The following is a 934,568-nucleotide window of genomic DNA, read 5'->3' as shown; positions in this document are numbered from 1 at the left end:
GCTTTATATGCTAATAGTAACACTTCAAACTTGGCCTGGTAGAAAATCAACAACAGGTGCAGATCTCCAAGCACAGGTGTTATACGCTGACAAGGCCTGCACTGATTGCGACTTCTGGATCAAGCACAAGGGAAGCTCTGGATCATGTCTCCCTGCTTCATAATCAGACTGGCACCAACGAAACTTCCACGACTGTTTAAGGACCATTGCTATTCACTTCACGCTTATTTTGTAGGTTTGCGATTAATTGTTGAAGGGCATTTTGAGATGTGGGAGGGAAATGAAGAATTAAACACAGAGGCACAAATGCTGATACAACAGTCTTTAGAACTAGTAGCCTAGAATAAGATGCCCCTTAAGATCTGTAGCTTTCAGCTGACGTGCCCCCTATTATATAGTGGTTTAATTAGTTGTTTCCATTCTTAGAACCATTCTTGGTTTGGTTAAAGGAACACACTAATCAGCAGCTGAAAACTAAACTGATTATTTCAGAAATCTTAGCCGCTGCATAAACCAGAGCGAAGCAGACGTATGAATGTGTGCATGGGATGAGCAATCAGAATATTTAAGGAGGGAGGAATAACCCCACCATATGGCTGGTTTTATTTCTTTCCCCCATTTTTTAATCCAGGTCACAGGGAGATAGGAAGCTGCCTTTAGCCAGGAGTCTCTCCCAGCCCTACTGAGAAAGGCCAAGGACTGAACCTGGGACCTTCTGCATGCAAAGCAGACACTTTACCACTGAGCAACAGGTCTGGTCTTTTCCAGATGGGGCTGGACCATCTTCCAGAGCCCCACATAGCATGGCCAGCAATCAGGAGTCATGGGAGTTGCAGCCCAAGGCACCACGTTGAAGCCACTGGGCATCTAGGCTGTTTACTGTTTACATGTACACATGGGGTGCTGTTCCAAGGGGTTTCCTTGTTAATCAGAGACCATATGAGTTCTGTGCATCCATTTCATGTGGAAATTAACATGTTGGGGGAGAAGAGCAGGATTGTTCTTGCTGGCCCTGTGCTCAAACCTACCTGCCTGTGTTCAAGATGCTATTTGCAGAGGGGGCTCCATACATAAAGACCCATACCCCCCATTGCGACAGGTGTGAATCACAGTCCAAATGTGCCAATGGAAACTTGAACACATGGACGTTTGATCAGTGGCATCATTCTGGCCCCTCTTCCTATCTACCCCAAATGAATGCATGCACAGAATTTTAGTTTGAGATTAAGCATCTCTCGGTTCATTTCAGAGTGCCCAGTTAGCTGCCCAATACAAGCATTCCTCTGCACAGTGGCAAGAGATAAAGAAACAGTTACCTATTGTTTCATGGGAAATTTTATAGAAAACTGAATAATGTTCTGATATATACAGCCACAGGACTACAAAAAATGGCTCTGGGAGTTGTGTATGAAAACCTTGACAGGTATAAAAACCTTCACCAGTGGCAGTACAGGAATCCTGGAAAAATTACAGATGACTTAGAAATGGCCTACTTTACCAATATCTGCTCTGTTTTACCCAATTCCTTACTCTGCTCTTATCCATAGGGCAACATGCCATGCTCCCTGCTGAGTCAGCACTGCAATGTGCAAAATGGAATTATAGAAAGCAATCCTAAGAATCACAGAGATCTTTTTCTGTGGGACATATTATTATTATTATTATTATTATTATTATTATTATTATTCATCATCCCACCTTTTTCCCAGACTCAAAGCAGCTTACAGATAATATTTTAAAAGCTCCAAACAGTGCTGTGTGTTACATAAATGTCAAATATTATTATTCCTTCTATTATGGGTCTGAGCTCTAACCTGCTGGTGCAAGCATCTTACAGAGAGTTCACTGTGTAATTGCTAAAATGAAAACAAACTTGACACTGGAAATTAAGAATGCCTGGTGTGCTCTGGGGGCTTTATTCTTGGTTTTTTGTTTTTTTTAATATTGACTGAATGTTATATGTTTTAATAAAAGCTCATCTGAAATATTTTTCAAACTTCTCTAAAAAAATCATTTTGTAATTCATCAGGCAAATCATTTTGCCTCTAGTTCATCGCACTGCATTGATCAATAGATCTCTGATGAATTACAGTAGCACCAGTAATTATTCTTGGCTACTGTGAACCCTGAGAAGAGAAGACTCCCTGGAAAAGACCCTGATGTTGGGAAAGATGAAGGACACAAGAAGAAGGGGACGACAGAGAACGAGATGGTGGGATAGTGTTCTCGAAGCCACCAGCATGAGTTTGACCAAACTGTGGGAGGCAGTGGAAGACAGGAGGGCCTGGCGTGCTCTGGTCCAGGGGGTCATGAAGAGCTGGACACGACTAAACGACTAAACAACAACAACACTGCGAACCCTGGTGGGATTTGCTGTGCTAGAGCAGGACATCAAGGTGGCAAATCAAGGAGTAGGAAGGGGTGGGTGTGATTCGGGAGAAGCCCAAGTGGAGGGAGAACTTGCAATCCCAGTCTCTCAGAGCTGGGGAATCCATGCCCCTCCGAAGTTGGGCGAGTCCAACTCCCCTTAGCCCCAGCCACCATGGTCAGTGGTCTGGGATGGTGAGGGTTGTGGTCCAGCACAACAGGAAGTCTACAAGTTCTTCATCCCTCTTCTAGAACAATCGCTGCAGAAATACAAAGCTGAAAACTAGAAACTAAATAGGTTAAGTTCAGCTGACCATTCTTGTATTCATCACTTCTCTGACAAAGTCCAAGACACTGACTTAGAAGAAAGGGGGGGGGACCCTTGGTGTTCATACACAAGCAGGAAAACAAACTGCATTTCAGGGTAGGGTGATTATTGATTTCTTAATGGATTACTACTGGACAAAATTTACACTCCCGCCAAAAGCATCAATCTTGGGATAATAATTACAAACCTCTCTCAGCGCACTGAGCATCCTGAGGGAAGGGGGGGAAATCTTATTACTATCTGCCGGGAAATGGCTGTGTTTCTATTTCTCCTGTCCCAACCACATTACAGCAACACATTTAAAATATATGCTATTATTATAGGTAAAAAGCTGAAACACATATCTTTGCAAGAAGGTTGCATAAGGAAGGTATCCGGTTGAAAATTTTAGAAAGGTGATTATGTGAACTCATAATTACCCATTAAATAGGGCAAGCATGTCTTTGCCATCTAGTGTCAGCCACCCCATGAGCTGCTTCTAGGGTTTTTTGCTTAAAAAATAAGAACAAAAGTTACAGCCAGACTTTAACTCTGGTTTCCAGGATCTTCACTCACCTCAACTGTTCTCATATAGGACAGCAAGAACAGAAAAATGTAACACATGTATGATAACAGTTAACACATTTTAATTATGGTCTATACAATCAAGGCATTTAAAGGGCATTTAACCATTAAAATTAGGGGTGTCAACCAATTATGTCAGGTGAGAAAAAGGCACTTTTCTTCTTTTCTCATAATACAGAACTGAGTCGTGCTTAGCCAGTGAAATTAACCAGGAGGAGATTCAAGACAGAAAAAGAAATTAGTTTGTCACACTATGCATAATTAACTTTTGGAATTTTCTGTCACACACAATGGTGATGGCCACTTGCTCTGATTGTTCTGTACTGAGAATAGACAAATTCATGGCGGATACATGGTAACTAAATGAAACCTCCAGATTCAGAGGTATTCTATCTCTGAATTCCAATTTCTGGTGGGCAAAACACTTTTGAGTTCTAGCCTTGCTCTCCTTGTGGGCTTTCAAAAAATATATGGCAGGCAAGTGTGGGAAACAACGTTTAGAAGATTAATATTCCATTTTTCAATCAAATGATCCCCAAGGTAGCTTTACAATAGACTGTAACAACACACACACACACACACACACACAGAGAGAGAGAGAGAGAGAGAGAGAGAGAGAGAGAGAGAGATAACGAAAGCCCCTAGCTTTGGATAGGACCAAAGCGTGCTTCCCTTTAGGTCCAGAGAAGATGATGTTGAGATTAGATGCCTTCACCTGAATCAATAGGGCTATACATTTAAATTCCATTCACTACCTAGTTTTTAACTGAATAAATTATTATGCTTTTGTTCTGCAAAACCTCAGGAAAGGCCCCTTTTGTGGATGCTGCAGGATGGGGACTGTTTATCTTCATCATCAGAACATTTACAATTAATGGTCCTTATTACAGTACTAAGGCCCAAGGATTACAGTTTCAAATTAACAACAACAAAAACCCTCAAGGTTCAATTGTACAGTTCAAGATTCAGATGTAAAAAAAGGTATCTTTCCTGACTAGTGCAGAATCAAATTCAAGACAGGAGGCAGTTTTGCAAAATGCTACAATCAACGGGAGCTCCTTTTGTTAATTTTTCAAGGATGGTTAAAAAGCGCTTACATTTTCTGAGAATATCTGATCCCAATACAGGCACCTGTGACCGAATTCTCATGAGCTTCATTCCCTTTAATGACATCAGTACATAATTATATGTGATTGGCCATTGTGACATTGAGACATTGGCGCTTCACCTTTAGCAATGGTAAATTTGCTCTGTCACCCCAACATTCCCTTACTTGAAGGACACTCCCTTCGATTCCCTAAGGGGAGTGGAGAATGAAGTCACTGGGATATAGTTGAACAATCATGAGGGAGCAGACCTTGGAAATATAAGACTGCTCTGATCTCTACTCATCCTTCTTCTGCTGGAAAGGGGCTGAACACCCCTTTTGGATTGGGTTTGTAAAGAAATGAAATCTTTATGATGTACTTTATCTGCATTTTGATGTCATGATTTAAGTTGTAACCTGCCCTGGAATCAGAAAACAATGAAGAGCAGGTTCAACATATCTTCAGTAACTAAACTATGCACTGGAACAATTTGTATGTTTTATTTCTTTGCTCTCTCATGAACTTGACTTATACAAGTGGTCTTTACGCTCCTAAGTACAATTATCTGAAGACTGCAAGTTTGCCTCGGCAATCAGGGGGGTTTGGTTGCAGAACATCTCCTTCACCTTCCACACAGAAGGTCACCTGTGGCTTCTGCTTGCTTTTTGTGTGTGACAAAAGTCATTTTTTCTAATAGCACATTCTTGACAATCCCTAACTCTAAATGTAACTTCACGGTCAAAACATACTTCTGTAAATCCCATGGGAATAATGCAAAAATTCACAAGTCTTGCACCATGGCAGAAGGCTAGGCATGGGGTACTTTTAAAAGGAAAAAAATTTCCACAACAAAAGGGGAAATAGGAAGAGCCAGAAATTCTAGCAAGTTAAATTCTATTCAAGTCAGATGGAGAAGGAACTGGAAGAGAAGAATGAATAATAAAAAAGTCTAAGTGCCTCAGAAACAAGAAGTCCACAGGAAAGAGATAATTAGATGCTGAAGAAGTTTAAAGCACAATGGAGGGAGGATAATAGTTATCCTCACTGTTTTACTTCTTTTACCACTGCAGAATATGTGCAAGTAATCACTCAAAATGTTAAAGATTAGCACATGATGGATCCAAACAAGTAGGTTAGTACTGACTTCCAAGAGAGAATATAGACCAGGCGGTGCCTAATTTCCAGAAAAAAAGCAATGCTGAGGCTCAAGTCAGTCTGGAAACTCTTTCCGCTGATCTCCAGTGTGTGAGTCTTCCCTGTTGTTACTCAACCATGAGAGAAATTGCCTAACTCTGACAGACATACCTCAGCTCACTCTACTCAGTGGGACTTATTTCTGAGTGGACATGTTCTAGATTGTGCTGTTAGTTGACTGCACTGCTCATTTTCTCAAATTCTCAGCATTATTCAGTAACTTTTTACTTGACTTGACTTTCTATATCTTGTGTCTCCTTACAAAATGGCAGGAAATAAAGTACCAAGAGCCCCTGGGACCCTACAAAAAGCAGAAAGACATTATTTGAACCATCAACCAATAGGCACCTTGCTATAACAGCTCATTTACAGCTGGAAATATATCACATTATCCCAGCTCTACCTACTCTGTAACACCGAGCAAGCTGTCAAAGATAGCGTTACAAAATAGTTATTGTAAGAGATCCCCTTAAGCAGTAAAATTAATTTGACCTATTTTATTACTGAATTATTACTCCCACACAAATTCTGTTCAGTAGATATTTATCAGTGTTGACATTAGTATTCCAGTTAGGCAATCTCCACAGCAGGCAGTCTTCCTTATCAAAGGTGTACTGAGGAAATCTGATGTAAACGCCCCGACACCAGACTAATCACAACTGGGATGAACATACATGCCCTGCAACCCAGATACCACATGCATCATAAATTATACAACCAATACACAAAATATAAAAATGTATATTTTAAAATTGCTCAGTGCATGACTGATTACAAATTTATGTCAGCATTAAAACTGTTGCAGAAACTGACAGTCTTGATACAGTAATAGCAGAAGAAATGTGGGAAATGAGACGCATATAAGGAGAAAGCACTATGATTATGGAGGGCCTCATGAAGAAGTTCTGCTTTGTTCTACACCCATCCAAAGTTCTATTTTGTGACCATCAAGCCATTCTGCAGCAACTACTTGCATATTCCTAAATATATCTTCAGTTACAAAACAAAGTTAAATCCAGATGAAAACAGACACATGACACTGAGAGAAAAATCCAATATGTGCAGAAACATAAACATCATATGGTGCTTTAAATATATACATATATATATATATATATATACTAGTAAGTTTGTGTCCTCCACAGGAAAGATCATATTGCTTGGGTTTTTCAGATTAAAAATTTCAACAGAAACGAAGTGACCTCATGGGCCACTTTGACAGGGGGGGCAGCATGCCCTCCTGCCAATCTCCTGATGTCACGAGGATATCAGGTGACCCAACTTCAAGTCAAAGTTTAGGGCTTCAGCTAGTGTCCAGGAGACCAAGGCCCACCATAAGACTGCACTCCTTCCTTCCCAGAAAGACCATCATGGCGGAGGGAGGCCCTCCCCAGGCTCTTTCCATTGGCCAATAATGGAGCAGCTATTCCAACCTTGCTTTTCTCTTTCTTCCCTACTGATGCTTCCTTTACACCCTGTCTCTTGGATTCTGAGCCCGTAGCCAAGGACCAGCTATTTTTTAACAACTATAGAGAAATTTCTGTACACATATTTCTATACATGTTCTGAACACATGTTTTCAATTGTTCTTACTGTTTTAAAAATGTTTGTAAATTTTATTTTAGTTGTATTGTTTTACTGTTTGGGTTTTTTTGAGGCGCTGGGCTCATTTGGACAGAAAGGCAGTGCAGATATTTAATTAGTTTCACACATGTTCATTCATACATCTGTTCCATATTGTTCCACATCAGCCTGTGGTTTTTTAATGCACAAAAAATTATGTTATTCATTTTATTTTTACAAAGTACATATTTTGTATGCATTGTTACCTAAAATACGCATTCTAGTGCTTTTGAGCAGAGAACTGAATCACAAAATTCAGAGAAGTGCAAAAACTAAAGGATAAATGTGTTCTGGTCCATGTTTCAGCCTGAAAAGTATAAACCAGGTCAATTCAACAGAAATAGCCCCAAGGATAAGATAGATCCAACCTCCAGCCTTTCAGTGTCAATCTGATGGCACCAGAGCTCATATTCCATCCCCTGAACCCTAGAGGGACTCCTCGGCTACCAGACTCCAACAACCGGATCACAGATTCATTGGGAGATCTGGAACAGTGTAAGGAGCCTTCCCAACAGGTTGAAACCCTTTTACGAGCCAGATGCAGCACTCAGGAAGTGAAGTTTCTATCTAGATTATCTTAGCCCAGGCTATAAAGCTCTGGCAGATTCCCCAAGGTATTGCTGAGACAACTTGTATTTTTCTACGTCAACTGCAGGACTAACTTGGTCCTGAGCCAGTATCATAGTCCTTATCAAAGATCCCAACCTGACCTGGCCTGCAGAGAAATATACAGTGGTACCTCTGGTTACGAACTTAATTCGTTCAGGAGGTCCGTTCTTAACCTGAAACTGTTCTTAACCTGAAGCACCACTTTAGCAAATGGGGTCTCCCGCTGCCGCCGCACCGCCAGCATGCAATTTCTGTTCTCATCCTGAGGTAAAGTTCTTAACCTTAGGTACTGTTTCTGGGTTAGCAAGTCTGTATCCCGAAGTACCACTGTACATGAAATTATGTCTCTAAGCTTATGCTTTAAAGCCAGGATGTTGCAGGGAAAACTACTAGAAGTTTGCAAAATCAAACTTGCGTCTCTAGCTTAAGGAAAGCACCAGGATCGGGAGAGGGGAGGAGCACCTGGGCGTGGGAAGAATTTTGCAACAGCAAAACACGTGTCTGCTCTAAGCTTAAGGAAGATGCCAAAATGGAGAGAGGTCAGTGAAAGGGCTCCATTATGGCTGACAGCTGTGATTTAAAAAGTTAGAGACTGTTTCATTTTGGAAAAGATGACTTATTATAGGTGCCCAGCACAAAAGCTCCTGTACCTATTTGTCTGTAATTTGGCAAGAGTCATCTACTTTGCAAGGGCTAGCATGTATGCAATTTTATCCACTTCAAGCAAAGGTGTGCAAGGGGGAGTTATAGTCATTTTTTGACTTTCCAATACAGAAAGGGGGGAAACTGAGCAGATTCCAGCAAATATAATAGCTGCCCTTGTTGGAAAACCATTGCAGATGCCCATTTTAAATTTGCCAGGATTCATGCTATCAGAATGTCTGCAAATTTTATCCAGTTCTGCCCCCAAACAATAAATTTAGAGACTTTTCCTTTTTAAAATAAAAAACCAGAATTTAAAAAGGTCAAGTACAAAAGCCCAGACCATATTTGCCAGTAATTTGGCAGGTTATAACCACCATGATTGCAAATTTGCCAATTTCTGTTGAAAGGAAAACGGTTATAGACGTCTTTTGATTTCCCAGTAGTGAAGGCGGGGAGAGGAAATTTGGGCAGATGAGTCAAATAGAGCAACCAACCTACTAAGCACCTTGCACTGAGGTAAGTTGTTTTACAAAGCGCTGAATCTGGATCTAAACAGAATCTTGTGGTTGGTGAACTCCCCTCCTAATGACATCTTTCACAACTGCACTATAATTTTTTATTTTTGCAACTATGTCTTATCATATCTCCACCCTCCCACCCCAATAAATGGAAGATTGTTGCAGAGGTCTGAGTATCTTTCTTAGGTAGCCCTTCGGTTGGAGGGACATTCTCAGTGTAGCACTTCTACTGGAAGAACCAGACCATAAGGTTTTTCCCACTGGGAACATTCCATCCTTTCCATTTCAAACATTGCATCTGTATAGTTGTACATGCACTGTGAAAGTTAGCTGTGAAAGTTAGGCATTGGCACCCAACTGGAGCACATTAACACTTGCCGATCAGAAGATCAACATACGAATCCCCGCAACAGGGTGAGCTCCCGTTGCTCGGTCCCTGCTCCTGCCAACCTAGCAGTTCAAAAGCACGTCAAAGTGCAAGTAGATAAATAGGTACCGCTCCGGTGGGAAGATAAACGGTGTTTCTGTGCGCTGCTCTGGTTCGCCAGAAGCGGCTTAGTCATGCTGGCCACATGACCCGGAAGCTGTCTGCGGACAAACGTCGGCTCCCTCGGCCAGTAAAGAGAGATGAATGCGCAACCCCAGAGTCATCCATGACTGGACTTAACTGTCAGGGGTCCCTTTACCCTCTACCTTTTACTATCACTTTGATACTTGTTCACCCCATTTTGTTGGCACTTTATCTTTTTTTCTTTTCATTTTTTAATAATTTGAAGCTGAGAGCATTTCACGATATCATTCAAGCACAGTAGTACATACCCATGTTGTTGTTGTTTTAAAGTGGCAAACCCCAACTGCCACTGTATAGCCTTTTGCCATTTTAATCGTTTATATGGAGGCTCCACCTTGCCCCTTTTCCAGGGCTTTGATGGACAAATGCTATGTAGAAGTAGATTTATAGCCCAATTCTATTTATGTCTACTCAGAAGTCCAATATTTTTAATATTTTAAATGAGACTTAGGCTGCAATCCCAAGCATAGCATACTTACTAGGATGCAAACCTTTATTAAATGCAGCTACCTACAGTTGTGCAGTGCAATCATATGCATGTCTACTCAGAAGTAACCCTACGGATTTCAATGAGACCTCACTTCCTGGCAGTGCTGACTCCAGAGGAAGGCAAGGTTCAAGACAGGTCGAGGCATCAGTATTTCTGCCTTGCATAGAGCATGCAATAAGAACAGAGGCAGTCCATGGGAATTCTGTTTTCATGTTCTTCCAGGTTAGATCTCACTTAAGAGTACTGTGCCTGAACTCCCCTGCCCCCCAGTGAAATCCTAGGGCCAACACCACTCCCATGAGCTTAGGAGTTTTAGGTTCATGTTTAACGGACAGAAGTACAGTTATCCACATGTTTGCAGCATGGTTTAAGAGGCCTTTCCTCCTTTTTTTACATGAAGACAGGATATAGCAGGGCAGGTGGTGAGACTAACAAAGATATAGCGCTAAGAAGAAAAACTGTGTTAATGTCTCACACCAGATGTAACTGACCTGTAGAAAACTCTATGAACTGAAAACAGAGATACTATACAGTGGTACCTCAGGTTATGTACTTAATTCGTTCCGAAGGTCCATACTTAACCTGAAATTGTTCTTAACCTGAAGTATGTAGTTTTGTCATCCATGAAAATAGTTCAATAAAAACTTTTTTTTAAGAAGAAAAAAACTGTTTTAATATTGTTACTAGATTTCCCACTGTAATCAGGACTGCATGCTCAATGGGAGAACCTGAAAGCATGCCCTAGTGAGAAGGAGGCAAGCATTTATTTGTGTGTGTGTGTGTGTGTGTGTGCGCGCGCGCGCGCATACTATATAATTTCACATCTATTGCTAGTAAGCTGTATTTAACAAGCCTTACACCCAGTAATGAAATTTGACAAACTTATGGTGTGAGGGAAGAAATAGTCTCAAACAAGTTTTACAACAATGCTGTACAATTACAGTATGCAAATTAAGTGGAATCATGTCATATGCCAATTGGATGAGTCATGTCTGGTGTAAGGATCCTCCAAGGAAAGCAGTTGCAGATAACTGTATGTTAACTAAATGAGACGCCTTGCCCTTTAGAGACCAGTGGGGGTGGCAGGAAATGAATTTAGTAAAGCCATTTTGTAAAAATCAGCAGCATGCAGGTTTCTTGCAAGAACCAAAGTCTTACAGGCTGGAAAAAGAGGAGGAAATGTTAGAGGTCTCTCTCCTGCACACACATATCACAGAACATCTGAGTGCCAAAAATAAACAAGGTACTGAAATGGCACCAACCACAAGGGTTATAGTGAATGTGTGCCACATCGCCACTGGTGTGGACAGTATTTGTACATTTTTAAAGGGCAAGCCTCCAAATATTGGAGAAAATTCACTTATCGCTTAGAGTACTGACTGGGTAGAGCTAGGAGCCACCCATTGGGAAGAAGTCCAAGCTTGAGGTGGTTGATGTCTGTTTATTCACACACTGAGACAATGAAGAGGCTACATTTCACAACAACACTGTGCCTGCAGGCGAGGAGGGCCAAATAATGCCCCACCCTTGCTATATTTCTTTGCTTCAGGCACTCCCCCCCCCCCAATAGCATGGCTCACTTCTGGTCTCAGGGCAGGTGTGTGAGAAACAAACATGGCTGCCTAAGGTGCCAAAGGAAGCTGTTTAAAAAGCAAGCTACCTGGTATTCCTCCAGGTGATTGAAGAGGGTGTGGGAGAAACTGACAGGATGATTGTTATGCACACATGCGGGAGGAGAGGGTGTGACAGGTTGTGCTTTATTACAAAGCAATCTTCCCCAAAAAGCTATTAATGTGAATATAATAGTTCTGCCGCAGATTAACCAATGATTCAACTCCACCCTCATTGTAACCTTCAGCAAGAGAGCAGAGTGGTCTAACCACTACGTAACTGGCACGTATAGAAGTCTTCCGAGGGCTCTGTATACTTTGCATACTGGCAGGATCACCACCCAAGAATGGAACCTATTCCCTTCGGCAGGGAAGGCCCAGAGCTCAGAGGTAGAGCCCGGAAGGTGGCTTTGCATGCAAAAAGCCCACACTCCAGTTGCAGGATCTCAGGTGCCACAGCTGGGAAGGACTGAGACCTTGGAGACCTGCTACCAGTTGCTACTGTGCTGTTTTGGACCATGGCCTAGCTCAGTTTAAAGAAATGTTAAATTTCAGCATTTTTCTTTTTTTTAAAAAGTAGAGGGAGCCCCAAACCTTTATTCTTTGTTTCTGCAGGAGAATTGCCCGAAAGCATGTAAGGATTATCTCATGAAAGTTGGTAGCCAATGGCCAGATTACAGCAACCACACAGAAGCTTCTCCAAAACGCTCCATGTGCCGGCTGACTCCAAAAGGCAAGCAGTTCCAGCACAGGGACTCACAATGCAAAATAAGGTCATTTTCGCCACACTCCTGCAAAACACCCACAAACAAGTAGCATAAAGGAAATCAACAGTGGAGAGCCACTGCATGTCTTTTGCCATATGGAGAAAGCCACCAGACACAGCAATGTAACATCTGTAAAACAACCTGCTGGCTCTCAGAAGTTAGAAAGTAGATAGATGGTGGTCCAGAATGGCACTTTAATTCTCAGTTCTTCATCCTCCCCCACCCTACCAAGTATTTCCTCTTCTCTGTTTTCAAAACCCTGCACTGGAAACTTCAAACTACTGTTAAATTGCAATGATTTTTTCCCTGGAACAGCATTATTCTGAGCTTCAACCATTTAGATTGGAGGCACCACTACAGTTCTGCCAGAGGTGTTGCCTGATGGGAGGTAAGACCTGAATGGTTCTCCGTTATTGCAAGTGCCTTTCCCCTGTGGACGTGAAGGCTACCTGCAGAGCTGGAGTCAGGGCCCTGTGTATTCTGCAGGTGTGGGTGAGCGAAACTATGGTTTAGCATGAATGAGCAAGCACCCTGGCACCAGGAGCAAAAATCACAGCCGCTTCCTTCCACCAAAGCTCCAGCTACCAGGAGCAAAGCTATGATTTGGCTCAGGCTTACATGTGAATGAAGTGTGGCAGTTGCACTGTGCTAACATTTCTGTTTCCCCATTAAGGAATGTCACTGGGATGATGCTACAGCCTCATGTTGTGTCACTGACAGAAGAACAAGGAAAATGGCAAGTCAGCTGGGCTGCGGGTTGCAGTTTTGCTGCTTCAAGGGGTGACAGAGCTTATAGATTTGAAGAACAAAATTTTAAAACCACTGCCACCACATAGACTTAAGATACATCTTCCCCCACCCACCCTCCAACGGTTTTGGGGTTTTTCAGTCTTCCGTCCTCCAACCCCCGCTCCTTTGCTTTCCTTGCCATTATTTTTTTTCAGAAATCAGAACTGAACACTTCAGCTCAGTTCTAGAAAAAAACATTTTGATATATAGATATATATATATCAATAGATAGATAGATAGATAGATAGATAGATTTTGTCCAAATTGATCAGAACAACCTTGCAAAATACTTATTCCATTATAGATATTTTATAGTTCATACAAAATCTAACAGTACCCTGGCATTTCAATCAACATTATCCAATATGTTTTGCAATAAAATAGAGGATTCATAGTACATATGCAAACATAGCTTATAACTAATTAAAGTTTGCAAACAGACATTTACAACCAATTAAAGTTGTCAATATTAAACAAAGTGACAAATAAAATAGGAAAGATGGGCAATAGATTGGAAAAAATGGATCATGGCTCTTAAGACCCACAGTACGCACCAAATAAAAACAGCTTTGTTATATTATTGTGCAGTTAGCTAATGGCCAGGAAAAGATTTAGATATTTAATTATTTTTCCAAAGTTGGAATGGATGAAGTCTTTTTAAAGCCAACATGTTCCAAAAAGGCAGGACCCCAGATGAAAACAGATGAAATGGCATTAGTTGAGGCCACTGAAGCAGAGAGCTTGTGTCTGGACTGTACCACTTTAGATGACAGGTGGAAGCTTACATAACTACACTCTCTTCCATTCCAAAACATTCCCTGCACATGGGAAAATAGTATGTTAAGGGGCACAAAGTTTTCTATGCACTGGGGATTTTGATGTGGAGGACCATTCAGTCATGTGACTCTCCACCTGCAGTTTGAAGTGGTACAGCCCAGATCCAAGCCCAGCACCTCAGTGAGAACTAGGCCAAGGCACCAAGAGGGGAACTGGTACATCTGATAACTGCTACAGCAAAGCAAAGAGCATCAACTGACCCAAAATCACCAAGACAAGTCACAAGCTACTCTAGTCACAAACTAATCTGACCTGAGAAAACATTCTTTCCCATAATAAAATACAGTCATCATTTACAACATGAGGGAGGGTGAACAATCTTCTCTAAGCTTAAGAAACATTGCTCCAAACCTCCTACTGTCCACTCTCAACAGCAGTGTTAGAAACTCAGATATACGAGCTAGGCACCAAATGGCTCCTTAAACCAAGGCTGCAGTTGCCAAAACGGAATGAAGCCACTTCAACCCAGTGCCTCTGACATCCATCCCACAGAGTCCGTCCAAAAGGAGACCATGGTACTGAGAGCCACAGAGCAACTGAGCAGAAGTAACAGGGTCACACTCCCCCGTCTCTCTCCCAACGAAGGTCATCCATTAAGGCACCCATGGCTAATTCAGTTCCAAAACCTGATCGGAACACAGATTGCAGTGGATCAGTCTCATTCAGGAATACCTGCCACTGTGTCACAACCCTCCTCTCCACCATCCTGCCAGTTGAGTTGCTTCCAAGGGTGATGTTCTAGACATGTACATCTATCTGTGGATTTGCGTGTAAAGTACCATATTGGATACCACAGAGATAACACCACTGCTACCTGGTGAGAGTGAATTAATATATAGTCTGTCAAAAATAAACTTTATGTGTCTTAAAAATAATTATCAGTAAAAAAATTATTTTAAATATGTTGACAACATTTGTGATTTCTTTCTGAGGAAAATAGGACAAGTGACTATATACTTGTGACTTGTATTTCTCTCTTTGGAAGCTGAAAGAGCCTAAGCTTGCTGCATACACTAAGCACACAGAATATAAACAAAAGCATCCAAAATCACCCCAAATAAAAAATAGCTTATTGGTGCAACTGGGGCGGGGAGTGGGGGGTGGGGGGCACAGGACACAAGCATCACACAAACAGTGGCCTCCTGTTACACCAGCATTGCCCAGCAGCTCAGTCAATACGGTGAATCTTCTACAGTGCACCACTGGCAGTCTTAATGGATGCATGAATGGCAGAAAGCGAGGGACTACTACCATTCAGAGTTTTAATAATGCCTACTCCCTTTACTTGGAGTGTGTTACAGCCTTACACCCACTTCCTGAAGTTACTTTAAAAGGCAGTCTCCTTGTGGCTACTTTCTGGGCACAAATTCTGAAGGGAATTGGAATCAGCATTGACTGGTCCTAGACCCCAAATTGTTTCTTCTCACAATTTTATCAGGAATTAACACCAACCTCCCTCTGCAAAATTACCTTTGGTATTTTTCCTTTTAGTTGCAACTAGACTGACAGTAACACAGGGATAGAAGCATGTTTCTGTTGTTACCATGAACAGCTGGGAAGCTTTGTTCCTAGTCGCTTCTGAAAAATTGACCCATCATCTTAAGGTTCTGAAGGGGACTGCTAAACTAATGGAATTTGCTGCCACTTAAAGGCTATGGACAAGCAACATATGAAGCCACTTATCCCTGTGAAGTATGACTTCATTTGGCAACCAATGACATATGACTTTGTTTGTCTGGTCGGCCCAAACCATGCCCTGCTACACCCGACCCGGATTAACAAGACAACGTCCCTCCATTTCGTTCATTGCCTTACGACTCCCTCGCTGCTTTATTCTCACCATTCCAGTGACTGGTGTTTTTCCCCCCTTAAGTACATTCAGAGTTATTGTATTGCAACTTACTACTGCCGTTGTCCTTTCTACATGTTAATAATAAAAGTTTAAAAAGGCAGCCTAGAATTCTCTTAAATAGATAAATCACATGGGTGAGCAACAGTCTCACCAGCCCTTCACCTTGGGTACAGGGCAAAAGGCATACTTTTGGGATAGCAGTATGGGTCTAGGGCAGGCATAGGCAAACTCGGCCCTCCAGATGTTTTGAGCCTACAATTCTCATCATCCCTGGTCCTGCTAGGGATGATGGGAGTTGTAGTCCCAAAACATCTGGAGGGCCAAGTTTGCCTATGCCTGGTCTAGGGCAAGGAGAGGTCCGTTACAGAGGCGGGCTAGGCAGCTGCCTAGGACACCTGCCATGCAAACAGGAGAGTGCCAAATCTTCATGTATGAGCATGGCTGGTTCCCCTCGGAAGCAGGGAATGTGCCCCAAAACCCTTTTGCAACAGCACAGTGGCTCACACTGCCAAGAGGGCTTGAAGCTGGATAAAAGTGCGTATTCACTAAATTTGTTTCTCAGCACTCACTTATAAAACTTTCAAGATGGTATTCAAATTGATCATCCACCAAAGAATACACAGTATTTTTCTCTTTCTCTCTCGGAGACACATATTGCACAGTATATATAATATTGTTAGTTAGCAGACACAATCTCATGCTGCAAGTATCACTGCTCTCTTCGCTTCATCTATAATCTATGTATGCTATATGTAATTATAGATGTGGTAATGAAAAGATGAAACTGACATCTACGCAACATGTGCCAAAAATATTTGACCTGCAACCTTTTGGAAGCAAACCTGAAATCATTAGTAGTTTAGCCAAGTCTTACTCACCTGGAATTGCCACAGGCTAATAAATATGAAGGGGAAAAAACCCTCTCTCCCAAGCATGTAATTTTACTAGAGTTGGGTGAGAGTGGCTTGTTTCGAAAGCAGTTGTTTCTCTCTCCTGTCTGGTACACACACTGTTTACGGTACACAAAAAGCCAAGAAAATTGCCTGTTATGGGCTTCTTCCTTGTTTCAACTGGATACAGATACAGCCAGACTGAGGCAAGGGGTGTAGTCCTAAATTGATCTGTTCAGGAAAGCCACAGTGGAAAAGCTTCTATTATTCTTTGGAGGAACAAGTCCCAGAAGAGTAACAGAATCAATACTGTTGATTTCGGGGTGGGGGTGGGCATTAGATAAGGAAAAACAGCTCTATATAGCATTTAATCTTCTATTAAAGTTAAAAAGTTAAGCGATCAGTCCCACAGACATTAGTGCGGGACCCCAAGTAGGGCTCCCAGACTCTGAACTTTCATTTTTCCCCCAAAGGAAGACTCCAGCCCTCCTGGAAAGAAAATGTGCAGGAACCTTCCTAAGTGATTTCTGTGAAATGAGCAGGCCAGGCTGCTCCCGGGGTGATGGATGAGTGATTTGTTTGGACACCAGCCAATAGGAATCTCTGGATTCCTCAAGAGTTGCTGTATTCCCCTCTCCTTGATGCACTTATTTTCTAGGCAGAAATTCAAAAGGTTAGAACTTTTCTCATATGGAAATATGATCATGGGCAAAGCTTCATCATGGCTGTTATGCCAACACCCCCACCATGGCAGCCATTTTGTGACTGGTGCCCCCAGAACTTTCTCAAAATTCAAATCCACCCCAACTGTTCAATCCAAAATGTTTGGCAACTCTTGTATTAATGCAACATACCAGCATGAGACAGCCTTTCAGCACAGGACTAAGTTGCCAAGACAGGTCAGAAATGCAACAAGCACAAAGAAGTTTCTGTTGCCTTCAGGTGCATGAAATGCTGCATAGGAAACAGCCCAAATCCATAAGCCCATCCATACCAGGTGAGCCTAATGAGCCAAATAGGAATGTCTGAGAAAGTTTTAACCCCACCACTATTGCCTGTTGCCTAGGTCCAGATTCCAGAAACTAGGGCTGGGCAAATATACATATATAGAATCCAAAACCAGTTTGAAGTCCATATCATGATCTAAGTTTCATAATTTTTGGCCTGATGATGAGGTGTGTGTGTGTGTGTGTTATGCAAAAATCATGATGCAAGAAAAACCGTGAAGGCAGCCAGTGCCTCCACATAGCTCCATCCTTATTTCAGACACTGTGATAAATCGATATATTGTGATGTTTAGCTGGATATATATCACAATGTTGAAAACCACATATCGTCTCCAGTCCTGCCAGCAACACAATGTATCAGAATGTATCGTTGTATCAATGTATCATGCATCAGAATGCACTCAGCAAGCATCCTGACTTCTAGTGTCTTGATAGTTTTACATGTCATTATATTTTGTTTTAAACATGTTTTGGGAGAAAGTAGGATAGAATTTCAAACAATTCATTTCTAAATATGAAGTTGAGAAAACAAAAATAGCAGCAGCAAAGAAGCCAGTTGAAGGACTCCCTGGAGGTTTCTGTGGAGACCTTGCTTCAGATGGAACAGATTTTTAGGGATCTGACAGGCATGCGCAAGCCCTGCCACCTAGCTGGCTTTAACATAGATTCACAGAATTGTAGAGCTGGAAGGGGCTCTGAGGATCATCTAGTCCAACCCCCTGCAATGCAGGAATATGCAGCTGTCCCCCATGGGGATCGAACTGCAACCTTGGTGTTATCAGCACCACACTCTAACCAGCTGAGCTATCCAGGGCATCTTCTCCAAAGAAAATGCAGAAGATCTATTGAAATAACAATGGGAGAAAGAAAGTACCTACAGTAAACCCTGCAGAGAACCCCAGTCACAACTTGGTTGCAATTATATTTCTACTGAACAGGAATAGAGCACGTGTCCTGCAGGTGTGAGGGCCCAGTTCAATTCCCAACACCCTCCAGGTAACAGAGCTGGAAAAACCCCTGGCCAGAGGATGTGGAGAGCTGTTGCCAGAAGGCAAGACAGATCTAGATGGATCAACAATCTCACAACAAGGAAGCTCTTCTGTTCATAGGTCCTACCAAAAATAAGTAACAAAGTCAATAGGTTCAAACAATTATTTTTTTTGCAAAATATACAGGAACTGTTCTGTCACCGCTGCTTAAAAACTTGACTCAAAATGTATTTCAATGTACCAAGCACTTCATCTAAAGATTTTTCATAAAATAAATGACAGGAGATTTAATTAAAACCACATAGGAAGCCCTGCCCCCACATTTTGGGGCTATCCACTCCCACAGAGAACTGGTGTACTGTGCACGTGTGCACATAGACACACACCAATACACACACACACAAATATGCTTCTTTCATCAGAACACCAATCCATGGATACAAATTGCTGTTGATAAACCTGAAGAAGTTACAAATGCTCAGAGCTTTAGAAACTGGTGGCCCTTTCTATCTCCTGATCACAGGAGGCAACAACTCAGGTATGCTCCACTTCAATGGCTCCTCCTGAACTCCATCCCCTTGGCCTTTCCCCTGCCGCATAAACTGAGCCCCTGGTGACAATGGTAGTGAAAATGCAGACGTGGGAATTCAAAAGATCTGTGGTGCCGCTGTGCACACAGCACCCTCTGCATGTTCCACACTGTCAACAGGATCCCTGGTGCAGGTGGCTGGGGCACCTGGGATCAGTGGAAGATTCTAGTGAAGGTCTCAGAATAAATTGCTTTGAGGTTCAAACCCCAAGTCCTCTGTATTCAGGCAAAAGCCCTGCTGCTTGGCAACAGAATTGGGTCTGTATTCACAGGCCAAGTCAGAGGCACAAAGATCTATCCCCCCCCCCCCGCCATCCACCATCCTGGAACAGCCATCTATTTTAAATCTAGACAAAATTATGCATTGTACTTGCTGGTTTGGGTTAACAGGGTAGCACAGGGTAACAGTTGAATTTAGATGATAACATTCTATGAATCATAGAATCATAGAATCATAGAGTTGGAAGAGACCCCAAGGGCCATCGAGTCCAACCCCCTGCCAAGCAGGAAACACCATCAGAGCACTCCTGACATATGGTTGTCAAGCCTCTGCTTAAAGACCTCCAAAGAAGGAGACTCCACCACACTCCTTAGCAGCAAATGAAAGAGCAACTGCCCAATTTCAATATGTTCATTTTCACCCAACAATTAAAAGTGTACTCTTCTCTTCTGCATGCCTACTCAGAAGCTAGTCTCACTGAGTTCAGTGAAGCTTACTCCCAAGTAAGTGTTCACTGAACTGCAGCCTAATTTGGGCAAGCATTCCTGTTGACATAATAAAACAGGAGTTTTCTTTCTCATCATTGATAAAAAAAGAAAGAAAAAAAATGAAGGAAGTGAGCAGTAAAGTTTCATAGCTCAATAAAATGCATATCTGAACTCCAATTCCACAGGTTTGGAAATGTCTAAATGTCTGAATTATGAGAAGCTACCATATAAAGTTCAGTTCAGGGTACTAGCAATCGTATTCTTTTGCAACGTATATATAATAATTGGATATTTCATAGTAACTCTCAATTTAAAAGGCTCATAAAACCTGTGTTTTACTCATAACCTCCCGGAGGACAGGAGAAAAGCCTGAGTGTAACACCTTCCTCTCAGCCAGGGGTGATATGAAGATCATACTTTATTATTGCAACAAGTTCATTCTTAAAGCTTCACCTTCCTAGCAGAGCATTATTTGCAAAAAATAAAAATCCACTTTGCAGGAATCCCCAAGCAAATGCACAGTAAGAGTGGGCAGGTGGAAAACAAAGTTGTAAATTCAAGTTTCTCAGTTTTAGAGGTCCATTAAGACATTCCAATCAACATCAAAAGTAACCCACAATCCTTAAAAAAATAAAATTATCTCATGCAATTACATCCAGTGGATATTTAATACTCTAAAGGTATGGAGTGTTCGCAAACTTAAAGCAGTCTTGAAACACATTATTTCCCTCAAAGAATTATGGGCACTGCTGTTTACCCCTCAGAGAATTACAATTCCCAGCAGCTCTTAATAAACTACAGCGCCCAGAATTCTTTGAGGGCAGAGGGAAATGTGCTTCCAATGTGCTTTAAAGGCATAGTGTGTATGAAGCAAGAGTCTAAGTTAGAAAGTTTAAAGTGGTTCAACAATTAGAAAGCTATTACAAATAATACCAATTCAGAGGCAGTGAGAGGAAGACAGAACAGCCACAGAGAATAGGGTTGGGGGTTTGTCAAGCCTTCAGTCATTCAGCTCACTGAATATAGCTTTAGAATATTCTTGGCTCTTTGTCTTCATTTTGCCTTTGCTTTGGAATCATGCCTAAATACTGTTTCGATCACAAAAGAAACTAGCAAAGCCTCGGTTTTTCCTACCTGGTTCAGAAAAGTACTACCCCCTCCCCCCCGGATAACTGAGACTGGCAATCAAGCTCAGATTTAGACAAGACATTAGCATGAACTACAACAAATCTGTCCTGTCCTCTCTTCTCGCATTTGCAAACTACGTAGATTGAACAAGATTGATAAACCTGCTAGGCAAAAGCTGTATGAAAGGTGACTTACTGCTTGTCATGTGACTTGGTGAGGTATGCTGCCCATTGGGTGTGCTTGAGGTGAGGTCAATTGCCATATTGGAGTGATCCCTTTCGGGCGAAAGTTCATTGTCACCTATTCCATAGAAGAAAACCTTCTATCAGCTTCACAGAGGAAAATTGACATTTGTGTTCAAGTAAGAACATGTGCTTGCGAAGAGGAGGGGAGATTATATTTGAAAGCTCAGTTCCCAGCCTGATTAGATTCTTCCACAGCTTAGGAAGGGTCATTTTCTGCGGCAAAATATATTAGCTGCTGCTCTGGGACAGATATCACTCTGTACACACACCCCTTTTCATGTCATACTCAGTTACTTGACTTTGCATAGTATGTATAATTTTAAAAGCAGAATATGTCATCCCACAGGGAAGCATTAAAAACATATGGAGTACAAACATGAAAAAGTTACAGTCCACCCTGTTTCGCTTCAATGCACAGATCCAAAGCATATATGCAGTTACACTGAAGTGCCCAATACTGTATTTAGTATTAAGAGTCACTCAACCCATGCTGTCTTAAAACAATGAATTCAATAAGAAGACAAAGAACATTGTGGCCCCTAAGCAGCAAAAGGCACGAAAGAAAATAAAAGCAATACTTACATGGCATGTATCCATCAGTAGCCTCTGCTTCCATAGTCAAAGTGCAGTGCTGCAAGGGAAAAAGTACACTGTCAAAGTTGCCCTCGCTCTGTCAGTTATTAAACATCTGGGCTCCTAAGCCATTTGCCCATTTTCTCCTGCTGCTGCTGTTATCAATTTAATCAGTGTTTGAGCAGCACAAGTGTCTCTGCCTAGGATCTTCCTGCAGGCATCCAAGTGTTGAGGCAGGTAGAAAACTTTAAATGCCAGAAACAACCCTGTGCAGAAGAAAGAAAGTGGGAGGGAAACAGACACACACCTGAATCACCGTTTCCCTGTTACTAAAGAAGTCCTGTTTGTGTCGGGTGTATTTCAACGAAGATGCCAATGCTTTATCAGTAAACAGCCTCCTATTCTTCAGTCCACAGTGTACTTGCTAGTAAGTCTGACTGAACTCAGGGGGCTTAACTGCCAAGTGAGAACTTTGGGATACTGAGCTGAACGTCTTGTGGGATGCCGGCACCGCAAGGTTTCCTGCACCGCAGTTGTTCCATGGTGTCCTCAGCTTCAGAACAAGTAGGTGAGTCCATACTTTTTAAAAGCAGAGTTGCAGCAACTATTTTTACCCAGGGTCCAATTCATTCTAACTTATCTATTCTAGCCAACCCTGGAGCCCCTTCCAAAATACTTTCAGACCACATGCTCTATACTGTAGTAATCTCAAAAAGTTTCTTGAAGCACTTTACTAGCAGAGAACAAGCTATTACTTTCCAGAAACCTAAGTCACTGTATTAGATGACTCCCACTAGCTCAAGACTTGATTAAAAATAAAATGAAATGAAAAGGTTGGTCATCATCACCATATCATTTTAAGAGGAAACTTTAAAATGAAGGGGGGTGTGGAAATAATGGCAAAAGAAGAGTTTCAATTTTTCCTCTCAGTCCCCAGCTCCCTTTTGCCTTTAGTTTCAAAACTCTTGCTACACCAAGCAGTTAAATTATTCACAATGAGCCATTTCTGTATTGATCGCCAAGTATATTTAGACCCAGCTCCTGGAATTTCTCCATTACTTACTGGAAAACAGGCAGCTTCATTTCTTGTCTCCTAAACCACTTCCCTTCACCTCATCCCCCTCTTTTTTTAAATAAATAAATAAGATATACACTTTTCTCTGCCTTCTTCCCCCACTCTGCAAACTGCAGATCAAATTCCTAAGACACTCAGTATACAGAACGTTTACATTTCAACAGGCGAAGCTGCCATCCAACTGATGCTTGCCTACATGGCTTTAATAATGATGATAATAAATATAACACACGAGCTCTAAATGCTTGAGCAGAAGAGCCCTGCCCTCCTGCCTCTTCAGAATTACCTTATCTTCCCTTTCCTGCAGGTAACACACTCGGTAACAAGGGGGGGGGGGGAGTTGTCTGAAAACAACAAGCTTTTGGTGGGGTGGTGAGATACTATCCCAGGCAATGAGATGGGAAGAAAGGAAAGGAAATATACAGGGTGGGGGAGGAGAGAGAGAAAAAGTTCTATGATTAAAATAAAAGTTTGTTCACCATTTCTGGCTTCTGGTGGCAGCTTCTAACCCCTCCTCCCTGCCAAGAGCGAAGAGACAGAGGGGATTATGGTGCACTGGAGGTATAGGCAAGATGGGGAAGCGTTTTGAAATAATCCAGCCCCTTCTCCTCCTCCTCTTCTTCTTCTTCCCCCTCCCTCTCGCCTCCCCGCCTCCAGAGTTCAAGGGAAGAGGAAGAAAACTTACAGGTAGGTCACATTCAGAGCAAATGGATCGGTGGGGAAACAAAGCACAAGGAAGGAGAAAGGAGCGTCTCTCTCTCTCTCCCTCTCTGTCCTCCCCACCCACCTTTTTTCCTCTCCCTTCCCCAGGATGGTCTTGTTGGAATGGCACGTACTTTCAGGAAAGATGAAGAACAAAAAGGAGAGAGAGAGAGGTCAGCCAAAGCGACAAGCAATGCGATTAACTAGACGAGAGAAAACTTGATCCACCGGTTCCTTAAGAATCGGGGGGGGGGGGAATCTTGGAGGAAAAGAAAGGGGGTGCTTGGAAGGTGTGGATCAGGGAGTTTTAAAAGGGAAAGGGAACCAAGCAGCAAGAAACCAAGGCCAGCTTCACAAGAACTGTTTTTTGGCCCTGGGCGAAATAAAGAGATCTTAATTTCATCTCTCTCTCTCTCTCTCTCTCTCTCTCTGTGCTCCTTCCCGAGTCCATAGCAGAACCTGTCAAAGTAATTTAAGCCCTGCGTTTTCAAATGCAATGTGTGCCATGCCATAAAAACCCTGCGTTTGCGTTCAGAGAAATCTTTAATCGTGGGTTTCCTTGCATGCATCTTGCATGGGAGACAGTTGCAAACGGTGACAAGCCCCTGTCAGTTTCAAAGAATGAGGGCGGGGGGGGGAGAGGGCTGACTAATCAATTGAGCACCCAAGAAAGCAGATTCCTTGCTTTTTTTAAAAAAAAAAAAACACCTGACTTATGCTTTAATAGATATTGCCTTTTTGGTCTCTTGAATCGCTCGATCTACACTGAAGAAGAATGTTTTGAAAAATCATCATCATACAGTCCTCTTCGCCTTCCTGCACCATTATAAATATTTGCGGGGGGGGGGGAGCGGGTAAAAACAGCAACAAGTCCTTTGACTCCCGGGGCTCCGGAGATGCTCCATTTTTACGCGTTGCTCTGACAGACCTTCCTCCCCTTTCCGGCCCTCTCCCCCTCGCCTTTGCCAAACACAGACCCACACAGACACACACAAGATGCACAGAAGACAGAGCTCGCCTTTTGCACACAGATTTTGCAGAGCTGCTCTTGCCCCCCCCCCCTTCCAACCAAAATAAGCACCCCCAGCAAAGGTTTACCTCAGCAGCAGAGCATGTTGCAAATCAGTTCCATCACCCTTGTTTGTTTGTTTTGTTAATGAGCTTCTTTAAGCCCCCTCCCTCCCTCCCTCCCTCCCTCCTTTTCTTTCCTCCTCTCCTCCTGTGCGTAACGCTCGTATGTTTGCGCGCCGCAGTTGGTTATGGAAACTAAGGCAGTGGATCTGTAGCTAAGGGTAATCCTGCATGGTTCTTTTTTTTTACTTCCTCCATCTTCAGAGAGCAGGGTTAGCCTGGGACAGCTGGTCAAACCCCGAGAAACCGATCCCGGGCACTCAGGCGCGCCCAGGCGCCCGCCTCCTCCCGGCGCCCCGCTCTCGCCAGGCGGCGGCGAGCGAGCGAGAGCGCGAGGGCGGGCGGCGGGCGGGCGCGTCGCCGGGCGCTCGGCGGAGCCGCTCAGCAGACTCGGCAATCGATTGCAGGACAAGGGCTCAGCTGCTGCGCCTCGGCCAGGCTGCTCCTCCGGCGCCCAGAGGTGCCGCGCGCATCCCGGAGCCGCCTCGGCCAGGCGCGCCGGGAAGAGAGCCGCCTCCATCGCTCGCTCGCTCGCTCGCCCTTCTTTTCCCCACCCCTCCCTCCCTCCCTCCCTCCCTCCGGGGGGAAAGCAAGAGCAGCGCCGGGATAAAAGTTGGTGGGTGGTTTGCTTCCTTCCTGCTTAGCAGGGCTACGGAGACAGGTGCCTCCTCTTTTGGAGCAAGGTCCCCCCCCCTCCAGCTGATTCTAGGCAGTAAACAAAGAAAGAAAAAGAAGCAAGTTGCGTGCGTATTTGTTGCTTGTGTGTGTGTTGCATGGAAAACCCAGCAAAGTCCTTGGGCTTTTTAAAAGCTTGAAAGCATCTCATGATGGGGGGGGGGCGGTATTTTAATTTTTTTATTTTATGCATTTATATCCCATCTTTTCCTCCAAGGAGTTCAAGTTGGTATGCATAGTTTTTCACCTCCTCATTTAATCCCCACAACAACCCTGAGAGGTAGGCTGGGCTGAAAGGCAGTGACTGGCAAGGGAGCCCAGTGAGTTTCACAGCAGAGCAGGCATTCAAGCCCTGGTCTCCCAGCTTCCTAGTCCAGCGCTCCAACCACTGCACTACGCTGCTCAGTCTCAGAGGCACCCTCCTTTTAGTACTTCTGCTGTTCAAGTGGTAACTGGCAATAAAAATGGGAAAAATGGGTGCATTTGTAGTTGCTGTGCATCAGAGCGTGTCTCCTCAGAAATCAGCCCCTTTGTGTTAAATTGGGCTTACTCCTGGAGAAATGTGCATAGGATTTCAGCAGCTCCCTTTGCTGGGAAACAGGAATTCTCATTAGGCCTAAAACATTTAATTGAGTATATTGGTTAGATTAATCAATTTTAATTTGTTAGATTAATTTGGCCTCCAGTTCTTTATTGAAAAATACTATTAATCCAAGTATTTTTTAAAATTGCAGAGGGCAAGCACCAGTTTTAAAAAGCTTTCTTCCATTTATCTTACTTAGGAGATTATGCCTCTTCTTATTTATTATTATTCATTACAATTATATCCTGTTTACAAGTCCTTCCAAGGCAGCTGACAAGAAACATTAAAGTGAATTTTTAAAAATACACAATCAACAGTACACTAGAGAGTGTTGAACTATGAGCTGGGAGACCAGGATTCAAATCCCCTCTCAAATGCCAGGACGCTCACTGTGTGCTCCTGGGTCAGTCAGTGCCTCAGCCTAACTTAGCAGAGTAAGGAGAAGATCCATGTGTAGGAGCAACATCTTCTAAGTTTGTACGTCCTATGACATGTAAATCATTTTAAAACAAATTATGTTACTTCAGATTATGTTACTTCAGAACTATTGATCCCCCAACTCAGGATTTGGATCAGCTAAGATAACTGTAATTGGGTGGTAAAGGGACCCCTGACCATTAGGTCCAGTCGTGGACGACTCTGGGGTTGCGGTGCTCATCTCGCTTTATTGGCCAAGGGAGCCGGCGTTTGTCCGGGTCATGTGGCCAGCAGGACTAAGCCGCTTCTGGCGAAACCAGAGCAGCGCACGGAAATGTTGTTTACCTTCCCACTGGAGCGGTACCTATTTATCTACTTGCACTTTGACGTGCTTTCGAACTGCTAGGTTGGCAGGAGCAGGGACCCAGCAACGGGAGCTCACCCCGTCATTGCGGGGATTCGAACTGCCAAACTTCTGATCGTCAAGTCCTAGGCTCTGTGGTTTAACCCACAGAGTTACTTTAAATTATACTTAATTTAAAGTAAGGGGACTTACTTTAAATTAAGTATAATTAGGCTCAGGATGCAAATGAGATGAGTAAATTAATGCAACTACTTAGAATATTTGAAATGAGATAGAATATGAATATAAATACATAAAAGACGCACACATACAGTGCTTTTTAAAACCGAAATGCTCTCAGAAATTGTTCTGGAAATTCTCATTTGTGAACGTCAGTGTCAAATATTATCCAGGTATTTTCTGAGTGCTCTCTTGTTTATTAAACTTTTGATGTGCAAGTATACCTCATTTCAATATTTGATATTTGAGTGTTGATACTTGGCAGTATTTGATAGCTGACATGCAACAACATTAAATATTTGACATTAATGGTGGATCATACATCATCATGGCTTTCAGGCTTTCTATCATCACATAGCACTTTCTCCACAGACGTGTCTGTCAAGGAACACCTATGCATTTTTTGAATGCTGCTCTATGTTCTTTTGTTTTTGTTTTTCTAAAAAAAAACTGTCTGCAAGTAGGAAACCAGTGAGGAAGGTACTAATTGTGCTAATTGTGCTAGAACCTTTCAATTCTCACCTGAAACTGGCACCATCCACTTCAATACTTTATAACATATTCTGCCACATATGTAGATCTGGCCTTAACTGGGTCAAGGTGTTGCATGAAGCTCATAGGAAGCCCATAGAATGGTGCGGGTGGTTTCTCCACACAAGTTGCACAGCTGAAGTTCCATAAAAATGCAACTATACCAAAAAGAATTATTGTGAAAATAAGAAATACTTAAGGGGGCACCAAAGTTTGTCTTCATTTGGGGTGCCACATTACTACCCCTGGTCACATCATCCCTAAACTGTTGGCCATGCTGGCTGAAGTTGATGGAAGCTGAAGTTCAATAGCATTTGGATTACATTACAGGCTCTCCCCCCTGCTCTAAACTTCCTTCAGTCCACCTTCTGCAGCCGTTTGGGTGCTGAAACAGGGCTGGATGCCTTCCCACAGTGGCTGCACTTTATTCTCTGTACTAGACAATGTAAAACTATATAGGCCTTAATAATCTGTACATTAATCTCTGCCACCCCCACATTATATACTCCTTATAAAGTATTCCATTTTTATGTTTATATGCAGCAGTATCAATAAAAATACCTATAAAGACAATAATGAGCCTCCTTAATATTTGCTGAGCCTGTCTTATTAATTTTTAAGTTGATGCTATACAATGCAATAATTGTTTTCTATTACTATAAATCATTATTTTCATTGAAACCGTTGGCAGTTTGGAAATGTATGTATTTCATTTAGATAGACATATACAGAGAGAGACACTAGTATCGAAAGGTTATTTTTATCTTTCCAATCACCACATTTTTGTCTTAAGAGAGAAGAAAGTTTCCTATAATTGTATGGGAATTTCCCACAGCATGCAAGAGAATGAGGAAGCCCTGGTACGTACAGAGTTCTCTGCACATGATCAGTCAATATGAGCAGACTGTTTGAAAAGTTACCGGTAATCATAAAAAATCCACTTATTGCAGGGTATTCCGCTTAACTGCAAAAAAGTGCTGCATTTTAATAAAACGTGTTGTTAATTTTTATACTTCACAATGACCAAGGAGCCAAGTTTTCCTGGAGAAATAATAAAGGTTGTGTTGATGTTATGTTGCGTTTGATTTTTGCAATAATGGATATTCTTATTTTTAATCGGCCATGAGGGACAAGAGTCTCAGGAGCACACACAGTCATCCGCATGAATCCAAGTGCCTTGTCCATGTCCACACCAACCAAAATTCATCCAAAAACCAGTACTAGACTCTATATACCTCTTGAGATTATGCTGTAAGAGCAGAATCAAGGTAATTGTGGGTGCAAGTGATGTTATTCTCAAAATGTCCCAGAAGGACACCATTGGTTCAACCTCCTCCTTAAGGCCAGACTTTAAAAGGCCCCATATACCTGAAAAAGCTCCCCAAGAGGACACAACAAGGAGACCACAGAAACAGCAACTGTCATTGAGAAGGCTCAATAATGACCACTCATTAGTTTTCCTCCACTTGTGTTCAAGCCATTTCTCAGCTCCTTTCATTGCCCTCAACTCTGGTTAATAAATAAATAATTAAATAGCTATTAAAAATACTGAACCACAACCTTTTAAATCTGCATTTTAATTTTCATAGTGAAGCATTGGATTCATTTAGTGTGACACTAGATGGAAGAGTGGTTCATATCTTTTGTTATGAGCTTGCATATTTGTTATGAGCTTGCATATTAAACTTGCTCTTAATACTTCATAGATTATAAGGCTGGAAAAGTTCTGTCATCACCAGGCCTTAAAAAACTTCTGGAGAAAACCACTCACCTCTAGTACAATGGAAGACCACTGTTGGAAGTATTTAAGGCTGTACTGTACTGCCTGTATGATAATCTGAGTTTAGTCTGTTTGGGTCTGTCAAAGTTTGTTCTATATAATAGGAAGAAAGTTTGCAACAGTGTGGCTAGAAAACTTGGACTTCAGTCAATGAATCGTCTTGTCACTTGGCATAACTATTGGAGCTGTAAGCACTGAAGCAGATCCCACCGCTACCACCAAAATGTGGCAAATCCCCCTCCATAAACCCTCCATACACTATAACCACCATGGATTATTTTATGGTTTTTACATGATGTAAAACTTTGAAACTTGGAGACTCTGGAAAGGTGAACAAATAAGGATTTATTTTGCAGAACTAAGTTGGTATAACAAAATGATTTGTCAGGAGATAAAGTTATTTTAGGAAACAGTTAACTAATAATTATACGGAAACTTGTGGATGTTACAGGCTTCTAAGAAGGTAGTAAACATGCAGCTTTTGTTTAAACTTCAGTTGCTTATTTAGTTATTACTCTTCAGAAGTTCCCAAACCTATTTGGCCTACTGCCCCTTAAAAAAAAAATTACTCATAGCCCCCCTGGGCTAGGTGGACTAGGCCCCAGGATTAAAAGCCCATGGGGAGGACTGGAGCGAGGCCTGCCGGCTCAGTCTGATCTGCCAAATAGGCAGGCAAGCTGCAATCCACTTCCTGGGTGAAGCCAAAAAGGGTTTCTCCAAGCCCAGGAAAGCCCTCGCCTCCAGCCGGATCCAGGGGAGGCATTGTCGCTGTCCTGGCAGTAAGCGTTATTAAACAACAGGTGAAACATGCATGGATGTTTTTTTCAAAATTTTATTCTCTCTTTATGCTTCTACTGCCCCCCTATTTTTTCTCCCAGAAAACCACAGGAAAGAAAGTAAATCAGTTTTTGTTTTCCCCAAATCAACATTAAAGGTACCTAAGACAAAAAAACAAAAACCGCTGGACCCATTTGTCTGAAATTTGGCACGTTTCCTACCTAGTTCTACCTCTTTCACATATACTATTTTAATAGGTTAAAAAGAAGATTACCAGTAAGTGAATACTTTAGCCACCCCAAAACTGTGAAAGCCACTACAACTCTCCTTCTGAAATGTGGCAGGAAAAGAGCTACCGTGGCTTAAATTTTCATTCTTTTCTTCCAAAAAAGAAAAAAAGTATTGGTTGCCTGGGGGGGGGGGAAGATGAAAGGTGGCCAGCACAAAGAACTCTGGATCTATTTGTCTGTAATTTGGCAGGCTCTATTCACTCATGGAGGGACGCGGGTGGCGCTGTGGGTTAAACCACAGAGCCTAGGACTTGCCGATCTGAAGGATGGTGGTTCGAATCCCCATGACGGGATGAGCTCCAGTTGCTCGGTCCCTGCTCCTGCCCACCTAGCAGTTCGAAAGCACGTCAAAGTGCAAGTAGATAAATAGGTAGCGCTCCAGCGGGAAGGTAAACGGCGTTTCCATGCTCTGCTCTGGTTCGCCAGAAGCGGCTTAGTCATGCTGGCCACATGACCCGGACAAATGCCGGCTCCCTCGGCCAATAAAGTGAGATGAGCACCGCAACCCTAGAGTCGGCCACGACTGGACTTAATGGTCAGGGGTCCCTTTACCTTTATTCACTCATGGGGGGCTACTATGTCTGCAAACATCAGCCAATCCTGTCTAAAAATTAGTTTTAAAAAAACCCATAAACATTTCTATATTTTTTCCTGTATTGAATGGGTGAAGGAAGCATGGAGTGGAGCAGGAGCAAATCCTTAGGACCTTTGTTCACAAGGCATGCAGTTGTGTTTAAAGAAGCCACGCTGGAGGCTGGTTTCCCTGCACGAGTTGTCCTCACTCAGGGCACCCTGTTACCAAAGTCTGCCCCTGAATGAAGTCTTGGCAACAACTCTTTGTAAAGAAAATCACTTTCTGTAGGGAACAGAATGAAATGTGGTTGATTAACACCTTCCCCTGTTTTGGCCCTGCAGATGGCACCCAGTTTTCAAGTAAGCCGGAAGGCGGCATGAGCTGCTGGTAGTTAACTGGCATAAGAATATTCGCAATGTGGTCCTCTTTATTCTGATTGTTAGTCTTTTTCATTTGAAGGTGAAAGCAATCTACATGATTTGTGTTTTCTCTACTTTCTCATATCCATTGCTGATATTTGTTTTACAACAATGCTTTTGTCCATGGAATTGCACATATTTGCCACTAAGGAAGTAAAGTAATGCTAAGATTAAAAAGTAATCTAGATTTTTTTAGTTCTTAGTGGGACAGTGTTAGCCTATGATAGATTTGCTTAAATAAATTTCAGATATTGCAGCTATATCAGAATTATCATTAGAATTTCATTGTGGAGGTTAAAATTCTCAATTTGCAAAAGGTTTTCAACTAGAGACATATCCTTTACAGCTGTTTGCACTTTCTGAATGTAAGTGGCTATCATATCTGATCCAGACACACCGTCTTCTCCTGTTGCATGGTAACAATATTACTGAAATCACATTAGGCAACATGGTATGCGCTGCCGATGGCTATCCACCATGTATTGATTTTGGTATTTTAAAGCTTAGCTATGATTCTCAACATATAAAAAAACCCTCTTGCCGTAGAGCGTTTCTGCTATAAATTGCTTTTATGTTAAAAAATAAGATTCACTCTGCAACAATGTTCTGGGATTTCCAAGACCTATCTTACACAATCATGAAATTATTATTAGAATACAAATGTTCCAAGCATGATATCTGATCACCCATTGTTTTATTTTATTTTATTTTTTGTTTTATTTCCAAAACAGCTTTCTGATCTTAGTTGTTCCGTTGATATATTTTGTTCATATCCTTGTAACCCAGACTTCTGCATGGTGTTTTTAGAGATATGAGGCAGTCACATTTTCTTTGGCCCCTTCCTCCCTCAATCTGTTTATCCCCTCTGCTGCTTTCTGATGTTGCAAATTATACTGATTGTCACAACTGACAACCTTTCTAGCTGGACGTGACTTGCCCTTGACTTCACCAGCATGATGGTTCAAACAGGAATATTGTTGACAAACTATGACACACCCCCCCCCAAACTTTAGAACCTGAAGAACTTTTATTTAATAAAAAGTTAAGAAATAAAATACATACATAAATAAAATGGTAAATTAAGAAATTGGAAAGCCATCACATATTTTTAAATGTTGCTGTACAATTGTAGAACCCAGTCAATATACATGGCCAACACTGAATTGCTTGAATAACTTATGTATCTCCCCAGCCCACTCCCTCCATCGTATTTGGCCCTATGGGGAATGTGTCTCTAGCCATATCATCCTGTTGTAAGTTTTCTCAATCTTTTCATACACCAGAAATGTCCAAGATATTTCTTAACCTGACCTGAAAAGAAACATTTCCAGTTGGAATCCCAGAATTCACCAACCAAAATCATGTTGGCAGAAAGGGGTCATAGGAAGATAGGAAGCAGCCCTATAGTAAGACTATTTGGCTTAGTGTTATGATTCTCCACATTGACCAGCACACTCTCTCCAGAGATTCAGGCAGGAGCCCCTCCCAGCTTTACCTGAGGATGCCAAGGGTTGTGCGTGGGACCTTTTGCAACCCTGCCAACTAGTTTTATGTATCATCCTGTGTAGAGATGGAGGGGGGGGTAGGGCAGGATGGGCCCATTAAAGTCTGGTCCATGACAGCTTTCAGAGGGGATGGAACAAATCTGTCTGGTCCCATTCCCAGGTGGATTTTTAAGGGAATTAAGGAAAAAAACACCCTGCCTAAAAATATCCATTCAAAAAGATATATGTAAAAACAACTTAAGAAGTAGTTTGAGGGTAGCACACTGCTTCCAGCCACCAACTCAAATTTCCCTTTAAACCAATTGCACATTCAGTGTTTCCAAGGGGGCAGACATCTTTTCGCCCCAAACAATTCCCCTTGGGAATAACAGAATGTCACCAAGAATCATTTACCATAGTTTGCTTTCTATCACCTTGTGAAATCAGTCATTGCAGGCCACCCCAGTCTCTGCCAAGCAGTTCCATGAGATTCCAGGGGTTCCCGGCGCTCACCCAAGGTCATGTTTCCATTGTGAATTCAGGGCACGGAGGAGGCTGTGGCTTTTTATGCTACACCTTGCCATGCTCCCCGGTCTCTCCATTGCAGCCTCTCCCATCCCCTGCCCCAAGCAACCCGCATGTCCCCTCTGAGCACAGTCTGCCCCTTCCCTGCTACCTGTCTGCCCAAGGATTCCTCTCTCATGGGGGCCATCAACACTTTTTGTCATGTTAATGCTTCTATTCCTTTCCTGGCTTGGAAATGAAGCTTAGCCTGCATTTTTCCACTGGCCTGGAATCTTTCCTTCAGTACTCCAAATAATACCTAGATCCCGACATTTATTAATTTGGGGGGGGGCGGTGTCTTCCTGCCCCCAACCTTATAACAGGATTTTCCTATGTTAAATGTTGGGAAGTTATGCTAGTGTGCACATCAACAACACAAGTATGGTTAAGACACAGAGATATTTAGGGGGCGGGATTTTAAAGTACCGTAATCACAAAGACTGCTTAAAAATGATCTGGAACAGGGAAGATTTGGTTCTCTTGGATGTACTGCTGCATAGATCTCTTTCAAAATTCTATAATTTTCTATAGTGAAAGTGATTGGGCAAATTCCAGTTGACATTAAACACTTTTATGTTCCATTGATTTCACTGGGAGTGATTTAAAATGTACTCAAATTTCCCATTGATGGGAAATGTGCTGAACTTTGAGTGAATTGTGTAAGGTTTGTTGCTTTGCCTTGATAACTGAAGTTAGAAGACCCTTCTTTTCCTTTGTGTCCAGACATAGATCAAGTTCAACAAAAACTCTGGGCCATTTACTTATTTATTTTTTTAAAAAAGATTTATATATTTCTTTTCACATAGAATCATAGAATTGCAGAGTTGGAAGGAACTCCAAGGGTCATCTAGTCCAACCCTTGCAATGCAGGAAACTTTTTGTCCGATGGCATAGCAAAGTGGTGTACAACAAAGTTAAACACTATTAAAGCAATATCATAAATTCAATTAAAGCAGTTTGAAATATACAAAAAAAAATCACACAGTGCAGAAGTGATCTGTTTTTTAATGATCAGTAATCCACAAATGCTTGGGTGAACAGAAATATTATAAGATTTTCAGCAGAAATACGATACTGAAAGTGCCCGCTGGATCCTCAAGCGGAGACTGTTCCACAGTCCAGGGCAGCTTCTGAGAAGGGTCTTTTTCCTGGGTGATTCCTGATGGCCCAAGCCGGCTGTGGCATCAGCAGCTTCATATGGAATGGCTATCCTGACCAATGCTCGTTTCATGAGCTTTAGATTCTGTATATAAAAAAGCAAATAAACAGAGGATGTTGGTTCCCCCCCCCCAAAAAAAAGTGGGGTAGGGTGACAGCAACACAGAAATCTTGTAGTCCTACTCTCTGCATCAGAAACAAGCCACTTGAGGATGTATTATTTCAAAGCTCTATTTTGCAAAAAAACCCCAACCCAAAACATTTACAAGCTCAGCCTTCTTATCACCATGTTGTTAAATTTTGAGGGTTGTTTAAAATATTCTTTCTGCTTGCTGAGTACAGAAAAAAAAATCTAACTACTATGGCAGCTTGTTCTGTGACAATTTGTCAGGACGACTCACAGCTATCCACCTCTATTCAGCTAATGGAACAATGATGTTCAGACTGTTTAGTAAAGTTTCCTCACGTTCTTTTTTCAGTTAACTTCAAAGGGCCAAGATGTTTCTTTCTGTGACATTAAATGCAGTTAGAGGAAGGCTTCCCCCCTGAAGCACTATTGCAACAAATATTATGGACAAACTTTGTAGATATTAGATTTTATTCTCCCTCTGACACTATAGATAATGAAGTTTTATCAACTCCCTTTTATTACAGCTATCTAAAAATGTATCATGTAATAGAATCGTAAACATTTAATGAAACCCAGTGCTGCACTGAATTTTAAAAATGAAATTTTTAGGATAGACAAGTAGATTACCAGGGTGTGTTTTTATATATCTAAAAAGTGCTGTTGAAGTAACTCTTTCGATACTAAACCAAGCCCACTCCACACACAAACCTATTAGAAGTGATGCGCTGTGATTTATTTCAAAGTGTCTCTTTTTTGTCAATTGCTGCTTTAAACCTCGTAAAGGGCCAGGTCTAGAGGAGTGAAAATGCAGAAGCTGAGCTCTGCCATCTTTCCAGAACAGAACTCACTTCAACAGGTTTAACAAGTGTTTCCAAATACATTTCCGGTTCATTTTCCTGTACCTAATATTCAGGCGGAGTCAGATCTTACTCTAACAAGGCAGCTGTCGGAGGGATCCTCTGCCTAGCAGCTTTGGCTGAACAGGATCACATATCTTCTTCTGGTCAGTGTTGTCAAATCATTGCAGCCTGTTATTTTCTCTGTTGTTCTATGTTTTTCAGTTATGATTTATTTATATATAGTGTTATGAATTTAGTAGAGGGGTAGGCTGTATGCCTGAGCCCCTTTCTAATTCCTGAATCCAGCACAGATTCAGTTCCTGGAATAGCTAGGCTAGCTTCCTGGTGAGGTATTGGCCCTCCAAGTATGGGCCATTAAGGTAACAAAGGAAGTGTCTCTGTGCCAGACAGAAAAAGGGTGGGCCCCCCTCCCTCAACTCACCGCTAGTTAGAAAGGCAAAAGCCAGTGTAAATAAACCATATTTCCTAAAGACACCCCAGTCTCCGCTGTCCCTCAGTCCAAGGAAACCAAACCCTGGGTAAGTGCCTGGAACCCCTGGAATCTTGCACTGCTTGGAGACTAGGGTGGTGTGCAACAATATAAGCACTTGTCTGTCCAGTGTGGACAAACAAAGATTATGGGGGCTTTTCAGGGCGTTTATGCCTTTAATTTCCGGCCACTGCTGCTTCCTCTTCCTCTTTTTATCATTAACATGATGGGAGGAGGATTAATAAGGAATACCTTCTTCATTGCCTCTTGAATAGGTAAAGGTAAAGGTAAAGGGACCCCTGACCATTAGGTTCAGTCATGACCGACTCTGGGGTTGTGGTGCTCATCTTGCCTTATTGGCCGAGGGAGCCGGCGTACAGCTTCTGGGTCATGTGGTCAGCATGACTGAGCTGCTTCTGGCGAACCAGAGCAGTGCACGGAAACGCCGTTTACCTTCCCACCGGAGTGGTACCTATTTATCTACTTGCACTTTGATGTGCTTTTGAACTGCTAGGTTGGCAGGAGCAGGGACCAAGCAATGGGAGCTCACCCCGTTGCGGGGATTCGAACCGCCAACCTTCTGATTGGCAAGCCCAGCTCTGTGGTTTAACCCACAGTGCCACCTGTGTCCCTTATCCCAGTTCTAGGACAGCTTAATTAATAATTCTCTAATTCATAAATATGTTTTGCAGTGCAATCCTAATCAGAAGTGGGTGGTATTGAGTTTCATGGGACTTTCTCCCAGGTAAGTGAACCCAGAATTAAATGTTTGCAAAGACTTTTACATGCTTCCAATCCATGACTGGTGCAATGGATGGCTTTAAGCCATTAGAATTCTGGTTCAAATTTCACTTTGTGTCTCTCCCATACACTAACCCATTCTCACAAGGACTTGCCATGACTGATAGATAAAAAGTTCTAAGGCCATAGCTTAATTTATTATTACACTACTTAATGTCAAAATAGGATTCCAAGCGGAGATTTCTAACTCTGTTCAACTGTGTCTTCAGACAATAGTGTGTAGGTATTTCTGTTGCCAATCTGTATTTGAGCCATTGTCCTAATTGTCAGTATGAACCAGATTACATAAAGACTCTCTCCCACCTAGTAAGCAAAAATGTGGTTCCAGTGAATTAAACTCTGGCTTTATACAAGCTGCACAGTTATTTAATGATTACACTTCACTGTAATATTATCAGAAATTTTAAAGAGTGCATGATTTTAACAGACGTCTCTGCCATCTGTGCTTCTCCAATTAGAAATGCAAACAAATAAGTATTTTACAGTAACATCAGTTAAATGTAACACATGTGATGTATCCTTTCTCCCTTTAAGAAACAAATCAAGCAAAAAGTCTTTTCCCCCGTCTTCTTTTTTGAAAAGATGAATGTGAAAAAAAGTTGTTTCTATGGCCCAAAAGCATCTGCTGCAAAGATCATTTATACTGTTTCACAAATAAAGGGAACATATATTCACTCCGCAAGGGATACCCACATGACCTGAAGGTGCTGCTGTGCTCAATGATTCATAAGACCACTGCCATCCATGACTTGATCATGGATGGAGGACTTGACCTGGCATGTGTAACAGAGACTTGGTTGGATGAAGCAGATGGGCCTGTCCTTGCCACTGCTTGTCCACCAGGTTTCTCTTACGCACAGCAACCCAGGCCTTGTGGGCGGGGAGGGGGGGTTGCAGTGATTTTTAGGAAGTCATTAGTTTGCACCAGGCGTCCTATTGGGAAGACCCAGTTCTCTGAGTGCATGTTCTGGAAGTTGGGCAATAGGGGCAGTACAGGATTCCTTTTGGTGTACCAACCTCCCCGCTGCACCAAGGATTCCCTGCCCGAGCTGCTCCAGGTCATGGCGGATGTTCTCTGGAGACACCTAGTTTGGTTGTCCTAGGGGATTTTAACATCCATGCCGACACGACCTTACAAGGGGCCGCTCGGGACTTCGTGGAAAGCATGGCCTCCATGGGGCTGTCCCTGAATAAGTCTGGCCCAACCCATAGCCGCGGACATGCCTTGGACCTGGTGTTTACCTCTATGGATGTTGGTGATCTGACACTAAGTAAAAGCGAAACGAAAGAAGTGCCATGGTCAGATCACTTCCTGGTGCAACTGGACTTCTCCGTGAGCCTTCCCCCTGCAGGGAGGTGGGACCGATTCGGATGGTCCGCCCCTGCCACTTAATGGATCCAAATGGTTTCCAGAGAGTGGTAGGGGATGCTTTATCCCATGTTGATGGCCTTTCAGCTGATTCCCTGGTGGCCCACTAGAATGTGGAGTTAACCAGGGCTATTGACTGTTTGGCTCCGAAGCGCCCTCTCCGATTGCATGGAGCCTGGACAGCCCCATGGTATTCCACGGATCTGAGGGCAATGAAACAATCGTTGAGACGGCTAGAGCACCGGTGGCGGATAACTCATTCTGAAGCTGACTGGACACGGGTTAGAGCTCAATGTCGAGCCTACCAAGTGGTGGTAGCGACGGCGAAGAAGACTTTCTTCACTGCCTCTATTGCATCTGCAGAAAACAGCAGCAGGAGACTTTTTCAGGTGGTTCACAATTTAGCAGAACCACCTGCTACATCGGGGCCCAGTATGGGCCACATAATCTTCTGCAATGATTTTGCAAAGTTTTTTTGCAGATAAAATTGCTCAGATTCGGGAATTCACCATGGGAGCTCAGATTCCCATGCAGATAAAATTGCTCAGATTCACCATGGGAGCAGGGCCGGGGTGGGAGAGTGCTAGAGTCCTGCCTAGTCAAGTTGTGTGGGATCAATTCCAATCTGTTACCTCCGAGGATGTGGACAGGCTGCTTGGACGAGTGAAGCCAACCACCTGTCTCCTGGATCCTTGCCCATCCTGGCTTATAAAAGCTAGCCGGGAAGGACTGAGCGATGGGCTTCATGGGGTGGTGAATGCTTCCCTCCGTGAGGGAGCCTTCCCAGACCCGCTGAAAGAGGCAGTTATTAAACCGCTTCTTAATAAACCATCTTTAGATGCGGCCACTATGGCCAACTATCGCCCAGTCTCAAATCTTCCATTCTTGGGCAAGGTGACTGAGCGAGTGGTTGCTGAACAACTCCAGGCACGCCTGGAAGAAGCGGACCATTTGGATCCCTTCCAGTTCAGGCCTCATCATGGGACTGAACTGCTTTGGTCGCACTGGTTGATCATCTCCGGCGGGCTAGGGACAAAGGTGAGAGCTGTTTCCTAGTTCTGCTGGATCTCTCAGCGGCGTTTGATACCATCAACCATAACATCCTTCTGAACCGTCTTGAGGGGCTGGGAGCTGGGGGCATTGTCATATAGTGGTTCCGTTCCTTCCTCCTGGGCCGTGTCCAGAAAGTGGTGGTGGGGGATGAGTGTTCAGACCCCTGGGCTCTCACTTGTGGGGTGCTTCAGGGTTCTGTCCTCTCCCCCATGCTTTTCAACATCTACATGCAGCCGCTGGGAGAGATCATCAGGGGGTTTGGGCTGGATGTTCATCAGTATGCGGATGATACCCAGCTCTACCTCTCTTTCAAATAAGAACCAGTGAAGGCAGTGAAGGTCCTGTGTGAGTGTCTGGAGGCAGTTGGAGGATGGATGGCGGCTAACAGATTGAGGTTGAATCCTGACAAGACAGAAGTACTGTTTTGGGGGGACAGGAGGCGGGCAGGTGTGGAGGATTCCCTGGTCCTGAATGAGATAACTGTGCCCTTGAAGGACCAGGTGCGCAGCCTGGGAGTCATTTTGGACTCACAGCTGTCCATGGAGGCACAGGTCAAATCTGTGTCCAGAGCAGCTGCTTACCAGCTCCATCTGGTATGCAGGCTGAGACCCTATCTGCCTGCAGACTGTCTCGCCAGAGTGGTGCATGCTCTGGTTATCTCCCGCTTGGACTACTGCAATGCACTCTACATGGGGCTACCTTTGAAGGTGACCTGGAAACTACAACTAATCCAGAACGCGGCAGCTAGACTGGTGACTGGGAGTGGCCACCGAGACCATATAACACCAGTCTTGAAAGACCTACATTGGCTCCCAGTACGTTTCCGAGCACAATTCAAAGTGTTGGTGCTGACCTTTAAAGCCCTAAACTGAGGTCCATCTCCGAGGGCCTTCTGGCAGTTCCCTCACTGTGAGAAGCCAGCAAATTCATTTGTTAACCATTCACCCCAGAAATGGTCAACTTTTGAGCATGAGGTTGAGGTCTCCTCTATAGTTGTGGAGCAGGAAGGGCAGGATCCAAAGATCCATGCAAGTCAGTTCTGTACTCCCCCTCCAAGGGGTCTTTGGGCTGCTGTTTTTTCAAGAGTAGCCCCCTATGTCACATGGCAATTGCCACATTTTAAATGGAAGGGCTTTTTTGATATGCCATTGGGGCCTGCTGTTCAGTGGAGGAAAAGTATGAAACCGCACTGGGCACAGCCAAGCCCTTAGTGTCCACATAGTAGTTCCGTAGATCTTGGCCAGGGAATTTCGGTGGGTACAACTTACCAGTGGTTTTTTTCTGGGGGATGCGGGGGACGCATACCCCTAAACATTTTGTGAATCTTTGTAGTTTTGTCCATTTATTGTATTTATTTTTCCCAATTTGAACAATAAAATGGTGATTTTCTTGAGTCAAAATGAGAGTACCCCTAAACATTTTTTTAGAAAGAAAAGCACTGCAACTTACTATGACAGTGCACTGAAATGGTTTGGGAAGGATTCCCTTGTGAAATTGCAGTACAGTGGTACCTCGGGTTAAGTACTGGTAATTTGTTCTGGAGGTCCGTTCTTAACCTGAAACTCTTCTTAACCTGAAGCACCACTTTAGCTAATGGGGCCTCCCGCTGCCGCCACGCCGCCGGAGCACGATTTCTGTTCTCATCCTGAAGCAAAGTTCTTAACCCGAGGTTAGCAGAGTCTGTAACCTGAAGCATCTGTAACCTGAAGCGTATGTAACCCAGTTACAACTGTATGTAATACAGTTATTGGCACAACTGTTGGCGGTACCACATAAGGTCCTGGGGCTGGATCATGACAGGTGCTTGTGGCCAGGGCCGTCTTACCTATAGGTGCTAGGGGTGCGAGGTACCCGGGCGCCGGGCTCTCAGGGGCGCCAGGCCAAGAGTCCAGGGCCTGAGAGTTGCGTCTGGGGAAGAGCCTGCCTCTTGGGGGAAGAGTGCTGCAGGGGGCTCTTCTGCTGCAGGCGGCTCTGCGCCCCATGTTTGGGGGCGGCCCAGCCAGCGAGACACTGAGGTGGCCGGCCGGCTTCGCCCTCCTGTGCGCCTTGGACTGGGCAACTTGGGGGGGGGGCACCGGGCGGATCTTTGCACCCCGGCGCTGCGTATGCTTCAGACAGCCCTTCTTGTGGCTGCACTCTCAGAAGCAGCTGGTGAGCCGCTGCCCACCCAGGCTGTGCATCCTCAACTTGACCAGGCTGGGCAGTTATGCAATGCCAAACATGAGGAGTTGTGGTACCAAAGGAAAGGGGAAAAGAGGGTGTTAGTTTGCAAATAGTAATTTATATCCATAACTATAGACACAAATTTAGAAATAATTACTATAATTTAAATAGATATACAATAGATTTCAGTTGACTTGTGTGCCTGCTGGTGAGGGCAATTTCCAAGGCTCCTCTGCTCCTTTTTATGGTTCCTTTAGTTTTTTATTTTAAAAAAAATATTTTTTATTAATTTTCTTTTATCAATATCATTGCTAAACATACATTTTCCAATTTCCCCTCTCCCTCAACTACCACTTCTATTTTATTATATCAGAGGATACATTCTGCTGTTTATATACAATACTATGTTATCACATTGTTGTACTTCTTGTTCTCTGTAAATAAAATTGTAAATGTTTATTTAAATCCTGCCAGCGAGACCATTTCTTTCTGTTGTTTCTGCAAATATATTGTAAAGGGTTCCCAGTCTTTTTCAAAGTCACTATTGTCCTTTTCACGCAGTTTGTCCATTAACTTTGCTAACTCTGCATAGTTCATCAACTTTTTCTTGCCATTGTGCTTTTGATGATACTTCTCCGGTCTTCCAATTTTGAGCTATTAAGATTCTTGCCGCTGTTGTAGCATATGGTTCCTTAACTTTAAACCAGACTGGGGTTGATTAACCCTCAAATAGAAGACTACCTTCTGTAATGATGGTCCCCCTGGCTCTCAGGTCCTGTCACACGTCCTTCGTGTGCCTCACACATCCTTCCAATTTGATGTATTATGATGGTCCTTCCGACACCCAGACACCAAAATTAGACTCCCTTCAGGGGCATATGAACCATTTTTAGGGAGTCTTAAGAATAAATGTATGTTTATTTATATTTATATTCTCTCCCTTCGATATCCATACCTTATTCCCCAGCAGCTTGCACTGTGAATATTCTAACATTATACAACCATATGTCAGTTTACATAATGGCGAAGCCATTTTTTGTTTTTTTTTAAACCTATTTCCCAAGTGTCATTACATAACATTAAGTGCTCAAAGGAGGTTTGGATAGGTAGCTTTTAGCTCCCTTAGGGTTCCTGGTTCTGGGCCTTGTTGTTACCCGCCTTTGACTAATGGACAAATGGTTAGTTTCTCTGCAAAGACATAAGCAATAAGTTACAGATAGGTAGCCGTGTTGGTCTGCCATGGTCAAAACAAAATAAAAAAATTCCTTCCAGTAGCACCTTAAAGACCAACTGAGTTAGTTCTAGGTATGAGCTTTCGTGTGCATGCACACTTCTTCAGATACCTTGATGGACTTCCATTTCATGCGGCTCAATGTGGTGCCTTCCATAGTTCCAGTTACAGATAGGTAGCCGTGTTGGTCTGCCATGGTCAAAACAAAATAAAAAAATTCCTTCCAGTAGCACCTTAAAGACCAACTGAGTTAGTTCTAGGTATGAGCTTTCGTGTGCATGCACACTTCTTCAGATACCTGGTATGCACACTTGTGCATGCACACTTCTTCAGATACCTGGTATCTGAAGAAGTGTGCATGCACACGAAAGCTCATACCTAGAACTAACTCAGTTGGTCTTTAAGGTGCTACTGGAAGGAATTTTTTTATTTTGTTATAAGCAATAAGCATTGTAACATAATGCAGGGGGCCAGGGAGCCAAGTGAAATAAGATTTAATTTGAAAACACAAATGCTCACATTCTCCTAACAATTGTGTGGCTGCATTAGAAATCTACCGTATATCTCAGTGTCCGGGCTGAATGATGGGGGTGGAGACACTCCTTCAGGTATACAGGACTGAGGCAGTTTTGTTCTCTTGGTTTTGGTAAGACTCAAACATTGCTAGTTTCTCTGGAGTGAGGCAAGTTATTTTTATCCACCAAAGAACTACAGCCACACAATTAGGGATGTGAAGAATTTGAGCCACACACTTTAACAGCAGGGCTTGCCTATCAGAAGGTTGGCAGTTTGAATCCCCACTACGGGGTGAGCTCTCCTTGCTCGGTCCCAGCTCCTGCCAACCTAGCAGTTCGAAAGCACACCCCAAATTGCAAGTACCAAAATAGGTGCCACTCCGGCAGGAAGGTAAATGGTGTTTCCGTGCGCTGCTCTGGTTCGCCAGAAGCGGCTTAGTCATGCTGGTCACATGACCTGGAAAAACTGTCTGCAGACAAATGCCGGCTCCCTCGGCCAGTAAAGAGAGATGAGCACCGCAACCCCAGAGTCGTCCATGACTGGATATATAAACATATGGGGAGAAACATGAGCTTGTTTCAATATGAATATGTGATGAAAGAATAGCTTGTGGGTTTGCAGACCTATTCTCTCCCCCCCCCCGCCATGAACGTGCTTCTCAGTAACACCACTATGGTAATTTAGATGGTAGTACAACAAGATAACACTATGAAGGCCTTGCTAGCCGGAATACTATGAATATATATATTACTTAAATCACTTCTATTTGGTTGTCTATACTTTCCCCCATATTAATAATGCCCTCCCTTGTGGAGTAATTGGACTTACGTTATGGAAGCATTCACACACAATTAAAATTCATTACTCAACAGCAGAGATTGTCCTGAGCTTTGCTAATGAAGAAATAATTCAGTTTGATAGTCATCTTCATTTCAGCCTTACCTTTGGAGGTTAAATTAGTAACGTACGTGCCTCTCTTTAGTTAATTACACTGTGCTCATATATGAGCTCTACTTCAATTAATTGCTTTTATTTGTAGACATGGTGGAAGGATGCGCAGACTGCAAGCCTACAGTGAAATTAAACTGCATACCTGTGCATTGCATCTTAGAATCATAGAATCATAGAATCAGAGAGTTGGAAGAGACCACAAGGGCCATCGAGTCCAACCCCCTGCCAAGCAGGAAACAGAGCCTTCATAAGAACACAAAAAAAGTCTGCTGGATCAGACCAAAGCCCCTTCTGGTCCAGCACTCTGTTCTCACAGGGATCAATCAGATGCATTAGCATGACATGAGAACTATGGCCCTCTCCCAAGGGGTACACAAGGAAAGGCAGACTGTCTCTAATAGGGGAGGAAGAACAGAGGCATCAGGGTTGGTCACCACGAAGAACAGGGATAATTGGCATGGTATCAATGTGGCACAGTATCACCGTGTTCCACAGTTTATTCAGTATATGCTAGGAATAACTTTGCAACAAAGAACTAGTATCTGCATTCAATTCCCCACCTCTTCCCTTCTGATCACTTTTCCTTTCGTATCATGCAAGTCTGAGCTCAGGCCCAGATTATAAGCCTGAGTGCAGGAACTGTCCAGGTACTGGTTGTTCTGGAAGTCTTTTTTGGACTAAAAGGTGGGGTTTGGGGGGAAGGGGGGTACCACAAACAAACAAACAAACAAACAAACAAATAAATAAAATGCATTTTTGAAATACCTTTTCTAATTTGATGTAGCTCTATGCCGGTGCCCATCAAGTGTGCGTGTGATCAGTTTGGGCATACTGGGAATTAAGATTGTGCTGACTTTCCATGGGAGCTATCAGGCAGAGTTCAGTGCTCCACCACATGGGTCATCAGGTGCCCCACATTCAGCTGCTCCTTCGGACTGCATACACCAGATGTAAGTTCACACCCAGCACACAAATTATCCCATCCCATAAACTTTAAGCAACTCTTGCCTTTTTCACTATTGGGACATTTATCAAAACTGATACTATGGCCCCCAAATTCCAGCCTCTTGTTTCACTCAACCTGTTCCACTTGTCAGGATACTTTCGCTCTCACGCATTCCATTCCATGCCCAACCCAGTTTTTTTTAAAAAAAACTACACCGCCTTTAAACTTTGAAGTTGATGGACATTATCTTTATCTTTATCATTAGTGCATGAAATAATGTTTCTGTGCTTCAAATCAAGCTGTACACAAAACAAATCCACACTGGAAATCACGTTGTTATGGGAACTGTTGGCAACTCTCTGTTTACTGTCCTGCTGGCCCTCCTTGTCTCAATACTTGTTAAAACTTTAGCAGGTTCCTGTTTGGAATGCATTTTTGTCTTTAGTGTGTTCTTTCAAGTTGCTAGTCTAGTGCATCATGACTTTTTATTGCCTTTGGAGTCCCTGTCTGGGGAAAAGGTGGGGTAAAAATAAAGAAAATAATAATAATAATAATAATAATAATAATAATAATAATAATAATAATAATAATGGGTCATGCATGGAGAACTGTTTTTCTGCTTGCTGTGTGTTGAGTTTCTGACACCCTTTTCTGCTTCTTGTCCCCTTTAAAGGGCACACGTCACCTTTCAGGCAAAGGATGGAGATGTCACACAGATGTGAGAGGCAGACCTGTGTTTAGAAGCTGTGAATCCTTCCTCCTGCTATTTTACACACTTTTTTTTTTACACACTTTATTGCCAACACAGGTAATGCTGTCTGATGATGTAAGCTCTTGTAACTTAACATACAGAAGAATTTTTTTTACCCCCATAAGAGTCTCCTTGCTGATGGGTAGCATGCTTATTTATGATATGATGAGGTAAAAATACACAAAGAATTTTTAAATCATTGCAGAAGAAGAAGAAGAAGAAGAAGAAGAAGAAGAAGAAGAAGAAGAAGAAGAAGAAGAATATATGGAGTATGGAGCAGATATCAAGATTTATTGGAAAGGACAACACCTTTAAGGTGTATAGAAGGCAGCACCCCATGGTGGAGAAGCGGGGTAAACATAAAGATATAGAGATGGTCTGGAAGATGGTCAACTGGTGCAAAATGCTGGGATGTTGGTGGAAGCCAGGCAGTTGGAGCATCCTTTCCAACGTGAAGTGGTCCAAAACTGGGACACCATCTTCCAGGGTGGCACTCCTGCAGAAGTCATATGACCTGTGTGAGATTGCGGCCCCTCAAAAAGTGATTTTTCTGGGCACAGAAAATGTGCATTTTTGGTGCAGTGCCCAAAAATGTGTGACTGAAGAAAGTACAGCCTGAAATTTTGGCTGCTTAACTCTCACGAGGTGTCCCATTTTTCCCAGGGCAGTTGATGTTGGAGCATGCAATACCTATATTGTACTAGTTTCATTGGTTGCTAGTGCATTTTTATGCCTAAGTTAAAGTGCTTCAGTCAATATCGCAGTACTCCACAGTTTGTTTTATTTTCTTGTTGTATAGTTTGGTTTGTACTTGCTATTGCAAAACAGTAATATACATATTTTTAAAAGTGGGGGAGGAAAGAAAGATAAACACCAGGAGGACAAAGGCACACACCAACCAATGGCCTGGCTATATAGTGCATTTCAATTGCAATCCCATGCACTCTGAGCTGGGAGTAAGTCCCATTGAACTGAATGAGACATATCAGATGGTGCTCTGTCAGGAAGGTTAGTAATTTATTAAAATTTAATCATTTGGGTCATTGGAAATGCATGGTACTTGCTTGCCCAAATCCAGCCCCACCTCGTGAGTTCATGCTGGTGTTGTAAATTAGTGTGTGTTAGTTCACTGCAGTACAAAAGGCCTCCCATAATTTCCTAGTCACAAGAATTACTGGTACCTGAGAATGTATTGTGGACCACTAGTAGTTCATAAAGGCATTTAATAATTTCTACCAAGTAAAACTCCTTATTGCATTGTGTGTGTGTGTGTGTGTGTGTGTGTGTGTGTGTGTGTGTTTTATGCTGTTGTTAAATACTGGGGTTTCCTAAATACAAGAATATGTCAAGTGACATTGAACAAGGAATATTATCGGTATTTTTAATTAATTGTTGGCACCTGCCAACATTTTCAAGGACTGAGATAAAATAATATAGAATCTATACCTTCCTCCCTCCCTCCCTCCTGATGTCTCCTTGTTCTGTAGTAGTTCAGGCAATCTAAAATACTAGTAGAAAAAAAAATATTATAGCAAAATGTCATCAGATATGACAGAAAGTTACAGGTCATGTTAAATATTGAAGATAAAGCTACTATCATCTGTTAGTTATTGGATTTGAGAGCCAAGTATTTTTATTATGCACTAGGTGAGGAATACTTTATAAATCACAATAACTTTTGGCATGCAATAACATCCAGCCTTATTAATATAAACTGCAAGGATTTTTTTAAAAAATGTTGGCAGTAAAACCAGCCTTTTCAGAAATCCTTGGCATTCATTCATACCCTGCAGGTTTGCACATCACCTTTAAGTGCTAAATATGTTCATTACGTCATACACTGAATAATTTTTTTTGCAATGGAGGTTCGCATTGCAATGAAATATCCATTACTACTCTGTGTGTCACTACTAAGAGAGGCTAGCAAGTCCACAGTGACAAAGCCCAACTGAACATGCCAACTGACACTTGGGAAAGACACAGCCACTGAATTCACAAGATAGCCTTGGTACATCATGTGATCGCTCTCTTAAAACAAGACTTATGCGGTGATTAAACCAGGTGTGTACAGTTTTGACATGTGGCTGGAGGAGGCTGCACCAAGAGTCCAGGAGCCATGGCTGACTGCTGGTTTGGACCCAAGCTTGCAGAAGCTGCGAGAGGGGCAATAATAGACACTCTTGGGGTATCATGTTCTGTAGCCTCTCCACTTGAAGACTCCAGGTGTAAATATGTGTGCCTTGATTTTCCAACGCCAACACAACCCTGGCTGAGCACCTGGAACCCCCTGGGGTCTTGCTACTGCACGGCAGTGTTTTGGAGTGGTGTTCAACATTGTTCTGCTTTCCTGTGGATCACATCAGACAAATTCTAACATTACTTTCTTGACATGGAATTCTCTTGCTTGCTTTCTATCTGCCTGTCTTCTTTTCTACTTCAGAGAATGCACAGTCCACTGAAAAGAATCTGGAAAACATCTCAAGGAATGATGAAGGGAGTATTCAGCAGCATATCTCATAAGGGAACAACAAGGGAAACTCTGAAAGGGAGGCTAATCTGGGAGAAATCTGGGAGGCTGAACTTTAGAATATTGGAATGTTATGGCAATTTTTAAAAGCTTGAAAGAGATTTTCTGTCTTTCCCCCTCCTTAGGTATATCATATTTATGCAGCTAATGATTTATTGTTCAAATATATTCAGGTGTTATGCTTCCTTTTAGATTTAAATGAGAAGTGTAATGAATATCCCCCCCCCAAAAAAAATTGCATGTCAAATTGTTTCTATTTCACAAATACTCAAAATCTCAACTGTGAAAGTTCCATTTGCATGTGATAATTTCCACAACACTAAATCCGAGCAATTTATTTCCACTATGGCTTCAGCTGAAATTAAGGCTGATGTTTCTTGCACATAAAAAGCCCTGCTAGATTGATCATACTAAAGGTCCATTTAGTCCAGTGTCTTGTTTCCAACCGTGGCCGGCCTGATGCTTCTGAGAAGCCCATGGAGAGGGCGTGAAATCAACAACCCCTGTCTGCAGTCCCACAGCTGGCATACCAAGCTATGTTGCTTCTGAAGATGGAGGTTCCATTTGGTTATCATTTCTAATAGCCGTTGATATATTAGGCTCCATTTATGCCGCGGTTGCCCAATTCAAGTGGTCCTCTTCTAGACCATGAGATGTAGGTGAAAAGTGTGTTTTGCCAAATGATGCTGAGGACCATAAATTAACCATCAGATTGCACCCCCTCTCCTTCCTTCTCTCTCCCTGGCACAATGGGTCAGTGTGTCTGGCTTGGAGGTTTGAGCCCACCCAGGGACAGCTGTGGGCAGGATACCTGCACTGCAGGGAGTAGAACTAGATGACCCTTGGGGGGATCCCTTCCAAATCCACCATTCTAAGATTCTATGGTTTTCTAATTCCGCTTCCCACTCCATTTTCTATTTAGATGTCATCGGATTCAATAGCAGCAGCCCTTGCCCTCCAAACCAGAATGAGAAAGCCACTTCATTCAGACCATGTGTTCTGGTCGTAGTTTGGAGGACAATCACTCAGCAGAAGGTAGAGAGGAGTGAATCTGTCAGTTTTGGCTTACTACGTTTCTTGTTTCTGACTTAAATTCAGTTTGGCATCAGTTTATTTTCCACTAACATGTGCATTTTTAATGCACACCTTACCCCAGCACACAAATTTTGGTACACCTTACCTGGCTTGAAAGTGGCACTGCAAAATTCAGAAAAACGTAGATTCTGATGTCCTATAGCTATGTTTCAGCTCACATATTTTTTGGAACACTCCAAAATTGCTAGATTTGCCTTTAAATGCAAACAGAATTGAATTTCTCCCTAGGAAACCTCCTAAAGATTAAGAGCAGTAGAGGGGTCCTCTTGGTAGTTAAACCTTCCTCAGAAGTTTGGGTGGCCTGAGAGAGGGCATTTTCTGTGGCAGCCCCCAAGTTATAGGGTTCCTTCCCTTCAAAGGATCACCTGGCTTCTTCACTATACAGCTTTCAGCAAATGCTGAAGCCACACCTCCCTGTGGCGCAATGAGTCAGTGCCCCTGGCTGCTAAAAAGAGGGTTGGTTGTTCCAGCCCCCCCAGCGAAGGCTATGGGCAGGATTCTTGCACTGCAGGGGATTGGACCTCAGGGTCCCTTCCAACTCTACAGTTCTATGATTCTATACCCTGACTTTTGACACCTGAGATGTGTGTTTTCAGGGCCTGTGACTAGAATCTATTTTTAATCTGGTTTTTTTTTGTTTTGTTGTTTTTACTCTCAATTTTAAATCATGGGACCTGCTCATGATGGGTGGATAAAACAACAACAAAGTAAGCTGCAAGAAAATTTGAATAGTGATACTCATTTTAAGAACTTTGGGAGAGGTGTGGGTTTTTGTTTTTGTTTTAAAAAACTGATCTTTTGCTTTGTAGTGGAAAAGGATGTCTTGAGACAAACTGTTATTTAGATGGTATTTCCCATCCTCATCTGTTTAGCCAGAGATAACAGGGATTGAACCTGGAACTTTTTACATGCATACCATTGTATGGCTGGTTGATTTGTTTTTGCCACCTAGTGGCTAAAGAGTTTAACGAACTAAGGGCTTTCCACACTTACCTTTTAGAGTGGTATAGTTGCTGTTTGCTCTGATGTTTGTAAGAGTGAATTTGGAGCCGACGATCTGCATTTGGGGTCACATGCTGCTGTTATTAGAAAATGAATGTGGTTTTCCCCTTCCAGACTAATGGTGGCTTGTGCCTGAATTGAGAAAAGTTCCATTGCTGTCATGTTGACCCTTGCATATCCTCATACTCCTCCAGACAGTAAAAGTAACAGCTATGAGCATGTGCGTGGGGATAGCTCTTTCATGCTGTTGCTTTTGTGCATTTGTTTATGGTATATAATGCCTGGTATTATAACCTTGTGGGATTAGAAGAGGTGGCATGTGCCTCTACACCTCGTCCCAGAACTCTTGTCGTGATCTGCCTTAGTCTCTTCAGAACATCCCAAACTGAAAGCTTACATTGGTCGGATGTCTCCTAAATCATGCCCACCAGCCCCACTGCCTTCAAAGAGACATCAGGAGAATGCTGAAACTCAGGCATCCCCAGCCTTTGGCCCTCCAGATGTTTTGGACTACAATTCCCACCATCCCTGACCACTGGTCCACCAGTGATTATACCGCTATAAAGGCCCGTTTGGAAAGCCCCTGGGACTGAGCATGATCCTAGAGAGTTATTATTGCCTCCCTAAGAAAAACGCCAGAATGTCACTAAATATTGACTACACGGGCATTGTTAGGGGGTGGTCTAGGGGACCAGAGACCCAGTGCTCTGTGCTAGACAACAGATTTCCTGGCTCTTCCCTTAAAAAAACAAAACACACGCAACTTCTTTTTCCTACTTTGCTTACAGGACAGCTGGACCAGGGACCACACAGCCTGTGTTGCCACTTGAGGCAAAACAGAAATTGCCCTGTCACTGCCATCACTTACCCTGCAACATCTGCCACTCAGACAAGTGGCAACAGCCCCGGCTGGTCTCAAATGAGATTGTGCCAATTTCCACCTAGATCCTGTCAAAATCATGCAAGATATCACACTCTTGGTGAGATCTTGCCGGAAATACGCACAATCTCACCCAAAATCAGAGCAAATGCCAGGACCGCTTCTCTGGAGATGGCAGAGGCAGCAGATGGCATTAGGCACCACCCAATGGCTGTGCCGGTCCTGAGCTGCGTGCATGCCCAGTACAGTGCTGGCAAGACCCCTAGCCACCCACCATTTTCATTTGCCCAGAGGCACTCTGCATATGTCTGCCAATGTCTGATGTGGGTCTTGTCTCAAGTACTAAACAATAACCCAACTTGGCCAGAATGAATGGTTAGAAGTTGCCCTATTCCTGGTGTGATCATCCCTATTTAAAAGTATGTTCTCTGCTCCTGAGTTTTGGGACTTTCTCTGCAAAATAATAAGCCTTCAGTTATAAGGGCCTAAACATGGGGTGTGTGGAAAAAAGGGCAGTGAGCGCAGATCTGGGTTTTCATCAGAACATATATTGGGATATGTGCCAATGCGTTGGAAGCAGTGGCGTAGTGTGGGGGGTGCAGGGGGGGCCGGCCGCACCGGGCGCAACATCTGGGGGTTAGGGTTAGGGGTAGGGTTAGGGGGCGCAAATCCACGGGTTAGGGGGCGAAAATTACTTGCCTTGCCCCGGGTGCTGACAACCCACGCTACGCCACTGGTTGGAAGACAGCATACCACTGGGAAAGATTTGAATCTTTGTGGATTTGCAACTAGTTGAACAGTTCCTTCTCTTAAACAGTAGATGTCACCATTGTCATTCCAATGAGAGAAAGAAAAGTTAAAAGCAGCTTGTATATGATACCCTGTGAATCTGTTTTGATGCAGAAAATGTTGAATGATAACATGGACATTTTTTAAACAGTCCAAAGTTCACAGTGTACTGTTAACAACAGTTTAGCCAGTATTCCTCACTCTCAACGAATTTGTAGCCAAGATAAACTGCATTTAAAAAATCATCACATTGACAAGGTATACTGTAGATATTGCTTACTGTTTCAACATTAAAGGCTAGTATTCAACTAACTTTTACTCAGCATAGACGCATTTAAATTAATGGAAATAATTTAATCATGTTCATTAATTTGAGCAGGTCTAACACTGAGTAAAACCTAGCTGAATACCTCCCAAAGTCCCCCACCCAGCCTTTTACAGTCTTCTCAAACTCAGTGCTTTTTTCTTAAAAAAAATGTTTAGGGGTACTCTCATTTTCCTACTCATATTGAAAAGAGGCCAAACTTAGATTCACAAAATGTTTAGCGGTATGCGTACCCCTGTGTTCCCCCAGAAAAAAGCACTGCTCAAACCATTTGTGGATATAATTTATTTTAGTGCAAGGAACATGGGGCAGATGCAAAAAGGGTAATATAGACAAACTGTCATCCACTAAACAAGGCTTTATGTGAATGTGGTCCTGAAAATTGAATTCATGAGGCAAGCACTAAATAAATAGGAAAGCCTGGAATGCTTGACTAATTTATAGCTGAGCCGTGAAAGCCGATTAATAACTGAGCCACAGCCTTTTATCAGAATGCTTAAGATATTCACTTTGTACACAGCACAATCCAGCACATCAGGGCCAGCCCAAGACATTTTGGCACCTGAACCACAAAAGGGCATTCCCCTCCTGCCAGGAAAGAAGGCAGGAGTGAAGAAGTACATCAGGAACAAGGTGGGGGGGGGGGGAATCAACCTTACCTGATGGTTGAAGTGGGAATCAAAGGCTGCCACAGAGTCGGTGAGGGTATACTCATTAAACAAGCTATTAACATAACCTAAGACAACAAGAGTTTCTGATCAGTGCAAATTAGGAAAGGTGATGACTACAGGGCTACAATAACCAGTGCTATTTTTCTAGAAAGAGAGATGGCGGAACTCACCATGAATGCCTCCCTTGTTCTCTTATAATGACAGCGGCACCCACCTGAGAGGTTCCAGAACTGAGTTCCAGCAATTTCTGGATGAAAAAAAGCCCTGTCAAGATCCTGCTTCTTGTGGCACTTTGCAGTAATTTTATGTAGGGATGAATGAACCTGTCAGTTTTGGTTTCTGTGTTTCTCATTTTTCCTATCTCAAATTCAGTTCCCCCCCCTGTCAAGGGCCTCATGGTGCCACCAGGCACAGGCATAGAGTGGCAGGCAGAGACAAGCAAGGAGGGGGAGCAGGAGGATGAAAGGGTGGGGGGCTGAGACCAAGGAACAGTGTCTGGAGGAGGCAGGATATGGCTGCTCCAGATGGGGAGCAGGACTCCCACCTCCCTCCCTCCCCAGGAAGCTTCAATGGGGTGTCAACCAACTGCTGCAGGTAGAAGAAATGGATTAAGAAGGGTCGGATCAGCCCCATCCCTCCCTAATACAGTGCACATCTGGAACTTGACATTTTCACAAGGCACAGGAGTCTTGCCAATGAGCTCACATGGTGGGTGGGCGGGCTAGCCTATTGGGACAACTCTGTTGCTTCTGTGCAGTTCTGACCTCCTTGCCTAAATCTTGGATGCCTTAAACTTGGATTGCTGCTTCTAGCTGAGATAGTTCCAACTTCCCTGTCAGCTAACCTGAGCATTAAGGCTGCTGTGACCCACTACCTGTTGCAGAACCTGCACTTTTAATCAATAAAGATATTTTCCTTCCTCTCAAGGAAGAGCCTGTGTCACCATAGTCTGAGTGGGAGCAGGGACAGAAGAAGAAGGACAAAAGAAGTCCTTGTGAAAATTCATCAACATTTTAGTGTGCATATGTACTAAAACACACAATTTTACAAGCAATCTTCCCTTAACGTTATGCATTTTGTTTATTTTCACTAAATATTTACACTTTTGTGCACACTTTTTGTAGAAGAACTGTATCTCAAAATGTGGAGGAGTGTGAATTTTGAAAGCTAGTTCTTTTTCCGTTCACATAATTTTAATGGTCCATGTATGAGGACGTTGCTATCAGTCCCAGGGATCATGCGTCATAAATATCATGGTGTGTCCTCTGCCCCATTGTGACTGTATCTTACCTTCAGTTCAATGAGAAACAGGACCTGCTTCACTGATGAATTTTTCCATATACATTGCCTGGTCATGAATATGTATGTTAGGATATCACACACTGGCATCACACCTGTGTGTGTACAGCAAAATAAATAAACTATATTCCACAGAAAGGAGTGATTTGTATGCATGCATACAATAACAAACTTAGTTGGTCTCTAAGGTGCTACTGGAAAGATTTTCACAAGATTCAGTTTTCACTGTGAAAGATGCTGTTTCAGGAGTGCCAAATTGTTCACACAAAAAGCCCTCTACTTCCTGCATTTCACATCTTTTTCCAAGATTGCCCACTGCCATTATTCTTTGTCTGCTGCTCTGTTGTATTCTGCTAACTCTAAGTGTTTATGATGTTTGTCCTGGGCAAGCCCTAGTAGTTGAGGAGGGAAAGGAAAGAGACGGGGGGGGGGCTGTACGCTGAGCATGTGACTGTTATGAATCATTTGAATCTATTTCTCATGGATAAAGGCATAAATATAAAATGCTGCTTGGGCACAATTGCTTTTACTGAAAAGACTTCTTCACTTCATTATTTCAACCAACTGGGGCTCACTCAGTGATATGATCATGTAGCCAAATGTGATTCACGACAAGATGCCTTGATAGCATTGTCTTCACCATATAATCCCAGACTACCTTGGGAAGTGTTGTGAAGAAGCCACTTAAAGTTATAGACATGGAGAAAGTACATTCCTTGCATCGCTTCCATCTTCAACACAGGCTAGAAAGAAACACGTCCTGTTGCCTGCAGTTGGGGCACCGTCTTGCTGCGCTGGTTTCCTTGGCAGCAGGATTGCACCCCTTCTTCTGCCAGCACTTGCTGCCTTACAGATTGGCGCGTATTTTTTCACAAAGAGTTGTCTAAATGGCTGGAAAGGGGATTGTTTTACAGGTGGAAAAATTTATTAAACGCACAAACACCCATTTCAGTTCATCATTAATGGACATGTATTCCCTGCAGAGATTATTTCTGATAAGAAAGGCAGACAGCTACATGGATTGCAGAAACCTTCACTCATGACATTTGCAGGGAAATGTAAATGACCCCTTGTCCCTTGAACATCAATGTGTGAATTGATTGTTTATTGCCCTTATTAGTTCTGTTATTCACTAGTTTACCCCACCCCTTTGCTGGTGTAGATGCCAAAAGTTGAAACTGCCTGAAGATTATTGGTGGCTTGCTGATGCTACCCTGTTAAACTAAAGGGTTAAAGAACTGCCTAAGTTCTTTGTTCATTGTTCATTGTTACATCTAATGTTTTAGGTTCACTTCTTATTAAACAGTCCCCAAGCCAGAAATAAACAATTGCTCTTCCTTTAACTAGTTTAAATTGTTGCTTTCTATTCTCTCAGATCTATGTATTGGAAAGAAATGTCTAATAAGGCTTGCATTTTGTTGACAATGTCCAATAAAATGTTGCTGATTCTTTAATGTGATTTTTCATCATGAAGCAAGAGGAAAGAAGCAGTGGGGTGGGGGTGGGGGTGCCTGGATTGCAAGACATCTAGAAATTTACCTGACACCTTTCTAACTAGTAATGCTTTAAAAAGGAATTTGAGACTCAATCCCAGACATATCACATCAGCATCAGAGTGGCACTGCACCAGGTGTTAGAATCAGGCTAGGAATCAGTTTAAATCTAAGTACTCCAGCTGGAATAATTTGTGCATTGGATTGCATATAAGGCATATTAAAAGAAGGTAGCTGAACAAATACAATAGGCACCTGGTACCAATCTATTGCTATTACTTCAGTATAGAAATTGAATATAGATAAAGAATCTGTAGCTGCTAGGAGTCCAGTTGAAATCTAAGAAGCAATTTGCTTGTAACATCTAATTGATTATAATTCATGTGGGTGGGTGGAACCATGCGGGGGCTGGCATTGCTAATGAAAGCTGCAGCATGGCATATTGATACTGTAGGCTTAAATGTCAACTGCAGCTTTGAGATTTTTTAAAAAAACCATACTTCTTGTTTAAACAGTGGGATGAGAAACGGAAGATATTAAATTTGAACTTAGTGTTGCCTTCTAAACTTGGTCATAGTTCTTCTACTAGTACAGCACTTTTGCACATTGCACACATTTTGGCATGTAGGGCGGGTGGTAGCTTTGCATGCACAGGAAATTGTGGGGACCAGACCTGTGCTGTGAAGACTGCTGTCCCTGCACTGTGAATGGGTGGTATAGTCCTGCGCTCCAGGAGGGTGTTTGGACTGCATTATCGACTGCCAACCATTGTTTGCTCCCCCACAGTCTGAAATAATGTGCACTGTACACTGGTTGTTTGTTGTTCAGTATCCAATGTTTTTTTGTTTTCTCTTCCAAATGGTTGGTCTTGTGATTTACTTTTTAAAAGTTTGCATTTACATGATACATTGGCATCATTTTATGTATGACTTGTAACAACAGGTTGTTGACTTATGAGTGGACCCCATTGTACCACAACATGGTGCTGAAGAGAAGCAATGAGAAACCATGGTGATCTACTATTTTGTATGGGACTAAACCTATTCAGAATTAGTTTCCCACAAATTGCTTTATTCACCCATTTAACAATAACAGAGTAAGGCTTTACACACAACTCTAATTTGTCAGTTGAACAACAATACTGTAAATCAAATTAAAAACCCCTAAGGTGAATTTCACACCTGGTCTTTAAGGGTTTGAAATATTGTAACATTTGTAACAATATTGTAACATTTGTTGAAGCAGCATCATTACATCAGAAGCAGCAACATTCATCTGAGTTGCCTGTGGTCCCAGGAAAGCTGTTCTCCAAAAAAGTGCAAATCCAAGTCTGGCAGCCACTCTTAAAAGGTACAGTCTCTAAATTGTTGACTCGTTAGAGTTGTGTGTGTCTGTGTGCATTAAAATAAATAAATAACTACATTTAGGATTTCCAGTGATGTGTCCCTGCCTTGAGGACAGCCTTGTCTGTACTCTTTAATATTAACCACAAAGGTATTCCATATTGCATATCCAATGTTAATGATTTTTCCTTTGCCAATTTCAATTTGAAAGTCAGCTTCTCGGCCACTGCAATATGCCAGATGTGTTTTGTCCAGTTCCCCACTGTTCAGTGGTCAGCCTGCTTCCAATTCTTTGCCATTTCCACTTAGGCAACTGCTAACATGAAACCAATGAATGATCTGTGTAACTCTCCCACCCCTCAGTTTCTTCCTCCCAAATGTTTAACAATGTCAACACTGGTGACGTAACAATAGACTGCTTTCTTATTTTTCCCATTTAAAAAAGTCTCACGGTACATTATCACATATCATCATCATCATCATCATTATTATAGCTGAAACCATTACAAAAGATAAAATACATAAAACAGAGAAAAACAGAATATGAATATATAAAGTGCTTTGTTCACATCATCTGCAGCAGTCGTCACTCCCTGCACTTCTAACATGGGCCACTCTGAGAGGTACCACAGTTATGAACCCATTTTAAGGAATTTTCTCAGTTGACCACTGATAAATAACAAAATGGTAGTTGATTTCAAATTCTGTTCCTGGGACCAGTAGAAATCTGCCCACCCAGATCATCCTCCCTTGCTATTCTCAAAGTGCTGTAGGAAAGTGTTGCTGTCTCATCACAGTCTGTTTTTAATGAAAGCGTCGGTGCTGAGCTGTTTCTACTGCAATTATCTGCATGGTTTTAATAGATCTTTATATCTGTATCTGTATAGTTTTAATTCTATTAATATTTAATTAAAAAAAATGTTATCCAAATCTCTCCTTCATTTTATCTGTAAGCTGCCTCAAGTCCCTGTCAGGGAAAAGGGTGGGGATCAGTCCCTCGGAAACACAGCAGTGTCAGGACTCTTGGGCTGGGCTATTGTTGAAGGTGTGTTGTTGGGTTTTGTTGTTGCTGCTGCCATCGATATTCATTTCTTTTGTACCTTTATTTTTAGATCTTATATAGACCCGATCAGGACCGGATTGAGGTTTGGGGAAGCCTCAGCTCCTCAATGTAATGGGGCCCTTTATAGGTCCAGCTGTCCTTTGTCAACAACATACTGTCGCTGTTTTGTGTGTGGCCTATATGCTGCATGGACCTAATAGGTATCTAAAGCCATTTGCACAGAGCAGAATATATTTGGGAAAGGTACATCCAGGTTTTTTCCCCTTTACATTTGGGGGGGGCCCTAAGCTGCAGCTTGTTTAGCTTATCCGTAAACCCGGCACGGGATCACCCGGTTCAGGGGGAGACGTCCGAGCTGGATCGCGCTCTTCGATGGGCTTCATCAGCTGCTTCGGAAGGACCCCTTGGGCTGCCTTTCTAATCGTCTCTTTGCCCACGGAGCAGGGCTTTAGAAAGCTGAGGTGACTTTCCATCCCTTTTCGTATTCTGACTTTTGCACGTGTTCAAGACAGGGCTGTGGATTGCGCCTCGGTTTTCTAACCTTTCTTTCGTTAAGTGCTTTGAGGGGTGGGTTGCTTCTTCTTCTTCTTCTTCTTCTTCTGTTTCTACAGTCGAGCGGTGAATAAACCTTCTGAGCCAGATAAAGGATACAGTGCAGTACGGCTTTCACCGTCAGGACACGGGTGTGACGCGTGAATTCCCACGTTAGCCGGCCAACGCACGGGCGCGGTTTACCCTGCGCCTGCGAGCCGCGCGTGGCGGGGTGTCGAGGCGCGCTGGGAAGGGGGGCGGGGCTTCGGGTCGCCTGGGCAACGGAGCGACGCGCGCGCGCTTGCGGCCTGGTCGGCGGGACGGGCTGAGGCGGCGGCGGCGGCGGCGGCGGCCATGGCGGCCCTGGCGGCCCTGGAGGAGGCGGCGACGGTGACGACGACGGAGGGCACCTTCTGCCTGCAGCGTATCCTTGGGCCGAGCGAGGGGGAGACGCCTCCGCTGAGAGCGCCGCTCTTTAGAAGCGTCCTGCTGTCCTTATCTATCGCTTTCCACCTGTCTAGCATCTATCTGTCGCCTATCCTTGGTCACCTGTCCACCCTGTAATGCATCCCATAATCTAGGTAAAGGACCCCTGGGCGGTTATGTCCAGTCAAAGGCAACTCTGGGGTTGGGGCGCTCATCTGGCTTGTCCACAGGCAGGTTTCCAGATCATGTGGCCCGCAGGACTAAGCCGCTTCTGGCAAAACCAGAGCAGCGCATGGAAGTGCCGTTCACCTTCCCGCCGGAGTGGTACCTATTGATCTACTTGCACTTTTTGGCATGCTTTCGAACTGCTAGGTGGGCAGGAGCAGGGACCGAGCAACAGGAGCTCACCCCGTTGTGGGGATTCAGACCGCTGACCTTCCGATTGGCAAGTCCTAGGCTCTGTGGTTTAACCCACAGCGCCCCCCACGTCCCTATCTTTCTATCTATAAATAGGGGCACAGGGATCAATATGGGTGTAGGCGTCTATATTCGGGGGGAAAGTTCTTACTGCTTTTATTTAAGCAGGTTTGAGCAAACAAATATAGATTAACTCAAAGCAAGTCCTTGTAGGTGGAAAAGTTTGTGCTTTAAGTCCCTTCGGCACTTTTATTCCGTTTGGGACCCCCTCCCCCCCGCATCTGGGTTCATACTTCTATTTCCCCATAAATGTGATGATCCCTGTCATTAATTTGCATAGTTGTAACAGCAACAAGTGATGTAAGAAAATACATTTCTCTTAAATCCTGCTTTCTGAAGGCCCTGGGAGCAAACCCCTTTTGTTTTGTTTTGTTTGTTCGTAAATTGCTTTGGGTTGCCTTTGGCAAGATAAAGCGACTAACAAATTTAATAAAGAATAATAAGGTGATGTTGTAATTTTTTAAAGCACCTTTTATCTTCCTGAACCCTCCTTCAGTCTTCTTAGGATTGCTTTTCCCAAGAGGAGCTGAGTTGGGGCAAAGGTCTCCTTGAAATTTTGCAGCTGGACCTTTTGCATGATAGAAAGGTTTTTGTGGGTTTAGTGGGAGGGGGCTGATCCCAGAAAAATAGGCACTGGGTTGCAACCTTGCAACTCAGTCCCCAGAACTAACTATTAAGTAGGTGTGCATTGGTTTGTAAGGTAAAGGTAAAGGACCCCTAGACAGTTGAGTCCAATCAAATTTGACTATGGGGTGCAGTGCTCATCTCTTTCAGGCTGAGGGAGCCAGTGTTTGTCCACAGACAGCTTTTCTGGGTCATGTGGCCAGCATGACTAAACCACTTCTGGCACAATGGGACACCGTGACAGAAGCCAAAGTGCCTGGAAATGCTGCTTACCTTCCCGCCATAGCAGGACCTACTATATTTTTACGTGTATTGGATGAGGATTTTTGTCTCAAAAACCATGTCAAAAAACTGGGGTTGTCCAATACACGGATAGTGGCATGGCAGGGAGAAGCGGCGTGCTGCCAGCCATTCAGTTGGTGGGAGCACGGCTTCCCCCGATGCCACAGCAAGCAGGGAGCGATCTGGAAGGTGTTTCCTGCCCGCAGCTGCGTGGTGGGGAGAAGCTGCACACCGCTGGCCAGCTCTCTGATGGGAGCGCAAATCCACCCAGTGCCACTGTGCGTGGGAAGCACTCCCTGGATCGTTTCCCATGCATGGCGGCATCAGGGGAGGTTGTGCTCCTGCAAATCTGATGGCTAGAGGGAGTGCAAATTCACCCGATGCCGCCGCGTGTGGGAAACGATCTAGGCTAGGGAGTGTTTCCTGCCCACAGCTGCATGGGGGGAGAGGCTCAACAACTTTGGGCCATCTCCCCTCCTTTTCTTAAAATATACAAAGGGGCATCTTATAAACGGGAAAGTACGGTATTTATCTACTCTAGCTGGTATGCTTTCAAACTGCTAGGTTGACAGAAGCTGGGACAAAGCAATGGGAGCTCATCCCATTGCTCAGATTCAAATTGCTGACCTTACGAATAGCAAGCCCAAGAAGCTTGGTGGTCTAGACCACAGCACCATCCAGGTCCCTGCATAGGTTTGTACGGTGGGCTTTTATTTTAATAGGACCCAGCTTACCCCAAAGTAATGTTTAAATCATCACCACCTTTTCCATCTTGTTCCTCCAGTACAATATTTCTCTCTCTCTCTCTCTCTCTCTCTCTCTCTCTCTCTCTCTGAAAGAGCTTGTGACTCAAGCAGACACCAAGGCAGGTACATAAATATATGTCAAAACAAATTGAAAAGAGATCAGTAATGTGACACTGGATATCAGTTAGAAGGAGAGGTGTGAAATTTTGAAGTGCAACCTTGCTCTGCCACTGCTTCATTGAGTCCCAGGCTTGTGCCTCCATGCTGTGGCTGTTGGGATCTGAGACTTCGGAGATCTGGCGATTCTAAGGACACATTCCAGCCAGGCAAAAACACTCAATAAGAGTGCAAAGCAGGTCTAGTGAGGGATCTGGCCCAGGAGGCTGTGTGACTTGAGAGTCTGGAGGGCCAGATAGTCCTGGAGGGTCACATTTTGCTCCAGACCCTGAGGTTCCCACTCCCTGCTATCTAGCACCCCTACAAAGTGTCTTTTTCTTGCCTTAAATGTGTAGTCTCCACAGTGAGTCTACAATGAAGTAGCTTAAAGGATCTGCCAAGTCCCATGCCCTTATAAAAATGTACAGAATGCTTTCTGGTTTGAAGTGCCCTAAATCATAAAGCTTTTTCTTCAGCTGCTCTTATTTGAAATATTGGGTGGATTTGGTGTTGTGACATATTTGTCAGCATTGCAGCATCTTCTAATAACATTTAATAGACATTTCAAAAGGGGGAGGGCAGTGAATGGTACTATAACTTACTTTAGATAATGTTATTTGTACCATATTGCATCTCCTCCCTGGCCCCAGTAAAACTTGTGCCTCTCCTATTGTCTTCTTACTACAGACTACTGAAAGAGTCAACAGCACAGACTGCCTCTTGTTGTCCAACTCTGCTCACCAAAAATGAGGAAGGCTTTGACTCATTTGGTAGCTTCTTATTACGAAGAGTTTTGAGGCACCTTAAGGCTTTAGCTTTTGTGGACTGCAGTCCACTTCATCAATTGCATGAAATGTTATCCGGAGCTGTATGCATATCTATCCAAGCATGCGTAATGGGGCAGGTGGTGGTATAAACAGTGAGGTCAGAAGGAAATTAAATGCAGTAAAGTACAGAGAGTATCGGTTAATAATGGCTGTCCACAAAACCAAAAAAACCAAAAAAAACAACCCCAGTTATTGTTGATACAGATGCCCAGGCATTGGTGAGCCAATTGACACATGACAGAAATCTTTTGTCTCAATTAATTTCACAAATGAGAGCATGAAATCACTTGATGAATTGCATCGTGGGGGGTTGGACTAGATGACCCTCGGGTCCATTCCAACTGTATGATTCTATGAATTGTGGTTCCTTTGCAAATCTCCCCTTGAAGTTCCTTTGTTTAAGGAACAAAGGAACATTTTTTCATATTGCCACCTGTGATGTCAGATTAGTGCCTGTTTTTTGTTTTGTGTAGGGACAAGCCTGTTCTGTGTAGTGTTCAGAAGGGAATTGTTGGCAGATGATGGCATGTATCACATTGGAAGATGAGCACGTGAATGAACCACTGATATTTTGGAATACATTATTTGGTTGCCAGCGTGGATGTAGCGAGGGGGGGGGTTCAGCTGCTCCCCCATAAAGTAAATAAATAAAAATACTTAACTAAAAGTAGAAATAATCAGAATATTGGAAATTGAAATGTTCACTGAGGTCACTTGGATGATGTTGTGATGCATTCTGCCAACACAACTGGCAACCTGACTGAGTGATAGGTGTGGCTTCTGCAAACTGACCAATCATGTTGCAGGTAGCTCGGTTCTGGAAGCTTCTCATAGTTTCCATGATTTTCTCCTGAGAGTGTGTACCTGCAAGGCCTGTCACCTGGAAGTTTTCCCCAGGCTATTTATAACTCATTACCTGGACACTTTAGTGTCTTTGTTAGAGCATCATTTCTCACCTGCTTTTTCACTTTTGGCCCTACAACCCTGTATCATGCTGGAGATGACCCCTCAACATAGAAGCCAAGCAGTTCTTATTAGTTGCAAGACTTCGACTGAAGCTGAACTCTGGGACACCATGTGGAAGGAGAAGAAACTCAGCAAAGAGCAGTCCTAGTAAAAGAGGCAGAAATCTTTTACCCTACTACAAAAAGGCTCTGATCTCTCTTGCTCAGTCATGCACCACTTGTACTGTAGAGTGATCATTCAGTATCTTACAGAGAGCAAAGACCTGGCTAAGGTCGACAGTGGCAGGAGCGTCTCAATGGGATATGCCTACTGAGTGTGCACAGAAAAACTGCATCAGAAAAAAGGAGAAATTTGAGAAGGAAGTGCTGAAAAGGTTTTCAGCAAAGCCAAGAAAACTTGTTGTAGTTTAGATTTTTTAAAAATAAAATGAAATATATGTGTTCATTGTAATTTTGTAAAATATAATCATTAACTGCATGAAAGGTACTCCCTGATGTTATTTTTTATTTGACTTCCTAATTTTCAAATGACTGAAGATTTTGACAGATTTTTCTGAGCAAAAGAAAAGTAATTTCAAACAACTGCCGTAAGAAATTAATTTAAAACAACTGTTGTTGAGACATTTCATTCCTAATCTGCTAGACAGAGCCAGACACAGGATGATGACTGGTGGGTGTACCCCCCCCCCCCGCCTGCCCACCCACCCCGCATAAATTCTGGTTATACCCATGGTTGCCAGGGTAGTTATAGGGACCCTACAGCTTTGTCCAGAGATATTAGCCCCCTTTTGCATCTTGTGGGTTGCAGTAAACCTGACAGAGGAGCTTGTAGGTGGGAGTCTGCTGATACAAAGGAATAGCATGATACAAAGAGCTGCTACCCACCTTCTGGCTTCTGCCAGGCATTGTGAACACTTTTTAAAGGCCCTCTTTCACCATCCAGTAAAAAGGGCCACAAGTATGCTTTTAAAACACCCAATCAGGATGACTTGTTTGGTGCTGGGGCAACAGATAGCAGACTTCTGTGGCAATTGTGCACTGTGCAGATCATTAAGAAGTTTTAACACCAGAAACACCAAGGTGGAAAATAGTGCCCTTGTGAAGTCTTTTCACCCTCATCCTCTTGACACAGTGCTTCACATCACAGCATCAGTGAATTAGCATTTCCTGTAGAAGTATTAAAAAAATACAGTCCTAATCCTAGTGAACAATATTTATATCTCATAACAGAAGCATATTTTTGGCAAGCTCAAAAATGACAACCCCCCTCCCAGCAATGAAATTAGAAATGATAATTGAATGGACAGGTACTTTATGAATAAATACAGATATTTATTGGAAGATGTGATAACTCTTGGGAGTTTGTAACACAGTCAAGCTGAGATTAGAATCTGTTCCAGCATCCCTGGAGAAAATAGCAACCTGAATTCCTGAAGCAAAGCAAAGCAAATATTCACTAAATGGTGTTCATAAATGTTTGAGTGCTAAATTTTGTTGCCAGATGTATAGTGGCTTTCACTGTTGTGTGTGTAGGCAGTCATGCCGCAAACTGACAGCTCTGAATAGAATTTGCTTATCCCAAGAATTGCAGAGTATGTGTTGCTCAGTAAATACTGTTTACTGTTTTATACTTAACTTAACATTTAGAGGTTTCAGTAGCAGAAAGCTCTGAAGATGACTACCAATATGAAGAGGTAAGAGACGTTAACACAAAAATTGCAACCTATTTTATTTTTAAGTACAAATTGTGATATTGATAAGTGACAGAGAAATACAATTTATTTTATCGTTAGCCACAAAAAATAGTCTTACATGCTTTTTTATTTATAAATGAAGGGCAAGGTCTATCCCAGAACTAGGGTGATATCTGGTTTTCAACACTGTGCTATATCACCAGCTAAACATCGCGATATACCGATATATCACAATGTCTGAAATAAGGATGGAGCTATGTAGAGGCATTGGCTGGCTTCATGGTTTATCCCACATCTTGATTTTTGCCAGTGCCTGTTCTTGTGATTCACTGCCCCCTGCATGAGGCAGCGGAGAGCTGAGCCGGCTGCAGGAATTGAGAGAAGCATTGGCTGGTTTCACTGTTTTTCTCACATTCTGATTGTTGCATAGTGCGCTCACACACACACACACACACACTTCAGCTTCAACATCATCATTATTCATGATATATTGCCAGGTCAAAAATTATGAAACCAATGTCACAATATGAACTTCAAACCTACTTACAAGAGGGATATTGACATGGGATTCTATGGATCCCTATTTTCACACACATCTTTTGTGCCCACGCAGATTAGAAGGTCTCTGTGCACTGTGTATCTTCATTATCCTCTATCCTGCCCTCCCTCTTGCCCAGATGTAATTTACTTAAACCCTAAACTCAGTAGATCTGACTAGGACAAAATGTGATAAAAGTGTAGACTGAACTGATCTTCTGATCCTGTAAAGGTTTGGTTTGGTTTTTTGTTCACTGAATACTGATGTGGAGAGAGGAGAAAACAATGCCTGGCGTAATTTTTCACAAGTGCTGTGCCTGGTTTTATTTTATTCTTTTGCAATTCTTTTTTCTCCTTAACTTTGTATTGTGGTTTCTAAAAAGACATATAACGAACAATCCCCATTCCATGCGTGTAAATGTAAATAATACAGTCAAACATTAAGTAAGTTTGTAAATAATCTGGAAATAGAATTGGCCTGATTTAGGATAGAAAATATCTGAATGTTTTTAATCTTATTCTTGCACAGTTGGTGCCTGAAAAAAATAGTATGTTGTATCAATGAAAAGCTGGTGACTTTAAGCAGAACTTTGTTAATTAGTACTATCTTAATTTAAAATCAGTTAAATGCATCCGGTGGCTAACACCCCAGAGGACAGGATCACACTTCAAAATGACCTTGACAGATTAGAGAACTGGGCCAAAACAAACAAGATGAATTTTAATAGGGAGAAATGTAAAGTATTGCACTTGGGCAAAAAAAATGAGAGGCACAAATACAAGATGGGTGACACCTGGCTTGAGAGCAGTAAATGTGAAAAGGATCTTGGAGTCTTGGTTGACCACAAACTTGGCATGAGCCAACAGTGTGACGCGGCAGCTAAAAAAGCCAATGCAATTGTGGGCTGCATCAATAGGAGTATTGCATCTAGATCAAGGGAAGTAATAGTGCCACTGTATTCTGCTCTGGTCAGACCTCACCTGGAGTACTGTGTCCAGTTCTGGGCACCACAGTTCAAGAAGGACACTGACAAACTGGAACGTGTCCAGAGGAGGGCAACCAAAATGGTCAAAGGCCTGGAAACGATGCCTTATGAAGAACGGCTAAGGGAGCTGGGCATGTTTAGCCTGGAGAAGAGGAGGTTAAGGGGTGATATGATAGCCATGTTCAAATATATAAAAGGATGTCACACAGAGGAGGGAGTAAGGTTGTTTTCTGCTGCTCCAGAGAAGCGGACACGGAGCAATGGATCCAAACTGCAGGAAAGAAGATTCCACCTAAACATTAGGAAGAACTTCCTGACAGTAAGAGCTGTTCGACAGTGGAATTTGCTGCCAAGGAGTGTGGTGGAGTCTCCTTCTTTGGAGGTCTTTAAGCAGAGGCTTGACAACCATATGTCAGGAGTGCTCTGATGGTGTTTCCTGCTTGTCAGGGGGTTGGACTCGATGGCCCTTGTGGTCTCTTCCAACTCTAGGATTCTGTGATTCTGTGATTCTGTAATCCATTCTGGGATAGTGCTGGCCACTTGGTGCCTGAATGTTCAACTTATATTTTCATAGTTGCAAGCCTACATTTATGTATGCAAGTGCACATAATTTGTAATGTACCATTGATTCTGTTTATCCCAAGTAATTTATAGGCATTCTCACACTGAAAACAGTGCATGCACTTTTATACTTACGTGTCCATGAAAATAATAAGAAACATCCTGTTTATAGTTTTTCCATTTATTCCTGCTGAATAGTAAAAACATCCGTGTAAAATTGCTCAGGGACAGGACTCTGATATGAACCGAATCCTACTGTTGCCACAGATAAATATGCTCAGTGACTTCTGAACTTCGGGTAAAACTATGGTCTATAGTGTGCTCTCACTTTTAATATCCCATGATTTGGTACACATTTCTAGAACGCTAATTTCATGTAGACTTTGATCCAAAGCAACGTATGAGGAGAAGTTGTATTCTCATGCAAAGGAAAACATTACAGGCATTTTTGTGCATTTACCAAGTTTGCCTGTACAAAATTGGCAGTCTTTAATTGACAGAAACAGTAAACATAGTACCCCATTAAACTGGCAACCAAGTGTCCTGATCTAGAATATTGTGTATATATTGCATTTGAATATGGAGTTCTCAGCTCATTTAAATAGATGGACCTTATAGCTTCCCCATCCCATAAATACTTATGCAGATTGGGTCCCCTGATGAAAATGAATAAAGAAGGTATATTAGTTAGGGGGTATTAAGATATAAGGAGATAATCTTATACTGAATCTGATCTCTGGCCTATGCTGTCTAGCAATACCTCCGCTGGGGTTTCAGAAATTCCTAGTTCTATCACCTAAGACCCTTATTTAGGTAGAGACACGACTAAACAAGTAAACAACAACAACAATAAAAATGAAATAAGTCTAAGTCATACTCAGAGTAGACTCACTGAAATTATGATCTTTAGTTAGTCGTGCACATTCATTTCAGTGGGACTATTGTGAGTATGATTTAGTTAAATACAGCCCTGAAGCAGGGATCTGACATATACAAAAAGCCATTCCATTGCTGAATTGTGGCAAATAGATTATATAATCTTGGGGATTGAAACAGTTTCCCTCAACTCATTGGATGTGCTCATTGTATATGTATTTATAATTCTGTCTTAGGTACCAGCCGATGATGAATTTAGCCTGCAAGATGGTGATGAAGATCTGGCAAAGGCTTTATACACAATACAGGAACAGGCTGTTGATGCCCAAATTATGGTAAATATGTGACTACATTGATTCATATGACTTTACAGTTATTAATGTAATATGCATGTGAGTGTGGTGGTTAACAGACTGTTACAGCAAATGCATTATTATTCAAGACTAATGTGAGAGAGAGCAGAGAACTTCCAGACTGAAAAGGGTGACATTATGTTACATCTAAGTGGCAAAACTGAACCAAACTAAGTAGTTTAACTGCACCCCCATTTTCAAATTTTACAATAGTGTCCATAATGAAAGCTGAAATAAACTTGGTATTTTCTATATTTCATATTCAGATATGGTGACTTATCATCTGGTTGCAATGAAAATAATGGGCATCTAGTGGGAATAAATCCAGTGCAGCTGTCATCCAATTTACATGTTATTGGACAGTTTCAAAACACTTTCTTAAGGCAGGCTAAAGCCATTTAACATTCCCAGTGGAAATACATTCCTTTGCATGTCAGACCTCTATGCTTTACTGCAACTGTTTCTGAAAGTGCCCTAAGTTTCAGCAGAGATGCTATTAAAGGAAGGGAGCACATGCAACCTGAAAGTGTTTCTTTTGATCTAGGACATAAATTATATAGAATCTGTGAGTTGTGTGCATGTGTAATTATATATATTTAAAAGGAGCAGATAAAAATGAGCCAACAGGGATAATACTCAAGTCTCATCTCAATGAAGGTGTTAAGTGATCCTTAAGCTCCCTTTTCCTTTCAACTGATTCTATTTTTACTTTTGCAACATAGGCCCCAATTCCTTTCAGAGGGCACACATACTTCTTTTGAAACTTCATGGAATTTAAAAGTAGTGGCTTGAAGAGTAGTGCAGAAGAACAGGAAGAAAAAGGCCAAAAGCCATGCTGTGTGTGCACAACCAAGCTCTCTGTTGTAGTCATAAACCCTGAAAAGCAGAAGTATTTTATCAATTTCCGAGCTATTGGAGTAATTGTTTACTGCACAGTTAATTATTACAATTAATGACGAGGAGTTTATTGCAGTTCATTATGGGATGTAACTGTGTAGATGCATGCTGTATTTGGATTTGGTAATTCTGTAAACCTTCCTTTTCCCCAAGGGCAACTTTGTATTTCCCTTTATTTTGTTTTAGCCACTGTGTTTTCTTGTTTTGAAACTTTCTGGAGTTTATTGTAATCCAGGTTTCCTCATATGTAAAAACAGAACAAATCAACATTTTAAAAGTGAAACTGGCCCTCCTTACAACTCCATGGAAGGAGAAGGGAGGAGTGCATGAGTGCACTGCTTTGCTTGGGCTCACTGCAGCTTCTGCATGCAAAGCTAACCATAGCTTAACATTACATGCAAACATAGTCAGTGGGTAAAGATCAAGACTGCTGGACCAGGGATGACTGAAAATGAAAGCAAAGGCTAGATAAATTAATATATCATAGGATAGTATAAATTTTTGGTGATCCAAATGTTCTTAGTTTGCTTGAAATACGTTTGGGAAGGTTTTACCCAGAAAGGTGGTATATTATTATTTACAATAAACAAACAAATAAGTAAATAATACTTAATGGCAATTGAACCAGTGTCTTGACTATTATTTTCAGGTTCAGTTTGGAATTGTTTTTTCATAACTTTACAACTCAAAGACGTGTCTGTCTTCTTATGGAAACAGGGTCAGTCATGTGTAGCTGGCTAACATGGTGCTCATTTGGGCTTCAACAAAGTGGTTGGATGCGTGTTTTGATGTGGCTATAACAATAAATACCCCACCCAGAGCCCCTAGTTGTTGAATGAAACTAGTTATATGTTGTTGGAACTCGATTCGGGTTAGTTATTACTTTAAGGATATAGTCCTGTGCAGAAACACTTGGAACTCAGTGGTGTTAGACTTGTGAAGTCAGTTGGCCCATAATCTGTTACACTGGGCCAACCATCTGTTGTTGATTCTTCATCACACGTCAGTCAGTGTGATCAGCAGAGTATGCAAAGCTCCAGCAGACTCATCCAGTGTTAGCTCACCATGCTGTACTGTCACCATATAGCATGTAACCTTCAGCTTCACTGCTGATACCAGCACACTTAACTAATGCTGGTGAATGCAGCCTTTGCTTTATACCCACCATTGCACTTACGCACATTCCTTAGAGAACGGGAGGGTGGATGAGTAATACTTTAGGCCTTCTGGCATTAGGCTGCTTCTAAAGCCCAGTACAGCTGTATCCAGGTAAGCAGAATCCAGATGTGGAGGTCGGGCAACTCAAGACATGGACCAAGAAGTTAGTGCAATTTCACTCATTATTCTAAATTACACCAATAAGTGGGATTTCCTTCTGTGTAAAGAAGCTGCATAGCAACTGAGCAGTAGTATATCATCCCACTATGCTGGTTGAGCTCATTATGTAGGAGGCATGAACCAAAACCAAGAGAAATTCCTGACCGTTCCCATAAAGTTTCTCTAATATGCCAGACCATGATAATTAAACTACTATAGTTGTCTTGTGCTGTAATTTATGTGATAAAGAATCCAACTGGCCTGTGATTGAAATGTGCTTTCTTGAAAGCAATAATGAGGCAAACAGGGAGGCTATCTTTCTAACAGTAGCTCTTGAATTTTATTTCTAGGCTCAGCGACCAGGTCAGATTGCTAAACATTCCTTGTCTGAAACTCCAGAAGTTGTAGATGACTTTCTTTGCAATTTCCTGATTAGAATGGGGATGAACAGGACACTAGACTGCTTTCAAACTGAATGGTATGCCTTTTTTTAAAAAAAGTATTCCAGCTACAAACCTGCAGAAATAAATATGTATGACATATTTTGCATCCTGATAGGCAAATAAAGAGGCAGACATGTAAAATGAGGTTGAACTGTGCCACTTTTATTTAAACCTTAAATTATAATCAGCAGAGGGGAATGACTATGGGGCAGGAACTAACTTCACTGTATATAGCCATTGGGCTTCCTAGACTGCCCAGATTCCTGGGCCACATCCTGAAGGTGGGAAGGGAGGCCTTTCCTTGTCACCCACCTCCAGGGCTGCAGAGCCCTAGGTGGATGAGGGGGTTTGGTCTCAAAGAAAGCCCCTATCTCACCCTCTGAACTGCAGAGTCTGAAAGGTGAGCCTTGGGGCCGACTCATCACCTGAAAGATGCCTAAGGGGCATCACCAGGCTTCAGCAAACTATTCCTCCCCACCTCCCACCTAAACTGCCCAAAGTGATGAAATCCATCTAGCATTCTGTCAGTGCGAAGTAGGCAAAAAACAGTGTGAAGTAGGCAAAAAACAAATCTACAATCACCTTGGGAATGCATCAATTTGTACCAAGGATTTTCCTGCTCAGCCTCTCTTGTTCAACAGCCCGCAAATGAGCTCAGCCTTCTGGAAACCATCTAGGCCAGGCATTGGCAAACTCGGCCCTCCAGATGTTTTGGGACTACAACTCCCATTAGCTAGTGATGATGGGAGTTGTTGTCCCAAAACATCTGGAGGGCCGAGTTTGCCTATGCCTCATCTAGGCCTTTTTGTTGAGAGTTTTTATGGCAAATTATAACTTTTGGAAACCTTAAGTATTAATTTTTGTCTTTATTTTTTCATAATAGGACCTTTCCCCAATGTGAGTGCAAGTTTTAGACCTGCACACATACTTCATTTACTGCTAAGTAAAACACAAACATTTTTAAAGTGCAAAGACCATAACATTATTTTTAAAATGTCAAGCCAATTTTCAGTGTTTCCACCCTATTTGTTCTGCATCCTGAACCAAGTGGTTAAGACCCAGAACTGTATACTCTGTTCTCAAATAAGTGTCTGGATGATCTAAATTCTAAAATCAATGTAATTATGTTAATTAAGCAGATATATGCTTCTTTGCTTATTTTTCATAAGTTACTCAGTTTTGGCTTGCCATTGGGTGGAAGGGACAATAGAGCTTGACACCTGACCACTGAAAATGTTACTCAGCTCTCCCTGCGCCTAGCTTTTAAAGTCATACTTCCCCACACTTTGAAACCTATTTTTGTGGCCTATGTCTTTGAGAATGACACATATATGCTAATCTGTGACTTACGATGCATGAGCTATTTGACAATGTCAATAATTGTTCACCTTGGTGTTGAGGTGGCTATAGTTCCACACAAGGTATTTTGACAGCGAACTGACTACCAGGTACTTAGGAACCACAGAGCCTGGTGGCGCAGCCGGCCCTATGCTCATGGGTGTATCCAGAATTTATTTTAGGGGGACAGGCTTTATGTTTGGGGGCAGAAGGGAGTTATCTGTGACACAATTGGTCAGTTAGTTAAGTATTTTTATTTATTTACTTGATGTAGAGGGGCAGTTGCCCTCCTGTATTCTCATGCCTATGCACTTTTGAAAGCCCCTAAGAGTAGGGCTGGCCAAACACATTTTTCTCCCCCCTCCCCAGTGCAGAAAAATGTTTTATTTTAATTCAAACCTTTTCCTCTACAGAGGGGGAAATACTCTGTTTTTCAAAAGTTCTATTGTTTCTCTGTATTTCTATGAGACTATTATCTTTTAATAATGTTTAGAATGTTGAACAAGAAACTGGGAGACTAGGGTTCAGATCCTCATTCAGCCAGGAAACTAATTGGCTCATGTTGGATTAGTAGTCATAGTCATTCAGCCCAATGTACTTCAATGGGTTTTTGCAAGGATAAAATGGTGAGGGGGGAAACTGTGTACATCACCTTGAGCACTTCAGAGGAAAGGTGGGATATAAATGTAGTAAGTAAATTAATAGACTACTTTGAGTCTGAGGGTGCACACATAGACAAGTGATTTCTTGATTAGTGTTTATGGTATTAAAGCATCATGTTTAATGGTTTGTGAACTGATGCCCTAAACATGTATTTTATGAATGTTTTTAAATTGCATTTACATTGTTAATTAACATCATTAATAACTGAAAGTAAATTACATTTATCACATTTTTCTTTGTACAAGTATCTTTCTCTTGCTAATATACAGCGGATCCATGCTGTGATCAAACTCTAATGGGATTCAAAATGAGAAAATAATTAATGCTGAGAAAGTTGATTCATTTGCACCTATAAGAGCTCAGCTCATTTATTAAATGACCTCTTAGATATGAAAGCCTGTTTAAGAATTAATCTTTAATTAAATTAGGCAAGGTAATTAATGTGTTTATCTCACAGCTTGAGAATTCTGAGTATTTCGAGTGTCTAATTTTATACAAAAGTTTCATCTTTTAACTTTCAGTTTGTTTTAATAGAAGAATAAAACCAAAGTATGAACCAATTAGAATATTTTCGTTATAAAATGAGTGGTATATTGCATAAATTCAGTTTTTTGTCATTTGTACAAATCTATATTTTGACGTTTAAGACTATACATGGAAATTTACCTATGTGTTGTAATGTTGAGCTTTACATTTCTGTTGATTGGGGGTGGACCAAAGCAAAGCCTGCTCCACTCCGGTCTTCTCCCAAGCCCTGCCTACCCAGCCTGGCCTGACTGACCCAAATTCAAATACCTGGCTGACAGAAAAGTCCACCAGCCAATTGCTGGCCACCCTGCCCAGCGTTGCTTACCCAGGATTTGGGCCTACTCCAATGGGCCACAACTGCGCCCACCCCCAGGAGTGGGTGGGCAGCCATTTCTATGGATTGTCAAAATTCCTGTCACATCAGATCTGAAGAATGATGCCTTAGGGTTGATAAACTCTGCAAGAACAGCCCTTCTAAATCAGACCAAGCGCCTACCTAGTCTAGCAACCTCTTTCTCACAGTGATGAATAATGTGCCCATCAGACACCACAAGCAGCAAATGAGGTCAATAGCCCCCTTCTGCTGTTCTTACCTGACTCTTACTCAGTATAAGTACCATATTTTTCTGGATATAATAATCCCCCCCGATTTTCCTGTATTTCCCCCCATGTATAAGACAACCCCAATTTTTTGAACCCAAACTTAAGACAACAAAACCCTAAAACAGATTGGCATTGTTGAGCTTTTTTTGGGCAAGCGCCCTCTAAGTTTCCATCATGAGGTGCAGTGGCTGGGGCACCACACACTCCCCCTCGGTGGCAGAGGCTGCTGCTGCTGCTGCTGCAAGGGAGCCAAGGGGCAGGAGGCTCCCGAGCAGGTCGCCAGGGCAGAGCCCAGGGAAGGCGGCGCCCACGCTGCCACCAGATTTGCAAGATGACGCTATGTGTTATGTGTAGAAATGTTGTATTTGTGAGAAGGGCTGGAATAGAAGGGTTAGGAGAGGGAGGAGTGCATTCAAGAGTCTATAGGTACAGGCTGAGGAACGTGCTAAATGAAGGAATCTTCCTTTTTTATTGTTACATTTATATTCCACTTGTCCTCCAAGATACATGGTGTTCCTCTTCCCTGTTTTATTCTCCACACTTCCTTATTTTTTTCCCCAGCTGCCACTTTGTGCTTTTCTCTCCCAACCCATAATAGTCCTGGTTCTTCCGTTCCTTTACCCAGTCTCCTGATCCTCAGTCCTTGCATTCAGTCTTCAGGAAAGGTTGGACTCATCAAATCATCACAAGTGTTCTGCAGCTTCAGCTTGAAACCCAGTGCAAAGGGCAGCCTAAAACTACACCCCACCCCTTGCCGCCTGAGTCCCTTGCACATTACTGTACCTTTGGTGGAATCTTTGTAAGGGCCTTCTGGGAAAGTCAGAGGTTTTATGAGACTCAAGCCCTCTTAGTTATTCTACTAATATGTAAAATCAGCACAAGAATGGTGGCTAAGCATGCTAAGCTCTGTGCCCTGTTGTCATCCCCATCACCCACCATGGGTTGGAGAGAAACTTCTAAACTTTGGCACACAGTTTTGAACCCGTCTAAATTGCACAAGGAGCCTCAAATGTTCATCCTCCAACTCATGATGGGTGATAGAGATGGAGACAGGACCTAGTTCAGCATGCTCTTCTTCATTTTCCCTGCTTGCATATTGATTTTTAAGTGAGTGGAAGCCTGGAAAGGGCTTCTGTTTGCCATGCAGTATTATTGCTTCTCCAGAAATTGTGCACCAAGTGAGAATACTCAAGCCACCAGGTTCTCTGCACATACTCTGCTGGAGATGTGTTGCTTTGAGTGTCAGCTTTTTCATAATCATCATAACTATTTCACATATTGCTTTCCAGATCCCATAGCTCTTCACATGTATTTCTAGTTGTTGTCTTGGTGACAACCTTGTATGGTAAAATCAGTACTATCCCCCATGTTGCAGATGGGGAGGACTGAGGCTGAGCGTGGCTTACAGAAGACCACCTCATGAGAGCTTGGTAGAAGTTAGTTTCATTTTTTAAAAAAAATATTTTTTATTAAGTTTTAAAGATGACAACAAACAAAAAAAGAAAAACAAGTACACAAAAATACAAAGTTATAAAATACATGAGAAAGAAAAATAGTTTCAAAAAAAAGGAAAAAAGAAAAAACACATTTAAAAAGAAAAAACAAAACAAAAATCCCTCTTTTTACTTCTCATCTTTGATTCACTTATTTTCTTGACTTCCTCACATCTCCCTTTTTTGTATCCCTGTTAAAAATTTATTCAGCAAATTCATATCCAATTAATTTGTCTAATTATCCATCCAATCTTATTTTTAGCCTTGTTGCTAGAACCCCTTCAAATCATTTCAATGCCATTAGCATTCAAAAATTTTACAATATTTCTGTAAGTAAATTTTAAATTTCTTCCAGTCTTCTTCCACCAACTCTTCTCCCTGGTCTCGGATTCTGCCAGTCATTTCCGCCATCTCCATATATTCCATTACTTGCATCTGCCATTCTTCCAGAGTGGGTAGATCTTGTGTCTTCCAATGCTTTGCGATGAGTATTCTTGCTGCTGCTGTTGCATACATAAAACAGATTCTATCCTTCTTTAACACCAATTGGCCGACTATGCCCAGGAGGAAGGCCTCTGGTTTCTTAGGGAAGGTGTACTTAAGTACCTTTTTTAGTTCATTATATATCATCTCCCAGAAAGCCTTAATCCTTGGGGAAGTCCACCAAAGGTGAAAGAATGTACCCTCAGTTTCTTTACATTTCCAACATTTATTATCGGGCAAATGATAAATTTTTGCAAGCTTGACTGGGGTCATGTACCACCTATACATCATTTTCATAATATTCTCTCTTAAGGCATTACATGCCGTAAATTTAATCCCGGTGGTCCACAACTTCTCCCAGTCAGCAAACATAATGTTATATCCTATATCTTGTGCCCATTTTATCATAGCAGATTTTACCATTTCTTCCTCAGTATTCCATTTCAACAGCAAATTGTACATTCTTGATAATATCTTAGCATTGGGTTCTAACAATTCAGTCTCTAACTTTGATTTTTCCACCTGGAAACCCACTTTTTTATCCTGGTTATAAGCCTGTCTTATTTGAAAGTAATGTAGCCAGTCTCGCACCTTATCTTTAAGCTTCTCATAACTCTGCAATTTCAATTTGTCACCTTCCTGTTCCAAAATTTCCCAATATTTTGGCCATTTAGCCTCCATATTAAGTTTTTTCAAAGCTTTCGCTTCCATAGGTGAAAGCCACCTTGGGGTTTTACTTTCCAGAAAGTCTTTATATCTCAACCATACATTAAACAGTGCTTTCCTGACAATATGGTTTTTAAAAGCCTTGTGTACTTTAACCTTGTCATACCACAGATATGCATGCCACCCAAAAGCATTATTGAACCCTTCCAAATCCAAAATGTCAGTGTTCTCAAGAAGTAGCCAGTCTTTCAACCAGCAGAATGCTGCTGATTCATAGTACAACTTCATGTCTGGCAGGGCAAACCCCCCTCTTTCTTTAGCGTCGGTCAATATTTTAAATTTTATTCTGGGCTTTTTGCCCTGCCAGACAAATCTAGAAATATCTCTTTGCCACCTCTTGAAGTTAGTTTCAAACTGGAAGCTTCCTGATTCATAGCTCTTAGTCACTTTGTACACCAGCTCAGCTTCCTTTCACTTAGATGAAATCCTGTGGCCAGAGCTACACCACCTTCCCTAAAGAAACTTAACAGGCCTTAAAATCCTGCTTCAACCAGGAAGTGAACACACTTATTTTCAAATGATTTCAACTTTTAGACTTGCTGCTGTGTTTATTTTAACATATTTCTTTAATATTTTTTTCCCATTTAATGCAGCTTTTATGCCTTTCTTATACATTGATTTGGATACAATCAGTAGAGATGTGTCTGTCTTCATGATGAGGTTCTAAGAAGGTCAAAAGCAGTGCAAATTGTCCACTACCTACTTTAAGGCAAAATTAGAGTGGTGCTGGCTTCATTTAAAAGATGAATGAATTCTGGCTCTGTCCCTGTGTTTTTTTAATACAATGGCTGACTCTGTTATTACTTCCAGAATTGTTGTCTGCTTCTAACTGCTTACACAAGCCTAGAACAAGAGCAAATAAAATTTTGCACAAAATAGTTAGCATGCAACCCCCCCCGCCCAATAATATGCTTATAAGTTTTTCAGTGTATTTTAACTATGTATTTGTTCTGTTCTGACTTTTGAAGGGTGCTGGGGGTGCTGGAGTTTCAGAATCTAATTAATTTTTATCTCCTGTCATTGAAGTTTTGATACTTTGATCTGGAGGTCAGGCACAGCATGTATAAGAGCAAGTTACTGTTTCATTCTGAAAGCTGAATAATAGAATAGAATAGAATCATAAAGTTGGAAGCAATCCCAAGGGTCTAGTCCAATCCCCCACAATGCAGGAATCCCAACCAAAGCATCCATGACTGATGGCCACTGCTTAAAAACCTCCAATGGAGAGTCTACGTACAACCTCCTGAGGGAGTCTGTTCCACTGTTGAACAGCTCTTACTGTCAGAATGTTCTTCCTGAGGTTTAGTTGGAATCTCCTTTCTTGTAACGTGAAGCCATTGCTTTGAGTCCTACCCTCAAGAGCAGCAGAAAACAACCTTGTTCACTCTTCCATGTGACAACCCTTACTATATTTGAAGATGTATATCACATCTCTCAGCCTCCTCCTTTCCAGGCTGAATATACCCAGCTTCTTCAACTGTTTCTCATAAGGCTTGGTTTCCAGACCCTTGATCATCTTGGTTACCCTCCTCTGCACATTCAATATCCTTTTTAAATTGACTTCCCTTGATCTGCATATTTCTGTTAATGCAGCTGAGAAGAGTATTAGGGTTTTGTTTGTTTTTTCCTGCTGCACCGCACTATTGACTCATGTTAAGCCTGTGATCCACCAAGACTCCTAGATCCTTTTCACATGTACAACTGGCAAGCCAGGTGTCCCCCATCTTATATTTGTGCATCTGGTTCTTCCTGCCTAAGTGCAACACCTTGCATCTGTCCCTATTGAAATTCATTTTGTTAGTTTGGGCTCATTTCTCAGTTTATAAGTATTAAAAAATGACATTTTAAGAGCTCTTGTAGTAACCTCTCTGTTTCTAGGTTTCAAAGACTTGAATGTGTGAACTGTTTCAGGATCCAGTTTAGGAGTCTTTACATAGCAGTGGTATAAGGGGAAAATGTGTCTCCTGCCCTGTATTTTGTATGGTTGGGTTTAGTTCAGTCTTGCATGGTGTGCCTTTTTAAAAAACATTAAAAAGTGGTCTGACCATGACAACAGGGTTACAGAGCCCCTCCCCTCATTCCAGACCAACAACCTCCCACTTGGTTGAAAATATTGGCTTGAAAATATTGGCTCAAGATGCAAAATGTGTTGGACAGTGATTTTTGTGACAGCCCCATCGTTATCAGAATGGCCACCTGCCCCAACCCCAGACACTCCTAACATAGCTATTTAAAACCCACAGGACAGCATTCTTGAGGGCCTATCAGCCAATTCAGGAAGGGAGACTGTTGGGCAGTGGGATGATTGGAACACCATGGAATTTGTGATCTGTCTCTCTGGTCCAACACAAGGTACAAACTCAAGCCCAGTACCCGAGTGAACTGATCTCCTGGTGAGGCAAAATAGCACCTTTGCTTCCCTTACCCTCCCACCTATTTTTGATTCTGAACTAGATAATATAGACAGAGAAAGCTGGGTCAGATCCTGAGGATCTTCTAGTCCAAGCCCCTGCAATGCAGGAATATGCAGCTGTCCCATATGGGGATTGAACCTGCAACCTTGGTGTTATCAGCACCAGACTCTAACACTCTAACTAAGCTATCCAGACCCACAAAGATCAATTCCACCCAGCTCATTTCCTCAGGTCTTGGTGACACAGGCCAGTTCAGCCTGCCCATCCTAGCTTAAATCATGGATGATAGTTTTCATGGATGACCTGGAATAACTGGTAAACAGCAGCTCTACTTTGTTACAGGGCAGGTTAACAAGGCAGCCCCAACCCTGTTGGTTGGTAGAAGGGATAGTTCTTCATCTTGAGTAGAAGCCCTATTCTGGACCAGCTGCAGTTTCTGTATCATTTTTCAAGGCAACTTCATGTACAACACATTGCAATAAAACTAAAAGGGAGGTTACTAGACTATGGTGAACTGTGACGAAGCTATTTCCATTTAGGTATGGTCAACAGAAGCTGATAAAAAAGCAACAACTTTGAGCCACTGAGGCATTGAGACTCTAATGACAGTATTGGTTCAATGAACACCCCCAAACTGTGGCATGTTTTAATTTTAATGCATTTCTTGCTAAGTGTTCCCTTTCCCCTTGAATCCTCTAAAGCAATGACAACAATATTGTAATAGCTTTCTAGAAAGAGGAAGTATATTGTATTTTAACCTATGGGTCTCCTGCTGTGTTTAACTTTCCCATCAAGTAGTAAACTCTATTTTGATCATTCCACAACTGGGCACTCCACTCATGGATCTTTCTAATCCTTGGGGCCAAGAAGAGAGGGAGAAAAAGAAACACTTTTCATTTTAATTTCAGGTATGAGCTAATGCAGAGAGGTATACTTGAACCTAAAGACATTGGATTTGTTCCAGATGCATACACCTGCAATCAACATTTGGAAAGGGAAAACAAATATCTCAAGAAGGAAATGGAGAGCTATAAAATAGCAGCCAAGTATGTTTTTGTTATTGTTAATGGGTCTTCTGCTGTTCACCTGGGGAAAGATCCTGCCAAATTAACCACAATTTCTGTTAATTTCAAAAGGAAAGTTAAGCATGTGTTCAACAAGATTTGAATGTATTTATTTACAGAACTTACAGCTTTAATTGCAAAGAGCATTGAAGTAAAAGTGATTTAAGAGTGCTTATGTCTGACTAGACTGTGCCCAACATGAACATGTTATAATAAGCTGCCAAGTGAGCAGATTTATGGAATTCTAAGAACCTGGTTGGGGCTAGCTGACAGGAGAGAGCTGGGAAAGCCACCACAGTGTACCAAGCCATTACACAAAACTGCAGACCCATCACAATTCATGGGTTTAAACTTGAAGGGATCAAGTGGGTTCATGGGGAGAAAGGCTAGTATTCAGGTTGGGGCAACCCAGTCAGATGGGCAGGGTGTGTGTGTGTGTGTATTTGTGGCTGCTAATCAGAAACACAATCAATCCATAAAGCAAAGCTTTTGTTCAGCCTTCTGAAGGTGTCCAGGCTTTCCAGTTCAAATGGTTCTCTGCTAATTGTATAATTAAGTAAAATAAAATAAATGGACGGAAAATGGTTTGGTACCATGCCTTTTAAAATTTTTATTTGCTATATTTCCTTGCTCTATACAAAGACATATAGTATATCAACTTAAAAAAAATATCCAGAACAGGAACCATGTAAAGATAAGCAGTAGTTTAATTCCACTGGGATTGTTATATATAGAATCATAGAATCATAGAGTTGGAAGAGACCACAAGGGCCATCGAGTCCAACCCCCTGCCAAGCAGGAAACACCATCAGAGCACTCCTGACATATGGTTGTCAAGCCTCTGCTTAAAGACCTCCAAAGAAGGAGACTCCACCACACTCCTTGGCAGCAAATTCCACTGTCGAACAGCTCTTACTGTCAGGAAGTTCTTCCTAATGTTTAGGTGGAATCTTCTTTCCTGCAGTTTGGATCCATTGCTCCGTGTCCGCTTCTCTGGAGCAGCAGAAAACAACCTTTCTCCCTCCTCTATGTGACATCCTTTTATATATTTGAACATGGCTATCATATCACCCCTTAACCTCCTCTTCTCCAGGCTAAACATGCCCAGTTCCCTTAGCCGTTCCTCATAAGGCATCGTTTCCAGGCCTTTGACCATTTTGGTTGCCCTCCTCTGGACACGTTCCAGATTGTCAGTGTCCTTCTTGAACTGTGGTGCCCAGAACTGGACACAGTACTCCAGGTGAGGTCTGACCAGAGCAGAATACAGTGGCACTATTACTTCCCTTGATCTAGATGCTATACTCCTATTGATGCAGCCCAGAATTGCATTGGCTTTTTTAGCTGCCGCGTCACACTGTTGGCTCATGTCAAGTTTGTGGTCAACCAAGACTCCTAGATCCTTTTCACATGTACTGCTCTCAAGCCAGGTGTCACCCATCTTGTATTTGTGCCTCTCATTTTTTTTGCCCAAGTGCAATACTTTACATTTCTCCCTATTAAAATTCATCTTGTTTGTTTTGGCCCAGTTCTCTAATCTGTCAAGGTCGTTTTGAAGTGTGATCCTGTCCTCTGGGGTGTTAGCCACCCCTCCCAGTTTGGTGTCATCTGCAAATTTGATCAGGATGCCCTTGAGTCCATCATCCAGGTCGTTGATAAAGATGTTGAATAAGACCGGGCCCAAGCCAGAACCCTGTGGCACCCCACTAGTCACTCTTCTCCAGGATGAAGAGGAACCATTGATGAGCACCCTTTGGGTTCGGTCAGTCAGCCAGTTACAAATCCACTGAGTGGTAGCATAGTCAAGACCGCATTTTACCAGCTTCTTTACAAGAATATCATGGGGCACCTTGTCAAATGCCTTGCTCAAATCAAGGTAGGCTACATCCACTGCATTCCCTTCATCTACCAGGCTTGTAATTCTGTCAAAAAACGAGATCAGGTTAGTCTGACATAACTTATTTTTCAGAAATCCATGCTGACCGTTGGTGATCACAGCATTCCTTTCTAGGTGCTCACAGACTGTTTGCTTAATGATCTGCTCCAGAATCTTCCCTGGTATTGATGTCAGACTGACTGGGCGGTAATTATTTGGATCCTCTCTTTTCCCCTTTTTGAAAATAGGGACAACATTTGCCCTCCTGCCAGGACTTCGCCTGTTCTCCAGGAATTCTCAAAGATGACTGCCAGTGGTTCTGAGATCACATCTGCCAGTTCTTTTAATACTCTTGGATGCAGTTCATCTGGCCCTGGAGACTTGAATACATCTAAACTAGCCAAGTAGTCTTGTACTATCTCCTTAGTTATTCTGGGCTGTGTTTCCTCTGCTGAATCATTCGCTCCAAATTCTTCAGGTCGGGCATTGTTTTCTTTATTGGAGAAGACTGAGGCAAAGAAGGCATTGAGGAGTTCAGCCCTTTCTGTGTCCCCTGTTTGCATTACACCATCTTCTCCTCTGAGTGACCCCACTGTTTCTTTGTTCTTCCTTTTGCTACGAACATACCCATAAAAGCCTTTTTTGTTGCTTTTAACCTCTCTAGCAAGCCTGAGTTCATTCTGTGCTTTAGCTTTTCTGACTTTGTGTCTACACGTGCTGGCTATTTGTTTGAATTCCTCTTTGGTGGTTTCCCCCCTTTTCCATTTTTTGTACACATCCTTTTTTAATGTTAACTCAGTTAAAAGTTCTTTAGATAGCCACCCTGGCTTCTTTAGGCACCTTCCAGGTTTCCGTCTCATTGGTATTGCCTGAAGTTGTGCTTTTACTATCTCCCTCTTAACAAACTCCCAGCCATCATGAACTTCCTTTCCTTTTAGTATTACTGTCCATGGGATCTCACCCAGCACTTCCCTAAGTTTTATGAAGTCGGCTTTCTTAAAGTCAAGAAATTGAGTCCTAGTATGCTTGGCTGCTCCTTTCCGCTGTATAGTAAACTTCAGAAGAGCATGATCACTCGCGCCTAATGATCCTTCCACTTCTACCCCACTAACCAGGTCATCAACATTGGTTAGGACCAGATCTAAAATGGCTGTTCCTCTTGTTGCTTCTCCCACTTTCTGGACAACGAAGTTGTCTGCAAAGCCAGTGAGGAATCTGTTTGACCTTATGCTCTTGGCTGAGTTTGACATCCAACAAATATCCGGGTAATTGAAGTCCCCCATTACTACTATCTCCCTTCCTTTTGCATGCTTGGCCATCTGTTCCAGGAAGGCATCATCTATGTCCTCCGTTTGGCTTGGGGATCTATAGTAAACTCCCACAATGAGGTCACTGTTATTCTTCTCTCCCTTAATTTTGACCCAAATGCTCTCACTTTGGCTTGAGGTTCTAAATCTTGGATCCCTTCACAGGTATACACATCCCTGACATATAACGCCACTCCTCCTCCTTTCTTGTCTGGTCTGTTTCTCTGAAATAGATTGTATCCCTCCATTATTACATTCCAGTCGTGGGACTTATCCCACCAGGTTTCAGTGATGCCTATTATGTCATATTTAGTTTGCTGTACCAAGAGCTCAAGCTCATCTTGTTTATTACCCATGCTTTGCGCATTAGTGTACAGACATTGAAGTCCATTAATCATTCCCCCGTGTCTCTTATTTAAGGATTTTTTCCTCCCACCACTAGGTCTGCGTGCTGTTTGCTCCATTTGGTCTATGACATTTGGATGATCATCTTCATCAATTGATAGACTCCTACCTTCAGGAGCACTGTCTCCCTCCCCCACATTAGTCAGTTTAAAGCCCTCCTGATGAGGTTTCTGAGATTTTTGGCAAAAACATTCCTCCCAACTGTTGTGAGGTGCAGCCCATCGCTTGCCAGAAGTCCATCTTCAAGAAACTGCAGTCCGTGATCTAAGAATCCAAACCGTTCCTGTTTACACCATTTCCGGAGCCAGCTGTTCACTTCCACTATTTTCCCCTCTCTCCCTGGGCCACGCCGTTCAACTGGGACGACAGATGAGATGACAATTTGTGGATTTAATTGCTTCAGTTTCCTGCCCAGAGCCTCGTAGTCTCTTTTGATCTTCTGGAGGCTATTGCTTGCAGTGTCATTGGTTCCCACATGAACCAAGAGGAGCTTGGAGCTTATCAGAGCTTGTAGGGCAGCGGCTGAAGAAGCAGCAAAAAGGGTTTTCTCCTGTGTGTGTTTCTTGTGGCTGATTAGCTGCTCTCCCTGTGCAAAGGTCAGAGGGGGCAGGGTTTCTGTTGAGGTAGGTGATTTTTTGATCTATCTTTAGATTTAGGGGAGCTAGTCTCAAACGTTTGTTGGGGGGGACCTAGGGTTTTTTGGGGGGGAGTTACTTGTCCTGTCTGCACGCTTCTTATGATGGAGGACCACTGTAGCCAGCCCCAACGACACGTTCTCAAGATGGAGAGTGAGGGAACAGCTGCAGTCGTCTGCGGTTCCTGCACAATGTTTGCCATCTTTCCAAAGGTTGCAGGCAGCTTTACCTGCAGCAATTGCATGTTGATTGCCCTCTTAAAAGACAAAGTCCAGCAACTGGAGGAACGTGTGGCTACGCTCCAAAGAATTAGAGAGCTGGAGCTCTTCTTGGAAGCAACAGAGCACACCGTCTCCACCAAGGAGGAGACAGGGGACTCCCCTGAGAAGGAGGCTAGTTCACCAACACAGGAGCCAGATATATGGAGAAACGTGACTCAAAGAAGTAGGAGGCCCAGGGTTCGCTCTGATTGTTTAGAAATACACAATCGTTTTGAGGTCCTCTCCCCTAGAATGGAAGACGAAGTGCAGACTCCATTTGAGGATCTCTCACTCGTTACAGTCGATCAGGTATATGAAGACGAGCAGCAAAGTCAGTCCTCAGGGAATGTGCAGGCGACCTTGGAACGGACAGCTCACGGAAGAACCCCGACCAAACCTAAGAGGAGGCGTGTAGTGGTGATAGGGGATTCCCTACTGAGGGGAACAGAAGCAGTGATCTGTGGGCCTGACAAGATGTCTCGGGAAGTGTGCTGTCTCCCCGGGGCTAAGATCCAAGATGTAACTGAACGACTGCAAGGAATCATAAAACCCACTGACAAATACCCCTTCCTCTTGGTTCATGTGGGAACCAATGACACTGCAAGCAATAGCCTCCAGAAGATCAAAAGAGACTATGAGGCTCTGGGCAGGAAACTGAAGCAATTAAATGCACAAATTGTCATCTCATCTGTCCTCCCAGTTGAACGACGTGGCCCAGGGAGAGAGAGAAAAATAGTGGAAGTGAACAGCTGGCTTCGCAAATGGTGTAAACAGGAACGGTTTGGATTCTTAGATCACGGACTGCAGTTTCTTGAAGATGGACTTCTGGCAAGAGATGGGCTGCACCTCACAACGGTTGGGAGGAATGTTTTTGCCAAAAATCTCAGAAACCTAATCAGGAGGGCTTTAAACTGACTAATGTGGGGGAGGAAGACAGTGCTCCTGAAGGTAGGAGTCTATCAATTGATGAAAATGATCATCCAAATGTCATAGACCAAATGGAGCAAACAGCATGCAGACCTAGTGGTGGGAGGAAAAAATCCTTAAATAAGAGACACGGGGGAATGATTAATGGACTTCAATGTCTGTACACTAATGCACAAAGCATGGGTAATAAACAAGATGAGCTTGAGCTCTTGGTACAGCAAACTAAATATGACATAATAGGCATCACTGAAACCTGGTGGGATAAGTCCCACGACTGGAATGTAATAATGGAGAGTTACAATCTATTTCAGAGAAACAGACCAGACAAGAAAGGAGGAGGAGTGGCGTTATATGTCAGGGATGTGTATACCTGTGAAGAGATCCAAGATTTAGAACCTCAAAGCCAAAGTGAGAGCATTTGGGTCAAAATTAAGGGAGAGAAGAATAACAGTGACCTCATTGTGGGAGTTTACTATAGATCCCCAAGCCAAACGGAGGACATAGATGATGCCTTCCTGGAACAGATGGCCAAGCATGCAAAAGGAAGGGAGATAGTAGTAATGGGGGACTTCAATTACCCGGATATTTGCTGGATGTCAAACTCAGCCAAGAGCATAAGGTCAAACAGATTCCTCACTGGCCTTGCAGACAACTTCATTGTCCAGAAAGTGGGAGAAGCAACAAGAGGAACAGCCATTTTAGATCTGGTCCTAACCAATGTTGATGACCTGGTTAGTGGGGTAGAAGTGGAAGGATCATTAGGCGCGAGTGATCATGCTCTTCTGAAGTTTACTATACAGCGGAAAGGAGCAGCCAAGCATACTAGGACTCAATTTCTTGACTTTAAGAAAGCCGACTTTATAAAACTTAGGGAAGTGCTGGGTGAGATCCCATGGACAGTAATATTAAAAGGAAAGGAAGTTCATGATGGCTGGGAGTTTGTTAAGAGGGAGATAGTAAAAGCACAACTTCAGGCAATACCAATGAGACGGAAACATGGAAGGTGCCTAAAGAAGCCAGGGTGGCTATCTAAAGAACTTTTAACTGAGTTAACATTAAAAAAGGATGTGTACAAAAAATGGAAAAGGGGGGAAACCACCAAAGAGGAATTCAAACAAATAGCCAGCACGTGTAGACACAAAGTCAGAAAAGCTAAAGCACAGAATGAACTCAGGCTTGCTAGAGAGGTTAAAAGCAACAAAAAAGGCTTTTATGGGTATGTTCGTAGCAAAAGGAAGAACAAAGAAACAGTGGGGTCACTCAGAGGAGAAGATGGTGTAATGCAAACAGGGGACACAGAAAGGGCTGAACTCCTCAATGCCTTCTTTGCCTCAGTCTTCTCCAATAAAGAAAACAATGCCCGACCTGAAGAATTTGGAGCGAATGATTCAGCAGAGGAAACACAGCCCAGAATAACTAAGGAGATAGTACAAGACTACTTGGCTAGTTTAGATGTATTCAAGTCTCCAGGGCCAGATGAACTGCATCCAAGAGTATTAAAAGAACTGGCAGATGTGATCTCAGAACCACTGGCAGTCATCTTCGAGAATTCCTGGAGAACAGGCGAAGTCCCTGCAGACTGGAGGAGGGCAAATGTTATTCCTATTTTCAAAAAGGGGAAAAGAGAGGATCCAAATAATTACCGCCCAGTCAGTCTGACATCAATACCAGGGAAGATTCTGGAGCAGATCATTAAGCAAACAGTCTGTGAGCACCTAGAAAGGAATACTGTGATCACCAATAGTCAGCATGGATTTCTGAAAAATAAGTCATGTCAGACTAACCTGATCTCGTTTTTTGACAGAATTACAAGCCTGGTAGATGAAGGGAATGCAGTGGATGTAGCCTACCTTGATTTGAGCAAGGCATTTGACAAGGTGCCCCATGATATTCTTGTAAAGAAGCTGGTAAAATGCGGACTTGACTATGCTACCACTCAGTGGATTTGTAACTGGCTGACTGACCGAACCCAAAGGGTGCTTATCAATGGTTCCTCTTCATCCTGGAGAAGAGTGACTAGTGGGGTGCCACAGGGTTCTGGCTTGGGTCCGGTCTTATTCAACATCTTTATCAACGACTTGGATGATGGACTCAAGGGCATCCTGATCAAATTTGCAGATGACACCAAACTGGGAGGGGTGGCTAACACCCCAGAAGACAGGATCACACTTCAAAACGACGTTGACAGATTAGAGAACTGGGCCAAAACAAACAGGATGAATTTTAATAGGGAGAAATGTAAAGTATTGCACTTGGGCAAAAAAACCCGAGAGGCACAAATACAAGATGGGTGACACCTGGCTTGAGAGCAGTACATGTGAAAAGGATCTAGGAGTCTTGGTTGACCACAAACTTGACATGAGCCAACAGTGTGACGCGGCAGCTAAAAAAGCCAATGCAATTCTGGGCTGCATCAATAGGAGTATTGCATGTAGATCAAGGGAAGTAATAGTGCCACTGTATTCTGCTCTGGTCAGACCACACCTGGAGTACTGTGTCCAGTTCTGGGCACCACAGTTCAAGAAGGACACTGACAATCTGGAACGTGTCCAGAGGAGGGCAACCAAAATGGTCAAAGGCCTGGAAACGATGCCTTATGAGGAACGGCTAAGGGAGCTGGGCATGTTTAGCCTGGAGAAGAGGAGGTTAAGGGGTGATATGATAGCCATGTTCAAATATATAAAAGGATGTCACATAGAGGAGGGAGAAAGGTTGTTTTCTGCTGCTCCAGAGAAGCGGACACGGAGCAATGGTTCCAAACTACAAGAAAAAAGATTCCACCTAAACATTAGGAAGAACTTCCTGACAGTAAGAGCTGTTCGACAGTGGAGTTTGCTGCCAAGGAGTGTGGTGGAGTCTCCTTCTTTGGAGGTCTTTAAGCAGAGGCTTGACAACCATATGTCAGGAGTGCTCTGATGGTGTTTCCTGCTTGGCAGGGGGTTGGACTCGATGGCCCTTGTGGTCTCTTCCAACTCTATGATTCTATGATTCTATGATTCTAAGAGGAAGGGGTATTTGTCAGTGGGTTTTATGATTCCTTGCAGTCGTTCAGTTACATCTTGGATCTTAGCCCCGGGGAGACAGCACACTTCCCGAGACATCTTGTCAGGCCCACAGATCACTGCTTCTGTTCCCCTCAGTAGGGAATCCCCTATCACCACTACACGCCTCCTCTTAGGTTTGGTCGGGGTTCTTCCGTGAGCTGTCCGTTCCAAGGTCGCCTGCACATTCCCTGAGGACTGACTTTGCTGCTCGTCTTCATATACCTGATCGACTGTAACGAGTGAGAGATCCTCAAATGGAGTCTGCTCTTCGTCTTCCATGCTAGGGGAGAGGACCTTAAAGCGATTGTGTATTTCTAAACAATCAGAGCGAACCCTGGGCCTCCTACTTCTTTGAGTCACGTTTCTCCATATATCTGGCTCCTGTGTTGGTGAACTAGCCTCCTTCTCATGGGAGTCCCCTGTCTCCTCCTTGGTGGAGACGGTGTGCTCTGTTGCTTCCAAGAAGAGCTCCAGCTCTCTAATTCTTTGGAGCGTAGCCACACGTTCCTCCAGTTGCTGGACTTTGTCTTTTAAGAGGGCAATCAACATGCAATTGCTGCAGGTAAAGCTGCCTGCAACCTTTGGAAAGATGGCAAACATTGTGCAGGAACCGCAGGCGACTGCAGCTGTTCCCTCACCCTCCATCTTGAGAACGTGTCGTTGGTGGTGGCTACAGCGCTCCTCCATCATAAAAAGCGTGAAGACAGGACAAATAACCCCCCCCCCCAAAAAAACCCCAGGTCTCCCCCAACAAACATTTGAGACTAGCTCCCCTAAATCTAAAAGATGGATGAAACTGCCCGCGCCGCTAGGCGCTTGTCGCTGCCCTGCAAGCTCGATAAGCTCCTTCCACAGCTAATCACCTGCCTCAACAGAAACCCTGCCCCCTCTGACCTTGGCACAGGGAGAGCAGCTAATCAGCCACAAAGAAACACACACACAATAAAACCCTTTATAAATAGGTCTAAATAATAACATTGTGGTGCTGAAGTTAATATAGATGTCAACCACTGCGTTTAGAAAAGATGGCAGTGCAGACTAACCAGAGATACATGCCATGTTACTTAAGCAGTTTATGTTTATATGTAACTAAATCCTGTCAATTTTCTCAGCCTAAAAAGTATTGCGGGGTACAAATAAAAAGCATAACTATTTACAAAAGAAATTATTGCATGCTGCAGCCATTTTAATGAATGCATGTATGTTTGCTAAATTTTACATTTCACAATTTTTGAAAGGCCATATTTGATCTATGAGTTGGTTATACAGGAACAGGAAGCTGAGAATGCATGCCATACAGAAAAAAAATCACAAAACACTAAATAATTTACATGTTTTATGTGAGAGAGGGAGATCTACTGTGTTGGTGAGAGGCAGCAGTAAGCATTTGTCCTTAAAATGTTTGCTGCATCTGTCTTGTATGCTCCTTCCTGACAGAAAATGAAATGCATAGACATTTAAAGGGGGAAAGTCCTAGGCAGTAGTAGTTTTGTGAGCTTGATATTCAAGGTGCTAATATTTCTTTGGAAACACGCTTCCTTGTAGACATTACTATGAGATATGTTGACCAGTTGTCCCAGTTTGTGGTACCCAGGACCAGAAACACACACAGCAAGGTTAACAAGTATACTGTCAATCAAAATATGATCTAGCAGCTTCAAGTCTAGAGTACTTGAAGTACGTAGCTTCAGTATGAGGGACAGTAACAGGAAATGGCTGCACTACAGTATATCAGGTAAGAGTGTTCATTGTCAGCATGTATTCCAGAAACTGAATTCAGTGCAAAGGGAAATAGGAAAGAGAAGGGGCACAAATGAGGAAGCTGATTTCACCATGATTTCTTTATATATAATTTTTTTATTAGTTTTTCTTAACGTATCATTTTCAACAGTAATTAAACATACTTTTACATATTATTCAAATTTTTGACTTCCATCAATCCTGTCTGAAAAATTTCCAATCTAATCTCTCAGTATGCATTTCTTATCTTCCCTATTACATTTCAAACTCATAACCAATATCTCTATCTTTTTCTACTTTGTAACACTTTGTATATTTCTCCTTACAAAACTTCTTGTAGTCCTACTAGCGTAATTTGTTGATTGCAGTTGCTCTTCAAATAATTCATATACTTCTTCCAATTTCTTCTGTAAATCTCTGGTCCCGCAGGTTTTGAATCCTTCCTGTCATTTTGTCCAATTCTGCATAGTCCATTAATTTCGTCTGAGATTTCACCATGATTTCAGTGCATGCTTAAGCAAGTTTACTCAGCAGTATTCCCTGCTGATTTGAATGCATGCTGTTAAAGGTAGTAAGTTAGCAGGGTTGTGTATGGGGAGGGTGTAATAAAAGAACCATCTAAATGAGCTGAAGTGCAAAATGTCAGAAAGTGAATGTCCAAAAGAAGTGTACACTTATAGACTCATAGAATTGTAGAGAGGGAAGGGACCCCGAGCGTTGTCTAGTACAACCCCCTGCAGTTGCAGGAATCTCGAATGCTATCCTTCATCCAATTTGATACCATACTATATCCTGTTTAGCATTTCAAATGTGCTAGCAGTTTTATTCTTTTTCATGACAGCCGAGAAAGTTCCAAATTGATCATGCAATTTTTTAAAAATACTCAAACCTAATAAATATTATTCTAAATACTTAGTTATTGCTCAGATTAATTGAGATACAATTTAGTTACTAACTACCAATAAAAAAACTACCACTAAAAGCAGATCTAGGTGTTAGTGGCATAACTAATAAAAGCAGCTCTAGGTGGTAACTGCCATTTTGGACCTACCATTTCTTCTTGCCTGAAGTTGAACAGTTCTTGACTTGAGAGACTCTTGGGGCTGTAAGGCAAAAAATAAAGTGGGATTTAGATTTTCTTGACCATTCTGGTGCTTGTCCCAGCATTATGGCACCCTCCTATCCTCTCTGTCAGAATCTCATCACCAATCAATGTCCCCCTGCTTTTTTTGTCTTATATTCCTTCATCCAGAAAGCAGTCATTTTCTTCTTTTTCTTTCATGCAGCAAAGCTAAAGAAGCACTGCTAAAACTGCAGAAAGAGCGTGACTTCCATCGAATGCATCATAAACGAGTGGTGCAGGAAAAAAACAGGCTCATTAATGACATTAAAAGGTAAACAATTACAAACGGGGTTCTAAACCCACTTGGTTTTCAAGAGAAGAGCCAGCATTACCTAAGAATGATATTTATGACACCCCCCCCTATTTACATGTGTTCAGTTCATGTACAACCACTTATATCCACAGCCCTGGAAACCCGGAAGTGGCGGAAGAAACCTGAAGAGCCTCAGCAAAGCCCTGCTGTGCCACCAGCTCATGCATAAATGGGGATTCGCCTATACAGTGGTACCTCGAGTTAAGTACTTAATTTGTTCTGGAGGTCCGTTCTTAAACCTGAAACACCACTTTAGCTAATGGGGCCTCCTGCTGCTGCCAGAGCATGATTTCTGTTCTCATCCTGAAGCAAAGTTCTTAACCCGAGGTACTATTTCTGGGTTAGCGGAGTATGTAACCTGAAGCGTATGTAACCCGAGGTACCACTGTATAACAAAGAACTAAGAGGCTGAATCGATACAGGAAGCCTCAGTGGCAAGAAGTATCTTTCACCAGCTGCATTTGCCATCCTTGGACTGGGAGAGCCTGCCCACAGTACCTCATACATTGGCTGCTTCAAGATTTGACTACTGCAGTGTGCTCTATGTGGGGCTTCCCTCGTGTTTGATCCGGAAGCTGCAGTTAGTGCAGAATGCTGCAGCATAATTGCGGACAGGAGTGAGACCTGTGCTCAGATGTCTGCACTGGTTGTCGATCTGCTACCGGGCTCAGTTCAAGGTGTTATTATTAGTATCTAAAGCCCTTAACAACTTGGGACGAGTTTACCTATGAGATTGCCTTACCCCATATGTGCCTACTCAACCACTTTGATCAGCAGAATTGACACGTTTAAAAGTGCCACATGAGACTTCCGGTCGGCGCCAGCGTCTTAATGGCGGTCCTTGCTTCGAGCTCCGAAGCAGGACTGCTCCGTGAGTTTGGGTCTGACCCGCTACGGCGAGCGGGGGACCCCTAAAATCACAGGCGCTGAAGCCTGTGAACAAGGAGATTCGGTGGGCACCTTTGCGCCCCCCGGTATCGCAAAGGAGTCTTTTTAAAGGCTCCGGAGCGGCATTGGGTGTGAGCGCGGTGCTGAGGATCGCAACCCAGCTCGCGGAGCGAAGCCGCGTCGCCATTGACGGAGAGCGCCGATTCCTTCCTGAAATTACCGATTGGCAACAATACCCGTGAGTAAGAACTGCAAAACAAATTGAATGGGACTTTTAAATTAAGAAGATTTGGCTGAAAACGGGAAAGGCAAAAATTAAGGAAGTCAGCCTCCCGGAACTGCACGACTGACGCAGCAATGAAAAGAGCAAGCTGTATTTAAAGGGAACGCTTTTTGAACTTTGCTAAACCTGACATTGAAAGGGTCTTCCCCCCACTGAGCGGGAGAAGGGGGGAAGGAAAAATTGACTTAATTTAACCCGCTAGAAGAAGAAAGTTGTGAACGGGAAACTCTCCGCTGCCGATACCTCTGACCAGGCTGCCTGAGCGGTGAGCGCCTAGAAACGAACTGTCAAAAAAGAGAGGACTGTGGATACAAAGTAAGACTTTATTTGAAATATAATAACGGGACTTTACTTGGCAGAATCTGATTTTAAATTGCAACAAAGTAGGACTTTGGGTTGGACTTTATTTCTTTGGGACCTTGCATGGCTATTTGCTTCCCTGTTTCTTTGTTATTCCTGCCTGGATACAATTTTCCCCTCTAGAGGACTAAAAGAGAGACTGCTGTATTGAGGTAAAGAAGTGGGATTTTCCATTTGCAACCTTCCTGTGTGAACGACCTTGAGTTATGAGCACGCCACTGGATGAAATATCAACAAGAAGCAAAACAAAACAGGCTCAAAAGCAGGCTCAGAAAAGAAGCTCTATATCAGGAGCAGCAGCTGCACAGGAAAAAGTAACAACAGCATCAATGGATTCTATGACACAGGCACTGCTCAGAATAAACCAATCTTTAGAAGCACTCACTAAGCAATCTACAGAGAACTCTAAGAAATTGACAGAATTGACAACAAGATTGGATTTGAACACAACGACAATATCATCTAATACAGACTCTATAAATCGTCTAATTCAAGAAAGTACGGAAACAAGGAAAATAGCCGAGATCGCTAAGAGCACTGCCGAGGAAACTAAGGGAAAATTTGCGCCCATTGCAAAGAAGGTACATGAACATGATGCAACTTTGGCTCTTATGGAATTGGAGAGGAAAGGCAAGAATTTGAAATTGAGATTGGTACCAGAAGAGAAAGAGGGCAACCTTGGGGAATTTCTCACAGATAAGTTTCAAGAATTTTGGACTGATGAATTAGAAGGAGAAGAAGATGAATTTGTAATAACTACAGCTTTCCGGATTGGCAGGAAGCAAGGCAAGAAACCAAGGGATTGCTTAATCACTTTGAGATCCAAGGAAGAAAGAGACAAAATACTGAACCTACACTTCCAGAAGGCTCTGATTATTAAGAATTCTCAAATACAGATTTTTAAAGATATTCCTAAATATTTTTTGGAGGTGAGGACTCAATTCAAAGATTTAGTGGATTTATTGAAACAAAACAACACTCCATTCAGGTGGGAGTTCCCACAAGGGTTGTCCTTTAATTTTAAAGGGAAGAAAATCAAAATAAAAACAATTCAAGATAAAGAACATTTTTTGGAGAGAAATTTTGAAGACTTTCAGAAAGGAACTGTGAGTGAGAGAGAAATACCGGATATTGCAAACCTATCATTTGGATTGACCCCAGCACCGACCGATCAGGAACAAGAACTTGGAGCAGTCGGTGGAAAAGATACCCAGTAACAAAAATGTCTCTGCAACTTCTGAGTTGGAACTGCAATGGTCTTAACCATCCCCGAAAAAGGGCTCAAGTGTTTCATATATTAAAGAAAGAATATTTAGACATAATATATTTGCAAGAAACCCATATTGCCAGAATACACAGGAAACTTTTGACAAATAAGAGATTAGGACTGGAATTTATTTCCTCAGATAAAGTTAAGAAAAGAGGAATGGTGATTTATGTCAAGGAAAAATTGGAACCAAAAATGATCTTTAAGGATGAACAAGGAAGATTTCTGGCAGTGGAAATTCAAACTCAAGGAGAAAAAATTCTGATTGTAGGAATTTATGCACCTAATGAGGGGAAGGCTGAGTTTTTCAAGAAGTTGCATGAGACATTAATGGATTTTATGGACTATAAAATTATAATGATGGGTGATATGAATGGAGTTGTCTCCACAAATATGGATAAAGCTCAAAGACAAGTAATTTCTAAGGATGGGAGACTACCAAAGACTTTCTTCGAACTGACTGACACAATGGACTTGATTGACATTTGGAGAACAAGGAACCCTCTGGAAAGAGAGGGGACCTTTTTCTCTGAAGCAAAAATGACATGGACCAGGATTGACCAAATATGGATTTCTAGCAATCTGGCACCAAGGGTTAAAAAAACAGAAATCTGCCCAAAAACTTGCTCCGACCATAATGCAGTAAAGATGGAAATGAAATTGACAACAGCTGGAACCTTCAGATGGAGAATGAATGACACCCTTTTTAGAGATGAAGCAATTTATAAAAAGGCCCAAAAGACTTTAAAAGACTACTTCGAAATAAACCTAGGAACAGATGTGGAAAGAAGAACAATATGGGATGCAAGCAAGGCCGTGATGCGTGGTTTTCTAATCCAGCAGAATTCGATAAAAAGGAAACAACAGAATGAGAAGAAAGAAAAAATTTGGAAACAAATGAAAGAAGGAGAGAAGAAACTGAGATCAAAACCTAAATCCCAGGAGATTTTAAGAGAAAAAAAGTATTACCAGACCCAATACATGGAATGGATGAACCAAGAAATAGAATGGAAAATAAAACAAATGAGGCAAAAAACTTTTGAATCAGCAGATAAATGTGGGAAACTGCTGTCATGGCAACTGAAAAAGAGACAAAAGTTGAATACTGTGACATTTCTCGAGGTAGAGGGAAAATCTATAAATAAACCAAATGAAATCAGTAATTGTTTTCAAAGTTTCTTTAAGAAATTGTATGCACAAGGGCCAAAAGATGAACAAGAGATAGAAGAATTTATTAAAAAACATGGACTATCAAAGATCTCGGAAAAAAATAAAAGGATTTTAAATGAGAAAATTACGAACCAGGAAATAGAGGGTGCCATCCAGAATATGCAATTGGGAAAATCACCAGGACCAGACGGGCTGACGGCGAGATACTATAAAGCAATGAAGGAATGGCTAATACAACCATTGAAAGAAGTTAGCAACCAAATCTTGGAGGGGAAAAAGGCTCCCGAATCGTGGAAAGAAGCATTTATCTCACTTATACCGAAGACAGAAACTGAGAAACCTCAAGTTAAGAACTACCGCCCTATATCACTCTTAAATGTGGATTATAAAATTTTTGCAGACATTTTAGCAAAAAGATTTTAAAAAGTGTTGTTAGAGGAGATTCATAAGGACCAAACAGGCTTTCTCCCAGGGAGACATATGTCAGATAATGTAAGGAACATTATAGATATTTTGGAACTATTGGAGACTGATATAAATAGAAAAGCAGTTTTGATTTTTGTGGATGCGGAGAAACCCTTTGACAATATTTCTTGGAGCTTTATGAAGAGGAATCTCCATGGGATGGGGGTAGGCCAAAATTTTGAAAACGGTATAGGTGCAATATACTCTGAGCAAAAAGCTAAATTAATTGTGAATGGTGTGGTTATGGACGAGATCCCAATAGAAAAAGGGACACGACAGGGTTGCCCAATATCCCCTCTATTGTTTATATCGGTCCTGGAGGTGTTGTTGAATATGATTAGAAGGGACCAGCTGGTTGAAGGAATATACCTCGGAGCTAAACACTATAAGCTAAGAGCATTTGCAGATGACCTAGTTTTGACTTTGCAGCAGCCAGAAGCCAGCACAAAAAGAGTTTTAGAACTAATTGAAATATTTGGTCAAGTGGCTGGTTTTAAATTAAATAAACAGAAGACAAAGGTGCTGGAAAAAAATCTAACGATGGGGGAAAAAGATAGTTTTCAAAGGGAAACTGGTTTGGAAATAACAAAAAAAGTGAAATATCTGGGGGTGAATTTAACATCTAAAAATGTGAATTTGTTTAAAGACAATTATGAGAAATGTTGGCTGGAAGTTAAGAAAGATTTTGACATATGGTCTAGGTTGAGACTATCCTTGTTAGGCCGAATTGCCGTTATTAAGATGAATGTATTGCCGAGATTGTTGTTTTTGTTCCAGACATTGCAAGTTCTAGATAGGATGGACTGTTTCAAGAAGTGGCAGAAAGATATATCCAAATTTGTCTGGCAGGGCAAAAAGCCCAGAATAAAATTTAAGATTTTAACTGATGCAAAAGATAGGGGGGGTTTTGCTCTGCCGGACTTAAGACTTTACTATGAAGCAGCAGCTTTCTGCTGGTTGAAGCAATGGCTACTTCTTGAAGACACAGACATTTTAGACTTGGAAGGGTATTGTCAGGGTTTCTGGGAGAAGTGAGGAGATGGCAGAGGAGACGGAAAGCGAGTGGGAGGAGGGAGAGAGAGACGAGGAAGAAGATGACGGAATTCGAAGGGAATCTATGAGCCTAAGCAGTGAGTCAGAGGATTCCCAAAAGGGAGCTAGCATGATCAGGCGAAAAGCAGGAGAAGAGAGAAGCTGTGAAAAGTCAGGAAAGGAGGGGAGAAAGCCCAGTGAAGCACAGACGCTGTCAGAGGGGTCTCAGCCGGAACGGAGTAAAGGGGGTGGAGTTGTCAGCCTCTCGGAGGGAGGAGGAACAGGAGAAAACAGAGAGAGGGGGTTGGAGCAAGGTGTTCAGCCGGAAAGGGTAGAGAGTGGAACAGGGGGCAGTATAGAGGACGAAGGAAAGGTCAAAAGCAACGTACGCGCGCCAAGTTCAAGCATAGAGGCGCGCGGAAGTGGGGAAAGCTCAGAGGAGGAGCCCGGCCCCAAAGCCAGAAGGAGGGGGCAGGAGGCGGCAGAGGATTCAGCCTCAGGCGAATCCCGGAAGGAGAGAACCCAGGGGGGCAGAAAGACCCTGCGGAAAAGAAAGGAGAGGAAGAGGTGGTCTAGAGCCAGGCTATTAAGTTGGTGTGGAGGAGGGGAGGAGTCAGAGGGGGACTTCAGCGGTCTAACGTGACAGACGTACAGCCACAATGCTGAACTGTGAAAGAAGCAACTATCATCAATAAACTTTTCCTGTAAGTAAACTATAATGGAGTAAGGTCTCTCGTGAGCTGGGACCCACCTGGGTGGCTGTGACAGATATGATAATAATTTTGGCTGGCATGCATATTTATGGTATGACAAGGCAAAGGTTTATAAGGGCTTTAAAAATCATATTGTCAGGAAAGCTTTGTATAATGTTTGGAATCGATATAAGGATTTGTTGGAAAATAAAACACCCAGATGGTTGTCACCAATGGAAGCTAGAGCGGTGAAAAAACTTAACATGGATTCTAATTGGCCAAAATATTGTGAAATTATAGAATATGATGGTGAAAAAGTTAAATTACAGAGCTTTGAGAAACTAAAATCCAAAGTTCGAGACTGGTTACATTATTATCAGATAAATGAGACTTTTAAGCAGAACAGGAAACTAGGATTTCAGAAGGAGAGGTCAAAATTGGAAACAGAATTGTTAGAGACCAATACTAAGAATTTGTCTAAAATGTATAATTTGTTGCTGAAATGGAATACACAGGATGAAACGGTTAAATCAGCTATGATCAAATGGGCACAAGACTTAGGTCATGATATTATGTTCGCTGACTGGGAACAGTTATGGACCACAGGCCTTAAATTTACGGCATGTAGTGCCTTGAAAGAAAACATAATGAAAATGATCTATAGGTGGTACATGACTCCAGTCAAGCTTGCAAAGATATACCATTTGCCCAATAATAAATGCTGGAAATGTAACGAATGTGAAGGAACTTTCTATCATCTTTGGTGGACCTGCCCAAAGGTTAAAGCCTACTGGGAAATGATCTATAATGAAATTAAGAAAATCCTTAAGTGGACATTTGTAAAGAAACCGGAGGCTTTTCTCTTGGGCATGGTCGGCCAATTGGTACCAAAGAAAGATAGGACCTTTTTCATGTATGCAACTACAGCAGCAAGAATTCTCCTGGCAAAGTATTGGAAGATGCAAGAATTACCTACTCTGGAAGAATGGCAGACGAAGGTGACTGAATTTATGGGACTGGCAGAGATGACCGGCAGAATCCGTGATCAGAGGAGAGAGACAGTGGAAGAGGACTGGAAAAAATTTAAAATATATCTTAGGAACTGTTGCAAAATCTCAGACTGATAAAATGTCAAGGGGTAAGAAACAGAGAATTATAGCTGTAAATATTTAAGTTAAGAGAATCTTGAAGGAAATTAAATATAGAAATGGAATGAAGGATTGCTAAAATTTTTTTTGAAACAAGGGTGCAGTGAAGGGGAGGCATGGGGAAGTCATGTGTTGTTTATGAATGTTTTTATTTGTGTGTTTTTTGTTTATGAAAATTAATAAAAATTATTTTAAAAAAAAATAAAAGTGCCACATGATACCAGTGCCACACCTGTAAAAACTTGATCGTTTAGTGTGGCAGCACCGACACTTTGGAACTCCCTGCCTATTGATATCAGGCCGGTGCCTTCACTGTCCTCTTTTCAGCACCTGCTGAAGACATTCATATTTAGACCGGAAAAAATCTCTCAGGAACTGAGTGGAACAACAGGGGCTGTGTTCATCCCATTAAAAAAAAGGTCATCATTGATAAGCTCTAGAAGGTTTCAAACACTTTGCAGGCAAATTTGTTGATTGCACAGATTACAAGCAAAGGATTAGTTAGATCTAAGCAACCTGCCTGTATTAGAAATTGCCTCTCTATGTAGAAGTCAGAAAAAGAATATTGTGACTTTCTGAACTTGTTAAATGATGTGTGCTAAACAGTTTCTTGTGAATTACATAGCAAATAGACTCACCATCCATAATGAAAACTTGACTTTCTACTTAATTTGGTGGAACATTCTAAATTTAGGTTCTGTTGTAATTAATACTAGAGAAATACATTTTAGTTGATCTTTCTTAATTGTAATTGGCTTGGTTGTCAGTTCATATGTTCATTTTGTTTGCACCAGGGATAGACATAACATTCATCTGCAAGAAAGAAATAAAGTTTAATATGGACCAGCATATTTAATTCTTTTAATGTACTTTGATAATTTGGAAAATGAAAACTCCCACCTCCATCAACATTTGGAATAGTTTGTTTGTTTTTCATAAGATTTTATTAAAGCTTTTTCATAATACAGTAAGATAAAAGAAACTAATCTAAATAAAAACAAAAACAGAAAGGAAAGAGAAAAGAAAATGCAGAGTCCTCTCTCAAAGGTAGCTCTTAACCCTTGTCACCCACAGAAAGTGGTGGATCCTCCCAGCTCTCACCTGGGAGATTTCCTTTTTCCTCCCAGTCTCTTCACTTCTTTGCCTCTCACTCAGGGTCCTTCCAGGGTCCTTCCACCAACCGTCCTTGAATCCCAATAATGGCCAGAGCAGAGGATAACAAAGAAGAAAAAACAAAAGAATAGAGAAGGAGAAAAGAAATAAAATAAAATAAAAATGACTTCTGATTTTCTGTCTGTCAGTTACATAAAATAAATTATTCAAAACATTCACTCTAGGATGACATCCAACTATTCTACTTTGTGTTAAGCAATATTTTTCCAATCTTTAGACCTGAACATTTGGGTTAATTTGAAAGAACTTGGATTGTATAATTCTTACAGGTAACCAAGAAAAGTCTTTCTTCTGAGAATTAAATGCTACAGAATATTTCTTGCCTTGTGACCATTGTATAATTTTTTTCTTTATTTTTTTGTAGACTGAAGACACATTATGCATCATATGAGCCACTGTTAAAGCAGTTGAATGAAAAATATGAGATTCTACTGCGAGAGAAGATGCTCACAAGCTTAGAAAGAGACAGAGTGGTTGGGCAGGTAAAAACCTTTAGTGTGTTTAACCTAGAGATTCAGAAAGCACTGATCTCTTTACTGTCTAATGTAGACTAATGTAGAGTCGTGGTTAGAGTGCTGGACTAGGATGTGGGAGACAAGGAGTCAGATCTCCACTCAAGCATGAAACTCACTGGCTGACCTTGGGCCAGTCACGTTCTCTCAGCTTAACCCCCCTGACAGGGTTGTGTTGAGGATGAAATAAGGAAGGGAAATAAAGAAGGATCATAATCATACATACTGGTTTAAGTTTCCATTTCTATCCTCAAAACACAAGGTGGACCACATATAGGTAAAAAAGGTAAAGGACCCCTGGACGGTTAAGTCCAGTCAAGGGCAACTATGGGGTGTGGCGCCCATCTCGCTTCAGGCTGAGGGAGCCGGCATTTGTCTACAGACAGCTTTCTGGGTCATGTGGCTAGCATGACTAAACCACTTCTGGCACAATGGAACACCATGATGGAAGCCAGAGTGCACAGAAATGCTATTTACCTTCCTGTCGCAGCAGTACCTATTGATCTACTTGCATTGGTATGCTTTCAAACTGCTAGCTTGGCAGAAGCTGGGTCAGAACAATGGGAGCTCACCCCATTGCACAGATTCAAGCCACCAGCCTTCCAATTGGCAAGCCCAAGAGGCTCAGTGGTTTAGACCACAGCACCACCTGTGTCCCTACCACGTATAAAACCCAAGAATATGTAATGCACAAAGAACATGGGGCATTAGCGATTTTGAGTTTTTCTTGGATCTCAAGTGCACAGAGCTCTTCTTAGTTTAAAATCAATGGGTCATATCACTGAATATAAAATGGAGAGATTACCTGAGGTGTGGGAGGGATAATTCTGTATTCTGAAGAAAGCTGTGCCTTGCTGCTTGCAAGTGCCATCTGCTGGATCTGGTGATTGGCAAGCAGCCGCTTCTTAAAGTGAAAGGAGCCTCCCTGCCCATCAAAATTCTCTTCAGAGGTGCAATTGGTAGCTTGTCATTTCTTTGCCAGGTTAATAAACCAATCTCTTCACACACACACACACACACACACACACACACACACTATGCCAGACCCCAGCAGCATACAAATTCACAAGGATTTTTTCTCTTATATATCTATACCTATGAATAAAATGAATTAAAATATGTCCTGCTGGCTGCTGCTGTTGAATCAACAGTTGCTGGCCAGAATTGCATGTCTCTGAGTTCTTTCTACCTTCTAGCAGAATTGGATCCATGCGCTGGACTGTGTTAGGCTGTATGCCAATGAAAGAGCTCTAAGAGTGCTGCTGTGCTTGGCCTGTTTCCTTTCCAAAGCCTCTCAGCAAGCTGATATCTGGCTTTTCAGTTAAGACCCTGAAACATGTTTAAATGAGGTTATTTTTTATTTTCAGTTTTGGAAAATGCAAGGTTATGTGTAGGGCAAGTGGTGTCTCTGTCACTTCGACCTACTTATACAGTGGGTAAAAGGATAATATAACCCACTGCATAATGGTTTTACTCTTTCACACTGGTGAATCCAGATATTATTGTCAGCCATGCAGAATCTCCCAAGTGTCACTGCTATGCCGCCTCCATTCATTTCAGTGAGGTTTATGCCTCAAACAAGCCTTGAGAAAATGAATAATGTGCTCTGCTGCTAAATTCATAACACTGTTCTGCATCTAATGTCAAGGTTCTCCCAATTTTGACACAATTAAATAGATGGATAACATTATTTCAAGAAAAGGAGCAGAATTCATCATTCCCTTTATTAGCCTCACTAAAACGATTGAGGCACTTGGTAGATTTTGCAAGAGTTAAAGCCTCAGGTGTCTTCAGTATAAATATGCAAAACAACTGTCGTTATATATTTCATAGAAGTGTACGTGACCTCACTTCTAGGCACAGTGTGAGGAATGTATGTTTGATGCATATTATCCCAGTGTGGGACAGATCTGATACATTCATTTCCCTCCTTGTCAGGCACATCTCCTGTTCAGTTGTGGACAGAGCATGGCAAAAGCAGAGGGCCAAGAAGGCAAAGGCAACCTATATGCAATAAGGGCAGATCTCCTCAATGCTCAGACTGTTCAGCAAGACAGCCCTGGAAGCATTCACAGGATCACTCTGCCTTATTGATACAAGTAAAGCATATTTGATTCCGCCCCCCAAGAATCCTAAGAACTGTAATTAGCCCCACACAGAGCTACAATTTCCAGCATCCAAAACAGACTACAGTTCCTAGGATTCCTGGTCAGAGTATGCGCTTTAAATGTTTGGGTTGTTTTTGGGTAGCCTGGCCACAATTTTGCATCAACCAAAATGCTCCAGACTTCATAGAATCATAAAATCATGGAGTTGGAAGAGACCCTCAAGGGTTGTCTGGTCCAACCCTTTGAAATGCAGGAATCTCAACTAAAGAATCCAAGACAGATGGCCACCCAACCTCTGCTTAAAAACCTCCAAGGAAGGAGAGTCCGCAAGCTCCCAAGGGAGTGCGTTCCACTATCGATCAGCTCTTACTGTCAGAAAGTTCTTCTTGATGTCTAGTTGGAATCTCCTTTCTTGTAACTTGAAGCCATTTATTCAAGTCCTACCCTCCAGAGCAGGAGAAAACAAGTTTGCTGCATCTTCCATGTGATAACCCAAGGGGAAGTAATAGTGCCACTGTATTCTGCTCTGGTCAGACCTCACCTGGAGTACTGTGTCCAGTTCTGGGCACCACAGTTCAAGAAGGACACTGACAAACTGGAACGTGTCCAGAGGAGGGCAACCAAAATGGTCAAAGGCCTGGAAACGATGCCTTATGAGGAACGGCTAAGGGAGCTGGGCATGTTTAGCCTGGAGAAGAGGAGGTTAAGGGGTGATATGATAGCCATGTTCAAATATATAAAAGGATGTCACATAGAGGAGGGAGAAAGGTTGTTTTCTGCTGCTCCAGAGAAGCGGACACGGAGCAGTGGCTCCAAACTACAAGAAAGAAGATTCCACCTAAACATTAGAAAGAACTTCCTGACAGTAAGAGCTGTTCGACAGTGGAATTTGCTGCCAAGGAGTGTGGTGGAGTCTCCTTCTTTGGAGGTCTTTAAGCAGAGGCTTGACAACCATATGTCAGGAGTGCTCTGATGGTGTTTCCTGCTTGGCAGGGGGTTGGACTCGATGGCCCTTGTGGTCTCTTCCAACTCTATGATTCTATGATTCTAACCCTTTAGATATTTGAACTTAATTATGTTCCAGGGCACCATGAAGGGTAGATGGTGGAGAGTATTTTGAAAACACTGCAAAGTGACATTTTTGTGAGAAAAAGAGAAGTCTTAATATTTTTGAAGAATAAATGGGTTTTGATAAATTTTGGCTCAGCTGTAGTTGATACAGCTGGCTTTCTTGCATTTCCCATCTTTGTCCAGAGTGTGGTGGTAATTTGCAGGCTAAATTCCTGCTGGATAATTTAGGCCACCTGTAAGCTTGATTGCTGATTCCCCTTTGCCTGAGAGTTACTGACGAACTATGTGAAGTGATCTTGGGAAGGTGGAAAGATTGTTTACTTCACTTTAATTACCCTGACTGAGTGCATGGAAAGCATTGTTTAAAATTATGTTGAAGGATAACTAATATATTGATTTCTATAGGCACTCAGATTCTTACCACATTGAGATATTTTAGGCTGATTATTTTGCATGCATTCACACATATGTCTGATTTTCTTAATGGGAGAAATGAAAGTTCTCAATGTCTTTTCCCCTTCATTGTTCAGATTACAGGTTTACAAGCCACTTTACGAAGCTTAGAGTCTGGAAGCTACATTCAAATTCCTGTCACTAAAGGTAAATGGTTTCCTATATATTGAAATCCCAAACTTGAACAGAAAAAAATGCTTTTCAAAGATTGTGCAAATGGATAGGCATTCAAAATTCTCCTGCATGTTAAACCCTAAAATGATTTAATGAATGTTAAGCTTTGAGACACAGTGATTCACATGGACGAGGCAAATGGGTGTGAGCTCTGAAGGGCTATGGTGGGAAAGCATTGTTAAATCTGCAAAATGAATGAAATGCTTTCCCAGCTACTGTGGGAGTTGAGATGTCACTGAGTGGATTTTTAATACTGCGTCAGTTCTCTTTCCTGATTGCCTGGGAGCAGAGGTTGCCCTGGGAATGAGATAGTCCATCATTTCATTAAATACTGCAGACTCTGTCTAGTCCACCATAGAAACAGTCCTCCATGCTTAGAGAGATTCCTGCAGGAATCAACAGAGTTTTGTATCCGCTTTCCTTCCTGCAGGGTGTGTGCATGGTCAGGACACTGCCTGTTACAGGCATCTCATTCCCTTAATGGCTTGGTGTGTTGAGTGGATGTGCTGAGGAATGGGAAGGGGGAGTGTTGGCTCCATGAGGATTCCTTTGTATACAGGCTGAATTGACTCTGAGCTTTTCTGTCTTAGAAAACATTTTGTTACCAAGTTTTGAAGTACAAGATGCTAATGTTAAGCAAAATTTGAATATGTACAAACTGAAATATGGAGGCTTTTTGAGGGATGTGCATTTTATACTAGGGAGCGGCATTTATATGTTATTTGTATTAGCAAATTCACTAAAAGGTTAAGGGTGTTCATGTTTGGATGGAGACTTGAAAATCAAAACAGGAAACTCAAATGCTGTTTGCAATATCACTTTACTACTATTGTTTAACTGGAAAATAGGTTGGCAATAAGTCATAGCATATGTCAAGTTTTATAGATTTTGATCATGGACATTTCTTTTCCTTTGAGTAGCTTTATGAAATATATTTGCAGGTTTGGCAATGGAACATTGATATTTTTATTTTATGAGCCCTTCAGCCTATCTGCTGCATTACTATCATTTTACTCACCTTCCAGAAGTCTAATAGAAATGACTTACTATAAAAATAAAGAGCAACTGCAGTGAAATGTGATTAGGCTGCAGCCTTAAGCATATTCACAAGGAAGTCTCATTGAACTTAGTGTGACTTCCTTCCAGGGTAAACTGTTTAGCATCCGCCCATAATATTTTATGATAGTTGCATGGCTAAACCCTTTTGCGTATAATTTTTTGTAGTGGTTTCAGATTGTAGGTTGGAGTTTACATGCTTGAACTCCATACACACCACATCTCCTCGACACAGAAAATCTGTCGCTCCAATAAGGAGAAGTATGGTAGCCAAGTGTTCTCCTTGACGTGTTAGAATGCTGTTTAGTGTGCCCCTCCCCATAAACGCTGCTGGATTTCATATTTTGATAGCAGGTCCATTGTAGGTAGAAGGTGTGGTCCCAGGAATACCTCAGTGAAGATGTTCACTCAGAGTGCAGCAGCTGTAAAAGAGGTGTGTTAAGGATCATTAGGAAAGGGACTGAAAGCAAAACTACCAATACTATTATGTTGTTTTAAAAATCTAAATTGCAGTTGTATTTGGAATATTGTATACAGTTCTGGTTGCTGCACCTTAAAAAGCACGTTGAAGTTAAGCTGGAAAAGATCAGAAAATAGCAACCAAAAGGTTCAAGGGGCTGAAAAACTCCTATGAGGAAAGGTTGCATCATGGAGGTCCTTTAGAAAAAGGGGCTAGAGGGTTTTCCTCCTCCTCCTCCTCCTCCTCACATAATACTGTAACCCAGGGCCACACAGTGAAACCAAATGTTGGAAGATCAGGACAGATAAAAGGGAAGCACTATTCATGCTGTGAATAAACACTGGAATTTGGCCACAAGTCCTGATGGCTGCGCATAACTCTGATGTTGAAAGTAACATGCCTCTGAGTACCAGTTGCTGGGGAACAGAAGTGGGGAGAGTGCTGTTGTGCGCATGCTGGGCAAGATGGAACTTTGGTCTGGTCCATCCAGAATCTCCTTATATGTTGGTACAGTCTGAAGTGATTGAACAAGATGTAGCCATTTTTTTATTTAAGGCTGTGATCCTAGTGAAATTTTTAGCAATGTTGGTCACTGATAATATGTAGCTTTCATTGAAAAAAGACTTTAATTGTGTACAAAAAATAGCTGAGGATAATTAGTGTTAATATTGGGGCTGTATGTTTCACACTTTTGCTCAGTTTGGGACCTAAATGGAACAAAGTTAACAGAACAGATACACAATTTACTGAAGTGATTTTCAGGAACATCACTGAAAAGATGCAGAGCGAACAGTGCAAAACCTGTAAATAATGGGGAAATACTTTTCTTAAATTTCAGTAAAAATGTTCCTAATTGTCTGTAGTGGCTGAGGCAGTGTTTTTTCCTGTATATTATACACCAGATTTTCTTCATTTTGCCTGCTGACTCTAGTGAGTGACTTGTTATATCTCTATTGAGGTAACATTCCTGGGGTAAAACAATAGCATTCCACTTTTATATACCAGCACAGTTCCTAGGGTTATAGGCTATGAACAAAAGGCTACCTTGCTAAAGCACTCCAGATAGTAAGCCAACCCTATTTTTAGAGGGAGGAATTAAGGTTATTTTGTCATATTCCTGTTCTCCACCAGGAAACATTTCAGATGATACCCATTTACAGTAATCAAGACAGCCCAGACTCACAACAGCAGAATGACTCTGTACTGCTATTCAGTGTGGCTCTTCGAAAAGCTCTATTCATTTTTGAAAACAAGTTTTTGGGAGATGAAAACTGTTATTTATAATTAATCTCTTAAGTACCTCTAGTAGGTGGGATGGGGTGGAAGTGGAACGGTGAAATGAGTGAATGAGCAAGGATTATATGGCAAGGAGTACCAGCAGTGGTGGTTATGCAGCAGTCATGGCTGGACGCTTTCCTCGCTCCACCATCCTACTTTATGCCATGGTGCCACACTGTTTTCGTAGCCCACAGAAAATAAGCACAGAAGGAGCCTTCTATCAGCAGGCTGTAGTTACAACAAGATCAAGTAGGGAAAAAATAAGCTTCTTTCTTTTGGGATGCCTTACTCTTGTCCCCCAGCCATCACATAGCAGTGGTCTAGATACCCATCAACTGGACCAACTGCTACTAAGCCTTTTCACGTCCCTGTTTATACCTGTATGCAAACTTACATGCTGCCTACATATTTATGGCGATGCGGATGTGTGTGTGTTTTTTTACAATGAATCTGGAAAATATTACATGTCACTGGATTCTTGCACTTTGCCAGTATACACTTAGTTACGTTGGGGCATCAGCAACTGAATTCCAGTATTAATCTTAGTAAGAAAACATTCATTTATTTATCTGTTTACCCTAAGATAGTGGGCAGTGAGTAAAATGGTTCTGCTGCTTGAAGGGGAAAATGCAATGTTACAGAATGGGAAGTTGGTTAATAATGCAAGTTTATACACAGGCTTCCCCAAACCCAAATTGCCTAGACATTGGTTGTACTCATTTCTAGATGGGGCTGCACTCTTCCCTCAGAAGAGCTGGTGCATACTCTGGGGGTGCTCCCTGACTCACATTTCTTGCTGGAGGCTTCAGTGACTTCAGTATAGTTTTGCCAGCTTCTCTCCCTTTGACAGCTATGATTATTTTGGGACAGGGATAGCCGTGACATGGTGACTCATGCATTGATAACCTGAAAACTGGACAATTGTAATATGCTGTATATGGGAGTGTTCTTAAGGCTGGTCTGGAACCTGCAACTAGGACAGAATGCAGCAGCTAAGTTGCTGAGTGAGGCACCATACCAAGCACAAGTTATGTCACTTTTAAAAGAGGAGCAGCACCGGTTTCTTATATGTGACCAACCCAGTTTAAGATTTTTGTTCTGACTTATAAAGTCCTAAACAACATTGGACTAGGCTGCCTGAGGGAAAGACTTATTCCAGTTCAGGTCATTAAGATTGTCTGATAACCCTGTCCTGTCACCTGGTTGTGCCACAACACAATTTTATGTAAACTAGAGATGAGGAATCTATGTGTGTCTAACCCTCACTATACCCCCACTGTAAACCTTCCCCTGCATTAAAGCTTATTAGGCAAGTTCCTTCCAAAAGGAATTGCAGTTTTAAAACGTTTTAGTCATCATTCAATACAGAATGACCTGGTTGGTATGCAGTGCAAAATGACTGAATGACTGAATAGGAAGAGGCACCTGTTTTCATTCTGCTGCATATACAGTACATACCTTCCATCCCACCTGAAAGGCACTCAAAACAGGAGGTCTGCAAATGCTTCTGAGATATTATACTGTGTAACTGTAATGATTTTGTAGAACTTGGAAATGTGTTTGATCAGAAGATGCTATTTAAACCTCTGGGCATTCCTAGTTCTGTAGCAGTTTGCAAGTATGTATATTTCACAAACGAACACAATCCCACGAGCAATGTAACTGCCAGACAACCACAGCCACTGAGTGAGAGAAGAGCTTCCAAACAAATAAAACATTTCTGCAATGTGTAATGCTTAGGGAAATACTCTGAGACATGATACTTGTAACAGTTGTTGAAAAGTTTTTAAAGGTTTATTTATATTATTTATAAAAGTTTATTTATAAGGCTAGCATCTTGTGTAAGAAACCATAGAATCATAGAATCATAGAGTTGGAAGAGACCACAAGGGCCATCGAGTCCAACCCCCTGCCAAGCAGGAAACACCATCAGAGCACTCCTGACATATGGTTGTCAAGCCTCTGCTTAAAGACCTCCAAAGAAGGAGACTCCACCACACTCCTTGGCAGCAAATTCCACTGTCGAACAGCTCTTACTGTCAGGAAGTTCTTCCTAATGTTTAGGTGGAATCTTTTTTCTTGTAGTTTGGATCCATTGCTCCATGTCCGCTTCTCTGGAGCAGCAGAAAACAACCTTTCTCCCTCCTCTATGTGACATCCTTTTATATATTTGAACATGGCTATCATATCACCCCTTAACCTCCTCTTCTCCAGGCTAAACATGCCCAGTTCCCTTAGCCATTCCTCATAAGGCATCGTTTCCAGGCCTTTGACCATTTTGGTTGCCCTCCTCTGGACCCGTTCCAGTTTGTCAGTGTCCTTCTTGAACTGTGGTGCCCAGAACTGGACACAGTACTCCAGGTGTGGTCTGACCAGAGCAGAATACAGTGGCACTATAATTCCCTTGATCTAGATGCTATACTCCTATTGATGCAGCCCAGAATTGCATTGCCTTTTTTAGCTGCCGCGTCACACTGTTGGCTCATGTCAAGTTTGTGGTCAACCAAGACTCCTAGATCCTTTTCACATGTACTGCTCTCAAGCCAGGTGTCACCCATCTTGTATTTGTGCCTCTCATTTTTTTTGCCCAAGTGCAATACTTTACATTTCTCCCTATTAAAATTCGTCTTGTTTGTTTTGGCCCAGTTCTCTAATCTTTCAAGGTCGTTTTGAAGTGTGATCCTGTCCTCTGGGGTGTTAGCCACCCCTCCCAGTTTGGTGTCATCTGCAAATTTGATCAGGATGCCCTTGAGTCCATCATCCAAGTCGTTGATAAAGATGTTGAATAAGACGGGGCCCAAGACAGAACCCTGTGGCACCCCACTAGTCACTCTTCTCCAGGATGAAGAGGAACCATTGATGAGCACCCTTTGGGTTCGGTCAGTCAGCCAGTTACAAATCCACTGAGTGGTAGCATAGTCAAGTCCGCATTTTACCAGCTTCTTTACAGGAATATCATGGGGCACCTTGTCAAATGCCTTGCTGAAATCAAGGTAGGCTACATCCACTGTGTTCCCTTCATCTACCAGGCTTGTAATTCTGTCAAAAAACGAGATCAGGTTAGTCTGACATGACTTATTTTTCAGAAATCCATGCTGACTATTGGTGATCACAGCATTCCTTTCTAGGTGCTCACAGACTGTTTGCTTAATGATCTGCTCCAGAATCTTCCGTGGTATTGATGTCAGACTGACTGGGCGGTAATTATTTGGGTCCTCTCTTTTCCCCTTTTTGAAAATAGGGACAACATTTGCCCTCCTCCAGTCTGCCGGGACTTCGCCTGTTCTCCAGGAATTCTCAAAGATGACTGCCAGTGGTTCTGAGATCACATCTGCCAGTTCTTTTAATACTCTTGGATGCAGTTCATCTGGCCCTGGAGACTTGAATACATCTAAACTAGCCAAGTATTCTTGTACTATCTCCTTAGTTATTCTGGGCTGTGTTTCCTCTGCTGAATCATTCGCTCCAAATTCTTCAGGTCGGGCATTGTTTTCTTTATCGGAGAAGACTGAGGCAAAGAAGGCATTGAGGAGTTCAGCCCTTTCTGTGTCCCCTGTTTGCATTTCACCATCTTCTCCTCTGAGTGACCCCACTGTTTCTTTGTTCTTCCTTTTGCTACGAACATACCCATAAAAGCCTTTTTTGTTGCTTTTAACCTCTCTAGCAAGCCTGAGTTCATTCTGTGCTTTAGCTTTTCTGACTTTGTGTCTACACGTGCTGGCTATTTGTTTGAATTCCTCTTTGGTGGTTTCCCCCCTTTTCCATTTTTTGTACACATCCTTTTTTAATGTTAACTCAGTTAAAAGTTCTTTAGATAGCCACCCTGGCTTCTTTAGGCACCTTCCAGGTTTCCGTCTCATTGGTATTGCCTGAAGTTGTGCTTTTACTATCTCCCTCTTAACAAACTCCCAGCCATCATGAACTCCCTTTCCTTTTAGTATTACTGTCCATGGGATCTCACCCAGCACTTCCCTAAGTTTTATGAAGTCGGCTTTCTTAAAGTCAAGAAATTGAGTCATAGTATTCTTGGCTGCTCCTTTCCGCTGTATAGTAAACTTCAGAAGAGCATGATCACTCACGCCTAATGATCCTTCCACTTCTACCCAACTAACCAGGTCATCAACATTGGTTAGGACCAGATCTAAAATGGCTGTTCCTCTTGTTGCTTCTCCTACTTTCTGGACAATGAAGTTGTCTGCAACATTTTTTGTGGCTTTTTATATTAGAAAAAAATCAAGCATAAAACCTGCATTTGAATGCTATTTCAAATGGGTTTGTAATATTATGTTACGTTGTATTATCTATGTAGTACCACTTCAAGTAATAAATAAATAAAAGTTCTTTTTTGGGTATTCAATAAAATTTAATAAAAAATAGAAAATAAAAAAAATTAATAAAAGTATGCATGGTATGGAGATTTTGAAGTGTTTTGTATTGTAGCATTTTTCTTAGTAATGTATTTGTACTGTTGTGAACTGCCCATGGAAGCAGTGATGAAGGGTAACACAGAAGGATCCGGTCCATATTAGTTCCCTTTGATATTGTAAATGTGAATGTTACATCGTCTTTCATGTTAAAGGCAATAACCCCCATGCAGATAGTCCATTTTGTGCTCTTTTTAGTCAGAGCTTTTTCTGTCATTCTCAAATTGCTATCCAGCATAGACTTCTCAACCAGCTTTTTAACTGGAGAGAATATAATGAGACACTTGTGACTTGTGGGTGTGCAGTTGTACATGCAGATATACTTTCATACTCATACTCATTTTTAGAGCTCTGCTAAATAAATAAATAAAAATTCTAATTTTGTGACTGCAGTCCTCTTCTCCCAAGCACTGTTGATTTTCAAACAATATGGATTCTTTTGCTCTGTGGTTCTTCAGGCTCTGCATAATGGTGCCCACACTGACACTAGCAGTGCCATCTTCTGGGTGTGTACAGATCAGTTGCCAGGAATGTTCAAAAGAGTTTATTTAGTCTGGATGAGGGCCAATGTCCTATCTGTTCCATTTGAGATTCCAGTTTAGATTGCCAATCCTTGTTGGATTGGATTGAAATCACAAGCAAGTTGGGCAAATTAATCAGGGATTAATTTGTTTTATAGTAGAACAAATTTATGCATGCTTAATTTCTACCAAAAAATGATTTTTAAAGAAATGTAAAAACCAAACTGCTTTTATTTCATAGCCGGCCGTAAGTGTGAAAGAGAAGATGGATTACAGGGACCTTCCCAGAAAGCTCTCAGAGAAGCCAAGGAACACAAAGTATTTACTGGTGTTCATCCGTATGACTCAGCCAAAGATCCAACAAAACAGATGGGCAAGAGATATCCAAAGGTATGCCAATTCTCATTTTGCCTATTTTTGTAGAATTTGGCCTCATGTTCAGTGTTTTAATATTGTTACAAGAAGTATTGGGTTTATGTGATAGCAAACACCACCATGATTAACCATATCGCTGTTTGCTGAAAGATACTGTAGCTTCCTACAGCTTATCCCTCTTTGTATTCCAGAAGCCAACTGGTGACTCCTGTGTAGCACCAGTGCTGTTGGTGTAAACTGGTTCTGGATTCTGAGGCTTAAGGCTGAGAAACACTGGCTCTTCTAATTTTTTTCTATGTGGACAGAGGATGGTTCAGAAGTGTTAAAGGGGGCAGCTATACAGTGGAACCTTGAATGCTTCAGAAATCGAACATTTTGGCTTTCTAACACCAACAACCCAGAAGTGAATGCTTCTGTTTTCGAACGCGCCTCGGAAGTCAAACAGCTTTTGAGGCACGTTTCTCCATTTTTTAAATGGATTTTGCCAACCGGCAATTGTGCCTCGGTTGTTGAACGTTTCAGAAGTCGAACGGTCTTTCGGAACAGATTACGTTCAACAACCAAGGTTCCATTGTATGAGAAAGTTGCTAGGGGGCACCCAGAGGATAATGGAGTAAAGGTACAGGCAAGTCCTCAGATGTGCGGGGGTTGCTTTGTGGGTCATTGTGCACATCGGCAGAGCGGGCAGAGCCCCCTCCACCCCATGTAGCTCCCTCCCCATTCAGCCCCCTTCCAGGGCCGAAAACAGTGTGTGTTGGCAGTTGTGCACAAATTGAACGTGCACAAAATGGCTGCTGCCTGTATTATATTTGGGTAGGGAGAACTTGAAAAATATATTTCTATTTATGAAATAGTCACAATCCAGTCCAACATAAAGTACATTCTACTGATTTCAAGTCCTGTTCACCCAGTACGTAACACTGTCTCATCCACATTCTAACCAGCTGAGCTGTCCAGGCCAAGGCACACCTTTGATGTTTCTCCTGCCAGGAAGATGTTCAAGTTCCCATTCCATGTTTTTCTGAAGCATTATCTGTTTCCTTTCTGTTACAACAAAAGTTGTGTGTATGGAATAAGCGGCGTTCTGTTAGTACAACTCCAACCCAGGAATTTCCTTTTCTGTGCTTAACATTGTCCTTTTTGGCTTTTTCCTCCGGCTTACATTTATGGTTATATTAGTTGTGTTAGGAAGAGGTGTTCCTCCTTTTGCTTGTTGCATCAGGTGGATAATTTCTCAACCCCCTTCATATTTTGAAAGGCCTGCACGAGGGGGTTGCACTGCATAGCCCTGTCATGTGTGCGAGCCACACCCCTTCCTGCCACATATGAAGAGTTGTACAATCTTGACTGGTTTGCGGGGGTGTGTGTGTGTGTGTGTGTGTGTGTGTGTTTTAGTGGAACCTTTAGCCCTACTAGGGTGGTCTTCACTGTCTGATTTTTTTGGGGAACAGAAGTCAGACTTGAGGGAAATAGATCTTCTTCAGATCAGTTTTACCTTAGCGCTTTGTATTCTAAGTGGCCTAGGCCTCAAAATCAGGAGAGCTCTCACATTAAGCATCTGTCTTGGTTGCCAGACGAGCCAAGCCCATTTGAGCTCAGAATTCTTTAATCCTATATGTTTGTCTTTTGATGTCCCTTTATTCAATTTGCACTGTAATGTCATCTCAGGATATTTCTGACGTCAAGATCTATGATGTAATTTTTACTAAAGATGCCAGGCTGAACTTTGAATATATGAAGAATGATGTCCTCGGTTTGGTATTTTAAAATTAAATTGAACCATAAGAGGGTTGTTTATCTGTGGGAATTAACTTTCCTGTGAGACACATGTTTACTTAGCTCAGATTGCAGACTGTGCTTGCAGAATATCTGACCAGTATATTAAATAGGTCAACAAATTACTGTCTTTGTGTGAGTTGATCTAGCCAGATCAAAGACAGTGCACTATGTTATTTCTTGTCCTTGTTACCCAGAGTTTGGGAAAGGTTAAAGAACAAAAGAGGGAAATTATTAATAGCTACTAGGACTACAACAATCATACGTTCAGTTGTTTGAGAATAAGCCCCGCTGAACTCTGTACAAATAGCAATATATGTTTGTTAAGCATTTAAATAGAACTAGCTATCAATTTTAAGGTGTAATTCCATATACCCAGACACACCCCTGCCCATAGGTGCCATCTAGGGTGTCCTGGGGGGGGGGGCAAGGGCCCCATCCCCCAAAATCTGCAGTGGCTGTGCATGCACACTGCACAACATGCTCACATTAATTCCGCAGCACGTCGTGCAACATGCTGACATTACACACGTTGCACACACAGCGCTGGCCCCTCAATCTCCAACTCCAGCACTTTCAACTGTCTGAATATCTCCTGCTCTTAGAAACAAGTCCACCCTTTCTCTCTTGCTTTGGCATCTTCGGAACACCTCCTAGTTCACCCCTTCCCAACCTAGTGCTCTCCAGATGTTTAGGGTATGACCATTGGCCATACTTCCTGGGGTTGGTGGGAGTTGAAGTCGAACATCTGTTGAATATCAGGTTGGGGGAAACTGCCCTAGGCCCAGTACCCTGTGACTAAGCCAAAGTATGTGTGACTGAAATAATTACTTCTGCCTCCATTTCCATTTTCTTCCTCTATTGTTTCCAGCGTCTGTTTTTAGTTTTTCAAGTCCCTTGGGAAAAGAACTTCTCATACCATTTTGGGGGGTGAAGTGCCTTTTGCATTGTGTAGCTGATGCTAAATAAATAAATAATCTGAAGGGCCATTAACTAGAACTAAGGCTGTCAGGGAACTGCAGGCAGCGAGGAAGGAAAGAATTAGAGGATACAGGGAACGATCTCCACTGCTCAGTACTGAGTCCTCCTCAGAAGACAGAGAAGAGGATAGTGAGTCTGGGGAGGAAGGGGTGCTTCAGAGAGAGGGGGATCCACCTCACAGGGGAAAACGGAAGGGGCTGACCCGTTGGCTCTGTTGGGCTCGAGGGAAAAGAGAAAGTAGTTAGAGCAACGGGTCATGAGAGACTTTGTTTATTCTGCATGTAATCTTGTCAGAAGGAAATAAAGAAAGGAATTTATGGCTGGCTGCCGGGAGTGTGTCTCTGCTAAGTGCAGCAACGCATGCAGCTGGCCAGCTGACAAAGGCCCACTAAAATTGTGGCTTGCTGCTAGACAGTTAATAGTTAGCTAGTAAATTAGCCACAATTTTTGGACCTCTATGTGATATTGTAGTTAACAATGATAATTGTTAATACTTATTTCCATTTTAATGCCTCTTTTTATAAGTTATTCATGAATGGTTTTCCACCACTGAAGTGTGATTCAAATACCAAGTAGACCGCCAAAGCCTTAAGCCTAACTAAAAAGGGCTCAGGTGCTCATTTATGGCAGTATTTATTTTAGAAATTAATAATTCTATCCTGAATTATGGATTTTCCTCCTAAATCTTTTTCACAATATTTAAACAAAGCTCTGCATATGTAAATATATCCAAAAGAAATAAAATCAGCATTAGCATTTAGTTTTTCCTGATGCTAAATCACACTAATATGCCACAAGTAAATTGGACTTACGTAATATTACTTTTTCTGATACCCAGTGTTATTTACATTGTATTTTTTAAACACTGTTTGACTCCTGGGAGTATAAAATTAAATCTTAATTGTTTTCATATTGTGCTGAAACTATATGTGCAAGAAGATGCCAAGTCTACATGCCAACTGGTTTATGAATTAATAATTGGCAGGATTAGTTTGCTTCATAGTCAGCCCTTGGAATGCATATTTGGTCTTAAAAATAATTTGTCACTTTCCTCAGTTGGTTTTCCTTCTGACAAGATTGTAGATACTTATTTCTTGTTCATTGATTCACAACAGGTTCTAGTTCTCCAGTGTGCTGTGTTCTGACTGCAGTTTAACAACATACCGTACTTGTTCCTCTACAGGTCTAAGAGGTGACCTCACAGATTTTAGGGGGATTAGCTATGGATGTGGTTCCTTTGTTAACTAGCAGCTTTCATTACTAAATCCTTATCCTTCTACTGCAAAAGCCAGTGTGTAAGGGTATTGCAGTTTGGTCCATAACAATGCAAGTGCTTAATTTTATTTTAGCAGAACATGCTGCTTTTGCTGGCTCATGGTGCAATCCTATACATTTCTACTAAGAAGTAAATGCAGTTGAGTTCCCATGTATATTTGTGTAGGATTGCTGCCTTGAAATGATATCTGCTTCTACCACTTCATTCAGTTTTGAAATGTTACTAATTCTTGTATACATTGCCAAATGCTCCTTCGTTTTTATTTAGAATAGAATTTCAAAAAGAATACTATATTCAACATCAAGTACTAAGAGAATTTAAATGTATTCCTGAAATAATTAGTGAGTGTTTTAAAGGATTGTAGATAAATGACTAGTAAATGTTTCTATATTTTATTCACAATAATTCTTTGTCTGGTACTTCAGCAGCCATCCTTTCATTTTTAGTGTTCTCACAAAAAAGGTTAAGAGTTATCATTGCCAAAAGCCTCGCTTTGGAATGCTGAATTCAAATTACTGAGTCCCAACTGTTGTTCCTGTTAAGTTGTGGGTGAACATATCAGACGACACAGTGATTCTTCAAACAGCTCTTGTTTATTCACAGGCCAGAACAGAACAGGGCTGAAGGGTTCAGCCAACCTGCTTATATACAGCTCAACTACAAAGCAACAGTAACAACTCTCTGTATATATCCAATCACTGAACGTCACTTCCAATTCCTTATTTGCATATGCGGACCTGAGTGAAAGCTATCTGTAGTATCCCCCTGCTGGCCCAGGGTGAGAACTTCAGTACATAACAGTTCCTGCAGTCTTATTCCTAGATGCTCCTTTGTTTCTGACTTACAGCATGGAAATGTGCTGAGCAAGGTGAGGTAGTTCATGCTGCAGCCCTTGTCTTCCCCCTACATTGGGACTAAGTGTTAATCTGATTCCTGAGAAAGGGTCCTGGGTTCAGCAAAAGCCTGTACCCAAGTCCCTAAAAGGCTCAAACGGGTGCTACTGCAGATCAATACCTCCTTAAACTTCAGTTGGAACTTGTAGGAGCTCTTAGATTGATTCCCTGCTTCTACTTTTCTCCTGCATGTGAGTGTCTGAGGGCCCTGCTCCTTCCTGCCACTCACCATCTGGCCTGGGGCGGGGCCTGAAGCCTCATAAAGGACTGCTGGACTCTGCTGCCCGGGAGGACTCTCCTGCATGTGAGTGTCTGAGGGCCCTGCTCCTTCCTGCCACTCACCATCTGGCCTGGGGCGGGGCCTGAAGCCTCATAAAGGACTGCTGGACTCTGCTGCCCGGGAGGACTCTCCTGCATGTGAGTGTCTGAGGGCCCTGCTCCTTCCTGCCACTCACCATCTGGCCTGGGGCGGGGCCTGAAGCCTCATAAAGGACTGCTGGACTCTGCTGCCCGGGAGGACTCTCCTGCATGTGAGTGTCTGAGGGCCCTGCTCCTTCCTGCCACTCACCATCTGGCCTGGGGCGGGGCCTGAAGCCTCATAAAGGACTGCTGGACTCTGCTGCCCGGGAGGACTCTCCTGCATGTGAGTGTATGGGGTCCTGCTCCTTCCTGCCACTCACCATCTGGCCTGGGGCGGGGCCTGACGGGCCTCACTGGAACAGTTGCTGTTACTGCTGGAGGGGTGCAGAGTGCTTTTAAAATGTTTTAAAATTTTAATTTTGAATTTTTTGTATGTGGGGGGGGGGTGCGGTGGATGTTTATTGGGCCTGGGAATTTGTTTGATTTTATGTTTTTGTAATTTTTGTAATTTCTATTGTTTTTTGTTTATATTGTCTTATTTGTGGTTTTTTTTTTTTTTTTTGTTTCTTAAAGGGGTTATTTTGTTCTTAAGGGGAGGGGTCAGGGCTGCCGGGGAATGGGCCCCAGCCCATAAAATGGCTGGGATATGCTTCACAGGGGGGAATGCACTGGGACAACCGATCTCAGTGATCACGGGTAGGAGGAGGAGTTACGCTAAGACCAGACCATGTCATTACAGAGGAGGCAGGTTTAGTCGTTGTCTGAGGACTATCCCTGCCTCTGGGTCTGGTCCTGACCGGATGAATACTAGAATCAGCAAGGGATACCCACATGACCTGAAAGTGCTGCTGTGCAATGCCAGGTCAATGACTCATAAGACCACTGCCATCCATGACTTGATCATGGATGGAGGACTTGACCTGGCATGTGTAACAGAGACTTGGTTGGACGAAGCAGATGGGCCTGTCCTTGCCGCTGCTTGTCCACCAGGTTTCTCTTACGCACAGCAACCCAGGTCATGTGGGCGGGGAGGGGGGGTTGCAGTGATTTTTAGGAAGTCATTAGTTTGCACCAGGCGTCCTATTGGGAAGACCCAGTTTTCTGAGTGCATGTTCTGGAAGTTGGGCAATAGGGGCAGTACAGGATTCCTTTTGGTGTACCGACCTCCCCGCTGCACCAAGGATTCCCTGCCCGAGCTGCTTCAGGTCGTGGCGGATGTTCTCCTGGAGACACCTAGCTTGGTCGTCCTAGGGGATTTTAACATCCATGCCGACACGACCTTACAAGGGGCCGCTCGGGACTTCGTGGAAAGCATGGCCTCCATGGGGCTGTCCCTGAATAAGTGTGGCCCAACCCATAGCCGCGGACATGCCTTGGACCTGGTGTTTACCTCTACGGATGTTGGTGATCTGACACTAAGTAAAAGCGAAACGAAAGAAGTGCCATGGTCAGATCACTTCCTGGTGCAACTGGACTTCTCCGCGACCCATCCCCTCTGCAGGGAGGTGGGACCGATTCGGATGGTCCGCCCCCGCCACTTAATGGATCCAAATGGTTTCCAGAGAGTGGTTGGGGATGCTTTATCCCATGTTGATGGCCTTTCAGCCGATTCCCTGGTGGCCCGCTGGAATGTGGAGTTAACCAGGGCTATTGACTGTTTGGCTCCGAAGCGCCCTCTCCGATTGCATGAAGCCCGGAGAGCCCCGTGGTTTTCCACGGATCTGAGGGCAATGAAACAATCGTTGAGACGGCTAGAGCGCCGGTGGCGGATAACTCATTCTGAATCTGACCGGACACGGGTTAGAGCTCAACGTCGAGCCTACCAAGTGGCGATAGCGACGGCGAAGAAGACTTTCTTCACCGCCTCTATTGCATCTGCAGAAAACAGCAGCAGGAGACTCTTTCAGGTGGTTCGCAATTTAGCGGAACCACCTGTAACATCGGGGCCCAGTACGGGCCACATGTTCTCCTGCAATGATTTTGCAAATTTTTTTGCAGATAAAATCGCTCAGATTCGGGAAGAAGTAGACTCCACCGTGGGAGCAGGGCCGGGGCGGGAGAGTGCTAGAGTCCTGTCTGGTCAAGTTGTGTGGGATCAATTTCAATCTGTTACCTCCGAGGATGTGGACAGGCTGCTTGGACGAGTGAAGCCAACCACCTGTCTCCTGGATCCTTGCCCATCCTGGCTTATAAAAGCTAGCCGGGAAGGACTGGGCGATGGGCTTCGTGGGGTGGTGAATGCTTCCCTCCGTGAGGGAGCCTTCCCAGACCCGCTGAAAGAGGCGGTTATTAAACCGCTTCTTAAAAAACCATCTTTAGATGCGGCCACGATGGCCAATTATCGCCCAGTCTCAAACCTCCCATTCTTGGGCAAGGTGATTGAGCGAGTGGTTGCTGAACAACTCCAGGCACGCCTGGAAGAAGCGGACCATTTGGATCCCTTCCAGTCGGGATTCAGGCCTCATCATGGGACTGAAACTGCCTTGGTCGCACTGGTTGATGATCTCCGGCGGGCTAGGGACAAAGGTGAGAGCTGTTTCCTAGTTCTGCTGGATCTCTCAGCGGCGTTTGATACCATCGACCATGACATCCTTCTGGACCGTCTTGAGGGGCTGGGAGCTGGGGGCACTGTCATACAGTGGTTCCGCTCCTTCCTCCTGGGCCGTGTTCAGAAAGTGGTGGTGGGGGATGAGTGTTCAGACCCCTGGCCGCTCACTTGTGGGGTGCCTCAGGGTTCTGTCCTCTCCCCCATGCTTTTCAACATCTACATGCAGCCGCTGGGAGCGATCATCAGGAGGTTTGGGCTGGGTGTTCATCAGTATGCAGATGATACCCAGCTCTACCTCTCTTTTAATTCAGAACCAGTGAAGGCGGTAAAGGTCCTGTGTGAGTGTCTGGAGGCGGTTGGAGGATGGATGGCGGCTAACAGATTGAGGTTGAATCCTGACAAGACAGAAGTACTGTTTTTGGGGGACAGGAGGCGGGCAGGTGTGGAGGATTCCCTGGTCCTGAATGGGGTAACTGTGCCCCTGAAGGACCAGGTGCGCAGCCTGGGAGTCATTTTGGACTCACAGCTGTCCATGGAGGCACAGGTCAAATCTGTATCCAGGGCAGCTGTTTACCAGCTCCATCTGGTACGTAGGCTGAGACCCTATCTGCCTGCGGACTGTCTCGCCAGAGTGGTACATGCTCTGGTTATCTCCCGCTTGGACTACTGCAATGCGCTCTACGTGGGGCTACCTTTGAAGGTGACCCGGAAACTACAACTAATACAGAATGCGGCAGCTAGACTGGTGACTGGGAGCGGCCGCCGAGACCATATAACACCGGTCTTGAAAGACCTACATTGGCTCCCAGTACGTTTCCGAGCACAATTCAAAGTGTTGGTGCTGACCTTTAAAGCCCTAAATGGCCTCGGTCCAGTATATCTGAAGGAGCGTCTCCTCCCCCATCGTTCTGCCCGGACACTGAGGTCCAGCTCCGAGGGCCTTCTGGCGGTTCCCTCACTGCGAGAGGCTAAGTTGCAGGGAACCAGGCAGAGGGCCTTCTCGGTGGTGGCGCCCGCCCTGTGGAATGCCCTCCCATCGGATGTCAAGGCGATGGACAACTACCTGACATTCAGAAGACATCTGAAGGCAGCCCTGTTCAGGGAAGTTTTTAATATGTGACATTTTAGTGTATTTTTTATCTCTGTTGGAAGCCGCCCAGAGTGGCTGGGGAAACCCAGCCAGATGGGCGGGGTACAAATAATAAATTATTATTATTATTATTATTATTATTACTTTCTCTGAAGTGCTTTTTCAAGCAGCAGGGCCAGTGTAACACAAAACAGGTCTTCACTTTCTGGCAGGACGCCATGGGGCGGGCAAGGCCCCCCAAATTTTGAAGCAGGGGGCTTGGCCCCCTCAATATTGCACAGTCTGTGCAGCCACAGCGGACCCTGCCGCGCGTCCTCCCGGCGCATGACATCACACACATGTGCCAGGCTCCCCAAAGTTGGGCAGAACCTGGTGCATATGTTGTCTGGGCATGCCCTGATGCTGTCCAGAGTGGACTGGCTTGATGTAAATGTTTGCTTTTCTAAGGGCTTATTCATACTCCTCTGCCCACTTCCCTGCTGCCCCAGGGAAAATCACTCCTTAGTGCTCAGAGGAGTACAAAGATGTTAAAAAAAATATATTTTTATAAGTGTGTACGCTTGTTTCTCAACACACACACACACACACACACACACACACACAGGCCAGCATAAGGTAAGAGTACCTACATACAGAAGTAAGGTAAAGGTAAAGGGACCCCTGACCATTAGGTCCAGTCGTCACCGACTCTGGGGTTGTGGCGCTCATCTCGCTTTACTGGCCGAGGGAGCCAGCGTACAGCTCATGTGGCCAGCATGACTAAGTCGCTTCTGGCGAACCAGAGCAGTGCACAGAAACGCCGTTTACCTTCCCACCGGAGAAGTACCTATTTACCTACTTGCACTTTGGGCATGCTTTCGAACTGCTAGGTTGGCAGGAGCAGGGACCGAGCAACGGGAGCTCACCCCATCGTGGGGATTCAAACCGCCAACCTTCTGATCGGCAAGTCCTAGGCTCTGAGGTTTAACCCACAGTGCCACCTGCGTCCCTACATACAGAAGTAGAGCATGCTAAATAGGCAATAGGGCAACTGTAGAAGTAGGGAGTACACATACTCATTCTCTCAACTACAATAGACCAGCATAAGATAAAAATATATAAAGCACCTAAATCATGTGGCATGGTTTTGTGGTATTTGTCATTTTGTAAGTTTTTGTGGTATTTTATGGACTGACTTGCCGTTACTTTTATTGATTATAGTTCAGTAATTCTGTATTGTCATTGTTAAGTGTAAACTGTTTAATTATTATTTGCTGATATTTAATGTTACTGTTTACTACTACTACTATTATTATTTATTGAATATTGTTTTATTTGATATAAATTATTTATTTCAGTTATGTTTTTATTGTGACTTTTTGTATTGGATAAGATTGTTATTAAGTGTCTGATCTTTGCTCTCTATGTAGTTGTTTCTTCAGCTTGTAAACTACCTTGTGTATAGTAATATAGAAAGGCGGTATACAAATTAAAAGAAATGAAATGGAGCAAACGGCAATTCTGATTTTCTCTGGATGGATGTTTGCTCTGATTTAGCACTGTAGAATGAGTTTTCCCTGGGAAAGGAACGGGGCAAGGGGGACTCATGCCTAAAAACAGCAGGTCAAATGAAAAACTGCTCAGACCCATGATTTCTAGTCATGGGACAAGCAGAAGTATGAATATATCCTGTTGATTTCTTTTTTAGTCAGCTTGAGGCTGAACAGGCAGTGTGTTCCGTGTTGCAGATTTGCTATTCTTTCCCCTTCTGTGTTGGACATTACATGATGAGGGATGGTTCAGTTGGTAGAGCATGAGACTCTTAATCTCAGTTTGTGAGTTCAGGCCCCACGAAAGATTTCTGCATTTGGAGGGAGTTAGAATAGATGATCCATTTGGTCCCTTCCAGCTCTACAATTCTATGATTCTATCACATTTTTGTATCTCCCTTTTCTCTTCAGGTTTGAAAATGCCATTGTAGAGGCATTATTGACTCCAGCGTGTACACTCATCCCACGGGTGTCTCTGATTATAGGCTTTCCATGTTTGTAATGCTTTAAAACGGCAAGTCTCTTAGCACATTCACATGCTGACGGTTTCTTCCTTTCTAAATTCTATTTTAAGGCATTGTCTTGAACCTACTATGAGCCACAATTGGTCACACCAGCACTTTGTAAGAAGACCATCCTGTCACATTTATTATTTCTTGTGGATGAAAGCTTCAGCTTTTGTTAGTATGCTTTCCCCCTCAAAGTCTGCAAAAGAAAACATCTTTGTAGACCCATAAAGCATTTCTGCAGCACCTGTAAACAAATTGTAGCCATGAAGTAATAGAGGACAAATTGAGACTGTCTCCTGTGATTTGAATCCGTTGCAAGCAATTTCCCCAGGTTTCCCTAGGTTAACAAGTAAAGAGAACAATAAACAAATAGCGGGGGGGAAATCCCCATATTCTGATACTTTTAAAAACATTCACGTAGTATGAGTGCTTACTTGTTTGCATAAGAATTTTTTATGCATACCTGTCATCCTTCAAACAGGACTAAACCTCCACACTTTCTCTATAGAGGTCTTCAGTTCTTAACATTGAATGAATTCATTTATTATTATATCAGTTTAGCAATTACACAAACAGCAGCAGCAGATCTGGATGCTTCTGGTACTTAAAGGTGTCTCCTTGCATGCATTTAGCCCAAGGGGATGGCTCACCTTGTCTTTTGTTGTTCACTCACTAGCAGAATTAGTAATAGGATGCTTTTAAACAGCAACAAGATTTCCAAACTTTATCATAGAATCATAGAATCATAGAGTATGTGGTACAGTGCTGAGGTCTTTGGAAACAGCAAAAAAGAGGTCCCTCAATTTTTTGAAAACTATCTCCATGTTGAGAATTATTAGAAAGTACTCCAAAGTACTTTTACAGTGAAACTTCATATTGAGAGTGGTCTATGAAAAAGTGGAAGACACAGAATTCTATTTAGTCTTCCTTGTCCACATAGCTTTTAATCATTCTTTCATAAATATAGAGAAATTCCTTACCCCGCACCACCAAAAGCTGAATAAAGCTCAGAATCTATTGTGGCAAATTCAGAGAGGAGGGAGTATATCTCTTAGTCTGCTGTGTGTTTTCTACTGTATTGTACATACCCAAGTGACTAATCACATGAGGCAATTAATAAATATAAAATATTAATAAATATAAATTATTTTATTTTATAAAATATTTTATAAAATATTAATAAATATAAAAGCAATGAAGAGTTTTGTGGTACATTAAAAGCTAAGAGATTTGTTTTGGTATGAATTTTTGTGGGCTGCAGCCCACTTCACTATGTACTATGCACCTGTGTTTTGATTTGTTGGTTATCTTCTTTGTGCTCTCCATAAATGCCAGCTCTTTGGGGCCGAAGTCCCTTCAACCCCTCCCAATAAAAGATTTGAGGGGGTTGCCCCCCCCAGCTGATCAGCATCATCATTCAAATGGTCTGTGTGTGTGTGTGTGTGTGTGTGTGCGCGCGCGCGCTGCGTCATGTGATCCATTATGTGGAGCAGGGCTTACCTGGGCCCCCAAATATTTTATTCAAGTTGGCACTCCTGGTGCTCACTCCAATGTGTGATTTATTTTAGAAACTTACCCTGATTAAATTTAGACCTCTTAAGTGAAACTGAGAATGTATTAATATTGTCTTCCCCATGTCATTGCATGGGGTTCAACTGCCATGGCTATTTCAATACTACCAGTAATCACTTTGTTGCATTTCCCCACATATTAATGGCTCTTTATTTGCATTGAAGCCTTTCCTTCCACATTCATGCTGAGAATAGCGGCATTATTTTGTGCTGGACATTTAGGAGCTACTGAGTCAATGGCCATGGTCAGTTTTCAGCTATGCCATTGACTGAGCAGCTCTTGACATCAGTGGGCAGGTGCCCCAACTAGACAAATTTGGAACCATAGAATCTGTAATTCTCCAGAGAATGCTGAAATCTTGCAGTACAATAAGTCTGAAGATTCTCAGCACCAAATTTCAGCTGTTGGTTTAGTGAGAGCTTATCCATGCTTCCTTTTGTGCCGTGTTTCTAGGCTCAGGTCTGCACTTTAAAGCTCTATATCCAAGCACTTATTCTTTTGCCCCAGAGCTTTCCCTGCAAAAACCTGCTCTTTACTGCTGAATTAGCGCAAACAACAATCTGCGAAAAATCCAAATTGTCGTTTATTCTGATTTAGCGTTAAAGAACGGCTTTTCCTGTGGAAAGTTGCGGGGCAAAAAAAGGGGGGAAAGCGGTCAGAAATGGAGCTTTAGAACACGGGCCTATGCCTAGAAAGCATGGGGCAAAAGGTACATGTGGACGAGCCCTCAGAGAAAATGTTATTTCCAGCAGATTGCTTTAGGGGAAGAGAGGGGAAACAACTTTCTTTCCATGTCGTTATCCCCTCTCTTCCTTTTCCCCTGCCCCACTGCACACACTCTGAATCTTAACTGAGAGCTAATCAAGGAAAAATAGGGTATCTTTCAGACACTTCTTTCAGGTATCAGAAAGAACCTCTATTCTGTCAAGACTGCAAGTTTAGAAGAGATTATTGTGAGTGCACCAGAATAACAAATCTTTTGTGTAAGTTTGTGGCACTTTTTAGAGTACAATTCATTTTTAACTCACCATGCCATCTGCTGTAGCCCCCATAAATAATTTATCCCCCTGTCTAGAGATTTTAGAGTGAGTTACAGCTCTTGAATAACAATTTGCACTTAGGATAGCCACAAAAGCATATGGTATTACATTTTGTTGTATAGAGGCCAGGTGGTAATAAACTGATTTTATTCTTCTTCAGCTTTTTCTGCACCAGGAAATGGATCCACAGTAAAACAAAATGAGTGTACCAACTCTTTGTGAGATTATAGTTGAAAACTTTTTGGGAAGGTATTAAAAAACTCTGAAAGAAGTGCAAGTGCAGGCACATTTCAACAGGGTTTCTGGATTTGTCTTGGGTGTGTTTGTGTTTGTTTGTTTATTTGTGTATGTGTATGTGTGATGGTTGGAGGTCAAGGTAGTTCAGTATTAAACTGAAATTTAAATTCAAAAGGATCTCACCTGAAAAGAAACAATTCATGAATACTGTAGAATTATTGGAAAATTAGAAACAATGTTCTGGGCTTAGCCTGTTCACTCCCAAATTCATCCATCCATCTTCCCCCGGCCCTAGTCACATCTGCACCATACATTTAAAACACATAATTTCTCTGAAAGAATCCTGGGAACTGAAGTTTGTTAGAGGTACTGGGAATTGTAGCTCTATGAGGGTAAACTACAATTCAGAGGGTTATGTAGCTTGAACTTAAGCCATGAGCTTAAATGTATGGTGTGGATATTATCTCTCCACTTAAATTAGCTCTTGGCTCCATTCAGCTTTGGTCCCTTCTCACTGCAGCAAATCTCTGCTACAGCAAGCAAATTGATTACTGGATCCTAGAAAATGGGCAGCACCTCTCACTCTTATTTATGAAATAAACTTAGCTACAGCAGCTGTTTTTTAAAATCTGATTTTCCTACAGGAGTTTTCCAGCACCCTCCCCACTCAGCTCATGTTCACCCCTTACAGGATCCTTGTATTTCTGCAAGAAATGAGTTTTAGAATTGCCCAGCATTTTTTGTTTGGCATCCCAGACAGAGGCTCAAGGAAATAGTGTCCTTATACCTCTAGTGGCACACCTCAGCTAGCGGCTTTGCAGGTTTTTGAAGGATATTGAAATGTAGTTGTCCCAAGAATACCTTTGAGACTCTGGTATGGGGCCAGGCATGCAGCTCAGTCTTCAACTGGGAAGAAAGTTTAAAATGAAATCAGTCATTACTGCAGATGTGTTTGGATATAAACAAGAACTCAGAATGACAAACAGGATGGGGATCATTTTTGACGCAGGGTCCCATGGAGTGTGGTTTCCTTTCGTTCTAAAAATATTTCTGGGAGCCAATCAGCCTCAGCTCTCAATCCTGCAATAGCCAATTGCATTTTCCAAACCAACTGCTGTTAATTGTCTCACTGAATTGTTACTAGGGTAATTCCTTCACCTACCTCCAACACTGGTTGGGATTCAGACTGCTGGCTATGTGAGGACATTATTGCTTGTCTGTTCCTACTTCCGAACAGCTTTATGAGAAATGGCAGGTCCACATTCTTCTATATTAGCTGTATTTTTTTTATATTTGTGTCTTATCAGGCCACTTATACAAAAACTAGTAGCCTGAGAGATATCTCTGATACAACTGCCAGCAAATCATTAATTGTTTATAAATGTGTTTACCAGTTTATTTTGGTACTAATAAACAAACACTTCTTATACAGTGGTACCTCGGGTTACACACGCTTCAGGTTACAGACTCTTCAGGTTACAGACTCCGCTAAACCAGAAATAGTACCTCGGGTTAAGAACTTTGCTTCAGGATGAGAACAGAAATCGGGCTCCGGTGGCGCAGCGGCAACTGGAGGCCCCATTAGCTAAAGTGGTGCTTCAGGTTAAGAACAGATTCAGGTTAAGAACAGACCTCCGGAAAGAATTAAGTACTTAAGCTGAGGTACCACTGTAATATTATTGAGATCATTAGGGTGAACATAGAAACTCACACTTAGTGTTATTTAAGTTTCATCTGTCTCAAGAACCCTTTTATAGACTCATTTATATTTCTGTTGCAAGAATATATAGGAAGGTTTTGAAAAGACTTTAAGAAGTGGTGCAGTTAAAATTTCATTTTAGTACATAGTGTGTGAGCCCACTGGTAAAATAACTGTGTGTGCGTGATGAACACACACTAAACAATCTAGTGCTTGCTTACATTTTCTTATGAAATATATTTAGTTTTTAAAATAAATATAAGTTGGAAGCTAAACTCCACCGATGTCAACAGGAGCATCTCTAGTCATGCATAAGGAATGCTACCAATTCTTTACACACACACTCAGTATAGTTCCTCATATACTCCAAAAAGTCTCTTGGGAGAGTTAAGGTACTCTCAAGTGGTGTATGATGTGGCATGAGGAACTACAGTCTCAGAATAGTATTTCATTTATTTAACATAAGTTTGTTGTTTAGTCGTTTAGTCATGTCCGACTCTTTGTGACCCCATGGACCAGAGCATGCCAGGCACTCCTGTCTTCCACTGCCTCCCACAGTTTGGTCTAACTCATGTTGGTAGCTTTGAGAACACTGTCCAACCATCTCGTCCTCTGTCGTCCCCTTCTCCTTGTGCCCTCCATCTTTCCCAACATCAGGGTCTTTTCTTCTCATGAGGTGGCCAAAGTATTGGAGCCTCGGCTTCAGGATCTGTCCTTCCAGTGAGCACTCAGGGCTGATTTCCTTCAGAATTGATAGGTTTGATCTTCTTGCAGTCCATGGGACTCTCAAGAGTCTCCTCCAGCACCATAATTCAAAAGCATCAATTCTTCAGCGATCAGCCTTCTTTATGGTCCAGCTCTCACTTCCATACATCACTACTGGGAAAGTCATAGCTTGCCTTTGTTGGCAAGGTGATGTCTCTGCTTTTTAAGATGCTGTCTAGGTTTGTCATTGCTTTGTAAGTTACATACTTCTTAATCACAGTGTAAAATAAACATTAAAAATACCAATAAAGTCAGATGTTAAAAACAAGTGGACTATAAAATGGTGGGTGGGTGGGTGGGTGTATACACACACACACACACACACACACACACACACACACACGTTAAAGTACATGCCAGAATTACATGTCTGAGTAAGATTGGTCAAATAGAACATGTTTAGGCAGTCTAAGTAATACAGCAAAGGTGCCTGCCTAATATTGACAGGGAAACAAGTCACGGAGTGATTGAATTTGCATTACAACAAAATTACTGACAAAGGAGGAGGATAGGGACTTATGTGCCACCTGCGTGACCTTCTAGGCACCTAACCAGGTCTAGGTTCCAGCAGCCTTCACTGCTGCCTTCTTACTGAAATTTTACGAAATTTCTGTTCGTAATGCTGAAGAAGGATGGCAAGATCTGCTCAATTTTACACCTTGGAGGTGGCAATTACTATCTAAGAACCAAAGTGTTCAGGATAATTTATTTGACCAACATCCTCCTCTTCGTATATACATTTCAGTTGTGTCATATATGCGTTCTTTGCCATGTTTGTGAAGCTAAATGATGCTTATTCCCATGTTTCTGTTCAGCCTCAGTACAGAACGTTTCTGAGCTTTGCAGCTGGTGCTGCCTGCTTCTGATACTGGATACTGTGATTCTGATTCACCCCAGCACCTCACATATTTACCAGATGTATGCCAGTGGTGGCCATGTAACATCAATTCATTGGAACAATCTTGGCCTTTTTTTCCTTGCCATGTATGCCTTTCCTGCAATTGTGTAGATGCCATTGTTCCTCTTACCTTGCCATTTGGGCAGAACGGCATTTACTTGACTGCATGCCAGCCTTTGTTATCTGCCAGACACCGTTCTGGATACATCTGCTTCAGCTGATGATACCCCGTATATTCAGTCAGTCCAGGTATGTCACACAAGATTTCCAGCAGAATACTTGTCACTCATTTGTGGACTCATCAACCTTGGTTCACTAAACCTTTACAGTTGGCCAATTACGCATGCTGTTTTCTGCTGCGAGAATCAGACATCAGTGCTGCATGGCCCAGAGTGCACACCCAGATTGCCTGCTCTCTTAAGAGGCTTTCTCTTCTTCCTCAGGGATGTGATCGGCATGCTGTGTGGGGGACTGATCAAGGGATGACTGCTGTTCTGTCCCTCTGCTTGTTTTCATGCAGTCTGCACCCATAGCATACTGGCTGTACTAATATAGGAAAAAATGTTAGCTGCTACAGATTGATTTTTTTGACTGCCCTTTTATAAATAGTCTCACCTATGAAATATAGTTGAGGGGAAAATATTCTTCCCCTTCTGGACAACTTTATGTAAAAGAAAACCCAAACCTCTCAATCCTTTGAAAGCCTTCTATAGTTGCATGGAAGGCTTTGGCTGTTTTTTCTTTCTTAAAAAAATGTTCCTCCCAATTTGAGTAGGAGGAGGAAAAGATTTAAAGACAATCAAGGGTGGAATTCAAAGTAGTGATAATAAGCGAATTATTCTGTCACCTATCTCCTTTTCTCCCCCTGTGTGCTGTTCTGGAGGTATACCCTGCCCCCCAAAGCAGATTTGGTGAGGGAGTAGGAACACACAGGCAAAGGGGTGGGGTGGGGAATCCTGTTGAGCTAGTGGGACTCATTTCAATGGTTTCCACTAGCACAGCATCTTTGTTGGATCTGACCTTAAGACTCCACCAAATGCAGCATATGACATTTGTATGGATTGATAGGAAAACAGTGGATGCCAATAGGTCTATTAAAGTGTAGTACCTTCATATAGATGGAACCATATCAGTCATAATAAAATCTGGCATTGTAAAAAATCTACTCCACTACCACTTCAAGCGTTCAACATGTAGCAGGCCTACAATTCTAGATAATTATTATATATCTATATAATAATGAGGCATCTGAAAGCAATTTCACAATACAAGAAAACACACTGGTAGTTTTCAACTTAGTTTTATTCAGAGCAGACCCACTGAAATTAATAAACATGACAAAGCAAGGTCTTTTGGGTCTATTAGGAGTAAAATATAGTTGAATATCACCTACATAAAACAATTACATATATAAAAATAATTTCAAATCTACTACTGATAGCAACCGGGGTAAATAAATGTCCACTTAGAAGTTTTGCTGAAATAGGAAAGTGTTCAACAAGTGTCAAAAAGACAGTAAAAGGGCCTGAAATGCAATGAAATTGAGCTCAAAGGGGTACGGTCCTGGTGGAATGGCTCTCCGGATAAGAGAGCATCTGCAGGACGTCCTCTCCGGTAGAGTGCAGTGATTGATTGGGGTGCAGCAATCTTTCAGGTATTCGGGTCCCAAGCTGCATAGGACTTCTGGACATCTGTACCATCTCCTTGAACATAGCCTGTTAGCTACTTGGCAGTGAGTGCAATTCTTACAACAGCAACATTCTGAGATGGGGATGTTCTGTCCCAACAAGCAGTCCATCTCCTACATTCCGCAGTAGCTGCAGCTTCCAAGCAGAGAAAGAGAGGGGCAGGGGGAGCGCATCACCCCTGGCACCACGATCCCGGTGGGCTGCCATTGCGTCTGCCGCCCCACTGGGCGCCATGCCCCCGCAGACAGCGTGTCACGCCTCCAGGACGCGCACCGTGCTCCGGGCAGTGCACTATGCCCCCAGGACGTGCGCCATGCCCCTGGGACACGCACCACACCCCTGGGATGTGTGCCACGCCCCCGGGATGCACACCAGCCACACTCCCGCCTGCTTTCTGCCCCCAGTGCTGGAGCAAGAATCTCGGCCACTGCTTCCAAGTGAAGCTCAAGAGCAGCCTCACATAGAGCACATTGCAGTAATGGAGGTTACCAGCACATGAGCAACAGAAATTGCCAGCTGCTTTGGCGTTTACTTTTACTTACTGAGCCAAGAGACACCTAGTATTAAGCTACTGATTCAGAGCTCTGCAGGAATGGGCTTCCCAACCAATGGTATTCTTGACACCATAGTGAATACGAAGGCACTTTTTGAAGCTTCATCTGTGCATAGGGGGCTCCTACTTATTTCAGACGTAGGAAAGGGGGTGCAATCCTTTCATCTTTAAGACTAATCTCATTGATTCAAATGTGACTTATGCATAGGTAACTAGGCATGTAATGACATACCAATAAACAATAATGATTTTAATAATCTAAAGAGTATTGTAAATTAGCCTTATGCATATAAGATTTCTTACAAAACATTCTCACATCTGATCTTATTCCTTGATTTCCTGTGTCTGTTGTGTCATAAAAAATATACAAACTGCTATAATAATAGAAAATCACCATTTGGAAAGGTCATCAGAATTTATTTGACATACTTTTTAGAGTATGATGTCTTGTGAGATGTTTCCTGGCATTGTTCATGTGGCTTCAGATTGGGAGATTATGTCAAGCAGAAAAGAAACAGCTGTAGCTGTAGCATTTTGCTTCTCATTTCATCTCTGCAGAATAAGCAGCAGCTGAAGAAAGTTTCACTTGCTTTAACAGACCTTTAAAACTGGGACTGTATCAGGAGCAGTTTCAGTTTTCATTTTACTGTTGGCATTATTACTCAAGCTTTGTATGAACAGTTGGATGAGCACAGTTGTCATTGTCTATGAAGTTACTGCAGTTTTACAATGGCTTTTTTAATTAATCTAACTTTTACTATCTACTGCATATTATCTTTATGTTTATTAAAAAAGAAAGAAAAGAAAATCTGTCAGGGTTATAAAGTTGAATAAGGTGGATTTATGTAGCCACTGCCTTTGTGGATGATTTTTATGAGTTTTATTAGCAAGCTAAGCAAGGTGTAGTATATAATAAAATTTTTACTGTGCTCTTTTTTCTGCAGTGATTTTCAACTTTCCCCTGATATTTCAGATGTTTATAAAATAATTGCACTCATGGTTAAATCACATTGCATTACAAAGTGTCTGCAAGAAGTATTGTAGAACTTTTTTAATGAGATTTTTTTTTTTTTTTGTATTCAAAAGTATTTCCATGGGGCTTCCTTTCACAGCTACCTTTTTTTAACAATGGCAACACATAATATTGAAGTATAATATCCATGCTTTATATTGACCCAAGTTGAAAATGAAAAATAAGGCTTAGAGGATAGCACTTCTAACAATCAAACACACTTTCTGCATGTTGAAGATGTTTTCAGCTCTATGGCTGCATTCATATTGAGCATGAACCACAGTAAGCCCCCGATTTGTATGCTCATCCCCTTCCCATTCTTCCTCTGATGTGGCCACAAGGAGATTGGAATCTTCCACTTCCATTTTAAATTAGCCACTGTTTAGCATGCCATTCAAATCCTAAACCAGAGGTCTTCAGCTATTTTGGCTTATGCTCATACTTTTGGATGAGCACAAAAATTTGCAACCAGAAAAATGCACATCCACAAATCACCACACATTTGTGTGTGAGGTTTAAAAAGGTAAAGGTAAAGGACCCCTGACAGTTAAGTCCAGTCCCGGATGACTCTGGGTTTGTGGCGCTCATCTCGCTTTACAGGCCGAGGGAGCCGGCGTTTGTCCATAGACGGTTTTTCCGGGTCATGTGGCCAGCATGACTAAGCCACATCTGGCTCAACAGAGTACCAAAACCAGAGCAGTGCATGGAAACGCCGTTTACCTTCCCGCCGGAGCGGTATCTATTTATCTACTTGCACTTTTTTTGCCGCGCTTTCGAACTGCTAGGTTGGCAGGAGCTGGGACCGAGCAACAGGAGCTCACCCCGTCACGTGAGGTTTATTAGGAAGCTAATGTAACATTATCATCATCACCATCAGTATTATAAAAGAATATAAATGTATACTTTAGTTGAGATTCCTGCACTGCAAGGGATTGAACTAGATTACCCTAAGGGCTCCTTCCAACTCTATACAATTCTGTGATTCAATGAAAGGGAAGAAACTTGAGAGCAGAGCTGGTTTTCATTGGGTCAGAGCTGTTCTCTGGCTAACCTTCCACTTTCTCTCTCTCTCTCTCCTCCTTCCAAGGGAGAGAATTTAGCATTGAGATGAACACTAAGTGTCCCAATCTGGAAGATTAGATAATGAGCACATTTGGAATCTTGAGAGAGTGCCTTGGAAGCTGTCATAAAATGGCTGCCGTGGGGAGGGTGGGGGGCCCATTCACAAAAATGGCTGAAATACTGTGTGTGTGTGTGTGTGTGTGTGAGAGAGAGAGAGAGAGAGAGAGAGAGAGAGAGAGAGAAAGAGAGAGAAAAACAAACTACCCGGAGAAAGAAACATGCCACTTGAAACCACACAAGTGGTAATGAACATTATTTTAAATTACTTCATATATTCTCTTTCTACACAAGCATGGACGATGCAGTATAAAAAGTGAGAGTGAAGACCTCATTTCTTGTTCAGAAGGTCGGAGCCTTCACCTGGACCTCAGCCTGCTGGGTATAACAGCATGATTGATAATTGAATGATTCATTAACCTTTCAATGTGAAAGAGGTACCTGTAAATTTATCATTGGCCTTAACTTAAATGGGAAAGGTTTCAATCCCAAATCAGCATTTGCGTTTTTCAGAGTTGCATTTTCTTGCCTATTGGTATGAATCCATTGTTATCTTTTCATTTTTAAAGACATATTATATATTGACTCTGCTAACACAGGCAGATTATAATTTTAGTATACAGTGGTACCTCGGGTTACAGATGCTTCAGGTTACAGACTCCGCTAACCCAGAAATACTACCTTGGGTTAAGAACTTTGCTTCAGAAATTGCATGGCGGCAGTGTGGCAGCAGCAGAAGGCCCCTTTAGTTAAAGTGGTGCTTCAGGTTAAGAACAGTTTCCGGTTAAGAACAGACCTCCAGAACGAATTAAGTTCTTAACCCGAGTTACCACTGTAAGTGATATGAAAGAAAGAAATAAAAAAAGAAAGAAAAAGAAAGAATCAAATTCTGGCATTGAATGAATCAATTAATTTTGGAGCCTTTAATAGCGTTAAACAACCCATCAAAGAAAAAAATTATTTGGACTCTAAATGGAGGAACCTTCATTCACTTTCCCAGATGGCATACTCATGCTGGTATCCAATATATGAAACATCTTTTGGCCTGGAGCAGTACTTTATTAATCTCACACTGGCACCACTTAGAAAAGCATTTACAGCTTTGCCTATTCAGTGTATGCCCTCCGCATATCTAATGGGAAGATTCAATAGCACCCCTGTGTACCAAAGTCTCTGTATCTGTGAGTCGGGAGACGTGGAGGACATTCAACACTATTTGTTACAATGCCCTTTATATATATCCCCTAGATGTGCTAAAGTGTTTAGTAAATGTTTAGTACAGTCCCCAAATGTTTTCAAATCATTCTGTTGATGAGTACTTTGAATTCAGCCTGTCTTCCCCTTCCCCTCCTTCTTGGACAATAATATACAGTGGTGCCTCGCAAGACGAAAAGAATCCGTTCCGCGAGTCTCTTCGTCTTGCGGTTTTTTCATCTTGCGAAGCAACCCTATTAGCGGCTTAGCGGATTAGCACTATTAGCGACTTAGCGGCAAAGTGGCTAAGCGGCTATTAGCGGCTTAGCGGCTTAGAAAAAGGGGGGGGAGCGAAAAAAATCGCAAGACTCGTAAGACGTTTTCGTCTTGCGAAGCAAGCCCATAGGGAAATTCGTCTTGCGAAGCACCTCGAAAAACGGAAAACCCTTTCGTCTAGCGCGTTTTTCGTTTTGCGAGGCATTCGTCTTGCGGGGCACCACTGTAATTGTAGATGTAATATAGATTTTTTAGTGAGTAACAGAAAATCCTGTGGCTTTCTCACATATCGTACATTGGAAGGGCAGACACTGTAAAGCTGGAGACTTGAGTCCAGTCATGGTAACAGGAGAACTTTATTGATATTCAAGAACCCCTAAGGCCAGAGGCAGAGAGTGAAAGCTAGCATTACATGTTTATCTTTTTCCTTGGGGATGCAAAATTATCCAAGTCCTCTAAGTGAATTTCCACTTCAGTGATTCAAGAATAACCACAAACAAGGGAAGGTGCACTTTATGAGGTCCAGAGAGGCCTAGGCCACTTCCATCTTTTGAGGACCGTAGCTATAATAAAAAATATTTAAAAATGTCAATACATGAACACAAAATAAGGTGCATGCACAGACACATATGTGAGAGGTTTGTTAATATAATCAGCTGATCTGAGAAGACACATCCATCATCTCATCTTGTACCATCAGAGCCAATATATTTTAATGAATATTTATTGACATTTTATGCTCTTTAATATGATAACCTCTATATCAGTTACCAAAAAAGTAAGCCTTTTACCAGATAACTTTTCTTATTTTCTTAAATTTGAAGCTTAAAGCTGAGAGTGTGTCACATTTTTGTCCAATGTGCATAAAAAGAAAGAAAGAGAGAGAGAGAGTGTGTGTGTGTGTGTGTGTGTGTGTGTTTGGACTTGATATCCCGCCTTTCACTCCCGTTAAGGAGTCTCAAAGCAGCATTCTCCTTTCCCTTCCTCCCCCACAACAACATTCTCCTTTTCCTTCCTCCCCCACAACAAACACTCTGTGAGGTGAGTGGGGCTGAGAGACTTCAGAGAAGTGTGACTAGCCCAAGGTCACCCAGCAGCTGCAGGTGGAGGAGCGGAGATGCTAACCCGGTTCCCCAGATTACGAGACTACCGCTCTTAACCACAACACCACACAAGTTGCAGACCTTATCAAATACCCCAAATCAACAAGTGTCTGAAGGTGAGGTCCCCTTTGAGTTTGAGGCCCAGGTTGAATCACCCTCTTGGCTTCCCCCTGATTGGCCATGGTCCCATGATTAGGTAATCTGGAAGAGGAGGCAAAAGAAAGACCCTGCCTATCCAGTCCAGTGGGAGAAGTCATCCTATTGAGTAAATGTCCTGCAGTCCATCCTTCCAACAGAAATGCATGGTCAAACCAAGGTCCATTTTTTTTTAAGCTACAGCTAACTTGTGAAATAACCATTATAGTTATGCACCTCAAAAATTGTACCATATGTCCAAATAGTTCTGTTATATAAGGAAAAAGCAGGGACAGAATGAGGAAATGGAACAAGAATGCTATAATCCTCTTTCATTTTTTCGCCAGTTTTGTGAAATTTTATTTTGCGCTTTCTGATCCTTTGAAGACGTAGAATATGAATTGAGGCTTTAAGTTATATCTTCCTCATATTTTGCAGTTGTAGAATGTGATCGCTTTAGGTGTATTCCTTGTGTTTAATCATAAAATTGAACAACTACCAGAAGGGTTTCAGAATGAAATGGCTACAAATGAGCATCTTTGTTATGCATGGAGATTCAGATACTGATTTTTTTTTAAAAAAATTGGTATTTTAAATCTCCAGGGGTGATAGTAGTTTGAGAGGAACTTGTATGTTATCTTTTTTAAATGATATCACTATTTAACAATGTAGAGTGATAATTTTGTTTTTGTTTTTTTAAATAATATTTATTAAAATTTTCAAGGGTTACAAAAAGCAAAAGTAAAAACAGTAACACCAAACAAAAACAAAACAACACATCACAACAAGAGAAAGAGAAAAAAAACCCACAACTAATCTTCCCAATCATTCGCTTATTTCCTTGACCTCCTCACACCTCCCTTTTTTGTATTCTAATTCAATTATCTATTTCAGCAAATACTTTCCATCTTTTCCAATTTTTGTTCTGTAATTTATCTCAATATAATGTAACTTTACTTTCCCTCCTTTCACCATTTTTTTTCTTTTTTCCCCTTTAACCTTATTTTAACATTAAAACTATAGATTGATAATTTTGCAAACATTATTGAGTTTCGAAACCCTCTAATCCTCTCTTTTTATTGCTTAAGGTATACTATATAAGGTCAAATTCTCTCCTGACATTGTTAAATTACAATCAATTTTTAATAAAGCCTATTTAGCCTGGTTAATTAGAGTTAATAGTAAATTTTCTAGCCTGCTGACTTATCTTTAGAAAATATTTGACCACACTGTTCAATGAAATTGACTCCACATGTATTTCTTACTTATGTGAATCTCATTATGTAAGAAAAAAGCATTGGTTCCAGCTTGTTGTGTTTACCATCTCTGGTTAAATTGTAAATACAAATATTGTTCAGAACCTATATAAGCACGGAGGGTTACTTATATGCTTGCTTATTTGTGTATTTGTTCTAGGATTCAGAGTTTCCTGAAGATATTCAAGTGAATCCCTACCTTGCTCGTGCAAAAGAATGTTTGCGCCCTCTAAAGTCTGGAATATATAGGTTGAGCAATACCTTGAAAGTACATGATCTGGCAGTGAGCTGGTAGGAACTACCTTCTAAAATTGCTTATTTATGTATTTGATTTTTAAAACTAACATAGTGAAAAATTAACAATAATTTGGCTAGTTGCCAAATACTTACTCGTAACAATGCAACCATTTCTATATGCAGTGAATTAAAAGAAATGGATGGGTAGGGACCCCGTGAATAAATGGTACAGCGGGAGGTGAAAATGACCATGGAGAATGTAGGTTCTTTGAGGCCCTTTTGTGTAGAGGTATTTCCCCTTGCATCTGAAATAACCCCCACTCCCAAATATTATATGCATTTATTTCTTTTGATATACACAGACACACATACATACGCCAGCTAGTCAGCAAGAGATTTAGAGTGATCTCTGACACTGGTCCTATTGAGAGTGGCTGCCAGACTTTGACTCTCTGCACTTTTCTCAAGGAAAAAGATCCTGGGCCTGGAGGCAGCTCAGACAAAAGCTGCTTCTGGAAATGTTACAAGATTTGAAATCAAATTCTGATTCTGATTCTAAAAATTTGGAAACCCCAAAATGCAAAGATAATATGAACGAAGGAGTTGTAGTTCTCAGGAAACGGGTAGCAAAAATAATTTCATTTGGAAACAGAGACTTAGTGCTACTGTTTTGATTGCTTGAAGGCTGAAAGGCAGAAGGGCTTTCTATATAAGGTTGCTAGAGAGAAAGCAAAGAAGAGGAGCTTTTGTTTCTTTAGCTATGGATATCTGCAACTAGTTCAAAAAGCAGAAGACAGCTAGTGAGCTCCAGACGCATAGTGAAGATATGAGTTCTTCAGCAATCATGCAAGTAGCACCAAATGTGTCTGCTTTAAAAGAGGCAGAAAATATCCAGCAATAGACAGGGGCAGGGCACCAGAACATCCCAACTGAAAATACTGAGGAAGCTACCGGTACTTTTCCAACCTGAACAACAGGAAAAGCTGAATATGGCAAACTACATATCCAAAGCAACTCCTCCATCAGGTGTGTTAAAACACAATGCTGGACCCCTACAGAAAGCTATAATAATTATTATTTATCAAATTTATCTTTCATCCTTAGATCTCAAGGTGGTTTACAGCATAAAAATACAAGATAAAAACACAAAATACATAATACAAAACAAAACAATAGCCCCCTCCACCTCCCTCCCTCCCTCCCTCCCTCCCTCAAACACATTTGAAAGGATATAGGATACCTGGTTGAAAAGGAATGTTTTTGCCTGGTGCCTAAAGGTGCATAATAAAGGTGCCAGCTGAAACTAATCAGAAACTAATTGGCATTCAGTGCAGTCAGACCAGGATCAGTGTAATATGCTCGAACCGTGCTTACAGCCCTACATATAGCATGTTGCAGTAATCTAACCTAGAGCTTACCGGAGCATAGAAAACAGTAGTTGGGATATCCCTGTCCAGATAGGGGCGCAACTGGACCACTAGCCAAAGCTCAGAGAAGGCACTCCGCAGGACTGAGGCACCTGAGCCTCAAGCAACAGCAAAGGACCCACAAGTCCTCCCAAGCTATGTACCTGTTCCTTCAGAGGGAGTGTAAGCCCATTAAGAGCAGGCAACCTTCCATCCATCTGGTCTAGGGAACCGCCCACAAACAGTGCCTCAGTCTTATCTGGATTGAGTTTCAGTTTGTTGATTTTCATCCCATTATTGTTGCAAGACAATGGTCAAGGACATCCACTGCCACACCTGCAGATGTAAATGACAAGTAGAGCATATAGATTGCTAGCAATGTACTCAGAAACTCTGGATAACCCCACTCAGTGGTTTCATGCAGATGTTAAACAGCATAGGGGATAAAATGAAACCCTGAGGAATCCCACATTGAAGTCTCCCCAGGACCAAAGAACACTCCTCAAGCACCATCCTATGGAAATGTTCATCCAAGGAGGACTGGAACTACCACAAAGCGGTGCCAACTATCGCTAACTTGGGCAGCTGCTCCAGAAGGATACCATGGCTGATGGTATTGAAAGCCGGTGAGAGGTCAAGGAGAAATAACAGGGACACATTTCCCCTGTTTTCCTCTGACACATGTCATCATAAAGGGTACCCAAAGCAGTTTCTATGCCTAACCCAGGCCTAAACCCCAATTGAAATGACACAAGTACTATATCACAACTCAAGCAACACCAAGATAAGATAGCTTTTGTACCAGTTGTTGTGTACCTCTTGCACATCAGCTTTTATTGTTTGTCTTGTGATCTTAAGCAAAAATTCTTGAATGCTAGAGCCAGTCACCCAAGCTCTGCAGTTTGTGAAATTTGATGTAAGGGAACTTAGTGAGAAGACCTTCAGCTCAATAAAAGAGATGTGCACAGAACTGGCAGATGACATGGATGTAGAGCTTTAAGCAGCTAGAGAAACCACACAGCTAGTAATCACCATCACCATTGCATATACAAATAAAGTTGTTGAACTTTTTTTTTACAAAAATGCCCCCCAAAAGTGCTTGACTTGCCTAAGATCCAGGACAAAGCTCTGCCTTTCATAACTGCCCCCCCCCCACGTCAATTCTGCCTTTGAAATCTAGGTAATGATGGCAGCCCTAACAAATAGTTATCTCAGTTCTCCTGGGTACAGGGTTACTAAATTAACATAACCTTGGCTTTCCTTACTTCCTTGTCTCAGCTCTCAACACTTCTATGCACAAAAACATGCCATTTTGTGGGGAATTCAGATTCAGTATCTTTGAGACCTTGGTGTATTTAAGTTTCTCAGCCTTCAGGTAGAATCAGGGTCTGGGAACTTTGATTTATCCACTCTTTTTGATCTTCTTAAAACCTTAACTATTAGAATTTTGCTTCAAAGGTAAGCAAAAGTTTAATTCAAGAAATGCAGTTTGCTATCAGTTTGCTAACCTGTCAGATGTTTTGTTATACTGAGTTAGAATTTTTACAGTTAGGTTTAACAAAGCACTAAAATGCAGATACTTGTTTTTCCTTTAAAACACTGTTTCTACAGATCAGAAAGTCCTACAGATTTTCAAGATGCTGTGCCTCTAAGCAGCATGATAGCTGATATATAATTGCATTTTGAATTCACAGGATCATTCTTTGCAATTCTATGAATATATCAATGTGTTTTCATGTAAGAAGACAGTTGAAGTGTGTGTATATCTGCCTGGAGTGACTTAATAATGTGGGATTGCATTGTTACCTCTTGCAGTAAAGACCTAACAATAAAATATATGACACCTTTTGTTATTCCAAATGACTCCCTGGACAGCAGGATAACACATGCTTTTTAAAAACCACAAAATAATTTATTTATTCTCTGATCTTTTTTATCTGTCAGAAAATCAGTGTTTGTGAGTTTAGAGTCCTTGCCTTCTATATTTTATTTTACATTTCTGGTTACATTTCATGTTAAACGTTGGCGGTGAATTCCTGGAGTAGCACATGTTTCCATTTTACTTCAGCTCATATAAGCTTTTTCCAGGAACTCTGGAAGCATGTTCATTTATTGATGCTATGTCACATAACATTGGAGCAGTTACTTAAAGTTGTGTGGTGATACAATTTTATTGAAATGTTTCTTTTCTCTGAAATAGTGCTAATAAACAAACAAACAAACAAACTTACAATTTAAATTAAATTAAAACCTTAAGAAGAACCTTGATGGGTCATTAGACTGAAGGTCCATTAATTTATTGTTTTCATTTATGAAATGATTTTATATAGCTGACCATAATGAAGTCCACCTAGTGCAGCAAACTATTTCTCCACAGTGGTTAACAGGATGTCAGGACATGAAGAAAACTTCATAAGCCTTTCACATTTTTTACCCCTAGCAACAGGTATTTAGTAGTATTTTGCTTCTGAACAGGGAGACTCCAGTTGTTTCCCATGGTTAATAACTGCTCATAACCCTCTCCTCTATGATTTGTCCAGTACCCTCTTAAAGCCATCTGAGCTAGCGACCATTACTAGATCTTGTAACAGTGGATTCCATGAAGTAATTCTGCCTTGTTGAGAAAGTGTCTTGTTTTGTCTTTCCTAAATCTACTGCAAACAATTGAACTGGATGATGTTTAGTTCCATTAATATAGGAGAGAGCAAAATCTCCTTCCACATCATGCATTTCCCACTAAAACTCTGTAATATAGTGTGTGTTTTTCTAAATTTAAAAGTCCAATACAGTTGACGTTGCCACAGTTTGAAAATAACTAAATGTTCAAAATATGAATTTTCTTAGTTTGGAATAGTAGTGCGAATCAGCCATCTTTTTGCTGAAACTTTAAAATTGAAATTATTTATTGCATTTGTTAGTCACTTTATATAAAACAAATGTCTCACAGATGTATTACGAGCTTAGATGCCAATTTTCCATTCAGCAGACCAGGCAGCATCAGCATGGGGAGAATTGGTTTGACCTTCTCAAATGAACCTGTCCTTGATTGCTGAAATTTGCTTCACATTTTCAAATCATAATATATTTTTAAAGCAATCACTAGTCTGGTACTGTCTGTATTTGTTGGGGTGAGGAGTGAAGCATTTCATTCATGCTTGAAACCTAGGTTTCCCTGGTATGTACCATAAAGCTTCTTATGTGTTTCATGATTTTTAAATTTTTTTATTTATTATAATTATTTATATCTTGCCTATCCAGATAGAAATCCTGTTAAGGCAACTTGCAAGTAGCATTCAATTACACATGTTAAGAACACAGTAACCAATATTAACGTATTTAAGCACAGGGTTTTAGGTGGTCTTTGCTTGCTGCCCTCTGGAATTCTCTCTTTGATAGTGGGCTGTGGGTGGTGGGGTGGTGGTGAAAAGATATAAAAGCCTCTTGAACTGCTCATAGCTTGAGGCTTTGGTCCAGGATTGTTTAATTCAAGTAAATTCTTATCACATTGCTAATATTATTTTCCTTTTCAGGTTCCACATTAACATTGCTTTTCTTTCCTAGGCTGTTTCAGCTTAACCAATTGTTTTTTCTTACCTCTTGACCTTGCTATGGCTACTAATGGTTGCCGTATTTGGAGCCAGAAAGGAATTTACCTGTAGACAAATTGGCCGGTCAGGAGGTTTTGCCTTCCCCATGGCAAAATGTCACAACTTAGGGTGGTTAAGGCATTGGGTGGACTCCTAGTCTTTGAGCATTGGGTGAAGTGTTGTATTACCCAGTATGGAATCAGCGGTGTTTTCAGGGTTCCCCATTAAAGGGGTCTCAATGGGTGTCCCTATCCAGAAGCTTGTGTGGTGCAGATGGTCCACAGGGCTTCCAGTGGTGGCCCTAGGATGGCCACCTCAGTAGATCGATGTCTTGGGGAGGCCATAATCCATGGCATGACCCCAAAGCACTTCTATCCCTCCAGTAGGATGTTGGAGTGGATATACACACCCAATGCCTGAGCCAATGTTCCTCCTATACCTCTAATCAATAAACTTGTGGCTATTTTTAAATCTCAGACTGTTGTCCACTTGTGTTTGTACTCTCTCACTTCACCATAGAATGAGAGCAGGGGATGGGCTGGGGAGGTAGTGTGACTGGGATCACAAAGTTCTAGCTGTGTTTGCAGTCTCACCTGTATGTCAAAACAAAATAAAAAAAAAAAATAATAATAATAAAAAAATAAAAAAATAAAAAAATTCCTTCCAGTAGCACCTTAAAGACCAACTGAGTTAGTTCTAGGTATGAGCTTTCGTGTGCATGCACACTTCTTCGGCTCATACCTAGAACTAACTCAGTTGGTCTTTAAGGTGCTACTGGAAGGAATTTTTTTTATTTTTTTATTTTTTTTATTTTATTATTATTATTATTATTATTATTTTATTTTGTTTTGACCATGGCAGACCAACACGGCTACCTATCTGTCACCTGTATGTGTGTGTCTCTTCTGATCCCACATTTTATTTTAAGTAAGAGGTTATTTCTATTTATAGTTTTCTTAGTTGTTATGCAGAAATACCAGAATGTGGAAGAAATATAGATTTTAGAAGTCCCACAGGTTGACCAAACAGTTGTGTGATTACAAGACCGTATTCTCCAGTTTAGGAATGTCAACTTTAAAAAATGACAGAACAACAAACGCAACCTAAACAGGAAGAAAGCGAATTCCTTTGGGTTTGCCTGAAACTAATTTTCTTGAGCACATTTCACCTGCTGGATATTTCCCAATAGAATGCTTTGTTTGTCATCTTGAGAATGTCATTCTTAAACCTTTGAATAATCTCCCTAGAGATTATGGCTTGAAGTGTCTAAGCATCCTAGGAAAGTAAGTGAGAGAATTTTTTTTATTCATCTTGTGGATAATTTATCAACCTTTTTTGAATTAGAAATCTGCCATACAAAAGAATAATAATAATAATAATAATAATAATAATAATAATAAAAATAATAAAAATAATAAAAATAATATATTTATACCCCGCCCATCTGGCTGGGCTTCCCCAGCCACTCTGGGTGGCTTCCAACCAAATATTAAAATACAGTAATACATCAAACATTAAAAGCTTCCCTAAACAGGGCTGCCTTCAGATGTCTTCTAAAAGTTTGGTAGTTGTTGTATTTGACATCTGGTGGGAGGGCGTTCCACAGGGACGGCGCCACTACCGAGAAGGCCCTCTGCCTGGTTCCTTGTAACTTGGCTTCTCGCAGTGAGGGAACCGCCAGAAGGCCCTCGGAGCTGGACCTCAGTGTCTGGGCAGAACGATGGGGGTGGAGACGCCACGCTCTGAGCCCGCCCTTGGCTGGGGAGGGCGGGGTATAAATAATAATAATAATAATAATAATAATAATAATTATATGTGGATGCCACATATTTCTTGTATAGGTGTCAGAGCTTGCCACTTTTAAAACACATAGATACTTTTTAAAGCATATTTTAACAATAAATTAAAGCTGGAAAATAACCCTCCTTCTTAAAACTTGTTATCTTAAAATCTAAGCTGTAGAAGAATTTGGGGGTTGTAATGTTTGCCTTGTATGACTAAGCCAGGAAAGTCTTGGTTAAGTTACACCACATTGTTTCTTCTTTTTCTTCTTTTCTTCTAGTAACCCGGTCGAGGCTCAGCTGAGGGTCTTTTGTACATGCTAATCAATAGGATATTTCCTAGTAAATAGAAATAGCATAAAGGCTTAAACTGAATAGTAAACAGGCAGCTTCGTGTTCACAGAGGAATCCAGGATGGACCTGGGTTATTTAGCGATGCTTTTGACAAAGAATGTTTCATAGAAATACATCAGGGACAGAAAACTTTTTGCGTAAGAAGGCAATTTTTTGTATTGACAGAGCTCCTTTAAAGGCTGAGAGCAGAGTGAATTAGAGCTGTTTATGAACTGCAAACTCAAACCAGACCTTCCTTGCAGTAGTTTGCTCTCACATAGTCTGTTCTGCTGCTGGTTTTAACTCTTAAGAGGAATGGATGCTTAATGCTGTATGATTTGTGTTTCCCCTCCCCCATCTTTTTACTTTTCAGTTTTGCAAATTGCCAGAGGCTAAGTGAGCCTCAGTAGACCTTTTAGAATATGTAAATGACTGCAAGCAACAGCTACTTCCCCCAGGGTACTCCATTTGCTTTTAGAGCTGCAATTCTATACATATTTACGTGGGAGGAAGGGCCCTTGAATTTACCAGCCCTTACTCGTGAATAGGATTGCACTACACGTGTACTCTATTCAAAAATAGATTTAGTAAATGTAACATATTACAAACACAGTTCTCAATTAAGCATCCTCATTTATCATATTTTAAATAGTTTATTAATCCTTTATGGCCTACTAGAAGGAATGTGGAACTGTTACCTTTAGATTCTGTTGGACTCCCAATTCCCATCTGCCTCAATCAGCAAGGCCAGTGGTGATAGAAGTTGTAGTCCCATGACTGGGGGGGGGGGGCATAAGTTGCACCTCCCTGAACTGCAGCATGTTGGCTAGGCCTAATGGAAGCTTTAGTGCAAAACATCTAGAGAACACCAACTTGGGGAAGCCTGATCTAAAGGTGCCCTGAAAATTCTTGAAAATGAAACTCCCTATCAGCAGTGCATTGAAATTTCGTTGCTGCTTTTAGAAGAAAAAAACTGCCACAACTTGCTCCTAGGTCAAAAGTATTGTCCCACACCAGCCCAATCTCCAAGTGTTGTGTGATTATAGGGGTCTAGGCGCCTTATCCAGGATTCATGTTTCCTTTGGAAATGAGGCACAGCAGAGACTGTGATGTCTTTATGATATATGGTTTATTTACCATACATACAATCTGAGCCTACAATGGAGGGGTTCACAGCATTTATGCTCCGAGAGGGTATTGCCTCTCTCATAGCCAAAGCCTTGGATACCAGCAGAAATCAGCCATAGCCTCTGTGGCTCTGCTCTAGCTTGCTGCCTTTAGCAGACTGCAACTACTTTTACCTAGCCCACATCACCCCCAACTGCAACCCTAAAACAAACTGCTCTCCTCAAAGGCTTTTGTCTTTCTAGCTCAGTTGGTTAGAGCATGGTGCTGATAATACCAAGGTTGAAGGTTCGATCCCCTTATGGGATAGCTGCATACTGTATTCCTGCATTGCAGCGGGGTTGGACTAGATAATCCTCAGGGTCCCTTCCAACTCAACAATCCTATGATTTTATGAGAGACGGGACCCTCTAATATGCCGTCTTGCACAGATCCTTTCCCTTTGTCCCCCTGTAGTAATCGGGCGCCCAGCTGCTTGCCCCCCCCTCACCTGTCTTCGCTCTCCGGCCAGATCAGGTCTCTTGAGCAAGGCTGGCAAACCCGTTTACTTTTCAGAAACAGGACAAAATAGAACTGGTAGGGCTGCCACCACTCCCTCGACCCAGGGTTACCAGAAGCCACAGCTCAAGAGAGTCAGCTGTGCTCCTTTCTTACCGGCTAACCCCATACTGCAAGTTGCTTCTACAAACTTGCAGGCAGAAATCCTTTGATATAGCGCAACCAAGAAGTCTAGGCGTTGGAATTAGCCATTCCCCCGGATAGGCACACACAATACACGAGAAAATTCTTTCTTAAAATTTATTTTAAAAACATGAAGAACATGCTAATAAGCAGGCACATCTTTTGGTAAATTACAAGTACAAAAAAATAAGAACGTTGTAAATTATAGCTGACTATATACTCACTTCTATACTCTAAGGCAAAGCTAGGATAGTTAGAGTATTTTGGTAAATACATATTTACCAAAACAAAGAAGTAAATTGTTTATAATGTAACTTCAGACCAAAGAAGTCTCTTTTTGCATTTTGGAATTATTAAATGATGCTAACAAAATGTTACCAGAGTGGTTGCAACATGCTGTTTAGTTTCAGATCAAATAATATTTGTAAATTAAACGTTTAACCACAGCTAGATAGATAGTGCTTGCCATATCTAATCTACCATGTGTATGCATGTGTCAGCACTTGATTTTAGAAGTCTTGCTCTGGTCAAAGTCTTTACAAGGTTGTGAGCATCTTCGTGGTTTGCATATTCTTAATCATGCAAGTTAATGGACTGCAGCACAGAAACCACCGTTTTCTATCTCTCTCCAGGCTATTTGCAGCCAGGGCAGCTTCAGCAGTGAAATGAAACCAAAACCTGCACACACGATTCTATGTGCACCATGTCCACAAAATAAACTAATATACACCCTACTTTAAAGTTGCTCATAATATCAATTGAATTCTAATCATATTTGGCTGGCAATTTAAAAACAAACAAATAAATAACTAAAGATAATTCATTCTATATTTGTAGATTATGTTTATGATTTTATATGACTTGATGGCTGAATTTAGTACAAAATAAAGCTATGCTTGGAAGTCCTGGTTGACTGGCTGAAGTAAAATTCAGAGAGACTAGTGGTTATGCTGGTGGGTGAGTGGGACTGCACCAGGCAACCCCACTGCACGCAGTAAAAGGCGTGAAGTCAAGGGTGGTTTTTGGGTCTCTCATTTTCCATGAAGCAGACGTCATGACCCAGATAGTTACCTACTGGTAACTGAGCAGCTGTGTCTTTACCTCAAAGGATATGAGAAGTATTCTCAGGCTCTGCGATGCCTTGGCTTAGTTGCTATAATCCACTCTATTACCAACATGATAATAGCTGTCTATGCAAGTTGTTTTTATGTCCAATTCAAGGTACTGGTTTTAACTTCTAAAGCCCTATGCAGCTAGATTATTTTAGAGACTATATGTTTCAATAATAGCATTTCCTCTAGTTGAAATTTGGAATGAGGTGGGTGGGAGCTTTGCTTAGAGTCTTAAGCAGAGGGGGAGAAAGGTGGGGGCGGTCCGCCTCAGGTGTCATCCCTAAGGGGGGGTGACATCGCCATGGGCGGTGCTACCCCTGGGACGCTGTCTGCCGCTGGCGCACCCCCCTAGGATACTCCTCGCCGCTGGCGCACCCCCACAGGCGGCTAGCCACATCCCTGTGGGTTGCTCCAGGTGCCAGACCAGCTAGCTCCGCCTCTGGTGTTAAGTAGGGACATTTCAGTGGGCAAAGTGAAATTAAGATATATCCCGAGAAGAGGTTTCATAGACTCATATCCTGGAATCTGTTGCCTATAGAGACTTACTCCACCTAACCCTGGAGATATTTAGAACTCAGGCATTTAATTGACCGAGTATAGCCACCTGCACATAATCAAAGGAGTAGTGGGGCTGCAGACTTGGCCCTTTCTGTGAGGTTGCCAGGATTCTCCTGGCCATATCTTTGATGTCCATATGTTGGGTGTAAACATCTCAATTGTATGTAAAGCTCATTCATGTAGTTAACCAGGAGTTGAAACACTATACATGATTTCAGCTCCTGAAGAAGCCTATGGTGCCTAGGTTTTCTTCCTTCATGTGTCCATGCTTATTATGTAGACATCAAGACGAAGAAGCTTTGCACCACCACTGATGCTTGATCTCATGAGCCTCCTTTCATACATAAACCATGTGAAGTGGCCTTATTATCTTTTAGATACCTCTATCATCCCTGTTTTATGTCTCAAACTATTATCCCATGGTGACAATTGGTTTTTTTGTTGTTTTTTTAGTATAGCCTGATGTTTTGTATGTCTCATGGGTGTCTGATTGGAACTTCTATGTGTGTGTGTACCTGCCACATACATCTTGTCCCAAACACATACACCCCTAGAGAGAAGCGAGATATTTTCTGAGAGATGAACTGAGCACTGTTTTGGGACAGAGCCTGAGTATTGTTTCAGTAACCCAAGAATGTAGATCCACACCAGACTTAAGCGAAGCTTTCTTTTATTGCAAGAAAAGAGATGACTGGAGAGACACAAAATTATTGGATGCATGGCAACTTTAATTTTTATCCTAGTACAGTATATTCATACTTCTAAACTAAAGAGATAAAAGCTATCTACTGCTATAAGAAATAACAGGTGGCATAAATCTCCTATAGGAGTGCAAATGTTTAGTGGCTTCGTCTATTTAAGACTTAAAATAGTTATGTCAAGTGTGTGAAAAGTTTGCATTTCTACATCATACTCTACTGCTTTGGGAATTTTGCTCTCCATTACTCATGTTCCTGTCTGGGGACACGTCCCCCACATGCCCTGTTTCTTTTAATTCCTTGCATACTTGGCTGTCATGCCTTCTTTTCCCTCCCTCGGTATCCAGTTCTCTGGCCGTTTCCCCAAACCTTACTGTTCAGCAACCACAACTTTTAACTGTCACCACTTAGTGAAACTCCAGGAGTAGAAGAGTAAGTCAGTGACACATATACTACTAGAAAATGGTATCTGATGAACAAATTGGCATTCCATTCTAAATATTGCTGTCTGTCACTTTGAGCTGCAGCCATAGAACCATTTGTCTGGCATTGTTTCATTGACTTTTAGGTACTTTAGGTCAATGAAATGAAAGTCCTTGGGAGACAATGGAGACTCAAAAATGTTGCAGAAGACTACAGCTGAAATAAATTAGTTCTTCCATTAAGTCTTATCTACTTTACCTACTTCCAATGTATTTATAATCATTTGGCGGAAGTGTATACCACACAAGTGAATTACGTTATCTAAATGGGCAGATGTACCATGCATCAACTTAAAGGGTTGTCCATTTACCTATTAAAATATTCAGGACCCATTAAAGATGTCAGGTAGTGAATAATAAGGGGACCCAATCTAAATTGTTGCATTGTAACTTATAATGAGTTATGTAACTGGATGCTTTTCATTTCATTTAGATTAGTTAATGTGTCTGAACAATTTTGTACTGAATTGATTCTTTAGAAGTGAATTTTACATCTCAGTTCATTCTGTTTTACCTTTCCCCACAGAATTACTTTTAATTAAGAAAACTTAAAATAGCTATCATCTCTCTTATTTATTTTTGAGACATCTGTTATTCATGTTACAAGGAAGAGTTCTTGCATTTAAAGAAAAAGCAAATAACATAATGTAAAGACTTCAACAAGCATGACTGATAAATTGTAAATGCAAACTACTATTGTTTCCCCATGTATTAGAGGCGAAGCATTTTCAGCACTGGGGTCCAACCTAATGCTATTTCCTGTGCTAGAGTGCTATTTTGTGTTTTTTGAATGAAATGTGGAGTTCATAGAAGAGCAGCCTCCACAAGTTAAAAGTATTTGCTAAAGAAATATTAATAATAATTTAGGAGAATTAGTTGCTGTTGCATGGCACGAGTGTTGTATCCCACACTTCATCATCTATCTATCTAGTTTACATTTTCAAAACTTTTCACTGAGCTCCTGAAGTACTTTATATATTACTTAGTATATTACAATGCAGCTCTGCCAATAGCCACATTTTAACATGTGCATGTTTAAAAGCTTGTCCTTTGGGAATGTGCTTTTTAATGAAGATTGCTGGCAAATGCAATATTAGAAGATGGTTGATCTAAACGGCTTCGGTCCTGTATACCTGAAGGAGCGTCTCCACCCCCATCGTTCAGCCGGGACGCTGAGATCCAGCGCCGAGGGCCTTCTGGTGGTTCCCTCACTGCGAGAAGCCAAGTTACAGGGAACCAGACAGAGGGCCTTCTCAGTAGTGGCGCCCAGCCTGTGGAACGCCCTCCCTTCAGATGTGAAGGAAATAAGCAGCTATCCTATCTTTAAAAGACATCTGAAGGCAGCCCTGTTTAGGGAAGCTTTTAATATTTACTGCTGTACTGTTTTTAACATTTGATTGGGAGCCGCCCAGAGTGGCTGGGGAAACTCAGCCAGGTGGGCGGGGTATTATTATTAATAATAATAATAATAATAATAATAATAATAAAAGATGCAACTCAGTGGGAATAAATATGTTGTCCAAGCCTATTTGGAGTATAAATGAGCTTCAAATTCTAAAATCTCTTCTGTTGTTTGGTAGGATTTAGGAGCATAATTAGTATATTATATGAAAGCAAATCATAACATTTATTTACTGGACACTCTTAAAACTTTTATATTAACCACATTCAATTTTCGCTAACTGGGCAGCCTGTAGTTTGCATTATTATGTTCAGCTATATCTGAAGAGCCACTTTTAAAGTATGCCCAATGGTGATTCTAGGCAGGTAGGAGTGGGGCAAGGCATGTGGAAGTGTTTAGTCCTTTGAAATTAGCCTCTCCCTGCCTCATGTTTCTAGGATCCTGATCCTAGTAGGCCCTTCTTGTGGGGTCTTATTTGTCTCCAAGCCTGTGATGTGAAGGGCTATGACTAACAACACTTGGTTGTTGTATGGCCCACACAATATTTAAGTGATCTTATAGGCAGGGCCATCTTTACCTGGGGGTGCAAGGGGTGCGGGGCACCTGGGCGCCGAATTCTGGGGTGTGCCAGGTGCCCGCTGCTGAAGCCACCTAAGGCGAAGGTGGCAGGCAAGAGGACAGAGGAGCAAGCGAGCAAGCGGAGGATGAGGCAGCCTTTGGCAAGCCTGAGGTGGCGGCGCGAGGAAGCGCGCACAGGTGCCGCGGGGTTCCTGCCAAGCAGCCATCACTGGGCGCATCATGTGTCGCCCTCTTGGTGCTGGAATGGTGGTCATAGCCATAGCAACAACTTGACGTAGCTGCAGAGAGAGTACGAGGCCCGGCTGGCTGTGTGTGCGGGAGATGGTGGGCGGTGGGAAGCAGGGGGAAGCAGCAGCAGCAGCAGCTTTGGGTTTCTCATGACATCCTCCCCTTAGCATGCCATATACTTAAGTGGATTGTAAATAAATGAGCAAATAAAAAAGTTTCTTTCTTTTTCCTCCCTTCTTTCGCAAACAAGAGATAAGGCGTAAGCATGGTGTCTGACATAAGCATAATAAAAGTTAATTTGGGAGCTAAACTAAATTTGGGGGCGCTGGGCGGATCTTTGCACCCCGGCAGCGCAATGCTAAGACAGCCCTGCTTCTAGGTCTCAGCTTTCATTTTGTTTTTTTGTGCATACAGAATAGCTAATGTGTTATGAATTCAACTAAACACCAGAGGTCAGCAGAAGGACTGGATTTTGTGGATGACTCAGACAGCACATTCTCTTAGCAAGTCATAATTCAAAACTATAAATCCCAAAGATCCATAAGACATTTTTGTGGTGATAGGCTCTACCCCCCCCCGCCCCCAATGTTGGCATGCAACCAGTTCATTCTGTAGAATTTGTCTAAAATTCCTACAGGAGTTATTTAACGTTGCATAGATAGTTTTATTTTAAAGGTTACTTTATATACAAAATAGTACAGGCTGACTTGGATTTTGTAAATTACTTGAAATTTTATTAATGTGACCCATTGGGACCTCGCTTCCCTGTTCTCAATTCTGAAGAGCCATTCCAAGATAAACAATCAAAACCACTTGAGAACTTGCAATAATGTTGAAACTAACTTTCTTTCAATTTACACAAAGGCTTACAAGATAAAACATGATTAATTAGTGACTGAAAAGCAAAACTCCACCAGGTGTACCAGAAGGATAGCACCTCTCTATATGTATTAATTGGCTTCCTTATCTGTCTTGCTTTTTCAGAAGAAAGAAATAGGTAAAATTGCATTATTGAGCAAAATATGGAAGTTGTCCAAGCAAATGAATAAGGACGCACATAAATGTTATAAGAGATGTGTGACCTGCCAACCTGCATTTTCCTCACTTGTCTCTTGGTAATGTCAAGTAAAAGAAACCCTAGTATAAAAGTACCGAGTGCTTCTGTATCGCTGCTGCTCCCCAGGGGCAGGAAACACTTATCAAGATGATGTCATAACCTGACTCTCTTTTCTGGAGGTTAACAGGAAGAGGCATGATGGAAACTTGGGTATGGAGGACTTCCGGGTTAGCGCCAGCGCTTTAATGGCGGATTTCCCTCTGAGCTCCAGAGGGAGTCTGCTCTGTAGGTTCGGGTCCTGCCGTTACGGCGAAACGGAGACCCTCATAAATCTCAGGTGCAGAAACCTGAGAACAAGGAGACTCGGCGGGCACCATTTGCGCCACCCCAAAACTGTGAAGGAGACTTTTTAAAGGCTCCAGAACAGCAGCAGGAGTGCAGTGCAGTGCTGAGAGTCGTCTACCGAGCCTGTGGAGTGATGCCGCGTCGCCATTAGCGGAGAGCGCTGACTTTTTCCAAAAAAATTGGAGCCAACAAAAGCAACTACCCGTGAGTAGGATCAATGATCAAAGGATTACATTGAATGAAGATAAAGGGCAAAAATTTGAAGTAAATTTGGAGTAATTTGAGGAAATTTGGCACCGAAGCGGGAAAGGTACAAAGAGGAAGTCTGCCTTTCCGATCTGTAGATTGCTTACAACAAAGAGACTTTTAAGCTGCAACAGCAAGAGAATTCATTTTTGGACAATAACAGACCCATTGTCAAAAAATAATCCTTCCCCCATGGACAGGAACGGGGGGGGGGGGGGAGAAATTGTGTACTTTATTTGCCTGTATGAATTAAGGAGCTTGAATCTTTTACCGCTGTTTTAATACCCTGGGAAGGACTGCCTTGACAGAGGAACTGGCTACAGGCTGTCTGCTCATTAAGTTAAAAAGTAACCTTTGAATAGACTGCTAAACTGAATCTTCTGAAAGGGATACAGTGTACCCCTGGATTACTTATGGATTGTGTTGTGTTGCATCTGAATATATTTGAGCAAAATTGATGTTTTGGACTTTTGGGAAACAATATGCTGTTTTAAAACTGGCAAAAGAAATAAGAGATTTTGCCCTCTAGAGGAGACTTGTGTGTTACAGTTAAAATTGAATTAAATAGCTGCTGAGCCACTGGAAAATTCCTATGTTAAACAGTCTAACATCTGTGTGAGTGACCTTGACTCAGCATGAGAGTGTTTTGAGAGTGTTATGAATGGTAAAGAGAAGACAGAGTCACTGCAAAAAAGCTTAAGATCTGGTAGACAATACAAAATAGACTTTCCAACACAAAGAAGGGCCTCTACATTCGGAGCCTCAGGAGCAGCTGCTGCCCCACAGACAAAACAAAGAATTATGTCATCGGAAGACGCATTGGCAAAGGCCCTTGGAAAAATTAATGAATCTTTGGAACATTTAACCAAGCAAGGGGCAGAGACAACCAAACAACTTCTTGAAACCAATAAACAAATTGCAGAAACTAATAAGAAGGTAGCTGAGGTTTCAAATAAAATTGATTTAAATACTACAAGTATAAATGAACTTGGAAGGAAGGTCAACTCCAACACAGAGATTATTCAAAAAATAGTGGAAGAATCGGCTACAATTCGGAAAATTGCAGAGGAGGCCAAGGAAATCGCGATTGTTACACAGGAAAAAAATCCCACCGGTTTTTAATAAACTGGAAGAGCATGAATTGACATTGTCCATGATAGATTTGCAACGGAAAGAGAAAAATTTAAGAATTAGAGCAGTACCAGAAAGTGAAAAGGACAATTTGGTGGACTTTCTCACAAAAGAATTTTCAGAATTTTGGCAACAGGAACTTGAGAAAGAAGAAATCAGGATTGTAAGTGCATTTAGACTTGGCACAAGGCAAAGAAGGAACAAGGCAAGGGATTGCTTGATAACTTTGAGATCTAAAGAAGAGAGAGACAAAATCTTGAATTTTCATTACCAAAAAACACTGCAAATCGAAGATTCTTACGTGGAGATCTTTAAAGATATACCGAAATACATTTTGGACGTGAGAGCACACTACAGAGATCTGGTGGGCCTACTGAGAAGAAACAGCATACCTTTTAGGTGGGAATTCCCACAAGGGCTTTCTTTTAAACATAAAGGAAGGAAAATTAAAATAAAGACAGTAAGTGACAAAGACAAATTCCTGAGAGATCACGAGGAGGACCTTCAGAAAGAGGCGGAATCTGGAGAAGAGCTAACTTCACCAGCAAAAGGAATACTGGATATAGCAAACCTATCATTTGGACTGCAACCACCGACAGAAGAAGAACAACTACTCGGAGCGGTAGGAGGTAAAAGTAAATAATCTCACTATGGCTCTGCAACTTCTAAGTTGGAATTGTAATGGTCTAAATATACCCCGAAAGTGAAAATCTGTTTTTCATATATTAAAGAAAGAACAATTGGACTTGATTTGTTTACAAGAGACACACGTGACAAGATTACACAGGAAAATACTTGTTAATAAAAGATTGGGACAAGAATTTATCTCCTCTGACAGAGTCAAAAAAAGAGGAGTAGTGATATATGCAAAGGAAAGATTGTCACCGAAATTAATGTTTAAAGATGAGCAGGGAAGATTTTTGGCAATTGAAATACAAGTTCAAGGAGAGAAATTTTTGATTGTAGGAATCTATGCACCTAATGAGGGGAAATCTGATTTTTTTAAGAAGTTGCATGAGACTTTGTTGGATTATTTGGATTACAATTTAATTTTGATGGGAGATATGAATGGAGTAGTATCTACAAATATGGACAAGTCACAAAGACAGGTGGTGACAAAAGATGGAAGACTACCAAAAACTTTTTTTGAAATGACCGACAATATGGACTTGGTTGATATTTGGAGAATAAAAAACCCTCTTGAAAGAGAGGGAACCTTTTTCTCTGAAGCTAAAATGACTTGGACTAGAATTGACCAAATTTGGGTTACTAGAGGAATGGCTCCTAAGATAAAAAAAGTGGAAATCTGCCCAAAAATCTGCTCCGACCATAATGCTGTAAGGATGGAGATGAAGCAAATAACAACTGGTTCCTTCAGACAAGAGGGAGACAAACTGAAATTGCAGAGTTTTGAGAAACTAAAAGACAGGGTGCGAGACTGGCTTCATTATTACCAAATAATGGAGGTTTATAAGTTGGATAGGAAAGTTGGCTTCCAGGTGGAAAAATCAAAACTAGAAACAGAACTGTTAGAATCCAATACTAAGAATTTGTCAAAAATGTATACAGTGGTGCCTCGCAAGACGAAATTAATTCGTTCCGCAAGTCTCTTCGTCTTGCGGTTTTTTCGTCTTGCGATGCACGGTTTCCCATAGGAATGCATTGAAAATCAATTAATGCGTTCCTAGGGAAACCGCCTTCAGACCAGGTCCGGGGACAGTCTGTCCCCCGACCTCTTCTGAAGGCTGGGCGGGGGGACAAGGGCTTTTCTTCCCACTGCCAGCCTTCAGAAGGCTGTTCTGAAGGCTGGCGGTGGGAAGAAAAGCCCTTCTTCCCACCTCCCGCCCCACAAGCTCCGGGGACAGGAGGGCTTTGCTGCCGACCGCCAGCATTTTAAAAGCCCCTGCTGTCCCGGGGCGATTTTAAAATGCTGGCGGGCGGGAGCGAAGTCTTCGCTGCCCCGGGGAGATTTTAAAATGCTGGGGGTCGGCAGCGAACGCTTCGCTCCCGCCCGCCAGCATTTTAAGATCGCCCGGGGCAGCGGAGAAGTCTCCGCTGTCCCGGGAAGGCAGGCGGGGGGAGCAAAGACTTTTGCCCCCGCCTGCCTTCAGAAGAGGTCCAGGACCTCGTTCAGATGCCCGGCGGCGGGGTGCGAGGTTCCCGCCCCCCGCCCCGCTTCGGAGCAGCGTTCCGAAGCGGGGCGGCTGGGGCAGGTGTTCCCGCCCCCCCCCCGCCCCGCTTCGGAGCAGCGTTCCGAAGCGGGGCGGCTGGGGCAGGTGTTCCCGCCCCCCCCGCCCCGCTTCGGAGCAGCGTTCCGAAGCGGGGCGGCTGGGGCAGGTGTTCCCGCCCCCCCCCGCCCCGCTTCGGAGCAGCGTTCCGAAGCGGGGCGGCTGGGGCAGGTGTTCCCGCCCCCCCGCCCCGCTTCGGAGCAGCGTTCCGAAGCGGGGCGGCTGGGGCAGGTGTTCCCGCCCCCCCCCGCCCCGCTTCGGAGCAGCGTTCCGAAGCGGGGCGGCTGGGGCAGGTGTTCCCGCCCCCCCCGCCCCGCTTCGGAGCAGCGTTCCGAAGCGGGGCGGCTGGGGCAGGTGTTCCCGCCCCCCCCGCCCCGCTTCGGAGCAGCGTTCCGAAGCGGGGCGGCTGGGGCAGGTGTTCCCGCCCCCCCCGCCCCGCTTCGGAGCACCGGGAGAAGCGATCTCCCCGCAGCCCCTTCCTTCAAAAGAGGTCCGGGGGCAGCGGGAAGCGCTTCCCGCTGTCCCCGGACCTGGGGCTGCGGGGAGAAGATCGCTTCTCCCCGCCGCCCCTTGCTTCAAAAGAGAAGACCCGCTGTCCCCTGGGCAAGCTTCGTTTTGCGAAGCAAGCCCATAGGGAAATTCGTCTTGCGAGGCAACTCGAAAACGAAAAAACCTTTCGTTTTGCGAGTTTTTCGTCTCGCGAGGCGTTCGTCTTGCGGGGTACCACTGTAACTTGCTGTTGAAATGGAATACACAGGATGAAACGGTTAAGTCAGCCATGATTAAGTGGGCACAAGATATTGGTCATAATATTATGTTCGCTGACTGGGAAAGGTTGTGGACCACCGGTATGAAATTTACGGCATGTAATGCCTTGAGAGAGAATGTTATGAAAATGATATATAGGTGGTACATGACCCCAGCCAAGCTGGCAAAAATCTATCACTTGCCCGATAATAAATGCTGGAAATGTAAGGAAAGTGAAGGTACATTCTTTCACCTCTGGTGGACGTGCCCAAAGATTAAGGCGTTCTGGGAGATGATATATAATGAATTGAAAAAGGTATTTAAATATACCTTCTTGAAGAAACCAGAAGCCTTTCTCTTGGGTATTGTCGTCCAATTGGTGTTAAAGAAGGATAGAACTTTTTTTATGTATGCAACAACAGCAGCAAGAATACTCATCGCAAAGTATTGGAAGACACAAGAACTACCCACCTTGGAAGAGTGGCAGTTGAAGATGATAGACTACATGGGACTAGCAGAGATGACTGGCAGAATCCGAGACCAGGGAAAAGAGACGGCGGAAGAAGAATGGAAGAAATTCAAGGACTATCTTAGGAAATACTGTAAAATTAATGAGTGCTAGAATGACATGGCTTCAGAGGTTAAGTGTTTCAGCGGTATTGATTAAGAAAAAGGAAAGGAAAAGTGAAAATTAATTTGAGAACAAGGGAGAGGATTTGTTAAACTGATAATACATAAATTGGAATACAGAAAGGGGAGGTATGAGGACTTCGGGGAAGTTAGGTATATGAAAATAAGGGATTGAAATTATACTTGTTTGTTTGTTGTCTGTTTTTTGTTTTTATTGGTGTGTTTTTTTTGTGTAATATTTGAAAATGTAATAAATATCTTTTTAAAAAAAATGATGGAAACTTGAGTATGTATCAGCTACATATCCCCTGTAGTTTGTATTTAGAACTTCAATAAGGGTTAATGGCTGTTCTCAGTGAGCTTGTCGTCCATTGGTTCCATGTTTGCTTAGAATAGCAATTCAGGGATGTTGTAATGTATTGGAATAAGAGATGCAGTGGTCATTATAAGTAGCAGTTCTTATTTCAGATGGTGTTCATTCAGTTATTAAGCTGAAGTTATTAAGTTATTTTATGCATATGTTATTCTTCATAGCCTAAGCACTTAGGAAAGTTAAAGGGTTTCCCCCCACCTTCATCTTTGGCAGTCTATATAACACAATTTTGTTTATTTTAAAGTATATAATGGGATTTAACAAAACCAAAGCCTCCACAGTGGCTGTAAAACCAGATGAATGAGAAATCCTTGTTTGTCCCTTTAAGCTGTCCAACATCATCATTGTAAATATTTGAATATATATCCTGAGAGGTTACTGTAATATTTTAATTTCTGCTTTGAATTAGTCAGTAGATCAGCTCTTTACCAGCCTACTCAGGAGCAGGAGCAGGGCAGGTTTGTTCCAACTTAAAATAGTCCTTCTCAGTCTGCTCCTTTATCAGCCACCATGTCATTTTCCTTTGTGGCTTGGTGAAGGGTGGTGGTGATGAGCTGAAAGAGGAACTAGAGGGGAACAGGATCATTCATTCCTCTCCACATACCTTCTACCACTTAGCCTTTCAGCCTGCCCAGCCGGCTTTAAATCTCATTTCAGGATTCTGATGCACATATATTGTAAAAGTGAACAGTTGCTTTTAAAAAATAGTAATACTTGGCATAACTTATTTTTATGAATGATAAAACATGAAAGATTCAAAGGCAGACAGTATTTTTATTCCCAAAACAGAGCAGTGGTAATTAGGTGTTTTAGTGTCTCTTAATCCCAGTGAAAAAGGGTGGTGAATTGGATCATAGTTCGATATTGGTAGGTGTTTGATTTCAGTGTCTCAGAAAACTATTTAACACCTCAGTGCAATCTTTCCCATTGAATCAATATTTTATGTGGAAGATCATACAAATGACTTTTAGCCAAAGAAGTATATTATCTCAATAGATTATCCATGAATGCATGGTGCCAAAAGAAGTCCAAACTGTCACTTGCTTAAGAGGTTGAAGTTATGTTTTCTGATTACATTATGACTTGTTCTGAATCAGCAGCACCATTCTGCTTATTTAAGCACAGTCAGCTTTAGTTATTTTAAGGTTCATAGAATCACAGAGTTGGAAGGGACTATGGTGAGGATCATCCCCCTGCAGTGCAGGAATCTTTCTGCCCAAAGATTCAACCCCCTGCAGTGCAGGAATCTTTTTGCCCAACCTGGGGCTCAAACCCGGGACCCGGAGATTTTGAGTCTCCTGCTGGACTGACGGAGCTGTCCCATAGGCTCAGAGAAACATTAATTTATTAGGTGACTTTTTTCTGAAATCAGTTTATATGTTTGGAATCTTCCAAAGCATGCTACCTTGAGTGAGTTTAGGAAGGTTAGAAGAAAAACAAGGTGGATTAATTAAATGCAGAAAGGAAATAATGTCTTCTGTGTGATTCCAAACCCATAACACAATTTCTTTATTTTTTTAGCTTATTTCATACACATTATATACTGCTTCATTGTAAAAAAAGACCCCATAGTTGCACAGGGAACACTCCTATATGATCTAATCAAACAAGATTGATTCCCAAGAACTTTCTCATGAACTTGACTTATACAAAATACTGCCAGACTATAATTCTCACTGCATATATCAGAAATGTTTTTTTCTTCCCCCAGTGCTGACTTGGTGTGTACCTTTCAGTGTTGATTCTGGCAATTAAGCCATTAAGCCCAGGACAAATTGCAATCATTTAAAAATGCAAATAGTATTGCATTTTAATTAGAAAACAGAGCTACAGTATATTATAGTATATTATCACCAAAGACATACAGAAACCTGTCATCCCTAAGGGAAGCATTGATTTTTCCCAGCCAGCAAAGGATTCAGCTTGGCTCCAACTACAGGTTGCTTACAGGCTGCCACTCAAACTCTTTGCATTGGTGGAGGACACTGATTGATTATATTTCATGTAAAACTTCGGTCCAGCTGTATTCAAATACAGTCTCCTAATAAGGCAAAAATGAGAGGTTATAGTCTACAGAATCAATGACAAACTTTCAATGTGGGTAAAGGATGCCTTTGTCGCTAACATCCAGTCTATTGGATGGTTCATGGTATAGAACAGCTCAATCTAAGAGCACATTGTAGACATAAAAAGACAGCATGAAGGAATCTTTCTCATTAGTTCTGTTGTATGTTAATAATATTAAAAAGATGTATGCTGTAGTCTTGGGGGGGGGCATGTGTTGAACTCACTTGTAAATGTGAACAGCTGAAGGACAGTAATTGGCATGTAAAACTTCCTTTGGAGAATGTAATCGAACACAAGAAATCGTCAATCCCAGTAGAGCAACTTTGCTGAAACTGGGACAGCTTCATCTTAGAATCATAGAACCATAGAATCCTAGAGTTGGAAGAGACCACAAGGGCCATCGAGTCCAACCCCCTGCCAAGCAGGAAACACCATCAGAGCACTCCTGACATATGGTTGTCAAGCCTCTGCTTAAAGACCTCCAAAGAAGGAGACTCCACCACACTCCTTGGCAGCAAATTCCACTGTCGAACAGCTCTTACTGTCAGGAAGTTCTTCCTAATGTTTAGGTGGAATCTTCTTTCTTGTAGTTTGGATCCATTGCTCTGTGTCCGCTTCTCTGGAGCAGCAGAAAACAACCTTTCTCCCTCCTCTATGTGACATCCTTTTATATATTTGAAGATGGCTATCATATCACCCCTTAACCTCCTCTTCTCCAGGCTAAACATGCCCAGCTCCCTTAGCCGTTCCTCTTAAGGCATCGTTTCCAGGCCTTTGACCATTTTGGTTGCCCTCCTCTGGACACGTTCCAGTCTGTCAGTGTCCCTTACTAAGGTCTATTTGTTTGATTAAATTTCTATACCACCCTTCATCCAAGGATCACAGGGTGGTTTATGCCTGGGCTGAACCAACTCAAACCTGCTGACCTGGCCGCGCGTGATGGACTGCCCCATAGACGACGAAGTGTCCTGCACACAGAAAGGCAGCGTGTCATTTTTCTCCCCTGTCCCATTTCATTTGTTTTCTCTTTCTTCATAGGAAACAAGGATGTTTGATATATTGCCGTTTTGGTAATAAATTGTAATAATACAGCATTAAAAAAATATTTTGAAAGAAAGAAAGGTATCATGTCAAAGAAAAGGCCGTGCTAGTAATCTTCTCCCTGACATAGGGCTAAATAAATCTCACGGGACTCTTGCCACAGAGTCATCAACGAGGCCCACGCCTTCCAACCCCTCCCCCATGGCCATCCTTTTCCCACAGAAGCAGCAAGCACAACACAATTCACCCCCTTCCAGGCAGCATTTTAATCATAGGCAGGCAGGGGACAATTCACCAGGCTCAGTTTTCAATTGTGGTGGCTGGCTGTCTTCTTATATGTGCCCAAAATGCAGTACTGTGGCCTATAGAATTTTTAGATCCATAGGTCAGGGCATTGTATTTTGGGTAAATTAAGATGGTGAGCAGCTTCTGCAGCTGTGAACTGAGCTTTGCTGCCATACAAAAGTGGCACTGCCCCCTGCCCCCCACCAGAGTACATAGGGCCTGCAGGGGAGGGTGGTGAGTAGCAGGGCAGACGGAAGAGGGCCCTTCTGAGACCCTGGGGCCCTTGGCCAGTGCCTGACCGGCTGACTGCAGACCACTCAAATGTCCCAATTTGAGCGAGACCAGTGCTTTTTTTTAGAAAAATAGGTGCCAATCCTCACCATGAAGTTGTTACAGTAAGTAACAACTGTAACAACAAAAAAGAGGTGCTGTTACTTCGCACCCTTGAGTACCCCCTGAAAAAAGCACTGAGCAGAACACCCCAGATATACAGAAGCCGCCCCAGCTTCTGTTAGAAAACCAGGATGTCCCTCTTTTGCAGCCGCCTCTGGCGGCTGCATTCAGGCATGCAAGACACATTGGCACCACAGAGAGAACTAAGCTGCTGCCTGTCTGTGGATAGGCTGCAATATATAGTAGTGTTTTGCTGGGTATGGCACAGTAATATGTAAGAAAAGGTTTTATATTGAAAGTTTTCCTAGTTAATACATATACAGGAACATACAGAAGAAAAACATACTGGGTTCCTGTTTGGGGGGTGGGGGAGATGATTTCAAAAGCTCTTGTTTGATGAGGCTTTTATGCACATTTGCTGACAAATGACAGTGGTTCTGTGAAAAACTAGGACATATTAATCCCCTCTTACATTGTATCCCTTCCCATTATCAGTCTTTTTATACTAACACCATGACATTTTTGCCTATAACAGTTGTTCTCAGCCCTCAGGAAACACAAAATAAAAATAATTAGAGCTTCCCATTAGCACAGTGTATTTAGTACACGACAGACTGAATGAAAGGAGAGCCATTAATGGAGTTTCAAGCGCAAACCCCAAAGCAATCATGACTCTGTGATATTAAATTTAAAAGGGGCATTGAGATGTTGGGCTTCCTGTTGTAAATGCTCGTCTCCCACAACATTCTCTTTTGTTCTAACAGTGCTGCCTGTGTGACACTTGTTTAGCAGCTCTGAAAGCACTTCTCAGTGTTTCAAATGTGTGATTATTTGTTATTAATGTTGATAATGTGATAGTGATAGATTAGAATATCCTGGCAAAGAACGTCTAGAACTTAAAACTCTGGCATTCTGTGGAATAGGTTGAATACTTTGGGACACAAACCATTAAGGCAATATAGCATAGATGGATTCTAAAAATACATCAGGAATAGAGTGTTTCTGACTTTGCATTACTGTTTGTCACATTGTACGAAAGTAATAGATACCACGCTTTTACTGAAAAAATGAAACTGCATTTGTTGCTTATGCCTGATAGTATTGAATAGATGATAGCTGCTCTAATGAGAGCTGTGTATATAGTGTCTAAAAGAATGCCCAATGAACCAGGCAGCTACTGGTTAAAATCTTGCATCTGCCATGCAATCACTATAGGTGGCCTGATGCAAGACATTCTCAGCTCCAGCTCCTTCTCCCATTCATCTACAATATGAGGATGATAATGCTGAACTACTTCATGTGACTACTGTAAATATTATTGTGCTAATGTAGGAGGTGCAGCAAGCTGAGCTGAACACTTGAAATTGCAAATATTACTGTTCACCTGAAACTTAGATGGGGGTTACATTCCAGAGGTCTGCACACAAGGTCAAAAATTGCACAAAGTCAGGAATATCCCTGGAACCACCCACCCACATGACCCTACTTACTGGGAAGGTTGTATGAGGCCTCTGGAAGACTGTGGGTAGTTTCCACAAGATCTTTCTGGAGCCACCCACAGCCTTCCAGAGGCCTCATGCAAACTTCCCAGAGCCTAGTAAGCAAGGTGGTAGGCTTATAAAACCCTTTCCATCGCAGGAAAACCCAACATGGAAAGAGCTTTTTAAGCCCTTCACCTTGCTTAACAGGCTCTGGGAAGGTCGCACGAGATCTCAGACAGCCCCTTCCATCTGTTTCCCCTTGTGCTCCATTTATTTGTTTCCCCACTACCTGCTCAAAGCTGCAAACTTTCAAGTTGTGGGTCTACTGTACTCATATTCACTTGAGTGTTTTCCATCCCTGACCTCTAACGAACATGCACACTGTGGCAATTCCCCCTCCCGTTTCCACTTCTGGCAGAATTCATCAACATCCCTAGTTGGGACACTTGACTGTATGTATGTCTAAACCTATTTCTGCATTAGGAAAGTAAGTCCTTCAGGAACAATGGATGAAACTTGGTCTGTTGGTAGAAGGGCTCAAACGGGTGCCTAGCTAGGTGACTTTTGGTCTTTGCTTGGATAGCATTTGCATAAATTTTCTCTGAGGGGATTGTTAATTTGAATATCTAACCTAGATTCCAATACCAATACCTTCATTAGAATTACTGGTGATACGGAATGGGTCAAATGAATTGGAGAAATAATTGATTCTATATTGTTGCAGTTTGGATTACTGAATACACGATACATGAGGTTGCTTTTGAAAAGTGCTCCGAAACTTCAACTGGCCCGGAAAGCTGTAGCCAAACTGTTGACCAGGGCTGGTTATATGACTCCCTTGTTACAAGGGCTCCACTGGCTACCAGTTTGTTTCTGGGAACAATTCAAAGGGCTGGTTCTGAGCTATGAAGTCCTATACGGCTTAGGCCCAGGCTATCTGAAGGACTCTGCACTCCCTTACGGCCCTGCATGGGCTCAGAGACCTTCAGAGGATGCCCTTCTCTCACTCTCACCACCTACACAGGCATGTTTCCTGGGGATGTGGGCAAAGGACTCCTCAGTGGCTGCTCCCAGACTTTGGAACTCCCGTCCTAGGGAGGTTAGACCGAGATTCCCTCCTTATTGTCCTTCTGCCAGCAGGTGAAAACGGTTTTATTCTGGCAGGCTTTGGGGAACTGACCGCTTTTAAGGAAATGACTTTTAATAGCACTGTGCTGTATTTATTACCTGTTTTCTTCTATCTGTATTTTAATTAAATTTGTTTTTACATGGTTTTAATTCCATTGTAGTTCAATCACTTTTTAATTATTATCTTTTATATGTTTTTAGTCTTCTGTGTTTTATCTTTATTAGTTTTTATTTTTGTAAACTTCCTTGAATCCTGGTTCGGGGGGAAAGGCAGGGTATAAATAAATAAGACAAAAATAAATAAAGTATATTTTATTGATAATACAGTGATGAAGTTAAATCAAAGGGCTTTTTTGATGTTAACATAACTTGTGAAAATGGCCTAAATTTTTATTTTAAAATATTCTAAATTCTGAATAGATAACAATATATATTAGACTATAAAGACGCAGCTAACAATTCAAAACCCCCAGTGAATAAATTCCCTGAATAAAGTGGTTCTAATTAAAAGAATGAGAAGACAGACTTATGGATGAAGCTTCCTTCAAAAATAGGCCCATTAATCAGTAATAGTTCTATGAAGGTCATTGCTATTAAAAAGGAAGCTACACACATAGGAAAGTGCTTCCAGATCATTGAACTAAGGACAAGGTCAGCTGAGTAATAAAAGTTTGTTCTTAAAGGTGCTATTTGTACTAGGAAGTGTTTAAAATGCAATCTTTCAGGCTTATCCTGATTATATAAATACATTAGAAACTACTGTTTCAAAGTTAATGTTCTGTAAAGTTAGTATATTTGTATCATATTTAATTATGCGGTGTTCAAACATTAGGCTTTTTGAAAATAATATTCCATGTATTCCAATTTTCCTGATTTATACAGTATAGCAATAGCTTTCTGAATTACCCAGAGGCACAGAAACTCACTTTGGAGGGTGACAGTAGAGAAGGCTTTCACCTCTAAGCGGTGACTATACAAGGCTTTGCTAGAGAGTAGGTGTCAGCCTCTCATATTAACCAGCCACTATTCTCCACTCTCTTCATGTACTTATCTGATAGCTGTTCACTAGTTTCACCTCCTATGCTGGTTAAAAGTGCCAGTATGGTGTAGTGATTACCATATTATGTAATACAGGACTTGGGAGAAATAGGGTGGCATTCAGCTATGCTGTGCTCAGTGTATACCCATTGAAATTAATGAACATGACTAAGTTTGGTCTACTAATTTTAATTGGTCTACTCTGAGTAAAGCTTTATTGACTACTACCCCAGGTTCAAATCCTCTCATAGCCTTGAAGAGCATTGGGAAGTGAGGAAGAAAAGGTATACTGCCCAGAGTTCTTAGACAGAATGGAATAAAAATGGAATCAGTCAATCTGGCACCAACTCTTGTTGTATTTCTATATATTAATTGGGTTGCACTCAAAGGTTTTGCACTCAGGTTTTTTTTATATATATGAATTGAGGTCGAGTAAAGTGAAGGAAAAAATGGACTCCTGACTTGGCTACTTCAGCTGAGGCCAGACTGAACTCGCAAACCGCAATCCACTTAAAATAAATAACAATCAAAGATCCCTCAGTAGATTCGTCCCTGGAGGCCTACAATAATCTCATTGATCACCTGCAGGATGTTGTATCTATCAATGTAAGTTCGGGCAGTAAGCCCCATATTAGTAAAGTTTGACCAAGAGTGCCACATGAAGAAGAAAGCCTTACAGGATTCTTACTTGGCCTATAAAAATGCTGGTCTAAACTATTTACCTCCAACCTATCTCAAAAAAAAAAAAAAGGAGTATAAAACCTTATTGGCTGCGAAAAAAGGCAGTTTGAACACAACTCTTGGTCCCTGTTACTGAACGCTTCACTAAATAATGAAGTCAAACTTTTTTGGCAACTGGTTTCTGGTATGCTAAGAAGTAACCCCCCAGCCCCTAGCTGCTCTATCACAGCCCGTGTAAAGGAGAACCATTTTAAAACAATATTTACTGACAATTCAAATTCCCCTCCCCCCATTTGCGACAATTATTTTCCAGAATTGACAAAGCTCCCACTTGGGAACCCGGTTACAGCAGAAGAAGTCTGTGTGCTAATTAGGAATCTGAAAAGCAGTAAGACACCAGGAAATTCCAGCTGAGTTGATCACATCAAACCAGTAATGGTGGGCCCCTCTTTTAGCAGTGCTTTTTACAACAGTTAATAACTCAGGCAAAGTGCCGACCAGTTGGAAACACCCAATTTTTAAGAAAGGACAATCTAATGTGCCTTCAAATTATAGGCCAATTAGTCTGCTTTCTATAATGGGAAAGCTTTACGCTCATTTCCTCTCTATAAAACTGACAACTTTTAAAAATGCTAATAATACAACATATGAAGCCCAGGCTGTCATTTGTGAGAACCTTTCAACATCAGATCACTGCCTCGTGCTGTACAACTTAGCAGAGAAATACACCAGACCTCTGCAGGGAAAACTATCTGTGGCCTTTATGGACATGAAATCCGCTTTTGACTGTATTCCCAGATCGAAACTATAGACCAAATTACCTCTCTTACTGCAGGATAAATGACTCTTCTTCCTTATTAAATCTCTGTAGAGTGATAGCAAATTGTGGGTTGCAGGGCCAACATTTGGATTGTATTGAGATAGCATGTAGAGTGAGACAGGGCTGTATTTTGGCCTCCACATTTTTTAGCCTTTTCCCAAATGATTTAGAGGAAAGTCTAATGGACCCAGATGGTCATATCCCAAAAATAGGAATCAGAAAGATCCCTCCATTGTTATATGCGGACAATGTGGCCATCCTCTCTCGCTCCAGACCTGGCTTGAAATACTAACTAAGGAAGTTGTCAGATTACTATTCTGTAAATGGGTTGTTCATCATCTATGAGAAGTCAAAAAATTTAGTCTTCAGGAAAAGATATTCCCCTGGTAAATAGGTACTAGATGGTCATAATCTAGAGCTGACTAAATGCTTCCGGTGCCTAGGGCTGTTGTTTCACTACACAAAGTCCTGGAATTGCCACTGGCAGACCCTTGAAATGCTGGCAATCTACAGCAATCTTTGCTCTAGATCATATGTAACCTGTGGACCGTTTGCATCTGAAATCCACTATGGCCATGATTTTCAATTACCATCATATTTCATGAATCTGTCTGTACCTAACTATTGTTGATTATTCACCAAAGCCAGACTAAACGTATTTCCATCAGAAGTACTAACTGTCTGGTATCAGAATAGGCTCTGCTTATGCTCTCTATGAAGCATATCCTACTATACTTGTGAGCAGTTCAAACAAGCCAGGGATCAATTAATAAAAAAACCCCTATTGGTAAACTTAACTAGAAAATCTGAAACCATCCACCTTAAGTAAAGGTAAACGTAAAGGTAAAGGGACCACTGACAGTTAGGTCCAGATGTGGACGACTCTGGGGTTTCGGTGCTCATCTTGCTTTATTGGCCGAGAGAGCTGGCATACAGCTTCCGGGTCACGTGGCCAGCATGACTAAGCTGCTTCTGACGAACCAGAGCAGCGCACGGAAACACTGTTTACCTTCCCGCCGGAGCGGTACCCATTTATCCACTTGCACTTGACATGCTTTCAAACTGCTATGTGGGCAGGAGCTGGGACCGAGCAACGGGAGCTCACACCATCGTGGGGATTTGAACCACCGACCTTTTGATCAGCAAGCCCTAGGCTTAGTGGTTTAAACCACAGCGCCACCTGTGCCCCACTCCACCTTAAGTACCTCTTTGGATATACAGTCGTACCTTGTTTTGCGACCGGGATCCATTCTGGAGCCCCAGCCACTAGCCGAAAAAGACACAGGGCAAAATGCCACCCCTGCGCACGCGCACGGAGCGATTTGTGCTTCTGTACATGTGCGAGTGGCAAACCTGGAAGTAACCCATTCCAATACTTTCGGATTTGCCACGGACGTTCGCCAGAATGGACGCTAGACGAGGCAGACATTCGCGGAGGTATTACTGTATGTCAAATGATACTACCCTGACCGTGGCTAAGTTCCTCTTGGAAGTAATAAGAAATAGAAACCTACATGCTCTGGACATAGTGACTGCCTTGGAATCCTTTCCCTCTATTTCTGTTTGATTTTTATTTTGATGATTTTGATATTTTTGTGGGTCTTCGGGCCGAAATAAAGAATGAAATGAAATGATATGTGGTGAAGCATCCTCTCACAAAAGATGTAGCAGAAGAACCCAAAGATTTCAGGAGGGGTACCAAAAACAGCTCAACTGAGCATCCAGTAGCAAGCAGTGAATTTTGCTGGTGGGACAAAGAGGAAGAAATAGAGTATCCTGGAATAGGGCACGACTAGCTGGCCAGAATCCTGCCCAGAAGGACTCCACCCAGGAACATTTTGTGTTACAGACCTCACTTGCCCATCCTAGGACTCCAGTTAGATTCCCCCCCCCGATATATTTCCAGCTGCTGAAAATACTAAAGCATCAGAAACATGAATGCATCCACATTATAAACATAAAGGTTAGAAATGAAAAAGTATTGCAAATAAAAAATAAATATATATGTTATAGTGATGCCAGTGTATATGCTGCTTTGGAAAATGCCACCAATAAGCAAGTTCTTTTTTAAAATTTTATTTAGTTTTTCAGATTTTAAAAATTTACAAACAATTATCAAACAGCCAACATAGAAAGAGAATTCAGAAGAATCTCCTGAGCTTCCCTCCTCCCCTGTTCTTCCCAGGTGTAAAATAATTGGAAACATAGTCACTTAGATTTTTGCAGTATTTATTCTGATGTGCTTGCATATGGGCACATGAATTACCAGGTAAGCAACTCTGTTTGAAATTATTAGTTATAAAGGTAATCTAAATCTCATAGTAAAGCGAATTACATTTATTTTGGCTTTGTTAGGTTGGTGGCATTTTCTGAAATGAAGTCTAAAGAAAAGCAAGCATGTCAGCTTTGGGGTCAGGGCTTAAGTGAAATGAAAATGTACAGAAAGTGTTTAGTGATGTGTTAAGTAGGCTCAGGCACTAAATTACATTTCATAGCTTTAAAAATTATAATTGTGAACAAATTGCCTTTTTCTTACAAATTTTTGACAAAAGGATAATGACCCTAACTCAGTGCAGAACATCTGGTTTATCCTCTGTTGACTGAAAATCAATTAGGATCTTTGATCATTATTCAGATGCTGCACAAGAGTAAAATGAAATCTTTGTGATGTTAGAGAACAGGAAAACCTTTTCTGGCAATAGCAAGTACATTATTAAATTTAGGTAGCTTTGCTGGCTGAATTTTGAAAAACATTTTCTTGAATACTAGGTAAAGGTAAAGGTATCCCTGACCGTTAAGTCCAGTCGCAGACGACTCTGGGGTTGCGCATTCATCTCGCTTTACTGGCCGAGGGAGCCGGCGTTTGTCCGCAGACAGTTTTTCCGGGTCATGTGGCCGGCATGACTAAGCCACTTCTGGCAAAGCCAGAGCAGCGCACGGAAATGCCGTTTACCTTCCCGCCGGAGTGGTACCTATTGATCTACTTGCACTTTGAGGTGCTTTTGAACTGCTAAGTGGGCAGGAGCAGGGACCGAGCAACGGGAGCTCACCCCGTCGCAGGGCCTTGAACTGCTGACCTGATCAGCAAGTCCAAGCGGCACAGTGGTTTAAACCATAGCGCCACCCGCGTCCCTCTTGAATACTAGAGTCATGGCTAAAAACATGACACATTAGTTTCTCTACAAAACTATTCAAACCTGAGAACTAAGATCTTCTAGCGTCTTGGTTCTGTCCTTTTGCTAGTAGGGTATGTGCATAGAGCTGAGCCTTTCTGTCTCTCAAGTAAGTGAAGCAGGAAGCAAACTAAATTTGTATTTAGATGTAATTTGTATTTAGATATATTGCCCAATCCTGCTATAGTTAAGCATTTAAGTTTCATTGTTTTTAGTGTGAGAAACATAACTCTTCAGCTGAAAGCAATTGGACAAAGTGAGCAAATTTCAGCTTGATTAGGTCCACAATCGGATAGAATACAGATACTATTTTACTAAAATATATATTATTATTTAGCTAAAATGTATACATTACTAGCCCAGGTTGTACACACAGTTTCAAATCAAGCTGTCTGAAAGTCAGGTAGGAGGTGCATAGGGCACTTAGTGAGGGGGATTATATTGGTGGCACTGTCAAGAAAACCCTGCTTTCTATCATAGTGGCCCTCACATCCTGAATTGTGGAATTCCAAGGTAGGCTTCTTGAGAATGAACTCAACCAGTGGGGGAGCTCAGAAGGAAAATAAATGAATATAAAATAGTTTTGAATATCTGTTTAATCACTGAGGGATTTCTCAATAATTATAAAATAGAATTTTAAATCTGTAAAATGTTGATGCCATATAAATACAGCTCAGTGTGTGTGTGTGTGTGTGTGTGTGAGAGAGAGAGAGAGAGAGAGAGAGAGAGAGAGAGAGAGAGAGAGAGAGAGTGCCATTTGTGACATGACCCTTAGTTTGTCACACGTCCTGAGCTTCAGCCTTCAGGGCAAAATCTGGGTTTTAAATGCAGGGGTCAATGTTCCCCAATGCAAGCTACATGGCTGGAAACTGGTCTATACCAGAAGAGCTTTCCAGGTGGGCATTTTAGTACACATGTTTCATTCTGGCATCACTCTTGGCACAGAAAAGTTTACTTTCAGTACAGCTTCTTGAGGCTGCCATGCCATTTTCAATACAGCTCTGGTGATTGTGAATAAAGCAGTTGTCCAAGTAAGTTAGGTACTTTGGTGTGTAAGAAAATTTGCTAGTCTAGCAATATATCTATTGCTATTGGATTTTTAGATGGGGTATATTTAGATAATCTTTTATGCTCCATGATTTTTTCTTTCAATCATGAGAACGGTCAGAGAGGAATAGAGTCTATTCAACTGAGAAATTTGTTTTAAAACATGAACTGTGTCTACTGTATGAAGTAAAATGTTTTAAAGTAAGTGCCATACTGAAGACATAAAAATGGTACACAGGTGACTAAAAAAAGACTTCAGTTACTTAACTTTCTTTTTATCCTTTAACACATATATGTATTCCATTGTCATCAATATGATGAATTCTTTATAGAAAAATAATGCTTATTTTAACAGGAAATTTAATATAAACCATCAGAATGTAGACTTAATGTTTATTAGCTGTGCTTCTTGGAAAGTTAATGTGGTGGTTTTTTTTAAGATGTGCTGTCCTTAGTACGTTAATGAATACTGGATATCTACAATGAAAGCCATAAGTTTGATAATGCTCTACATCCATTTTTCTTTGATTCCGTTTTGAAGGCTATACATGCAAAATGACTGCCCACAAAACTGACATTAAAAGAAATGTTATTACATAAGTAAAAGTTGGAAGTAAAATACAAATTATCTGACAGAGCAGACATAAAACGAGACCTCTTTGGACATAAAGGCTCTATACTGAGATCCAAAGAGCCACCATAGGTATGTCTAAAGACTGGAATTTTTTACTCCCTCCCTTTGAAGAGGCCCTTTTTATTACAAGCTGTTTTTGAAAAATTCAGTCCGTTTCAAAAGAGACTTACTTTGTGTGGCCTGGGAATGCATTGCTGGTAAAAAGACAACAACTTAAAATTCTAAATGTGAATTAGTTAGACAGTGAATGTGCACAGTAAACAAAGGCAAAAGCAAAGTGGAACAACAAAACAAGGTTCTATCTAAATTCATACCCTGCCTTTTATATCTGAGGATACTGAAGGTGGCAAATATAAATAATCAACTGAATATATAAAATCACAAATAATACAAGCTTAAAACAGACAGGATAGTAGACAAAAATGCAGTCAGATCAAGCAGGTAGAAGTTCTTTCAAAGATGGTGAAAGCTCATTGAAGACAATGCCAGACAGATGTCTTGGGGCAGCAAATTCTGCAGTATGCATGGAACCACAGAAAAGAAGGCTTTACGTTACCATCATAGAATCATAGAATCATAGAATTGGAAGAGACCACAAGGGCCATCGAGTCCAACCCCCTGCCAAGCAGGAAACACCATCAGAGCCCTCCTGACATATGGTTGTCAAGCCTCTGCTTAAAGACCTCCAAAGAAGGAGACTCCACCACACTCCTTGGCAGCAAACTCCACTGTCGAACAGCTCTTACTGTCAGGAAGTTCTTCCTAATGTTTAGGTGGAATCTTCTTTCTTGTAGTTTGGAACCATTGCTCCGTGTCCGCTTCTCTGGAGCAGCAGAAAACAACCTTTCTCCCTCCTCTATGTGACATCCTTTTATATATTTGAACATGGCTATCATATCACCCCTTAACCTCCTCTTCTCCAGGCTAAACATGCCCAGCTCCCTTAGCCGTTCCTCATAAGGCATCGTTTCCAGGCCTTTGACCATTTTGGTTGCCCTCCTCTGGACACGTTCCAGTTTGTCAGTGTCCTTCTTGAACTGTGGTGCCCAGAACTGGACACAGTACTCCAGGTGAGGTCTGACCAGAGCAGAATACAGTGGCACTATTACTTCCCTTGATCTAGATGCAATACTCCTATTGATGCAGCCCAGAATTGCATTGGCTTTTTTAGCTGCCGCGTCACACTGTTGGCTCATGTCAAGTTTGTGGTCAACCAAGACTCCTAGATCCTTTTCACATGTACTGCTCTCAAGCCAGGTGTCACCCATCTTGTATTTGTGCCTCTCATTTTTTTTGCCCAAGTGCAATACTTTACATTTCTCCCTGTTAAAATTCATCTTGTTTGTTTTGGCCCAGTTCTCTAATCTGTCAAGGTCGTTTTGAAGTGTGATCCTGTCCTCTGGGGTGTTAGCCACCCCTCCCAGTTTGGTGTCATCTGCAAATTTGATCAGGATGCCCTTGAGTCCATCATCCAAGTCGTTGATAAAGATGTTGAATAAGACCGGGCCCAAGACAGAACCCTGTGGCACCCCACTAGTCACTCTTCTCCAGGATGAAGAGGAACCATTGATGAGCACCCTTTGGGTTCGGTCAGTCAGCCAGTTACAAATCCACTGAGTGGTAGCATAGTCAAGTCCGCATTTTACCAGCTTCTTTACAAGAATATCATGGGGCACCTTGTCAAATGCCTTGCTGAAATCAAGGTAGGCTGCATCCACTGTGTTCCCTTCATCTACCAGGCTTGTAATTCTGTCAAAAAATGAGATCAGGTTAGTCTGACATGACTTAATTTTCAGAAATCCATGCTGACTATTGGTGATCACAGCATTCCTTTCTAGGTGCTCACAGACTGTTTGCTTAATGATCTGCTCCAGAATCTTCCCTGGTATTGATGTCAGACTGACTGGGCGGTAATTATTTGGGTCCTCTCTTTTCCCCTTTTTGAAAATAGGGACAACATTTGCCCTCCTCCAGTCTGCCGGGACTTCGCCTGTTCTCCAGGAATTCTCAAAGACGACTGCCAGTGTTTCTGAGATCACATCTGCCAGTTCTTTTAATACTCTTGGATGCAGTTCATCTGGCCCTGGAGACTTGAATACATCTAAACTAGCCAAGTATTCTTGTACTATCTCCTTAGTTATTCTGGGCTGTGTTTCCTCTGCTGAATCATTTGCTCCAAATTCTTCAGGTCGGGCATTGTTTTCTTTATTGGAGAAGACTGAAATAGGTATGTCATGTAGGTCAGCCCCCCATCATTACTGTCCATTCCCCCTGCTCGTTGAAGCGAATGAGAGTCCAACAATATCAGGAAGACCACAGGTTCTCCATCATTTATCCAGATCTTTATCATATTTAAATCCCCTTAAATTCAGAAGCACAACTATATGGAGCTATAAAAGAAAGGTGGAAGACAGATCAGAGTTAAAACAAGAAATAATTCATGTCCCCCCCCTCTTGAATTTCAAGTGAAATGCAATTAGTAATTGGTTGCTCGTACCAAACTATTTTAAAACGGTCATTTTCTGTAGCAAAGTATAATGAGAGAGGCCGTAGATCAATAGGGAAGAAGATCCTTGCATGCAGAAGACCTCAGGTTCAGTTCCTCACACATTCAGGTAAATGGTCTGATGTAACATATCTAGAAAACACCTCTCTATGCCTGAACCTTTTGAGGACTAATCACATATAAGTCAACTTTAAATGGTCTTAATTATCAGCTTGTTTATAATTAAAGTGAACTCAGTCTATGGAGTTCAGGTATTCTTTCACAATGCTGGGAGACCCATTGCTTTCACATGGACAATAACATACAAAATAAAATATAAAATATATATAAAGAAATATACCAAGAGTGTTCATCCACAAAACTCACTCAACAACATCATACAGCCATCCCTCCTACCCACCTAAGAATTAATACAAAAAATAAACCACCAAAGCGTGGCCATTAGTGTTGTCCAGTTGTCCATTAAAAACTTATTTGCCTTATGCCAGAAAGGTGTTGACACCAGTTGAATCATGCTGAGGAAAACATTCTACTGTTGGTGGAGGGGCACAGAAAAAGCCTGTTCTCTTGTCATTCTTTGAACATCTGTTGTGGGAGGCCTACAGAGAAGTGATGTATGTGCCCAGGGGAAAAATTGGATGGTTGAATTGAAAATCCCAAGGCCCTGACCAGAAATGTGAGGTTTGCTGAGGTACTCTGCTGCAGCATGCTTGTCATATCCGTGGTGTTGTGAACCCTCTTCAGTGACAGGAAATGTTTTATTGAACAGTGTCTAGGATGGCCCCAAGATGTTGCAGGTGTTGGATTGGAACGAACTGACCCTTTTCCCCACTCACCAGGAACCCATGATCCCCCAGGACATTGAGAGTTTTCTGAACATAACTGAGAACCTAATTTAGAATCTCAGCTCTGACCAAAATAGCTCCTAGATATGGGTAGATGGATATTATTAGAAGTGAAGATGTGTCACTGGGATAACTATAACCTTCATGAAAATGCTCAGTGTTGAGTAGAGGCCAAACTAGATAGCAAGGTATTGAAAGTGGTATGGATCATAGGCAAACAGAAGAACCATCTGTGGTGAGGCAGAATAGGAACATTATTTATTTATTTAGAGCATTTGCACCCAACTCATCTTTCTTTTTTCCTTCAGTCAACCTTTCTGCTCTTCTCCCGAAGCCTTTTTAAACATAAGAGCTATGTTGTTAATTGGAGTTCATTGGATGTCTGTAAAGAAAAGTTTTAACATCACGTACATGCTCTCATTAATAATATCATTGTCTTTTGTCAAGTTTAGTAGTGATTGCGTTTATCCAGCCGGAAAAAGTTAGACAAAGATAGATAGACAGGCAAGTCTGTTTACTGTCAATTAACTTAAGAAGAAAGGCAGCCTTTCATTTTTGATAGATCAAATCTGACATTCTTGTTACTTTTTAAGAGTAATTTAAGAAAGTTTATAGATAAGATGTCATCAGAGTGACTCATATTAAAAAGCAGCTGTAGAAGACAATACCTTTCTAAGAGGGAATAGATGTTGGTGCTTATTTCTCATTATGAGAATAAATATTGCAGCAGACCATGATTGTTACAAACTGATAGAAAAATAAAAATTGCTGCTAATCTTGGGAAGAAGGTTTAAATGGAAACTCTCCCCCACTAAATGCCTGCCTCATTCTTCTTGTTGAACTAATAGTTTTGTATAAAATATGAATGCTAAAAGCTTGAAATATGATACTAATTAGTATTGTAAAAGTATAGCAGCTTCTGTACTTTAAGCAATCTTGAAATTTGCCAACATTAGTTCAGCATTCCTTGTTTTTCTCAAGAAGAATACTTTGAGCTATTACTGGAAAATGAATGGAGGATTAAATACTAAATAACAATAATTATTCACTGTATATAATGAGGAACTTTCATTCTATTGAAAATCCTGGCTCGACTTGTTTTCTTTTTTGGAATTGTGTTTCAAGTTATTCTAACTGTAATTGTTCCATGATATGATTTTGGAATGTTCATTGTAACTACTGTATTTTTTTTAACTCAATCTGTTTGCTTTTGGGCTTCATCAGTGAATGAGGGACTGGAATTAGACAATTATCAGGTGTCAATCTCCATAAGATGTGTCTTACCATTAATTACTGGATCACATAGTATTCAAATTATCCCTATTACCTGTTTCCATCATTATTGTAATGAATTAACTTAAACTATATCCTTCATTGTAAATAGACAGATCGGTTATGATCAAAAGAATACCATGCCCATCTGGATTCTCCATATTTCCTTTTTTCAATGGCATCTCATCATTCTAGAGGCCCCTTAACTTTCTAGAGTGGTTTTTCAAAGTGCACATGGGACCAAGAAACGAAGGAGTGGCTAAAGTTCTAGTGTGCACACAGAAGCCTGTAATTTTTTGAATCCTGCCTCTAGTAATCACATTAGTAGCAAGAAGCTACTAAATGGCCTCGTCCCAGTATGCCTGAAGTAGTGTGTCCACCCCCATCGTTCAGCCTGGAGACCTCTGGGGGTCTTCTGGCGGTTCCCTCGCTGCAAGAAGTGAAGTTACAGGGAACCAGGCAGAGGACCTTCTCGGCAGTGGCACCTCCCTATGGAATGCCCTCCCATCAGATGTAAGTGAGATAAAGGACTACATAACTTTTAGAAGACTTCTGAAGGCAGCCCTGCATCAGGAAGTTTATAATGTTTTATTTTTATATATTTTGCTGGAAGCCGCCCAGAGTGACTGGGAAACCCAGCCAGATGGACAGGGTATAAATAATAAAATTATTATGAATTATTGTTATTGTTATTGTTATTGTTATTGTTATTGTTATTGTTATTGTTATTGTTATTGTTATTGTTATTGTTATTGTTATTGTTATTGTTATTGTTATTGTTATTGTTATTGTTATTGTTATTATTATTAAGCAAATGCTTAATGTTGCATTACAGCTTTTACTGTAGGAATGTGCATAGAACTAGGGTATCTTGTAAATATGGACAAAATCTGCTAGCACAAGACTCTTGCACCTATTCTTTAGCATCTGGTCAGAGTACCAGGTTTAGTGTGCTTCTATAGGAAGCTATTATCAAGTCTTCCAGTATTTGTGCTGTTTTCTTTCATTGTGTTTCTTCTGAGATGAGCCAATGTAAATTAAAGTAATTCTTCTCAATGCTTAATATTAACTTTACTCATTAAGACTTTACTGTACAGTGGTACCTTGGTTAATAACTTAATTCGTTCCAGAGGTCTGTTCTTAACCTGAAACTATTCTTAACCTGAGGTACCACTTTAGCTAATGGGGCCTCCAGCTGCTGCCACACCACTGCCACACAATTTCTGTTCTCATCCTGAAGCAAAGTTCTTAACCCGAGGTACTATTTCTGGGTTAGCGGAATCTGTAACCTGAAGCGTCTGTAACCTGAAGTGTCTGTAACCCAAGGCACCACTGTATAAATATCATCTATCTAGCTGCTGTGGTTTTATGTTTTTATAACCATTATCTAGAGCAGGTAAAGTTGAGTTATGAAAACAGTCACTGCCCCAAAGCAAGCTTGACACCTGTCACTACATGTTCTGAATTAGAGGGCATTAGTAGTTCAAATTCTTACAAATAATCTTCATCAAACATAATTTTGCAAAAGGGCAAAAGTGGCAGACTCCCCAATGATACTTTATTGTTAGGCATAGAATAGTTTTCATACGTTTAGTTGCAACAAGATTAATCTTTATTAATGATATGTCAGATTTAAATGCTCTGGATAAGGATGCAAAGACTGCCAGATGTCTGATTCAGTGGAGTATAAAATTTTGACTGCTCTTTATTGATATTTGCTAGAAGAAATGCCAAACAAATGAATTACATTATCCTAGTAGTGATGTATAGCAGAGTCTTTGTTTAAAAGTTTAGAAGCCCTGCCCAAACCGGCACATATTTTTCCTTTTTATTCCTTTCTAATATATGACCATGTGATTGCTGTGCAAAGTAAGCTTTCCTGCTGTAAAGGAACATAATACAATTGGTGTTGTTAATTAAGCTAGCTCCTTGTCAGGGATTGAACTCAGGAGGGCAAGATGGAGGAGGAATGGTGGAGGTCGCCCGCCTCCCCCATCTGACACTGCAGGAGAGGAGGGATGCAGCATTGATTTACAGCAGGGGTTTGAGGATGGTCACAGCTCAGAGACAGACGAACAGAAGAGTTTGGCAGTGTTAGAAGGCAGAGCAACCAGCTGACACATTGTCACTGGAGAGTATTTCTGATCCCCCTTCTCCCAGAACTCAATGTTCATTAAGAGTGCAGGAACAACAGAATCAGAGACATTTGACCACCAGTGGCCACCGTAAGGGCAGATGCTCTTGCTAGGAAGAGGGAGGAGGAGCCAGTTGGAGCAATGCCATTGTCATGCTTGCTGCGTCTCTTGCTATTATGAATGACTAAATTCATTAAAAAGGACTCGATCTTGTTTTCTCTCCTCTTGCTGCAACTGGAGGAGGAACAGCTTTCCTGAAGCCTTTACACCCCTGAGGAACTTTTCTGTCCAGCCCTTAAGCTGGGTTTCACTTTTTTAAAATCTACCTTACATCTGTAGAAAGGTATTTTGACAGGCTATGCCTAAAGCATTAGAAACAAGGAAGCAACCCGAAATTAGTCCAAATTACTAATCAAATGTAGGCTCCATTAGTGGAGTAGGTACATTAAGCTGCTTCCTCTCGTAGTTCTGTGCTGCCAGCCATGGCAGGGCTCAATGGAAGGAGAGGCCAGCCAATCAACCAAGTCTCAGGAGGTTGCCTGGAGGCAGAGTCCCTATGCAAGGTCCAGTCCAGTCCTAAGGTCAGGAGTATCTCAGTTCATGTGGTCAGACCAGGGGTCAAGAAAGCCGAAGGTCCAAAGTCACAAGAAGCAAGAAGTAGAAAGGTCTGGTCAGGAATGACAAATGTTGTTTCCAGCAACTGTTCAAGGCTGGAAACCCTGCTTAAGAAAGCTGGAGCCAGTTGGTTCTCATCCAGAGCAAGAAGGCTGATAACCAGCAGGTAGAGTCACTTTGCCTTCTGCTCCTTCAGGCTGCTGCTCAGCAGGTGAAGCCGACTCCTGGCCCATGACCCCTCCGGAGACAAGGGTTGTGTAAAATAAGATGTACGATGTAAAGAGGCCACAACCTTGTTGATCACAGCAAGGGAAGCAGCTTTGGAGTGGAATTGTGGTACCTTGATATTCAAAAATACCTAACCTATACCAGCACAGCTACTGAGGAATGTTCATGAGAGGTGACCAGTGCAGAGGACCCAACTTGAGGATAGTGACATCAAACTGTCCCTACCTGAGCTAATGAAGGAGTGGCGTGTTACCTTAGGACTCCATGTTTGAGAGCCCGCTCAATACCAATTCTGCCACAAGAGTGGGTACATATCAGACCATTCGCCACCAACTCTACTGTTGCAACCAGTGTAGTAGGCTTGAGCACAAGGATTCTAGGCAAACACCATTGCCAGTCTCTAGCTGAAGCTGCGTCTGTTGCATAGGTCCTTCTCGCCCAAGTGTATAGTCAACAGGTCTGGAGGGCCGAAGTATGCCACTCTTCTCATGCAGGCTGGCTTCAGTTCATCCCATTTCCTGCCATCCCTGTGAACCAAAACTGCTGAATGGTGGTAGGCATGCTGAGAAGTGCCTGGTCCTCATCCAATGTTCAGTGCTGTGACCTCATATCCACACAGTCTTTTGGATTGAAGAAATAAGCATGAGAAACATGGTGTATCCACTGTGAGTGGATATACACTTTAAGACACTGGGTCAGTGGTGTCCTATGGCTTTGATTTGCAGATTCTGGAACCTACAATTGGCTGTGGAGGTTTCAGCTTCTATCCTGAAGGAGTAAGTAGTATTCTTGCCTAAAGGTAGTCCTAACTTGTCTAGGCATAGCTTCAGGACACCCACAAATTGGTGTCCGGTTAGAGGGAAGGAATCCTGGTGTATAAATAATTGCCCCCCTCCCCAATGATTGGCTGTACTTTCAAATATGGGTAGCAAGTTTGGCTAGTAATTTTATTGTGGGCTATGCTGTACTAAGTGTAAGCTAAGGCAGTGATTAATGAGAATGGGAGCTGGGTAGTGGCAGTGGCAGAGCTTCATGCTCCAGCACCAGGGGGCGGAGAACAGGTGTGGCGTGCATCCTGGGGGCGTGGCGCCCAGAGTGGGCGGGGGAGCAGCCGTGATGGCATCCCACTGGGATTGTGCTGCCGGGGCTGATGCGCTCCCCCCGCACTCCTCTTCCTCCGCCAGTGGGTAGTGGATGCCAAGAGAAGCTGATCTGGTCACAGAATAACAAGGAAGGCCACTGGCAGAATATCCAGAACTACTTAGGCCAGACTGGGAGCCAGTGAGGGCTATAGAAGCAGCTATGGCTATTAGAGAAGGTTGTAACCCTTGTCCAGGGATTACCGTTAGTCTTAGGATAGCTAACAGGAAATACTTTTGCCTGTGCCTCAGCAGATTCATCTGCCATGTTTCCAGAATCGAAAACTCTATTTTTTAAGATGTAGGGCATAATGATTTAATGAGAGTGACATGGCAGTGTCACATGGTTGCCATGTCAATTTTAAAAAACCTGATACGTGGTTTGGTCTGAGAGCATGGCTTAGTGGTAAAGTAGTGGAGCTGAGTGGTAAAAGCAGAACTAAACATGTGAAAACCTGGAAACAGTGGGGGAAATGGGGAGAGAGGAAGACCTACCTTTTCCTATATTTGGAGGACCTCCAATTATTCCACTGAAAAGTTTAGAAACTTACAATGAAACTAAAACCTTTTGTTTGAAATTTTCTCTTTCAGCATAATGCATGGACTACTTTTTAAAGCAGTACTTTAAAAAATGTCAGTGCTGGCTGTACTGTTGCAAAATGTCTAGATCCAAGATTCAAAGGTGGTAAAGTTAGTAATGATGTAATTTCTGCTGCGTTTCTCTGAATTATTAAGCAACACTGCTGGGATTTGATACTAGAGATGTTATTTCAACAGCTTCAGAACACAGAGAATCTTATTTGCTCCTATAAAATGGTAACTGTGGCTTTGTACAGCTCAGTCTCTGATTCCTCTTGTTTCTCACTTACTAAGGGGATAAATTAGTTTGCATTTAAAGGTAAGCCTGTCAAAGTCAAATTCACATTTTTTTGGGGGGGGGGATAAGTGAAGCGAAAAACAGCCATCATTCAGAAGTTGTCTTTAAAATTTGCAATGTATTTCCCCAGCCATGTTATGCATACAGGAATGCACATACTAGGATAAAATGTGCACCAGAATGCATATATTGGTGGAAATAGCATACAAAAATGCTGTACATTAGAGGAAATTCTGGAAATCTTACATCTCTGAGCCTAGCAGTAAAGAGCTGGTAACACACAATTAATTTAACTTGTGCAGCTACTGCATATGCCCACGGATCGCCTGCCTTTAGGCTGCACTTGGTGCCCTGAGAACGGATCCTAAAACCCGAGTCTCAGCACCAGAGCTTGAGGCCTGGCAACAGGTGGGAATGGTAAGGCTGGTGTGGGTGGTTCAGGAATGGAAATAGCGGGTCTTTTTTTTTTTTTTCAAATTTCCGTAATCCTTTTATCAAATCTACTGGACTTCCCCACATCCTCCAGACCTTGCATTATTTATAATACAAATTTCAGCAATTTGTCATCTTATTTCATAACTTATTGTATCTTTCAATTTATCATGTTATCAAATTCCAAATATTGTACACCAATTCTTATATATTTTAATTAAAACACAATAAAATTATTTCCTAATTCCACCTCAAATTTCTTGTACCTTAATTTCCATTTCACCTAATGGCTATTGCTGGGGCTAAGATTTCCTAAATGGTGCATTTTCTTAGCATTCATACAACTTATAATGTTTTTGTAGATAGTCCTTAAATTTTTTCCAGTCCTCTTCCATTGCTTCTTCTCCCAAGTCTCGGATTCTGCCAGTCATTTCAGCCAATTCCATATAGTCCATCAACTGCGTCTGCCATTCCTCCAGCGTGGGTAAATCTTGTGTCTTCCAATGCTTTGCGATGAGAATTCTTGCTGCAGTAGTAGCATACATAAAAAAGGTTCTATCCTTCTTTAACACATTCTGGTCTACAATGCCCAGAAGAAAGGCCTCCGGTTTCTTAGGTAAGGTATATCTAAATACCTTTTTTAGCTCATTATAAATCATCTCCCAGAAGGCCCTCACCTTCGGACATGTCCACCAGAGGTGAAAGAATGTCCCTTCCGCCTCCTTACACTTCCAACATTTATTATCAGACAGGTGATATATCTTAGCAAGCTTGACTGGGGTCATGTACCACCGGTATATCATTTTCATAATATTTTCCTTCAAGGCACTACATGCCGTGAATTTCATTCCGGTGTTCCATAACCTTTCCCAGTCTTCAAACATAATGTTGTGTCCAATATCCTGTGCCCACTTTATCATGGCGGATTTGACTATCTCGTCCTGTGTGTTCCATTTAAGCAGCAAGTTGTACATTCTGGAGAGCAGTTTATTTTTTGGTTCTAACAATTCTGTCTCTAATTTCGATTTTTCCACCTGGAATCCCACCTTTTTGTCCACTTTAAAAACCTCCTGAATTTGGGCATAATGCAACCAATCTCGCACCTTGTTTTTTAATTTTTCCAAGCTCTGTAACCTCCAATTGTCTCCAATTTTTTCAATTATTTCCCAGTATTTTGGCCAATAGGCCTCCATATTGAGTCTCTTACGTGCCTTGGCCTCCACTGGTGAAAGCCACCTCGGGGTCTTACTTTCCAATAAGTCTTTGTATTTTGTCCAGACCATAAAAATTGCTCTTCTAACAATATGGTTTTTAAACAGTTTATGAACTTTAACCTTGTCATACCACAAATATGCATGCCACCCAAAAGCATTATCAAACCCTTCCAGATCTAGGACATCAGTGTTCTCCAGCAAAATCCAATCTTTCATCCAGCAGAAGGCTGCAGATTCATAATATAACCTCAAGTCTGGCAGGGCAAATCCCCCTCTTTCTTTCGCATCAGTTAAAATTTTAAACTTTATTCGGGGCTTTTTGCCCTGCCAAACAAACTTAGAAATATCCTTCTGCCACTTTCCAAAATGGAAATAGCGGGTCTTGAGGCGGGATGCTAAGGAGGAGAAAGGAGAAGCTTGTGCAGAATGTACCAAGAGTGTGAGGAGGAGAGAAAGGAGAGAGCACCAGGAAAGAAGCTGTGTGCATCATGGGGCATGAAAGACCACAAGCATCTAGGTTAAATAGAGGAAGGGGGACTGCAGCGCTTTATAATTTTGTGTACATGCACAGCTCTGAACATACGTAAGCTGGGAATGGAATTGCTTTCTATACAATCTTCAATCCGCTATAGAGGTAGATTTACTCCGCTCTCCTCATTAATTTGCAAGTCAGTTTTAAATCCTGAATACTGGTCTCGTCCGTGAGTTTCCTGAAGGACATCTTGAAAGAACAGTTTGTTTTCTGGTTGAATTCTGCAGCTGGCTCTGCTTCTCTTGGTCTTTGAGGTACGCTCTTCTATTCCCAGGCACTGTTGAATCAACACTGTTAGGTGCTTCGCCCTGCTTGTGATTGACAAGAGCTGCAGATTTTCTCAGTTCGCTCACCACTGGCGTGCCGTCAAATTAACAGTAACAGTGTCAGAGACAGCAGAAGCCCCTGGGCCTTTCCAATTTCAACTTAGAGTACAAAACAATAGGCCGCAAGGGATGGAGGCAGGCATGAAAGGGGAAAATAGTATGGTTTCAGAAAAGAATTGAGCTTTTTTCTTTGCTATTGAGCTCATCCCAAAATTGCCTACCAGCCAGTAAAAGCAATCTTGGTTTCTGGGAATTTAGCAGTTGGAAACTGAATTCTGACTCAATCCAACAAGCTATGCTTTGAAGTAGTGTCTCAATTGTAGCAGGCCTTGCTCACCAATAAACTTTTATAGTTCTCTTTTTTCATTTTGCATTTAATAACACTAGATACAGTGCACTTTGCCACTTAATGTATTGCTTCTGTTTATCAGGTTTCACAGAACAGTGATTTTGATGTTAGAAAACTGGATTACAGCAGATGTTTCAAGCATAAGTCTGTTAACTATAGCATGTCACCAGTCTTTCTCTCATTTGAGCACATGACATGCTGCCCATCTGTTTGTAACACATATTTTCTTAGGTTTGGGGTTTTTTTTTGTAGTAAAAAAAGAATAATATACAGGCAGGCCAACATGAAATTTTTATGTTTTTCATTTGTGCAGTGTTCAGTGTGGTGAGTTGGTGAAGAAGCTGTTACATGTTGAAAGGTGGGGTACAAACTATAGAGGGTTGGGTTTTTCATGAAGAGAGAAATTATTTTGGTTAACACAAAGGAGAATGAGATAGGAATGCACTTGATTGCAGTCTTATCAAGGGTAGTGCTCCAACTTATTCTTGTATTGATTAAGAGGCCAGAAAATGACTACCTGTCCTAGGGCCTTATGAATAAATATGCACAATTGGGGGGGGGGCAATGAGAAACCCCATGGAGAGCCCATCTTCCTCTTGTACCTGAAGACAGGAACAAGCAGAAACAGAACCTCAGTGGTGAGAAATCTCTCTTGCCAATTTCTCTTCTTGCCTCTTAAGGGTTAAGTATAAGGTGGTTATGGCCATGCTGCCTTTAGGCCCCCATGGGGAAGCATGGAGCTACGGCAGTGCTCTCCAATGGGTAATGAGGTTTCTAGTCAAGGAGCTGACCAAGGCACTCCTTCATTTCACTAAAAGTTCTAAATTTACCAAAGGGTAGTTCATACCATCCAACAATTCTCTGATGAAAATAGGGACATCCCATTCCATAATAATAATTTTACTATGCCCATGTGACTGGGCTGCCCCAACCACTCCAGGCAGCTTCCAACATATATAAAAGCATAAGAAAACATTTAAACTTTTAAAAAAAATTCTCTATACAGAGCTGCCTTCAGACAGCTCAAGGGTCAGATAACTCCATACCCTCCAACATTTCTCCAATGAAATAAGGGACATCCTACCATACCCTCCAACATTTCTCCAATGAACATAGGGACATCCTAAGGAAAAGCGGGACATTCTGGGATCAAATTGGAAACCACAATGGCTCCTCTAAATTAGGGAATGTCCCTGGAAAATAGGATTCTTGGACAGTCTGGTATACTGGACTGTGGTTACAAGATCAGTACACTAGTGCCAGTATTTTCCACATCCACATTCACAGTGTTCCAAAAATTGAAGGAAGTTCCATGGAGCAATATTGAGACATATTGTCGAACAGACCATTTCCCAGAATGAACAGAATATGATTTCTACCTGGCAGCTCAGAGAACCTTGCCTGAGTACAGGCTTCCCAGAGAGAAGGAATGAGGATGGTTTTATTGCTATAAATTTCCTTTCTGAGCAGGATCCATGAAGACTATCTTCCTGCCCTGAATGATTTGGGTTTGACTTGGCACTGGAATAATCCTGAAGAAATAGTGATGCAGATCTGATCTAGTGTTGTGGAGTATGGGTAAGAGTTTAATAGTACTGGGTGTCTCGGCAACAGTGGGTGAAGAGCAGACAAAACCACACAGTATACAGAAATTCTACTGGAGTAGAATTTGATTACACTGTGTGTATATTTTAAAATGTTATTTTTACAAGCATGAGCAGTAGAAGCTTTGAATGAAATATGGGATTTCTCAGGAAGATACCTTTTTTGTGTAAGATGACAGGGACTAGAATTCAGCTCAATTATCTAAGAGAGCCAGTCTAGTAGTTCAAGCAAACTATGTTTTAGTAGTTTTGAAAAGCTGTATTCATTAGACTCTGAATAATCATTTTCCTTTATCTACTGATTTCCTTGACTTCCTATGAATTCAGGGTTGGTACAGTCTCTCCTTAAGCAGTCTCTCCTTAAATTGGGGTTCACATTGGGCTGCTTCATGTCAATCCCTCTGCCACTTTCCAGAGGAAGAAACACCTAACATTGGGGAAGAAGGAGGAAGTGCCAGGTATTTCTAATCCCCTCCCCAAGGGTTTTCCTGTTTAGGGAAGGGAAGGGGGAGCAGTAGGTGTGGCACAGACCTACCTTGCACTTGTCTATCCCATTAAGATACCAAAGTTCTCTAGTCCTCCATCATGTCAAAGTAGAGAGGTCACATCTCCCCCTCTGATACACTAGCTGAGGAAAGGCGGCTGTCTAGTTGGGAAGTTAGACAACACTGACAGAAGTTAATACTTTGACAACTCCATCTCCCAATTTACCAAAGTTTTCAAGCTCACTTCCTTGGAGTATATGCAATATTCTGGGCTTAGCAACATGTCACTCAAAGCCACTTGGGCACAAAAGACTATAACTATTAATCCGGTACTTGTATGCCCATGTCCCTCATTGTCCCCTTGTCCTGCAATCAACTCGAGAAACCCCATGTCAGGAGTGAACATTTTAGCAAATTTTGCTATGTATGGTATTAGCTATACAAATATTCATGTTTATTTTCCTGTTGATTGTGCCTACTGTTGTATCTACTTGATTTTTCCCCCTCAACCCCATTTTTCTATAAGCATCTACCTCCAATTCAATTTCAGTTTCACAAATGCCTTTACTGCCAAGAAAAGACAAAGCAATTCAAGAGGGCAGAATTTATTAGTTCAGATATGCTTCCAATGTTTGAATGAAAGGCTTATGTCAGAGGGGTGAGGAAAAAAACAAAAAACTGTCTCTTCTCCATTTTTAGAACTTTAGCAGTGTTGCTGAGTATAGTCCTGACTCCTGGTATCCTGTTGATGTCCCAGCACATTTCTGGGACATGCATGCTAATTAAATTCTTCTGTTCATTGACTGAAGCTTTCTAGAAATTCAGAGGAACATGAAAGGCAGGCTACTGGTTTGAATAAGCGTATGAGTGTGCTTTGACATTTCCCCCTGAGAATGGCTGTTTTGCCAATCTCTGCAATACTTATCTGTATTGAGAATGCAAATGAAATCCAGTCACATTCAGATTAGACATGTGCCTTGAGAGGATGTCACTCTTCTTGGAAATATGAATACTCAGATGACTGGAACCTTCACAAAGTATTACCTCCTCTTTGCAGACTTATTCAAAAACACTTCCAGCTTCTCCTAGCTGTCCTAAAACTATGTTATGTGCTCCAGGTGACTAACTGTAGAGAAACTTCTACGAAGACCATCTGAGAGACTTCTACTAAGTGAAGTTGAAAGCCATTGAATTGACTAACTAGTTGAAATAGTTTCAGGATTATGTGTATCTCATTCAATTTACTAGAGTGGCTGCTGATTGCCTTTTGGTTAAGGGCTGATTTGGATGTCATCATCAGTTCTGGAAATAATAACTCTGTTGCCATATCCTATTATGGTTCTGATAGACACTACATAAATAGATCATTTAGGAATGGGATAAGCCTGTCCCTTTATTCCCATGGAATTTTCTCCTTTTCTACTCCATGGTCTTGCATATTAAAAAATAAATAAAAATCCCTGGGATATCCTTGGTTTAGGAACTGTAAAGTGAATATACATCTAAACACAGATACTGTCCACTGCTTTCAGTGGGACACACATCCAAATACAGAATCTATCCTTGGGATACACATTGTGATGGGCATCCTCCTGTTTAAAGCTCCAGCTAGCTTACAGTTTAGAAGTCCAGCACCCAAACACTTCCCCCCTTAACATAAAAGGAAAAGTAGGATAATTTTAAATTGCAAAAAGTCAAAGTTTGAAATTCCAATGATATAAAATTCGGGGGGGGGGGTGTCATTTCATCTCTAGCTGCCCTAAAAACAACATTCACCTGTTCATAGATCAGCAAGATGAGTATGTTCTATTTTAAGATTAGGTATGAAAATTGTCATGGCAATTCAGGAAACTCAATGTCCAGACCAGGAATTATGTAGACCTTTATCCCCAAATCCCCATTTAGCCCAAACTGTCCTATTGTATCAATTGCTTTGTATACTTTTTAAAAAATGGAATATTTTTGATAAGAAATTTTTAAGAAAAATAATGTTGCCCAGTTTAGAACTGATACATCTTGTGTGTCCCCCTAAAATGGTAAATCGCACAATATTCTTTAGAAGATGATGAATTCAACTTTTTCAAGCAGGTAAAAGTTTTGCACGGTATATTGCCTAGAAGCAACAAGCATTTTAACAAGGAATATCTACGCAACATACGAGAATGAAAAACTGATGTTGAACGGGTGGAGCTGAATCTTCTAATGAGGGTTTAACATTATTCAGTGCCCTGCTTAGCTTGGCACCTATGTTTAAGTGGGAAAGTTTTTTCACATTACAAATGTAATTGCTGCCATATACAATGTGGAACTTGATGGAACTTTGGTAGTAAGTTCAACTCTCCATGCTGTGACAATATTTCTGTATGTGTAATATTCTGTAGTATTTGTGACAGTTTACAGCAGCTTGACTGGAGCACAGATCCCTTCCCTGCCCAGTGCTTCTTATTCCCTGTTGCTGTGAACTTACCAACAACTCTTTGTCCTTGTGTTTTTTTGCTGCTATTTTCACACTCTCCTGCCCCACCTGCTGTCATTTGCTCACTTTGCTTTCACAGCATGCCTTTCTGCTCTCTACAACAACAGCCTTGCAAACTAATCAAGAAGTGTACTATAGGTGAGCCCACCCCCACCACTTGATGGGGGGGGGGGAGACCATTGGACAGGGATTTGACAATGCACTAACAGAATCCACACTCTCCCTTGGAATCACCATCAGGTGCAATTAAATAAACAAATACCTGGAAACTGAAATCTTCATGTGCTGAGTTTCAAGTTTTGACCCTTCTTTCGATCCCCTTGACTTGCCCCAGTTCTGCCTTGGCCAGGGTCTGACTAGAGAGCCGGCCAACATGGTGCCTCCAGCTGTTTTGGACTATAACTTTTTTTCACCCCAGGCAGCATGAAAAATGGTCAGGGATGATTGGCACTCTAGAACATCTGGAGGGCACCATGTTGGCTACCTTTGCTCTCAAGCCAGGCAAAGGAAGATACTACCATAAGTGAATTTCTAATATAGCAGGTTTGCAGAAATGTTTTTGTTTTACCTAGTGATGTGTATGAATTAGTTTTTTTTAAAAAAATGTTCAGCACCTTGCTGCTTTTTTAATGTCACAAATAATTTAGACATACTTGAATGCTCATTTTACTATCCAAATCGCAGCAAACTATTGGCACCGAAATGTATCTGTGTCAGGGTTGCATTAGCATACCAAAATGTCTGTGCCTTGTACTTGAACAAACTACATTATTATAATTTCTCCATTTGAAGAAGGGATAGCTATTTTGAAGCTTAATTCAAGCAATTTATCATAATCTTTGTAAAGGTAAAATAACAATATAACCTTTTAAAAGACCCATCAATCTTGTGCTCTGGCCACACTCAAAGGAATTGTACTTTAGCAAATATTTTGAATGTATTTGCTATGAATTTGGCAAATGGGGTTGAAGTTAAAACAAAGATACATGCTGGAAGATTAATTTAAAAAGCAATTAAAATACTGTGGTTGAATTATATAGTGGCGTTTTATATTACTTCTTTATTTCATGAAAAAGCGTCTATAATTATTTAAGACAGTTAATTTGGTGCATAACTACTTCTCAGTTTCTTCATACACAATACAAATATAGAACAAGCAATTATGTTTGCCACATTTTGAAGGCCTGGACATTCTACCTCTTCTAATTAGTTGCTGTTTGCAACTTGAAATTTCCAGACATTTCACTCTCAAATGTATCTTTAATATATTTGGTGCTATAAATAGTATTAAATAGCATCTTGGGAAAATGTTTTCATTACGGTACTGTAATTTAGTTTCTTCTTGCTCACCATACAGTTTTTAATCCACATGAAATTACATGCCTACAGCATATTTATGTTATGTTAATATGTCTGGAAAGTTATATTTTTGGGGGCTTTGGGAATGAGATCCCTTTCACTGGTGGCACCAGTCTTGTAGAATGCCCTGTTTGCTGAAGTAGAAAATGCCACCAGTGTTGGCATTCTGCCAGCTCCTGAAGATACACATGTTTAAGTAAATGATCTCGGGGTCTTGTTGGACCACAAGCTTAACATGAGTCAACAGTGTGATACAGCAGCAAAAAAAGCTAATGCTATTCTAGGCTGCATCAACAGAAGTCTTGTGTCCAGATCAAGGGAAGTAATAGTCCCACTCTCTTCTGCCTTAGTCAGGCCACACCCAGAGCTTTCTGACAGTAAGAGCTATTCAGCAGTGGAACAGACTCCGAAGAGAGGCGAGGGAACTCTCCTTCTGTGGAGGTTTTTAAACAGAGGCTGGATGGCCATCTGTCATGGATGCTTTAGCTGAGATTCCTGCATTGTAGGGGGTTGGACTAGATGACGCTTGGGGTCCCTTCCAAGACACTATGATTCTAGTTAAGTTGTAGCTTCATGACAAATCACTCCTCCCAGCAGCTTTCAAATACTGTTGGAATCACACCAGAGTTTCTGTTTAGGTGTTAGTCAAGTACTATTGATTAAAGCACTCTGTGAGCTGTTTTGGACAAAGAGTGGGGTAAATTGCGTTAAATAAATACATATGATTTGATAAGAAACTTAATAGAGACAGCCTGAAGACTGTTTTTCACTAGCAGAAAGTACATTGAAAGTTTATGAAGCTTATGAAAGTTTATGAAAGCAATATGGTTTATGCATTCTAGTATTACCGAAACTGAAACTGTGTGATGGTGTCAAGGAAGGCTTGGAGAAAACCAGTCAGGAATCTAGGCAAGAACTTTATTATTACTCTTGAGTAAAAACAGAACAGCAACTGGAAACTTCTGATCCTACCTTGATACTGGATACTAAGTCCAGTGCCACATAAGTGATTAAACTATATAATGACACTATTCACACAAGTAGATTCCTAAGACTCAGGGTGCTTGAGCATGAACTATGCCAAACTTACCTGTTTTGCAGTTCCTTTTCAGCTTCATTTTGAAAGGGGAATTCATAAAGGGGTTAAATGGCACTGTATTTTGTGTTTCTGATCATAATGCAGGATAGAATTCAAAAAGATTGGATAGGCTTTGGTTCTACAGCTGTATAAATATCACAATTATATATATATTGAAGCAGTGCTATTAGGCATGATCTGATTGTAAATTTCATGTAAACAAAGACGACATTTCAGCAGTATAAAATATGTTAACAGAAAAGAAGTTATTTTAAAAAATGTATCCCCCAGTTATTTGATTACTAAGATATTCAAAACTGTCCTTAATAGAAAAGAATTGCAGCTTTGCCAAATACAGGGAACTATATAAAGTCACAAGAGTGAAGGATTAGGGGGGCAGTCCTATAAGCATTTCTCAGTGTTATGTGCAATTTTATCTCTTCAGGTACACAATATTATCCATTAATGGATTAAAAGAGATACAAAGATATCCTAGATCTTTCTGTTGCAATTAATTACAAGTAGTTGTCTTGCTGTCATGACAGTAACCAGACCCAATGATGTTGTGTGAGTTCTCAGAAGCTAGGAAGGAAGCTGCTGGCTCTTTCCTGGTGATGTTCATTCCTTTATTTCCTAAATTTATACGTGTTTGCTACAATATAGCATACATGGCTTTATTTTCTTTCCACAAAAACAGGACATTACTTCCATATATATATATATATATATATATATGCTTTCGTAGATTTTCACGGGTACAGGAATGCAGGTTTTGGTGTCCTCGGGTGTCTTCCCGTGTAAAAGTTGGGGTGTCTAGGCGACGTTTCGACGAGGTCTCACTCGTCATCTTCAGGCTGGTGCTTTCGGCTTCTTGTTACTGGAACAGAGCAGGATCTCAGTGTTTGAGTTCCTATAAATACTGTAGAGGGGGTGTGGTGTATAGCCTCCAATGTTCTGGGCAGAGAGGAAGTTCCCAGGCTAGTGTGCCTTTTCTTCTTTTGTTCCTTAATTACTTGAGAGATATCTTGAGTGATTTCTTGAGTGATATCCTGAGTACCACTTAGGTGGGTCATTAGGTGTGGATTAGTTGTTAAAGTCTTTGTGTCTTGACCTCTTGAACTTTGTGAAGAGTTTTCCTGAGAAGATGGCTGTACTGTACTTAGTTGTGCTCTGGCTTGGCTTCGTGTATAGGGGCGAGCTGTGGTTTTGTGGCTTGTGTCAGCCAGATCTGTGTAGGGATTGCAGGGGGGTGCAGCATCCGGAGGTGCCACCATGGATTGGCTACTGGATGGTGTCTGTAATTCATCTGTGGAGAGGGTCTGGGTTTGGGTCTGGTGTGGTTGATTGGTGTTGGCGTTCTGTGTGCCTCTGGATCTGGTGTCAGTTTTTGTGGGGAGGGCTAATTTCCAGATGTCTGGCAAGCGGGATGTGTCGTCACGCTTGTTCATGTTGTGAGGGTGTTTCTCTATCTCGATGGCTTCCATGATTATTCTCTTGTGGTGATGTTCCGTGTTAAAGAGCAATTTGGAATCTGCAAAATTAATTTCGTGTCCTGTTTCTTTCATGTGTTGGAAAAGAGAGGAAGTTTTTTCTTCTTTTTTGACGGCATTCTTGTGTTCTGCGATACGTGCATTTATTCGTCTGTTTGTTTGTCCAATGTACGTGGCTGGGCAGACTTTGCAGGGTATTTCATAGATCCCTTGGTTTTCCAACTGGATTTTATCCTTGGGGTTTCTGAGGATATTGGCTATTTTTTGGTTGGTGCAAAAGGCTGTTTTGATATTGTGTTTATGGAGGATTTTGCTAATTTTATCTGTAGTGCCCTTGATATAAGGAAGGAGGGCCATGCCATTGTTTTCTTCTGTGTCTTGGTTTTTGGGGGGTGTTTCCTTTTGGATTAGCTTCGTAATCCTGTTTTGCTGGTATCCATTGGCAATTAACACGTTTGAGAGATTCTGTAACTCAGTTGTCAAGTGGTCTTTGTCAGCCAGGCGTTTGGTTCTGGAGATGAGAGTCTTGGCTACGGAGTTTATTTGTGCAGGGTGGTGGTGTGATTGTGCATGTAAGTAGCGGTTGGTGTGTGTTTTTTTCCGGTAGATAGTGTGTCCTAGGGAGCCATCAGGTTTTTTGTAGATTAGGACGTCAAGGAAGGGAAGTTGGTTGTTGGCTTCTATTTCCATAGTGAATTGTATTTTGGGGTGTAAGTTGTTGAGATGTGTGAGGAAGCTATCCAGTTTTTCTTTCCCGTGTGGCCAAAAACTGGATAGCTTCCTCACACATCTCAACAACTTACACCCCAAAATACAATTCACTATGGAAATAGAAGCCAACAACCAACTTCCCTTCCTTGACGTCCTAATCTACAAAAAACCTGATGGCTCCCTAGGACACACTATCTACCGGAAAAAAACACACACCAACCGCTACTTACATGCACAATCACACCACCACCCTGCACAAATAAACTCCGTAGCCAAGACTCTCATCTCCAGAACCAAACGCCTGGCTGACAAAGACCACTTGACAACTGAGTTACAGAATCTCTCAAACGTGTTAATTGCCAATGGATACCAGCAAAACAGGATTACGAAGCTAATCCAAAAGGAAACACCCCCCAAAAACCAAGACACAGAAGAAAACAATGGCATGGCCCTCCTTCCTTATATCAAGGGCACTACAGATAAAATTAGCAAAATCCTCCATAAACACAATATCAAAACAGCCTTTTGCACCAACCAAAAAATAGCCAATATCCTCAGAAACCCCAAGGATAAAATCCAGTTGGAAAACCAAGGGATCTATGAAATACCCTGCAAAGTCTGCCCAGCCACGTACATTGGACAAACAAACAGACGAATAAATGCACGTATCGCAGAACACAAGAATGCCGTCAAAAAAGAAGAAAAAACTTCCTCTCTTTTCCAACACATGAAAGAAACAGGACACGAAATTAATTTTGCAGATTCCAAATTGCTCTTTAACACGGAACATCACCACAAGAGAATAATCATGGAAGCCATCGAGATAGAGAAACACCCTCACAACATGAACAAGCGTGACGACACATCCCGCTTGCCAGACATCTGGAAATTAGCCCTCCCCACAAAAACTGACACCAGATCCAGAGGCACACAGAACGCCAACACCAATCAACCACACCAGACCCAAACCCAGACCCTCTCCACAGATGAATTACAGACACCATCCAGTAGCCAATCCATGGTGGCACCTCCGGATGCTGCACCCCCCTGCAATCCCTACACAGATCTGGCTGACACAAGCCACAAAACCACAGCTCGCCCCTATACACGAAGCCAAGCCAGAGCACAACTAAGTACAGTACAGCCATCTTCTCAGGAAAACTCTTCACAAAGTTCAAGAGGTCAAGACACAAAGACTTTAACAACTAATCCACACCTAATGACCCACCTAAGTGGTACTCAGGATATCACTCAAGAAATCACTCAAGATATCTCTCAAGTAATTAAGGAACAAAAGAAGAAAAGGCACACTAGCCTGGGAACTTCCTCTCTGCCCAGAACATTGGAGGCTATACACCACACCCCCTCTACAGTATTTATAGGAACTCAAACACTGAGATCCTGCTCTGTTCCAGTAACAAGAAGCCGAAAGCACCAGCCTGAAGATGACGAGTGAGACCTCGTCGAAACGTCGCCTAGACACCCCAACTTTTACACGGGAAGACACCCGAGGACACCAAAACCTGCATATATATATATATATATATATATTTTAACATATAAATTATAACATGTACCACAAAACTTATCACTTATACAATCTCTTTAGACTTCCATCAGCATGATGATCCACCGTTTTAACCACTTCTTATGCATTTCTTAACTTTATATTGCCTTTACATCTCTTAACAAATCATCCTTCCCCTTCTCCATTTTTGCAATATTTCCAATAATACTCCTCACAAAACTTCTTGCAAACCTACAAACGTCGTCTGATTTTCACAAATACTTTTCAAGTAGTCCGTAAATTTACTCCAGTCTTCTGTGAATTTATGGTCCCGCCGGTTTCGAATCCTTCCTGTTAGTTTATCTAGTTCTGCACAGTCCATTAACTTCATTCTCTATTCTTCGATCATTCTCCATTCTCCAATTACTTCCTATCTGGATGCACTCCTCAACTCTTTCTTTATTTCTATAACAGTGCATAGAATCATAGAATCGTAGACTTGTCATCTACATAGAATTGTAGAGGGTCATCTGGTCCAATACCTGTAATGCAAGAATCTCAGTTAAGTATCCATGACAGATGACCGTACAACCTCTGCTTAAAAACCTCCAAGGAAGGAGAGTCCACAAAATCCTGAGGGAGTCCGTTCTACTGTCAAACAGCTCTTACTATCAGAAAGTTTTTCCTTTCTTGATTCAAGGTATGAGTCCTACCTTCCAGAGCAGGTGAAAATATGCTTGCTCCATCTTTCATGTAACAGCCCTTGAGATCTTTGAAGATGTCTATCATATCTCCTCTCAGTCTCCTCTTCTCTAGGTTAAACATACCCAGCTCCTTCAAGCACTCCTCCTAAGACATAGTTTCCAGACCCTTGATCATCTTGGTTGCCCTCCTCTGCACATGTTCCAGCTTGTCAACATCTTTCTTAAATCGTGGTGCCCAGAACTGGATAGTGTGGTCTGACCAAGGCAGAATAGAGTGGCATTATGATTTCCTTTGATGCAGCATAGAATAGCAAATTTTTTGCTGCTGCATCACACTGTTGACATGTTTAGCTTGTGGTCTACTAAGACCCCTAGATCTTTTTCACATGTACAACTGGCAAGCCAGGTGTCCCCCATCTTATATTTGTGCAGCTGGTTATAAGTGATGACTTACCAGTCATGACTCCGAAGAGTGCATAACACCTTTCCCCCACTTGCAAAAATCTACCCAATTCATAAACATATCTGTTAACACTGAAAAATAAAGCTACATTTAGGAGCTATGTTTGGACATAGGAGTTTGAACTTCAGACATAAATTACTTTTTAAAATAAGAGCAAATGAGGACTTAAATCAATGGAGGATGTGTTGTATTGAAGTAAATATACTAAAGCAGCTCTTTCTAAGAATAAAGTCATTAAAGATAAAGGACCTATGACAGTTAAGTCCAGTTGCAGACGACTCTGGGGTTGCAGTGCTCATCTCGCTTTACAGGCCGAGGGAGCAGGCATTTGTCCACAGACAGCTTCCGGGTCATGTGGCCAGCATGACTAAGCTGCTTCTGGCACAACGGAACACCGAAACCAGAGTAGCGCACAGAAACACCCTTTACCTTCCCACCGGAGCAGTACCTATTTATCTACTTGCACTTTTTGGCGTGCTTTCGAACTGCTAGGTTGGCAGGAGCTGGGACAGAGCAACGGGAGCTCACCCCATCACAGGGATTCGAACCACCAACCTTCTGATCGGCAAGCCCAAGAGGCTCAGTGGTTTAGACCACAGCGCCACTCACTTCAAGCAAGCAATGAGCAATCATTTGTACAATGAAACTTTTATCTTTGAACTAGCCTCTCATGTTGTCCCCCAAAAACTCTGTTTCCAGAAGAGAAGAGGAATAATAATAATAATAATAATAATAATAATAATAATAATATATTTTTACTCTGGCCATCTGGCTGGGTTGGTGTCTCTGTGCAAGAGAGAATCTGCTGCTTTTGTATTTCCCATGGAAACCATGCTTATGGGACACATGTATGAGAAACAGAAAACTCAAATGCTCATGTAAGAGCATGCACATTCATTAAGACTGAAGCTTTAGTAATGTGATTCCCAAACATGACAATGTTCTTCTCTCACTTTAGCTAAAAATTAAATTTGCACATCATAATTGTGAAAACATTAGACCGTTAGAATCTTCAATGCAGAAGTTTTCATTTTTGTTGAGAACTTTTGGTTATATTTCTTCACCCCCAAACCAACCAATTTTTTTTTTTTTAAAAAACGTAAAATGAATAGATGTAATAGCTAAATGTTCTTTAAAAGAAAGTCGAAAACCTTGGTCTTTTTATTCTAGTTTGATAGTTAACTTGCTGTACTGCCTATGTGCTCAAAATAATAATGAGATGATTATGGCCTAGAATAAGTCTTTCTTAATTTAAAAATAATTTAGTGAAGCAACATCATTGTGGTAATTATAGTCATCACTAGCAGGAATTAGTCTATAATCAGGGAATCAAGCTTTAGAAGTAGGGCGTTGAAATGTTTTTGGGTTTAAAAAGTTTTATGCTAATAAATGTGGAGGTTCAAGTACCCTTAGGACAGGTCTAGTTTCAGAGAACTCTTTGAGGGCAAGATTACATGATATGTGGGGTTGCTGTGACTGTATTGCTTGATATTTCCATGTTTTTGTTAAAGCTTTGCTGGTTTTGATTGGAACAGTGGTTGTTGCTAGCCCAAATTAGAGGAAAACCTGCTGTGGTGCAAATAACGACTGGGGTGTTTTGTTGTAATCTGCCATGTGACTTTGTGGTGAAGGGCTGGTAAGAAATCTATTTAAAAAAACAACAACATTGTTATTTTTTAAATAGATTTCTTACCAGCCCTTCACCACAAAGTCACATGGCAGATTACAACAAAATACACTATTATAAAACAAGTAAGACAGCTACAACCATGAAACAAGTGTAAAAATAATTAAAAACAATTCCATATATAAAAATAATGGGATTCCACATATAGAATCAGGTGAAAATAGTTCTAATACAGATGTGGATTGGGATAAAGATCTCCACTTAAAAGTTTTGTTGAAAGTAGAAGGTCTTCAGCATGCACCAAAAAAGACAACAGAGACCACATATGTGATGGGAGGAAATTCTAAAGGGTAGGTATCACCGTACTAAAGGCCTGGTTCTTATATCACATGGAATAGACCTCCTGATAAGATTGCATCTTCAAGAGGCCCTCTCCTGGAGAGAACAGTAATCATCTCACTTTTTATATCTGATGTATCTTGCTCCCAAGCTGTATATGTGAATCGGTACCCTCCCCTTGAACTTAGCTCAGTAGGTAACTGGCAGCCACTGCAATTTTTTCAGCAGCAACACAATATAGTGGCAACAGTCTGCCCCACTGAGCAGCTGTAGCTTCCAGGCCAACCTCAAGGGCAGCCCCACATAGAGTGCATTGCAATAATCAAATCAGATGTTATCAGAAATGGTCCATAGCCATCATGGAACAATGGGTTAATTCCTGCTGCCTTCATGGCAGATGCCTCCATAGATGCAACCCAATCTGTTGATCGAGCTACAGTTACGTAAAGAGTCTCAACTCCAGACTGGTCCTAACAACAGATCTATTTGATGGAAGAAGCCATCTTCTCATTTCTGGAATTCCACAAGTATCAGCCAAGCTGTACTTGCATCAATTGGTTGAGTTCCAGATCCTCAGTCTCATCCAGTCTAGATTGATCTACAGCTACTTTGTGGGCAGGAAGGTAATAGAGAGGAGGCTAAAAAGATAGAAAGCAAAAACCGAACGGGGCATTATTTCAACGTAGCCTCCTCAGTAACAGCAATTTTCTCCCTTCAGTTTGTTTAAAATATCAAAGGAATTTTAAAAGATTTTAAAAGATTAAAAGGTTTTGAAAGTTAGAAGTCTTTAAAATAAATTTAAGAAACGTGGAGATACAGCCAACAGGAAACCAGGGCGGTGGCTGCAAGGCTGTTAGGTTTCATAAAGACTAATTTACAACACTGGCTTCACAAAGTTCTATGGCACAAATTCCTGGGGTTGCCGGAACGCATAAAACAACCTTGCCTTCAATAAGTGGAATTTTAAAAAGAACAAAGGAGTTGGGAGAGAAGCCAGCAAAGCAAACCCCCGCCATGTAATTGAAAGGGAATATGTGGAGCTCTGATAAGCACATCTTACCTCGGCACCATCTTGCCCCACCTCCCGCGTTTCCGTGCTTTTATTTATTTTTCTCAGTTTGTAAAGGTGAACCCATTTCTGTGTTTATTTTGCTGTGCTGTCATAATGCATTATAACAGCAGGATGACACTAGTAACTTCTCATAAAACTTGAATTTTATAAACTGTGTATTTGACCTACTCATTTTCCTGGTTCACACCATTAATTTTATTCTATCAGTGCTGCAGTTTTAAGGCAATTTTTTTCTCTTTAAGCTTATCTTCCTCTCCATTCCTTCTTGATTGAAACCAAAATCATAATACTTAGTTCCATAGAAAAGTAATCAGCCTCAATGGGGGTGTTTCTGCTTCCAAAACCACCTCTGGGTTGAGAACTACTCAGAACAATTTCCAGTGCATAGAAGTAAACAAGCAGAAAAGTAGATTTTTGTTGTGTCCTAATAACATTATGAGAGTTTGAATCATAGAATTGTAGTGCTGGGAGGGACTCCAAGGCTCATCTAGTCTAATCTGCAGCACTTGATATGCTGGGTAGATGTGTGGTAGTACAGTACATATTCTGAAATATTTCAGTAAGGATTTAATTTTTCTCTTATCTTATTTTCCTGCCTACTAAATTTGTTACAGTTGCTGCAATAGACATACTGCTTTGTTCTAACTAGTTCAATATATCAATGAAATAAACTGAATTTTCATGGGCAGCCTATGGTGTGTCTTGTGCTTGCAACACACATAGTTCATTGGTTCCATTTCTGAGGCTCTGGCATGGCTACAATCTTTGCTGCTACCTGACACCTCTTTCAAATTGGAGACTCTTGAGAGTCCCATGGACTGCAAGAAGATCAAACCTATCCATTATGAAGGAAATCAGCCCTGAGTGCTCACTGGAAGGACAGATCCTGAAGCTCCGATACTTTGGCCACCTCATGAGAAGAGAAGACTCCCTGGAAAAGACCCTGATGTTGGCACAAGGAGAAGGGGACGACGGAGGATGAGATGGTTGGACAGTGTTCTCGAAGCTACCAGCATGAGTTTGACCAAACTGCGGGAGGCAGTGGAAGACGGGAGTGCCTGGCGTGCTCTGGTCCAGGGGGTCACGAAGAGTCGGACACGACTAAACGACTAAACAACAACAGTGTACAAGCCATGTACACTGTGCAATAATGTGCATTCAGTGTTCAATGCATGTTCCTTTTTGGGGTGCTATACACACGATGTCAGCCCCATATTGTCCCTGTCCCACACAGTCAATCTAAAATATGTTTTACTGGAATGGTTATCATAATCCATTTTGTGCCAAGAACATACTTCACAAGTTCTTGCTGCATACATGTTTACACAGATGGCACTTTCGCCTGTCATCTCCTATTGTGGCAGACCTGCTGGCATTGCAGGGCTCTTTCACTCCCTCTTGCTATTGTCTATGAATGAAAAGGGCAAAATAAGAAGCTGTAGAGTAACGTGGCTGCTTCTGTATACCAATATCTTTTCTCTTTATATCAGTTTGTCAATAAACCAGTTTCCAGCTCCTCTCTTTTGAAAGACTTTGATGGCACCAATGGTTTTCCTTGCTTAGTCAGGAAAGCTTTGTAGGTTTTCAGCTTTGTACATGGAGGGTCCTCCATTTCCTCTGGGACATTTTCATTTTCTGGTTAAAATATTCAGTGGCATCCATTCTGTCTCATTTTTCTAGTATACATCTTCCCAAACTCATAAGTTTTCTACAAGGATCTACCAGATTTTCTTTTTTTGGTCTTACCTTAATAGGGCAGGAAGGGAGTCGACTTAGTTTACTGCATAAAGTCAAGATAACTATTGTGCTTATTGACAGCAACCACCTGTAGTGAAAAGAATCCTTTTTTAAAAAGGTTAATGACTCATTACACACCCACACACCCCTCATGAAGTTGGCTGTTCAGATGTTGCTGGACTAAACTTTCCATAATTTCTTACCATTGACCATGCTGGCCGAGCGAGATGGGAATTGGGTCCAGCAACATGTATTGGGCCTCAGGACTTCCGGGTTAGCTCCTCCGGCCATGGCGGAGCTCCTCCGATCGGGAGGAACCGGCTCTGTGAAAAACAGGGTCTGACCGCCACGGCGAAGGCGGAGACCCTCAGAAATCACAGACGGAAGAAGTCTGTGAACCTGGGATTCGGCTGGCACCTTCAGCGCCCACCTACTCGCGGGGAGACCCGGTATCGGGAATCCGTAGCGACGTGGGGTGAGAGGTGCGGTGCTTTGAATCGACCGCTTATTTCACGGAGCGAAGCCGCATTGCCACTGTCGGAGAGCGCTGACTTTTTTCCTGTGGACAATTGAATTCTAAACAACAACCCGTGAGTAGAACAGGAAATTGAGCTTTTAAATAATTTAATTTGGCACCGAACGGGGAAGGTCTAAACAGGAAGTCCACCTTCCCTTTCTGTAAATAGACTGAAGCAAAGTAGTTATTAACTAAGGTTTTGGAAAGTCTCACGTAAAGGATTAAAACTCCACTGATTGAAACCATCAATTCTGACCAAGTGAACTTGCAGGAGAAGGTGGAAAATTAAAGATTGAAGCATCACATCTCTGGACCTGGGAACGGTTTGCAAAAAGTCCATCGACGGTAAACAGGACAAATTTTACAGCTAGCTTTAACTTGACAGCTAGCTTTAATTTGACAGCTGGCATTAATTTGACAGCTAGCTTTAAAAGAACGACATTGTTTCTATTGTCTGCTTCTGCACTTAAAAAGAAGAAAAAGTAACTGGGAACTGTTATTAATTTACTTTTGGAATTGTGCTGGAAAGGATTGATACAAATTGAGACTGTTTCCCTCTAGAGGGAGTTTTGGGACATTGTTACAAGTGTGCAGCTGCGAAATTGGTCTGAAGATAAGGACTGAGAAACTAGTTTTGACCTTGAATATCTTAAGAATGTCGGTAAAGGAAGAAGTAGCGTCTGTTCTGAATAGGACAATTTATCTGCTGGGAAAGCTGCATAAACAGATAGATGTCATGGCTACTAATATTGATATATTGGGAACAAAAGTGGGCATCAGCATAGAAGTCGACAAGAACCCGGCACAAGAATCTTTCTTAACTGAACAAATTGATGAATTAGAGAAGGAGAAAGTTGCTGTTGTTGAATATAAAGCAAAACATGGGGGAGCCTTAACCCTAAAGAGGCAAATGGAGGATTACAACTTAAGGCCTTATATGACTGTAATTAGGAGAAGCCAGTTTTTGAAGATGGGTGCCTGGCCTGATCTGGAAAAGTAAAAGTGGAGAGATCCCTTTATGCAGGGATCAAATGACTTTTGGAATATGAATTTGAACCAGGAGGAGATTGGAGCTTCGGGGGCCTTTGGACTTAGAAGAATTGTGAAACAAGGTTTGGAATACTTTATGGGCCCTAGCTTTAATTATGGAAACCTGGCAGACTAGTCAAGAAGGAATATAAGCATCGTTGGGTTGGAGCTCCTCCGAGATCTGCTTTTTAGCACCAAAGATTATCAAGAAGATCAGCAGAAGGGAAATGAAGAAGAGTTAAGAGCCTCGGATATCAGATCTCCAGGTTGATGGACGCTGGGAGGTTGATGGAACTGACGGCAGGGGTCAAGACCGGGGAGGGGAGACGGAGGAAAGAAATTGGGAATTTAAAGTGTATATAAGGAGATTTTTTAAAAAAAAAAAATTAATGAGAAATGGAAAAATCGTGGAATGAAATTTTTATGACCCTAGGGGAAATGTCTTAAGAGATTAAGTTCAATATATTAGTTTTAATGAGAAACAAGATTCAATAAAGTAAAAATGGATGATTAATTGGTGAAAGAAGAGAATGTTAAATTACAGTATATTAAGATAAATTATTAGGATAAAAACAAAGATGAAGGATTTGCTGAAATATCTAACTGAACCAGAATACAAAGAGGGGAGGTGTGTGGAAGTCAAGGAAATAAGTTAAAGAAGGAAAGTCATGTAAAGGTTTGATTTGTTCTTTTCTTTTTTCTTGATTCTATGCATCTTTTTTTTTTGGTCGGTTTTCCATTTTTTATCTTTTTTCTTTGATGTGACTTGTTTTTATGTATTGCTTTCTTTTTTGGTTTAATTGGGTGTTTTTCTGTTGTTATCTTTTTTATTACTTATGTAACCTTTAAATTTTTTAATAAAAATCTTTAAAAAAACAAACAAACATGTATTGGGCCTCAGGTTTCCCATCCCTGCTTTAATGCTGGCAGCATAATAACACCCAATATATGTGCTTTGGTTGACCACACATCAAAAGAGTAGAATTGTCAGTTGATACATTTCCCTGTGTGCTCTTACATATCCACATCTGAAAACTATTTTATTTTAAACAAGTTTTTTGTTCTATACTTCCCTACTTATGTGCTTCATTTGCAATAAGAATCTTGGTTTGAGAACAGTGTTGCCAGACAAATCATCTATGTGCTGGTTAGGTTAAGGTCTAAGAGTGACTTAGGAATATAGAAAACTACCTTATGCCGCATTAAACCTTTGGTCCGTCTAGTTCAGTTTTGTGTACTACACTGACTAAACCAGCTCTCCAGGGTTTCAGACATGAGAACAATGAAATGCAATGTGGAAAACGGCAAACAAGAATAAAAATCTTCCTGCCCCCTTACTGCAAGTGTCTGGATTTGTCAAAATGAAAAATGTAGTGGGATAGATTGACGGTGCTGGCATAGTTATGGTAACATAGGAAAGCATTTGCGCTGAATAACAAATCAACAGCATCTGGTTTGGTGTTCTGTTCTTTTTTTAAAAAAATAAACTAGGACTTTTGTTAGCAACAACATTGAATTTAATTGCTTTATTGTTTGAAGTCTTTGGGTGTATCTTCTTTCAAGCAAGTTTTAAAATGCTCAGACAGCTGACTGCTCAAACTGAGATATTATATAACAAAAGCAGACATATTAACTGACAGCAGCATATTAAAATATTTATCCAATTTGCCACATTTTCTGGCACTTGGCAATGGGATTTTATATAGTGAGGGTCTAAGAATACATTTTGTCTCAGTCTAAGGTTGTTCCCTTGTTTTCTGACAGGACTCCTGTTTGATAGGAAGTGGTTCATTATGTGAAGAAAATGCAGTCACGGCAGATAGCCTAACCTGTTTAATTTCTGCCTGTCATGCAGCTGTTAAAAGATAGCATCTCTGTCACACACAATAGAGCTTTGAATGTATTATCTATCATAGAAACTCCATTGCTGTTTTTTTTTCTTTTTTGAATCGTTTTAAAATGGCTTTTTCTCATTGCTGTGGATAAATCTTGAAAACCTATGGATGCTGAAGCAGGCAAAAGTTGAGTGGGGTCTTCTGTACTCTTTTGTTATTTTAACATTCCGTTCAGTGTTTTGGCGGCCTTGGGGATGAAAAGTGGTATATAAAGAATTCAGGAAGAGTTTCTGGCCCCTTCCATATCAGCCAAGACTGGACATCATATTGGCAATGCCAGTTTTTGTTTCTTTTTGGGTGCTCAGTATTGCTTTTTTAGAAGCTCCCCCTCATTAATGTGCTTGTGAATCACTTTCCCCACCCAGCCTCTCTTGCTCCCCACCCTCACCAATATCTACCTGCAGTTCAGCCACTCCAGTACGCCACCCTCTTCCCTCCCCAACCCATGGGCAATTCCAGACTGTTGCTATTTTCATGTGGGATTCATTGCAGAGTGGAAAATTCAGATGGTGCAATATGAGTTGATCTGGAGCTCTTCCCTGCCAAAACAGACTTTCTGCGATAAGCAAAGTGATGGGGAAATGCATCAGAAAATGTTGCACTGGATAAAATTTGCATGATGCAGTGTTATCCAACACTTGCCCCCATCCGAAAGAATGCTCAGTAAATAGATAACATTATCTGCCTTCAAACAAAATGAATGTTCAATCAACAGGTTGTCTGGAAACAACCTATGTCAAATACCTGCAGTCAACCTGCTCTTCTGTTTCATTGCCATTGCTGGTAAATTACTGTATTCAAGAGCAACTACAAAATTGTGGCTTTTTGAGTAGGGCTATTGAAACAAAGGGAATGGGTGGGGGGACCAGGCATGGGATTTTATATGGAGTAAGAGAACTATGGATTTAGTTCTAGTACTGAAAACAGATTCCTTGGCTTCAGAGACACCTTGTTCCTTGTTTTACCTATGACAAGTAAAGGAGAGAGGGAGAGGGAGATTTATGAAAGCTATTCTCTGCAAGGAAAGGAAAGTGAAAAACAAAGAGTGGATTTTTGTGTGGAGTAGCACATAATATATGCAACCTCCTTGTAAATCTTACTTATTTTGAATGATATGAGAAGGCAACATTTAAAAAGATGGGGAGGCAACAGGCTGCCATTTCATAGCAGAATGCATTATGTTGTAGAAATTCAATCTCTTTCTTACTCTTTTTGTTTCTTTGCCTCCATTTTCCATCTCCTGGGCTGTCTCTTTCCCACACAAGGATTCATGGATCAGCTTCTCTGTTCTCCTATGTGGAAGGTTGGGAGGACTGCAGTTGTCTCTGATGCTGTCTACAATCTGTCCCAGACTCCATCTTCTCCCACTGTGCCATAAATGCTTCTGCATTCTCCTGCCTCTGCTTACCCATCTCCCACCTTTTCAAGCAGGGCTGCTGCTTCTTTTTTTACTCTGCTGTTCATTTCTCCTCAGAATGAGCAATCCTAATAACTAGTTACAGTGAACTTTTAGCTGATTCCTAGTCTGCATACGTGCAATTTTTACACTGATACTAGAACATTCTCTTTTCCTATATTTTTTGGCTCTGGAGACACTCACTAAACATGCTAAATTCTATTATAACTAATTGAAAGGATCGCCCATGCATGGAGTAATTATCATTGTAAGCACCCAAGGAAAATTAGTGTATAACATCTTAATTAAGAAAGGGCAATATGATTTCAGTTACAGATTGAAATTATAAGATCTCTCCACCCCCCAACCCCCTGCGTTCAATACTAAGATTTCCATTTTCTTTCATGTAGTTAATGTTGGTTTTGCTGTGTTGATAGCAGATAGAATAATTAATGGATATTGTGCAGAAAGGGGTAGAAATGTATAAATCAAAAAATTAGGAGAGTAATCAATTTTAAGGTATGCTAGTGAACACTCAGATCTGGGCCTTGGGTCCACCACTTTGCCACTGACAGTCTTCCAGCTCCAAGGTAGTGGTGAAGCTGGTACAGTACTCTCAACAGGACAGAATACCATAATGTATCAATTCTGCTTAAAGGACACCTCTTGCAAGGGCATGGCCCTTAACCACTGTAATTTCCCAGCATTTCAGAGCTCGGGTGAACATGGAAAACCCATAAAAACATGTTTAAGCCCCCCCCCAAAAGTTTTGTTAATCGGATTGAATATATAAAACAGCTATAATGTTCATTGTGGCTAGAATATTACTGTCAGCAACCAGGCTGTTGCTATTTCTTCTCCAAGGTTTACATTGGAGAGGGAAAGCCCCAGCTAATTGCTTGGCACCCTCACTGAAAATGTTATTGCCGTTATTGATATTGGATATATCAGAAGCAATTAATGAAATTTTGTTCCATTTTGTTTTGGAAAGTCTCTAATAGTGTATTATGGCACCCTCACTTCTGCTGGTGCTTTGTCTAGAATTCTTTCAGTGCTGGTGGCAGGAGACTAATGGGAGGCAGCAGGCATAGTAGAAACAGCTGTGACAGCTGCCAAGCTCACTAGGAAGGAAGAAGGAGGAGCTGGATTGGAGGGGGTAATTGTAGCTGTTGACTAAGAAGAAGGGCATTCTTAGACTGAGCTGAACTATTTGACGCCGTTATTAGATGTATGCAGAGAATAATGTATGCATAAGTTGATTAATCACATAAGGGTAGGATTCTTCCTCCCTTAAGTGGGGGGGGGGGAGTCATGGAAATGTAAAAAACCCAGCATTATATTGAGTCTGGCCATCAGTCCACCCTGTTCAGTCTGGTCTATGCTAGCTGGCACCCATTTTCCATGATTTGAGGCAGGAATATTTCCCAGCCCTGCCTCTTTACGCACCACCTTCAATCTTGCAATGACATGTGCAGAGTCTCTGAATCAAATGCTGTCATCTTCACACAACCCTTCCATATTTCTGACAAGCTATTTGCTAAGTTTTACCACCCCTGACCCTAGCTTGATATCTGCTCACACTTTTTATTTTCGGTATGTATTTATTTGTCGTGAGTGCACCTCTGCACTGGCTTTCCATTCATGATTTGTATAGCTCTATTCACCTTTAAAAGTCTTTGGGCATTTAACTTAAACCCAAGAAGTGGTCAAATTTAGGTGGTAAATAATGCACACATCTGAACTAGAGATGTGGTTGTGGGGATCATGTTTCTTGGAAACTGTTCATGATAATGCACGAAACGGAGTCTAGATGTGCACATTCCTAAAGGCCGTTTGGAAATTACAGTGGTACCTCGGGTTAAGTACCGTATTTTTCACCCTATAGGACGCACTTTTTCCCCTCCAAAAATGAAGGGGAAATGTGTGTGCGTCCTATGGGGCGAATACAGGCTTTCACTGAAGCTTGGAGAGTGAGAGGGGTCAGTGTGCACCGACCCCTCTCGCTCTCCAGGCTTCAGGAAGCTATCAGCAAGCCTGGGGAGCCCACAGGAGTTCCCGCAGGGCTCCCTAGGCTGCAGATAGCAGCCTGTTGCCCGGCGTGAGGGGCGCTCTGAAGCAGAGCGCCCCTCGCACCGGGCAGACATCCACAGCATGGGGAGCCCTGCGGGAGCCCTGCGGGTAGCAGCCTGCCGCCCGGCGCGAGAGGCGCTCTGAAGCAGAGCGCCCCTCGCGCCGGGCAGACATCCACAGCATGGGGAGCCCTGCGGGAGCCCTGCGGATAGCAGCCTGCCGCCCGGCGCGAAAGGCGCTCTGAAGCAGAGCGCCCCTCGCGCTGGGCAGACATCCGCAGCGTTGGGAGACCTGCGGGAGTCTCCCCACGCTGCGGATAGCAGCCTGCCGCCCTGCGCGCAGGCCGCCCAGAAGCAGAGCGCCCTGGGCAGACATCGGCCAGCCCCACAAGCTCGGGGGACAGCTGGGAGGTGCAGCGCCGCCATACCGCTGTTCCCCGACCTGGTTTTTTGGGGGGGAAATAAAGGAAAAAATTTTTTCCTTTATTTCCCCCCCAAAAAACTAGGTGCGTCCTATGGGACGAAAAATACGGTACTTAATTCGTTCTTAACCTGAAACTGTTCTTAACCTGAGGTACCAATTTAGCTAATGGGGCCTCCTGCCACCACCACACAATTTCTGTTCTCATCCTGAAGCAAAGTTCTTAACCCAAGGTACTATTTCTGGGTTAGCGAAGTCTGTAACCTGAAGCGTATGTAACCTGAAGCATATGTAACCCGAGGTACCACTGTATGTATATTGGCTGGGAAACAAGGCCGGCTCAACCATTAGGAAAGGTGAGACTACTGCCTCAGGTGACAGAAGCTCCCAAGGCTGCACCCCCGCAGGTGCCCCGCCTGACCGTTTCTGCCAATGGCACTGATTTTGGGAGAGATAGCATCCATTTTTAGTGAGATTTTAACCCAAATCAGCACTGATGGCCCTTCTCCGCCAGAGGTGGATGCAGCAGAGTGCCCTGTTTAGGTGGTGGCGGTGGAGCGGGCAGTGCAGGGGGCAGAAGCGGTGGTACTTGTCGTTCCCCTCATGCGGATTATCTGCACATTTCCCATAAGGCCTGGAGAGGATACTATCATGCATAAGCCAATCAAGCAGGAGAGCCCTCCTCCCCAGTCTCCTACCCCCCTCCCTCCATGAACACCCTCACCTTTCTAACTGAGAGTCCCTTCCATACCAATCTAATCTTGGAACAACAAAATATTTGATTTGGCTGCAATATTTCAATGCAAAAATATTAAATGTTGCTGTGAGGGTCTCTTTACCTCACTAACCCTGCAGGCAGTGCTTTTCTCTGAGGGAACGCAGGGGTACGCATACATGTACTTTTGTCCCTTTATTTTACTTATTTTCCCCGATTTGAACTATAAAATTGTGATTTTCTTGAGTCAAATTGAGAGTACCCCTAAACATTTTTTTAAAGAAAAAAGCACTGCCTACAGGTGTTTAAATAAAACTAGAAAGTCCTTGCTGTCTTTTGCTTTGTGGCTCCAAACTTTTTCTACGTCATTAATGTCCAGCCCTGAAACAGCAGCTCAGTCTTTTTTGCTTGTTACATCATGGGTTTTTCTAACATAATGATATAGTTCTTTCTCTTCCCTCTGGATGCCAATTGCCACTCACGCAGGAGCCTGTGAAATTTTCTCCAGGGACATTTGCCTGAATGTGTCTAGTTCTGCTTGTGTGTTGTTGCAAGTCTTGAGAAATTAAGCATTGGCCTATAATTATAATAATAACAATAATAATTTATTATTTATACCCCGCCCATCTGGCTGAGTTTCCCCAGCCACTCTGGGCGGCTTCCAATCAAATATTAAAAACAGTACAGCATTAAATATTAAAAACTTCCCTAAACAGGGCTGCTTTCAGATGTCTTTTAAAGAGAAGATAGCTGCTTATTTCCTTCACATATGAAGGGAGGGCGTTCCATAGGGCGGGTGCCACTACCAAGAAGGCCCTCTGTCTGGTTCGCTGTAACCTCACTTCTCGCAATGAGGGAACCACCAGAAGGCCCTCGGCGCTGGATCTCAGTGTCTGAGCTGAACGATGGGGGTGGAGACGCTCCTTCAGGTATACAGGACCGAGGCCGTTTAGGGCTTTAAAGGTCAGCACCAACACTTTGAATTGTGCTCGGAAACATACTGGGAGCCAATGCAGATATCTCAGATTTCTGTTATGTGGTCCCAGCGGCCACTCCCAGTCACCAGTCTAGCTGCTGAATTCTGGATTAATTACAGTTTCCGGGTCACCTTCAAAGGTAGCGCCACACAGAGCGCATTGCAGTAGTCCAAGCGGGAGATAACTAGAGTATGCACCACTCTGGTGAGACAGTCTGTGGGCAGGTAGGGTCTTAGCCTGCGTACCAGATGGATCTGGTAGACAGCCGCCCTGGACACAGAATTGACCTGTGCCTCCATGGACAGCTGTGAGTCCAATATGACTCCCAGGCTGTGCTCCTGGTCCTTCAGGGGCACAGTTACCCCATTCAGGACCAGGGAGTCCTCCACACCTGCCCGCCTCCTGTCCCCCAGAAACAGTACTTCTGTCTTGTCAGGCTTCAACCTCAATCTGTTAGCCGCCATGCATCCTCCAACCGCCTCCAGGCACTCACACAGGACCTTCACCGCCTTCACTGGTTCTGATTTAAAAGAGAGGTAGAGCTGGGTGTCATCTGCATACTGTTGAACACCCAGCCCAAACCTCCTGATGATCTCTCCCAGCAGCTTCATATAGATGTTGAAAAGCATGGGGGAGAGGACGGAACCCTGAGGCACCCCACAAGTGAGGGCCCAGGGGTCTGAACACTCATCCCCCACCACCACTTTCTGGACACGGCCAAGGAGGAAGGAGCGGAACCACCGTATAACAGTGCCCCCAGATCCCAGCTATTGGAGAGCATTGTAAAATGTTCAACATAGAGCATAATGCTGACAGGAAAACCTGGAGATTGGTTTCATGCTTCAGTGCTGAATGGGAAGCATATAAATATATTTGAAAATGCACCATTTTTGAAAGAGATGGGATTGGTGAGAGGTGTTTATATATTAGCTGTATGGGATAGACCTTTCCAGAAGGTCCTACAGCTTTCATCTTTTCCCGTTGGTGGAACCGCAACATCTGGAGGTATTCTTGGTCTTCCTGGCCTGAGGAAAAACAGCTTCTAGGGTGTCTCTTATATAGAAGAGAAATTCTGCCACCAGTCCTCCCATGTTAAGGAATTCACCAAATTTCTAGTGGGAAGGAAAAGAAGTTCATAGGAAGAGCCGTCTTCCCAGTTTGGTTATAAGCTATGAACATACCACAAGAAGCATGTATTTTACTCATTTCCACTTGTATTGTAGTTGGGAAAAGAAAAAAGGAATTATAATTTCAGCTACAGAGGGAAAGAATGTGAATCCTGTCTTGTATCAAATTTGTGTCAGTAACTGATGACATGTTCTCTTGGTGTCAGATGGATAATTTTTTGACTGGTGGAAAGGCACTTCTGTCAGACTCTCTGTCAGATTGTCAGCATAACCAGAGCAAAGTTGTAACAGAAAATGTTATTGCCATTATTGATATTGCATATGTCAGAAACAATTAATGAAATTTTGTTCCATTTTGTTTTGGAAAGTCTGTAATGGTATATATCTGTCTGATGTATGTGATTATGTACCTCATAGATATGTGGACTGTTTTATGCTTCATTTGTTTATGCTTGGTGAGCACTGGGACTGCTTTACCACCTTTTGTTAGTATTGCTGAAGACTCCTAGGCTGTCAATACTCAGTTTAGTTTACTTTCTGATCCCACCCATCTTAAATGCAAATGGGACATGAAATGCTGTATTTTGGCTCTTGTCTCTTTTAATCTGCCATATATTTAAGAAAGTGGTTTGTTTGTTCAATATGCATTTTGAAATCTAAGATAGGCATAACCACATTTTGCATTATGGTTCCTGAGATCAAAAAGCATATTTAGATAAAATTGGGCACCATTTTGAATCATGATAGCAGACTGAACCTTTCAAAACTGCACAGATCTTTCAAAACTGCATGTATCTGAGAATTTCTGAGTAACACTGGGTACAAGGCTGCTTGTAAAAGATGTAAAGGAGGATAGGGAAATCATTTCAGCTTACGTGAAGCAACACATGCATCAATCCGAAATCAACAGTAGCACAACATATGTGATATGTCACATATTTCTAACAAAAAGTTTCAAAATGGCATTCATATACTTATAAGTAGTGCAAAATGTAATTTTGAAACTTGTCACAAATATGTGAGTTGGGAAGCTGCTGTGGCTTTCAGGTTGCAAGCAACGAGTCCTGTGTAAAATGAGAAGGGTGAGCAGATTTCAGATCAGTTTCAAGATGCCACTGTTTGCCTTAACTAGATCTAGAAATAATTATGTAGTTAAATAGTGGCAAGCAGTGCTGTGTTACAATTCTAGTATAAAAGCTGCTCAGGCCATATTAGTTTGCATGGCATAAAAAAGCCATGAAAGTGGCTTTGTGGAGGACAAAAGTAGTTGCAGACAACAGGAAAAATAGTAGGAGAGAATACAGGATTAAGAATTCTTTACTAGTTTACCCTTTTTGGGGCCTCTGAGAGAATGTCATGGGTGCGAATCACAAAATGACCGTCATTGATGTGTGGCAGGTGGCAAAACAACTTGAAAAGAGGAGAAAATGAGATATGGGCATGAAATGGTGCAGATGTAGAAAACTACAAAAAAGCTGTGAGTTAACAAAACCAGTGATCCATGGGGAACCCCCCCCCCCCACACACATTAGCACCGCAAACTCAAAACATAGCTTCAACCCCACATCATTCACTTGGGAACCTGACCCAGCCTTCACACTCTCTCACACATGCCTACACTCTCCCCAGCCCATCCTACCTCACAGAAATGAAGGGCAGAAAATACTTTTCAAGGAACATGCTTATACAACCCCAGGAAAAAGCAGTGTCAGTCAGTCAACAAATATTTTTTTAAATGTTTATACTGTGGGGGAAGCCCTAAATTAACACAGCAGACCAGGGAGACCCACTGTATGGAAAAGGAAGGAATGAAAAAGTCAAATAAAAATTATTTAAAATGCAGATTCTCTTGGGTTTGCGTGGTTTTTACATAGGACCTGCCCAGATCACCATTAAGTCACAGATCACTTTTTTCTCCATGGACTGAACAGTGAAAATAGTGGTTCCAGTGTGGATCCACCATTGTACACAACCATGGGTGCAAGGCACAGATCTTATGGTTTTCCTCAAAAGCACCATCAAAACACAGATCACATCTGTGGGGACAGAGGGGACCTCTGATTTGGTAGTTTTATCAAAATCATGAAGTAAGGACCTGTGCTTCACACCCATGTTTTATGTTCCATCACAGTACTGGTAATCACTGGATCTGTCATTGTTTACAGTTTAATCCCTAGGGGCAGCAGTGGTTTGATGGTGATCTGCAAGTACAATAGGATTTGTTTTACTGGATCAACTCTTCACTTAGACATTACGTTGGTCCCCCTTCTCCTCTCTCTCTCTGTCAGATGTGGACACATAGAGGCTTCCTGCCTATCAACCATGAGAAACATGGAGATGTGAAAATAAGGTGTATTTAATTAAGCAAAAATCCATGCAGATTTGTCTGGGGAACATTTAAAAAGAGTTGCATACATTAAGCCATGGCGTTATTCAGTGCTATGTCACGTTATTCAGTCATCTGTCAAATATTAATGTGGCATCTAATTAATAAATGGCTCATGAGGACAGCCATTGTGACCTCTATTCTTTTAATTTAGTATTGTCATCCACTGTTAATAGTGGTTCTGCTTTTGCTATTAGCAATCCTACCTGAGGCTTAATGGAAAAGAAGTACTCAACTATTCCCACCCACTGGTGAGAAACAACAGCAACATATTGCCTTCTTACTGTCAAGACAATTATGGACAGCGATCAAATCAAGATCATCTCTAGTTATTGTATTTTAAAATAAAAACAACCCAATGTTGTGTCGGAGCCTAGTTTACTGCTCTTTTCTTGTGATATTTAGTTCTGTTTCAGTACTCTCACTGACATGCTATGAAACATTTATATATATATATATGGCACCATATTTAATTGTTGCCCATGCTCTTTGTTGGACGGCTCATTATTCTGCTCTGGTTCTGAGAAGGAGCCCACGCGGCTCAGCAAGGTAAGACAGGGTGATTGGTGAAACAGCACAGATATTTCTGTGTGGCCAACGGGTTGAATGTGAACTGAGATCATTTGAGGCTCTGCCTCCAAACCACCTTTCCTGTGTTCTGCCCCCTTCACTGGGCAACTGCAGACTCTTAAAACGTCACTCCTCTGGCTTGAAGACAGGCATTGTTTCATGGCCTCCTGCCTGGTGCTGTCTCTTCACCATTGGACTGGTAAGGTCCAATTTGTCAGGTTTGTCAGGTCCAGGAGAAAAGCCCTGTGATGGTCCTGGCTCTGGTATTATGGGTCTTGGTGCTGTGGGCTTACTGCCTGCCAGCCTCATATTACTTGGGCTCCTGACCACCATGATCAGACACAAAGCCAGGAACCTGGCCCAGCTCCTCAGCCTTGCAGATTTGGTGCTCTGGTCATTTCTAGATTCCAGGGTCATGACACACAAAAACATCAGATCAATTTTACATCCAGTTTGTATAGCTGAATTTGTATTAAGCCTAAAGAACTTATTTGTGAGGCATCTAACTCACATAAATAGTAAGTGCCAAACAAATGCATATAGAGCATGGAGCTGATAAACTTTCAGAATTCTGTACCCTTTGACTGACCTGCTCCTCTAAAGAGAAACTTTTGGAGAATTCACCCTTTACTCTGAGACACCAGACACATTAACTACAGTTAAGATTCCCTGAGCAAATAGGAGTGAGGAAGAGTGTAAGCAACATGTTCAGATAACAATTGTTTCTCCAGAGTAATGTAATTTATTCTGTTTGGACGAAGTACAGATAGTAGCAATTCTAAATTAAATTGACATGTCCATGGTCCCCCCCCCCATGTTTTAGTTATTGTTCAGAGGGATAATTTAATTTATTATTATGAGTACACTCAGATTTTCTAAAAGACAAGGAGTACCTGGAATAATTTTTTTTATTATGTCTGATGAAATTACATTACCTTTCCTAAAATAACAAGTACAAAGTTTTCAAAGAATGCTGAGTTTACTGTAAGGGGATTTACAAACACAACATTCTTATAAACAATTCCACCATTTGGTGTGTAGCAGAAAAAGTTTTTTGGTTTGTTTTTACTCATATTTATATTAGTAAGAATCCTGAATGTTTAGGGACATTAGAGTAGGCGTAGATTCGGCCTTTTTGTGTGGATACACCTTGAAAAGGTGTCTGTTGGATTTCTGCTTTTTATGATGCTGTTACAGTTGTTGTAATTCTGTTAATGACATGGGCCTAATACTTCCGCCAATAGAACATTCACACAAGAAATTAATGCAAACAATTTCAAAGAAAGAAAAATAACTAGGTGTTGTCCAACTTTAGATGTCGTTTTTGGAAGCTAATTACCTTGACCCATTTCAGAACTAGTTTCAGCACTTAAACAGTTTTGGTCACACCTGATGAGGAATGGCTTTTGATACCACCATACTTGGTATTCTGCTGGACCCACTTTGTAGACTGGGAGTTGGATGCATTGGGAGTGTTTTGATGGTTCCTCTCCCACCTGAAGGGTTGGCTCCAGAGAGCAGCAGTAAAAAGCACTTGCTCCTGCTTTTTAGTGTGTATATGAATCTGTTGAGAGTGGTCATTAGAAGATTTGAGGCAAGATACTATCAATATGCGGATGATACTCAGCTCTATTTCTTCTGGGGTCTGCTGAAGCTGGACAGGTGCTGTATCTGTGTCTGGAGACAATAATGAATAAGACTTAAGCAGAGGCTTGACAACCATATGTCAGGAGTGCTCTGATGGTGTTTCCTGCTTGGCAGGGAGTTGGACTCGATGGCCCCTGTGGTCTCTTCCAACTCTATGATTCTATGATTCTAAGACTGGAGCTCAGCTGGGGAAACTCTTCTGGTGATGCCATTGTTGAGGGAGGTCAGGAGAACTACAACTTGCCCGAGGGTCTTCTCAGCAATCGTATCCTGATTACTAGGGGTTGCCAAGACCGGCTCCTGAGGTGCAGACCCACGGGGATGCAAAAATCACCTATCAGATTATGGTATAAATAATGTATATATGTGTGGCATCATGACAGTGCTGTCGCAGCAAGATCAAATGCAGGAAAATCTTGTCCTTCTTGCACCGTGACACAAAGATGTGCAGTTTTTTCCACCCTTCCTCCTTGCTTTGCCCTCACTCCAGATGCTTCAAGTACTTGGGTTGTATAAAATGTAATAATTTATAATGTGGCTATGGGGGCGGGGGTTAAAGCTCCTTGCCAAGGGTTCAAGGGACCTTAGGTACACCTCTGCCCAATTACACAACATTCTCCAGTCTGAGCTTCCAATGGTGCCTTGTCGATCTTTTGGTCATTTCATTTCTAATATTTAACAGATGGTGACTTTACTTCTTAGTTGTATTTTACTTTTTGTCAGTTTTGGTATTGTATTTTAAACTATTGCTTTATTTAATTTAAATTTGTGTGTGTGCTTTTAAATGGTTTTAAGTGTTTGCAGTGCTGTGTTTTAAGGGGGTTCTTTCATTACTGTTATGTGTGCTGGCGTGGTTGCTCGAGAGCAAACAGGCAAAACTCCCCGTGGGTCTTTTCAAGGCTTTATTATCGGTGCAAAAACATTCACAGTGCAGAACGTCTCAATTCCATGTCTTGCTCAGTCACTAGCAGAATCTGGGAGTGGGTGGTCCTTAAACTTTCCCCAGCAGAGTAGTCTTTTGACCCCCACTCTACGCCTCCCCTCTCTGTGCGCAAACCGACTGCACAGAGAGGACGTGGGCAAAGGGGGACCTGCCTCCCCCCCCTCTTTGTTCATGCTCGGTGCTGTGTCTCCCTTGCATCCCCCGAGCCCTGCACCCCTTTCCCCACTGGAGGTGTGTCTTCCCTCCTCCACGGAGGAAGAGCTGCTTCTCACGATCTTTGGAGGCTCCCTGTAACCCAACTGCCCTTCCACCTCTCGCCTCTGGGCTGATGGCAGTTCCCTGACAATTACTTTTTAAAGAAATTATATTTTAGTTGTATCTGTTTTAATTTACGCTGTAGGAATACTGGGAGAAAAATGGGAAACTGATTATGACCCATAATTTTATAATAATAAATAGAATAAAAATAAACTTCATGTAGCTAAAGAAGATGCTGTTTTGCCTCCAACCTACTGCTTTTTCCATCTGGAATTGTTTGCAAATTGTCTGGAAATGCCATTCCACTAATACATAACATAGTTCACTTGACTGGGAACAGCTAGGCCACAAAAATGAAAGTTTTTATTCTGTGAATGTTGGTCTTTAGAAGAGTTTGGATTTGATATCCCGCCTTTCACTCCCTTTAAGGAGTCTCAAAGCGGCTAACATTCTCCTTTCCCTTCCTCCCCCACAACAAGCACTCTGTGAGGTGAGTGGGGCTGAGAGACTTCAGAGAAGTGTGACTGGCCCAAGGTCACCCAGCAGCTGCAGGTGGAGGAGCAGGGAATCGAACCCGGTTCCCCAGATTAGGAGACTACTGCTCTTAACCACTACACCACACTGGCTCTCTCACTCGCTCACTCATCTGCTCACTCGCTGTCCTTGTTAGGTGCTCCCTAGTAAAATTATGTTTATTCTAGGCTCATTTTCAAGGGCAAACATCTTAATGCAGATTATACACATTCTACTTTTTCACACTTTGTAGATTGTTACAGCTGGCTATTTTGCAATGTGAAGAACATAGCAGACTGTTTATCATGATATTACTCTTCAGTAAAGAACCTTTGGATATGTTTTTTTAAATTATGAAGCATGTTATGCAGATTGTCATTCATTGTATACACTGGCGGAGGAAGAGGAGTGCAGGGGGAGCACACCGCCCCCGGCAGTGCGACCCCCAGGGTGCCATTGCAGCTGCCCCCCACCTGCGCTGGGTGCCCTGCCCCCGCAGGCAGCGCGGTGCACCCCGTCCCCTGGATGTACACCCCGACCCTGCTGGCGGCCCACCCCGCCCTGGAACGCGCGCCACCCCGACCCTGCCTGCTCTCTGCCCCCGGTGCCAGAGCACGAAGCTCCGCCACGGATTGTATAGCAGCTGTAGCAATGATTTTGCCAAAATACCCTGCCACTTACAATAGAGTTAATGAAGCTTAATGGCCTTCACAAAAGCTGTAGATATGATTTATGTATAAAGTTATAGGTGCTTTGAAGTTGATAACAGACTGCAAAGTGAGCATAAGATTGGTAGCATATGCAAACATGTATAAATGTTTTCATTGTGCAGGACTTTTGCAAAATGGCCATAGGCTGTATTGCACTTTTCTAGCACTGTGAGCCAAATTGTGCTCTTTGTGCTCTGCCCTTATTCCAAACAAGGAATCAGGAACTGCACTGGAAAAATTGGATTTGCCCCCCCAGCCAAATACACACATACATACGTACATATGTACGTACATACAGCCACCAGAATATTGTTGTCTACACTACAGTTGGAATTTACAGAAGCTTATCCAAAGTTGCATAAATATACTTAGGGTAGAATTCAGCTTTGCACTATGATGAACATTCCATCTGCACAAATATTTCAGCTTGCCAGATGGAACAGCCCCCTCTCTTCCCCATACATGCTGTTCTTGGGGTTCTCCTGATTCCACAGCCAATTAATTTTAGGGTGGTGCAGGGGGAGGAGAGGTAAACTGTTGCTCAATCTTATGTCCTCGTACAGGGGCTTTTTGGGTGACTCCACCCACAATTTGAACAATTGGGCAATCCCCCATTGCTGGTAATTATTAGATTGAATGAAGTCCATGATGGAAGCAATCCTGTTGGCTTTTATGTAGCTGGGTTGCACCCAATAATTATTCCATTTGTTGTGACTTCCGGAACCAACTTGACACTTACTTGGAGGGATAAAGTCAGTAGAATCAGGTGTGCCAGTAACACAATCCACAGAAGCATTAGATCTGGACTCTGACCTCTCCAGTCTGGAGTCCAGCAACTAGGAACATTCTGAATGAGAGGCCCCTAAAACAGCAGCCCCACTCACTACTGTGAGCTGGACCCCGAGGTAGCATCCTCACAGTGATTAGAGTCAGTGCATGGTCGGTCTGTGCACGATCATAGGTGCTATATTTTATGAGAGTTAGCATACAGGAAAGATAATGCCAGACTTCAGAGCAGTTCCTTGAGGTTCTTCATTCTCTACCAAAGGGGTGGGTCAAGGAACTACATCAGAACTCTGTCAACATGAAATAACTTGTCTGTTCTCTGGGACCTGCCCAAGGTTCTAGAGGACCAGTCAGTGGTGCTTGACCTCTTAATTTGCTCTGCTGACTCTTGGTCTTTACATACTCTGGACCGCAACTCAGCTCATTTCCTCCAGGGCAGGACAATGTCTTTTTGAAGTGCAAAAGTTAAGGTATCTTTTTTGTTATTGTTCCACTTTCCCCTCATCCCCCCCCAAAGAGAAGTATGGACGTATAGCCCCCAAACTGGAGGAGAGCTTGTGGGGGTTTGTAAAACTCAGGAGTTCCAAGGAAGGATTCTAAAGGCACCAGAATGGCCACTTCTAAAGCTTTATTGCAGAAAGGTGTAGACTTACAGTATCCAGAGCTAGGGCTGCCATATGTCTGGTTTGCCCCAGACGTGTCCTCTTTTTCAGAGGTGAAATTTCCGTCCGGGGAATTTTTAGAAATCGCCAAAATGTCCAGGTTTTTAAAGCAGCATTTCTAATAATATATCACCCAACTTTTTGGAGATGGGAAAGCAGGACATCTGTGCAGTCTTTTTTCCACCCACCCCTGACCAATCTGTGTGCTCATTTAACCAGCATCCCTTGCGGTCTGGGGGTTGTGTCTCCTGCTCCCCACAATGCTGCTGCCCACTCTCCTGAGCTGTGGTGTGCGAGTGCACCTCCTGTGCCATTTTGCAAGGCAAGGGCCCTGCGGTGGGCTCCCCCTCGACATTTCCATATGCTCTGCCACTGCATCCAGTGCTTTTGAAATAGGCATACACCTTCCCTGAATAGTGGACTCTCATGCCACATAATAAACAGCTTTTGAAACAGGGAAATTTTCTAAAACCGTTTGCTACCAGTTGTGTCTGCATGCTCAAAGCAGGGTGGGATGCTTTCCCGTTTCATTTTGGTGGTCCTATGCCCACCGCACATCCTTTCGATGAACATAATTGAGTTTGGCCTACCGTAATCTGAAATCTCTCTTGCTTTATTTTTTACTTTGAGTCCCATTGGTCATACAGAAAAAGTTTGGGGATTAAGGCCAGAGGACATTTTTAGAGAAACAAGCACATAGAGGCATAAAAATGTTTAATCTGGACCACAAGGATGGGAATCTGGCTGGGTGGCGTGCGACTCGTGGGTGTCCCGTGGCTCCCTGTTCTAGTTTTAGAATGTTTAATGCTTTCAGTTTTCTCTAAAACTGTGAAAATGAAAAAAATTCATTTCTGTTCCTTTTAGTAAAAGTTCTTATAATAAAATATAAATATTCTCCAGCAACTCTGAAGGATTTGATCCATTATCTTCACTTACCAAGTTTTCTATAAATATCTGTGTTAGTCTTTGACTTTCATTCCCTCTCAGATCACACTGGTATAAATATATAGGGCTGCTAAGGGTCATTTTTTTCACTTACAAGATGCCCCATCATTATGTGGAAATGGAGTTGATTGAAGATAATATGGGAAATATCAGGCCCTTGTCAAAATCAGAGCTTAAAAGATAAATGTATAGAAAATGACAGCACTTCCCTTATGGGGAAAATCACAATATTTGGGGTTCTCCTTAGAAGAGACTTTGATAAGGAGGGGGTATGCAAGAGGTATAAATAACTGTGTGGAGTTTTAAAATGGGACATAAGAATCAGGTTGAGAATCAGCAATGTGTTGAAAGCTCAAATTTAAAACAAATGTAATAAAATATTATGTTCATGCAAGTGCATACTAGATCTGGTTGACTTATACTTTATAAGTCATAGCAACCACTCTGAATTTAACAAACGGATGATTTAAAGTGTTCTTCAGTCTTGCGTCCCTAGATGTTGTTGGGCTAAAAACCCCATCCTTTCTCATCATTGCCTAAGCTTGTTCAGGAAACCAAGAATAACAAGATAATAAAAATGGTGAATAAAACCCACAGTGCAGTATATTGAACCCCTCTCAACTGAACTGAACTGGTATCCATTAGGTATCAAAAGCCTGCATAAACCGCCGAGTTGTAAGCTTGTGTCTAAATGACAGCTGTAGCCATCTGTCAGATTTGGGGGCATGGAGTTCCAAAGCCAGGGTTCTAGCACAGAGAAGACCCACCTCTGCACCACTGTGTTCCTCCTGGCATGATGCTGAGGAGGCTTTCCTGATTAACCTTCACTCCCAGGCACACTAGGAGAGGGGCTCCTTCAGGTATATAGGTCCCAAGTCGTTTTTGGCTTTATAGGTCATTTGGAAAATATTGGACATGGACCAGAATTCTATTGGCAGTGAGACTACCACGTGTCTAGCAGACTCTGGAGCACTTGTAGAATACTTTCCCCATGGTACATTCCTCTCATCATTCTGTATGAATGACACCCTCTGAAAATAAAAACCTCATAAAAAACATTATGGACATTATTAACATTATAGTTTTGATTTTGTTAAACTGGGTATCTGTCTGGATGCAGTGATTTTTCAGTTTTTTCCATTCAAGATTTCAGGAAACATTTCTTAGCTTGCTAGCTCCATAGAATGAGGTTGAATATTCTTGATACAGTTATCATAAAAATGTGAGAAACTGGTCCCCAGTGCCATTTTAAGATCTGACCAGATTGTTCTCATCATCTTGAACTTTACACATTTAAATGCTTAAGGTTTCATTTATCACCTAATCTTCAAATTCTTCTTTCAGCCTGACTAGTACCTATTATGCAGGCTGGGCTGACCTACGTTTATTGGTCCCCAAACACATGTTAATTAATTTACACCATCCCCGTCCCACACCAATGAGATTTTCCTAAGATCTCATTCTCTACCCAGCTCTTCAAATATTCACATTTCCTCCATCGAGCATGTCTTTGTATTTCAGTAGAAGTATTTCAGGAGAAGCAGCCATACATTAGCTGTCTAGCATAAAAACTTAGAGACTGAACTATGAATCTAGAAGTCCCCAATCTCTCTTCTGTCATCAATTCGCTAGGTAGTCAAACGCAGTTTACTTTCTCACAGCCTTAGTACCTCATCTGCAATATGGAGATGAGATAATGCTGTTCTACCAAACAGTGTGGTTGCAAGGATTACAAGAAATACAAATGGTAAAAAATACTGTAAGACACTGAATGCTGTGTCTTAAAGAGATTTTAGCATTAAGTATTTGTCTTTTTTTAAAAAAATAGCACTCCTAATGTTATAATGCAAGCTCTTACCATTTTGCCCGTGGTAATTTTATTAATACAATCAATAATTTAAGTGAATAATGTACTTTTGAGTGTGATGAATAAATATGGTGGAACAATGGGTTAAAAGATATTACCATGTTGCTGGATATCCTTCAGATCACCTTCCATCAGCCAGTGTTTTTATTCGTCGAGATGGATTGATGACTGCTTTTTGACATAAATATGCCATTGAGTCTGGATCCATACATATTCTCTTCCACAAATTAATTTAGCATTATGAGAGTGAGCTGCAGCATGTATTGGGCTTGTCTAGCCCCCCCCCCTTTCTCCAGTGTAGCTGTGAGGAGTTTGGACACTTTTGCTTCAGTTTGAGATTAACTGCAGCTTGTTGTGTTGTCCAAATCCTGGCAATCTAAGGCTAATCTAAACTATGGTTAGTGGAAACAAGCCAGCTTCGAGCCATAGTTCATAAATCTGGCTTAATTTCAGTTACTGATAGCTAATATTAACTACAGTTTAGAGTTCAGATGATATTCTAAACTGCTCTTAATCTACACCAGAAGTGGACGCTTCTGATCTTCTCACACCTACAACAAAGGAGGAGGAAGCATATGAGCCCAATACTGCAAACATTTTCTCCAGCCTCACGTAGAGCCCATAATAATAATAATCAAGAATGCACCTTTGAAAGTATATTGGTCTATGATCCTGTTACTGTATCATGTACTTCTATATATTAAGAATTTAGAATAATGCCTCTATCGACCAAGGGGCTTCTCTAATTTGTTCTAACATTGCATATATTGAGTTACATTTGAAAATCCTGTATATGACATTACTGCAATTCATTATGCTGAACAACAATACTGTATCACCAGAATAGTATTTCTTCTCTGTCACATACAGAATGAATTGCTTCACTTATGTGGGCTACAGCTGGTGAAAGCATGTAATTTAGGAGTTTAAATGGGATTGATTTACTTAATCTTATTTGTATATATTCTATTGATTATGTGGCTGAAAAGTATATTATTATTAATGTCCCTTTGTTCTTACCCGTTGCCACCATGTCCCCACCCCAATAGTATTTTATTTTCTGTTTCAGTCACCTTTTCCTTATAGAGACATAGTGTAACACCCTGATCTATAGCTAATATATTTCTGTATGAAATATATCATATTTTAATCAATTTAAATACATAATTGATGTCTGGAGCCCAGTTTTCATGTTATTTGTGCTATGTGCCACCACGTTTGGGAAGAGGAAATTGATACTTTGAGTCAGGAGACTAGTCCCTGTTCCTCAACATACTTGAGTTCCTTGCCGCTACTGCCTCCCACTCATGGTCCTCCAGTCAGGAAAAGGGAGTGTTATGGCTGAATAGGGCATTGCTTCTAACCTACCCACCGAACAGCAGGGTTAGGCCACATGTTAAGAGGATCTGAATGGCAAATCTTAACCGGTTAGCAGGATGGAAGTAGTCCTTAAGTTAGTTCCTGGCTTGCAAATGGTGGCTAAAAGATCGGAACATTTAGGGCCCATTATCACCGAGTTGGGCTTATGATGTAGTTTTGAAATTATGTGCTCTATAACAATAATGATGATAATAATAAGGCAGTTGGACCCTTGCAAGGTGTGCTAAAGAAGGATAAGGAGATTACAGAGAAACTGTATGGATTCTTTGCATAAGTCTTCACAACATATAGGGCAGATCCCAACTAACTTGGAATGTGCCACACCTAAGTGGATGATGCTTTTTATGCTGTGTACCCCAAATTAGTACTGAAGTCCATAGTGTCAAGGGGGGGGTGTTGCTTGGTTTGTCAGATTGTAACTCACTAACATACAGTTTTGTTTATTTACTTAAGAGTGATTTTTGTTGAAGTTACTAAAGTTACTCATCTTAAACATTTGCAAACAAATGTAGTGTAGCATCTCTATGGTGTTGCAGTTACAGATAGGTAGCCATGTTGGTCTGCCATAGTCAAAACAAAACAAATTCCTTCCAGTAGCACCTTAAAGACCAACTAAGTCAGTTCTTGGTATGAGCTTTCTATAGTGTTGGTGTAGCTTTCGTGGTAATGAGTTTATGTAGCAGTAAGGTTGTTTCTGATGATGTCCCCATATTAAAATAGTCAGTATTTGCTGGAATAGCCAAGTTTAGGATCAAGCTGCTTGATGTTTTCAATTAGGGAGTATCACAGTTGCTCTATTTTCTCCTGTGCTCTTCTCTGTGACACAGCTCTACTAAGGAAGAACACGCCATCTCTGTTTCTCTTACATACTGTGGCAGACTTATGCAGGTAGAGCACAAAGTGCTTGTTCAATGAATGGATTTTTAGTACTATCTTGTATTTTTTGTTCCTGTAGCTCTCTCAAGAAATTTCTCATTACATTGTAACTAATGATTGTTCCTCAGACAGTCATGCCTTTTCTTTCTTGCTTTAGTCTGCAGAATAAGAAATAGAGGCCAGAGGCCCACAAAGGCAGCGTATAAAAGAAAAGACATTACTGAATGATAAAAGAGCTTCCTTGCTGGGAGCATCAAAAGCACTGATATTTTAAATGTGTGTCATAAAGAGGAATGCAGTTAGCATCCATGTTAGGCTTCCCTACATGAAATAAAATACCCATTTTCTTCCCAAGGGAATATAAAAATGTCTTCTTTTTATTTTAATCTAATTGCTCTGTTTATGGTTTTCCTTGGCTGGGCTTATTAAATCCATGGCCCAAGTCAATTCTAAAGATGTAAACACACAGGAAAAACAAAACCCAGAAGTAACAGAAATTTATATGCTTGAAGGTACAAATTCCATTAATAGGACATATTTATTTTACACAATTCTTCCTTTTGCTTGAGGGATGAAATTCTTTATGTAACTTTGTTTCTTTTTTAATAAGGATAAATATAAAATTTTGGTATTAACTTTATGTAGGGTCTGACAATATATTTTTAATATTTATTGAGAGGTTCACAGTGAGTTTGCAAACCTCTCTTCTAGTGTCAATGCGAAAATATCCCAAGATAATAATTTATAGGATTGCAATTCTATGCATATTTACTAAGTAGCCATTCTGAACTCATTGGGACTTAGGAGTAAACGTTTTTGGAGTAAAGATACATAACTTCTCAAATTTCCCAGAGTGAAAGGGCCAACATTAATGATGAAAACAATAGCTTCTGCTTGGAATTATATGTTTACCGCTTGTTGTAAAAAACAACAACCCTTTGTTAGTATTACCATGTTCTGGGGAATTATTCTGGGAATTTTGTTTGATTATAGCAGTTATTAAACATAATGAGCAAAATGGGTTTCAGCACAAATATTGGAACAGAAACTGTACACTGCAGAGTAGATTCTGCACCTGCATCTCAGATTACAATGACTGTCGCAGTCCTAGGGGTCACCAGCTGAAAGTTGGAAGGGACCCCAAGTGTCATCTAGTCCAACCCCCTGCCATGCGGGAATCTCAGCACCCCGTCCCCCATCCGATTTAAAACCATACTGGACTCTGCCTGTTCATGATAGGGAAGGAAACAGATAGCCCATTCCACCACTTTATTCGATTTCTTTTATCTTCCATCTGTCTTCTTCTGGTTCCTTCTTTCTTGGGCTCTTGCAATGGCTCATAAGCTCTCCGGAGGAGACTGGAGACCATGCTGGCTTTGCATGAGCATACAGCTGGTCTAGCAACTTCTTCTCTGAAATAGGTTGTATCCAGTCGTGTCGCTTAGTTGACAATAAGGGCTTTCGCATGTCGAGGTCCCCAAGACACCCCCCCCCCCAAATAAAAGACATATCACACAGAATTTTTGTTTAAGGTTTTTGGCATAATTTTGGCCACAACTTTATTAACATACATGAATGTGAGTGGTTGCTTAGGCATTGGTTAGGACTATCTGTCCCCCCCACCTGGGGACAGAACTGACTTCCGGATTCCAGCGAAAGTCAGGGAGGGAAAACAATATTGGGGAGAAACTAGAGCTGCGCCACAGGCCCTCACCTTCTCCCCGCATGTTCCCAGGGGCTTGCGCAGCCCAAATCCAATTCCAGGGATAAGGATGAAAGCATGGCAAGCCCCCGAATTCCTTTAACGGAATTCCCTCACAGCAGCAGCATTGGAGGGGCAGGCCCAGCCAATCCTTATCCCTCCACCAACCAATAGTTTAAACAATGCCTAACCACCAATTGAGCCCCTTTATGCTTGCCACCAACCACGCACATACCCAACCACACCTTCGATTTTGCCGCCACCAAATTCAGCCAAACATCATTTCCCAACGAGGAAAGATGCACCCCATCAATTCCGTAAAGGGCAACAGCCTTGAAAGTAATATTCGGGTGAGGAATCTTTTTTAAAATTTTCCTTCATGGCCACTGCGCTATCCACGTGCTTCCTGGCCCTCTCGGTGGCAGCTGGGCAGTGGCTGCCACGCCACACAGGTCGCTGAAGCAATTGCGACTAAAATATTTTGAGTCCAGGGAGAGCTGCCATCAACTCATCCAAGGCCTCATGCATGTGGGACGCAAACTTAAATGCCGGGGGAAGACGGCAAATCATTTTTGCCCAGCTGCACCACCAGCGCTGCGGGAGGACCTACACAAGTCACACTTGACCTCACCAAAGGAATGAATTCCTCCCAAAGCATCCCCGTCTGGACATCTGGGATACATTCACGTAGGCAGGAAGGCCGAGATGGCGCCCCCTGTCCAGACTCGTCAGCGCACTTACCAGCTCAGTGTACGATGCTGTGGCCGACAATCCACATGCGCACAGCTGCTCCTATGAAAAAAGGAAATAACAGACAGGCATCAGCACAGGCATCATTGGCGACACTTCCTGATGTAACCTTTGTCAGTGTCAAACTTCCAATGACCCGTATTCACAATCCTGTCTACTGACAGGCCCCAGTGCACAGCCTTTGCAGCAGTACCTATTCAGAAGGAATGAGGCGTGTTCAGCAGTAGGCAAGCCACAGGCTGCAATAACTGGCGCACAACATGAGCAATTAGATGCCTGTCTAACAGGAACCCATTTCGTGCACTAGGAGTGAGCCTGCCCCGGGGGGAATGAAAAGCCAAATATTTCTGGTATCCATAACAGGGCAAGGGCCCGCCTCACCTGTGACCAGAAGCCTGATGGTGGCAACCCTACCCACTAGGTCTGACTTAGAGCTCCAGACACTAATGACAAGCTCCAAAGCAGATAAGTCCTGAGGCTATAAGCCTCCAGACTCACAGCCCCGTACTGGCTCCAACCCGGCGGTCCCTGAACTCCTCAGTCCAGATGTGCACTGCCACTACAATGGGGAAAACTCAAGAAAAGTTAGGTCACATGTGATTGCCTTGCCCTGTCAGGCTCAAGGCCAGTGTACATGATGATGAAGGGACCCCGGGCCATGAGACAACCTGGCCAAGCAAGTATGGAAGGGGCAGCCTGGAGCAACCACCCTGCATGCAAAATTTAACTGACCTAGCAATGATAGGATCTGACGAAGCAACACTTGCTTCAGAGGAAGTATTACAAGAATAACTTCCTTCAAGGGAAACAGCTTCTCCACAGGCAAGCAGATGTTTGAGCAATGGTATCTAGCTAGCCCCCAAATACGTTAAAAAGGGGCAGTAGGACCCACTGTCCTGTCCACTGCCAACGGAACACCCAGCTCCTCAGAGGGAATAAAGGGCGTCCATGTTCAGGGTTTTTTGAACCCTCAACACAAGGCACATAGAATCTTTTACTGTACCAGTGACATCCTTGTAGTAATACAAGACGTAAGTGAGATTTTAAATGAACACACCTCATACTGCCCTGTTATGGGCTCCTTGGGGAAGAAGGGTAGGATATAAATTCAAGAATTAATAATACTACCACCAAAATTGAAAAGGAAAAAGCGATAGCAGGCCGGTGTATAAGCATGAGGTGACTATGATGACTGTCCTTGGTGGTAGTCATTATAATTTCAAAAGGCCAGAAACATAGAATGTTAGCTTGAGAAGATAATGACGCAGTTAAGTGCAGACTTTGGTACTCAAGGTTGTTCTCTTGGCACCAATGTGTATTACATCTGCCCTGAGCAGATCATTGACATGAACTCTGCAGAACCTCTAATTATATCACTACCTGAGTTCTAATCCTTAAACTAAAATTCTGTGCATCAAAATCAAATCAAAATTTCACACCTTTAGTCACAGACAGCATCTGTCCGTTTATGCCAAGTTCTGCAGTAATGGGAACGGATGTGGGATTTCATCTTTCTCATTATTTGAGGAACAAATTCTGCTTTTCTTTGTTCAAGGAGGAGAGGAAAGCAGTTTAATTGCAAGTGGCGATGTGAGGGTCACACAGGAAGTGTGCAGAAGTAGCATACATAACTGACGTGTTTTGCTGAGTCAGAAAAAGTGATTGCCAGAAGACGAATAGAAACATTGGAAATGATCAAGAAGAGGGGAAAGTAGGACACTGGGAGTTTGAATACTGAATGCTGTACAAGTGTTTAATAGTCTTTGTATTTGTTTAAAAACAATTAAATATTGTGTTGTTTTAAAGCAAGACACAGAGAACTATGCTCTCAAGGACTTCAGAAAGAAAATGAAAGAGAATGATAGTACAATAAGGATAAAAGATTAGAAGAATGGTTTTTATTTTTTGTTTTTAAAAGAAGGGCAGACTTAACTATGAAGTAACAAGGGCAGACTTAAAGGAAGACATAGAACTAGAAGACAGGGAATAATTGTGAATATGAAACAAGGAAGGTAGAATTGGTGGAACAATGTATTTCAAAAATGAAGACAGGACCAAACCAAGAGTGCCAATAGTTGCATGGAGTAAAAAAAACAAAAACAGAAAAAAATCGATCTCTAAAAGTGATCAGAAAAAAAATGGCAAAAGGAGGAGCATTTTGATATGATGATAATGGAATAAGTAGCATTTGAGAAAAGCAATGTATAGTCATGATAAAGAGCATTTGCCAAAGGAATATTTCCTTTAGCAAACTGCCAGCTGCACAAATGTCAAACTACAGTAGCTAAGGATCTGACCATTGGTGATGTTTCTGAGATTTCCCTGTGCCTGCAGACTGAAGTGTGGGAAAATTTTGAGACTTCTAGCGGGTCTTTTCTTCTTTGTCATTGCCCAGGGCAGGGTGAGGATCAGTACCACACGCATCTTCCGATTCTGAGATGCACAGAATTTTGGCTGCATCCAAAACAGTGGCTTATTATTTCAAGATACCTGTACAACCCAGCACACAGTTAGTAAAATGAAAAGTTACTGAGTACAGATGGCCAAAAACAAAGCTGAAATTGAATTGACTCTCTGTCTAGCATACCACCTGCATGGATCACTCATAACTGTTTTGTTGTATTTTTTCGGTTTTGCCCAATCTAATCAACTAAGAAACAAAAAGAATATAGGCCATTCTGTTTTCATACCTCAGCTCAAACCACTGCTCTTTATTACATTTTTACAGAATGTTTCCTGCTTATGCATTATAAGTGATAATGCAACTGCCCAATCTAGCACAGTCAAGCGTACTGTGCTGTGCCGTGCCAAAACTCTACTCTACTCTACTCTGTCTTCCAGTTTTAGAAATGCTGCTTTAACTGTTCTGCAAATGTCTGGTTGCTCTAACTCTAACCGTGATTTAAGGAAGCAACTTGATAAGAGTGGACTGACGAAAGATATTTCACTTTCGTGTAGCAAAGCAGAATGACAGTTTCATTTTAACAGTAGCAATAATTCTCTATAATTTCTGAAACAGCCACAACCTTCTAGCTTCCCTCAACCTCTGTTCACTATATTTCTGCTACTTCTTATTTGCTTTTAAACTTCAAAAATCCTATGAAGAAAATTAATTCTGAACCCAGTAAGCTCCTCCTGACTTTATATACATATCATGCTAAGTGATCTCTGCTCCCTTGTAAACACAAGGAACCTTGTATTCTAGATGCGCCAGCTTTGTTTAATTACTTTCACAATCTGCTGACTATAGGACATGCGCTTGATATATTACAATGGAGTTTTTTGGGCTTTGAGAAAGTTGTTCCATTAGATTTGATTAGTTTTTCTAGAGAGAGCAGTGAGTGGTTGGCAAAGTATTACATTACAATTACATTGAAAAGACAATGCTGATTTGAATCATAGTCCAGTAACAACAGCTACATGTGGTACACAAATACAAGTAAATTTCACATTAATTATTCCAGAGTAGAGCCAGCAATGTTACTCCTTGGAATTCATTACATTAAAAGAAACAAAAGGTCCTAGGATATTCAGGTTTTGGACTTGGGCTATACTGACAGATTTTGTGGCTCTGGACTAAGGATGAGCAACTCTGTCAGTTTCACTTTCTCATTTTTCCAATCATGTATTCAGTTCTCCACATTTCCGTATCAGTTTGAAAATTATTTATTCTTTAAATAATCCTTATAAATATTAACAGCAGTTTAATACCATTTTCTCCTAATATATAGCAATTTTTTGTAGTATATGCATTTTGGGACACATTTCTTGGCTGGAGAACTCCATTGAAAAATCTGTTTTGGTAAAGATTAGAATATTTTTACTTCTCATTGTTGAAGTAACAACTAAAAGTACCTGAATTTAATCTAAATAGAATGGTAAAGGACTGTAGAATGTAGAAAGGTAGGAAATCCTGCCCTGGGACACAGTGAGGCAAGATACACCACTGTATATCCATTCCTTCAATATTTGACTACTCCTGAAATATTCTGAAAAGAATAGTTTGAAAGCAGCTAGCCTAGATAAAAAACAACAACTGTGTTCATGCGAATAATAATAATAATAATAATAAATTTTATTTATATCCCGCCCTCCCCAGCCGAAGCCGGGCTCAGGGCGGCTAACAACACTAAATTATTAATGCTAAATTATTGATACTTTGACCTCATATTCCTTGGAATATTTGGTGTATGAGGCAAAACTGACAGCCTTTTAGGGCAATTGCTGTAGTTTTTTTGTAAGGCACATAAAATCTATACATTCAAATACAAAAAATTTGTTCTAAATGGTGCTAGAAAAGGAACAATGTTCTTTATAGGGCAGCTTGTACAGTCTGCCTTATATTTCTGCCAAGGACTTAACACAAAAAAGCTGGTGTGTATTAAAAATGCAGACAGTTTTACCATTCAGGATGTAAAAGGTGCTAGAAAACAGCATTTACTCTTGTATTCAAAGCACACCATAAGATCCCTAAATGGAATAAGGAATCTCTGAAGAATCCATGTTGTTGATTTCATGTTCAGCACATCAAAATGAGGAAAGGGCATATCTATTACACACAGCAAATCAAATGCAAATTATGGTTTTGGGTTGCATAAAGCCTGGCTCCAAAATGTTCCAGGTGCCCCAGCTGTTTTTGATGCCGATACATTGGCATCAGTAATGTAGAAATAGCTTTCCATTCCCAGCACAAATATTTCAGGGCTCTCAATGTAACAAATTGAATAAGGAAATTGGTTTCTCACTTGATCCTAGCTCCTGCAATTTCTGTTTTAAATTACTTTTGTGAAGCTGGATGAGAAACAAAGGCGTAAAGATATTTCCACTTTACCAAAACACCAATATCACAAAATAAATAGAGTACTGTATACCTACTAACAATGGAAACAGGCATTTTAGTTATTGAATTAGTGGCAGTTATTTCCATGTATTCACATGATGTTTTATTCAGATTCTGTTGGAAAAAGGAAGGAACACCACCACTATCATTGAGTTGAATGAAAATAACCCATAGTTTTATCTAAAGTACTGGAATAGCTAAGCTGGCCCTTGGTAGGATTCCCATGCCAATTGTTACTCTTCTACTGCCCATGCTTGGAGTCAAGTCCCCAGCAAAAGACCAATCATCTTTCAGGTATTGGAGCCCTGCCTGCCATTTGGGCTATGTATCTCCACCCAGTGACTTCTAAGTACATTGCAAAGTCACTGAGTTGGCAGAAAAGGATGCTTTGTCCTTGAATATTGCCTCATCAGTTTGGGGTGTGTGTGTTAAAATGTGAATTGAGGGATTTACTAATAGAACAAGAAGGAAAGTTAAAATTGAAAGAATATGAAGAGTTAAAGGAGTATGTTCAGACTTGGCTGTATCATAGACAACTAAATGAGATTTTTAAGGAAGATAACAAAAAAGGATTTAGTTACACAATCTCCAGATTTCAAAAAGAAATTATAGAGGAGAACTCTAAATCATTTTATAAAAGCGTATAATATATTATTAGAATGGGAAACTAAAGATGAAGAAGTCAAATCTGTAATGATCAGATGGGCACAAGATTTGGGGCATAATATAAAATTTGAAAATGTATGAAAGAGAATTACATGAAAATGATGTATAGTTGGTATATTACACCGGTAAAAATGGTTAAAATGTATAGAATAGAATTATTGTTGGAGATGTAAAGAAAAGGAAGGCCCTTTTTAGCATATGTAGTGGGAATGTAGAATTATAAAAAAAAAGAAAAAAAGGAAAAAAAAAGGAAAATGATATATCATGAATTGAAAAAAAAATGTTTAAAATGACATTTGTAAAAAAAAAAACACCAGATGCCTTCTTGATAGGTATCTTAGGCCAAGAATTGACAAAAGAAAAATGTAAACTATTTATGTATGCTACAACAGTGGCAAGAATTTTAATAGCTCAAAGTTGGAGGACTGGAGAAATACCAACGAAAGAACAATGGCAAGAAAAAACTGATGAACTGATCAGAGTTAGCAAAGTTAACAGACAAACTACATGAAAAAGACAATAGTGACTTTAAAAAAAAATAATGGGAAATTTTTAAATTTATCTGCAGAAACAACAAAAAGAAATGGACTCATTGGCAGGATCTGAATAAACTTTCACAACTTTAATGAATTAAAATATGTAGGATAACAATGTAACAATATTCAATAGAACATATACATGCAGAATACAACAAACAACGTAATAAACCCAAGGGGAAGATGAGGGAAATCAGGGTGTAGGGCAGGGATTGTAAAGGTATGTTTGGATTGGATAATGGTATATGACATTTGTTGTTACAGAAAATAAAAACATTAAGGAAAAAAAAGGTGAATTGAGGGGGGTATTTTCTATTTAAAATTATTGATGATTTTCCTTGAGTCAGCATCTGGATCATGCTTATAAAATATTGTGCACTTGTATGGAAATATTTTCTTATTCTAGCAAGAGGAACATAGTTATTACTCTTTTAATTAGCATACTGATTATCAAATGAGACTTTCAAACACACCACATGTGTTTTGCTGATGCACTTTATTGCATGGATGCCAACCGTTTCTGGATTCTACCATCATTTTTGATGCCTAGAGGAAGTTCCACTTTGCCAGAACCTCAGCTGCAAAATCAAAAGATAAACTTGAGGCTTGGTGATGCATGGCAGCCTGGAGGAAACAGTTAAAGCTGACAAGCTGGAATGTTGCCCAAAGTATTGTAAACATTGACCTTTCCTCTTAGATTAAATGCTTCATTTATATTGTGTGGACTGAAATGAAAGCTGAGTGGTAGGTATTCTTTTAAGTTTGTGAAGTCTATTGAAAGCAAAACTAAAATAACTTAAATAAGCAAAAGTAAATTACATAACTAACAATGTTTTATGTTTTACTGTGGTTTTTATAACTTGTTGGAAGCCACCCAGAATGGCTGGGAAACCCAGTCAGATGGGTGGGATATAAATAATAATGAATTATTATTGGTATTAGTATTAGTATTGGTATTATTTATTTCAGTGAGTCTACTCTGAATATGTCATAGTTAACTATCTAATTTAAAATAACATTATGAACTATTGATCATGTTAGTCAAATGAAATCATTACAATTCCTAAAATTATTTTAAATTGCAGGCTGCACTAAGCATTACTAGATTAAGTCATATACCAATTTACCTGAGAGTAGGGAAGCAGAACTTGCTTCAATTTGCATGTTTGTCTGTGGTCAGAAACAGAACAATATACCATATTTTTCTGTGTATAAGACGCCCCCTACTTTTGAGGACCCCAAATTTAGAAAATGGGCATATGCACTATCCGTGTATGATGCACCCAGATTTTTAACCTTATTTTAAAAGTAAAAAAAACCTAGTCTTGTACACGGAAAAGTATGGTATAATTAGTAACTTTTTACATTATTTTAGTGTTTCATTTACATTGAAATGAATGTAAGTTATCCAAGTTATGTAATTAGTTGCATAACTTATGTTAAATAGCAGCCCATGAAATGGATAACAGTGGTTTGAGCCTTACAGAGTAACCTTTAAAAAGATATCTAAGGCTTTTTTCTTTCTCCTAAGTAGATGGTAGCAGGGAACATTTGGGGGGATTCAAGGGAGATGTAATGAGGGTCATGGGCTGTCCACCTGTTGGGATGGAATATTCTGAAAATCTCAGTGTCAGTTGAAGTGGGGTCCCCCCCTTTTAACCAGATCTACTAAAAATACAAACAATTCTCACATATTATATGCATTATTGTAAATGTGATATTATCCACACATATGTGCATACATTCCAGCTTACGTAAAGCACTCAGTACAAGGAACAGGTAATGGGCAAAGCTTGCTAAGGTCAGAACTGGTGCCTTCATATACCTTTAAAGGTAAAGGTAAAGGGGCCCCTGACCATTAGGTCCAGTCATGACCGACTCTGGGGTTGCGGCGCTCATCTCGCTTTACTGGCTGAGGGAGCCGGCGTACAGCTTCCAGGTCATGCGGCCAGCATGACTAAGCCGCTTCTGGCGGACCAGAGCAGCGCACGGAAATGCCGTTTACCTTTCCGCTGGAGTGGTACCTATGTATCTACTTGCACTTTGATGTGCTTTCGAACTGCTAGGTTGGCAGGAGCAGGGACCAAGCCACGGGCCAGGTAAAAACGTTCTTCTTTCACCAGGCCTTTGGCTGATTGACATCCAAAGCCTTTTTAAAATGTGTTGTTGAAGGAGGGATTCTTGTGTTGTCTTTATTTTTGTTTTTATTCTGTATTTTCTGTTTTTATATTGTAATTTTATATTGTGAACCACCCTGAGACCTATGGGTATAGGGCGGTTATACAAATTTAAACAACAACAACAACAACAACAACAACAACAACAACAACAACAACAGTAATAATTTTATTTACACCCCAGCCACTCAGGGTGGCTTCCAACACATAGATAAGCATCATAAAACATCAAACAATAATAATAACAATTTGATCCAATATAAATAAGTCACAATAACCTTAAACAACTTACATCAAATAAAGCAATATTCAACATTCCAGTAGAATCTAATAGTAAACAGTAGAATTAAATATCAGCATATAATAATTAAATAGTTTATACTTATCAATTACAATAAAGAAATACTAAACTATAATCATTAAAAATAACAAGTCACATTGCATAAAATACCACAAAACATACAAAAACATGTAAAATTATTAAATTAAGAAACAAAGACACACAACTTAGAAAATTATTTCAAAAAATATCCCTGATCACAGCTGCTGTTCTGAAGTCCTGGTCTGGGCTGAAGGGGGGGGGGTTAAGGCAGGTGGGAAAAGCCATTGCCTGCTGGCCACTGTCCCTGTCGCTACATTCCCCTATCTAGGTTTGGCATTGTTTTGCTTTCTGTACTGCACCTAATTTTGAGGTGGAGAAGTAAGATGGGAGAAAAATGTGTTTTGGCACATCCTATTTTCTTATTTCCCTGTTTCAGTGCTAGCCCAAAAGTGTCTTACGCCCCTCCACAAAATGTATTCTGTTCACAGTCATCATATTATTTAATCTACTCATGCATGATTCTGTTTTCAACCATGTATAAAACAACTTGTTGTTGCAATGTCTAGGAAAAGGACATGAAGCAATTAATCTAGTCCTGCTAACTTCTCTTCCACCTGTTATGTATAAAATTCAACTATTCTACATAAAGTAAGCCTTTCATACCAATTATATCTATATGCTCCTAAATTCTCTCCAGCATCTTCTCTTGCTTGACACATACATTCTAGGAAGCAGCATAAGTGTGGGCTGGCAGCAGTAACAAGAAGATTAAAGAAAGTAAAGGACCTGCAGTAGTTTGGCAGTCAGAAAATGGAGACACAAAGGAACGGTCTGAAAAAGACTGAGAGCTGGGTGGTAATTTAGAAGAGCAAAGCCTTGGAAAAAAATCTGTGATGTGAAAGAGATGAGAAGGCCCATTTAATGCTTAATCAAAAAGGTTGTTGACCTAGAAAAGAAACCATGGTTGCGGCTCCAATTTGAGATTTTAAAAGGATACTACTGGAGGTCAGTGCATAAAAGGTTTTCCTCAGACAGACTTTCCTCAGTTTTGCTTTCCACCCCCGTGCATCTCATTGTTTGTTGAACTCATGTCCTCAGCATAAGAAATAGCGAGGGAGCTAATAATCCATTTCCTTTTTCATTGAAATTTCATACACAGGGTGAATGAATAAATAAATATACTTGCATGCCTTTTCTATTTAAAAATGGCTACAAAACCAAGAATTTTAGAACATAGATATGAGAGAAGGTTTTTTTTAAAAAAGGTTGTTCACATTCTTTTTATTTTTACAAAAATCAACACATCTCTTTCATGCAAAATAGTGGAAACAACATACACGTACAAACACACACAGTATGGTATAATGAATAGAGTGCTAACATTAGCTCAGATTGCCACTAAGCCCTGAAGCAAACTGGATTCACATCTCTTCTCAGTGGCAGCCACTCTGAGGGTTTTTGAGGTGGGGGCGGGGGAAGCAGCTGCGGGAATATTGGGTGGGTGGTGGGCAGAAGGAGCCCGGCGATGGGGCAGGAGGCACGGTGTGTTTGTGTGTGCGCTGCTTTGCCCTCCTGAAATGTTGGAGGCTATGATATTGTTGTGTACCACCTGATACCTTTTGAGATGGTGGTATAAATGCTGTTTTAAATAAATGAATGAATATACATAAATAGACAGGGCTGAGGCAGAAAGTTTGTGGTGCTTCCATGCCGCCAACGGAACATCAATGGAAGTGGCCTGTGGTTCATTCAGCAGCTTTGCAGCAACTCTGGTGTGATTGGAGTCACCAAGGGGGGCTTTTTCTCCCTCTCACTGGACTCTGAATTTGGCTGGGCCCTGACTTAAGTTTGGATTTAGGTTGCTATATTTGAATAATCTGAATACTTTGGGGTAGGTGATAGTCAAATATTTATTTCCTCATTTTGTCAATAATACCTATGTCCTGTTATTGGGAGGGCAATTCAGGGCACACGCACGCACGCACACACACCATTCCGCCAACCCCATCACTTGCCCCCTCCATGCCATCGACCCTTTCAATAATGGTTCTGTGCTTAATCTCTAAAGAGAGAGATGCTGGGGCTTTAATCTGTTTTGAAGATACAACATCATTATGTAAGCCCTCCATGGGACACATCCCATTATTGATTGTGTTGTTCAAGCTATTGCACACTGGGCCATACCACCAGCCTGCTGGACTCTTGTCCTGTCCACTTTTCATCATCATTATACTAGTGTTGCCATATTTCAAAAAGTGAAAATCTGGAAAATCACCAAAAACAAACCGCCGACATGAGTTTCCATACATCCAGATTTTCCCAGACATTTTTGCGATTTCCGCCCAGACACTGTTTCCGACGGCCGAATCCCGGCTATGTCCAGGAAATTCCAGACGTGTGGCAGCCCCACTTTGTGCAATTTACCTCTGTGAAATGTTAGAGACCCTGAGTCTATTAAAAGTTATTTAAATGATCAGGGAATGTACCAGTAGTAAGAGGTCCTTTGCCTCAAGAAGGCTTCTTTCTGCTAAAATAATTAAAGATACAGGAAGCGTAAGCTTCAAAAACAAATAAGATGTAACTAATGCTGTCTTTCCATTCATGGAAGGGTCTTTGATCCAGTGGCAGAGGGAGGGAAGCAATAGCCATAAATCCCTCCTTCCCTTGGCTAGCCTCTCCACCTCCCAAAAAACTGCTGCGGAGGGTTCAGGGACTCTCTTGAACATGATGAAAGGTGGCATGGAGGACTTTGAACATGACCCTGAAACAGATTCAGCAAAACAGTTGTTCACAAATATTGTATGGTGTTCTTCCACTCTTCATTATCCCACCTCTTCCAGCCATTTTAAAGAACTTTGTTTCTGAATACCTGTATATACAGGAATTTGAACATCTTGATATTCCTTCCAGTTTGGATGAACTTGCTCACATATTTATTTAAATCTTTTATAACTTGTCCACACAGTTTTCATCAATTCCTCATGCAGGGATTTCTACATATGCATTCAGAATATGTATTCAGAATATGCAAAACTGAAATAAGCATCTTTCCAAAGATTTTCCTTCTGATTATCTGTTTTACCCTGCAGACTTCTACAAGGGAAGTCTGTTTGACAAGTTGTTTGCTTGCAAAGTTTATCTGAAATAACAAGATGTCAATGATTACTTTTATCGCTAAAGGGAAGGAAACCAATACCTTGAATTTAAAAAAATTGGAGCAATGCTTATATACAGCTCTTCTATTCTTCCAGCAGAACATGAAAGGATGAACATATTTTAACCTGTTTATGCGAGCAAAACATGGTCCTTTTAAAGGGGGGGAAGTATGTTATTCCATCTGTATATCAGGCCATTGGCAGCCAATCTTGTTCTTCCTGAAGAATAATCATGTTCATTTGCAGAATGCAAATGCTGCACTTGTGATGTGGATGTTAAGTGAGCAGGGGTGGGGGATTATTATTACCACTGATTTCCTAACATCCAGAACCAAAAGGTTTAAGGGAAACTAAATCTGGACTGCAACCAGATCAACACTCATTTAATTTCTCTTTTGTCCTTATTGTTTTTGGGGAAAGGGGGATATTATTTTTATTAGCACATTTCCTATAAAGGAAAGATATAGAAATAGATTAACTATATTGGCCTGGTACTTTCACATATCAGACTCCAAATATTCATTCTCTGTTCCTCTTTCCTACTCTCCTTTTCTTGGAAATACGGGGGGGGGGGAATCCTCTTAGCAATTGCTACTGGCATTTGTATTCAATAAATTAATAAGGAGCTCTACATACAGAAATAAAAGCTCTAAATATTCATTTTTATTAACAAAAACTAAGTTAATTTAAATAGAGTGCATCAGTAATGTTTCTCTGTAAGGAACCATGCTTTTCTCATTGTATTTATTACTAAGTGGTATAAAGGCAAAGAAAAATCTAACATAAAGTTAAGTGAATTACAATATAATTGTCAGCAGTTTTATTTGTATAACTTATTTAAAATGAAAACGCCTGCAGTATTCTCAGCAATTTCGTTGGATTTTTAAACTTACATTGACTAATATAAGTTGCAGCACCAAAAATGCAAGCAAAGGCTCTTGTTTGTAAGTAAGAAAGAGATGTTTCTTTAGGCAACTAATGGTACAGGCTGATCAGAAGTCCCAGGGCTCAGGCGTTAGAGTTCAGGAGTTCAAGAGCAGGGCAAGACCTGGATGGAAGTGATAAAATCCCAACAAGTTCCCAAGGCTTCCCTGTCAAGCTTTTAAAAATGAGACATGGTTGACTCATGAGACTCACTCACCTTGCTGAAATGTTGGAATTGCAAATGCATGCTCTGCTGTGAAGGCAGCACCTGAGGCATGGCAAGAAGGCTGCCCTCTCCTGTTTGGGCTCCTGTTCGCTTGCTGCCACCTCCTCCTCAGCCTCCTCCCTTGGCTGTGGGCTCTCCGCTCCACAGGAAAGTTGTGGGAAGAGGAGAGGTGGCATCCCAGATCTGCCTTCTGAAATGACTGGAATCAGGGTGGAAAGGAGACATGTCCTCTCTACCAACCTAGGCCCCCACAATTGAAGTGCCCTTCTGTTTCTTCCTCCTGCAACAGAGCCTGCCAGCCCAAGCCCAAGCCCAACAGTGCTGTGGGGCTCATGACAATTGAACCCTGTCAACCAATTAATTTTGAAATAAACTACAATGATTTTAGGGACGCAGGTGGCGCTGTGGGTAAAACCTCAGTGCCTAGGACTTGTTGACTGTAAGGTCGGCGGTTCGAATCCCCGCAGCGGGGTGAGCTCCCGTTCGGTCCCAGCTCCTGCCCACCTAGCAGTTTGAAAGCACCCCTAAGTGCAAGTAGATAAATAGGTACCGCTTTATAGCGGGAAGGTAAACGGCGTTTCCGTGTGCTGCGCTGGTGCTGGCTCGCCAGAGCAGCTTCGTCACGCTGGCCACGTGACCCAGAAGTGTCTTCAGACGGCGCCGGCTCCCGGCCTCTTTAAGTGAGATGAGCGCACAACCCTAGAGTCGGTCACGACTGGCCCATACGGGCAGGGGTACCTTTACTTTTTTACCTTTACCTTACAATGATTTTGCTTTCTACTGGCAATAAAATTATTATGAAAAGAAAAGTAATTCCACATGTTATTCCCTATTGCTCCTCACACTGATTTGGGCAAATATGACTGAAATGTGAGCTAGGAAGTTGCCAGTTCAAATAATGCTTTAGCTATGCACACACTCCTTAAGCAAGCCTTAATCTCTCAGCCTCGTCATATGCATTGTGGAGATAATAACGCTGATCTAACTTAGAATCATAGAATCATAGAATCATAGAGTTGGAAGAGACCACAAGGGCCATCGAGTCCAACCCCCTGCCAAGCAGGAAACGCCATCAGAGTACTCCTGACATATGGTCGTCAAGCCTCTGCTTAAAGACCTCCAAAGAAGGAGACTCCACCACACTCCTTGGCAGCAAATTCCACTGTCGAACAGCTCTCACTGTCAGGAAGTTCCTCCTAATGTTTAGGTGGAATCTTTTTTCTTGTAGTTTGGAACCATTGCTCCGTGTCCGCTTCTCTGGAGCAGCAGAAAACAACCTTTCTCCCTCCTCTATGTGACATCCTTTTATATATTTGAACATGGCTATCATATCACCCCTTAACCTCCTCTTCTCCAGGCTAAACATGCCCAGCTCCTTTAGCCGTTCCTCATAAGGCATCGTTTCCAGGCCTTTGACCATTTTGGTTGCCCTCCTCTGGACACGTTCCAGTTTGTCAGTGTCCTTCTTGAACTGTGGTGCCCAGAACTGGACACAGTACTCCAGGTGAGGTCTGACCAGAGCAGAATATAGTGGCACTATTACTTCCCTTGATCTAGATGCTATACTCCTATTGATGCAGCCCAGAATTGCATTGGCTTTTTTAGCTGCCGCGTCACACTGTTGGCTCATGTCAACTTTGTGGTCAACCAAGACTCCTAGATCCTTTTCACATGTACTGCTCTCAAGCCAGGTGTCACCCATCTTGTATTTGTGCCTCTCATTTTTTTTGCCCAAGTGCAGTACTTTACATTTCTCCCTGTTAAAATTCATCTTGTTTGTTTTGGCCCAGTTCTCTAATCTGTCAAGGTCGTTTTGAAGTGTGATCCTGTCCTCTGGGGTGTTAGCCACCCCTCCCAGTTTGGTGTCATCTGCAAATTTGATCAGGATGCCCTTGAGTCCATCATCCAAGTCGTTGATAAAGATGTTGAATAAGACCGGGCCCAAGACAGAATCCTGTGGCACCCCACTAGTCACTCTTCTCCAGGATGAAGAGGAACCATTGATGAGCACCCTTTGGGTTCGGTCAGTCAGCCAGTTACAAATCCACTGAGTGGTAGCATAGTCAAGACCGCATTTTACCAGCTTCTTTACAAGAATATCATGGGGCACCTTGTCAAATGCCTTGCTGAAATCAAGGTAGGCTACATCCACTGCGTTCCCTTCATCTACCAGGCTTGTAATTCTGTCAAAAAATGAGATCAGGTTAGTCTGACATGACTTATTTTTCAGAAATCCATGCTGACTATTGGTGATCACAGAATTCCTTTCTAGGTGCTCACAGACTGTTTGCTTAATGATCTGCTCCAGAATCTTCCCTGGTATTGATGTCAGACTGACTGGGCGGTAATTATTTGGGTCCTCTCTTTTCCCCTTTTTGAAAATAGGGACAACATTTGCCGTCCTCCAGTCTGCCGGGACTTCGCCTGTTCTCCAGGAATTCTCAAAGATGAGTGCCAGTGGTTCTGAGATCACATCTGCCAGTTCTTTTAATACTCTTGGATGCAGTTCATCTGGCCCTGGAGACTTGAATACATCTAAACTAGCCAAGTATTCTTGTACTATCTCCTTAGTTATTCTGGGCTGTGTTTCCTCTGCTGAATCATTTGCTCCAAATTCTTCAGGTCGGGCATTGTTTTCTTTATTGGAGAAGACCGAGGCAAAGAAGGCATTGAGGAGAAGGGGATGTAGGCAGCTAATCTGCACTCAGCGAAGACCCATTGAAATAAATCACCCTAAGTCATGCCCATTAACTTCAGTGGCTCTGCTCTGAGTAGAATGAGCATAGGATGCATCATAGGGATTTTGTAAGGGGTGCTGAGAATTGATATCAAAGAATTTAACTTCTCTGTAGTGTGTTTATTATGAATGCCTATTATCATAAAGTAGTATTCAATTAAGTTTTACTAAAACTAGACCTACTGAAATTAATGGCCTAACTTAGTCATGGGCCAACACTGCGTGAAGCTTAGTTGACTATTACCCATAATTATCAATATTGTTTGACCGTAATACAGCACCACATTACTAATGCTGAAGCCCATTAATATTAATGGGTTAATGATATCTTCCTCCTCTTTTTAAAATTTTATTTGCTAAAGTTCATTCTACACACACTCTCTCTCTAGCATTGCTTCATTAACCTATAATTAATATTAGAACAAATAATATTATAAATTTCAGAATAGAATACAAATCTCAGAATAATAAATAGAACATTTTAAATAGATTACAGTTTCTTATATTAATAAACATTAATTAATTAATTGTTTATAAACCATTAAATGTACAAATACCAGAGTGGGTGAGTCAGAAGTATTTTTCTGCATGTGAAAAATGCTTTCTGCTCATGGAAGAGATCTTGCATGTCACGACAGAGCTCAAGAAAATTGAAACGAAACTTTTCTTTGGGTGTGTTCTGTGGAAATATTTATGGGTGAAGGCATTGCTCAGTTAGTGGCGCATGAGGCTCTTAATTTCAGGTTTTTGGGTTTGAGCCTCACATGGGGCAAAAAAGATTCCTGCATTGCTAGATGACCCTTGTGGTACCTTCTAACTATATGAGTCTATGATTCTGTCTCAAAAAGTAGAATTTAATTAATTGTGTTTAAAATTAATGAATTGCCTAAGAGCTTTCTTTGGCCTTTGGCACAAATAAAGCAAACAAACTGCTATGGAGCCTTACTATTATAGCACTGCATGGAATTTGTGGAATTATGCTAGCATTTATTTTCCTTCTCCCTGCAGTCATTTTGATCTGGTTCATAGATTTTTCATCATTCCTAAAACAGTGCTGCATTGGGCCCACTTTCAAATCTTTATCGAAACAAGTAGGATATGAAGAAAGAAAGAAAGAAAGAAAGAAAGAAAGAAAGAAAGAAAGGAAGGAAGGAAGAAAGAAATAGAAATGTTGTGGGCCCATGTGCAGTGTGCCCTGAGGGACAGGAAAGGAGGAAGTGGCAGCAGAACAGAAGTAAAAACGTTCTGGAATTGAAAATGACCACAACTTTTTTATTATTACAAATGCCGGTAGGCTTTGGCTTAGGCATTGGGCATGTATCCTGAATTAGCCTCCTGCCTGCAGGCTGATGTTGGACAGGGTCAGGCTTGGGTTAAGGGTCACCTCAAGACACAGGTCAACTAAGCTGCCCCCCCCCGCCGCCTTTGGAGGTTGTATGGCCCATTTGCTCCCCATTTTGGCTTCTGGACAGAATCTTCTTCTTAAAGGTACCCTGAGATACCGCATCTGCTCAAGGCAGATGACGCACCATCTAACCTGTCCCCCCCACCCGGTGCCAGAAAAGACTAAAGATTCAATCCAATGCTTTATCCGCTGAAAGTTGTGACAATTGCTATGAGGAAGGCAAAATCCTCAAACGGCCCAATTTGTTCCCGTCTCCTGAAATGATGATTTTCTCCATAGCAAAATCTTCTGAATGCAATGCCCATGTGGCTGGTGGATTGATCTGCCGCTGATGACACTGCTGGCACTCAGCGCGACCAGCTTAAATCCCCTTGGCAGTGGACCAGAGTGAAGTCTTGAGCCCTCTGGTCCACTGCCAAAGCACCCCACCCCAAAGGTTTTCATTGGCCAATTTTGATTTAAATTTTGGCAGGCTATCACATCATCCTCTGCGGCTGGCCAGAGGCCAAAGCAAAGTGGCCAGCTCTGAAGAAGGAGGTGACTGCCCCTCCCCAAGGGGCCATGCCAGGCCGCAACTGTAAGGGGAAGCAATTTTTGCTGTGGACCCTCATTTCTAACAGTGCTCTTGTTCATGGTTCAGCCAGCTAGCAGTTCTAGGATTTAATAAATTGGATTTAATAAGTGGTGCTGTGGTCTAAACCACTGAGCCTAGGACTTGCCGATCAGAAGGTCGGCGGTTCAAATTCCCGCAATGGGGTGAGCTCCTGTTGCTCGGTCCCTGCTCCTGCCAACCTAGCAGTTCGAAAGCACCTCAAAGTGCAAGTAGATAAATAGGTGCCATTCCGGCTGAAAGGTAAATGGCGTTTCCATGCGCTGTTTTGGTTTCGCCAGAAGCGGCTCAATCATGCTGGCCTCATGGTCCAGAGAAACTGTCTGTGGACAAATGTCAGCTCCCTCGGCCAGTAAAGCGAGATGAGCGCCGCAACCTCAGAGTCATCTGCAACTGGACTTAACTGCCAGGGGTCCTTTACCTTTACCTTTTTAGGATTTAATAAGCTGTAAGGCACTGAAGCAGGGATTGTGGGGTGCAGGCAGGATTTTCCTGGAGTGGCAACTGACTCCATCGTACAGTTCTGATTTAGGGCAATGCTGAGATGACTTGGTAGGTGAGACTTTGGTAGGGGGTTAGGGAAGTGGGAATGAGAGCAGTAAAGGGAGACAATGATTGGACCAGGAAGGGTGAATCAGGTATGGTTTTTCTCTAAAATGCAGATCAAAATAAATTTCCCATTCCCAGTTGCTACAGACCTTTGCACATTTCACACTAGGGGGCAGAGCTGCATGGTGCACCCCCATTCCTGGCTCCCATGCTATGAAAATGAGAGTATTAATTCCCAAATAGGGCAAAGGTTGGGGAAAAATAAAATATTTATGCATGTTAGTTTCAGTACTTTTTAGATTCATGTATGTTATATATATTTAATGCCCACAGTATTCCTTTCCTGAGGTACAATGCAATCACATTTTTTACAGAAAGCTTTGAGGTAATGTTTACTTTCTTGACAGTATATAACACCAAGGTTACAACTACTGACAAGAGGAGATTTTAACAAAGAGAATGTCCTGTTAAAAAATAGGAGGCTGGGGTGTGTTTGTTTAGAATCTATAGCCAGTTGAGCACAATAACAGCTGGAAATGAATACACAGTATTTGTGTATTCTGAGAAAGAGATGTTGTGGTGCTCAGCCTCTTCAGTCAGAAATGAGCTATAAAAAGCCTGTAATCTAAAACTGGCAACATCAGATCCTTGAGTGCAAAAATGGATTTTGTTGTTGTTTTCTCCTGGGATCAATCTAAAGGAGTAGAAAACCCAAGATGTTTTATTGCTCATTTTCTTTTCTTTGTATTCTGCAGGAGTACTAAAATGAGTTGGGAAGTTGGTGGGGTTTGCTCTTCCTGCTCAGCTTTGTCCGGGGGGGGGGGGGGGATGGAATATGTCACTGGAGGCTATTGAACAATAGATGTGAAGCAGCATATTTGAGCAGGAATGCGCAGAACTGTATGTACCGGTATGTAAATCTTAGTGTTACTGCTTCTGCTAGTATGTTTTATCCCACCTGGCCTTCCCCATCCTATGATATTTTACCACAGCACTCCAAGGGGTGTTAGGGTGAGAGATAGTAACTGTCCTAAGGTCACCCCATGAGCTTATGACGGAGCAGGGCCTTGGACCTTGTTCTCCCTGATCCTGGTGTGACGTGATAACTGCTGTATCATGTCATCCTGGTCCAGAAACACTGGCACTCCTCTCCAGTGAGGCCACTTGGGCCTCAAATGGCAGCGTGGCGTTGAGAGGCACACCCCAGACCATGAGCCTGTTCTCTCGGGGGAAGTGCTAGGCTGCCTCCCTGATTTCCATGCACACATACATACCATCTTATCAGGATCAGCCTTAGTTTATTGGCCTTCATCTGGCCCATCTGGCTCAGTACTTGCACAGCCTTTCCTGATTCATGGGGAATGGAGAGAGAGGCAGGGTTCACTTACTTACTTATTTGTTTTTATAGTTATATCAGAGACATTGCATTCCCAATCCCTCCTAGTGGTTTCATATAGATATTAAATATTCTGGGGGACAAGGTGGAACTTGATGGCAGACTGCCTACACATTCTGTGTCCATTATTTGTTGAAATCTGCCCTGCTTAGATGGATGTCAAGTGCATAATGATAAGGTTACACAGGAAAGAATGAAAGAAAAAATATGTTGCTTTCACATAGCCAAGTCTGAACATCCTTCTAGTTCATTTTTCAATTAGAGCTAATGTTCTAACATCCCCCTATAGTTTCCTGATATAACTTTATCTGAGTGGGTGGCTATTTAAAACTAAAAATGTAAACCTTCATCTCTGCATTTCTTGTCTACTTCCCTTACTGAAGTACATAATGAAAGTTATTTTTTAATGGTTGCCTTTTTTATTTTAAAGAGAGGATCACAGTCTATTTGTCATAGAAAAATATCATCAGCATGGTAATTGTAGAATAATGCAATGCACAGTTTAAAGACTAATGTTAGCAAAATAAATAAATAAATATTACTTTACATGGTAAGAAGACTAATGGGGCACGTCTTAGATTAGTTTAGTTTATACATAGCTGTGCCAGTAAAAGGAGTATTCACATACATTTTATTTAATTGTTAGTGCATTCATCTGGGTGATATTTCTATTCATGAATATCCCTTTCTTAACCACATTTCTGCACCACATCTAAATTAAAACTATTTTTTCCAGAGTACACAGATTTGAAGTTTGTAACATTTTGATATGCCATTAGGTATTATAGACAGTTTTGTTTTTCTGATAGGGCAGGTGATGTATGTATTCTTTTCCTAGCATTTCTGTGTTGTTCAAATATTTAATTAGTGATTTAAATTTGTATCCCCACAGCCAAGAACTAGCATAACAGCAGCATCACAGAACTTGTACTGTGTGTGTGTGTGTGTGTGTGTGTGTGTGTGTGTGTGTGGCATCTCTCAGTGCACAATGTGCTCTGCTGCTGAATCCCTAACACTTTGTTCCAGGATACACAGTCTGAGAGCCTGAGGAGAGCATTTGCATGCATGTGTCAGACCCTGCTCTTTTTCTAGGAAGTCTTCCTGGTAAGAAAGGGTCATTTCAGGCCAGGGATAGTGGGGCCTGCCCCATTGCTAGGCTTTGGCGAGAAGGTTGGGGGGAACACAGTACCTGCATTTGCTACCACCTCTGCATTTCCCTTCACCTGAGTGGTGGAAGGTTTCTTCACTTTTGGGCAGGGAGAGGATGAGGTTCAACACAGATTTGTTCTATTCTCTCATGGCAGAATGGTGTTCGCCCAGTCTTTTGTCTTTTTTCTGCATTCGGTCAGGGACCCTTCCAAATCCCTACTTGTGTGAAGATTTCCACAGCACAGTGATGGTCCTCTCTTTGCATACAGAAACTTCTGTCCCTGGCATCAGGAAGAAGAGCTGGCAAAAAGCTGGCTTGAGACTCTGAAGTACCACTGCCAGTCACTGCCATGTGGCCAGATGGACCAAAGATCTTACTCAGTCAGAGCCAGTGTCATACGTTTTGGGCCAATTTTATTTACTTTAATATACCAGAGGTTAATATTGTAATATTCTGTGAAGGTTATTTCTATTTATAACTCAAGTTCTAATAAAACATTTATCATAACGGGGCGGGTGTGTGTATGAGAGAGACAGAGAGAGAGGGAGATTTTGACATTTGTCAAAGATCAACACTGGCAGCTTCAGCCCTGAGCCTCAGGTCTCTTGACAGATGCATCTTGAGTATAGTAGGTACATGTATTATTACTGTTATTTGTATACTGCTACAAAAAAGCAAACAAAGCTAAATGACAATGGTTTGAGTATCTGCAAATACAAAATTGTCTTCAAATAAATAAAGTGAACAACTTACCAGAATGGAAGCTTTACGCATATAAGGAACCTAAAATGGAAGCTTTACACATATAAGGAACCTAAAATGGAAGCTTTACACATATAAGGAACCTAAAATGGAAAACACTATTAGAATAATGTATCTAGAATAATGTATCTCATGCTATCCGAGGCCCTTCTGGCGGTTCCCTCATTGTGAAAAGCAAAGTTACAGGGAACCAGGCAGAGGGCCTTCTCAGTAGTGGCGCCCACCCTGTGGAACACCCTCCCACCAGATGTCAAAGAGATAAACAACTACCTGACATTCAGAAGACATCTGAAGGCAGCCCTGTTCAGGGAAGTTTTTAATGTGTGACATTTTAGTGTATTTTTGGTCTTTGTTGGAAGCTGCCCAGAGTGGCTGGGGAAACCCAGCCAGATGGGCGGGGTACAAATAATAAATTATTATCATCATCATCATCCTCCTCCTTGGTCTGCTATCTGGTTTGTTGCCCCCATGCATATATATTTTTAAACACTGCAATCAGAAGTAAGCCCCACTAAGTACAATGGTACTTCCAGGTAAGTGAGTATAGGATTACAGTTTAAGTTGTCCATTTAAAATACCGTATTTTTTGCTCCATAACACTCACTTTTTTTCTCCTAGAAAGTAAGGGGAAATGTCTGTGCGTGTTATGGAGCGAATGCCTACGGATGGCGGGGGGATCTGTTGCAGTCGTGAGCAGAGGATCCATGGTTCCCCTTCCTTCCCTCCTCCGTGGCTCGCTTTGAAACAGCAAAGTGGGAGAAGAGCCGCTGAGTGGGGAAGAGAGAGGGACAGAAAGCCTGCTTGCTTTAAAGGAGCAAAGCAGGAGAGGAGAGGAGCCGCTTACACGAGTGTAAGCGGCTCCTGTCCAGTTGGCTCCTTTAAAGCAACCATGCTCTCTGTCCCTCTCTCCTCCCCACTCAGCTCGCTAAATAGCAGCAAAGTTTTTCAGCTCTCTAAGCCGGGGAGGAGGGAGAGAAACAGAGCCTGCTTGTTTTACAGGAGCAAAGCGGGAGAGGAGAGGAGCCTTCTCCCCTTATACCCCTCTTCTGCATTATTAGCAGCATCCTTTCTCCACACACCCCACGCGTGTTCCTTGTCCCTTGAGTGCTTTTCCTTCCCTCCCCACTTAAAACGTGGTTACAAAGCACGGATCCACATGGATCCTCAGGAGTTTTGCACTGGGTCACCCCAAATTCACCATCAGATCACATAGCATGTCCATGGCTACAGCTTGCACCAAAAAAATCACGCACCCACTGTTGCCTGGGGCCACAGTGGTGCAAAAATGTGGTTACAAAGCATGGATCCACATGGATCCTCAGGCTACCCCAAACTCACCGTCAGATCACATGTCTGTGGCCACAGCATGAGCCACAAAAATCATACATCCACTGTTTCGTTTAGAATAATTTTTTTCTTGTTTTCCTCCTCTAAAAACTATGTGCGTGTTATGATCTGGCGCGTGTTATAGAGCGAAAAATACGGGTATATATAGTCGCTACAGGAAACTTTGAGAAGGGGACTATAAATATTTTAATAAATAACATAAGAAAAACAAGTGATTTCAGGGTAATGATTTTTTGCGCTTTTTACTTTGGGTAGTCTGAGTGGAGTTCTAGTGAAACCTGGAAACAAATGTGACGAAGAGGCACATATTTATATTTTTGGTGGACACGGTTTATCAAAAAGAAATATAGTAATAGAAGAAATTTCAGAATGTCAACTGCATCTACATATTTTCCATAAGGATGAAGAAAATACAATATGTATACAGTCATACCTCGGGTTGAAGTAGCTTCAGGTTAAGTATTTTCGGGTTGCGCTCCGCGGCGACCTGGAAGTAACAGAGAGCATTACTTCTGGGTTTCGCCACTCGCGCATGTGCAGACGCTCAAAATGATGTCACGCACATCCGCGGAAGTGGTGAAACATGACCTGCGCAGACGCGTGTTACGTTCTACTGAGGATGCGGACGGAGCTCTGGAACGGATCCTGTTCATATCCAGAGGTACCACTGTACATTCATATACAGTAACTGGTCGACTTTGGTAAAATACCCAAATATTGCTCTATATATACAACTACACAGGTAGAAAGTACTGACAATGTTTAAGAAAGAGGGAACTATCTCACTTAATGATTATATAAAACATGTAAGTGTTGGCTGAGTGAGGAGTGTAAGGTAGAGGTTAATACTGCAATGCCAAATTTTGTTTAATGCATTCTAAAGGTTACAAAAAGAATCAAAAAAGAAAACAAAACAGTACATAAAAGCAAATCACATCCAGGAAAAAGTAAAAGAGCGAAAACAGGAAAAAAAAAATTAAAAATACATACAGTCAAAAAGTCAAAAAGAAAAAAGAACAAGTCAAACCTTTACATATTTTCCTTTCTTTAACTTATTTCCTTGACTTCCTCACACCTTCCCTCTTTATATTCTAGTTCAGATAGGTATTTCAGCAAATCCTTCATCTTGTTTTTATCCCAATAATTTATCTTGATATCCTGCAATTTTTCATTCTCTCTTTCACCAATTATCCATCCATTTTTACTTTATTTAATCTTATTTCTCATTAAAACTGATATATTTGAACTTATTCTCTTAAGACGTTTCCCCTAGGGTTATAAAAATTTCATTCCACGATTTTTCCATTTTTCATTAAAAAATTTTTTTAAAAAAATCTCAATATATACATTTTAAATTCCCAGTTTTCTTCCACCGTCTCCCCTCCCCGGTCTCGGCCCCTACCAACAGTTCCATCAACCTCCAATAGTCCATCAACCTGGAGATCTTAAATCCGAGGCTCTTAACTAAATGTGCATGTCACAGATGTAGCTTGGCCTTCACAGTTGTAGTTTTGAGGCTGGGAAACAGGATTCTGGGTGAGATGTGTGTCATGGGCCAGGAGTCGCCTTTACCTGCTGAGCCTGAAGGAGGAGAAGGTGAAGTGACTCCACCTGCTGGTTATCAGCCTTCTTGCTCTGGATGAGAACCAACTGGCTCCAGCTTTCTTAAGCAGGGTTCCCAGCCTCGGTCAGTTGCTGGAAACACCTGACCACACCTTTCTGCTTCTTGCTTCTTGTGACTTTGGACCTTCGGCTTTCTTGACCCCTGGATTGTCTGACCACATGAACTGAGATACTCCTGACCTTAGGACTGGACTGGACCTTGCATAGGGACTCTGCCTCCAGGCAACCTCCTGAGACTTGGTTGGTTGGCTGGCCTCTCCTGCCTCTGAGGTCTGTTGTGGCTGGGCAGCAGCAGGTATAATAATAATAATGATAATAATAATTAATAATAATAATTTATTATTTATACCCCGTCCATCTGGCTGGGTTTCCCCAGCCACTCTGGGTGGCTTCCAACTGAATGTTAAAACAGTAGATGACAATGTTCTGTTTCAGCAGAAATGAAAGGTTTTTAGAAGTGTCTGTAGTGCAGTTTGTTTATTGCCATTTTAATGTGATTTAAAATTTTGTTGGATGCTGCTTTGAACATTGTGAATGAGTGGGATTTAAATATTTTAAATAAGTGTGATAAAAATATAACATAGAACAATGGAGACAAGGTTATTGGGAAATATGTTCATCACATAAGTAGCATCTGTATGGGTAGTGTGAATAGGCATTGTCAGAAATAATAGCACACAGGAGAAATGTACATGCAGTACGAGAGTCCTGTTGAATCTGTGCAATATGGGCAATGTCAAATCATTAGGCGATTTATGAGGTAGTTGAAACCCCTTGTTACCTAATGGCTAGAAATACAGAATTTATTATCACTGTAAATGTCAGAAAACTGTAATTCTTTGACCTTAAAAGAAATGTTTTCGATGATATCATACACAACAGTTTTCAGATCTGTAAAATGTCAAACCTCCAACTGAATAAAAGCATAAAAACGTTATTTCATCACCAAAATTAGATTTAAATAAAGGCAGAAATGTTTCAAGCTGAAATGAAACCCATCCATTCATAAAGGCATTGTCAATTATAGGATGTGCCAGTCCTAGAATCATAGAATCATAGAGTTGGAAGAGACCACAAGGGCCATCGAGTCCAACCCCCTGCCAAGCAGGAAACGCCATCAGAGCACTCCTGACATATGGTTGTCAAGCTTCTGCTTAAAGACTTCCAAAGAAGGAGACTCCACCACACTCCTTGGCAGCAAATTCCACTGTCGAACAGCTCCTACTGTCAGGAAGTTCTTCCTAATGTTTAGGTGGAATCTTCTTTCTTGTAGTTTGGATCCATTGCTCCGTGTCCGCTTCTCTGGAGCAGCAGAAAACAACCTTTCTCCCTCCTCTATGTGACATCCTTTTATATATTTGAACATGGCTATCATATCACCCCTTAACCTCCTCTTCTCCAGGCTAAACATGCCCAGCTCCCTTAGCCGTTCCTCATAAGGCATCGTTTCCAGGCCTTTGACCATTTTGGTTGCCCTCCTCTGGACCCGTTCCAGTTTGTCAGTGTCCTTCTTGAACTGTGGTGTCCAGAACTGGACACAGTACTCCAGGTGAGGTCTGACCAGAGCAGAATACAGTGGCACTATTACTTCCCTTGATCTAGATGCTATACTCCTATTGATGCAGCCCAGAATTGCATTGGCTTTTTTAGCTGCCGCGTCACACTGTTGGCTCATGTCAAGTTTGTGGTCAACCAAGACTCCTGTTCTGGTTGCTGAGATTTGGAACCCTACTTTCTTTTGGATTCTTTTGGATTTTCGGAAACCCTTCTTTCTTTTGGATTCTTTTGGATTTTTTGTATGTGGGGGATGGGGGTGGGATGGATGTTTGGTTGGGCTTGGGGAATTTTTTTGATGTTTTTGTAATTTTTACAGTTTTTTGTTTGTATTGCTTTATTGGTTTTGTTTGTTTGTTTGTTTGTTTAAGGTGTTCTTTTGTTCTTAAGGGGAGGGGTCAGGGCTGCCGGGGAGTGGGCCCCAGCCCGCAAAATGGCTGGGGCATGTTCCACCGGGGGGGGGGGGATGCACTGGGACAACCGATCTCAGTGATCACGGGTAGGAGGAGGAGTTACGCTAAGACCAGACCATGTCATTGCAGAGGGGGCAGGTTTAGTCGTTGTCTGAGGACTATTCCTGCCTCCGGGTCTGGTCCTGGCCGGATGGATACTAGAATCAGCAAGGGATACCCACATGACCTGAAGGTGCTGCTGTGCAATGCCAGGTCAATGATTCATAAGACCACTGCCATCCATGACTTGATCATGGATGGAGGACTTGACCTGGCATGTGTAACAGAGACTTGGTTGGATGAAGCAGATGGGCCTGTCCTTGCCGCTGCTTGTCCACCAGGTTTCTCTTACACACAGCAACCCAGGTCACGTGGGCGGGGAGGGGGGTTACAGTGATTTTTAGGAAGTCATTAGTTTGCACCAGGCGTCCTATTGGGAAGACCCAGTTTTCTGAGTGCATGTTCTGGAAGTTGGGCAATAGGGGCAGTACAGGATTCCTCCTGGTGTACCGACCTCCCCGCTGCACCAAGGATTCCCTGCCCGAGCTGCTTCAGGTCGCGGCGGATATGCTCCTGGAGACGCCTAGTTTGGTTGCCCTGGGGGATTTTAACATCCATGCCGACACGACCTTACAAGGGGCCGCTCGGGACTTCGTGGAAAGCATGGCCTCCATGGGGCTGTCCCTGAATAAGTCTGGCCCAACCCATAGCCGCGGACATGCCTTGGACCTGGTGTTTACCTCTATGGATGTTGGTGATCTGACACTAAGTAAAAGCGAAACGAAAGAAGTGCCATGGTCAGATCACTTCCTGGTGCAACTGGACTTCTCTGCGACCCATCCCCTCTGCAGGGAGGTGGGACCGATTCGGATGGTCCGCCCCTGCCACTTAATGGATCCAAATGGTTTCCAGGGAGTGGTAGGGGATGCTTTATCCCATGTTGATGGCCTTTCAGCCGATTCCCTGGTGGCCCGCTGGAATGTGGAGTTAACCAGGGCTATTGACTGGCTCCGAAGCACCCTCTCCGATTGCATGGAGCCCGGACAGCCCCGTGGTTTTCCACGGATCTGAGGGCAATGAAACAATCGTTGAGACGGCTAGAGCACCGGTGGCGGATAACTCATTCCGAATCTGACTGGACACAGGTTAGAGCTCAACGTCGAGCCTACCAAGTGGTGATAGCGACGGCGAAGAAGAATTTCTGCATCTGCAGAAAACAGCAGCAGGAGACTTTTTCAGGTGGTTCACAATTTAGCGGAACCACCTGCAACATCGGGGCCCAGTACGGGCCACATGTTCTCCTGCAATGATTTTGCAAAGTTTTTTGCAGATAAAATTGCTCAGATTCGGGAAGAAGTAGACTCCACCGTGGGAGCAGGGCCGGGGCGGGAGAGTGCTAGAGTTCTGTCTAGTCAAGTTGTGTGGAATCAATTCCAATCTGTTACCCCCGAGGATGTGGACAGGCTGCTTGGACGAGTGAAACCAACCACTTGTCTCCTTGATCCTTGCCCATCCTGGCTTATAAAAGCTAGCCGGGAAGGACTGGGTGATGGGCTTCGTGGGGTGGTGAATGCTTCCCTCCGTGAGGGAGCCTTCCCAGACCCGCTGAAAGAGGCAGTTATTAAAAAACCATCTTTAGATGCGGCCACGATGGCCAACTATCGCCCAGTCTCAAATCTTCCATTCGTGGGCAAGGTGATTGAGCGAGCGGTTGCCGAACAACTCCAGGCACGCCTGGAAGAAGCGGACCATTTGGATCCCTTCCAGTCGGGATTAAGGCCTCATCATGGGACTGAAACTGCCTTGGTCGAACTGGTTGATGATCTCCGGCGGGCTAGGGACAAAGGTGAGAGCTGTTTCCTAGTTCTGCTGGATCTCTCAGCGGCGTTTATACCATCGACCATAACATCCTTCTGGACCGTCTTGAGGGGCTGGGAGCTGGGGGCACTGTCATACAGTGGTTCCGCTCCTTCCTCCTGGGCCGTGTTCAGAAAGTGGTGGTGGGGGATGAGTGTTCAGACCCCTGGGCTCTCACTTGTGGGGTGCCTCAGGGTTCTGTCCTCTCCCCCATGCTTTTCAACATTTACATGCAGCCGCTGGGAGAGATCATCAGGAGGTTTGGGCTGGCTGTTCACCAGTATGCGGATGATGCCCAGCTCTACCTCTCTTTTAAATCAGAACCAGTGAAGGCGGTGAAGGTCCTGTGTGAGTGTCTGGAGGCGGTTGAAGGATGGATGGCGGCTAACAGATTGAGGTTGAATCCTGACAAGACAGAAGTACTGTTTTGGGGGGACAGGAGGCGGGCGGATGTGGAGGATTCCCTGGTCCTGAATGGGGTAACTGTGCCCCTGAAGGACCAGGTGCGCAGCCTGGGAGTCATTTTGGACTCACAGCTGTCCATGGAGGCACAGGTCAAATCTGTGTCCAGGGCAGCTGTTTACCAGCTCCATCTGGTACGTAGGCTGAGACCCTATCTGCCAGCGGACTGTCTCGCCAGAGTGGTGCATGCTCTGGTTATCTCCCGCTTGGACTACTGCAATGCGCTCTACGTGGGGCTACCTTTGAAGGTGACTCGGAAACTACAACTAATCCAGAATGCGGCAGCTAGACTGGTGACTGGGGGCGGCCGCCGAGACCATATAACACCGGTCTTGAAAGACCTACATTGGCTCCCAGTACATTTCCGAGCACAATTCAAAGTGTTGGTGCTGACCTTTAAAGCCCTAAACGGCCTCGGCCCAGTATACCTGAAGGAGCATCTCCACCCCCATCGTTCTGCCCGGACGCTGAGGTCCAGCGCCGAGGGCCTTCTGACGGTTCCCTCATTGCGAGAAGCAAAGCTACAGGGAACCAGGCAGAGGGACTTCTCGGTAGTGGCGCCCGCCCTGTGGAACGCCCTCCCACGAGATGTCAAAGCGATAAACAACTACCTGACATTCAGAAGACATCTTAAGGCAGCCTGTTCAGGGAAGTTTTTAATGTGTGATATTTTACTGTATTTTTGGTTTCCATGGAAGCCGCCCAGAGTGGCTGGGGAGGCCCAGCCAGATGGGCGGGGTATAAATAATAAATAATAATTATTATTATTATTATTATTATTATTTCATATTACTCTTTCCTTATAATTGATTAAACCTTACTGGACAAGGAAGAGAGCCAGTGCACTGCCCAACTAGTTCTGTGTGCTGAAGGGAACATTAGTTCTTGAGCAGAAGTCCAGTCACTCAACCCACTTCAGACTCTGACCCCATTTCTCCAGTCCCAGTAAACCAGTAACCCAGTAAACCATAGCTAACACTCTGAACAGGGGCAATTTGCTCCTGCTAAGCATATGGGAGAAACAATGATCCCTGGCTTATGTCTGAGCTGGAGATTGTGACTGTTTTGCTCCAAAGCAGGCTCTGTAACCAATTAAAAAAATTCCTTCCAGTAGCACCTTAAAGACCAACTGAGTTAGTTCTAGGTATGAGCTTTCGTGTGCATGCACACTTCTTCAGATAAGTGTGCATGCACACGAAAGCTCATACCTAGAACTAACTCAGTTGGTCTTTAAGGTGCTACTGGAAGGAATTTTTTTATTTTGTTTTGACCATGGCAGACCAACACGGCTACCTATCTGTATCTGTAACCAATGTTTGTTGGAACTGAATGGCTAACAGCCCCATCTTCTTCTTCTTCCAGCCTGTCATAGTGGGAAGGCCAGGCTGCATAGGAAGAGAGTTTGCACCTATCTTACCCTGACCATGGATCTTTTATATCATTGCTATCAAAATACTTCCTTTTTATAAATGTTATTTTTGCATTTTTCATTTAACATAAACAAATGAATTAAAAAACATATAATCCCTTTTGACACCCCCCCTCCCCGCATTGTGGATCTTAATGTAATGATTCCCCCCTCTGCATCTCCTTCATAACTATTTTTATAAATCCTTTGTCAATCCATAGTTCGAACTTTTACTACAAGTTTTCGGTCAAGTATCCAAATTAAGGTTTATTGCAGTTTGGACAGTACCTTCCGCTCACGGAGTATGAAGTAGGGACAGGAACGAAAGGGGAGATGTCACACACGTCTGATGCCCACTTCTAATCTCATAATGCATAGGAAGGGGTGTGTGTGTGTGTGTGTGTGTGTGTGTGTACGTGCACAGAAGCAACATAGGCCATTAAATGCATATACGCAGGATCAGGCCCCCATAATATTGAAAATAGGAAGTGATATATCTTTTTCCATTTCTAATGGTGACCTTGAAAAGGGTAATGCCTTAAATTTTCATATTAATTTAGGAATTTGAATTGGCAGGTCAATGCTATATTTTTTAATCAATTTGGAAATACCTTCTTGTATAAACCTTTGTAATTTAGCAGAACTTGCCAAGTGGCAAGTTTTGTGTCACATTCTTTCTAAGTGTGTACAGAACGCAGCAGTGCTTCTAACCATCTGTGAAAAAGCTGCCATGCAAGAGAAACCTGGGAATTGCTAACAATAATGATGAATGTTAATCTCAAACAAGCTAGAGATAGAAACTGCTTTGTTTCAAGTTGGTCAAGCTAAAATTGCATTTGGGAACAGCTGTTTTCCTTTTATTGAAAAAGAAGACAGTTTAATATTTCTGTGCTCTCAGAAAACATATACATTGAAAAGTGCCAAAGGTCACACAATAAAAATTATTAGCAAGTCAAATAATCATTGTAATTTACCTCACAAAATGTCTGCTTTGTTTCACATTTGAACACTCCAGTTCTATTTAAAATATATATATTCCAGCAGAACCTGATGAATGTTATTAGTAACCGCTGAGGTAACCATTGTTGAAAGCAGACAAAATATAAGTTGTCATGCTTTTTTAACTGGAAGCTAATAGATACCCTTACCTTCAACAGTAAATTGTAGAACGATCATTGGTCACAACATGCTGCACAACCACCACAAAGTACCAAAGTCTAATTATATATTTCAGTGCAAAATCATGAAATAGAAAAAATGCAGCCTCTCTTGGGACAATGAGACTTAACTTCTGAATGCACCAGATCAGTGCTTCTGGTTTCGCTTAGTGTGATACTCAAGACAGGTCAATGCACATCAAATCATAATTCAATTTTATAATAATATAAAACCAGATCTCATTACATTTCAAATATTACTAAAATTAGTATAAAACAACAATACCCAGCAAAAAAAAATCCAACACAAACTAGCCACTAAAAGCAGCAATAAAAAGGTGGGACTTTAAGACCCATTTAAAGGTGGTGAAGTCTGCTTTCAGTATTGGCCGTAGACATCAGGGAAAACCGCTAATGGAGGTGCTTTCCTTTTCCTTGTCTTCCTGAGAAAAATAATGGGGAGTCACGGGGGGAAATGTGAAATTTGTGTGATTCAGGAAATGTTTTCCTTTATTTTCTCTTATTCCTTTAATAACTCGGAGGCAGCGATAAGTTTATCAAGTTGTTTCCCCACCAGATGTGAAGCTTTTTTTCAAGGTTACAATAATTTAAAGACACAGAAGCCTTTGGTGGGATGAGATCTAGGCAACTGATGCCACAGGCTGTTTATCATGACTTCATCACTGATTATGTATATTGAGCATCTCTAGCTTCTGTTCTATCCAAACACTTGGGTGCCCAGTGTAGTCTTGTGTAGATGTTCAGTGTCAAAGTACATGCGCAGCGGGGAATCACAGTTGTAGAAGCAGGTTTGCGCTGAGGCTTAAACATCTCATTAGGATCACACAATTCATGCCTGCGCACATCTGTATGAGTAGACCTTTATGCAATCTCTCTCAGTGGCCCAAAGTGTTCTGCTGAAATGATGGGAATCGGTGCAATTCCATGTAGCCTTGCGTTGGATATTTCTCATTCACAGATAGCTTAGACATACATGTTACCCATGAAGACAATTCCATTGAATCTGGTGGCACCGCTTGGGTGTTACTTGAGCCCAAGTAACAGTGATTTTCAATTTGGAGGTGTAAGCGGTTTCAGTTATTGGTATACAGTATTTATGCTTCAGAGTTGATAACATATCTTGAATTGTAGCATGAACTGAAGCTAGTCCTAGCTTTGTAAACAAAACCACACCCACATTAGCCACTGTAATTAGCCACTGTTCTATAGCAATGAGGCTAACCTGTGTCCCTCCAGCTCTTGGTGGACTCTGACTCCTGCCCTATATCTGACTGTTGGCAAGGCTGCTCAGGATTCATGGGAGTTGGAGTCCAACAACAAGTGGAGGGCTGCAGGTTAGCGACCGCTGTTTTTAAGGAGAGTTAAACAATTCCAAATAATGCAATGTCCACAGAAATGCATCAGATGAAAATGACTATGACATCCTCTGCATTGCCCCCTTCTGCAGTTGGGGGGGGGGGGGAATGCTGACATGGCTGAATGGCCTCTTAAAGTACTTTCACTTGAGTTTACAGGGGCTTCTGTACTGGAAATAATTAGATCCCGTGAACAAAAAGAAAGCAAAACTTTTTTACATTGCTGAGCTGCTGAAAGAAAAGCAAGGGCACCTAATTAATGTTACACATATGGCACCCTTTGAGGAATGAATGTGATTCCCTTTGCAAGTGGCAGCCCGACCATACTTGTGTCACCAACCCAGCTGCTAATTAAATGGTATTCACTTCTGGTTGTACGACTCTTGAGCAGCTTTCACATTTCGTAGGAGCCCTGTAATTAAGGCAGAGGGGGGAAACCCTATGAATTCTGCATTGTGTGTTACATTCTAGTGGCAAGAGCTTATTTTCTCTGATATACTATACATGTTATTTTTACCAACCAGTTGCTACAGATTATTACAAAGGCACTTTGAGAAAATAGTTGTGGCCTTTTCTTTTTCTAAAAGGTGTTTAAAAGGAAGTCTAGAGAAAGACAGGGAGAAGATAATGTTCCATATACACACAGGCTTATTGAAGACAGTGGGATGTGCGCAAGCTGAAAAAAGGACTTGTGCCATTTTTACTTGGATTCAGAGAAATGAATTAACTGTTTTTAATCTTCTTTAAATAGGAAAATATCAATTTAAGAAGGGAAAGGGGGTAAAGAGTAAAGGAAGTTATTACAAATTACAAACGGGACCTTAGAGAAGAGCCCTTTCCTGCAGCCCGTCACCCAAGTCTGCAATAAGCCAAGGAGTGGGTTGGGTTTGTTTCTCAAGCATTCTCCCTTCCTTGCCTAAGTTAAGGTCACCAGATTTTTTTCAATGAACCTGGAGACACTTTTCAACTCCAGTGGATTTTGTATGGGGACTGATTTGTAAATTCTGGGACTGTCCTTGGGAAACGGGGATGTCTGGTAACCTTAGCCTAGGTGCCAGTTCAGATTAGAGGATTTGGGGCAGATATCTCCTTCACAGTCTCCCAGGGTAAAGGGCAAATACCTTTCTCAGAGTACTTGCTACATATATGATGTATGATGAGGACATCAAGTAAGATTTGATTGTATTTTGAAGTTCTGAATGATTATGCTGGATTCAGCATTCAAAACATTGACATTAGGAGTGAGTTGTTTCCTATTTATTAATATTTGGAACCTTACCTTTAAAAAAATCTGTAGTGTTTCTAGAGTGTTTGTATGGTAGGTATAATGTAGCTGATGGAACTTCCTTCTTGAAGCAAATGCCTTAACAAATTGCTGGGGTACTATGGTTCTTTTGATTTCATTTCTCAACCCCTCCTCTCTGCTCCCTACAGTTTGGCTTTACATCCGAGGAAAGACATTGTTGTTACTGGAAGTGATGACCGCCTGTGGAAGATGTGGGCCTTTCCCAATGGGAACATCATCATGAAGGGTGAAGGTCATACTGACTGGCTTTCTGGGTGCTGCTTCCATCCAAGGTCAGTAAAAGCAGCATTGTGAACCAGTCCTAATCCCTTCCGGGAAAGTGCCTGTTTGCTGTGCCTTTTCTAGCCAGTCTGCTCTGATGACTTTCTATTCTGAGTGGATCCTTCTGCTGAATTTCCAAACATGTAGATAAATGTTCCTTTGCCTTTCACTGTGTTGACTTAAGATTGATTGCTTTCAGTATTTTGTACATTTCAGACTTTTGTCCACATGCTTGTGCATCTCACAAAGTGTAATAAGCTTTTCAGATCTCTCCATGCCAGTCTCTCTGCTTATCACAAGGCTGAATTAGATGCATACTTAAAATCACCTATAAATACTGCAATTGCCCTTTTAAGTGTTTATTTTATTTGTCCAAATGGTATCTATTTTCTCTCCCATGTTACCTAGAGAACAAGTGCATCAACCTTTCCCTAAAACTTCTCCCACCATGACTTAAGAAAAAGAAGCAGTGATTTAAGACACTGAGATAGCCAACAACTCATTGCATTTAATTACCATTAGAAATCAGACAGGTAATGCAGTTTTACTCGGGAAAAGACAGTCTTCATTCCTCTTTCTCTCTCTCTCAGTATAACTAAGGGCAATTTCATAAACCCTTTTGACTGCTTATTTGCACAATTAACTGGGCATGTGAGTGGTTTATTAGCATAAGACTCTATAGTCAGAGAAAGGAGCTCATTCAAAATCTTAAGGACAAGCAGATCTAAGAGTCATCTGAATTGGACATTATTAGTTGCTTAGTCAACTCTCTCTCTCTCTCTCTCTCTCTCTCTCTCTATCTCTCTCTCTCTCTCTCTCTCTCTCTCTCTCTCACACACACACACACACCACACACACAGTGGTGGGGATGATCTCTCCTTTCATCTGATACCCTCTCTCCACTCCTTTGCTACCCTTTCCCTCCTGCTCAGCCCTCCTTCTGCTTCTGCTTGCCTCTTACTTTTCCCCTGCTTCTTCAAAGGTTGCCACTGCTACTTCCTATTGTTTGCCCTGTTCTGGGAAATCCTTGGTTGCACTGGCGACACCTTGACATACACTCCTTTGACTTGCTTGTTCACTGAAACATCAGGCCAAATGGCATCTGCTTCTGCTGCAGACTGTCACTTTACCTGGGAGGTTCCTTGTGTGCAACAGACAGAGTCTGTCTTCTCTCCAGTTCCACATCTTGGTAGTGGATAGGAGGAACCAATGCTTAGTGTTACTAGACTACCACTGCATCTGGGATCTGGTGGTGATGAGTCCTTCCCAGCTTCATAGTTCTGCCACAGTGCATGTGCTTTGCATGTAGATGCTCCCAACTTAAATCCCCAGCATTTCTAGTGATGGGAAAGATCTCTTCCAAAGACCCCCGGAGAGTAGACAGTACTAGACCCATGATCTTACCCAGTATAAGCAGGATCAGATGTTCCATTGAAAAGGCATCAGGAACACCATTGATGGATTATCTATCAAAGTATCACCCATACATGAAGTTGTGGGCAGGATTTTAAATATAAGCAGTGGATTTAATGATAGTGAAGTTCAGATAATATAAACATACATATTGCAAAACAGCTAATAAAAAGAAGTAAAAACAGCTAATAAAAAGAAGTAAAAAAAAATAAAAAGACTTTCCCACCTCAGGAAAGATGAGGTGGGAAGTCTAGAAGTACTTTTTCTTCAGAAAATTGTGTATGACATTAAATGTTTGGGAATATTTTTGGAGATTTTTAAAAAAATTTAAGAACAAAATGGCATCTGGACAAATAGCAGGTCACTGCCACTTCTGTACAAACTTAGAGGAAGCAGCTTTTTAGTGTGGCAGCAGCAGTGGGTGGTGGGTTATTCCACTCAGAGAAGGTGTGTACAAGGCAAATTAGAGAAGATGGTAACAAGGCATTCTCCTTCCTCCCCCCCCCCCCAACATACTAGGCTTCCTCCTCAAGCCATCCTGTAGCTATAGCTGCTGCATCTGTATGTTAACTTTGGCAGTGGGCTGTCCTTCCTGGGGCTTGTAGCTAAAATTTAACTGTTAACTATGGGCTACTTGAATTAAGGGAGGCTTAGAGGCGAGGGATTGTTTTGAATTCCCCCCCCCCCCCATCCCATGATCAGGAGTTACAGCTTGCCTTGTGAGGTAAGATCTCCTGTCCCAATACACCCCACTTCCATTTGTTTGATGCTGTGAACATTGCAGCTTCTATGGAGGAAGGGTATGGTCAATTTGATGGAGGGAGTGGGGAGTCTATCACAGAACCTTGGAGCATGAGCCATAGTTCACTGTAGGCAGGAAGGGTGGCAGAGAGGCAGGGAGAGCTTGGATATTGAGTAATGGGCTTACGTTGCATTTTGTATTATTGCATTTTGTAAGTTTTATGAATGACTGAATAATAACATTAAATTAGAAGAATAGTTGGAAGAGGCAGAGCCCAAAGGGAAATGGGAAAAGAGGCAAGGAAAGGAAGAGTAGATAGGAGTTACTGTTGAGCGACTTCACACATGGCAGAAAGGGTTGGGTTACTGTTGACAAGCTTGAGAGCTAGCTCAGTTGGTAGAACACGAGACTCTTAATCTCAGGGACATGGATTCGAGCGCCATGTTGGGCAAAAGATTCTTGTGTTACAGGGGATTAGACTAGATGACCCTTGTGGGTCCCTTCCTATTCTGCAATTCTGTGACTCTGAGACTGAGGGACTTGTAAACACTGAAGCAATGAATCCTAAGATATAGGTGTGTGTGTGTGTTAAATTACACATATGAATAACCAGCAAAAACTTTGTCACATTTACTGTTGAGGTATAAATGTTTGTGGGCTCCCCTTAAGGTGGCAGGTAGGGACGTGGGTGGCGCTGTGGTCTAAACCACTGAGCCTAGGGCTCAGCGGTTCGAATCCCTGCAACGGGGTGAGCTCCCGTTGCTCGGTCCCTGCTCCTACCAACCTAGCAGTTTGAAAGCACGTCAAAGTGCAATTGGATAAATAGGTACTGCTCTGGCGGGAAGGTAAACGGCGTTTCCGTGCGCTGCTCTGGTTCGCCAGAAACAGCTTCGTCATGCTGGCCACATGACCCAGAAAAACTGTGGACAAACACTGGCTCCCTCGGCCTGTAAAGCAAGATGAGCCTGCAACCCCAGAGTCGTTTGCGACTGGACTTAACTGTCATGGGTCCTTTACCTTTACCTTTCGGGTCTGTTATGACTGAACATTCTTCCACTTTTTTGCAGGGCGAGGAACCCTTCACATAAAAAACTAGCATCTCAGGTAGAAGGCTAAACTAGAACTCTTCTACATGACACACCAGTTTTCTATGACTGAGTGTTTTAGTATGGAGGAGCTATCCATCATGTGATTCCCACCAGCCGTACTCTTGACAGACGTTTATACTTCAGTGAGAACTAAGCATTTTAATACATGTCGCTAGTATGTTTGGTTGTTTTGCTTCTGGGAGGGTGGGGCATAGATGCATGTCTGTCAAAATATTCTAGTCGATTATGTAATGTAGTTCCTACTGGACCAGTCTTGAGAACATCAAAGTAATTTATGGAATAAAGGGGCGGGGGCAATTGGAAGAGAACACTACCCCTTGTAGCGCTGCTGGGCATACTAATAAGATTTTGATCCTGTATTGTTGCCATGGCATCCAGTGACTCGGCCTCCAAGGATTTCTCATTAGTCTTTGACCAACACACTTTTCAAAAGGCTTTCCTCTTTTTCACTCAGTTATTAAAATTAAAATAAGCCAGTCTGAATTTATTTTCACCGCATGGTATTGAAAGAATAGGAAAAAAGCTGCTGTTATTTTTGTACGTCGTTGAAGTCATTCAATATATGAATATGGAATTCACACATTTCTTCCAATTTAGGGTTTTACTAAGAATGCAGCATTTAATAGGATTTAAATTCTAACTTTATGTTTGGTTTCTAAGTGTATCCTTGTAAGTGACTGAGCAGCAACCAGGTGGGCTTTTCTAGCAAGGACTGAAGGGAAATAATGGTTAGGCTGCTACAATCAGGATGGCTTTTTTTCAGAGATCCATAGCAAATTAAGAGAAGTTGACCCTAACGTGTTGTCAGGAGCATTATTTTTAATTTTGAAACCATATTTTATGATACAGATTGTCTTTTCTTCCTTTATTGCGTGGTGAGTCCCCCCCCCCCCGGAAATAAAGACACATGACACAATTATTAAGGTTAATGGGCTAAATAAGGCCACAACTTTATTGGTTACAGGTGATGAATGGTATTGGCTTAGCCTCAATTGTTATTTCAGGACGAGGAAGGCAGAACTTTAGGTGTAGAAATACTAACAAAAGAAGGAAATATAGTGGTGGGAATATACGCCCTGAACAATAGAAAGGATGAATTTTTTAGGAATTTAGAAGAGAGACTATGGGACTATGTGGGCGAAAATATAGTAATCAGGGGGATTTAAACAGGGTGACATCTATAGAAATGGATAGAACACAAAGAGACAGAACATATAATTCAGGTAGACTACCACTCTCCTTCTTTCATTTAACTGAAAATTTTAATTTATATGACGCCTGGAGAACAAAAAACCCAAGTGTTAAGGATATAACTTACTATTCAGAGGCAAAAAAAATATGGGGGACGAATCAATGCAATTTGGTTATCAAAGAAATTGATGTTGAATTTAGATAAAGCGGAAATATTGAACAGATCTATATCAGATCATAATGCAGTATCAGCTCACATGAAATTTAAAAGTCATACTAAGGGGAGGTGAAGAATGAAAGATGAGGTATGGAGAGACGAACAAAGGGTATTAAAAGCAAAAGAAACATTGAAAGAATTTTTTGAAATAAATGAAAATCATGGTACAGACAAGAAAATAATCTGGGAGGCAAGTAAAGCTTACATGAGAGGATATGCAATACAACAAATGGGGGAAATAAAGATAAATAAAGAAAATAATATCATGGAGATAAATAAGAGAGAAAGAAAAAGAACTAGTAAAAAATCCAAAAATGAAGACACACTCCAGCACATAAAGAATCTACAAACTCATTTATCCAATTTAATCAATAGAGAAGTTGAAAAAAAAATTATCTGGACAAAACAAAGATACTTGAACAGGCAAATAAACCCGGCAGAATGTTGGCATGGCTTATTAAAGAAAGGCAAATAGAAAGAGTAATAAATAGAATTATAGATGAAGAAAAAGAAATTATTGAACCGGAACAGATTAAAGACAGATTTATAAAATATTATTAAAAAATTTATAAAGCGGAACAGAAAGAAGAAAAGAAAATTCAAAAATATCTGTTAGAGAACAGCTTACCAGAAATTAATGAAATGGAATATGCCAGCTTAAATTCAAATATTGAATTAGAAAAAATTAAAAAGTGATAAAAAATATGAAAGAAAGGAAATCACCAGGACCAGTATGTCTCAGTGACATACTATAAAAAACTAGAAGAAATAATTGCACCAAAATTAAAATTAATTATGAATGAAATACTAGAGAAAGGAGAAATACCAGATTCTTGGCAAGAAGCATTAATAACCCTCCTCCCAAAACTAGGTGCAGATTCGAAATTAATTAAAAATTATAGACCAATCTCCCTATTAAATATAGATTATAAAATTTTCACAGGTGTTTTAGCAAACAGAATGAAAATTTTGTTAAAAAGAATAATAAAGAAAGACCAAGCCAGGTTTCTACCAGAGAGGCAAATTAAACATAATACCAGAGTAATCATAGATTTACTAGAATATGTGGAAATGAGACCAAGTAAGAAAATAGCAATGCTGCTGGTAGACGCCGAAAAGGCATTTGATAGTGTTTCATTGACTTTTTAATTAAAACTTGTAAAAGTTTGAGAATAGGAAAAAGTATTATGAATGGAATTCAGGTAATTTATAAAAAACAAAAAGCTAAATTAATTATAAATAATGAAATTACGGAGGAATTTGATATTGAAAGAGGGACAAGACAAGGATGCCCCCATCACCACTTCTATTCATTACAGTATTGGAAACATTACTAATAGCATTAAGGAAAGATAAAGAAATAAGGGGTATAAATTTGGAAACACAATGTTACAAAGTTAAAGCTTTTGCAGATGATGTAACAACCGAAACTCCAGTAGAAAGCATTCAGAAAGCACTAATAAAAATGAAAGAATTTGGTGAAGTCTCAGGATTTAAACTGAATAAAGACAAGTCAAAATTGTTAACAAAAAATATGGGGGAGAAAGATAGAATTGAATTAGAGAGAACAACAGGATTAAAAATAGAGAACAAGGTAAATTACTTAGGGGTATGGATCACAAATAAAAATACGAATTTGTTTAACGACAATTATATTAAAAAATGGAAGGAAATCTTTTTTAGTCTGCATTCTGAAAAATTGTGTAGACAAAATGTTTTTATGTATGGTTATGTATTGTTTTTATTTCTTCCATTCATTTAATACAATTTAATAATAAAATAATTAAAAAATAAAATAAAAAGGTGCATAAGACTGGGCTTAGTGAAGACAAACATATTTGCTTTAATGGTTAAAGTGCCACACTGTCACCTAATAGGCGTCCTTGCCTTCAAATACAACTGCTGACCTTAAATTGCTAAAATTACTATGCACTGAAAAATACTTACCAAATCTTAACTATACCCTGCAATTTCCTCTTCTGTATCTACCCAATGCTTCCAAATAAAAGTGTGCTGGTTTTAGTGGTTTTTGAGACACATTATCACTTAACAATATACCGTAATTCTTCATCTTTAGTTGCAGCTTCTTGCTTGAAAATTGTGAAAATTGCCATGCACTGCAGGCTACAAGCTTACAATAGTGCTGTGTGATCCTCCCATCTATCTAGAACAATATCACAGGGGAGTCTTAAGGTAACCATCTCAAGCCAGACAAAAGGTGCTTAGCTTACTTTGCCACTGCAGGATGCACATCGTTATGAATAGATTTATAAATGAATTACAGATTTAAGTAGGTTTCACAGGAAAAATATGTTACCAAGAAGCAAATAACATTGCTGGATCAATAGTCTCAATAACAGCCTTTAAATCAACAAAGGAGGCAAGCAAGAGGTCTTACACACTGTCACATACTTGTGTGTAACGTGAGTGATAAAACATTGCCCAGGGTGACATAGCCAGTTCTCAAATAATCAGTCTGTTATTTGACAGAGACAGCAAAAGCTGCCCAGATTTCTAATTTAAGTAGTAGAATTTAGCCCCAATACAAATTAAGCTGTGTTAGGTCTATAGAATTTAGGCAGAACACCTATTAAGCTAATTTGTCTGTGCTTTGAAGAACTGTTTATATCCCCCTTGTGGAATATATGGACTACACTGCTTAATTTTCAGTCATTACAAATAACCATAAATAAAAATGCTTCCTAATAACTGAGACTTAATAATCATTTTTAAAAAATATATATATATATCTCACTGGGAATGCTTTATTTTCATTCACAATCAGCTCAGCCAATTCATTCCTCATGTCCAGGGTCATGAAAACTAGCTGAATCATTATGAATGTCTTTGGATCAAGATACTGAAAAGTTTTGTTAGAAATAGCAGCAAAGTGCTGTTCTCAGACAGAATTAGAAATGTTAGTTATCAAGTAATTAGAATCGCTAGCTAATTAGAGTGGCTGCCTTGGAGTTCTTAGTCTTCCCAGGGTTGTAAAACAGCATTAAGGGTCTGATGGTATTGGTAGGTGATCCTGCCAATCAAGGCGGCACAGAGGTCTGCCTGCTTTCTTCTTTCTTCTGGGACTTGCAAGTCTCTGGCCATCTCTGGTCCTGAGATACTTGCCTGGGTGGAAGGGCCAAGCCAGGAGCAATGAAATGTCATTAAGATAACTAGAGTAGCCACTTCAGAGTTCTCTGGAGGTGTAAAACCAGGCATGGCATTTACAAATCAAGGGCAGGTTTTCTGATATCGCTCCTCCCTTTTAAAATCAAATGTCATAATTTATCAGGTGCATATCTGGTTATTATGCCGCTTTAAAAAGTGACCACAACAAATGTCCTTTAAATGCATATGATTTTTGTTTTGCAAAGTAGTCTTGACTAAGTGCAAGGTTGGGAACACTGCTATGATTACAAGCTCTTTGCTCTTCCTCCATCCTAACCCCAAACCTAGAACTAAAATATGAAATCATACTTCTGTTTGTCACCATACTGGCTTCACAAAAGGAGAGAAATAAACTGAGAAATAGCCCTATTCAGACAAACCACTGAACGTATAGAGGCAGGAGGTGGGTGGAGAAGTCAGTGCCTTCTCTCTCTGCTTTCAGACTTGGTGTGTTCCTCTGCTCTTTTATATACACCTGTATATATTATATAGGCCTGTATACTATATGATTTTTTACATAGGCCTGTGTACGTTAACTGGGCCAGTTAATTTTGGCCTGACATTGAAATGTGTACATTGTTCTTAGAACATCATTAGCCAAAAACAAAAATGAATGAATGTCCTTGGTGTGAGAAATGGGAGAAGGTTGAGCAACCACTTACAAAGTAAATGTCTTAAGAAAAAAGTAGACTTTAGTTTAAATCTCCAAGACCCTCATGTTCCCAATCCTTATTTTTATATCACATTATTACATTACAAGTGAATCATGTAGGAATTTTAAGTCATAGCCATTATTCTAGCAGTAGTTTGAAATTATGGATTATGGACAGCGAATGACAATATTCACCTGCCACATTATGGCTGAACCTTCAAAAGAGCTAACCTCCATTCTGATTTGGGCTCTGGGATCAGCTGAATACTAAGCCAGTGTTAAAAACTACCTCAGTCTCCCCACAAGGTCTGTGGGCACTACGATATTTGTAAAGAAGAGCTGAACAAGTTCCCTGCAGTTAAGTAGACCGGATGTCTATACTGTGATCCCTTGTGCAGCTCTGAGAATGGAATTTTGCCTTGAGCTTTATAAAGGAAAAGAAAACTTCAAACAGAGTTAATAATTTGCAGAGTATAGTAGCTGAAAAAAATTGGGAGGTGGAGGGATACCTTTTCCTTTCTTGTTGAATTTCAGGTAACAAATGGTCAGACTTCAAAGGGAGACCTCAGTATTGTGTTCTCCATATTTCTGTGTAGCGCTTTCCAAGAAGAGAAGCTTCGAAGCTTTTATTTTGATTTAAACAATTTAGGGCTGGAAATTGACCCTTCCTATGTGGCTATCTCAAGATTATGTTCCATTCCAATTCTCTGTTTAGTGATGTCAGGGATGGGAATCACCAATCCATGAGCCAAACTAGCTAGGGGCCAGCTACTAGCTGAAGATACTTGCAGATGTGGGTGATGTAATTGGTAGGCAGTGCCGGGGGGCGGGGCGGGGTATCCATCGTTCTCCTGGCTTACCAACACTGCAGGTCACAACCACTTACCAAGAGGGAGAAGGGTGAGGCATAGGGAGCTTGGTGCTATGCAGCTCATGGCAGCAGAGCCAAGCCTGTTCTCCAGCCACCACATGCTACATCCTTCCATGTTCCCTGTGCCTTGCCCCTCTCCTCCTTCTCCCAGGAACTGGCAGCAACTGGGAGAGCAATGGAGTCCCACCCACACGGCTGCCCCATTGCTCATGTGAGTAAGGATGGGGGGAGAAATTCAATTTTGTTTGCATTTTACTGAAAAACTACCTAATTTGCACTTCTCAAATTAATACACAAACCAAAATATCCATCTTTTGAAACTGACATTTGTCAGAATGTTGCACTACAGTTCTGCAACTAATCAAGGTTTACAAAAATGAAGAATAATAGGGGAGAAATGTGTTTAAAAACGTTACCCACAAAGAACATAAAAAATCCACTATATATAGGCTAATTGCTTGTAAAAATGTGTACTTTAGTCAAAGCTGCATTAAAAAAATGTGCTTATTAAAATAAATTCATACTAAAATGCTGACAGATTTAAAAACAGTTCTGCAAATTGTTGAAAAGTGTGCAGGATTAAATTTAAGATTGGAAAAATGAATAAAAGCAGACAACCATAACTCACAGATTCTTTCTTCCCTAGTCATTGGTAAATGCAAAAGAGAACAATTGACCAGGGGCAAGTCTCCACTGGAGCTCAGAAGATCCACATTACAGCCATATGGTTGTTAAAGCTTCTGGGAATTGAAGCTGTGTGAGGGGTAAACTATGGATCTCTGTATTCTTTAGGGGAAGCCATGTGTTTTAAATTTATGGTATGGCTGTAATCCCAGAGACCTGATTTGCTCCCTGAGCTGGGTCCAAAGCTATGACTTTGGGGGGCTCCGTAGAAATCTTAAGATTTCTTGCAAGATTTGTTGGAATGTTAATGCTGTGTTCCCTTCCATTTTAGGCTTAGGGCTGTATACATGTGTAAATAAAACCATATTCTACAAAGATACTGCCATCTCAGTTACCAAGGAAACAAAGCCCAAAATATATGCAGACACCCCTGAAATCTCTCAGCACTTGGAGGGTGGAGTGCATATAGCAATATGGAAAGAGACCCTGAGGTACACCGCTGGGCAGTTCTGAGCTAAATGAACCAGTGAGTGACTCAGTATAAGACTCAGTATAAAATCTATCTTAGGAGAGTTGTTTTAGATGACAGAAAGGTCTAAGATATCAATGTCATATTTGTTTGAAAGGGCCATATGTGCCAGACAAACATTCCAGGCCCTGCTCTGTCAAGGTTTTGGCTTCAACATTAGTACACTAATCTGATAATAGCTGTACACTCCTGAAATTTTTGAAAATCCATGGTCTGTTTCCTGTTCCTACTTATGTATAGGAAGATGTGTGGTGTTGAAAATTAAAATACAGCATTTCCTTCCTTCCTTCCAACCACAAGCTGTAGAGCTGTAAAATCTATCTACTCGAACAGTAAGCTTGGTTATATTTTTAACAGGTATCCCAAAAGCACACTAAATCAATCTTCTTGACAATGATAATGCCCTCATAAATCAATGTCAGGTGAGGAAAAAAATCTTTTGAGAACTCAAAAAGTTAAGCTGATGCCAAAAATATATAAGCTTTTTTTTGTTTGTTTATATGAAGTGTAAGGCAGCACAATTCTTGGCAGCCACTCTAGTTGCCCATGGCATGAAGATAATCCCCAAGATTAAAGTGGTGGAGGACCCCAAAACATCCCAATGAGTGCTGAGCTTGCTTAAGTAAAGGTAAAGGGACCCCTGACCATTAGGTCCAGTCGTGGACGACTCTGGGGTTGCTGTGCTCAACTCCCTTTACTGGCCGAGGGAGCCGGCGTTTGTCCACAGACAGTTTCTCTGGGCCATGAGGCCAGCATAATTGAGCCACTTCTGGCGAAACCAGAACAGCGCATGGAAACACCATTTACCTTTCCGCCGGAGTGGCACCTATTTATCTATTTGCAATTTTGGGCGTGATTTCAAACTGCTAGGTTGGCAGGAGCAGGAACCGAGCAACGGGTGCTCACCCCATTGCGGGAATTCGAACTGTCGACCTTCTGATTGGCAAGTCCTAGGCTCTGTGGTTTAGACCACAGCACCACTTATTAAATCCCATGGCAGTCATCCCATCAGCACAAACATTTCACCTTGCCAGATGGAACTATCCACCCTCTTTCTGCCGCATACCGTTCTGGGTAAATATATGGACCTCCTAAGCAAATTTCAGGGGGGTTGTATGGGAGGGGGGAAGCACAGCTACACTACTGGAAGTCCTTAGTAGAATCCTACCCTGTCTATTGACAGAGGAAAAGCTGAAAACCAAGTAGGATGGAATGGGATCCCTGAAAAAGGAGGAGAGTGTAGGGGTGAACCAGTTATATATACACTTGCTGTCTTGCTAGCTGTCACTTGCCCGTTTGGAAAGCTTCCTGCATTACAAGAACAAGAACTGCAGACACGTCGGTGGCAGAGTATAGATTTTGCATGCAAAAGGTCCCAGAATTCAGTTTCTTGTATCTACTTGCATCAAAAAGCAGCTGACTGAGTCCTGGGAGAACTGGCAGTCACCATAAACCAGGGTTGGATCTATTGGCCAGATATGGTCCTCAGCTGGATTTCACCTGTCACTCTGTGTCCCCTCCTATCCAAAAGCTTTTCAGCTGAAAGCAGCTGTTGGGAGGGGAGAGACTGTGTGGAGCAAAAAGTAAAATTCAGGAATAGAGTTACTAACAATGAAATCTATACCTCTGTTTCTATGGGAAATAGCTTTGGTATTTGGCATTAGTATTAAGGGTGTGCATGGTATTACGACGGCAAAGTGGTTTTCAGGCAAAAATGGCTCCCTTCTCCTGAAGAAGACAATACTGAGGTAGATGGATCAGTGATTCAGGCTCATGAAAGATAGCTTCCTGTATTTAAAGAGATCAGCCCCTCCTTAATATATGCATAATTTCTAATGTTTTATGAGATTATTCTATTTGCTTGGAAGAATACTGCAATATCCTAATACTTTGTCTTTTCCTTGACTTCAAAAGAGAGACTTTAAGCTTAGTGTATCATTTACATTTGAAAGCATTTTTTGCAGCTTAGTAGGTTTAGTGGTCAAAATTGCCCTGTCAGATTCATGACTCAAGAACCTCCTAAAAAGACAACCTAAGTACCATTTTAAAGCCCTAGTTAAGTATAGCACTTTTATCCATTCTGAAGCTGTGAAAAAAGCATTAGCTTATGTGATTTGACCTTGCTGTTCTTAATGGCAGTTATTCCACAGGGTCTCTGGTAAATTTGTTAGATATGGAGACAACAGTGAGTTCCAAAGTCCTGTTGTACAGCAGATTAGATTACCATGTTCTGTCTAATAACGCACTTGACCGTGGAGGCTGCACTAAGTACCACACTGCCTGTGTGCTTAATTCCTAAGTATTAAAGATGTATCTTCATGGAACAACTAAGTTCCTATAAACATGTAACATTTTGGGTGTGAAGTGCTTTTTTTTCTTAAAAAATGTTTAGGGGTATTCTCATTTTCCTATTCATATTGAAATACTGCCCCTCAAATGAGACCAAACTTAGATTCACAAAATGTTTAGGGGTGTGCGTCCCCCTGCGTCTTCCCAGAAAAAAAGCACTGGGTGTTAACCATCAAGTACCTATCTTCAGATCAGTCTGGATTCACTGCCTCATTTACAAAATAAATGGTTGTGGCCTTCCCTAGCCTGGTGCCTCCAGCTGTATTAAGCTGGGATAGCTCAGTCGGTAGAACATGAGATTCTTAATCTCAGGTTTGTGGGTTCGAACCTCATGTTTGGCAAAGGATTCCTGCATTGCAGGGGGTTGGACTAGATGATCTTCATGGTCCTCCACACCTCTACAGTTCCATGATTCTATGATTCTAATTTCTTAGCTGCCCTCCAGCATGAGGGCAGGTTGCAACAAGTTAAAAATACATTAAAATTAGTTAAAAGACACAGCAGTCCAGAGAATGGACTACAGTGCCCCTTGGCTGATGATGAAGGTTGTTGGAGGTAATAATCTGAACCATTTATATCTGGAGAGCACCCAGGTTGGGAAAGGCAAGTTGAATATTGCTATCACTATTGAGGCATATTGTGAGAAAGTCGTTAAGAAAGACGTTGATTTAAGTCTTGTTTCTTGGTTCCACACAAACTGACAAATTCTGCTATGAAAGACTAGTGCTTGCAACCATATTGACCTCACAGATTAGGAAATGAAGACTCTCCGGAAATAAGTCATTTTGGCTAACCAGTTCAACCTGCATACTTAAATAAGGATAACAACTTTATTTAATTTTGAAGATTTTTCTTCAAAAAATATCTATCCCCAAGTATATCTATCCCCTCTTGTTTGGTTCTTCAGAGAAATGAGGCAAAAGTTACTGACTGGGTGGGGCTATTCAAAAGACCCATTTGGCCTGGGCTAAGACAACCGCAATAAAAATGGTTTCAAATATGTCTGTTTCCACTCTCATGGCACACTTAGCAACAGGGAAGTTTTACAAACACTTTCTCAAGGGTGCCAACTTGAATAAAATATTGGATGGGCAGGTAAGCCCCGCCCCACATAATCAATCACAAAACACAGCACACGGACACCATTTGAATGGCAATGCCCATCAACTTTGGGGGGGCGGCCCTGCCTCCTCAAATACTTTATTGCAGTTGGCTCCTATGCTCTTTCTGGAATAGAACTGAATGTATAAAAACAACCAGCAATTTCCAAACATCAAACAGAAAGCATGGCTATATTGTGAAAAACCTGTAAAGCTTTTTGAAACAATAAAAAAAATTCTATTTCAGGACCAAAGGAATAATAATAAAAACCAGTTTTGCTCTTACAGCTTGATCAGAGGTACCCAGCATGTGCCCTCCAGATGTTGTGGAGTACAACTCGAATCAGCCTCAGTCAGCATGGCTTATGGTCAGGGATGATGGGAGCTGAGGTCCACAATGTCTGGAGAGCACATGTTGGTTGCCCCTGAGCTGTATTGATCTGCTCTCCTTTGGGTGTCCTTAACATCTTTTTAAAAAATGAACCCAAAGTCCTTTCCTCAGCCAAAGTAACAAATCACTCCTGAACAGAAGCTGAAGTGGGATTGTTTTCTTTCAAAGTAGGCTAGGTATTCATTGAAAAGAAGTGGGGTGGTTTGGGACCTAAAGTTTAGGTCCACCTAAAATGTAGCAGTGTGGTATCTCACTTCATTCCATCACACTTGAACAATGATCCATAGTGAAATTTGAGAAATTGTAAGAGAAGTTAATTTTTTTACTCAGACTAATCTAGTATCTTTGGCCAAATGGTTCAATGTCACATGCTATATAAATTTTCTGCAGGACCTGCCTGGCAAAGAGAAATCAATAAGTAGGTAATGGATTTGATTAAAATGTTTATTTTCCCCTCCTCCTGCTCAAACTAAAATGCTAAATGTCCCTTCCCATCCACATTCATTGTGGGTTGGCTTCTGCTTTTAATGAGTTTATTGAAATATTGTTTTTGGTAGTACCTAGGCAGTTTCAAAAATCCTGGCTGGTGTTTGTGGGAAGTTAGTTATTGTTTTGCTATTACGATTGTCAGGTCGACTCTGAGAGAACATTTGTACTTCTCCAAAGCTGCAAAGGAAGGAGAATTTTATCAAATGTGTTATTCCTTATGTTAACGTTTTTTCTATGCTACTCTTAAAGCTGCAGAAGTCATGTCAGGATCTGGATTCACAACCCTATGTGCTGTGCTTTCAACAAAAATGGTCCTACTAATGTTGATTTTCTATTTTCCTTCCCTGCTGTGTGATACCAGAGTGCTTTTGTGCTTAAGGTAGCATGCTAAAGTTGGGGCATGCTGACTTTGGAACACAGCTATGGTGTACCCCTGAGCACGTTAGCCAGCGGCACTGTAAATAGAGATCTAGTAGCATAATTTAATACATATCAAGTAAACCTTTCTTTCCAAAGACTTGGTGAGCTCTTAGGAAGAAAGCATTAATTGGTTTTTATCTTAATGAAAAATTGTCTTTGTATTTTTGATTTGGAAATAATATTGAATGGCTGAACTATTTTTCCTATTGCTAACTACATTTCACATACCTCACTTACTTTTGGGTTGATTTTTCTGTGTTGAAAATAGGATCATGCATTTCATGGGTGCACATTGCCAGCTTACCATGAAATCCTGAAGGCTGTGCGATTAAGGCAACCATTACAAGCCCCACTTTTTTCTCCGTACCTGTCATTATGGCAGCTCTTCCCACTTTCAGCTTAGCTCCTGATGTGTAGCACCAGATACAGCCTTGCAGTAGGCATGCACATGATTCATGGATATATTTATCCTTCATTCAAAAAGTGACCTGACATCCCCCAAAATAGATGTGCAGTGTACACAAAGCTAAGTGTTTCCATATTGACATTTTGCATGTCCTGCTTGCATTATGACATGTGATTTTATCTATAATGGCTCCTGAGAGTTGGCTTGATGGTGCATGATTTATTTATTGTCTGTTAACTCTATATACCACTTTTCCATGTGCAGTGCATAAACTGGCTTGCAGTAAAGGTACCCCTGACCATTAGGTCCAGTCGCGGACGGCTCTGGAATTGCAGAGGGAGCCAGCGTACAGCTTCCGGGTCATGTGGCCAGCATGACTAAGCCGCTTCTGGCGAGCCAGAGCAGCGCACGGAAATGCCGTTTACCTTCCCGCCAGAGCGGTACCTATTTATCTACTTGCATTCTGATATGCTTTCGAACTGCTGGGTTGGCAGGAGCAGGGACTGAGCAACGGGAGCTCACCCCGTCACGGGGATTCAAACTGCCGACCTTCTGATCGTCAAGTCCTAGGCTCTGTGGTTTAACCCACAGCGCCACCCCTGCTGTAAACACACACAAAAATAAACACACACAAAAATAACACACACACAAAATAACACACACAAAAATAAACACACACAAAAATAACAACCTATTAACGTAACCATAAAAAGGGGTTGCATCCAACTAAGTCATGCTCAGAGGAGACCCATTGAAATTAATAACACAACTAAAGTCCATTGATCCAGAGAAAACAGTAATGTAGAAAAACAAGGTAACAGTTAAATAAGAGCAGATAAAACATCAACAATGACAGCTGGTTGAAAACATACTGAGCTGTGATTTAAAAACCACCATTGGAATATAGTTCCATAGCTTGGGTACAGCCAACGTCCTGTCTCAAGTTCCTGCCAAATGTACATCATATAGAGGAGGGCATTCTTGGAAAATCTCAAAACCTAGGCAGGTTCATACGGGAGAAATGTAACCTGATCCCAAACTGTTTAGAGCTTTTATATGTTATGACCAGTAGGGATGGGGCAGACGCTAGTTGGATCTGCATTTTTTCACACACATATATAGAAAATTATTTGTGTGTCGAGGTCCCCAAGCCACCCCTCAAATAACTCACAACACACACGTAATTTTTGTTTAAGGTTTTTGGCATAATTTTGGCCACAACTTTATTAACATACATGATTGTTAGGCATTGGTTAAGACTATCTGTCTCCCCCGCCTGGGGACAGAACTGACTTCCGGGCACCACCGAAAGCCAGTAAGGGAAAACAATATTGGGGAGAAATGGAGCTGAGGCACAGACCCTCACCTTTCCCCGCATGCTCCCCAGGGCTTCCCAGCCCTAGCCCCTTTCCAGGGATTCGGATGAAAGCATGGCAAGCCCCTGGATTCCTTTAGTAGAATTCCCTTTCCGCAGCAGCACTGGAGGGGCAGGCCCAGCCAATCCTTGCCCCTCCTCCAACCAATTTATAACCAATGCCTAACCACAACTTGTGATGATTTGCTACGCAAAAACCAAATGGCCCAGCCAATCAGCTAGATGGACAAAATTCCTACCAGGCCCCTGCCCCAAAAGCAGATGACCCCCATGACAGGTATAGCAAGGTCAACACAAAAAAACCCTAATTACAGGACGGGTGGGCGGGTGTTCTGATGCACACAGCAAAAGAGAAAGTTCCAAAGCTGCGTGCACAGAATATAAAGCCTTAAATCCCTCCCACCAAATTGCAACACACAAATTGCCCCAGCAACACGACCATCCAATCATTGCCACAGGCCAACCTTCCAATCCTGCCTGGCAACAGAGGGGCGGCCTGGCAGACCCCACTGCAACCCGCGTTCTCTATTAAGGAGAACACTCTATGCTATCATCCCCATAGCTCTTTTTATCTTGAATGGAATTTTAAACCTTCTCCCTCTCTCAATAAAGACTAACATGGGAGTAACAAACAGATTTCGCTTCAGATATTGCTTCTAGCAGCAGCCAGTAAAGCCATCATAATCGGCAGTTGATTAGTTGAGAATGGCAGCTTTTTTCTTTTTTTTTACAATCCTAGGATGAGTGGATTGCTTAGACCAGGAGTAGCAATTTAAATTTTTTTGGATAATATGTTAATGTGTTAGAGAGCTTTCAGTTAGATTCTTCAAAACACGAAGCAGAGCAAGTCCTGTATGGGGCTTAATGCCATGTTGATGTCCTGCATTCTATAAAACTTCCAGGTTGAGTACAGGGGCACCGACTTGGGCCCCACACTGTGGGTGCCCAATGTCAGCACACACTGCACCATAATGATGTCATGGCATGATGTGACATCACCATGTCATGGTGCACCATCATTATGGCACAACACACTTCCTCTGGCACCACGCTGGCAACAGGACTGGGGGCTGTGCCTCTCCCGCGGGGCCCCATGGCAGAGGCGCAGGCCCCCACTCAGTCGCTGTGGCACCAAAGTTAAGGTGGTGCTCGGCCGCGGTGGATGGAAGCGGCAGCTGTGGCGCACCAAGGCAGCACTTGCAGGGCGCACTGAGGCCATGGGGGGGGGGCGGATGCTGGGCAGCAAACTTTTTGTGGGTGACTGGGCTCCTGGGCCCCCCTGGAGATGGCACCAGTGGTTGAGTATATTTTTAGCTACAGATGGGATAAGGAGAATAACAAATGTAAGGGCTTTTCAGTGCTGCCATGGTTATTTCCTTGTATCAGAATCACCAGTCTTGGTGTTAGAATCCCCCCCCCCCAAAAAAAACCCCAATTCTTTAACATAAAAGCATTGAATTGTAGAGTTGGAAGGGACCGTGAGGGTCATCTAGTCCAACCCCCTGCAATGCAGGAATCTTTTGCCCAACGTGGGGCTCAAACCCACAGACCTGAGATTCAGATTGTCATGCTCTGCCAACTGAGCTATCCCAGCTCTAATGCAAACCTTTTCCAAAAAAGCATTTTGTAAACAGAAAATATATTTGTTTTGTTTATAGCAGTTTTCACATGTCCACTATAATTCACTAAAATGTATTTGTGTGTGTCTCAGGGGTGGTGATTCATGGTGCATGAATATATTTGCAAACGGATACTCTTGGTTCAACTAGCCTTCTTTTCATGATTGCAATTCTGCAATCTTTGCATCTCTTGCAGATAAAGTATCTCAGTCAGAATCTGGAAATTCTATTCTAAATAATAATAATAATAATAATAATAATAATAATAATAATAATAATAATATCTTTATTGTCATTGCCCCCTCTCGGGGACAACGAAATTACTTGGTGTAAAGCTACTGGTAATTGGTTTATGGAAATTTTTTTACTGACTTAATTGAGAAAAGTATGGACTAAAAATTAGGCGGGAGTTCTGAATTGGTGAGGGCAATGGCTGATTTCTGACTCAGAAATTTAAAATGGGCAATCCTAAAATATTTCTATTCTACTAACTTGAAAATCACCTTCATAATTTTTCAGCAAACATTGGGAATAGTTGGATATTTAAGATTATAAATATCTTTATATTATGTATGAACAAAAGAAAATCCACCCTGTAAAGTATGAAGGGGCTTACACATTTAATGGGATCTCTATTAAGATAATATGTGAAGCAGTGCTGTTAATGCAGATAAAGTATATTGCATTCTTAATAAAGCTTTTCAGTTATGAGGTACTGGAGGGAAGATTGAACAAGAATATTTTAGATTTTTAATGGTCATATTAAATAAATTAATAAAGTAATAATTCAAACAGATGAATAAATTGAGTCAATAATAATAATAATAATAAATTGAGTCACTAATAATAATAATAATAATAATAATAATAATAATACCACCCCTCCCCCATCTGGCTGCATTGCCCCAGCACACCTCTGAAAATGCCAGTGACATGTGATTCTCTGGACTGAAATCAGATACCAAACTGCGATGAAAGCTTTGCAAGCAGTCAGTGTTTGTGTCTCATGCATATTAGGTTCCCCTGCCACTGCAGTGCACAGCTCAAGGCCGCAGCGGCAGAGGGCAGGCAGGAGATACGTGGGCATCAGATGGAGCAATGGGATGACCATATGGGATGAGCTTGGGTAGTGAAAGGTCTGGAGGCAGATGAAGAAGTGTCTCTGCTTCTGGAAACTTGAACTTCAGCAGATAAAAGCTGTTTCAGTCAGTTTCTTGGGAGAGGGAGGAGGAAGCTAGATTTCTTTAAGGAAAGTGTGTTCTCCCTCATGGAGAGAGGGTTGCAGGCGGGACTGACAAGACACCTCACTGTTACTAGGCAAATGGTTTGGCCATCCTGTAACCAGGGGCGGGCTGTTACTGGGGAAATCTAGATGTTGCCATTTGCTGATTGACAGCCCTATTTGTTAAATACAATGCTCGCAGCGAGGAACTTCCTCTTTTGGCTGTGTGCTTCAGATCACCTTCCCTAATTTTAGGCTGTTTGCTTGACCTTGCTATGCCTGTCATGGGGTCGTCTGCTTTGGGGCAGGGGCCTGGTAGGAATTTTGTCCATCTGGCTGATTAGTGTGTGCCACTTGGTTTTTGCCTACTGCGTAGCAAATCATCACAACTTGTAAGGTTTGCGGTTAGGCATTGGTCTTGGAATCGGTTGGTGGAGGGGTATGGATTCGGCTGTGCCTGCCCCCCAAAATGCTGCTGCTGCTGCTGCTTCAAGGGTTTTCCGTTAAAGGAACCCAGGGGCTCCCCATGCTTTTATTCAACATCTTTATCAACGACTTGGATGATGGACTCAAGGGCATCCTGATCAAATTTGCAGATGACACCAAACTGGGAGGGGTGGCTAACATCCCAGAGGACAGGATCACACTTCAAAACGACCTTGACAGATTAGAGAACTGGGCCAAAACAAACAAGATGAATTTTAACAGGGAGAAATGTAAAGTATTGCACTTGGGCAAAAAAAATGAGAGGCACAAATACAAGATGGGCGACACCTGGCTTGAGAGCAGTACATGTGAAAAGGATCTAGGAGTCTTGGTTGACCACAAACTTGACATGAGCCAACAGTGTGACGCGGCAGTTAAAAAAGCCAATGCAATTCTGGGCTGCATCAATAGGAGTATAGCATCTAGATCAAGGGAAGTAATAGTGCCACTGTATTCTGCTCTGGTCAGACCTCACCTGGAGTACTGTGTCCAGTTCTGGGCACCACAGTTCAAGAAGGACACGGACAAACTGGAACGTGTCCAGAGGAGGGCAACCAAAATGGTCAAAGGCCTGGAAACGATGCCTTATGAGGAACGGCTAAGGGAGCTGGGCATGTTTAGCCTGGAGAAGAGGAGGTTAAGGGGTGATATGATAGCCATGTTCAAATATATAAAAGGATGTCACATAGAGGAGGGAGAAAGGTTGTTTTCTGCTGCTCCAGAGAAGCAGACACGGAGCAATGGTTCCAAACTACAAGAAAGAAGATTCCACCTAAACATTAGGAAGAACTTCCTGACAGTAAGAGCTGTTCGACAGTGGAATTTGCTGCCAAGGAGTGTGGTGGAGTCTCCTTCTTTGGAGGTCTTTAAGCAGAGGCTTGACAACCCTATGTCAGGAGTGCTCTGATGGTGTTTCCTGCTTGGCAGGGGGTTGGCCTCGATGGCCCTTGTGGTCTCTTCCAACTCTATGATTCTATGATGCTTTTGTCCGAAACCCCCTGGCAAGGGGCTAGGGCCACGCAAGCCCCTGGGAGCATTCTGGGGAGAGGTGAGGCATGGTTCCCAGTCCCGTCTCTCTCCCCAGGTGACTTACCCTTCCTGACTTCGCGGGTGGTGCGAATGTCAGCGCTGTCCCCGTGCAGGGTCAGTTAGTGCTACCAATGCCTAAGCAACCACTCACATTGCTGTAATTTGAATAAAGTTGTGGCCAAAATTATGCCAAAAACCTTAAACAAAAATTAAGTGTCAATTGTGTTTTTCTTTGGGGGGGTGTCTTGGGGACCTCGACGCACAACACATCTTTACAAGACAACAGAGAACTTACTTCCTTACTTTGGCATCAACCTGCAGACATTTCTTCCCTCCTAGCAATGTCTTGCTGTGGCAGCTGAGGTCAGCACTTCTACTCTCACTTCATAGACTTCTAATGCTAACCCTTGTAAAGTGGTTCAGAAGTTCTAATCTCTGGGAAAAACTCCCTCCACCTTCAGAGCCAGAGATTATCAACCTTTAATGCAGAGCTCTTTGCTCCCCTCAGGTATGTTTGATTTAGGAAAATATCAGAAGGAATATTTCAGGCACTTGTCTGCATTTGAAAAAGTAATTTGACATGTTTTGCATTTTATGCATTTGTCCAAACACCTTCTTGTTACCTCCTGTATTTTAAATATAAGTGAATAAACCCAGTCAGACTGAAGTATTCTTTGACTGGTATGGCCTTTATCTATGATCTTACGCCTCAGTCTTTTATGCAAGTAGCATGCAGGTAGAAAATGGAGTGCTGACACTGTGCCAGTGCTGTGATAGTGTGGGGATAGGTTAGCATTCTCTGGCAATGAGCTAGTAACTGTTGTCCCCTAAATAATTTGTCATTTTAGAAAGCAGCAGTTCTATGATATGTTTGCCTTAAATAACTGAGGTCCTTTCACGTTTCCCCCATACTTTCAGGGAGTAACAGCCCTATTTCTACTTCAGTTGCAGGCCGATCAACAAAAGATTGCAATCCTAGCTCCATTTACCTGGGAATTCAATAGGACATACTTGTTAGTAGACTTGGGGTGGTATTTCAACATGTTGATTGACTAAGTTAGGATACTTAATTTCAATAAGTATATTCTGAGTAAAAATGTATTTGGTTAGGATTTTAATTAATTGAACACAGTCAATTTCAGGAGTCCATGGTTAGGACTGTGCTCTTAATGAGAAGTCCACTGCCCATTTATCTGGGAAAGCTATATTGAACACTGGGACTTCATTCCAAATATATATGCCTAAGACTGCATTGCACTGCATGTGTGGCCTTGAGACACTGCACTCTAGGAATGAGATTTTCTCTCCAGACAGTTATATAATTAATTGATGTAATTTATTACATAATCCTAATAAAACCTCCCTGTCAGAGGAACAGAGAACTGTCTGCAAAGTTGTAATTTTTTTGAATAACATTAAGTTACTTTGGATAATGTTTCATGTCTTATAACGGCAACCCTACTTTATATATCCAAGTTTTTCAGTGCATTGAAAATAAATGAAGGTATTTCAAAGTCTGTTTTAACCGGTCTTTATCTGTGGCTTTATTAATAATACACTGACATATTGTTGTCATTTATGATGGATCAAAAGGCACCTTTATGTTGTGAACCACACTGTGATCTTTGGATGAAGGATGGTATACATATTTAATAAATAAAAATAAATACAATTATTATTTAAGTTTAAATTAAACTTCCCTTCACCTTTTCTAAAATGTAACCATGGGCAGCCATCATATGAGACTGGACGAGGCTCACAGAAGGAATGGGGCGCACTTCTAATTAATTTATCAACTTGTTAAATCAATAATACTTTTATCAAATACTGTACATAAAGACTTCTATTAAACACACATACTAATACATGAAGATGTATTACATGGAGAATATCTAACTAGAGATGGGACTTTCTTTCTTTCTTTGTTTCATAAGGAATTATAATTTTGACTGTGCCTTGGCAGACTTTTTAATATTGTATTTTTTCTTTTTTTTTAATTAATTTTCCAAATTTATAACAAATAAGACACCCAAATAAAGAAAAAAAGAGAACAGAAAGCAACAAAAACAAACATATATATACCTAATACTTTAAAGCCTAATTTATATTTCATTGTTAACTGACTTCCTCGAATCCCTCCTTACTGAATTTCATTGAAACACTTTTTAACAGCTTTCCAATATCCTCTTTCTAATCAAATTAACACCTTTAGTTTACAATGTTCTTCTCTTTTCATAATTATCCAAATCCATAGTATTTTACAATTAATTCTTAATCTAGTCCTAGGCCCATTTGGTACTTTCAAATAATTTCTACTTATCGTATGTTACAATATTTAGCTAAATAATCTTTAAATTTCTTCCACTCTTCTTGGTATTCCTCTTCTTTCTGATCACGGATTCTTCCAGTCAGGTCGGCCAGCTCCAAAAAGTCTAACATTCTTCTACTGTTGGTATTTCTTGTGATTTCCCGTTTTGTCCAATAAAAGTCTTGCCGCTGTAGTGGCATACAAAAACAATCTAACATCTTTTTTGGGCAATTCCAATCTTATTATTCCAAGCAGAAAGGCTTCTGGTTTCTTAATAAATGTATTTTTCAACATTTTTTTCAACTCATTATAAATCTGTTCCCATAAATCTTTCACCTTGGGACACGTCCACCACATATGATATAAGGTGCCTTCTTTTTCTCTACACTTCCAACATAAATTACACTGGTCAACAACAAATTTGTTGTCTGTGTTTTTTCAGTTGATTTAGGAAGAATCCGATGTGCTGAATCCAAAAATCACATTGGTTTTGCTAAATCAGGTCAAGTTTTTGAGCTATGGCCACATGTCGTTTTTTTACGTTTTTGTTCACATGTACGCTTGTGTGGAGCATTTTAGAAGAAGTTGGTGGGGGTAAAATGCCACGTCGAATAATTGTTTTGATTGGAAATGATTATTTTAATGACAAGAAGTATTCAGGTCCGATAGTTCTGGGTGATTATGTCGAAAAGGGATCAGTTTGAAGTCATAAAACCTCGAAATCTTCCATAAATTGGTGCAGCAAAGCATAAAGTTGGGGGATCAAAACTAAGTTAATGGGGCAACCGCCCCCCGAAGTGTATAGGAAACTCCACCCGCGCATGCACCAATTTATGACTAATTTGAAGGAAAAAAACCTCCTCTCTGACAGTGCTCACATCAGCTTCTTCCGCAACAGGCATCAAGAGTACCTCTGTTTTTTCTCGGAAGAGAAGGACTTGGTGTACTGTGCAGATATTGCGCAGCTTCTGCTCAAGCTTGGAGTGCCACAGTACGAACCCAAAGATTGGAGACTGTTCATTGACGGCAGCAAGCGATCACTGAAATGTGTTCTGCTACACAACGGCAACCAGTTTGCCTCTATACCCCTGGCTCCCTCGAGTACACTGAAGGAGAACTATGAAGCGGTGAAGTATGTGCTGGAGAAAATTGGTTATGATCAGCATAAGTGGTTTATTTGTGTTGACCTGAAGATGGTGAACTTTTTGTTGGGACAACAGTCTGGCTTCACCAAGTACCCATGTTTTCTGTGCATGTGGGATAGTAGGGACCGTGCTCAGCATTACACGAAGAAGGACTGGCCTGTGTGGGAGGAATTGGTGCCTTGCAAAGAAAGGAACGTCATCAACGACCCTCTAGTGGACAGAGACAGAATACTCTTCCCACCGCTGCACATCAAGCTCGGCTTAATCAAGCAGTTCACCAAGGCTCTGGACAAGGATGATGACTGCTTCACTTACTTGTGTCAGGCTTTTCCAGGATTGACCATGGAGAAGTTGAAAGCTGGCATCTTTGACGGTCCTCAGATCCGTCAGCTCATCAGAGATCCAGAGTTCGGAAACTCAATGAACGAAGTGGAACTGGAAGTGTGGAAGGCATTTGTTCTGGTAGTGAAGAACTTTCTTGGCAACAATAAGGCCAGAAACTACGCAGAACTTGTCAACAACATGCTGACTGCTTTCAGAAACCTGGGCTGCAACATGAGCGTCAAGATGCACTAACTATTTTCACATATGGACCAGTTTCCCGAGAACCTGGGTTCAATGAGTGACGAGCAGGGGGAGAGATTCCATCAGGACATGAAAGAGATGGAGACCAGGTATCAGGGTCGCTGGGACACAGTCATGATGGCTGACTACTGTTGGACTCTGAAGAGAGACCTCCCTGCCGCTGAGCATTCCAGGAGTTCCAAGAAACGGAAGTTCAAGCCCTGAAGTTTGAAAAATGGTGAAGCAACATGCAATTTACGTGCACTTACCTTTATCAATGCCCACCATTCAGTTTACAGTAAACCTGACCTGATGGAGAGAAACGGATGCCATTTCCTGATTCAGCAGTGCAAAAATACCCTGAATCAGTTGTAGAAATCTAGACAACATTCAAAAAGTAAAAAATTGTTGCCCAGTGTTATCATTCATATGGTATATCTTTGCTAATTTTACTGGGGTTAAATACCATCTATACATCATTTTCATGATGTTTTCTTTTAATACAGTACTTGCAGTAAATTTAACCCCTTTCTTCCACAACCTTTCCCAATCCTCCAACATTATATTGTGTCCAACTTTTAAATATTGTAATGGAAATTCCTTTAAAATATTGCTCACATTTAATTTGTACAAATTTGAATATGTGGCTGACGCCAACAATTAAACACAACGACAGAGGAATGTAACTTCTGCCACCACAGCCTCCCCAACCCAATTCCAAAATTTGGACCCTGTCATGCTCTAGCAGCGAGGAATCTCCCCTCACCTGGGGCTCTGGAGGAGCAGCATTTGCTTCCTGGGGCAGCCGTGGCTGGTCCTGGGAGGCCATCATCTTCCTGTGTGGCTGGGGAAGGGGATGACCACTTGGTACCACCCCACCTCTGGGTGCTGTGCAGGAGTCCCTTTTGAAGTCCATTTGTACCTGAAAAACAGATTTCAAAGGAGCTCTCTCTTAGTTTCCATCAGCTGATGGGCACAGAGGAGAGCCTTTGAAGAAGCTGGCTTTCAACACGGATCGGTTTATGAGTTCTGAGAGGGAACTCCTTTGAAGTCTGTTTATGCCTGCAAATGGGGAGTCCCTCCCAAGCTCCTTATCTACAGTATGGAGATAATGTTTGTGACCTCTTCCATAATTGTTTTAAGACTTATAGCAGCATAATATATCTTGTTGGTGTGTGTTAGGGGAGGGGCAGTGCCTCTGGTGGGTGACATCTTGTGCTCCTTCTCATGTAGTTTGTCCACCTTTGGACCCATCCTGCTCTTAGCTGTCACTTGTGGCTTCTAGAAGCTGTCAGCATGCGACAGTGGCTACACCCTTTGACTGGCTGGCTAAACTAGGTGAGAGTAGCCAATGGGCCTCAAGCCCTCGATGATTTAGGAACTTCCCCTGCATGAGAACACAGACTCTGGTGGATTGAGTGGACAAGACTTGTAATGTGTCCAACAGTCAAGAAGGTGGTTTTTTCATGCTCCGTAGAGGAAACTGAGTGGCAGATAGAGCTTGTCAACCTGGGAAGAAGGAAAACTCTGTGCCTTGCACAATATCTTCACAAGGAGAAAAGGCTAAGAAGTAAAACCTACACAAATCCGGAGTTCCTAAGATGGTTGAATAGCACCTTGCACACCTTCTTCCAGCAACTCCTGCAGCCAAGCTGGTGCCACACATATTGCTCTGCTTTACTTCGGACCACATCAGCAAGGCTGAGAGGGAGGTCTCCTCGTCTGGGCAGCCCAGGATCTCCGTATACACTGCCCAGGCTTGTGCCCCAGGGAGGTCACTAGGGGCTGCAATTTGACTACACCCCTGGGGGCACACTCCATTATCTCTCACGACAGATGGATGACAACAACAAATGTATCTGGTTGCTTTGAATACCATAAAGCACTATTATTTTCATACTTTGACATAAACTTTAGGCTCATAGTCAAGAAACATTGCTTACCCTGTTAGTCCTATTGGAGATTTGAAGGCAAGTGAATAAAGTTTTATAATTCCACAAAAGGCTACTGTAATCGACCCCCCACCCCCTGCTCCAAACCGGTGCTAAAGGATCTCCCAGCCTTCCAGAGCAGATTTAGGGGGCCCAGGGACATGGAAAGTCCCATTGCGTGAGCATACCTCAATTTGAACATGCAAAAACTTGGGTGAATTCCACTCAGTGAAATTAATGAACATCACTAAGTTAGGTCCAATAATAATAATAATAATAATAATAATAATAATAATAATAATAATAATTTATTTGTACCCCGCCCATCTGGCTGGGTTTCCCCAGCCACTCTGGGCGGCTTCCAACAAAGATGAAAAATACACTAAGATGAAAGATGCACATATTAAAAACTTCCCTGAACAGGGCTGCCTTCAGATGTCTTCTGAATGTCAGGTAGATGTTTATCGCTTTGACATCTGATGGGAGGGCGTTCCACAGGGCGGGCGCCACTACCGAGAAGGCCCTCTGCCTGGTTCCCTGTAACTTGGCCTCTCGCAGTGAGGGAACCGCCAGAACGATTCAGTGTCCGGGCAGAACAATGGGGAAGGAGACGCTCCTTCAGATATACTGGACCGAGGCCGTTTAGGGCTTTAAAGGTCAGCACCAACACTTTGAATTGTGCTCGGAAACGTACTGGGAGCCAATGTAGGTCTTTCAAGACCGGTGTTATATGGTCTCGGCGGCCGCTGCCAGTCACCAGTCTAGCTGCCGCATTCTGGATTAGTTGTAGTTTCTGGGTCACCTTCAAAGGTAGCCCCACGTAGAGTGCATTGCAGTAGTCCAAGCGGGAGATAACCAGAGCATGCACCACTCTGGCGAGACAGTCTGCAGGCAGATAGGGTCTCAGCCTACGTACCAGATGGAGCTGGTAAGCAGCTGCCCTGGATACAGATTTGACCTGTGCCTCCATGGACAGCTGTGAGTCCAATATGACTCCCAGGCTGCGCACCTGGTCCTTCAGGGGCACAGTTACCCCATTCAGGACCAGGGAATCCTCCACACCTGCCCGCCTCCTGTCCCCCAAAAACAGTACTTCTGTCTTGTCAAGATTCAACCTCAATCTGTTAGCCGCTATCCATCCTCCAACCGCTTCCAGACACTCACACAGGACCTTCACCGCCTTCACTGGTTCTGATTTAAAAGAGAGGTAGAGCTGGGTATCATCCGCATACTGATGAACACCCAGCCCAAACCTCCTGATGATCTCTCCCAGTGCCTGCATGTAAATGTTGAAAAGCATGGGGGAGAGGACAGAACCCTGAGGCACCCCACAAGTGAGAGCCCAGGGGTCTGAACACTCATCCCCCACCACCACTTTCTGAACACGGCCCAGGAGGAAGGAGCGGAACCACTGTATGACAGTGCCCCCAGCTCCCAGCCCCTCAAGACGGTCCAGAAGGATGTTATGGTCGATGGTATCAAACGCCGCTGAGAGATCCAGCAGAACTCGGAAACAGCTCTCACCTTTGTCCCTAGCCCGCCGGAGATCATCAACCAGTGCGACCAAGGCAGTTTCAGTCCCATGATGAGGCCTGAATCCTGACTGGAAGGGATCCAAATGGTCCGCTTCTTCCAGGCGTGCCTGGAGTTGTTCAGCAACCACTCGCTCAATCACCTTGCCCAAGAATGGAAGATTTGAGACTGGGCGATAATTGGCCATCGTGGCCGCATCTAAAGATGTTTTTTTAAAAAGCGGTTTAATAACCGCCTCTTTCAGCGGGTCTGGGAAGGCTCCCTCACAGAGGGAAGCATTCACCACCCCACGAAGCCCATCGCCCAGTCCTTCCCGGCTAGCTTTTATAAGCCAGGATGGGCAAGGATCCAGGAGACAGGTGATTGGCTTCACTCGTCCAAGCAGCCTGTCCACATCCTCGGAGGTAACAGATTGGAATTGATCCCACACAACTTGACTAGACAGGACTCTAGCACTCTCCCGCCCTGGCCCTGCTCCCACGGTGGAGTCTACTTCTTCCCGAATCTGAGCGATTTTATCTGCAAAAAGCTTTGCAAAATCATTGCAGGAGATCATGTGGCCCGTACTGGGCCCCGATGTCGCAGGTGGTTCCGCTAAATTGTGAACTACCTGAAAAAGTCTCCTGCTGCTGTTTTCTGCAGATGCAATAGAGGCGGCGAAGAAAGTCTTCTTCGCCGCCGCTATCGCCACTTGGTAGGCTCAACGTTGAGCTCTAACCTGTGTCCGGTCAGATTCGGAATGAGTTATCCGCCACCGGCGCTCTAGCCGTCTCAACGATTGTTTCATTGCCCTCAGATCCGTGGAAAACCACGGGGCTCTCCGGGCTCCATGCAATCGGAGAGGGCGCTTCGGAACCAAACAGTCAATAGCCCTGGTTAACTCCACATTCCAGCGGGCCACCAGGGAATCAGCTGAAAGGCCATCAAGATGGGATAAAGCATCCCCTACCACTCCCTGGAAACCATTTGGATCCATTAAGTGGCAGGGGCGGACCATCCGAATCGGTCCCACCTCCCTGCAGAGGGGATGGGTCGCAGAGAAGTCCAGTTGCACCAGGAAGTGATCTGACCATGGCACTTCTTTCGTTTCGCTTTTACTTAGTGTCAGATTAATTTCACTGGGTCATCTTTGAGTAAAGCTTTGTAGAATACCACCCATGGACGTCATCATATTGACCTGAGAGTGTTACCTGAAATGTTGCCTATGTGTGATCCAGATTTCTTATTTTCAACAGTGGAACAAAACTGGTCACTTCCAGCGGAGATGCAACTGTTCGGATATGGGACTTTGCAAAGGGCGGCTGCATTTTGACCTTGGAAGGTCACAGCTATGCGGCCTGGGACTGCTCCTGGCATTCATGTGGAGATTTTGTGGCTTCTGCCTCTATGGATAAAACTAGCAAAATATGGGACCTGAACAGGTATGTGATCATTTATAATCATTTGTATGTTGAAACAGATTCTAGATGTTGGTGGGGGGGAAGGTTGGCTCAGGAAAATGACAAATGATCTTTTAAAATTTTCAGATGCTTTCAAAAACACCAAAATAATATTACACTATATTAAACATAATCTACTCAATATAAATAAAATGAATAATCATAAAAAATTATGCCACATTCTATGAAGTGTGTGTGTGTGTGTGTGCATACCTATTTTATTCGGTATGAAGGCCTATTGGATTCAGTGTCACGATTGTTGCAGATCAGAGATTTGTCCCATGATTACACCCGATTTTTCTGCTTGTAAGTTATTTTTACATCCATGGGGTTTTTAGGATTTCCCTTTATAACAGTTCTGGTAGAGCAGAGCTTTCCAAACTGTGTGTCGCAACACGTTAGTGTGTTTGCAGCAGTGTGTAGGTATGTCTTGCGAACACTCCCTGTGATCCTCCTGGGGCTGGAAAGGAGTTAGTTTAACCTCCAATTTGCTAGTAGAACTGAATTACTGTGTTGCGAAATGATGCATGTCTAAAACGTTTGTCACCAATATGAAAAGTTTGGAAAGCTCTGTGGTAGAATATGGAATAGGTGATTTATAGCAAGTGGCAGGAAACCTATGGCTCTATTGGTGTTGCTGGGTCTAAATTTCTCATCATCCCCGACTATTGACCATAATGACTGGGACTGATGAAAGTTGTAGTCGAACAATAAGAGCTGTTGGACAGTGGAACGGACTCCCTTGCGAGGTTGGAGGCCATCTGTCATGGATGCTTTAGTTGAGATCCCTGCATTGCAGGGGATTGGACTAAATGCCCCTCTGGGTCACTTCCATCTCGTCAATTCTGTGATAATATCATGAGTTCCACAGGTTCCCCATCTCTGGTTCTACAACTTCCAGTTCTTTTTTGTCCATTTCTGAGCTATGTAATGACTTGCACCATCTGGCGATGACAGCCTAATAGTACCAGTCATGTAATTGTACCAACACAATATTCTGGGTTTCTTTATTCTTTGCTGCTGCAGTGACCTATGGGATTAGGTCTTAAAAGTACTCTTTTGTTTCTTGGTGCTTGTTATGGAAATGACTGGCACAAGACACCATGTGTGTTCTTACGGCCAGGAAGAAAACATCTTCATTTTTCCCAAATCCTACTTCTAATGGATACTTGACAAAGAGAATTAAGCCATTATCTTCGCCTAGAGCAGGCATGTCCAAAGTCCATTTTGGGGGTCTAATCCGGCCCACTGGTCGGTTTAATCTGGCCCCTGTGGCAATTTATTTCCTGGGGTAAAATCCTAAAAAAACCTCAACAACCTCAGGATTTATAAATGCTTTGGTTTTATATCTACTTGTTCTTTCTTGAAAGAGCCCTCAGGGTCAAAGAGTCTTCAATGGAAATTCAGAGTGACTGAATAATAAAAGTATTTCATTCCTTTTCTAGTAATAAACTTGCATTTTATCATTAAAATAAATTTTGAGCTGTTTGCTGTATTGCATATGCTCTTCATATTTACAAAGAATTTCCTAGCTCATATTCCTTCTGATGCATGTAATCATCCCCACAATTCTTCACAACATAAATTTGATTATGGAATTGGAATATGATCAAGCAATCATTTATCATTTATTTGTAGAGTCATGTATTTGCGTAAATAGGCATAGTTCAGAAGATTGTTTAATGTTTTGGTTTGGTATGTGTTCAGGATTGTGCCGTACAGATTGTACTATATGTTGTTATCTGGACAGTGATACGTGATCTGCATTTTTGTGGCCTAGCCTTGTCAGGGCAATGCTGATCAACTAAACAGTTTCTTAGAGACGGCGCAATACTATCAACTTTTACTTTGCATTAGGCTCCAGCTAATAGAAACAGCTGTAAAACTGTTACTGGACTTGTACACCTTAGTCAGCAGGTGAGGCTAGTTGCATTTTTGAATATACCCATCCGTACACAGAGTGCATTTGGATGTAAAGTCAAATCAGGGTTTATCATTAAAAGCACGAGAGCCACGTACCTTTGTCTTGCTCTGTCTTCTCTCCTCCCCCTTCTGGTGTTGGCACTTTTTATATTTTTTATCAATAGAAACTATATCACAAATCAGGTAACTATTGTGGACAGATGTATTCTTAATTGCCTGTATATGCTTGGCAGAATAGGGGGGCGGGGAATCAGCAATTGTTTAAAGGCTGAAATAAAAAGTGCCTGCTGAATCTGTATGGAACTCGGCAAATCAAGTGATGTCCATGGTATGAGTCACTGTAGGGAGGGATTGCAGTGGATGCCCCATGCAGAGCTTGAGATAATTGTATGCCGTGGATGTTCCTTGGGCTTCCAGCTAGATCAGTCTAGTAGTATCCTTGAGCTGTGAAGCTGAACTAGGGTGAGCACAACCCCATTCATAAAAGGCTGAGCATCTTGTTGATCAGTGAAAGCTTTCTTTCACAGGACCTCCATATTATCTGGGTTTATCCTCAGTTTATAGGCCTTCATCTATTACTGCTTCCAGACACTGATTCAGTAGCTTTGCCTCCTCACATGAATCTCATGAAAAAGGAGAAATAGAGCTGGGTATCATCAGTGTCCTGATGGCATCTCATTCCAGATGTCTAGACGACCTCTTTCATGTATACTTGGTTTAGGGGTTCAGTGGTTCAGCCTGTTTCCCGGTGTGAGAACGACCCAAAGACACAGGGCATAGTCCATCCACAGTAAGCACTTGACAGTTCTGTTGATTTCAGTGGTAGTTAAACCTTACATTAACTTTGGCTGGATCCAGCTTTCAGAGGTTTCACACAATATCATCATTTATGTGGCATTGTTCCATTCATTGGACTTGAATGGATTCTCTGCAATCTATGAAATGCAATTCTATCAGTGGTTTAAGCTAGATTTTAAACTAAATAAATAATGCTTATAATGGTATTTCTTCACTGTGGGGGACATGTTTCATTATGTTTGTTTGTACAATAGCTTGCTACTGCAGTACGGGCAATAAAATTAGTTTGCAAATGCAATCAGAAGCCCAGATGGTGGAGAATATAACCTTTTCTGACATAAATTCATTGGGGAAAGTGTCCTAGGTATTGAACCAAGTGTTGCTGAGTTGAGCAGAACTCAACAGGGAATGTGCTTTCTGGTTTCTGCATTATCTTCACCATCGCTCTTGACAGTCCCAATCTGACAGTGTTGGCACTTTCAATTTTCACTTTCTTGTTTTTGTTACTTCATGTCACATGGTACTCAGGTTGAAACAGTTCAACTTTCTTTCAGGAAGAAAGCACATTAAATTTCACTAGGGAAGGAGCTGCTTTTCCATTCAGTCTGAGCTGCCAGACCATCATTTCTTTAGTAGCTCATCAGCAGATGGTTGATTTAAAGATATGTTTTACTTTTGAAAGGGCTGGATCTGATTATCAGAAAGCTCCAAATGCAGCCTTATAGAGAACATGAGTGGATGCTGAAGGACTGCAGCAATGTAGGACGTACTCTGAGATTTCAGACAAAAGCAATGCAATCAGATGGACTTGACCATTATGCTCAACCGTAATGGCATTAGCAGGGATCCCAGACAGAATTGAGTTGCATGACACAGACTCAGGAGAGATAAAATTGCAACATTGCCAATAAATTCCAACCAGGTTTAAAGCTAATTGCACTCTCATGTGATGTCATTTCAAATATTGAAAGAGAAAGCAATATATACAAAGGAAAGGCAGGAGGCTCTAGTGAAACAATGTGATTTCTGTTGAATAGATTTATAAAGTAACTCAGTACAGTATAAAACTTTTTCTTGTGATGAAATGAATGCTCTAGAAAAGCAAAAGTTTGTCAAATTACTATCAGGCAACCTTCCAATGGTAGCACAGAGAGAAAGTAGGCTAACAAACCTACATATGGCTTCCATATTAATTATACAATTTTCAATCAGGGAAAAATCCTCAAATCAGTCTACTTTGAAAATATTTGAGCATACCCAACATATACTAGGAATGAGATATTACTCCTTGGGATGTATCTGAAGAACTGTGAATGGGTGGAAAATAGTTGCTAGCACTGTTGCACAGGTGCCTAAACAACAGTGATGAAGCAAGCCCACTCTTCTAATTTGCATCTTAGAGTTGTATGATGACTTTATGAAGTTGACAGTTTTACTTCAGTTCCTTTCCTCATGGACTTTCTCTTCTCTAAGGCATGTTACTGTTGTATTTCTATTTTATTTTATTTCTACAGCTGCATTTAGAGATAGTTTGTGAGTATTTATTTGTTTGGTGGCCAAGGCTGTGTTGTGCAATGCAGGAATTTATTTTCATCACCTAGTTGTTTGTGTTGCATTGGTTTTAACAGCTGAATTATATATTGGATTTTTAATATTTGTAAGTAGTCTGAGATTATTAATTTATTTGCTCATTTATATAATTAAATAAATTGCCTTTTTTTGAGCTGTTGCACACTGGGTCATTTTCATTGAGCTGCTCATCACATCTCCAATGTCTCTTCCCTGAACAGGCACTGTGAGTTTGGATCCCATATATATGAAGTTAGGATCCTCTCATCCATAATGTGCATCACATTACATTTGCTTACATCGAACGGCACCTGCCATTTTATTGCCCGTTCACTCGGTTTTGAGAGATCCTTTTAGAGCTTCTTGCAATGGCTTTTTTGTTCTTGTCACCTTCAACAACTTGGCCACTGTGCTGCTCGCCCTTTAACACTTTAAAAAGGACAGGTTCCCCGAAAAAACCAACCCTGTCCATTTATTTGTACTTTCTTCATCCTGTTCTTTAATAAGTTGCTGATCTATAAGAGGATCTGTCCTCTCATCCCATGACTGCAAACCTTACGCAGGAGACTTTGGTGAAGGACTTAGTATAGAAACCATTTTTTGAAAGTCTAAATTCAGAGTGACTATTGGACTTGTACACCTATTAACACTTTCAAAGTACTATAAGATGTTATTGAGCCAGGACTTACACTCGTGGAAGCCATGCCAGTACATCTTCAGCAAGACTTGTGCTTGGTAATTGTATCTTTAATAATGCTTTCCACCACTTTCCACCACTTGTCATTTCCCAGACCTCTCCTGAATCCCTCTTTAAAAAGCAGTGTTGCATTGATCACTTTCCAATTCTCAGGCATGGTGGCCAGTCTTAGAGACAAGTTGCATATGTTTATTAGAAGATCCGTATTTCACATTTCAGTTCTGTAATAACTCTCTGGTGGATGCCACTCAGACCTGGTTACTTGGTTACTTGCTTTTTAAAAACTGTCACTAAGGCCCAGAAATTTGTCTCTTGTCAGCACTGTTTGCCTCAATTGATCAGACTCCCTTTTTGAGAAAGTTAGTTCAGGCACTGCAGTCTGCCCTACATCTTCCACAGTGAAGATAAATACGAATAAATCATTCATCTTTGCTGCAGTATCCTCCATTAGCAAAAAATTGATTCCCTTGTCCAAAAGTCCAGAAGCCTCCCTTTCCTGCTTCTATTGCATTAATAATAATAATAATAATAATAATAATAATAGGTCAATTACAGCGACAGGGAAGGAGAAGCTTAAGACTACAGAATCATAGAATTGTTGGTTGGAAGGTGTCTCGAGGGTCATCTAGTCCAGCCTTTCAGTTAGCATCCAGACTTTGGAACACTTTTTTCTGCACTAATAACCAGGCATTGTCCTTGTTAGCTTTTGAGTGCTTTTGGGTTGTTTTTTAAGCACATTTTATTTGGCTGAGACAGAGGTAGCCAGAGGCACCCACAAGGTGCTACAGATTTTGTTGAATTACAACTCTCATCAGCCTCAACCAGCATGGCTATGATGGGAGCTGTACTTCAACAGTGTTGTTGGGTATATTGGCTCTCCATGACGTAAGCTTTTGCAATGATTTGACTGAACTTGGCTTTCTTTGTCTGGTTGTTATCATTCACTGGTGGATTTGCCTGTTTTATTTGTTGTTGTTGTTTGAATTGTTTTTAACTATTTGTTATGAACTGCATCGGAGGCCCATTTTTGGCAAAAAGATGGGATGGAAGGTTTAGAATAAGTAATTTAGATGTATGAATTTCTTCTACCCCTAGGCTTAGACTGCAACCATCTATTTCATATGTAATGTGTAGTGTTCCCATCATAGAAAGAATATAGGGGGAGCAATTTGTGCATAGCTGCCCACTGAATGAATGGGGAAACTAGACTGATTTTTTCCATGGTTATTCACAGACTTGTTGCTCTCAGTCTAGCAACTGGAGCATACAGGCTCTCAGACTGGGAAGCGTGCCATATACCCACTCTAAAGGAGAAGACATCCGCCTTATTTCACCCTCTAAAATTGACAGTGATGTCATATTCAGCAATAACTAGAACCCTGCGAAATGGACATCTCTCACGAATAACCACAGAAAAAAAGCTTTGTGAAAAGGATGGGTGGGAACAGTAATCACTATTTTATTATTCATAAGTGTAACAAAGATTGGAAAGATACAGCTATGCATATTAATAGATCTGCAAACAGTTTGAGGATTGGGTTGCCTGACCATAAATCCAGGGCTGTCATAGTCATTATGGCAAGATTAATTGCAATTATAAATCTCTTCAGAGATGAAGGGACTTATCTGAGAAATGCAAATCAATCTTAGCTTACTCCTGACAAAGACCGTCAGTTATCTTGTTCAGTAGCACATACTGCACACAGTGAATAAAAAGCAAAGTGACATTTTAAAATGTTCAATCTGAGGTTGTTTTGCCTCTAAGTCACAGTATTTAGAGTTTAGGAATTCAACAGATCATATTGAGCAGTAAAAATATTGTTTTAATTATCTTTGTTGGTTTATCTCTCAATAGCCATTCTGCCCCTCACCCATGCAGCTAAATATAATAAAACCATGTCTTAGTTTGCAACCATCAGCTTTAAACAGTTACTAGTTCTAAACCAAATAATTAATTAAACCAGCTCCAGCTCCATGCCTTGTTTCTATCACAATGAAGAATGTAATAAACTGGACCTCTGCTACTATGGCTTGTGAATGGTGTTAGAGTTAATACATTTTGTGAATTATTGAAGTACCTTTGCCTATATGGAAATTGTTTATTTAAAAATGACTATGAAGCTGTATAATGTTGAAAATTACCTCCATCTTAATTCTACTGCTACTCTCCTGCCTGTATAATGAAATCTACATTTTAAAAAGCAGTGTAGCTGGATACAGGTCAGTGCTGTGAGGGCATGTAATCAATAACAATGACCTCATATTAATTAGTGTAATGTCTGAGTAAAGTTTGGTATATGATATAACAAACTGTGGACAAAACTAGGAGGTTGGAAAAAAGGTTTGCCTCATTTCTTTATTCAAAAAGCAACCTATGAAGCATGTTCAAAGTGTTAAAATTGACATTTTTTACTCTCAGAAACTGACCTGTTTTGCGTGACACTGTAAGTGGAGCTGTGCCTTCCCCAGACCACACAAACAGGCTTGGTCCTGCAGGGGAGCTCACACTCACTTTGCTTCTTCCTGGTCCCTTTAGCATAGTGGGTGTCATCCAAACCCAGGATTGTGCTTTCTCCTCCTTAGTCACAATCTGTAGCCAAGAGCAAACCTTGGCTACAGCTCCTGTTAAGGAGAAGAGAGCTTAACCACAAGCCCAGGTTGGGACAACGCACTAAACAAAACCTTGGCTTAACTGCCATGTGTTTGTTGAAAGAACCAGGGTAGAGTAGTTTTCTCCAGAAAACCATGCATTTACATGAAGCCATGGCTGGATATAGCCTTACATGCAGATATGGCTACTATGTGAAGAAGAGCAGAAGCAGAAGAAGAAGAAGAGTTTGGATTTGATATCCTGCTTTATCACTCCCCTTCAGGAGTCTCAAAGCAGCTAACAGTCTCCTTTCCCTTCCTCCCCGACAACAAACCCTCTGTGAGGTGAGTGGGGCTGAGAGACTTCAGAGAAGTGTGACTGGCCCAAGGTCACCCAGCAGCTGCATGTGGAGGAGTTGGGAAGCGAACCCGGTTCCCCAGAATACGAGTCTACCACTCTCAACCACTACACCACACTGGCTCTGCAGACAGTTAAGCACATTTTATTTCCTTCAATTTGACTACATCTGAACACTTCAGCACAGTGAGCTTCCATTGAAATGGGAAAAAGAAATAGCAAAGGAGCACCTCTGGGAGCTCCCTCTTAGCTTTTTTTCATTATCATCATATTTGTTTTCAGTCTTCTGTTCCTACTTATGGTCTCTGTGCATCCAGAACCTTCATTAAGAGATCTCTCTCTCTCTTTTGCAAACTCATTTTTTTCTCATACAGTGGTGCCCCGCAAGACGAACGCCTCGCAAGACGGAAAACCCGCTAGACGAAAGGGTTTTCCGTTTTGGAGGCGCTTCGCAAAACGAATTTCCCTATGGGCTTCCTTCACAAGACGAAAGCCCATAGGGAAATCTCCGGGACAGCGGGGAAGCACAGCGCGTCTTCCCCACTGTCCTCGGACCTCCTCCGAAGGCTGGCGGTGGGGCGGAGGTCTCTCCGTCCCACCGGCAGCCTTTGGAAGGCTGCTCTGAAGGCTGGCGGCGGGAGGAGGTCTCTCCGCCCCACCGCCAGCCTTCGGAGCAGCCATTCCAAGGCTGGCGGCGGGAGGAGGTCTCTCCGCCCCACCGCCAGCCTTCGGAGCAGCCATTCCAAGGCTGGCGGCGGGAGGAGGTCTCTCCGCCTCACCGCCAGCCTTCGGATGGCTGTCCTGAAGACTTGCGGTGGGAGGAGGGTTTTCCTTCCCACCGCCAACTTTCAGAATGCTGTTCTGAATGTTGGCATGGGGAGGAAAAACCCTCCTCCCACCGCAAGCCCTGGGAACAGAGGAGAAGCGCTGCGCGCCTTCCCCTCTGTTCCCGTACCTGTCCTGAAGGCTTGCGGTGGGGAGAAAAGCCCTTCTCCGCACCGCCAGCCTGGCAAGCGGTCTCCATAGGAACGCATTAATTGATTTTCAATGCATTCCTATGGGAAACCGTGCTTCGCAAGACAAAAAACTCGCAAGAAGAAAAAACTTGCGGAACGAATTAATTTTGTCTTGCGAGGTACCACTGTACTTTGTCCTACAAATTTATAGAATCCCGTACCTTGTCAGGTTTGGAACTGTTTCACTGCTCTGCCGGACAACACAGGGCCTGTCAGCGCATGTGAGGTTCAGTAATATCGCAAACAGGCCACTTTGGCTTGGACTCCCTGCTTCTAGAATTTCTTGCACTTTATTTTGTCTCATTTTGACTACTGAAATTTATTCCGTACTTGATTTTTCTTGTCTATCTTAAGAGTTTTTCACCTTTTGTTCAAAATCCAATTGCTAAAATTATGTAGCTTTCCTACTGCTTTGATCGTATCATTCCTCTCTTCTGATATCTCTGCTTGTTTCCTCTAATCTTTCATATTTGGAACCATTTTTAGATAGTCTTTGCCAACTCTGTATCAGATGATTGCATTGCAAGCAACAAGGACTAGGAACAATTTGAGCCTATCTTTGTTGATATCAGGGGCATCAAGAAGGGTTAAGCTAATAAAAACGATCCTTTGAATAAAAATATCCTGGCATGGGGTCAGCTTCTAAAGCTGCAGTTCATAGATGACTGCAGCAGTACTTGGTACAGCTGAGAAAAGAAAGTTGCAGAGACCTAGATTAGGGTAATTTTATGCACCAAGGAAACAAAGCATATACAAGACTAATGGAGGCAAGTTACATTGGGGTTTGAAGAGGAACAAGGAAGAAAGGCTAGGGACCCTTGCAGGGGAGAATTTATGTGTGCTTAACCACATTTCCCGTTAGCTGAATTTAATTCTTGTGTTACAGTCCAGCCATGAAAATGATTAAAACTGAGGCTGGGGAGGAGTTAAGGGAAGCCCTCCGGTCAGTTTCCTCTATGGCCCTGCCAAAGCATTCATATTAGAAGGGGAACCCAAGAGTTCCCCTTGTAACATGCAGTTCTGCTCTGTATAGTGGGCCACTTTCTGACTTACTTCCATGCATGAATCCAGTGCCAACTAAAAGCTCCACTTTCAGCAGGAATATTTGTGACCCCAGCATGAATTCAAGCAATGGCTGTAAGGATACCTACTTTGCAGCCGTGGCTTAAATTACATATAGGGCTGCAAAGCAAAAGGGAAAGGTCCCTTTGAGGTTTAAATCATCAGATGCCGGGTGGGCAGAATCTCATGGCACCAGCATGGTTAATATTTTTAATTGCTTAAGATACCTCTGAGTTACCTGCAGGCAATCTACGTGGAAGTTTGAAGGTACAGCTTGTGGGACCCAGGCTTGGAGAATCCCCCCACAGTGGAGATGGGGCAGATACAGTACTAATGAGGGGTTTTTTTATCACCAGCCAGTTTGTGCAAATCTTTTGTGGAGGGAAAAAGCTGGAGAAATCTACCTAATAAATAAAAAAGCAAATAACTGCAAATATTTTGCTGCTCTGTTTTTTTAAAATCTAACTATCAGATTTTTTTAAAGCCTTGAATAAAATACGCTTAACCACTGAACTATGAATAGCTAAATAATTATAGCTCACATGCTCTTTCCAATTAGGTTCAGGTTTTTTTAAAGCAGATTCTAGCTATATCCTTTCTAGTTTTGTAGCCCTTTATTTTCTTTCCCATTCCTTTTCTTTTAGAGAACATTTGTCGTTCACTGCATTCAAAACTGAAATTGTTGTGGAGAGAGACAGAGACACACGGAGAGAGAGATTTGCAGAGCACCAGGAGTTGTAATATATTCAGTGTAGACAACAGTTCATTAAGATTAAGTATTTCAATCATCGCAGCAATACTTTGTCAGTACCGCTCAAGTCACGTTTTACGTACACACCCTTTGTTCTGTCTTCAAGTGCTACTGTTTCATTCAAAAGAAGACAATGTTGCATCAAACGCAATTTCAAATGGCTCCTCTGTTTACAGCAGCTGAATGACACAAGCCTCCCATTTCTGATTCAGAAGCTGTACATGGCTAGTGGCAGCAAGCAGACTCCTGAAACCATTGTAAACCGTAATGTATTCCAGCTTGAAATTAGATGAGCTGGTCATTTGCTATCGAAAGATGGTTGTAATGAATGCCTCTCTATTTATCAATTCTTCTTATTTCAATCCTAGTTCTTTTAGCCCCAGGCGCTCCTCAAAGATTGGTCTTTTTTCTCCCTGCTGAGAATTCAGAAAGGAGAAACTTTGCATAAAATTGTATGCTGTCAGATGTTTTTCTCCAGAATAGCTGAAAGTCTTGTCTTTTCTACTTCTTATGTGCCCTACAAAAGCATCCCATGTTAATATTTGATTAGGTGAAATATGAGCAAGAGTCCCACAGCTGCCCTCAGACAGTTTACTATTAAGACAAAAAAGTTCTTCCAAGAGGTTGCAAAGTTAGGAGATAATATATTGATTTTTACACTTCCTGACAATGTGATAAGAATCATTTTGTATAAGAATATATTCTAGCCTCATGCATACAATTTCCATTCAAACTGCTCCCCGCTCTCTCAAGCCAGCACTGCCCTGCATTTTGAAGTGAACAAGCAACCACATTTCTATGCTTTTGTAGCCTGGCTGGCATTATTCCTATTCACAGTACTTCTGTATAAATTTTTCCTTAGCAAGAATTTTCCACAGAAATTCATATATAAAAATCAAAGCCAGACTATTTAATGAAATGCTGATTTATATGTACTGCATACTACCCAATAAGAAAATGTGTTGATTTGTCTTGATGTCACATTCTGGCCTTGAGCGCTACATGAATTCAGTTAACTAAATCCAGTGCTTTTCTCTTTTTTAAAAAATGTTTAGGGGTATGCGTCCCCCGAGAAAAAAGCACTGTCTAAATCCCAAACATAGGCCAGGGGGTGTGTGTTTTGTACAAAACTTTAGGCCTTTATTCAGCTGGATTACAGAAATGGAACCTTATGTATAATTATTCATAGATAAAATCATTATGCCAGGGATAGGACAGTAGAAACGAGCAAATTCCAGAGCTTTCAAACCAAATTTCTGTCATTTTTACAAGAACTAGAAGGGGTCTTAAGAGGAATTACGGTACATACATGAAGCATGGGGTTAAACTCTGTGGAGATAGTAAGGAAGCAATAAAGATAACTGTTTCCAACAAAATTCTAGAAATAACTCTGAAATGGTTTTTAATGGAAGCAGACCACTCGCTCATAGTCAGGGGAATATTATTTTGAGTGGTGGGAAAGAGATAGTAAGAACGTTTTGTAAAGCAAATAAGTATTTTAAGATAGGAGTCCTTTACACTGTGTGTGGCTTTTTAAATTGTCTTGCATGGAAGGTTCACTGAGGTGGGGCAATAAATAATATGTTATTTATATGGTGACAACCACCATGATACTGTATTTAAGAAGTGGTGACTGACAGTCACATCATCTATTAAAAAATGGATTGATAAAATTGAGTCGCCTTCATTCGGGTGTTCGGCTGATTAACATTAAATGCCTTTTTAAATGTTTTTGTGGGAGGGGGGTTATTGGTTTGTTTTTATATTATTATGAATTTTGTATTCTCATTTTGTATTTTTCTATTGTGAACATGGGATCTTTGGAGGAAGGGTGGTATACAAATTTGCTAAATAGTAATACTAGGTTCTTTGGTGTAATCAGACAGGGTTTGATTTCTGCTATTATTTGTTGGTATGTTTTGCTTTGAAGGACTTGGCGTAGACACATCAGAGGCTAAACTCTTTGGGATGTTGTCACTTAGTGTCAGTGACCATTTTTGTCTTTTTGTACTCACAAGCTCACCAGAAGGAGTTGATGGCTCTGGCAGGGGGAAAGGTTCTAACAGGGGATAGATTGTAACTAGTAATGGGAAATGATCGCTTTCTATTCTATTGTGACATCAATAGGACTCCCAAGCAGGATATAAAGATCACGTGAGTAAACCCACTCTAGTAGTTTCTTGCCTTGTGGGTTCATTTTCTTGTCCAGAGAATAATGAGATAATGTGAAGATTTATTCCAAGTCTATTCCCACAGGGAGTAAAATTCCCTCCATTGCAGGTGTTGAAGTCCACAAAGAATAAGATATCTAAATAGAGATCTAAATAGAGACTATTATTTGTGGTGCAGCATCCCTTTACGTGTATCTACTTTTGATTCAGATTTGTCCTGGCCAACAACTAGTACAATAAAGTTATTTACCTACTACTACTACTAATAATAATAATAATAACAACTGATAATAATGATAATAAATTTATTATTTGTACCCCACCTATCTGACTGGGTTGCCCCAGCTACTCTGGGCAGCTTAAAGCATATACAAAAACATAATAATACATTAAACTTTAAAAACTCCCCTATCCAGGGCTGCCTTCAGGTGTCTTCCAATAGCTGCATAGTTCTTTATCTCCTTGACATCTGATGGGAGGATATTCCACAGGATGGGTGCCACTACCGAGAAGGTCTTCTGCCTCATTCCCTTCTCTTCACTTCTCACAGTGAGGGAGTCACCAGAAGACCCTCAGAGCTGGACCTCAGTGTCCAGGCTGAATAATAGGGGTGGGGACGCCCCTTCAGATATACTGGACTGATGCCATTTAGGGCTTTAAACACTTTGAATTGTGCTCAGAAATGTACTGGGAGCCAATGTAGGTCTTACAGGACCATAGCTGTCAACTTTTCCCTTTTCTTGCAAGGAATCCTATTCGGAATAAGGGGAATTCCCTTTTAAAAAAGGGAAACGTTGACAGCTATGTTCAGGACTGGTGTTACAGTGGTGCCTCGCAAGACGAAATTAATCCGTTCCGTGAGGCTCTTCGTATAGCGGTTTTTTCGTCTTGCGAAGCAAGCCCATTGACAGCTTAGCGGATTAGCGCTATTAGCGGTTTAGCGGCTTTTAGCGGATCAGCTGATAAGCGGCTTATCAGCGGATCAGCTGATAAGCGGCTTAGGGCTTAGGAAAAGGGGGGGGGAGGGAAAAAACCCCGCAGGAACTCGCAAGACATTTTCGTCTTGCGAAGCAAGCCTATAGGGAAATTCGTTTTGCGAAGCGCCTCCAAAACGGAAAACCCTTTTGTCTAGCGGGTTTTACGTCTTGTGAGGCATTTGTCTTGCGGGGCACCACTGTACTTGGTCCCAGTCGTCGCTCCCAGTCACCAGTCTACTTGCCTTGTTCTGGATTAGTTGTAATTTCTATAATTCCCATCATCCTTGACCATGCTGGCTGAGGCTGATGGGAGTTGTGGTCCTACACAGACAGTGGCGTAGCGTGGGTTGTCAGCACCCGGGGCAAGGCAAGTAATTTGCGCCCCCTAACCCATGGATTTGCGCCCCCTAACCCGTGGATTTGCGCCCCCTAACCCTAACCCCCAGATGTTGCGCCCGGTGCGGCCGCCCCCCCTGCACCCCCCATGCTACGCCACTGTACACAGAACCTTGTATATCATTATTTTAGGCTTAGCAGCAGGCAGACTTTGTAACTCTTAAAAACAACTCTGTGATGGGACCCTAGTCAGGTAAAGTAGAAGCCACTTGAGGAATCATGCTGTTCCAAGAATGAAAATAAATCAATGCAAAATTTCTTTAACAAGATAAACCAATCAAAGGGGTAATTGATTACAGTTGGATTTTCATGAAATAGTTGGCACAAAGAGCCTATTTCAAACAGCTATGTATGACAAGTGCTCCATGAGGTGAACTATTTTGTGTGTTTGTGTTTAGTTTATGGATCATCCCCACTCTCAGAGCAGATGGTTTGTCTCTGTGCCATCACAATCCATTGTTAAAAATGTTTGACAGCAAATTACACAGTGAGGACCACCAATCATAGCCAAGAACCAATGAATTGCTGAATACACCAGCTGCCACATGTCAGCATTCAGCCTCAATGGAAAACCAAGAATATTAATATAGCACCTATAAAATGACTATTGGTGGGTAATGGAGTCCTCTTATGTGCTGATCTTATGTCCTTTTTGTGTTGATCCAGATCACTGGCACGATCCCCTTCCCTATCAGAGAACGTCCTGCTATTTACTCTGTTGGGAATAACAGTACCCCATACTTGGGAACAATGTTACATGGGGGTGAAATCTGTGAATTACCTCCTGAAGTGGAGCAGCTGGACTTGTGGCTTCCTCAATCTCTTGCTACCTCAGCCCTAAAAAACCTAGGCCTCCCCTGTTCTGAATATTATCATAGCCCCTACAGCTGTGGTCTTCATTGAGGCAAGGCTCCTGAATGGCAACTAAGAGGTTCCTCCATTTACTACTTTAATAACAGATTTATGTCTGGAAACAGACTTCATACCTTTGGACACAAACAAGGAAACAAAAAATAGTCTCCCCCCCCAAAAAAAAATTGTGAGTGGATTCCAACATACTGATTCATTCCTACATTTTCAGCTCAGCTCAACCTCAGATTTGCCTCCTTATTCTTTAAATTTTTAATCTATAAATTCAGTTGCTCGATGCAAGCATATCTTTTGGAATCAGAACATAGATTGCATTCATTTCTTTTAGACAAATCATCTCCTTCAGAGCTGACAAGCAGATGAGAAGAAGGAAATATGCCTTCTATATTTTAGATCTACTGTCCTTTTAAAGAACACCTCTAGTCATCACATACAGCTCCCAAGTTAAAACAGTACAACGCATCATCAGAGATCTACAACCTCTCCTGGACAATGACAGTTCTCTTTCTCAAGCTCTGGGAGGAAGACCTCTCATTGCCTCCAGACAGCCCCCCAATCTTAAACAACTCCTAACCCACAATAATACTATAACCAGACTTAACACGGACACTGGCACCAGAGCCTGCAATAAACCCAGATGCCAACTTTGCTGCCACATACACCCGGACAACACCATTACTGGCCCCAACAACATCACACATACCATCTCGGGACTATTTAATTGCTCATCGTCTAACATTGTGTATGCCATAAAATGCCAACAGTGTCCTTCAGCTCTCTATATTGGACAAACAGGCCAGACCTTACGCCAAAGAATAAATGGACATAAATCCGACATCAGGAACCACAAGACAGAAAAACCAGTAGGAGAACACTTCAATCTCCCAGGACATTCTATACAAGATCTCAAAGTAGCTGTTCTATTACAAAGGAATTTCAGAAATAGACTGGAAAGAGAAGCTGCTGAATTGCAACTTATCACCAAACTTAAAACTATGGAAAGACCTGGTTTGAATAAAGACATTGGATTCTTATCTCATTATACATGACAAAGCCATTTTTCACCTTCTCACCCCTTGCTTTTTCCTGTTAGACCTATTGCAGTCGTTAAGAGTCATCAACAGGCTCATCGCAGCTATCTGCCAATCACCCATTCCCACCACCCTTCTGAGTAATACCCCTCCCCACCTTCTCACTATATAGAAAGGTCCGGTGACTTCTGTTTCAGTGTATCTGAAGAAGTGTGCATGCACACGAAAGCTCATACCTAGAACTAACTCAGTTGGTCTTTAAGGTGCTACTGGAAGGAATTTTTTTTATTTTGTTTTGACCATGGCAGACCAACACGGCTACCTATCTGTAACTGTCCTTTTAAAGCCACTTCTTCTGCTGAAAAGATGGGCAGTCATACCCCACGAAGTCATCTGCTGCAATAGCTACTGGAAAAACAAAATTAATGAAAATGGTTTCACCTGTAGGTTGGTGAATGTTTTATTTTGCACTTCAACAGTTGCTTATTAGAAGAACCAGAATGAGTTTTATTTGCTGTGGTACTGTGTCAAAGAGCACAGCAAATCCATTATTCATAATATCTCTTCCAATTCATAGGCCCATTGATACAATGAAGGTTGTTTTTCTGAAGAATGCCACCCACTTGAAATCTGGCTTATTGGGATAAATAACTAAACTCTACTCCGAAGAAAAGCAATTTAAAAACACCCTGAAATTCATTTTACTCACTTAAGTGCTTAAGTGTTTATATTTATTGCATTTTAACCATTTGCATTGTTTTCACAAGTAGCTGTCGATTGAACAGAGCTAAGCAATTTCAGTCAAGTTTAGTTGAGGAGGGGGAAGACAGAGAGAAACTTGTGAACACTGCAGTATAATATATAATGAATATTTAGCGATTGTAAGATGTAATGGTGCTCTAGTAGGCAGATTAAACAATCATTAATATACTACATAACTATATCTTCATGCTAATTTACAACAGAATATTGAAGGATCTCTGTTTTGGCTATGTATTATGAGTGCTGAATGGAATGGGCTATCTTAACCTAGAACTTGCCTGCAGCTGCTTCTTGGGAGACCTCCATCCCCCCCCCACCTTCTGGACCTGTGGCCTCTACTGGATCTTCAGACCAGGAGCTGCCTGTATCTGTGCAAATAGGGCAGGGACTAGGACCCTGGGCGGGCAGGCAGCATTGGAAACACCTAGGCATGCACTCTAGAGCCTGCTTGACCTGGGGGAGGGGCCACCACCAAAGGACTTTGTGTCTTTGGGGGCTGGACTTCAGGGGTGGAACGAGGGCATGGGCCAGCCCACTTGTGCTAAAGTTCTGGTTTCAACGGGGATGACGTTTTAACATGGGTGGGTGTGGTTTATTTGGGGTGAGGTTATTTTAAATTGATGCAGGTGGCGCTGTGGGTTAAACCACAGAGCCTAGGACTTGCCGATCAGAAGGTCAGCGGTTTGAATCCCTGTGACAGGGTGAGCTCCCGTTGCTCGGTCCCTGCTCCTGCCCACCTAGCAATTCGAAAGCACATCAAAGTGCAAGTAGATAAATAGGTACCACTCTGGCGGGAAGGTAAACGGCGTTTCCATGCACTGCTCTGGTTCACCAGAAGCGGCTTAGTCATGCTGGCCACATGACCCGGAAGCTGTACGCCGGCTCCCTCGGCCAGTAAAGCGAGATGAGCGCCGCAACTCCAGAGTTGGTCACGACTGGACCTAACAGTCAGGGGTCCCTTTACCTTTACCTATTTTAAATTATTCTTAAGAGTTATATGTCAATTTGCATATTGAAAATGTATTTGTATTTTTTTGTTTTATAAGGCTGATTATCAATCTTTATTGCAGTCCAAAGACCCACAAAACAATTTCAAAACTAGATACAGTTAAAACGACCAGACAAACAGCTAGAAGAAACCAAGGCAGTCATTTTGTTTTATCTGGGGCATAGTTATCATTGTTCCTTATAACATCTGAAAAAAACTTTGCCACGGCCAGTGTAATATCATTAGACCTGTCATCCAAAAGATATTTAATATGGGAGGCTTCAGATTTTTTTGGCATATTTGCCAGTAGGGGTTTGATCAGTTGGTCCCTTGCTTGCTCATATTGCCCACAATGCAGTAGGATATGCTTCCTACAGTCAATGTTCTGGAAACATAAACAAAGCCTATTCTGATAGGGGATGCCTTTCAGTTTACCATTTAGCACTTCAAAAGGAAATACATTTAGTCTGGCTTTGGTAACTAAACGCCGATAGGTAGGTACAGACAAATTCCTAAGGTATGAGGATATCTTAGAGTCGTAGCCGTATTGGATTCCAGCTGCGACCGGGCTACAAATTACATAAGACTGGGCTCGCAGGTCACTATGTGAGATGTCTCAGAGCCTTTGCCTCATGGATTTAAGGGCAGTGTTGTAACCCAGATGATAATAAGAGGGATGATGGCAGTCCAATCAAGATGGCTTTTCTGGCCATAGTTTTCAGCCATGGGCTGACAAACTTCTCGTTGGTTAAATGTACTAATAATCCCTTCCCCAGGCCAAATACTGAAATCTTCAGCCAGTATCTCAAGGCAGCCCACTATGCTTTGATGGAGAGTGGGCATTCACCTATTTCCAGAAATAGAATTGAATTTGGGACACAGTTTGGGACCTGTAATAGGGACCGATTAATACTCTACAGCCTTTTAAATGTGTTTGTGGGAGGGGTTTGTTGTTTTGTTGGTTTTAACAATTTACTTGTGTTTTTACCTTGTATTTTTATCCTCTGAACCACACTGAGATCTTGTGATGAAGGGCGGTATATAAATCGAATAAATAACAACAACTTTTTGACAAAATATTTGTGCTGAATGGAACTGGCTATCTGAACCTTCTGATGAAGAACCTTATCACAAAGCCAATCTGAAGCAAATCATAACTTTAATTTTGTTAGGACTGTACAATTTGAATTTCACACGTTGCCGTAGTTTAGAAGGCTTTTCTTTACCGATTGGAATAAAAGATAATTGCTAATAAAATAGAAGGAAATGCTTTATATCTAGCTTTTGTGTGGATACAATTGGATTAAAATAATGAAAGCTAAAGCACCAGCTCAGCAAAGTAATGATGAGAAAAGTGAATCAGCCGCCATGCACACTTTAATCTCCTTGTTTTGAAAACTTTGTGACAGAAAGGTTTTCACTCTGTCAAATAAATGTATCAATAATCTAAGCTTCTATTAGAATGTAAAAGCAAGTTGCTATATTCCTTTTCCCATAGATCTGTATCCAAAGTCCATTATTTTAAACAAAGATGGAAGGTTGGTGTCCCTTGCACTGCTGCTGTGGCAACCAGATCATGTGTCCAAAAATACAAGTCAGTGCTTTTTTTCTTTAAAAAAAATGTTTAGGGGTACTCTCATTTTCCTACTCATATTGAAATACTGCCCCTCAATGAGGCCAAACATATAGATTCACAAAATGTTTAGGAGTATGCGTACCCCTGTGTACCCCCAGGAGAAAAGCACTGATACTAGTTAAGGAGCAGAGAACTATTGTAGTGTTTGTGGGCCTAGAGTACCAATAAATATTTTGATTCACTATAGCAAAAAGCCAGTGCTCTCAGCTGATGGTTCCCCAACCATCAAACATACACAGTTGAGGACTCCTCTTTAATAAATGGTTGCCACTACCAACTTTACTACACAGTGTTGTGAGCATAGAGAAGCAAGGCTTAGCAAGTGCACTGTTTACTGATCCTGTAATACCCATTTAACTCTCAGTACAGGTAGTCAGATAGCTGTAAGCATGAGCAGTCAGCTGTGGGGACACCATGTGCAAGCAGGCCTTTGAGGAGCAAGTCCAGGTTTCTAATTCAGAGTTTTGTTGAAACATTCAATATAAAGAGTATTGAAATAACATGTGGGCATTGATTGGTAATGTTCTAGTTATTCCTAGACTGGCATAGTCTAAATGTAATTTCAGTACTTTCAAACAGAGCCTCTCTAGATAGCACTCTCTCGTGTACAGGACATTGTATTCTGTGGTGGGCATAGATCCAGAGGCAAAAATAAGTGGAACAAAGGATGTGATTCTTATCTTTTACAGCAGGCTATATTCCATTCTAAAGTCATACATTTCCGCATCCGCACATACACCCCTCCCATCTTCCATCCATGCAAGCAAGATTTGTTATCCCAGTTCAAGGCATTTGAATGATGAAAAAGCACTTGAGAAGGGTGTGGAGCAAAAGGTAAATGTAAAGGACTCCTGGACGGTTAAGTCCAGTCAAAGGCGACTATGGGGTGCTGCGCTCATCTCTCTTCAGGCCAAGGGAGCTGACATTTGTCCACAGACGGCTTTCTGGGTCATGTGGCCAGCAAGACTAAACCGCTTCTGGTGCAACAGACACACCATGACAGAAACCAGAGCACACAGAAATGCCGTTTACCTTCCCACCACAGTGGTGCCTCTTTATCTGCTTGCACTGGCATGCTTCTGAACTGCTAGGCTGGCAGAAGCTGGCTACTGTTCCTAGGCCAGGAAAGCTAATATTCTGTCTTGAGAATTAGTCATTTCATTTTATAAACACTTGAAATATATTTTTATATTAGGGGTGGCTAATCTGTAGCCCTCCAGATGTTATTAGAGTCCAACTCCCATCATTCCCAATTGGCATGGCCAATGATTAGGGGTGATGGGTACAACGCAGACTTTGGTTTTTCAAATTTCAGTGGCACCCTGTGTGAGGCTGAAATTTGACACCCCCAGCCTCTTGCCTTCTGTTCTGCTCCATTCACTATGACATAGTTGCAACACCCTGTGGCATCATCTAGGCTCAGCGCCCAGTGCAGGAACCAGGCGTGCTGCCCCAAATCTGCTTCTGATGGTAGTTGTGGCCCAACATCATCTGTTTGACAAACCACTCTTATTGTATTTACTGTAATACTATAAATACCTTGAATGTGCCTTCATTTTCAGCATAGCAACTCCTTCCATCAGCAAAATTATTTCCTTTTAAAAAGCAAGAAGGAGATTATGTAAGTCATATCTTCCACTGAAGTAAGAGCTAATTGTTAACAGGAAAGTTAAGCAGCAGGCCACTTCAGTGGATGGTTTCTGTTTCCTTCTCTGTGCATAATTTTTTGTAGTGGTACCCTATTATGTGGAATGCTCTCCAGTGTAAGTGTGCCTGGCATTGGTGCTGAGCATTGGTGCCATTTTGCTGCTAAGAAAAGGCTTGCCTTTCTACCCTGGGCATTTGAAGTGTTGGTTTGTGTAGTATTAACTGTGATATGTAGCGCTCATCTGATTTTAGTCTCTCTTACTGTTAAGAGAGAAAGATGGGAAAGATGGAGGGCACAAGGAGAAGGGGACGACAGAAGACAAGATGGTGGGACAGTGTTCTTGAAGCTACTAACCTGAGTTTGACCAAACTGCGGGAGGCAGTGGAAGACAGGAGTGCCTGGCGTGCTCTGGTCCAGGGGGTCACGAAGAGTTGGACACCACTAAACGACAACAACAACTGTTAAGTCAGTTTTTAATATTTATGGTTGTATTTATGGTTGTCTTTTACCCTGCTCTGGGATCCACCAAGATAAATGCCATTAAATAAATAAATATCATGTATGAATCTCCCTCTGGAGGTTGTGGACTCTCCCTAGAGGTTTTTAAGCAGAAGTTTGATGGCCATCTACCATGGATGCTTTAGCTGAGATTCCTGGATTGCAGGGGGTTGGACTAAATGACCCTTGGGTTAAGGTTACCAGACGTCCCCGTTTTCCGGGGACAGTACCCAGATTTACAAATCAGTCCCCTGACAAAATCTATTTAGTAGGAAGTTGAAAAGTGTCCCTAGATTCATTGAAAATAATCTGGTAACCTTACCTTGGGTCCCTTCCAACTCTGACATTCTATGATGCTATGACATGAATATTTTTGCATCTAGTTTCAACACTGCATTCTGGTTCATCTGGAATTAATCCGTGTTGATTGTAACCATTAAGAGAAACATTGTGGGATTTTTGCTGAGATGTGGTCTCAGAATTCCTTGGGTAGATGTCAAATAATTTCAGAATGTGCTGTTGGCTCTGCTGTTCAGTGTGGGGTGTTTATCCCTGCCATGCCCAAAAACAGTGCTAGGAGGAGGGCCAGCTAGGCTGCCTGCCACTAATTTTGAAACACGATTAGACACTTCCTGCTGAAGTCAGCAGGCCAGAAATCTTAACAACACATTCATCAATTGAAAATATTGAACCATGTTTGGATGGCAAATTGAGATAAAAGGTAAATTATTGGATTAACCTGATAAAACTGGGCAGCCACCCATTCAAGATATGCTGCAGAACTTTCCTGTTTAATCAAGATCTTGCCTGATAGATGTGAATAAATGGTACTGGGTTTTATTTTGGTGCAAACAGCAAGTTGAGTTATTCATGTGTTGCTTTTTATCTTTGTTCTGGCATTCAGAAACCGATATACACATATTATACATCAGAAAATAAAGCAGTTTAGAAGTAGAGAGCTAAAAGAGAGAGAGACAGAGATGTTTTACAGCTTTTTTTTTCTTTAAAAAACAGCAACAACCCCAGAAAATGAAACATTTTTCTACATTATTTGGGTTGTAGTCAACTAACTTTTACTAGAGTAGACCCACTGAAATTAATGGACCTAAGTTAATCATGCTAATTTCAATGGGTCTACTCTGAGTAAAAGTTAGTTGAATGCTACCCTTTATTATTATTTTCAACCCACTTAAAAAATCTACAGTAAAAATATTTTTGTCTGTAATAACTGAACTTTCTACTGCAATACCACTTGGCTACCATCCTGAGTTTTTGGTCATTCTGGGATAATAATTGTTGCAGGATAACACTGTTGCAGCATAAACACTGTTGAATTCAGGGGGAAACAAGTTTATATATCCATGCATATGAGCCATTCAGCCTAAGAGACTGAATTATAAATCAGGAAGTTCCTGGTCCTGAATTTCACCTCTACCATCAGTAGCCTAAGGCAAGCCTCTATTCTCTCAGCTTCACTTCTAGAATTAATACTTTTGCAAGGATTGCAACAAGCTAATGTTTGGACACTCAAAACATTACATAAATGCTAATTAATAGTATTGAACAAGAAATGAAATCTGTAACTGTGAAGGGATAACACAGAGGGATAATTTGCTATATAAGCCTTGCAGAAGAGTTAGAGGGAAAAGTGCATCTCATTGCTGATCTGCTGTGGTAACTCATGATGACCTGACTGTCACTGACACGGAGGCAGAGTTAATTCTTGTCTTCTAAACTGCTGAGCAGAAAACTAGACAAAAGAGAACAGCACAGTTTAAGGATGATTTAGTTGTTTGTACTTTGTTAAATTTCAGATCTGGTCTATCCATTTGCATTTTTAGTTTGACACAGCAGTAGCCAATTGTAGGTCCAGGTAATGCTTCTGGAAAAGAGAGGCATCACATATCTGCTTCAAGAAGGAAGCAGTCCATGCTGCTCCCACAACCTGAGTTCGTTCTTTTTTCACCCTCTTCAGGTGTGGGGTGGGACTGAACCTCTTTTGCATTTGGTTTTACAGAACTGAGAACACTGTGAACAAAAAGAGTTCACTATTGCAACAATATTTCTGCACGCTTCTCCCCACATGCCCCCTGCAGCTCCCCAAAGCTGCTGAACAGTGTGGGGGAAGAGGGGATCATTCCATCTGGCAAACAGAAATGCCATAGCACATGAGTAGGCAAACTAAGGCCCAGGGGCCAGATCCAGCCCAATCGCCTTCTAAATCCGGCCCATGAACTGTCCGGAAATCAGCGTGTTTTTACATGAGTAGAATGTGTGCTTTAAAAAAAAAAAAGCATCTCTGGGTTACTTGTGGGGCATAGGAATTCATTCACCCCCCCCCAAAAAAAATATAGCCTGGTCCCCCACAAAGTCTGAGGGACAGTGGACCGGCCCCTGCTGAAAAGGTTTGCTGACCCCTGCCATAGCACTACATTGAATTCTTCCCACAATGGGCTCATGTGCCACCCGCTCTAGTCTATTCTCACTATGTCCACATCAGAAACATTAGTTAGTCTCAACTATGTTCAGAATCATTAATTACTGTTTGAAGCTATCTTGTTTCAATAAAGTTAACACCAACTGCAGGTTGTCTTGATTCAGACGTAGTGAAGCCACTGTAAGTTGAAAACAGGCAAAAGTGCTGGAGAAGGAGAAGTGAGGCAGCGGCATTTGAGCCCGATGCTTATGGTGAATCAGGCCACTGATTTGCCACCACAAGTCCGCTCACCCCTCTTGGTGCGGCAGCGTTGCAGAACAGCGGAGGCTCCACTGGGGCCCCGATGATGGAACAATGATTTCAGTGCCCTTCCTGATAGGCGGTGGGGTCTTATGCCCCCACTGCTTATCAGGAGCCAGATCCTAGTCTGCACCCTGCTTTGGTGAATGGGGTTGCAGGCTGGGATTTGGCCATTTAAACAGTCTGCATCCAGGGTACTACCTGTTTGTTCCTTCAGCGGTTGGGCATTGGGGGAATCCGTTATCTTGGATAGAGGGGAGGTTGTAGTCTCCCCCTACCCCTCCAAATGCTGGGGTATCCTGTTAAAGGGATCTGGGGGGGGGGGGAGGGAGTAGTCATGTCTGTGTGCCTGCCCATGTGGGGCCAGGGCCGAAGGCACTCCCCCAGATAGCAGTCCCTGCAGGGGTCACCCTATTTTATGTAAGTCATAGGAACCCCCACCCAGATTGACCACATGTCACTTCTGGCAGGCGGGCAGAAAGTACAGTATTTTGATTGCCCCATGTCTAAGCCAAACCTCTTTCATCTGTATTCAGGAAAATTGTGGCCTGTTTTGATCCAAACCAGTCTTATTGGTCTCTTATTTATATGGGTTGGGGTACGGGAATCATAATGCCTGGACCTGCAACTGCATGTTAAACATGAAAATAATGAATTTGTCAGTAATAAATATGAATATGCAGCTAAGGTAGCCCAGTTCTTGATGTTTCTGATCAACATAACTTTTCTAAAAATTGTGGAAGCTGTAGAAGAATTATTCAGAAATATTTGCATTGAATGCTGAGGCATTCTAACTTATGAGGGAAATAGTGTTTGATACGTGTAGCTTCCAAGTATTACATGTTAGGCCAATCTTTTTTTCCAAATAAGAAACTTAGGAGTTTTGGAGACATCCCTAGTTACTCCCCACTGACTGAAAAGATCTAGTTAAGGAAGGGATCGTAGTGAATCCCAAAGGTATATTTGACTGCTTTTTATAGCCTGGCAAATATCATTTTTTAAAACATTTCATACACCATGTCAAGGTTGGCAGAGAAAATAAATTAATCTAGGATTATATTTCCATTTTAATAGCCTAATTTGACCCATTAGTATTATTTATCTGTTTTAGTTATCTAAATCCTGCCTTAAGGTAGCTTTTAAAAGATGCATAATAAACAATATCAGCATCATCAGGATCCTATCCACAAGACAGTTGAAGGTAGAACAGAGGTTTGGATGTGTTGTCTCCCATCTGGGTTCAAAATATTGTGCAGAGCCTACATACAGGGAACAAACATTCCTACTTCAGACCTTTCCGCTCCAACTCATGGAAATTTATATATTCCAAGCTTTTTTTCTTTTTGAACATACTTAGAAGTTTGTATGACAGACCTAAAAACGAAGCCCTTTTATATTTCACAGAGATGATATGAGCACTCACCCACAAAGTCTGTGCTTTGATACTTGCTATGTCAATGGGCTTCAACTGACTTGATTTGAAATGGAATATGCATCCAGTCCAAAGAAAATCTGCCTGTGTTTCAAGCTACACATTGAGAGTTTTGGTTGGCTTACCTAGAGGACCCTTCATAGAATCATAGAATCATAGAGTTGGAAGAGACCACAAGGGCCATCGAGTCCAACCCCCTGCCAAGCAGGAAACACCATCAGAGCACTCCTGACATATGGTTGTCAAGCCTCTGCTTAAAGACCTCCAAAGAAGGAGACTCCACCACACTCCTTGGCAGCAAATTCCACTGTCGAACAGCTCTTACTGTCAGGAAGTTCTTCCTAATGTTTAGGTGAAATCTTTTTTCTTGTAGTTTGGAACCATTGCTCCATGTCCGCTTCTCTGGAGCAGCAGAAAACAACCTTTCTCCCTCCTCTATGTGACATCCTTTTATATATTTGAACATGGCTATCATATCACCCCTTAACCTCCTCTTCTCCAGGCTAAACATGCCCAGATCCCTTAGCCGTTCCTCATAAGGCATCGTTTCCAGTCCTTTGACCATTTTGGTTGCCCTCCTCTGGACACGTTCCAGTTTGTCAGTGTCCTTCTTGAACTGTGGTGCCCAGAACTGGACACAGTACTCCAGGTGAGGTCTGACCAGAGCAGAATACAGTGGCACTATTACTTCCCTTGATCTAGATGCTATACTCCTATTGATGCAGCCCAGAATTGCATTGGCTTTTTTAGCTGCCGCGTCACACTGTTGGCTCATGTCAACTTTGTGGTCAACCAAGACTCCTAGATCCTTTTCACATGTACTGCTCTCAAGCCAGGTGTCCCCCATCTTGTATTTGTGCCTCTCATTTTTTTTGCCCAAGTGCAATACTTTACATTTCTCCCTGTTAAAATTCATCTTGTTTGTTTTGGCCCAGTTCTCTAATCTGTCAAGGTCGTTTTGAAGTGTGATCCTGTCCTCTGGGGTGTTAGCCACCCCTCCCAGTTTGGTGTCATCTGCAAATTTGATCAGGATGCCCTTGAGTCCATCATCCAAGTCGTTGATAAAGATGTTGAATAAGACCGGGCCCAAGACAGAACCCTGTGGCACCCCACTAGTCACTCTTCTCCAGGATGAAGAGGAACCATTGATGAGCACCCTTTGGGTTCGGTCAGACAGCCATTTACAAATCCACTGAGTAGTAGCATAGTCAAGTCCGCATTTTACCAGCTTCTTTACAAGAATATCATGGGGCACCTTGTCAAATGCCTTGCTGAAATCAAGGTAGGCTACATCCACTGCGTTCCCTTCATCTACCAGGCTTGTAATTCTGTCAAAAAACGAGATCAGGTTAGTCTGACATGACTTATTTTTCAGAAATCCATGCTGACTATTGGTGATCACAGCATTCCTTTCTAGGTGCTCACAGACTGTTTGCTTAATGATCTGCTCCAGAATCTTCCCTGGTATTGATGTCAGACTGACTGGGCGGTAATTATTTGGGTCCTCTCCTTTCCCCTTTTTGAAAATAGGGACAACGTTTGCCCTCCTCCAGTCTGCCGGGACTTCGCCTGTTCTCCAGGAATTCTCAAAGATGACTGCCAGTGGTTCTGAGATCACATCTGCCAGTTCTTTTAATACTCTTGGATGCAGTTCATCTGGCCCTGGAGACTTGAATACATCTAAACTAGCCAAGTATTCTTGTACTATCTCCTTAGTTATTCTGGGCTGTGTTTCCTCTGCTGAATCATTTGCTCCAAATTCTTCAGGTCGGGCATTGTTTTCTTTATTGGAGAAGACTGAGGCAAAGAAGGCATTGAGGAGTTCCGCCCTTTCTGTGTCCCCTGTTTGCATTTCACCAGCTTCTCCTCTGAGTGACCCCACTGTTTCTTTGTTCTTCCTTTTGCTACGAACATACCCATAAAAGCCTTTTTTGTTGCTTTTAACCTCTCTAGCAAGCTTGAGTTCATTCTGTGCTTTAGCTTTTCTGACTTTGTGTCTACACGTGCTGGCTATTTGTTTGAATTCCTCTTTGGTGGTTTCCCCCCTTTTCCATTTTTTGTACACATCCTTTTTTAATGTTAACTCAGTTAAAATTTCTTTAGATAGCCACCCTGGCTTCTTTAGGCACCTTCTATGTTTCTGTCTCATTGGTATTGCCTGAAGTTGTGCTTTTACTATCTCCCTCTTAACAAACTCCCAGCCATCATGAACTCCCTTTCCTTTTAGTATTACTGTCCATGGGATCTTACCCAGCACTTCCCTAAGTTTTATGAAGTCAGCTTTCTTAAAGTCAAGAAATTGAGTCCTAGTATGCTTGGCTGCTCCTTTCCGCTGTATAGTAAACTTCAGAAGAGCATGATCACTTGCGCCTAATGATCCTTCCACTTCTACCCCACTAACCAGGTCATCAACATTGGTTAAGACCAGATCTAAAATGGCTGTTCCTCTTGTTGCTTCTCCCACTTTCTGGACAATGAAGTTGTCTGCAAAGCCAGTGAGGAATCTGTTTGACCTTATGCTCTTGGCTGAGTTTGACATCCAGCAAATATCCTTCATGTTGTGTTCCTCTCGCATTTGTTCATCATGTCGTCAGTCAGAGCCTGAAGAGATTTGAAAGATGTGGAAACAGATATTTGGCTAATTGGAGAATAGCTAATTTAAATGACACTTTTGAACATCCTTATATTCAAGTAGACAAAGATGCGCAGTGGGTATCTGGCAAAATATCAGTAATGAAGTTATTTATTTATCAGTCCCATATGTCTTCCATTTTATCTTCACATTAATCCTGTCACATAGGTTTGTCTGAGGGTGACTGACTGAGTTCACCCAGCAAGCTTTGTGGCAATATTGTCACAATATTGTTGAAGCTTCCCTATCCAACATTTTTCTGGGTGTACAGACTGCACACTTGGAGCATATTTACTTTGGAGCTTATGTTGGGGTTTATTCATCTTATAGAAGGTCAGACATGTTGAGAGGATAGGACCAGCAGATGTGACCACAATCTCTGCCTCCATCCATACATCTAACATCTGATCAAAATATGCAAGAGGTTTAATATGTGAATTTCTTACTAATGCAGAGTGCTGGCAGTGATGACAATAGCATCATCATAATCATATATCATACTCCAGTAGACAGTGATTTAAGTCACGGTAGCTCAACGTCCTCCAAACAACCTTTTGACATTCATTATTCTAAAAACAGTTCCTAAGGATCCTGGGTGAGCATTGCTGGCTAGATTCAACAAAAGGGTTGCACCCCAACTTTCAGCAGAATTCTATACATGTCTGCTCAGAAGTATGCTAAATGCAGGTAGGAATACGGTGCAAGTTATGTTCCTATTCAATGTGACTTGTTGTGACTAACATTTCACATTGATTTTAGTTGGGCCTAAAGGCAACTAGCTGTCTGATCCAACCCAGCATATTCTGAGATTTAAGAAGTACTTTAAGTATTCGAACAGAACTCTTTTAAATAATTCTGTATACAGTGGTACCTTGGGTTACAAACATGTCAGGTTACAAACACTTCGGGTTACAGGCTCCGCTAACCCAGAAATAGTACCTCGGGTTAAGAACTTTACCTCAGGATGAGAACAGAAATCGCGTGCCAGCAGTGTGGCGGCAGCGGGAGGCCCCATTAGCTAAAGTGGTGCTTCAGGTTAAGAACAGTTTCAGGTTAAGAACAGACCTCCAAAACAAATTAAGTTTGTAACCAGAGGTACCACTGTATCTGCCTGTATTTTGTGTATAGAACTCAAACTTGTCTTTTGCTGTTTTCTGTTTGGTTTTGTTTCAATTTCATGTAGGAGTATCTTCATCACAAGCAAATAATGATGATATACTTTCATAGCACGTCACATGTTCAAACAGCATAAAACATTATCTCCCTAATCCTTCATTACAATAATCAGTAAAAGTCTCATTTATAGCTCTAACAATAAAAACATGAATGAGATCACAGACTCTCATAATTAAATCTCACCCCCCCACCTTGTTAAATCCTAATTATAATATAAATAATCCCAAAATTTGTATTTCAAGGTCACAGATGATAGCAAATCGATTTTTCCCCAATCACAAGTTAGTATTTTAGTACATACAAAAATGTGTCTTACTAAGGCACATTAAGATACTGTTTCTAGTTATCTTCTTTCAGAAGTCTTCTGTTCTAAAGCACACAAGACTTGCTGCCATAAACCTTTGTAGGAACATTCCCTGTAATTAACACAAGAAAAGTCATTGTATTCATTGTTTCATTGGGCAGGCTCATTAAAGGACCAACAAGGCTCACATTAACACAGGTTCTTGTGTCATTTTTCTTAATATCCCATTAGGCTGTAGGATCCTCTGCGGCCCTTTCTCTGAACTCCTCCGCATATTCTAGGGCAGCAGTGTGGTGTAGTGGTTAAGAGTGGTGGACTCGTAATCTGGTGAACCGGGTTTGCTTCCCCGATCATCCACATGCAGCTGCTGGGTGACTTCTCTGAAGTCTCTCAGCCTCACTCACCTTGTTAGGAAGAGGTTTTCAAAGGTTGTCAAGGGCCTGGTTGCTGCTGATTTTACTACTGGGTTGTTTAAGAGGGCATGTAATTGGTGGTGTGCTAGCCAGGGCATTTGAGTGCCCCCTACCTTGTCTTGCATTTCTTGTGTCAATGTGGGTTTGTTATTTTTGTAGGTCTGCTAGGCAGTATAAGCCTTCAGCTTGCCACGTTTTTATCTGGAGGTTTTGTGCTGCGTGGTGGAATAGTGGGTGGTGTCCCAGGGGGATTAGTGGGGATGGGGGGTAAGTGGGCATTTTGCCTCTTTTAAAGTGGTGTGAAGTGCATTAATTTGTATGTAAAAAAATGTTTCCTCTCCTGGAAAAAGTGTCTCTGGGAGAAGAATTTTGTCCATTCTTGATAGAATTGTTCTTCTGTCCAGTAAGGAAGACAGAAGGGGAAGAGGGTCAGGGAGACAGAGGTATGCTTCAAAATGTGCATTTTTCTTTGCGGAAAATCATAAGACTTTTGCCTTCTTTTCAGCAGTTGCTTTGAGTGTGGCTGAACACTTTCATTTAAATTATGTCTCAGCTGGAAGAAGATGAGTTTGTTTTATGTAGCAGTCAGAGGTTCAGAACAATATCAGTCACTGAGCTACCAGAATGGTAAATTAAATCTGGAGAGAGTGAAGGGAGCTTGCTCATCACTACACACTGATATAGAAGCGGCAAAGAGGGAGAGCTGAAACAGGCCCAAGTGTTTATGTACTTGATGGAAACATACAAATCATTTCCTTCCTTCCTTTAGTTGTCGTGGTCCATCACTTTAGTCCATTTTCACCTTGCTAAGGGATTCTGAATGGGCCTCCCTGCTCTGACACCTAATTAATCTCTCACAAGCCTCTTCTTGCAGCCTGTCTGTCTGCAGCCCCCCTCATCCTATCTGAGTTACTCATAATATATATTCCTTTCTTGGGTTGTCTTTTCCCCTGAAGATGCAGCTTTCAATTTCTCTATTGGGAACTGTCTGATATAAATCAATCTGTTCTTCTTGTTCTACCACACAGGAATTTATCAGCAGTCTCCAGCACATTCTTTCTCTCTTTGCATTTCTGTCAGAAGTATGATATGGTAATTGTTAGGAGTACACAATTTGTTCAGTGCTAATTGATTATTTCAAACTATTTTACCTACATCTTTCTCTATTCAGATAATGTAAACACTATTGCCACAAATACAGGCTTTATCGAAGACTCGTATTATAATTTGGAGCACAGACTGTGACAACTGAAAGGAATCACACAGGTCATCTTGTGCTAATGTGACTCAACCACCTTTCATATCCTGTGAACATGCAGCCTTCCATTTCCCCAGATTGTTTCTTTGTGTCTAATTGGAATGAGCTCTCACAGCCTGTACTGTGCTTGCACGGTGCCTGCATTCCAGGACTCTCCTCTAATGCTAGAAATGTAATGATGTGCTGAATCTCTAATAACCTATTCAATTCACTGTGTAATTGATTATTGACTTACAAAAATGGCCACTGCCATTAGGATTTAAACAGCTGGGTGTGATAAATATAAACAGCATTCCAGACTTGCAAAACAGAAGTTAACTCCCGCTTGAGAATTGGCCACAAAGGACATAATATACCTTTGAAAACCATTTTCTGGGGAATAAGAAGGCGGGCGGAGGGTTGCTATCTCTTTGCTCTGCATGACGGCTTCTAGGAAATATAGGGCTGGCTACCCTTGGAAACAGGATGCTGGGTCAGATCTAACAGGGCTATGTGTAAATTCTTAAGAAATTTCTAGGCAATTTGAAACACTGATAGTCTTCAGTTGTAAAGCACATTGGTGGTGGACTACACATTCACACAAGCACAGACACATACGTCTCATCGCCCACTCTCACACAAAGACAGGTGTGCACATGCAACACAGAGACATACATGCATTCTTGCACAGTCATGGAGAGAGAGACATGTGGGAAGGGTCACTGCCATGCATCCATTTGCCTTTTTTTCTAAAAATAACCCCTTTTTTGTTTGTTTTTCTGTTTTATCATATCATCATTGCATACTGTATTATAGTCATATTCAGGATATTAAGAGGGGGAAATAACATAAATGTAAGACATACATAAATAGACTTCCGTGTTAGCGCGATCGGCTAATGGCGGATTCCCTCCGAGCTCCGGAGGGAATCGGCTTTGCTGCAGACGGGTCTTACCGCAACGGCGAAGCGGGGACCCTTAGAAACCGCAGGCGCGGAAGCCTGCGGACTTGGTGACTCGGTGGGCACCTTAAGCGCCCCCCCGACCCACGAAGAGCCTTTTTAAAGGCTACGGAGAGGGTACGGAGAGTGGCGTGGTGCTGTGAGTAGACCGCTACTGCAGTGAAGCGAAGCCGCGAGCCATGGCCGGAGAGCGCTGACTTTTTTCCCTGAAATTTGGACTTGAAGCAACCCGTGAGTAGAAGGGAATTTGGACTTTAAAAATTTTCACCTTTGAATTCGGTACGACCGGGGGATGTGCTAAAGGGAAGTCCGCACCCCCTCTATCTACAAAAAGATTTAAAGCAAAGATAGGAGAACTAAGGTGGAGAGATCTCTTTTTTGGTATGAGTTAAAAGACATTAATTCCACGAATTTGACAGAAGAAGATGTTAGAGTTCAGAACTTAACTGGTTAAGTGTTCTGAGGTGTGCGTCACTTTCTGACGTCAGCTTTAGAAGCTAAGAAGGAGCTTGTTTCCTGTACTTTCTGTTCTCTCTGTGTTTTTTTGAGAGAGAGACATGGCTGAAAGAAGCTCCGGTCCTTGTTGCTGAAATGTTTCAATAAAGAGCTGTAAATAGACGAACCTGTCTGTGTATGCTTGCATGGAGAAAAGGAGAAAAAGACTGCTTTACACCGCTGTATGCTACTCTGCGAAGCCGTGGCTAAAGAGACAGCAGAATTTGTTGCGCAGCTAGAAGGAAGCGGCTGGACGCCGGAAGCTGTAAACGACTGATTGGGATCGTAAAGCTATCAGAGGCCACGGCTCATCGATCGAGCTCCAAAGATCGATATCTCACAGAAGATTTGTGCTGGAGAGTAAGAGTCGAATTTTGGAAGCTTTTGTTTAGCCCCCCCCCCCCCCCGACCCGGGAGCGCCCTGTGTGTGAGCTGGAGGAAAAGGAACAAGGAGTTTGACAGCTGTCAAAAGAGCTGTCAAACGGGCAGTTAAAGTTAAAAATTTTATTGTTTAACATCTCTCTGGACTAAATTTGTTACATTTGAATTAAAGTGTTTGGGAACAAAAAAAAAGTTATAAACAACAAAGTATCTGACTGTTGGACTATTAAGTAACCAGAATCCCCCTAGGGGAAACTTTGAAACATTGCAATGGCTACAGATGGAAAATTACAGGCAGAGATAGAAAGAATGTTCTTTCTCATGGGAATACTGCAGGAGCAGAGCACGGCTATGAACAAACAACTTATGACCTTGATCTCTAAAACAAGCAACTCTGCTGAATGCACAAAGGATTTGACTGAAACAGAAGCTGCAGCTGAACAAGAAGAGACATCTTTGGAACTAGGGGAGAGGGAAGAAGGAGCTAAGAAAGTACAGGAGAGTACCAACTTCAAGCCTACATTGTTAGAATATAAAGAAGAAGACTCTGGGATTACCAACCTGCGAAAGATGCGAAAGAGGAAAGAGGAAGCCCCTGGAACACTTGGAATATTGGAACTTAAAAGAAATAAGAAATATGATTGGGGCTTCCTCTTTGTACATGGGAGATCAGTTGACTTTTTGCAGCAGTTGTTACCAAGTTTCTTGGATGGGAGAAAATTTGATGAGACTGTGTTTGAGCTCCTTCGAGACCCAAGGATCAACAAAATTTGCTACCAACAAAACTGGCAGAGAGAGACTGACAGAGATTTGAAGGCCTCTGATGTGAGGAATCCAGGCTAGGAACTGTTTTGTGGACATTTAGTTGGGAAGGGACAGAAACCGGGGTGGGGGGTGGGGAAACAGAATTTTAAAATTTTTATGATTTCTATATTTGTCTATTATGACCTACATTTAATATATGAAAGGGAATTCGTGGAAGGGAACTTGGGTTGACCTTAGAAAAGAATTTAATATTCATATGAAAATTGGATAAGTAAAATTTGGCCAAGTAATAAGAACCAACTGTAGAAATAATAATAATATGTTAAGGATGAGAGATAAGAATTTGCTGAGTTAATTGTTGGAATGGGGATGTATGAAGGGAGGGTGGGGGGAAGTCAGGGAGGGGGGTTAAGAAAGTTATGAAATTATATATGTTTTGTTTTTGATTATTTTTGGGTGTAAAATGTGAAAACCTAATAAAAATTATTATTTTTTTTAAAAAAGACATACATAAATAAATAAATATTAGTAGTAACATAACTTCTTCCTCCAATTTTCCATTTAAATACACCCACACAGCCTGCCCACATTTCCCATCTGCCAAACAGGGAAGAGTTATTTCCATATGTGTATCTTCTATTAAAATGTGGCAGATCACTTTCCTATGAGGCTAATAGTAGCACAAACACAGTGATCTTTGTGGGATTAAATCTTAACCTCCTTTGTTCTCCCTATCTGCATAGGGTAAGGTGGGCTCGGTGGGTCACAGGGCTTCAGTTTCACAGGTAGGGATAGCAGCTCCATCGTTCTATGAAATATCAACATTTCATGCCTTTCTATGACATTCATTTATTGTAATTGCAATGCAAGAATGTGCATGAACAATGTAGCACATAAAATGAAAGTCAAAGAACTGGAAATAGTTTGCTCAAGTGAATCTAACTGACACAATTAATGAGCTTGTTAGTGGCCTTGTTATGTAGAAAGGCAGGGTATAAATATTGGAAGTAAGTAAATAAATAAATAAATAGTAGGGTTTTTTTTGTCAACATGAATAGTGTGGATGCCAAATTATAATTTGTCAGTCAGTTGTAGTTATGCTTCCTTTTGCTGTTGGAAAACATTGCCAAGTTATTCCACTATGGTTGCTTAGGATGTCATTGTGTTCTTTTGCAGTGAGCGGTGCAGATACACCTTTCGTGGCCATAAGGATTCAGTAAACAGCATTGAATTTCTTCCTTTCTCCAACATCATTCTCACCAGCTCTGCAGACAAGACATTGTCTCTTTGGGATGCCAGAACAGTAAGCTAACTTATTGCTTTGGGAACTGGGTGAACTCATAAAACTCACAAACACACTGCTTGCTTGATGGGAAATATTTGAATCTTTTGCAATAATAGCTCAATCAAGTGGATGACATCAAGTTATAGGGAGGAAGTAGGAGGGAAATGAGGAATGTCCCAATTTAATAAAGGTGATTTCCCCTTCTGGACTCCAATAACTTATGCATTTAGAGACCACTGAACTTTACGTAAACATATAATATATAATATTTCTGAACACTGAACACCAAGTTTTTGTAAGTTTCCTTCCATTGCCAGGTGCTTTGGTAGGTTGTTCTGTGGACTCCTGCCTATCAGTCTTGGGCTCAGTCATCTCCTGATCTACTACAGCAGACTCAGCCCTGATTCTGGTCTGGTTCCTTAGCTGGAGACTCTGAGGCCTCCAACCCTGTGTTTTAAAGGCCGCTGGACTTTGAGGTCCTGACACCCCCCCCCATGGTCTCAATCCAATGGGCTTGGCTTGTGCAGATAGCCACAATGGAATTGCTGGCATGGGCATGAACAGCTTCCCACAAATAGTCCTTGGGTAGGTAGCGCTTCCAGTCAGTGAGGCATTATAAGAGTCTCTGATGCATTCATGATTCTAGAATTTGAGCCACTTCATATTCTTCCTGCCTGTTGTCCGTGAGTGGTGTGGCTGGAGGTTGGTGTCTTTCTGGATCTGGATTTAGCATAGCTGAAACCAGGAGCAACTGATGAAACCAGGAGCAACTAATGCTTACAGCTGAAGCCTGTAAGCAACAGGGTTTTCAGAAAGGGGCAAAGCTGTTATCAGGGTTGGGGCAGTGGCGGAGGAAGAGTGTGCGGGGGTGTGTGGTCTGCCCAAGGTGTCATCACTGGGGTGTGTGTGACAAAATGAGTTTTTTAAAAAAATAATAAATTGGGCTCACAAAACCTTTTAGGAGTGACGTGGTGGCTTAGGCGCCTGCAGGTTCCTGAAACGGCAGCATGGGACTTGTGCCTGCCTACTTCCTCTCCCTCAGCCGCCTTACAGCTGAGGGGGAGGTGGCGGAGAGACTCCAAGCGTTGGAGAGGCTCGCCCCACCCCCACAGGGGGGCAGATTGCCCTGCCCCCTGCTGCAGGACACGCCCCCATACCAGGCACCTGAGCGGCTAGCTACGCCGCTGGGTGGGGAGGGGGGACCTACTTACAATCTATTTTACTAGATAGGCATTCAGTGTCAGTTGGAGAGTTGATGAGCATACTCAAGAGGGTTCTCAGCCTGCCATTTGCGGTCAGCATAGGCCTTGCATTTGGCATGGTTCAACTTGACTCTGAGGTCCTCCTGGATAGCCTGATAAGATGCACCAGCAGCTGGAAATTGGTGGAAGAAGTGACATCTGGGAAATAGAGGGTTTGGAAGTATTGCTGAGGAAAAACTGAGAGCTGTTATAGGCCAAATTCTGCTATGCCCAACAGATCTACCCAGTTCTGCTGTTGATGGGATGTTGCTTCTATGTAGGGCTGATCCCTTCTGTCTACCCATCACTTTGAGGATGATAGGCTGAAATATAGGCATGGATTTCTAGCAGGTTGCATAGGGCATGGCAGAACTATGGCCTTTGGTCTGGAACAGTATGGGCCAAGAATCCATGGAGATGGAATAGGGTTGCTGTTTCATGGGTACTTGGGGTTCTCTGGCAAGAAATGAAGTGGGTCATATTAGTGAGGACATCAGTGACGACAATGTGGTTGTGAATTGCCTAGAGGGGAACTGGTCTGTGCAGAAGACCCTAAACAATATTTGTCATGGTCTGGGTAGTCTTTTCTTCTTTTGTATGATTACTTAAACAGGGACGTGGGTGGCGCTGTGAGTTAAACCACAGAGCCTAGGGCTTGCTGATCAGAAGGCCGGCGGTTTGAATCCCCGCGACGGGGTGAGCTCCCGTTGCTCAGTCCCTGCTCCTGCCAACCTAGCAGTTCAAAAGCATGTCAAAGTGCAAGTAGATAAACAGGTACCGCTCCGGCGGGAAGTTAAACGGCGTTTCCGTGTGCTGCTCTGGTTTGCCAGAAGCGGCTTAGTCATGCTGGCCTAATGACCTGGAAGCTGTACGCCGGCTCCCTTGGCCAATAAAGCGAGATGAGCACCGCAACCCCAGAGTCGGTCACGACTGGACCTAATGGTCAGGGGTCCCTTTACCTATGATTACTTAAAGTACCAACCACAGTCACTGCCCCCACTCACTACACTTACCCCACCCCACACTGCTCAGAGATGGACACTTAATCTTTTAACTGTTCTATTTGCCTGAATTCAGATCACTTAAGTAAAAATTGTTTTACTGTCTGAAACTCTAACTGTGGCTGGTAGCTGGCTGCCTTTCCAAGCAGAAAAGGGTGTGCATGTTGCAAATGAAATGAATGCATGACATAATGGCATCTTCACATAAGAAATACTAACTCTTCTTTCTGCTTTTGACAATGCATGCTGCTGATTGCTGACAGTCACATCAGGGGAGAATCTGCATTTAAAAAAAGCATTCTGTAAATTTGTTGTGTAATGCCAATGCATGGCACAGCATATTAAGAAATCATCGTCTAGATATAACAGACAGAGCACACACATAGTTCCAATACATGTTTACTCTGGCTGGATCAGACGAGGACCACAGAAATAATGACAGTGAGATGAGCAGAGTGACGATCTTAAGCTCAGAGACTGAAAACAGTGATGAGAAATACGGGGTGGAAAAGTTATCAAAAGATTGGTATCAAAGAGTGCTCACAAGCTCTCACGTGTATGGCAGGAGATCGTTTTGTGCATGAGCAGCCAAGCTCTGTCAAAACTTGCTATTCTGCTTACTTTTAACAAATTTTGTCACCATCCCTACCTGACAGTAAAAGGGCCAGGAAGGAGTAAAGCAGATGAACCCACATGCACATGTGGTTTTGCTAAGCCAAGGTTTGACTTAATTAGTTGTGTGAACCAGGCTAATATCTGTTCCTTAAGTACACAGCCTCTTATATTTACTTCTTTCTGCAATATGCAGCAGCCTCTGATGATGAAGCAGTGGCTATAACTATTGTTAGATACATCAGGCATCGTAAGAAACCATGTTCTACAAACCCACTTCACATTATGGTTTCTGATTCTGGTTTGTTGGCATATCTCAGACTGTGGTTTGCTAAATCATTCCACGCTGTACTTTTTCTTCTTTAACCATGAATGTGATGATTTTATTGAACCTTTATGTGATATATCTGTGTTGGCTTATAGGCTGTATAAATAACTTTCCTTAAACAATAACATTTTATTTAAATTATACTAAGAGAAAATGCCAAATAGAAAAATAAGAACAAGATTTAGAAAGCAACAAGAAACTTAAATGTGGGTATCATTGTTCACTCTCATAAGTTGTGGGGCATTTCACCCTTGAGTGGAATGGTCTTCCTGGGGAGCTTGTGGACTGCCCTTCCTTGGGGGGGGGGGGTTAAGCAGAGACTTGATGGCCATCTGTCAAGGATGCTTTAGCTGAGATTTCTGCATTGCTGGGGTTTGGACTTGTTGAACCATGCTATGATATCATTGCTAGTCTTAACTGGACTTTTAAAAAATGTAGTTCACTCTTTTAAATCCTTCCAGGCGTACACAGGTTAACTATGGGTTTGAGAATACATTAAGGAATTTTTCAGTGTTAAGTTGTGGGTGAACATATCAGGCGACACAGTGATTCTTCAAACAGCTCCTGTTTATTCACAGGCCAGAACAGAACTGAACTGAAGGGTTCAGCCAGCCTGCTTATATAGAGCTCTACTACAACGCAACTGTAACACTTTCTGTAACTATCCAATCACTGGACGTCACTTTCAATCCCTTATTTGCATATGTGGACCTGAGTGAAAACTATCTACAGTATCCCCCTGTTGGCCTAGGGTGAGAACTTCAGTACATAACACAGAGAATGTGAAAAACATAGAATACCTACTCTAGTACATTATGCTTTCATCATTATATTCTTCCTCCACCTTTTTCTATTTCTTTTTGACTAGTTCAACAAGAATTTTATCTTTGTTGTTTTCCACAGAGCAGTCTAATGTTGTCATCTGGGCAGTGAGGATTTGATACAGATGATAGGTAGCTGATGTAAAAATAATTATGTGTAGAAACCTCGAAAATGAGAAAAAAGGCCAGCAGGATATGGACCACAGCTTCAGAAAGACTGAGCTGAATCTTCTGTGAATATATAGTTGGTGTGCACTGAATGAATAGAAATACATGAATATTGAGATTGCCATGGTAAGTGAAGCAGGAGGTTTCAAAAACTGATGCAAACTAAGGTCACACATGGTGGCATCTCTATTTCTGCTCCTCCATTCCTTCATATAGATAATGTCACTCACCAGTGCTGTAGTCACAAAGGCACAGTACATCTTTTAACTCCAGGCAGCAGTCATATTATTCCTAGAGAAACTTGGGTGTCTGTTGAGTGGCCTAATAGTCACGTGCCTGCTGAAAATCAGCAGAACTTCAGTCACAACATGTCCCATTGATTTCAGTGGGGCCTAAATTCTTCTAGTTTAATCTGGTTCCAGGTCATTATTCCTTATAAACTTGCTCAACTATGTCAGTTCCATTGTATCAGAAACAGGAAATACGTTTATGTGGGAGAAAAGTTATGCTGAGGACTTGTCTGTTCTTCAGAAATAAAAGTAACAGATGGCTAAACACTGGTCAGCTGAAATAGCTGTCTTTTCCATTCTTATGTCATTCCTCTTTTCTTCTTACTCCATGCCCCACTATGTCCCCAGTAGATTGGCAGGTAGCCAAGGGGGAGGGCAGGGGGCAGCTGCCCCCCCAATCAATACAAATCTGCCCCCCAACAGAAATCCTGATAATGCCCATAGGCAGGCAGTGAAGACTTGTACCCTTCCTTTGCTGCTGCCAAGGAGAAGCGGCAATGTGTTCAGCGCATGATCCAACTAAAATCATTCTTCGTGTTGGCTCTTCTGAATGCATGTGTGTTTGTGTGAAGGAGAGGGCGAGTTGTGTGTCTCATTTGTAGGAAATCCACTAGTGGGGGCGGGGGAGGCAGTGCTTTTCTTTACACCTTCCAGACACTGCAGTAAACTCTGTAGAAGAGGTGAATGCATCTTTTATAAAGTGTTCAGGTTCCTCCCTCCCAATGCATCCTCATTAGGACCACTTCTAAGATGAGGCATGAACTCCACAAAGAGTCACTGGCAGACACCCTGAAGAAAAGAGGTACTGTGAACTGCAGACATCCCCCAAAGTATTTTCATCTGGAATGATTAACTCCTATATCTTGCAATACTGTGCATGTATTTATGTATCTAAATATATTGAATGGAATTCAACATAGCAGTTAGTGACCCCCTGTGTGACCCCTGCAAATCCACTAAACCTATTCTGGACTTTCCCTGAACCCTACATTGCAAATTTAGGGGGCACTGGGGTGGGGAGAAGTCCTGTTTTACAAGTGGACCTTTCTCCACACACACAACTTAGCTGAATCCCACCCATTATTTTTCTCACTTCTATCCAAATGTTCAACCAGCTGAGTCTTCAAACAGTTGCTGTTATTATATTTGAATCCACTTTTACATAGTATTATTATTAGTAGTAGTATTTATTAGAATTAGAATCTATATACCACCTTTCATTTCAAGAAGCAATATCAATGCAGTTTGCAAACAAACAAAAGCCAACAGCAAAATAACAAGAATAAAAACATTACAAAAGTACAGCTACATGCAATTAAAATACATAGTAAAACAACTACATTTTAACATCCATAATCAAAGTTATTTAATAACCCTTTATGAAAATATCAAAATGTTGCACTACCAAAGGTTTTGATGCAGTCTTAATATATATTTACCTTTTCTCCTATACCAGATATTCTGAACAAAACAAATTCCTTCCAGTAGCACCTTAAAGACCAACTAAGTCAGTTCTTGGTATGAGCTTTCGTGTGCATGCACACTTCTTCAGATACACAGTGTGCATGCACACGAAAGCTCATACCTAGAACTGACTTAGTTGGTCTTTAAGGTGCTACTGGAAGGAATTTGTTTTGTTTTGACTATGGCAGACCAACACGGCTACCTATCTGTAACCAGATATTCTGAGGCACTCTCACACAGTCATAGATCAGAGTTGAGAATATGGGACCTGTTTTCTTTCATTTTGGGGCCCCCTCCCTAATCCCTAGGGGCAGTCATTCACATATACTTGAATAAGTATGTTTGCTCATTCCCCAGCTGTATCACCAGCTGAAATACCCTTAACATGGACTGCAGGTACTGGAATAAGTGAAACTAGCCAACCCTGACGAAAGTATAAAACTCCCATTATGATAATGCTTTTGTTTAGAGCCAGACTGTAGCTCATAACCCAAACTTTTATAGAAAACAGCGAGAAACAACTCAGGCAGAGCACTGGCATGGATTGTGCTATAGAATCATCATTCTCTCTATTAGCAAACTCAGGTGACTGAATGCCTATAAATTTGGAAGCAAAATGGGGCCACCCAAAAGTAAGGTACAGTGGTACCTCAGGTTACAGATGCTTCAGGTTACAGACTCCGCTAACCCAGAAATAGTGCTTCAGGTTAAGAACTTTGCTTCAGGATGAGAACAGAAATCGTGCTCTGGCAGCGCAGCAGCAGCGGGAGGCCCCATTAGCTAAAGTGGTGCTTCAGGTTAAGAACAGTTTCAGGTTAAGAACGGACCTCGGGAACGAATTAAGTTCTTAACCCAAGTTACCACTGTAGTGGTTTCTGCATACTCAAGGGATTCTCTAGGTATGCAGAAGTACAGTATATAACTCTGTAAAATAAAAAATAGCCACCTCCCCACCGCCACGTCTTTGCACCATATAACAGGAAAAGGACACACTTTCCCTTTTCTGCTCTCCAGATCTACCCTCATTCCTCACTATATAGCTATATAAGCAAACCCTGTAAGTGTCCCTATTTTCCAGGGATAGTCCCAGAAGCCATCCGTATTTCTGATTTGATCCCGGAATGTCCCACTTTTCCATAGGATGTCCCCGTTTTCATCAGAGAAATGTTGAGAGGTATGAAATTATGTGAACTCGGAGCCAAGGAGGTAAATAACTATACAACCTTTAAAAGGCATCTGAAGTCAGCCCTGTATAGGGAAGTTTTTTGATGTTTAATATTTCATTATGTTTTTATATTTGTTGGAAGCCACCAAACTGGCTGGGCCAACCCAGTCAGATGGGTGAGGTATAAATAGTAAAAGTTGTTGTTGTTGTTAAATAGGACATCTCTATTTTAACCAGAGAAATGTTGGTGGGTATTTATAAGTTTCAGAGGTAACAGATCTTAGCCAACTGTAACAGCAGGGACAGACCTTGGGGGATGGAAAATGGGGAAATAGGTTCTTTCCCCGTTATTGGCTCTTAAAACTTCCCACCATGCCGGAACACAAATACAAGGCTTCTCTTCTAGGCTGGTGGAAGCCTTGGATAGGATAACTTCTATTCTCATCTATCTCAGTCCAGTTAAGCCCAGATCTTACCCAAATGCACATAAATCCCATTCCATTCTTATTCACCAATATGAACACTAGAACCCTCATTCTCTCCTTTCAAAGTATGCATGTCCATGCAGTCCCATTGGCAGAGAGGACAGGACTCCTGTACACATGGCAGGTCCACTTGTGCTCCTCTGGACTGAGCCTTTATTGCTTCATGTGCTGTTGCATAACTAACTACATTATGTTCTAGCTTCATAGTGCAGATTCCTGTGCGAAAGCAGAGGGTAAATAAGAATAATAGTATTTACAAAATTCTATGGTGGATTGAAGCCTGTTTACTCAGTATTTAACTCCAGATACATTGACAGGAGTATGATAGCTGATGAGGATGGCCTTTATATCATATGCCTCCTGTGTTGCCTTTTTGGATATTCCCAGGGACCATGTTAGTTTTTCAACTTGTGACCTGTTGCTTTAGCTTTTGAAGCATTTACTGAATACCATTCATGCCCGTGTTGAACAGGATTAAGTCTTCTGGTTTCATTATTTTTCAGCCTATATATATATATATATATATGCTTTGAGAGTGATGCATACTCTTTCTGCTAACCAGAAGGTTCCCATTTACGTCAGTCAATGAAAAAGGTGTAAATTTAATCCATTTCCATGGTCAATTTGCTTCCCTCCCCCCACCGCACAAGGACAACAGGTCAGTTAGGGGACTTGCCAGTTTATGTCAATCTCAGCCTTCATCCCAGTCACATGGGAAAACTGCATATAGTTTGAGCAGCTCTGGACACGTTTCTCTCAACTTTGGAGCTGAGGAGTGCTCAGGAATCCCTGTACAGTTGTACCTTGGAAGTCGAACGGAATCTGTTCTGGAAGTCCATTTGACTTCCAAATCACGACCTCTGATTGGCTGCAGGAAGCACCTGCAGCCAATCGGAAGCTGCGGAAGCCCCACCAGACTTTTGGCTTCCAAAAGAACATTAAAAAAACAGAACAGTCACTTCCGTGTTTTTATCGTTTGGGGGCCAAAACATCCGAGTCACAGGGCATTTGACAACCAAGGTACGACTGTACTGAATACCCCTTGATTCAGCAGGGGTCAAGCCAAAGGCTTGGCAGAACTAGTGGGTTTTAAGGAAGGATTTGAAGAGAAAGTGAGATGCATTATGCCAAATAGATGTTTGTGAGAGAGTTCTAGGCATAAAGGGGCATCAAGGGAGAAACAAAAGCCAGCAAGGAGGCAGAAGTCCTTTGGGCAGCTGAGGGTAGTGACACTAAAGGGTTAAAGGCCACAGACAGGTATCTACTGAGATATGAGTTCAGAAAGGTAAGGACCAAAGAGCACTGGGACACTGCACCAGTTTCACTAGAGGGAATCCTCATTCTCCATTTGCACTAGATCTAGGTATTGGAAGGAAGCTTTGGGTTCCTTCCAGATTATCCAGCTGTGATATGCAGTGTGTTCAAAGTTGAGAACGTGCCTTTTTACAAACCTACAAATATTTAGCATGCTTTGCACATCTCCAAAACAAATACACTACACACCACCCCTCTGAATCCCTTGAATGTATATGATAATAACTGGAATATTCTTTTCAGCTTGAAAGAACTGCTTGTTTTTCTGATCAAGCTGTTTCTATCAACACATAATGTTTTCCTTTCTATTATGTCAATGGTCTGTGAACATAAAAGTGTGTAAAGTGGCATATACCAAAGGGATAAGTAATCTAGATGAAATTACTTTTTTACTTAAGCAATAGTGTTGAGAAGTGAATAATATTACATATGAAACAATGGCTTACAGGTTCAGTAAACACCAATGTTCTGCTTCAGCAGTTACCTGAATCTGAATGAAAATGTTTTGTTTCTCAGCATTATTATCTGAAAAGAAAATGGTACGCAGTATATACCTTATGGGTCTCTGAGAGCGTACCAGTGCCAAATGGTAATTTCTCAAGTTGGGTTGCCATAGTTGCATAGGAAATGCAAAATATATTCCTCAGTTTGCAGAAGGGGAAACATGAGAACTGCTATAAGTGTATCTGCCTACTATGGCACTGGATCAACATTTCCTCTAATGCTCATGGCAAGTATTGGCAGCTATTTTCATTCTGCGCACCATTTTTTGGATCCAACTCACTGTTGTTTAGGATAGCCTGAACATTCACTTTAATTCAAATCTGAACATTTTGCTTGACAAGTAAACATTCTTCAGAAACTGGGTTTTGTCCCTCAAGCCCTTCTAAGTCTGGGCTTGGGCCAAGCAAAAGCTATAGTTAGGCAAAGAATTAGAGACACCAAGAGACAACAGGACTGCTTAAGGTGCCCCCGACTACAAAATTGTAGAAATCGAGAGATATGCACCGGCAGCATATCTCTTTTTTCTTGTAGCCAAAAATGCAAGAAGGGCTATTACACTTGCCAGAAGCTTGGCTCTGCCTTCGCCGGTCTTGGAAGGATCCTGTCAGGGAACTGACATCGGAGCCAGAAGTGGAGGCAGGGCTCCCAAGCGATGCCGGAGAAGGGCCAAGCAGGGAGAGAGGGAACTCATCGGCTGGGGAAGGAAATCAGCGTAACACCAGGGATAAAGGGGGGCAGTTGGGGGAATCGGAGAGGGGTCTCCAGGACTTTTCACTGGAGACCAGCGGGGAGAGCACAGGTCCTCCTCTGCCCACACCCACCCTGCGCAGAAGACTTCCACGCAGGGAAAGTAGGCGTAGACTTGGCGTCAAAGAGCTTTTGTGCTGGAAGAAGTTTAAGAAACGCCCACTGACGGATTCTGCCAGCGACTGAACAGCCACGGAGTGAAGGGGCTGTCAGCGAAGACAGGTTTAACCAGGCAACCTAGCCAGTAGTGGCGGTAACTTACGCACGAGCAACCCCTTATAACCATTACAGATCCTTTAAAAAAGTCCCATATGACCAGAGAATTTGCGCTTGTCCATTGGGGGGTATAGGAAGCCCCGAACACATATTTTTTAGATGTCCCTTTTACGATAAGGCACGTAGAGAAACTATTGACCCCCTGCTGGTGAGGCTTGCTGACCTCCCGATAAAGCAAAAATTCAATCTTCTCCTGTTAGCCAAAAATCACAAGACAACCCAGATGGTCGCCAGATTCTGCGCACAGATCTGTAGGCATAGACCATCCCCCAATTCAATCTAGTTTGTTAAGAAAATTCCCAAACTTGGATCCACGGGTGACTCTGGGTCATTTGTCTATGGTAATCTATCTTAAAGTTTCTATGTGTTTGTGTTTCACAAGCTGGTCTCTGACCGTAATAAATTTCATGTATGGTTGACGAGTATATGGGTCGACAGTAAAATTTCATTTAGAAGACTGGCAATTCAGCTAGCCATTTTGTTTCAGATTTTGAAATGTCACTTTTTGGAAAATCCTATCTATTTAACCAGGCATCGTCAGATACACTTGTGACACCTGACATGGTGCATGTTGCTTTGTCAGCTGGAGAGCATGACAAGTCATCAGCCTTACTGCCAACTTGGAAGCTGCACAGGTGGGCAGTTAGGTGTGGCAATCCCTGTCCCTTTCCCAGCTCCGTGAGCTGCAAGGAAGGCTGGGAGACAGCGGCGTAGCGTGGGTTATCAGCACCCGGGGCAAGGCAAGTAATTTGCGCCCCCTAACCCGGGGCAAGGCAAGTAATTTGCGCCCCCTAACCCGGGGCAAGGCAAGTACAGTAATTTACTCTCCCAAGCAGCAGCAGTGAGGCTTCTCTTTCCCCTGCGCTCTCCCGGAGCTGCCTCTTTTGTTTCCTTTTTTCCCTTTCTCCAAGGCTTTTCGCTTTCTCTCCTTAAATGATTCCCCCTCCACACCGCGCCGTTTCCTGGCTGCTCCCCCCCCTTCCCCTCTCTCTCCTCCTCGCTCTGCTTGCCTTGCCCTGCCCTGCCCTGCCTGAGGGCGCCCTGAGGAGACTCCGCTCTCCTTTTTGACCAGGCGAGGTGGAAAAAAGGGGGGAAAGTCTCTTCCCGCCCCCTTGCCAGACTCCCTGCTCGGCTCGGCTCGCTACCCAGAAGGCAGGCCAGTGGAGAGAGAGCCGCAATTACCATAAAGCTCCTCTCCCTCCGCTTCGCCAAGCTGTCAAAGCCCGGCAGCAGCAGGCGCAGCCAGACCCCCGCCAGCCAGCCAGCCAGCCAGCCAGCCAGCCCGGCTTCCTCTCCTTTTTTTGCCCGTGGCAGAAGGCTTTGCTCTCCCCCTTCTGCGACCTCCTCGCCAAGCCGAGCGAGCGCGGGCTCCCTAACCCGTGGATTTTAGTAGGGGCAGAGAGCTGCTAGTGCGAGTGCGCCCCCGCCCAAGTTGCGCCCGGTGCGGCCGGCACCCCTGGCACCCCCCACGCTACGCCACTGCTGGGAGATGGGTCATGCAGGAAAAAGAAGTCCCCAAACAACTTGCAGGGCTTCCTTGCTCCAACTTGCTTCGGTGCCTGCTGCCAGAACCTGCTTGGTGTGAACTTCAAGCAGTGGCAGTTGGGAAAGCCTGGCAATCAGGAGGCTTGCAGGGAGAGGGAAGGTTGGAAGGGCTGATGGTTAAAGAAAATGGCTTAATCAGCAAGGCAGCAAAAATAATAGACTGTTGCCGTTGTACCCTCCAGAGGTAGATGGTTTGTTGTGGGCAAGCTGTGTTTTCATGGACCCTGCAATATGCTTCTGAAGAACCCTAGAAGATTTGCACATCACATGTGAAGGTATAGTCCAAAGGTATAGTCCAACAACCTTCTTCCCAAAGTGGGCAGGGAGAAGCTGACAATGCTATAGTCCTTTCTGCCCAGCAACTAATGTTCAAAGGCTCTGAATCTGGAAGTTCCACAGCTGACAGACAGAACACAGCTGGGAAAATGCTGCTTAGAGACATTTACAGTTGCCTAGAGACATAGACAGCAGATGCATCGCTCACGCACTAGATGTTTCTTTTGAGTTACATTTAGGCTTGCCAGTCTACCAGGTGGGGGACCTCGCTTGCTTGCTTGCTTCTTTGGTTTTTCCTTCAGGCGAGTTGACATATTGTGTGTGTGTGTGTGTGTGTGTGTGTGTGTGTGTGTGCATGAGTGGAAGAAAGCAGAATTTGGAGCTGATTGGCATAGTTTTTGTTTATTTTTGAGTAAAGTCAGCACAATCTCTTTTTCTGCTGAGAGCTCATGCTGGAGCTGTGCTGCACATCCAACAAGGAGACAAATGGTTCACCTGAGCCCTAGTGCACCATTTCCAGTGCTGCATTGTGAGAGACTTGCTGCATAGCCACCAGGTCTGGAGTGTATTGAGCTGAGGGAGGCAGGGTGGGTGGGTGGTGTCAGATCAATGACATGGCTCTGCTGCAGCAGCAGCAGCAGCAGCAGCAGCAATAAGGACTGATCTTGTTCACCATTTACTTGCACAGCTCCCTTACCCTGCACTAACACCCAAACATACACACACTGTATCACATTTGTAGCCACAGATGGAAAAAAATCTTTGCAGCTAGTTCCACTAGTGGTGGAGTCGGGTTTTGCCCTCTGACCTCTTCACCGCTCCTGCTTATTTATTTTAAAAGCTTCTAGACCATCCTTCATGCAACAGATTCTGGGGTGGCTGTGTACAGCCATAAAAGTACAATACAGTGGTGCCCCGCAAGACGAATGCCTCGCAAGACGAAAAACGTGCTAGACGAAAGGGTTTTCCGTTTTTCGAGGCGCTTCGCAAGACGAATTTCCCTATGGGCTTGCATTGCAAGACAAAAACGTCTTGCGAGTCTTGCAAGTTTTTTCCCTCCCCCCCTTTTTCTAAGCCGCTAAGCTGCTAATAGCCGCTAAGCCGCTAATAGCCGCTAAGCCGCTAATAGTGCTAATCCGCTAAGCCGCTAATAGGGATGCTTCGCAAGACGAAAAAACCGCTAGACGAAGAGACTCGCAGAACGGATTATTTTCGTCTTGCGAGGCACCACTGTATAATGCAAAACCATGCTACCCTTTGTCCCTGTCCAGGGGTCAAAAGATTTATGGCAGAAGGTTGGCAACCTAATGCAAATTCAGGTATTTTTCTGCCAGATGTTGAGATGCAGATTCCACTACGACTGTTGCAATGCCTCATCACTCTATGCCTTAAAAAACCCATCACATGCTGAAAACAGTGCCAAGCTTAGGGGCTTAATGGCTTAAGTCCCTAAGTCTCTGGCAAGAGTTTGCAGTAGCCTATTTGAAATTAATTGTTGCAGAATATGGCATGCGCTGGCACAGCATGCAGAAGGAACAATGAGCTGCCAAGAAGGTGCCATTGGCTGATCCACTGAGAACTGGCTGTTCTTTCAGATCTGAACTGTGACTTTCAATCTCATGAAATAAGTGCTGGTAAACACCATTTGGAAAGTTTGTTTTGGCATTTAAATTCCCCCAATGAATATATATATATATATATATATATATATATATATATATATATATATATATATAATATATATATAATATTTATAATATATATATTATATATATATAATATTTCACTTCCATTGATATTATACATTGGTCTGCATCCAACATTCCTGTCTGCAAGGAAAATGCATAAGAGTATTTTGCTAATGAGGGTGCTTTACATGCCAGTCTCTTACTCAGCTGATTGAGGCTTCCCACCTGGTTCCTGAATCATAGTGGTTTATAGTGAGGAACATTGTCCCTAAGAGACAAAAACTATCACTGGGATAAAAGAGGAACAGGATTTCACATTGGGATAAATCTACTGTGTGCAAGTTGATTACATTACTAATAAGTTTATTACATTAGTGCAAGTAGGTAAATAGGTACCGTTGTGGTGGGAAGGTTAATGGTGTTTCTGTGCACTCTGGCTTCTGTCACAGTATTTTTTTCTTGTAGGGAGGGACCAGTGCATACAGTGGCAGTTGCCACGCCAAGGTGCAGGGCCCTAGCAGCTGCCCATGAATGCCTGGTGCAGACACCAACCTTCCATTCTTTATAGTAGAGGCCTGGGCAGGAAGTTCAGTTGTTTCCAGTGGGACCTACTAATAGCTGTTTTAAGATTGTAGCCAAAGGTTTTCTGCAGTGCTTTAGTGTGTGTGTGTGTGTGTGTGTGTGTGTGTAACACACCTATGCTCAAAGAGCTGTGCAGGGTGCCAATCTGCTACAGGGCCAAATTCAAGCTGCTGCTATTAGTACAGTCGTACCTTGGTTCTCGAACAGAATGTGTTCTGGGAGTCTGTTCGACTCCCAAAACTGTTCGAAAACTAAGGTGCAGCTTCCGATAGGCCAATTGGAAGCCGTGCCGGACGTTTGGCTTCCGAAAATCATTTGAAAACCGGAACACTCATTTCCGGTTTTTGGTCGTTCGGGAGCTGAAACATACAAGTTCCAAGGCGTTTGGCAACCAAGGTACAACTGTATACTAAGTCCTTAATAACTTGGGACCAGTTTACCTATGAGATCGCCTTACTCCACCTGCTTACGTCAACTGCTTCAGTTGGCGAAACTGGCACTACTACAAGCGCCGCATAGTACCTGTTCCACATTTGTAAGAGCTGTGCATTCTGTGCCTACATTCTGAAAGTCCTTTGCCTATTGGTCTCAAGCAGGCACCTTTGCTGTTTTCCTTTCTCTGCCTGCTAAAAACACTCTTGGGGAGGCAAGCCTACCCAGTTGCTTAGAAACGCTTATGTGAATATTAATCTGTTTTAATATTTTAACCTGTATGTTTTAAAGTATTGTAATATTTTCTTGATTTTCTTGTTTTATTTTTGTGTAAACAGCTTTAAGGGTGTGTGTTTTTACAGTCAAGTGGTGTATAAATTTTATGAAATAATATATAAAGAAGCTACTTGGGGGCTGCAGTATGATTTCCCCCATTCTTTAGATTTTAGCAATTTATCCCCCCAACCTTCCCTTCCTCTCTTCATTCAATTATCTACAACCTGCACGTGTTATTAGTGCAACATGCTCCACAAAGTCTGGTAAAAATGAGCATTATGTGAAACAATTCTTAAACCCTTTCATTGATAATGGGCTTCTCTATATATTTTACTTCATCTCTGCATTGTAATTGACTTAAAATTGTCTGTCATTTTATTTTGTCCAAAACTGTTAAAAACACAATTAGTAGACTTTAGATAATGAGATAGAACTGAAAATAGTGCAATAAAATGTAATCCAAATTACTATTTTTTCTTATTAGAGATTACCTTATATATAGATGTTCAACTCAAAAGTGAAGATTAGCTAAGCAGTCTTCCTTTCCCCATGACAAAATTTATTCTATTGATGAAAAAAAAAACATTTTCATTTTCATATTGCTAATATGCATTGTCAATTTTCTGGTAAAATAAAACAAGTTCACTGAGTCAGTGAACAGGGAAAACATTATTTCCCTTAATGTTAAGGCAAGAAATACCCAGTACATGTGTCTGAGTGGGAGTGGCCCGTTAAAGACTACCAGATGAAAAGCAACAATGCAGGAACAGCCATTTAGCCACACATAGAAGAGCATGGTGCCAGCAATTGCCACTAAGGTTTCTCTCAAATTGATTGTTATCCTGTCCCAGTGTTGCCAGCTGCATGCCATTAAAGGCATCCTTGGACCATTTTGTGAGGCAGAGACGGAGGAAAGCAGGAGCAACCCTCACACAGCTTTCAAGTAAACTGTCAGACTAATGTCACTTTGGAGAAAGAGAGTGCATTATGCACAAGTCTGCACGTCTTCGAGAGGTGTCCATTGGCACAGTGGGCCACAAGTCAGAGAGTAGCTAGTGTGATGTTACACTCTGGTAGATTCTTCCCTTCCGAAATTGTCTTTGGAAGATAAAATAAGGATAATATATATGTCAATGAAGTGAGGACTTCATTGACATGTGTATTATCTTATGTTTTCATCCTTATTGATGGCTTCTTATTATTTGGGGTTGTTATATCAGAAATAGCATGTCCCTACCCCTGAAAAATATTCACAGCTGTTTTTAAGATTCATAATCTAACTGCTGGAGTTGAAAAATTCCTGGGTATCTGCTTGGGCCCAGATAATGGTCTGAAGTAGAGATAGATGCTTACAGAATTCTCCACATCCAAATTTCTCCATGGATTTTGGAATCCCCAATTAACTAGTCTTGATTGTGGAATGATTCCAATGAGTTAGCAGTCCACCATTCTTTGGGTTTTGATCTGTTGGCTTTGTACAGACTTAAAAATGTGCAGTCTGCTGCCCTTTTCAGTTTCTTCTCTTTATTTATAACTTTTCCCCAATACAGATTGCTGATGTGCAGAGACACATCATGCCTTGATGAAGCAAAGCGGGAAAAATGGAATGTTGATGCATACAATTGTGTCATGATTCCTTTTCGTGCAGTATTTCATCATTGGGTTATCAGACATTAGTCAAACTCAGCGTAGACTCACTGAAATTGGCACACCCACCCCAAAAATCTGCCAAGTTGCTTCACAAACAAAATAAGAAAACAACAACTGTAGAAAATGCAATTCACCAAAACAGTAGGAAACAAAAATAAATAAAATAATAGCAACAGTTTAAACTTCAACTTTCAGGATGCAAACCTTAATTAAAAAGCAGATCAAGATATTAAGAACTCATTTAAAATCAATCAGAGAGGAAGCCAAGCACAACTCTTCATGTTAGTGAATCCCATAAAGATGGGGTAAGAATAGACAATGAGAGGAAAGCAGAAAGGTACAGTAAAAGAGGACCCCAGGATTCCTATGAATCCTATATCTCACTTCACTCATTGGCTGAAAGCCTGGAGTAGCCAGGGCAGTTCATCTCACAGAAATTGCCTAGAAATGCTACTTTTCCTTTTTGCTTCCTAAATTTCTTAGGTTTAGAACTAGGACTAGAAACTAATCACTGTACCTAAACTATGCAGGCTTGACCTAGTAATCTGCCTGGATCCAAGACCACCTAGGGACAACCCCCTGGACTTTTTGGAAAACTAGTTAGCTAAATAAAATGCTCTTAGCACTCCAACAATAAAATGCTCTTAGCACTCCAACAGTTTCTTTGTACAGCATCTCAGAGGCTTTTTAAACCCTGTGGAATAATAATAATAATAATAATAATAATAATAATAATAATAATAATAAATTTTATTTATATCCCGCCCTCCCCAGCCGAAGCTGGGCTCAGGGCGGCTAACAACAATCAAAATAATCCAACGATTCTAAAAACATTTCATTATAAAAATTAATTAAAATCAAATTTATGGCAACCAATAAGCAAAATTCTGTGCAGATTGCCAGAGGAAGGGGGTCAGGCTGCGCCCTGACCAAAGGCCTGGTGGAACAACTCTGTCTTGCAGGCCCTGCGGAAAGATGTCAGGTCCCGCAGGGCCCTGGTCTCTTGTGACAGAGCGTTCCACTAGACTGGAGCCGCGACCGAAAAGGCCCTGGCTCTAGTTGAGGCCAGCCTAACCTCTCTGAGGCCTGGGACCTTGAGGATGTTATTATTTGCAGACCGTAGGTTTCTCTGTGGGGCATACAAGGAGAGGCGGTCCCGTAGGTACGAGGGTCCTAGGCCGTATAGGGCTTTAAAGGTTAAAACCAGCACCTTATGCAGGAGCAGGACTGCAAGAGCCATGGAATATGCAAGGCAGTGTCCTCCATGGCCTTGGGAGAGTAGACAGACTCCATGTTAACCATCAAAGACTAAACATATATTATTAGTGTATCCTTGTAAAGAAGCTAACTATGGTATGACTGATCCAAATTTAATTTAGAACATTCATTTAAAAATGTGTGCTGCTTCCTTAGATTATCTGAAAGGCATAAACTCAGAAAATAGCATCAAGCCTAATGGCATTGTTTAGTGATGCTAATTACTGTTCTTATTAAAGTAGATAAACTGCTGCTGACTTTGGCAATAAAAATTGTTTTTTAAGACTGTGTGGGACTTATTAAAATAATTGCAATTTATTTTTTATAACTAATTTTCAAAAACAAATAAAATAATTACATGTATCTGTATATATAATTTCCTCATAATGCAAGTGGATAAGTGAGTTGATATTCCTAAATACAAGCTTGTGTGTGTGTATCTATCTGAATGTTAATTGTGTGATTACTCTGAATTCCTATGATGACTGACCACATAGGAGCCTACTTCCTGGGGCTGAGGTGCCTTCGGCATCCTCAATAAAATATTCGATGGGTGTTGGCATTCAAAGGGGGTGTGTGTGTGCTGCATCTTGTAATCTGGGGTTTACCTGCCAATATTTTAGTCAAGTTGGCACCCTGATTGACCCCATGCTGCTTTAAACTTCTTCCTAAGTTTTAGGGTGGGTGTGGGAGGCAATTTCCATCAGAATTATGGGAGTGATAAGGAAGGTTTAAAACTCTGATCGACTCTGCATTGCTCAGTTTGCTGGGGAGCAGCTGAGTGGTGAAAAGGAGCTTGGACTGCCATAATCTTTAGTGGCGCTCCACCCCTTCTTCCAGCAGATCAGCAGGGCAGGTATACTGAGGGCCTTTGTTAGATCAGGAAGCGGAGCAGAAGCAGTCCAGGAAGTGCAGATTGCGCATAGTGCCCATAAAATGTAAAGAAAATGCACTCAAGATCCCAGTTAAAAGGGATTCATCCAAGAGCACCTGGATCTGGTTGCTGGCTACATACTCAATAAATTTGCAGAGATAGGGGAGATTTGCAGCTGGTTTATAATTACAGTACCATGTATTCAGATCTTCCTGCTCCAGAGAGAAATTATTAAGGAATGGTTTTTCTATCTCCTCCTTCAGGGGATCTGTTTTCTTTTAAAAACAAACAAAAACCTGTTTGTCAGTATATTGCTCATGGGATGTTTTATTCAAATATGAATTTCTTTAAATAGTATCAGGGCAATAGTGTGAACCCATACAGCTTGTGGCCACTACACTAGTGGTAACATGACTTGAGATCTACAGCACTCACAATCCTGTGCTTAAACAGCAGTCCTTAGACTCCTGCCAGCTGGTGGAGTTTGCTACACTCCTGTCTCTTTTCTGCCAGTAAAGCAGGATTGCTGTGCCAACAGAAGGGGGTTTAGGAGTTATTTTTACCCCACACAACAGATGCAACTTAGCGATAGATTTGAAGCTTATTACTATTGTTAATAATTGAGTTCTGTTTTTTAAAAAACCCAGCCTGATTCCAGGTTCCTTTCCATATTCCATTTGCAGTGTGTGGCCCTGGTAATTCCTTACCAATAGGCATAGAAAGGGGATGCTGTATAGAGCAATTGGGGGGGGGGGAATCTCAGAAAGAACCAAGAAAAGCACTATATTTCTGTAGACAAAACGTTATTATCTAATTGCAGGTTGTATAACAGTGATTGATTTATGATCTCTGGTGTACCTTTGCTATTCATGCCACCCACTCCGACTTCCAGCTGGGGACTATCTGGAGAAATCCCTGGGGAAGTTTGAGATGGGAATTGGTAATCAATTTTCTACCTGCGAGGCAAGATACATTTGCTCTGCCCACATTTACTCTTCAGTCTCCTTCCTACAGAAAGTCTCCATAAGTACCAAAGGGAGGGAATACAAATATAATGGGGTTTACAAATCAATCTCTTCTATTGTTGTAAGAGCTGGGAGCTGAATGTCAATGACAGGCCAAGGAAGTATTTGTCGAAGACTATAACTCTTTCTTAAGAAGCAGGGGGGGAAATATTTTTTCAAGAATCATTGCTGTTGGGATGACATGTAGTCATCGAAGAATCTTCCTATGGGGCTACAGGGGGGTTGCTGCACAGGTCAATCAGGAGAGCGAGATCAATATTCTTCACCTTAGGAGCACATTTAACGTATAAATTGTGGAAGCTGTACACATGCCCCAGTTCATGTTATGCTACTTTAATTCTCAAGTTAGACTGTAGGATAGAAGTGTGAGGTTCATTGGGGCAGATACAGAATACAAAGGATACTTCATTAAAATAAATCAACTTTAGGTTAATGTAATACTGACTTGATTAGGAACTCATTTTGTAACAAGTACATTGCAGCCATCTCATAGGTGTGGAATTAACACAGGGTTACCATCATCATCATCATCATATCAAATTTTGTCCACTCTGTCCAACAATATTTAATCAAACTTGTGATAAAATCATATGCTCTTTTCCCCCCTAGCCTGAAAATAGAAAAAGAGAAGCATACTATATAATGACATCATAATATCTATGGGAAGAGGGAGGAAACTTCACATGGGTTTGTCATTTTTGGTTTCATTCCCATGAGAATTACATGCTCAGGTCCCAAAAGTCTATTTATATTCCTGCATTGTGGGGGTTGGACTAGATGACCCTTCATACCCCTTCCAACCCTAAAATTCTATGATAAGTGTAAAATGCGGATTGTGGGTTCACCTGTCCCTTATATTGCAGAGGCATAACTTTTATAGGCATTTTTGCATGTTTAGTAGGTTGTCACCACTTTAAAGAAGAAATCATAGAATCATAGAATCCTAGAGTTGGAAGAGACCACAAGGGCCATCGAGTCCAACCCCCTGCCAAGCAGGAAACACCATCAGAGCACTCCTGACATATGGTTGCTCTGTTTTGTTTTGTTTTGTTAGTTTTAATTATTATATTTTGAGGGGGGGGGAATGCATGTGAGAAAATCAATAGTTCAGTGGAGGGCAAGGGGCTTAGCATTTACATACCAGACAGAATCTTAGAAGTGGTATTGCCATCACCTGGGAGGCATGTTTAAGACGCCCTCTACAGAGCTTTTATAAGCACTTTTATTAAAAAATAATTTAAAGAGTTTTAAAAGCAGGGACATGTATTCAGTTTGTCAAAATGTTTGTATTTCAGTAATCAGTTAACTGGATAAGGCTGCAGTCTTGTATCTACTTACCGTATTGGCCTGAATATAAGCCACACCTGCACATAAGCCACACCTTTAAAATTCGGTGTCTTGGGAGCCGCGGGTGGGACGTGCGCTGTTGCCCCATTCTGCTTTCGGGGGGGGGGGGAGAGCCACAATCCCCTCCCCCCCGATAGCTCGGGGGAGGCTTGGGAGCAGCCTGAGGCCGGCGCACCATTTCGCTGCGCTCCCAGGCTGCTTTCTTTTCACAATCGGAATTTGGGGGGGAAACTGCAGCTTAGATTCAGGCCAATATGGCAACCTAGGTGTATGTCTCATAAAATTTAGTGGCACTCATAAAGGTTGTACCCCAAGTGTGTAGTGAATATACCTAGTACAAAATATGGTCCCAGTGAAATCCTGTCACGTGAGACTGAAAGCCTCTGCTTTGTGGGGTGAGGGGGTGTCTCTCCTCCTCCTCCCTGAACTGATTAGTGGTCTGAATGTAAAACATGCTTATATATAAGAAGCATACAAAAATATCAATATATCAATAGTCATTACTCATTCATATTAAAATGTCACAAAATATAACATTATCCTCATTTCTGAAGAATAAAAATGTATACTTAAGTAATCATGTTTCCAATGCAAAATTCTTAAAATGCAAAAGTAATTGACACCAACACTGAGGCTTTATAGGCATTAATATTAATATAACATTTCTGTTTCACATTAGTTATACATGGGGTCCATAATCTCTCACATTTGGATTTAAAACCTGTCAGAGCTTGAGTCATCTTGGTCCTTAGAGATGAACACATTTATTTTGGCATAATTTTTCATGGGCATCCCCTTCATCATGCATCTTATGAAGTAGACTCAAGTCCATAAAAGCTTATGCCACAATAAACATGTTAGCCTTTAAGATGCTGCAAGGCCATTTGTTGTTTTGGCTATATGAGTCTAACACTGGCTTTCTCACTGGGATTAGCTAGAATGTGCTTTTAGAATATGCATTCAGAATTGCAAGTCCTTTTGCATTTCCTTTAGAGAGGTTCAAGTTTAACAGGAAAATTCTTACTGTATATTCTGGAGGTAGGGTTACCTATGTGAAGATGCTATTGAGGCTTTGTTACTGACAGGGTTTAATGTGTATAATGGAGACCCTAGCCTCAACTATGGAAATCTGGCTGAACTGTCCAGAAGGAATAAAAATATTGTTAAGATGGAGTTTTCTCGAGATTTGCTCTCTAGCATTAAAGAATATGCCCCTTCATGGATCACTGCCTTGCCGTGGCGAAGGGGCTTGAAGAACTCAGAGAAGCTATGAACTATGCCGAGCAGGGCACCCAAGATGAACAGGTCATAGTGGAGAGTTTTGACCAAACATGATCCACCTGGAGGAGGAACCGGCAAGCCACTCCAGTATCCCTGCCAAGAAAACTCCATGGACAAAGACAACAGACATATAAAAGTTATGACGCTGGAAGATGAGCCCCTCAGGTCGGAAGGCGTCCAACATGCTACTGGGGAAGAGCGGAGGACAAGTACAAGTAGATCCAGAGCTGATGAAGCGGCTGGGCTAAAGCCGAAAGGACGTTCAGTTGCGGATATGCCTGGAAGCGAAAGGAAAGTCCAATGCTGTAAAGAAAAATATTGCATAGGAACCTGGAATGTAAGAACCATGAACCTGGGTAAGTTGGATGTGGTCAAAAATGAGATGGCAAGAATAAATATTGACATCCTGGGCATCAGTGAGCTAAAATGGACGGGAATGGGCGAATTCAGTTCGGATGACAATCATATCTACTACTGTGGGCAAGAAACCCGCAAAAGAAATGGAGTGGCCCTCATAGTCAACAAAAGAGTTGCGAAAGCAGTACTGGGATGCAATCTCAAAAATGATAGAATTATCTCGATACGAATCCAAGGCAGACCTTTTAACATAACAGTAATCCAAGTTTATGCACCAACTACTGGTGCGGAAGAAACTGAAATTGACCAATTCTATGAAGACTTACAACACCTTATAGAAGTGACACCAAAGAAGGATGTTCTTCTCATTATAGGAGATTGGAATGCTAAAGTAGGGAACCAAGAGATAAAAGGAACAACTGGCAAGTTTGGCCTTGGAGAGCAAAATGAAGCAGGGCAAAGGCTAATAGAGTTCTGTCAAGAGAACAAGCTGGTCATCACAAACACACTTTTCCAACAACACAAGAGATGACTCTACACGTGGACATCACCAGATGGGCAGCATCAAAATCAGATTGATTATATTCTCTGCAGCCAAAGATGGAGAAGCTCGATACAGTCAGCAAAAACAAGACCTGGAGCTGACTGTGGCTCAGATCATCAGCTTCTTATAGCAAAATTCAAGCTTAAACTGAAGAAAGTAGGAAAAACCACTGGGCCGGTAAGATACATTCTAAATCAAATTCCTTATGAATACACAGTGGAAGTGAGGAACAGGTTTAAGATTTAGATTTGGTGGACAGAGTGCCTGAAGAACTATGGATGGAGGCTCGCAACATTATACAGGCGGCAGCAACGAAAACCATCCCAATGAAAAGGAAATGCAAGAAAGCAAAGTGGCTATCCAACGAGGCCTTACAAATAGCGGGGGAGAGAAGGCAAGCAAAATGCGAGGGAGATAGAGAAAGATACAGGAAATTGAATGCAGATTTCCAAAAAATAGCAAGGAGAGATAAGAAGGCCTTCTTAAATGAGCAATGCAAAGAAATAGAGGAAAACAACAGAATGGGAAGAACCAGAGATCTGTTCAAGAAAATTGGAGATATGAAAGGAACATTTCGTTCAAAGATTACCATAATAAAGGACAAAAGTGGTAAGGACCTAACAGAAGCAGAAGACATCAAGAAGAGGTGGCAAGAATACACAGAGGAATTATACCAGAAAGATATGGATGTCTCGTACACCCCAGGTAGTGGGGTTGCTGACCTTGAGCCAGACATCCTGGAGAGTGAAGTCAAATGGGCCTTAGAAAGCACTGCAAATAACAAGGCCAGTGGAAGTGATGGTATTCCAGCTGAACTATTTAAAATTGTAAAAGATGATGCTGTTAAGGTGCTACACTCAATATGCCAGCAAGTTTGGAAAACTCAGCAGTGGCCAGAGGATTGGAGAAGATCAGTCTACATCCCAATCCCAAAGAAGGGCAGTGCCAAAGAATGCTCCAACTACCGCACAATTGCACTCATTTCACACGCTAGCAAGGTTATGCTTAAAATTCTACAAGGAAGGCTCAAGCAGTATGTGGACCGAGAACTCCCAGAAGTGCAAGCTGGATTTAGAAAAGGCAGAGGAACCAGAGACCAAATTGCAAACATGCGCTGGATTATGGAGAAAGCTAGAGAGTTCCAGAAAGACATCTACTTCTGCTTCATTGACTACGCAAAAGCCTTTGACTGTGTCGACCACAGCAAACTATGGCAAGCTCTTAAAGAAATGGGAGTGCCTGATCACCTCATCTGTCTCCTGAGAAATCTCTATGTGGGACAAGAAGCTACAGTTAGAACTGGATATGGAACAACTGATTGGTTCAAAATTGGGAAAGGAGTACGACAAGGCTGTATATTGTCTCCCTGCTTATTTAACTTATATGCAGAATTCATCATGCGAAAGGCTGGGCTGGATGAATCCGAAGCCGGAATTAAGATTGCCGGAAGAAATATCAACAACCTCAGATATGCAGATGACACAACATTGATGGCAGAAAGTGAGGAGGAATTAAAGAACCTTTTATTGAGGGTGAAAGAGGAGAGCACAAAATATGGTCTGAAGCTCAACATCAAAAAAACGAAGATCATGGCCACTGGGCCCATCACCTCCTGGCAAATAGAAGGAGAAGAAATGGAGGCAGTGAGAGATTTTACTTTCTTGGGCTCCATGATCACTGCAGATGGTGACAGCAGCTACGAAATTAAGAGACGCCTGCTTCTTGGGAGGAAAGCAATGACAAACCTAGACAGCATCTTAAAAAGTAGAGACATCACCTTGCCAACAAAGGTCCGTATAGTAAAAGCTATGGTTTTCCCAGTAGTGATGTATGGAAGTGAGAGCTGGACCATAAAGAAGGCAGATCGCCGAAGAATTGATGCTTTTGAATTATGGTGCTGGAGGAGACTCTTGAGAGTCCCATGGACTGCAAGAAGAACAAACCGATCCATTCTTAAGGAAATCAGCCCTGAGTGCTCACTGGAAGGACAGATCGTGAAGCTGAGGCTCCAATACTTTGGCCACCTCATGAGAAGAGAAGACTCCCTGGAAAAGACCCTGATGTTGGGAAAGATGAAGGGCACAAGGAGAAGGGGACGACAGAGGACAAGATGGTTGGATAGTGTCTTCGAAGCTACAAACATGAGTCTGACCAAACTGCGGGAGGCAGTGGAAGACAGAAGTGCCTGGCGTGCTCTGGTCCATGGGGTCACAAAGAGTCGGACACGACTAAACGACTAAACAACAACAACATTAAAGAATATGAAGAAGATCGGCAGAAGGGACCTGGAAAAGAGTTAAGAGCCTCGGACATAAGATCTCCAGGTTGATGGACTATATGGAATTGACGGAAAGGACTGGCAGAATCCGAAACCAGGGAGAGGAGTTGATGGAAGAAGATTGAAAAATTTAAAGTTTATATATAGAAATATTGCAAAATTAATGAGTGATAGAAAATTGGTGGATTGATATTTTATGGATTTAGCAGAAATGTTATAAGGAGTTAAGTATTTTAGTTTTAACGTTAAAATAAGGTTAAAAAAATATGTTATGTATAATATGATAGAGAATAGAGAAAGATGGAAAGGATTTGCTGAAACAACTAGTAGAACTAGTAGAGAACTGGGCCAAAACAAACAAGATGAATTTTAATAGGGAGAAATATAAAGTATTGCACTTGGACAAAAAAAATGAGAGGCACAAATACAAGATGGGTGACACCTGGCTTGAGAGCAGTACATGTGAAAAGGATCTAGGAGTCTTGGTTGACCACAAACTTGACATGAGCCAACAGTGTGACGCGGCAGCTAAAAAAGCCAATGCAATTCTGGGCTGCATCAATAGGAGTATAGCATCTAGATCAAGGGAAGTAATAGTGCCACTGTATTCTGCTCTGGTCAGACCTCACCTGGAGTACTGTGTCCAGTTCTGGGCACCACAGTTCAAGAAGGACACTGACAAACTGGAACGTGTCCAGAGGAGGGCAACCAAAATGGTCAAAGGCCTGGAAACGATGCCTTATGAAGAACGGCTAAGGGAGCTGGGCATGTTTAGCCTGGAGAAGAGGAGGTTAAGGGGTGATATGATAGCCATGTTCAAATATATAAAAGGATGTCACATAGAGGAGGGAGAAAGGTTGTTTTCTGCTGCTCCAGAGAAGCGGACACGGAGCAGTGACTCCAAACTACAAGAAAGAAGATTCCACCTAAACATTAGGAAGAACTTCCTGACAGTAAGAGCTGTTCGACAGTGGAATTTGCTGCCAAGGAGTGTGGTGGAGTCTCCTTCTTTGGAGGTCTTTAAGCAGAGGCTTGACAACCATATGTCAGGAGTGCTCTGATGGTGTTTCCTGCTTGGCAGGGGGTTGGACTCGATGGCCCTTGTGGTCTCTTCCAACTCTAGGATTCTATGATTCTATGAAAACAAAAAGGGAGGTGAGAGGAGGTCGAGGAAACAAGGGAATGAAAGAAAGAGTTTCGAAAAAGGAGGGATGTAATTTTTTTAAAAAAATTGTTTTTGATTTGTTTTATTTAGGGTTAGGATTAGGGAGTGGGGTTTTTTTAGTTTAGTTTATAGTGTTTGGGTTGTGTTTTGTACTGTTTTTATGTTGTATTCTATTGTATATTTTTTCTGTTCTTTCTTCTTTTGTGGTTTTTTTTTGCTTCTGTTTTCTCTTCTTTTAAAAGTAATAAATATTATTTTTTTAAAAAATATAATGTGTATAATGGATGCTTCAACAGAAAGAGATGTCTGAGTCAGATCTAGCAACTCTGATATAATAAGGTCGTTCCTTTGGCAAAGCTCATTCCTTGCAAATATAGCTGAAGCCCTTCTCATCCTACCCCCACCTGCAAATGTTGCTAATCTTGTTATGTACTGAAGTTCTCACCCTGGGCCAGCAGGGGGATACTGTGGATAGTTCAGGTCCACATATGCAAATAAGGGATCGGAAGTGACGTTCAGTGATTGGATACTTACAGAAAATGGTTACTGTTGCGTTCTAGTGAAGCTCTATATAAGCAGGCTGGCTGAACCCTTCAGTTCAGTTCTGTTCTGGCCTGTGAATAAACAAGAGCTGTTTGAAGAATCGCTGTGTCGTCTGATATGTTCACCCACAACTTAACAATTCTTATAAAAAAAAGTTTTACTTTCCCTCTAACATTTCTGCAGTTGGTTGCTGGAGCGGGACCATCCCAGCTGCCCTCAGTTTTTATTTATATGAAATTAAGTCAGAGCTCTATAGTTCTGTACCACCAATAGAAAGTAAAGCTGAAGAAAATGGGAGGAGTGTGCCAACACAGTTATGTATGTGGAAATGGTGATTGGAGGGGAGAAGGAAATATGAATTTGAAGGAAGTTTTTTCAGAATGTAACTAATGCTGAACTAGTCATGGTTATAGCACACATTTAATAGAGGTGAATAGTATCTATGATGAAATGTCCTATAAGGGTTAGGAGCACATATTGCCTGGTGTTATTTAGTGCTGGGGTAAAGCGGTCTCAGAACATTTGCCAAGGATGCCAAAGGGATAAATAGAATTCAAAAGAGAAATTACCAAAAAGATCCCTTGATAACTAAACAGTGATCATAAATTGGAATGTATATGCAAATGAAGTAAATAATTAAAAACTGCAAGAGGAGCGCTGACTAGGTAGTTGATGTCTGGCAATTACAAAAGCTGCATTTTTAATATGCATACATCTCAGGAGCCAGTAAAAATTAGCTGCCAGACTAATGGACTTGCCTTTCATCCAAGGCAGAATTTTAATGAGAGTATTATTTATAGTGTGGAAGAGAGCACTCAAGCACAATCTTGTGGGATGTTTGGCTTTGGTATTCTCCTTGCCTATTTCTTTAACCTGTGGCTCTTAGAGGCAAGACTTGTATATTATGTCTGTGAAGGTGCAAGGATCATCCACTGACCACTTTCACATACAAGTGGCGTGAGACCTGGGCTTGTGTGCTCCCTGCTCTTCCCACACAACTGGAAGGAGGACTTTGATCAAACTATTCATCAAACTGTAATATTTCCTTAAATAGTCCGAAAAGGGTTTCCGTTCTTCCATAAAGCAATCATCATTAGATTCTCTCATTTTGGCTGTTAACTTTGCCAGTTCAGCACAGTCTATTGCCTTCCTTACCCATTCTTCTTTGGAACTTATATAAAGAATACTAGCCACTCTTTTTCTGGAACTTCTTTTCCAATAATCCCTAAGAGAAAAGCTTCTGTTTTTTGTGGGGGGTTTTGTATAAGTACATTAAACGTATTTTTCATCTCATCATATATCATTTCCCAGAATGTTCTTGCTTTCTTACATGTCCACCACATATGAAAGAAAGTTTCATCAACCTGTTTACAATTCCATTAATTATTTCTAACCTTCTTATACATTTTAGCCAATTTGTTAGGTGTTAGATACCATCAATACATCATTTTCATATAATTTTCTTTAAAAGTACAACAGGCAGTAAATTTCATGTCAATTTTCCACAACTTCTCCCATGCATCCATTTCTATATTATGTCCTAGATCTTTAGCCCATTGTACCATTCCAGATTTAACCAGTTAATCGATAATTTCCCACTCTAGTGACAGTTTACACATTTTTGAAATCAATTTTTCTCTTCCTTCAAGCAAAACCTTTTCAAAAACAGAAACCATCTGTGGCAAGGAGAGGCTTCCAGTGAGCTTGTGGATCTTCTCCATGCCCCCAATACCATCAGCGGGTTTGAGGGTGTGTTGCCGTCACAAGCTGTTCTTGGATTGTCAAATGCGTTTTCTCCTGACCAAGAGAAATGGCTTGCCATGTGGGTGGTTGACCTGGAAGTCCTTTCGTATCTCATTTCAGTTAGTCTACTAGGCCTATTCTGCTTGAAAGAAAAGAAAAGTGGATACTTCCACTTTGTTTCAGATATGGTGCCTCTGTTTCTAAAACTTTCAGCTAATATTCTTATATTTGCAAAGATGGAATGTTTGAGAGAAACGATGACATGATATCAGTTTCTTATTGTCGGTTTTCTATATTATAGACCAGTCTTTACAATCACCAAGGGCAGATTGTTCCTCAAAAGAATGCAATGCTTGCATTGAAAAGTGTTTTAATTATTACCCTGTATAAAAATGTACGAAGGGGCGCCTAGATCTAGATTTATGCTTCACTGAACACTTTTTTGACCTTCATGGCTAAATTGTAGACACAAAAGCAGTTTTGAGAGCTTTAGTACATGCATAGCTGAAATGTTTCCTCTACAGTAGCAAATGTGATTCTATTAAACATATTCACAGCTGAAGCTATTTAGAGCTGTTTAGGACCCCGCAGGCGGACTAACATTAAAAAATGAGAGTGATTAGGATTCATTTGCATATTAAAATGATTTTAATTAAACACAGATTTTGCAAATGTTTTAAAAGCTATGATCAATCTTTTGCAGGCTGGCTTGGTTATTTATATGATCTAATAAGGGCTTTAGCTATTGTTAAGGAGCCCTCTGTTCCTTAACCTGTATCAATGAGACTATTTTTCTAACAATGAATAGTGTTTTTTGTATTTTCCTGTCAATTTCTGAATTGTCAGCCACCCAAAATGATGTGTAATTTTTTTTACACAGAAATAATATTTGAAATTATAAAGTTATTAGCAAATGGAAATAGGAATGTCAAGAAACAGATGTATATGAAGGCAAGCAGTTTGGGCTTAGCTGTGGTGGAAGGGGTCAGCCCGTCTGAGCTGTGACACTTTAGAGTGTGGGGGTTCACATTACTGAATGCTCCTCAACAGAAAACAGCTTTCAAAACGAAACAAAACCCAGCAAACATGTTCCTATCCTAGTGTCTCCCTGATATGCTAGTTATTTATATACAAGGATATTTTAACATAAGAACATTCTACCGTACTATTCTGCCCCTCTAGTTTAAAGTGGCACAGTCTATACACATTTATGTCTTTTCTTAAAACACAAAAATATTATTATTATTGCAAATCTGGTGAAACCAAGAAAGAGATAGAACCGAAATATTATATGGTCGATACTTACTAGAACTGGGGTCATTCCACGGCAGTTTAACGCGGTCATATCACCCATCGTCTCGGATTTTAATGAAACTTGGTGTACACCCTTCCCTTATGGTTGAAAGAAACCCCCTTAATTTCCCCCCCTCTATCTCAAATGGTTTTAATTTTATAGCACTTCAAAGTTTAATGAAATTTGCATTTCTGTCCCTCTTGAGATCCTCGGCCTTGTGTACATTTTTCTCTCTCTCCATAACCAATGATCAGATCTCTCTGAAATTGACAGAAAGATAAAATATGTTTTATTCTAGAATATGTTTTATAACTTTATTGTTTACTTATTGATGGGAATTATGAGAGAGGTTGGGGATTGCATCAAGAAGTTGGCTACTTTCATATAATTTACTGAAATATATAGGGTATCCATATATACTCTATATACTGTATGCGCTTGAGTCACCTGAGAAATGTGTGCTTGAATGACTGTATGTAGAAGCCTTGTGCTATCCCTGAGATCATGGCCACCGGGCCCATCACCTCCTGGCAAATAGAAGGGGAAGAAATGGAGGCAGTGAGAGATTTTACTTTCTTGGGCTCCATAGTCACTGCAGATGGTGACAGCAGCCACGAAATTAAAAGACGCCTGCTTCTTGGGAGAAAAGCAATGACAAACCTAGACAGCATCTTAAAAAGCAGAGACATCACCTTGCCAACAAAGGTCTGTATAGTTAAAGCCATGGTTTTCCCAGTAGTGATGTATGGAAGTGAGAGCTGGACCATAAAGAAGGCTGATCGCCGAAGAATTGATGCTTTTGAATTATGGTGCTGGAGGAGACTCTTGAGAGTCCCATGGACTGCAAGAAGATCAAACCGATCCATTCTTAAGGAAATCAGCCCTGAGTGCTCACTGGAAGGACAGATCGTGAAGCTGAGGCTCCAATACTTTGGCCACCTCATGAGAAGAGAAGACTCCCTGGAAAAGACCCTGATGTTGGGAAAGATGGAGGGCACAAGGAGAAGGGGCGACAGAGGACGAGATGGTTGGACAGTGTTTTTGAAGCTGCCAACACGAGTTTGACCAAACTGCGGGAGGCAGTGGAAGACAGGAGTGCCTGGCATGTTCTGGTCCATGGGGTTACGAAGAGTCAGACACGACTAAACGACTAAACAACAACAGCAATCCCTGAGATGCTAATTTTAACAATTGCTTTAATAATTAGTTCAGCTTGAAACAGTGGGTAGGCATACAAAATTCCATAGACACACAGTGGAGTTCTAGCAAATTTGCTATTCATTATTAAAGTTTTATTTTAAAAAATAATTCTTAATTTATTTTTTATTATTAATGTTGATACATTTGCTAGATCGCAGTTGTATGGATTTGATCTAACAGTCTGATATGCACTTTCCAAACCACTGATAATGTGCATGTGGAAGTAAAACATTAACGTGCTCTGCCAGTGTGTTCACCATTTAACTGCAGGTTAAACCATGGACTTAACTTTATGCCTATGAGTAAAATCCTGGCTATGTATTACTCTCTTCATCACATCAAAAAATATCCACATGTAAGTCTGACTATTCAGAATTCTGAAGCCCCTCAGTTCACTGCCCCCAAGAGGCTGGCAGAGAATGCTGGAGAGAGCTGGAGAATTACTGGCCACTACATACAGTCGTCTCCTATGTGCTTTCCAGTGCAATCCTCTATATGTTTACTCAGAAGCAAATGAGGTTCAGTAGGACTTTGCAAAAGGCTTTGGGGATGTGCAATAAGTGTGTATAATGTTGCAACTTCCATGGCATGTTTTCTTTAGGATTTGGGATGAGGAGGGCTAGGAATAATTTGCTGCTATGGAAAAATAAGATATACATAGATGAACAGCAGGTGGAGGAATGTTAGCCTTCACCATGTTAGAACTTCTATAACTCTATGTAAATCTTAATCATTCAAGAGAAAGAACTGTGTTTAGGAGAAACCTCTGCTTGAGACCTTGGGAAGCATTGTCAAATGGAGTAGACAATATGCTGGGCTGGATGGACTGAGAATCTGGCGGAGTTGGGGGAAATGGCATGTTTGTTTGCTTTTCCATTTTAAAATGCTGTCTGGGGAATAGGGTTGCTCAATGTACTAAGCCTTTCTTGACTGCTCAGTTTCTTATCCCAGCTTTTGTTATTGTTAAACTTTCTGTCTTGGTTAGAATTTGAATAGTCTTGCAGTACTAAGTAGAGGAAACAGTCCTTCTGTCTGGTCAAGTACCATCTTTTTAAAGAATTTTAGAAGCTGCAGTATTTGAAATGCAAGTGTTGATAGAAGATGACAACATATTTCACTTTAATCTGGAGAACAAAGCTGAACTGAGAAGCTTTTTCAACTTCCTAATTCATGAAACATTTATCTTGCTATCAGGTTATATTATAATACCACAGATGTGGCTTGTCAGCATTTCTCTTATAAATTGTTGTTTTTGAGGCTTTAAATGAGAGCCTTAAAGGCTCACTTAAATTACTTTCACATACTTGTTGGTCTACGAACATGGTTTATCCCCCACCCCAATTCCTAATTAAGGAAAGAACAGTTGGGATCTTTTTCGTTTGGTGGCATACGCAGAGTAATAACTCTGTTCATGCTGTGTTCAATGAGAGTTCAAAGGCCAAAGCATTATATAGCGGAGAACCCATTGAGAACTGGAATGGTTTGTGAAGACTGGAGGAGAGCTAATCCATTCCCTGTAGTTTAAAAAGGCAAGCAGAAAGACCAAGGGTTAGTCTGGTTAGTCTAAGAAATACAAAAGTAAACTGCAAAACAATCAGTGAAAATGGACTGGGTTGTTGTTGTTGTTGTTATTATTATTAAGATTATTATTAAGATTTATATACCACCCTTCATCATAAGATCTCAGGGTGGTCCATAGAATAAAATACTAGCAGGCTGGATACAAGCTGGCAATTTTTAAAATTATTTACATTTATTAAGACTAAATCTTGCAAGACTAGTGCAATTCCCTTCAATTAAAGAAACAATCACTTTCCACAGCCTAGCTGCAACTAAAGCTGCAGAGCAAATTTAGCTTCCCTTTTGTGACCTTCCTAGAGAAGACCTCACATGCAATTGAGGCCTAGTTCTTAGGGGCAGTCAATCTCCATCTGGGCTGTAGCATTTCAGATTGCAGATGGAGACTGACATTACTGAGTGTTCCTCCATATATTCAAAATTCATCTCCAAATAGGAAATGACAGGGCCAGAGAAAAGGAAAGGTTAGAAACCTGTTCCCCACTACTACCCCAATGGTGTAAGAAGAGAGAAAATTCTTTGTGGAGCTGCTCTGGGGGTTTTCTGGGGATAGATATTCAAAATTTCCCTTAAATATTTACAAAGAAGCAGTCTTTTGTATTTATCCAACCAGAGTAGTTTAGAGGTGCATGTTAATTTACAGTGATACTTTGATTACAATGAAAAAGAATAATGAAAACCTTATTGCTTCAGCTGTGAAAATGCAATGTGGACCATGACTTAGGCTGACCAAATGTTAACAAATAATATAGTTACCCACAGAAGACCTGTCCTCTGATAAATATGCAGCAACATGCTACATACCTTCTAATAATATTTTCTCACCTAATTTAATACTTCTACCAGTATCTACCCTCAGGTGCATATATAATCACTTTTGTTTCCTAGCTATTAGTTCCAAAATAATGGTTATTTAATTTTTACTGGGATCTTCTGGTTTTAATTTAATTAGATCTGAAAGGTTCTACTTTCAGAGACTAAGACTTGCATACAATTCCTATAGATGATTTGCAATTAATTATTATTTTTGTTTTATGGCTAGAGATTAGTGATTCTCCTGGCTAATAAGCCAAACTGGTTGTTTTTTTTTAGAGAGAGAGAAAAAAAATGACATCTGGTTTTCTGAGCCAGTCCAACTTCAGAATCACCCGCCATCTCGCCCCCACTCCTAAACTTCCCACTTCCTTGTTCCTTTTGAACTGAACTGTGAAGAAAATATTAGCTCAGAAAGCTTTTTTCTATAAAATGCCATTGTTTTACTATCCAGATGGCTTAGCTCTCCATTACACAGGGAACTCCTCCTCACATACAAAGCATCTGACATGTATCTGGTCAGGAAAACCTCCTTAATTGTTCTGTCTAGCAGGGAAGGAGTGGCGGAGCATTCAATTCCTTTCTCCCTGCTCTTGTTTTTCTTGAGAGAGTGTCAGCTGCTCAAGCTCAGGTTTTACTGGTGGCCCTGACAGACAGACAGACAGACATAGCCCTCACCTTTCTCCTCTCTCTTCACACAAAGTTTAAACAAGGAAACATTTTTATAGAAAATTGCCTCTTCGTGGATATGAAGCTCATCTGTGCTAATCTGCTATTAGGTAGGCTGTAGAATTTAAGCTATTTAGTTGCTTTCCTTTGCTCATTTACACATAAGCAACTGAACTGCAAAAAAGTCACATCCTCATGTTATTCCCCCAAATTCCCCTACATCAGAGGTTTTCAACGTTTTTTGAGTCCACAACTCCCTTGACCAACTATATTCTTTCTGCGGCACCCCTGTGGGGCTCAGGAGCCCAGTTATGTCACCCCTTGCCTGCAGTGCTGGCAGCCCCTCACCCTTTTCTCCCTTGTGGAGGGTTCCCTCAGCCTCCTCTCCTCTCCCCTCTCCTTGGGAGTCCTCCAGGCAACTGCTGCTGCTGCTTCCCCTGGTCTCCCTTGCTCCAAAGAGAGGTGCCTTCGAGAGCCACCATTTGCCTGTTGAGTTTATAGCCAGGGCTGCTGCAATAAACAGCTGTGCAAGCCTTTGGGAGGAAGAGACAGGAGAGGGCATCAGAGGAGGGAGGCAAGGAAAGAGGGACAGAAGCCAGTCTTGCCCGCAGCACCCCTGACTACCATTCAAGGCACCCTACGGTGCCACAACACACTGGTTGAAAACCACTGCCATACATTCCTGGGTGCCAGATCCTCCTCATAATTCCTGGATTTAGCAAAAGTTAGAATTAATGAAGGTTTGATTAATCTTTGCCAAACAGGGAAATGCCCTGGATTTAGTTATGCTAGCAAGTTGGATGGGCCATTAAAGGTAAAGGGTAAAGGGACCCCTGACCATTAGGTCCAGTCGCGGACAACTCTGGGGTTGCGGCGCTCATATCACTTTATTGACCGAGAGAGCTGGCATACAGCTTCCGGGTCATGTGGCCAGCATGACTAAGCCGCTTCTGGCGAGCCAGAGCAGCGCACAGAAACGCTGTTTACCTTCCTGCCAGAGCGGTACCTATTTATCTACTTGCACTTGGACGTGTTTTCGAACTGCTAGGTTGGCAGGAGCAGGGACTGAGCAACGGGAGCTCATCCCATCACGGGGATTCAAACCACCGACCTTCTGATCGGCAAGCCCAGCTCTGTGGTTAACCCATTAGCAGGGGACAAAAGCCAGTGATGGCCCATCAAGGACAAGGCCCATCAGAGGGCAAGGCTGCCAGGCAAGGAGCCCCTTCTTTGCTGGGTGCCAGTGGGCAAAGGCAAAGGCCAGGTTTAGGGTTTCAACTTTGAATGACACATGTCTATGGGGAGGTCTTCGGAGTTGGTGAGCAGCGAGGAGGACGAGGAGGGGCAGAACTCCAAGTGAGCTGGAGATGACCAGCTGGAACTAAGAGACACAGAGGATGGCTTTTTGCAGCCCTTTTAATCCAAAGCTGCTCTTAAGGGGGAAGCCAGACCCTCATAGGATGTGACTGACCTGCAGTCCCTCCATCTAGGTGCAGGTTGTATATATATATAAATAAAACCATATATCATAGAGACACTACAGTCTGTGCTTTTGAAGAAAACACATACCCTGGAGCCCCTGGAATCTCACTCCAATTGGAGATGGGGTGGTATTTAACACTAAAAATTATGCAGCCAGAACTGTCTTTCACTTTTTCCTCTAAACTAAATACAGTCAAACCTCATTCTGCGTCCACCTCCGCTTGCATCTTCTTCGGCGAACGTCCGCGGCAAACCCGGAAGTATGGGCATGGGTTACTTCCGGGTTCACCGCTTGCGCATGCGCAGAAGTGCTAAATCACACTTTGTGCATGTGCAAAGGCGGTGCTTCGATGTGCGTCATTTTCAGGTTGTGGCGGGGCCTCCGGAACAGATCCCCACCATAATCCGAGGTTCCACTGTAGTCCCAAATGCTGTAACCTTTCTTCATAGGGGAGTTTCACCATCCCCTTAATCCTTTTAGTTGCCCTTTTCTGTTGCTCCCCTCCAACTGGCACACAGTGGGACTCTGCTTCTGGGCATGAAGATTCCAGCTAACAATCATAGCCTAATATCCACAAATACATTGCCTTCCATGAATCTGTCTAGTCCCCCTTCCTTCAAAGCCATCCAAGTTAATGTGTGAAGCCAGGCATTTATCTAGATCCATGGAACTATAAGGACCTATTTCCAGAATTTTGGGTTACGTTTATATCTAATAGTTTCTAGGATATTTGGATAAAAAAGCAACAAGCCAAAAATATCAGTCCAAAGCATACTAGTTATATATATTTGGTTCCAAAAGGTTCATTATCGATGATAAAATGTTGATGCACTTAGAAGTATGATGGAAATAGTATGACCTAACTTATGTCTCCAGATTTAATTCAGGCTTGTAGCTGAAAAGATATGGACGGCACCCTTAAGAGAATTGAATTGTAAGGTTTGCATAGTTTAGTAGCCCTATCAATAGCTAGGAGTTATTATAAATTTCTTTCTTTTCATATGTAAATCTACATCTAATGCAAAACGTTGCTTTTGCAAATTAGCTTTGAGAATATTCCTTGGCAAGGTCTAATGTTGCCCCAAGTTAAATTTATAAACTTGATTAGTCAGGAACACTAAAAAAATGATAGAATCTATATAATGGAAAGGAGGTTCTTTTAACCCTACTATTTCATCATAATTTTTTTGATGAGGATAGTTGTTAAATCAACTGTCTAATTGAATAGTAGGTGTAATTACAATAGTAAGAGGTAGAACTAGACTTCTTTAAAGTCAATTCAGATGGTGCACCTTAAGGAAATGCTCTTGGCGGTTTTCTATTGGATAGAGCAGATAAACCCCTTTGAAGCCCTTGAAGCCCAAGGAGCAGAGTTCTGGGCCTTCAAAGCCCACTGTGACCTGTTTGCAAGGCCCTTTCAGAATAGATTTGCTCCCTTCCATAGCAATTTTACTGGAGCCACATTTTTTGCAATTTCCAGAATAGTCTCCAGCGCAGTAGGATATTATGGCATCAGTTTTAGTTGATATGGCCTGATGACACGGACAAGGCACTTGCAACAATGTGCCTGAACATATGCTCCTTTGACCCTTCGCTTCACAGAGCATGTTGAGGGTACATGACAGATGCATCTTTGTGTAAGAGAGTGGTCCTGGCAGTCTTGAAAGAAGCAATGATCCAACTTAAAAGTAAAGGGACCCCTGACCGTTAGGTCCAGCTGCGGATGACTCTGGGGTTGCGGCGCTCATCTCACTTTACTGGCCGAGGGAGCTGGCATTTGTCCAAAGACAGCTTCTTGGTCATGTGGTCAGCATGACTAAGCCGCTTCTGGTGAAACCAGAGCAGCGCACGGAAACACCATTTACCTTCCCACCAGAGTAGTACCTATTTATCTACTTGCTCTTGGATGTGCTTTCGAACTGCTAGGTTGGCAGGAGAAGGGACCGAGCAACGGGAGCTCACCCAGTCACAGGGATTCAAACCGCCAACCTTCTGATTGGCAAGCCCTAGGCTCAGTGGTTTAACCCACAGTGCCACCTGCGTCCCTATGATCCAACTTACTTGTGGGCAACTGCCACCCAATGACAAATACTCCCTTTCTGTGGTAGGTGATCAAAAGATTTGTGGTGTGACAGCTGCAGGAACAGAAGAGCCTGCTGGATCAGGCTAATGGCTCATCTATTCCGGCATCCTGTTATCATAGTAAGCACAGCAACACAGCTGACAGGAGGCCAGGTGCATGGCAGCAGCTGTCCCAATCAACTGCCCCACCTAATGGATGACCATTATTGAGAGAGGAATGTTATTGTGATCCTATTATTCTTATTTAAACTCTCGGTGGGTTTTGATTCCATTGACCATGGTCTCTAACCAATGCAGTGAGATGGGTATTGAAGGCACTGTTTCTCCAGGACTGATTTCAGAAATAGCATTGGGTGATTTCCCACCCACCCACATAGCACTTGTGCTGCAGGGGGCCACTGCCTACTATGCTGTTCCCAATGTTATTTAACATCTACATGAACACATTAGGAGTGGTCATTGGGAGATCTGGGATCAATATGCTGACATTACCAAGATCTATTTCTCTGTAATTTCTGAATCAGGAAAAGCCATGCAAGCCCTATACCAGTGTTGGACACAGTGGTGGGCTACATGAGGGTCAAAAACTGAGTCTGAATCTTGGCAAGGTGGAGACACCATGAGTGAGAAGTTCCTGAGTCCAGATAACTGGTCATTTGCCTTCTTTGGATGGGGCTGTACTTTGCTGAAGGAGCAGGTTCTTAACTTGGCAGTGCTCTGCATCTCTGTTTCTACAGGCTGATGTGACTCCAGTGGCTAGGTGTGCCTTCTGCCATAGATGCCATGGGGGGGGGGAGGATGGCGAGGCACCCACAAATTTTCACTGTGAGTGCCCAGCTGGGTGACCCAATGTGTCACGTGCTGCAGCAGGACACTCCGTCAGGCCCTCCTGCTGTGGTGGTGTGTGACTGTCGTGAACATGCCAGCCCAAAGCTGCCTGAAACAGAAAGCAGGCAGACGCAGAGAGAGCAGAGAGGCGAGCATATTTCTCAGACAGTTGAAACAGGGGGGCTATCAACCCCTCCTCTTTCGGGAGCTGGCAGGAATGCAGCTTATCTGCTTCGGCAGAGCGGGCTGGAGAGCAGCCTGCTCTCGCAAGAAGCACAGTCATACCTGGCACAAAGGTGTGCAGTTCCTCACAGGAAGAGGAGGCAACTTACAAAAGAACAATTGAACATTATTTGCTTGCAAGAAACACATGTGACTAGGCTCCATAGGAAAGTGTTAATAAATAAAAGACTAAAGTAAATTTTGAATAAATATTATGGTAAAATTAGATATTTAAGACCTAGATAAAAATATTCAAAGTTAGGGACAAAATATTGGAAATGTGTACAATAAGAATGGAAATAAGGTGATAAATTGCTGGTTAAAGTTTTATAAATTTGGAAAGTAGGAGCGAGAGACGTGAGGAAGTCCAAAAATGAAGAAAAGTTGGTTATTACACGATGCTAAATTTTATGTTTGTTTTTCTTTTTTGTTTGTTTTTTGCTTATGCTGTTTTTCTCTCTTTATTGTATTAAAAAAAACTCTTAATAAAAAAAAATAAAAAAGAGGAGGCAACTTACACCATTAGTCCCCAAACTAGGCGAATAGGGAAAGTCCTAGAAAGAAAACAAGCCCCAAAATGTAAGGGTCGGAAGTTCAGGATGTTCTGCAGAAACCGGAAGCACTCTTCAGAAGGGTCAACTTGACTGTGATGAATGGATGCTCCAATAGAGCGGTCAGAGACTAATTGCTGCTTGCAATAAATCTTCCAGTTAATTAAGTCTTGTGTGCTGTTATCAAGCCAGCTGCTAGCCCACACCTGACAGTGACATCATGCATGCTTGCCGGACACCCACAATGTTGGGTGTAACCTGGCATGCCTATCTTCTGCCATCTTTGGCTGGTGAAACAGCTAAAGCCATTTCTGGGCCAGGATGACCTGACCACTTTCAGCCATCTGCTGAGACTACTACAATGCGCTCTATGTGGGGCTACCTCTGAGTATGGCTCTGTGCACCACTGCAGCTGGTGCAAAATGCAGTGGCTCACCTACTTGCTGGGGCAGAATATTGCTATTGCATTATGCCACTGCTGAAAGACTGGCTGCCAATTAGCTTATGGGCTAAGCTTATGGTGCTGGTTCTAGTGTACAAACCTTATACAGCTTGGGATCAGGATACCTAAAAGATCATCTCACCCATTAAATTTGCAGTCAATCGCTGTGTTCTGTAGGAGAGGGCCTATTGCAGGTACCATCTCATGAAGAAGTCCATTTGTTACAATGTAGGAATTGAACCTTTGGTGTGATTGCATGTACCCTTTGGAACTCCCACTCATTACATATCAGAAAGGTGCCATCTTTACTGTCTTTTCTGTGCCTGATGAAGATGTTCCTCTTCCAAGAAGCCCTATAAGTGGAGAGTTTTACCCCACATTTTATTGCATTGGACTGAAATTCCATTTATATAAGTTTTTATTGTTAAATTGGTTCAGGATGTTTTATGGGTGATTCACACAATAAATAAATAACCAATAAACAAATAAATAAATAGCATTACACTATTACAAGGCTGAGGTTTTTCACAAGATCAGCTAAGAAAACCAGAACTTCAGTAGCCATTGCCATCTTGACTTCGAGCAAACTAAATTAAGTACTGTACATTATAGTGGAATGGGAGATTTTATATAATATAAAACATCTAGATAAGTTTGACTTTAGCCATTAGAGTTGCTAAGATCATATATAGAGTTTTTGCAGTTCCCTTCACATTCTTTGTGTCTATTTCCTAAGGAGCAAAACCAAACAGCAGTATATGTTGGAGAAATGATGGGAATTAAGAGTTAACAGCAGGAAGATAAATGAGCTGTATACTCATCTCTACCAGTACCTTGGCTATCCCCTTCACTTCAATTAACAAGATTAGCTTTACTCCATAAATTACATGATTATTCCTATCAAGTAGCTAATGCTAGATTTATAGCAATGTACTCCTCATAAAATAATGGTTATTTTCCCCTTAAAGATATATATACTTCACTTTAGCTTCTCTTAATTACATGTATATTATTCATCATTGTTCCAACCAAATTCCTTCCTGTTTTTTAAAGTAAATATATGGCTTTGGTTGTACACAGTATGCAAGTTACTTGGACAGTTGCCATTGACTATCTGTAATGAGGAACAATGTGCAGTATGCTTAGGATCCAAACTAATCTGCAAATAGCAATTTAGAAAAATCTGCTGTTCAGAAAAAATGCATACCCATATTTGCAGATAAGTGTTCAAAACATTCAATGTCTCTTCTTGGGCATGGCAGGAATATCCAGATATTGTTAGAATGCAGATGCAGCTTCATAGGACCTCCATAGGACCTCCATGGGATAATAGATAAACCTTCAAAGACATGGTTGTTCACTCCACCTGTCCAACAGAAAGTTCGTTCAATGCCAGTACAATGATATCTAGGTGCCCTTTAACTTCTCTTTCTAGTTAGAGCAACTGGGTAGGTAATTAGAATACGAGTGGTAGAAAAATTGTGCTGAATGCTCACTGTAGGCTGTTTGAAGATGTTTGAGGTGGTAGTGAAAAAGACAAAATTTCTCTTCTCTAGTAATTTTGGTTTGCGACAGTTTGGTTATAAGGAATAGCTTCATCAAAGAGAAATACTTCCTCTTCAGCTCTCAGACGAGCCCTGCCTGGTAAACGTCAGTCAGGGTTTTGCTTTGTAAGCAAGCCCAACAACACCAAGCCCTTCAAGACAGGGCCGGATTTAGGTTTGATGAGGCCCTAGGCTACTGAAGGTAATGGGGCCCTTTATATGTCCAACTGTCTTTTGTTAACAACAAATTGTCACTGTTTTTTGTGTTGAATATATGCTATATGGTTATTTATGGACCATTTGCACATGTTGCCCTGCAACCAGTCCATGCAGAATGTAGGCACCCTATATATAGAAATGAGCAAACCAGTGATATTTTAGAGAGCAGGCGGGGCCCATGACTTACATCATAGGAGCCTACACAACACAAAACACTTTTGCTGTATCTAGGTTTTATTTTATTTTATTTGTTTTTTATCTTATATTCTGGAAATGTACATCCAATTTTTTTCCTTTAATTTTTTTGGGGCCCCCAAGAAAGTGGGTGCCTAAGCTATAGCTTGTTTAGCTTATACATAAATCCGGCACTGCTTCAAGATGATATCCTCTGCAGTAGAAGGCGACTTTTCTGAGGAGATGATGTAGGAACCCAGCTACTACCACCTTTTAATACCTGATCCCCCCCCCAACCAGGAATCTGACCAAAGTCCTTAGTGCTGATGTTGTCTCTGGAAACTGGAAAGGGGAAGAGTTGGTTGGTATTAGACACAAGGATAACATATTATCACCTAAAAGAGCAACTAAGTTAGTTCTTGGTATGAGCTTTCGTGTGCATGCACACTTCTTCAGATACACTGAAACAGAAGTCACCAGACCCTTCTATATAGTGAGAAGGTGGGGAGGGGTATTACTCAGAAGGGTGGTGGGATTGGGTGATTGGCAGATAGCTGTGATGAGCCTGTTGACAACTCTTGACGACTGCAATAGGTCTTACAGGAAAAAGCAAGGGGTGAGAAGGTGAAAAATGGCTTTGTCATGTATAATGAGATAAGAATCCAATGTCCAAAGACATTGGTCTTTAAGGTGCTACTGGAAGGAATTTTTTTATTTTGTTTTGACTATGGCAGACCAACACGGCTACCTATCTGTAACTGGAACATATTATCAGTTTACTCAAATATCCATTCATCTAGCTGGAACAGCACAAAATCAAACTCAACAAGTTTATAAAGAAGTTATACAGCACATGTGATTGTCTGATTTGCTGTTCTGATTTTTGTGTGTTTTCTTTTTAAAGGGGCTGTGTGCTCAGACCTTCTGTGGTCACATGCATTCCTGCAACCATGCCACATTCAACATGAAGGTAAGCTCTAAACCCTAAAGTAAATGGTAGCCTAGAGTAGAATATATCTATGAATGACACTACAGCTGAATATGTCATGGGCACAGCCTCTAAGATTCTGTGGGAATAGAGGAATGCTATGCTATATGTTCTCCACATTGCATGACCCGATGCAAAAGAAGGCAGAGCTCCTGCATGTGTAATAATTGTGTAGGAGACGGAATTTCAGCAGAATTGGCTTCCATTACAAGAGCTACACCTGCTGAAATTTTCTTGTCTACACAAGTATTTTAGGCCTATGAGCCCTGCCATGTTTTGCATCTGGCCACCTGATCTCCACGTCACCTGGTTTTCAAGTCAGTATTCATGATTTTAGGGAGTGGGTGGGTATTCCCCTCCCAGGAAAGAGTGTTGAGCCTCTCTTTTTCATAGCTATTCACAGGTATTTGTATCTCTACTGTTTTCCTACTCTGTTCCTCGGACCATTTGTTTCATTCCTCCCAAAGTCATCCAAAACAGAGGTCACACTCCAGAAGGGATGATTTCACTACACTGTGTAGCAGCTCAGATTTAGCTATATGTCAGTGTCACTAGGGATAAAGAAGGCCCCTTAGAATCAGATCTGGTCAATTACAGACTACTATCAGAAATGGATAGTTTTGCAGACCTTCTGCTTCTGCATTAATATCCCCCCTGCAGAGAGAGAGAGAGAGAGAGAGAGAGAGAGAGAGAAGTGCCAGTTCTAATGAACCTTTTTGTGAGATAGCATCCCCCTTTGGCTCAGCACTAAAACAGATACTTTAATATTACATTTTTTAAAACCAGTGTTTAAATGGCAGGTGGTCTGGGGTCACCTACCCCCTTACTGTGTTCTCTGTTAATTTTTCTTGGGGTCAAATTTCTTAAGGTATTTCACCCCCAAATCCAGAGCAAAACAGAAGGGGAGGGTGACATATTTAACAGCAGGGGTCAGCAACCTTTTTCAGCTGTGGGCCGGTCCACCGTCTCTCAGACCATGTGGTGCAGCGGACTATATTTTGAAAAAATAATAATGAATGAATTCCTATGCTCCACCAATAACCCAGAGATGCATTTTAAATAAAAGGACACATTCTACTCATGTAAAAACACGCTGATTCCTGGACCGTCTGTGGGCTGGATAGAGAAGGTGATTGTGCCGGATCCGGCCCCCGGGACTTAGGTTGCCTACCCCTGTTTAACAGGGAGGAAGGGGGAATTACAATTCTACTGCAGCAGTCAAGCTTCTTACCTCTTGTCACCTGATTTTTTTATGTATATAAATTAACTCCCTGGTACTCAGGTGGCAACAGAATTGCTGAATTCAGAAGCAAATAATACTGCCAACTCCCCAGTGGCATAGCTGGAGGAAGCCAATAAACATGTGTTGTCTTCTCAGCAAGGTTCCTCATTTCTCTGTGGAGTCAACGAAACCTAGAAGGCTTGATGTGCCTCGTTCCACAGACCCCTGCAAAATTATTGTTGCTTATTGTTTATTATATGATGTACATCCCACCCTTCCTGTTGAAGGAGCCCATTAAGACATTCTCAAGTAAGATACCAACTTTCCCCCTGCAGAGTATCCTTCATGACCTAACATGATTAAATGAAGCAAGCTTTTGTATGCTGATGATTTTGCAGATTAGCATATTATTTTGATAAAGAATATTGCATCTGGCATTAAACGCTGTGTTGGAATCATGGCTTGACATCCTCAGTAACTTAATTAGAAAAGATGGAAACTGCCAGTAGAGGGTTGATTAAACAGAGTGAGGGGTGCAATTTTAGAAGCTGTAATTACAGTTATATAAATTAATCGCAGATACATGGAAGGCAGGCAGCTGAACTGTAGGTGCACAGACATCAAATTATTCAAGTTGATTTTTTTTCATTCTAAAAGCTGCAGTGCTGTATATACTTTCACTGAAGTCCATTCCCTTGAAATATGTTTGACTTACTTCTGAGTAAATATGCTTCGAATTTAGATGCAAGACTGTTTTTCAAATGCATGTGCTTACTCAGGAGGAGGCAGAATGGCCAAATAAATTGCCACGTGTTAATCTTTGATATATTTATTTTTTAGTTAGTGGTTTCAGCATAGCAGCACATGCAATTGCCTCATTGCATGTATTTTATTTTACAGCTGATCTTATGTTTTTGAGAGTGACACAGGAAAATCCTCTCCACTGAAGCCCACTTGCCGCAAGCTTCAGAGGAGTTAGCTAGGGTTGCTATATTTCAAAAAGTGAAAAACCGGATATGGGTTGCCATGCATCTGGATTTTCCTGGACTTTTTTCTTTCTTTCTGAAAATTCCCCCCAGATGCCATTTCCAGAGGACGAATCCCATATATGTCTGGGAAAACTTGGAGGTATGGCAGCCCTAGAGTTAGCATCTGTCTAGTGGTGGTAATGTCCAAATAATAGTGTATGGGAGACCCAGTAAAGCAGATATAGAATTTTTTTGACCCTCCAGATATTGCTTGAACTGCAATTCCCATCATCCCTGACTACTGGCCATGTGTTCCAGGGCTGATGAGAGTTGTAATTCAGCAACATCTGGAAAGCCAAAGGTTCTCTACAGCTGCAATAGAGGGTGTGAAGAGTAGTCATGATTTGGGCTGCCAAAGCAGGAATTGTGGTTTCCAGATCTGAATAAAAGAGCAGGAGAGAGTTATAGGCTTTGCATCAGGCACAACTGATGAGGAGCACTTTGGACTCCATTAAAGTCTGACAGAATAGAAAATTAAAAAATACCACTCTCTACCCTTTTAAACATAATGGACATAAAAAAACAAGCAGAGATCAGCTAGGCAAGCATCACTTGAGTCCCATTCCTATGACTCTTTACTCTTGCTGTCTTACAATATACACTCTATATAGTATCCTTTCATTCTAATATAAAATAATCTAGTCTGAAATAGTTATTTGTAAAAGAAAAAAAACCTGCTTCATTTCCACAGATTTATATGTGGGAAAAGCTCCCTGTGGGTTCTATCCATCCTTTGACCCTCTTTTCCTGCATATTATTTATACCCTTATATGGAGTTCAGATGTATAAATGTGATTTATAAGGCAAAACAAAATGTAGTTTGAAAGAAGTAGCGCGACTTCTCTTAATTCCTACTCCCTAACAAAAAGGATTGCGTAGATTCTGCCATACAACCAGGCCTACAGTGAGGGGCTATTGACATTCCATTCCCATACCTTTCTTCCCAGCTTAGCACTCCAGTGTTAAAACATCCTAGCAAAACTCTCTGACTAACTATCTTCTAGGGTCCGATAAGTTTGTAATGCAGTTTTTACACAGTGAGATTTATACATACATACACACATACATACATATATACATACTGCCCTTCATCATAAGAACTCAGACTACAGAATAAAATACTGCATAAAAACAAATAAATAAGTAAAACAAAACCCTCCCTTCCCACAGACACATTTAAAAGGCTGTAAAATATTAATCAGCCAAAGGCCTGGTTGAAGAGGAACATTTTCACCTGGTGCCTAAAAATATAATGAAGGTGCCAGCAATACAGTGAAATTTCAATGCTTTAAATCCATCTCAATTTTCTCACACAGTTCTATTTTTCTTTGTAATCCATAAATATAACCCTGTTCTCTTTTATCTTCTCTTGCCTTTTATCAATTTGTTAGCATGGGGTGGTGGGGGGGTTGCCATAATAAATTATGTAGCAAACATGGTATATATAAAGAAAGGGTAAATGCTCCCACCCCCTCACATACCATATTTTGCATCAAAGAAAGTCTTCTTTCCAGTTCGAAACATTACGGCTTTGTAGCAGGTTCAGTTTAGGAGTTTATGATCTTGACCCATCTGTTCCAGCACACGTCTGCATATTAGTCCTAATTTCACACTAATAAACAGAAGTACCTCTGCTTCTTAATGGCTGCATAGGGGGGTTACCGATAGGTGAACTGCTTTTGCACTCAGTGCCTCCCTGCCTCCCGGATTCCATGTCAGAGTGAGAGCCAGGTACCGAGATGGTCTGTGAGTGACACTCATTCCCCCGGCCCCTGGGGGGAGCTTGCAAGGACAATTACCCTCAAATAATCCTTGTTTATCTTTACTAACGATCTCTGCTATCATGGGAGCGGCATCCATTAAGGCAGACTGGAACCAGAAGCCGAGTCTGGGACAGTTTCTATGGGGATGCAGTCTGTCAAAAGGTTAAATGCAATCAGTTTTGGAGCAGTTAAAACAAAAGCTGTATCAGGAATCTGATATCTAATCAGACATCAAAGCTTTTACATCATGAAGAATTATGAACCTCTAAACTTCCAGATTCTTTAGTACAACACAATTTAGATCTACGAAATCCAAGATGTAGGGGCTATACCACATTAGATTGCAAATGGCATTTACATAAAATTTCTTCTATTTAAAAGAACATAGAAAACTAGTATATCAGGGAGAATACTAGACTTGAACCCATCACTTTTTTTAAAAAATTATTTAATCATTTTTTCGATACAAACAATAACAGCAAAAGACACTACAACAAAAACCATAATAACAATAATAACACAGTTTGACAATTCTGATTTAAATACACTGATATACCTATGACTGCACCCATCACTTCTGTGGGTATTGCACACAAATGGAATGGTTCCTTTCTGGTTATGATGTAGTCATTTCTTAGAGCTTATCTATTGTTCTCAAGCAAGAAGTAGCTAAACTTCAAGGCTGAATATCTTCTTGCAAAAGTTAAACATTTAACTAAGTTACCAACACAGCCTTTACTAATAATGAACGGATAGTATAGAATTTGAGCAGTTTGATAAAGTTTGAAGTTTGGAAAGCATGCTGTGTGGACATATAAAAAAAACCATACATGAATAGGTGTCTGTAACATTAACTTCCTAGTTTGTCAAATACACAAGCTGGCCATACGGCTTCTGCTTATTATGTTTGCTTATTTATCAAAACCATATTTCAAGTTACAAGATGCAACCACTGAGCCTTGGGCTTGCCAATCATAAGGTCAGCGGTTCGAATCCCCACCACGGGGTGAGCTCCCGTTGCTCGGTCCCAGCTCCTGCCAACCTAGCAGTTCGAAAGCATGTCAAGTGCAAGTAGATAAATAGGCACCGTTCCGGCGGGAAGGTAAACGGCATTTCTGTGTGCTGTTCTGGCTTTGCCAGAAGTGGCTTAGTCCTGCTGGCCACATGACCCGAAAGCTTTCTGTGGACAAATGCCGGCTCCCTCAGCCTATAGAGCGAGATGAGCGTCGCAACCCCATAGTCGTCCGCAACTGGACCTAATGGTCAGGGGTACCTTTACCTTTAACTTTACATGGAATTTTTGGATTTATGAGTTTATACTTTCAGCAAAAGCAGAATTGAGAGGAAGACTGAGTAAAAATGTATGGGAGTTTAAGGGGGTGCTTCAGACCTGCCAAGCAGCAAGGATCATTTCTGGATGTGATGAGGAAGGAAGTTGGAAGGGAGAAGGCAAACGTTTTTAAGGAGATGGGCTAGGGTATGTATGTATATCTGAATGAATTGATGAATGAATGGCAATTAATTGGGAGATAAATATGTCAAATTATGAAAGGGTCAATCTTTTTGCAACAAGAACCTTTTAGGAGTAAAAAATTACAAAACCATGTCAGTTAACAACCCACAATCTGTTAAAATTGGATATCCAAATTGGATGTATTATTTGCTCTCTCTGAAGTTAAAATTAGCTCCAGTCAAAATTCTGGAATAGTAGGACTGTAACATTGAGAACGTTAACTCAACATTCATGAAGGTGAAAATTAATTTGGAGAGTTTCAGAATCTGTACAGCCGTTTTTAATTATGGAAATATGGTAAGAAGATAACTTTGCTTTTGTAGTTAAATTATATTATTCCTATGTTTTATTCATATGACTTTAGGAGACCTGAGCTTGGGCAGTTTAAAGTATTCAAGATGGCTATTGCTTGGTGAAATCCAAGTCCTTTAGTTGTTTGGAGGAAATGAAAAAAACCTGGAGCAGTAAGACATAAGGAAAAATACAGCCTTGCTTATTTCCCTAGAGAGATCAGTGCAGTGCAGGCACACACTCTTCAAAAAGTTCTGAATGAATAGCTCTAAAGCTGACCAGAATAGCAGATTGCAAAGGTCCTTGTTAACATGGTGCTCAAACTTTTAGTAAGTAGGGATATCCAGATAAAAATGCAATACTGTGCCTTCAGCAAATTTCCAAAGACATTCTCAAAGACAACATGGCATCTCTCCAGATACTGTGGACTAGAGAAGAAAATAGGATGAAACTTTTTATTCATCTACTAAAACCCCAGTAGGCCATTTTCCCCTGCCAGTTGACTTTACATGTCATGAAAGACCCAGGCGGAGGCCTTCATTGATAGGCTCTGCTTCACAACCCACCCAAACCAGGACCGATCCTTTCCACTGTATTCCACAAAAGCTCCTTAAATACCTGTCACTAAAGTTCAAATGGGCAGCCTTCCAAATCCAGATGTCACCTAATCTCATTAATTTGCCTCTCCTGAATCCACATCCATATCCAGCTTCTGTCCCCTCTTAGCCAGTCACATGTTATCCCAGTAATTTGGAGAAAGTGTATTCTGTGACTAGTAGAATATCAACTGGCTAGATTACGCATAGGCAAACTCAGCCCTCCAGATGTTTTGAGACTACAGTTCCCATCATCCCGGACCACTGGTCCTGTTAGCTAGGGGTGATGGGAGTTGTAGTCCCAAAACATCCGGAGGGCCGAGTTTGCCTATGCCTGGGCTAGATGAAGGAAGAAAAATTCTAAATGTGACTTGAGCTAGCAATAATTTGATCTGTCTTTGTACGTGCTCTTTTTTATTTCTAGAAAAAGAGAGGGGAGTTCTCATTTAATGAAGGGAGCACCCCATTTAATACCCCAGCACCCAATGGTTGTTGAATTTCTTTGGAGAGCTATATATGTTAGGTGATCTACAGCATACATGCACACTATGGGTCCTTTGTTTGCAGTTCTCTGCCCTTTAAGTTTATCACATCCAAGATAATCAAGGCCATTTTAACTGTATGCAATATTTAATAAGGGATAGCTAAAATAATATTTATTCATTTATTTATCATTGAACAAGATTTATATAGCAATCTCTAAGCTGCTTATAAAATATACATAAGAAAATGCCAACAAATTCAAATGTTAAAAATAAGTAGACATAATTTTTTATCAAAATGCAGCTAAAACCAGCAGTTTCAAAACAAATTGCGCAGTAAAAGCACATGTCTGGATAGGCTTGTCTTAACAAAATGCTTTTTAGTGATGTTGAAAACAATGCAACAAAGGAATCTGCCTAATATTAATGGACTGAGAGCTCCAGACAGTAGGTGCCCACTGAAGGGTCAATTGCAAGTATGGTGTGAAGGCTTTGTGGCACTTGTAAAAAGTGCCAGGTCCACAGATTGAAGCAGATGAGTAGGCACATATGGGGTCAGGCAGTCGTTCAAGTAAACTGACTCCAACTGAATCCAGTAGCTATGTTATTGTTGTTTTAAAAAGTAGCATTAAAAAGAATGATTGCAAATCTCTCATACAGCAACAGAGACACACAGCAAAGAAATAAGAGTTTTGAAACAAACCAAAGAGGATCTATAAAACAAAAATACATACCTGTAAATCCAGGACTGTCCCTGGAAAATGGGGATACTTGGAGGGTTTGCAAATAAGATCAACATAATGATATGCAAGGAGCAGTGTGTTTGCCTATGAGTATATGAGAGATTTGCAACCATTTTCTTTTTAAGATTGAATTTTAAAAATATATAACAGAATAATCAATCATAATGCATAATATTATTTTTGCTATTTCCTGTTGTTTACATTCATAATTAAACTGGCCTTAGGCTCAAGAGCCGAGTCTTAAAGCACTTGAACCTATTGCAGATCTAGCATGCCTGAGCCCATTGATTTCAGTGGTTTAGACATTCTGCAGTCTGTGCATCAGATTAAGCTCCAAATTGGTGATGTGCAAGGGGCTTTAAATAGGCTGAATTATCTTTATATTTTTAATACTTCGCCTATTGATATTCAAACATTTTGTATTTGCAATTATCTTAACACCTCACGGTCTGTGGAAACCCATTCTCCTTTCTTTGTTTTCCCCCACCACCCAAACCAAAAATGGGGGAGGGGGAATCCCCAGCTGAAATGCAAACACTTCAGGTCAGTTTTCCATTGATTTACCAAAGGACAAATAATGTCAGACAGTTCTTATACCAAAACAAAATTTCAATTTTGTTTACCTCTTCAGTAGTCCAGCTTGATGTCAGTTACCATTTAGCTAGGCCAATAGTATTGATATTTGATGTCAGTTCTTATTCATTACTGAGCCAAACGATTCAAGAATCAGATCTTTTAAATGTTTCTACGGATGGCAAAAATAAAGAAGGGGCAGCCTGCCTGCAGTTGACAGACAGAAGCAGAGAATAGAATAGAATTTAAAACTGAAAAGGCACCAGAGGTTCTTATTTATGTATTCAGAGTATTCAGCGCTTTGCATAAACTCAAAGTCAGTCATTTGCAAAGGTTACTTAATAATTTTAAATATGTACCATTGTAGATGCAGAAAGGCTAATAGGGTCTTCCTTAGATGATTGATGCTATTACTTGCAGAGTGTAATTACAAAGTAAGGTTATAATGAAATACAGATATTAGCTTTGTTATTTAACACAAGACTAAGACTAGTACAGAAGGTGCTTTGAAAATGAAAAATTTAAAAAATATTCACGTATGAAAGTGTAACAGAACAAAATTATGAATATGGGTGTTGCGTTAAGCAATAAAATGTGTATTAAAAAGAGCCCTTCCTAGGGACTGCTTAAATAAATTTTATTCAGGATCAAGACATTGATTATATCAGTGGTCTTCAACCAGTGTGCCATGGCACCCTGGGGTGCCTTGAATGATGGTGAGGGGTGCCATGGGCAACACTGGCCTCTGTCCCTCTTTCCTTCCTCCTCTGATGCCCTCTTGCATCTCTGCCTCTCTCTTTTTTAAAAAAAAAATATAATATTTATTACTTTTTAAAAAAGGAAAAAAAGACAAGAGAGAAAAAAAAACAAGAACAAGAAAAAATAAAACAATACAATACAATATATAACCATACAAAACACAACCTTAACACATTAATCTAACACAATGAACTAAACAAAACTGGTTACCTGTCTTAAAGCATACTCAGTGAATAGGTACTAGGTACCTGCTCAATTTGGAATCAATCTGAAGTTCAAATTCACTTTGAATGTGTTTCGTATTAACTGGGCTGCCTCTATCAGGCCATACTTTTGTTAAATGCAGTAAAGCACAGTGGGATGGGAGTGGAGTCAGAGATTGGAAGTCTCTTGTTAAGCCTATATAAATTTCCTTCTGACACAGACTCTGGATTATTTGAAATCTAATTCAAAATAAATCTGCTGGTAGAAGACAGCTACCCGCAAGAGAAATCTGGGGTGAACTTCAAATAATTACAGGATTTGGTAGCAAATCTAGAATCTTTGTGGAGTTTTCAGCTAGTCAATTTATAAAATGAGCAAAGTAGCAGATATTTGAAGAAAACAGATATTACATATTGGGTTTCAAAGGATTACTAGAAGCATCCCACCCATTACCTTATATTACTATCACTCATGAGTAGGGTTCAACTTGCCCTTCAGCACATTGAAAGAAAGCATGTATGGGCTGTATGAGTTAGTCCCGCCTTTTGCTAACATGCCCAGTAACTGCACCCCTGGCTGCCTGAATATTCAAGGTTTCTACGTTCAAGTAGATGTACTTGTGCAGATCTCCATGCAAAGTGGGACTCTGACTGGACAAAGATCTCCTACCCTTGTGTGGAAAAGGTCTACTCACATGCATGAGTAGACACACAGAGCCCCTGTACATGCCAGCCAAATGCACAGATGGCAGAAGGGCATTCAGTCCCATCACATGTGGCATCATCTGAAACTTCCTATGGAGGAGAAGGATTAGCACCATGGAGTGGGAAATAAGCCCAAAAGGCATGTGTGAATTCACACCTACTGATGTGGGTCAGGAGCACACTTGAAGGTGCTTTTACGCTTGGGATGCTTATGGAGTACCATCTGAGATGTCATCACCTATGAGTCCTTTATGAATGCCACTATCAGGGCTTTGGTGTAAAGATAGCATCCAATTCACAACCATCTTAAGAACGCTTTGGCAATTATCATTCCACTCCTCATCTGACTGCACAACTCTTTGCAATTGAGAGGCACTGCTTTGATAGATAAAAAGAAAAATAAATTGATTAGACTAAGCTCCTTGGGGAAAAAAGTGTAGCAAAGAAAACTGCTGTATAAAGTGCAGTGTCAACTCTGTATAGCAATAACTCTGCAGGGTGTGCAGTAATCTTGAGCTCTGTATGTAAATTTATGCAAAGAACTTTTGCAAGCCTAGCATGTCCTCTTCTTTTCAAACACCACAAGAAACGTCTTAGTCCTTGATTTGGTAAAAGGCAGAAATATTCCCTCTGTTTCACACAGCAAGGAGGGATCATGTGGGGTGATTTTAAACAAACAAGAAGAGAATAATCTACCATTGTTTGACAATTTCAAGTGCTAGAAACATTTCAAGGGAAAGGTTAAAATCCTTATTTTCATTCATGTTTTCAGTAAGAATATATATATATAATGTGGGGTTCTCTGAATAAAAACCGGACCTGCAAACTTGATAAGATAATTTGCTGGATGAGATCAAACCCTGACCAGGAGTTTGTGGTGCATGTTTCATATTTGAGGTGAACATATCAAAGTCACAAGACTCTGTTTCTGAACCCAGGCATACAAGTTTTGATAAAATCACTAATAATTATGGACAGTATTTTATTAACAAGAATCTCCACTTGCACAACAGGACTTCCCTGCCCTCTCCTCCCCAAATGTTCCAGAGGCTTGGGGAAAACCTCTAGAACAGACTTTGGGGGCACACAGGGTGGAGAGGGTAAAAACATTGCATTTCACAGACAGAAATCCATGCATTTCAGCACTTCAACTTAGCTCATTTGTTGCTTGTTCTGCAAGATTATTCAGTTACTGCCTGAGTCCAGAGGTCTTGTGGGGATACACATGCTGTTGTTGCCTGCCTCCTTCCAGCTTCCCAGGTGTTCAGGGCAAATGTCTGCAGTGGTAACCCTACTCTCCTTATGTCGATTCTGCACTTGATTTAAAGCCAGGAACCCTGTGCTGAACATGTGAGAAGGCAGAAGAAGATATCCAACTATACAGTATGCTAAAGTCCCAACCCTGCAGCCTCTTTGTACTGGCAGTGCCCCTTCATGCAAATAATAATGGAATAGGGCTTGCACATTTGTCCAGGTGCTGGAGTGATGAGCTGCTGGTCCTTTCTGGTCAGCTTCCTCAGTTCTTCATGCCACTGCCAAGAGATACCCAAAGCCCTCATTTATCTTGTCTGAAGCTAATAAGATTCACCTAGTAGCATGAGTGAGCAGTAATTGCTCTGCACCTAAATTTATGAGGGGAGGGGGGCTCAGCAAGGGCGCCATGCATTTTATAAACAGCCACACTATTATGTCCTCATTACAGAGATGCCTATCAATCAGGGTGGTTGTTTCCTTGCACACATGAAAGGGAAAACTTGTGACTGCTGTCAAGGCTGTGTTTTTGAAAGGAAGCAGCAGCTTTTGTTTCATTCCTTTGTGGACTGCAGGATCTGCAGCTGAAGCAACCAGGGAAACAACAAGAGCATAAATGTGAGGTGATCAGTTTTTCCACTAGCCAAGGCTGTGGTTAAGCCACACTGAAATGTCAGTCATGCCCTGTAAGCTCCTACTCTTTGTGAGGACAGGACAGGTTATGAGATACCTTTCAGAAGTAAACACGCCAACAAGAGAGCAATGCTTGTAAAATTTCTCTCCATCCAAGTTTCTCCTTGAATTTTGGTCTTCTGAATAACTTGCTATTGATTGATTGCTCAGCAGTGCTGCTTTAAAGTCCACCTTTCTTCTATTTCTGATTTCCAGACTTCATTGTGTCTGCTGCAGGTGGGCATCTTTTCACAGTTTTTATTTGATGACCTCCCCCCCCCCCGCAAGTGTGTACTAGCACACATGTATGTCAAAGCAAAAAATGATTCCTGCTATGATTGTGTGACTGCCCTGACATAGCTTTGAACAGGGTTTCAGTCAGTGTGTGCATGTGCTTGTGTACATTAGTAACATGCAATGAGAAAAAAAGATATTAACTTCAATCTGTGGCAAACTACACACCCACCTATTAAAAATTAATTTTAGAAATTCTCCAAATTAAAATTTGCTCAGAGGAACGGAAAGCAGGTAACAGGCACAAACTTTGAATTTGATTTCTAGTTACCCAAAGCATTTGTTAAATAGAAGTGTCTGCGGAGGATAGACTGTCTATTGGGGATATGGTTCAACTATGGGCCATAACTTTATCAACTTTACAAGTCTGAATTGAAACAGAACTTATTTGTGACTGACTCCAGCCTATAGTGTGGAGCATCTTTGCTACTAAGATAAGGGCTAGAAATGAAATATCTGAAAATCACATTGGACAGGCAAACCCATTAGCGCGCACATTGGTCTAGATTCCCCAATCTGACAGAAATTAGATTATCATGATAGTGGTGTAAAGGCCTGCCCCACTCCCTGTGACTCCACTTCAGTTTTGTATACCAGGTGGATTTCTAATTTGGCTGGACTCTTTTTCCCAGAGGGTTGGATTCTGGCTGGCAGGTTCTATGAGCCTCCTCCATAGGCTTCCAGCTCCTATTTAGGCTTCCTTTTCCTGTGGTATTGTGTAATGAGTGATGGGCAGAGCAGGTGGATCCTGACCCAGAGTTGAAAAGCAGTGGAGGAAACAAGGGAAGGAAGCCTCAGCCAAAAAAAGTGCTTCATGAGCTCTTTACCTGATTGCTGGGAAAATAATATTTATATGTATCCATCTTGTTAAGTTGTGGGTTGGCATAGCAGACGACACAGCGATTTCTCCAAAGCAGCTCTTTATTTTGTAAGCTGGAATAGAACTGACTAGCAAACAGCTCAGCCGGCCTGCTTTTATAGGCAGCCGGCTGTCAACATTGTAACAACAACAGCCCAGAGTTTCCCGCCTAAAATAACTGACGTGGACCTGAGTAAAAACTATCTACAGACCTGAGTGAAAACTATCTACAGTATCCCCCTGCTGGCCCAGGGTGAAACTTCACTACATAACACATCTACTTGTGAGTCTTGCCAAATCTGATTTCTGCTCATCATGTGGCTCATTTCAGCCTGGTCTAGTAACACAAGGCCCAGACCTCCTTCATACCCTCCAACATTTCTCTCATGAAAATAGGGATGTCCCATTTCATAACAATAATTTTACTATTTATACCCCACACATCTTACTGGGTTGCCCCAGCCACTCTGGGCAGCTTCCAACATATATAAAAAACATAAAAACATAAAAAACATGTTTTTAATACTTGATTGGGAGCTGCCCAGAGTGGGGGTATAAATAAATTATTATTATTATTATTATTATTATTATTATTATAAAATATTAAACTTTTAAAAAAAATTCCCTATACAGGATTGCCTTCAGATGGCTGGGGGAAGATAACTCCATCCCCTCCAGCATTTCTCCAATGAAAATAGGGACATCCTAAGGGAAAGTGGGGCATTCTGGGATCAAATCAGAAACTGGGACAGCATTTCTAAATCAGGGACATCCCTGGAAAATAGGGACACTTGGAGGGTCTGTTGTTTCATCTGCAAAGTGCCTGGAGAAGATTAGCACGAGGCCTTGTTTAGGTGTTGCTGCTGGGGCCAACATTTTGCTCTCGACAAGATGTTTTAGTTATGCTGCGCCTTGCATTATATTCTTGTACTTTTGTTGCTAACCTTAGTATGCATTTCTACTGGATTGTTTATAGTATATATTTGTTAATATGACATACTTTGGCCGATTTAAATTTTGTTTATATGCCTTGCAGTTGTGAATGAATGATGTTTTCTGATGTTGTGAGCCACTTTGAGCATGGCTTACTATGGAAAAACAGCATACACATAAACTGATGTCTATGTGCTGTACAGATTAGGTTTGGTACACATGCTGAAGGAAGCAATATTTCTTTTATTTATCCCCCCCCCCATGTGACAGTGCTAGGTCACAGCATTCACCCTTCCTTATGCAGTACTATTTAGCTCAGCTTTCTAACAGTTCTTTAGTTCCACTGGTGCACCTGGCTGGAATCTTAAATATACTAACTAAGGGAGTACATTCCATTGAACGTAAGAAACACATATAGGGTTGTGCTGCATATGGATCAGCTACTGAACTATTTATTAGTGGTTTTATGCCTAAAATATCTCAGTCTACTTGGTGCATTTTATGAAATAAGTAGTTGCTTCCATGAGTTCATGCCAGATGAACCAGTTCCTGTCTATGATTGGACAGACCAGTTATATTACCAGACCAGTTATATTACCAGTGACAAACCTGACCAAAGGTAGAGCTTGCTATTATTTTAATTATTCCTTAAAAGAAAATGATAATGAAAGGATAATTTTACTAAGAGGACATTTGCAACATTTGCCTCACCAACTCAGTGATTCATCTGTTATTTGCTCTTTGACCATATAAAATAGCAGAATTGATATTTCTATTATGCAGAGCGTGTAACCCAGAAGAAGGATAATTCTGGAGAACATTACTCTTAGGTTACTGGGGTCTGAGCAGGAGCTTTTTGCCTTGTATTTAATTTCGTTCTTCCACAACATACAAGAAAATCACACAGTTCACTGCTTCAGCGCTCCATTATGCTGTTGTGTAAAACTAATTTTACTATGTGGCATACAGCATCAATAGAAGACAGCAGAGAGAAGGGCAGTGAGCCTTACTAAATCATAGTACTTATGGAGATGAAAATGTAGAAGGCTTCAGCAAGGTTGCTAGATTCTGATTTCAACATTTTGTGGAAGAAAGAAAGCCATACTGTTGGCAGAGGCAGAAGGCCATTTCTTATCAGTACCTGAAGATGCCAATCCAGTAAATTACCAAGTTTCTTGTTTAGAACAAAATGTAACATTAAAAGTTCTTCCTTTTAAACAGTATTTATTTTGGAGCCTTTTATTCTAGCTCACTGAAAAGTTTTCACCTTGTTTCATGTCCAAGTTCATTGGTTTTAAGGAAGCTGTAGAATAGATTTATGAGGGGACAAGGCAAATGGCAAATCATGAAAGCAGCAGTAGGATTAAGGGGACACAAAGCTACCATTGTTGCAAACCAGAATAATTTCCCAGCCAAGGCTAAAACCTGCTTGGGAGCAAGGGTCTACTTGGGAGTATGAAGATGGGATAGAACAGAGAATGGGTGTAGTTTGAAGGACCTCCTATAAGATTCAGCAGGGCAAGGCAATGAAGATATAATACTCTCAGTTTCTCAGAGAGTCAGAGGAAGCACAGAGATAATGTTGAGAGAACCCACCCTCTCACTTTCTGCTTTGGCCTTGGGCTATGGTAGTCATGAAAGAGAATCTTAAGAATCAAACCGAAATGTTTGTGCAAAAGGCACATTGTCCACTGCAATCCTGCATATCTTAATATCAATGTAACATAATATAGATGTATTCTTGTTGGTTTATGTCAAATGCCTCCAAATCGATCTCCAGTTAACATTTTTGTGTAGATAACCCCCCCCCCCCATTTCAACTCCAAATACAGATTTTTGGTTTTTCTCTGAAATATATTTTTTCTATTACATATGGGATATGCCTTTCCTTTTTTTTTTTCTCGCATAATTTTTATTGTTTTTAAATCATAACAAACAAGAAAATAAAACAGTTTACACCTTGTTGTCACAGATTTCTTTCTATAAGACTTCCTTCAGCTTCCCCTGAAATCATCCATACCCTAATTTAACAAATTCACACAAATCCTAGCTTATATTGACATTATTTTCTCTTTCCTTCTTTTTCTCTTTAGACAATATTCCAACCTTTTCACAGAGCTTTTTTAAACCCGACTAGCGTTATCTGACCTTCACTTATATTTTCCAGATATTCCACAAATTTCCCCCAGTCCTCAATGAACCTTTGGTCTTTTAAATATCTAATTTTCCCCGTCAATCTGTCCATCTCCGCGTATTCTAGTAGTTTTGCTCTCCATTCCTCAAGCGTCGGTATGTTCTGTTGTTTCCAATTTTGAGCCAATAAGACCTTTGCAGCCGTTGTTGCATATTGGAAGAATTTACTGTCATTGTTCTTTATATCACTTCCTGCTAGGGCTAACAGAAAAGCCTCCGGCTTTTCCCCAAAGTTATATCTTAATATACTTTTCATTTCATTATATACACTTTCCCAAAAGCCTTTGACCTTTCTGCAGTCCCACCACATATGGAAGAAGGATCCCTCTTTTTCCCTGCATTTCCAGCATTTATTGCAAGTTTTATATATTTTTGCTAATTTTGCAGGTGTTATATACCAACGGTAGAACATCTTCATGAGGTTCTCTTTTAACGTTATGCAAGCTGTAAATTTAAGGTTTTTTTTCCAGAGTTTCTCCCATTCTTCATAATATATATTATGGCCAATGTCCCTTGCCCAATGAATCATCACAGACTTCACTTCCTCATCTATCAGGTTATACTCTAATAGCATATTATACGTTTTAGAAAGAATTTTGTAGTCATTGTTTATTATTTCAGTCTGGAATTTAGATTCTTTATCCGCGTATCCTCTCTCTTTAACGTCTTGTCTAAACATTTCGTTTATTTGGAAATAGTGTAACCAATCATAGACTTTTCCTTTAACCTGGTCATATGGTTTCAATTTCCATGTCCCCCCTACTTTTGTTAACAATTGTTCATAAGTTATCCAATCACCTCTCATGTTTACTTTTTTCACGCTCATAACTTCCAATGGGGATAGCCAGTGTGGTACTTTAGGTTCTAGTAGAAATCTATTCCTCTCCCAAACTTCCAATAGAGGGCCTTTAAAAATATGTGTTGCGAAACCCTTGTGCTTCCTCTTCCCCTGCCATAAGTACGCATGCCATCCTGCTCTATTGTCGAACCCCTCCAGGTCTAATAGTTCCTTATTTTCCAATTTTATCCATGTTTTCACCCAGCAGAGGCACGCTGCCTCATAGTATAACTTCAGATCTGGCAGAGCGAATCCCCCTCTTTCTTTAGCTTCTGTTAACAATTTAAACTTAATCCTTGGTTTTTTGCCCTGCCAGACATATTTTGAGATTCCTCTTTGCCACTCTTTGAATATCTTAGTGCCCTTGATTATCGGTAAGTTCTGGAACAGAAATAACATTCTCGGGAGAACGTTCATCTTAATTAAAGCTATCCTACCCCAGAATGACAATCTCAGCTTCCCCCACCTCTCCAAGTCCTTTTTTATCTCTTTCCATACGTGCTCATAGTTATTCTTAAATAGGTCTATATTTTTCGGGGTTATCCATATTCCTTAATATTTTACCTTTTTGGCCACTTCTATTTCTGTTTGTTGTTGTAATTCCTCGATTGCCTTCGAATCTAAATTCTTCACCATTATTTTAGTCTTCCTTTTGTTTAACTTAAAACCAGCCACCTTACCAAATTGTTCCAGTTCTTCCAGTATCTCTTTTATTGAGTTCAGCGGGTCTTCTGTTGTTATTACTAAATCGTCTGCGAATGCTTTAACTTTATATTCATTTTGACTTTCAAAATGAAAAAGGGATATGCCTTTCCTAAAGCCGTTCCTTAAGGTAAAGGAGAGGGTCATGAAAAAATGTTAGTTACTAATATGGCTTCCTTTGTATTACAATTAACGTTGTATTACAATGGCTTCCAGAATTAACGTTTTCCTCATCTTTCCCAGGGTGATACCATTGTTTCCTGTGACTCTTACGGAGTGTTGAAACTGTGGGACATTCGGAGAGGCGTACCAATGGTGTCAATTGACGCAGGCCCACATCCTGGCAACCAAGTGGCCTTTGACCCATCTGGTAAGATGCTCCATGAAACTGGAGGCTTTGACTGTTTTTCTTTTCCTGATTTATTTTTCTTTCAAAATAATTTGATGCTGAAAAAGAATTAACTTAGCTCCACTAGTTTCTGTTTCTTTCACATATTACCTATGTACCTCAGCCGAGTTCATACATTTCAGTATTTTCAGAGATCACACCATCATTTAAATGCATGAAACTTTAATCTCAAATTAGCCACTCACCCTTCATGTCAGCCATTGCCTAATAATGGCTCGGATTGTTCATGCATCAAAATGAGGTGGTGCAGTGCACTATATCACCTAGGCTACTGGTTGGAGATACTACTTATGAAGACCACCATAAAATGTTTTTTAAATTATGTTTATTTAAGAAAAAGTATTTAAAAAATCCTGCAAATAGACAATTTCAGGAGGAAAGGTTTTAGAGCAGCCTTCTCCCTATATTTCCCTTTCTATTTATAGGGAGCTTTCAGTGTAGACAAACTTTTTAAAATCAAGTCCTGTACCTATAGTCTAAAGTGGTGCAGTCCATTTCACCACCCCAGTCTGTGGCATGCATAGAACAGACCTGAGAGGTGAGCAAAAAAAGTAATATGTATGAAAGATACTTGCTATTATTTAAATTAGTGGTGTTAAAAGTTGCTTAAACCTAAACAGAAAACAAAAAGCTTTTATTCACGGGGGGGTTTTATATACTTTTCCTCTTTTCTGCCATTAAAATACTTATACAAGTTTCATAAGCCACAACTGATAAGTACTATTACTCTTACAGCTGACTTTGTACCATAATAGATGGTCTGCAACTCACAAGGAAATGAAATATATGTAGAGCACAACCACTTTTGCATCCTCAGCTATTTATAACAATATGTCACCTGCATTGTGAATGACTTTCCTTTTATTTTAAAAAGTAGCCAAGGTACAAATAGAATAAATGTATTTTATGTGGGACATTAATCTTCATTCCAAAAGCTAAGTAATTGCTCAGCATAAAACACAGGCACCCCCCCCCGACAGGAATGCACATATGCTTTACTTTGTGTTTTTTCAAATACATAGTGAATTTAGAGTAATAAAATAGGGACCATTGCTGCTTTTTTGCGATTTCTAAGACTCCCCACCCCCCACGTAAATGTATGCTTAAACTCAGGGTGCAGAAATTCATTGCATAGGAATGTATGTGCACTGACCTGTCTTTTGGAATATCAGTCGTTTTTATCAAACCCTCTTTGTGTGTCTCTCAGAATTCCTCTGATCTTGTCCAAGCAGGAATCTGCAAGTTCAGCTAGAAATATTTTAGGGCAAAATTCATGTGCAAGAAAGACTGCTGCATATAAAAATGCTTGGGGTACTAGCACCTTTGGCAATAGTCCTCATTCCTAGCCTGTATTCATCCTACCATTCTTGAAAACAGGTGATCGATGGTGTTAGAGTTGACAGCACAAGCTATCTTGATGCGCCTTAAAAAAAATGTTCTCAGAACCCTTTTGCACATGTGAACCATATTTGTCAAAGTAGAGATAAGTGTGCTTTCCAAAACTCTCATTGGATTAGTCTAGAAATTACTCAGGTTTGGGAGTTGTACTTCCAAGCCAGACCAAAGAGATGGGAACAATAATCTATTTATGTGGGACAGTAAAAGACACTGGACATGCAAAATATGAGGAGTGAGGTATCAATAGGCTTCGAGTTCCAAAGTGTAGGTGCTGCCACACTAAATGATTGAATTTCTACAAATGCTGAATGGATATTATGCAGCACCAGCTGTAGTGCCAATTCTGCCAATCAAAGCAGTGGAGTGGGCACATGTGCGGTAAGGCAGTCTGATTTTACTAATGTACCTCTTTATTCCAATCCTATTCAATGTAATGCCATTCTGTGACACTGAACAGGGTTAGAACAAAAAAGCATGGGGTCAAAAATCAAGGAGGGAATAGAAGCCAATCTCGTGTGTGTTTTCACAAGGGGGTGGGCTTTCCTTGCCCAGCCCTCTATATTCCAGGCCAATTCATTGTAGGGACATTATAATAAATGGGATCAAATTAAGAAGCTGGTATGAATTTCCACAGCCAAGAACCCTGTGCACTGGCAGCTCTGGCAACTTGCTGAATATTTGGCTGCCAAAGTCCTCATTATTCCTGGCTGATGATACTTTGCTGTCCTAGCTGTGCAGAGTATTTTGTCTTGGCCATGTGCTTCTTCCTCAGCTTGGATTTTAATTTCAGCAAATATTTCTGGGGTGTGCAACGGTTTGAGGTACATTTTTTAAAATCCAAGAGCCAGTCTTTGAACCTTGCTAAGAATGAAAACTAAAACCTCACCCTAGCTAGTATATATCTCCTATCCACATCTACCAACTGCTCACTTCTGAAAGACTATTTTGAGCCAAGTGGGGAACTTTCCAGTAGGAAAAAAAAATCTTGTCAGATCTATATAATTTAAATAGGTAGAACAATCCTATAATTTGGATAAAATCCAGAACTGTCACTACAGTAAAAAGCCAAAGAAGGAATGGCAAGCTTGACTCAATGACCAAGAATAAAGTTCAGTTTAAAACAATGCATTCATAACTCCCAAGCAATAGGGAGAAATATTACAGCAGGTTTGTTGATATAATTTGAACATAATCTTCGTTTTCAAATTAGGTTCTGGGAAAACATATCTGCCTGCTACACACTTCTTACCCCTTGTCCTTGTCTATGTTATGTATCACTGCTACACATCTACATGCATTAGGACAGGCATAGGCAAACTCAGCCCTCCAGATGTAGTGGAGTTACAATTCTCATCATCCCTGACCACTAGTCCTGTTAGCTAGGGATGATGGGAGTTGTAGTCCCAAGACATCTGGAGGACCAAGTTTGCCTATGCCTGCATCAGGGTCTTTTGAGAGTCACAGTGCATCTTAGAAACAAGGCTCTCTAAGGGGGGGTCATGAGGCAATGAGAGCTTAGAGTAATTGAATTGGTCATTTATTACAAAACACAGACAACATGTAGGCTGGACCAGCAGTTACTGGGTTAAATTGATAAAGAATGCAAGAACATGGACAAGGCTGGGTAGGTACAACAATGGTGCCAAACTGAAAATCACGCTTTATTTGAAGCAGCACCTAGAGAGAGAGAACATCCCGCTAGTGCAGAATTCAGCGGCCAGGTTGCTCATGGCAGGACGGTTTGAGCATATTACACTGATCCTGGTCTGACAGCACTGGCTGTCAGTTAGTTTCTGGGCCCAGTTTATAGTGCTGGTTTTGACGTATAAAGCCTTAAATGGCTCAGGACAACAATACCCCAAGGACTGCCTCTCCCCATATAAACCAGCCTGGACTCTGAGATCATCTTCTGAGGCCCTTCTTTGTATGCCTTCTCCAAAACAGGTCCAGAGGGTGGCAACATGAGAATGGGCTTTTTTTGTAATGGCCCCCTGTTTAGGGAATGCTCTCCCCAGGAAGGCTCAACTGGGGCCTTCATTATACACCTTTAAGCACCAGGCAAATGTTCCTCTTTAACCAGAGCTTGGGCTGGTTGACATCTGATGCCCTTTTAAAATGTGGAAGGGAGGATCATTAGGTTGTATTTGTTTGTGTTTTTATTATGTATTTTGTGATTTTTTTATTGCGATTTTATGTTGTAACTGCCCTGAGATCTACGGGTATAGGGCAGCGTACCAATTTAATCAACAACAACACCCCACCACACACACACTTGAATTAAAGAGTGAAATGAAGCTAGAGTGCAAAATATCTGTTCCAAGGTGAAAGGGCTTTTCCTCAGGGGTCTGCAGTCCTTCTAGATGTTGTCCTATGTTCCAGAGCACAGGGAGTAATGAGTCGCTCCTTACAGGTTCCATGAGGATTAGTTCACTCTTGTGTTTAGGTATTCAGTTTGTTATCCGCAAACATCCAGGGAAGAAAGTGTGTCAGAAGACTGACAGCAGCCAAGCCCTTGCAGGCAGTGTCAGAGCGTGTCTCAATTATGCCTGGGGCAGGTGCTGGCGGCGGGGGGGGGGGGCAGGATGCACCAACCCAGTCTGAAATCTGCCCACCCCTAAAGTCTGCCATGATGTGGTAGAAGGGGCTGAACTGGGATGGGGTGGGGGGAGAAATGGAAATCACTGATTCCGCCCCAAGTTCAAGTGGGAAGTATCTTCTCCTTTTGCAAGTGGATCTCTGGATTCAAAGCAGTGAATAACTTTAGGCAATTGCTTTGAGCTTTTCGGTACTTTGAAGAGATAAGTCCCATTGATATTCTCTTTATCTTTGTGAGAAAAGGAACACTTCCCTCCCCTGAGTGCAGCAAGATGGACAGTTATTTAATGGAGCCAGCTTTTGTCACACAATTCAGTGGAATTAAATGTTTTCATCTCACAAGACTGCATGAGTCCATCATAAAACGAAGGTTTAGAAGCGGCTGGGTACCTCTTAGGGCAATATATGGCACATTATGTTGGTTGCAGGCCCTTAGTTGGCTGTGGCAATATTTGATTGCTGCTAAACAGTATCCTTTGAGGAGATGAAACAGCTGCAGCTGCACTGGATTTATGCCAAAATCAACTCAATGGGAAAATAGTTTGCCCTGAATATGTAAGTGTTGGAAATATCCTCACAGTTTCTGACTTCTCCATATGAAACTAAAGAAATCTGAAAGGTGTGATCTTTGCTTGGGGGTTGGGTCTGGTCACAACTAATTTTGAGTCCACAAATCACATACTAAATTATCTTATTTTCTAAATAAGCTTTAAAATCACACTTAAACTAAAAAGAGGCATTTTAAAACTGAAGGTATGGGAAATTACAAAAACACATTCTCATTTCCATTTCTCCTCTAGTGAATATTTTAGCTCCATACATTCTCAAATTTATATTCATCCTAGCTCACAGAGGGCTGTGATTAGTAAATTCCCACTTTGGATGTATTTCCAATTATTTGATGAAAATTCCTTCCTTTCATGCTGAAAGCTACATGGTTTCATCTCAAAGTCTGGCTTAGATTCAAGAGCTTCATATTGTGATTAGCTTACTCCTGCAGACAATCAGACACTATAGATCCTTGAAGGTCATCTTATCCTTTCTTCCGTGAAAGCTTTTTTAAAATAAAGATCAACAGCTTAGACAGCTTCTGTGCACTGAGTAGATTTTATTCCATTATATTAAAAAAAGAAATCAATTGCCTTCTGCAGTATAATACAATAAAAGAAGGGATTTACAATATATTGTATTGTGAAATTAATCTGATAATATTCATCCGATGATAATAATACTAATAATAACACTTCAGCAGACTACATCTGTTGAAGACACCTCATAAGACAAGCGGTTATATATTAAAAAGGAAATAATGCTAATTGCTAAATGCTTAGAATGATGAAGATCAAACAATATATCCCCTGGAGTGAGATACAAGGCAACAGCTTTAACTTAGCAGCTATCAGTTCAGATTTCCATCTGCACTCCCTTTGGACACATGAGGCTACTGTACTAGACTTACTTTAGGTGCAGAACTTTGAGTGCAGAATTTCCACCACTGGTGCCTAAGACTCAGGGGAGTTGTAGTCCAACAACACTTGACAAAAAGATCACGAATATGTCAAACTGATTTAGATTAATAGGGAAACCCTAACAACATCAGATGACCCTCCTAAATTAGACCAAGATCCGTCTAGTCATGCTTCCTGTTTCCAAAGCCAAGCATGGCCAGTCAGGAAGCCAGCATGTGGAACATGAAGGCAACAGCAGCCTGTAGTTGTTTGCTTACCAGCACCTTGTATTCAGAGGTTTTCTGCCTCTGAACAGAGAGCACCTGTTTACCTATAATGCCTAATAATAATAATAATAATAATAATAATAATGCCATGCGTAGATGTCCCAAACACACCTAGCCCCCTCAATGAGGACCCACAATTGGAAGTTTAATTCTTTATTGGCAAAACACTCAATTGCATCAGTTCCTAAGGTGTAAGAATCACATGCACCACTCCTGATAAATAGCTAGCTATGCAGCTCCTTCTTCAGATTTGTTCTCTGACTCAGTTGGAACAAGAGTGCGCCACACCTCCTGACATGGTGCATGCAAGCAACTGGCGAGTTTTGCACACCATCTCCAGCTGCTGCTGCTGCTTTAAGCCCCTCCTTGTCCTTGAACACAGTGGGGGAGGGGACGGAGGAGGCTCTAAGGGCCTAACACTTTGGAACCATTTCTTCCACCTCTGTGCCTTCCTGCTACAGTACTTTCCCCCCAGCTCCTCTCCTTCCATCTCTGACCACCCAGACGCTTTCCCCTGCCTCACAGGTGGCACAGAAGCCCACAAATCACTGGCCCCTACCCCTGGATCATCCTCCTGCCTCCTCTGCCCCCCTTCAGACTCTATCCTGTATTACTTGGTTTAATCCCCTTTTAAAGTCATCTGAGGCAGTGCTCATCACTACATTTTGTGGCAGCCAATTATTTTGGTTAACTACGCATTTTTAAAAGAAGGACTGCCTTTCTTTTCTGTCCTGAATCTGTTGCCTTGTATCTCATGTCAGGAGGGGTTGGGGGGGGGCATGAAGCAATGCCTTAAGAGAACAAAAAACAATCCTCCTATTGAGGGCATCACCCTGAACCTCATCTTAATATTCCAGATTTCACACATCATCTCCATACTAGGTTAGTTTATTAATTTATACTGAATGGATAAAAAATAGCATAAAATATATAGAAAAGACTGTTTCTAATCATTGAGGATTGAATAGGTTGTCTGGGCTTACATTCCACAGGGGAAAAAGAGTCTCCCTTGAGTTCATCAGATTTTATTTTTTAGCAAGTTAAGAGGAATTGTTGAAGGGCAACATGGTTGTGTTTATATACAATGCTATTTCTAATGCAATATTTCTCCCTCCCTGTGGAAAATTTTCTTTTAATAATGTTAATTTGTTATTGTAATTTTATTCCTTGAGAAATCCCTTTTGCACTAAGACTTTGAAGTTAACTTTTCTCTTTTGTCTTAATATTTTTGAAAGCTCTCTTGGCATGGAAACAATGAGATGAATTTGAATGTAATTGTGTGAGGTGTATCACAATTAGAAAAAGAGGTGAATTATCATGAATTACTGCTGTTATGAACTATATAACTGTGAAGAGACATAATCCTTTGATTCCATGAGTGACAGACTTTTCTGCTTCTATGAACTTTAAAAGAATGTAAAAGATATATATGGGCTCCTTTGGAATGAAGAGAGGGATATCAATTTAATAAGTAATAAAAATCTAAAAATATATATTTAAACCTCCATTCCAATTTGAAAGGCTTTTCAATGGAAGATTCCCCAATAAATTAGTGCCGGAGTAAATAAATTATAGCTGATATCTCATTTATGCTTATACAAAATATGAAGAACACTTAAGATTGATTCACGTGTGTGTGGTAGTGTCTCTTCTGAAAGGGTGATAAGTACCATATTTTTTGCTCCATAAGGCACACTTTTTCCCTCCTAAAAAGAAAGGGGAAATGTGTGTGTGTCTTATGGAGCGAATGCAGACTGCACAGCTATCACTGAAGCCAGCACAGCAAGAGGGAGAGCTGTGCAGCGCCCTTACGGAGCCCCTTCCGTTCCTCCTCCTGCTTCGCTGGGAAGCCAGCACAACAGGAGGGGCTGCGCAGCTCTCCCTCTTGCTGTGCTGGCTTCAGCGATAGCTGCACAGCTTGCTCTGGCTTTTCAGGGAGGTGGGAGGAGGGCAGCCCGTCAGTCCCTTCTCCCACCTCCCGGAAAAGCCAGCAAGAGCCGCTCTATCTTTAAAGAGTGAGCGTGTGAGCGAGTGAGCGTGTCTGTGGCTCTTGCTGGCTTTTCTTGTTTTCCTCTAAAAACTAGGTGCGTCTTATGGTCGGTGCATCTTATAGAACAAAAAATACGGTATGTAGATTAGTCTACTCATGTTGGAAGCCAGGCGGAGGTGTTGGGGAAATGTCAGTTGTCTGCCATGAGGAAGAGGCATGCTCAAACAATTGCTATGGCAACAGGGATGCAAGTCCACCTCACTACAAGAAGTGACTTGATGGGAAGTGTGTGGAATAGTCAACCATGCTGGTGGTTAGGCAGGAGGAGGTGGGGGAATCAGAGTTGTCTGCCATGGATTCCTTTGTCTCACTAAACTGGAATTTCTTAAGGAACTTTGAGGGAGGAGCTAGTGGCATGTACAACATTGTGGCATTGTTTGAGGGCAGAAAGCTGTGCAGTTGAGAATAACTAGTCCAAGGGTTATCCAGTCCAACCCCTTGCAATGAAGGAATCCCAACAAAAGCATCCATGACAGTGGCCATCCAACCTCTGCTTAAAAATCTCCAGTGAAGGAGAGTCCACCACCTTTCGAAGGAGTCTATTCCACTGTTGAACAGCTCTTACAAGCCAGAAAGTTCTTCTTGATGTTTAGTTGGAATCTCCTTTGTACAGATGTGATTCACAAGTCTTTTTGACTGCTACTCCCAATTAGTTCACACTGAGACAGAACAGGGATTGGGTAACCAGTGGTCCTACAGATGTTGTTGGAGTCCAGCTCACATAGTCTTAACCAGCATGATCAATGGTCATGTTGGTCCAGTGGTCTGACAACATCTGGAGGGCCACAGGTTACCCTTTCCTGGAGCAAAGCAGGAAGTCAAACGGGCTGGTGAACAGAACCAGGGCATAGAATCTGGATGGAGAAGGAGATCCCATGGAAGAAATATGGGATCAGGTCCACTCACCTGAGGATTGCAGAGCAGGGTTCATGAGGGAACTAAAATTTAGAAGCTAGTGAGCTGTCAGAAAACTGGGGAAGAAACTGTATGTTGTATTGGTTTTAAAGCCATTGTTTTCCTTTTGTAAGAATGAAATCAGATTGTATTAAAATAGTTCATCTTTTCACAAAAACTCTTGGCTTTCCGTCTTATCCTCATCTCTTACTCACTTTTTCTGATCCCTTTCAGAACTTCTGCACTCATAAGGCTCTATATGATTATTTATTTCATTTAGATGATTTATTTACCACCCTTTGTAGAAGCCACAGGGCAATTTGCAAAGCAAACAGATAAAATGCATAAAATCATGCAATCCTTTAAAAACACATAGCAGCAAATCACTATATTGGCCATAATTATTCTGAGAAGCTGTTTCAGTCTTTGAATGATCAGTGTTCCTTCAGCCTGAATTTAGTTCCCTTTCACCACCACCTATCCCCTCTTAAATAACATTTTCTGATGCAAACAAACCAATCTCTTTTAAAGAGTCAGTAGATAAAGCCTTTTGAAAATGTTTTTTTTCAAAATCGGTGTGAAGAATGAAATTCTTTAGAATCAATCATGAGGGCCTCAAGTTCCGATGGTGGAGTTTTGTTTTCATTTGCTGCTTTGCATCTAGCCCAGGGAAGGATACCCATGAGTCTTCGTCACATTTCTTTCAGAAAACAGACACACAAAAACCTCTGTCAAGAGTTCACTTTTTTAGGTGAAGCCCCATTCTTTCCTTTGTAGTAATATTCTTTCAATATACTGAAAAACATGGAAAGTGTTCTGTTAATTTGTGAATATTATGTTGTCTGGGAAAGCTCACCATACTACTACTATTGAGGTTATTTTTAAATCCAAGTCAGGCATTGAAATGTTTTTTGGGTGAGCATGGAAAGAACTACAAGTAAGATTTTTGTATCTACATTTACCAGTACTGTACAACTATGTTGCCTTTAGAGTTATCAGATCTCCAGGTCTGACCTGGGATATCCAGGTTTGCCTGGTCCCCTCCAGCAAGTAGGTAAAGGGCTCAAATTTCAAGGTAGGTGATAAAAGCATATTTAAAAACACTTTTTAAATAAAAAAGACTGCTCTGTGTGCAGCTTGCAAGCTTCAACCTAGCAGGAGGCAGCTGCAAATTATTGCATAGATTCTCCGGGCATTTTACCTCTCCTTAAGGGCTGTGGTGGGAGGGAACACAGAGAAAGAAAGAAAACTAGACTGGGCTCAAGAGGAGGAGGAGGAGTTTATGCAGATATATGCATGCCTGGAACAAGGTGTGGTGCTTCAGAAGCAGGCAGAGCATCTGAAATGCTGAGAGACGGGGTGGAGACTCAACTGGAGGAGGCATTTATTTTCAGCACTGGATCAGAGCGCCTGCTGAGTTGCTAGAGCATGAGCCTCATGCTGGGCAAAAGATTCCTGCATCGTGGAGGTTCGACTAGATTACCCTTGTGGTCCCTTCCATTCTATGATGTCAGGGGGGAACCAGATAATAATAATAATAATAATAATAATAATAATAATAATAATAATAATTTTTATTTATACCCCGCCCTCCCCAGCCAAGGCCGGGCTCAGAGCGGCTTACAAGCAATAATAAAAACAAGATGAATGATTACAACTTAAAAACAAAAATAAAATACAACATTAAAATAATGGAACATTAAAATATTAAAATGTAGCCTCATCGCAGGAGGAGAAGGAAAAGAAAAAAAAGAGAGGGAGGGAGGGAATCAAATTGGCTCCAAGCCAAAGGCCAGGCGGAACAACTCTGTCTTACAGGCCCTGCGGAAAGAAATCAGATCCTGCAGGGCCCTGGTCTCATGAGGCAGAGCGTTCCACCAGGCTGGAGCCAGTGTTGAAAAGGCCCTGGCTCTGGTTGAAGCCAATCTAACTTCCTTAGGGTCAGAGACCACTAGGGTGTTGTTATTTATGGACCTTGAGGCTCTCCGTGGGGCATACCAGGAGAGGCGGTCCCGTAGGTACGAGGGTCCTAGGCCGTGAAGGGCTTTAAAGGTCAAAAGCAGCACCTTAAATCTGACCCTGTACTCCACCGGGAGCCAGTGCAGCTTGAAAAGCACTGGGTGAATATGTGCCCATGGCAGAGACCCCGTGAGGAGCCTCGCTGCAGCATTCTGCACCCGCTGGAGTTTCTGGGACAGCTTCAAGGGCAGCCCCACGTAGAGCAATTACAGTAGTCAAGCCTGGAGATGACCGTCGCATGGATCACTGTGGCCAGATCGGGGCGGGAAAGGTAAGGGACCAACTGCTTGATGCGGCAAAGGTGGAAAAAAGATGAGGTAGGGTTTGCCTTGGAAGCAGAAGGAAAGAAGACCCTGGATTGGTTCCCGATTGCATCCCACCATTTCCCCCCTTTTGCCTCTAGGACAGCTCCCCCTATTCCCCCCACAAAAATTAATTCAGTTGGGAACCCTAGGAATGGGGATAAGAAATCACTTTGGATATGGAAAAGAGTGGAGTGATTGAAGTGGGGGAAAGTATATGTAAGAAAAATCGGGTTGTACAACCTAAAATCTGGATTGAAGATGGAACCTCCTGATCTCAGGTTTGGGCCTTGAAACGTCAAGGTCTGGGTTGCTTCTGACCTGGCAACCCTAGTTGCCTCCATTTGTTGTGCTAAGTCTAAATTCATTCAGTACTGGCAATTTCATATGTTTAATAGCTATTCAGTATGGCTTAACATCACTCCTATTTGGCACGGCTTGGGGTTTCTTCTAGCACTTCAAGGGTTGCATTCTGTGCATGCTGATGGCCTGTTACCAGATGCACGTGGAGAACACTGTCCAGGCTCATACACCTCATGGCTGGAAATCCTCAGGGACTGCTTGCCTCCGCCTGCAATGGCCATATGTCAAAGTAATTATGAGAATAGCCCATTTAGGTGATGTGTGATTCGTAATACCAGTGTCACCAAGGTAAGGCAGGCATAAAGTATTGGAGCTTGCAGTTTGTGGATAAGCCAAGTACTAATGAGATATACTGTTGGGCCTCAATTCCAACCATGTATATAATAAACAGGAGTAATTCTGTCATATCTCCATGCTGAATGAGATAACAAATATAAATTACCTGGCTCAGAACTACATAAATGGTTAATAATAATGAAAGTTACTAGCACCTCATTAATAATATCAGGAATGCTTTCTTCTGCATTTAATTAGAATTTTTATCTCATCTTAACCTGATGAAATATATGCTTTCATGTTGCCTCTGAATGGGTTAGGATTTTTATATTCTCTCGGTTGTAGTAATAAGACAACTGTAAATCATAGTCCTCCCTTGATATTACATTTTCACATTTATGTCCCTGCATGCTTAGTATTACAGGTTGGTTCCTTTTTAGTTTTCAGTATTTACAGAGTGCTCACATATCAGTCCTATAACTGCTTGTATGCTAGGGCTGGACATGTGCTGCCCCTGCTCGGCGGTATGCCTGCCACATCCAATCATGGCTCAGCCCAGGACAGGATAGGGGGAGGTGGGGGAGGAAGAAAAATTTAAAATGCCAGCAAATGAGGCCCACTCCCATGTCCTTGAAATTGCCACCACTGCCCACCGACCTGAGGAACTGGTGGAGATCACTGATGTCTGGTGATCATCAATGTGCATGGATTAAAATTTTATATTTTTATGCCCTCCCATGTTGCCACTAGGGAGCTAATGGACTGGACTTACACCATCTCTTTAAAAGGTACTGCAGAAGTACCGTATGTTTTAAATGTTTTGTTTACCTATTGTTGCACGCCACCTAAATCTCTGAGCAATGCAAGATTCCAGGGGTTCCAGGCGCTTACCCAGCGTGTCTTTTTGATATATGGTTTAGTTACACATATATACAACCTGAGTCTACAGTGGAGGGGCTCACAGCATCAGCATCCCCAAATGAGATCAGTCATTGCGCTCTCTCTGTCTTTTCCCAGCTTGCTGTTTTACATCTAGCTCACATCACAGTGAACACTGCTCTGCAACTCAGGCTTTGTCCTTCTGTCTGAAAGCTAGAGGAGGGGCCCCATCCATTTACCATCTGACACAGAGCCCCCTTTCCTTGGTTCCCTTAGCAGCCTATCCCCCAGGTGATTACCTTATCAGGAAGCTAGCCTGGCTTGATTAACGTTTAGCATTTGCTAGGACCATCGGTGTCTGGCATCCACAAACTCATAACAATATTTTAATTTCACTTTTCTGTGTCTAATGAGAACAAATAAACATGAGAAAAATAAAAGGACTATCTGCTAAGAAGTTATTTTATAATTGCAAACCAAAAATTAACTGGGGTTTTTTTTTCTAGAGAGGATACCTAAAATTGAGGAAAATCTTTTGTAAGCTTAAATGTAATCAGTGTATTTGTCTGCATATTGTTGTTTACATAATTTTAATTATATCTCCAATTTATTTTGAGCATAGAATTTAGAAGATTTGCACTGAACTTCTGCTTCTGTTACTCAGAATATGACCAACAAAGCTTGAACTCTGCTAGTTACAAATTTCTGGATGTAAATGGCTATAATTTATTTTATGTTTCCCAGATATCAGTCTTGCATCTTGTGACTAAGTTTTCATATTATTTGGAATGGATAATATTTGTCCTTTGTATATATGCCTACTTGGAAGTGAACTGTATTGAACTCAGGCTTCCTTCTCAGAAGACATGCATAGGATTGTGTAGTAAATTTTCCTTCAGTTTCCTACTGATGTCAATAGCACCCCTAACCTATATGCAACTCATCATTTTCTAAGTTTGAATCTGGGAGAGGTCCAGAATTCTCAATGCTGTCTTGGAACCCTTCTGATGGGCAAAATGCTGAATATCCATCTGAAGATTAATCTTGTCCTTTAAAATAAGATCATTTTCTTTCTTTCTTCATGCAAATGTTCCCTTACAAAACTGAGTACTTCCTTCAGATAATTACTGCATCCAGCTCAGCCTCACACAGTACTTCATAAAATGATTCTCCTGATTCATACAGGCTTTTGGGTGTTGAATGACAGGCCCTTGGCTTTTCTGCTTGTTAGATTAACATCAGAAAGGGGAATTTGCATCTGGCCGATTGGCCTTTAGTCATCGAATCAGCAAATGGAGCTAATGTTGAATAATAATGGGAGAGCTTGCTTCCATGTACTCCAGGACACACAGTATTTCATGTAGTATGCAGCTCACAGGAGCAAAATCACAAAAGCCATTTAAAACTGAATGCATCTTATTCATCATGTCAGTGGAGGTTATCATTATATGTTCCAGAGCGCTTATGATTTTCAGACTCAAAATGATGCAGTTGCCTATTGGACTGAGGATTTTACTGACACAGTTTTGAATACTAGACACGTAAATGCTTTTCTTTTAAAGGCCAATCTTCAGTTCAGATATCTATATTTCTAGTGTTCCATAAAATGGATTGTGAGGGTGAAAATGACTGAATATGCATTATGGTTACAGTGAGAAACATGTAGAACCCAATATCTCTTCTTTTTTGGTCATGCTGTCTTCATTTGATTTTTTACCTGGGAGTAAGTTTCATTGAATTCAGTTAACCTTACTTAGAGCAGATCTGCAGAGAATTGCAATGAAAACCATATTTTTTCTGTTTTTTAAAAAGTAGACCCAAATGTGTGTGTTCAGATAATTTAGATCACTTCTGCAAGGATCCAGTGAGATTCCTTATGTGACTTAAGAGCAGAACTATACAATCACAAGGCAGACATGGTGTTTAAAAGCAGAGGTAGGCTTGGGCAGTGCAGTCGGTTCTGTTGCATTGGGCGCTGACACTACAGGGTGCTGCCGCAGGGCTTTGCAACTATAACAGTGAATTGAGCAGAACAGAAGGCGAGAGTCGCCTTGCACAGAGCGCCACTGAAATTTTAAAGACCAAAGACTGCCACTGTCAAAAGGCTGAGGTGTAGGGCACTTGCAGAGGAGCATTGGCAGCTGGGGGAGAGGTGATTAACCCTTTTCCCCAGAATAAGAATTCTCTCCAGAAAACACCCCTCCCTCACCCTAGCATTGCTATTGCCCAGTGGTGTAGTGCTAAATGCCAAAGTGAAGGCCTTCTGAAAACTACTGCATGCTGCAAAGAGGTTTGAAAATGGCACCAGTGAAGGCTATTTTCATTACTAATGTCCATGAAGATCACCCTTCCACGCACAACAGTTAGGTTTGAGAAAACCTACCATGCTCCCCACCAAGCTTAATTGTTGGGTGGGCATGAGTGAGAATCTGTGTCTCTCTCTGTGTGGTGTTCTTTTATGTGTGTGAGAGAGACGTGGACGTAGCTATCTGCAACATGATTGGTCTGTTCGTTAAGTATTTTTATTTATTTACTTGATTTAGGGGGAGCAGCTACATTCCCTGCCGCGCACTTGGCTGTGCTCATGGAGAGTGAGGGTAGAGTCGACATACTGATGCTGGTTTGGACCCTGCTTATCATTAGCTTATGGTTCTTAGAGGGTTGGGAATACAGCCCTCAGTCCAGAAAATATTCCCCTCATTGCTGTGGAGTTTATTTGTTAGGAGTAGTAGGAGCAATTTCTTGCAGACAAAAATTTAAAAAAGCTTAGCTTGCAGATAGATGTCTTGTCTCGTGATGCTTCAATTCCTTGGTGTTTACAAGGCTTAAGTTTTCCATTTTAACAAGACAGCTGGAATAGAGAGCAGTGCAATGGGCAGAAGAGCATACAGGAGCACGCACAACACAATAGATCTGGAGATGCCATTCTTAAGATAAAAATGTTTGGATTCTGACATCTCAGACTCTCAAGACCATCAGAACTACTGCCTTCCCTGATTATTGGGAGTTGGTTACATGCCTGTTATATGTCATGGGATTTCAGAGCATTACATTAATGTCACTACTTTTCCTTATTCTAGCTGCTTATTCCCAGAGCCAATTAAAATGCAAACGGGGGAATTTAAAAGTCTGAGCATTGATAGCAGGCAGCAAGGCAAGTAAGGAATAGGGCAAGTGCTGAAACACGGCTGCTTAATGTGCACACGTTGACAAATAAATGGATTGCTAAAAATCTTTATAAGCTTTCCCTCTCATCAGCTGTTAAATCCATTGATGCTGTGCACTTTTGATTTAATAAGTACTCCACTTTTCAGTAATGATTATTTGCTACATTTCACATTAAAATAGGTTGCTATCATCTCATGGGCATAGCTAAGGGGACAGGGGGCAGCTGCTCCCCTAAATCAAAATCAATACAAATCAATACAAATCTGAGGTTCTGGCCCCCCCAACAAAAGCCTGCTGCCCAACAAAAGCCTAACCCTCCCTCCACAAAAATCCTGGCTACACCCATGTATCATCACTTGCCTTTTTCAAGAGCAGAGACAAACAATCCTCCTACAAGCAATTGTCATAAAAGGTATATAGTTAGCATGTGCTTAGGCGGGTGCCAGAAAATCAAATTGTATTTAATTTAGAAGCACTAGTGATCTATGACATCTTTGACTGTTCAGTTACCATGAAGTTTCTGGTATCTTCTTCTTTTTCTTCTTTGGCAATTACTTGTAGCTGAGTAAGATCATCTTCCATAAACACAGTTTTAACAGTGGGTTCGTAAGTGACTGTGGAGGCCAATTTTGGATCCACAAGTCATTCCACAGTGGGACATAGGTTTCCGGCTGCGAGTTGATCACGGTGAGGGTTTGCTAGGCATGCCTTCCTCTTAGCATGTTTCTCCCTTGCGTCCTGAGTTCGAGTGTCTTCAAAGCCCATGACACCTTTGGTAAGGGTTGTTCTCCAAATTGGAGTGTTCGCAGGCCAGTGTTTCCCAGTTGTCGGTGGCATGGTTTGTTATCTGGCATGGTTTGCCAAATAATGCTAGAAGGCATTTCTAACATACTGAATGGCACCTCCTGCTGGGCAGATTAAGCAGAGTTCTGCCTCCTCTCCAGGTGAAGGAGCCATCCGGCCTTTTGTACCTGCCCTTCCTAAGGTCAGAGTAGGCTGGGCCTGACCTAAGCTCTAGAGTTCTGTCTTTTTTTGCTTTCTATTCATGTGTGTTTGACTTTTGCCTTTCTTTTCACCTTGTATTCTCCTTTTATTGTGCGTGTTTAGTCTTCTGTTCCTCTCCAGGTTTTTGGTTTCTCATTGTTCTCACTTTGTTGGTTGGCTTTCCCCCCTCTGTTCCCCTCTCTCCACTGTTAAAGTTGTGTTAAATACATGGATCCACTTACATATATGCTGGACTCTCCCATTGATACCTCTGAACCTGGAAGTGCTTCACTGTGACTGTAGCCCTCTTCAGGCATCCAGGAGTTGGGGTTAACAGTAGAGATGTACATGCTAGCTCCACCCCCACCCCACCCCACATTGCCCTTCGTCAGTTGGAGGGCAGCTGTCTGAAGAGGGGGGCCTGCTTCTCACTTACAGATGCTCACCACATCAATGTAGAAACCTGCTTTTCCAGGATTCTGCATTACATGAGGAGCGTATAGACGTAGAAGTAGGCTCCCCACTCACACATTTGCCCTCCAACTCAGAGGGCAATGGCGATAGGGCACAGACCTCCCACGCTCATCCCCATGGGCTTTACCTCAGTTCTTGAATTTCACATGTTGCTTTGCCCTGGTTCCTCTAATGCTTGAAAAAGACTTAGATTGTGCTCATTTTCCCTGTTTCAGGTTCTCTTGCAAGCCAGCAGTATTTGTGCTTAAGTGAAACTTTCTATATTATTCTACAACCAGTTCCTGAGTCTGTTCCATTACATTCAATTCTTCAAAAGCTGGGTCTGCTTTGACCATCTACTTGTAGAGATTTAAATGCAAATAAGGCATCTTGTTACACATCTCTTCAGGTGAAAATTCCTGTGTGCCCTCTTCTAAAAATGAATTATTAATTCATGGAGACCTTCATGGCCCAAGTGGGAGGCTTCATGAGTCAGTGAACTCATTGGAAACCCTTGTACTCATTGGTACAAGGGACTGAGTGAAACCAATCTCAAATGCACAGATAAGAAAATATTTTTTCTGTCTTCACCACCCCTGTCCCAAATAAAAACAGTCATGCTGTTTGTCAGATGGGATAAAAGATTGCAGAAGATTTTATAAGGGTGTATAATAACAGAAATGTTTGGGTGCCTCGGTATTAACCATATTATGGCAGGTACTATTCTCCTAGACTAGAGTGTATGGGGGGGAGGGGAGGGGAGACATAGTGCCTCTGGTAGGGGGCCCGTCATGCTCCTTCTGGGGTTGTTGCTCCACCTTTGGTCCCCATCCTGTACTCAGCTCTCACCTGTGGCTTCCAGGAGCTGTCAGCATGTGACAGTGGCTTCCACTGGCCTGCTAGACCAGGTGAGGATAGCTGATGGGTCTCAAACCCTAGGTGAGTTAGGGACTTTCCTTGCATGTGAAGACAGTCTCCAGTGGACTGAGCAGATGAGACTGCCTGTTCTTGAGGGGGCTACACTCCTTCTTAAGGAGCAGGTATGCAGCTTGGGGATGCTCCCGGATCCACTACTGTAACTTGAGGCCCAGGTGGCCTCGGTGGCATGGAGTGCCTTCTGTCAGCTTCAGCTGATGGCCCTGCCATGCCCCTATCTGGATAGGGCTAACCTCTAAGTTGGATTACTAAAATGTATTGTACGTAGGACTGCCTCTGAAGACAGTGCAGAAACTTCAGCTGGTGCAATTCAGTGGTCAGATTATTCACCAGAACAAGGTGGTTTGAACATATAATGCCAATTCATTTCCAGGCCCAGTTCAAAGTGGTGGTGTTGACCTATAAAGCCTTACACGGCTCAGGACCTCAACACCTTAAGGACTGCCTCTCCCCATACAAACCGACCTGGACCCTGGGCTTGTCATCCGAGACCCTTCTTTGTGTCTCAATCCCTGAGAGGTTCAGAGAGTGGCAACATGAGAATGGGCCTTTTCTGTGGTGGCTCCCCCTCTGTGGAATGCTCTCCCTAGGGAGGCTCACCTGGCATCATCGCTACATCTTAGACACCAGGCAAAAACATTCTTCTTTACCAAGGCCTTTGGCTATTAAATCATATATGGTCTGTTAAACTGGAGGGGGTTGTTGTTGTTTTATTATGCTATCTATTATACTTTTTTATTATGTTCATATTATTATGCTCTGTAATACAGTGGTACCTCGGGTTACATAGGCTTCAGGTTACAGACTCCGCTAACCCAGAAATAGTACCTTGGGTTAAGAACTTTGCTTCAGGATGAGAACAGAAATCACGCAGCAGCATCTGGAGGCCCCATTAGCTAAAGTGGTGCTTCAGGTTAAGAACAGTTTCAGATTAAGAGCGGACCTCGGGAACAAATTAAGTTCTTAACCCAAGGTACCACTGTATGTGTTTTTAGTGATCCCACTGCCCTGGGATCATTTGATAAAAGGTGGTATATAAATGATGATGATGATAATATCTGCCTTCTACACAATCATCAAAAGGAGATGTACAATAAAAACAGCAAAAACAAAAACAAAAAAAACCCCAGCAGATATATTAAACAAAAACAAAAACAATATAAAACAGACACTCATGGCATTCCCTAGCTGGGAAAGTCCACTGGTTTTCCCTCCACATAAAAAACCTAGGAAGGTATGGGAAATAGTTTTCTCCTTCACTTATCCCAGTTCTGGTGGTGGGGTTTTGGTATGAAGAAGCATTAGATCATGTGAACCAGCTTACAGTCTGGAGTAGTATAGCCAGCCTAGGCATCTCCTTGCCACCTCCAGCCATAGTTTCCAAGCATGGTTTCAGTTTGCTTCCTTCCAATGGTAGTTATGTCTGGGTATGTGCAGAACCATTTCCAATATTTCAAAAGGATTAGCTAAAACACCCTTCATTTTAACTTTCCATGTTCTGTGAGTCCACACCGAAGCTTGGGGCAGTGTTTATTTACAATGCTCTCTTTATTATACCAAATAAATTATTAACAGGAAAATAATTGAATATTGAATATACCCTGCCAACGAAGCCATATTTCACCAAGTTTGTCACATAAGATGCCGCAAGTGTGCATTCTAATTAGCAAAGTGGGCCTAGTAGATTAAATGTATCAAGCTGTTAAGATTCATGATCTATGCTTACTCCAGTAGTGCCAAAAACCAAAAGACATTGTGGAGACGTTTGTTTGTTTATAAACTTTGCATGAAATAAAGTTCAAGGCTTAAAAGACCTTTCAGATGTCTTGTAGAGAATCAGGGTAACTTGACATATCAGGGCATGCACATACACACACACACAAACACACACGTATGTATAAGGGGTGTGATATTTTACTATGTTTTATATATGCTGCAAGCCGCCCAGAGTGGCTGGGAAAACCCAGCCAGATGGGCGGGGTATAAATGTTGTTGTGGTGGTGGTGGTGGTGGTGGTGGTTGTGATTGTGTGTTATGGAGGGGCACATCATGCTCCTTCTGGGGTAGTCTGTCCACCTTTGGTTACTTGCCTAGAGAGTGGGAACATTTGGCTAGTGCATAATTCAGTGGCCAGGTTGCTCACTGGGGCAAGACACTTTACACCAATCTTGGTCCAACTGCACTGGCTACCAGTTAGTTTCGGGGCCCCATTCAAAGTGCTGGTTTTGAGATACAAAGCCTTAAATGGTTCAGGACCACAATACCTCAAGGTCTGCCTCTCTTCATATGAACCTACCTGGACCCTGAGATCATCTTCTGAGGCCCTGATTCATGTGCCTCCTCCATGGGAGGTTCAGAGAGTGGCAACATGAGAACGGGCCTTTGGAGTAGCTCCCCATCTGTGGAATGCTCTCCCCAGGGAGGTTTAACTGGCACCTTCTTTTTATTATATGCCGGGGGGTCAGGTGAAAACATTTCTCTTTAACTTGGCCTTTGGCTGATTGACATCTGATGCCCTTTTAAAATGTGGAAGGGGGGTTATTAGGTTGTCTTTGTTTTTGTTTTTATTATGCATTTTGTGGTTTTTTATTGTGATTTTATGTTGTGAACCACCCTGAGATCTACGGTTATAGGGCAGTATACAAATTTAATAATTAATTCTAATAATAACATTGACTTGAAGTCTCTGAAAATGATCATTAGCAGTCTTGTAGCAAGACCCCTCCCCAATCAATACAGCTATTGTATTGTTCTGGTATTTTTTTTACTTGTGTGCCACAAATGTGCTGTTTATTTTTCTCAAATAAAACATTGTTTCACTTTCTACCAATTGCTCTGAAACTGCATAGAAAGAGGAGGACAACAATTTAACAGCCAGGAAAAATGGGCAAGAAATTAACAAGAAGGAGGAAACACTGATGGAAAGGAAGTTTTCAGATTTTTTTTATACTTGGCGTTATACAAATTCAGCTGTAATTCAGAGAAACAAATTTTACACATCAGTACAATTTCAGAGAGGACGGAAGAATCAGTTAGGTTCTGCAGACCATGTAAAATGACATTTGGCAGTACCCAAGTCCTGTTTATTATGACATTATTTCATATACAATGTTTATTACGATCATTATTATTTCATATACAATGAATTTTTAAATGTCAAAAATTTAAATGTTAATTTTTTTACAGATTTTTTGTTGATTCCAGCCACCCCAGATTTCCAAAGAAGTTACCTAGTAAAACGTTGTTGGGATGCAATGATTAGTTGGCACTTTTTGCTATCCAGATTTCAAGTTTACTTACACATATTTGGAAGGTCCATAGGAATCAATGTTATATAACAAGAAGATTATAGGATATTGTACAAGTATTGAGATATAATCTCTTGTAAAGTTTAGTAGTAGAAGAGTGTCTGGAAAAGGGAGGTATTAGGTGAAATTATTTTGATTACTGCTATTTGGTGAGATTAGTTCCTTTCCTGCCAATTCATTGTGCCATTTTAGAAAAAAACGTTAAGGTCATCAAGTTACTTTAGTTTGAGTGATTTCTTCCTATTGCTGAATTTTCCACGTTGATGGGGTGAACTGACAGGAAGCACAGTGCAGAAGAGGACAGAAGCAAAAAGGCATTCAAGAGAGTTCCCCAAAAAAGGAAATAAAATGCTTAGCCTCATCAGTAGATCAGCAACCAAGAAATCTTTTCTGGGTTTTTTTGCACTGTTCTTACTCTTGAAAGTATTTGCATGCCAAGTGGTGTTTGAATATTCTTTAAACTAGCAACAGCTCAGGGTCATAATCCTGAGAATTATTGGAGGCACTAAAGTCATTCCAGAACTCTGTCAATACAAGCTTATTTTTGACTTGTTTGCTGCTATGATTTTTTTCTCCAGAAGAAAATATTTAGTGGACAAATGTGGCTGGAACTGCTGCACTGTAGTCTTTTCAAAATTCGAATATCTAAGTACAACCTGGATCATGATATTGAATGTCCTTGGCTTGTGTGATTTTCTTGGCCAATTTTGTTCATTTCAGTCCTTGGTAAGCACAAAGAAAGAGATTATGAGCTCTCATGAAAATACAGCCTGTTCTCTGTGGGAGGTTTCAATTACAAGCTATGACCACAGCCCACATTGGAAATGATTGGACATCCTGGTTGGAATTTTCATTGATTTCCTCTGAAACAAAAACATAAGAAAAAGCAAAGTAATTTCCCTGCAGCATAGGAGGATGCAAATGGGGAGGCAGCTATGTTATGATATTGAATCTGAAAAGGATGTGGAAATCAAATTTATTTTGGAAACCCAGGTGGTTTTTTTACCCAGTTACTGTTTTTAATGTAGTTTTATATGGCATGTTTCCGTGCTACTCTTTTTCAGTTGTCTAATTTACTGCTTCTTTGGAAACAGTCACTTCAGACATTTTCAGTGGCGTAGCGTAGGTTGTCAGCACCCGGGGCAAGGCAAGTAATTTTTGCCCCCTAACCTGTGGATTTGCGCCCCCTAACCCATGGATTTGCGCCCCCTAACCCTAACCCCCAGATGTTGCGCCCGGTGCGGCCGGCCCCCCCTGCACCCCCCACGCTACGCCACTGGACATTTTCATTGAAATTGACAAGCAACTTATGAATATAAACAGTCCACACTGCCTGAAGTAGGCAAGTGGCAAGTGGGGAGGAAGCATTGTGGGATGATGTCCTTGGTGGCCTGCCTGCTGCTTGTTCTGTTGTCTCCTCAGGTGAAGACCCTTTGCATTATCCTAGGCTTTTATTGTGTTTGCTCTGAGGATACAAAATGGCCTTCCCAGTGAAGGGACAAATTTGCTCTTCCCTTTCTGCCTCCCACGAAGGATGTAAATTGCTTTACTACACAAACAGTTACACTAGACTCAGAAAGGATATATTTGGCCGTAACTCAGGGTGCAGGATGCGCAAAAAAGCCCCACACCCCAAACAAAACTGCCTGATCAGCACATCAGATGCTGGTCCAGGGAACCTAAAGACCAAGACTGGTGCCAAATACAGTCTTCTTTGGTCATCAGAACTTGCTGTGAGCTAAGGCTTAGCTCAAGGGCCATCTCTGTGTCAAGGCTCAGGTCTGGAATATGTGAAGCAGTTGTAGAAACAGATGAACTGGAGCATATGCAGAGTCCCCTTACTTTAACTGGCTAATGACAACCATCTCCCCACATGCTGATCTAGGTTTATTTAGAGCTTTGGACCCTGCTCTTCTGCCAAAAAGGGTCCCAGAGTAGTTTACATACACTCCAAACAAAACAGTCCCTGTCCACAGGCTCGCAATAAAAAAAGTGACACACAAGAGGAGGGAAGAGGAAAATATTGAGCCCAAGCACCAATTCTTAAACAGCTATTTTTACAGTGACCAGCTAGCACACTTCAGGGTAGGAGATGCTTTCAGTAAAGCTGAAGGAATGAGCTCTGTTTCCTACGTCTGATGCAGTAGGTTATCCTAAGCAATAGTGGAGGGAGAGAGGAGGCGTAAGAGAGCTGGCCTGTCACAGCAGAGCTGATGGAGCAAACTCTGCTTCCCATCTCTCCCACTAGGGAAATGATTCTTATGGCTTTGTGTCCATAGTTTGCCATAAGGAAATCACTGGGAAAAGAAAGGGTGGGTCACACAACACTGTCTCCCAATATTTTCTGTATGTGCAGTAGAAGGAGTGAGGTCACGCCTTCCTGCTCCACCTCCCTGGTGCACCTGTCACACCAGGCAGCCTTGTGTTGGCATAAAGTTTGAATAAGATACCATATACATAGGGCATTGCACAATTGATGTTCCAGATGAGTCCAGAAATTGATGACTCAATACTGGCCTTACAATTCGTGATAGTGTATTAGAGGAGTAAGGAGGAAAGCATTCACTCATTCTTTCATTATACACAGACTTCTGCCTTCCAGACACAATTTGTACTAATAGTGTTGAATCAAAGCTAACTGGGTGCTATTTTCTTTTAGAGAGTTATGGGGAACTGGGCTCCACAACTGTAGCACAAGTTTGATTTGATTCCATGACTGACGTGACCTCCAGTAGAAAATATAAGCTTTTAAACTAATATATGAATTGATGTACTGTATTTCATTAATGACACAGCCAAATTAAGGTGTAGGTTAATAGTATGTAATTACAGTTTAATCTGAAATTTTGATACATTCTTCCTCCCCTTTTAGCTAGATTAATGTTATAGCCTTTCTTAATTGGAATTCTGTTGATATGAGTTACATAAATTTTAGTGAAGCCTCACATTGTACACATTTTGATGATCTCTTATTTTTTTCAACTGACCAATCCATGTCCTAATCTACTCGATTTACTCAAACCGTATTCCTAGCATTAGCAGTCTATTTTCCCTTTTACAACATTATACAAAAATTGTTGTCTAATTACAGTCATCACTTTTGGGGCCAGTTTCTCTGTTACAACAGAGATTTATAGATTAGTTCCAAGCAAATTTGTTGAAAACTTAATTATGGTTTGCTTTGCTCATTGTTCTCTGGAAACCATACCTAAATTGAAAATTTATATAAGCTCATGCATTTCAGATCCATTCTATGCATTTTCAGGGTCTGATGAGGTTGTACGTTTATTTAACGAAGGGTTGGCATCAGACTTATTTGAGATTAGATGACTTTGGCTCTGCTTTCAGGAGGGTGTGGCTCAGTGAAGAATGCCCTGTTTCAATCACCAGCATCTCCAGGTAGGCCTCAGAATGTCTGCTAATCCTAACTCTAACCCTGGTGAGCCATTGCCAGTCAGTGTAGGTAAAAGGTAAAGGACCCCTGGACAGTTAAGTCCAGTCAAAGGCAACTATGGGGTTGTGGCGCTCATCTCACTTTTCAGGCCAAGGGAGCCGGTGTTTGTCCACAGACAGCTTTCCAGGTCATGTGGTACACGGAGGACCTTGACGAGTGCCGGAGCTCACAGAAACGCTGTTTACCTTCCCACTGCAGTGGTAGCTATTTATTGACTTGCACTGGTGTGCTTTTGAACTGCTAGGTTAGCAGAAGCTGGGACAGAACAACGGGAGCTCACCCCGTGATGTGGTTTTGAACTGCTGACCTTTTGACTGGCAAGCCCAAGGGGCTCAGTGGTTTAGACCACAGCACCACCCGCATCAGTGTAGACCAGCTTTCCTCAACCTTAGGGCCCTAACTGAAGTTGGACTACAATTCCCATCATTCCTAGCAAGCATGGTCAGTGGTTGGGGCTGATGGGTGTTGTAGTTCAAGAACATCTGGGGACCCAAGGTTGAGAAAGGCTGTTGCAGACATGACCGAGCTACGTGGATCAATGGTCTAACTCGGTATACAGCAATTTCCTGTGTTCCTAAATTTGTTCTGGCAAATGTCTCTGAGGGTGTATCAGAGCAGAAAATGGTGAACAGAAAGAGTTAGGTGCATTACTGTTTTACATTATTCTCTAGCACAAGAGTGAATTTCATAATGGTGAGAAGATTGCTATATATGTATATCATTTCTGTGAGTTCTGTGCCTATTTATGCTATAAGGAATCCCTCCTTGTTCATTATGTCTCTGCACATTTTGTTAATGGCCAGGTCAGTACACCACAGACCTTCCTTGAGTATTTGTGATAACTAGGAAATGCTCTATAGTGCCTAAGTATTGTTAATATTATTATTTTTTCCTGCATGGGGAGACAGTGCTGTTGTAGGATCATAATATATCCCTAAAAGTACATGGACTAAGATTCCATTTTGGATTTTTTCTATTCAATATTTATCCCACCATGCTAACTCCATGTGGACTTTCTGCCATATCCAGGTTCCTTTTGGAATCCAACTAAAAAGTGAAACATTAATTTGGGATTCCTGCATTGCAGGGGGTTGGACCAGATGACTCTCAGGGTCCCTTCCAACTCTAAAATTCTCTGTGTGTTCCAGCAGTTCCATTTTGTTACTTATTTATATGCCTGTTTTAGATATTTTGGGTTCCTCATTTTTCCTCTCCTAATAATATTTTCATTTTTTAAGGTTAAGTAATTTGTTGGATTCCATAATATCCTCCACACTTTCTATAGGTAACATTTCCTTTTCATCAGTTTCAAATGGCGAGGTTAAATTTCTGATCCATATGGTAAATGTCACATGTATAAAATTCTTTCTATTTAGACTATTTCTGATTTAGAAGTAAACCAGAGGATTTGGGTATTCTGCTTTATATAATTGTACTCTGCCACTGCAAATAGCACATGTAATTCCTTTAAAGGTCCCATTTATAAGCTTTCTATGGCACATTACTCAGCAAATTGCAGTATCCAGCAGCAGGCACACGACTGAAGCTGACCTATGACTCTTCTGATCAGTAGGAACTAAGCCGTGCATTCTGCAGCTGAGTCTTTCCTTATACCCTCTCCAGCCAAACCCTACCTTCCCTCCACTGTTTTCACACTAGGCAGCTGTTTTAAAGTGGGAATGTCAGATGTCATGGGTATTTATTCTTCAATTTACAGAATGGCTAATTTGAAGAAATGGCTGTTTGAAAGAGGAGGCACAGCTGCCTCATTGACTTGGGCTTGCCTAGTGATAAAGTCTACTAATAGTAGGACAAGAATAATCAGAAGTGTACGTTAATGAGGGCTGCTGGCTTCTGGAATTAGTTTCTTTCACTTTTGGGGCCAGAATGTGAAGTTTTAACACCTAAAACTTAACATTTGTCTATGAAAATCACCCACAAATAGAAGTCAAAGCAAGAGAGGAAATTAATAAATAATCTTGATCTATAGGAGATATTTTTAGTTTCTCTGTGGATGTAGTAGCAGTGATGTATGACCTTTGCAGAAGCAATATTTAAAACAAACTTTTCTTTGGGAGGAGAAAGCATGCTTTCAAAATGATGAGAAATGGAACATAGACAATTTCTTCAATGTCATCATGAAATGAGGCAGTAAGAACATTTTTAGTTGCCTAGTTTTTAGATGAAATGCGCTTGACAGAAAATTGTTTTCTGTGTGCCCACCATTAGACCTTTCAGTGTACTTAACAGCATGGATCTGAAATCCATATGAAAATCAGAAGTTTGGGATTAATTAACTCCCAAATACAACTATGCAGATTTAATTGGCTCTGGGGTTTAAACCTTACTTGTTAGAGTGTAACTAATGAATAGAATTGTCAGGATCTTAGGCAGTGTGTGATTTTTTCAAATGCTTAATTGTAGATATACAAGAAATATGTCGGAAAATGACCATGCATCTAATTTCTAGTTTACTCTGTTTATTAAAGAATCTTGAGAAGGAATTAAAACCCACAGTTTCCCTGATAGCATGGGAAGAAATGATTTTATTATAAAAAAATATTGCAGCCTTCGCTTGGAAGAGTAGCTTGTGGTGATGGTTGCTTTTTGCCCAAACTGTTTTCAGATTTAAGAAAGTCATTTTGTCAGAATGCTAATTAAACTGCTCAGTATCCAAAGAGTCTCCCATCATCTAGTTCTGTGTGCCCAATGTGGCTTTGGAGTCCTGTTTCTCTAATAGCATGAGCCAGGCTGCATTGCAAAGTACTTTCAAAACTGAGGAGCCCTTCAGAAGAAGATGTGGATGTATTATGGGGATCTGCTGTTCAAAGACATGCCTGCCCAAATCTTTGGGTGCACTAAAGTATATTTTTAGATCCTGGCCATAGATTCTCTTACATGATAAATGTGTCTCCTTCAGGTATGATTCTCCCACTTGCTGTGCCGTCAGGAATGTGATTAGGAAAAAGGGCATATAAACTGCTTTATCAGTAGAACAGCGGTGATAATATTTCACGGTAGATATGTAGGCACAAATGGTGTAAGCTGCAGCTTATTTAACTGTTAGTCTATCCAATTGGTATCAAGGCCAATTATTCATACGCAAGTGTCTTCAGGATAACAGCCAAAGTCTATAAACCATCTTAATGGAGAAACCTAATTTCACGATAGAGGATAGACAAATGTGGCCATCTATTTTTGCCCTCAGACCTCCTGATACAATATTACATAAGCAAATACTACATAATCAGACCCATTGTCTGCCATACACAAATTATAATGGGCAAAAGCCTGATCAGTGTGTGTCAAAGATGGAGTGAAGTCAAGCCCGAACTGAAATCTGGATCAAAGCCTGTCACAAACACTCTGGGATTGAACCTGAAGTCTCAGGGGCCACTGGGGCGCATTGGAAGATGGCCGACAATAACATCTCTCCGACCCACACGAGGTAATTAAGAGGCTTTGATGGGAGTAAGCAGCCTTCCGCCCCCCCCAAGTGAGTGGGGGGACTGCCCTTGCCTGCTGTGCCGTATAACACCCCCGAACTCGAGGGGGTGGGGGCACTAGGCAGAAAGCCCTTGTGTGGACTTCGGCTGTCCTGGACGCTGTCTCTGATTCGCGCCTCTAGCTGCAGCAACTTCAAAAGAAACAATTAGGAGGAAGCAAATGCAGATATTTCAAGGAAGAATGGGGAGTAAAGACTGCTAAGTGAAGAGGAGATCTCTGAGAAAGAAGACGGGTCGGATAAACAGGAATATATCATGAGAAGACACACCAAGGCTCGGTATGTCGGCAATGGGACTGGATGGGGGGGGGGACTTTCCTTTCTTTTCTCTATGTGATTAACCAAGAATCCCCCCCCACACAAGTCAGAAATGCCGTTTAAACGACTTAAGCTGATGTTTTAAGACTGTGTGGAGATAATTTTCTAACCAAAAGCATGTTTTAAGGAGACCGTGGAAAGTATAAGAGCTTTGGGATGACGCAGTAAAAAATAGCGTCGCCATCTTGGCAAGTTCTGTTGAAAGACTTATGTCTGGGAGGAGGAATGGATCTGCTTTCATATTGTGGGTGAGCCTCCTCAGAGGGACTAAAGAAGGCGACAGATTTGCAGAGATTAAAGATGGAAAGAGCGCTTTTATTTATGGAAGTGATGATTTATGGAAACCATCTTGATATGGTGATTGGACGAACAGAAAAATTCACACAGGATTATAACTGGTATTTACCTGCTTAAGGAGATTATCAGAAGAGATCACAAAGAAAAAAGAAAAAATATATGAAGAAGATGAGATGTGGGAACAACAAGACAGGACTGGATAGAATTATGAAGATTATTTGGACAGATTTGTGGATATTAACGCAGCAGCAAGAAGATGATTGGAATCCCCTTCGGATCTTGAAATATGGGTCCCCCAACAAAAATTTAAAATTCGGCTTTGTAATTAAGAATTTATGTGATGTGATTTGATTTGATTTGATTGGTCGATTAATAAAAATTATTAAGGGGAAAAAAAGGAATTGAACCTGAAGTCTCAAGCCATAACAAAACAACAAAAATCAAGATTCATATTCAGAATATTTATTTATTTATTTATTTATTTATATTATTACTTCTGTTTCACCACCCCAAATGTATTATGAGCAGTATAGGGGGTGGGGTTGTACATTTTAGGTTTGTCTAAGCCAGGTTTCCTCAACCTCGGCCCTCCAGATGTTTTTGGCCTACAACTCCCATGATCCCTAGCTAGCAGGACCAGTGGTCAGGGAATTGTAGTCTCAAAACATCTGGAGGACTGAGGCTGAGGAAGCCTGGTCTAAGCCATTGTACTCTTACCATTTTCACAAGCTGGGAAACAGCAGGCAGGACAGAGGCCTGTTGCTTTAAGGCCACAGTCCATTCTACCTACTGTTGAGCACATTTGCTCTATTATTGAGCAGAAAGCTGATCATTCTCTTATATTATATTGTGTAATTAGTCTCTGCTGCTATTAACATAGAATTTTTTAGCCACAATTTCTAAATTTTAACTTAAAAGCCACAATATGCTTATGCAATTTCTTGACAAACTGCATCAGTGTGATGGTTAGGCTTTAAATTACTCAATGTGGTAGAACTTATGTAACTCAATAAAGTGGTATAAAAATTTTCTCAAATCATTAAGATCTACTTTCTATGGATTATTTTGGCCATTTCAGGAGGGGAGGGTTGTATCTAACTCTCCTGTAACTTCCCTTGTCTGTCATTGGCAAGATACTTGCAAATGTGAGAACCAGGCATCATGTCCCACACTGTAAAAGTGGATGGTTGAAAATGTGGATTTAAAATTTAAAATCCAATTGACACTCAGTGGATTGCCTTGGTTCTTCTGTGTATTTTAGACTGCAGTCCTATTCAGAGTTTGCAAATAAGGCCTAGCAAACATACTGGGATTTACTTCTGAGTAAACATGCATGGGGGAGCTGCAACAATGGCTGGGAACAGGAGTCCACTTTCCAGACCAGCTGCAAGAAACTGTGTAACTTCATGCTAATTTAACAAAATTTATCCATTTGCACCAAAAACACTCCATCCTGAAAACAGAGTGCTAAGCAGTACAGTGGTGGGAACGGCATTGCATCATCTAAATATAAAAAGCAGATGTTGTGAAAAAATACAACCTTGGATTCATCCTTAGTCTGGAGTTTAGGGTAGATGGTTTCATGGACTATTAGCCCCTCCCCTTCAGATCTGACTTGAAGCTTTTAGTTGCAAACTTTCTGAGAACTCCTAACTCCTGCACAAAAGTGAATGGGCAAAGCTGGAGATCAGTACTCTGCAGATCAGACACTAGGGATGTTAATATTCTGCTTTCATTCTTGGAGCTTAATTGTTGACTCACCCTTACTAAAGCACAGTTGCTCTGGCTCCAGCTCTGCCAGATATATGTTTACATACCATCCCTCTTAATCTGCATAATTTCCCTAACATCGTCAGAGAACAACTAATTGCTGGTTATTTATTTGTTTACCTGTTTATTGCAGCTTGCAAAGTGTGTGTGTTATGTGTAGCAGTGAAATTTCTGTTCCAAGCACTTCACAAAACCATGCATCTTAAAACAAGCAGGAGATTTACAGACTACTTTTGCATACATGATGAAGTCTGTTTTATTTTATTGCATTATACTACAAAATAACCTTGGTTGATGCTTTTCAAGGTCCTAAGCAACTAACAGCTACTGAATGTGTATCAACTGCATTCCAGCACTATAACTACAAACGAAAGGGTGATCGAAGATCTTTCAAGCTTAGCATAAGCATATGGACAGTTCCCTACTGCTAGTATAATAAAGCAACCTTTATTTCGGAATGTTTAGGCAGAGTTCCCCTAGGATAGTGTCCTTCGATGATCTTCAGCATCTACAATGCAGGTGGAAAGAAAAAGGGAATAAGTAATTAGCTACTATGGTACTTTGAAGGGGGAGAGATCACATAAATGTTTAAACTCACGGAGTATATGCAAAAAGTACAATGGATGACCAAGATTCTGTGTAACAATACATATATTTAATTCATATCCAAATGCATTTTTTATAAAATGTAAGTCGATGAACTCTTGGGCTTGATTAAAGCTACAGTGGAAACATTTGGAATCACTTATTTTCTAGTGAGAGCTTAAATACATGTGACAAGTACTGGAATTTGCAAATCCGCCAGAGGGTAGATATGGGGAGGAGGGAGAATTTTATGAAATCTTACAGTGAAATCGGACAAGGTCAGAAATGACAAGTGCTGAGCTGAATGTTCTTCAGGTTTTAATTTTACCTCAAATGCAGTGAAAACGTCCCAGAAGAACCTTAAATCCCAGTGGTGCTGATGGGTGTGAGGAGACCTGGGCAAGGTGCCCCCCCACTCCCACTGCCACCAACAGAGACATGGAAAATATCATGGGGGGGTTGCATTCTTTTTTCTTCTTTTCATACATAGGAGCGGCTCCTTGAAAAATGCAGTTTCCAAACTGTAAGCAGGCAAACACTCCTATTTTTGCTTTCCAAGGATCTCCACAACTGAGGACCCCCACTTGACATTTCCACTTTACCTGATCTCACTTGGGTATTCAAATAAAAAATATGAGAGGATTCTTTCCCCCCTTCCCTTTATAAGTAGCGTTTGAGATACTGAATTTGTTGTACCGGTGATCTCTTTAAAGTTTTCTAACCTCTCTGCAAGGCCTCAGGTGCTGCTGTGGAGTGCTTGGATCACAGTGGAACAGAGATACAGTTTTGAGCTGGAAGGGGAGAAATCCCATTTGAAATGTATAGGACACAGAGCTTTGTGGCTGCTTTAGCCAACCTTTTATGCTGGAGCAGATTTCTGGGGGCGGGGGGGGGGAATCATTTTTTCTGAACACGAGGGTGGACAAAATGCTAAATACAAAGAAGTGCTACTTGGGGTGGAGAGTTGTGGAAAAGAGGCTAAATTAGAAATGTAAATTAGACTAGTTAGAAATGTGTGTGGATGGGAGAAAGTATGTCATAAATATGAATAACGATAATACAACAAAGGGCATAAATAGCTGTCGCGATGCTACAGGAAAAAACAAGTCTGTCTCCGTAAAGGGCTGCATCCTTGTCCTTTGTCTTTCTGGGATGTTCAGAGATGTTCTCTCCCAGAACCTCGCTTCTGTAGAGAACTCTGGGCATGCTTTGAAACCCAGCACTTGCCTCAAATAGGTAAAATATAACTGATTTTGTAGTTTCATTTAAAGTTCCTCTCTATGAGTTTCCTTATCTTTCCTTCCCCTTCCTTTTCACACACAAAACTAGACCAAACTTTTGTACTGTTCCAGAAAACAGATGGTAGGAGTCAGCACATAGTTTTGCTTCAGTGGCCTTGGAGTTGTCTCAATAGCTTCATGCTAGTTTAAGGACAAGGCAGTGATCCATGAATATATGCCTGTTGTCTTTGTCCATGGAGTTTTCTTGGCAGCGATACTGGAGTGGCTTGCTGGTTCCTGCTCCAGGTGGATCATGTTTAGTCAAAACTCTCCGCTTTGACCTGTCCATCTTGGGTGGCGCTGCACGGCATAGCTCATAGCTTCTCTGAGTTATTCAAGCCCCTTTGCCACGACAAGGCAGTGATCCATGGATAGGTTTGATCTTCTTGTAGTCCATGGGACTCTCAAGAGTCCCATGGACTGCAAGAAGATCAAACCTCTCCATTCTTAAGGAAATCAGCCCTGAGTGCTCCCTGGAAGGACAGATCGTGAAGCTGAGGCTCCAAGACTTTGGCCACCTCATGAGAAGAGAAGGCTCCCTGGAAAAGACCCTGATGTTGGGAAAGATGGAGGGCACAAGGAGAAGGGGACGACAGAGGACGAGATGGCTGGACAGTGTTCTCGAAGCTACCAGCATGAGTCTGACCAAACTGCGGGAGGCAGTGGAAGACAGGAGGGCCTGGCGTGCTCTGGTCCAGGGGGTCATGAAGAATCGGACACGACTAAACAACAACAACAAAGTTTAAGGAAGGAAGCTAGCTCAGCCTCCTGTTGCTGTCCATCCCTACAATCCAGGGATGAGCTTCACCTTTTGACTTACAAAGTGTTCTGTTTAATTCAGAAATGTTCATACTTCTCATCCATAGAAATTGGGCTAAAGAACTTTCTTCAGGGAACTTTCTTTCTTTATGAATGTAAGATCCAAAATGAAACTGGTGTGCCCTTAATTTACAGCCCCACCAGCTAATTGACAAAACCTTTAGTGTACTTATCAACCAGCTAAAGCTGGCAGCTCTCATTAAACCGTACCAATAAAACAAATGGCATTGGATCACTAATGATGACTAGACAAACTCATGTAGCTGTGTTTCTTTCGGTGAAAAGTGCACATTGGGTGCACAAGTATATTTATACCAATTCCTTTATATAGCAGGGTGAGAAATCTTCATGCGTGTGATTTTGAAAACCTCTTTTCTTGAAAATGTTAGGAGCAATTCAATTTCCTATGCAGTCCTTTTACCTTCCTTATACCAAAATGCTAAAGGCCATGAATATTTCATGCAAAATTTGAAAGAATGTTCGGAGAAGTATTTATAATGATTGAAGCAGCTCTAATGAGATCTTAGACCTCCATATTCAGGAGATGAAGGCACCTACTGCCGGTAGATGTGTGAGCTTAAAGTTGTTTTCCCTTGCTGCACAGATGGCTCTATTTAACTATCAGCTTCCTCAAAAGCTGTCAGTATTCCTGAAGAGAAATGAAAGGCATCAAACCAATGTTATCACAGATATAACTTGGATTTCTTTCCTCTTGATCGATTGTTGTAACACCTGAAATGATTTCATAACTGTTACTACTAATGGAGAGAACAAGTTTCACCTTAGGCTGAGAGGTTAGCCAAAGAATGAAATTATCACAGCAGTTACAAATTGATAGACGATGTTGGCTGAACCTGATGCCAAATTATAGCATAATATAATTGTCCAGGTTATGGCAATTTACAGCACTCACAAAGGCAAAACTGTGAAGCACCATAGAGCTCAACCCATGAACTGTCTAAGGCACTGATTCCCAGCTCACAGCACCACCAGAGACATGGTGGGACATCTGCAGCCTAGAATTCTCTTGGTCAAGGAGTCGAGTCGTACCAAAGAACTAACCCTATAACATTGTCTGCTGCAAAACTTTCAGATCTCTGTGTTTCCTCAATCTAGGCAGCTTGGAAGCTACCACTTTTCCCTCTCTCCCCCACACTATTGGTCAGTTGAAAATATAAGAAGTGGCCCATCTAGTCCAGCATCTTCTTCTAACAGTGGCCAAGCAGGTGCCTTTAGGAAGCCCACGAGCAGGATAGGACCATGACAACACCTCCCTGCTTTATATGTGCACAGGATAGTCACAGGAACAACATATGTGATGGTTGCAATTGTCAAATCTCCTTTGGTCATGAGCGCAGACTGGAGCACAGGGGCAGAGGTGGAGGGCAGGAGACATCTTTCTTCCAAAGCATTGATTCATGAAAGAAGTCAAAAAGCTTTTGCCCCACCCCATCTTTCAAATATAATGACAAAGCACTTAAGTATGTTTTTGCAGACAAAAATATTTTTTATAAACTCTATGATTCTATTATTTGTGATTACATTTTATATAAGCAGCAATTTAAACTCAGCATAACAATAAATGAATAAAAATTCAATATGTGAAGCTTTTAGTGGAGTGGTGTGCATGCATAAATGACCAATGGGAAAAAATGAATTTTGGTAGCTCAGTAAATAAAATGAATCAAAGGCTGAGCTAGAGCACAGGAAACAAGAAAGCAGCAAAATAGTGATTATTATAAATGTTTCCATTTCTTTTAAAGTAAAAGCTTTAGAACAGTACACCAAGCTAGTGCTTGTGTCATATTTAAGATGAGCAGCAAGCATAGCCAGTACCGCTTTTCACAACAAAAAGACAAATAATCTAATGAAACTGTTGTAGAACCAAGCCTAGCAATTTATCGTTAATAAATTCTGGCCAGAATTACACTTGCCTTGTTGACTACTCCTTTTGGTGCCTATGTAAACATCCTCTCCTTTTCTCTCTCCTGTCACCTTCAGTATTGCAAAATACATGAAATAATGTCATTGCATTACCATCTCTTGCAATTGACAGGCAATGAAATGGAACCAGGACAGGGAAACACATGGATGACATTGTGTCCTGCATTTTACCTTACTAAACTCTAAATGGAGACTGAGGGAGGCACACAATAATACACTAGGCTACTGCTCTGGGGTATGGCTACACATCAACTGTGACTTCCAACCTGAGTCGCCATGATGTCCTTTTGTCATTTATCATGACCAGTTTTCAACTACTGGGTATAGTTATACTACCTTAAATGGCAGAAATGAGCTGTCAGGTACAGCTGTCAGGTACTTAATATCTCCTTATACGTCTTAAGAAGAAGGAAACACCTCTGATTCAAAGAACTATGGCAGGAGTGAAAGTGACATATTGCCATCTTGAGAATATTGATTTACAGTAGCTTTTTGGGAAAGAGTTCTGAATAGTCAAACGATGTGACAATTTGTTGTTGTAGAAGAAAATGATATCATATGTTCCTGGCTTGGCTGGTGCAGAGTATACATTTATAACAGTTATATGGATTAGAAGTGGCATGTGATGCCTGACCCTGCTTCAAGAGGTTAGAAGTTATTTTTCCTGAGACAGGGCACAAGAGAAACCTCTCTAGGTTGTCATTTGTGTTTTAAAACTTTAACACTTCAAAATTTGTAAAACATCACATATAAAAATGACACCATTGTTATCACACAAGCTCTCTTTATCTGCAGTGAAGGAGAACTGCAGTTGCTGATCCTAGTACTGGAAGAGAAAATATTTCTAAATTTGGTTCAAGGATACACAAAAGCCGCAGCCCTTGTGGGAATTTATTTTTTGGGGTTGGTTCACTGGAAGCTTTCCAATAGACCAGGGGAGGAAAACCTCTGGCTCACCCACCCATTTCAGCCAAGCAGTGCTCCCCTGTCCTACACCTCATGTCATATATGATGTCAGGCAAGGGGCAGATAAAGACCTTGTTCATCCTAAAAGTTTTTGCAAGCACTGGTGATCAACTGAGTGGTGGTGCCTGCAAAGCCCTGTGCAAAGGTTGCTGCAGAACCCAGTAATAATTACTGTTGGGTTTTGCAAAGCACTCTACAAGGGCTCCACAAGACCCGACAATCAGCTTATTGTCAAGAGCAGGTTGAAAGGGGCTTTGAGGGCTATGCATTTACCTGCATGGTTTGAAACTGTGCAGGCAAAAAAGGTTTAAAAAATAGAAGAACCTCATCTGATTCTCCCACGCTGAAGTAGCTTCCAGTTCTAAAACAAAAAAAGGGGTTTTCCCTTAATTTGTAAAATCTTGCCATTTTTTAGAAAGCAACTAAATAAAATCAATTTTCATTCCAAATCTTCAATGAAATACTAAAGTTGAAGTCCCATGCATGCTTACTTGAGAGTAAGTCTTATTAAAATAAATGGGTCTTGGGAGTGGAGTCTCATTTCCCCTTCCTACAGTCCCTACCCCCTTTTCTGGCACTTTTTCTGGATGTCTTTCTTTCACAACTGCCTATTTGCTTTCTCCTTGTGTCAACTTGCTTGAAATCAAATGTATAAAAAATAAATCTGAATTTTTTTTAGCTCCCTCAGAACCTAATATAGGCAGCAATTGTTTTGCTGCTGTCCTAAGCCCACTTAATTTGATGTGTGCCCCAGTTAAATGAAAGGGCAGGCAGCGAGGAAGTGAGTTGGTGGCCTGAGTGAGCAGGTTATCGGCTAATCAGTCTGCATACAAGCATTACAGTGCAACCCTACTCAGAAGCAAGCCCTACTGAATTCAGTGGGGCTTCCACTCAGGTAAATTAGATTAGGAGAGCAATCTTACTCCTGAATAAATAAATAAAAGCTCCAATAATCAAATGAGACATATTATCAAGTAAACACAGCAATCCTAAAGCCTTAAAGGTAAAGAGACCCCTGACCATTAGGTCCAGTCATGGACAACACTCTACTTCCGGGTTGGCGCCATCGCCGAATGGCGGACTCCCTCCGAGCTCCGGAGGGAGCCTGCTCGGCAGGGGCTGGGTCCTACCGCGTCGGCGACGCGGTGACCCCTAAAAACCATGGGCGCTGAAACCCATGGACATGGTGACTCGGCTGGCACCTTTTGAGCCCCCCCCCGACCCGCGAAGGAGCCTTTTTAAAGGCTGCGGAACGGGTGACAGGGGGGGGTGCTTTGAGTCCTCCGCTTCCCCTGCCGAGCGAAGCCGCATGCCATTCGACGGAGAGCGCTGACTTCTTCTATTGGAAATTTGGACTTAAAAGCATAACCCGTGAGTAATCGGAACTTGGATTAAAAAAGGCGAGAAATTTTTAAAGAATTCGGAACGAGCGGGGGAGGCGTAAAAAGGAAGTCAGGCCCCCCCCCCCCTGTTGTAGAGGAGCTAAAGTAAAGGACTTAACATCTAAGATTGAGCGCAACCCTATTTTGATAAAGTTATGAAATTTCGCGATGGAAAACTATAAGATTGAGCTGGAGGAGAAAAGTGGAATTTAATCAAAAAGCAACCCCCCCCCCCGGAACCTGGGAGCGTTTTAGTTAGAGCGCCGGGAGAAGACAAGGAGAGGTTTTGACAGCTGTCAAAGAGCTGTCAAAGCAGAAGAACAAAAATGAGAACTTTGTTACGAGGACTTTGCCGGTTATATTTGTTACAAATTGGATACAAAATGTTTAAAACAAGGAATAATAAGTTACTTTGACTGGTGGACGTGATCTGGAAGGGAACTGAGTTACTACAATCCACCTAGAGGAGCCGAGGGATATTACAAGTTGTTGGCATCAAATTTGACAGAACTTTTTATCTCCTGGGAAACTGCAGAAATGGAACACTATTTTGGCTACTGAGGTTTACACACTAAAGTAGACAATAGACTTATCTATTGAAGAATGGAAGGGACTTGGCATCATGTTTCGTTCCTGAATAACAGAGCCTCTGCAGTGGAATTTAGAAGCTTTTGGAATTAGAACATTTGTGCAGGAAAACAGGAAAAGAAAGAGGAGAGAGATTAACAAGAACAACAAGAATAATAAGAATTGGACAAAGTTGGAAGTGGGAACATTTGGGACATCCAGATTTGAAAGGTTTAAGAAACAAAATTGGAGTTTTTACTCCCAAGTATATAAAAATCTGGATGGAAAAAATGGGCCTTTTTGAGATAGACTCCTTCCAAGATTGGACATTTAAAATTAAAGAAGACTGGTAAAGGACTATGGTTTAAATAAATGTGGGAGCTCCAGGAAGACATCAGATGTTGATTAATATGGGGAACGCAACCAGGAAAAGGGGGAGGGAAATTTGGAATCCAAAGGGTGTAAAATCATATTTTATTCTATTATATTTTAATCTATTATGTATACTAAAGGGGGGAACGCACGGAAGGGAATAGGTCGATCTTAGGAGATGGGAAAATATTTTTAAATTGGGTTAATGATAATAAGGTTAAAATTTGGGATAATAAATTGCTGAATTTATATGTAAGAATTGGAATATAAGAGGGGGAGGGGAGGGGAAGTCCTGGAAAGATGTTACAGAAAATAAGATCTTAAATTTGGATGTTGTTTTTTTTTTATATTGTTATAACTGGAAACTTTTAATAAATATTATTTAAAAAAAAAAAGTCGTGGACAACTCTGGGGTTGCGGCGCTCGTCTCACTTTACTGGCCGAGGGAGCCGGCATACAGCTTCCGGGTCATGTGTCCAGCATGACTAAGCTGCTTCTGGCAAACTAGAACAGCGAACGGAAACACCGTTTACCTTCCCGCTGGAGCGGTACCTACTTATCTACTTGCACTTTGACGTGCTTTCGAACTGCAAGGTTGGCAGGAGCAGGGACCGAGCAACGGGAGCTCACCCCGTTGCGGGGATTCGAACTGCTGACCTTCTGATCGGCAAGTCCTAGGCTCTGTAGTTTAACCCACATTAAACCCAGGGAAACATTCTCCTAAGGATCAAGCTGTAAAATTTCCATAATTCTTCTATGGATGAGAAAATAAAAGCCCTGTCATGGCTGAACCCAAGTAATTTTATTCCCTAAATGAGCTTCCTCCTGGCATCTGACCTCTATAGCTAAAGCAACATAAACCCCACCCATGCCCTTAAAGGGGACTGGATGCTAGGCAGACTTCACAACACCGTCATGCCAGTAGTTTATGAATGTTTACCCTTTACATAGAACTGGGAAATTTCCTGCCTTTGACCCTTCTATTCCAAGTACAGTGAAATAGTCCCTTTACCACAGCACTTGTAGACCCTCTTTTCTGTGGAGAGGAGAGGTGCCTAACGGCTTCTAGGTCTCTCCCTGCAAGGTGCTCTCCGTGATGCTGCTTCAGCTTAACCATTGAAATTACGGTAGATGGATAGCCTCTTCCAAAGCCAGGGGGTGGGGAAGAGTGTGGCAAGGCTGGACCAAAGTGGGCCAGTAACACTCACATAAGACAAGTGGAACACAAGGCTGCAGCCCCCAGGCTTGGCTGAGGGGTTTACATTGTGACAACTTTTCAGAGGCTCACCTGGGTGGGTCAACCTATGCACATAGTTTTGGAAAGCACTTTCCATTTTAATTGAGTTTTACATGTTGCATGGGACGTGCTGCTTGAGAAGTAAAACTCCAGATCGCACTTGGCTACACTGAACCAGTTGTATAATTCTTTTCATCTTGGTGATAGTCTTGCCTGAGCAACACAGAGCTGAATCAAGAGGGCAAAACCACTTGCAGGTGTTTGGAACTTTGTGTGTGCAATTTGCAAAAGGTGAACTATTTTCCCAAGCAAACCCTAATGTGACTTTTAAGGCCAGTGTGTGGATAATTTTCCTTTTTCAAAGGCTGCACGATAGGCTAGGTTAATATGCTACTTGGAAAAGTAAATGGAGACTACTCCCTGCCCCTGGGCTCACCTGCTCTTAATCACAAACTAATATTTATGGATATAGCATCTTCCCTTTCCAGGCATCCATGACATAAATTTGAAATTTGCTGCTTCTCAGCTGATTGTTTTTCATTAGCAGCAGCTCTCTCATGCTTCCATTCTTGGGAGCAGCAGCAAGCATATACATGTATGTGCCGTTTCCTTGGCAGCAAATGTGTTTAAATCACACACCCAAGGCTAGAATTTGTAATGTAGTTTGCCAGAACTGTCTTATGGTCACCCAGTACTTACAATGGCATTGCTTTATTTATTTTATTTTATTTTATTTTATTTTATTTTATTTTATTTTATATTTTATATTTTATATTTTATATTTTATATTTTATATTTTATATTTTATATTTTATATTTTATATTTTATTTTGATGTTCACAAGAATCTGGACTGAAACCTGAGGAGTGTTATTAAACTATGCACCCAAATTATTTGGTTAGCTTTGAGTGTGTCTCTCAGATTTTCTAAGTGTCTTTGATTAATACCTGCATTTTAAAAACTGACTACTTACAGAAGTAAATTATAGATAGATTAGAAAAAGGCTATTCTCTCTCTCTCTCTCTCTCTCTCTCTCTCTCTCTCTCTCTCTCCCCTCTCCCTCTCATCTTTTCTTTAAACCAAGACCTGTAGCCTTCGTTTCTTTTGTAGAGCTGAATAATAAATCATGCTCCTTATTTCCAATTTATACTAGGGAAATTAAAAATGGAGCTGGATGTAGACTAGGGGTGTTGCCTGTAATTATAACCTGCATATTCTGAGACAAAATGGTTAAGCAAGGTAGAAACAATTTTCATAACCATCAGCCAAAAACATTCGAGTAAAGAAGTGAAAGCCCCCAGCCTTTTGCATTAGTCTTTGCAAAATAAGGTATGAATCATATCTAGATCAGTGAAGGAGAAATGAGTATGATTAATGAAGCGATTCAAACCTTTAATGCATGCCATAAAAATGTTATTCCTAGCCGAATACAATATGATTAGCAAAATATTGTGAGTTCTCCCTTTCCCCCTGCTCTATAAGCCATTTAAATTGGATTTGAGCCCCTTTAAGCTGCAATCTTATACCCATTTACCCAGAAGTAAGTCCCATTTTACTCAGCTAAACCAAATCACCTTAAAAGATTATGTAAATATGACTTTGTTTTCCATTGCCCAAAGATTCTGCCTTGTTGGCATCCACTGATAAGTCTGGAAAAGTCTCCTCCCCACCAATCAACACAGAACTGTTTTTATTTTGTGCCATGAGTAGTCCACCTTTAACCTTCCAGATTTGTGCATCAGCACAAGCTACAGAGCATTAATGCAGAAATTTCGGCAAACCACCCGCAGACTCCACAGTTCCTTCATTAATCTAGCCATCGTCAACTGCCAACACCCCAAGCAATTGTGCAGGTAACACCCCAGTTGCCACAGAGCAAAATCACAAGTAACACTTCCAGGACCAGCTGGAGATCTTTTGCTCCCTGGGGGAGAACAAGAAGTTCCCCCACCCCCCGCCAAGCAAAGGTGCAGTTCACTCAAGGTTAGCCAAGTTATTTTTGCATTGGAAGCACAAACATCTCTGCACCACCACCCAGGAGTAAAAATACATTAAGAAATTAAACAACAAACAATTTGCTGCCCTTCAATGATGCTGAAAATCAGTTGCCAAACTCTGCCTTGAGGTAGGGTCAACCCTGAACACTTCACTGAATCACTTTTTATCTTCCCTCTTCTGGACCATTGCCAGGGAAGGTTGGAGTGGTATGGCATTCTCCAAAACTCAAGGCTCACTGCAGACATGTACTGCCCCTTATTGGCAGGATCAGGAAAGAGAGTTACCCTCCCTGACCTTGGGAAATTAACATAACCATGTATTCTAGCAAAGAACTTAAGCAAGAAAGCAGAATTTTCCAACCATGCCTTGCAGGAAAACCAACTCAAGGGTAACTATGACCATAGGTAGGTGGTGGTTTCTCTGAGCAGCAACTGAAGAGGCGGAGGGTGCCATGACCTCTGCTGACTTTCCTCTCATAGTGGCACTCCAAGGTCAACACAATTTAGGCTGTTTTCTGCTGAGTAACCAACTGTCAACCCATGTGGGATGCTGCTGGCCAATCAGCGGCAGTGTACTCACTCAAAATGCCCACCCTTTTCCATCTCTCTCCTTTCTACGACAACATCATCACAGCGGCCATGGCTGTTTAAAATTTTCTGGGGCAACTATCTTGGAGCAGTTTTCTGAGCAGAAGAGAAAATCATTTCCCCCAGGCTAGGGTCTGGCCAGTGTCCTGGGTCAGATGTTTATCCTTTTATTTGAATGCATCCAAAACCCTGCCCATTTTTCATTCCAGGTTTTCTCATATTGCATTAGATTTCAACAAGTGCTATAAACTGTTTTCCACCCCAGTCCGCAACCCTGCTCTTAGAAATCAATTTGGCAGGCAACATTTTCATTGCCTTCTTTGTATGTTTTCTTTCCAGAACACATAAGATGCATTTTTGTAGAAAAGAAGCAAAGGCTGGGGTGGAAATAAAAGAAAAAAAATTATTTTCTCTTTGAGGGTTTTGTACTCTGGTTTATCTGCATTTATGTGAAGAAACTCAGGCCCACTTTTTTTGAGCTAATGGCTCTGGAGTCTTCCTACTTCAGCCTTGAACCTTTCAGTTGGGAGAAACAGATATAAATAATATGTTCAAAATATTTTTTCCACCACCAACACTCCCTAAACCCACTGCAGTCAGGCTGAATCAGGGTGGCTTCTCCTCCATCCCCTTGCTATGGTGGAGCAAAAAAAAAAGGCTGCAGCCTGGAGCTGTGCCAGCAGGGTCCTTATGCCCCCTTCCAATAGGGAGGCATGGAGGTAGTGCTGACTTACGGCTCTTGAACCTCCCTTCAGGGTCAGGCCAAGGTAAAGAAGCAAAACTTCTTCTGTGGGGTGGGGTCAGTTGGTCGCTGCTAAAGGCTGAGTAGAATGTTATTATTAATAATATTACTTTTCCTCGTCATTCTGGTACTATTTCTGCAGTGTTTCCTAAGATGAACAGTGCCGTGCAATCTTGGTTTCCAAATAGTATATGGGCAATATTCCTTGATCAAAGGAAGAAAATGTTGAGTTCAGTGAATAAGTTTTGTTTACGAATAAAATAATCAAATATGACAGAATTCTTAATGATTCAAAGCAGAACATTTTAATGCTATTTACTGAGGTGGTTGTGGCCTTCATGGAGCTATTGAACAGGCTACTAGGGGGAACAGGATTCTGGATTAGATTAAGCCTTTTTCTCATCCAGCAGGGCTCTTCTTCTTTTGATCTGCACAAAGACCACATGGTGTCAGCACATCAACTAAGGACAAACCACCTCAGGAAAGACAGGAACAGTTCAATGAAATGTAACTGGGGCTGTACTGACCATTCACTGACAAACGTTCTCTCAATGAGCGTTGCACGGGGCAGGGGGCTGAAACAGTTTCCCCTCAAGTCCTCATTTTTGTATATACTTTCCCCAGCACTGTTTGCAGCCATTGTTTCCTTGGTCCGCTGCTCCTTGTACCATTGCTTCCCACTTTTAATTCTTGGAGTGATCTGGCCAATCCCCATTTTCCCCTTTGACCTCACTCGTTGAGAACTTGGTAATGCTCCTTTCCCATGGTCTAAAAGTTGAGACTCCCTTTCTGGGAAACAGGAATCTTTGTGCTCCTGTAGAAGGTTGAACATTTAGGTAGAAGAGTCTCCAGGGGATGATCTGGAGCTTTCCTCCTTTCCTCCCCTCTGCCTCCTGGCACCCCCACAGTTGGCTTTGCAGGGGGGGGGGCGGAGAAGCCCCAGAAAAGCATGCAGGATAAGGATAACATTCTTCCATCTGGCAAGCTGCAGTTCTTGTGCTGACAGGACCTTCACCACAGCATGTTGTTGAATTCAGCTTTTAATCTTTTAACTGTTGTTGTATTCGCTTGATTTCTTTGAGCTGCAGCTTGACAATTTTGGCTCAACAGTAGGGCTGAGTTCACTGGTAATAAACCCAATGTGACCCAAGCTAAAGCAGGCCATTTCTCAACACATACTGAGCCAGTGTGACAAAAACTGTGAGCACTAAATGAGCACAGACAAGCAGTGAGCTCCATCCATATTGAAGGTCCATAGTTAAGAATTATGGGGGAATGGGTCAACTACAAAGCTGGAGCTTTTAAAAATGCACCCATGCATTGTTTCTTAAAAATATATATAATATACATAATTGTGCTAGAAATACTAGAAGTATGTTACGGGGTGGGGATTGTTCCTTGAACAGAGGACAATTGCAGTAATTATTCAAATACAGCATAAAAGAAACTAATCTCTGAAGCAATCCATCCCTGTTTCCAGTTTCAGACCAGAATCGTCAATCCAGTTGTTTGTTTGTTTTCATGACTGTGCACACTTTTGTCAACCATTCTTAGATTTGCATTAAGTTGTTAGATTTCCAGCATGTGGCGATAATAATCTTTACAGAAACAAGGAGATTTACCATAAGAGCCCCATGCCAGCATCCTTCTGGCAGTTGAACAAAATTATCAAGCATCTGACCTCAACTTATTTTCTGCTATTAATATAATGGCATGCATAACCTTTACCCAAAACCTATTAACCCAGGAGTATTCCCACTACATATGCATAAAATTAGAGTTGAGCATATGACACTTTCTGTTCTTAAATTGAACTCTTTTATCAATTTTTTAACTTAGTGGCATAAGATACATTGTACCTTCCTCAAATTTAATGACATAATAAATGATTTTATCTTTATTTGGTGTGTTTGTGTTTCAGATACATTTGAACATATTAAACTTCCAGTCCACAGTTGTCTTTTTTCTAGGCAAACCTGAACTTTTCCCTTAGAGTAGAATCCAAAATAATTATATTTATATTTTGCCAACATTCTTTTGTCACTGCATTCACTGCCACTGCATTCACTTTCTGTTTCTTATTTGAAAAGCATAACCAAATATAAAAAACCATAAAATAGGCAAATTGAGACATTGAACCGGCAAATATTAATAGACAATGCTGTTAAACATTTCCCCCAAATTTGATGAAATTAAATAATCACATATTCACAATACAGCAACCTATCCCATTTGCTTACCAAATAGCAAAAACATCTCGCATTGTATTTAGATTAAATTCTGCATCTTGAATAACTGAAACGTAAAACTAGATATCTGATTATACATCCTTCCTATATCTATTAGCAGTTTTCAAAATATGTGTAGATATCAGATTCTTACAGTTTGATTCATCTTTCTTAGAAAGCTACGGCAGTTATCATTCCAAGCGCCAAATGAAAAGCCCCAAAGCTTGTAATCTTTTTCCTCACAGGGAAGTTGCTCCACCCCCTGAACATTTTGGTTGTCCTTTTCAACAATTTTTCCAGCTCTACAATAACCTTTTTGAGATGCAGTAATAGATAAACTTTATCTATTTAGCAAGATTTATAGACTGCTTCATCAAAAAATATCTAAGCAGCTTATATAAACTGATATAAAATATTCATTAAAACAGTGATACAAACAGACTTTAAAAACAATAGATGTAGAAACATTATCAAAATATAAATCAAGTCAACAGATTTTTAAAACAAATGTGTATAATAAAATTACATGTTTGGCTAGACTTGCCTAAAAAACAAATCATCTAAGCTACTCATGTCTATTTATTTCAGTGATTAGTTGGAAACCATACAATAAAGGGCCTTTCCTACTGTACCACATAGACAGTATGCTATACACAGTATTATTTCCCTTTTGACACAAAAGTATTTGTCAGATTCTATCATTTTCTTAAGTGAACCCTTAAAGAAATATCAATTATAGGAAATAGAAGTTCTGGCCCAATTTGTAAAATTGACATTTTGAATGGAAAGAAGAGCCTTCATCTGACTGATGGTTGGGGGGAGGAATCACCTGCAGAGACATCCCCTCCCTTTTAGACCATCTGAACCTGAGAATTTGGCCTTATTGGACTTCTCCACCCCAAGGGACACCCCTCCAATTCTTCCTCATCACCCTCACACTGTATGAGCCAGTGGATAGAGCATATGGCAATGATCCTTTACAATAGCAGGCGACTCTTCAGACAGTGGGAATGAAAGGACTAATAGGAAGCTCAAACAGACAGTCTTCCAAGTGCTTACAAGGCTTCAGGTACAGTACGCTGCAGAGGCAACAGGTTTTTCTGTGTTGAGTCCTAGCAAGTACTGTCTTCTGTCATCTCCCCAGGGTGTTGATAAGGTGCCCTTTTGCCCTGCTGCCCTAGTCGGGGTGATCTGGTAATGCCAACCAGATTTGATGGGACTAACAGACTTTCTTTTTTATAGTTTTTTACTAAATCCTGTTTTACAATTTCAAATAAACATTTTACAAACTTTAAAATATCCAATGACTTCCCTTCTTCTGTTTCTGTGGTTCATTTTACATATCATACATCCCTGCATATTTTACGATAACCATTCCAATCAATTTTCCACTTTTACATCTATCAAAAATTATTTACTCTGTTAAATTTATCTCAATGCTACCAGTCTTTTCGGCTGTACACAGTTATTTTCCATATACTCAATAAATGTTTTCCAATCTTCTTTAAACATATGTTCTTCTTGCTCTCTTATTCTATATGTTAAGTCTGCAAGTTGTGCATATTCTGTCAATTTAAGTTGCCAATCCTCGCTCACCTTCCATTTTTGAGCTAACGAAAACAGGCCGCAGTAGTTGCATACATAAATAACATTTTCTGGCACCTGGGAATTTCAGTCTGGGTTATCCCCAGCAAAACAGACTCTGGTTTTTGGGGGAAGGTAATTTTGAACATTTTCCTTCAATTCATTATAAATCTTTTACCTTTTTACATGTCCACCACATGTGGAGGAAGGTTCCCTCCACTTCTTTACACTTCCAACACTTATCTGATTCTGTCTTAAAAATCTTAGCCAACCTACTCAGAGTTAAGTACCATCTATTAATCATTTTCAAATAATTCTCTTTCAATGAATAGTATGCTGTAAATTTCAGGTCGCTTTTCCAGAGTTTCTCCCAGATGTTAAGATCTATATTGTGTCCTGTATCTATTGCCCAGTGTGCCATTGAACAAGCTCATCTTTAGTTTCCCATTCTAATAACAGATTATATATTTTAGACAAAAAAAATATCATTGTTGTCTTGCAAGAGTTCTTTTTCAAATTGTGAGCTTTGGTCCAAAGATCCATTCTTTCTGGGGCTAACAGACTTTCCTTGCTATGATTCTGCTCTTTGGGATGAAGTGGAGCCTATCAGTCAGCCTCCTGGTGTCAGCCCAGCCTTCCCTTGGATCCTAAACCAGAAGAGGACAGGACAAGATTATTTTACTCTTCCACAATTTCAGGTTACCCCAGTTATCTAAATATGTGTTAATCTGTACCAGTAGATGGTCAATTTTAATCCAAAACAATTGACTAAAATCTCCACCAATTCTAATCTCCAGTTATGTGACAGAACCATTAAAAGGTAAAGGTACCCCTGCCCGTACGGGCCAGTCTTGACAGACTCTAGGGTTGTGCGCTCATCTCACTCTATAGGCCGGGAGCCAGCGCTGTCCGCAGACACTTCCGGGTCACGTGGCCAGCATGACAAGCTGCATCTGGCGAGCCAGCGCAGCACACGGAACGCCGTTTACCTTTCCGCTGGTAAGCGGTCCCTATTTATCTACTTGCACCCAGGGGTGCTTTCGAACTGCTAGGTTGGCAGGCGCTGGGACCGAACGACGGGAGCGCACCCCGCCGCGGGGATTCGAACCGCCGACCATGCGATCGGCAAGTCCTAGGCGCTGAGGTTTTACCCACAGTGCCACCCGCGTCCCTTTTGACAGAACCATTATTCCACTTCAAATACCTCTGATTTAAACATGTTCAGGTGGCATCAAGGTATCAAAGGCAATTCTTTCACAATAGGACACAATGCAGAGATAAAGTTAGAGGGATTCTGTACTAATACAGAAATATGATCAGCATATACAGAAAGCTTTCCAACAACTATTCCATCTCCCTCTTCAAATTGACAATTGTTCCCAATAGTATATTTTAAAACTGGAGCAGAAGAAGGCAAGCAATGGATGAAATTCACAACAGAAAGCTTTCTAGTAAATGCAGTTTGTACCCAGAGGATATTAACAGCCCAGTGAGTGAAATGCGTGATTTAACCATGGCCAAATAACACAAAGCCCTATAACTCCAAGCAAGTTAGTTATATTAGACTTATCCAAGAGGGAATTATTTCAGTGAGATAGATCCCTGTAAGACTTTAGAGCAAGTTCTGTTGCTATGCTGTATGTATGCTGCTGCTGGCATCCGTCTTGGGAGACAATTGAGTAGTGTGTCTTTGGGGATGAAGACAAACTGCTAGAAGGTTACAGTGCTGGCTGAGGCTGTGGAGACTGATGTGGGAGACACATGTTCTGTTGCAGCTGAGGCAGATGAACGTGTCCAGTTTTGCTGCTGCATTTCTTCTCTCTGCGCTCCTTCCAGCAGTTGTTTCTTCTCTGGTCACTGCTGTGGATACACGAGTTGCCTGCCTGTCTTCACTGTGGTTGTGTGCAAGGGATTTCCACATGGCAGAGTTAATGTTTCCAGCTTTCATGTCATGTTTGCAGACATCTTTGTAACAGAGTTTGTCTGCCAACAGGCCTGGTGCCTGAAGCCAGCTCCCCGCAGAGCACATTCTTTGGGAACCTGCCATCTTCCATTCTGTGGACATGACCAAGGCAGTGTAGACGACGCTGAGACAGGACTGCAAACATGCTAGGAATGTGGGCTTGGTGTTTATAAAGAGGCAGTGTTGTTTAGTGGGTAGAGTGGCAAACATGAATGCAGGTCTAAAATACTGGTTAAATCCAAGCTTAGTTTTGAATTCACTGGGAAATGGGAAATTCATTGTCTTTCAGCCTCAGTCCCTCCTTCAGTAAAATCAAAGGGTAACATTTAAGCCAACCTAATATCACATGGGTTTTTCTTGAACATTTTCAGCAATGTTTTCTCCCTGATGTTTTGGCACAATTAATTGCATAGCCCTCTCTTTCTCTTATTCTTGGTTAACACTAGTAAAATAGGCAGATGCAATGTAGTAATTACATGTGGCCACTCGTAATGCAGCCACATCTGACTGGCTATGCTGCATAGTGACATCATCTCATTACATGATTTCTGATTGAATGGGATCTCTTGTGTGACTAATTCAGGAAGGACAAAACAACAAAACAACAACCAGAGGAAAAAACATGGCACTCCAGTAGTTGTAGCCAGGGGTCACAATAGCAATGAAAACTCACAAAGTGCTTTGTGTGGGTGGGGGCATTTCTACCCCACTGAAATTAGTCTGTTCAGACCACAAATAAAAACTGAAGAATATTAGGCACAGCCATGGCAATAGCAAAAGGTGTACTTCAGAGAGTGTCCCAGATTCCCACCCAGTTGTTTGTCATTGTATGATGTGAGATAACTTAGATTCAGTTGCTTACATCATGCAGGGAAGAGCTGGAAGATGACTGTACAGGAAGTGGGTATCCTATGTGGTATCGAAGAGAAAAGGGCTTTTTGAGGTGAAGGGCCATAGCTCAGTGATTAGAGCAGCAGTTCTCAACCTCTGGGTCCCCAAATGTTGTTGGACTACAACTCCCATCATCCCTGAACTCTGGCCTTGCTAGCTAGGGGTGATGGGAGTTGTAGTTCAACAACATCTGGGGACCCACAGGATGAGAAAGGCTGGGTTAGAGCATCTACTTTGCTTGCATCCTAAGCATCCTCAGCATATGATAGGGCTGGGAGAGACCATTGCCTGGAATTCTGGAGGGCCACTGTCCAGGCAGTGTTCTAAGTTCCTTTGGAGTCCTATGGCCCATTTAGTCTAGCATCCTGTTCTGGAGGTAGCCAGCCAACTCTGGTACCCTCTGCACTTGCGATCCCCAGCAACTAGTATTTTGAAGCCATAAGTGTGATCACGTTTAGACTGAACTGTGCCCTAATAGTAGAAAAATCTGAATCCAGTACTACAATATTTGTCATATTTGGGGCTTGGGTTTGTTTTTTAAAAAATGTGGGAGCTTGAGCTGATTTGAAGGAGTTGGTTTAATGGGAAGTTATGATGCTGTGTGCATAATCTGTAGGAAAATCAATTTGCCTGAAGTACTGAAATATTACACAGTGGGCATTCAGACTAATAGGATTATATTAATTAGTTAGATTGCTAAAACCAAAATAGGATACTATAAAGAAAGATAAAGCATTTTTCTGTACCCTTACTTTTGTTAATCAAGGTAAACATTTTATATTAGGGAGAACTATAAATTTCTGACATTCACAGAGAAACAGCAATAAGGGCTTTAATGCTAGTCTTCCATCCAAGATAGAAAATGAATGGGAAATGGTTTGACAAGCTGAGGAAAATTCCTTGTTTTCTATGGGGTAGGGCCTGATTCAAATCTTATGCATCACTGAATTGGGGGAGGGGTGCATTGTATAGAATTGGAAACAGGTTCAAGTCCATTTAACACACACACACACACACACACACACACACAGGAAAAAAAACCTCAAAGTAAATGGCATATATCAGTGGTAATGGTAGGGCTACCATTGACATTCAGGGAGAATTTCCAAAAGGCAGCACTTTGTCCTGGATCTTAGGCAAGTCATTCAAAAAACTGTGTTTCCTAAAAAGCTCAACAACTTCCAGGGCGTCCTGGAGTACCATTTCATAAATGGCATATCAGATTCAACACTCAACATGATTCAATAAACACATACCTTAAAAGTATTTCGTTCCTTTTCAGTCCCTTCCACTCATAAAAATTACCAGTGGCATGGATTTTAAGTATACCTACCTTAAGCTGAGGAGGGACGCGGGTGGCGCTGTGGGTAAAACCTCAGCGCCTAGGACTTGCCGATCGCATGGTCGGCGGTTCGAATCCCCGCGACGGGGTGCGCTCCTGTCGTTTGGTCCCAACGCCTGCCAACCTAGCAGTTCGAAAGCACCCCCGGGTGCAAGTAGATAAATAGGGACCGCTTACCAGCGGGAAGGTAAACGGCATTCCGTGTGCTGCACTGGCTCGCCAGATGCAGCTTCGTCACGCTGGCCACGTGACCTGGAAGTGTCTGCGGACAGCGCTGGCTCCCGGCCTCTAGAGTGAGATGAGCGCACAACCCTAGAGTCTGTCAAGACTGGCCCGAACGGGCAGGGGTACCTTTACCTTTACCTTTACCTTTACCTTTACCTTTAGCTGATATATATGTTTGTCAGACCACTGTCTCAGTCTTATGGGTACATCCATTCTTTATTATCTCATGTTTCAGTGTAGAAATAGTCTATATCCTACATACTAGCTGTTCTATAAAAATAAATGTAAAGGACCCCTTGACGGTTAAGTCCAGTGAAAGATGACTATGAGGTGAGGTGCTCATCTCTCTAATATATGGGACACAGGTAGCACTGTGGTCTAAACCATTGAGCCTCTTGAGCTTGCCGATCAGAAGGCTGGCAGTTCAAATCTGTGCGACGGGGTGAGCGCCCGTTGTTCTGTCCCAGCTTCTGGCAACCTAGCAGTTTGAAAGCACATTAGTGCAAGTAGATAAATAGTGGGAAGGTAAATGGTGTTTCTGTGCCCTCTGGCTTCCGACACAGTGTTCCGTTGCGCTGGAAGCGGTTTGGTCATGTTGGCGACATGACCCGGAAAGCTGTCTGTGGACAAACACCAGCTCCCTTGGCCTGAAGCGAGATGAGTGTTGCACCCCATAGTTGCCTTTGACTGGACTTAACTGTCCAGGGATCCCTTAGCCCTATGAAAATGGGAAAATCCTTTAATTTTGTTTTCTTACATTGCAAAGCTAAGTAGCAGGTGTTAGCACTGAAATGAACTGCATCTTGTGCTTAGTGGTGTGAGATGATAAATAGATTGTGATATTCATTTCCAATTAAAATTCTTACACAAAGATCAACGAAGCAGAGTCTTCTAAATTGAATCACAATGAACTAATAAACAAAAATTCTCCCAGCCTCTTGATGGCAAATTATTATTTCCTTAGCATGTTAGATAACATCCTGGTATTCAAGAATAGCACTTAGGAACAAAAGATTCTTGGTTTTGTTCTTAAACTTTCTTCCAGCTCAGTATATACCAGGCTTCCCCACCAACCTGCTGCCCTCCAGACGGTTTGGACTACAACTCCCACAATCCTTTGCCATTGACTATGCCGGCTGGAGCTGCTGGATTTGCTATCCAAAACATCTGGAGGGCAATGGGTTGGGGGAGACTGCAGAATGCAAAAGGTCAGGAGCACACCAGACAGGAGCAAAAGCAGTTTCATGAGAAGGTCATTAATTCGATTCTCCTTCCTCTGAGCCATAAACTTTTAAAAATTAAAACACAGAACAGTTTGGTGATGGAAGGAAGCCTTCCATCATATAAATTTAAAATAGCAGCAAAGTAACCTTTACACTCAATTAGTACACAAGGCTTTCACATTGGGGTTTATAGATAATTATAGGCAAGACTTACTTCTGTATCCTTAGACACTCTTCTGCAGTTCGTTGATAAAAATTAAAATGTTAATTTAGTCATCTAAAATGTCACCAGCATATTTTCAATATATGGCAATGTCATGAATCTTTGTTGTTGGAAATCCAGCCATTGTTATGCATTTACTAATCCAGCAGGATTATTGGGACCTCCCCTCCCCCACTGAAAGTCTAGTGTTTTGTCTCGCTCTGCCCTTCTTTCTTTATCCTCCTCTTCCTCATTAGAATCACTGGTTGATTAATTGCCTTCTAAACAACTGTCTCGCACAACACAAAGCAGCAAATACATTTAAAGCTGTAGTCCCTTATTGTATCCAGTTGTTTCACTCTAATTGTTGGTAAGTGCCTAATTAGGTAAGCGTTGTTACATTTTGGTAAGAAAACCTGTGCAAAGCTACCCACACAGCCTGAGGTTGAGTTCCTGGAAAGCAGAGCACAGGATACTATTAACACTTATAGCACACAGTGTAGATTCTTTTAAGGAAGCTATAGTAACACCCCATATTGGGGAAGTGAAGTAAATACATTGTGTTAGTCTGAATACAGCTGACAAGGTATAAGCTGCTCGTTCTGTTGGGAATCTGTGTACGTGCAGCTACTCACACAGAGTCAATTAAGGTTTGGCAGACAGCCAGAAGGCAATCTGAAGGAGTAAGTCTGCCTGGTGATAGACTTCCGGGTTAGCGCCATCGGCAATGGCGGAATTCCTCTGACTCAGAGGAACCCGCTCCGTGAAAATCGGGTCTTGCCGCCGCAGCGAAGGCGGAGACCCTTTAAAAATCCCAGGCGGAGGAAGCCTGGGAACGTGGGATTCGGCTGACACCAGGAGTGCCCCACCTACACGCAAGGAAACCCCTTTTTCGGGGATCCGAAGCGACGTGGGGTGAGTGGCGTGGTGTTTTGAATCGACCGCTATTTTTACGGAGTGAAGCCACACAGTCGTTGCCGGAGAGCGCTGACTTTTTCCTGTGGACAATTGGACTCTAAAACAAGTACCCGTGAGTAGAACGGAAAATTGGGCTAAGAAACATTTTAATTTGGCACTCAAGCGGGAAGGTCCTAAACAGGAAGTCCGCCTTCCGCTTTTGTAAATAGCCTGAAGCAAAAATTGTGCAAGCTAAAGTCTGGAAAGCTGTTCATAAAGGTCTAAAATTACTCCTGTTTTAACCATCTATATCCCTCTTGGAAGCAGGAGTAAAGAGGGGGAATTTTGACTGTTTAAGCCTGCAGGAGAGAGAGTAAAGAAAGATAAATTTCCACCGTCTCAAACCTAGGAACGGGGGGGTCAGTGACAGAGATTTTTGGTGAAGTTCATTGACTGTGAAAGGAACATTTTTTGAGAGATAGCTAAAGAAGAGAAACAAACTATCTCCAATGTTGCCTTTTGCATTTAAAAGAAACCAAAAACTCGAAAAATGAAAGTAACTTTCTTTTGTTGGATCTGCTTTCAAAAGATGGATACAAATAGAAATTGTCTCCTCTAGAGGGAGTTTGTTAAATTGTTGCTGGAGTCGATCTGGGGACTATCCGGCTGTGGTGATTAGGATCCTGGGAACAGACTGTGACCTTGAACAAAAATGTGTTTGGAAGAAGTTTTGGTGCTTGCTTTCTGCAAGACAAGCGCTTTGTTGGAGCAGATGCATGAGAAGATGGATTTGATGACTGTTGCAATCAAAAACTTTGGACAAACAGTGAATACTTATACAGAAATCATCCATGTGCCAACTCAAGAACCTGATTTGATAGAGCAAGTGCAAATGCAGAAGATAAGGGAGGAGGTTGCTGTTGAACCTCAAGTAATAAAAATGGAGAAGCCCGAGGCCCTACAGGAGCATAAGTCGTTGTTGTTGAAGATTGAATCTGGAGTGGGCCAGGGGGGGTCTGGAGTTGTGGGGGCCCTTAAGTTTGGAGGGACTTTGAAACATGCCTTTAAATATTTTCTGGACTACACTGTTGACTGTGGGGAATGGGACTGTGGGGAATGGGCCGATCTGCTGAGGAGAGATGGAGATATTTTCGAGTTGGAACATCCCCGAGACCTACTCCTCAATGAGAAAGGAAAGAAGAAAAAGATCAACAAATGATAAGGTAAAGTGCAAGTACAAACAAGAAGAAGATCTGCAGAAGGGACATGGAAGAGACTTAAGAGCCTCGGACATAAGATTACCAGGTTGATGGACTAGAAGAAATGGACAATAAGGACTGACATAACCCGAGACCAGGAAAAAGAGACGCTGGATGAAGATTGGAAGAAAGTTTTTTAAGATTTATTTTGGGAATTAGTGCAAAATTAATGAGTATTAGGAAAAACGTTGGAATGAAACTATTTGGCTTTAGTAGAAATGATATAAGGAGCTATGTATAAATAAGTATTAAGTTTTAAGCTTTAAGGTATTTTATGGTAAGATAAGGTTATAATAAATTAAGGCAAACTGAATGACAGAATATTGTGAAAGATGGAAAGGATTTGTTGAGTTAATTAATAGGTTAGACTGTTAAGACAAATTACCTAATAAAAATTGAGAAAGATGGAAAGAATTTGCTGAAACAAATAATCAAACTAGAATACAAAAAGGGAGGTGTGAGGAGGTCGATGAAACAAGTAATTGGAAGATTAAGATATGGAACATTGGATTTTTTTTATCTTTTTTATTGATATTGCTGTATTGGTTTTTATGTTGTTGTTTTTTCTTCTATGTATTGTAATGTATGTTTTGTTAATTTTGTTGTTGTCTTTTTTTCCTTCTCTTTTGTAATTTTTAAACTTCTAATAAATATCATTTATATAAAAAAAGTCTGCCTGGTGATAACAGAGACATGGAAACAGCTCCCTGATTGGTCAAGCTCTCTCAAGGGAGTGATAATTAATGGCCTACTAACTGGAATCTGTTAGTTCAGAGTTCAGTAGTTCAGTTGTTCTGTGTCAGTGTAGGAGTTGTGAGTCGTGTATGAGAGAGCTAGCTAAAGATCCATGTTCTGTTCTGTTCCTGTAAATAGTCCACTGTATATAATAAACACCTAACTACAAGTTCCTGCTTCCTGCTTCGTCTATCCTGTCTGCAGCCAAGTTGCCAATTGCTTCTGTGGATTCTGCATTTACTCCGCTAGTTCTGGCTAAGGTCCTGCAACTAGTCAGAAAGTTGTGAAACACCAAATAGCAAATCTTCCACATGCAGCAGCTCACATTCTGTAGTTTTGCTCACAATTATATGTAGTGGCTTCAAGACAGCTGTTGGAATTGCAAGCTGAAGTGTTTGCACATGCATGACTTGCCACGTGGAGCAACTTCCATGCAGAGATGTTTTAAGCCAGCACCCTATTATGGTCTGTATGAGTGCATGAAGACATGTAATCAGATTTGCATCTTGCAAGTTTACACTGTTAGCTTCTACCAATGCCACCATCTCCAGGGGGTTCAGGGGCCCAGGCACCTGCAAAGCTTTTGCTGTGGATGCCTGGCCTCTGCCTGTCCCCCACACCTGCCGGCTCTGCAGCCGCTTCCATGCGCCCCCACTGTGGCTGCCACCTCTGTGCGCCCCCCACGAGTGCCACGGCAGTGCGCTGTGGCTGCAGCTTCTGCACACTGCATCCACCGCATGCTGCCTGCTGCAGCCGAACGCCACCTGCCACAGCCACCATGGCAGAGTGCTGCCTTAACTCTGGCACTTCACCACCGTGGGGCCCCCCAGCAGAGGCACAGGCCCTGGCCAATGCTTCACCACAATAATGGTGCACTGTGACATGATGATGTCACGTCACAACAGCAGTACATGCTGAAGTTGAGCACTGACAGTGTGGGGCTCAAGTTGGCTCCCTTGTCTTCTACAAATCATAACCTCCAACATTTTATAGATTAAAACAGGGACACGTGTGCATTTTTAACCCCTGTCTAGTCTCACACACCTGACCTAGTGGTATAGCATGAGTTGCCAGCACCCAGGGTGGAGAAAGTGTTGCCCCCCCGGGGGGCACCTTGGCAGCTGGGGTGGAGGCACATGCCATGGCGCACATGCACACATCCCACGAGACACATGGCTGCTGGTGCTTCTACTGGTGGTGGTGGCTGCATGCCTTCTCTGCTTGACACCTCTTCCACCTTCCAGCTCGGCCAGCTCAGAGGCAGGGCATGTGGGCTTTGCACCTGGTTGCACCCCCCCTTATAATTTTGTACCTGCGGACACCACCCCTCTGACCTCCCCCCATTATGACCAAACTCATCCCCATTATACCTGCTGTGTGTTCTGTTCATGTGCTCTACAGTAGTCTGAGTCGGAAGCAGGCTGTGTTAGCAAGTTGACCACATCTATATATTTGCTCATGTTTTATCTCACTGTGGCTGCCTCATGGAATAGATGCAGCCTTCAGCAACATTTACTGATAACTGAAAGTGCCCCACATTGCTTGGGAATTCTAAGAAACAACCCCCCCCCCATGGAGATTTTTCAAAGAGAGAATGTGACCCAGACCAACTTGGCGTTAAGGCGAGTTACCGTATTTTTCACTCTATAGGACGCACTTTTCCCCTTCAAAAATGAAGGGGAAATGTGTGTGCGTCCTATGGAGCGAAGACGCCATAGCCCCGCGACCCTCTCCCGGCTGGAGAGGTGACGCGCGGCTATGGCAGCAGCCTTTCCGCTGCGCCTTTCCGCTGCTCCCTGACCTGCTCTTTGGGGCTGGTGGTGGGCTTCCCCCGCCAGCCCCAAAGAGCAGGTCAAAAGGAACCTGAAGCCTGGAGAGCGAGAGGGGTCAGTGCACACCGACCCCTCTCGCTCTCCAGGCTTCCAAGGTAGCCTCCTGAACGGCACCTTGTTTTAGAGCGGGAAAACAAGAGGGGGGAAATTCTCCCCCTCTCTGCGCAGCGCCTCCTGCCGCTTCGCTGAAGGGGCGCTGGGCAGAGAGGGGGAGAATTTTTTTTCTTGTTCTCCCCCCTCTAAAACAAGGTGCGTCCTATTGTCCGGTGCGTCCTATGGTGCGAAAAATACGGTAATCCCTACACTCAGGAGGGAGGAGATGCTTTTTAATATTATGTTGGAACCTGCCCAAGGTGACTGGGGAAACTCAGCCAGATGAGCGGGGTATAAATAATAAATAAATGAATCATCACCATCATTGCCGCCACCGCCGCCACTGTACTGCAGAGAACAGGAGGGCTGACTTCTCCTGGGTGCTGCTACACTAGTAGCATGAAAAATGATGTTGAAGCAGACCCTTGTAACTTGCAGGATTGCATCTTTGGTGGGTGGCTCCTGCACTGCCCCTCCATGTGCTCGGTTGCCATGCCAGGCCTACTCCCCGCTCTGCCATCACCCCCACATGCTCTCCCCCCCGCAACATGTCCTGGCTAAGTGTGATTCAGGATCTAGTAGATAATTGCATATATCTGTTTATCTGCTGAATTGGGATTTTATTATTAGTTGTAGTTGTATTCTGCATTTTTTCCAAAGGTTTATCTCTTTTAATCCTCTCTCACTACAGAATTAAGTCACGTTAATACTAAACTGCAGTCCCTCGTATTTGCCTCGTCTTTGCAGTTTTTCACCACAGGCTGCTTGCAAGTCCTCCTAGTAGGCTAAAAAGCTCTAGGGCAGCTTTCCCCAACCTGGTGCCCCCCCCACCCCCCAGTGCTTTGGACTGTATCTCTCACCATCCCCAGCCAGCATTGCCAATGGCCAGGGGTGATGGGAGCTGTAGTCTAGCCACATCAGGAGGGCATCAGGTTGGGGAGTGCTGCTCAAAGCTGCTAGAGTTTTGGGGCAACTCCATGATTATACTGTGGAGCATCATGGAATACAACACTAATAATCTCCAATCAGGCTGCTGCTGAGTTTAAACAACAGCATATTAATAGTTCCTAATCAGATTGACTAAGTCTATTTTACACATCTGATTCTGTCTCGTGTGCTTTTGTAATTTGATATGTGAGGACTTAATATCTCATGCACGTATTTATGGCACATCTGATTCCATGTTCTATTTCAATATCTCAAGGATACATAAAGCTTCATGACTGAAACTTGCAGATGAACATTTCTCAATGTCAAAGCAATAAACAACTATTTTACTTTTAAAAGACAACTGAAGGCAGCCCTGTTTAGGGAAGTTTTTAATGTCTGATGCTGTACTGTCTTTAATATTCAGTTGGAAGCCACCCAGAGTGGCTGGGGAAACCCAGCCAGATGGGCGGGGTATAAATAATAAATTATTATTATTATTATTATTATTATTATTATTATTATTATTATTATCTCAATTTAAGCCATAGCCACTATCCATATGTTGACTGATTGGTGTTGTTAATGATATTATACTTGCAAAGTGTAAACTTATAATAGCCAGTCTTGTTGCAGAATTCTTAATAGTCAGAACCTGGTTTACACATGGCTAGTTACTGTGTGATGATTTAACATGACCTCATAGGAGACTTGTTTGGATCTTGCAGGATGAGATTGAGAATAGACTTCTGACTTGCATGCTTCCTCCTCTGCTCTCTTCATCTCAGGAAGAAATTAACTGTGATAAGCAGACAATCCAACGTTTCTTTTGCAGTATGCTTATTGCTTCTCGCTTTCTATCCCATTTTCTTCTTTGGTGAGCAAAGATATCCCAGCCTTAACCTTGTCATACATTATGATACACTAGGTTCACAATGGGAATGAGAACACGGAATAAATTTGTAGGATGAAAGGCAAAGATCCCCCTGTTCTGCTCTGTGATGAGGCTATCTTTTGCAAGGTTCAGGCTGAATACTAACAGAGGGTAAAGCTCTGGAATTGCTTCAGCAACAGTCAGACTTGGGCCAGTCCCTATATAAAAGCAGCAGCTGTATTCCAGTTGCACACTCTGCCTTTACTGAAAGGTGCATCTTCACCTGCAGGGGCTCAGCCAACTCCAGCATTGGAGTCCTCAAGCAGTGCTCGTGAAATATTCTCAGAGTCGCAAAGTGATTTCATGCTCTTTATTCAGCTCATAGTGGTGAGGAGGAATGAATGAATGTCCCCTCAAAGTATCTGCTTTATATACATTATTTACACAATGGGCTGCACATGATGGGCTAATTCTGGAATTCTACTGTAAGCCAATCAGGTTGTGGATTCACTTATATCTGGAGCATGATTGGGTGTTTCCTGCCAGCCAATCATACTGCTGCATTGTTCTAGGACCAATCAGAATGCTGCATTCTGAATCCTATTGTTCTAGGACCAATCAGACTGCTGCAATTTGGATCCTTTTGTTCTAGGACCAATCAGACTGCTGCAGTTTGGATCCTATTCAACTCAGTACATAACACCCCTCCCCTCTAAGTTCCAGTCCTGCCCAGGAGGTCACATTCATAGTCCTTGAGGTACGCCGGCGGCCTACCTGTGCGTTGCAGCCTGTGGTGTTCCCTGGTCCGGGGTTCAGGTTCTGGCTCGTGTTCCAAGGATGCTGGCTGTGCTGGGGCTGTTTGGTCTGGCGCAACTGGCTCACTCAGTTGTGGTTCTGGTTCCGGTGTCCTTTCGGCCTCGCGGGTCCTCTCTGTATTTACTGATTCTGCCTCTCCTGCTGGCCCCTCCTGCTCTATGGGCCTCACTGCCCCTCTGTTCCCTTGGGACTCCTCTGACCTTTCCTCCTCCTGGTTTTCTCCCGGGAATCGTCGCCGTATCTGGTCGCAGTGGCGGCGCCAGCATTGCCCCCCATCCGTTAGCACCTCGTACGACACGGGGCCAGTGACCCTGGTGACTGTGGCGGGTACCCATGCTGGGCCTGCCCCAAAATTCTTTGCATACACTGGGTCCTGGGCCTCGAAGGTCCGGGGGTTCCTGCCTTCCCCCACCACTACCTCATCCTGAGCTCTATCGGGGTGAAGGCGGTCCAATCTGATTGCAAGGCGCCGACCCATTAGTAGTTCAGCGGGGCTCCGGCCAGTCATTGAGCTGGGGGTGCTGTGCTGTGCTAGGATTAATGTGGCAAGGCGGTACTCCCAATCCCCTTGCGTCATGCGGCGAAGGGTGTCCTTGGTGGTCCGCACCATGCGTTCTGCTTGGCCATTGGTGGCAGGGTGGAATGGCGCCGAACGGATGTGGCGGATGGCGTTCAGCGCTGTGAAGGTTTGGAATTCTCCTGACGTAAATGCAGTCCCGTTGTCTGAGACGAGAGTGTCAGGGAGTCCGTGGGTTGCAAACAGCCTGCGTAGTACCCGGATGGCTGCGGATGTAGAAGTGGACGGTACCAGTGCGACTTCCAGCCATTTGGTGTAGGAGTCCACCACTATGAAGAATGTTTTCCCCTGAAAGGGGCCAGCGAAGTCTACATGCAGGCGTGACCATGGTGCTCGGGCGGACTCCCAGGACTGGACTGGGGCCCTTGGGGGATCTGGGCGGGATTCTTGGCAGGCCTGGCAGTGTTTGACCCAGGCCTCTATCTCTCCGTCGATCCCCGGCCACCACACATAACTCATGGCCAGGGCTTTCATTCTTACTACCCCTGGGTGTGTCTCGTGTAGGGCTGTGAGAACCCTTTTGCGGAGGGGCTGGGGGACAACAACCCTGCTTCCCCATAACAGGCACCCCTTGTGGGCCGACAGTTCATGTTTGCGGGTTGTGTAGCCAGTGAATTCTGACGCAGGGCTGTTGCTGGGCCATCCCCTCCACACCCAGTCCAGGACCCGGGAGATGACCCTATCTTTCTTGGAATGGTGTGCAACTTCTTGTGCCTGAATGGGGCGGTCGGGAAGCAGCTCCAGGCTCATAACTTCTTGTGCAGGTGCTGGGTCGGGGCCTGTTTCCGGTAGTGGTAGCCTGCTGAGGGCGTCCGCATGGCCCATCGCCTTCCCCGGGCGGTGAATCAGCGCATACTGGTAGCTGGCAAGGAAAATTGACCACCTGAGGACGCGAGGAGACAGCACTTGGGGGGTCTGCTTTTCGGGGGCAAACAAGCCAAGCAACGGCTTGTGGTCAGTCACCATGGTGAAGGGCCGCCCGTACAAGAAATCATGGAATTTTTTTACTCCCTTCACGATTGCCAGACCCTCCTTGTCTATTTGCGAGTAATTCCGCTCGGTTGCGTTGAGTGTCTGGGAAAAGTATGCTACCGGTACCTCTCTTGCATCCGGGAGTTGGTGTCCCAGGACAGCACCAATGCCATAGGGTGAGGCGTCGCATGCTAGCACCACCGGCAGCCTCTCGTCGAAGTGTGCCAAGACCGAGTTTGAGACAAGGAAGTCCTTGACTGCCTGGAATGCAGCCTCCTGGCGCTGGCCCCACACCCAAGGGGCCCGCTTGTCCAGGAGTCTGTGTAGGGGCTCCGCTACTGCCGCCTTGTGGGGAAGGAAGGAATGGTAAAAGTTCAATAGTCCCAAGAAGGCCTGAATTTCAGTCTTGCTCTTGAGCACTGGGGCATCACAAATGGCCTGTACCTTGTCCCCAGTCGGGTGGACCCCTTCTGCGTCCACCATAAATCCCAGAAAGTCCACCTGAGGCACTCCTAGTAGACATTTTTCCCGCTTCACCTTGAGACCCGCCATCTGGAAACGGTGCAGAACGGTGCGGAGGCGGTCCTCAAACTCCTCTGGTGTGGGCCCGGCAATCAACACATCATCGAAGAAGGGGGTGACGCCAGGAATCCCTTTAAGGAGCGAGTCCATTAGATTCTGGAATATGCCTGGTGCCACACTGACACCGAATTGCAGCCGCTTTACCCTGAACGCTCCTCTGTCCGTCACAATCGTCTGTGCCTCTGCTGTGGCCTCATCTACTGGTAGCTGTTGATATGCTTGGGCCAAGTCCAGCTTGCCAAAAATTTTCGACCCAGCCAGGGTGGCAAGGACATGGCTGACCACTGGCACTGGGTATGCATGGGCCGTGAGGGCCTTGTTTATGGTACATTTGTAGTCTGCACAGATGCGGACCAAACCATTAGGCTTGACGGGTGTGACGATTGGGGTTTCCCAGGGGGCATTAGGCACCGGCTCCAGCACTCCTTGCTCCACTAGCCGGTCCAATTCCTCGTCTATACGGGGTTTCAGGGCGAACGGGACCCGGCGGGCCTTGAGCCTGACCGGTCGTACTGCGGGGTCAAGCTGTAGAGCAATGGGGGGGTGCCCGTATATTGTCCCAATTTCCCATCGAAAACCCCTGGAAATTCCTTGCATATGGCATCCACGTCCACTTGTAACGTAGTGTGGTTCACTCCGGTGATGGCTAGCCCCAGTGGTCCAAACCATGCCAATCCCAGTAAGCTAATGTAGGGGCCCTTGACCACAAGCAAGTCCAGTTGCCGCGTCCGCCCTCGGTATTGCACCCTGAAGGTCCCCACCCCCATTGTGGGGACCTTACGTTTCTGGAAGTCCCGGAGGGTGAATGGGGCCGGCCTGAGTTTGGGACCCCCAGTAGGACACAGTTTCCTTAAGGTCCTTGCCGAGATTATGGATAGAGTTGAACCCGTGTCAAGCTCCATGCGGCATGGGCCCCCCTCTATCTGTACCTCTATATAAATTTTCTCTACGTTGGGGTGGGGCAACTGGTATACATGGAAGTCCGTGAGCTCCGTCAAGTTGCCTTGGTGTGTTGGGCCCCGGGACCTGGGGCTCTTGGATTGGTCATCTGATGCCTGGCGTTGGGTGGGCCGAGCTCGACACACCCAGGCGATGTGTCCCGATTTTCTGCACTGCCTGCACTCTGCGTTGCAGAAACGGCAGGTCCTCCTCTCGTGACTTTCCCCGCAGCTTGCGCAGTTCCCTCCTTCTCGTCGAGGCAGCTGTGGTATGTGGGCTGCTTGAGTGCGCTGCTGTACTCGGTGCACCTCCTCCCTGTCAGATCCTGAGTCGTCGGTGAGGTCTTCATGGTGGACCCTCGGTTGGGATGGCAGGCTCTGCCGTGCCTCTTGCGTCGACCTCTTGGCAGCTTCTGTTGCCAGGGCCTCCTCCAGAGCGACCTGGAATGTTAGGTCCTTCTTAGCATAGAGGCGTCGTTGCAGCTTCTCATCCTTCAGGCCACCGACGAGGCGATCCCGAAGCATGTTCTCCAGCTCTGAGAAGTTGCAGAACCGGGCGGCTTGGCGGAGAGAGGTCACAAACCCAGTTATGGTTTCCCCAGGGGCTTGCCGCTTTGCGTAGAAGGCATTTCGACGAGCCACCACTGAGGGCTGCGGCGAAAAGTGCCCCTTCAGCTGTTCCATTATTGTTCTGTATGGAACAGTAGCAACGTCTTCAGGCGCATGGAGAGCCCGGGCGATTTCAAACGTCTCCTCTCCGCAGACACTGAAGAATATCGCCCTCTTTTTGGCGTCTTCTTCATCGGTGACCCCTTTGGCTTCTAGGAGGAAGGTGAAACGGGAGGCGTACGCTTTCCAGTCTCCAGATGCTGGGTTGAACGGCGAGAAGCTGCTGTTGGTTGCCATTCTGAGTTCCTTGTGTCCCGGAGCTGAAGCCTGGATACACGGTGCGAGGCAGCGGTGCGGCAGGTGGCGGTGCTGCGGTGCTGTGTGTGGCAGTGAGCTCAGCGGGATCCCATCCTCGTCACCAGTGAAATATTCTCAGAGTCGCAAAGTGATTTCATGCTCTTTATTCAGCTCATAGTGGTGAGGAGGAATGAATGAATGTCCCCTCAAAGTATCTGCTTTATATACATTATTTACACAATGGGCTGCACATGATGGGCTAATTCTGGAATTCTACTGTAAGCCAATCAGGTTGTGGATTCACTTATATCTGGAGCATGATTGGGTGTTTCCTGCCAGCCAATCATACTGCTGCATTGTTCTAGGACCAATCAGACTGCTGCATTCTGAATCCTATTGTTCTAGGACCAATCAGACTGCTGCAATTTGGATCCTTTTGTTCTAGGACCAATCAGACTGCTGCAGTTTGGATCCTATTCAACTCAGTACATAACAGCTCACATCATGGATGCTTCAGTTGAGATTCCTGCATTGCAGGAGGTTGGATTAGATGTCCCTCAGGATCCCTTCCAACTCTACAGTTCTATGATTCTGTAATCTTAAGGTTTACCTCCCCTGTCACTGTAAGTGAACCATATGTTCTTTCCTTGGAATTACATTTAGTTCTTGGACTCTGTACCTAGCAGGGGCTAGCCCTTCATTTAGGCATTAAGGCACGGCTTTAATCTGGATGACCTATGAGCTGTTTCTTGGTCTAAGATGATTTGCAACCAAGCACCAACACCTTTTTTCATTCTTTAAAAAGAAAACGAGAAATTAAGGAAGAAAAATGAAGGGACAGTGAGCTGGCTTCTGCACTAGCTGTTTCATCTGGCATCACCAACCTTTATTTTCTCATAATAAGATGAGTCCTCATGACATCAATGCTGAATCATTGCATCCCACACTGTCTATTGCCCTCTCGTGCTATTTTCAAATCTGTTCTGTGACCAGTTGTTTTTTTTAAGATGTAAGTGGTGCACAGTGCCTTTGAAATATTTAAGAACCATTATGCATTTAAGTGAAAGCTTCCTGTTTGCCAGTTCAGCCTGTTTAATTGTTTCCTGTTCAGTGGCTAGTAGGTTTATTGATGAATTGCCCTTCATTAATCAGATTTCGTTCCTTGTAGGGTCTGTCACATTACTGATTTCCTTCCAAATTTTGTTTCATAGCAAAGGAGGGATATAGAGAGAAACCAGTAACCGCCCCCCCCCACACCTCTCATGGGGAACAAACGATGACTAACTAAGGGACAATTCATCTCTAATCCCTCGGTCATGCTAAAAAAACCTCATAAGTAAATAGACTGAACCTACAAGGATGAAATGTTTAGTGAACTTGCTGGGAAGCTTTGCTGCACTGGACTTACTTATGAGTAAATATTACAGAACAGTCTTGAAAGGGCACATCTTTAGTGTAGCATTATCATATGTTTTGTGTGGAACCTTCATTTTAATTCCACTCCCAGTGAATAGCAGAACAGCAATGCCAAAACAGTCCTAAAGGACTTGAGTGTGAAAAGTTTGAAAGCAACCTAGGAATGGAAGATGCAGGAGAAGTTAAAATAAAAGAAGAGAAGGAGAAACTCTGGGGGGGGGGGGTGTGAGTGAGTGAGAGAGAGAGAGAGAGAGATATCAAGTGTAGGTACTAAGTTGCAGGTTGAAGTTAAAGGAGGGGCCTCAATCTAGTAAGGTTAACAACCAATATTTTATGGTAAAGGCATTAAGATCACATGGAAGTTACCATTTCATGGCCTATATTTCACTGGATGCTTAGCCCTCTGCTATATATTGTTACAAAAGTCCGGTGCCTGCCCCTGTCTCTGCCAAGTGGCGGCAAGAGCCCATGGGGTCCCAGGCCTCATGGATACAGGATCTGTGCTCCTTTGGAGAACTGAAGACATGGTGGAGACAGTTGTGGCTTTAAGAAATATAGTTTATTCACTTATTTACACCCTCAGTCTGCATGGAGGGAGTCAAGATCTCACTGCATAGTTATTTCAAGAGGCAACAAAACAGGCTGCTTGAAGCCAGCCTACCCAAGATGGATCTCAGCTCTTCCTTCTGCTTCTCCTTCCCAGCAAAAACTCAATTTTCTTGTCCCCTCACCCCCCCCATCACCTTAGTAACATCTCACTCACCAAGCTAAAGGATTACTCCCCCAATTGCCCATCAAGACCTTTTGTCATGTTAACAGGTTTGCTCTTTGCGGGTGGCGCTGTGGGTTAAACCACAGTGTCGCTTGGGCTTGCCGATTGAAAGGTCAGTGGTTCGAATCCCCGTGACGGGATGAGCTCCTGTTGTTCGGTCCCTGCTCCTGCCAGCTTAGCAGTTTGAAAGCATACAGTGTAAGCAGATAAATATGTACTGCTCTGGCGGGAAGGTAAATGGCATTTCCATGCGCTGCTTTGGTTTCCCCAGAAGCAGCTTAGTCATGCTGGCCTCAAGACCCGGAAAAACTGTCTGCAGAAGCAGACAAACGCCAGCTCCCTTGGCCTGTAAAGCAAGATGAGCACTTCAACCCCAGAGTCGTTCATGACTGGACTTAATTGTCAGGGGTACCTTTACCTTTAAACCAGCCAGGCTGGTTTGCATAAGTCAGCCCAGGAATTCCCTGTCTGGCACAGCTCTGCTGCTTGTACATTAATCCATATCCCAATTAATCAAAATCATGGGGTCCCCCCCATTTATATCTATAACAATACAATACTATTATGGCAGTCACTCAGTTCCATTAACTGAGTGACCTTATCATTATGATGCTCCATTGTGTTTCCTTCCGTATGAAAACTTGTAAATTGGTATTTTTGCAAAATTGGTGTGTACAACTAGTTCTCATTTAAGCCACTTTGAAATGTTTATGCATGTATTTTTGTTTTCTTAGCTAGGCATGAACGATGCTCATTTGCATTACTTTACAACCTCTTGAAGTTTGAAGGCCATGGGCAGTGTTTTTGTTTTCCTTATTGACGTTTCTTTTATAAGCTTACTGCAGCTGGATTTTCTCTCCTCCTGTAACATTTCACACTTTACGGTTCAATTATGACTAGGTCAGGATGACCTTCTTTCAGCCAATAAACAAGGTTTGTTTTGTGGATTTCTTTTGCAACCTGCTCACATTGTCATCCCTTATTTATATCTTTGAAATCCACACAGAGTGAAAGAAAGCTAGATCAGGCACAGCGATAAGCATTTGAAATCACACAATTAATATGTTTATTCAGAACCCAGGTACATTAAGTACTCCACTACATATGAATTATAACTGAAGGAAGAGCTTGCTCCTTTTCTTTGCTGGTATGTATAATGTGTAAACTACATTTATATTTTGATGAAGCATATTTTGCAAGTGTATGCATGTAGAATGTATTTCTTTAGATATGCTCACTTATGTGCATGCATAAAACACATTTACACGGTTTCCACATCTCAATTTTTGTTACTTTGATATCTTGTCTATGCTATGCTCCATCAAAAACTTTAACTGACATTAAATATCTTATTTCATGTCAGATATATATCCATATCTAAGATATGCACAATATAGCATCCCTGAATCTCTTATTTGTCATCTAAGCTTTGTATGGAAATGAAAGCTATAATTCAAAGAAGCTTTGTGCATGCACAGGGAAGAGTCACACTTACAGTATATGGCAAACAATTTATAGAAAAGTCTGTCTGCATTCAAAGTTCTCTAAAATGACTGCACATTCAGTTTCTTTAGATTTCCAAATTAATGTTTATGACACTGTTAAAGCAAACTGAAACAGTCTGAAGATTTCATTGAATATAGTTGACTATCTTCAGCAGTTTGATTGATTATAAAACGATTTTAGAAAACCTTTTAGGAAACTGTGATTCGATTAAGAGAGAGTTACATAATTGAAAGCAAGTTGTGGGAATGGACTTCCAGACTTTTGAAAAAGAGGTCATGGCTGATTCTGTCTTGAACCATGAGCCTGGAACAAAAGTAGCCCATGGCCATTCTCAGTGCAGCTCCCCAAGCCACACACACACTCTTTCCCCAGTGCCCAGCTGATCAGCTGGACAAAAGGGCAAATCACTGTTCCCACATTGCTAAGCAGCACAAAGACAGTGGCAATTAGCTGTAGCAGGATCACTGAGGAGTGCCGGTTAAGCATAGCTGAAGGGGAAGTTAAAATGTGCATGTGTCTGTGAAAAAGCAAGGGGAAGTGTGAGTGCCTGAGAGATTGTGTGGAGGGAAGGTTGTACTTGGGGGGGCGGGGCGTTGTGGCTGTGTGTGCATGAGGGAAGCAAGACATGGAGGGGACATGAGTCCTGGCCCTGCTCTTGGTAACAAACTCTGGCTTAATTAAAGTCCCTTTAAATATATATTAAAAACACCAATCAATTCAATTAAAATAAAATATTTGAATTGATAATTTTGTTAGTGAACCTGGGAGAAAAAGCTCAATGGAAACTCTTCGTGAAGCCATGAATGGCATACATGGCAGTGCAGCTTTCTGTTGAACATAAAGTAAAAGTGTTGACTTTTAAAAGCCTTATGGGGGCAGGGGAACAAAACAATTCTGAGCCGGTACCTTCTATCTCCATACTGAGTCTCTCTATCAAGATGTCTGGAGGTCAAAAGAGAGGGAGGAAGATCACTCCAAATTACATGCTCATCTTGATACACAATGTCATATACACAGTGCCTTTTTAAAAGCCAGCAGCAAAGCTAGAAAGCCTTTATCCATAAATCAGGGGCCGTACTTTATCCTAGTTATCCACTAGGGATGTCAAGGGTTCTCTGAGGTATTAGAACAAAAAGGATTTACCATACTGCCACATAAAATATTGAAGGGAAGTTTTGTTTTGTTCTTAAACTCTGGACAATACATTGATAATCTTTTTTTAAAAGACAGACATAGGATGGAGTTAGATATTAACACATCTCTTTTGTAATATCATCTATTTGCCTGGTTCCTTTCAAAAGGAACTGTTGCCCCATTTCAAAGATTTTCAGAAACAAATACATTTCTGGACCAAACACACACACACACACACACACACACACACACACACACACCAAACAGGAGGAAAGGAATGTCTACATTGAACAGGGAGGATGATGGGAGGTCATCTACCTGTGCCTGATATGGAGTATGGCATCTCTGACTTCCAGTGGGGTTCCACCAACTGTGAAGGGAGCTGGTATCAGACCTCTGGTGTCTGTGCATCTCTGCATGAGATATGGAGCTATTTCTGGATATGGATTGTACCTGGCTTTTTATCCGCAGCTTAATAAAAGTTTGAACTCTTTTTAAAATAAAGCAATTCTCTTAGCACTAGATTAGCGTTTAGGAAAACCAGCATCTTAGCTCCTGAGGACAAAACTTTAAACTATCTGCAGTCTGTTCCATTATTGTGTTTCCTTTGCCTAATAAGCAAAATAGAGGCTTACAGCATCATGAATTAAATAGAGAATTCCTTATTTGCCCACAGAGAGCCTTGGAACTTATATTGTGCATATGCACCAAGTATTTCTAAATTGCTGCACATACTTTAAAAAAGACAACAGAAATTGGATTTTAGAGCTTACATTTTATATATGTAGAGTTGTACACACATAAATTGTATTTTAATAGTTAAGAGGTTGTACTTCAAAATCTTGAGCCACAGCCAGTGGAAAGAGGGATATTTATCAATAACAGTCCCATCAGGGATTTTGTGTCTTGTCTCAGGCAAGTAACAAAGACATGATGTCCTGAAGCAGAAAGGCTGGTGGCTAGGTATTTTGAGCGTCACTGACATAACTGCTGGTGATATTCATATTACTTCCCTTCCCTCTTTTCTTTTAAAAAGGTCCCTCCGGTGTTCCCTATTTTCACATCATTTCACTCCTTATGACTTTCTTATGCTACACGTCTGCCAACTGGTTGTATCTGAGGTTATAGTGATTTAATAGCTATCCAAAAGTGGTTCCCTTACTTGAAACTTTCTCCAAATGCTTTTGATGGATTGACAAGCCTCTCAGGGCCCCAAACTGAAAGACAGCCTCATTTATCCCTGTGTCTGTAGATCCTGTTAGCAAGGATCTTGGCAGCAAGAGCAGTTTGTAAGTATAAATCAGTTGGTGCTAACAGTTCTTTCACCAGCTCCGCAGTTTCTGATTAGTAAACACCCTCCTTAGGAAGGGAAGGCTGCAAGGGGAAAGGTTTTTATTTCCCAAGACCCCACAACCCTCTTTCCTCCTGCAATGTATGGGCCATTGAAATAATTTCCGAAAAGCACTTTTAGGAAAGGCTGTTAAAGATTCAAAGGTGTCATCTAAGAGATGAGGAGCCACATCTTGCTCGCTAGCAGAAAAACTGTGAAAAATCTAGGCCAGTTCCTGAATGCCAACTGGTGTGCTTCATCAAGAAAGAGCTACTGGGATATGAGGTTTGATTATAATCCAATCTGGAGGTAATAGGAACAAGCAGCCACTTACGTTTGTTCGTGTAAATTCCCCATTTGTGTATCAAGCAGGGAGTGGGAGAGGGGTCTAACTTCTGCAGCAAAAGATAATCATGGGAGAGGAATCTAATTCTCTCCTTCACTACCTTACTGTCTTCAGGCATTTTCCTCCCAGCCCAGATTGTATCTGATATTGTAATGGGGCAGGGAAGAAAAGCAGTTTGGATGACAGACTGTATGTAGGGCAGGTAAGATCAGAACTCCCCATATCTGCACATCCCTTTGATGTAAAAATTAGACTGCTTTTAGAAGAATGAAGTGACCAAGAGACAGGGCTGCTCCTCTAGCTTGACCCCAGATGACCTCTTGAGAGAATCTTGTGGGTACTTTTGTGCCATCCAGAGCTGTTTTATTTATATTTATTTAACAAGATTTATATACCGCTTAATCATCAGACCCTCTAAGCAATTTAAATTATTCATTAAAATTACTGATAAAATCAGAAACTAAAAACCTAAAACACTTCAAATATATATATACTATAAAATAAAATTACATCTTAAAATACATAATTTAAATTCACATGTTTGGGAAGATGTGCTTAAACTGAAAAGCTGTTAGAAGGCAGCTGCCTAATATCAGTGAGCAGAGAGTCCCAAGGTGCTTCTACACGGAAGGATAGATGCCTTGCAAATGCAGAATGAATGTAATATGGCACCTATAGAGGTGCCAGTTCTGCACATTGAAGCACGTGAAATGTCAAACAATCCTTTAAGTAAACTGGTCACAAGCTGTTAAGGGCTTTTTATGCTAATAGGAACACCTTGAATTTTGCCTGATGACAAATGAGCAGCCAGTGCGATCTCTGAGCCAATGTATTGCCAGTAACCATGCTTCAACTTGCTGCATTTCCTATGGTTTCACACAGAGCACATTGCAGTAATCAGTTCTTGAAGTTACCAGTGCCTGGACCACTGTGGTCAAGCTGTCCCAGGCCAGGAATGAGCACAGCTATCAGCCACAGGTGGCAAAAGGTGATCCCTGCCACCAAGGCCATGTAGACCTCCTGTGACCAAGGTGGACCTTCCCACACTGAATAGCTGCTACTTCAGAGGGAGTGCAACTCTAACCATTTCCCTTTTGGACATGGAAACCACTCACTCACATCATCTCCATGATGTTGGGATCCAGGCTCGGTTTATTTTCCTGCGTCCAGGCACCAATCAAGGGTCCATATGGCCTTTCATGATTCAGAACATTCCAAAATCTTTTTTAAAAAATAAATAAATATTTTTTATTGATTTTCCAATAAAAACAGCCAATCAATGTATCCACATCATAATCCAATTAAAAACAAGAAACTAAAAAAAGAGAGAGAGAGACCAAATTGTAATCCAAATTGTAATTATTAATTTTTCCGGGCTCCCCATAGTCTGGACCTCTGAAGCATATCTCCAAATCTTCAGTCCTGCCTCTTCTCATTGTTTTCACATTTTCCGCCTTCTGGTCTTAACGCTTTAAAGTTCTCCGTCCCTGACTGACTGGCTAGACCAGATGAGGGTAGCTGATGGGTCTCACACTCTCAGTGAGTTAGATGCTTCTCTCGCATGTGAAGAAATGCTCTGGCTCGTCAACCTGAGAAGGTAGCCCATCTAGCAGAAGAATTCTGATCCTAAGTCTCTGATGCCCTTGGGACATATTCAGAAGAAGAAACGCCTAAGGAGTAAATCCTACCCAAATCAAGATGGTTGGATGGCACCTTGTACACCTCCTTCTGTCCACTCCTGCAGCCGCATCAGCAAGGCCCAAAGGGGGGTCATCAACTGGGTAGCTCAGGACCTCCATACACACTGCCCAAGCTAGTGCCCCAGATAAGTCACTTTGGTGCTGCTAACACAGTGGTCTGACTTCATGCCCACAAGCACACTCTATTGTCTCTTGAGACAGACAGATGCCAACCACAATTATATAGTTGCACTCAAAGATTTAAAAAGCAGCTGAGGATTCGACAGTGGAATTTGCTGCCAAGGAGTGTGGTGGAGTCTCCTTCTTTGGAGGTCTTTAAGCAGAGACTTGACAACCATATGTCAGGAGTGCTCTGATGGTGTTTCCTGCTTGGCAGGGGGTTGGACTCGATGGCCCTTGTGGTCTCTTCCAACTCTATGATTCTATGATTCTATGATTCTATGATTCTATGATTCTATGATTAGGAGTGCCTCTTTATCTTTACATGTCGAAAGTATGGCTAAGACTTTTAGCAGGAAGACAGAATGAGCATCTATGGTCTGCTCCTAGTTACATGCACAAGTGGATTTTAGTGGGCTTATGCATGCATAAATGCACTTAGGACTATAATAATTTTCTTAGTGTATTGTTTCGGCTTTAATTTCAGTCTCCCCTTCTCCTACTTTGTTTGTTTCTCAGTAGCTACTTAGACTTTTAAAACAGAACCATGAAAATTCAGCAGACATCTGGCATAACTTGTTTACAGTAACTTTTACAGCTGGCCATTAATTTTCATGCTAACTACAACATTATTTACCTCCAAAGGGGAAAAAAAATCAAATTCAGCCTCTCTCATTTAAATGCAACCTCTTTAATTTTATCCACCAATACATCTGCATAAAGTATTCCCTTCATTTCCAGAGATTCCATATAATTGCCAAAGACCTTTCTTTTAACTCACTTCTTGACATTCCATTTGTTCATAGGTTCATTTGTTTTAGCATTTTGCTCATATCTCTGTTGAACATTGCTGCTGGAATGAAATTCCATACACATGTTCAGAATAGATTTCTCCATTCCAAATTCAAATCCCAAAAAGACCCCTTTGTCTATTTTCAAGTAAATATGAAAAATAGATTGTAGTGTAATATCCAAAGCAAGACCTATTGAACACTATGCAGTACTAGTTTGGTGATTGTGAGACCAATCCTATAACAAGGTCCACTGAGATGAGCAGGGTTAGGATCCTGTGTGTTTTTGGCTGTGCCAGGAGGTTCCCAACACAGCTGGGCCATGCCAGTATAACATTCCATGCTTGGCTCAGCTGGAGGTATACCTGTGTATCTCCCCCATCATGTCCTAGACAGGATGTAGCCAGTTGAGCCAAGCTTGGCAGATCTTAAACTGGCATAAGCCCTTAAAAAGGGGTGTTCTTTGGGTGTGGCATGGGCAGGCTAGCTTGGGCTGCATCCTAAGCCCATTCAGCTCAGTCATGTGACCTGACAATGCAGCACATGTTAAGCTGGCAAAAAGGGTAGTGTAACTCAAACATTATTTTAAAGGCTTGTTTCCCCCCTGCTAGGCTGGCTCAGCCAGCAGTAGCCCCACTGCTGAATGGATGTGGGGTAACTTCTTGCCAGCTTAACTTAGTCAGCTTGCTTTACTCCAGCTTCTTGTGTATTGGACTGCTCCCTGCATATATTGTGTGAGTCACCATGGGCCTGCTATATGAATGCCTTGAGGAATCTAGAAGGTCGACCAACGTGCTATCCTGTATGTTTGAGATACAGGCATTCCCTCCCCCTTATATGGGGGTTGTGTTCTCGGGGCCCATGTGCATAAGCTTCTAAATGCTAATTTTTTTCTTGCTCTCCAACTCTCCACACAACTCTCTCTTCAACTAGAGCTGAAGTTCTGGGGCTGGCTGGAGGATGTGCAGAAAAACAGCTGCTACTGCAGCTGTGCTACCACACATATCAGCTGCTAGGTGGGGAGGCTGAGCAGCCTAAACACTATTCTTCTGGTCTCTTTGGGGCTTCCTCCACCCGCACTGGAGTCCTCTTTGGGCTCTGGGGATGGTCTCCTCACAAGAGCTCTCCAGCTCTCTCCCGCCATTTCCTGTTTTGAATCTATTTATTCATTTATTTCCCGGTGTTGTGCATATATGCGGTCACATGCAAGTCGGTCTCACATAAGTGGGGGGATGCCTGTAATGTGTGATTGTTGGTTTTAATTGTTGAACATCAATTTGACCACATTAGCTAAAATGAGAAGCCTTGCCTTGGTGATTGTCAGGAGTGAAGTCAGGAGGACTACAGAGTCAGCTCACGATGCCTATAGAACATCTCTCTTCTCTAGATGCAAAATGCAAGACTGAAGAGCACAAAACATCCTAAATGTCAAAGTCTGCCTGTGTCTTTCTTGTTAAGTGAAGCAGTCTTTAATTGGCAACAAAAACAGCCAAAGCACTGATAAAACACAAACATCTTCTGGTGTCTCCCCCAAAGCTTGCATTATGTATGGCATCTGCCATCTTGATTGATCTGTTGTTAGCATCCAATTGGGGCAATATAGCTGCCTAAGTGTTTTTGTTTTTAAGAAAACCTTTGCCAGAGGTACAAATGACAGAATTAAGAGAAGCCCTGGGGAATGTGCCTTGGAATGTCTAGTAACAAAAATAAAATAAAAATAATTATGCCTCAGTAGCGAATGCTATTGGGGAAGGCGTTAGAGTTTTAAAACATATTTTTCCTTCCCCACCCCCAAATAAAAGCAGTCAATTTTATCAAAGAGATTAGCATTATATAATTTTCATGCTTTTATTTTAGAAAATTGTCCAAGTGACTGGCATGTGCTATCCTGTACTTTACATTTTTTTTTAAAATGTATTCATTTTCCCTGCTGGGGAAGAAAGTCATTCAAAAAGAGGGAGAGAGTGGAGGCTGACATCCTTATTATGCTGTCATTAGAAAGACTACTACTTTTCAAGGTCTGTGTCTCTAAAGTGACAGGCTAATACATTCTCTTCTTAAATTCTAAATCTCCTTGAGTGCACCCACACAATTTATCTTAAAAAATAAAATTCTGTTGGTGCATTGATGCTGAAAGCCTGTAGAAGATAGTGAGTGGAATTTATTTTTCCCCATATCAAGTGAAAACATAGATACAATTTTTGGCAAATATAAAGTTATCTGCATACTATGAATATAATACCTATCCTAAACATTTGTTCAAAGACCATTTTCATATGACTAGAACCTTGCACCCAAAGAAAGCAATATATGAAATTAAATTCTTCCCTCCCTCCCTGCAAGACAATGAATCATTGCAGTAGAAGCTACAACTGGCAAAATTCCCTCTTAGGGCCTGGATTCTTGGCCTGTATCTATGTAGCTTCCTAGTCCCCTGTTCCCAGGCCCATGCCAACCTTGCCAGGATGCCAGCATTTCACACCCCATCTTGCATCAACGTATAGTTCTGCTCCAGTTCTTGGCTCTTACTTAGGGCTGTACTTTCTGAGGAGCTTCTTCTTGCCTTAATTCCTTGTCTCTGACCTTTACTTCAAACCTAATCCTCTCGCTGTGCTTCTCTTAGATTCCTCTTTCTCAGACCAATGTCTTCTCTGCATCCTTATTTATGTCAGTCCCATTGCTTCTGGGATCCTATTCCTGTGGTTTCCCTACATACTGGAAACCCTTTCCAGTTGTGAGCCTGCCGCTGTGTAAGACTTTAATTTCCCTTCTCTAACAGAAGCTGTACTAATTCCCCAAACAACCGAACATTCAGTGCAGCTACACCAATGCTTTCTTTCTGGCGATACTCAATGGTGTGCAATACCGGCACCAGTTTTCTTCAAATGCTAAAAGTGTGGCACTTACTGTACCAACTTCATAGTGAGTACTGGCACCATTTTTTCTTAAAAACAAAACCAAACACCAAGGCACTGAGCTGCGCCATCTTCACTGATCGGTACTGGATTGGCTTCAATCCACCAGAACAATACTGTATTCCTAGGTGCCAACAGTTTAATATTTCCAGTGAAGAGCACAGTTGCTGTTCATCTGAGCTAAATGTCATCTAATGCATGGTAAAAGCAAACATTGCTCAGTGTTTTCTTTTGTTTTATCTCCATGTTGATTTATGCACATGACAATAAAGATTTAGCAATAGTGGTTTCTCTGTTTTTTTATACATAATATTGCACTATGCTTTAAACACAGCAATAAATTTCTGTTCATATAGCAAGAAAATGAATCAGTTGAGTATTCACATTTTTTTAAAAAAAGCAGGATTGAGAAACCAGTAAGAAAAGATATGTCCCCCAGACAGTCTGCTACTGACACTAAAGTCACTATTCTTCACCAAAAGACTTCAAACGGAAGTTCCAGCATGAAATTCCTGCGCTATAATTTATCAGTGAATTTGATTCTATTCATATCCGATTTAATCATTCCAATAGGTTTCTTTTCCACTATAGATGTTTAAATAGTACAGCATAGCTAGAACGATAGCATTATATATAACTGCTGCTATGAGTGATCCACTCTTTTCTTCATTTAGGCTTTGCTGCAAATGTATCAGTCTTCATATACAGCTTATATTTTAAAGCATTTTGGTTCACTACTGCTTACCATTTTATGTATCTTAAGTGTGGGTGGCAGTACTCTATAAGTAAATATTTCATTGGCTAACTGATTACTTTTCATGAAGTGGAGTATAATCCACAATAGTTTATACTGCAAAAAAATCTGTTACCGGTAGTCTTTAACATGTCACAAGGCATACTGCTATTTATCCACATTCATTAGTCAATATCCCAAATAGGAATGGCTGTAGAGAAGGAATGATAGTAACTCACTTAAACAGAGACACAGTCTTAGTTTGAAGCTACACTGTTCCTCCTTCATATATTCTCATGTTTTCAGGCTGAGTATCATACTCTATGAGAGTGTTTGGTCATAGAATCATAGAATTGTAGAGTTGGAAGGGACACCAAGGGTCATCTAGTCTAATTGCTGCAATGCAGGAATCTCAGCTAAAGCATCCATGACAGATGGCCATGCGACCTCTGCTTAAAAACCTCCAAGGAAGGGGGTTCAGGCTCTTCCAAGGAAGTCTGTTCCACTGTTGAAGGACTCTTACCTTCAGAAAGTTCTTCCTGATGTTGAGTCAGAATCTCCTTTCTTGTATGCTCCAGAGCAGGAGAAAACAAGCTTGCTCCATCTTCCATGTGACAGCCCTTTAGATACTTGAAGTTTAGATATTTGAAGATGACTTGGCAAACCAAGCTGTTAGACTATGCCGAAATGGCAAAGCTGACCAGAAAGTTCAAAAACCAAGAAGACAAAAACTTTAAGAAAGAATGGGGGGAAATTATAATTTATTTAGGAGACCACTGTAAGCAGATGAAAACATTAGCAGGCTTTTAACCTCACTTGTAATGTAACAAATACCATGGACAATATGGATAGATACAAAACATAGACTATGAAATAATATGGAATTGAAAATGTTGACAGTAGGACCCATCGAGGGGATTGGGGGGGGGGGAGTATTGAGATTTATAGAAATCTCATTTTATGGATATGTCTTGGTATTGTGATTAACTTATACTAGCAAAATCAAATAAAAATGATTTCCCAAAAAATATATATTTGAAGATTACTATCATATCTCCTCTCCTCTTTTCTAGGCTAAACATACCCAGCTCCTCCAAATGTTCTTCTAAGGCTTGGTTTCCATACCCTTGGTCATCTAGGTTGCCCTTCTCTGCACACTTTTCAGCTTGTCAAGTTCAACAAATTATTACCCAATTTCTTCTATTATATTGTGCTTCCCTTATATTTGCTCTGTTCATTAATGATTTGTCTGTACCTCCACCAAGTAAAGGTGGATTTAGCTTCCTTCTCTTCTCTCCCCCTGGTCCACTGTATACCCACCTACATCCCAAAGCAGTGGGAGCTTTTAAATGAAATGAAAATATTTTTTCATGCTTTCCATGTTTCTGATCACAAGACATTTCTTGAAACCTTTCAGGGTAACTTAACTTTAACTTAACTTTTCCAAGTAAGTGACAGGCCTTAGTTCTTTTCTAAAAATAAATGAGAGCTGCTCTGAATTCAACTATTAATAGTAACTCATTTGAAAATAAGCTAACTGTAGTTCATCTGAAAACCAAGTTTCTGCAATCATTGTTCTATACTTAAAGTCACAATCCGTTTAATCATGGTGCCACACAGTGCTGAAATGGAAAGAATTGAGGTAGTCTACTTCATTTACATAACAGACCAAACTTGGAAAAGGAAAATGGAGCCTGTAGTCATAACAACAATATATTCAATGAGCAGAGAGAGTATATGGGGCGGGGCGGGGCGGGGGGGGGTTGCATTACTCCAGAGTGGTGGATAGGGTGGGGTAAAACAAGCAGAGACAGCTTTAGCACTTGTAAGTGATGTCACAGACACACAATCAGTAGCTATTTGACTTCACTTAGGTGCTTTGGGACATAAAATACTAGGATAAAGTATGTTAAAGGAAGAACGGCAGCATCCCCCCCCCGCCTCCCCCCACATTGCTCTTAGAAAGGAGGCTTGAAAGAAGCATTCAACAATAGCATTGCCTGTGCTGTTTTTGTGGTCTCCACAACAGTTTGTCTAGTTTGCAAATGTTCCCATGTGTCTCCAAATATTAGTAACTCATACCCTAAATGAAATGCCTGAAAGAAGCTGTTTTACTTGTAGTGCTTGACAATTCCCAGTTTTTTCAGTCATGGGTGAATGACAGGAACAGCAGTTGGGTAAGAGCTGCCTCTGGCTTCATGGGTCATAAATTGTGCAGGCTTACAGTGATAAGCTGAAGTGCATACAAGGGATTGTGGTTGTTTTTGCAGTTCTGGAGGAACCCATCTAAGCAGAGTTGCAAAGTATGGGTTTCTTCAGTTAATTGATGAGTGTAAAAATCCAAGCTGACCATCTTTCATATAGGGCATGGGTCGACAAAGGCATGGGTCTCACAGGCCGGATCAGGCCCAATTGCCTTCTGGATCTGGCCCGTGGATGGTGTGGGAATCGTTACGTGGATTGCCAGCGCACACATTCTTTTCCTCTCCCTCCCTCTCTCTCACGGCAGTGGCGCCTCCTTCCTCCCTCCTCCTGGCTTCTCCCTGCCCTGCCTAGAGGAGGAAGGGGGCTGGGCTTTGTTGGTGCCAGCAGCAGCAGCACTCAAGTGGCCGCCATTTTAAGCTGCCCCTCTCTGGAGCCCTTTTGCCTCTGCCGCCACCACCCTCTGCATCATTTTTTAAAATCAAAGTATAGTCCGGCCCCCCACAAGGTCTGAGGGATAGTGGACCGGCCCCCTGCTGAGAAAGTTTGCTAACCCTTGGTATAGGGTAACAGAAATTCCCTACTTTGGACAGTTCACTTCAACAAAGCTTTTAATGGAAATTGCCAGGCCAGGCCAGTACGTGGGGCTGCTGGGACATAATGAACAAAGCTGGAATCCTACCATTCAGGTATTTGAGCGGAGTGTAGGGGTTGAGTCAACCCCTTCTTTGCCAAACAGTGGGATTCCAGCTTCTTCTACCAAGTTACTGAAGGAATACAGTGGTGCCTCGCAAGACGAAATTAATTCGTTCCGCGAGTTTTTTCGTCTTGCGATTTTTTCGTCTTGCGAAGCACGGACTTTGGAAAAGCTTCAAAAATCACCAAAGTCTTCAAAAACCTCAAAAAAGGCTACCACACCGTGTGCTATGAGTTGCTCCTCGAAGTGAATGCACGGTTTTAATAATAATAATAAATAATAAATTTTATTTATATCCCGCCCTCCCCAGCCAAAGCCGGGCTCAGGGCGGCTAACAACACTAAAACAGTGCAACATTATAAAAACATTCTAAAAATTAATTAAAATCAAAATTGATGGCAACCATAAACTAAAGTTTTGTAAAGATTGCCAAAGGAGGGAGTCAGGCTGCGCCCTGACCAAAGGCCTGGTGGAACAGCTCTGTCTTGCAGGCCCTGCGGAAAGATGTCAAGTCCTGCAGGGCCCTTGTCTCTTGTGACAGAGCGTTCCACCAGGTTGGAGCCGCAGCCGAAAAAGCCCTGGCTCTAGTTGAGGCCAGCCTAACCTCTCTGTGGCCTGGGACCTTCAAGATGTTTTTATTTGAAGACCGTAAGTTCCTCTGTGGGGCATATCAGGAGAGGCGGTCCCGTAGGTACGAGGGTCCTAGGCCGTATGGGGCTTTGAAGGTTAAAACCAGCACCTTAAACCTGATCCTGTACTCTACCGGGAGCCAGTGCAGCTGGTATAGCACCGGATGAATGTGATCTCGCAGTGAAGACCCCGTAAGGAGTCTCGCTGCGGCATTCTGCACCCGCTGGAGTTTCTGGGTCAGTCTCAAGGGCAGCCCCACGTAGAGCGAGTTACAATAATCCAGTCTGGAGGTGACCGTCGCGTGGATCACAGTGGCTAGGTCAGGTCGAGAGAGATAAGGAGCCAACTGCTTAGCTTGGCAGAGATGAAAAAATGCCGCCTTTGTTATAGCTGCAATCTGCGCCTCCATGGAGAGGGAGGTATCGAAGATTACACCCAAACTCTTAACGGACGGTGCTGGCACTAATTGCACCCCCGCAAGAGATGGGAGTTGCCCCCTCAATCCCATATCGTCCTGTCCCAGCCAGAGGACCTCTGTCTTCAAGGGATTTAACTTCAACCGGCTCCCACGTAACCATCCAGCCACAGCTTCCAAGCATCTGATCAGTGTGTCTGGGGCCGAGTCAGGATGGTCATCCATCAACAGATAGAGTTGGGTGTCATCAGCATACTGATGGCAGCCCAGCCCAAAACTCCGGACAAGCTGGGCGAGGGGGCGCAAAAAGATGTTAAAAAGCATCGGGGAGAGTATCGCACCCTGGGGCACTCCACACACCAAGGAGTGGCGGAGAAAAAGGAAACAAACTTGCAAGACAAAGGAAACAAACTTGCAAGACGTTTTCATCTTGCGAAGCAAGCCCATAGGGAAATCCGTCTTGCGAAGCAACTCAGAAAAAGAAAATCTCTTTTGTTTTGCGAGTTTTTTGTCTTGCGAGGTACCACTGTATGAGTGGATTTTGCACAACCCTGAACAGATGCAGCCACATACAATTTCATCAAAATAACTCCTTGTTATCACGTCACTTCTAACTTTTTTCTTGTTCATATCAGTATTCTGAAGTTAAATTAAAGGACTGTAAATTATTAAATAGATTAACTGGTTTTTCCTTGCTAATTTTTGGATTTGCAGGCATTTCAGTAAAGTCTGAATCCTGACAAATTTCTGATGTGCTATTTTGGTCTAATTACTTTTTAATAGAGGGGATTAGATTGGGGCTCTTCGGTGGGGACTGCATGTTACATCAGCACCAGAAGCCTTACACATTTTATCAAAACTGCCAGATCTTAAAGTGTAACTACCTTTTGGGTTATAGTTCTTTCTTTGGTGGCAATGAGGGTTTGATCTGTAATTCAGCAACTGTTTATCCTGTGGCAGACAGCAACCTGCAGAGAACAAATCCATTAGTCAATAGAAGAGAAAACACATTGATTCTTACTCACTAGCAAATATCAAGTCAAAATAAATGGTTGTCTGCTGTCATAGTTTTGCAGTGCTATTTTGGTTCTTGAGAAGTTTGGGGGCAGATGTGCAAAAGTAGGCTCCTGTCATAAAAAGAATTAAATGGCATGGATTCAGAAACAAAGCAACTTAGCTCTTGAAAATATAGTCCTTCAGCAGCTCAGGAAAGAGTGGAATCCTAAGGCATGTTCAGCTGCCTAAAGATTCTATATGGATGGTGGACATTGGCTATGGATGCCTGATGTTAGCAGTTGTAGGGGTGGGACAAACATACATAGATACATACATGCATGTGTCTCTCTGTCTGATACCTACAATCCATCCAACCCTTACACTGGAGAGCCAGTGTGTTATAGTGGTTAAGAGTGGTAGACTCGTAATCTGGGGAACCGGGTTCGCGTCTCCGCTCCTCCACATGCAGCTGCTGGGTGACCTTGGGCCAGTCACATTTCTCTGAAGTCTCTCAGCCCCACTCACCTCACAAAGGAGAATGTTAGCCACTTTGAGACTCCTTCGGGTAGTGATAAAGCGGGATATCAAAGCCAAACTCTTCTTCTTCTTACATTATTTGCAGGTTGACATAGGCATAATCAGCAGTGAGAATTTCTTCTTTGAATAATAAGTTGTAGTATCTCAAATTGCTTTTGAAAGCAAACCCTCAAATTTAAAAGTGGTTTTCGTTAGGTGTGCAAAACCTTCCCTTTCTTACTATAGAGTTTTTCTCTGATCTTGCATTATGACACCTAGCCAGGAATTTTATGGAGTTTTTTTTCCTGTATAAACTGATTAGGGGAAGAGCTGGGATGGCCATACTTCAATTTTCCTCTGAGAATTCCACTAAGATTATGATTCCACCTTCTACCATCTGGTGGGTCTATTCTGCACATCAGGCAACAAAATTATGTATATAACATTACAAGAACATTTTAAAGGATACCTACTTCTTTCCATTATTAGAATCTTAAATCCAGTTCAGTTTCTGCAAAGCAGCTAAACAATTCAGAATGTGACATACAGTGGTACCTCGGGTTAAGTACTTAATTCGTTCCGGAGGTCCGTTCTTAACCTGAAACTGTTCTTAACCTGAAGCACCACTTTAGCTAATGAGGCCTCCTGCTGCCACCGCGCCGCCAGAGCCCGATTTCTGTTCTTATCCTGAAGCAAAGTTCTTAACCTGAAACACTATTTCTGGGTTAGCGGAGTCTGTAACCTGAAGCGTATGTAACCCGAGGTACCACTGTACCTTAAATAATGATGCCAAAGAAAGCTCCTAAACTCTTAAGGGGTATTAAATTATACATCACGCTTCCTCTTTTACTTTCACTTTGCTAGTCCAGCATAAACTGTACAAGAAGCAAGCAAGAAACTGAGGCTCAAACTATGTTACACAGAGTTCTGTGTTTCTTTCCACCATATTTTTTAAAAAACCAAAGCAACTTAGGCAGCCTGCAAGTCAGAGCAGAAGGAAGATGCATGAAGAAAGGTCTTCTCTGCCAGCCCAAAATCATCACCCCGAAGCTGATTTTTCATCTTTGTGGCAAAGTTACTGGGTTTCCAGTTTACCCTCATAGATGAAAAAGCAACTGGAGAAGGTTGACTTGGGTTTGGAAAATGATCAGAGGAATAGCTTGGCATCCTCCTCACCTGCTGTTCCACATCTCATATACATCCTGCCCAAGGCTGCATTGATTTTAAAAAATGCAGAGGGGGAAGCACACAACTCTGTGTAATACATTGTCTGAGCCTGAGAGCCTGCAAACATAAAATACGAGATATTGAGAATACCTAGCATTAGACAGGATGGTGTAGTGAAGATCAGGAGAGGCCAAAGTTGATAGAAACCTTTTACTGAAGTATTATATATCTGGATTACACTGTCCTTGCAGACAACTGTGCCTTCTTTTAATGCTTTTAAATAAAATCCTATGGCTTAACAGAGATCTGAAAAGCAATTTGTTTCTCCATAACTCTGGATATTTCCCAGCCTGCCTTAGTAAGATTAGATTTGGCAACAAAAATAAAAAGCAAGCAACCTATAGATCTATCAAACAAAAAGATGAACATCACCTCTGATATTCACTACAGTAGAAAAGTGCATTGAAAAATCCTTCAGATTTACTCGTATTTTCTGTGCTCAACCAGCCGGAATTCCCTAAAAATGCATTGCTAGTAATAATAATAATAATTTTTTATTTATACCCCGCCCTCCCCAGCCAAGGCCGGGCTCAGAGCAGCTTACAAGCAATAATAAAAACAAGATGAATGATTACAACTTAAAAACAAAAATAAAATACAACATTAAAATAATGGAACATTAAAATATTAAAATGTAGCCTCATCGCAGGAGGAGAAGGAAAAGAAAAAAGAAAAAAAAAAGAGAGGGAGGGAGGGAATCAAATTGGCTCCAAGCCAAAGGCCAGGCGGAACAACTCTGTCTTACAGGCCCTGCGGAAAGAAATCAGATCCTGCAGGGCCCTGGTCTCATGAGGCAGAGCGTTCCACCAGGCGGGAGCCAGTGTTGAAAAGGCCCTGGCTCTGGTTGAAGCCAATCTAACTTCCTTAGGGCCAGAGACCACTAGGGGGTTGCTATTTATGGACCTTGAGGCTCTCCGTGGGCGGTCCTGTAGGTACGAGGGTCCTAGGCCGTGAAGAAGTATAGTATAGTAGAGAAGTATATGTCAGCAACTATATCTGGAGTTTCTTCAATTATCTGAGATTCAGAGTTCACCCATTTTCTTCCATGGTTATAATTTCTTTTTTGGCATATCATAAATAATGGTTCAGATCTTCTGTATTGTTCACCATCTTGGTAGGGTGGATTCTGCTATCTCCTCCTTAGAGGACTACTGATTTCATTTTTAACACACACAGCCCACATATGCATTTTTGTACTCCTTTGACAGTGGTACCTCGGGTTACAGACGCTTCAGGTTACAGACTCCACTAACCCAGAAATAGTACCTCGGGTTAAGAACTTTGCTTCAGGATGAGAACAGAAATCGTGCTCTGGCGGCAGCGGGAGGCCCCATTAGCTAAAGTGGTGCTTCAGGTAAAGAACAGTTTCAGGTTAAGAACGGACCTCCAGAATGAATTAAGTACTTAACCCGAGGTAACACTGTACTTGGAAAAAATGCAGTATTAAATGCCTTTTATCATATTTATTTTGTTCACATTCTAACCTCAAGCACACATTTTTACATGAATTGCTGTGTATTTTTGAGCTAAGAACTGTATCGCAAAATTCAGAAAAGTGTGAAAACTGAAGAATAACAGCATTTCTGATTTATGTATTAATCTGAGAAGAGTGAATCAGCTTAACTTCCTTAAAAATATGGGCCCACATGAAATCCTTGACCATCCACATCTTAAGACATGCTGCAATCTTAAGGGGGAAAAGTAAAAAAGAAAGATTAAAAAGTTTTTTATGAGAACAGTGAAGAGCATCATTGCTATTTTAAAAATGAACTATGTTAAATATTTTACCTAATAGATAAGAAAATGCAAGTACCTTATGCATAGCTGTGTTGCTAAAACTAGGAGGGACTGAAACTTTGATGATGTCTTGCTATGTGGCATAACAAACAGGAGCAAGAAAGTTTGGAAACCTTCTGGCGTGTGCACAAGCCCTGTGTCCAGGATATTATAACATAAGATAAGCCAACTTATTATAACATAAGATAAGCCAGTCTGTAAAAACTGTGAAAAATTGGGAATTTGCATACTTTCTTTTATTTTCCATCATTTTATTCTGCATGATAACAACTTTGCATAATTTAATCCTGTTTTGCTATTCATGTGGCAGGGAAGGGAGCTATGCAGGTCACTGAATCCATCAGACAATTTACTGGAGCTCTTAAATGGCTTTTGAGTCTGAATCAGGTATTACCTAGTCTTTATAGCCTAGTCTTTATAGGAACTAGAAACTTGCATTTTTAAATGAAAGTGGAGGTTCCCAGGAAGATTAACATCATGCCCTGCATGACATTTTGTATTGTCCCCCTTTGTGTTCCTGCAGAAGAGTGGCCTGTATTCAGCTATGCCCCTAAATGTGCTTATGCAACTGAGCTTAGAATTTGGAACCCATGTCTGTCTGATAAAATTTGTTCAGGTGACCTCTTTGGAGCATTGCTCTGTGCTGTTGCTCATTCACACATGCAGTTCTGACTTACACCTTCCTCTCAGTGGCTAACATTACATCACAACTGCAGTTGTGGTGGTGGTGGTGGTTGCTATTTATATACCATCCCAGGACAGTGTAGAACAATAAAAACACATTTTATGGAGCATAATAAAAAGCATAATAAAAGGCATAATAGTAGATAGTATAATAATAAAATAATCATAATAACACCCCTCCCCAAACTTTAACAGTGACACCTGGCTTGAGAGCAGTACATGTGAAAAGGATCTAGGAGTCTTGGTTGACCACAAACTTGACATGAGCCAACAGTGTGACGCGGCAGCTAAAAAAGCCAATGCAATTCTGGGCTGCATCAATAGGAGTATTGCATCTAGATCAAGGGAAGTAATAGTGCCACTGTATTCTGCTCTGGTCAGACCTCACCTGGAGTACTGTGTCCAGTTCTGGGCACCACAGTTCAAGAAGGACACTGACAACCTGGAACGTGTCCAGAGGAGGGCAACCAAAATGGTCAAAGGCCTGGAAACGATGCCTTATGAGGAACGGCTAAGGGAGCTGGGCATGTTTAGCCTGGAGAAGAGGAGGTTAAGGGGTGATATGATAGCCATGTTCAAATATATAAAAGGATGTCACATAGAGGAGGGAGAAAGGTTGTTTTCTGCTGCTCCAGGGAAGCGGATACAGAGCAATGGTTCCAAACTACAAGAAAGAAGATTCCACCTAAACATTAGGAAGAACTTCCTGACAGTAAGAGCTGTTCGACAGTGGAATTTGTTGCCAAGGAGTGTGGTGGAGTCTCCTTCTTTGGAGGTCTTTAAGCAGAGGCTTGACAACCATATGTCAGGAGTGCTCTGATGGTGTTTCCTGCTTGGCAGGGGGTTGGACTCGATGGCTCTTGTGGTCTCTTCCAACTCTATGATTCTATGATTCTATGATTCTAACAGGTGATAGATTATTTAATAGCCAAAGGCCATTAAATGGGTAAAGAAGAATGTTTTTGCCTGGTACCTAAAAAATGTAGCAATGGTACCAGGCGAGCCTCTATTGGAGAGCATTCCACAGATGAAGAGCCACTACAGAAAAGCCCTGTTCTCAAGTTGCCACCCTTCAAACCTCTTAGGGATGAGGGGCCTATAGAAGGGTCTCAGATAACAAGCGTAGGGTCCATGTCGGTTCCTATGGGGATAGGCGATACTTAAGGTATTGAGGTCCTGCACCATGTAAGGCTTTATTTGGGCCCAGAAACTAATTGGCAGCCAGGGCAGTCAGGCCAAGATTGGTGTTATATGCTCAAACTGTCTTGTTCTGGTGAGCAATCTGAAGTTTCTGAGCCATCTTCAGAGGCAGCTCCATGTATAACACATTGAAGTAATTCAACCTAGAGGTTACCAGACCGTTGCTCACAGAAGTTAGGCTATCCTGGTCCAGATAAGAGTGCAGCTGGGCCACTAGCTGAAGCTGGCAGAAGGTACACCACACTACTGAGGCCACCTGGGCCTCAAGCAACAGTAATGGATGCAGAAGCACCCCAAGCTACATAACTGCTCCTTAAGAAGAAGTGTAACCTCCTCAAGAACAAGACATCTCCCATCCATCCGGTCTAACGGTGCCTCTGTCTTATTTGTATTGAGCTTCAGTTTATTGGCTCTCACCCAGTCCATTATTGAGGCAAGATACAGGTCTAGCACATCCACTGCCATGTTGGTAGATGTAAAAGAGAAGTAGAGCTCTGTGGTATCAGCACTGCTGACAACATAATGAGGTTCAGGATCAGGATGATTATATTTCAGCCCCACCTGAAGTGGTACAGACCAAATACAGGTTTGTAAGCTCAGTGAGCTAGATGAGATGGCAGGAGATCATTGATAATATCTCAGTGTTGTCGTGTTTTAAAAGCAGCTAGATGGGTGCCTACATTGGGCCAAGGATGTGCTGATGGAAGAGACTGAGCTGCCTTTCCCCCATGGCATTTATGCAGTCTAAATTGCCACCCTCCTGTAAAGTAGTAGTTGTCCTGTGGGAGGAACCATACAGGTCCCTCTGTTTCCTCTCAGGCAAAGTGCAGTAATTTGGGAGGGAGCAATTTAGATGGGGAAACTGGCACAGGAAAGTTAACTCATCACCCTCGGTGAAATGGCTCAATACCAGAGATCTGGTCTCAGGTGTCCCACTGACTCATTCACTTTGATCCTAAGAACTACGTCTCTATAGCCAATAGCAATATCAAACATAGCAAAAAGTACGAATTTGGCTTATTATGTATTTTCAGTTACAGCATCTTCATTAGCGATTTTAGGAACATATACCAGAGTGGACCTGATACGGAGTCTACCATTGGTCGCTCTAGCTCAATACTTTCTACATTAACTGGTTGTGGCTCTTTGGATTTCAGACCAAGGTCTCTGCCAGCTCTATCACAGATGCCTGGGACTGAATTTAGGATATTCTGCCCCTTCACTGTAGCTGCCTGAATCTCTAGTCCTTATTTTGACATAGCAATAAAAAGGTACATCCCATTCCTTAGTGTAGAACTTGGAACACAAAGGGATAAGATATGAAAGTAATATTATGTGATTCCCAAGGAAAAAAGAATAATAATCCTTAAAACGTAAAGTGAAAGAAAATCAGGAAAGAAAATCTGGAGAAACAATGTCTTCCTTGCAAAACACAATCAATGCGTTATTTTGGTGAATATAACTTTTGGAGTGATTGAACTAGTTAACTTGTGTGGTAGATTGATGCCAGCAGCATTTTAGTGCATAAAAGCTCTTAAGGGTGTAAAATTCAGAATTGCTTTCCAGTACGGGGCTAATGGGGGAGGCATGCCTGTTGGGTAGTCACAGCAACAGTGGCAAACAAGCGAACCCTTGGCTCCCTCTTAGGTGTTCTGACAGGCTGATATTAAAGAGCAGGAAATGTCAGGTGATGTAGGGAAGCAACTGGCCTCTCTGACAGGTTCTACAGGGCTGTGTTTGTGCTGTCAAAGCAGTGAATATGACAACCCTGAGAAGTGACAGTAATAGGAATGTTTCGCTAAGAGAACAAGCCTAATAGAGATGCCGTTGCTGACAATTACATGCTTATGTTAAAGGCAACCTCTTCTCTTTCAACCTTTCCTGAGGCTGGAGAGAGAGAGAGAGAGAGAGATTACTCATCCCATTTTCTAAATCTCTGATTTTCGCTGCTATGGCAAACCACGCTTGTTTTCAGGGCAGAAAATGTAGCTGCCAGTCTGACTCTACTAGCCTGCATTTCAGGAAGCATCTGAAGCCAATTATTATTTACTGGGATTATTTATAGCATCGTTGCACCTGATGACGCTCTCTGAGGTCAAGACACTATTGTGTTCAGTACTTTATGAATATAAAAAGGTCACCATTTCTACGTGGCATAACTGACAATTTAAATAGATAAGGCAGACATAAAATGGGAGGGAGGGAGTGTTGTTGTTAAAGCCATCCTACAGTTGAGGATTGAGCCAATGCAGAAACAAAAACAAAACAAAAAATTCAGTCATATTCCCTTTAAAAAAGAAAATGCCTGGGTTCAATTGCATATCATAGATAGGAGGCATTTTATTTAGAAGAACGAAGGCGGAGCTCATGGTGAGCTCCAGCACCTCTTTTTCTTGAAAAATAGCACTAGTTATATTTGATGTAAGGCACTAATGTTATAGACAGTATACAGTGGTACCTCAGGTTAAGAACTTTGCTTCAGGATGATAACAGAAATTGCGCGGCAGCAGCAGGAGGCCCCATTAGCTAAAGTGGTACCTCAGGTTAAGAACAGTTTCAGGTTAAGAACGGACCTCCAGAACGAATTAAGTTCTTAACCCGAGGTACCACTGTAATGTCGGGGGAGAAGAGAGCTGGGGAGAGAGAGAAGGTGGGGTAGTAAACTTAAATTCTTTTACATACTGTAGGGTTGACGTGTGTCTTCTTTTTCCAGGACACACCCTCTTTTTCAGGGGTAACATTTCTGTCCAGGTGGATTTTTTAAATTTGCCAAGTGTCTCTGGCTCTACTTTCTGGATGAGACCTAGACATAACTGGTGGCTGAAGACTTGCTTTCCTCTTCTCTTCTCCTGCCCTCCTTAGCAATAGATCACAGCTTCTTCATTTAGTAGGGTCATAGCGTCTTCTTTTTTGCTCTTCAAAATATGGCAACCCTAATAGTAATGGGCAAGGTTTTTGTGTTAGTGTCATGTGGATAGGTTCTCTTTCTATTCATTTATTAGTTTTCAATGGCAGTAAGAGAGGTGGGGGGGCAGTAATTTTTGTTTCGGTGTGAGGGGTGAAAGCTTGTTGGGTCAAGTTAGACATATCGGTTTGCATGCTGTCAGTGGGTTCTTGTTGTTGCCTTTGGGGGCTGTGTATGTGCTAAAGGGGAGTCACACTGGGGTGAAGGCGTCGTCCTTTATTTGTCCCTCTGTCAGTTTCAGCCTGTTGGTTAGCTTCTCTAGTAGAGCTGTTTGCCATACGGATTGGTACCAGTGGTCCATGGAGACTCCTGGCAGGTCTCTCCAGTGTTTAGCTATGATGTTCCTGGTTGCTGAGAGTAGGTGGTTCATGAGTTCTTTGTAGTGTGAGTGTGTGTTATTGTCTTGGAAAATATTCAATAGGGCCAGTGCTGGGCTGGCTTCTAATACCTCTTTCCTGTGATCATCATCTGAGGCCCTCTGCTGAGGCCCTCCATGAGACGCTTGTAGGTTGCCAACACAAGAATGGATCTTTTCTGCAGTGGCTTCCTACTTCTGGAGTGTTTCTCCCTAACCAGGCCTTTGGCTTTTAACTATCTGTGGACTTTTAGGAGTGGGTGGGATATTTTTCATCCCCCCACCTCTTTCTTTTAATGTTATCTGTGGGGGGTTGTTCATCTGTTTGTTTGGCCATAAGGCTTGGATTGCCTTGGGAAAGATAAAGAGACTAACAAATTTAAAACAATAACAGCAGCAACAACTTTTTCTGATTTATATGAAGCAGCAATATAAGCTACAATTATTTATGTGTAACATCATGAAAGTTTTGAATGTTGGAATATTAGCAGTATTAGGAAATATTTAGAAGATAGATTAAAAAGTTAATAATTAATAATAGAACAGAATAATTTATTATCATAATGATGTATTGCGATAAACGGCCATGATTGAATAAAAATGAAAAAAGCACCCCTAGTTTAATTGTAATTTATTGTTTTACACAAACTGTCTAATGGATTGGATCTTCTTGGGACAAGAGGTGGGGCGATGTATAAAGTGTGATGCATTATGATTCATCTGTTTTCAAGACAGCTTGTGCAGCACTTGATAATGCACTGTGATGTCATGCCTGCTGTTCTGTTTCATGGTCTCAAGCCGTGTAAGGCTAGGCCAACAGCAGCACTGTGACTTCAGCTTGGAAGCTGATAGGCAGCCAGTGTTGCTGCCAAAACACTCTGGGTCCTAGGGGCTGCTTTTTTATGGGTTCTCCCTACGTTCCTGCTGTAACATTGAAAGGGCCAGCCATCTCACTGATGGAGCTAATCAAATGTATTTTCCTTTACCACGAAATAAGCACCGGGCTCTGACCACATGCTTGCTAGCCTTTAAAAGATGCAGCGGCAACATGGGCAGTGGCGTCGCAACAGGGGGTGGTGTGCCTCGGGTTCCACATCTGGGAGGGTGACAGGGAGGGTGCTTGCCCTGCTGTCCCGGCCCGGGCACGGCGGCGCAAGCAGCCATCCCGCCACCACAGCCGCATGTGGGAGATCCTCCGTTTGTGGCTGCAGCTGCGAGCAGAGGATACCGGCACCGGCAGAAAACCGCTATGTACAGCGTATGTGTGGCATCGCTACGTGTTGTGCATGTGCTGTATGTAGTGACTCCACACATGCACTGTACATAGCGATTTGCCACCGGTGCCGCTTGAGCGCTGTACGGATGGTGGTGGGATCCCTCCTTCTCCGCTACAGCCACAAACGGAAGATCCTCCATTCGCGGCTGCAGCCGTGAGCAGAGGATCCCAGCATCGTCCGTACAGCGCTGGAGCAGCGCCGCTGGCAAACCGCTCTGTACAGCGCATGTGTGGCGTTGCTACGTACAGCGAATGCATCATACGTAGCGATGCCACACATGCACCCTACGTGACGATGCCCTGCCCTGGGTGTCCCAGCGCCTTTGTACGCCCCTGAACATGGAATGAACAATGGGAAGTGGTTTCCACAGGCCTTCTCTGTCAAGGACGCCACCATTCCAGCCTCCCCATCCCAGCAAGGAGGCAGCTAACAGCAGCATTCTAAATGGAAACTCATTGAAGCTTCTGAGCCATTTTCAAGGGCAGCCCCCTGCTGCCACCACTTTCTGAAAGTTTCTCAGTGATCTGTCTTTCAACTCAGAATCTCATAAAGGTAATTTTATGGTGATTAATTCATTTAGGAAGCTCAGTCAGCAGATTATGCTGCACTTTATTCTCATTCTCAGTCACCTTCCATTCAGGCAGCATTTTAACATTTGACATTTTTCTGTCATCTCTTTGCCCCCAGTGGCAGGGACTCTTCCTGCAAACTCCATTGCAGGCAGCACATTTGCAGCTGTAACTCAGGCAACAGCTATTGACCAAGCCTTTGTGTGGACATGCCTGCATAGCATTTTCCATTGATAAAAATTTAAGCATGTCAACTCCAACTGTACTTGGAGTCAGCCGATACAGCTCATCACTTGGGTGGTGAAGATGCTTCACAGATGGATGCTCTTAACAACTACTTTCCAATTAAGCAACAGCTAAGTGGCTGGTAATTCTGACCTTTTGTTTTAACACTAGCAGCCACAGAAGGAGCTCCCTGCTTGTGACAGCAATTTACACATTTGTGAAATGGCTGTATTGCTCTCCTATGAACTCTCTCCTGCCTCAGCCATTCTCAACACATTTGATCGCAGATAAGGAGACACACGTCTGATAGTTAACTTTTTATTGGCAAGAGAAACATTTCAAGCAGCTTCCATGGTGCTCCCAAAGATATCCCAGAAAGGAAAAGCCTGTAAAATGAGTTGGAGGCAGGGGAAGCTTCAGAGCTGGAGGGTGGAGCCAGGACTGGTCAGAAGAAGAGGAGGAAGAATCAGGTCAGGTCAGGCATGTGAAGGGGTGGGTTTTTCCCCACCTCTCCTGCACCAGAGGCAGCGCCCACACAGTGAAGAGTTAACCATCTGCTGTGCTCATTTCTTTGGCTGTGGACTGCCCTCCACACCTACCGCAAGCTGAAGCAGGAAATGCCAAAATGGAAAGGATCCTCACTTTGGGGCATGGATGAGTTGTGAAAATGTTGAGTATCTCTCTAAGAATCTGGCAGTGATCTCTGATTGGTTAGAGTTGCTTCTTTAACCAGCAGAGTAAATTTTCCATCACTAAAAGATTTCCCCTTAGTAATATGATTGGTTTACTGTTTGACTCGTTGTTGGGTACAATTGCATGAGGAAAAATGAAACAGGATTAAATGGCCACCAAATCATGTGGGGGCAGGAGTTGCAAAACAGTGGTTGCGAATAGCCATGGAAAGGGCAAGATGATAGATATTGGGTGACATGGAGAAGTTTGTTTCTCTACACTTGAACTGGACAGCAAACATTTTTCTTGTAACTACTAAGAACATAAGAAGAGCCTTCTGGATCAGGCCAGTGGGCCATTTCGTCCAGCATCCTGTTCTCGCAGTGGCCAACAAGCAGGATCCTGCAGTTTCCAACAACTGGTATTCTGAAGCATTGATGCCTCTGACCATGGAGGCAATGCGCAGCCGTCATGGCTAGTAGCCATTGGTAGCATTATCCTCCATGCATTTTCTAATCCTCTTTAAAAGCCATCCAAGTGGGTGGCCGTCGCTGCTTCCTGTGGGTTCCATAGATCAACCTGCATCACAGGGGGTAGGACTAGATGACCCTCTTGGTCCCTTCTAACTCTACAATTCTGTGATTCTAACTGCTAGGCAAATAAGTACTTTATTTTATCTGTCCTGAATCTTCCAGCCTTCAGCCTCATGGGGGGTTCACATGTACGAATGCTGTGAGAGAGGGAGAAAAGCTTTTTTCTACCCGCTTTCCCCACAGCACGCATAATGTTATAAACTTTGATCATGTCACCTCTTGCTCACCTTTTCTCTCAGCTTGAAAAGTCCCCCAAAGTGCAGCCATTCTTCATAGGGAGCTGCTTCATCCCCAAGAGAGCATATTGCAGGAGTTTCTGCTCCGTGGCTACTTTCCCCCTGTGGCATGTCTGTCTCGGAAGGGACTTATGCCCAAATGTGCTCAGACTACACTTAGGCAGGAAGAACCAGATGCACAAATATTAGACGGGGGATACCTGGCTTACTAGCAGTACATGCAAAAGGGATCTAGAGATCTTAGTAGTTTAACATGAGTCAACAGTGAGATGACTCATCAACAGAAATATAGTGTCCAGATCAAGGGAAGTAAGAGTACCACTCTATTCTGCCTTGGTCAGACCACACATGTGCCACAGTTTAAGAAGGATATTGACAAGCTGGAACGTGTGCAGAGGAGGGTAACCAGGATGATCAAAGGTCTTGAAACCAAGCCTTATAAGGAACAGTTGAGGGGCCTGAGTATGTTTAGCCTGGAAAAGAGGAGAGTGAGAGGAGATAGGATAGCCATCTTCAAATATCTAAGGGGCTTTCACTTGGAAGAAGGAGCATGCTTGTTTTCTCCTGCTCTGGAGGATAGGACTTGTACCTTGAATCAAGAAAGGACATTTCAACTAAACGTCAGGAAGAACTTTCCGACAGTAAGAGCTGTTTGCCAGTCAAACTGACTCCTTCGGGAGGTGGTGAAAGACTCTCCTTCCTTGGAGGTTTTTAAGCAGAAGTTGGATGGCCATCTGTCATAGACCATAGAATTGTAGAATTGGAAAGGGACCAAGGGTCATCTAGTCCAACCCCCTGCTTTAGTTAGGATTCCTGCAATACAGGGGGTTGGACTAGATGACCCTTGGGGTACCTTCCACTTCTGCAGTTCTATGATTCTATGATTCTTTGAACTGAAAAAAATGCAGATGGACTGGGAAAGAATAAGATTAATGAGCATTAAGACTGGGATGTAAATCATGTAAAATCCAAGGACTGATTATTTTTCTTGAATTTTTTTTCTAATAATTGAAATTTATTTCTCTTCATAGATTTTGTAGTTGCTTTGAGAATATTACTTGTTTGCTGTATGTACTCTAGTATTTCCCGTTTCCCCAAGCGTTCCAGATGTGTAAATACCTGCTCAAGAACATTTTGATTATTAAAACAAAAAAACCAAACAAAGCTACTCTAAATCGGTAGAAGGAGAAAATGTGTATTCATTGGCAAGAATATAAAAGATTTATTCACCTTCTAGATTTTAGGAATTATAGCACTGTCGGAAAAGTGCATTCCTTGGCAAAACATGGTGCACATTACATAGACAAGAAATAATTACTGCATTTGTTGAGAGCTGTTTATAGAACAAAAATATATAAAACATATTTTGCAGGGTGAAAATCAGTTGCTTGGTAAATAACACTCTGCATGGTGTGACAGTAATGAGGAATTTTATCTACATCTACTAAAATCACAGTTTGCAACAGCTGTTTTATGTTTTATCTACTCTTTCTGAGGCAAGTATGCTAATATTTGATATTACAGTGTTTAAAATCAAAGTTCTCTGCTTGATCTTCAGCTGATGTAAATCAGCAAACTAGATCAATATCAGCTGATGAGATGGTTGTGGCTCAAGCACAGCACACCTGAGCGGAACAGCTGTCCCCTATGAAGTTCTTCAGCCCGTTGCTGAAATCTTCACTGTATGTTGCATTCATCATTTTACTTTTTGTAAATCTCTTTGAGGGGTTTTTTAAACCTTAGTGTGCAGGCTGAATAACGTGCCTGGAGATGCTCCTTCAGGTATGCAGGTCCAAATCCATTTAGGGCTTTAAAGGTAAACACCAACATTTTGAATTGTGTTAGGAAATGTACTGGGAGCCAATGAAGATCATTTAGGAGTAGTGTTCTATGGTCTCAGCTGCCACTCCCAGTCACCAATCCGCATTCTGTTTTTTTGGGTTTTTTTTAATAAGATATTTATTGAAATTTTCAAAAATAATACATTGTAAAACGAAAAGAAAAGAAACAACAAAAATACAAAAATAAAAACAACTAAAAAAACACACATAGAGTTTCCATTTACTTATTTTCTTTTAACTTATTTTCCAGACCTCCTCATACCTCCCTTTCTTATATTCCAATTCAAATTGTTTGTTCAACAAATCCTCACTATTAGGTTTTTTTTTTTTTCTTATTTCAAAACCTTATTTTCCATATCTCTTAAGCATTACAGCTGGAAACCACTTAATTTCTGTCCAACATCATACTAACATTCATTAATTTTACAATATTTCTGCAAATAGTCTTTAAACTTCTTCCAATCTTTTTCCGCCGACTCTTTTCCCTGGTCTCGGATTCTACCGGTCATTTCTACCAGTCCCATCTTCATCTGCCATTCTTCCAGAGTGGGTAGATCTTGTGTCTTCCAATATTTTGCGATAAGTATTCTTGCTGCTGTTGTCGCATATATAAAAAAAATTCTATCCTTCTTTGGCACCAATTGGCCAACCATGCCTAGGAGAAAGGCCTCTGGTTTCTTCAAGAAGGTATATTTAAATACCTTTTTCATTTCATTAGAAATCATTTCAGCCAAATTTAAAAAATTTAAACTCGAATTTCTATAATCCCCTCTTACTCACGGGTTGTTGCTTTGGATCAAATCTTCCAGGAAAGAAGGTCAGCGCTCACCGACAGCGGCTGTGCGGCTTCACTCCGCTGGAGTAGCGATCGACTCACAGCGCTGCGATACCCCCTCCACGTTCCGGAGCCCCTTGCGGGGTTCCTTCTTCGTTTTGGGAGCCGCTTCTGGCGCCCGCCGAGTCCCAGGACCACAGGCTCTTGCTGCCTGTGGGTTTCTGATGCGGGTCTCCGCTTTGCTGTAGCGGACGACCCGTTTTCCGCGGAGCTTCCCCCTCACTAAAGGAAGAGGACCGCCATTGCCGTTCGCACCGCCTCCGGAAGTCTCATTACATGCCGTAAATTTCAAACCGGTGGTCCATAACTGTTCCCAGTCAGCAAACATAATATTATGTCCAACATCCTGTGCTCATTTAATCATAGCAGACTTCACCGTTTCATCCTGGGTATTCCATTTCAGCAGCAAGTTATACATCTTTGACAAAATCTTAGTTTTGGGTTCTAACAATTCTGTTTCTAATTTCGATTTTTCCACCTGGAATCCAATTTTCTTGTCCAGTTTGTAAACCTCCATTATCTGATAATAATGAAGCCAGTCTCGTACTTTACTTTTTAGTTTCTCAAAACTCTGCAATTTTAATTTGTCTCCCTCTTGCTCCAAAATTTCCCAATATTTTGGCCATTTGGACTCCATATTGAGTCTTTTAAAAGCTTTTGCTTCCATTGGTGACAACCACCTTGGGGTTTTATTTTCCAATAAGTCTTTGTATCTTATCCAAACATTAAACAATGCTTTCCTGACAATATGGTTTTTAAATGCTTTATGTACTTTAACCTTGTCGTACCACAAATATGCATGCCACCCAAAAGCATTATTAAATCCTTCTAGGTCCAAAATGTCTGTGCTCTCAAGAAGCAGCCAGTCTTTCAACCAGCAGAATGCTGCTGATTCATAATAGAGTTTGAAGTCTAGCAGGGCAAATCCACCCCTTTCCTTTACATGAGTTAATATCTTAAATTTTATTCTGGGCTTCTTGCCCTGCCAGACAAATCTAGAAATATCTTTCTGCCACTTCTTGAAACAGTCCATCTTGTCCACAATTTGCAATGTTTGAAACAAAAACAACACTCTAGGCAATACATTCATCTTTATAACTGCAATTCGACCCAACAAGGAAAGCTTCAAATTTGACCATATTTCTAAATCCTTTTTCACTTCCGTCCAACATTTTTCATAATTATCTTTAAATAAGTTCACATTTTTTTGCTGTCATATTAATCCCCAAATATTTCACTTTCTTAACCACGGTCAAACCAGTCTCATTCTGAAATCTTTCTTTTTCGATTGATGTTAAGTTTTTCTCTAAAACCTTAGTTTTTAACTAAAAACTAAGTTAAAAACAAATCCGCATTCTGGATTAGTTGTAGTTTCTGAGTCACCTTCAAAGGTAGCCCCTGTGTGGGGCTACCTTTGAAGGTGACCAGGAAACTGCAATTAATCCAGAATGTGGCAGCTAGACTGGTGACTGGGAGTGGCCGCCGGGACTACATAACACCAGTTCTGAGAGATCTGCACTGGCTCCCAGTACGTTTCTGAGCACAATTCAAAGTGTTGGTGCTGACCTTTAAAGCCCTAAACGGCCTTGGTCCTGTATACCTGAAGGAACGTCTCCACCCCCATCATTCAGCCTGGACACTGAGATCCAGCGCCGAGGGCCTTCTGGCGGTTCCCTCATTGCGAGAAGGGAACCAGACAGAAGGCCTTCTCAGTAGTGGCGCCCACCCTGTGGAACACCCTCCCTTCAGATGTGAAGGAAATAAGTAGCTATCCTATCTTTAAAAGACATCTGAAGGCAGCCCTGTTCAGGAAAGTTTTTAATATTTAACGCTGTATTGTTTTAAATACTTGATTGGGAGCTGCCCAGAGTGGCTGGGGAAACTCAGCCAGATGGGCGGGGTATAAATAATTATTTATTTTTTATTATTATTATTATTATTATTATTATTATTATTATTATTATTATCTTTCCTCAGCAGCTAGTTGTCTCTGCTTATTCCCCTCCCAGCTCCCAAGGAAAAGTAGCTGCTTAAGGAGAAATAAGATAAGCACAAAGGATAAAAAAAGGTGATCAGCAGCTCTAGTGTTTGCTGCCCCATTCTCAGGCTGCCTCTTGAAGGACCTTGGCTGAGATGTGGTGGCAAGAGTGCTGCTGGGATGCATCTCCTACCCAGTAAGTAGTAGCAATCTACCTGCTGGGAAGTTAGTGTAACAGCTCCATCCCACCAGGCAAACTGTTTCTGCCCACAGCCCATTAAGCTAGTAGCCTAATATAAAAAGCAAGCAAACCTAATTTTAAAAAATGAAGAAACAAAATCTGGCAGGATTTGAACCATTGGCCCCTTGTATTATATGGAGATGCCATGGCTAATCTCTGACACAAATTAAACCCTTGGTAATAGGGATGTGACACGTGTGTGTGTGAGAGAGAGAGAGAGAGAGCGCGCGCGCACACATTTGTGAGAGTAAGGAGAGCATGTTTTGTGGAATTGTGGTCAAACTGTTTTAGTCAAATTCTAACTAAATAGTGACTAGATGGGAGTAGCAGCACTGGGGCATCTCTGTTGTGCCCCAGTGATTTCATAGAATCATAGAATCATAGAGTTGGAAGAGACCACAAGGGCCATCGAGTCCAACCCCCTGCCAAGCAGGAAACACCATCAGAGCACTCCTGACATATGGTTGTCAAGCCTCTGCTTAAAGACCTCCAAAGAAGGAGACTCCACCACACTCCTTGGCAGCAAATTCCACTGTCGAACAGCTCTTACTGTCAGGAAGTTCTTCCTAATGTTTAGGTGGAATCTTTTTTCTTGTAGTTTGGAACCATTGTTCCGTGTCCGCTTCTCTGGAGCAGCAGAAAACAACCTTTCTCCCTCCTCTATGTGACATCCTTTTATATATTTGAACATGGCTATCATATCACCCCTTAACCTCCTCTTCTCCAGGCTAAACATGCCCAGCTCCCTTAGCCGTTCCTCATAAGGCATCGTTTCCAGGCCTTTGACCATTTTGGTTGCCCTCCTCTGGACACGTTCCAGTTTGTCAGTGTCCTTCTTGAACTGTGGTGCCCAGAACTGCACACTTCTTCAGCTGCTGCCCTGCAAGCTCTGATTTCACCTAGGGAAATAATGTCAAAAGCATCACGAGGGTGCAGTTTCTTTGTAAAATTGACATTATTTACCAGTCTACAAGCAACACATCTAGGAAGTAAACAGGCTTCTTCAGTGGGCAGCAAAGCACTTAGCCCTACTTCAGATTCTGAGTGAAAGCAACTGCAGCCCGAGGATGCTTCATCCAACACACAGCTCATGGTGGACACATTTCGCATGGGGATTCCATTCCTGGCCCCCATGTTTATAAGCATGTATAAGCATAGCCTGTTATGGCCCATTATGCCTCACCCACATTATGTCCCTGAAAGGACCCGCATTTCAGCGATTGTGCACCAATTGGATGCGCGTAAAATGGTCACCACTTGGTGACCTTGGAAGTCGAATGGAATCTGTTCCAGAAGTCCATTCAACTTCCAAAACGTTCGAAAACCAAAGCACAGTTTGCAAACCAGAACAGTCACTTCCAGGTTTGAGAAGTTCAGGAGCCAAAACGTTCAGGAACTAAGCTGTTTGACTTCCAAGGTACGAATGTATATGGTAGTAACAGTCATTTATGAACAAACTTCCCAAACATGTTTCTGATAGTGTATTGGCTAACAATTAAGTTACTGTCCCTTTCCTCTAGTTGGGCTGAAAAGTTCTGAATAATGGTACGGGTTGAGCTATTAATAATAAATCCTTAAAATTCAAGCACTTTCCTGATACTTTTTACTTTGCTACATCTTTCTGGAGAAACAACAGATTCCTCTCCACATGCATAGCAGAAATCAATGCAGATTATCAATATCCCCCTCTGCAGGTAATAAAATGCCAAGCAGTGTTTCTGTCTATCTATAGTGATCCTCCAGAATTGCTTTAAATTGGTTCTGATGTGTATAAAAATCATTTCCTTAATGATCAAAGCTTTTCTTTCTCCCCATGACATGTTATTTCATATCCACTACACATAATAGATGCTGGCTTCCTTCTCTGTCCAGCTATGGTATACTAGGCAACTAAAATTCATGTAGGAGAGCAGGAATTAGAAGAAATGACTGTTTTGGGCCCTTTGAAGACTGTTTGGCTTATGCATTTGAGCAAAATCTGAAAAACCATTCTTTTGATTTATTTCTAAATGACATTTTAATGGCTTTTATTACTTTCTTCCTTTTAGTGGGGAAAAGCTCCCACTCTGGCTTCTTATTCTCATATACTGTTCCATTCCTGATACCAGTGTGGGGGTAAGTGCTGCAGAACCAGGAAATGTGCAGTTTTATGTACAGTGTTTAGGTTAAAAAGGCTTTACTTCTGTTATAATTCCATTATGTAAATAACAGAATTAAATATAGGAAACAACCCTAATTACATCCATGTTTATCCATATTAATGCATCAGTCTAATATGCTATGTTAAATTGTCAATTTCTTGTGCACTCATTAGAACATTTTCTCTCTCCTTTGCACTATAAACGTACTGTGGCATCCATTGAAATATGCTGCTAAAAAAAATCTGTAAAATTTATATGTAAATCTGCCTGAAGAAAAGGTGTTGCAACATCATTAGTATTGTAGGGGGAAATCCCATGGTTGGAATTTGACCTAGAATCATAGAATCATAGAGTTGGAAGAGGCCACAAGGGCCATCGAGTCCAACCCCCTGCCAAGCAGGAAACACCATCAGAGCACTCCTGACATATGGTTGTCAAGCCTCTGCTTAAAGACCTCCAAAGAAGGAGACTCCACCACACTCCTTGGCAGCAAATTCCACTGTCGAACAGCTCTTACTGTCAGGAAGTTCTTCCTAATGTTTAGGTGGAATCTTCTTTCTTGTAGTCACATGTGGGTCCAACTGTGTCTTAGGTCTGAAGAGTCCCAAACACAGCTCTTAAACATATCCCGACTTGTGTGCTGATGGCCCACCCTATTCTGTTTTACCTGGGGGGAAACACTGTTTACAGCTAAATCAGAACAAACGTCCAGCGGTGTAGGAAGCCCCACCAGCGCCTGGGACATGCACACTGAACTGGGGAGGGGGTGATTTCAACTAGCAGAAGGCACAGGGTCTCCATGTCATGAAGGCCCTTTGAAACCAGGGGTTTGGAGGAACTGCACCCCACATGAAACTTTGGCTGTGATTTGGTCATGTGGTACTGATGTAAGCACCAAATGCACTAAGGATTTGCTAAGAACAACTGAACTACTAAATGTTAGTTGCTTAGAAGATGTCAACTGAGAACTAATACAGTATAGCAAAATCTAATTTGTATCCTATCTGTGAGGATCTCATGGTATGAGATGCGGGAGGAAGATGGCAGGATCATGAGACAAGCGCAGCCTCGTTTCTTCCGCCATCAGTAATTTGGTTTTAACAACCCAGCAAATTAATCTTGTCTAGTTTTGCATTCTCAAGGAATCTACCATGCAGTAACAAATTAAATTAAACAGCTTCAATATACCAGCATGATTTTTGTTTTAGCAAACAGTTCTCATGAGGAGAAGGATTGCATATTGTATATAACGAAAGTGGTTCTGTTACTTTTTACTTATTTGGCATCAGTTGAGCATGGAAGATGAGCATGGAAAACATGTTCATCCTTCATTCCACCTTGTTGCTGATGGAAGAACAAGATGCATGTTTGCATAAGCAAATGAGATTTATACCTCCAGTGTGCATGAAACTGAAAGAAAGGGAAAGTATGGGAGAAAATAGTTCCCCAATGGGAGCGTATTTATTTAGTTATTGAATTTATATACCACCCTTAGGGCTTAGGGCGGCTCACAGAACAAAAACAAAATATAAAACCACAATATATGTGTCAGGGGCTCAGGAGCAGAGGCACAGGGAAGATGGGAGATGGAGAGCGAGGGCGAGGAATCAGAGGGCAGTGTAGGAGGAGACAGTGGTCCGAGGGATTCCATAAGCCTCTCCAGCGAATCGGAAGATTCACAGAAGGGAACGCCAGTGGCCAGGGGTAGGGGGGTCCCAAGGGGAACGCCCCAGGAGCAAGGGGGGAGCAGGGACTCCCAGAGTAGTAGTTGGAGATCAGGACCAGCTTCCCCACCAGAGCAGAGTGGGGGGGAAGGGTCCCAGGCATCGGGACCAGTACTTCCCCCACCAGGGAGAGAAGACGAGGCAGAGCTGACCACGCCTTCCTCGGAGAGTCGTACAACGGAGGGGAGGTCAGATCCGGCCAGTGTCACGGAAGAGGGAAGCAGTGATAGAAGCAGTGTAACGGTTAGGAGAAAGGTCACTGGGTTGGCGCGAGAAGCAAGTTCAAATGTACAGGAGCGCGGGACAGCAGAGAGTGAGGATTGGGAACCGGGTCCTAAAGCACGCCGGAGGCAAGGGGAGGAGCTAAGCGACTCAGCGTCGGAAGAGTCCAGGAAGGGCAATGCCCCAGAGGGCAGGAGGACCCAGAGGAGGAGAGAGCAGCGCAGAAGGTGGAGCAGGGCTAGGATCTTAAACTGGTGCGGAAGGGGAAGTGATTCAGATAGGACTTCGCCGATCTAGAGTCTAGACGTAGGGTTGCACGCTCTGGCTTTAAAATGGAAACTATACTTCAATAAAGACTTTTGTACATAATATCAGCCTGGCGTTGGTCCTCTGTGAGCTGGGACCTAGAGGCAGCCCTGACAATATGTAATCATATGAGAATGTGTTGGGTATTTCTGGGTCCAATGGCTTATTTAAATTGGGCTGCATTACCCCTAAACAAAATACAGTTCCTCATCTCAGCTTAGTCTTACAAGTAACATCTAAATTAAGAATATTTACTTTTGTTTAAGGGGAAGATTCAGGACGAGAAGTTTACCAATGAAGTGACAAGTGAGCATGCAGGAACTATCAGTTTTGCAAAGTTCATATGTTTACACAATATGATAGAAAACAGGCATTTAGTCTTTCAAAGGAAAGATGAAATGAAGAGAGAATGAAAATGAAGACTGATGGGCTGCATACTTTCTAGAACATACAGCTCTTGGGCACTCTCTAGATAGCCTGACAATTTCTGGTGAACCCTGCACTCCTGATCCAGCCATGGTTCTTGTCTCTGACCTGCTAAGAGCAGCAAAGTAAGCTTTTGGACATCAACAGCCCTGAGGGTGGGGTGGTTAAAGCCTGATTCAGCCACAGTCACTATCTCTGCTGCTATGGCACCAGGAAGATAACCATCTTTTGGACCAGGAGCACTGGGGAGATTTGATCTGCCACCTTCTCCCAAGAGTCTCAATTTAGCAACATAGCGTAGCATTCTCCCTCTTCCGTGTGTGTGTGTGTGTGTGAGAGAGAGAGAGAGAGAGAGAGAGAGAGAGAGCTCCCACCCTCACTGCTACCCACCCCCACTGGTATGTACACCTGAAGGGCCACCCACTGCTACAACCATCCCTTGGCAGCATAAAGGTGGTTCATTCTCCCTCCTGCTCTGAAGGTCTGCTTCATACATGCAACTAGATTGCTTGATTTCCGTACACTTTATAGCTGAATGTGCAAACTGGCTATATAGAAAAGCTTTTAGTTACAGGCACCTGAGAAAGATGTGAAAAGATGTGAAAAAAGGGTGAGAAGCTGCCAGCTCTGCAGGCAAGGGGTGACATAACTGGGCTCCTGAGCCCCACAGGGGTGCAGCAGAAAGAATATAGTTGGTCAAGGGAGCCAAGGACTCAAAAAGGTTGAAAACCTCTGGTATAATGAATCAGCCCTATAAAATATACATGCAAGTTATAGATCCTTTACCCTTCTCTATGTATTTTACTTACTTACTTACTTACACACACACACACACACACACGAGCATATTTTAGACCAGGGGTCAGCAACCTTTTTCAGCCGTGGGTTCCTCAGACCATGTGGTGGGCTGGACTATATTTGGGGGGTGGGGGTGGAAATGAACGAATTCCTGTGCCCCACAAATAACCCAGAGATGCATTTTAAATAAAAGGACACATTCTACTTATGTAAAAACACACTGATTCCCAGACTGTCCGCGGGCCGGATTGAGCAGGAGATTGGGCTGCATCCGGCCCACGGGCCTTAGGTTGCCTACCCCTGTTTTAGACTAGACTCTTACATTATAATTTCACAGGACATTTTGGAGCTGTTAATTTGAAAACGTTTTTAATCAGCAGTGAAATCCCAATTTGTTCTCACTCCCCTCAACAAGAAAATCTCTTTTTGGAGGAAAGGATGGAGTGAATTTACATTATAATGAGCAAATTCTTCAGAGCAAGTAGATCAGTGTTGACATAAAGGGTAATGGAAAAGAGACATTCCCATTTTGAGTCCTTTCATTTCCATTCTCTGTCTTACATATTCGCTTTCCTGCTGCTGAGGAAATACGTTACTTGCTTTATTCAGTCAACAATTGCAAAGCATTGTAAGTTGGCTAGAACTGAATGCGTGTGATGAGAGCTGTTCCCCGTCAGTGCAGACACACACAGGAAGGCAACAAAATCTTTCGCTGAATGTACTTGCTGCTACTTAGTTCCTAATTTCTTATAATACAGTTCTGTGATTTGCTTTAATTGAGGAATATTGTGTCATGTAGAAAGGTGCAACCTGCATGATTAGAGGGCTAGAGCATCTTTCCAGGAAACACTAAAATGTTTGGGATTTTTTAGCGCAGAAGCAAATGATTAATTGGCAACCTGATTGAGGTTTATAAAATCATGAACGGTATATGGCAGCCTTGTCCAACCTGGTGCCCAGCAGATGCTTTGGGATACAACCCCCATAAACTGCAGTCTGGGTGGCCAAAGGACAGGGATTATGGGAGATTTGGTCCCATTGGAGGAGGGGTGTCATCCAGTTGCAGAAGGCTGGTATAGAGATAGTGACTGGAAAGAAGGGTTGAAGGGAAGAAATCAATGAGCAGTAGATTAAAGAAAGAAAGCAAGAAATTACTTCTTCACACGTTGTATAATTAACATAGAGATGTGACAATGACTGCTGTCTTGGAAAAGATTAGACAAATTCATGGATGTTCACTTTTTCATTGGGCGTTAACCACATAGCTAAAAAGTGAAAGCTCCGTGTTCAGGGGAAGGGTACCTGGGGGCAAATAAAAATAGGAAACCTGCTGATTTCATATCTGCTTGTGAGGATTGTGGAAGCATCTCGGTGATGACCATTGGAAATGGGATGCTGGACAAGACAGACACTTGGTCAGAACTAACAGTTGCCTTTTGACATTCATTAAGTCTAATTAATTAATTGCCACATGATAATGCTACTCACATCTGTAAAACTCCCCTCATTTTTATTTATTTATTTATTAGTCTCCCCCCCCTTCCAAAAATGAAATTCAAAGCAGCTTTCAAATATTGTATGCCAAGGATGCTGAATATTGAATATGGAATTCTTCAAAGTTAATTGTGCAAAAGAATTTTATACAAATGTGTTTTGGTGTTATTAGTTTGATATTTCAATAGTTGTAGAATAGAGGGGGTGGTGTTTATTTATTTATTTATTTTGTAAAGGTGTGATGGGAAAAGGGAACCATGGGTGGGAGTTGGTGTGGTGTTTGGGTGGCCTTCGTGAAGAAAAGGAAGACCGAATCTGCAACTTAAACAGAGTGATGCCTAGAACACTCACTTCTTTGACAGGCTCCCCAAATTTTGATTGAGGTAGTTATGAGGCATGAGTGATGCTCCCTGCCTTGAATGGCTTTCCAAAGATGCGTGTCCAGCCCATATAATGTATAGGCAGAAGAATGACTCAAACACGGAATATTATGGGTAAAAATGCTGTGTATAGAACATAAATATGTGAGATTCAGCTATGTCAATTTATTATCAATTACAGAAAGTTGATTCATTATATCTGCACAAGCGTTATCAATTTGATCTGAGTCCTTTGGTAACCTGTTAGCTTCAGAAGAAGCACAAACTACTCTTTTGTATCCACTGCTATTTGATGGATTTCCCACTGACTAGCACGAGATCACCTTACAGATAAAATAGGTTTTAAATACAATTTCTGTCCATCTTTCCAGTACTGCCAACTCTACAAAATTGTTGTTGTTGTTTAGTTGTTTAGTCGTGTCCGATTCTTCGTGACCCCCCGGACCAGAGCACGCCAGGCACTTCTCTCTTCCACTGCCTCCCGCAGTTTGGTCAGACTCATGCTGGTAGCTTCCAGAACACCGTCCAACCATCTTGTCCTCTGTCGTCCCCTTCTCCTTGTGCCCTCCATCTTTCCCAACATCAGGGTCTTTTCCAGGGAGTCTTCTCTTCTCATGAGGTGGCCAAAGTATTGGAGCCTCAGCTTCAGGATCTGTCCTTCCAGTGAGCACTCAGGGCTGATTTCCTTCAGAATGGAGAGGTTTGATCTTCTTGCAGTCCATGGGACTCTCAAGAGTCTCCTCCAGCACCAGAATTCAAAAGCATCCATTCTTCGGCGATCAGCCTTCTTTATGGTCCAGCTTTCACTTCCATACATCACTATCTACAAAATTAAGCATACATTAATAGTGGCTTTGCTGGGGACTTTAGTTTTTTTCTGACATTGCACTTACAGTGTTTCTTTCATGCAATGAGACTTCCTATCCTCTCCCCCTGCTCCCTCAGAATCTGCTCCAGTCTGGAGCAGGTTTTGAGAGAGGGGAGCTGCAGGGGAGAAGAGAGGATGGGCAGGTTCCATTGCGCACACGGAAGTCTGCTGCACTAGCTAGCAGAACAGCAGTGTGGGATATGACCCAGTACACTTAATATTTCTTATAGCTACAATTCTCATCTTTCTTGCTTATTTCAGTTAAAGGAACCAATCCAGGTGTGCCTTCATTTCTGAGCACAGATTGTCTGTCTACAAAACCAAGCTATACATTATGAGGTCCCATCTATTACAGAGGGCTTCATGCCTTCCAGTGAAATTGGTTGAACTGACAGGTGTTTAACTTTGGATGAATCGTTCCCATGGTCCTTCAAAAACACTGAGATTCCAAGTGCAGAGCAATCCACATTCTAAACCAGTAACTTCATGCAGTAGGAAATGTAGAGCTTAGTCTGTTGCAGTATAAGAATATATTCCTAATCCTCTAGAAGGCAATTGAAGTTTTAATTAAATATATAGTGTTTCAAAAATATCCATTTTTGTTTATTGTTGTTTCTCAAGGTAAAATGCAGCTTCCAACAGCCTACTAAGAAAAATAAAATAAAATACATTTTACTGGTTTGAAAAGCTGAAAGGGTATTAGCCCTCTACCAGACATAGTATTTTTAGGACACATCGGGGGCATTTCCCCCCTCTCAGTGATTGCCCATGGAGCCTGTCTGCAAGTGAAATCCATACGTAATACTTCTGTCAGCAAAGCCTTACTAGAAAAGAGCTTATAATAGATATTCACATCTGCTCCTTTGGACACCCTAATCCATCGTAGAGATCTTTGCTGTGTCAGGCTTTGTTTTAGATGAAGTAGCCTAGTAGTTATAAATGTGTGCAAATTAGGGCATATTTATCATGCTTAGACTGGCTTCTCTTGTATCAGTGTCCCTCCTCTAAGTGTGGAGTCTGCAGAAATGTGCTGAAATAACTTGGAAAGTTAAGCCTGCTCTTTCTCCTCTAGCAAATTCAAAATCTAAAGCAAATTTTCCTCAGCCCCTTCATGCTTTGCTTGTTTATTCCATCCTCATCCTCATTCTGTTTCTCCATTCTCTGAGTTGTGTAACCAGAATTTAGTACAGCGTATCCTATAGCAGAATTAATTATTCTGTTTTCTGCTTCATTTTTGCAAATTCTGTAAACCATCACTAATAGAATTCCAAGCAGAGGAAAACAGGAGACATCTCAAGAAAGAGAACAGACATTGGGTTGGAACAAGATTGAGTTAGTTGAGTTTAGGTTCCATTGAACTCAGTGGTTCATGATCTAAGTCCCACACATTTCAATGGGACTTAAGTGCATTTAAGGATGCAGTCTAAACCCTGGCCAGGGCCTGGCATGGTTTAACACAGTAGTTGTGCTATTGCCTTACCCATAGCCCTGCTGCTCATGTTGGCCAGAATGGAAATGAGGCAGGGCTGTATCTGGTGCTCAGTGCCCTGTGCCAGTTTGGACCCAGTGCCATCACGTGACTGCACAGAGGGGCATCTCAGCCCCTCTCCACCTCTGGAGTGCACCATTTTGGGATTTCCACTAGTGGCCACCAGACAGGGATCTTGCCTGCCTGCACATTCAGTGGGTGGAAGGGGAGCTCCATGCCAGCAGGCTGATGCTAGCATCACCCCACAGGGGGAGCCTGGCAGGGTTGGGTGAAGGGGAACTTCTGCCCAATCCAGCACCCACACACTGACCTGGTGCAAAGGGGATTGGGGCTGCACCCTCAGCTAGATTAGATCTAGCTCATTGTCAGTTGAAGCTTCTGTCTAAAATTTACATAAAAGTCTCGGATCAATGTAATAATTCATAACCTCAAATTCTTCTACTGACGTTAGCCATGGCAAAGTCTCATTGAAAGCAATAGAGTAGAACCCATTGAGTAGAAAGTGGTGGGTAGCCTTTGTCAATTTCCCTAATAGTACCCAAATTCACAGAGTTGTTGCAAAGGTGCAAGAAATAAGGTTAAAAAGGTAAGTTGGTCATTAGAAGCATCTGCTGGACACCCATTTAGTATTAAGATTAGTATTTAGTATATAAAAGGATGTCACATAGAGGAGGGAGAAAGGTTGTTTTCTGCTGCTCCAGAGAAGCGGACACGGAGCAATGGATCCAAACGACAAGAAAGAAGATTCCACCTAAACATTAGGAAGAATTTCCTGACAGTAAGAGCTGTTCGACAGTGGAATTTGCTGCCAAGGAGTGTGGTGGAGTCTCCTTCTTTGGAGGTCTTTAAGCAGAGGCTTGACAACCATATGTCAGGAGTGCTCTGATGGTGTTTCCTGCTTGGCAGGGGGTTGGACTCGATGGCCCTTTTGGTCTCTTCCAACTCTAGGATTCTATGATTCTATGATTCTAAGAAGTCATGCAGGAAGGCCCATTCTGAAATGTGAAAATGCACCCCGAGGCATGGGGGGATAGAGCAGGTTTTAAAAGAAGTATAAGATAAAATGTACTGGCACAGTGAATCTCATTGAAACTATGAAGTGAGATAGTTGCAATGTTAAATCCCACTGCTTCAATCAGATCAACATTTATTATATGTGCATGTGCACCTATTCTCAGAATGGCAAGTTACTATTGGCTTCCGGGACTATTTATGAATTAAGGAGAAGGGATAACAGCAACAGCAGCAGCAATAACAACAGCAACAATAATTTTATTATGGGAGGGCATTCCAAAGGGAGGGCATTCCACCACCAAGAAGGCCCTCTGCCTTGTTCCCTGTAACTTCACTTCACACAGTGAGGGAACCGCCAGAAGGCCCCCAGAACTGGACCTCAGGGGCCAGGCTGAACAGTCGGGGTGGAGTTTTTCCTTCAAGTCAGCCTTTGACCTGGAAAAAACAAATTCTTCAACTTTGGGTAATTTTTTAAACCATATACCAGAACACATAAAGGGCTTATAATCACCCTGAGTGTATTTTGAACTTTCTGCTTTACCCCAAAAGTGCTTGTAATCATTACTTGAATTGCAGTGATGTCTTTCTTGGAAGGACCACATCTGCTTTGAAATGATTTTATTGATTTTTGATTGTACGTGAAGCTCATGATTATTACATTTAATTTATGAGGAGTTTCTCAGGTACGTTTAGAGAGTAATTCAAATATATAACATACCAGATCCTAGCTTAACTTTAGCTCTTAAGTGATCTCTCTACAATGGCATATTGGGGTAGAATAATAGAATCAAAGAGTTGTAGAGTTGGAAGGGACCCAAGGGTCATCTAGTCCAACCCGCTGCAATGCAGGAATCTCAGCTAAAGCATCCATGACAGATGGCCATCCCACCTCTGCTTACAAACCTCCAAGGAAGAAGAGTCCACCACCTCCCAAGGCAGTCTGTTCCACTGTCCAACAGCTCTTTCTGTCAGAAAGGTTTTCCTGATATTTAGCCAGCGTCTTCTTCTCCTCCTTCTCCTTTTTTAAAAAACGGTTTCCTGTTTGTGATTCTGGTATAGTACTAGCAATTTGGATTCTAATATCCTTGGACAGTGTTCCAATGTCCTAACAGTTCCCCTACCTATGAGTGGTAGCCTATACTTCCACTGGTAGAGGGCAGTGATATGACACAGAGAAGTGGGAACATTTGCAATCCCACTTCTAAGTTCCTCATGAAGCCCAGCCAGGTGAGTAAGGAACATGGGATGATAGCGCTACATTGCCAAAGCTTTAGAAGAGCAGCACTGAACCAGCTAACAGTACCCTTCTCAGTAGCTCCAAGTAACTTTAGCAAGTAGAAGGACCCTCAGGAAGCTGAAGGCATATTGGAAGAGTTATTCAGATTCATTATAATATTGATAACAATTTATTAAACTTCTATACTGCCCTTTACCTGAAGATCCTGGGGAGGTTTGCAATATATATATAAAAAATACATACCATAGTAACAAACAATAACACCCCCCCCCACACACACACAGTTTAAAATGCCATAGATTGTGAGACCAGGGAAAAGAGTCGGTGGAAGTAGATTTGAAAAAAATTAAAGTTTATCTACAGAAACATTGTAAAATTAAGGAATGTTAGAAGGATGTTGGAATGAAGCTATGTGGTTTTAGCAGAAATGTTATAAAGGATTAAGTAAAATTGGATTGGTAATTAGTGAAAGAGGAGAATGTAAAATTATAGTATATCAAGATAAATTTTTAGGATAAAAACAAAGATGGAAAGGATTTGCTGAAATATCTAATTGAACTAGAATACAAAAAAGGGAGGTATGAGGAGGTCAAGGAAATAAGCAAAGGAAAGAAAGTTATGTAAAGGTTGGATTTGTGGGTTTTTTGTTCTTTTTTTGTGCTTTGTTTGTCTAACTTTTTCTATTTTTCTTTCTGTAACCTTCAAAACTTTAATAAAATCTATTTTTTAAAAAATGCCATAGATTGTTCAATCACCCAAAGGCCTGGGAGAAGAGGAATGTTTTTACTTGGTGCCTAAAGCTACATAGTGAAGGCACTAGGCAAGCCTCCCTGGGGAGAGCATCTCGCAAGCTGGGAGCCACTGTAGAAAAGGCCTGTCCTTGTGTTGCCATCCTCTGGACTTCTCACACAAAGAAGGGCCTCAGATGATGATTACAGGGTCCAGGACATTTCATATGGGAAGAAGTGGTCCTTGAGGTATTGCAGTCCTGAGCAGTTTTAGGCGTTGTAGCCTAAAACCAGAACTTTAAATTGGGCCTAGAAACTAATTGTCAACCAGTGCCAGGCCAGGATTGGCATTATATGCTCAAACTGTTTTGCCCCAGTGAGCATCCTGGCCTTTGAATTCTGCACCAGCTGAGGTTTCCAAGCCGTCTTCAGAGGCAGCCAAAATCACAACAGGAAGGGGCTGCAGTCAATATTCAGATCACCCTCTTCCTGCCCAGCTGAGAAAACAAGGTCCAAGGTGTAGCCTGTCACATGCGTTGGATTGATGACATGTTGGGGGAGCCCCACAGTCATCATGGCAGCCATGGACCTCTTCAGGGTCTCTTTCCATGGATTCCGTCATGTGTCCAGGGTCAAAAGGATTTGAGTTATCCCACCCAACTCTTGATCTTGAGGCTGTCACAGGTTCCTGCTGTGGGAACCTCTGCTTGGCTGAAGGAATGCTACCAATAAAACATGTACTTCCCTTTAGCCACCCAAATTTTCATGCTGGAACACTGAGTTACTGGCAATAGAGGGCGACAGAGGGCAGTGTGTATGTATAGCTTTTGCCTCAATCAGGCTTTTAGGTTTTGTAATGGAGTTGGAAGTTCCAGCCCTTGCCAGTTTTTGGAAAATGTAGATCTCTGCTGCTTCTAGATATCCTCCCCAGCCCTCTTTGACACCCTTTTCTGTCATCCACATTCACAATCTCTCTCTCTCTATGGGTTACAAATAAATGATTCTTGCTCAGCATCTGATATAATTTATGTTTTCAATAGCTAGCTGCATTTTAGAGCCATTGAAATGCCTATTCTCTCTGGTCCATATTTTTACCTAGATTACAGAGTAAGCATTCAAGAGGGCTCCCCCACTTCCTTCAAATCAAGTTGGAAGCTCTTAGTTTTTGACTCCATTGCAAGGAGGGGTATTGCAGGAAATGGAGCTCTTTGTGTACATACTGGGCATCCTCTGCTTCCAAGGGTTTGCTGGATAAGTAGCTGTCTTCAGTTTGGGGGGCAGTTTTTGACTTCAATCCATAGCAAACATTCATGCTCACATTGCTAAACACTTATGGCCCCTTACAATCTAAATTTTATTTATACATATACCTATGGTAAAAATATTGTGCAAAAAAACTTAAGGTTTATTTTAAAAAAATCATTTTATTGATTTGCATATTTAATTTACAGATTTATTTCATGTTTTAATTCAAAATTTTGCTTCCTGATTACAGAATATGAATGACTGGACTAAAGGCATTTAAGCCTTATATTAAACAATGGTCCCCACAGTTTTGTTTACTTGAATGGCAGTGTGAAATCCTCAGGTTTATTTAATCACTCTCAGATCCAATCTCTTTTAAACATTGATTTTATGTACTTTGTGGTAAAAGTGCTTGCTTATCTGAGTCTCAGTTATGTGCAGAAAATGGATAAATTGAACGTGAGAGTCTACAGCCTCAGGCACGGAGCTCCCAAAGTTGCTTCTTTACTCTTGTCTTCTGGACCTCTGATCTCCTTGCTCTATGTTATAGGTCGTATTGTAGCTCTCGCAAGCAACGATGGAACTGTTAAGACCTTAGAACTCAAATCGGGTCATCTGTCCAGCTTGTTGGGCCATGAAGATGAAGTTCAGAGCATCGTTTTTGATCACAAGGCAGAACATCTGGTCTCGGGTGGCTCTGATGGTACCGTTCGCATTTGGAACTGAGACACTTGTCCACTATTTTATTAAATCTCACAGTAATTCTCCTGCACCCTCCTAGCAGTGCCGGTGGCTTAAACTGTATTTCCATTATCTGAAATAAAGCAAAGTTTTCATATCTTAGTTTAATTTTATATATATATATATGTACACACACTATCTTTTTGCAATCATGCCTGTTCATTTGGCAATAAAGAATGCATCAAAGGAAGCTATCATTTGGCATTTTCCTCGAGAAATAGCTTTACAATGACGCCTAATGACAGAGGAGATGAATTGCAGGGGAAATTATCCCCACCACCACCAAGGTACTACAGCACAAGGCAGAAGAGAAAATATACTTTTCTGGAAGTGGTGCTATATTTAACTTGTTCTAACCTCTAAATCCATCTACACTTTAGAGTTCAATACAGATCTACACACACACACACACACACACACACACACACACACACAAATGTATTTTTTAAAGTAGTAATTCTGACTGACAGCAAAACAAGAATGTGTAAGTTTCAGACCAATGCCTTGACAGATACCCTTGCCTCATCATTCAGTAACTGCAGAGAGCCTCAATCTACCGACTGCCACTTCCTGGAACGTAGCCCTGCAGTCTCGTCTGATTCTACCGTTTTGAAATCGGCAGGGTTTCTGTTTTGTTTCTTTGGAAGGGAGTCGTCAAATGCAAAAGTATATTTATGGGTAATTTAGAAAATACCTTCCGTCTAGGGAAAGCTTCCCAGAGTGAACGTGGACCCACTGAGTAGAAGCGTAGGATTTGTTTTCTTCGCCCAGAGGAGCGGCACGTTCCGCCGCCTGCATGATGCAAAATGCGAATCGCCGGCTGCTGTCCGTGGTGCTGAAGGATCCCAGAATCGGCTCGACAGAATGTGCTCCGAAGGTGCTGCTGTTCAGTGCTGAATCTTGCCAAAAGTTGCTGCCGTGCTTGAAACCCACACGTCCCCTATCATTTGTTTTGGGGAGAGCCTCTGGAAAGCCACACTGACACGATGGTGCTGCTGACTGCATTTCGGTCTGGATTGGCTCTAAGCTCCAGCATGCTGTTGCTGTTGCTGTTTCTGGAACTGGAAGCGTAACACATTCTCCACCCTTGCCTGCTTTTTTGCAGATATACAGAGCGGTGTGATCTGGTGGGGGTCTTTTTTGGTGGGGGGTGGAACTGAAGATCGCAACCAAGGATATAAGGAGATAAAAGAACAATCTAGCAGCAATGACCATAATTTTGGAGTGTAGCTTTATACCAAGCAGCCTCACCTCTGGACCCCCTTATGGTTGTTGATTTGAATTCTGAACACAGGGTTAAAGCTTCAGTCTCTTGGTGTATCTGCCGGGTTTCCTGTGTGAAATGGGAGGCATTGGGGAAAGGGATTTTCCATGATTCTTTCTTGGAAGTGTAATTAAGAGGACTTGCTGAAATTTTAATCTATGGTGGCCTGTAACCCTTTCCAGCTTTCACTTGGAATAGGTAAGTATACATTTTACAATGAAATAAAATGTAGACTTCTCAAGAATTTAAAATCCCCTAAAATCAGAAATAGTAAAAGAGAATAAATTTGTACTGTGATAGCTTTCCAGAGCTTATTTTTATGTTGAATTTTTAAACAACAGAATAGATTTTCATTCTATTCCATCCCTCCTCTCTCTATAAAAACACAGGCTAATGAAGTTCTAACAAAATACCCACAATGGCCAAATGCTGTAGGAAAGTATTGTTAACAATGTTAATCCTTTGTGAAATTTGTTTTCTTTTTATTCATAATGCTTGATTTTATTCAATAGGTTGTTCTCTGTTGTCCCCACTATAAATCAGGTTGTTTTGCAATTTGCTTGTTTTCTAAAGTTTCCACAGCTTTAAGCATGGGCTCACTGGAGCCTACCTGTAGCATGTAAGTGTCTCTCTGACTGAATCCGAAAGGCAGGCTAAACAGTTCTGCAGCACAAATAAAACAGAGCCCAATGCTCTTGCCCCTGCTGTAGGATGTACTCTTGTGGTAAAAGCATATCTTGAACTTCAAGTAATGAAACATTCTGAGCAGACATGTGAAACACCCAATCCCCTTCTTTGCTTTCTCTCAGCACTGAATAAACTGCTTTGTCAACAGGATCATCTAGTTTGTTCTGCAAGATGCAAGGCTTGCTTTTTCCCTGAGTCATTCTTGCTTGGCAGCATTTTATTTTTAAAAGAACCTGGAGTATATAGATGCATATACAGATGTGCATATAAATGATACACATTCATTGTGTACATGTCGATATAAAAATTACATATCTTATCATTATTAGCATGTCTATATCAGTTAGATATAGACCACTGTTAAGTTGGTCCCAGACAGCAAGAGATTCAAAAGAGGTAAGATTATTGTTTTGATTTTAACTCTATGCCACACATCCAATTAATTGAAATAACTCTTGCCATAGAATATTTTTTATTATAAATTTAGAATTTATAGAATTTCTGTTTTCTCTCCAATTTCATAAAAACCCTCCTTCCCACCCTTTTCTTCTCTTGCTCTTGGGCAAGAAGAGTGTTACAGGAGTAAGTCTGTCAGAGTGAGCACAGCCAATAGTAAAGCAGCAGAACAGAAGTAGAGTGTGAGGGAAAGGCAGGACTCCCCTTCGCTTTGAAACCAGGCAATCTGTGTACATGCCTTCCGTTATGAATTCTGTGGGTTATCTGTGTGTATATGGTGGTGTATGAGATACTAAGTTGACATGGCCTATTGAAATAATTAAGTGTGCCTAGTAGGTTTCTCCTTGTACATGCTCCTTGTATATTTTGATATGATATTAGATGCCCTAAGACTAGGGGGGATGATATTAGATGCCCTAAGATAAGGCAAGGGGAAATGTAAAATAAGAAAAATAATCAGTTAGCAAATCCAAGTATGAACACAGCCACTCAGGATCCACCAGGACTCATACATATGAGTGCTACAGTGACGTTGAGCCCCTGTAAGGCACACTGGAGGCTACTGGCTAAGAAAAAGAAGCCATTATGAATCAGTTCATATAGAAAAGACATATAGAAATACAAATTTTGATTTCTGTCAGATAAGTACCACAACCAAACGTTTTTCATTATACTCAGTAGTAGAATTGGTACACCATTTTCTTCTCATTCAAAGTCTAAATGTAATTACATTTCAGAATCATTCTCTCTTTAACCTCTTGCTTCCCATAAAAACACCTGGCATATTTACATCTTTGTTTTAATTAACCAATTGAGGTGGGTTGAAAGCAGTGCTGGGTTGTGATCCCAGTAGAAACGATTATGGTCTCTAGACTGAATTCCATTAAAGTCTCATTCACCTGTAATTCATCCTCATAACAATTAAAAAAAAAAAATCTCTGCACCAGTGAGTAAACAAATGTGCATGCCACCTAGATGTAAACAACAAATTCCTTGTATTTATGCAAACACCATGGGAAATATTCAACATGTGACTCATGTGTTTGTCACACAGAAGTCTGACTAACGTCAAGACGTATCAATTCTTATCTTGCTTGGCTAATAGGCATATTGTCCAATCCATTTTGGATTAGCATTCCCTTTTAGTTTTCTAGTTAGAATGATGGATGCGTTGTCTGGAGACAAGTTGAAGGCATATAGCTCATCATCCATTGAGATTTAGCAATACACTGCTTTATACAATTTCATTCTGTTGTGTGAACGTTGTTTAATTTAACCAGGAGAATGTTTATATTGAGGTACACATTGTGCGTGCTATCCAGATGAAGTTAGATGAACAACCAATTCCGGACATTAGACAGAGCCAATATAGCTTGAGGATTATCGAAATTATGTACACGTATTTCCAGTTGATTATGCTAGTATTACATACATGACCTAATGATTTGACCCCATTGTTCTTAAAAAGACAGGATTTCTAATCAGTTAATGTTTGTCAGCTGCTATATAGCTATATATGTTTCAAACTGTACCTGTTTAAAATATTTGTTTTCAGCCCATCACTCTGGCCTCTCCATGGAAGCATCTGTGTATATCTGATATTAGGACCATATACAGAAGTTGAGGAGGGGGATGGCTCTTCATATTCATGAAGCCTGCATATTTCTGTTGCTAATTCCTAGTTTGGTCACTCCAGCTGCCTTCAACCATGAAGACTACCCTGCTGATGAAGGTGAACAAATCTCAAATAATGATAATAATCTGATATTTGATGACTATCGAGGGAAAGGTTGTGTGGATGACAGTGGTTTTGTATACAAACTGGGAGAGCGGTTTTTTCCAGGGCATTCCAACTGTCCATGTGTCTGTACTGAGGATGGACCTGTTTGTGACCAACCAGAATGCCCCAAAATCCACCCAAAGTGTACTAAAGTAGAACACAATGGATGCTGTCCGGAATGCAAAGAAGTGAGGAACTTTTGTGAATACCATGGGAAAAGCTACAAAATCTTGGAGGAATTTAAGGTAAGACCAATACAGATTAATTCATTGATTCCTTATTTCATTGTGTATGTACATCTAGATATAGAAATACATATAGTACTTTAAAAATCATGCATTAATTTGATGTCTAATTGATGTTGGGAAAAGATGTGGCATGCTAGTCAATAAATATCCAATTTCTGTGTTATCATTGTCAGGTGGGTGGGAATAGGAGGTGCATTAGAGATAATTAGAACTAGCATGTTACCTTCAGTGTCAGATTTTAACTTGTTTTGGTTCCAAAATATGAGACTCCTTAGAGATATGTACAAGTCCATCTACCTCCTTTGGAAAACGTGTTGTAGCTTTCATGCTGCAAAGGAATATAACCAGCAATTAAGCACTTTGACTGACCTGTATCTAGTATTAATGAAGAATACCAGAAAAGAAACAATCAATTTTGCAGGTTAACCTAGAATGATTGTACCAGTGGAGAAGTGTCAGTGGAAGTGGAACTGACCTCAAATGACTTCCCCACACCTCCCTTCTCCTGGCAGCCCTCTCTCCTGAGGGTTGGAGGATTCTTATAAATGAGGTGGGCTATGTTGCTGTGGGGAAAGGATGGATGGGCAAAAAATCAGGCAGGCACATTCCTGCTGATGGAAGGTGTTTTCACCCAACTTTCAGTGTCTCCCCCTTCCACCCCAGCCCCTCACATCACAACACACCTCATTCAAGAGGGTCCCCATGTGCTCAAGTGGAGCTTTTTGAGTTGCTGAAAAGTCACTCTAGGGCTAGGCCATCCTCATTTCCACTTGTGTTTCTCTGGATCAAGGCCACAGTATTTCCATTTTTCATCAAGGATGGGTAAACATATGAGAAGATCCACAATAAGATGGTGGACTGAAGAACTCCAAGCCTATGGAAACAAACAAAACTGATAAGAGGTGATTCATATTCTATAATTATGCAAGAAAGGCTGACCCCATTGCCATTCCACTTGTTTACAGAGCAATCCAAAGGCGCAGGTGAAGGACAACCGAAAGTTGAAGAACGATATTTCCCAATGCACTAATGGCATTTTGTTCTCCCTCCTAATTTTTTGTTAAGCCCCCCCCCCCCCCAGGAAACATTGGTAAGGAGTACTCCAGCTCCAGGACTGGCATAGTTTGCTCCCACCCCACTTTGTGAGCTTGTTGAGAGAACAGGAAGGCAACACCCTCTCCAGAATGTCTTCTTTTCACTATCTTTGATATTAGAGCTCCGACATTGAAGCAGGACTGATAGTTGATCTTGCCACAGCTTCCAACATGAGATCTCTGAGAATAGAGAAAATGAGATCTAATGGATCCAGCAGCCTCTAAAATGCCTTCTCAGGGATCATAGGGTTATATTCTAAATGGCTTGAAGTACCGTATTTTTCGCTCTATAAGACACACCAGACTTCAAGACGCACCTAGTTTTTGGAGGAGGAAAACAAGAAAAAAAATATTCTGAATCTCAGAAGCCAGAACAGCAAGAGGGATCGCTGCGCAGTGAAAGCAGCAATCCCTCTTGTTGTTCTGGCTTCTGGGATAGCTGCGCAGCCTGCATTCGCTCCATAAGACGTACACACATTTCCCCTTACTTTTTAGGAGGGAAAAAGTGAGCCTTATAGAGCAAAAAATACGGTATATATTTCTAGTGCAGGAATTAGTTTTGACTGCTATGAATGCCTAGGTTACTTTCTGTGACTGAAATCACCCTGCCTTTTCTGACAGTCTGAAGATCTAGTTCTCTTCAACTGGAGCACTCTTGAGCAGTTAGGCTCCAATTATCATGAAGCAAATCTTTTCATACATGTAACCTTAGGCATGAAACAGCCTCAGTAAGTCTGAAAATGAGTACCTACGAAGTGGAAAAATGAATTGCCCTGTTCAGAGTAGATCAATGGTCCATCTAGCTCAAGGGATTTTTCCTCAACCCCATCCACAGTTTTTCTGAACCTCAGATGGAGGTTCTTCAGCCTTTTCAACTGGCATTATTAGTGCAAAGATGATAAAACCCATATAAAGCCCAGAAAAAGCAATAATCATAGGGCCTCACCTTTCTTACTGTCTTACTATCTTTCTAAAGATGGGGTTGTATATCCAATGCTGGTGTCCGCTAATGGAACAGAAAGGGAAGCATTTACTTCCAATTCTGCCTTCCACAGTCTCCCCTGAAAATCTGCTCTGGATGGTTGGGGCTCACCAGAACAGAGTGTGTGTTGAGGTGGGGTGAGGGACTGCAAGAAGGAGGACAAACTTGTAAAAATTGCCACCCCTCCTCTTCTGTTAACAGATGCCCCTGCTGGAGCAAAAGAGCAGCGTGTACCACTCAGATTTATTGACTGTGTTTCATTAGTTTTTTTCTAAAACTTGTTATTACAGATGTGAGATCTCTTAATAGTAAGAGCTGTTCACACCACATATAGTTGCCTCCCACACTGTGTATACATTCACATGGACCATTAAAAAACCCCTTGAACATGGTGACTGCAAGTAGGACTTAAGGTCAACTAACAACAATCGGTTAGAAGAATGAAATTTCAGTTGGAGTATTCTCCCATTAGAATAAGTAGGATTTAAAGGCACTCAACTTTGCTAGACTGAATCTTCTGTTTCTCCATGTGAATTGCATACTATGGAATGGTCAGGACTGCTCACATGTCTGGAGGGATGCTATATGTGTATCCACTTTTGGGATATTGCTAGGTTCACCAGTAGGCCCACTCTCTGATAATTGATTATGTGAGCCATATGTTAGCTTGGCTTAGGTGCTAAGGCACTCCAGGAAATAGAATGGCCGGATGGAGCTTATCCCATCTTATCCATAGAATACTTCAGTCAAAGTAACTGGCATCAGTTAAATTGTTAGCAACATTGCTGGAAAAGCTTGAATGTCCAAATTCACATGTGTTATTAGCAGCATAATAGTCCCATGAAAGCACAGCTGCATGAAGATTGCCCCACATGGCAACCTGTTCATGTCAAATGATTCTCTGCATTGCTCCAGAAATTGTCACCATCCCATCAAAACTCCTCTGTTGTGCAGTTTGGGATAGCATGGTGCTGATTGCCACATCTGTGTAGGAAGTCACCACACATGTGGCACAGCTTACCTATGATTGCATTTTTGAAAGACTACCAGGTGTCAGGGTGATGGTAGGGTGTCAGGAACTGGCAGGACACGGATGAGTGTGCACTGGGGGAAGGAGGACTGGAGTCTTACTCAGGAGAGGAGACTAGTGATTTGTGGTTAACTGCACCAGCCATGAGGCAAGAGTCAGAATGGCCAAGAGATTGAACTGCAACTCATGAACTCCTTGCTTTAAATCCTGTGTCAGTCAGCCAGCAACTGAAAATGTCCCTTTGACCAGCCTCTCCCTTTTAGCCCTCTGCAAGATGAGGATTATAACAACATTGACCTACCACAGTGCAGGTGAAGGTGCCACAGTAATAGTTGCAACTTATCATTAAACAGTCACAAAGAAACCATTCTGGAAATGTATAAAAACTGGTCAAAAATAAATGAAGACTTTTATTATTCACCCTATTCCTAAATTATTTGTATCTTACTGCAATGTTAAGACAGTGTGAGCTAAACTCATTCCTTGTTCTAGTTTGTTGTCTTTAGTGGGGACTAGTGTTCTTCATCAGGGTGAGGTGAATAGTGCTGACAATTGGTGGAATTACTTAGCCACTAAAATATGTTTCACATATAAAACATAATTTGAAGGGAAAGGGAGACGTGATTAACAACACTCTGTTAAATTTCAAATAATTCTTTCTAGCATGACCTACTATTTGTCCTTACATTTTGTAGTCCTCAACTATACAATTCAATTATTTTATGATTCTCCCAACTCAGAACAAGATTCTGCAGTGTTGAATGCCAGCTCTTTTGTTCCTGTCTGTGGACCACAGAGCTGGACAAAACTGAAGAGTTATTTTGGCCCAGTTCAGTCTGAATGAAGATAGAGATGGCTTGCCCATTGCTAGTAATGTATAAAGAGCTCATTTACTTTATAAATTACTCCAGCTAGGAAGAGCTGCTGGGTATACAGGTAACCCTAATCTATATTAAAGAAAAATATCAAGGTGATTTTGGAGAATCCTGCTTGTGTAAAGAGCATCCAAAGAATTTTTTTGGATGGTGGCCATATTTATACATCTAATGAAATATTTCACATCGACACCAAATTGCAGCTAAAGTGAAGTTTTGAGGCAAATTTTGAGGTTCCTCATAGAATCATAGAATTGTAGAGTCTTCTAGTCCAAACCCCTGCAATGCAGGGATCTCAACTAAAGTATAGTGAAAGGCTAATTGAAATGGAGTGTTGTTGTTTTTCACATATCCCTGCTTCCTTCAACTAGTTCCCATGTCTCAGTGGCCTTAATTGTTAATGTGATATACGCTCAAACCCAAATTCTTGTGATCTCAACCTATGTGAAGACCTATGAGTTCAGTGCAGGTTTCCTGTTTTTGGAATGCTTCTCCATGGAGACTCACCTGATGCCTACATTACATAAATGCAGGCGCCAGGTGAAAACTTTTCTCTTCAACCGGGTTTGGCTGATTAACATTCTATGGCTTTTAAAATGTGTTTGTAGGAGGGGGGTTATTGGTTTGTTTTTCTTTTACTATTATGTATTTTGTGTTCTCATTTTGTATTTTGATGTTGTGAGCCACCCTGTGATCTTCAGATGAACAGAAATATACAAATTTAATAAAAAGTAATAATAATTATAATAATGACAATGATGATAATACAGCCGTACTTTGGAAGTTGAACAGAATCCATTCCGGAAGTCCGTTCAACTTCTAAAATGTTCAGAAATGAAAGTGCGGCCTCTGATTGGCTGCAGGAAGCTCCTGCAGCCAATCAGAAGCTGCGGAAGCCGCACCAGACATTTGGCTTCCACAAATCGTTCAAAAATCGGAACAATCACTTCCAAGGCGTTTGACAACCAAGCTATGACTGTAATAATAATGTCATGAACTGAATTCAAATTAAGCGGAGGCAGAACAACAACAACAACAAAAACCACCCCTCTTTTGTTACCTGATCCAAAGCTACTGCCGTCTAAGCTCTCATTTTAAATTCCATTCAGTCTCAAGTGTATGAAGTTTGCATTGGAAGATAATGAATGAATAGCTTCATCCAATTTCATGGGAGAGTTTGTGGCAGCATTTTTTATTTTATTTTATTTTTATTTTATTTTTTGCTTTATCCAGTTCAGTGGAGGATTTCAGCTAATTTATTATATTGGATTTGTTTTGTATGATTCATCTTCAAGATGCTGAAAAACTTTCCCTGAACTCAGCAGCTTTTGTTTTGAAACAAGAGGCCCATTTCAGTTATGCATTTCTTCCCTGCTCCATGGGGTTTTGTTTTCTTCCCTGGAAAACCAGCATGAAGTTCTAAGTTTCCAAGGGAGAAAACTGAGCCAAATCTCCCTAAACAAATATCTACATTGGTGGGTGATAAAGATGGGGAAAGGACCATGGTGTTAAAAAGCTTACGAGTTATAGACTAAATTAGAAAGGGAAACCCCAGTTCTAAATATTAGACAGAAAGGGGGGGGGAGGCCTATAAGGGAAGTGGTTTCTGTCAACATGTGCAGATTGAACCAGCTAGTCAGGGAACCCACTCCATGAGCCCCAGCTGACAAAGTGACTTGGCCCTGGCTGCTTATCAAGGTGAGTTAAACAGACGTGTGAGTTTGGCAACAGAGTGAAGAGGCCAAGGCAGTGCATTCTGCCCAAAGTAATCCCCAACTCTTAGTTAGGTAACAGAAACAATGAAACAACAGCATCCAGGCAAGTAGAAAGCCAGCAGGGGCATGAGAGCTTTCCAGTGTTTTGCACCCGTCGCCATATATATAATTATCTCTCCATGCAGCAGAAGTCATGGGTATGTCAGAGGTGCAATGAGCTCCTGGCTCTCTGGGAGCAAGCTTGTTCCCTTGAGGCCAAGGTGGCAGAGCTGGAAAGTGCAAAAGAGGCAGAGAGGGAGTGGAGAAGGCCTTCGGGAATGTGGTAGCTGGTGCCACTCCCATGATGGCAGCTCCCCTCCTATCAGGGAGAATGAAGGTCTCAAAGAAAGAGAACATCACCTTGAGGAAGAGAGAGGAATTCGTTTAGAAGGGACCAATTCTTTTTTTAAAAAAATAATTTTTATTGGGTTTTTACATTTTATAACAACAAACACACACACAAAGACAAGAACACACAAACACACAAATACAATTACAAACCCTAATTTTCTTTACCCACTTTCATTGACTTCCCCCCACCCCCTCCTCTTACATCCCAGTTCCAAAATTAATTCAGCAAGTTCTTACCTAACCTCTTAAAGATATTCATATTGTTTTTAAAAATTAAATTCTTTTTGTTTATCTATATTCAACTTATCCAATTCTCTTATAATCATTAATTTCTTTTTTTTTTAAGGTCGATCTAACTTCCCCTCCACAAATTTTCCCTTTATTATATTAATTATAGGTCACATTGACCAAGTAAAACAAAACATAACATTTTATAGTTCTATTCTCTCCCCCCCCCGCCCCGGTTTCTGTCCCTTCCCAGACAAATGTCCAAAAAAAAACACAAACAAAAAATAGTTCTTAGCCCGGATTCCTCACGTCCGAGGCGTCTGATTCTCTGTCAGTCCCTCTCTGCCAACTATGTTGGTAGTCCTCTTTGTTGGTCCTAAGACCCCGAAGGAGTTCAGTCAGAGTCACATCATATTTTCTTCCATCCAGAATGTTAAAGAGTGTTTGCTGCGAAAGACCGTCTAGTTTTCCATACTCAAGAGGAAAGTCCCAATCATGTTGCTTTATTCTTTTTAGTTTTAATATTCCAAGTACTCCAGGGACTTCTCTCTTCTTCTTTCTCATCTTTCGCAGGTTTGTAATCCAAAGGTCTTCTTGCTCATACTCTAACAATGCAGATTCCTGGTTGATATTTTCCACTTGTAGTGTCTGAACTCCTTCTTTCTTCTCTGTCAATTCCAAAGGCATCTCTTCCTGCTCAGCTGCAGAGTTTTTATCATGCGTCTCCTTTGTGCATTCAGCAGAGTTGTTTGTTTCAGAATTCAAGGTCATAAATACTTTACTCAGAGCCATACTCTGCTCCTGCAGGATTCCCACGAGAAAGAACATTTTTTCTATCTCCGCCAGTAATTTTCCCTCTGCAGCCATTGTAATGTCACTAATTCCCCCTAGGGGGCTTTCAGTTATTTAGTAGTCCTTTTCCAATAATCTGTTACTTTGTTATTATCAATACTTTGTTTCCAATCACCTCAGTCCAAATGTATCAGCTTTAATTCCAAGAGTTGTTAAATAACAAAATTCTTTACTTTGTCCGCCCGTTTGACAGCTTCTTTGACAGCTGTCAAACTCCTTTCACTTCTTCCTCCGGCACCCAAATAGGACACTCCCGGGTTTTTTGGGGGGGATTACACACAAAGTTCCAAAATTCCCTTTCTCTCCAGCACAAAATCTTCTTCTATCAAATTTGTGAAAAACTTTTAAATCATCAAAACAGTATTCATTCCGCCTTAATTCTCCGTTCCTTGCTTTAAATCGTCTATAAGTAGAGGGGGTGCGGACTTCCCTTTAACACATCCCCCGATCGTGCCGAATTCACAGGATAAAATTTTTAAAGTCCAAATTCCACTACTCACGGGTCCTTTGTTATCCAGTCCAAATTTTGGGAAGAAAGTCAGCGCTCTCCGGCCATGGCTTGCGGCTTCACTCCACTGAGGTAGCGGTCTACTCTCAGCACCACGCCACTCTCCGTACCCTCTCCGCAGCCTTTAAAAAGGCTCTTCGTGGGTCGGGGAGGGCGCTTAAGGTGCCCACCGAGTCACCAAGTCCGCAGGCTTCCGCGCCTGCGGTTTCTGAGGGTCCCCGTGTCGCCGGCACGGCAAGACCCGTCCTCAGTAGAGCCGATTCCCTCCGGAGCTCGGAGGGAATCCGCCATTAGCCGTTCGCGCTAACCCGGAAGTCCTGGGCGTTTAGAAGGGACCAATTCTTTGGGAGACAATAATGTATTCTCTCATGCCGAGGATACCTGTCCAGTGGGTGGAGCGATTGTGGTATTGGGTGATTCAATCATTAGGGATATAGGTAGTCGGGTATGTGGTGGACATACAGACAGCAGCATGAATTGCCTTCCTATTACAAAGGATGTGTATGTTGCTTATGATCTCAGTAGCCTGGTAGATAGTGCTGGAGTCGAAGGAGTTGTAAAGGAAGATAAAGAGATTGTGGAGAAGCTACAATCTCACATCTATCTTCACAATGAAGGATATAGGGCAGATCTCAGTTCAAGAGGAGAGTCTGAAGGACTAGGACAGATAGTAGTGATGAGAGATGATGTTCTAGGCCTAATAGACAAAATAAAAACCGACAAATTGCTAGGTCTGGGTGACATTCACCTGAGAGTTCTCAAAGAACTCTAATGTGAAATTGCTGGTCTTCTAACAAAAATATGTAACTTGTCATTAGGTACAGCCTCCATATTGGGGACTGGAAAGTAGCCAAAACAATGCCAATTTTTAAAAGGGGGATACAGGAAATTTTAGGCCAGTTAGCTTAATTCTGTCCCTGGAAAACTGGTGGAAAGTATGTTAAAGATAAATAACCAAACACATAGAAGAAGGCTTACTGAAGCAGAGCCAGCACAGCTTCTGCAAGGGAACGTTCTTACTCACAAACCTCTTTGAGAGTTTAAACAAGCGTATGGATAGAGGTGATGCAGCTGACATAGTGTATTTGGACTTTCAAAAAGCTTTTGACAAAGTACCTCACCAAAGACTCCTGAGTATGCTTAGCAGTTAATGAGAAAGAGGAGAGGTCCTGTTATGGGTGAGGTATTGGTTAAGTTTCAGGAAGCAAAGAGTAGGAATAAATGAACAGTTCTCCAAATGGAGAGAAGTAGAAAGTGGAGTCACTCAAGGATTGGTATTGGGACTTGTGCTTTTCAGCTTGTTCATAAATGATGTAGAGTTAGGAGTGAGCAGTGAGGTGATCAAGTTTGCTAATGACACCAAATTGTTCAGCGTTGTTAAAACAAAAAGAGATTGCAAAGAGCTCCAAAAGAACTTCTCCAAACTCAGTGAATGGATGGTAAAATGGCAAATGCAATTCAATGAAAACAAGTGTAAAGTGATGCATGTTGGAGCAAAAAACCTGAATTTCATGTATATGCTTATGGGGTCTGCACTGGAGGTGATGGACCAGGAATGACCTTGGGGTCACAGTAGATAGCACAATGAAGATGTCGACCAAGTGTACAGCAGCTGTGACATAGGGACACTGCATGATAGGAATTATTAGGAAAGGGATTGAAAATAAAACTACCAATATCATAATGCCATTATACAAATCAATGGTGTGACTGCATTTGGAATACTGTGTACAGTTCTGCTTGCTTCACCTCAAAATGATCAAAGTGGCGCCCCATGCAGAAAGGATGGGGAATTCCTGGTTTAGAGAAAAGGCAAGTAAAAGGTGACATGATAAAAGTTCATAAAATATTGGAAGACTTAGGACACATAAAAGAAAGTACTTCTTCATGCAGTGTGTAGTCAAATTATAAAACTCACTCTCCAATGAGGCAGCAATGGCCACCAGCTTTGGATTGCTTTAAATGAGGCTTGGACAAATTCATGGAGAAGAAGGCTTTCAACGGCTATTAGCTATGATGACTATGCTCTGTGTCCACATTTGGAGGCAGCAAGGCTTCCTGTGGTGGCTGGAAACCACAGGAGGGGCTCTTGTGCTCATGCTCTGTTTCCTGGTTTCCCACAGGCATCTGGTTGGCCACTGTGAGGGCAGGATGCTGCACTAGATGGGCCACTGGCCTGATCCAGCACACTGTTCTTGTGTCCTTATGTTCTTATGCCTCAGGGTGGCAAACCACAGTTTTAAAATAGGGGGTCTGTGTATGCAGAGCCATTGTTGCCAGATAAGTATAAAAAAGTCTCTGGCCAGTTTTGACTATTGCGTATGGTCTTATAATCCAATTTATAGCTGTCTTAATAACCTTGTCAAGCACTGATGATCTATTAATTATAGGAACATTTGTTTTGGGAATACTAGGCATCTGCTCCTTTGTCAATTCTCCTTAAACAGGTTTCAATCAATGCAATTATATTAAAGAAGGTTTGCATTATATATGTATTGCTTTCCACTTGTGCATTATTGCATTTCAGCAGCGCCTAAATTATCTAAGGCCAGGGTTCTCTTCCCTCCCTCCCCCCTTCTGGCGCAGATTGAAAGCACATACTACATGGTGCCTTACTTACAAATATCATATCCATTCTGTCTTCAAGACTGAAATGTTGTTTTTAAGGTCTGCAGTAAGCCAGAATCTATCATTTCAGGTGGGAAGGAAGCGTAAGGGGCAGGGGGGGCAAAAGCACATCCCTTCCACAATGCACAACTATCATATGAAATCCAGTCTACACAGTGCTCCCTAAACGACTTCAAAGTTACATGTTGAAAAATATCAGTCTGCACACTGGGTAAGAGGAGAATGTTTTGCTTCTTCTATAACTCAGCATATCTCCACATCAAATGGTATTCACAACACAAAACAACAATTCAATTTACATCCTTCTGTATCCTAATTTCTCTACAGCAAACAGGGTAGTCTTATAAGTAACAAGGTATCTGAGTCAGATATCAGAAAACATATCTTTTGGATGTATGTGAGTTATATCAGTCCTCTATTTTCCTCAAACTGATATCTACATAATTGGCTAATTTAAGTTGCTAGAGGTGCTTTATTTTCTAACAGTAGATTTTTTAAAAAAACAACAACAACAACCTTGCAACTAGAAATCTTTAAGCATATTGGCAATTATTTGATCTCTCTCCAAACACATCCTTCCTTCCCCAGTTTGCTTACTGAGTGGCAGAAATGCTCAAATCATTTCTGTGCTGAGCTCTAGAAGGCATTCAGCTCAAAGTAAGTTAATAAAGGCTTAAGCAAACATTAGGAAAACCTCTTGGCTCTAGGTAGACTGGCCAGTGGTGCACGTCACAAGGAACGTTAAGCTGTTCTCAATTTACAAAAATGATGACTAATAAAGTCACCCAAGGGTGGGGGCATGGTGAACCCCCCTGCAACCAGGATCAATGATGCCTTTTCATTATGTGTTCTATAATTTCATGTACTGCTTGAAAATCTTTGCACACAAAAGCATTTTCAATAATGTGCCGTATCCTTTAATAAGAGAAACGATGAACAATGCCAGATAGAACTCAGCTGCTGAAACCAGACAAGAGAAACAGAACATCAGTCAAATGGAAAAGTATGATTTATTATCTCCCTCCTGGCAAAATTACAGTGACGCTGCCTATGCAACAGTGTCTGAAATTACTGACTTACTATATTTCTGTCATGGCTGATGAAAGCAATACATATTCAAGTAGAAGGGCATGTCAGACAATAACTAGAATAGTACCTATATAAAAAGTAAGCCATTTATTTAGTGTTGTTATAGTAGTCAAGTATCTGCCTAGGCATTGGTTCTATACCATACAGAAATCCAGCATTATAATCATGCGTAGCAGTGGTGATGGTCTGGTGATGGAAAAGCCAGCCTAGGGGCCATATAAGGGACAGAGTCTGCATCCTTCAACAGTGACACATTTCAATGTCTTCACTGCACCTTTTGTGCCTTCACTTTTCCTAGCCAGCACTGCTGAGGTCTTCTTGTGGGCCACAGTACTCATTATGGATGTATAAAATCTATCCCTATATATAGCTTTAGCCTTCCTGGCCCATGGTCTTCGAAAGCTTCAGTGTCTCAGTCTTGCATTTAGGAGCTGATGACATAAATATGTTCAAAGGTTGTCCTTTGGTCTCAGTGGAATGCACATTCAGATGGGCATTTGGATGCATATCTGAATTTTTAAACCCCACCTCATTTGAGCATCCAACCCTAAGACACCCCCCCCAATGGACAGTAACTCAGAATAGGACAAAAAGAAGGTTAAGAATAATTTACACAGCAGCCGAACTGCAATAATTGCTTCAGATACTGGACTTGCTGGACTATCATAGCATCATAGCAATGGTGCCAAACTACAAGAAAAAAGATTCCACCTAAACATTAGGAAGAACTTCCTGACAGTAAGAGCTGTTCGACAGTGGAATTTGCTGCCAAGGAGTTTGGTGGAGTCTCCTTCTTTGGAGGTCTTTAAGCAGAGGCTTGACAACCATATGTCAGGAGTGCTCTGATGGTGTTTCCTGCTTGGCAGGGGGTTGGACTCAATGGCCCTTGTGGTCTCTTCCAACTCTATGATTCTATGATTCTATGATCTCTGCTTCTGGCATAAACTAGTTCTAATAGCTAAATTGGATTACAAATGTGCAGGCAGTTCAGTAAAAAAAGAACTGCCACATGTCCCTCATTGAATGTTCCTCTAGTTATGTTGCTCTGTTCATTTTGACTTATGCACATAATCCAAGTGTGAATACATTCATTGTCCAAAACTGCACATAAAGCCCTGTTGAAGAAGCAGTCATTCCTCTGACTAGCCGTTCAGCAAGGCAAAAGGAACTAAATACAGTCATATAACCACAAGTATGATTATTGCTTTTAAAAGAGGGTTTCTGAGCCACCTGGACTGGAGAGAGGATCCATCTACAGCAGAACCTGCATATTGCCTCCAAGCTTGTTCTCCCCCCCCCTTTTCTTTTCTTTTTTGCAGTATTGCTTCCACTGAAATTAAGTAGACAGCTGGATTTGCAACACTGTTAAACCAATTCAATCACATTGCCATCCATGATGTCCGTTGTCTGGCTTAAATCCAAATATAGAATGCAAGAATGCTTAAATTCAAGGATGCAGTCTTTCTTGTTTTGGAAGTGCAGCCTTAGATGCCAGTCATCCAATGACAGACAATGTGTCCATGCTGGACAGTCATCACCAGCTGCTACGTCATAAGCATAACATGGCGTTACTTTGTATCTGGAGATACTGATTACATGTTTGCCTGTGATGTTCTGCTCTTAAGGTACCTGTGCTGCTCTTAGCCTGTGAACAAAATTCCCACATATTTTTAATGTAAGCAATTTTAATGTAGGCACTGATAAAAAGTGACAGGAAAGTGCTGATATCTAGGCTGGGGGAAGTGTCTGTGAATTAATTTAATGCAAAGTATATAATTATCCTACTAATTGTTTAAAGGACTATGACATATTAAGCCATCCAATGACAGATTTTATATAATTAGCTAAAAATAACCATATTAGGCTCTAAAGCTATAGGAAAAGAAAGGGCATGACTCAGACCTCACCAGCACAGGAATAAACCACTTACAACTCAGTATTACTAGGAATACAAGAGTTGAAGGTGAATAGCTGCCCTGAACTGACAGACCAGATGGAAAGAAAAGGAAAGAAAATCTCAGCATTCTGAGTCCCGCATTTCCATTTTTTTCTTTCTGCTCATGTAGTTTCTAAAACACTATTATCAGATGTTTTAATTGTGGCAAAAGGATCATGTATCAATTCTGTCATTTGTATTGATGTGAACTTTGTATAGCTAACTATTTATCTCTATCCCCAGTATATTTTATCTTACTGCTGTGGCTAGTGGCTGATACAAATAAAGTTTCTGTTTATCTATCTCCAAGCACTATATCCAATGACATCATGTGATTGGTAAACATAAACAAACCTCTCAAGAGTTGACCAAACACATTCCTGCCAAGCCCCTTCCTGAACTTCTCCTTGATCTCACCTGCATCTTCTGGAGCCCAGAAGGACTGCAGAGCTTCTAAGGCTGCCTTGGCTGTCATGTCAGAGCCCTCTCAGTTGTACAGTAAAAGTAGAAGCAACGTAGCAGAGAAAAAACATGCTTCAAGACTGAACATTGTATTTCCTCCCTGCCAATACTTAATTAAGTTAACAATACAGCAACTCAACAATACATTAATCAAGTGAATGCACATGTTTAAAACATACACATATTTAAAAATGTAAAATTATTAAAATTATCTTCCGGAGGCGGCGCGAAACAGCGATGGCGGTCCTCTTCATTGTCTGAAGAGGGGCTCCGCAGAAAAGGGTCGTTCGCTGCGGCATAGCGACGACCCGTTTGAAAAAACCACGGGCAGAGGGAGCCCGTGGCCGTGGGACTCGGCGGGCGCCAGGAACTCCCCCAGAAGTGTGGAAGGGACCCCGTAAGGGGCTCCAGAGCGCGAAAGGGGGAGCGGCGCTGTGAGTTCATCGCTCTTTCTGCGGGAGGCGAAGCCGCGCAGCTGCTGCTGATGAGCGTCGACCTTTCTTCCTGTGAACATCAATTTGGCAAGTAACATACCCGTGAGTAAAGTGAACTACAATTTGGACTCCAAATATCTTTTTTCCGGGTTTGAAAACGGGTGACGAGTAAAAGGAAGTCCGTCTCCCGATACTGCTTACAAGATCAAAGCAAAAGTACAGAGGAGCGCTGAGGCGCTTAATGGGAACTTTGTAAAGTGGAACTATCGTGCATTTACAGAATTTGCAGTCTTCTTATTTAAAAGACCAAGAGAGACCTTATTTTTGCCTATGGGATTTGTATTTGGGACTTTGCTTTAAGAACGCAAGTCGTCGGGCTGTCAGTATGTAACTGAGCTGTCAAACTGCGGATTATAGTAACAAGATTTTAAGTTGCTACATATATTGAAACTTTAAACGTTTAAAATACTGTTGCAATTACCAGTCTGGCTCCTAGTGGCTTTAGCTTAAAAAGTAAAGGACTCTGCGAATCTTCCTTTTTGTCTTGGAATTACAAACTAAAAAAGAGATTACAGAAACTTTAAATGGCGGAAAAATCTTCTCCTTCCCTGAAATTTTAAGATACTCCCCCTAGAGGATTGTGGAGCTATAGAGGCCTGGGAAACATTTTTTGTTTGGAATTTCTGTGGTTTAATTGTGTGTACTCCGGACTTGCTTTCTCATGGAATAAAGGATAACTTGACCTTGAACAAGAGGCAGGTGTGGAATGAGTGGCACAGGGAAAACAAGAGCAGCCAAAGCTAAAGAAAGAGAAAAAGAAAAAGAAAAAGAAAGGAAGCCTGTGCAACTTGTCCAAACAACTTTAGCTCATCATCGTAGATCATCTGTTCCAACCGTCCTGATAGCACAGGAGGTGGAGGCCGAACAGCCTGCTGAAGAGGACATGGCAACAGGAGGATCTGACACAGTTTTGAAACAAATTTTAGAACAACTAGCAATTTTAAATCAAAAAGTGGACAGTCAATCACTAAAAATAGACCAAGCAACAACTACTATTGGCGTACTTTCTGAAAAGGTTTCTCAGAACACACAGGCAATTGAGAATCTACAAGGAGCTACAGCTGAAAATCATAAATTAGCTGTGGAAGCCTATCAAAAAGCGGAGCAAGCAAGTAAAAAAGTTGATGAGATTAAAGGTGAAATCAAGCCTCTGCAAAGACAGGTAGGGGAACAACAGGCCTACCTGTCGATGGTGGAATTGAGAAACAAGGAGAATAACCTCAGGCTGAGAGCTGTCCCAGAATTGGAGGAAGGCAATTTGGAGGGATTTTTGACACTTTTATTCTCCAAATTTTGGGGAATAGAAGAGGATAAAGACTTTAAAATTGTGACTGCATTTAGACTGGGCAGATCGGTGAAGAAAGACAAGTCCAGAGACTGTTTGGTTATTCTGAAATCAAGAGAGGAAAGAGACAAGATACTAGGCCTACATTTCAAAAAATCTCTAGAGATAGAAGGTAAAAAGGCTGAAATTTACAGAGATATACCCAAATTGTTATTGGATCTTAGAGCCTCATACTTAGAACTGGCAAAGTTGTTGAGAAACAACACAATCCCTTATAGGTGGGAGTTCCCGCAAGGACTATCATTTAGCTATAAAGGAAGGAAAATAAGAATCAGAACACCAGAGGACCAGCAGAAGTTTCTTCACGACAACGGGGAAGACCTCCAGAAAGGAGCAGTTGCGTCTTGGCCACCTCCACCACCAGGAACTAAACAGCCTGGAGCTGGACCATCACTGCCACCGTCGGGAACGGGAGAACTAGACACCCCATTGTAAGGCCTACAAATTGATTCAGGATGTCTCTGCAACTTCTTAGTTGGAATATAAATGGCGGAAATTCTCCAGAAAAAAGAAGGAAAGTATTCCATATATTGAAGAAAGAGCAATTGGACATTATTTGTCTGCAAGAAACACATGTGACAAGGCTTCATCGGAAAGTGCTAATCAATAAAAGGTTAGGCCAAGAATTTATTTCTTCGGACAGAGTTAAGAAAAGAGGAGTAGTGATCTACGCAAAGGAGAGCCTGTCACCGAAATTTCTATTTAAAGATGAACAAGGCAGAATTTTGGCTATTGAAATTCATACACATGGTGAAAAATTTTTGATATTAGGAATCTATGCGCCAAATGATGGAAAATCGGAATTTTTTAAGAAGCTGCATGAGACTTTACTGGATTATCTAGACTATAACAACATCATTATGCTGGGAGATATGAATGGGGTTGTCTCTGTAAATATGGATAAGTCGCAGAGTGTAAATATAACAAAAGAAGGCAGACTACCTAAAACTTTTTTTGAAATGACAGACAATATGGATTTGATTGATATATGGAGAGTCAAGAACCCCCTAGGAAAAGAAGGAACTTTCTTTTCTGAAGCTCATTTGTCATGGACACGAATCGACCAAATATGGACAACTAAAGGACTGGCACCTAAAACTAGAAAAGTGGAAATCTGCCCAAAAACTTGCTCCGACCATAATGCTTTGAAAATGGAATTGAGACTAAACATAACCGGATCCTTCAGATGGAAAATGAATGACACTTTATTCAGAGATCAGGAGATTGTGAAGAAGGCCCAAAAAACTTTAAAAGATTACTTTGAGATAAATCTGAACACTACGGTGGAAAAAAGAACAATCTGGGACGCAAGTAAAGCGGTGATGAGAGGGTTTCTAATACAACAAAACACTGTAAAGAAAAGACTCTGGAATGAAAAGAAGCAGAAGATATTGGAGAGAATAAGTGAGGGTGAAAGGAAATTAAGATCTAGGCCCAAGTCTAAGGAAGTGCTGAGAGAAGTGAAATTTTTCCAGGCCCAATATATGAAACTGATAAACCAAGAAGTGGAGTGGAAAATTAAACAAATGAGACAAAGATCTTTCGATTCAGCAAATAAGTGTGGGAAACTGCTAGCATGGCAGTTGAAAAAAAGACAAAAACTAAATACAGTTACAAATCTAGAGATTGAAGGAAGAATGGTTCAGAAGCCTGAAGAAATTAGGAAATGTTTCCAGAGATATTTCAAAGATCTCTATGCACAAGGGCCGCAGAAAGAATCTGAGATAGATCAATTTATTAAAACTAACGGATTACAAAAAATTTCTCAGGAAATGAGAACAACCCTGAATGTTAAAGTTACACAGCAGGAAATCGAGAGTGCCATACAGAACCTCCAATTAGGCAAATCTCCAGGCCCTGATGGACTTACCTCCAAATATTATAAGGTTTTGAAGGACTATTTGATACAACCCTTGATGGAGGTATGTAACCAGATTATGGAGGGTAAGAAGGCACCAGAAACGTGGAAAGAAGCTTTCATCACATTGATTCCTAAAACAGAAACTGAAAAGACTCAACTTAAGAACTACCGTCCCATCTCACTCCTAAATGTGGATTACAAAATTTTTGCAGACATTTTGGCAAATAGATTTAAAAAAGTACTGAATGAAGTGATTCACAAAGACCAAGCAGGCTTTCTCCCGGGTAGGCATTTGTTTGATAACACGAGAAACATTATTGACATTTTGGAACTCTTACAAACAAATATTAACACTAGAGCGGCGTTAATTTTTATTGATGCGGAGAAAGCCTTTGACAACATTTCTTGGATGTTCATGAAGAAAAATTTGGAAGGGATGGGAGTGGGACGGGGGTTTGAAAATGGAATAGAAGCAATATATTCAGATCAAAAAGCTAAATTGATAGTAAACAATGTGGTGACGGAGGAATTCAATATTGAAAAAGGGACACGACAAGGGTGCCCTCTATCCCCATTATTGTTTATCTCGGTCCTGGAGGTGCTTTTGAATATGATTAGAAGGGACCGGTCAGTTCGGGGCATTGAGGTCGGAGTGAAACAATATAAACTGAAAGCATTTGCAGATGATTTGGTACTAACATTACAGGAGCCAGTTTCTAGCACAAAAAGAGTTTTGGATTTAATATCTGATTATGGTCGGGTGGCGGGATTTAAGTTGAACAAGCAAAAGACTAAGGTCTTAGCTAAGAACCTAACGTCTACAGAAACAGATGAGTTTTTGAAAGAGACAGGATTAAATGTGGTTAAAAAGGTAAAATATCTAGGGGTGTTCTTGACTTCTAAAAACTTGAATTTGTTTAAGGACAACTATGAGAAATGTTGGTCAGAAATCAAAAGGGATTTGGAAACTTGGACAAGACTAAAACTTTCCTTGTTAGGCCGAATAGCAGCTATAAAGATGAATGTTTTGCCGAAAATGTTATTTTTGTTTCAGACCCTGCAGATTGTGGACAAGGTGGTATGCTTCGGAAAGTGGCAGAAGGATATTTCTAAGTTCGTTTGGCAGGGCAAAAAGCCCCGAATTAAGTTTAAAATACTAACAGATGCGAAAGAAAGGGGGGGATTTGCCCTGCCAGACTTGAGGTTATATTATGAATCTGCAGCCTTCTGCTGGTTGAAAGACTGGTTTTTGTTAGAGAACACCGATGTCCTAGATCTGGAAGGGTTCGATAACGCTTTTGGGTGGCATGCGTATTTGTGGTATGACAAGGTTAAAGTTCATAAAATGTTCAAAAACCATATTGTTAGAAGAGCAATCTTTATGGTCTGGACAAAATATAAAGACTTATTGGAGAGCAAAACACCAAGGTGGCTTTCACCGGCAGAGGCCAAGGCACGTAAGAGACTTAACATGGAGGCCTACTGGCCAAAATATTGGGAATTAATAGAAAAAGATGGTGACAATTGGAAGCTGCAGAGTTTTGAAAATGTAAAAAGCAAGGTGCGAGACTGGTTGCATTATGCCCAAATTCGGGAAATTTTCAAAACAGACAAAAAGGTTGGGTTCCAGGTGGAAAAATCGAAATTAGAGACAGAATTGTTAGAACCTAAAGACAAATTACTTTCAAGAATGTATAACTTGCTGCTTAAATGGAATACACAGGATGAGACAGTCAAATCCGCCATGATAAAGTGGGCACAGGATATTGGACATAACATAATGTTTGAGGACTGGGAAAAGTTATGGACCACCGGATTGAAATTCACGGCATGTAGTGCCCTGAAAGAAAATATTATGAAAATGATATACCGGTGGTACATGACCCCAGTTAAGCTTGCTAAGATATATCACCTGTCTGATAATAAATGTTGGAAGTGTAAAGAGGCGGAAGGGACGTTCTTTCATCTCTGGTGGACATGTCCGAAAGTGAAGGCCTTTTGGGAAATGATCTATAATGAGTTAAAAAAGGTATTTAGATATACCTTGCCTAAGAAACCGGAGGCCTTCCTTCTGGGCATTGTAGACCAGAATGTGGTAAAGAAGGACAGAATTTTTTTTATGTATGCTACAACAGCAGCAAGAATTCTCATCGCAAAGTGTTGGAAGACACAAGATTTACCCACACTGGAGGAATGGCAGACGCAGTTGATGGACTATATGGAACTGGCGGAAATGACTGGCAGAATCCGAGACTTGGGAGAAGAAAAAATGGAAGAGGACTGGAAAAAATTTAAGGATTATTTGCAAAAATATTATAAGCTCTATGAATGTTAAGAAAATGCACTTTATAGGAAATACTAGCCCCAGCAATGGTAATTAGGTGAAATGAAAACTAAGGTACAAGAAAAGAGAGGTGAAATTAAGGAAAATTTTTATTGCATTATGTTTTAACCACAACATATAAGATTATGGTTACAATAACTTTGATTTTGGTAACATGAAATTGAAAGATACAATAAGTAATGAATTGAAAGATACAATAATGAATTGAAAGATACAATAAGTAATGAAATAAGATAATAATATAGTTGAAGACTTCATATTATGAATATTGGGTTACAAATATATTGAAATGGGTAATATGACAAAATGAAAGATACAATAAGTGATGAAATAAGATAACAAAATGCTGAAGTTGGTATTATAAATAATGCAGACTCGGGAAGACGTGGGGAAGTCCAAAAGATTCTGTAAAAGAAATATGATTTATGAAACTTTTGTATTTTATTTTTTGTTCTTTTTTTATTCTGTGAAATTAATAAAAATATTTAAAAAAAAAAAATGTAAAATTATAGCCATAGAGTGTTGGGGGGGGGAGACCACAAGGGCTGGAGAAGAATTTTTTCACCCTTCTACCCTCCCTCACTATGGTTCTGACCAAGCAAGCAAGCACACACACAAATGGCTGTTTGCTTCCATCAAAATGCAAATAGCAGCGTCAGGGTAGCATTTTTTCACCAGAGTCATGGCGAAGAGTTACTGTCCCCCTCTCCACCTTCTGTTCCACCCTGGTATGGTAGCGCTATTTACGTTTTTAAGAGCAATATTGTATCATCTTCAATCTTGTGTTGTGGAAGTAGGCTTCTGTGGGACACCCCCCCCCATGTATATAAAATACCATGTGTATCTAGTGAGCATACAGGGAAGCTCCCACCTCTTGCTTTGCTATATCTGAAAAGTGTGCAGGAGGAGGAATTGTTTGTTTTTAATGCAGCCCCCTACCTGCAGCTAAAGTGTTGTGGACACTTACTCTGCATCACCTCTTACTCTGTATGATGTTTATAAGGACACATAGCTTCAGTTTCCTCTCCCCCTGCTCTTTAATGCTATGACTTAATAATAGTGATCAGTGATTTCTCGGCCTATATCCCAGCAATTAATTTCTGGTACGATTTCTCTCAGGTCAGTCTTATTTATATAGTGACATCAGCACTAAGCACAGTATGTGCAGTAAAATTGCTCTGTATTTCCAGTGGTGTCAAAGCCTGGCCCGCAACTATTACTTTCTGACTGTTAATCCTGCCCTCCAGTCCTTGCCATTTCCTATTTCTGCCATTTAATATATGCTCCAAAATTGCATTTGCCACTTGTGTTGCTTCTTCCTGGGTAGAAACTTCAAAGCTATCAACACTCACTTCTCACATGCCAGTATTTTTACATATCGCCCAAGGTTTTGAAAATCCCATTGTATTTCTCTTGCATTCTCTATAGTGTCATTAACCTCTGCTGTCATTATGCCATTTCTCTATCTCTGGGGATGGTAGTTTAGCCCTTTGTCCAAATCGCTTACCTAAAAATTAAATGGAAGAGATCTCAAGACAAAACCATATGGGGCACTTCTTAAAAGGTCATTGTAAAATCATTCACAACTATTTAAGAGATCTTGGCTCCAATTTGCCTTTTATATATATATATATATATATATATATATATATATATATATATATATATATATAGTTTTGTTACACACCCAGCAGCCACAGGAGAAAAGCAAGGGACCTCCTTTGAATTGTGAATTGCCTTCTTGTTGCTTTCACCAAAGAACGTCTGTGCCATAATTCTTGTCCATAAGAGCCTAAGGTAATTTAAAATGTGCATTTCAGATTTTGGGCATTTTGTATGTTTTTAATTTCCAAGATTTTAACTGGCCAGTGGTGCACATGTTAGTGGCCTCTTGTTTGAATCTCACCGTTGTGGTGATCTCACTGTGTGGCCTATGGTTGGCTGCCATTATCTTGTCCTCAGCTCCCAAATGCAAAGTAGGGAGGGATAATATTCACCTAACTTGCAAAAATGATGTAAGGGCAGGAACAAACAGTGGGCTCTTATGTGCATCATGCCATATGTAAGTAAGTCTTATGGCTTACTTCCAGGCATGGGGACAAGTTTGCAGTCCAAGGCACTATATAAACTATGGGGGGGGGGGAGTTTTGAAAAAGAATAGCAAAAAAATAGAAAAAGGAAATATTATGCTTTTTCACTATCTTTATTGTCGTTTTCAAAGAGCTACTTGCTCTTCCAGTTCACATGGTGCACAAGAACGACACCATTTCCTAGCTAATAAAATATTGGCAGCTGTTAAAAGTCTGCAGCATAATCCAAGCTGTGGTTTACTACAGAGTGAGACTGAAGACAAATATTTTGAAGTGAATTTCAAGGTATGAAGGAATGTGTGCCAGTCTCAAAAATCTAATTTCCAGATGCTGCCCCACAAAAACTTGAAATTTAGATTTTGGGTATTTCAATCTTGGCAAAAACAAAAATGCCAAGATTGTGAGGAAGGATTAATGAAGAGTAAAAAATGGAAACAAAAAGCAAAACCTTCACAAAATGCAGTAGATGGTATTTAACTGAATAATAATTCAATGGGACATATATATGTTTTGCTTGATGTCCAATGCTGGTTGTGGGGGACTCGTAATTCAAAAATCCTAAATTAGAGTAATTTATTTCTGTATTTATTTAAAGTATTTTTATACTGCTCTTCAACCCAAAAATATTACAGATTATGATTAATTATAACAAATCTGCAGCTGCCTACAGACTTATAGGACATAACACAAAAAGGGAAAAGGATTGAAGAGGGAAGAGGGGGAACAAAACTCACTCGCAAATAGATAAAGTTAACTAGTAATTTTTACAATGAGCAACTGGGGTGGAAGCAATTTAGGGGCGGAAGCCCAATCCTGCTGGTCTCTCAGCAGAGCTGATAGAGGGGCTCTGCTCCCCTTCTCTCCCTCTCCTGCTGCTGCCGGATGCAATGGCGACTGGCAGCTGATGGGCAAGGGAGGAAAAGGCAATGGCGCTGGCTTCCCAGCAGAGCCAATCCTCCTTTTAAAATTATAGTTACTTGTTACCTGAAGATTTTACTTCCCATAAATCCTAACTTGTATTTGCTGCCAAAGTAATTAGATTAAAAGAGCAAAAGTGGAAATTGCATAACTTTGGAACTGCAGAACAAAAATCATAGACTCATAGAGTTGGAAGGGACCCTGGGGTCATCTAGTCCAACCCCCTGCAATGAAGGAATCTCAGCTAAAGCATCCATGACAGATGACCATCCAGCCTCTGCTTAAAAACGTCCAAGGAAGGAGAGACCACAGCCTTCTGAGGAAGTCCATTCCACTGTCAAACAGCTCTTACTGTCAGAAAGTTCTTTCTCATGTTTAATTGGAATCTGCTTTCTTTTAACTTGAAGCCATTGGTTTGACTCTTACCCTCGAGAGCAGGAGAAAGCAAGCTAATTCCCTCTTCCATGTGGCAGTCCTTGAGATATTCGAAGATGGCTGTCATATCTCTTCTCAATCTCCCCTTTTCCAGGCTAAACATATCCAGCTTCCTTAACTGTTCCTCATAATACTTGATAATCTTGCTCTCCCTCCTCTGCACATGTTTCAGCTTGTCAATATCCTTCATAAATTGTGGCATCTAGAACTGGACACAGGACACATCTAGAACAGACTCCAGGTGTTTTCTGACCAAGGCAGAACAGAGTGGTACAGTGCTATTACTTCCCTTGACCTTTAAAGCCCTTCATGGCCTAGGACCCTCGTACCTACGGGACCGCCTCTCCCGGTATGCCCCACGGAGAGCCTCAAGGTCCATAAATAGCAACACCCTAGTGGTCCCAGGCCCTAAGGAAGTTAGATTGGCTTCAACCAGAGCCAGGGTCTTTTCAACACTGGCTCCCGCCTGGTGGAACGCTCTGCCTCATGAGACCAGGGCCCTGCAGGATCTGATTTCTTTCCGCAGGGCCTGTAAGACAGAGTTGTTCTGCCTGGCCTTTGGCTTGGAGCCAATTTGATTCCCTCCCTCTCTTTCTTTTTTTCTTTTCCTCTCCTCCTGCGATGAGGCTACATTTTAATATTTTAATGTTTCAATATTTTAATGTTGTATTTTAATTTTGTTTTTAAGTTGTAATCATTCAACTTGTTTTTATTATTGCTTGTAAGCTGCTCTGAGCCCAGCCTTGGTTGGGGAGGGCGGGTTATAAATAATAATAATAATAATAATAATAATAATAATAATAATAATAATAATTATTATTAATCTGGTCACTATACTTCTGTTGATGCAGCCTAGAATAGAGTTAGCTTTTTTTTTTTTGCTGCTGCATCACATTGTTGACTCATGTTAAGCTTGTGGTCCACCAAGACCCCTAGATCCTTTTCACATGTACTGCTAGTAAGCCAGGTGTCCCCCATACTATATTTGTGCATCTGGTTCTTCCTGCCTGAGTGCAGAACCTTACATTTGTCCCTATTGGAATTCGTTTTCTTAGTTTGGACCCAGTTCTCAAATCTGTTAAGGTCATATTGAATCCTTACTCTTTATTAGCTACCCCTCCCAGTCTGGTGTCATCTGCAATGTGTTATGCATTTCCAATTCATTGTTTGCATTTGTTCTGATTCTGATTAGCTGCATAGTGACATATCATCACATTTCAGTGCATGATCTGAGTAGCTGGAGTTTTTTAAGAGGAGGAATGAAAGAAATAAGGCATTTGAAGGCAGTTCAAACTTAGAGAACTTTTGATTCTGCACTAACTTTGATACCTAATGCTTTTCTTTTACAATGCAATCCATCCAGTATAGTATGCCTGGTTCAAAATTATAACATCATTCCTCAGCCCTCTGACTACTGCCATTTTGGACTGCACTGCACGGAACCCTTGGCATGAGATGCCTTTTGTAGCAGAACCCAGCAGGTGTTTAAGGACCAATTTAAACCCCAGTTTCGATTAGCTTTCATAGTTTGGAAATCAGGTCCCAAAAATATAAAGGTTGAAAAATTCAAGTGGACATGCTATTTCTATCATTGCTTTAGCCACAATTAAAAAAGAAAGGTGGCAGCCCAGCTCACAGTCTCCTTAGAGTTTTCTGTGGAGCTCAGCTATCATATTCACTTTACAGAGGCAAAGGATGAAACAGCAGATAGACCATCCTTTGCTAAAACCAACCAACCAACCAACCAACATACAAACAAATCTACCGGTATCTGTAATCCATGCAATCACTGAAGCATCCAAACTGAAGCTGCCTCTCTTGCAATATCAAGTAGAATTGGTCATTATAATACAATACAACATTTGGGGTGAGGTGAGGGCATTATTAAGAGCCCAAATCATTTTTTAAATCTTACATAAATAAGATCAGCTACCTAATGTGTATTCCATGTCATATGTAGGGTTGTGTGCATCTTATGGTGACTTTGCTTTAGTGGAAGTGCTTCTGTTCTCAGCTAGTTTCCTGTGATTCCCTGCCTATCCACTTATCACCTCCCAAAGGTTGCTCCTGGGAGTTGGGGACTCTTATGAGCTAGGGCACAGAGGGCTGAAGTAGGTAGGGAAGAATCTGCAAAAACTGGGTACCTCAACTTGTGTGAACAGAAGGAGTTTCTGCTAAGGCAAAGCAAGCATTGGATACTGCCCTCTGTGTGCTTCTCTAGTTTTTGCACCCCACTGGAAGGTAGTAAGAGGCAACAGCAAGGTAAGTTGTAAAAATGAAGAAGGCTTCTGAGCTGTTCTGACCCACAAGGGAATTATCAAAATCCTATAAAACCTTTTCCTCCCTTCAAACGCAGAGGTCCACCCAGGGAGAGAGACAATGCAAATTTTGTGCATGGGGGGTTTTTTTGGATTGCTTAAATGGGTCATCAGGTCAAGAATTTTTTTCATGAAATTCAGACCCTTTGCACAGAATTATATACGGTAAGGTTTGCTTATATAATGTTCTTCTGAACCAGATACTTCAGGCTCTGCAGAATTTGAAATGCTCGCCAAGAAGTTGTGTTGTGCCTTGAGAAAATTGATGAATAAATGAATATGGCTTGGGGGCCTTTAGAACACATTGGTTTACACATTATAAGGACAAAACCTCAAAGCCTTATTTTGGTGGGTGGAGTGCAGAGGATGGAGATGTCCTAAGGAAAAGAAAAGCAGAAGAAGCAGACACCTGGGAAGGAAAGGAGCTAATGAAGAAGGAACTATAGGGAGAAAGGTGGGGACAGAGAGAATCAGCGTCTGAAGACAGAAAAGGCATTAAGCCTGTTGCTGGTGAGAGGAATATGCAGCAGTCAAAGAGGCTACTCCAAATAGCTGAAGGAAGCAGGGCAGATCAGTGAAAAGGGAGGGAGGCTTGTTAAATTTATTTTGAACATCCATTATTGGGAAGCAGAAGAGAGGAGAGTGCCATTCCACTGATGTCCTGCTTCTGGGCTTCCCATGGGCATCTGGCTAGTTACTGTGAGAGCAAGGTGCTGGAACAGAGAGGCCTTTGGTCTGATTCAGCAGGGCTCTTGTTGTGTTCAATCCCTGGCATCTGCACTTGAAAGTGCCTCTGGATATGAGGAGGAAACAATCCTTGTCAGAGACCTAGGAGAGTTACTGCCACTCTGTGTTAGATGGACCAGTGGTGTGACGTGGGACTTGTCCACACTTCCGCTTGTTCCATGCCTAGAAAGCACAGGTGTGAGCAGTTTTCCCCTTGGCCCACTTCCTTCTCAGGGAAAATCTGCTCTTTAGCAATAAATTGGAACAAATGGCAATCTTTGGAAAACCTAAATTGTCACTTGCTGCAAATGAGTACTAAAGAGTGGATTTCCCGGGGGGGGGGGGGAGAAGCGTCCATAGTGAAACAAGGGACTATCTCCTGTTGTAGCCACAAAGTTTTAGGCCGCAGCCATGCATTGCACTGAAGAGGTCTTCTTAGCCGTATTTCCCAGGCACCTGGCACTATTCCAAGCGCCACTTGCAGGTTTATAAAGAAGTCCCAAATGCTATCTTCCATCCACCCAAAAATGCTTTAAAATTCTTTGAAAGAAGAAATGGTTCTGGGCCAAGCTAGAAGACATTTCCTCTTCCTCCTGAGGCTGGTTCTTGCCAGCAAGGCATAGGAAGCTCCAGCTCACCTGGATGTTCCTACATGGAAGCAGAAGCAGAAGCAGAAGCAGAAGAAGAAGAAGAAGAAGAAGAAGAAGAAGAAGAAGAAGAAGAAATTATTTCTACCCCGCCCATCTGACTAGGTTTCCTCAGCCACTCTGGGCGGCATTCAACAGAACCTTAAAAACAGAATAAAACTTCAAACATTAAAAACTTCTCTAAACAGGGCTGCCTTCAGATGTTTTCTAAAAGTCAGATAGTTGTTTATTTCCTTGACATCTGATGGGAGGGCATTCCACAAGGCAGGCGCCACTACCAAGAAGGCCCTGGTTCCCTGTAGCCTCACTTCTTGCAGGGAGGGAACTGCCAGAAGGCCCTCGGCGCTGGACCTCAGTGTCCGGGCTGAACGATGGGGGTGGAGATGCTCCTTCATGTATTCTGAGCAAAAATGAGAAGGACACCTGCTTAGCGTGGGAACCCTCTGCCTAAATTCATTCAAACAAGAGACGGCTGTCTGTGGAAACACCCGTAAATGATATTTTGGAGACTATATTTAAACTGGCTTCATAAATCCAATCTTAAATAATGTGCTGCCAACAATGAAGTATAAGCCTATGTTACCCGACACACAATGGCTGCTGTTCTGAGCACCATTTGCAATTTTTGTTCTTTATCTGTCTTCACTTTTATTCAAGGAAGAGGTATGGATAGACCTCATTTCCTTAATCACTGTACATCTTTAGGGATAAATGTTTTTATTTTATTTTAATAGGTTGGCCTCTTATATAGGACAAGCCCACCAGCTACATAGATTTGGAGTTATCAAGGAAGACAATATAACTGTATGTTGCTGGGGGATGGCCGCAACACACTCTCAGTCCAGGGAGCAGGGCAGACAATAGTATTATAATAATAAGTAAAGGCAATTCAAGTGTGTGTAGTCAGTTCAATAAGTGTAGCCAGTAATTTTAGCCAATTCAAACAGCCAGTAACTTCTGTGAATCGTGAAAATATGTTTCTTGCTAGCAATTCAGCTAGCATTTATCAGTTTATAAACAAACGACCCTTTTTTCTCTCTTATCATCAGTTCAACTTGCATGCCTGCTGTGAAGGTGAAACTAACTCATCTATTTTTGGATAGTTTTTAACACCTACTAAATCTCAAATTCTGGAGCACTAGATTCCTTTCAATCCCCAGCTATTCTACCCAAGATCAGAGACAATCTAAAGCAGACATCAAAGTCTTCTTTTCTGCTCTTTAAATAAGTGCTGCCTTGTGTTAGATGGCTTTTTTCCTGAACCATCTATTCTAGTTTATCTGCTTCTGTCTTGGCTCTAATTTTAAAGCCCCCTTTGCCCTTGATTTGTCTCATTCATTTTTTCATTTTCAGACTCCGCTTCCTCACCACGCTTTTCCCACTATACATTCACCAGCTGGAATTACCATGACAATAAACACCCCCTTAAGAATTGCTATTGTCCTGGCCATCATTAATATTTACAGCTACTCTACAGGTATAAATGTACACTTTGATATGCTTCATTTTTCCTCTTTCTGAATTTCTTGCTGATGTATCTGCATAAAATACAATTCCATCAAAGCTCACAGGAGGAGGAAGAGCATGAAAGGGTGTATTGTGTGATCAGCCCCCAAGTACGCCATACACCAGATACTAGGTAGAGTGGCATTTAGCTCCTGCATATTGCTGGGTTTTCAGTCTCTTTCAACCACCTGAGTGTCTTTTTGCCATTAATTAGTATCACTGATAGACAGAGCTCTAGATCTGTTGCAGTTATTTTTAACATTGCCGCACCTGGAACCTCCAATATCTCAGGTGCACCAGGTGATTGGAAGGTGGCTACACTTTTGGTAGTGTGGGTTCCTCCTGACTGGCTATGGAGTGCCATGGTGTACCCTAAACTGTCCCCGCAGGCGGGGGGTCCTGCTGCTGCCCCTCTGCTCTTCCTGTCTATGGCTGGGTCTGGAGGGTGGGGGGCAAATGCCTGGTGGCGGGGGCTGAACTGCTCTGGGGCACCTGCAAGGCAATGTTGAGTCTGGGTAGTTCCTCCACCATGGCCTCCTTGCCTTGTGTTGCCTTGCTCCCCTCCCCCTCCCCTTGGAGGCTTGTACCCCCCAACTTCCTGCTTCCCCCAGCCTGGGTCATTGGGCAAGCAGCCCTGGAATGTGCTGTACTGTCAGCGGTGGCTGCCTTCTGCCATGCTAAAGCACCTTCCTTTCCTTTGTGCGGGGGGGGGGGGGTGTTCCTCTCCCAGGGGTGCTCTTGTCTTGGGCAGTCTCTTCTCCACCTTCCAGCCTTGCACTTAGAAATAGGGCATGTGGGTGCTAGGAGAGTACCCAAACACTGCCCAGGGGTGGGTTAGGGAGCGGGCAAAGGCAAGGAAGGGGGCAGGATCAGCCTCCCCGGCTGGTGGAGGGCAGGGGTGAGTGGGCCGGGACACCATGATGGGCTCATTCTGAGCTTGGTGCTGTGATATGGGAGAAGGGTGTGTGATGCTGGGGTCCCTGGCACTTTGAGCTCAGTTCTGTTTCCTTCTATGTGTGCATGTGTTTTGCAGCTGGCACAGGTCCCCCCCCCCGCCATGCATTTTCTGGGGTGGGGGGACACATCAACTGGTTTCCTGCCAATTGGAGAATGGTGGGCTTTCCCCCTCCCCTCCCTGGCCAAGGGAGTCTAGAAGGCAGCACCACTGAGGGGCCTCTCCTCACTTGGCAGAGGAGGAGGCGAGAGTTGCTCATCATCCTGTCCCTCTCTGAGGAGCAGAAGACCCTGCAGGCCCCAGGACAGGTGGCAGCTTCTGGAGAAGGCAGCCTGGCCACAGCAGGGATGGAGCCCTTGCGAGGGCGATGGTGGTCCATGCTGCAGGACTAAGGCAACTGTCAGGCAGGGGAGGAGGATGAAGTGGCCATTGCACATCCCGTGCACCAGGGGCGCCAACTTGCCTTCCACATGGGGGGGGGATGCACCACATGATGTTGCATTACATGTCCCACCCAGTAGGACATGCCGCAGGGAGAAGGACGTGGAGTGTGGAGCCCAGCGCTGCACTTTGCCTCCTCCTCCTCCCCACGCAGGGAAAAGGAGGCGGACTGTGGCTCAGCGCTGCATCTTCCCCACAGCATGTGCCTGGGATGTGCAGAGGGCGATCTTCACCTTCGCTCTCCCAGCCCCCTCCCAGCTCCCGGGTGGGGCGCCCCAAGGGCTCTGGCAGGGGGTGTTGCCCCCTTCACTAGTGGGGTGCCTTGGCCCTGATTCAAAATATTGATGGGGCTGGAGCCCCTAGCGCCCCCTATACCCAGTGCTGTGCACTATTCTTCATCATCACAGGCTTTCGTTTATTTATTGGCTTGAAAAGAGGCTCGAAACGTTTTGACTAGAAGCCTTCTGAAATATTATTATTATTGTTATTATTATTATTGTCATACCTCACCTTTTTATTCTGACAAGGATTCAATATCTGCATTGTTAAGGAAAGCACACATATCTATTTGTGTATTGAATTTCCTTTTATAAATAAATATATAAAATCTATTAATTGTATATTTTTATATATATTCTAATAAATTTATTGATTTAAAGAATATTAATTTACAATATGGACATTTTCATTCAGTCTGTGGCCTGCGGGTTCTGTGCCAAAGTACTCTTGTGGCCCATTTGTTCTGAGAGGTTGGACTGCCCTGCTGGAGGGGAAGGTTCAGTTATTGTGAGAGAAGTGTGGCAAGCCCTATGCTATGAGGGGAATGAAAGCTTGTTATTTAAAAGTAAAACTAGAAGTGCCCTTCTACTGACAAGCAAAATTTTCCTACTGTTTATTTCCTGGAAATAAGTTATGAATCCTTTTCACACTGTGCACTGTTGCTGTTGGCTGTAATTAGAGAGGGCTAGCAGAGAATGTTGTCCTAATGCTCAAGCTGGTTTAATTACAGTGTAAGTCACATTAAAACAGGCATTAGCAGCTGTATCATGCATGACTTTTCAATTCTGAAGTTAGCTAATAGTGACCCCAGAACATTCACCATAAAAGTGTGAAACAATTAGGAATACAGAGCACAATTCACCCCAAGTGAAGCATGCAAAATGCTCATTCATTTCTATGGGAGAGTGCTAAATGTGAGCTTCCTTCCACTGATATTAATAGAAGTAAAATGTGCTTTGAAATTCAGCCTGGTTCACACAGGAGACTTACATGTGGTCAGAAGCTTTTGATGCTGTGGCAACTACAGGGTTAACAAATCATGCAGAAAGCCCTTTTCCACCTCTACCTATGGCAGTGTGTGTGTGCGCGCATGTGTCTTCTTGCAGCGCCAAAGAAGAGCAAAAAAGTCAGTGCACTTGTGCTTCCAGAACAATATTTTCTAAGAGATCCTGGGCTTCAGTGCTCTGATGGTGTTTCCTGCTTGGCAGGGGGTTGGACTCAATGGCCCTTGTGGTCTCTTCCAACTCTATGATTCTATGATTCTATGATTCAGGTAACTGTAGTACCTGCTGGAAACGAGAGGTACCAGAGCCAGCAGGAAGTGTCTGCCTTTGCAAATGCTTGCTTTTAGCTGCCCTACCCCAGCTGGCCCAGCAACTGGAACCAGATCTGCCCCTGGATTGTATCCACATTCCCCGTTCCTTGTCTGCTGTTTTCATTGTTTTATGCAGGTTGTTTTTATAATATTGTACAGGGCTTTTTCAAAAATATGTGGTTAATGGCACATGATTCAGCACATTATGACACCCTTTGGAGTCCTTTCTTCAAAATCTCAAAAGTTTCTAATAGTTGATAAAGCCATTTCTTTCCACTTCACGTGTCAGGTGGCAAGAATGTATCTTAACAGAATAAAAGCTCATGGCAATATGATAACAGAGAAAGCAATTGAAACAAAAAGCATAATCGCCGGTATGGTGGAGTGAATAGAAGCCATCACCCAGTTGTTCAGAATGAAGTAATGCTGCTTCAGTTGGTTCTCATCTGGAAAACTTGAATCCAGTTCTGGGCAACGTGGTTTAAGAAGGACATCAGCAAAATAGAATATGTCAAGTCCTATGAAGAAAAGCTGAATGAGTTGAGTATCTTTAATCTAAATAAGGGAAAGTGATATGGCCATCATCTTTAAATATTTGAAGGGCTGTCACATTGATGTGTTTCTGGTTGCGCCAGAAGATAGTTCTGGGTCTGAGTTTAAATTACAAGAAACAGGGTCTCAACTAAACCTTAGGAATAACTTCCTGGAGGTGTGAGGTATCCAGCAGTGGAAAAGATCAGTCTTAGATGATCTTACTTGATAGACTCTCCTTCTCTGGAGGTTTAAAAGCAAAGACCGGATGGCCACCTATCAGAGATGCAATAGGAGTGGGTCTCTTGCACCGTCAGTGCACTGGTATGGAGGGGGGGGGGGCTTTTGAGTCTATGATTCTCCACTGGCAGTATAGAAACACTAGGCATTTGTACTATGCCTGGATACATAATTAAAATGTGCAAGATCTATAAAATAGATAAAGTAAAGGTTTTATATTTATTTATCACCATAAAGTACTGTATTTTTCACCCTACAGGGCACACTGGCACCTAGTTTTTTTTTGGGGGGGGGAATAAAGAAAAACAATTTTATTTTCCCCCCCAGGCGCAGGGCGGGGGAAGCCTGAGCTTCCCCCGACCCCAGCCCCCAGAGCAGGATGCTATCCTCAAGCCTAGGGAACCCAGCGGGAACTCCCACTGGGCTCCCCAGGCTTGCGGATATCTGCCTGAAGCCCGGGGAGCACTACTCAGCGCGCCCCAGGCTTCGGGATGCAGGTTGCTATCCGCAAAATGGGAAGACAATACAAGAAATTAAAACAAATCAACATTAAAACCAAATGCACCATAAAAGAATAGACAATTGTCATCCTCCAGCAAATTAATTGATTAGCATATAAAACAGCTAAAACCACCTAGGAGAGCTAAAACCAATGATACAGGAGACCTTGATGGTTAAAACCTGGGAGAATGTTTTAAAAAGAAAGGAAGTCTGAAGTAGGTGTCAAGAAAAGCCTCTCCAGGGAGAGGAAAGAGAGGGAGGATATTTCGTAAGAAGGATGGTGGAGGCTCATTTAAAGCAGAGATCAGGTGACAGAAGGGGTGAGTCTATATTGGACGCATTGCTGTTTGAAGAAGTACAAGAAGTCACACCATCTCTCTACAACCCTCCTATCCAGCAAGTAGCAGGTTAACATGTTCATTGGTTTATTGGCACATACGGTGAGAAGTCTCTGGGGGAGATCAATCCATAGTCACCTCAGCAAATGGAATCTGCTATGTCAGCTCCTGTCTGCCGGCTGAAGTGTGTCAAGTAGAATCTGGTGCGTTAAGACAACTTTGGCTGACTTGGGAAGAGATGCAGAAAGAATCAACAACCTGATAAAAATGAAAACCCATCCTCGAAATGGATCAGATCGTATGCTCCCAATCAGTGTGGCATGTGAAGGAAGGCAGAAGGAAGAGGAAGGAGACAAAATAACTGCTCCTGACAATATTGCCACGCTTACGCTACAGACTCACACGTCAGTTTTATATGAGTGTTCCATTAATGGTAAGTAAATGTATTAAATAAATATATTTCAAAATGACATGGCCAAGAAAGCAATAACCCTGCAGTGGAAATCAATCAGGAGGATGGACATGATCTTTTTAAAAATAATAATGTAATAGTCAACTGCTTCACTCTTTTTTCTTGTTCTTGTTTTTAGGAACAGTTTATTAAGATTTTCCTTAGCAAAGAAAAACAAGCAAATAAACAAAAAAATGGAGCATATACACCCATGCATTTTGCTTTCTTTTTTTTATAATTTTTTTTATTAAAATTTTTTCCATGAAAAACTCCAATCATATCCATTTACACATCCCATATTTTAGCTTATTGGACCTCCCTCAACTTCTCTGACAATCATTCGTAGTTCAAATCCTATCTTCACATTCCTTAATTTTAATATTGCCATTAAATACTATATTTCTGTCCTTATTTGCTTTCTAACAATATTCCTTGTATTTTCACAAAGCTTCTTTAAAGCACACTAGCGTTGTACAGTCCTCACATACAGTTTTCAAATACTCCGTAAATTTTCCCCAGTCCTCAAAAAACCTGTGATCCTTTTGGAATCTGATGCATTTTGCTTTCAGCTTTCAAAGAGAAGAGCAAAACAAGTAGAAAACAGGAAATCTCCCACAAATACGCAATCTGAAACACATGAACCAAGTGCTTCACTTTTGAGTTATGGCACTTTCTCATAAAGACCAGGAGAAGGAAACTTAAAAACCCTGGAAGTTCAGGTCAAACCTGAGACCTGACATCAAGCAGTGTTTCAGCTGGAACCCTCTTTCAGAATTGGCCCAGCAGGATTCTGCATAGGGGTCTTGCTAAAGATGTTCTCTGTGGATCCACTGCTGACAAATTCTAGAATAAACAAGTGACTGGGCACAACCAGGTGCAAGAGAGCAGGCCCTCACGTCATGTGTAGAACCAGGGATGGTTCAAGAGATACAGCTTTTCCTAGGGTTGCCATATTTTGAAGAGCAAAAAGCCACTGAGCCCCCTCGCCTTCCACAGCACGCACACACTGCAGACGTGCGAACCATACCCTCCAACATTTCTCTGATGAAAATAGGGACATCCTATCCAATGATGGTGGTGGTGGTCGTGGTGATGATACCCCAGCCATGTGACTGGGTTGCCCCAGCAGCTCTGGGCAGCTTCCAACATATAGAAAAACATAATACAGTCAAACCTTGGTTGTCAAACGTAATCCGTTCCTGAAGACCATTCGACTTCTGAAACATTCAGCAACTGAGGCACAGCTTCTGATTGGTTTAAGAGCTTCTTGCACTCAAGCCGTGTTGGACTTTCAGGTTCTGAAAAATGTTCGAAAACCGGAGAATTTACTTCTGGGTTTTCAGCGTTTGGGAGCAGAAACGTACGATAACAGAGGCCAACGTACAATAACAGACCAATTAAGAGATCCAGAAGAAAGTGCCTATAGTGGGAAATTTTGTTATTTCTTGGTGACTAGAGAAAGGTTGCCAGTGGCTCTTTATCCATGGGCTGGAAAGGGAAGGGTAAAGGTGTGGAGACTATCACAGCCATGCAGAACCTCAGGCCTGGGAGAGGAATGTGCCCTTCAAGGCTCTCTACCTGGTGCTGGGAAGGGTCCCAAGACCACCTTCTGCCACAGGACTCTCTCTCTCTCCTTGCTCCATGCCCTCCTTGGGTGCTTTTGCTTGACTGGCTGGAACGTTCTTAAACTGTGGTAATGCCTCTTGCTTGCCTAGTGAGGCATGGGGTGGGTATGTAGAAACCTCTGGCTTTTGTGTGGCGTTAATGCAGCCTACTGCAAGAGTCACATCTGGGGGCCACTCCCAGGGCTCTATATTATAAAATACCCCCCAAAATTCCTACACCGTACCCTCCACTGGCACATGGCCCTCAGCCTAAAGATGTTGCCAGCTCCTGTGTCACTGGGAGAGCAGCAAGTGATTTGGGAATTTATAAAGTGTTTTTCTCTCTGTGTGTGTGTGTCCATGCAGTGTCCTGGACAACCACCCAATTCCCTTCCCTGCTTATCCAACTAAGGAACTGCAGGAAGAAGGGCAGCATCAGGGCTGGCCCAAGACATTTTGCTGCCTGAGGCAAAGCATCCAGTGGTACCCTCACCACAAGTGTACCACAGAGTACCCAAGGCTGGTCAAAGTACATTGGCACCTGAGGCACAAAACCCCACAGGTGTCTGCCCCCTTCCCTGGCAGTAAATATACAACAACAACAACAAATGAGCTGCCCCTAGACTGCATTCATCTCTTGTTCATCTCTCTGGCTTGCTTCCTGAGCATGCTCAGTTCACTTCCCTGCCACAAGCATAAATATGATGCAGGACATTTCTGTAGCACCTCTGAGTGTTAAAAGTACATTATAGTTCTTTCTTATTGATATGTTTGGTGGTGTGTATTAGTCCAACTGAGCTTCACTCAGTGCCAACATGCAGAATGATTACAAGGGGTCTTGCTGTTCTATAACTGAGACACCTTCAAGCCCTGATACCAGTCATTCCTGAAACATGGCAGTGTTGGCTGGTGTGTGTCATGAAAAACAGAGTTTAGTCTCCTTTTACCTTTATCAGAGCATTTTCAAGAAAGACAAAATGACACAATTCCCTTCAGATTACAAACCTTTATTGATTAACAAGCAATAAGCAATAAGGACTCATTCATTCATTCATTCATTCATTCACCACTCCATTCATTCATTCCTTTCATACCTACCAGATGGTCGGACCCACTAAAAGAATTGATCAGGTTCTTTTATGAGTCTCTGGACAGCATCCTCCTGCAGGTAGGACAGCATGTGATGCTACCTGGGTTTCCCAGCCATTATATAGTCTCAGGTCCCCATATTGTCTTGTATTGCAGGGGTTGGACTAGCTGTCGTCATGCTGATTCCTCAAATAGATATGAATAGTTATAGTTGAAAACACCTTGGTTTCTGGCATGTTGTCGTACTGTCTTTATGAATAGCATGTTTCTTTCAACATGTCTTCTAAGAACAGTCATGTCTCAATCATCTTTCAAGAACAGGTTGTCCTCTATTTCACCCAGACATGCTGTCATTCTGCTTATCTTGTCTTGCACAATCCAGTAACTGGTTCACTAGTTCATCCATCCTGTTCAGCTGGCGCAATATTCAATAGTTTAATGATGGTTCTTTGTATTGCAGTCCATTTTCGTCCATCCTGTTTTTGCCTTCAACTCAGTAGTCCTATGTGTTGAAATGCAATCAGTTCTTTATCTTTAATTCTTCAGTTCTTTATCTTTAATTCTTCAAAGCCACTAACCATCTGGTTCTCATTCATTCCTCCAGACATATCTACATTCATAACTCCATTCAGACCCGTTAAACATACTAAATATATCATCAATTATAAAATGAGATCACATTTGGTTCTTTGACTATTCCTGTGACTTAAAAACATCTTAGTGAATCACATATAGGAGATTCAACATATACCTGAACATTAGTATTGTGTATAAGAGTCATTTATCACCTATAACTGCTACATATGAATGGCATCCTTCATATCCCTATAAGAATATAACACAGTGTGTCAGAACATCTGTTTTGTAACCGAAGGAACAGCGTCAAACCTACATCAATGCTGTTGTTTGATACCTTGGGGAACTCAAAACCAACCATATGGAAAGAACACCCCTAATACTAACATAACACCTTTATTCATACACAATTTATGAAAAACACCTTTTCACCCTCACAGTGTGCACATACCCATGTGTGACATTTGCCTGGGAATGTTAAGGAAACAGCCATGGCAGCTGGAGTTGAACTGTAGCTGAGGACGAGAAGTCCAAAGGGAATTAAAACAGATGGAGTTGACATGAAAATTGGGGGTGGGTGGGGGGGGGGGGAGAGAGAGAGAGAGATATGGAGGTATATCCCTCCCCACCAGTTCCTGTGTCATTTCTCAGCTCTTCAGCCAGTAACTTTCTCCTATTCATAGAAATGAAGGACTTATTGTTTGTCAATCTACAATCCTGTACATACTTCCTTGGGAGTCAGCTCCACTGAACTTTATCTTCAAGATAAAGCATTTCTTTAGCCTATCTCTAAAGCCTGTCTTCAGGAGAGAATTGTGAGCCTCATCCAGTGGTTACTAACAAAGTGATCTGCTGCCGATGTCCTGTCATAGCAAACAGCACAGATTTGAGCAGAAGGTTTAGGAAAGAGAAAGAACTGCAACATGCTGCAGCTGTCAAATGGCAGATGAAGTATAATTAGGAAACAAATGCAACTGTACAATTAGTGCAATTAAGGCATAATATGGAAAATATCATGAGACCATTAAGTATGTCATGAGTCTCTTTGACATACTGCATGCACTAGTTGTCCGACCTAAAAAGTGGTATAATTCAACTGGACGTTTTTTCCTAGAAGGAAAAATACAAATGAATAGAAATAGGGTATGCTCTCCTCATAGGCAGAGCCTAAAATATGAGATCTCTTTGGCTCAGAGAAGAAAAAGCTAAAGACAAACATGATGGAGGTTTACGAAGATCAAAGTTCCCAGTTCACTTGCTGCTCTCCCAAAAGCACAGGGTGGGAATATTTACTATCTTTGTATACCACAAGAAATACAGAAAACTTTGTAGGATCTGCACCCAACAAACTTAAATTATTATGGGGGTGTGTGTGTCATGTGCACCATGGTAAAGATTTTGGCATTTACTGACACAGTCTAGACAAATTCCTGAAAGGTATGAGCTATTTTTGAAACCCGTTGTATTTGGTCTAAATCTGAGATTCGCAGAAACTTGAACAGAACCATGGGGTTCTGTTATATATTCTGTTAATGTATCTCAAACCACTTGCTATATTAAGAAGGGATTATGGGACTAAAGGGCCACTCATCTGGCAAAAAAAAGCATGCTCTGATACATTTTAAATCACAATTAAATGTATATGGATTGAAATACATTTTGTATCAGGGTGTGCACTCATTCATACATATATAAAAACAAAACAAATTCCTTCCAGTAGCACCTTAAAGACCAACTAAGTCAGTTCTTGGTATGAGCTTTCGTGTGCATGCACACTTCTTCAGATACACTGAAACAGAAGTTTCCAGACCCTTCTATAAACTTCTGTTTCAGTGTATCTGAAGAAACTTCTGTTTCGTGTGCATGCACACGAAAGCTCATACCAAGAACTGACTTAGTTGGTCTTTAAGGTGCTACTGGAAGGAATTTGTTTTGTTTTGACTATGGCAGACCAACACGGCTACCTATCTGTAACTCATACATATATGTTTGTTTCTAGTTTATTGTAGCATTAATTGATGATCCGAATGTGCGAATGAGAAGTCAAGACTAGTTTATGCAGAGTCAAGCAGCAAAGCATTTTTGGGATGTAGCACTTCAGGTTGCATGGTTGACTTCCCCGCTGGATAATTCTTAATTGAAACACACCCACAACACACATACACACACTTCACTTAGAAAATAAACGTGTCGGGGGAAGGATTCATTCTAGTCTCATCCCTGCATGCTGTTCTTAATTGGTTCATGGAGTTCATGTCACAGAGGATTTATTGATTACATTTATAGCTCAACTCTTTTTCAAGGAACTCAAGCAGGGGCTGCATGGTTCTGCCTGCCATGTTATCCTCCCAGAAACCCAAGATAGGTAAGGCAGAGAGACAGTGACTAACCCAGGCTCAGCCAGTGAGCTTTGTGGTTGGAGGAGGATTTGAACTTCAGTCTTCAGGATTCAGTCTTCAGGGCAGTCACAGGATTCCTTAGTGGACAGCCATGGATTCACTGAGTAGTCTTGGGCCATTCACTTATTTTCCCGCTTGTAAAGAGGACATAATTCTGACCTCCCTTTCAAGGTTGTTGCGGGAATGAGAAAGTTCTGGACAGCAAAAGCCTCTTTGCATTGTAGTGAATATTGCATAAACGACACACCCTTCACTGTGATTGCATGTCATTCTGGGACAGCAGATCTGAAGTGGAAATGTAATTTAAAAAGCTCTGTTTTTTTTTTTTTTTTAAGTTACATTTATATGCCTCCCTTTATCTGAAGATCACAAGGCGGTTTACAGCATAAAAAAAACATATGGATTAATTGGAGTTCTTGGACCTAGAGTGTGGCCCTGTGGTTTTAGAGCCAGGAGTTCTTTTGCCCACAAAATATTATTTATTTTTAAGATATATGAAGTTGGGTCTTTATGGTAGGAAACACAGCTTGCATTTTGCAGTGCTATGCATGCTATCGGCTACACTGCAAAGACTCCTCTCCCACGCAGGACCGCTAACATAACATAGACCTCAACTATCTGAAAGACCACCTCCTTTCATACAGACCCGCTCTGTAGGAATGCACAGGGGTTAATAAACACTGCTTACCTTCCCACGGCTGCCGTGAAGAAGCTGCCGGAACTGCCAATCATTTCACTTACCATTTCTGCCTGCAGGGGCTGCAGATCAGCCCTGTGGCTTTAGGGTAGCATGGAGGCTGCAGGGGGGCTGGAGCCACTGTCCCTCCCAGAATGCTCCACAACTTTGGGGAATATCGGGTGTTGGTGAGGCCTGCTTTGCTTGCTGCCTGCGTGTACCCCCCCACACACACACAGCCCAAGGTGCTGGTGCTTTGAATATTTAATAAAATATCAAAGTTCTTCTGTTTGATGTTTAAAATATTGATTTCTTAATCTGGGGTTCAAAAAAATAGGGGTCATATTTTACATGGGGGCATCTTATACACATAAAAATATGCTTTCTATAGCTAGAGGAAGGAGCCTTGTAAGTTAGAAAGGAAGACCGGGTTGCGTTCCAGTCTGGAGTTAGAAATGATGAAAATGGAACTGGAGATGGCTAGAAGTCAAACAGATCAAGCAAAAAGATCAAGGTGGAGGAAAGAGAAAAATTAGATAGAATTCAGGTAGAAGAAAAGGAAAAAGAAAGGGAGCATGAAAAAGAAATGTTTAGCTTTAAAATGCAGGAGATACAGCTTTGGGCAGAGTTGCTCGCACCACAGAGAAGTGGGCAAGTTCTCTCAGTGGAACAGGGGAAAATTCCCAGATACCAGAGGCATAATGATATAGAACCCTTTCTTATTAGTTTTGAAAGGACATATTTTCCAAAATTGGAGAAGACTAGAAATACACCTTCAACTAAAAATGTTACATTGGTTAAAGAGTCAAAACCTGCCCACAGACCTTGATGACAGCCAGCCTGAGAGACCAGCCAAGGTCTTGCAGGTCTGGAGAGTCCAGGAGGATGTGGACAGGGGCTATATGGAGGCTTTGACAGGGAGTGAGGAGGGGTGCGATGGGATTAAGGGACACTGGTTCTGAGGTAACTTTCATCCAAACTCGCACCTCAGCTGAGCACAGAGAAAATGATGGCAAGGAATTGGCGCAAAGTATCCATGATACAGAGTTCTTAGCTGAGCAAAGGCAAGGGCTGGATCTAGACACATCAAAGAAGCATTTTACAGTAGTTAAAACGCATTGTAAACCTCAGAAAGGGAAATCACATTGATGAAAGACAGGACTCCACAGCACCATCTGGTGTCACAGTGTTATAATGCATATAAAACAGGTTGTGGGGGTTTTTTTACTAATGTAACTGACTCCAAGATGACTCTTTAAAGGAACTGTGGATTAAGTCCAAGAATTCCCCAAGGGAAGCTACAGTACAGTAAAGGCTGTTGCATATGTGACATGTCATACAATTTAGGTTCCACAGCCTAGCATTTTGTTCTGTGTGTGGCATCTCTTCAGGGCTGCCCCGAGTTGTTACTTACTGTAACAACTTCATGGTGTTACACCTATTTTTCTTGGGGGTGAAGCATCACCTCTCAGCCTTTCCCATCCAACTGGCAGCTTTTAGCTGCTGTGACTACTTGTGAGTGAGATCCAGGTGTGCCCCATTAAGTACATTTGGACAATTGTTATCTCTTATAAGGTGCTGAACGTCTTTAACTTCTGCCTAGGACCTATGAAAGCCTTTGAGAGGGACATCTTTCTTTTTCTTGAGGCCTGGGAGTAGAGTGATAAGGGCATGTATTGATTCCTGTGCAAAGGCTTCATAATTTTAAGCAATGATATTGGAAATGGATGATGGAAAATTTTTCTAGAGTGAGAAAATCGTATGTGTTTGGAACGGGGTGGGGGGAGATTTATTTGATTGTACGGCACAAGAAAACAGCTCAAGATTTGATGGTGTGGAAAATAAATGGAGAGAAAAGGTCCAGAACTGGTTCCAAAAATGCTCCTTCTCCAAAGATTTGAACATTTCTTTATGCCATACAGTGGTGTGATTTTCTTTCATCCCAACAGTTGCTTTCCGTGTCATACAATATCCTATTTCTCTCTGGTGTCATTTTCAGGTAACACTAACACCACAGAAGCAAAAAAAGATGCATCTGTCATGTCTCATTTACTCAGAGCAAAGTCATTCGGGGGCATTTTCCACATCTATTTGATGCTCTTCCATCCCCAGAATATGCAGCTAGCTTGTAGCACCACTGGAAACTTGCAAGACATTTCTTGACATCTCTGAAACGAGTGTAATATTCTGGTGAAAAAGAAATCCCACAGGATGTGCTAATAAAGGAAGGTCTCTGTTATATCACAGAAACTTGCTGAAAGCATCCCTGGATCTTAGTCACTAAAGTGTGTTTATGTGTGTGTTTGTATGTGATAATTTTCTATGGCAAAAATCAAAGGGAACATGGAATCAGAATGATAATTAGACAGGGTGATCCACCTCCCACAGATTCCTCCTTTTGCTTAAGGACTACTGATTTTTATCTAATTTGCCAGAGTCACAAGGAAACAGAATGGTGATAAGGATTAGAGACTGTAGACACTGAGACAAAGGAGGCAAAGCTTTAATTAGCTCATTTCAGGGCAGACATGAATTTCTTAGGAACAGATTGTTTGATTCCAGACATATGGAGCATCTCTGAGGTGAACTGCAAAGAGCTTTATGTCTGCAAGACTTTAGCATTGTTTTGCAATTCATGAAGCAGAGAAAGCAACACCATTCAAAAACTGTAAAGCCATAATATATATATTCCCCCTTCTTCATTTGTGTTCCAGTTTAATTTAAACTGTGTTCATGGCACCAGTGTTAATGTTTTGTTTTTATAATATTTTTATTAGATTTTCAACAAAGATAACAAAAATAAAAAACAAACAACAACAAACACAACAACCACAAACAAAGAAAAATATACATAAAAGGAATATCAAATCTCCAGATCCTGTGACTTCCCTCCCCCTCTCCCTGGTTCCTTAAATTTCCTTTTCAATTGCACATGCTTTCTACTCCAAATTATTTTTCTACCTCAAATTTCCTACACTATTTCTAAATTTACAAGTTTTCTTAAAATCCTACCAATGTATTAACCTGTTTACAATACTTTTGTAAGTAAGTGTTAATGTTTTAAAGTAATTTTAAAGTGATTTTAGGTAGACATTGACTGTGGTGCATCTACATCTTTGGTCTAGATGCAAGAGTGCAGTCAGCTGCAAGAACAATGTCATTTCCAGACTGACCTGTCCCAGTAAAAACCGTGCAATATTAGATAGATCAGAGCACCCTCCAAACAACCTTTGAGGTAGGTTAGACTGAGATATTAGAATTCCAGGTCACTCAAGGGATTTCATAGCTGGGTATGGATTTGAAGCATCCCCTCCCATACATATTACACTATTCTAGAAAAATACAAGTTTAAAAAAAACAGTAGAGCTATTACTTCTGTAAAGTCCATCAGGCAGAGTGGGATCCTTAGATAACTATCCTGAGGTAGTGATTGTGAAAACAAGCTCTTGGTACATTGCCATCGATGGTCAATAGACCATGAAACAGGATGAGCATGTAGAAATATGTGCAAAGTGCTTCCGTCCATTGAGGGTGCCCCACTGGAGCCCCGTGTTTCTGTCTCCCGGGAGGCGAGTGAGGCCCACCAAAGAAACAGGGCTGGCTGGAGGGAGGAGTTGCTTTGCCTGTGTTTCCAAGTGAGCTTCTCAAGCGTGCCAGTACTGCGCGGCAGCGGTGAGGGCTGGGCTGGAGGGGCGGGCTCCTCCTGCCCCATCCCCCAGCATGCACACTTGGCGTGTGCACACCCCCCCCCGAGGCATTACTACACCCTATGCCCCTGTGGGTTACTCGATTAGGAGTACAGTTCAGGTGCCTTATCTTCCTGCAAAGCAACAGAGGCAGCCAGGAGAATTTAGATGAGACGAGTTGTATCTGCACATAATCAACGGAAGGGTTTGGAGGCTGGAAAAGAGTCCAGGCAGAGGGCCTTTCAAACTGAGTCACACATTTTCATCCTGTATGTCCAAAGTCCACCAGTCGGTTTAATCCGGCCCCTGTGGCAGTTTATTTCCTGGGGTAAAATCCTAAAAAAACAATTTCAATTCTAAAAAAAAAAGCTCAACAATTTTGGTCGGCCCCCACGGCCCTTCACTTCATCAAATCTGGCCCTCTTTGAAAAACGTTTGGACACCACTAGACGTTACATGTCTGGCAAACTCTGGCACCAGCAAATAAGGTGGTTTTTATTACAGATCTAATTTCTAGATATTTCTAGATATTTCTATGAATAACCAAGAGATGACATGTAGACCTGAGGGAATTTTTGGTGAGTTTTAGTTCTCATACGAGAATTTGCATATTCAATTAGAAAGAACTTTTTGTTTAACAGCTAAGCCAATCTCCCTGCTGACTTGATCAGGGAGTGCATAGTTCTCTGAAGTCTTAAAAACCAGCCTACTAGTCATGGGTCTAGCCGGGGGGGGGGGGGCAGAGGGACAGCTGTCCCCACAAATCAATAAAAATCTGAGGTTCTGGCCCCCACAAACAAAATCCTGCCCCCCAACAAAAATCCTGGCTATGCCCATGCTTCTAGTGTCAGAACCTGGATGAAAAATAGACTCTGAAGTGCATAGTCAGCACTCCACTGAAAACAGGGGAGCTTTTGTACAAGAATGAAAATGAGACAGGGAATTTTGTTTTAGCCAGGCCAGCTCCAGGTCTGAGGTGGCCCCTGGCAAAGTGCTACATGCTTTGTTACCTGACAACTTGTGCCCCCCACCAAGGTCAGGGCCCATGCTCATGGGCTCACTAGCAGTGGGTAGCAGCAGTGCACTGCACTCTGCAGCAGATCGAGACCATTGGACTGGCCACTTGGAATTTCCAGCAATGATCCAATATAGCACTGCAGGGAATTTAAAATGGCAGGCAGCTCACAGCTGCCCATTGCAAAGTAGAATTGGGCCACATTCAGCAGAGGGCAACAGCACTTGTGGTCCTTCTGCAGTTTTAGCTCAGGTCTAAAATGCAGGTATGGAAACTATGGGAAATGTAACTGCAAGTTCTGTTCCAGCCTTTCCTCAATATTGGCCAGATCCACACCATAGATTTAAGGCACTTCCAACACACATTTAAAGCACATGACTTCCCCCAAAGAAGCATTGAAACTGTGCTTTCTTAAGGGTGCTGGGAACTCTCGCTCGGGGGGGGGGGGGAGGGGAGAAGGAGCTACAGTATCCAGGATGATTGTGCATTGGGTATATGGCGTGGCTTTGCCCAGTGTTAATTTGTCCTCCCAGCCTCAGGACATATGCGTGTTCCTTTAGGCTGGAGTAGCTGGCTTTCGTGTCAAACAACAATGGTGAAATCCTAACCCTTTATCTGGTCAGTATTGCAGTGGCGGGAGAAGAAAGGGGCATTTTTGTCCACACACCCTTCCCTCCTATGGAACTTTTGTTGACTCCTTGGAAGCGTGAACTGTCAGAACTTTGTCAATAAAGTAAAGCTCATTTTTGTTACATTATGTGCATGTGCCATATTGTCAAATGAATAAGCTAAGTGGGTTTTATGTCTTGAGATATAAATAATACTAACTGATGGAGCTACTAGAAGGGGGAAAAATGGGCTAATTTGAGCTTTGTTCCTAGCCCTCTCCATGTGAATGGTGTCGCTGTGAGCCCAGCAATGAAGTTCACTGTGTTGTAGCAGACTGTGCCGTTCCTGAATGTGTCAACCCAGTCTATGAACCAGAACAGTGTTGTCCAGTCTGCAAAAATGGTAAGCTTTCAATACATAAAAAAGAATGTGTGTGTGTTCTTTTTTTAAAAAAAAAACAACAACCCTCTGTACACCACTTGGAAGCTTAACTTCATTAAGAAAAGCTGGGACTAAGCTTGTGCTAAGAGCAGTGCAGGATTTACGTATAAGCTAAACAAGCTTAGGGCCCCACTCTCTTGGGGGGGTTTCCAAAAAAATAAGGGGGGGAAATCTGGATGTCCATTTCCAAAATTTAAGATAAAAAACAAATAAAATAAAACCTACATACAGCAACAGTGTTTTGTGTTGTGTAGGCACCTACAGTGTAAGTAATGGGCCCTGCCTGCTAGCCTGCTCCCTAAAATATCACTGGTTTGCTCATTTCTATATATAGGGTGCCTACATTCTGCATGGACTGGTTGCAGGGCAACATGTGCAAATGGTCCATAACTTACCATATAGCATATATTCAACACAAAAAACAGTGACAATCTGTTGTTGACAAAGGACACCTGGACATATAAAAGGCCCCACTGCCTTCAGGAGCTGAGGGCCTCATCAAACCTAAATCCAGGCCTGGCTAAGAGCAATCTGATTTATGGCTGCTGGGATAATAGATCCTTATGCCAGTGTTAACACATGCTCCACTTTACAGCCATACAGAAGTCAAGCTGCCAGATGGCATTATGCTTTTACTTCTGCCCCGGGGCAGAGGATGCATGGAAGAGTGGCAGGAGTAGGAGAAAATGGGAAGCAGCAAGGAACTGGGTAAGGCAAGTAATGGCCAGACTCCTGGAATAAGGTGATTAAGCCTCAAACTGTAGCTGAGACAGCTTGAACATTTTCTTGCATGCCTTAGCAAACATGAGGACCAGAAGCTTACTTTTACTGCTCTGTATGATTAGAACCATCTTCAGTATAGTCTGAAAAGAATGCTGGGTGACAATACTGGTTCAGTTCATAACTGGAGTCTGCAAGAGAGCTTGCTTCATTCACAGCCCAGTTATGACCCCCAACTGGCCCTTCTCACACCTCAGGGACGTTATCTAGAGTATAACAGGGTTCCAATCGCTCCCTACCCTCTCCTCCCCAAAGTCCATCAGATATGTTGGGGAAACTGCCATGACAGTACAAAGTGCCAGGCATTGGTGGAAGGGTGGGGGAAAGAACGGCAAACATTAGGCATTCTCAAGATTGATATTCAAGCCAAGGAAAGGAGCCTCTGAGGCTTAAAGTCATCCAGTAAGCGGGGGCTTCTATTCTATCAATTGTGTGACACTTTTTGCCTGTCCCTGCATCATGGAAGAGCCGAGGGGGGGTGGCTTTGCTGCTGCTGTTTGCCATGCTGGGGTGGCTGTTACATGCAGTCTTAAAGTGGAGCTGCTATTTGTGCTTTGAAACCTGGAAGGCAGAGTGCTGCCCTCCCATCCTCAGGCACGGCAGCAGACTTTCTCCTGTTCCGTTCTTTTGGCCATGGCTCACCACAAAATCCCACTCCATCTGTGCTAAGTAAATATCCTGTAATTGAGCTGTAAAACATCACATTCAAAACCCTGCTTCTGAACCCTGCTTATTCCTTTCAGTATGAATTACTTAGAAGTAAATGAACATTATTGGGATCTATTGAGGATGATATAACGCTATATTTGAAGGCCCCTGATGAATCAAGGATCTTCCTAGCCTCTGCGTTATGGACTTGCAGAAGTGGAATGTCCCACCATTCGCTCTCTCGTTGTAGATCGTAGAATTGTCACCTAGTCCAGCCCCCTGCAATGCTGGCATCTTTTGCCCAATGTGGATCCTCTCTGCAGCCTCCTCCTACAGATGGTTTTGAATTTTGCCACAGAATATTCATCAGAATAAGGTTCACGTATCTGGAGGGAGCAGCTGTGGGAAATAGCTTTGACACTGTTCATATCGGGACACCTTAACACATACGTAGACTGAACAGGGCTTTTGCTCAATGTTATGGGAAAGTCAGGAGGGGCTACAGGCTGCTTGCTGTCTTGTGGTGGCTGTCTGTGGCCTGGGCCTTAAGCCTGAGGAAAGGTGGGCTCTTGTGCCAGGAGGGTGGAGCAGGAGGGAAGGCTGTTTTTCCAGACAGTTCTCCCTTGCACACACGCACACACACACACCCGGCAATCCCAGTGGGAGGGAAAGTAAGTATGCCAGCTTTTAATAGCTATGATGATATCTATAATAATGAATATTATTATATTTATTTATATCCCAACTATTTCTCAGTCTGGGACTTGAGGCAGCTTACACAGATAAAAAAAGAACAAACTAAAAACATTAAAAAGTAAATAATTAAAATGTAATTAAACATGAATAGAATTAAAATATTATAAAAAGATCCTTTAGAAACAGACAACAATAAAAACATCACAGCACCAGCCTTTTCCTCAAAAACAATTAGTTCCCAAAGGCCTGTTGGAATAGAAAGTTTTCCCTTTCTGCTGGTGGAAGGACAGCAAGGAGGGAGCCAGTCTAGCTTCTATAAGGAAGTGTTCTAAAGTCTGGGAGCAGCCACTGAGAAGGCCCTGTTCCACGTCCCCACCAAGCACACCTGTAAGGGCGGAGGAACCGAGAGAAGGGCCTTTCTCACAAGATCTCAGAGTCCAGGCAGGTTCTTATGAGGGAATATGGTCTTTCAGACACCCCTGGTGCTTTTGTGCACTTCCTTCACACGTGTTCAGGGCTTGGATGTAAAATAGATGGAATTGCAAAGGACCAGTCAACAGCTGACTTACAAATTCATCTCAAAAATAGCACATCTTCAAGCAAATCTTCAAAGATTGTTAGGGCTTAGTTCTAGTTATTTCTGAAGAGCAGTGTTGACTGACCTATGGCCATGGTGGCTGGGGCTGATAGAGATTTGAGTTCTGCAGCATCTGGGATGCCACAGGTTAGCTGTTTATCTGGTGACCCCGTCAACACTCCATTCGAAATCCTAGTCCATGTGTCAGCGCCTCTTACTAAGGAGAGAGCTTTTGGCATCTCATACCTGCTGCCTGGTGGCGGGTGGCGCTGTGGGTAAAACCTCAGTGGGTGGCGCTGTGGGTAAAACCTCAGCGCCTAGGACTTGCCGATCGCATGGTCGGCGGTTCGAATCCCTGTGGTGGGGTGAGCTCCCATCGTTCAGTCTCAGCTCCTGCCCACCTAGCAGTTCGAAAGCACCCTTAAGTGCAAGTAGATAAATAGGTACCGCTTTATAGCGGGAAGGTAAACGGCGTTTCCGTGTGCTGCTCTGGTGCCGGTTCGCCAGAGCAGCTTCGTCACGCTGGCCACGTGACCTGGAGGTGTCTGCGGACAGCGCTGGCTCCCGGCCTCTAGAGTGAGATGAGCGCACAACCCTAGAGTCTGTCAAGACTGGCCCATCCGGGCAGGGGTACCTTTACCCTTACCTTTACCTGCTGCTTGGAGCTCACAACTCTGAAGCCCTGCTTCTTTATCTCCAATATGTGTTGCTGGCTGTTCAAAGGGGAGGAAAACACACTCTAGATATGCTCAGAGACAATCTCTTTGTTATTACCTGCAGAGCTGAGGGTTGGCACAGATAATATATTCATGACAGGTCTGAGTTAATAATGTGGTTGTGACCGAGTCCTGACGATGTCATTTTCATTCTCTATTATAGTATCAAAAAATATCCCAGGAGCAATGTTTGATGCAAATTCCCATTAGAAAGATTGTTCCTTACGAATCTAATGTTAACAACCATCATTTTGTGGCAAGGAAAGAGCCCTTCAGCATTTTGCTGTGCTTTCTGCACTAAGCAGTTTAGCATGCCTGCATGCCTGCTTGCAAAACTGTTGTGGCCGTTAAGTGGCCAATAATTTCCTCTCAATACACTGAGATTGATTTTTATGCCTTTCTTAATTATAAATGGCCAAGAGCAGAAAGCTGTGCAGCAGTAAGGTTAATGCAGAAAGCTGTTGAGTCTAGCATTCCTGACCTGAAGATTCACATTTTTAAAAGGGAAAAGGAAAAGGAAAAAGCAAACATCTTCTCCCCTCCAGTCTTGCCATCTTTCATGAGTTGGTACCTAATTTACACTCTATTTTTCTCATGTGACAACTGCAACAATCAAGTGATGGTGGAACTTTTACTAATGACACCATCTAAACCAGGATACGTGGGAAGGAATTGGTATTTGGCTCTGCGAAGGAAAACAAATGTAAAGCCATTCTTACTTTTTCTGTCTTTCTTTTTTTGTAGCTGCCTCTTGTGAGTAGGGATTAGGAAGAAATTAGTTCAGTTTTTCATTTTAATGCAAACCTACCTAACTCACACTTCCTGAACCAATGATCACACATTTACATTTAACACAGTTCCAAAGATAGACACGGGCACACTCTCAACACACACACAAACTTTAACATAACCACACACATAACATAACACACAATCACAGACACAACTACACCCATACAGAAAATTCAGCGTTGGGAACAAGCTGCCACCTCCTTTTTCCCTCTCGTCCTCCCCATTTGGGAAGCCCCACCAGTAGATTGGCGCATGGGATAAACATCTCTGGAGAGCCTCCTCCACGAGGCAAGGGGAAACAGAGGCACTCATGGACAGCTGCTAGGAAAGCCACTGGATTTGGAGGCAGAGCTGCAGCCTCCTGGCAACTCTTACACAGCTGGAGTGTTCAAGCTATGAAAGAGGCTCCTCCTCCTCCTTTTCTTCTTCTTCTTCCTCCAGTTGCTTCCTGCAGATAGCAGCTGAAATTTGTAGTGCATTCTGAAACACAAGAATAGTTCTGATTGCTCCAAAGATCCCAACAGTGCTGCTGTCAGAACTGCTTGTGCTTTAAGAGGGAAGACTTGCCAGAGCACCCAAAAAAAGAAAACATAAACTAGCAGTGTTGGAGCCCTGCCCTTTCCCGATACCAAAAATCTGATGTCTGAGGCAGCTGCCTCACTTTGCCTAATGGTAGGGCCATCCCTGACTGTCCTAGATGGGCTCTCATGCTAATTTGTGTGTCACTCCCACATTCAAGTGGTTCTGTGAATTAGCCCCAGGATCTCTCAGGATTTCCCCAAATGAAGCTGAATGGCCATTTTGTGCTTTGCAGAATGTCAGTGGCAGTTCTGCTTGCCATGCTGGCTGCACAGAGCCACTTAATCGAGTTGTACATCTAGTAGGCAGACTCTGCGGAAAGGCTAAAATCTGAGAGCAGAGAGATATGCGCCTCTTTCCAGTCTCATCGTCTAATTTGTCACTGCAAATGTTAAGGACGATGGCTCCAGGTGATGTGCAACATTTCTGTCTTAAGAGGAAAGGTCACTTAATTTCAAGTTTCCCGGCACTGATAGAATACAAAATCATTGCCCCAAGTTGTTATTCCTACTCATCGTGACTTTTTGAAACAAAAGTCTGTCAAGTGTTGTTAACTCCCTCTTTTACATGGTCTAAAATTTGCCTCCTTCTGTTAAAATCAAGCTCACAACTGTCACAATCTGTGATGGCCCTGACTCCCACAGGCTGCACTTAAACTTACCAAGAAAGATCTCTCGCTGCCCACTGCACTGTGGTGCAAGAGGAACGACCACCTGAAGAATCATCCCTTCCCCCACTGCACTGCTGTGAGCAAGGCCTGTAAGCTCTGGAGATCCAAAGATCAAGCAGGAGGGTGACAAATCCAGTGCAACAAGACCTCATTCAATGCTTATGCCCTGCAGAGTCATAGCACTGCCAGAATCTGAATCCAAACAGCAGCAGCAGCAGCAAGCAGCAGTGTTTTGCCAGTGTTTTCCTTCCAGCGTAAATCAGCAGTGCTATTGATTATATACATGGCTGTGGGAGTGCCCCTGCTCTATGGGAACACAGAAAAGGGGCAGAATATGCCACTGAGCATGTGTTTCAACTTCCTTATTTTTTTAAGTTGGAACGGCTGCAGATATGCGCAGCCAGGTGGGCACTGCCTGCCTGCTGAAGTTTCCTTGCTCTTCCCTGTAACTATCAAGCACAGAATAAATCATGCCAAAATAAGAGTTCATGCAATTTGGATTACCTTGGCACATTTTCATTTAATATAGGCCCTGCTTATTCATCACCAGCAAGAAAGAGGCACATCACAAGGGTTATTTAGTAGTCAGGGAGAATCAGCGGCTCAGTTCAGCATTGATATTATAGAGCTGGGCTACAAAAAAAGTACCCATTGCTTGGCTCTGCGTGTCTGGCTTCACCAGATTTATGTGAACAGGACTGCTCACTGCATCTTCAGCTCTTCATTTAATTTAATTTTGTTTGTAACTATGAAGTGGTGCCGTTAGAATGTCTCTTCCATTCCTAGAGTTGGAGGCACCTAGGAGGTCTCCTGTCCCTCATCCCTGGTCTATTGTCCTATAATGTTAAGAGGGAACAGGTCTGGGGGCAGTAAGATTCCGAAAGACACTTTGCCAGCTTGGTCCAATACTTATCTTTTCCTGCAATGAGGAAATATTTCAAAAGCTTGCCTTAAGGTGCGGGGTCGGGGTGGAGGAGGTGAACACAAGCTGTGTTGAAGTTGCTAAAAATGTCCTCTTAACAGATGTAACCAACTGAAAGGTTAGTCAATTTGCAGCCATGTGATCAGCTAGAAGTTACCACCACAGGGGATTTGAAGCAGTTGTCAGATTGTAGGAATGTACCACTTAGCTTGTGCCCAGGGATTACATACTCACAGTGTCCATTCCCCAGGGACTGCCCCTATCTTCTCCTAAGACTCCCTCATAAATGTCTGGCCCCTTTTTGCTGCTGTTTTCATCTTCGTTAGAAATTGGTGTGTGTGTGTGTGTGTGTGTGTGTGTGTGTGTGTGTGTGTGCCAGTGCCATTTCAGAAAGTTTGAACACGTGAAATAGTGCACTCACTTCCAATGCACTCACTACCCCCATAATCTATAGTAAATGTTGCTGGATGTTTCAGCTGAGCTATTCCATAGATCAAACCAAATCCATTTTGAGATTAAGCAATCCATTAAATATTCTATTATTTATAAGGAGTCTGATATTGGTTGCTTTATTAACATGGTCTGCTACAGATGCTAGAGTAGTTTATTTACTATTGCAGGGTAAATAAATACAGAAAAACCTTCAGTTTATTTATTCTGTTCTAAAATATACTGTATATACCATATCCTCCAGTGTTTCTCCGATGAAAAGAGGGACATCCTAAGGAAAAGTGGGACATTCTGGAATCAAATCAGAAACCAGGATGGCTTCTCTAAATCAGGGACGCCCTTAGAAAATAGGGACCTTTGGAGGGTCTGTCTTTGGGACTTGTAGGGCAGAAGTCAGGGAGCCCAACAGCAGGTGGCGCCAGAGTCAATGACAGGCAGAACCAACCAGGGTAGGTCTGTCCCCACCCACCTCCATGCTGAGTTGTACAAGCGCAGCACCGTGGTGTGGGAAGAGGAAGCTGATAGGCAGTGCCACCCCCTGGACTGAATTGCTGTAATGTAGCACCCTGCTTGTGGTTAACGCTTAGCTGGAATGAAATATTCAACGCAGCAATAGAGAAATTAAAATAGTAATTTATTTGTCAGACAAATAAATAAGAGGCTCAGTGGTACGTGGTTACCAAGCTCTGGCCTGCCTCCTGCCATTCTGGCCAGCACTTATATTCCCTTAATCCAGCCCCCTTTGCTCCTCCTGTGGCTGCCTCTGTCCAATCAGCCTGGTTGAAATTCCTATTGGCTGTTTGCTAGAACCAATCACAAAAGATACACCCACAAAAGATACACCCATTTCCTTGCCCTTATAAGGGAGACAAAGAGCTATATATATGACATATAAGTAATAATATATCTTACATGGAATCTTAATTACCAGCTCACCTCTTGCCCTTCTTGCCCTATTGCCTTCTAAAACAAATGTTTAATCTTACATTTTTTATGTTCAACAGATGTCAAGGATCTTGAGTTTCACATCAACATTGAAAGATTTCCTTCATTTAATGTTTCTAAACAAATGCCTGACAACTATATATCAAGACTGCTTGGATGGCGTCTTCTGTCTGGCAAGGGGGGGGGGCTAGGCTCATTTGCCCCTCTGGTCTCCTATTGCAATATGACTCTATGAAATAAGAATCTAGCATTCCTTAAATCCTTTGCATAATTACATTTAAGCCAATATATTTAAGCTAATATATTTCATACATTTATCATAGGTAGCCTCTTAAAAGAATAAAGCTTTTCAAAGTAAAAAGGAAGAAACTCAGTAAAACACAACTTTTAAAAGAAGCCTCTTCAGTTTGCACCCCTCCTTTCACAGCCAGCTAGATGCTTCTCCATTGCTCTTGGCCTTTGAACCTTAGAAAGAAGATCTGGCTCATTTTACTGGGAGGCACATTGGTATTATCTTTCCCCATTCCTAATGGTGTTTTCTCAGCCTTGGGGCAGCATATGTAATTCTCCCTTTTTATGACTTTGAGAATTGTTTTTCTACTATAAATCAATGGGGCCCTCTTGTCTTAGGAGAATGGCCAAGGTTTCTTCTGCCTGGCATGAAACATTTGAAAATCCTTTTTTAAGCTCATTTTTAAATACAAGCCTTGATTGAAATATATAGAAGCTTTGATAAAAATGCAGGCTTATGGTTAGGTGCCTCAGTAAGATGGCAAGCAAGGGGGGGGGTAAGTTGGTGGTGGTGGGTGAGTGCCCCATTCACCCTGAAGGGTTAGTCTCCACTGACACATAGCCTGGAGGCACATGTAAGAGTCTCGATTACTCCTGGCCTCAGCAGACCAAAACACAGGGATCTCTCACAGTGTTGTCTTGCAAAGCAATGTAATCCCTATTATTTATCCCTCTTTGCATGGGAAAAACTGTGCTCAAGCTCTGTCCTGTTGAACTGCATCATGGAGCTATAGTTTTATATCAGTGGAATGTATGTATTTTAGAAGTCTTTCTTTGGAATAATTGAGAGATTGATCTTTATGGTGCCTTTAATCCTCCTGAGTGCAGTCTGGCACTGTGAGATTGTTCCAAGTGTTCTCTTCCATTTTCCTTTGCCCAGCATAGGCTGCATTCCAAAGGGAAGGGGCTCCTTGGCAGCCAAAACACCACTGAGTTTACTGGGATTTATGTAACTCTGACTACAAGTCATAGCTTATATATCACAGACCCTCCAAGTGTCTCTATTTTTCAGGGACTGTCCCGGATTTACAGAAGATATGATCCTGGAATGTCCAGCTTTTCCTTAGGATGTCCCTATTTTCATCAGAGAAATGTGGGAGAGTATAGAGTTATGTGATCCCCAAGCCAAGGATATAAGGAACTATACGATATTTAGAGGACATCTGAAGGCAGCCCTGTATAGGGAGGTTTTTTAGTGTGTAATATTTTATTGTGTTTATATATATGTTGGAAGACGTCCAGAGTGACTGGGACAACCCAGTAAGATGTGTGGGATCTAAATAAATTAATAATGATAGAATAAGACATTCCTATTTTCACCAGAGAAATGTTAGAAGGTATGATATCAGAGCTCACAGACATGTAAATGTACATGTAAATAGAGATAGTTGCAGATTATAAGGGGGGGGGGGAGTTGTTTTGTTTTTCTCTCTCCATGCTGCTTAAATGAGCAGAGGGGAAATATTTCAAAAGGAGCATTTTGCCATTAGATTTGAATGACAGAATAGCTCGACCTAAGCAGAAATTCTGATCTTGTGGATTGGTTCTTTCTGCAGATCCCTGACTTAGTCATAACAAGAACAGAAACAGGTGTGTTTTTTGGGGGGGGGGATACACTGCTGTGAATAACGAGCACTGCCAAATTGCCTGTAACTATGCGTTCAGTTAGATTACTTAAATTCCAGTGAGATTACTGTGCAGGGTTCCAGGAGTTGGGCAGAACCCATCAAAAGTTACATCTAGTTCTCAATCAGGTGACAAATATGTGCAGATTTTTTAAATTAAAAAAACCCCACCACCACCACCACAATCCTCCAGTGTGAATCATAACTTGAGCTGGTAAATTAACTATTTCTGTTCTAAGTCATGTGTCCAGTTATGTGCCCCCCCCAGTAACCACCCAAACACTTCCCTACCCCCAAACCCCTGCCACCCACTAGTGTAACTGGCTGCTCTTGCTGCTCTGGCAGTGAGTGAGTCTCTTTTTTCCTTCCTCTCATTTTTTATTTTTACAAATTTTAATGAAGACAACCTAGAGAACATGCATAATATACTCATATAGTACAGATAAGTAAGTACATATCTATAATCCTCAAAATACCTGTTGCTCTATCAATCATGGCCGCTTATGATAATACAACTTACCATCATTATTGTAATAGACCTCTATCCTATCTTAGAATATTCCAAGGCCTTCTTCCTCTAGTTCCTGAAGCACAGCTATGATAAGTGTCAGTTTTCCAAGAATTACCAATGTCCATAAGACATCCTGGGGGGATCAGGAGCTCTAGAATAGCTACGTTTTCTAGTCACTACATTAGTTACTGGTGTAGCAGGAGCCACATAAGAAGTGGGTGTGGAGTGGAACCCCCCCTTCTTTTAATTCCTTTACTCCCACCAGAGTTTTTGAAGCAAGGTAGGTGGGTAGTAACAGGGAGAAGGTTAGGAGCCCAACTGGTGAGTGGGTGGGTTGAAATAAGGGTTCTTGAAGACTGGGGAGAGGGCAAGTGGAAGGTGTTTGAGCATTCTCTGGCTCTCCCACCCTCTAGGTAGAAAACTAACATATCAGGGCAATAAAAAAGCTAGCACCTTCCCTTTGACATGCTATTTTTCATATGTACTGTAGCAGTTTTATCTGGTAAGGAGGACCAACGCATTGTGTGAGCCACCACATAAAGTCTGGAGTGGTCAAGCCCAGGAAAAGGTTTAGCACCTCACTGAAGCCTATGTTTTGACCAAGGTTCACTGTAATTAATGTGTAATTAAGTGAATAAGTCCCACTCCATTGCTTCCAATAGGCAACTAATGCCATAAGTGTGACTTCACGTCGGCTGCAGTGTGCTCATTGTTCCCCCACTACCATAACAGACCCTCCAAGGGTCCCTATTTTCCAGGGATGTCCCTGATCCAGAGAAGCCATCCCAGTTTCTGATTTGATCCCAAATGTCCCACTTTTCCTTAGGATATCCCTATTTTCATTGGAGAAATGTTGGAGAGTATGGAATTATACGACCCCCGAGCCAATGTTGGAGAGTATGGAATTATACTTCCCTATATAGGCAATCCTATATAGGGAAGTTTTTTAATGTTTAATGTTTTATTATGTTTTTAAATATGTTGGAAGCTGCCCAGAGTGTCTGGGGCAACACAGTAAGCTGTGTGGGGTATAAATAGTAAAATTATCATTATGGAATGGGACTTCCCTATTTTCATCAGAGAAATGTTGGAGGGTATGCCATCATCAACAACAACAACTGGCTTTTGTTCTTGCCATTTTCCCCCTGCAGTGGGGACGGGGAAGGAGGTAACATAAAACTGCCTCCTTCTCTCCCCCCTCCTTCACCCTGACCACCTATGCAGCTATCAACATCACTTATCACCCTTTAGGCAGGTTGAGTGGGTGTGCACCGGATTCTGCTACATCCCCAGTAACTTCAATGGGAGCCAGTGTGTTAGTGAGGAATGAGGGTGGGCTACCATTTGTGTAGTTTCAGTCTTAGGTCTTAGCAAATTTCAGCTTGTTGCCATCACACTACAATATAGATAAAACCAAAACACTCTGACAGTGAAAAACTTCCTGGCCACTGCATTAATCACTTGATGCAAAGACTAGTGGAGAGAATCATGATGAAATATCAGACAGAAGAAAGATGTTCCATAGGCAATCTCTCATTGACTCTATAATTAAAGTTGTAAATTATCAAACTTGATACGGACTTTGAAAATACTGTTCCTGTATCTGCCTTCCAAGGCTCACTTGAGATTCTTGCTGATATCTGCCAGAGCATTGCTTGTGCAAGGAGCAAAAGGTCAGGTGTGGTTGTTATGTACATTTATTTTAATAGGCAACAAATATTTATATGACCTCTGCTTTTAGGGCATTGGCAGAAATAACAGTAAATAATCATTTATTCCCATGCATGGCATTTCTATAGTTTACCAAAGCTTCTTTCTTAATTTACTTAACAAATATAAACTTCCTGCTCATTACTGAATTAATTTAAAATCAACATTTAAGACACAAATGGGCTGCCCATATCTGGCACAGAAATCCTCAGGATGCGAACAGAGTGACCTAAGTGACCTAAGACCTCCTCAGAGAGGTGGTGTGGCCTGACATGGACGGGTGGATCACTCAAGTGACTGGGTCTTGTGACCTTCAGTAGGGGTGTTGAAGCCATTGTGTGTTACAGAACTGGGCAGAGATAGGACATGTTGGGATAAGTGGGGGGCGGGGGGGGGGAGAAGTGATATCTTGCTCACCTAACACTGAGTAGGAGTAGCCGTATTCTCCCATCTTTTTAATAATATGACTGTCTTGGGGCTCAGGCTACTTTGCATGCTGCTTCACCTATGAATATTATCCCAAGGCAAGTTCTTGGGTGTTCCTTCTTCAGCTTGATAGAGTGTGCCCCAAAATTAAATCAAGAAAGTTGTCTGGTGCTTAAGCACGGCCTTGAGGGAACTTCAAGGTTAAAAGATTTCACTTCACAATAATACCATGGAAGTGTCAAGTTCCAACTGACCTCCAGTCCATTCATCCAGCTAGTGGGTTGGCCATATATCTACTTCCTAGGTTAGGCCAGCTGTCACTCTGTGGCATTCAAAGTTGGAAATTGACACTTGCATTGCAACTGCTGTATGTTCTGCTCTAAATAATTCACCTTGCTTGGCCCTGCTGCTTATCTCCTGATCCATCCTCCTCTGGGTGCACACTTGTCCTGCTTCAGATGGATAGTCTTCCTGGTATTTGCTTGCTCAATCAAATATCATGAATAGGATGCCCCCCCCCCCCAAATCTAACCTGGGCCTATGTCTGTGTGCTGGCCAGGCTGTAAAAACTCACCCCAAGCTGAATTTTCCCAAACTGAAAGAAGATGGGAGATTCTGACTTGCCCCTTAATTGTGAGCCCATCTCCTTCTCATTATTTCACAGGGATATACTTGCAAAGCACCACAGATCCATGGGCCAATATTTCAACATCTCAGACATATCAATAGTATGTGTATTCACGGTTGGTCTTCTTCACCACCACCTCCCTTAAAGGACCCTTTTACTCCTTGATTCTTTGTAAGAAGTTATATGACCTTCAGAAAGACCTTTTTGGAAAGTTCCAAGTGTGATGATGACAAGCACATAGAGCCCACTCATGCCCTGCCACTCCTAATTTGTCATTAGAGTGTCTATTTGTAGTTTAATGTGGGCTGGCTGCCTAATTGCTCTCTGTGTCTTTAATATTTTGCCTCAGGCTTTGTGAATGTTAGCATAATTGAGAGTAAGGAAGTAGAAGCTTGGGGAAGACTCAGTACTCTCTGGTTATATGGCAAATAGCTTTGTGCATGGACAGGTATGTCCACCTGGGCAGACATTTCATGCCATCCTAATTGTAAACTAATGTGGAGATTCCTCATGTTTTGTGGTAAGCCAGTCCATAGACTCCCCACAGACTCACTTCCGTATTAAGAGTCTTGGATTAAGTGATGTTTCCCAAATGGAGCATCTCCCATCTCATTCTTGCAATAATCCTGCAGCTGCTGCTCCCTCTTTCTGGAGTGTGTGACCCAGCATTTGAAGGCACTCTCCATGCCCTAAGCTTCAGCAAACTTTATCAAAGTTTCCTCTCTAAAGAGACTGAGTGGTAGTGAGACAGAATGTTTGGATACCATCAGCTAAGCAGTAACTTCAGCACAGTCTTCATGTAGCCCATTTGATAGGCCTGCATCAGTCCTGCCAAGCACTAAGGAGAATTTCCTCACCACCAGTTGGTACAAATGTGTGGCAAATTAGTTGTCTCTACAGATTTGGTGTCATTTGCAAAGATCAAACCTGTTTCATCTGATCAAAGATTTCATCTGATTGGGAAATGCAGTCTACAGCAATCTTTGGAAGGGTGGAAATTTCAAAAGTTGACTTGCTTCCACTTTCGGGTTTTTACTTGGTTATTCAGAGGCTAAACTTCACACTTCAGTGTACTAACTGACATTGTTTTCTTTCTAATAGTGATAACTTTAAGATGATAACCAAAGTTATATTTGTTTAAAGCTACCAGGTCTAACCTACTGGCAGAGAGTAGTAAAGCTACTAATGCCTATGGGGATGGAATATGAAAATATTTAGGATCTCTCAAAGTGCAGTGTCCAGTCACCAGATTCAGGTAGGTAGCCATGTTGGTCTGACGCTGTCAAAAATAAATTAAAAAATTGTCCAGTAGCACGTTAGAGACCAACTAAGTTTGTTCTGGGTATGAGCTTTTGTGTGCATGCAGTATCTGAAGAAGTGTGCATGCATGCAAAAGCTTATACCCAGAACAAACTTAGTTGGTCTCTTAGGTGCTACTGGACAATTTTTTATTTTATTTTTTATTTCAGTCACCAGATAATACAGATGGTCCCTTCCCTTTATATTCAGTTTCAACAGCAGCAGCTTCATCAAGCCCAGTTTGGTAAATATAGATTATAAAGCAAGTGGGGAACCTTTGCTGGACTACAACTCCCATCATCACTGACTGTTGGCCATGCTGGTTGGATTTAATGGGAGTCAGAATCCAACAACATATGGAGGGTCACATATCCCACACTCCTATTGCAAGGCATCTGACTGCTTTCCCATTTTATTGTAAATGAGTACCTGATCCATCCAAGATGGGTACATCATTGGTCTATACAGCTGTGGGACTAACATCCTCAGGTATATAGGCTATAGGAAATGGTCACCTTGTTAATTGATGTTGCAGGATGATTTACGGTGATATCCTGATCTAGCAAAGGAGACCTTAAGAATGGCCATCTATGGGATGAGGCTCATCCATGTACTGTTGAACTTAATGTGTGGTAGATGAACATCATTATCAGGGCAAAATAGTCACGTGCAAGGCAGATCACCAGAGTAGGATTAGGATATGAGTCTCTAGTGGAATTAGAGAGGAGATATTATACTTACTAGGGAGTAAGCCCCATTGAATACAATTGCACTTGTAAGTTTCCCAGATCCCAATGTAATTCATTGTCTGCTGGACTAAACTCAACTCTTCATAGCTTTTTCATTTCCCTGCCAAAATTATTTCTGGGATGGTTCACAAGGTTCAAAAATATTTTGAAAATCTTTGAAGAATGAAAAGATGTTTCGGAGATGTTTTAGCTGCCATTTGATTATATACAACTGTTGCAGGATAAAGAAGACCCTGAAAATTTGGGAGGACAAGAGATGAGAGAAGACTTCATTCACTTCTCTGAAGAGTTGTTTGGATCCCTGGGGAAATCCCGCTAGAAACAAACAAACAAAAAAGTCAGCAATTACTTTTTAAAAAAGGAAAAAAAATGTGATGTGGATCAAATATTAAGCAACCAAATTTGGGGATTTCAATTCTCACCCACCCCTGAAATGTACTACTCATTACTAGTGGTGAAACATGACTCTTGCAGTGCTTTATTTACACAAACCTGTTTCATCTTATCAGAGATTTCATCCAATGTAGTTAACAGCATCCTTCTTTCATGATTGTAATCAAAGAAATGTAACCAACTGTTCATTTCTGATCTTATACTTTTCATGGTGCTATGATGAAATCTATAGTGGTCTTCTCTCAGTACTACTCCAGCAATTAGTACTCATTTTGAATCCCTACCTGATAATATACTAAATAAAGCTACCATCACCACTTTATTCCCACCCCATCCCATAACATTATTCAGGTAATCCAAAGAGATGGAAAGATCACATTGAAATGCCAGCTGCTAGGATTAAATGTGGGGAGTGGTGACCAGATGGCAAAGAGGACTGTGCTCCCGTACCTTTAATTATCTCCTCTGCATGGCTATTAAAGGTGCCCGGGCCCTTCCCCCTTTCCCCATTTGGCTGCCATAGTTAGATATTGATGACTTAAGGAAGTGATGCAGAATAATATGTGAAAAAGATCAGATGATTCTTTCACTCAATTTGTTGTTGTTGTTGCAGTTAATACTACCCCTTGTATATTGTGAGCCTTTACAAGCACAATAAATTCATTATTATATCTACAATTGCCAGAAAATAGTGTCAGAAAATAGTGCATTCACTTTTCACACATACAGTTGTGAATGTTTATGTTTAGGTGATTGTCAAGATTCACTGGAGTATGACTTGAGTTTGCAGGTGTACAAAAAGTCTGTTTGGGCTTATCAACTTTCAAATGTCAGTGTTGACATACACCAAAGTTTGAGCTGTCACTGTTACATATATGTGGAATCAAAGTTGAAGAGGATGGTCTTGTAGGGCATTTTAGTCAAACTTGACTTAGGAAGCAGATGGTGAAGTACATCACATTTTTGCTCCCACTGAGATGATAAAGCTGTCTGAACTATATCACTTCAAGTTGCCAGATGGACTAAACTTGCAGGAGGGTATTAGCTTACCTGGGAGTGAGTGCCATTGAACTCAATGGGACTTTCTTTTGTGGAAATAGGCATTGGGTTGTGGTGTCAGATTGGAGTAATGGTAACTAGACGTGGTAGCTAAAAGGAATCTTCAGGATTGGAGGCAATATGCCTCTGGATGCTCCTCAGTACCAAAAATTGTGACCCTTCCACACCAACATGTCAGACATGAAGGTTTTGGCCTAGCCTCTTCCTGTGTACTTTACTGGGCAAGGACTTTTTGTGTATGGAGAAATGTTTGCTCATGTTGAGCCCCCACCTGAGTTTGAAGTCGTACAGACCAAAACAGGCTTCCTCAACCCCCAGGAATCCTCCAGATGTTTTGAATAACAACACCGATCAACACTGACCATCCCAGGACTTAGAAGATACCAGGCTGGAGGATATGAGGCACAGACTGACCGCCTCATTAAGAACTAGGCTGCAGATGTGGTCAAAATGTGTGGACAAGGTAGGAAAGAAATCCACAAGCAGGGATTCTTTCCCCTTGACTTATAGAGGCTTGCTGAGCAGTTGTCTGGAAGCCCCTGCTTTAAGTACGGTATAATAACTGGCTGGCACTGGAAGAGAGTAGTGGAGGGTGTCATTTGGGCAGACCAGGTTCAAAAGAGGACAGGTCTCTGACACCTTAGGAAGAAGAAGAGTATGGGAGCTTGAATCTGGGTTCTCTTAGCCTTGTGAGGTATATCCATTCCCAACAATACAAGATGGATGATACTGTTAGGAAGATCCAGTGCCACTGGAAACAGACCAATGGCTCACCTAGTCCAGCATCCATTTCCCCACAGTGGCTTCTTTATATATTGAAGCTCACCTTTGTAAATGGTCTAGAGGATAAAGGAGCCATCCTTTCTAAATGCTTAGATTCAGTTGTACATCTTAAGCCTTGAGGTGGGTATGGATGCTGGTTCATCAAGCATTTTGTTTAGGCGAAGCTGCAGAGTCGCTTTGCTTTTGATTTAGGACATATTTAATTCTCTCTTGTTGGGTTCTCCATAAGGGAAGAAAAGAGCATGTGGAAAAGGAATCCTAGTATGTAAAGTGCTGAATGTTTGATCTGGTCTTTTTATATTAAATTGAGACTTTGCTGAGTGAGGGGTGTAATAAAGCTATGAATTAAATATTACAGCTAAGTGAGTTTGGCAAACTGAAGATTTAGAAGGCACTTAAAAGTTTTCTCTGTGTGTTTCCCACCCACTTCCAGCTTCTGTGTCTCTGCTGTACTCATTAATTCTAAACCAGGGATAGTCTTTCTCCTCTCTTCTCTCTTCTCTCTCTCTCTCTCTCTCTCTCTCCCCCCCCCCCCCCTACACCCACACACCATTTAAAATGAGATCATTACTGAAATCTCATCCTGGACATTACCATATGTTTGAGTAGTGCTGAAGCGTCAAAGTCTCTCATCCATGACAGCCATAGACTAAGTATTTTCATATTATGAACCCTTGAATTAGATATGATGAAAAATTTCTTCCACCTTCCACTTCAAAGCAAATTAAGCTATCTTGATGCATTTGGATGAAGGATCTGCACTGTCTTTTAGCAGCAATCCTACAAGGAACCTCAGTGAATTCAATGAGACTTACGTTTGAGCGGATATGTATAGGATTGCACTTTTAATTATGTAGACGTTTTTGCACCTTTCTTTCCCTTTAAAGCAGGGTTGTGAAGCCAGTGGGCCTCCAGATTTTGCTCAACCCCAGCTCCCGTTAACCCCAGTCAACATGGCCAATGGTCAGGGATGAAAAGACCTGTAGCCCAGTAACATTTGGAGGCCCCCAGGCTCCCCAGCCCTGCTAAGCCCACTGTGTTATCCAATTTGGTGCCCTCTAGATGTTGATGAACCACAACACCCATCATTCCATGGGGCTAATGGAGGTCCAGCAACATTGGGAGGAGCACCAGGGTAAGCTGCCCCCTACCCAATGGTATAATGCATTGGCTTGCATCTAGGAAAGATGTATTCCAATCCTACGTATGCAACAGCTATGTTGATAGTAATAAAAAATTTAGGAAGTCACATTTTATACACGGCAGACTGAGGCTGATGAAGTGATTTCTTGTAGACTGTGTTTAATCCCCAGCACTTTCATAAAACTCACTGTGTAGGACTTTGGTCACTCACTTCACGAAGTGAGACACTGAGCAGCGTGATTATGATTGAAATGCTTCTTATTCTTCTGTGGACTTCTCTAACAGGTGAGGTGCTCTCTGGAGCTACTCTGAATGATCTTGGAGGGTCAAAGTACTTGGAGCAAGCCTGATACAAGGAAGGAGGGGGCAGCACTTTCAGGTGATGGACTGTGCCCAGCAAAATAGACACATTAAACTTTGGTATTTTGCACAGGATAACTAGGGCCTAATGGTCACAGAAACCATTTTTTTCTCACTGTATCTGATAAGAGCATGCTATCTTGATTATGAGTACAACCATTAGAGATATGTTTATGTGTCAAGTGAGAACATAAACACAGTATAATTCAACCCAGCAGCAGAAAAGTTGCCTCAAGTCAGGAATTGTTGGCTGTGGACAAGGTTAACAAAATTTCAAACTGAGCGGGTATCACTGAGGTCAAGAATGCTGGCAATTTCCCTTGGCCTCATCTTCTCGCTTTAGCACAGTTCCTTTGGTGACAGAGGAACAATCAGGCCTGGCAGAAATCAACATCAGAGCACTGAAGAACTATTTTGCCAGAGGCACCAACAATTTTCAATGACGCTTCCAGTTGGAAGAATAAAAGAATGTCAGACACACTCTGGAGATGATTATATTGTTTTATATTTCACCTGGACTCATGTTGAAGAAATGCAGTTGGTTTTGTAGTTCTGCTGCTTCTCTCTGTGTTACGTACATGTCACTCTTTCTCTGCCTTCCAACTCCACCTCTTCTCCCAAAAGGAATCCTGTGTGTGGTCTGTCATGTTTCTCCTGCATTCCCACATTCCTCCAACCACAAGCTGTACGTATCTACTCTTCCCACATTACATTTGCAGACACAGGAGTGATTTGTAAATTTCTAGGGCTAATCACAGCCATTAGGGAGCAAAGCCTGGGAGGTTTTCTGGATGATTTTGTTTAGAGAAAAATCACCCTTAGGTGTTTTTCATGTCTGGCTGCAGCTAGGAATATAAGAAGCCACCTCAGACCCATTGGTACACTTCACTCAGTAGTGTCCATCCTGGTTGGCAGTGGCTCTCCGGGGCTTCAGATAAGTGGACATTTCCAGCTGCATGTTGAACCTGGGACCTTCAGCTTGTGAATTGGGTGCTTTTCTGCTGAGCCTTTTGATTCTGACATTGCCCCATGCACTAAAATGCCTCTATGCTCATCCTTTTTCCACACAGTGATTTACACATAAGGATGCAATCCTAAAGGGGGAGGAGGAATCCAAAGGTGGTTCTACTGCCTTATGCAAAGTCCTGCTGGGCTTGAGCCTACAAAGCAGAAGTGAGGGTGGAGGAATGTTCTGCATTCTTCTGTCCATTAAAAAAAACACTTATTGAAATGTTTCCCCTCTCCTTGCTCCCAGAAGAACAGGTCAGAAATTTGTCCTTGTTTGGGATTCCAGCCATTTCCCAGCATGCCTCTAGGGTTCCCACTTTCTTGGGCCTTCAGAGCGCTGATATGTTATTTATTCAGAAGTATATTTATATAGCACTATTTCATAAAATACATCAAAGTGGCTTCGAACCAAAGTAAACAGCCATATAAAAAAAATCAAAATATGTTGGAGAAGCTGGCACTATTCCAGAGGGATGCCAACATCAGATCCTTTCCAATATCTGTCTTTGACATCAGAAAGGTGGATCTGATTCAGCTGGTGGCCTTTGGGGATAGCCTCCCAAGGACAATAGGAATGTAGCCTAATTCTAGTGGCTTTTCCTGTGATACTGCTGTTTTGTCAAAATCTATTACAGCTCCCACTAACCCAGTCAATTTCTGTGCAAGCTTTATATTGAAAATCCCATGATTCAGATATTGTCAGTGTGAGAACTCCATCGACGGTCACCAGCCCCAGCCACCATTGCCAATTATCAAGGAAGATGGGAGTTATAGTAGTCCAGAAACATTCGGGAATTCACACTGGCTATTCCTGCCATTGCAGTGAAAATGAATGTGGAGGGTACTGGATTTTGTCATATAATTCCAGCCATTTTTGTCCGGATATTTACACTGACAGATATTTACACTGACAAATATTTTGTCCGGATATTTACACTGATAAATATTTACACTGACAGAATCCCGCCAAAAGCTTCCAGTTGCATAGTGTTCTGTAGCATATCAATAATGTGCTAAATTGCCATTCATCTGTGTGTGTGCACATGTGGGGAGAAAGGGGGAGGGTTCCTTTCCATCCTGTCTTCCCACAGTGTCATCCTAATACCCTGCCCCCTGATAGTGATCCACAAACCACAGAGAGAGAGAGAGAACATGCTTTGTTTATTCCACTGGCGAAAGGCTTCCAGAATAAATAAAACCGTCCAGGTACACATGCACACCTTCCAGAGAGTAGAGACAATGTTTCCTAATTAGAGTTGATGTACTTGGTTTAAAGAAGGTTTCTGCCTTTTATGTGCTCTCCTAATGCATGTAAATCTCTGCTCAGGTTTTCAGTTGGCATCATTTCAGCCTTAGTTACACTCTCCTCCTCGCAGTGAGCTGTGTGCCTTGTGATATGTATACAGCAGCATTGCTTTTTGACACTCTCCTTTTCAGATCAATACACATCTCTGTGGAATGCAGTACTTTCTCATTTATGATCTAAGCAAAACCCTGTACCTCCTTCCTTTTCTACATTTAGAAGCACCAGAAGAGTGAGAGAGCTCAGAACTCAGAGTAAGCCATCCTGCTGATTGATTTTGGTCAGGGAGCGATGCCGCAGTCAGCCGTGTTTCAGTCTGGGAGGAACACACTGTATCTTTGAAATCAATGCATTTGCCTATCTGCATCTCTGAAAGGAGCCTCGCAGGTGCCAGCCTGAGCATTCTCGCTGCGCACGTTTCCCTGGGTACAGTAGCCGCATGAGTAACTCTTGCCCACATGAGGAGCCCTCTGAAGTCAATTAGGCATCTCACATGAGTGGCGATTGCTTGTTTGAGTAAGCTCTATGGGATGCAGTTTAATGCCCAGGAAAGGAAGCAACGGAATGGAAGCTGCCACTGTAGCTCAGAGTCAGATGCCTGGCTCAGAACTGCATAGTAATTGCAGGTGTCCTCCCAGGTTAATAATAATAATAATAATAATAATAAATTTTATTTATATCCCGCCCTCCCCAGCCGAAGCCGGGCTCAGGGCGGCTAACAACACTAAAACAATACAACATTATAAAACATTATAAAAATGAGTTAAAAACAAAATTAATGGCAACCATAAGCTAAAGTCTTGAAAAGATTGCCAAAGGAGGGAGTCAGGCTGCGCCCTAACAAAAGGCCAGGTGGAACAGCTCTGTCTTGCAGGCCCTGCGGAAAGATGTCAAGTCCTGCAGGGCCCTTGTCTCTTGTGACAGAGCGTTCCACCAGGTTGGAGCCGCAGCCGAAAAAGCCCTGGCTCTGGTTGAGGCCAGCCTAACCTCTCTGTGGCTTGGGACCTTCAAGGTGTTTTTATTTGAAGACCGTAAGTTCCTCTGTGGGGCATACCAGGAGAGGCGGTCCCGTAGGTACGAGGGCCCTAGGCCGTATAGGGCTTTGAAGGTTAAAACCAGCACCTTAAACCTGATCCTGTACTCCACCGGGAGCCAGTGCAGCTTGTATAGCACCGGATGAATGTGATCTCTAAGCGAAGACCCCGTAAGGAGTCTCGCTGCGGCATTCTGCACCCGTTGGAGTTTCTGGGTCAGTCTCAAGGGCAGCCCCACGTAGAGCGAGTTACAATAATCCAGTCTGGAGGTGACCGTCGCGTGGATCACAGTGGCTAGGTCAGGGCGAGAGAGGTAAGGAGCCAACTGCTTAGCTTGGCGGAGATGAAAAAATGCCGCCTTTGTTATAGCTGCAATCTGCGCCTCCATAGAGAGGGAGGTATCGAAGATTACACCCAAACTCTTAACGGATGGTGCTGGCACTAATTGCACCCCCGCAAGAGATGGGAGTTGCCCCCTCAGTCCCAAGTCGTCCCGACCCAGCCAGAGGACCTCTGTCTTCGAAGGATTTAACTTCAACCGGCTCCCACGAAACCATCCAGCCACAGCCTCCAAGCATCTGATCAGTGTGTCTGGGGCCGAGTCCGGGTGGCCGTCCATCAACAGATAGAGTTGGGTGTCATCAGCATACTGATGGCAGCCCAGCCCAAAACTCCGGACAAGCTGGGCGAGGGGGCGCATAAAGATGTTAAAAAGCATCGGGGAGAGTATTGCACCCTGGGGCACACCACACACCAAGGAGTGGCGGGATGACAATTCCCCCCCAAGCGCCACCCTCTGTCCCCGACCAGAGAGAAACAGGTTACAGACCAGGGCAGCAAACGCCAAATATTAATGAAAGAATTTAGTTTTCTTTTATTTGAGGCACTGCACTTAATTTGCATAAGACTCCTGTGCTGTGATAAAGCTGCAGGCAAAAGGCTTGAGAGATAATTTTCGATTACCTTTCAAGCAATGTCAATGCAAACAAGAAATGCATTACAGGAAATACAGAACAGTAATTATTAGAGAACTGAAGGGGGAAATGTGATTAAAAACAGAGGCCTGCCTTTGGAACTAGGCTGGTGTTTTAGCATTTCAATATTTTTAAAGTTTTTTTATTGGAGCTGCCTCTTTTGTGGATGTTACTCCACTAAAAGATTTTAATCAGGGATTTGAGCCACTTTCCTTTGACAATGGGAACCTGTGTTTCAAAGGGCTACTACTTTAATTTCAAAAAGTATTGTTGACATTCAGCAGGAAAACTCCCCACTTTGTAAAATGCAATTAAATAGAGACTTCTGAAGATGGACAGTGTCTCTTCGGAATGACAAAGTCATGAACCAATGTGATGCTGAAACCTTTTGTGGACCACAAACTTTATGGTTGGTGGGCTTAGTATTGCCCATTTGTGCTGTAGGAAGTTGACGTTCTCATGGTTTCATAAAGGAAAAACTGAAAGCTGGGGAGTATCTTTTCCTGAAGTTGGTTGAATAAAAGAGACCACATCCTGTGGCTCAGTGGGCCAGTTCAGTTCTCTATCTGACCACAGTGCATCCTGGGAGCCCTTGGGCATGTCATTATCTCATGGCATGTCCTACCTCACAAGGTAACTGAGGGAAAGGATGAGAGATATTAACTGTGAAGCACAAGGTACACTTTAAAAGGTGCTGTAGAACAGTTGACTTAAGGTTGAATTTCCCTTTGTTCCCCTATAGAATTTGGCTACAATGTCAAATTGCCAGCTAGCACACGTTGTCATGAATCAGTAAAAACTAAGATCATGATCCAGAATGAATGAAGTCCCATTAATTTCAGTGTGAGAATCTCCCTTTTTGAAATCAATGGATCTTTAATGTTCTTAAAGTTAACTAGGCTGTTCTCTAAGCTTCTAACCCCAGGTGATGTAAATTATGATTAATGAATTGGGGCATGATAGTTCTTTAGACCAAATTAGGATACACTATGTAAAGTTGTCATCTGAGCTAAAGATTAGGGTAGTGGAGTGGCATATTGGCTTACACAGCTAAAGACCATGATAGTGGATTCATGATAGTGAATCTCACCGCTATTGCCCAGAGATGGACTTTTTATGCTCTACCTGATAGATGGAGGGTAACACCCTCTGAAACTGGCAAAGAGCAGTCAGTGGCAAAGCATAAAGAACACTGCCTGCTGCAGGTAAAGAATGGGAAAGGCAAGTATGAGAATATCATGGCATCAAAGGGAAATTAAATATAATTGTAAAGTTAAGAAAACCTCTTTCCCAAACAGCTATGAGAATATTAATGGGAGACATTCCATTTCCCATAAAAACTAACATGCAGATAGTTCCTTTGTCTCAGTGCATAAATGATATGCTAAGAACCAATCCATTTGGCTGCAGTAGCTGAACATGAATTGCAGGGAGTTTGACTAGATGGCACTTGGGATCCCTTCTAACTCTACAGTTCTATAATTCTATGTGGATCTAGCCATTTCTGCCATGCCATCCCTTGGCATTTATTTCAAGGTGGCTTGTAGGAGTATGGAGAAAATTGCTGTATCCTGCATGACAGGCTATTGCACTTGGAGAAGCCACCATGCAGCGGTATTTTAGAATCATAGAATCATAGAGCTGGAAGAGACCACAAGGGCCATCGAGTCCAACCCCCTGCCAAGCAGGAAACACCATCAGAGCACTCCTGACATATGGTTGTCAAGCCTCTGCTTAAAGACCTCCAAAGAAGGAGACTCCACCACACTCCTGGGCAGCAAATTCCACTGTCGAACAGCTCTTACTGTCAGGAAGTTCTTCCTAATGTTTAGGTGGAATTTTCTTTCAGTTCTTAGCATTTGTGCAACTATAAAGGACTTTGCACACATTGCATTTTTGTGATCCTTACAACAACCCAGTAAAGTTTGGAGATTAAGGCAAGAGACTGATGCCACAAAAGAATGGCTTGCCTAAGGCCATCTTGGTGAGTTGAAGCAAGATTCAAACAGCTTTGGAGTTGCTGCGCTACATCAGCTGTGCCACTGGTTCTGTGTGTGCGTTCGGTGCATATCCTCCACCATTTCATAATCACAATAGGAACCTGCTTGTAGTGACCTTTTCCCATACCTTCATGGATCACTGTTTGAGTCCTGCTTCCACCCCCTCTGCCTGCTTTGCACACGGCTGGTGGCTCTTCTCTTCTCTGCCTGCCGTATACTGCATACAATTACTTTGCTAACACCTGCCCTAAGCCATTTTAAAAACCAAAAAATGTGTTTGTTCTGCTGGTTAAAGATATGCTAGAGAAACATAATTGACTTACTATCAGATATCAACAGTTCAAAATGAGTTTCTCCGGAATTTGAAATTGCAAGCCATTCACGTCATGGTGTCTTTGTGTTCACATATTGCAAGATTCCTTCCTCCTGCCCCCAACTCAGTGATTTCGCTTTCAATATTAATCACAATTAATTGGAAGCAGGCCCCATTTAACTCAATGGGACCTAGTCTGAGAAGGCCCGTGTGGAGGTTTGGACTCCAGCTTCCATCTGCCCCAGCCAGCAGAGTCAAGAATGATGGGCATTGTAGCCCAGCTTGGAGGGTGCCAGGTGGGGAAGGCTAATCTGCAGTACGGAGCTGAAGCCTGGAGAATGGTAAGCCTGGCAACCCAGGGCCAGGCAAGGGCTGTGTTCAACCACCCACTTACTTGCTCTGCATCCAGTACACTCCTGCTGCTGGTGTGAGAAGTGATATACACACAATGTTGGTCACAGCCCATATATATCCTGTCATTTATTGGGGAAATACTGTCTTTTAGGAAATATGTTGCAAACCATTCTTTGAGCCTTCTATTTTGCATTGGGAGAAAATCTCCCAATGGCTTCCATTAATTATCAGGATCCAATATATGTTTTTTTAAACATGCTGAGTGCAAAAACACATTTAATATCACATCTTATTCTGGCCCCTCCTAAACAAAATATCGAACAGGGATCTTAAAAAACAAAATAGGAACAAAATGGGGGCCACAAAATGGAGAGAGGTATCCATAATCAGGGTCTGCCACTGATAAACAGGAACAGAACTGGAGTGTTGTTAAGCATTCGTCTTGCTGCCTGACAACACATTGTGCTGAATTGGTTACAAGTGGTGCTTTGGGTCATGCATAACTGACACTCTGATAACCTGGTATTCATTAAGAAGTTGAATCAGTCTCCCCACTGGCAATAGTCAGCTGCCATCCAGTGAGACCTGACTTTGCCAGTAGCAAAGGGAGCTTTTTCTCACCCAGCTCTCTTTAATTGAGGCAGACTGCAGTGGCAGTCAGAGAACACAATGCCAACGAGCAAGAGGCATGGGCATAGTAACGAATCATACAGAGAGACAGAACGGAACACAACTGCAGCAAAGAAAGAGAGAGAGAAAGAAAAGCAGGATGTCATTGTTATTCTCTCTGCTGTCTGTCACAGTGCTCTGGAATTCAAAGCAACACCCCCCCCCCCAGGTGAGATGCTAACTGACTGCATTCATAAGGAGGATTAAAAACCCCTAAATGCCAATGATAGAATGAGTCTCAACTTTACATATCAATTCTGGGATTTCTGAATGGCAAACTATATCTCTACAAAGAGCAGCAGTGTGGGTATTTTTTTAGCAGAGATGCGCAAGGCAGGGAAGTTTTCCATTATGCAGACTCCAGGTTTCAGGTAGAGTCTTTCCCTGCCCTGGAAACACCAGGTGTGGGACCTGGGGATTTAAACACACAAACCACGTGCCCCACTACTGCACCACAGCCCTTCCCTAATTGGGACACCTGTGGACCTACACATAAATTACAACAAACCCTCACTTCTGGTATATGACTGTATGTTGATTTATTACATGCCTGTATAGATTCACAGGCAGGTAAAAGATAAAGATAAACTGCAGAAGAAAAGTTATGTGCCTAGAACAATAACATTCTGGCAAGGAACAGATGCAATCAATAGAACATGTTTTCACAACATGGAGACCATGTTGCATGAATCCAAAGATGCAAGCAATTATCTTAGTTAAATCTCAATTTGTAACAAGTTCAAGATGTTATAATGAGAGAAAGGGGGAGATGTATACCAGCCCCACACCTTTACAGGATTACAGTTGTACCAATGGGAAATAAACTATAATACAAAGACATTTGCAAATAGACTTGCAGTAGCTTTAAGAACTTAGTAAAAGTTATGATGTCATGTGAAAATCCCTAATCTGCATTGTCCAAGAAGACCCCAGGACTCCAACTGAGGAGGGCAGTAATTTAGCAGGAGACTCCATCCATTCTGACATAGCAGATATCATATTTGCAGTTCAGTGGAGACACTTGGTTTAATATACTTGTACTTGGTTTAAGACACATTATTAATGTCTGGAATTCCATATATGAGTACAATGGTAGTTCACAACTTGACAAGCCTGATTCTGTTCTATGAATGCAAATTGTAAAATTGTACATGCCACCTGCTGCAATTGTAATACGTGCATCACCTTTTCTTCCTTTTATGTACTTAACTGTGAATCAATACATTCCAGGGGTGATTGCCTTGCTCTGTGTTCCTGCATTACTCAAGGCCCTCCTTTTTGGTCTCCCTGCACAAATAAATCAACCAACGGCAGGGGAATAGATGGGTTCATAAAGTCCTTTGTAAACTGCAGAAGATGACACAATCTGACCCCCTGTGAGCAATATTTAGTGCTTGCTGCAAATGCTGCCTAAATCTGATCATAGTAAAAGCTGGGTAGAGTAAGGGCAAAGAGGAGAAATTAAGAAGCTGAACAAATCCAGCAACTTGTCACACTGGCAAATATTCATGTTTCAAGGTCGGGGCTGATTTCATTTGGAAAAGGTTCCTCTCTTGCCTTTTTTGGCTACCACTGTAGCCTTAGCCATATGTGCAATAGCCATCTGGAAATCTGTTCCTAACTTTAGTGAGCATTACATCAATTTGTCCCAAGGCTGCGTTTACTCATTGGCACCGTTGTTCATTTCAGTCACTGAATGCACCGCTTTCTTTATGTTCTGCTTAATAGCCAAAATAATTAGCACTACTGTAGCTAAGTCTCCACTGGGATGAGTGGGCATACGGAGTATAGATTCCCCCTCCACACACACACTGCATTTCTTGGTGCATTCCGCTATAGTTTTTGTTTCATAAATAGCTACGGAGTTGTCAAGTTCTGCTTTTGTTACATACATTGTAGGACTGGGTGCATTATTTTTTCCCCAAGATAAGGAAATGCTCAGAGGTCTAATCAGGTCCTTCCACAGTACTTAATTAGCCATAATAAAAGGCATCTACACAAAGCATGGGCTTTTCAAAGCCTACTCTTGTGTTACACTGCTAATGAATTAAGTAATTAATTGGCACTGAGAAATACAATAGAAAAACATCAATCTTTTCAAGTGAAGCATTAAAAAAACTGTTTTGGAAATAGATTTCATCAGGATTTAAATTATGGAACATTTCTGCTTTATGCCAACATCAGCAGAGAAAGAAAAGGATTTCAAAAGAAAATGAGCAATAAGTTTTGTAGGTCTGCATATAAGCATTTCTTTTTTTAAAAAAACCAAATCATGTTGGAGAATACCTTGACAAGGTATGGGGCAACATGACCTCAGAATAGAGATGGTCAGCACTGTTGTGTGAACTTATCTAATTCATGCTTCTCAAAGCAATACAGTACCTGAAACACAGCTGCCTCAAAGTTTGCACATCTCCATATATAATTAATTAATTAATTAACAAATAAACAAAACCTCAACCTCCCCCTAGTCCAAAAATAATTCACATTAAACCAAGCATTCCCCCCTTTTAACCTCCCCACCCCACCCAGAAGTCTGGTGTCAAGCCCAACTGCTACAAATCAGTGGTGGGTGAATCCACTGTCCTTCAGGGATGGTCCAGCATCCCTCCTCTCCCTTCGGTGAGGAGCAGTAGCAAAACAAAGCAGGAAGATGGTAACAAAAGTTTTGCCTGCTTTGTAGTCGACCCAGCTACTGCTCCTCTCCTGCTGCTGGTTGAGGTGCAGAAATGGCTGATCCAATTCAGATTGCTTTAAAATGTGGACTAAATTGTTGCTTCATAATACCCTCAAGTGTATGTGGGAATCACTATATCCTCTGACTCCTATGAAACATAAAATGTGGGCTGGATGAGGGGACTATCTGGTGATTTGTAGCTGGTTGACTGACGGAACCCAAAGACTACTCATTAATGGTTCCTCGTCATCCTGGGGGAAAGTGACAGTTGGGGTGCCTCAGGGATCTGTCCTGGGCCCGTTGTTGTTCAACATTTTTATAAATGACTTGAATGAAGGAGGGGATGCTCATCAAATTTGCAAATGACACCAAACTGGGAGGGGTAGCATATGCTACAGAGGACGGAATCAAGATTCTAAATAATCTTAACAGATTGGAGAACTGGGCGCAAGCTAACAAAATGAATTTCAGTAGGGAGAAATGCCAGGTTCTGCACTTAGGCAGAAAGCACCAAATGCACAAAATTAAGATGTGGGGCACTTGCCTTGCCTGTAGTACATGTAAAAAAGGATCTAGGGCTCTTAGTAGACCACAAGCTTAACATGAGTCAACAGTGTGATGTAGCAGCAAAAAAAGCTAGTGCCATTGTAGGCTGCAGCAATCTAGACTGTCTAGATCAAGGAAAGTAATAGTACCACTCTATTCTGCCTTGGTCAGACAACACTTGGAATAATGTGTCCAATTCTGGGCACCACAATTTAAGAAGGATGTTGATAAACTGTGTGCAGAGGACAGCAACCAAGATAATCAAGGGTCTGGAAACCAAGCCTTATGAGGAACAGTTGAGGGAGTTGGGGATATTTAACCTGGAAAAGAGAAGAATGAGAGGAGATATGATAGCCATCTTCCAATATCTCAAGGGCTGTCACATAAGAGATGGAGCAAGCTTGTTCTCTCCTGCTCTGGAGGGTAGGACTCAAACCAATGACTTCAAGTTATAAGAAAGGAGATTCCAACTAAACATCGGGAAGAACTTTCTGTCAGTAAAAGCTGTTTGACAGTGGAACAGACTCCCACAAGAGGTGGTGGACTCTCATTCCTTGGAGGTTTTTAAGCGAAGATTGGATGGTCATCTGTCATGGTTGCTTAGGCTGAGATTCCTGCACACAGGGGGTGGACTAGATGACCCTACCGATCCCTTACAACTCCACAATTCATTTATACTATGATCTATAGAGCTGCTTAAGTTACTGACTATCCAAGAGCTTGCAAAAGGGTCACAGCTCACAAACAATCAACACCCTTTAAACAGAACACAGCCAAATCTTACACATTTACAAGGCTAAAGCAAAGTAGAAGATGCTCAGCATCTTTGGAAGTGGGACCTCTCACCAGGATTCTCAAGATCTCAAATATCTGCTTTTATGCTTTTCCAAAATGGGTTATGTCAGTCTTCAATAATAATTTATGATGCCAAGGTTTTAGGGTTCATGACTGAACAATTCACATATATGATCTCACTTAGAACCCCCTCCACTTTGAGCTCATTTCAGGTTATGTACCCCTGATTTTCACTTCCTAATTTTCATATCCAAGCATGCTAGACTTACTAAAATAATCACTATCCTGGCCAAAATCCACAATCTTAGGTCATGTCCTAACAAACTCTTCACAAAAACAAAAATTTAGTGGCCCTGACAAATGTCAACATCCAGTACTTCCACATTTCTTCTGAACATCTGTGGTTGCCTCATTCTAGCAAGAATAATTTTGAAATGTTAGATCTTAGTAATATCAGTATTTTGTACAGTATTGAGGCTTATGCCCTATCACTTAATTATGTGATCAGGCAGCACCGAGTTTGACTCTTCCCAGCTTGTTGGTCCTTAGGAAACATCTGGTTTCACTTTTCCTTCTCTCTTTTCACTCCTCTAGTTCCACCAAAGCAACCTGCAATTCTGCATGTTTGCAACTTAAGCAGCTTGATTAGATATTTTATATTTTCTTTTATAAGCCTTTAAAGCTGCAGGCACTCCGAAAAATCTTATCGTAATCAGACAGCACACCTGAACAATTCATTTGATCAAATTCCACATCTTTGTGATTCTTCCCAGGTGTGAAATACATGTTTCCCACGCGCTTATTATCTTTCTTTTTTAAAAATAATTTTTATTAAATTTCCAATTAACAAACCAATCATATCACATTACTTCTCAATTATACCAATACATAATAAACTCCAAACATTTAGCCGAATTTTGATGACTTCCGGTCGCAGCCACGGACCCAACGCAAGCGGGATTTTCTCGGAGAGGGAAAATCCAGGCTTTCGGGGGAAATTGGGGGATGCTACAGGGCGTGGTAGCCCCCCCAAACCCCTCTGGATGGAGACCAGAGGGTCAAGATCCCAGCGGAGCCGACAGCGGATCACCTGGCCGTCAGGTAACTCCGTAAAAATGAGCGAAGAGAACGGCGGGCGGAGAAGCAGGCACCGGGAATCCATTGTCTTCCCCCTGAAAGCGCAGCCCCAGGCTTGCAAGGCGAGTGGGCGATTCTCAATTAACAAGAAATTCGAACCGATTTGGATTTATAATTGGATTTTTACAAAAAGGAAGGTTTCGGAGTAAAAAGAAAGATTGAAAAATGGAGGTCAGCTTCATCTGAGATCGAATAGCAACGCATGACTGAGAGCGGAGTCGGAAACGAGAGGTTGGTGAAACAGCAAGCGGTTTGAACTTCTCCCGCTGAGAAAGTTTGTTAAAAAGTTATATACAGTGTTGCAAATAGTTGCAAATAGTTGCAAAAGCGGGTAGAGGAAACAGAAACTTGTTTATGTACGACTGTGGAGGGGTCTTCGTGTAACGATTGGTTTGACAGAAGGAAATTTATAGAGGCTTCCCGATACTTTCGGTTTAAAAAGAACTGCGCAACAAAATAGTGCTTTTGTATCTCCATTTTGCTGAAATTTAGCATGATCTAGCAACAGAAGGAAGAAAGTAGAAAAGAGATAAAAAGACAGATTGATGGATTGACTGGATTACATTGAGCAAAGCACTTCCCTTTTGGCACCTTCTTATTTTTCTTTTGTTTAAGTCCTTCTAAGTTTAATTTCCAACTTTCTAAGGATTGCTGAGTCTGCATGAAAGTTTTTTGCTAATCCCCTCCTCTGAATGGTCTATCTGGTTACGTTTTGACAGAGCCACTTGAAATATATAGGGACTAGATGCCTATTCGGATTTGATTTAAACTGAGATTTAAACTTTTATAATTTTGGATTATTTTTAGCTCCCTCCTTGTGTTTTTAGGGGGATCCTGTTCTCATTTTTATTTTTTATTTTTTACTCTATTTTTCCCCCTCTTATTTTTGTTTTTATTTTTATTTTTTGTTGTTGTTATTATTATTATTCTTTTTTCTACAAATTAAATGCATGATTTGCTAAGTGGATTTTTACAAGTATATTGGGACATATAGGCAATTGGAAAATATTCAACATTTGGACTTAATTTCATCAATTTAATATAATTGGACTTGGGATTATTTTTTCATTCCCTTTTGCTTTTTTGAGACACGTCTGGCCATTTTGTTTTTCGGTTTCTTCTTTGTTTTTCCTTCTTCTGAGATAATACTACTGGCTAGGGAAATGTATTGATTTGGATATTATCACTATTCAACCCTGGAGTCTGTGGAGCTTTAATCATGGTCTGGAGTGGATTTAGCCTAAGTGGTGGCAAGAAGAAGGAAGAAAATTTATTGGTCATCCTGCCCATCGGGTTTTGGGTCCTATAACAATTTTGGGAAAAATCAAAGGAAATTGAAGTTTGACATTTAAACATTCAATAGGAGGGTTATTCTGGAAACTTTTTGAACTATAATTGGAATACATAATTTAATTCAGATATAAAAATAATTTTCAAATATTTTGTTATTGGGCCTAAGAATATTTTGAGAAGTGTGGGAATATATTAACTTTGCTTCTCCAGAAAAAGGGTTGTGTTTACATTAATTTGTTAATGACTATATATTGAGTGGGAAAGAGTTGAGATTTGGTAAAACTAGTGTCTCACACACAGAAGAAAGCGAGCGAAAGTGGAACTCCAGCGGACAGGAGAGGTTCTAAACAGGAAACAGACTTCAGAGGAGAAATTTTGAAAATGTTTGCAGAAATTAAAAATGATATTAAGCAGAATGAGAAGAATTTAGAATCCAAATTAGAACAAATGGACAAAAGAATGGGCCAGATAGATAAAAAAAATGGGCCAGATGGACAAAAAAATTGATGAAACAGTTAGTGAACTGAAAGGACAATTAAAGGACGTGAGTAGGAGGACTCAAACTTTGGAGGAGGGAATGAAAAGGAATAAACTGGAGATGAGGGAGGTGAAAAAAGAGGAGAAGATAAGAACAGGAATGTTGGAAATTAATAAAGCACAGGAGGAGGTCTGGGATGCGATTGCCATGAATGAACTGAGACAGCGGGAAGTGAATCTGAGATTTAGGCTTGTCCCAGAGGTACAAGGAGAGAATATTAAAGAGAAATTAATAAAGGAGATTGCACAATGGATGGAGCTGCAGACAGAGGAGGTTGCAAGGACAATACAAAATGCATTTCGAATCAAGACAAAATCAGTGAAGGCAAAGAAGTTCCCAGGAGATTGTCTGATTACATTTAAAGACAAAGAGATGAGAAACTTGATACTTCAAAAAAAAAAAAAAAGAGAAAAGAGATTGAACATAGATGGAAATTACATAATTATTTTTAAAGATATCCCAATTAGGCTGTTAAAACGAAGAGACCTATACAAAGCAACGGTGCAAATCCTCAAAAAAAAAACATAGAATTCAGATGGGAATTTCCGGAAGGAATTTCTTTCTTCTACAAAAGCAAAAGACACAGACTTACAAGTCCGGAGGAAATAAGCAAATTTTTGAGAAAATATAAAGAGCTACAAAGTGAAGATGACGAGACAAGAGGTGCAGAACCAGGAATGGACGCTGCAGGAGGAGTAGACTTAAAACAGATAGAAGAAGAAGAAAGGAAAAAGTTAGAAGAAGAAGAGGAAGAAGAAGAGGAAGAAGAAGAAGCAGATAGATTATAAAATTTCTAATAAAATTTCCAATATGGCAAAGATGACGTTGAAATTATGGACATGGAATATTAATGGGATTAAGGATTAAAAAAAACAGAATAAGATTGAACAACATTTAAAAAAGAAGAATTTGGACATTATTTGTTTGCAAGAAATTCATGTGGCAAGAAGACATAAAAAAGTTTTGATTAACAAAAGACTAGGAAATGAATTTATATCATCGGATAGGACTAAAAAGAGAGGGGTAGTATTGTATATTAGTAAAAAAATTGAAACTCAGCAAATTTTTAAGGATGAAGAAGGCAGAATTACTGCAGTCCAGATCAAATGGCAAGGAGAAAAAATAGTAATCGTCAGGATCTACGCACCTAATGGTAACAAAACAGACTTCTATAAAAGTCTAGAAGAAAAATTATTCGAATACATGGACCAGAAGATCATAATAATGGGAGACCTAAATGGAGTGGTGTCAATGGAAATGGATAGATTAAGAACAACAGGGATGAGCAAAGATTGAAAACTACCTAAGACTTTTTTTTTCAATGATAAAGAACTGTAACTTGATTGACATCTGGAGACTTAGACATTCCCTGGAGAAACAATTTACATTTTACTCTGAGTCAAATCAATCCATGTCAAGAATAGATCAAGTATGGGTCTCGAACGAATTAACTCCAAGAATCACAGACATTGAAATTCAACCAAGAGTGATTTCAGTGCAATAAAATTTGAATTAAAAGGTTATGAAGAAAAAACCTTTAGATGGAGAATTAATGACCACCTTTTAGATGATCAAAAAGTTTTGGATAGTGCACAAAGGTGTTTGATGGACTATTTTGTAAATAACTGCAATAAGGAGAAAAAAAATGAACACAGTATGGGATGCCAGCAAGGCCATGATGAGAGGTTTCTTTTTCCAGCAAAATGTCTTGAAAAACAAAAATAGAGAGAAAGTAAAGAAGGAAATTTTGAGACAAATAACAGAGAATGAACAATTTTTTTTTAAAAAAAAATAATTTTTATTAATTTTCATAAAACAAAAAAACACACAAATAAACAACACATGACTTCCCCATGCCTCCCCTTCACTGCACCCCTGTTTCAGAAGTTTTTAGCAATCCTTCATTCCTTTTCAATATTTAATTTCCCTCAAAATTTTCTTAACTTAAATATTTACAGCTATAGTTCTTCATTTCTTAACCCTTAACATTTTATCAGTCCGAAATTTTGCAACAGTTCTTAAGATATAGTTTAAATTTTTTCCAATCCTCTTCCACTGTCTCTCTCCTCTGATCACGGATTCTGCCGGTCATCTCTGCCAGTCCCATAAATTCAGTCACCTTCGTCTGCCATTCTTCCAGAGTAGGTAATTCTTGCATCTTCCAATACTTTGCCAGGAGAATTCTTGCTGCTGTGGTTGCGTACATAAAAAAGGTTTTATCTTTCTTTGGTACCAATTGGCCGACCATGCCCAAGAGAAAAGCCTCCGGTTTCTTTACAAATGTCCACTTAAGGACTTTCTTAATTTCATTATAGATCATTTCCCAGTAGGCTTTAACCTTTGGGCAGGTCCACCAAAGATGATAAAAAGTTCCTTCGCATTCGTTACATTTCCAGCATTTATTATTGGGCAAATGATATATCTTTGCAAGCTTGACTGGAGTCATGTACCACCTATAGATCATTTTCATTATGTTTTCTTTCAAGGCACTACATGCCGTAAATTTAAGGCCTGTGGTCCATAACTGTTCCCAGTCAGCAAACATAATATCATGACCTAAGTCTTGTGCCCATTTGATCATAGCTGATTTAACTGTTTCATCCTGTGTATTCCATTTCAGCAACAAGTTATACATTTTAGACAAATTCTTAGTATTGGTCTCTAACAGTTCTGTTTCCAATTTTGACCTCTCTTTCTGAAATCCTAGTTTCTTGTCCTGCTTAAAAGTCTCATTTATCTGATAATAATGTAACCAATCTCGAACTTTGGATTTTAATTTCTCAAAGCTCTGTAATTTAACTTTTTCACCATCATATTCTATAATTTCACTATATTTTGGCCAATTTGAATCCATATTAAGTTTTTTTACCGCTCTGGCTTCCATTGGTGACAACCATCTGGGTGTTTTATTTTCCAACAAATCCTTATATCGATTCCAAACATTATATAAAGCTTTCCTGACAATATGATTTTTAAAGCCTTTATAGATCTTTGCCTTGTCATACCATAAATATGCATGCCAGCCAAAATTGTTATCATACCCTTCCAAATCTAAGATATCTGTGTCTTCAAGAAGTAGCCATTGCTTCAGCCAGCAGAAAGCTGCTGCTTCATAATAAAGTCTTAAGTCCGGCAGCGCAAAGCCCCCCCTATCTTTTGCATCAGTTAAAATCTTAAATTTTATTCTGGGTTTTTTGCCCTGCCAGACAAATTTTGATATATCTTTCTGCCACTTCTTGAAACAATCCATCTTATCTATAACTTGCAGTGTCTGGAACAAAAACAACAATCTCGGCAATACATTCATCTTAATAACAGCAATTCGGCCTAACAAGGATAATCTCAATCTAGACCATATGTCAAAATCTTTCTTAACTTCCAACCAACATTTCTCATAATTGTCTTTAAACAAGTTCATATTTTTAGATGTTAGATTCACCCCCAGATATTTCACCTTTTTTGTTATCTCCAAACCGGTTTCCCTTTGAAAGCTATCTTTTTCCCCTGTCGTTAGATTTTTTTCCAGTACCTTTGTCTTTTGTTTATTTAATTTAAAGCCAGCCACTTGACCAAATATTTCGATTAATTCTAAAAAAAAGAGTTTGAGAATGAACAAAAATTGATAAAGAAACCTAATAATGAGAAGATAAAACAGAACATAAAGACTCTACAAACAGAATTTGCAATGATAATAAACAAAGAAGTAGAAGGATATATAAAAAGGTTGAGACAGAGAAATTTCGAGTTCGTGAATAAATCAGGAAAATGGCTGGCATGGCAGATAAAGAAAAGAAAGGAACAAAAAAAAACACAGTGAATAAGATCATCATTGAAGGTAGATAATCCGAAAAGAGATTAGAAAAGGATTCCTGGACTTTTACAGACACCTATATAGAAGTAAAGGCAAGAACAACATGAGAAAAATAGAAAGATTTTTAAAGGATAAAGAGGTGCAGAAGATCCCGACGGAAAAAAAAGATAATTTGAATGCCCTGATTGAAACAGAGGAAATAAAAGAGGCAATAAAAGAGATGAAAAAAGGGAAAGCTCCAGGTCCGGATGGATTTACAGCTAGTTAAGGTGAGAGGCTTCTGGGAAATGATATATAATGAATTGAAAAAGATGTTGAAATATACGTTTATTAAGAAACCGGAAGCCTTCTTATTGGGATTGGTAGGAAATGAGATAAGTGAGAAAGATTGTAAACTTTTTCAATACGCAGTTACAGCAGCGAGAATACTTCTGGCCCAAAAATGGAAACAGGAAGAATTACCGACGGTGGAAGAATGGAGACTGAAATTGACTGATTATGCAGAATTGGACAAACTAACAGGGAAGATTCGGTATCAACGAGACCAAAAGTTCATTGAGGACTGGGGAAGATTTACAGATTATCTGAAAGACATATGTGATGAGCAGATAACGTTTGTTGGTTTTCAAGAGACTCTGTGAAAAACAGAGGAATATTGTTAAAAAGAAAATAAGAGGAGGGAATGAGATATCTAAAGGCAATACTAAGTTAAGAAATGCGTTGATAATATTGATGCAAACGAAAGATCGGCAGAGGAGCTGAGGGAAGTCAAAAAAAGAGATGAATGTGTGATAAAATGTGAATTGATTGTATAAAAATGGTTTTTTTGTTTTTTTTCTCTTTTGTGGAAAATGAATAAAAATATTATTAAAAATATATATATTTAGCCGAATTTTAAATTTTTGTTGGGGGTACCCATGCTTCGAGTTCAGAAAGGGTCCAATCATCTCATATTTCTGCTGCTTTGATGTTCACAAGTCCCATCTTTCCGTCTCTTTGTTGTTATCCTTTACAAATCCCGTCTTCCAATCTTCTTGTTGCTATCATTTTTCTTCTTAATAACCTCTGAGTTATCTCCACAAGCGAGTTGAAGCAAACATTGTTATATTCCTGTGTGGATTTTCACGCTGATCCAAAAGTCCTATTCAAACGGCAGACGTCATTAACTTTCCCAGACCAGTTGCTCCATAAATCAACCTTTTCAGGGGAGTTCTTGCCAAATCAAACATAGAATTCAGATATGATAACAGAGCAGTGGCTCCCTCCCCCTCTGGCTGTAAATCTTGCAACAACGTCTGTCTCATAATGGCGGTTCCCAATTAGAACTGCGTCATCCAAAAGCCTTTTGTTTCCTTTCCAGATCTTCCGCAAAACAGAGCCTTTAGTTAATAATTTTATTTCCACACAGTTTATTTTCCCGTCTCACTTGCTAATCAATCATGTGGCAGTTCTTCTTGGGGAGGGGTTGTTAGGTAAATCATACTGAAAAAGAGAAAAGTTCCCCCCCTTTCCGATCCGATTCAACATACCGACATAGCTGTGAATCTTTGATGTAGTCTTCTGTTCAGTTCAACCCGTCACTCAGCTTCTCAGTGGTTGATTTAATTAGCAATCAGTACACCCTTTCCTTTGCTCAAAACATGTGCATTTACTCTTCTCCAATTGTTTATCTTGAGCAATGCAACTTGGATCGCAAATCAGAAGTAGCGTCCAGGAGATCCAAAAACTCATTTGAGGGCTTTCCGTCCAGTGCCCCCCCTTCTTTCGAACTCGGGGGTGATTTATTGGCAACCGCGGACGAGGCAGCGTTTTCCCATCCCCTGGGAAAACGGGGAGGCTAATTTACTCCCATCATTAGCCTCTTAATTACCTCGTGTAAGCCAGAGAGATGGTATTGTCGACCATCTTCCAAAGCGCCCCTAGCTGCCCCCCCATGTGCGCTTATTATCTTATTTGCTATGCACAATATGTGCACATCTCCCTACCTCCTGCAAAACTCTCAATCTTCAAAATTTCAACACTAACATTGAGCCAGATGGTTAGTCCATCTAGCCCATGTACACTGGGAACAAGAAGCTCTCCAAGGTCTCATGCAGAAGTCAACATGTTCCCCAACTGAGTTGGTTTTTCAGTGTCTGACATGCATACATTTTTGTCTCTTTCATGTGTGATTTTCCTTGTGGAAATACCTCTGCTGTAACCCTTTCCTTGATTTCAGAGGCAACATTAGGGATCAACCTTTCTTCGAGCAATGTCCTGGTTACACAGATGGTTGCAAGGAATAAGTGCTGATCACAACTCTTCCATGAGTACCCTGCAGATCCCACGGAATTCCATGCTAAAACCACCATTGATTATAGCTATGGTTAAGAAGGAGGACAATCCATCATCTATTACATGTAAAATGGTCAAATAGTCCTACAAGATATTCCTTGGTCTAAATTAGTTTTGGCTAGTGCGCATCTCTTTTGTCTGCACTGGTGCTACCAATGGTCAGCAAGGGCAGAAAACTTTGTCCTCATTCTTCCAAAAAGCATCATTTGAACACATGCACTTATTTCACCATCTGCTCACATCAGGCCATGACTACAGTGTTGCCCTGCTATACCACGGATAGGGAGTTCCACTCTGCTTCTGGATCATAGGATTTGGCAAGCATCAGTTGCTTCCTTATGTTGGACCATCCAGGACTGAGGAACTGCTTCACACGAATGGACAGAGAGCTAAGAGAGCCATGGCACCTTAAAGGCTAACTAATTGTTTGTGCCATAAGCCTTTATCAGCTAGAGTCCACTTTGTCAGATGCTGATGGAAGAGAATCTCTTTGTTTTGATGCCCAGTCATTCTTGGATACTATAACTGCAAACACTTCCGTTCAGCAGGCCAGATTGATGAGAGGCCATAGACCACATGACTCATCTGCCCAGCATACAGTGCCGGAGAATATATTATATTGGCTGGAGGAAAGCATACTTTATATCTCCGTTTCCGTGGGATCTCAGAGTCTTCTTTGTAAAAAGCCTTCAAATGAGGAAAATGCAGACTGAAAATGTATTTTGGGTGCAAAGAGGTCATAATTAAGAAGGTTTAATTCTCATTTATTTTAATAGGAAACAAGCACTTGTTTAAATACTTTCCACTGAAACACCAGTGGGATATTTCACTTTTAACTGTTGGTGGATCATTCACATTTTCCTCCCTGGTGTTTCTAATCACCATGAAAGAACTGTGTAATATTATGAATCGTATTGACAGAGATATATTTTTCTCCATTTTTTACCACTTTGAGGGGTGTGTCACCCAGTGGAAAAAGAAAGTGCTAGTTCACACAGCACACACAGTGAGCACAACTTTGCCACATGATTGGGTGGTAGCCACCTATTCAAATAACTTTAAAAACAAAGTTTGACATGTTTTATTCTGTGAACAGCTCTGAGACCTCCAGGTATAGGGTGGTATAAAATTCAATAAATAAAAGTTCATGGAAGATAGGACTATCAATGGTTGTGAGCCACAATAGGTCAACAGAACCTCCATGATCATGTGCACTGTATCCCTGAATGTCAATGTCTGGGTGACAAAGGGGCAGGGGTTGTTGCCTTCATTCCCTGCTGGTTGAGTTCCCTGGAAACATCTGACTGGCCACCATGGAGGAAACAGGATGCTGCACTAAACTGACCTTTGGGCTTTTCTTACATTGCTATCATAAAATCTAGCTCATTGTTACAACACATTTACATACTGTATAATATTTGTGTTATAACAATGTTGTGCCTATGAATGATATCACTTTTATATTGACCTAAAATATGTCTGCATATTATTCTGCAACATCTAATCCATATATACTAAGTAGCCTGCTGTGTCCCTTTATCAAATGGTATTCCCAAGCTCATTTCTGATTTCGATGTACTCATTTCTTGTTTCTCTTGATCATGGTCTGGTAAGTGTGGGGCTTACTGGCACCTTGTGTGGGGCAGAGACTTGCTGCATCAGAAAAGAGCCTTGTTGTGCTTCATCACTTGAAGCCTGATGGAGGGGAGTTGCCCAACTTTGGTTCACCTTGGTTCACCTGGAGACCCTGAGAAGAAAATGAAATCAGATCTTGAGACTTGGCAGTCCTGGACTGAGGTGCCAAAATGACCAAGGCCAGTCACATCTTTTCCTATCCCAACATGGTTGTGCAAAATACAAGCAATGATGAAACATCAGGCCCTTTGCAATTCAATGGAAACCCAGGAATTATTAGCCCATGGATGCAACAGCAGCTTTCATCTACTCATTTAATTAAAAGGGAACTACATGCTCACAAAAAGTGGCATATGCTCATTTCATTTTATTAGCAACCTGATTCTCTGCATAGCACTCCAATAAAGCCATAGATGAATGCCATGAATCTAATTAATTAAATGGCAAGGGCTCACAAAGGAAAAAGCCGTGAGTGGACCGAAGGGTTAAAGAAACTGAATGGGTATTGGATATCATTAACACCTTTGTTAACTCTGTTTGAACGAGGTTTGGACAATGAAACCACTCACTAGCCTCCAGTCGGAAAGTCTTTCCATTAACTTTAATGCATCTTTGGAGCTTAGGCTATCGGGCACAATCCATCACTACACTGTCTAAATGGATTTTGAAATAAAGAATTTTTACTTGAGGTTACCAAGGCACAGAAATGCCTGCACCTCAGGATACAAGAGACCACTGTGGTTTCTGGGACATATATGTTTAGCCATTAATGTCTCCATTTACATTTACTTCTGACACCATTTCAGAGAACTACAGCAGACAATGGTTAAATAAATCAGAACACAAAATATACTGTGGCTGGATTCAGACAGCCAGTTTTCCAAGCAATCGTTTTTGCAAACACGGATAGTTCCCAGGAGGGCATGTTGACACAATCTATACATGCTGTTTTGTCTGACTTTCAGCCCATCTTAGGCATCTTTACTTAGAAGTCTCACTGAATTCAGTAGGGCTTACACCTAAGTAATCCTATAGAGGATCACAGTCTTTCTCAACGAGCTCTGTAAGGTCCTCTGAGTTCCAAAAGAAGGGGAGAGAGTCCTAAGAACTTCAGATGAACCCTGCTGGATGAGGTCCAAGGTGGTCTAATCCTGCATCCTGTTCTCAAGGCCACCCAGATGCTGCTAGGAAGCCCAGGCAGGACCTACAGCCCAACAGCCATAGTTGTTCCCCAGTGACTTGTATTCAAAGGCCTGCTGCCTTTGAGAATGGAGATACGGGTCCACAGCCATCATAACAGTGGGGTCACTCAGAGGAGAAGATGGTGTAATGCAAACAGGGGACACAGAAAGGGCTGAACTCCTCAATGCCTTCTTTGCCTCAGTCTTCTCCGATAAAGAAAACAATGCCCGACCTGAAGAATTTGGAGCAAATGATTCAGCAGAGGAAACACAGCCCAGAATAACTAAGGAGATAGTACAAGAATACTTGGCTAGTTTAGATGTATTCAAGTCTCCAGGGCCAGATGAACTGCATCCAAGAGTATTAAAAGAACTGGCAGATGTGATCTCAGAACCACTGGCAGTCATCTTTGAGAATTCCTGGAGAACAGGCGACGTCCCGGCAGACTGGAGGAGGGCAAATGTTGTCCCTATTTTCAAAAAGGGGGAAAGAGAGGACCCAAATAATTACCGCCCAGTCAGTCTGACATCAATACCAGGGAAGATTCTGGAGCAGATCATTAAGCAAACAGTCTGTGAGCACCTAGAAAGGAATGCTGTGATCACCAATAGTCAGCATGGGTTTCTGAAAAATAAGTCATGTCAGACTAACCTGATCTCGTTTTTTGACAGAATTACAAGCCTGGTAGATGAAGGGAACGCAGTGGATGTAGCCTACCTTGATTTCAGCAAGGCATTTGACAAGGTGCCCCATGATATTCTTGTAAAGAAGCTGGTAAAATGCGGTCTTGACTATGCTACCACTCAGTGGATTTGTAACTGGCTGACTGACCAAACCCAAAGGGTGCTCATCAATGGTTCCTCTTCATCCTGGAGAAGAGTGACTAGTGGGGTGCCACAGGGTTCTGTCTTGGGTCCGGTCTTATTCAACATCTTTATCAATGACTTGGATGATGGACTCAAGGGCATCCTGATCAAATTTGCAGATGACACCAAACTGGGAGGGGTGGCTAACACCCCAGAGGACAGGATCACACTTCAAAACGACCTTGACAAATTAGAGAACTGGGCCAAAACAAACAAGATGAATTTTAATAGGGAGAAATGTAAAGTATTGCACTTGGGCAAAAAAAATGAGAGGCACAAATACAAGATGGGTGACACCTGGCTTGAGAGCAGTTCATGTGAAAAGGATCTAGGAGTCTTGGTTGACCACAAACTTGACATGAGCCAACAGTGTGACGCGGCAGCTAAAAAAGCCAATGCAATTCTGGGCTGCATCAATAGGAGTATTGCATCTAGATCAAGGGAAGTAATAGTGCCACTGTATTCTGCTCTGGTCAGACCTCACCTGGAGTACTGTGTCCAGTTCTGGGCACCACAGTTCAAGAAGGACACTGACAAACTGAAACGTGTCCAGAGGAGGGCAACCAAAATGGTCAAAGGCCTGGAAACGATGCCTTATGAAGAACGGCTAAGGGAGCTGGGCATGTTTAGCCTGGAGAAGAGGAGGTTAAGGGGTGATATGATAGCCATGTTCAAATATATAAAAGGATGTCACATAGAGGAGGGAGAAAGGTTGTTTTCTGCTGCTCCAGAGAAGCGGACACGGAGCAATGGTTCCAAACTACAAGAAAGAAGATTCCACCTAAACATTAGGAAGAACTTCCTGACAGTAAGAGCTGTTCGACAGTGGAATTTGCTGCCAAGGAGTGTGGTGGAGTCTCCTTCTTTGGAGGTCTTTAAGCAGAGGCTTGACAACCATATGTCAGGAGTGCTCTGATGGTGTTTCCTGCTTGGCAGGGGGTTGGACTCGATGGCCCTTGTGGTCTCTTCCAACTCTATGATTCTATGATTCTATGATTCTATGATTCTATAACTCATAGCTATTGAGAGCCTTATCTTCCTTGAATTTGTCTTATCCCCTTTTGAAGTAATCTAAGTCCATCACCATCACCACATGGTGTGGCAACGAAGTCCATAGTTTTCAACTATGCACAAGCTTTCATAAGCAGATGTGTGCATCTGACAAAGTAGGTTCTGAACCACAAACGCTTTTGTCACAATAAATTTGCTAGTCTTTGAGATGCCACAGGACTCTGTTGTTTCGCTGCCGCACAGCTACCCATCTGGAATTTGTCACTATGGAAGGCACCTAAATATTAGCATGACTTGTAATGTTAGGCATTTTAAATAAGAACATTGTAATAAGAGTGAATAATGAGATGAGCTATATAATTATCCGAGCAGAGTTATTACAATAATTTATTTTAGGAAGCACCAGTTACTGAAAGTAACAGCCTGGAAGTGAAATGTGACCAGAGTATATATTTTTGTTTATTTCGTTTCCTAGTGATTTGTACATCAAGTCATTTCTAATGGGTCTCCAATTATTCTTGCAAATTTAAATATTCACAACTTAAAATAAATTTAAGGCCCTCACTTTGACCAGATGACTGCAGCTGCATTCTTGGAGACCTCGCCGCTTCCCCTGTCGACATTGCAGTTCACTGACGCTGGCTCAGATGGAGCCAACCAGGTGGGGGCGCAGGGGTGCAGGGGTGCTAGTTGTGGGTGTGTCACTTGAAGGTCTGAATGAAAGGATTCCCCAGGGATCTTCTTTTCTGGGGGGTGGCAAGATTGGAGAAGGAGAATTGGCCATTCAATCCTGCTAAGCTGGAGCTATAGAATGGACTTCGGTCCATGCTTGTTCAGTGCCAGAGAGGACAAAGAGGAGGCATGCCAAGTTTGGGTGTGGATCCACTGGATCCAGAGCTTTCCCATTCCCACAGCATACCTCTGAACCTATGCCAGCTTGGAGCTTTGTAGAAAGACAGTCACAAAAGCAGTGGGAGAGGGAAGAGGCATCCTGGTATAAGCCAGCCTGTTGGCATCCATCTGTCACAGGAGACTACACCTTTGGGGGTAAAGTTAAACTGTTGGAGAGTTACAGTGCCTACACGGGAGAGACATGTTTTGTTGCAGCTGGGGCAGAGGAAGGCATCCAGTTGCGCTGCTGCAGGTGTGCCATGGCATTTCTTCTCTCTGTGCTCCTCCCAGTGGCCATTCCTCTTCTGGTCACTGCTATGCGTGCTTGACCTGACTGTGTGTCTCCAAGCACTGTGGTTGTCTGCAAGGGATTTCCACATGGCACGATTGATGTTGCCAGCCTTCATGTCTTGTTTGCAGACCTCTTTGTAACAGAGAGTGGATCTGCCATCAGGCCTGGTGCCTGAAGCCAGATCCCCATAGGTCATCCTTGAGGATCCTGCCATCTTCCATTCTGTGGACATGACCAAACCCATGAAAAGGTAGTTCACCCCCCTTGACTTCACCCTCTGGCCCCTTGCCATAGTAGGGAAGGTGCTTCAGCCATTTTGTTGCCCCTTATCTGCGACTCTAGGGCATGTTGCATATGTGGCTGGCACCCAAGACTGAAGCAGATTCAAAGCATGGGAAGAGATGGCCTGCATAATGGCTCTTTGCTTGCTTCTGTGAACACGTGAATGCAGAAATAATAGCATGGTCACTGTGTAGTTAAGTAGATATAGGGAGGACAACCAATTATTCAGTGTAAGTGACAGACGATGTTTTTTTTTGGGGGGATGCCATTTTCTGAATAAGGTTTTGCAGCTAGGAGATTTTCCTGCATCTATGAGCATAGCAAGAATTTATTTTATGGTGGGGGGGCAGGCTTTATGTTAGGGAGAGCAGAACTGAGTTATCTGCAATGCAATTGGTCAGTCAGTTAAATATTTTTATTTACTTACTGGATGGGGGGGGAGCTATCCCCCCACCCCCTGGCTACCCCCATGCCTGCATACCAGAAAAGTGAGCCTAGTAGTCAGCAGTAATAAAAACAATAAAGAGCCTTTAGTTCTGTATCTTTAAAGCACATTCAAAACCCTTCTCCCCCTTCAAAGAATTCAGGGCACTGTAGTTTGTTAAGGGTTGCTGAGAATTGCAGTTCTCTGAGTGATAAACTACACTGCCCAAAATTCTCTTGAGGGAAAGAAGGTGTGCTTTAAAGGTATAGTGTGTAAGAAAAGCCCTGGGGCATGGACTTTCATGGGCTTCTCTCTGCATTGTCTTCATTGCCTTTTATAAAGAGGGAAAGCCACACTCATGAAACTTGTAGCATCATTAGAACTCTGTGGAGATAAACCCTTGCTACTTGCTACACACAATTTAAACAAAAAACTGCCACCAGCCTTCTTGATACTGTTGGACACCACCCCAATCTCCAAGTGGTGTGAAATTCTAGGGTTCCAGGCACTTATGGATTTAAGAGGAAAGGCTGTTGTCTGTGCCTAGATCATCTTCAGGAAGTGAAGTAGGGAGGTGGTGGAGGATATAGGAATCCTTAAGGGAGACAAGCCCTTGGTGGAGGTGACTTTGGCTCTTCATCACAGATAGGTACCCTTGCCTTGTCAGAAGTAAAATACGGCTATTCCACAGCGATAGAATTCTAACTCATGAAGAAGATGCAAACGATATGTCATCCTGCCTTCCAATGACACAAGATTATGTCTGTAAGTACTAAAATTAATAGAAGCAGCAATTGCTTGCATGACTGTTCAGATATAATGAAATAGAACCAGCCGTGAACCAGAGCCATAGTTTTCAATAGGTTCTTCATGCTCACGGAACGCAGTGTGAAGCCTACCTCAAACCTTTAATATGCTCAGTTCTGTTTAATTATGCCAAAAAACAGTGCCTCCACTTTTAACTCTCAAAGATCACTGATTAATCCTTGGCTCATCTTCTTTCTGCTTGTGAATCTGCTGAACAAGTCAGTCTTCCGCAATTTTGACACAGAAATAATTCTCTCTGGGATTTGTGGGAGTTGCTCCCACACAAGTATACAAAGAGATGCATGAAATCTCCTACATCAATTTAGAACAAAATGCCAGTGACTCAAGAGAAAGACCTCAGAGCCCATCTGAAACCACAGCCTTGTCCAATGCTCCAATTTCACAGTTTTAAGGCTCCAGCTGAAGACGCAGCAGCCTATGTGAAAATCATGATAATTACAGGAGTTGAAAAGGCAAACTGCACTGCAGCACTTCCCATCCTAAGTATAGAGCAACACAGTCAGCCTTGCAATCACAAAGGAAGAAAATATTAGGTTTCCCTGCCCCTGACCTGACATTTTGGAGATCCCCATATCTTTTTCCATGCAGAGAGAAAAGCAGCTTGCGCTGGGACAATTTTGAGCAGACAAATGACCAGCAGAGCCAAGACTCAGCAGCCTCTCCACTCCACCTCAAACCCATCCACAGCGTTTCTACATTCTAAACACACACAGGCACGGGTGTGTGTGTGGAGATGATACAAATCAGGGGCAATTTGGCCTCGATCTAGTGGGAATTTTCACTTTCCCAGGGCATATTGATTTAGGGGAATGCCTTCTACCTGCTTGTGCAATTTTGCTGGAAACTTACTTGGACTAGGCTGAACTCTTGTCATGAATCAGATGGAGAGGAAAACTTTTTATTATTTGAAGCTTTTCAGCCTAAAATGTATCGGAATGTATGACGAAGTCTTTCACCTGACTGGATAATGACCTGGAGCTTGCTTTTATGCACCCAGTCAGCATTGTCTGCCAGAGGAAGCTGACAAAGTGCTTTTTAAATGCAGCTATGGGTCTTTTGTGCACCAACATTTCTGTTTCAGTATCTACTGGTGCCTCCAGTTATGCCTCCTCTTCACACTGTGCAAGAATGCTAACAATAAACAGGAGTAATTCATTCTGTTCCATCTGGATGCCTTCCCACCTTGGATTTGTTTGGGGACTATTGCTCTTGATCAAGAATGATAACACACAAGTGTTTAATATTCCACTCTCGATGTAAAGCAGCTGAGGCACAATCAGTCTGTGTCACAGGGAGCCATATCACCATTTAGGAAATGCAAACTTATTATGACTCAACTTATTAGTCCCAAATGGAGTTGACTTCTGAGGCTGAGAAAATCAGGTCTTGGTACTGCCTTCGGTTTACAAAGCTTCATCAAGACACATGTACAGGACTAATGGCTCCTGAGGAATATAATATGATAGGACAATCCTTTTCAAATATTCTGCCTTCATGCAGTCCTTTCTCTAGATCAAGCTGCCTGTCAAGGGAAACTTGATGACCGCCAAGCAACCTCTGCACATTGCAAAGAATTCTGGGGATTGCTCTAAGGTGCACATTGGGTGCTCACGTGTGTGCCACTTCAGTCATGTAGACTGAGAGTGATTCCATACAACATACCCAACATACCCCTGCAGCCACACTTTTATCCATAATGGGTGCAGTATGCAAAGTTGTATTTCAGGGAAGCTGGTCTACTCATAATTCAGGTTTCTGAGAAAAAACTGATCAGAACCCATGAGTAAAGGTGGAGGGAAAAAAGGAGGGGACTTTAAGAGTTGCGTAGAAGAGAGGATTTCAGCACTTGTAGCTTGCCATGCAAACTACCCCTGCTGAAATTCCCTCTCCCATGCAGCCATTAAAGGCGGGGGAGCCCTGTCTTCTCTTGCAGGAACATGGTTTGCAGTAGGAGATCTCAAGCGAGCTGCATGGTTGAGTGGAGATTTGAGCTCCGGTCCCCTAGGTCTTAGTCCAACACTTTCATCACTATGCCACACATGTTGTGTATGCTTACATTTTTGCACTGGAAGTCATGCTCCTTGCAGAACACCTAGTAAATACGGTATACATACTCCATAGCATAGCTGATACTTCTGCTTTTATGGTTCTGGTGCAGTTTCAAAGATAGGCATCGTCTAGTCTGAACTAGAATGAGGTCAGGTTCTTTTAATTTTGTTTTGTATGTTACATTTTTATTATTCATTCATTCATTTGTTTTTGTTTTTAAGGCCTGGATATGCCACTGAATCATTGGCATCTAAACAGTGTACATAAAAATAAACAATACAGAGAATAAAACAATAAAAAGTCTTAATATAAACAAGCACTACCTTAAAATGCCTGTTGGAACAAGAAAGTCTTTGGTATGTACCTGACGTTTAGCAGCTTTGTTCTCAATAACTGATGTCCCAAGTACACGGCGCATGTGTGCATGGCAACATTTATAAGACTGGCATATAAACTGCACAGCAGTTGATGCTCCTGTATATTTTGCTGACAAAATATGTAATTTGCATATGTGTGTGCCATTCATAAATCATGAAATATATTTTGTGCTCTGAAATAGTTCCCAAGCACAGTACATAATGTTCAAAGGGGCACTAAGCAATTCACTGGCAAGGGCTGCCTGGATTTTGATTAGATAAAGAAGATGCTTCAGATAATTCTCTTATATAGAGTCTGTTATTCTCTAATCTCACCACGTAATCTAGTTCCAGAAATTCTCTTTAAAAAGTTTTGTTACAAGATGGGAGATAATTTAAGATAAGCTTGTGGAGAGAGTTATTTAGTTTCACAGTCATCGTTTTCCTCATTTTGATTCTCCCTAGGCTAGGCGTGTCATAGGAATCTCCATTTGGCTACAAATACTCAGCTGGGAGATGGAGACTGGAGCCCAGATCCAAAGTACTATGACAGTCATATGTAGAGGTGATTTTTACATACTCCCCTGTCCTCACCCCACCGCCAAATGATCAGTTTAAATTCTAGTGGAGAAATTTGCAATTTCTGGTACCCATCACCCAGTGAATGACCACCATCTGGTTTGCCAGTCTCACAAGACTTCTTCCATCACCACCCCACATGCCATACCCAGCCACGTGCTCCCTAGCCTGAATGGTGGGCAATGAGAAAGGTGAGACCAGAAATAGGGCACGTCAGTGGAAGTAAGGAAGCAAAAGCATAGAAAATTTTAAGGACACACAGGGAATCATGAGTCAATGTGAGGTTTGGAGGCCAAACTTTGGGATGATCCTTGATGCAGCCCTCCTGGAAATCTAGCTCCCAAACAGAATGATATTGCAAATCCAGTCCACTCACCATCTGTATTATTTATGCAAAGAATGATTTATTCCATGCCTTTCTGCCCTCAAACAGGCGGCATATGCTAATAATGCATTAATATTGCGACAACAACAACAGCAACAAGAGCACTGAAGCAAAATTATTAAAACATTCTAGCAGCAGAGGTGATTGAAACATTCCAATAGCAGAATGGCATAAAGGGCCCCTCTAGAAGTCCTTTTTATTGTTCCTTCATGATGATATGTGCTCATGATACTATTGGGGCAGTTATACGTGATTCCTTGGCACACCAGAAGTCCCAGGTCCAGTTCAGGTCAAATTCTGGCATCTCCAGATAGGGCTGGGAAAATGCCTTGGGAAAGCTTCAGCCAATCAGTGTAGATACTACTGAGTTCAATGGACCTATGGTTTGGCTTGGTATATAAGGCACTTTCCTTCCTTCCTTCCTTCCTTCCTTCCTTCCTTCCTTCCTTCCTTCCTTCCTCCCTCCCTCCCTCCCTCCCTCCCTCCCTCCCTCCCTCCCAAAAACAAAACAAACTCCAAGTAGTGACTCTAGAGGGTAAGCTAAGAGGATTTATAACGATTTAATCCATGTTGTCAGAGATATGGAAATACTCTCTTGCTCGTGGGATGCTTGCCAGAACAGTTCAGCCTTGCTTGACTTCCCGTTTTCTTATCCGTGCTACTTGGTAGACAACGCGCTGTCGCTTTCTATGATCCCATATGGCTTGTACGCATTTCTAACTGAGACAGCCATTGGCAAAAGGGAGATAGAATCACAATCAAACACGTCTACATTTCGGAGCAGAACAGACACATTTACTGTTTGCTCTATCCCCCGGAATGCATTGAAAATATTTACATACAACAGACAGAGCTTGCAAGTGGCAGTGTTTTGAGGATTAGCATTTGTGGTGGCAGATGGGATGGCAAGAAACTTGCCTATGGCTGTATGGATTTACACCTACAATATCCCTCTCCTTCCGGCTGTAAGGATTTTTAATTGGAAGCATTAAAAATGATGCAGTTTGATAGATGTTAAGTCCCTGTGTACATTAGTATACATATGTAGCTTCCGCAGAATACAAACTAATCTTCTTTTTAGATTTTGAAATTCTGAATGGCTTGGTATTATTTATGAGTTAGAAATCTGTATTTTTTCAATTTATAAATAAAAATCTGGACCTCTGGATTTCTGCTCAGAGACAACTGTGTTTGCTTTGTTTGTTGCAGTTTTCTAGGCACACTGTAATTTGTTGCAGTGTGTGTGTGTTTTCTTATAGGTTACCAGTTTGCACCAATGCAAAAGCAGACTGATGAAATCACAGCACAGAAAAGAATCTTGATCACATAATCACACTGAGTCCTTCAGTGCAGCCAACGGGCACCTTCTATTCTTGGGAGGGATTTTAATCCTTGCAAATAATTTTTTCCTCCTATTAGCAGAGGCCTTGTTACATCAAAGACCCTTCTGCAAATGGAAGGACTCCTTCCATTCATGGAAGGGCACTGTTGGATACAATCACACTGATCACCACTTACCAACACAGCAGGTGTGGAGCAGCAAACTAGCCTGGGTAATGACATTGCAGTCAAGAGAACAGAAAGCTACCCATCAAAAAATGCAGGGGTAGCCAATGTGGTGCCTTCCAGATGTTGTTAACTGTAACAACTCCCATCAGCCCTGGCCATTGGCCATGCTAGCTGGGGTGGATGGGAGTTATAGTCCAACAACATCTGGAGAGCACCATGTTGGCTACCCTAGTCTAATGCATTACATGTTTTACAACGCCCTTCCTCCAAGAAGCCATGGGCAGTGTGCATGGTCTCCCCTGCCCTCTTTAGTCTCGTAATAGGTAAAGTAAAGGTAAAGGTACCCCTGCCCGTACGGGCCAGTCTTGACAGACTCTAGGGTTGTGCGCTCATCTCACTCTAGAGGCCGGGAGCCAGCGCTGTCCGCAGACACTTCCGGGTCACGTGGCCAGCGTGACGACGCTGCTCCGGCGAACCGGCACCAGAGCAGCACACGAAAACGCCGTTTACCTTCCCGCTATAAAGCGGTACCTATTTATCTACTTGCACTTAAGGGTGCTTTCGAACTGCTAGGTGGGCAGGAGCTGGGACCGAATGACGGGAGCTCACCCCGCCGCAAGGATTCGAACCGCCGACAATGCGATCGGCAAGTCCTAGGCGCTGAGGTTTTACCCACAGCGCCACCCCCGTCCCTAGTCTCGTAATAACCCTGTGATAAATAAACAGCTTATAAACAACTTATATCCAATAAATAAAGCAATATTCAATAGTCCATTAGAATCCAATGGTAAATAGTGTCCAGATCAAGGGAACTAATAGTACCACTCTTTTCTGCCTTCGTCAGACCACACCTGGATATAGCGCATTTAAAACACTGTTTTCTGACTAACGTAGCTGAGTCCAATGTCTGGGACAAGCAAGATCTCCATATGTTTGCAAATGTGCAACTCTGCACCTGATCCATTTGGCAACTGCCAACATAAGCACACACCTCAATTTGGCTATTAATTATCTGTGACAGAACACAGCAGCTTCTGCATCCAGCCTCCCCCTACTGATAAACTGACCATTGTTTGCAACCCTTAAGGATTTGATTCTCCACCTCCATTTGCACACAGAACTCCATTATCACCTCACTACTTTGAACTCAGCATCCATTTGGACTTGGGATCCTTGTCCTGATTGGCACATTGCCTTCCAAGACCACCCTATTGTCCTGTGGGTGGAAACTTATATTATCATACCTCTGGCTACTGAGCATAACTAACTTAGCCTGAAAGTCCCTCTTTTTCAGAATAAAAACTGGATGTATGAAGCAGCTACTCAACCAAAGAGGAGGTTCCCTAACACCCCACTTGCGTTTCCCTCCTCTTCCGCTCCAAAAACTGATGGAGAGGGCAGCAAATGAGGGAGGGGTCATGAGAGAGTTGAACAGGGCATTTCCTCAAGGGGAAGGTGGGAAACTGGAATACTCTACACATGGAATCGAGGAGATCCCTTGAACCTACTTGAATCATTGGAGACATCATAAATGAGGGTGGCGGGGCTCTTACCTAGTCTGGCTGGTAAAATTTGGTGATTTAGAAGATAGTTGAGTGAGCATATTTGGGAGGGGTTGGCTGATGTGACATAATGTAAGTTTTACAGATACTCCCTAGATGGGAAATAGCCACTTTTATGTCACCCCTCCCCCCCCCCGTTTGAGTCCTCTGTACTATAGGTTTGCAATAATATTGTGTGAAGTAGCTGAAAATAATTTGCTAATGGTATTTTTTTTCTCCTCCAGTAGTCTAAAAACAATTTTTCTTTCATGATTATCACAGGGAGACAGACACAAGATCCACTGCTTTTTAAGTGTTACATTAGTGAGAACTGGTTGGATCAAAATGGCATTATCTTTTTAAAAAATAAATAAAGAAGCTTTCAGCATCTCAAGCCAAGAAAAACTTGGCATTTCTTCCCACCACCCCCCATGCTCCTACCCACCACAATTTTCAAGACTCATAAATGGGAACAATGCTAACAGAGAAAGAGATCTATCTTCTCTGCGCTCTCTCTCTCTCTCTCTCTCTCTCTCTCTCTCCACACACACACACACACACACACACTTTTTTATCTTTGCAAATCCTTTTCAAATGTGTTGCCAGCTTCCATGTTTCCTCTATAATCTCCAGTTAGTGGTGTACTGGGACACAGAAACCTGAGCATAGGTTTTTAATTAGCACAATTTATTTTGCCATGAAATACCTTTTTTTTTTTTTTTTTTTTTGAGGTGGAGTAGTTACAGGAGCTACTAAGATTAACTAATCAAAACCTTTGGGCAATGAACACAATGGAGTCTCCATTCCCCATCTGTTTGTTCAGAGCTGTGACTTGTACCCAGGAAATAAATCTTCTATGCACATAAGGGGACCAGAATCTAGACCATTATAAAAAGACAGGTAAGTAAGTGGGTCAGAGAATTTGAAATGGATATGAACAGAGCAAGTGAAATAGCTAGTCTGTGAGATTAGATAACACCTGCCTAGATGACAACAGAACTCCCAGAATGAATTGTTTGGCAGTTGAAACGGGGGTGGCGAGAGCACTCGGGAAATAGCTGTGCTGGATCTCTCCTGCCAAAAGCAAGTGTCACAAATAGAAGGGGAAAAAGAGAAGCGGCTGGGGGAAAGAGAATGAAATCCAGATGAGAATATGCAGCTGACAGCCTGCTATGTTTCAGACTCTGTAATCTGATGTGCTTGAAACAGGCTGATCAGTATCAAAGTGATTGGGATGTATTTTATTTGCTGGTATTTATATATATCCTTTGATGTGTGGAACAGGTTTCATCTCAGACCTACTTGTGAAGACAGGGGTGCCAACTTGAATTGGGGGGGGGCAGGTAAGCCCCACCCTCCATAATTGATCACATGATGATCACACACACTATTTGAATAACAGTGCCCATAAATATTTTATTGGGGCAGCCAAAGACCCCTCAGACCCTATGAGTTGGCTCATATGTGTGGAGAACTATTTTGTTATGAGTTTGTGGGTGCCTTGACTCCCCTAAATTCCTGGATGCCCGTTACCAGCTTCGTCATGAGAATATTGTGAGGGACTTTGTCAAAAGCCTTACTGAAATCAAGATGCACCAGGTCCACAGCATTCCCCTGATTCCCCAAGCTTGTAACTCCATCAAAAAATGTAGTAAGATTTGTTTGGCATGACTTGTTTTTTTGAGAAATCCATGCTGGGTTTTAGTAATCACAGCATCTTTTTCTAAGTGCTCACAGACCGACTGTTGAATAATCCGTTCTAGGACCTTCCCTGGTATCAATGTCAAACTCACCGGTCAGTAGTTATGGTACCTGGGTCTTCCTTTTACCCCTTTGTGAAGATGGGGACAACATTTGCCCACCTCCAGTCTGTAGAGACATCACCTGTTTCATTTCTTTGCTGAAGTTCCACAGAATTGCTCCTCTGTGTGCACCCACTCAGGGAGCATTTTGGTTCTCAGTACCATCACAGGAAGGGATAATGGGATTGTTACAGCAGAATCATAGTATCAGGATAGTAGAATTGGAAGGGACCCCAAGAGGCATCTAGTCCAACCCCCTGCAATGCAAGAATCCTGCCCACAGCTGCCCCTGGATGGACTCAAACTACCAACCTTCTGGCTAGCAGCCAGGCGCACTCACCCATTGTTTTCCACTCCTATGATGGATATTGCCTTGCTGCTTTTATCCAATATGTGAATATTCTAATTCCCTAGTTTTTTTGTTTCTGTTTTAATTCTGTTTTATGTTTATGTGCATGTGTTAGCCACCCTGGGAATAGAATAAAAAATAAATAATAATAATAATGAAGGGCATCATTTTATTCACCGTCACTATCATTAGATCTGTTACCTGTCCTTCAACAGCAGGTTCCAGAGTGAGTTGCAACAATTTTAAATTAAAAACAGTTAAAGCAGATTGTGATCACAGGACTACACATCTGAAAGCACATCTCTCATGTGTCAAAGGCCAGGGCAAGGATCAAGGTATTGTTCTGCCTGCAGGGAAAGCCAAGACTGTGCATCCCCCATGGGCAGTTGACTCTGACACACTTGAAGACAGCAAGGTAGCCTGGATGTTTGGTTACTAGATGTGGTACAAGGCAGGCCACATGGCTCACACAGTTGTTTATTCTCAAGCCCTCACTATCTACCACCTGAGGCAACAGCTTCACTCTGCCTAACGGCAGTAGGGCTGGCAAGACATTTAGCTGCCTGAAGCAGAGTCCAAATGACCCCACTCGCATCCCAGCTAGGGCCAACCATTTCACAAGTCATTTCACAAAAATGCACCATCCCAATACTAGCTCCTGCCTTCATCTGTATCCACATACCCTCACAGACACTGTCTGCTTCAAGGCAGGACCTATTCTGGGCATGATAGAACTTTTTAAAACAGACTGCGCCCCAAATGAAGTCAGCATGTTGTTTATGGTCCACCTCTTTTCTTTGCCTCCAGGCCTTTGCTACATTTTTGCTTGCCACCACTGAGGACCCATTTGCAAATAACCTTAGTTGCCATGAGTAAGGTTGGCAAGGTCGTTGGCTGTAGGCAGAGTGTGTTAAGTATAGTGATTTAATTTACTGAATTTGGGAATACTTAAATGCATTGCTAGGGACGCGGGTGGCACTGTGGGTAAAACCTCAGTGCCTAGGACTTGCCGATCGTATGGTCAGCGGTTCGAATCCCCGCGGCGGGGTGAGCTCCCGTCTTTCGGTCCCAGCTAGCAGTTCGAAAGCACCCTTAAGTGCAAGTAGATAAATAGGTACCGCTTTATAGCGGGAAGGTAAACGGCGTTTCCGTGTGCTGCGCTGGTGCTGGCTCGCCAGAGCAGCTTCGTCACGCTGGCCACGTGACCCGGAAGTGTCTGCGGACAGCGCTGGCTCCCGGCCTCTTAAGTGAGATGAGCGCACAACCCTAGAGTCGGACACGACTGGCCCATACAGGCAGGGGTACCTTTACCTAAATGCATTGCTGTGTGTTTAATTCTGGAATGTTCCCCAGTAACTCTTGTGAGATTGGTTCATTTTGGTTACATGGGAGGTGTCTTGATTACATTTTTCATTTTGTTTTGTGTGTGAGTGACTGTATCTCTGTGAACACTGAAGAAGAGATAGTGTTAGAGAACTCTCTCTCAACACAATAGAGGAGAGGAGTGCTAATGTTTCTGTGCAAATGTGTGTGACAGAAAGAAGTACGGAAGTTGATGTTCTCCCAAAGAAGCAGTCAGGAGAAGTCTGCTGGAAGGAGAAAGTGGAAACTTCTCTGAAGGAACTGCACGGCCTCGCTGGGTAATGTCCAGAAGGCTGAGTGCAAGTACTGAAAGAGAGAAAGACAAAACACTTGTTTGAATGTTTCAGGAAGAAGCTGTAATCTAAGGAAAACTAAGCCCATACTTGGATGTGAATGTAAACACTTTGCATACATTCTTCTTTAGATATATTTTCTGCAAGTAAAAGCTTTTTGAATATTTTAACAAGGACTTGGACTTTGTTTTAATTTCAAGGAAAGCTTTGGCTTCCTAGGTGCAATTTAGCTACTCTGCCAACAGAGTGGCTGTGCTGTTCAGCTCTTAGGTACATTCTTTGGATATTGTTTACTTTGCTGGGTGTTCCAGTAAGCATGCAATGCCTTTCTGGCTGCTGCATTGTATTATTCATGACTGAGTAAATTATACATGACTCCTCAACATATTATTAGCGATATGATGGACACGTCCAAAACACTGTATAATAAACCATGGGATTATCCGCTAGCTACCGAAGCAGGCTCAAAAATATTTGCATGATCAAATAACCTGGTTCTTTGCAAAACAATAAGATGGATCACCTTCACACCCTCCTTCTGAGTTTCCAGAGGCTACTGCTGCTGCTGAAAACAGAATGCTGGAATAGACAGCCCTTTGGTCAGATCTACCTAGACTGCTTACATTTCTCCATTACAGTTTTATATATAGATGCACATCTCTTCCCAGGGCAGAACTTCAGAGATTTTGTATGCTTATGAATGTGCATACTTGTTCTTACCCATACCGTAATGCTGGAATTAGGGATGGGGAAGCGGGAGATTTGCATATTTCAGGCCCATGTCAATTTCACATGTTCACGTTTATAAGTCTGTTCTGTTCTGTTCCATGTCCACATTATGCAGATTTTTAAAAATCTGCATAAAAGTGTTGTGTCTTGAGAAAGTATTCAGACAAGAGTTATCTGGGAGGCTGAGATTGAGAAGGAGAAGTTGTGAGGATAAAGTCTCCTTTGGTCTCATGTCAGTCAGGAGGGGAGAGATCTTCTAGAAAGAGAAGACTCTCAGGCCAGTTAAGGCGGGTGTGGGGATCCCCTGGGTCTGTTACACTGCCTGAAGTACCTCAGGAGTATCACTGATAAAAGGTTGGGAGACAGACAGAAAGTACCACCTTGTTTAAGAACCAAAGTATTAAGCTGTAAAACCTATGCAGCAACTAAGTTAAGGAACTAAGAATTTACCATCTAATCTATAAACCTGTAACGTCAAACTGAGAATAACTGAATTAAGCAACTGACATTTAAAAGAAGCTGTGTGTTTACTACTTTGTTTAGAAGCCTGTACATCCACTAGATTTAGTATAATTATTAATAAGCGGGGGGGGGGGGGAGAGGAGTTCTGGTGCCTCTTTTTCTAGAAAAAAAGCCCTATTAACTGTTTCCTGAAAGAACATTATCTCCTGACACAGCCTTTGTTTTATCAGCTTTGTTCTTACTTGTTCCACTTCTGCCTGAGTCTCCAAGGATCTAAGTTTACCCTCACACAAAAACCAAAAGATAAGCCGTGGTGGTTATATATAGAGTCTACATAGGTGGGATCCGCCACAGTTAATAGCTAGAGAGGGGGATCCTCAACATTTTGGTAACACTACACCATCATATCACTAATAGTTATGTTTGAGGAACAAAGAAACAAAACAGGTGAATATAAACAACTCAGCTGCAGGAAATCCCTTTGCTTCCAGGAATGGGGTCAAAGCCACATCAAGGCCCAGGCTGTGATGCTTTTACTAATGCTTTTACTAATTCCATAAGAACTCCCGGGGCTAATTCTTAACTCTGCAATGTACTATTCAATGCTGAGGGCATCACCCTGATTTTCCATTGTGTTTACTCTTTGATTTCCTTTATACCAGAATTCAATCCAACACCCAAGGTCAGGTTCTGTACTGGTGGAGCCCTTGGGCAAACACATTGATTTCTATAGGCTTTCCTGAGATTTATAAGAGTGGGATGTTTAACCTGCCAATGCGTTTAGGATTTTTCATGGCATTTGGCATGCGACCGCTTAAATGTGAGTAATGCCAGCACAATGCCATATGCTCAGTGCTCTAAAGACAATTAAGCCACATGCTTTTGCTTCCAGCTTGCTTTCACACATAGTCCTTCCAAGATGCCATAGCAATCTGACAATTTACTCTGCATCTCAATGAAACCCTAACAGGGATTGGGACTGACTCATATTTTACTTTGAAAGAAGCGTTAGTGTCAACAAAATAGGCTTGTTCTAGCACAATTGCCCTCAATTATGGTGCTTGCTCTGGGCTCATGAAAGGAAAGTAGAATACTTTAATTGTGGTATTTTAAAATGTTATTTTAGCAATGTGAGTGCCATGTTGGCTTGCATATGCAATATTTTGCAATATTTTGATGGTCACAGAGACTGTTATTTGAAGTTCCAGACTTCAAAGCAGACTGGACTATACCAGGTCTGCCCAGGGGTAGATTTCAACACACACACACCCCAAATTGAATCCATTGCTTTTGGTCAAAAGTGTAAATCCACTTTAGCTCCCTTTACAGCTAAGTGAGTTGTATTTTAGTGCAGCACACACCATGGAATCATTTTTCGCTTAAACTTTTCACAGAAATCCAGAGTCAAGATGGATGATACATTTCACACATCTTGGTGTGTTTTTTTAATGAAAAGCTGCCAATTTATCCCATACAGCATATATGCCACTGAATAAGACCATAAAACTGAAACACGTGTGGCAGTTACAACTATTGGTCTTCATCATACTTTGTATGCTGGGGGTTTTCATGTTGCCTGGCTCGCCAAATTGTTATAAGAAAAAACTGCTCCTTTTCCCTTATGTGGTACCCAAGAGCCCATATAGAGTCCTTTTTTAGGTTCTCTATTGGTAGGAGAAAATAACAGGGGCCAACCAGAGAATATTGAGAAGCAAAGCAGCTAGTAAGCCTGATCTTTATTAAAGCTGTTGCAACAGGGTGCTCCCTCCCCCCACATGTGGGAGAGAGGAGGAGGACCCAGGACAAAGGTGTGCAAGCCCTTATATAGACTTCTGCACTGCCCACCCTGGAGCCCAAGACCACCCCTCCATATATCATAGATACATCACAGAAGGGGCGGACAACAGAAATCTGAGTGCGTTGTTTTTATCCTGTCTGCCAGGTATCCTGATTGGATTACTTGGGCATCCTGGCCACTCTTTTGTTGTGATAACTACTCAATTCCTGTATCCAGGTTACAGGCTTGCCCTATTCATATCTTTCTCATTTCCTCCCTCTTTGCAGAAAAACATTGGAGGTGAGTTTGGGAGAAACAAAATGGTTTCAGGACTTTTTCCTGTACTGTTTTCAGACATGTGGTGTATACGTATATATAAGGTTATATATATATGACCTTAAAATTCTTATAACAGATATCATTTTACTGAATAACATGCTGAAAGTGTTTTTTTATATTTTAAACTTGTTTTCAGTTTTCTTTCTTTTTTAAATACATGCTTATATGTTCTCTGTATGATAGTAAAGTATCTTGCATTACATTCTTTTTCCAGACCTTCATATTACTTCCCAGTGTTCTTCATTCCCTGACCCCCAGCTTTCCCTCTGTTTTGGACAGTTCAAATTCTATGTATATTTTCAGGTTGAACCTAAAATCTGCTCTGGTAATTTTCTATTGCCAGCCCTGAGCTTTGATTATTCTGACTTCAATGCAAGGAAGAAGCTCTCCTGCCTTACTTTGAATGGCACTGTTTTCTTTCTCCCTCCCTCTCCCCCCCTCCCCAGTCCAAGCTAATCCTCCACTAGATTGTATAGAAATCCAGGCAGGTCTTGCTCCCTGGTGTATTAAGAAAACAAGACCTGCAGTGGGTCTCTGGAAGCCTGTTTGTTTGCCTCAGTGGAATAATACATAGCCTTTTAATTCAATAAAATGTCTTCAGTGGATGCAAACTACCCCATTGTGTTACCAACATATACAGCTTCTTCTTTAATAATGCCATTATTTGAATGCACACTGATTATTGACAGAGCTAGAAATAGCATGGTTTATTTGAGACTTTGTTGAGTAAAAGAAAAGGAGCCAAAAAAAAAGTAACAGGGAGGCTTCCTTTGACAGTACAAAATTAAATAGATTATGGTTGTCTTTCTGTTTCAGTCTTAGGGCAGCTTTGACCCCTGCCTGTAAGATCAGGCCAGCTTTTATTTATTTAAGTTTAGCTGTAGCATGCTCTCTCTCACCCCCCCACTCCTTCTCTCGGTTTTCCTACACTCTGCTCTGCATTACATCCACTGTCAGAGGCAGTATGCTGGGAATAAGAAGTAGAGAGGCTACTGTTGTATTCATATCCTCCTTGTGAATTTCCCATATGCAACTGGTGGACCAATGAGAGAAAGGAGATGAGCCTTTGACCAGCAGGGTCAGGGCAAGATCCAGTTCTGAGTCACAATCCAGTAGCTGAAGACAATGGAGTCTCCTCAAAGCAGGAATTTGGATCCTACCATGCTAGTGGTTTCTTGGAGCAGATACCAATTTTTACTTAACACAATGAATACTGGGATTTGTACTTGGTGAAAGTCTCAGGAGACTTCTACCTACCGTATTCAACCGAACCATAGTGGCAGTGACACGAGCTTTGCAGCTGGAATGTTCAGAACGCCTTTACTCTCTAAAGTGGTCAGGGATCAGGATCAGACTTGCAGGCCAAATTGGACAGGAAGGAAGGTGTAACCACCCATCTGTCAATCATATATCATTATTATGCCATCATGCAATTGACAAGAGGGCAGACCCCGCCCACCTAACAACCTATCACCCATTGCGGCTGCAGAAAAGTGAGAAAGAAGTTCTCTCTGGCGCTTTGCTTGGAAACCCCTCTGGCTTCCTTCTCTCCCATTGTAGTGGAGTGAAGCTTTTTCCTCTCCTTCAACCCTGACAAAGCAGAGGAAGAAAGCTTCTCCTGCATCCCTGTGGCAGAAGGGAAAGAAGGAAAGCTTTTCCACGTCCCCACCTCTACCTCTATTAAATTCCCAAATATTGGGGGCTTGAGAGACTTGGAAAAGCCTTTGCAAGTCTCCTCAATTCCCACTTTAAGTTCATCAGGGATTTGAAGGGAGGAGGGAAGGAGACTTGCAAAGACCTTTCCAAATCCCCACCCCACTCCCGTGTCTCCAGTGTCCAGAACTTAATGGGGAAGGTGGAAGATGTGAAAAAGGCTTTAAGATGGCCTTTGAGCACACAGGAGCTCATGAGCTGTATTAAAGCCTTGGCAGGGGGACGGGACCCTCTTTAAATTGGCTCCCACATGAAAGCTGCTTCAAAGAGTGCTTTTGCATGGGGCTTTAATCACCACTCAAGGGATGCGGGTGGCGCTGTGGGTTAAACCACAGAGCCTAGGACTTGCTGATCGAAAGGTCGGCGGTTCGAATCCCTGCGACGGGGTGAGCTCCCGTTGCTCGGTCCCAGCTCCTGCCCACCTAGCAGTTCGAAAACACCTCAAAGTGCGAGTAGATAAATAGGGACCGCTCTCCAGTGGGAAGGTAAACGGCGTTTCCGTGTGCTGCACTGGTGCTGGCTCGCCAGCTGCGGCTTAGTCACACTGGCCACTTGACCCGGAAGCTGTCTTCAGACAAGCGCCGGCTCCCGGCCTCTTGAGTGAGATGAGCGCGCAACCCCAGAGTCGGTCACGACTGGACCTGTTGGTCAGGGGTACCTTTACTTTTTTTTAATCACCTCTCATCAAATGAGTGGGGATGAAATCCTGATGCCTTGGCTGTGTGATCTTGTTTCTGTCTGGGAACAATATCCAGCAGTCAATGGGGAATCTCTTGTTTAAATTTTGCCCTAAAGTGATTTGTGTAAGATGAAGTCATTCAAGTGCCCATAGCTGTGCCTTGTAGTTGCAGATAGTGTGCCTCCATTGAATGTAAAGTTATTACCAGTCAGGAATTGGGTAGATAAAGTAATGATAACCTCTGCTGGAATATTTTTAGAACTTCCGTTGCAATTTTCAGTAACATGGCATAACTTATGAGCATACTGTGTCCAAAAGGCCAGAATGTGCAATCCAAAAAATATGCATCGCGTTCAGGGAAATGTGCACGGCAGTGAAGAAAAGTCTGTATTGAAATATCCATATAATTAACAATAATTGCTCCCATTAACTGGGGTTATTCTGTGAACCCTAATAAATTCACTGACATGAACAACAGACATCACTTGCCTGTTCTTCCTCTTAGATCAACTGCTGCAGTTACATCCTCTTTGGCTCTAGAAATGATTAGTTTATCAAGGTTGCTTCCTGAAAGGATTCATGGGGGACATAGTTCTTGCTATGATGGCCCCAAATAATATGATACTTGTTATCATGGCATAATTTATATCAGAGAAATGTCTCCCAGAAATAGTTCATAGAATCATAGAATCATAGAGTTGGAAGAGACCACAAGGGCCATCGAGTCCAACCCCCTGCCAAGCAGGAAACACCATCAGAGCACTCCTGACATATGGTTGTCAAGCCTCTGCTTAAAGACCTCCAAAGAAGGAGACTCCACCACACTCCTTGGCAGCAAATTCCACTGTCGAACAGCTCTTACTGTCAGGAAGTTCTTCCTAATGTTTAGGTGGAATCTTCTTTCTTGTAGTTTGGAACCATTGCCCCGTGTCCGCTTCTCTGGAGCAGCAGAAAACAACCTTTCTCCCTCCTCTATGTGACATCCTTTTATATATTTGAACATGGCTATCATATCACCCCTTAACCTCCTCTTCTCCAGGCTAAACATGCCCAGCTCCCTTAGCCGTTCTTCATAAGGCATCGTTTCCAGGCCTTTGACCATTTTGGTTGCCCTCCTCTGGACACGTTTCAGTTTGTCAGTGTCCTTCTTGAACTGTGGTGCCCAGAACTGGACACAGTACTCCAGGTGAGGTCTGACCAGAGCAGAATACAGTGGCACTATTACTTCCCTTGATCTAGATGCAATACTCCTATTGATGCAGCCCAGAATTGCATTGGCTTTTTTAGCTGCCGCGTCACACTGTTGGCTCATGTCAAGTTTGTGGTCAACCAAGACTCCTAGATCCTTTTCACATGTACTGCTCTCAAGCCAGGTGTCACCCATCTTGTATTTATGCCTCTCATTTTTTTTGCCCAAGTGCAATACTTTACATTTCTCCCTATTAAAATTCATCTTGTTTGTTTTGGCCCAGTTCTCTAATCTGTCAAGGTCGTTTTGAAGTGTGATCCTGTCCTCTGGGGTGTTAGCCACCCCTCCCAGTTTGGTGTCATCTGCAAATTTGATCAGGATGCCCTTGAGTCCATCATCCAAGTCGTTGATAAAGATGTTGAATAAGACCGGGCCCAAGACAGAACCCTGTGGCACCCCACTAGTCACTCTTCTCCAGGATGAAGAGGAACCATTGATGAGCACCCTTTGGGTTCGGTCAGACAGCCAGTTACAAATCCACTGAGTGGTAGCATAGTCAAGTCCACATTTTACCAGCTTCTTTACAAGAATATCATGGGGCACCTTGTCAAATGCCTTGCTGAAATCAAGGTAGGCTACATCCACTGCATTCCCTTCATCTACCAGGCTTGTAATTCTGTCAAAAAATGAGATCAGGTTAGTCTGACATGACTTATTTTTCAGAAATCCATGTTGACTATTGGTGATCACAGTATTCCTTTCTAGGTGCTCACAGACTGTTTGCTTAATGATCTGCTCCAGAATCTTCCCTGGTATTGATGTCAGACTGACTGGGCGGTAATTATTTGGGTCCTCTCTTTTCCCCTTTTTGAAAATAGGGACAACATTTGCCCTCCTCCAGTCTGCCGGGACTTCGCCAGTTCTCCAGGAATTCTCAAAGATGACTGCCAGTGGTTCTGAGATCACATCTGCCAGTTCTTTTAATACTCTTGGATGCAGTTCATCTGGCCCTGGAGACTTGAATACATCTAAACTAGCCAAGTATTCTTGTACTATCTCCTTAGTTATTCTGGGCTGTGTTTCCTCTACTGAATCATTTGCTCCAAATTCTTCAGGTCGGGCATTGTTTTCTTTATCGGAGAAGACTGAGACAAAGAAGGCATTGAGGAGTTCAGCCCTTTCTGTGTCCCCTGTTTGCATTTCACCAGCTTCTCCTCTGAGTGACCCCACTGTTTCTTTGTTCTTCCTTTTGCTACGAACATACCCATAAAAACCTTTTTTGTTGCTTTTAACCTCTCTAGCAAGCCTGAGTTCATTCTGTGCTTTAGCTTTTCTGACTTTGTGTCTACACGTGCTGGCTATTTGTTTGAATTCCTCTTTGGTGGTTTCCCCCCTTTTCCATTTTTTGTACACATCCTTTTTTAATCTTAACTCAGTTAAAAGTTCTTTAGATAGCCACCCCGGCTTCTTTAGGCACCTTCCATGTTTCCATCTCATTGGTATTGCCTGAAGTTGTGCTTTTACTATCTCTCTCTTAACAAACTCCCAGCCATCATGAACTCCCTTTCCTTTTAGTATTACTGTCCATGGGATCTCACCCAGCACTTCCCTAAGTTTTATGAAGTCGGCTTTCTTAAAGTCAAGAAATTGAGTCCTAGTATACTTGGCTGCTCCTTTCCGCTGTATAGTAAACTTCAGAAGAGCATGATCACTCGCGCCTAATGATCCTTCCACTTCTACCCCACTAACCAGGTCATCAACATTGGTTAGGACCAGATCTAAAATGGCTGTTCCTCTTGTTGCTTCTCCCACTTTCTGGACAACGAAGTTGTCTGCAAGGCCAGTGAGGAATCTGTTTGACCTTATGCTCTTGGCTGAGTTTGACATCCAGCAAATATCCGGGTAATTGAAGTCCCCCATTACTACTATCTCCCTTCCTTTTGCATGCTTGGCCATCTGTTCCAGGAAGGCATCATCTATGTCCTCCATTTGGCTTGGGGATCTATAGTAAACTCCCACAATGAGGTCCCTGTTATACTTCTCTTCCTTAATTTTGACCCAAATGCTCTCACTTTGGCTTTGAGGTTCTAAATCTTGGATCTCTTCGCAGGTATACACATCCCTGACATATAACGCCACTCCTCCTCCTTTCTTGTCTGGTCTGTTTCTCTGAAATAGATTGTATCCCTCCATTATTACATTCCAGTCGTGGGACTTATCCCACCAGGTTTCAGTGATGCCTATTATGTCATATTTAGTTTGCTGTACCAAGAGCTCAAGCTCATCTTGTTTATTTCCCATGCTTTGTGCATTAGTGTACAGACATTGAAGTCCATTAATCATTCCCCCGTGTCTCTTATTTAAGGATTTTTTCCTCCCACCACTAGGTCTGCGTGCTGTTTGCTCCATTTGGTCTATGACATTTGGATGATCATCTTCATCAATTGATAGACTCCTACCTTCAGGAGCACTGTCTCCCTCCCCCACATTAGTCAGTTTAAAGCCCTCCTGATGAGGTTTCTGAGATTTTTGGCAAAAACATTCCTCCCAACCGTTGTGAGGTGCAGCCCATCTCTTGCCAGAAGTCCATCTTCAAGAAACTGCAGTCCGTGATCTAAGAATCCAAACCGTTCCTGTTTACACCATTTGCGAAGCCAGCTGTTCACTTCCACTATTTTTCTCTCTCTCCCTGGGCCACGTCGTTCAACTGGGAGGACAGATGAGATGACAATTTGTGCATTTAATTGCTTCAATTTCCTGCCCAGAGCCTCATAGTCTCTTTTGATCTTCTGGAGGCTATTGCTTGCAGTGTCATTGGTTCCCACATGAACCAAGAGGAAGGGGTATTTGTCAGTGGGTTTTATGATTCCTTGCAGTCGTTCAGTTACATCTAGGATCTTAGCCCCAGGGAGACAGCACACTTCCCGAGACATCTTGTCAGGCCCACAGATCACTTCTTCTGTTCCCCTCAGTAGGGAATCCCCTATCACCACTACACGCCTCCTCTTAGGTTTGGTCGGGGTTCTTCCGTGATCTGTCCGTTCCAAGGTCGCCTGCACATTCCCTGAGGACTGACTTTGCTGCTCGTCTTCATATACCTGATCGACTGTAACGAGGGAGAGATCCTCAAATGGAGTTTGCTCTTCGTCTTCCATGCTAGGGGAGAGGACCTCAAAGCGATTGTGTATTTCTAAACAATCAGAGCGAACCCTGGGCTTCCTACTTCTTTGAGTCACGTTTCTCCATATATCTGGCTCCTGTGTTGGTGAACTAGCCTCCTTCTCAGGGGAGTCCCCTGTCTCCTCCTTGGTGGAGACGGTGTGCTCTGTTGCTTCCAAGAAGAGCTCCAGCTCTCTAATTCTTTGGAGCGTAGCCACACGTTCCTCCAGTTGCTGGACTTTGTCTTTTAAGAGGGCAATCAACATGCAATTGCTGCAGGTAAAGCTGCCTGCAACCTTTGGCAAGATGGCAAACATTGTGCAGGAACTGCAGGCGACTGCAGCTGTTCCCTCACTCTCCATCTTGAGAACATGTCGTTGGGGCTGGCCACAGCGGTCCTCCATCATAAAAAGCGTGCAGACAGGACAAATAACTCCCCCCCCAAAAAACCTAGGTCTCCCCCAACAAACAGCTAATCACCTGCCTCAACAGAAACCCTGCCCCCTCTGACCTTTGCTCAGGGAGAGCAGCTAATCAGCCACAAGAAACACACACAGGAGAAAACCCTTTTTGCTCCTTCTTCAGCCGCTGCCCTACAAGCTCTGTTCAAGCTTTAATATATTTATATATTAGTAATAAACCAAATCATTCCCAAATCACACATAGACTGCTTCAGATCTGTGTGGTTCTGCAAGAGCAGAAGCTTCCTTATTCATTTCAGTGGTGGAGACAGATCGGAGCACTCAATGGTTAAGTCCTTCAAGTCAAAGTGAGTGCAGAAGCCCAGGCACAACAGGAGTCTCTGGATTAGAGTGAAAATGTTAAAAGTTGAATACATTGTACAAGGTAGTTTGTAACCTTTTGGTAGATCTCTGAGTGATTTGCAGAAGATGAGCAAAGGTTTCTGACTCCTAAATGTTTAATAATGGCAACAACAAAATGACTCTCCCTCACCTAATAAACAATGTATGTCAATACATATCATAATGCCCATGCAATACAAATAATTAAAATGACTGTGTAAGTACAATTCATAATAATGAGCAATGAATGGAAATAAATAATCCCTAATAGTACATAATGCATAATGAATACATACTAAGCAGCAATGTCAAATTATACACAATATCACCCCAGCAATTAACTCTACAAAATGCAAAGTTTCACAACATACAGTGCCACCCACTTATCTTGGGTGCAACTACAAAACATAATACCCATCCATCAACAGCAGCCACTCCTCCAAGGAACAGCACAATTCCACATTAAATCCCAACATGCTACATTTTCCATTTCTGCTTCTGGATTGGCCACTTCATAGGTATTTGGAAAGCGTTGCCAATAATTGCACAGCTGCAGGCGCTGAGAACTGCCAGTTCTTTGGGAACAAAGAAGTGAGGGCAATGGTTGTCATTTCTGGCTTAATCTTTCGGTGTTAGGTATACACATTTAGAGATGGGCATTGCTCATGGTTTTCATTTTATATATTCAGTGTTTGGATTCTTGCTGCCACTATTGACCCTGGCAGACCCTCTCCTGCCTTGCAGGTTTGGATACAGAGCAGTGTTGGCAGCTAAATATAGAAATGTCCACTGGATGGTCAAGGCTGGCTTGGCAACCTGATAGACCTAGTGCTGATTGAACGGATAAATTTTGGGAAGCTGGAAGCCTTTAAGGAGGTTTGATCTTTAAGTGAAACTTTGGCTCCATTGAGAGTGGTCCCCTGCTTCAGATCTCCTAGAACCCTCCCATTTCCTCCTCAATCTATTTTATAGCCCATTGATTTTTTGAAATATATTTATCATTACCTTCATCTACCTTTAATTTAGGTCATGGCTTCATGGATGAGAGGGGAGGGGAAAGAAGTTGCATAGCCCCAGTTCTAGTGTGACATTCCTTAACTATTACAGCAAATTGGCTAGGGGTGGCTAGTTATGCATTACCAAAAAATAAAAACTACCTCACAAAAAAAAGACAAAAGAGGAGAGCAATCTGCATATGATCATTTATACGCATAGGTGCACATTTAGAACCAGCCAGGTAGCAGATGTGTTTTTTCAGTCTGCTGACCAGGTGCTGCTAAGTGTTGGTGGCAATCTCTTTTTTTAAAAAAAAAAACAACACATTTTATTTTCAAAGTTTTTATAATCACAATAATTCATCATTTCAATACTTCTCCAAATATAAAACAAAATGGACTTCCCCACCCCGGATTCCAATCCCCCCGCAAAAAAATTCATGCATCTAATTGTATCTCCAATATCATTATTTTCTCTAATTTATCTTAATTCCAATTATATAATTGCATAAATGTTATATCAAACCTGCTAGCGTTTTAATATAGTTTGGTCTTTCAAATAGTCTATAAATTTCTTCCATTCCAACTCGAACTTTTTCTCATCTTGATCTCTGATCTTCGAGGTCCTCTTTGCCATTTCAGCATAGTCCATCATCTTAATTATCCATTCTTCTTTAGTTGTTTTCTTCTCCTGTTTCCAGTTCTGAGCGAGCAATATTCTTGCGGCTGTTGTCACATACATAAATAATGTTTTTAACTCCATTGGAATTCCCTTCCCTGTTATTCCAAGTAAAAAGGCCTCTGGGTTGTTGTTTTTTTGCAAAGGTTATCCTAAACATATTTTTCAATTCATTGTATATCATTTCCCAGAAGTCTTTTACTTTTCTACAGGTCCACCACATGTGGTAGAAGGTACCTTCCTTTCCCTTACATTTCCAACAGATATTTGATACACTTTTATACATTTTTGCTAATTTCATTGGACACAAATAACATCGCTACATTATCTTCCTGTAATGTGTTGATGGCAAGCTCAAAGCCCCGAAGCTCCCTGTTTTAGAATACCTCATCTTTAAGCCAGACTTGGACCAGACAGGCCTGCCTTCTGTGAACCAGGACACATGGCCACTGTAGGGTGGACAATGCCATAGTGACGTAGTGGGGGGCGCAGAGGGGTGGTTGCCCCTGGTGCAAAATACCCGGAGCTGCCTCAGTGCAGCTGCATGCTTCTGTCGCTGGGCTCCTTTGAAAATAGGTTCTCTCTGTGAACCAGGAAATGACCTCTCCAGACAATGGAACAACTCCAATTTTCTTATCTATGCAGCTGTGATCTCCTGCATGTTGTGGGTGCTGTTAGGCCATTGAATGAGCATGTGTATGCCAACTCCCTCCCATCCACACACCCCCCCGCCCGTTTGGCTCTGGGTGCTGGCAACCTGTTGTACACCGCTGCAGTGCCAGGCAGGAGAAAACACAACTACAGAAACAAGGGGTTGGGGGAGAGAGTAGATGGTAGAATAAAAGAAAACATTGGGACATGTGTCCATTTTTCTGGCAAGGTTGGAGGCCCCAGGCCTAGCCCTTTGCCCCTTTTTTGCATTCTGTTTAATCACTGGGCTCCAGTCCTTAAAATATATGCCTCAGGCAGTATGCCAATTGATTGCTATGTACCACCCTCCCTGATTCTGCTGTGTCAAATGTCCGTCTCCATCCAGATCACGACAGAAGCTTGGCGGGCCTGGAATACTGTCTCATCTGGCCCCCACAACATTCGGTGCCAGAGACATGGCCAAAGGCCTCCTTAGGTAGTGCGGCTCTGCTACAGAGAGGCAGGCAGCGGGTGCAAAGGCATGCAGCGCCAGTATATGCCAGGCAGAGGTTTCCCTCAGCCTCTTGTCACAGAATGGAGGGGGTGGGAAAGAGAAAAAAGATCCCAGCTTCCTCCCTTTATTCCTTTTGGCATAGTTAAATGGAGGCCAATGCAGCAAATCACAGTTTTAAGTGCCAAGAGAACTCTTCAACTGTGTGTGGGAGTCTGAGCAATATTGAATTTTCCAATAAAATAATTAACAGCCTGCCTGAGGGCAACCACAGAAAATACAGTCTCCTCCTCTTCTGTCCCCTATTTTCCGTCTTCATGTGATCTCCAGAGGAATCTTTTTGTTCTTAGATTTAATGAAAAGGATTTTTCTCAGTATCCCAGGGACGAGTGAGCTGGCTGAGTAGCTGTTGCCCAAGACCCCCACACATGACAGCTGGAACCTTACTACAGCCTCCTTTTGTTGGCAATCTGGCAAGCAATCAGGATGCCTCTCATTAAAGTGGCACAGGTAATTGGCTTGGCTGCTCGCAGAGCAACTACAAACAGTTATTGCCTTTCCTAGATTATTTGACCCAAGGCATTTAAAAGCGGGAGATGTGTCTGCCTAATCAGAATGGCATCACAACACTGCAGCAAGGGCCCATTTCTCACTGAGGTAGAAAATCTGTGCCTGAGCTGAACCAGTTCAGACTGCAGATGGGAACTCGCAGGACTGAAGGCTCCACCTTACAAAACACAAATCATATAGAAAACGGTAGTATGTCAGAGGAAAGGTTTCTAGCTGAGTTTTCCCCTTGGCATACTAGTTTTCTAGGGGCAGAGAACTGTGTACAGTCTGTGGTGGTTTATCACCTCACCAAAAATTAGCCCAGTATTCTGGGCTAAGCACAGAATTACAGTGCTACCTCGGGTTAAGAACTTAATTCATTCCAGAGGTCCATTCTTAACCTGAAACTGTTCTTAACCTGAGGGACCACTTTAGCTAATGGGGCCTCCCGCCGCTGCCGCCCGATTTCTGTTCTCATCCTGAGGTAAAGTTCTTAACCCGAGGTACTATTTCTGGGTTAGCAGAGTCTGTAACCTGAAGCATCTGTAACCTGAGATACCACAGTATAGGTCATTTTTAGCCTAGTCTGCTGCTGCAAGGGGGAGGAGAATTGTTTTCAGCCTGAGAGCTGCATTGCCTCATTGCAATCCCGCTGGAGGCTGCGTGCTGTTAGCGGCTGCAGAGAAAAGGTAATCACAGTTACTCCATACTCTCACATATCCATGTACGCACCAAGCACTCAAGCCACCCCCCTGTCCAGCATGCACTCAGGGGTATCATTGGAGTGAGAGCTGGACTGGCACTCTGCCCTTGGTGACCCCAGTGTCAGGGTCAAGGAGGGCTACTTTTGGCTCGGTTCCATTAACTTTAGTCCTAGGAATACATTATTCATACCATTGACACCAAGTCTTCTTTTAACAACCACACACTGAGCACACTCGTCTCTCTTCAAAAAGGCCACCACACATCCTGTCTTATGCAATTGGGATATTTACTTGTGTGGGTGTACCAATTGCGTAGGCCCAACATATGAGGAGGAACTTGTATGTTGACCTTTTAATACAGACACCCACACACAGTGTGTGGTTGATAAAAATAGAAGTTCTTATGCCTACACATAAGTAATGCTTCCCTGGGACTCCACTAAAGATTCAACCAGTCCCTCTTGGTATATTATCAGATGCTTAATCCCAGCTTTTTCTTGATGTATCTTGAGCTTGAGCCTTGTTTTGACATACAGACGTACCTCTGGTTAAGAACTTAATTTGTTCTGGAGGTCCGTTCTTAACCCGAAACCCTTTGAACCTGAGGCACGCTTTTGCTTATGGGGCTTCCTGCTGCTGCTGCTGCGCTGCCACTGCGCAACTTGTGCTCACATCCTGGGGCAAAGTTTGCAACTAGGGGCATCTACTTCTGGGTTAACGGAGCTTGTTACCCGAAGCGTTCATAAGGAAGACGGTACGTAACCCAAGGTTCCACTGTACAGCAATGAGATTGTGTATATGGTTTCAGGGTGAGTTTTTGGTTTGGTTTTTTTGCATTAAACTGCCTTGAAAATGCATCCTTTGCCTTACTTTCTTGAAATGAGGACATTTCATGGGCAAAATGAGAAATGTGTTGAAACAGTTGGGATTACTCCTGGCCAAAAGTTTCAGGCAAAAAGAAAAATTCTGCATAACAGGGCCTACACAGAGGGAAACAACAATACTCTGTGATCAACTCATGTATGGTGTGAAAATCTGGGCCAGTGACTGATGCCCTGAAAAGCAACCACACACAAAAATATTGTTATAGATTTTGGGGGACCCCCTAAACACGAAAAATCAATAAATGGTAGGATTTTGATTAATTGGGGTATGGATGACAGTACAAGCTGCAGAGCTGTGCCAGACAAGGAATCCCTGGGCTGGCTTATGCAAACCACCCTGGCTGGCCTAGTGAAGAGCAAATCCATTAACATGACAAAAGGTGTTGATGGGCCATCTGAGAGGAATTATTTGGCCTGGGGAGACAGATGTTGCCAAGGTGATGGGGTGTGTGTTTGAGGTGACAAGAAAAGATATTTTTTTAGCAAGGTGTGCTGGGAAGAAGAGGGGAGAGGAAAGACTGGGACCCATCTTGGGAGGCTGGCTGAAGGCTGGCTTGGAGAGAGGTCTTGGACCCCAGGGCTGCCCTTCTGTGAGGGACAAGCCCCTCTTGAAATGACCATGTTGTAAGATCTTGACTCCCTCCATGGAGGCTGAAGGTGGAAATAGGTGAATAAACCACATTTCTTAAAGCTACAGCAGTCTCTGCTGTGTCTCAGTTCTCCAAAGGAATACAGACCATGGGTAAGTGCTTGGAAGCCCTTGGGCTCTTGCCACCACTTGGCAGAGAGAGGGGGAGGCATGCAAAATTTGTAACAATAGGCAGAAGACAGAGTGCTGAGCAATATGGTTGCTGCCACTTGGACAGGAACTGATGGATATGTGCAAAGCAGCCCAGAAAGATGGTTTGACAGTTACCCGGGGATGTCTTACTCACACAGTTTTATTGTGGGTGGGCTGTAAAAGCCAATACAAATGGGAACAAAATTTATTGTGCTGCTTATAAGCAAAGCAGAAGGCATCGTTTTAATGTGAACAATATCTAGCAGCCATCCATTATCTTGGCTGACAGCAATCTAAATTGCATTGAGGTAGTTAAAACTGGCAACTTCAGACTTGGGGCCTGCGGTAGGGGTTTCTTTTTCTTTTTCTTTTTTAAAAAACCTGGGCTCTTGTAGAAGTGCACTAATAAAGCCCATGGTGATCATAAAGTTAATGAGATGAAAGAAATGGGTTTCCAATGCTATAAAATGTAAATGCCTCTGGCGTGGAAAGCAGACCACAGTCAGCCCACCCCATTCACAAAAGTACATGGGAGAGGCACACAGAGGCCAGTGAGTATGACCAAGCGAAACACAGCTTTGGATCTGCTTCCCCATTAAACAGACTGGCACCTCTAATTTAGGCTCATCTACAATTTAGACAGAGCAGATGGGAACTATTTGCCTGTAATAGTTTCCATTTACAGGTGAGCATTCTGAGCAGAAAATAGAGGGGGCTAAGTGTGAAATCCATCATCATTTCCTTTGCCTTTGGTCCAGAAAAGCAAGAAGAGAAATGTAAACAACTCTCCCGAGTGTAAATACATTTCCAAAATGTAAATGAGAAAGGAATTGACTTCTGCAACTGCTTCAGGGACAGGGCCTATCTTCTCAGAAAGTAGAATCATAGAATCATAGAGTTGGAAGAGACCACAAGGGCCATCGAGTCCAACCCCCTGCCAAGCAGGAAACACCATCAGAGCACTCCTGACATATGGTTGTCAAGCCTCTGCTTAAAGACCTCCAAAGAAGGAGACTCCACCACACTCCTTGGTGGTGAGTAGTCTCAAATGGGAAGGGTTTTTTCAAACATATGCCTATGGGGTGAACCTATGAATCTCTATGTAATCACACTGCAGAAGACAGAATATGGCTTCTAACAATGAGTTTGTACTCCCAAAATTTTATTCGTTTTTTATTTGTTTCTTTGCCTTTGTGCCATATCATATATGCCAAAACGACAGCACAATCGTCCAGTATGGATACTCCTGGAGCAGCTGAAATGGCACTTGCAGGGTCTGGACCTACAAGTTGGTCTTGCCTGGACCTTCAAGTTAGTCTTCCACCTGCCTCCCCATGAGTCACACCCTTGGTCCCTCCTGCTCCCTATGATTGGTGAGCACCAGCCAGGGCCACAGGTGCCACCCTCCAGCTGCTTACCCATCTCCAGTGAGAGATGAATATCACCCACAATCTGGTTGGCACTTCGATTAGGCCAGAGAAAGGGGGAGTCAGTAGGGTACAGATTTAAATTGCTGGAGAACAGCAGTTAAATGATCCGCCAGGTTTCGGTCTGTGCCCCTGGTCATAAATATTTTTTTTTTTTTTTTTTTTTTAGTGTAATGCGGGAATTTATTGCATCCTTCTGTCAATCCAGTCGTCAGCCAGTGGCTCACTGCTTTTTTTTTTAATAAATATTTATTAAAGTTTTTGAATACAAATACACAAATAATAAACAATCTTACTTCCAACACAACGTGGTTTCATCAATTCTTTGGACTCCCTCACGTCTCCCGCTCCCATTTTCATCGTAAAAGGTTTTTCCAAGCAAATTATCAACTTGTTTACGGTCTTATATCCACTCATTTAAATATAATCTAGCAATTCTCCAAAAAAAATTTATATTTTCTTTAATCTCACTTATCATCGAATTCAAATCTAGTTTAGTGGTGGCCAATTTTTTATAATCTAGCATCCTTCTTAACTTTCAACCAAGTTACAATGTTTTTGTAAATACATCTTAAATTTCTTCCAATCTTCTTCAATCCTCTCTTCTCCCAGGTCTCGGATTCTGCCAGTCATCTCGGCCAGTTGCATATAGTCCATCAGCTGCATCTGCCACTCTTCCAGTGTGGGTAGATCTTGAGTTTTCCAGTTTTTAGCAATGAGTATCCTTGCTGCCGTTGTTGCATACATAAAAAATGTTCGATCCTTCTTTAACACCTTCTGGCCGACAATACCCAGGAGGAAGGCCTCTGGTTTCTTAGTGAAGGTATACTTAAATACCTTTTTCAACTCATTATATATCATTTCCCAGAAGGCCTTCACTTTAGGGCAGGTCCACCAGAGGTGAAAGAATGTTCCTTCATTTTCTTTACATTTCCAACATTTATTATCAGACGAATGGTATATTTTGGCAAGTTTAACTGGGGTCATGTACCATCTATGTATCATTTTCATTACATTTTCCTTTAGAGCATTACAAGCGGTGAAGTTCAACCCAGTGGTCCATAACCTTTCCCAGTCCTCAAACATGATGTTATGCCCAATGTCCTGTGCCCACTTTATCATAGCCGATTTAACCATTTCGTCTTGTGTATTCCATTTTAACAGCAAGTTATACATTCTAGATAGTACCTTAGTCTTTGGTTCTAACAATTCTGTTTCTAATTTCGATTTCTCCACCTGGAACCCTAACTTTTTGTCATTTTTAAAAACTTCTTTAATCTGAGCGTAGTGTAACCAGTCTCGCACTTTGTCCTTCATTTTCTCCAAACTCTGCAATTTCCAATTGTCTCCATCTTTTTCTAATATTTCCCAATATTTTGGCCATTTGGCCTCCATATTGGGTCTTTTTCGGGCCTTAGCTTCCAGAGGCGAAAGCCACCTCGGAGTCTTGTTTTCCAATAAGTCTTTGTATTTTGTCCAGACATTAAATACTGCTTTCCTGACAATATGGTTCTTAAAGGCCTTATTGATCTTAACTTTGTCGTACCATAAGTATGCATGCCAACCAAAAGCATTGTTGAAACCTTCCAAATCCAGTACGTCAGTGTCCTCTAGAAGTAGCCAGTCTTTTAGCCAGCAGAAAGCTGCGGCTTCATAGTACAGCTTTAAGTCTGGCAGGGCAAAGCCCCCTCTTTCTTTCACATCAGTTAATATCTTAAACTTAATTCTGGGCTTTTTGCCCTGCCAGACAAATTTAGAAATATCTTTCTGCCACTTCCGGAAGCACTCCGTTTTGTCCACAATCTGTAATGTTTGAAACAAAAACAACATTTTTGGCAATACATTCATCTTAATAGCAGCAATTCGGCCTAACAAAGAAAGCTTCAGTTTTGTCCAACTGTCCAAGTCTCTCTTAATTTCAGACCAACATTTTTCATAGTTATCCTTAAATAGACTCAGATTTTTTGCTGTTATATTTACCCCTAGGTACTTTACTTTTTTAACCACAGTTAGTTCTGTTTCTCTCTGAAACCGTTCTGACTCTGTATCTGTCAAATTTTTTCCCAACACCTTAGTTTTCTGTTTATTTAATTTAAATCCCGCCACCCGACCAAAGTCCTGAATCAGTTGTAATACTCTTTTCGTACTAGATTCTGGCTCCTGCAGGGTCAAAACTAGGTCATCTGCAAAAGCTTTAAGTTTGTAGTGTTTCGCTCCGACCATCCAAATGCTTCAAAGTAACAAGTTCAAACTCTCTCAGATTGTTTCAAAGTTCAGATTCAAAGTGTCCAAGTCTGCCAACTGCAAACTGACAGCTCAGTTACTCAGGCAGCTCCAGCACCTGGGTTTTTTACTTAAAATGTAGCTCCAATAGAAGAAAGGTATCACCATACAGCTAAAAAGCATGAAGTCCAACACTTAGAGTCCTTATTCCACTTAAAATAAAGTTCAATGGGTGCTCAGATCAGTTAGGTTAAAGGATCTCTCTTTACCTCCACTCCTCCAGCTCTTTGCTTTGATGTTCAATGAGAGCGGAAGACGGACTTCCTGTTTTTCGTCACTCCGCTTTCAGCCGAATTCAGTGCTTTAAAGTTCCAAATTATACAAAGTCTATTATTACTCACGGGTTGTTGCTTTCCGAAACAAAAATTCCAAGAAGAAAGGTCAGCGCTCACCGGCAACAGCTACGCGGCTTCGCTCCGTTGATTGCGGAACGACCCTCAGCGCCGCTACCCCCTCCGTGATCCGGAGCCCCTTACGGGGTTCCTTCAACATTTTGGGGGCAGCTCCTGGCGCCCGCCGGGTCCCAAGACCGCAGGCTTCTGCCGCCTGCGGTTTTCCGATGTGGGTCTCCGCTTCGCTGTAGCGGACGACCCGTTTCAGCGGAGCTACCCTCTCCCGGTTAGAAGAGGGCAGCCATTACCGTTCGTGCCGCCTCCGGAAGAACAGCAGTTAAATGATCCGCCAGGTTTCGGTCTGTGCCCCTGGTCATAAATAAAATAGCATTGCCCAAACTCCTACTTTTGATTCCCCTTGTATTTGTTGTGGTATTAACGGAGGCACAGTGCAATTATGTATACGTGAGTCTGAGATTAACATAGCATGCATGTATATAAACATCTGGGCCATTGTTTTTAGTAAGACTTTTATGAGCATGAGAGACAAATTCCTGCTGACTTAGAAGTGGTTTGGTTTTTGATATTTTCTCATAAATAAATGGAGTCGAGGGAGGGGAAAGATAATAAGCAGATTAGAGAAATCTCTTTTATAAAATAAAAATCCATAATAAATCTTGTTTGGAGTATGAATAAATCATTTCTGCCATACATAATTCATTGTTCTCAAATAAGAAGCGCAGGAACCAAGGAAGGAAGGAGGCACTTTCAGGGACTATATTCCACCCCCCCACCCCCGCTTGCAGCCCTAAAGAGATTTTGGGAGAGCTGTGCCCTTTTCCATCACCAGAGAGTTTGACCCCACCTCTCTCACTGTAGTAGGCAAGCACTTCTATAGGAGTGCAATCACTGTAAATTGCCAGTATGTGTCATGTTCATTATTAGATTTCTCCTCCTAAAACCATTTGGAGAAAAGAAACTTTATTCACATAATATACAGAGAGAATTTGGAGGAAGACCACACAAAAGGGAAGCTAGACTTCTCCTATACTGTAAATCATAATTCTGCAACTGAAAGCTGAGATTCTGCAACTAGAATGAATGGCAAAAGTAGGATGCACTTCCTGCTCTCTTTTCCTCTCTCCTGCCAAACTGAGTGAAAATTAAAATCTGCAGAATATATAGACTGCTGAGGCCTGGAAGAATAGATAGGAAGGCAGTAGAGGGCGCAAACAGAGAGTTTGACAGTCTGCAACTTGTACACAGAGAAAATGAGAATTGGGGGGGGGTGCTAAAAGAAGCCCTACCCTAAGCTTTGGTTTTTGTGCTTTTCCATATGATTTTCCTCTGCTTGGTTTGTTTTCTCTACAATGATAGGACCTAGAAATCTGTTTTTTATATTTTAAAAAGTGGTAAGATGTCCTATGAATGCTGTGGACTGACTTCACATTCATGATCATCCTGCAGCTCCTTCAGTTCCACTCTCATGACTGGTCCAGGATCACAGTAAAGATGCTGGCCATACACATTTGAAAGAAAAGTTCAGAAACTGCACCCCTCCAACACATATTGGGTCATACTCAACTAATTTGTTGTGCCAGCAGAAACCAGTACAATGAGTCTTGCTAGTGCAATAGCTCCCCCCCCCCACTCCTTGCTTGTGACCTCTGCACCCTCCCAGAACATTGTAGGGGGGTGGGAGAGATTTCTTCTTCTTCTTCTTCTTCTTCTTCTTCTTCTTCTTCTTCTTCTTCTTCTTCTTCTTCTTTCTTGAATTTGTATATTGTTCTTCATCCATAGCTCTCAGGGTGGTTCACAAACTAAAATTACTAAATAAAAACCACAAAATACATAGTGGGGAAAAACAGCAAACCAATACTCTCCCCTCCCACATCACACTTAAAAGAGCATTTGATGTTAATCAGCCAAAGGGCTGATTGAAGAGGAACATTTCCACCAGGCGCCTAAAGGTGTCTAATGAAGGTGCCAGCCGAAGCTCCCAAGGGAGAGCATTTCACAAATGGGGAGCCACTGCAGAAAAGGTCCGTTTACGTGTTGCCACCCTCAAGACCTCTCATGGAGGAGGCACACAAAGAAGGGACTCAGAGGATTATCTCCGGGTCCAGAGATTGTTCCATTTGGCCAGCATAAACACTTGTGCTAGTGGAAAAATCACCTTAGCGTTACATCAGACACCATCCTTTTTCAATGACAAAGTGATGGGAAATGTTGTGGCCTCTGTAATGTCCCACTTCCTGCTTGCCAGCATTTCATGATAGCCTTGTTCATAAGAAGAAACCAGGAACCCATAGTTCTAGACCTGCTCCTCGTCATTTTGTTTTCTGCTGCGCCACTCTTTCGTCATGCTCTGTTTGCAATCAAGGAAGGCGTACATCATGGGTAGGCAAACTAAGGCCTGGGGGCCGGATCCAGCCCAATCGCCTTCTAAATCCAGCCCGTGGATGGTCCTGGAATCAGTGTGTTTTTACATGAGTAGAATGTGTCCTTTTATTTAAAATGCATCTCCAGGTTATTGGTGGGGCTTGCCTGGTGTTTTTACATGAGTAGAATGTGTGCTTATTTAAAATACATCTCTGGGTTATTTGTGGGGCATAGGAATTCGTTCATTTTTTTCTGTTCAAAATATAGTCCGGCCCACCTCATGGTCTGAGGGACAGTGGACCGGCCCACAGCTGAAAAAGGTTGCTGACCCCTGGAGTACATGCTCCGTTAGCAGCTGTGGAAATGTGTCTGTGATGAAGCATCCTCTTTTCTCATTCATGCATTTGGACCCTGATCGAAACCATATGGTCTGGGGTCTACTTAGATACCAGCTCAGCAGTCTTTTTTCTGATTTTCTACTGTTTGTCAACACACTGTTTATATTGGTACATGGAACCTTTCCACTGTTCCCTGCTTCCATGAGTGTTGGATCATGAGTAAAGTAGATAGAGTATTAGGTTTAGAAAGAGATGTTTGCACTGTAATTATGACCAATGCTTTTTTTCTAGAAAAATAGATGCCGGTACTCACCGTGAAGTTGTTACAGTATGTGCCACACTTTTTAACAACAACAAAAAGGGGTTCCAGTACTGTGTGTCCTTGAGTATCCCCTGAAAAAAAGCCCTGATTTTGACCTTCACCTTAATAGATTGTGACCACATTGCCCAACCCAAAGACTGGTTCGCATTTAAGCTTTGCCCCTAAACAAAACTCTGCTGTGAGAACAGTGGAGCTCAAGGCTGCCAAGCATTTAATGATCAGTTATTCTGCCTAGGACTGTTCATTAGGCAGAGTGAGGCAGCTGCCTCAGCTGGCACAGAGGTGTACGTCATGTGCCCCGTGTGTTAATTGCTGCTCTGAGGTGTGGTGGAGGACTGTTGTCCTAGCACTGTTATTTTAGTAAGGTTGTGCTGCCACTCTGAATGTAAATGGGTGGGGGCATTTGCCCTATTGCTACCCTGACAACAAGGCACAAACAAAGGGGCAGGGGGTCCAATTCAGTGGTAATCACAGTGGGCTCAATACTGCCCAAGTAAAGCACTTGTAACTTTCATTGGTTTCAATGGAAGAGAATTAAGCATGGGCTTAACTATTGCGCTCTGTCATCAGTGGGGCTTAAAAGTGAACCACTTTTGGCTGAATTGTACCCAGCATAAAGACATCCATATTCCCCAATCTGCTTCATTGTTTAATGTATTTATGTGTGTACATTTCCAGGTCCAAACTGCTTTGCAGGAACCACCATCATTCCGGCTGGCATCGAGGTGAAAGTGGATGAGTGCAACATCTGTCACTGCCACAACGGGGACTGGTGGAAGCCTGCTCAGTGTTCCAAACGTGAATGCCAAGGCAAGCTGACTGCATAGGGCAAAATCCCAAGCAACAAGGAGTGTGTGTCCAATGTAACGGCTTCTACACTGCACATGTTAAATCTGCCAGCTGCAATAGGGTCACCAGCAAAACCTTTAAGGGTTTAACAAAAGTGAATATTTTACTAATGGGCAAGTTTTCTCCCTATACAGATATTTAACCTATCACGGCAAGCAGCACAGATTGATGGCTAGCAAAAGGACATCCTACAGAGGTTCTTCCTCCAACCTGCCAACTGAGTTAGAGCTCATTTTAGCTCTTCACATCTGTGACATCAATATCATTCATGGTTTTGTGAGCTTCAACATCTTCTTTCTTTTCCTCGGAGCCAGGGTAGTTGGAACACGCAAGTTAAATGAGGATGGTTCAGAAATGAAATGCACTTTTTAAAACCAGTGGGAGAGAGGATGCAGGAAGAAGGAGGACCTTCAAGAATATAATGGATGCACAGATATACAGCAACCAGGCACCCTAGGAGCCTTCTGTATATGTTATGCTTTCTCCACCACGTGGGGACAATTGAATTGAAGAAATGTATACACCATAATGACAAAGGATACAGTCTAAAGTGTCAGGCAACCAGTATATAGGTAGATAACCTCAATGTCCTTGAAATAGTTTATGTGACTCAAGAAAGCCAGCACTTACTGACATCCCTCCATATACCTTAATGCCTCCCCTTATGTTGCATTCCTGTTTCTTCCCACTCCACTTATTTTGTTGTAGGCTCTGTGAGGGAGGAAAGGGGAGAAGAAACGTTAAATTTCTACATTGCCAGCTTGCTCCCAGCCTCTATTTGACTATCAGAGAAGGGAAGAGGAAGCCCACCTGAGGCATGTAGCCAGACTCTACAGGTAGACTCCAGAAATAATGGCACCTTCTTTGCCCTCCCACACATACCAAGTTACATGATATTGAAAGTTGCAGTCAACAGGTTTTATGGGATAATAAATGAAATGATGTTGTAATAAATAACAAGATGGAAGATGAAAAAATCTTTTTTAATAATTTCAGTGGCACCTTTAAGATCAACTAAATATAAGCTTTCAAGGTATGAGCTTTTGTGTGTAATACACACTTTGTCAGATACTCTGAAGCAGAGGTCGCTTCAACCTTATAACTGTTGATGACTGTTATGGCACTTGGTTCCACAGAGAAGGGCATGACAGATCAACATGGCTATCCACCTGAATCTGTAATTATGGAAGGCACCACATTGAGCTGCATGAAATGGAAGTCCATCAACCTTATAAAAAAAACTCGCACAGGTACAGACTGATATTTTATTTCTAACTAAATGCAAAAATTTGGATATTATACCTAAAGGTCTCAGAGCTTATATTTAGTTGATCTTAAAGGTGCCACTGGAATTATTAAAAAAGATTTTTTCATCTTTCATATTTATTATGACTATGACAGATCAACACGGCTATCCACCTGAATCTGAAATGATGTTGGAACAGGAAAAATGATAGGGTTTCCATCCATGACTAACCGTTACATTCTTCATCAGTACTTTAAGGGGGAAACTATGGAAAATACACGTCATCCCAAATTCCTAAAGCATGGGACTTCAGCAGGCTCACATAAGGGATTGGTTTGACCATCTGTGATGTCTGAAACCAAAGTAAACAATCCCATGTAATACAATGTTGATTTCCTCCAGAGCTAAAATTTTCTCTGCAGTTTTCCTGAGTTATATTTGTATTTACCTTGTTTCACTATCATCTAGGTTTTGCCTCCGAAGACTGGTCCTCTGTGTGCCATTTCCAGCATTCACTGAAGGTAATGGCAGTATTTTGAACTAATTCAGTAAGACCAGGTTTTGGCACACTGCTCTTCCTCAAGAGCAGATCTGAATAGGAAACAGCTCTGCTTGCTGGCATTTTCTTGTACGGCAGTAAAATATTTGATGGAATAAACATGTTAGTGTCCAAAGCCTGTAATTGCCAAAGCCACTCTGGAAAGCCTAGTGGCAACAGCTAGCTTGCAGCATCATGGAACAGGTTGGAACCAGGTCCACAATTAACATATTCCACAGTTTTTCTTAAGAGCTTGGTGAGGTATGCCTCATGCTCCACAGAGAGAAATTTGTGTTCCTGGGAATGCGCTTGGTCTTCTTCTTGTCTCAGAGTAGGGTCATCTTGCTAAGTGGGAAGGACGATTTTGCAACAGAAGGCAAGTATTTAGGGCCCAAGTTTGTGGAGGACTAGTAGTAAGCCTGCAGCAAATGTTTGTAGAGATGGAGGGGATATTAGTTGTGTTTTCCTCAAAATCAATTGATTGTGGGTAGGATTGCTTTGTTGGGAACTAGATCCAGCTTAAAATACAACCTTTACACCCTGATTCAACAAACCACATTTCTCCAGTAGGCCATAGCTGCCATTGTCTTGCCTCCAGCCCCATTAAGCCATGGTAAGGGATGGTGGAGAAAGCCAATTCCATTTGAATTTAGAGAGGAACCTACTTAATTGGTACTTTCTGAAACTATTCAAAGGATGGTTACCCTCTGAAATCCACATATCTCCAAATTTTGCAGTGCAGTTCTCCAGCTATGTAATGCATCTGAAAACACATATATTAGTGAAAATAGCGTACATAAATGAATCACATTATTTTGCAACAATGTGCATATTGGGCAAAATTGCATATAAATGTGTGTATTATGAGAAATTTGCATTAAAATGCTGGTGAATTTTCATGAAGACTTTAAAAAGATTCAGAAATTAATGCGGAAGAGTGGAGAATGGAAAAATGAGAGAAACCAAAATTGACAGATCCAACCATTCCTCACCATGACTGCCAGACCATTCATGATTTCTCTCCCTCATCTGTCTCTCACACATATGCACACAACATGCAATAAGCACCTTGATTTCACTTCCTAGCCACCTGGTCTTTTCTTTCAGTTGGGGCTACACCATTCCAATGTTAGTGTTGTTATTAAGTTTTGAATGAGCCCAGTCCCACAGGCATTTCTCCCCTCCCCACAAGCAACATCCTTCTGTTTCTAACCAGGTCCATGCCCCTGGCCTCAGAGTGCTCAGCTGGCCAGGTGCCTCGCTTGGACTTACGCTGTAATGACAAGACAAGACTCCCACCCAGACAAGCTCTGCATGGGCCTGTTTCTAACTATATATTCGTTGGTTGGTTGGTTGGTTGGTTGGTTGGTTGGTTGGTTGGTTGACAGAAATTAGTTTGTAAGATTTGGCATGCAGGTCGGGAGTATGTAGGCAGCTGCTCACACATAAGCAAGCAATTTCCCCCCATTTTGGAGTGTGCGTCATGCATCACCCTGCAAGCAAGAATGCCGTTTCATCTTCAGAGCTCTCCCTCCTCCTTTCTAAGGGCATCCTCTTCTCAGTAATTTTTCCATTGATTTCAGCTGCCCTCCCCCCAGGTTTATCAAGTCATAGAAGAAGGCTTTTTGAACCTATGTGCTGTTAACTACAGCCACGTAATCATGGGTGCAGTAAAAAAGATCACTAAACCAAACCTTTAACCTTAAAGTGGAGCCCTCCCTCTTCTAGCACACCAGACCCTGCAGTGCAGGAGGTCAGGGAATGGGAGGCTTAGAATAGTGCAGATGCTTTGCATGCATGAGCTGATACTTCATTCAAACGTCTTTTGAGACGTAGAGTTGAGAAAGTCTTCTACCTTATCATCATCATCATCATCATCATCATCATCATCATTATACCGCCCTATACCTGGAGGTCTCAGGGCGGTTCACAGAATAAAATCAAAATATAAAACCACAAAATAAAAGGGTAGACCAAGGATAGCCAACATGGGGCTTGCTAAACGTTGGACTACAAATCCTATCAGCCGTAACTCAGGGGCATCTAAGGGGAACCATGTTGGCCTCCCCGGAGTAGACAATTATGGGCTAGAAGGGTCGATAGTCCCATTTGGCATAAGGCAATTTCATATACTCATAGCACACCTAGCAGAGGGTGAAGTTGCCAAGTCTGAACAACAGAACAAGGTTCTGGCAGGTAACCAGTATTTGGATCTCAAAAGCTAGCTCTTGCCAGGGTCCACCCGTGACCCGGCTGATTTGGTAACACTCTCCTCCCACCAAATTCTGCCCTGCCTATTCTGCTCATAGGAGAAATACATTTGAAATCATAAATGTATTTGGTAGCCCTAAATGCGTGTCTCACTGAGCAGTGCTGGTGATTAAAGCAAGCTATAATATATCCCACAGGAGAAGGCAAAACATGGAGAGAGAGAGAAAAGAATCCCAGCAAACAAAGGTAGGGTTGCTAGCAAAACTGACTGCAATGAAATGAACCAAGACAGAAGTTCTGCCAAAACCAGCACAAAAGTCAACATAAGACAGCTGACAGCATAGGATAGGATTGCGCAGTGCCCACCCAAGATATTTGGCTGCCTAAAGCAGTTTAAAGTCAACACTTTAAAGAATCATATTGGACACCAATTCCTGACTTCATATACCAGTATTTCCTCTGCTCTTTAGAGGTGTGCCTGAGACAGGTCACTTCATCCTGCCAGGGCAGGCTCACTTATGAGGCAGGGTGACGCAGCTGCCTTGGGTGGCAGAAGCCCCAGAGGCAGCACCCCAGCAGATGCCCTGCTCCCTACTGCTGCCATTGCTAGCAGAGAAGTGGTGCCAGTTTCTGGCACGAGCTCATGAAATATCACTGAAATCTCGCAGGAACTCATGGAGCGTATGAGATCTTGCCAGAACCCACTGTTGCCATTGCTGCTTCACAACCTGAGTAAGGGAGGCAGTGGGACAGCAGTGGGGTTTAAACCAAAATGCAGCTGCCCTTTGAAATTTGGACTTCTCTGAAATCTGCAATACAGTTTCTGCAGCCAAAGAATGTATAACCAAAAAAATGTCTATTTTATTGAAAATAACCTACAAAAATGCATTCTGTTAGGGGGAAATTACTTGCAAGATGCATTAAATGGCAAAGCTAGTTACAAATATGCATACGATGGGAGATGTGCATGTACATGTTTTTGGACATGTGCCTACGCAGTTCCATGTGGACTTCAAAAAAGCATATATGCCCAGAAACAGGGCAAACCAAAATGAGAAACAGAGAGAAACCCAAACTGATGAATTCACCCATCTCAACTTTTCATATATTTCAGTAGCACTTACCTGGTGCTTCGTTCCATTACATTTAGAGGAACTGGACCACGAGGGGAGGTTTTGTCCTGCAGAACCTTTTCCCATGGCAGAGAGCAAGGGGTTCTGGTGTGGGAAGGGCACTGCTAGGCAGGCAAAGAGGCAGACTTCAAGGTACCTTGAGGACAGCTTCCCTGGATGCTCGGCAAGTTTATTTCCTCAGCCAGAGCCAGCACTGGCCCTCATCATCCTGCATCATATCAGGCAGCCCTTCTCTAATACACCAATTTGCAGCAAAGTTGGCACTTTGCTGTTGTGGCCATTAATTCACAAATGTGCATTTGTAAATCATTCATGAGCTGCTTCCCTCCTCCCTCACCCCCTTTGTGATTTATTCATGTCCACAAAGAGCAGAAAGAAACATTTCCACACTTGCCATTCACTGAGAAATGCCTTCTGTGGTTTGTTCATTCTCCCAACCCCAACCCCCCTTCTACACACAAGTGAGCTAAGACCAGTGCAGGCCTGAGCATTCTCATTCCCTGGAATAAAAAATAAATGACATACCTAGGCGTTTGAAACACTATGAAAACCTTAAGTGGAGCCATGAAGTATAGCGGCCCATCTATTATTAAGGAACTACCATGTCCTATTGGGGTTGCGGGGCGCGTGCAGCGGGGGGGGGGGGGACTGAAAGAAAAAATGCAATTGGCTGGGATCCATCAAAGCACAGGCAAACTAAGAGCTGTCCAAATAATTTACTGAGGCACAGAAGCTTGAAGGCACCACAAAGCAAGTTTTAGAAAGCAGCTACTCTTGGAGCTGGAGAGTGCCAACTGCTACGCAGGACCACTGTGAGTAGCAGCAAAGAGCCTTTTCCTGGAATTTGACCACTTCAAGGGTCACTGCAAAACACTACCGTTTTTTTCTCCAAGGAAAAGAGCACCCTCCTCATAATTGAAAATGGACCTGAATGTTCTTGTATACCACCATTTCCCCTGTTTTGTGCCTCTCCGAGGGCTGCTCTACACATTTAAGAAAAAGCACAAGGTACACCACTTTAGAGGGCCAGTATAGATGCTTCCCTGCACCAGCAGAAAGCTAGCATGCCAGGGAGATGGGTTCTGTCCCAGCCATCACACTTTAGGCATGCAAGCAGGTTTTTGTATGTAGGAGGAAAACCTATAAACGTGCAGCTGCCATGATTCAGCCCCAGAAAGATTGGACTAGGTTGTTTTTCTGAATGGGTGGGTGGGTTTCTGCAACCACAAGGAGCCACCTTAGGGTCTGCACCTTGTACACTTCCCTGATGAGACAATGTCTTTATAACCTGCACACCCTCTCTGAAGCATGATGAAGATAAGAGAGGCAGAGATGGAGATCATTAGTTTCCCCTCCTCATGGCCATCAAAATACATGGGTGGCTGGATAGCTTCAGTAGCAGTCAGGGCTCTTGCACTGTGCAGTTAAGGGCACACAGGTCATGTCCCATATGGTTTCTGGCTTCTGCACATGGGGAGGACTGCCAGATTGCATAAAGCTGTGGAAGCACTTCATTTGTCATACCTCAAACGACAACCTAGCTACACTTACACCACCCTGTTTGAATGACCGTGCATTCTTACCACAAATTCATACAGCTGCAAACATCTAGAAATCATCTAGACTGGCTCCCTGGCGCAGTGTGAACTTCAACCCACCAGAAATGGTGTTGCAATTTGCAGGGGCCAGCCATGCTTCTTAACCATTCCAACAAGTTAGGTTATTAATTTCATTTACATCCTGCCTTTCTGTAGTGGAAATCAAGGTGGTCTCAGGCATTCTTCCATCCGGGCACTAACCAGACCCAGACCTGCTTAGCTCTAGCAATGATGCTCCATCATGTGCCTTCAACCCATGCTTGCAAGTCTGCCCACCCAGGGTGACTCATACTTTCCACTGAGTCAAACAATTTCAAAGGTTACAAAGCATGTGTGTCAGTGTGCAAATGAATACCATGATATGGGAGTGATGGTGGGTGCTCAGGAGGAAGGCAGGGCAAAGCTTCTAGATCAGCCTTCACCAGCCTCATGGTCTCCAGGTATTTTGGACCAGAACTGCCATCAGCTGCTGTGCTGGGTGGGGCTGATGAGAATTGTAGTCCAAAACATCTGGAGGGCATCAGGTGGGCAAACAGTGCACACAAGCCAGACCATTAGGGCCAATCATCAGCTAGGTGCCCCCAGTCTCAGCTATGCCAAATCCCACTTGCAGAGACCAACTTGTGTACTCAAACAGTTGCTGAAACGCAGGGGGTTGTTTAGTAGGACTTTTGCTAAGAGGGTGCCTGTCAGCAAGGAGCCAGATTTTTTTTTACACCTTTAAACAATAGTGTGCCTGAAAACTAGTGAAAACAAAAACAAACACTCTACTGTAAAAAATGGGATTCTAGAATACAAAATTGAAAAAAAATATATTATTAAAAAATTATTTTGTTAAATATAAAGTGTGTTATCCAGCAAACAATGTCTCTGGTGTCTTTCATCATCTCCACACCTACCGGCTGATGCTTCCAATTCCTCATGATTTTCCCTGCTATTTTGTTTTAAAACAATCACAACCTAATTGGCCATGAAGAACTGGATGGGATGAAACAAGCTGAAACTTAAAACAAATAAAATAAACTTAATCCATATATTGTGGAGGTACGGTTGGTTCCTGGGAGGGATCAGTCTGGAAATTGGGGTTCTGCTTTGTTTTGGACATTACCCTTCCTCCCCACCCCCCTGAAGAGTTGAGTCTGCAGTCTGGGACACACTTTGATCCAGGGCTATTCAGGTGGCAAAGGGGATTCCAGGTGTCTTTTACCAGCTTTGATTGCTGTGCCAAAATTGATCAAAGTAGTTGCCTATTCCTTTCCAGGCTCAATTCTTATCTCTAAAGCTTGGGGTCTAGACATTTAAAACACTGCCTCCTGCCATATGTGACCCATATACTGCATACTTGCACTGACAGAAATTCTACTGTCAACTAGGAGAAGCAGGAGAGAATGCAATTAAACACTTATTTGGTTTTACAGCACAGCTCAAAATAAAATTGGAACAGGAAAACAAAGAAGCAAAATATCTCAGTATGAATATCCCTGACTGGTTTTGATCAAATCCACAAAACCTTATTTCCAATTCTCTTTCCACCTTTAAATTTGTTACTATAGCCAGGACAGTAACCAAATCTGGGCAGGGCAGGAATTCTATACCTTAATAGGGGACAATTTCAGCCAGTGCACCATTCTTCTCATCCCTGCTTGCATGACAAAAGCTGTATCTGCCAAAATTCTTTCTCCTACACAACAATTAAAGATACAAAAGCCTCATCTTCCTTGACTTCCCGGACACTCTAGCAGCCTGTGTCCCACATGTTGGCAATACCGCCTACATTTCTTGAATATTCAGAGGGGCTGCATCTGTCCTCTAAGGTGGGCAGATGCAAATGATGAGAGCGCTCTTGCACCTTTAATAGGAGAGGGAATTTCAGCAGCTTTAGCTTGTATGACAACACCCTAGGGGTTGCATAGTTGGATTATGATCATTCTGAAAATCAGTGACAAATTTATACTGTGAAGGAGAAGCCCAAGTATTTTTTCTCGATCTATAATGCTAGCTTTTCCCATCCTGGACCATATTTCTAACCTTAATGCAGCCTAATCAGAGTAATAATTTGCCTCCACATTGCAGAATGCATTTGATACCTCTAGGGAAAGATGGGAAGTGCCATTAATCATTTAAACTAACTAATGGTTTGCTGAGTAATTACTGCTATCACTACTGTTTGTACAGTACTTTAAATATGTGCAACCCTAAATATGATAAAAACATTACTATTCTTTGTTGATTTGGGGACATGTTAAAATAAATACATTAGACAAAAAGCTATCAGTTTGACACACCTATATTGTGTAGCAAGACAGATGTTACAAATGCATAAAATGCATAAAATATTGCATAAATTGCAAAGTTACTATCATTGCAACTTTCCTTTTCATTGCATGTTTTGGTTTGGTAGCCTTCAAGTGACTGGGGTAATGCCTACACAGCTTTTGTGTCCTTGTAACAGTTGTGTAGAAGAGGGAATTTCAGGAGGTGTCATTCCTTATTCCAGACAACTGTTAAATGTGGAGAAGCCCTGCCCTCTTTTCCATCTGCCCAGCCTAAGCCAGGACCCTCTACTGCATCCCTGTGGCCCACCGTGTATTGTTGATTTACAACTCACATCGTGGTCATGCTGGCTAGGCCTGGTGGGAGCTGGAGTTTCGCAAGATCTTGAGGCCCACAGGTTAGCCACACCTGTTCTACAGGGTTGCAGCTTGACCTAAGGTGGCTTGAGAGAGCAGAATTACCGCTATACAAATAGATGCTAAAATGTGGGTCTTGAAGTAGTGAACATGGGTCCAAAAAGGCTGAAGGTTGTTTAAGATGCTGATGAAGACTGCTGGTGTCTACTTTCTCACCACGGTGGCTAACTTGTGGTTTTTGGACTGCATGGCATCAAACTGGAGGGTGGGAGGAACTCCAGTCAAAATTCTCTCTCCTTGCTGCCCAGAAAAGTAGGTGCCTAGCCTAACCTTTCGGAATATAATTAAAGGTGGTATAAAAACACAAGTAATAAATTAATAGTGTTTTTAGTTTGTTTGCATGGAGACCCATTCTGCCATGTAGCTTCGTAATCTGAATTGGTACAGCAGCATCACCAGTTTACCTCTTTGGTGAGAATCATGACATGGCAAAGTGGGTTTGGTGTAATGGTGTGCACATGGAAATCCACCATAGGGCATAGTGCTCATTTGTTTTATGTCGCTTCATTTTCCTTGTATGGAGAGTTGCTTTGCACATAGCAACATGCTGCAGGAGCATAACTTTGTAGGTGCAAATTGTCACCTAGTCCACCCCAAAGGCATTTGTTATTCAAAATATTTGGGCAAAGGGAGACATCATCTTGTACACAGTCATCTTCACTTACTTAAACCCCCAAAGTCACTTCCACACATCTAGGTACAACTACTCTCCTTGGACTCAGTTCTCAACAGACTCACTGTAATTTATCTCCTGATTAGAAGAATTGTGGCTTTCTTCCCACCTTCCTGCCTGTGCCTTTTCACTTTCCCTCCCTGATTTCTCTCAGGTAAAACAATTGACCTCCCTGTTGTGAACTGCAGGGATCCCACTCCAGGGTTGGTTTCCCAGACAACAAAAAGTTCATCCCCAATCACAGACATTAACTGTAGAGGCTGCTCAGTTTCAATTGTAAAAGGTTTCTTTAGCCTACTGGGTATTAGGGAAACTGAAGAAAGCTTTCAAAGGCACTACCACAATCACAAAAGCTTCTAATCTACTCAGAAATCCTGGAGAAATACTTTACCCTGCAAACTGAAGACCCGCAAAAGTGCCTCTGAGGAATAACTCAACAGAAGATAGCATCTCCTTGTAAATCAGAGGTGCCCCTATTCAGATTGTGCACTACCTGGTATCAGTACCAACTAAGGGTGGACTATACATCTTTTAAATAATAATAGTAAACACTGGAAATCCAAATACATTTTCAACAACCTAACTCCAGAACATGAAAATAATGTACCATGTCAACATCCCCACACAAAACAATTGATGAAAAATGGCCTTAGAATGTGACTCAATAAGATACTAATAAGTCTTTATGTTATTATGAAGGAATGTGGGTGGTGCTGTGGTCTAAACCACTAAGCCTCTTGGGCTTACTGATCAGAAGATCGGCGGTTCAAATCTGTGTGACAGGGTGAGCTCCCATTGCTCTGTCCCAGCTTCTGCCAACCCACCAGTTCGAAAGCACACCAGTGCAAGTAGATAGATACCACTGTGGTGTGAAGGTAAATGATGTTTTCGTGTGCTCTGGCTTCCATCACGGTGTTCTGTTGTGTCAGAAACAGTTTAGTCAGACTGGGCACATGACCTGGAAAGCTTTCGGTGCACAAACGCTGGCTCCCTGGGCCTGAAGCGAGATGAGTGCCGCACCTCATAGTCACCTTTGACTGGACTTAACCATCCAGGGGTTAAGTCCAATTTAAGGGAATTTCTCACAGAACAATTATCAGAACAATCCTCTGACAGAACAATCCTCAGAACAATTTAAGGGAATATCTCAATTTGCTTTCATGTTATTATTCCTTATCCAATGGGGCCATTTGCTTTCTTGCTTCAATTGCACCAATTCTTGCTTTTGTCAGCTGAATGCAATGGGATTCACTTGGGATTGTGACCCATAACAGACTTAGCAGCCCTAGTCAAGATGGAGCTCCAAGCATATTATGTGCAGTAGTCTGATACAGATAGATAGATAGATAGATAGATAGATAGATAGATAGATAGATAGATATAATATGCACTACTACTTTTCTACATAGAAGATACCTGCCAGTTTTGGTCAAGGCTGCGCTCAACTGTCAAGAGGTTAAGTTGGGCAGGATTCAGTTAGTGAGTCCCTGACAGTAAGAGCTGTTCGACAGTGGAATTTGCTGCCAAGGAGTGTGGTGGAGTCTCCTTCTTTGGAGGTCTTTAAGCAGAGGCTTGACAACCATATGTCAGGAGTGCTCTGATGGTGTTTCCTGCTTGGCAGGGGGTTGGACTCGATGGCCCTTGTGGTCTCTTCCAACTCTATGATTCTATGATTCTATGATTCTAAGAGTGGAAGCCCTGCGCAAGGACTTCTGCTTGCAGAACGGAGCTTCTTCCTCTGCTCACCTCCTTTATGTGCCCCCTGAAATTGGGTCACGGGAACTGCCAGAACAGCAAGTACAATTCCATCTGGCAAGGCAAAATTATGCAGCAAACACCATAGCATGCTGTTGAATTCCTCCCTAGGGCTTTTTCCGTCTGGGTTGAAGGAACAGTGGAGCAAACACAAGCAAACATTTATAATGAAAGCCCCAAACTTAAGCAGTATCCATACAACCGCTAGTCATCCTCCAAAAAGTTATGAAATGCTATGACAATGGTCAGTCTACACCGGGGTAATGAACCTGTAGCCCTCCAAATGTTGCCACCACCCCATCATTGGCCATGCTGGCTGGGAAAGAGGAACAACCACAAGGTCATAGGATGGCTCAGTGAAAAAGAGGGCATTTAATCAAAGTGGATTCTAGGGGGTTCAGCAAGTGTAGCATATCATGGAAGCTAGAAGCACTAGGATTTTCCTCTGTGCACAGGTATCAAAGGGGCAGCAGCCCTGTCCCCTTTTGCATCTGTCCACTCCTCAAGGTCAGCAACCTCATAGAGGCAGCACTGCAGGCTGGTGTAGCTTGTTGTCTAAAAGGCTGACTCTTCGGTTGCAAAACCTCCATTTCAATTCAAGGAAGCCTCTGGCAAACCACTCTTTGCCTCCGCTGTCCCACCCACAACATGAGGATAAGGATACAGATTGTATTTGCAGGGTTATTTATGCGCTCTGAATGCTCAAAAGCACTATATAAATGCTAAAGAGTCAAGCAATGCCTGCATATTTTACAAGACTTTGTTGGGGGGGTTGTTTTTTGGTTTTTTTAAGACTCCAGATTGATAAATGGCTTTTGCTGCTGTCTTGCTGTATTGTTATAGGAAAATGGAGGTTCTTGGAAGATTGCAGTGGATGAAAATGGAAGAACAATTTTGTGTAAGGTTGAGAAATGTCAAGCTCCACTAGAGCGTGTTTGAGTTATTCAAGCAGGTACCCTCAAACTTTACAAGAGCTGGTGAGCCTCTTTCAAGAACAAAACTGTTTCAAGCCTCCCAATGCAGAACAGATGTTCACTCACTCCTGGCAACAACAGAGTGCTGCTGGCTCCAAATCAAAATGGGGGAAGCAGGATCAGTGCCCATTGGATTGGTGTGTACATGCTGATCCTTGGATTCTGTATGTAAAGTCTCAAAGTTTTAAAAAGTGCTTGCAAAGCATTTCAGGATTTTGCAGATTCTATTCACTTCCAGCCTCCCATTGCAGGGAGGGAGATTTCCATCTAGGCGGCAGGGAGGTTTTAGTCATTTAGAATCTGCAGCTGATTTCAGAACCGGCACTTATGCATTTTATCTACACCAATCCACTTGGCCTGAGAACCAGGATTAAAGGATGATGGCTGCATAACACAAACCTAAGGTTGAAAATCGATCCTTTGCATTCTGCAGCTCCTTCAAATTAGAATTTGTAGCCTAGGTTTACTGTCGGACATTTATATATGACAGTCCTCTATTTGAAAGAGCTGTGTGGTCCAAGTTGGTTTAAGGAGAGAGAACCCTAAGAAGGGAGACCTTGAAGTTGCACCAGGACAGCAGACTGACCAGGCATTCTGGTCACCTGACCTCAAAAATAAAATTGTACAGTCGGAAAAGGTACAGAAAAGGGCAATCAAAATGACTGAAGGGATGCAGCGATTTCCTGTGAAGAAAGGTTGCCACATTTGGGACTTTTTAGTTTGGAGAAAAGCAGGTAAGAGGTGACAATGGAAGTTTATAAAATTATGCTTGGCACAGAGAAAGGGGATAGGAAAAAGCTTTCTTCCCTGTCTCAGAACACGAGAACGTGTGGACTCGTGGATGTTGGCGCATTCAAAACAGATGAGAAAAAGCACTTCTTCACACAGTGCAGAGCTAGACTATGGAATTGGCTCCCACAAGAGGTAGTGGTGCCTTTAAAAGAGAATTAGATAAATACATGGAGGTTAATCAAGGGATACTAGCAACACAGCTGTGCTCTGCCTCCATGGTCAGAGATGAATACCAGCAAGCTCCTCTAAGGTTTTTCATACCTTCCAACATTTCTCTGATGAAAATAGGGGCATCCTATTCAACAACAACAACAATTTTATTATTTATACCTTGCCCATCTGCCACTCTGGATATATAAAACTTTTATATACTCTTCCAAGATATATAAAAACGTAATAAAACATTTAAAAACTTCCCTATACAGTGGTACCTCAGGTTAAGTACTTAATTCGTTCCAGAGGTCCGTACTTAACCTGAAACTGTTCTTAACCTGAAGCACCACTTTAGCTAATGGGGCCTCCCGCTGCTGCCACACCACTAGAGCACGATTTCTGTTCTCATCCTGAAGTAAAGTTCTTAACCTGAAGCACAATTTCTGGGTTAGCGGAGTCTGTAACCTGAAGCGTATGTAACCTGAAGCATATGTAACCCGAGGTACCACTGTACAAGGCTGCCTTCAGATATCTTCTAAAGGTTGTATAGTTACTTATCTCTTTGGCTCAGGGGGTCACATAACTCCACACTCTCCAACATTTCTCCGATGAAAATAGAGACATCCTAAGGAAAAGTGGGGCATTCTGGGATCAATCAGAAACCAGGATGGCTTCTGTAAATGTGGGACTGTCCCTGGAAAATAGGGGTACTTGGTGGGTCTGGTTTTCATGGCAGACAAGTCACTTGGTCATGGCCTTCCCCACTATGGCAAGATGTATTTCTAGCTAGATTATAGTATTATTTCTAAAGTTGCTTCTATATGTATAAATTAGCATTTGCAAATTTGTTTCTGCTTTTTTCTATTATGCATTTCCTCTAAAGCTAAAAATACAGGCAACAACAACAACACACACACACACACCCATAATTAATATATATAACCAGGTCACTAATTAAAAGGAAATGGAAACTTACTCATTCCAGTCCTCATCATATCATGGGTGGGATTCTGGAACCAGTGGAGTTAAAGGAGCCTAAGGGAAAGCCCCTAACTTGGGCAACATCCCTTTCTGTCCAAATACCCACCCCCATGTTTGTTACATTTCAAAAGTCTTTACTTGTCACAAAACCCACACTGAGAACCCCAGAGCAGTGGGGAGACAAGCAGCTTGATGGGGGTCACATTAGAGCAGAGAAGTTGCAGGCAGGAACCGGCTCCCCACTGCCTCCCCCTTCCAACTCCCCCTTTCCTAAAATGGCTTTTGCCCAAAGAAGGAAAGGGCCGCTTGGGTTTGGCCATGCACATTTGCCTGTAATAGATGCAAGCCAGTCCCAAAGAGATGTAGGGAACCTTTTATCCTAAGCCACTTAGGTGTTTATCAGTCTTCTTTCCAATAAATTTATGAATGAAAGGTATGCCCATTTTCCTCTTCATAACTTCTCAGACCACTTACAATTAACTTGTAATTTACATTGCTTTGTGGATGTGAGTTGTCTTAATTCTGGTACTTCCAAAGCTATCCACTCAGATCTCAATCTTTTCTCTCTCTCTCTCTCTCTCTCTCTCTCTCTCTCTCTCTCTCTCTCTCTCTCGTAATGTTCTCATCCCTTTTAATTAATTACAGAACGGGGCCAGCCAGACCCATTAACTGCTTTTCTCATTTAGACCTTTCAGAGATGTGGTTGCAGATGCAATTTAATTTTTTGACCCATGATCAATAGCAATTAATAGCACCTCTTTAATCTAGTTGAAAGGTTTCTCTTTGGCTTCCAAGAGCTGTCATCTCAAGCAGTGGCGTAGCGTGCAGGGGGGTGCAGGGAGGGCTGGCCGCACCGGGCGCAACATCTGGGGGTTAGGGGTAGGGGTAGGGTTGGGGGCGCAAATCCAGGGTTAGGAGGCGCAAATTACTTGCCTTGCCCCGGGTGCTGACAACCCACGCTACGCCACTCAAGAGACAAGGGACTGATACATATATTGCCAGATCTAAGAGCTCAGCAGTCTGGACAGCTGCATTATTATTATTATTATTATTATTATTATTATTATTATTATTCAGTAGTGGATTTAACAGACCAAAAGGCAAATGGTCTTCTCCTGCCCCTGCTGCTTTCCCCACACCTGAAATCAGCTGTTCTCTCCCTGTCCATGGGAAGCCAAGACCCATCCCCCATCAAAATAATAATAATTCAGGACCAAAATACATTATAAACTAAAGCCAGTCCTAACTGCTTTAACACTCCCCCAATGAGGCTCCAGAAACATACAAGTACATTGTTTGGGTGTGGGTGTGTTTCAGGTCATACATGATTATTTCTAAGGAGCACTTATATTTCTGGCCAGCTCATGGGTTCTTATTATTAAGTATTTTTATTTTTAGTTAGTTTTCTTACCCGCCCTTCACCATATGTTCCCAGGACAGGTTACAGAACTTCTTCTTGTTGTTGTTGTTCCTCCCAGCATTCACCCTAAGGTCACAACAATTAAAACACAATATTAAAAACAGTATAAAAACCCTTTAAATTACGCAAGTAAGGTGGGTTCTAAAAATATACATCTCAGGTGTCAAAGGCCACAGTAAAGCAGTGTGTCTTCCGCCTATGACAGAAACTGTATAATGAAGGTACCAGGCACAGCTCTGTGAGGACGGACTTCAGCAGCTGGTGGGCAGCTTCCCCTCCTTCCATTTATGCACGTCACACCATCCACTACTGGGAGGGCCTGATTTCCAACAGAATACTGTATCGAGGGCATGTTTTGGATTGCTTTTTCTGTAAAATAAGAGTGGCAAAGTTAAGCTTGTTTAGACACATAACAGGGGTATCGTGGGGGGGGGGTGCCGTGGGGGGTGGCAGTGACTTTGAGCACACAATTTTTGAGGGGATGTGAACAAGGCGCACCCACACAGGCAACCCCAGTGTGGCCCAGCCTGGTGCTCCTCTCCACTTGCCAAAGGCCACCTCGGGGCAGGCAGGTGGCTCAGCGTGGCCCCGCATTGCTCTGGTGGGGCTGGGTCACTTCAGTGGCATGGACTGGGCTGCCCCCCCCCCCCCGGCACCAGCAAGCTACATGTAGATTAGCGTGTGGGTCAATTCTTGTGGGCAGTTAAATGGATTTCCTTTATAGACACGGCTAAGCTCTTTGCCGAAGAATTGATGCTTTTGAATTATGGTGCTGAAGGAGACTCTTGAGAGTCCCATGGACTGCAAGAAGATCAAACCTCTCCATTCTGAAGGAAATCAGCCCTGAGTGCTCACTGGACTGACAGATCCTGAAGCTGAGGCTCCAATACTTTGGCCACCTCATGAGAAGAGAAGACTCCCTGGAAAAGACCCTGATGCTGGGAAAGATGGAGGGCGCAAGGAGAAGGGGACGACAGAGGACGAGATGGTTGGACGGTGTTCTCGAAGCTACCAGCATGAGTTTGACCAAGCTGCGGGAGGCAGTGGAAGACAGGAGTGCCTGGCATACTCTGGTCCAGGGGGTCACGAAGAAGCGGACACGACTAAACAACTAAACAACAACAAGCTCTTTGCTTTAAAAGAGTGGCTTTTCTACCTGAATTTGTAATATTCAGACACAGACACAGGGGTCCCCTCCATAAGCTGAATACACATGTGGAGGGGACCGTGGGGCCATGTTGACTAGCACCCCACCCCCAATACCAATGGTTGCTATTGCTATTTTCCTCTGGTGAATTATCTGCACACAACAGTTGGGTCGATAAGTTGATAAAGAAAAATACCACAACCCTGTGGTGCAATTCCCCCTTATGCCCTATTCCAGGTGGAGACAGTTGTACTGAGAAAGGGTGGCTTGCATCAACAACAGCAGTCTGCCGCTAATACTGCAGACCAGAGGTAGGGCTCTTTGAATTGTTCTCCCAGGCCAAATCAAGCACTTAATTGCATGGAGAAGCAGGCAGATTGCTGCCACTCTGTTTATTTGAGCCACGTTTAGCCTGCTTTTCATTAAAATCAATCCCATAGTGGGTTACAAAAATAACCCCTTATAATAAAACTTTGATTGTTGTTGTTTTATAAATTTCCCACTTGAAGAAAGACCCAAATTAGAACTGGGACTCCTGTCCTTGATGATAACTTTTGTGTGTTTTCCCAACCCTCTCACTCATTCAGCAAATACACGCCAGGGCTACCCCGTTCTCAGGTCCTGCTCCTCATATCTTTCATTTCCCTTGTGGGCCCTTGCAGCTGGAGCTCTGGCCCTGAGGGCAGGCTCTCTCAGGCTCAGCCCACTGGGGCCCGGAGGCCTCCCAGCTCTCTCCGGTCTTCCCCTGGAAACTGGCCACTTGGCTCCCTATGCAGGTCGCTGACTCACCAAGTGCTCTGGCTCCCTGGCCGGATCATGACACACATTCCCTTTCATCTGGCCAGCCTGAGAATCAAGTCATTCTAGCTGTCAGCGGGGAAGGGGAGAGCTGCAGTTTGACAATGAACCGGGAAGCAGCAAAGTGCATCAGGTACTGAATTCTTGGCATAAATGCGCTTTTCATCCACGCTGCTTAGCGTTTTGGTGTTGTCTGCCTGTTGTCTTTGTGCAAGGGAGCGAAATAACAAAGATTTCCCATTCCCTTTTGATCCTCTTCTCTCCACGCACCTCACTCCCAAAGCGCAGCCTCACTTCAAAACAGAGATTTTTAGGGCCTGACCAAACTTCCACCCTGCCAGGATTTCCCTTGGAAAAACCAAGACTGTGGTCAAATCAGCAGTTCCGGCACATTAAGAAGAGATCCAAAATGGGTTCAACCAGAGGCTTGGTATCCCTTAGAGTGACCAATTTGTTATCCACCAACTACATAGAATTGTAGAGTTAGAAGGGACCCTGAGGGTCATCTAGTCCATGAAGGAACCCTGCTCACAGCTGTTCCTGGGTGGGCTCAAACCACCAACCTTCTGGTTACCAACCAGGTGCCACTGGTAGATTAACAGTTATTTATGCAGAGTGCTCTGAACATTCACAACATTTATTGTTGTTATTACCATTATTAGTATTATGGTCAGATAGCCCTATAGGGCAAAAAATAAAAGAAAGCAAAGAGGCGGGACGCTCTCCCCTTATGCCTTTTAAAGTAATGCCATGCGTGATGAAAAGAATACATTTGATTAGAGGCATATAAAATTATGGCTGCCAAAAGACCAGCCTTCTCATGTGCTTTTGAATGCCAGCATGATCCGCTGAAATCTACCAGGGAAGCTTTGAGTGGCACAGAGCTGCAGTCCTCCATGTTCTACACTGGGCTCTCCCTCCAGCAGCATTTGACAGCACTAGCAAGCCCTCGTCTCCTAGCACAGAGAAGGGGAACCTGTGGCCTTCAACTTGTGTACTACAACTCCCATCTTCACTGACAACCAGCCATGATGACTGGGGCTGATAAGAGACACAGGCTCCCCACACCTGTCCGAATTTAGTGCTGCCAGCAAGGCTACATACACACCCTATATTTAATGCACATTCAAGGCTCAGGTGGACTTGGTGGCTCCAAGAGCTTCAGCTTCAGCTGGTGGCCCAGCTGCACCCTTATCTGGACAGGGATAGCCTAACTACTGTTGTCTATGCTCTGGTAACCTCAAGGTTAGATTACTGCAATGTGTTATACGTAGGGCTACCTCTGAAGACAGTTTGGAAACTTCAGCTGGTGCAGAATTCAGCAGGCAGGTTGCTTTCTGGGGCAAGATGGTTTGAGCATGGACCCTGACTGTACTGGTTGTCAAATAGTTTCTGGTTCTGACCTATAATGCCTTAAATGGCTCAGGACTACAATACTTCAAGGACCGCCTCCCCCATATGAACCAACCCAGACCCTGCAATTCTCATCTGAAGCCCTTCTTCATATGCCCCCTCCATGAGAGGCCCAGAGGGTGGCAACATGAGAACTGGCCTTTTCTGTGGTGGCTCCCCATATGTGGAATGCTCTCCCTAGGAAGGCTCACTTGGCGTCTTATCAGAAAACCTAAAAGCGAAATGGCTTACAGGCAGGTGAATGGAGATCCACCTCCGCTTTCATGGCTGCAGATTCTGGCCAGGACTCTCTGCCAATCTTTCAAAGAACTAAGAACATTAGATCATTCTGTGAAGGGTGGGAGCTCTCCAAGAGGTGGTGGAAATTCAAATGTTCCAGTCAGATAGCCTGCTGGGGTGAGGGTATTCCTTTAGGTTGAATTTGAAGGTACTTCTGTTAACAATTTGCTGAATTATTGGGGGTGGGGAAAAGGGGAGCCCATGGTGTAGATTTGGGTGGCTGTATTGGTTTGGGAGATGTCTCAGCAGGCTTCTATGGTCAGGGGCTTTCTATAGAAAGGGAAGGGGATCTGTCTTTCCTCATGTGTTGCAACAGAAAATTTCCACTGTCTGATGCATAACTTCAGATACACGTGTATAGCAGGCCTTCTGCCATACCCTAAAATAACCCAATTGGTGTATCTGTGATTCTAATACATCTAACTTCTCTCTAAGAACCTTTCTGGATTTTGTTTATCACCACCATATATATATATATATATATATCACCACCATATACACACACACACACACACACACACACACACACACACACACACACTAAATGAAAGTGGGTGGAATCCTTTGAAATCCTTAGAAAGGCATTTCCACAGAGAAGGTGACAAGTTCATTGTGAACAAAAAAGCAAGCTTTTCCCGAAATTAGGCCAGCCATTATAGAAAGCTTTTTCTTTTTCTTTTTGCATGTTTCTGGGCATATTATGTCTCAGGCACATATATGAGATAAGATGATGATGATGTCACTAGCAGTAGTGATGGAAATGACAATGTTGCGCATTATTCAGATCATTCTGAATATTCTGAGGCAGCTGACTAATCTAATGCCAAGTTGTTACTGAGATATGTCAACTTGGGTCAGGGCAGTGGAAGCCCATGTGACCAGATGTTCCTCTCCTTCATTCAGGCTAAGGGTTGTGTGAGTGGAGAAGTTGATATGTGTAGCAACCAGCCATTAGACACATCCAGCACTCCATATGGAGTATGTGCATATAATCTGTCTCTCAATTCTACACATTTCCTGATTGGCAGACCTTGATACCCCAATAGACCTTGTGGAATGTGCATATTTCTACAACTTTTGTACATTCATTTGCTCAGGGCCAGCCCACCTATGAGGCAGGGTGAAGCCTCAGGTGGCAGGATCCACAGGGGCAGCAGATCCCAATGTTGATTTCTCATCCCCCCATTGCTCCTGATGCAGATCTTTCTTGGTGGTGACTGAGATGCCATCTTGGGGTCTGCCTCAGGTGCCAAGAAACACGCCATTTGTTTCTACCTCTAGTTCAGAAGTGGGCAATCCACCCTCTGCAGGCCACAACCAATCCACTATCTAATTTACTGTGACGTGGTTGCTCCTCCTGCCAATCACCTGAGCAGCTGAAAAAAGAGGAGAGGTGTGCAACCTCCCCCCCCCTCAATTGCTCAGCTATTCCTTGCCCATTAGCTAAGCAGCAGAAGAGAATGGACCATCAATTCACCAGCAGCTTTATGGCTCGAGACTTCAGCCGGAGGGCACAGCAGCTTCTCATAGTTAGAGGCTGGATATTTGGCATGTTCAGACAACCAACAGTAGACACTCCCAGATTCACAGGCAGGAACATGGAGGGCCTTGTCTCCAAGAATCGACCCATCCAGTTACAAAGGCTGAAGTGTCCAAGGAAGGGGAGAAGTAATACAAAGCACAAAGTAGAAGTAAATAGCACAAAGTAGAACAGGCATTGTTTTTCATTTTACACTATTACTATTTATTATTTTTGTAGCAAATTTTGTAGATGATCCTGTCACCCAACCAGCACAAGGTTCCCCCTCGGCCCTGTGGGTGCTGCTCCATATGGGTGACCCTTTTGACCCTTTCTTGCCTGTCAGCAGCCTTCCTATGTAGGGAAAGGGAAGGTGGCAGACTTCTAGGATTTGATTGAGCCCCTTAATTTCCAAAGTACTTTAAAGTGTTTATACTGTTCTTCTTCACAATAGCATATAAGGTAGGATATTTTCATTCCCATTTTACAGGTGTGGCACTGAGAGAGTGAAACCAAGCCCTCCCAATTAAAGCTCCATCTGCTATCAGCTGGACCATGTTGCTGTTGCTGTTTAGTCGTTTAGTCGTGTCCTACTCTTCGTGACCCCATGGACCAGAGCATGCCAGGCACTCCTGTCTTCCACTGCCTCCCGCAGTTTGGTCAAACTCATGTTCGTAACTTCGAGAACACTGTCCAACCATCTCGTCCTCTGTCGTCCCCTTCTCCTTGTGCCCTCAATCTTTCCCAACATCAGGGTCTTTTCCAGGGAGTCTTCTCTTCTCATGAGGTGGCCAAAGTATTGGAGCCTCAGCTTCACGATCTGTCCTTCCAATGAGGGGGGGACCATGTTGTTGGAAACATATAAAACCCAGAAGTTCAATTGATAGTCAGTGACCATTGATATTTAACTAGGAACCCTCTGCATAGTTTCTGAGTTATATGATTGTTATCTGATTAATATGCACATTGCAATGTTGCTCTGAAATAAAATAAAAATAAACTGAAATGTGTGACTTAGTGTATACATATAGACAGCTACACACACATACTTCGCACAGAAGCATGTACAGACCCCCACTTCACACATGCACAAATGGTATCACAATAATGTTACCTCTGTGTATTGAAATCTGCATTTTTTCAAGCCATTCAGTTCAACCAGATGCATACAGAACATACCAGAATCAACAGGATCCTGAACATTTCACTTTTAATTTTACTCAGAAGAAAAATCTAATATGCTACTTGGTAGTATCAGTACTTATGCCAGCAAGAGCAACAGGACCCGTAGGAAGCATAAGGCCAAGGTTAAAGCACTTTTAAGGCAATTTTAAGGCTAGATTCTACGATACCCGAAGAGCCAATTTTCCATTGCATTATGTGTCTTCTGTTATTTTATCAGCATGAGCTGAATCTGAGAGCAATAGGGTTGCACTGGGACCAATTTCAATTGCAGATGTATCAGTCCTGGCTTTCAATTTTCCCTCACTTTCACAAGACTCAAGGTTACTGTCATGGATTATTAAAAGTCCCATAGATTCCAGCTAATTTTACATCTAGACAAGTAACAGGCAGGCATTGATTTCCCCCCCTTTGCAGACATTTAAATCTGTAACATGTTTTTGAAATGAAGCCTGTTTTGCTATCTGAAAAAACACACACACACCATCCCTCAGCCACCACTGCCTCCCTAATCTATCCCCCAAACAGCTGCTTGCACAACGAAGTATTTAAGGCTCATTCTACTTAATGAGAAAACAGTATCGACAAAGGGATTTATAGTGCTGGTTTTAAAGTGCTAGCACTAACCTTTAAACAGCTTAGGGCCAGGTTACCTGAAGGAACATTGCCTCCTGCATAGGCCTACCTCAGCCATGGGGAACCTCTAGTCAGCTGGCCAAATTTGACTGCAGTGTTATTCCCCCAGCCCCAGCCACCTGCTCCACACTTGACTGCCTTTTGGGTAGATATGGAATGCCCGTCAGACATCTTCTCTATTTTATTTTCTAACATTTATATCCCCTCATGGAGCACAAGGTGGCATCCATGTGAGTTCTAAGAGTTCTGCCATCTGGACGCTGACCAGCCCCAGAGGTGCTCAGTTTGATGCCTTCAGACTATACCCTGAGACCTCTGTGGTCTTTATGAAATCAGGGGAAGACCTTTTTATTCACCAAGATCTTTTAATTCTATTTTAAATCCAGGCTGTAAACTATTTTATGTTGTCTCTGTTATAAGGATTGGCAAGTTGCAGGGCTGTATTTACTCATCCGTCATTGATTTTAAATTGAATTTTTAATGCTGTTTTGTTTGCAGGTCACCCAGAGAATTTACTGATGGGTAGCTTTACCCATCAGACAGACAGACAGACAGACAGACAGACAGACAGACAGACAGGTAGGCTTTGCTGAGAGTGCCACAAAAGGCAAAGGCTAAGCTCCTTTGACACATGACACTGACCTAGAAATGCTGGAGGCCATAATTTCTTTTCGCTCTTAGTAAATCTATAAAACTTTGAGAAGGCCTCAGGGAGACAGATTGTGTCCAACTGCCAGAGGACTGAGCAGGCTAATAAAAATCCTTTTCACAAAGTCCTCTATCATACAGGGGATTTTGCGCAAATCACCTTTGACTCTGCAGGCCAGAGCATAGCCTTGTGGGCCAAACCTGACAGGTGGGTGGAGCTGTCAACCCCCTGATTTCACAATGGTAACAGGTGACTGAAGTCAAGGGTGGACAATTTTGTGCATTAGCAAGTGGCTACAGAGACATAGGAAGCTGCCTTACACCAAAACAGGCCCGGGTCCACCTAGCTCAGCATTTTCGGCACTGACTAGTGGCCCCTCTTCATGGTTTCAGACAAGGGACATTCCCAGCTCTGCCTGAAGATGCAAGGATTGAACCACAGCATGCAATGATTGTTTCTGGAAGTGTCATATATCTCATTCAAAACTGGAGGATGCCACGATTTTGACCTAAGTTGGTCATATAATGCTGCGTAGCCAATCTTTCCATGTGGCCTTTAGCAGAATGATGGCATTCCTAATCCAGACTTGTTACAATTCAAGGGGCAGTCATGATGGATTGGTGACCAATATAGAGATTTGCTTGTCAGTTGCATGCCTTTTCCCTAGACATCAATTGCTAAGACGAAGCGTCTAACAAGGGTAGATTATTCCGTTTCATTAGTTGTTACATTTCCTTGTCATATGCTGGGGTTGATGGGAATTGGTGTATGAAGCAAATTCATTCTTTGACTTTTCCTTTGTCACTTCATCACAGATTCATTTAAGGAGATTTCACCATGGAGCTGATTCCCTACGGTATAATGTGTCACGTTTCACGAGATGGAATGAAAACAAGCCTAGAAATATAATGCATTAGCAGACATTTTCCATCTCTGTAAGGCACAAGGAACATCAAAAAGAGGAAATTACTTTCATTCTCAAGCCAATGCATATTGCGGGATCAATGGTCAGCAATTTGGGGGCCCTGCTATAGAGAAACCCAGAGTTATCACAGCCCTTCCGTTATCATTAAAAGCTATTAACAGCTCCTTTCGGAACACGCCAACTCCTGGGAGTTGTGTTCTGGAAAGGGAAAGAAATTGAACATTTTAGAAAACAAGAAGGTATTAAAATGTTCTTTCATATGGCTGCAGGGCCAAGGGAACTAACATAATGGCATGAAAGTAAATGAGGTTCCTACTTCAGAAAAGATGAGATTTTAAGGTTAGATTTTGCTCTTGCTGGAGTCAATAAGAAAACTCAGCAGGGGTTGAAACTGGGCATGCAAGTTCGGGATAAGCAGTGACAAGAATATCCAAATGCTTTGGTAGTTCCTACTCAAATTCCTTTTCCAAACTTTGCCATCTTCTCGTCCTTGGGGAAGAGCAACAGCTTAGTGGTAGACTGTGTGTTCCTCTGGTGGTAAGAGCCATTTGTCTTTGGAACAGACTCCCTTGGGAGTGGTGGAGTCTCCTTCCTTGGAGGTTCTGAAGCAGAGGTTGCATGGCCATTTGTCATGAATGTTTTAGTTGAGCTTCCTCCACGGGGTTGCACAGGGTTGATCTAGATGACCCTTGGGGTCCCTTCCAACTATACAGTTCTATTATTCTATCATTCTAAGGCAAGGAGGGGTGTAATAAGCATAAACAGTATGCTCAAGGTTGGAATTTATTGGTCACCTTTTGCAATACACAATTTAATAAAAATATTCCTTTGATGTAATGATATTTTTAAAATAGAAGGATGGTGTCAGGGAACTGACATCAGAACGAGAGGTGGAGGCAAGGCTCCACAGCGATGCAGGAGAGGGGACCAGCAGGGGGGAAGGAATTCAGCGTAACACCAGTAGGGAAGGGAGGGAAATGGAGGATCGGAGAGAGGTCTCCAAGACCCTTCACCCGAGACTAGTGGGGAGAGCGCGGACACGCCTCTGCCTTCCCCTTACTTGCGCAGACGAGTTCCACACAGGGAGAGTAGGAGGAGACTTGGCGTCAAACAGCTCTTATGCTGGAAGAGATTCAAGAAACGCCCACTGACGGATTCTGCAAGTGACTGACCGGCCACGGAGTGTGAGCTGTCAGCCAAAGCATGGTTGGCCAGGCAATCTAACCAAAACCGAAGGCAACTTACGCACAAGTAACCCCTTACAACCATTACAGATGGGTATGGGAATGGCATTGTAAAGCTAAGAATTTATTAGGAAAAGTTGTGGCCTGACCAATGATGGTATGGTCTTAACAACCACTTTATGGCAAGGAAGGAAGGCAACTTGCATGACTGCATAGAGAGAAGAGCAGTTGCAAGTAAGAATCATTCTGTTTCCTTCTTTATGGCCTCTGTGCAGCCCTGTGAATCAAAACTGAGTGGTAGAATACTGTTTTGCGTCTAGAAAAATCACAGGTTCATTCCCTGGCAGTCACATGTGTAAGGCTGATGCGTAGCAGGGCTGGAATGCCAGAGATACTCTGTTGAATTCATACTCAAAATAAAGCATGATGATAACAACTTGTTTTTAATAATCTCTTTCTGAGATTGTGAACCCTGCGCACACAAAACAAACACATAGATATAGCTATAGATATATAATCACTTAATAAACATATGAGGAATTGCATGTCACAGCCCTACATTATCTCTCTGCAGTGATCCTTGGTGACAAAGTGTAAGTGGCCAAATCCCTTCTGGGGGCAAATGACATTTTGCCTTAGTAAGCCAGTGATATATCTCACGTGGCAAAAATAAAGCACTCATGCATAAAATTAATACAGTAAGCTCAGAGGACATAAAACTTTCACTCAGTGATATATTTTGCTGGGGAAATTACCAGTTTGTATTTTGAGTTCTCCTAATGTCTTCTCAGGTCACTTACATTTTCCATGCTCAAACAGGGATTTTAAAAGCCCACAAGTTATTAAGAGCACTCTACCAAGATCTTTGCTGGCTCTTTTTTATCCATATCAGGGCACTCCATGTATTGTTTTACCAACAGGGAATTTATGTGCAAGTCCTAAGTAGATCATACTGTGTGACAAGTGGATTTGATATGTAACCTGCATGTCACAAGCGCTGCAAAACTGAGACTAGCCACATGGTGACATGGATGATGTGCACCCACTTTGTAAAACACATCTACTTTCAGTCAGTAACAGTGATCTAAATATCCTTCCCCTGAGAAGTGCTTTCTGTTTAGGTGTTTTGGCACATCTAAAATGCTCCTAGCAATTGCTGAGGAGAGAGCCATGCTACTTTTTAAATATCCTATTCACATATCCAAGTTCATGGTAGTAATAGTTTAGTGGACTTGTTTTCCTTGGCTATTCTCTCTAGAAACATCACCCCCCCCCAACACCTCTCATCTACTGTGTTTTGCATGCACAAGATCCAAGGCCAACTCACACATGAGGCAAGGTGAGTCAAGTGCCTTGGGTGGCAGAATCCAAAGGGGAAGCAGATCCAGCCTCCAAGAAACACATCACCCACAGCTGCCACTGCAGTAGTAGCAATGGCTGCCGTGCGCTTCTTCGAGACTGGATCTGCTGCCTCCTCCGTAACATCTGCTGCCTCCACAGTGACTTCTCAGAGAATAGGAGGCGCTGGTGGTCTCCCATCCCTAGGGAGGAAATGGCAGGGGCTGTCCTCTGGGGTCTCCTGGGGCATGCACCCACCCAGCATTATTTTGAGCAGGCTTCTTCCTCACCACCACCACCAAACGATGGCCTTTGATTCCCAGTTCAACCATTTGATTCTCTCCCTTGTTCTTGATGCAGATCTTTCCTCACCCCTTCTTCTCTGGTCAGAGGCACATCATCTTGTGGTTTGCCTCAGATGCCAAATTGCCCTGGGCCAGCCTTGGCAAGATCCCAGGTTTCAATTCCAACATCTCCAGCTGTGAAAGGAACTCAGACATTAGACTTGAAGAGCCACTGCCCACCAGAGTTGACAGTTCTGAGCTAGACAGATTAGTGGTCTGACTCTGTATAAGGCAGGTTCAGGTAAGATTTTGGAGACTAAGGTTCATATGTTGAAAGCAGATGTGAGGAAGTTGCCAGCCCCAGCCTCTGCCACCAAACCACAACTACCTGGCATGCTCCTCTCCAGCCACACATCTTGACTGCCTCAGGCTTCCAGCTGTCATGGAGGAGCCCTACAGACAGGCGCTGGGGCATGTGGAAGGCTACTTCATGTGGCAGCTGAATACGCTGCTGGTAAGACAACTTGAAGGAGGAGCAGGGTAGGCAACCTGATACTTCAGCCTTTCTGTGAAACACACCACACACCACATAAGCACAAAGAGATCTATGGCCCACTGTCCAACAAAAGTTGTACACACCATGGTCCACATGGTTCCAAAATGCTGAAAGTAAATTTAAAGAAGAAATTAATGAAACTTTCCCATCAATTGAACCGAACCTGAATCCTGACAAGATGGAGGCACTACTAGTAAGCGGTGGCTGGATAGATAGCCTGCTTTTGACAGAGTCATGCCATCCCCTGACAAAGCCCATTTGTCCTCTAGGAATATGCCTAGATGATCCAACACTGTCGCTTGAGATCCAGGTGGTCTCAGTGGCAAGGGGTGTCTGTTCTCAGCTCCAGCTATGGTCACTGCTGCATCAGGATGGTTCTGCCATGAGGCAAAGTGAGGCAATTGCCTCGGGTGGCAGGATCCACAGGGGCAGCAGATCCAGCCGCCAGGGCAATGCATTGCTGCTGCTGCTGCTGCCGCCGCCGCTGCCGCCGCTGCCACAGTAGCAGCAACAGTCGTGGTGCACTCTTTGGAGGCTGATCTGATGCCTCCTCAGCAGCAGACTCCTCTACACTCTATATCTATCTATCTATCTATCTATCTATCTATCTATCTATCTATCTCTATCATCTACCTCTATATCTCCTTATTCCCCCCCCCTGCCTTGTTCCTGATGTAGATCTTCACTCACCCCTTCTTGGGGGGGCACCATTTTGTAGTTTGCCTCAGGTGCAACAATGTCTTGGGCCAGCCCTGCCTGCAGCACAGTTTTATTGGAGGAGGCCTTCTCTGCTGTGGCACCCTGACTGCAGAATTCCTTCCATCTGGAGACGTTTTGACTTTATCAGCAAGTTAAAACATTTCAGGCCTTTGGAGGAAATGTCTTGTTGCTACTTAATGTTCCATGTCTATGATTTTTTGTTTTAATGCTGGACATGATGAAGGGTGCTTAAGGAACCTGGTAAGGAAAAGAAATAAAATAAATTCAAAAGTTGTACCCTCCACGTTCTAGAGAAATGGGTTTTGATTGCAACTGCTAGTTACTGAAATGATGTGCAGAAAGACATGCTTTTGGGAATTTCAAAGACAACATAGGTAGGGTCAAGCTAAGCAAGAATCTACATTTTGCCTGTCTGTTCTCTTCATAATTCATAGACACCAAGTGCAGTTTGTCCCTTTTCTCAGTAAAGATTTAATAGCTGACATGAAGTCTCCTATTACGAAGGTTTCATTATTTTGTGAAATACTGCATAGTACATCTAGACTGCAAAGAGGTACGACCATTAATAATTAAAATGATGCTGTGATGGTCAAATCAAAATGAACAAATTACGTTTGGCAAGAAAGTATTCTCGATTGCTAATTATTTATATTAAAACAGAAATTAGGAGCTCTCTCAGAGATTTGGGCTATCTTATTAAGGAACTCTGCCCAGCACCCTGCTGCTGCAAGGAGCTCTTTCTTGCTGCCTCTGAAGGAGAGAGAAAGGGCTTGACCCAGAATCTGAGCCATATTGAATCTCCAAGGTTAACACAAGAGCTCTGGTTCTCTTTCTTTTTTGCACATAGGCCCTATAGGATGGTTCATGACAGGAACTTATAGGCTGACATTGTAAAAAAAACTGTCAGCTCCTACTTAAAAGATCCTTCTGTAAGGACCATTTCTGGGAGTTTCAACACCTCCCAAGGTGAGGCAGCTAGTAACTGGGGAAAGGGCTTTTATCAGGGGCAGCTCCCTGGCTTTAGGAAGCTTTCCCTGGGAATATTTGATTTTCTGCTTGAATCCAAGGCTGTGGCTATGAGAGAAGCAAGGCCTTCTTGGGGTGTTAATGCTATGAGCCCATCCACCCTAGGCTCAGATTGTATACGTATATGTGTAAATAAACTATATATCCTAAAGACACCACAGTCTCTGCATTTCCAAAAGGGAACACAATTCTGGGCAAATGCCTGGAAGTTCTGGAATCTTGCACCGCTCAGAGATTGGGGTGGAGGCAACAACACCTTATGGGTATTGCCTTGCTGGAAACAATATTTAGGGTTGAGGAAAGGCATAGGAAGGAGGATAAATCAGTAAAGCAGACATGAGGAACATGTGACCTCTAAGTGTTGCTGGAACGCCATTGTCCGTGCTGACTGGGGCCTGTGGGAGTTGGAGTTCAGCAACATCTGGGTGGCCACATGTTCCTCAATGCCTGCAGTGAAGTCAGTAGGCAAGAATCCAAGCCTCCCACCCTCTTAGTGTCACCCATTCACTGTGGTACACTAACGGCAAGACCTTGGCAGTTTCACGGAGGGGTGCCCCGTGACATGTCCCTTTCTTAGCCTTTCGTCCTATGCAGTGTGCCCTGTCTAAAGTGCCCAGCACGGGCAAATAGGCAGGGCTGTGGGCATCCAGTAGAGTAGAAACATAGGTGTGTGCGCAGCTCCCTTAAACCAAGGCAGAGCATCTCTCTATCTAGCAGAAACACTTTGAGGTTTCAAGCAGGGTCCTTCCCAGTTGTATAAGCACCGCTGAACACCAGCTCCTAAGAGACCACAGAAGCAGACTCCCAAGGAGAAAATTCCCCCTCTGTAAGCGTGCAAGAGTTTCTCCAGATGAAAGTGGTCACTGGTGGGCTGATTGCAGCGCCCGCCCCCATGTTCATGGGGCTGCTTGCCGGGGCCTTAAAATAATTTGCCACCCACCCACCCACCACTTTCCAGTTCTCCAAATGCAGTATTCTGGAGCGTGCCTTCAGATCATCAGTCCTTTAACTGGGTGAGCATGAAGAGGAAGAGAAGTGATACAAGAGAACACTCCATGTTCCTCGGAGGGAAATGCATCGCTTGGGTGATGTATGTGTCACATGGCATCAAAGGCTGCATCTGAAGAGGATGGGAAGTCGACACATGTGATTACATCCTCAATGTCTAATGAGACACACAGTGTGTGTTCTTCCACTTCTTCACTTTCACAACCATATTTGTCCTGAATATTGGATTCATGTAATGTCACTTTTTGTGCTCATCTACACTTTGGTTGCATAAACGATGTGCTGTAGTGTGAGCACCTTGCACTGTGACTCTGCCTTCCAGGAGAGGGTTGCATTCTGCCCAGCAGCACTTTGAGCCATTTTCCCCGTCAGCACCCACAAGAGGCAAAGGAGACAAAATAGCGGTTAGAAAGGAAACACAAACCTAGCAGCTTTGCATTGTAAACAAAACAAAATGAAAATCCCACTGTTCTAGTATCCTATAATTGTGCAACCATTTTGAAAGACTTCTTTTTTGAAGGTGAGTGTTTGGCATGCAAGGACGGCCACCACATTGCCCTTCCTCCCCCTTGGATGGGGGACCAGTGACCCCACAACTAATTTAACATGGGAGTAGGGCTTAGCAGCAAGCGGAAACAACAGACATCACTAAGCTTATGCTTCCTCTGCCTCCTCTAATGCCCTTTAGCTCAAAATGTTTTGTATCATGACATGAGCAGCTGGGCAGGTGGCATACTCTTCCACCAGGTGCTCGCAGTAAGCAGTCAAATGCATTAAAGTAGACATTTGTTGTTGCCGTTGTTGTTGTTTATTATATTTCGACACCACCCCTCATCCAAGGATCACAAGGTGGTTTACAATACAGATGAAGGCTCAGAGAGAAATAATAATGATACAGGTCCACACACAGACACACCCCATCCACCTCTCTTGGCCTATACTGTGCAAGCTCTCAGCTGACATACCAGACTGCATGGATTTCCAGGATGTTTGCAGAAGATGAAGACATACTACAAATCTTTACCAATCAGGAGGGAGCAAAACATGTGAGTATTGCATAGTGAGGGAGCCTTATGGGCAGTTATTGCTTTACCAAGGCAGGAAGCAGAGGGAGAATCTGGTGCCATTTCCCATCTGTCAAGGCGTGACAGATTTCACCATCCTTGCCTCATCAATATAGGTTCAGCGCACATTTTGGGAATGTATGACTGCCCATTCTTAGGAAAATATACTTTTTAACTAAGTGCCTGAGTTTGCTGGGTTTGCTGCTGTTTTCCTCCTCCCTCCCAATCCCCATTCCTTTTGTGCAGTGTCTTTTTAGATTGTAAGACTGAAGACTATCCTGTTTTTATTGATCTGGAAGCCACTCTGGAAGCTTTTCCAGCTGAAGAACAGGCTAAACGTGCTTTAAATAAAAAGACAGGCAGACAGGGCTAGAACTAGCATTACTGTAACTAAGCAGATACCAGAAATCCAGAGACCATAACCCTGATTCCTGCCCGGCACAAGCCCTGTTGGTATTATAGCCTTTTCAAGGCCCCACATCAGAGTATGCTGCAGTTAGTATTAATCAGGTTTCCCTTGCTGTGAAATCTAGAGACTAATACTTCAATATCTTTTTTAAAAAAACAACCAAAGCTTTCCATTGATATTCAGGCAAGATGGAGGTAATAGCACTTCAGATTTCAAGTGCCTCATGTGCCTTTTCAGGCCTAATGAATTTACAGAAATTGGTTGTCTCCTACTAGCACATTTAACAAAACTAATGGATATACATTAACCTTTTGGTACTAGATTTCCCGATACTAGCTACAAATGTAAAAGGCATTAGTAGGAAATGTCCAGAAACGATGCACTGTGGTATAATCTTGAGAATTAGTCCGCCAAAGTGCCCCAAGCCAAGGTGAACTGAGGTGTAATGAGGGTGGAGGGGTTAAGGAAACATGTGCAAGTTATACTCGAAATTATGTTAGTGTGTTAAGAATAGTAGAAGAAGGCTTTAGTCTTTGCTAAGACAACTTAGAAAAAAACCTGAAAGAGCAACTGAAGTGACCCAGAGAGTAGAATAGTGTTCTTACTAGGAAAGGCTAAAAGCATCTCAGGCTTTGTAGCTTAGAGGAGGGGCGGGTAAGGAGGGGGACACAACAGGGGTGTGTGAAATTATGCATGGTGTGAAGAAAGGCAAAACAAAATAAAAAAATTCCTTCCAGTAGCACCTTAAAGACCAACTGAGTTAGTTCTAGGTATGAGCTTTCGTGTGCATGCACACTTCTTCAGATACACGAAAGCTCATACCTAGAACTAACTCAGTTGGTCTTTAAGGTGCTACTGGAAGGAATTTTTTTATTTTGTTTTGACCATGGCAGACCAACACGGCTACCTATCTGTAACTGAAGAAAGGCAATAAGACATACTTGCTCTGCCTTCCTCTTGTTTGTGGCAAGGAAAAATAGGTATATAAAAGGAGAATTCCCTGGATGCCAAGATCCATGTTTGGGGCAAGTACTCTTTGGTGAGAGAACCCAGCAGAAATTTAAAATCACAAACATGCAGCAAAGTACAGCACGGGAAAATAGGCTGTTAGACCTTTAAAACATGTCCTAAGTTCCTTCCAAAGTTTCCCTAGCATAGAAAAAGACCACATATTTGTTTAAAAATGGTTTACTGTCCCTCTTCAAAGGACAAGTTCATGTGCTTTTCCATATAGCAGTCAGAAAACACAGGCAGTAAAACTTGGCTTGCTTACAGTTGTGAAAGTTCCTAAATCCTCAAGGGAGGCCTGTTAGAGCCATGTGGGCTGAGCTTGGAGCAACCCACTCAGACCTCTTTACATACCAAGCTAGACTGAAGGAGACCAATAGTCCAAAGGGGAACTAAGCCTGGCAGGGCAGCTTACTCTATGGTCTTAACCCCTTCATGCATTAATTAGACTTTGGTTATACGAGACTGGTTATTGCACACCCATCTTGTAGTACTAGAACTCGTAGACATCCAATGAAGCTGAATAGTGGGAGACTCAGGACAGACTTGTCCAGCTTTCTGTCCCACAAATCAGAAGTTCCTGCTTTTCTCTATCACCCCAAAACTGAAGCTGAATAGTGGGAGACTCAGGACAGACTTGTCCAGCTTTCTGTCCCAGAAATCAGAAGTTCCTGCTTTTCTCTATCACCCCAAAACTTACATGCAGTAGAACATACCGAGCATTTAGGCATGTGGGAGATTATACAAATCCTGGAGTTTGGCAAACACCCGCTCCACACCCCAACACCCAAATTGGATGAAGCACTATTAGGAATAGGATAGGAGGCAGATGGACAAAGCAGGCTCAAATCTACTTATTCTGACCTAGGAACTTACAGACAGACTTCTTGGTCTACTCACAAGTAACAGAGCATACACGGTCAGTTGCAGGGTTTTCTGATGATTGATGATGGAAGGGACTCTGATGGGAGGGACAAAGGTCACATACCTGGGGCCAGCACAGCCATTAGGTGGGATGAGACCACCACTTCAGACAATGGGAAACCCAAAGCAGCACTGCTCCCCCTACCAGGTGCCTTGCCTGCCCCATGGCTTCCACCACCGGCAGAGAAGCAGCAAGCTGATTTTGGTCAAGAACTTGCCAAAATTGCATGAGATCTTGTGGAGTATGCAAAATCTCACTCAAAATCGGTGATAATGTCAGTGACACTTCTCCACCAGTGGCAGAGGCAGAGGCAGCAGGGTGCGGCAGCACTTCCCATTTCACCTCAAGTTTTACCCCTGCGCATACCACAGTCCCGCCACCTCTGCCACTGCCACTGCCACTGCGTGGCACCTGGCTCCTTTTTACCAGTCAGAGCCCATGTCACATTTCACAGGTACCCAGTGTGACACCTTTCACACTCCCTGGCGCAGCAACAGAAATAATCAGCAGGGTTTCCTCAAATTTCCTGTCAGACAGCTCCTTTCCTGAGGTTTGTGGCTCCAGGAGCTGGCTGTGTATGTGCTGGTCTTGCTGGAGGAAAACATAGGGGCAAGAGACTAGGTTTTTTACTCCACAAAGTAAAGGGACCGCGGACCGTTAGGTCCAGTCACGGACGACTCTGGGGCTGCAGCGCTCATCTCACTTTACTGGCCGAGGGAGCCGGTGTACAGCTTCCAGGTCATGTGGCCACCATGACTAAGCCGCTTCTGGCGAACCAGAGCAGCACACGGAAACACCTATTTATCTACTTGCACTGCATGCTTTCGAACTGCTAGGTTGGCAGGAGCAGGGACTGAGCAAAGGGAGCTTACCCTGTCACAGGGATTCGAACTGCTGACCTTCCAATCAGCAAGCCCTAGGCTCTATAGTTTAACCCGCAGCACCACCCGCGTCCCTGTACTCTGCAAAGACTAAGCCCCAAATCCTTCCATCCAAATACATCCAAAATTTGGAATGTGGGTGGGGAAAACCCCCAGAGACGTGACTTGCTGCTGTTCACATTTTGACTTGTCCATTTTGTTGAGACAAAACCCAGGGCATTTTTGCAACTGATAGCACCCTAGAAGGAATAATGACACCCACCCCCTCCATCACCAACCAGTTTGCTTCACTGCACCGCAAGAGAGTTATCCTGAATCCACAACACGTTTGAGCCACCAGGAACCACGAGGGGGGGTGTTGCTCATCGTTCTCTTGCATACCACTCAGGTCACTCCTTGGCACACACAAGGCAGCCAATGTGGTGTCCTTAATTTATCTCAACATGAAAAATAACTGAGGCAAAAGTCTCCCTCCCACTTTCATTTTTTAGTTTGCTTTTAGTTTGATTAATTTCTTGCTTATACAAGCCAACCCATCACTAAAGCAAGTTAAATAATTGTTATTCCAGAACAACTGATAATGTAACGTATCCTCTGTAGGACGGTATCATTTCTCTTGTCCTTGGTTTCCTGGTGCTGCATCAAAGCTTTTTCACATGGCTATTCATCCCTGTCTCCACATCTGTATGCAAAATGTTACCTTTCTGGCTCCTTTCTAATTAACATGCAAGTGAGCACGCAACCTTCTCTTTGAAATCCTGTTGGCATGCTGCTCTGTTGCTGGATTAAAGACATGGGGTAGATCCAGATTTAGTGGTGCATAGAGTAGACCCACTGAAATTAATGTGATGTAAGTTAGTAATGAAAAACCTGAATCTCATTGATTTCAATGCATCTACTTTGAATATAATTAAGAGTAGGTCTGTAGTGGGATGCGGGTGGTACTGTGGGTTAAACCACTGTGCCTCTTGGGCTTGCCCATCAATAGGTTGGCAGTTCAAATCTCTGCAACAGGGTGAGCTCCTGTTGCTCAGTCCGAGCTCCTGCCAACCTAGCAGTTCGAAAGCATGCCAGTGCAAGTAGATAATAGGTACTGCTCCGGCAGGAAGGTAAACGGTGTTTCTGTGTGCTGTTCTGGTTTCGCCAGAAGCGGCTTAGTCCTGCTGGCCACATGACCCGGAAAAACTGTCTGTGGACAAATGTCGGCTCCCTCGGCCAGTAAAGTGAGATGAGTGCCACAACCCCAGAGTTGTTTGAGACTGGACTTACCGTATTTTTCGCTCCATAAGATGCACCAGACTATAAGGCGCACCTAGGTTTGGGAGGAGGAAAACAAGAAAAAATTATTCTGAATCCCAGAAGCCAGAACAGCAAGAAGGATCTGGCTTCTGGGATAACGTGTGGCTGTTCTGGCTTCTGGGATAAATGCGCCAAGCTCCCCCTGCCTGAAGGCTCCCCCTGCCTGAAGAGGTTGCGCACAGCTAAGGCATAAGCCAGGACAGGCGCATCACTGAAGGGGCGCTGTGCAGTTCTCCTTCTCTGCACAGCACCTCTCCTTCGCAGGAGAGGCGCTGCACAAAGAGGGAGAACTGCGCAGCACCCCTTCAAGCGAAGCTGGAGAAGGAACAGAAGGAGACCCTTCTGTTCCTCCTCCAGCTTCGCAGGACAAGCGTCGCTGAAGGGGTGCTGCAGTTCTCCCTCTCTGCGTAGCACCTCTCCTTCCCAGGGGCTCCTTCTGTTCCTCCTCCTCCTCCTGCTTCGCTGAACGGGCTTTGCGTAGCTCTCCCTCTCTGCGCAGTGCCATTCGCTCCATAAGACGCACTCACATTTCCCCTTACCTTTTAGGAGGGAAAAAATGCGTCTTATGGAGCGAAAAATACGGTAATTTTCAGGGGTGCTTTTACTTTTACCTTTGAGTAGGTCTAATTTACAGCAATTCCCACTGCACTAAAAGATGCACACACATAAATGCACCTAGTTGTCACTCAGGTGGATCAAGCTGTGTCTGGGCTGTTTGGCTTCAGTTTCCAGAGCAGGGACTCACATGAATAAATACTCCTCTGTACAGAAGAATATCCTCACACAGAAAACCAGCATGTTAGGGGAAGAACCTGATATGGAGGAGCATTTGGTCCCATCCGCAGTCTGAAGTGGTGCCTTCTCACCTGGGCACAGGTTTGGCAACCTCAGTGACAACCAGGCATGAGAGCCCTTAGGGGATCTTTTGGTGTAGGATGGACATAAATAAAACTACTCACTTTATGTGCAGGCTGGCAAAAAGCTGATTGCTGCTGAAATAACTCTGGAGAAAGATGGAAAGAAACACGAAGCCTAAAGGTAGAGTCTTGCTCCAGCCCATAATGATAAAATGGGCTAAATTTGGATCAATAATGAGAGTCCAATGAATATTGCAGTGTGTGTGTGTGTGTGTGTGTGTGTGTGTGTGTGTACGCGCAAGGCTTTCTTTTAACACGGCATTTGTTCTCAGAGGGAGAATGGTTAGTTGTCAAGCTTCTTGGACAGGCATAGGCAAACTCGGCCCTTTAGATGTTTTGGGACTACAATTCCCATCCCCTGTTAGCTAGGGATGATGGGAGTTGTAGTCCCAAAACATCTGGAGGGCCGAGTTTGCCTATGCCTGTTCTTGGATATTAATATTTATTTTAAAAATGAGCTGAGAATGGCAAGCAAAAATTTCTAGTAATCATCCAAAGGGCCCAGCCACATCTGTCTCGTTGGGTAAAGAATAGGACAGAAATTTTGTCCAAGGGGGGCTGCTGTTTCGTCAATTATCAGAATGCAAGCTACGGACATGTAAGGTTTGAAAGGAGTCATTTTTTGTAATTATTTATAAAGTTCATAATAAAGTTTTAGAAAAAGAATTCTAAGTGCATTTAAGGGAGACAAATGGACAAAATTCAAGTAAAAGTATTGGCACAGTTCAACAATGCACAGATGAAATGATTGCTTTGATTCATGCACTGCTAACAAGCGCTTTGAAATTGCTGTTTGCTTTCAATTCAGCTGGCAGGTGTCCCCTTTCCATAGACCAATTTGAAAATGCTTGTAAACTACTCAACTTAGATTTTTGAAAGGATGTGCTTCTCTAGTACATGGTATCCACCTGGTTTAATGACTGTGGTTATATTTAAATGGTATTGTTTGACAAGGAAATCATCCGCTGTACAGATTAACAAAGCTTGCCATTGGGACGCCACCATCTTTTAAGTTTGCATCGGTAGGAAAAGAATTCTTGGGGGGCTATTTCTCATGAACTCTGTTGCATCATTATCACTGCAGATCACCAAAGCATGCTATTTTTAATTGTGTTAATAAGTATAGGGGTGTTCTGATGAGCACTCATAGTTCACTTAGGCATTATTAATTGCACACAGAGGTCTAATTATAACTGGCTTTAGTTACTCTGCTCTTGGTACATGTCATTGAAAGTGATCAAATATTGTAAAATGAAAAAAAGAGAGAGAGATCTATTTCCCTCCAGGCTAAAAAGGAAAAAGAAAGAAAGAAAAAACGTGATTCAGCCTCATGACTAACGATAGTTTTAGGAGAAATAATGTTTTCAAGAAAGGGATGAATGTAACTTAATTGGCCACCAGCTATTCTCTTGGAACTTTACTAGAACCATGAAGCTGAATGAAGTGTAGAACGGACTGTACCACATTAGACCGCAGGTGATGGCATCACATTGTTTTTTATATGGAAACATAAAATCCCCTAGCACATCAGGGAGGCATGTTCAACTTTCACTCTCTCCTTGCTCTGCTACATTTCTGCTTGCAGGAATTTAAACAAACAAATAAGTATGTTGTTGGACTATAACTCCCATCCATCCCAGCTAGCATGGCCACGGCCATGTTAGTATTCCTTAATCCAGCAAGAAATGAGAAGCTTTCACATAAAAGGAAGGAGGAGAGAAGGAAAAGGAGGGCTGCGAAAGAGGGAGGTGACAGCAAGGAAACGGGAGTGAAGCTGAAACCTGGAGTATAAAAGGGGCTGCAGAATGGGCAGGGATGGGGGCTTCATAACTGGGTAGAAATTGAAAACTATGCATAGCAGTTGCAGAATGGGAAGGTGCAGGAGGTTATCATGGGGGCCGGCTTGTGTTTTGTGTTTGCACAAAAGGAGGAGAAGCCAGAGACATAGGTGTGGATGTGAAGGTGAAGAAAGGGGTGCAAAGTGGGGCTGCAGAATAGAAGAGACATGGCCAGAAATGGGGTTGAGAAGGAGTAAATGGGGTGGGAAAGGGAAGCTGTGGGGATTAATGTGGGGAAAGTGGGAACGTGGAGTGGCCCTTAGCTCCTAGTGGGTGCTTGTGCGTGTGTTCACACATCCAAATATCACTTTAGATAGTGTAGATTTGCAGATTAATCTTCTAATTTCACATAAGTTAGTTTAACACACAGGAAACTGCAAACAGCTTCTGGGGAAAGAAATGAAGGGCACCTTTCATCCCTTTGTCCCCCTTGCTTTGTTTGGGATTTGTGTGTGGTGATGGTTGCAATGAAAACTCACCCAACTCAGTGGCTGCTTTGAGACCCAAGCCCTGGTTCCTTTCCCTCCCCCAATAAATTCAGTGGTGAAGACAGGGTGCCAGAGAAGCTGAGGGGAAAGAATTGGTCTTTCATGGATGAATGCAAGCAAGGTATAGGGGTGTGTGTGTGTGTGTGTGTGTGTGTGTGTTGTACTGTCCTCAGTTTACTTTGGTTTATCAGGGGTGGCCTGCTCTTCCAGTTCCATTAGTGGATGTTCAGTTTGAATATCTGTACTTCTACCTGTTTAATTGCAGAGAAATATGAGTGGATGAATATTCATAGTGATAGCAGTGCATTGAGACTGGTACATCTCGAAAGGCAGCTCTCTGTCTCGGCAACCAAGGAGTACCCCGCTGTCAACAGCACTAATGAGACTCCATGCTGACAACACTGCTGCCCTTCACCTGACTGATGAGGAAATAAAAAGCTGAAATAATCGGCTCTTCTTGGCCCATGCAGACAATTTATCTGATGGGTTTCAACAACAGTAGATGCAATTTGCAAAATGCAAAACATGATTTTGGCCTTTTCACGTTGTTAATTAGTGCAGTCTTCCCAGTCTCATCTCTGCTACAGTCCTTACAACCACTTTACAGACTGTGGAAACAAGTAGTTGGCTCAATTGTTCTTAACAGTGTTTACTGTTGCCACCTCTCTTCCCCTTCAAACGCTTCCACAAAACCTACCTTCTGTGAAGCTTAAGCTGAATTGCAGGAGGTGAGAACTGAACGGTTAATAACATGCAACCGGGTTTGTGCATACTCTCCCACTGCTCACTGATTCATGGTCCAAATCCATGAGGATTAGGATATGGTACAACCACTGGGCCCTCACTGGAGGGGAAGCTACACTGGTGTAAGCCCCCCTCTTCCAGCAGAAGTTCTTCCACCTGGCAACAGGCCGCCTAGGTGTGTAGAAGTCACACCTACCGACAATCCACCCAGCATAACCAACCAAAGGAAGGGGCTTGATGGGGCCAGGCTGGGGGAGATCCTGAGCCGCCATAGCCATGCGCCCTTGTGACTGGGTGGATACTATGCCAGCCGAAAGGGCAGTGCGTGGGGACACGTCCTGTAGGAAACAATGGGCTGCCTCTGATAAATGAAAAGCTTTTGAAGCAGAAACTGCTTTCACATGTCTAAAAATTCTATTTGAAAGCTGAAAGTTTTTATATGTATGCTGCAGGAGCTGCCAAGGTTCTGTATTGAAAGGCCAGATTCTGAAATTCAGAGTGTGCACATCATCACATTGGTTCCTTAAGCATGCATAGGTTGTAATTCTAAGTTCTCTTAATGAGAGAAGTCACCTCTCAAGAGTGTTACAACAGAAAATTGACTCTAGATAATAAGAGAAAGCTACAACATCTCTTGTTCTCTTAAGTATAGTTGGTGTTAGTTCAAAAGAACCCCACCTCCCTGTTAGGGGACATTCGGCACAGAAACATGTGTGTATACCTTTAAGAAGTTTCTGGGGTTAATTGGCTGCAGCTGGCCGTTGCTATAAAGGAAAAAAGCTGAGTTTTGTAGCCTGCCTGCAGGAATAACACCCACCAGAGTTTGTGTTTATTGTTTTGTAATAAAGTCTTCGTTTTAGTTTGGGTTTTTACACCTATGTCTCCTGGAGTCACTCTGTCCTCTGCCAGCTGGAAATCTCCCCCTGCAACACTCCCATGCTAAAATCTGCAACACACATACAAACAACTTGCCACAGCCACAAAGCATGCACATTTTTGGAACTGGAAAGAAGTTAACACAAAATGCTGCACTGAATAATAGGTGGCACCTTGCTACCTGTCGCTGTTTCAACATCACCATGCAGCATGGTGCGGCCCCTCCTCTCTCTTCCCAGCAGGCACTGACACTTCTCAGATACATCAGACTTGACCTCCTGCTGGGAGTTAGATTGAGATAGAGAAACTACTTGTTCCTCCTCACGAATGAGGAGCCTGTTTCTTCTCTTCCAAAAAAGGCACTGTATATACACTGCACTCTTCTATTTTTAAGGGTGACTTAGCACTAGTTAAACCACTGGTAAAACTAAGCTTATTCTGTACAGTGACAGAATAAACTTGTTGCGTACTCAGGTGCAGCACCACATCCCCTGGAAGCCAGACCCACAAAGGGAAAACACAACAACTTTTATGGGATTAAAACTGGCCACAACTCTATTAAATTCAGATGTAGGAAATCTTGGCATAGGCATGGGTGTGTATCCCTCTCAGTCCCCAGCCAGGGATCTGAGGCATGACAGGGTCAGTTAGGGGAAGATGGGACCAAGGCAAAACACAGATTTACACAGCTGGTCCCTCTCTGAATCACTGAGGGGAGCTCTATGGCCCACCTGCCATGCACTTGTGGACAGAGATGCCCTCAAGACCCCTTTAACGGGGTACCCGGTTACCACCGCCACGAAAAGTGGGTGAGTCACCATTTCACCCCTTCATCAGATGTAGGACTAAAGGATTCTGCCCAAGGCCCACGCCAAAGTTGTGACAATTGCTATGGGGGAGACTAAACCTGCAGAGCAGGGAAAATTTCTTCCTGGCTCTGAAAAAACAGCAACCATTGTACCCCCAAAGCAACGCCTGCATTCCTGTAAAGGAAAAGGATAGCCTGTAAGAAAAGCGAGATTAGAGGGAGGGCTGGGTAGGTGATGCTCATGGACCGACTGCGCTGCTGTTGGCTGCCCAGGCCCCCTTTTAAGCTCTGTGAGCGGACCGGAGAGAAGTCTCCCTCAACGTGGTCCCTCCTGTTGCCCTGCCCCCCAGGCTGCCACAGATAGGCTAGGGTTTGGCGAGAACCAGAAGCCTCTATGACGGCCAGGGAAGCATAGCAACAGTCCAATACGAAACGGTGTGGCTGCAAGAAGATGGAGGAGTCCCATGTTGGGTTGCAACTGCTGCCCACCGGTGAATTGGGTGAGCGGCCATTATACTCCAGCTTCAAAATTTGGCTGCTTCTGTTTTTATTGTGGAGGGAAATTAGCAGTCCACTATGGGTGTGATCAGCCTGTCAGATATTATATAGACATATAATTAAACACTACTGCCAAGATTTATTGCCCACCAAGGATTTGCTTCTTATTGAATGCAGTTCTTCATCTTAAGGGATGAGATGAGCTGTGAAACATGGAGCAAAATGACTATTGCCTTTATTTTTTGGCCATTACACTATTTATTGTATCAAGATTTTACTTCACAGATGTAGGCCTAATTCTCATTGAGAGTATTAACCTATCTGTCTTCTAACTGCAAATGGGAACTCACAGGACTAAATACTTCCCTGCACATAAAGAATGTATGTCAGGGAGAACAGTTTTACCCTAGCCTTCTGCAACATGCTAGTCTCCTGTGTGCAGGATTTATTTTTAAAAAATGCTGGGGAAACAAAACAAAAAGGGACGTGAGAGGAGGTCGAGGAAACAAGGGAATGAAAGAGTTTTGAAAAGGGAGGGATGTAATTTTTTAAAAATTGTTTTTGATTTGTTTTATTTAGGGTTAGGGTTAGGGAGTGGGGGTTTTTTTAGTTTAGGTTGTGTTTTGTACTGTTTTTATGTTGTATTCTATTGTATATATTTTTTTTCTGTTCTTTCTTCCTTTGTGTGTGGTTTTTTTTTTTTTTTGGTTCTGTTTTCTCTTCTTTTAAAAGTAATAAATATTATTTTTAAAAAAATGCTGGGAAAACATGCTAATATTGCCAAGGTTGTAGGTTTGATCCCCATATGGGATGGCTGCATATTCCTGCATTGCAGGGGGTTGGACTGGTTGATCTTCAGGATCCCTTCCAACTCTACAATTCTCTGATTCTATGTGAGCTCCCACCTACATTCTGACTTAGTAAAGCCTAGATACAGGTTTCACCAGGGACCCATATGAATGAATGTTGCCTAAGGATTATGCTCTGGATTCAGAAACTTCTGTAGCAGCTCAGGGTAAATGAAAGGCTCTCTGGAATGAGGCATCAAAGGGAGAAAAGGTATAGAAGACGCTGCACTCATTCTTTCCCCTAAAACTAAGCCCAAAAATGCACAGAGGTTGTCAAGCATTACTTGTGGTGTGACAGCTCTGAGCTGTAGCAACTCTCCAAATGAGCAGGGTCTTGGAGTGGAGATGGATTTACTTCAGTATTGGCAGATGACTGGAAGGATGGTGGGGCGATTTGCCTGTCTCCCCCAACCTGCCACTTACACAGCATTCATACATACAAAAAGACTCACAGAGCAATGCTTCAAGTCATTATTTATCACTGATGACATACTGAACATAATCGCAGCATAAGAAAGAACACAGAAATCATGATTACAAACATAAGAATAACCCATTTAAACATTCGGCAAAAGCAATGCTAGTGTCTGTTTCACTATAAGCAAAACAGGGGGAAAAGCTTTAACAACGGTTTCAGTAGGTAGTTTAGATCACTGCCTGCAGCGCTTTATCTAATAAAGAGATTAGAGCAGCCAAAGTGATACTGGTGGGTTTTAAAAGGCAAACACAGGATTTCAGTGTAAAATGACCATCATTTCAGAATATGCCCCATAATAGTAAGCACACAGGAGATATTTTGTGCCGACATGTGCTAAAGGCTTAAAAATGTTAGTTTTAAACTGACTTGTGTGCTCAGAAATTTACTCTACTACTGCTGCTACTACTACTATTATTAAAACCAGCAATGATAAACTGCATGCAAATTGTATTTCAATTCAGGAATGGAAAAGCTGAGGCCCTACAACTCAGCTGGACTACAACTTCTTCAGCTAGACTACAACTCCCATCATTCCTGACCATTGGCCACGAGGGCTGGTGGGAGCTGGAATCCAGCAACAACTTGAGGGCCATACCTTCTCACCTCTGCACAAACTCAGGTTTTAATTTAAATATTACTGCTATTAGAATTCTAACTTGAACTAACATTTCAATTGATTCTCCTTTAAAAAAAATGTCTGCCACTAAAGGGTTCAAAATTGTATCAAGTCTAACTAAATCGGGAATGTGTGTCCTCCACCCCCAAAATCATGATATAAATGAGGTGAATCTGTTGCTTAATAGTTTTTTCTAGGCTGAGGTACATAATTTCAATCTGTCTGAAAAGCAGGGCTGAGCTAAAGATTCTAGCATCACAATGCTGGAATTTTTTATTTCTTAACAGGTAATAGCTGAAATGACACCACACAGTCTATAAGCCACTTAGATGGTGCCTCCCAAACCTTTCCTTGCCGAATTTTCTCTGGCTTGTAGTTAGAAGAGCCATCGTAGATGATATACTGTGTGCAGGAACTCTGGTCAGAAGCAATCTCAGCATGATAGGCTACAGTATTGATTGTCTGTGTCACATCACTATCCGATTTGGGTTTCCTCAGCAGTATCTGTCCTCCACCTGCTTTCACCAATTCCTTCAGATCATCTTTGTTGTGCTCCTTAAACATCCCCCAAAAATAGAAGTAGCAGCCATCAAACAACTTTGGTAACTGAAATAAAGAAAGGGGGGAAATATGAAGAGTTGGTCACAAACAAACAGCCAGATTTTTAAAAACCGGAAGCTGTGATACCGTTTCCTTACAATACATCTTTCTCTCTCTCTCTCTCTCTCTCTCTCTCTCTCTCTCTCTCTCTCTGTTGATGTCCAAAGTCAAGTCCCCCATCATACTCTGTATGAGCAGCAGTCTTAAAAACAGCAGCTGGCTCTGGCCCACCTGTCACTCTGCCAAGCCACGGGGCTGATGTGGCCGACATGGTTGCAAAGTAACTGCTCAGCAGGAACGCAATTGCTCAGCAACAGAATACTGACAAACAGTGCAACTTTTGTTTGGAAAATGAGGTCAGATTGACCGGGGAAAAATACCGTTGAAAGGAAGTTAGAGAGGAGACAAGAGGCAGGAGCCTAAGGGTGGTAAGGGAGGCCAAGGACTAAGAATTGCTTGGGGGGGGAGCGTTATATTAAATAGGGGAGTTAATTGACAGGAAACCCCAAGGGGGGTGGTAGAAAAGGGCAATAGAAGATATCATGGTCTCAGCATCCCTAGGAACATGAAGTGGAGTTGTGCTATGGTGTGGGAAAGGCGGGAGACAGATAGAATGGACAAATGTTACAATATAGAGCAGGGTTGTCCAATCGGTTGACCGCAACCAGCAGGTAGATCCCTGGATGATTGTGGTTGGTTGTGGGTGATCTTGGGATGCCAATTGATCACGTGATGAAAAAAACAACTTAAATTCTCCGCCCCCCCACTGCCCTCGCTGTGTCTTGGGAGTTGGACATGCCTGATACAGAGTATCAGAACAGAAATGGTTGTTGTTGGGAATTCATGCAGAGAGTGCGAAGAGCGGAATTTCATACACTGATGAAAAAGAACCACCCAGATCTTAGCCTCTAGTCACAGATAATTAACTAAAAAGGGTTACAAAGTACTCTCATGAGATTTCACAACCAAGAAAATAACCAAATGGAAAGCAAAATAGGAAATTGTTTAAGCTATATTTCCCCATTTCAGATGCAATTTCTTCTCAGTAAGAACTGAAAACTGGTACCTGAGTGTACCAGGACAAAAACACTCAAACCAAAACCCCTGGGGTACCAAGGGCTGGTGAAAGGTGAAAGCGTCAGCTCTTGGTGGTTCAGGCAGCATCTTGTATAAATGTTTCCCAGACTTACCTTGAAAGCACTGGAAAGTTTTAGCAGCATATATGACAACAGAAATCCATTAACAGGTCAAAATCGCTTTGGTTAGCAGCTGTACACCACTTCTCAAAAGCAAGTGCTGGAATAAAGTATACACCTTTACTTCCCCCTTAGCCTGCACAGGTGGAAAATAGTAAAGGGCTACAACAACATCATATAGGCTACAAAAGCAAACTTGAAGGTTAACAAAGAAGCTCTCACCAGCTGCTCTTTGTTCAGTCGGCCTTGGCGTGGGCCACCATCTATTTCATACTTCTCTTCTTGCTCCCGAGCACCTGTCTTCAGGCAGGCATCTACCCCTGAAATTTGGAAGAAAAGATGGACAGAGGAAATGTAGTGATTTATTTTATGCTGATAAAAAAAAAAACCACTGTAGGAAGTGATAGCAACACTAGGGAAAGTCATGCTGAAAACAAAAGGCAAAAATCAAACCCTGACAGAATAACCAGATATGGAACAGAATGGCTTGAAAGAAGGACCTTATGTAAAGCAATTGTTGCAGTCTATGCTGAAAAGTTTCAATAAAAAATAAATTAAAAGAAGGGAGGAAGGGAGGAGAGGAGAGGATAAATAGCGGGAGTAGAAGAACTTCTTTGTTACACTGCATGTTGCCTTATACAAAGTCAAAACATTGGTACAGTAGAAGAGTGGCTGGCAAAGCTCTTCAGGATTTCAGACAGGAGTTTTAAATAGCCCAGCACTACTCAGAGACTGAACCTGGGATATTCTGCATACAAAGCACATGCTCCATCACTGAGCCACAACAACACTTTTCTCAGGGCTGAGTGGTAAGTCAAAAGCTTCTCGACAAAAGGGTTTTTATTTTATTTTAAGTAGGATTTGAAGGAAGAGATTAGGCGGCAGCATCATGTAGGTGGCTCTGGGAGACATACAGCAAAGAAAGAGCAGAGTTGTTTGATAGAGAAGGGGACCTGAGAAGCTTAAGAAGAGAATGCCATAAGCAGGCAGATATTGGGATATTTCACATGGGAATGAACGGCCATTGTGTGGGCAGTGCCACAGAGGGCCTTAAATGGAGGGTGAAGGTGTTTGTGCTTGATCCAGGACTAGCAAGAGTAGGGATTTATGGAGGGGACATAACACAATCTAAACAAAAAAGATGGGTGAATAGTTTTGGAAAAATCTTTACAGGCATTGAAATAACTGCAAGTCAAAGTGTGTGTACCTGAGTTTGAGTGCCCACCCTTGATGGCTAGGTTTGCTTTTGGATTTCTATTTCTGGACAAACTCTCCTGACCTGCCAGTTGGCCTTGATCATGATTTTTATTTATTTTTTTAAATAATATTTATTATCATTTCTAAAAGGTACACATAATAAAGCTGAAAGACATAAAATACACACAACATCTAAAAAAACAAAACCAGCACAACAAAGAATAAAAACGAAAAAGAAAAAAGAAAAGAAAAGAAATTCCACCTTTTAAATCTCATTTTCAATAGCTTCTTTTCTGGACTTCCCCACGCCTCCCCTTCTTGTATTCCACTTCCCATAGTTGTTCAGCAAGTTTTTACCTTAGTATCTTCACATATTTTAACCATTATTTCAGTATTATATATACTTCGGTTTAATCAGTAACACTTAAGTTATATACCTTATTCAAATGTAAGAGAAATAAGAGAACAGAAAAAGTCAGAAATAAAAGTACTTTTCCTAAGGTTATCCCTAGTTCCCATCCACGAATTCCCCATTTTAATAATAATAAATGACGTAAAGAAAAACAAAAAAAGATTTTTACACTGCATAGTGAAAATCAGGTCCCCTTCGGGCTCCCAAACCCTCCTTTTCCATCCCCGGTTTCAACCCCAAAACCAAAAGCCATAAGTCTATCTTTCTAGCCTGGTGCCCTTACGTCCGAGGCTCTCAAGTCCCTTTCAGTCCCTCTCAGCCGGCTTCTTTGGAAATCTTTTATGTTAAATGCCCAGACTCGAAAAAATATTGTTTCTCAATATTGTCAGTGGTTTTTTCCACCAAGTCAAGTTGTTTAAAGGTGAAGCTCCATCTTTGTTTCTTAAGTTCATACATCCCAACTAGTCCAACTTTCCCTCTGGTCGGGTTTAAAGTCATCTTAATAAATCCTCGGCTCTCATTTGTTTTCTGTATCATTTCTGCCGCCCTTGTTTAACAGGTATCTTTTCCTCCTCTTCTTTCTTCGGTTTCGTTTCTTGTCCAACTGCCCGCGTTTTGAGTATCAGGCCCTTTTCCATCTCAGTAGCTATAGTTTCCATTGCTTTCGACTTTGGAGGGCTTGTAGACCAAACATGACCTTGCTCATACATCTCTCGCAGCTTTCCCATGAGAACGACCAGCTCTTGCAGCTCAGCTCGTATTTCCCGACCTAGTTCCATCTTGTAATGTCCGTGGATCCCCTCTAGAGGGATTCTTGTTACTTAGTGTTCCTTTCACTTCCGACCCAAAAGTCAGTGTAGTTTGTATCAATCTTCCTTTCCTTTAAATTACTTTGTAGCAAAATAACCGGCTGAAATTAAAGCTTTTCAGTTTTTCCGAACTTTGACAGCTAATCTGACAGCTTTCAAATGCTTCCTGTAAGTCCTCCACAGGCTCGCGGGTTACTCCCGGTCTTTAAAAAGGTGGTACTTAATCAAAGCAAATAAGCTCTTGCCCTCCAGCACGATAACTTAATCTTTTAAAATCCGTGGAATTAATATCTTTTATCCAATCACAAAAAGTAACCGACGGCTCTTCTCACAACCTTAGTTGGCAGGTCCTTGCTGTTAGACTATTTACAATGGGGGTGAGGCGGACTTCCTCTTTTCACCTCCCCCCGCTCGTACCAAATCCGTAAACGAAATAATTTAAGTTCAGTTCCAAATTACTCACGGGTTGTTGTTCTTAGTTTAAGTCCGAATTTTAAACGGAAGAAGTCAGCGCTCTCCGGCAAATGGCATGCGGCTTCACTCAGCAGGGGAAGCAGAGGACTCACAGCACCGCGCCACTCCCCGGCACCCGTTCCGTAGCCTTTAAAAAGGCTCCTTTGCGGGTCGGGAGGGCGCTAGCGGTGCCCGCCGAGTCACCACGTCCCCGGGCATTCGCGCCCGCGGTTTTTAAGGGTCCCCGTGTCGCCGGCACGGCAAGACCCAGCCCCCGTTGAGCAGATTCCCTCCGGAGCTCGGAGGGAATCCGCCTTTAGCCGATCGCGCTAACCCGGAAGTCTCGGCCTTGATCATGATTTTTAGCACACTGATTCTTTTTGCACTTCAGATAATTAGTCCTAAGAGGAATTATGTTTGAACAGATGATGGGTTTGGATCGCTGCATTAGAAATCAACTTTAAATAATTCAGTTTTGCATAATGGGGAAGGGTGGGAGTCAGCTTAGCTGACAGGGCTTGCAGGCAATGAATGCACTGATGTTTTATAAAGTACTGTCTCCGTATCATACAAACATTGTTCAAGGAGAGAGGAAATCAAAGAAAAGCAAAAGGACTGGTATGAATCATGGTAGCAATGTAAGGGTTAACTGGCTTGGCTATAAAATTCTACTTGCACAAGGGGAGTCTTACCAATTTCCCCACTCTGGCTCCAGCTGAGAAGCTTCTGAGCTCAGAAGCTTTGGGAGAAATGTGGGTGCAGACCATTGGACTGGCCGTGGCTGAGACAGGAAAGCAGCAGTGTCTGCACAGAACACCATACAATTATCTGCATTCAGGCTATATTCTTTACAGCACCTGATGCAAGTAAGAAACTTCCAGCTTAGAAAAACATCAAATTGTGATGGTAACAGTATGAACAATGTAAAACAGTACAGTAGGTCATACAAAAGGTTCAACTTCTTTCTGCTTCCCCGCTTCTATGTAAGTCTGGTGCAGTATAGTAACTACTATACTGCTAAAGGCACATAAATTCATTTGTGGCAGTGTCATCTGCCTCTGCTGCCTTGGGGCATGCCTTCTATATGCCTTCCCATTATTTCATTGTTGTGACTATTTCTGGGACTATGCTAAGGGTAGGATACAGGATAAATTATTCTACTGCATCCAGGTTGAGATTAAGCTTCACACATTGCTGAGTTTTTGCCAAGAAGGAAGGTGATCAGAAGCACAAATTATAATACCGGCAGCCTTCTTTGGTGCCCATAATGCAAGTAAGATGTTTTGTTCTTTAAAAAAGAAATTCTTAAAAAATGGCTGCATTTTAGCTATGAGATTTTGGAGATAGTTGCAGCATTCAATTATCCAAGCATTGATTTGTTAAGTTAAATCAACTGTAAGCATTGGCTCAATTCCAACAGCTAATCACATGCTAAGAACATTTAGTGTTGATAATGGAATCACAAAACATACTCTACCACTGTTCACTGATTCATGATCCAGATCCATGAGGATTAGGATATGATACAACCATTGTGCCTCACTGGAGGGGAAGCCACACTTCCACCAGAAGCTCATCCACCCAAAAAAGGACTGACTATGCTAGTGGCAGCCAAGGTAACTTTGTCGCAAAATTGAGACTGAGGGAGCAGAAAAAGGAGACTTAGAAGGCACTGAAGTCCCTGGCCCTGCTGATTCCAGAGAGCCGTGCTCAAACACTGAGCTGTCTTGCTGGCCCATCTTGCTCAGTTCTATCTGAGGTCTAGTTCAGTTTTGCTACTCAATATCTTTTCTTTTACTGGCAGTTCCAGGATCCCCAAATTATGAAAAATATTTTGATGGCTCTAATTCAATGTATTCATTTGTTTATTTATTTAGACAATTCATATACAATTTAATTACAGTTGTCTATAAATGGCGTCCAAGAAACTCAACACAATGCTAATAAAAATCAGTTAAAATTGTAAAATCAGAACTCAGTTAAAATGCCTGTTGGAATAAAAATTGACCCTTCTGTAAGATCCTGTAAGTTCGACAGGAAGGGGGGTTGCCTGACCTTGATTGGAAGGAAGTTCCCTAAAATTGGGCCCACAATACTGAATGCATGTGCATCTGAGCCAGTGGGGACTCCAAACAGTAGTTTCCCCGAAGACCTCAATAACCAAGCAGGAGAATAAGGAATCAGGTGGACCCTTAGGTATCATGTTCTCAAGGGCCTTCTAAACTAAGGCAAGAACCCTGAACCTGGCCCTGCAGCATATGACCAGCCAGTGCAAGGTTTTAAACACTGGAGCTATCTGCTGGCGATTGTCTGTTCCCATCAACTGTCTAGCCATAGCATTTTGCACCAGCTGAAGCCTCAGGATGAGGCTAAAGGGTAGCCCACACAGAGCACATTGCAATAATCAAGTCTTGAGGCTGCCAAAACATAAACCACTGTGCTGAACTAGGACTGCCTAAGAACAACTGCAGTTGGCATGCCAGCCTTGGCTGGCAAAAGGCACTCCTAGTCAGAGAGGCTACCTCAGCCTCCAGTGATAAAAATGGATCCAGGAGCACCCACACATTCCAAGCCTCTCCTTTCAGATGAAGAACCACCTCAGCCAGAAGAGACAACTGGCCAAACTCCCAGACATGGGAACTACCAACTCACAGTGCCGCCATCTTCCCAGGGTTCAAGCTCAGTTTATTGGCCCTCACTGAATCCATGGCTGCGCCAAACAGCAGTCCTGATCATGCACAGACTCAATATCATGTGCCTGGTCAGCCATAATAAACATTGGGCTCATGTATTCTCTCTCCCCGCACCCCAGTACAGTGATACCTCTAGTTACAAACTTAATTCGTTCTGGAGGTCCGTTCTCAACCTGAAACTGTTCTTAACTAGAGGCGTGCTTTCGCTAATGGGGCCTCTTGCTGCTGCTGTGCTGCTGGCACACGATTTCCGTTCTCATCCTGGGGCAAAGTTCTCAGGTAACTCTTCCAGGTTAGCAGAGTTTGTAACCTGAAGCGTTTGTAACCTGAGGCATTTGTAACTCGAGGTTCCACTGTATTCATTTAATGCCCTGGCTTCAGCATTCCAATCACTGTTTAAATGAGTTCCTCAGCATCAAACCAGGAAAAAATCAATAGTAAACACTTGCAGATACTGATGTCCATGACATGATGGCACAATGTGGTGGCTTAAGAGTGTTGTGCTGTTTGAAAGTATTTTAGGAAACATTAGGTTCTAGATGAAACCAAGGGATTCAGCTGGAATCCTATTGCTTTTAACTAAACTTAGGCAAGTTGTGTCTCTAAGCAGCACCCATTATGTCCTTTCCCAAGCACTTATTTGCTGGCACAGCAAGTCTTAAGATTGGATCATAAAATGTTGTGTGCGCACTCTGATGAGATTTATTCCTCAGTTATGTCTAAGTGGACTTTGGCAATTGCCAAACAGAAGGTATGATAAATAAGCAAGAGTAAGAGGGGAATCATTTTTCCTAGACAAATGTTTCATCAGCAGGAGTCCAATTATTTGTTATAACAATCTTTAATGTGTAATGACTCTGAAGAAGACTAATAACAAAGACTGGTGGGAACAGATGGAGCCATGGTGTTAATTACAGGCACTTAGCTGCATCAGACCCCATGAGTTATTCTTAACATTTCCCACCAGGGAGGAGAATCACTGACTTTTTAAAGTAGCATGTTGCTTACTAAGCTGAGAATATTAAGAGGCAGAACTGGACTAATAAGTAAATCCATACCTCATTAAATGAGTATAAAACTCTATGTTGGATGCATTTTTTGAAAGTGGTACCACACTCCATCTATGAACTGGAGAGAGGCCTGAAGTTCCCCACTTCATTGGTGTCAAGATCGGTAGGCACCGATCCATGACTGGTGCAGAAATTTGCCAGCTGGGTTGCTCACCAGGGCAAGATGTTTTGAGTATATTACACTGATCCTGGCCCAACTGGCTGCCAAATAGTTTCTGGGCCCAATTCAAAGTTCTGTTTTTTACCTATAAAGTCTTAAAAGGCTCAGGACCACAATACCTCAAGGACCAGTTCTCTCCATATGAACTGACCCAAGCTGAGGCCCTTCTTTGTGTGCCCCCTCCATGAGTCCAGAGAGCGACAACATGAGAATGGGCCTTTTGTGCAGTGACTCCCTGTATATATGTGTGTGTGTGTGTGTGTGTGTGTATATATATATATATATATATATATATATATATATATATATATATAATTACTACATTTCTATACCGCTTTATATTTCTTAATACGTATCTTTATGTAACTTTAGGCGCTGGGCAAAAACTTTTCTTGATAAACAGGCCTTGGGCTGATTAAACAATCTATGGCCTTGTAAATGTGTTTGTGAAACTGGAATTATCAGTTTGTTTTGTTATGTATTTTGTGTTCTCATTTTGTATTTTTGTGTTGTGAACCGCCCTGAGATCTTCGAATGAAGGGCTATATACAAAATTAATTAATTAATTAATTAACATTTTTATTATTAACAACAATACCACCACCACACTATGGTCAAAAGACTGATGCACTGGGAAAAAATGTGTACAGCTCCATTTAATCAATGGATTGAATATATGACTACACTTGCAACTTATGAACAGATTGTTTTATAAACATAGACTTTTCATGGACAAGAATAATGTCCTCTGAAACGCATTTATACAAAACATAGTAGATTGAAAATAAACATATATGTATTCAGATAATAATGATACCTATTTATTAGGTAAGTATATATGGAATTGTAATTGTTAACTCTTATAATGATGTAGTATACCTTTTCTTTTTTTCCTTTTCCACATTTTATTTTTATTCTATGTTGTTCAATTAAACTGTTCTTTAAAAAATCTTGAACTTCACTCATTTAAACTGCGTGCCAAATCTTTTTGGGCAGCAACTCAAAGGAGTAACCCTGAATCTTAAAAACTGCACTTCAATGTGTCATAGCACATCAATAATGAAAACGACAGAGCAATTAATATGGAAAGGGGTGGTGCACATTTGGCATTTGAAAACAGCATAGTTAGATCTTTAGCATCAGCTAAAAAAGAAGATATAGGAAGAAAAGCAGTTCTATTTACATCTATAACCTGCTCAGCCACAGCATGTGCTGTAATGCTCTGATGGTTTGACTTTATTCCTGAAGGCATACTCTTCCATTGCCTCCTGAGACAGGCAGATGCCAACAACCTCAGGTGGAAGCAAAGCTCTCAGCCTCTGGGATGTTCTGCTAATCAGCAGATACATTACAGTGGTACCTCGGGTTAAGTACCTAATTCATTCCAGAGGTCTGTTCTTAACCTGAAACTGTTCTTAACCTGAAGCTAATGAGGCCTCCCGCTGCCGTTGCGCCGCCGCCGCATGATTTCTGTTCTCATCCTGAAGCAAAGTTCTTAACCCGAGGTACTATTTCTGCGTTAGCAGAGTCTGTAACCTGAAGCGTATGTAACCTGAAGTACCTCTGTATTTTCATTCTTTTCCCCTTAAGCTGTCAAATGTCTTCACTAATAAACCAAGCAGTTAACAGCTGCATTCCCTACTTACAAGCAAAAAGCTCTGATTAACTCAGTGGCATTCCATTAACAATAATAGGAGGCACTACACATTTTCAACAGATGGAGTAACATTTAGCACTGAATTCTTGTCATTCACCTAACAAAGAACCCCAGGCTTTTAAAGCATTATTGATGTATTCATATTGTCTTTACCCCTTATGTCAAAACATGTACATTTTTTGTCACAAGACCATCTGGTTACTTACACTGAAATGTCAAGATCCAGCATCCAGTCAAAACAGCCAGCATGCACTTCATAGTACTGCATGTAGAATTCTCAGGGATAACAACATGTGTCACTAAAACAGAAGACAGATTATATGAAGCCCTAGTAATATTAACTACCGTATTTTTCGCTCTATGAGACGCACCAGACCATAAGGCGCACCTAGTTTTTGGAAGAGGAAAACAAGAAAAATATATTCTGAATCCCAAAAGCCAGAACAGCAAGAGGAATCTAACTTCTGGGATAGCCTCTTGCTGTTCTGGCTTATGGGATAGCCGCACGCAGCCTCTCCTGGGCAGCGGGAGGAAGGCTCCTCCAAGAGCCGTGCTCCCTTTAAAGAGCGCGCGGAGCGTGTGTGCGGCTCTTTAAAGGGAGTGCTGGGCGGAGCCTCCTGCTCCATAAGACACACACACATTCCCCCTTACTTTTTAGGAGGGGAAAAGTGTGTCTTATAGAGCGAAAAATACAGTACTTAAGCCACATATCATGTAAAAAAATGCAAGATGCAAGTCAGATCCCTGTTTAGGAGTCACCGCTGCTATTTCAGGTCCATAGGAAAATGCCATTCAGTGGCAAAAACATCCTCACACATGAGTGGAGAAATAATGCACAGGGAGAGGAGCAGTAGTTTTCTAGGCTGGCTGCTTTCTGCACCCCATGGGGAGTTGATCTCTCTGACCTTGGGGGGAAGGCTTGGGGGGGGGGCTGCCATACATCAGCAGACCATCACACAGAGCCATTTGGAACTTGGCTATTATTTTGAGGCTTTCAACATCTCTCTTCAGAAGCCCATAATTAAGTTATTAGACAAGTTTTTAAATGCAGTGACACATAAAAATAGTAATCAATAAATGTTAAACATAATGATGTACATCCTTCTTCTGAAAGCACGCATCCCATTGAATTGAAACAAAACAAAACTAGAATCCTATCGCAGGCATCATTATTCATACTTGGAAAAATTGTGAATGGGCTAAGCATACTCACCCGGAAGTACTTCCTTCCGAAACACAATTATTGTATGCAATCATTTATAAGACTATTTAAAATGCATCATATGGGCCAATTGTAAACTACAAGACACAATGCAGATGAACGTCCAACTAATGACATGTTTGCTCTATGGGGGTGAGGGCTGCACTCCCTTTCTCCGAAAAGTAGCCCCCACATGCAGCAAGGCTCACAGGAATTTTGAAACTCAGGTATTCAATGTAGCAGTAAGATTTTTTTCATCTGCACAAGCCTTTCTGCTTTTCTGATGAAACCATTTCCCTAGTCCTCTGCCCCCTGCCCAAGACACTGTTCTGGAGGTTCTCCTGACCTTCTGGAGTAGATATGGGAAGGTGGGGAGGAGAGGGAGGAACTCCCACTGCACTCCTGGGAACTGTGCTGGCTTTGGCTACTGCAACAATTTACAGTGGTGCCTCGCAAGACGAAAAGAATCCGTTCCGCGAGTCTCTTCGTCTTGCGGTTTTTCGTCTTGCGAAGCAAGCCCATTAGCAGCTTAGCAGATTAGAGCTATTAGCGGCTTAGCGGATCAGCTGATAAGCGGCTTAGCGGATCAGCTGATAAGCGGCTTAGTGGATCAGCTGATAAGCGGCTTAGCAGCTTAGAAAAAGGAGGGGAAAAGAAAAAAAAACCCGCAGGAACTCGCAAGACATTTTCGTCTTGCGAAGCAAGCCCATAGGAAATTTGTTTTGCGAAGCACTTCCAAAACGGAAAACCTTTCGTCTAGCGGGTTTTCCGTTTTGCGAGGCATTCGTCTTGTGGGGCACCACTGTAGCTGAATATGGTCCATAGAAATGACAAAAACGGGAAAGGATGGGAACCAACTAGACATATGCAAAGAGCTTTTCTGGGTTTACTGTGTAATCCTATGCATGTTTATTCAGAAATAACTCCCAGGAGAGCGTGCATAAGATTGTAGCCCTCATTTTGTAAAGCAAATACAGTTAAAATATATATCCCCTATTTTTTCAGTTCATAAAATCCAGGTCTAAATAAAAAGCTCTACATAGGCCATGATGCAAGCTTGCCAATTATGAGTAGAAAGCACTTCCAGAGGTGCAGAAGGGGAGGAAATATTCCTTTCACCAGCAACCCAAAGTGTGGGGAGGGGGAGAGCTGAAAAATCCACTACACTTTAAACCCTGTCTATAATTGCCCAGAGATAGGAGGTCTTTGAGAGATGAACTTTGGCCTAATCTCTCTCTGCATATCCTCCTTAATGTACAGAGGGCACTTTCAGAGACGAGTATGAAACACAAGGAAAGGGAGGAAATGTCCTCAGAAATTAGAACATTTGTGGCTGCTTAGGACTCTTTGTTTGTTTAACTTAAATTATTAAATTATTAAATTTATATACCGCCCTTCAGCTGAGAATCATAGGAAAATTTAAAGTATAAAAACACAAAAATATATAATATAATAGCAAACCAAACACTACCCCCGTTTGTTAATTAATTAATTAATTGTTAATATTTTAATTAACATTTTGAAAGTGCGGTTCTTAAGTCCTTGAACAAACTAAATTTAAATAAAAAGGGCAGAGACAGTCATAAAACTTACCTGTGCTGTTAAATGCCGTACATGTTCTAGCTTTGAGAACCTTTGCCAACTTGCTCAACAGTTGCTGCTGAACTGGATTAAGACCACTTCCAAGGAGAACAACTGGCCCTTCTCTCGGCTGATTTAGGCTTAATTGCTTTGCAAGGACAAAAGGGGGAAAGCGTCAAGTCCTACATAAAGCCAGCATCTTTTCCTTTTGAAGGAGCAACTAATCTCTACTTGACATTTCTATTAAATAAGAAATAACTATTTTGACATGAACATAATTCATGGGAGCACTGCAGGACGTAAACAGACAGAAAAACAAATATTGATGAAATCTAACAAAGCAGCACTAAAGGGACAAAAAGGGTCTTATGGCTGTTTCCAGTCATTTAAGTTTTACATAGCTGGCCTTCTGAACCTAGCAACAATTTTAATAGGAAGATATGTGAAAATGTCTTGGTGAAATTCAACGGTGTCTGTGAGTGAGCAGAACAGATTTCTGCTTGTGTTCCTCCTACTGCTTCTCCACACACACCAAAACCTACTCTGGAGGATTGGGGGACCCAGAGTAGATTTTGGGAAGAGCAGTGGGCTGCAGGGAAGAGGAAAGGAAGGAGACATCCCACTGCAAGAGCTGAAGTCTGTCACATGATGCTGGATTTCATTGCCTATGAAAATCAGCATAAAATTATGAGACAAAATACACCCATACCAGAAGGTAGAAGTGGAAGCCAGGGACAGCCAACGACTGGTCCCCAATGCAATTTTACCTTGTCCTCAGTAACTGAATCAAGGTGCATTATTATTAATTACATTTATATGCTGACCTTCAACCAAAGATCGCAGAGCAGTTTACAGTATAAAAATTCAAAATACATCACAAAACAACAACTAATAATAACAACCCCCACAGACACATTTTACAGACCATAGATTGCTCAGCCAGACAAAGGCCTGAATGAAGAGGAATGTTTTTGCCTGGTGCCTATATAGATGTAGCTAAGAGTTTGAATGTCATTTCAATGGTAAGAAAAATAAAATAGTTTTGCAAGATGTAAGAAATGGAGCTATTGAGTGCTGCCTTTTTCTTCATTTCACATGTACTGTATACGTAAATACAAATAATTGGGTACCATGTTATGCCTGAGCTCTTGTAATACACTGTGGCTGGGCCTTGCTGCTATGTGTTATCACCTTTTTAATGGCTCCCGATCAGTCATGAAGCCTCAGTTTAAGCAGGATGCAGACAGTAGCCATCCCTCGTGTAAAGACCTGAGCAGAATAAATTTTGCATCCCCTGAGAATGTCTAGCACAAGCTAGGCTCTCCACAGATCCAGCTGTCGCTTCTTGCAGTCAGTTCTGCGACCTGTGGCAACTCCATTCATGGAGATTCCAGTTCATATGAGGACACATTCATGAGCATTTAATGATAAATATATGTATAGTAACATAAGGAACTTGATCATTTTAAGCAAATGAGGAAATTGTGCAGGACTTTTTTTAAAAATGAAGCTGGCTAACCCCTGTATCAGTACATAAAAGAATCTAACTCGTGCAGATTCTTACAGCACCTAACCTCACACATTACATTTGCTTTCTCACATCCTAGGTAGTCATTTTGAAGGTAAGTGATTTTGTAGCTAGATATCACACCAACACTGCAAGTAGCTATGAAGCCACTATTCCACTTTACTGGACTGTTCCATTAAATAGTATTGTCTGTTATGGCATTAAATGACATATAAATTATCAATACTTTCCCAGAGAGGAATATGTATTATGGCACTATCTTCTTTCCAAGTACCTGTGGGGAACAGAAGGTACAAGCTTTGCCAGGTTTCCAAAACATACAGGGAGCCTTCACAGATGATGGAGGGTCCCCACTTCACACAGTTGCCCTCCATGAGTTGATGGTGGTGGAAAAAATGGTGGAATGGAGGCGGAGCTAGCACTCTCATCCCACGGTCCCATTTTCCAAACCCCAAAAGGCAGCACCTAAAGACAGCTGCTGTTGGCAGCATAAGGACAGACCACAGCAGCTCTCTCTTAGGGCCAGAGGGGTGATGTATCCACTGGGCAACGTCCACTGCCTCATCGGGATCTAGGGCTCCATGACAGGAGCGCATTCAGCAGGCTTTTGAACTGACATTTGCTTAGCCACATGTGGTGAATCAGAGGGGCAGTCTTCTGGTGAACAAATAGTGAAACTTCTATGGAACAGTGTTAAGTAGTTACGGTACCTTCTTTCAGGGTGAGTTTGCCAAAAAAGATTTTAAAAACATATGTATACAGTACGTCGGTAAGTGGACTAAGAAAGCTTTTGGGGGGAATTCATTGCCAAAGAAAGTCCACTGGGCCATTTCTGTGATGGCTTTGACCTAGTTAGCAAAGAAAACACTTTTTCCAGTTGTGTGGAATTTTATGACTCTTGCATTCATAGTGCTGTTATTGGCTATGCTATTCCCCTTAGTATTTAGCTACTTTACCTGTTCCTAATATGTTTGGATGCTTTTATATTATTACTACCCTTGTATTGGTTAATTTTTTACTCTGTTTATTGATTGGCTATTATTTTAAATGAGGTTTTATCCTTCTGCTTCACAGATTGCCACCTAACTTCTGTTGTTTTAGTTTTTGTGTGGCCTTTATTGTTAAAAGCTGCCTTGAGTGCTTCAATTTCTGCATTATGCACAATCAATAAAGCTAAGTTTAAAACATAATTCCAAAGTTCAGTTTAAAGGAGTTTTAAAGGTTTTAATACTTACTTCTGGACACTGAGTAGTAGTAGAAGAGTCATTCTTTGCTGGGAGCATCAGAAGTGATTTCATATTTTCTGTTTCAGCATAATCCACAGGTTTGTGACCAAATATATTACTAATAAAACAAGGACAGATGGATTTCAAGTAAATAAGGGTTGTGACTGAACTCTTAACTATCTGGAAACAGTTGCACTATATATTTTCTGCCTTCTTAATATGCAGTTTACAGCAAAATTGAATGAAAACCCAATTAAAGCACTAAATTTAGGACAGATGGATTTAGCATAAGAAGCGGCTGCATTCACCATAAAAAGCAGGAGGTGGTACACAAGCTTGAAACTTTGTAATTAAGTCAGTCCTTGCCAATGATCTACTGTTTGCACACTCATCATACACTGATTGGAACTTCTGATATGGTGGGAATTCAAGCTTTAAAAATGCAGAAAGCGTATTCACTGCATCAGAAAAAGGAAAACCATTTTCTAGAACACTGGCCAAGAGTTTTAAGTGGCTTTCATTCCCAAGTGGTCCTGGGCTGCGTCTCGTTTCCTTTTCTGACTGAGCTTGGAGGCATGGGGCTCTAAAGGAAGACCACCACCCAAAGATCCACACTGCCATCTGCTCCAGCTCAGCCACCAACTTGTTTGCTCTTCTAGCACACGCAGCAGCCCATGAACTCGGCTGCTGCTTAACAATTTTACTTAGGACTTGGCTCACATCTCATTTCACAGCGTTGCCGGCCTCCAGTGACATCAGTAAGACGGGAGCAGGTTATATTATAAATGCGTCTGATGAAAACAGCAATGCTTAAAATCCTTTTCACTCTTGGGAGTTTCAAACCACTAAGGACTGCCGTGTTGCCTCTATTTCAGTATAAATCACCAGCACAGTCATTTGGCCTCACTTTAATTTAGGGGCTATATTTAACATCAACTGCTATAATAGACTTCAGATGACATACCCAGAAGAGAAAGCAAATATTAGTTTACGTATAAAAGCACTGGCTTAACACCACAACAGATGGCATGATGCTTCTATCTATGAAGTGCTTTGACATATTGCTATAGCATCCTCATAGTAGGAAGGAGGTGGGGGGGGAGGGAGAGAGAGAGAGAGAGAGAGAGAGAGAGAGAGAGAGAGAGAGAGAGAAGCATAAGCTCTCTTCTTTCACTTATGTCAGGGGTGGCCAGGAAAACCCCGTTTTGGGGGGAATTCAGCTTGAAGTTGTTGAGCTTTCTTTAGGGAGGAGGAAAGCCCCATTTTTTAGGGGTTAAAAAAAGCTTTAGGGAGGACTTCTGTTTTTTGGGGGGCTAAAGGCAAGGGACAAAGGGGTAAGGTCACTCACAATAAGATCGCTATGGATGAAAACAGCAGCACAGAGAAAGCTTCGTCTTCCCTTCCAGAGATCAAACAACAATGGAGGGCGGGCCGAGGGGGCGGGGCAGGAGTCAGTTTTAGTGACGCTAAGGAAAGGGAGCCGGAGATCGACCGTGATCTACCAAAACCTTGCCGAGATCTACCAGTAGATCGCGATCGACCTTTTGGACATCCCTGACATGTGAAGGAAGAGACCACAGCTCAGAAGGGTTTAATCCCTAACATCTCCTGTTAATAGTCTCTCGTAGAGCAGCTGGAGGAGGGGCCTGAAGGAGGAGTTTGGATTTGATATCCCGCTTTATCACTACCCGAAGGAGTCTCAAAGCGGCTAACATTCTCCTTTCCCTTCCTCCCCCACAACAAACACTCTGAGGTGCGTGAGGCTGAGAGACTTCAGAGAAGTGTGACTGGCCCAAGGTCACCCAGCAGCTGCATGTGGAGGAGCGGGGAAGCGAACCCGGTTCACCAGATTACGAGACTACCGATCTTAACCACCACACCACACTGGCAATGAAGCTTCAGAAAGCAGCTCCCACTGAGGACAGATTAGGCCAGACAGACAAGGCCAAAAAGGAACAATTCTGTGATTCTATATACTTTCACCTGCAGGGGTGCTGCAGCATCCACAGATGCTCCCAGCCTCGGATTAGTGTTTCTCAAACTTGGGTCCCCAGATGCTGTTGGATTATAGTTCCAATCATCCCTGACCACTGATCCTGCTAGCTAGGGATGATGGGAGTTGTGGTCCAACAACAGTTTGAGAAACACTTGTCTAAGTAGACATTTTGATCCAGACACTTACCAAGTAAACACCACCCATTTTGCGTTTTATTTTATTTCTCCCACCTTGGAACCCAAGGCAGCATACAGAGCGGCCAGCCATCCAGGTACTGACCAGACCCACATCTGCTTAGCTTCAGCAAGGTAGCAGCCTCATGTGCCTTCAGATCATACTCTGAATCACTATGGACCCTACAAGCAGAATTATGCCATGCTCCCAGATTACAGGCAGGCTATGGTGCTCAAGCAGTTGAAGGTATATTCGTCAGATTTATTTAAATCGTGCAAAATATTTTGTAAAAAATAATAAGAGAAGAATTAAGGAAATCAGTGTGGTGCCGTGGTCAAGGTGCTGAGGTCCAGGTTCAAATCCCCAGTCACTCACTGGGTGACTTCGGGCCAGTCACACACACTTACCATACCTCACATAATTGTCATGGCAGGGGAGCAGGAGCAGGCAAACATTAAAGCCATGCTTTAATATTTATATTGATATTTATTTAAGTATAATATGCAGTGTTGATCATAATCAGAGCAGACCTGTTTAAATCAATGGAATGAAGTCTGCTTCAACTTGGAAATCATTCTAAAACATTTATTATCAACAACTGTGTCCTATAAGACTACAGAATTGATGCAAACTCAGTAAGACTACAGACTCAGTAATCTATGTACGATGAAAAGGACACAAGGCCAACAAGGAAGATTGCATTGCCTAGATGGTAGGATATTGTTAGCTTTACTGAATGTGTATTCGGTAAAGAATGAGGTGTTCAATTCAACCCTCAGTTTAACAATTAAGGATAATTTTATGTAATTACATGAGGAATTAGGCACAAAGTGAACTTACTACGTGAAATATCTTGTATATATTTCCTAATAAAAACCTAGCATTGGCCAATGCTAAAGGTAGCCCCTTAAGCTAGGAGAATCTCTGGTGTTCGATTTTTGTATTGCAGTTCAGAGCCGCATTTTTAAAATAGCATTGTGAGTGAGAAGTCAACAAAACTGCCATGGAAGGCATGTATTCCCTGTGACTGAAGGTAAAATATGAATATTATTAACTAGCAGCAACTTTAAGAACTATGAATAAAACATTTGTTGGACAAATTCATTGATTTTGTTACGTCAGAAAGAACCCAACCAGCCACCCCGCTTTGAAGCACAGCAATTTATAGGTAGGGATCTATGAATGATCATTCAGATGACAAAATGATCTCACAACACTAAGGTTAGGGGCAGACTGAACAGAGTTGAACCGGGCCACCATTTTATTTTCCAGTTTTCATGGGATTTCACTGGCTGGATTTAAACGGACTCACACCACATATGAACCACTTTGCAGAAAATACATCCCCATTCCACACAGTAGTAACTCAGTAACAGCTATGCCACAAGCAGATAAAAGTCCATGGCCATAAGGGGATAGAAACTGTGGCCAAATGATATATGGAATTGCAAGGTACAGTCAAGTGAAAAAGACAAGTAAGGATTGTCAAAAAGTTTCCAAGCAAAGGGAAGAGGTTCCTTCTTCAGATTTGTTGTTAAAAGCACTATTCTGGTCCTAAACAAATGCTTGACTGTGTTCAAATTCAAACTTGCATTGGATGGAACCCATTATTCTATGCAGAAAAAAGGGAACAAGACAGCTTTTACCATTGTTAAACTTATTGTGCATGGGGAAAAACTGGCAAGACAGTCCATCTGAGTGAAAGCCTTATGAGCAACTGAAATTGCAAATGCAGAGAGCTAATTTTTCACGTCACTTGGCTGGCTGTGAAGCAAGACAGACAGGAAATTCAAGGGAGCAAACACATAAAAAAAAATCCAGTTATAAAATATGAATTAGCTATGTGCAGGAGATTAACTTTAAAAAAATTAACTAGGCCAACAGGGCAATTAATAGGTCCACTGGTCCATATAATATTTTCTATTTGTAGCTTCACATCTCTGCTAAATGGAGAAAAGGTTAAAAAACTAGGAAAGCAGTTACTAAAACTTGACAATTTCCAGAGAAACATACATTACAGTGGATGCTCGGGTTGCGAATGTGATCCGTGCGGGATGCACGTTCGCAACCCGCAGCATTCGCAACCCACAGCACTGCTTCTGCGCATGCGCGACTACCGAAAACCATAAGTAACTTGTTCTGGTACTTCCGGGTTTCGGCGCGTCTGTAACCCCCCAAAAAACGCAGCCTGAAGTGTCTGTAACCCGAGGTAGGACTGTATCTGCCTTCTGACATTTTCTTACAGAATCAGATTTTTTTGGGTGGGGGGTGGGGGTGGGGAATTAATCTTTGCTCTCTTCATTTAAGTTCCCGAATAGACATTTTGGTTTTCCTCATGGAAAACAAGATGCACGTGCTTAAAGCCTATATAAGCAAGTTATTATACTGGTTGGGATCCCGAGAGCTACTTTAGGCATATCAAAGAGTTTAGACATACCTAGCACACTTTTTTTTATTACCTTACTTTGACCAAATCACAATCTGCTTCCCTCGGTTTCAGGCTAATGGCACCAAGGGTTGCTGTTCCAAGGGGTGCAAAATGAAAGTGGTCTTGTACTCAGAGAACTCGTTTTTTACCTCTCAACCTACGTACTTTCTATGTCGCTACTGTAATGTTGCAATTCCTATCATTTGTGTTAAAATTATTTTAAGACCTAAAATTGTATTTCAAATACATATCTATGTGCACGCATAAACACACCCACACCCACAAACACACAGCCTTCTATCAGTAAATCCCAAACCAATAAATACATACTAACTTCTAAAGGTCTTAGGGCCAGTTTCAGAAGTAGTACAGGTGACTTCAACTATTTGGGAAACTAGCCACCAAGCATGCTAGTTTAACATTTTTATATAATTATACCATTTTAATATATGTATTTTAGTATTTTACATTGTTTTAACTCTACAATTAATAGTATACTTAACGTATTATATTGTGTTTTATGTGCTCTGTTTTCTTCCTATCTTCTCTACTAGTTATTGGCCAAAATAAATATATATATGCTCTTTATCACTTACATATGGCATTTAGAAGGCATTGCCAAACAGTTATTTCCTGACCACTAATAAGAAATTAGGTCTTGGGGGGGGGCTATCAAATGCAGGCTAGTCATTGACACCAAGAGGTGACCACAAAGAGAAGTCACTTCAAAACCTGCTTTTGAAACATTTCTCAGACACAGTGTTCACCACAATCAGAAATGAAAAAGCATACAGAAGTACTAAGAATTTATATAAACACACTAGAAAAACACAAACACATTTTTAAAAGGCACCTGAAGGCCCGATGTTCTTAAAATAGCTAGATTGCTCTTTGAAGAGCCTGGCTCTCGTGGTGCAGGCACTTGCAAATGCAGGGAGCCTGATGACAGCACAGGCAGGCTGAAGTGGCATATTGTACCTTAGCAGGGACAGGTAAGAAGCAATATTAAGGTGCAAGACATTTGGGGCTTTCTAAGTTTAAGGAAGAGAAACGAAACAGAACCACCCCATCAGATCTTTCATCTCTCTTTGAAGAAAGGGAGTTTGCTTTCCCTCCTCATCTCTCCCCATACCTTTTCTTCCTGTGTTATGTCTTTCAGATTGCAGGTCTGAGGAGAGCAGGGATTGTCTTATTTCTGACCTCTGTAAGTCACTCCAGGAGCCTTTTTTTCTCCAGGTGAAGAGTGGGATAAAAATGCTCTAAGCAAAACTAATAACATGACATAAAGGTCCCTGGGAAGCTTCCAGCAAGTCAACTTCCTGTCAGGTTTTTCTTCCCTGAAGGGGTAAGCCTGTGACTTGGCTATACACTTTCAGACTACAGCTGAGTGTCCACATGATGAGATGTCCCTCAATACAAATTCCCATCACACAGAAAATGAGGGGAGGAATTCAGCTTGCCAGATGGAACAATCCCCTCTCACCTCCCCCTGTGCGCTGTTCCGGGGTTCTCTTGGCACACACCCCTGAACGAATTTCAGATGGCATGGGAGGAGGAGAGCCCTGTTGTGTTAGTGGAAGTCCTTGCACTTGCTGCTACTAGGATTTGTTAGCTGAATCTCACCCATGATGTCTGGGTCACATAAGGATCTGGTGACTTCTGTTTCAGTGTATCTGAAGAAGTGTGCATGCACATGAAAGCTTATACCCAGAACAAATTTAGTTGGTCTCTAAGGTGCTACTGGACAATTTTTTAATTTTCCCCCGATTGCGTCAGACCAACATGACCACCTACCTGAATCTGAGGTGGGGATGACGGCATTGTTCTAAGCCTAGTTTTCTCCCTGGTTTACTATGTATAGGATTTTTTTTAATTAGAGGGGAAAACATTCTACCTGCAGGATGAAGCAGTGCACTTCAGTCATGTTTACCACTTCAGAATAAAGGTGGTAGGTTCCCCAAGACTCCTGAAGACCAGGATCTAATGGTATGCCTCCAGTCATTCATTTGAAAATACAGAGATGAATCCATTTCTCATGTACTCACACTACATTTCGAGAAGCTCCATGCAGAAGCAGCAGTTCAACAATACTTGTATGTCCATTCTTGACCGCATCGTGAAGCGGCAAATCATTTTGATACCCAGCCGCATTCAAAAGTGCCCCATGTTGTAGCAACAGCTCCACGACCTCCTTATGTCCATGATTACAAGCTTCATGCTAAGTGTTGAATTGGATAAGAGGAAAACACAGAAGAAAGCATTAAGAACCTGCATTATTAAAAAGTGAGTCTTGATCTCCATGACAATGCATGAGAATTGCTCAAAGGAATTTTTTAAAAAATCACTACATTTACTCTCAAAGAAGCTTACAACAATTAAAGGTCATCGATTTTAGGAATCTTTGTTACATAAATGATGGGAATGGTATGTGAACGAGCTCAGTCTGGCAGTAAAAATGAAGTCATTTTAATACAACATCCATCATAAATGGATTTTTACAGCTAGCAATGATGAACACAGACTACTTCTAAACTCAATTTCCCTTGAGTTTGAAAATGCAATACAAAAGTATATCAGCTGTCACAGACATTGGCCTCGTTTGGATGTTAATGATAAACCATGGCTTCTTGTTATGAGAAATGAGCTGCAGTGACCTTCAGACTCGCCTGTTCTCTACTTCCTTCTTCCTCTGGCATGGCTAGGAGGAGGAGGAGGAGGAGGAGGAGGAGGAGGTTTGGAAGCTTGCCCTTCCACACTTAAGTGTTACATCTGAATCAAGACAACTGCAGCTAGTCTTAACTATGATTAGGTTAAATTAGCCAACCTCAAACCCACGAGACCAGATTGTTTTAACTAGCCACAATTACGATTAATGACAACTTAACTTTAAACTGTGGTTAACTGACATTGGAAATTAAAAGCTTATGAACTCCTCTCTAACTGGGAAGCACAGAAATCCAACGGCTCATGTACATAATAAACCACTGGATATAATCATATCCAAACTGGCCTATTCCCTGTCCTTGATGACTGAGTGTATTTACAGCAACCAGCCATATCTGCAAGAATTCTGAGAATCTCCTTTTAAAATTGTTTCCAGTACAAGGAAAATCTGAAAACATAACAACAGCATGTGTTGTTAACGAAAACCATCAGTGCATCCTTTGTAGATACTGTACTCAACACTGTGTTTCCTAGGACCAAGTACTTTTTACTTAAGCTCTCCCTTTGATTCCAACATAATGCCTTTCAGCTGTTGCTGGCTTACAATTCCCATCACAACTGACCATTCATTAGGGTAGTGCAGCTGATGGGAGTACCAGATGGGCTACTCATGACTCGAAGTTCTAGAAAGCTAGTCTACTGTAATCTCTTACACCAAACACAACAAAGACTACTGTAGTAGGAAGCAGACGGTTATAAAGCCTTTAGCTTGACATGACCCTTTGCAAACTAGAGCCCACTAGCCCTGTTGGTCCATCTCATGAAGTGGACCATAGTCTGGGAAAGCTTATGGAACAACAAATTGCAGAGCAGGGAATCTCTGTATGCTAGTTTTGAAGGGGAACTAATGTGTAGCCAACACACACGAAGCCTCACATGAATGAACATCTTCTGGCTACACCAGAGATTGGTATATCCATGGGACTCTGGCTGTGAACTATGGGAACCATGCTATTCTAAAACCAATGAGCCTGCTGCCTCATATCCCAAATTGCTGATTTACTGGAGTACTGAATTAAAATCCAGCAAAGCTTCAGCATGATTTTTTCCTGGGAAATCATACCAGCCAAGGCATTGTCATTTGAAAGCCACTTTTTCCATTTGAAATGCAACAGAGAGAGAGAGAAGGAAAGTGGCGCAGAATGGAAAAGAATGAACATGTCTAGAAAACTTGATATATACCAGTGGAGTCCATCCAGCATAGTCTTTAACATTGGGATCTGCTCCACTTTTCAGTAAGTGCTTAACAGCAGAAAGATCACCCTAGAGGAGAGGAGAGAGGGAAACATTTAATTTCTCAAGGAAATGCAACACAAAAAACACCTGTCAGGAAGGAAATCAAAACTCCAGCCCCCCCCCCCCCACCAAATCAGTTAATATGAAAAGTTGAGAATTACTTATAACTGTCTCCTTATGACCGCATTTGTAAACTGTTACAGTATCTTCTTTTTTGTACCTCTTAGTATTAACATTTCCCCTCTACACTCAGTGAAAGGTGTCTTTATTTGCAAAAATAATTAGATGGAGAAAGGACACAAGCTTTCAGGTTACAAAGAACACTGCAACGAATACTAGAAAGAGCCAGATCTCCACTGTTTAGAGAGGAAAGATGGGTACCTAGACTCACTATAGAACACAGGTGGCAAACCTTTCTCTGCAAGGGCTGAATTACACTGAGGGTGATCTGTCAGGTGCTGCATGCAAGTAGGCATCTTGTTCTGCAACCGTCCCCCTCTTTCTGTCACCCCTTTAGCTCCTAGTGGACAGATTCCTTTTGCTACAAGTTTGAACTACCTGCAGAGAGGGCTTTTGAAATCAGTCCAAGAGCCACATATGAATGGACTATTGGTTCCCTCTGATGTAAAACAGGGTTAGCAACACTGCAGCACAAGCATAATGTGTGGGAATGCTGATTGTGATGCTGCATGGAGCCACACACCTGGCCTATATAATCTCCAGTGTGCACTCCTGCCTGAGACGCCTGACAGCGAAGCCCCCAAAGGCACTGGGGCGAAGGACTGCTTACGCATCACAGGGCTCACTGGAGTGGCACCATCCCACACTTCCAAGCTTAGGGTTCACTTGCCCCAAAAGACTGGCACCTGCAATTCTCACCCTTGCCCCACACTTGGGAATGGAAACTCACATGAAGTGAAGCTTATTTGAATGAGAAGGATCTTATTTTTTATAATTAAAAAAAATGAACAAAATAATTAACTGGGAAGGACAGTCTACATTATTATTGTTTGGGTTCCAAGTTAGAGGCATGTATTGCTCGTTTTGCCAACCTGATGCTCCCCTAATGTTTTGGACTACCCACCTCAACTGATGGGTTGAATCAACATTCATCCACACTGTACAAATCACCCCAGTGTCACTTCTGGCAGTTCCAATAATTCAGAACTCTAACTGGGCAGGTTAGCATAGATGTATTCTTCACCAAGTTAAAATCAACTGTCGTTTCACTGTTTGTCATAAAATAATGTGTCTTTCATCAAAGTACCCCCCCCACAACCAATAAAACCCTACCCAATCCAGAATACCCACAGAAGTGTTTGCACACATTAAGCAATGAGCCAGATTGCACGATTAAAAATATAGGCAGAGGAAACAAGATAGTTTCTGCTTAATATTTCAGTGACTATCCATAGTGAGATGGCAGCACTGCTTATCTTACTGGCAGTTATTTTAACCAAATAATTTCATTTCCATCCTACGATAATGGAACAAAATATTCTCATGATAAACTGAAGCATGGAGTGGGGAACCAAAAAGCAGGATAACCGTTACATTTTCAAATAATGACTATGCTTATTACCTACAAACACTTTTGCATTCTGCTGCAGAAGGCACCTAGCCTCTCTCTCAATGACTTCTACATATAACCTACGATAGGAAGAATTAAGTAGCACCTGCACCAATCAATCAAATCAGTGAAAACAAAGATGGCATCTATGTTTAATTTTTAAAAATGGTGGTGGTAATTCTAAAAGGTTTAAAATGACCCTCAGGCATGAACTCCCTACTTGACGCCTCTCAGATTCAGCTCCCCTCACTTGTCTGCAATAAGGAGCCATTAACCTTCTTCTTCCTCCCTTTTTCCTTTTGTATCACTCTAAGCCTCTTTTATCTTTTAATGTCTGTACAGCACTTAGAAAAGCTTGGGCATTTTATGAGCAAATAAAAATAAGAGCAGCAGCAACTTACCATACATGATTATTAAACATATTACTCCAACAAATTTGTTGGGAATTGTCTTTTCATCTTCTGGGTTGATTTTATTTTGTGTTTTGGCCTTGTTGCCTTTTGTTATGCTCATTTGTTGATTTTAAACTGTTTGTGTTGTGTGGATTTATTTTATTTTATTTTTTAAAAAACCTTCAAACTGTTGTCTACTGCTCTTTCCCCTTTGGCGAAAGGTAGTTAAAAGTATTTTCATACAGTGCTTTTTCTGTGGCTACGCATACTCCTAAACATTTTGTGAATCTTTGTACTTTTGTCCATTTATTGTATTTATTTTTCCCGATTTGAACTATAAAATGCTGATTTTCTTGAGTCAAAGTGAGAGTACCCCTAAACATTTTTTAGAAAAAAAGCACCGTATATATATACACACACAAACATATATATAATATTCAAATACTATAAATGTGATGGGAAATGAATGTAGCAGAAAAGCAAAACAACAACAACAACAACCCAAAACTGATGGGGAAAGTCCAGGGGAGATCCTTGATACCCTTTTTGTAGAGAAATATACTGGTTGCATGACCTGTTTTCTGCTCCTGTAGATGATGGATACAAGCCCATGTCCTATCTCCATTTCAAATAAAATAGTGAGAGTTAAAATACTCTGTTTTTAATGTGCTATTAATGAATTAAACTATTCAAATATTAAACAAAAGCTATTAAGCACAAATAGGATTTATTTTAATCAAGGGTGTCTCAAAACCCATGTTAACAGCAAATACTACAACCACAATTAAGAGAACTAAATTCCAAATGAGTTGCATCAAGTTGCTACACCAAGAAACAGGCTATTGTGCCAAAATCCACATTACAGCAATTCCTTTATTGGGCTAATCAAAATATCACAAAATAATGTGCAAGCTTTTGAGTTCTCTAGAACCCTTCAGTAGGCTTTATGGTAAGCAGACTAATTTGGTGCTAAAATTTTTGTTTTGCTGATGTTGAAGCCAGAAAGCTGAAGACTGCATTTGGTCACAGTCTTAAGATGGTATGCCAGAAGCGTAGCAAACGTTCAAAGTGATGTTCATATAGATGCTATGTTGCACCAAGGCCTGCTAGAACAAGAAGCATAACAGTGGCCAATCATCCATCTCTGGAAACACAAGGTCTGTCTCCATTCTTAGGCAAAATACATAAATTACTTAGTAGGCAGAATACAAGAAACAAGAGAAACAAAGCTTGGGGCACCTTAAACTAACAGATTTGTGGCATCAGCTTTTCATTGACTAGTCATCAGATATATTAAAAGTATAATCAGTTGTCATATATGTACAATACAAGTTAGGGCTGGGGAGATGCTAACTGTGGGGTCAAAGGTCAAGAAACACAAAGGTGCTGTCTGCAACATCTATGCAAAGCTAATTTACAGTTTGAGGCAACTGAGAGACACAAGATCTTTCTCCCGCTACTGTTGTTGGCATCCATCCCTCTTGAGAGACAGTGGAGTGCACCTCTGGGGGTGAAGTCAAACGACTGTATTAGCAGCACCAAACTGACCTCCCTGGGGTGCAAGCCTGGCCAGTGTGTATGGAGGTCCTGGGCTGCCCAGACAACAGGACTTAGGATCAGAGTTTTCCTTCTCCTAAGCTGTTCCTGAGGTGTGGCCACTGTTCCATGCTGACAGATTCTAGGAGCCAAAGGTGAGAGCTGAATGCAAGGTAGGGACCAAAGGTGGACAGACTACTCCAGAAGGAGCATGGCATACCTTAGTCCAGAGGTACTAGCCCTCCCCTATCACCCTATACACCCCTCTCTCCCACTAGGGGTGTTAAAATTAACATGCTACTGCCTTGCAAGAATTGTTATTGCCAAATATTATCATCTGGTCATTATTCTCATCATGCATACATTTGAATGCACAGATAGCCAGGGTGGCTATCTAAAGAACTTTTAACTGAGTTAAGATTAAAAAAGGATGTGTACAAAAAATGGAAAAGGGGGGAAACCACCAAAGAGGAATTCAAACAAATAGCCAGCACGTGTAGACACAAAGTCAGAAAAGCTAAAGCACAGAATGAACTCAGGCTTGCTAGAGAGGTTAAAAGCAACAAAAAAGGCTTTTATGGGTATGTTCGTAGCAAAAGGAAGAACAAAGAAACAGTGGGGTCACTCAGAGGAGAAGATGGTGAAATGCAAACAGGGGATACAGAAAGGGCTGAACTCCTCAATGCCTTCTTTGCCTCAGTCTTCTCCGATAAAGAAAACAATGCCCGACCTGAAGAATTTGGAGCAAATGATTCAGCAGAGGAAACACAGCCCAGAATAACTAAGGAGATAGTACAAGAATACTTGGCTAGTTTAGATGTATTCAAGTCTCCAGGGCCAGATGAACTGCATCCAAGAGTATTAAAAGAACTGGCAGATGTGATCTCAGAACCACTGGCACTCATCTTTGAGAATTCCTGGAGAACAGGCGAAGTCCCGGCAGACTGGAGGAGGGCAAATGTTGTCCCTATTTTCAAAAAGGGGAAAAGAGAGGACCCAAATAATTACCGCCCAGTCAGTCTGACATCAATACCAGGGAAGATTCTGGAGCAGATCATTAAGCAAACAGTCTGTGACCACCTAGAAAGGAATACTGTGATCACTAATAGTCAGCATGGATTTCTAAAAAATAAGTCATGTCAGACTAACCTGATCTCATTTTTTGACAGAATTACAAGCCTGGTAGATGAAGGGAACACAGTGGATGTAGCCTACCTTGATTTCAGCAAGGCATTTGACAAGGTGCCCCATGATATTCTTGTAAAGAAGCTGGTAAAATGCGGACTTGACTATGCTACCACTCAGTGGATTTGTAACTGGCTGACTGACCGAACCCAAAGGGTGCTCATCAATGGTTCCTCTTCATCCTGGAGAAGAGTGACTAGTGGGGTGCCACAGGGTTCTGTCTTGGGCCCGATCTTATTCAACATCTTTATCAACGACTTGGATGATGGACTCAAGGGCATCCTGATCAAATTTGCAGATGACACCAAACTGGGAGGGGTGGCTAACACCCCAGAGGACAGGATCACACTTCAAAACGACCTTGACAGATTAGAGAACTGGGCCAAAACAAACAAGATGAATTTTAACAGGGAGAAATGTAAAGTATTGCACTTGGGCAAAAAAAATGAGAGGCACAAATACAAGATGGGTGGCACCTGGCTTGAGAGCAGTACATGTGAAAAGGATCTAGGAGTCTTGGTTGACCACAAACTTGACATGAGCCAACAGTGTGACGCGGCAGCTTAAAAAGCCAATGCAATTCTGGGCTGCATCAATAGGAGTATAGCATCTAGATCAAGGGAAGTAATAGTGCCACTGTATTCTGCTCTGGTCAGGCCTCACCTGGAGTACTGTGTCCAGTTCTGGGCACCACAGTTCAAGGAGGACACTGACAAACTGGAACGGGTCCAGAGGAGGGCAACCAAAATGGTCAAAGGCCTGGAAACGATGCCTTATGAGGAACGGCTAAGGGAGCTGGGCATGTTTAGCCTGGAGAAGAGGAGGTTAAGGGGTGATATGATAGCCATGTTCAAATATATAAAAGGATGTCACATAGAGGAGGGAGAAAGGTTGTTTTCTGCTGCTCCAGAGAAGCGGACACGGAGCAATGGATCCAAACTACAAGAAAAAAGATTCCACCTAAACATTAGGAAGAACTTCCTGACAGTAAGAGCTGTTCGACAGTGGAATTTGCTGCCAAGGAGTATGGTGCAGTCTCCTTCTTTGGAGGTCTTTAAGCAGAGGCTTGACAACCATATGTCAGGAGTGCTCTGATGGTGTTTCCTGCTTGGCAGGGGGTTGGACTCGATGGCCCTTGTGGTCTCTTCCAACTCTATGATTCTATGATTCTATGATTCTATGAACTTCGCACAAAAATATCAGACATGGCCTTTTCATCCCACTTCAGGAAGTGTTTGTAATGCGGCCTGGAGAGGGCTGTGGAAGGTTCCAATGGGTTCCCTTAGGCTCAGATATGGACTGCAATGTTGATATGCACTTTGCAGATTAGTATTCAGTAATAACTTATTTTAATTTTTATATTAGGTAGATGCTGATACATTTAAATGTGCATAAATAGCAGGGTGGGTGGGTGGGTGTGATTGTGCTTGCATTATGAGTAGATCACATCTCAGAGGTTGCAACAAAAAGGAGCTTCTTTTCCAAAAATGATATGGGGAAAGAAACCACACACCTTGGGTCATCTAACCTGTACATGGTAGTTAACATTAAACAAAAGAAGCTTCGGCAAAAACCATTACTCAATCAAATCTAGATTGTCCATAATGGCAAAGTAACATAGCTGTGTGAAATTCAAGTTGAAATTAAGGGCTATTGTGGCTGTTTTGCAGAAGCAATAAGATTGCTTTACACAACACTTTGTGGCATGGTGGGGGTGGGGGGTGGAGAATGAAAGTTCTGTCTCCCAAGCAGGAGAAGCACATCTCCAGAGAAGGGGGCACATCTCCCCCTTCAGATATGACCCAGAAGCATGTCACTTAAACTCCCTCCATCTGCTGCTTTTGGAAAATGTCAGCAGCAGCCAAAGAAGTTGCAAAAGCTCTCACAGAAGCCATCCCTTTTCATTTTGTATCTTTAACAAAATACCGTATTTTTCGCTCTATAACATGCACCTGACCATAACACGCACATCGTTTTTAGAGGAGGAAAACAAGGGAAAAAACATTCTGAATGAAACAGTGGATGTATCATTTTTGGGCTTCATGCTGTGGCCACAGACATGTGATCTGATGGTGAATTTGGGGTGACCCAATGCCAAAATCCTGAGAATTCCTGTGGATCCATGCTTTGTAACCACATTTTTGCACCATTGCAGCCCCAGGCAACAGTGGGTGTGTGATTTTTTTGGTGCAGGCTGTAGCCATGGACATGCTATGTGATCTGATGGTGAATTTGGGGTGACCCAATGCAAAGATCCTGAGAATCCCTGTGGATCCATGCTTTGTAACCACATTTTTGCACCATTGCAGCCCCAGGCAACAGTGGGTGCGTGATTTTGGGGGGGCAGGCTGTAGCCATGGACATGCTATGTGATCTGATGGTGAATTTGGGGTGACCCAATGCAAAGATCCTGAGGATCCATGTGGATCCATGCTTTTTAACCACATTTTTGCACCATTGCAGCCCCAGGCAACAGTGGGTGCGTGATTTTGGGGGGGCAGGCTGTAGCCATGGACATGCTATGTGATCTGATGGTGAATTTGGGGTGACCCAATGCAAAGATCCTGAGGATCCATGTGGATCTATGCTTTGTAACCACATTTTAAGTGGGGAGCGAAGGAAAAACAAAGAAGGGACATTAGAGGGGTGTGCAGAGAAGCAGCTGGCTAAGAATGCAGGAGAGGGATTTAACGGGTTGGAGGAAAGAAAGGCAAAAGTTTCCCCCCACCCAAGCCAGCCATCTCTCTCTCTCTCTCTCTCTCTCTCCCTCCCTCCCCCCCTCTCTCTCCCTCCCCCCTCTCTCTCCCTTCCCCCCTCTCTCTCCCTTCCCCCCTCTCTCTCCCTCTCCCCCAGCAGCACCGGAGCTTGCCTGGAGGGGAGGGGCTTTCCCTGCTCTTTGTTCCGTTTCAGCAAACACAGCAACGAAACAGAGAAGGGTGGGCAGTAAGACCCTGAGGCAGAATGCAGGAAAGCAGCCACTTCCTCTTTTCAGTTTTCCCTTTTCCTTGAAGCGTCGCGATTTGATTTTTGCCTGATTTTTCGGCTCCAGGGACCACACATTCGCTCTATAACACGCACAGACATTTCCCCTTCCTTTTTAGGAGAAAAAATCTGCGTGTTATAGAGGGAAAAATACAGTACATTCAGCTTCCTTAGGATGGAATATATTATGCATGTTGAAATTCAAATCCATGAGGGAAATGTGGATCAGGCCTTCATCTGGCACATACAATGAGCTGCTTGTTAGAAATGAAAACAATTCAGGAGATCATCTGACAGTCTACTGCTAACATATTAGTCCAGCCCATTCCTGACATAGAGCCTGACACCCCTACATGTTCAACTGGCTCTCCCCTGATTCTTCTTATATATGCACTACAAAAACAAATGAACAAAATAACTAGGAGAGAAGCAACCTCCTCAAATTCCTCGTGGCTTTCAGAGACACCACAAGTAAGAATGAAGTATCAATAGGCTAGAAATGAACTGCTCTGATGCCCTCCAGATGTTTTAAATGACAACCCCAGCCATCTGTGCTAGCTGGGGTTGATGCAAGATTTTATCCAAAATATATAGAGGGCACCTGGCTGCCAAACAGTTGGTCCAGTCAGAACAGGACAGTAAGTGAGAGTTGTAATGGCTGGCCAGTTGACAGCTGGTACGTTGGGTTAGCCTCTAACCTGCAATGAAACTAAAGTTCAGAATTCAGAGGCATAAAATGGCAAACTTACAAGTTCAAACACATCATGAATTTATTTTGAGACAAAGCACAAACTCAAAAAACTCATGGCCCTGGATCATGAATTTGCTGGAACGCATACCCCACCCCTAGAGGCACCTCTTTCCCATAAATCTCCCCAATGGCTGCAGCAGAGAAGAGGTCCCTCTGCATCTTTTCCATCCGTCTTTAATGTTACAAAGGCAGCATCCCAGGCATTGCACAAAATATAGTTCCACAGTGTTCCTAAATTCCTAGCATGGAAAATAAGCTTTCTAAAGAAGCACAATGTGGTGCTGCCATTGCCGTATTCAAGAGGCCACGGAGGAATGATAGCCTGTCACCACAGCAAGATAAGCTTTGGGTGGGGAAAGAAAGCTGGAATGGGTAAGGGGCTGGAGGGGGTGGGTGCGCAGAATGGGGTAGTTTAAATATTTGCCCCCCTTCACACTCCTGATTCCAGCAGAGGCTATATTTAGAAGTGGGTCGGGGCAGTTGTTTTATGATCTTTGGGTAGGCAGCGCACCTTGTATTAAGATTCTGAATTGGTTTAACTATCCAGAACACATTTTAAAATGGTGCATGTGTCTATAGCGAGAGGAGATCTCATCCAGTTTCAATGCTCATCCTCATTAGCAGCTGTGGGGGATCACACCTGACATCTTAGTTGATGAAAAAACATCCCAGAAAGCTGTTAACCTACCCTCAAATGAAAGTAAATATTGGTGAGTGAAGTGCATAAAATTATGGGGCACAAACATCAGTAACTGGGAGCGAGAATGCTATGTTACATTTATGGGCCTTCTGCTCCTTTTATAGATACATTAAGCTGCCTGTTAGATGTTGCTTTGATTCAAAAAGGCTGAAATTGTAACTGAGAATCTTGGTTTGTCACATCGTAGCCTAAAAATGACAAGAGACACTTAAATGGTACTCAACTCTTAAATACATCACTATTGCAACAAGATATTACAGTCCTCTCTCTTCGCACATTATGAAGAAGCAGGAAAAACAAGCACAAGTGACTAAAATATTCAGTTTTCATTGCTTCTCATAACTTTTGCGAATTGACTCAGAAGATAGTTAAGGGTGTTATTTTCTCAATATTTATAGAATAAATTTGACATGTATACCACAATGAACTTTTTAAAAAAGGTGCAAGCACATAGTCAGAGTTCATAGCAAAGTGGGGGCACCATAAATATTTTATTGGAGAATGAGTTTTCTAGGTCTACAATGCATGTGTTTGTTTCTCAACACCACAATGTGGTTTGTTTTATGACCAGAGTGGACTGTATGCACATGAGTACCTAAAAATGCTGCAGTGCCTATCTGTAAAAATGCCTCTTTCTAAACATGTAAATGAACAGATGCAGCACAAATGCTGTTTGTAATAAATGCTCTAAAAATGTGTCAGTGTACATGCTTTTTTATTATTTGTTTTCTTAACTGTGACACAGATGTAGATTATGTATGCTAACCCATACACATACTTCTACTAGCAAATTAAAAATGTGGACCACAGAATGATGGAGTTGTGAAATGTGCTCCTATCTGTCAAGGGAGGGGAGGGCAGTCACATCGGTTTGGCAGGTAGAGAAAGATGCATCATGGACACATCAGCAGTATAATGGGGCCTGCTTCTATAGGGTGAAGATGGGGAGGGGGTCATTCACATCCCTTATTCCTATTGGGTGGGTAATGGGCAGGGGCATGAGAATAACTAAAGACACTGGGGAATATTAAACACGAGCCTAAACATTAGGAGGAACTTCCTGACAGTAAGAGCTGTTCGACAGTGGAATTTGCTGCCAAGGAGTGTGGTGGAGTCTCCTTCTTTGGAGGTCTTTAAGCAGAGGCTTGACAACCAAATGTCAGGAGTGCTCTGATGGTGTTTCCTGCTTGGCAGGGGGTTGGACTCAATGGCCCTTGTGGTCTCTTCCAACTCTATGATTCTATGTCACAGGGATTGCACCTACGGTGTCCGCAGCAGACTCGGAGTGACCAAGCACAATATAAGGACTCAAAACATATCGAGTGACACTCCAAACCAACTTTTCCACCATCATTGCCCCTCTTAGAGCTATACCTTAGGTAGCAGGGGCTCAAAATGTGTTCCTTCATCTCAGGGGATACATAATACCCTAAAACAAACTATCTATACACAATATCATTTGATATATAAATCTACACACAATATCATTTGAGATATAAACTTTTAACTTTTCTTTAACTTAAAGCTGTACAGCAAAGTAATATATCAAAAACTAACACCCTGCTTATCAGAAATAAACTATTAACATAATTATGGGAATGACATTTGGATAATTAAAATTGACTAAGCTTGTGACAGAGAGCTTACCCAACTATCTTTGATTATTTTCACCCCATGAAGTACAAGAGGTTGCTGTTTGTATTTAACTAATTTTATTCTACCTTTAATGAGTATGGTGGGTAATAAAAAAAAAACATGGATTCCAGTTTACTAGGCAAATGGCTACATTTGTTTCAATTTATTAATGCATTTCAGCTTCAAACTCATCTAACTCTAGGATTCTTTTTCAGAGCCAATGTGCTTTTAGGATGTTTATTATGAGTGTCAAAGTAGTAAAATGGGAAAGACCTTCCCGCAATTCCATTTTAAATTGATCTGGAACAACACAACATACTTAATTTTAAATGCCTAATGCTGTTAATACTCTCTTTTAAGAGTCCAAAATGTACAACTCATTTAACTTTCATTAAGTTTGGTGTATTAAGCCCTACAACCTAATGAAAATAATATGGATTTATCCTGATAATTAATGAAGTCCCAGAAGAAATAAGTGTAATTCTCATCCACCCTCCCACAATACTGCTTCCATTACACAGATAAATCGAGAAACACGACTGGTTAAGTAATTCAGAAAACTTTGATAGGAAAACTACTAGGAAAGAAAAATACTTTTGCTATTTGATCAATGGGGCACCTAGATTTCCTTCCATGAATATTAATCCTCAACAACCAACTCCTTTACTTCAATAGAAGGACCAGGCATATGCTTAAGTATCATGCAATTTTATTCTATGTGCAGAGTGTGTGTGTGTGTGTGTGTGTGTGTGTGTGTGTGTAGTGTGGTGGGAGAGCTTAAAATAATACCAAGATATTTCACATCTGGCAACCAAAGTGCCCCTTTGGTTTCAGATAGTACAGGAGTAGGCGAGTCTAAAAAGTCAGGAACACAAATTTCCACAGCCCTCTAGCGGCTGTGAATACATGGGAAATGATGCGTGCCCACCCAAACTGTGTCCTAACAACTACAACAATTTTATTTATACCCCACCCATCTGACTGGGTTGCCCCAGGCACTCTGGGCAGCTTCCAACACATACAGTTTCTCATTAAAGCATCTGATAGGAGGGCATTCCACAAGGAGGGCACCACTGCCCAGAAGGCCCTGTGCCTGGTTTCCTGTAACCTCACTTCTTGCAGGAGATAAATAACTATACAGTGGTACCTCTAGATACGAACGGGATCCGTTCTGGAGCCCCGTTCACATCTAGAGGTAAACATAACTAGCGACGGCGCGTCTGCGCATGTGTGCGTCGCTTTTCGCCGCTTCTGCGCATTCGCGTGACGTCATTTTGAGCGTCTGCGCATGCGCAAGCGGCAAAACCCAGAAGTAACGCGCTCCGTTACTTCCGGGTTGCCGAGGAGCGCAACTCGAACGCGCTCAACTCGAAGCATATTTAATCCGAGGTATGACTGTACAACTTTTAGAAGACATCTGAAAGCAGCCCTGTATCAGGAAGTTTTTAATGTTTGACATTTTATTATGTTTTTATACTGTATGTGTTGGAAGCCACCCAGAGTGGGTGGGGCACTACATTTGTTACTGTGGCTGATATTTCCTGCACTCGATTATATGTAACACTCAGGCCCAGAGGAGACCTGATTTTTTAATGATTTTTTTCTTTAGTGACGGTGTGAATCATGATACCAATGTACTGTGGGAGGGGCAAGATTTAGGCATCTGCTCGAGATACTAATCCTAAGTCAAGTGGGAAGGCATGCCTCCTCTGCAAGATTTCACTGTGTGGCACTAATCAGGTTACTTCAATATTGGTAAACTATAGTTAGTTCTTGCTCTCCAAAAATTTAGTTATAAACCTACTTCAAATGTCCCAAGCCTGCCATTCATTTCCAGACCTTCAAACTTTGATATAGGAATCATCTGAAGTCACGTTTCTGAAGACCCCAACTAGAAGTCTCAACATCAACAGACACACAACTAAACAAAGCAGTCCATTGAACTATTCAGAAGTGACTTTGAACCTGTGTGCGATAAGGTAGGATAGCATACGCTGTCCTTCCTTCCACACATTCAAGGTAACATCTGTACAGTCCTGGACAAAAAGACCTACATTAGACACCTTTAAGCACCAGGCAAAAATGTTTCTCTTTAACCAGGACTTTGGCTGATTGACATTCAATGCCCTTTTAAAATGGGGGCGGGGGGGACAGGTTATTGGGTTGTGTGATGGTTGTAAGGGGGTTACTTGTGCGTAAATTGCCTTCAGTTTAGTTAGTTTGTTTGCTCAATCATGTTTAGGGTTAGAGCTCGCCCTCCGTGACCTGTTAGTCACTTGCAGAATCCGTCAGTGGGCGTTTCTTGAACCTCTTCCAGCATAAAAGCTGTTTGACCCCAAGTCTCCTCCTATGTTCCCTGCGCGGAACGCGTCTGCGCAAGTGAGGGGAAGGCAGGAGCGTGCCAGCGCTCTCTCCACTAGATTCGGGTGAAGGGTCTTGGAGCCCTGTCACCAATTCCTCCATCTCCCTCTCATCTCTATTGGTGTTACGCTGAATTCCTTCCCCCCTGCTGGTCCCCTCTCCGGCATCGCTCTGGAGCCCTGCCTCCGCCTCTCGCTCTGCTCGCTCTGATGTCAGTTCCCTGACAGGTTGCTTTTGTTTTTATTAAGTATTTTGCATTTTTATATTGTGATTTTATGTTGTAACTACCCTGAGACCTGTGGGTATAGGGCAGAATACAATTTTTAAATAATAATAATAATAATAATAATAATAATAATAATAATAATAATAATCTACTTTTATAAATAAATAACTTAGAAATATGAAGAGATGCACTGAAGGGCAGAGAAGCTCAACCGAGTTTTGTTAGATTTAATAAAACTAATTTGCCACCTAGTTCCATGTGAATTCTCACCCCCACCCCAAAAAAGCTGAATACTGGAATAATAACCTAACTGCTTTATCTCACTCCTACCAGAACTACTTGCTTCCTTAAAATATACAAACTTATTGTGAATCTGAAAAGGAAAGGGACTCTCATTAGGAGAAAACTGCTAAGCTAAGTGAGTTTTTCAGAACAACCTAGCTCAACATCTCCTTCACAAATATCCCTGTGGAAAGAGTCCTGGGATACTTGGCACACAGCATTTTAATGAAGAAAATGCTGATTTCAATGAAGTGAAGGAATAGCAATTCCCTCCAAGCAGAAGCACTCTCATCGATACAATTCCGTCCCCCAATGACTAATTAAATATAAGTGATTTCAGATAGGGAATTTGTATGCAATAACATGCAGCTTCCACTTCCATTTAAAGTGAAAAGTTTGGTTTCATAAACACATGGTAAAAAATGCTATACTGACTACATGAGGGAAAAGGAAGACAAATAGTTTTTTATGATAAAATCCACATGTATATTTATTGTGAAGCAATCACACCAAATTCATTTAGACAGATGGGGCTTCGGTCAAAGGAAAGTAGCATGTGCATTCATCACAGCAATCTATTCCCCCTTCTGGAGCTACAGCTATTCACTTCTCCCATATGTCATTCACACAAAGCTACATTGACAAACCATCCAAAATCTACAAATACCAAATATGAAATTCTGTGAATTCCATATGCACATTCATTTTTTAAAGAAAATGCAAACTGGGTTTAAGTACCCAGTTAACGTTCCTGATGATCATAGATGGACACAAAGTTTTCTCCACCCTACAAGCCTGATCAGTTGATAGTTTTAGCATCATTCCCGAACAGGTTATCCCAACTCATGTAGGGGAAATGTATGCAGGGAAGTTGGAGCAAGGCCTATGCACATCTGCACCACCTCTGACCTTTCAGAGTTGAGCAGGAAGGTCTGAAGGAAGTGTTCATAAGCCTCCCCGCCATCAGAAACCCTGCATTGCTCACACAAGTAGATTTAAGAAACCTTCTTCTGGCCTTCCCACACAACATGGAACAGTTGAAGGTGGGACAGGCAGGGTCAGTCCTTGTGGGGACATTGTGACAAGGACAGTGTTTGCAGCCCCACAACCTCCACACAAGTTGAGATACCCTGTTCAGAAAAACAAGGCCTGGGTTTGGGGGTTATTAAACACCATGCAAGCCATTCCTTGGTTTTCCTCTGGTTCACTCTTCTCTAAAATTCATTCCTTTGGAATTTCAGTTATTTCCAGGTTTAATTATTGAACTGGAACATGCCTGGTTTGCTGTAGCTTTCAGTCCCTTAATCTTGTGCATCTTCTACTGATGTGCATTCCCACCCCCTCCAACCACAAAACATGCAGTATACCATAAGCTTCACATGAATATACAGCACACAAATGATGACAACAGAATTTTTGCTAATCCTCCAGAATGGTGCAACTCAGAAGCCTGCACTCCAAACAGAAATACAGCTAATACAGTTGGCTAAATAAATTTTGCAATTGCTATATAAAATGGAAACAAAGTATTTACAGTGCTCTTACAGTGTGTGAATCAAAGAGCTTACATTACCTCAACAGAAGCGATGTGGAGCAAAGTCTCCCCTTTATGATTTCTCTTGGCTGGCAGGCTATTGGGTGATTTCCTGGAGAAAGACTCAGTCAGCTGTGCCTCTTTTTGATAAGCAGTATTGGACAGATGTGCTGCTTTGGAAGTTTTTGGGTTACATGCATCCTCAGAGTTTCTCATTGTTGGTGAAGAGCTAGCAGATGGTGTAGATGGATAACACTTTATACAGTCAATGGTGGGCAAAGAATCCCCAAGTAAATCTTTGGGTGATGGCCTTGGGGACACCTTCTTCAGCAGTGCTAAACTTCCAGGGGTGCTATGCTCTTTCCTGCTGGGCTGTTTGTGTAAAGGAGTAGGCAATCTGCTTTGTTGCTTTCTACGTTTTAGTGGAGCCATTTCCCCTCTAGAGAGGAGGCACTCTTCAGAACTCAAGTTCTCCTCCACAACACCACATGAACAAGACAAGTTATCCCTGCTGCTCTTCTCTGTAAGTTTCACAATGGCATCCACACTGACTTCACTCTCACCCTGTGCAAGCTCTGCCCCCATTACAGACTTGTGCTCCAATGTGCTTTTGGGGTCTGGACTGGGGATATCCAATGACTGACTGCAAAACACCACCTTTGCTTCGCTTGTGCTCTCTTCATCATGTCCACTGGTCTTTTTCTGTCTTTCTTTGAGCAATCTCGGCTGGCTGTTGATGTCTGTTAAAGTCTTTTTCCTCAGCTTTTTCAGATTGGGGTTCTTTTGCTCTTTAAAAGGCTGTTGAGTGGGGGAGAGACAAAAATCATGAGTGGAAGCTGGGGCATGAGGCTGGCCATCCTGGCCCTTCACAGCCTGTTCTGTCTTCTCTGGTCTCTTTTGCATGGCCAATTTCTTGCTCTTCCTACGAGGACTGAAGTCCTCTTTCAGTTGCTGCTTCTTACTTCCTGTCTCACAAACCACATCTCCAGGGTCAGACAGGTTCTCTCCTGAACCTAGCAAAGGAAGTTGGAATAAGTAAAACAAAAAACAAAACAAAAAACCATTATAACACTGTGTGTGGCCTGTTTAAACTCAAAATAATCTGGAACACTAAGGTATAGTTTTCAATGAGGTGACAAACTAGTGATTGGGCTGTCCCACTTCAGACTGCAGATGGAAAGCTTTATTAATTCTGAAATTTTCTTCCATCTATCTATCCATCCATCTATCTATGTATGGTTTACTGGTTTTCCATTTGCAATAAATTTCTTCATTTTTTCAAACCATGGTTTGTTATTCTGGTAGGCTAGCGAGTTGCAACAGTGATTTCAGACAGTCAATTCAGACACCAAACCAATCACAATTCAGATTCCTTTGTGGACCTTGTGCAAAAAGTTGGCACAATTCACCCATGCAAACAAGGTCAATTCAAATGCAACACTAAAACCATACATAGTTCAGTCACACACTGCCATCCCACCCTAATACTCTGCTTAATTGCCTGCTCCCTGGTTATAATAATAATAATTTATTATTTATACCCCGCCCATCTGGCTGAGTTTCCTCAGCCACTCTGGGCGGCTCCCAATCAATTTGGTTCACAACAAACCATAGTTTTGCATTACATTTGAACCATCAAACTCTGGTGAGTGATCGCCCTCCAAACCAAGAGAAGGAGCCTTAGCTCAGTGGCACAGTACATGCTGTGCATATAGAAGGTTTCAGGTCCAATTTCTGGCAATTCCAGGGAGAGGAAGGAAAGACCTAGGGAGAGATGCTCTCAATCGGTACAGACAAGTCTGAGCTATATGGACCAATAGTCTAACTCTGTATAAAGTAGCTTCAAATATTCAACACACAAGACAACGGTTTGTGCCTGAAGTGAAAAGCCATGTTTTCACATTATGCCTCTGAACTGACCCACTGTCACTCTTATTCCAAGAGGATCCATAAGCTGACTCAAGATGGACACAAAATGCAGAAAAATTGCATCCACGAGAAGCTTGCAACTAAATGTGCCACTATAGGGAACTTGTCCAGTCCCCCCACATCATAATTTTAAGAAATCATGCACTACATATAAATGAATCTTGATATAGAGTATTTTTTAAAGGATCAAGACATATCCTTTCTTCTAAGGCAGATTTTAGCTGCTTAACATTCTGGGAACAGGGACGTGCAAATCAAAATGTGTAATACTTAAAAATGATAGCCCTTTGAGACTAAATACAGTTAACATTACTTCTACCTCACAGCATTAAAATTCCAGTTGTATTTTTCTTTTTTAGAATATAATGGGTTTTTAACCCTCTCATGAAACCAGAGGCATAGACTGCATAACTGCTCCTGCAATGGGAGAGATAAAAACCCATGTTACCATAATACAAATGAAAAATTGCAGAGAAACTTAACAGAGCACAGGGCATTACAACTGCAACTTTCCTGAGCTCTTACAGGAATTTCTTTAATATGATGGACTGAATGCAAATCTCATTCTTCTCCAATTACTGCATTGGCTGAGAGGATGTTGCACCAATCAGTCACTGCCTACTCCAAGAAGAAGAAAAATAACCTCAGGTGATGATGGCCAATTAATAAAGAAATCTAAGTACCTCAGTGGTATACCAAGGCTAGTCCATTAAAGCACAAATCCTACACAGCTAGCCTGAAGCCACAGGACAGAACAAAAAGAAGCGCTGGAAACAAGGCATTCTTTTTCTTCATCAGGAAGCTTTCCATCCAAATAAAATCTTAGATCTAATTTTAGTTGAACAATAGCATCTACACACTTTGATTGCCAACAGATTGGGGAAGAATACACTCTGCAGATGATATTTACTCCTAGCTTCTCTGTTTACACTTCAACAAGATTAATTGCAAAATATTTACCTTGATATAAATATTCACATTCATGAAGCAGGAGAGAAATAAAATAGCTCAGGGAAGGAAGAAAAAACTGCTACTGCAGACATACCAGCTCAGCTTTGTATGTGATTATAAGCAGGGCTTTCAACAATTCCACAAATGAAGGAATTAAGCAGAGAAGCTGGATACCAGTCATAGAATGTAGGAAGCATCTTCAAGATTTTAACTGCATATTCGTTTATTCTACAATAGGTTTATACATTTTGTTACAGGTGCACTGGCTCAGTTCTGACACTATGCCAAGCTTTAGCTAAAGAAGCCCAAGGATGAAGTCTTATAATACTCTCCTGAGACCAAGCCCCAGTGAATACAATGGGTATTCATTGGATAGCACTGTGACTATGGTTTGGTGCAACAGCCAAATTGGCAATCCCTAGGCTACAGCCAGTTGCAAAACTAAATTTACAAGATGCACTATACAATACTTAAAGCCACTGCTCTGCCCCCAGAGGCTGCTGAACAATAGCAAGAGGAAGTTTATGAGGCTGAGAATTTTTTTGTGTTTATAATATTATAATAAAGTACTCTGAACATTTTAATAAAACAGAAAGTTAGCTATAAAAGTGCCTTGGCGGGGAGAAGCAAAAAAACAACAACACAAAAGCAATTCTAAACCGTGGTGTGCCCACAATGCACTTGAAAATGCAAGCAACAAGGTCTAACCTATGGTTAGCATAGGCCATAGTCTGCTGCAATGAATGAATTCAGATATTTCAAATGGGCAGAAGAGCAGAACACTAAAAAGGAATAAAATAAAAGTAATTACACAAGGTTCAAGGGATGGAACACTCTCTCTGAAAATCTCTTATGTATATTATTAAATCCACCTACAGACACACATACATGTCTACAGTCCACATAATTTTATTATTGTTAGCAGTCACTTTTGACTGGATAACCTCCCAACCCCAAGAAAAAACTGAACCCCCCCCCCATGGATTCAAAATTTCTGGCAATTTTGGCGTGCTTTTTCAGCATTCTAAAATGCTCACAGGTGGAAAAGAATGCAGTATGCAATTCTTTAAAAGAATACTTCAACTAGATGATCTGATCAAGCAAGACAATTTTTATGTTCTTCAAAGGTTCTACTAAGGTTACTATTCACTGCAATACCTAAAGAAGGTAGTGCGATTTAACAAACAAAAGGGGGTGGGGGGAAGAGAATGAATCTTTTCCTGTCTTCTTACCCCGCTGAAGACCACCCTCTGAAGCCCATTCCGCCTCCCCCTCCCCGCTCCAATCAGGTTGATACTAGCCTAGCTGGGAGAAAATGTCCGGAGGAAAAACAAGAGACCAGGAAAGAGGGCTCTGAATGCCTAAGCACCCCTTCACTATTTTAAGATTTAATCTCCACTCTGTACTTTAGACGTGAGGAACAGAGATGAGTTTGAAATCACTATGTTTAGTTTGAGCTTCACCCCCACTTAGAAGGGTGGTGCCTATCAACTTGAAAGTAAGCAATTGGGCCCTTCAATATGCATTCCAACTGTGTATGCATTTAATGGATTCTAAATTCATGACTAAATCCACTGCATTTAGTCAAGACTCATTTCTAGCATTTATTCATCAAGGGACTTGAAGAACTGAGCACAAACATACCAATCTTAATATAGTACAGGATTGTTTTACAAAGAAAGCACAACTACATGATACTGCTACGCTGCATATTAGCCATATACAGTCATACCTTGGATCCTGAACGTCTTGCGAGTTGAACATTTTGGCAACTGAACGCTGCAAATCCGGAAGTGAGTGTTCTGGTTTGCGAACGTTCTTTGGAACCTGAACTTCCTGCAGCCGATCAGAAGCTGCACCTTGGTTTCCGAATGTTTTGGAAGTCGAACGGACTTCTGGGACAGATTCCATTCAACTTCCGAGCTACATACAGTGGTACCTCGCAAGACGAAATTAATCCGTTCCGTGAGGCTCTTCGTATAGCGGTTTTTTCGTCTTGCGAAGCAAGCCCATTGACAGCTTAGCGGATTAGTGCTATTAGCGGTTTAGCGGCTTTTAGCGGATCAGCTGATAAGCGGCTTAGGGCTTAGGAAAAGGGGGGGGGAAACCCCGCAGGAACTCACAAGACATTTTCGTCTTGTGAAGCAAGCCCATAGGGAAATTCGTTTTGCGAAGCGCCTCCAAAACGGAAAACCCTTTCGTCTAGCGGGTTTTCCGTCTTGCGAGGCGTTCGTCTTGCGGGGCACCACTGTATTTAGTTGCATACAATGGTACAAGAAGAATATCTACCCAAACTGAAGCAGAATTATTTTCTACAAGGTGAACCAAAGTTCCTTGCGCTCTCAGTTGATACAACGCTTCAGATGAGATAAAATTTGAGATCAAAAAAGATTTATAGCTATAGTGCTGCTTATCCACAGTTTTCCTGTAATGCACTAACAAGCTATAGAGGAAAAAGCAGCAATTAGAAAATCTAGTTTAACTATCATTAATCTGTATCAAAAGAATATAATGATGCACATTGCGTGCTGCTGAAATTATTCTCTATTATGAGTTTTCAGAACAGAAGTTGAGAAATCTCTTTGACAAACTAGTCCCTTATTAAAAACCAAAGGGAAGTGCTTTGATACCATCTGCACAACATTAGCACCTTCATGACAGAATGATTAGTTCGTATGTTAAGCATTCAGCTCTAGGGGAATAAAAATTATGAGGATTTTCCAGCTTATTCAAACACTAGTTTTGAGCCATTATGAAAACTCTTATCATACACATGCAACACCATGCAATCCATAACAGAAATGGGGTCAAAATCACCACCTCTGCATAACAGCCAAATTGGGACACACACACCTCCGCAATGTCCAATTTGTTGCCCTGTACACCTGGTCCAGCATGTGTTTAAAAGCACATGGCCAGCACCTGCATGCTTTAAAAAGAAAATAGCTTTCCTTTTAGCTCTTCAGTGAAAGTAAAACTATGTTATGAAGAATATGGTAGAATCATCTATAAGCAGCGGTCAGGAAAGATTACAGCAGACAACTGAGCCAAGAAAAAAAAAGTCTGCTAAAGTAGCTGGGAAGTTCGTTTTTGAAAAAAGCATTACTGTAAATCAGAGTTCTTTATCTCCAGTATGCCACATACTATGTCCCTCAATTGAACAAGTTCTTCCTAATTACCCACCTTAATTACAGTAATTATACACTTTAGAGTAAATGCAGGTAATAAGGTTCACTTGGAAAGGATGCTGTCAAAGACAGTGGAACGAAAAGCCTCGCTCCTCTCGGGGATGACAAAGCCGATAATGACAATAATTTAGGAGGGCTGTTTACCTTCTCCCATGCATTTAGGGAGGGGAGGAAGACTTGAGCACATAGAAAAGAGGAGGAGAACAGAGTCAAATGAAAATTGCTAGTGATGATCACAGCTCACAGGCAACGTATAGGGAAATGCATTTCAAAAATGGCCTTAAGAGCTTGCTGTGCCAGCTACCTCCTAAAGTCCCATACCTTACTTCTGTCCCCAATTTGTTCACAAGATTAAGAGTTAAAAATGGAAAGCAAGAAAGACATAGCCCCTGGATAGTTATGGGCTCTTTTCCCTTTTGAATCTATAATCTTGGGCATGACACCCTCCCACTTCTTACAAACAAAAAAGTTATGTGGCACCTTAAAGACTAACGTCAACATTGTGGATGGGAATCTACCGTATTTTTCGCTCTATAGGCCACACCAGACCATAGGGCGCACCTAGTTTTTTTTGGGGGGGGGTAAAAAAACCCCCCAAGCCCCAAAGAGCAAAGAAGCCAAGACAGCGAGAACTCCAGCCAGGCTCCGAAGGCTTGCGGATAGCTGCCTGAAGCCCGGGGTGCACAGTGGAAGTTGGCGCTGCGCTCCCCGGGCTTCGGGCTGCAGGCTGCTATCCGCAAGCCTTCAGAGCCTGGCGGGCACTCCGAAGGCTTGCGGATAGCTTCCTGAAGCCTGGAGAGCGAGAGGGGTCGGTGCGCACCGATCCCTCTCGTTCTCCAGGCTTTAGCAAAAGCCTGCATTCGCTCCATAGGACACACACACATTTCCCCTTCATTTTTGGAGGGGGGAAAGTGCGTCCTATAGAGCGAAAAATACGGTACCTCACTAGAATGATCTCCTCAGAGAGCAGGTATAGTGATATTTTCAGATGACACAAGTATGAAGAAAAAAACAGATCACATGAAAATGAAATGTGACAATTATGTTAAGGTGAAACAAACACAGTAACCATTCACAACAGTAACTGATAAACTGAATATCCTAGCATTTGTAAAGTAATTAAACCCTGCTGTGTGATAGGAAGCCATTATCATGATTAAAGCCACAGATGATAGAACCAAACTTATTGCTAAGCAGGGTGGATTTGATTTAAATCAAATCAATTTAAATCACAATTTAAATCACTAGTCAGTAAGACTTGTTTCAAATCTTTTTTTACAGAAAGATTCATTCTTGCTGGTATAATCTTAATATTTACAACCAGATGAAGGTTTTATTTTCGGAATAATAATTGTTCAGAGTAGTTTCTACAGTTATATCAAAAATTACTGATTTGGTTATACTATTAGAAAAACATAGATAATTATGAAATTATTGTAAGGTTTAATAAGTTAACTGTTTATAGGGGCTATATCTCCCAACAGCTCTGGCTTTGGAGAGACTTGCCTTCCTTTTTCGGGGGGGGGGGGGGGGAAATACAGATGGTAGGCCCAGGCTGGAAGAGGCTTGCAGTAAGAGCAGGCCGAGGAGAAACAGGCTGGTGGAAAGCTGGAAAAGGGGAATCAGGGACTGGAGCAGAGAACTTCAGGGATTCCTGCTGCAGGACTGAAGTTCCAGGTAGAGACTTTATTGTTTGGAGCCCTGGGAAGAAGAGCCTGGAACCAGTAAACTCTTCTTAGTTGACTGGCAAGCACTTCAAGGTCTTGCCAAGGACTTAAAGATCCCAGTTACTATTTCCTCCTCCAAAAACACCCCTTTGGATTTGCTTCTACATTCAGGTGCCTATTCTATACAGTTAAGTGTTAGTGCAGTTGATGGAACCCAGTGGGTTTGAGAAGAGGCTGCCAGCCCTGAAGAGCCTTCAGCACTTGCCTCAAGTCTGAGTTGCACAGACATGCAACTGACTTGCACAGTTATTACACAAAGATCCCAAGACTTGTGGAGTATTCTGTTCACAAGGTTGCACTTTCATTTTTACTGCTTCACACTTAGCTACTTGTGCAGATCTATTCCACTCCAAACCATCTATGCACTGAACCTCTTTGAACTTAGCATATAAGAGGTAAGGGGTTGATTTTGTGTATATAAATTTGCAAAGGAACAATGGGATTAAGGTTTTTTCCTGTGAAGAAAAGGCATGTTATCTCTGCAGACACAAATTCACACTTTCAAGAACTGCAAAAACAAGTTCCAGTTACAGATAGGTAGCCGTGTTGGTCTGCCATAGTCAAAACAAAACAAAACTTCTCACTATATAGAAGGGTCTGGAAACTTCTGTTTCAGTGTATCTGAAGAAGTGTGCATGCACACGAAAGCTCATACCAAGAACTGACTTAGTTGGTCTTTAAGGTGCTACTGGAAGGAATTTGTTTTTGCAAAAACAAGTGTCTGTGATAATATCTTCTCATTAGAAAAACTGCCCCAAATAATCTTACAGAAACCTCTGGAAGAACATGACATTGTGAATGGATTAATGGAATTCATTTACCAAAAAAAAAATAAAAATAATAAAAAAAAATTAAACATTGCATATAAAGCCTCATGCTACATAATTAAAAACAAATCCTTATTTCCTGATGAATAGCCTTTGGACTATAAAGTAACTTAAATAGAAAACTATCTTTAGAAAGATTTTTCCTCAAAAGCATTTTATTTTTAAAAATCTGATTTAAATTTTAAAAATCCCATTTATATATATATATATATATATATATATATATATATATATATATATATATATAAAATTGATTTTTATCCACCATGCTGCTAAGTTGCAATTCACCATTTCATGCTGAAATTCTTTGTTCACGAATGGCACTGTATTTTTTCTTCTGCGAGTCTAATAGCTGCAGCAGTTAAGTGATAAAGGAACAGCACTTGGAACCATTCTTCAAGTGTTGTTTGCTGCTCTGATCAAAATCTGACACCCCCACATGTCCCTGCCTTAAAGCAATAAAGACCTGGGAAATTCAATCATGGATCTCCCATGTCACATCTGTTTTGACCCCTAAAAGGCAAAGCATTGTTTCCTAAAGTCTAGTTTGGTTCAATTCTGTGAGACAAAGGATCCACAATTGATATGCAGACACTGTTGCAGGTTTCCCATGAGTCACTGCATTGGCAAGACAGAGATTTCAATATGTCAGCAAAAACCCTGAGTAAAGATTATGAGAAAACAAACCCCTTCTTTGCTAAAGCAGCAGCACTGTGGTTCAATACTAGCTCATCAGGAAAGGCATTTAAGTCTTCCCTAGTCTGAATTTAATTACATGTAAATTAAAAAGAATCTTCCTTTTTCAATTACTTAATTAACATATTTTGATTGTCACTTGAATATGGTTTCGTTAACACTTGCCTTCTAAGATTTAATTTTCAAATTGCCTACCAGTCATCTTAAGAAGGTAACATCCAAATACATGAGATACTACACAAAACAGTTGCATTGAAGGAGTTTTCCTTTAATTTAATTTAAATTTGTAACACGTGAACCTTTATATAAGCAGACGGCTAGCATTTTTTTCAATCTAGAAGAATGAACCAGCGGACAGTTATATTTTTTACTCAAGAAGAAAAACTAATAAAAGGGTCTACCATGCAATCTAATAACAAAAGGGGGGGGGATCTGATTCAGTCTTATGTCCGGAATTACACTTTCAACATAAGCAAATCTGCAAGTAATAGTTGCTCTTTAAAGAAAAAATAGTGGAGATCGGTTGGCTCCGATCTGCACTCACCATGAACTGGTTCTGACAATTTATATGAGTCTTCATAAAACCATGGTATAAGACTTTGCATCACTGGCGTCAGTGCAAAGCTTCTGATTTCTATTAAGCCATTGTTCCATTATGTTCAGACCAAGGAACTCTAGCCGAATGCTGGTTAAGAGCAGAAAGCCTTGAGATTAAAATGTTCTCCTATTGGTTTTAAAATGCTATCTTTTCTGATGCCAGATTTGCACTTTCTTCCTTTGCATAGAAACCAAACTATTTTCGAGCATAGAAAGCAGAAGGGCACATATCACACTGGAAAATGAGGACGTGAACAAGGACCCACACCTTGTGGCTGATATCCTGTCCCCATGTCCATCCTGACAACAATATTACAGGACTGAAGAACTTCGGTCACTTGCGTCTGCTCAACTGGACTCTGACACACAGAAACTCTCGTTTCTGATGAAAATGATTAACAAAGCTACTATTCTAGCCATTTTAAAATCTGGAAAGGCTAGCCTGTGGCTGTTCAGACACCAGTGGACTACAGCTTCCACGACCCCCAATGACTGGCCTTGCTTGTTAGGGCTGAAGAGCTACACAATTAGGCACTTCCATTTAAAATAATATCCAAACCAACACTTGGTGCACTCTGCAAGTGCGGAGATCAATAGCAGGGTGGTGCAGCAGCACTCATCTGGCATCTGGTGGCCTGTATTGCCATTGCGCATGGGCAATGCGCAAGGACAAGGCGGCAAGGCTGCCACAATGCGAACATACTCAGGGCAAGGAAGTGCCACACTGGCTGGCAGAGAGCACAGCAACGATGCTTTTGCCAGCATTTGAATTACAGTGGTACCTCAGGTTACACACGCTTCAGGTTACTTACGCTTCAGGTTACAGACTCCGCTAACCCAGAAATAATGCTTCAGGTTAAGAATTTTGCTTCAGGATGAGAACAGAAATCGTGCTCCGGCGGCGCGGCGGCAGCAGAAGGCCCCATTAGCTAAAGTGATGCTTCAGGTTAAGAACAGTTTCAGGTTAAGAATGGAACTCCGGAACGAATTAAGTACTTAACCCGAAGTACCACTGTAATCTCCCCATGTCAATGTAGGTACACTCCTTTCTACCTCAATTACCATGAGAGCGCCTTAGTTAAGGCCACACACTGAGTTTGGTGGGCAAATGAAGGGGGAATTTACCAAATACAAATGCCAGTTATCCAATGTGAATGCAACAGTAATGAACGCCTGTGATCTTAGCAGCTGCATCAGAATGTTTTGATGGGAGCTGTAGTTCAAAGCATCTGGAAAGCACTAACCTAGGGAACAATCCTCTAGGATTAGAGCACTGAATGAACTGCATTCAATACTAATGTTTGAAAAGGCTTTATATGAACAGATTCTGGTTTTGACTGCACTCTAAGAGCCAATACTCACACTATGTTTGCTGGTCTCCAAATGAATAATATTTGTTCATGAATGTAATTGTATAACCAGAAAATATGGCATGGAAATATGCATAAGTATACTCAATTTACCTACAAACCATGTTCCCTGGCACAGGGCAACAAACATCTACTCTACAATAAAAAGCTCTGCAGAAAGCAGACTGCACGTCTTACCTAATCACAGGTCTTTCAAGATCATGAAAACAGGGCACTGTGTTGTAGGACTGGGCCCATGCTTGGAATACATAACGAGAAAACTGACCCTCAGAACCTTAAGCAAGGATGAGAATACAGAAGCCCCATAGTTTTATTAAGCTTTTTTTTCCAGGAGATAGTCCCCCACACATCTGCAAAATGTGACATTTTCATCTAAATTCAACAGAGATTCTAGTGAACTGCAGGTATAAATGCTGCATTAGCCTTTACCCTTTATTCTAACGAAGATCTCAGTGGATTTCAGGAGGATGAGGTTCATACTTTGCTATAAAATGTCCAGATCTCACATTTAATAGCATTTCAGAAATGTGTCTGCCCCACATGCTTTAAACAGCCATCCTTCCACTTACCTGATAGGTCCCTGCCCCACAGACTCTGCAGTTTGCTGTGCAGTTTGACAATGTTGTTGAGCTGCCTGTTTACTTTCACATCTTGTACCATGGCTGGCACGTGACACACTGGGCAGGCTGTTCCACTGCTGTCACCCACACAATTTCTGCAAATCAGATATAAGCAAAAACATTTTCACACAGAGTACTGGAAACAGCTTTCAAGATAGGTGGCTTAAGAGAAGTCTTATGTAAGTACTGAAGTACTAATATGGCAAAGCAAGGTAATCATTGCCACCCCGAGCTCCTCTGGTAGGGAGGGCAGAATATAAATTTAATAAATAAATGAATTATTTACATTTTGTCTGTAATGCTGGATAAGATAGCAGACATTTGGAATAAGTTATAAACCAGCGAAAACCACATCTTTCCAGCTAGTAAGAGCCCAATAGCTAAAAGAGCCTAATAAAATCTGACTAAATAACAGGTTGCAATAAATTATGAAAGCAGTGATTTGAACATATTTCATGCACCTTTTAACAGATTTATCTGGCTACAGATTATCCAGCCTGTGACAATGGCCCTATAAAAATATAATGCTTAATCATAGTTAAAACGTTAAAGTATGGATACCCAAACATGGTTAAGGGTCAAATACAAATTAGGAGGATAATTCCTGGTTTGAAGTAGGCTTTCAGCATTACAACTCTACCAAGCATCCATCCAAGAAGAATGGTGTCCAAGAATATAGCACAGTCATACCGCGGGATAAATGTGCTTCAAGTTACCATATTTTATGCTCTATAGGGCACACCTGACCATAAGGCGCACCTAGTTTTTAGAGGGGGAATTCAAGAAAAAAAATATTATTTAAAGGGAGCGCTGAGCAGAGCCCGTATGCATCCCCGGCTCTGCTCAGCGCTCCCTTTCACGAGCCGCATGGAGCTTGCAGGCTTTTCCCCCAAGAGCCCCACACACACTCCGCGCGGCTCTTGGGGGCTTTTGCGGGAGGTGGGGGAAGTGAGAGAGCCTCGCTCTGTCCCTTCCCCCACCTCCCGCAAGAGCCGTGTGCTCTTTAATGGGAGCAGCTCAGGGAGCAGCCTGCCCGCTGGGGGGCGGGGGAAGCTGGCGGAGAAGCCCAATTCATGAACACTTAATTCTCCTGCTGAAATCATTCAGCACCTGCTTATTTCTCTTCCATGAGACTTTAAGTGCTTAATTTTGGCTTGATCATAGCCTAACAGTTTTGTGAGTACCTATCAGAATCAATCAAATATTTGCCTTAGCAATAAATCTTGCTCTATACCAGGATGGCTAACCTTTGGCCCTCCAGATATTATTGGACACCAACTCCTGTCAGACCAGTTATTACGGCCAGGGGTCAGGGAAGATGACAGAAATATCTGGAGGGCACAAATTCCTCATCTTTGAGCTATACAATTTTTTGAGAATTAATTACCTTTCCTTTCTGTCTGAAGTTCTGGATAACTCATACATGTTGTGAGCTAGAAGGAGCAACTAATAGACACACAAATGGAACCCTGGACTCAGAGAAATAACCATTTGTGGGGGGCAGAGTGGGAGTGAAATCACAAAAACTGATGACACAGGATATGGTCTAAAAGCACATGTGTCAAACACCTTGCAAAACAGGCCTGGGTCTGGTCAGTGCCTGGATCAGTGGCCACTTGGTTTGCCACCTTGGGTTCCATGACAAAAGAAAGGTGGGGTATAAATGGAAGAAAATAAAACAATATCAATATGTTAAATTCTACTCAGTACATTTGGTCAGATCTCAGGGACATCTTGCTGTATTCTGTACTACCAACAACAGCACATAAAGAACATTGTGTTCAGTCCTGCTAGACAAAGTCCAAGAACAACACAGATACACTAATAAAGGACTAGAGAAAACTACAATAATAGTAAAGAGTAAATAATATACAAAAGGAAACTGAAGAAATGGAAATGTTGAACCAATAGGACACTGCAGATGGTCAGAAGAGAATACAAAGAGAGCTGAAACATCCATAAAAACATGGAAGAACAACTACTGTCCTGAAACCTGGGGACAGAGCAAGACAGAAAGGGTTAAAATTGCGCCAAAGAAAGTTTCTAATGACCACAGTGCAGAAAGAACAAACTGCACCAGCAGTTATCACCTTCTGCTTCCCAAGAGATCCACTTTTTATTTGGATTTTAAGCAGGATTTTTCTCTCTTTTTATAGGGCAAGGCCTGCCTCTTGAGGAAGTCTGGACAACACAAATGACCTCTGTTAGAGCCTGCTGGTACAACTACAGTGATTTTTAAAAGACCGATGTTCAAGGGCATATTCAAATGTCAGAATGCACTAAATTTCAGGTGGCATGTCATGCATGCTAACCATAGGCAGCTTTCAGAAGTTACCTTTGACCAAACTGCAGCGCTGCAGGGACCAGCTTTGTTCAAGCCTCAGAAAAGGTTACCCAGTGCTCAGAGACCCCTTATGACCCAGCGGCTGCCGTTTTGTTGCTTCCACACACTTCTCCTCTTATACATCAGTCACCTCTTACTGTCCGCCCCTCTCCAGGCACATTAACAGTTTATGCCGCAGCAAAACTATTTTGGTCTGACCTGCAGCTGACTTGGTTTGGAAAACTAACTGCAGCTGACTTAACTACCCTAAGCAGTGTTCAGGGCGTACTCCTGTGGAAGACTCGACTATCATTTGTATTCAATAAGAGGAAACAGCATAACAAGAGCTTTTGTTGTTGCTGCTGTTATATTTTCTCCTTTTCTGCCTTTTCTCCAAAGCAACCTCCTTCCAACCATGAGAAGAGCACACTAGAATCATTTCTTTAAGACACCTGGGGAACGAAAATCAGTCTCTTCTAAAGCAAGGCTGGATGATGGATCTTTGTCTGCTGATTCAGAAGAGATTTTTGAGGTCAGGAGTTCCTTCCCCCACTCTTTCCAGATGCTAGTCTCTCCCAAACTACGGGTTAAGAAATTTATCTTGGGGATGATCAGACAACAGTTTTGCTTTCAGCTAAATGCCAATACTTGGGATTTGGAAAGAGTCTCCATGACACATATAGTGGGAAATGTATCCATACGTCTCAGTTCCAAATCACCTCCCTTGCTTCAGCCATCTAGATTTCTTTTAGTGGACATGTGAGGATTAATACATCAGTAAATCAATTGACGAATAGTGTTAAGCAGGTAGTTTGCTGTTTTACACACACCTCAGTAGCCCCATCAGAAAGCAAAGGCAAAACTGCCAATTCTACTGGGACAGAGCTGTTGCTCCACCCCTGAAATCTGCAGGTAGGGGTAGGAAAGACTGCCTGACTGAAACCCTGGAGGGCCTGCACTATGAACCCTTCTGGGGCGTCTTTGCCTGGCTGAAACTTTGCCCTTGAGCATCAATAATGCATTTTGCTTTCCTGGATAGAGGATGCAGATGAATGTGCAAGTGTGATGAGACTAGTGTACTATACAAAGGAAAATTTCACATATATTGATCAGCCCACTTCTCTGCCTCTGGATCCTCCGTCCACTGGAAAGTGGCCCCCAGAAGATTGCCTTGAACACAGTGTGCCCTGAAGGGGCTGAAAAAATATTCCCTATACTTGGTGCAGATACTTCTGAGCTAGATGGATCAATGCTAAAACTTTAAGTGCAAGGGAGCTTTCTATGCCTTACAAGAGCTTGATTCCATGCACACTTTAACTGAAGTATAGGCACTCTCTGTCCTGTATTATAAATGGAAGTGCACACACAGATATTCACTCACTTCTGTGTAGCCCTTTGGACCCCTGGCAATGCCTCTTGGAAGAGTGGGAAACCCTTGGGAGTGTCATGCAATGCCAGGAAGCAGGGAAGAAATCAACTTTCTTCCCTCCCTCCACAAGTCTTTATTGGTTCCATGTGCCATTGTTTAATTTCATTTTAAGCGAAACATAAAACCCAGAGAGTCCTATGGCACCTTAGAGGCTAACAAATTTATTATAGCATAAGCTTTTGTGGATTCAAGTCCATTTTGTTAGTTGGATAGCATTTAAACCACCATACTATTTAAATTGTTATTGCTTGGGCTGTCCCTGGATTCCAAGGATAAAAGCCAAGACGACTGCTCAGTCTTCTATTATTCACACAAATATTTATATTTGCATGATATTTTCACCTATCAGCAATGGATTACAATAGTTTAAAATGTAATCTGTCTCCATACCAGTTACCTAATCCGGGTCTTTGTCACTGGAGCAAATCTATGAAAGCATGTTATAGTTCTACAAATTGACTAATTTCAACAATATTTAACTAGTCAAATGGCCAATTTAAGACACACTCCTCCTGCCATCTCATATGGCACACTCTGTTCTCTCCCTCACTCAAGTCTCCAACACAAGGAGCCTTGGTAGAAGCAGTAAAGGAAGGAGAAAAGGTACAAAGTGAGTCTAGGGGATGTGAATGAAGAAAGAAGCAGGAGCCACTGTGGTGGGACATTCCAGGAAAGGTAAAAACTAGGTGGGGAGGTGGGGGAATTAAACCATGAATGGCACTGTAGACTCTGTTAGATCAGGTGATAAGTGCAAGTGAATTGGGGAACTGAAGGAAAGCAGGAATTAAGCAGTTTGTATGGTGCAGATCACATGGAAAGGGGCAAGAGAACTTCAGTTAAAGAGTCTCAAGGAACTAGCACTGTGGAATATTTTAGAACTATTTCCAGAGTAATTTAAAAATAACTCAAGAATAGTGAGAAAACAGTTCAGTGGCAGTGTGAATGCTTCTCACAGATTTAGTCCCCAGAGATTCCTATTTAAAAGGAGTCCCAGGTAGCAGGACTGAGAAGAAAACCCCTGCCCAAGTTCAATGTGAGATGCTGCCAGCCTGGGCAAGATAGATCAGTGGCCCACCTGAAAGTATGACAGCTTTTCATGCTTACATATGTTGAAATGTGTCAGACAATTTAAGGGGGACAACCACAGCAGCTAGAGGATATAAATCACATGGGTGGGGCTGCATAACCCAATCCCATCACCCCAGAATATAAACTCCCCTGCATTCACTTATGTTTGCATGCCTTTGGAAACCTATAACGCCTTTGTAAACTTATAATGCAGCCCACTGCTGTGCCACTTATGGAACCAGCAAAGCTTACAAACCCACACCAGTTTAAGGACATTGTAAAGGTATCCTCTCCTACTTTACCAATAAGGCCAAAAAGATGCTGCAGCAGCTGGAGTCACTTTGGAACCTTTCCACAAATGATGTGATGATAAATGTTGCCAGGTGTCTTATAGACAATGTTTAATTGCAACCTTTTCGTTTACTAGTTCTGGAGGCTCATTTAAACAACAACAAAAATGCATCTTACTGCTGTTTCTTTTAAAAGTCTCCATAGCTACAGCTTTCTATTAAAGGGGATCTAACATTGTGATGAGCAGAAACGGCAAAATAAGATAAGCAGAAGAAACACACAGGCCACATAAGCTCAATTTTCAGACAACACACCAAACCACGGTTTGTGCTAACTACACGGCTTATGTTCCAAGGTATGATTTGGGCTTTAAAAACCATACAGCAAGCACAATGATTTAGATCTACTTGTTTGCTTTCAGTTTTTGCCTGTTCCTTCACTGCAAACTCTAGAAATGGAGCACCCTGATAAGTCCTCATATTTTACAGGCATGCAGGATACATGATTGTCTGCCAACTTCACAATTAACCTGCTGCCACTGAAGAGGAGGTGACCCAGTATTTGTGCTTGGTTACATACATGTAAAATGAAAGCAATGTTATGTGCAGTTACAGAAAAATGCAGCCTCTATGCTCTCTCCCAAGGCATCTGCTTACTGGAATAGGTTGTTTTAGAACCAGATTCTAAGTATGCAGTCTGTTCAAAACAGATAATCCAAACCTCAGGGAGATCTTATCCACCTGCAATGTTTTAAAGGTAAGCCAACAGAAACACTTGTTACTGCACCACACAACAGGGAGCAAACCAATATATACACTTCAATATGAGGGCATATCAGAGCAGGTCAATGACTGCATTTCCCTTTAATATCCGCTCAGCAAAACTGAAAACAAGAACTCCTTTCCTGAAGCTTAGTTTTATTCACTTAAAAAAACTCTCAAGATTCAGAAGTTCAGATCCTAATGTTGACCTAATGTTGTGATGGATTTTGTAACTGACAGTTGCTTCAACTATGGCTGATGATGCATCAGATACCATAATTTTCAGATAAATATATTACACATTATCTTTAAAGAATCCCCACAAAAATCAAATGGCGTAAGACGTTTGGGTTTTTATTGTATGGGCAATAGGTTAAATGAAAAAGGATCCACTACCAAAGGTTACTATCAAAAACTATCCCTTTACATGGCTAGATGTTGTGAACCACCCTAAGATCTACAGATGAAGGGTGGGATACAAATTAAATAGTTTTACAGCAAGCAGCTACACAGAGCAGGACTGCACAACCTGTGATCCACCAAAATAAGGATAACATGTGAGAAGTAAAGTTACAGGAAACCAGGCAGAGGGCCTTCTTGGCAGTGGCACCAGTGTTAGAAACTGAGACATGAAAGCTAGGAGCTGAATGGCACCTTAAACCTAGGTTATGGGCGCAACAACGGAATGTCTATGCACGCTTTTTTATAACAATAATACAAAGCTGAAAATGAACTGCAGCTAAAATATTATGTTCATTTTTCACATGGTCTAGTCCTTCCCCTGTCCACCCTCCTAATGTTCTTAAGAGGGTCTCTTCTCCAGTCTTCAGAGAGTAGCTGGAAGTGGGGAGGCAAAGAAAAGTCCTCCTTCCCTTCCACTCTAAAGTTTTAATGTGAAGTATTAGGCACAATACTAGGACCAGAGCTCAGAAACTGCTTGCGCTAATGAAATTCCCTGCCACAAAACGCGCCTAGAACAATGGGAGTTTTGAACACTGAGTGGCACCCACGCTGTGGAACGCCCTCTCATCAGATGTCAAGGAGATAAGCAATTATATAACCTTTAGAAGACATCTGAAGGCAGCCCTGTATAGGGAAGTTTTTTAATGTTTAATGTTTTATTATACTTTTATTTATGTTGGAAGCCGCTCAGAGCAGCTGGGGCAACCCAGTCAGATGGGCAGGCTCCAAATAATAAAAGTATTATTATTAAGATAAATGCAATTTGCTTGCCAGTTCTAGGCAGGCAGCAAAAGCAGGAACTTAAGTTACGCTATTCTTGGCTGGCAGGCTGCATTGAAGCTTGGTAGTTTACAAAACTGCCCAGTAGAGAAGATCATTACTTTGCATGAAACAAGAAATGTGCCTGCTTGAGATCAATTAAGTAAAGCAGGGAAACTTCTTGCTGTACTGATCAGATAAAGTAATATAAGGCAGTCAGTTATTCTAATTACATTTCTTAGTCACTTTATACAAAAAAAGAAATGTGTCAAAGCATCAAAATAAAATCAGCTAAAAGCCAAATGTAAAGTGGCTCACAATACAAAATTTGTAAAATGAAGACAAAGCAATATAATAAAAAAGACAAGTTCGAACCTGCTCCACCACAGGAGAAGCTAACTTAACATCAAAGAGCCTGGGTAAATATAAATGTCTAAGCCTGGAACCTAAAAATTGACACTGATGGCACCATGAATGCTTCTCTGGCAATAGCATTCCATAGATGGGGTGCCACAACTGAAAAGGTCTATTCCCATGCAGCCACACTCCCCACCTCACTCACACCCTGATGAAAACCACAGCGTCTGGGCTGGTTCCTGTGGTTTGAGACAATTTTTAAGGGCCTTAAGCCATGTAGGGCAAAACCATTTTTTAAAATGAACCAGAATTTCAAGGCCACGTGTGCCTCCAACCACAGCAATAGATCCAGAAGTGCCCCCCAAGCTGTGCACCTGCTCCATTAGGGAGGAGTGCAACTGTTTCTAGAAAAGGTTGTGTCCCACCCATCAGGTCTAAGGAACTGCCCAGCAACAGTGCCTTAGTCTTTGCTGGACTGAGCCTCGGTTTATTGGCTCTTATTTAGTCCACAGGCAGACACCAGTCTAGCACATCCATTGCCACACCTGCAAATGTAAAGGAGAAAAAAAGCTGCATGTCATCTGCACATTGATAACACACTCCAAATCTCTGCATGATCCCACTCAGCCATTTCATACAGATGCTAAACAATATGAAGCCTGGCCTCTGTGAAACCCCACTGCTTCACCCAAGCACCACCCTCTGGAAATGGCCATCCGAATAGTGCTGAAACCATCTCAAAACAGTGAACCTAGATCCACTTTGGGCAGCTTCTATAGGAGGTTGTGGGTATTGAAAGCTGGTGAAAGATCAAGGAAAATCAACAGAGGTGACCTAGGCGGTTCATGTGCCAAAACTATGCCTAAATCCTGACTGAAGCTAATCAAGAAAATTATCAATTAAAATTATCAATCACGCCTTATCCAAGAGAAGTTGGAGTGGTTTTTCATTATTGGATCAGCCTGTATTGCTTTAAAAGTATGCATGTTTTTATGCAACCCAGAACAGCTCTTAAAACAAACATGTCAATTATTTTGGTCTGAAAGTGGCCCAACTTCACAGGCAACCACAAATATATATAATTCATTAGTCAACAGCAAACTATTGCACCTAATGTAGAACACTCATCCAACACTCATTACTGAGCCTAGCAGACTCCAAATATTAACTCCTAAGTAGGGTGAATTGATGTTTCCTGTACAATTATCCCACTTTTTAAAACAGTGTGGTTTATAAAAGCTTAAAATAAGCAATAAACACCATGTGACAAAAAAACAAAAAATACCAAAGACAGAAGAGCAGATCATTTTAAAACAGAAGCAAGAACACAGAAAGCAGAGGCTGGATGGCCATCTGTGATGGATGCTTTACTTGAGATTCCTGCATTGCAGCACCCTTCAAACTCTATGATTCTATGACTAAAAGCATACTGAAGAAGAAAGGATCTTCAACATTCACCAGTAAGCGAGAAGAAGAGTTATTGCACCACAGCATTGTATGGAATTACTTACAGGCATAAGACATGTTCACAGCCTCCTATGTTCACAGGTTTCTTCAAAATGTCCCTACTGTCAAGGAAAGTATATATATATTATAAGTTCCTGTCCTAATCATTAGAATCACATAATTCCTAATAAACTTCTGGTATAAAGCCTATAGCTTTTTATTTGTTTTGTGGCGTTGCTTTACATCTGCCTTTCCATTCCCCCTTCTGATTTTCCCATGGTAAAAGGACAAATCTTAAAGGAAGGCTTAGAATTAGAGCTCATGCTTTGAACGCAGAAAGGTCCCAGGTTCGATTCTTGGCATCTCCAAGTAAAAGAACTTCAGGAAGCAGGGCTGGGGAAAGCCTTTGACTTAGTAACCCGCCCAGAGTGGCTGAGGAAAAGTATTATTATAATAATTGTTGTTGTTGTACCCAGAGGGAAGCGGCCACTCACAGCAGACAGAAGTAGGCTAGATAGACGAGGGCTGCCATACGCCCCAGATATTACCGGGATTTCAAAGGCAGAAATGACATCCAGGGGAAATTTCTGAAATGTGGTGCTTTGTCTTGGATGTTAGGCAAGTCAATGGAACAACTCCTCAACTTTCAGAGTGTCCTGGTTTTCCCTTTTTGAAATAAGGCAACCCTAAGATAGACTGGCTCAGTATAATAATAATAATAATAATAATAATAATAATAAATTTTATTTATATCCCGCCCTCCCCAGCCGAAGCTGGGCTCAGGGCGGCTAACAACAATCAAAATAATCCAACGATTCTTAAAACATTTCATTATAAAAATTAATTAAAATCAAATTTATGGCAACCAATAAGCAAAATTCTGTGCAGATTGCCAGAGGAGGGGGGTCAGGCTGCGCCCTGACCAAAGGCCTGGTGGAACAGCTCTGTCTTGCAGGCCCTGCGGAAAGATGTCAAGTCCCGCAGGGCCCTAGTCTCTTGTGACAGAGCGTTCCACCAGATTGGAGCCGCGGCCGAAAAGGCCCTGGCTCTAGTTGAGGCCAGCCTAACCTCTCTGAGGCCTGGGACCTTCAAGATGTTTTTATTTGCAGACCGTAAGTTCCTCTGTGGGACATACCAGGAGAGAGTATACAGCAATTATGTTATTATTTTATCTGTAAGGGGGGGAAGGCAGAGTATAAATACATCTGTAACGGTGATGATATATGTCCAACTTGATTTATTACACACAAACTAGCTTTACCATCACCACCACGACCACCAACAACATATGAGATGGCTCCCTGTTTGTGGAATGCTCTCCCCAAAGAGGGCCTTTAATTATCTGCGGCCCTTAGAAGTGGGTGGGATGTTTTTAATGTATTGTGCTTTTCCTTCTCTTTCTTGATTTGAATATATCCATGGAGGAGGGGTTGCTTTTGATTTTAAGTTGTTCTGGCTTGCTTTGGGCAAGATAAAAGCAACCGACAAATTTAATACATAACAATAAATAGCAATAACACCACAGCACCTTTATGAGGAAGGTGTTTGACAGGTTCCTGCCCCAAGAGGAATTCAAAACAGAGGAGATTTGGGGTGAGCTGGGGAAGGAGGGCAAGAAGAAATGGGGGGGGGGGGAGACAGCAGGAATCCTTCAAGGGGGTTTGAACTAAGGTGGTCACACTGGGCATGAAGAGCCACCCTGCTCCCCCGCGGCACGTGCGCACGGACACACACCTAGAAACCTAGGTATTTTCACACACACACACACATAATGCTGGGGGGGGGGTTGTTGTTTGTTATTATGCTTTATATTTGTGTGTTTTTATATTGCAAACCCTCCTGTGATATAATAATAATAAAACACACACCGTATATATTCACACACACATATACATATCTGTATATATCTGTGTATACCCATTCCCCCTTCCCGCCCCCCGGGGGGCAAGTGATTACCACTGGGAGCAGCTGAGGGCCTCGGCCAGCCTCGCCAGGGCGGCGCCGGTCTCCTTCCACCCGCGGCCTCTCGGCTCGGCCTCCATGCGCCCCTCGGGCTGGTTCCCGGAGCGTCCCCGCAGCGCCGCGGCCCTCATGGCTCGCCCGCGCCTCGCCACCCCGCCGCCCGCCGGCTCCGCCCCTCGCCAAGCGCGCCCGGCGCCAACGGCCCAGGGAGGCCTCGCCCGCCCGCGCGCGCGCAAAAGCCGCCGCCGCCGCCGCCCGAGCGGCCTTTCCGGGGGGAGGAGGCGCCGCCCTCCGGGGAAGAGAGCGCGGGCTTCGCCGCTGCTTCTCTCCCGGGAAGAAGAGCCGGGAGCCCCTTCGCTCCGCCTGGGAGGCCTCTCTGCGCCCCGGGCCGGGATCCCTCTGCGCGGGCGGGCGGGCGGGCGGAGGGGCCTCCGGCCAGGCTGAGAGGCTTCGCTGAGCGCGTCAGGGGCCGGGCTTGATTCCAGAGGAGGGGGCTCAGCCCCTCTTTCCGTTGTTAAAAAGTGTGGCGCTTCCCCTGGCCACTTAGTGGCGAGTAGCGACGCCTATTATTTCTCCCGGGGGGGAAGCACCCGTGAGAGATATGCTTGGGAAAAGGCAAAAAGCAGATCTAGACGTATGCTTTTCTAACAGAGGATGTTCTGCCTCCCTCCCTCGGTTTGGTTCAGAGGTTTCCTATGGCAGAGGCATGAGAATCCAACATGAAACTCACCTGGAAGACTGCAGAAATCATTCCAAGTCACATAATGCGAAACCAGTTTTTACTAAACAGAAAAGACAAAAGAAAACAACATCTAGAGTTCAATTAGTATAAAATCAAGGTTTGAAATCAAACAGCCATATGTGAAAAAGTGTTAAAACAGAACATGCCCCATTATATAATCAAGTGGTATATAAATTTTATTTTATTTTCTCTAAAGAATTATTCCAATCAACAATAATCCATCCCCACTTTGCCATTTATGCATCCAGATTGTCTCCCACTTCTCTGACCCATATCCATCCTGCCATGCAAACTTAAATTTGAGCCCTAGAACAGGGAGGAAATGCACAAGCTGAGCATGTGAATGCAAAACTAGCCAATTTGCATCTATAATATTGATCTGCATGACTTCTTTTGAGGCCACGGTGTTAGTGTTGTAAGCTTAATGTACGTAAAATATTGCGGTTGTATTTGGAATGCTGTAAAGAGAAGTTTACCTTAAGCAAGAGGCTCCACTCTAGGTGAAAGCAGAAAGCTGGTGTTCTTTCTATTTCAGTGAGCTAAACTACCTGATGACACATCGCTGCAGTTCTCACATATAAGAGAGGAAACCTGAGAAGTCAGAAATGGCCAGTAGTAGCAGTAGCAGAGAAGCTCTGCAATGATGAACATTGCATCTCTGGCATCGGAGACAGGAAAGTTTACTGAAGTGCATAAAGGACTGAATCACATTACATGTTTGTAGTGTTACTTTATTACTTTGTTCATGTAATGTTTATATGTAACTAGTTTTAAGATTATTCTGCAGTAAAACTTTGAAACTAATTCTTTGGGTGTAAAGCTCATTTGTTTCTACACAAGGTCCAAATTAGGAATTCCTCTGAAAAACTATTGACACAGGGCTGAAGTTATGGGGTGGCGGAGAGGGCAATGAAATGTGTGTTCAAAATGTGGTCAGTCCCTAAGCCTGATGTTTGAAAAACCTGTGGAATTCAGTAGTATTAACATGTTCCTAAAGAGGCTTCAAGCACTTCTGTAGCTTCTATTCTTCCCCCCATCATTTATCACATTCTTCCTGACACAGATATTTCACTGGCCATTGTTTTCGTTCAATAACGTTTCAGGGTTCAACCCATTCTACTGCTTTTTATTGCTTGCTGTTTTTAAAAAGATACCTCTGCAGAAATCTGCACACACACCCCTTCTGTAATTACTGGAGCACATAAAGCGGTTATAGCAGGAATTTATCACTTTCAGGTAGAAATACTCTGAGCCGAATAAAAGATAGAATAGGGATGCCAAAAGCAATTTATAACAGGCTCACTGACATTTCATGTTGTGAAGCCTTAACCAGTGAATAAGCACCAAGTCATAAATCTCTACGCAAACGTGATTAGAGCAAGCAAGTTATTCTTGGAGGGAGCCTTATCATAAATATATTCTCTGATGCAAAGCAGCAAAATTTGGTTGACAAAAGTCATTAAAAACAGCTGTCAGTAAAATGTACAACCATTCTCTCTCTTAAATCCTTTGCCATGCCACCAGCTGTTTGGGACTATGGTAAATTGTTCATTTTGGTAAAAGAGCACTGGCAATATTGCACCTCCTTCATATTTTATAAAGAGCTTAGTGGTATTCTCAAGTGTTATTTTTGGTGTGTGTATATCAAGTGTGCAATGGGGACTCATTGCTCCATTTGGGGCTAATCGTTAACAGCAAAGTTTGTAGCTGAAAACCTCCTTCCATTGAATTGACTCATAGTATTGTGCACATTTCACACAGGGCTGCTCCCAACATAATGTTGGCAGCATATAGAAGCCAATGTGAAGTGACTTCCATTCTCTGGGCCTATGTGGGTTTTCTTCTGTTGTGGGTGTTATGAGGCCCAGCCCTGGTATCAGAAAAGTGGGGCAGTCACCTCCGGCAACCAATGCCGGGTAGCTGACAGCGATGGCACAGTGTTGGAGGACAGAGCTGTATCTGCCACACGGCCTGCCCCTTAAACTAGCCAGATGTGCTCTGGTGCTATGGAGGACCCTGGCCCATTGCCAGGGTTGAAGTAAGATTTAACTGAAAGTACAAACAGCTTCCCTTATAAACCCAGTGACAGTGGATGGTTTGTGTGCCAACTTGTAACCTGGATGTCTCCATCGACATATAAGACCAAGAACATACAAACATTCAGATTTTAGAAATCCTACAGTAAATCACCATCAAAAGAACAACTATGGCAATAAAAAAGCTGGGTTTTCACACATGACGGTATTGAAGGAAACACTGATTCTGATGTGCATTCAAAATAACACATTTGTCATTTCAGTTTTACTCATGCCATGCTCTACCTTCAAAAGTCCAAACAGAGGCTTACTTATGTCTAGGTGATCTAGATTCTGCCTAGGTTAAGCTTCCTTGCCTTTAGCACTTGAATCCAGTTTCTTGACCATTCTCCTGCTATTTATCCCAAAAAGAAAGTTATTGGATAACATGGTGTTTGAACTGTGCCTGGGATACAGTGAATTGGAGTTAATTGTGAGGAAACAGATCAGGTGATGCACATTGGATGAAGACATTCCTACCCCTTCCTAGTATGTATTAGTGACGTAAGAAACTGAAACAACCTCACTGCTTTTATTGGGTACATAGCCTACAGTAAGTAACATGAAAGGTTATCCTGAACTACCCAGATTCACCTTGTTATTTGCTGTCCCAAAGAGCCAGTACACCCTCCCCAATATATACAATACTTACTTGAGAACAAGCACCATTGTAGAATTTCTGTCCAAAGTAAACATGCACAAGGTTGTGCTGCTATGTGGTCAGTCATCTGATAAGTCTTCATCACTGGTGTTACTTTAAGCCTCTGATTTAGAAGATGAACAGGAGGTGAAAGTACAAGTAGAAAGTATAAAAATGCCCCTCCTTCCTACATACTTTTTTTTTTTTTTTTAAGTCTCTCTTGTGATAAATGATAAGAGGCTGGTGGATGCTATTTCATAGTTCCGCTGAGAAATGCAGTGAATGTGACTTCTCAATGATTAGCAATGGTGTGTGGCTGAAGCATCCCAAACTTTCTTGGGCTTGTCTGGACAGGAGTTTTATCACAGGAAACAATCCTAAGAAAGCAATCTTGAGATGACAAGATCAGGCAGTCTCAGCTTAGATGGGAAACATGGGAACAAGGAAACGACCAAGGAAATGCAGCATTTTTAAGAGATACTAATGGTTTCCTTTTTTAAATAAAGCATTAAATATTTGCAATCCATTGCAGGCATGTAAACAAATAAAAAGAAACACCCACAAATATTTTCCCATTATTATTGCAGTTTCCCCCATGTTATCTATACTATTTTCTTATGCACAGCTGCCTTTATCATCTGTGTCACACAAGTATCACCTGTAAGAAGTGTTGGGTCCTTGCATTAGTTTTGCTACCAAAGAAACTCTGCATATCCTCATGCAGACAGTATTTCATCATTGTAAATGTAAGCAGCATGGCCACCTCTTACCCAGAGTTTCCTCCAGTCTCTTAGGGGCCCAGTATGTTGTATATATTATTTTTCTGTGGGATTTTTTTTTAAATTAAAATTGGAGTGGAAGCCAGTATTGCTCCCATTGGCTCCCTTCCCCCCAAGTCCTCCTGGGACCTTCTCAATAGCGGATCCCAATTTGTGGAAAGCCCTCCCTGGGAAAGTCTATCTCCCTCCCTCATTGTTAACATTCAGGAGAAATTTAAGAACATTCCTATTCACCCAAACATTGGGTGTCAGAAATATACAGCTCCTGGCAACCTTTTAATTATTAGCTGTGAGGATATTTGATTGTTTTTAAATGTTTCCAGGTTTTTAAACTGCTTTTGCATTGTTTGGCTGTTTTGTGGTTTGCCGCTCCTGGACTGCTTTGGGAGGAAGAGTGGGATAGAAATTTTACAAATAAATAGTTACATATTTCCCTCAATATCACTTACATTAAAGCTTGCTAAATTGGTGTTTGCCATTACTGTCCTCCAACAGAGCCAGAACTACAGATGTTTCTGCAGCTGGTAATACAGCAGGTCTGAATAATTTTTATAGTAAATGCCTCAGCTGGATACACTGCCATTGCATTTGAGCTGTGAAACCATATCATCTCCATATCTCTTGCCCAATTAGCAGCTTTAGCTTGCAAACCTGAATATATTTACCTGGGAATAAGTATCAGTGAACTACTGCACTCCAGGTCTTTTTGACTACAACTCCCAACATCCCTCACCATTGGTCATGCTGGCTGAGGCAGGTGGAAACTGTAGTCCAAAACATCTGGAGGGCCCCAAGTGGGTTGAGGAAGAATGCCCCAGAGCATTCTGAAATACTGGCCTGGATCAGGGAATGGATGAGGCCACCCCACCTGAGAAAATGGAAAGATGCTGCCCTGCCTGCTGCCTGCTCCACTTGCCCCTCCTGCTGAAGCCTTGCTTACTGGGGCTGCCTCAGGGGCGCTGCGTGGACGCTTCAGACCTGACCCAGGAGTGGAGCAGCTGCTGCTGCTACCCATATCCCAGCCCCAAACGCCAGCCCAGGTGTGACTTCCTTCAATGAGGGAACTATAGTGAGGGTGCCTGGTTGCACCCCCCGCAAAACATGAGCCCGGGGCAATGGTCCCCCCATGTTACACTACATGGCTACAGCTTCTGGGTTCCAACGAGATCTTGTGGGAGCCTAGCAAGATTGGGCAGAGACTTTCAGAGGCCTCACACAACCTTCCCAGGCCCCAGCAAGCAGGGCTCTCCTGAGAGCTCCCCAGACCCTAGGAGCTGCTGGGTCAGTGCACCTGGTTGTTAACCAGAAGGTTGGTGGTTGAAGCCCACCTAGGAACAGCTGTGGGCAGGATTCTGGCATTGCAGGGGGTAGGACTAGATGACCCTTGGGGTCCCTTCTAATTCAACAGTGCTATGATTCTATGATTCCACCTTTTCGATGTGATTGAGGCAGGCTGGCCTGGCAACCAAGGTGTCTGCTCTTGCTGCTGTGCCTCATTTAGCCCTGAGGTTTGGGCTTTCCTGTATGTCTACAACTATCTTGATTTCAGCCAGAATAGCATTGGAAATTACCGTAGGTTGCCAATTTGGTTGAAGTTTTCTTTTCAAACCAGGAGAAAGCACCAGTGGAGGGGCTGAATTGTATTAAACATAAAGTCAGTAAAGAGACATGACTCCAACTTGACCTGGAGTAAATGCTTAAGCTATTTATTGGCTCGGGCGTTGTGTTGATTCAAGTACCTACATTCATATTAGTTAATTATAACATATTCTTCAATTTTATTACCTTAACTATGAAAATGTGTTACTTTTATAAAATCAATTAATAAAATTAATAAAATGTAGTTATAAAACAATAAAAAGCTTTGCCTGCAGGCTTACAATCTAAACACATTCCCATTTTAAGTACTTCCCAGTGCAATCCTATACATGTCTTCTCAAAAGTAACCCCTGTTCAATTCCATGGGAATTACTCTAGGTAAGTGCATATAGCACTGCAGCCTCTGATTTTGTAATACTTGTTTTCACACATCAATATTTTTACATTTTCTATTGTATCAATAAAATAGGAAAGCACAAAGTATGTATTATAGAGTAGCATAAAATCAAAATTCTGAATTCTGGAAGTTGTCTTATAATTAATTAATATAAGAATAGACTTGTTTCAGGACTTGATTTTACTCCTTCAAGCCTGCTTGAAAAAAGGCAACACTGCGGCCATTACGTCCTAACAAATCCAAACCCTGGTTTGATCATGAATGCCACGCTATGAAGCTTACTTTGGTGGGAAAATATAGGAACTATAGGGCTGCCAATCTACCTTCACTCCCTGCAGAGTGGTTTGAAGCCAAACGAAACTATAAAGCTTCAATTAAAAATAAAAAGCTTCAGGCCCAAAGGGGAGAGTGGCAGTGCTTAATAGAGGCTTCCTGAAGGAGAGATTCAGCTCAGAGACCAGGGGCAGCAGCAGCCGCAGCAGCAGCAGTTGTCTGGAGGACTCCCAAGGAGAGGGGAGTGGAGAGGGGGCAGAGGGAACCCTCCACAAGGGAGAAATTCAAAAAAGGGTGAGAGGCTGACAGCTCTGCAGGCAAGGGGTGACATAGCTGGGCTCCTGAGCCCCACAGAGGTGCCACAGAAAGAATGTAGTTGGTTAAAGGAGCTGTGGACTCAAAAAGGTTGAAACCCTCTACCATAGCCCTTTGCACTGCTACCACTGGTGTGTTAACCTTGACAACTGACTGCACTAAAATAACATTATATTTTGTCATTTATACTGCCTAGGTTTTTTTACCATCAGAAAGCTTCATTTATTCTTGGCTGCCTACAATATAATACTAAAATACCTGAAAATGCTAATATTGCAATAAGAAGAAAACACATTTTTCCTGTCATCCAGAAATGCCCTTGGATACCCCGGCCTGCCAGATGGCAGAGATGCTTTAGTCACTGATTTCTATTCAGCAGGACAGAAATACTTCCTGCTTATTTATTGCAGGAACTAGCAGTTTTCTGTGGCAGCATAATATAGAACTGAAACATAAATAATGCAATATACCTGTGGAACATCCATCAGATCTTGTGCTAAGATGCAAACTAGAAGTGTTGGGGGGCGGCTGCATTTGTTCTTTGTGGGACTGCCCTGTTCACAGGTAAGTTAGGGTTGCAGTTTATTATGCTAGCAAGTGGGGAACAAGTAACACCTTCCCATCACCTCAGGTGTTTTTCTCCATGTTCCAGTCACCTCGAGTACCAGAGCTAGGTTGGCCCTATATCATCCATGTGAGCATATCCACTGCTATGATAATAGAATCGTAGAGTTGGAAGGGACTCCAAGAATCATCTTTTCCAACCTCCTGCAAAGCAGAAATCTCACTGAAAACATTCATGACAGATGGCCATCCAACCTCTGCTTAAAAACCTCCAAGGAAACTCCTGAGGGAGACTTGTTCCACTGTTGAACAGCTCTTACTGTTTTGTTTAGTTGGATTCTGCTTTCCTGTAACATGAAACCATTGGTTTGAGTCCTACCCTCCAGAGCAGGAGAAAACAAGCTTGCTCCATCTTCCTTGTGACAGCCCTTAATATATTTTAAAATTGCAATCATATCTCCTCTCAGTCTCCTCTTTTCCAGGCTAAACATACCCAGCTTCTTCAGCCGTTCCTCATAAGGCTTGGTTTCCAGACCCTTGATCATCTTGGTTGCCCTCCTCTGCACACGGTGCAGCTTGTCAACATCCTTCTTAAATTATGGTACCCAAAACTGGACACAGTATTCCAGCTGTGGTCTGAGCAAAGCAAAATAGAGTGGGACTATTACTTCCCTAGACTTCTGTTGACGCAGCCTAGAATAGCAGTGGCTTTTTTTCCTGCTGCATCGCACTGTTAAGCTTGTGGTACACCAGGACCCCTAGATCCTTTCACATGTACAGTGGTGTCAGGGGTTCAGGAGCAGAGACACAGGAGATGGAGCAAATGGAGAGTGAGGAGGAGGAATCCGAGGGGGGTGTAGGCAGTGACAGTGGTCAGAGAGATTCCACGAGTCTCTCCAGCGAATCGGAAGATTCACAGAGAGGAGCGCCGATGGCCAGGGCAAGGGGGGTGCCAAGGGGGAAACCCCAGAAGGAAGGGGCCAGCGGGGACTCCCTGAGCAGCAGTTGGAAATCAGGACCAGCTTCCCCACCAGAGCGCAGTGGGGGGGAGGAGTCCCAGGCATCGGGACCAGTGTTCTCACCACCAGAGAGAGGAGATGAGTCAGGATTGACCACGCCTCCATCGGAGAGCGGGGAAACGGTCAAGGGGAAAGTCACCGGCTGGGCGCGCGCACCAAGTTCAAATGTACAGGCGAGCGGCACAGCAGGTAGCCCGGATAGGGAGCCAGGTCCTAAAGCCCGCCGGAAGGAAGGGCAAGACTCAGGGGGGTCAGCGTCAGAAGAGTCCAGGAAGGAGGAAACCCCAGGGGGCAGAAGGACCCAGAGGAGGAAGGAACAGCGCAGGAGGTGGAGCCGGGCTAGGATCTTAAACTGGTGCGGAAGGGGTAGTGACTCAGAGGGGACTTCGCCGATCTAGAACCAAGACGTAGGGCTGCACGCTCTGGGGTTTGAAATGGAAACTAAACTTCAATAAAGACTTTTGTACATTACATCAACTGGGCTTTGGTCCTCTGTGAGCTGGGACCTAGAGGCAGCTCTAACAAGTGGTACCTCAGGTTAAGAACTTAATTTGTTCTGGAGGTCCGTTCTTAACCTGAAAATGTTCTTAACCTGAGGTACCACTTTAGCTAATGGGGCCTCCCGCTGCCGCTGCGCGATGTTCTCATCCTGAAGCAAAGTTCTTAACCCGAGATACTATTTCTGGGTTAGTGGAGTCTGTAACCTGAAGCATCTGTAACCTGAGGTACCACTGTACTGCTAGTAAGCCAGGTGATATTTGAGTCCCTTTGAAGTATAAAGAATTGTCTCCGCTGAAACTTTGCAATGAAGCTGTATTTCATTCATTAAGGCTTTTTTTCCAAGAGCAGTTTCAGAGTCTCAGCAATTAACTTAGCAAGACATGAAGCTGAACACAAGAACCAGATTAATCTTCCTGCTAAATGACAAGGAAGAGTTATCATAGCAGTGGCCAGGAGATATTGAGAATCCACTTTGTATACAGTATTACAGAGGGGCTGACCTAGGTTTATCACTGAGTGAACATCCCAATAGGTCTGCCCATTCACAAGTGATACGGAACACCCAGCAGAGGCTACAAGAAAACCCCACAGATGATCCATGAATCTCCGTAGTGAAGCAGACGTTTACATCTGCAGCATACAGTAAGATGCCATTATATGCTGGATGGGCTCATAAAACAGACGATAACATTGTTGCCCCATATGACAGATAAAATATATTCGGGGCCTCCTCAGTAAAGTACACGCGTGAAGAGTCCTGTCATGTAGAAAGGTTTGTCAGAATATCAGGTACTGTGCAAGACAAACTACAGCATAGGGCAGCTAGTGAGAGGTAACCAACATTTTCATTCAGGCGTGATATAAAAGCCTCCAGTGATTCATTATTTCTAATTTTATAAGGTTAAGGTGTTGCAGATGCTAAAAATATAAGGAATGTCCTCTTGGTGAATTACTTCAGACAGTTGGACAGCCAGAAGTGGAAACGATGAAGACAGGCAAGGAGTGAAAAATAAGCAGGTCCCTAAATTTGGTTTATGCAGTATTTAGAGCACAGGCAAAGCAAGTCTGGCCTTTGCAATACCTGCATCTTTTAAAATCAATTTGTTATGTGACAGAAAATGAGTAAAATAGTTTTGCTACTGGTGAGATATAGAGAGATAACCATGTTCCTACAAACACATGAATCAAGAAATCGCTCTTGCTGGAGCCCATGTTTAATCTAAATAAAGAAGAAATGTGAGGCACATATTTCCTGGATGCCTTAAAATATCCTTTATAGCTGTCTGCTATAAAGGGGACTGACTGTTGTAATGTATGTGAACTTTGTATATGCTCGAAGATGTTGCCCATTTTTGCTATTTTTGAACTTCTAGCAAAACGTCTAGCACTTATATTAGACTTGATAATGTTTTAATGTGAACCAACAATGGGGTTGAAGTGATGTCTGGATCTGCAATTGTTTGTTTCAGGGGGGTTAGATAGTTCCAGTATTTGTGTCTTCTTTTTTTAAAGGGATGGAAGTATCTGTCAATTTTGGCTCTCTCTGTTTCTCATTTTTCCAATCTCAAATTCAGTTCTGAGATTTATTTATGTTTTTTAAATCCTCATGGAAATTCATCAGCATTTTAGTGCATATTTCTCCTAATAAGCCCATTTTTGCATGCAGTTTTAACTAATGTACATGTTTTTGCAAGTCTTTCCCCCAGTACAATGGATTTTTAAATGTTATCTTCACTAATATGTTCTTTTAATGCACAAGTGGGCAATCTTGCTAGTCTGTCCAGCAGCAGTTCTCGAGATCCCAGGTCCAATCCCTTGCATCTCTGGGTAGGGCTGGGAAGTCTCTTGCAAGAAATCTGGAAGTATTGCTTCCAATCAGTGTTGACAATACTGAGCTAGATGCACCAGTGGTGTAAGGCAGCGGTATTCCACTATGTTTTACTCAGAGTAGACTCATTAATGAATGTTAGGGCTAAGTTAGGGCCATTAATTTCAATAGGTTTACTCTGAGTAACACTCAGTTGAATACCACTCTGTGTTCCTAAAACCAGATTGAAATGGCTCTAGATCATCTCCCTCATCCAGGAACATCTGGAGGTGAGATGCAAGTGCTGAAAGACCAGGCTCCAAGGATGGATAGTTAGATACTAGCCAGGGAAATCATCCAGCACAACTGGGTTCAGGGAGGGTGTTTTTGAAAGCAGATCTCTTTTAGGCAAGGTGGAAGCACACCTTAGTGTAGAGAAGCAGTCACCACTGCTCTCACACACTCAGCTAGTGGTAGGTCTTGATGCAATTGAAAGTGTATGGACCATCCATCATTCTGCATCTGGGAGCTCCCTATGTCATGCAATTTTAATATAAACACTCAACCAGTTGAAATTTTATTCATTGCTGAAAGTTCCCAACTGCTCTGTAAAGTTACAGTTATTACCGTATTCATCATATCTCAGCACAGGGTACAGTAAGAAAGATGGTGATAAACAGAGGCAAGTGCTTTCTGTTTGACAAGTCAATTGCTTTCCCCTTCCTGAGCATGTGGAACAGGGAAAGGTTTTTCCTGTTAAATCAGATACTGAGCAACATTTTTAAAACAACATCGTTTCACATTATGAATCAACCAACAACACTGATACCTCTGGAGAGTGTAATCTTTCAGAGGACAAATAAAATGACTTATGTTCCCAGCACTTATCATCATTGACCTCAGAAGCAAAACTTCTGCTAATTCAATAGAAAGCAGAGCAGTCCAAACTTTTTGAAACCATATTGTTGCACACCACCCCAATCTCTGAGCGGTGCAAGGGGTTCCAGCACTTACCCAGAGTTCAGTTTCCTCAGAAAGGGAGACAGCAGAGACTGTAGTGTCTTTTGGATATAAGGTTTATTTACACATATATACTGTTATGTACTGAAGTTCTCACCCTGGGCCAGCAGGGGGATACTGTAGATAGTTATGCAAATAAGGGATCGAAAGTGACGTTCAGTGATTGGATAGTTTTAGAAAGTTGTTACAGTTATGATGTACTGGAGCTCTATATAAGCAGGCTGACTGAACCCTTCAGTTCAGTTCTGTTCTGGCCTCTGAATAAACAAGAGCTGTTTGAAGAATCGCTGTGTCGTCTGATATGTTCACCCACAACTTAACATACACAACCTGAGACTACAATGGAGGGGTTTGCAGCATCACCACCCCAGGAGGTACTGCTTCTCCCATAGCCACAGCCTTGGATTCAAAGAAGAAATCAGGTGTGTCTCTCTCTCACAGGCTTCTAACTTCTAGCTCTTTCTCACACACCTCAACCCTTTAAGAAGCACTTTTGTCCTTCTAACTAACTGCCAGTTGAGAGAGGGGGCCCCACCCATTTGTCATCTGGCACAGAGCCACTTCGTTGGTTACCTTAATGACTCGTACAGGGGGCCATTGCCTCTCTCCACACACAGCAAACTCACAACCTTGTTATCTTCTGTACCATTCTGTACCAATCTTCATAGTTCTTGTTCTGGACTTAATCAAACCTCCAAGGAACAATTATTACAACCCTCTCATGCTGTGGCTTTGAATCAACTCCCAATTATAGATTGCACATGCCAAGAAGGTCATGCGAACACCCATGCCATCTGCAACATTCAATACAGAACAGCCTATGCAGAAGTTGTGGGGAGAGAAAGCCGATTTGCATTGATTTTTGCCTATGGTGTCAGCAGGCACATTGCCTGCCTGTGTGTGTGTGGCTGGATCAGCACTAATTGACCCAAAACTACAGGGGTGCCTGTAAGGAAAAGGGATGTTGGGCTGGGGCAAAACACATAACTTTCTACTTCTTCTTTTTACTGTAATTATTATAGCGGCTTGATTTTGCAGGAAGTCAGCAAATAATCCTTTTGCAGCATGGAGATTAGTTGGTGTTTTCTTTCCCCATGCCATAAAAGCATTACCAGCTGATTTCTGCCAATCAAGTTGTCATTAAAAGCACAACTGTAGGGACCAGCAAATAAGCTGGCAACATATGCAAGAACCAAAGGTCCACCTTGCTCACTTCAGCTAAAAGCCCAACGGGCAAATCACTTCCAAGAGGCAAATGATTCTCGCTTAACTTAAGTCCACAATCCGCAATATGCGGATAATAATAAGGCCTAGTCATTAAAACTGTTGTTAGGATTACTGAAAACATATTTGTGAAACACTTTCATCTTTTCAGAGATGGATGTTTCCCAGCTCTGCCTGGAGAACCTAGGACTTTTTGCATGCAAAACTTGTGCGCTCTTCCACTGAGCGACTGTACGCTGCTTCTGCTTACAGGCACAGATGTTCTGCATATAGCTAAGGCGAAAGGGGCAATGCCACTGGACCTTCTCCCACTTTCTCCCCCTCCTCCTCCATCACCTGATATAGCAAGCTAGACTGGAATTCTGCTCATGGTAAGAGAAGGTGGAGGCAAGATACCCAAACAAGAGGGCAATAAGGAAGAAAAGCTGTTTTGCCTCCCACTTACACTGTGCTTTTAATTCAGTACGACCTCTAGAGGTTGCCAGTTGCCAGATTTGCTGAGTGGGTGGGATGCTCATGTTCTGCAGGAGCAGACTAGGTGATATTGGTCTCTTCAAACTCTGTGATTTCAAGTCCTGGAACTGCTGTTTACTAAGCTGAGTTTAGTCCATAATTGGTTCAGCTCTATTAGAACAGCAAACTTTAAGAGTCTGAGCGGTGGGGGATTTGATCCCTAAAGGATGCCTTTTTAAAAAGAAAAAAGAACAGAAATCTGGTACATTCTTAGTCTAAGCAGCAGACTCAGCACCACATTATGCAGCATTAAATTATTAGTCTACTCTCAACCGCAGGAACATCTGCTGGAGTTAGACATGGCATTTTTAATTAAAGTCAGCAGCACAAGGAGCTTGTGGTTCATCAGTTCTGCTTTCATTCTATGAATTGCTAAATCCAAAGGGCACTCCTGCAAAAAAAAAGCAAGCCAGGACGTGATCTCTGGAAATTGAAGTAGAAAAATGGCAACAACTAAAAAGTGGCTAAATTGACAGTTTATTTTACATCTGCAACCCAGATGATCAATTTCTTATTGAAACTGTTCAACACAGAAGGGAAAGAGTTCCAAACTAATTTGGAACTTCTGAGAGCTTTGCAGGGGCCAATCTTTCCCTTAGTGGCAGGTGTTTGTTTGTTTGTTTCTCAGGACAAAGTAGACAAAGTATGTGGAGCAAATGAATATGAAAAAACCACCCCATGAAACCACCTCCCTCCCTCCCTCTTGAACTGAGAGAGACTGAATGTGTCATTGTCATATTTGTGAAATGAGGGTGCGACCAGATATAACAACAGCAGGATCCAACCTTGATCCTCATAGTTCCTTATAAAGGAGGGATGGGCCAATTTAAATTTGAGTTCATGAAAACTCCCTTTTAATAATAATAATAATAATAATAATAATAATAATAATAATAATAATAATTTTTTTTTATTTATACCCCGCCCTCCCCAGCCAAGGCCGGGCTCAGAGCGGCTTACAAGCAGTAATAAAAACAAGATGAATGATTACAACTTAAAAACAAAAATAAAATACAACATTAAAATAATGGAACATTAAAATATTAAAATGTAGCCTCATCGCAGGAGGAGAAGGAAAAGAAAAAAAAGGGGGGGGGGAAAGAGACGGAGGGAGGGAATCAAATTGGCTCCAAGCCAAAGGCCAGGCGGAACAACTCTGTCTTACAGGCCCTGCGGAAAGAAATCAGATCCCGCAGGGCCCTGGTCTCATGAGGCAGAGCGTTCCACCAGGCCGGAGCCAGTTTTGAAAAGGCCCTGGCTCTGGTTGAAGCCAATCTAACTTCCTTAGGGCCAGAGACCACTAGGGTGTTGTTATTTATGGACCTTGAGGCTCTCCGTGGGGCATACCAGGAGAGGCGGTCCCGTAGGTACGAGGGTCCTAGGCCATGAAGGGCTTTAAAGGTCAAAAGCAGCACCTTAAATCTGACCCTGTACTCCACCGGGAGCCAGTGTAGCTGGAAAAGCACTGGGTGAATATGCTCCCATGGCAGAGACCCCGTGAGGAGCCTCGCTGCAGCATTCTGCACCCGCTGGAGTTTCTGGGACAGCTTCAAGGGCAGCCCCGCGTAGAGCGAATTACAGTAGTCAAGCCTGGAGATGACCGTCGCATGGATCACTGTGGCCAAGTCGGGGCGGGAAAGGTAAGGGACCAACTGCTTGATGCGGCGAAGGTGGAAAAATGTCGCCTTGGCTGTTGCTGTAACTTGCGCCTCCATGGAAAGGGAGGCGTCAAGGATTACACCCACTCTCTTAACGGAATGCAATGGCACTAATTGGGCCCCTGCAAGAGAAGGGAGTTGGTCCCTCATCCCCATACCGTCCCGACCCAGCCATAGGACCTCTGTCTTCGTAGGATTTAGTTTCAATCGGCTCCCACGAAACCATCCAGCCACAGCTTCCAAGCATCTGGTGAGTGTGTAAGGGGCCGAGTCGGTGTGGCCATCCATCAGCAGATAGAGCTGAGTGTCATCAGCATATTGGTGACAGCCCAGCCCAAAGCTCCGGATAATCTGGGCAAGGGGGCGCATAAAGATGTTAAAAAGCATTGGGGAGAGAATTGCGCCCTGCGGCACTCCACACACCAAGGAGTGGCGCGACGACATTTCCCTCCCTAGTGCCACCCTCTATCACCGACCAGAGATAAAAGAGCACAAACAGTTACGGGCTATGCCCTGTATCCCCACGTCTGCAAGGCGGTGGTCCAGAAGGTCATGATCGACCATGTCAAAGGCTGCTGACAAATCTAAAAGGATCAGCAGTCCTGACCCGCCTCAATCCAGTTGTCTACGGAGATCATCTGTTAGGGCAACCAGAGCCGTCTCCGTCCCAAAACCAGGACGGAAACCGGACTGAAATGGATCTAATGCCGATGTTTCCTCCAGAAACCTACCAAGCTGTTCAGCAACCGCTCTCTCAATTACCTTACCCAGGTATGGAAGATTTGAAACTGGGCGGTAATTGGATAGGTCTAAGGGATCTAATGAAGTTTTCTTTAAGAGTGAACACACCACTGCTTCCTTCAGTTCCCCTGGGAATGTCCCCGTGTCAAGGGACAAATTGATAATTTCAACCAGGGGGGTCCGCGCAACATCTGGACACTCCCTAATCAGCCAAGACGGGCACGGATCAAGGAGACAGGTGGTGGGCCTTCCAACTTGGAGGAATCTATCCACATCAGTAGGGAGTATCCGATCGAAATGGTCCAACACTGGACCTGAAGTCAGTCGAGGGGCCTCCAGTTCAGTCATTGTATCTAAATTGGCAGGGAGGTCACGGCGGAGCAACAGGACTTTCTCCACAAAAAAGCTCGTGAATGCCTCACAGCTGTGGGTCGAATTTGTGCTTAAATTTGGTTGTCCTCCTAAGGACGTTATTGACCTAATTATTCTAAAAAGTTGTGCCGGGCGAGAGCTAGCGGATGCAATGGAAGCTGCGAAGTAAGATTTCTTAGCAGCTTTCATAGCCATCTCATAGGCTTTCATAAGCATCCTATAAGATGTTCTTGAGGCTCTGTCACGAGTCTGTCGCCATACTCGCTCTAGCCGTCTGAGATCCCGCTTCATTTTCCGGAGCTCCTCAGTAAACCAAGGGGCCCGGTTTCGACGGGGTCGCAGAGGGCGCTTAGGCGTGATCTCATCAATGGCTGCCAAGAGCCGGTTATTCCAGTCCAGTGGCGTAGCGTGGGGGGTGCAAGGGGTGCCAGCCGCACCGGGCGCAACATTTTTGGGGGCGCACTCGGAGCTCTCTGCCCCTACCTGGTCCTGGTGGCTCACTCTCTCTCTCACAGTGCTGGCTGCGATGGAAAGGACGAGGCTGCGCGCTCCCCAGCCCAGGCGCCGCCTTCTGCGCGCACACTCGCTTGCAGCTAGAAGCCCTGCAGAAAAGGCCGTCGGGTGCAGGAGCGGCGCCTACATCGCGCTTCCCGGAGGGGGCGCGTCGCCCGCCCGGCATTGGCGCGCGTTTGGGCGGGCTGCGGAGGGCGCGAGCGCTGCGTGCGCCCCAGGAGGCCGGCGAGGGCGGGAAAGCGGGCGGCTCGCTCCTCCCGCGCGCCCGAAGGGGCTTTTTTGGCGGTTCCCCCGCTGCTACGAAGTCCTAAGCAACGAGAAGGAAAGCGCCTCATGAGCATAGCACTGGAGGGTGAGTCTCAACTTTTCTGGACGAGCACTCAATGTGTTGCAGATATTAAGCATAACTTTAAAGCCCTAAAAAAAGAAGAAGCAGCAAAAAAAAAAAACCACCCCACACGGGGGGCGTGTTCTAATTCCCTTCTAACTCCGGGTTAGAGCGCAGCACGTGGAGGATGGGTGGGGAAAGAGAGAGGAGGCGGGCGGGCGCGCTGATAGAACGCCAGGCGCGGGGGCCGCCAGGGAGAGCCAGCGCGCGCCCCACCCCAGACGCTCGCGGCCACCGCCGTCCCTCCCTCCCAGGGAAGGCGGGATTAGAGCAAGCGCCCGGGCAGCAAGAAGCGCGCGCGCACACCGGCCCTGCCCTGGATCCCTCAGAACAGCCAGTCTCTGGGAAAGTGGGCGTGGCTTTAGAACTCTCAGGCAGCAGAGGCCGCCGCCCGGCAAGGCTTCCCATTGGGAGGCGCGAAGGCTTTAGTGGGTGGGGATTGGCGCAAATGTAAGCAGGGCGGGCTAAGAGGAGGAGCCGCTGCCGAGGAGCAGCGGCACCAGCAGCGTTTCCTCTCCCCCCCTCCCCTCCCGTGTCAACAAGCGGGGCGCCTGCGCCGGGGGTTTGCGCATCTTTTCCTCTCATGCGCGGTATTTGCTTCCCGAGTCGGGCCCGGGGTTTGGCCTAGAGCCAGCGGCGGGCAGAGGGCGCAGAGCGATCGGCCGCAGCTCTCCGGCCGCAGCGGCTCCGGGCGGGCGAGCGATCGGTCGGTCCGCTGGCTCAGGATGGCGGACGACTCCGCAGTGGCGTAGCGTGGGGGGTGCAGGGGGGGGCGCAACATCTGGGGGTTAGGGTTAGGGGGCGCAAATCCACGGGTTAGGGGGCGCAAATCACTTGCCTTGCCCCGGGTGCTGACAACCCACGCTACGCCACTGTTCCAGTCCTCAACAAGGTCATCTAATGAGCCGCCAGGAGGAGCAGGGTTCCGCAAGGCTTGTCGGAATCTATCAGGATCCATCAGTTTTCGCGGACGAGCCCAAATAGGTTCGCCACCCGAGCCGGGGAGGAGCGGGAAGTCAATCTTGGCTTTCAGAGCGTAGTGATCAGACCATGGCACTTCCACAGCGGGGAGCATGATCACATCTATGCCAGCCCCAAAGATCAGATCCAGCGTGTGGCCTGCTTGATGAGTGGGGCCCAAAACAAACTGGGAGAGCCCTAGTGTTGCCATGGAAGTCACTAGGTCCAGAGCCTGTGAGGAGGGAGCGGCATCGGCATGGACGTTGAAGTCTCCCAAAACCAGTAGGTTTGGGAACTCCAAGGCCCAGCCCGCCACCACCTCCAGCAGGTCTGACAGGGTGGCTGCAGGTGTGCTGGGTGGTCGGTACACCAGCCAGACAGCCAAGCTCTCTTTGGTGTCCCACACGAGACCAACACATTCAATGCCGGAGATCGCCGGTGATGGCAGAGCTCTGAAAGAGCAATCCTCCCGGAATAACAACGCTACTCCTCCCCCCCGACCCACAGTCCGTGATTGATGGAGGACAGAGAAACCTGGGGGTGTTATCTCATGAAGGGAGACTACTTCGCCTTCCCGTACCCAGGTCTCCATCACGCAAGCCAGGCCAATCCCCTGCGAGACAAAAAAGTCACGCATGGTGGCTGGCATTGCACAGCACCAATGACGGAGGTGTGTAATCCTTGCTCTCCCTACCCTCATCCCTTGGGATGGGGCGTAGATTGGAAGGGGTTCAAGGATCACTGCATCTCGAAACCCTTCGCCAATAGAGATATCTAGCCCCACCGCCATTCCTCCCTAGCCCTTCAATTGTGGAAATCCCAGATCCCATTTTTAGATGAATGTCTTCCCTTGAGGGAAGTTGCTTCTGGTCTAGGAGCTTCAGTGTGATAAATATATTTTTGAATCAGCTTTTGGGGGATGTGGGGGGGTGGAGACAAGGATCCCCTTCTTCCCAGGGCAAGCCTTACCATTAGGCATGTGAGACAATCATCTAAAGTGGAAGATTCCTTCGAAGCTCCCTGGCCATTCTCCTCTGTTGGGCATCAGAGCTATGTGTGCCAATTGCACAGCCCCCACCTGCAGCTGCCAGGTGTCTTGGAAGATGCTGTCCTGTCACCACTGATGAAGCAAGAGTGGGCAGACAGTCCAGTCAGCCTCTGTAGATGGAACGGGAGAGGGAGCAGGACTTCATCATTTGCCTCCGGCAGCAAAATGTCTTGGACCAACATTGCTTCTTCCATCCAGGCTGAGCTTGAAAACAGACCCACTCCATTGTTTCAGAGGGAATCGGTTGGGATCAGACCGACCATGCAGTGGGGGGAAGTGACCTGCTCCTGGTCGCATCATGGGGTGGAAGATGGATGAAGGCAGGAACTGGTGTCTGAATGTTAACAGCAAGAAAGAAGCTCCATTTGGGGCTCTGCTTCGGGAATTAAAATGGGATTCAGGGACAGATCCAGCATGGCTGAACCACTTTGACTACACTCCCCACCGCCCACTGAGCAGGCAGGCTTGTGTGCGCCCTGTGGCGCTCCAGGCCTCTTTGGGTGGAACCTATGCCGGTGTAAGTTACACAGCCCCACTGATCTGGGGCAAGGGTTACACTTACATACTTCCAAGCCAAGTTTGTGTGTCTTTTGTTGTTAAATCATAGACCACAATGTCTTTCTAGCAGGCTTCCAGTCAATCCCATTTACGAATAATGAACTCCTTCTCCAAGTCTGGGTCTTTATGGGCCCAAAATGTCACAAGGGAGGGGTACCAGCAGGCTTGGCGGAACCCCAAGGTTAACTGAGATAGAAAAGGGGTACAGCCCTCCCCTAAGGACTAGAACCCACTGGGCAGGAAATGCTGACTGACCTTACAAGTAGGGGTGCCAATTTGAATAAAATATTGGGGAGACCCTGGCATGCCCCACACTTCATAATCAATCACATGACACGGTGCACACACAACATTTGAATGGACTGACCCCCTCAAATATTTTATTGTTTTTTTTATATATATAAATATTTATTAGAGTTTTTAAATACAAATGCACCAATAATAAACAATCTTACTTCTATCACAACGTAGTTTCATCACTTCTTTGGACTCCCTCACGTCTCTCGCTCCCATTTACATCGTTAAAAGATTTTTCCAAGCAAATTATCAACTTGTTTACGATCTTATATCCACTCAATCCAGTATAATCTAACAATTCTCCATAAAATTTATGTTTTCTTTAATCTCACTTATCATCAAATTCAAAATCTAATTTAGTAGTGGCCAATTTTTTATAATCTAGCATCCTTCTTAACCTTCAACCAAATTATGTTTTTGTAAATACATCTTAAATTTCTTCCAGTCTTCCTCCATTTTCTCTTCTCCCAGGTCTCGGATTCTGCCAGTCATCTCGGCTAATTGCATGTAGTCCATCAGCTGCATCTGCCACTCTTCCAGTGTGGGTAGATCTTGAGTTTTCCAGTTTTTTGCGATGAGTATCCTTGCTGCCGTTGTTGCATACATAAAAAATGTTCGGTCCTTCTTTAACACCTTCTGGCCGACAATGCCCAGAAGGAAGGCCTCTGGTTTCTTAGGGAAGTTATACTTAAATACCTTTTTCAGCTCATTATATATCATTTCCCAGAAAGCCTTCACCTTAGGGCATGTCCACCAGAGGTGAAAGAATGTTCCTTCACTTTCTTTACATTTCCAACATTTATTATCAGACGAATGGTATATTTTGGCAAGTTTAACTGCGGTCATGTACCATCTATATATCATTTTCATTACATTTTCCTTCAGAGCATTACATGCAGTGAAGTTCAGCCCAGTGGTCCATAACCTTTCCCAGTCCTCGAACATAATGTTATACCCAATGTCCTGTGCCCACTTTATCATAGCCGATTTAACCATTTCGTCTTGTGTGTTCCATTTTAACAGCAAGTTATACATTCTAGATAGTACCTTAGTCTTTGGTTCTAACAATTCTGTTTCTAACTTCGATTTCTCCACCTGGAACCCTAACTTTTTGTCATTTTTAAAAACTTCTTTAATCTGAGCATAATGTAACCAGTCTCGCACTTTGTCCTTCATTTTCTCCAAACTCTGCAATTTCCAATTGTCTCCATCTTTTTCTAATATTTCCCAATATTTTGGCCATTTGGCCTCCATATTGGGTCTTTTTCGGGCCTTAGCTTCCAGAGGTGAAAGCCACCTTGGAGTTTTGTTTTCCAATAAGTCTTTGTATTTTGTCCAGACATTAAATACTGCTTTCCTGACAATATGGTTCTTAAAGGCCTTATTGATCTTAACCTTGTCATACCATAAGTATGCATGCCAACCAAAAGCATTGTTAAAACCTTCCAGGTCCAGCACGTCAGTGTCCTCGAGAAGTAGCCAGTCTTTTAGCCAGCAGAAAGCTGCGGCTTCATAGTACAACCTTAAGTCTGGCAGGGCAAAGCCCCCTCTTTCTTTAGCATCTGTTAATATCTTATAATATTTTATTGGGGGACCGAAGGGACCTTGGCCCTTAGGAGTTGGCTCCTATGCTTACAAGAAAAAGTGGGGTGGAGGTGGGAAACGGAACAGAGTATGCTCAGAGGGGGCATGGCAACATTTGCTACAAATCCCACATGTTACCTCCTTGTGTGTGGTCCTGGAACACGGCAGTGGTCAGAGTTCAGACAAAAGTACTTATTTGCTGGTGCAGCAATTCTTATGTTGAGATTGGAAGGAGAAAATAACTGAGAAGCATTTACAAAGAAGGACATTTTTCTTCTCTCTAGAATTACATGGTATATCCAAATTAATACAGAGGCAGTGCCTTGTGATTTATGTTGGTATAATAAATAACAGCAACCACATATTGCTTTGTGTATGATTAATGAGACTTATTTGCGGGGGGGGGGGGGTTCATTGTAAATAAACACACTTTCAAAGCAGGCTAATTTTGTTCGTGTGGCTTGTGCTGCTAAACCACATACCATGAATTCTTTCTCGTAACCTCACCCCAGTGTAATACCTAAAGGCATGTCCAGAGAAGAATAATTAAAAAAATGCTTAATGCTGTTTTAGCACTAGTGCTGACCCAGCACCAGGAAAATACCACATTGTGTTCCCTTGTCATGGAGCTGGGGGCTAACCTTGTGGGTAAAAGCAAAAAAGCCGTCGGTTTCGCTGCTTCCTTTCTTTTTAATAAAATGGGGAGCATGCACAGAAATGTCAGAGAAGGTAAGCACACAGCTTTTAAAGAAAGCAAATTAAAGCTGCAAAATGCAGGGCATTGTTGCAGCAACGGAACAGCCTTATTAATGTGAATATTCACCACTTTTTTTAAAAAAAAAGTTTAAATGACCCCCTAGTACAGCGGGAAAGTATTAAACCTTTACAGAAATAACAAATTGAGGAAATGAGTGGAAGAAACTGTTGGGTACAAGCAAGCTTGAAGGCCTCCAGTCAGTGCTGAGACTAAGAGAAAGTCCAGCACCCTCTCTCCTGCTCTCGCTCTCCTCATTTTCTGGCGCAAGGGGGCTCTGAAGGTGTCCTCCTCGTACCTTCTGCGTAAAGTAGAATCCAAAGCCATCCTTGTGCATTTGAAGAACCTGTAAACAAATATGTGTCCCCCCCATGGAACTCCTGTGCTAATGTTTAATGAGAATGGGGTTTAACTGGGGTGGGTGTTGTTTTATTTTTTTGGGGGGGGGTGTTGTTTAAAATTGTTCTTAAATGTTATAAGTTAATTTGTATTCTGTATTCTTATTTTTATTTTGTAATTTAGTAATTTGCTTGATGGTTGTGGCAGTCATTATTTATTGTAATTGTTAATAGTGAATTTCTGTCTAATTATTTGTTGATATTTAATTTTATTGTATGCTATTGTGGGGAAACCCAGCCAGATGGGCAGGATACAGATAATAAAATTGTTGTTGTTGTTATTACTGTTCTAATAGGTTAGTGAATATTGCTTTGTTGTTTATCTTATAGTTATGCTTCTATAATTCTTTGTATTGGATCATATTGTGCGTTGTGACCTTGTTGTATATTTTGTTGTTTTTTCTGTTTGTAAACTGCCTTGTATATAGGAATATAAAAAGGTGGTATGTAAATTAAAAGAGAAATGAAAAATGCCCCCCCCCCCCTTTTTAGCAATGCTTGTGATGTGTGAATGAGAGAGAAAAGGTGGTGGGATTGATTTAACTCTAGGCAGCTCCAACTTCCAAGCGTGTAAACTCTGGTTACATATAGCGACATTTTTTAAATCTTTTTTAAACTACCAGAGTCTACAAATACTAGAGAATCCCATTGATCACGGCATGCTTCTGCCCGTGAATACCTGCATATGTGCCACTGCCAAGTGGATGATCTATATGTTAATTCTGCAACGTACCTTTGGGGGAGGGAGGGGGGCAAATAGATTACTTTCGCTTAGGGCATACAGCTTTATTTGCACTGCAGCTTTATATATTGCATTTTATCTTGCCTTTCTTCCATATTTGAACCTCATCATGTGCATGTTTACTTGACTTAAACCCCACTGAGTGCAGTTGGCCTTACTCTGAAGTAAGCGTACATAGGATGAATACCTGAAGGCATTCGACAAGGCAGCCTTCCTAACAAATAAGGGGAATGCAACAGTAAGAGAAATAACAGCATAAAAGGCATCATTTCATTAAATCCTGTGCCGTTGATATGGTGGGGGTGGGGTGAACCTGTAGACATGGAAACCATGGTTTCTTATAATGATTTGTGACCTTTAAATTATTATTATTTCAATTTTTATCCAACCATTCCTCCCAAAGGAACACAGGTAGCCCACAGCATCTCAGTTAAACACATGACATGTAAACAATAAAAATACATGTCAATATTGTCAAAAATAAACATTTCACGCCTGCCAAATCAAGCATCTTTATCTACTGAGTGCTTGAGTGAGCAGAAATGTTTTCAACTTCTTTTGGAACAATGGGGGCAAACACCATCACTGGGGAGGGGATTCCAGAGCTGGGGGCGGGGGCAGCCACTGAGAAACCCCTGCCAAGGATTATTTCTTTTTCTCAGTGTAGTGTCACATATAAGACTGGCATACCTCTGATTCTACCCATTTGGCATATCTTTGGTAAAATGCAGCACTTGACACCTTGTGCCTATCACTGAAATGTGTTGCAGATGCATTTTCCTTTTGCTAATTTACTCACACACTTGGCCCTCAGGGGTGGAAGCAATAAGCCAACGAGGATCCGAAGAAAGCTGGTCTGGTGCAAGAAAAACAAACTTGCCCGACTTTTGGAGTTCCCTTATCACAAAGACATTATTCATAACTATAAAACAAAGACAACTGTGATGCAGCTGGTTAGGAGATAAATAGACTGCCAGGAAAGGTAGACAAGTAAATCTATCACCTGCACTGCTCAGGCAGAGCCTGGATATTAATGCTGGGATGTTACGCTTTAGAGCCTCAAAAACAGTAAGGGACACTGGAAAGGAAAACCTCTCAAGAAATCAGCTCTTTCAAAGTTGGTGAGTTTCTCCAGAAGTTGAAAACAGTAGTATGTATTACTATCTCAGTACTTAACTGTAAGCAATTAGGCTTACAATGAATAAATGTCATTACTACTATGACTGCTTCTGACAAATGGAGACTGAACAGTGCATGCGGATGTCCCCAGCTTAAACTTCATCTTCACCATGATTTCACCTAAATAAGCTGCTACTCTCTCGACCTCAGTACCCCCTCCCAATTTACAATGCGGTGGGGGAGCGGTAATAACACGGACCTATCTTACAGGGTTGTTTTTTGGATTACAAAATAATGTACGCAAAGCCCTTTGTGTGCTCAAAGGTGGTACAGAAATGTGAAGTATTATGCGCTTAATGTATGGCAATTTCTGCACAGCACAAAGGGCTTATAAAAATAATAATAAAAGAGTCCACATAAACAAGCTCAAGATAATCCACACACCCATTTCCTTCCACAGAAGGAGCTCATTGGTGCCCACAGCTGTAAGAAAATAGTTTGTCAGGCAAAGACTTGTGCATGACTAAACTTGCTTACAAGGATCCTTTATCAGCATCTGAGGTCACTCAGAAGCAATTTTGAAAAGCAGCAGTTCGAGGCCCAGCCTGCAGTTTGAGACCTTCTGCCTGTTGTAGCAAAATGCACCAATCTTTCCTCTGATGAAAGCACTGGAAGGACTCTTGGTTTTTAATATTTTGTAATTTGGTTGGAAAGGGGGGGGGGGACTATAGGTAAAATAAAACACAAAGATGGCTTGCTAAAGCCATGCGGTCTAAGCATGACGCACCCAGCTTAGATATCCTTACTGGTAGGGTTCACATGGTGGAAATGAGAGAACACAAATAGCTTTGTAACCCTTCCTTCTAAGGTGAGGGTGTCGGACCTAGCTAAACCTGACAGGACAACTTGCTCTATGGTCTTAACCCTTTATGCATAAATTATATTGACTGTATGGGGCTGGATTTATCCAATAGGGACTTCTGAGTTAAGCTATTTTGAACTCAACCTGTGATGCACACTGTCAAATGCATAAAGTGAAAAGGCCTCTTTGCTATGAAGATGTTGTTGTCTGTGCATGCGTTGCTACATCAAACTAAAAATGGTGTGGCGGTTTGGTTCAGAATGAGACTAGCATATTAATAGGTGCCTTGTGCTACACGGTGACTCAGTGTTTTCATTTCGGATGACAAAAGTCACAGATTTGTATATGCCAGTAAAAGCAAATAAGGCTTGGAACAGGTAAAAAGAATACATTTTCTGTCATGTCCTATCATTTTATACCACCCTAAGCACTCCCCATCCCTACATAAAGAATCATAACTCTGTATATTCCATGCTCTGTAGCAGAGAATGTATTTCAGACATGTACTGCTTACAGCGGCTGCAGACTTGAGTGGGGTTGTGATCCTGCATAGCAGCATGCTGGCACGTTGTGGGCACAGTGCTTCATTTGCCCTGTGCACACCTCCAGGTTCAATTGGTCTAGGATCATGCAGGGATAGGAGAATCACCTCATAGATAAATGTTAAGTTATTAAAAGCTTTCCCAGCACTTTAAAGAAGAACTCTAATTTGATATGAAGTCCACAGTTTCCCCCCCAAAAGTGCTTTCAAGAAATCTGAAATGACAGTGCACTTATCTGCACAGTTTGAAGGTTGTTAAACTATCATTTAATTTTGACAGCAAAGGATGGCTTAAGCTCTAAGGTACACCAAAGACAATCCTGTTTAAATGAACTCCAGATCAGATTTCAATAGACCTGTCTGGATTTAGTGCCTAAATAATCTTCTGCTTTGAAAGCAAGAGCACAATCCATTGGGGGCAGTGAGGGGCGGGGGATAAACCAAGATGGAGAAAAAACCCCAACAACAACCAGCCACAAGGAGGGTCTAAATTGGCTGTTGCATTTTAACAGTAACTAACACATAACCAGCAGAGAGTTACTTGGGAATAAAGTGAATGCCCAGTGATTTGGTGGAGCAAGAACCTGGGGTGGCAGGGAGACATATCTCCAGAACTTTTTTTGCATCAGTGATGACACCATATGCAGGATCACCATCTTGCCATGTTGGCAGGTTGGAATACAGGACATTTAGTATTCAATGAATTGCTGGCAGCACAGATATTTAGACCCAAGTTGTTTAGGGATCTAGATGTCAACAAAAGCATCTTGAATATGTCAACATAAGTATGTACATACATACATACACACATATATGAGTGAACAATGTGACCACCATTTTTGGACTCTACTTAGGTGCATGGCTGGGGCCAGCGGCGTAGCGTGGGTTATCAGCACCCGGAGCAAGGCAAGTAATTTGCGCCCCCCAACCCGGGGCAAGGCAAATAATTTGCGCCCCCTAACCCGGGGCAAGGCAAGTACAGTAATTTACTCTCCCAAGCAGCAGCAGCAGCGAGGCTTCTCTCCTTAATTGATTCCCCCTCCACACCGCGTCGTTTCCTGGCTGCTCCCCCCCCTTCCCCTCTCTCTCCTCCTCGCTCTGCTTGCCTTGCCCTGCCCTGCCTGAGGGCACCCTGAGGAGACTCCGCTCTCCTTTTTGACCAGGCGAGGTGGGAAAAAGGGGGGAAAGTCTCTTCCCGCCCCCTCGCCAGACTCCCTGCTCCGCTCGGCTCACTACCCAGGCGGCCAGTGGAAAGAGAGACGCAATTACCTCTCCCTCCGCTTCGCCAAGCTGTCAAAGCCCGGCAGCAGCGGCAACGGCAGCAGCAGGCGCAGCCAGACCCCCGCGAGCCAGCCAGCCCGCCCGCCCGCCCGGCTTCCTCTCCTTTTTTTGCCAGCGGCAGAAGGCTTTGCTCTCCCCCTTCTGCGACCTCCTCGCCAAGCCGAGCGAGCGCGGGCTCCCTAACCAGTGGATTTTAGTAGGGGCAGAGAGCTGCTAGTGCGAGTGCGCCCCTGCCCAAGTTGCGCCCGGTGCGGCCGGCACCCCTGGCACCCCCCACGCTACGCCACTGGCTGGGGCACTGCCATGGCCAGCTCTTGCACTTCAAAAATGACCACAACACCACCGTCGACCACTGTTCAAATTTCCTTTCCCTCCTCCATTATGTTTTTCATTTGTTATAGAGCTTCACCCTTTCCTTGCCCCTGCATATTTTTAATATGAAGCAGATTTTATAATGCAAAATCACCCCCAAACAAATAAAAGGCCACAGTATGGCCAGTATGATTGCATCATAGCGTACTCCTCCTTTTTACTTACTGAACTCTTCAAGGTGTTTTTTAAGCCCAGTCCCTCCTTCTAGAATATATGTTTTTAGCCAAATACAACAAATTAGATTCACATGCTAAGAACCAGTGCGATAACACCATAGAGTCTTTCTCCTATTGCGCCTTGAGCTCTTCAGGTTTTGTTTTTTAAAAAAACAACCTCTCCTCCCTGTCCTCCTTTTTCCTAGTAGATTCCCTTCTATAGCATGTTTTTAGCCAAACTTAAATTATATATACATGCTACCAGTTTTATACATATATATAATTCAGATTCAGATAGTTATTCTGTCTACAAAAGCAACTTCCCCCTATTGGCTGTGCCTGTTTTGCCTCCAGCACCTCTGGAAGTTCACATATATAAAATCCAGCATACGTTGAGCCAAATCATGAGAGAGAGAGAGAGAGAGAGAGAGAGAGAGAGAGAGGGAATATCTTCAAGGAGCTGAGGGTGGTGGCTGGAGGGAAGGGAAGGAGCATCTTGAAGGGAAATGTCTCAGAAACAAATTATTTATTCAAGTATAAAAACTGATTTGGACACAGTACTTACGTGATCAAGGCACTCTGAAAAGAAAAGAAAGGATTGCAAGCTCGTTCATCAACAAATCATTGGAGTCTCATTTACCTACGCTTGTGTCTGGAGTGTAACATCACAAATTGCAGGTGCTCCATACAAAAAAGACACAAGAAACTAAATGTCAGAGAGAAATCTAGGCTAGAACCTCTGCCCCAACACTAAATTTTCTAGGCATAGTGATTTATTTATTTGGGGCATGGAGGGGCTATCCCCAGTTGACTGAGCCCAATCGTTGTGACCAGAAGTAACCTGTGATGCTACACTTAGCATGTAATAAAAGGGAGATGCCACCTGAAGTACCAAATTAGCCCAAGGAGGCAAATCAACTTCAATCAATTCATGTCACCATTGTGAGTCAATTATTAAATGTCTACTTGACATCTTTAGCCTTGGACCTTTCTAGCCATTGCACAAGGTACAAATCTTCCTCACTTGCATTTGTGATTTACAAGAGTGTCCTTCAATCAACCATCCTCTTCTAATTAACATTTAGAGGCCACATGATTCATCTAGTTGACACTCATTTCTCTCCTATTCCCTGAAAAATGCTCTAGCACTGTGAAGTTCTCAAGTTAGATAATGTGGAAGGGAGCAGAGGTCAAAAGCTTATTGATGGAAAAGAAATGAGGGCTTCAGGACCACAGTGATCAGTAGTGGTGGGAAAAGAGAGATTGATGAATTTCAGTCAGTAAAGTATGAGTTCTGCTGCTGTGCTGAAGTGAAATACATGTTTGCACAAGACTTCTGCCAGAGGAGAATCACACAGAAATGACAGCTGTGCCACAATTGTTTTAGTGTATCCTAGGGAACTTCTACAACTCTGGTCTTTAGCTACTGGGGTCATGGCTAATAAATAGGTTGTTGCACTCTGTTTTTAAGTGGTTCACACCAACGGTATCATCAACATTTGTATTTACCTCTTTTTTTTAGAGAAGGGGCAGGGAGTCGGAAAAGAGAAGAAATAACGAGGACATATGTGACAGAGTTGTACATTCTCCTCAGATGAGGCATGAGACCAACATGTGGAACAATGCTTCTGAGATGCTAGATAGATAGATGCTAGATAGATAGATGCTAGATAGATAGATAGATAGATAGATGATAGATGATAGATAGATAGATGATAGATTAGATAGATAGATGATAGATGATGATGATGATGATGATGATAGATAGATAGATAGATAGATAGATAGATAGATAGATAGATATAGATAGATAGATGATAGATAGATAGATAGATAGATGATAGATAGATAATAGATAGATGATAGATGATAGATAGATGATAGATAGATTTGATTGATTGTATGTTGCCCCATACCTACAGATCAGTTCACAACATATCATGATAAAAAACACAAAATACAAAAAAGAAGAAAACCCAATAACCCCTCCATCCACAACACATTTTAAAAGGGCATCAGATATCAATCAGCCAAAGGCCTGTTTCCTAAAGGTGTACAGTGGTACCTTGGTTTACAACCATAATCCGTTCCGGAGGTCCGGTTGTAAACCAAAAGAGGATGTAAATCAAGGCACACTTTCACCAATGGGGCCTCCCCCCAAAAACCAGGTTGTAATCCAAAAAAAATGGGTTGTAAACCAAAAAAACGGACATGCACTTCTGGGTTTGATGTGGTTGTGATCCAAAATGGTGGCAAACCAAGGTACCACTAGATATTGAAGGTGCCAGCCAAACCTTCCTGGGGAGATATTTGAAACAGCCTTGGGATGGTGGTCTGAGGCAAAGCAAACTGGCTCCAAGGGTTCAGAACCTCTTCAGTACCTCAGGAGAGAGAGCTTGTAAAGTAGGTTAAAGAAAACCCTGCTTGTTTCTTTTTGAACTCTCCCAGAAGCTCTCCAAGAATGGGAAATGCCAGGCAGAGAGAAGTCAGAAAAGGGTGAGTGTGAACTTCTCTCCTAGCCCCCTGTAGGAAGGGCTGGTTTGAAGCCTGCTGATTTTTAATACATAAATCCCTAACCTCTGCATCTATCTCTCTGAATTTTAGGGGGGGCTTTATGCTATGGATTGCCCTGTGCTCTGTGAAGAAGGGCGGGTAGCCATATTTTGAAGAGTAGTAAGAGGACACATTGACTGACTTCTGCTTTTAACTATGGATTGCTATGGCGACTCTACCCAAGAAAAAGAGGACATGTCCTGGAAAAAGAGGACACATGGCAACCCTAATTTACTGCCCACGAGGAAAACAACACATTTGAAAAGACCTAAAACTTTAAAGACACTATCGCAAAAAGTCCTGCATCTGTTTGCCTGAAATTTGGTAGGCTTCATCCCCTCCAAAGGTCCTATTATTCCTGAAAATTTTATCAAAATCAGCTAACATGGTTAAAAAATAAATAAATCTAGGCATTTGTTATTGTCCTCCTATAGTCAATGTGGAACAGATCTAAGGCTTTGAAAAACAAGGCAAGGCAACTTTTGTGTCAGACTAGAGATGAAACGCACGTCACAGAGATGAGTGAGATAACCCTATATCTGAGAGAACAAGGTGGGTTCTATATGTTAATAAATTAAAAGTGAGTTCCATGTTTTAGGTTGGAGATAACAGTGTTTGTTCTATGACACAAGGGCAAATGCATTTATATGAACAAAATGCAGGGCTTTTTCAGCTGGAACTCATTGGAACTCAGTTCTGGCCCCTCTCAGGTGGGTGCCATTGTCATTATAAGAGAACAAGGGAAGCGTTCATGGTGAGCCCCAGCACCTCTTTTTCTAGAAAAATAGCACTGACAGAATGTAACCCCAGAGTTGCTGTTGGGCAAAGCTACTCAAGAGTGACTGACTAGATTTTTCATATTCGACATTCATTCCCACTGATAGTCTAGATAAAAGTTCTGGGAATACTGATTTTGGTCCTAGTGCCTTTGGAAGACAGAAGACCTGAAGCCACCTTGAAAAACTGTTTCGCTGAAGGCAATCTGCTGGAAAGAGCCTCAGTTGGTTTAAAAGACAGAGGCCAAAAGGTTGCGCTTTACAGTGAAGGCAAAGAGTAATGGTTCCTAGGGATGCTGCCTCTTGCTGATTTTTCAGTTCATCCGTTCTATACTTTAACATGGTATGTTTTCTTTAAAGCTAAAACTGGCAGTCATGTGAAAGCATTTAAATACATTATTTTCTAGTTACAGAAGTCTAAAGTGGGGGAAAGGGACACTTTTCTCTCCATCCCACATCAAATGCAAAGCCAGCCCTGGACACTGAGGATTAGGAATCGCCTGTCACCAGCAGAGCAAAGCCACTGACATCATAAAACAATGCACTGCCTGGAATGAATGATTGGATTTAAATCATTGGCATTCATGCTCTGAACCCTTTGCAGCTACAGCAAACCCACCATCAAAGGAACACTTGAGTCTATGCTGTGTGACATGCAACCGAAAACCAATTCACAATATAGGAACAACAGTAATAATGGGAAAAGCAGAAAGTATTTCTTAATGTATCTAACACTTACTTTTCCCTCAACAAATAGCTGTTTCTGATCCTGATCAAATTAACTTCTGTACTAAAGTACTTTGCACATGCAAATTTTCACTTTAATCAGTCTGATCTTTGCACATGCAAATTTTCACTTTAATCAGTCTGATTTCACCACAATTTGCTTTTTGTGGGCATTTTGGGGTGTTAGAAATATCCTGGGTGCAAAATTTCTTTCACTGTTAGTAAATAAAAATAATTTCCTCTTATTTCTGATGTTCAGGGTAAGAGCTGATGCTTATGTACCCCAAATGATACCATTTGCACACAAGAGGGAAGTATCCATGAGAGTTACCTTCATGGAAGCAAGTTTAAGACTGCATAGCTTGAAAGAGCAATTCTTGGAGGGTTAAAAAAAGTCAGTAAAGCCTCTTCTCTCTTGCACATACATAGCAAGACTAACTCAGGACCTCACTTTCTAATAATACAAAAATCAGTGTTGTAGAAAAGGTGGGATGTGTTCCCCTTTATGCTCATTAAAATAATATGGGAATAACAACAACAAAAAAGCAAATGATGAGGGATGGCCACTCTTCCACCTGTGCGATGCCTAGAAAGCGTGAGTCCAAGCAGTTTCCCCTTTGCCCTGCTCCTTTCCAAGGAAAAACCTGCTCTTTAGTGATAGATCAGAACAAATGTCCATCTGGGGAAAACACAAATTGTTGTTTTCTGCGGGGTGGGGGAAGCAGTAAGGCCAGAGGAGTGTGGATAAACCTGCAATCACTCTCTGTAATAGGTCTCAGCAGCAACAGGTTGCTCTGCTCCTGGATTTACACATTTTACTAGGCAAATTTTCTTACACTGAGATTATTCTAAATCTGATCAAATTTTGTACAATAAAAAAGGAGCTGAATAATCTGCCTCCAGACTGAACAAAGTAAAATTATATTATATCCAATTAATTCTACAATATATATTGCATATTATATCCAATTTATTATCAAATTATATTATATCCAATTTATTTCTGATTTTTTAGAGGATTGATAGGATCACAGAATTGTAGAGTTAGGTCCAACCCCCTGCAAAGCAGGAATCTCAGCACACAACCCCCCCATCTCAGATGAAACCTGGTTAGCTTTGCAAATGCACTAGCAGTTTTATTGCTGCACCATTAAGTTGGGTAAATTTCATAATATCTTGGCAAGAACAAAGATGGTAGAAGACAAGAGAGTGTATCAATATGGATATGGGAGCTACACCAGGGGGACTTTGCACCTTTGGGAGCCTTGCTGGAAACCTTCAATTGATTAGGAAACTTATTTTTCTTCTTAGAAGGAATCTGACAACCAAATTCTGCTCCATCAGTCCAAGAAAATTTCATTCTACACTTCCTTTGTCTGGCCACCCTTCAGAAAAATTTATATGGTGCTTCATGTTTGATATGTGGGGCTAACCAAAGATCATGGGATGCAGGTAGCACTGTGGTCTAAACCACTGAGTCCAGGGCTTGCCGATCAGAATCCTTGTGAAGGAGTGAGCTCCCATTGCTCTCTCCCAGCTCCTGCCAACCTAGCAGTTCGAAAGCATGTCAAAAAGTGCAGGTAGATAAATAGGTACCGCTCCGGCAGGAAGGTAAACAGTATTTCCGTGCACTGCTCTGGTTTTGCCAGAAGCGGCTTAGTCCTGCTGGCCACATGACCCAGAAGGTGTACGCTGGCTCCCTCGGCCAATAAAGCAAGATGAGCGCCGCAGTCCCAGAGTCGTATGCAACTGGATTTAGCTGTCAGGGGTCCTTTACCTTTTTTTTTTAACCAAAGATCACAGAAATTAAAAGGTAACGACTTTGGATTTTAAATAATTTTATTTAATACTGATGTAATCCCTGTACACAGCAAAGCATTAGCTTATGACCCTGAATGCAGAAGAGTTGTTTTCATCTAGCAGATATGGTACTTGGAGGAGGGAAGTTCCCAAGCACACAGGGCAACATGCGCAGGAAAGTGTCTATACATAATGAGCACAGAAGCCAATGCAGAGGAAACAAGTTAAAGACCAATCTGATATAAGGATAGGTGTTTCCATCCAGGGTTCTAGTGTTCAGGTTTTCAAAATGAATACCTAAAATATCTTGAGAGAATAAAACCTTAGTAAAGAGCAGTTACATTAGAATCTTGGCTGCTTAAGTCAGAACTATCTGAGGTTATGTCTGAACTTGCATCCGAAGCATCCGGGTCACCTTGATCTTTAGCAAAGTTGATGAAAACCTAAAATGAAACAAAATATATGAAATTAAATCTACCCTGCTTTATGGATTGCTTACAAATGCCTTCCCAAGGCTGGATATTCATGTGCATGTAAAGAGACTTGGCAAAACATAATATTCCACAGGCAAACTATTGTTTTTTTCTATTTCCTACAGATCCCTCTGAAATTTCCTGCCTACTATATTCCTCTTTTTGTTTTAATAGCAAAATGGATTAGATGTTAAATAGAAGCCTTCATGTGCTGCTTGGCTAAAGAATTCACGTTGTATCTCGGGTACACCTATATTTTTAAAAAATCTAGCTGGTATCTGCCTGTAATGGGATAAGGGGTTGCTTGTGCGTAAGCGCCACACCGCTCCAAGCTGAGTAGTTGGCTAAAACTTTCCCTGCCCGGACAGCCCTTACTTAGTGGCTGTCTTAATCATTGGCAGAATCCGTCAGTGGGCGTTTCCTGAATTTCTTCCAACATAAAAGCTCCTTAACCGAGAGTCTCCACCTAGCTTCCCTGCGCGACAGCTTTCTGCGCAGAGTGGGCGTCCCAATGGGTGGTCCTGAGCTCTCTCCGCTGCCCTCGCTGGAAGCGTCTCTGAGCCTTCCCTCCGACGCTTCCCCCTCCTCTACTTCCTCAGCGGAAGTTCTCCCCCTGCTGGTTCCCTCCCGAGCGTCTGGGAGCCTCGCCGCCTCCCTGGGCTCCGATGGCAGTTCCCTGACACTGCCATATTGTTCCTATGCTTTGGGCTGTGAGCTTAGAATGATATAGCTGGTAAAAGCTGCTTTTAGATATTCTATGTTCAGTAATGGAGCAGTTTGCAAAGGAAATACAATATATCTAAAAAATACCACCACCTGCATAAACCTGCTCCAGGTGTCCCTGCCTTTGGAAGTTAGAAGGTGGGTCCAAAAGCAGGATTTTCTCTGTGGTGGTGCCCTGATTTCGGATTCCCTCCCCAGAAGCATGTGCCGGACACCAAAACTGCTATTTTCTGGGTACTTGATTAAAACTGCCATGTTCTTCAAGGCTTTTGATAGTAAAGAATATTGATCTGTTGGCTTCTCTCTGATGTTTTCAGTGCTTACATGTTTAGGTTGTGTTGTGTTATTTTAGGTGTTGGTGCTGTATACTATTATTTATAAAGACAATCAAATTGCAGACTGCTTTGGATGCCTAGAAAGGCAAGGTAGACATATTTAAGATAAAAATAAACACATACATAAATACATGTATAGCATAATTGGACAAGTATCATTCCATACCTCTTCTAGAGTTGTTTGACTCACTGAGAAGTGCCTGATTTTGAAGAAGTCTTTGTTTGCTTCCAGCATTTGAAATATGTTTGCTACGCCTCCTGCAGACACTGGGACATGATATTCCACCATATTCAGTTGATGGTCCTGTACCAATAAGAAGATTTACTGCTAATGAATGCCAGATTCAGAAGGGGTCGGCCCTGTTTATCTTATAGCTATCCTTATGAGCTCTGGCCCCTTTGTGTGCTCGTGTTTATTCCTCCGTACGGCCTCCTTTTTTCCGGATCTTCACACAACAGTTGTGCAAGGAGCACCAGAATCAGTTAGGTCTAATGTTACTAGCTGCTATTGATCAGGAAGATGTTTCAAATGTTGGTTCTCTCATTTTGTCACCGACATGATAGATCGATTCAGTCATGAGCTTGCAGAGGAACTATGTAAAATCTTACACCTCAGCTCCCTTGCCTTTATAATAAGAAGGTAATATTTGGCTGGTGCTGTTAAATCATGGAAGTACTTTAATGATAGCATTGCTGAAATAACTCAAGACACTTTAAAAATTCTGATAGTGCTCAAATGCATTCAAAACTATTTGCCCTCATTCTTGCCAATATCTGGGTTCCGCCACTTTAGGCTGCAGGTGGATACTCAAAATATTTATCACTTCCTACAACATAATGCCCTGCACATTCTTCTACATTTACCTTCAGATGTGTATTTGGAAAGGTCAATTGCAAAAATTCTGTCAGCTTTTCTATACTGTCGGAATTATTATTCAAATGCATCTTCACGGTGAAACCTTTTCCAAATCTGGGGGGATAAAAGGAAATAAATATTTTATGGAATGTAAAAGAGGTTTAAAAACTAGAATCAAGCAGTCCTTCTAGGACACCAAACAAAAACTATTTTAAATTCTTACAATAACTGCAAGGACATTAGGGATAAATCTGGCCACTGTCAATGTGAAGAAACTCCTATGTCAGGGATAGTCAACATGTAGAGTCTGGAAGAAGTAAGGCGCAAGCAAACTATCTGTGCAAGAGGAATTAATATTTGCTTCAGCAGAGCTCCTTTCCTCCACCCAGCTTGCATGTACCTCACAAAATCTAGGTCAGCATCCAGCGGAATAGGCTAGTGGTCAAGTATTTTACACCCAGGATTGGATGGGGATACAGAAGGTGCACACAGGTTTTAATCATTGCCTAAATGCTGCACTGTGAGTGCACTGAATGAGAAGCAGTGGGACTTTAATGAGCCTTATGCTCATCCTTCAGCGTATGGGTGTTGCACCTAAAACAAAACATGCTCCAAGTATCCACACCAGGGATGGGTAATGTGTGACCCTCCAAATGAGAGCTGTATTGCATATAATTTAGAGTTTATTTTCGGGCTGACCAGAAGATGATTTACAAAACAGAGTTTGAAGTCCTGTTTCACCTCAGTCCCTTGTGTGATGAGGGCAGTTTCATTCCCATGTTGGGGCCTGAATTCCAAGTGGAAGGGATCCAAATGTTCCGCATCCTCCAGATGTGCTCGGAGTTGTTCCACAGCCACCTGCTCAATGACCGCTCCCCACATTAACTGGGAGGCAGCTTTTGCGTGGTTGAGTGCAGCCCCCCCCCCGGACTATGAGGCTCCCGGCAAGGTAGCCTGGCTTCGCCTCCCCCCCCCAGTTGGGTACCTGGAGGTTCCCGCCTAGCCTCAACAATTAACCAATCCTGGCTGGGGGGGGGGCGTTGCCAAGGGAATTGGCCAAGTAGAGTTAGGACTGCCCACACTCACAATAGAGGGTGTAACTTACCTGTTTGTCCTCAGTTGGCTCCTGAACTCCCCCCCCCCGCCCTTCCTCAATTTATGCCTTCTTTTGCAGTTTAAACTTCTTCTTTACAGCTATGCAGGTGCTGATGTGGAATTTCCCTGCATTGGCAGGTTTCGCCTTCCCCGTAGCAAAATGTCACAACTTGGGTGGTTTGTAGGTCTTGGGCGGAATCCTGCAGTCTCTCTTCCCTCAATGGGGGGGGGGGCGTGAAGCGGTGACCCACGCCCCCCCCCCCGAGGCGGCGATCCCAGGGTTCCCCATTAAAGGGGTTATTTTGAGGGGAGGCACTGGCCATACGCCAATGGGTTGACAGTGCTCTCCCCTTCAATGCGGCGAAATTGGGGGTGGGCTCTCTGTTTGAAGAGACATTCTCCAGAGTCAGCCCAATCCTCACACACTTTGGATAACCCTGATGTTCCCCAGATCCCAGGATGGGGACTGGGAGAGATAAATGCCCAATGCCTAAGCCAAGGTCTTCCTACATCTGAAAGTTTAATAAAGTTGTGGCCAATTTTAATCCCATAACACGTTGTCAGGTGTCATTATTCATTCTGGGGGTCGCCTGGGGCTTGGGGGTCTCCATCTGTCCGCGCAATCACCTTGCCCAGGAATAGAAGATTTGAGACTGGGTGATAATTGACCATAATGGCTGGGTCCAAAGATACCGCTTCTTTAAGGGAGTCCAGGAAGACTCCCTCACCACCCCATGGAGCCCCCTGCCCAGCCCAGCCTGGCTGCTATAACGAGGCAGGATGAGCAAGAATCAAGGAGACTCAGCTCATCCAACCAGCCTGTCCAAATCCTCAGAGATAACAGGTGCAGACTAACAGTGGTGTCCTGTATATGTCTACTCAGAAGAAAGCTCCACTGAGTTCAACGAAACTTACTTCTAGGGAAAAGTGCACAGGACTGCAACCTGCAATTTCCATTCTCCCTTTTTTCTTTGGCTTTGTAACAAAAACAAGTCTTCATTTCAGCATTTCCTGCTCACTTGGGTCTCACAGTAAACCTACGGGAACTCTTGCGAGAGACATTTTACCAACCTGCTCTTTATATGCTGCAGTGAACCCAGGCACTGGAAACATCCATTTACCATGATAGCCAGTCTTGTGCAGAGAGCCTCACATTCTTCCATGCTGAAACACGGAGAAAGTAGAGTAATGAAGTCCCCAAGAAGCACGAGAAGAATCTATGATGGTGAGAATGTGTGTGGGGTGGATCTCCAGTGTATTTGGAAAATGCACACAATTTGCACATCAGTCAATATTAAGCAGCATGGGATTCAGCTGTTTGACCTCCCAGGGCTTATACATAAAGGGCTTTCCCTGGACTGTCATCCACTCTGGGCAGTGCCAAGCAGCAGCACTGCTGCATTCACAGAATCATAGAACTGTACAGTTAGAAGGGACCATGGGGGGCATCATCTCCAACATTCCCTGCAGAATTTCCTCTCTGAGGAAAGCAGAAGCCCTCTTTGGGTGTACTGCCTGGACAAGTGAGGGCAAAAGTGTGCAGTGGGGTGGAAGTGCACATATTGGTCCCACTGCCCAAATCACTGGACGTGCCCCCTCCCCAACTCCCCAACTTTGTTTAGTGCCTGAATGTCTTCCATAATCAGGAACTGATCCCTTTCCCATCCCCACCATAGATCGTCCTTTTGTATAGCAAATCAGAACTAAGTCTGGCCTTTTTATTTCGAAAAAAATAAATAAAGTTATTAATAGAAGTTTTCCATTTTCCAAGCACCTGCCCTAAAACACAAATAACAGCTTGGGGAGGATTGCCATTTCTAATCGCTGCAACGTTAAGCTTCTCTAGCTTTTCATTTCATTAGGGGCAAGCAACACTTTCCCTCAGCTCTATAATTCTGTCTGTTCTTGAATGAGAAAGGAAGGGAACACTCCCATCTTACCACTTTGATAATGTTCCAGGTCTGTAGCAAAATGTGCAACTATTGCTTAAATAATGGTAACAGTTTCCACCACCAAGCGCGTAAGAGTTATGGAATATGCTATGCCCCCCTCCACCTTGGGTTGCCAGAATAGTGGAGGAAGTACAGCACCCTGAGGACTAAGAAAGCACAGTCACAACCTTCTCCAAGATGGCAGCCAGGGCTGGCCCAATACATTTTGGCCCCTGAGGTGAAGATCAACATCAGCAACGAGGGGGCGGTCGGGTGGGGAAAATAAAGGTCTCCATTGGGATCTGCTGCCCCTGTGGAGCTTGCCGCCCGAGGCAGTCGCCTCACCAGCCAGGCTCTGGAATGCAATGCGCTGCTTCTGGAAGCCCATTCAGCCACTTCACTGTTGACATTTAATGACTAGCTGAAATATGGTTCCTTAGGTTGATACAATTTGGATTCTTTTTCCACTGCAGCTATTATAAAAGCTTGTGTGGATTTGATAACTGGATTTAAATTGCTCTTCATTTTTAGAATGGCTTTCATTTCATTTTATTGGTTAATGCAAAGGACAGTGCTTTGGTAGCAAAGAATCCAGTACAGAGATTTTAGAAACAAGCAACTAAATGAAATTAGTGGTTTAGCTTAACTTTCATAGAATCATAGAATCATAGAGTTGGAAGAGACCACAAGGGCCATCAAGTCCAACCCCCTGCCAAGCAGGAAACACCATCAGAGCACTCCTGACATATGGTTGTCAAGCCTCTGCTTGAAGACCTCCAAAGAAGGAGACTCCACCACACTCCTTGGCAGCAAATTCCACTGTCGAACAGCTCTTACTGTCAGGAAGTTCTTCCTAATGTTTAGGTGGAATCTTCTTTCTTGTAGTTTGGAACCATTGCTCCGTGTCCGCTTCTCTGGAGCAGCAGAAAACAACCTTTCTCCCTCCTCTATGTGACATCCTTTTATATATTTGAACATGGCTATCATATCACCCCTTAACCTCCTCTTCTCCAGGCTAAACATGCCCAGCTCCCTTAGCCGTTCCTCATAAGGCATCGTTTCCAGGCCTTTGACCATTTTGGTTGCCCTCCTCTGGACACGTTCCAGTTTGTCAGTGTCCTTCTTGAACTGTGGTGCCCAGTTCAAGAAGGACACTGACAAATTGGAACGTGTCCAGAGGAGGGCAACCACAAACTTTGTGACCCTTCATTTAGTTGCTGACTAGAAGGTCTTTGGGCAGCTGCCAAAGGGGCACCATCAAAGGACGAGGAGCTTTTAGGAGGTGTCTTTCAGGGGAATCAGAGTCTCAGAAATTCTGCTCCACTAGAAACAGCAAGAGAAGCTGTAGTGGGAACATACAGTAAAAAATGTAATTTAGTATGGGTGAAACCCAGTGAGGTTAGAGTGGGCAATGCAATATGACTTCTCCTCTCTCCCCCTTCCAGCCCTCTGTGCACCTCCAAAATCTGCACCAGTGGGTTGTGGAAACTTGCAGTGCATATTTTTCCAGGGGTTCTGGGGGCTGGAGAGAGAAGAGAAACCAGAAGTCTTGCTGTGTAAGTGGATTTCTATAGTGCAAATGGGCAGGCACCATGTTAGTCTGTGGATATTGGTCTGTTCTTGTGTTGCATTCTGTGTTTCATTGTAAGCCACTTTAAAACATTATTTTATATTTCCTAGGCTAGTTCTATGGGCCAGTCCAGCATTTCAATTCCATTTTTCTTTTAGCTTTCAGCTCAGTGGAGCATATGGTAGTCTGTATTTGCGCTCACTCTACCTTGAGTGAACAAATAAAATTTTTTTGCCTAACAAGGAACTGGGCTCATCTCAGTGTGGAAGGTGAGTCTGAACATTTTCATTAGAAGCCTGGGACTCTACCTGTGAGAAGTAAGTATCACTGAACATTGGTTCTGTACTTCCTCCGTGATGATTTTCCAGAGATGTCTCTTAGCGTTCGGATCCATGCCAGAGCTCGGCTCATCCTAAAATAAAAGTAGTCGACAGCAAATGTAAAAAGCAAAGAAGAGGAACTTGTGATTTGTTGCCACTGTTTCCTCTTTTTTGGGGGGAACCCCACTAATATTTGGCCTTCACATTAATCATTCCTCCCTTTTTGTTGTAGTTGCTTCCAGAAAAGATTAATATTATTGTTAATAATAATAATAATAATAATAATAATAATAATAATAATAATAGCAATGCTGTAATAGTAAAGCTGCAACAGAAGCATGACTAAACAGATGCATAGAATGCTTCCTAGAATACACAAAAGTTATCATGAATGGCAAAAGTCAATTGCTACTGTGTACAATGGAAATGGTTAATATTAGTGATAGATGCACATTGTTAGATAACAGCACTGGGCAGATATTACGATGTTGGGGGCAGATAATATGTATGACTTCTATTCAAGTAGTACTTGGGCTGTGCACATTCTTACTACTCTATTTATAGATTAAAGCAAGGTTTCTGCTTTGAGCGTTACACAGACAATAGACCACAGATGAGCTCCCATATGCTATTATCCTTCAGCAGGCATCATCAGCAAAAATTGCCAGGCACTTCCATGATTGTTTGAATTGTGATTGTTTGCTGATAACATGATATTAAAAACGGGAACATCACAGCTTGATAGTCAGAAACCAGGCTGAGTTTGCAGTTGTTCTGCTGAGGAAATCTCCTTCCCATAGAAAACAGCTAAAGATGGAAAGGAATTGCTGAAACAGTTAACAGAAGTGGAATACGAAAAGGGAGGTGTGAGGAGGTTGCGGAAATAAATGAATGAAAGATAAGACACTGAAACTATTTGATGTGTTTTAAATTGTTTGTTTTGTTTTGTTTTGTTTTGTTAGTTTAAATGTGTTGGTGTTGTGTAGTGTTTTTGTGTTGTATTGTATTGTTTTTATTTTTTGTAGTGTTTAAATTGTTAATAAATATTTTTTTTTAAAAAAAGGAAATCTCCTTCCCAACTATTATAAGTTCCGTCATTAACACAATATCCTTGTTCTTTATTCATTTCTTTTACACACACACACACACACACACACACACACACACACACACTTCTAGTGCAAATGCATCACTTGGGGTGCCTCCTTGGAAGATAAAGGAGGTGTATAAATGTAATACATAAATGAGTGAATGAAGGACTGAATGCAATGGAGGAGCAGCTCGAGTGGCCAATGGACCAGGAGACCCCACAGCAAGTGGTGCAGCTTCAAAGGAGTCTTGAGGACATGCTGGATGCTACATTCCAGGATGCGCAGAAGTTAATTGGGCAAGAAGCAGAGACAGTGACAAGCACCCCTGACGGGAAGGGAGACTCCATGCAAGGAGGCAAGGGCTCTGCCTGATCAGATGCTACAAGGGGTTGAACTTTACTGCCAACAACCCTCAGCTGAGGAAGTGATGGGCTGCCCTGTCCTCGGTGCACAATCCAGAATTTAACATAAGAACCTTAATGCCCCTTAATGGGTGAGATAGTGTTTTTCAGAGCTATAAGATTGGAGCAGGTTTGCAAATTAAAGGAGAAAGAGAGGGAGAGGGAGGGAGGGAAGGAGGGAGGGAGGGAGATGGTTGAAGATGAAGCATTCTTGGGTGCAGCTATTTTCCGTACAAGATCTGAGCCAGGATTAATAGCTGGGCTGTCTGCTTTACAGGAGCGTATTTGTCTCCATTAGGTTTTGCCCATATATTCGTAAATAAGGTAAATGCTGCAAAGATTATACAAGTCTCCTATGTTCTCTCACCCAAAATAAACTATTCTGTAGCCTACCCTTTGAACTCAGCACTTGAGTGTTATATGTTAATTGGAGGGGAGAAGAGTATTTATTTATTTAAAACTTTTATATTCCACTCCAATTTGGAGCCCAAAAAAATGTTTTTATAAAAAGTGAATGTAGAGTGTTTCTGATTTCCTTGAGAAGAGATCGTTTATTGTGAAACATTAACAAGCCTTCCCTATTGTTTAGTTTCTATTCAGAGCATTAATCTCATGCCTAAATGTTCTGAGTACACCTTCTCACTCTAACAATTAATGTGGTGCCCCTTCTTGTTGCTGCTGTTTCTGTAACGGTTTAGAGAAAATGGTGAATCAAAGTCAGTCTCTGTCTGTGTCTCTCTCTCTCCCTCTCTCTCTCTCTCTCTCTCTCTCTCTCTCTCTCACACACACACACACACACACACACACAAATAGTGTTGATTTCTTACCAGGAGTAAAATCGAGGGTTTTCCGAGAAGGGCCAGAGCAGTTGATAACTTTCTGTTGGTACCATAGCTACACATAGAAGTGATTCTGTGTTGGTAAGACATCAGGTTAAGTCGATAAAGAAGCCGAAGTACAATCTGTGGAAACATATTTTGTTTTTAAGATTGGGCACTGATATGTTGTCATTGTTGCAACTCATTGAGCAACTCGCACAATGACAGCAAGACAACAAAACCATTAGCACCTGACATTCAGGTAAATGAGTTACTTCGCCAGCCTCAAGACTGCCCAACATTTATTTTGCCTCTCAGATGCCCTTTTTTTCAATAGCTCAGCCTGAATGCTAGCTAATCAGCAATTTGAAATTTGCATACATTTAAATAAAACTTTGCTTAATTTATAATGAATGGAAATAACAACCCTCTTATTTTTGTTCATCCTGTTTTGTCAAATTAAGCAATAAGTATTGAACTTTAAAAACTGCTGTCATATTATAGCCTCTTTTGCTAAATAAAAGCAGTGCATGCCTGGCTGCTCTGCCAGCTTGGAGTTAGCAAAGAAGGAAGGTGAATAAAACAGGGTCAGCATTCACAAGACCTTCATGTTAAACTCTGCTGTTTTGTAAGGCTGTGTTTTGTATGTGTTTTTCTGTCGTGTCTTGAACTCGGCTCCTACCTTCCACCTCCTAGGCCACATTTGCCATTGATTTGACAGACATACTGCCCAGTGAGGAGAATGCTGATTTGGTTGTCTCTCCTCCTTTCTCTGCCATGATTCAAGCAGGCTCTCGGCTCTTTTGTTTTTAAAGTCCCGTATCTACATTTATGCAATCACAATGCATATCCAGCTCTTCCTTCCTTCTGTCTTTCCTCTTTCTTTGTCAGAGGCTTTTTTCAGTTTTGAAAATTACTTCTGGGAGGAAGCGGATTAATAACCTCACCAGTTCCCAGCCAGTCAGCAGCACCCTGTGCAGAAGCTTCTGCTGCAAATCAGAATAAAAGGCCTCCCATGGTTTCAGTCCAGGGGAGAAGACTGGACATTTGGCAGCTGCTATCCTGTATGGTTCCCCAAGATGACGTGGCAAAGCAGAAGATCAAGAACTCAAATTTAGCTGAAACCAGGGTTGAGTGCAAAGCCTTCATCTTTAAATTCAAGTGGAACGTCAATTATTAAAGGTCTAATTGGCACTATGCTTATTTGTCTCCCTAGAAATGCCATAGAGCTTGCATGTGTCCAGATTATAGTGGACAATGAAGCAGAAAACCTGCTATATAAGGCATTATATTTTATACATTATTATGTGATGAGTAAAATTATGCAGGTTTGTTGAAGACCATGGTTATCTCAGCCATGATATGCAAGGGAATTGAAAAGAGTTGTCCTTTCTCTTATTGTGGACGAATCTGAATTATGTGACAACACTCTGTATATTAGCCATTGAAGAAGACACTGAAAAGGTCAAAATGCACCAGGCAACTTGACTTTCAATTCACAATCTTCACACTTGGATAGTGAAATCCTATACACGCTAGCTCAGAAGTAAGCCTTGTTCAGTTCAGCAGAGCAAAATCCCCCAAGTTTTTGAACTCTAGGCTAAGTCCCCATGACTGGGTGGCTTCATTGTGCTTTGTAAGGCAGTAACTTGTGATCTGCTAGCAACCTCTTTAGGAAACTAGTTGTTTAAAATTCCAGCTACTGAATGAAAATTTAAGACAATTGATATTATTTATTTAGTGTTAATCAAAATACTTTAGTAATTTGGACAGATATATGAATACATATCTGACCAAAACACAGTGTTTCTTCAGGAGTTATCCCTATAAAGCCGAAGTATGAGTAGAACAGGATTACAGAGGGCTGTCTTTATATCATCACACAACTTCTCATGTTTGGCTGCTGCTTTTGAAGCTGGGGACCTTCTGTACTCATGGAGGTTCACCTCCTTTTTCCAGGGTTTTAAAATGCAAGGGGTCTCTCTACAACTACAGGAGGCTCCCGCTTCTGAAGTAGAAGCTGGACATCAGAGTACCCAGATGATGATGTGATGATGGAGGCAGGGTCAATGGTTTCCCCTACAGTACTATTGTTTCTCTCCTTGGAAGTAACACCCAAAGAGAACTACGGTGAGCAGAGTTTCACAACAGACTCACTGCTAACTTTATGTACACCTACTGACCCCTTTAATATGTTTCTCTGGGATGCCATGTAGTCGGGCATAGTAATACATATGTTCTTCCACTGTCAGCAAATCATCCAGGGCATCCTCTTGAGGACAGTATCCAAACAGTGACCAGTGGGCATCATCAACATCATTCAAGGACCTGAATTGATGCAATTAAGTTATGTGAAAGGTTTCAGTCAATAAAGGTTAGGGTTAACAGAATACAAACACCTGAGCCCCGTGTACTAGTAGCAGCAGCAGGCAGAAATAAATAAATAAATACTTGGCCCCCCCGCCATCTGACTGGGTTGCCCCAGCCACTCTGGCTTGCTTCCACCATTAACAGAACACAACAAAACATCAGACATTAAAAGCTTCCTGGCTGACTTCAGATATCTATCTGGCTGTATTAATAATAATAATAATAATAATAATAATAATAATAATAATAATAAAATATTTATACCCCACCCATCTGGCTGGGTGGCTTCCAACTCTGGGTGGCTTCCAACAAAATATTAAAATACAGTGGTCTGTTAAACATTAAAAGCTTCCCTAAACAGGACTGCCTTCAGATGTCTTCTAAAAGTCTGGTAGTTCTCTTTGACATCTGGTGGGAGGGTGTTCCACAGGGTGGGTGCCACTACCAAGAAGGCCCTCTGCCTGGTTCCCTGGAACTTGGCTTCTCACAGCGAGGGAACTGCCAGAAGGCCCTCAGTGCTGGATCTCTGTGTATAATTGTCATATAATTGTTTATCTGTTTGACATCTGATGGGAGGGTGTTCCATATGGCGGGCGCAGCTACCAAGAAGGCCTTCTCCCTGTAACATTACTTCTCACAGTGAGGGAACCTCCAGCAGGCCCTTGGAACTGGACCTCAGTGTCCATGCTGAACAATGGGGGTGGAGATGCTCCTTCAGGGATACAGTGCTAAGGCCATGTCTTTGCAAACACTTTGTAGACACAATGTGTGAAAGTGCATGCAAGCAGGGGAGCAAGATCTCACCGACTGGTCTTGTTTCCTCACCCTAACCCTCCACAGAAATTCCACACTGCTTCTTTTATATGGATATGTCAAACTTCACTGGATGTCTGGCCCTTTGGAATCACTGGGAGATGTAGTTGAGTAACCATGTAAGTCTTCATGGAGTAAGGAGAACCGACTATTGATTGGGGCAGAAATGACTTGATGCAACCTTCAGACTGATCATACATTTGTTTCACCAGAAACAAGTTCAACTCAGTTCTGTGGGAATGCCTCCCAACTAAGTTTGCATTAAGACTGCCACATTGCTTCCATCTCCCATTAATAAAATGGAGAGCACAGTAAAATTGGGCATATGTCATACACCTAAGGAACTGCAAAATCATTATATTTATATTGTTTGCACTTCCTTTATGGCCAGCCTTCATGGTTAAATTTGTAACCCAAGCAAATGTCACATTAGACTTGTTTCCTCAGCTAACTTGCTTGTCTTTCATTGCCCCAAATGAATTAATCTGCCATACCCAGTTTCATCTCGCACCAGTAGCCTTCCAAAAGATGGTTCAATGTCTCCCGTCAGCATTTTGAAGATGGTGGTTTTCCCAGCCCCATTCACACCAAGCAAGCCAAAACACTGGGTTGTGAGGGGGAAAGACCAGAATTTAGTTATAGTGCATTAATAAAGATCAACACATTCATAATTTCTTTCAGAAAACCCAATAGCTGGAGCTAAAACAGATTTGAAAATGCAAAATCTGAAATCTTATTTGCATAGTTGTTAATTCATATGAGAAACCCGAAACAACAAAAGAAACCTTGGAAGTGATTTATGGGCTTCAGCAAAGGGACCTGAGTGTGTTTGGATGCTTTCATTTTCAGACAAAATTAATCAAAATCACAGTTCCAAGGTGCAGAAGTCAAATGCCTCAGCTGAATACTCCTGGAAACACATTCACTTTTTACATGGAGGATGTCTTTGATGTGAGGAACGAACCCTTTCATCTTGCTTGTAATACGGGACAGTATCGTGAGGACCATATCATCTGTTTTTCCAGAATATTGGAGTTGTTTTTCCTTGAAGTTCCAATGTAATATTATGGCCACTTAGGGAAGAAATCCCACACTCACTCCCTTGCATCCCTGCTTACTGTAGCCTGGATGAGCTGTTGATTATAGACAATAACACTGTGTAGCAGCAGAGAGCTCTGAGTAGATGGCTCCCCAACTGCTCAGTGTTGGGTGCCAGCCAACAAGCCAGCCAGCCTGTGAATGTATTCCAAGGCAGTAGCAGTGTTTTTAATTGTACCGACTTACCTCTCCTGCTGGGATTCCAATACTGACATTTTTTACTGCCACAATTCTTCGGTGGGGAAGATGGTAGATTTTGGTGAGATTCTGGAGCTGCAGCATGTCGCAGTCTGCTAAGCCTAATGTGACTCTCTCTCTTTCTGCTTGTACATCCTTGTCTTCCTCCTCATCAATGGCTTCCAGGTGGAATTGTGGCTTGCCATGTACTTTGTTATACATGAATCTAGCATGGTGGAAGACAACTCCTGTTAGCACTATCTTATTGTTTTTCAGAAAGGTGAACTCAAAGTGGTTGACAACACAAACATTAAAAGCAAGTGTAATAACAAGAACCACCAATATAAAAAATAGATCCAACTCAGCCCTGCCCCACTAAAAGACAAATGGAAAATTAAGGGATGAAGGAGAATGTTCCATAACAACAGATTGCGATGGCACAAGTTGTAGTCGTGTTTGATTGACAAGAAATACATTTAAGTAATGCATTTATTTAAAATATTTCTAGCCTGCTCTTCATTACTAAAAGCAATCCCAGAATGGGATACAATAAAAATACATTAACAAACAAACCATCCCATTCAGAAGGAGCACAGCTGCTTGTTGGAGACACCTATTCTTGAGCCCTCGAAGCAGCATTTAGAAACAAGAGATTCTTATGTTCCTGACTCTGATCCTTAAAGCAGCTTTGATACTACCAAAAGTTGCTATGATGACCACCAGCTTAGACAGCTTCTGAAGGGGATTGGACAGATGCAGAGGCAAGCAGGGGTAGCTAACTTGCAGCCCTCAAGATATTCTTGGACTGCAACCCCTATTAAGCCTGACCATTGGTCATGCTGGCTTGGGACAACAATGGATGACAAAACATTGGCAACTTCTGACAAAGAGAAGAAGTCAGTCTATAGCTGTCACCTTTGAGAATAAATGGAGCATTCGTTATCAGAGGCAGGAGTATCTCTCAGGATGAGATGATGGGCACAAAAACCCAAAGCAAAACCAGGAGAGGGTTATGGCCTCCATGCCCTGCTTCCTGGCAGAATCTCATGCTCTACTGACTGAGCTATCCCAGGGGCACATACTAGATACCATCTTGAGAGAGGAATATTCCACCCCATTGAAGTCAGTGAGACTAACAGTGCAATCCTATACATGTTTACCCAGAAATAAGTCCTATTCAGTTAAATCAGGTTTAGTCCCAGGTAGGTGAACATAGGATTGCAGCCTTAGTTGAGCTTAGTGCAACAACTTCCTGCTTAAAATGGTGTGCTAAAAGAGACCAGCTCCCATAGATACATTGGGCAAAAGATTTCTGCATTGCAGAGGGTTGGAATAGATCAGGCTTCCTCAATCTCAGCCCTCCAGATGTTTTGAGACTACAATTCCCATCATTCCTGACCACTGGTCCTGCTAGCTAGGGATCATGGGAGTTGTAGGCCAAAAACATTTGGAGGGCCGAGTTTGAGGAAGCCTGGACTAGATGATCCTTGCAGTCCCTTCCAACTCTACTATTTTTTGATTCTATGGTTCTGTGTAGGTCAGGTATAGTTTCATGTGTGAAAGTTCTGTAGAAGGTAGCACCATGCCTTTGCATATACCATCTTCTTCCACAGTTGGAAAATGGAAAAATGTGAGAATGGAAATGGTAGCTATTATATACATGTCTACTCAGAAATAAAAACCATTGAGTTGAAATTGGAATGCAACCCAATTTAGCGTAAGAACTACCTGCTTATACTGGTTTGTGGATCAAGCTGAGGGACCATTCTCCTGTCTCAAGGATAAATACCTACTTGTTTTTGGATTTCTCTAATTTTGGGGCTGTGTGCCTGTTATGTAGTAAGCCAATAGTGCGACAAGACAATTTTCTAATTCCTGTATCCAATGCACAGAAGGCAGATTTCAATGCGGGGAAGGGGGGGGAGAGAGAGATTGGGGCAAACTGCGCTTGGCTGTTATCATAATCATAATCTAATCAGAAACCCATGTTTGTTGCTGAAGCATTTTACAAATCCCTGGTGTAAATGTAAAACAATAAATCACAAGTCTATATGCCACATCTTGTTCCTTGTCAATCCATCATCCTGTTTCTGATTTTGGAGAACCCTTTCCCCGCAGGTCACTTACTCTAATGTATTATGCCAGACTTTCTGAATTGTCCCATCATCAACCAAGAGGCGGATTGAAAACAATATAGTCCCCTGGATAAACAACCCAAGCAGCTTGGAACTTATCCTGTCCAACTCAAAGGTTCTGTCAGGGTAATCCACTCCATATGCTTTTAGGAAACCCATCAAGGCTTGATACTGTGACAGTTCGATCAATCCATATCCAAAACAGAATTGTGGAAATATTAGATAAATATGCCTCAGTGTTTCAGCAAGGTCATGCAAGCTCTGAAAGGAAGAAAAAATACCTTAATGTGCATTTACTTTCTAGTTTCATATATCATAAAAATTAGGAATAATGTATTGAGTTTTATAGCAAAATGTCCCTCCTGGTGGTGGAGGTGCAGAGGTATTGTACACATCCTGCTGCTAAGTATGTGTGCATCACACAGAAATTTATTGTGACCCCTTTTTCATCAACAGGCTATTCTTGGCAGAGGTCCAGTCAGCCAGTTTCACCAGAATGGGGAAGGCTTTCCCTACCCCTCACTTATATGAGAAAAAGGGACTTGCTGGCTTAACCTGCTCCCATCTCAAGAAAAGGTAATTTCCCCCCTTTCCTGCCATACTTTCCAATATGCTTGCCTTTCCCCATTGTGTATGCTTTATTTTCACATCTTGTTTACAGGTATGTAGTCCAGGCCAATATGATTCAGGTTGACTTCTGGAGATCTGGGTTGTAGCATATTCAGCACAGTGGAACGCTTCACCTCTGGTACTACATTGCTAGTACTACTGTTGCCACAGCCCATAAATGACCTTCTATTTCAGCTAGTCTTTAACACACAGATACACTGAAGACATTAGTTTCAGGTCAGGTAGCAGACAACAAAAACTGGTGCTGCAGATGGTTTCAGGCTATAATCTGGCCCACACTATGTACAGCTGTTCCAAGAAGGGTGTGTGTGAAAATACCATCTGACAAGCAGTGAAAAGTTGGTCTTTGTGTCTGATCCCTGTCATGGAGTGAGAAATGCTGTTGACACTTGCGCTGGGCATCAGATATGCAATAAATCATCACAGGGAGCCTTAGCCAGGCACCTGAAAGGGACATATCAATGTCAATCAACAACTCTTGTCTGCCTTTGGGCACAAATATATTGTAAATCCTTTGCGTGCACTTTCCTGATCAAACGCCTTCAAGGAAAATGCTGAATGCATGTTCGGGAAAGACCTATGTCCATAATGAAAGTTGACAAGCTGGTCCATTATGAAACAATGCTTATCTTTTAGAGAAGGGAGCTGGCTTCTACACTTTCTTACTACGGTGGAAGTACTTTGCTTTTATGTTTAGATTTAGGAATTTAGTCTACCCATCGTTACATTTTTAAATTGGACAGCATTTTTCCTAATTTGGTAAATATCTATAGCTAGGGTTCAAAAACTGTTAGGTAATCTCCCAGGCATGATGTTATCTAAACAAGATATGACAAGGGCAGTCACAGTTTTTATTCACCTATCATCCTTCTTCACAATGTGTGTTTTTGTGGTTGCTTTCTTTTTTTATAAAAGAGAAAAAGAGATACGGTGCAGTAGCTTGGGCAAAAAAATTGTAAGGACTACGTCTTTAAGAATAAAAGCACCAGGTGCTAGCCTGCATTGTGCCAGTGGATGCAATGGGCCTGATTCCACTAGATGTCACCAATTTATACGAACAGCTAAAAAAACCTCGCTGTTTGTGTACATGAGTACACAGTCCCAGAAAACCACCTGAAGCATACTGATGTCAATTTGTCCCCGTGTACAATTTCAAACACTGTGACTATCCTTGCTGCAGCTGTTGGTATTGAAGGCAATTCCCAAATATGGGCCAAGACATTTTTTTGCAGCATCCAGAAGATTCATATAAAAAAGTCCACCCAGTGAAGGGCAGGTGAGAAATACACGGAACAACAACAGCCGGCCACCCCACTTCTTACCCTGCCCACATCCAGTGAGGGAAGGAAACTCAGGCTGCAGAAAAAAGTGCCTGAAGCTATATATCATGAGATTCCCAGGCAGAGGAAGAGAAGCTCCTCTTTGACATTCCCCCCTCCCACACTCCTGCTTTATGCAGGGATGGTCCCACTGCAACCAGTTTGGCCAAGGAGGTTCATTTTTGGAGGAAAGGTATGAATTCATTCTGTTTCCTTGAAATATCTTCCTTTGTTCTAAAGGTCCCAGGCTCCGTCCATTGTGCTACACTAATGAGACTTGAGAATGGTGATGCAGTTTGGCACTTGAGACCTCCAGAGTGGAGAAGCCCACATGAAGGAAACCCCATCACTGAGATATATACCCACAGTACAGATTTATTGCCCTTAGATATTTTTAGTGATGATATTCATTGTAATCTGAAAGAGAAAGCCATCCTTACATAAACAGAAGGCAATATCAAGAGGTTGGCTGATTGTATTTAGAAGTTTTAGGTACAGGCTGATTTAAAGTACTCAATTTAAGCAATTATATTACATCTCTATTTAACCAGCCTCCAAGATATGTGGTACTATCAAGTCAAAACTTCCTTGAAGTAAGAGCATTGTTGTCTGTCCCCCCCCCCCCATGAAATAGAATGAATTTTGCACAACTTCTATACATGAGAGTTAAAGGTGTGTTTGCAAGGCTCATACCTGATCAGTGGCCTTTTCTTGGGAAAGTAGAAACATAATCGAATGAGTCATGATCGTATTGATGCCAAAGAACAAGTTGATGCAGACATAAACTATAAAGGCCATTCCTGTTTCCTTGAACATTCCAGCCAGCAAGTACATCCATGGAAATGTTGCATATCTGCAGAGCACCAACAACAAGAATAAAAAATACAATAAAGCAAGAGACCAACAAAAGCAGCAAAATGTGTCCTTTATCGACTGACACTACTAGTCCAGTCAGCCCGTGAGCTGATTATTGTCTCTGGTAAAGAAAACAACAAGGCTGCACCATTCATCTTTTTTGGGGCAAAGTCAAAAAGAACAGCAAAGCTGGTGTTGGTCATCAACTTCCTTGAAATATCTATCAAGAGCAAAAAGATGAGGAAAGGATCATGTTGTTTCTGGGATGAACTTGGTTAGAGTGATTACTAAATTAATCAAGCTGCTAATTGAGGTTAGCCTGACCATTCATAAAGGTAAAGGTAAAGGGACCCCTGACCATTAGGTCCAGTCATGGCCAACTCTGGGGTTGTGGTGCTCATCTCGCTTTATTGGCCGAGGGAGCTGGCGTACAGCTTCCGGGTCATGTGGCCAGCATGACTAAGCCGCTTCTGGCGAACCAGAGCAGCACATGGAAACGCCGTTTACCTTCCCGCCGGGGTGGTACCTATTTGTCTACTTGCATTTTGATGTGCTTTCGAACTGCTAGGTTGGCAGGAGCAGAGGCCGAGCGACGGGAGCTCATCCCGTCGCGGGGATTCGAGCCACTGACCTTCTGATCCCACAGCGCCACCTGCGTCCCTATGACCATTCATAGTTTGTACTTTATTTAGTTATGCCTGACTTTATATCTAAATGGGCCAGCTAGGCAACACAGAACCATAATATCCCAAAATCAAAAAGGGGGTTCTTAAATATGGTTTTTTTTTAAAGCACCAAGTGAAAAGTTATAATGGTGCAATTTTGTAAACCTCCTTTCTTACTCTGATTGTATCCAGCGGGTGAAGTTCAGCTGATGGCAAGGCTTCCATTAGCAGAATGGGTGAGGCGGCAGGAGCTAGAGATTGGAGCCAGGATGGGGTATTAAATTCAGGTTAGGTTAAACTAAACCAAATCCTTACCCAAAAAGGAGAAGAAGTAGGAATACAGCCAACAGGTTGCTGTCATTGAAGAAAGCTGGTATCCGAAAAGCTGAAATTACTCCCACCGAGAGTGTAACAGGTATCAGAAAGTAAACCTGCAAATTACACATGGAACTGAATTAGCTTCTATTGCATGAAAAATATGAAGCATCCTTAGGACAGATACATATAATCAGATCTTTTCTTCCCTCCCCTTTGTTTGATCAGAGTCACTGACATGGATTGAAATCACCACTCCACATAATCACCACTCCACATAGTTTGTGTTTCTGGTGAGGCTTTTTTATTTCAATAAAAGAAATTTTCATATTTTTTTTTAAAAGCAGCATGAGTAGTCTTTTGCTAGAGACATACAGTAGTCTTTAAGAGATTTGAAAATAGTTTGAGAGAGGCATTGTCACTTGTGGTTTCTGAAAACTCTGCAAACTCTGATAACAAGAACAAAAGTGGGCTAAGCAAAATACATCATGAACAGCAACTCTCTCTTTCAAATTGTTTTCAACTCTCTACAAGAACTACACATCCTGTGCATCCTCACTGAGCAGGAAGCTCACTGGATGGCCACAAGGTGTTGCTGTATTTTAATATTGCTGATAGTTTCTTGTTGGGGGAAAGTGTAATCACTTGAGTCCAACCCAAATTATAATTAGCAGCAGCTTCAAGACTTTCCAGTCTCTTCCCTTAATTTGAAATGAGAATTGTTTGCCAGTAGGAATTCACCGAGAAGTATCAGGTTGCAGAGTATCACTGCATTAGTTTCAGTCTGGTGAATATTGATTTCAGTTAGATCACTGTGACGTTTTCGACTGGATGATTTATAAATACGCCATTTCACGGCAAGCATATGGAGCATGATAGAGGCAGGCCTATTACATGAAGGTTAGAGCCAGAAGAGTATGTTTGGCAAGTTCTTCAGATCTAACCAACTTTGAGTGGCTTGTATGATTCTTGCAGGTGCACAGGCCAGTTGGAGGTGACTTCGGACAACCACTGGAGAAAACAACCCAGATCTAATGAATAATTTGGCAAGAGGTGGCTAAGTGTTGAAAAGAGAGAACAAGAGTGTAGCCCACATAAATGCTCTCATACCCCCCCCTCCTCTCCCATTGCATTAGTGCAGATTCCTTTGTCCCTGCAGGCTGAGAGACTACGAATTTCTGGGTGGTCATGCAGCCCTTGAACACTAGCACACAATATCAGAAGTAGCTTCTGTTTAAAGCACATTTATACTTCTTCCCCCCAAGAATCCTGGGAACTGTAGTTTACCCCTCAAGGAGCTGCAATTTTCAACACCTTTGACAAATTAAAGTTCCTAAGATTTTGGGGGGGTGAGTCATGTACTTTGAATGTTGAGTGTGTATGAAGCCTCAGCCTGACTGAGGAAGCAGTGTAGTGAAGTTTTCAGCATGCCACTGAGATGTATAGAGAGAGAGGTTGTCAAAAAATAACTGCGACTAGATAACGATTTGACACATCCTAATTAATGGGAAGAGGAATTGAATAATTCAGCAAGCTAGCCTACTTGTTTTGTTATCTTGAACCCCTTTCTATCATTTTCCTGAACCAAGTTGTATTATGCTCTGGGGTAACTATCCCTCCAGTTAATTGTAATAATTCAACCTCTTACTTTTGTAACTTTTATAACATTCTACAGCATAATACAACAAATGTCTACTCAGAAGTCAATCCAATTGATTCTATTCCGGTTATATTTTCATTTTTCATTTTTTCCCCTGAGAAGTTAGTGCAATGACGTTTTGTGAAACCATGAAATGTTTCTAATTTTTAATACAATTTTTTAGGTTTTGAGGTTGAACAACTCTGAAAAAAGTAACCAAGCCCAGAAAAGAGGGAAAGCTTCCAACATATTTGTTTCAAAATAATTTGCAGCTGCAAATTTGGGGGGTCGTCTGATACGCCCAGTCGCCTAGTGCGCCGGAATCTACAGTACATGAAAAGAAATGAACAAGCCATCCCCAGCTTGTTTCTGCCCATTTTAACAAGAGCTTTCATTATTTTTATTATTATCAGGAACTAGTAGCAGGTGAAACTTTTTTCTTTTCTTTTTTGAATTTCTAATTTTGATTTTTGATTTTTGAATTTTATTGTTACAGTATTCATGTTTTTATACTGTATTTTATACTGCTTTTACAATTAAGTGTTTTAAATTTGTTGTTAGCCGCCCTGAGCCTGGTTTTTGAACCGGGAAGGGCGGGGTATAAATAAAAATTATTATTATTATTAATAATAATAAGAATAAAATGTTTCTTGGAAAAATATGGTTCAGAGTATTTTTGAGCAAATTTTCTGCCTAGATGTGACAGAGTTTAGAAGGTCACAGGAAACAGCCTTACATGAATAGCCATTACTCATAGTTCGTAACAAAATACATACCACTGGATGACTTTTAGACCTGCCTTTTTGCCTTTGCCTCTTTGCAATTTAACCTAAAGCAATTTTTATGCCTACAAGTTAAAAATAAAATGAAGTCTTGACCTTAATAGCACACTGATCTTTTTATAAATGTGCAGAGCTTTATGCATATGCTACAGCCAGGAGGAAAAAGGGGGGGGGGGATCCATGTTCTTAGCATATACGTACTGTAATAGCCCTATTCTAAATATGTTTAAATGTCCTCGCACAAAGTTAGTTTGCTCCTATGTGGGTCTGAATCACCACGATCATTGCAGCTATTCAACTGTTCCACACGCACAGGAGAGAAAGGACAAGAACACTGAGCCTACCTCTCATTCCCGTTCTTGCACAAGTTGAAGGGATAACTTTTGTAGCAGAGAGCCTGTTCTACTTAGGGAGGCTACCTGTGTGATTTAGAAACCTGGAAAGTCCAGGTTCTAACCACATGGGGAACCTCTACAAGTATAGCAGATGGCTCGCTGCAAAAGTTAAGGGTGATGGGATACAACCAAAAGGCTCATCTTTGGTCTTCTCTCCCTCCTGCAGCCCCAGGTGTTGATTTAACTCTGACACAGAACACCTGAAAGGAGCTTAATATGTACTTAATAGCTCCTTTCAGGTGTTCTGTGTCAGAGTTCAAGGTAAATCTCAATGCTGCAATCTCCATGCTGCTCTTCGTCGTACACCATTTTGCAAATTGATATGTAACAGGTAAGATACTTACAAGGTCATAAATGAAGTTAGTCACCCAGTAGCTTGTCACACCCATGCCTGAGATATGCTGCAGCTGTTTTGCCTTGGTTTGATGCTCCTTGACCACATAAAGCACAAAGCTGGCTGTCGTGATGGAGTAGCCAATCAGGACGGACATGGAGACTATGATATCCAGTAAACTACTAAGCCTGAGTGGGGGAAGGTAAACAAAAGTACGTTCAAAATAAGTATGCAGACAGATCCAGCTCTAGATTTGATAGGTGTCCTGGTAAAGTGTCTTTTCACAAACCCCTCTTCTTTCTGTCATCCTGGCTGGGCTTTCTGGGCTCTGGTGCCAGAGCTTTAACCAGCCATCCCTTTAATTCCCCACATTGCCTCTAACCTATCACCCCTCTGGGGCACTGTGGGTAATTAAAAGGGTGGCTGGGTCCAGTTGGCTGGTGCCGCTCAGCAGTCCACCTTCCCCCAACCCTCAAGGGGGTCCTAGAGCTCTAGGAGCTGCCCAAGGAACCAGGTGCTGACGCTGGAACCAGGTACGCTGATGCTGGCCTTCTGTTTCAGTGCTTCACGAGGTTTCCATGGGTGATTTTAGCCATGGATCGTTTTCTATCAGGTGTTAGGACCCACTGATGTGACACACAGAAGCCTTATGAATTGCCACCAGTAGTAAGTGTAGCAGAAGAGACACGGGAGGTTTCAGTTCTGGTCTGCTCAAGATTCAATTCTGGACCTGCCATTGCACTCATTCATTTAATTAATTTATATACTTCCATTCATCCGAGGATCACAGGGCAGTTTACAGTATAAAAACACAAAAATACCTAAAATCAAAGCTGATCAAAGCACTTCCTCCACATTTCTAAGGCCTAGCTCTCACGGATGTGCTAAGCCTCTCTTCTGTACTATACCACTTCAGATTCCAGGTGAGGGAAATCATCTCTTCCATTTCTAAAAAACCCTCTCCATAGAAAACTTAGTTATCAAAGGGAAGTCTACTGGCCTAGTTTGCTGCCTAACATCCTAGTTTCCTACGCACAGGGGTGTATTATTTATTTTGCATCAGGAAACATTCAGTCATGTAAGCTTCCACCTACAATCTGAGCAGTGCATCTCAGAAACAAATTTACCATCTCAGTAAGATCTAAGTCCGGGATTTCCTGAACATATCTGGAATCTAGCTGTGTCTAACTGTTCAGGCAGAAATTGGGAAAATGTCCAGGAAAATCCGGATGAATGGCAGCCAATGTCGGCAGTGCCATTTTGCTGATTTTTCCTTAAAGTAGCTTCTTATGCTATAGTGTTATGCACTGACACATGAACTAGGAACTTTATTTTTTTGAATTTTCATGCGATGAACCACCCTGAAATCTACAGATGAAGGGCAGTATACAGATTTAATAAATGATGATGATGATGATGATGCTGATGCAAGGCTGATATTCAGCCCTAGACTCTGGCCTAGAGAATTCTGCCAGCTGTTGTAAATAAAACCCAGTGGGGTCCAAAGGCAAACTATGCAAGAAGGCCAGTTCTCAAATGAAAAAGGAGGCCACAAAAAATAAAATGAGGGAATGAGGTTGGGGAAGGAAGTGGAAAGGAACCTTTTCCTTTCCTGCACTTAGTTTGCTCAAAATTGCCAGTCCCCACCCACCCCACTGCGATTTTTTAGAAGAGAAGCAGCAGGAAGGGGAAAGGGTTAAGCAGCCCCTACCATTGCTTTCCGTCCACCCTTTACAGGAGACCTACCCCCTCAGCTGCACACACACACACACACACACACACACACACACACACACTCTTTTTGTGGTCAATCAGGTTGGTAAATGTCAAAGTAGATGTCCCATACAGATTCAGAAGAAGGTGCAAAACTTTTGTTAGTGGAATTTCTCAGCGAAAATGTCCTGGAAGCAATACAGTGGTACCTCGGGTTAAGTACTTAATTCGTTCCGGAGGTCTGTACTTAACCTGAAACTGTTCTTAACCTGAAGCACCACTTTAGCTAATGAGGCCTCCTGCTGCTGCCGTGCCGCTGGAGCACAATTTCTGTTCTCATCCTGAAACAAAGTTCTTAACCTGTAGCAATATTTCTGGGTTAGCGGAGTCGGTAACCTGAAGCGTATGTAACCCAAGGTACCACTGTACAATGGAAAATATTGGACTCAGGAGTAACAGCTTGACTACTAGACTCAAGTCTGTGTGGAAAGATGTCTTACTTGTCTTATGAGGAAATTGCTCCCAAGCAATTGCCACTGACTATCTTCACAAATTTTAAACTATCACATTGTGCTTTTATATCAGCTCTGCATAGTTCTGGTCAGACTGACCTAGGATGCCCTGCAAGGTCTTAACTCTCTGGGGATTTGCTTATGCTTAGCCACTGCATTTTCATGTGCCAGAGCAGACTTGGATCACCACTCTTGACTTACAGTTTAAATTCCATCAAAATAAACAATAAAATCAACTTCTTACATAGCTTGTTCTTGACTCTCTCCACCAGGATAAGGATGAGCAACGACTGAGATGCCTACACAAAGAACAATAATTAGGGTTTTCTTTAACTGATCATTGAACACAAGTGCTAGCTGAGGAGCAGGAAGGTTAACAGCAGTCTATTTACCGTATGTTCTGAACGCCATGGTATTTCATCTTGGGCAAGCCATTAGGTACGACCATTAGGTATTTTTAATAGTATTTGTTACCATCATTTAGCCAAGGAATGATCTGGCAATCCTGTATCACCAGTGAAGTTAAGGGTCAAACCAGGTGTTATGATGACAGACCTATCTTGAGTCCTACCAAACCTCTATAAAGTAGGAGATGCAATTGAAAGTAAAGCTCAAGTGGGCAGGAGGAGGGAACTGAAATCTCCTTCCAGCCACGTTTTTCACCCTGACACTACTGCACACTGCAGCACTTTCTTTCATGGCAGGAACAGCTTCTGGTTTTGGAGCCCTGCTTTGGCCAGGGGTGGGTGGGAATGCAGCTAGGATGCAGCAGCTACAGAGTAAAAGGAGCTGACTGAGTGCAGGATTCAGTTCCCCTTTCCTGCTCACCCATCCTGCACTTCCACCTGAATTTACAAGAATTTGGAGGCCCTGCAAAACCAATTTTAGCAATGGGTTTCCAATGTCATGTGCTGTTTTATTCTGGGGAGCTGTAGCTTTTAGTAGTGATTAGATGGAAGTCCCCTGGAAGTTGCATATAAATCACTCTTTCCAAATGAAAAGCAGGATACAAGGATAATAACCAAGGTTTACTTGAGGCATCTGAAGACTGGTGCTCACAATTCTGTTCTTGGAGCGAAAGCCACAAGAACAACCTTAACTGTGTCTCTTTTTAAAGCATTCCATTCTTAGATCTAAAGGGATCAATGTGGTGGTAGGAATAGAAGTTAGGATGGTGAGGGCACTTGGAGCTAGAACTCAGTGGACTGGAATAGTGAAGCCTTTGGAGACAATGAATGGTGCAAGCTGGGGATAGGTGCAGGAGCCAGCCAGGTGTGGGCTAGGGAAAACATGTAATTATGACAGGTGTCAAAAGGATGGGGCCATGTTCAGAATGGGTGGAATGGGTGATCCAGCTGTTTTTGCACCAGGTGAAGGTGCCATCATTATGCATGATCTGACTCCACTCAGAAAAAGAAGATGATCCTTTACTACTTGTCAGAATTAAACTGACCAGATGAAAGGTACTAGATTGGAAGAAAACCATCAGCTGCATTTTGCAAAAATCCATAAAGTCAAAAATATCCAAAGTGATGAAGCATGATAAGGGGAGAGACTGCCACCTTTAACTCTTAGACTTTGCATGGGTTTGGAGATTCCAACTAAACATCAGGAAGAACTTTCTATCAGAAAGAGCTATTTGACAGTGGAACAGACTCCTACAACAGGGAGCAAACTCTCCTTCCTTGGAGGTTTTTAAGCAGAGGCTGGATGGCCATCTGTCATGGATGCTTGAGCTGAGATTCCTACATTGCTGGGGTTGGACTAGGGTCTCTTCCCACTCTACAATTTTATGATTATATGGGCTAATCGTATTGTTTTATGTAACTACATTTTTTTTTAAAAAAACACACCTTTAAATGGGAAGTATGGTGCAGTAATTAAGAGTTCCACAAAAAGGAATGGGGAGACTTAAATGAAATCCCCACTTAGGTATGAAGTTCCTTGGGTGACCTTCAAACAGTCAAGTACTTCTAAGAATAGCTGTGAGGATAGAATTGGACTGGAGAAGAGAACATTTTACATAGCCCTAAACTTCTTGAAAGGAAGGTGAGATATAAATGTAATAATAGCATTTTCAAATTCTAAGTATTGCAAATATAAATTTAATATATATATTAAATGTAGATTTCTTTACTTTACATTTATACAAGAGCTGAAATGAAGCCTGAAGGCGGGGGTGGGCAAGGGGGTTGATCTCTTAACATATTTCGAAATCACTGCAGTGCTTATGTGTCACTCATTCTTACTGGGGTCCTGGCTGACATTTGCTCTTTTTTGGGGGGGGGGACCTGTTTTGTTTTCTGCAGTTGGGGTAGGCTTTTTAAAATAGGTTGCCAATATGGAATAGCAGGATATTTCTTGCAGTTCATTGCAAAAACCAAAAACCCACCAACCCCAAAATTTCCCCTTCAGTGCAGTGTTTCATGCCTCAATCAAGGAATGAAAGCAATTTCTAGTTCAGAACAAGATCTACTAACAACTAGAAAGCAATGCCCCCCCCCAACCAGCAATCAAAAATAAAGAAGATACAGTTTGACTAAGCTGTTAATGCTCCTTCACTATAAAGCCATTTTCCCTTTACTGCAGCTTAGGCTAGAAGTCAAAATTTCCATTTCAATACATATTTTTTAGGCTTGGAAGGCAAAGAAGCACAATATACATAAGTCGAAAGCCATTATGATTTGCTTAGTGTCAGTGTAAAAAGCTCTTTTTATGTGTTTTTTTTAAATACATGAAGCCTAAGTCAAACCTCAAAAGCAGGATTGCCACCTATTTCAAATTGCTAAAATGACAGTCAACTTTTATCTGGCCATTTCAACGGTTCTTAAGCTGTCATTTATTTGTCAAAGCAACAAACGACTTTGGCTGTTTGAAAGGTGCCATGAAGAAAATACCATCAATTCTGTCTCCAACTAGGTTTCAATAAGCCTGACCTATCTAAAGTTACAAGTTCACAGCACACTTACCAGTTCCAAGTGCTTGAATGAGCTTAAATGAAAAGACTGAAAATAATTCCTGCTTGACCATGGGATGTGAGTCTTAAGACAATGTTTACTAATTAGTTTTGTCTCCAGCAGCACATATTAAGAACATAAAGGAAAGTGTAATTGATGCCCTGAGAAGCCTAAAAATTGGACAAGCCATTTTGCTGTTTTACGCCAATCATTCTTAATGGGCATGAATAAAAGTGTTATGCTTTACAATGTCACAATTCATTAGGCAATAGGCAGGAAAGAATGCCTCTCAACCTGAAGAGGCAAAGGATGCTGCCAAAGACTGTTGAGCACTTACCATATTCGGAGGAGTTTTCTTTTGGCAAGTTAGCACGGAGAATGAAGTTATTCAAGCTGTTAAGGTAGGCTGGGAGGCTGTGATAACCTTCAGGATTATACCAGACCTATATTTAAATGTGAGAGGCAAGAGCAACAGGGAAGAGTCATTTTTTAATTTTAATTTTTGCTTTTAATAAGAAATGGTTCTTCACCCACTATGCATATGGCCTGTGTGTCTTCTTCTCCCTGCCCAATGCACCCAAACAAGGTGCACTTGTGAATGGTAGTTTCCAGTAACAAGTATATCAGCATCGCTGTCAACTTTTCCCTTTTCTTGCGAGGAATCCTATTCGGAATAAGGGAATTTCCCTTTAAAAAAGGGAAACATTGAAAGCTATGTATTTCAGTGCCAGGATGCCACCAAACCAGCTTCTCAGGTGTGTGTCTCTCTCTGTGTGTCTTTTGTTGTTGTTGAGGGATTTATGATATTTCTCTCACAGGCTGTACCCCTGAATTCAATTCATGAACTCTAATCTCTTCCACGAACTGCCTTTCTGCACTTTCCTGTATTATCCTCACAGTTGCTACTCAGAAGTGCCTCAAAGATTGACCTTGAGTGATGTTCTGAACTGTGGGTAATTTTTTTAACATGGTAGTACAGAAAGCAGCCTAGATATTTTCCTAGTCCCTCCAGTAACTGAACAACAGCAGAGCACCCCCCTCAGCTAGGAGGCCCACTAGGTGGTCTTGAGCAAGGCACTCATTCTCAGTCTAAACTTTCTCTTAGGCTTGCTGTAAAAATAAAATTAATATTGGTGCTTTGAGTTCCTTGGAGGAGAGAAAATGAGCTATAAATGTGCCTGGGCCTGTAATTTTACAACACTTTCTTAGGAATGAATGCCACTGACGTCAGTGCGACTCAGTTTTGACTGAGTAACATTCATGGGATTAGACTGAAAAAGACCTCCAATTTAGCAGAGTCCTGATACTTATTCCAGTCACATTCCCTCCTTCAATATACGGTGCTAACAAGGGGCAGACATAGCTATAAGCCCACTGGACTGTGCTCTCAGACTTTTCAGATTCCTGCCTCAGGAAACCCAGGTCTCAAGTCCTGAAGATGTCAAATGATCTAGAATCAGGAAGAGCCATAACCCAGGACTGCTATAAGATGGGGGTCTGGGGAGGCTCTTTCAAAGATTCACTCAAGAGCACAAAAAGACAATAAACATGAAATGTCTTTTTTATGGAACTATTTCAAGTATTTTGACAGGCTTTGCCCCTCCTATGTTTCTTTTGCTGCAGGCAGCAGCTATGTATCCCTTTACACAATGATTTTTATTTGTTATAATAAAAATGTTATTGATACAAGAAAAAATGACTGATACAAGAGACTGTTCCACCAGAACAAGCCAACTGGGTGAACGAGTCCCATGCAACAGTGGCACATACTTCCACCACAGCCAGTCCCATGGCACCAGCACCCCAACGTATTTGTAAGCCATCCAGAAAAGATCTTATATCTAATAAGTTTTATTTTATTTTATTAATTAACAAATATAATAAATAATATTTGTTGAGGGCACAGGTAAGACATTTTAATTAAACACCTCAAATATGTAACAGATTAAATCCCTACTGAACCTAATAATAATCTGTCATAAACACTGTAATCCCTGTTATTTGGGTGGTGGCAGACCACTGAACTTTACTCAGAGTAGACTTATTGAAACTAATGGACCTAACTTTGTTATGTTCAATAATTTCAAAGAATCGACTCTGACCATCACTTAGTTGAATATAGCCCAATGTTCCAATTTTGTCATGTAATTATTTTAGCCAGTTTTAACCAGGTTAGTTTTTATGTACCTATTTTAAACTGAATGCAATAAACTGCTTTTCTAGATTTTCATTCCATATTTCATTCCACAACTGCAGTTTACCTTAGTTATTGTCCTGTTAGCAGGCACTGGAGTTATATCAAACTTCAGGTCATTAGTCAAAGGCAGTCCAAAACTCCAACCACCATACCTAGAGGGGAAAATAAATACGCCTCAGGAAATACACAGTGTTAAGTTGTGGGTGAACATATCAGACGACACAGTGATTCTTCAAACAGCTCTTGTTTATTCAAAGGCCAGAACAGAACTGAACTGAAGGGTTCAGCCAGCCTGCTTATATAGAGCTCCACTAGAACGCAACAGTAACCATTTTCTGTAACTATCCAATCACTGAACGTCACTTTTGATCCCTTATTTGCATATGTGGACCTGAGTGAAAACTATCTACAGTATCACCCTGCTGGCCCAGGGTGAGAACTTCAGTACATAACACACAGAACAGTCATAAATTACATGCTAGACAGGATTGCCTCATTCCTTAAAGGTGGGTGAAACTCTGAGGCTCAGCAGCCCAGTCATACCATGTACAGCACTGGTTGCATAAGTACTTACATTAAGGCAATGCCAAGCCAGCACATTAAAATCTTAATGAAGAATAACAATTTCAAATGGTTGTTAGTGATGTTCTTTTATTTTTAGATTTGCAGGATTTTAACCATCTCTTACAGTGAAAGCAGAGCCACAATATTTACAATTCTACATTTACAAAACCCAGTATCTGCAAACGTTATAATAAATTACTGAATAAAATAAAAATTATTTATACATTTTCCTGTTTTTTAAAAAATGTAGTTGTACAATTTTCTCCTTTTCAAAATAGGAATGTTGAGATTCCTAAAATATTCTAGAGCAAGCCTGATCCCCCTCAACCCTGTGTGGCATTACGTCACTCATACATTCTGGCTTGCCAGAACTTTAAGAAATGTGACCTGGATTAGCTCAGGGATGTAGAATCAGGTGAACAGGGCACCATAGAGAGAAACTCCACACAGCAATTTCCCAAATGTTGGTGACTTCAGCTGTCATCGTCATAATCTCTTGACATTGGTTACTTTGGCCAGGGTTGATGGAAACTGTAGTCAAAAACACATTGCCCACGCCTCCCCTATCTACTGGGAGAATGCCTCAAAATTAATCAAAATTAAATACACAGCACACTTGTAAATTAACTCCAATGACCTGACAACTGGAAACAGAATAATAAAAAGGGTTTACTGAAAGAATAAAATGCGGAGGAAATAAAGAGGGGTTAATAGAATAAACAATGTACCTCTTCTGCACAAAGTCTTTGGTAGTCACTAGAAGGTATGTCTCAACATCATGGCCAGTAAGGTTGTAAATAGTCCGGGAGAAGAAAGTCCTCTTGTGAGGTGGAGAAAAGTCAACTTTTGGACATTTCTAGGAAGCAACCAGAAATTTTTAACTTTTTAAGCCAAAAATCATATAGTTTTAGCAAATAAATCTTATGCACAACTCACTTTACTGTTCCTATATCACTTGTCATTCATAGGACACATCATAAAATTTAGCTTAAAATATGTTTCTTGTTTTAATGTTAACTAAATTTAAATATGGATACATAAAATGTGTACAAAAAACCATTTTTTCAGCTAGGTATATTTTTTTCAGCTGCTTCAAGTACACTGGGCCAGCACCAACACTATGAATTGTGCTCAGAAGCATACTGAGAGCCAGTGAAGATCCTTTAGGACCAATGTTATATGGTTTCGGTGGCCACTCCCAGTCACCAATCTGCCTGTGCATCCTGGATTAGTTGTAGTTTCTGAGTCACCTTCAAAGGTAGCCCCACATCGAGCGCATTGCAGTAGTCCAAGCGGAAGATAACTAGAGCATGCACCACTCTGGCGAGACAGTCCGCGGGCAGGTAGGGTCTCAGCCTGTGTAGCAGGTGGAGCTGGTAGACAGCTGCCCTGGACACAGAATTGACCTGCATCTCCATGGACAGCTGGGAGTCCAAAGTGATTCCCAGGCTATGCACCTGGTCCTTCAGGGGCACAGTTACCCCATCCAGGACCAGAAAATCCCCTACACCCTCCTGCCCCCTGTCCCCCAGAAACAATACTTCTGTCTTGTTAGAATTCAACCTCAATCTGTTAGCCGCCATCCATCCTCCAACCACCTCCAGGCACTCACACAGGACCTTCACTGCCTTCACTGGTTCTGATTTAAAAGAGAGGTAGAGCTGGGTATCATCAGCATACTTGCATACAAATCCCCTGATGATCTCTACCAGAGGCTTCATGCATGGGGGAGAGGATGGAGCCCTGAGGCACCCCACAAGTGAGAGCCCAGGGGTCCAAACACTCATCCCCCAACACTGCTTTCTGGACACTGCCCAGGAGGGAGGAGCAGAACCACTGCAAACAGTGCCCCCGCTCCCAAACCCAGAAGGATACCATGGTCAATGGTATCCAAAGCCATTAACATAACACACTGAATTTAAGGCCCTTAAACTTAGACTAATATGCACACCATGGCATTGCTACAGCCCCTGTTAAGCCCAGGCTTAAGGACAAGACAATATTCTTGGTTGATATGGCACCCTCTCAATCACAGGAAGTACGGTCTATTTGGAGCACATAATTCATTTCTTCTTTACACTCTTCCTTTCACTCAGTGACACACATACAAAGGCACACATGCACTGTGCAGGCCACCGGGGGGGGTGTACTGTTCAAGTCACCACTGTTGTACTAAAGTTCATCTGCAGGCCCACTGAGCTTCTGAATATGGCATGACATGGACGGTGCGGTGGGCGGGGGCACCTTGTATTTTGCCTCAGGCAGCAAAATGTCTTGGGACAGGACTGTATGCTGTCAACAAAAATGCATTTTTGCCAACGGGAGCTTCCTTTGAAATGCAAGTAGCAGCTTCTGAGATAGGATTCTTTTCTCCTTTTTTTGTCAGGACTATGGCAACTCCACCCTTATCAGCGTTCCAAAAAACGTGCACAGTGATTGCACACACAAAATCTTGCACACAATAGGATTTAAGTATACCCAGGGATAGCCAAAAGGTTGGAGAGAGAGGACAGGTGAGATGAATGCCCAACTAATATCACTATATACTACCAAGTGTAGTGTTAGGTCTAGGAGAAGCACTTGGAAGTCAAATTATATCTTTCCTCTTTTGGTTGAAGCCTTGAAAGCACTAGAGTCCAACCCTCAGCTTTAATATCTTCCACAGGCAAATGCAATTCCCTTCTTTACAAAAGGGCTTCCAATGAGATTAAGATCACAGTCCATAGTATTATGGAGCAATTCCCACTGAGACCAGTGGGATCGGGCTGTGATGCTTTGCCTAAGTGGGATTTAAGCAGCCTAACTGTGCATAGAATTGCAACCCAAGGTTCTAAACCCACACAGCATTATTTTGAAATAAGTTCAACTGAATTTAATGGAATTCATTCTGAATACATGTGCATAGGATTGGACCATGAAGCAGTTTAAATCCATGAACTCTGTTTTAGCTTGTTTGTGAGTGAACCAGCTCTGTGTTTGTCCAGCATTCAACACATCAAGCCACCTTGGAGTCTGCAGCCTTCCCCAACTTGGTGCCCTCCAGATGTTTTGGGCTACAACTCTGTTGCCTGGGACTGATGGGAGCTGAAGTTTAAAATATCTGGAAGGTACCAGGTTGAGGAAAGTTGAAGGAATATAATAAAAAGAAGTATATTTGTTTATACCATAATTGGTTCCTGACTAAAAAAAGGCTGAAAGCACAGCCTTATTTTCAATTCCAGGTAGTGACAGACAGTGGACAGAAACTGTCACCAATTTATCCAACGTATGTAGCCCATGTTCAAATATGCAACCTTTGGAGTCAGCCACTTGCTCCTGAACAAGTTCCACAAGTCCCTGATGTTTATTTCATATTTATCTCCTCTCATTGAGTTTTAATTTAACGTTACCTGTCTGGTGTCTGTGCAGTTGCAGGCAGAATACTGAGCACTCTGGTTCCCACTGAACACCCACTCTCCAGGCACGTCTTCCTTGAAACACGCTCTGAAAATAAGCAGATTTAACACTGACATTTCCTGTTGGCAGGTGTGCAGATGACACATGGTAAGAAGGTGGCAGATTCCTATTTAATGCAGGGCATTGGCTGGAGATCGCCTTTATTTATTGATTCTCCTGAGAGCCCCCAACAAATCCCACTCGCTTCAAGGGGAGCGAAGTTCACTCAGCCTGTCTAGTTCTTAATGGTTCTGCCTATTGCTCTGTCAATCTCTTTTCAGTCATTGAATTGTGATATTGATTGCAAAGGTCTAATGAGACTTGCTTTAAATTCCTTAGCAAGAAACTTTAGAAATTAACATTAAAATAACAACATTTTCTTGAAAACATAAGGGAGCGCCTGCCCTGAGGCATTGCATGGGTAAAGCATTAATTGGATAATCCTGTGATACTTGCTTAATCATGTGCAGTCTGCACAAATACTTCCCTAAGCAACAGAATTGTGCTAACTTGGTTCAGGGATAATCAGAAGCTACTGCCAAGGCCCAAGATGAAAACCCATCATGCTTTACCACACACAGATCAGTCAGCACAGATGAGACATGTGCTTCAATAGGTGTTGTCAGGGGACTGCCATCGGAACAGGGGAGCCATCGGGATACAGGGAGCCGCAGAAACTTCTGAGGAGCAGTTCCCTGGCCACCTCCAGTGGAGAAGAGAGGGAAGGGGCCAGCCAAGTGAGGAGAGAGCTTGAAGATGCTGCTGAGAGCCCAAGTGCCTCACCTAGCCCAGCTGGTCAGGAGGGACACAGGCACTTCCGTCGCCCAGCTTGCGCAGAGGGGTGAAACGCAAGGAGGGGAGGCGGAGGCTTGGGGTGTCAAAGTTCTTATGTTGGGGGAGAAGCTGGAAGGGGCCACTCCCGGATTCTGCAAGTGACTAAGATGGACATGAACCTTTTAGCTCTATACTGTAAATAGTTTGCACAATAAAACCTTTAAAAGACAGGTCGGAGTCCTGCCTGGTTACTCACGAGCAACCACCACCAGCACCTGACAGGTGTGATACAGAATCTCCTACCCACCTTGGCCCATGCCATCAATGTACGAATATTGCTTGGGCAGCTAAGGCTACAACCCCACACACTTTTACCTGTTAGTGAGCCTCCTTGAACAGGAAATCCATGGCTGTAATCAATGCCTATTTTCTTCAGACTGAGTCACATTGAATGCAAAAAGTCTTACTTCAATGTAAACATGCATAACTTTGGGTTGCATAAAATTTATTGAATTATGTGGACTTGCTTCTGGGTAAATATGAATAGCATTGGTGAGGAAGGTTTAAATTTAGTTGAAGTCATTTGTCTTGCATCTAGGCACTGAACACAGAATGGATACCAACAGAACCTTTCAAGTAAGTATGCTTTAAATATCAGCCTTAGTAAATGCAAAACATTTTAAAAACTACATTCTTTAACAATCTGATGGTTGCTGGAGACCTGTTTCTAAGAGCATCATAGCTTGGCAGATGGTGAAAGGGTGCCCTTAATGAATGACTCTTAATTTTTGGCCACTTCCCTTCCCTGATTAGGAATTTAAAAGAAGAAAACTGCTACTTACAAATGACTTTTGTTCACGCAGGTGCTATCTGCTCCAGGAAAAGAAAGCAGTGAAGCAACCAGAGCATCAGTAGTCTCATTATAATTTCTAGGGTTTTTAAAAAGTACAAAAATTGTTAATTGAACTTTCATTAGAGTCAGAACTGATACATAGCATATAAACTGAATAAAATAAGCATAGTCAAAGTCAAACACTATTTTATATCCCACTGCATAAAACATGAAATAGATACGAAGTTTTGGCACAAACATTCGTTTGCTAGGTTCAAAGTTACACATATAAAACTAATGGTTTGCCATATAAAATTTACGCTGTGACCCTATAACCAGCTTGTGAGCAATTCTTCAATTATATACCCTAAAGAAATTTTCCTGTATCACTCATAAGTCCCGTTTCAAATAAGAACCAACAGCTTTTATCTCAGAAGCAAATTTCCCAGCTCCCATGTGTCTTTTTCAGGAGGGGACGTTTTCTGACATGAGAGAGCACTCCAAAAAGTTTCTGCACTGGAGTCATTCTTCTGAAGGTTTCCCTGTAAACAGTCCCTGAAGGTGAATCCACAAACTGCTGCTTAGAATTCAATTCATCTTGAACTGAAGAAGCAGTTCAGCACAAGGAATGTGTTGATATAGAAATTCATTTTAAGGTGGGGGGGCAGGAAGGTGTATGCACAGTGATAGCAGTTTTCCTATCTGCTGGCCTTGTGCCAAAACTTTTGAAATCCAGAAGAATATAAAGTAGCAATTGAAAGTTTACTAAAGAGCTGCTGATATGAAAAGGTTTAAAAATAATTGTGATGCTCCGCGTTTGTGCACGACTGAATTAAACTTTTAATGTTTCGAGGCTTCAAATCTGTGGAATTTGTCAGTCAATAAATTTCTGGGTAATCTATTTGATAGGTAAAAAAATTCAGACATAATTTCTTAGTAGACCTAATCATATTGTTGAAGTGTGTGTGTGTGTGTGTGTGTGTGTGTGTGTGTATACATGTGCACACACGCAGGTTGTCAGACTGGCAACCTAGAGCCTCTTTTGCCTTTAAAGCTGCCTCTGACAATTCATGAGCTGAAAGCCAACATCTGGCTGTGGAAACCAAAGGGAGCTCATGTTCCTGACCAACAAGTGTGAGAGGAAGTGGGACTACTGGGTCTGCAGAATTCTGTTGTGTTGTTGAAGGGCCCTGATACACACACAAAACCCTACTGACCAGCCAACAGCTGTGCTCCTGCACTGTGCTGACCCAGCCTCTTAGGCCATCACTTGGTAAGCTGAGGATTTGTCCCACAAGAGGATCCCAGAGGCTTTCCCAACTCTAGAAAACACTGGATTACAGAATTTAATAAAATGTCTTCCTTTTGTCGACTCCCTCTTCCAACTGTCATGAGCCAGGAGTCAGTTTTGCCTGAAGGGGCAGAAGGTAGAATGACTCCATCAGCAGCTGATCAGCCTTCAAGGACACAAGGGAGAAGGCGCTGATGAAAACCAGCTGGCTTCAGCCTTCTTAAGCAGAGCTTCCAGCAGCAGTCAGGTGCTGGTAACAACGCTTTTAGTTCGTGGCCCCACCATGCTGCTGCCTTCTCACCTTGACCTTGGACCCCCAAGATCAACATATTCCCTTGGACCATCTGAACACGTGGATTGCTGTTCGCCCGACCCTAGGATTGGACCTGACAAAGAGACTTCTGGTTGGCTGGGCTCCCATTCCACTGAGCTCTACACGTTGTTGCTCAGCAACAAGACAACACCAACCATATTCCTAGTATACCTCATTATGATACTGTTTTTTGCCCCCAGACTAAGTCACTTAACCATATGGCAGATCTTGGCCATTATACCTGGTCCTTAATGCTAGCTTTAATAACATAAAAAGGGATATTCACCCAAAGAAGTCCGTCTGCTTGGAGGAACCATACAAGGCTGGGGAGAGGTGGAGCGCTGGATATTCCGCCACCTTACTTCTCAAGGTGCCGAGGCCCATGGCAGCAGTCACAAAGAGCACAGGAAGGATGACCTGGGCAATAAAGCCTTTCACATTGCGGCGTGTGTGATGGAACCTCTTAATGAGCAAAGCTGTGGCCTTCCTCAGCAAGAGAGGAAAGCTGTTGGACTTCACTGGCTTAACCAGCGCTTGGTCTATTGAGCAAAAAAGGGATGAACGAGATATATAAGTACTGAGCGTTGCTCCCTCCTCACACTTGCATTCACCCAGTTTACCTGACCAAAACACGTGGGTTGGTTTAAAATGATGCTACTTCTCTTTTACTAATTTACATCAAAAATCCTTGATTTGGGGTAGCTTCTGTACCAGTGCTGCTTTCCTAGGAGAAATCTGTGCTGGAGCCACAAGCTTGATGGCCAGCCAAGAGCCTGAGCTCATTGTCTAAAGCAGAGTGTTGCAACAAAGTGTGTCGGTTGCAGTGTGTAGGCGTGAATGCTCCCGGTGCTCCTCCCGAGGCTGGAAAGGGGTTAGATTAACCTCCTGCTTGCTAGTAAAACTGAATTACTGTGTTGCAAAATGATGCATGTCTAAAAAGTGTGTCACCAACATGAAGTTTGGAAAGCTCTGCTCTAAAGGATTTTTTAAAAAGTGCCTCAAATGCACTCACTTGGCACTCTGACACCTGTGGCACAAATTGCCACCTCATGAAATTATGTGCTGCACATGGATGGTGCACTCAACACAGGGCAAAGAGTTCTGCTGGCATGTAGAAGCCTCACATGAACTTTTTCTAAGTGCTGCTTACCATACTAGTAGTTTTGTATTAAAGCACCACACTAGAGGGTGTGAAATGTCCAGTGCAGATAGCACCAAATCAGACAATGCAGCTTTGTGTTAATTCCTGCTGTTCATTAATTAGCTAGCCTGAACATTAAGTTTTTACAAACTTCTGAGCTCCAAGTAGTAAGGGCTCACCTCTGTAAGGTGTTGTGGTAGCTAGAGTATTGGAGACAGGCTGGGGTGGATGGGTACATGTGTTCAAATTCCTCTTCTACCATAAAGCTTACTGTATTGCCTTGAGCACATCACTCTTTCTCAGACTAATTGACTTCACACTGTTGCTGTCAAGGTTAAAGAAGGGGAGCATATACACTATCCTCAGTTCCATGGATAAAGAGTCATCTTTAAAATAAGGTCTAAGATCCTTATGCAGTCTCTATGCTTGATGTCCTCCCGCTGTGGTTAAAGCAGGAGGAATGGAATAGTACCAAAAAAAAAAAAAAACCATTTAAACAAAGTAAAAAAAATTAAACGAAAAGTGGCTTACTAACACTGCTGCTCCAGTGCTCCAGACTGTACAAACCCTCTGCTCAACCTCCTCCACATGTGTGAAGTTGGCCCTAGAACAGGGGCGCCATCTTCTTAAAGGGATTGAGGGGGCAACGTCACGACATCGTGTATCTGAAGCTAGGGGCCAGAGCCAAATGCCCCCTGAATATTGAGGGGGCTCAGCTCCTTTAAAAAATACTTGGGAGGGAGGGGCCGAAACTGCCTCGGCCCCTAGGAGTTGGTGTGCTCACCCTAGAGCCACAGCCAAGACTGGAGGAAACCTACCAATTGTGGAAAGGTGCTGCAGTGCGTGCCAACTGACCCATCAGTATCACAAAAGAGGTGCAACCCGGCCATTCCCAAGAATGACATGAGAGGCAATAGAGACATGTTGGTGCTGTTTTTTTCATTGAGTTCAATATTGCCTACTCTGACAGACAGTCAGGATCTTCAGGATCTCTGGTATGCACATCATTTGCTACTGGAGATTTTGCCTTTTTGACTGGAAGTGCCAGGGAGGGAGGTGCTCTGCCACTGATCTATGGTCTCTAAACTCATGAGATTTGGCCGTCACAAAGTTATATGGGAAGGAAGCACGAAGAGGGCATTAGCTGGGAGGTAAAATTTAAAGGCTAGAAACAGCTCAGGCAAGGAAGATTCGCCTGGAGTTTGGCTCAACGCCTAACTCCAGAAAGGAGAAGCAAAGGTCAGTGCTGCTTAATTCCTTTTCCTTGGCCTGAGGAAGAGCCTCAAGCCAAAAGCTCTGTGCTCCCTCCCAGATCATCCTGTAGCTGTTCAAAACATGATACTGGGGGTTGCAACCCAAATACATATTGCAGTCTGTATTGTGCAAGTGTAGCACTCATTGGACCCACTAATATTCCCAAATGCAATGAGAAGGGGGTTGGGGTCATTGCAAAGTAACGGCTGAAGGATTATGAAAACACGGAAGCAAAGTTTCAGATTCCAATCTACATAGAGACTTTACAACAACGGCAGGCATATTTACTTTTTCTAGGTAAAATGTTCAGCCTTTATGAACTACATCCATTGGCAATAAGCCATACTTTAAATTTGTACAAAGCAAGCTGCAACTACAAGATAATACATGGGACTCCAAAAAAAGAAAAGAACATTGTCTCTTAGTATGTAAAGATATAAAATTTGCCATAGTAGAAAGGGTGTGTCAGAAGGAAAATAAATGTATATTGTATTGTTTTAATTAATGCAACATTTTTGTATGTAACTGTGTATTTTTGAAATATTTTCTTTCAGTTGCCTGTTGTTGCTTCAGTTTTTTGTACACCACTTAGGGACATTTGAAATCTATTAAGCGGAATAGAAATTAAAGCAGTCAAATCAAATTCTCAAATCTTAATTGAGGTGATATGCTGCTATCCACATTAGATTATCTACACTGACACATAGAAAGTGCATTTCAGCTCTCAACCAGCCTGAGTGATAAACAGCCATGAAGCTGCATATATGTCACTGCATCATGATTTTCATACCTTAAAATGCTCCTTTGCATGTAGTCATAGGGCCACTTCAGAACATGGAGCTCCTCCATAGATACAATTGGGTGAAAAAAGTGATGTCTGATCTGGCACAACCATGTGGATAGCAGTAATTCATGTGGACAATTTGAGCCTTATTTTCTTTTACCCAACATATTTACCCATTTTTAATGCAACAAGATTAATCACTGGAAAGCAGCGTCAGTTATCAGTGGGGCTGTGATGAGTCACGAGTTACTTTCTCCTCACAGCTGTATTTGTATTATTTGCTTGAAACTCTTGAGAAATTTTAGGGTACCGAACTAGACAACAGAAAATAGGGTTTACCTAGTCAATTATGATACTCAGCCGCCTAAGGTATTTAAGCCCTAGTTCTTTTCATGGAGGTAATTGTCTGAACAATGATTTGCCCATTTTTATTTGTAGGCTAGGGACCTTTTCTTTGAAATCTAACGTTTTTTATGGAGGAATCTTCAGTCGTGTGAGCATCCACCTACATTGAAGTAGTACACTCCAGGCAGGGGTTTACCTCCTCAGTTGGAACTAGGCTTATAATTCAAGCTGCTTTTTCAGACAAGCAAAAGGTTCTTTAAGCAACTTGCAGCTTCAGAGCTCTGGTTTTCTTTGGATGATGCTCTCTAGTCCTAGCAATGCTGGTTGCCAGTTGGGACTTGAATTGCTAGGTTTACAAATGAAGCTAAAGTGACACTTTAACTCTCACCCCTTCCCCAAATGGTTGACTGTGAAAGTGCCTGTTGTGTCCTTTAAGAGTGAATCCATATAAAGCTTATTTACTTGGAAAACCCCACCAAAATAAATGAGATTGAGTCCTCAATAAATGTGGTTACAATTGAGCTGTAAAGTTCCTGTACTATGGCAGATCTGTGACCCACCCAGTCAGCTTGTCTAAACAGAGTAGCGGTCAAGGATCTAGGAGGCTGATGAGCTGCATTAATTTGTGGGAGGTGGTTCCTGAGTTTTGCAGGCCTGCATCACATCATAGTTAGTGCAACTGCTCTTTCTTGCATGCTAGAAGCCTGAAACTTTTTTGGGCAAAACTGTACACTGGGGTAAGATTTCATAGTCTTTTTTTAGCCTCTCCCCATTGAAAGTTTTTCATAACAGCATAGGAAGCTGCCTTATACTATGCCAGAGCATTGAACCATGTATCTCAGCACTGTCTACATTGACTGCCAGTGGCCGCCCAGGGTTGCAGACAGGGTCTTTCCAAGTCCTTACTGCAGATGCTGGGCTTTGAACCTGGAAGCGTCCACACGCAAAGCAGGTGCTCTGCCACTGAGACAGAGCGTAAGCATGGAAAAGTGGGGAAATGAGATAAATGATTTGACAGCTGCATCCACTATTCTTGGTTGGCAGGGGGCGCAAGTGTTCTAAGGTGTATTCCTGAGAATCCTCATATTTGTAGCACACATGCCACCCCCAGAGGGGCCTGCCCTAGGAAACAGGAGTCCTTCCTTAGCTAATGCAAGTTGACAATGTAGACAATTATTTAGCTGCCAGGGACCTAATCATGGATAAATACCATCTCTCTCAGTGAAGTTATCGGCGTTCATGGAGAGATCGTCTGTCTCCAGATTGCAACTGGCCGCCTCTTGGGACAACTCCACATCAGCTTGTTCATCTTCAGCCAGGTCTTTGGTCAAATTGAGAAATACCTGCATAACGGCAAAACAAAAATACTTTTATTTCAGTTCCGTGAAGCCCTCTTACAGATGTAGAAGGGGGAAGAAGCCACAGCCCAGGCAAAATATTAAAAGCAGGTAGAGGTGGGGGGAAGGAGCACACAGAAGGGAAGGGAAGGGACTTTGAGTTTTGCTGAGTTTTTTGGACAAAGGGTTAAAAGAGAACAGTGCCCGTTCAGAGTCTTCCTGTTAAGTTGTGGGCGAACATATCAGACGACAAAGCGATTCTTCAACAGCTCTTGTTTATTCAGAGGCAGAACAGAACTGAACTGAAGGGCTCAGTCAGCCTGCTTATATAGAGCTCCAGTACAACAGTTACTGTAGCAACTTTCTAAATCTATCCAATCACTGAACGTCACTTTCGATCCTTCATTTGCATAAAAACTATCCAATCACTGAACGTCACTTTCGATCCTTCATTTGCATAACTATCTACAGTATCCCCCTGCTGCCCAGGGTGAGAACTTCAGTACTTAACACTTCCGACAACTGATAATTCTGTGAATTCAAAAATATTTCTGTGGATTCAATATGTACATATCTTTAAACAAACTTCTAGCACTAAATCACCACTGAAACTAAACAGATGGGGAAACAGTAAGACTTGAGTTGGCATCTTCCTCATCATCCGCATCTTCTTTTATTCCTCCCTGGAGTAAAGAGCCTTGGACGTAAGTAAATAACCCACTGCCAGGGGTCAGAAAACCCTGCTGACCAATGGAGTTGCTGCTTGTACATGCTGGCATCTTTGCCACTGGCCAGTCACTGAGTCAATTTGCACCATCTTTTGCTCCATCTCTGGAAAGTAGAGCTTGGAGATGGCTATAAATAGTCCTATGCACCTGATTGTAATTCTCCCTTTATGTAGATTGATGTATGCATTAATAAATAAATTGAATGCATGTTCATATATTTAAGGGAAAATCAGGGCAAAATGTTCAATACCTTGGCTTCGCCTTTGTAGCTCCCAGTAGATTTATTTCTTTAATAAATGTGTATCCAACCTTTTGGTAAAATTATTATCAGGTGGTTCACAAGATTTAAACTGCCCCCGCCCAACAAAATTGAAACAAAACAACAATCAATAAAACTTCAGCATAAAATAGCAATAAAACAACCAGATACTTAAAACTTATCAGATGTTTAAAAGTGTTTAGATGCTCACTTCTTCCACGGTGCTGTCTGAAATTCCAAAGCAGCCAATATGGAGGTCACTCAAGCCACTGTCCAGACCTCTCAGGAGAGACTGGTAGGATGAGGAAACTTTACTGTTAAATGGGGGGAGTGCATATACAAGCTCGCCCCCAATGTCTTCCTTGAGATAGGCTTCTGGAAGATGAGACTGGATCATGGCTGTCACTGCAGAGGTATCACATTCTTCTGTGAAGTTTAGAGTTGGACTCTAGGGGAAGAGGGGAGGAGAACACAGCACACTAAGGCGATTGCATGTGAGGATTTGGTTCTCCAGACATATTTCTTTATTAATACCAAAGATACTACAACCCAGGGGCATTTAGTGAAGCTGAAAGCTGGCACATTCCCGCCAGGCAGACAAAAGAAAGTTCTTCTTGACACAGTAGACTGTTATAGAATTCATTCCCATAAGATATAGTGTCAGCCACCAACTTGGATGGCTTTAAGTGGGGATTAGACAGAGAAATGGAGGAGAAGGCTAGTAATGGCTCCTAGCCACAATGGAGGCAGGATGCCTCGGAATACCAGTTAATGGGAATCCCACGAAGCGGGGAGTGCTGCTGGGTGTAAGTCCTGCTTCCAGGCTTCTCATAAGTACAGGATGCTGGGTGACAAGGCCTCTTTGGCCTAATCCAGCAGTTGCTTGGTGGTTTTCTTTATAAAAAAAAAGTTTTGTTTTGGCCAGTCAAAATGTGACACAGTAGCGCATACCTACTTTATTTCTTTTCCAGTCCAACACATCCCTAACTATAAGAAATCTGCAAATGTGTTAAAATAGAATTGCTCCACTACCTTCCACCTCACTCCCTGGATCAATCTCAGAATGAAATTACAGGTTAGGCAAAGTTTAAAATTATTTTCTCCACATGTTTAAAATCCAGGGTAGTCCAGGGTAAAGGTAAAGGGACCTCTGACCATTAGGTCCAGTTGTGACCGACTCTGGGGTTGCGGTGCTCATCTCACTTTATTGGCCGAGGGAGCCAGCATACAGCTTCCGGGTCATGTGGCCAGCATGACTAAGCCGCTTCTGGCGAAGCAGAGTAGCGCATGGAAACACTGTTTACCTTCCCGCCGGAGCGGTGCCTATTTATCTACTTGCACTTTGACTTGCTTTCAAACTGCTAGGTTGGCAGGAGCAGGGACAGAGCAACAGGAGCTCACCCCGTCGCGGGGATTTGAACCGCCAACCTCCTAATCGGCAAGTCCTAGGCTCTGTGGTTTAACCCACAGTGCCACCCGCATCCAGGGTAGAGGTTACTTAATGCTTTCAGAGAGAGAGGATACACTGTGAAAAAGCAACTCAGGAATGGTGATTCTGACATGGATTTATATCCACTTGCACTTCCTCCAGTTCAACTTTCTTTTTTTAAAAAGCAGTGTAGGAAAGATGCACAAAACCCCATCCAACTATAGCCATGGCCAAATCTGCCTATTACCAGGTGTCAGGGAACTGCCATCGGAAAGGCAGGTGGTGGAGGGGCTCTCGGAAGCTAGGAGAGACTCAGCAGCGGAGGAAGGTACCAGCAGGGGGAGAGAGGGAGATCAGAGAGAAAGTGAGTCGAAGGGATGGCTCAGGAAGTCTTCCAGCGAAAACCGCTGAGACCATATAACAACCGGTCTTGAAAGACCTACATTGGCTCCCAGTACGTTTCCGAGCACAATTCAAAGTGTTGGTGCTGACCTTTAAAGCCCTAAATGGCCTCGGTCCAGTATATCTGAAGGAGCGTCTCCTCCCCCATCGTTCTGCCCGGACACTGAGGTCCAGCTCCGAGGGCCTTCTGGCGGTTCCCTCACTGCGAGAGGCCAAGTTGCAGGGAACCAGGCAGAGGGCCTTCTCGGTGGTGGCGCCCGCCCTGTGGAATGCCCTCCCATCGGATGTCAAGGCGATGGACAACTACCTGACATTCAGAAGACATCTGAAGGCAGCCCTGTTCAGGGAAGTTTTTAATATGTGACATTTTAGTGTATTTTTTATCTCTGTTGGAAGCCGCCCAGAGTGGCTGGGGAAACCCAGCCAGATGGGCGGGGTACAAATAATAAATTATTATAAACAGTGGAGAAGTCTCAGGTCCGCCTATAGGTACACCCACTCCTCGCCGGAAACTGTCGCGCCGAGAATCCAGAAGACGCGTTTCCGTTAAGGAGCTTTTATGCTGGAGTAGATTCCGTAAACACCCACTGTCGGATTCTGCCAGCGATTAAGGGAGTCATGTTTAAGGGCTCCACTAAGGACAGAGTTTGAGAACCATGCCCAAACTCTGAGGGACTAAGCTTTTACACACAAGCAGCTCATCATCCCATCACACCAGGTGATGCCACTTTTGCAGATTTTTACTCAGTTTTGTTCTCCTTCCAAATCAGAAACCATTACAAAGTGCCTATTTAAATACATATTTTAAAGTCAATTATTTCTCTTAAAACATATTTAAATGCACCACTTGGTAACCCTAAATTTCTGTGAACTGTGCTGCAACATTTAGAGGAGTGCAAAATCTGATGGAAAGAATTATGGATCAGGCAAGTTCATATCAGGACTTGCAAAAAATGCAATTCCTCAAGCATCCCTGATTTTGAGTTTAAATCAACCATCATATACTGGCCGAAGGTGAAGGGGGTGGTTTGTCACTATATTTCCTGGCCCGCTCAAAACATGCATGAAAATGTACTTCCTCCAGCAACTCAGGAAGAGACATTTTATTATTCTAAACAGCCAAATGTAACTATAAAAGCTAAATTTTCAAAGGGAGTGTAACTGGACAAGCACTTGGCCATTTCTATACAAATAGCTAATCAAAACGTAAAGACACCATGGGGAGAAGCTGTTATGCGATCTGATCTCTCGATTTTACCATTTCCTGTAGATTCATAACAGCCACTGGATACCTTTTAAAAAAATCATTTTCATTAGATGCCATTTCTTCACTTTCCTCCTTAACACAGGGCAATTTCAGGTTTGAAAAATATTAGATATTTTCACACCCCATAACAACATTCAAGTGTTTTCCAAACCTTTCTTTTAGTCAGGGTCAGGTGGTATCCACTGCCAAAAGTTTCTTTCAGGTAGAATGGGGACCCACAGCACTTGAGCCCACCATGTTCCAAGAATGCAATCCTGTCACTCAATACCTCTGCCTCATCCAAGTGATGGGTAGACAGAATGATTGTTCTGCCTGAAAAAAGCATACAGAAAAGGCAGCATATATCAATCAATATGTTGCAGAGGTGTTGCAGACAGCAGGAAATGTGACAGGGAAATGGGAAACAGGGACTCGTGTGATAGTGTCTGCTCTCTAGGAGATGAATTGCTCAGACTAAAAAGCAGGCCCTCGTCTGAGGCTCTATAGGGCTGTGTGGGGCTCAGACGATTGTAAATGGCATCCTCTGGGCAATCCATTTTGGCCTGCAAGTCACTGATTATGAATCCTAAATTAGCGCTTTTGTCACTTGAGAGTAACTCTAACTCTGAGGTTCCATCTCAAACTCTTGTCTCTCTCCTCTTAGTTGCTGCCTGGATGGAGAGAGCTGTCAGGTGGAAAGCAGGAAAAAATCCTGGCATGCATGTGTATGGGGAACGGCACTTTTCTGAATGCTTGACCCAACACAGCAGAGTTAATAATGGTCAGGGAAAGAAAGACAAATTTTTAGGCCCATGTCCCTTGTTGATTGATCACATCGGTAAGTCAGCAGTTATTGCAAACCCCCTATAACACATATATCTTTGTGCAAAGGACTAATTAATCAGATATTTTACTGTTATGTTTGTTGCTAACAATCCAATAATATGCACTCTCTTTTGTTTTTCTGTAATGTTTATAAGGTTACTGCAGAAAACCAATAAAATACATATTTTTAAAAAGAATACTTTTTTCATAAGATTACCTAACACTCCAGACATGAGTTTCAACAATGATGCAAGCTCACCCTGATCCCCCCCCCAAATTTTATTGTGTGTATGACAGTATTAACTTCTACTTTTGCTTTAAACAGCCAGGTTGTCAACTTTTCTGCCCACATTACCTTTTCTGTTTTTTGAAATAATCTCCCAAATGCCTCTCCTTGAACATGGATCAACCCCAGTAGTTGGCTCATCCAAAATCACCACTTTCGACCCCCCAAGGAGAGCAATGGATATTGATAGCTTTCTTTTCATTCCTCCTGATAAAGAGCCGGTCAGCTTGTGACGATGGTTGTATAATCCAGTTTCCTTCAAAGTCCTTCAAAATAGCACCCAGAAAAAGGTAAGAGTAAAATATGTTTCGTTGTGTGTAACTAAAACAAAGGAACCTATATATATATCAAAGCGCCAACAATACAAATGAAAAACTGCTGTCTTAGAATTGGCATATTCCAAATCTGTGATTTAACATGCTCCTTGGACTTGATTTCATTTATCGTTCTTTTTAAGATGTTTCAGAATTTCTAGCCAATGTGTCAAGGTTAAGGGCTCAGAGCTGAATCACAATGTATTCTGGCCCGCTTCCAAGCCCCCCAGTGACGCAAAGAAACTACAAACTCATTGTGATTGGATGGCAAAGGTGGATTAATATCTCTAAAGTGGCATGAAATAGCCTTAGAAAAACTGGTCTGTAAAACCAAACAAAAAGGACAATAATAATGAGGAAAAGCTACTATGCAAAAGCTACTGTTCTTGGCAAGAGGGATTAGCTTGTCTTGGATTAATGTCATGAAACCCTGATTTCACCACCAATATTTCAGTATTATTCTGACTCAGCCAAAGGAAAGAAGTACATTTTTTATCCAAAGTATACCCTGCTCAGAAAACTTCCTAGTAATTTAGGGAACATCATTTCCTCCATGCCGTCTTTTTATGCCACTTTGGATACAGAAGTCAGCTAAGTCTTGAGACAGAAAATCGGTGTGGAGATAAATGTTGTGATAACAAAGCAGCAAAACCAAGAAAGAACATTGTTGGATTTGGATCTGGTTGTCTGCAGCTAGGAAAGTGGGGGAGAAATTTTATTTGGATCTCATTTTAATGTGAACCCACCCAATTCGTACTTGTTCTCCATATAACTACTTTGATGTACCTTTCTACTTCCTCGCGTAACTCCTCCTTACTCCAGTGGGGCACCTTGATGTAGCCATATAAAAGCAGGTGTTCCTTTGTGGTTAGGTAACTAAATAAGACATTGTGCTGCATGCAGATTCCCATGTTTTTCCTGATTGTATCCTGGTCTGTTCTGATATCTTTACCATAAACAAATATAGTGCCAGATGAAGCAGGGAACAAGCCGGTCAGAATAGATCTAGAAATAGGGGAAATAAGGAACAGTTGAGACAAATATCCAGCGTTTCATCCCACAAGTTATAAGAGCTAGTATAGTGTAGTCACTACACTCTGGGGTGGCCATGAGGCTGAGCTATGAATGAGGAAATCCCTTTAAATCTTCCCTCTGCCATGAACTCCCTAGGTAACCTTAGGAAAACAGGCCTCTTTCAGTTTCAGCCCTGAATCTGTAATATGGAGCTAATAATAACATGTCTTACGGGATTGTTATAAGGATTTCAACAAGACAATGTATGTAAGGCATACACGCTAAAGCAGAACTATGTTTGCAAACACTGCTAGATGATGAAATGTCACTGCAAAGGAAGTCACATCCTCACTCTGCCACGATCCTTTTAAGACCAGTTTACATATACACTGTGAGTCAGGAGGATAGATGCCTGTCTGTCTCCCTTTGATCAGCACAATGCAAGCTATTGATGATTGTCCAAACCAAGATCCATAGTTTTTCATTGACTTTGGTTTTCCTTTGATAACTAAAACATTTTGCAGTCTGCACCCCTCTCAAATTGATTATTTTAAAAAAATCAGAATTTAAATATTTCAGAATTGTCAATATGGAAAGCTATTGTGGCAAAATTTCATTTCAGCTCTCTGTCATAAGGCTCCACTTTGCTGACAGAAGGCAATCGCAATAGACTGATCTGTAACCTATCTGTAACCTATATTTCAGATCCTGAAATATATTTTAGTTGTTTGATCAGAGATACGTTTATGCAAAACTGGAGCTCCGCACTGAGATATCATGCACAGAACAGGATGTTCCTAGAGACTAGCAAAGCTGAAAAGCTGCTGGATTTACCCCAAAGGACTTTTGCACCCTGCAAATTCAGACGGTCTTAGTTTGATGGGAAATGACAGCCACTGAGTTAGTGTGGAGGATGACTAGTACAAGCTGTTGCTGCATGTCATTCTCCCACTATGAGCATAAAAAGAAACACCAAGCCCAGCTGCAGCAGCACACAGTTCTACAATAATTCAACAAAATGGGAACCTTTAGCACCCACAAGTGTTACTGCTGATACTTCTGTTGGCCTAGGAGCAGAAAAGCCAGCAGAAAAATCAGTAAAAATAAGAAATATGCTTTCATTTGTGAAGGAAGGGGAGACAGAAACCTGCTGAGAACATTGAAAGTATATGGCATAAACTTCAAAAAAGCAGCTTTCAAAGACAACAACTGATCTGGTCTTGAAACATAAAAAGATGTTACTGATTCTGGCATTTATCTTCACTAGCTACAAAGTGGTATTTCTTGCAGTTCGAAGCAATTCCTCTTCAAAGAGAACCTACATTGTGGTAGTTTTTCCAGCTCCATTGTGTCCCAGCAAAGAAGTTATGTTTCCTTCATAAAAGTTCAGGTTGAGATTCTGGACAGCCGCTTTGGATCCATAGACCTTTGTTATTCCATACAGAGAAACTCCCACTTTTAGGTCGGTCGGCTCAGGTTCAAGGTTAGAAGGCAGAGCACCTTGAACAACTATAAAACAACAAGAACAGAGAAACCTTTTACTCTGTGCTTCAGATGGTGGGAATTTGCATATGGAATACCTATATGGACAGCTATCAGTAAAAGAAAACACAAAAAATGGTAAGTGTGCTAAGTGGCATGAAAATGTACCACACAGGCAGGTATGCTGGCGGGATGGCCTTTGGAGCTGGGAGTTCAAAATTGTGTTTCGTTTTAGGGAGAGGAAAGGGGCGTATGTTGTGGATATCTGCTACTGCCCATGTTTGACATGTCAAAATGAGAAATGGAAAACACAGCTGTTTGGGTGGATACTAAGACTTCTTTCTATGAAAATTAGATGTACATGACTGTACAGCCACAACATTTTGTAACAAACTATAATGCATCAATGTGGGTTTTAAAGAAACAGCAGATTTAGCAGCAAATTTAAGAGCAGTGAGTTGTGGTTGTCTTCCCCTGCCAAAGAAATATATGGTTCAAGATGGGTAGTCTTTAAATAGGTGGAAGATTAATATGGAAATTATACTGTGTGTACATATCTAACGACAAACAATCCCTGGTTCATCTACCTCTCAGTCATCACACACACGCCCTGCGCAATCAGCTTGAGGGGGTAATTTTTGCTTTGGGATTTTACAATGCAGAGTATCCAAATAACCTACCCATATTTAAGTTTGCAAAACATGACAGCATACATATTTCCAAATATAGTCAGGGTCCGGTGAGGAATCTAAATTGTGTTGCCTTTTGTCTAGTGGTGCTCTGGAGAGGGAGTAGGAGGTTGTGGGGCAGTGTAGCCAGATTCAGGGCACAGAGCTGACTGCTGCAGATAGGGAGACCCTTGGGCCTGAGAGGGTTGGACAGGAGCTCTCAGAGGAAAGCCCCTGACCCCCAGGGCTTGTAGGGCCAGAGCCTGGTCACTCACAGGCACCTGAGCCTGAAGAGCCAGGTGCATCCCATGCATCACTAGTCTGGGAGAGCACCAGAAAGGAGACTATGAAACAGCAAGGGAGTGTCCATCTTCAGGCCAGCTTCTAAGGTTTTCTACAAGGAGGTGGAGCCTGGAGGAGGTAGTCTGCAGAGAGAGCCTTGAAAGGCTGCAGTTTGCTCTCAGCCTTTGCTGAGCAAGTTGCTCACTTGCAGCTGTGTTCATGGTCCAGCCTCACCACCTTTTCTGTGCATCAGGTCAAAATGCAACAACATTAAATTTTACCCCTCGTCTCAAGATTACTGCTCAGCTTTGATCTCTGGCAAATATCTATGTTACATTTCAGTACAAGGCTAATGGTTTGATTAAAGCGAGATCAGGCAAAGTGGCACCTCCAGATATTGTTGGACTACAGCTCCCATCATCCTTGACCATGCTGGCAGGGCTGATGGGAGTTGTAGTCCAAAAACATCTCAAGGGCATCTTGTTGGGCGCCCTGGTTTAAAGTAAGCGAATCTATGAAATAAATATTCACCACATCTAAAAACTTGGAGTACGTACATATCTTTTCAGGGAATGCTGGCTCTTTTCTCAAGAAGAAATTGGTGAAAAGAAAGTTTTTCCTCTTCTCACTCCACAAGGGGAAATAGCCATAGCGCTCTGCCCAGTAAGATGGAAGGAGTGGAAAATACCATGGGGCTGCAATACCATACTTGCCTGTTAAAAAAATGAGAGAAAGAGAGAGAGAGGCTGAGAAGTTGGGAAAAGTTACTCTATAGCATGTGACGGTCTGAATTAGGTTTACATGGTCTATACGACTGCAAGCCCAAAGAATGTGGTAGTGTGAGTTCAATGTGATTTCATCATTTCCCCCAGAGTATATTGCACTTGTGTGCTGTGCAACCTCTGATCAAGTGAATGTGTTGTTTTCTTCCCTAATTTCCCAGGATTATGTTAGTATCCTGAGGGTACCCAGACCACATGGATAGAGGGCCACAGGGCTCTATAAGGACAGTGGCTGCTTGCTGCTGCCCAGCGAGGGACTCACCTGCTGCTGAGGGCCTGAAGGGCCTCACCTGCCTCCTTCCATCCGGGCAGAGAGGGCTCCGTTTTTGTTTTTTAAATTGCTTTTTTATGTATGTCATTTTAAATTGCAACTGATATTAATGCTGTATTCTCAGTTTTAGATTTTATGATTTATGTGGAAGTTGTTTTCCATTTTGTTGTGTACTTTTTGATGTGTTTTATTTATTGCTTATGACTTTTGTTATGTTGGTAATTATGTAAACCTTGTCATGTTGTAAGCCGCCTTGAGCATTGTTTTAACTATGGAAAGGCGGCGTACAAATAAAATGATGATAATGATGCCACTATGCTGCCAAAATAATTACATTAAAACACACACATACATTCCTGAATTCATCTGCCTCTAGAAATAGAGTGGGAGAGCTCACCATAATTTGCATATGGAAAATTATGAGCGATACCCATTCTGGTTATGACATTTGTAAGTACTTTGTATGGCCATTTGTCATGCAAATACATCCTTCTGCACAGTCCCTAGAAGCAAAGAATGGTAGCATGTGCAATCATATAGGGCACATGTAATTTGTTAAACACTTGCAAATGTGCAAGGGAGAGGATGCCCTCATTAGGAATTATTATTATTATTATTATTATCATCATCAACAACAACAACAACAATACCCCACATATCTGGCTGGGTTGCCCCAACCAAAGAATGTCTTTGGTGGCTTCTCTGTGGTGAACAACACAGTGGGCTGCAGTCCATAATCTGTCCCATCTAACACAAACTTAATGGACAAATAATGCCCTTATGAGCACCCTAGTAATTGTGTGTGTTTGAGTGTGTGTGTGAAAATTCTTGCATGCACTACTTACCTGGAAAAACATTCCTAATGTACCAGCCCAGAATGAAATAAATAAAAGAATCTATCAGAATTAACCAGCACATCCAGCCAAAATTAGTCTCATCTCCAGACATAGGTGATTTATACATATTATCCCACTGCAGGCCTACAAAAGAGAAAAGATAAGATAAAGACAATTTCTACATTAGCCAATGAAACAGACTGCACCAGGGCTACCCAGAGAAGTGTCCACATAAGAAGAACCCTTACCAACGCCCTGTTCTTCATAGCGGGCAATGTACTGACTTGCATAGCTGAACGCGGTTGGAGACAGCAGGCTCTGGAAAAAGCAGGGGAGAAACAAACACACAAAACCCTACTGAAATATTTGCATACAAATATCCAGGTAAACATATGAAGACGATGCAGATTTCAGAGAAATATAAAATGTAAGTATAGATGTAAAATTATACCCCATGATTCAGATGAAAATGAAAGTATTTTTTAAAAAAACAAAAGAAGGGAGAGAGGGGGGAGATGAGAAAGAAAGCATTCCTGAGAGAATGAGCACAAAGAAGCCTTGGGGATCATTCTTATTATCCCCGTAGACTCTTCTTCCTACAAGGAGAGTAAGGAAATATCCATGCAGTTCACTCTATAAACTGGCTTTCTCTCTCTCTCTCTCTCTCACACACACACACATACACACACACACAGAGAGAGAGAGAGAGTGTGTGTGTTAGAGTTCTAGGGACCACTGACTGAGCATCATGACATCAGTGTGCTTTTTTGAATCCAGCATTGCACATCCAAACCAAATATTCTAGACATTTTGCCAGTTCTCATCTATTTTACCCTGTATTGGATAAGAGGAAACATAGAAGTGTTAACTAGGGCTGACCCAAGACATTTTGGCACCTGAGGCAGACCCCAAAATGGCGCCCCCCCTCCCACCAGGGAAGTAGAGATGAAGGAAGATCTACGTCAGGAATAAGAAGGAAGGGAGAAAAGCATTGGAATCTGCTGGGCCTGTGAACCCTGCTGCCTGAAGCAATTGGGCCTAATATTACACCACTGCTATTGTGTGGTTGAGAGACAAGCCAAAATGTGCATTTAAGTTGACCCCCCCCCACAAAAATTCTTTGGTAAATGACCCTTCCCCCAGCCTTCAGATGTCTTGAACTACAATTCCCACCATCCCCACCTAGCACTGCCCTGCTGGAGCGGATGGGAGTTGTAATCCAAAACTTATGTGGGCTCCAGGTTGACTAAGGCTGCCCCAGCACCTTCACGCATCTTAACACGGCTGAGAGGTTTACCAGCAGGCTCTTCACGGAAAAGCTGACGTGATTCTCAACGACAAGCAGGACGATGAATGGGAAAAAGGTCAAGATGTAGATGAGACAGCCCACCAAGGCAGCAATGTTGGTGTTGTTGAAGAAGACGCTGATGAGGTAGCACATGGCGATGATGGAGAAGCTGTAGTCCAGGAGGTACAGGAACAGTATCACAACATTTATTTTGGAAAGGACGTTCCCAACTTTGAGCATAACAATGAGAAACGTGGTAGTAATTAGGAGAAAGGTGGCACACTCAATGAACCAGGCGATGAAGTGACTGCTGGAATTGACACCCATCATCTTCATATACTATGGAGGGAGAAATAATAAAAGGATAGCCACTTAATTGAATTCAAACATGGATATTAGTTATTACTATTATTTATTATGAAAACAAATTTAGAAACCAGTTTCAAAGAGGTGCACAGGGTAAAAACAGACTAAAACACAGAAACACAAACTCAAAGAAAAATAAAATCAATTTAGCCAACTCTAAAGCAATAAAACCATTTAGACAAACACCAAAGAATTAAGTGCTGTCGTCTTCTAAAACAGGTAAAGGACCCCTGACAGTTAAGTCCAGTCGTGAACGACTCTGGGGTTGCAGTGCTCATCTCGCTTTATTGGCCGAGGGAAAATGCCGTTTATCTTCCTGCTGGAGCGGTACCTATTTATCTACTTGCACTTTGACATGCTTTCGAACTGCTAGGTTGGCAGGAGCTGGGACTGAGCAACAGGAGCTCACCCAGGTAAAAAAGGTAAAGGACCCCTGGACGGTTAAGTCCAGTCAAAGGCAACTATGGGGTTGTACTGCTCATCTTGCTTTCAGGCTGAGAGAGCCGGTGTTTGTCCACAGACAGTTTTCCAGGTCATGTGGCCAGCATGACTAAACCACTACTGGCGCACGGAGGACCGTGATGAGTGCCACAGCACATGGAAACGCCATTTACCTTCCCGCCACAGTGGTACCTATTTATCTTCCTGCACGAGTGTGCTTTCAAACTGCTAGGTTGGCAGGAGCTGGGACTGAGAAATGGGAGCTCACCCCATCGCGGGGATTTGAACCGCCAACCTTCCGATCGGCAAGCCCAAGAGGCTCAGTGGTTTAGACCACAGCGCCACCCGGATATTCTAATTATGTACTGTAGGCATAGTAAGATGGCCATTGTCTCTTCTTTTAAAATAGAAGGGGTGACTGGTGGTCTGCAGCATTAATTTCAGTTTTACAGTCTCTGAGAGGGACATGTCAGTCCTTACCAGGAATGCCCAAATTGTGCCCCACTAAACTGAATATCCACACCCTAATGAATTGTGAGAAATCAGATGCTTGAGGCCACTGATACCTCTCCAGTTCGTATTTCTGCAAACTCTGACTAACAGCAAAGTAGGTTTTGTTGTGTGTGTGTGTGTGTGTGTGTGTTTTAAAATTGGGTGTTGTAGAGGTTGCCTTACAAGGCCAGTGGGCTATGTGTGCATTGATAGGTTTACAAATGGCAATGGCCCAACCTATCAAGTGTGCTCCCAGTAGGGACTATTGACTGGTGCCAGGTCAGCAATAGCTCTGCCAGCTTCTTCCAACAAGTATTGTTTCCTGCACCATAATCTTTAATGTATTATGATCAAAAAGTTGGAATCTCTAACTTGCTAAGCTATGACAAAAAAAATAAAAATGAAATAAATAAACTAACACCATGGTGGAATTCAAACGGAGTGGCACTTACCTCCCAAATAGATAGGTTTCTCAAAAATACCAGCTATTCTAATATTTTAAATTGCCAATCTGCTGAACAAATCATGCACCCCACCCTAAAATTCACTTCATTTAACATTTCCAGGCTGTTTATTTGGAGTGAACATTTATAACTCAAGGATTAGGAGGTAGACTTCCTTTTACGACATCCTTGAATGCTACTGGTGCATGTGTGAAATATTTTGCTCCATTTGCCCCAAATATTTTGCCTGGTTATTTTTTTAACTCAGCATAAACAAGAATGTGTGGACCATTTCTTATGTTACATTGTTGAGCTGCTTTAACACAGCTTCTTCCCTGGCAAAAACGCAACACCAGAGGTGTGAGAAGATCACACTATAACTCCTCCTCATGCCTGCATTACCACATTTTGCAAGAGAGAGTTATTCTGGCATGGCCAAGACTCTCTGAAGCTAACCTCTGACAGAGCTACTCTGCCCTTTCCCTACAAATACTTTGAGGATTAGATACACAGATATAACTCTACAAAAGTTGAGACTCTCCACACTTGCTGCTGTTCTAATATTACACAAATGACATCAGAGCTGTTTCACAGTGGAACAAATTCCCTCAGAAGGTGGTGCCCTCTGCCTCATGCGAGGTTTTTAAGCAGAGTTTGGATGGCCACCTGTCATGGATGCTTTAGCTGAGATTCCTGCATTGCAGGGGGTTCGACTAGAGGACCCAAGATGATTCTGTGAAATAGTAGTATCTCTGTGGGGATCTGTTTGCTCAAAAACAATAATTTTCTTTGTTTAACCTGTGGAATCGATTGAATCGCTAATGAAAGTGCTAAAAGTCCCACTGAGTGTTAGGACAGCACACAGGAACACTTTTAGCAGAAATAGCCTCATATTTTAAATAAGTGTACACTAAATTGAGAGTAGTTGGTCTAAGGCAATAATTGATTCTGTGGAAGTGGATGCTGTACTTCACTGACTACCAAGACAAAGAATTACAAAGCCCTTTTGCTCCTCTGGTGGAAGTTCAGTTTGAAAACTAAATCAAGTTAAGAAGGGGAAAGATTTTCACATTGATCGCTATGCTGTCTCACAGGAAATCTAATCTTGCACATGCCTCACTTGAGATAATAACACATAAAACACCATGGTATGTAAGAGGCCAGGGAAGTAGAATCATGTCAGAAGAACCAATTATGAAAGAAATAATTTCTTAACAACTCGCTGATGTATCTAAACAAAATAGTGAACAGCTTCCAATCACTGATCTTACTAATGACCTTTCTTCTATAATCTATGGCTTTCTTTTAGAGGCCCATAACCCAAAGAAGCCCTTTGCTGTGTGCAAAAGTTCTTAAGAGCTCAGGAAGCTGCCTTACGAAAGGTCAGACCGTTTGCACATCGAGTTAAGCATGGCTGACACTGATTGGCAGTGGGTCTCCAGAGTTTCAGACAGGAGTCTTTCCCAGTCAGGCCTGGAAATGCCAGGGGTCAGAGTGGCTCAGAGTGTGACTGTGTGGCTGTACTGGGCTCAAAACGTCTGGGGTGCCAAAGCAGGCTCTGCCACCAGTACTCCACTGCACGGCGAGAGGTGTGGGGAGAGGTGTGCCAGATTTTGGCGGTGCACAGAGTGCCGCTGAAATCTGAGGTGCCAAGGTCCGTCTCTGCAGGGTTCGATCCTGAGACCTTCAGCATGCAAAGCAGGTGCTCTTCCATTGAGCAACAGACCCTGCCCAACTACATCCCACAGTTTTCCTCTTGATGTTTGTTCCCAATGGAACTTTTCCAGACAAATATTCCCTGTTGGAGTGCCAGGAAAGTGAGAATTATACTCCTGCACATATTTTGTCACACTGCACACTGATGAAATGGGGGCAGGGCTAATAATATGCATGATGCATAACTTGCACGCAGGACACATGGTCTTGACAGGGAAAGCTTCAAGTGCAGGTAACGAGAGAGCTGGACCATCAAGAAGGCTGATCGCCGAAGAATTGATGCTTTTGAATTATGGTGCTGGAGGAGACTCTGGAGAGTCCCATGGACTGTCTGCAAGAAGATCAAACCTCTCCATTCTGAAGGAAATCAGCCCTGAGTGCTCACTGGAAGGACAGATCCTGAAGCTGAGGCTCCAAGACTTTGGTCACCTCATGAGAAGAGAAGACTCCCTGGAAAAGACCCTGATGCTGGGAAAGATGGAGGGCACAAGGAGAAGGGGATGACAGAGGGTGAGATGGTTGGGCAGTGTTCTCGAAGCTACCAGCATGAGTTTGACCAAACTGCAGGAGGCAGTGGAAGACAGGCATGCCTGGCGTGCTCTGGTCCAGGGGGTCACGAAGAGTCGGACATGGCTAAACAACTAAACAACAACAACCTTAAGCATGGACTGCTGAAATGTGTACTATATGTGGAGCTACCCTGGAAGCTGTTTTGGAAGCTGCAGTTAGTGCTGAATGAGGTAGCTGAGCTCTTATTGGGGACTGCCTATTGCCAACAATTTACACCAATCGTGACAGAACTACACTGGGTGTCTATATGCTACCAAGCCCATTTCAGGGTGCTTGCATTGACTTATAAAGCCCTACATAACTTAGAGAGAGTGCCTCCTCCCACACAGATCTGCCTGGCTGTTGAGATCTACCAAGGAGGTTTGTCATTGTGGGCCCCAGCTTTGGAGCACCTCCCCTCTGTGCTGCAGCTCCTGCTCCCCCTTCTGATGTTGCCTATTTGCCTAGGCCTTTGCTGGATACCAGTGCCTGGATTCCTGTCATTTATTATTTTTCAAGTTGTCATTTATCTGTTTTAATTGTATCCTACCCTAGAATTGCGTTGTGGTGAAAGAAGGGTAAGAAATATTTCAAAGAACAAATAATGTTAAATATGCATAATTAGGAGTAAGAACAGAAGGATCTGCTTCTGCTTTCTTGGTTTCTCATTTTTCCAATCTTAAATTGAGTTCTCCACATTTTGCATCAATTTATAAATGAAATTGTAAAAATCTTCCTGAAAATCCATCAACATTGAATACAAACGCATTTTATATGCAGTTTTGACTAATGTACACAATTTTGCAAGCAATGTCCCCCAATGCAAGGAGTTTTCACTAATATATTCATTTTTATGTATACTTTTCCTGAATATATGCATATTTTCAAACATTAGTTGGAGAACTGCACCGCAAAGTGCAAATTCAATAGCTTCAGCTTTCACTGGGAAAAGGAACTGAATTTCTCCTGCATCCCTACACAGGAGTGATAAACAACATAGGAGCACCACAAAGAAGACTGGAATGTCTTCAAGATCAACTTCAACTGCTAGGCCCCTCTACATTCTTGGAGAACTAGCGCTGTTAGCTTTTAAAGGTGCAAGTCTTGTTGGTAGTCTATCTCTCATTCTGAAAAATGAACTCTGAGACCTGCCTTCTCAGGTCTTATCCAGAAGCAATTTCCACTGAATTTGCTTGTATGAATTGTTTTGGAGAGGAGCTCAGGGCATAGCTTTCATAAGTGGTTTCTCTGTCAGTCTCTGTGAATAAGTTAACAGGGAACCCTATAGACTGGATTTCTTCCACCCAGGTACTCAGACTCTGTCAGATACAGCCGCAGGGTGTGGTGAATACTCAAAACTTCAGACTACCTCGTAAAGCCTCAGGTCTTTTTCTTCAACGAGTTTCTTCACAAAGGCTGCAATGTAAAGTATCCAAGCAGCCATCAACATGAATGGAAGGGAGTAAGTCACACTGGTTAGGAACCTGTAAAAAGAAAAGCAATTATTTAGCTGCAAAGGCAAAGTATGTTGGATTAGGGAGGGATAACTAACATGACTTTCAACATAAAAGCCTTTGTGTTTTTCTCTGAAACTTGGACCATAGTTAAAAAACATTTGGCTCATTCTAGGAAGTGGTAACTACATTCAATGAAATAATTTTTGCTATTACAAAAACCTACAGCTACTGGTTTGTGGCTCTCAGAGTCCCTACACTGAGCCATGTTTTGTGCCCCACCCTTCCTTGACTGATACTTAATATTCCTCTGTATAAACCTATGTAGGGATAAAGGTGTAAGGGCTCTTATACCTTTGCAAAACTCTATGAAGTTAGAGACTGGAAGTAGTTTCAATTTTCCACCTCAAAACAAAGCATACTATGTTTTGCCATGTTTTGCAGAAATATCACTTGACGCTGTGATCTTCTCAGGAGATGAATACGAAAGCAGCAATAACATCTATGCCAGACAAGTCCTGTCCTAGTCATGTTCACTCAGACTTATATCCTACTGTATTCAATATGGCTTGTTCCCTAGCAATTTCCTGTGTATACAGGACTGCAAACTTAGATTTACTTCTGAGTAAACATGCATAGGTTTAATTTGTAAACTGAATCATATTTACGTGGAACTAAGTCCCACTGAAAATGATTATTTTTGCAATCATTTATTGATAGAGCATACATGGTATGAATTTGGTATGGATCCACTTGTATTCTGAGTTTACTTACACAAAACACTTGGATCAAAGACAATTTACCATTAGCAATGCCTAAAACAGTGATAGTGAGAAATCAAACCTTACCATGGCTATCATTAAATAATTTAAGAAGGGGAGATTCCTATCTGAGAAGTAAAAATTACTTAATTCTTAATGTTAAGATACAGGCAACCAGATGTTGCAGGATTCCACAACAATGGGTGGGTGGGTGTGGGTAGGGAGGGAGGGAGATGGGTAGAGGTTGGCATAAAAGAAAAGGAACATAGTTTTTCAGGGTTTCGCATATTGTTAGGGCAGCCTATGAAGGCATAAATGAAGCTTGGGTACATTCAGATGTAACACTCTCCATGAGTTGGATCAAAGCACAGACAGACATTATATCCAAACTATCAAACTGTGATTTGAATGAGCCATCCAAATCAGGATTGCTGTTTGGTTTGGAGGTCTTGCTTGATCCCTTTGCCAGTTGTCACATTATGGTGATTTTATCTGACCAGGAAGTGTTTTAGCAAAGAAGCCTGATACAACTGCTGAGGTTGTGAGTGACCATATTTCTGTCCCACTATAATGTTTATTTATTTATAAAAAATATTTATATAACACTATATCATAATACCATATCTATATACCATTAAAAAAAACCCTCATAAAAATGTATACTCAGAGATCATCTGCTATTGAGGAAAGATGTTTTCCTTATTGTCTGCATCAACTTGGTGGCACAGAACAGTTTCCAGCAGGTTTTTGAAGGTTAAAACAGAAAGCACCTCCCTAATCTCTGTTGCATAACATTCCTCTGGGCTGATGATACCAAAGACTCAATTTAATGTTGCCAATGATGTCCCTGCAGATGATCTCAGTGACTGAGCTAGGAGATAACAGTTCAGGCAGTCCCTCGGGTACCCTGGACCTAAGTTCTTGAGGGCTTTGTAAATTGGTGCAAGGTCCTTGAAGGTGGCCCAGTAGTAGGTGGGGAGCCTGTGCAGATGTTTTAACAGTGGTGTCACATGTTGGTAGCTTTGTGCCCCCACCCAGGACCCCCATTCTGCACCAGGTGGAGCTTCCAGACTAGGCCCAAGGGCAGCCCCACAGAGAGTATACTGCTGTAAATGCTCTACCATTTATTAAACACTCTGCTTATCGAGGTTTAGTCAGCAGACTTACATGTCTTTGTTGTAGCAGGGGTAGGGGGTAGCCTGAACTTGTACTGCGATTTCTTCTGCGGTTTTCCCTGTCTGCAATTCAATGATTGCTCTGTCAATGCTATCCTGGATGTAGATAAATGCTCGGCTGTAGATCTGACTTTGCGAGGCTGAGTTATGTGGACCCACCGTCCAGATTTTCTCTCGTATTCTTCTGGTTGTTTGGGAAATCTTGCTGCTCATTCGGATGGTATAGTTGACTAGCGGTGGAAAGGAAAGGCTGCCAGGAATTTCTGTCTCCTCCCTCTCTCTGTCTGAGAATGGCTTGAAAATGATACCTTTTAAAAGAGAAAGAGAGAGAAATGCATTTCACTGCAGCAGGGCTAAGGGGGGTTCATGTCAGTAGGTTCCTTACTGGGGTGGGGGCCATCAGCAAGTTGACCCTTGACACTAGCCTTGAACTCTGGGATTCAAACTCAGAGGCCTATAGACAGGGATCAGAAGTTGTGTCTTTCGATTAACCAATCCTGTTAAATATGTTTCTCAGTTCCTTATCACCTTGTTTCTATATGTGCTACAAGACAAAAGAAAGAACTCCAACTGAAGAGAGAGAAAATGTTTTGTCATATAGAAAATTGATAATGGAATTTGGAGATTATATTTAATGAAAGAATTGATGCAACAGATTTGTGTAGTCATAAGTAATTCTTGTAGCTCGATAGTTTCATTTCATTTCTTATGGTAATAATGATCCCTCAATACTCAACACAACATTATTCAACACAACATAAATTGTTCTGGCATGATCTTATCAGTATGTAATACTGATATTCTATCTCTTTTTATCTGGTAAATGCCACTAATGTATCAGATGCTATATTGATTCTGTAGTTCTTAATTGACAATGCAAACTTCTTTTGTGTGTTCAACTTCAACTGTTTTGCTTTGTTTAACTTGTAACATTACAAAATTATCAAAGAATAAATAGCTAAGAAATAAAAAGCAGTTACTGCAAACTTAAAAAATTGCTCTAGACTAGGGAAAGGTGGGTGAATTGGCAGAAGAGGCTTCCCCTGGGTTTGATGCTCAAAAGAAGTCTGTACATCTGCCAAAAACAGGCTGAGTACAATTGCCTGGCCTTCTCACGGTTCCAGCTGTGTACACCCTTTATTTTGCTTGTGATCTCAAGCATGCTTTAATAAAATGAACAGGCATTAATATAATGTCTACTGCTATGATTCTCAATTTGCAAAGCAGAGCATCTTAAGGATGTTAAGTTAGTATACAATAAAAACACAGGTATATCATCAGATTTGGGGATAGCTGAATTGAGAATTGATATGGCACTGCTGCCCATGTGCCCACTGGAGGGAAAAGGTGGGAAGAGAAATAAACTAAAAATTGAAGTGAGCTATACATCCGATTCACACCTGGCCACTGCAATCCCTGCTGATTCTCGCAACAGACCTTGCTTACAGATAAACTCAGTGCATTATGCACTTTCTTCCTAGGCTGCTTGTTTGTTTTAAAAGTTATTCCCGAATGATGCTGGAACACATGCAACTGGGGATCAGCTTTGATTTGTCAAGTAATGTATTTCAAAACACCGATGTAACAGACCAGAATGAATCATCTCAGCCCAAAGATCCACATTTTAACACCTCATCTTGAATTTTGGTTGAAAACTATTTCATTTCAGTAAAGAAATCCAAATTCAGACGACAATACTCACTTGCAAGAAGTTCATTCTTCAAAAAGAAATCTTTTGCCACCATTTCCAGCTCCTCTACAGTCTTGAATGGACGGATACGATCAAACAACACACATGAGGAGATATTTACTGAAAGTCCTGCTAAGACGCTAAGCTGGTTTATGATGTCAGCATTATTCTGTAGTTCCCAACGTATATCATCTGGGGGTGGGGTGGGGAAATGAAGCAAGAGAACCATAATCAGTGGTGGACTTTGAGCTCTCAAATTTCAGCAGCACCCTGTGCGAGACAAACCACCCCCCCCCCCAGCCTCTCACAATGTATTCTACAGCATTGTTTTGGCAAGCCCTGCAGGATGGCACCCAGGATGACCACACCAGTTGCACCAACCTAAAACCACCTCTGCCATAATCTATTCTCCTGTGGAAGACACAAGAAAACCTAAAAATTAGCAGAAGTTACTTTTAGTAGTTTCTGTTCACAGATTCATAAAGCTGAAAAAGATCTAATGATTGCCTCGTTCTCTCTGAAAGGGGTAAACTTGTATCTGGCCTAGACCACTTTAGACTATAGATGAGGGCTGAATGACCAAATACTCTTCCATACAAAAAGCAAATCCCTTCACAAATAAAACCACACATTAGGGTTCTTCCCATTTTGGGTGTCTCCAGACAGTTAATATTGTGTGGAAGTGAAGAGATTCAAGTGCATACCAGAACTTTAGATTTGCATGATTAAAGTGGGTTACAGGGCTCTGTTACCCCTGAGCAACAATCCCAGTTCACACAAGAACCTGATGTTTTGCAGTTTGGGAAGCAACAGGGAAGTGTGGGGTGTTCTGTCCACCCCACAAAATGTAGTCCCTTTCAGTGGGTACTGTGTCAACTTGTATGCGGCCCACAAAATAGGTGTCTCCACAGGGTACTACAAGTAATACACACTTATGTTTTCCTATAGAAATCAGCGGCAACCACCCACTTGTGTGATACAAGTAAAGGTGTATATTCAGGAACATCTCTAGTACTGTTAGCATGCATGGCTGTGTGCAACAACTTACCCAGCTCATCAATTTGGTTTAGAAGGTCATCAGCATCTAGTTTCACCATGAGTTTGATGAACACTTGCACAAAGGGATTATGCAGTGCATTCTACGAAATAATGGAATGAGAGCTTGGTTAAACAAAGTATATTCAACCACTTTTCAAAATTAGAACCACAGTTGTCAAAAGGAGGAAATGAGTCCCCTGTGAAGAAGGTATGGTCAGTTCCCAGAGAAGACACAAGCTTTTCCTCTTTCAGTGGCTGGCTTCTTGTGTCATGTAGGCCAGGCCCAGGAACTGAACCTCAAGCTTTCCATTTGTAGAAGAAAAAGGGCTGGACTGGAACCAAGCCATGGAACACACCAGGATTAGCACAATTTTGCCATGATAATTATTTACCAAGGCTGAGCATGTAGTGGGTTTTAGCAAACTGTTCCCCAATATCCAAAGATGACTGTCAAACCCAAAACTCCCTATATCTACATTTCTGGCATGCCCTTCCCTTCGCTCCTATTAATCTGCCCATCCCAAAACTATGCATCTAGTTTCTGTATGTCATGTAACTGTTGCTAACTCAGTTTAAAGGAAGGGAGGAATGCTTCTGAACTTATGTGCCTCACATTGTCTGAATGATGGCCTGTTTTTGTTAATCAAAGTTCTCCAGGTGAGCTTATCAGTCTTCCTAGTTTCACTCAAAACAATATAGAGGAGGGTGAGGTAATCCATAGGGGAGAAAAGAGTCACAGTGGAAGAAATATGTAACACTACAGCTCAATCCTCTTTTTTTAATCTTTTTTTTTAACTGTAAATCTAAACTTGGTCTGAGTACTAAGCAAATTTGGCCTCAGAGTAATGGCAAAAATTATCCTTCTGCAAGAGAGCAGTTTTATTAATAGCTAGGGATGTCGGAGAGTTTTGCTATGGGCAGATGCAGATATGGAAAGTTCTTGTTCCCAATATTCAGGGATGGAATTCCTTGAAGTGAATGCAACCCACATTCACACTGGCATCTATTTTATTTTCTTCAGTATCCAGGTTTGACATAATTAATGTAATTTTTTTACATGTCACTTCACCTGATGTTCCACAATGCTCTTATCATGAAGCTCAATAAATGTTTAGAACCCTGTGGGGAGATGGCTAATTCATGGGCCATTACCTGCTTTATTTACTTTGAAAGAGAATTAACAGGAAAGTGGGGCTGATGGAGGCAAGGTATAAGAAAGTCACCGATGTACACAGGTGTTGCTTTTCTTTTTTTATTTCTGAAGTGTTGTTTGTTGCCTAAGGCAGCCCATATGCACTAAGACTGCAAACCTGAGAAGTAAATCCCATTTAATTCAGTGATGCTTACTCTCAGGTAAATAGAGTTAGGGATTCAGCCTTGATCTGCTTCATATTGTGAATTTTAGAAGTCAATGGAATGCAAAAATGTTTTTTTCATATGTAAATAAATGATCTCTCTTATTACCTGTGGTTTTATATTTCTTCCTCTGTTAAAGTCCTAGCCTCTTTGTCAAAGTGGGGAGAACCATCTGGATTTTTGACCACTATAAAAATGCCCTTAAAGGTAAACTTCAGTTAGGTTTCTGACTACATCACGGACTCAATAGCAGTAGCTCCTCGCTGCCCTCCACAGGCAAAGGGGAGGTTCAGGCAGTGGATAGTCAGGATTTTTGAGGCAAAAAACCTGGCAATGTTCCCCAGTGGAGTCTGGGGAACTCCCTGCATCCCACTGCGCCGCTCAAGCCCATGTCTGCCAACTTGAAAGGCAGAGCGGGTGCCACCTGGGAGTGTGTCCTTGCCATGGAGGAGCCTCCGTCTCCGGCGTGATTTGTAGTTGGTTCCTCCACAGTTTGGTTAATTGGCATTAATCAAGAGGCGCTCCTGGACCAACATATGCTAATGGGCTGCAATCAGTCAGCTGCTGAAAGGACTGTGCTTGGCTCTTTGAAGGTGTCTGAATGTTTTCTTTGAAGCTCGAGAATCCTGATAACAGCCAGGAAAGGAAGGGGGAGGACAAGGTGCTTGGTGCTTTCTTATGGTTTTCAAATGATCTCATTTTTTCCTGCCCCCCCCCCCCGCATAATGAAAAGGATGTGTGTAGCTACTGCTATGTTATTCTGTTTGTTACTTCAGAAAAGAGGGGGGAGGCTTTTGATTTATTGTCAACAAGGAATTTAACAAGGGTTTACTAAGCCCTCCCCCCTCGACTGAGGCTGAATGGACTTTATTTAAAATTATTCCTGAACTGCTGTTGGAGGAATGCAGTAGGGAGAGAATGAAATGCTGCTAAACAGATCTGGCAAAGAGACTGAATTTGAGAAACTGTGTGCCGAGGAAGAACTCCAGAGCAGAATTTTAATGGCAGAGTTTGGATATGCATTCCGTGAGTTATTTATGGCTGCAGCTCATATGCTAGTTGGTAAACAACGGGAAAAATGAAATTTGACCTTGTACCATCCAGATAAACACTGCAAAGAACTGAACAATGGAAAATAGTAATTAACTCTCCCAGCACACCAGGTCTGGAACAACAATGTATATGAAGGACTACACACGTGAAATGGATTACTTATTTACAAGATGTAACGGAGGTGCTGGTTGTAAGGTGAAAAAAGCGGCCCAGCTGGAAGAATGGTTTAACGGCAAGTGAAGGATGTCAACTGGACTCAAAATAAGAAATGATGTGGCAATGTGAGGAAATGATGATCATGATCATAAGTTTGGAACAGGAGCGGAATACCTGATTTTAAGAAATTGAATTAAATTAATTTGGTTTGATTTGTAATAATTTGGAAAATTAATAAAAGTAATTTGGAAAAAAGGAAATTTAAATTAAAGTTCCTTTACTTTTTTCCCCTTGAAATTTTCTTGACTTGTAACTCAACTGCCTACCTCTGTTAACTGAGTGATGGAAGCAATATAGGATGGCAAGTTTATACTGAGTTGTGAAATCAAGGCAGTGAAAGAGGCTACAATCTTAACCTCACTTACCAGAAGGTAAGCCCCACTAAATTCAGTATGACTAACTTCTAAGTAGGCATGGTTAGGTTTGCATTTACAGATGGTTTTGTAATGGTCCATTAGCCAGTTCACTAACATTGTCTTTAAGGTGGCACAAGGATATTTGTTGTTTATCAAACTTTGAAAGGGAACATGCAGGAGAGACAATGGATTTGTAAATATAGCACAGCAGCATATATCATGACAGATTGAAAACAAAACCACAGCACACAGTGGAGCAGATAGTACTGTATCAGGCATAAGCGGAAGGGCAGCAGAACAAAACCAGCTCACTTTATAGCACTTTATGAGCGCTACTAATTTTGTTTATCCCTATTTATAGCCTTGATATGCATGTTTCATATGAAGCTTTCAAATGGGCTTACTTGAGAGAAAAACAAGCCACCATTAAGACATCATGAGATGCATGATTTTTTCTAGCATCCAGATTTTATTTCCATGTTACAAAAAATAAAATACCCCTAAGGTTTCCCTCAAGCCTTGCTATACTGACTGTGTTATACTGAATTTGACTGCTTACATGAGTTAATAAGTTCCTGTGTTATAGCTAGCTCTGTCAGATACATTGTCTTGAATTTCACATGCTACCATGAGTTAATAAAGACATCATTTGACAGAAGACAGCTGCAACTTCATAGTAAAAAGAAAATGATTGTTGCCATAGGACTCAGTGCCAGAGGGGAGTTTTAGCACTGATTTATGAAGAAGGTCTGAATTTTGTAGCTTGAATTCAAATATTTCAACTCATTATGCTACAGAGCCATTTTGATCCTCCTGACTCAAACAGGTTTTCTTAGATAATAGAGCAGGTACCAGCCTGTCAGCACACAGGTATCTCTACAATTTAGGGAAAGGCTCAAAGATATTAATTTAATCATGAAAAAAAGTATTTTAAACTTTTCAGACCGCATACTTTCCCATAAAACAAAGTTGCTCCAAGGGGGCATACAAGACCTCAAAACACATTGTAACAATGATATAACTTTTTTAAAAAACTAAGCAGCTTAATTAAAATACCATAAAGATACAGACAGGTGAATTTGCACTTAAAAATTAGACAGGGAACTAGCTCTGTCAGCCGTTTGATCAGTTAACCTTCCCTTGCAAAAGGCCCAAAAGCTATGTCTACCTTCCTCATTAGAAAAACCCATGTGATGGGCCAGATGGTCAAAAGTACCGCAGCCTCAGCACCACTGGAGAAAGCTCCACCAACTCCCGCCCCCAAGCAGAGAGAGAGAGAGAGCAAGCGCTCCCTACCCCCAAATTGCAAGAAGGTACATGTGAGAGGAGACAGTTAATAGGAAGTATGCAACTATAGCTGAGCCAAAATACCTTTGGCATTTTGTTGAGAAATTAGCAGTGGTTGGCCCATAAAGCCTGAGTTTGGGGGAGACAACTTTAGATAGCCAGATGACAGGAGATGGAGACTCCATTTCATAATGTGAAATCATTATGTCGTCTCTGGTTTCTTGCTTCTGATTAAAACCTTTCACACACCCACTCATTCACTTGCTGCAAGGCCCTTTCTCCATTCATGATACATGTGAAAATGGTTGCAATGCTGACAGCAAGGCTGATGCATCATTCATCATGGACAGAAGTCTGGCGCATGAAAGTTTTTCAGGCCTGGGCATGTAGGCAATGCTCCCCTTTCTATGAGAGAAGGAAACACTTCTCATCTTCCACACACATTTTAGAGTAAGCAGCAGCAGAGGGGACCTTATTTTATGAATCAGGGAGCACCGAGGTAAGGTCAACTTTGCTGGAATCCTATGCTATGAGATGTTAAGCATAATTATTAATCCAGACGTACAAATCAACTAGCACAAAAACCATAACAAGACAAAATCAACACTCGATCAGTTAAGGAGATAGGGAGTAAACGTTTCATACCTTTGCTATTGGAATAGTTTCCTTTAACATATTCAATGAGCTCATCAGCAATGGTGAATTGTCCAGCCACTCCTGGGATTTTTGTGTTAATTCAGCCATCAGTTTCAATGTTGCATTAGACTAAGAGAATTTAGGTGAGAGAACAAAAAATATATAGGCAAAGAAAAATGCATATCTAGTCAATCAAGTGAATTACAGTGCTTTTATGCCTTGGTTTGCTCCCCAGTCTCACACTGGTTAATAGTAATTTCTAGCTATTTTTACAAAACTTCTTCCCAACTAAGTCACATATTCTGAAGGCAAATTAACATTAGGAATTCCATATGTTCCCAAGTCACTGGAGAAGCAATCTCCTAATTGGTATCTACTGCAAGTACCAAGTGTTTTCTAATCACCAAGAACTATTGATTTTATTGAGCGTGGTGTTACCTTCTCCATGATTGCTCTTGTTTCAGGGGTGTCTGGTGTATACAGAATCCTCCCAAACAGCATGGGCTTTAAGAAAGTCCAAATTAAAGCCCCTGTAGGTGTTTTCACCAAGTCCAAAAAGATTGATGTGCAGAATGATGCTAGAAAAAGAGAGAGTCGGTGTGAGAATTAACACATATAACACAGATGCACAGTCTGGATGCAGATATTGATGCTTGCCAGATGAGAGCAGATGCTTGAAGAATCCCTTGAAAGCCCTGTCTTCACATCCTGATGTGATGCCTTTTGACAAAGCTAATCCTCCCCAAAGATCTCCCATAGCTGAACTCAGCTAACAAGGTTCTTATTGTTCTAGCAAAAACCTCTTCTGTTTAAGGTTAAATGGAGCTTTTGGAGCTCAGAGGAGCGAGTGCCAGTACAGATGGAAAAACAACTCCTCAAAATAAAAGCAGTGACCTTTCTGAATACTAAAGCCAAACTCATTGGGGACTTTAGATTTGGCAATGTATTAAAGCCACTTCAACTGCTGTCTGCATTGCTTCACTTTTCAGACAGAAACTTTTCTTGCACCAAGAAAATGCAAACCTTGCATTTCTTTGTAAAGTGTCTGCTGAAAGCTCAGCAATTCCAGCAGCAAAGTCAGTTTTCCCATTTTTGAAATAGGTCACCATAACTACATACAAACATGTATTGCAGAATTTGATCTCATTGAGACCGGAGCTCCCTTATGAACATATGGTGCTGTCATACTGAGTCCATTCTGACTCGTATTGTCATTGGACCAATGGTCTGACTGGCACCAGGTCTCAAGATTAGGTCTTTCCTGCCCCCTGAAATCCTTTATAACTGGATTGAATCTGGTCCTTATGCAAAATACACCCTTGGCCACTCTGCCCTCCCCTCTTATGATCATCCTCCTACTCAGTTGATATAAAAGCACAGAATCCTGCTCATATAAGTGCTTTTCTAACTCTAGAAATATGACTTTTAATTACCCTTACTAATAAGCCATGAAGTTAGAATGAAAGCAGATCTTTAAGGTTTTGAAAGCAGATTTCTATTCTACCTGGTGAGACAGATGGGAGGACAAAAGAAAGCTATTCTTGGACCAGTTCCTATGCAACTTCAATAGTGTTCACAGAGAGTATCTTATTGGATTATGATTGTGTGTGTGTTTAGATTTCATTGACCTCTAACTAATTTATAAGGGAATAAGGTTGATCAGTGGTTGAAAGAGCGAAAGGGGAAATGTCTAAAATATTTAGGACATCTTTATTTGCCTGTTTCCTCATATCAAGAAATGTAAATGGCATAAATACGAACATAAACATGACCATGATCTTGCAGAGGTTCATGGGATTTTGATAAGGAGGCTATTTGTGGACTTTTAAAAAACATATTGGACAATTCTGAAGAAATAAACAAATGCAGTTTTGCACATTCCTAATTGTGCTTATGTTCTCCTGAAAGCAATGAGCTGAAATCTTAATTCCCAATTAAGACTTGTTACAACTTGCTCCCACCCAACAATTTTTGTTGGGTTGTACCCAGCAGGTTTTACAAGAGGCTTCAGATACCAATAGTATTAACAACTCACTGGTGTTCTGTGGGATGCCATATTTATTCATAATATGTTGCATTTGCTCATCTTGTACAGAAGAATAGTGAACATTCTGCTCTTCAAAATCTGGAAGCAGAGACTCAAAGAACAAAGGAGTGATTTCCTCATTGCAGAGAGCTTTCGAAATGATTTTAAATGTCCCTCTGTTCATTGTTAAGTTGCTCGCCTGAGACAATGCCTGTGGAAGCAAACAGAAGGCATGTTGATGGACAGAATAAATTTTGGCAAATGAGATAATGGTAGCATTCAAATTTATATATGGCATAACATTTATGTGGCAACATATAACATTGGCAGCCAAAATGGGACTAGGATGGTTAGTGTTGTGTCTGGGTGTCACGCAGAGCCAGCCCAAGACTTTTTGGCACCTGAGATGAACCACAAAGTGGTACCCATGTCCCGCTACCCCACCAGGGCACAAGGAGTGAGTGGACAAGAGAAATTGGGACTGCATCTCTTTCTTTTTTCCTACAGTAGTTGTAATTTGTTGCAGGAAGCAGGCAGCTGCTGTGATGGCAGCTGTCCACCATTCTGTATCTACCACAGTGCCCTGGACATGACATCATTCCGGGACATTGTGAGAGTGAAATGGCAGTCACAGTTTTTTAAAATGGCCTTCCTTTGGGGATGGGCAGGAAAAAGAAAAATCTCAGAATTTTATAGAAAAAGAAATTTCTTCTTTCTATACCACTTTTCATTAAGAAAAATCTCAAGGTGGCTCACAATAAAACATCATTTAGAATTCATTAAAATATAGTGCAAATCAGTGGAAACCATGTTAAGTTGGTGGAAATAGCCAGTGAAAGCCTGGCAGAATAGCTAAGTTTTGATCAGCCCTGAAAGCAAAGCACAGTTGGCACCTGCTCTATCTCACAGAGGAGATGCTCTATCTCACAGAGGAGATGGGGTCACAACAGAAAAGCCCCCCTCCTAGTCACAACAAGATGGATATCAGTACTGCTTTCAGATGTCTTCTAAAAGTCGGGTAGTTGTCTATTTCCTTGACATCTGGTGGGAGGGCGTTCCACAGGGCGGGTACCACTACCGAGAAGGCCCTCTGTCTGGTTCTCTGTAACATCACTTCTTGCAGTGAGGGACCCACCAGAAGGCCCTCAGCGCTGGACTTCAGTGTCTGGGCTGAATGATGGGGGTGCAGATGCTCCTTCAGGTCTACTGGGCCAAGGCCGTTTAGGGCTTTAAAGGTCAGCACCAACACTTTGAACTGTTCTCGGAAACATACTGGCAGCCAATGTAGGTCTTTCAAGACCAGTGTTATATGGTCTCGGCAGCCGCTCCCAGTCACCAGTCTAGCTGCCACATTCTGGTGGCAGAATGGTTATGTATTTAAATACATAAATGCTTATGTATTTTTATTTGATTAATGTTAAAGCCAGTTCCCAAAAAAATATTATTGCCAGGTGGGGTAAATCTATTTTAAATAACTACCTAAACAAATCAATATAATGAATAAAATAACAACAACAGTAAAATCTTGCACATACTTTAGTGCTAAATACAGTCCAGAAAGACCTGATATACAACTGTCCACCTTCATTATGGCTCCTACTGTCCTACCTGGAATTCTTCCCCCCAAATAGACCATAAAACAACAAAAAGAGTTTTGTGGCACCTTGTGACCAGTAAATTTATTATGGCATAAGCTTTTGTGGACTACAGTAACTGCATCAGATGCATAAAATGTATTCAGGGTAAAACACTGTTATGCATCTAAAGAAGTATGCTGTAGCAGAAATCAAACCTTACGCTGTAATAAATCCGTTTGTCTTTAAGGTGCCACAAGGCTATTGTTTTGGCTGCAGCAAACTAACATGGTTTCCCTTTCTGGAAAACATATGATTTGGTATTTATACACATATGTTTTATTGATCTTTAGTTATGTTTGCTAACATTCCTGGAAACTCTACCAGTAACTAGTTTTCACAACAGTATTTATTATTTAGAAGGAATTTTTGTCTTTTGCCTATTGAAAAAGAAAACCAACCTTGGACAGTGGTACATTTCTTGACTGACGTAGTTTTTTAAGTGAATGAATTGCATCTAGGAGCGGATGGACATCTGATGCAACCTGTTCCTTGATGTGATCCAAATCCTTGAGAAGAGCCAGCACTTTATCTAAAGAAGTTTGAAGTTCCATTGGGAAAAGCACCTAGAATAGCAAAGAGAAAGGAACATCATAACCAAAACTAAGCATGTGAGGTACAAAATCAAAACAGAGAACTTCTAGATCCTAATGATCCCAATGGGAGCATTGAGCACATGCTTTTAAACCTCTCCTGCTGAAATAAATAGGACTTAAAACTGCTTAACTTTGGCTGAATTGCAGTTGTATTCATTAGTAAAAATATATGCTTTGAATGCATTATAAACATGCAACACCTGATGGCGCCAAAGAACAAATAAATTTTCCATGTGATATTTACATAGCGTTTTTTTCTTTTGTTATAACTGTTTAATTTCTGACTTATTTTTTCCTGTGTGTGGATCCACCCCAAATATGTTAGCATTTCCTAGGTCTGTAAAATAATCAACACTGGCTCAGTGTTGAACTTGTATAATTCAGTACGAAGGAAAGTATTCAAAACAGGCATGATTTGCCAAGATCCTGCCCCAAACATCTTTTCATTCTTTATGGATAAAGCATATTGATTGAACAACATAGACCTGCAAGTAAAACACAGTTCCTACAGTGCTACATTCTTGAGGAAACCCACACCAGCCCTACTTGGTACCTTTTCACCATGCATGGACCACCGAATAGATTATCAACACTGGCAAGGAGAAGATGAGGAAGAAGACACCAAAGTCCAGATACAGCATGCAATTTGTTCTGCTGCATTTGAAAATCACTTTATTTTTTTTTGTTAGTCATGGGATGGGGGGAGGGGGCAATAAGGCAAGCCTGCTCTTCAGATCTTTGTGGGATTACAGTAAAAGCATCTAGAGGACTGGTTAAGCATGTTAAACTGAACATGCATAGAAAATTTCCTGCAATGAGAAACCCTGATAAGACAATCAAACAGGTTCCATCAAATACTCTTCAAAACCCTCTTCAGCGCTTAACAGAAAGATCTGAAGAGCAGCCTGCACATCTGGGGACATGGGAAGTGGGGCGTGGGAGCCTGCCCCCTGCTTCCACTTACTGCAAGTTCAGGCAAATGACTGAACATGGCTGTTTTATCATTTAGATTTTGCCTAGAATGGCTTTTAGGCAACTTAAGACAAAAGACAGGGAGTGGCCTTTTTTATTATCCCAGCTGAAAAGAAGTTTTTTAAAAATCAGATTTTTTCTTTAGGTTTAAGCGAGGCAGTGCAATTTTGAAGATGTATCGTTTAAATGTGTTTTTGTAAAACCAGAGAGAAGGGGAAAGTGGCTGCACGCTAAGAGCTTTGGACAGCGAAATACATTTTTCAAAGCCACATTTGCTGTAGACTGCTGTGGATTTTAACCTACCCCAACTGCGACTTATTGTTCCTATTAATAATTTCAAGGCCATTTAAGTCTTGCAAGACGACCATTTGCACTTTCCTGCAGAATATAATAGCATACACAATAGGGGGAGAGTCAAAATAACAGGAGCCTCTTGCCAGAAACCTGATCTTCTCCCTGTCATCCTAAATGCTGTCTCTTTGCTACTCCAAAATAAACCACTGGTATAACTTGAAAAAGAAACTGTGGGTGCTTGCATTGGCGTAGCCCTGCACCCTATGTACATCTTGTGGTTACCAGCACAGCAAGGTGCCATCCTCTGTCCCCACCAGGCAAAACTAAGACCTCTCTCCTCACCTGCCATTAGATCCCAGGATGTGAGTCTTGGGCAACCTGGTAACCTCTCATCACATTATTGCAATGATAGAGAAAAACTGGCTTTGGCTTCTAGTTCGGAGCTCTTATTGGCATATAAAAATGTCCCTTTTGGAGTGCAGTCAATATACATGTGGAACAAAATGGATATGGAATTTTTGATAGGCCTGAGATTTCGCAGGTCTGACTAGGGAAGCAGGGAGCAAAGGAAAGAGTGGTTTATTGGGCCAAGGAAGAGGGGAAGAGGGAATATTATACAATTGCTAAACATAGTTTAGCAATTACGTTTTCAAGTAGGTAAGAACTCTTGAGTGCTTCCATGCAATTTGGAGTTGGACTCAGGTTAATCATTGCTTTATTAAATTCTACAAAATCATCTGTTAAAAAAATATTCTTCAATGGGCTACATTTTAAAATATATTGTTATTAGTGCGAGATCAGTTTGCAAGGGGCTGGGGTGGGAGGAAGTATGGAGACCCTTCTAATACAGTGGTGCCTCGCAAGACGAAATTAATCCGTTCCGCGAGTCTCTTCGTCTAGCGGTTTTTTCGTCTTGCGAAGCAACCCTATTAGCGGATTAGCGCTATTAGCGGCTTAGCGGCTTTTAGCGGCTTATTGACTTAGCGGATAAGCAGATAAGCGGCTTAGCGGCTTAGAAAAAGGGGGGGGGAGGAAAAAAAACCCGCAGGAACTCGCAAGACATTTTCGTCTTGCAAAGCAAGCCCATAGGAAATTCGTTTTGCGAAGCACCTCCAAAACGGAAAACCCTTTCATCTAGCGGGTTTTCCGTCTTGCGAGGCATTTGTCTTGCGGGGCACCACTGTACCTGGATTCAATTGCTGGAATAGTCAGGCCAGCCTGGGTGATGGGCCATTAAGAGAACAAAAGGAAAGAGGATTCTTTGTTAGATAGCAAATGGGTGGAGCTCCTCCACCTTTTCTTTGCGGGTGGAATTTTGAGGGCAGAATTTGCTATGATGTGACCTAGAGGACAAAGCTGCAACAAAGCCATGGCTGATTTCTGCTTGAATCCAAGGCTGCGACTATGGGAGGAACAAGCCCCTTTTGGGGTGCTAAGGCTGTGAAGCCCTCCATTCTAGGCTCAGGTTGTATATATCTGTAAAGAAACTATATATCCTAAAGACACCACAATCTCCACTGTGCCTCTTTTTCAAAAGGGAACCCGAAACCTGGCTAAGTGCCTGGAACCTCGCACCGCTCAGAGATTGGGGTGGACTGTGACAATATACGACATGGGAGCACAGCAACAGATTAGTATTCGTAATAGCAATATGAAAGCTTTGAGCAATGCAAAATTAGAAGATAGGTTCCTTTAGGGTATTGTTTGAGGTTATTGTGCACAGGTGGGACCCCGTAAAGAACTGAATGCAGAAGGAAGATGGGACAATGGCTTGGTTGTATTTGTCTTCCTTTACCCTTTGCACTGCTAGATATTTTCACTGGTAGGTGAACTAGGCTCAGAAAAAGCTTGTCCTGAACCTCATCACAGCTACAACCATGATTATTTTTATAATGGTAGGAGAGCCCAGGCTCACGTCATTCCTGAAACAATCATTAATGAGAGGGAATTAAACTTGGAGTCAGCTGTCAGCAGCACACCATGACCCAGGAAAACTGTCTGTGGAAGTGGACAAATGCCGGCTCCCTCGGCCTGTAAAGTGAGATGAGCACCGCAACCCCAGAGACATTTGTGGCTGGACTTAATTGCCAGGGGTCCCTTTACCTTTACCTTATGCAAACAAAGGCTATGGCCATTTAAAGCCTACATCGTTTTATGAGTATCCATTGCTCACAGACATGACACCATTGCTGCACATGGGCACACAAACCAGGTTGCTTGAATTCCTGAACTTCCTTCCAAGCAACAAAAAAAAGCAGAAGACTTGGACTGATACAAACAAGCCTGGAAAATTTAGGGAGATATTTTTAAGATTCAAACGCAACACAAACCTTGTATATGAAACTGTAGACATCCAGGTAATGCAGTAGTGTGATCCCTAAAACGTAAGACTTGTGGGCCCTTTCTGTGAGTGGCAGGTTGCAGAATTGCTTTGCTACGACTCCCAGCTCAGCACCAGCTGCATTAGTATCACAGGACTCCAGCTCGAGTATCCAGAAAATCAGCTGTATTGGCACAGAGGAAAAGCAAGTTTGTAAATAGTGAGCTCTCTCTAATGAGGATGAATTAAGCATCTCTCTTTTTCAGCCCTCACCAGCGCCATCTAGCAGAGTAGAGAATGGAGCAACATAGAATTCTTCACACAACAAATTGGGAGTTTCCTTAACCTCTTGAATGCAAGAACACAAGTTAAAAGATTCAGGATCTTTGGACTATTAATATTCATGACTTGTTTTGCATCTTAAGCCCACGAACGTGTTGCTGAAGGACTCCTACATTGATTCCTGCATTGCAGGGGGTTGGACTAGATGACCCCGGGGTCCTTTACAGTTGTAGGATTCTATGACTCTAACCTATGTGACTGAATCCATCACAACTCTCTGTCCAGCAATGCTCAGGGCTGGACAAATATTAGTTTTTGACTTGAAAGTGTTTTGGGAGAGGTTTTGTTTCCTGGGGTGTACTTACATATTTATTTTGCCGCAGTGTCAAACAGGTTTACACATTTTTTACCACTCAAAAAGCTGCCCAACCTGATTAACAGAGGCAAAAGAGAGCAGTTGTATATACGCCACAAGCGGTTTTTGTTGCCCAAACTCCTAAAGGATAGGATAGGCTTTTATTAACTTAGGTTATATGGAGAAACAGGAGGGGGCCACGTTGCTTTCTACTGGCAGTTGTGAATAACGCACATGTTCTGTCGTGCTCTTAACAAATCTTCCCCTCAGCAACCACCTCTAAATTAGTAGCAGCTAGCATCTGAAGAACTTTTTATCTATGTCTCAGCATCATATTTTCTCCCACTGGAGAGGCTGTCACACTATTAAGTCCACCCAGAATCTGTAAGAAGATACACTATAATCTAAACTGTTGACAAATAATTATGACGGAATATACATTATGAATGGACAGATCAGTAAGAAACATGAGCTACTGGCTGATGTGGATCATGTAACCACATCCCATAATGCATAAGTACACACGAGCTGCACGCAAGTGTTACCACTGAAGCCAGCTAAGCAGACAGCATCATTCATAATAAACTTGCCTGTGTTCTGTTTTCTGGAAGAGGCATTTCCATCAAAGCATTGATACTTTCTGTCGACATTCCTACCACAATTCTGAGATCATTTTTGAGGAGGTCAACGTTTCTGAAAAGGTCTATTAGCATGTCTTTAAAACATCAGAAAACAAAACGAAATGAAATATTTCAGTTTTCAGGAAACATTGCTTATGCAGAGCACTGAAAGTAGCTTCAGGGAGATGTGGGGGAAAACGCCTCAAGAGCGCCACCATGTGGTACATTTAAATGCAAAGGTATAGTTCCCATTTTCTACTATTTTGCATTCCTGTGCCCAGAGAGATCTGAGGCCGTATCATTTCAAGGCCATTCAGTATTCAAATAGCTCCTCTTTTCTCTTTTATGTATTTAAACATTTCCCATACATATTGAAATAATAAACCTAAAATAACACTGTCTTAATAAAGCATAGCCCCTGATAAAAATCAATACAGTAATCTCACCTGCTACATTTTGTCCAAATCTTCTATTTCAAAAGCCTAACAATAAACCCCAATTGCCCATAAATGTGTTTCTAATTTCACTTCCTTCTCTGAATCATATCAAATGAGTTTATTTTACCATCAGCAATGTATTCCATTTGCTTCTTTACCAATCCTCACTAGATGAAACACCACTTTTCTATTTAAACGCTATTTCAGTCCTAGCTGATAGCAATAAGTTAATCACTAATGCTATATTTTCCTTCCTTACTTCATTTCGCCCCTGGATGGTGTGGCTTATATTATTAGAACGAGCAAGTAAATGAGACCCTAAAGGTATGGCTGATGTTATTAGTCCATAATAGTATAGGATAGCCACTCAGGCAACACTATTACAGAAATGAATAAAATTAGCTGTGTCATCAGGGGCTCATTCACCTATCCATCCTCCAACACGATAATATATCCATCACTTGCCACGAATGCCCTTCTGTTGTCTACAAAGGTCAAACAGAGACTAAATGGACACAAATTTGATATAAAATCTGCACCTTTCAGAAACTAGTGGGGGAGCATTTAATTCTCCGGGATGCTCTGTTGCTGATCTGAATGTCACCATCATCCCAGAAGCCAGACTCCAGGAGGAAATTTATGAGTAAGTTTGGTTCTGTTTGTTCAGGACTGAACAGAGACCAAGCTTCTTATCCCACTAAAGACAATAAGTCAGCATAGCACAGATAGAAAGGTCATATTATCACCAATTACAGCTTTTGTAACTAGTCACTGTGCCTTTGTTGAATATAATTAAGTTTTATACAAATATGTATAAATTCCAAGCCTTGTCCACAATTTCACAATGAAAATGATTTGATCCATACTGACAACTAAATTTAATAAGCAATTCAATCTAAGAAACAAAAAGTGAATGTAAAACTTACCTTGCTTCCTGGAGTGTATTGTATTCTGAGTGATGTTCATTATAGAGTCCAAAGATGCCATATACTGTGGGATATCACGGATATATTTAAGTTGTGGCACATTTTCTTGTAACCTTAAAAAAACCACCAAATACTTTGTTACTTCAAACTAATATACACTCATACAGATAATACACTGCAATATACACTGCTAATATTCTGCTACAAATTACCTTGAAGAAGGCCTTACCTGTTTATTTGCTGCTGGAGTTTCTCGGGATCCCCTATGATTATGTCTCGAAATTCTCTAGACACCCTGCTATGGTTCATAAAACTGGTCACAATCTGATCACTTAGTTCTACACCACGAAGAAGCTTCTTGTGGAACTCACTTTGATCACACAACTCTGCAAAGCCAACCCCAGGGAGTTGGCAGGTTTGCTGCAATGACCGGATGCTCTCGTGGTCACAAAGGAGGGATGTCAAGTTTTGGAGGTGAGTTAGCTTCAAATACAATCAAGAGAGAAAAATTATTCAGAAATGAGTGATTTAAAAACAAAAACCAATGAGGAAAATCCGGCCAACTTGGAGAAGAAACAATGTTTCACTGGTGAGGTGACGATGGCAGTGGAAGTTATATGCATTTGTGAGTGGATGTGACAGAAGCCCAATAGGTGCTTTCCCCTAGTTTTGGAATGGGAATCTGGAGCAGAGAAGCCAAGGGAGAGGCGATGAACCCTTATCCACCTGCCGCTTTGTTGCTCTAAACCGCCACTGCCAAAACCACTTCCCACCTTCCCAAGTTCGGCTTTAAGAGTAGGGGACCTCAGACCCGGGGAGGGAGTCAAATGTACTCCTCCAGGCTCTCTACTGAGCCCCCAGAACTGTCCTCATGCCACGCCCCTTCACCAACTACACCTCCACTCCACAGACAACATGGCTCATAAGCCCTGCTTTGCACCCTCCTTGAGTGGTCTTTGTTTTTGTTGTGCTGCCTTGCCAGAATCTGTCCTTGAACCCAGATAATAATGCCTTCTGCTTGACTGGAAGGAGGATAACGAGGGCTGTGTGAGGGTGTAGAAACAAAGGTAAAATTTACATTTGCTGCTCCATCCCCTTTTGCCTCGGACAGGGGGTCCTCAATGGGGGCTGGAAAAGTTTCTCCATTTGTATTTTATATGTATGTTTGCAATGGGGGAAAGAGAGATTTGGAAAAGAGAAGCAGCAGTTGAGGAAACGGTGAGATGCCTTCCTGCTCCATTTCTGTGCTAGGTTTCCCCTCCCAAAGCTGCTTTTCTCTAGGGAATGTAGTCTTCTGGTTTTTAATACACTTGCACGTTGAGCGGACCTAGGCCTTAATAATAGTTCTTACAAGCACACACAATCATACTGTACCAGCCAACACCATAAGCCTACTTACTCTTAGCATCAGGATCTCTGGAACTGATAAATCCTTCTTGTCGGTATCACGGGGAGTGAGAATAACCCTTTTCAGCTGGGCTATGCCTGGAGGAAGGGCAGCATTTCCTGTACAGAAAAACCAAACAATTACTTGTTTGTCTATTCATTTCAAGCATTCTTAGTCCTTTTTTTGCCCTAGAGGCTACCAAGATGACTATGAAGGTGCAACTATTATCTTCTTCACCACCACCATTTCTCTGCATGTAGAAATGCAGGTAGGGGAGGAGGATATTGAGCAGACACCCCCAAAATCAAGACTGCGGCTTTTGCAGCAATTCTTGGTAAAAACAAAAATGGAAATCATATCACTCCCCTCCCTCCCTCTCTGAACATATACATAAATGCATACATGAATGAACATATATTGAGTTCATCTTATGGATAACAGCTAGTCCACAGCTGCTTACACACCATACATTTAAAGCACATTCCTTCCCCCCCCCCCAAAGAATCCTGGGAACTGTAGCTTATTAAAGGTACTGGGAATTCTAGTTCTATGGGGGTAAACTACAGTTTCCAGAATCCTAACAGAGGATAATCAGCTTTGAATGTATGGTGTGTTCACAGCCAGCCATGGCACATTCATACATAAAAGTGTTCAGCCATCCATAAAGGGAAGTTTCAAAAACGAGTACAGTGGTACCTCAGGTTAAGTACTTAATTCGTTCCGGAGGTCCGTTCTTAACCTGGAACTGTTCTTAACCTGAAGCACCACTTTAGCTAATGGGGCCTCCTGCTGCTGCCGCGCCGCCGGAGCACAATTTCTGTTCTCATCCTGAAGCAAAGTTCTTAACCCGAAGCACTATTTCTGGGTTAGTCGAGTCTGTAACCTGAAGTGTGTGTAACCCGAGGTACCACTGTAAATTGTATGCCACTATCAACATATACATTACCTGAAAATTCACTTTCCAGCCTTTCAGAGACATTCAATACACAAATCAAGTACGATCTGAAGACATTATTGGGGGACATGTGTAAGAAGACATTTTCAAATTCCGAAAACAGAAACCTAGAACAAAAAAACAAAACAAGAAAGGAATGCTCCGACTTCTTAAGTATGCCGCAGCAAACATTACATAATGGTGTGAAATAGAAATCCTTTAAAAAAATGTATCTGTAGCCCACTTATATTTGATTCAGTGAGACCAAATTAGCTTAAGCCAGACAGCTCAGCTGAATTTTACATGAGGGTGGTAAATTTTTTAAACAACACTGCACATAGTAGCTTTCCTAGTTTCTAAATGAGACAGCAGAGTTCAACTTTCTTGAGTAAAACAAATTTAGAGATACACCATCTGGGATAGTAGCCATAATTAAACAGATTTCTCTGTATGACACTTCACTTATTACGTTACTTACAGTCTGTCTAAACTTCATAGATTTAAGAAATCTCACCAGCTTCAGTAAGATCCTCCCTGGCCCTTCCAAGTGTAAGTCTTAGGCTAGGAGGCTGGGAGCAGGAGACAGGCTAACTAAAAACCCATTGATCCAATCCAAATGCAATCCAAAGCAAGTTTGCTCATGTATAAGCCTCATTTAATTCAATAGGACTTTCCCTCTAGTAAGTGTGTTTAGGATTGCAGCTTTAAGTACACACTCAGGGCATCAGGCAACAATTCTAATCTTGCTTACTGAGAAGCAAGTCCCACAGCAAAAAAACAACAGTCAAACTTGTGTCTTAATATGCAAGCTTAATATGCAAGCTTCAATCACTTACACATACACAGATTCCTCTAGTTTACATATTTTTCCTGTCTTGGTAACTGCTATTATCCTGGATCTCGCAGCTTCTTTTTTTAAAAAAGATGCTGTGCATTCATTTATCGTCCAGCGGAGGAGGAAGCCGCTCAGGCAAAGCAAGCTGCCCATTGGCGTAGGGCGAGGGCGGGACGAGCCACCCATGGCTAACCTAGACCAACATTCTGTTCTCAAAGTGGCCAGTTGGATGCCTATGGGAAACTCGCAAGCAGGACCTGAGTGGAACAGCGCTCTCCCTATTTGGCAACTCTCTGATATTTAGAGACACCCCACCTCTATTTGAGAACAAGGTTGAATAATCTTTGAACTGTTGAATTCAACACCAGATTGTTACAGTTATGAAACTGACCACTTACCGTCCAATCAAACTGCTTGGAGGCAGTGTTTGCACCAATTCATTCTGAAGCAGTATTCTATTTAGTAGCATTTCAGTGGTCATGACAGAAGGGTGTGCAACATGGTCAAGCTGATATTCCAGATTGGTTCTGTCTTGAAGAAAATGTAGATTCACATCTGCTTTTAGCTCCTTCAGTAAATTCAAAAATGTAACATTTTTAAAAACACTGGCATCAGGTACTTCATTGTCAAGTAGAACTCTTTCCACTAGTTTCAAGCCACGCTTCACATACTCAACTTCCGTAATGTTCCACTTGAGAAACATGTTCCAGATATGAGAAAAAGTCTTCCATCCAGATTGGCTGTGGATAGCTTCCCTGGCAATCTGAAGCACTTCATTTATGGCAGCATTTGAAGGAAGGCTATCCTGCAATAGCTTGGAAAACACTGACAAATTATTCCAATCAGCTAAGCTGTCTGTGAGATTTTGTGAATAAAATTCTGCTTCACTGGCAAAGAAAAGCGGGACAAGATTCAAAGGATCATAGTTGACTGTATTATTTGTATCACTAAGAACAGGGATTGGGCAAGCTGAATCACTTGGGGGCAGCTCGTTAGAGATTATTGCTAGAGTTTTATGAATGTCCCTTATCCATGGATGTTTAAAATGGAAGAGGGTGTCCATTTTTGAAAGCAGGCTTGAAGAAAACTGTAGTGATTTGATGATGCATAACAATGCACTTGACAAATATTCACTATTGTTTTGGTAAAGTCTTGCTAATTCTGGAGTCTGCTTTAAGTTGCTTATTGAGTCCTGGAACAATTCAGTAAATGTTTGATTGGGCATTGTTCTGTTTTCAAAGTCCCTGGAAGTAAAAGGTAGTTCGCAATGACTTTGCTTCAAGGACTCAGGGATAGTGGCATTCTTAAACAACATCTGAAGTATTACATGAATTACATCTTGGACACTGCAGTTATGTGGCCTTCCAGCTCCATGGTTCCCAATATCTGAGAAAAGACTCAGAGATAAATGCAAGAGATCTATTATCTTTGCTTCTGCTAAAGTACTAAGCCCTAACAAAGACTCATTAAATTCTTTTTGAAAGATAAAGTGTGAGAAGCCATACACTGCAGCAATTTTTTCTTTAGCAGTTTCTTCTTCCAATCTGCTGTGAGAAAGCATTATTGTCCCTTGCCTCAGTATGTCATATACCCTTTGGAGGGCTTTATTGCTATCATAGACCAACTGAGGGGTTGCTTCTAATTGGCTGGTGTTAAATTGGTGTTCAAAAGTTTTCTGTAACAACAGATTCCTGAGAACCACATTGATTACTTCTGAGATGTTGCTGCTTTGTGAGTCTTCCTCAGCATACTTCTGTGTAATGTGGGATAAGTGTCTAGTCAGTTCCTTCAGTTCTGCACTGAAAAGAGTATCAGAACCATTATCCCGTGTGTGTAAATTTGTGGTGTTTTGGATTTTTTGCATTATTCCTGAAAGGTACGCCATTAAGGGGGCATTGTGGCTCATGCTCATGTTTGCTGTAAAACGATACTTATTCAAAAGTGCTAAGAAGTACTCCAAAATGTTTTTTGTGCTTTTAGATCTAAGCAGAACATCTGAAAACTGCAATGGAGCTTCCTGTGTTGCATCAAAGTTCACATCCTCAGGAAACAGTGGATTTGCCATAGACATCACCTTTTTGATATCTTCCCATATTGTTGCTAATTTAAACTTGGTCTCATTTAAAAACAGCTGATTCCAAATCATTCTACTTAAGTTTGATGCCTTCTTGGTTTCTTTCCAGTGAGGGTTCATATAAAAAAGGCTTTGAGCAAGAACATCAGCAGGTGGAGACGAATTCTTAAAAAGTATTTCTAAATGAGCTTTGAAATCTATGTCAGAGGTTTCACTTAGGAATAATTTTAATGAAGCAAGCATGTCTTCTAAATAGGAAGCTTTCATCTGCCAACTTAAGGTCTCAAGGGGCCGATGAGTTTCTGTTTTATTAGGCGCTAGTCCTGTGCCAATGAGAAGTAGAGCTTTCCTGGTCATGTCCAAAAGTCGAACATACTGGTTTGCATTTGTCACATTCTGATTGGAGCTCAACATATTTGCAACTTCACTCAATACCTTTGATAAGTTCTTCCATTTTGATTGACTTGCATCATTTTTGCTCACTTTTAACATCTTTGATACAGAGGCATTCTTATAGGGCTCATTTTGTAACAAAATAAAAGATGCAAGGGGTTGTGGTACACTGCCAGATAAATTTTGTGCACGAGGTTCTGTTTCATTCAGAATAAAAGGGCTTAAAATGTGCAAAGCAGAAGGTCCATTTATAATGTCCATAAGCCCGAGCCATGGTGCTTGGCAGGTCAGATTACTCTGGTGGAATTCATTAGAGATGGCTGTTAGACCTCTATGCATCTTTTGTATCCAGGGATTCTTGTAGCTATGGAAATAGTTCAGTCTGGAGAGAAACTCTGACGAAACTTGTAATGAGTTGATGAAGCACTGAAATTCATCTGAAAAGTATTTCCATTTGTCTTTGTGGAGAGTTTGAAAAGTTGGCATCAATTTTAAATTTCTTATCACAAGCTGAAACCACTCAGTAAATGTATGATGGTGGGCTGTTTGGTTTTCCAAGTCTGTGGAGGTAAAGAGGAAATGGCAGCTGCTTCCTCTTAAGGCATCCAGTAGGGTGGCATTATTCAACAGCACTTCAAGAATAATGTGATGAACATCCTTGACAGTACAGTTCTGCAGTCTTTCATTAACCTGATTATCTTCCCTTAGAAAAGGGGTCAATGTTAAATACAAAAGATCCTGTACTTTTGCTTCTCCTGAAGAATCATGCTGTGCTGAAGTCCTATACAACTTCTGCAAAAGTAACATGCGTGAAAAACTGTAGAGGGTATCCAATTTTTTTATACTAGATGATTCTGTCAGCCTAGGATCAGAAAGTATATCTACCCCTTCCTTGAATATTTGGAACAATCTCTGGACAGTTTCATTGCTGGCATCCTTTAGCGGATTAACAGGAATTAATTCATGAATGTACCTTTCCTCCAAATCTTCTAGCACATCTATAGTTTTCAGAGCAGCATCTAAAAACATTGAGACATTTGCCCCACTGATGTTCTGCTCACTGTATTCTTTCATTAAATGGTTCACAAATTTGGTCAGCTGCCCAAGCTCCTTTTTCAAAGGAAGGCCAGAGCCATTGTGGTGAACATGAAGATTGTTGTGCAATATGTCTAAAACCTGCCCATAGGCAACAATATCTGTATCACTCCATTTTGCAGACCTCAGTTTTTCTGTAATACGCCAATAATGATTGAATTCATTCCAATGAGATTCACCAACGAAATTTTGAATGTCCTGCATCTTGTCAATAATGAAGGATAGCAGTAAGTAATTATGACTTTTCTCAACATTTGCTACAATATTTAAGATTTTTTGGAGTGTCAAGAACTTCTCAGGAAAGTTGTAAATAGTAGTAGGTTTAAACAGAAAATCTGAAAACAATGATGGCACATCTTGGACTGATGCTAAGTACCTTCTAAGGTTTTCAGGCGTATAAGATAATTTGTGAGAATTTATCGTTTTAATGGTTTGCCATATCTTTGTGACCATAATATTAGTCTTATTTAAAAATGTTCGATTCCAAATGTTTCTAAACTTGGGAACATTTTTACTTTCTTTCAAGTGAGCCATTATATCAAGCAAGTGCAGCCTATTAAAGTCATTTTGAAGCAGGAGAGATGTGAAGTTGTTGATTTGGTTGATTTCTCTCCTATTAAGTGCACCTCTTAATTTACTGTCTTGGTCAGCCTCCATTTGCCACTGAAGGATATCAGTCAAGTTCACTCTACTGTTATTCTCATATTGCTTGAACAGGTTGTTCAGTTCAGCAATGCTAAATTTCTCTGGTAAAACTTCAAAAAGATGTAGAGACTTCTTAATGGTTTCTAAATCCTTTAAGAGATTACGCGTTTTGAAGTCTTCACCAGCAAAATCTGGAGGTAATATTTTTCTGAAATGAGAACAAAAATACAGAAATACAAATTCAAATGAAATCAAACATTTATTTATCAAGTTTATATGTCTCCCTTCATCCAAAGATTACAGGGCAGTTTACAACATAAAACACACGAAACCTCCACAAAATACATAACATAATAACAAAAAGACAATAATGCCCCCTCAAGCTAGAACATGGCAAAATAAACGTGTCAGTCTTTATGCCATGACAAATGTGTAATTCTTTAAAATTCAGTAAACAACATGTTGCTTCTGCTTGAAGAATGAAGTATGCTCCCATCAGTTTCTGAATGGTGCTGCATTTCTAGGCTTGCATATAACAACAAATCATCATTCATAAAAAATAGAAGCAAAGGGTTCTGATTCCCACCTCACTGCTGCGTTGAAGGAAGAGAGGAAGGAAGTGCATGTGCCCAATACTTGTGCATATAAACCTTAAGCCATAGTTTTGTGCTACATTTGAGAACAACCAATGCGTCATGGATTCTGTCACTGTGGCTGAAATCCTATACACAGTTAGCTGGGAGTAAGCCCACTAAACACTGTGGGTAGAATTCAACATCAAGCTCTTTCAATTGTTCCCTCTACACAAGCATTTCAGTTTGCTAGATGGAACAAGCCCCTCTCCTCCGTTTGTGTACTATTCTGGGAATTCTCACACATACACACAAAAGCCAATTTTGAGGGACAGGGCCTGCCGAAAGAGGAGAGGAAGGAAAGCCCTATTGCACAAACAGAAATCCTTGTTCAAGGCTTCCATTTATGGAGCTGGTTAGTTAAATCCCGGCCAAGGTGACTTACTTCTGAGGAATCATGCATATGTTAATGTTACACAAATACTAACTCTCAGGGATACATTTCCCCCTAAAATCCACAGTGTGTTATGAGTTTAATCGACCAGCTTTGCCTCAACAACACAGCAGATGCTGGTGAAATGTTCATATGATCTAGTGAAAGCTATGCAGTTTTTGCAAAGCACCCTTCCCACTGCCCCCCAGAATAAAATTTCACATTAGCAAAAACCTAATTTTCACCCCATAAATAATTTATTACTCTAATCTCACCTCACAATGTCTTTCATTTGAGTCATTAAAGTTGGGTTGTTTTTCCAGTAGAGAGAGAGCCGACAAATGTCATTCATTGCTGAGCTGCTATTATCTACAAAATAAAAATAAACAAGATAAATCCACAGTTTGAGTTACTGCCTTTCAGCTTTAATTGTGATGATAGTCAAACATAGCATTTGAAGGATAAATGTGAATTTTGAAGTATGGCTGTGTTTTGGAAAGTGCAAATTTGATCAATTAGGATTTACATGGAAACTGAAACAAACTTCTCCCCATCCCAAAACTATATCCAGCCCTTCAGTCCCGGTTTGCTTAAAACCGTGTGTCATATGGGGAACACTGGGGTGGTGATGGCTTACTAACTAGGATCTTAACAAGATCCAAGAATAAACCATGTTTAAAGATCCTGGTTAGTAAACAGACGTGAAACCAGAGTTACCTGTCTCAGAAAAAATGAACTCTGGGTTAAATAATGTGCCAGAGATGGCATGTGTCAGGAGGAGATGAGAAGAGACCCTTTTCCAAGCTCTCTTAAGCTATAAACATTACATACAAACCACCCCAGTATCTCTAATGACTATTAATCTTTTCCATTTATCAGAACAAACACATCAACAAGGCCTTGAATAACTTATGAAAAAATTGCTTCTGTTAGCAGTAAGCATTTCATTATTTTGTTCATCTTAGTGTCTGTTATAAACTGAAGCAAAAAATTATTTTTTGTATGATGCAACAAGTATGGATTTGCAAGAGCTTAAACTTGTCCATCAATATTACTTAGATGCCTGATAAAGAGATAAGCAAGCGGCCTCACCTTGCTCTGAACAGTTCAAGGCATGCAGCAGACCACCAATCATGTTCTGTATGGCTTGCAGTCCATTGTCACTTGCAACTAGTGGAGAATCCTTTTCCACAGCCATAATAATTCTTTGTAAACAGGGGAAATAAAGCAATAGTAACACAGAATGAGCATATTATAGAGCATCAAACAGCTTTGGTTCCTGTAAATAGCTAGGTAGTGTTAGGGAAGAAATTGCACAATGTCTAGGGCATTTTAGGAAAACAAAATGGCAAGCATCAGGAGGCAGGCAGCCTATTCCCAAAGCAGTAAGAAATGGAGATAAAGGGGAGGATGAAAATGAATGCCATGAAGTCTATGAATTCCGAATAGTCAGGGTTTCCCTCCCTAAGACACTTCTACGTGGCAATCATCACTGCCCCATTTGTTTGTTTGTTTGTTTGTTTTGCTTTAATTTTTTGCACTTTCTGTTATAAACATTCATTTCTTTCACTATGTTATTCTATTAGCTCCTTTGATATAACAATTGATAATACAATGTTGTATTAGATGTTGTTGTATCCTTGCAAAAATTCCTGTACCACCAAGAACAATAAAATCACTTTAATCAAACAAGCACGACAGATGAAGTCCATGTACACAGCCTAGACCTTCAAATAAACCAGTCTACTACTGAGCCACCGAAATCTCATGCTCTCCTTTCATAACACCTCCCTTTATAACTGTCAGTGGAAGCTACCACTTCATCACTGTCAGCGAAATACCAGGCATAGCTATTATGTTTTTGGTGTATAGCTTGCCTTTTCTTTTACCTGCTTGTGTTCTGAAGGGCTGCAATCATATCCTTCATAGCACTGACACCTTGAGTGATATCTGGGGCCATCAGGAGGATGCGCCATAGAGAAGTTTCATTCTGCACTTGGGAGATGAGCGATAAGAACGAAACTGTTTCCTTGACAAAAGCCACCTGGTACTGAGAATCTTGCTGCAACTTAAAACAAAAATGAAACTTTAAAAAGGAATAGATAGATAGAGAGAGCAGTTTACAGGACCCCAGTTCTCTTTTAATCATAGCTTGCTCACAATGGAGGGAGGGAAACAACTTCAAACTGCAGCTCTGTGGGGAAAGTATGTGAGTGATAGCATACTTGGGCAGGCATCCTGAAGCCACTTCTTTGACTTCAGCGCTTGTCATTCTAGATACCTTTTTAGAACTAGGCAGGAAAGGAAAAACCAGCAAGATTAAGAATTAATCTTGAAATGAATGGATGAAAAATGTCCTACAGAGAATCTGCTGCTGCAATAAAACAGTAGGATAGCTGCCCGCCCACAAAAGTGCACCTTGTTGCCCCATAGATTTCAGCAACTGTGGGCAAGACTGTGGCCTAAGATAAGTAAAACGGGTCACAGCATGGCCTAAATGGATTTAGAAATTTCTCCTTTGCTATGTCATGCCTACAAAGCACGTGAAGTGCGCATTAACCAAAGAAAGGTGCTTCAGGTTCATCACCAAACTACTGTATTCTTTAAACTTCCCCCTTTCCTGATTGCTGTTCCTCATGCCCAGAACTTACTCCCAGATCACCTACGTAACGCTGACCCACTTCCATACTTACTTCAAGTCATTCTTTAAAAAACCCTTTCCTGAGTAGCTTTTGGCTTAACCCCTTCGTGATGAACTGAATACACATTCCTCAGGGGCACACCTTTCTGGGTTGTTTTTTTTATTACTGTTCTGTAAAAGTATTGTACTTTTTGAAACACATGTTTCAAACCATACTACTACTAGTAGTAAAAATATTAATTTGGCCTGGTTGAAAATTTAAATGCTTCCATACTAAACTTCAAGAAAGCCCAGCTACATACGGGGTGTGGAGATTTGCTTCACTTGCTGATGCTGCTGTGAATTGAGAACTACAGACCTGCATGAACCTGTTCCATGACTAGGAGATCTTGTGATCTTGCCAGTTGTAAAACCTCCCAGATAGGAAGAGGAAACTGTGGTACAGGCTTGGGCTCCCAGAAAGTAGTGAAGTTTGCCAAAGGCTTGGACTGTCCTAGCTCTAGAGCATCAGATCGAATAAGAGTTGCTGGGTGATGCCCTTATAAAACATGATGAAGGCACAACAGGAGAAAGCAGACACTTATGGAAAATCAAATTTAAAAAACCTAATCTGATGATTCCAATAAGAGGTTCTTTTGAACTCAGTTCAAGGGAGGGAACATATAGCTGACCACTGCCTGCACTTGCAGCAGGAATTCACTGTTGTCTGCAGCTTCTTAATGACTTGTATATTAAATATACAAGCAGTGAAACAGATGCCTATAGAAGTGTTACATGTGTTGGTGCATATATGGTGCACAAGTATTTTTTCTGTATGGAAGGGATGTCTGCATTAATTCTATTAACTGAAAGGGATGCTTTTATCACCTTCAATCAGGGCCTTCATTCCTTTTAAAGTTTGCTACTATGTTCACACAAACACATGGCCTAAGGCAAATAGGTGTTATAGCTTTAAGAAGTAACATGGTGATGTGGCAGAGGCCATGCTTTGAATTCATGATGTGCCAGGTTTGATCCTTGGATATAACCAGCCTCATATAACCAACATGCTTAACTCTAATTACAGTGGTACCTTGGGTTACATACGCTTCAGGTTACATACACTTCAGGTTACAGACTCCACTAACCCAGAAATAGTGCTTCAGGTTAAGAACTTTGCTTCAGGATGAGAACAGAAATCGTGCTCTGGCGGCACAGCAGCAGCAGGAGGCCCCATTAGCTAAAGTGGTGCTTCAGGTTAAGAACAGTTTCAGGTTAAGAACGGACCTCTGGAATGAATTAAGTATGTAACCAGAGGTACCACTGTAATGCATGAAGGGGTTAAGACCATAGAGTAAGCTGTCCTGCCAGGCTTAGCTAGGTTACATCCCCTCAATGTGGGAGGAAGGGTTACCAAACTCTTTGCTCTTTTTCCTTTCCATCATGTGAACCCTACCAGTAAGGAGGTCAAATCTAGATGCTCCAACCTTAGACTGCCTGGCTTAAGCAAGCCATCTTTGTGGTTTTATATGAATAATTTAGAAATATTTACCATTTTGAAACTGCCTATCTTTTCTTGCTGCTGTATGGAAAGGCATATGAATCTGACCTTTGAAGAGTTTATAAGTACAGTGGTACCTCAGTTTTCAAGCGTCTCGGAAGCTGAACATTTTGGAACCCCAACGCCAAAAACCCAGAAGTAATTGCTTCCATTTTCAAACGTGCCTCAGAAGTCGAACGGCTTCCGCTGCATTTTTTTCTTTTTTCTCCATTGACTTTGCCAACTGCCCTTTGTTCCTCGGTTTTCGAACATTTCAGAAGTCGAACAGTCTTCCAGAATGGATTACGTTTGACAACTGAGGTACCACTGTAAACCATTTTAAGCTTCCCAAACGTGTAGTCTCTTGCTATGCTAAGGGAAGTGGGGAACTTTGGAAGCAACTTAGAAGGGGATATTTCAAAGGTCTAACAGCCTATATTTCAATGCTTTACTTTGTTGCATGCTCTGTGATTTTAAACCTCTGCTGGGCTCTCTCATTTGCCCAGTACTTGCCCCAAATCTAGGCACACAGTGAATTCTCATTTTATTTCACCATATTCTATTTTTCCTTTTACCAAACCAATACACATTTCCACTTCAGAAGTTCTTGGCGACTACAGCTGATGAAGACCCTTCCTCTGAGACATTGGAGAACTGATACCAATTGAGGTAGACAACACCTGATTAGATGGGCCAATAATCTGACTTTTATGGTAAGTAATGCTTGCTCATTTCTCAAATTCCCTCAAATCCCTGTTGAATTTTCCCTTTAGAACTCTTTGTCAGGTATAACCAGGGTCAAACTAGAAAGGGCAGCAGCAAACTTATTTGTTGAAACTCAGATCTGCTCTGATCATTGTATAAAAGTGGGTGTGGGGATCCAAACGTTAGAGATATGGAGGTATGTGGGTTGATGGAGCTGAACTCTCCCTGTACCTGCTTCTCATCATCTCCCCTAGGACAGAGTTATAAAACCTGTGGACCTCATGTCTTTGTTGGATTCTGATTCCCTTCACCAGCATCCAGCATGGCCAATGGTCAGGGATGGAGGGAAACGTAATCTAATCATCTGAGAATTAAAATATCCATGATATAAACTATGTATAAGCTACAGGAAGTCACACAAAGGAGAAGGTTTAGAACTTCCTGCCCATGCAATCGTTTTGATCTTATAAACAGTCCCCACAACTCCCCTCTTTTTACATGGCTGAGAAAATCTAGGTTTAAACACTCACACCTGCTACTATTGAGTTTAGCTTAACAAATATTGCAAGCGTTCCCATCTCCAGCCTTTGCCCTTGATCAAGGAGAGATCAGCCTGCCTATTTTCCAACAATCAAAGATAAAGTCTGATATTCCATCCCTGATTCTTCCTGCCATTCATTTCCAGCTATTGCAGTTCATGAAGCACAAAGAAACTGAAATGCCTCTTTTACAAAACTGCCAGCTGTTATGCTGAGGGTACAGGGTGAGTGAATGGGCACAATGTGAAAAGCTACTCTGATAAGGGAAGAGGGGGAACTTTTCCTCTAAGCAATTTGATTGAGGTTATTATTTAGCAGACAAAAAAAAATGAGTTGGATACTCACTTTAGGAATCTGACTTCTGAATTCCTGAAAGAAGGATTCTACAAGGGACAAGTTGGTGAAGCAAAATGTTCGATAGATGTTTGTTCCAAAGACTTCCCAAAGGAGATTCTGTGATGATGCATCGGCCGCCATGACTTCACAAATACCAGCTTTAAGGTTTCCTGCAGAAGACTTGTGCATCTGCATCTATAAAATAAATTTCCGTACAAGAACTGAAAATGAGGTGGTTGTTTCAATGTATGAATGATCAATGGTTTCATCAATTTTTTTTAACAGCTACAATTGTTGGTGCAAAGGTTAAAAGATCACAATTGTTACACCCACGAGGCTAGCAAAAGGGCTCGGGGTACTAGAAGATGAGACAAAACAATGGGTACACCTAGAGAGGGACATAATTGAAAATACCTGCACCACAACATACCCATTCCTCCCAAACAAACTAAAGAAAATTCCCACAACACTTAACAGGTACACACAGACCATGCTCAAAGCATGGAAAACAAAAATAGGCAAACTATCCCCAACCCCATCCCCACTAATCCCCCTGGCGTACCACCCATTATTCCACCATGCAGCACAAAACCTCCAGATAAAAACCTGGCGAACCAAAGGCTTATATCGCCTAATAGACTTTTATAAAAATAACAAACCCTTGTCAACACAAGAAATACAAGACAAACTAGAAGACACCCAAATGCCCTGGTTAACACAACACCAACTACATGCCCTCTTAAACAACCCAACAGTAAAATCAGCAGCAACTAGGCCCCTGACAACCTTTGAAAACCTCCTCCTAACAACAAAGGGAAACGATAAAGGGACGGTATCCGCAATATACAAAATACTACTCCAAAATCCCGCAAATCCCCTAGACGCAATCAAAAAACAATGGGAGAATGACATAGGCTACGAGATTAACCCCACTCAATGGACCAGAATGTGGTCTAAACCCCCCTTTAAATCCATATCAACGAAAAGAAAAGAACTCACAATGAAACTCACCTACAGGTAGTACCTAACACCAAGGAAACTACCGGTAATACACCCAGGAACCTCACCAAAATGCTGGAGAGGGTGCACCTCCACAGGGACATACCTTCACATGTGGTGGGAGTGTCCCAAAATCCAACTATTCTGGACAACAGCCATACAAGAAATATGTAAAATGACTAAGCAAGTATTAGACTTCACCCCAGAATTGGCCCTACTAAACATCTTCCAAGACAACAATGCCCATTTACACCACAAAGAACTCATAACCCACCTACTTTCAGCAGCCAGAAACACCATAACCAGACACTGGAGAGACCTGTCAGGAGTAAGCATGGACCAATGGTACCAAATAGTATGGGAAACAGCCCTACTAGAAAAATTAACTAATAAACTGAAACTGACACGGGGACAAACAGAAGAAGACACCTTCACCCCGGTATGGCTCCCCTTTATCACATACATAGCCCAACAGGACAATGACAATAATCCACCAACAGCATACAAATCAATATGGCTAACCTGATCCAAAACACCCACCCACCTCACTCACACACGAAAACAAAGATCACCACAGCCAATCACAAACAAACAATCACACCCTAGGCCAACCCCAACCTCTCTCACCACCAAAGGAACACAAGTGAACAACACAAGCACGCTGACACCAAACTACATACATTAAGCATAATAGAAACACCGCTACCCGACCCCACCCCCATCCATCTCCCCTCCCTCCACCCCTTTCTTTTTTTTCTTTTTTTTTTCTTTTTTCTTCTCCCCCTAATGCCTCAACAAATGAAATGGATTTGTAAAAATGTTACATGGGGGGGGGGGGAAATACGAGGCATTACACTTACACTGTAAAACAAGAAAACCCTTAATAAAATATTTTTTTTTTTTTTTTAGAAAGGGCTCAGGGCACCAGAACTTGTAATAAATCTTAATTGGGACTGTGAACACCACAACCCCACCCCATACTTCCCAGTAAAGGCATATGGAGCATTGCCTGTCCGACTGCCATGCCTAGAAGTGACTATAGCTTGTTTGCACATGCACCCACTCAGGGATGCACATGTCCCTCTTAGACTTCATGTTCTATTTGGAAACCAGGAAGTATGAAAAGTATGAAGCTGCTACTAGCCCCAAACCCAGGCTCTTCTCAGAATGGACACTGAGATCCAGCACTGAAGGCCTTCTGGCAGTTCCCACTTCTGGCAGTGAGGCTACAGGAACCAGGGCCTTCTTGGAAGGGGCACCCACCCTGTGGAATACCTCCCATCAGATGTCAAGGAGAAGAGTAACCCTTAGGAGACATCTGAAGGCAGCCCTGTATAGGAAAGCTTTTTAAGGTTTAGTGTTTTACTATGTTTTTATATATGCTGGAAGCCACCCAGAGTGGCTGGGGCAAACCAGTCAGGTGGACAGGGTACAAATAAATTATTATTATTATTAGATGGACTGTGGCTTGTTTTTTCCTGGTGTGGCAGCAGCAGCAGCAACAATGGAGAAACAGAGCATATTTTAACTATGGATTCATATGAAAGGTGAACCAGGCATAGTCAAATCACATTCAATTGCACATCTATTTGTACCAGATCTCCATGGAACAATCTAAAATAAGATCTGTTGCTATTTGAACACACCGAGATAGCAATTTTGGAAACTAGAAACACACTTGCATTTTCTTATTAAAATAAACCCACGCACTAATATTACGTAACAAAATGGTATTCCAAAGGTGATCTCATTAAAGCAAATATAGAAATTACCTCTCCCAGACTGAGAATCTTGTTGAGCAAGTTAATTCTGGCATGGCTGGCTGATGAGGAAATATTTTCAGCAATGCTTCTCGGATTGACTGTTGAATCAAATAGCCCTGCAATGATTTTTAAAAATATACAAATTTCAAATGCTGAATTTGCCAAAGAATGTGAGCTCATGACGCCTCCTACGTAAGGTAAACAGTGCCTCTGTTTGGCATGGATAAATGTAGCCGTCATAGTCCATTACTCCAAGCAGCAATAACTGGTAAGGCAGTTTGTGGTGCGAAACCAGTAGTAACCAGTTTGTTCTGGGAGAATCATGTTCTTGCCTTTGAATAAGGGAGCTGATGGTCACCACTGTCTGCACCATGCAATCATACAATTGCTAGCCAGCTGAACAGTCATCCCCTGCTGATTTTAGAAGCCTGAATTGAGGTAATTATCCAGCCAACAGCCACACACTTGCACTTCCTTCCCAATGCTTCAAAGTAAAGGTAGGATTTCCCCTCCCTTGCAGTTTTCCCCAGGGAACAACCTCATATCACGAGCCATCCAAGGTGTTCCCACAAAGATTCTAAAACAACTCCCATTCACTTAAAGGGGTTTCTTCTTCAGCAGAACTTCCTTTCTCCCTTAATGCCACTTTAAGCAAGCCTGTTATCTATCTGATTTAAACTGGACTATGGGAGCCACAAATTTTTATGGCTTAAAAAACCAATTTCCTGACTTTGCCGTAGTCCTGAACAAATTTTTATGGCTCAGAAAATTGATTTTCTGCCTTTGTCTGAGTCCTGAGAAATTTCACTTTCACTTTCACTTTGGCTCCCTATCCAGCCAATGAGGATATGTGAAGAGAAGGAAGGGCACTTTAGTTTTGTGTGTTGAGGTCCCCAAGACACCCCAAGAAAAACACAATTGATACATAATTTTTGTTTTAGGTTTTTGGCATAATTTTGGCCACAACTTTATTAAAACACAGAAAATGTGAGTGGTTGCTTAGGCAGCGCTAGCAGCAGAGGCTGATGCCCCCTTCCCCCTTCTCTCTCCCCCCCCCCCCGTTGCAGACATGGAAGGAGAAAGGGCAAAGTTGTTTGAGCTATTTCTAAGCAAATTTACTGAAATCTACACTTCCGACATGGGTTGCCATACGTCTGGACATTGTTTAGAATGGCCGAATCCCAACAATGCCTGAGAAATTCCAGATGTATGGCAACCCTAATATAAAGGCACATACCTGTAACTATTCTGAATAGTTTTAACAAATAAAGCACAGTCATATCAATGACCTCCTGGGAATCAAGTCCTACTGAGCTTTTTGGAGCTTGCAGGACATGAGACTGCACACATATCTGGGAATAAGTCCCACTGAAGTTTTGCATATACATGTATATAGGCTTCTGCTGTTACTAAGATATCCTCAGCTGCTTAAAATAATTGCTTACTCACTCAAGTTCCCAAAGAAAACAAAGCAATTGTTTTAATAGAACTCGCCTGGGCCTTGTTCAAATACTTCTCCATGGTTATAACATTTATCTGCAGCTAATAGCGGAAGTTTGCTAAACTCTTAATAGAATCAAATAACCTACCCAATGAACCATTCTTGCTTTTGGGAACATCAGCACTCTGGGATGATGGATGGCTGTCCTTCTCCGGGTTAGCTGACCTTCTCCGTTTTCTGATAAGGAAAAAGGAGTGAGAAGAATCCTGCATCATCACTTATAGTTACCCCTTCACTGAAGCCCCTGGCATTCAACCACTCAGGCCAAGTTCTTCCCACCAAAATGTGAATTTCTTGATAAAGCACTGCCTTTATTTCAAGCAATGGGTTGTTGTTTTGTTTAGAACCATTCTGGAACCAATCTTGATGTTATTTCCATTACGGACAAGCTATTTGCTTTTCCCCCTGGTGGTCTTTCTCATAGGGTAAGGCAAAAAGAGGATAGGGCCAGATCCAAGACTGCAGCTCCATCACAAGGTAATGCTGCAACAGTATAGCAGAAGCACCCAGGATGTTGCAGGTGCAACAGTTCAAGCCAGCGCACATGGCAGCTCTTAACTGAGACAAATGCTGGTAGAAGTGAGCATGATGAAAGGAAGACTGGGAACAACAGCAAGTCTAACCACAACCTTAATGACAAGATGCAGAGCCCCTGCAACCACAAGGAATCAGCAGAAGGCCCCAAATGTGCTAACCAAGACTCACCATGAGCATGCAGCCTCTAGACAGCAGTTCTCAACCTGTGGGTCCCCAGCTATTGTTGGACTACAACTCCCATCATCCCTGAGTTCTGACCTTGCTCTGACCTAGGGGTGATGGGAGTTGTAGTTCAACAACATCTGGGGACCCACAGGTTGAGAAAGGCTGCTCTAGAAGGTTGCCATGAGAGAATCCAGCTCTCTACCTCTAAAAGTTTTGCCACTTCTGGGCTAAAACCTCGAGTGATTTGTTCATAAAAGCCAGGTGTGTGGAGGGCAGTTTGGGAGATTTTTAATTCACAATTAACTCTCCTATCATATTTCCTCACCTTTCTCTTTCAAGACCTTATAAGAATTTCTCATGAATCCTATCTAAGTTAATTGACCAACACCACAAAATCAGGGTCAACCATGTGATGGTTCGCCACTCTCTTTGGTGTACACATTCCATGTGACCTTAGGCAGGGATGCAGGGTTGGAGTATTGTAGAGGAGATTCTGGGTGCAGAATAGATGGAACTCAGTGACAGAGCACCTGGTTTGCATGCAGAAGGCCTCAAGTTCCACCCTCAGCATCTCTAGGTAGGGCTGGGAATGTCTCCTATCTGAAACCTAGGAGAGCTACTGCAAATCAGTGCAGACAACAGAGCCAGGTGGTCAGACGTGGGGTAAGGTAAACTTCCTTTGCGTGGTCTACATCAAAATATTTCAAATCTTAAGAGAGAGTCTCAGAGGAGCAAGGAATGTGCTTGACAGGAGCAAGGAATGTGCTTGATAAAATTGATCACTTAGTTTTGCTGCAAGCTGATACTATTGTTATGCGTTTGTATGTGCCAGATCCCTCTGATCCCTGGATTCAGCAAGTATTAAAAGCTAATCAAGCCTGGCTAGCTTCCTACAGTTGAGAGAGTTGTGGAGATTCAGAGAGCTATCCGCTAGCTCTGTGGGGATTGTTAATAGCCAGACTAATAGTCTGGGTCTATTACTCACTCTGGAGACAGAGTAACCTAGGATTTATCCTTAAACTTTACTACGAATCAGCAGCTTTCTGCTGGCTGAAAGACTGGCTGCTTCTTGAGAATACAGACATTTTGGATTTAGAAGGTTTTAATAACTTTTTTGGGTGGCATGCATATTTGTGGTATGACAAGGTAAAAGCTCATAAAGCTTTTAATAACCATATTGTCAGGAAAGCATTGTATAGTGCTGGAAAACAAAACTCCAAGGTGGTTGTCGCCAATGGAGGCAAAGGCTGTGAAAAGGCTTAATATGGAGTCCAATTGGCCGAAATATTGGGAAATTCTGGAACAAGAAGGGGACAAATTGAAATTGCAGAGTTTTGAGAAATTAAAAGATAAAGTGCGAAACTGGCTCCATTATTATCAAATAATGGAGGCTTATAAGTTGGACAGAAAAATTGGCTTCCAGGTGGAAAAATCAAAATTGGAAACAGAATTGTTAGAATCCAAAACTAAGAATTTGTCAAAAATGTATAACTTGCTGTTGAAATGGAATACGCAGGATGAAACAGTTAAATCAGCTATGATTAAGTGGGCACAAGATATTGGACATAACATTATGTTTGCTGACTAGGAAAGGTTGTGGACCTATGAAATTCACAGCATGTAATGCCTTGAGAGAGAATATTATGAAAATGATTTATAGGTGGTACTTGACCCCAGTCAAGCTTGCAAAAATTTACCACTTATCAGATAATAAATGTTGGAAATGTAAAGAAAATGAAAGTACATTCTTTCACCTTTGGTGGACATGCCCAAAGATTAAGGCTTTATGGGAGATGATATATAATGAAATGAAAAAGGTATTTAAATATACCTTTCTGAAGAAACCAGAGGCCTTTCTCTTGGGTATGGTCGGCCAAGTGGTGCCAAAGAAGGATAGAACATTCTTTATGTATGCTACAACAGCAGCAAGAATACTCATCGCAAAGTATTGGAAGACACAAGATTTACCCACCTTGGAAGAATGGCAGATGAAGGTGATAGACTATATGGGACTGGCAGAGATGACTGGCAGAATCCGGGAACAGGGAAGAGAGACGGTGGAAGAAGATTGGAAGAAATTTAAGGACTATCTTAGGAAACATTGCAAAATTAATGAATGTTAGAATGACGTGGGTTTTAGAAGTTAAGTGGTTTTCAGCGGTATTGATTAAGTAAAAAGAAAAGAAAGGTTAAAAATTAAATTGAAAATAAGGGAGAGGATTTGCTGATTAGATAATTAGAAATTGGAATACAGAAAGGGGAGGTATGAGGAGGTCGGGGAAGTAAGTTACATGAAAATAAGGGATTGAAATTATACTTGTTTTTGTTTTGTGTTTGTATTGTTGTTTTGCTTTTGTGTATTATTTGAAATTCTAATAAATATCATTAAAAAAAAAAGGATTTATCCTCAAGACACGTGGATCAAAGCTGTTTTTCTGTTGTCTGCACCTTGGACAGGAGCAAGGAAGAGCTGGCAAGCTAAGGAGCAATGCCAATAAAAGAATCTCACCCTCTCTTTTAAAAGCCCTTGAAAACATATTTGGTACAATGAAGCTGTGATGAGAATCACACATCCCCTTTCCATCTGCTTGGGGAAATTTATAATTTGAAAATCTGTGAGTACTACCTTTTGTGGCTGAAAAAACAGAAAGGAAACTAATTGTTAAAGAGTTATAGCAAAGCAGACAGGCTGGTTTCTGGTAGACAACAAAAATTAAATCAGATGATAGGAAATCCTCAATCCTTTTACTTTATTTCTTGCCACTAAAGAACCAGGGAAATCGAAAGTGATGCAGCCATAACTAGCCATGAGAAAGGAGGCAGACAAGAATCTGCTTTTGAAATAACACAGTTACAGCTGCAGAAGTCCAGGACTTTTAAGGGGAAACATTAAGGTGGATTTAATGTCTAATAAGATCTAGAACATTAAAAGCACCCAATGTGGTACCTTTGGATGACCCAGTGACTGTTGGTATTGTTCAGCAGTTGATGGATGAATAATTTAAAATGATCAGATCAATGTTTGATGAAGATGAAGGGAATGATGGGGGGAAATGAGCCAGAGTAATATGAGGTCGGAAATGGAAATGGAAAGGAGGAATACACAGAGGCTTCAGACCAAATTGATGAAATGTTGGCAGGACTGGATCAATAAATAATTAAACGGAAAGAAGCAGACGTGATGCAGAAATGGAAATGATTCCCACACAAGTATTTGGAGAAGTAAAAGATAAAATCGCAAATGGTGAATTTGAGAATTATTTGAACTTGGTGCTGATAGAGTTGAGAAGGGGGGAAAGATCTGGGACTTCAGTGCTGGCCTGTCTTTATTCTAGCAGAGAAAAAGTACTCTGCATATGATCTGAATTCAGAGAATGATGGTATTAAAGTTATGGTACTCTCTCTGGAAAAAGACTGGAAAAAACAAAAATGAAAAGTTCTAGAGCAGGAGAGCAGGATGTCACCATAAACATAAACAAAACAGGAAATAGAATATAATAGGAAATAGAACTGAACATACAGAACTGGGCATGAACAAGCAGATTATAACGGGAAGTAAAAATGGAATATTGATCTAATGTGTGATCACAATGGAGAGACTTTAACATGGATTTGGATGTAAGAATTTAGTATTATGCAATATGGAGTCATGGTGGTCAGAATTAACAGAGTTAAAAAAAATTAAAAATGGTTAACATAATTACAGAACCTATCTTGGAAAAAGAAATGTAGGAAAAAGAAATGAATGATTCTGAGACACCCTGATTTAAAAGAAATATTGTTCAACAGAGAGTGGAGAAGATGGATGTTTGTATGGACTGAAGGTTTAAAATAATTACTAAATGAGGAACATGGAAGTTCTCTTACACCGTTTGCTAATGTTTTACTTTTGTTTTCTTCACCTTACTCTTCTCTCTTGCTCTTTTTCCTTTCTTTATTTCTATTGTCTTTTTCACTTCTTTGTTTATTTCTAATTTTATTGTATTATGGAAAAAAAATACTTTCTGTTGTTCATCAGGCAAGGGGTTTTCCCAGCTGCCTTGCCCCCACCCTCCATTAGAAGAGAACTTGGCCCCCTTCTTAGGTAACAAGAGGACTTACTCCCTTACCTGTTTATGGGTGATACACCATTCCATTTTGGTAGCAGGTCTTCAGGTGTATATGGTGTGCTTTTGCACCTGGCATCTGAACTACAAAGCACGGTTTGAAGAAATGGAAAGAAACCTGCACTGGGAAGGTTCCGGGGGGCGAGATAACCTGGAAAGTAGGCAAGAAATAGGTACAAATCAGTATGGCTTGGTGGTATGCATGAGAATCAGTGAAAAATTACAGTCCATTTTTTTATTATTAAAAGTTTCTGATGATGAAGAGACGTAAAACAGAACCACACATAGATTAGAAATGAAGGTTTTGACAGCAAATCTAAGTACAAAGAAGAGTGATATTTATTTCTAGCAGCCACCTCGAAGGGCAGAAGTAAACAAAGCCTTGTGCAGATGGCCAACCAGATCAAAGGGGTCAGACTTCCCAGCCCTGTTCTCCATGCATTCAAGGCTCCATCCAGAGAGGGTCCTGCAGCTTAGGACCCCCCCTGCGCATGGTCTAGAGCCTGTCTTATACAGAGTACAGAAGAAGTGCCCAGGTCCAGGATGAACAAAATAAATCAAGGAAGACTAGAAGAGGCAAGAGTGGATATAGCCACTCAGATTGTTCTAGAAACCTTTATCATATACTATTCTTTGCTCCTAGTCCTGCCAGACCTGCTCCTTGCCTTGCTGGCCTCTTGGCACCTGGCCTCGAAGGGCCAGGCCCTGACTGACTCCACTTGGCTGCTGACAAGGCCAGAGGCCACCTTCGCTGTGAGTCCAGCAGGACCTGCTTCTCAGGATACCTAGAGACACTTGGTGTGGGGTATTGTTTGGGGTTTTTGTTGAGGTCAAGATTTAATTTTGGAGATGCTTAATTTTGTTGTTTTGGGTATTTTTAAGATTCATTATTGTTAGCCCTTATTATGACTTATGTAGGGATCACTTAATTTTATTGCATACCTATTGATATGTAATTTATTGGCTATTAAAACTTTTGATATATTTTTGTGATTATGTAAATCTTTTCATGTTGTAAGCTGCCCAGAGCTTGGTTTAACTGTGGAAAGCCAGCATACAAATAAACAATGATGATGATGATGATGAAGTTTAATGGACTGATGAGCTTTTGGCATTCTGTTTCCCGGGTTACTTGCCTGGTTTTCTGGATGCAATGCACCAAGGTTTCCCCCCACTATGAACTCTATTACACCCTACTGTAAAAGCTGACTAAATGGTGCACAGAAAAAGTATTCATCCAAAGTCATTAAAATCTATGTCTTTATCGTTGATATTTTAAATATGAGTTAACCCCAATCACACGTGTGGTGGTATGGTTTAAAGTGCATATCAGATATGTGCTGAACCGACCTCCTCTTATTCACCTCTCTTCCTCCTGCAGTCTACCCTCAGCCAGCTCCCTTTTGGTACTGGAATCTGGCTGGGAGCAACGGCAGATTTAGGGCAGTGAAAGTGGTTCCCCCACAAAGGACACCAAGACAAGGAGGCACACAATAATATATTTATATGGGGTACCTACTGAGAAGACCCATTAAAAAGCAACTGTACCAAAATGAATTATTGTGAAAATAAGACATCTTTCTGAGAGTTGCCAAATTTTGTCTTCACTCAGGATGCCATATTACCAAAGTCTGTCCCTGCTAGGGGGGAAAGTAAGGAAGGGGTGAGTTCACACTTAGATCATACTCTCAATTGAGGAAAGCTCATATTCAGGTCTGCTAAGAGCTCATTTAGTTTAGCCTAGTTGGCATGGTGTGGAGAAAAGCTTTTCTCCCTTGTCATACTAGAACTCATGAACATCCAACAAAGCTGAATCTTGGAAGGTTCAGGGCAGACCAAAAAAACTCCACCTTTGTTGCATGTAGTTAAACTGTTGAATTTGAGTCCACAAGAGGAAGCGATGGCCACCAGTTAGATGGCTTTGAAAGCATCTGGCCCAGCTACAACATAAATCTCTCCCATATCAGTCTCTACAGCCACAACAGGCGCTGTAACTCTCCAACAGTTTGACTTCACCCCTGAAGGCACACTCCTCCATTATTTCCCAAGACAGGTGCCAACAAGACCACCTTTCATGGAGCAAAAGGCTATCAATGTCCACCAGCCACAATGACCATGTTCTGCCTCCACTGTCCCAGGCTATAGGCCTCTGAATGCCAGGTGCAGGGAATCCCAAATGGAGAGGTTCTGCTTGCATGTTTCTCATAGACATCTGGCCGGCTACTGTGAGAACAGGATGCCGGCCTCTTCCAGCAGGATTCTTCTTATGACCCTTGAGAATTCAGCCAGAAACGACTTGTTTACTCCTCCATAGTCCTTTATATTAATAAAGGAGAGGACTGTGGGGTGTTAACTCTGCTTTAGAGTTGAAAATTACAAATGAAGTCTACCTATTAATTAATGACTGTTGGATAGCAAAGCAACAATGATTGCACAGTTGCCTTCCTGTTCTAGAAGTGGATTCTGATGTAATTAAAGTAACATAACATTAAAATGACAAAGCAGTTAATTAGTGCCTTCTTAGGGTAGAACATCAGTCGTGGACAAAGGGGTTCAGAGACTGGAGATATAGATAGATAGATTATTTGCAGGTTTTCCTGATGGTGGTCGCAACATGAAACCATGGGTGTTTGCTATTTATATCATGTAAGGACAGTAAGTTTTGTTTATGCAAGCATTTCTACTCTATCTTTCTGTCCCATGACTGAAAAATCTATATATACAATAAGAAAAATACAGGAAAAACCGTAATTGTAGCCAACAAATAAAAGCAAAGAGTGTCCAATATGCAATCCCTGAAACAACAACAAGGAGAGAGTATAAAACTGGGGGAATTAAAATATATATAAAACACTCAAATGGCTTTAAATACAAAAAATACAGGAAAATTAAAAATTAAATCAAGGTTAAATGCAAAATTTTGTTCCACCAAAAGATAAGGAATAGAATAGCAAGTAAGAACATAGCAGTTCATAGGAACATCAGTTTCAGATTCTCACAGCACAACACAGGTTTATTCAGAAGTCCCTTTGAGTTCATTGAAACTTCACAGAAAGTTTTAAGTTTGCAGTCTAAGGCAGGAATCTCTAACTACGGTATTTTGACCACTGAGGGGATTCCTTAAGGGCTGTCAGACCTCTGTTTGAATGAGACCTCCAAGGTGGGGCACATGGTTCTTCCTTTCTCCATTTTATCCTCATAACAAGCATCACTCCTGAGTAGGGATGAGAATCTGGTCTCCCAAGTCTCAATCCAGCACTCAAAACTACTAGCAGTTGTTTTAAGTACGCTGATCCCAAGTAGGCCTGGGCAATGTATTGATACCTCACCCAGGGCCACTATGAGGGGCAGACTGCGATGGCAGCTTCACTCAGCAGTATATTGCGAGTGAAACCGCTGCCCCTCCTGAGTTCCTCTACCACCTGTGCCCAGTGCACCAAAAGAGAAACAAGCTGTAGCCGGGTGCTGGAAGCAGAGGGACTTAGGAGCGGCAGCAGTTAGTGATATACCGTGAAGCCACCATCCCACTCTGCCCTCATACCGACTTAGAAGGAGATACAAGCTAGATTGGCAAGGCTGAGGAGTATGCGACTGCCCTTGCCTCAGCCAAGCAGTTTCATGGAGCCCTGACCAACCACTGGCTCACATGAGCTAGTGGTGGCATGCAGGCTCCATGAAACTGCTCCATTGAGCGCCCACGGTTGCCACTCCCGTCAGCCGAGCAGTTAACGGAGCAGCCAGCCTGCCACTGGCTCATGCAAGGTGGGGGCTCTGTTAAAGTGCTCCCTTCCCCCAGCTTACAAGCCAGAGAAGCATAAGGCTTCACGCCCCTAGCTGAGCAACCCTAGTGCTTCTCCTGCTCGCGTGCAAGTTGGAGAAGGATTGGGGCTACTCAGGTGAGGAGTGGGAGGCTTTGTGCTCTCTAGCTGAGCAGCCCCAATCCTTCTCCTGCTCTCATGGAGAAGGATGGGGTTGGTTAGATGGTGAGCATGAAGCTGTTCCTCCCTGGCGCTTTGAGGCGCTGGGGTGAAACCACCTTGGCGATCTCACCCTGATGCCTCAGCGCTGTGGTAGGAAGCAGGGTTTTGAACATCGCAATGTACCACTAGATCATGATGTTTGCCTAGCAATACATTGTGATGTAGAAAACCTGACATTGTCCAGCCCTAATCCCAAACACAAAAGGCTTTTGTAGATTAAAATCAGCACACTGAATTGTGCTTGGAGATGCGCAAGCTTTAGGCATCTGCTGTTCTGTAACTGCACAGCTATTCAGTGGCATAGCATGTGTTGCCAGAGTCTGGGACCTTGCAGGGGTGGGGAGGGAAAAGGATGGAATCCGCATGCACATGCAACTGCCTAATTGCATCCGCATCACACAGGAGATCATAGCCACAAAGATAAGTAAAGAGAAGTTGATCTGTTGTCTGTGGAGGTCACTTCCTGTAACGGCTTGGCTCTCCCACAGAAGCGAAGCGAGACACTGGTAGTAATTATCTCAGGTTTATTGCTCAAACACTTAAATCACTCCAGAGCTCCTTCACTCCGTGTCTGACTCCAAGTTTGCAGTTGCCGAGTCTAAACTCTGCCCCTTCCTCTTCCTCCAACAGGGGAAAAAGCCCTTTCGCTTTCGCTCTTTCCCCCTCCTCTCACTGACCCTTTCACGCCTTCGAGTTTTGGGGCTGGCTATTTCCGGCCTCTCAACTGTTAGTCTGTGTATCTCTGCTCTGGCGCCCCTTTCCTTGTCCACTATGCCCAGGGATCAGGTTACTGTCGCCATCTGCTGCCGGCTCAATGTTCTCTGTCAGGCAGCCACATTCCAGTGTTCTTATCTCTCTTTGTCTGGCCTCATTCCCAGCCTCTATCAGCTCTATCAGTTGGGAGTGAGGGAGGGCAGGGATTGGCACATAATAGGTAGGAGCTGATTATTTCAGTAGCAGAGTGCTTTAAAGTTCTGAATGCATGTATCCTGAAAATAACTTACATAAGTTAGGATTTGGAACAACGGGCCTTTAACCTTGATGCACACCTCAGATAGCGGTTCAGGATAGGTAGTGAATTGTGCCCCCATCTGTGCCCCTTCCTGAGGGTGACATATTTTGGATCTGTGCCCCTTCCTGAGGGTGAGGCAGTGTAGGTGAGGAGACCCTGGAAGTTACCTGTGCCACTGCCCCTTAGCCATGACAGAGGCAAATCCTGTTAAAATTTAACTTTACAAGCTTTGCCACCATCACAGCAAAATGATGGTGGTACACTCATAGGACCTCTTCCTCGGTGTGGCATGGATAGCCCTGGCACAACAGCAGATCAGGGAGAAAGGAGAGGGGAAAGTATTGGTGACAGTGGGGAGGAAGAGGTGTGGGAGGGGACGTACACCAAGCTGAGGCTTAGTTGCCTGGAGCGAGAAAACAGCAGGTGTAACCTGGCTATCTTCTGCAAGCATAGACAACATGAATGACTCTGGCCCTCTAGGTAATCTCCAAAATATGTAGATCTCCAAAATATGTAGATGTCTTCTTATTTCATAACACAACCCATTTCCGTTTGTTTTGGGGAGGACAGGGGGGCTGGTCATGCCTAAAAACATTAGGAATACTACAGTTACAGTCTCCAAGGTAATCCCCTACTTTACCGTGTGGAGATCTTGAGAGACCAGCTCTGCTGAGCTGGGTTGTTGGTATACGAACGTCTAGCAAACAGTGGAAATTGGGAGAGGAGTGTTATTGGGTGCTGCTGAGATAAAATGACTAAGTCATGCTCAGGTGAGGAGCAAATGGAAGTAAGGGTACTGCATGAGAAGCCGCCAACTGAAACACCAGCAGACACATGACAAACCACCACACCCCTTCCAAAAATGTTCTAATGAGCTTCCACACTAGTGGTTACCGAAGATATACAATGGCTATTTCTCCTGACTGGATTCCCCACAGTAAGGCATCATCTGAATTAAACATACCAAAAATAAGAAGTGCAGAATGGCATTTTGGTGACAACATCATTTAGTCACTGCAAAAAAGCTTGTGTGCATGAGCAGCACTGATTCCACAATAACCTCCTGTCTGGGAGCATCTCAAGTCTGCATTGGTTTTTTCTCCTCCAGGGAGCAAAGCAGCTGGGTGGGGTTTTTAGCAGACAAATGTCCAATGTAAAAAGATTAAGTAGCTCCTCTCACTGCCCCATCAAATTTAGACACCTGCCATGGTGCAGTTATACTACCCCAGTTTATTATTTTAAGATTACCCAGCCCTCCATCTCTGGTAAGCAAAGAAATGAAGTCCATGGTCCAATTCTTTCTAATAAGGAGATGGGAAAATTTGGTGATACCTTCCACTCTACATAACCATCTTCCTCTGCTCCGGAAGATGTCAAACCTGTCATGGCTGTGATTAGCTGGAAATTGCCAGACTAACGTGGGTTCTGAGCCCTTAAAGATGAACTGTAGCCATGCAGTTTATTTGTCCCTGTTGAACTCCCCAACTGCAGCTAATGCTGGAAGTGTCCAACTGTGACCATTGAGACTAAGTTCTACAATGTCAGTTTGGATTAAGTGTAGGATTAGTTAGAAAAATATTCTGGTATAGTGTTTTACTTCAATATTGAATTGCACAATTGCTAATTCTTTTTTTTTTTTTAAATATCATGCAGAGACCAGAAACTATTAGCTAACAGGAGAAGGATCTTGTTCAACTAGTTTCATGCTGCTACAGGCACTGTTCCTTGTTCCTACAATTCTAGGTGAGCCTGCAAAATAAATAGCTTGCTCTATGTGAGCGTAAATTGAAAGAGAGATGCTGAAGAAACTATTAAGAAACATTCCAGCAAACAGGTTCTACCAACCTGACCTTGAATATAGTAAATTCAGATTATCTCTTAAGCGTTTTTGATTTCACACACATGCCGGTGTCATCCAAAAGGAGAGGGTGTGGCACCTCTACACTTCCCAAATTATGCTTAGAATCAGTGCATAAAGTCCCCATTGACAAAACCATCACACAAAATTGGGCACCTAACTTTGCTGATAATAGGCAGATTGGGGAGAGGTTGCAGTAGACCAGTGTTTCCCAACCTTTTTTGGGCAAAGGCACACTTGTTTCATGAAAAAAATCTCGAGGCACACCACCATTAGAAAATGTTTAAAAAATTAACTCTGTGCCTATATTGACTATATATAAAGTAACTCTCTTTAATAGGAATCAAATAAACACAAAGAAAGTATTTTATAATTACTTTATTATGAAATAGTAAGTAAACAGAAATATGAAAAATTATAAAATACTTTATTCAGTGCGCCTTTTGTCCCTCTCCTCGAAATGCTCCAACTCAATGTTCCTCCGCAGGCTGGCCATTGGAGAGCCGTGTCGCCCAATACAATATGAACCCTCCCCTCGCAAGCGGCAACCCCTCCACACTCCCCACCTTAAGCCTCCACACGCGCCCTGCCCAAAGAGATGCCCGCCCGCGCGCGAGGGGATCCTTTACCTCAGCATCCCGCCAAAAAAAAAAAAAAAAAAGAGGGTGGGAGACTGCGGTCCCTCAGAGGCTGGGCAGGAGCAGCAGCAGCTGTAGCTGTAGTAGCGCCAAGCTGTGCCGGGGACTCCGTGCCCATGAGGGGAGGGAGGGGAGAGAGAGGAGAGGCAGCAGGTCGCCCTCTTAAGTCACGCGCGCAGGCACCACCACGCATCCCTCGCGCCCTCTCGCAGAGCCCCTGCTCAGCACCTCCCGCCTCGGGACGCCCGTCATGAGCCGCTGAGAGGCCGCCAAGCCTCCAGGCTGCTCCCATTCAGCCTTAGGCGCGCGCCCGCCTCGGGAAAAGCGGTGCTGGGAGGCGGAGAGAGAGAGAGAGAGGACGCCGCTGGCCGCGTCCCACCCTCAGTCAGTCGGCTCGGAGCTACTGAGGAGAGGGAGGTGGGGACGACGGCGCGTCTGTTCCGCTCGGGGCCAGCGCACCCCCGCCCCCCTCTCCAGAATCCCCAACTAAATACGATGCGCTAAGGGAGGGGGGAGAACCCACCCACAAAGAGGACGCCTTTCTGCAGGGCGCCTAAGGCCTCTCGCTGCCCGACTCGCCCGCCTCCTTCCCACGGCACACCAGGCAATGTCTCACGGCACACTAGTGTGCCGCGGAACACCGGTTGGGAAACACTGCAGTAGACAGATTGGGGAGAGAGGCAGTAGACAGAAAACACCCTTCTGGGACAATGGTATCTAAGAAACTATTAAAAGCTTTTTTCTTCCCAGAGTATGTTTAGCCCAGAAAAGAGGAGATTGAGAGGAGAAATGATAGTTATCTTCAAATAGCTAAAGCTTCTAGAAGTAAAGGACCTGAGCCTTTTCTACAACAATACAAATCCCATATCCATCTTTAAAGGGGGATCAAGTTACTCACAGTTTGGCTGGGCTTCTGGAGGAAATCTGGTTCGTATGATGGCCATAAGGATGAATAAAAACACAGGCCATGCAATTAATGTGAATGACCAAACCTGTGAGAGAGAAGCAGGGGCAGTATGAATCCTTCTTAAATGGTTAAAAGTGTATGTCAGTAACATAAAAGGAAAATCTGTTCAACAAAGCAACGCACACACATATATCAAACATCAGCTTTCCAATTCTCCTTCTACCAGAATCCAATGCATTCACAAATAATCACTAGAAACCTTATTTGTTTGTGGTCCTACTTGTCCTAGCCTTCAGTGGTAGGGAATCTGCCTTGCAGAGAGAAATCCCAGGTTCAGGTAGAAAGCATCTCCAGGTAGAAAGAAAAAGTTCTGCCTGAAACATTGAGTGGCCACTGCTCGCCAGTGTAGATCATACTTGGCTAGACCAATTGGACCAATAGTCTCACGGCCAGCCCAAGCCATTTGGGCACCTGAGATGAACCACAAAATGGTGCCTCCCGCTGCCACCACAAGGGAAGAAGGGGTGAGTGAAGATTTACATCAGGAACAAGGGCGGAATGGAAACAACCTTCACCGATGGTTGAAGTGGGAGTCAAAGGCTGTTGCAGGGCTGAAAGGGGCCTGGTCTGAGTCACACTGGGCAGGTGCAGAGCCCAGGAGACCCCAGACAGCAGCCCCATAGGGGTGGGGAAGACAAGCTGAGCCTCCTATTTGCCAAGAGGCCACTGTAGAGGTGGCAAGCAGGGTGGGGAGGCACTGCCAAGGAGGCGGCAGATTGGGTCTCCAAGAAGCATGCCGCAGCGACAGCAGCAGCAGCAGCTGCAGGAACTGCATTTCTTGGAGGCTGGAGCCAGAGAAGCAGCTAGCTGCTCCGGCATCCAGGGCAGCGCCTGCGGAGAGCGTCCCGGGGGATGCCACCCATGGCGAGCGGTGGGACACCCAGGGGGGTGGGGCGGCAATGTCACCCCCCTCAGGGATGACACCCGGGTCACACCGCCTCCACTGCCCTCCCTTCCTCCACCACTGACTGGAGCTATTGCTCCTGTGGATCCTGCTGCTTGAGGCTTCTTGGGTGGGCTGGCTCTGAATGGTCTGACTCAGTGAAACATAACTTCCTAAATTCCTAGTTCCTCTTCTACCAGCCTGATTAATATTCTACAGCCCTTTAAATGTGCTTTTAGGAGGGGGGTTATTGTTTGTTGGTTTTCTTTTAACTATTTACTTGTGTTTTTACCTTGTATTTTATTCTGTTTACTGCCCTGAGAGCTTGTGATGAAAGGCAGTATATAGATCAAATAATAAAATAAGTAAGTGAACTAAGTTCATTCCAGGCTCAAATAAGCCTGGCTTCCATAGAAGGTTCCCCAGAGAGTCTCAATCCTTGAGAGCACTGGTAAATTTTAAACTAATTCTATAATAGTTTTTGAGATATTATCCTAATTGAACAGTTAGAGGATCAGTGAAAATCCCATATTTTCTTATATTGCTACACAGCCTGCAAGGAATTCTTATTTAATTTACACCAGCACACGGCAAATCAACTCCTGAGCCTCTTTTTTTTATCACAGGGACCTACAAGCAATGCAAACTGATTTTATATAGGCAGAAAAATGTCTCTGAAAATGTCTCTGAACTGTTAATGTCTCTGAAAATGAACTGTTAAGCAACATTCATAGAAAAAGAAGTGGAAGCTCCTGGAAATAGTAGCTGGAGCAGCCACTGAAGCAGCTTCAATTCACTTGCAATGGATCAAAAATACCCCTTTCTTCCATACTTATCATGGCAACAACAATAATATTTAAACTGTGCATCTTCACAGTAAAAGAACTTTGTGCACATTTTCTCAGTTATTTTTACAATATCTGTGTAAAGTAGAAGAGCATTAATACTTCCCCATATTGCAAATGTAGTTGGCTGCTAGCTGGTACTCCTCATGCTTCACTTATGTGTTGAAGCAATAAAGCATGAGTCTCCAGCTCAAAGCTCAAGCTCATATCACAGCTAATTACAGCTTGTATATTAGTTCCCAAATGTATCTTTTTGGGGTGGCATAGCTGTCTCTTTCCTTTGGTTGGGTGCACTTTATTCCAACCCTTTGCTTCTCAGGTGGTTTTCTAAAATTTTACAAGATTTTAGTATCTATAAAACTAGGTGTAACTGGAAACCGGGAGCTTGAAAATATCCTAGTTTCTAAAGCAGTTAAAACTTGAGCCATAGGCCAGGCATGCCACATAGGCGAACTCCAGCCCTCCAGGTTTTGGGACTACAATTCCCATCATCCCTGACCACTGGTCCTGTTAGCTAGGGATTATGGGAATTGTAGTCCCAAAACCTGGAGGGCCCAAGTTTGCCTATGCCTGCCATAGGACATATATTGAGGGAAGGCCAAGTGAATTATGGGAAATCATCCTAGGGAAAGTTTTAGCTTTCTCCATGCAATGGGCTAACTGACTTGGGCGAACTGGAAACTCATGAATCTCTGGCACCCTGTACAAACCAGAAGTTACATTTTGTTTCTTTGGATACCAGATGAGTTTCCAGTTAAGAGATAAATGAACTTCACCCATAAGGAAAGAAAGTAGTAAAATATATTGTATAATCTGGCCTTAATTTACAAAAACAACAATTCAGCCAAGAGATTTCTTTTGTTTCAAAGAATCCACCAGACTTTGACATGACAGAACATGTTATAGATTTGGAAGGGGAACCCCCCCAAAAAACTTAGAAATTAATAAATGACAGGATTTTGATCAGCTGGTATGTGAAGGGGGGAAATATAAGCTGCAGAGGAATTCCTGGGCTAGTCTATGCAAAATGACTTGGCCAAGCTAGGGCCATTAAGAAACATTACAGGGCCATTGGGAGCCATTGCCAATGCAATAAAACTGTCCTTCCTCTTGACCGGAGGTGTGAACAGACACTGGGGCTTTGGAAGGTTGGCAGGGTAACTGGGTATGAGGTAAAAAGAGAGTTTTTAGCAGGTTGTTATGGGAAGAAGAAGGAAGAATAAAGACTGGGATTCATCTTGAGCTGGCTGGCTGAAGGCTGGCTGGGAGAGATACCAGACTCCATGGCTGCGCTGCTGTGGGGGACAAGCTCCTCATGCTGTAAGATCTGGACTCCCTTCATGCAGAATGAAGGTATAAATAGGTGAATAAGCCATATTTCTTAAAGCTATGACAGTCTCCACTGTGTCTCAATTCTCCAAAGGAATACAGACCCTGGGTGAGTGCCTGGAACCCCATAGAGTTTGGCAGGGGGTGGGGAGGCACCCATCTTTATACATAGCATCCCAGTCTAACTCAGGAATTCCACCCCAATCCACCCCAGTCTTTCTGGTACTGAGTTAAACAAAGTAGGGTGGGTGGGAGGTTTATGGGAACCCTATTGTCCCCAGTGAAAATGTGACAGCCTTTTGGGTGTTTTTTTCATGCCCGTTCTGAAAGACAGCCAAAGGGAGGGAAGAGGGAATTTGACTCCCTGGCTGGAGCTTAAACAACTGGGCTGTTAACTTCCTTGACCCTCCCAGTTGCTCTTTGTCGACCAGTTGCAGCAAAATGTGCCATTAGGGACTTGTCCACATTTCCGCTTGTCCATTGGCTAGAAAGCATGTTGTTTCCCTTGAGGAGGAACCTCCCCATAGTTCAGATGTTGCTTTATGCTCAAGCAACTCTACATTTTACTCTTTTATTGCTTTATCTTGTCAAACATGCTCAGTGAAGGGGAAATCAACAAATTAAAAAACATGGAAAATGTTTTAAGGCACAGGTATTCTAAGGAAAATAATAAATGTCTTCACTATGGTCATAGGACCCATTTTGATTGAAACACACAGCACAAATTAATAACCAACCAATCACACAACAGGGACACTTTACAATTTATCCAGTATGACTAAGACAATCTAGCATTTGAGCTCTTATATGCATTTTTTTTTTAAGTCACTTGCTCAGTAATATATGGGACTTTGTCTCGGTGCCCCAGTAAACTATTCGGAAAGTGGTGAATTATATAAAAGTTGCAATATGTGGTTTGCCAGTGGGCAGAATGGCAGCGTAGTGCTGAGACTACCCATACAGATAATTTTTCTGCTCTCAGTGATAGCTTAAATCATAGAAACAGCTCTAGATTTGCTTGATTGGGTAGGTGATGCAGTCAGGGGGGCTTGCAGGAAACTGCAGCCTTATAAAATCAATAACAACAGGGATACAGACCCACTTCCCCAGCCCCCAGCCCACTCGATAGCGGAGCAGACATGGCATACAAAAGGCCAACAATCGCTCTGGGGTGCGAAACAGCTGGCAGCCATGGCTGACGATTAAATTGGGCAGCGGCACTGCAGCTGCTGGAGCATAGATTGCAATCTTTTTTCACCCAACTTACTGAGATCATGAAGACAGTAAGATGACGTGTTAAAATAAAAGTTGCTATATAAAAGTACATGTGCTGATGTTTCAGGGACTCTAGTATTACATGTGACACAGCAGCCCTGTTCTGATGTTCACCTGAAGGCGCAAGGGCTTAAAACATGGAAGGGGGCTGGGGAATGCACACAAATTCCATCCAATGTCCCCAGGCATGCAACTCTTCTACAACTCCCACCATCCCCAGCCAGTAACTTACTGAATGGCAGCAAGGAGAGTTAGAGTTCAGCAACATCTAGAGAGCCACAGGTTCCTCATCCCTATACCAAGCAAATGATTTTCTGATACAAATTAAGGTAGAATGAGTATCAAATCTGAAAACAGGTACAGTGGTACCTCTGGTTACATACTTAATTCGTTCCAGAGGTCCGTTCTTAACCTGAAACTGTTCTTAACCTGAAGCACCACTTTAGATAATGGGGCCTCCTGCTACTGCTGCGCTGCCACTACACAATTTCTGTTCTCATCCTGAAGCAAAGTTCTTAATCCGAGGTAATATTTCTGGGTTAGCAGAGTCTGTAACCTGAAGCGTATGTAACCTGAAGCGTATGTAACCCGAGGTACCACTGTAGTAAGAATTAGTGGGCATAGCAATGAGTGATTTTATAAATCTTAAAAAGGATACTTATTTATGCAGTAACTGAAGATCTGGTGATTTTTACTTTATTACACCCCTAGCGGACTCGTACCTGACACTGCTCAGGAATTCTAAGAAACAGTTGGAGTGAGAGTTGTTGGATTCTAAAGTTAAAAATCTGTCTAAAATGTATAAGCTATTGTTGGAGTGGCATACAAAGGATGAACAAGTTAAATCAGTGATAATAGATTGGGCAAGAGATGTAGGATATAACATAATGTTTGAGGATTGGGAAAGATTATGGAAGAAAGGGGTTAAGTTCACTGCATATACAATGTTAAAGGAAAATATAATGAAAATGATATATAGATAGTATTTGACCCCTGTCAGACTAGCAAAGATTTATCATAACTGTGATAATCTTTGTTGGAAATGTAAAGAAAAGGAAGGTACTTTCTATCACATGTGGTGGACCTGCCCTAAGGTGAAAGACTTCTGGGAGAAGATTTATAATGAATTGAAAAAAATGTTGAAATATACATTTATTAAGAAACCAGAGGCCTTTCTTCTTGGAATAACAGGTTTGGAATTGCCCAAGAAAGATGTTAAAATATTTTTGCATGCCACTACTGCTGCTCGAATTTTACTAGCTAAGAAGTGGAAAACACAAGAAATACCAACTGTGGAAGAATGCCAGATGAAGACGATGGACTTTTCGGAGCTAGCCGACCTGACCAGAAGAGTCTGCGACCAGAAGGAGGAGGAGTACCAGGAAGAATGGTCAAAATTCAATGATTATTTAGTTAAATACGTTAAGTTAAATTAATTGGAAAAAGCTTGCAATTGCCAGTTAGGCTTAGGATTTAAATAAGTAATATGATGAATTAACATGTTTAATGCTGAATTGGGAAGAAAGAATGATGTTAAGTGATCAAGTTAAGTATATAAGAATTTTGATTTGGAAAACCGTTAAAATGATATGCATTGAAACCCAACCAGAAGGATACGAGGTAGTCACTTAACAAAGGTTAATAAGATTAGTTTTAATAAGGTTTGATTTTTGTTTGTCTGTTTAGTTGTTAGTGTGTCTATAATTTTGTGAAAATCAATAAAAAAAATTGGGGGGGGGAGGAATTCTAAGAAACAAAAAGTTAAGTGCTGCTGTGAAATCAATGGTTGAAATCAGTACAGTTCTGAAAGGTTCAGTCTGCCATCTTGTTTCAAAATAGCACTCGATGGTATCCAAACATACACAAATCCCTGCTTCTTGCACTGTGTTATATTTCGATCTCTGTGTCACAGGGTGTTTTCGCATGAGGCTTAAAGCAGCTCCCCCATCAAAAGGTTTTGTAACGGAAGCATAAAGCCTACACCAGCTAGAATGGTCATTACCATTACAAATGCCTCTCTTCTCCATCAGCAATTATTCCATATTTATATAAATAGTGGGAAGGCTAAAAGGCTCAAGTCTCAAGTCTGAAATTGCTCAAAAATTGACTCAGATGGGCCTTAGGACCTTTTTATATAGACATTGAAAGAAGCTTCTGATTCAAAAACCAAAATATTCTAATTGCCCAGGCAAGCTCATTACGCGACCCATGAGACCAGCAAAATAACTAGGATGAAATCAGGCCAGAAGCAGGCAGGGTAAGGGTTGGCATGGCATGGGGTCCTAGGATTAGTTCATCATTCCATAAGCCCCACATTGAAGGAATGGGTCCACCAGGTTTCGACCATCCTAAACCCGTTCCATGGGAGTTGGCCAGTGTTGAACCTTGCCGTGGTGCAAGCCAAGCAACAAGGTTTCACTGGCCAACCAGGCAGATACCCCAACCCAAACTTGGGGGTGCCATGGTCAATCCTCCCCTCAGACCCCCTATGGAGGGCCCCTATACTGTGCTGACCCTGCGCAATGCGATTGCTCAGTGAAGGCTCTAACCCAGGTGTAATGGTTGTAAGGGGTTACTTGTGCGTAAGTTGCCTTCGGTTTTGGTTAGATTGCCTGGCCAACAATGCTTTGGCTGACAGCTCACACTCCGTGGCCGGTCAGTCACTTGCAGAATCCGTCAGTGGGCGTTTCTTGAATCTCTTCCAGCATAAGAGCTGTTTGACGCCAAGTCTCCTCCTACTCTCCCTGCGCGGAACTCGTCTGCGCAAGTAAGGGGAAGGCAGAGGCGTGTTCGCGCTCTCCCCACTAGTCTCGGGTGAAGGGTCTTGGAGACCTCTCTCCGAATCCTCCATTTCCCTCCCTTCCCTACCGGTGTTACGCTGAATTCCTTCCCCCCTGCTGGTCCCTCTCCTGCATCGCTGTGGAGCCTTGCCTCCACCTCTCGTTCTGATGTCAGTTCCCTGACATCCACCTCCCTCCCAGGACCCCCTCCACCCCCGGCCCGACCCTGTGACGTCTCTCTCTTCGGCCGACGATGCAGGGAATCCCCGGAAGGAGCTGCTATCATCCTCCGAGGACTCAAACCCCGCTTCCCACCCACTCCGGTCTCTTTGCGCGGGGCGGGCTTCCCAGTCTGATTCCTCTTCTTCTGACGTTTCTCCTCCTTCCTCTTCGGAAGCAGAAAAACCCACAAAATCCTCTTCCTCGTCTGTGGTCCCAAATTGCTCCTCCCAGAATCTCTCTATTGGTTTGGGCTTCCTTGGATACCGTTCGTGGAACTCCTCCACCAGATTTCCATCACCTATCTCCCCCGCAGGAACCCACGTGTTTTCCGACTCGGGCTCCCCTTCCCAAGCTACCAGGTACTCCATCTGCTGCCCCCGCCCCCGCGAATTTAGGATCTCCATCACCTGGTTGTGGTGTTCCCGCTCCTCTACTTGTGGGTGTGTGGGGCCTTCTCCTCCTTCCCCCCGGAACCTCTGCTCCCCCCTGTACGGTGAGATCAGTGACCTATGAAACACCGGGTGGATTTTCATGCTGTCTGGCAACTTGAGCCTGAATGCCACAGGGTTTACTTGCTGCGTTACCTCAAAGGGTCCTAGCTGTTTTGGCCGCAGTTTCTTGCACCCTCCCTTAAAGGGTAGCCCTTGGGTGGACAACCACACCCGGTCCCCCACCCTTATAGTCTCCCCTTCCCGGCGACACTTGTCAGCTTGCCTCTTGTAGACTTCCTTGGCCCTTTCCAGGGTCATCTTAAGCTGCTGGTGCAGGGCCTCCATTTCTTCCACAAACTGTTCTGCCGCGGGTACGCTCCCCCCTTCCTCCCCCCTCCCAGGAAAGGCCCTGGGGTGACACCCATAATTAGCCATGAACGGGCTCATCCCCGTGGACACATGCTCAGCATTATTGTATGCAAACTCAGCCAGTGCTAGTCTCTCTACCCAATCGTTCTGTCTCTCGTTGATGTAGCAGCGTAGGTATTGCTGTAAAATACTGTTCGCTCTCTCTGCTTGCCCGTTGGTCTCCGGGTGTCTCGCCGTCGAGAATCCCACCTCTACCTGCAACAAGCTCATGAGCCTCCTCCAAAACCTCGAGGTAAATTGTTTCCCGCGGTCTGAGATAACCCTTGAAGGAGCTCCATGCAGCCTGAAGATGTGGTCCACAAACAACCTGGCTGTTTCCTCTGCTGATACTGCATGAGAGCACGCTATAAAATGGCACATTTTGGTTAGCAGATCTACTACTACCATGACTGCTGTCTTCCCTCTAGACTTGGGCAAATCTGTCATAAAATCGATAGACACCACCTCCCAGGGTCTTCCTGGTGTGGGTAAGGGTTCCAGCAACCCTGCCGGGGCAGCCCTCTCCCCCTTAGCCCGTTGGCAGCGGTCACACCCCCGTACATACTCTCATACAACTTCCCTCACCCTTGGCCACCAGAACTGCCTAGTAACCAGTAACATAGTTTTGTGTTGCCCAAAGTGCCCCGCTGTTGGATTGTCGTGAAGCTGTTTAAGCACCCTTTCCCGCAAGGCCTCCCCTGGTACATACATTGCTCCCTTGTAGTACAACAGTCCTTCCCTTTCCTCAAAGCCTCCCTGGTCTCCCCTCGCTTCCCTGAGTTCCCTGATCCTGGTTTGGGTGAATTCGTCCTGGCGAATCAGCTCGGTTAGTTCTCGTCTCCCAACCAACGCTCCCCCACACACCCATCGTTCCTCTGGGAACACGTGCCTCACTTCCGGCGGTCCTTCTCCTTCCGTGTACTCCGGCTTCCTGGACAGCGCGTCTGCCCTCACGTTCTCTTTTCCCGGCACGTACTGGATCTCAAAGAAGAACTTGGAGAACTCCTGTGCCCATCGAATCTGTCTCTGGTTGAGAACTCGAGCCGTTCTCCAATATTCCAAGTTCTTGTGATCCGTGCACACCTGAATCTTGTGCTGGGCCCCTATTAGTAGATGTCTCCACTGCCGAAAGGCTGCGTAAATTGCCAGCAGTTCGCGATCATACACCGTGTAGTTTTGTTCCGACTTGCTCAGCTTCCGTGAGAAGAAGGCGCACGGTCTCCAGGTGTGTTGCCTCCCCCCCGGCTGCAGCAATACCGCTCCCACGGCCCGGTCTGACGCGTCTGTCTTCAGCCTCATCGGCTTCTGCAGATCCACGTGCAGGACCTGTTCCTCCAACGCGAACACCTTCTTTAGTCTTTCGAAGGATTGTTGGGCACTTTCAGTCCAGACGAACTTCTTTTTGCTACTGAGACAATCCGTGATGGGTGCGGTCAAGTGGGCGAAGTTCTTGATGAACTTCCGGTAGAAGTTGCTGAACCCGAGGAACCTCTGCACATCCTTCCGGGTTTTGGGGGTCTTCCATTCCAGCACCGCCTGCACCTTGCTGGGGTCCATGGCTAGGCCCCTGTCCGACAACTTGTATCCCAGAAATTCCACTTCTCTGGCGTGAAATTGGCACTTCTCCAGCTTGACCCATAACTGATGCTTCTGGAGTCTCTTTAGCACTTCCCTGACGTCCTGGACATGCTGTTTCTCATTGTCCGAATAGATCAGGACGTCGTCCAGAAAGGCTATGCAGTTCTTGTACAGCAGGGGGCCCAGCACATGGTGCATGAAGCTTTGAAAACAGGCTGAGCCTGATTGTAATCCAAATGGCATGACCAGGTACTCAAAGGCCCCTAGGGGGGTGAACATGGTGGTTTTCCATTCGTCCCCCTCCCTCATCCTAATCAAATTGTATGCTCCCCTGAGGTCCAGCTTGGTAAAGATCTTCCCCTTCCTTACCCGGGTTAGAATGTCATCAATTCGGGGCATTGGGAAGGTCACGGGTTCCGATACGAGGTTCAACCTTCTATAGTCCACGACCAGCCTGGGCTGATCCGTGTTTTTTTTGTCCACAAAGAACACAGGGCTGCCCCCGACTGCCTTAGATTCCCTTATGAAACCCCTCTTTAGGTTCTTGTCAATAAAGTTCCACAACTCCTGCATCTCCCGGTCCGACATGGCATACAGCTTACCCACTGGCAGCTGCGCCCCAGGGAGTAGGTTGATTTGGCAGTCAAAGGGCCTATGTGGTGGCAGCCTGTCCGCCTCCCTCTCGCTGAAGACCTCCTGCAGGTCAGCGTACTGTGGCGGCACCTCTCCTCTCGGCTTCAGTGCTGTTCCTGCCACTCTGGCCAACCTCAACCTGGGCTTTTCCCCCCCTAGACAGTGCTCCAAACAGTGAGCTGACCCAAAGGTGACTGTCCGTTGATGCCAAGCCACCACTGGATCATGTAGCGCTAGCCAGCTCATGCCTAATATTATTGGGGGTCCTGCTAGCGTGGCCACATGAAAGGCAATGGTTTCTGTGTGTCTGGAAACCCTCATTCTCATTGGTGGGGTTTGATGTGTCACCTCCCCTCCCAGCAGCTTCCTGCCATCTATCGTGGTGACTTGGAGGGGAAAATCAAGTGGCAGCAGGTGGAGTTGGTGCTCTAGTGCGAACCCCTTGCTGAAAAAATTGCAGGAGCTCCCTGAATCCAGCAGCCCCTTCACCTTGACTGGGTGTCCATTTGGGAGTTCTAGCACCACCTCTATGGCTATTGACGCCTTGGGTGGGTCTGGTTGGGGCATTTCCATTAGTTGCTCGCCTGCCTGCTGTGCCCCCCTGTGGGCAGCCAAGCGTTGGCGTTTCCCTGCACCTTGTCCTCCACCACCTCCTCCTCACTACCAGCGGCTCCCACCATCCCTTGCCAAGTCTTTCTTTGTGGACAGGCCCTGGCAAAGTGTCCTGGCCGTTGGCAGAGAAAACACTTCTTGGTGCTTTTGCCATCCTTTCCCTCCCTCTTGCGTCCTTCGCTGGTGTTTGAAACCTCACGCGCATGCGCGCGTGCCCCATCGATTTCCATTGGCTCAACGGACCCTGAAGGCTGCTTTGGCATCTCAGGAATGCGGTAGTCAGGGTAATGCTCTCCTCTCCCTTCCCGCCTTTCCAAAGCGCGCGCTTCCTGCCGGGCTACTATCGCAAGTGCAGCTTTGGTCAATTCGTCCATAGATTGCGGGCGGGGCGCGCGGGAGAGCTCGTCCTTCATGGTTGGGGACAACCCCTCCTCAAACAGCATCTGAATAGGTGGGTCATCTAGGTCCCATTCCAGCCGGTGTATTAACATCGCAAAACGGGACCAATAGTCTCTAACGGAAAGATCCCCCTGCTTGCATCTCATCAGTTCCCGCTGGGTCACACTCTGCCCAATTTCGCTTGAATACATCGCGTCCATCGCCTGGAGGAACTTCCGAACGTCCCTCATGGCAGCATTCTGAGTGGCCATTAGGGGTCTGACCCATTCACGCGCCCCATCCTGAAGGTGGCCCACAATGTATGCCACCCTCTCTGCATCGTCAGCAAAGTCATCGTGCTGCAGTTCCAAAGCGTACTCTATTTCCGTTCGGAACGTGTTATAGTCCTGGGGCTTCCCCCCAAACTTGTGTACCAGTCCCGGCACTTTCCTCGCCATGGGGGTGGGTCTAACCTTCGCATCCTGAGTTCGCCTTTCATCCAGCCGCGCTGTCAGCAGAGCTACATGCTGTTCCAGGTCCCGGTTCCTCTCCACCAGATCCTGCACACTCGCAGCTTGCCCCGCTGCACCGGCACCTCCAGTCTGGCTCATGGTCCCCTGCCTGTGCACAAGTAACTTCAGTGACTGACGGATTGCTGTAATGGTTGTAAGGGGTTACTTGTGCGTAAGTTGCCTTCGGTTTTGGTTAGATTGCCTGGCCAACCATGCTTTGGCTGACAGCTCACACTCCGTGGCCGGTCAGTCACTTGCAGAATCCGTCAGTGGGCGTTTCTTGAATCTCTTCCAGCATAAGAGCTGTTTGACGCCAAGTCTCCTCCTACTCTCCCTGCGCGGAACTCGTCTGCGCAAGTAAGGGGAAGGCAGAGGCGTGTCCGCGCTCTCCCCACTAGTCTCGGGTGAAGGGTCTTGGAGACCTCTCTCCGATCCTCCATTTCCCTCCCTTCCCTACCGGTGTTACGCTGAATTCCTTCCCCCCTGCTGGTCCCTCTCCTGCATCGCTGTGGAGCCCTGCCTCCACCTCTCCTTCTGATGTCAGTTCCCTGACACCAGGGGTGCATGGGAGTGAAGCTCTGAGCTCCAGGGGAAGCAGTCTTACAGTATATAAGCTTTGCAATGTCTCATGGGACATCATTCAGAGAGGATACTAGGCAAAACCTTGCCCAGTATTTTGCTCAGTCTATGGGCCACAACAGCCAGGAAAGGGCACCCTGCACTTATTGGGCACAGAACAAGGCCTGTGCGTGTGCAAACCTGTATGCCCCTTACCCAAAAGAAGTTCAAAGTGGCTTAAAGCAATATAATCAAATCAAATCCACAAAATGCATGAAACAGCCATTAATTTTTTAAAAAAATCAACAAAAGCAGCAATTCATATAACCAAAAGCCAACAAAGCAAGAAATGAAGGCAACCCCCCCAAAAAAAACCCAAAGGAAACATAATCACAACAGTAATAATTCTTCAGCCGACAGCCTTCTGCACTGGTTACTGATTTGCTGCCAGGCCCTTAACAACTTGGGAGCAGTTCACCTACAACATTGCCTTACCCCACATGTGCCCAGTCGGCCTCCTCAGTCAATGGAATTGGCATGCTTACAGGTGCCACATGGTACCCATTCTGCATCTGTAAGTATTCAATTGTTTCACGTGGCAGCATCAACACTTTGGAACCCCCTGCCTATTGTTATCAGGCAGGCACTGTTTTCTTTTTGGTGCCTGCTGAAGACATTCTTATTTGGACAAACCTACCCAGATGCTTGGGATGCGGGTGGCGCTGTGTGTTAAACCACAGAGCCTAGGACTTGCGGTTCGAATCCCCGCGACAGGGTGAGCTCCCGTTGTTCGGTCCCAGCTCCTGCCAACCTAGCAGCTCGAAAGCACGTCAAGGTGCAAGTAGATAAATAGGTACCGCTCCGGCGGGAAGGTCAACGGTGTTTCCGTGCGCTGCTCTGGTTCGCCAGAAGCAGCTTAGTCATGCTGGCCACATGACCCAGAAGCTGTACGCCAGCTCCCTTGGCCAATAAAGTGAAATGAGTGCCGCAACCCCAGAGTCGGCCACGACTGGACCTAATGGTCAGGGGTCCCTTTACCTTTACCTTTACCCAGATACTTAGAAAGTTTGTTTTCGTCTATTCTATTGAGGTTTTAACTTCCTGTATGTTTTAAATTACAGCTTTAATTTTTTAAGTAATAATTTTATTTTGTTGTCTTTTTTATAAACCAGTTTGAGGTTTCTTTCTACAGTCATGTGGTATATAAATTTTATGCAATAAATATATTATTAAACAAGCCATAAACTATCATGTCTTCATGAATCTCAACCAGGAGGGCATCATTCCAAATGGCGTATTGTTACCAAGGTGGCAATAGTAAGTTTTATTCCTTGGACAGCCAAGGAATCTGGAGCAGGGCTCAGATGATGGACTGAGCATTCAGAAAGGAACATGTGGAAGAAGGTGGTCCATAGAGAACGGGGGGGGGGGAGCCCTTTTGGTCCACCAGGCCAGAACACTGTTCAACAGTTCAACACTGTTTGACAGGTGGGCGGGAGAATCCACCTGTTAATCCTGATGTCATTGTGATGTCAGATGTCTGAGAGATGGGTTGTCCTGCCCACCCACCCAAAGGTGGTGGTGTAACTCAAACTCTATTTTAAAGGCTTGCCTTCCCTCTGCTAGGCTGAGGGCGTCTCAGCCACCAGCAGCCCCACCCTTAAATGGAGTTTGTTGTAATTCACGTTGGCTTATCTTCCCAGAGGCATCTAGCCAGCTGAAGCCGGGGTGGGGTGGGGAATAGGAAAAAGAAAAGGCAGCTCTCAGAATTCCTGCCTTGGCACACACCTCCACCTGCCTGCTCATTGTATCTGCCCCATTGAGTCAGAATCCCCAAAGGGTGGAGCTGACGCAGTCAAACCACAGCAGATGAAAGACTCTTTGATATAACCGACTGCCACATATTTAAGGGGCAACATTAGGACCAGCAAATATCACAAGCAGTAGCTCTGTTGAGCAACAATCTGGGGGGGGGGGAATTATAGAAGAGGGGGTTTTTTTAAGCCTTCAGATGGCAGAGTGCTGAGGGAAAAGTTTTTTGAATGGACTGTGATGCACATTAACATTTGACAGGGGAGAAAGATACCCTGATTTTAAATAAAAATGGCAGTGTTCATTGGATGAAAATCAGGGAATATGGAGCTGGAAATCTCCTAGCCTTCTTCCAAAATAAAAAAAGCAGACAGATACCTGCTGAAATGGTTTTAAATTTTAACATATCTCACTACATTAAACTACCACTCAGGAAGTAGATTTTAATGCTTATTTGTCATCACATTGTATGATACAAATGCTCACAAACTGCCAAGTTTCTTGAGGGAAATTACGGAGAAAGTTTTGCATAATCCTGGCAGCCCAATTTGTATAGCTATGAAGTAATTTTCCTAAAATCAGTCCAGGGCAGCAGCTGCTCAGAAAGTAGATGCAGGTACAGTCCTAAATAAGTACAGTACTAAATAGGTATGCCTATGAAACAGGAGCAGTGGAAACTAAAAAGTCATGAACCAATGAAAGGCAGACTCCTCAGGATGTTTTCTTCTTCCTTTTGTAACTTTTCCTCCAGCTGAGGTTGTAGGTAAGCGCTGCTCCTTTTTCAGCCTCAACAAGCCTTTGGCTCATGCGCAAGGAGCATGGCAAGCTTGGCCGACTTCTGCACACATACAGCAGAAAGAGATGGGATATGGTGGCATAATTCCCAGGAGGTAGAATGGTCAGTATCGCTTATGACTACAAGTAATCTTTGACTATTCTTCTCCATTTTTTAAAGGCCAAGCAGTCTACTGAAGTGAGACTCCAGCCCAGACCTTTGACTGCTCTGCTAGTTTTCTCTTTGCAAAGGGTATTTTTAACAAACGTGAGCATTCATAAGTGTGACCCACCACCCGCAGCCTACAGTCGAGCAGCCCTTTATAACACTTCAATTCATTGCCACCTCATTCTGCTACACATGTAGACCAGAGCACTCAAGTATCACCATTAAGGAACAAAAAGTCAACAGCAATTTGAGCAGGCCAAATAAAGGCAACTGAGACTTTGCTTCTGTTCTGAGGCAACACACCTTTGAACATGATCTAAAATGTAACACCTCCACATTCCTACTCAGGGCTCTTCCACCAGCAAATATCTACCACCTTAATTTTTATTTTTTATTTTTTTGGTCAGTGTCACAAGCCATTTCTCAGTCTGAATCTGCAAAGAATATATGGTTTTCTCTCACTTTATTATTATTTCTTAAATACTTACTTTTTGCCGTTTGACGCCCAGCCAGTTCTTCCACAGCAGCACCCGCAGGTGCTGGAATAGTGAAGCCATCCGTGGAATTCCCCCAAAAGCCAACTGGTTCAGTCTTCTCTCTCCCCTCCTTGAGGTGTCCAAAAGCTTATGCTGCGGTGGCCCACCACTCTGAATGTGAACTTTCTCTGCACAGCATAGCTCTCAGGAGCTTGCTCATCAACCTGTCTCTGCTCTGTGCACACAGTTGCCTTTCCTTCTGCAATAGCTCCTAGCAAATGCAACAGGTTATTCCTCCAATGAGGAAGGAATGGGAGCAGCACCAGCCAGTACAATCTTGAGTTAATTATAATATTGTCTCCCTCTCTTTGAGCTGCCTCCAGTACCTGTGTGATAAAAAATGGGTGGCATTCCAAGATGCTTCTGCTGGGATATAAGCAGCACACCTTCCCCCCAATTAGGAACTCCCTGCCACCTACACATATTGCCTGCAGAAGATAAGTCATAAAAGAAAAGGAGCCAGGAACCAGCTTGACAAGCCAGTGTGGCCAGTCTCACTCTTTTGCCTGCTTTCCTATGCATATAAATTTGGCAGGGAGTGCTATAAAAGAGAACAGGGACTCTAACTTTTCTAACAATCGTGGTGGCCTTTCCTAGGGATGCATGTGAATAGATGCCAGGATAGTTTCAGCTCCTTCTTAATCATTAAGACAGAGGGTGTTCCCACCTTTACCTTTCCTCCACACCTTCCAGGCATGGTCTGGGCTTTTAAGCTCCATGTCCAAGTGTGTGTGCTCTTTTTCTCCAGAGCTTTTTCTGTGAAAACCTGCTCTTTACTGCAAAATCAGAGCACTCCGTGGGAAACCTGAGTTGCCGTTTTTGCAGGGAAAGCTCTGGGGTAAAAGAAAGAGCGCTCAGACATGGAGCTTTGAAGCGCGGATCTGAGCCTGGAAAGCACAGAGCATGGGCGTAGCGGGGGGGGGGGGAGAGAGGGGAATCAATCAAAAGCAATACAAATCAATACAAATCTGAGGTTCTGCCCCCCAACAACAACAAAAATCCTGGCTACTCCTATGGCACAGAGCAAAGGTAAGTGTGGCTAAGCCATGAATGTGTGCCTTAGTCATAAGTTACTGTGGTAACACAGTTGCCAATCAATAATATTCATTTCACCAAGCCACGAATGTTCCGAGTGGAGAGGCCACGCAGGGGTGGACGATGGTGTGGTACCTTTGCAACACACTGTGGGAGTGTCGTGCTGGCGCAATTTCTCAGAGCTTCCTTTCAAAGGATATAGGCACTGCAATTTTTTTCTTTTAATTCTTCAAGTCTTTGCACTCTTCATTCATACAACATATTTTGTCCTGAATGGAGTGTGGCAAGTAAATTTAATTTACTGTTTCTATAAGATGAATAGAATTGATTAATTTTGTTAAATTAATGTAGGTTGGCTATAAGAGTTTGACATTAGGTCAATAACACTACTTCAACATTAATTAATTTCCTCTCCACAGTTGAATTATGCTAATGATTAAACAGAGGTAGGTAGGTGATTGGTTGTAGGAAAAAGAAGAAACAAGCATGGATCTGAAAGTGTTCTCAGGGCCAAGTCTTAATACCAAAACATTGTCATTCTGGTTCAAGATCTACATGAACTTCAAAGAGGATTTCATCAATAAAGGGAAGATGACAGCTCGGCATTTGAATTCCTTTGTAAGGTTGGAAGCTTTCGTTCAGTGTTTCCCAAACTTCGGTCTCCAGCTGTTTTTGGACTACAATTCCCATCATCCCTGACCTTGCTAGCTAGGAATGATGGAAGCTGTAGTTCAAAAACTGCTGGAGACCCAAGTTTGAGAAACACTGCTCTATTTGAACATCCAAGTGCAATTTGCTGCTCCCCTTTCCTTAAATTTAAAAGGCCCAAGTTAGTCATGTCGGCTTTGAAAGTGGTTTTGAATCTGGCACCACTGTATCAACTCCTTATAAACTTATGAGATGCAAATAGCATGCAGAGGCTATTTATGTCCAAAGTATGCTTTAGCCCAAAAATGTTATCGGGTGGTACTGTTGCCTTCCATATCAATCTCCAAGGAGTGTCAGCTTCCTGGGGTTATTGGCACTTACTCAGGGTTCATGTTTCCATCAAAATGAGACACAACAGATTGTGGTGTCTTTATGATATATGGTTTATTTACACATATATACAACATGAGCCTACGATGGAGGGGTTCACAGCATTAACACCTCAAGAGAGCCGTGCTTCCCTCATAACCACAGCCTTGGATTTCAGCAGAGAAAGCATGGCACTCACTCACTGTCTTCTGCCTACTTCTAGCCCAGCTCACACAACTCAACTCTACCTATTGTCCTTCTCCCTACCAGCCATGCCCACCCATTGCCCTCTGGCACAAAGCTACTTCCTTTTGTTATACTAATGACCCTGCTTAGGCACCTTAATTCACCAAGAATCTGGCTTGGCTACTTCAACCAATGAATCTCCCAAATTCTAATATATTGGGCTAGGTAAAAAGGTAAAGGACCCCTGGATAGATAAGTCCAGTCAAAGGTGATTATGGGGTTGCAGCACTCATCTCGCTTTCAGGCCAAGGGAGATGCAATGTCCACAGACAGCATGTGGTCATGTGGCCAGCAGGACTAAACTGCTTCTGGTGCAACGGGATACCGTGACAGAAACCAGAGTGTACAGAAACACTGTTTATCTACTTGCACTGGAGTGCTTTTGAACTGCTATGTTGGCAGGAGCTGGGACAGAGCAATGGGAGCTCACTCCATCACAGGGATTCAAACTGCTGACCTTCTGATCAGCAAACCCAAGAGGCTCAGTGGTTTAGACCACAGCGCGTCCCCAACTGCTTAAGATGCCAAATAAACTTCAAGCAAAACAGAGAAGACAAGAGAGCCGGGGGGAAAAGAGGAATCCAGTTACAAGGACTGGAAATCATGAAATGGCTTAGAAAGAGCAGGTGAAGAAGAAAGGAAATGATATCAAATGAGGCCAACAGAAAAAGTCTAGGCAACATTCAATAACGTAAGAGAATAATGCAATAAAATAATGATTAACAGAATGAGGAGAAACAGAAAGAAAAAGAGCAAGAGCCCAACAGAAGAAAAGTGTTACAATTGGAAGTTTGATCAATATGTAAATGAAAACCACCAAGTAATAAATCAGTTGAAGAAGATGCCAAGAAAGTTGAATGACAAACCTCAAAATCAGAAAAGCAAACAAGGGGGCAGGATGTATATAAGTAACAGTCAAATAAATATTTGCAGGAAACAGCAATTGTCCAGCATAGAACTAAAGAAGAAGAAGAGGCACAAGAAGGAGACATTGGGCTCATCCACACTTCCCCTTGTCCTGTACCTAGAAAGCAGGGCTCCAAGTGGTTCTCAGTTTGGTCTCACCCCACTCCTTTCTCAGGGAAAACCTGCTCTTTAGGGCTAAACCGGTTCAAGTGTCAATCCGGCAGTAAAGAGAGATTTCCCCTAGGGGTGGGGAAAGCAGTGGAAGAAGAGAAAGTGTGGGTGACCCAAGAAGAAGAAGAAGAAGAAGAAGAAGAAGAAGAAGAAGAAGAAGAAGAAGAAGAAGAAGGAGGCGGCGGCGGCAGCATTGTGATAGCAGAATAAAACTTGCTCGGCTCTTCCACTCTGCTAGGCAAAAGAAAAGAGTGAGAAAAGCATACTGTAAGCAACCAAAACAGCAAGAGAACAGGTGTAATCATATTAGGAGCAGAAACAGAACTCTCAGTTGTTGCAAGGCAAATAAAATGAAATACATCTTGAACAACAGAGACGTTATTCCATCATAAAACTAATAACTGTCTGAAATGTGCACAACTCAGTTTAATTGCAATATAAATGTGCCTCACATTTTCAGATTGGAAGTAAGCTGGTTTGAGGGGAAATGCATTAAACAACAGCATTCCTTGAGAAACTATAGGAGATAAATGGATTGCTGTACTCCAGAGAGCTTGTACCTGTTGTATGGTACAGTTGCTGCCACTGGGCCTATGAAGCAGCCCATTGGATCTCTGCCATCAGACATCAGCAAAGTCTGCTCAACTTCTGAGAAGTGCCCTGCACCTCTTTCATTTGAGCAGAGCAAGATGCAGGCAAGTTCTGCAGAATGCCAGCTCTTTCAACCCAAGGTTACATGCTGAATGAACTATATGAAATTACACAATCCCTTTCAGACACAGGCTGAGTGCCATACAGCTGTGTGATGCACATGCAAATTCTTTATATAAACGGCTAATAGACAAAACTCACTGCTTTTCCATTCAACTTTAGCCACCTTCGCAAGTCACCCAATTCCAGACTGAACAGCCAATCTTGGTGTCCATTGTGAAAACACCCTAAGAAGCTATTTACTCTATAAGAGTATAAACGATGAAAGAAAATGCAGAGGAGTATCTTTTGAAATTAGATGCAAAGTAGCAGACATGGAAAGCACTTGGCTGCCATTTGGTCTCACCTGGAGAAGAAATGAAACCAGTCTCAGCATGCAAAGTATTCAGCCAGCAGCAAAAGGAGCAGTTGCCTTCAACTTACTTTTGGAAAAATTGTACTGACTCTGCAAACTGCAGCTAATTCAAATGATATTAGAAAATAGATGAAAGGGAAGTAAAGGCAGGTGAGTAGGGAAATGTTACCCAAGGGCAAGCACTGAAATAAGAAAGCCTTTTGGCCAGCCGTCTCACCACTTTTGGTATTGGCGCATGCCATCCCAATCTCTGAGCAGTGTGAAATACCAAGGGTTCCAGGCACCCACCCAGGATTTCCTTTGGGAATGAGGCACACATAAAGACTGTGGTGTCTTTATGATATATGGCTTATTTACACATCTATACAACTTTCTTTCTCTCTCTCACTTGGGAATGTGTATGTATAGATAGATACCAATGAAGCATCAAACAGAATGTAGTTAATCACTAAAACCATATTTTTATTGAAGTGACTAACAAAGCAGAAATTTTGAATTCTTATAGCAAATGTCTCCTATTTGTAAAAGTTGTCCTTAAGCCAGAGTTGGGTATGTTTAGCCTGGGTAAAAGGAGACTGTGAGAAGATATCTCTATGGCTATCACATGGAAGATGGACCAAACTTGCTTTCTTCTGCTCCAAAGGGCAGGACACTTGAACCAAGGAGCAGATTGCAGGTAAATATCAGGGAGAACAGTAAGAGCTGTTCAACAGTGGAAAGGACTCCCTTGGGAGGTGGTGGACTCTCCTTCATTGGAGAAGTTGGATGGCCATCTGTCGTGTATGATCTAGTTGAGATGCCTGAATTACAGGGGCTGGACCTCAGGGTCCCTTCCAACTCTACAATGCTATGATTCTATCAGCCTATGATAGAGGGCTTCACAGCATTAAAACCCTTCAAAGGGTCTCGTTTCTCCCATAGCCATAGCTTTGGATCCAAACAGAGATCCAGCATAGCTCTCTCCCCTGCTTTCTGCTTTGATTTTTGTTCACATCACTGTCAACTCTGCTTTCGGCACTGGCTTTATCTGTTGAGGGAGGGGGGCCCACCATTTGCCACCCCACACTGAGCCCCTTAATCCCCCATCACCTCACCAGGAAGCTAGATTGGCCACCTTCCAGAACTAGAAAGCTTGAGTCACTTTTAACACTTGCTGGATCCAGAGATTAGAGGAGTCTGGCGTGCGTACACCCCCCCCCCCTTCAAACTCACAACACTATATTATGATACTGGGCAATATCCAATGCTATGCCTTTTGATACAACAGAACTTTTCCTTCATCTCCTCCCTGCTGTGTCCACCTCTGCATCAGACTGAAGGGGGGGGACTGTAGGGGGGGGGGAAGGAAATGAAAATGTCACTGAGCAAACGAAAAGCCATTCTGCAAATGGGGTGCACTGCTGGTTTGTCATCCTTTATAGACAACCCCCAGAAAAAGAAGGTGCGCAAGTATTGGACTAATTCAGGAAGAATCAGTCCTCCTAAATTATATGACAATAGTTTGGCTGTTACCAACACAAAGAACCTGCCTGTATCTATTTAGAAGCTTTAAAGTAGTCTCTCCTTGAAGAACAGAACACATGATAGCAATACTACAAGATTATAGACTGAGTATATATGCTTTTCAAAGCAGTAATTGGGATCTAGATAAATTTTAGCACCAGGAACAAATTATTATCTCACAAGAACAACAACTATCAAATACAGTGATCAGAAGAATTAGTCCAGAATACAGTATGGCACGTAGTTCAGAGGAGGATTAAACTTGGTTTTTTTATCACATACAGTATACTAGTTCTGGGTTTGTTATGTAGCTCTGCCATTCTGTCCTCATTTTCATGTGCATAAGCTAGTTTGAGCAATAAACATTGACTTTTCTTTTGCGGCTGTTGAGAAGTTATGGGGAAAATCTAGATGCCTGGAATGTCGCTTGTGAGCCGTCTTAAGAACCTTTCATTGAGTAATGCTTGTACACACCTTCGCTAACCACAAAAACAGTGATGCCTTGCTCTTCCCTATCATTATCTCCAGCCAATGATGATCCAGGCATGTGTCATTGTCAGGGACCCTTATCAGAGACAATGTAAACAGGGTGGTTTGTCAGAAGGCCCATGTCTAGTGCCTTATTTTTAATCAAAGGTTAGAAGAAAATGGGTTACTCAGAATTCTGAAAAAGTGTGGTCATGCTGCCCATGAGTGGTTTACCTATAGGGAACTTTAAAACAAAAGCAATCTGATAGTATTGTTTTAAGTTTAGTTGGGTAAGGACCCTCTCAATTCCTGGGTGCCTGATGCTCCTTAGAATTAGTACCGTAAATGTTAGAATTTAACCAATACTTGGAGTATTAAGAGAAGGTGCCAGATGTTGGATTTAACAGCCTCAGGCTACACTAGTTTTTCCTGATTGGGAGATCACCTGGCAGAAGAGCCATTATGTAGAACAAAAGAAAGATAATGGGCGATTAACAAAGTGGTTACTCTCTGCCAGACAAAGAGGAATGGATCTCCACTTCAGCTGTCTGTTAGTGGGCAGAGACAAAAAAAAAGGCTTTAGGATTTCAGTTTGGATTATGTAGGCTGTGCGGAAGGCTCTATTCTTGCACTCAAGCCTGCTGCACCTCTGGGAGAAGCAAGGGACCCTCTTGGAATGTGCAAGTTCTGACCTTTCTCCATCCAGACTCATGTTGTATATATGTGTACAAGTTTTAAAACAGTGCAACACCTGTGGCAGACACCTATTCATTCAGCTGCAAAGGTTGGCAGAATGAAAATGCCTTCAGTTGTTTCTGGAAAGTACCTGTCATATTATTGTGAAACAATTCCCAGACCCCAACCTCTAGCCAATTCTGGATAACACAGACCCAGATAAACAACAGGGAGAATAAAAATGTATGTGGAACCTTCAGCCAAATCTCCCTGAGAGATTTGTATGCAGAGCAAATTTTGCACATGCAGTACATCTTGAGGAGGTTAAGAGGATTGTATGTCTTCAAACTAAAGGTGAAGCTTACCTTTTCATTGTTGCAGGAAGCACATCAATTTTATTTTTTATTATTGCAATATAAATATTTCCATATCAAAGAAAAGATAATTAAAATGATCGCTCATAACAAGAGTAAGCAAAGAAGCTATAATGCTTCATCCATGAGCAGAAATTTTCATGGTAGCATAACATAAGGCTATACTACCTGTATGTACTCATAATCTCAAATGATGAACACATGAAGAACACGATTTCACCAATGTAACTTCATGTAACATGCGTATTAAATATAACAAGCACCTGTCAAGTGGGGAGGCCTCCAATTTTTTCCATAGTTTAACTCTGGATATGGAGTCAAAGGCTGCTTTAACGTCAATAAAGACAGCATAAAGGGAGACTGTGCTGCGAGAGGAGTATTTCTCGATTCAATGTTGGAATACTAAACACTGGTCAGTGGTGGAGCGGCCTTCCCTAAATCCGGATTTTCCTCTGCAAGGATGTTTTCTTGTTCCAGCCAGTCCTGAAATTTCCATTGCAGGTGCCTTGCATACAATTTACTGATTATGCTGAGGAGGCTGATTGGCCTATAATTAGCAGGATTATCTTTTAATATATTGGGATAATGATTGAAAGTCCCAAATCTTTGGGGGGGAGCCATGCGTATTTATGAAGGTGACACCCCAAATTTACAGAAGCTGCCCCGGCTCCTGAAAGCAACCCAGGATGCCCCAATTTTCCTGCACCAGGACACACCGCAACCTCCCAGAAACCCCTCTAGGCTGCGCAGCGTTTCACGACGCTTCACCGGCTGGAGAGACCTCCTGGAGGTCACTCAAGGCTGTGTAGTGTCAGGAGATGAAGCTTCCTGCGGAGGCCACTTTCGGAGGCTGAAGACAACAAAGGTGAGGGAGAGGGGGCAAGCAGGCAGATGAGGAAGGGGTCAGAGTCAGGGAGGGGGCATGTGACAGGGAGTGGGATGGTATAGGATAGGGCCCCCAAAATCCAAATTGTTTTTGATGGCCTCAGCAGGAATTAAGTCTTCTCCCAGAGCTTTCCCCTGATTTGGTTGAGCTATAAGATTGCCAGTCTTTGTTCTTGTCACAGGATCCCACTTTGGAAGACTTTCTATGTTTTGGATATTTTGGCCACTTCCACTGTGGGGGGACCCCAAGGGCCCGCCCCCCCAAATATGCTTTGTGTGAGAAACCTATAAAGAGCCCCCTTTGAATGAGACATCTGGGTTCTGTTAAAATCCTTGGTACATAAAAGACACAAAGTCCAGTTGCTGCTTGTCTGCTGGAAATACCAAAGATGAGGCATTTGGAGAGTGAACTTCTGAAGAAGTAAATTTATGGGAGTCTGGCCATTGGGAGTCCGGCCGTCCCAGCTTACCAAGGACGACTCGCCCTTATGTAGGCTTGTTATCTATGTAAACATAAATCTCAGACTACAATTCTCCCTTTTAGTATGTAGGCTTGTATTTATGAAGACTTCAGAACTTTAGTAAGAAGCGAAGGGCCCTTGAAGAGATGCCATGTCAGGGTGCACACCGGACTTCACAGAGAGTTGTATCCAATAAGTATTTTGCCAACTACCCTCTGCAGATGTCTGGAGCTTTTTGATTGGGTTTTAAATGAATCCTTTGTCTGTAAACCCTATAAAAGTCCAGGTGGACAACACCCCCCACATTCAGCCTTTGTGGAGCAATCCTGCTAAAACACCAATTTACTGCAGTAAATAAATTTTGGACTTTTTCTTCAACCCAACTCACTAGTAGTTAATGGTACAAGTGAGACAGCAGATTTGCCCTGCTACCCCACCGTCAGTGTCTCTATAGGGCTCCTGAAAATACACCTCCCAAATCCTTGGGGAGATATGGCAGTCTGCCATGGGTGGTCTTTTGGTTTGGGAGAGCACTATGGGGTTCCATAACAGAGCAAAGTTATTGGATTTAGCAGCTTGGATAACCCTTGTCCAGTTATTTTTTATAGATTCCTTTTTTTTCATGCTACCAGTGGTTTATAAACCATGTCTTTTATTATAATCTGGCACACACTATTTTTTAATGACCTTATGTTTTTTTAAAAAAATGCTGCAGGAAAATGCACCTGAGGGAGAACTGTTCCAGGTCAGCCCATTCCCTGTTGCTCTAGTTTTCTAATTGCAAGGACATTTAAAAGCGGGGTGGGTGGGGCTTCCAAGCAGTCAGGAGTGATATGCAGATGTGTGCCGCACCCCATAGTCGCCTTTGACTGGACTTAACCATCCAGAGGTCCTTTGTCTTTTCTGTTTTCTTTTTAGACCATTCTACAAGGTCAGATGGAGAGGGAACTGGCAAACCACTCCAGTATTTTGCCAAGAAAACTCCACGGACATAAAAAGGAGAAGCTTTGAGAAGAAAGTGAGAGTTTCCAAGGCATGCTCTGGTTCATGGGGTCACAGAGAGTCGAACACGACTAAGACGACTAAACAAACAACAACACAACGTCATAACTCCATTTCATTCCCATCTCTGTTTGTTGGATTTGAAGGCCAGGCCAGAGAGTGAGAAACAAAAGGTCTGTCCTTACAAGTGTCTCTTGTATTTTGTCACCTTTTTGTTTGTCCCTTCTTGTCTCACTGTTAGTCTTCATTTGCTACCTGTAGCTTATAAAGGTCACTTTTCCTTTTGCTAAATAAAAAGGGAAACTAAACATGCCCTGTTACACCCAGGTGCTAGAAAGATGCCAATAGTTTTGATGTGATGAGTGCCTAATGCTTAATCTGTGTCTGTGTGAAAGTTGACACAATTAGAGCAGTATGTGTCATCAATGGCATCACACTTGATTGCCCAAATTGGCCGCTTACGCATCCTGGGATAATAGCTGTTGGTGCACTGTTTCTTTTGTAATACTACTAGATTGGAAGGTTTCTTTAGCTTTTCCGTTTCCCTGCTAGCTTTGTTTGTTGCAAAATAAATGAGATTGTTCGGTAACAGGAGACGTGAAATGTAATCCTCACTTTTCAAGCAATGGTGAGGTGGCCGGAAGCATTGTATAATCAATAGCTATTATGCAATCTAATCTACATCCTTAAAGCTCCTCCCAAGCCTCTCTCTTTTGCAATTTTAAAGATATATTTTAGCTTCCTTTTAAGCACAGAAGATGTAACGGTATATATTTGTTATAAAAGAGCAGAATCAGTGGTGGGTTTATGGTCTGCAGAGCCCTGAGCACAGCCCTGCTTGGGAGCCATTTTGGTTCACTTTTACTATTTTATTATTCACTAGCCACTACACTTTAATTGGGGACTAGGAGGAATGTGGTATCTTAAAGACTAACCAATTTAATATGACAAACTTTTGCAGACTATATATATATATATATATATATATATATATATATATATATATACTGAGCCTGCGGGATTTCACAGTTCCCAGAGAAACACAAAAACCACAAACATTTCCCTAGCCTTGCTAAGCAAAAATGGAAATATTATGGAAATGGAAATCCAAACTTTCACATTTTGGGGCTGACCTCAGGTGTTCCAACCCTGGATCTTCTGCAGAGGCAGGAACCTGACTGTGTGGATTGACTTTGGACCTTGCTTGTTGTATTGGACCTGCACTGGTTTTTGACCATTTGCACTGTCTGACTTCTCTCTTGTGTTGCCCTTGGTACTGTGTGCACTATCAGGACTTACCTGGTTCAGGACACTGTAAGATGTGAAAGCTCTGCAAGCCCTTCATCCAGGTGCAGGCTGTATATATGTGTAAGTAAAACCATATATCATAAAGACACAACAGTCTCCGCTGTGCCTCATTGCCCCCAAAGGGAACACAGACCCTGGTCAGTGCACCTGGAATCCCTGGAATCTTGCACTGTTCCTGGAGATTGGGATGGCACGTAAAAATGCCACACTTTCTTTACAAAGAAGCCCAATGTGTTTTGACCTATTTAAAATTTAAGCCTTCATCAGGGACAATATTGCAGGGGGAGACTAAATACATCACACAAGTTCCAAAAACAAGCATTTAAGCTTTCAACCATTAAATATATATATAATGTATATTGCTTCAAAGCTTAAAAACATTGACATAATTTTGTATCATTATATACTTAAGTGAAAATGCAAAGCTGAAACAAGCTGCAGCCATCTTCTTTTTACTAATGACTGAAATCATTAACTAAAAATGCCCAACTTAATAAACTATACAGGGACAAGGGCAGGTGTTAATTACTGATATAACCATAAGAACTTCCATTACAGTGCATGACTCTAAGGAAAGGAACACGGGATCTTCTCTAAACCACCTAGCCTATAAAAGAGGAAGCAACTCCAGTTCCTTATTAGCCCACCAGGGTTGGGATACTGAGACTGAAAACTTTGAACCCTAGCAAAAATAGATAATTAGCAAGGACATTTGCACTTTCCTGTACAGGTAGACCACACCTTACACTGATTTCACTTATGGGTGTGATTGGAGAGGAGGTGGAGTGTAGAGAGAGATCAGAAGAAGGACATTGGAGAGTCCTCTGAAGAGGTTGGATTGATTTAATGGGTTTCTTGCCATTTTATAGGGGGCACTCTGGCTTTACAAAATTTTGCTTAATCGTGTCCTCCATCATGGAGGTGAGATCACCTAAACTGCCTCCCTGTTGTGGGGTGGGACCGTTTGGACAGCCACAACACCCCCTTGGTTGCTGGGGCAGAAATTTGGCCTGTTGGGTCGTCTATTGGCTACCGAGGGGCTATTTAAGCTGCTGCACATTGCTGGGAGCTTTCTCTTTCCTGCCCTGCGCATCGGATCACCCACCCTCCCACCCTTTACTTAGAGCTGTTCTTTGTCCTTGCTATGCCTGTCTAGGGGTCGTCTGTTTTGGAGCAGGGGCCTGGTTGGAATTTTGCCATTTGGCTGATTGGCTGGTGCCATTTGGTTTTTGCCTACCGTGTAGCAAATCGTCACAACTTTGTAAAGTTGGTGGTTAGGCATTGGTTCAATGTTTTGTGGAGGGGAAGTGGTTGGCTGCACCAATAATTTCTGTGAGTCATACACATTTAATTATATTTAAGCAATGACTGTTCATCACATTAATTCAAAGTGAGAGATGAGCTGCCATGCCCCAAATGACTGAATCCCAAAAGAATAACTTCTCAGCAACTAGTTAGCATTTGAATTCTGTGAATTTGATTATTGTGCCCACCTCTTTTCTACCTTCAATGTGACTTTCATGTAGATTGTATATTTTTCCCTAATTGCTGCAAGCTTGTTTGCACCTTGACCAAATTTCAGAACATTTGACAAATGACTATAGGATATTGTGCTCTTGCATATGTAAATACTAATGAGATCTCAGTTTAAATAAACAAAATCCAGACTGACAAGAGTTGCAGTGCAGGTGGTCATGATGGTGGGAGCCATTCCTAATCAATAATACGTCACATTGATCCAAAATCCGCATCGCCAAAGCAGTGGGGCTAGACTGTGACAAAACAATGGTGTAAACTATTTATAAAAAATAATCACAGAAACAACAAATGGGGAACACAATTGGTAATTCCTATTCCAAATTCTACCCTAAGTTGCTGAACAGAGAAAACAAAACAAAATCCATTCTAGGATTATTATGGCACATTATGAAATGGATTCTAGACTGCTCTGATTTCATGATGTGGAAAATGAATGAGCACATGTGGAAGATGCTGGAGCAGCAAAACGTCAAAAAAAATCACTCTCAAAAAATGAAGGTGTAAGTTTGTGAATAAATGTAAATAAGGATTCAGAGGGGGGAAAGCAGTTTACATTTGAGGTCAAAGATCAAACTTCAATTCTAAAACTTATATTAAATCTTGACACCCAAATCATTTCCACCTGTAGTAAATTTGGAGATATTTTTAACAGGCATATTGTCAATTCTGTAAGCTGCTGTATTTTTACCAAGATAAGGGGTGGTGTTTGACTTTTCAAAAAACATCTCTACAAAAAACCCCCACAAAAATTCCTGCTGGATTCTATTTAAAAATTAATTGGGACTTGAAATTCAACAAGATTAAACAATATTTGTATTCTCTTCCATACATATTTGTATGGTTTAATTTGATCCCAACATAACAAAAGACCCCCGTTTTCCTTTTCTCCAACCACTATTTTATTTGTACAGTTGCCTATAAGTGCGGGTTTTCTGTTGTCTCAGTATTTTGAAGGGTGTGATGTTTATCATTATTGACGTATGCCTGGCACTTGAAAGCCATTCATCTGTTGTAGATAAGCTTGATTTCTTCCAGTGTTTTGCAATCTGTATCCAAGGTGTCACAATCAAATGTATAATCATGTAATAGTTGTTTTTTTTATAGGTTGCTGCAACAGTCCTAATAATGAGACAAGAAGATTTATGGGTTCATTTTTACCTGCTGTTTCATTTAATAACTTTAATAATGTTTCCAAAAAGTCATTGTAGATTTACATGAAGACAATTTTTGAGGTTAGAATACTGTTATTTATACCTCCAGAACTAAGAATTGCCTAGAACTGGCTGTGAATCCTTTTTATAGTTACTATGGTGTACAATGCTATGTGTGCACCACCTGGATGCAGTTTTCATTTGATTTTACATCCAGCTGTTGCTTTGAAGCTAATAGGTATGCAAACCTTTGCCCACTTTTAACAAGTTATATAGAATTCTTCCACTTTCTTTTGAGTCTATCATCAGAAATGTTTAACAATATAGTGATTATATATAATTTATATATATATTTGCTAGTAAATGCCTTGTGTACCAATATTGGTGGTCTTAACTATACCAGGGATATTTGTAATACTGTGATATTGATATTAGGCAAGCACCCTTGCTAAACTGTTTTAGATGCCTGCTGAAGCAAATCTACCCAGAGATATTTCCCCAATAGCCTTATTTGTGTTTAAAGTTTCTGATGATTTTTATATGTGTGTTTTATTCATACTTTTATGACAATTTTGTGGTTGTAAATCAGAAATCTTTATAAATAAATAGCATAAATAAATATCCATTGTGTCCATCTGCTAGTGGAACAGACTTCTGCTTACACCATGGGATTTCCATGGACTGCCTATTCCAGAACCAAAACTACTGCTTGTTAGTATGGACAATACAAGGCTCAACAGACCAAAGGTATAAGGTATATACCTTATAAGGTATATAAGGTAACTTCCTATGTTCCTATGATATAGTTGGGTATCATCCATTACCATCTTTTCTTTCAACCAATATTTGCTATCATACATTGAATAAAAGAAACTTGAGATTCATTAGGCACATAAGATGCACCTCAGTGGGAGCTGTCAGCAAATCAGCTTTGGGTCTACAACAGTATGCAGAGTTCTCTTCCCCTCTTAAAGACAGCCAAGAATTACTGAAATGGAAATGTTTATGGAGCAGGAGTTAGGCTCTGATAACCAGTGGATATGGGATGCTGAGTTGCAATGCCACGTGAGTTAAATGACCAGGTATCCAGAAATTAAAGATAATGAGAGGGGGGTTACTGCAGCGAGGTGTTTAGCCAAAATAGAAATACCTAAATTTAGAAGAGATTTTTTACTCTTGCCAGATTCAATGTCCTTCCATCTGCTTTACTGCTGGTGAAATTTGAAGGCAAGCCATATTCAGAGCAAATATGCTTATGTGGTTTGAAGGAAGTCGAAACTGCTACGCATGCCCTGTCACACTGTCACATGTGGGTGGCGCAGTGGTCTAAAACCATTCTTGGGTTTGCTGATCAGAAGGTTGGTAGTTCGAATCCCTGCGATGGGGTGAGCTCCCATTGCTCTGTCCCAGCTCCTGCCAACCTAGCAGTTCGAAAGCACTCCAGTACAAGTAAATAGATCCTCTGCAGCAGGAAGGTAAACGACATTTCTGTGCGCTCTGGTTTCCATCATGGTGTTCCGTTGCACCAGAAGCGGTTTAGTTCTGCTGGCCACATGACCTGGAAAGCTGTCTGTGGACAAACGCCGGCTCCCTCGGCCTGAAAGCAAGATGAGCACCACAACCCCAGAGTCACCTTGGACTGGACTTAACCGTCCAGGGGTCCATTACCTTTACACTGTTATTATTACAAGGCTATACATTATATATTTATCACTCCAAACATGCAGCAAACCCCAAGAAGAACTTATGATTACTACTTAAAATACTTAATAGAGGACAGGGAGATTACCTTAAAAGTGGCTAAATTCTGTGCTGCTGCTATAAAATTAAGGAGACAAGCTTTGAATGAATCTAATGGCCAATGTCTTAAAATGTTTTAAATTAGTGATTAAGGTTTTAATTTATATATATTTATATGTGAATTATTTATCATGTATCAGCTCATAGAGTTTAATTTTAATCTATTTATAGCTGTATGCTCACTGTTGTTGTATATGTTTGCACTCTGGTCAGCAACTGAAATAAATCAATTCATTAATTGATGGGGCAGGAGGGAGGGGGGAGTTGTTATGCCCCATTTCCCACCTTGACCACCTCAAACTGACAACGCATAGGGAGTGGCCACAGGGTCACAGATTCCCCATCCCTGCAGTAAATCATACAGACGTCATGTCATGCCTGCAAGTCATTTCAAACATTGGATCAGAGGTTTATTTCTATCTCTTTTAGACATAGTATGAGGAAAAACTAGGTAATTGTGAGATGAGTCAAGGCAGCGAGCAGAACTGTTCTATGCAACAGGTTGTAGCTCTTTCTGCTCAGAGTTTTAATCTTCTTAAGTTACATGTTTATGGAATTTACACAGTCAGATATCAAATGCTAATGAACTTGCCACTTACCAAAGCTCCTTTGTCCTGCCTCCTTTTTCCTCTTCTTAAAGTTGCCTGATCTCAAACATCAGCCTGATACTAGGAGAACTGCAGAACCTGAGCATGAGACCTAGGTGTATTGGCATGTTACAAGAAGAGGGAAATGATCAAGACTTTAGAAATTTGCTAAATCCCTGTTCCAGAAAAAATATCTGCCTTTACAGGGCTTTTTTAAAAGGCAATAAGACAGGTGCCTTATTTGCCAAGCATGTAAAGCTGAACACACGCAAGATAAATGTAGGTAAGTTGCGAGTTACCTGTACTATGCATCTCAGAGGTGTATCATCCAATATGTATCATCTATATGGGACTTAATTGCAGACTTCTATGGATGTGATTTTCAAACACGTGATATATTTTCAAAAGGTCCAAAGGTGAAAAACCATATTTAATTAATTCCCCTGGTATCTTTTCTTGTGATTCTCAGGCAACTTCTTATAGAACAGTTTGGGAAACAAACTAGAAAGGGTGGGGTGAGCATCCACCTGTTGGCTAAGAGTCTGTAGGTGGAAACAGATGACAGCTAAGCATATGGTGGCTGCATAAAAGTCTTTCGAAATTACAGCTATTTGTAAAAAGCAGTCCTCAGTTTCCCCATCTTAGCTCAGCTCAGCTTGGCGTCTGGGCAGTGCAGGACCTCCAGACACACTGCCCAGGCTTGTGGCCCAAGGAGGTTACTTCAGTTCTGCTAAAGCAGCAGAAACAATGTGGGAGGCAGCAGTTGCAAGTTACCGGTCTCTGCAGTCACAATGGGTGCTGTGATTCTCCAACACTTGGACTTCATCCCTGGAGGCACACTCCATTGTCTCTCAAGACAGACGGGTGCCAGGTGTCAACAATAATGGGTGACAGCTTTTAGGATCGCCTTGCACTTGCTGCTATGCTGTGAGCATGGAGGCCTGGCTGATCGCCTTGAGATGGTCACTCACCTGTTCCATCAACAGGAAAAAAAAGAATTACAACCATCCCTCTTCCTCTCCAACGAAAGGATTCAGAGCTCATTTACATGCATGAGGGTCAAACAGGTGACTAAGAACAGCAACCAAGAGCCTCAGGTTCTGGTTCCCCACTTGTCTTTTTCTATAGGAAGCCTTTTAACCATTCTTAGGAGCTAATGAGGCATCTAATCATAAGCCTGCATTTTTATCAAAGCTTCTATATATTTCAATCAAGGCTTGTATTTAAAAATGAGCTTAAAAAAAGGATTTTCAAATGTTTCATGCCAGGCAAAAGACCAGCTGCCTAAAAGAACCTTGGCAAGATGTTTTTCCTCCTAAGACAAGAAGGGCCCCATTGATTTATAGTAGAAAAACAATTCTCAAAGTCATAAAAAGGGAGAATTACATATGCTGCCCCAAGGCTGAGAAAACACCATTAGGAATGGGGAAAGATAATACTAATGTGCCTCCCAGTAAAATGAGCCAGATCTTCTTTCTAAGGTTGAAAGGCCAGGAGCAAATGGAAGGAAAAACATTTAGCTAGAAAGAAAGAGAGCATTTTTGGGGAAGTCTCTTCTAAAGCTGTTTCTTAAACTAAGAGAGTTAAAAAAGGTTAAAATGTGTTAAATGTTGGAAAGGCAACTGGCTTGGCAGAAGAAGCAGCTTCTTCCTATTTTATTTTGAGGCTGGAGAGGAGGGGGAAAGGGGGAGGTGCAAACTGAAGAGGCTTCTTTTAAAAGCTGTGTTTTATTGAGTTCCTTCCTTTTCACTTTGAGAAGCTTTATTCTTTTAAGAGGCTACCTATGATAAATGTATGAAATATATTAGCTTAAATATATTGGCTTAAATGTAATTATGCAAAGGATTTAAGGAATGCTAGATTCTTATTTCATATGGTTGTAAGAGTTGTATTTATCCTGGAATTAAGTCAGCCACCAGCCCCCCCCCTGCCAGACAGAAGACGCCATCCGGGCAGTCTTGATATATAGTTGTCAGGCATTTTGTTTAGAAACATTAAATGAAGGAAATCTTTCAATGTTGATGTGAAACTCAAGATCCTTGACATCTGTTGAACATAAAATGTAAGATTAAACCATTTGTTTTAGAAGGCAATAGGGCAAGAAGGGCAAGAGGTGAGCTGGTAATTAAGATTCCATGTAAGATATATTATTACTTATTTGTCATTTATATATAGCTCTTTGTCTCCCTTATAAGGGCAAGGAAATGGGTGTATCTTTTGTGGGTGTATCTTTTGTGATTGGTTCTAGCAAACAGCCAATAGGAATTTCAACCAGGCTGATTGGACAGAGGCAGCCACAGGAGGGGCAAAGGGGGCTGGATTAAGGGAATATAAGTGCTGGCCAGAATGGCAGGAGGCCAGGCCAGAGCTTGGTAACCACGTACCACTGAGCCTCTTATTTATTTGTCTGACAAATAAATTACTATTTTAATTTCTCTATTGCTGCGTTGAATATTTCATTCCAGCTAAGCGTTAACCACAAGCAGGGTGCTACATTTTATGGTGCCCTGTGACTCGGATAAGTGGTCTGCTGGAACGCAGCCCCTTCGCCCTACTGGGCAGGGTACAAGAGAGAGGACAACTGCTTACCCAAAGCGCGCACTGGTAATTTTTTCCAGGGGGAACGCAGAAGACTCGTCTGTCTGATACCCTGCTCACTGGCGGCGACGGACCGGGGAAAACAGGGAACCAACCAAGGGTAAGTGCACAAAGGGATTTTTGGCCCTCCAATTAATTAGGAGGAAGAGAAGTCTTGATCAAACTTCTGCGTCTCAGTAAGGGGAAACTGAGTACGCTAGGTGGTTGGGTACATCAGATGGTGATCTGGTGTAGGGAAAGGGAAAAATTGGGAGGTAGAGTGTGGTGAAGTATCCAGCGCATTGTATGTGTGAGAAAGTACAGAGCAATCTGTAGCTGACCCGAGTGTGGAGTGGGCAGTACTTCGGTTCCTAGTAAGGCGACTTCACTAGGCAAGGAAACCCACGAAGCGCGTCTGTGAGTGACTGAGTGGATACTTCACAGGGCCATACAATGGGAGTTGGGGGTTCAAAGGGGGAAAATACACCTCTTGAGTGTATGTTAAATAATTTTAAGAAAGCCTTCTCAGGGGCATATGGAGTCAAAATGACGCCAGAGCGCTTGAGAACGTTATGTGAACTAGAATGGCCAAAACAAATTACTGGATGGCCATCCCAGGGAACCTTTGATATAAATTTAGTAAGCAAACTTTGGACTGATATCGCCAAAGAAACTGGAGGGTGCCCAGAACAATTTCCATATATAGATTCCTGGCTGAGCACATTAAATAAAAATCCTCCATGGATAAGGGAATGCAAAGTCAAACGATGCAAATTATTGGCTGTAAAAGCCGAAGCTAGGAAAGGAATCTTGCCAAATAAACTCAAACCCATTTTTGAGGGGCCAGAGGAAGAGGTGCTTCCACCTCCACCCTATGCTCCACATCGAAGGGAGCTTAATCCAAACACTCCACCAGTTGTAACCCCAAGGCAAGAAACTGGAATGAATAATGGGAGTGGAGTCACAGAGCTTGATTCCTTGATAGATTATGATAAATATCTTCAGGAGGCATTGGAGTTCTATAATAAAGCCCAAGCAGAAGTGGTTATTCCACCTGTGACTCCTAATAGACCTCCATCTACAGTCTCCTTTAGTGGAACAACTGATTGCCCACCCCAAACCCCTGTACATCCAAGTCCCAGAGAAATGTTACAGAAGTTACAGGGAGACCTTGCTCGGTCAGCAAGCAATACAGCCAGGCGTATAAAGCTGCTAAAAGAACGCCTTGCGACAGATACCATCCCCTATGATTTGAGGCCCCTAGAGCAAAGTGAAGAGAAAGATCACGTAGTAGCCCCTCTTAGAAGAGTATTTGATGCACTTGAGGAGCCTGCGCTGGTTAATGGGCAACCCGGACCACGGCCACCTCGAACTTCGACCCTGCAATATATTCCATTCACAACTACAGATCTGATGAATTGGAAAACACACACCCCATCTTTTGCAGAAAAACCTCAGGCTATGATGGACTTGGTGACTTCAATAGTAAATACTCATAGCCCTACTTGGACAGATTGTCGCCAGCTCCTAAATACTCTGTTCACCACTGAGGAAAGGAGAGACATAATTGAAAAGGCACAGATATATTTGCGTGAGCAGGCCAGAGCGGGAAATATTTATAATATTGACCGTCATCTCCAAGATAACTTTCCCTTGGAAGATCCTAATTGGGATCCAAACAATGCAATTCACCTGGCCAGACTTACCACCTACCGCCAGACACTTGTGCAAGGTATCCGCAGGGCATGCCAGAAGCCCACTAATATGTCTAAAGTTTCAGAAGTAGAACAAAAACCAAATGAGAGTCCGGGAGACTTTTTAGAGAGGCTGCAAGAAGCCTATCGTATATGGACTCCTTTTGACCCTGAAGCCCCTGAAAACAGCAGAATGATTACTGCTACATTTGTGGCCCAGTGCGCTTCTGACATTCGTAAGAAAATTCAGAAATCAGAAGGATGGGAAGGGATGCTGATGAGCCAAATTATGGCCATTGCACGCCGAGTTTATCGGAATAGGGATGAGGCTGAGAAGCAAGAGAAGAAGAAGTGGCAGAAGGAAAAGATGGTAATGCTAGCCACAGCAGTGAAGCAAGACCACCGCCCCTTAAATGGAGGGCGAGGGCGAGGAAGGAATCCACCACTGGGAAGGAATCAATGTGCAAATTGCAAGAAGGAGGGTCATTGGAAGCGGGAGTGTCCTGAACCCCTGAGGTTGGAAGAAGTACGCCCAGGCCCAGGCCCAGGCTCCGGCTCCGGCCCAAGAAACCAGGGACGGGGACGGGGAATGATCCGAGATGGAAGATATCAGAGACCAGGACAGGGACGGAGTAGAGACAATTTCATTGGACTGGCAGAAGAGGATTTTACCCAAGACTAGGAACGACCGGACTCCATAAAGTTAGGCTTCCAGGAGCCCACGGTCACGATTCAATTAGGAAGCCATTTAATAGATTTTATGATTGATACTGGGGCTGAATACTCAGTACTCCCAGAACTATTGCAGAAAAAGGCATCCAAAAGTGTAGTCATTAAAAGTGCTACTGGACAGTCAGCCAAGAGGTCTTTCCTCCAACCTTTGGAATGCCAGATTGGGGGACATCGTTTAACCCATCAGTTTTTGTATATACCTGAGTGTCCAATACCTCTCTTAGGCAGAGATATGCTGTCCAAATTGCAGGCCCAAATCACTTTCACTCCTCGAGGTCCAGAAATGAAACTGCCATCAAAAGCAGCAGGAATAATTACCCTCTCAGTACCTAAGGAACAATCATGGCGCCTAATGTCAGCCTTGCAAGTCCAACCCACATTGGATACAGAATTAAACAAGCTCCTCCGAACTCTACAGGTGCCACCAGGAGTATGGGCTGAAAATAGCCCACCAGGAATGGCTAAGAATATAGCTCCAATTGTAGTAACCCTAAAACCTATGGCTACCCCTGTATCTGTAAAGCAATATCCCTTACCCCGGCGAGCAGCGGAGGGCATCCAGAAACATTTGGACCGCCTATTAAAATATGGTCTGCTTAAGCCTTGCCAATCAGAATGGAACACACCCCTTTTGCCTGTTCGAAAACCTGGGACAGATGAATACAGGCCAGTGCAGGACTTGAGGCTCGTAAACCAGGCTATCGAGACCTTGCACCCAAATGTACCAAACCCATATACCTTGCTGAGTTTGATCCCACCAGAAGCAACATTTTTTACTGTATTGGACTTGAAAGATGCATTCTTCTGTTGCCGGCTGGCACCACAGAGCCAACCTATATTTGCCTTCCAGTGGGAAGACCCTTTGACAGGAACAAAAGGCCAGCTAACCTGGACAAGATTGCCCCAAGGATTCAAAAATTCCCCAACTTTATTTGGCACTGCCTTGGCGAGGGATCTAACAAGTTACCCCTCAATACCGGAAGAAAAGGTGGTTCTGCAATATGTGGATGATCTTATACTAGCTGCAAAGGATTTTGATACCTGTAAAGAAGGGACAGAGGAACTGCTCCACTTGCTCTGGGAAGCTGGCTACCGAGTTTCCCAGAAAAAGGCACAGTTATGTTTAGAAAAGGTCAAATATTTGGGCTTTGACATCTCACACCAACAACGAGCATTGAGACCAGAGAGGAAAGAAGCTATTTGCCTTATCAAGGAACCTACCACAAGAAAACAACTTAGGGGATTCCTGGGAACAGCAGGGTTTTGTAGACTATGGATACCTGATTTCAGCAGTCTGGCCAAGCCCTTACATGAAAGCACTCGAGGTGCAGAAAAGGACCCATTCGTATGGGGACCTGAGCAGAAACAAGCCTTTTTAGTTATCAAACAGCGACTTATGGAGGCACCAGCCCTTGGATTGCCTAATTCGGAAAAACCCTTTCAGCTGTATGTACATGAACAGAATGGGATTGCAGCGGCAGTCCTGACCCAGAGATTAGGAAGTTGGAACCGTCCAGTAGCTTATTTGTCTAAACAATTGGACTCAGTAGCAAAAGGATGGCCTCCATGCCTAAGGGCAGTAGCGGCCACTGCGAGCCTTGTCAAAGAAGCTGATAAATTTACCTTTGGCCAGACGATGTATGTGAATGTACCTCATGCTGTTCTGACACTCATGGAATATAAGGGTAGTTATTGGCTAACAACCCAAGGATGGCTAGATACCAAGGCCTATTGTGTGAAAATCCCAGGATTCATCTACGAGTAGTGAATATGCTCAATCCAGCGACTTTGCTGCCCCTACCAGAGGTAGATGATGAGGAATCACATGATTGTCTCCAAGTAATGGATGAAGTTTATTCCAGTAGACCTGATCTGAAAGATGAGCCATTAAAAAATCCAGATGTTGTATATTATACTGATGGTAGCAGTTACCTGCATGAAGGTGCCAGACGAGCAGGATATGCTGTGGTCACCAATGAGGAAGTTGTGGAAGCTGAGGCTTTGCCTGCTGGCACCTCAGCACAAAAAGCTGAACTTATAGGTTTAACTAGAGCTCTGCAATTGGCAGCCGGATGTAAGGCAAACATCTATACTGACTCAAAATATGCCTTCTTAACCCTGCATGCACATGGAGCTCTATGGAAAGAAAGAGGTCTAATCGGAGCCCACGGGAAGGCCTTGAAATATGGACCTGAAGTAGAAATCCTGTTAGAAGCAGTATGGGCTCCAGAACAGATTGCTGTAATGCACTGCAAAGGTCATGGACGAGGAAGGGATCCAATAACCAGAGGAAATCATGCTGCTGACAAAGCAGCCCGAGAGGCAGCCCAAAAGCCTGTGGGAGGATTTATAGCAGCCCTCATACCAGAGGTAGTTCCAGAAGAAGTTAAACCTCACTATACCCCAGAAGAGAGGAAGTGGGCTGAACAGGAAGGAGCGGTTGTGAGGGACGGTTGGATGATCCTGCCGGACAATAGGATTTATGTACCTCATCATCTAGCAGGCACAATTGTAAGAAATTATCATGAATCTACTCACCTTGGCGGTACTGCAACTAGAGAGAGTCTCAGTCGGAAGTTGTATATTATTAATCTATCACAATTAGCAACTTGCATTTCACAGAAATGTGTTCTTTGTGCTAAAAACAATCCCAGGCAGGGACCGGTACAACCTCCTGGAATTCAGCATGTGGGATACGTCCCCATGGAAAGCCTAATTGTGGACTTCACAGAGCTGGTCCCTTCTAAGGGATTCAAGTATCTCCTTGTGTTTGTAGATACTCTTACCGGATGGGTTGAAGCTTTTCCCACCCGAACTGAAAAGGCACGAGAGGTAACTAAAAGACTCCTCACTGAATTGATCCCAAGGTTTGGATTACCTAGATGCATTGGAAGTGATAATGGGCCAGCGTTCATTGATCAAGTAGTACAAGATGTATGTCGAGTCCTACAAGTAAAATGGAGACTGCATACAGCATATAGGCCTCAGAGTTCAGGGAAAACTGAAAGAATGAATCGGACTCTGAAAACCCAATTGGCAAAATTAACCCAGGAAACGGGATTGGGATGGGTAGATGTGTTACCCATAACACTGTTTCGTGTTCGGTGTGCACCCACAAAAAGACTTAAGTTGTCACCTTTTGAGCTCCTGTATGGGAGACCGCCCTCCTTTGTTCAGGATATTCCAGCTGACCTTAAACAAATAGGAGACCATGTGACACAGGAACAAGTGCAATCTCTCTCCCGTGTTTTTGTTTCTCTTAACAGGTGGGCCCTCGAGCGCACGCCGTGCAGCATTGCCGAGCCGATTCATCAGTTCCAGGCTGGCGATAGCGTATGGGTGAAAGAGTGGAAACGTGATCCACTTGCACCTAAGTGGCGTGGACCTTACACCGTCTTGCTCTCTACTCCAACAGCGGTGAAGGTAGCTGAGGTGACCCCCTGGATTCATCACTCTCGTTTGAAGAAGTCTGAAGGCAGTTGGACGTGCAAAGGTGACCCCTCTAATCCTTTAAAACTAACTCTCTCCAAAAACCCCTGTATCTAGCCCTACCGGGAACGGGCTAGGTCACGGGCAACATTTGACGACCGGCCTGCTGCAGCCACAACCTGGAAGCTGGCTGACCTGCGCACGCCTGAAGCTTGAGGAGCGTCTGAACCAGCGACTGTGAACGGAAAGATTCTCTAATACAATTGATTGACTGCCCCCCCCCTTGTGGAACAATTATCAGAGATATTACTCATTGGGGATCCTCGGGATATATGTTTTGGTCTTGGTGGTTCCCCATTTCTGTCACTGGCGGAATTATATTGGGGCTAATAATTATTTGCTATCACAATAAGGTAATCTTTTGTGGAAGGAATGCATATACTAGACATCAACATGATTTTATTAATCCTGATCCCTTGGGAAGGGGAAGGGTCCTTGAATCTGACCAAATTGGCTAAATATGGATTCAGCCATGACCACAATATGTGGGTAGGTTTAGCTGAAATGGTAGCTAATGTTGCAAATAGGACCAATTGCCTTGTTTGCTCTCTTGGGCCAGATGATTCAGAGGGAGGTATGCCCTTATTACCGATACCATTAGATGCTATTGGTATGGTAAGCGAAATGCCACACCAAACTGAAATACAGAATTTCCCCGGATGGAACTCAACTAAACCATTACGAGTTATACCTGTACAAGGGGAATTCTGTGTACATAAATCATCAGATGCAGCTGATTCTCCCATGATAGGCTCTTCTCATTGTCACTATACTTGGGATTATAAGAAGAATAGTCATACCTGGGCACACGGTACTACCTATCGAACTCGGAATGCCTTGCCCTGTGCACCTCCTTTTATTCATGCATGGAAAGTGGTGTGGAACATAACTGTGACAGAAGAAGGCAATCTAACATACTGCACTGTGAACTCTCTACCCTTTTTGGTATTTCGCCTTCTGTATTCCCCGTACCAAAAACCTCAGACCCGATGGTTGTGGTGGATATGTGGAGAATGGGCATACAAGAAACTCCCTTCCAAATGGAGTGGGACTTGTTTCTTGGGTTGGGTATTACCACCAATGTGGATTATGCCCACTAGTTCGGCCAGGCGAACACGAAGGAATGCTGATATTTCTCATATAGCAGGAGGAAGTACCCAAAGTTGGAGCGGTACTGATGATTGGCCGCCAGAGCGCATTATAGCCTATTATGATCCTGCCTCCTGGAATCCTGGTGAGCTCATACAAGGGGCACGGGATCCTATTTATAATCTAAATAGAATAATTCGATTGCAAGCAGTAGTGGAACTTGTAACCAATGCAACGGCCCAGAGTTTGAGACTTATTGCACAACAGTTGGATGAAAGTAGAGCCGCCATTTTGCAGCTGAAAATGGGAATGGATTATGTACTTGCCAGGCAGGGAGGCCTATGTGGAGTCTTGAACTTGACAGGGAATGCCTGTTGCTTTAACATTTCTGATAATGGTGAGGCAATCCGTGTGTTGGCCACAAAGATGGAGAATATAGCACATGTCCCAGTACAAACATGGGAAGGATGGGATATGGGATGGTTCACCAATTGGTTACCTAATGTCACAGGACTCAAAGGGATACTATTGTCTTGCTTGTTTTTCTTGACAGTAGTAGTATTGGTTTTATGTATGATGCCATGTATCATTTCATGTTTTAGAAGTACAATTAGCAAGATGGTTTCAAATGAAACTCTACCTCATATCATGGCCCTATACAGAGCTTTACCTCAGGAATATGATGAAGGTCAAGCTATCAAGGACACTTGGGATGAAGGTCCTTGAGCTTGAAAGGGGGGAATGAGGCATCTAATCATAAGCCTGCATTTTTATCAAAGCTTCTATATATTTCAATCAAGGCTTGTATTTAAAAATGAGCTTAAAAAAAGGATTTTCAAATGTTTCATGCCAGGCAAAAGACCAGCTGCCTAAAAGAACCTTGGCAAGATGTTTTTCCTCCTAAGACAAGAAGGGCCCCATTGATTTATAGTAGAAAAACAATTCTCAAAGTCATAAAAAGGGAGAATTACATATGCTGCCCCAAGGCTGAGAAAACACCATTAGGAATGGGGAAAGATAATACTAATGTGCCTCCCAGTAAAATGAGCCAGATCTTCTTTCTAAGGTTGAAAGGCCAGGAGCAAATGGAAGGAAAAACATTTAGCTAGAAAGAAAGAGAGCATTTTTGGGGAAGTCTCTTCTAAAGCTGTTTCTTAAACTAAGAGAGTTAAAAAAGGTTAAAATGTGTTAAATGTTGGAAAGGCAACTGGCTTGGCAGAAGAAGCAGCTTCTTCCTATTTTATTTTGAGGCTGGAGAGGAGGGGGAAAGGGGGAGGTGCAAACTGAAGAGGCTTCTTTTAAAAGCTGTGTTTTATTGAGTTCCTTCCTTTTCACTTTGAGAAGCTTTATTCTTTTAAGAGGCTACCTATGATAAATGTATGAAATATATTAGCTTAAATATATTGGCTTAAATGTAATTATGCAAAGGATTTAAGGAATGCTAGATTCTTATTTCATATGGTTGTAAGAGTTGTATTTATCCTGGAATTAAGTCAGCCACCAGCCCCCCCCCCCTGCCAGACAGAAGACGCCATCCGGGCAGTCTTGATATATAGTTGTCAGGCATTTTGTTTAGAAACATTAAATGAAGGAAATCTTTCAATGTTGATGTGAAACTCAAGATCCTTGACATCTGTTGAACATAAAATGTAAGATTAAACCATTTGTTTTAGAAGGCAATAGGGCAAGAAGGGCAAGAGGTGAGCTGGTAATTAAGATTCCATGTAAGATATATTATTACTTATTTGTCATTTATATATAGCTCTTTGTCTCCCTTATAAGGGCAAGGAAATGGGTGTATCTTTTGTGGGTGTATCTTTTGTGATTGGTTCTAGCAAACAGCCAATAGGAATTTCAACCAGGCTGATTGGACAGAGGCAGCCACAGGAGGGGCAAAGGGGGCTGGATTAAGGGAATATAAGTGCTGGCCAGAATGGCAGGAGGCCAGGCCAGAGCTTGGTAACCACGTACCACTGAGCCTCTTATTTATTTGTCTGACAAATAAATTACTATTTTAATTTCTCTATTGCTGCGTTGAATATTTCATTCCAGCTAAGCGTTAACCACAAGCAGGGTGCTACACTACTTCCTTGCCTTCCTACACTTTCTCTTCCCTCAGTCCAGATTTTCTAATACTGAAAAAGGAGTGAGTGTGAGGGAATCCATATGGAGGGAGGGATAAGTGTGAGAAGGCAGTGATTTAGAGTACATGGCATGAACAATGGAGAATTAATGCAGATATGCTGTATCCAGAGTCTCTAGAATTATTTTCTCTTTCCCTCCCTCCCTTCCTTGTGTCTAGAGCACATGCATTTAAATGCAGGCACATCACACAAAGCACCATGCAGCATACAGCCTGCCATTTCACATACAAAGGCATATTTTCTAATTGTCAAAAAGTCATTGCAAGCCAATTATGTTTTTCTGGTATGTCTTTAGCAAAAGGAACTGCTGTATTACCCTCTTAGCTTCTTAGCTTCTAAGTCAGAAGAGGCAATGGCCGCCAAAGAGTAGAAAAGCCTTCAGCAATGTGTCCTAATAGGAGGCTTCACAGGGATCCTATTTATGAAGAGGGAGGTGTTGCAAGACTGCCAGTGCATTTTCGGCTGTGATACATTGCTGGGCTGGGCAGGCATCCAGCTGCTTTGATGTTGCTTGGATTTGTAGGTGAAACCTGAAAATGAAAATCAGTTCAGCTTTCAAATGCACTGGCACACTCTTGTGTTGAAGCTCTATTATTACAGTTTTAAAAATGAAACTACCTGCTTCTTTTTGGGAAATGAATGTGACAAGCAGCCCTAAACACTCACCACTTGGAAGCATTTCACATTGATTTAAGTAAGACCTCCCTCTAAGGGATTGACCGTCAGCTTTTCCATTTGCTTGATTTTTTTTAAAAAAATACAAAATGAGCTTTTAAAAAGTGAAGAGTCTCCAGTGGAGTGCAATGTTTCATTTCCTTGGACACAAATAAAGGAATCCTGTATCCTGCACCTTCACTGTGAACAGCAGCTCAGACTGAATTTTCCTGTTTTAAAATATGAATAAAAAGAAAAAAGGAAATAAGACATTTTAGGCTGCCATCCTTTTTTATAAATCACTTTGAGGTTTTTCCTCAGTCAGCAGTTATATAAAGTCTAACTCTAACCCATAACCCCCAACCCATAACCCTCCAAACCTTAACCCTAACCTTTACCACTAACCTTAACCCTAACCACTAACCCTAGCCCATAGCCTATAACCCGGACCCTTAATCCTAAACCACAACCCCTAACCCCCATCCCCTAACCAGATTAACCAGTGAACCAGAGTCAACTTCACTAGATGCATGCCATCAAACACGGCTTGGACAGAGGTCTTGCTACACATCCTCAAAGCAAATTGTTGGCCTAGATAAACACAGCTCACACAACTCTGTATGCAATTATATAGAACTTCCCAATGACCAAATATAAAAATAAGACATTTATATTCCTCCAAGTGTATGTTTCTTTAAATATAGCTGTGTCCCAGCTGTGTGAAATCCTAAGCAAGATTGCTGGATGCAAATCTCTGTTTCAAATGTCTTCCTCTGGTCAGTCTGCAATGGGATGATATGACAGCAAAACACATGCTAAAATAGAAAAGGCACTCTACTCATTTTGTAAGGAAATTCGCTTAGGATTCCACTCAGCCGGGGCACTGCCACTGCGGTTTGAGTGATGGAGAGCAAAGCTACAACACTCCCAGAGATGCAGACAGTTTTTCCCAGTCTGTGGATTATCCTTTAACAATAAGGAGATTCTTTATTGAACAAATGAATATTTTGATGGAACTTTGGCTTTGAGACATCTTGTTATGCACTTAAATGATTTTGGTATTGCATGCATAATGTAAAAGCTGTATTTAAAGAAACGGGACACTTGGAATATAAATATCTTATTTTTATTTTTTGACTTTGGGAAGTTTAATATAATTGCATACAGTTGTGTGAGCTGTTTCTCTTTATTTCTCTGTATTTCTTTGTGTTGTGTTTGGCCTAGAGGAAGAAGCAAATTCCTCAACTGATGTTAATCATTTGCCAGAAACAGTCCATGTATTCCATCAACTATGTGTTCACCTACTCTTTAAAGCAGGAATGGGAAAACCTTTGTACTTCTGTCAAGGGTCACATTCCATCAGTGGTACTCTGTTGGAGACTGTGTCCTGGCAGTGGGTATTCCAGTGGAAATGGAAATTGTTAATGTTGTCTTACTCATGCTAGGTCCAGAATGGAAACCACTCCCAGCATCCTGCGGTGTTCTTGTCAATCTGCAAACAATATATATGACTTCCCCATTGTTTCTCCTTAGTATTAAAATTAATTGTTGTGGCTCCCACTCAATGGAGAACTTGAACTTATGTTGCATTTTCTACCAAAATCTTTAATTCCCAAGTCATTGCAATACATAATCAAATTGCTGATCCAACAGTGACACACCTCCTGCAACCTCGTTATAAGGAAAAGGAGCACACACAACTCAGCACCAGAACTTTGACATACCCATTCTGTGCTCTGGCAAAACATTTTGATCCTTCCCAAAGTCTCTTGCTAATAAGTCAAACGTATTAATTGATTTAGGGACGTGTGTGTGGAGCAGTGGAGACCAAAAACAGGAGCTACAAAGGGTGTTCTATGCATAGATTATTGGCTTGCTGTCATGTGCGTAGATCTGATAGTGCTCTCTAAATAGTACCAGGTGCTGGTATATTTAGCTTGGGACCAGGACACTTAAATGATTGTCTCATTTCTTATATACTTAATCCATCACTACAGGACAGGACCTCCTCCAGATGCCATCTTAACAGGAGGTGCATTCCTTACGATAGAGGATTCAGCTTTTTCATGCGGTGGAATTCCCTCCCATTACATGGCACACAGGTTCTGTCCCTCTTGTCTCTTTGGTGCCTGCTGAGAATTTTTCTTTCAATGAAAATTTTAAATGGAGATC

The 934,568-nt window shown here is 42.3% G+C and overlaps 5 protein-coding genes and 2 long non-coding RNA genes across 21 annotated transcripts in view; 4 read left to right on the top strand and 3 right to left on the bottom strand.

The window, feature by feature from the left end:
• Window positions 1-24,953, bottom strand: part of IKZF2 (IKAROS family zinc finger 2) — a 100,547-nt gene extending 75,594 nt beyond the window's left edge. For 2 of the 6 annotated variants that reach the window (XM_081835772.1, XM_081835774.1), the window contains exons 1-3: window positions 23,536-23,730; window positions 21,991-22,039; window positions 21,359-21,463 (exon numbers count right to left, since the gene is read on the bottom strand). In XM_081835772.1, coding sequence (XP_081691898.1) covers window positions 21,359-21,463; window positions 21,991-22,039; window positions 23,536-23,538 — 157 coding nt within the window. In that variant the 5' untranslated portion in view covers window positions 23,539-23,730. The other 4 variants (XM_081835769.1, XM_081835773.1, XM_081835770.1 and 1 more) reach the window with 3 other exon arrangements.
• Window positions 24,954-59,318: 34,365 nt separating this feature from the next.
• On the top strand, window positions 59,319-504,166 carry SPAG16 (sperm associated antigen 16). 2 transcript variants are annotated; one of them, XM_081878175.1, is made up of 16 exons: window positions 59,319-59,406; window positions 65,133-65,179; window positions 68,376-68,474; window positions 71,057-71,184; window positions 80,306-80,443; window positions 91,939-92,046; window positions 100,931-101,048; window positions 104,788-104,857; window positions 112,865-113,013; window positions 138,668-138,798; window positions 262,650-262,793; window positions 292,898-293,083; window positions 328,551-328,677; window positions 371,942-372,007; window positions 389,889-390,015; window positions 503,879-504,166. In XM_081878175.1, exons 1-16 carry the CDS (start codon window positions 59,337-59,339, stop codon window positions 504,052-504,054), a joined length of 1,884 nt encoding a protein of 627 aa, XP_081734301.1. In that variant the 5' UTR covers window positions 59,319-59,336; the 3' UTR covers window positions 504,055-504,166. The 2 variants fall into 2 exon arrangements, with proteins under 2 accessions (XP_081734301.1, XP_081734302.1); XM_081878176.1 differs by lacking the exon at window positions 262,650-262,793.
• Window positions 504,167-505,433: 1,267 nt separating this feature from the next.
• VWC2L (von Willebrand factor C domain containing 2 like) lies at window positions 505,434-642,655 on the top strand. 5 transcript variants are annotated; one of them, XM_081849805.1, is made up of 5 exons: window positions 505,434-505,531; window positions 508,032-508,501; window positions 553,955-554,084; window positions 635,643-638,949; window positions 638,986-642,655. In XM_081849805.1, the coding sequence occupies exons 2-4, from the start codon at window positions 508,109-508,111 to the stop codon at window positions 635,789-635,791; spliced, it is 672 nt and encodes a 223-aa protein (XP_081705931.1). In that variant the 5' UTR covers window positions 505,434-505,531; window positions 508,032-508,108; the 3' UTR covers window positions 635,792-638,949; window positions 638,986-642,655. The 5 variants fall into 5 exon arrangements, with proteins under 5 accessions (XP_081705931.1, XP_081705935.1, XP_081705933.1 ...); XM_081849806.1 differs by having other exon boundaries at window positions 505,439-505,531; window positions 508,173-508,501; XM_081849809.1 differs by lacking the exon at window positions 553,955-554,084.
• Window positions 642,656-679,701: 37,046 nt separating this feature from the next.
• Window positions 679,702-742,747, bottom strand: BARD1 (BRCA1 associated RING domain 1). 3 transcript variants are annotated; one of them, XM_081872037.1, is made up of 11 exons: window positions 742,591-742,747; window positions 740,700-740,756; window positions 731,688-731,833; window positions 719,873-720,846; window positions 704,626-704,706; window positions 702,765-702,937; window positions 696,131-696,239; window positions 693,380-693,515; window positions 690,792-690,884; window positions 682,357-682,454; window positions 679,702-680,944 (listed from the first exon to the last, which is right to left on the bottom strand). In XM_081872037.1, the coding sequence occupies exons 1-11, from the start codon at window positions 742,725-742,727 to the stop codon at window positions 680,612-680,614; spliced, it is 2,337 nt and encodes a 778-aa protein (XP_081728163.1). In that variant the 5' UTR covers window positions 742,728-742,747; the 3' UTR covers window positions 679,702-680,611. The 3 variants fall into 3 exon arrangements, with proteins under 3 accessions (XP_081728163.1, XP_081728165.1, XP_081728164.1); XM_081872039.1 differs by lacking the exon at window positions 731,688-731,833 and having other exon boundaries at window positions 742,591-742,730; XM_081872038.1 differs by lacking the exon at window positions 740,700-740,756 and having other exon boundaries at window positions 742,591-742,661.
• Window positions 742,748-743,092: 345 nt separating this feature from the next.
• Window positions 743,093-865,651, top strand: LOC309335518. Of its 2 annotated transcripts, XR_014153553.1 has the most exons (3): window positions 743,093-743,145; window positions 743,874-744,085; window positions 865,637-865,651. It is a non-coding gene; the product is annotated as an uncharacterized lncRNA (long non-coding RNA). The 2 variants fall into 2 exon arrangements; XR_014153554.1 differs by lacking the exon at window positions 865,637-865,651 and having other exon boundaries at window positions 743,874-744,142.
• LOC309335949 lies at window positions 755,081-797,975 on the top strand. Of its 2 annotated transcripts, none has more exons than XR_014153820.1 (3): window positions 755,081-755,922; window positions 792,925-793,044; window positions 797,228-797,975. It is a non-coding gene; the product is annotated as an uncharacterized lncRNA (long non-coding RNA). The 2 variants fall into 2 exon arrangements; XR_014153821.1 differs by lacking the exon at window positions 755,081-755,922 and adding an exon at window positions 778,023-778,146.
• ABCA12 (ATP binding cassette subfamily A member 12) lies at window positions 776,284-904,049 on the bottom strand. The gene is made up of 54 exons (XM_081849115.1): window positions 903,776-904,049; window positions 888,020-888,113; window positions 879,637-879,784; window positions 874,914-875,002; window positions 873,334-873,440; window positions 870,572-870,757; window positions 866,712-866,890; window positions 865,915-866,027; window positions 865,098-865,191; window positions 860,009-864,025; window positions 858,788-858,903; window positions 857,854-857,960; window positions 856,684-856,937; window positions 856,455-856,567; window positions 855,062-855,186; window positions 853,845-854,018; window positions 850,054-850,218; window positions 848,028-848,229; window positions 846,431-846,570; window positions 846,002-846,121; window positions 841,099-841,189; window positions 840,063-840,242; window positions 838,353-838,668; window positions 836,340-836,454; window positions 830,973-831,302; window positions 829,924-829,993; window positions 829,685-829,819; window positions 828,344-828,499; window positions 826,677-826,863; window positions 825,127-825,345; window positions 824,096-824,292; window positions 823,088-823,248; window positions 820,050-820,286; window positions 818,725-818,857; window positions 814,277-814,529; window positions 812,397-812,483; window positions 810,735-810,828; window positions 808,074-808,201; window positions 806,846-806,933; window positions 804,922-805,027; window positions 801,872-801,926; window positions 799,413-799,590; window positions 796,253-796,368; window positions 795,111-795,270; window positions 792,461-792,729; window positions 790,343-790,559; window positions 789,553-789,662; window positions 788,059-788,203; window positions 785,885-786,019; window positions 783,554-783,657; window positions 780,816-780,908; window positions 778,658-778,763; window positions 777,960-778,097; window positions 776,284-776,705 (listed from the first exon to the last, which is right to left on the bottom strand). The coding sequence occupies exons 1-54, from the start codon at window positions 903,842-903,844 to the stop codon at window positions 776,586-776,588; spliced, it is 11,841 nt and encodes a 3,946-aa protein (XP_081705241.1). The 5' UTR covers window positions 903,845-904,049; the 3' UTR covers window positions 776,284-776,585.
• Between the last annotated feature and the right edge of the window lie 30,519 nt (window positions 904,050-934,568).

The sequence above is a fragment of the Podarcis erhardii genome (genome assembly GCF_964252035.2).
Source record: "Podarcis erhardii genome assembly, chromosome: 1".
Lineage (NCBI taxonomy): Eukaryota > Metazoa > Chordata > Lepidosauria > Squamata > Lacertidae > Podarcis > Podarcis erhardii.
This window is presented reverse-complemented; position numbering and strand designations above follow the sequence as displayed.

What these genes read in the sequence shown, in the direction of transcription:
- SPAG16 (XM_081878175.1), top strand. Translation starts at nt 59,337, where the DNA reads ATGGCGGCCCTGGCGGCCCTGGAGGAGGCGGCGACGGTGACGACGACG. An exon ending in AAAATATGGGACCTGAACAG is followed by an intron (nt 293,084 to 328,550) that starts GTATGTGATCAT and finishes GTTCTTTTGCAG; the next exon opens with TGAGCGGTGCAGATACACCT. An exon ending in CTCTTTGGGATGCCAGAACA is followed by an intron (nt 328,678 to 371,941) that starts GTAAGCTAACTT and finishes TTCTTTTTAAAG; the next exon opens with GGGCTGTGTGCTCAGACCTT.
- BARD1 (XM_081872037.1), bottom strand. Translation starts at nt 742,727, where the DNA reads ATGAGGGCCGCGGCGCTGCGGGGACGCTCCGGGAACCAGCCCGAGGGG. An exon ending in GCCCTCAGCTGCTCCCAGTG is followed by an intron (nt 740,757 to 742,590) that starts GTAATCACTTGC and finishes TTTCCTTGACAG; the next exon opens with TAGGGACATTTTGAAGAAAC. An exon ending in TCCACATCGCTTCTGTTGAG is followed by an intron (nt 704,707 to 719,872) that starts GTAATGTAAGCT and finishes CCTCTCCTCTAG; the next exon opens with GGTGATCTTTCTGCTGTTAA.
- ABCA12 (XM_081849115.1), bottom strand. Translation starts at nt 903,844, where the DNA reads ATGGCTTCACTATTCCAGCACCTGCGGGTGCTGCTGTGGAAGAACTGG. An exon ending in TTACGCGAGGAAGTAGAAAG is followed by an intron (nt 824,293 to 825,126) that starts GTACATCAAAGT and finishes GCTATTTTGAAG; the next exon opens with GACTTTGAAGGAAACTGGAT. An exon ending in CAGACAGCACCGTGGAAGAA is followed by an intron (nt 818,858 to 820,049) that starts GTGAGCATCTAA and finishes GCCGTTATGCAG; the next exon opens with GTATTTCTCAATTTGACCAA.
- VWC2L (XM_081849805.1), top strand. Translation starts at nt 508,109, where the DNA reads ATGGCTCTTCATATTCATGAAGCCTGCATATTTCTGTTGCTAATTCCT. An exon ending in AAATCTTGGAGGAATTTAAG is followed by an intron (nt 508,502 to 553,954) that starts GTAAGACCAATA and finishes CTTTGTTCCTAG; the next exon opens with CCCTCTCCATGTGAATGGTG. An exon ending in TTGTCCAGTCTGCAAAAATG is followed by an intron (nt 554,085 to 635,642) that starts GTAAGCTTTCAA and finishes GTACATTTCCAG; the next exon opens with GTCCAAACTGCTTTGCAGGA.